Source organism: Hypanus sabinus, chromosome 22 (assembly GCF_030144855.1).
Source record: "Hypanus sabinus isolate sHypSab1 chromosome 22, sHypSab1.hap1, whole genome shotgun sequence".
NCBI classification, from domain to species: domain Eukaryota; kingdom Metazoa; phylum Chordata; class Chondrichthyes; order Myliobatiformes; family Dasyatidae; genus Hypanus; species Hypanus sabinus.
In genome coordinates, this window is record NC_082727.1 from 33,425,164 (window position 1) to 34,512,843 (window position 1,087,680).

Here is a 1,087,680-nt window from a genome sequence, read left to right on the forward strand (position 1 = left end):
ATGACAAATCTGCATCATAGTCTATAATTCTTACATTCCATTGGAAGGGTGAGTAAAACCAAACCAAGTTGGTTGGCTCATGTCAGACCTCTGACCATATCCACTGGCATCAGAATGGAAGTCAGTAGTGCAAATTGTAGCACAAAATGAGAAGAGAAAGACAGACTTGGATTTATGTCATACGAAACACTTTCCAGCCAATGTAGCAGAGCAGCTAAGGTAGAAATGTAGGAAAAATTGGAGCCAACCTGAGTATTACTGGTTTCTAAAACCTGTTCCCAGTGATACTGCTTAAGAGGCAACTATTGGCCGGGGGGATTTCCTCTTTTCTGCTGTGGTGCTGTTTGATATTTTATACTCGCATGATAGAATCAGCTGAGGTGCAATTTGATATCTCAGCTCTCCAATATGCATCATTACCCGGCCTCTGGGTTGTGTTGGACAGTCAGGGCTTTGTGCCAGAGGATCTGGAGCAGATGCAGAGAATCAATATGAATTATCACAATTCAGAAGAATCCATTCAAGTCCAGGATAGTCTCTTGTGGATCAATCCAGTTAATGCTATTCTTCTTTCCTTCTCTATAGATCTGTGAATTACTTTCTCTCAGCATTTACAATCTTCCATTTTGAAAATTGTGATACTCACTACTTTTGAAGGCAGTGAGATGTAGTTCTTCACCACTGGATGTCTTTTTCCCAAACTGCATCAACCTCTTTTGATAATGGGAACAGCTTCCCTCCACTTACACAAGCTAAATCTATAGTTTATCTATTACATCCAAAGTTCAAAATAAGTTTATCATCAAAGTATGTATACCATATACAACTTTGAGATTCATTTTCTTGCAGGCACCCACAGGAAAATAAAGAAATAGAACAGAAGCCATGACAGACCACACATAACGAAGGGTGGCAAATATCCAGTGTGCAAAAGAGGACAAGTTGTGCAAGTAAGGAAAAGTAAATTAATAATACATAGAATATAAGTTGCAGAGTCCCTAAAAGTGAGTCCATAGGCTGTGTAGTCTGTTCAGGAACCCAGTGGCTGCAGGACAACTGATCCTGAACACAGCAATGTAGGGCCCAAAGCTCCTGCACCTCCTGCCCGATGGTAGTAGCAAGAAGGGATGGTGACAGGTCAGGCGCCGGAAGATGGGATGGGCTCAGATGGGGAATCATGGCTGGCGTGAAGTATTAGAGCTGAATATTGGTTTGTTGTCCACTCTCTGGCATTGACCCTTTAATATGGCTTGACACATTAATTGGCAATCTCCCTTCTGATGATGAAGGCCAAACTTTGCTGCAAGGTGCTGTACCTGTGTTCCTGAGAGTCAAGTTCACCAGTTCCTTCAGGATTCCAATCCCCTGTCGAGTGATCTTTTCTCTAAGAACAATCCAATCTAGCCTTGAGGTGAAATTTCTCCTCTCTTGAACCATTCTAGTAAACCTTTTCTGCACTCCTTAACACCAGAAGTGAATGCAATGCTTGGGGCATGATCTAACCAAGGTACACATAGATGCAGAACTACATCATGCAGGGAGAATAAATAAATAAGAGATCCCTGGTGCATTTTGCTTTGGTGGTGTCCAGCAGTTAAAGGCAATATCATACATCCAGTTAACTAGCTCTCTAGACAACTTTTATGCTATGCACTCTCCAGACCCAGTCTTCCACTTGCTGCTGCACTGTTAAAATTTGAAGTAACTGTTACTGTCCTACTTCAAGAAGATTTATTTCTCCCTGCTACTCATTTCTTTGGTGCTAAAATCTGTATAGTAACTCTATAAGATTCCAAGCAGTGAACATTCTATGATTTCATTCAATAATTGTTGAATAATTTTTTTGTAATTGTTACAACAAGCAAAAACAATAGGCTTAGCTGACAAACAATTCCCGGGTGATTTTTACTGATTCACCATTGTTCCTATCAACGTCTCAGATGTTCTTGGGTAAATCATTTAAATGACCATGGTATGGGATGTACTGTTGACTTGTAGTTTTGTGGTTTTGCTGAATAAAGGGTTATTTTGAGTTCTAGCTTTGTTTTATCTCCTGGCTTTTAGTCTCATCAATCGTTATAGGCGAGTGAACACAACACTAATGTTCTTTTTAATATTCAAGCTCATATTTTAATGAAGGGAAGTATCACAGCAAGCATTACTGTTTACACAAAACATCTTTTATTCACATCTGTGCTATGGAGAAGAAAATGTAATACTCTAATTCTTGCAGAATTTGTGGAGTTTTATGGTCTGTGAGGTGTTCATTTCAAGAAAGAGAATGTTTCCTTGATATGCCATTAGTGATGGTTCAATAGGTTAAACTGAATATCTCATTTCATGTATGTTTTGGAATTGTGTCCATTGTAAGGTTTGGGTAATAAAATCTGCAGAAAGAGTGCACAAATAGATCCTGAGCAATTATTCCATGTCAGAATTCAGAATGGCTGATCCATTTCACAATAGATACGCTCTGCATGGCGTCAGATTGCAGCTTCCGCTGATACAAAAAAAAATAAATCAAGGCAAAAGGAAACTCATTGAAGTATTTCTGGAGGCTAAATGCCCTCAGACACTTGAACATCTCACCCAGCTGCATATACTTTACATATTGTATTGACTACGAAAGCATGAAAAACTTCTCATGGGAAAATCATTGCATTTGATGCTAATGAAACTTCCACTGAACAACTAACGCTTCAAGTAGCTATGGGGCAGCTGGATCTGAAATGACAAATAAAAACAGGGAAGCATAAAATTAATGGTTAGATCATGGTCATTTCAACTTTGTCGTTTTCTCATTGTGCATTCGCCACAACTATTTGAGGAGGCAGCGATGACTTCTGAACTAAGTTCCTCCTAGTTGGGGTGACACAATATTACGATTCCAGCCATAAGGTCATGGTTTGATTCCTGCTGCTATCTGTAAGGAATTTGTACGTTCTCCCCATGACTGCGTGGGTTTCCTTCAGGTGCTCCGGTTCACTCCCATGTTCCAAAGGCCTACAGTTAGGGTTAGTAAGTTGTGGGCATGCCATGTTGGCACCAGAAATGTGGCGACATTTTCCATGCCAGTATTTTCATAGATTTTGATCCACTTTCATCATGTCTCTGTTTCAGAAACATTAAGTTTTTCCTGATTTCTTGCGTAGCCAAATTATTTATTTCATTCCTAATTCTTTTAATTTCCCCTAATGTATCCTGTGCCAAATTCAATTTGTGTTTTTTCTCTAGTTCCTTCAGCCTATTTTGTAATTCCTCTAATGTTTTATTCCTTATTTTTTTCTTATATGAAGATATCGCTATAATTTTCCCTCTTAAGACCGCCTTCAGAGTATCCCATAAAATGGGAGGTGAAACCTCTCCATTATCATTAAATTCTAAGTAGAGACCAATTTCTTTTTTAATTTGTTCCTTAAAGTACGGATCATTGAGTAGACTTGAATTTAGTTTCCAAATAGTATTCTTTGGTTGTAGGTCAAAATCAACAGATAAATACATAGGTAGGTGCATGGTCACTTACATCTATTGTCCCAATTCCACAGGTGTTTATTTCGTCTTTGTCTTTTCCAAATGTAATGAAATAGTCCATTCTTGTATATACAGAATGTGGAGCAGAATAATGAGTGTAATCCCTTCTGTCAGGGAAAAGGTCCCTCCATAAATCAATTAAACCAACATCGTCAAAAAGTGTATTGACTCTCACTAGGAAATGGGTTATCACAGGACAGCCCGCCCAACTTTAAATACATGGATGGAAATTATAATGGACATTTACAAAATGGAGAAGATTACAGCATCATAAGCTGGAACAATTTGATTCATACTGGGAAAAATTGTTTGACTACATAATGCCTCATAGGCCTGATTTTATTCTCACAAATCAATGAATCTGTTGTAAAAAAAAGATCACTCCCTATTTGTACATAGTTCTTTCCTTTTGCTTGTTTTTTCTTTCCACTCTTTTCTATAAGTGTATACCTCAGATAAATACTTTGTGGAGATTTTGTGATATATATATGATGTATATGTACAATGTCTGAAATACATCTTATGGAAATGTTTGTTTGATGAACTTCAATAAAACAATAAATTACAAAAAAGAAGTGTGGTGACATATGCCCAGCACAACCTTCACTGATTTGATTTCGCACAACCCAGGCATTTCACTGCATGCTCCAATGTACATGTGACAAATAAAACTAATCTTATCTTCTTCTTTCTTTGTTTCTTTTAAAGTGCAAGTGTGGCCAGTTTAGCTGGGTGCAGTTTTCTATTAAGCACTGGTTTAACCGCTTAAAAGGAAATAAAAAGTTGAATCTGCACTCAGTAATGTTGACAGATATTTCTCAATGCAGCATTTGATCACACACCATGAGTAGCAACAGTAGCCAATTAAAGCACTGCTGAAGAAAAGTCAGAAGGATTAGTTAACCACAAGTAGCATACTGTGTAAATTGATTGACCAAGGCTGCAAGCAAGCTGTTATTTTATTTGCTCCTTAAGCAATGAAAATCGGTATTAATTTGTCATGTAGATACCAGCACTAATTTCACAACATTTCAGAGGTTTACTGCAAACCAAGAGAGCAAAGCCATTAAAGTAATTTGCCAAATTAAATATATTCAACACATGCATAGGCAAAATTTTCAGTCTCCATGATGTTGAACACTATGCTTTGGGGGGGTTTTGAGTGCAGGCTGATGTTAAATCCATGAAAGCTGATGCTGGAATTCTGATACCGGCCTACAGCCTACTGGATTTAATGTGAGGCGTGGGAATGCAATTAGAAGACCCCCTCAGGAGAAGAGGATTGAGTTGCTTGAAGGGCAGATGAGACTACTTACTCATTCAAATATTCCTCACTACAGTATGTTGTTCACTCATTCAAAGCATTATTAACAGCTTTAGAATTTAATGAAGTAAATGAGCCTGTGGATGAATTGTTAAACCGAGACAAGAACATGAACAACATTGGTCAACAGTAGAGGAATACACTGTGGAATCTGGGAATGAATACTAACAACCTTCTGTGGCTCAAATGAATCGCTGTAAGAAGCTTTCTTCACTGGCCTTCTCTAATCAAGGATTTATTTACCTAAGGGTAAGTAGGAATACCTGATGTTCCTTGGGCCTGCACTGACCTTCATTGGAAGAATCAAGGAGGTTGGAGATAGGAATTTGGTTGGAAAATTTATGTTATAGACATTTCCTGCCTTGCTATTTCACTTTCCCAGCTTTCATAATTTCTTTAAACAAGTCTCTTTTCCACTGCTAATTGCAAATATTTATTGTATTTTCAACATTGACAGAGTTAACACAGATTCTGTGAGAAATTGTGAAGTGCAGCATAATATTCTGGAAACACTCAGTCAGATAGCATTTTCAGAGAGAGAAACGAAGTTCACAGCCTTTCATGAGAGCTGGGAATTGTTCGAGGTAAAACATAGTTTAAGATGTCTAGAACAAGAGAAGGGAACAAAATAGAGGATGAGATGAAATACAGAAAATGAAAAACAGGATGATGGAGCCGATTGAAAGAGAGAGGAAGGCTGATGCTGCCATCTATGTCTGTATCCATCATTGTGTATGTGGACAGCATGTGGCTCAAGTGCATTTGTTAAATCTATGCAGGAGATCCTGATCGCCTGTTGTATGTGATTTCCATCCATTGAACAAAGACCTTGCTTTGGCAAGACTGTGTGGTAAATGGGGTGCAATAGCCATCCTGTTTTGAAAATAATTGCACTCCACACTTTGTGGTAATGGAAATGAGCTATCCTCAATCCTGAAGAACTGTTCCAAAAGAAATTATCATTGCCCTGATGATCATTAGGAATACTCCACCATGGTGGACTCTGGTAAAGCAACTCAAAAGTAGACACCAGCAATGACAAAGACTCACAGATCACCTAACATTTTCAGGGAGTACACACAAAGAGTACAGTCATGTTTCAGGCTGAGGTCCTTCAGCAGGACTGCCAAAAACAAAGATGAAGAGCAGAGTACTCTTGTTTGTTTATTATGGTGGAATGACTGTTCCATTGTGACACTTGTGATAAATTATCAGTGAAGAATCAGGTTTTTATTCAGTAGCATGATACAGCCTCATTAAGTCTGAAAGCTACATTCACATCGTTATATGTAGATGGAAATATTCCAGTAATTAACCAGAAACATAGGCAAACCATTAAAATGTATTGCTATTGATAAAATGAAACTGTAAGCACTTAATGAGAATATACATAATAAAATAATCAACCATGAATACAATAAAAATGATTGACATGAACAATAAGATTGCAGAATTTAATCAACACTGAAGATAATAAAACAGTGGGCTTTCAGCTCATGAATATAATGAGACGCTATAAAGTTATTTAAACAATTTTACAAAGAAATGTTCTGAAACTGCAGAAGTTTATTCACCAGGTAATGCCCATATAGGTATTACATGATTAAATACTATACCGCGAATATATTGTCAGAGTCAGAGCCAGGTTTATTATTACATCTATACTTCTCACTGCATCAGAAAAACAGCTGGCATAATCAAAGACGTTACCCACCCTGGACGTTCCCTCTCTCCTCTCCAATCAATTAAAAAAAGTCTGAAGCACATACCACTAGTCTCAAGGACACTTGTATATAAACTGTTATCAGACTCTTGCACAAACCTCTTGTGTGTTAAGATAGACTCTTGGCCTCACAATCTACCTTGATAAGATCTTGCACTTTGTTTACTTGGACTGCACTTTTCTGTGGTAGTTTTTACATTTTATTCTGCATTGTTATTGGTTCATCTTATTTTAGCTCACTGTGTAATGATTTGATCTGTAGATACAGTGCACAAGATAAACTTTTCACCTTAGCTTGGTACATGTGACAATAATAAACCAATACCTATACCAATATATTGGAATTGTAGAAAAACTACTTCCATGAACAGTGAAGAAATTGTTTGACAATGCAAAAGCTCAATTGTAGAAGTGTACTAACATGCTATATACTTAAAATGTTGAAAGTAATTGGCAAGTAACATCGTAATGCGTACCAGAATTAAATGGACCATGAACGTTGAAAATTGTCAAAATCTATTGCCAAGGACTATAGTAAAACCAAAGGATTATTAGCCATCAACTCTGGTAATTCATTATCAATGAATTTCACAACTTGAATACCCACAGTGGAATACATTAGCCTGAAGACTGTAAAAGCACAGAAATTAATTGTCCTTAATCACAGAAAAATGATCAAAAATAATGGACCATGATCATAATAAAATTGTGCAAAGGAACTGACCATGAACATAATGAATGTGTGAAAACATGTTGTAGGAATATAAAATAAATCAAATTAATTAAGCATGAATGCAATAAACAATAAAGAGATTAATTGACCTTGAACACAAAACGTAGACATTCATATGTTAGCAAAATCTAAACAAGGAAATTCATTGAAAATTAAATTTTAAAAACTGCATAAATTCATTGATTCTAAGTACAGTTACAATCGATTTATTCAAACTGGAAAAGTATTCATCAGAATATAGAAAGATCTTAGATGGAATAACCATAGATAACCTATGATAATTTAATCCTTGTAAGTCTGATGAAGCTAATAGTATTATTTATTATACTAAACAGCAATTCTGAATAGCTTCTTGGACAAGTTATTAAAACTTTATTAACTATGAGTACAGTAATAAAGGATAAGCTTGTGGAGTATGATATGAATAAACCAGACAGTTCATATTGTTAATTTCTGAGATGAAGGGGTTATCTAATGGGTGAGATTTTTTGATGAAAAATTAGTTCCAAAATCACAGAGTACGTTTGGTCAAAATCATGAAAAATTGACCAATAGAGAATAAAGTCAAAAGGAACAGTATGTAAATGCACAAAATTACAAGAGCAATTTTCTGTTGTGCTCAAATATAATTTTGAGCACACATTTCATCAGATTCCAACTCAAGTTTTGTTTTTGCTATCTTATATGATTTGCTGTTTTGTGGCAGTAGAACTTGTGCAAAGACATGAACTCACTATAAATTTCAAAATAAATAAACAGTACAAAAAAGGAAGTAATGAGCCTGGGTTCATGAGTTTATGGGCCATTTAGAAATCTGATGATAGAGGGAAGAAACTTTTTCTAAATCATTGAGTGTGTGCCTTCAGGCTCCTCCACCTCCTGAGAAAAGAGCAAGTCCCAGAATGGCGAGGGTCCTTTTTGGAGGCACTACTTCTTGAAGATGTCCTTGACGGTGGTGAGAGTTGTCCTGGTGATGGAGCTTAATGGGTCCACCACCCTTTGCAAGCCTCTTTTGGTCCTGTACATTGGAGCCTCCATACCAGTTTGTGGAACAACTAGTCAGGATGTTCTCCAAAGTACTTCTACAGAAATCTGCAAGTGACATGCCTACATATGTATGGTGGTTGTCCATCATGTCTGACGATGACAGGAAACCTTTGCAGGAGAGTTTTTAAAATGGAAATGTCACTGCACTGGGCTGTTGCACTCTCTCGACTTGAGAAGTGCAGGTCTGGTTATATGAAACATCACAGACCTCCTCAAAAAAAGGTAGAGATGCTGGCATGCCTTCTTCATGGTTGATTGCATCATTTTGCTCGGCCCAATACAGACCCTAAGAGATGATCGTACCGAGGAACTTGAAGCTGCTCACCCTTCACAAGGCTGACTCCTCAGTGAAGACTGGTGTGTGTTCCTCAGACTTCCGCTTCCTGAAGTCCACAATCAATTCCTTGACCTTGCTGATGTTGAGTGTCAGGATGTTGTTGCAACACCATTCAACCAGCCAATCTATTTCACTCTTGTACGCCTCCTTGTTGTCATCCGAGATTTGACCAGCAGCTGTGGTGTCAGCTGCAAATCTATAAATGACATTTGAGCTGTGCTTATCCACACAGTTATGAGTGTAGAGAGAGTAGAGCAGTGAGCTAAGCACCCATACTGGAGTAGCACCTACGTTGATTGTCGGTGAGGAGGAGATGTTGTCCTTGATCCATACTGACTGGTTTTCTGATAAGCATATTGAGGATCCAGTTGCAGACAGAGATGCAAAGGCATCGGTTTTAAATCTTGGTGGTTAATACTGATGCAAAAGCCTTATAGAATATGGAGTTGTAATCAATAGACAGCACAGGCTGACTAATGTTTTTCTGTCATCCAGGCGTTCCAAAGCAGTGTGAATAGACAGTGAGATTGCATCCACTGTAGCTCTGTTGTCGTGGTGGGTGAATAGCAACGGATCCAGGTCCTTGCCTGGGCAGGAGTTAATTCTAGCTATAACCAACTTATTGAAGCATTTCATTATGGTAAATGTGAGTGCGGTTGGTGGATAGTCATTGAGGCAACTCACCCTGCTCTTCTCGGCCACTGCTCCTCTTTCGAAGCTGGTGATAATCTCAGACAGCAGCACTGAAAAGTCGATGATGCCCATGAACAATCCAGTCAAATGGTGCTCAGATACCCAGTATCCAAAGTTAAAGGGCTAATGTTGCTGCAACAGCTTCTGCCTGCTTAGTCAAACTGCTCAGGTGGTTTATATATGGAAAAACATAAAAGTCTAAGATACCAGTCAAAGCACAGATGTTAACAAAAATTTAATTACATCCTTGCTTTCTTTGCTTATTTGCTATTTTGGGATCTGCGGGTTACTGGCCAGGTCAGCATTGATTGCCCCCTGCAACAGCTCTGAGAATGAGAGACTTGCCAGGGCGTTTCAAGAGGGCATTGGTCTGGAGTCACATAATAAAGGCCAGACCAGGTGAGAATGCTGTCTTTCCTCCATGTTAGGGAATTGATATCAATGACCAAACTTCAACCTTCACCATAAAGCTACTGGCCATTCAGCCCATTCAATCATGGCTGGCTTGTTAGCCATCACAACCCTATCCTCCTGCCTTCTCCCTGTAACCTTTGACCTGCTCCACTTTAAATTTTCCATCTGGTGACTTAGTGGTATCAGCGCTGGACTCCGGGGCAAGAGGTCCCGAGTTCGAATCCAGCCGGCTCCCTTGCACGCTCTCCATCTGTGCCTGGGTTGAGTGTCTAGCTAGCAACTCAATCTGAAAAAAAAAGCCTGGAGAGGGATTAGCTCCGCCAGGTTTCAAATGCCCAAGACACGCCATACGATGAGCAATCACCAAAAAGATCAGTGCTTGTCATGACAGTGCCTCAATGACTCCACCAGGAGTTAAGGGTGCACACACAAACTATAAATATACCCAAAGAGTTGGCCTCCACAGATGTCTATGGCAATGAATTCCAAAATTTCACCAACCTCTGGTTGCTAAAATTTGTCTTCATCTCCACTTTAAAGGTGTGTACTTGTATTCTGCGGCTGTGACCTCTAGTCCTAAAGTTCTCAACTATTGGAAACATCCTCTCTATGTCCACTCTATCTACAGCTTTCAATATTCCATAGGTTTAAATGTGATTACCGCTCATTCTTCTAAATTCCAGTGAGTACAGGACCAGAGCCATCAATGCTCCTTGTATGTTAACCCTTTCATTCCCAAAATCATTCTCATGAACCTCCTTTGAACCCGCTCTAATGACAGCCCATTCTTTCTTAGATAAGGGGCCCAAAATTGCTCACTGACCTCCAAATATGGTCTGACCAATGCAGTATAAAATCACTGAACTACTTAACTAATGTGAACAACTGAGAAGCATTAGCCTAGAGACATAAAAGTTTGGAAGAATTAATTTTTGGAGTTTATGAAATATGTAAGGCTAGTGATTGAAAAGGATTTCTTCTTCTGTGGATATTTATGGAGTGTTAACATAACAAAGCTATAAAAATTGTTTGCTAATACAGAAGCAAATTGATTGGAAGCCCATAGAAAAATGTTGACCTGAATAAAGCTCAACTGTTCTTCAGGCACGAATTGAGGTAAACGGCAAAAACCTCTGTCTGTCTGTATGTTCTGCTCATGGCTACGTGGGTTTCCTCCAGGTGCTCTGGTTTCCTCCCATATAAAAAATGTATGTGTTAGTAGGTTAATTGGTCATGAGTGTAATAGGGCAGTGTGGGCTCTCTGTGCTGGAAAGGCCTGTTACTGTGCTGTTTACCTAAGTATTTTTTAAAATTCTTGTAAATGAGCACAAGAAACATGCTCATCCATAATCAAGAAAGTAACAGTCAAAATTTATTGACTAAGCATAGCATTATGCAGAATTGCACTGACCTGCAAGCTTAGTAAAATTGGAAATTTAAGACGATACACAAGGTAAAGCTGAAAAAACAATGTTTAGAACTATTCTTGTAAACATTAGAAATTTATTGACTATGAGAACGTACGGTACATGTAATAAAAGTATTCAGCATTGCATACAACAGGAAAATGCAGTAAATCGGAAAATATTCCAACATCCTGCATTAAATAAAACAAAAATTATCACCATTGAGTATGGTAAATCCAGCAAAATTTCATAATGCAGCCACAGAATTAATCAATCAACACAACTGGAAGTATAACTGATCTCAAATCTATTTGCAAATGGATATGTTTTCAAGCCGAGGTAAATTGAGGGTTTTAATTCCTAAATCACATTGTTTGTTAGCAGACTTCTGTCATGAAGCCACTCTATCACAGCTGTGGGCATCGGAGCTCAGAGTTCAACTCTGCAAGGTGTTTGCACATCCTCCCTTTGGAATGCAAGGGTTTTCTCTAGGTCCTCCGCTTCCCTCCCACAGTCCAAAGACATTCCAGTTAGTAGGTTAATTGGTCTTTATAAATTGTCCTGTGATTAGGCTGGGGTTAACTCAGCGGGTTGCTGCGCTCGAGTGCTGTATCTCCATTTTTAAAACATGATACCAACACAATAGAAACATAATTGTTAATTACACTTGTGCTTATTGAAAGGTCACTGTAATCAGTCTGGTACTGATCCTGAGGAGAATGTCCAAGCTATCAGAAGATAGTGAAGGACTTCACACTATTCCATAGACTTCAGTACAAGTGTTTAATCCTGCATGGCAGTTGATAACTAAATAGATATTATCAGTAAAATTGGCTCTGATACTCAAATATAACTTGAGAAGAATGCACCACAGGAGACTGTTGCAGCTTCTTCTTTGCTGCTCAGTTTGTGATACTGAAATACCTTACTAAAGACATCAATACACAACCCCTACATTAGCATACAATTCAACAAACTTCTGGCGAAGGCTTCCGAACTTCCATAAGTTGCCTTCCAGCTTTCTTTTGTCAGCTGCTTTGAAATGAGAAGATCCCCTTCCCGAGATAAAGGCTTGAAGAACCACATCAATTAAATCAGAACAAATGAAATGAAACCCAGCTAAAGAGACAGTGAAGGGTGGTGGGAGTTTGGTCAGTGGTGGTGGGGGGGTTAGGAGGCTGAAAAAAAAGAGGTAGGTGTATGGCAAACCTTTGTAAGTGTTAAGTAGCTACCTCTTTTATCTTCCAGATACAGTTCTGTTTCTTATTGTTTGTGACCAGCAAAGCAGTAAATGTTACTTGTCTCTGGATAGTGCAAAACCAAGATCTAGGGAACTTTGAAGTGTTTTCAGTTCATGTCACCTACTGTTACTGTCAGCAGACTGAGATAAACCTGATGGACTCAAGGTGTCTGGTCTAATTCCTTTATTGACACATCGTCCTGTCTTCAAACACTTGTGTAAATGAATAAGTGTCAGGGTAGTAATGTGTCAGTAATAGTCTGCCAGATAAATGCAATTGTTTATACACGGGATCCTGTCTCATCAGACTTTAACAACTAGAAATCCCACAAATTAGCACCTCACTGAGATCAAAGATTGCTCTTTCTCTTATGGTCACCCAATGTGCCGCTGAAGGAAAGGACTTCCTTAAACTGCTCCTTTTCAATTTGAGGCAATCTACAAACGGCAAGATTGTGTCTTGCAGTGTGCAAGAGTGTGACCCATCTTGCAACGTGCAGTCTACGTGCTACAATAACATAACCCATCACGGCTTGGGGCATTCCAGACTTCGGAGTTCAATATTGGTGCTGCCTGTAAGGAGTTTCCACGATCTCCCTGTGAACCGCGTGGGCTTCCTTGGGTGCTCAAGTTGCCACCCACATTCCAAAGATGTACTGGTTAGTAGGTTAATGGGCCATTGTAAATTGTTCACAACACAAGAAAATCTGCAGATGCAGCACACACGAAATGCTGGAGGAACTCAGCAGGCCAGGCAGCATCAATGGAAAAGAGTCCTGATGAAGGGTCTCAGCCCAAAATGCTGTCTGTTGATGCATATTGTAAATTGTTCTTTTAAGAATCTAGTGTTAAATAGGTGGGTTTCTGGATGGTGCAGCTTGTTGGGACAGAAGGGCCTGTTCCACACTGTATATCCAAAAAGAATTAATAAATACATAAACCAGGAATAAAAAAATTCCCAAGCCCCACCAGGTCCCTCTAAGGACTGGATAACATTTAATATTCAGCACATACAGTGCAGTTATTAAGGCATTCTTACATGATCTCTGCTTTTATTGTTTACTTGTGGTTGACCTATAAAACTACCTTTGTTGTAGTTGTGAAATATTGAATTCCATTGATTATCCACAACCAATTAGATGACCTGTTGGAAATGCAATTCTAGTGTCGGATAGCCAGAGTGAGGAGACACACTTTCCTTTAATTTCACGACCAGTCATTGGCCTCAGCATATTTTCAGCGATTTTCAGTCTGTTATCTTACTTCACCTCTTGTTGACCCAAAACTCTTGCCCCGGAGTGTTTTTTACATCAGAGCCTGTGGAGTTCCATTTGGCTCGTGCAATGTTTGTACAATAAAAGCTGAAGGGCTTCAAAGATGCTAGGTAATTACAGCACAAAAATAGCATTTCTTGAGATTACAGTTTGCATTTTTCACATTTTTTTGTATGTCTCCTTCTATAACTGGGACATCCCAGTGGATGGAACATCTCACACAGCTTGGCACTGGTACCACATTACATTGCAAGTTTGATGAAAATATGAAACAGTCTGCAAAATTTGGAAGTCATTGTCTAATGCTCAGGAAATTCACAACAGAATAAAAGTCAAAATTAACAAAATAATCAATGACTCTCCGTATCCACAATAAAAATATCTGAAGAATGTTAGCCAAAGGAATTTGGCACCAAATCAGAGTGACCCAAAGCTTGGTCAGAAAGTTAGGTTACAAAGAATTCCTTAAAAGGACAAGGAGATTAAGGGAAATAGTTGTCCAGGACAATACCAGTGGTGGTCCAATGAAAACTAGTGAAGCAGAAAGGGCTAGATTTGGTGTAGGGCAGATAATCTCGTGAGTATTTCCACATATCCTTGCAAAATAGGAGGAAGCTATTTCAACCCATCATGTCTATACCTTTTCACAGAATAGCCCAATTTTTCCATTAATTTTCCATGTAGTCAATTGTCTTTGTGCACCATCATCTCCCCCAGATTCTACTGGTCACCTAAGCGCAATTGAATGCAGCCAGTTAACCTGCTTGCCCTCAGACTTTAGGAAATGGGAAGAAACAAGCATGGCTGGGGAAACCCATACCCCAGAGGGAGAACATGGACGGCACCAGAGGTCGGGTCGCTGGAGTTTGATGCTCTACGGTTGCATCACTGTGCAGCCCAGGCACCCAATTTATCAGTGTTGGGGCCAAGTACAACATGTTTCCAATAGTGGGAGAGTCACAGCCTCAGAATTCAAGAACATCCCTTTAGAACAGAGATGAAGAGGAGGTTCTTTAGGCTTTGGGTCATGAATCTGTGGAATTCATTGCCACCAATGGCTGTGGAGACCAAGTCCTTCTGCATATTTAAAGCAGAGGTTAATAGGTTCTTGATTAGTCAGGGCATCAAACATTATAGGGAGAGGGCAGTAGAATGGTGTTGTGAGGGTTAATAAATCAGCCACGATCAAATGGTGGAGCAGACTCAATGGGCCAAATGGCCTAATCTTGTTCCTAAATCTTACGGTCTACAAGTCCAAGTGCAAATCTACCTGCATCCAGCGTTGCTGTTGAGAATAGGAATCACTGTGTTGTAGGTTCAGTACAGCTGGATGGATGTATGTCATTATTTAATATCATTAACAAAGTAAGTTTATTATCAAGAGAATTTTGATGGGAACAGTCTGTCATTATCTAACTAACCATTTTACACTACTGGTGTATACAGATCCATCTTTATGGGAAAATCTTTCTATGGCCATAAACAACAATATTAAAGAGATGGTACAAGTACAGCCAGCTGTAAACTTCATTGTATTACCATACATCTACAGCTGCCTTTCTTGCTTTTATTCCAGTTAGCAATGGACACAATTTAAGAGGTACTTCCCCCATTACAAAGTACAGTGCTTATTAAGAGCAGAGAGGGCTTAGGAGAGATTTCGCCCTGACAGGAAGGAAGTAGATGTAAACAAATGGCATTTTTTAGTAAGATTAGCATTAATGATTTTTTTCCCCTGAGTTTCCTGGAGACCCGCCTTCAAAGATTGCCCCTGTGCGTCAGAGCACACATGTGTGCTATTGCAGCGTTTTACAAAGCATGGTTGAGTCTCAGGCACAGGTAGGCCCTATACAGTTTCATTTACGTCACAGTCAATTTTTTAATTTCAAAAATAAACTTTTTCATAAAACATATATACAAATACAAAAGAAATAATGACTTCTATATACTCAGAGTCTATTCAAGTATCTGTATAGGCATCAAGTCAATACATTGTGTACAAAGCACCAATGACACTCATGTGAATAATACACCCTTCCAGTGTTTGAGATTATCCTGTGATGGCAGGACATTAGAATGCAGTCCTTCACCTGAAGCCCTGGCAGAGGCAAGCTTCAGTGCATGCATTAGTACATACCCCAACAGCCTGGAATGTTAGAGGCATTTGCTTATGGACATCTCATTGTATTGGTGGACTAACAAGTTCTAGATAGCACAAAGTGCATCTTTCACTAACATGATGGTCTTCCAGCAGCATAATGTTCGTCTCAGTGAAGGTCCCTGGGAATCAGAGTTCCCTGTTTACACAGCTGCGGGGGACAAACCTTGACAAAGACCCTTTCGACATCCTTTTCTTCAGGAGGGTAAATTACAGGAAGGCTTTCTAAAGGATCAGATGTTAAGTGGTTGGATAGACAAGGTCTGACTACGGACTGTCAACATGGCTTTGTGCATGGCAGGTCGTGTCTAACCAATTTTATAGAGTTTTTCAAGGAGGCTACCAGGAGAGTTGATGAAAGATAAGCAGAGGTTATTTATGACATGGACTTTAGCAGGCCTTTAACAAAGTCCCACATAGGAGGATGCTCCTAAAGATTCAGGTGCTTGGCATTTAGGATGAAATGGTAAATTGGATTCAACATTGGCTTAGCTGCAGAAGCCACAGATTGACAGTAGATGGTTGCCTCTGACTGAAGGCCTCTGCTGCAGGGATTGTTACTAGATCAATGGTTGTTTGTCGTATATAGCAATGATTTAGTTGATAAAGTGGTAAACTGGATCAGCGAATCTGCAGATGATACCAAGATTGGGGACTATCAAAGCTTGCAGCAGGACGAGATGGAAAACTGGGCTGAGAAATGGCAGGTGAAATTTAGACAATAGACAATAGGTGCAGAAGTAGACCATTTGGCCCTTCGAGCCTGCACCGCCATTTTGAGATCATGGCTGATTAACTACTATCAATACCCGGTTCCTGCCTTGTCCCCATATCCCTTGATTCCCCTATCCATAAGATACCTATCTAGCTCCTTCTTGAAAGCATCCAGAGAATTGGCCTCCACTACCTTCTGAGGCAGTGCATTCCACACCCCCACAACTCTCTGGGAGAAGAAGTTTTTCCTTAACTCTGTCCTAAATGACCTACCCCTTATTCTCAAACCATGCCCTCTGGTACTGGACTCACCCAGCAACTGGAACATATTTCCTGCCTCTATCTTGTCCAATCCCTTAATAATCTTATATGTTTCAATCAGATCCCCTCTCAATCTCCTTAATTCCAGGGTGTACAAGCCCAGTCTCTCTAACCTCTCTGTGTAAGACAGTCCAGACTTCCCAGGAATTAACCTCGTGAATCTACGCTGCCCTTCCTCTACAGCCAGGATGTCCTTCCTTAACCCTGGAGACCAAAACTGTACACAATACTCCAGGTGTGGTCTCACCAGGGCTCTGTACAAATGCAAGAGGGTTTCCTTGCTCTTGTACTCAATTCCCTTTGTAATAAAGGCCAACATTCCATTAGCCTTCTTCACTGCCTGCTGCACTTGCTCATTCACCTTCAGTGCAGATTCACTTAATGCAGATTAGTGTGAGGTGTTGGTCTTTGGGAGGACAAATCAGGATGGGACACAGTGAATGGTAAGGCAATGAGCTACTAGTCCTGCCTCTCCTGCAACCAAGTCTCACTAATAGCTACAATGTCATAATTCCAGCTGTTGGTCCGTGCTCTGAGCTCAACTGCCTTTTCTACAATACTCCTTGCATTGAAGTATATGCAGCTTAGGACACCAGTCGCACCATGCTCAATCTTTTGATTCCTGACGTTTTCTGAGGTCTTCACAACCTCTCAGCTAACTCTTCTGGCACTCTGGTTCTCATCCCACTTCAAGCCTAGTTTAAACCCCAAAGTGCAGCATTAGTAAACCTTCCCACCAGGATATTAGATCCCTTCCATGGCCTTGGTCATTTTTAAGTTGACTCTAGCAGCAGGGCCACCTCATTCAGACTAGCCAGAAATGATAATCAATCTGCAGGCATACCATGGACCCAAGCAATATCATCAGTTAAGCTCTGAATGAGAATATTCTGGTGCAAAGACTAACGTGTACTTGATCACAAAGAGCTAACAACCTGAACTTTACTCCAAGGACTGTGTGTTTGCTGTATTTAATGAATGATATGACCGAGAAGTCTAATTAATCTCCGCAATCAAGCCCTGTTTATTTACCTGGGTTAGCTGCCACTTGCTTAAAACCAGCTCAGTATTAAGGAGGTTCTGTTCCTCCTCAAAGCTAGGTTTTAGTTTAGTGGCAATACAGTTTTCCACAAAGGACGGGGACTACATGTTTCAGAAGATCCAGGGTACCTGCTCGTTTCAATGCTCTGCAGTGGGACTCAACCCTCACAGCAGTGCAATGCAGAATGGGTGCTACATTGTTAGAGCTGTTTGTTTTTTGGATAAGTTCTGAAACTTCGTCATCCCTCAATGGGCATAAAAACTCCAAGGCATTCCAATGAATACAAAGAGGGGACGTTACCCAAATCCCTGTGGCTAATGTCTTTCCCATGCTAACTATTACGTATGCAAATGTTCGATACATTATCATTTCTATTAACTATTCATTTTCTCTGCATTATTTATTGGGGTTGCTCGCAGAATACAAATCAACTGCTGGATTTCCTGCTTCATAACATGGCCATACTTGAGACTGGGACATAAATGACTTTGCAACATTGTGAAAGAAGATGCATGAAGCCCAATCTTACCTTCACCTATTTGATTCACCATTTTCTTCTCTAATGTTTCTGTTTCCTCCGAGCTCTTTGCTATCTCCCAACACTAGTTTTACTGTCTTTCTGATAAGCCTTTCATCTTATTAATTGAGGAACAGGCCAATTTAAGTCATGTGCCAAGTGCTGACCCCTTGTTTTTTGCATAACTATAACAGCAAGCCCATTACTAATGTGGAATGTTTTCATTTCACTTCCCAATTATATTCTGTTCCAAAAAATATGCTGTAGAATCAAAATCAGGTCATTATCACTGAGATATTTCCTTAAATTTGTCGTTTTTGCGACAGCAGTGTGCAAGACACAAAATATACCATAAATTATAGCAAGAAATATACACTCGGTGGCCACTGACTTTCTGTAAATTGACTTTTCTGTACATTTCAGAAGGCTTAATACTACAATAAAAGAACAACTAAAGAAAGGCTTTATTACACCACATTAATATTCATTTATGTACACGTCTCCCTGATCAATTTTCTAATTTCCTTTACTCGGCTCCCTGCAGACCCACTCATCCGCCTTTCCCCCTATCCTCACTATTCCCTTCTGCTCTTTACCACCCATGTCCTCTGTCGCTCACAGGTGGATTATCCGCTTAAATTGTGGCAGATTAAATGCAGTTGTTTGTTATTTTACCGAGATGGATTAAGAATTCTCAGCACTCTGTAACAATGGTGTTCTTAACACTCAAAATTAAATCCATTGACATGTCTCATGTTGTTAAAATCTTCTTTGAATTGTGTGGTTACATGCAGTTTTTCTGCATTATGACAAGTTTGCCACGCAGTAACATCTGTGTGTGGGTGCTATGTCCTTGTGCAGTAATTCCCTAATTATTATTTGTTATTTCGCATGCCGGGATTCAATCTGTGGTCAAGGATTTGCACAAAAGATTGCCCCTGGATATTACTGATACAAAATACCTATTAAGGCAAAAATTTGCATCCAACTTGCACCAAATGTCGGTTTGTCACATACATTAAACAAACGAGAAAACTGAAGGCCAAAATTTGCAAGTGCTTATAATAGCATTCTGGTTTGTCTCCGTATTTAAAATGTATTTGTTTTTCGTTCCAGTTTTGAGCTTGTCTGGTTTGATGCCATAGAAGCTATGAAAAAAGAAATACATCTATCTTCAGAGTTTAAAATAGAAGTAAGCCGATATGTTTAAGAAGCAACAACACAAGTACTGGTGACCAATCTCTTTGATGCCAAATGTGTCCCCCTTTGAAGATAAGAATCAGGGCTGTAGGAAACAGGACTTCATAGATTATGACTTCTGTGGTTATAGATTTTGCACAGTTTAACTAAGTGCTTTTGAGTTGTGTATTAAAAGAAAGTGGTCAAAGTTATGTACACTGCATTATTACAGTGTAACTTTGAAATACACATTTAAAAGGACTACAGTTTATCAGACTATCAAGTACCACATTTCCACACAAAATCAACTAATTTAATAGATCAATGTGAATTTTAGTACTTTTAAGCTTAACTGATACTAAATTTAGCAGTTTATACTCCATTATTTCTTACGTAATTTGCCTCTGTTTACCACCAGACTAGGGCAAGGCATTGTTGGAACCTAATTGAATCTACAACCAATGCAAAGCCCTCCCTCCCAACCAAAGAGTAAAACCACCCGCTCTACAGCATGACCACAAAAGTACCAGGTAACCTGGGGTGAGAGGTTATCACCAGCAACACGTTTCTGCTGATACGTATTGGCGCAGCTGTCCTCTGAGTGAAAGCTGACTGATCTCCTTGGATCATGCTGTGACAATGCATACAGGAGTAACGTCACCTTTTCAGACCATAAACTGAGTAATAGTTAAGTAAAGAATGGAGAATCACAATCATTATTATTATTTTGTTTTCACACACACACCCCACTCTGTATTTGGCTCAGCTTTATATAGTGGAGCATTATATTGAGTGCTAAGTGTTGATCAGATAAAGTAACAGACAAAACAGAATAAAGTTAATCCCTGTTCTGTAGAGGTGTAAATCTTTCTGTTACTGCTTATGGTTCAGTGGCTTCATTTTCAGTGATTAAATTCATGCATCAAATTTTTAAACTTGTCATAAAGTTTGAGTTTATTTCATGCCATTTCCCAACTTCTCATGCTCCTGGTGTGGAGGTTTGGACAAGAGTGGACTTTGTATGTTGGAACTTTAAGGCAGAGTTCACAGAGTAATGAATTTATTTGCCTCGTGACAAGGTTTGATAGCTCCAAAACAGCAGAAATATACCACAAGCTTTCTTGAGTGGGTGCAGCACATGCTCCTACCAACTCATAACCAGTTAATGCTGTATATATTCAGAAACATAGAGCAGAATAAGGAAAAGGCCATTTTAACCAGGCCATTTTGCCAATTACCTCTAAAGGAAGCATATCACTCCATTTTAACTGCTTGCCATAAGTGTATTCATATAGATCCAAATTCTTGTAAAATCTTATCTGCTTAATTAATCTCCTTCAGGGACAGGAATCTCTCATTGTTACTTGGTCCAGACTGCAGACAAATCCAGGCCCATCAATGTGTTGTTTCACCACCTTAGTTCACTACACTAGCTCAGAGCAATGAGGGATAGATATTCAACACCAGCAGTGCAAGCAGTCTCCATAAGCTCTAAACATAAACATTGACATTGTCCTCATCTCAACCCCACATACTGGAAATGACATCAATCTTTGTGTATTGGTCAAAGCTCAATTAAATCTGCTACTATGTTCAAAGGTTCATTTATTATCAAAGTGCACAACTCTGAAATTCTTCTCCAGGTAGCTACAACCCCCCCCCCCCCCAAAAAAAAGAACGGCAACATGATCATCAACTCACAAATCCCTCCTCCCCACACAAACGAACAAAAGCATAACAGGCACCATCGACCCCCAAATCGTTTAAATTGACTTTTAAACAATATTCATTATCCTTCCATTTGTGAAGCCCAAGAAGCATTCTAATTCATGAAAGGCTCAATGCTATGAGATAGCACAATGTCTAGTTAAGGCTTTCAATTTTCTTTACTTTTTGCATTAAATTGTAAATCTAGATTTACATTGGAATTGATCATCAATAGTTAGGAAGCACAACAAAATCATTAATAATATCGTGAAAATGCAAAGCACATTAAAAGGCATCAAAAATGTTGCCAAACACTTCATTGATTCCGACATTGCTAACCTTTGTTTCATTGATTGTCTTGCCTCCTTCTCAATACTTATCCATTGGTCCAAACATTGGAATAATTTAGCCTTTAGGGATGCTGCCTTACTAACGAACAGGTCATCTGCACAGATGAGGTTTGCACAGTGAGAGGCAAAATGCAATGGAATCTCTGTCCTTGTGTTATAGATCTTTACAGCACAGAAACAAGCCCTTCAGCCCACCTAGTCCATGCTGAACTTTTTTTGCCTTGCCGAATAAGCCTGCACCTGAACCATAGCTCTCCATATCACCTTCATTCATGCATCTATCCAAATTTCTCTTAAACGCCGAAATCAAACCCACAGCCCATTCCACACTCTCGCCAAGGAAGTTCTCCCTCATGTTTCTCTTAAATATTTAACCTTTCACGCTTAACCTATTACCTCTAGTTCTAGTCTCACCCATACTCAGTGGAAATGCTTTTTCCTGTCATCCTGCATTTTTTCTTAAACACCAACTATCTATTCAGCAGTTGTGTAATCTGCTGAGGGTATTGCGACGGTTTCTCTTTTTAGCTTTTCAAGCACTGCAAGATTCTTTTTAGTGGTTAAACACTACACACTTCTACCTACAGGTGTTTTCAGAAATATTTGCAGGATTTATCACCATATACATACACTCAGTGGCCACTTTATTAGGAACACTTGTACACCTGCTTGTTAATGTAAATATCTAATCAACCAACCATGTGCCAGCAACTCAATGCATAAAAGCATGAAGGCATGGTCAAGAGGTTCAATGGTTGTTCAGACCAAACCTCGGAGTGATGAAAACTGATCTAAATACCTTTGATCATGGGTGCTGGATGGGGTGGTTTGAGTATTTCAGAAACTGTGCTCTTCTCCCAGGGATTTTCACACAGTCTCTGGAATTTACAGAGAATGGTAAAACAAAGAATTCGTAGGAAGCTGTTCTGTGGGCAAAAAATCCTTTTTAATGAGAGGGGTTAGAGGGGAATGAACAGACCGGTTAAAGCTGACAGGAAAGTGACAGTAACTCAAATAATCATGCACTACACAGTAGTGTGACTGTGCAGTAGACCATCTCTGAACACACAACACATCAAACCTTGAAGTGGATGGGCTACAGCAGCAGAAGAGCACATCAGGTTTCACTCATGTACCTAATAAAGTGGCCACTGAATGTCGATTCCCTAGATAACTTCTAAAATCAGAAACCCAATAAGATCGAAAGAAAGAATCGCATCAAGCTCTGCTCTAATTTTTACTGAATTCTCTATTGCAATGTTTTCTAGAGGGTCCCATTTATGCCGGGAAGCATAGGCTTTAAAACTTGCATGCATGGATTTTTCTCCCTCTACACAGTTAACCTACAAGCCAATTAAGCAGCCGCAGGATAATCAAAAGTCAACAATAATTTCATTTACAGCTATATCATCCTGAAGTTCAAGTTAATATCCTGTCAAATTGCACCCACCGCTCACTCTGCTGCTGCACCGCTCCGATCACACGTCCATAAAGAGCATAATTACTGCTATTTTCTTTTTTTTAATGTAAGATGCTTCCTATCCATAGAAATCAGTCGAACAAAAATGAGTGACAGCTAATCAATTTCCACCGCTGAATTATTGGCAGCTTTCATCAAAGAAAAGGAAACAGTTTTCTAAATCTGTATTTGCTGATTTAAATTCATGACTAAATCCAAATCTATTTGCATTTGTCTGCCGTAAGTGATTTTTACAATGCAGGAGACTTTTCAATACGTCAGGCTATCTAATTTATTCTGTCCTTTTACTCTTTCACCATAGCCCCAAAAATATCTTCATCTGCACATCCAATTCCCTTTGAAGGTTACTGTTGAATCAGCTTTCATTAACTTTTCAGACCTAATATTTCAGATCATAACAGCCGGCTGCAAAGTAAAATTTCCATTCATTTCCAGCTCCATCCTGATCATTCATGATTGCTAATACTAATCTGTAAACACTGATTTTTAAAGAAAAACGTTTCTTGTAAAGTCAAGTCAAGCATCTTCCTGCCCCAACAAGTAAGCTAAATTTCTGCTTCTCTCTACAAATGAGGATTACATCTGACAGCATACACTCAACCATCAACATGGGGGACCTACTTATTATACTGGCTCACTTCGATTTGAGCAACACACAAAGTGCTGGAGGAACTCAGCAGGTCAGGTGGCATCTTGTCACGGTGTGCACTCGCAGGGCAGAACAGAGCCTACGTGTGGAGGTCGCTGGCACTGACGCAACCCAGCTGTATCAGACGGCAGCCTCAGTCGCAGTAAGCACTAACGACGGCTCAACCCAGGATCGGGTGAATGGCAGACTTCCCATGAAGAGATGGAAATGAGAGGTTATACGTAGAAATACCAACAGAGCATCAGAGGGACAACCAAGTGACACTGGAAGACAAATCATTCTCTATAAACACACAATAGGATTCCACTAACAGAGCACAACAAGGCTCCCCTTTAAACCATCATAGAATGTGGGGCACAGGTACCAGTCACAACCACCCCAACAAGACCAAACAGAATGCAGCTGGTCTTAACAGCTCTAACAATTAGCAAATACGGGTGCTTGAGAAATCCTGAAGCCCAATGCTCCTCAGCAGGCCTCAGAGGCCTGCAGGGTTCATGGCATATCAGTGCAGAGAAAGAAGTTGGCATTTTGGGCAGGACCCTTCATGAGTCCTGACAAAGGGTCTCAGCCTGAAACGTAGACCGTTTGTTCCTCTCCACAGATGCTGCCTGACTCTGTGTGTGTGTGTCTCTCTCGATTTCCAGCATCTGCAGAATCTTGTGTTTATCACTTATATGAGATGGGTGCAATGCAATCAAATTTCTCAGAGGCTCCTTCTGTCAAAGTAAACTGGAAGACTTACCAGGTGGAGGATTCGTAACCCTGGTGTTGAGTATGTGGGCCACTCATTCAGCAGCCAGCATTCTTAACATCTGAAAGACCTGTCTCACTGTTCACTTAAGGGAACTGCCCTGAGCAAAGCCCAATATGTGGAGCAGAATATTTGGAAAGCTACCAGGTATGTCCTTTTCATTTTAATTCCTCAATCTTTGCAATGGCACTCACTAGAGACTCCAACCAAACTGTTTCCAGTAGCAATTCCCACCTTTCCATTATAATTGCAAACCCTGCTCCTAATCACAAAATCACTCTACTTCCCTTCCCAATGGTCTTTCCTTGCCTCTGAAGTTTCAACCTTCCATTCTCCCCCATCTCAAGCCCCCTTTCTCACTCCCCCAACTGCCCTTGACCCATTCTCTGCATGATCTATCTGTTTTCCTTCTCAGATTTTCTCAGCTGAGCCTCAGCACTGAAATTGCATGAGATCAGCTCAACAGCTTCAAGTTCTGTGAATATGTGGGCTATGGATTTACACCATTGAGCCCATTCATTACCCAGCTGTGCGCTGTCACTTTACTGTGCCTTTCCAGGTACTGATAAACTTCTCTGTCTCCAAGCGCGAGTCTGCACCGCCAGCCTTCCTATGAAATTCAAACCGGGATAGGCCTTCCAGCCCCTGCATTGAGGGAACATTGAAAGAAGGCCAGAGAGCGCTTTGAACCCACAACTTAGCCCAGTTTCCAGCTTTTCCGGAAAACCCCTGCCAAAGGATAGTATCTCACACACTGACACAAGTGGCCCAATATGTTTATGATGGGAAATCTGAATACGTTTTTGCAATCCCTGCTAATTGTTAGTGTCCAAGGCTTAATGAAAAAAATGTTGGCATTGTTGCTGTGTGTTGACTTCCTGTTTATCCAATGAAGCAACTTTAAGGGAAAGGCATGTGGTCTGAATAAAACGATCAGACCACATCACAACACGACTGCACTATTGCATGACAGAAATGTGACAAAAGATTTCATTTCCTAGCTTTGTCACACTGATCTAAGACAGAGTGGCTTATTTCAGGTTCAAACTGCCAGTACCAAAAGCTGCAACTGATTTTCACCACCACACTATTTCATCCAAGGGCTTGCTGAGTGGGTCCGAGAAAGAATTGACTCTGAGTTCAGATGTTTAATTAATCAACGTAAGAAAATAGGAGTGGGAGTTGATCGTGCATTTTCTCGTGCCTATCCTGCTTTTCAAAGTTCAAAGTAAATTTTATTATCGAAGTACGTATATGTCACTATACACAACCCTAAGGTTCATTTTCCTGCGGGCATAGTATTGTGTGCAGTTTTGGTCTCCAAATTTAAGGAAGGACATTCTTGCTATTGAGGGAAAGCAGCATAGGTTCACAAGGTTAATTCCCGGAATGGCAGGACTGTCATATGTTGAAAGATTGAAGTGACTGGGCTTGTATACACTGGAATTTAGAAGGATGAGAGGGGATCTGATTGAAACATATAAGATTATTAAGGGATTGGACATGCTGGAGGCAGGAAGCATGTTTCCACTGATGGGCGAGTCCAGAACTAGAAGCCACAGTTTAAGAATAAGGGGTAGGCCATTTAGAACAGAGACGTGGAAAAACTTTTTCACCCAGAGAGTGGTGGATATGTGGAATGCTCTGCCCCAGAAGGCAGTGGAAGCCAAGTCTCTGGATGCATTCAAAAGAGAGTTAGATAGAGCTCTTATAGATAGTGGGGACAAGGGATATGGGGAGAGGGCAGGAACGGGGTACTGATTGTGTATGATCAGCCATGATCACAGTGAATGGCGGTGCTGGCTAGAAGGGCTGAATGGCCTACTCCTGCACCTACTGTCTATTGTCTATTACTCAGAAAATCTATAGAATAGTAACTAACAGGCTCAGAAAGATCAGCCAGAGTGCAGGTGACAGCAGACTGTGGAAATGCAAATAAAGATAAATAGCAATAAATACCGAGAGCATGAGATAGAGTCCTTAAAGTGAAATCATTGGTTATGAGAAACATCTCAATGATTGGGCAAGTGAGTGTAGTTATTGCCTTTTATTCAAGAGCCTGATGGTTGAGGGGTAGTGACTGTTCCTGAACCTGGTGGTGCAAGTCCTGAGGCTCCTGTACCTCCTACCCGAAGGCAGCAGCAAGAGAGCAACACCTGGGTGACAGGGGTCTCTACGACAGTGTTTCATGTGGATGTGTTCAATGATTGGGAGGGCTTTACCCATGATGTATTGGGCTGAATCCATTACATTTTGTAGGATTTTCCATTCAACAGCAATGGTGTTTACATTCCAGGCCATGATGGGCCAGTCAATATACTCTCCACTACATCTATAGAAGTTTTCCAAAGTTTTCGATATCATGCTGTATCTCAGACTCCTAAGCAGAGGTGTTGCTGTGCTTTCTTCACAATAGCAGTTACTTGCTGGGCCCAGGACAGCTAATACGCAGGGATTTAAAGTGATCGTGGCTGTTCATGATCATTCAATATGATCAAGACTGATTTGCCCCAGAGGCTTATCTCTTCTTCTGTCTCTGTTCAACCCTCAGGGAAGAGGATTTCAGAGATTCACAGTAATATGGGAGAAGAAATCCCAACATAGCTCACATCCAAAAGAATGTCTATTTAGCTTGCAACTATGTCACCTCATTTGTGATTTCCCCCATTTATAACATACTCTGTCTGAATCTTATTTGTTAAAACAATGGCACCCCTCATTCTTCTAACCTTGAAAGAATTGAGGCCTACTCTCTTCAGCTTCTCATGAAAAGATGACACCCTCATTTCAGGAGGAGCACTGTACCTCTTTTGGTTGCTTCTAATGAATTGTAGACGACCCAAGAGGAACATCAGATGTTGTTCTTCCAAATGCTTTTGGCATCTCTATAGTAATGGAGTGGGTTTTGGGAGTGACAAGGAGATTTAACATGACACGTAACTGGAATCTCAACATGGCCATTTCAGACAAAGTACAAATGATCCACTGTCATAAGGTGGGCATTGAGAGCGGGCCCAAATGCAAGACACAGACACTGAAGTACTAGGAACAGGACTAGGTGTGGCAAGAAAGCAAGGGAAGTGGGGAAGAAACAACGCTGGACAAGACTCAGGCCCTGGACGAGACTAGGATACAGGGCCTGGGCTAGGACTAGATTAGGAAAGCGGGACCTGGATGAGGAACTAGGAACTTGGAACCTGGACAAGGACTCTGAGCCAGAGACTGGACAGGGATCCAGAACCTGGGTCTTGACCCAGCCTCGGACTCTGGATCTAGGCGAGCCAAGACGTGGCAAGGCAACAGGACTGGACGTGGGGGCAGGATGTGGGACATAAAGCTCAGACTTGGACTTGGGAGACTGGAACACAGAGCATTGGTCTTGGGAGACAGGAATGCAGAACACAGAGCCAGAACCCCTCCTTGGGAACAGGACGTAGGGCTGGGACTCATACACAGAAAGCTGAACACAGCAAGACAGTTCCCAACACAAGGTTGCAGCAAATGGCCAGACCTACCTAGCAAAGGTGAGGACACAAAGAGACAGTCCCAAACAAAGAACAACAGTTCCTTATCTAGAGACAGCAAGGCTCCAGTCTTGCTCCAGCAGTAAAACTTGATGGCAAGAATAGGCAAGGACACAGGCAAGGTTTCAGCCAAGGGCGACAGAAAGAAGGGGAAGGGAAGGGAACAGTCCAGCCTCAGGGTAACAGCAAAGACAGCCTGGCTAACCCAACAGAGGCAAGGACAGGAAGGGACAGACCCAACCACAGGGTAACTGCAAAGACTACCTGACTTACCCCACAGAGATGATAATAGGATACTGACAAGACAAACCAGCACCCACACTCAAACTCCGGGCCACTTAAATTCCCAGCTGCAAGATGAGCATCAGGTGCCTCTGATTAAGCCCAACTGAAACAAGGAACAGCCAGAAAACCCGGAGTCCAGTGTCCACAGACCAGGCTGCGAACTGGAATGCGGATTTCACGGACTGGACCATGACATCCACAAAACACTTGGTTTTTCTATTACAACATCAAGTACATAGAATGCAGTATCCAAATAAGTGCAGGTGAACATCTGCTTCACTTGGAAAGGCTGTTTCAGCCTCTGCATCGTGTGATGGAGGAAGTGAAAGATCAGATATTGCATCTCCTACCACTGTAGTGGAAAGTGCCAGGGAATAGGAGGGTTGCGTAGGGAGAAACAAATGGACCAGGCAAATCAAAGAGTGTGGTTCTTAAGGAAAGCAGAAAGGTGGGGAGAGATGAAGTCCCCACCTTTGCAGATGGAACAGAGGTGCTCGTCAAAGTGCCCCCCCTCCCAATCAACTTTACGTCTCACTAAGGTAGAGGAGGCTGCATCAGGAGCACTGGCACTAGACACAGTAGAGAACCCCAAAAGATTCACAGGTGAAGTGTGGCTTCACCTTGGAAGGATTGTTTGGAGCCCTGAATGGAGGAGAAGGAGGAAGTAAAGAGTAAAGCTAGTGTTAGTGAAGAAAGAGTAGAATGCATAAGAGAAAAAAGAAAAAAATCACATAGGTCACTAGATTGTTAAAAGGACAATGAGCATAAGGGCACTTTAAATGCCTGTAGTATTAGAAACAAAGTTAGTGAATTTGTGGCACAGATCAATACCAAGGCATATGATTTAGTGGCCATTACAAAAACCTGGTTGCAAGGTGGAGATGACTGGGAATTAAATATCCAAGGGTATCAGGTGATACAGAAAGATAGGCAGGAAGGCAGAGGAGGTGGGGTGGCGCTCTTGAGTAAGGATGAGATCAGGGCAATTGTGAAAGACGACATAAGATCTATGGAGCAGAATGTTGAGTCCATCTGGGTAGAGATTAAGAATAGTAAAGGGGAAAAAAAAATCACTAGTGGGTGTTGTCTATAGGCCACCTAATAAAAATATTGCAGTGGCAGAGGCGATTAACTAAGAAATAACTGAGGCTTGTAAGAACAGAATGGCAGTTGTCATGGGGGATTTTAACTTCCACATAAGTTGGGTGAATCAGGTTGGTCAAGGAAATCTTAAGGAGGACTTCATAGAATGCATCCATGATGGCTTTCTTGAGCAGCATGTCAGTGAACCTACAAGGGAAAATGTTGTCTTAGATCTAGTCCTGTGCAAAGAGACAGGTAAGATTAACAATCTTGTAGTCAGGGATCCTCTTGGAAAGACTGATTATAGTATGATTGAATTTTGCATTCAGATGGAGAATGAAATAGATCTAAAACTAGTGTACTATGCTTGAACAAGGGAGACAACAGGATGAGGAAGGAGTTGGCTAATATGGATTGGGAGCACAGTCTGTTTGGAGGACAGTTCAGGGATAATGGAATACTTTCAAAGAGATTTTTCACAGAGATCAACAAAAGTATATTCCAGTCAAAAGTAAGGACAGTAATTGTGTGGAGATCCAGCCTTGGATAACTAAGGAAATAAAATATAATATCAAATTAAAAGCTCATGTGTACAAAGATACAAAGAGTAGTGGGAGAATGGAGGATTGGGAAAAGTTTAAAAAACAACGGAGAAGAACTAAACAAGAAATAAGGAAAGGGAAGTTTGAGTATGAAAGTAAATTAGCACAAAATATAAAAACAGATAGTAAGTTTTTATAAATATATGAAGTAGATGAGGGTAGCTAAAGTCAGTGTAGGTTCCTTGGAAGATGATAAGGGGAAATTGATATTGGGTGATAAGGAAATGGCTGAGACATTAACAACTATTTTGTATTGGTCTTCACAGTGGAGGACATGTCTAATATGCCAAAGAAGGATGTTATGGACAAAATGGGAAGTGAGGACCTTAATAAAATCACTGTCACTAAAGAGATGGAGATGAGAAAACTAGAGGGCCTGAAGGTAGATAGGTCCCCTGGTCTTGATGGGATGCATCCCAGGGTGCTGAAGGAATTGGCAGAGGTTATAGTATACGCGTTGGTAATCATTTATCAAAACTCTCTAGACTCTGGTGGATTGGAAGACAGCAAATGTCACGCCATCTTTTAAACAAGGATGTAGGCAAAAGATGGGCAACTATAGGCCAGTTAGCTTAACATCTGTAGTCAGCAAAATGCTTGAAACTCTCATTAAGGAAAAAATAGTGAAACGTTTAGAAAAGAGAGGTTCCATTAGACAGATAAAGCATGGATTCAGAAAGGGCAGGTCCTGTTTGACAAACTTAATGGAGTTCTTTGAGGACATAATGAGTGTAGTGAATAGAGGGGAACAGGTGGATGTCATATACTTGGATTTCCAGAATGTTTTCAATAAGGTGCCATAAAAGAGACTTTTAAGATATGGATGCATGGAGTTGGAGGAAGTGTATTGGCATGGATAGTGGATTGGTTAACTAATAGAAGGCAGAGAGTTGGTATAAATGGGTGTTTCTCCAGTTGGCAGTCAGTGGTGAGTGGGGTGCCATATGGGTCGGTTCTGGGCCCGCAACTGTTTACCATTTACATTGATGATTTGGAAGAGGGGACTGAGTGTAGAGTAGCAAAATTTGCAGATGACACTAAACGGAGTGGAAAAGCATATTGTACAGAGGAGGTGGAGAGTCTGCAGAGGGATATAGATAGGTTAAGTGAGTGGGCCAAGGTCTAGCAGATGGAATACAACGTTGGTAAATGTGAGATCATCCACTTTGGAAGGAATAATAGAAGGGCAGATTATTATTTAAATGGTGAAAGATTGCAGCATGCTGTTGTGCAGAGGGACTTGGGAGTGCTTGTGCATGAATCGTAAAAAATTGGCTTGTAGGTACAACAAGTTATTAAGAAGACAAACAGTAGGTTGGCCTTCATTGCTAGAGCGTCTGAATTCAAGAGCAGGGAGGTTATGCTGCAACTACACAAGGTACTGGTAAGGCTGTACCTGGAGTACTGTGAGCAGATCTGGTCTCCATACTTAAGGAAGGATATACCAGCTTTGGAGGCAGTGCAGAGGAGGTTCACAAAGTTGATTCCAGGGATGAAGGGGTTAACCTATGAGGAGAAATTGAGTCACCTAGGACTAGACTCTCTGGAGTTCAGAAGAGTGAGAGGGGATCTTACAGAAACATACAAAATTTTGAAAGGGATAGATAAGATAGATGTAGGAAAGTTGTTTCCATTAGTAGGTGAGACTAGAACTAGGGGACATTGCCTCAAGATTCAGGGGAGAAGATTTAGGATGGAGATGAGGAGAAACTGTTTTTCCCCCAGAGAGTGGTGAATCTGCGGAATTCTCTGCCCAGGGAAGCAGTTGAGGCTTCTTCAACAAATATATTTAAGCAGTTAGATAGGTTTTTACATAGTAAGGGAAAAGGCAGGTAGACAGAGTTGAGTTTATGGACAGATCAGCTATGATCTTATTGAATGGCTCTTGATGGGCTGGATGGCCTACTCCTGCTCCTATTTCTTATGTTCTTATGAACAAGAGAATCACAAAGGGAACAACCCCTGCAGAAATGCGAGAGTGGGGGGAGGGGAGATCATAAAAGTTTCTTTCCAGAGGCAGTTCATCTGATCAACCAGTTAGGTTAGCCATCCCCACCCCCTCAGTCACTGCACTGTAAACAATTTAACCACCCTTTATAATACTGGTTATAAAGTAAATACATGATAGTGTTTATGTATTTTGGCAGATTTTATTTTCATCTATACTTTAAACTCTAAGTTTACTTTTTATATAATTCTTTATTATAATTGTTGAATGGTGCTTTTTTGTTGCATGTTGCATCAACACACCACAGCAAATTCCTAATACATGTAAATACAGAAGGTGAATAAAGCTGATCCTTGATCTTTTACAAACAGCTGTTTCTTCCTTGATTATACACACTAGCATTTTGCCAACTCCAGATTTTAGGCCAACAAGTTGATAGTTTTAGTCTATCTACCTACTTAAATAGTGGAGTTAAATTTTTTGTTTTCCAATCCATTGGTCCTTTACTGAAATCAATGAGGTTGGCAAAAGTTCAGGCAATGACTCCACTATCTTCTGCAGCCTCTTTTGTTAAAAGCGTCAGATGCAAGTAATCAGAAACCAGCATACTGATTGCTTTTAGCTTCAAGTTTTTTTGTTACTCTGTCCTTCATGGCAGTGGTTGCTCCAAGTGCATTCATGTTCTTTGAAATTTTTGAAGGATAATGACTGATCTCACTCTGCAGGATGAGTTGTGATTACATCTCTCTCTGACTCTTTGTAACCTTTTAATGTATTTCTGAACAAAGTGAATCAACCATTATTAGTTTTTTAAATCTTTAATTGCACTTTACAGAGCAATGGCAGCCTAGATTTGCTATAGAGCCATAGAAAAGTACAGCACAGAAACAGACCCTTTGGCCCACCTAGTCCATGCTGAATCATTTAAACCACCTACTCCCATCGACCTGCACCAGTACCATTGACCCTCCATACCCCTACCAGCTTTGGTTTTAGAAGGCCAATGTGCCAAAAGCTTTCTTTACAACTCCTACCATCTAAACTTCTCTTAAACATTGAAATCAAGCTTGCATGCATCACTTGTGCAGACAACTCTCTCCACACTCTCTCAGCCCTCAGTGAAGTTTTCATTCAAGTTCCTCTCAAACTTTTTAATGTTCGCCCTTAATCCATGATCTCTAGTTGTAGTCCCACCCAACCTTGGTGGAAAAAGCCTCCTTGCATTTACCCTGTCTATACCCCTCATAACATTGTATACCTCTATCAAATCTCCCTGTAATTTTCTTCATTCCAAGGAATAGAGTCCTAACCTACTTAATCTTTCCTTATAACTCAGCTTCTCCAGTCACAGCAAAATCCTTATAGATTTTCTCTGTGCCTTTCAATCTTATTGACATCATTCCTGCAGGCAGGAGTCCAAATCTGCACACAATACTCCAAATTAAACCTCAGAGTCTTACACAACTTCAACATCATATCTGATCTCCTCTAATTATGGACCTGTATTCCAAGATCCCTTTGTTCTACAGTACCCATCAGTGTCCTGCCATTCACTGTGTTAGGTGTAACCTGGTTGGTCCCACCAAAGTGCAGCACCTTACACTTGTCTGCATTAAATTTCATTAGCCATTTTTCAGCCCATTTTTTCAGCTGGTCCAGATCTCGCTTCAAGCTTTGATAGTCTTCCTCGCTGCCCACTATACCCCCAATCTTGGTGGCATCCTCAAATTTGCTGATCTAGTTCACTACGTTATCACCAAGATTATTGATATTGATGACAAACAACAGACCCAGTACTGAACCCTATGGCACTCCACTGATCACAGGCCTCTAGTCAGGGAGACAACCATCCACCACCACTCCAGCTGAACCTGCTTGATCAAACTCCCACGTGGGACCTTGTTAAATGCCCTGCTAAAATCCATGTAGACAACATTAACTGCCTTGCCTTCATCAACTTTGCTGGTACCTTCCTCAAAAACTTCTATAATATTGCCTCAACATGAATAACAATGAAGGAAGCTATGCAGACTATCCCCAATCAGTCCACGTTTATCCAAATACTTGTATATCCAGTCTCTTAGAATACCTTCCAATAACTGAACCACTATTGGTGTCAGGCTCACTGGTCTATAATTTCCTGGTTTATTTTTAGAGCCTTTCTTAAATGGTGGAACAGCATTAACTCCTCCAATCCTATGATACCTCACCTATCACTAAGAATGATTTAAGTATTTCTGCTAGGGCCCCTGCAATTTCTGCATTTGCCTCCAAGGGAACACCCTGTCAAGCCCTGGGGATTTATCCACCCTAATTTGCCTCGATTTAGCAAACACCTCCTCCTCTATAATCTGTATGCAGTTCATTAAGTCAGTGCTGCTTTGCCTCTCTTCTATAGACTCCATTTCCATCTCCTGAGAAAGCACAGATGCAAAATTTTCATTTAAGATCTTTCCCACCTCTTTTGTCTCCACAGATGGATTACCATTCTGACCTACCAGAGCACCAGTTTTGTCCCTTGCAATCCTTTTGTTCTTAACATATCTGTAGAATCCCTTAGGATTCTCCTTCACCTTGTCTGCTAAGGCAATATCATGTCTTCTTTTAGTCCACCTGATTTCATTCTTAAGTATTCCCTTGGATTTCTTATACTCCAAGTACCTCATTTGTTCCTGTCTGCTTATACCTGCTATGTATCTTCTTTTCTTTTCTTAACCAGGGCCTCAATATCTCTTGAAAACCAAGATTCCCTAAACCTGTTATCTTTACCTTTTATTCTGACAGGCACAAACAAGCTTTGTACTCTCAAAATTTCACTTTAGAATGCCTACTAAGTACATCTTTGCCAGAAAACAGCCTGTCATAATCCATACTTCCAGATCCTTTCTGATACAATCAAAATTGGTCATTCTCCAATTTAGAATCTCAACCCACAGAGCTGATCTATCTTTTTCTCCATATTTACTTTAAAACTACTGGCATTATGGTCACTAGATGCAAGCTATTCCCCTGCACAAACTTCTGTCACCCACCCTGTCACATTCCCTAATAGAAGATCAAGTCTTGCACATGCTATCATTGGGACTTCTGCATACTGATTATGGAAACTTTCCTAAACACATATGACAAACTATTCCATCTAGTCCTTTTACAGTATGAGAGTCCCAGCCAACATGCGGAGAGTTAAGATTGCCTACTATAACAACCCTATGTTTCTTGCAACAGTCTGCTACCTCTTAACAGATTTGGTACTCTAAATCCTGCGACTGTTGGGAGTACCTCTATAGTTGGGAGGTACTATAGCTCCATTAACATGGTCATAGCTTTCTTATTCCTCAGTTCCAGTGATAAAGCTTCATTCGACAAGTTCTCCTGTTTACCCTGAGCACTACTGACTGTTCGGCAAGAATTGAATTCATGTACTGTATTTGAAAACAAATCCACAATTCTTATTGTAACAGTGTTACATTAATGACTGCTTACAGTGTTTAACCTGCAAGATCATCATGATTTGTGATGAAATTGATCACACAGATTAGCCATAATTAATTCCTTATTTTTAGCTTTGAATGGGTGGATTTTTTCCACTAAGGCATGACACCATCTTATCATTGCACAGTGGAAGTGCAAACCAAAATACACTATGTCCTGGAAGCTGAAAATAGAGACAGGAATGCTGGAAAAAAGAGCAAAATAAGTTTTTTTTAAGGAAACAATTGACGAGATCCCATCATTTTGAGATATTCTCTCCACATACATTGCCTGACAAATTGGGATTTTCCAGCCCTCTCCATTTTTGTATGAGGAAGGGAAATTTCTAATTAATCAGGATGCTATGAAAGAGGCAGTAGTACAATGAGCTACAATGAAGTATGAAGCATTATTCTATTTTCGACCTATGATGTTAATTCCACCAACCCTTTCAGCCACAATTTAAAACATATAATCTTAAAAGATGATTACAAACAATATTTAGAACATGCCTTGTTCTACCCAATAAAGTACCTTGTCATATGATTCAGAAAAACCTGGAATTGCATCGGAGTGTTTCCTGCTCCACCCACACCCCACCCCTATCATTAATTTGCTTGCTTACACCTTAAAGGAGTTACACAAGCTTTTATTTCCCCAACCAGCTGGTTATTTCAAAAGATGCACCTGCTTGAAGCCATTCCATGGATGGACCTGTAAAAGTATCTGACAGACCAGGTGGATTTTAAGAGAGGAAACTATTCTACATAATTGGTTCAACTATGCCAGTTTACATTGCAAAATATTTTTTAATGTATTAAAAAAGTGAAAAACTATCTCCAGAATGAAGGAAGGATTGTTGTTGAGGAAATACAGTGACAAGAGGCAGATAGAAGTGTAAAGGCTGTCTCCATGGCAAAGCAGGGGCAATGGGTGTGGTGGGAAATCATTGAGAGAAGGAAAATCAGCTGGAAAAATACATGGGAGATGGAAGCAAGCAGACTTAGCTTTCTCATCAGAGCTACATATGATGTTCTTCCCTCACAAAAAAACTTCCACCAGTGGTTCGGTGAGGACCCAACGTGTCCTGTGCCCATTTCTGGCAACCCCCAAGCATATCCTGGCAAGCTGCAAAACCAGCCTCACACAAGGCAGATGCACAGTGTCACAACAGGTCTTGAAGAGTCTGGCAGCGGCAGTCGAGACCAAGAGGATAACAACCAACTCATTGCTCCCTAGAACAACTAACGCTCTGACACCAGCAGCATTCGTCCGGGAGGGAGGGAAAAGACCAACTAATCTCCCTTCTTAGCCAGAAACAGATCAGATGAATGTGGCCTGTGACTGGAAAACGCTGGTCGTTGACACCTTTCCAACGGAAATTGCTACCACCAGCCTCAGACCAGACTTGATTCTCTTTTCCAATTCATTACAGATCTTCTACATCGTGGAACTCACTGTCCCATGGGAGGTTTCAATGGGTGAAGCATTTGAGGCAAGCAGCTTCACAGTGCAGATCCAGCAGCTGAAGCTCAGTAAGGGGACTGGAAAACCAAGGCTTGTCGTGTGGAAGTGGGTTGTAAGGGATTCATAGTCACATCCACCATCAAACTGCTGTTGGGGAGTTGTTTGTTCTATCTCCCTGTCACTGTGAAATTGGGACTCCTCTTTTTCCCTTATTAGGGAGACAGAGACTGTGGCATGTCAAATTACCGGGTGAACGAGTAGTTTTTGTGGTACTGCAGGTCTGTGTCTTTATTGATGCTTGTTGGAGAGCGCTGATGCTTTTTTACTGGTGGGGGGTTCGTTGCCTTGCTGCTGCTTGTGCATGGGAGGGGGGAGCGCTTTGGGGTTCTCATGTTTAAATGTCATTCATTCTTTGGCTGACCCCTCTGATTTTGTGGATCTTTGTGAAGAAAAAGAATTAAGAGAATTTCAGGAAATTTTCCAGGCCTCCAGACCGTTCCAGAATCTAGTGATTCTTTAAAGATCGTTACAAATGCCTCTTTAATCTCAGCTGTGTCTTTCAGGCATCCAAGAAGACCACAATGTCATTGTGGTTTGGAAGCTTGTATGCCTCAATGGCCTGGAGAGCTATGCGACTGGAGTCAGGGCTTTATGCTTTGTATTTTGGGAGGGTCACCCATGTCAAAAGGTGGAGGACAGACTAAGAGTGATCCACCGGTCCTCCAGTTTGGTGGGGCAGGGGTGGGGATCAGCTCCCGTCTAAGAACTCTGACTGGTAAAGCAACAATTTTACAGAAACAGCAATGAAGAATACTTTGACATCTGAGTGAGTGATGTCTCTACCCGGGACTCGTGTGACTTACAGCAGTGATAACCTAGAGGAAGCTACTGACACATGATGGAGGACCTTCATTGCTGCCCTAAACACCAGTAAGTACCTCTTTCAGAACAATCGGGTGTAGTTGAACTGGTCCGGGTGACTTATCTACCTCCCAACCTTATATCTCCCCAGGTTCCTTCATCCTAGTAATAGCAAGTGCACTCACTTCTGCCCCCAGACACTCTTGAATTTCTAGCCTACTGCTGGTGTCTTCCACAGTGAAGGCTGAAGTGGAACAACAAACTGCTAGAGGAATTCAGTGGGTCAGGCGGTATCCGGGGTGGCAAAGGAACAGTGATGACTCAAATCAATGCCCTGTGTCAGGAGTTCACCACACGTTTGTTAGTGCCACCTAGGATGAGAGATAGCAATGATGCTGCGGAGAAGTGTATTTTCCAATCAGCAGCCTCAGGTCTCTATTAGCAGGGGTCTTTATGGCTAGAAGTAAAGGTATGTTAATAATATCTCTCCTACTCTCTCCATTAATAACCTTAACTCCACATTTAGCCATTCAACCTGGGTTTAAACACATATAATAGTACATTTCTTTATAATCAGACTAGGAGCAGAATTAGGCCATTTGGCCCATCGAGTCTGTTTGCCATTTCATCATGGCTGATCCATTTCCCTCTCAGTCCCAACCTCCTGTCTTCTCTCTGTAATCCTTCACGTCCTGACTAATCAATAATCTATCAACCTCTGCCTTAAGTATACCCAATGACTTGGCCTCCACAGCCACCCTGTGGTAGTGAATTCCAGAAATTCACCACTATCTGGATAAAGAAATCCCTCCTCATCTCCTTTCTAAATTGACATTCCTCTATCCTGAGGCTGTGCCTTCTGGTCCTAGACCCCACCATGTGAAACATCCTCTCTACCTTCACTCCATCTAGTCTTTCAATGCGATTTCCACCCCCTCCCCCACACTCATTCTTCTGAATTCTAATGAGTACAGGCCCAATACTGTCAATCAGTCCTCATCTGTAAACCCTTTCATCCAGAACACATTCTTGTGAACCTCCTCTGAACCCTCTCCAATAGTAGCACATCCTTTCTAAGATAAGGTGCCCAAAACAGCTCACAATACTCTAAATGAGGCCTTACCAGTGCCTCATAAAGCCTCAGCGTTACATCCTTCTCTTTCTATTCTAGTCCTCTCAGTTTGGGTACTTGTTGAGCACTTACTGTTTTGTATTCAGTGCTCATGAATGGTCTCCACTACACTGAAGAAACCACAAACAGATTAGATTTACAGTCTGCAGAATGTTTCTATTCAGTCATAAAGATGACCTTGAACTTCCAGTCACATGCCTCTTTAATTCTCTGTTTCACTCCAATTCTGTCCTGTCTTTAATTTCCTCCACTGTTCCAGTGAAACCCAGCATGAGTTCCAAGAATAGCACGTCATCATCCATTTGGGCTCATAACGTCTATTAAGACTCAATTTAGCAATTTCAGATAACCAGCCTTTCGCATTTGTTTTATAACTGGGCAGCTATGAGCTACCCAAAACACTTACTCAGTTTTATCCTTTCCAACATGTTTTAGTTCAGATTTCCAGCAGCCACTGCATTCTGCAACTCATTACCCCAACATATTTTTTCAACTATTCCCATCTCCCTTCCTTATTTACACTCCAACAGACAGATCAGCCATGACTAAAAAGCACTTATTTCTCTTTCTTAGGTGCCACTGAGAACAATTGATTCAACTGGACAACTTTGGCCTCTATGCCACCCCATTTTCTTTTTTAAAAGGCAGGATACTAGAAGATCACCAAAGATCTTTATCACCAGAGATCCCCACCTCCTGGGCCATGTCATCTTTTCACAGCTTCCATTGGACAGGAAGTGCATAAGCCTTAAGTCCCATGCCATCAGGTTTATGAATAGCTATTTTCCTTCAACCATTCGGTTCTTGAATCAACGAGACAAGGGCGCCACTTTAGCATTGCAGTTAAAGCAACACTCTTACAGCTTGGGCATTCCAGAGTTCGGAGATCAATCGTGGTGCCATTTTGTAAGGAGCTCCTGTACATCCTCCTCGTGGAATGTGTGGGTTTTGTCCAAATCCTCCAGTTTCCTCCCACAGTCCAAATCATACCAAGTAGGTTAATTGGTCATTGTAAACTGTTATGTGATTAGGTTAGGGTTCATTGGGTTTGTTGGAACTTGCTGGAGCAGTGTGGCACAAGGACTAGAAGGGTCTACTCCACACTATTTTGCTAAATAAATAAATACTCCCTCATCACTACCGGAGTATGGTAGCACAATGATCTGTTTGTCCATTTGGCACCACAATTGACTTTGACAATTGACAATTGATTTGTATAATTTATGTTTTTCTTGTGAATGTTGTGTCTCTAATGTTATGTGCTTGTGATATAACTGCAGGTAAGTTTTTCCCGTGCACCTGTGCACACATGAACTTGTGCATATGATGATAAACTCCACTCTGACTTTGAAGGGCCAAGCAGCAACTGTGATGGCAGAAGTTGTGTCAATGTTTCAGGTTGGGACCCTGCATCAGGACTGAGAGGGAATTGCAATGGGTCACAGGGTTGAATGGAGGCTGAAGGTGAGAGGTGAAACCAAATGGGGAGGAAGGGAATGACGGAATGTTTTGGGAGAGTGGATGGGAAAAATGAACAAAAAACTTGAAGGACAGGTGATAGTGAATGGGAAATTTAATTTTTGTCCCAGATTCCAGCATCTGCAGTCTCTTTTCTGTACTCTGTTTCCTCCAACCCTGAAATTCTCAGCAAACTTAAGACTGCTTGATTTTATCATTTTTCCCCATTGTGTCCCACCATAGATGCTGCCTTACTGCTGAGTATTCTTCGGCATGTATTCTATTGTTTCAGCACAACAGAAGATTTTAATTGCTGAGCTTTTTTTTTGAAAAATAAAGAGAAAAATCTGAAACTATGCTTTTGCAAGGAGGTTTGTTCCAGCCTTCCCTTCTTTAATAGCTTCCTGATGAGAATCAGAAGAAAAGTAGTTTTCTTTCCCCCTCTTAAACGAGTACTAATAACCTGTGAGTGAGTAGATTTATCAGGAAAATATCCAGAGGCCATTTATTGTAATGAGATGGCCTTGGCAGTATTTCTCTTTATTTCCTGTCAACAAGGCAACTGTGCCTGGGCAGCCATCCAGTTAATGTGAAGCCTCAAATGAAATGACAAATAATAGGTACTCTAGGGCCCACTACACCCGCTCTCTCATAGCATTTCATGGATTCTTAATATTAATCTTGGTTTTTAATCAATCTTGTCACAATTTCCATCATTCAGGAATGAGTTCATCTGTTTTCAGTCTGGCAATGGAAAGCCTGTGAACCTTAAATTAATGTTATCTATTGCTTTACCAGAGAATTCGAGGTAATCTGATTTAATGGGCCATCCAAGCACTACAAGACTAAAGCACACAGGACTCTGAATCCTCAGTGAAGCCACAAATTCCATTCAACTATGGTGTTTGAGTGTGAGGATTTCTACTTGCAGAAATATACTGAAAAGTGACTAAAATTAATATGCCATGAATCTACATGCAAAGTAGGAATGAGCCCATTCACTGTCTTTTATTATTGGCAAATGTGAGCAAGATACATGTACCCTGTACTCAGTGAGAGAAGAAGCAGGTCAAAGGGTTGATAACTATTGTCATAGGGCTTTTCTTTGGATCCTGCCTTTTTTTCTTGATGTTGATCATTGCAACCTGAGCTGAAATAGTTTTAATCAGATAAGGCATTGACAGATTTAGATACCCGATTGAACTGTTGCTCAAACTTGTCTGTTTCCCTGCTGAGATCCCTTGGCTCCTGGCAACTGTTGTGTTTCCAGATAGGTTAAAAACAGCTCGTTACAGAATCCAAAATATGGACTACAACAAAACATAGCTCAAGGGTCTGGTGGAAAATCATACTGAAACCACAAGGTAGAAATGGACAATACAAAGAGGCATAATTTTAAGGTGATTTGAAGAAAGTGCTGAGGGGGGTGGATGTTAGTAAGTTCTTTATGCAGAGGGTGGGGGCTGCATGGGACGGTGGTAGAGGCAGGTACATTTGGGTCATTTAAGAAGTTCTCAGATAGGCACATGGATGATAGCAAAATGGAGTATGTGGGAGGAAAGAGTCAGATTGATCTTAGAGTAGGTTAAAAGGTCATCACTACATCGTGGGCTGAAGGACCTGTACCGTGCTGTACTGTTCTATGTTCACTGGTGTCAGAAATGCCTATTTCTATGTACTGAAAGAGGACACCCACTGTGTCAGTGGAACTGTTATTTGCACCTACAGTCTCAGGAATGGAGTGGGTGTGCCCTGCACCTCCATTTTACCTTTTCATTAAATCCACAACAGCATCTGTGCGCAGTGAATGGGCGTTCAACACCTGCATTTTCCATGCATTTTATGCACTGGCCGCAGAATTGGGAGGGAAACAGTGTGAACAAATGAGAAGTGTAGATATTTGTGACTGCAAGCAGCAGTTTTCTAGCATATGGTCAGCACACTGTCTGTATTCTTGGTCACTTTTTAAACAAATTGCAGCAAATCAAAAGGAATAAAAACTAAAAGAATATCAAAGAAACCCTGCAGAAATTTATGAAAGAAATGTCAAATATTGAGGTAAAATTTGTAATGAATGTCTATAGTTAGTCAGTAATTTTATTAAAACACAATTAAGTCACAAACTTGTGATGATCTCTAATGCTTCACATGCTTCTGAAACCATTGCTGTTGAAAACTATACAAGTGCCTAGCCATTTTGACATCTCAGATTTCAAATGACGACATGAATGTTTAAGTTCTTGACTGCAGGTATTTGAGAAGGAGAGGGGAATGGTGTTGGCGCATCAGAAGTTATCTTCAAACCCTTGACCCAAGGTGAGGGAATCAAGCATTGTTCTGGGGAAAGCAGGCGAGTCAGATTCATAATATCATTATGTAAATTGAGACCCACCATCGAGGGATGTCTTCAAAAGACAATGCCTCAAAAAAGTAGCATCCATCATTAAGGATCCCCACCACCCAAAACCTGCTCTCTTATCAATACTACCATCAGAGAGGAGCCTGAATACATACACTCAACATCTTAACAGTTTCTTCCCCTCTGCCCAGAGAATTTCTGAATAGACAACAAACCATGAACACTTCCTCAATAATTTTCCCTCTTTTTGCACTACTTATTTAATTTATTTACATTACATATTTCAAATATAGTTTATACTAGATTTCATGTAATACACTGTACCGCAGCCACAAAACAACAAATTTCACGACATGATTCTGAAATTGCTGAATTGCTGATATTAACATGAATTTGTAAATTTAATTTGTCCTGCACATGCTTCCCCAACAACTGATGAAAACAGGAAAAGTGGCTTTGGAAAGCATGGAAGAGCTGATTATCAAGTCTTGTTACTTTGTAATACAATCTTACAGCAGATTTCTCTGCTTTATTCTCCCACAAGGAGACTAAAGAGAGGTCAGTGGGTGAGAGCGATGGTGCTTGTTAAATGAACGGATGGAAAATATTTGCTGAAGTTGATCTTGAAGCAGAAGTCTGGCACTGGAAAAGGATAGTGAGAGGGACAGGAGAAGATGAAACGGCACAAAGGGAAGGGAATATAATGAGGCTTAATGCATTAAGAGTATGCTTCAGGTAGAGTGAAAGATTAAAGATAAAAATTAGCTTTACTTGTCACACGCACATCAAAACATAGTGAAATATGTTGCTTTGGCATCAGTGACCAACACAGTCCAAGGATTGCGTTGGGTGAAGCCCATTGCTTCTGACACCAATATGGCATGCCCACAACTCACTAAGCCTAACCCTAACTATGCATCTTTGGGAGGTGAGGGGGGGGGGAGAACTGGAGCACCTGGAGGAACCCCACGCGGTCACACATGGAGAATGTACAAACTCCTCAGACAGTGGTGGGAACTGAACCCCAATCAGTGATTGCTGGCATTGTAAAATGATACGCTGACTGCCACGCTACCCTGCCTCCCCTATGCTACTGTGCTGTACAATTAAATAATTCCTTTTAGGTATTTTCAAGTATTAAGCAATATGCACAACAGGATCTATCATTTGTGCTTGCATTCCAGGCCTGATTATTTCACTTAATCATTTGCAGCAGGGTATCTAGGAGCTCAATATCCGACTTCTGTTGCTAAATTGCAAGGCAACACTCAATCTCACCTCAATCATATGGTGATGAAGCTTCATCCTCCCCTTAACAGGGAAGATGATATCCCTGCAGGCCCCAATACAAGTTCAAGTTTTCCCAGAGTCCCACTGATATCCCGGGGGAGAGGGGCCGGAGATGGGGTTGATCAGCAATGATATTTTTTTTTTTTCTTTTTTCGACGATTATTTTTGTTTTTCATATATATTTACATAGACTTGATTGATTTATGTACCTTTTGTTGATGGATGTTTTAATAGGATATTATTATCCTATTACTAATGTAATCTCAAGTTTATTGAATCTGTAATCTATTCATTATTTTGTGTTGTTTTTTTTTTATATATGAAATTTAATAAAAAGATTGAAAAAGAAAGAAAGAAGCAATGATAGAGGACCTTCTTTGTACATATTGAAAGTAAGACCCAGCCATTCAGCAAACAAATCAATGATGGCAACAAGGGCACCACAGCCACATGTAAAATGTCCACCGTGCCTTTGTCTCCTCAACTGCTTAACCACAGTACTTCCAGTAGTTTATTTTATTGTCCGCATAATTCAGTGACTAAGGTTTGTTGGCGTTGGTTCTGGAGAGTAGTCGCAATTTTCTATTAGTTAGAAAGAATAGATATACTCCTGCAGGAGCTTTGTCAGTGATGAGGTCAAAGCTACGATGAAAAGGACTTTGTGGTAATGAAGTAGCCTTGCAAGGTCATTACTACCACAATCATGGAGCTTCAATGTGTGAATGGCAATGCCATCACAGCACACCTTAAAGAAGGCCTCCAGAGAATCCTGAACGCTTTTCCCGAGGCATATAGGGCCCCGAGTTTTATTTTGAATATAATAAAGATGCAGGTTCTATATCATCCACTACCCAAGCAGCCATTTATCCAGTCATCCCTCCAGAAAAGTTGGTGATATTGCCATTAAACATAAACCACTTTCCCCCAAAAACAAACATCAACTCAGAGATCAACCACCACCTCAGTAGTGCTAGCCAAGCAAGATTAAAGAAAACTCTTTGAAGACATTGATGTACCGGTCTTAAGCTAAACCTTTGGTCGATAGACCAGTTGCCCTTCCTACGTATTGTATAGAGCTGAACCATGGACCACTTAAAAACCATGGTGCAATACCACCAAAGACCCTTCTGAAAGATTTGAGAATCAGCCGGAAGGACAGGTACCCTATCCCTAGTGTACCAGAGGAGTCCAACATGAACAGCATCTCCACAACAATAAAGCAATACTAACACCAATGTCATGTCTTCTGGATGCCCAACTCATATCTCCCAAAAACAGATCCTTTACTCCCAATTGAAGGAAGGTCAGAGAGCCCCGGTGGACAAAGAAAATTCTTCAAAGATAACATCAGAATCAGCTTGAAGAAATTCAACGTTACATCTAAAACTTGAGAAGATGTTGAACTCAATTGGTAGACCTGGAGGAAATCTGTTCAACAGAGGGTCACACTACATGAAAGTGACCTCCACTGAGAACAATCAGCAGCTGAATAAGGAGAGACTGAACAACCAAAAGGCCCAAACACTAACCACAGCCAGCATCTACTCTTGCCCACGCTGCACCAGAATATGTGGATCCCAGATTGGCCTCCGCAGACACCCAAGGACCCACCAATAGGCAACCCCTTAGGAGAACCTTCATCCAGTCTTCACTGTGATTGGCTCTGTCCTAGATCCCTTATATAGGACCACAGCTTGCACACCATTGTGAAGTCACATGACAAACTTATAAGCCAACATGTTTTTGTCGTAAGATGGGCATTGGCAACAAACCCAAATGCAAGACACAGACACTGAAATTCAAGGGACAGGACTAGGCATGTCAAGAAAGCAAGGGAAGTGGGAAAGAATGACACTGGACAAGACACAGGCCCTGGACGAGACTAGGCTAGGACTGGACTGGGAAAGCAGGACCTGAACTAGGAACTTGGAACCTGGACAAGGTTTCCAAGCCAGAGACTGGACAGGGATCTGGAACTTGGGTCTTGACTCAGGCTAATTCTCTGGATCTAGACAAGGATAAGACATGGCAAGGCAACGGGACTGAACATGGGGAACAGGACACAGGACTCCTGGGCTGGATGAGGACATGAAGCTCAGACTTGGACTTGGAAGACTGGAAAAGAGCCTTGGTCTTGGGAGACAGGAATGCAGAACACAGAGCTTTGGTCTTGGGAGACAGGAATGCAGAACACAGAGCCAGGACCCCTCCTTGGGAACAGGACATAGGGCCAGGACTCATACACAGAGAGCTGAACACAGCAAGACAGTTCGCAACACTAAGTAGCAGCAAACAGCTGGACCTTCCTAGCAAAGGTGAGGACACAGAGACAGTTCCCAACACCAAGTAACAGAAAACAGCCAGACCTACCTCACAAAGGCGTGGACACAAGGAGACAGTTCCAAACAACAAAAGACAGTTCCTTATCTGGACACAGTAAGGCTCCAGTCTTGCTCTAATGGCAGAACTTGACAGCGAGAACAGGCAAAGATGTAGGCAGGGCTCCAGGCCAGAGGTAGCAGGTGGGGCTTCAGCCAAGGGCTACAGAAAGGAGGGGAAGGGAAGGGAACAGTCCAGCCTCAGGGTAACAGCAGAGATGACCTGGCTTACCCAACAGAGGCAAAGGCAGGAAGAGACAGATCCAAGCACAGGGTAACAGCAAAGACAGCCTTTCTTACCCCACAGATGCTAGGCCAGGATACTGACAAGACAAACCAGCACCTACACATGAACCCAGGGCCTCTTATATTCTCAGCAACAAGATGAGCATCAGGTGCCTATGATTAAGCCCAACTGAAACAAAGGACAGCCAGAAGACCTGGACTCCAGAATTCACGGACCGAACTGTGAACTGGAACGCGGACTTCACGGACCGGACCATAACAGTGTTATAGTGTCGTTCCTTCCAACTGTTGGAGTATAGCTTTGATAACATCGATAAGGTCAACAATTGTTTCTGCCCACTATGCCTGTAAATTAGGGGTTCCAAAACCTTTTAATGCCATGGATCCCTACCAATAATAGCGGGGTCTGTGGACACCGGGTTGGGAACCCCTGCTCTAAATGGACATAATCTACAGGTCAGAAGGTGGCTCTTTGGTTACTTGTCAGGTAGCTAAGGAGAAATGACCTTTCCTGTGGTAAACAGCACAGAGACCTCTCTGTGATTACCAGTTTACCTTCGTGAAAATACTCATGACTGCAACATCTTTGCTGCCTCCTCATATATCCTCCTCTTCCCAACTGGAGATGCTGAGATTATAAATTCATCCATTAACAGAAGGATAGTGCAACTCTACTTCCAAAAGAAGCTCATTTGTGGTGAGATGCAAAATCGTGATGAGCAAGATTGAAATAAGTGTGGGTGCACTGAAGTAGCGGGTTTTCACTGTGATTGGCCCTATTGTCAAATCATGGCAAGAGATAATATTGCAGGCAGAGTTTGTTTTTTTTTCGACATTAGGGCCAGTTCTGTGGCACAAGAAACATTGTCAAGGTGGGCATTTTGCACCAAGAGAAAGCTGGGACTAAATACCTCTGGGCAAGTTAACTACTGCTGGAGGGGTGAGTTCAAGCTAATTTGGCAGAGGATTGGCCACTTACAAGACACTTTTAGAATAACTGTTGGGCAAACCAGAACATTAAACTGGAGAATTCTCTCAGTGTTAGGAAGGGTAAAAAAATCAGAGTGAATGGGGGAAATGCCACAAAGTACAATGATCATACTGTGCTCTAGTGAAGCAAATGTTGCATACACAGCACTTCTTAAAGAAAGCTATCTGAAATTATCTTTCCAAATCAAATTGCCCTTTGCTTTCCTGCTCAGTTCCATGGGTACCATCTGTTGCCATCTCACATTACATTGCAACCAATGACAAATATACTCAGCCCTGTGTTCAAATACTCCTGTGGCGTACGGTGTGAAATTTGGCAGCCTAAGTTGGCACAGTGCTGCCTGTTTGTGCTTTGTTTCAGGTGTACAGAACCTGACCTACCACACCTTTAAAGTGATTTCCCCTGTGAAATGCACTCAATGGATTTCACGAACAAACTGCACAGATTTTGGAAGGCACTGAATTCTGTTCTGTGTGCATTGGAGAAGAACAGTGCCCACCTCCTCTCCCCTTTGCTGAAAACTGCAGAGAGCGATGCATCAGTATCTATACAAGGTCTCTTGCTGGTCCCAAAGGATACACCCCAAGATAGATATCAGTTGCTGTGGGATGGCCATCAATTCAGAAGAAGGGAGATGCTGTGGTCAGTCTGAAATCTACTGATCTCCCAGTAGAAGGATCCATCAACGATTGAGTGCTGCTAACACTCGGAAGTCCAAGGAATAGGTGCGGTGGAACACCCTCAAACAGGCATGACTTATGCAGGAGTCCTGTGTGGGAAGACCTTACATCATTGCACCCTACATCAGGCCTCCAGTGCATAGAGCACAGAAGAGGGAGAAGACTCTGCAGCATGCCCTTTCAAGAATGAATTATATTTACTACTTCCAAAGTGTTGGCTGAACATCTGTAGAACTATACTGTTGTTTGTGTGAATTATGTACATTTGTGCGTTTTTAAAAATAATTTTCACTGAAAGAAATTATTGATCTTGCCTGTTAGCACATCCAAGACTGTTAGCTCAACTGTGTGACCTGCTTTCAACTCTCCCTCACATGGCCTGGTGCATCACACAAGGAATATTACCACAAGAAAGCAGCATGCATCATTAAGGACCACCATCCAGTGCATGTTCTCTTCTCAGTACTACTATCAGGCAGTGGGTACAGGAGCCTTCGGTCCCTCACCGTCAGGTTCAGAAAGTTATCACCCTACAGCCATCAGGCTCCTGAACCAGCATGGATAACTTCACTCATCTCAATGACTCCACAGCCTAAAGACTCACTTCCAAGGACTATACAACTCATGTTCTCAGTATTATATATTTGATTATTATTATTATTATTATTTGAATAATTTGTCTTCTTTTGCACATTTGCTCTGTCTGTTTCCATTTATGTACAGTATTCATAAATTCTATTGCATTTCTTTATTTTCCTGTAAATGCCTGCAAGAAAATGAATCTCAAGGTAGCATACGATTACATACTGTATATGTATATTGATGATAAATTTATTTTGACTTACATTATAATGATATGCAGCTCCACATGCTTATTGTCTTTACTCTGTATCAACAACACATAGATGGAATATGGTTAATTCCAAGGAATAGACATCACTGGACCTCTGCCAGTATGTCCATTTGTTGCGCTTGGTCAGTGAAAAGGTGGCTCTGAACCTTTGCAAAGTAGACATCAGGCTAAAGTCGAAGGACATCATAAGAACCATCCAGGTTTTGAAGGACATCAGAATGCACATTGAGTTGATGAGAATGTACAAGGGGGAGAAAGCTCTTAGAAATAAATTAGGGCATGGTATTGCTGAGAGTGCTTGGAGGACCTTCATGAGCTCAATGGGTCAAATAGTTTCCTTCTTTCCAAAGAAGAACCCAAAGTCTGGGTATGGAAATGGGGAAAGGTATCTTTCCCCCTCCTTTCCACCTCACCTGGTTTCACCTATCACCTGCCAGCTTGCATTCCTTCCCCGTCCCCCACCTTCTTATTCTGGCTTCTTCCTTCCTCCTTCCAGTCCTGATGAAAGCTCTGCCCTGGAATGTTGACTGCTTATTTCTCTTCATATATGCCGCCTGACCTCCTGAGTTCCTTCAGCACTTTTTGTATGCTTTCTAAGATTTCTAGCATCTGCAGAATCTCTTACGTTTATGCAGTATGAGCAAGTTAACAGAGCACATTATATGACAACAGTCCACGTGCTCTGTAATTATTGCCAGTAAGAGGTCACCAATGTTTTGAAATAGTCTCTACTCCAGTACTTCTCAACATGTGCAGCTTAAAATTGCACCCTAATGTCTGCAATCAATAAGCAGAGGCAGCAATCGCTCCAGCATGATTTTTCTCAAGATTGGTGCCCCACAAGATTGTGTCCTCAGCCCCTACTCTAATCTTGGTGCACTCATAACTGGGTGGCTATATTTTGCTCTAACTCCATTTACAAGTTTGTAGACCCCCACCATTGTGAGCCATATCCCACTATGAGTCAAGGTACAGGAAGGAGTTAAAGGGCCAGTCCTGCTGAAGGGTTTTGGCCCGAAACATCAACTGTACTTTTTTCCATAGATGCTGCCTGGCCTGTTGATTTCCTCCAGCATTTTGTGTGTGTTGCTGAGATAGAGGGCCTAATGACATGATGTCATGACAACAACCTTCCCCTCAATGTCAGCAAAACAAAAGAGCTGGTCATTGACTTCAGGAGGGAGTGGGTGGGTGCAGTGCACGTGCTCTGTACGTTGAGAGGAATTGAGTGAGTATCACCAATAATCTGCTCTGGTCCAACCATATTGATGTCTTGGCCAAGAAAGCTCACCAGCCCCTCTACTTCCTCAGGAGCCAAGAAATTTGGCATGTCCCCTCTCAGCTGGTTAATTTTTAATTGATGCAGCAACAACAAGCATTCTACCCAGATGTTTCTAGGCTTGGCATGGCAACAGCTCTGCTTGTGACCACAAGAGTTATGGACACACCTCAGCACATCACAGAAACCAACCTTCCATCTATGGACTCTGTCTATACCTCTCACTGCTTCCATAGGCAACCAGCGTAATCAGAGATTCCACCCAGCCCAGATACTGTGATTCTCCCTCCTCCTATCAGGCAGAAGGTACAAAAGTCTGAAAGGGCCGACTGTCAGATTCAGTGATAGTTTCTGCTGAGCAGTTCCCTGGTACTGCAATCTAGACCTCACAATCCACCTCATTGTGACTTTGCATGGTACCGCCCACCTGCACTGCACTTACACTTTGTTTTGTTTTCTATAATTATTTACTTCTAATTAACTCAATGTGAGTCATATTTATGGTTTGCAAGAAAAGGTTTTCACTGTACATGTGGCAATAGTAAACAAATTTAAATAATAAATCAAATTTATCATGAGTGATTGTCACTGTTGTTACATCTTTATTTCAATTAAAATATAAAGAATTTATGTCACATACACTCGTTAGCAATAATATAGAAGAATTTACAACACTGACTGAACTGGAAGAATGGCCTTGTAACATTTTTTGACAACACTGGTTAGTCAAGTATTTACAGCGTAAGTGCCAGACTGAATCTTTTACAACACAGTAATTTACTGCAAGCGTTACAGTCTACATAGTTCCTGAAAAGGAACAACAAATAATGCACTTCGAGTTCTGAAAGATGCCGGAATACTTCCACTCTAAAGCCTGCAAGAGGGAGTGCGGCTGGCGGCTGGTCGCGAACCGAAGTCTTGACTCCACTAGAGGTCCTTTCCTCTTCGGAGGAGGGCCGGGAGTGGGGGGGGGGGGGGGTACAGGGTCACTGGCAGGTGTGCAGCCTGGAGCTCTTGCCTTGGCCGGGACCTCCTCCCTTCTGCATCCGACACGAGAACCCCTGGGCGCAGTCGCACCTCTGAAATATCTCCAGGCCGTGCGACCCTTTCCGTTTGTGTTTGGTGCACACCTGGCCTTCCCTCAGCACCGGTTTACAGATCTTGGACCAGAAGTGTCGAGCGCAACACAAGCCCTGCGCGCAGTCGGACGATCGAAGGCACACGTCGCCTTCTTGACCTGGAAGGAAAAGAGAGAGCCCCATCAGCAAACCACTCACAACTATTTCTCTTTGAACATGCCTCATCATTTCGCTCCAGACCTACCTTTCACCTGGTGAGGCCTGGTAGAGAGCATCGTCTTCCGCGGATGTGCATCCACAGTAGCATCCCAGGTCTCCAGTATGGTCTCCTCGATTTCGCCCTGGATATGCTCCCCATCGTCGGGAATGCACATACCTGCGTGCAAAAAAATGCAGAGAGCCAGGAAGTTATGATTCACCATCGGAAGAGGGAACATTTTCCGTCACTGCCATCCGCCCAAAAGGAAACCAGGTAACTTGATCAAAGGGTTCTCAGTTCTAACACAACTCAGTTCATCAGAATCCAATGGGTGTGGGATGAGGTGGTCGTTGACTGGTTTATAGTAGTAAAATTAATTGATATAGTTTCTGGGAGTTTCTCTTTTATGCTTTCTATCGCGTTTTGTCTTTTACATTTTTCATGGATGTAGGATTAATATTAGTCCTTCTGTGCCGAAACTGTTCACCCTTCCTGAAGACATACGGGATGTCGGTCAACCCCCACCCCCCTCCTGCCCCCCGGGATCCCACTTGCTGAAATAATCCAGCCCATTTCCCCGAGAGGTCAGATTATATTTGCCAAGGGAAGCCAGCTACTGGAGGAACTCAGCGGGCTAGGTAGCTTCTGCGGAGGGAAATGAGCAGTCAGTCCACCCTTCATCTAGACCGGAATGTGTGACTGTGTAAATCAGATGAGTATTTATAATATAATTTAAGCTCAGAAAGTTTCGCTTAGTCCTCCAGGTTCTCATCGCCCCTCCTTGCTCCCCCACTGTCTTCCACTTTACACGTTCGCCCCTCCCCGCGTTCCCTTCCTGCGCTCACCGTTGCTGCAGCGAGTACCCGGGCAGCACATTGCGTTTCGGGCGCAGCGTTTACGGCGTCGGCGGCAGTTCAGGCATTGCTGCGCGCCGGTCCGAGAGCCGGAGCAAAACTGGTCGACGGAGCAGTCCTGGTCATCCAGGCAAACCGGGAACTAAGGGAAAGGAGAGCAGAGTCAGTCCAACTCGTGTACAGCATGGCATCCGCTGTAACTCGGGAGAAATCCGTAACACAGCAGCCCAGACACACAAACCCTGTGACCTGCACACACTAAACACACATCCTGCAAAAGAAATCATAAGCGAGACGCACATCAGATTCTGCAGGTAATGCGCGGCGGACACGCATCATTCAGAAAGGAACGAACCGCAGAACTTTAAGTAAGGAAGCTTCATTATTGAATTGTTCTCATTTAATCGAATTTACTAAATTGAAAGAAAAAGATACTGAAGGTACCCAAGTGAGAATTCCAGATTGCATAAGGTCTTCGGACTTGCTGTTGTTGACACTGCGCTGGAAGCAATGTCGGTGTTTCCCCTGGGAAATATTTACCTGGAATTGTTCGATGGCATGGTTCTTGACTCCGTGGTGGACGGAGATCTGAGGAGTGACACTGGCCGGGTGAACCGCCCCGCTGCCCGTCTTGATAGCGTTGGAATTGAAGGCGCTCACTGCACCGCAGAAGCAAGCAGTCAAGAGAACCACTTCCAAGTACATGGTCAGCGCTTCGGTCCGCGCCGGCAACCGGGACAAAGTCGGCAAAACACACGCTCAAGATGGGCGATGTATATAGATCCGTCCTCCGACAAGTTGAGAGATGATCTGTTCGGAGCAGAAAACTTTCCCTCTATTGACCCCACCGGGCTCGGCAGCGGATTTATAGTTGCTGAGGTTGTTTGTGTTCCCGCCCCTTTGCCATGTGTGACAAAGCCCTGGATGAAATTTCAAATGCTCGGATTTAAGGACGCTCCCGAGAATCCGCAAACCCCGTAGGGACCCTCCTGCCGGAGAGGTAGAGTGTTAGGACCCTCCCGACTGCCAGCACATTATAGAGAGCTGCCTAATTACAGGCCAAGCACCGCTGATAACTTTCCTTAACTTCCTCTTGCGCTCTCCCCCAGGTCTCATTCTAACTCCCTGTCATTTAACTCGCAGCACGCAAATGGAATAAACTGCATTCTCGGAACTGGGTTCTGAGTAGTAAATGCCGAGGTGCGAACGAAGTCAACGCCTATTTCCCCACATAGTACCATCCCAGATACGGCAGCGGGATTCCGTTTGCCGCGGTATTCGTCCTCACAACAAGTTTGTTTTTATTTTGAAGCCAGGGAGAGTTTCGAGATCTGCACCTTGTCTGGATTGGGGGGGGGGGGCGGTTGAATATTCCCGGAGGAACTCAGCAGGGCAGCATCTATGGAAAAGAGTACAGCTGACATTTCGAACCGAGACCCTTCATGAGGACTCGGGATGCTGCCCGGCCAGCTGAATTTCTCCAGCATTTTGTGTGTGCTGCTTGTATTTCCAGCATCTGCAGATTTTCTCTTGTTTGCGGTTGAAATATTCCGATAATTCTCGGTCCATTTGCAGTACTTGATCCGTGATTGTAATTGGCTAACTTTGAAATCCACTTGATTAAACACACCGGGGAGATCAAAGAGACCATGCAAACCCACGACAGAACAGTTTACACAATGAATTATCATGCTGCTTCGGTACAGTTAAGCAAATACAGACTGCCCAGCACTTAATGATAAGCAACTGGAAACGGTTTCTCTGAACTGCTGCTGTGGGCTTTTCCTTGCGATATCTGTATTAGTACCCGTCCAGTGCTTTAGCTGGGATAGATTTGAAGTGAGTCGGAAAGATAAAGGGGACAAAATCTTTCCAAATTTTTTCCCCTGTGGGAATAAACATCCATTACAGAACGCAATAAACAGTTTTGATGTCCTAATTTATCCATTTTTATCTTGGGGTGGAGGTGGGGAATTGATTTAGAAAGCATTTTCAAAACATTTTATTTTTGTTTGACATCTTCAGATTACTAACATGGAGTTTCAGGACTACATTGGACAAGATTCTTGAAACCCGAGGACACTGGAACAAAGAGACAAGGAAGAGGACCATAGTGCTAGTGGGAGATTTCAATTAGTATTGACTGTGCCACCCAGAGTGCTAATGGCCAGGAAGGGGCAAAAATTGTGGAGTGCATCCAAGACAGTTTTCTCATACATTATGCAAAGGAATATTCCCCCCCACTTCCTGTATTCCCCACTCTGACCTTCTCACCTGCCTATTATTCTTCACTTACCACCTTCCAGCTAGCCTCCTTCCCCTCTACTCCCTACCTTTTTATTCTGGTATCTTCTCTCTTCCTTCTCACTCCTGAAGAAGGGTCTCGGCCTGAAATATCGACCATCAATTTGTTTCCATGGATGCTGCCTGACCTGCTGAGTTCCTCCAGTATTTTGTGTGTGTTGATATAGAGGAATTCTTTGGAAGGAGCAATACTGGACCTCCTCTTGGGGAATAAGGTGAGCAAAGTAACTGGAGTGGCAGTTGGGGAAAACTTTTGGTTCACTGACCACAATTATATTAGTCTTAAAAGAATTATGGAAAAAGATAAAAATGATCCATAGGTTACGGTTCTTAACTGGGGCAGGGCCAGATTTGAGGATATTAAGCTGGGGTTGACCGAGTGACTCTACTTAAAGGCAAATGAACAGTTGTCAAGTGGGAGGCTTTTAAGTCATACCAAGGGGCCACTTCACCAAGGGGTGAAGTAACATGCTGCACCTGGACTCTTGGTATGACTCTTTCATACTCAAGGTAGTATCAAGTTCAGTGAACCTTGGCTGATGAGAGATATCAAGATTCTTGAAAGGAAAAAGAATACACATTACTTAGACAGCTGATACAGATGAATCCCATGATGAATATAAAAAGTTTCAGGCCAGTTTTTAAGAGGGAAATTGGGGACAAAAAGAAGGAACAAGATGGATTTGGCAAACAGGGTTAAAGATAATCCCAAGATGTTATTCAGTTATATATCCTTTTAAAGACCATGAGGGTTGTCTATGTGTGAATCTGTAGGAAATGGCTGAGAATTTTAATGTCTATTTCTCCTCAGTATTTATGAAAACAAATATCATAGATTGCAAAGAAATGAGGGTTGATGTAGTGAGGTCTTGGATCATGTGCACATTATGTGGAAGGAGGTATTTGCAGCCTTGAAGCACATTCTCCATAAGGTGGGAAAATCCCCAGGGTAACCCCAAACCTGTGGATGTCAGGGGAAAATCATGGAGGCCCTTGTAGAAATATTTGCTTTGTTGTTAGCCACTGGCAAAGTTCTGGAAAACTAGGAGGGTAGTTAATATTGTTCTATTGTTCAAGAAGGGCAGCAAAGACATGCCAGGGAACTACATTCTGGGAAGCCTGACTTAGTTGTTGGGAATCACTAGGAGGAATTCTGAGGGACAAGATCTACTATCACTTGGGTGATTAAAGGCTGACTAGTAAGCATAGTCAGCCGAGTTTTGTATTTGAGAGTTCATGTCTGACAGAGTTTTTTGAAGAGGTAGCTAAGAGGATAGATGAAGGTAGGGCAGTGGATGTTGCCTTTGTGGAATTTAGTAAGGCTTTTGACAATGTTCTGCGTGGATTATCTGGAAGATTAGGTTGCAGATGATCCAGGGTGAGCTAGCATGGTAGATCAGAACTGGCTTGATGATAGAAAGCAGGGAGTAATTGCTGAAGGTCAATTCTCCATCTGAAGACATTTGACTAGAGGGGTGCTGCAGGGATCAGTGTTGGCACATTTGTATTCATTATTTATGTAGATTATTTGGATATGCATGTACATGGCCCGATGAGCAAGTTTGTTGATGATGCTATACTGAAGCAGATTACAATGAATTGCACAAAGATCTCGATCAGTGAGGGAGATGGGCTGACGAATAGCAAATGAATCTCAAATTAGATAAGTGTGAGCTGATGCATTTTGGATAGTCAAACCAGCGTAGGATTTTTAGAGTGAATGGCAGCACACTGACGACCGTTGTGCAACAGATTAACTGGAAGTACAAGTGTAGAGTTTGCTAAAAGTGGGCACACAAGTAGACAGGGTGGTGAAAAACCCTCTTAACATGCTACTGTCATTAGACAGGGCATTGAGATTGGGAGTAGAGACATTATGTTGTAGCTATATAAGTTGTTGGTGAGGACTCACTTGGAGTATTGTGTACTGTTTTTGGTCATGCTGTTTTTGGAAAAACATTGTCAAGCTGGAGAAAGTACAGAAGAGATTTGTGAGGCCTGGGGGAGTTTGCCCACACTGGATCTTCATTCCCATAACACAGGAGAATGAAGGGTGACCTCATTGAAGTATATAGGATCATGAGGTGCATGGATAAGGTGGATAGTCCAAAGCTGAGGGCACAGATACAATATAATAGACCATAAGACGTAGGAGCAGAATTTGGCTACTTGAAACTCTACCATTCGAATCTGGTTCACTGCTCAACACCCAAACCAGAATTGCCTTTCCACTAGTGGGCTTAACCACAAGTTGCTCTAAAAAACCATTTCAAAGGCATTCTACAAATTCCCTCTCTTGGGATAAAGCACCAACCTGATTTTTCCTAATCTACCTGCATATTGAAATCCCCCATGACTGCCACAACATTGCCCTTATTACATGCCTTTTCATTTTCCCATTGAAATTTATATCCTACATCCTGGCTGCTGGTGGGTGTTCTGTATCTACACACAACAGGGTCTTCTTACCCTTGCAGTTTCTCAATTCTATCCACAAGGATTCTACATTGTCTGATCCTGCTCACAACACCTCTTTATAAGCACTTGATTTCATTTCTCCCCAAGAGAATAACCCCACCCTCTCTGCTTACCTGCCTGTCCTTTTGATACAGGGCACATCCTTGGATGTTAGGCTCCCAACTATGATTTTCTTTCAGCCACCTCACTGTGATGCCGTCAACATCATAACTGCCAACCTCTAACTGCACTCCTTTACCTTACTCCGTATGTTGTGCGTATTGAGATAGAAACATAGAAAACCTACAGCACAATACAGGCCCTTCAGCCCACAAAGTTTTGCCAAACACGTCCCTACCTTAGAAATTACTAGGCTTACTTATAGTCCTCTATTTTACTAAGCTCCATGTACCTAAAAGCCTCTTAAAAGACCCTATCATATCCACCTCCATCACTGTTGCCGGTAGCCCATTCCACATACTCACCACTCTCTGAGTAAAAAACTTACCCCTGACATCTCCTCTGTACCTACTCCCCAGCACCTTAAACCTGTGTCCTCTTGTGGCAACCATTTCAGCCCTGGGAAATATAACACCCACAGTCTTGTATTCATCATCCTTTTAAATTTTGTCCCGATGATACACTTCACCTCATCCCACTGACTGCCTTGTCATCTGCCTATCCATCCTCACAGTCTCACTAGACAGTAGATTGGCTGATATATCAACTTGCCCATTCTCAGCACTAACACTCTGGTTTCCAGACCCCGGCCAACTTAGTTTAAACTTCCCCCAAACAGCTCTAGCAAACCTGCCCATATAGGATAGGAGGAGAGATTTTAAAGAGACCTGAGAGGTAATTTCTTCACACACAGGGAAGTGAGTACCTGGAATGAGTTCCCAGAGGAAGTGGTCAAGCTGGGTGCAATTGCAACATTTAAGAGGCATTTGGATAGGTACATGGAGGGGAGGGGCTTAGAAGGTTATGGGCTGAACACGGACAACTGGGACTAGCATGGACTAGTTAGCCTGAAGAGCCTGTCTCCATACTTATGACACTATCAATGTGAACCATCTTCAGACCCCATCCCTTATCAATTTGTCTGTCTGCAAGGGAGTGCCAATGGCATGCCTTGTGCCTGTGTTATATCTACTTAAGGGAAGGCATGAATCCAAAAATTGTTTGACTGTGGTAATCATTTTCCAGAATTAGGACCCAGCAGATCATTTCACCATAGCTGAGTTAGTTAAGAAAGGCATGCCAGCCCTGCCAGGAGGACCTTTCTGTCTTAGTGTCAGGTGACTCATCGGGTTGACCTATTGTAGTAGAGGACTGGTGCCTAGTGATGGGGAGCTGGGGCGATCTGCGCCTTTCAGTTAAAGAGAAATTGGGAAATAGGCGTTCATGGTGTCTGGATGTGGTGTGTGACAATGGCGGTCAAGTGTTGAACCTTCCTCCATTGTTTGAGCTATCGGATGCCAAGATCCATCAATTCAGTCACGGAGTGCTGCGAGACTTCAGTCTGAGTTGAGAGCGGTTCCCCGGGATGTTCAGGAAATCTACAGCATCTGGATGGTCACAGCTGGAAAGAAGGGGAGGGCAACTGGACAGCGAGCCTAAAGAGAGTGAGCAGCAGCTGTTGGTGGGTAGAGTGTGAGGGTTGGTGGGCTGAAGAGTGCGATGAGTCTGCAGTGCGATCAGGAGGGTGTGAGAGCGTGCTTTTATTTTAGCCAACGCTTCTTCCTTGCCTTTCTTTCATAAATACCCTTTTTGTGCCAGGCTTTAGACATTGTGGAGCCATGAGCATCATCTCCTGTTGCAGTCATTGACTTTGGCGGCTCACTCAGAGGGTGTCACAGTGGCCTCTCTTACAGAAGCTGTTTGTCTCCACTGACTAAGTTTAGACTGACCCAGGCAGAATGGCTGTAGTTTCATATTTTTCTGCTTTTTAACAAAGGACTCCACTGGGCTCTGAGGTATGTTTACTGCCTTTGAGATGTTCTTGTACCCTCCCCCAGATTTGTCTTTCTCTATTAGCATTTCCCTGACTTGTCTTCTATGCTCTTTTGTCTTCTTTTTGGTTTGGCCTGTTGAAAATCTACCATACTGTTGGACCTTACAGAGAAAGGGGTACTTATTCTTGTGAATTAATTTAAATCAGGTGATCCTCCAATTTTCTACTGTATCTCAACAAATTGGTAAATTTGTATAGTAATACAGTGTATTGCACCAAAGGAAAGTTGGCATGATAATTACAAAGGGGATAAATACTTTTTCAGCCTTACAATTTTGGTTTTTAATTTTTAATAAATTGTTGACAGGTTTTGGAATTGTTCTTTTGATTTAACATGATGTACAGTGTTCTGGAGATTTGCTTAAAATCCTACTATATTTTAAATTTAGAAAATGGGACAGTAAAATTTGAAAACATTTGTGGGGTCTGAAGGCATTTTCAAGGCACTGTATGCTAAAGTCTGTGCAGCCAAACCTTGACTCCAATTGTCTTGGAGCCCTTTGTCACTGGGCCAAGATTTCTCTTTTAGTGATTTAATTTTATTATTTATTTACTGAGATACAGTGCTGAATAGACCCTTCCAGCCCTTTAAGCCATGCAACCCAGCAACACTAGTCTAATCACAGAACAATTTACAAAGACCAGTTAACCTACCAACCAGTAGGTGGTTGGACTGTGGCAGGAAACTGGAGCACCCAGAGGAGCTGTGCGCCCAGCAACCCACCTATTTAAAACTCCCCTAATCACAAAACAAGTTACAATGACCAATTAATCTACTAACCGATACACCTTTGGCTTATGGGAGGAAACTGAAGCACCTGGAGGAAACGCACACGGTTCACAGGGAGAACGTACAAACTCCTTGTAGGCAATGCTGGAATTGAACTCCAAACTCTTGAACACCCCAAGTTGCAAAAGCACTATGCTACGTGGTGTCCCAGTAGAAGTGTTAGTTGGTGTGTTGTGGTAAAGCTATATTAAGGTAGTTCATGTCTGGGCATCTTCCACAGAGCAGAATGGAATGAAAGCAAGATCCCAATGGATAACCTAAAGAGGATAGCAAGTTTGTGGAAACTTAAAGTGTCTGACTCAACGTTGCAGCCCTCCTTTAATAAAAAAAATGGAAAGCCAGTTTAGATTCCAGAACAATAATCCTAATAATACTATGTTAATTCACTACTTTATGCTAATGACAGTTTTGACTAAGTTAAAAAAAAACATTGAAGCAGTGGAAGTGACAACATATTAAGGTGACTCAAAGATGGTTTAAGAATGTGTAGGATGGTAGGCACCAAAATCCATCAGATCTGCTCTTACAATTAGTCCTTTAAATTGAAAACAGAAATGTGTAACTAGATACAGAATGATCTACACTACAGAGTGCATACATGTCAATGAAATTTTCAATCTACGCCCATTATGCTTTGATGAAACTTGAATCAGGGAAATATATTTCTTCTATGTTTCACTGAGGTTTTTGGACAACATATTGGTCAATAGTTAATGAGAGGAGATGTGTGTTTGATGCATGCCAAGTACTTTTGTTTAGCTATTACTGGCATCAGTAGCTAGTGATGCAGATTTATCTCAAGCCATTCATGCGAGTTGGCGATTGCCCCCCCCCCCCCACTCCCAAGGTAACACCAGCGTGGTTGAAATAAGTGAGTGGAGTAAAATCAATAATTGGATATTTTATGTCTGTTTGATGAATGGAATGAGCCTAGCATGCTGAATGACCTTTATATTAATCCTTGTTAGTCATAGAACTTTATGGTTTGTGGATATTTTTTGACAAGTCTGACTAATTGAATCGTTGTTAATCAGAATGATCTTGCCTGCAATCTGGTGCATTCCCAAAATATTTCTAATCTAAGTCATTCTCCTGAACAATGGAATCTCCTTTACAGGATTCCAGTAGAGCTACTAAATAGCATTGCTGGGATTCTAACTGAAGTCCCTCTCTGTTGGAACTGCACACATGTTGCTAATGAATTCATGAGGGCTAGTTTTGCCATAAATCCAGTACTCAAGTGCCACCTTGAGAAGGGTAGACACTTAGAGTAAAGCAAATATAAAGGTGTATGATTGGAAAATCATGATGTTACACAATTGCTGATCCAATGGTTTCTTGATTAGTCTCCCCATTTTAACCCTGTACAACCTTGAGCTAAATTAAACTCAACCCAACTCCCTCCTATATCTTAAAGCTTACCTAATGCAGGAGTCTTATAACTTACTTTTCTTCCTGTTATGACAAGGCTTCAATTCAATATTCTAAGCCTTGTTTTCAAATTTGTTCCTTCCACTTACACTATCTCCTGAAGAGTTGGAATGGTTTGACTTGGAGCTGAATTTCCAGAGTTTTGGACTGAGCTCGCAGAAGGCAATAAATTGTATTTTCATGGAGTCCTAGAAGATAAAGAGTCGCTTTATTTGTCACATGTACATCAAAACTTCCTGACATACCAAGATATATGTTGTTTTGTGTCAATGACTAACATTGTCTGAGAATGAGCTGGGGGTAGCCCATAAATATCAACATGCTTCCACGGCAATTTAGCATGTCTGCAACTTGGAAATAAGATATTTATGCCACCAATTTCATGTTGTCAACTCTACCTACCTACACTAATCACACCTCAGTACAAAACTCTTCATATCTAACCATCTCTCATTCATTTCTGAGGCCTCCTTTGGTCAGGGTTGACTATGAAGACTGTGCCCTAGCTGTCTAGGTATGCAAAGCCAGAACAGTACAATATGGAGAGCAAGCTCCCCCTCTCCATGCTTCTGATGAACCCGAAGGAACGGCAGAGGCTGATACAATTTGGCACCAGCAGTGTCACAGCAGTTGCCAGTCAGTGCTGAACTCAATGTAGGACGTCCTTAGGGGCTCCAGCTCCAGGTGTTTCCCATGGGGCTTACTCCTGAAGCCCTCCCCATCAGTGGGTATAGTTGCAAGGCAGAGGAGGTTTGAGATCAGAGTTTTCCTTCTCTTAGGTGGGCTTCGAACCACGGCTGACAAGCCCCATTTGCTCAAAGTGACTGGTTTTCAGACACCAGTAACCCGTCTTTGCCCCTTCTCCAGTTGGTAGGAATGGTTCCGCTGGGCTTAGTAGCTTAGCCACATTAATAAAAGTAACTATGTTATCTCCACAATTTTTTGACTTGAAATTTACAACATATTTTATTTCTGGCATTAGCTATGATATAAATAAACTCTGCTGATCTACAAACTGAAGTGTGTAATTTACAATTGTAACAACATGTGAAAGCTTTGTATTTCATTTTTGAGAAACCTTTTGTATTGATCTGTTTATTAGTTATTCAACTTTAACTTCATAAGAATGAAAATGGAAGTGATCACTTGATAGGTAGGTTGATGGTGAATTTGGGGCATTTTAGGATCAAAAACCAAATTTGCATTGTAGTTTTAAGGGAAAGTAACAAAATTCTCTTAGAGATAACAAAGAACATTAAAAACATTTTACTGATCCTTGTACTTTGCTGGAGTATTCTGAAATTGCATGAAATAAACACAATTCAACCTTTGAAGTTTTGAACATTGAAACTAAATTTAATCCTTATGGTGGGGCACTTATGAGAATGCATGATCAAAAGTTTACTTTAATTGCACAGAAGGGGGAAAATTAACATGTAGTTCATTTCAATTTAATTGTGTGTTGCCGCAGATCCAAATCTGTGGTAAACTGGGGACAGGTTTTACTTTAACAACACTGCCAATGTGGGGAGTGGTGTGAAAAGGAGGTTGTTTAGGGAGCTCTTTGATGAAGTGAGATCAAACAGAATTGTCAAACCGAACTAACCTCGTGTCTTAATCAGGCTTTTGGGGACATGGTGTTTACATAAACACGCCAGATTGACTTAGTTTCTTCCTACACTTCTATAGACGGGTACTGAGTGTAGCGTCAGGCTAGGTACATCTAATCCTTATTAAGAAGCCTGGCTGCCAAACTAATCCATTTAGACTACACTGGCTGCTCACGTGAGCTCTTGAAATACACGTCGCCTTTGATTGAAATTGACAGGAAAAAAGTGTCAAGATTTGAAGCTGCATTGGATTTCGAACAAAAGTAAAAACCTAACGCTAAATTGTGGATTCCAGTGCGATGCCTGTTGAACTAGTAGAGTGGTTCTTAATCAGGTGCACAAGCTGCGATTATTCATGAGTTTGACCCATTCTGCTATTTATGTGTATTAAAGTAGCATGAGATGATCAGCGTATTGTTTATTGTGTCTTATCCACTGATGTGCCGGTCACTGAAGTGACTTAATTTTGTCACTTACAAGCAGGTTAAAAAACACTTCTACGGAAGGAAAATCTCCTCAGCACTGACGATTGCTGTGATTATCTAATGTTGGTGTAGTTGTTTTTCTTTATTATGTCATAACATAATCTAAAAAAAATCCACAAGGCATTTTTTTTCTCTTGGAGAATGTTAGCGTCGTCATTACTGATTTTAGCTGATCTGCAGTGACCTACAGTGGCACAAAACTTGACGGCACTGACTCCCGGACAGTTTCTACCCTGCTGTTTATCACCCTTCAATGGACTTTTCACATGTTAAGGTTGAATTCTTGACCAGCTAGTTTATCTCATCGATACCTTCGTACATTTTTGTTCCCCTGCACTGCATTTTCTCAATTTATTTTGCGTTGTTTTCTTTTTACCACCTCAAAATACTTTTGTTAGCATGATCTGCCTCGATGTCGGACAGGTTTTCCACTGTGACTCGGTGTACATGACATTAAACCAATACCGATAATTTTTTAATAGCAGTTGCTTTAAATAGTGGTTAGCTTCCTGTGTGTTATGCGTTTGAAAAGGAATTCTCATCATCACAATCTTAATCTGTCTCCCTTTTTATCCCTTATGTTTTGTAACTTCAAAATATTAAATCAATTCAAAGAAAGATACGACAGTCCAAAAGGCGGGTCTAACTTCAAGTTTACCTTAAGCGAGGCGAGCACATATCACGTGGGTATCATTTTGACGTATGCGATTAACCTATTTTTACATTAACCAATAATGAATTATTCTAAATGAACAAGAATGCTTAATCAACAATATATTTACAAGATTACGCAAATATTAAATACATAATACTCCTGGTGCCTCTTCCCTCCCCATTCTCCCATGGTCTACTCTTCTCTCCAATCAGATTCCTTCTTTTCAGCCCTTTACCTTTTCCACCTTTTACCTCCGAGCTTCTCACTTCGTTCTCCCTTCCCCCTCATCTGACCTCACCTATCAGCTGTCAATTTGTACCTTCTGCTTTCTTCCACCTGCTCATTCTGCAACCCACCCCCCCCCAGTCCTAATGAAGGTTTCAGCCCAAAATGTTGACTGTTTATTTCTCTCCATAGATGCTGCCTGACCCCTGCTGAACTCCTCCATCATTTCCTGTGTTGCGTCATAATCCACGAAGAACATTTACTCTTAGTTCAAAAGAAGTAAGCAATGGAATGATGCAAGAGTCCTGGAGCATTTAGTAGCCATTTCAAAGTAGTGATTAGTGGTGTTCCACAGGGATCAGTACTAGGACCTTTTTTTATGAGATATATCAACGATTTAGATGGCAGAATCGATGGTTTTGTGGCCAAGTTTGTAGATGACACAAAGAAGGGTGGAGGGGCAGGTAGTGTTGAGGAAGCAGGAGTCTGCAGAAGGACTTGGAAAGATTGGAAGAATGGGGAAAAACATAGCTGATGGATCATAGTATAGGGAAGTGTATGTCATACACCTTGGTAGAAGGCATAAAGGCATAGCCTAAATGCTAAACAGGGAGAAAATTAAAAAATCAGAGATGTAAAGTGACTTGATATTCTTCATGTATGATTCCCTAAAGGCTGAGTCAGTGGTAAGGAAGGCAAATGCAATGTTATAATTCATTGTGAGAGGACGAGAATATAAAAGCAAGGATTTGATGCCGAGGCTTTATAAGGTTTTGGTAAGACCACCCTTGGTGCATTGTAAGAGCAGTTTTGGCCTCTTTCTGGCATTGGAGAAGGTGCAGTGCAGGCTCACAAGAATGATTTTGGGAATGAAAGGGTTAATGTATGAGGAGCATTTGATGCTCTGGGCCTGTACTTGCTGGAAGCATGGTGGGGGAGGGGGAGGGGAATCACATTGAAACCTGTCGAAAATTGAAAAGCCTTGATAGACTGGATGTGGAGAGGATGTTTCATCTGGTGAGTGAGTTTAGGACCAGAGGGTACAGCCTCAACTGAAGGACATCCATTTACAACAGAGATGAGAAGTTGATGGTTCTTGATTAATCAGAGTGTCAAAAGGTTAAGGGGAGAAGGTAGATGAATGGGATTGAGAGGAATAGTAAATCAGCCATGATCAAATGGCAGAGCAGACCTGATGGGCTGCATAGCCTAATTCTACTACGTTTTATGGTCTTACGGTAAACAAGTCCCATAAATAGCAACAAAATGGGTTGAGATAAAGTCGATTTAAAGGCTGAATGTTGTCGAGCCTATAGTTCCATTATGCAGTTAACACGTAGTGAGCTACACTTAAACCTTGGTGAAGTTCTGTCGCAAGGATCTTACTGATACCAAGCATGTTAACATTATATAAACCATATAATCATTACAGCACGGAAACAGGCCATTTCGGCCCTTCTAGTCCGTGCGAACGCTTACCCTCACCTAGTCCCACCTACCTGCACTCAGCCCATAACCCTCGATTCCTTTCCTGTCCATATACCTTTCCAATTTTTTTTAAATGACAATACCGAACCTGCCTCTACTACTTCTACTGGAAGCTCGTTCCACACAGCTACCACTCTCTGAGTAAAGGTTCCCCCTCGTGTTACCCCTAAACTTTTGCCCCTTAACTCTCAACTCATGTCCTCTTGTTTGAATCTCCCCTACTCTCAATGGAAAAAGCCTATCCACGTCAACTCTATCTATCCCCCTCATAATGTTAAATACCTCTATCAAGTCCCCCCTCAACCTTCTATGCTCCAAAGAATAAAGAACTAACTTGTTCAACCTTTCTCTGTAACTTAGGTGCTGAAACCCAGATAACATTCTAGTAAATCTCCTCTATACTCTCTCTAATTTGTTGACATCTTTCCTATAATTTGGTGACCAGAACTGTACACAATACTCCAAATTTCTTTTTCAATCTTTTTATTGAATTTCATATATAAAGAAAACATAACATAATAGTGAATAGGTTATAAGTGCAATAGACTTGAGATTACATTAATAATAAGATAACAATATCCTATTAAATATCAACAACAAAAAATAGTATATTAATCAATCAAGTCTATAATAATTATATATGAAAAAATAAAAATAATCATCAAAAGAAGAAAAAAAAATTAAAAATACAAGAAAAATATATATTGAAAAAAAAACACTAAACTAAACTAACATGGGCAATAATAACAGTTTATATGTATATGATAGTGTCAAAAACTCCGGAACTCCATACCTGAACAAGAATAAGCAGAGAGAAGGTCTGGAAGAGGTCAAATTAATTCATATGAAAATGTCGAATGCACGGTCCCCAAGTTTCTTCAAATTTAATTGATGAGTCAAAAATAGTGCTAATTTTTTCCAAGCTGAGATAACAATACTCCAAATTTGGCCACTCCAATGCCTTGTACGATTTTAACATTGCATCCCAAATCCTATACTCAATGCTCTGATTTATAAAGGCCAGCATACCAAAAGCTTTCTTCACCACTCTATCCATATGAGATTCCACCTTCAAGGAACTATGCACCATTATTCCTAGATCACTCTGTTCTACCACATTCCTCAATGCCCTACCATTTAGCATGTATGTCTTAATTTGATTATTCCTAGCAAACTGTAGCACCTCACACTTATCAGTATTAAACTCCATCTGCCATCTTTCAGCCCACTCTTCTAACTGCAAGCTTTGAAAACCTACTTCATTATCCACAACATTCAAAAGGAACATGTGAAGAATTTTGTAAAATTATAATCTGTAACACCTCTCCATGACGCATTTGTAAATTGTCTTCTCAATGACAAAATAGGAAACTTAGTTTCAAATATAATGCATCAAATGCTCCATAATTTTAATGATGCACTTATTCAAGCACTTCCACTCCAAGTCAAAAGTAGCTCACAATGGATTCACATTGAAGTAAGAGATGCATTCGTCCCTCGAAATGTTCGCAAATCTCTGTTGGCAGACTCTCCACTTTGAATTTGCTTTGCGTACAGTATATCTGAAGACTTCCACAAAGTTATATTTCAAAAGCACAGTCATTGTGCTGGAAATTTTGTAATCCTAATCCCCACTTTCCTCAAACTTAAAATGGCTGATATGAAAACAGAAAATTCCAGAAACACTCAGCAGGTCTGGCAACACTAGAAGAGAAAGAAACAGAGTCAATGTTTGAGGTTGAATGTCCTACTATTTGATGTACGTATGGAGCTGTTTGTTAGTATGAACCATGTAAGAAAATTCTACAGATATTTTGTTCAGCAGAAATTGGACACTGACTAGGACCTAAAATGAAACTGCAGAGTAGACAAAAGTGAATGGAAACAGCAATGGACATCTGTAAGAGTCAGCAGTGGAGCCATGCCATCTGGGAACATGCATTCATCAGAAATTCATGCATGTGTTATATACTTACCGTGATTTAAACTAATGGTCAGAAAATTATGTACATCCCACTCACAAATTTCCAATATGGTATGCATTAATATTTCTAATATTTGCCACTGTTGTGGAAGTTTTGCTTTGGGAACAGCAAAAGTATGATGTCATGCAAGTCTATTTTGATTTGCTTTGTTTTTAGTTTACTAATGTGATATTGCTTTCAAATGAATATATTTCTTGATTTAGGGCTGTTATGATTCTTTTTTTCACAAAAATAAACAAAACAAAACACAGTGTGAGTATGAAGATGTTCCACAGTAAAGGTGGGAATACTGGTTTGTTAGTAACTATAACAAAATAGGGGAAATCTCTATAGTTCTTGCTGCCTTTTCCTCAATGAAAATCATTTCTGCTTTGCATCTGTTGCAGGGGAATAAAAGTTCAATTTAATGTAAATCTATTTAATTTTAATTCACCCATACAATTTTCAGTTATGCTCTGTTCTCTATGTGCCAATGCACGATTCTTAATTCACAATTTTAAAATCCTGATTTAAAATGCTATTTAAACAATAAAATAATGGCTAAATATCTAGAGCATTCATAATTCTCTTTGTCTGCAGGCTCATAAGCCAATGTCCAAGGAGTGACAAGTCTTTAATATCTTGTATTTCTTTACAAAGAAACCTTACCTCTATCTTCTCATTGTTTTGCTTCGAATAGTGTGATTTCAGAAACAATTAACGTGTTGCTGTCCGTCCAAAACCAACAATGTAAAGGAACAGCACCTTCTTTTCATTCAATCACAAGGTAAAGGTCCACCATGCTTTTGTTTGCTGTGGTGATTGAGCCTGCGGCGATGGCAATTTGATCTTGTCCTGAAAATTGTGGCACAGACTAGCGGAAGTGGAAAAAAATATATGTGCATTTGCACTGACTTAATTTGTGCTTTATCTCTGTTATAGCAGCTGCTCACTCCTATGAGTAATTGGATATAGAATACACTTGGACTTACCGAATTTCTGTTATGGATTCCTTTGTGGTCCCTTTATTGGACCTGTTGCTAAAAAAAACAGGACCAACCCAGGAATACAGCACAGCACACTTACTTTCTGCACATTCACCTCCACCTCCACCTTACTAATTCTAGCACTAGCACAGTCATTGACCCATTTGCACATCATTGCGACAGGGAAGGAAACCAGAGCAAACTCTCGAAATCACAGGAAGAATGTTCAAACTCAAACACAGGTCAATCATTGGAGTGGTTAGGTACCCGCTGTGCCATCATGCTCTCATGTGGAACCATTCCATGTTCTTTGGTTTTCAGGCAGCAGGCTGCTTTATTTGCAGACACACGAGACTGCAGATGCCTGCTAACAATAAGCCAACAGGTCAAGCAGCATTTGTAGGAAGAAGGGGGTTGTTGACATTTCAAACTGAAACTCTACATCAGGAACTGAACGTGTACAATTCCTTTCCTCCCACAGATGCTGCTTGATATAAGAACATAAGAAATCAGAGCAGGAGTTGATCATCTGGCCCGTCGAGCCTGCTCTGCCATTCAATAAGATCATGGCTGATCTGGCCATGGACTCGTTTCCACCTACCTGCCCTTCCCTCATAACCCTTAATTCCCCTAGTATGCAAAAATCTATCCAACCTTGTCTTAAATACATCTGCTGAGGTTTGCTCCACTGCTTCATTGGGCAGAGAATTCAACACATTCCCTACTCCCTAGGAAAAGCTGCTGCTCCTCATCTCCATCCTAAATCTACTCCCCCGAATCTTGAGGCTATGGCCCTAGTTCTAGTCTCACCTACCAGTGGAAACAAGTTTCCTGCCTCTATCTTATCTATCCCTTTCATAACTTTATATGTTTCTATAAGATTTCCTCTCATTCTAATGAATTCCAGTGAGTACAGTCCCAGGCAACTCAATCTCTCCTCATAGTCTAACCCCATCATATCTGGAATCAAACTAGTGAACCTCCTCTGCACCGCCTCCAAATCCATTATATCCTTCCTCTAATGAGATGAGAACTGTACACAATACCCAGGTGCAGCCTCACCAGTACCCTGTACAGTTGCAGCATAACCTCTCTGCTCTTAAATTCAATCCCTCTAGCAATGAAGGCCAACATTCCATTTGCCTTCTTGATAGCCTGCTGTACCTGCAAACCAACCTTTTGTGATTCATGCACAAGCGCTCCCAAGTCCCTCTGCACAGCAGCATGCTGCAAATTTTTATCATTTAAATAATAATCTGCTCTTTCATTTTTCCTTCCAAAGTGGATGACCTTGCATTTACCAAGATTGACCCACTAAGTCAGATTGTTTGAGGTTACTTTTCTTGCTTGGTTATACTGAATTAAAAGTTTGCACTAAAATTATTTGACAACTTTCATAACACATAACATCTCACAGTAACCAACATTTCCCCAGAGCATAATGCAAAATAATCATTTACTTTTGTCATAAGCGAATGAAGGTTCAGAGGAGTTTTTAAGAGTTGAAAATACGATTAACATGAAAAGTAAGCAATTTTTACATGTATTCTTCTGCATTTACAATGTTTTGCAGCCTCCTCAAATCTTCAGCGAACCTTGCTATTCCCCTTGTAGAGTAACACTCTGTTGTGCGGGTTCCTGTTCTCTTCAATAACTACACTCTTCATCATTTCACATATTCTGCATGTTCTCTTTTCATCACACCAACTTGGCCTGTGAGGTTCATGAAGCCACTTATTAATTGAATTGTTAGGAGAATCTTAATGATGAAGACATACAGGAGTGAGATAGATCAGCTAGTTGAGTGGTGTTGCAACAACAGCCTTGCACTCAACAGTAGTAAGACCAAGGGAATAATTGTGGACTACAGAAAGGGGAAATACAAGAGCACAGACCAGTCCTAATCGAGGGGTCAACAGTGGAAAGGGTGAGCAGCTTCAAGTTCCTGGGTGTCAGCATCTCTTGAGATACATCCTAGACCTAACACATTGATGCAATTATGAAGAAGGCATGCTAGCAACATTATTACATTAGAAGTTTGAGATCTGTAATATCACCAAAGACTCCAGCAAATTTCTACAGATATACCATGGAGGACATTCTAACTGGTTGAATCACCATGTGATATGGAGACAACAATGCACAGGATCTTAAAGAGCTCCGGAAGGTTGTAAACTCAGCCAGCTCCGTAATGGGCACCAGCCTCCCCACCAATGAGAGCATATTCAAAAGTCGATGCCTCAAAGAAGTGGCATCCATCTTTAAGGACCCCCACCACTCAGGACATGCCTTCTTCTCAAAATTGCCAAACAGGAGCCCGAAGCCAAACACTCAACATTGTAGGAACAGCATTTCCTCCACTATCAGATTTTTGAATTGTTCATGAAACCACTATTTTGCTCTCTCTTCACTACTCATGTATTTTTTCTATTGCTTATTGTACCTTATAGTTTTTTTGAAAATATATTGCACTGTTCTGCAGCCACAGGACAGCAAATTTCATGGCATTTGTTATTGATAATAAACCGATGTGCTAGCTGCATTGAAATATGAAGTCTGTACATGTATATTTGAAAAGTAATTATTTTTATTTCAGCTCTAGAAAGTATATAACAGGCACTCTGCATCAATAGCTGCAGGGAAATGCAAGACAAATCAGGAACAATTAAATATGTAAAAGTTAAAAATCTACAACCAAAGGAGTGCAACAAGCCCGTGAACAGCATTCAGTGACAAAATATACATTCTGACAAATTTGCCATGCTCTTTTACCAAAACAAAAAGCGCTCTTGGGAAAGATTCCTAACAAATAGTTCATATAAATTTATAAATATTCAGTGAGTTTTAACAGTTGATGGTAAACTTGTTAAACGGAGACAGGAAATACAGATCAAAATGTTGCTATCAGCTACATTAAATCAACATTTGAACACCACAGTCCCATAAGACAAAATTTTACATTTATCCCAAAAGGTTTCAAATTCTGTCAGCCAAGGTAACATTTATTGCAATTTGATGACTTTAAGGAGATAACTTCATCCAAATATTTGCAACACAGGTATATTAAAATGAGTTTGCATATACAGTGAAATTACCTAAAGCAACGATAATTAGTCATGTGACTTTTTTGTTGCACGTTCACACATTTCACAGAAATGATGCGTTACATCATCATTGGTTTCACAGTTTCCCTAATACTGAATATAATTAATGGTACCAAAGGATATTTTCTGTAAGTTGTATATTAAAAAAGGTCAATTTAACCTTACAGAAGAGAGAATTTATAGAGAAGCCACCTAAGAAAGACTGATTATTGAGGTTCATCTGTTTTCTTTATTTTTTAATGCAGCATTAGGCCAAATTCATAACTTTTATTTTGGATGCCATGTGTTTTAAGGCACTTGAGACAATGCCGAACCCAGTCTAACCTATGGGAGAAATGATTTTTACAACGTCCTAGAAATTTTATTCAGCAAGCCTTATTTTTCTTACAGTTCAACAGTGTCAAAGTATTTTATAACAAAGATAAATGGAGTGACAATATGGCAAATATTTAAAGTCAGCCAAAAAAAAGGTTAGGTAACAAAAAGAGTCACAATACTCAAGGCATATCTGCTTATTTACAGTAATATGGAGCTTGTGGTCCTATTAAATAAAAATGACAGATATTACAGTTTAATAATATACAGCTATAGATATGTCAGAATTCTTTTAACCCACAGGCTTTACAAGTGTTTGATTTAATCTTGCATGAGATTGTATTTGGAGCTTTCTCCTCACTTTTAGTAAATACATTGCTCCCTCCCTCCATGCATTACTTTCATACTCAATTTCAGGATTTCAACAGAAATATGATTATCTTCATTTACTGTATCATTCGTAAGGACAAACAGCCTGCAGAGCAGTGCAGATTTATCCAGTGGTAGATGTAGTAATTAGTAAGTGTGGTGAAGGCCATTTAAAGCATTAATTTCAAATGTATCATAAATTTGTACAACATGTGAAGGGTTGGTGTTTTCCGGGGAAGTGTGCAGATTTACATATCTTCAGATTAAGGAATTTTTAAAGGATATCCTAAAATATATTCTAAAGCATGTCCTGATATGGTAAGGTGTATCTGTAGTGTCTTTATTACACATACAATATTCATGTTCTGTGTAACACAGTTCTTTGAATAAATTAAATTCAAAGAGGATAGTTTGTTCACACTGGTATAGTGGGCGAGCTCTGGGTTGTCAAGGAAAACCCAAGTATAATTTTAGTAACTTTACTGGATAGTTAATAATAATCATTTTAGTTATTAACTAATAAGTGGTTTAGCTTTCCCTTTCTTTTTCCTTATTCTCCTTCTGTTGAAATTCTACCACCATATGACAGAAAAGTTGAAGCAAATATTTGTGCTGGTAAAAGGATGTTAATTCCTTTAACATCTGTGGATGGCTCAAAGAACTTTTTAGCCAATTAAGTTCTTTCAATACACACTTAGACACTGTTGGAATGTAGGAGAAATCAATTTGTGCAGAGCATGGTCCCACAACCAGCAGTGAACTGTTTGAAGACATTCATTGAGAGATAAATACTTTCTGATTAAGGCTGTGTGCAGGAAGTTAAATGTCTGCTTTTGGAGGGTATTTACACAGACACGCATTATACAAATACAGACAATCATACTCAATATGATTATTATTTTCTTTTGAATGAGACTTGTGTCTTTGTATTCTTCCCCACCATCCTGCAACCCTACCACACCCCACCACTGCTGCACACTGACCTGGCCATGGTGATAATTGTTCAGTGTGAACTCCAGTTCACACAAAATTGATGTGAAGCTACTAACTGGGTAAGAGGCCTAAACTCTATTTAAGGACATTTTAAAATGAGAACACTGCTATTTAACAAGCCTTATACATAACTCTTACTGCTTGAGAAAAAAACAAGTTAATGAACATAGTTTCTATAGACAATTATGTAAACATTTGTTGACTATGTTCAGAAGTCCATAGTTTTAAGCTAGCATTTAAGTCCAGTGGCATGTCAAACAAAAGTTCAGAGGCAGTATTTGAGCTTTAGTATTTCTACTAGTTTTACACTGCAATGTATTTGCTTTAAACAGGAACTGAATTCACTTCTAAGTTTGAAACAGCACTGAATATTCATTTGATTGTTCAGACGACTACTGCAGGGTGCTTAGGTTGGACGCTGGGGGAGTCATGGTGAATTGTCAGAAGAGGTGGAGAACTGGTCCTGATTGCATTGACAGTTGTGCTTTGTGTGGATAAATACCAGATAACACTTTTAATTATGTTGCTAAAACACAAGGTAGCAATTAGACTAGAAATGATTAAAGCCCATAAAGTTACAGCACTGACCAAACATGTAAGGTGACCAATAGCTTAATGGGTCTTTTTCTGAGGGAGGTGAGGGATACACATGCACACTGACCTGTCAGGTGCAGGGTCCTGTGCACTGAAAACAGTCTCCCACCAAATTCATTTCCACAGCAACTAAAACTGTCCCTCGAATAAAAATCCTCTGAATAAATAACTGCATTTGTCTCTTCATTTTAATTTTAAAAAAAGAAAGATCTTGATTTAGATTAAGTTCAGCTGTTTACAAACAATCCATTTTTACCTTTTCACTATTGATTTGCCTTTGGAGCGAAGCACTATTCACCTCAGTGAAGAGAAAGCCTTATATGTGCGCAAATAAATCAAGTTGCTCTATAACCACCATCTAAGTTGCTAACTTTAGATCCGAACCTAAAGAGTGCTTCTCAAAGAACACCACTGCAAAGAGCTAACAGTAAGAGTTCCAATGCCACCATCAGCACTGTATCAGGCATCAGTCAAGGCATCTTGGTGACCCAGAGCACTAATCCTCCTCCTTTCCTTTCCACTTGCTGGCAGTCTTTTTCCTTTTTCCTTTTACAAAGATGCTGTCCTAGGCAAGGCAGAAGCAAGTTTGAAGAGACAGACTCAGAAATCTGCATCCCATCCGGAGTTGTCATCGGGAGGTGGGTCATCATTATCTTCAGGGAAACTATCAAAGTTACTCGTGTCTGTTGGAGATGTCACCTGTGTAAAAAAAACACAGCCTGCCATTTTAGTCAGTGGTGAGATGAGCTCACATGAGCCTCAGTTTGGCTTTCAAGAGCACAGTAGACAGTAGGTAGAACAGAAAAAACTGCAAGAAGAACTCAGTGGCTCGACAAAGGGAGAAGAAACCCAGGTGGACAGGTATATGGTTAAGGGCAGATGGAACCAGGTGGGGGAGAGGGAGGGGTTAGGAAGAGTAAATGACAGGAAAAGAAACTCAGGTATGTGGTTATGGGTGGATAAGACCAAGAGGAAAAGGATTTGGAATTGGGAATAGAATTGGTTTAATATTGTCTTCTGTACTGAGACACAGTAAGAGCATTTCTTGTGTACTATTCATACAGATCAGATCATTACACAGTGCATTGAGGTAGAATAAGGTAAAATAATAACAATGCAGAATAAAGTGTAACAGCTACAGAGAAAGTGCAGTGCAGGTAAACAATAAGGTGCAAGATCACAACCAGGTGGATTGTGAGGTCAAAAGTCCAATTTCTTGTACAAGGGAACTATTTAATAGTTTTACTCAGCTGGGTAGAAGTTGTCCTTGAGCCTGGTGCACGTGCTTTCAGGCTTTTATCCTGTATCATTACATAGGTGACTTGAAAACGGAAAATTCAATGTTTGCGTTATTGGTTTGTAGGCTACATAGCAGGCATTGTTCTTCCAGTTTGCGGTTGACTTCACTCTGGCAGTGGACAGGCAGGTCAGTGAGGGAATGTGAAGTGTTCTTGAAGTAACATGCAACCGTAAGTGCAAGATGGCTGTTGTAGACCAAGTTCAAATGACTTTAAAATATAGGAACAGAATTAGGTCATTTGGCCCTTTGAGTTTGCTCTGCCATTTCATCATGGCTGATTCATTTTTTCTCTCAGCCCCAATCTCTTGCCTTCTCCATGTATCCCTTCATTCTCTGACCAATCAAGAATCTATCAACTTTTGCCTTAAATGACACTCTTTTATTCTGAGACTGTGTCCTCTGGCCCTAGACTCTCAAACCATAGGACACATCCACTCTATCAAGGCCTTTCAACATTTGATAGCTTTCAATTAGGTCACCTCTCATACTTCTGAATTCTAGTGAATACAGGCCCAAATCCATCAGACACTCTTTATATGAGAACCCCTTCAATCCTGGAATCATTTTTGTGAACCATCTCTGAACTCTCTCCACTGTCAGCATGCCCTTTCTAAGGTAACGGTCCCAAACCTGCTCACAATACTCCAAATGAGGTCTCACTGGTGCTTCATAAAGCCTCAACTTTACATCCTTTCTTGTATACTCTATTCCTCTTGAAATGAATGCCAACATTGTATTTGCCTTCCTCACCACAGTCTCAACCTGCAGATGAATCTTTTGGGAATCCTGCATGAGGACTCCCAAGTCCCTTTGCACCTCAGATTTTAAAATTTTCTCTCCATTTGGAAAATAGTCAACCTTTTCATTTCTTCTACCAAAGTGCATAATCATACACTTACCAACACTGTATTACATCTGTCGTTCTCCTAATCTGTCTAAGTCCTTCTATAGCCTCTCTATTTCCTCAGAACTACTTGCACCTCCAATTATCTTCACATCATCCGCAAACCTTGCAACAAAGCCATCAACTCTGTGAACCAAGTCACTGACATATAACATAAAAAGAAAAAGGTTCCAACACAGACCCATCTGGAACACAACTAGTCACTGGCAGCCAACCAGAAAAAGCTCCCTTTATTCCCTCTATTTGCCTCTGGCCTATCCGCCATTGTTTTATCCATGCTAGTATCTTTCCTGTAATGCCATGGGCTCTTAACTCGTTAAGCAGCCTCATGTGTCGCACCTTGTACAAAGACTTCTGAAGATATAAGTAGACAACATCGACCAGTCTTCCTTTTTCTATCCCATTTGTTATTTCTTCAAAGAATTGCAACAGATTTGTCAGGCAAGATTTTCCCTTGAGGAAACCATGCTGACTATGGCCTATTTTATCACATGCCTCCAAGTACCCTGAGACTTCATCCTTAACAATCGATTCCAACATCTTCCCAACCACTAAGGTCAGATTATAATTCACTTTCTTCTAGCTTTCTCCCTTCTTGGAGTGACACATGCAACTTTCCAGTCTTCCAGGACCATTCTAGAATCTAGTTATTCTTGAAAGATCATTACTAATGTCTCTACGATCTCTTTGGTGACCTCTTTCAGAAGCCTGGTATGTACACTATTTGGTCCAACTGATTTAACTAACTTCCAGTTTCCCCAAGAACTTTTCCCCTAGTAATGGCAACTTAGCCCACTTTTGACCCCTGACACTCTGGAAGTTGCACCATACTGCTAGTCTTCCACAGTGAAGACTGATGCAAAATACTTATTCAGTTCATCCACTATTTCCTTGTCCCCCATTACTACTTCTCCAGCATTGTTTTCCAGCGGTCTGGTACACACTGTCACCTCTCTTTTAAACTTTATGAATCTGAAGAAACTTGGTATCCTCTTTAATATTATTGGCTAACTTACTTCCATATTCCATCTTTGCTTTCTGTTGGTTTTTAAATACTTCCCAACCCTCTAATTTCCCACTTTTTGCTCTATTGTGTCCCCTCTCTTTGGCTTTTACTTCTCTTGTTAGCCACGGTCGTGTCACCTTGTCTCTAGAATACTTCTTCCTCTTTGTGATGTATATATCCCGTGTCTTCCAAATCGCTTCCAGAAATTTCAGCCATTGTTGCTCTGCTGTCATCCCTACCAGTGTTCTTTTCCAATCAATTTTGGCCAACTCCTCTCTCATGGTTCTGTAATTCCTTTTACTCCACTGTAATACTGATATATATGACTTTAGCTTCTCCTTCTCAAATTTCAGGGTGAATTTGATCATATTATGATTACTTCTCCCTAAGTGTTCTTTTACCTTAAGCTCTCTAGTCAATTCTAGCTCATTGCACAACAGCCATTCCAGAATACCTGATCCTGTAGTGGGCTGCTCTAAAAAGCCATCTCATAGGCATTCTAGAAAACCCTCTCTTGGAATCCAGCACCAACCTGATTTTCCTCAATCTACCCGCATATTGAAACTCCCTATTACGATTGTAACATTGTCCTTTTGGCATGCATTTTCTTCCTCCTATTGTAATTCGTAGACCACATCCTTACTGCTGTGTGGGGGTCTGTATACAATTCCCATCAGGGTCTTCTTACCCTTGCAGTTCCTTAGCTCTACCCACAACAATTCCACACCTTCTGACCTTATGTCACCTCTTTTTAATGATTTGATTTCATTTTTTACCAACAAAGCAATGCTGCCCCCTCTGCCTTCCTGTCTGTCTGTTAAATATAATGTGTCTCCTTGGACATTAAGTTCTTTCAACCATGGTTCAGTAATGCCTACAACATCACACATGCCAATCTGTAAATGTGCTACTAGTATTCCGTATACTGCATACATTCATATATAACACCTTCAGTCGTGTATTCACCCTTTTTGATTTTACATTGCAACTCATCCTACTGACTGCTTCTCCTTGCTAGGAGTCTCACTGCACACCGTGCCTTTGTTTATAAACCAACTACCTCAGCTTTAGCGCTATCGCTCCAGTTCTCATCCCCTTGCTAAATTAGCTTAAATCCTCCTGAACAACTCTAGCAAACCTGCCCGCAAGGATATTGAATCCCCGCAGGTTCAAGTGTAATCCCTCCCTTTTGACGGTCCACAACGCTCCACGGTTTACACTTATTAACACTGATGAGGTCATTTGGGAGCATGAAATGGCATGGACAAGATTGGGGGAGCTGCATGTGAATCTCTGCAGCACCTCTGCAGCACCTGGAAGGGCTGATTAGGTCTCTGGATAGTGATGAAGGATGAAGCATAGAGATTTAGGACCAGTCTATTAAAGTTCTTCCCTCTGGACAATCTCTTCACTCTAGTACTTAAGCCAGAGCACCTTTGTTTTTATCGTATGTCTATCTATCCTTAGGTTGGGACCCAGAGCTCCCAATATTACAGGCATTGTCTCACTAGGGCTTATATAATTTTAGTAAAATAATTTTACACTTGCAATCAAACCATCAGACCAAGTAAAGGCCAGCATGCCATCAGCCTTTGGTACATTTTTGTTAACTTTCAGTGATTCACCTACAAGGAAACTCAGGTCACACTGATCATTAATGTTTTTTGATTTTCAATCATTTAATATATATTCAGTGTTTCTATTTTTTGTACTAATGTGACTGACTTCACATCTTTCCACATTATAATCCATCTGCCATGTCCTTGGCTGTCACAAGTGAAGCTCTCTGGTCTTCCTCTCAAATCACATGGCCACTTGGCTTAGAACGTCAGCAAACATTTATATCAATCACCTCACTGAAAACATTGAAATACACAATGAATAGCTTGTGACCAGCACTGATACCTGTAAAACTCCATTAGATTCTGCTTTCAGACCCAAACATAATCATTGTAATACTTGTCTTTGTTTTGTGTCTGTCAATTGATCACAGTTCATGCTCACAGAACACAGATCCCTTGTGATCTGATTATTCAATAATCTTTTGTATGGCATCATATCTAAAATGTTGTGAAGATCCTCTGGCCCATCTCAAATATTCTCCTGATTACAATTTTAAATAATGTCATCAGATTTGTTAATCATCATTTCACTCTCATAAATATGCCCAATTCCTTTGTTATTTTCTGTTATTTATTAATAGAATCATAGAGTCAAATAGCATTACAGCAGATAAACAGATCATTCATCCTATCTGGTCCATGCTGAACTGTTATTCTTCCTGATCTTATTGATCTGGACCTGTACTGTAGCATTCCATGCACTTATCCCAATTTTTCTTATGTGTTGCAATCAAACTCACATCTACCACTTTATTCCACACCCGCACCCAGCCTCTGAGTGAAGAGGTCCCCCCTCCCCTTGGGTTCCCCTTAAATATTTCACCTTTTGCACTTAGCCTATGATTCCTATTTCTAGTCTCGCCCAAACTCAGTGGAAAAAGCTTTCTTGCATTAACCATATCTTTACCCCTCATAACTTTCTATACCTCTATCAAATTGCCCCTCATTCTTCTAGGCTCCTGAGAACAAAGTTCTAACCTATTTAACCTTTCCTTGTAATTCAGGTCCTCAAATCTCAGCAATATGCTTGTACATTTTCTCTGTATTCTTTGATTCGTATTGATATCTTTCCTGTTGGTAGGTGCCCAGAACTGCAAACTACACTTCAAATTTGGCTTCACCAATGCCTTATAGAACTTCAACATAATGTTCCAACTCCTGTACTCAGTACTTCAATTTATGGCATCCAATGTGCCAAAACCTCTCTTTATGACCCTATCTACCTGTGGCACCACTTTCAAGGAATTATAGATATGTATTCCCAGATCCTTCTGTTCAACTGCACTCTTCAGTGCCCTACTGTTCATCATGTATGTTGTACCCTGGTTTGTCCTCCAAAAGTGCAACACCTCATACTTGCCTGTATTAAATAACATCTGCCATTTTTCAGCCCATTTTCCCAGCTGATTCGGATCCCATTGCAAGCTTGATAGCCTTCCTCCCTGTCCACCACGCAAACTATCATAATATCATCTGCAAATTGGCTGATGTGGTTTACTACATTCTCATCCAGAACATTGATATTGATGACAAATAACAATGGACCCAGCACTGATCCCTCCGGCACACGACCAGTAACAAACCTCCAGTCAGAGAGGTAACCTCTATTACCATATGTTGGTTTTTCCCTAGAAGCCAATGTTGAATCCAATTTCCTATGTCATCCTGAATGCTGAACAGCTTGCAGGACTTTCTCGAAGACCTTGCTAAAGTCCATGTAGACAAAATCCACTGTATTTCCTTCATCAACTTTCCTAGTAACTTCCTCTAACAATTCTAGGAGATTGGTTGGATAGTAGATTCTATGATAATAGAGCCCCCTATTTTCCCTATAGGTCTTTCGTTCTTGTTCTGTTCTCAGCCTTCCAAACTGTGGAAGCTGTCCAATAACCTAAGGAATTTTGGAAAAAGACAACCAATATATCTGCTATCTTTACTTTCTAAGCTTGTCATGCTTGTCATTAGGTCCTGGGATTTACTGGTTTCCAGTTTCATTCATAACTTCGGTGCTAGTTTACTATTCATTTTAATTTCTTCCATCTTCTGATTTTTTCCTGTCCTGTTGTTTACACTATTTCCTGGCTGTTTTTTGTGTTGTGTCCATAAAGATAGACACAAAATATCAAAAAATTGTCTTGGCTATCTCCTTGTCGACCAATTAATTTCTCCTATCTCATTCTGTTTGGTGCATGCCTGCTTTTGCAAGTATTTTCCATAATATACATATCTACAGATGCATTTACAGTCTGTTTTTGTTTTGTTTACCACATTATGCTCATAATCCAATTTCCCTTTCTTTATCAATTTTGTTATTGCTCTTTCTTCAGTACTACAATATTTCTGATCCTTAGGGGTTTATTTTGCTTTTTTTGGATAAGTTGTAAATCTTTCCCTTTGATCTAATTCTAAACTCAATTTATGAAGTTTTCCTTTTGCCTTTTTGTTCCTAAAAATATTATACAGTATTTTTATTATAATTAATCAATTGTCTATTTTCTGATACACCTTTTAATATAAGTTCCTAATCTACTGTAGCCAATTCATGCTTCCTATTGAACTTTATCTTGTTTAAAAGCCAGTTTTAGATTGAACTACATCACTTTCAATCTTTATATAAAGTTGCCTTGTGACCCCTTAACTCATTAACCTAGTACAAAATACAATAAAGCTAATTTTCCTGGTTGGTTCCTCAATTTACTTATCTGGAAATCTATCTCACATATACTATATGAATTCGCTCTTCTGTCTGTGATTACATTTCCCCATGATTAATGTAATGGTGTTGCTTCATGTCCCTCTGATTTCCTGTGCCCTCAGGTTGAAAGACAAAGATTCCTAATGATGTTTCCTGCCTTGCTGTTTCTTACCTCCATCGAAACTAATTCTAAGTCTTGACTTCCCAAGCTAAAATCTTTCATCTACTCTATTTCTGCCTTCTTTATTACTAATGCTACAACACCTAATTTTAATTTTGCTTATCTCCTATAAAATTTGGTATCATGGAATATATTATTCCCAGCTTCAGTCATTTTGCAAATTGGTCTCCATAATGGCCTTTAGGTCAAACCAATTAACTTCTGTTTTTTTAATGAACTGATCTGCTTGAGAACATAGAACAGTACAGCACAGTAACAGACCCTTTGGCCCACAATATTGTGCCAGACTAATTAAATTGGTATGGAAGACACTAGCAGTTTTATTTCCCAGCAACCCCCCAGTCCAGCCCCTTCCTGCCTACATCCAAGACACTTCACATGCTCTTGATCTTTTCAATGATTTCAAGTTCCCTGGCCTGAGCATCTTATTTTCACCATGGATGTCCAGTCCCTATACACCTCCATCCACCACCAGGAAGGACTCAAAGCTCTCCATTTCTTTCTGGAAACCAGACCCAACCAGTTCCCCTCCACCACCACTCGCCTCAGTCTGACGGAACTAACCCCCAGTCTCAATAATATCTCCTTCGGCTCTTCCCACTTCTTCCAAACCAAAGGTGTAGCTATGGGCACTCACAGGGGTCCCAGCTATGCCTGCCATTTTATTGGGTATGTGGAACAGTCTATGTTCGAAGCCTATACTGGTATCACTCACCATCTTTTCCTATGCCACATCGACAACTGCATTGATGTTGCTTCCTGCACACATGTGGACTTCGTCAACTTCATCAACTTTGCCTCCAACTTCCAGTCTGCCCTCAAATTTACCTGGTCCATTTCCGACACCTCCCTCCCCTTTCTTGATCTCTCTGTCTAGAAAGCTTATCTACTGATGTCTTTATAAACCCATGGACTCTCACATCTATCTGGACTATACCTCTTCCCACCTGGTTACTTGTAAAAATGCCATCCCCTTCTCTCAATTCCTCCATCTGCATCTGCTCTCAGGATAAGGCTTTTCATTCCAGAACAAAGTAAGTGTCCTCCTCCTTCAAAGAAAAGAGCATCCCTTTCTCCACCATCAACGCTGCCCTCAACGCATCTCTTCCCTTTTGCACACATCTGCTCTTCCCCCATCCTCCCGCCATCCCACCAGGGATAGGATCCCTCTTGTCCTCACCTACTACCCCACCAGCCTCCGCATCCAGCACATAATTCTCCATAACTTTGGCCATCTCCAACAGGATCCTACACCAAGCAAACCTTTTCCCCTCCACCCCCCCCCCCCACTTCTTGCTTTCTGCTGGGATCTCTCCCTACACAACTCCCTTGTCATTTCATCCCTTCCCACTTATCACCCTCCTGGCACTTGTCCTTGCAAGAGGAACAAGTGCTACACCTGCCCCTATACATCCTCCCTCACTACCATTCAGGGCCCCAAACAGTCCTTCCAGGGGAGGCAACATTACACCTGTAAGTCTGTTGGGTCATCTAATGTATCCCATGCTCCCAGTGTGACCTCTTCTATAATGGTGAGATCCGATGTGGATTGGGAGACTGCTTTGCCAAGAACCTAAAATCCATCCTCTAGAAAAAGTGGCATCTCCCAGTGGCCACCCATTTTAATTCTACCTCCCATTCCCATTCCAACATGTCATTCCAAGCCTTCTTTACTGTTGCGATGAAGCAACATTCAGGTTGGAGGAGCAACACCATATATTCTATCTGGGTAGTCTCCAACCCCATGGCATGAACAGCAATTTCTTGAATTTCTGGTAATGGACCCCCCCCGACCCCCCATTCACCATTCCCATTTCCCTCTCTCACCTTATCACCTCTTCTACCCATCAACTCCCTCTGGTGCTTCTCCCCCTTCCCTTTCTTCCATCCTCTACTATCAGATTCCCCTTTCTCCAGCCCTTTATCTCTTTCACCAATCGACTTCCCAGCTCTTTACTTCACCCCTCTCCCCTCCCGGTTTCACCTATCACCTCCCACCTTGTATTTCTTCCTCCCTCCCCCCACCTTCTTACTCTGACTTCTCATCTTTTTTTCTCCATTCCTGATGGAAGGTCTCAGCCTGAAATGTCAACTGTTTACTCTTTTTCTATCGACGATGCCTGGCCTGCTGAGTTCCTCCAGCATTTTGTGTGTGTTGTTTGGATTTCTGCAGATTTTCGCTTGGTTGTGGATGATGGAATTGGTGGCTTTGTTGCAAAGTTTGCAGACTATGTGAAGGTAGGTGGAGGGGCAGATAGATTTGAGAAAGTAGAGAGGCTACAGAAGGACTTAGATTAGGAGATAAGGCAAAGAAATGGCAGATGGAATACAGAGTCAGGAAGTGTATGGTCATGCATTTTGGTTGAAGAAAGAAAGGGTTGACTATTTTCTAAATGGAGAGAAAATACAAAAACTGGGGTGCAAAGGGACTTGGAGGTCCTTGTGCAGGATTCCCTGAAGGTTAATATGCAGGGTGAGTCTGTGGTGAGGAAGGCAAATGCAATGTTAGCATTCATTTCAAGAGGACTAGAATACAAAAGCCAGGTTGTATTGTTGGGACTTTATAAAGCACTGGTGAGGCCTCACTTGGAGTATTGTGAGCAGTTTTGGGGCCCTATCTTAGAAAGGAAGTGCTGAAACTGGAGAGGGTTTAAAGGAGGTTCATGAAAATGATTCCAAGATTGAATGGCTTGTCATATAAAGAGCGTTTGATGGCTCTGGGCCTGTATTCACTGGAATTCAGAAGAATGAGGGGTGACCTCATTAAAACCTATCAAATGGTGAAAGGCCTTGATAGAGTGGATGTGGAGAGGATGTTTCCTCTGGTGTGAGAGTCGAAGACCAAAGGACACAGACTCAGAATAGAGGGGCGTCCTTTTAGAACGGAGATGAAGAGGAAAGTCAGAATGAAGTGAACTTGTGGAACTCTTTGCCACAGGCTGCTGTGGAGGCCTTTATGTATACTTGAGGCAGGTGTTGGTAGATTCTTGGTTAGTCAGGGCATGAAGGAATATGGGAAGAAGGCAGAAGATTGGGGCTGAGAGGAAAACTGGATCAGTCATGATGAAATGGCAGAACAGACTTGATGGGCAAAATGGCCTAATTCTGCTCCTATATCCTATGGTCAAATACCTAACTAAACTAATCCCTTCTGCCTAGACAATGTCTATCTCCTTCCATTTCCTGTACATTTAATTGCCTATCTAAGAGCCTCTTGAATGACTCCATTGTATTTGTTACCATCCGAGGTAGCACATTCCAAAGACCCACCATTCTATGTAAATAAAACTTACCACTCACATCTTTGAAGGTAAGCTCTCTCATTTTAAATACATGCCCTCTAGTGAAATTAGACACTAAGATTAGAAATATCAACCCTGAGAAAAAGATACTGGCTATCTACTCTATCTATGCCCCTCATAATCTTCTAAACCTTATCAGTATACCCCTCAACCTCCACTACTCTAGAAAAAGCAACCGAAGTTTGCAGATTGTGTGACTGCTTTGTTGAACACCTTCACTCCAACTGCGAGAAAAACCCAGGGTCTCCTCAAGGTCAACCACTTCAATTCTAATCCCCATCCCCATTCCAACATGTCAGTCCATGACCTCCTCTACTGCCACTCAAATTGGAGGAGCAACACCTCATATTCCACCTGGGTAGCCTCGAGCCTGAGGATATGAACGATTTTTGTAACCTTTGGCTATTTTACCCCTTCCTCATCCCTCTTCACTTCCCCGCTCTGTCTCCTCTCTTACCTCTTCTCTTCACCTGCCTGTCACCTCCCCCTGGTTCCCCTCCTCCTTCCCTTTCTCCCATGGTCCATTTTCCTCATCTATTAGATTCCTTCTTCTCCAGCTTTTTACTTCATCTCCCTCTCCCACCCACCTATCACCTTCTAGCTTGTATTCCTTCCTCTCCCCCAATCCTTTTATTCTGGCTTCTTCCCCCTTCTTTTCCAGTCCTGATGAGGGGTCTTGGCCCAAAAGATCGACAATTTATTCATTTCCATAGATGCTGCGTGACCTCCAGCATTCTGTGTTTGTTGCTCTGGATTTCCATCATCCGCAGAATCTCTTGTGTTTATAATCCAAGTATATCCAACCTTTCCTTATATCGTGTGCCCTCCAATCCAGGCAGCATCTTGGTAAACCTCTTCTGTACCCCGTCCAATGCCTTGGCTTCCTTGGTATAATGGGATGACCAGAACTAAAGGCAGTACTCCTGATGCAGCCAAACTAGAGTCTTATAAACCTGCAACATAACTTCCTGATTTTCGAACACAATTCTTTGACTAATAAAGGCAAGCATGCAATGTGTCTTCTTTACTACCCTATCAACACATTGAGGTCATTTTAAAGGAGCTACGTACTTGAACCCCATGATCCTTCTGCACATCAACACAGTTAAGGGTCTTGCTGTTACATTCAATCTCCCCAAGTGCAACACTACATTCGGCTGGGTTAAAATTTTATGTGCCACTTATCCACCCCATAAGTGGTGGATAGTTATCTATCTATCCATCTAGCATTTGTCTAGTTATCTGAAGGTCTCTAGTTCGAGCCTTGGCTGAGGCTTGCATGTGTGCCCTTGAACAAGGCACTTAACCACACATTGCTCTGCGATGACACTGGTGCCAAGCTGTATGGGTTCTAATGTCCTTCCCTCGGACAACATCGGTGGTGTGGAGAGGGGAGACTTGCAGTTTGGGCAACTGCCGGTCTTCCATAAAAAAAGAACCTTGCCCAGGCTTGCGCCCTGGAAACTTTCCAAGGTGCAAATCCATGGTCTATCGAGACTAACGGAGGCCTAACCTATCCACGCATATCTGCTATTTATCTATATCCTGATGCATCCTTTCCCAATTTTCCACCAATTTTTGTACAGTCAGCAAATTTACTAACCCACCCATCTATGTTAGATTCCAAGTCATTTACATATATGCTGTATATTACAAACATCAGAGATCCCATTCGGATCCCTATGAAACACCACTTGTCACAAACCTCCAGCCAGAATAACCACTATCCTCTGTCTTCTATGGGTGAGCCAATTCTGAATCCAAATGATCATGTTACCATGAATCCCAAGCATCTTCATCTTCCTTATGAGCTTTCCATGAGGGACATTGTTCAACACCTTGCTAATAACCACAAAGGCAACATCCACAGCTCGAACTTCATCAGTCACCTCTTCAAAATACTCAATCGTTAATAAGATGTAATTTGCTCCACATAAAGCAATGCTCACTGCCCCTAATTAGGGTATGGTTTTCTAATGGCTCAAAAATCTTAACCCTAAGAATCCTCTCTAGTAACTTCCCTGTCACTAACATGAGGCTCATCAGTCTAAAGTTTCTAGGATTATCCCTACTCCCCTTTTTCAATAAAGGAACAACATTAGATACTCGTCAGTTCTCTGGGTCCTCTCCTGTGGCTATAGAGGCCTCAAAGATATCGGTTAATGTTCCAGCAATCTCTTCTATTGCTTCTTTCAGCATTCTGGGATAAATGCCATCAGGCTTTATGGAGTTATCCACCATAATATTCTTTACAAAACGCAGCACTCCCTTTCTTTGTCTTGAAATGTCCCATCAAATTAGCATGCTCTACACTTATCCCCTACATCCTTCTCCTTGGTAAATATTGATACAAAGTACTCATTAAGGACCTCAGTCACATCCTCCACCTACAAGCACATGTCCCCTCCTTTACCCTCGAGTGGTTCAACCAGATCCCTAGTATCTCTTGATATTAATTTTGTTATTCATACTTCATGCATTTGGATAAGGTAAAGTTTCACATTTTTTCCAATTTTTCTCCCTGGTGACACAATTACTATAGAAACCAATTATCTTTGTTAGATATGCCCTTCTGCCTGGTCTACTTAGCTTTACCCAGAACTCTGTTCTCGTCAGCAATTTGATGTTTTTCTTGCCACTTCAAAATGTAGACTGTTTTGAATCCTCCACCCTCACCATCAACCTCTCCTATGCCCCTACCTCTAATCTTTATCAGTTAAGTCCAGTCTACTGACCCAGTTATTTGAATCATCAATCATTTCAATCAGGTGAGTTCATTCCATCTAAAATCTCTTCCTCCATCTCCATTATTGCCTATGAGGTGAAAATTTCTGCCTACGATCCTGCTCCTTGAGCTTTTAATTTTCTAATCTAAGGCTCATGAGGCAATCTATTTTTTCTATTATTTTTAAAGGTAGTCTCAACTCAACAACTCAAACTCACCCCACAGGAATTTCTATTTCTGCCTATTTCATTGGTTCTGCATTAACATAAAACCTAGATTTTCCCTAATTTCTCTTCCAGCCTCAAGGCAACATTTTTATAATCTTGGGAATGGCTATCAAAAGAGCCTTGAGATCTAGTTGGAGCCGCAGAGCATCTATATCTATCTCTGTCTCTCTCTCTCTCTGCCTATTGCCCACCACCTTTCTCAAGCCTTCATCCAGTTGCACCTTCAACCCACCACCTCAGTCTCATCTCTCCCTCTATACACTCAGTCCTGATGCAAGGTCTCGACCCCAAGCATTGACCATCCTTTGAGTCCAAAGAAGCCACTTGACCCATTGAGTTTCTGAAGTAGTTGATTTGTTGATGTTCAAATCTCTCTGCCAGAATGCCGCACCTCATCCCCAATAACCTTCACCTCACCTCCAATAACGTTCACTCACCTCTAATAACCTTCACCTCACCTGCACTTCATCCCAATAACGTTCACTCACCTCTAATAACCTTCACCTCACCTGCACTTCATCCCAATAACGTTCACTCACCTCTAATAACCTTCATCTCACCTGCACTTCACCCCAGTAACCTTCATTCACCTGCACTCCTCCATAGTGCTTCTCTCTGGGCCTGAGAGCACATACGATTGACCCTGTGGGGAACAAGTACTGGGCAGCAGGTCTATAGCATCAGTAGGGTCAGTGCAGTGGAAGATACGAGGCCTTTCCCTTGCTGAAGACTTCCTCCTAGACCTTATAGATGGAAGAGATTTCGACCAGTTTGGGTGTTGCTATCTCCTCTGGACCTTCCTTCCAGGATGACTCCTATACTTCTTAGGTGGCAGTAGTGATTCAACTCCCCTCTCTAGGTTCACAAAGCTCATTCATAGAAATAGTGGCCAAATTAGAGTCCAAATTCCAGTCTGTATCCTCAGGCAACTGCAGCAAGGCATTACAGAGGGTCCTTGTCTCCCACTCTCCAGGAATAGGCTTCAAGGATTAGCGTATAGGAACCTCTCCCTTCCTCAAGACCTGGCGGCTGGATTCCTTAAGCTTAGCTACAAGTTTCCCAGACTGCTCAGGCATCTCCATGGTCTTCTCCTACACTAGAGATTCCCTTTCTAGTTCACTGTCCCTCTCTAGACAGTGTTGGGATCTGTACAGTCCCGTTGGTCGGAACCAGCTTGTCTATCTCTGGGGGCAGGACTAGACCTCCAGAAGGCCTCAGGTTACCTCACACTGAAGGCCGCCGCCTCACTGGTCGTTGTTCTTGGGAGAGTCTGGGTGTCGGAACAGCATGCCACTAACAAACCCCCTCACAATGACTGGACCAAGCAATGACTCCCCCCTCCATCTAGTCCACGGATGGGTTTTGCTGGGACAGTCGAAGGTACCCAAGGATCAGGGGTATGAGTGGAGAGGCAACAATGTAGAAAGTAATGTCTTCCACATGATCCTCTGTCCTCATCTGAAAAACCCCAGTCTGTTGCTGGATCTGTCCGGAACTTGACGGGCAGCTGTCCAAGACAGTTGTGAGCACTGACTGGCTCAACATTTGTATGTTGAGCTAATCGGTGCTACCTAAATCCAGAAAATCACCTGCCTCAAAATCCAAAATCCACAAAAGCCTTCACCTGCCTCAAGTTCTTACTCCTGGTGAACTCCACATTCAGCACGAAACCAGAATCTATGAGATTGGGAATAGTGGCTGGTACTGTCACAGTCCTCCTGACACTGGACAATCTTAGCAGTTTCCTGACAGTTGCAGCCTGGGACATTTGGCCTGCAGGTGATCTGCCTCCCCACAGTAAAAGCAGCGACCTAGACTCTGACAGCAGAGAGTTCAGTGGGCCGACCTGCATGAGTCTGACTGGATCCCGAGCAGGCAACGGGCTGGTCATGGTCCGAGTTAGGGAGCGGAACTGTGATGCATAGGGACCAGGCTCTGACTAGCTCTCTTTGACATCCTGAAGTAGTCCCACTTTCACGTTGCCAGATGATTATCAAGATGGATCAGAACCTCTAAGTTCTCTGCTGGCTCTAACAAGGTGAGGCATCCTTCAGTTCATCTCGGAGTCTGCGGCTGTACAGTGGCCAAGGCCTCCCCATTTCAAACACCTTCTTGGGCCAAAGTCTGAAATCTAATCACGTACTCAGTTGCTGACTGTTCCCTGTTGCAGGCGGTCTGAGGCTCAGCTGGCTCCAGCAGAGTGATGAAAGACCTTTCTCAGGGCAGCCATGAATCCAAACAAACCTCTGACCAATATTCCCAATGCATGGTGGCCCAAGCCAGGGGTCTTCCAGTCAGGGAAGAGATAATGACGGCCACTTTTCCGCACTCCAAATGGAACAGGGAAGGATGGAGTTCAAACACTAATGAGCATTGAGTGAGGAAGCCGAGGCAAGAATCTTCCTGAGGTTGGAAGATGTGCTGGCTCTGCAGAATGACCGAGCGGTTCTCCCAAGTGACACTAACTTCCTCCTTCGGAAATCTGATGTAGGTTGTGAATCTCCAGGCTTTGCCTGGAAATCCTTTCACTGTGGCTGGCCACAGCAGACAAAAGAGTCTGATACCCAGCTGGGTCCACATTGGCCCAATCGACGAGAGTCTTTGACGAAGCAGGTTTAGACCCAAATGCTGGAGTTTCTGAAGCAAGGATCGAGACACGGTATCAAACTGGATCAAGAACTGTGCACAAAACAAACTCCATACAGTATCCCAGTAGGGCGTACAATTGAGCACCTAACCACAGTTCAGGTGTTTTTTAAATGCTCAATTCTTGGCAGCTGAAACATGATAGCCAATTAGCGGGACCATCCTGAACCTTTAGTGGGGCCGCGTCAGCTATCCATACTCCGGAGGGTTAGAACTTTTAAATCCCAGAAGCTGGTACGGTTGGGAGTATCGCATAAGAAATGGTGTCCTCAGAAAACTCTGGAAAACATCTCTCAGAAGCCTCCTCTCAGCAAAGACGGATATCAATGATAATGGTTACCATGATGGAAGAGTCATGGACTGATTCAGGAAAAGGCTGTTTGGTGACTGGGCTCTTAAACCTGACACAAAACTCGAAGTTGAAACAGGAACCCGTCACCCTTGGCCTACAACACACTTCAGGGTCTTCATCTACCCAGAATGAACACCTTACCCTAATGGACAGGCATCACCAATCAAAGATGGCATTGTCTCTCTATAAACACCATTTATTAATTGGCAGGTGACTCCACTCTTCTTGGCAGAATCTCAGATAGCAGTGAGGATCCATACAGAAATGACACAGATCAGGTGGTTGATTGGTGTCACAACAGCCTTGCACTCAATAGAAGCATAACCAGAGAATTGACTGTGGACAGGAAGGGGAAGTCGGAGAACACATGCCAATTGCCATAGAGGGGTCAGCGGTGGAAAATGTGAGCAGCTTCAAGTTCCTGGGTATCAACACCACTGAGGATCTGTCCTGGGCACAATACATTACTGCAATCATGAAGAAGGCATGTTAGTGGCACTACTTCATTAGTAGTATGAGAGAATTAGTTAGGGCACCAAAGACTCTTGCACATTTCTATAGAAGTACGGTGGAGAGCATCCTTACTGGTTGCATCCCATCTGGTACGGAGGCTCCAATCCACAGGATTGCAAGAGGCTGCAGAGGGTTGTAGACTCAGCTAGTTCTATCATGGGCAGAACTCTCCCTACCACTGAGGACATCTTCAAGAGGCAGTGCCTCATAAAGGCAGTATTCACCATTAACTAACTTCATAATCGAGGAGGTAGAGGAATCTGAAGACCCACTCTCCTTGATTCAGGACTAGCTTTTTCCAGTCTGCCACTAGATTTTTGAACAGTCTATAACCCCAAGAACACGACCACAGTATTCCCATTTTGAAGTATTTATTTATTTTGCGATTTTTATCAATCTTACATCATTGCACTCTGCTGTTGCCAAAAGAAACCAACAAATCTTATGTCATATAAAACACCGATAAGAAATATGATTCTGATTCTGATAGTCAGCAAATCCATTCCAGGAACCAATATCCACAGACCTCCCAGACCAGCACTCCCAGCATTAAGGATTAAGTTGCCCCCAGTTGCCTCAAAGAGTCAGAAGGAGATATAATGCAAAGTGATCCACCTAGTCTGTGCCAACCATTAACCACCCATCTTCACTAATCCTACATGAATCCTACTATTTTCTTCTCTCCCCCTACCCCCCTCCATTGGGCAGGGTAAATTATTCGCACGGCTGACACTAGACTCTCAAAACTGTTGAGCTCCATCGTAGCAGGGAATTACCAGCAGCACAGAGGAAAATAGTCAAGGATGTTGATAATGTCTTCTCCGAACATCTGATATTCCCACAAATAGGTGAGAATCCCTGGTCCATGACTATTTGAAATAGACAAAGGGCAGACTGATGGCATTGATGACTTTGAGTCGAGGCTCAGTGAAAACAGCAAAATGACATTCCAATCTACCAAACTACCCTGTGGCCTGCCTTGTCAAGAAACTCCTGTCCGTGAGTCTCACATTGGTCTGATCAGCTCACTTGGAACCCATGGGTTTGGAGCAGAAGCCTGTCACCCTCATACCCCAGTGATGGCTGGAGAAGAATACGGGCACTACTAACTATGCACAGCTCCACTGTATCTTTGTGCTTTCCAGTAGGGCTGGAGCTTTGAAACCACAACCATCAAAGATGGCGTCACTTTTAAATTCCTTGACCACTGGTATATTAGTCATTGGAGACAGTTATAGCTGAGAAGGGCCATAATCATAACTTTCAGATTAAAATATTTACCAAGAATGGAATGTTAATTCATCAGCTTACTTCTCAGAAGAAAGGCATCACATATAGCATTTATGTAAAGGCACTTACATCAATGAAAACATAGAGGAAAATCTTTTCCATTTGTCACTTAAAATAAATCTGATATAATGGAGTGATTTAAATGCAGTAACCTAACCATACTGGCTAATCTATTGAATCCCAAATTGAGAAACTTCCTATAATCAGCTCAACCCTTCAACTTAGTTTATGGATAACAAGAATTTTAATGGTTGATAGGACTATGCTAACCATTGTACAAGGACCGATTGGTTAAATACTTACATTAGGTACAATTGGAGGTGTTAAAGTTCCTTTCCTTAGTCCATCCCAGTTAAAACCTTCAAACCATCTGTGAAAAAAACACAGAATTTGTAGTTGTACATTTTCAAAGTAACAATAATGTTTTCAATTTTACACAAAGACAGCTAAGATCTTCCAAAATGAGTAGCTTGTTTTACAGAATCTGTTCTTGATGTCTAAGACATGGTTCTTTAATTTCTCAGCAACAGTGAGGGTCCAACAAGGGTATCGTTTTGTTTGAGTTTCATTTTCAATGAGATGTAAAAATACCAATTTAAGAATTGGAAAAAGGCTCTTTGGAAAAATGAAAGAGTTCATTGGATGTCCCTAAAGCTGAACTTGGTTTCCAGTTTAAACAAAATATTCAACATCTGAAGTATCTATTTTTTGTAATAAATCCAGGTCAAGAGACTATGCTCATCATGGCAAATTTGTAAATAAAATTAATAGCTCATTAATAAAATTAATGAGCAGCATGAAATTCAATAATAAGAAGCTAATTTGTCTGGATAATAGTGACAGACAATTCACGTGTTTGTATTCTTTGATTATTACATTGAGTAATATTTAGAGTAAAGAAGCAGGAACGTATTCTTAATGAGGCTGATAATGTGAGATCCATCATGTGCCAGAAGGTGACGACAGACCAAGCTGAGCATCAGTAAATAATGTAGATCATAATCAATGAGCACAGATGCCTTGCTTGATTTGACCCAGTCACACAGTGTGGTTGGGCTTTCAGAATCAGAATCAGGTTTATTATGACTCACATGATGTCATGAAATTTATTGTTTCATTGCAGCAAGATGTAAAAAAAAACTACGATAAGTACAATAAAAATAAATAAATAATGCAAAAGAGGAATCCAGCCGATGCAGCACATTTGCTACATAACCTGAAGAATGGTGCCTTCTCATTTAAGGAAAATTATGGACAATGCTGCTTTACCCTGGAACATCTGTTATCAATGCCCTTTGTGCCATGGTGCCATCCTATGACTTGCCATGTCTGATGGGCCCTGTCAAAGAAACTTGCCCTTCACAGACAGCAAAAGTTCAAAGTAAATTTATTATCAAAGTATGTCCATATATGTCATCATATACTGCCCCGAGATTCATCATCTTACAGGCCTTCACAGTAGAACAAAGAAGTACAATAGATTCAATGAAAAACTACACACAAACTCTGACAACCAACCCATGTGCAAAATAAGACATTGTTCAAATACAAAAAACAAATAATATCATTTAAAAACATAAATAAATAATGGTGAGAACATAAGTTGTAAAGTCCTTGAAAGTGAGTCCATAGGTTATGAAATCGGTTCAATCAATCGAAAGGCCCTTACTTTGCTACTGGTAGGTCATACTGCTGCCTGGGTACACCTGGCGTATCACAGGAGATGCCAGGAATACTAGTTAGTAACAGGATTGATCCTGTATTGTTGGACATATATTTTGGAGTCCTGTGTGTCTAAATCAATATTAGTAAAGGGGTCTCCATGGTATTTGTCACCAGTTTTTGTCTACACTGTCGCGTTTATGAGATAAAAATGTTGGTTCCAATATCTCTCACAGTGTCACCCCTCTGTCATCTCCTCTCCTGTGTCTCTGAGCATTAAGCATTAAGCATGAAGACAGAGTCATTTTAATTAGACCTTATTACCAAGGAAGAAAACAATTGATCCTGAGTCTAGCGCTGTGTTCAACTAGTGCTTACAGAGAATGGTAGCTTGAAGAAAAATGGTAATTCAATGTACAATTCAATTACATAATGAACACATTATTGCCATATCATTATGCATTCTTTGTGTGAGCATCAGCTCTGGATTTGACGAACAAATGCATAGTTTCAGCAACAGCTTTAAAAGGTTAATAAAGTTACTTTGAAGTGCAACACTGTACTGTACAAAGAAATTCATAAAGGAAATACTCACTTGTGTTTCTGAATGTCCTTAACTCCATTTTTCAAATTCCCAAGTCTCTCTGATGGATTGTCCCTATTAGAAAATAGGAAATAACCATCATGAAAGATTCAATCACTATTTAGTAATTTAATAATCATTTTGGGAATATACTGAAACAAATAAAGGGACAAGAAGGACTGCTCTTCTGAATGTTACACAAATTTAAGAGGAAATGTTTAGCTGGTTAGATAATTCACAACCCCAGATCTGCCAGAAACTTACCTGCATAGTTTCTTAATTAGGTTAGCAGCATTTTTCGTTATTTTCTTTGGAAATTCAATCATGTCAATCCCACGAAGAATGATGTTGTAGGTTTTCATGGGATCAGGCCCTGAGAATGGCGGACTTTATTCAAAGGAAGAGGAAACACAATTTTAGAAACATTTCCACGCTGTGATTGATAGCACATTTTGCAGTTGTATTGATGATAAAATCGTTATTATTTAAGGCCATTATACACATGTATCGACTCCTGAATTATGCACATGCACAGATATTTTTGACAAATCTAAAACTCTACTGTCAATTTCTCCTGCTTCTCCACAGAGAATGCTGTTTTACAGATTACCCTTATTAAATTATTTACATTTTCAAGATCTTTGTCGCTTTTTTGTAGACCACCACCATGTTAATTTGCACACGCAAGGACCCAGAAAGAGCAAATTAGATGAATAACCAGTTAGCCTGTTTTTTGTAGCTATGCTGGTTGAGTGACAATGAGCAATTCAATATGAGGAAAGAAAACTGGGTTTGTTTTCTTTGGATTAGCAGAGCTGATGGGTGACCCAACAGAAGTATTTAATAATAGAAGGGGCAATGACAGGGTAGATATTGGGAAACATTCCTTCTTAACAGAGGTGTCTAAAACCAGAGAACATTGATTTCAGGGGTAGAGAGTGTCTGAAGTTCTCACCCAGAGGATGGTTGAGATCTGCAATCCACTGCTTGAATGGGTGATGAAGGCTGGTGTTCTCTCAACATTTTAACACTTAAATGATCAATTCATGGAAGGCTACAGAACAGATAATTGTAAATGGGATTGGCATTGATGTGTACTTTATGGGATGAAGGGCCTGTTTCTGTGCCATATGATTCGGACTCTAAGACTCTATAACAATATAGCGATTCCATATTATTTTTGAACAGTGGATTTCAAGATAACCCCAGTATGTTTTCTGGAGTGCATTTCACTTCCATGCTGGAAACACAGCAGCTGATTTTCACACAGTAGTATACCGCAGTAGTGGAGAGAACATGCGTGTAATCTGTAATAGTGACGATTATTGAAGAATGATAATTGTCAGTATACTGGGGAGAACTCCGTAGGATTGAGTTGAGTATTTTACCTCCACCAGAGTAAATATATGGGGATTAGTTGGTGCTGCTGCCTCACAGCTCCCGGGACTTCAGTTTGATCCTGACCTTGGTTGCTTGGCATGGAGTTTGTGTCTCTCCCTGTGGCCACATGGGATTTCCCTGGTTACCTCCTACAGGCTAAGGACATTCTAATAGCCTAATTAGTTTCTGTGAATCACTCCTTAGTGTAGGCAAATGACAAAAAAGTCCAAGACAGTTAACAAGTATGTTTGAAAGAATAAAGCTGCCTCTATATACTTTCTGGGTTACTTTGCTGAGATCTGGTATGGTTCCAATGAGATAAAAAGGCTCCTTCGGTGCTGAAGTTATTTCAGAAACACAATGTCACAGACAAAGCAGAGCCTGGACATTGTGCTTAATCTCTGAAATGATCTGAAACTAATAATTTTCTGTGAGTATAAGGACAACAGAAAATGCATTTGCACTAGATTTATTTCCTATTTAAATTCACTTTTGAACTTTATGAAATGAGCATTTCAATTTTGTTTCTGCTAGTATTTTATTTGAACAGAGGTTCTGCTCAGCAGTACTGGTCAGAGGTGGAACTGATAAGGGAAAGGCAGGCTTGCATCTCCACATTACACAGTTAAAAACATTTCCATACACTCATGGGTCAGTTTATTAGTTACCTCCTGTACTTAATAAAGTGGCCACTGAATGTATGTTCGTAGCCTTCTGTTGTAGACAATCTACTTCAAGGTTCAATGTGTTGTGCATTCAGAGATGCTCTTCTGCACGTGACTGTTGTAACATGGTTATTTGAGTTACTGTTGCCTTGTTGTCAGGTTGAAGTAGTTGGCCATTCTCCCCAACCATTCTCATTAACAAGGCATTTTCATCCTCAGAACCGCCGCCCACTGGGAGTTTTTTTTTGTTTGTTGCAATATCTCTATACACTCCAGAGACTGTTGTGTGTGAAGATCCCTGGAGATCAGCAGTTTCTGAGATACTCAAACCACTGTGTCCGGTGCCAACAATCATTCCACAATCAAAGTCACTTAGATGACATTTCTTCCTCATTCTAATGTTTGGTCTGAACAATGAACCTCTTGACCATGCCTGCATGCTTTCATGCATTGAGCTGCTACTACATGATTGGCTGATTAGATATCTGCATTAACAAATAGGCGTACAGATATAACTAATAAAAGTGGCCATTGAATGTATTCCTCTCAGGAGATACAGTGCAGATTTAATGGTGCATCAGAGACTCAAGTTAGCAAGACATACAGTAGGTGACAAAGCATAATTCCAACTACTTGACTTCACCTGGATGTAATGAATATTGAAGAATAGCTTTGTCACATGTACATCAAAACATACAGTGAAATGTCTCATTTGTGTCAGATTAGATCAGCGGAGATTGTGCTGGGGAGCCTGCAAATATTGCCACGCTCCTGGCACCAACATAGCATGCCCACAACTTACTAACCCCAACTGTATGTCTTAGGACTGTAGGAGGAAACCAGAGCACCTGGAGGAACCTATGTAGCCACAGGGAGAATGTACAAACTCTTTAGAGACAGCAGTTGGCCCTGTAATAGCATTACATCAACTGCTATGCTACTGTACCACCCTCTTTATGCAAGCATTAATAAACAGGTTGTATGTTAAATTAAAAGGCTATATTAGTATCATAGATGACTTGAATACAAAAGTTTTAAATGTTTGGTCCAACTTGGAGCTGCACAGTTAAATTGGGTACTTCATTCAAGTAATCATAAACATAATTGTTTTTTTCCACTATTTTCTAAATGTTCCTCTTCCAGTCTCTTTCACTGACATGCCAGAGACAAATGGGATTAGTCAGTGCTCTGTAAGACCATTTTGATTATCAGGTGGGCAGTTTTAAAGCAAAATGAATGAAAATGTAAATTATGGGCAGTTGCCATTGATTCTAAATAAAGTTTTTTATTGGTGAAAAAAAAAACAAACCCATTTACCAGATCAGGGTTTGGGAATGTCCTTTTTTAAGCTATTATGTTAGAAGTGAAAAATTCAAGTCCTAGTTATAACACACAAGACAACAAAATCCTATTCTAGATTTTCTCACCTGCCAGTTAGGAGTTCATACATAAGGATTCCAAGTGACCAGTAATCAGCTGAGATGTCGTGACCTTTGTTCAAGATGATTTCTGGAGCCACGTATTCCGGAGTCCCACAGAATGTCCATGTTTTCTTTCCAAACCCTATTTTCTTAGCAAATCCAAAATCCACCTAATGCATAGACAACATGCCAATTAACTTGTATATTGAAGCCTTCTGTACTGCAATTTACAATCTTACATCGATACAACTGCTTACAGATAGATCATGATCACTATTTACTGTGTGATACACGACACTAATGTCAATAACAAGATGTTCATGTCCAGACCATGATCACTATTTACTGTGTAATACAGGACTCTAATGTCAATAACGAGATGTTCATGTTGAGACCACGATCACTATTTACTGTGTGATACATGGCTCTGATGTCAATAACTATATGTCCACGTTCCTTATGTTGTGTTCCTGATCCTTATTACATTCGACTGCTTTCCTGCCAAGGATGGAAGTTAACACACACCAGCCTATGGGCATCATGGAAAGAGACCTGAAAACTAATGGAATACCTAATAAAAGGACTATACTTTACAATAAAAATACATAAAATTAATAAGTACTTCAAAAAGAGAGCAGAAATTCTACACTAAGTGTCGGTTTAGCTGGCCTCACCTTTCTGGGAAACCTGACCTTTGGAGTTAGTGACTCTAATAAAATGCTGCAGTTTTGTGATATAGGCCCCTAAGTAAACTGGATGTCCAGGTGAGGGAAATCAATAAAGTGTTAAAGATTTAATATTAAATTACAAATAGGTGGTATATTAATGTGCAGAAATAACTAAAGCAAAGGTAACAGTCAAAAGAAGGGACTGTAGAATCAAATTGTTTATTTTCTGTGTTTATTTAGATGCTTTTGAAGTAGCCATGCTGAAAGGGATTCTAACTGATTGCATCACTGTCTGGTGTGGAAGGGTCACTGCACAGGATCGGAAAAAAGCTGCAGAAATTTAAAAGCTCAGCCAGCTACTTCAAGGGCACTAGCCTCCCCAGCATCGAGGACATCTTCAAAGGCAACCACTCAAAAAGGTGGCATCCATCATTACGGACCCCTATCATCCAGGACATGCCCTCTTCTTATTGCTACCATCAAGGAGGAGGTACAGGAGCCGGAAGACATGCACTCAGAGTTTTAGGAACAGCTTCTCCCCCTTCTGCAATCAGATGATCACATTTAACGTACAATTAACCCACGTAATTACCTCACTATTTTTTGCTCTCTTTTTGGAGTACTCATTAATTTTACATTTGTTTCCATTATGTATTACACCATACTGCTGCCACAAAACAACTAGAGATACCAAACTGGATTCAGATTGTCTCTACATATCAGCTGATGAGGTTTTAAATAGTTCAGTAGCCAAGGGATTGAGAATATCATACACCTCTGTGATAAGACTTCACTTGCTCCATCATTGAAATGTTCCCACAACCAATGATCTCACTTTCAAGGACTCGTTATCTCATGTTCCTCGTTATTTATTGCTATTCATTTATATATGCTTTTGCACAGTTTGTTGTCTTCTGCGTTCTGCTTGATCGTTCATTGATCCTGTTATAGTTACTGCTCTATAGATTTGCTGAGCATACCCACAAGAAGTTGAATCTCAGCGTTGTATATGGTGATATACATGTACGTTAATAATAAAATTTACTTTGAACTTTTAGTTTCCTTCACCTCACTCTAGCCTTCATTACTCACCAGCTTAGCATAACCTCGGTGATCAAGGATTAGGTTCTCTGGTTTGAGGTCCCTGTAAATAATTCCTTTGAAATGCAAGTATGCAAAGGCTTCTACCACACAGGCTGTATAAAATCGAGTGGTGGCATCATCAAATGAGCCCCTGCAAGAAATGACCAACAGCACGACATTACAGCAGCAGAACTATGCCACTCAATATACGGCACCAAATCAGCTTGATTAGTCGTATGGCTTGGACTGGCATGAGATACAGTTGCTGCCAGGCAATGGTGCTCGGTACTTTACAACCTTGATGCAATGATTGTGAGCAAATATTAATAAGCAGCAAATGAGAGATGTTCTCCATATCATGTGGGAACTTGATGAAGGTTTTCATTCCTGGGTAATAGCATGAAGACTTCAAATAATCCTACCAAACTCAATTAAACCACAAACTCAGTTGATTTTTTTGAAAGAATTAGCTCCTCACTGAGAATAATGGAGTGAGGAAGTTACGTTAGAAAAAGAAAATCATACACAGTCATTCTCATTTTTTGGTGAAGATGGATAACACAATGAGAGGGGGATTCCAGAGGACCCAAGCCAAAAGACAATGCAATAAATTGAATAAACCATGGTATAAACTATAAATGCTGCACAAACAGTCGTCATCCCATGCAATGGACTAACAGTGCATAGTGGCAATGGACCGAGTGGAGCCTGTTGATGGATGATGCAAGCTGAAAGAGCTGAGTTGTTTGCCTCCATTTTCCAATTTGAGTTATGTTGCTTAGTTTTGCTTTAAAGTACAAAGGGTGCCACATACCTTTTAATATTGTCTTCTCTGTATCTACGGAGAAAGGTTAATAATGAATTATTCAAAAAAAGGGATGCCACAATATTGCTGGTTAGTTAGGGTTAAGGCCAGTTGGCTGTCGAAAATACTTGATGCCGTTTGGACAGCACGTGACTCTGGCTTTTCCTTTTCAATATCTGAGAGTTTACCTGGCAGAGCAGTTGACTGCCCTTTCTCTTCTACCATTTTTAATAGCACTAAATTGAATCCATCCATCAATGGGAGGGATTTTCATTCCATCAAGTAGCGTGGAGAGAGCTTGACTATTAGTCTGTGCTTCTGCTTTTAATAGAAATCTCAGATCGTATTGCTTTTAACACGTTAATCATTAGAATTTGCTCATACTTTTCTAATAAATCAGGGCTACTGTCCAAAACAGAGTAAATTCCCCCAAGCTCCATTCTACCCACTCATAGAGATGTGGCTAGATCAAAGCTACAATGGATAATTCACATGCCACATTGAACTTCTACTGCATAATGTTAAGACTCCTTTCAAAGAAACGGGTATCAGCAAAACAGAGCAAATACTGTCAAAACTCTAGTAGCTTCACATTTCAATGTAGGTCAAATGTGTATTGCAATGCAACACCACCTTTCTCAAAGGAAACACCAGGGGGCAGTAGATAAACTAGTGGCTTGTGAAATGAATGCTGGCTCCAGCCTTGACAACTGATACAATTCAAATGCCTCAGCAGACTTTTTGATACGTCGTATTATGATCCCGTCCAGGGCAATTTAAAAAAAAATTAGCGAAGAATAGAGTTTAAAAAAAAGTCTAGAGACACGAGAGGTTGCAGATGATGAATCTGCAGCAATACACAAGATGCTGGAGGAACTCAGCAGGTCAGGCAACAGCTACGGAGGGGGGTGGACAGTCAATGTTTTTGGGTCTAGTACCGGGTGAAGGGTCTCGACCCAAAACAGCAACAGTCTGTTTGCCTCCATAAAAATGCTGTCAAAAATGTCTGCTGCATAATATGACCTTTCTTAAATATTGAAGGAAGTCTATCCAAATTTGTACTTCCACAGTGCACTGAGTAGCTGTCCCTAACAAAAGCCTGAACAAATTATCATAATCATATAGATTATCACACCGTTAAAAGGGGAAAGTCATGAAGCTAACAAAGCTATTGGATCAATTTATTTCAGCTTTTAAAAGTGTTACATCCATTTTACATCCATAAAGCTTTTTACGAGTCTTTGGCTCGGTTTCCCAAATGAAAGTATGTTCACTAAACAGTAAAATCAGTTATAAGGTACAGGTGCCTCAGGACTTGCACCACCTGGTTCAAGAACAGTTATTGCCCCTCAACCATTAGGCTCTTGAACAAAAGGGGCCAACTACACTGATTTAAGGACTCCAATCTTGTTATTTGAAGCTCGTTATTGCTATTTATTTATCAGCTGCATTTGCACAGCTTGTTTACAGTTTAACAGGTCCTGCTTGCAGTTACTGTTCTATACATTTTCTAAGTAGGCCTGCAGAAAAGAATTTCACGGTTGTACGTGGTGATGTGTATATACTCTGATAATAAATTTTACTTTGAACTTTGAGTTAACATCTTCAGTGAGAAAGATTTAGCCAAATCTTCATGTTTTGGCAATTCGCGCAGGCTTCAGCAGTAATCTTCAATACCATACCTTCAATACCATACAGTCCCCACTGCTGTGGAAAAGCTCCATTCATTACAGGTTGGTACTTCCATTGTATCCTGGATAATGGAACGCCTGACTGTCAGACCACAGTTTGTGTGGCTTCCGAGCTAGGCGTCAGCACTGGGACTCCACAGGGGATAGGATTGAATCCCTTCCTGTTTACCCCGTATACCTCAGATTTAGATACAACACTGAGTCATGCCATCTGCAGAAATTCTCTGATGACTCAGCAATAGTTGGGTGTATAAAGGGAGGATGGAAGGATGAGTACAGGGTCCTGGTGGAGGACTTTTTCAAATGGTGCAAGCTGAATCATCTGCCGCTCAACATCAGTAAGACAAAGGGGATGGTGATGATGGACTTTAGGAAGACTAAGCCTGCACTGCTCCCTGTTACTATTAATGGTGAGGACGTGGATGCTGTGAGCACCTACAAGTACCTGGGGGTGCACCTGGATGACAGACTTGAGTGGAGCACCAACACAGAGGCTGTGTACAAAAAGGGCCAGAGTCACCTCTACTTCCTGAGGAGACTGAGGTCCTTTGGAGTATGCAGGCCTCTCCATCACATGTTCTACCAGTCTGTTACCGCTGGTACAATCTTCTTTGCAGTGGTATGCTGGGGCAATGACATCAACTCGGATGATGCCAACAGGTTCAATACACTGATCAGAATGGCTGGCTCTATTACAGGAGTCAAACTGGACACACTGGAGGCTGTAGTAGAACAAGTGACCCTCCAGAAAATCCTGGCAATTATGGACAATGTTTCTCACTCTCTGCATGCCACCTTGGCTGAACAGAGGAGCATTTTTAGTAATAGACTAAGACAACCGCGCTGCTTCAAAGAGCACTGTATGAGGTCATTCTTACCCTCAGCCATTAGGCTCTATAATGAGTCAACCTATAGCTGGGGAAGTGATGACCCCCTCCTGTTTGACTATTAAAGGTAACTTATTTTTTTTTATTTTTCCCACATCTCTTCTAATATTTATATCTGTGTACTTGTAATGCTGTAATGCTACTGTGACACTGTCATTTTCTTTGGGATCAATAAAGTTTCTATCCAGCTATCTAATCTGAACATTCAGTAGATGAATGCTGAAGTCATATTAGCTTCATGTGATAATGGTTAAAGAATTATTAATGCACTTGACATGATCTCAAGTAAACTTCAACTGGTACAGGGAGAAGTTTTGTTAGAGAGGGACAGCAGATGGCAGCACAGGATAGGGCGGTGAGCATTCAATCACCAAGCATACCAACATTGCAGCACTGTACAAAAAAAGAGAAATGGGAAAAGAGCAAGGCAGTGCACACCAGAAGGGTGGGAACCCAACCCTCCTTCAACTCCCTCCATTACCTCATCCACACACCACCTTTCTCTAACCTCCCACTCCCCTTCACTCTAGGCATTCTGCTGCCCCATCTACTCTCTCCACCTGTACCTACTCATTCTCCTTTATGCCCTCTTCCTCTCTTTAATCTCCCTCTTTACCTCACCTCCCCCTCACTATCCACTGTAATTCTCCCTAGTGCTCACTCCCCATCTTTCTACCTCCTTCCTCTCTTTATCTCCTCACTCACTTCCTCTCTCTCCCTCCTTCTCTTAGACAAAGTGTCTTCCTTCTGGATTGTCAAAAATAAGGTTATCCTGCTCCTGCTTTACACCATTTTACAGCCACATAATTAATTATGACCTTTCAAAAACTACTTCACAGCCCAAGTTATAATGTTCTCTAAGGTGAGAATATGCCACAATATGAGTTCATTTGAGTAATAAGTGTCAGAAATTCTGCCTGTCAGTTATTTTACATGGGTCTGTGGATTTTGATTAGAAAATATACTTTGACATACAGGGCCACTAAAACAAAAGAGATATAACAGTCATAATGTACCATTTGGTAATAGTGGAAGAGTGAACGAAAGAACTCTTTGATCATCCATAAAGTAGTGTGATACAGGTTTCTACAGTGTGAGTAGAGCACATAATCCAATGGCACGTCAGCCTGAATCTTATAATCAGGTGTTTATTCTGGGCTTTGAAACTTGCTATTATCTGAGTTACTGTTCACAAAGTAATCACTGGGCTAAAACTTAAAAACACAGCATATCAATAATCTGGAAGCATTTTTAAAAACTTGTGTTTCTTATGGAAGTAAACGATTTAACTTCTGTACTCTGTGTTCTTACCTGTCTCTAAGGATAGTCCACAGCTCTCCCCCCAGACAGGCCTCCATTAACATGTATAAGTATTTACTGTCCTTGAATGTCCTGTACAGCCTGTAAGGAAAATGGAATAAGATCAGCGCTGCTGAAAGACACTGACTTTGAACAGCATTTTATGGCTTTTTTTAAGCACAGATCATGCAGCACCTGCAAGCTCTGCCGAGCTAATCGAATAGCTTCCTTTGATTATAATTTACAATGCCTCTCTTCAAATATGTCTTAACAATGCAGTTAATTGAAATGGAAAACACAATGCTTTATTGAATTAAATAACCACAATATGTGTATTTGAGTGTCTGGTAAAAACAAAGAAAATTCTTCAAATTATATCCAAGTTTAGAATATCATTATATCATTTCCCTCAGGTCTGTGTTTTCAAGACTACCACAACGTCTTACTTTGTCTTTATTTTCATTCATCACCTGGCGTCAATCTCTACTAGAAGAAGCAACAAACAACCTGCTGGAGGAACTTAACGGGTTGAGCAGCATCTGCGGATGGAACATTTCAGGTCAAAACTCGGCGTCAAGGTAGCTGGCACAGAACTAAAGAAAGGACATTCTTCAAAGGCACTGTAGAAAGCTACATCATTAATCTGCTGCTTAAAATGACCTTATTTTCCTTTCATCGCTTTCTTCTGAGGAAGGACAGTTTCAATCATCAGAAAACTGGCAGATATGACTTTGAGAGCTCACATTCAGCTTTGGCTGAGGAAGTCCAAGAACTGCAATTAAGTGACCTATTTTTCCATTAGGCCTACTCCACACACGTCTACCATTTAAAACATCCATCCTCGCAGTTTAACTGCCTGTTCTGCCAGTCACTGTGCTAGTCGATTCAATCTCATTCCATCATTCAAACAAATAAATTATTCAATACAAGAAAGAAAGCTGCTGTACTTACTCCCCCACGAAGTATTTATTGCTCGTTAGTCACAGTAGTGTATTTGGAGATTCATGTTGAATCCTTAAGATGTCAGGGAATTAATCTGTGACATTTCAGAACCTGGACATGATCAGATTTTTTTAGTTTTACCAGATAATCAAACATATACGTGGCATTAGCAGCCTTACATGGTGGAGTATGATGATTTATATGTGTTAATATGATGATCTGGGCCTCCCAATGGGGAAAGCAGTGTTGTAGGGACAACAGACAGAGGCTGACTGCATTATTAAAGAGAAAGCTGCTTTTGCACCGATACAACATATTTGCTCACTTGTGGTTGTCTTGTTGAAGATAAAGCATGAACTCTATAAATTATAATCTGAAATATTCTTTCATCTCTGTCATCAAAGTACTCAAATCTTTCATTCTGGATCTTCAAAGATGACTTCAAGTCTTAAATCATTCATTGAAGCTTGCTTTAACGGCTACCGCACCCACTCATCATCTATTGCCTGAGACTGTTAAGAGGCCCCAGTGACCCATTATTCTGGGATTCTTCAGCAACATCAGTGCATCAACAAATTTTGCACCTATTGATTGGCCAGGTTTAAGGAAGATTCATTATCATTTTACAGAATAACAAATCATCATCATTAAAACTCCATACTAAGCTTGGTGAAAATAAATTACATAGACAAAGCTACTGTAGGCTCATTTGTATATGCTTTGAATTGACAATTGTGCTAAAAATAATTAAATGCTCCAAACATTTTTTGATACTAAAATTATCTTTTAAGGACTCTGGAAAAGCTTTACCCATTTATCTGAGCTTAAATCAGTCAATTGTAACAAAAATACTGCTAATTTTTAATGCTACGAAATCTCACACAGCAACCAGTTACAGACTAATAAAATACTACATGTATTACAGATCAAAGAAGGAATGGAGCAATTATTCTGGTCTAGAACCCTGGAAATTAATCTTGAAATTACTGGAGTTCAACTCTTCAGAACTTGTCAAAGACTGCATTTGGTATGACATTTAAACTGCTTCATGAAAGTTGACGGCCGAAGTGCATAATGATTGATCTGTCATCTGATTGCAATGGTGTGTGTTACACTTAGTTCCCAGCACCTTGTGTCATCCAGGTGTAGAGAGAGGGATCTAGTTTGAATTTCCGGTATGAATTCTGGACTGGTTGACCATACTTTGATTTCTTCTGTTAACGCCTCTACAAAAAAAAGCCAGATGTTCTGTGGTAGCATTTTCATATTATTTTAAATATATTGTCAAAAAGGATCAATGCTTCATTCCTCTGGCCGTACATGTGCATAGGTGTTCTAAATCCTGTAGGAATTACCCCTCAACCATCAGGCTCTTGAATAAAAGGGGATAGCTATACTTGTTCCATCATTGAAATGTTCCTGCAACCAATAATCTCTCTTTAAGGACTCCTTATCTTATTATCTCATATTCTCATTATTTATTGCTGTTTATTTATGTTTGCATTTGCACATTTTATTTTCTTTTGCACTCTGGTTGATTTTTCATTGATCCTGTAGTTACTATTCTATAGATTTGCTGAGTATGCCCACAAGAAAATGAATCTCAGGGCTGTATGTGGTGACATATATGCACTTTCATAATAAAGTTACTTTGAACTTTGATAATGTTCTACGAGCTTAGAGATACCCAGCAAAACATCACCCTCCTCAAATGTAAAAGCAAATGATTTATCACTGTTACAAACTGTTCTGTGAATTATTTGACATGAATTGAAAAGCAAGTTACGTTTTCTCTTTTCGAATTAAGGAGAACATATTGCAGGAATTGCCGATTAACTTAACAATCACTGCTCCAAAACAACATTGATATAATAAAGTCATGCTGACAATGTACAGTAATTGAATTAAGATGTGTTGCAGTTACTCACTTAATCATACAATTACCAAAGAGAGAGGCAGCAAGGCAAAAAGTAAAGCAGTATGTCTCCTTTTTAATGTAACAGCTGATTCTAGCCAAGAGCATATGATTTCAAGTTCAAGTTTAATTGTCATTTGACCATACACGTGTATACAGCAAAAGGAAATAGCTCTCCTCCAGGGCCAAGGTGCAGAACAGAGTGCCAACTGTCACACAGAGTACACAAAATATGGCACAGTAGCACACACTACAATAGCAGAGAAACATAGTCATAAAATAAAAGATAATACTGTATAGCTGAGTCCTTGGGTGTCACGGCCTGAAGAATGGTGGTGCTGGAGCCACATTTCTGCAAGAACAAGCACTTCGCAGTCCCTATCACGCGCTAGTGCAGCTGCAGACAAATGCAATTCAGCTGGTCTTCCCAGCAGCGAACGTTAGAGAGCAGTGCTGAAGGAAGGGGGCCAATGCCTCCCCACCATCCAACCCAGCACGGATTCCAGCACCCGCCGCTCTTCTGCCCTCTCGAACACTGCCAATGGCATCTCCCTCCCTGGCAGCTGACACTGCGGCACGAGGGCCTGGTCTCCCGCCGTCGGTCTCACCAATGAACCGGACTTGCAGTATTCCACACTACCAACGTCCAACAGGGTCTTGCAATCACAAGAAAAGCATTCAAGTCAATCACTTGCACCACTTGTTGGACAGCGCACTTCCTCCGCGCATGGCCTCCAGTGCCTTCTTCCCTGGGCGGCTGTGGCAGGCGATGAAATGTCGTGCAACAAGTCCAGCCTTACAGCTGTCCAGCAACTTGCTAGTGGGGTAGACCTACAGTACATGGCATTCTTAACATCCAGTGGTGCCTTGTGATTGCACGAAAAATGTAAAGGATGAACAATTCACAAGTGAAGTCTATGTTACAAAGTCAATGTGAACTTGCAAGAAGGGGCTGCTTTGCAGGTACTTTCTAGAATAATTTTCTGCAAAGCAAAACAGGTATTCTCATTTTTTGTACCAATGCTTTCACAGATGACCCTGGGAACTCAGATACACGTGAACTCAAGAGTTCCGACATTTTGAACATGCACAAGGGCATAAATTCCACACTGTCCCAGCAGTTACACTGGTAAATCTGCTATTGAACCTGGGGTAGGGTAGCTATGGCTCAGGTCACAAATTCCATTCATTTCAATAAGAGAGGAACAGTTGAATAGGACAGAGATATATTTCAGGTAATTAAGCAATTTTAGATGTTAACTGTTAAATGTATTTTGGAGTTTCCCAGTGTTGTAACAATTCATTTTTAATAAGTTAAGGAAGTATGCTTTTGATCGATTTTGAACATTTGTGAACATGTCACAGATTCACCGGCTGCCAAGAGAACCACTGCAAAAGTTACTGTGGGAGTTCTGTTCAGGACAGGAGTGGAGGCTCCAATGAGCAAAGTTATTGAGTTGTTCTGAAGAAATTGCAAAGCAGCATCACGCGCCCCACACTTTTACTCACTATAAAATTGAGGCATGGTGATTGCCCTCCTGCTGGCAAACATGGTATGGGTAATAGGATTCTGCAATGTTTAAGTTTACTGCCCTGTTGGGTAAACTCTTGCTTGTATCTACCCACAGGCTATTGTTAAGTTCAATCCTAGCACATGGGTATCATTGTCAAGCCCATCACTCAGTGATTAAGTACTAATGAGCTGCATTACATTAATCCAACTTTTCACAGACAGAACATACCAAGATAGGCTTCCTAAATGTCAGGTAGTTGCCAATGTTGTGGCTTACTGTAATTGCAACAGCTTGGCAGAAGGCTCTGTTAGTACTGGTGCCCAGATTTTGAGGATTTTAGGCACAGTACTTCTGGGATTTATAATCATTACGGAATGTAATGGCTTTAGGTAGAGTACTTCTTAATAGTAAGTTGAAAAATGTAAAACAGTTGTTTCTCTGATGAGTAGAATCATAGGAAGAAGCTGAGATAAATCCTCAGCTTGGCGTTTCTGGCTGACATTGGTGGTGAATTCTTCAGTCTCATCCAGGGGTTCCCAATCTGGAGTCCATGGACCCCTTGGCTAATGGTAAGGGTCCATGACATAAACAGTTTGGAAACCCCGGTCCTGACTCTCACTGAGCTCAACCGTCTCTGTGATGGAACTTTCACAGAAATTTCTCCTGAATAATTGGTGGGTTAAGAGCTAAACGTATGCTACTATAGATCACCCAATCCCCTGCGGTTGCTCTGCGATGATGTTGAATTCATTGGTGGTCTTGTTCAGGTCACGAGTCTTTTAAGGCATGTTTATATGCTGTCCGAAAGTATGCAAACTTGTCAAATGACATACAAGCATCATTACTGCTGTACCTGCATGCTTGGAAGAAATGGCGGCAAGGTAGCGTAGCAGCTGGTGCTTCACTTCATAGTGCCAGTGATCACTGGTTGTCTGTACGTTCTCCCCCTATCTGCGGGGATTTCCTCTGCACACTTCAGTTTCCCCCCACATCCAAAAGATGTACGGTTAAGGTTAGTAAGTAGTGGGCTTACTATGCTGGCGCCAGAACTGTGGCAACACTTGCTGACAGTCCAGCACAATCCTCACTGATTTGATTTAAAGCAAATGACACATTTCAACATTGCTTAACACCATTTCCTGTACACAAGCGTAAAGGAGAATTAAATAATTGTTACTCTGGATCCAATGCAGCACTAAAAAACCTAATAAGAACACAATAATAAAAAACACCAAAATTATAAATACATAAGATAGCTTATATACATAGACGGATTGTGTCAAAAAATAAGTGATGGAAAAAAGTGATAGGAAATGATAAAAGTAGTGGTGGTGGGTGTAGGGGGAGAGTGTGAGGGATGGGTTAGTGGGTGGAGGTGTTGATCATCCTTAATGCTTGGGGAAAGTAACTGTTTCTGAGTCTGATGTGGATGCTATATAGCCTCCTCCCTGATGGGAGTGGGACAACAGTCCATGAACAGGACGTGTGGGATCTTTCATGCCGTTTCTGGCACCTTTCTCTATATATGTCCTTAATGCCTGGAAGGCAGGTGCCAGCGATGCTTTGGGCAGTTTTGACTGCCTGTTGTAGAACCTTCCTGTCTGCCGCAGTGCACCTTCTGTACCACTCTGTGATGTTCTCAACTGTGCGTCTGTAGAAGGATGTGAGTATAGATGTGCACAGTCTAGCTTTCTTCTACCTAAGGAAGAAGAGGCAGTGGTGAGCTTTCCTGATTGCATGGAATGTGTTCTGAGACTGTGAGAGGTTGTGTCCTTCCAGAAGTTTGAAAATGCTCACAGCTTTCGCTGCTGCGCCGTCGACGTTAAGAGGGATGTGAGTGATCTGATTTCTTCTGACGTCGACAACCAGCTTCTTTGTCTCGTTGACACTGAGGAAGTGGTTATGTACCTGGCACCAGGCCTCGAGCTCTCCCACCTCCTCTCTGCAGGCTGTCTGATCGTAGTTGGTGATGAGCCCCACCACTGATGAACTTGACAATGTGATTATTTGGGTGCGTGTGTGAGCAGAGTGCACAGTAATGGGCTCAGCACACAGCCCTGGGGGACACTTGTGTTGAGGATAATGGAGAGGGAGAGGCAGTTGTGTATCCTGACTAGGTATATCGGAAAGTACATATTTCACTGCATGTTTCAATGTTTCAATGCACATGTGACAAATAAAGTTACCATTTTCTAAACTTTCCTTTCTCTCTCCCCACTCTTACGTCAATGCATTTACTTGCAGAACCAGTTCCTAAAAAAAAATCAGTGTTTTACATTTCATCAGTCGGTAACTGCAAAGGACTGATGAAGTGGCTTGCTCATCACTTAAGAGGAATGAGCAGTGTAATTAAGATACATATTTGCTGCAAATCGTACTGCTTTAAATGCTAGACATTGCTTACCCATTGCCCTACCCTTTAGTGTAACTTTCCAATTTTCATTAGCCAATCTGGCTTCCAATTCAGTGACCACTTTACTAGGTACATCCATGCACTTGCTAGTTAATGAAACTATCTAATCAGCCAATCATGTGCCAACAACTCAAGCATAAAAGCACGCAGACATGGTCAAAAAGTTCAATTGTTTAGTTATTTATTTTATTTATAAGTACAGTGTGGTGCAGGCCCACACTGCCCATCAATCCACTAGCCTATTTACAGGACAATTTACAATGACCAATTCATCTACTAACCGATACATCTTTGAACTGTGGGAAGAAACTGGAGGAAACCCTACTCTACCGCACCATTGCTGTTCAGGCCAAACATCAGAATGGGGATGAAACGTGATCTCAGCAACTTTGACATTGTTGGTGCCAGACGAGATGGTTTGAGTATCTCAGAAACTGCTGATCTCCTGGGATTTTCATGCACAACAGCCTCTAGAGCTTCCAGAGAATGGTGTGAAAATGATAGAGATCTGAGGAGAATTGGTTCAAGCTGACAGAAAGACGACAGTAATTCAAATAACCACGTGTTACATCAGTGGTGTGCAGAAGAGCATCTCTGAACAAACAACACATAGAACGTAGACGTGAATAAGCTGCAGCTGCAGAAGACCACAAGCATACACTCAGCCTATAGGAAGTATCTAATAAAGTGGCCACTGAGTGTACTTCCTGTTGTTTAGGTTGAAACCTTGGTTTTTGATTGAATTGCTTCATCTTTGAGAAATCTATAATCCTGCCACCTTCTTCCTTAACGTTGCCTATTACAGCAAGGTTGTAATCAATTCATTTTCCCTGCACAGTGCTTGATCGAAAACACTGTAGCCTGATCCTCGGTACACTGATCTAGTAATCCAGTTTATATGTTGATCTAATTGTCTCATTTAATGAATATATTGCCTCTAATTTCCTTATTTATGCCATCACACCTGACATTCAAAACTTATGAATAACTGCTCCTGACACCATCCAAAATTGATTCCAATTTTACACTGTCAAAGCCCTTTCTAACTACTTGTAGATATCCCTTCTTAATAATGCTAACTATTCTTTTTCCTTTTTGCCTATACTTCCTAAACACCAAACATTTTTAAGTATTTAGTTCCCACATGCGAACCTCCCATAGTCATGTTTCTATAATGGCCATTTGATCATATCCATTCACGCTCCATTGATCATATCCATGCACATCCATTCTTAAGAATGTGATGTGCATGTACATATGGTGACTTTAAACATGGCCTTTTCCCATACTCTCATCCTATTTGTTTTTGTTTTTGGTCCCTAATTGTCTTGATTATTTCTCTTCTATCTTCCAGCATTGTCACCAGCACCACAGCCCAGCCACATTAATTCTCTCCTCCAGGTTGCCGTTTCCATGTCAACATGGTTCAAACCCTCTCCAAAAATCTAATAATACCTTCCCTCTCCACACTTCAAAGATAATTGGTCCCACTCCTGCTGATCTGTCACCCCATTTAACTTGTACAGGAATTACCTGCCCCAGAAGTGGTAACAAAGCTTAAAGCATGCTCTCCTTCACCATGGCTCCAGCCAAGCATTTTTGAGCTTATGATAACATGGGACCTCCAAGAGGACCACAACCTAGTCAGAGGGTTTGGAGGTTTGCCTCAATGACCTGGAAAGCTATGGCGGCTGGAGTCAGGGCCTTGTGTTTTGGTCCTTGGTAGGATCACCTATGCCAAACAGAATAAAGGGTAGAGGTCAGAGTAAGAGTGGTCCATTGATCCTCCAGGTTCAAGGGTTCAGCTCAGGGTGAACCACCTTGACTGGTCAAAAAAAAATTCACGGAAACAGCAATGAAGAATCCTTCTATTTCTATGTGCAACGGTGTTCCTGAGTTTCCACCCAGAACTTGCATGGCTAACAGTAGTGACCCTGAACCATACCTGAGGCACAGTAGAGAAGATGGCCAAGGTCAGAGGTTGAGGACCTTCATTACTGCTCTAAATGCCAGCAGCAAATTGGACAAAATGGTGATGATGATGATGATGACAACATGGGAGGCTATTCAGCCCAATGGGTCCATGTCATCTCCCAGGGAAACTATCCTGTTCACTCCATTCTCCTCCCTTTTCTTACTTCTTACTTACAGAACGTTGACATCATTACTTACTAAAAAATATAATGGATTTCAAATCTCATACCTAATAGTAAAAGTGCAGAAAAACATCATCATTGTAACAGCAACTGAAAATCATTCCGTTTCTGAAGTCTCAATGCAATTGTCATTTTTGTATGTGTTATTGATATAAGAAAATATTGCTGTCATTAATGTCTTCAAAATAAATTGCCTCCATTGAGTTTAAATTGCACCTTGGATTCCTGTCTACTATTACAGGAGGTTGGCATATAATTTGCCTTAGAATGCTCAGAAAACTTTAGATACAAATTCAACGTTCAAGCATATAGTTGAGACTTTAAAAGCACAATTGCTACTGTTTTTGTCCTCCTTGGTTTGGCATTTTCTGTAGAATAAAAGACCTTCCACTTATCTGTACAATCACGTACCCATTATGATGCAAGGTGAAGTTTTCTTAAACTTGTTTATGTGAACTGCACAATGTACCTGATAATGGTTACTTCCCCTTATCTCAAATTCAAAGTTATCCCCTTGAAAGACAGATAGTTCCAGATAATGATTAATAAGTCACACATGTTAGATATTCAGAGTAACACACACAAAATGCTGGAAGAACTCAGCAGGTCATGCAGCATCTCTGTTAACGAATAAAGAGTCCACACGTCTCGTCCTAAAAAATCAACTCTTTATTCCTTTCCATAGATACCTCCCGACTTGCTGAGTTCGTACAGCATCTTTTCTGTGATTTCCAGCATCAGCAGTATCTTTTGTGTTTAGATATTGATATCCTGCTTCAGATGGTCATACATTAGTCTAAGAATGTGTGAAAATATGCAAAGCTGCATTCTCAGCTCACAGTCTGAGCTGCCCCAAGATGATGATGGTGGATGTCTTTCAACCTGTATGGTTCTTGTGTAGTTGGTGTTTCCCAGAATTCTAAGTTAGGATAATATGTGCCACTGCGGGGAGATGGGGGGTGTAATTGTTACACTTCCAGAACTATGCATGTTTAAAGTATTTTCCAACTACTCAAGATTCCTCACCTAGACTCAAAAATCTATACACCTAAATGGAAGCAGAACCTTGTACCTCCAGAGATTCTTGGACAGAAAGTCTACCCGACCATCATTACATGCTCATTCTAACTTTGATTCTGCATGTCAATATTGCACAGATATCTTCAAATGTCCATGAGTAGTTACTGTATATTCTAAAAATTCCACTCAGAAATTATATTTTAAATAAAGTTACTCATTAGAGCTTCTATGGGATTGACTTTAACACAGAGCACTGTTTGGGAGTTTGAAACTCTGGGATATTTTAATTCCTGAGTTTTCATAAAGTGTCAATAGTTTTCAATTTATGGGAATTGATTAATCAACAATAGGCTGCAGAGTAGTGTAGTTAATTGTGTCATTGCCTCACGGTGACAGATACAATCCTGATCTTGGGTACTGTCTATGTGGACTTTTTTATGTAATCCCTGTGACTCTCTGGCTGCCCTGTTTTCCTCCCACTTTCCAACAAAGTGCAGGTTAGTAGGTTAATTGGCCGCTATAAATTACCTCTGGTGTGTAGGTAAATGCTCAGAATCTGGGGGCAGTTGATGTGAATGTGGGAAGAGACAAATGCGATTAATGTTGGATTAGTCTAAATGATGGATCTGGTTGGCCAAAGGGCCTGTTTCTGTGCTACATCTCTGTATACCACAACTCGAAATATACACAGAGTTCCACAACGACTAAAATTTTCATCCCTTTTTAGTTGGTATAATCACCAGACTAAACCATGTGACTTGATGAAGCAAATGTTTAAATGGCACTACAGCAAAATTGTATCATATTGTATTTACATCACTTGTCTCAGAGTTCACTTAAATTCCACAGAAGTATGGTCCAACCTTACAATAATATTTTTTTGTGTGTGTCATCCAGCTTCCCCTTAAAAACATATTTGCACTTTCCTCAATGATGCAAGTTGTTGAAAGCATCTCTCTACAATTAGTCTTGAGTAAAGAACTAGAATAGACAGCTTGTACTGGAGAGAAAGTAAGACTGATTCAAGGAAAAATGTGGCACGATATAGAAACAGAACTGAAACGAGGAAGAGTGAGAAGAAGATACGAGGAAACCATGTAAGTGCACTGTATTTGAGAGAAATTAGGGTAAATTATATAACAGAAGATATAGATGACATCAGATTCAGACTTGTTTATCACATGTACATGGAAACATACAGAGAAATGTGTCTTTTGCTTTAACAACTGGCACACCTAAGGATGTGCCAGGGACAGCCCGCAAGTGTTGCCACACGTTTCGGCACCAACATGGTATGCCCACAACACTCGGCAGAACAACACAGAACACAATAACCAACAATACAGCAACAGGGAAAGGGACACTGTTCTTCCCTAGCTCTGATCCGGCCACACACATACACACACCTTTAACCCCAGGCAACACGAGTGAATCTGCAGATGCTGGAAATAAATAAAAACACAAAATGCTGGCAGAACTCAGCAGGCCAGACAGCACCTATGGGAGGAGGTAGTGACGACGTTTTGGGCCGAAACCCTTCATCAGGAGTGAAATAACATGGGATGGTCGAGGGGGGAATAAGAAGTGGGGGGGAGGGATGAAGTAGACAACTGGGAAGTGATAGGCTGAAAGGAAATGGGCTAGGGGAAAGGTGGAGAATTATGGGAAATAAAAAAGAAAGAAAGGTAGGGCTGGGGGGAGATTATAGTGAGGGGGGGGGAAAGAGAGAGAAAGAGAACCAGACTAAAATTATAGATAGGGATGGGGTAAGGGTGGGGGCAGGGGTATCAACGGAGGTCCGTGAGTTGAATATTCATGCCGGCAGTTAGGAGGCTACCTAGGTGGGAGATAAGGTATTGTTTCATCAACCTTTCCGCAGGGAATGCTCCTCATGCGACTCCCTTGTCCATTCATCCCCCCATCCCTCCCCACCAACCTCCCTCCAGGCACTTATCCCTGCAAACAGAGGAAGTGCTACACCTGCTCTCACACTTCTTCCCTCACCACCATCCTAGGCCCCAGACAGTCCTTTCAGGTGAGGCACCACTTCACCTGTGAGTCAACTGGGGTGATATACTGTATCTGGTGCTCCCAATGTGGCCATTTATACATTGGGGAGACCTGCCGCAGACTGGGAGACCGTTTCGCTGAACACCGGCGCTCGGTCCTCCAGCAGTGGCGGGATCTCCCTGTGGCCACACACTTCAATTCCACAGACCACTCCCACTCTGACATGTCTGTCCATGGCCTCCTCTACCGTCAAGATGAGGCCGCACGCAGGTCGATGGAGCAATACCTTATCTCCCGCCTAGGTAGCCTCCTACCTGCTGGGATGAACATCCAACTCACTGACTTCCGTTGATACCCCTGCCCCCCCCCTTACCCCATCCCTATCTATAATTTTAGTCTGGTTCTCTTTCTTTCTTTCTCTTTTTCCCCCCTCACTATAATCTCCCCCCAGCTATACCTTTCTTTCTCTTTTATTTCCCATAATTCTCCTCCTTCCCCCTAGCCCATTTCCCTTCAGCCTATCACTTCCCAGCTCTCTACTTCATCCCTGCCCCCACTTCTTATCCCCCCTCGACCATCCCATGTTACTTCACTCCTGATGAAGGGTTTCCGCCCGAAACGTCATCACTACCTCCTCCCATAGATGCTATCTGGCCTGCTGAGTTCTGCCAGCATTTTGTGTTTTTATTTTTCTCTAACCCCAGGGCAGGCCAGCTTCTTTGGCCTCCAGGATTCGCAGACACTGGGTCGCAACTACCCCAGTGGATTTGTTTATTACCAAAGCAACAACCTAAGCTGGCCTGCAATGATGTTTTTATCACATAGGATGATCCAGTACATAATGAGAAGCATAATTTTCAACTGCCCGATTGCTTTCGTTTTGGTGTCCTTCTCAGTTCCATGTGGTTGCCTGCTGTGATCTTACCTCACAATGAAATCTGAATGAGCTTCCTGCATGATTTGTTTCTCTGACCGTATGTGCTCCTGTTGCCGTGTGTCTACGATGTGCCGCTTTTTCAGGATCTTCATTGCAAAGGTTTTGGACTCCTCACTCTTCAACTGAACCTATGAAGAACAAAGAAGCCTTATTTTTGTGAAAGTCACTTTGAGACATCACTGTCTGCCTTTATTTGTTCTGTTTTTATTGAGAGGTTTACAGTCCTTACTCTTCCAAGTAAATTCACTGCAACACCTGATCAAATAATCCATAATAAATTAGAACAGAATTGAACCTGCATAAGTTAAGGACAAGGCCCACATCATTTTTTATACTGGAATTATAAGTTCAGCCATTTCTACCATGGGACCAACCTCATGGTGTTAATTTTTTTGCACAGTCTCCAATCCTGTGCATTCAGTTTACAATGTTGGCTGTAGCCCACAGGGATTATGCTGGTCTCCGCTCGGGAGAACTAGGACACAAAATACTAGATTATAGTTCCAGTGAAGCACGGCAAGCTATTGGATGAGGGATCTATCTGTTCCATCAAATTGGAAAAATGTTCCCCAGTATGCTTGCCATAATGTTTTCTACGTTGGAGCAGTGGATCCACTTCAGATGCTTCTCAGTGGTTAGAAGCTGCTTCAGAAGATTCTGCAAAGGCCATGAAAGGCAAATTTGAATCATTGATTCAAGTGCTGGAGCACTGGTCTGATTGAAGCACAGGAACACATGCAAAGAAGGCAGATCTCTAGTGCTTAGAGTCCTTAGACATAAAGATAAATTTCAGTTGATGTTGGAAGGAGGTTTCTGAAAATATGAAGCATGTAGCTTAGAACATACTTAATTCCATTTGAGTTTAAAAATTTACCAAATTTAACCTTAATATACATAATGATGCTACCTCCGCAGCTCTCTGAGGTTGAGAATTACAACAGTTTACAACCCTGTAAGAAGAATTCCTATTCATTTTATTTTTAAGTGGTTTATTCTCCTGAGATTATATTCTCCTCTATTCTCACAATCTGAAAATGTGTTTTAAACCAATGAAAGTCGGACACATTTAAATACGTATATTAAGCAGTTTTCAGGACTGACAGCTTGAATTAGCAAAAATCTGAAACTTTTTCATTCTGGATGTGATGAATTATGATTTGCAGGATGATTTTTTTCATAAATATCCTTTGGTTTTACAGTATAGCCATGGTATGGTCAATAAACAAGAACACCGAGATTTTTCTCAGAGCTGATAAAGTCTGATACAAGCAGGATTTTTGATAAATATAAATCAAAGTTACTGCAGAGCAGTGAGAATATTTCTGGCTCCAACATACACAAACACAGCCTCTGAGCTGTGCAAAGCTGATGGTCAATGCTAAATGAGCATCCTCAAGCACAATGAGTTATAGAAAAAATGCTTCCAGTGGGGCGGTCTTTGTCTTATCAACACGTACAAACAAGCTGGATGAACTCAACAGGTCGGGCAGCATCCGTTGAAACAAGCAGTCAACATTTCGGGCCGAGACCCTTTGTCAGGACTGAAGAAGGAGGGGGAAGGGGCCCTATAAAAAAGGTGGGGGGAGGGGAAGGTGCAGGTGAAAAACCAGTAAGGGGAAAGATCAAGGGGTGGGGGAGGGGAAGCAGGGAGGGGATAGGCCGGAGAGGTGAAGAAGGAATGTAAGGGGAAAGCACTATGGGTAGTAAAAGAATGCAGAATCATGAGAGAGGTGATAGGCAGCTAGAAGAGGAGGCAGAGTGAAAGTGGGATGGTGGAAGGGAGAGGGAGGGAATTACTGGAAGTTGGAGAATTCGATGTTCATACCAAGGGGCTGGAGACTACCCAGACGGTATATGAGGTGTTGCTCCTCCAACCTGAGTTTGGCCTCATCATGGCAATAGAGGAGGCCATGCATGGACATATCCGAATGGGAATGTGAAGGAGAGTTGAAGTGGGTGGCAACCGGGAGATCCTGTCTGTTGTGGTGGACAGAGCGGAGGCGCTCGATGAAGCAGTCTCCCAATTTGCGTCGGGTTTCACCGATGTACAGGAGGCAGCCCCAGGAGCACTGGATGCAATAGATTACCCCAACAGACTCACAAGTGAAGTGTTGCCTCACCTGGAAGGACTGTTTAGGGCCCTGAATGGTGGTAAGAGAGGAGGTGTAGAGACAGGTGTAGCACTTACACTTGCAGGGATAAGTACCAGGTGGGAGATCTGTGGGAAGGGACCTATCACCTATAGCTGCCTATCACCTCTCTCATGATTCTGCCTTCTCCTACTACCCATAGAGCTTTCCCCTTACATTCCTTCTTCACTTCTCCTGCCTATTCCCTCCCTGCTTTCCTTCCTCCACCCCTTGATCTTTCCTCTGATTGGTTTTTCACCTGCACCTTCCCCTCCCCCCGCTTTCTTTATAGGGCCACTGCCCCCTCCTTCTTCAGTCCAGACGAAGGGTCTCGGCCCGAAATGTTGACTGCTCGTTTCAACGGATGCTGCCCGACCTGTTGAGTTCATCCAGCTTGTTTGTACGTGTTGATTTGACCACAGCATCTGCAGTGTACTTTGTGTTTACTTTGTGCAGTCTTTGTCTTAACTTGGTTAGTTACCAGGTGTAGCCACATCCAAGGGAATGTTGTGGAATTACAGGCCAAGATGTCATCTAAGCCTCTGGGCTCAAAGGCCAGCAACATGGATGGTTGATGAAGGATATCCGTGGATGTCAGGCTTCCCAGGTCGGTGGGTCCTAAGAGGCATGAGGGCTGGCTGGTAGGCGTGCCTGCAGTATGGGGTCCTGTCATTGGCTAGTCAAGGGGTTGATACCGAAGGTTGATCAAAAGTCTGGAAGTTGATACCCAATAGCCGAAGCCTGGAAACTGGGTGCTGGAGGCCCAGAGGCCTGTTCTGAAGTTGGAGGACAGTCCGTGTGTCTGGGTGGGTGGGAGGGAGGATAAAAAAGGGGAAAAGGGCTTGTTTTGTTGTTGCGTTCTGTTTTGTTATGTTCAGGGTTGTTTTGCTGAGCATTGTGGGCATGAGATATTGGTGCTGGAATGAGTTGCGATACTTGTGCTGCCCCCAGCACATCTTTAGGTATGTTGGTTGTCAATGCAAAAAATGCATTTCACTGTATATTTGCGAATCTGAAGACTCTGTGAAACTATGTACTAAATGAAAGGAAGAAAATATGGAGGGGTAAGGAAGGACATGTTAATTTGTAGAACACCAAAAGGAAACAATGACCCTTCCCACAGGAAAAGTAGAGTTCAGTAGTTAATCAAAATCAATTGTATCAAGGTTCGATTGCCACTCCAAAGTGGATCAGGATGATTTCCCTGTCAAGGTGAACTTTATCAGAGTGAATGCTTTGGCCAGACTTGCTGTGGAATTTGATGTTCTCAGTTCATGCAGATGCTTCACAGACACTTGTGCAACGTCCGTCTACTCTCCTAAAGCTGCTGCACGGAGATTGCAGAACAGATGGAAGACGGACAAGGAGGAGGAGGAAGAGGTGAAAGGTTCTCAGCAAGAAGCTGCATCCACACCAGGTACTCGGAGTAATTCTCATACCTGTAGATGGTGAGCATGTTTATGATCCAATAAGGACATCTTCTATGAAATCTGATACTTGTTGCAACATTTGAGTAAATCAAAAACAACTTTTTCCCTCCATGCTGAGATGACTGGGAAATTAATTTTCATGCAATTTGTTCCTTCCACACTGGAGATATAGATGTTCTCAATATCTCTGCTCGTGGACAAGCACAATAACTTTTCCCACTTATGTGGATTTGAATGCTGTCTCTCTTGTCTAGACAATGTCATGATGCAGGACACGGGGAGGAAGCCTCCAAGAAGACCATGACTTTGATGTAGAGTTTGGAGGCTTACATGCCTCAATGATCTAGAGAGCTATGTTGGCTGGAGTCAGGCCCTTGTGCTTTGGCTCATGGTAGGGTCACCCATGCCAAGCAGGTCAAAGGGTAGAGGCCAGTGGTAGTGGTCCACTGGTCCTCCAGGCTCAGGGGTTCAGCTCAGGGCTAACAACCCTGAGTGGTCTGTTACGTACTCGTGACACATGACAGTGACTTGTCACGTGACTGGGGTTGAAGCTATACTGGACTTGAGGTAATGGTCTTGTGATGGTGGAGTGATGTCATTTTCCTGCCAGTAGAGGTCATGTGACAGTTTTTTTTTACAGGGTTATAAAAGGTAGACCCCACCCTGTGAGGAGGGGCAGATCGTGGCTGGATTTGCCAAGTTGACTTCATGCCACTGCGTGATTTAAAGTGATGACGCAGTTTAGTTGAAGGATGAAGTTTTTATCTAATGCCTAAAGTTTAAAAGGTCATTGCCAGCAGGTTCTTTACGATTCTGCTAGTTCGAGAAATCAGTGGAGAGTGAAGATCGAAGTTTGGGAGTTAAAGATCGAGGAGAATCGCTTTCTACGGTGAAACGGGTTTCGACCTTTGTTTGATCCTTATACGGAAGGATTTCATTGACTATTCTCATGTTAATCCCTGGGTTTACCAGAAAGGATTGAGGATAGTGAGGAAGGAAAGGTCAGTGCCTTTAAGCCGTTCTGTTTCGTAAATTCTTCGTGGGAAGTTCGACGTCGGGGATCGAAGCAAAGCGACGTGAAAGAGAATTTAAATCGTCTTATAATGTCTCTCCTTTTAAATGGACTGTGAGCATATCGAACTTTTGGCAATACCACTTTAAAAGAACTGTTTTTGCAATATCACTTTAAGAACTGTTTGGGCTGCCGCACAGTAGCTGTTTCCGGTTACGTTAGTGTTTGTTTACTTTTGGGGGGTTTGTTTTCTGTGTTTAATAAACGTGTTGTTTGTTATAAAAAACCGTTGCCGAACTCATATATTTATTGTTGCCTGAATACGTAACAGGTCAAAAAACAATTGTTACAGAAACAGCAATGAAGAATCCTTCTACACAGACCTTCACTGCAGCCTTAAACACCAGCGGCATAAGGGACAGAAAGTAAGAGGAGTAGAGCTAACTGGCACACTTATTTGCCAAACCATACTTGTGGAAGTTGTTCTACATTTATTCTATACAATGTGTACAAACATGCTGCTCAACACAGCATCCAATGTGAGTCACTGTCAAAGTGGTGAGCATTCCCAGCCTCACCATAATTTGCACAGGCTGTGTCAAATTCCCTGTCTCTTTCAGTCAGAATGTTATCTTATATGGGAGTTATACACTACCAGATGTATTGTCTTTCAAAGGAGACATTAATCTGAGCCCCCTCTCCATTCTCTCAGATGGGCACAGTATGAGATCCCATGCAAATGGTGCATGGTCAGTTCATGTCCCTCAAACGACATCACAAAACATTGTCATCGTTCATGAAATTCGCCTCGAGCTAATCACCTGATGCATTTTTAACAACAATAACAACTGCACTTATAAAGTACTCTTGTAGCTATAAAATGCTTTAAGACTTCCTGAAATGGGCATAATGGGCTAAATAAATATATTTTTAAAACCTGACTCATGAAAATAACTCAGTCGCAGCAAGGGAAAGCTTTATGCAACAATTTTAAGTCTCACGGTGATATTTACACTAGAAATCACGGCTGGCACTATACTCAAGAATAAAATGCATCGTCAGGGCTATCAAAAATGAAGTCAAGTATGTAACGGATAATACTTCCATTTTACTGAATGATCTTTAGCCTGTGGCAAAACAGCAACTTTGGTAATAATCACTCCTGATTAACAGGACACTAAAATTCACTCTTCTATAAAATTATAGTTTAAGAGCATATGCTGAGGTATCATAAAATTTAGAGCATTCACAAATATCGCCTCTCATATCACAAGCTTGAAGCAGAGCAAAATGTTAAAGCTCATAATCTCCCTTACAGATACCAAGCTATGATCTGTTTGCTACTGTGCCAATTTTCAATTGGACCAACTGAGTAACTTCCAGGCTTGAAAACTCTGCGATAGAAAGTTGAATTTTTGAAGGGGGGTGTTTAGAAGTAAACAGTCGAGGGTGAAAATTTGGGTTAAAGGTGGACATCAGAACAGAGCGTGAAGACCTTTTAGTGGTAAAACGTGTGGCCAGATACAGGGTCAAGATCTGGGGAGCAGAGAATGGTTAAAAAAAAAGGATGGTTGAGATGTTGGGCAGTAGGACCTTATTTGTGGAACAAAATGGGGATTAAAACACTTGGATGGGATTGAAAGGATGGTTGGATCCCAGTGTACAGAAAAGTGAGGTGGTCAAGATGGAGACCAAGTCTATTGCCCCATTGATGAACAAACTCCTACTCCTAGGTCTAAATACACCACTGTGCAGCTGTGTGTTGGACATCCTGACCAACAAACCTCAGATAGGATTCATCGCTATCATCCTCAACATGGGTGTCCTCCAGGTCCGTGTCCTGAGCCCACTGCTGTACACTCTGCTCACACATGACTGCACAGAGAACACCAGAGTAATCCCATTTGCAAGTTTGCTGATGACACAACAGTGATGGGACTCATCACCAACATGGCCTACAGAGAGGAGGTCGAGGAGCTCGAGGCCCGGTGCCCCGCAAATAACCTCTTCTTCAACGTCAACACAACAAAGGAGATGGCTAACACGAGGAAATCTGCAGATGCTGGAAATTCAAACAACACACACAAAATGCTGGTGGAACACAGCAGGCCAGGCGGCATCTATAGGGAGAAGCGCTGTCGACGTTTCGGGCTGAGACCCTTCGTCAGGACTAACCGAAAGGAAAGATAGTAAGAGATTTGAAAGTAGTGGGGGGGGGGAAGGGGGAAGTGCAAAATGATAGGAGAAGACCGGAGGGGGTGGGATGAAGCTGAGAGCTGGAAAGGTGATTGGCGAAAGTGATACAGAGCTGGAGAAGGGAAAGGATCATGGGATGGGAGGCCTCAGGAGAAAGAAAGGTGGGGGGGGGAGGAGCACCAGAGGGAGATGGAGATGGCTATCAACTTCAGGAGAACTTGCACCATTCACACCCCCTCTTTACATTGGAGGCACAGCAGTGGAAACTGCGAGCAGTTTCATACTCCTGGGAGCAGACATCTCACACAACCTCTCATGGTCCCAGGGCACATCCTACAGAGTCAGCAAAGCTTTCTGAAGAGGCTGAAGAGAGCTGGACTATGCACATCTAAACTGGAGTCACCTAACTGATGTGCAAAATAGAGGATTCCAACATGCTGCATCACTGCATGATACAGAAACTGCACGGCGGCAGGCAGGAAGACTCTACCACAGGTATTCAAATCCTCCCATTGCATCACCAGCACTAGCCCACCCACCATCAAGGACATATATACAGAAAGGTGCCAGAAAAAGGCCAGTAACATCATGAAGGATCCCACCCACCCTGCTTCTGGACTGCTTGCCCCACTCCCATCTGGAAGGAGGCTATGTAGTGCTTTTTTCACACTGCATCAGATCCAGAGTAACAACTATTTCAGTCTCCTTTACACCTGTGTACTGGAAATGACATTAAAAATCTTGAATCTTGAAAACATAAAAAAGTATCAAGATCTGCAGGAGAGCAGTGAGCCTGATAGACCGTAACCTGGCGAGGACAAAGAGGGTCAGAAGAACCTTATGGGAGCGCATGGGGTGAGGTAATTGATCAGTGCATGGATCTAAACTAGGTGGGTGGGGGAAGTCATAGAGGAGGATTAGAGAGAGGACAGGTGGAAGAAGAGGATCCAAGGAGGAATGGGTGAAGGGAGTGTTAGAATAATGACTTCAGTTGATCTGTGGTGATGGTGCTAAGTGGGTGGCTGTGGTGGGAATGTGCGGTGGAAGGATGCAGTCTGATGGAGGATTGTGACTTTGTTACTGCAGGAATACTAGAGTACATCAAGATGATAGAGAAAATAAGTCTCCTTTAAGATCAGTATGGTCACTCGTGTGTGTAACCAATGGGGATGAGCAAGATTTTTAATGAATATTTCTCTTCAGTTCTTACTGTGAATGAAACAATGGAAGTTAAGGAAATGGGAGAGATGTGTGGTGTTGCCTTGGATCACATATGAATTAGCAGAAAGTATTAGATGCCTTAAAGGGCATTAAGTTGGATAAATCCTCAATGCCTGACCTATATTATTCTTGGACTCTGTGGGAAGCCAGAGGAGAGATCTCAGAAGCCCTTGCAGCAATTTTTGCTTCGTCTCTGTCCACAGATGAGGTTCTGGAGCATCAGTGAGTGGCTAGTGTGGTACCATTGTTTACAGAGAGAAACCAAAACATGCCAGCAAACTACGGGTTGGTGAGTCTGATATTGGTGGTGGGTAAATTGCTGTGTGGAACTCTGAGGGATGGGATCCACCAACATTTGGAGAGACAGGGTCGGATGCAGAACAGTCAGCATGGCTTTATGCACGGGAAGTTGTGTCTGACAAATCTCTTGGGAGTTCTTTGAGGTGGTAAATGAATTGGATGTGAATATTCAAGCATGGTTAGTAAATTTGCAGATGATACTAAAATAGATGGTGATGCAGGTAGTTTAGAAGCTTATGTAAGGGGATCTTGATGAGCTCGGTATTTGTGCTGAGTATTGACAAATGGTTTTTAATTCAGCTAAATGTGAGGTATTGCATTTTGGGAGATCAAACCAGGGTAGGATTTTTACAGTGAAGGGTAAAACTCTGGGGAAGTGTTATGGAACTGAGGGGCGAGGAGGGCAAGTGCACAGTTTACTGAAAATGGCGTCGCAGGTAGACAGGGTGTTAAAAGGTCATTTGATATGTTAGCTTTCATCAGGGCATTAAGTATAGAAGCTGGGAAGTTATTGAGCAGTAAGGGAAGATTTGGTGAAGCTGGACTCAAAGTATTGTGTACAGTTTTGATCACCTTATTATTGGATAGATGATATTAAACTAGAAAGGGTGGCAGAAAAGTTTTGCCAGGATGTTGCCTGTGGATACAAGGTGACTTTATTCCCTGGCATGTGTGAGTGACCTGACAGAAGTACATAAGGTCATGAGGCGCAGAGACAGGGTGAAAGCGCATAGTCCTTCTTCCAGGGAAGGGATTCTGAAATAAGAGGGCATAAGTTTAAGATCAGAGGCAAAACATTTAAAAGGGACATAACAGGCAGCTTCTTCACATAAAGGATGGTGCTTATTTGGAATGTGCTACCAGAAATAGTGGGTGAGGAGGGCACATTAACAATATTTAAAAGCCATCTAGAGAAATACATGGATCGGAGGAATTTAGAGGGTGGTCAACCAAACGCAGATAGATGGGATTAGCTCACTGGGCAACACATGAGTCAATCCAAAAGGTCTGTTTCCATTCTAATCAAATCAAGTTTAATTGTCATTCAAACCATACATGGATATAGCTGAATGAGACAGTGTTCCCTGGGACAAAGGTGCAAAAACATACACGTGCATTCAAAATAACCAGAATGGGAGAAAAGAACATAGTCACATAAGAAAACCTGTTTTTAGTCCAAGTCCTTGAATGACAAGTCCTGCAAATTGATGGTTCGAGGTAGTCCAGTCTGTAATTCCACTGATCCAACACTGGATGGCAGCAGTTACAGGAGAGGCCACCCCCAACTGAGCCTGGATGATGCCAGCCCGAGGACTGAGGCCTAGTCCTAGCTATAAGACCATAAGATATAGGAGCAGAATTAAGTGTTCTGGTCTATCGAGTCTGCTCTGTCATTTCATCATGGCTGATCCAATTTTCCTCTTGGCCACAATAACCTGCCTTCCCCCTGTATCCCTTCATGCCCTGACCAATCAAGAATCTATCAGCCTCTGCCTTAAATATACTTACAGAATTGGCTTCCACAGCCACCAGTGGCAAAGATTCACTGCTCTCTAGCTAAAAAAAAAATCTCCTCCTCTCCATTCCAATAGGACGTCCCTCTAATCTAAAGCTGTGTCCTCTGGACTTAGACTCTCCCACCATAGGAAGCATCTTCTCCACATCTACTTTATAAAGGTATTTCACCATTTGATAGGTTTCAATGTGGTCATCGCTTAATCTTCTGAATTCTGGTGAGTAAAACCACCCCCTCTCATCCATCTCCCTCTCCTCCCTCCCCTCTTTCCCATCCCCCTTACCCCTCTCCCCCATGCCGCTCCCCTCATCCACCTCCACCCATTCCACTCCCCCTCTGGCCGAGGTGACACTGCTGCCTTGCGTCTCTATGACTATGATGGTTTCAACAAGAGGATTAAAATTAACTGGGGAGGCAGGCAAAGGGTTGAGGCTTGAAATGTTGGTGGAGAATGTATAGAGGCCTCAGGTTTAAGGTTCTGTGAAAAAACAAAGAATTGGGAAAGAAAGTTAGAGAGAGGATCAAGACTTCGGAGTGGATGGATTCAGAGAAAATAGATCAACACGTGGACTGGAAGGCAAGGGTCAGAGAAAGGATCTGGATTCAAGATGTGGATTCAGAAGCAGGTCAGAGAGTGGACTGAGATATTGGGATTTCATAGAGTAGTCTGGGATTATGATGGGTAGATGTGGGGTGGTCAGAGAAATGATCAAGTTCTGGTGTGTAAAGCAGATTGAGATAATTAGGTAGAACTGGTGAGAGGACTGAATCCTTTTGTGGGTTGGGTTAGAGTGGTCAAAGAAAGGATTAAGACCTCCGATTAACAACAAAACTTTGACAGGGGAGGGGTAAAGTAGATCAATATTCCTACAGTAAAAATGTCAAATTACTAGAATACATGCATTTAAGGTGAGAGGGGAAAGGTTTAAAGGAGATGTGTGGGCTAAGTTTTTTTTACACAGAGAGTGGTAGGCACCTGGAATGGGCTGCCAGGGATGGTGAAAGAAGGTTTGCAGTATAAAAGGCTTTTTGATAGATACATGAAAATGTAATGAATGGAGGAATAGGGATTATGAACAGGCAGAAGAGATTTACTTTCATTTGATATCACATTGGGCACAGTCATAGAGGGACAAAGGCTTGTTCCTGCGCTGTACTATCCTACATTCTAGAATGCTTATTTACTTACTTAGAGAGCAAACAAGCCGCAGAGCCTAGCACCTCGCCTATTTAACACTCGGCTAATGACAGGATAATTTACAATGTGAGAGGAAACTGGAGCACCTGGAGGAAACCCATGCATTCATGAGGAGGAATGCACAAACTCGTTACAGACAGCATCGGAATTGTACTCCGAACTCCCACGTCCCAAACTGTAATTGTGTCACGCTAACTGCTAAGCCACTGCAGCTACCATGTTTGAGGGGATAGAATTGGAGACAAGATTGGTTCACTATCGCCACAAGGGTCTAAGGTGCAATGAAAAATTTGCTGTGCAGGCTATCCATACAGATTGTTTCATTCCAACGGTGTAAAGAGATAGGACTAGGGAAAACAATAAAAGACAAAGAAGGAAGTATTACTGTTTCAGAGAAAGTGTGGTGCAAAAAGCTATTAAGGTACAAAGCCACAATGAGGTAGACTCCAAAATCAAGAGTTCATCTTGTGCTAGGGGACTACTCAATATTCTTTAAACAGCAGGATAGAAGCTACCCTTTAGCCTGGTGGTACGTGCTTTCCAGCTTTTGTATCTTCTGTCCAGGAAGAAGAGAGATTGTCTGGGGTTGGTGGGGGCTTTGATTTTCTTACCTGGGTAGCATAAAGTGTAGACAGAGTTCACAGAGAGGAGGCTGGTTTCCATGATGTGCGGAGCTATATCCACAACTCTGCAGTTAGTTGTGGTCTCGGGCTGTTGCCATACCAACCCATGATGTATCTGGATAAGATGTTTTCCATGGTGTATCAGTAAAATCTGGTAAGGGTCAAATTTCTTCAGCGTCCTAAGAATCTAGAGGGACTGGTGGGCTTTCTTGGCCATAATATTTACAGGAATGGCTACTGGAGATGTTCACTGATCTTTCAAACCTCTCAATGTTGCACGGAGCAACTGAGGAGAATCCAAGTGCAAGACACAGGCACGGAGATTGAGTTGGGGATGCTGGCGCAGACGTGAACGTTGAACAGCAACCAGGAGGAATCTTGACATGGAGACGGGGTTTTCATGGAATATCTTGAAACTGGAGCTGAACTTAGAACTAACGGTTCTAATCAGTCAGGAAATGAAGTTAATACACAGGAATAGACCAACGAACTGGCGACCAGTGGTTGTGACGCCGGGGTTCTTACTCTGCAGTTCTTGTTGGAGATCAGGTGTGCTGACATCAAGCACATTAGCAGTAATTGGGAAATTAATGGTTGGAATCAAGGCATAATCAAAGGAGATTAGAGGCAAAATAGGGGATTAACAATCGGGACCATGACATTCAATCCCAATGCCATTGATGTTAACAGGAGATGTGCACCACCCTCACCCTCCTGAAGTCAGTATTTAGCTCTTTTGTTTTCCTGGCTTTGAGAGAAAGGTTGTTGTCATGACACCATGTTACTAGGCTCCCTATCTCTTTCCTACTACAGTGGTATGATCTTCAAATTTGTAGATGGCGTCAGAGCAGAATCTCACCACACAGTATAGGGAGTAGACTAGGGGGACTGAGGATACAGCCTTGTGGGGCACTAGTCTTGCGCATAATTATGGTGAAGGTGTTGCTCTCTGTCTGTTGCTCAGGGAGTCAAGAATCCAGTTGCAAAGGAAGATGTTGAGTTGAAGTTTAGGAGTTTGCTTGGAATTAGAGTATTGAAGGTGGGAGCTGTAGTCAGTAAACAATAGTTTAAATTAGATGCCTTTGTTGTTCAGAAGCTCCTGGTACGACTGTAGCACCAGGTAATGGTGTCTACCACAGATTTGTTTCGGTGGCAAGCAAATTTCAGTGGGTTGAGCTTGTCTGGGAAGCTGGAGCTGATGTGTGCCAAGACCACCCTCTCAAAGCACTTCATGATTGTGGGCGTCAGAGCCACCGCATGGAAGTCACTAAGGAACATCAGCTTATTTTTCTTAGGTTCTGGCATGATAGTGATCTTATTGAAGCAGGAGAAGCTGAAAAGGTCTAGAAATACCCCGCTGGCTGATCTGAGCAGCATCTAAGGATATGGCCAGGGACACCATCCAAACTAGATGTGTTCTATGGATTCGGTCTCCAGAAGACTGATCTGATATCTGCAATGGCAACTGTGTTTCACTTGCACTGATGGCTGTCAGGGTGGTTCGTGACATTCCAACCTTTTTCTGTTCAAAATGTGGCGATGAATGTGTGTAGCTTATCAGGAAGGAGAGCACGGCTGTCATTGATGCTGCCCAACTTCGTTTTGTAGCCTGTAATAACATGTAAGCCCTGCCACAAATGGTGGTTGGTCTGGGACTCAATTTTGGACTGGTGTTATCTCTTGGCATCCTGGATAGCTTTCTGAATCTTGACTTTTTTTGTGAAGGTCAGGGTTACCTGATCTGAATGCTGCATAAGGGAGTGCACTTCCTAGTTCATCTGCAGAACCTACTCTCTCCTTGGTGTTATGGGGGCAGCAAAGAAAAGAACAGTCAGGACCATCACAGAGGCTGCTGAGTGAGACCTCAGACACTTATGAATCAAGAGGTGTGACCCATGGACTAACGCGGCTGGAACACAAGCCAGGGCCTGGTCAACCCTCGATGGATCATCTGGGTGAGAATGTCTGATGTTGAAAGACCTGAAGCATCCAATAACCCCAGATGACAGTACATCACTAGGATGTATCTCAGCATCACGAAGTAGAATGTCAGGTGAATGACTGAAAATGGTTAATGTTTTTGATGACATGATTCATTCACACTTTGCATGTTGGTTGTTGGTTTCAGTGCAAAACAGGTCCTTACCTCAATGGAAACAATGAAGTTCACCAATGCCTTTGATGAATTACAAGGCAGAATGTTTAACTCATGGCATAGATGGCAAGATATAATTACTGTAGCTTTGTTCCTGCTGTTTGCAAGTCAGAGGTTCATCATCATTAGGGCTCACAATCTGCTCAAACAATAAATCACCAGCACTTTCCCAACACAATAATTTAGAACATCACAGCACAGTACAAGTCCTTTGATCCACAACACTACGCCAAATTTTTAACCTACTCTTCCCTCCTATATACTCCTCCATTTTCCTATCATACATATAGTCTTCTAAGAGTTTCTTAAATGTCCCTAATGTATCTGCCTCTACCACCACCCTTGACAGCACATTCCACACACCCACCACTCTACGTGTAAAAAAAAACTTACCTGATATCTCCTCTATACTTTTCTCCACTCACCTTAAAATTATGCGGTTTTCTCTAGGTGCTCTGCTTTCCTTCCACAGCCCAAAGATGTACTGGTTAGTGGGTTAATTGGTTATTGTAATTAATTGGTGATCAGGCAAGGGTTAAATTAGGGGTTGCTGGGGGGGCCGTTATGGCCTATTCCATGCTGTACCTCAATGAAATAAATAAATATAAGCATGCCATAGTCTTTCTTCACCATCCCATCTAACTGTTTCACCACTTTCAGGGAACTCTGTACTTGAAGCCCTTGGTCTCTCTCTTCTATAATAGTTCCCAGAAATTGTCATTTATTGCATAAGTACTGCCCCAGTTTAATTTCCCAAAATGCATTACTTCACATGTATGAGTTAAATCCTACCTGCCATTCTTATGCCCACATTCCTAGTTGAACTAGAACCTTAAATAACCTTCTTCAATGGCCACCACTACACAAAATATGTTGGTGTGATGTCATACCACCAACATTCTCATTAATATATATGACCAACAACGAGGCACCAATCCCTATGGCACACTACTGGTCACAGGCCTCCAATCTGAAAAACCAGATACTACAGAATCAGTAACATCTCTCCTCTATTTAATCTGTCAAGTACCATCAGAATTGCACTAAGTTTCCCGTCACTTCTTCTAAACTGCTGTGAATTTGGTCTCATCAACTTGATATCTCAGTGCTGCATCCCAAAAATCAATCTAGTAACTCTTCTTCCATGCCAAGAACACTCTTCCTCAGATTAGGAGACCAAGACTGTACATAAAACTATAGATAAGGTCTCACTGCCACAGCAAAGCATCAGTGTTTACAAATGCAATGAGGAATCGTTGTTCATTTTTGTCCCTCCTGTACTTCGGTTCAACGAATAGGTGTCTGAGTCACTTCAGGCAGTTAACTTAAATGACTTTAAAAGATATGCTGTTGAATCAAGTATTCAGCCAACTGCATTGATGGGAACTGATGTTAATTATAGGTTAGATTTGGAAACGACGGGCAGTTCATTTTGAGCTATTAATGGCTTTTTCATGGTAACTTCTTGTTCTTTTTATGATGATTTCAATATGTCAGACTACCCTGGAGAGATCTGAACTCACTCACTGTAGTTGTCCAGGAATTCAGCATTACACCACTATTACCAGACTGAAACAACGGTCACCTTAACCATTGCGAAACATCTCATCCCGCCACTCAATGACATCAGATGAATAATATCCACAACTATAGTCAGCACCTTCAAGATACAGTTCCAGCATAACGTGCAAACAAAGCTTCACAAAATGTGGAAGTTAAGATGCTTGGCCTTTTAATGCTTACAACCACTGTCACAACAGAAGGTAGTTCTAGATTAGAAATCTCCAGGTCACTATCATCATGATGACAAGTTGCTGACACATTGGAACAATTAAAACTGCAAAGTCCTCCTAGTGTCAGCACAATGCTACCCTTCATTGATTGGTCAACCTGCCATTTATAACCTTATCAACTGGGCCTTGGATCTCCTTTGCAGAATACCAGAAGGCAATCACCTTCACAGCAGAAGCACACAAAAAAGGCATGCTTGACAGTTTAAACCTTGATGCTACTCATGTACAGATTAAGAAAATAACCATTGATGGTGGTGTGTACTACATAGGTACCTAACCAGTCTCAGTAGTTGGCACAGATATTTCTATAACTGCCAAATTATTAGTGTCAATCTGAGGTTTAGGGTGACCATGCCAGTTCCTAAGTAAAGAATGCTGATAAGAAAATACTTATCTCCATCTCATGCTCATCAGTTGAACTCAGGAGGCCAGTGAAATGGTGTGCCAGAGACTTACATCAGCCAACAACACGGGTGGTAGAAAGTGACAATGAGGGACGTAGTCCTGACGAAGGGTCTCAGTCCAAAATGTCAACTGTTTACACCTTTCCATAGATGCTGCCTGACTTGCTGAATTCCTTCAGCATTTTGTGTGTGTTACTTTGAATTTTCAGTATCTGCAGATTTTCTCTTGTTTATGAGGGATTAATTTTCCTTTATGGCTTCCAATTGGCCACTTGTGGACAGTGTGGAATTTGCAAGGATCCCACCAGTTGTACTTTGAATTGCCTTTAACTCTGTGAGGCTAGTTTTTGTTCAATAACTTGGGCAAGTTTCAACTACTTACTGGATCTCTATCTCGTTCATTGCACCAGTGTGATCCCTAGAGGGTGACAGAGTGAGATTATACTTCAGGGGAGTTCAGCTTTGCTGGGTAGCTGAGAGGAACAAAACTGTGCATTCCATTCAGTTTCCTCTCCCAACTTCATACAGGTATCAAAATGGATATATCCTGCACTGACACTTCCATCAACAGAGAATGTCACATGTTAAGCTCAAAGAGACCGAGAAAAGGGAAAAGCCTTATTGTAGAAGTACAACTGGGGAAGACTAGGAGCAGAAAGTTTCTCATTGCAAGGTGTAGACATTAAAGCCATGTCCATTTCTACATTCAAATCTTAGACAAGAAGTGGGGCCTGGTGTGGCAATCAGTTAGCTAGGCAAAGACTTGAACCACAGAACATCCTCACCACCTCACTCATCTTTGCCCAGATTTTTTTTTGAATATGGAAGTTGTTGGCAAGATCAACACTTATTACCCATCTTTAATCATCCTTGAGGGGATGGTGGCCAGCTAAATTTTTGAAGTATTAGGCATCTGGTGAACATCCTCTCAGTGTGTTGACAGTTTTAGGATTTAGACTCAGCAATGGCAAAAATGACCAATATACAGCATTTCCAGTTAAGGGTGGTATGTGTGACTCACAGATGGTTGTGTTACACAGTGCCTCAAGCCTTTGTCCTTCACATTGACAAAGGTTGTTGGCTTGGGAGATGATGTCAAACTAGCCCAAGTGAGTAACTACATTGCACTGCATAGATGCAACACCCTATATCCTTACAATTTTGGAATGGTTGCCAATCAATTGGGCTGCTTCACCCTGTATGGTGTTGAGTTTCTTGATTGTTGAACATGCGTGGCAATTGGAAAGCATTCTACTACGCTACTGAGTTATGCTTAGAAGACAGGAGATGAGCCATTTGCCACATGCGGTACATACTGCAGCATGGAAAAAAACCTGGAGCATTAAATAAAAACAAATTATTGGAGGAATTCAGTGAGTCAGACAGCATCTGAGGAGGCAGGGAGATAGTCAGCATTCCTCATCAGGGCTGAGACCATGGAAGGATGATGAACAGATGGAACAAGTTCCGATAGGGGAAAGGAGAATGAGTTATGTTAAGTGCATGGGTGATGGGTGGGGTCAGGGTAGGTGGAATGTTTGAAAAGAGGCAGTTGATGGAGGCTGGGTGGACGAGAGTGAGAAAGGAAGGAATATGGGGGATGTGGGTTATTTGAGATTCAATGTTCATGCATTGGGTTGAAGACTACCAGGACAGAATGTGAGATGTTGTTCTAGTTTTCATCCTCCTCACAATTCCCTGCAGTGAAGCAGACAGAAATCAGTATGGGAATGGGAAGGGGAGTTGAAAAGGCTTGTAATCGGGAGCTCAGGATGACTGCTGTTGACAGCGAATTCCCAGTCTTTGCTATGCTCTTGTAGTAATAGGATTTATAAATATCAAATATTGGTGTTTAAACACTCATGTTGGAGATGATTGTTGCTTAGCCCTTCTGTAGTGCAAATGTTACTTGAACTCAGTCCCCTGCCTCATTGTTCTCTAGATTTTGCTGCGTGCTGGTTTGGAGTGTTTCAAATTCTGAGGAGGTATGGATGAAATAGTACGTTGTGACATCATCAACAAACACCATTATTTCTGACCTTCCAAGAAGAGGCCATTGATGAAGCATAAACATAGCACATTACAGCACAGTACAGGCCTTTATCAATCTAACCCTTCCCTCCTACATAACCCTACATTTTCTATCATCCAAGTGCCTATCAAAGAATTTCTTAAATGTCTCTAATGTGTCTGCCTGTACCACCACCCCTGGAAGGGCACTCTACACACTCATTGTTTTTATGAGAAAATCTACCTTCGACATTCCCTCTATACTTTCCTCCAATCACCTTAAAATTATGCCCCCCAGTATTAGCCATTTTTTTGACTGGGAAAACGTTTCTGGCTATCCATTCTATCAATGCCCCTTATCATCCTGTACACCTCTATCAAAACATGTCTCAACCTCCTCTGCTTCAAAGGGAAAAGCCCTAGCTCGCTCAACCCATCCACATCTAGTGGATGCCCTCTAGTCCAGGCGGCATCCTGGTAATTCTTCACTGCACCCTCACTAAAGTACCCACATTCTTCCTTTAATGAAGTGACTAGAGCTGAACAAAATTCTCCAAGTGTGGTCTTACTAGGGTTTTATAGAGCTGCAATGTTACCTCATGGCTCTTAAACTCAATCCCCTGTTTAATGAAGGTCAACACACCATATGCCTTCTTAACAACCCTAAAGACCAGTGCAACAACACTGAGCAATCTATAGACATCATCCCTCTGTTCCTCCACACTGCCAAGGATCTTACAATTAACCCTGTATTCTGCCTTCAAATTTGACCTTCCTAAAAGAACTACTGCATACTTTTCTGTCAGGAATGGCACGAAAAAGGGGGAGCCTTCTATGTGGTCCAGCAGAAAGTCAGACAGAGCATCGGATTCCAAACATCCATGGTACTGAAATAATTTTAAAAATACTTTAATAAGGCATCCTAATGATTATTTTAAGACTTAATGTTTGGCAGTTTATAATCATGAACCTCAATAATTTGAAAAATAAAGTTATATTAAATCTGTTGTCCCAAATTAGCAATATAATTTATTTAATACATAGATGTAAGGCCCAGGGACAATGATTTGTCAAGGATAAAGCTGAAAAGGTCATAAGTGATCTTGATGAATATCAGAGTTTATTATAGTTTAAATTATAATCAAGGACTTTCTGAGACTTTCAGCTTTAAATCCCTGGCTCCAAATGATAAAACATCTGTGCCCTATTCCTGGCTGCAAGGATACATTGTGCTTTTAAAAGATTACATTGCAAGATGATTAGATGATTAAACAATGGACAGGTTCCAACACTGTTGCTTTATTGAAAAAACAACTGTAAGTTATAGGCTCATATAGTTACAGTTTTTAATGTTCAGTAGAATTCACAGTGATGTTGTCATTAATATATACTATTATTAGCTAGAAGAAAGTAAATGAATAGATAATTTCACACAGAGAATGGTGACAGTTCAGAACTGGCTGCCTAAAGAAAGGTCAGAGGGTAATAGCATGAGCAAGTGTAAGAGATAATTAAACTGACTTTCTGCTGAACATTAAGGTGAAGGTTCCCTTTTGTTATTTTAAATGTGGAAGGTGATCTCTTCATCCCTCTAGTGTGACCAGCAGCAGCAGAGAGAGCAAATGAAAGAAGGGGAGACATGTCTGGGGGCAGGAGGGCCTACTCTCTCTATGAGCCTTCCAGAAGTAATAACCTCATCCCTGTCAATCTGAAGAGCCCCTGGCCAAATCCTCTGTGAGCCATTTCTTCACTACCACCCTCTGCTTCAGGTCAATTTGCCTAGAGGCTTGCTAGTGGATGCTTAAGATCTGTTATTTCCGGAAGAGGCAGAGAGAAGTTTTCATAAGCACCTTGCAATGAATCATGGGAATATCCACCAAGGTGTCTGTGTAACCTGTGACATGCATGTGAGTGAGTTTGGAATGTGTCTAAGTGTGTGGTGGCGCAAGTAGTGCTGGAGGGAGATGATTGAGGGAAGTAGTAGATTGATATGAATAGGTGATAGTGGTGTGCTGTAATGTCTGTGAGTGTAGTGCTATTGTTGATAGATGGATTTGTTAATGTGTTCATTGACCCATTTGTGAGATTGTTAACCTTTTCTGGAACCTGTGCTGGGGCTTTGCTCCTGGTGGTGACAACCTTGGCAACTCTGTATGGTTTCTCGTGCCTCTGTTTTCATCAGAGTCCATGACTGTCTTCATCTCTTCACGCAAGATGTTGGGTTATGATCGGCAGTTTCAGGGTTAGCACTCTCACTTGTAATTTCCAAACCTTTGTAAAAGCATTTAAGAGTAGACTAGGTACTTGATGGTCACCTTTGCTGCTAACTCCCAAATTCACTTGGGCCATTTTGAATGCCTTTTTCCATTTTCTGTAACTTTCTGCCTCCACTTCAAGGAACAAACTATCTTTTGACATTTACTATAAACCCATTGGCTCCCACAGTTAACTCGATTACTCCTCCTCCCATCCAGTCTCACTTAATTACTAGGGTCCGGTACCTCCTGCTGCATTAATGGTATCCCCCCAAAACCCTCATTTATATTGATATTTTCCACTTTTCTGAAATGCCACATCGCATTTTTTATTATTTTATGTGATAAAATGCCCTCCATTTACCTAATCCAAGAGATGCTTCAACATCCCTTAAGTATCTGCTTCTACCACCACTATGGTAGGGTGTTCCATGCATTTAACACTCTCTGTGTAAACACTTTCCTCTGACACCCCCCTCTACACATTATCTGGAAACCTTCTGTAATTTGGGAATAACTTGCATTAATTCCACAGAAGTTACTGTTGCTACCTGCTGCACTGTCTTTGTGAATTGAAAGAACGTTTGAAATTGCAGATCTGTTTGTAGACGCGATACAACAACCTGGGCATGGATGGGGAATCGAAATTCCTATGGCCAGCTGGTGCTCAAGCAATCTGAAGCAAGTAGGCCAGACACACTGATCAGCTGTAGTCTGGGATAAGCAGATGCTATAGAATCTGCATCTGTGGTCCCATGCCAGTTGGATCTGGCATTGGTCTGGAAAACCGATTCATTTGAATAGGAATTCCTTTATTGGACATTGTGTAACAAAGGAAAGTTCAGTTATTTATTTTTACTTAAGATATTTTAATTAAATTATTTTTAATAATTTAAGTTTAACCTATTTGAAAAGATTGATAACCTCAGCCTTGAAAAGTCGACTGTTTATTCTTCTCCATTATCATTGTCTGAGCTGCTCCAGTAGTTACGTTTGTCCTTTGGATTTCCAGAATCTGCAGAATCTCTTATGTTTATTGATAGGATTTTAGATATCTTAGGATTTCAGAGATATTTGAAGTTGCTTTTCAAAGCCTCACAAACTTTGCCAGTGGCCTTGCCCTAGTTAAAGGCTATCAGGGGCTTCCGAAGGGTAGGGCCCAGGCTATACATTGCTCAGTCACTCTGAGGCCTCATTGAAACTCGCTACCTGCCTCAGGTTAGCGAAGGCCTATTTAATTGGATCCATGTATTTTTAGGAGAACTTAGGGTGTGGGGTTGGGGGGAAGGAGAAGGTGCAACTGCAAGTTGAAGCAGGAAAAAGAAGGGACAACGTGGCCTTGCTGTGTAACTCACCACAGTGTGGAATGTTTTGCCAGGACCAACAAGTCAATTCTGTGTCTCATAATGGGATAACCAACTTACATGGCCCTGCTCAGACTGGGTGAGCCATTACTCCAAACTTAGTAGTGGCGCATGTACTCTCTCCATCACTATCCCATGTCATGAACGGGATGATGGAGGAAAACTGCAGGTCAAGCAGCATCCATGGAGCGAAATAAACAGTCAACATTTCAGGCCGACACCCTTCATCAATCCTTAAGAATAGGTCATCCTTCATTTCATTAACATGCAGGTGAAGTTAGAGAAGAGGAACTAAGAAATCCAGGTGAGTCCACAGTATCTTGGCAGTTGTAATCAGACTCTCCCTCCATGTTCAATATAAATAATGAGAACCATATGGCTGGTGTGGCAGAGTGGGCCAAGTTTGCCACCAGCGGAGATGTCATCTCATTAGTTGTGACAGGCTTCAGAACGTATACCAGCAATGCACAATATAAAGTCAATATACTCTAAATTCATGTGTCTCTGAGTGATCAATCTATGTCCTACTTGCCCTGAAAGGACAAGCATAAAACATCAGTTTAGGAATCACATGAATTTGTGAAACAGCAAGACGAGAGGACACAGCCTCAGAATACAGTGGCATCCTTTTAGAATGGAGATGGGGAGAAATTTCTTTAGCCAGAAAGTTGTAAATCCATGGGATTCATTGCCACAGGCGGTTGTGGAGACCAGTTCATTGGTTATATTTAAGGCAGAGGTTGATAGATTCTTGATTAGTCAGGGCATGAAGGGATTGGGGAAAAGGCAGGAGATTGGGGCCAAGAGGGAAACTGGATCTCCCATAATGAGATGGTGTAGACTTGATGGGCCAAATGGCCTAATTCTGCTCCTATATCTTATGGTCTTATATTAAATAGAAGCAAATGGAAACGTTTGCAGGAGTTCCTTGCTGATTCATTTGGCAACTGGTTGAACTGCTTATTCTGCACTTCCCTCTGTAGATCTGGTTTCAGGAGGCCTATGCCAGATCTCAGATTGCTGCTCATGAACAGCATTGCAACTGTTTGATTTGTCATCACATGAACAGAGTTCCAATATGCAAAAAGGAAACTCCCTACCTTGTGCTGCAGAGAACTATCCTCCTAGTCCATAATTTTAAAGGGCTTCTTGAAGGTTTGGATAAACCTTTTAGCTAACCCATTTTTTTTTTGCTGGGTCATGAGGAGCTGACTTGAATTGTTTGATGCCATTTTTTTTCACTGAATAGTCTGAACTTTTCTGACATGTATTGTGGTCCATTGTCACTCACAATTTGTTTGGTTAAGCGATTTCTGGAGAAGATAGTCCTCAGAGTGGAAACGATCTTTTCTGATGTGGTTGACTTCATTGGATCAGGTTCACACCTAGAAGATGTTAAAGGTGGGGTTCCGCAGGGATTGGTTTTGGGGCTGTTGCTGTTTTAATTTACATTAGTGATTTGGATAAGCACGTAACAAATAAGCTAGTAGAGTTTGCTGATGACACAAAATTAGGGGAGTGGGCTGATAACATTCAGGCAGCAGAATCAATGCAGTTAGATCTAAAGAAAATCCAGATGTGAGCAGTTAAATGGCAGATGAAATTTGTAAATGGAGAGTTTCATATATAGGAAGCAGAAATATTAGTTAGAAAGTTCACTGTATGAGAAGGATGTGAGCATCCTGGTAGACTCATCACTATCAATATCTAGACAATGCACAGAAACTATTCAGAAGGCTAATAGAATGTTGGGCTATATAATGCACTCAGTGGAGTTCAAGTCAAGAGACATTTTCCTTAAGCTGTGTAAACTGGAGCACTGGAGGAAATTCACACGGCACGGGAGAAAATGTAAAATCTTTTTACAGGCAGCCATGGGAATTGTAGAATTGAACCCCAATCAGTGATAGCTGGCACTGGAGTAGTATAACACTAACCACTGTGCTACATGCCATCCACACTTATGGCAACTTGTATGGTATAAAGGTTAAGCCGTTGATTAGACTTGGGGCTTTTTAGTTAATTTCATAATGCCACTTATTTTCAGTCTTGTGAGATTCTATATCATTTTGTCCCATTCTCAGTGCTCTTGGGAGTCTCCAAGCTGTCAACCCTCTACCGCCTGCCAAGTTAATTGGATGGTGCACCCTCAAATAGCTGCCTTTCTGTGCTGCAGCCGATTCTTCCTTCAGGTATTTTATTCAAATCAAACAGCCAGAAACCAAGTGTAGGACAAAGTAATATTAGATCATAAACACAGTCACAATTTCCAAGTCTGACCACTGATTCTCCATACCAGAGCTCATCAAGCAACTGAACATGAAGAATACTTCCAGTTATTTCCAGTTGCAAGTTGGCAGGGCTGTTACATTGCGTGTTTCCTGTATTACCCGTTTCTCAACAGATCAGGCATGCCTTATCTATAGAGAGTATATGGAAATACAGTGTAATTTTAGGAGATATAGATCTGCAGAGCTAGTCAATCTGGCTTTGGACAAAGCTAAACACTCATCTGTTTTTCATTGCAATCACTTTAAAGTGTTCAATTTGGAGAACGTACATTCTAAACATGATATTTTCACTCTTCATAAAGGTAGGTATAAATGGAAAATATGCATGTGGTTAGTACAGTTTCAAAACTACAAGTAACATGATGCATTGTGTCATTATGATCTGCATCTATAATGGAATAAAAAGGAAGGAATATTTTTGTAGATATTGTATGTGAATGGTAAGATCAATGCAGTGGATCCTTTGGGAATGCTGGGCATTTCGGAAAACTGGACCTCCATTGCCCGTGCCACACTATAAGTGGAAAGATGATTAGAGCATCTGCTACTTCCTTATACAGAAAACTGCCCTCTGGCTGACCTTCACATTGCCTCATTAAGAGCGGATGTTACTCTGTGGATGCAGGTCCAGTCCCAGGAGATAACATATAAGTTATTACCATGTCTCTGATCAGCTCTGTGACTCTGTCTTCACACACATTGTACCAAGCTGACATCTCACACTGTACTGGATGTTGGAAGTCTTGCTTGGCTCACAACCTACCTGGAACGGCCGCTCCTGCAGTTTCTGCATTTCATTCCCAAATGTCCATAAGCCCATAAGACATTTGACCAGAATTAAACCATTTGGCCCATTGAGTCTGCCCCATCATTCGATCATGGCTGTATTATTCTTCTCTCAACTAATTCTCCTGACCTTCTCCTCATAACCTTTGATGCCCTCAGAAATCTAAAACCTATCAACCTCTGCTTTAAGTATACTCAATGACTTGGCTTCCACAGCTATCTGTGGCAATGAATTCCGCACATTCACCGTTCACCGGCTAAACAAATTCCCCCTCATCTCTGATTCTAAATGGATATCCTTGTATTCTGAGGCTGTGCCCCCTGGTCCAGGACTCTCCCATTATTAGAAGCATCCTCTCCATGTCCACTTATAACAGAGTTGATGAATAACTTATATTTCTGCATTTAATTTTTTGCAATACAAACCTTCCACTTACAGGCCCTAACTTATATTGATAAAGTCTGCAATTGTTTTCACAGGCATTCTCCTGATGATTAGCGTAACTTCATTCCCAGCTCATTTAGTCCCTGGACCGTCACTGTAAATACTTCCATAGTACACTCCTGTCTTCTGGTTCCGTTCAAAGCCTCAGGTCAGCATTAACATGACAAATATCTTAATGTATTTGTACGTTTCCTACTGATATCCCTTTAATAGGGACTCAGAAAGCAAAAATAACATTGTCACTTCATTAATAAAGTCCATAAATGTTCACAGTCTGAGCATTTCTGGGAAGTGGTAAGGTTTGAGATAACAGCATTAATGGACATTCTACTTAAAGAAAATATATATTTGGTGCTGATATAATCTCTAATTTAGAGGAAACTTCATATAATATTACATTTAGAAGCCCAGAAATGACAGCCCTGAATTCAAGCAATGATGTTATACTATACTTCACTCTTTATATCCCCAAGACTGCACTTCAGAACAACTTTATAGATTTACAGATAAAGAATGTTTAGGGGCATCAGGCGTCATAAAAGGTGTTTCATAAGTGTAGCATCTTTCACCGATTAGACTAAGAGACACACACTTGAAAGAAAAATGTACTTACCAGTTCAACTCTTCCAAATCCTCCAACTCCCAGCGTGTCGATGATATTGAAATCACATAGCTTCAGATTTGAGAAGAAGGCAGACTCAGCTTCATATCTAGATTTTATCACATGGAAAAATGGAAAGCTCTTAGTTGTGATAAAATGACAATTTTGCAGCATTACCACAGGATGGTAAAACATTGAGAACAATCTGCTGGCAAAGAATCCTTCAGAGGAGGCCTAGACTTTGTTGAATAAATTGGATGTGTTCTGGTCCCAAAAATCCAAAATAAGAATGTTGAGATTTTGTAGCTTCTCCATGTGCATCAAGTTAGAAACAATGATATTGGAAGATGCCAGAAATAATTCCAGCTAAGCACATTCTGCTGAAGCTTTTCTTTTTCTTTTGTTACTGATTTTAATCAGCAATCTTTCAGGGCAAGGATAATAAGGTGTTTTAGGTTTCCGTATCTCATTATCTGAGTTATCTCCCAAACAATCTCGTGTGCAGTTGGCAAAGATTCTCCAGATGGGAGGGTTCAGAAATAGCAAGTCCATAAAAATCTCCAAATAGAAATCACATCCTGTTTTCTATAGGGAAACACTTCGTAGCAAATCCCACAAAGGGATTCGCTCTGGGGCTTACGTAGTTGTTACCGATTTAATGAAGTATTTGAGTCTTGCTCATGTATATTTAAGATCACACGGCCAGTTGTTGAAGTATATAAAAGACAATTCTGAAACACAGCCAAAGATACACAGAAGCGTGTGAGAGTCCCTCATAGATCCACTAGCCTGCATGCAGATCCAAAATTAGCAACATGTGGTATGCCCTGGTATGTGAAGAAAAATTTGATGATATGCACTCTGGATGGGCAACTGGCAGCTAAAAAAAAAAGTTGACCACATGATCTCATAATTGGCTTTTAGCCAACTCTGAGGTAATTCAACGTGACAGCCTTATTTGCTTCTCCCAATTTGAACACAGAGATTTGATTTTATTCATATTCTGCCATTATCTTAATGTGGCAATTCTTCATGATAAGCAGAATACAATTGGCTGAACACACATCCAGAAATTTGAGCACACCCATTCAGGTGTACAAAATGGGGTAATAACAATATGGGGGTAAAATCAGGAACAGAATGCCAGCAGTTACTATTTGGGACAGAGGAGATTTGTTGGAAAAGTCACATGTTAAGGGTGATTGGATTTGGAAGGGTGGTTGAGATCAGAACTGATCACATAGAAGGGAGACTAGATGTTCTGTATCTTCAGGGTGTAAAGAATTCCCAAATAATCTTCATACAATACCAGTATCCCAGCCTGGAGTTACACTGGAAAGTCCATGTTCTCCTGGCACTTCCCAACAACAGATGCCTCTAGGACAAATTCCCCCACAATGCTTCAAAAAGAGGATTACATGGAGAGTAATGTTGTCCTGAAAACCTTGACCCTGAAATCACACTAGGGTCACAAAGAAGTGTCCAGTTCAATTATGAGACGGGCACGAAACTATCTGGAAATAAACATCATCATGATGAAAAAGCAATACCTTGATATTATATTTATGGATAATTTTTTATGGCCTACACTCATTTTGGATCTTTTGAGAGCTTGACCATCACTATGATGGGAACTTCATGACTTGGAAGACTAGTGACTCGATGAGGTCGAAAGGGTGGATGTGGAGAGCATGGTGCCTATGGTGGAGGGGTCTAAGACCTGAGGGCACTGCCTCAGAATAGAGGGATGTGTATTTAGAATGGAGATGAGGAGGAATTTCTTTAGCCAGAGAGTGGAAAGCATTGCCACAGGTGGCTGTGGAGGTCTAGTCACTGGATCTTTTTAAGGCAGAGATTCATAGATTCTTGATTAGTCAGGGCCTGAAGGGATATGGGGAGAAGGCAGGAGATTGGGTTTGAGAGGAAAATGGATCGGCCATGATGAAATGGTGGAGCAGACCCGATGGGCCAAATGGACTAATTCTGTTCCTATATCTTATGGACTCAGTTTCTAATATTGTGCTGGACCATGCCTTTCTACAATGATATTAATTAATGACCTTAATAAATTGCTGGACAGATTAATACACACTGGACAATTACACGACAGTACTAGGTGGAATGATATGGCTTGTGGCCAAGTGGTTAAGGCGTTGGACTTGCAATCTGAAGGTTGTGAGTTCAAGCCCCAGCTGAGGCAGTGTGTTGTGTCCTTGAGCAAGGCACTTAACCACACACTGCTCCAGTCCACCCAGCTGAAAATGGGTACTGGGAAAATGCTTGGGGTTAACCTCGCGATCGATTGGCGTCCTATCTGGGGGTGGAGGGGAGTCTCGCACTCTCAGTTGCTTCATGCCACGGAAACCGGCATAAGGCTTGGGACAGACTGTTAAGTATAACGCTTGGGACAGACTTTAACCTTAACTTAACTATCTGGGTGGAATGTGCTTCATACAGTAATAATGTGAACTTACTCACTCTCTACTTGACACAAAAGATCCTGTCATGTTATTTAAAGAGCAGTGTTTTTCTTCCCAGTGTTCTTAACAATATTTGCACCTTGAATAAAATGATGAAGGTAGATAAACTGGTCATTTATCTCATTGTTGTACATGGATATCTAATGGGCACAAAATGGATTCCATATTTTCAATGTTCAGTGGCAACAAAGACAAAAATACATTCTTGGCTGTCGATGTTTTGGCAGATCTGAAGGTTATGAGAAGTGCTATGTTAGTGCAAGCCCATTGCTCCTGTTCCTGCCCTCCTCATCCAAAACTGCTAGACAAGCTTCTGTATTTTCCTTTGAAACTATCTTCATCACCTCTCCCTTGCATCCTTACCACTCACCTCAAGCATCACTAAGATTTACCTGTGTTCATCTCCTCCATATCCCACTGGGCCAAGTTTCTTCGAGACATCCACCAGCCCTAGCCTTGAATTGGTGTCTTCTTCCAGTCTCTAATACTCTCCTTATATCCTAGATGAACCCACCTCCTCCATTCCCCAATCCTATTTGCACCAAATTGCCAATTTCTGTTGCTGCTCTTCATGTTGCTGAGTGGCATATTATCTGCTGCCTTTGTACCAGTTTATTCCACTTTAAACTTACCATCGTCATCCCCCTTTCTAATTAACAACTGCCCCAGTTTCAACATTTGTCTTCCTTTCAAAGTTATTGATATGCTGTCAATTCATAAATCTACACTTAACTTACTGATAACACTAAGTTTGAATCCCTGCCATGTCATGCTGCCTAAACAATGAAAGTCACAAATGTGACTTTAAACATAATAAAATCACTTTTTGTATCCTTCCCTATCTCAACATTGCACTTAACATGGTTGAGCCTAACATTTCCATATAACATCTTTCGGATTGCTGGTGTCACATTTTCCGGGATCTATTTCTATCTTCCCAGTTATAGACAACACAAAAAAACACTTGCAATAGCTTCTCTTCTCCCTCATTGACTGATAACTCCAGTGCCTTCCTGGAACTTGCCTTATTCTTAGTTGCTCCTCAGAATCATAAAGGAATTTTAAAACTTTATGAATAAAGAGAGTTAAATGTGCACAAATCAGAAGGGCAGAAACCTGACACAAGTCCAACAATGTCCAGATTTGGCTTGAGTGCATCAGGCAGTGGACTGGAAACCTCCTCAGGGGAGTTGGGCTGCCAGAATAAAAATAGTCACCATTCATTAAGAGAGTGTGTGTTTGCAGTCTTCTAGTTTAACTCCAGGCACAGCAATTTCATGAGCTAGTTGAGACTTGAAATTGAAGCTGTGGCAGAAGCAGAATGGAACTGGAGTGGAGCTGAGAAGGTGGCACCTAATTCGGTAATACTGAAACTACATATCTGCTGCCTTGGACAAAACCGGACAAAGCTCTTCTTTCCACAGGACAACACACACAAAGTGCTGCAGGAACTCAGCAGGTCTGGCAGCATCTATGGAAATGAATAGACAGTCGATGCTTCCGGCTAAGACCTTTCCTCACAGGAGTTCTGATGGTTTGTAGTAAGTTTCAAAAGACTATGCTCTAACTTTATCAACTTTAGCACTTTGGAGCAACCTATTGTTACATTTGCACAGAGCAACAAAGGAATAGAATTAAACATATTTACTGAGTCATGTCAGTAACGGTACACACTGGGCAACCTACAATGCAGGAGTTATGGACTGGGTCTGGCTACATGAAAGCATATACATACTTGAAAACCCGAGCAAAGACAGAACCTTCCCCGTGTAGGAGGCCCAGTCGATTCACCATGCTATGAAGCTGCCACATTCTCACAATCAATCAATATGGGACACTTATATACAATCTGCAGTTGGCAGACCTCTGCCAGAGTGGTGATGCTCACACAGTCACACTGTGGCATCCAGGGGAGGAACAGGCTGGGACAGCACAGCGTTGTAGAGGTTAGCACAATGCTTTATAGTACTAGTGACCTGGGTTCAATTCCCGCTGATGCCTCTAAAGGAGTCGGTACGTTCTCGCTGTGAGCACGTTTTCCTTCAGGTGGTTCCTCCCATAGTCCCAAGATGGTTAATTGGTCATTGCAAATTCTCCCATATTTAGGCTAGAGTTAAATCGGGAGCTGTTGGACAATATGACTCAAAGGGGCAGAAGGCCCTGTTCTGTGCTGTATCTCAATAAATAAAAAATAAAAAGAAGAAATGTCAGCACTAGAAGTTGAGTCATCTACAGTCGCAAATAAGTGAGTGACAGGTGATCGATACAGCTCTTAGAAGCTTCCACCCTAGGATAAGAAGGTAGCCTTGTAACCTGAACATCTTAGATTTATAACTGTCTGAGGATTCATAGAGTTGTAACTCAGAAACTGGCACTTCAGCCCACCTAGTCTGTACTAACCTGTTTTTCTGTCTAGTCCCATCTACCCTGCACCTAGACCACAGACCCCATAGCTCTCTCATCCATATTCATATTCAAACTTAACTTAAACCAGTGCTTCCCAGACTTCTTTGGGTGTCTGCCCCCTTGGCTCCCTGTCTACATTCTCAGCACCCACCTCTCCCTTTCTGGCCTCTACATAATTAACTATAAAGAATTTTGAATAATGCACAGCCAAGGAGAATAGGAACTGCAAATTCAAAGCAGTGACAAATAATTACAAAAATATTCAAATCTATTTAAAGCTACAAATAAAATTATTTCTTTATTTAATTGCAACAAGAACAATATTCATCAACAATATTACAGCATATATTAGTAGTCCAACTATTGACTACATTGCTTTTTTGCCTTTCAGTGAGCTGGATAGGCTTGGTGCAGTGATATCAGCTTCTCAACATCAGGCTGAATGTTACTCAGAAGGAACTTCAGATCCCCATGTTCAGTATTTTGCAATCTGCTTCATTGCTATGAAAGGCTGCAGTGAAACCACGCTCCACTAATTATGTTGGAAAGGTAATATAGGACACATTGATCTTTACCACAGTGCAGGATAGCGTCCAGGGATTTCTTTCTGCAGCCACAAGTCTTGATATGTTGTTTTTTTAACCTTGATCAGTTCTTCCTCCAACCTTCCTGTTAATTCCTCATTACAAGTGTTCAGGAATTGATTTATTACCCAATCTAGAATGTGGATGGAGAGAAGATGCTGCAGCCTCTTTGACACGTCTTTATGCAGCTCACCCCAGTGGGAACAGCATATTGGAAGATCATCTTCTGGTATTCTTTCTTTCTCTTTCCACTCAGAGAGGCTCAAAAATTGGAAAATGTTGCAATGACCAATGTTGCATTTAAATACGTAGGATTAACTTAAGACAGAAATATGGAGACGATTGAACTGACTTTGATAAAATTCACATAATTTCCTTGCAATTGAAGATTGATTTAATTGAATTTTGTGAATAATTCTGACAAATAAGCAATGTCATTCCTAATTTTCTTGAGTGGATTACTTAATGAAGCTTTCAAGTCTTCAAATAGTTTTATCACTGTTACAAAAGCATGTAAAAGTGTCTCAGGCAGATTCCTTTTGAGAGACATCTGTGCAGCAGCAAACGTTCAAACTGTTCATTATTCTCCATATAAAATTCTCGAAATAGTCAAGAATTGAGAGCATGGAACTTGCGTTTATTTACTGCTGTGATAATGTGATAACAGTATTTAATGACTTGGGTAGCCAATCACTTAAATTTTTTTTAGAGTATGCTAGCTAGAGCCTTTTTCAATAAAGTAATAACCCATGGTGACATCCTGTCATTGATAGTACCCCATCTATTGCACAAGCACGAATATTGATGAGTGTTTTTCTCTTTGAAAAATTGCTCAAAAACCCAAATTATTGACTTCCTCCTCAGATCAGTTTCTGATCCCCTTGCAAATAATACTCTTGAACCATGCTTTCAACTTATATGAAGCAAACATAACCAAGAAACAAGAATTTGTTGCATGGCAAAGTTGACTCATCCAACTGCAGAGCAAACTCTGCTTGTTGCACAATGTGTCTTCCACATTCTCAGACATTTCATCTATTCATCTTTGAACAGAGTTGTCACTGAGCAGAATTCCTTTAATTATTTGGTCCAGTGACCTATTGAAAATCGTACTCAGAACCTCTCATACAGTTGGCAGTTCTTCTCCAATTGTAAGGGCCTTCACAGATTTAGCAATGAGCAATTAAATGTTATATGAAACACACAAGACATGACTGTTTTGCCTTTAAGTGTCTTCCATTACTGAACTAACAAAACTACTAACTATTCTACTCAATATACTTTCTCTAGACTATGGTCACTGCAATCTGCAGCCTGTAGTTTCCCTTTGGGAGTTGTGCTTTTGAACCATCTGCATGACCTGGTGATTTGGTAGTATCCTGAAGGATTCAACTAACTGGATTCTCAAGAATGTAGGTATGGCCATTGTGGCCATTGCTGGAGAGGACCTCAGGCAAGGTTGAAACTTTGGACTGGATTGGAGTTTCCGGGCCTGAGAGCCAAAAATGAACCAATGTTTAGCTAAGTTAAGCACTGAGCCAAATTGAAAAGATTAAGACATCGAAGTGAGGGACAAACTGGTGTTCAGCTCTCTATTCCATGAGACTTCACTCCCCTCAGTGCTGAACTGACTTTACCCCAATGAACGCCATACCCTAATTCACAGGAATTGCGTCACTGCATTAATTACAGTATGGGTATCATACTAGCTAAAACTGTACCACAGTAGTGAATGGCAATAATACTTGGGCTGGACTTGGAAATCACAATTTCTATAGTCCAGATCTCTCATAATATGCCAAATACAGAAGTGTCACATTGTTTTTCAGTAACTCTAATGCACTTTGACCAAAACCTAAGGTAACAGTTAAATAGGAAGAGATGAGGTGATTTTGTGATGAATTATACGACACCAAGGATGAAATGCTTATAATTCATCATCTTAAATTAAGCCCGTAATCCCTCAGCTGCCTCCCTTGCTACCAAGTGCCCACCAGTCCCTTATCTTTATAGCTCCCTTAGGAACTCTCACTTCCCTGGGGAGGGGAGGGGAGGGGTAATATCATCCACTTGGCGAACCAGTCTTTAAATGTTACAATTGAACCCGCATCTACCACTTCAGCTGCTAGCTTGTTTCACACTCACATACACTCTGAATGAAGAAGATCCCCTTAAATATTTCATCTTTCACCCAGAACATATGACCTCTAGTTCTAGTCTCATCCAGCCTGAGGTGAAAACGGCTGCAGGAATTCACCCTAACTTTACCCCTCTTAATCTTGTATACTTCTACAAGATGTCCTCACATTCTCCTACACTCCTGAGGATTGTGTTCTTATGGTGCTGGCAGGAGGTTGGAACAAGAAATATGCCTATTGGGCCAGAAGACCATGCCTTCCAAAAGGTGTCAAGATATCCTCAACCTTGAACCTCCACATTCACGATCCTGGCGGGACACTGCCAGAGATTTCAACACTGTCTTGTTTTCAGGAGAAGGGATGAACAGTGAATTCACCACTGAAGAAGCCAGTCAGCTTAAGTGAGTGAAAGCCTGAAATAACATAAGGATCAGAGCAGCTCTCCCCGCCTAGTCTGCAATATTTATAAATGAGAAAGGGCTCCATTCCTGTAATGTTTGGTTGATCCTCCCACATCCCACAGTTGCACATGTCAGGAAATGTAGAGGAGGCTTGACCCAAAAGCAGAGCAGTGACGATGATTTGGCAGTACACAATATTTTACTAATAAACTGCAAAATAGCAAGCCACAAGGGGCCACAAGAGGGAGCAGATACTTAACATGATAAAGTAACTGAAGGCTTGGAGCAACTTGTATGGGTCTGGCTAGTTCGCAGGAGTGAACAAGGATTATGGATGTGAACTGGGTTAAGGCTGCAGGTGATGATTTGGAAATGACTGCTGTCAGCTGGGTGGAGGCTGGAAGGTGCCTGCTAGTGCAGGCCTGGTAAGAGCAACCCCCGCCCCCAAGGACAGCACCCAACGGGACAGGAATATTTGGATAAGTGAGCTGGAACTCTTCAATGAGCGATGGATCCAAAATGAAAGTGGATGTCACCCAAGTCCACTCCTCTGGGCCGTAACCTCCCCTGCCAACCAGATACTGAACTCGCTGTCCAGGACAATGTGAATCTATTAACTGGTGAACTGTGTACACTGGATCACCTTCCGCCATCCTTGGGAGGTGCAGGCCCAGGCGGGCTGAGTCGTTCATGGGCAGTGGGCTTCAGGCAGTACACGTGGAAGGTAGGTGTGATCCTGAGGGACGGTAACAGCCGGAGACATTAAGTGACTAGTTTGATGCAATGGGCAATCTTAAAGGGATCAGTGAGCTGGGGTGGGAGTTTGCATGAGTTATTGCACAGGGGCATGTCTCGGGTGGACAGCCAGACCACCTAGTAACCTCTTCAAAAAATTCAGTAAGGTTTGTCAAACATGACCTTCCACGCACAAATCCATGTTGACTGTTCCTAATCAGACCCTGCCTATCCAGATAAATATATATATCATCTCTATCATCCCAGGCATGATTAGTCTGGCTCAGTGCCGACGGCAGTTGGTCCGATGGAAATAGACATAGTTGGCAGTTAGAATGGCCCTCCCTGCCCTCTTCCGAGCATTCTGGCATTGGCGAACCAAGGCACTGGCAGACAGGACCTCAACCGTTGGCTCCTCCATAGTGAACAGCAATGGTTGGTAGTCACGAAGCACTTCAAAGGGTGACATACTTGTGGCCAGGGAAGTGTGTAGATTGTGGGATAGTTCGGCCCAGGGAAGATACTTATTCCATGTGGAAGGGTTAGAGGTGTCAAACCATTGCAGAAACTTCTCCACTTACTGATTGCTCTTTCTGACTCTCCACATTGGTCTGCAGGCAATAGCCAGAGGACAAACTCACTGAGGTGTGGAGGAGGGAGAAAAGGGCTTGCCAGAAGCATGAGATGAATTGAGGACCCCAGTCTGACACAATGGCTGGGGGAAGCCATGGAGAACATGTTGGAGAAACAGGTCTGCCATCTTGGTGGCTGACGGAGGCTTGGGGAGAGTGGACTGTTCCATCATTGTCATGATCACCTTGGCCCATTGGAAGGTGGCAAGTCCATGATGAAATCCATGGTGATGTGGGGCCATGGTCATTGAGGGATCAGCAAGAGCGCGGAGGGGTGCTGGTTGGAGGAATTGGGTCGGCAATCATAGTGGGCCACCAGAAAGGCTTCGCAGGAAATCCAGAGACCATCGTGCACCTGGATGACCAGAGACAGGTGAGGAATTGGCCCACTGGAATGCTTCAGAGTACATGGGGACTGCACGTACAAACAGGTATCGGCTGGAGCAGGCTTGCGCTGTAGGGCTTGACAGATCCTCTTCTCAAGGTCCCAAATAATTGGGGCAAGGATCTTGAAAGATGGAATGATGACTGAGAGTCCTGAGATCTCCTGATGAAACAGCCATGGAAGTTAGAGAGATCCAAGAGCTCTGAGGAAGCATGGTCAGAGCCATTCAACAACAGCACACACTATTTCTTAAGGTGGAAGGATGTAACCCTGGAAGGAAATGACTTGGGGTGTGGAAGTGGCATTTCTCTATCTTGCAATGAAGTTGGCGGCTTCCACTCATCCCCCTGGCAGATGAGGATCAGGTTGTACACGCTCCATAGATCCAAATTGGTGAAGATCTGGCTCCAGGGAATGCTTCAAATGCGCTATCCAACAAGGGGAGAGGGTAGCTGTTCTTAATTATGATTTTGTTGAGTTCACAATAGTCAATACAGGGATGAAGACTCCCATCTTTCCTCTTGACAAGAAAGAATCCTGCACTGGCTGGGGACTGGAACAGTGGAGTCAAGCCCTGCTGCAGCCTTTGGCAATGTAATCATTCATGGCTTGGGTGTCAGTTTGCTGGAGGGAGAACACAACCTTGGGGGGGGGGGGGGTTGGTGCTGGGGAGAAGGTCGTCAATCACATAGTTTTGTGGTTTGTGAGGCAACAGGCTGCTAACTTCCCTTTTACTGAAGGCGATGGCTAAGTCGTGGACTTCTTGTGGGTATTTGCTAAGGTCGAAAGGTTACTCCACCTCCATGGACTTACACAGCAAAGTCAACTGAGGTTGCATGCAGATGGTCCAGAAGGTGGATCCCCAACTCAGCAGTGAATCAGAAGACCAGGTGAGGTGCAGGTTGTGAGTGGAGAGCCAAGATAAGAGAAGTGTTGGAAGAGTCAGGATAGAGGAATTGGATGGACTCGTGGTGCTCCCTGATGTTCATGTGCAGAGGCTGTGTGCACACTCTGACCATCCCTCCCAGCCCCTAATGGACATCTGTCAATGGCCATGATGCAGAAGGCATGAGAGAAAGGTTTGGTAGGGAGTCCAAGCTGCAGGTACAGATTCTTGTCCAGAAAGTTGCTTGCTGCACAGGAACCCACCAGAGTCTCCTGTGTGCGTAGAGCCATCAGGGTGTGGAGGAACACAGAGAGCGCGAGTTGGGCTATGGTGCTGCAACGAGAGACTGGGTGGAGATTACCAGTTAGAAGGTGCCACTTTCCCGGATGCACTGGGCATTTGGTATGTAGGTGATCTGTAGCTCTGCAGTAAGTGTACAAGTTGATTCTCCACCAATGCACATACTCCTGGGGGAGGTTAAGGGAGCTCTCCCTAACTAACTGATGACGAGGGTCCTGCAGCCCGAAATGATTCTGGGAACGGAACTGGGAGTCTGGCTGATGATCTGGAAGGTCGTTCCGTAAGGTGCTTGTCAATTCAGAGAGCCAGAATGATGTGGCTGTTGAAGTAGGCTGGCATCTCTCAGGTGGAGAGCTTGTCTTCCGTGCACTCCAAGAGGCCATGACAGTAATGGCCCTTCCTCAAACACTTCCACTTTGCAGTGCACTCCACCCCTAGGGTGCTGAATTCCACTGCGTAATCCAGCACCAACCATGAGGCTTGAGACAGCTGAAGTATCCGATCCACTGCCTCCTATCCACTTACTGAATGGTTGAAAACCTGGTGCACCTCAATGGTAAAATCTTTATATTCATTGCAAATGATTGTTTTATTGTCCCAGTTAGCAGCAGCCCATGTCAGAGTTCGCCCAGTCAAGAGTAAAGTGACGAAGATAATTTTGACTTGGTATGTAACATAGAGAGATGGCTGGAGCTTGAAGTGTAAGAAGCACTGGGACAGGAAATTGCGGCATTAGGTTGGATGGTGTCTGTGCGGAGGACTAGTTATGGGGAGAGATTGGATACTCTGAGCTTATTTTTCCTGGAGCAAAGAAAGATGAGGAGTGGCCTGATAGAGGTAGGGATAGAGTGGGCAGTCAGTGTAATTTTCCCTGACTGGGGCATCAAAATCAAAAGCGCATAAGTTTAAGGTGAAAAGAGGAAGCTTTAAGAGCAATTGCAGAGGATAAGCAGGGCTGACCAGCCTTGTATCTAATGGAATATAGAAGAACGTGAGGGGACTTGATTGAAACATCCAAGCTTATGACAGGCAAAGACAGGGAAGGTGTAGAAAACATTTTCTCCTGTAGGAGAATTCTTTAAATAGGAGCCTTTTTAAAAATTAATACTCTGCTAGTAGGACAGGGATAGGGTGATCAACTTTCTCTCAGAGGGACATGAATTCTTGGAGCTAGCTACACCAAACTGCAGTGGAAACATATTCTTTGTTTTTCATGCAGAAGCAAAGTGATTTTTTTTTTTGTAAACAAGAGGGTGGAAGGTTACTGTAGTTTGTTGGGAATGTAACATCAACCATATCTTATTGAATGGTTCAGGCTTGAGAGACTGAGTGCTTCAAATCTGCACTTGAATTTTTAACGAAAAGATCAGATGGTTAGGGGAGGCCAATATAAAATGGCCAAGAAAATCATAAATATGTTTGTTTCTGGCACATTAAATCAACTGACACATAGCTTAAACATTTTTAATCTGATTGAGATCACTTTAAGTATTTAAAGAATTTATTTGAATCAATTAAGAAATGATTTCCATTGTAGGGTCGGATCTAGAGGAAACAGGAAAACTTTAAAACTGGAATTAATTTGTGCAAAGATGCTAATAGGTAAAATTTCCTGTTTGAAAGGATAATGGAAACTTGGACTCACTTCTGAGTGTATCTGTTGATGACTGTTAATTGACATTTTCCTGATGAAACTTGATAAATATTCATTAGGCAAGACCATTATATCTATACATTACTGCTATCTCATTAAGGGGGGGGGGGCGGGACTTGTTCAGCAGTGGAATGCCTTTTCCTATTCCTGTACTTCTTAGAAGAACTCAGTCTAAACATCCAAGTGAAGATTGCTCAGAAAAATTTAATTCTGAGATTGGTCACCTTCTTTATTGGAGACGCAAGTCTGAAGTTTCCTTTAGCACTCTTTTTTGTTATATTATTATGCAATGGAAAATTAATTTTCAGAGCGAAGCATCACTCAGAGAATTCTAATTGGCACTTCCCATTGTCTGCCTTGCAAGTCAAAGCAAGTTCTGCATCAGGGTTAAATGGGATGATAGCACACTCTATGCAAAGCTCCTTTTTGAAGGGAATGTGGACCACATTGTCCTGGTGTGCTTATTCTCAAATATTCATTGCTGTCAAATCCCATAACAATGTGGTCTTAAAACTACTGTGCCGTACTTACAGTTAGGAGGGTGGGCCAAAGGACACAGTGATGCAATTCACCCCGCACCAATGGCCAAAGTACAGGGAGATCCTCCAGCATGCAACATAACCATATAAACTCCCTGACTTCACAACTGGCCTGACCCTGCAGCTTCTCCCCACCACAACCAGCAGCCTGACAATCTGCTTTCCTTCTCTACGGAGCCCTCCCAGATAGTTTCCTGACTTGTGAATCCCTTCACCCAAAACGATCTCCCAGTCTTCAGCCAACCAGCTCCACCACTGATCCCTCCACAGTAATATGCCAGTCCTAGCACTATCTGCAAACTCCAAATCTGCAGAGTAACACATACAAAATGCTGGAGGAACTCAACAGTTCAGGCACCAATTATACCTTGGCCCGAAACACTGACTCTTTATTCCTTTTCATAGATGCTGCCTGAGCTACTGAGCTCATCCAGTGTTTTATGTGCAAACTTCAAATACTGGGCTTCAAAGCCCCTCCTGTAGCCTCACTCACCACCAATTTTGGCCAGTTGCTGACCTCCCAAGACCAGCTCAAGAGAGGAGGACTGGCCAGCACGTGTGGACTGCAAACAAGGAACAGTACCGCCTGTTTTGTGAAGGGCTGCTGAAGTCAAGGCGGTGTATTCCATCCGGTGACTTGTGAGACCTTATCATCATACATCTCACCAGATGTATCAGGTAAACTGGTGTGAAGGTGGTGCAGTTACTCTATTACCAAGGTCAGCGTGGAAATGTCTTGTCCTTGTGAAGTGGAGCATGCCACACACAGTAGCTTGCTCAATAACGTTTATAATAGTGGGTTTATTGAGGGCTTGACAGTATGATCATGATGAGGAGTAAAGGCAGTTCTTCAATGGGGTACAAGAAGCTGAAAGACGAACCACAGTTTACAAGGACAGAATAGACTCAGAGGAACAGAAGTTTCAGAGGGACAAGAGGACAGGATGTACGTTCACCACCAAGGTATTCTACAGATTCAGTTATTATCAGACAACAATGGTGGAATACAAACAGAACATGTTGCAAATATTCAGCAGGTCAGGCAGCATCTGTGGAGAGAGAAACAGAGATACCATTCAAGTTGATGACCTCTGAAATTAACTGATGGATTAGAATTGTAGCAGGTTTTAAGATGCAGCAAAGCTAGGGAGGGGAAGAATGGAATAAAGGGAAAATCAAAGGATGTAAAGCACATGTGATTAAGCAACAAAACGAAGGATGGTGCTAGCCAAATGGAATGCCAGAAGGTAGGGCATAAACTAACAATAAATCATTACAGTGGTACAGTTAGCAGAGCTGCTGTCTCACAGTTCTGACTTTTAATCCTGAGCTCTTGCAGTTTGCACAATGCCCCTGCGATCATAGGTTTATTCTGAGTGCTCTAGTTTCCTCCCCCATCCTAGAGATGTGCCAGTCAGTTGACTAGATGGGCTCTGGAAACTACCCCTTTGCGTAGATGGGTAGTTGAATGTGAAAGAATGGGATAATCCTTTGAGTTGACATATGCTCGCGGGTTAAGTCATTTCCTTCTATGTTGTAAAAAGAAATATAGAAATAGGCACTGTCCAATAAAAAGGTTTTTTCCAGCTGAATGAGATGCCACTCGTTAAGGTTTAACATGCTTAGTTGGAACAGTATGAGAGTCTGAAGATAGAGTCATCAGGTTGAGGAGGTTGGAGTGGGGGTGACAAAATGGTCAGAGAAGGATTATGAAGAAGGGAAATGCAAGTGGGGATGAGAGGAGTGGTATGGGAATGAGAAATGGGTAGGCCAATGGGGCAGTGAAGCAGAAAAGAGATTGGATTGGGAGGGACATCTTTACTGGGCTGACAGAACATCTAGAACGCAAATGAAATGGAGAATTAAAATGATAAGGGAGTGTGAGTTTGCAGTCATAGTCATTTACTGAAGCTAAGCCAAGCTTTTGTTGAATTTGCATTTGGTCTGTGCATCGTAAACTGTAAATACAATGTACTAAATTGAAATATGTGATTACAGTTACAGGTTATTGCCAGGTTACAAACACCCAACCTATGAACACCCCTAAACACAATAAACACAATCCAGCTCCTATAGTAATAGTAAATTCAAAAGTCTGATGTATGGACGTATCCTTGTTCCGACCAATGGCCAAACTAGTTTTCTCTCTCTCTCTCTCTCTCTCTCTCCTCTTTTAATAATTGTTTTTTTTTTCATATCAATCATGTGCTTTTGATGATATTCATTATAACACTGTGGAGGTATGGTTACCATGATTTTTGTGTATTTTCAGAATTATAGACAAAATCAACTTACAGACATCTGTAAAATTGGAATCGATTTGTAGCCCGAGTTGGCCTTCATTTCATCGGCAAGAATGCTGTACAAGGCATTCCATTGTTTAAAGCATGGGAAGGTTTGAGGAGTTGCCTCGGGTTATTGAAGTAACATTGTGAAATGGGAGGAAATGTGATGTTAGGCTGTAGCATTGTGTGGGAATATGGCGTTACACAGATTGGTACATAGGAGGAGACAATGAGGAGAACCTTTGGAAGGAAGGAAATGAGTGAGTGTGCAAAGGAGCAGGCAATGTTACAGACATGGCTGCAAAATGCATTAAATGGAATGCAGTCTTTGCTGAAAATAAAGGGAGACCTGCTGGAAGTACTGGTGTGTCAGCAAGCTAAATAGAAGTGGAAAAATAAATGAGCAGAATGAAATAGAACTTGTAAAAAAAATGGGCTGGGTGGAATTTTAGTCAATATGTCTAATGGAGTCAGTGGACTTGCAGTGTGTATTAGTCAAGAGCCTATGACCTAACATAATGACAGCAGGAAGAGTATATATGGACACTATGAAAGGTAAATAAACAAGAAGCAAACGTAATGAAATCTTCCAGCTCGGGTGACTCCAGTGAAGCCACTAACTCACATACAAGAGGTAATGTGGCTTACACAAGTAGGATTGGAACAAATATTATTCCACAAAACCCATGAAGTGTAGGCATTGTTAGCATCCATAAAGAATCCCAAATTCACTTCTTTCTTATATTTTACGGGTAGGGTCAAAGAAAAAGTGATTCAATGTAAGAATCCATTCAGTCAAAAGGAGCATAGTAACAGTGAATGGCAAGTGTATCAGAAAGAAGCAGATCATCCTGTGGATAAAAACGGATCTCAATGTTCTGAGAATACCTGCTGATTTCCTCACCACATTGATTCATGTCTTACAGTAGCAAGTAGTGACGGAGATCTGTCGGAGAAACCAGCACCAATGCTCATTGCAAAAAGGAACGTCCAGAATGAGCTTGAGTTAAGCAAGTTTGAATGATATGACTGGAGATGAATAAACTTTGACCCAAGGCAACAGCAAGCTTCATACCTGAGAGATTGTGAGTTAAGATAAAGAAAGGAGCTCTGACAACAACAAATGCCCTGCAGTACTGTACCATTAAGAAGGTACAATGATGGTGATTAATGTGACTGGTATTGTACACTTGCAAATCAAAACCAGAGTATTTCTTTTAACCAAGCATCAGATGTTTAAGCTTAGTAAATTGTATACGGTAAATGACTCCTACTGGTGGTATGATGCTACAATAGCCAGAGCAACAGGTATTGAAAAGCACGAGGAAGATCGTCATCCAGATCAGCTGGCTGTTAAGTGAGTGAAGGGAAGTCCGGCACGTGGCTCAACATAGCATTCTAAAAGGCGGAATAGAACAGTCATGTCAGAGTCTCTTAACCGCTATACCTGGTACGCTAACATCGAACATGAAGAACAACCTTAAATCAAAGATACAAAATAAAGATCGATGCCTCAAATAACCAGGGAACTTCGAATATTATTGGAAGAGGTTTAAAATCATCTGACAAAACACAACCATGACACTGACAGAGAGAGGCGATACAATAGCCTAAAACTGACTCCAAATATAGACTGAACTATTCTCACAAGGCTTTATATTTCCCAATATGACAGTGTTGAAAGTGACTTTGTAACTTCCCTCTTCTCATCAATCCTCCATAACCATTATGCTCCATTTAATTTAGTTTTTCTGGCTTTTTCTTTTTGTTTAATTTCACCATTAGCAGCAATGCACTTAAGCCTTCTGTGTAAAATTTTGATTGAAAGTATTTCTGTAAAACATCTTGGTGCATTTCACCAAAGGATTGTAAAAAGAGATGGGAGCCAGAAAGCAGAGGGATTGAGAGGAAGGTAGATGTCATGAGCAATAAGGACAGAGAAAAGCAAGGTAACAGACACAATGGGACAGATAAGTTGAAGTATCATAATTTTAATGCTAACAGCATTATGAGACAGGGTGATGAACTTAGAGCATGGACCAGTACATGGAACTATAATGTCCTGGCCATAACAGACAGATAGATATAGAGAGTTTATGATCCAAGGTTTTCATGTTTTAGAAAGGATAGAGGAGGTAAAAAGATGGGAGTGAGGGTTGTGCTCTTAATCAGGGTCAATATCATTGCCACACAGAGAGGACAAAATGGAGGGCTCATTGGCTGAGTCTATATGGGTAGAACTCAACAGTTAGAAAGTTTCAAACATTCTGATGGGATTATAGTACAGATTGTCCAATAGCAACTGGGGCGTTGAGGTACAGATATGCAGGCAGATTAGATAAAAGTGTAAAAACAAAGGGGATGTTGTTGTGATTGACATCAACTTCCATAATATAAACTGGGACCTCTGTAGTGCAAGAGGTATACATGCAACACAATTTGATAGGTGCTTCCAAGAGGGTTTTTTTTAACTGAAATGCAGATAGTCCTATAAGGGGAGGTGCCACAATGGACTTGGTGTTGGGTAATTAGCCTGGCCAAATGAATAAACTTTCAGGGAAAGAACATTTAAGGAACAGTAATCACAACTCCTTTAGCTTTAAGGTAGCAATATGTATGGACCCTGCAGGAGAGTATTAAATTGGAACAGAGCATATTTTGAGAAATTCAAGCAGGAGCAACGGAGAGTGAATTGGAGTCAGTTGGCTTGGACAAGTCCACAGCTGACAAGTGGAGGGTATTTAAAGACCCACTGAAAATGGTAAACTTCCAGTAAGAAGAAAGGACAAGGATGGCAAGGTAAGAGAAACTTGGAGATTGAGAGAAGTGGTGAATTTAATGCAGGAGAAAAAAAGAAGCAAATGTTAGGTTTAGAAAACTAAAATCAAACAGTGTCCTTGATGATTATAAAGGAGCCAGTAAAGAGCTCAAGAAGGGAATCAGAGGAGCCAAGAGGGGCCATGGAAAGTCCTTAGGAAGTAGGATTAAAAAAAATCTCAAGGCATTCTACACATACACCAAGAGCAAGAGGATTTTTATGGAGATGGTACGATGACTCATGGATAAAGAAGAGGACTTGTGCTTGGAGCCAGAGAATGTGTGCAAGGTTGTAAATGTTTACTGTGCATCTGTGTTGTTGGAAACCACTGCTTTTTAAATTATACTTTATTTATAAGATTTGTACTTTTTAACAAACTCAAGTATTTTTCACATTCACTGGCATAAAGTTGTATAGCAGCTAAACTAACAGCTTATTACCTTTCTCCTTTACTTATTGGCTAAGATTTAGTACATTACCCATGTAATGTAATCATTTTAATTATGCAGTCTATTAGCTTGCTTATTCCTATCCGTGGAATTTCTTACCTATCTATAAACGTGATAGATTTTTCAGGGATGCAATCTTGACTTCTTCTTTATTCCTTTGTCTTGCACCCCTTAGCATCATTTCTCAGCTCCTAAATTAATTTGCTCAGCCCCTCTTTACAGAGATAAAGTGTTCCTATGAAATCTTTCTTAAGCTGAAATGGCGTAAAGCGAAGAACCATTAATTTATATGGGAAACATTTTCGTAAAAGTGAAAATCCTCTTTGTAATGCAAAAACAGGTTACTAATGTAGATCTTTTGTAAAAGTGAAGTGGCGTAAAGTGAACATTTGTAAAGCTGGGATGCCTGTATTCATACGTTGTACTCTAAAATAAACAGAAAACTCTGAATTTAGACTGCTTATCATTCCTGCCTCCTAGGAGAATCTCAGGGATCAGAAAGTACAGAGATCCAACAATTTGGTGGCTAAACTCAGAGCAATTACTTGAAGAAAAAAATGGACTAACAAAGGGACATTTAAGCATGCAGCTGGGAGGTAAGACATTCCTCCAATTGTCCAAGAATAACTATCTTCAGTACATCATTGAAAGGGAACTGCCAAGTTATACTAACTCAACAGAGACCTCTAGTGGCTTATGTGATAATGACAGTAATTAGATTACTGGTCTGGCAGCCATGGCAAGACTTGCCCCAGTGAAAACTAAGAGTGAAAACACGCAAGACTGATAATGGAGAGTATGAAAGGAAACAGGAGGTTTGTCAACAATCACCAGATCCAGAAAAAATTGATAAATGACCCACAGAGGTTCCACATCCTCAAAAAAGCTTTAAAACTTTGGCTGAACTTCAACAAATTAAGAATATATGAGGGGTGATTGATAAGTTCATGGCCTAAGGTAGAAGGAGTCAATTTTAGAAAACTTAGCTCATTTGTTTTGCAACATAGTCCCCTCCTACATTTACACACTTAGTCCAGCGGTCGTGGTGCATACAGATCTTGGACATCCAGACAGTGTCCACAGCAGGGGTGATTGATAAGTTTGTGGCCTAAGGTAGAAGGAGGTGAGTTATACAGCTCTCGTTACATGCACACGCAGTTCAACTCTTTGAGTGATTATGCAGAAAGTTTGAAGTTAATAACTCATTGGGGTGATTGATGTTCGTGGCCTAAGGTAGAAGGAGATGAGTTATACAGCTCTCGTTACATGCACACACAGTTCAACTCTGTGAGTGATTATTTAGAAAGTCTGAAGTTAGCAACTCATCCTTCTACCTTAGGCCACAAACTTATCAATCACTCCGATGAGGATTTCTTACAGCTGTGGAACTCCATCAACAATGGTGAATCAGTACAAGAACTCATGGAAGTCATGCAACTACCATCAGAAATTACAGTATTAAAATGTAAGTCACTCTAAAATACCTACAATGGAAAGCCGTGGAAATGGATTTGCAGATGAAACTGTAAAGAAGGCAGCACCAGAAGGAATAAAGAAAAGCAAAGAAATGGAAAAAAACCTAATAACTGAAACCAAGTTAAACAATGTGTTATAGACAAATATGAAAGATATTCAAGAAATACAAGATCAGCGTTCAAATGAAGAAAAGTGGTACTGAGTGGAAAATGATGGGTGATTAAACAATGATGGAGTATGGAGATATGGCACTAGTCACAAACTGGTCGCTCCAGTTGAGCTGCTTCCATATCTGGCACTGCTGAACACCCCTTGGGCCACATTGAAGTGCAAAGGATGGTCAACAGATTCTCACGGTGATGGATGAATCCAAAGCTCAGGATGTAAGCTTGACAAACAGTTAAGAGATGTATGACTTGCCAGAAAACGGCACTGGATTAAGGGAGAAGTTACCTCAGCTCAGTACTCCTGCCCCACCAGGTCCATTTTTTTGCACTACATTACTTTACTGAAGCACCAAGGATATTCAGATGTGTTAGTATTGTTACGTACTCGTGACACATGACACTTGTCACGTGACTGGGGTTGAAGCTATACTGGACTTGAGGTAATGGTCTTGTGATGGTGGAGTGATGTCATTTTCCCGTCAGTAGAGATCATGTGACGGGTTTTTTTTACAGGTTATAAAAGAAAGACCCCACCCTGTGAGGAGGGGCAGTTCGTAGCTGGATTTGCCATGTTGACTTCATGCCACTGCATGATTTAATGTGATGACGCAGTTTAGTTGAAAGATGAAGTTTTATCTAATGCCTAAAGTTTAAAAGGTCATTGCCAGCAGGTTCTTTACAATACTGCTAGTTGAGAAGTCAGTGGAGAGTGAAGATCGAAGTTCGGGAGTTAAAGATAGAGGAGAATCAGCTTACGACGGTGAAACGGGTTCGACCTTGTTTAATCCTTATTTGGAAGGAATTTGTTGACTGTTCTCGTGTTAATCTCTGCGGGATAGCAGAAGATTGAGGACAGTGTGATAAAGGAAAGGTCAGTGCCTTTAAGCCATTTCATTTCGTTTCGTAAATTCTTCGTGGGAAGTTCAACGTCAGGGATCGAAGCAAAACGACGTGAAAGAGAATTTAAATCGTCTTATAAAGTCTCTCCTTTTAAATGGACTGTGAGCATTTTTGAACTTTTGGCAGTACTCCTTTAAAGTACTGTTTTTGCAACATCGCTTTAAGAACTGTTTAAGCTGCCGCACAGCAGCTGTTTCCGGTAACGTTAGTGTTTGTTTACTTTTGGGGGGGGGGTTTGTTTTCAGTGTTTAATAAAAGTGTTAGTTATTATAAAATCCCTTGCCGAACTCATATATTTATTGTTGCCTGAATACGTAACAGTATTAGTGGACAAATTTTCAAGATGGGTGGAAGCCATCCCACATTGACAAGGAACACATTTCGCTGGAAATGGTTGTCAAGAATTATGTCGATTGATGAACAATGAATGGTCTTTTCAATGTCCATGTCATTCAGAGCCATCTGATCAAGTTGAAAGAACGAACGGCATCATCAAACAATGGCTGATTATGTATCACGAGGAAGGCGTACCATAGCATTCAGCTCTTCCTTTTCTTTTACACAGCATCAGGGCAATTCTAAACAAGAAAACAAAATTGAGTCCATTTGAACTGGTGACAGGGCAACTTGTTTCATTACCGGGAGTCTTGATCTCAGAGAGGCTGATAGACATGTTATGTCAGATAGTTTAGTTGATCATTGTGTAGAACTAACACAAGCCGTTCCGGCTGCTTCTCAACAGCTTTCTGCTGTTTGGAGTGGTCCATCGGAAAGAGGACACACTTTAAATGGGTTCTGGTCGGGAAACCACACAAGGAAACCCTGGGATCTCTGTGATAAGGTCCTTACCAGATACTGTTAGTTACTAATTCAGCAGTTAAGGTAGACAGTAAAATTAAGTGGAAACACACCAACCACTAAAAGCGAGCTAAAGTGACTTCAGATGAAGACAAGTATTGCAGGAAGACTTCAACAAGCACAAATATAATTATTGGACATTTCTATCATTTTGTGTTTGTTTAAAAGTGATTACTCTGAATTTTCAGATGTGTTTCTGCCAGAGTTACTTATAGAATCAAAAGGGAAGTCTGTTGGAAACCATTGCTTTTTAAGTTATACTTTTTATAAGATTTGTACTTTTTAATAAACTCGTGTATTCACTGGCCAAAAGCAATTAAACTAATCGCTTGTCAATGTTCTCAGTTTTCATTGGCTAAGTATTAACACATTACCCATGTGAAGTAATTGTTTTAATTATGTAGTCTTTTTGCCTACTTTATTCCTATCAAAGGAACTTCTTACCTATAAATGTGCTGGGGCTTTCAGAGGCAGCATCTTGGATTCTTGGCTTCTTTTTTATTCCTTTGTCTTAAAGCCCTTAGCGTCATTTCTCAGCTCTTTATTGAGTTTGCTTAGTATTTGTATGGTTGTTTGTACTTTAAAATAAACAGAAATCTTGGAATTAAGACTGCTCATCATTCAAGACTCCCAAGAGAACTCTAAGGATCAGAAAACAAACAAACATCCAACAGTATTTACCAAGGAGATGGATGTGTAGAATAAGGAGGTCAGTATGTATTGTGCTGACTTTGAGATTGAAAAAAAGATTTAGTATTTGGTCTCTTAAAGAATATTATGGTGAATAAGTCCCCAGGTTATTGAGTGAGGCAAAAGAGGAGATTGCTGGGGCATTGAGCAATATATTTCTGTCCACTCTAGCCACAAGTGAGATCTTGGATGACTGGCAGGAGTTTAAGGTTGTTCCAATATTTAGGAAGGGATATAGGGATTATCTTGGATACTACAGACCAGCAAGTAATACATTAGTGTTGAGGAAGTTACTGGACAGGATTCTCAGAGATAGGATTTATGAGCATTTGGAAAACCATGGCCTAATTAAGGAACAGTCAGCATGGCGTTGTTTGGGGCAAGTCCTTTCGCACTAGCTTAACTGAGTTTTTCGAAGAGGTGACGAAGGTGATAGATGAAGGTATAGCTGTGGATGTTGTTTACATTGATTTTAGTAAGGCAGTTGGCAAGGTCCCTCATGGGAGGCTCATCCAGAAAGCTAAGATGCATGGGACCCACAGTGAACTGGCCCATTTGGTTTCAAAATTGGCTTAGCATAGAAGGCAGGGAGTTCTTGTGATTGGAATTATTCTTGCTGAAGGTCTGTGACTGGTGGAATTCTGCAGGGATTCTTACTAGACCTCAACTGTGTGTGTCATTTGTAAATGACCCGGATGAAAATGTAGATGGGTGGGTTTGTAGTTTTGCAGATGATATAAAGAATGGTATTTTTGTGGATATCACAGAAACTTGCCAAAGGTTACAGGAATGGGAAGAGAAATGGCAGATGGAGTGTGAAGTGGTGCATTTTGGGTGGTGTACTACAAATGGCAGAAAAGGGATGGTATACTGCTAATGGCAAGACCCTTAACAGTGTGAGTGAACAGAAGGATCGTGAGTCCTTGTAAGTGACTACACAGGTTGATAGCATGGTTAAGAAGGCATTTGGTGTGCTTATAAAACTGTAGTTAGGCCACACTGGAAGTATTACATACAGTTCTGGTTGTCCCATTATAGGGACGATGTCAAGACTTTGGAGAGGGTGCAGCAGAGTTTAACCAGATGCTGTCCGGATTGGAGAGCATTGCCTATAAGAGAGGCTGGACAAACTTGGGCTGTTTCCATTGCAGTAGTGGAGACTGAGTGAAGACATGATAGAAGTTATGAGAGACACAGATAGAAACATAGATCAGAGACAGACATAGACAGTATCTTTATCCTAGGGTTGAAATATGTAAAACCAGAGAGCATGCATTGAAGAAGAGGAGATAAATTCAAAGGAGATTGACAGGACAAGTTATTTACACAGAAGCTGGGTGCCTAGAATCTACTGTCAGGGGTAGTGGTGGAGGCAAATAAGGGAGAGACATTCACAGGGCTCTCTCTTAATTGAATATGAATGCGCAGGAAATGAAAGGATATGGAAATTGTGCAGACAGGAGAGAGATTAGTTTAGATGGGCATTTGACTTCTAATCAAACTTGGCACAGCATTGTGGACTGATGGGCTGTTCTATATTCTATGAGGATTTCAAAGCAAGTTGTTGTGGAAGTGAGATAGAAGTTATCATTCCATTTATTCCAGGAAGTTCCAACCTGAATTAGATCATAATTAGATCCTTTGGCCCATTAAGTCTGCTCTGTCGTTTCATCATGACTGACCCATTCTTCCTCTCAGCTCCAATCTCCTGCCTTCTCCCCGTATCCCTTCATGCCCTGACCAATCAAGAATCTATCAACATCTGCCTTAAATACATGTAAAGGCTTGGCCTCCACAGCCACCTGTGGCAACACATTCCAAAGATACACCTTTCTCTGGCTAGAGATTCCTCCTTATCTCTCTCTTAAAAGGATGCCTCTCTATTCTGAGACTGCATCTTCTGGTCTTGGACTCTCCCACCACAGGAAATAACCTCTCCATATCCACTCTAACAAGGCTATTCACCATTCGATAGGTCCCAATTAGGTTGCTCCTCATTCTTCTGAATTCTAGTGAATACAGCCCCCGAGTCATCAAACGCTCTTCATATGACAAGTTGTTCAATCCTGGAGTCATTTTTGTGAACCTCCTTCGAACCCTCTCCACTGTCAGCACATCCTTTCTAAGATAAGCGGTCCAAAACTGCCCACAATACCCAAAGTGAGGCCTCACCAGGGCTTTATAAAGCCTCAACATTACATCCTTGCTTTTATATTCTAGTCTTCTTGAAATGAATCATTTGCACTACCTTGTTACGACAGTTTATAAATTACTGTTGGGGTGAAATACAGGAAGAGGAAATAACTGTGGCATGCAAAGGAAGCATTGAAAACAAAGTCTGACTAACCTATTTGTATTGTACTTCAAAACATTTTATGGTTTTCCACTCCAATTGCTGTAACTTTTTCCAATGAAAAATAACTTTTTCACTGAAGATGTGAAAAGATTTGACCTCATTTGCATTTTCTGAAAAGTGCAATGTTACAGCAGCTACCAATTATATAGAACATTACACACAGTTCAGGCCCTTTTAACCTACTAGAAGATCAATTTAACCCTTCCCTCCCTCCTACATCCTTCTTGTAGGTAGATGACCAAAACTGCACACAATACTCCAAATTAGGCCTCACCAACATCTTATACAACTTCAACATTACATCCCTTCTCCTGTGCTCAATACATTGATTTACGGAGGTCGATGTGCCAAAACCTTTTGTTATGACGCTACCTACATTTGACACCACTTTCAATGGATATGGACCTGCATTCCCAAGTCTCTTTGTTCTACCACACTCCTCAGTGCCCTACTGTTCACTGTGTAAGACCAACCCCGTTTGGTGCAAATGAAGTGCAAAACCTTGCAATTGACTTGGTGTCATCCGCAAATTTACTGATCCAGTTAACCACATTATCTTCCAGAATTCCCAGCACCAATCCCTGTACCATTCTGTTAATCACAGGCCTCCAGTCAAAGTGACAAACTATTACCACCACTCCCTGACTTCTCCCACAAACACAAGGTCTAATCCAATTTACTATCTCATCTTGAATGCAGAGTGACTCAACCTTCTTGACCAACCTCTCATGTAGGACTTTGTAAAATGCCTTTGCGAAAGTCCATGTAGACAACATTCTCTGCCGTGCCTTCCATCCACTTTCCTGGTAACTACCTTGGAAATCTCTATAACATTAGTTAGACATGACCTACTATACATGAAGCCATACTAACTATCCTTAATCAGTCCATGTAAGTCCAAATTCTTATGTATTGAGTCCCTTAGAATACCTTCTAGTAATTTTCCCACAACTGATGTCAGACTCACTGGCTTATAATTTCCTGGTTTATGTTTCGGTCCTTTCTTAAACAGTGGAACAGATGGCGGCACGTTCGAACGCAGTGGCTGCCCAGGGGCTAACCAAAGATGCACTTTTCTTTTTAAAAAGTATTTTTTTATGATCATAAGACAATCCTGTACTCCAAGTACAATGGGTACAGCAGGCCTATTGCATTAGTGATCTGTTCGTGGTTCGGAGCTGCTGGCTGGGGTGGGGTTGAAGGAGTCGGCGGACGAGTCAGAGAAGGAGAAGTTGGTGTCGGTCAGGTTAAGGAGAAGCTGGTACTCAGCTAGAAGGAGAAGCCAATGGATGCGTTGGAGAAGAAGCACTTGATTTGTTCCTACCTACCTGTACTTGCTATGCACCTCCTTCTTTTCCTTAACCAGGGCCTCAATATCTCTTGGAAACCTAGGTTCCCTACACTTGTTATCTTCACCTTTTATTCTGATAGACAGATACAAGCTTTGTAGTCTCAAAATTTCACTTTTGATGGCCTCACACCTACCAAGTACATTTTTGCCAGAAAGCAGCCTTTCCAATCCACACTTGGCAGATACCTTCTGATACCACCAAAACTGGCCTTTCTCCAACCTAGAATATCAACTTGCAGATCAGACCTACCTTCTTGCATTTTTACATGGCATTGTGATCACCAGATACAAAGTGTTCCCCAACACAAACTTTTGTAACCTGCCCTTTCTCATTCCCTAATAGCAGACAAGTTTCGCACATACTATCATTGGGACCTCCACATACTGATGAAGGAAACTTTCCTGAACACATTTGATAAACTCTATCCCATCCAGTCCTTTTACACTATGGGAGTCCTAGCCAATATGTGGAAAGTTAAAATCACCTACTATAACAACATTATGCTTCTTGCAACAGTCTTAGCTCTCTCTACAAGTTTGTTGCTCTAAATCCCTCAGACTGTTGGGTGGTCTGTGATATAGACCCATTAATGTGGCTATACATTTCTCAGTTCCACACATAATGCCTCACTGGACATGTTCTCCAGTCTGTCCTGATGGAGTAATGCTGTGACATTTTTCCTGCCTAGCTATGCCACCCTTCCTCCTTTAATCCCTTCTGCTCTCTCATGTCTAAAACAAAGGAGCCCCACCCAGAATACTGAGGTGCAGCTTCTGCTCCTCTGGCGTCCAAGTCTCACCAATAGCTACAATATCATAATTCAAGGTGTTGATCCATATCCTGAGCACATCCACTCTTCCTTTGATACTTCCTGCATTGAAATATACACACCTCAGGACACTGGTCACACCATGTTCAACCTTGATTCCTGACTTTGTCTGGAGTCTTTCCAACATGTCTCCAGATCCTCTCATCTAGCTGTTCTGGCACTCTGCTTCCTATCCTCCTGTAACTCTAGTTTAAAGTTTAAACTAAACTTTCCTGCTAGGATCTTAGTCCCCTTCCAGTTCAGGTCTCTTCTTACAGGTTCCACTTTCCCTGGAAGAGAGCCCAATGATCCAAAAATCTCATGCTCTACCTCCTACACCAACTCCTTAGCCACATGTTAAACCATGTAATCCTCCTATTTCTGGCCTCACTAGCACATGGACTAGGTAGCAATCCTGAGATCACAACCCTGGTGGCCCTGCCCTTTAACTTGGCATCTAGCTCCCTGAACTCCCTTTGCAGAACCTCGTCATTCTTCCCACCTATGTCACTTGTACCTACATGGACCACAATCTCTGGCTGTTCACCCTCCCACTTAAGAATGCTGAGGACTTGATCCCAGATCCTGGACCCCGACACCCAAAAAACCATCTAGGAATCTCATTCTTGCCCACAGAACCTCCTTTCCGTTCCCCTAACTAATCAATCCCCTATCACCACAGCTCGCCTCTTCTCCCCATTTCCCTTCTGAATTGCAGAGTCAGACTCAGTGCCAGAGACCTGACTGCTATGACATTTCCCTGAAAGGTCATCCCCCACCCCACCAACAGTATCCAAAGTTGAGGGGTATTGCCACAGGGGTACTCTGCACTAGCTCTTTAACCCCTTTCCTCTTCCTAACTTTCACCCAGTTTTCTATGTCCTGCATCTTGGGTGTAACTACCTTTCTGTATGTCCTATCTATTACCCCCTCAGCTTTCCAAAGATCCAGAGTCCATCCAGTTGCAGTTCCAACTCCTTAAGCAGAGTGCCAGAAGCTGCAGCTGCATGCCCTTCTCACAGGTGCACCACCAGAGAATCACCGACTTAAATGCTGTTTGATTCTATAACTTGATAAAGTACAATAGTTAGCATTCAGCACATGTGAACAAGGATGAGTTTCTGACCCGTAGGTGACTTCAATACAGAATAGCTTATGATATATTCAACACAGAAAAGATAACGTTCTCTAATCAGAGATTAGTTGCACCACAGAATTGTTGATTTCTGAATGTGACTGCATAAAACATCTTTCACGTTTTCAAACAGATACTGGAACAGTACATAAGAAACTGAGATGAGGTATGAAGAGCTGGAAGGAATTTGCATGTAATCTAAATGCTGGTACAGATGCCCTGAGCTGTTCGATGTTATGCCCTTTTAACCTCTGATATTCCTTTTATTCTTCAGCTTTGCACACTCACTGTTTCCAGCATTGTGTCCTTGATAGCAGAGTGTTTTTTATTTACCTAGTCCCTGCAATCTCTTCACGACACTTTTCTGCTCACTCCCTCTCTTAATCTGCTTCTTAGATAACCTTTTTAGATATTCATCTGTTATAACACATCACTACGTGGCTTGGTGCCTAATTTTGTTTGGTGAAACTCTCGTGAAGTGCTGTAGGTCATCTAAACTGCTTTCAAGGTGCTAGATCGGGGTGGCATGTCTAAGATAGCACCACAAAAAATTAGCAGGCGCACGCCATGCAGTGCCAGCCTTGATTCTTTAAAACCCACCCATACTAAAAAAAGTACATAATAATTAACTTTGCTACCAAATGAAGCAGCGGTTATTTTTTTTTACAATCTAAGAGCAGTGAGATGCTTTCACAGAAAATATCTGACGCTGGCCTGGCACCAGCTAGGTGGTTGCGAGAACTTATGACATTGGATGATATCTCTTGATATCCTTGCAGTCCAGATACACACATCAGTATTTGGATGGTAAGCTGTTGGGCCAGTTAGCATTGGGTTCATTGTGCATATTATTTTTCTTCCATCATTTGTGAGGATTTGTTTATGAATACCAAATATTCAACGTAATAATCCTAAATACTATATGTATTTTAGTGCCTCAATTTTTTCATAATAAATATAGTTTTATTAATATAAATAAAATGGCTCATTTAAGTTTATCAAAGGTTCAAAGGTCAAATTTAATGTCAGAGAAATGTATACTATATGCTTCCTGAAATGCTTTGTCTTTGCAAAACATCCACGAAAACAGAAGTGCCCCAAAGAATGAACAACAGTTAAACGTGAGAACCCCAGAGTCCTCCCCAGCTCCCCCTCCCGCGTGTAAGTGGCAGTGAGAAACCCCCTCCCCCCACCAATAAAATTAAATGCGCATCAGTATAATCACCGAGCTCAAGCGTATGCTAAGTGATAGCAAAGACACAGACCTTGCAGTTACCCCAAAAGCTTCGCGTTCCCTCAGGTTCTCTCTGTCCCTGGCAAGGGAGAGGGAGGTGTCCCCTATTTTCACAGCGAGCAGGAGACATAACAACAGCCCGCTGGTTTACGATCTTGAAAGTCTATTTTGTCACTGAGATATCAGTGAGATATTTTTGAATTCTGTTTACCCTTTGCAGTTTGTTCAGAATGTCAGATACACCAGCAAATTAACAAACATGTTTAAATGGTGGGAGAAGCAGCAGAGATTTTCAAGAGTGGTGGAGTGAAAAATCAGGCTTGATTAAAAAGGGTGATAAAAGCATTATGCATCTTATGTTCCAAAACAGTGGCATGCAGGACTTCCTCTGTAAAGGGGCACTATGAAACCGGCCATAAATGGCTTTGCGACAAATCAGCAAAGTGTGTTTATTTTACTTCCCTTGATCCCTATGAACATGCACTAAAGCTTATAATGTCATGTTTACATTTCTTATGTCATATATGAGGTAAAATAACAATAATATTTAGAAATGATGTTATTTTTCAATTTATTTTTAAAAGACTAATAGTAATCATTTTGAACAGGTTTTCAAAAATGCTTCATGAATTTTAATCTGTTTGTTATCCTTTTATTAATAGTAAAATAATAACACATACATAAGCAAAATGACTCACCCTTTTACCTTCAAAAGGATCATAATTATTGTTAGTATTTCATTAATCAGTAATAATCTCTGTTCAAAATCACCATGGCACGCGAGATAATTATTTTTAGAAGATTATTACCAGTTTGGGCATGTGCTCTCAAAAAGGTTTGCCAGCCTGTGCTTGGTGAATGCAGGATCTTATTTTTGATCTCAAAAGGTACCAGAACTTAACTTCAGAACAGCAATGTAAAAACATTAGAAAATAATACTTCTGTTGAATCTTTTATGACCCATTTAAATAGGTGAAGGAACACTGGGAAGCTGACCAAAGACAACTGTCAGCTGAGCAAACTTGATAAAAATGAAGTGCCGCAGACTGTGGAATGGAATGGTCCAGCTGTTCAAAGGATAACGTCAGGCATTCAGGGGAGTAGGAGGCACCATGCTGGGGGGAGCTGAAGGAGGTCTATCACCCTGAAAACAAATCAGTTACTCTTAACGGAAGTCAAATACAGGACAGCCTGCAGGAAATGAAGGTGCTGCAAAAAGACTACACATCATGTTCAGCAATTGTTTATCATTGATTGAAGTACAGCAGGTGCCTACTATAGTGTGCAAATTCAAGAATTTAACACCGATGTGTTTGAGTACAATTAGCAAGCAAACAGAGTTGGGCCCATTAGGAAATTATGTTAAATTAAGCACTCTGCAATATTATTCCCCAACAAACCATGCCCCATCAATCACGTGTTCTAACTAGGCTCACAGCACTGTCACCTCAGGCGGTTGTGCGTATAAATCCCACTGCAGACTTGATGACCTGGTTGTGTTAATACTCCACTGTAGTAGTGGGGAAATGATACGTTGCCCAATGACGCCTCCACTTGGATATAACATTCTGATAGACCAAAAGGTGTTTTGTTGCAGATTACTGGGTAACAAGGTGTTCTCACAATGTCCTGCCCAATATTTATCTCCCATGAGTATCTGATGCAGATTACATGGCCAGTTTCATTATTATTGAGGGCACCATGTTTGGACGATACCTCATCTCCTGTTTAGACATGTGGTAACCTTCTGAACCCAATACTAATTCCACAATTTTAAGTAACTGGCCCTTGAATGAGAATCGGCCATTTTTGCCTGTCATTATTTTGGCTCAGTTTCTTTTTCTTTTGTTTGCATTGCCTGATTTGCTGGGTATGCCTGACAACCTCGTCATCAGCGACAAGTTACCCAAAGAAGGTTCACCTGATCTTCTTTGCTACTTAAATGCCACATTAAGTCACCTCACTCACCCTCACAGCCTTTGTTCTGCCTGTCCCTGTCCCAGCTCTCCTACTACCTAAAACCAACCTGCTGGTTCTCTTTCCTGAATCTTATCCCGACTGTAATATGCTTCTCTTTTGACAGCTGAGTGTTTCCATCATATTTTGCTTTTGCTTCAGATCCCCAGCATCTGCCGTTTTTTATTTCTGATTTATAAATTGCTTTGGTCTGCCTGGAGATTGTGATACATGCAATATAAGTGTTCGTGTTTCTCTTTTAGCCTCATGATATTCCATGTTGCAGGAACCACGGGAATCTTCTCCCTTTTCCATCTTTCGTGCTTACAAATTGCTTTGCACCCTTCCCCACTGTGTATGCTGCAGCCAGTGTTACCCCACCAACTGCATGCAATCTTGCTGGTTGTTGGGAAACACGTAGACACACTGAATATTACAGCACAATGCAAGCGCATCAGCTCACAATGTTGTGCCAACCTTTTAATGTATGTTAAGGTTGACCTAACTCTGACACAGCCCTCTATTTTTCTACCATCCACGTGCCTCTCAAAGAATTTCTTAAATGACCTAATGTACCTGACAGCCTTGGTCCAAAACTTCGACTATCTATTCCTCTCCATAGTTGCTGCTTGAACTGTGGAGATCCCCCGGTATTCTTGGTGTTGATATATTTGCCTTTACCACCGCCCCTGGCAGGGCGTTCCATGCACTCACCATTCTCCGGGTAAAAAAAAACTTACCTCTGACATCCCCCTTATACTTTTTCCCAATCAACTTAAAATCGTGCCCTCTCATATTAGCCATTTCTACCCTGGCAAAAGGTCTCTGGCTGTCCACTCGATCCTGAGGAAGGCTGAGAGTTCATTCTTCCTCTGGGCTTGTACTACGGGCTGTGATTGCGGGTGACGCTGTAAAGCCCAAATATTGCCTGAAGTAAAATCAAAGGTTGTGTAACTCGGTGTGAGGCTATGCTACATATTCACGGGCTTAGACATTTGTTGTTGTGGGAGCTACACGATACCCGGCTTGTCAACATGATACTCTTGCAGCAGAATTCAACGCTGCCCAGGACTGCATAGACTTTTCCTTGTATACTCTGCCATTGTGGAGTGTGTGGAGCAACACATGAGGTTAACCAGCAAATGAAGCTTGGTCTTGAGAAGGGGAAAGTTACATGGCAGAGTGATCCTTGGCTAGGGGATCAAGGTCAACTGAGCAATTAGGAACAGGGTAGCGCAGTAGCCCAGTGGTTAGCATAATGCATTACAGCGCCAGCGACTGGAAGACTGGGGTTCAACTCCCACTGCAGTCCGTAAGGAATTTGTATATGTTCTTTCAGACTGGGCGCTCCAGTTTCCTCCCACATTCCAAAGACGTACGGGTAAGCTGCGGCATGCTGTGCTTGTGTCAGAAGGACAGCGACGCCTGGAGGCTGCCCCTCCGACAACATTCTTGGACTGTGCTGGTTATTCACGCAAACGACACATTTCACCGCATGTTTTGATGTTTTAAAGTACATATGGCAAACAGAGCTAATCTCTCTGGCGAAGTCGGGGTCGATGAGAGAGTGGGGGAGGGTTGGTGCATGTCAGTCAAGGCAGTAGAGCTCAAGACCATTCTCAGAATCGCTGGTGGAGGGCAGGGGGGTGTGGTGATAGCGGACTGGTGTTGAATTTAGTGATCAGTTCTCGGAGTTGCAGGGAGCTAAAGGAAAGGATGTAATTATGGGAACCCGCCATGTGGTTTCCCCAGTGCTAGGCTCGGACTCATTCTGGAAACAGCTATGTTAAAATACGTAAGTTTTTAGGAATGCATAATGACAGGCACAATTTGTGGAGCGATGAATTAGTTTTAAAAGCTCCAAAGTACAATCGGACAGGTAATTATGCAGATTATGAATGCCTGATATGGAAAGTTAGCCACTGGTTCAATCACAAAAATTAGCAACGGCCGGCAAAATTCCAAAGTGAGAAGTTTCAAGATTCAACCTGGAAATCACTGAAAGCACTTTCAACTTCAGAAATCACTGATAGCCACGTGCTAAGGCCTACTTGTATGAATTCCTAAGGCACTGCTCTTAAGACTATATTGTCACTGACATTCCAGTTCTGTGGTGAACTGCATATACCTGTCTGGATACGCCCCTCTGCTGACTGCTCCTGTGGCTCCTCCCACAGACCCCTGTATAAAGGCAATTGGAGGCACTGCTCCTCCCTCAGTCTCCAGGATGTTGTGTGGCGGTCTCTTGCTGCTAATCGTGGTCTCTTGCAGCTAATAAAAGCCTATCGTTCGCCTCTCGTCTCCGAGAGTTATTGATGGTGCATCAAGTTCCTAACCTCTAAATGAACTGAGTTCTGTTTACCTTATATAAAGGTTAGCGACTGCATTTAAGCTCTGTATAGCTGTGATTCCTGGAAAATGAATTACAAGATTCTGAAAGCCAGACCTGCGTGTAACAGCTGCCGTTAAGTGGCAAACGCAGATGCAGTCTTTGAAAGCTCCAATTGGGCAGAATATATAGCTATCACAGATTAAAAGTAACAATACCAAAGCAAAGTCCCTTGTGGTGCCAGCCAGCTGAGGCATCAATATCAACCTGCTGAAGGGAAATAACGCTCAACTTAGAGCACCCACAGCAGGCAAGTCTGAATGATCTTTGCTTTACCCAGCTACCTCGTATATCTTGTTACAGAAGGCTGATGTGAGCATCAACATTACATGAAAAAATGCTCACTTTGATTGGATCGGACTGTTATCTCTCACAGTCTGTGCGAAGTCAGCCCTTAACCTTCCCTTACAGTATGTCCCTCCCATTCATCACCTAATCTCCTTCCTGTTCTTCCACTCTAATGTTTCAAATTTTGATAAAAGCACTTTTTAATCAAATGTTGCTATTGATTGTGATGGAGCTACTGGAACTTAACTGATCGAGTAAAAGGTTATTCAGATTTTTTGGAAAATTACCAACCACTCAAACATTTTGTATGTTTGCTGTTGTGAAACTAACGATGACATTTTGTAAAGCCATACTTGTCATCAATTACAATTTATCAAGACCATTTGTAAAATGCAAACCAGATGAGATTTGAGGTACTATAGTGTGAATGTAATTGGGCACAAAAATGCCCACTGTCATTTATTTACAAAAGCTGTTCTTGATCCATAATTCTGGCAGTGTGCCAGAGATTCCACTAAACATCTACAGGTAAGAGTCTCCCTTGCCTCCGTGATCAGAGATAGATGAGACAACTTCATTATCATCACTCAGAACCTTTTGCAGCATTGTGGGAGAGCTGGGAGCAGGCTTCAACAGCAATGGTAATGGATTCAACTATAGCAATAGTATTGAAAATCAAAATGAGGTAGTTAGGCACTCTTATTGTTGACGATAGTTACCTAGCACAGGAATGATAAGGATGTAATTTCACTTGGACTCATAGAGCACAACAGCACAGAAATAGGCCCTTCAGCCCATCTAGTCTGTGCCAATTATTCTGCCTTGTCTCAATGACGTACAGCTAGACCATAGCCCTCCATACCCCTCCCATCTATGAACTTATCCTAACTTCTCTTAAATGTTGGGAAATGAAACCCACATCCACAATTCCACTGACAGCTCAATCCACACCCTTACCATCCTCTGAGTAAAGACATTCCCACATGTTCCCCTTAAATACACTCAGTGGCCACTTTAATAGGTACACTTACACACCTGCTCGTTAATGCAAATATTTAATCAGCATCAGAATGGGGAAGAAATATGATCTAAGTGACTTTGACTGTGGAATGTTTGTTAGAGACAGACGGGGTGGTTTGAGTATCTCAGAAACTGCTAATTTCCTGGAATCTTCATGCACAGAAGTTTACATAGTTAGAATTTGCTGAGAATGGTGCAAGGAAAACAAAAAGAGCATCTAGTGAGCGGCAGCTCTATGGGTGCCAATGCCTTGTTAATGAGTGAGGTCAGAGGAGATGGCCAGACCAGTTCAAGCTGCTGGGAAGGTGACAATAACTCAAATAACCACATGTTACAACAGTGATATGCAGAAGAGCACCTCTGAACACACAACACATCAAACCTTTGAGTGGATGAGCTACAGCAGCAGAAAACCATGTACATTCCACCTTTCACCCTTAACCCATGACCTAGTCTCACCCAACTTTAATGGAAAAGCCTGTTTGCATTTACCCTATTTATACCCCTCATGATATTTTATCCTTCTATCATATCTCACTTCATTCTCCTGCGCTCCAGGGAATAAAATCCTAATGAATTCAATCCTCTATAACACAGGTCCACAAGTCCCAGTAGCGTCCTTGTAAGTTTTCTCTGTACTTTTTCAATCTCATTGATATCTTTCCTGTTGGTAGGTGATCAAAGCTGCAGACAATTCTCCCAATTAAGCCTCACCAACATCTTAAAAAATATAACAGCCTAACTCCTGTACTCAAACTTTGATTAATGGCCAATGTGCCAAAAGCCCTCTTTACAACCCGGTCAAGCTGTAACACAACTGTCAAGGAATCTCAAAACTTCAGTGTATTCGCTGATCCTTCTGTTCTACCATCCTCTTAGTTATCCCTATCTAAGTGTTGTGCAGATCTTGCTCTATTTCTTATTGAATACAATACTATCCAAAATCTACTCTCCCAAATATACAATAATTCTCCCATAATATATACAATGTAATATATACCTAATGGTTAATATTGAATGAAATTCTTCCTCATATATTTATAGTTTCACTCAAGGATTATGATCAGGAAAAAACCTTCCCACTAAGATGACATTGTCCAAATGTATCTTTTAGTCTATCATTACTCTACCTCTCTTTCTCAAAAGGAACGCGTGCCAGCATCTTTAGTTTCTTAGGAGTTTAAGGAGGGTCAGCTTGTCACCGAATATTCTAACAAATTTCAACAGATGTATTGTTGAAAGTATCCTGGCTGGTCACATCATGGTCTGGTAAAGCAATTCAATTGTATAAGATTCCACCGTGAGTGGTGGATTCTGCACAATACATTACAGGGCACATCCTGTCCCACCACTGCCTCAAGAAGGCGACGTCTATCACCAAGGGTACCCACCATCTGGGCCACGCCATCATTTTGTAACTACCATCGGCAGAAGGTACAGAAACCTTAACTCTGACACAATCATGTTCAAGAATAGCTATGTAAGTGAAACATGCGATTCTTGGACCAACTGGCAAAACTGTAAACACTACAGTTTAGCAACACTATGACCACCTTGATCATTTACTATACTTTATTTTAATTATGTTCTTTCTTGTAAAAGTTATGCACAATTTGCTTTTCTTGGGACTGCAGCTTATACAATGTGTCTGTGATGCTGCTGCACCTGTGTTTCATTGCACCTGGGCGTACATCTACCTGTGCAGAAGAGTATAAATTCAACTTTGACTTGTTGGTCTTTTTTCACTGTATTCTTTCATAACAACTGGCAGGCTTGGTCAGTGTGCCAGCATTAAGAATGAAAATGGTAGGTGATGACTATTTACTGTAAGAGGCCAAAGCTTTATGCCCAAAACAAACAAGGTTCAAATAATAGCAATGATACCCTTCTTGCAGGGATTCCCAACCTGGGCTCCATGGACTCCTTGCTTCATGGTATTGTTTCATGGCATAAAGAGATTGGGAACCCCTGCCTTGGAGTGAGATTGCAAAGTATGAGCATGGGTGCATTAATATCTCCAGAAATAATTCAGCCTAAAATTTGTGGTTCTCTTTTGTAGTTTTGCACATAACATTCCTGTGTTTTTATAAAAATATGTTATTAATAAAGCATTTTATGTTATTTTTCAAAATAGTATCCTGTTTTATTTGTCTTAAGAGTTCTGAGATTTGTGACAATAGTCACATAGATGTCTCAAGGCAACTGAATGGACATTTCAGAACCAAAGATACACTACAGGGAATGGGCATTTCGCCCATTGTGTCTGTGCTATTTTTTTGTCTGAGGGAACACAAATCTAGGGTGATAACCCTTTGGAATACTTGGGGAAGAGCACTAATGAAAGTACCTTTACTTGAGGAATTAAACTTGATTATATTTTTGTTAATTGAGCATTTCAAAACAGATCATTTGGCCTCGGTATTCAGTTATCATAAAGGGTGAAATAACCTATGTACAATGTACTGTGTAGGTAATCAAAATGGCTTCTTTGGTTTGCTAGAGTAGGAATGCTTTTATGTTTAATAAGTGTTTTTTTTTCGCAGTTGTTTAGCTTTGGACTTGCTGATATGGGGATTGTATTCATTTGTTAACCAATGAGGAATGTTATTTTGTCTTGTGAGTCTGGGAGCTTGGGGGTTTCACAGTCTTTTGAGGGGAGGCGGGAAGGAGACGCCAAGGAAGGTCGACGTGCGCTGCACTGCTCGGTCGACCGCTGGGGTGGTCCCAGGTGCGAGGACGTGGAGGTCGGAGGAAAGCGACGAGGGGTCAAATGGTTCGATGGTTGAGCTCCAACGATGTGCACTAAACTGACTGAACTTTGATAAGTTGGCGCCTTTTGCTTTATTTTCTTTTCCTTCATATATACTGTATTGCATAGTACTCTTTTAGTTTTAGTAAAATCTTTAAAGTGTATTCTGTAATGGTATCTGGTGTGAGTTTGATACTGTGTGGTACACAGGGCATAAACTTGATTCCCACAGCACCTGCATGTACGGGAGGTGGGGTTGGTGTGTGGTTGGATCTCCTTTTCCCCTAGACATATACCAGCCTGTTGGGTAAGTATTACATTTATGGGGGCTCGTCTGGGATTGGATTGTCAGGGGCTGTGGAATCGCGCAGGCAGCAGAGCGGAGATGGACAGAGATAAGTTTGTTAACTGGTGTAAGTTGGAAGATGTACCAGTGCAGTAGTGAGCGGGTGGATTTTCGAGTTTCGGGAGATGCGTTAGTGCAGGGGTTAAGTTTGGTGAAGGGTATTGGGCAGGTAGAATTGGTAGCTAGATGGTGTGGTAAAGAGGTAGAGTCTAGCTGGGTGTTGGTTCGTACGAGTGCTGACGTCATGATGTTGGAACTGCTGGCAACGGTCAGTGTTCCAGGGAAGGGGACTCCACACTCTCTCCGAGGGTGAGGATGACGAGTTACTGGAGGAGGAGCTAGAGCTAGAGGTGGCCCCCAGAGAGGTGTCCATCACTAGTAAAGGGGGGTCGGAGGGGGAAGGCGTGAATAGGCCCCGCCCCCAAGGTAGGGTGGAAGCCTTGGGGCTGGCAGCTGCACTTAACTCCCTGGCGGGAGTGGCCAAGAAGCCATGGCTGAGGCTTGGGGTGTTCTCCGGAGCCAAGCCTACCCCAGATGGGGAGATGGACTATGAGACCTGGATTGAGCATACATCCTTGATGTTAGAGGAGTGGCCAGGCTCGGAGGAGGAGAAGAGGTGGCGATTGGTGGGAAGTTTGAGGGGTTCAGCAGCCAAAACAGTCCGGGAGTTGAAAGCTGAAAAGCCTGGGGCTTCAGTGGAGGAATGCATAGAGGTTTTGGAGGGAGTGTTTGGGTTGTCAGGGGAACCCTAGCTGCTTTTAGCAGAGTTCGAAAGCCTGGAACAATGGAGAGGGGAAAAGCTCTCCGAGTACATATTTCGGATGGAGATGCTTACGGGGTTGTGGCGCCGGGGGGTAGTGAAGGCGCCTGACGTGGCTAGCGTGAGGATGAGTCAGATATTCAGTGGCTCTCTGGAGGTGGACAAGGTGGCGTGGACTATCCGGCAGGCTTATAGGAAAGGCCCCCCTCCATTGTTCGGGCAACTGATTAGAGAGGTGCTGAAGGAAGAGAGAGCATTGGGGCAGAAAAGCGGCGCGGGCCTACGGGAGCGATCCTCAGCGATACAGGAAGTGGTGGCTGGATGCAGGACTGAAAACCTCCAGGGGAATAGGGACCCCCCTCTGGAAGGGAAGAACAGGGAAGTTACTCACTCCTGGGGGCGGCCCATGCAGTGGGTTGGGAGCGGGGGCCGTCCTGGGAGAGGAGGGGCGGTGGGCAGCGTGTGCTTTAACTGTGGGAAAGAGGGGCATTTCAGGTGGGACTGTGGGCAGCCGAGTGTGTGCTATAGCTGCGGAGAAGAGGGAAATTTTTGGTGGGATTGTGAGAGACAAGGAGCCCCGCGGAGGGCAAGCCCCCCGTGACTAAGAAGGGAGAGGTGTCGGGAAACTTAGGAGAGGCTCAGTGAGGGAACGGACTGGAGCCTCTGGAGGAACACGTTCCCAGAGATCAGCCAGGGGACCACCGGGTGCCCACGCCTCTATTCTGGATGGGCTGGTAGGACCCCATGCCACTGTGTGTATATGGATAGTGGGAGTTTACGCAAAAGCTGTTCTTGATCCAGGATCGCAGGACACCTTATTGTACCGGTCTTTCTACAACAAATATCTAAAGCATTTGCCCATATCCCCATTTGACGCCCTGCAGATTTGGGGTGTGAGCGAAGGTGACGACCCGTACGATGGGTACCTATCGGTGAGATTGGAGTTCTTGGAGGGCGATGTGGGAGTGTCCAAAGCTATTGAGACGTTGGTGTTGGTGTGTCCTGACCCGGTGGAAACCGGTGGTGCTGCCCTCCTGGTGGGGACTAACTCCCCCGTTGTGAGATGGCTCCTGGGAGCTTGTAAGGAGAAAGGGGGGGAACACTTTCTGGAGACCCTCTCGGTGCATCCAGTGTTTCGAGCGGTATTCGAAGAAGGGGTTGTCCCCCAAGGGCTGGACCCGGAGTGTAAACGAGCGACGGTGTGGTGTACACAGGCGAGGCCCAAGATGATTCGACCAGGGGAGGAAGCACTCGTGATGGGGACCCCCAGATTCCCCGGAGTGCTGACAGGCAAAGCCCTGTTAGTAGACTTCTCGGACGATCTTGAAGGAGAGACACGATTTCCGGCGGGGGCGCTGGTGAGGCCCGAAGTGCAGAGACCAGGGGTGGTACATGCGAGGCGTATAGCTATAAGTGTCAGGAACACCACGGCAAGAGAAATCACCTTTAAGAGGGGAATGCCGCTAGCGCATCTGTTCCCGGTGACGGTAATGTCTAGTACACCAGTGAAGACCCCTAACGGGGAGGGGTTGGAGCATCGAAGGGAGCTGACCGCTGAAGCCTTTAATTTCGGGGTTTCCCCAGTGTCGCCAGAGTGGAAACGCAGGCTACTGGAGAAGATGCTGAAGATGGAAGCTGTTTTCTCTCTTGGTGAGTTTGACGTGGGCTGCTCCAAAAGCACTCGCCACACCATCCGGGTGACGGAAGACACCCCGTTCCGAGAGAGATCCCGGCGGCTGGCTCCGGCAGATATTGAGGATGTGCGGCAGCACTTGTGCAAGTTGAAGGAGGCCGGAATCATAGCTGAGTCTCGAAGTCCTTATGTGTCCCCAATAGTGGTGGCACGGAAGAAGAATGGGAGGGTGCGCATGTGTGTTGACTGCAGGACTTTGAATCGGCGAACTGTCCCTGATAAATATACTGTCCCGAGGGTCGAGGATGCGTTGGCCTGCCTGAGTGGAGCGAAGTGGTTCAGTGTGCTGGACTTAAGAAGTGGGTATTACCAGATCCCGATGAGTGAGGGCGATAAAGAGAAGACAGCCTTCATCTGCCCACTGGGGTTCTTCCAGTTCGAACGAATGCCCCAAGGCATATCGGGGGCCGCAGCCACCTTTCAGAGGCTCATGGAGAGAACTGTGGGGGATATGAATCTGTTGGAGGTGCTGGTGTACCTGGACGATTTGATAGTATTTGGATCGACTTTAGAGGAACGTGAGCAGAGGCTGTTGAAGGTGTTGGACCGGCTTAATGAAGAAGGGTTGAAGCTTTCCCTGGACAAGTGCCAGTTCTGCAAGTCGTCAGTCAGCTACGTTGGCCATAGCATTTCGCAAGAGGGAGTGGTTACTGATCCAGCCAAGATAGAGGCCATGACCACCTGGCCGAGACCACAGAAAGGGAGCGCTCTGCGCTCATTTTTGGGGTTCTGTGGGTATTACCGCTGATTCGTGAAAGGATATGGCAAAGTGTGTCACCTGTTGACTCAGCTGTTGTGTGGCTATCCCCCGGTGGGAAAGAAAAGGAAGGGGGACTGGAGGCAAGACGCTGGAGGATACTGGAACCCGGCGGAACCTTTTGGCTCAAGATGGGATGATCGATGTGAAGAGGCATTCTGATCTTTGAAAAGGGAGCTGCCCCAGGCCCCGGTGTTGGCTTTTGCCGATCCCCAAAAGCCATATGTGCTGCACACGGATGCCAGCCGAGAGGGTCTCAGGGCTGTTCTGTACCAGGAGCATGGCAAAGCATTGAGACCGGTAGCCTTTGTCAGCCGAAGCTTGTCGCTTGACAAGCCTGAGAGAAACTATCTCACTCACAAGTTGGAGTTCCTGGCGTTGAAGTGGGCGGTGGTGGACAAGCTGGGCGATTACCTGTACGGAGCCAAGTTTGAGGTGAGAACGGATAACAATCCTCTCACTTAAATTTTGACTTTGGCGAAGCTGGATGCCACAGGACATTGGTGGCTGGCGGCCTTGTCGATATATGATTTCAGCCTGAGGTACCGCCCAGGAAGCAGGAATGTTGATGCGGATGCGTTGTCTCGTCGGGAGCCGGGGGAACAGGAGAAGGACGAGGAGTGGGTGAGTGTTCCTGCCCCTGGAGTGAAGGCTGTGTGTCAGTTTGCTATCACGGTGAAGGCGGTGGGAAGAGGAAGGCTAGAGCGAGCCGTGGACCATTTGGGGGTTGTTGACGACACCATACCCCTAGCTTACTGTGACCTGACCGCACTGTAGACTAAACAGTTGCCAGAACTGAGTCTGGGGGAAGTGGCAGCTGCTCAGCAAAATGACCCGGGTCTTGGCACTGTGTGGAGAGCGGTAGAGAAGGGGGATGTGGCGTTGGCTGAGAAGGAGAAACACCCGTCTGTTCCACTGTTATTGAAGGAGTGGCCTCGGTTAAAATTAAAGAACCAAGTCTTGTACCGGGTCACGACACCTCAGGACCAACCCCGGCATTGGCAACTGGTCATGCCAGAGAAGTATCGGCAGACTGTACTCCAGGCCTTGCATGATGATTCCGGACACTTGGGGTGGAAAAGACCTATGGATTACTCAGTTCTACTGGCCCCGGATGAGGGGGGAGGTTGAAGAATACTGTAGGGGATGCCGTCGTTGCATCCAGAGGAAGACCCTGCCGGCGTCAGCAGCTCCACTGTCGCACTTGCAGAGTGCGGGACCTCTGGACCTGGTATGTATGGATTTCCTGTCGATTGAGCCTGACACCAGCAACACCGTGAATGTCTTAGTCATCACTGATCATTACAGTCACTATGCTCAGGAATTTCCCACTAAGGATCAGAAGGCGACGACAGTGGCGAAGGTGTTATGGGAGAAGTATTTTGTTCATTACGGCCTTCCCAGGCGAATCCATAGTGATCAGGGGCGGGACTTTGAGAGCCGTCTTATCCATGAATTACTGACTATGCTTGGGGTTGAGAAATCCAGGACTACCCCTTATCACCCACAGGGGACCTCAGCCAGAGAGGTCCAACAGGACCCTGTTGGATATGCTCAGAATGCTGGAGATTGGGCAGAAAAGTAAGTGGAGTCGTCATATTGGACAATTGGTTCACTGTTACAATTGTACTCGCAATGATGCTACAGGGTACTCGCCTTATTATCTGATGTTCAGGCAGGAAGCGAGGTTGCCCACTGACTTGTGTTTTGGGGCTGAAGTGGGTGAATTACCCAGGAATGTATGTGTCCGATATGAAGAGGGAGTTACAGAGGGCGTACGAGTTGGCCAAGGTGGCGGCTACCAAACAAAATCAGAGGAATAAGATGAGATATGATCAAAAGGTGAAGTTTGTCCAATTATTGCCGGGCGACTGGGTCCTTTTACGGAATTTGGGATTCCCTGGTAAGCACAAGTTGGCAGATCGATGGGCGGTCAGCCCCTATATAATAGAGAGCCAGATGCCGAATCTACCAGTTTACCGGGTGAAACCTAAGGATGGGAATGGGCCTATCAAGGTTCTCCATCGGAATCACCTGCTGCCTCTGGGTCAAGCAGTGCAGGTGGACAATGAGCCAGAGTGGGAGGCTGTGCCTAGTACAAGGGCTCTGTGAGGGTGTGGAACGAGGGAAGAGCCCGCTGCTGAAGAGACGAGACGTGTTCTTAACCCGGGAATGGATACCGATGCGGAAGATGATGACTCAGATGAGTGGCCCCTGTTCCCATTCGCTGGCGTTTCAGTACCAGAAGAGGAGGCTCCTGGCCCTTCCCCTACTGGGTTGGGCGAGAGGAGGGAAGGTGTTGATGGTCAGATGGAGAGACAACCAGCGTTGGGCGGAGAGAGGGTGGAACCCGAACATGAGCCAGAGGGTTCTCAGGTGAGGGGGGAACCCCGTGAGGGAGGGAGTGAGGATCTGACAGGTAGAGCTGGGGTGTCCGAGGCAGAGGGTTCGCAGGTGAAGAGGGAGCCCAGTGAGGTGGAGAATGAGGGTCCAACAGGAATGTCCCCCGTGGGGTTTGATGCAGAAGGGTCAGCAGAAGGGGTACGGAGCTCTCAGAGTAGGCGCCCCCCAGAGCGGTTGACATATGTGGTGCCAGGAGAACCGAGTGTGATTTCTACTGCTCTGGGTAGTTATGTCGCTGCTTTCTGCACCTGGGTTGGGTTTTGTGTGCTGCAAGAAGCCTTGGGGAACTCTGGTAATGTCATGAGGGCATGACATTTGCTGGTGGGGGGGAGAATGTACTATGTACTGTGTATGTAATCAAAATGGCTTCTTTGGTTTGCTAGAGTAGGAATGCTTTTATGTCTAATAAGTGTTTTTTTCTCGCAGTTGTTTAGCTTTGGACTTGCTGATTGTATTCATTTGTTAACCAATGGGGAATGTTATTTTGTCTTGTGAGGCTGGGAGCTTGGGGTTTTCGCGGTCTTTTGAGGGGAGGCGGGAAGGAGACGCCAAGGAAGGTCGACGTGCGCTGCACTGCTCAGTCGACCGCTGGGGTGGTCCCAGGTGCGAGGACTTGGAGGTCGGAGGAAAGCGACGAGGGGTCAAATGGTTCGATGGTTGAGCTTCAACGATGTGCACTAAACTGACTGAACTTTGATAAGTTGGCGCCTTTTGCTTTATTTTCTTTTCCTTCATATATACTGTATTGCATAGTACTCTTTTAGTTTTAGTAAAATCTTTAAAGTGTGTTCTGTAACGGTATCTGGTGTGAATTTGATATTGTGTGGTATGCGCAGCATAAACTTGATTCTCACAGCACCTGCGTGTACGGGAGGTGGAGTTGGTGAGTGGCTGGATCTCCTTTTCCCCTAGACATATACCAGCCTGTTGGGTAGGTATTACTAATACTACATACCATGCCCACTTTATCAATTAGTTCCCGTATGTAATAAAATGGCCACTGAGAGTACATTCGTGATTTTCTGTTGCTGTGGCCCATCCACTTCAAGGTTGATGTGTTATACATTCAGAGATGCTCTTCCGCTCACCAGAGTTGTAACACATCCTTATTTGAGTTACTGTCACCTTCCTGTCAGCTTGAACCAGTCTGACTATTATCCTCTAACCTCTCTCATTAACAAGGCATCTTTTTCCCACAGAACTGGATTTTTTAAAAAGTTTTTGCACCATTCACTGTATGCTCTAACAACATCAATCATTCCATGGTCAAAGTCAGTTAGATCACATTTCTTCCCATTTGGATATTTGGTCTGAACAACAATTAAACCTCTTGAACTTGGCTGCATGTTTTATGCATTGAGTTGCTGCCATGATTAGCTGATTAGATATTTGCATGAACAAGCAGGTGCACAGGTGTACCTAATAAAGTGGCCACTGAGTGTATATCCTAATAATATAATCAGGCCCCGTTTATGATCCATATCTTAAGAGCCAGATACAGAGCTTCTTAAAGTCTGTGAGCCTGTCATCAAAATGGGTAACCTACATAATAGAAAATGCAAGGCAGCTCTACTGAATTCCAAATGTACAGTTTGCTGAAATATCTAATAATGAACCCTGTATAATCAGCAAATTTAGTAGTATGTCCCATAATCCTGGCTTATTCTATCCAAAAATAAGTACCTTTCATGCATTTGATTTGGTTAGCAGCGTTTAATCTTTCTCACAAAACAATAATCAATGATAATCTATTTGATTAAATTATAGTTATTTGGGTATATCTAAATTCTGCCTTTTGATAGACATTTTTTGGGTAATCATTCCATGTTGTGGTGGTAACTAATAAAAACCTTTCTTTCTGTGATCTGCTCAGCCAAACGTGAAAACACTTCATGGCACTCGGTCTTAGAATTCTGCGGCAGAAGACGGACTTGCTTCAGCGGATGTTCGTCATGGCAACGTTGCTCTGTGAAGAAGATATCAAAGCCTGCAGCTTGAATGCATCAGGTGATTTCAATGTTACTGGTGCCTTTGCAGACTTTAAACTGAGAATTTTTTCATCGAGGACTGTAAGAACTGTCAATCAGCTACATGCTCTAAGGAGATAGGGTGCCACGTATCATTTAATGCCCATTATCTGTACTCCCTTCAGACGGTTTTGTATCAATCTTTTGAATGAATGATTCCATAATATTACTAATATTATTATATTATTATTAATATTATTATAATATTACATATTATATTATTACATAATATAAGCAGTTTAGCAATGCAACAGCATTATTTTAAGTGACCCAGCTCTTAAGTGCATTAGGTTCTTGTCCACCGAATGTATATTTGGCCCCAGAACTTGCCTCTGCAACTGGATCCCTGACTTCCTTTTCAGGAGTTCAAGATTGGTTAAGAACATTTCCTCCTCACTAACAATCAACACAGGTGCATTTCAAGGATGCATGGTTAGCCAGCTGCTCTGCTATTTCTACATTCACGACTGTGTGGCTAAGCTCAGCTTAAGCACCATCGATACCTTCGCCTATGACATAATTGCCATTGGTAGAATCATTGGTAGAATTGGTAGAATCAATGAGGAAGCTTGCAGGAGTGTGAAAGATCAGATGGATGAGAGATGTCACTTAACATCAGCGAGACCACGGAACTGAATGTGGACTTCAGGAAAAGGGAAGCCAAGAGGACATTGTACTTCTCATCGAGGTGCTGGTGGTGTAGAGGGTGAGCAGCTTCAAGTTCCTGGACATCAACAACTTGGAGAATCTAACCTGGGCCCAGCACACTGAAGCAATAATGAAGAAGACACATTAGCAGCCCTACCTCATTAGGAGTCTGGGGACATTCAATATGTCCAAAGATTTTAGCAAGGTTCTGTAAATCGATAGTGAGGTTTTGAACATCCCGACTGTTGCAACATCACTGGAGGCTCCAATGCCAGGGTTATAAAGGGTTTCAGAGGACTAGAGACTCTGCCAGCAACATCATGAGCAGAACCCTCCTCATCATCAAGGACCTTTTCAACAGGCAATACCTCAAGAAGATGGCATTGATCACTAAGTATCCCCATCATCTGGGACATGCTCTCTTCTGGTTTCTGACATCAGGGATGAAGTCGCACACCCGCCGTTTCAGAAAGAATCACCTTCTTCCCCTTTGCCATCAGATTTCTGAATGGTCCATGAACCCATGAACTCTACCTTTGTTATTACCCTTTTCAGCTCTATTTATTTATTTAAATTAATTTTGTCTTTGCACTGTACTGCAAAACAACAAACTTCACATCATCTAAGTTAGTGATAATAAATCCAATTCTGAACATTACTCTTCTTACTCCCTATTCATTCTCCTATCTGTAGCACCATCTGTAACTTAACACAGACGATTCCTGACCACCAAGTGTCAAATACAGCTTTAAGCAACATAGACCCGAATTTCCATTTTCCTAGATTGTGAAATTCTGGTGCAATTAACTTAAAAAGGAAATTATCAGATTCAGATTCAGTGTATTGTCATTTAGAAACCACAAATGCAATGCAGTTAAAAAAATGAGACAACGTTTCTCCAGAATGATATCACAAAAGCATATGACAAAACAGACTACACCAGAAAATCCACATAACGTTTGGCAATCCCCAATCCAGAGTCCAGAGAAGCTGCTGCGTATTAATATCGCGCTACCATCTTAGCGCGTTCCCCGGAAAGGAGCTCAAAATCCACCAGACAAACAAGACCAAAAACTAAAGCTACAAGACCTGCACAAAACCACATAGTTACAACAGTGCAAACAATAGCATAATTGATAAAAAAAAAACAGACCATGGGCTCAGTAAAAATAGTCCAAAGATGTTAAAGGACTATAAGTTCAAAAGAAATCACCACACAGTTTCCACAAGTCTCCAGGGTCCCGACAGACTCGCTATCCCACGCCGGCGGCAGAAGGGAATACCCCCACTGTGGACATCCACGGTGCCGCCCGACTCAGCCTCGCAGACGCAGCACACAATGAAAGCTCTGTCCAACCCAGCCTCACAGACGCAGTACACACCGAAAGCGACCTGACCGCAGCTGACTCTGACTCCGTTGAACCTCCGAGCCAACGACCATCCCCTCTGGCACAGCTTCCCTGAGCACCATCCTCTGCCGAGCGTATTAAGACAGCCCAGCCATTGGCAACGCAAGCCCGAGGACTGGGGGCCTGTTCTTCCCAGCAGAGTCCCGGACCTCACAGCAGCAACAGCAATGAAGAAGGTCTTCCTGGAGATTTCCCGATATTCCTCCGTGCTCCCACTTCCATTTTCGATCGATTATGATTGTGCACGGCACCCCACCACAAATAACAGATAATCAACTCCAGAGTGGCCGCTGCAAGCTGTGTCGCGCCGCCATCTTCGATGTATCTTGTTTGAAACCAAAATCCACCAGGTTGCCACAAAGATTCCAAACAGGAGATAAGGAAAATGAAGTAAGATTCTCCCAAAGCAATTTCTAATCTACATACAGTATGGGGACAACTTTGAATCTGCATTTTTGGGACCATTTGACAGACATGAGCTCTGTTGCAGGTTTTTAAACAAAGCTCTTAGATGAGATTTCCCAACTGCAGCCAATCCCTGAATGATAGTCAGTATTAATCCTCTGGCTCATTAAGGTTAGCCCTCACTGAACTCAGCAGATCAGTACCTTTGTGGGATGTGGGGTTTTCAGAGGCATGAAACACATATTCAAATAACTACAATTGGGTGATTGAGTTGGGGGGGGGGGGGTTCTTACCAAGACTGCAATTATACATTCTGAGCCATACTTCCCATTCCTTTCCAGGACTGCAATTTCTTTCCACATAAATGTATATGAATAAATATCTTCTAGACTGTGACAAATGAGATATTTCATTATTGGTGGTGTGTAAGATTGATCATTTCTTTATTGACCTTCCGGGTTACCAGATGACATAGAAACTTTCAAGAAATCTATGGGTGGAAGGAGCAAGGGAAGGGGGAAGAAAAGCAGAAATTGCTGGAAATATTCAGTAGGACAGACAGTACTAGCACAGGTAAAAGATAAAGATTAGTTTACGTAGTCACATTTACGTCTATACATATAGTGAAATGCATTGTTTGCATCAATTCAAATCACCATATAGCATGCCCTCAATTCACAAACCCTAACCCATTTGTCTTTGGAACCTGGGGGAAACCAATGTGGACAAGGGGAGAGTACAAACTCCTTACAGACAGCAGTGGGATCGAACACTGGTTGGTGATTGCTGGCACTGTAATAGCGTTACCATAAAAATATGCTTCTGAGCTACTCCTGTCCAAGCTGCTTAATATTTTTAATATTTTCTGTCATAGTACGGATTTCTAAGATTTGCAGTATTTTGCTTTTGAAAAAGAAGTTCAGGCCACTGCAATCCTGTTACTCACACTGTGGTGTTTACATGTTAACGTTCAGTCCAGATTAGTGCTGGGCCAGATGGCAGCCCTCCACCATCTCTTATCTTCCTGATGCTCACTGTACAGATTCACACGTGAAGAATTAGACTCATAAAACTTGTGGAAGTGTGCCCTGGTCAAAGTCATTTCGTTTGCCAGAGAAAGGGAGATAAATGGGGAGAAATTTCATTAAAATTAGATCTCTGTTCACGGAACAAAAGGGCAAGTACAGCAATACGAAAAGATTATTTACCTTTACCTTTTAAGCATCAACTAGAGTAAATCATTTATAAAAGAGCAGCTCAAGCAGTAAATAAAAAAAAGAGATCAGATGTTTCTAAAGATCTGACAAGAAAGAGTGTTCGGTGTTGACTGTGAATTGGACTGAGTGCATCCACTAGAGGGCAAGGTTGCTTTGGATTTCAACAAATTTACTAATTACTTGAATGTAATTTCACTTGAGATTATTTTTTGTTTTAGTATGTAAATTAAAACTTCCCGATAACGGGTGCTATAAATGATGTAGAAAACCATGGAAACCAATGGCAAGTGAGAATGCAAAAGGTGAGTTCCTTATCTGAACAGTGGCATGCAGAAAATGAGTCTGACCCTGTTCACTGTACTTAGTATCCAACACTCAGGTTATTCAGCAGGTCAGAGATTATCGGGAAGTCCCTACATAAACCCTTTCAACCGTCAGGGATCAGAAGATACAGTAAACCAATGTATTCTAGCAGTGGACCTCAGGTTACAGGGAGAATATCAAACACTAAGAGGGGAGAAAGGGCAGGATTAGAAATAAAATATGCATCATGACCATAGGCTGCTATTTTTGCAATTATGGGTTGTATGGCATGTCTAGCATGTTGCTAGAGGCAAGACATCTGACTATAACAGGTTAGACTTCACCGAGATTTGTTTCACTCACAAAATTATCCGTGTAACTGCCAGCATTTTTATTGTTTCCATGTAATTATTTATGTTCTAAAGTTCCAATTGCCTGTTCATGCTTGTTTAATTTAAAATATTCCACCATGTCAGACTTATTAAAAGTTGTTCAGTAGGACTTCACGTGAACATCGACCACCAGATGTTTCAGCATTGGTTTCAATGAAGGGAATGACAATGAGGGACTTTGCTATCTAGTTGCTAATTTAAATATTTTAAAATGTTTGGGTGTATTCAAAAGTTTTAAACTATATTGAAAAGTTTTTAATAGTTTTCATTGTTTCTGAACATTTTTGTATAGTTACATGGGACAAATCTGACACAGTTCTGACTCTCAACACAGCTGCCCCTCAGAACTGTATCCTAAGCCCCCTCTCCTTTACTCCCTGTATACCCATGACTGCGCTGCCACACAGAGCCCCAATCTGCTAATTAAATTTCCTGACAATACTACACTGATCGGCCTCATCTCAAATAATAATGAGGCAGCCTACTGAGAAGAAGTCATCACCCAGACACAGTGGTGTCAAGGAAACAACCTCTCCCTCAATGTCGCAAAAACAAAGAGCTGGCTGTAGACTACAGGAGGAATGGAGACAGGCTAACCCCTATTGACATCAATAGATCTGGGGTTGAGAAGGTGAACAGTTTTAAGTTCCTCGGCATCCACATCACCGAGGATCTCATGTGGTCTATACATACCGGCCGTGTGGTGAAAAAAGCACAACAGCACCTCTTTCACCCCAGATGGATGAAGTTGTTTGGTATGGGCCCCTAAATCCTACGAACTTTCTACAGGGGCACAATTCAGAGCATCCTAACTGCTGTATCACTGCCTGGTATGGGAACTGTACTTCCCTCACCTGCAGAATCTCTTGTATTTAAAATGTTTATGTTATCTTTTTCCCTGAATTATACTACCCAATTCACACTTATTCTGCCATAAAATAGGGAGTGCGCCATATAAAGTGCTCAATATTGTTCACATTAACTGGCCAGCGATTGTGATCAATTTCCCAGGGCTCTTGCCATACAAGTGCCTGAAAGATATCGGTATTAAAGGTCAAAGATTTATTGAGTCATACAACATGGAAGCAGGTCACTCGGCCCACCTCACCCATGTGGATCAAAGTTAAAATTTATTATCAAAGTATGTATATCTTGAAATTCATCTTCTTGCAGGCACTCACAAAACAAAGAAACACAATAGAATCCACGAAAAGCCACACAGAACAAAGACTGGCAAACATCCGACATGTGAAAGAGGTCACACCATGCAAATAGCAGAATAAAGTAAACAAATAATACATAGCACGTGAGCTGCAGAGTCTCTGAAAGTATGTACAGAGGCTGAGGCAGGTGAAGCCTGTCCAGGAGACCGATGGCTGCTCCCAAACTGTGGGACCCAAGACTCCTGCAACTCCTGCCCGATGGTAGCAGCGAAACGGGAGATGGGTCAAACATGGGGAGACGGCACTGAGCACCAGTTCATTTTCTGCTCTCTGGCCTCAATGCTTAAATGGGCATGGAGTAATGGAGCTGAGCACTGCCTGAGGTCCACGCTAGCAATGGCCGGCCTAGCGTTGGCTGTACCTGCATGCTTGAGAGTTAAGTTCGCTGAGATTGTAAAATCACCCATCTGTATTAATCCCATCTTCCAGCACTTATCCAAGTCTCACCCACCTAGGTGATTCAAGTACTTAAGTGCTGTTAGTAATTCTGCTTCTAGCAAGCAATGTTGCTTAGTGATAGAAAAGTATAGCACAGAAACAGGCCCTTCAGCCCATCTAGTCTATGCCAAACCATTTAAACTGCCTGCTCCCATCGACCTGCACTGGGATCCTGTATTGCATTGCCAGTACCCACCATTCTCTGGGTGAAAAATATCCCTCTCAGATCCCAAAGGGAACAAAATTAGCCTGATGACTGGAAAGCTGTCAGTCAATGAAGAGAACACAGCCATTTCACATAATTCAACCTTTGATCCTGACCTCTGGTGCTCTGTGTGTGGAGTCCGGAGGCTTTCCCTGTGACTGAATGAATTTATACCAGGTGCTTCAGTTTCCTCTGACATACCAAAAGTGTATGGGATGGTGAATTAGCAGAGTAATCAATCTGTGGAATGCTCTGCCACAAACTGCGTTAGAGGCAAAGTCTGTGGGTATACTTAAAGTGGAAGTCAATGGATTACTGATTGGCTGGGGCATTGAGGGATATGGTAAGAAGGCAGGTATACGGGATTGAATGGGATCCAGGATCACCCATGATGGAATGGCAGCGCAGACTCGAGGGGCTGAATGGCCTAATTCTGCTCCTATGTCTTATGGACGGTGAATTACCTTAAATTACAGGGTGCACTTGATGGGTATATAAGAGAGAATAGGTCAAGGGAAAGCAACTGGCAGAATGAACTAGTTGGGATTGCTCTGAGAGCTGGAATAGACTGATGGGCTGAATGGTATTGTTCTGTGTCATATGAATCTGTGAGAAATATGTAAATCCTGATCAATACATAATTTAGTGATCATAAGGCATAACTAAACATTAATGTTTCTTAATAATTCCATTACTCTCCCCAAAAAGTAAAAGAAATCTTCTTTAATCCTAATCCCAAGATACCATTTTGATGAAATGAATTTATTAGATAAATGATATGAATTTCCATTACCCAGATTCCCAATCCAACCACTGATAAGGGGAAAACTGTGCACTCTAAGTCCAATTTCACAGAAAAGAAACACTCTTTACAAATTCTGCACAAACGCGATAAGCAAGTTCAGCCTTATTTGTAAATGTGAATGCAAATGCAAATGAATGCATTTAATTTATGCTCTTTTGATGTATTCCACTGACTACAACAAAATGCCACTAACTGCTGGATTCTCGTCTATCCCCATAGCTGCTCATATGCCAACAATACATTATTTGTTTGTGTATCAAAAGCACTATTTTATAGCATACATGGTAGTGCCTTCTGTACTTTGTGAAATTGGAGGCTTATTAAAGAACTCAGTTCACGCCTACAGCTTTAGTAAGTTAGTAATTTTAATATCATCTTCCATCCAAGTTACCGAGAGCAGATCCATTAATCAATAAGATATTTTCAATATCTTTTCAATAGGCTCCCTTATGTACACCCACAGCTTGTAGTCAGCTATGTGTTTACAGATGGAGAACAATCAAATGATTATGCATTTAAACATTTTTCACAACAGTGAAACGATTTTAACAGAATTATCGACACTGCTAAGCTTACGTTGCATTTACAAAATCCGAATAAAGTATTTGAATAAATCAGTTTGAAGCATAAAAGGTTTTATTCGAGACGTTGTCTGATTACATGTACCTCTTCTCAGATTCAGTTACTATGGCATCATCTTTAATTATGAATATTTGCTTTCTTTTTACCCATGTGACACAATAAGGAACTGTGTTGTGACATAACATGCTATTGTTTGAGTTAAGAATCACTGATGGTGCTGCTAAGATCAAGCGTATTCTTATTTCCTGTAACTTTCCTTGTGATTCAATAATTCTTTTTCTTCCTTAATATAGTGACATTCTGGTACTTTTCCACTGCTGATAAAGAACCACAGATACTTTGTGCAGATAGCCATTCATCACATATGCATAAAGACAGTTAAAGCCAAAATACTGCACAGGGTACACAGCATAATGCATATGGTATCCTTCAGTCACACTCAGCTCCAGATGTCACCGGCTACTGATCGTGACTTATGCTGGAAATCAAGAGTAACACACACAAGATGCTGGAGGAATTCTGCAGGTCAGGCAACACCTGTGGAGGGAAATAAACAGTCAACTTTTTGGGCAACTACTATTATATGTTTCTATATTTCTGGCTGCCACCAAAATCTATTCCTTAAGTAACCCAGTCTATCTCAGTGATTGATGATCTCAGAAAAGTTTTAAAGATTACAAGCTGATTAGTTGAATGGATTGTGGAGCCAGAAACAGGCATCAGTTTGCACATCCATTCAGAGTGATGGTAATGGCTTCTGAGCTAGCAAGGGAACCTAGATGACTTCAAGATCTATAACAGGCAGATCTTGCCAAATACAGTTTAGTATTTGCTGGTTAATAGGCATATGCATGTTTTCTAACAGGCAGAATACATTTACACAGAGTGCATGCTGTTGGTGCTGTGAATCATGGGCCACTCTATCTGTAAAAAGCAGCATTCCCACCTGGTTGCAGAAGCTGGATCAGTACCCGTGTTGACTAGGCACACTGCAGGGGATTCTTTTCATTTCAGTTCTAATTCAGATTCAAGCTGAGCACACCTAGAGCTGCTCTTGTAATCAGTTTGTAATAACCCAGGATAGTCGCAATGCGTCTCAATATCTCCAAAGAATCACCAAGGACTGTTTTCTGAAAACAAAGCAGCTCAGGCGGTTCTGTCTGTTTTGCCTGAATCTCCTGTGTAAGGCTTTCTATTCAGAACTCCTGGCGCAAAGGTAACTGATTCATAACGGCGCTGTGTTGGAAATATATGAGAGAGAACCAATTGCAGGTACCTCTGGAATTGTTGACAGCCATTACTGGCACACACTGCTGTGAGGTCTGTGGACAAGATGGTCATAGAGAATTAGTGTTTTGTTTTCTTATATTTCCAAATATCGAGATTTGTAAATGTCTTCCACATCTTAGAATGTGCAAAAACAGCTTACAGTCAATAAAGTTCTGTTTGAATCACAGTCACTTTTAGAACATAGAACATGGAACATCGCAACACAGTACAAGCTCTTGATGTTGTGCCAATCTTTTAGCCCACTCTAAGATCAATCTAACCCTTCACTACTACATTGTCCTCCATTTTTTCTATCATCCATTTGCCCACTTTAGAGTTTCTTAAATGCCCCTGATTGTCCACTGCCAAGATGGCCCACCAGAGCCTATACTTCCTAAGAAAGCTGAAGAAATTTGGCCTGTCCCTTAAAACCCTCACTTATTTTTATAGGTGCACTGTAGAAAGCATTCTTCTAGGGTGCATCACAACCTGGTATGGAAGTTGTCCTGTCCAAGACTGGAAGAAGCTGCAGAAGATTGTGAACATAGCCCAGCACATCACACAAACCAATCTTCCGTCTTTGGACTCACTTTACACCAAACGCTGTCGGAGCAGTGCTGCCAGGATAATCAAGGACAAGTCCCACCCAGCCAACACACTTTTTGTCCCACTCCTCTCTGAGAGAAGGTTCAGGAGCATGAGGATTTGTAAGGCCAGATTTGGGAACAGCTTCTTTCCAACTGTGATAAGACTGCTGAACAGATCCTGACCCGGATCTGGGCCGTACCTTCCAAATATCCGCACCTGACTTGCACTACCTTACTTTCTCTTTTCTATTTTCTAATTATGATTTATAATTTAAATTTTTATTATATTTACTTCGATTTGTACTTCAGGGAGCACGAAGCGCAGAAACAAATATCACTGTGATGATTGTACGCTCTAGTATCAATTGTTTGGTGTCAATAAAGTAAAGTATCTATCACCACCCCTAGCAGGGCTCTCCACACACCCACCACTCTTTGTGTAAAAAAACTTACCTCCAACATACCCTCTATACTTTTCTCCAATCATCTTAAAACTATTCCCCCTGCCCTTGTAAACGTACTTTCTGCACTGGAAAAAAGTCTCTGGCTATCCACTTGATCTATGCCTCTTACTATCTTGTACACCTCTATGAAGTTATCTCTCATCCTCCTTCCCTCCCGAGAGAGAAGCCCTACCTCACTCAACCTATCCTCAAAAGACATGTGCTGTAGTCCAGGTATTCCAGGTACAGTACATCCTGTACCTGGTAAAGTGGCCACTGTGTGTATGTTTGTGGTCTTCTGCTGCTGTAGCCCACCCATTTCAAAGGTTGACGTGTTGTGCATTCAGAGATGCTCTTTTGTACACCATGAATATAATGCATGGTTATTCTAGTTACTGTGGCTTTTCTGTCAATTCGAACCTGTCTGTTCATTTTCCTCTGATCTCTCTCATTAGTCAAGCATTTTTGCCCACAGAACTACTGCATACTGGATTTTTTTTTGTTTTTCACACCATTCTCTGTAAACTCTAGAGACTTTTGTGAGTGAAAATCCCAGAAGATCAGCAGAGTCTGAGATACTCAAAATACCCCATCTGGCACCAATAATCATTCCATGATCAAAGTCACTTAAATCACATTTCATCCCCATTCTGATTTTTGATTTGAACAAACACTGAACCTCTTGACAATGTCTGCATACGTTTGTGCATTGAGTTGCTGCTACACTATTAGCTGACTAGATATATTTGCATTAACAAGCACTGTATAGATGTACAGATGATCTTACTACCAGTTGTTGATGTGCAAATATCTGATAACATGATTCCACGGTAGCACAGCAGGCAGTGATGTTGCTTCACAGCTCCAGAACCTAGGACTGATTGCTCAACTCCAGTTCTGTCTGTGTTGCGTTTGCATGTTTTATGACATCATAGGCTTCTCTGGGTGCTTCGCTTTACTACCACACCCCAAAGTGACACACATGGGGTCACTCGTATCTGTAAATTGCCCTGCGCAGATCTAACTGGTTAAAAGGCTTCTTTCTACACTCAAGTGGCCATAGATGCTGCCAGACCTGCTGAGTTCCTCCAGCTTCTTGTGGATGTTACTCTGGATTTCCAGCCTCTGCATAATCTCTTCTGCTAGTAATTCTTTTGAGTCAAGATCAATAGCCAGTGACATCTGGAGCTGAATGTGACTGAAGGATACCATATGCATTATGCTGTGTACCCTGTGCAGTATTTTGGCTTTAACTGTCTTTATGCATATGTGATGAATGGCTATCTGCACAAAGTATTTGTGGTTCTTTATCAGCAGTGGAAAGGTACCAGAATGTCACTATATTAAGGAAGAAAAAGTATTATTGAATCACAAGGAAAGTTACAGGAAATAAGAATACACTTGATCTTAGCTTCTGAATCTAAGAAGAGGTACATGTAATCAGACAACATCTCAAATAAAACCTTTCATGGTTCAAACTAATTTATTCAAATACTTTATTCAGAATTTATAAATGTAGCATAAGCTTGAGATTTTCTACATAAAGTAAGAGTTTCCATGGATATTGCAACAAGAAGTTGATGCTGCTTGTGCGTGGGAGGAAGATAGGGGGCTTTGGGGTTCTTAAGTTTTGTTTCTGTCATTCATTTTTGGGGTTTTCTTCTGTTTCGAGGATGTCTGCAGGGAGCGAGAATTTCAGGTTGTATATTGGGTACACCCTGATATTAAATGGAACCATTAAATCATTGAAGAAGTATTAAGAAACTGAGTTTTAGAAAATGTGTTTTGGGAAAACAAGGATTTGAAAAGATATTTTTCACCAGCCTTCATTAAAAAAGTAAACAATCCCAGAAAAGCCATAAATTGAGAGCAGGAAGAAATGGTGGAATTCAGGAAACTTATGATTGTAAGGTAAGTTGCACAGGGCAATTTGTTGGAGCTGTAGGCTGACATGTCCCTGGCTACTGATGGACTTCATCCAAGGGTCTTAATAGAAGCAACTAATTTGATACTCAGTGCAGCTTTAATTTTCAGAATTCCCTGGACTTGGGAATGGTTCAATTAGATTGGAAATTAGCAAATGTAAATCCTTTAAATGAAAAGAGTCATACAGCAGTAATGTACAGGCCAGTTAGGTAAACATCTTTTACAGGAAAATTTTAGTAACTATTGAACTATTTGTAGGGCACTCAGAAAAATTCCAAGGTAATCAGGCAAAATCAACATGCCTTTGCTAAAGGGAAAGTCATGTTTGACTAAGGTATGGAGTACTTTAAAGAGTTAATGTGATGTAAGTAAAAGGGAAACAGTGGGTATAGTATGGTTAGATTTCCAGAAGAAATTTTCTGATGTCATAGCTTATTGTGGAAAAGGAAATCTCCTAACATATCAAACTGGATAGAAGACAACCTGGTGAACAACAAACAGGATGGTGCATAAATGGGTATTTTTCTGGCTGATAGAATGAAAAAGGTAGTGAGCCACAAGGATAAGGGCTGAGGCCTCATCGTTTTACCATTTAGTTAAATGACTTGGTCAACACAGTTCCTTAGTGTGTCACATGGGTAAAAGGAAAACGAATATTCACAATCAAAGATGAATGCCATAGTAATTGAATTTGAGAAGAGATACAAGCAATCAGACAGCATCTCAAATAAAACCTTCTATGCTTCAAACTGATTTATTCCAATACTTTATTCGGAATTTGTAAACGTTAACATTAGCTTGTGTGTTTTGTACATACAATAAAAGTTTCTGAGGATATTACAAGAAGCGTTGAGGAAATGAGCATGATGGATGATGAATGAAGTTGAGGTATGTTTGCTAAATTTGGTTATGTCACAAAGACTGATAGGAAAGTAACTTGTGAAGAGAGTATGAGAGGGCTGCAACAAAATAGGAGGTAGGTTATGCGACTGGACAAAAATCTAGCAGATGGAGTGTCGAAAATATGCTGTTCACTTTGGAAGGAAAAATAAAACAAAAACTGTTATGCAGAGGGACCTAGATGTCATAATCCCTGAATTACAAAAGACCAGTATTTAAGTTCAAAGTAAATTTCTAAGCAAAGTACAAATATGTCATTATATACAAACCTGAGATTCATTTTCTTGCAGGCATGCTCAGTAAATTCATAGATAAGTAATCATAACAGAATCACCGAAAGAGCACACCAAATTAGGCATTCAACCAGTGCAAAAGACAACAAACTGTGCAAATACAAAACGAATGAAATATTAATAATAAAAAATAAATAAGCAATAAATATCAAGAACATGAGATGAAGAGTCCTTGAAAGTGAGTCTATAGGAGTGGGTAGCATTTTAATGATGGGGAATTGAAGTTGAGTGAAGTGATCCCCTCTGGTTCAAGAGTCTGATGGTTGAATGGTGTGAGTCCTGAAGCTCCTGTACCTTCTTCCTGACGGGAACAGCGAGAAGGTAACATGTCCTGCATTGTGGAGGTCCCTGATGATGGCTGCTGCTTTCCTGCAACAGTGTTTTGTGTAAGTGTGCTCAAAGATGAGGAGGGATTTACCCGCAATGGACTGGGCCACATTCACTACTTTTTGTATGATGTTTCATTCAAGGGCAGTGATGTATCCATACCAGGCTGTGATATAGTTAGTCAATATACTCCCCATTACACATCTATAGAATTTCTGATGTCATGCCAAATGTTTGCAAACTCCTAAGGAAGTGGAGGCACTGGCTTCCTTTTTTATAATTGCACTTACGTGTCGGACACAGGACAGGTTCTCCGAAATAATAACGCTGAGGAATTTAAAGTTGCTAACTGTCTCCACCTCTGATATCCTGATGAGAATTGGCTCATGGAGCTCTGGTTTCCTTCTCCTGAAGTCAATAATCATCTCTTTGGTCTTAATGACATTGAGTAAAGGTTGTTGTTATGGTACCACTCAGCCGGATTTTCAGTCTCCCTCCTGTATGCTGATTCATCTCCTCCTTTGATTCAGCCTACGACAGTGATGTCATCAGCAAGCTTGAATATGGCATTGGAGCTGTGCTAAGCCACAAAGTCACAATTGTAAAGCGAATAGAGGAGGGGGCTTAGCACACAGCCCCCAAGTCCACTTCTGCTGATGGAGATTGTGGAGGAGATGTTGTTGCCAATCCAAACTGACTGGTGTTCTGTAAATGGGGAAAATGAAGATCCAAGTGCACAAGGAGGTATTGAGGCCAAGGTCTTGAAGCTTATTGATTCATTTTGAGGAGATGATCTCACTGAAGGCTGAACTGTAGTTGATAAAGAACATCCTGAAGTATGCATCTTTACTGTCCAGATGTTCCAGGGTTGAGTGAAGAGCCATTGAAATAGCACTTCATCACTGTGGATGTAATTGCTACTGGACAATAGTCTCATTGAGGCTGGTCTTAGGCACCAGTATAATAGAAGCCTGCTTGAAGCATGTGGGTACCTCAGACTGTCAAAGTGAGAGGTTAAAGATCTCCGTAATGCTCAAGCTAGTTGATCAGCAGAGGTCTTTAGCACTTGGCCAGATACCCCGCCTGGGCTGGATGCTTCTTGGGGGTTCACGCTCCTGCAGGTTGCTCGCACGTCAACCTGGGAGACTGAAATCAGGGGCTATGGGAGTTTGTGATGATTCCTCCTTGTTTTGACCATCAATGCAAGCACAGAAGGCATTGAGCTCATCCAGAAGTGAAGCCCTGTTGTCGCCAATGTCACTAGATTTAGTTTTATAAGCGGTGATAATATTCAAGCTCTGCCACAACTGGCAAACAACCTTGGCTGATTCAAGTTTAGTCCAGAACTGCCACTTCACCTGTGAGACAGCTTTCTCAAGATTGTACCTGGATCTCTTGCAATTTTCACCAGACTTGAACGCCTCTGATCTAGCTCAGCAGATTGCAGATCTTATGGTTCATCCAGGGCTTCTGATTGGGGAAGATTCTGAATGATTTTATGGAGACACACTCTTCTATAAAATCTGTGACAACCATTGTGCATTCATTCAGATCCAAAGATGAGTCTTTGAACATAGTCTAGTCCACTGTCTCGAAGGAATTCCACTGCTGCTCCTCTGCCTCCCGCGACCACCTCTGTTGTCCTGATCTCTGGAGCCTTGCTCTTTAGCCTCTGCCTGTATGCAGGCAGGAGAAGGACGTTCAAGTGATCCGATTTACTGAAATGCAGTCTGGAATGGTAGGCATTCCTTATCTCAGTACAACATTGGTCTAGTGTGTTGGGACCTCTGGTACTACAGGTTATATGATGGTAATTGGTTAGGGTTTTCTTCAGATAAGTCTGGTTGGAGTCCCCGACTATGATTTGAAATGTGTCAGGAGAGATTGTTTCTTGTTTGGAGATGGCATTATGCAGTATCTCAAGCGCTTGATTATAATCAGCCACTGGTTGTATGTAAACTGCAGTCAGTATTGTAGGGGAAACTCCCTTGGTAAATAGAATGAATGGCATTTGATCATTAGGTCTTCAAGGTCGGAGGAATAGGAATCCAACAAAATCACCACAATGGAGCACCACTAAGAGTTTATCATGAAACATACACCTCCACCTTTGGCCTTTTCTGAAAGAGCAGTTCAGTCCCTATACAAAATTGAGAGAAGGCTTCTGGTATGATCACTGTATCTGGCATGCCCGGAGGAAGCCACATCTCGCTCAGACGTAGAACACAGCAATCCCTCATTTCTCTCTGATACAGCAATCTTGCCCTCAAGTCCTCAATTCTGTACTCCAGTGACTGTACATTTGCTAACAAGGCGCTGGGTGGAGGGGGCCTCATCCCCATAACTTTATGTACAACAAGTAATTTAAAAAAGTAACAAAACAGTCCCGTTTACTGCAAAAGGAATAAAATGCAAAGTAAGGGTGTTGTGCTTTAATTAAATATATAGCACTAGTGAGTACCACTGTATAAAACTGGTCTCCATATTTAAGGAAGGTTGTTAATGCATTGGAAGGGTTTCATTGAATACTTACTTGACATTTAACTTGAATGGGAGGATCGCTTTGGAGGAAAATCTTAACACCCTTGGCCTGAATCCACTGGAATTTAGAAATGTAGGAGGAGACTTCAATGAAACATAAAAGTTCCTAAGGGGACTTGACAGGGTGGGTGTGGGAAGAACATTGAGAGATTTATTGTGGGAGAATCTAGAACTGGGAGCCATTGCTTAAAAACAATGGGTCCCATTTAAGACTTGGGTAAACTACTTTAATGGTCTGTCTTCTACCCTGTATCCTCTGTGAACATGAGCTCAACCAAAATTCTGCTGCCTGTTTCTTAACTGAAGTAAAATTCGTGTCATCTTCTTTTATCTTATTTTTCCTCTTCATTTTGTCAGGCAGCCCTTGGAATTGAGATTGTTTTGCTTACGCTCCAGTTTTGTAGGTTCTACGGTTGGATGGCATGGTAGCATGGTGGTTAGTGCAACATATTACAGTGCCAGTGACCCCGGGTTCAATTCCCGCCAGTGCCTGTAAAGAGTTTGTACTTTCTCCCCGTGACCACATGGATTTTCTCTGGGTGGTGATCTGGTTTCCTCCCAGATTCCAGAGACAATCAATATTGTTGAGTTCTGGACATGGTATATTGGTGCCAGAATGGTATGATTGGCCTGTGCTGGTCATTTATCCAATGGTTATCCAATGTTTCGAAGATTGACAAATAAAGCTAAAGCTAACTTTAAAAAATTCTTAATCTTTATCTAATGAAGTATGTTGGATAACTGCAGACTCCTCCTCAGTTGGGACATGAGTTTCCTAATATGGTGTCTGGGTAGTTAATTTTCAAAGAGATTTACACCTTCCGTTGCTAAATGAAAGAGGCTTTTGAGTGCTTCCTTTTTCAGTACTGTCCTGTATGTTTCTTCTCCACTTTGAACAGTTGTAGGTCAGACATTATCAGGTGTCAGTCAGGATGCTGCACTTTGTCAAGGAAGCTCTAAGCACATCTCTGCAGTTTTTTTCTAGATCTTCCTAGTAACCTCCTCCCACGGGAGATCTTAGAATAGAGCTTCATCTATCACCTATCCAACTGTGCCCAATCCTCCTCTCCATCCAACAATGTCTTAAGAATGAATTAAGAATTCCATATTTTCTTTTTCTAATTTTTATGTGGCCTTATTCCTTTATCCTGCTAATGTCCTCCAATTCTACAATCCATCAGAATCTCTGTATTCTGACCTCTGGAATTGGTTTGCCTCAGCATTAGAAGTTGTATCTTAAGATGTCTCGGCCCTAAGCTCAAAAGCCTCCTTGCATTGCCCTTTCCCTTCTATCAAAGTATCCTTGAAACCTACCCGCTTGTCAACGTCTTATTAGCTGTTTACGTGGCCCTCCTTTGACACTGGTCTGCAAAAGGGCTTTGGGTATTTCATTCCATTCAAGTATTCTGTTTTTTGTAGTTGCACTCCAATGCTGGTACTGTTACTGAGAGCAATGCCATGTTGCAGAATAGTGCCATCACCAGCAATTCAGTAGGTACTGCAGGGAAAAACCACAAGAGGTTCATGTGTGCAAAATCACCTGGCTTCACTATTGGTATATAAAACCAGGGTCGGTCAATGTAACAAAGGAACATCTCATCTTTAGAATGTAAGATATTCTAATAATAACTCATGGTAATGGAGTGGCTATCCAGTTTCTTGATCCTGTTCTATGATTTAAACAGATCATTACAATTTCATATATCTGCCTTTTATTATTTCTTGTTACACTTACTAACGTTTTATTGGAAGAACCAATGGACGCCAGTATCCTCAACCTTTAGGAAGACAGAGGTCAAGATATTCATTATTCTTTAGATAATAAAATGTTTCCTACTTTCACTCCTAAATGGGCTAATTTTACAATTGTCTTTCTTGGCACAACTGATTTTGTGTTTTCATTTTAGGGCTTTCCATGTATCATTGTGTCATTGTGCACTGTGTCCAAAGCCTTTTACCTATTCTTTTATTACCTGTTACAATATCCTGTGATCCAATCTGATGCTTGCTACACAGAAAGTAGTATCAATTGATCTGATCATTATTAGTTTCGAAATAATGTGTCATCAATGTAGGGTATTCCTGGGTAAATTCATCATGGTAGACTTAAGAATCTTGAAACATTCATGGAACTACAAATACAATTTGTAACAGAAGTCAGTGAAGCTGACAGATGTGGAACACATTAAGCCAACCTAGATAAAGCAAACTTGCTCATGTGTAAATCAGAGAAGAATTGTTGCTCACATTCAGCTCCACCATCTCTCAGCCATTCATTCTCCTAATTCTGTTACAAAAACCAGGGAAGTGCACACAAATATGAAAATCCAACAAGAAATTTTGCCTAAAAAGGGCAGTGGAGGGGTGTTTAAATGCTTGTGTTAGAAAGCACCAGATGTATACCTGAAAATGAAGAATGCAGAGTGGAATGGTTTAGGTAAAAGGAACCAAATGGCTAATTCCTTCATCACACCAGAATGCGTAGGTGTCTATGAATGATCTACACACAGATCAACTGCTTTCATCTGTGCAATACCATGAAGCACAAAACCGTAAACTCCTCTGTTAATACAAAAAAACTGCAGGTAATATGTTAAATTTTGACATCACTTGTGCAATTCAGACTTTACTTATAATTGTAATCAATGCTTTTGCAAATCTTTCACAGTTGTTGACAGCCATGGGATATTCCTAGATGATTACACACAATAGGTTATATTACTACTCAACCACCAACTCCAGTAAGCAATAACGGTAAAAACAACACTTCAAGGAGAAATGATTGACATACTTAGCTTTAGCTTCAGCATCTTCATAAGCTTTGTTGGAAACATCTTCCAGACCTCCAATTAGGTGCTTGAATGAGCTGTAATAATTAAAGTACAGCTTCAGCAAATAGATATAAGTAAACAAAGAAAACTCAATAAGTAATTGCACATCAATTTAGATTCAGCAAATAAGTAGCGGCATTATAATACGGAACTTTCCAGACATTTAATGTCAAGACAATTGTGCACACACACTCATGAATGCATATACTTGGGTACACGTTTCTGCATACGCTTGTGGATAGGGACATCCATTTCTTGAAATGGAATATATTTATATATTTATTCATATATTCATAAGAAGTAATGTTTTACTTAGCAAATGATGAAAGAGTTTTAAGACCTATTGTACTATGCAGAAGTTCTAGGTACCCTAAATTTTTTATATCATTTCGAATTGTATGATCTCCACAGAGCCCTGATATCAATATCATCCAGACTCTCTGGGATTACCTGGAGAGACAGAAGCAAACGCGACAGCCAAAGTCTGCAGAAGAATTGTGGAAAGTTCTCCAAGACTTGGAACAACCTAGCAGCCGACTTTCTTATAAAACTGCACAACAGTGTACATAAGAGAATAAAATGCAATTTTAAAGGCAAAGGATGGTCACACCAAATATTGAATTTAGTATTGTTTTACTGTTAACGGCTCTTTTTAGTAAAACTTTTGATATCTAGAAACTTTTCATTTCATTATTTTTGAAAGCATCTTCACTTCACAGAATTTTTTTTTACATGTGCCTGACTTTTGCATAATGCTGTATAAAGGCACGAGGCACGAGCAACCCCTGGGGTACGCAAATTGGTGAGATCCGAGTTAGAGAGCCTGTAGTTCCAGGCCTGGTGTTCAGGACCTCGTCCGGAATCCTCACTCTTTGTCATCGGTGAGTCCTGGGTCGATATTAAAGATCGGTGAGTCCTGGGTCGATAGTAAAGATCAAAATCTGAAGACTGCTCAGGAGACCAGAGCGAAGCCCGAAGGTCAATTGGTAGTGCAAAAGTCGAGGCCCAATGGCCAGAGCTCGAGTCAGAAATCTGGATCTGAAACTACAGCTCTTCAATGTACATTGTCAGCAAGTCAATTGACAGAGCAGTCAGATCCTAGCAGATTTCATGGCTTCCAAACTGAACCAGGCAAAAGTCATTCAGCTGATCTAAGGTGAATATATATATATAGAGAAAATATAGTAATAAAGGCCATGATGATTCCTGCTCAGTAAGGTTTTCTTTAGAAAGCAAGAAATAGGGAGCGGCAGCCCGTCACTAAGCAGTATTATCGTTCATAAGATGACAGACAAGCTGTGCACGATCATTTGAAATAACTGGAGGTAAAATAAAAGCTACAAGTGAGAATAGTATCCCTTTTCATCAAGTGCATGATGATCCCTGCTTCCCAAACACAGTATGTGGCAATGCCCAAACAGCAATTTGAACCAATGAACCACCAAACTAATTTGGATGCCATGAAGAGAAACCTTATGTCATTTGAAGTAATGCAACTATTTACTCTGAATTTCATCCTGTGTGTAAGCCATCAGCAAAGGATGAATCTGCTGGGATTACCACGTTATGAGAAAGGACCTTTTATATAATAGCACTTTACAGAGTTCCCTGTATGGGTAATGAGTAAAAATTCAATTTTGAAATATTAGATGATCAACCACTGAGTCAAAAGACCTTTTTTTTGTTCATAATCCACTCTAAGCACAGTGCAGTAGCAACAGGATGCAGCACTGTCAGAGGTGAAGTTTTAAGATTAGAATTAAGTTGGAACTCTATCCACTGTCAGGTGCACACTGACACTCACAAATGCTAAATCAACTCTATTTACTGATGTCTCAGTTTGCAACATAAGCACTGTGTAAACTGAAGTCAGACATGTCAAGATCTCCAAATTAGAGTGTAAAAAGTCTCTGCCCGGGCTCACTCTGTACTCTTTTACCAGGTCTTGATGATATGTACAATCTGATCAGAGTGATGTTGGTATACACAGTGCACTGGTGGAAGCAGGTCAAGTGCATACCTCAGCACTAATAACAGTAGCAAAATGTCCTACAGCAACCTTTCCTTCTGATATACATCTTTCTTTCTTTACAGTGATATCTAACTTATACTGCTTAATGGTAAATCTAAATCCAGTACTTACTAAAACTAACCCTGTTGTCCTATGATTACATTTTTGTATCAAAGCCTTGTGACAATAATGTATTTAAAGAGCAAACCTGACAGAATTCCTTCACGGGGAGGAAAAAGTCTGGGTGGTCCAATTTCCTCCCACATTGCAAAGGCACACAGGTTCCTGCTGAAGGGTCTTGGTCTGAAACGTCGACTGTACTCTTTTCCATCGATGCTGCCTGGCCTGCTGAGTTCCTCCAGCATTTTGTGTGTGTTGCTCAGCTGATTAGGTTAATTATTCACATGGGTATAATTGGGCAATGCAGGCTGTTGGCCTGAAGGGCCTACTACTGTGCTGTATCTCTAAATAAATAGAATTCAAGGAATTCTTAACAGCAGGCACATAATTGATTTCTTTAACTCTTTTCCCTCATTTAATTAATGGTGACTAACTTAATCAGTCATGATTCCACAAATTTCACCACATATGTCAGTGATAATAACCCTGTTTCTGATCCTGGTACTTGGTGACAATGATTCAGCACAGACAGGTTCGGGCTGAATGGCCTTCACTCTGGGTTGTCGGGGTCAGTTTCAGCCTAACCTATTTATTAGGAAATCAATAATTATAAGCACCGTTACACAACAGTCATGTTAGTGAAGCCACTCAAGTGCATGATAGGGTCTGATGGAAAACTAGTGTCTCACACAATCCCAAGGGGTTCCCTGGCTGCTGAGCCAGGTTAAAGTGATACCCAGAATCTCTGAGCTTGTGCAGCCCATTTTCTTACACAGCTCAGGTCCTCTCAAGCTATGCCACTGATTGGATTTCAGCGTGGCAGCTCTTCAAACAAAAAGTGCTGCAATTAAAAAAGGCACAAGGTACTCCTATTGAGAATGGCTACACATCTTTAACTTCCACTTCCCCTTCAGTAATGTCTGTTAAATTCGATATGTGAACTTTGAAAACCTACAGAGCAGCTTCACCAAGTAGAAGTGTTATTATCTGGTTTAAAGCTATTTGACCTTTAAGAGGCAGCATAAACACTTGGTAAATATGGCTGACAACAGCACGATCAAATGTTTTAGGAAGAATGTTTAATTCGAGATGCCACTAAACGATCTCCTTCACATCATCTACTAAAGTGGGTATTATAAAATTAATTCATTAATACTCATTAACCTAGATTTCATCAGTGATATTTTTAACAATTTAATTATTCCATTGGTTGCAAAAATTTAGGTGATTATAGTATACTGTATTTTGTCAAGTTATTTGAGTGCACCCTCTAATGGATGTGTCTATAGACTCACACCCATGCCTCATACTTATACATGAACGTAACACATCCATAGCATAGACAGGCACGAAAGGGCACATCATTTATATATATCTATAAAAACATTTATATGCAATCCATTTGCAAAGGCATTTACACCATATACACAAACGTACTGGAGCAGATTCACTCACACTGCATATATACATAAAGGATATACACATAATGACATATAAATACTCTGAACATATCTTGCATCACTACTGCCACATGACACAAATGCAGACACACACTGTATATATCAAGAGTAACATACACAAAATGCTGGAGGAAATCAGCAGGTCAGGCAGCAACTATGGAGAGGAATACAATTGTCGTTTCAGGCACAGATCCTTCATCAGGACCCTTTGTCAGTATATCATATACTCAATATCCCCGTAAGATCTTTAGCATCTCAATCAGAAAACATATTTATTTCATCAGCGGTTTAATCGAGCCACGACTGTGCAAGCGCGTGGACATCAGCCAGTTAGACACAGAGTTTAAAAGGAGACAGCTTTAAGGAGCATGTGCCTGAGTAGAGGGAGGGCTTTGGCTCAATGGGGCTTCGGTAACAACGCGTCGAGGCGAGGTAGTTGGCCTGTGTCGAATACAGACAGGAAGCATGTGTGTGAGGCTGGTGTTTTGTGCTCAGTGTCAGATGTGGGGAGTCCTGGGGACTCCCAGCCTCTCGGAAGGCCACACCTGCACTACATGTGTGGAGCTGCAGCTCCTTAGGGACCACATTAGGGAACTGGAGACGCAGCTCGATGACCTTCATCTGGTCAGGGAGAGTGACGAGGTGAAAGAGCGGAGTTTTAGGCAGGTAGTCACACCAGGGCCTTGGGAGAGAGGTAAATGGGTGACAGTCAGAAGAGGGAAGGGCAAGAGTCAAATTCTAGAGAATACCCCTGTGGTTGTCCCCCTTAACAATAAGTACTCCTATCTGAGTACTGTTGTGGGGGGGGGGGGACAGTCTACCTGGGGGAAGCAACAGTGGCTCAGAAGGGTAGAGAAAGGAAGAGGATGGCAGCAGTGATAGGAGACTCTATAGTTAGGTGGTCAAACAGGCGATTCTGTGGACGCAGTAAAGAAACACAGATGGTGGTTTGCCTCCCAGGTGCCAGGGTCCAGGATGTTTCTGATCGCATCCATGATACCCTGAAGTAGGAAGGAGAACAGCCAGAGGTCGTGGCATATACTGGCACCAATGACATAGGTAGGAAAAGGGAGTAAGTCCTGAAAACAGACTACAGGGAGTTAGGAAGGAAGTTGAGAAGCAGGACCTCAAAGGTAGTCATCTCGGGATTACTGCCTGTGCCACGTGACAGTGAGTATAGGAATAGAATGAGGTGGAGGATAAATGCGTGGCTGAGGGATTGGAGCAAGGAGCAGGGATTCAGATTTCTGGATCATTAGGACCTCTTTTGGGGCAGATGAAACCTGTACAAAAAGGATGGGTTGCACTTGAATTCCAGGGGGACCAATATCCTGGTGGGGAGGTTTGCTAAGGCTATCGGGGAAAGTTTAAACTAGAATTGCTGGGTAGTGAGGACAGAACTGAAGAAATGGAGGAAGAGGAAGTTGGCTCACAAATCGAGAAGCGTGGAGACAGTGCGAGACGGAGATTAGGCAGGTGATAGAGAAGAGGCGCGTTCAGACCGATGGTTTGAGATGCGTCTATTTTAATGCAGGGAGTATTATGAACAAAGTGGATGAGATTAAAGCATGGATTAGTACAGAGACTTGGATGGCTCAGTGGCAAGAATGGCTACTTCAACTGCCAGGCTTTAGATGTTTCAGAAAGGACAGGGAGGGAGGCAAAAGAGGTGGGGTGTGGCGCTGTGGATCAGAGATAGTGTCATGCTGCAGAAAAGGAGGGTCATGGAGGGATTGTCTATTAAATCTCTGTGGGTGGAAGTTAAGAACAGGAAGGGATCAATAACTCTGCTGGGTGTTTTTTATAGACCTCCCAATAGTAACAGGGACATCGAGGAGCAGATAGGGATGTTTTCTGGAAAGGTATAATAATAACAGGGTTGTTGTGGTGGAAGATTTTAATTTCCTAAATATTGATTGGCATCTCCCTAGAGTGAGGGTTTAGATGGCGTGGAGTTTGTTAGGTGTATTCAGGAAGGTTTCTTGACACAATATGTAGATAAGCCTACAAGAGTAGAGGCTGTACTTGATCTAGTATCGGGAAATGAATCTGGTCAGGTGTCAGATCTCTCAGTGGGAGAGCATTTTGGAGATAGTGATCACAATTATATCTCCTTTACCATAGCACTGGAGAGGGATAGGAACAGACAAGTTAGGAAAGCATTTAATTGGAGTAAGAGGAAACATGAGGCTATCAGGCAGGAACTTGGAAGCATAAATTGGGAACAGATGTTCTCAGGGAAATGTATGGAAGAAATGTGACAAATGTTCAGGGGATATTTGCATGGAGTTCTGCATAGGTACATTCCAATGAGACAGGGAAAGGATGGTAGGGTACAGGAACTGTGGTGTACAAAGACTGATGTAAATCTAGTGAAGAAGAAAAGAAAAACTTCTGGAAGGTTAAAAAAAAACTAGGTAATGATAGAGATTTATAAGATTATAAGGCCAGCAGGAAGGAATTTAAGAGTGAAATTAGGAGAGCCAGAAGGTACCATGAGAAGGCATTGGTGGACGGGATTAAGGAAAACCCCAAGGCATTCTACAAGTATGTAAAGAGCAAGAGAATAAGACCTGAGAGAATAGGACCAATCAAGTGTGACAGTGGAAAATGTATATGGAACTGGAGGATATAGCAGAGGTACTTACTGAGTACTTCAAGTCAAGTCAAGTCACTTTTATTGTCATTTCAACCATAACTGCTGGTACAGTACATCGTAAAAATGAGACATTTTTCAGGACCATGGTGTTACATGACACAGTACAAAACCTAGACTGAACTACACAAAAAAAAACAACACAGAGAAAGCTACACTAGACCACAGACCTACACAGGACTACATAAAGTGCACAAAAACAGTGCAGGCATTACAATAAATAATAAACAGGAGAATAGGGCAAGGTGTCAAGCCAGGCTTCGGGTATTGACGAGTCTGATAGCTTGGGGGAAGAATCTATTACATAGTCCGGCGTGAGAGCCCAAATACTTCAGAGCCTTTTCCCAGATGGCAGGAAGGAGAAGAGATTGTATGAGGGGTGCATGGGGTCCTTCATAATGCTGTTTCCTTTGTGGATGCAGCGTGTAGTGTAAATGTCCGTGATGGCAGGAAGAGAGACCCCGATGATCTTCTCAGCTAACCTCATTATCCGCTGCAGGGCTTTGCGATCTGAGATGGTGCAATTTCTGAACAAGGCAGTGATGCAGCTGCTCAGGATGCTCTCAATACAACCCCTGTAGAATATGATGAGGATGGGGGGGTGGGAGATGGACTTTCCTCAGCCTTTACAGAAGTAGAGACTTTGCTTCAGTATTTACTATGGAAAAGGATCTTGGCAATTGTAGGGATGACTTACAGTGGACTAAAAAGTTTGAGCATATATATATTAAGAAAGATGATGTGCTGGAGGTTTTGGAAAGCATCAAGTTGAATAGGTCACCAGGACTGGATGAGATGTACACCAGACTACTGTGGGAGGTGAGGGAGGAGATTGCTGAGCCTCTGGCAATAATCTTTGCATCATCAACGGGGATAGGAGAGGTTCCGGAGGACTGGAGGTTTGCAGATGTTGTTCCCTTATTCAAGAAAGGGAATAGAGATTGCCCAGGAAATTACAGATCAGAGAGTCTTACTTCAATGGTTGTTAAGTTGATGGAAAATATCCCTAGAGGCAGGATTTATGAACATTTGGAGAGGCATCGTATCATTAGGACTAGATAGTATGGATGTGTCAAAGGCAAGTCGTGCCTCATGAGCCTGAGTGAATTTTATGAGGATGTGACGAAACACATTGATGAAGGTAGAGCAGTAGATGTAGTGTATATGGATTTCAGCAAGGCACTCAATAAGTTCCCCCATGCAAGACTTTTTGAGAAAGTAAGGAGGCTTGGGATTCAAGGGGACATTGCTTTGTGGATCCAGAATTGGCTTGTCCACAGAAGGCAAACAGTGGTTGTCGATGGGTCATATTCTGCATGGAGGTCGGTGACCAGTGGTGTGCCTCAGGGATCTGTTCTGGGACCTATACTCTTGGAGATCTTTATAAATGACATAGATGAGGAAGTAGAGGGATGGGTTACTACATTTGCTGATGACACAAAGGTTGGGTTGTTGTGGATATTGTGGATGGCAGTCAGAGGTTACAGCATGACGTTGATAGGATGCAAAACTGGCTAAGAAGTGGCAGATGGAGTTCAACCCACATAAGTGTGAGGTGGTTCATTTTACTAGGTCAAATATGATGGCAGAATATAGTATTAATGGCAAGACTCGGCAGAATGGAGGATCAGAGGGATCTTGGGGTCTGAGTCCATAGGACACTCAAAGCTGCTGCGCAGGTTGACTCTGTGGTTAAGAAGGCATATGGTGCATTGGCCTTCATCAACCATGGGATTGAGCTTAGGAGCCGAGAGGTAATGTTGCAGCTATATAGGACCCTGGTTAGACCCCACTTGGAGTACTGTGTTCATTTCTGGTTGCCTCACTACAGGAAAAATGTGGAAACCATAGAAAGGGTGCAGAGATTTACAAGGATGTTACCTGGATTGGGGGGCATGCCTTATGACAGGGGTGTCAAACTCATTTTAGGTCACGGGCCGGATTGGGCAAAATGCAGCTTCATGCGGGCCGGATCAGTCGGGCGCGTGCGAACGCAGCTTTCATTGCCTCCGTTTTTTCAGCCTGCTCTCATGTGTCTCAGTCTCTGCTATAACTACAAAGTGTTTCACTTCACAAATTCCATTTCTTATGAAGAAGACTGCTGAGCAAGCATTATTTTTATGATTGGTATTAACTTACAATCATAGGCTTCATATCGCCGGGCCATTAATAATTAAAATAATAGATCTATCTAAAATGATCTCGCGGGCCGAATATAATTGTACGCCAGGCCGGATATGGCCCGCAGGCCTTGAGTTTGACACCTATGCCTTATGTGAATAGGTTGAGTGAACTCAGCCTTTTCTCCTTGGAACGACGGAGAATGAGAGGTGACCTGATAGAAATATATAAGATGATTAGAGGCATTGATCATGTGGATAGTCAGAGGCGTTTTCCCAGGGCTGAAATGGTTAGCATGGGAGGGCACAGTTTTAAAGTGCTTGGAAGCATGGACAGAGGAGAAGTCAGGGGTAAGTTTTTTACACAGAGAGTGGTGAGTGCGTGGAATGGGCTGTGTGCAATGGTGGTGGAGGCAGATATGATAGGGTCTTTTAAGAGACTCCTGGATAGGTACGTGGAGCTTAAAAAATAGAGGGCTATGGGTAACCTTAGATAATTTCTAAGGTAAAGACATGTTTGGCATAACTTTGTGGGCTGAAGGGCCTGTAATGTGCTGTAGGTTTTCTATGTTTCTATGTCTATATTCACTATGTATGCACCGGGAAAAACAAACACACAAACTAAGTACACATTTAGGGTTTACAGAATGGAGAGATTGCTGGCAAGGACAGCATCTACTTCTCATAACTGCCTTCATGATTGAGGTTCAGCCTCCTTCTTGTATTGTTGCTGATTGTGGTGAAGGTACCTCCACAATGTCTAGGGTTGGCAATCCCAGGATCTAGCCAAAGTCGGAATGATGCGCAACTTGGAAAGGAGCCCGCAGCCAGTGATATTTCCACGCAACACACACAAAATGCTGGAGGAACTCAGCAGGTTGGGCAGCACCCATGGAAATGAACACACAGTTGATGTTTCAGGCCAAGACCCTTCTTCAGGACTGGAAAGGAGGGGTGAAGATGCCAGAATAAAAAGGTGGCATAAGAGGAAGGAGGATGGCTGTAAGGTGATGGGTGAAGCCAGGTGGGTAGGAAAGATAAAAGGCTAGACAGGAAGGATCTGATAGGAGAGGAGACTGGACAATAGGAGAAAGGGAAAGAGGAAGGGCAACAGGGAGTGTTGATAGGCAAGTGAGACGAGGTAAGAGGTCAGAATGGTGAATAGAAGAGGAGGGGTGAGGGAGGGATAATTTTTTACTAAATCAATATTCAATGCCATCAGGTTGGCGGCTACCCAGATGGAATATAAAGTGTTGCTCCCCCACCTTGAGGGTGGCCTCATAACTTGACAGTTACGCCTGAATTTCACACCGACCTGCAGCTATCTGGATTAAACTATACCGTAGAGTTCTGGGGGCAAAATATCCTGGATACTGAAACTGACTGAACAGTGGGGAGTGTGTGCATGAACTCTGCTGAGATACAGATCCCAAGGAATCATCATAAACAGGCTTGGGATGCCACTTGCATCATCAAGGACTCTTGCCATCCCGTTCATGCTCTCCTCTTGTTATTACTATCAGGTAGGAGATACAGGAGCCTCAGATCCCACATCATCAGGTTCAGGACTTATTACCCTTCAACCATCAGACTCCTGTGCCGAAGTGGATAACTTAACTTTGATCTGCTTCCACAACCTATAAACTCAACAACTCATGTTCTCAGTATTATTTTTTTTATTCACACAATTTGACTTTTGCATGTTGGTTGTTTGTTAGTCTTTGTTTTTCATAAATTCTACTTTATTTCCTTATCTTCCAGTAAATGCCTGCAAGAAAATTGATCTCAAGGTAGTATACGGTGACATATACATACTTTAATAACAAATCTTAATCTACTTTGAAATATGCTGGCATCAACATTTCCAGGCTAGGCTTGGAAAATCCAGCAGTATTTCTTGTCCAAAAACTGCTGCTGGAAGACATTGCCTGCTGAATACATGAGGTGAGAACAAGGATTGATTGAGCTGTCCACCAAAATGGTTGTTGTTAAATTCCACAGGAGAGCTTGGCCTGGATCAGGACAGGCCACATTGTAACAAGTAGTGAAGTAAATACACAACAACATACAAAATGCTGGAGGAACTTAGCAGGTCAGTGAGCTTCATGAAAGGAATAAATAGCTGATGTTTCGGGCTGGATTGGGAAGGAAGGTGGAAGGAATCAGAACAAGAAGGTGGGGAGAGGGGAAGTTGGAGGTGGTAGGTGAAGCCAGATGAGGGGGGAGATATGTGGATGGGGAGGGGAAATGAGGTGAGAAGTTGGGAAGTGAAAGGTGGAAAAAGTAAAGTGCTGAAGAAGGAATTTGAAAGGAGAAGAGAGAGGACCATAGGAGAAAGGGTAAATACATAAATCCAACCGATTAATGTCCAGGCTGTAAGTTAGAACCCAATGGAAACAGACACTGCCATCAGTATAGCTGGTCAGCTGGACTTGTAAAATAATGCTTCATGGAAGGTTATGTCCACTATTCTCTGATTAATCCCCATTCCACTGAACTCCTCAACTTGCTCAAGATTCAAGTGATGGACAATGGCTGGCCTGAAGAGTCATAAAGGAGAGAAAACTGAGAGCAAATAACAGATTCTAGAGCAGTATTAGCAAACAACTGGCCACAAACTGCTCACACATGACTGACTGCACAGCCGAACTCCCAAGAGGCTCATCACCAACAACGAGACAGCACACCGAAAGGAGGTGAAAGAGCTCAAGGCCTGGTGTCAGGCAAAAACCTCCACCTCACTGCCAACAAGACAAAGGAGATTGTTATTGACCTCACAACACTCATGCCCCTCTTTACATCAGTGGCACAGCAGTGGAAATTGAAAGCTGTTTCAAACTCCTGGGAGTGCACATCCCACACAAACTCTCCTAGTCCCAGAACACGTTCTACACAAGAAAGCTCACCAAATCTCTACTTTCTGAGGAAGCTGAAGCGAGCTGGACTATGCAAGTTATACTCACAACATTCAACAGATGTGTCATAGACAGCATTCTTACATGCGACATCACTGCTTGGTACAGAAACCACACTGTGGTGCATAGGAAGGCTCTACAGTGAGCGGTCAAAACTGCCCAACCCATCACCAGGATCAGCCTACATACTATCAATGACATATATATAGAAAGCTGCCAGATAATGGCCAGTAACGTCACGAAGGATCCCACCTACCCTGCTCATGGATTGTTTGTCCAACTCTCATCAAGGGGGATGCTACGTAGCACCCACGCCAGGACCACCAGACTCAAAAACAGTTCCTTTCCCCAAGCAGTAAGGCTGATCAACACTGCCACCCGTTAGCGCATCCTTCCATACCCCCAATGACCAGCACTACTTTATCATTTCCTATCAGTCACCTTATATACAGACACTCCTGTGCCTGGGGTCACTTTATGGATATACAGCCCATCTATGTATATTGATGCATCATCAATAACTCTCGGAGACAGGAGGTGAACTATAGGCTTTTATTAGCAGCAAAAAGGGAGCAGGACATCTCGGAGACTGAGGGAGGAGCAGTGCCCCAATTCACTTTATACCGGGGTCTGTGGGAAGAGCCACAGGAACAGTCAGCAGAGGGGCATGACCAGACAGGTATAGGTAGTTCACCACATTCACCCCCCCCCCTTTGTTTTAAAAGAGAGTCCCCATGGGGCGAAGTTATATTTACAGGTTAAGTCTATCAGGCGGTCGAATCTGTTGCTGCGATCTACATAGCACTGGTGGTGATTACACCGGTGCCGGTGGTTGTGCTGGTTCCGGCCTGACTTGAGGTGCCAGCCCATTAGGCGTCAGTAATCCCTCCTGTGTGTGCATCGCGCCTGGTATGGGAGTGTTGTGAGGAGTCTGTGCAGTGCTTGGTGTGCGCGGTGTCTTGTGGGTATATACATCGGTGGGTATGGGGTTCATAGTCACCGTGGAGTGTTCAGGATAGGGGTCTGGTGCTCCTGCGGGTGCCAGGTTGCGGACGGAGACCGTGTCCTCCCATCCATCAGTCAAGACCACGTAGGCATACTGGGGGTTCGCATGTAGTAGGTGAACCCTCTCGACCATCGGGGAGTATTTATTGCTCCTCGCATGTTTCCGGAGCAGCACTGGCCCTGGGGACGTCAGCCAAGCCTGTAGGGTGGTCCCAGTGGCAGACTTCCTGGGAAAAGAAAAGAGTCCCTCATGAGGGGTGGCATTGGTGGACGTGCATAACAGGGAGCGGATGGAGTGGAGTGCCTCGGGAAGGACCTCCTGCCAGCGAGAGACCAGCAATCCCTTTGACCTAAGGGCTAAGATTGTGCCCTTCCACACCGTGGCATTCTCCCTCTACACCTGTCCATTCCCCAGGCATTATAGCTCGTGGTCCTACTAGTAGCACTGCCCCTAGCCAGCAGGTATTGGTGCAGCTCGTCACTCATAAAGGAGGACCCTCTATCACTGTGGATATAGCAGGGATATCCGAACAGAGTGAAGAGCTGGCACAGGGCTTTTATGACGGATGTGGCAGTGGTATCGGGGCAGGGGATGGCAAAGGGGAACTGCAAGTACTTGTTGATTATGTTACGTTACACATTGCGATGGGTGGAGGGAAGGGGGCCCTTAAAGTCGACACTCAGTTGCTCAAAGGGGCAGGTGGCCTTGATAAGTTGTGCCTTTTCAGGATGGTAGTTTGCACTCAGACTTGACAGTCCCTGGTCATCGTCTTGATTTCCTCAAGGGAGTCGGGCAGGTTCCGGGCTTTCACAAAATGGTAAAGCCAGGTGACCCTCGGGTGGCGAAGATGTGCATGGAGGGCGTATAGCTGGTCGAGCTATGCGCTGGCACACGCTCCCTGGGATAGGGCATCAGGGGGCTCATTGAGCCTTCCAGGCCGTTACAGTATGTCAGGCAAACAGGCAGCTTATCCTGTGCCCCTCCACCAGGATGTCCATCATTGACCTTGTGAGCTGGTGTGGAGCGCTTTGGTCGAGGGTCACGGAAGCCAGAGTTGAATCGCCGTCTTGGTGTCTGGTAAGCACCCGTGGGTCAGAGGCGGGGCGAGGTGGTGTCGACAAAGATGGCCGCCCCCTCCTTGCCTCGCACGCGGCAGGCAGGCAAGATGGCGACCCCCATGCCTCACTGGCTTGGCGCTGCTCGACCCCACTCACAGTTTGGACTTACAGGCCTTGGCAAAGTAGCCCTTGCCGCAGCTAGAGCAGGTAGCTTCTCCGGCCGGGCAGCATTTTCGGGGGTGCTTTCTGAGTCCGCAGAAGTAACACTGCGTGGACTTGCAACTGGCAGCAGCTGTGGTTGACTCGCCGGCGGGAGATCGCGCACCTGGATAGCGTCAGCGTTGTGCAGAGCGGCCTCCAGCGTGTCGGCCAGCTTGATCGCCGTAAGTAAGGTAAGATCAGCGCGTTCCAGCAGCCGCTGGTGCACATACACTGACCTGATCCCCGTAACAAAGGCGTTTCTTATTAGCAGCTCTGCATGCTGTTCCGCTGTCAGTCCCCGGCAGTCGCAGGCCCACATGAGTGTCTGTAGGGCCTGGACAAACTCAGCACTCGACTCTCTGGCCCACTGCCGCCGTGTCGCTAAGTGATTTCTTGCATAGACGGTGTTCACTGGCCGCCGGTATTGCCTTTTGAGGGCATCCATTGCACCCCGGTAGTCTGGTTGGTCCTTGATCATGGAGTAGACCCCTGGACTGACTCTGGAGAGGAGAACCCTGTGCATCGTGGCAGGGTCGGTCACATGAATCTCCTCCAGGTACGATTTGAAGCAGGCTAGCCAGAGTTCAAAAGCGTTGCCGGCTTCCTGGGATTGTGGGTCGAGATCCAACCTGTTGGGTCGTAAAAGGCTCTCTGTGTTTTAAAATTGCTGTTAATAAAATTGATGCACCATCAATAATTCTCGGAGACAGGAAGTGAACAATAGGCTTTTATTAACAGCAAAAAGGGAGCACGACATCTCGGAGACTGAGGGAGGAGCAGTGCCCCAATTCCCTTTATCCAGGGGTCTGTGGGAGGAGCCACAGGAGCAGTCAGCAGAAGGGCGTGTCCAGACAGGTATACATAGTTTACCACATATATACAGTAAGCTATCTTAAGTATTTTAATTCTTCCTGTTTTTCTGTGTTCTTAACCTTATTTTGTTTTCTTTTTGTGCTGCATTAGATTGGGAGTACCAATTATTTCATCTCCTTACACTTATGTACTGGAAATGCAAGAAAACAATCTTGAATCTTAAACAATCTTGAAATCAGCAGGGTGCAGAGCAGACTGTTACAGACCAGTGAGTGCAGAAGGTGGTGGAGAGGATAAATACATGTTGTTTCAAATTGTTCTGTACTTACTGTTGCTGGAGGTCACAGGACCCAATAAGAACAAGAATGTACCTATTTAACCAGCTCAGAGGACAGGGAAGCATGAGTTGTGCTGCACTGGTTGGTTATTTAGTGCTTAAATAAAAGCTAGTATTTACCAGATCAAAGACTGAAAGCCAAACTGGGGCCCAAATCTGGGCATTGTATAACATCCTGATGAAGGGTCTTGGCCCAAAATATTGACTCTTTGTTCCTCTCCATGGATGCTGCCTGACCTACTGAACTCCTCCAGCATTTTATGTATTTTACAACAGCAGCTGTCAGTGGGGAGATCTTATGCTGGAGAAAATTTGCTTTGACAAATGAAAATCCGTCTGAAAAAAATCCTGATGGGCATTCTTATACTCAGAAATGGGCTAATTGATTTCTTTGGGCTTAGCCTGATCTTTCGCTGCATGACACCATATTTTTCAGAGTTTTGTAGAGAAATCTTTAGGAAGTTCACAAGTTTGTTTCTCTGGATTTTTAAACACAGTAAGACACTTGGAAAGCTGAAGCCTATTTCAAAAGAGATTAACTTTATATTTCACAGGCAGCAAGTGAATATAGAAGGTAACTCTCAACACCTACTTATCCAAATGGACCAAAAGCTTATGGGATAAAATTAACAATATCCTGCCTCTCTTCTCTGCCCTGCCTATCTCATTTTTGCCATACCAAATCTTTCAAACTTTCTTTCTGCAATAAACAGAAACATAGAACTGTACCACTCACAAATGGACCCTTTCCATCCTCCTCATCCACATTGACCATGCTGCCTGTCTATATTAATCCATTTCCCTGCCTTTCCTCTCCAAGGGCCTTTTAAACATTATAATTTTAGCTGTCTCTATCAATTCCTCTGCCAAATCTATTCAGATAACCACTAGTCACTGTGTAAACTTCTCCCTCTGATCACCTTTAAATGTCTCCCATCTCACCTTAAACTTGTTCCCTCTCATTCCAGTCTCCCTTGCCATAGGGAAAAAGCTCTGACCATCTATCTTATGCCCCTCACAATTTCATAAACCTATAAGGTCATCCCTCAATCTCATGTGTTCTAGTGAGAATAAAAGTGACTAAATGGAAACTTTATCCCAATTCAAAAAATATCCTTTTAGAGCAGATGCTATCTACAGTGAGTTCCTAAAGCTCAGCAATTAAGAACTTAAGTCACAAATCCACAGCTTTAATGTTCACTTCTAATAAGAGGAGGATATCCGTGGAGATCTCAGAATGTGCTGTAATTACGACCATCTTCAAGAAACCGGACAAACCTGACTCTGAAAATTCCAAAGAGTCACCTTTTCTCAGTGGCCAAAGTGCAATTCCCTGAATCATGGTGTGTATTCCATCCATCCAGAGAAACAGTGGATATGATTGTCACCGCACAACCACCCCACAAGAAATGAAGGGAGCAGCACCGGACACTGTACATGGTTTAAACCTCCTTAAACTCTTTGAAACACCTTCTGCAAGTTTTGCTCCAAGACTGTGATACAAAGAGAAGGACATCATATCCAAACCCACTCCAATCGTCGAATAAGAAACACTTGTGTACCTCAAACAAGAGCCCCTAGCAACTGAGATGGAGATATTTGGAATTTATCAGGAAACAAATGTAACACATATTTTTCTTTTCTAAATTGGTGAGGTCAAGGGGCAATTCCAGTACCCCCTTATCACTACCCCACATTCAATGTATTAATTTAGCAGAGACCATGGGCTATGTGTTATCAGGTCCACAATGGATAAATTCACTGAACCAGTGGCAGTACAAAGTTCACAGAGAGAAAAGATATGATGTATAAAAGGCACATTATGCAAATACAAAACATTTGCTAAAATAAGATCAGAAATAAATATTTCAAATACTTTTATTATAATTCAAAAATCTTTTCATGAAATGGCAAATCCATTTTATGTAGTAAATAACATGATAATGGACAGATCACAATAATTAACTGTTCAAAAAACCTGTAGGATCTTTAGTCTGCGAATAACCCAGCTGTGGTAATGACAACAGATCATTCTCCACGCTCAGGGAAGATCAAATTATAACTCTAGAATGTCTGTCTGCCAGCCACACCTAGGCGTGGCTCTTTACCATCTGAGTGGTACCCTGACAACGCAGCTGGCAAAGCTAGTATGAAACTTAGCAAACATGTCATCCCAATAACAACTTTTCCCGTCACTGCATCTCCTGTTCTACCTGGAATTTTACAGGTGCTCTTTGTTTAATAATATGCTACCTGGTTGGTGCACAGGATTGTGAGTTTTGTTATTGATCAAGGCATTACCCATGTGGACAATGGGCTTCAAAGAATCATACAACACAGAAACAGGCCCACAGCCCATCTTGTCCAGGTTCCTCATTGCTTTTCCCATCTAAATAGCAGAAAGGTGGTTATAAGATTCATTTTACTTACTCTCTGTCGATCACAAGGCAGGTCACTGTTTCAGCTGCAATCACATTGGCTGTCCTCACATCCTCCCTGCAAATACAAAGAAAAGTGAAATTTTAAACAAGGTTGTAAATCAAGGCTGTGTACATCATCAAGGCTTGTTAGAATGATAGGTGTAGAGCAGCTTCTAACTACATTGCAAAGGAAACTACAATAGAAAAGAGAAGGCTAACATAATAATTAAATACATCATTTATAGTAAATATATATATGTGTGTGTGTGTAAGACAAAATACCAACAGAAAATGTGATTTACTTGTGGTAGTGTAGCGGTCCGCGCGGTGCTATTACAGCTTGGAACATTCCAGAGTTCAGAGTTCAATTCTGGTGCTATTCTGTAAGGAGTCTTTGTAGGTCCTCCCTACTGAATGCTTGGGTTTTCTCTGGGTCCTGCAGTCTCCTCCCACAGTTCAAAGGTTGGTTTATCTGTCATTGTAAATTGTCCTGTGAATAGGTTAGGGTTAATCGGGTTTGTTGGGGGTTGCAGGGGCTGTGTGGCTTGAACGACCGGAAGGGCCTTCACTGTATCGCTGAATAAATAAAAATAATGAAAGATAATATTAGATCAAAAGAAACAGCTTACGAAGTTTCCAAAAGTAGTATACCCGAGGATTGAAAATGTCAAGGGAAAGGAAAACACAATATGAGAGTAATCTAACAAAAAAACTAAAATGAGGCTGTTAATGCTCTAAACATGAAGTAATAGGTTGAGGCAGCATAGCAGTTACTGTAAGTTACTAACATAAGTTACATAGCAGTTACTAACATTCTTGCAGGAGTATTTGCCAGTGCTGCTCGGGGGGGTTTAAACTAGATGTGCAGGGGGCAGGGATCCAGATCCAGAGGGTTGGTCAGAAGGTGCATGGGGTTAAATGTGTACAAGGTTTGGGTGATCTTGAGAAGGTCATCAAAATTCAGGGTGCAATTTGCCCGATGGAAGTTCAAGGAGCTGGGTTAGGTACAGTAGACAGTGTTTTAAGCAAAGAGAGGAGGAATGGGCTAAGAATTCTATACTTGAATGCGCGTAGTGTCAGAAATAAGACAGATGAGCTTGAAGCTCAGATGAAAATGGGGAACTACGATATTGTTGGGATAACGGAGACATGGCTGCAAGGGGATCAGGCCTGGGAATTGAGTATACGTGCTATCGTAGAGACAGAAATATGGGAAGGGGGGTGGGGTGGCCCTGTTGGTGAGGAATGAGATTCAGTCCTTAGCAAGAGGTGACTTGGGAACAGGGAAAGTAGAGTCTGTGTGGATTGAGCTGAGGAACAGTAAGGGTAAAAAGACCCTAATGGGTGTTGTGTACAGGCCCCCAAACAGTAGCGTGGATATTGGGTACAAGTTGATTAGGGAGTTAACATTGGCATGTGCTAAAGGTAATGCAGTCGTTATAGGAGATTTCAACATGCAGGTGGACTGGAAGAATCAGGTAGGTGCTGGACCCCAGGATAGGGAGTTTGTGGAGTGTCTAAGGGATGTATTTTTGGAACAGCCTGTGCTTGAGCCAACCAGGAACGAGGCTATTTTGGACTTGGTGATGTGTAATGAACAGGAATTGATCTTGAAGTAAAGGAGCCATTAGGAAGTAGTGATCATAACATGATAAGTTTTTATCTACAATTTGAGAGGGATAGGGGCAGATCAGAGGTGTCAGTGTTGCAATTAAATAAAGGAGACTACGGAGCCATGAGGGATGAGCTGGCCAAAGTTAAATGGGCGGATGCCCTGGCAGGAAAGACAGTGGATCAGCAGTGGCAGATATTCTTGGGCATAATACAAAAGATGCAAATGCAGTTCATTCCAATGAGAAGGAAGGATTCAAAGAGGGGGAAGGGGCCACAGTGGTTGACAAAGGAAGTCAGAGATTGTGTGGCATTAATGAAAAAGAAGTATGACAGGGCTAAGATGAGTGGGAATACAGATGATTGGGAAAGTTTTAAGGAACAGCAGATCTTAACTAAAAAAGCAATACGGAGAGAAAAAATCAGGTATGAGCTCAGTCTAGCCAGGAATATAAAAGGGGATAGCAAAAGCTTTTTTAGCTATGTGAAGAGAAAGAAGATAGTTAAGAACAATGTTGGCCCCCTGAAGAAAGAATTGGGAGAAATTGTTATGGGAAACAGGGAAATGGCAACAGAATTTAATGCGTACTTTAGATCTGTCTTCACCAGGGAGGACACAAGCAATCTCCCAGATGTATGGATGGGCCAGGGTCATAAGATATCAGAGGAATTGAGACAGATTGACATTAGGAAAGAAACTGTGATGAGTAGACTGGTAGGACTGAAGGCTAATAAATCTCCGGGTCCAGATGGTCTGCATCCGAGGGTTCTAAAAGAGGTGGCTCAGGAAATTGCGGATGCATTGGTAATCATTTTCCAATGTTCCCTAGATTCAGGATCAGTTCCTGAAGATTGGAGAGTGGCTAATGTTGTCCCACTTTTCAAGAAGGGAGGGAAGGAGAAAACGGAGAACTATCGCCCTGTTAGCCTAACGTCAGTCGTGGGGAAGATGCTTGAGTCCATTATTAAGGACGAAATAGTGGCACATCTAGATGGCAGAAATAGGATTAGGCCGAGCCAGCATGGATTTACCAAGGGCAAATCATGCTTGACTAATCTGTTGGAGTTTTTTGAGGGTGTAACAAGGATGTTAGATGAGGGTAAGCCAGTAGATGTTGTGTACCTAGATTTTCAGAAGGCATTCGATAAGGTGCCACATAGGAGATTGGTGAGTAAAATCAGAGCTCATGGCATTGGGGGCAGGGTTTCAACATGGATAGAAAACTGGTTGGCAGATAGAAAGCAAAGGGTAGCAGTGAATGGGTGTTTCTCAGACTGGCTGGAGGTGACTAGTGGGGTACCACAGGGCTCTGTATTGGGACCACAGCTCTTTACGATTTATGTCAATGATTTAGATGAGGGCATTGAAAACTATATCAGCAAGTTTGCTGACGATACTAAACTGGGTGGCAGTGTGACATGCGAAGAGGACGTTAGGAGAATACAGGGAGACTTGGATAGGCTGAGTGAGTGGGCAGATACTTGGCAGATGTCATTCAATGTGAATAAATGTGAAGTTATCCACTTTGGAAGCTGGAACAAGAGGGCAGAGTATTGTCTGAACGGTGTCGAGTTAGGTAAGGGAGAAATGCAAAGAGACCTAGGAGTCCTAGTTCACCAGTCAATGAAGGTGAATGAGCAAGTGCAAGAGGCAGTGAAGAGGGCAAATGGAATGTTGGCCTTTGTTACAAGGGGAATTGAATACAAGAGCAAGGATGTTCTTTTGCATTTGTACAGGGCCCTGGTGAGACCACACATGGAATATTGTGTACAGTTTTGGTCTCCAGGTTTAAGGAAGGACATTCTGGCAATTGAGGAAGTGCAGCGTAGATTCACTAGGTTGATTCCTGGGATGGCAGGGCTGTCTTACGCAGAGAGATTGGAGAGATTGGGCTTGTACACGCTGGAATTGAGGAGATTGAGAGGGGATCTGATTGAAACGTTTAAGATAATTAAAGGATTTGATAGGATTGAGGCAGGAAATATGTTCCAGATGGTGGGAGAGTCCAGTACCAGAGGGCATGGATTGAGAATAAGAGGTCAGTTATTTAAAACAGAGTTGAGGAAGAGCTTCTTCTCCCAGAGAGTTGTGGAGGTGTGGAATGCACTGCCTCGGAAGACGGTGGAGGCCAATTCTCTGGATGCTTTCAAGAAGGAGCTGGATAGATATCTGATGGATAGGGGAATCAAAGGATATGGGGACAAGGCAGGGACTGGGTATTGATAGTGAATGATCAGCCATGATCTCAGAATGGCGGTGCAGACTCGAGGGGCCGAATGGTCTACTTCTGCGCCTATTGTCTATTGTCTATTGTCTATTGTAAGGCTATGAGAGTGCCAGCCACTCGGGTTCAATTCTGTTGCCGTCTGTGAAGAGTTTGTACATTCTCCCCTTGACCGCACAGGATTCCTCTGGGTGCTCCAGTTATCTCCCACATTAAATAGATGTAGGGGTTAGTAGGTTAATTGGACACATGGCTATAATTTTGCCACGTGTGCTCACTGGACCAGGAGGGCCAGTTACTGCAGTTACCGTGCAGTATCTCTATATAAAAATAAGTAACAAAAATGTTAAAAGTTACTGAGGAATGTATATAGCGGAGTGATTAAAGGCTTATTTGCAAAAGAAACAAAAATATGTGGAGAACACTTCTAGAGTGAATGAAGTGCTGAAGGAAATGGGTACTGTTTAAAAAAGATGGGAGAAATTAATAGGACTGAAATGCAATGAATTCCCAGGACCTTGTGATCTGCACTACAACTTATAAAGATAGTGAATGTACTGGTTCTCATCTTCCAAAATTCCATATATTACTGAAATTTTGCCACAGATTGAAAGATAGCAAATGCAACACAATTTAATAGAGGGGGAGTGAAAAGGGAAAGCTACTGACTAGTTAACCTAACATCAGTAGCTGGGAAAATGCCAAGATTACAATTAGTAGCAATGCGCTTGGAATATGTAAGAATACTAAAAACACTAAGAATATATTAATGAAAGCAAAATCATGCTTGACAGGTCTTTGAAAATATTCTGTGATTGTAACTAACAAATGAGTAAGAACTTCTCAGAGGGCCTTTGATGAGTTACCTCACAGGAAGATAAGCAAAATTATAGCACACAGGTTGCATTGTAATATACTTGTGTGCACTGAACATTAACTGCCAAAAAAAAGAGAGTAGGATCAAAACAGATCATAAAAACACAAAATGCTGGCAGAACTCAGCAGGCCAGACAGCATCTATGGGAGGAGGTAGTGGCAACGTTTTGGGCCGAAACCCTTCACTCCTGATGAAGGGTTTCGGCCCGAAACGTCGTCACTACCTCCTCCCATAGGTGCTGTCTGGCCTGCTGACTTCTGCCAGTATTTTGTGTTTTCATTTATTTCCAGCATCTGCAGATTCACTCGTGTTGCCTCAAAACAGATCATCCTCAGGTTAGGAGGCACTGAGTGGTTGGAAGCTGCAGAGATTAGTGCTGAGGCACATTTATTTCAAAAACATGAATGAAGGGATCAGCTTTAATATATCCAAATTTGCTGATACTAAGGCTGTGGCAGTGAAGTTCGTAAGAGAATACAGAAGCTTGGTAAGACAATAAGACCTAGGAGCAAATTTGGCTATTCAGCCCATCAATTCTGCTCCTTCATTACATCTATTATCCCTCTCATCCCCATTCTCCTGCCTTCTCCCATAAGCTTTAACGCCCTGAATCACCAAGAACCTATCGACTGTACACACTAAAGGCTGTGGTAGAACAAAGGACCCTACAGAAAATCCTGGCAATTCTAGACAATGTTTCTCATCCTCTGCATGCCACTTTGGCTGCACAGAGGAGCACTTTTAGTAAGAGACTAAGCCAACTGTGCTGTTTGAAAGAGTGCTATATGAGGGCATTTTTACCCTTGACCATTAGGCTCTACAATGAGTAGCCAGGGAAGTGATGAACCCCTCCTGTTGGACTGTTGGAGATCAGTTTTGAAAATTATTTCTTATTTTCCTTCTACTATTTGTATATCTGTGCACTTGTAATGTTACTGTGACACTGTAATTTCCTTTGGGGTCAATACCTATCTATCACCCTCTGCTTTAACTATATCCAATGACTTGGCTTGTATAGCCATCTGTAGCAAAGCATTCCACAGATTCACCACCCTCTGGCTAAAGAAACTTTTCCTTATGTCTGTTTTAAATGGATGCCCCTCATTTCTGAGGCTGTGCCCTCTAATGCTAGACTTCCCCTACTATTGGAAGCATCTTCTCCATACCAACTCAATCCAGACCTTTTAATATTCAGCAGGTTCAATGAGATATCCCTCTCATTCTTCTAAACTCCAGTGAGTACAGGCCGAGAGCCATCAAATGCTCCTCATATGTTAACCCTTTCATTCCTGGGATAATTCTCGTTAACCTCCTCTTGACCACAGCACATTTTTTTGTAGATAAGTGCCACAAAACTGCTCCTGATACTGCAAATGTGGTCTGACTAATGTCTTATGAAGTTTCAGCGTTATTTCCTTGCTCTTGTATTCTAGTCCTCTCGAAATGAATGCTAACATTGCATTTTCCTTCCTCACCACCATTTCAACCTGCAAGTTAACCTTTAGGGAATCCTGCACGAGGACTCACAAGTCCCTCTGCCCTCTGATTTTTTAAAATTTTTCTGCGTCTACAAAATAGTCCATGCCTTCATTCCTTCTACCAAAGTGCATGACCATACACGTCCCTACATGATATCCCATCTGCCACTTCTTTGCCCATCCCCAAACTAAGTCCTTCTGCAGACTCCCAGCTTCCTCCACACAACCTGCCTTCTACTTATCTTTGTATTGTCCACATATGTGGCCACAAAGTCACCAATTCCTTCATTTAAATCATTGACATACTGGCAGCCAACCAGAAAAAGGCCCCTTTATTTCCACTTTTTGCCACCTGTCGTCAGCCAATCTTCTATCCATTCTGGTACCTTTCAAAGAGGTATCAACCAGCTATTGCATCAGTAAAGGCATTGCAGAGAGAACAAAACATACGGAGATGAAAGGTTGCCTGTTTTGGTAGAAGGAAAATTTGCCTAATGGCACACCAGGTCCACAGCAGATGGCTCATCACTCAACCCTGGAACATCTGGACAGCAAAGATGCGTACATCAAGATGCTCTTTATCAATTACAGCTCAGTATTTAATACTATCATCCTCTCAAAACTAATCAATAAGCTTCAGGACCTTGGCCTCAATACCTCCTTGTGCAATTGGATCCTCATTTCCTCCCTTTTAGGCCTCAGTCAGTTCAGATTGGCAAAATCTCCTCCACAATCTGCATCAACACAGGATCATCACAAGGCTGTGTGCTTACCCCCGCTCTACTCGCCTGGCTGTATGGCTATGCACAGCTCCAATGTCATATTTAAGTTTGCTTATGACACCAATGTTGTTGGTCAAATCAAAGGTGGTAGCAAATCAGCATATAGGAAGAAAACTGAAAATCAGGCTAAGTGGTGCCACAACAGCCACCTCTCCCTCAATGTCAGCAAGATCAAGGAGCTGGTTATCGACCAGCAGGAAGGAAACCAGAGGCCCATGAGTCGGTCCTCATCAGGGGTTCAAAGGTGAAGATGGTCAGCAACTTTAAATTTGTCGCTGTTAACATTTCAGAGGGCCTGTCCTAGACCCAGCACGTAAATACAAAGAAAGCACAGCAGAGCCTCTCCTTCCTTAGAAAAGTGTAAATATTCAGCATGACATCTAATACTTTGTCAAACTTCTATAGATGCACGTTGGAGAGAATATTGACTGGTTGCATCATAGCCTGGTGGGGAAACTCTAATGCCCTTGAAAGGAAAATCCTACAAAAAGTAGCGGATCTGGCCCTGTCCCTCACGTGTTAAGCCCTCCCCACCACCGTGCACATCTACATGGGATGCTATCGCAGGAAAGCAACATCCATCATCAGGGACCCCCACCACACAGGTCATGCTCTCTTCTTGTTGCTGCCATCAGGAAGATGGTACAAGAGCCTCAGGACTCATACCACCAGGTTCAGGAATAGTTATTACTCTTCAACCATCAGGCTCTTGAACCAGTGAGGGCAGCTTCATTCAACTCCACTTGCCCCATTACTGAATGGTTCCCACAACCTATGGGTGCATTTTAAAGGATTTCATGTTCTCAATAGTTATTGCTTATTTATTTATTATTATTGTTATTTTTCTCATTTGCCTTTGCACAATTTGTTACCTTTTGCACATTGGCTGTTTGTAGGGTGCAGTCTTTCAATGATTCTATTATGGTTCTTGGATTTACAAAGTACGACCAAAAGAAGATGAATCTCAGGGTTGTATATGGTGAAGTACAATATATGTACTTTGATGATAAATTTACTTTGAACCTTGAACAAGGTTCATATCCTTCTATTCCCTTCCTGTTCATGTGTCTGTCTAAATGCTTCGTAATTGTTTCTACCACCACTTATTTCTATCACTAACCCTGGCAATATGTTCCATGCGCTTATTACTCACTTGCCTTGTGAATCTCCTTCTTAAGATGAGAAACTTTTTGATCTTATTGCTTAAGGAAGAATATATTTCTAATATATGCAGCGAAATTTCACTAGATTGATCTCTGGAAGTGGGGGGGGGGGAGGGCTATCTGATGTGGAGAAAGTAAGCAGAAGGATTTCTGCTGGCTTAAGTTTAGCAAAATGAAATGTGTTCTCATTTATACAGACACAAATCTTCAGGGTCATGAGTGGTAGAAAAATTATGTTTCTTTTAGCTGGATGAGCAGAACCAGGATTCATAATCTCAAAACCAATAGTCTGTCATTCAGGAGTCAGATCAGTAGAAAACTCCTCATCTTTGGAATTCTCTTCAAAGAGGGCCATGAAGCCTTTTGCTGAATATATTCAAGGCAAAAATCTAGAGTGTTGAAAAATCAGAGAGCTATGCAGCAAGCTTGGCATGGGAAAATGGAGATAAAAGGTAAGTCATAATTTCAACAAATAGCAGAACCTTCTGATGGTTGCATTAATGAAAAAAAATTCTTTTGAAGTAAAAGTGGTAAAAACGATTATCACAGTTGTTAAGCATACATGACACCTTCAGGCTATGGGCAGATGCGTGGTTGTGCTAATAGTTAATAATTGCTATTCAAACAGTATAGTTCTACAAATAGAGTGACTCTAAAACTACTTAATGTAAAATTTTCCATTGAGAAGCTATCAACGGGACGAAGTTGCCATGTCTGAGCAGTTTATATCTGGTCTTCCACCAGATCCCTCAAGTTCGCAACATCATTCAGTACGGTGATTACTGACCAATGCTGGCCTCAACTCTTATTTGCTGCCAGTTTCCAGTAACCCTCAATTTCTCAGCCTTTAAAATATTTAAATATATTTACTGGCAAACCTTCTGCCAGCTTTTGGAGCAGAAACTTCCAGAGTTTCAGTGCCCTTTGAGCAAAAACATTTTCCCACAACTCAGTTTTAAATGGCCAGCTCTTAACTTGCAACTACATCACTACAGAAGGTTAATTTTGTGTCATTTGATGCAACTTTCAACTTGACAAATTTTGAAAAGCTGTCGATCAACCTCTCTGCAGAAATCACAGCAGTAGTCACACTGGAAAATCCTTGCAGTCTTCATGTACCAAACCCAGGAAATACTACTGGTAGGACTGCTAGTTTGCAAAATGGAAGCTCAGAAAATGAAACTTGCCCTTTGATTTATTGTTCAACTTCATAATTCTGTGTTGTCTTCAAACTTTACAGGAAAATTCTTCCACTGAAACTTTATGATTGGCACAAACAGCACTTTGATCACATTTGTAAAAGTGGAGTATAGAATTAAATATATTTTCCACTCTCAAAACAGTATTGGAAATAAAAGTAGCAGATAGCTCTTCAAAATTTTAACCTTCTAAAATACAGTATGAAACCAAATCTAGTTCTGGATTCCTTCTGTGTGGATAAAGCGGATGGAGTTGGGGTGCTCTTACATCATCCTAGGGGCTGAATACTTTTACATAACCCTCAACATTTTCCCCTCAACAAAGGTAGAAAAATATTTTACCGACATTGAGAAAGTTTACATCTGTCACAATTATGTCACTGATCAGCAATTTATAACCATAGCTTTCCTAAGTTTATGAAGCCGTCATTTTCAGTTCAGCAACAACTTATGACCTCATAGAAACACGGATTTATCTTGGCATTAGGCAACAGTCCAGAGAATGATTAATATTTCAATACATGTATCAGTTGTAATTTAAAATATGGTCTGACTGATGTTAGCTGGATTTATGGTCATTCGAGATCCATGAAAGCTAAATATTTTAGCTACATTTCAGATAAACTTAAATCAGCTTTGACAACATTCAAAGATATTTAACCACATGCGTGACTCTGTTTTCCAGCTGAGTTGCAGGCATGCATACTTTAAGTAATTTCTCATCAAACAACACATTCATCAACAAAGACATTGATTAAAAAGATCTATGTTTAAAATGCATAGGTTTCAAGGAAAATAAATTCACTAACTCAGCTATCTCCCCATCAGTTTCTTCATCACTATAATCAGAGGAGGAGTACTCCGACTCCGTTTCAGTGTCAGTGTTGCTCATATTTCTCTGCAAATCGTTCACTTAGACCAGGCTTCACATCAAGCCCTCTCAACTAGTCAACCATAGGATTCTGTTCTTTGGAGACGGTCAGGCTTTCATGCAGTGCACCTCCAGGCTCAAAAAGCAACAGGACACCAGAATTTACAAGTGCTGAGAGTGGCAAGAACACGATACCTTCAGGGCCATTTTAAAAAGCACACAGTCCGTCAAAAAGTTCTGTATACCGATCACCAGGGCCCTTCTCTTATCCAGGCTGTTGCTTCTATCTATATCAGCAAACACAAACCTCTGTCACTGTTTTATTACAGTACTGTTCCCTGAGATGGGATGCTTCCAACTTGGCTCTTGCAGTCCACTGGCACCTGTTTGTTAATACATCGGTCTCCAGGACAACATTATGAATGCCCTTGGGGCAGAACAAATAACACCTGTCTGTTAAATCTCCAGGCTTATAATCACATGAAATGGCCTCTTCTACACCAGCATGCCCATGTTTATCAAACTGAATTTATGGTATAACAGTCAGGACATAAAACATATGTAGTGTAAAGAGCCACTTTAGCAGCCTAAGCTGTAGAAGGTCTTCATAAAAGCAAGTGGACTCCTGCCCATTACCGGTAATACTGCATGAATAGGAGACACTAGAGACAGTAGTTGCTGTAATCTAGAACAAAAAAAAACTACTTAGTGAAAACAGCAGGTCAGGCAGCATCTGTGGAAATGGAGTATCAATGTTTCTAGTTGAGACCCTTCATATCTGAACTTGGACTTGATGATTGGTTGTCATAAAACATTACACAATAGGTGACGTTTGGTAAATGTGCCCGTTGGTTGTCAAATTTGTGCTTTGAATGTTAATCTCAACAAATTAGATTTATGCAACGATCTTTAAAGTTGCTAAAAAAACACTCTTCACACAGTCATTATTAAACTAAATTTATGTCTGTAACATAAAGGTAACGTTGGGATAGATGACCAAAGTGTTTGTCAATAAAACAGTCCTTAAAGGAAGAAATAGCAAAAGATAATGAGGAAGGAACTTCCAGAGCTTAGAATCTTGACAACTGAAGTGGTAGAGATTAAAGCATGAAATGAAATGCCAGAACTATTTAAATACTCACTTAATATGAAACCGAAGAAGGCCATGCGGCCCATCGATTCAATGTGAGCTCTCAGGAAAGCAAATTCCATTTTCCTGTAATACCGTATTTTTTAAGACAATTGACAACTGGGCCTAGGGTGCTGATTTAACCTACTAACCAACACATTTTTAAGCTATGGGGAAAAAACTGGATCTCACATATTTGCAAGGACGGTAAGAGGTCAAGATTGAACCTGGACTGCTGGCACAGTAAGGCAGCAGCTCCAATAGTTTCCCCTTCCCCCTGCAACTTATTCTTTCTCACAAAACCATTAATCCTCCTTTGATTATTTTGCCTCTTCTCTGCCATTATTGGTACGGGGACCTGTGCTGTTCGTGATGTATATACAAGTGTTGTAAATGTCCTGGATGAAGATGTAGATGGCTGGGTTAGTAAGTTGCTGAACATATGAAGATTGGTGGTGTTGTGGATAGCGTAAATGAATGGCAAAGAATACAACAGGATATAGGTCAGTTTCAGATATGGGCGGCGAAATGGCAGATGGAGTTTAACCTGGCCAAATGTGAAATGATGCATCTTGGTAGGGGTGTAAAGAGATTGTATACTGTTAAGGGCACTAACTCAACCTGTAAATTAACATTTAAGGACTCCTGCACAAAGATTCCAAAGTCCCTTTGCACCTCTGAATTTTGAATTTTCTCCCCATTTAGAAACGATTTGATATCTTTATTCCTTCTGGTGAAATGCATGGCCATGCACTTCCCTGTACTGTATTCCATCTGCCAATTCTATCCAAGTCCTTCTGCAGACTCCACCTGCCCCTCCACCTATCTTTGTATTGTATCCAAACTTGGCCACAAAGCCATCAATTCCATCACCCAAATCACTGACATATAACATGATAAGAAGCAGTCCCAAAACTGACCTCTGAGGGACACCTCTGGTCACCAGCAACCAACCAGAATCAGCCCCCTTTATTCCAAGTATTTACCTCCTGCCAATCAGCCAGTTACCTATCCATGCTATTATCTTTACTGTAATACCATGGGCTCTTACCTTATTAATCAGCCTCATGTGCAGCACTTCATCAAAGGCCTTCTGGAAATCCATGTAATCAACACCCACTGACTCTCCTTTGTCTATTCTGCTTGTTATTTCCTCAAAGAGTTCCAATAGATTTCTCAGGCAAGATTTCCCCATAAGTAAACCATGCTGACTTTGGCCTATTCTATCATGTGCCTCCAAGTACTCGAAAACCTCATCCATAATAATGGACTCCAAAATCTTCCCAACCAGTGAATGCCTATAATTTCCTTTCCCTGCCTCCACCCCTTCTGAAAGAGTGGTGTGACATTCGCAAGCTTCCAGTCTACGGAAATCATTTCAGGAATTCTTGAAAGATCATTACTAATGCCTCCACAATCTCTTTAACCAGCTCTTTCAGAACCCTGGGGTGTTGTCTATCTTGCCTAGGTGACTTATCAAACTTCAGACCGTTCGACTTCCCAAGCACCATCTGCATAGTGGTGGCAACAACACTCATTTCTGACCCGACACTCTCAAATCTCTGCATTCTGCTAGCGTCTTCCACAGCGAAAACTGATGCAAAATACTTTGTTCCCCCATTAATACCTCTCCAGCTTCATTTTCTTGTGGTCCAATATCCACACTCACCTCACTTTTACTCTTTATATACCTGAAAAAAAGGCTTTTGGTATCCTTATTGACATATTTTACTAGTTTACTTTCATATTTCATCTTTTCTCTCCTTATAGTCTTTTAGCTGCCTTCTGTTGGTTTTTAAAAGCTTCCTAATCCTCTATCTTCCCATTATTTTCTGCTTAACTATATGCCCTCTCTTTTGCTTTTATTTTGATTTTGACTTCCCTTGTCAGCGCACCTTCATCCTCTTTTTAGAATACTTCTTCATCTTTGGCATGCATCAATCCTGCCCCTCCAAATTACTCCATAAACTTCAGCCACTGCTGCTCTGCCAGCATCCCTGCTCATCTCTCCTTCCAATCAACTTTGGCTAGCTCCTTGTTCATGCCTCTGTAATTCCCTTTTCCCCACCTTAATACTGATACATCTGTGTTGGCGCATGGCCAAGTGGTTAAGGCGTTCATCTAGTGATCTGAAGGTTGCTAGTTCCAACCTTGGCTGAGGCTGCATGTGTGTCCTTGAGCAAGGCACTTAACCACACACTGCTCTGCGACGACACCGGTGCCAAGCTGTATGGGTCCTAATGCCCTTCCCTTGGACAACATTGGTGCTGTGGAGAGGGGAGTCTTGCAGCTTGGGCAACTGCTGGTCTTCCATTAAAAAAAACCCTGCCTAGGGCCCTGGAAACTTTCCAAGGCAGAAATCCATGGTCTATCGAGACTAACGGAGGCCTACACTACACTGATATATCTGACTTTATCTTCTTCCTCTCAAACTGCAGCTGAATTTTATCATATTACGCCTACTCAGGGTTCCTTTACCTTAAGCTTCCTGATCAAATCCAGGTTCATTACACAACAACCAATCCAGAATTGCTGTTCCACTAGTGGACTCAAGCACAAGCTGCTCTAAAAAGCCACCTCAGAGGCATTCTACAAATTACTTCTATTGAGATCCAGCACCAACTTGATTTTTCCAAACTACTTGCATATTGAAATCCCCCATGAAATCATGACATTGCCCTTATAACATGCCTTTTCTATTTTCCATTGTAATTTGTACCCCGCATCCTGGCTAGTATTCGGGGACATGTACATAGTGTTTTTTTTCCCTTGCAGTTTCTTAACTCTACCCACAAGGATTCTCCTTCCGATCCTATGTCACCTCTTTGTCAACCTTATGTCAATCCTAGGGCTAAAATGTCTAATACCAAAGGGCATGCGAGGTGAGAGGAGGTAAGATCAAGGGAGATGTGAAGGGTAAGGTTGTTTTACTCAGAGACTGGTGGGTGCCTGGGGTGGTGGTAGACGCAGATACATTAGGGACTTTTAAGAGACTTTTAGATAGTTACATGAAGATGAGGGAAAGTGAAAAATATGTACATTGTGTAGGCAGAAGGGATGAGTTCAGTTGACTGATTACTAGTTTAACTGGTTTGGCACAATATTGTGGCTGAAGGGGTTGTTCTTGTGCTGTACAGTCCTATGTCCTGAAGAGTAACTCACAAAAGCCAAATCAACCTACCAGCACATCTTTGGGAAGATAGAGATCTTTGAAGAATATGGAGCTCTGCTGAGAAGTTGTTTGGTATAATTTTAGAATTATGACATGGATAGCATAATTATGGATTAACTAAGAGGAGAACTAGTCTTCAGGAAAGAAAGTAACACACACAAAATGCTGGAGGAACTCAGCAGGCCAGGCAGCATCTTTGGAAAAGAGATTAGTTGACGTTTCAGGCCGAGACTCTCCATCAGGACTGGAGGAAAAAAAGATGAGGAGTCAGAGTTAGAAGGTGGGAGGAGGAGAAGAAGCACGTAAGAGATAGGTGAAACTGGGAAGGGCAGGGGTGAAATAAAGAGCTGGGAAGTTGATTGGTGAAAGAGATACAGGGCGGGAGAAGGGGGGAATCTGATAGGAGAGGACAGAAGCCTACAGAAGAAAGAAAAGGGTGAGGATCACCAGAGGGAGGTGATGGGTAGGTAAGGAGATAGGGTAAGAGAGGGAAATGGGAATGGAAATGGTGAAGGATAGGGTAGGGGCATTACTGGAAGTTTGAGAAATTGATGTTCATGCCATCAGGTTGGACTGTAGACCGTTCAGGAAAGAAAACCTGTACACAATTTAACTTCCAATGATACTTCCAGGCTAATAAAGTTAATCATAGCGTGGGGGACATTCTGATTCCATCCCACTGAAACTACGAAGGGGAAGCCAACAGATGAATAGCCCTGCTATTTAGCATTTTGTTAAAGTCGTATCCCTACCAGTTAACACACAGTTCAGGACAGATGTTTCGTCTTCTGGTTAGTTGCATATTCATGGGTCCATCATATAAAACTGCACCAAAAGGGGTATATTTTGGGTACCAGGACTTTGCTCCGAGGATTTTAGAATAAACACCAGTATTGAATAATCAAATAGGTTCTGCTAATTGGGATGTGCTACCAATGTAAATATGTAATTCCATAAATGTGCTGACTGTATTCAAAATGTTAAAGTGGGTGATTATAGTGACTGAAACTGTAGCTAATTGTTTACTGTTCTCTTTGTGTTATAGAAGATTGAGAATTCTCTTGGACTCTGCAGGACTCTCTCTCCTGAAGGTTTGCTGTGTGAAAAAAGAGATTTTTATATTTCCCAGTTACAGCTTCTGTGTGACACAGTTTTAGTCTGTCACAACAAAGCAAGGCCAGGAAGAGTTTTCAAACCAAGTGCAAGAATTTGAAAATTGATACTTTGCTTCAGGTGGATTGATCATGACCACTGACGGTGGGTGAGCAGGACTTGGTGGGAGTTAGAATACCCCGAAGTGTACTGACGTGAGAATGGGAAAGGTGCTCATGATTGTCTCAGACTGGTTAAATTCACAGATGACAAAGGCATGGATGAAATTTTCAGCAGTAGATGAGATGAGGCTGGGCAGAGATGGTCAATGTTGCAAATGTGGAACTTAGCAATGAAATTGTGGTGTAATTCAAAGCTTTCTCAAGGTCAATTATCACAAAACAGATATGACATTTAGAAGAAGGGAGTTTCTGGTCAAAATGGCATCAAGCTGCCATCTCCATCAAGGTTGTGGCTCAGATTTAGTTGCTTTTAAATTCACAGGGATGGTATTGGAGACAGAGAAAGAGGATTTAGGGGTCAAGTTAGAGTTTAGGGACAGAAATGTGGAAAGTTAGTGATCAGGCTTCCATTTCGTAGTCTGTGCTCGAAAGCTAGCAACATAGGTGGGAGATTGTGGTGAACTATGTGCCTGTCTGGACACGCCCCCTGCTGACTGCTCCTGTGGCTCCTCCCGCAGGCCCCTGTATAAAGGCGATCTGAGGCCTGATGCTCGGCCTCAGTCTCCAGGACATAGTATGATGGACACTCACTCCTGGTTCCTTCTTCCAGTCAATAAAAGCCGATATCTCGCCTTACGTCTCAGTGTGAGTTATTGATGGTGCATCAGAGATGGAGGACTTCGGTGGAGGTTGGGCTGACCCAGGTTAGTGGCTGAGAGGAGCAGATGTCCATGTGAGCAGGAAGCACAAGGGCTAGGCAGCCGGTGGAATTTGAGCCTGGATTTCAGAAGCCCATCAGCGGCTAGTCTGGGTGTCCATACCAAAGCCTGAAGGCCTATCATGAGTCTCGAGGCTGGAGCCTGATGGCCAAAGCATGGAGATTGAAGGGTCAGAGGCCTGACTTGGAGTTGGAAGATTGCACACATGTATAGGTGGGATAGAAGAAAGGGGCTTGCTTTGTTTTTTTGTTGCTTGTGGTGTTACATTTCGTGTGTTCTGAGTTGTTGATCTGCCGAGCATCTTGGGCATACAACGTTGGCACCAGAATGTATCGTGACAATTGTGGGTTGTTCCCTGGACATCCTTGTGTGTGTTGATTTAATGTAATGATGCATTTCATTGTATGTGATATTTGATATAAATGCGTTAATTAAATAAATCTTATAAAGAACTCTGAAATGCTAGTTTTGAATTAAAAATGCTTCAACTTACCTTTATTTCAGTTTGCTCACCTTCTCTTTTTCATTCCTCCACTAAATGGGCACCGCAGTTAGAAAATCACTGAGCAACAAAATCTATGGCAAATCTTCTCTCAGCTGCTAGCTGAACTGTTCCAGGTTAATGCTTAGGTACTTCCCTCCAAAGTTTCCATTCTGCTTCTCTTCAAAGCCACAAGGTACTAAATCCTGACAGCTGTCTCCAAACTAGGATAAACCACTCACAGCGGGTACCATAGCTAAGTCTTGCCTGACAGTCAAACTTGGGTTATGGGTGCCAGATGTTCGTTCATTAAACTTACTAGGGTCAAATTATCTTTGAATAAATATGAAGTATAAATGTTTTATAAAGTCGTCTTATTTGTAGATGATGCCAAACTAGATAGGAAACAGGGAGCAAACCAGAAGATGAAGCTCAGAAGTAGAAAGAATCAATCAAGTAGATGAGTTAGGCTGTGAAATTCACATTCCTGAGTGTAAGAGTCAATGGCCGATGTCAACACTCCAGAAGCACTATGGAGAGGAATAATCAGTTGACGTCTTGGTCTGAAACATTGGCTGTTTATTCCACTCCATAGATGCTGCACAAACTGCTGAGTTCCTCCAACATTTTGTGTATATTGCTTTGGATTTCCAGCATCTGCAAAATCTCTTGTGTTAGGGAGTACTGGCTCTGGGATCCTTGGGACATTTGTGAGTAAACCAACAGATAAGTATAGAAGTTAATAAAATTTAAATGACAAAACTAAGCCTTGTATGTGAATGCATTCAAAACAAGGCAAACTAAACTTGATAGCTGTGCATTATGATAGTACTGTATTAATTAAGGACATAGCAGCAAATATAGTGTCTCTAAATTTTACATCAGGTTTGTGGGAGCAAAGGAAGGCTGCAAGTCAAATATTTTAAACTCAGGGTATTTCTATTACGAGCAGATAAAAAACAGAGCTAATGAAAGTGAACTGGCAAATTAGGTGAAGGTTAGTTAACTGAGCTGCATGTTTCAGAATGCACAGAATGGATACAATTCCAGGACGAATTCCAAGTGGCAAACCCTCTATCTGCAGTTGGCTAAGAAAGTTCCCGTCAAACTTCAAGCTAAAGCATTCAATTTGTGCAAGGTTGTCAAAAGGCTGAATAAAGTATAAAATGCAAAAAAGAATAACTATGATTAGAAAACTTAGAGATAAATTAGCCAGAAAACTGAAAACAGATAGTAAAAGTTATTGTAAATATCTTAAAAAAACAAAATGTGTTGACCCTACAGAAAATGATGCTGGGGAACTACTAATGGAAAACCAGGAGACAACATGTGATTAAACAGGAACTGTGCATCAGTTTTCATGAAAGAGAATGTAAATGAACCCTGAAATATGATCAATTGGGAGCTGGAAGGGTGGGGGACAGATGTGTTTAAATTCTGAAAAATTGACAGCCACCTGGAAACTGGTGTGAAACAATTGGTTGGAGATGAGTGCTGATAATATCCTGGCTCATAAGTTTTCACCTTAGGTCTTAAAAAAAGTGGCTGGTAAAATATTTGATTTCTTGGTGTCAGTTTACCCAAATTCACTCAATTTGTAGGGATTGGAAAACAGCAAATGTAACTCCATCTGTCAAAAAGAGAAGATAACAGGAAGCAGGAAGCAACAATCTACTTTGTGTAACATCTGTCTTGGAAAATGTTAGAAGCTATTATTAAAGATATTATGGGAGGGCACTAAGAAGGTAATCAGTCAATGTTGCCATGGATTTGTGAAAGGGAATCTATTGGAGTTGTTTGAAAAAATAATACGTGGTGTTACTAAAAGGACACTGCTGAATGTATTATACTTAGATTTCCAAAAGGCATTTGAAAAGATGCCATGTCAAAGATTATAATGGAAAATAAGAGCTCATAGTAGAGGACATAATATATTGGCAAGGGCAGAAGATTGGTTGGCTAACAGAAAACAAAGTAGAGGCATAAACAGTCTTGTTTTCAGGTTGGCTAAATGTACTGTGATGCAAGGAAAAGTGTTCTAGGCACAATCTTTTTATGATTTTTATGACTGATTCAGAAAAAGGCACCCAAAGTACAATGTCTGAATTTTCTGACACTTAGGAAGGTAAGTTGTGGCAAAGAAGGAAGGTGGACTAGCATTGCCTAATTTCAGATTTTATTATTAGGCAGTTAATATTAGATATTTGATATGTTGGTTGAAAGATTGGGATGGATCTTTTAGCCCTCATTGGGTGAGCCTGGAAATTAAATCGGTACCAGGTTTTGCACTGGGTTCTATTTTGGGGACTTCTCTCCCTTTTGCTCTTTCTAAATTGCCGAAACAAATTGACAACTGGATAGTTAAACATACTTTATGTATATGGTTTCAATTTCGGAAATTTCTTGGGTTGACTCAGTTTGTTTTAAATATTCCTTTTGTATCCAATTGTTTTTTCCACTCTTCAATTATAGACCAAGCTTATTTGGCTTGGAAGACTAAGGGATTACTATGATTTTCTGATTTATTTTTGGATAATTGTTTTATGTCTTTTGAGCAATTATCTAACAAATATAATTTGCCTAGATTTCATTTTTTTTAGATACTTACAGATTAGGAATTTTTAAAATACTGTACTTCCTACTTTTCCAAATTTTGTGTCTTCAGGTATTTTGGAGAGTTTGTTTGAATTAAACCCCTTTCAAAAAGGGCTTATATCAAAACTTTGTAATATAATTATGAAGATACGTTCAAAGCCCCTTTATAAGACAAAAAATGATTGGGAAAGAGAGCTTAACCTTATTATTCCTATTGAGAATTGGGATAGAATTCTTCCAATACATCATCTATATGTGCCAAACATTCATTAATACAGTTTAAGGTCATACATAGGGCCCATATGTCCAAGGATAAATTGGCTCATTTTTATTCCTATATAAATCCTATTTGTGATAGATATCAATCTGAAATAGCGTCTTTAACTCATATGTTTTGGTCGTGTTGCTTTTGAAAAAATATTGGAAAGATATTTTTGATATTATTTCTGCGGTATTGAACATTGATTTACAACCTCATCCTATTACTGCAATTTTTGGTTTACCAATGATGGACTCACTTCATTTATCTTCTTCCACCTGTTGAATGATTGTGTTTCTTACACTAATGGCTAGAAGATCTATTTTGTTGAACTGGAAGGAAATTAATCTTCCTACTGTATTTCATTGGTTTTCTCAAACTATGTTATGTTTAAATTTAGAAAAAATTAGGTGGTGTATTTGATACTTCTATTAAATTTGAAAAGATATGGAGACCATTTATTCAATATTTTCATATGATGTAATATGACCCTGTTTCAAGCCTATTTGATTTTCCAGTTTTGATTTTATATATGTTGAGAGGATCGGAGTTGACGACACTGATGATTCTGTATTCTTGTGAGAGATTATAAACAACCTTTTTTTTTCTTTTTTCAGTTTTTCTTTTTTCCTCCTTATTAGCTATTAGATTATTAGATTAGTTTTTTTGCATATTTTTTTTTCTTTTTCTTTTTTCTGTTTTTTTTATTACTTATTATGATATACCTAGATTTGCCTTGTTTATTTGTATATTGTATCATTCATGACTTGGGAATACTCATTTATACTGTAATCATTGCTTATGTATTCTTTCATGTTCAGTTGAAATGTGTATGTTTGTAATCCCATTATCTATGTATCAATTGTATTTTGTTGATATTAATAACAATAATAAAAAGATTGAAAAAGAAAGGAAGGTAAGTTGTGAAGAGTTAAAGAGGCTATGAAGAAATTTCAACATGTTATGTTAATGGATAAAGATTGAGAAAATAGAGTATAATCCATGAAAAATGTAAAACTGTTAATTCTAGACCAGAAAAATATATATTTTATCTAGATAGTGAGAGATTGTAATGTTTTAAGATGCAGAGGAATCTGGATGCACTGGTGCATGCTTTGCAAAATATGCTGATACCGCAAATTAAGAAAACTTCGGGGTTCTAACATTTTTCTGTCAAACATTCTTTGGGGTTTTTCTTCTGTTTCATGGAGTAAGAATTTCATGTTGTATACTGTATCCATTCTCTGATATTAAATTGAAACATTGAATCTAATAGTATTGTTTATTATCAGGGAACTTAGAATAAAATTAGGGAGAACATGTTTAAATTATACGTGGTATAATTTAAATGTGGTACTGAGACCACATCTGGAGTACTGCTGGACTCATTTAAAGAGAGATGGGAATGTGTTGGAAGCTGGAAGAAATTTTCTACAGCAATACCTGGATTTTCTTACAAGGAAGGTTAAACAGGATAGTCAAATCCGCTGGAGTTAATAAGAGTAAACAAGGCAAATAGAACATATAATCCTCAGAGGTCAACTGATATGGAAAAACCTTGATCTAGACGTCACAGTTTAATAACAAAGAACGACCCACTTAAACCATTTTTTACCCAAGAATCATGAGTATTTGGAATGGTCTTGTACAAAGAAGCATCCATTTTCAGATGGATGGGTGCTTGATAAGCAAGAGTTTGAAAGGTTACCACGTGGTAGTAACCTTTACTGATACACTCTAATAACAAGTATAATTACAATCAAACCATCCTTATTGAATGACAGAGCAGCTTGAGTAATCTATTGCAGCCCCTAATTTGAATGTTTATATGTATACTTGCCAACCCAATACTCATTATATTCTACTCAGGTAGAATTGCACTCAACAAAATTAATATAAGGAGAATGACTAGCATTTATAGAATAGGTTTAGGCTAGTAAATGTCCCAAGGTTTTTCACAGGAGTGATCATCAAAAAGCTGGGACTTAGCAACTAAAGGAAGCATCAGAACAGCTGATCAAAAGCTGGGCTAAATATAGGCTAAGAGGTAGGTAGGCTTAAGGATTCTGGAACGCAGCATCTAGGCAGCCAAAAGCAGAGCGGAGAAAATTAGTATACTCACATAGGCTGAATTGGATGAGCACAGGCGTCTCCGTTGGTTAAAAGCCTGGAGAGGTTACAGAGATGGGGAAGAGCAAGGTCAAGTAGAAATTTAAAAACAAGGATGAGAATTTTAAAAGCAGTCTTCGCTGGGCCAGAAACCAATGTAATTCTGTAAACACAGATGCGATAGGTGAACAGGATTTGGTGGATGTTAGGAAATAGGCAGCGGAGATTTGCATTGGTCCGAATTCACAGTGGATGCAAGGTGAGAGGTTAGCCAGTCCAGTCAAGTCCAAAGGAAACTGGAGTAAGAGCTTGAATCAGAAGAATTAGTGAATTTACAGCAATGTACAGTATAACTCGATCTGCAAATTACATGATTATGTTGAGTTCCAGTGATTAGGAAACAAGCGAGCTTTCCAGTACTGCAGGAACACACCAATAGAAGTAAACAGGAGCAGAAGAAGGCCACCTGGCCCCTGAAAACTGCTCCACCATTTAATATGATCATGGCTGCCCTCTCCCAGACATTAACTTCTCTGCCAGTTCACATTGCCTTAACTTCCCCAGAGCAGAGAGAATTTTCCAGACTGAAATTAACATGGAAGAGCAGAAAAGGTTGCCTCAGTTAGAATAAATGACAGCAATTTTTTATCCCATAGTGTGGGAATCAGTGTGGAAAAGGCTTCTTGGTCGGGGAAAGGCCCGACGGCCTCCCTTGATCTTTATTACCTATAAGAGTTTTTTTTTTGCTGCTATTAACTGAGTAAAACAAAAAAAAAACACATGAAAGTCCTCTTGGAAAAACAGTTTTTACTGTTTGAACTGTGCTGTCCATAACTGCCAGTCAAGTAGAATTTACTTTTTATTTTCAGAATACCGCACATGGCCTTCAAAACTTGTATACTGACTAGTCCCTTAGTTAGGGGTATAATGCTGGAGATAAAACCCAAATGAGTAAAAACATGGTCAGGAATATGATCCAAAAGTGTGAGTGTTTACATGAAAGATAAAATAATGTATTTTTATCAAAGAATGAATATTTCAGAGTTTTCTGAAGAGGTGATTAAGGTAGTGGTGCTGTCTTTATGAACTTTACCAAGGCCTTTGCCAAGGATCCACTTGGCAGGCTGATTTGGAAGATTAGATGCTCAGAATTCAGAGGACTAGCAAGGTAAATTCAGAATTGACTCAATGATAGGAAGCAGAGGGTGATGGTTAAAGGTCGACTTCTGACTGAAGGCCTGTGACTAATGGGGCTCCCAAGGGTTAGTGTTGGGACCTCTGTTTATCTTTTTCATGTAAATGATTGGGGTATGTTGGTACGTGGCATGATTTGCAAATTGGCTGATGATAGTAAATTAGGAGGACTTGTTGATAGTGGAACCAGCTATAATGAATTGCAAATAGATTTATAATTAGTTGGGGAGAAGCAATGAGAAATGGCAAATGGATTTCAACTTAGACTGGTGTGAGGTGATGCGTTATGGACAGTCAAACCAGCATAGTGTAGAACGGCAGGGCATTGATGAGCTTTGGAACAGAGAGAGCTGAGAGTACAAATGCATAGTTTACTGCAAGTGGCTGTACAAGGAAACACGGAAGCAATACCTAGTAGTAGGGTCATTATATTGCCGTCATTTACAAGGCTGCACTTGGAATACTGTGTACATTTTTGGTCACCCTGTTATAGGAAAGATATTGTCGAACTGCAGAGGGTGCAGAAAAGACTGATGAGATGCTTCCTGGATTATAGGGAAGGTTAGCCGCACTGGGTCTTTATTGCCTGGAATGCAGGAAAATGAAATGTAGCCTTGCGGAAGTTAATAAAAACATGAGGGGTATCGATAAGGTGGATGGTTGCAGGTAGGTTTGGGGAGTCCAAAACTAGAGGATACAGATTTAAAAGAGACCTGGGAGCTAACTGCTTTACATAGAGGGTACAGAGTACTTGGAATGAGCTGGCAGAGGAAGTGGCCTAAGTGGGTACAACTGCACCATATAAAAGATATTTGGACGGAAGGAGCTTAGAGGATTATGAGCTGAACATGGGCAACTGAGATTCGCATGGAGGATGCTATGGTTGGCATTTTCCAGATGGGCTGAAAGGCCTGTTTCCAACCTGCATAATTCTATAACTCTATGAACTAATAGAATGCCTGAATACATAAATAGTCTCAAAATATTATTTCTGCAGTTACTGGAATAACTCTATGGAGAACTTAAAAATCTACTCAAAGCATTTGGAGAATCACAGAAACTGTAACTAAAATGAGGGAAAACGCAAGGAAGGGCAGGATGTCACTCAATGATCTGGTTTGGGAAGCGGTCCAACTGGGGCTGCATTAAATCAAACAGATGGATCCCTTGGTGAGCTAGTTCAAAAATGGCCCTGCAGAGAGAACTCTGCCACCCACAGATGCCAGCTTTACAACAAGAATTTAGCAGAAGTTTTTGAAAATGATTAGCAGCATATTGTGTCGTGAGCATTCAAAAAAAATTCTCCTTGACAAAAGCCCTGAGATACACAGTGATCAAGCTGCGAGTATCCTGAATGCCCACATGCTGTTGTGTGTATTAAGTAATGCTTAAAGAGAGAAAGAGACAGAACATTAACGCATTTTATGTATTGAATTGTTTCAATAAGTAAAACAAATTCATTTTGCCCGACTCTGAGAAAATTAATAAGACACATCCAAACTGAATCAAAATTAGAAACCAAAAATTCAAACCTTAAGTATCTGGCAAACTAAATGTTTTCCTTTGTTGGGCTGAGCCCGTGACCAAGAAAAGCTGTGCATTACATTGAAATTGAAAGGACTCACACTCTTCATATAAGCACAAATTAACATTATGAAGAACCAAGGATACTTCAGATGCAAAGATAAGGTCTATTTTATATCTGCATTGGAAGATAAATGCTCAGGGTCGTGTTACATTTCCTTTAATGAATAGCTTATGAGCAGCAACATGCTCCTCATGTCCACAGTTTGAGACTGAAGAGATTGTCTCAGTAGTTATTATCTACAATTAGTTCTCTTTCTTTGATGCTTAAGGCATATTGGATCATGAAACACTTAGCAGGCTTGGAAAACTGCCCTGATTTCAACATACTTTGAAAATGTTTAACCTGGTCAGAGTTATTGCAGTAAGAGGAAGAAAAAATAAACACACCTGAGTAATTCCTAAATTTATGTAATTCCTAATTCTGCGTGGAGATTTTTTACTGGTCATCTAGTTTGACCAACATGCACTGTCTGTATGGCTTAATATGAGAGGAGCTGGATTACTCAATGCAAGGATTACACAATTGTCTGAGAAAGACAATTGTGCCTAGAAATTCAACTGAATTAGTTTTTAAGGCACCAATATATTTTCCCAAGTTGGAGCTGATATTATATATATTTTTTGCAATGCAAAAAAATGCCATTTGGACCGGCTCATATACTAACCTCATTCCACTCTTGTTTTCTCCAACAACCTAGAGTGGAGCAGCTGGTAATGCCACTGCCTCAGCACCAGAGGCTGCTTGTGTGGAGTTTGCATGTTCTAAGTTTGCCCCAGGTGCTTGTGTGGAGTTTGCATGTTCTAAGTTTGCCCCAGGTGCTCCGGTTTTCTCCTACCATCGCAATGATGCACAATTGGTTAGATTAATTGGCCACTGTAATTTGACAAAAGCATATGGGTGAATCAGTAGCAGAATCTGGGGAGAGTTAAGGAAAATGTTGAGAGAATAGGGAACATGGGATTAATGGAGCATTAGTTCAATTAGGAGGTTGATGGTGTGGACTTAACGGTCTAAGGAGCCTGTTTCCACTTCCAAATGGCTCTGTTTTTGCCACATTCTTATCAACTTCTCCTGTGTTCTATCCCTCAGCAACAACCTGGAATAAAGATCCAGCATATCCAACCTTCCTTATAACTCAGACCCTCTTGTTCAGACAGCATGTTCATAAGTCACTTCTGCCCACTCTCCAGTTTGACAATATCTTTCCTATAACAGGGCTACCAAAAGTTCACACTATATTCCAAGCGCATCCTCACAAATGACTACTGTAACATATTGTCAATTAATCTGCCAATCCACATGTATTTGAGATGGGAGTAGAAACCTGAGCACCCAAGGGAAATCCATGGAAATTCAATAAGTAAAATAAATTCATTTTGCCTGACTCAGAAAATTAATAAGACACATCCAAACTGAATCAAAATTAGAAACCAAAAATTCAAACCTTAAGTATCTGGCAAACTAAATGTTTTCCTTTGTTGGGAAAAAACACAGGGAGAATTCACAGGGAGAAGGTGTGAATTCCACATGGAGGTCAGGATAGAAACAGGCTTTTTGAGCTGTGAGCCAGCAGTTTCATAAACTACATTGTGCTGCCAAAATGGGTTCTCTCCAGAAAATCTGGAAAATAGTCATAAAGATGTTTCAGCAGATTCAATTCATATGGGTATTGACTACTATTTGCAATGCAATGACATGTGTTAAGAGTGATCCCTGGGTTTAGCATATTTAAATTTAGCAAATGACTGTCCACAAGTCTTTGGGTCTGAGTATACATTGTGGATTAAATTTGGAGTGCGGCTCTAAACAATGGGTTCACAAAAGCTGCAAACTCCAGACCAGACAATGCTAATTAAAACTAATTTAATGTCTGCGGTGTGGGTGCAAATCGGGAGGTGTGGTATTTGCATGTAGTTTGAAAGAGAGCATTGTAGATGCATTGTAAATATGGAATTGCCTTTTGATGTTTAGCACATAAAATATTGAGCCTCATGTTGGGCCAGCCAGACCTTTCAAGCTACTCATATGATGACTGCAACATAGAAAACAATTAAGAATAAAACCAGACAATTAGCATGAGGTGGGTACAAATATGGACACAGCAGGGGTCCTCCCAACCTATTTGACCTTTCAAAGACTTCCTCAGAAGTAACACATACAAATTACTGGAGGAACTCAGCAGGCCAGGAAGCATCTGTGGAAAAGAGTGAACAATTGCCGTTAGGGCCCAGACACTTTATCAGCACGAGGAAAAAAATGAGAAATCAGAGTAAGAAGGTGGGGGACGGGAGAAAGAAGTCCAAGATGGTAGGTGATAGGCAAAACCGTAAGAAGCTGGGGGGCGGGGGGAGGTGAAGTAAACACCTAGGAGTTTGATTGGTGAAAAAGATGTCACCTACCACATTGTACTTCTTATGGCAAACTCTGACAAAGGGAGCTCTACAAGAGGCTGTGAAACAAGAGGAAGGCTGCACAGCAAGATAAAGAATCTACTTCATGTGCCGACTGCTGTTGAGGACCCCTCCTACATGCAGGAGATTGAAAGGCACCAGAACAGATGAGCAAGTGTAAGTCAAAAGTGATTGCCAGGCAATGCAGTGGTCACATCCATTTGTCATGAACGGAGTGAAAGGTGGTACGTCATTCCTGAGATTTCATCAGCTCTGCACCACCGGGTGCCTTGAAAAGTCTGGTTGGCCAATGGCACAATGGATTTCTTTGCCCATTGTGCTGGCATTGGAGAAGAGATTCATGAGAATGATTCCAGGAATGAAAGGGTTAATGTATTAGGAGCACTTGATGGGTCTGGCCCTGTACTCACTGGAATTTAGAAGGAGAGCAGATCACATTGAAACCAATTAAATATTGAAAGGCCTAGAGAAAATGGAGAGGATGTTTCCTACAGTGAGGGAGTCTAAGACCACAGAGCACAGCTTCAAAGTACAAGGGCATCCCTTTAGAACAGAGATGAGGAAGAATTTCTTTAGCCAGAGAGTGGTGAATCTGTGGAATTCATTGCCAAATCATTGGGTACCTTTCAGGCAGAGGTTGATAGGTTCTTGATTAGTAAGGTGTCGAAATTATGAGAAGGCAGGAGTTTGGGGTTGAGAGGGATAATACATCATCTATGATGGAATGGCAGAGTAGACTAGATGGGTCAAATGGTTTAACTCTGCTCCTGTGTCTTATAGTCTTACTTCTCACTGTTGAATGAATGTATCTTGGAATATTAGCTCCTTAATGCATCTCCATACCTACCAACCACCATCCTGATGGAGGTTGCGATATCCATTACTTCCCAGTGGACTGGCTGCAACACCAAATTACCACTGCTGATGATAAACCGCTGTCCAAAGCACTGAAGCGTTTTACTACCATGAACACCCGCACTATGAGGATGCTCACAGGAAGCTGTATTTTGCGTGAAGGTGAAAGTTTGCACAGCAACCTGCCACTCATCAAGAAATACAGAGGTATAGAAACAATCTTTATCCAATGAGAGACTTATTTATCCATGTTTTATTTTCAGTGCAAGTGTTCCCTATATATGGATGTGTAGGAATATACTCTATCATCCAGTACTCCCAGCTGGCATTACTCAAAGACAATGTTGGAGGTAATAATTAGTAGAGTCATTTTGTTCACTCTGGGGTCTATGATCTTTCAGACTCATTTTAAGGAGCGTCTCTGTCAGGAATTCCCTTGTAGTCCATTATGCCAATACTCGGCCTGGTGAGCAGAAACCCCCAACTGGAGGCTTCCTATGACCCTGCACTTGTTGCCCCTGATGATCTCAAGGTTCTACCTCATTCCTCAAGCTCTTGCCTTCATTTGTATAGCTGGCATAGTAGAAGCAGCATACCCTGATTTTATTGTTTTGTTTTCATTTTTATTTTAAACATACATCACGGTTACAGGCTCTTCTGGCCCAACGATACATATTGCCCCATTACACCCATGTGACTGAATAACCTACTAACCCATACGCCTTTACAATGTGGGAGGAAACAACGTGGGCAGAGGACAGACAGCGGCAGCAATTAAGCCCAGGTCACTGGTACTGTAACAGTGTTATGTTAACCACTATGCTACAACGCCACCACGAATTAAGTTGTGACGTCTTTGCCTGGCCCGCACTGCCAGGCAGGCTCAGATTGAGAATACTTTCATTATTGACTACTCTCATCAATGGCAAAATCACCACAAGAACACCAAAGGTTCTTCCAATACTGTCCTGGTATTTTTGGTGAGTTTTGCTGCACCTGCACTCTGCTGGTGTGGTTGGAGTAACAGTCACAAAAAAGACAGAGTAGTACTTATCTCCCAGGATTTACCCATCAGGACAGTGCTAAAAGCTAGAAATATTCAGCAGCGTGGGGATAAAGGAGTCTTGCTTGCTGTACTTGGGCATGCATTTATCATCGGGAAATTCATCTCCTGATGACTAACAAGAGGCACATTGATGGAGAGGAAACCTTTCTTCTCCATGTGAAGGTCCTGGTAGTTAATGGGATTTCTCACAAGTAAGAATCCTCTCAATAACTCTCTGAACTCATGAGGCTCCAGCATTGCTGGCAAATCCCAGTCACTGCTTCCTCACCCGAACTGTAAGTATTGTAGATGAATTCATCCCACATGAATCGTGTGCCTGGGTTGTCTTACAGTTTTTGCATTTTCTGTTTTTCTTTTAGATTTCCAGCACCTATTGTTAATTTCCACTCCCACTCTTACTTCTACATTTAAGGCCCTCCTGTATAATTACAATGAGGACAAATGGAAGCACAAGAAACAACACCCCAGTGTCATTCTGGGCACAATGTAACCTGTAGGACTCAAAGTCAAGTTCTCCCACTTTTGGTAACCCACTCTTTCTGTTTGTATGATGACTGACTATTTTTGCCTACCATGCTTTTTATACCTTTCTGTGTATAGTGAGATCACTGTGGTAGTTATCAATTACGTCTGACGATGACAGGAAACTTGTGCGGAGAGTTTTTTAAGTGGAAAAGCTGTTGCACCAGCTCATTTCCACCCACTCAACCTCAGAAGTCCGGATCCAGTGATACGAACAAGCATCACAAATTGGGGTCTTCCTTAGTTACAGTGGATGACCATGATGTCTTCTCTGCCCTGCCATGCCTTTTGCTTTCCACTAAACACTACAGTACTACCTTCCTAGCCGTTGCACCTTACTGTAGATCTCGTCCACCCATTCTGCTGGTGCTGACTGCATGCTAGGACAGGCATGTCCCTATCTTATTGGGCATGAGGCTACCGCCTACCTGGTTTAGCCCACCTGTCGAAGTGGAGTACCAGGGTGTGACTGCTGTAGGATTAAGTTTCATCGTCTCTGTGGTGAACTACATATACCTGTCTGGACACGCCCCTCTGCTGACTGCTCCTGTGGCTCCTCCCACAGACCCTTGAATAAAGGCGATTGGAGGCACTGCTCTTCCCTCAGTCTCCAGGATGTTGTGTGGTGGTCTCTTGCTGCTAATCGTGGTCTCTTGCAGCTAATAAAAGCCTATCGTTCGCCTCCCATCTCCGAAAGTTATTGATGGTGCATCAGTCTCTTTGTAACATGTTGCTAATATTGTAGACCGAGACCACAGGCTATACAATATTAGCAATATGTTGCACAGAGAAAGCAAAGTTTAATCCTACCTGCCCTATTACTTTACCCTATCAGAAAAATTCCCTTCAGTCCAGCAATACCTCCCCCACCTTCTCTGCTACCTAGATTAACTGATTTTTCACTTTTTCAATTTCTACAAAGGATCCTAGACCTGAAATGTTAATTGTTTCTCTTTCTGCAGATGCTGACTGGCCTGCTGAGACTTTTTTTCCAGAATTTTGTTTTTTTTTCCAGGCATTTTCTTTAATTGCCACACGCCATGTTAATTGAGCCGTAGTCATACAGCATGGGAACAGTCCATTCACCTACCACTTTGATGCCAGCCAATGGGCACCAAGCTTTATTAATCCCATCTTCCTTGCTCTTCAGTGCCTATTTAAGTGCTCATCTGTGCACTTCTTAAGTGTTGTCAGCAACTCTATTTCCAGATAATAGCTATTATTAAGGAGAAAAAAAAGTCCCACTCAGATCCCCTCTAAATCTTTTACCTATTACCCTAAATCCAGGTCCTCTTGTTTCATTCACCTCCGATAAAAAGAAACATTAATCGTGCAGTATCACTCTATCTATCACCCTTGTAATTATACATACCTCAATCATGCTTCCTCTTAACTTTCTCCTCTCCAGAGGAAGCAGTCATTACCTCTGTAATCTCTCCTCATAACCAAAACACTCCACCCCAGGCAACATATGGGTGAATATCCTCTTGTACTTCTTCCAGCATTAGAATATCCTACAGTATTTCTATTGCCTATGTAGCATTTAAGTCTCATTCTTGGCAATGAAAAACATCTCTAAGCACTTCTCAAAAGTGTAATTAATACAGATTGACTGCTGAGCCAAAGAGATGCACAAAAGCTCGGTGCTTAAAGATGAGATAATAAGGAGAGGGAAGTAAAAGATGTACAGGGAGGGATTTCCACTGTGGAGGCCAAGATGACTGAAGACAAAATTACCATATTAGGGTAACAGAATTAGAGGGACACAAGAGACTAAATGTGAAGGAATGCAGACTCCTTGTGGGAAAAAGTTGCAGAGGTAGGGTGTTGCAAGACCATGAAAGGATCCAGTGTAATACAGTGGGATTGTTGCTAATGGTGCTGTAATACAATGGGATAATTAGAAATATTAATATATTATTCTATTTTGATCAATGACATTGAAATATACAAAGGAAAACATTGAGAAGAGGAAGGGCAGCTATGTTAGTGCTCAGGATTTGGCATTTTCAATGAGATGACGTCCCAAATGAATGAAATCCACAAACATATTTAAGCAATCCTGACTCTTCCTGACACCATGATGTTTGGTGAAGATTTCAGGCGGTTGCATCCTGTCATTTATTCTGAGATTCACTTTCCCTGTGTATTTTCTGATTCAAGATTCAGGATCTTTTGTTGCCGTTCTTCAGTACAGGAATGTAAAGGAGAATGACTTCTGATCTGATGCAGCATAAAAAACAATAAACAGAAAGAACACAACTAAAAAAACCCAATAAATATAAAAGCAATCCTGTAAAACTCAATGTACAAGTAACTATTACATATATAGACTGTTCATAAAGTGATGCTCGGTGATGTGTATGTAACGGTGGTGGGTGGTAGTGGGGTGAGTTAATGGATGAAGGTGTTAATCAGCATGATAGCTTGGGGGAAGGAACTGTTTTTGAGTCTAGTGGCCCTCATGTAGATGCTATGTACCCTACTTCTTGATAGGAGTGAGACAGCTCATAAGCATTTGAGATTTGAAATTATTAATAAAGGTGCTTTTACATCCTCTGATATGCAAATATTAAAACATCATGGTAGTCAGTTGTGTGGATAACTGCAGCATTTGTTTCTGCGAAGTACTTGCAAACCTGAGTTCTACAGCTTCATCATTAGACAGGAGTTATAATTAGAGGTGACAAGCTGATATAGGCAATATTCGTTATAATGAAGATGTTGAAATTTATAGCAAAGAAATATTAATATTAATGCCTGACAACAGGAAATTAAAACTTGTGGTTAGCATACATTTAAAGTTGCAAGATATTTAATATTTTATAATTTATAGTATTGATGTGAGTAAAGCCATCATTGCTGGTGTAATTAAATTCTCAAGGTAACATCTAACAGTTGTCTGTCACCTAGTCTTATCAAGAATGTGTGCTGTTTCCAATGCGGTGTAGAGGAGGTTGTATTATCTGATTTATACTTTTGAATATAACTCAGCAACACACTATTATTTCCATTCAGCCACCCATAGGATAAGCCCTCAGGGAGTCATGAATATAAAGCCATTGCCAGAAGTTGTGTGTTATGGATGGGAAACAATCTTAAAAACAAAGCCACAAAATGTATGCAAAATTTTAAAAAGCCCAGCCTAAAGCAAGAAAATTAAAATTAATACACCAGCATTCTTTTCAAGAACTTATCTAAAGATATATCCAATAGGACCTGAGGTATAAAGTGTGGTTATTACATAGATTTGTTTCCATGGTTGGAATGCTAGTATATAAGCACTAGTATATTATATATACTACACTAGTATATATATAAATATACTAGTATATTTATACTATATAAATGCTAGTATATAAAAGATGGGTGGCAATTATAGAAAACACCTTGAATAAAATATAGAAAAAGCTTGAAAGACTCAAAACATAGGTCAGCATCTGTGGAATTAGAAACAACTAATGTTTCAGGTTTGGGACCTGTCATCAATGTTGAGGAGAGAAACAAATTTGTCCAGGTAGCAGAAAGGGGGTGGGTAAGAAAGGAAATTTCTCTAATAGAATACATTTTGTTAATTTGTCTCTTCTCTTTAATCCATTTACTCTTTAATTGCATACATATTATTTTGAAACTATTATCAGAGGCCTAATGGCGTAGTGGATGAGGCAAGAAAATATGCTGGGGTTCCTGGTCAAGGGTGATAATTAATCAACAACATAAAGGCACAAAAGCAGAACATAAAACTGCTGGAGGAACTCAGTGGGACAGGCAGCATCTGTGGAGGGAAGTGGATATTTTTAGACCAAGTTCCTTCACTTGTGTTGAAAGAGAAGTGAGGAGATAGCCAGTACAAAGAAATAAAGGATCGAGATGGGAAGTGACAGGTTAATCCGAGTCACTGGCAGACAGCCCAACACATCTGTAGATGTGAACTTCCCACTACTCAGCACATTTACAAAGACAGGTGTGTAAAAAGGGCCCGAAGGATCATTGGGGACCAGAACCACCCCAACCACAAACTGTTCCAGCTGCTACCATCCAGGAAACAGTACTGCAGCATAAAAGCCAGGACCAACAGGCTCCAGGACAGCTTCTTCCACCAGGCCATCAGACTGATTAACTCATGCTTACAAAACTGTATTTCTATGTTATATTGACTATCCTGTTGTACATAATATTTATAATATATTACTATAATTTGCACATTGCACATTTAGATGGAGACATAATGTAAAGATTTTTACTCCTCATGTATGTGAAGGATGGAAGTAATAAAGTCAATTCAATTCAATGTAGGAGGGAAAGTAGTGACGGAGACTGGAAGATGATTGGTAGAGGCAACAAAGGGATGCAGATGATGGAATCTGATTGGAAAAGCAAGGTGCAACATAGAAGTAAATTAGGGAGGTAGGTGAACAGTAGGGGGAAGGGTCCCAGTGGGTGGAGTGTGTGGGTGATGGACAGACAGAGCAGTGAAGGAAGAAAAAACAGTAGGCTGATTGGGGGAAGGGAGTGGAAGTTTGGGTCTGTGTATGAGGAACTGGACTAAAAGGGGGGAGAGAGAGAGAGAGAGAGAGAGAGTCAGACAGACAGAAGTGTAAAAATGTACCTGAAAACAGAGAACTCAATGTTCATGGTTTTGGATTATTATCTACCCAGGAGGAATAGGAGGTCCTGTTCCTCTAGTTTGCACTTGGCCTCAAACCACCTCAGTCCATCTATTACCTATTAGCAATGCACACAAAATGCTGGAGGAACTCAGCATGTCAGGCAGCATCTATGGAGACAATTTGGGCTGAGATACTTCCTCAGGACTCATCATCTATTAGACTCTTTCTCAACCCTGCCTGTCTCTTTGTGTTAGCCATCCTCCTTCTCTATTCTCAGGGCTGACTCATGGTTTCAACATGAGACATTGACGGGCTCCTCTCTGCCACAGATTCCAATCTTCATTTTGTTTTTGCTCCAGTTTCCAGCATTTGTACTTCCACGTATGGGTGCATAGTCTTAATTTCTCAGCCTGCTTAAGGAAACTGCTAAGAGGTTACAAAGAAGGGAAAGTTATCAAAATAATATTGTTATTCTAACGGAAACATATTTCACAAACTTCTCACAAAGCTTTAGCTCTTCTTCCTGTACTCAGTATCCTGGAAAGAAATGGTTGCATGATTAGCAAACCAGAGAATGCTGAAAAACTCAGCAAGTCAGGCAGCATCTGTGAAATATTTTGGGCCTGCTGCCATTCATGATTAAACAACTTCCCTTCCTTTACATGACTGCAGCCTGTACACATACAGGGATGGGCCGCTGCATCAGTTGGGGATCTAAATCAGCTGATTCTAATGTTTTTCACCAGAGTCAGATTTCAGGCATAGAACATACTACAACAGTATAGCACAGTACAGGCCCATGTTGTGCTGTCCTTTAAACCTACTCCAAGATCAATCTAACTCCTCCCTCTCACATATCCCTCCATTTGAATTTCATCCATGTACCTATCTAAGATGTTCTTAGCTGCCCCAATATCTCGGCCTTTATCACCAACTCCAGCAGTAAGTTCCATGCACTTGTCACTCTCTGTGTAAAAATCCTGTCTCTGACATCTCCCCTATATTTTTCTCCAATCACTTTAAAAGGCTGTCTTGTATAAGCCATTTCCGCCTTAGGAAAAAGGTGCTTGCAGTCCATTCTATCTTTGCCTCTTATCATCTTATATAGCTCTATTAAGTTGCCTCTCATCCTTCTTTGTTTCAAAGAGCGAAGCCCTAATTTGCTCAACCCATCCTCATAAGACATGTTCTCTGATCCAGGCAGTGAGATAAGGTATGATGAAATAATCCTCACATCCATTGCCAGAGCCTGCTTCTGCATGCATGGCTCGAGACACCTATGGACTACACATGCACCAAAGGCACATCCAGATATATGCAAAATGCTTTCAGACAATAGAGAACATGTTCATGTATGTCTGCGTAAGATCCATTGGAAAATCACAGACTGTGAATAAGTCGCTGTAGCATTTTGCAGAAAGTTTGATTGGATTGTCTCTTTAAGCATCACACACTATCTAGTCCCATAAGAGCTATCATGCATTGATGTAAAAAGTATAGAACCTGCTTACATACAGGAAAGATGTCAAAAAGATTTGATGAGTACAGAGAAAATTTACAAGGATGTTGGGGGTACTTGAGGACCTGAGTTATAGGGAAAGGATAGATTAAGACTTTATTCCCTGGGGCATAAGAAAATGAGGGGAGATTTGCAAAATTATGAGGGGCACAGATAGGGCAAATATAAGCATACTTTTTCTACTGCGGTTAGAACTGGAGGGCATAGGTTAAGGATGAAAGGGGAACATGAGGGAGAACTTCTCTACTCAGAAGGCAGTGAGAGTGCAGAATGAGCTGCCAGTGAATTTGATGGTTACAGGTTCGATTTCAATATTTAAAAAAAGTTTGGATAAGCACATGGATGGGAGGGGTGTGGAAGGCTACGGTCCAGCTGCAGATCAATAAGACTCAGAAAAACAAAAGTTCAGCATGGACTGGATGGATCGAACAGCCTGTCTCTGTGTTGCACTGATCCATGACTCTGACTCGATAGAATACTTTTCTCAAGTAAGCAATGAACATCAAGTCAAGTCACTTATGTTGGCATTTCGACCACAACTGCTGGTACAGTACATAGTAAAAATGAGACAACATTTTTCAGGACCATGGTGTTACATGACACAGTACAAAAACTAGACTGAACTACATAAAAAAACAACACAGAGAAAGCTACACTAGACTACAGACCTACACAGGACTGCATAAAGTGCACAAAACAGCACACATTACAATAAATAATAAACAGGACAATAGGGCAAGGTGTCAGTCCAGGCTCTGGGTATTGAGAAGTCTGATAGTTTGGGGGAAGAAACTGTTACATAGTCTGGTCGTGAGAGCCTGAATGCTTCGGAGCCTTTTCCCAGAAGGCAGGAGGGAGAAGAGATTGTATGACGGGTGCATGGAGGCCTTCATAATGCTGTTTCCTTTGCGGATGCAGCGTGTAGTGTAAATATCCGTGATGGCGGGAAGAGAGACCCCAATGATCTCAGCTGACCTCACTATCCGCTACAGGGTCTTGCGATCCAAGATGGTGCAATTTCCAAACCAGGCAGTGATGCAGCTGCTCAGGATGCTCTCAATACAACCCTGTAGAATGTGATGAGGATGGGGGGTGGGAGATGGACTTTCCTCAGCCTTCGCATAAAGTAGAGATGCTACTGGTCTTTCTTTGCTCTGGAGTTGGTGTTAAGGGACCAGGTGAGATTCTCCGCCAGGTGAACACCAAGAAATTTGGTGCTCTTAACGATCTCTACCGAGGAGCCGTCAGTGTTAAGCGGGGAGTGGTTGTTTCGTGCCCTCCTGAAGTCAACAACCATCTACTTGAACATGAACTGGGATTTAGTATTTTCTCAATACCCATACTCCTCCTTGCTCAGGTGTATGGATTTTTATTTTTTTATATGTAGGAATTTCTTGGATTGTGATATCCTCGTTAATAATAGGGCATTCAGCATTAATTCCAGATACACTATCTGCTGTAGTGACAGCACTTGGTGAATTACACCAGTTACATTTGTACGTCATCCACTCAATACAGTGATACACGGTTTCTATTTGTAATAACACTACCCTGTAATCACTCTTGCCCCTGGATGATCCTCATCTCAACACTCCCAAAGAACAGTGTCAATACAATTGATAAAACAGATCTTTAGTGTTTGTAAGGAAATGCCAAGAGCTAAAATTGAGAGGTTCTGAAAAGAACATGAATCTTGATACGGGATTAGTGTGCACCTGTTGCTCTCAGTTGTAGGAAGCAGGTCAGTTTTGTGTTGATGGCCAACTTACATAATTGCTCTATGCAATGTCCTGGTCAGTGGTTGAACATTATAGCAAGAAGCTGATGTCTTGGCTGACAAGCAATACTTGAAGGTAACCAGCAGAACTAGAGGTTAGTAGATAATGACTAGAGCAGTTAATGGAACTCACTGCAGAAGTCAGCTTCTGATCAGGCAAGAGACTAGTGAAGATACAGCCAGCTCAGAGCTGAAATGATAGAAATTATGTCTCATATCTCTCTTCACGCTTGTACTCGCTCCTTCCTGACCTGCAGACAAAGATGGAGTTATCAGAATCAGGTTTATTATCACCGATGTATGTCGTGAAATTTGTTGTTTTATGACAGCAGTACAATGTAATACCTAAAGGATACTATAAATTAAAACAAGAATATATAAATAAAAAATAACTAGTGCAAAAAGAGAGCAAAAATAGTGAGGTAGTGTTCATGCGTTCATGGACAATTCAGAAATCTGATGATGGAGGCAAAGAAGCTGTTCCTAAAATTGTGTGTCTTCAGGCTCTTGTACCTGCTTCCTGATGGCAGTAATGAGAGGAGGACATGTTCTGGGTGGTAGGGGTTCTTAATGATGGATGCTGCCTTTTTGAGGCATCACTTTTTGAAGATGTCCTCAATGCTGAGAAGGCTAGTGCCCATGACGGACCTGGTTGAATTTACAACCCTCTGCAGCTTTTTCCGATGTAGTGGCTCCTCCCTACCAGATGGTGGTGCCACATGAGGGAGAATCTTGAATGGGAGGCATATTTAATAGTCTTTTTGTGGCAGGGTAGCAGCTGCCCTTGTGCAATAGGGTTATAGAAGTGGAGGATTTCAAGTTCCCCAATATTAACCAGTTTTGATCGAGGAACGACTTGTGCAAGCACGTGGACGTCAGCGAGTTAGACTGGCATGGAGAGTTTAAAAGGAGACAGATTTTCCTTCAGCGGTTTGATCGAGGGACGACTGCGCAATTGCGTGGACATCAGCGAGTTAGACCTGCACGGGTGCCCGAGTAGAGAGAGACAGAGTAAGAGGGCTTTGGTTCAATGGGGCTTTGGCGATAATGGGTTGAGGTGAGGTAGGTTACCTGTGAAGAATAGAACCATAGAAAACTACAGCACAGTACAGGCCCTTCAGCCCTCCATGTTGTGCTGACCCATATAATCCTTAAAAACAGTACTAAACCCACACTACCCCATAACCCTCCATTTTTCTTTCATCCATGTGCCTGTCCAAGAAGCTCTTAAATATCCCTAATGTTTTAGCCTCCACCACCATCCCTGGCAAGTCATTCCAGGCACTCACAACTCTTTGTGTAAAAAACTTACCCCTGATGTCTCCCCTAAACTTCCCTCCCTTAATTTTGTATATATGCCTTCTGGTGTTTGCTATTGGTGCCCTGGGAAACAAGTACTGACTATCCACCCTATCTATGCCTCTCATAATCTTGTAGATCTCTATCAAGTCCCCTCTCATTCTTCTACACTCCAAAGAGAAAAGTCCCAGCTCTGCTAACCTTGCTTCATATAACTTGTTCTCCAAACCAGGCAACATCCTGGTAAACACGAGTGAATCTGCAGATGCTGGAAATAAATAAAAACACAAAATGCTGGCAGAACTCAGCAGGCCAGACAACATCTATGGGAGGAGGTAGTGACGACGTTTCGGGCCGAAACCCTTCATCAGGAGTGGTAAATCTCTTCTGCACCCTCTCCATAGCTTCCACATCCTTCCTATAATGAGGTGACCAGAATTGAACACAATACTCTAAGTGCGGTCTCACCAGAGATTTGTAGAGTTGCAACATGATCTCTCTACTCTTGAACTCAATCCCCCTGTTAATGAAGCCTAGCATCCGATAGGCCTTCTTAACTACCCTATCAACCTGTGCAGCGACCTTAAGGGATGTATGGATTTGAACCCCAAGGTCCCTTTGTTCATCCACACTCAGAAACTGGAAGTATGTCTGTGAGGCCGGTGTTCTGTACTAGGTGTCAAATGTGGGAAGTCCGGGAGGCTCCCAGCATCCTGAACGGCCACATCTGTGCTTGGTGCGTGGAGTTGCAGCTCCTTAGGGACCAGGTTAGGGAACTGCAGCTGCAACTCGATGGCCTTTGTCTGGTCAGGGAGAGTGAGGAGGTGATAGAGAGGAGCTACAGGCTTGTAGTCATGCCCAAGCCTCAGGAGACAAATAAGTCGATAACAGTCAGGAGAGAGAAGGGCAAGAGGCAGATACTAGAGAGTACCCCAGTGGCTATCCCCCTTGACAATAAGCACTCCTGTTCGAGTACTGTTGCGGGGGAATGACCTACCTGGGGGAAGCAACAGCGGCCGTGCCTCTGGCACAGAGTTTGGCCTGTGGCTCAGAAGGGTAGAGAAAGGAAGAAGGCAGCACTAATAGGGGACTCTATAGTTTGGGGGTCAGACAGGTGATTCTGAGGACACAGGAAAGAAACGCAGAGGGTAGTTTGCCTCCCAGGTGCAGGGTCCGGGATGTTTCTTCGATATCCTACAGTGGAAAAGTGAACAGACACAGGTCATGGTACATATTGGTACCAACAACATGGGCAGGAAAAGGAAGGAGATCCTGAAAACAGACTACGGGGAGTTAGGAAGGAAGTTGAGAAGCAGGACCACAAGGTTAGGAATCCTGGGATTACTGCCTGTGCCACGTGACAGTGAGTATAAGAATAGAGTGAGGTGGAGGATAAATGCATGGCTGAGGGATTGGAGCAGGGGGCAGGGATTTTAGGGATGACTTACAGCAGATTGAAAATATTGAGTATATAGACATTAAGAAAGAGGATGTGCTGGAGCTTTTGGAAAGCATCAAATTGGATGAGATGTACCCCAGGCTACTGTGGGAAGCAAGAGAGGAGATTGCTGAGCCTCTTGCAATGATCTTTGCATCATCAATAAGAATGGGAGAGGTTCCGGAGGATTGGAGGGTTGCGGATGTTGTTCCCTTATTCAAGAAAGGGAGTAAAGATAGCCCAGAAAATACAGTGATTGGTAAGCTGATGGAAAAGATCCTGAGAAGCAGGATTTAATGACATTTAAAAAAAATATTTATTTATTAAATTTTAGAAAGTTACTAGAATAAATGTGATGATAAAATAGTAAGAAAAATAACATTAACCCTCCCCCCCCCTTAACCCTTGTCTAAAGAAAGAAAAAAAAAGAAAGAAGAGAAAGATTGCCTGGATATCGGAGGATCCCCACATACTCCATGGGAGTTCAAAATAATTTTAATATTTATTTTTTCTTTCCTCAATTACTTTTTAATTTTATCTTCAAAGGACCTATGTATTTAATCCTATCTTTTGTAAGTATGGGAACCAAGTTTTCAAAAATAAATCATATTCATTTCTTAGATTGTATGTAATTTTTTCAAGTGGAATACAACTATGTATTTCATTATTCCAACGATCCATAGTTAAATATAAATCAGATTTCCAAGTAACTGCGATAAAAAAAAACTCTTTTCCCTTCTATTATCAATGGCCCATTTCTCTTTTTAGCACCTTGAGTAGCTGCCTGCAAGATCATTTCTTTATCTTGGTACCTTAAGCATTTTATCAAAATTGATCTTGGATTTTGATCTAGTTGAGGACTTGGTCTTAAAGCTCTGTGTGCTCTTTCAAATTTCAATTACTTGGCTTCCTTCTTACATTTCCAAAATTTTTGGAATCCATTCTTTAAAGAATTTTATTGGATTTTCTCCCTCTGTACCTTCCATAAGACCAACAATTTTGATATTATTTTGTCTACTAGAGTTTTCAAGCGCATCTATTTTTTTCCAACATCTGTTTTCTTTCTGTTGTCCAGGTATTGTCTTCTATCTTATCTATTCTTTCAGTGTTTTCTTCAACTTCTACTTCCCTCTCTTTAACTTTATTATCCATCTTCTTTTGTTTTTCCACCACATTATCGAGTGTACTCTGCATCCTTCTTATAGCTTTTAATTTATTCGTCATATATATCAGGATATCTTTTATGTCTCCTTTAATCTCCTCTTTCTTTTCCTCTTCTTCTTCCTCTGAATTTCCCAAAGAGTCTGATTCTACTTCTGATTCACTTCCAGTCATAGCTGGGATTTGTAGTTTTGTTAATATCTGTTCATGCATACTTTCGCGCATGCGTTGTTCTTGCCGTTTCTTCTTAGAGACCGCCAACATTGCTAAAACTTCCTGTCCTGCATCATCAGAAGTGCCATGCACTTCGCTGGGAGGAGATCCAACTTGAGTCCGAGGCTTCGCCGAGACGGTTAGGCCTTTTTCCCCGCCGATTTGCGCAGTCTTCGAAGTAGTAGCTTTCTTCTGTTTCAAATTTAGGAACTATATCCAAAAATAATCCTGAGTTGCTTATAAATAATTTCTAGTAGGTATTTGTTAACACTCCTTCATTTAAACCTTATTTCATTACTTTTTACGAGGGAGCGGGATTCCCAACGTCTCGATCCTACGTCATCACGTGACACCCCCCCCCCCCCCCAACGACATTTGAAGAGACATAATATGATTAGGAATAGTCAACGTGGCCTTGTCAAAGGCAGGTCGTGCCTTATGAGCCTGATAGAATTTATTGAGGATGTGACTAAACACATTGATGAAGGTAGAGCAGTAGATGTAGTGTATATGGATTTCAGCAAGCTATTTGATAAGGTCCCCCATGTAAGGCTTATTGAGAAAGTAAGGAGGTATGGGATCCAAGGAACATTGCTTTGAGGATCCAGAACTGGCTTGCCCACAGAAGGCAAAGAGAGATTGTAGACAGGTCATATTCTACATGGAAGTCGGTGACTAGTGGTATTCCTCAGGGATCTGCTCTGGGACCCTTTTTCCTCGTGATTTTTATAAATGACCTGGATGAGGAAGTGGAGGGATGAGTTAGTAAATTTGCTGTTGACACAATGGTTGGGGGAGTTGTGGATAGTGCGGAGGCTGTCGGAGGCTATAGTGGGACATGGATAGGATGCAAAACTGGGCTGAGAAGTGGCAGATGGAGTTCAACCCAGATAAGTGTGAGGTGGTTCATTTTGGTAGGTCAAATATTATGGCAGAATATAGTATTAATGATAAGACTCTTGGCAGTATGGAGGATCAGAGGGATCTTGGGGTTCAAGTCCATAGGACACTCAAAGCTGCTGTGCAGGTTGACTCTGTGGTTAAGAAGGCATATGGTGCATCGGCCTTCATCAACCGTGGGATTGAGGTTAAGAGCCGAGAGGTAATGTTGCAGCTATATAGGACCCTGGTCAGACCCCACTTGGAGTACTGTGCTCAGTTCTGTTCACCTCACTACAGGAAGGAGTGGTGTGTTGTCGGCTTTCTATGTTTCTATTTACAAAATTAAGGGCCAGTCATTCAAAACTGAAGTACAGAGAAACATTTTACAGATAATGGTGAATCTCTGGAACTCTCTACCTCAGAAGTTTGTGGAGGCCAGATCACTGGATTATTTTATAAAGTAGATAATTTACTTGAAGGAACAGTGAGTTGAGGGCTATGGAAAACTAGGTCAGAATAGGAGATCATATTAAATAGGATTACAGTGCAGGTGCCTGTTCCTTATTTTCTTCTGTTCTCCTGTAAGCATTTACCTTTTGCATTCTGCACCCCTCTTCATCACAAGCCTACTTCTACACACAAGAACAATAGTCTGCCAGGCAATGGTGGAGATATTAACTGAAAGGACAGGAAGACATCATTACTTGCTTTCACACTAACAGCCAGTAGTTCCGATATTCACCCAGCGCAATATGATGAAACATTATGTTTGAGAGGCACATAGCCAGGGCAAGGAGCAGCTGTGCCTTTATCTAACATGAATCCTCTGCACACTTTCAGCAAGAAAGGACTTGTGACTGTTATTTCCACATTGCTGTTCAACTTGATTCCTCCTGCTAATGAACCTACAATATGGCGTCAAGTTAAATACAGCATGTGATTTTTCTGAATACTGGTCAAGTCGGTACTACAACTGTGTTTGGTGGGAAAACATTCGGTCACACAATCGCAAAGGGGAAGGCAAAGTGCAAGTCACGTGGGTACTATCATGTCAGCCAGAAGCTTTGCTGTGGATGTTATGTAAGCCAGCTGGCCTCAGAATGTCAAGATGTCCTAGGGCAATGAGTTCCTGAAGAGAGCAGCTGGCAGTACAGTTGAAAATCCCTGTATGGCGTGGTTATAACAGGTCAAGTTCACAGCTTGTAGACCAGTTCCATGAGAGTACAGTGCATTATATTTCAATCAGATCACGAAAAGGGGTGAACAAGAATGCCTAAAAATACCTGGGCACAGTATCATCGTAGTTAGCTATGACCCAGCTTCAGCTCCTGCTGCTGTCTGTAAAGAGTTTGTTCAGTCTCACCATGACCGTTAGGTTTCCTTTGGGCACTCTGGTTTCCTCCCCCATTCCAAAGGCGTTATGGATTAGTAAATTGTGGGTATGCTATATTGGCACCAGAGGCACGATGGTGCTCATGGCTGCCTCCTGCACATCCTTGGAAGGTTTGGTTGTTAATGTAAATGACGCATTTGGAGCGTAGAAGGTTGAGGGGGGACTTGATAGAGGTATTTAAAATTATGAGGGGGATAGATAGAGTTGACGTGCATAGGCTTTTTCCATTGAGAGTAGCGGAGATTCAAACAAGAGGACACGAATTGAGAGTTAAGGGGCAAAAGTTTAGGGGTAACTTGAGGGGGAACTTCTTTACTCAGAGAGTGGTAGCTGTGTGGAACGAGCTTCCAGTATAAGTGGTAGAGGCAGGTTCGATTTTGTCATTTAAAAAAAAAATTGGATAGGTATATGGAAAGGAAAGGAATGGAGGGTTATGGGCTGAGTGCAGGTAGGTGGGACTAAGTGAGAGTAAGCGTTTGGCACGAACTAGAAGGGCCAAGATGGCCTATTTCCATGCTATAATTGTTATATGGTTATATCTCAATGTTTTGCTGTAGATGTGACAAATAATGCTGATCTTAACTTACCTACTACACACCAAAGGACACTGATGGTGGATAGTTTTAGTCACCTTGTTGAAGTAACAGTAAGTAGGGCAAATTCGTTCTGATGTAGGAAAGGAAGTGTATTGGAAACAATCAAAAACCATTTTCTATTGAAGCATCACAAAGTGATGTTGGTCACATATACAGAGGAGATCTTCTAGGTCATGGTTGCTAGAAAACAGTGATAGGTTCAGATACCTATGGTCTATGATCATACACCAACTATCAAGGGTGCAGACTACCTCAAGTCACTTGGATTAAGAGGTCATGCACTTGAATGCACTGGGATGCAAGAAGATCTACTGTGGGGTTCACTCACCCCACTCAACCAGACTGCTGGTCAGGTACAATTTAACAAGCATAAAGTCTTTGGATCTTGTTAGACCATGGATACAGACTTGAATGTGAACCAGACAGCAATGTTAAACCATAGTTTAATGGCTTCTACACGGTTATCTGGAAAAGTGAGAGAAATGCTTTCTTTGAGAGTCACAGCATGGAACTGTTGACTGCTCGAAGGCAGGCAATAAAGGCTGGATATATGAAGATTTTGCCATGTGTCAGCAAATGGATCATGCTAACAGTGAAATATCAGACAAAAAATATTCATTACAGGAACATTCCAGCCCCACCATGAGGTTAACAATCAGTTTTGCAAAGTGACAGTCTGGTAAGGGAATTAGACTGGGGAGCTATCAAGGTGGAAAACTTTTTGAAGTCTAAGGCAGTGGAAAATAGCCTAAAATGCGCAGCCATAATCAATGTTGTTGCATAAAAATTTATTTGCCAGTCTTGCGAAAAAGGACCTATTCAGAAACCTTGAAGGCAGGAAAATCTTAAAATGGAGATCTCGGCACAAGAGACTGCTTATACTGGAATCCACAGTGAACGACAAACAGTCTGAAAAAATCAGAAGGCCAAGTAGCATCCTGGAGGCAAAGGAATGTTCAGTGTTTCCGGAACGAAAATGGAGATAAAAGACAGCTAAATATCTAGAAGAGGCTAGGTGTGCAGAGTAGAACAGTAGTCAAACTGACAGAGGGACTCACAGAACTCCCATTGAAGAGAAGAGTACAAGTTCTTCGAAAGCTGCACACATGAGGCAGCCAGTTCACAGAAGTTTTATGACAACAGCTGTCACTATAAGGTGAGGACACAAAGTTTTAGTAATAGGTGCCGGAGTCAGAAGACGTTAATTGAAGGGAAGATTGTGCAGGTTCTAGGGATGAACTCAGTCTCTACAAACCTTGCAGTTTACAGAACTGCTGAATGGACAGAGCCAAGAGCAGTTAAACTGGATGATTTGAGTGAATGATGCAGTGCGACATGGAGTCAGCTCCAGAACTTTAAGATTCTCTGAAGAATGTTATAGTCGGCATGGATTATTAATCTGTGCCCGCTGCAGAGCACAGGCAGAAAACACTAACTTCATCGTTATAAAGTTGAAGGGGATCCAGAACAGAAAAGTCAGAGGAGATGACTTTGTGATGTTAGAAGTGATACCAGGAAAGAGAAAAGTTCTAGTGTTTATAATAAATCAAAATGGGTATGAGGCAGTGCACGCAAAGGACAAGCACATTAAGGAGCAACCAAAACAAAGCAACACACACAAAAGAACTCAACAGGTCAGGCAACATCAATGGAGAGGAATAAACACTCAACATTTTGGGCTGACACCCTTCATTGGACTCTTGATGAATGGTCTCAGACCAGAACAATGACTGATACTTCTTCTCCATAGGTTTCCAGCATCTACAGAATCTCTTTTGTTTATGATCAAAACAGAGATTGTTGCAACTGACTTTAGGGTATCAAATGCAATGAAAAGTGCCTCTTATGTGGTTGTTGATGAGATGACTCTGTGTTCAGCGTTATGTGGACAGTTTAGTGTATTCAGCAGACTGAGCTAGGATACCTGATGCAATATATTTAAAGATATCAGGATAATTTTGCAGAAGCAGCAATGGCGGAACCAGATGTGTGTAAATCAAACTGGAGAAGTGATCTAACGCAATTACTAGTTACTGCAGTACACATTTTATAAATATCAGGATGAATCTACAAATGCACATTGATGAAAAATAGATATTTCAAAGTTAAAAGTGAGTTTATTATCAAAGTACATATATGTCACCTTATACTACCCTGCAATTCATTTTCTTGTGGGCATATACAGTAAATATAACGAAACACAACAGAATCAATGAAAATCTGCACACTTATGATTATGTGGCTAAACACAGCTCCAATGTCATAATCACGTTTACTGATGACACCACTGATGTGGGCCAAATCGAAGGTGGTAATGAATCAGCATGTAGGAGGAAGATTGAAAATCTGGCTGAGTGGCGTCATAACAACCTTTCACTCAATATCAGCAAGACCAACCAACTGTTTATGGTGTTCAAGAGAAGGAAACCAAAGGTTATTGGAGGATCTGAGTTAGAGAGGGTTAGCAACTTTAAATTCCTTATCTGTCCAGGGCCCAATACATAAGTGCAATTACAAAGAAAGCATGGCAGCACCTTACTTCCTTAGGAGTCAGCATGACACCTAAAACTTTGACAAACTTCTACAGATGTGTAACGAAGAGTAAATTGACTGGCTGCATCACAGCCTGGTATGGAAATAGCAACGCTCTCGAACAGAAAATCCTGATAGGGCCTAATCCGTCACTACACAAATACAAAAATTTAAAAAAAACACCAAAATAATAATAATGAATAAACAAACAATAAAGATTGAGAACATGAGATGAAAAGTCCTTGAAAATGAGTCCTTGATTGAGGGAACAGTTCAGTATTGGCAGAAGTGAAGTTGCTGGAAGTTATCCCTTCCGGTTCACATGCCTGATTGCTGAGGGGTAATAACTATTTCTGAAACTGGTGGTGTGGGCCCTGAGGCACCTGAATCTCCTTCCAGATGACAGCAGTGAGAAGAGAGCATGCCCTGGCTGCTGCTTTCCTGTGACAGAGCTCTTTGTAGATGTCCTCAATGGTGGGAAGGGCTACACCCATGATAGACTGGGCTGCGTCCACCACTTTTTATAGGCTTTTTGTAGGCAATGGTGGGCTACAACTGGGCTGGATGGGAACTCCGTTAGATTATGTGATGGATTTCAGTGATCCATAAGAGTGTGTCAATATTTGCAATTTATATTCAGGATAACCACATAGAAAAAAAGTTCTTAATGCCCATGATACATCTAAAGACCACTGATTTATCTTTCATTGTTCATAAAGAAAAAATATATTAATTTTAATTGTTTAAAGCTTTTCAACACATTTTTCTGTGGAGCTTTTGAAAACAATAATGTAAATCATCCACTGAAGTATTCTGCACAATATCCAGGAAGATCTGTTCTCACGTCCTTCATAAGCCTTTTCTAAGGAGTTAGTGAGGAATTCAAGGTTTTGGAATGAAACACAGCGCTGGTAAAAAGAAATACATCTTGAAAGAAAAAGAACTATAAGGAAACTAAAGTATTCCAAATAAAACTGAACATCTGAGATAAATGATGCTTGCTTGGTTTGTTTATGAAATAATATTTAAGGACGCCATGTGTTCTGCAAGCTTGCTTTTGACAAATTCACTTTTTATCTCATTTACCAACCTTTTCTGGACTTGATTTTGTCAAAAGACACAAGCGAAGTGGTTTCAAGGTTATTCAAAGCTACAATGATCCTAATTTATTTTCAACTTTTGAACATGGTGACGTGGGGTCAAAACTAAGAATAGGGTTTTACAAAACATGAGAAAAGGAGTAAACACTTACAGCTGCTCAGGGGAACCTGAGCCATTTTTCACTCTTCACACTCAGAACATGATACTCTGCCATGGATTTTTAGCCATGTGGAATATTACAACAGTACCTTTATCCATTACAATGAGCCATTTCTGGCTGCAGACCCACTTCTGGCTTTAACTGAGTTGAATGGTTGCCTACAGAATAAAGGTCCACACAAGCAGAATAACTAAAGAGAGAATTTTAACTCTGACCTGGTGGGAATCCAGCAGCTGCTTCGTGCTCCCTGCCTGTGAATATCTCACTTAATACCATTCTTTGGTGGACCTGCAGGGGTTCTCAAAGTCAAGGTCAAAATAAATTCATTATCGAAGTACGTGTACAGTAGTATGTCACCATGGGATTCATCTTCTTGCAGGCATTTTCAGGAGAATAAGGAAATACAATAAATTTAATGACAAACTAATCATAAATACTGACAAACTTCCAATGTGCAAAAGAAGACAAATTATGCAAAGATATATATATGAATAAATAATACTGAGAACATGGATTATTGAATCTTTTAGGTGAGTCTGTGAAATCAGGGTTGTGAGAAGTGAGGTTATCAATGCCAGTTCAGGAGCCTGATGGTTCTCAAATTCAAATCAGAATGAACACAAAGCCACACAGAAGAATTCTAAATCTACATTCTCGTGGGTTATCTTTCAGGAGACCTGGAAGGTAATAGTGGCCATCCTCAGTGGAACAAGGAACAGGAGTGGCTGTAACAAAAATGCTTTTCTCTGCTACTCAAGCCTCTCTCTCTCTCTCTCCTGAACTGGGTGATCCTAAGCCGTATCTACCCACAGGCTTGAAAATCCACCAACTGCAGGTCCCGAGAATCTGAAATGAAACGAGAAAATGCTGGAAAACCTCAGCTGGGCAGGCAGCATCTGCGGAGAGCTTGACACCAAGTTCCTGAAATGGGTTTGTTCCTAGCTCCATGCCTGCTGACCTGAGGCTTTTCAAAAAATTAAACACACTACTAACTCACTATCAGACCAGGTTTGCAAGAGAAATAAGCTAAAACAAGCACGTTTTTATATGCTTGTTTAATATCAGGGTAGCCCAGTAACACAGTACATAATACTATTCACCACGACAAAGTAATCAGTCACCCCTCCAAACAAGATCATTGGCATTAGTAATTTTAATAATTTACAAAAAGAATTAACAATTGGCTTCACAGTGCCTACATCTTTGCAGGTTCTCTCACTGTATGAGCAATATACAGCAGTCTAAAGATAGGTTTTCTGGCTTTTGATATTTGATTAGCTGTATTTGAGATAGCTGGTATAGTGAAGATATTTTCACTTGCATGAAGGCCAAAGCTAGGTGCTGGTAAACCACCCACTTTCTGATAAGTTAAACGAGAAACAGAAGAAACACATCTATCTGGAGGATTGTCAGAATGCGGAATTCTTCACTGCAAGTAACACAGTAAAACATCCTTTTAAGCCACATTACGTCAAAAAATTAGAAAATAATAGGGATAGATGCTACATATAAGAAGAGGGTCATGTCATCCAGTGCGATTGAGTTTCAATAGCAGGTCGTGTTGCAACCAGTAAGAAGACACCACATCTACTGAAGTTTGTCAAGAGTCTTCAATGACATGCTGAACTAACTGCCTTAAGCTTCTAAGAAAGGAGAGATGCTGGTATGCCTTTGTCATGGATGCATCTATGTGCTGGGCCCAGAATAGATTCTCCAAGATGCTGATACTCAGGAACTTGAAGTTGCTCACTCTTTCCATTGCTGATCCTTCACTGCGGACTGGTATGCGCTTGCCTGACTTACCCTTCCTAAAACCCAAGCACAGGTTTTGCTGATGTTGAGTGCAAGGTTGTTGCTATAACACCACTCAGCTAGTTGACCTATCTCACTTCTGTACAGCCCCACATCACCATCTGTGATTCTGCCAACAGTAACGGTGGCACTGGCAAATTTAGAGATGCTATTGGAGCTATGCTTAGCCACATGGGTACAGAGAGTGGAGCTGGGACCAAGTAAGCAGCTCTGAGGTACACTTGTTCTGGTGGCCATTAAAAAGGAGGTGAGGTTTCCGGTCTGTACGGACAGTGGTTTTCCATTGAGGAAGTCGAGGATCTAATGGACAAGGGAAATACGGAGGTCCTCTTGGAGCTCGATGATAAGTTTTGAGGGAATGATTGTGTAGAATGCTGTATGTGTTCCTGTTGTTCAGGGGATACACTGCAGAGTGGAGAACCATCTAGGTAGAGTTTTCAGTAGAGCTATTATGGCAATAGGCAAATTAAACTTGCTAGGCAGGAATTGATACAAGCTATAAGCAACCTCTCTCATTACTATCCCTAAAGGAGCGGTAGTTGCTGAGGCAGGACAGCCGGCTCTTCTTGGACACCGGTACCATCTTGGTGAGAGGCTGAGATGCCCCTGAACACTGCAGCTGGTTGGTCAGTGCAGGAACTTAGCACCTGACCAAGTACACTGACAGGGCTCAACACCTTGCAAAGCTTCACCCTCCTGGACGGCAGTTTAAAGTTGGCCTCCAAGATTTAGATCACAAGTTCCTCAGGTGTTGCAGGGGGTCTTGTGTATGTATCATTGTTCTCCCTCTGGAAGCATACATAATAGGCATTGGAAGTGGTGCATAATTGCCCTTATGCTTGATGGGGCATAAGCCCTGCCACAGCTATTGAGTGCCCGTTCATGTCTCCAGCTCCAAGGATGATAGAAAAAATGGAGAGGTATGCAGGGAGGGTTAGATTGATCTTAGAGCAGTTATGATTGTTCCACATAGTGGGTTATTAGGCCTGCACTGTGCTGCGATGTTCTCTGGAATTGTCTCGTGATGTTCTTTCAGAGGTCGTACCTACACTTCTTGTGTGCCAGTTCAAGCAGGTTAATGAGGCAATTTGTACAGAGATCCCAAAGGGGAAATGAATGAGATACATTAATTGTCTTAGATGAAGGGGAGGCGAGACAACTGAAGGGTCAGGGAAGCGACAAGGTCCATCAGTTCAAGCAGAGGGATGATCCGTCCAAACTCAGACATGAAACTGCAGAAGACAGCCTCGAAGAAAGCCAGTAGCAGCAGAAAGAAGCTCACCCACAGGACACAGGTTGCTCCTGGTATAGTGTCCTTTTGCAGAGCCATGTCAAGCAGAGAGGACATAGTGTAGAACTCCAAAATTAAATTGAAGCACTGAGCAAGAAGGACGAGCAGATTTTGCATTGAAGTTTTGGTTCAAGACTTACCATTTTGTTGCTAACATTTAAAACTGCGAGGTGTGGGCAAGGAATACTGCAGGTAGCTATTTCACTGAATTAATGACAAGTCAGGGTGCATGAGTCTGCATTCCAGCAGCCAGTGGAGCATTAGAGACCTGGATTCACCCCTGTATACCGTTTGCATGTTCTCCCTGTGCACACATGGGCTTCCTCTGGCTGCTCTGGTTTCCTTCCACATCCCAAAGCAAGTTACCTGGCCATTGCAAATTGCTCTATTGCACAATTTTATAATCTGGGGGCGTTGGGATTCAGGTAGCTGGTCAGCATGACCCCCTGCAGACCTATTCCCATGCTATCTCTTACAATCAGAGTCAGGTTTAATGGCACTGATATATGTTGTGCAATTTGTTCTTTTGCGGCAGAACAGTGTGATACTATAAATCTATAAATTACAATGTGGAAAAAAACCAGATATATAATTAAACAAGTAATGCAAAAAGAAAGCTAAAATAGTGAGGTGGTGATCATGGGTTCATTGTCTTGTCAACAATCTGATGGTGGAGGGGAAAAAGCTGTGCCTAAAATTTTGAGTGTGTGTCTTCAGGCTCGTGTCTCCTCTCCATTCAAAAAGCTGTCAGTTAAAAGCTAATTCTTTTGTTGCAGAACACTGAAGATTTTAAGTGAAAGCATTTATTCTGTGACTGTAACTGCTTCAGAAATAAGCCAGTTAATTACTCAATTAAGGACGGTTGAAAGGTTACCGTTGATGTTGATTGAGGCTGGCATAAGGGTTACCAGGATGGCACAGCGAGGTTAGATTGATAAATCAGAACGTCGTCCCACCAATTATCCGGAATGATAATTATCAGAATGCCCTTTTCTCAGGAGGCTACATTAATTGGAAATAATTTATAATGAGAATGCTTTGGGGCTTCGGCAGATAGGGTAACTTTGGAATCTTCACTCCAAGAGGCTGTGGAAACAGACACATTGAGTACATTCAAGTCAGAGATTGATGCAGTTTTAATATAAAGAGACTACAGGGACAAAAGGTTACCGCAGGAAAAATGATGCAGATGTAAATGACCAATCAAGATCTTGTTGAAAAGAAGAACTAATGCATCAGGTTGTTGTTCGATACAGCTCAGCATTTAACACAATCAACCCATCTAAATTCATCAGTAAGCTTTAAGTTCTGGATTTCTCTCTGCAACTCAACGTAGACAGTAAGCATTGGTAACATCTAGCTGACTATCATCACAGGTGCACCTCAGAGCTGTGTGCTTAGCCTCTGCTCTAGTCTCTATATGCACGTGACTGTGTCTAATGCCATATATGAATTTTCAGATGACACCACTGCTGGCGGACGAATCACAGAGGGTGATGAGTCAGTAAGATCAGACCTCTGGTTGAATGGCATCGCATGTACAACTTCTTCCTCAGCATCAATAAAACCGAAGAACTGACAGTTGACTTCAGCAAGGGAAGGAAGATTAACATGCACCAGTCTACACTGGGGGATCGGCAGCAGAGAGAGTCAGCACCTTTAACTTCCCGGGTGTTGACATATCACCGGATCTGTCCTGTGCCCAGCACACAGATGGAATCACAAGAAAGAAGTGCAGCATCTTTACTTTCTTCAGAGATTTAGGAGGATCAGTTTATCACCAAACACTCTGACGAACATCTACAGATGTGCTGTTGGAAGTATCCCAACTGCAACGCAACACACACAGGATGCTGGAGGAATTCAGCAGGTCAGGCAGCACCAGGGGAAAGGAAGCAACAGTCGAGGTTTCGGGCCGAGACCCTTCATCGGGACTGGAAAAGAAGGGGGGAAGACACCAGAATAAGAGGGTGGGGGAGGGGAGAGAGGTTATCTAGAAGGTGATCAGTGAAACCAGGTGGGTGGGGGGGAAAGGAAGCTGATAGGAAAGGAGAATAGACCATAAGAGAAAGGGAAGAAGGATAGGCCAATGTTCCTCTAATTTGTAATGGCTAGTGACAACAACGTGTTTTTAAGTGCAAATAAATTTGAGGCCATTTGAAGGATAACAAACTACCAAACCCAGTTTGCTGTTCATTGTTTAAAAGAAATAAAATAACTGTCAATAAGAACTTCCATCTCCTCTGGGTTGGACTGCTTTCCCTCTCGTTCATCTGCACTCACAAAAAGTACGTAGCAGGCTGGTAGTAGTGGGCATTGAAGGATTTTCTTGCTGGAGCTTTTGCACACGGTCCACATATGATTTGCTTGCTAAATGATGCTTTAAAAAGTCACGTTTCCAAATAGCACTCCACTTCTTCCCACTTGCAAATTCTCCAGTAGCTTTTGTATCGCGACACAATGCATGCAGATAACAGCAGTTTCTGTACAGTGCATAAATATTTCTCGTAGCTGCACGTTTCTGACCTCATGAGCTTTCAGTGCAGCAGCTTCTACTGTTTCATTAGGCTGTTCCACTTTAAATGAACTAGCAGTTCTTTTGCACCTCACGTCCTTTGCATTTTTGGAGTCCAACATAGTGAATCAATAATTTCTTCAATAAATCAGTATAACTAAGCCAGTTCTAAAACCTACAAGGAAATCATCAGAAACCCCACATTGTCAACACCAGAAACCAGAAAAGGAAATGTGATTGTGCACAATTGTGAAATATACCCAACATGCCAACAAGGTAGTGGGTGACAATCTATTTTGCTCAGTTTAAATTCCTTTATGTACTAGCAGCAAAGGATGCGTGCACGTACACCTTAGAGGCAATATTGGAGGGGACGCTGGGGGAAGTGATTGACAGGTGAGAAGAGGCCAGAGTGGGGAATAGGAGGGTAGAAGGAGGGCGAGAGGAATTTTTTTTTATCGGAAGGAGAAATCAATATTCATGCCATCAAATTGGAGGCTACCCTGATGGAATGTAGGTTTTGCGTATCCACCCTGAGGGTGGCCTCATCATGGCACATGAGGAGGCCATGAATCAAGATGTCGAAATCTGAATTAAAACGCTTGGCCACCAGGAGGTTCTGCTTTTGGCAGATGGAGCGGAAGTGCTCGACGAAGCACAATTTACAATGGGGCTCACCAATGTAGAGCCCACATCGGGAGCACTGGACACAATAGACGACCCCAGCGGATGCGCAGGTGAAGTGTTGCCTCACCTGGAAGGACTGTTTGGGGTCCTGAGTGGAGGTGAGGGAGGAGGTGAATGGGCAGGTGTAGCACGTTGCATTTCGGCCACTTGCAGGGATAAGTGCTGGGAGGGAGATTAGTGGGAAGAGGCGAATGGACAAGGGAATCATGTAGGGAGCAATCCCTGCAGAAAGTGAATGAGAGGGGTAGAAGTAAAGACATGTTTGGTGGTAAGATCACTTTGGAGATGGTGGGAGTTGCGGAGAATGATGTGTTGGATGCGGAGGCCAATGGGGTGGTAGGTAAGGACAAGAGGAACTCCATCACCGTTAAGGAAGTGGGAAGATGGGGTGAGCACAGATGTTTGAAAAATGGAGGAGATGCTAGTGAAGGCAGCATCAGTGGTCTGGTACAGTAATTCAAATGCTCATGATTGTAAGAGGCTGCAGATAGTAGTGGAATGGTGGAGCAGCAGGTAGCATTGAGGAAATAGGTAGGATGCTCAAGGACTTAGACAGATGAGGAGAATGGGCAAGGGATTGGCAAATGAAATACATTTGTGCAATGTTGGAAAGTACATGGTTACGCACTTTGGTAGTAGAAATAAATGTACATACTGTTTTCTAAACAGGGAGAAAATCCAGGAATCTGAGATGCAGAGGAATTTGGGAGTCCTTGTGCAGAACACCCTGAAGGTTAACTTGCAGGTTGAGTTGGTGGTGGTGAAGGCAAATGGCAAGATAGCATTCATTTCAAGAGGTCTAGAATACAAGAGTAAGATGCGACGCTAAAGCTTTATAAGGCACTGGTGAGGCCTCACCTTGAGTATTGTGAACAGTTTTGGGCCCCTCATCTTAGAAAAGATGTGTTGGCATTGGAGGGGGTCCAGAGGAGGTTCACAAGGATGATTCAAGGAATGAAAGGGTTATCATACCAGGAATGTTTGATGGCTCTGGGTCTGTACTCGCTGGAATTCAGAAGGATAAGGGGGGATCTCACTGAAACTTTTTGAATGTTGAAAGGCCTTACGGTCTTATGGAATCAGGCAAACACACCCCTCCCCACCGTCAGCAGAATTTACAGGTTACAATGTTTCAAGAAAACAACATTCATCATCAAAGTCCCTACCACTCAATCATGTAGAAATTGAGAAAATCCAGGATGTGCTCGTATCTGTGCGGCAGGCTGTTATGAAGCATGGAGACACAAGAGACTGCAGTAACACAGACAAGATGCTGGAACTTTTTTGCAAAAAAAACCAAACTGCTGAAGGAAATCAATGGGCCAAGCAGCATCTGTTGAGGCAAATTCACGGTCAACTTGACCAGAGATGTTGCTTGGATCATTGAATTTTTCCAGTGGTTTGCTTTTTGTTGTGAAGTACTCACATTTGGCTAATCTCATTACTGCTCAGCCTCAGAGATTTGTGGCACTCAAATACTGTTGAAAGCTTAAATAATATACTGTCATACACACAAAATGCTGGAGGAACTCAGCAGGTCACACAGCATCAATGGAAAGGAATAAAGATTTGACGTTGCTGGCCAAGACACTTCATCAGAAATCTGCTGAGTTCCTCTGGCATTTTGTCTGTGTTGCTCTTGACTTCCAGCATCTGCTGAACCTCTGGTGTTTATAACATGCTGTCATGATAGTCAGTGTCCAACGTCAAAGGTAGATCCACAAGGGCAGCTCCAGTTCTCAAATGGTTTCTAACGTCTGCCTCAATATTCGTGGTGGGGTTGAGGATGTGATCAGAAAGGCTCCTTCCTTTTCTGAGGGCCACCTGCATGCTTTAGATGAATAAGAATGCTATAATTATAAGAATGTGGCCACCTTGTGAAAAAAACCCTGTTGTTTTAATAATGCAGAAACTGGAGATGATCTGAAACTCATGGTAGTATGAGTGGAGAAGTAAGACCAATCAGGACTTACAGATTTCAGGCACTTAGAAGAGAATAATGAGGAGTATAGTGCAAGAATGGGTAAGTGGAACTGATGTGATTGATAACTTGTGAGCAATATGACAGAGATGCTGAAACTTTTGGAATTTTGACAGTCTTGAACGCCAAAGAATGACAGGATTATCCAATTGTTAAGAATGTTGGAGGCATGTCTTAACTGTTTAGACCTACTTTATAAGCTCTTCAGAGTATGTGCTATTATCACTTGTGGCTTTCTCAGGCTTTATGGGAGTTTGCACTTCATTCTTTTTTTGCAACACCTAGACAAGGTACAGAACAGCGTTTTGCAGAGAAAGTTTAGTTCCGCTGACTCCTGGCATCGTGGAGAGGTTGCATTTCTAGAGAGAAGTCCGTTTTGCAGTTTTCTGTAACATGATACACCTTTTCCACTGACTCCCATGTTAGACATTGTCTCCGGGATGTTGCTCTCATATTAAGTCATTCTGTTAGTGATGACAAAATGCCCCAGAGCCGTTAATTAACAATTGAGGCTAACATTAGAGTTGGAATGGACAAGGCTCATGTGAAAAACCTTTTTCACTAAATACCATAAAGCCGTAAGATTTGGAGAAGGTGTCACGTTAATAGGGTTGGCAAATCTTTGCCATGTCCTCTCCAGCCTGAGGACATGTCAGGGTGTAGTGGTGTCACACTCTTTTGCTATGAGGCCATGTTCCTAGTGAGGAAGCAGTTCTGGAAGTGGGGCTATCAGGGAAAAGGATGGGATTTTATCTCTTATTATCTCTTTTTTCCGTTAGTCCTGATGAAACGTCTCGACTCGAAACGTCGACTGTACTTCTTCCTACAGATGCTGCCTGGCCTGCTGAGTTCCACCAGCATTTTGTGTGTGTTGTTTGAATTTCCAGCATCTGCAGATTTCCTTGTGTTTATGGGATTTAAAGATTGGGATTCATGATAGAACGATTTTGTAAAATATTACAGGGAGGTAAGGGGTTAAAACAATATGCCAATGGAAATGCAGGTATTATGTTAAGAAGCTAACTGCGACTGCGGCTTCCCATCAAGCAGTGCATCAGTGAAAATGACTTACAGACGAAGAGAACGCCAGAGGCACCCCAAAGTTAGTGGGTATGTTGTGTTTCTACAAGGATGGTTTGAACACATCTGCTGTCTACCTCTTAGTCACTTCACATCATGGAGCTTAGAATGGAGTTTTCATTTCAGGAGTCTTGTGCCGGGCATTTAAATTATGTGGCCTGCCCAGTACAATTGGAAGAACCTCAACACTGCAGATGTTAGCCTGAGATAGGATGCTCATGTTGTTTCACTACCTTCCAGTAAGTTTATGTGATAGGTACCACCTTTCTTGCTGCAATGTTTCATCTTACCTCCAGCAAACTACCTGCAGGAATGGAACTAATCTAAGAAATGGAAAGATGCTCATCTGAAGCCAATTACACACCTGTACGAAGGATAACTAAACCTCAGTGATCAAACTGCTGTGTGGAGATGATGCTTGAGTTTTACACTGTTATGAGTCTGAGCTCCAAACCATGAACTCTTCAGGCTAGCGCGGGGCACTGCAGAGTGTCAGGCCTCAGCGCTCTGATGTACTTGAACACCTTTGATTTGCTTTAACTAGAGTTTGTGAAGTGATTGGTTTAGCTGTTAAGTTTTCCTTGTGCTTTTTGCGCCGCTTGTTTTTTGAATGCGGGTTCCTCATGCATCCTTTTTTAGTCTATTGAGTTTTGATTTTGATATCCACAGGGCTCCCATGCTGTATGAACTACTTAAGTTTGTCACACTTCTCTTTCATCACTTGAGTCCGGAATCTGGGTTCCGAGTGAACTAATGTTCTGTGTACTCCAGCTCTCTCGAGTAGGTACACACTGAGTCATTTGATATTCCTCTGCTTTGTTCTTCGAATAAATCCTCATCGTAACTTTCTACCTTCAAGTCTTGAACCTGTGCCTGGGTACATTTGCCTGAAGATATCGTTACAACATGAGGATGTGATTTATACTCAACAGCTGCAAGGCATCTACTTACCTGCCCCTGCTGCGCAGTATCTTTCTTTCTTTCTTTTTCAATCTTTTTATTATTGTTATTAATAATAAAATAAAATTGATACATAGATAATGGGATTACAAACATACACATTTCAACTGAACAGGAAAGAATACATAAGCAATGGTTACAGTATAAATGAGTATTCCCAAATCATGAACGATACAATATACAAATAAACAAGGCAAACCTAGGTATATCATAATATACATTAAAAAACAGAAAAAAGAAAAGAAAAAAATATGCAAAAAAACTAATCTAATTATCTAATAACTAATAAAGAAAAAAAACAAAAAAGAAAAAAGAGAAAAAGAAAAAATGGAAAAAAAAGGGCTGTTTATAATATCTCACAAATATACAAAATCATCAGTGTCATCAACTCCGATCCTCTCAACATATATAAAATCGAAACTGGAAAATCAAATAGGCTTGGAACAGGGTCATATAACATCATATGAAAATATTGAATAAATGGTCTCCATATCTTTTCAAATTTAATAGAAGTATCAAATACAACACTTCTAATTTTTTCTAAATTTAAACATAACATAGTTTGAAAAAAACAATGAAATACGTTAGGAGGATTAATTTCTTTCCAATTCAACAAAATAGATCTTCTAGCCATTAACGTAAGAAATGCAATCATTCGACAAGCGGAAGAGGATAAATGGAGTGAGTCCATCATTGGTAAACCAAAAATTGCAGTAATAGGATGAGGTTGTAAATCAATGTTCAATACCGCAGAAATAATATCAAAAATATCTTTCCTATATTTTTTCAAAAGCAGACACGACCAAAACATATGAGTTAAAGACGCTATCTCAGAATGACATCTGTCACAAAAAGGATTTATATAGGAATAAAAACGAGCCAATTTATCCTTGGACATATGAGCCCTGTGCACAACTTTAAACTGTATTAATGAATGTTTAGCACATATAGATGATGTACTAACTAATTGAAGAATTTTATCCCAATTCTCAATAGGAATAGTAAGGTTAAGTTCTCTTTCCCAATCATTTTTAGTCTTATAAAAGGGCTCTGAACGTGTCTTCATAATTATATTGTAAAGTTTTGATATTAGCCCTTTCTGAAAAGGATTTAGTTCAAACAAATTCTCCAAAATACCTGAAGAAACAAAATTTGGAAAAGTAGCAAGTACAGTATTTAAGAAATTCCTAATCTGTAAATATCTAAAAAAAATGAAATCGAGGCAAATTATATTTATTAGATAATTGCTCAAAAGACATGAAACAATTATCCAAAAAGAAATCAGAAAATCGTAATAATCCTTCAATCTTCCAAGCTGAATAAGCTTGGTCTATAATAGAAGGATAAAAAAAGCAATTGGATACAATAGGAATATTTAAAACAAACTGAGTCAACCCAAAAAATTTCCGAAATTGAAACCATATACATAAAGTATTGGTTATCGGGTTGACAACTATCGGGTTGTCAATTTGTTTCGGCAATTTAGAAAGAGCAAAGGGAAGAGAAGTCCCTAAAATAGAACCCAATGCAAATCCTTGTACAGATTTAATTTCCAAGTTCACCCAATAAGGGCTAAAAGATATATCCCAATCCTTTAACCAACATATCAAATATCGGATATTAACTGCCCAATAATAAAATCTAAAATTAGGCAATGCCAATCCACCTTCCTTCTTTGCCTTCTGTAAATATATTTTACTTAACCTAGGATTTTTATTCTGCCATATATATGAGGAAATTTTTGAATCAACTTTAGCAAAAAAAGATTTCGGAATAAAAATTGGTACCACTTGAAATACATATAAAAACATGGGTAAAATAACCATCTTAATAGCATTAATCCGACCTATCAGAGATAAAGATACTGGTGACCATTTAGTAAACAAACATTTAATTTGATCAATTAAGGGTAAAAAATTAACCTTAAATAAGTCTTTATAGTTTTTTATGATTTTAATCCCTAAGTAAATAAAAGAGTCATTAACTAATTTAAAAGGCAAATTTCCATAAATTGGAACCTGTCTATTTAAAGGAAACAATTCACTCTTATTAAATCACTAAATTGAACCAACAATGATAAAACTGCAGGAATGGATTTCTCAGGATCAGAAATAAATAATAATAAATCATCTGCATATAATGATAACTTATGTATATTCTGTCCCACGATTATTGCCAAAAATGTTCTGTGATTCTCTGACAGCAATTGCCGAGGGTTCTAAAGCAATAACAAATAATAATGGACTAAGAGGACAGCCTTGTCTAGTACCCCAAAATAAACAAAAAAAGGGAGATCTTAGATTGTTAGTAAGCACCGAGGCTACTGGAGTATGATATATCAGTTTAATCCAGGAAATGAATGTCGGACTAAAATTAAACTTCTCAAGCACATAAAATAAGTATGGCCATTCAACTGTATCAAATGCTTTCTCCGCATCTAATGAAATAACACATTCTGAAGTGGTAGGTGAAGGAGTATAAACAATATTCAATAATCTCCTAACATTGAAAAAAGAACAGCGATTTTTAATAAAACCGGTTTGATCTTCCAAAATAATTTGGGGTAATACCTTCTCCAGCCTCGATGCCAGTAACTTGGAAAAGATCTTGGAATCTACATTTAATAAAGATATTGGTCTATAGGATGCACAGTCAGTAGGGTCTTTATCTTTCTTTAGTATTAAAGAAATGGAAGCTCTATAAAAAGATTGTGGCAGATTGCCCAATCTAATTGCTTCTTCAAAAACCCTGCATAACCAAGGAGAAAGAGTAGCGGAAAAACATTCAAAAAATTCTACTGTGTACCCATCTGGACCTGGTGCTTTCCCAGAATTCATAGAGGAAATAACCCCTTTAATTTCTGCATCCATAATAGGAGTTTCTAATATTGAAAGATCATCTGATGATAATTTTGGAAAATTCAATTTCCCAAGAAAATCACATATGGTATTACGATCATGAGGGAATTCAAAATGATACAGGGAGGTATAAAAATCTTGAAATGATTTATTTATCTCATCATGGTTAACAGTCAGATCCCCATTCTGCTGATGGATCTTAGTAATTTGACGTTTAACCAAAGCATTCTTCAATTGACTAGCTAACAGTTTACCCAATTTATCACTATGTATATAAAAATCAGATCTGGTTTTCATTAATTGATTTTCAATCGAAGATGTAAGTAATAAACTATGTTCCGTTTGAAGTTCAACCCTTTGTTTGCAAAGCTCCTTGCTAGGAGTAATCAAATATTTCTTGTCAATCTCTTTAATTTTATCAACCAATAAAAGAGTTTCTTTCTTAATGCGTTTTCTCAGACCAACAGAGCAGGAGATAATCTGTCCACGTATATATGCTTTAAAAGTGTTCCAAAGTGTTCCGCAAGAAATATCATCCGTGGAATTAGTTGAAAAGAAGAAATCAATCTGTTCCTTCATAAATTTAATAAAATCTGGATCTTGCAGTAAGGTAGAATCAAATCGCCATTGTCTAGCATTAGAAGCTGTATCCGTAAATTTAATAGAAAGTTTTAATGGAGCATGGTCAGAGCTGGCTATTATATCATAATTACAACCAATTACCGATGGAATAAAACAAAAGTCAATAAAAAAATAATCAATTCTCGAGTAGGAATGATAAACATGTGAGAAAAATGAAAACTCTTTGTCCTTAGAATGCCAAAATCTCCAAAGATCAAAAATTCCATTATCAGTCAAAAAAGAGTTAATACAAGTGGCCGACTTATTAGGTAAAGTCTGAGTAGATATAGATTTGTCCATCAAAGGATATAAACAACAATTAAAGTCACCGCCCATTATTAACTTATATTCATTTAGATTAGGTAGAGAAGTAAATAAGGACTTAAAAAAATCAGGACAATCCACATTTGGAGCATAAACATTAACCATAGCAACCTTTTTGTTAAAATGTAAGTCAGTAATTAACAAAAATCTACCATTTGGATCCGAAAAGATATCATGTTGGACAAATGCAATAGAGGAGTCAATAAAAATTGAAACTCCCTTTACTTTGGCATTCGAATTCGAATGATACTGTTGACCCTGCCAAAACCTAAAAAAAAGTGATAATTATCCTCTTTCCTCACATGAGTTTCTTGTACAAAAATAATATGAGCATTAAGTCTTTGGAATACTTTGAAAATCTTTTTCCATTTAATCGGATGGTTTAAGCCATTATTATTCCAAGAGACAAAATTAATGGTCTGAGCCATATTTCTGAAATCAACCCTTTGGTATATAAAGGGTTAACCAAATTACGAACTCATGCACCCGGAAGAGGAACAAAAATAAGGGGCGGACCTGGAAGTGATGACATAGCGGTCATTTTTGTAGTTTAGAATCAGCCCAAATGAAAAAACTAAAAAAAACTGGTATAAGAAACATAAGATTTAGAAAAAGACCACCCACCCCCCACCCAAGAGGAGAAAAAAAAGACCACCTCAGCCAGGGATAGGCTGGGAAAAAGGAAAGATGAAACTAAATCTACCCCCATATCAGCAGAAGACAACTCCGTATATAAAGGATAAAAAAAATTCCACCCAAGCTCTAAAGAAATAATAATCACTATACTAAAACCAATCTTCTTAATATAATTAGTCATAAAAAAAAAACAAAAAGAATATAATCACTAGTAACTTATAAATTGGGTTAAAACCCAAACAAACCAAAAAAAAATTTAAACTGTGATAAGAAATGCATTATAGGAAGAAGACGAGAGAAAAAAAATGGCAAAATCAAAAAAAAAACCCAAAAATATTTTAGAGAAGAAACCACCATCTTAGTAAAAAAAAATTCACTTTCGAAGGATTAATAATAGTAACCAAAGATAAAGTACAGTGGTTGAAGAAAGTAAAATAACAAGATTAGTATGTCAAAAAAAAACTAACTAGAGTATAAAATACTGAGTAAACCTACACCAATAGCCGGAAACAAAATCTGGTTTTGGAAATAAAAACCATCTTGCATGATCAAAATCATTCATTTATTAGAGATGAGTGTCCACAGCAGTAGGGAATTTCTCATTCAGAAAGCTTCTCGCTTCAGATGAAGAAAAAAAACCCGCCGTGGTGCATTCGGAGGCAAGATTCTGAGCTTCGCAGGGTATAAGAGTACAGGTTTTAGGTTTTTCTCATAACATTCAGACATCAGAGGTTTAAAAAGAAGCCTTGCCTTCATTACTTCTGGACTGAAATCTTCTATTAAACGAAAATTGTGATCTTGAAATTTGACCATCCCTACACGCCGAGCCACACGAATAAGTTGCTCTTTAACATGCACATAGTGAAATCAGACAATTACAACTGGTGGTTTAGCTGAAGCACTTGGTGAGAGACGCATAATTCTGTGAGTGCGATCGAATAACGGAGGACTGTCTGGGAATACAGAAGGGAACGCGTCCTTTAAAAGTTGAGCAAAGTACTTCGAGGGGTCCCCTTGTTCAATACCTTCCGGGAGACCAAGTATGCGTAGGTTCTGTCTTCTGGACCGATTCTCAAAGTTAACACTCTTGGCTTTAAGTGTTTCCACTTGTTTAATTGTCGAAAGTAAGTTCTGCTCCAATTTTTCAATGATCAAATCTCGCTTCCGAGCGTCCCCTTGCAGAGTTGCGATTAGAATTTGCTGCTGGTTAACTACCGAATCTGTCTCAACCATATAATCTTGAAAAGCCTTTATATCTTGTTTAAAAATTTGTCGTTCTTCTTCAAATTTTTCATTTAAAACCTCCAATAACATTTCATAAGTCAATTCAGTGTACTTAGGATCAGTCTGCTTCTTCCCGTTCCCGTTAGGATTCTTCCCAGGTTCTCGCCCTTTAGATCTAAGAGCCATTTCTTCAAAAATTCACAATAAACTCTTAAAGATAAGTCCAAAAAAGTAGCAAGAATCTTTTGGTGTAGGTAAAAATAAGTTAAGTAAGGGTGATCATAGGTTAAAAAAAGTAAAGGTTATGGAGCGAATCTGAAACAGTGTTCACTCCATGAGCGTCTCCTGCTGACCTTCCCTGTGCAGTATCACCTTCTGATAATAAAGGATCACTCCAGGATCCTGGAAACATCTTCACATTTCTTGGGAGCCACCTTCAAATGAGGGTGAACATTGATAATGGAATTCACCATTGCATTCAACGTACCAACCCAGCATTTGGCTGAATAAGGAAGAGGGTATTTCAAGAGGAAAACCTCAAACCTGCTACAAATCTTATTATCTATCAGGCAGCAGTGATTCCCTAATTACCTCTGTGCTTCTGAGACCTACAACAGGCATGTTATGGCATAGGAAAAGTATACCAACATTGTCTCCTCCATCCTACAGTGCCTAGTTCACTCTTAAGTTCAAAGAGCAGAAGTGATGAACTCGCCAACATTTAATCCATCAATGTGCACCACCTGTGTACTCGGCCTACATCAGCATTCCAGGTATTTTCAACATTCTTTGGGCTTTCTCAATAAGAAGTGCTGTTTTCCCTTATAAACAGAACAGAATAGAAGTGAAAAATCATGGTCTTAACATTTATGGTGGAAGGAAATACTCCACGTAGAGGAAGTAAAAGCAAGTAACAACATATAGTTTTAAGAGTCAACTATGAAGACTCTATCAAAAACAATCTTCTGCTGGTGTAGCCCGTCCACTTCAAATCTCAACATGTTGCGCATTCAGAGACACTCTTCTGCACACCATTGTTGTAACGTGTGGTTATATGAGTTACTGTCACCTGCCTGTCAGCTTGAACCAGTCTGGACGTTCTCCTCCGACCTCCCTCATTTTTGCCCACAGATCTGCTGCTCATTGGATTTAGATCAATAAGATTGAAAGACTGCAAAGCGTTCTAACTGGTTGCATCACCATCTGGTATGGAGGGACCAATGCACAGGATTGGAAAAAGCTGCAGAAAGTTGTGAACTCAGTCAATTTTATCATGGGCACTAGCCTCCCCGGCATCCAGGATACCTTCAAAAGGCGATGACTCAAAAAAGCAGCATCTATCATTAAGGAATCCCAGCACCCAGAACATGCTCTCTTCTCTTCGCTACCATCAAGGAGAAGGTACAGAAGACACTCACTTTATGCTTCAGGAACAACTTCCTCCCCTCTGCCAACAGATTTCTGAATGGACAATGAAACCACTTCCTCAGTACTTTTACCTCTCTTTTTGCACTACTTAATTGACTTAATTTTCTTTTTTATATACCGTATACTTCTTATTGCAATTTATAGTTTTTAATAATATCTATTGCAATGACCTGCTGCCACAAAACAACAAATTTCATGGCAAATGACAGTGATATTAAACCTGATTCTGGGAAAACTTACAAGAATGTTGCTAGAACTTGAGGACAAGAGTTATAGGAAAAAGTTGAATAGGTTAGAACTTTATTCCCTGCAGCAGAGGAGAAGGAGGAGAGATTTGATAGAGCTATACAAAATCATAAGTGGTATAGATACAGTAAATACAAGCAGGCTTTTTCCACTGAGGTTGACGGAGATTGGAACTAGAAGTCATGAGCTAAGGGTGAGAAGTGAAATGTTTAAGGGGAACCTGAGAGGGAACTTCTTCCCTCAGAGGGTGACCAGAGCGTGGAATGAGCTGCTAGCAGAAGTGGTGGACATAGGTTTGATTTCAACTTTTAAGAGGAATTTGGATAGGTACATGGATGGGAAGGCTATAGAAGACGATAATCCAGATGCAACTCGGCATGGACAAGATGGGCCAAAGAGCCTATTTCTGAGTGGCAGCATTCTACAACTCTATAGCTCCACCACCAGCTGTCTTCACCCTACAGGACTATCTAACCTTGGGTAAGCATCTGGAGTTGAATACCTCTACAGGTATGCTAGTGGAGTCCAGTGAAGGAAGTGGTTTGGACAATACTTGATAGTGAGAACCTTTGCTACGCAGAGAAAATATCACACACACAAAATGCTGGAGGAACTGAGCAAGTCAGGCAGCATCTATGGAGAGGATTAAGCAGTTGATATTCCAGGCCGAGACCTTTCACCAGGACTGAATGAAGGGTCTCGGCCTGAAACGTTGATTGTTTATTCCTCTCCACAGATGCTGCCTTACCTGCTGAGTTCCTTCAGCATTTTGTCTGTGTAGCCCTGGATTTACAGCATCTGCAGAATGTTTTGTGTTTTTAATATCCTTTTATGTACCAGCAGCAATAGATCACAGATTGAGTCAGGTTTTGATGTTAAACAACTATGTTTATTAGTATCTACTCAAAATATAGAAAATTTAATGAAATAAGGTGAAATCAACAGTGTTATGCATGTGTGTGACTCCCAAACTTGTCATGCTTAGGAACAGTTCTTAAAGTCTTAAGATGGCAAACTAGAAAGGTCCAGTAATCCATGGAATAAATGAGGAGAGAATTGTAAATCCACGTTAAAATGTAGGGAGAAGGCGATCACGAAGAATTCCACAGGTTCCACGCTGGGAAAACGAAGTAACAGTCACCAAAGATCTTATCCATCGAGTCGTTCTGAAATCCACATAGAAATATCCCAATGGTGACAGTCACAGAATATCCCTTCGCACAAGTGGTTACCACATAGCACCCCCGAATCCAGGTAAGGGTTAACAAAAGTGGTCGCCACAGGATACTCCAACAAAATCCACGTATGGGTCATATGAAGTGACAGTCACACATCCAATGTGCATGGTGTGCCATTAATCAGCCCAATCCTTTGGGCATGGGGAAGTATCATATTTTACGCATTTTACACAGCAAACCTCTGCTGACAGCTTGCAGTCCAAAACTTCCACCTCTCTCTCTCCTCTACTAAAAGTCCCAGTGGTCTGTCCCAGCTTGTTATACTGATGTCATAGTCCCGCCTCATCCAGGCGTTTTAAAGTGACACTCACAGTAAACAGAACCGTGGTCTCGTAACAATCTCACAGTGTTTAAACTGGTATAAGTGATGAATGAACTCTTCTCAAGCTTCCAGCCACGTACAGGTATCGATTATAACGGATGTTTCAATGACAAATATGCCATCTTCTTCAGGGATGATGCCAGAGCGGTCTAGTCCAGTGGTATTTATACCCCCATAGTCCGTCACTCCTGATTGGGAAGTCCTCATCCAATCAGGTTTTGCTCTCCCACTTTGTTTACAATCGAATTCCAGTTCTTACTTAGAGTGAGGCCCCTGTCTTTGTTAAAATTCTTTTCCTCTAGTTTTATTTCAATAGCTTCCTTTACCAGACAGTCCCAAAAGCAATTGGCACAGCTCAGCAGTTCTGAGCTTTTGAATTCAATCCTATGGCCGTTGTGGATGCAATGTTTGGTTACCACCGATTTATCCGGGTAACCCAAACAGATACACCTCTTGCACTCCTTTCATGCGGGCTTCCATTGTGCGTCCCATCAGGCTGCTCCGCATGTCTAGTCCGGTGGTATTTTTCCCCCGTAGACCGTCCCTCCTGACTGGTAGGCCTCATTCAATCAGGTTTCCGCTCTCCCGCCTTTTTATAACAAATTCCAGTTCTTACACAGAGCGGGACCTTCATCTTTATTAAAAAAGCTCAAGTCACAGCTTATGTGGGTCAAAGATGACCTGAGACTTAGAACGGCTGGCATTTACAGTATTCCCTGTAAATGCAGAGCAGCATATATTGGCCAGACGGGACACACAGTGGAAACTGCATCAAACAGCACAGTAAGTATATCCATTTGGGTTACCTGGAGAAATTGGTGGTAGCAGAACATTGCATACGCAATAGCCATAGAATTGACTTCAATGGCACGAAAATACAGTGCCTTGCCAATGGAGTTTGGGACCACCTGGTAATATTGAAATAAAACTAAAGGAAAAGAAACAAAGATGAAGGTCTCACTCGAAGTACAACAGAAGTTCGATTGTAAATAAATTGGGAGAGCAGAAAGCTGATTGGATACGGACTAAACAATCAGGAGGGACAGATGAAAGGGGTATAAATACCACTGGACTAGACACGCCCAGGAATCATCCCTGAAGAAGATGGCAGTGTTTTTCACTGAAACGTCAGTTATAATTGATACCTGTATCTAGCTGGAAGCCCGAGAAGGGTTTGTTTGTCACATACGCTGGGAAAGCACGAGATCCTTTTTCAGGTGGATATGAGATACCGGTTTGTGGCTGCAGCAGTATTCTGATGCAATGTGGCATCATTACAATCAAAACGAACTGCATAGACATTTACTAATGCAAATCATTCAGAACTTTGCACCAGTTCTGGAAGTCTACCAGATCATACATGAATTATACCTAGCCATCACTCACTCTCATGCCTATACTTTTTTAAACACCTTATCCAATATATTTTCAACCTTAGCTTTAGAATTACAGCTGGCTTAGCATCCATAGGTACTAGCAGAAAGACAGTCTAGCTGGAATAGGACCGTAAGACACAGGAGTAGAATTAAACCATTCAACGCATCGAGTCCACTCCACCATTCCATTAGGGCCGATTTATTATTGGTCTCAACACCATTCTCCGGCCTTATTCCTGTACAGAACTTTAACTGCATCACAAAGAATCATTCAAACAGCAGCTTGTCTAGCACATTGTTGAAAGCTATGTATAAGTTTTACTGAAGATGTTTGCTGCTAGGACGAACCACATCAAAAATTATGAAATAACCTGGGATGTATATACTATTTGTGACACCTATTGTACACTGCATTCACATAGTAACTTGCCTGAATTGATATTGTCTCAATGCTCTTTAAAGCCAATGAAAAACAGCATGGGCACTGTTGTCTAGAAGGCAAACGTCCATGCCGATTAGTCAACAGTAAGGTAGCATAGTCAGCAACATCTCAAGTCCCCGCAGCAGATAGTGAAGTCAGCTGAGAAGATCATTGGGGTCTCTCTTCCTGCCATTACAGACATTTACACCACACGCTGCGCCTTCAAAGCTAACAGTATTGTGAAGGACCCCACGCACCCCTCACACAAACTCTTCTCCCTCCTGCCATCTGGCAAAAGGTACCGAAGCGTTCGGGCTCTCACGACCAGACTGTGCAACAAGTCTTCCCCCAAGCCATCAGACTCCTCAATACTCAGAGTTTAGACTGCCTTCTACATCATTTATTATTATAATGTAATCTGTCCTCCACTGTGCCTATTGCCTTGTTTATTAATTATTGTACTGCCCTGCACTGTTTTCTGCACTTTATGTAGTCCTGTGCAGGTCTTTAGTTTAGTGCAGTTTTTATGTTTTTTATGTAGTCTTAGTGTAGCCTTGTGCTGTCTCGCATAGTCTAGTATAGTTTTGTGTTGTTTCATGTAGCACCAGGGTCCTGGAGGAACATTGTTTCATTTTTACTGTGTACTGTACCAGCCATTAATGTGGTTGAAATGACAATAAACTTGACTTGACTTGAACATCATAGTGACAACGAATATGTTAACAGTAGATAAATATTGATTAGTGCATCGGTGAGTTTTCTCCTGCCCTTTGCAGAAGCAACACGGTTTATGTTTAATGACTCAAACTAGAAATGGGCCTCTAATTGTCTTACATGAGCATCAGCCTAGATTACGTACTCAAGTCTTGGTTGCAGAACATGAACTCAATTGTATTGTCAAGGTGTAATGTTAATTTTACTAGGGATTCTGCACAACATACAGTGACAGATTGCTTGCCTCAAAATGTCACTATTATGCTAAGTATCTAGGGTCAAAACTAAGTAAAACCCAAGAGCATGAACTTATCCTTGAAATGTAAAAAGAGATTGATCGGTGGCAAAGGATGGCTGTTTTATCATACCACTCACATGCAACAACAATAATCTCCATTATAAAGAGGCAAAACACTCGCAATGTACATCTCAGGATCATTAACAAAAACCCATTTGATGCGCAACAGGTAAAGACATATTAAGGAGATGCCCCAGTTATTAAAGAGTTACCCAGTAGATAAGGAGATATTTTAAGAGGTATATTCAGGAGCATCTTCAAGGAGGAAAGAAAAGTGGAAATATGTTATAAGAAATTTCTGTTGCTGTAACTTGGCAGTTGAAGATAGCGAAATGATGAAGTTTGTGATCTTCAGTCACCAGATTTAGAGAGCATGGGTCTCGGGAGAGCTAAGTACCAAAGGGAATGTAGGGGTTGGCTGAGGAGGGGCAAACCAAGGAAGTAACTGAAACCGAGGGAGAGGATTTTAGATCTGGAGCATTACATACTAAACAAATGAATTATAAGTCAACAAACAGCAAAGCAATGTCCTGCTGAAGGGCTTCGGCCCGAAGCATCGACTGTATTCTATTCTGTCTGGCCTGCTGAGTTCCTCCAGCATTTGTGTGTGTTGACCAAAGTGACTGTCTTTTGGGAAGTAATGCAATGTTTGGCTTTTCTCAAATTTAAGGACAGTATTTAGGAAAAAAGATGGTTTGTGCTCATTTGAATTGACACCCCTAGATTGAGGTGAGGCAGAATCAGAAAACGTAGCTAGTCCTAGTTATGGCAACAGGTCTAAGGCTGAACTCAAATATAATAGCACGGTTGTTTACACTGGCACAATGCCTTCCCTGGCATGGGAATGGATGGAACAACATGCACCAAAACTGGTTACTTGGGCCTTCTTAATAGTTGTAGGAGATGTCTGCATAACCAGTACTGTACATATGTCAGGTGAACTGTTCAAAATTTTAAAGGCAGCAAAAGCATCAAGAGGGACAGGAAGTGAGGTAAAGCAGAGTTTTAACCTGCAGATTGTTTTTGCATAATGTTATGGAGAAATACGAAGGAGGCCAAAATGTTGATATTCTGTGACCTCCTCATCTGTGCTTCCACACAGTCATCATTAACATAACCTTTGAGTACTTATCTTGATGGTTTATTTAATTTAAAATGAATATTATAAAATAGCCAATTATCTCTGGCCATTTTAATAGATTCTTATATAAAGTTACCACCTTTGGCCCAATTCCTTTAACTGCACTTTGTGTTAATGAAGGTTTCTGGTCCTAGAGGTATAATTGTCAATCAACAGGTCTGAGGCATGGTAAATAGTCGTTTGCCAAATAAATAGTGAAGCTGGGGGCTAAGATGTTTATTCGCAGAGTAGGAGACTTTATTGCTGAATACAGTCAAGACAAATGAAGCTTCAAAACCTCAAAAAGATCTTGTATGTTCAATAAACACAACAGCATGCCACTGTTTAACAACTTTCTGTACTGGAGTGCTTGAATTAAAGCGCTTCCTCTTAATAACCATCCATTATTCAGCAAAGGACTAAGAACAAAGACCACATTCTCACAAATGGGAATGTCACTAAAATATAAATGATAATTGTCGCCATACATCAGCCATAGATTTACTGTGATGTTCTCACCTTGATTTATTGCTAAGACTTTAACTGCATTCTCCTCCAGGCAACTAATAAAAAATACACATTTCAGTACACACAATTCTGTTGCCGATTTTAAATTAATTGCTTCACCAACATAGAACTAGGGTGTTAAACTGGAAGCTCAGACATTGAGTATTATTTTCAAGTGTCATTTGGAATTCCACTATTCTTCACTCACATGACAATGTTGAGTACTGTGCCAGGATTAAACGGCAACATATGGAAAGAAAAAGGTGGATTTTCATTTAGGTAGAACCTATCACTCTACCTGTCTTCCAAAGTCCTTACAGGCAATAAACCATTTGTTAAGTGTCCTCACTGCTTCCTCAATACAAAAACTGCTACAAAGCCTCACTGCCTCAGTGACCCAGATAACCAAGCGCCACCTGAATGGAGTTTGCATATTCTGACCGTAAGATTTCCTCTGATGTCCTACTGAGAGGACGTGTGAGTTGATAACTTAATTGGCTGCTGTAAGTTTATTTATTTATTGAGATACAGCGTGGAAAAGGCCCTTCTGGTCCTTCAAGCCGTGTTGCCCACTAACTCCCGATCTAATCCTAGCCTAATCATGGGACAATTTACAATGATCAACTAACCTACCAACCGGTACATCTTTGGACCGTGGGAAGAAACCGGAGCACCTGGAGGAAACCCATGGGAGAAGGTATAAGCTCTTTAAAGGCAACAGGAATTAATTGAACCCGGGTCGCTGGTACTGTAAAGCACTATGCTAACCACTGTGCTACCGTGCCTACAGTGTAGGTGCGTGGGGAATATGAGAGTGGTTAGCAGGAATGTTGGGAAACTTAGAAAGGATTAGAGTTGGGATACTGCAAACAGGTGCTTGATGCTTGGTGCAGACTCTGTGAGCCAAAAGGCCTGTTTTCTTGTTATATGACTCTATGATATTACACACTAACAAACAGCAACGCTCAGTGCAGGAAGACTCTGATGCCAACTGAGGTCTAAAGAGTGGACAGACTCGCAAGCATTCTGTGGTGGTTTTAGTTTCTCCCAGTTGCTCCATTTCCTTCCATATCCGAGGGTAACTGGCCATTGTAAATTGTCCATTGTGTCGAGTTGATGCCAGACACTGGGAGGAACTGAGTGTGGAATGTGGAGAGAATAAATTGTGATTAGTGTAAAATGTGTGCTTGACTCTGTGGGCCAAAGGGCTTGTTTCTATGTTGAATAACTATGATTCAATAAATGAACTCTGAGCAGAAGAGAGGAATACTACCAAGTACAACACATTCAAATGTTAATGACTTGCATATAGATATGCAAAGTTCACAAAAACTAGATTTTGAAAAGCCTTTGATGAAGGAAAGAGTTAGGAGTTAATTATGACTGTATCACTCAAATCATAATTATCTCAAAGACCTCATCAAAGTTTTATTTGCCTGGAGTGTATTCGAGGGACACGCTACAAATTAACAAAGTACTGACGATGTCTCCTCATATGGCGCTGAAACATTTGCAAATGAATCGCCATTATCAAAGAACTCAACGCAACCATCGACCACCCGAGCGACACATGCTCTGAGTTACTTCCAGGACCTCCATAACCCCTGACCTCTGCCACAAGGGAAGAAGAGCCATCAGAAATTCATCAGCTCTAAGTTACTTTAAACTCCTGGGAGTTATAACGGACGACTTGTCCTGAGCCCTGCAGATATATGCAATCACAAGCATCTTCAATTTCTTCGAAGGTTAAGGAGGCACCTTCACAGGCAAAGTGCATGAGATGAGAGAATGGATATACTGGCCTCAACGGAAATGTGGCTGAGAGAATGGCAGCTCTGTGTTTGGGATATCAATGTTTTAGGTGTGACAGAGGAACAGGTAAGAGTGGACGAGAGTGGCCTTTTTGATAAAGGAGGACCTAACAGCAGTACTTAGAGAGGGTATTACTGAGGGGTCATCTAATGAAGCTTCTTGGGTAGAATAAGAAGAGGATGGTCACCTTGGTAATGCTAAATAGTTGACCCCCTGATAGTCAGCGGGGACTTGAGGAACAAACTTGCTGAGGAATTACACATAGTTATGAGAATGGTCGGGATTGTTAGTTTACATGCAGGGACTTCATGTTGCAGTTATATAAATCAGTCATGAGGCTGCACATGTAGTACACAGTTTTGGTCACCCTGATAGGGGATAAAAACCATTGTCAATGCGGAGAGGGTGCAGGAGAGAGTTATGGGGATGTTGCCTAGATAAAAAAGGCCTGAGTTATAGGGAAAGGTTGGCAAGGCTGGATCTTTCTTCCATGGGGCACAGCAAAATGAAGGACAAGTTTATAAAATCATGAGGGATATGAATAGGGGGATAGTCATATGGAAAAGAGGTTAAGGCAGAATCAAGTGGCACAATAAAAGTGCTCGGTGATAACATCAAGGGTGTCAGCAAACCAGCCATACACCACCTGGCTCGAGGTGGCAGCATCAAGCGTCATCGGGTCTGATCTGTGGAATACGGTTACTACACTGAGCATCAATCAGTCCCTGGGTCTGATCTGTTGAATATGGTCACCTACACTGAGTATCAATCAGTCCCTGGGTCTGATCTGTTGAATATGGTCACCTACACTGAGCATCAATCAGTCCCTGGGTCTGATCTGTTGAATATGGTCACCTACACTGAGTATCAATCAGTCCCTGGGTCTGATCTGTTGAATATGGTCACCTACACTGAGCATCAATCAGTCCCTGGGTCTGATCTGTTGAATATGGTCACCTACACTGAGCATCAATCAGTCCCTGGGTCTGATCTGTTGAATATGGTCACCTACACTGAGCATCAAGCGTCATCGGGTCTGATCTGTGGAATACGGTCACCTACACTGAGCATCAATCAGTCCCTGGGTCTGATCTGTGGAATATGTTCACCTACACTGGAGCTTTATATTTCATTGGATGAAGGTAGTCAAAATGCTTTTAATTATTGAAATGTGTGTACATTCTAATACATAAAAATAAATTATCATGAATTCTATGCAAATGAAATTCACAAGAATTCAGTTGCTGTGGCAGCTTTGGCCGGCTGTCAAAGACTCTTCTGTCAAGAGTCCCCTCTCTCAGGCACACTGTGTACACTAGGCTTCTCCAATGAGCTGGAAGTGGGATGGATGGCATTAGAAGACTGCGTGCCAGACCACAATGAATGAAACTGGTGTAATGCAGGGGTCGATGACCAGTAATCTCTGAGCTGAGAGAAGACCTGTCTTGGGCAATGATGTAAGGAGTTGTTCAAACCACCCCATCTGGCACCAACTATTATTCCACAGTCAGTCGCATACATAACATTTCTTCTCCATTCTAATAGCTGGTCTGAGAAACAAATGAACCTCTTGACCATGTCTGCATGCTTCTATGCATTGAGTTGCTGCCACAATTGGCTGATTAGATATTTGCATTAATATGTAGGAGTCCGGTGTGCCTAATAAATTGGCCACTGAGTGTCTATACAGTCATTGACACTGCTTCATCTTAATACCCTTTTGTTCACATTTAAAATATTTTAATTAATTAAGAAACCATAAAAAGTCAGGCTGTGCACAGGATAGAAGAATTTGGTGCATTAATATAACAGATTCATGGTAATTGGCAGATTAACACAATGGTCAGTGAAGGGAATACTTTACCATAGTGTGTTACCATAGTCTGGAATGTGCTTGTTGAAATTGTGGTGTTTAACTGACTGTTGCATTTCAGAAGGGAAACAGATCCCCAATCAGGAAGAAAAAATGCAACAGTATCAAGAAAGAGAAGGGGAGCAGGACTAAGTGGATGTTTCTTTTTGATACAAAGCAAGCAGAATGAGGCTGAATGGCTTCAATATATGCAATATTACTCATGGAGTCCTGTGCCATAGGGATCAAGTCTGTGGTGCATAATTAACCCTTGCTTTTGATGTGGGTTACCAAATTTATTTTTCCTTCCCATTTCAAGCAGGTTTCACAAAGCCATCAGTAGCAGTGTTCAACATTTCATTTAACTCAGAGTAGAGGCAGGCAAATCTCTGTACTTGTTAAATTTAGCTCTTATCACACAAAGGAGACCTTTACCTTTAAAAGCAGCAAGCATCATGGATGTAGCCACATATCTGAAACTAGTTTGGGAAAAACTCAAGAATTCCATATCTTGGAATTCATAGCATGATGCCATGGTTTTCCATGGAGATCTTGGAAGATTTGGTCCATGAGGTGGGGAAGAGATCAGGTGACTTGTATCTGTAGGAGGCCAAGGGACTTCCAGATATGCCATGTAAAGTTTAATGATATTCCACACACAGTCAAGGTCAGGACTCCATGAGTAATATTGCATATATTGAAGCCATTCAGCCTCATTCTGCTTGCTTTGTATCAAAAAGAAACATCCACTTAGTCCTGCTCCCCTTCTCCTTCCTGCCTCAGACACTGCTCATCATAGCATCAGCTGATACACCCAAGAATCTCTATTAACAAGACGCATTTCTGTAACATTTATAAACACAAGAGAATCTGCTGATGCTAGAAATTCAGAGTGTCACATACAAAATGCTGGAGGAACTCAGTAGGTCAGGCAGCATTTATGGAAAGGAATAAACAGTCAATGTTTTGCGCCGAGATCCTTTATTATGACTGATGAAGGGTCTCGGCCTGAAACTTCAAGTGTTTATTCCTTTCCATCGATGCTGCCTGATTTACTGAGTTTCTCTAACATTCATGTAATAGCAAATTTACACACATACCACTAAGTCTCCCACACATACCTCACAGCTGGCATGTTTTGTCAGCAATTCAATCATTACTGGAATGCATGTTGGACACTTACGAATGAAATCTTTCTCATTTGCAAAACAAGGTGACATAAAATAACAAATAGCCAAAGCCTGCATGTGGGTGACATACAGGCAGAATGAATTTAACAGTTTGGAGGAGACAGTGTTTGTCATCCCTGCAATAGCCGTTACTATGTCTATAGGCAACAGCAGTCCTGAAACTTGAAAATGAGTAAACCCTCATCCTCAGGACAGCACAGCACTGGCTGTAAGATCTAGGTTTGGTTCCTGCTGGTGTAAGTGGTTTGAACATTCTTCCTTTTACCTCTGGGTATTCCAGTCATGGGGGTGTTAGGGTTAGTGAGCTGTGGGTATGCTATGTTGCCACCAGAAGCATAGCAGCACTTGTGGGTTGCCCAGTACAACCTTCGCTGATTTCATTGGACGCAAATGACGCATTTCACTGGGTTTCGATGTAAATGTGATAAATAAAGCTAATCTTTAATTTCAATGCTCAAATACAGCTTCTCCCCTCCTGAATGATACACAAGCTGAATGGAGATGGTGTAACCATACTCTTGATAATGTCCTTTCTCCCAGCCTATCACAACCTTGCTCAAGTCAAGTGAAGTTTATTGTCATTTAACTACAGTCATCCCAACTTATCAGTGAGGGATTGGTTCCGGGACCCCTCGCGGATACCAAAAAACGCGGATGCTAAAGTCCCTTATTCAACCTGTCACAATCCGGTGGACCTTAGGACCCAGTGGAACCCCAGACCTTATTTAACCTGTCTCTGTGCGGTGGACATTGGGACCCGGTGGCAGAGATCTGAATCTGCAGTGTTTCTGTTCACTAAAATAATCACGATCACGATTGAAAATAAAGTGGAAAGAGGTGAAACGCCATCAATCATTGGAAAAGTGTTCGGCTACAGTCAGTCAACGATCAGAACAATTTTGAAGAATAAAGTGAGAGTGGCCCTGTACCGATGAAAACTACAATTATTACTAAGCAACCCAGTGGTTTAATTATTGGGTTTTGGGGTTTTGAGTTTTTGATCCTCCACATCAACCCGGCACGGATGATAAACACTGCATTGTTTAGGGAGTAATTACAAGAAAAACAAGTCTGTACATGCTCGAACAAGTGCTGGAAAAGCACTTCAGGGTTTTCTCGATTTGTGGTTGGTTGAATTCGCGCATGCAGAACTTGCGGATAAGGAGAGCTAACAGTACTTACACATATTCACATATATAACCATATAATGTATACTGAAATGAGTGAACATTTCTCTGAACCAGGGTGTAAAGCACGTTAGTACTCATAACACACAAAACTTGTGAAGGTAAGGATAAAATCTACAGATAAATCACATATAAATAACAAACTAAAGTGCATTAATATTAAATATTGTAAGGTACAGAACTATTAACCAGTGACACTTCGAATAAAATACAGCCGGAAATTCAGAAGCCTAATGGCCTGGGGGAAGAAACTGTTTCTCATCCTGACTGTTCTTGTTTCTATACATTGTAGTCTCCTGCCTCATAGTAGAAAGTCAAAGAAGATGCTGGATCGATGGGTGGGACCCTTAATAATACTAAGAGCTCTCTGTATGCAGTGCTCCTGATGATTTTTTAAATTAAGTGCAATCGTGAACAATAGTCAGATCGGAAATGCTGATTGAGTCAACTAGTTCCCAAAAAGAACTCTGATAGACCAATCAGATGGTTCACTGCTACTCAGCAAAATAACATTAAAAAATCATGTGTACAAATAAGAAACATTATAAAATAGTAGAAATACTGGGGTCCTGATGATCATGATGAAGTCTGCTGGAGAGAGACATTTATACACATGCTGTCCTCCATAATTCAGAGAGATTGAAGGATAAAGTTAAAGGGTGACAAAACGTGACAGTTGCACTTGGAACTAAAAACTAATCCCTACTGGGAGAAAACAGCACCTGACCTTTCCGCGCTGTTCTCCAGCAGTTTAAGGACTAAGTCCAGCTGGAACATAACTCACAGGTGCTCATGAAAGTCAGATATTAACCCTAACTGCCAACAACCAAGCATTGCCATCCTAGTCCCCTTCACGATAGTTTATGAAGAAGCATGTGACTTCCCTCCCCGAGATGATAGGTGTTTGTGCACTCGACTCCTGAAGGGTTGGACCCCATCGTCGCAGACGTTTCCAACCACAGCATCTGGAAGGCTGTTCCAAATTCTGATAGCACAGTGGAGGAAGCTCCTACCCAGTGTGTGGGTTCTCACATCAGGCATAGAAACAGCATGAGCAGGCATGGATAAACTTGATCGTGTGTTGCGCCGTCTCTGATAAGATGAAGGCAGCATGGCGCGAAGATCTGCAGGCTGTGGCTGGTGTGCATTTTGTACAGCACAGTAGCTGCAGCAACCTGTCGTCTGTGGTGTAAGCTACTGATGGTTAGCTTCTCACCAGCTGTGGCTTCATTGACACCTATAATCCTGAGAGCCTTTCTCTGAGTGGAATCAAGCTGGCTGAGGACACTCTGTGAGGCATTCACCCATGATAAGCAGGCATACTCCATGACACCTCCTACCTGGGCTTTGTAAACCGTGGCTCTGCCCTCTTTGTCTAGTTTCAACACTACTTTCAGCAGAGCTCCAAGCCTTTGTCCAGCCTTGTTTGAAATAGTGGAAAGTGTTTATCCCACACCAACCTGCTGTCAATATTAACACCGAGGATTACTAGCTCCTTCTTTAATCCAGCTTGCAGTTCCCAAAATACAGGCCGGAGTAGATGGATTCCTCTTCCTAGACATCGCTGTCGCCTTGCACTGAGTAGGATCAAAGGTGACATTCCAGTCGTCTGGCCAGGCTTTCATCCTGCCAAGATCCCTGCTCAGGCCTGCTGTCACTGCATTACCCTCTCCTGCTCTAATTGGTGCAAATAGTGTGGGGTCATCAGCATACAGGTATAGCTCGTTACTGCATGCATCAACCAAGTTGTCAATAAAGACGGAAAACAGAAGTGGCCCAAGTATTGAACCCTGTGGTACAGATGCACTGATAGTTGAAGAATCAGAAGCCTGATGAGAGATAACAACTTTGATGGTCCGTCCTTGAAGGTAGCTCTGCAGCCATTTAAGCAGCTTTCCAGATATTCCTTTGGATCTCAGCTTAACACACAGTCCATTATGCCAGACCTTGTCAAAAGCTCCTTTGACATCCAGGGCTTCTCCACCTTTGTTTAAGAAGCTGTTCTACGTTTGAGGTAAGGTGGTGAGGAGATCGGCTGTACTGTGATCAGGTCTAAATCCATACTGCCTACTTGAAAATAAGTTGTTACGGAGTAGGTAGTTCTGAACTTGTTTGTGGACTGCTGCTTCCATTACCTTGCTGATGACACTGAATAAGGATATGGGACGGTAACTTGTAGGATCAGCTCTGGAATCCCGCTTGTGTACTGGTGTTACTGATGCTATTTTCCTTTGTTCTGGGAATACATCACTCGAGAACTTATCCAAGATGGCGGCGCGACGCAGCTTGCAGTGGCCACTCCAGAGCTGATTATCTGTTATTTGTGAAGTGGGGTGCCGTGCACAATCATAATCGACTGAAAACAAATGTGGGAGCACGGAGAAACATCGGGAAATCTCCAGAAAGACCTTCTTCGTTGCTGCTGCTGTTGTGAGGTCCAGGACTCTGCTGGGAAGAACAGGCCCCCAGTCCTCGGGGTCACATTGCCGACGGCTGTTGGCGGGGCCGTCTTAATACGCTCGGCAGAGGATGGTGCTCGGAGAAGCTGTGCCAGAGGTGATGGTCGTTGGCTCGGAGGTTCGACAGACTTGGAGTTCGCTGTGGTCAGGTCGCTTTCGGTGTGTGCTGCGTCTGCGAGGCTGAGTCGGGCGGCGCCCTGGAAGTCCATAGCGGGGGTATTCCCTTCTGCCGCCGGCATGGGATGGCGAGTCTGTCGGGACCCTGGGGACTTGTGGAAACTGTGTGGTGATTTCTTTTGAACTTATAGTCCTTTAACATCTTTGGACCATTTTTACTGTGCCCATAGTCTGTTTTTTTTATCAATTATGCTATTGTTTGCACTGTTGTAACGATGTGGTTTTGTGCAGGTCTTGTAGCTTTAATTTTTGGTCATGTTTTGTCTGGTGGATTTGGAGCTCCTTTCTGTGGAATGCGCTAAGACAGTAGCGTGATATTAATACGCAGCAGCCTCTCCAGACTCTGGACTGGGGATTGCCAAACGTTATGTGGATTTTCTGGTGTAGTCTGCTTTGTCATATGCTTTTGTGATATCATTCTGGAGGAACACTGTCTCATTTTTTAACTGCATTGCACTTGTAGTTTCTAGATGACAATAAACTGAATCTGAATCTGAATCTGAGAAGCACAGCTGGAAGAGGCTGCAGAGAGGACGTGCAAGTTCTGCACTGCATTCCTTTAAGACCCTAGTTGGAATCTGGTCAGGGCCCAAGGTTTTATCAGGCTGAAGCTGATACATAATTTTCCTGATGTCTTTAGGTTTCGAAGATGATTTTGTTCAGCAAGGTGGTAGTAAGCTGCTTGACATCTGCTGGCTGGTAATTAGCATTTGTGAGCCGACATTTATCTGCAAAAGCCCGAGAGAAAACATTGGCCTTATCCTTTGCTGTTGTATGTACAGACCCATTGTGCTCAAAGGCAGGGATGTCAGTGTGGCCTGCTCTTCCAGAGAGGGAGTTCACAACATTCCATCACTTCTTGCTGCTAAGATTACCACTGGCTAAGTCATTTTTGAGTCCGACGTTATGGTTTCTTCTGGCCTGTCTCTCTGTTCGATTGGTTGCCCGTGCAAACTCCTCCTTGTTAGCAGGGGTGTTGCACTTCTTTAGATGGCGGGAGACGACGCCTCTTCTTTGCTGCTTGTCTGCACTTGTCACCAAACCATACTTTGTCGCCTGGTTTGCCCCTGATGGATGGTAGGGAGACCCCTATGATCCCCTCAGCTGTTCTTACAGTCCTTTGCAGGGACTCCAGGTCTAATGCTCGATGCTCCCATATGAGATGGAGGTGCAGCTTGTCAGGATGCTGTCAATGGCGCTCCTGTAAAATTCAGTTAAAATGGAGGGTGGGAATCTTGCTCCTGTGTCTTTCCCCTTTCAGAAAGCCAAGAACCGTCACTCGAGTGACAAGCAGGAAGGGAGTTAAGGTGGAACACACTATGTTCAATTACTGTGTGTAACTTAAGATCAGCACTGGATGTGAATGACTTGTATGTATTAGCACCCTGAAGCAAACACTTAAATAAAAACAATGACAATGTTCTACTGCCAAGTCGAACTCTAAACTGCTTAATCCACAGAGCTTTAAATGGAAAGTTCCAAGTTATTTAGTCATTTATATGTTCTGCTGTGTCTTCCTGGCAATGCAAGTTGTGCTGCAAAGGCCACGGGTGAGGACTGTAATGAGGAAGCCTATACGTAAAGGTTAACATCATCACAGTGAAGTGCAATGCATATTTTCAGTTCAGTCACAAAGCCTCCATCAATGATGAAGAGCATGAAGATTCATTCAGTTAGAATGTTTGATATGTACATGCAAAAGGTCATTATATTTCCGAGTATTCAATGGTTTGTACAACTTGCTTGTACTCAAAAGTCTGCAATATCCCATGGAGAAAATTACTGCTAGATACAAAGCAGCTTCTCTATTCAAACAAAACAAGGTATGGCAGGCATCATATGGAGACACTTTCAGTCGAAAGATCTCGCTGGCCCAACATGGGGCTCGATATTTTATGTGCCAAACATCAAAAGTCCATATTTACAATGAATGGACAATGCTTTCTTTGAAACTACACACAACCTTCATACGTTCTGATTCGCATCCACACCACAGACGTCCAAATGAATTTTAATCAGCATTGTCTGGACTGGAATTCACTACTTTTAGGAACCCATTGTTCAAAGTTGCACTCCAAATTAAATCCACAATACATATTCAGATGTGAAGACTGGTAGCCAAAGTCAATTGCTAAATGTATACAGGCTTCCCCTGCCATTCGAAGGTAGAGCGTTTCTATGAAATGGTTCCGAAGTCGGAATGTCGTAAAGTGAAGAAGCAATTACTACTTATTTATATGGGGAAAATTTGGGAGTGTTCCCAGACCCAAAATATAACCTACCAAATCATGCCAAATAACATATAAAACCTAAAATAACAGTAACATATAGTAAAAGCAGGAATGACATGATAAATACACAGCCTATATAAAATAGAAATTATGTATGTACAGTGTAGTTTCGCTTATTGGAATCAGGAAGACAGCGAGCACACTGATGATGGTGTGTTAGGCTGAGTCGTCGGAGGTTGGGGTGGTGGGAGGTAGAGGAGCCTGGGGTGTCATCTCATCATTGTCTGTTTCCATCAGGGCAAGAAGGTCACCTTCTATGTCTGCCTGCCTCGATGTCAAAGGTCGAGTTTCGTCGTCTGCTGTGGCTGATGTGGAAGGCTTGAAAAATGACAGTATTCTTGACTGCTTAGCCTCGCACATTTTTCTGTCATACAGTTCTTTGTAAGCACTCAAACCATCCTGCAAATATGCCCTAAAAGTACAGACCCTTTCAAAATTAAAGGTGTACTTTTCTGCAATCATTGTAGCGTTGACAATCGTAGCGAAAATCTCATGCAGTTGCTTCATGTTCAGTTCCTGGATGACATCACTTTTGGTCCGTTCGCTACTGTGTTCGGTTTCAATTGTTATCCTTTCCTCTTCTAATTGCATCAGCTCTTCATCTATCAGTTCTTGGTAATGGGATGACAAAACCTCTTCAACATCATCTTCGTCAACTTCCACAAACCCATCCTCCTTAGCCAAACCCACTTTGTCCTTACTTCGTTCATCACGATCAAAACGCTTAATTATGTCTAGTTTTACGCTAAGTGTAACACCCTTACGAGCTCTTTTAGGCTTTTCCGATACCTTAAAACTCAGCTCTGAATCTCTCATGGGCCAGCCCTACAAAAAGTGCAGATTTGGGGGGCTTAATTGAGGAAATTCAAAGAAAACAGAAAACATGCTTGTCAGTAAATGCTAAACTGTAATGTCACCTAAATAAAAGCAAGCTGCTTTTCAATAATGCATTTTAAATGCAAGCAATGACAAATGAGCAGTGGATGAACTACTAAAGATTTACAACCAAGCTAAGCCATAAACAGTTTAATCCACAGACCTTCAGATGGAGACTGGCAAATTATTTAGTAATTGTAATGTTCTGATACATTTTACTTGTGGTTAGGATTCCTGTTGACACAATTATGGAGTAATGTGTATAAAAATAGGATTAGCAGTGTCAAAATGAATATATAGATCACACTTGACTAATCTGTTAGGTTATTTGAGGACGCAGCTGGTAGGATAGGTGGAGGGGAACCAGCGCATGTAGTGTATTTGAATTTCCAGAGGGCTTTTAATAAGATCCTGCATAGGAGATTGTTTCAGAAAGTAAGAGCACAGGAAATTGCAGGCATAACACTGATATTGATTGAAAACTGGCTACTGAACAGAAAGTAGAATGAGAATAAATAGGTTGGCAGATTGTGACTGTGGGGAGAATAAAAATGGCATTGAATGCAGGATTAGTGTAAATGGGTGGTTGAAGATTAGGCATTGGTGGCCAAAGGGCTGACTTCCAGGCTACACCTCTCTCTGACTGAAGCAGTTCTCCAAGATACTGGTGAGGTTGCATTTGGAATATTTTGTTCAGCTTTGATCAGTCTGCTATAGGAGAGATGTTATTAAACTAGAAAGTATAAAGAAAAGAGTTACAAACACGCTGTCAGGACTTGAGAAGCTGAGTTAAAGAGAGACGTTGGACAGGCTAGGACTTCATTCCTTGGAGCACAGGAAAATGATGGATGATCATATGGAAGTGTAAAACATTTTGCATTTGATTTTTGGCTGATAGATAGGGTGCATGCACAGTATTTTTCTCAAAGTCAGGGAATCAAGAACTAGAGAGCAGAGGCTTAAGGTGAGAGAAGTAACATTTAATAAGAACTTGAGGAGCAACATTTCTACACAAAGGATGTGGAATGAGGAAGAGGTTGAAGCAGGTATTGCTCAGTAAAGTTTTAGGCCAAATGCTAAAAAATGGGACTAGCTTGAATTGGCATGAACCAATTGGACCTATTTCTATGCTGAATGAGTCTATGACTCTTTGATTAGCAAGGTACTGGAGGGATTGGTAATTGCATCCCACCTATTCACAATCTATAACAATGATTTAACTGAGGGAGGGGTTCACCATGCCATATTTCCAGGTCTACTGGCAATACGAAAATTGGTGGGATTATGAACATATGAGAGGTTGTAAAGAGGTTTCAAGGGAACATAGACGAACTGGATGAGTAATCAAGGAAACTGAATAACACTGTATGACAACCCTACTGCTAGGATTAAAATCAATGGATATTTATCGAATAGTTTTACCCTAGAAAGGGGCACGAGACAGGGTTGTGCATGGTCACCGCTACTCTTTGCATTATATCTGGAACCATTAGCTCAATACATCAGAGAAAATGAAGATATCAGGGAAATTACTATTAAAGGGACAGGGCATAAATTGGCTTGTAACACGCATGACATTTTGATCTACCTAGGGGAACCAACATACTCTTTACCTAAATTGATACAATCCTTTGAAAAATACGGTCAATTATCAGGATACAAGATCAACATAGATTACTTTCATATTACTATAGCCCACCAAGGGAAATTGAAAGTCGATACCCCTGGGCATGGCACACAGAGTCTTTCAAATATTTGCACATCATTATGCTAAAAGATCTGGCAAAATTATCAGAATATAATTAGCAGCCTTTATATTAAAAAAAATTAAGGAAGATGTGGCAAGATGGAACCTGATTCCTTTTTTCAGTCTCAGTTCAAGGATTGAGTCTATTAAAATGAATATACTGCCCAGACTGTTATATCTCTTTCAGACCCTACCAATAGAGATTAATCAAAATCAATTCAATGAATGGAACAAGATGCTATCAAGGAATATTTGGCAGGGTAAAAGGTCTAGAGTTTGTCTCAAAACTTTGCAATTAGCAAAGGAAAAGGGGGGATGGGGCTTGCCTTCTCTTAGAGATTATTATTTTGCAGCACAGTTGAGAGCTGTGATATGTTGGTGCAACCCATCATATGACGCTCAATGGAAAAACATTGAGGAGCGGGTACTTCCCATCCCCATACAAACAATTTTGGCTGATAACAATCTGCAAAGGTACATAAATATTATTGATAACCCATGGGTGAAATTGACTCTTAAAATATGGAAAACTACTATAAAAGAATATAATCTAGATGGAGATATTGCAATTCTTAAATGGTGTGCATATGACTCTGATTTTACACCAAATAAATTGGATGCTAGATTTAAGGACTGGACAGCTAAAGGAATAACAGTTCTTTGCAACATAATGAAAGAAGGAACACTGTTCAGTTTTGAAATGCTTAAAGAGAAACACTTATTAGAAAAACAAGATTTTTATCGGTATTTACAGATGCGACAATACGTTAATAAGACGCTTAAAAATGTAACCAAGGCAAGTACATGCTTGATAGAGCTCTTTAGAAAGGCATATAATTCAGATAACGGTAGTAGAATCATTTCAAGCATGTATAAGGGGTTGTCAAATCTTAAAACACATTTGACTTCATACATTAAAACAAAATGGGAGAAGGAGGGATAATTATACTTGAGGAAGAGTGGACAACAATATGGGGGTATCAATGGAAGTGTACCAGTTCACAGAAATGGAGGGTGTTTGGATGGAAAAACTTTATAAGATATTTTATTACACCCTCTCAGAAATCCCATTATGATAGTAACCTCCCTGTTTGCTGGAGAAATTGTGGAAATCAAAATGCAAATCATTATCATATTTTTTGGGACTGCCCTGTTATCAAAGACTATTGGAGGGGGATACACAATGCCCTACAAGACACCTTTAAATGTGAAATACCCTTAGAGAGTAAGACCACATATTTTGGATATGTATCAAAATAGGTGCGTGGCCTAGTGGGCAAGGCATCAGACTAGTAACCTGAAGGTCACTGGTTCGAGTTTCAGCGGAGGCAGCGTGTTTGAGTCCTTGAGCAAGGCACTTAACAACACATTGCTCTGCGATGTCACCGTTGCCAAGCTGCATGGGTCCTAGTGCCCTTCCCTTGGACAACATCGGTGACGTGGAGAGGGGAAGGCCTGCAGCTTGGGCAACTGCCGGTCTCCCATACAACCCTGCCCAGGCCTGCGCCCTGGAAACTCCAGGCGCAGATCCATGGTCTCTCGAGACCGAAGGATGCCATCACCCCAAGAATGATTGAAAAGAGATAAATATTTAATGAAGACACTGTTGGTAGCTGGTGAAAAGACTCTTACTAGGAAATGGTTATCACAGGAGAGCCCAACTTTAAATGCATGGATGGAAATTACAATGGACATTTACAAAATGGAGAAGTTAACAGCATCTGTTAATCATAAGCTGGAACAATTTGATTCATACTGGGAAAAATGATTTAACTACATAATGCCTCATAGGCCTGATTTTATTCTCACAAATCAATGAATATGTTGTAAAAAAAAGATCACTACCTACTTGTACATAGTTTTTTCCTTTTGCTTGTTTTTTCTTTCCAGTCTTTTCTATAAGTGTATACCTCAGATAAATGCTATGTGGAGATTTGTGATATATACGATTATATGATATATATGTACAATGTCTGAAATACATCTTACGGAAATGTTTGTTTGATGATGAACTTCAATAAAAAAAATAAATTACAAAAAAAACTGAATAAAATTTTGCAAAATGTACCTCATTCACTTGGGTGTAAATAACAGAAAGGCAGAGTTTTACTAAAATGGTGAAAGATTGTGGGGTGCTGATGTTCAAAGAGACCTGGTTATGCCTGCACACAGTTTGCTGAAGGCCAACAAGTACAACCTGTGATTAGGAGAGCAAATGACAAGCATGATCTTTATTATCGGAGTGTTTAATTATGAGAGGAAGGAAGTCATTGCAATTGCACAGGGTCCTGGTGAGACAGCATGTGGAGCACCGTATTTAGTTTTGGGCTCCCTGCCTATGAAACACTGCCATCAAGAGAGGACAGTGAAAATGATGGGTTTTCCATATGAGGAGATATTCAGTAGACTGGAACTGTGTTATTTGGAGTTTAGAAGAAAAGAAGAAGTTTACAAAATTCTTAAAAGGGTTTAATATTCTTGACATAAGAAGAATGCTTCTGTTGATCTAGGAGTCCAGGACCAGGGGTAGTCATTTTCAGAATGAGGTAGACAATTCAGGACTAAATGAGAACACATTTCTTCCCTCATTGGATGGAGGATCTTTGGAATTCTCTGCACCAGATGAGTGTAGAAGCTCAGCTGTGTTCATTCAAGCAGAGATTAGCAGATTTCTGGATTTTTCAGGGAATCGGACGATGCAGGGATTGTACAGGTAGAAGCCTCTAAGTTAGAAGACCACCAGAACCTGCTCCTGTTTCTCATGTCTTACATTCTAATGAGACAAGCACAAAGTCCCACAGCAAAATGCCTACCGTTTGAGCACTAAAGAACTGGACACCCAAAGGACACAAACACCACAGTGAATGTGTCATATGTGGCTTCAATTCTCCCCATTAGGAGTTTCAACCAATTTCAGGGCTCTTTCTGTCATGACTTACTCTAAAAGTGATGTTCCCCTCTGATGTGCTCTCTGATGTCATCATTGTGCACAATATCCATTGCTCAATGACAATAATACACCACAATACTAACACACAGTTCAACAACATATGGCTGAATGGGGTGAAACACAGTGATCTAACATATTCCACACCCCAACTCTGCCTAGGATATCATTGCTCTGTGATAAAAATCAGATCAACCTGGCAAAATGTATTTCTTGGCAGCACTGCTTTGTACAGATAAAGTGCGAACCAGCTGCCGGGTCTGGGGACTCAGGAACATTCACTCTGGGTATCATGGCTGGTAGTGCTGCTGTTTCACAGCCCCAGGGACCTGGGTAAAGTGGATGTATGAATTTTTGCACATTCACCTCGCGACTGCATAGATTTCTTCTAGTTTTCATGTCCATCCTGAACACATTAACTCGCCATTGTAAATTGCTCCTTGTAAGAAGGTCATTGGTGGAATATGGGGGGGGGGGGGGCGCACGGTTGGTGGAGGAAGTTGAAAATCTAGGAACAATCGATTACAAGGAAAGTTAGTAGGGAATGGATTGCTCTGAATCAGCACAGACTCTATAGGTGGAGTTCTTAGTCAAACTCTTGTAGGGCTGGAGGATGTTTGTGAGAGGCAGACAGAGAGAGAGACAGGCAGGCAGAGAGGGATAGAGAGAGGGGGGAGGGAGAGTGACAAAAGAGGGATAGAGGAGGTACACGGAGGGACGGGGAGGGGAGAAGGGAAGAAAGGGAGTGCAGAGTGTAAAGGATGAGAGGGAGAGGGAGAGAGAGAGTGTGAGGAGATGAGAGGGAGAGGGAGAAGGGGGAGGGAGAGTGAGAGTGTGTCTAAGGGGATGAGGGATGGGGGAGAAAGAGAGAGAGGGGGAGAGAGAGAAGAGTATAAAAGGATTTGAAAGCACAGAAATAACATCTGAAAGCGATATAACGTTGAATAAATGATAGAGCAAATGCAGGTTCTGTACACAGCCAGTCTTCAGATGACCTTCATGAATAGTGTGCAAATGGATTATCATATTCTCACATTAGAAATTCAGTGCAGTAGAAAGATGAAAGTAAATTCACAGGGTGAAAGCTGAATCGCTGGCTTTGAACAGACTCACGTCATTGACATTAGTGACGAACAATGCAAATTTCTACCCATTCATGATATTTACTTCTGGGTTCACTGTGACATGGTGACCAACATGGTTCACCAAGACACACAGAGAGCACGGTGGCAATGCACACAGTCCACTAAGGACAAGCACTTTGAGTTCCCAGAAACATTTCCTCAGATGGTGCTGACTTCAGTGGATATAATTTTTAACAACAATTTCATTTGTCAGGTCTGCCACACAACTCCCCTGGAGAGGATTATTAATTTATGAGCTGTATCTGTGAGTTCTTAAAATTTATTTGACAGCAAGTTATACTAGAGCAGTCTCACTCTCATCAGCGATATCACTAGCAACCGAGGCCTAGGCAGTAATTGGGAGCGCATTCCATGAACAAGTTCCACACAGAAAACGCTGAAGGAACTCATCGTCTGGCAGCATAAATATGAAGTGGAATAAGCAGATGATATTTTGGCTTGAGACCTTTCATCAGAACTGGAAAAGGAGGAGGAAAAAGCCAGAATAAGGTGGGGGCAGGGGAAGGAGTACAAACTGGCAGGAAATCAGGTGACGATTACCTGGTGGGTGGAGGAGGGGGAATGAAGTAAGGCGCTGGGAGGTGATAGGTGGAAGAAGTAAAGGGCCTGAGTCTGATAGGATAAGACCAATGGAACATGGTAGAATGGGCAGAAGGAGGGCACCAGAGGCAGGTGATGAGCAGGTAAGGAGAAGGGAAGGCATAAGAGGGAACCAGGATGGAGGATATTGAGAAGGAATATGCTCATTGCTCGTCCAATCAATGAGAGTGGCCTCGTCATGGCAGTAGAGGAGGCCGTGGACCAATATGTTGGAATGGAAATGGGAAGATGAATTAAATGAGATATCTTACCTTTTGCGGTGGATGGAGTGTAGGTGCTCAAAGATATAGACCCCCAATCCAAAATGTCAACTGTTTATTCCCCTCCATTGATGCTACCTGACCTGTTGACTTTCTCCAGCATTATGTATGATATATGTTGTGCAAGATTTCCAGTACCTGCAGACTCTCTTGTGTTTAGGAACAAGTTCCCTTTCCCAGTACATGATCATTTCTTTAGAACTGGCCAACATTGTTCATACAAACATTAGCTCTTTTGAATGGAGCCTAAACTCATGTGTAATCTGTCCCATTCTCGCCATATGGGTTAAAATATAGCTTTTAGTTTCTATTGTTCTGAGTCATGGCTTCAGATAACAGAGTCCACTCAGAGTTAATTTAATTGGTTTTAGAATCTATGCATCTGGCAAACAGGCCAAAATCCCTTGTGAAAGAAATGGGTGAGAATCACATGTAAATTCAGAATGTTACCATGTCCTGCCTCACAACAGCCAAGTCAAAGGGAATCCCTTTTCTGTCCAAGTTGGTAGGAGCGCAAGCGGCAGAGTTAATGTTTCAGGCCAATGACCTTCAAATTTCCTTTTATTTCAGATTTCCTGCATATGCGGTTTTTTTTGCTTTTGTGAGGGTCAATAAACATTGGTCTACCCAGTGACACTGGTAAGTCGGTAAGAAAAGCTATTTGAGATAATGGATTGAAGGCTATTATATCCACCAGAGAAATGATATGACTATGGTTTTATGTTTCATTTAGAAATGACACCCTCAGCATTAAGCAATTCCTTCCTGCTCTGCTGCAGCACAAACCTAGATTTTTATATTCAAATCTCTAGAATTTGACTTGGAACCTGCACCTTCAATTATATAATAATCATTATATACACTATTAATTTATATTTCAATTTGCATATGTTATGACAACTAAATTAAAGTCATCCATGCATTGATCTTTGGAATATCAGAAAAAGTAACTACCCAACAGCTTATTTCAGAAAAAACCTATTAGTTTCATTATAAACTGACATATCTTCATTACAGCAATTAATATGCCCACCATTAATGGAAGGCTTAAGTTATTGAAAATATAAGAACTAACTTGTTGCTGATCCCACCATCTAATATCGCCAGTGATTCGACTTAGCACACTTTGGCTAACTTGGCCTTAGAAAACTGGATGAAAGAAAAACATCTACATCATCACTATGAATTTAAGTTTGGTTTTGCTTAAAACTCCAATGATTAAAAATAAATTAGCTAAAGATTTAGAAAAATAGAATAACCGTATACCCATTTTAAAATAATTGTTTTTAAAAATAAATTTGGAAAGTAATTAAAGTTGAGACTGAGAAAGAAACAACTGTGGATGCATAGGAATTGGGTTGCTGGTGTGAAAGAAAAGTAACTAGTGGGATAAATAGAAGGAAAAATATAATTTCTGTGCAGTAAGTTCAGGTAGAGAACCCTGATGGATTTTCTCAGCCCAATAGAACATTGCCTGCAACTGGAGAGGAATCATACCCAACTATTCTGCTTACCCATTTCCTCCATCACTCTTCATCATAAGCCTTGACCTTAGTTGTCAATCTATCAACAAACATAAAATTAACAACTTTATGCAAGTAGCCATTTAGTTTGGTAGTCACATTGGGCAGCCAAAACCATAACTTTCCGAAAGTGTAATTTTAGATTAAGTTGTCAATACTTCCTGAATGCAAAATCCTCCATAAAATCTTCATTTTTCTTGTTCAGGTAAAAATCAATTTCAAACCACCATGCTTCATCTGAGGACTTCAAGGAAAATATTGTCGAACTGTAAAAGGTAAGATTAAAGATTACCTTTATTTATCACGTGTACATCAACACATGAGTGAAGTGTGTTGTTTTGTGTCAAACGAATTCAGCGAAGATTGTGCTGGGCAGCCTGCAAGTGTTGCCATGCTTCCGGCACCAACAGAGCAGGCTGACAACTCACTGGGTACGTGGGGAGAAACCGGCGTGCCCGGAGAAAGCCCAGGTGGTTACAGTACGGACGTACAAACTCCTTAGGCAGAGGCAGGACATGAACGCCAATCATACACCTGCTCCTGTACTACATCAGCTAACATTTCTACTTTCTTATGAACTGTCACAACAAAGAAAAGAATGACAAGCTAACTGTATGAATTAAATCAGCATGTAAAGGTTAAATATATGATCTATTAATGCAAAAATTGTTCTCTGCTTCATATCAAATCTACAACTACATAACAATACTTAAAATGCTAGAGGCAGCATCTATAGAAATGAATAAACATTCGACATTTCTGGCTGAGACCTTTCTTAATGACTGGAAAGGAAGGGGGTAGATGCCAAAATAAAAAGGTGAGGAGAGGGGAAGGAGGACAAGCTAGACAGTGACAGGTGAGACCAGGTGGGTGGGGGAGGGAAGCTGGGAGGTAACAAGTGGAAACGACAAGGGGAAGGAATCTGACTGGAGAGGAGAGTGGACCTTGGGAAAAAGGGGAGGAAGAGGGGCACCAGCTAAGAAGGCAGAGTGGGGAATAGAAGAACAGGAAAAAGGGAGGGAAAAATTACTGGAATGAGAAATCAATGTTCATACCACCTGGTTGAAGGCTACCTAGATGGAATTTGTGGTGTTGCTCCTCCACCCTGAGAGTGCCCTTATTGTGGCACAAGAGGTGGCCCTGGACTGACATGTTGGAATGGGAATGGGGAGTGGAATTAAAATGGCTGGCCATTGGCAAATTCTGCCTTTTGTGGATAATGCAGAGGTGCTCGACAAAGTGGCTGCCCAATTCTCGACAGGTCTTACCAGTGTAGAGGAGGCTGCACTGGATACAGGAGATGACCCAACAGGCTTGCAGGAGAAGTGTTGCCTCATTTGGAAGGATTATTTGGGGTCCTGAATGGAGGTGAATGGACAGGCGTAGCACTTCTTCTGCCTGCAGGGGTAAGTGCCAGGAAGGAGATTAGTTCAGAGGAACCTACAGATAGGGGCATCACAGAGGAAGTAATCACTGTGGAAAGCAGAGTGTGTGTGGTGGGGTGCAGGGAGAGAAGGTAATGATGCGTTTGGTGGAGGCTCATGAGGTGGTAGGTGAGGACAAGATGAACTCTATTCCTAATAAGGCAGCAGGAAGATGGGGTGAACACTGATGTCTGGGAAATGGGGGAGATGCAGGTGAGGGCAGCATCGATGATGGAGGTATGGAAACTCCACTCTTTGAAGAAGGAGGACATCTCTGATATCCTGGGAAGGAAAGTGTCATCCTGGAAACTGATGCTGTGGAAACAAAGGAACTGAGAAAATTGACTGGCATTTTTACAAGAGACAGGGTGGGAAGAGGTATAGACAAGATGGCCAGGGTAGTCGACAGGTTTATAAAAGATATTGGTGGACAGTTTGTCTCCAGAAATGGAGACAGAGATCAAGAAAGGGGACTGATGTGTCAGAAATGGACAAAGTGAATTTAAGCCTACACCGGTATCTGTCCTCCTTTTTTCTTACGTTATATCGACGACTGCATCGGTGCTGCCTCCTGCACACATACTGAGCTCGTCGACTTCATTAACTTCGCCTCCAACTTTCACCCCACCCTCAAATTCACCTGGCCTATTTCCGACACCTCCCTCCCCTTTCTAGATCTTTCTGTTTCTATCTCTGAAGACAGCCTATCCACCGACGTCTACTACAAACCTACAGACTCTCACTGCTACCTAGACTATTCCTCCTCCCACCCTGTCTCCTGCAAAAATGCTATGCCTTTCTCTCAATTCCTCTGCCTCTGCCCTCAGGATGAGGCCTTTCATTCTAAGACAAAGGAGATGTCCCCCTTTTTTAAAGAAAGGGGCTTCTCTTCGTCCACTATCAACTCTGCCCTCCATTGTGTCTCCCGTATTTCACAAATCTCTGCCCTCAGCCCATCCCCCTGCCAGCCGACCAGGGATAGAGTCCCCCTGGTGTTCACCTAACACCCTACCAGCCTACAGATCCAACGTAAAATCCTCCGTAACTTCCACCACCTCCTACGGGATACCACCACCAGACACATCTTCCCCTCCCCCCCACTCTCGGCTTTCCGCAGGGATCGCTCTCGATGTGACTCCCTTGTCCATTCATCCCCACTATCCCTCCCCACCGACCTCCCTCCAGGCACTTAACCCTGCAAACGGAGGAAGTACTACACCTGCCCCCACACTTCTTCCCTCACCACCATCCTAGGCCCCAGACAGTCCTTTCAGGTGAGGCACCACTTCACCTGCGAGTCAACTGGGGTGATATACTGTATCCAGTGCTCCCGATGTGGCCATTTATACACTGGGGAGACCCTCCGCAGACTGGGAGACCGTTTCGCAGAACACCGGCGCTCAGTCCTCCAGCAATGGCGGGATCTTCCTATGGCCACACACTTCAATTCCACAGACCACTCCCACTCCGACATGTCTGTCCATGGCCTCCTCTACCGTCAAGATGAGGCCACATGCAGGTTGATGGAGCAATACCTTATCTCCCACCTAGGTAGCCTCCTACCTGCCGGCATGAACATTCAACTCACAGACCTCCGTTGATACCCCTGTCCCCCCCCCCCCTTACCCCATCCCTATCTATAATTTTAGTCTGGTTCTCTTTCTCTCTCTTCCCCCCTCACTATAATCTCCCCCCAGCCCTACCTTTCTTTCTCTTTTATTTCCCATAATTCTCCACCTTTCCCCTAGCCCATTTCCTTTCAGCCTATCACTTCCCAGTTCTCTACTTCATCCCTCCCCCCCACTTCTTATCCCCCCTCGACCATCCCATGTTACTTCACTCCTGATGAAGGGTTTTAGCCCGAAACGTCGTCACTACCTCCTCCCATAGATGCTGTCTGGCCTGCTGAGTTCTGCCAGCATTTTGTGTTTTTATTTATTTCCAGTATCTGCAGGTTCACTCGCGTTGAAAGTGAATTTAAGGGCAAGGTGGACATTGGAGACAAAATTGATGAGCTTACCAATGTAGTCATCAATGTAGCACAGGAAGAGTTGAGGAGAAATACCAGGGAAAACTTGGAACGTGGACTGTTCCACATAGCTATTGAAAAGGCAGACGTAGCTGGGGCCCCCCGTGGGTGCCCATGACTACCCCTTGAGCTTGGAGAAATCTACATAGCTTCCTTCAAATGACAATACTACCCAACAGAATGAAAGATGCAGACAACTGAGTTGGGAGTTTCTAAGACAGGCTCTCAGTTCTATCAATCACAGACTAAGAGGTAAGACATAATGAGACAATAACCTGCACATTATTCCAACTGCTCCATTAAACAGGAGTATTAACAGCCACCCAGCAATGCACATCAACATTCCAAGCAAAGAGGCAAGTAAAGTGGCACCGCAGGGGAAGCATCAGGGAGAAGGGAAACTTCCTATTAAACTTCAAAGCTGTCCTTTCATTGCTTTCTCAATTATTCAGAGACCTTCATGAAGTGGCTTAGCTTCAGAAGAATGATTTAGCATAAAACTACATTGATATGTTTTCACCTTCAAAAACACAGGTTGCATTTGTCTCCCTGATGGAAATATTTTCTTGTATTAAAGATGAATCTGATCAGAGTTTATTTAGAGAAACAACGTGGAACCAGTCTTTCCAGCTAAATGAGCAACACTGCCCAGCATCCTACCTATTTAACCCCAGTCTAATCACAGGGCAATTTACAGTGACCTACTAACTGGTATATTTTTGGAATGTGGGAGGAATCTAGAGCACCCAGAGGAAACCCATGCACTCATGGGAAGACCGTACAAACTTTCTCACAGAGGATTCTGGAAATGGACTTGAAACTCTGATGCCCCGAGTTGTAACAGCATCACACTAACCACCACACTAACGTGGCGCTAAGAGTTCTGGACATGACACAAAAAGCAGCCAATATTTATGTCCACAATTCTGAAAACTAGAGTGTGTGTGAATTTTGGAGAAACTTTGACGTAAGTAATCTAGTAAGCAGAGACACAGTAAGCCCAATGGCCTGTTCCTGTGTTGTGTGGCAATAACAATATGTTTCAAGGCAGTGCAAAAAATGCAAAATCAATATGATCACTCCTCCTCAGTGGGAGGCTGAACTCTCAGAATCAGAACATGGAGTTAGAAAGCACCATTTTATAATATGTTATCCCTGATGTGGCATTACTTCCATGAAGCAACTCCTGGTTAATGAAACTTTTTTTTTACAAAAACTCTGCATGTCTCTTCTTAGAAGAGGAGTAATGACAATTCTTGAATAAAAGCCCTTTGTTTTTTTCCATTTGCATGCCCATTTCCTTTTGCCTCAAAATTTCTTCAAAATCAACTTCTTTTTCTGGCATTTAATCATCAGTCCCAATAGTTTCTTTGACTCATATCAACTTAGCCTAAATGTGCTCCTGCAAAGCACCTTAGGAGAGAGCTCTAGCTCTCAGATGCAATTCAGTGACAAAGTACTTTTGACACCACTGCTGTACATCTGACACTGATGCAACTCCTCACATTTTGTCTAGGAGCCTTCACAATGATGGGATGAACACTGACTTCTCTAACCTGCTAATTACTCGTCCCTGCTCCTTCTCTCATCTTTCCATTCCCCTTTCTGGCTCTCCCCCCCCACCCCTAACCCCTTCTCTTCTCCTCCTCACCTGCCCCACTTCCTTCTCTTTCTCCCATGGTCCACTCTCTCCTCCTATCAGGTTCCTTCTTCTTCAACCTTTACCTCTTCCACCTATCACCTCTCAGCCTCTCAGGCCAGTGCCCCCTCCCCCACCCACCCACCTTCACCCTCACCTGGTGTCACCAATCTCTTGTCAGTTTGTACTCATACCACTCCCCCCACCTCTTATTCTGATTTCTTCACCCTTACTTTCCAGTCCTGATGAAGGATCTTAACCCAAAACATCGACTATTCATTTTCTCCATGGATGCTGCCTGATCTGGTGAGTTTCTCCAGCATTCTCTGTGTGTTGCTCTGGATTTCCAGCATTTGCAGACTCTGTTGTGTTGATGATCTGACACTGATTTCTATATCATTTGCCTGTTTTAGAATCTAACCCTATCAAAGCCTTTAATCATCTCAAAAACTAGAATAAGATCACAGCTTGGTCTTCTATGTTTAAGAGTCAGCAGTTCCTTCAATCAGCTTACCACATTCGTTTCATCTCTTCACTGTCAGTCCATCTTTGTGTCATAGTGTCACAGAATCATACAACACAGAAATAGACCCTTAAGCTAACCAGGTCTATGCTGACATTTTTGTCCTTTGGCATTAATTCCATTTGCCTGCATTTGGCCTTGCTTCATGAGTGACTGCCTAGATGCCCCTTAAAGTAGTGATATTACCTATTTCCACCTCCTCCTCCGACAGTGAATACCAGAGACTAACCATTCTGTGTGTTAAAAATCCACCCCTCAGATTCCCTCTAAAATTTACTGTCTACCACATGAAAACTATGCCCCCTAGCTTTGTTATCCCTATCAGGAGAAAAACCACCTCATACACTATTCTCCTACCTGCCCTGTCAACTGTGTACCACCCCATCTGTGAAAGAGCCTGTGGTTTCACACTGCTTTTTACTCACCTCAGAGCACAAACAAATGAATGGAGATTATTTATTTGCATCTTAAATATGACAAAGATGATAGGATACACGTATATATAGTATCTGCCCACCCACCTCCAGTCTCCATTCCTGAAGAAAGTTCATCAAATCCTGATTGGTGAAGCAAACTCCACCCTCGGCTTGCAAGGCCTTACAATGAACATCCTTAATTATAAATCTGCCTGATTCCAAATTTACGCTCAATGCAACAGGCAATCTGTTGGAGGAATTCAGCAGGCTGGGCAGCAGCTTTGGGGGGAAAGAAACTGTTGATGTTTCAAATCAACATTATGCTGCTCAGCCCTTTGAGCTTAACAAGCAGATTGCTTTTTTTTTACAGATTCCAACATCCGCAGTCTCTTGTGTCTCCATTTCACACTCAATACATTTAGTTCTGCTTAAAATTTAAACCTTCCCTCTCCAAAGCCAATCTGTACCATCCTGATGTTTCCATAATTTACTTAAACAGTCCCTGACAACTTATTGTGTTTACCATATAATTAGATGAGAGACCATTAGAAGTAAATAAATGCATACATTTAAAACCTAAGGCAAAAGCTCCTCCTAATATGCAATGTTAAGTCTGCCGCAGAATGTGAAAACGTATGAACAGGTCTCAGTTCCTATTTAACCAGCAGAACACCAGCCACATTTTTGAAGAGAACTCTGGGGGTGCTCCTGCTTATCACATGGATGCAATTCATTCTAAGTGACTCTCCAAAAAAGTTTAACATACATTCAGTGGCAACCTAATTTGGTACAACAGGTGTCTATTAATGCAGCTTGCTATTTATTGCTGATGATACTCTTCAGTCATTGTAAATTTGAGCTCAGAGGTAATGCCAGGCGACAGCTTGATAAAACAGTGGCTACATCGGGGCCAATGCTTCAGTCAGTTAGAGTAGGAACATCTAAGGAATTCCCTTTCTATTCCATTTTGATGTCCAAGAAAGGTAAATGACTGAGGCTGCAGATTTACTCTCAGTGGCAACTTTATTAGTTACATTCTGTACCTAATTAAGTGTCCATTGAGTTAATATAAATGATGTTATGTGATCTGTTAGTTGGAGAAGGATGTATGACTGATATTACAACAGGCATTACCTTGAAATTCAATTGGTTAACATGACTTGTTTTGGTGTTTTGTGACTGAAGATCAGTTTTGACTTCCCAAATGAAACAGATGGAATACAGTGTTGGGAAGTGTATGGTCATGCATTTTGGTAGAAAACAAAAAAATGCAGAATATGTTCTAAATGGGAAGAAAATTCAAAACTTCGAGGCACTGTACAAAGTGACATGAGAGTCCTGGTGCAGGATTCCAAAAAAGGTTAACGACAGGTTGAGTCAGAGGTGAGGAAGGCAAATGATGAAGGGTCTCGGCCCAATACATCGACTGTACTCTCCAGCATTTTGTGTGCGTTGCAATGTTGGCATTCATTTTGAGAGTGTAAAAGCAAGGGTGTAATGCTGAGGCTGTGGAAGGTACTGGTGAGGCCTCACTTGGAGTATTATGAGCAGTTTATCTAAGAAAGCCCCTTATCTAAGAAAGGATGCAGGACAGTGGAGGAGGTTCAGAGGAAGCTCACAAGAATGATTCCAGGAATACCGTGGTTATCATATGAGGAGCGTTTGGTGGCACTCACTGAAATTTATAAAAATGAGGGGGGAGGGGAATCTCACTGCAACCTATCGAATGTTGAAAACCCTAAGTAGAGTGGATGTGGAGCGCATGTTTCCTGTAGTGGGGGAATCCAAGACCAGAGGGCGCAGCCTCAGAATGGAGAGACAATGGTTTAGAACAGAGATGAGGAGGAATTTCTGCAGCCAGAGGGTGGTGTCTCTGTGGAATTCATTGCCACATGTGGCTGTGGAGCCAGGTCTTCGGCTATACTTTATGGCAGAGGTTGATTGTACTAAATTTTTCCAACATTCATCCATGCACTCCTTGCGTGCCAGCAGTGTGGGAGAATTGTATTTCTTTGTGTGATACTCCTTCTGGAATATTGCCAAATAACATTGGGCAGTTTTGACAATCATGGTCTACCCAGCACAAAGAGACATCTACTACGACTGTGTCCCACAATTATTCATCCTTTAGCTGTCCACCGACTATGAAACTGCAACAACTCCCCATACCCACATTTGTCACCCTCTAGCAGATTTACTACCAAGATGACAAAATGGCCACCATGAAAACTACGAGTCTGATTTTCCTTTCTCAGCTGCCAGCTTGATTTCTACCTTCTAACCATCCTCCATCCTCACATACATTCCCATCCCCACCTTCACCAAACCACTACTGCCCCCAAATAGATAGTCTGCAATAAATAGAGGAAATTCTGGATTGGGGCCAGCCATCTTGAATTCAGTCACTGAAATGAGTACTCAGTGGTACACATCCTGTGCCAAAACCATGCAACATCAGTACAGGGCCAATTAAGATAGATTGTAATTTCTAGGCAAGCATTTCAATGTTCACTAAAGTGTCACTGATTTAATAGCTTTCTGAAATAGTCCATAAACAAGGCAAAATGTAATTAATGGGAGAAGACAGTAAATAGTGTAAAACAGATTACCTGTGAATTGCAGTAGAGCATGTGCCTGATCTAATACCATCACCCCTCATTTTCAAGATCCTAGCTGGAATTCCTACCTTAAAGCTCATTATATCTTTCATATTATAATGACACTCCTTATCTAACTCTAACTGCACTTTTATCATCTTTGATAATATTTCATATTGTTCAGAGTGAAATTTGCAAATTATACTCCTATGAACCAGTCCGGAATGACTAAAAGGGGTACAGCATTCAAATACGAAAACTTGTTAACTGACATCCACTCTATGTAATTCTGCCAAGAATTCATTTGCCTTAATGACCATGCTTGGAAAAGGTCTCCCATCATGTGAGTTAGAATCTAGTACATTTGTGGTTGAGAGCTGCATCATTTCAATCAGCCTTTGAGTGAACACAAAGTGCACTGCAGATGCTGTGGTCAAAGCAACACGTACAAACAAGCTGGATGAACTCAGCAGGTCGGGCAGCATCTGCTGAAACAAGCAGTCAATGTTTCGGGCCGGGACGTCGACTGCTCATTTCAACAGATGCTGCCCGACCTGCTGAGTTCATCCAGCTTGTTTATAAGCCTTTGAGTGAAGGTGTACAGCCCAGTCTCTATCCTAAAAAGACTGCCTCTGATATTCAATGTTAGTTTCCTCAATGCAGCAAATGTGTTTTTTTTTTCTCAAACTTAAGATTCTAAAGAAAATGAAATCATCCTTTGGCTGTCTTTGTGCAAGTTTAGTTTATACAATTACTTCTTATAATCTACCTCTTAGAGATCTGATAACTTTCCACTGTTCTCTTCCTGCACTCCTTCCAGGGTTACTTATAGTCCTGTGCTATATTGCAACGAACTGCTCATAAATCTGCTTTAACCTGGACTTCATAGCTTAACCCCCTCATCTTTATTCTTCTGCCTTCTAGGTATTAAAGTTGTCCTGATGACTAAGGATTGAAGTTCTTTTTAAGGTCTAGAATACTTTTGCATCTGACAACTGCAGTTGAATGTTACAAGTCCAAAACTCTTAGTGTAGTGAAACTGAGGCTCCAGTTTGGCTTCTTCTTCACCACTAGTAGGTGTGCCTCCATCTCAAGTACATACTTATTACTTACTGTCTACTTTATTAACTATTTAATCAACATACTAACAGAATAATAATTGCCTGTGATTCTATAAGCTGTAACTATAGCCGATTGCCTCTTATTTGGAAGTTCACTGAATGCCTCTGGAAGTCCATATAAACTCCATCCTTTGCCATTTCCTGACTAATTATTTCAGTTAGCTCTTCTAAAAGCTGAATTGGGTTAATTTTTTTTATCACCATACATTCTTCCAAGTCATTCTGTCCAATTACAGATTCTAATAATACACTAAATTTACTGACGCACTAAATTGTCTATAATTTATTGCTTAAAAATTCTTTCCAGTAGGTTCAGCTTACACTTGACTTTTATTTCTATCTAAAGGGACAATTTCTGAATTGAGATAACTTTGGAAAATGTCAAAGTAAAAAGAAGCTGAATGCACACAGAAGCAACTGTGGAGAATGGAACAGAGTTAACACTTCAGGTTGCAAGCAGGTTCTTCCTTGTCCCTGTACTAAATCTTACATGTAAGTATCTGTATATAGTCACACAGTCAACTTGTGTAAACCATGTGCCAATCCTGCATGTGGGCTGAGTATCAATCCTTCAAATGCAAAATACTGAGGCTAACAGAAATGTGAAATACAACAGAAAATGTTGGAAAGAACAGACTGCACGCCTTTAAGAAACAAGTGAAATTAATGCTTCAGAATCAGAATCAGGTTTAATATCACCGATATATGTTGTGAAATTTGTGGTTTTGTGGCAGCAGTACAGTTTAATACATATAAAAGCTATAAATTACTGTAAGAAAAATAAATAAATAAATAAATAAATAAATGGATTAAATAAGTAATGCAAAAAGTGAGTCAAAAATAGTGAGGTGATGATGGTGGAGGGGAAGAAATTGTTCCTAAAATGGTGAGTGCGTGTCTTCAGGCTCCCGTACCTCCTGCCTGATAGCCGCAAAGAGAAGAGGCACAACATAATCACTGACCTGAAACACCGCATCTGATTTTGCTGTGTTCTGAAGGCAGAATAACCAGAATTCAACGCCACCACTTGGTGAAACTTAAAGCATCTTTGGCGCCTCTCAGCTTAACTTAATACAGAAATTTCTCTGCAGGTGCCACTTGATCCATGGAAGCATTCCAGTTGTTCTTGCTTTCATCTAGCACCTCCTTTGGGAAGTCACTGCCAACACTCACTAATGAACTGAAGGTGGGCTATGACTCACAGCAGTCTTCTATAAAACAACATTCAAATTACCCAGTCAAAATCACATTAAAGAGCAAAGGAAACAAAGTACAGAGTTCGCTCCCAGGGAAAAACAAGATACTCCAGTAAATTCCACTGAATGCAGAATAGTTTGCATATAATCATACAACTGCAGTCATTTACCTTTCTGGGACATCAAAATGGAATGGAAAGGCAATTCCCTAATGGTTCTCACTCTAACTGACTGAAGCATTGGCCCCAATGCAGGCACTGTTTTATCAAGCTGTCACCTAGCATTATATCTGAGCACACCTTTACAAGTGAGTGTACAGTGCTGCCGACAACCTGCCTCTCACCGTGCTGCGACAGATCTCTGCCAGATAAGGTGTCTGTGGGTGTCTGTCTATCGCTCATTGTTGCTGGATAAAATGTTTCTAAATGATGGCCTATCTATTGCTCGATGCTGCCAGATAAGGTGCCTGTGCGTGATGCCTATCTCCCTCGCTGCTCCGTCTCTGCGTTTGAGTGGTCTCCCTCTCCCTCGTGGAGAACTTCCCTTGGAGGATTTTACAGAAGTTCTGCAATTTAATGAATTTATGGACCAGACTGGTCTCTTTTTCATTCTTTTGTCTTATATATTCTATGTTTTTGCTTGCACATTTTTGCACAATTTGTGAGGTTTTTTGTGCAGGAGGGGTTGGGGTTTGGAGTTTGATGGTCTCACAGATTGCCGATTTGTTTTTCTGGTGGGAGGAATTGATGCTCTTGATGCCATTGCGATTTAAATTCGGGGTGATTTTTCTTTGAACGACTCCATGGTTTTCTATTTTTCATGATTATCTGGAGATGACAAATCTCAGAGTTGTATATCACATGATGGCATCTGTTAGTCTTGTGAGACCATGGATCTGAGCCTGGAAAGTCTTGCTTCAGTCTGTGTTGGTAGAGCAGCATCTGCTGTGGCTGTAGAGGCCCACACGGGAGTGACAGTCTCAGCTGCAGCGACTGCACTTGCAGGCGCTGTCCTCCGCTGTTGTCCTGGTGCTGTTTTTTCAGCAAGTGTGCTTTTCTTCAGCAGCAAGCCTCAGCTTCTCTTCTCCTCTTTTAGACCTCTGCATAATTCCAGCCTCCAGAGAGAGTGATCACTTGCAACGTCCTCCCAACTCTCGACGTTCATGTTCAGTGACTTCATGTCTCTCTTGCAGACATCTTCGAAATGAAGATGGGGCTGTACTCTCTTGCCGGAGGCCAGTTCCCAGTACAGCAGGTCTTTCGGGACCCTCCTGTCTGATATGCGGTGTACGTGGCCCAGCCAGCACAGACAGCATTGTTGGAGCAGGGTGAAGAGGCTGGGTATCTGGGTGTGGGCCAGGACCTCATTGTTGGTGACTCGGTCAGTCCACTTGATGTCCAGGCTGTGTCTCAGGCTGCGAAGATGGAAGGCGTTGAGACGCTGCTCTTGTCTGAAGTAGAGGCTCCAGGTCTCGCTGCCGGAAAGCAGTGTGCTGAGGATGCAGGCCCTGTAGAATGCAATCTTGGTGTGCATCGTCAGCTTTCTGTTCTCCCAGACTCTCTTTGTCAGCCTGGTGAATGTTGAGGCTGCTCGTCCAAACTGGGGTCTAGGGAGAGACAGTCCGTGATGGTGGAGCCAAGGTATGTAAACTTGTGAACTACCTCCAGCTCGTAGTTGTTGATGGTAATGGCAGGGGGGTGCTCATTGCCTTGGCCCAACACGTTGGTCTTCTTCAGGCTGATGGTCAAGCTGAGTCCTGACAGGCTTGTGAGAAGCTGTCCACGAGGCATTGCAGTTGATCTTCAGAGTGTGTTGCTAGTGCCCCATCATCTGCAAACAACATGTCCCTGATGGGTTCTTCACCAACCTTGGTTTTCATCCTCAGCCGAGACAGACTGAACAGTCCCCCCGTCCGATCCGATGTGGAGGAAGACACCATCAGTTGATGTTCCAAAGGCATGCTTCAGCATGACTGCGAAGAAGATGCCGAACAGGGTGGGGGCAAGCACAGAGCCCTGCTTCACACCGCTGCAGATGTTGAAGGCCTCCGAAGAAGAGCTGTCAAACTGAACGACGCCCTTCATGTCTGTGTGGAATAACCGAACCATCCTGAGGAGCGTCGGGTAACAACCAATCCTGGCGAGGATTTTGAACAGGCCATCTCTGCTCACAAGGTCAAAGGCCTTTGTAAGGTCAATGAAAGTGACGCAATGTGGTTGCCTTTGCTCTCTGTATTTCTCTTATAGCTGTCGAAAGGAGAAGATCATGTCGACTGTGGAGCGTTCTGACCTGAGACCGCACTGAGACTCGGGATATACCCTTTCGGCTATATTCTGCATTCTGTTCAGGACCACGCAGGTGAAGACCTTCCCAACGATGCTCAGCAAGGAGATTCCCCTGTAGCTGTTACAGTTGCTTCTGACCCCTTTGTTCTTATAAAGGGTGACAATGTTGCAGTCTCTCATGTTTTGTGGCACTGCTCCCTCTATCCAGCACTAACACAGGTCCAGCCCAGAGCAAGATAGCTCCACTGCAAACCACAACAGGCGAGACCATCAATGACAAAAGCAAGCAGATGGAGAGATGGGTGGAGCATTACTCAACTCTTCTCCAGAGAAATAGTATCTCGGACAGCGCGCTAGACACCGTGGAATGCCTGCCTATCATGGGGGAAATGGATGCTTTGCTGACTGCTGAAGAGCTGAGTAAAGCCATCGACAGCCTGCCCACTGGGGAGGCACCAGGATTGGATGGCATTCCACCAGAGGCCATCAAGTGCACAAAGGGCGTCCTGCTAAACCACCGGCACAAACTACTATACCGCATACTTTGTTAATGAATTAACCTTTGAACAATGACTGAAGAGTATCATCATCAACAAGGCGAGAGCAGCATTAATAGACAGCTAAAACAAACACCATCAATTAGATAGCAGGAATAGACTGCAAAAGGTTAAACATCAGCTGAGAGTGATTTATAACTTTGATCATTTTGTACACTACTCTGAACTCATGTCAGCAGAAAGTCATGATTTATTATTGGCCATTCACATACTGTATGTCCCTCCTTTCAGCCTGCACTGTATATAAAAGCTCATCCTAACACTCTAATCAGAACCCAGCAGAGTTTCAGTATCACCAGAAGGCTTCTTTTGGTTAAAAGCTTCAGATGCGTGCACTTAATGTAATTTAATTTCCTTACTAAATCAAAAAAACCAGGGCAAATCGGACATCAGTGTTTGAGTTCCACTGTGATTAAAGTCCCATTAACAAACTTGACTGTGCAACGTCACGTCTGTAGAAATTGAATTACCACTCACTGCAACTATTATGTCCCTGCTTCAGAGAGACAGACTGCAGCCCCTGCGGCATTGTTAAGCACCATTAGCATGCTTGAAATTGCAGTTTATTATCCTGTAGATGTCAGCAATGCACAAGATGCCAAGAAATATACGGCAAACCTCTTGGCCTTCAGTTATTCCTTTCGGGCAATTTGACATGCACTGTTTATTTCTTCAGATCTGCACTCCATTGGCACTGTGCATTCTCTTCAAAAACAGAATGCAACTATGTCTTTAGAGGGATGTTGTATAATTTATAGGACCAAATGAAGGCCAACTAGCCCTGTTGTCTTCAACTGGGATGATGGCTTGTCAGTCGCTTCAACTTATTTACTTGGCTTAACACCAAAATCTTTGGAATCCTTTTCCTTTAGAGGTAGTTATTAATTATGGTTGTCATAGTTACAAATATCTTACAACATCTACATCCTTTTGCAGTTGAGAATTTTAGATTTCTGTAACCCTCTGGCTAAAATTTTTTACCTGTTTTGTTGAAATATAGAAAGAAACATAGAAAACCTTCAGCACAAAGCTGTGCTGAACATGTACTCACTTTAGAAATTACCTAGGCTTACCCATAGCCCTCTATTTTTCTAAGCTCCATGTACCTATCCAGGAGTCTCTTAAAAGATCCTATTGTATCCACCTCCACCACCGTCACTGGCAGCCCATTCCACGCACTCACCACTCTCCGCGTAAAAAAGCACCCCTGACATCTCCTTTGTAGCTACTTCCAAGCAACTTAAAACTGTGCCCACTCGTGCTAGCCATTTCAGCCCTGGAAAAAGTCTCTGACTATCCACACAATCAATGCCTCTTATCATCTTATACACAATGATGACAATCCTCACAATTTTTAAATATTATGTCATCTGATTCTTTATTTACTGTCAGAGGAAACTGATTCTCTTGCTCTGAGTTTGACCGGTGCCTACCACAGTGTGTTAAACAGTTGCTGAGTGGAGAGCAGGGTTCGGGGGCAACAGATGAGAATAGGGGTTCACAAGCTGGGGTCCATGGACCCCTTGATAATTTGTAGGGGTCCTTGGCATAAACAACGTTGGTCTAGAGGCACAGCGAGGTCATGGGGGCAGAGCGACTCTGCCAGCCTGGCCAACGTCATGGAGACCACTGTCAGTGAAATTGACTTACCTGGCAGACATAGAGCAATAGAGCCAGACGAAATGGAGACAGGCACAGCAGATCAAAACGGTTGGAATACTAATTGTTACAGAGATGTATGGATGAGTTGGATTAAACTAGTCTCTGTATCAAAAAATCCAATAAAGATTGGTGACGATAGGTTGGGATATTAAAGGGTGAGAAAACTTTGAGGGAATGGGACTGTACTGGTTTGCATATTAAATACAACAAAGAGTTAGGGAAGATCAAGATTGCATTGGATGTATTACAAATGATTAGATTCTAGAAAAGAGGGAAAAATAAATATAACCAAGCTTCTGAAATTTAAAAAAAAACAGAAACTGCTGGATATGCTCAGCAGATCAGGCTCAGCTGTGGAAAGAGATGCTGTGCTGTTCTGATAAAGTGTCCTGTACATGAAAAATTAACTGCTTCTCTTTCCACTAATGTTGTCTAACCTACTGATCTTCTCTAGCATTTTTTATTTTTATTTCAGGAAGGATGGGCAGAATTAGACTGCATAGATTATTATACAGGGAGTGAGATAAGACCAAACTTCTAATGAAGTAGAGAACAGAAGATATTTTCATTATTTGCTCAGAGATCTTTAGGGCAAAGTAAGGAGCTAAAATTCTCCCAACTTGGTCGAAATACCACAACAGCAAGGATGAGCCATGCATTGAATAGGCATGGGATCACATTTCTGTGGGGTAAGCAGGGGCTGAAGGTGGCTGTGCAGAAAGCAAGACAGTAGCAGCAGGTACGAAACTCACACGATTGATCATCCTTGTTGCCACAGTCTCAGCTTATTGCCCATTTCAAACAAGTGTTGCATTTGCAAAGGTTATGAGTTGCAATTGCAAGGCTGGATAACTGATGTCACCAGAACTAATAGAAGTTTTCCTGGTGTCTAACATACCTGAGCCAGTCTCTCACCATGAGGATCAGAAACATGGCAAGATAAGCTCTACCAACTTTAAACACTAGTCCCAATACAGTTTCCAACTGAACTTACAGTAGATCACTGACGATTTACTAAACAGTTGTGTCCATAGTTGACTCACGAAATGTAGACAGGAAAATAAATTTTCATCCAATTTTCCTTTGGCTGAGCTGACTTGATTCTTCGCAAAACCTATATTAATAGGTGAGGCCAAAACACATCCTATCACAAAATTGGCTGAAGAATGACTCCTAATTTCTTTGAGGTGGGATCTACCCCAAATGACAATTTGAAAACGTGGTCATCCTACCTCTTCCCATTGTGTTCCCATGTCTGTTGTAAATTGTATTAGATTTAAATTTTCAAAGCTGTGTTTCTATTCTGGAAGTTTGCTGAATTCTTCTATAAGTTTCCATAGAGAATCAGAGGTATTAGAAGGGAATTCTCACCATCTGGGTGGCTGCTCATCTGGTAGAATGCATCGCAACACACAGCCTGCCTAATTATAACCTAATTGATTTTAATAGGATAGAAACCAGATTAAAAACTGTTCCAAAGGATTATAAAGTAAGAAGGTTAGTTGCATTGCCTTCCCTGCTGTCACTACCTTTGATAAGGAACGTCTTATTCCTACATTCAACAATTTTCCCCATGAAGTTCCTTGTAGGTTTGTGTATCACATAGTTCCCAATGCTGTAATCCCTGTTACTGGAATTTCTTTCCAAAGTCCTTCCTCTGGTAGTCCAGGCTCTTCTTACTGTGGGTCAACATCCTGAGAAAGCTGTACTTCAAATCCATCAACACTGCACTTCCATATGCCACAGGATACTTACTTAATACCCACAAACTGAACCTTGTCTCAACAGCTATGATTCTTTTGTCTTCAGGATAATGCTATATCTGTACTTAGATCTTCATTAAGCTCAAAACTGAATCAGCTTAAAACCACTAAATCCAGAAGAAACTGCATTCATTTATTGTGTAACAGAACTTATGAAAAAATTGCTGATTTTCAGCTTTTTAATGTATTTGTTCTCTGTCTTTGATGAGAGCAAGATTAGGATAACCAACTCTTGCTTCTTTGGAAAGGAGCACACCAACCAACCAACCCCATAACATTGTCCACCATGGACTATTGACTATAGCAGTTACATTCACCATTGTTTCCTGAGATGTAGACAAGAAAAGAAAATTTCACCCAATTTTCCTCCTCTTACGGAGAACAGATACGCCAGTACAAAATTCATCCTAACACTTCATCAACTTATCACTAGACTTGTCCTAAAACATCAGAGAGCAAAACTGATGTTGGATTAAATATACTCAATGAAATATCAGTTTTTGAATGTTATTAAATGTTAGGATCTCATGATCAATTTTCACAGCTATATTCTTAGAACGTCAAAAGCACTGTATTTTGATACAGCGACGAATCAAATCCATCACCTCACTCTGGACTCCCTGTTAGACATCCATCAGCCAGTAATAGTGGACCATTTGCTGAAGTAGATGGTTCACATCTCCTTCAAGAGATATAGATATGAAACTATGAAACTGCTGAAGCAACTGGAGAAAAAGAAACTCTTTACAACATGACATACAGAGGCAGGACAGAGTAATAATGCAGGGACAAGTGCCCATTCAAATGTTCTTTCCACCTCTTGAGCGAGGCCAAGATATCCATGGACTCCCACTGATTTCCATGTACCGCAAATGCAATTAGCCCTGGTGGAAACCTATAAAGCACATTAAACACATTGCCCTGATGCGATTCATACCTTAAACAAACAGCACTGATGCATTCTATACAAAACTAAATGAAATGAAACTCCGTTGTATCATGGGCACACATATGCCATTCCAACTGCAGACATAATTTGTAGTCCACAGCCCAAGCACAAATGTCACTGGTTGACCATGAAGGAAATCCCTCCTGCTAACAGACGCAATCAGCCAATTCTGCTGACCTCGGAGATCTTGGTGACTAGTTAATTTGTAATTTCCAGGACCCAGGGTAGCACTGCACAAGTGCCTCAGCTGCTTCTCTGAGATCTCTTACTGCATTATTTTAAAAGGAATTAAACAGGCTAGCACATCCAGCAAAATAGATGAGAAACATTTCAAACAGACTCATTAATATTTCTGCAGTGATGTGATCAGGTCCCTGTCTTAAAATATAAATAGCATCTGGCCAATAAAAGTGGATTCATCAAATGATCATTACTAATGAAGCTCTTTGTGAATATCCAAATGATGAAAATGCCTTGAAATGTCTTTCATGCTTCTGGTAGATTAAAGCCAAGTTCTAGGCAACTAGTTCATATTACAGTGAACTGAGCTGCCTGGTGTATGATGTTTCAATTCTGGTGTTGAGGCAAGGGTGCTGGCCAGTCTGCACTATCAACACTCTGTTCCTAATAATTATTTAAGCCTCTTTCTATTCCAGATTATGTTTACGACAGGTTTTTGTTTCAATACTTTTGATCCGTCCTCTTTGTGCAGGATGGACACTAGTGACTGTGGGGCTTTATTATTGGTTTAAGGGATGTGGACACAGTTAGTTAGTGCCTCTCTTGCTTGCCCCTAATGAGGCAGTTAAACTCATTTGATCTTTAGTTGCATAGGGATCAGATCAGCTAAGGGTCCAGATGAGTTTTTAAGTTACTGACACAGTTTTTCAGTTATTTAAATTTATATTCCCCTGCTATTTCGGTACTCATTTTTGAAGAACAATAGTCAATAAGTCTGAATGCTATACTAATAACTTAAGCATTACAGTACCCCACCCTTACAGGGAATGGACAGGCAGTGACAAAGCAACACAATGCCATAAGATAGGAAAGGCAATATACCCACAGTGGATCCAATGCACATTGCCAGGGAGTTCCCAGTAATAATAATTTATTCTTGACTTCACAGTGGGAATAGTGATAATTGTTTTAAGATATTACAACAGACTAGTGTACGCAAAGGACAATGTGGCAAGTGAACCTAGCAGAGATCTGAAGTTTTGCTTTTGATTTATGATTGGCTGATTGTCAGTGGGGAAACGTTTGCAAAATGCCCGGCATTATTCAAAATATCCTTATACTGTGTGATAAGCTTGTGTGCCAGCAGAATCAGGTTAGCTTGTAGCTCTAACATAAAGGGCTATTCAAGGGATTTGCTTTTAGCTCTCTAAGTCTGAAAACTATATTGTGGGATCAAAACTGAGAAGTTTTGAAAATGGAAGCTTCTGGTAATGGTTACACCACTCACAATGATAAACTATCATCGGTAGCCATCAATGCACTTGTCCACTGAACTTACCCCTGAAGAGCCTTTTCTCCAAACCAATCCCCCTTCCCTAACGTGCGGAGAAACACAGCTTCTTCATTGGATGACTCTTCCCGTGTTACATTCACCTGCCAACAAACCAATCACATTATCACTTTTAGTAATGGGGCTGCAGATCACTTCTCGTTCATCTGAATTTCCTCCAAAGATATAGTCAAACAATCTCTCAGGGACATGGTCCACAGAGTGAGGTCGATCTGCCTATTAAAGCTTAAGAGGTTTCACATCAGTTTCTTCTGTGAACATAATACATTTGGGACTCTGTGTATGGATTCAAAACACAAACTCTGAATGGTTTCCCTGTACCCAAGACACGTATGCTGTGGTTTAGCTAACCTTCTGTCTGAGGTCAAATCACTAAGCAATTAACTTGAAATTTTCTGTTCTGCCTTGGACAATTACCTTCTGATGGCTGTGGAGGCCAAGACTTTGAGTATATTTAAAGTAGAGGTTGATACATTTTGATTAGTAAGGGTGTCAAAGGTTATGGTAAGAAGGCAGGAGAATGGGCTAGATAAGTTTAATAAATCAGACACGATAGATATGCAGAGCAGACTCGATGGGTTGAATGGCCTAATTCTGCTCCTATGTCTTATGTGGTGTAACAGCTACCCATTTTTACCAGCGGAGTTAAATTTGGAAATTACGTACCAACGCCCCCTCACAGAACCTAAACCTCCACTTCATCCATCTATCCTTCAGATCTTAGAAGCTGGTTCATCATCGGTATTGCTGCCAGCTGATGATTCACTACAAGTGACACACAATACATTGTTCCCAAGAAACCTAACATTAGATTGCCACAAATTGCACCATTCTGCAGCCTACTCAGACATAGAAACCAATCTATAATTTAGAATTTTTTTTTGTGTGCCATACTCTGTGACCACTTTTTTTTTCAACTGGTCATCTTGGAGGAAAGATTGTGTGAGTTGCCCCCCACGTCCTTCTCACAGCGCAGTGGTTTTTTTTGACGAGTTGCGAGCTCGACACTCAACCTGGCATGGATGGAAAGCATGTCCGGGAGCGGCCCGACTGGACTCGGGAACCTTCGCTCCAGAGTCCGGCGCTGATGTCACTGCCCCACCATCCGGTGGAATTTAGAATTAAGATTCAGAAATACCACTACTCCTTAAATGCCAAGGCATAAGTTAGAAATATTTCAGAAAAAAAATCAATGCGTGACCTAGAATCCAACTCTGGAGTCAAATTAACACTTGGAGGCCAGGGACAGGCAAACTCAGATGCTACACTGCTTGAGGATGTCTCTACAAGAATGCAAAGAATTCAAGTGTCCTGACGAAGGGTCTCAGCCCAAAACATCGACAGCGCTTCTCCCTATACATGCTGCCTGGCCTGCTGTGTTCCACCAGCATTTTGTGTGTGTTGTTTGAATTTCCAGCATCTGCAGATTTCCTCATGTTTGCTCGCAAAGAATTCATATTTCCCATTGTGAGCCTTTATGGGGACAATCTAAAATTATTCCTACAGTTTATAATTTAGTCTTGCTTCTTTATATCATAATGGGTAACTCATTATGATAAGTTACCCATTATCATAATAATGGGTAACTTTATTATGTTACCCATAATAACATAATGGGTAACATAATTATTCCTCAAACTGAAATAGTGAAGGGTTTGAGATTATAACTGCAAAAGTAGCCAATAAGCTCATTAACATGATAGTCATAATTAAGTCATTAGATGAAGAAAGGCAGCATTCAAATTAAATTAAATTACAACACAAATGACATTAATAATAGTGTGTTGAAAAAATTATTTTAGCAGAAACAAGCTTAAAAAAATTACTTGACCAAATAATAATACTTCAAGTTCCATAAAAAATGGAATAATTGTCATGTCTTACACCTTTGGACCTGGGTAATGTCTCCAATTATAGAGTGCTACAAATTATTAATACTACAATTTTTTCCTAAAACTGCAGGTATTTTTACTAAGATTAATGGTGTAACAAAAACCAAGCTCTTTTTGCTGTGAAGTTTATAAATCAGTCATTTACTAAGCATGTCAATCAGTGCAACTGTCAGAAATAATTTTAACATTTATATTTAATTCTTACAGAAGGCAGATATGTTCCAGTCAAGAAAAGAACCTGCTTCAGGCAACAGGCTCAGTGGATTGATTGTTATATGTAAAAAATGAAATGCTTAAAATTAATTTCCATTATAATCAGTGTGGCAATGAATGCCAACACCATTATAATATAGCACTTAGTTGGCACTGGTTGAGGTATTCAGCTTCAGAATGATGGATTTGTTTGACACCTTGATGACAACGGCCAGGCATTATTACTTGCGGCACTTACTATCTGTCTAAAGGCCTCTGCTATTTGCAATATGTATGTATATAGACATGCGTGCGTGTTTCTGGGGCGCGCGCACACACACACACACACACACACACACACACACACACACACACACACACACACACACACACACACACTCACTCACTCACTCACTCACTCACTCACTCACTCACTCTATGACCAGTTAGAATTAGGGCTTTCTCATGCAGAGGAATTTGATGTTTCAGTATCCACTAAATTAGTTGCTAGTCTGTCCCATTTCTCATCTACTCGCTGGGAGAAGATGAACTGAATAACACCTAACTTAATCATGATCTCACACAAGATAATATGGTCATGGCCTTGTGCAATTGCTGGGGAATTATTATTGTGTGTCAAAGATGTGTCCAGCTTATATCAAAGGCATGCTTTCAAAGAAAAATATGCTGTTTTTAATCTCAAACAAAGTTGTAGTACAACATTTAGTCAATGAATGTTTTAGTAGCTACACAAAATATAGTGCACTATTGCAGAACTCAAGATCCCACCAGCTTGGTTATAATTACATTCTTCTGGCACACCCTGTTGATGATATTTCTTGCCAACGATAACTTACCTTCCCTTTGCTAATTATGAAGAACGTGTCTCCTCGGGCTCCCTGTCTAATTATGTACTCCCCACCTTCATAATAAGTCTGTGAGGAAAAGAAAACAAAATTCATCATCTCAACATTGAACTGAAAGCACATGATTCTCAGTGGTATACAATCCAATGGGTGAAGAAAATTCAATTAAAATCTTACAAAATTAAATCATACACCTTTCGAAAGTACTGTTAGGCTAATATTATTCTCTTTTAGTTCCTTCTTCTTAGCCCTCCAACACTTCACACAAATAAACCTTAAAAACCTTATTGGGCTGACTAGTAACTAAGAACATTGTAGCCCAGTCTGATCTAAATCTTTTTTTTTTACATTTACATGTGCACTCATTCTATATAGAGCATTAGGCTACAATTAAGAAAATATAGCTAAATTCATTTTCCCTTGCACTCTAGATTGAGATATGCCCCAATCTCTGCAATGGGTTCTTTTGAGCTCCTTTGTTTTGTGGTAACCTGCAAGGAGATGAATCTCAAGGCTGTATAAAGTATACATACTTTGATAATAACTGTACTTTGAACTTTAAAGAAATCATTTAATTCAGCACAGACCACAAATAGAATTTTACGATTAGGTGGTGCATTAAAATATTTTTCCAGTAGGGAAGATACAAACATACATGTGCTCCAAGTCCCCTACTACAAGCAAGGGTAAAATACATAATGAAACATTTTTACATTTAACTTTCACCGTGTATCCAACGTTCCCTCTAATTTTATTTTTTTTTATATATGGCTGCATGGACCAACCATGGATCTGAACAGGAAATTTTTGCAAGGCCTGAAAACTGTGTGGCACGTTATATTAATATCATATAAAAGAAAATTCTAACTGTGTTGCAACAAAAGCTATGTGCGTGGGAGCATTTCAGCTATTGTGCGACCAGGCACCTGCAAAGCTTAGAGAGAACAGTACTTGCATCTCCCAACTTTAAGTGCACGCACACCAATTCAAGCACACGGGAGAGGCAGCGAGGCATCAAATTTCTTAAAGACAGTCACTACAAGATACCTAAGAAATATTCACAAAGTATTTCTGAAGCAAATCAAGGGAAGTACAATACCCTAGTCTAACATGATCTGGTTGTGTTTATAAGCTACATTATGGTAAATTTCTAAATGAACATATGTGTGGGACATCTTAGAGACAGTAGTCCAGTTCTGAGATTTCAGAATCAGATTTAACATTAATCATCAGACATGACATACAATTTGTTTGACTGTGTTGTTTCACTCCAAATGGAGGAGGCTAAGGAGGGACCTGATAAGAGGTATTCAGAACTATAAGTGACATAAATCTGGTAGATAATACGAAATTCTGATAGTTAAAATTGCAAGGTCTTAGGGTAAGGAGCAAGAAGTTTAAAGAGAATTTGAGTATGAACCTTTTCACCTTAAGGAAGGTGGTTGAAATCTGGAATGTACTGCCTGAGTGAGTGGTAGAGGCAGCTATTACAATATTTAAGAATTACCTAGTTAAGCACTTGAATTGCCATGGCATAGGAGGCGATGGATCATGGTGTAATAAATAGGTTTAAACTTGCTAGATACTTAATAGTCACCAAGAACATGGTGGGCCATATGGCCAATTTCTGAGAAGTTCCTTCTCATCTCCACCTTAAATGAGATACACTTTAGTCTAAAACCATGCTCCCTGGTTCCAGATTTCCCACAGTGGGAAACATGGTCTCGGCATCTATTCAGTCGAGCCTCCACAGAATCTTATACACTCAACAGTCATTTTATAAGGTACACCTACCTGCACATTAACACAAATATCAAATCAACTAATCATATGGCAGCAACTCAAAGCATAACATTCAATGCAGGCATGGAAGAAGTGACTTTGACGGTGGAATAATTGTCAGTGCCAGATGGGATGGGTTGAGTCTCTCAGAATCTACTGATCTCCTGGAATTTTCATGGACAACAGTTTACAGAAAATGGTGCAAAAACAAAACCATCCAGTGAGCAGCAGTTCAGTGGATGAAAATGCCATGTTAATGAGAGAGGTCAGAGGAGAATAACCAGCCTGGTTCAAACTAGCACGAAAACGAGAGTTACTTAAATAACTATGTAGTACAACAACAGTGTGCAGAAGTGCATCTGAGCATCCAGCTGTTATCATATTAATGATGGTTTTCTTCAGTTCATCCTGTCGTGAGCAAGGCATATAATTATAAATTGCTCTCCAATCTGAAGGGGAAAGCCTCAGAGAACTTTAGATGAGAGTTTACATTTTGGGAAAGAGAAGATGGAGAGGAGCTTTGGAAAGAAACTTCAAAAAGCTTGGCCTGTCTGAAAGCTCTGCCGGCATCAGTGAGGCAAAGGGAGAGACACCTGGACAGTGTGTGGAGGAGTGAAATTAAGTAAAGATTCAAGATAAGGGAAAAAAAGTTTAAAGTGTTTTGGAGCAGGAAAGGAAGATTGATAATCAGGATGAACTGTCTCTGAGTGAGATTAACACTCGGAGGCATTATTTTGAGATTACCAAATTATCACCACTATACCATTACTATTCTAGGAGAGGGTGTTGTGTCAGATGTAATTGGAGAGCAATGTACTGACCCAGCCACTAAAATAGTCATTGGTGATCCATGGTCTCTCTCTTTTCTTTTTCTGTTTGCATACTTGTGTACCGAGATGTTCAACATATTCACTAGCAATTACACCTCATGCTTCATACTGTGTCTCATGCTTCATCCTTTTGCTCCTTGTATACAACCAGTTCAGCATTGCAATCAGTTCACATTGTTCAATAATAAACGTGGGGCGGATTTTAATTTCCTCCCGTTGGCTGAATATAAGCAAACTGGGAATTAAAAACAAATCTCTTCACACTCTGTCACCCTTCATTCATCCAAACAATTGATATGTCCATGTGATTCACAGCTTAGATCACTGAATAAATATATGTAAATTGTGGTCTGTCTCTGTGGTGTTGCAAAGAAACATTTCCATTCCCCAAAATTTCTCCTGCTCCACAAATCCCCTAACCCTCTCACCAACCTTATCCTGCAAACAAACTTGCTCAATTGTCATAAACTGATGCTGGAAATCTTGAGCAATGCACACAAAATGCTAGAGGAATCCAGTAGATCATACAGCATCTATGGAGGGGAATACACCCTTGATGTTTTGGGCCAAGACCCTTCGTAAGGACTCCCGATGAAGAATCTCGACCCGAAAAGCTGACTGTTTACTTCCCTCCATATACACTGTCTGACTTGCAGAGTTCCTCCAGGACTTTGTTGAATGTTACCTAATTATCTTCCAATAGCGTGTGGTTGTCAACTGGCCCTGCAGAGCTTGTATCACATGGACTCTTATATGATGCCGAGATCAATAAAATTGACTGGGCTTCATGCTGGTTTAGGATTTAAATGTCTCCCTACTGATTAAACAGAAGAACGAGGGGTGACCTCACTGAAACCTATCGAATGGTGAAAAGCCTTAATAGCTTAATAGAATGGATGTGGAAAGGATGGTTCCTATGGTGGGAGAGTCTAAGACCAGTGGACACTGCTCAGAATAGAGAGGTATCCTTTTAGAACAGAGATGAGGAAGAATTTCTTAAGCCAGAGGGTGGTGAATCTGTGGAATTCTTTACCACAGGCAGCTGTGGAGGCCAAGGCTTTATGTATATTTAATGCAGAGGTTGATAATTTTTGGTTGGTCAGGGTATGAAGGGATATGGGGAGAAGGCAGGAGATTGGGGCTGAGAGGAAAATTAGATCAGCCAAGATGAAATGGCGGAGCAGACTTGATGTGCCAAATGGCCTACTTCTGCTCCTATATCTTACAGTCTATGTCAGGTGGCGGTCAAATCAAACTAATCTGTTTATTGTCTGGTGCAACAAGGATGGTGAGATACAGGCACAATGAAAAATTGGTTGTAGCAGCTCCACAGTCACAAAGGTTCAGAAAACACAAATATAAATTATGTAATGATAGCATATTGGATCATTGTCTCTGTTGATAGGCTAAGTGCTTTGATTTCAATATCAGATGTCAAATTCAATTATACTGCAATACCACTCCTCTGTTATTCCTTTTCAATTAAATGGGCTTTAAAAGAACATATGGTCTTTCATTTGTATGACATTCAAGCAAGTATAAATGCTCCAGAGTGGCAGGCGGTGATCCTGCCTGAGGCAGATTGGTCAGGCTTGAGGCAGAGGTGTCAAACTGCAACACCAAGTTACAAGTCAGTGCCTTTTTTTTTAAAGAGCTTAACAGCAAGTTATTGGTAGTTATCAATAAACATAGCAAGCTGTTGAATGCAACGCTGTCTTCAGACATGTTCTCAATTTGCAATGAAACATTATATTCTAATATAAAAGATGGATAATGGATGGTGCATGTCAATATTTTTCAAGTTTTTGGGGGAAGGAAGTCCCAAAAATATGGCACTCTTTTTTCCCCAAACATCTGTACAATAGAGAAATACTGTGTGTCAGAACTACAAGAAATGCTGTCAGTTGGCAGCCACCAGATATTTCACTAAATCTGAAATACAAAGAAGAAACGTGTAGAAACTGAATTATGTAAAGCAAGATTTTTACACACATTGGACTAGATCATGTTTGACTTAATTCTCCCCTTAGTTTTGTAACCCTCCACTGCCAACCGAACCTATCGCTGAAGTAAGGTTTTGTGGTCTGGGGTCATACCTCTTCCTTTCCAGTCCTACTGAAGAGACTTGACCTGAAACATTGACTGTTCAATGCTCCTCTCCATAGATGCTGCCTGACCTGCTGAGTTCCTTGTCTTTGTTTTGTGTTGCGGCGACCCACTTTCTGCGCAGGCGAACCGGCTCACAATGCCAGCGCCGCGAAGTTTGATTAAACTAGTCTCGAAATGGCTTACCGACTGCGTGGCGTCTCTAGCTCTGTATGTAGTACATCGCTACAGTGTCTTATTTTGTGATGAATCTCGAAGTTGTACATGGTTTACATACTTTGATAATAAATGTACTTTGAACTTTGAATACAGCAATGCATTGAGGTAGTACAAGGTAAAACTATAACAGAGTGAAGAATAAAGTGTTACTGAGAAAGAGCAAGTAGTGAGTAAACTGCAGGATTATAACAATTTAGATTGTGAAGTTAAGAGTCCATTTTATCACAGGGAACTGTTCAATAATCTGGTACACAAGACCAGTCTAAATAGTTTAGAACTAAGATACTCATTGTGTTAGGCATTTATAAAATAGATAAACATGTTTCCCCCGCTATCCCAAGGTAGAGCGTTCCTATGAAACCATTTGTAAGCTGAAATGTCATAAAGCAAAGAAGCAATTTCCATTAATTTATATGGGAAAAATTTTTGAGCGTTCCCAGACCCAAAAAATAACCTACCAAATCATACCAAATAACACATAAAACCTAAAATGACACAAACATATAGTCAAAGTAGAAAACATATGATAAATACACAGCCTATATAAAGTAGAAATATTGTATGTACGGTGTAGTTTCACTTATCAAAATCGGGAAGACAGCGAGCCAAAATTGATTTGGAGAAAAGAAATCGGCACGTACACGCATGCGCACACAACTGCCCGCACAAGGCTTCACGGTCATGGTGGTCTTTCTTGGGGCAAACACACGTATAAAGTGGGTATCTTTTTTCATAAAAGTGAAAATCCTCTTTGGTTGGCAAAAACAGGTACTAATGTAGGAATTTCGTAATAAGGTCATAAAGTCATAAAGCTAACATTCAAAAAACAGGGGCCACCTGTAAATATAATTGGAACTGCAAGCAGCCACATGCCGTATCCATCATTTTGCAAAGCAGACTTCTGCAGTTACTGGATAATCCTCATATCCTAAGAATTAAACCAATGAACCTCCTATGGACTCCAAAGATACTGTTTTGTTTGTTAGGTAAGAGAACCAAATCTATACCACCTGCACTTGCCACTTCGTCTTCTGTGATACCCTTGCCTGTTTGATTCATTGAATTGAATTGACTTTATTTCTTCCATCCTTCACATACATAAGAAGTAAAAATCTTTATGTTATATCTCCGTCTAAATGTGCAATGTGCAATCATAGTAATTTATAATAATTTATAATAAATAGTACAGTCAATGTAACATAGAATACTCTCAAATCAGTGTTAGTTAATCAGTCTGATGGCCTGGTGGAAGAAGCTGTCCCAGAGCCTGCTGGTCCTGGTTTTTATGCTGCGGTACCGTTTCCCAGATGGACATCTAGTCAATATTTTTAAAGGTGAGAAGAGCTCAAAAGGTGACGGTTATTTCTTCAGCAGTTTGAATGGGGCATGACTGCGCAAGCGCATGGAGGTCAGCCAGTTAGAACAGCGGGAAGAGTTTAAAAGTGAGAAGAGTACAAAAGGTGATGGTTATTTCTTCAGCAGGTTAAAAAAAGACAGATTTATACAGCGGGTGTTGGAGCAGAGGGAGACAGAGTAGGAACGCTTTGGCTTAATGGGGCTTCGGCGATAAAGGGTCGAGGCAAGGTAGGTTATCTGTGTAGAACACAGACAGAAAGTATGTGTGTGAGGCCGGTTTTCCATGCTCAGTGTCATGTGTGGGAGGTCCTGGAGACTCCCAGCCTCCCGTACGGCCATATCTGCGCCAGGTGTGTCGAGCTGCAGCTCCTCAGGGACCAGATTAGGGAACTGGAGCTGCAGCTCGATGACCTTCATCTGATCAGGGAGGGTGAGGAGCTATAGGCAGGTAGTCACTCCGGGGCCTGGGAGATAGATAAGTGGGTAACAGTTAGGAGAGGGAACGGCAAGAGGCAGATGCTAGAAAGTACCCCAGTGGCTCTTCCCCTTAACAATAAGTGCTCCTGTTTGAGTACTGTTAGAGGGGGACGGCCGACCTGGGGGAAGCAACAGTGGTTGTGCCTCTGGCACAGAGTCTGGCCCTGTGGCTCAGAAGCATAGGGAAAGGAAGAGGAGAGCAGCAGTGATAGGGGACTCTATAGTTAAGGAGTCAGACAGGCAATTCTGCGGACGCAGGAAAGAAACGTGGATGGTAGTTTGCCTCCCAGGTGCCAAGGTCCAGGATGTTTCTGATTGGGTCCATGATATCTTGAAGAGGGAAAGAGAACAGCCAGAGGTTGTGGTACATATTGAGACCAATGACACAGGTAGGAAAAGAGAGGAGATCCTAAAAACAGACTACAGGGAGTTAGGAAGGAAGTTGAGAAGCAGGACCTCAAAGGTAGTAATCTCAGGATTACTACCTGCGTCACGTGACAGTGAGTATAGGAATAGCATGAGGTGGAGAATAAATGTGTAGCTGAGGGATTGAAGCAGGGGGCAGGGATTCAGACTTCTGGATCATTGGGACCTCTTTTGGGGCAGGTGTGACCTGTACAAAAAGGACAGTTTGCACTTGAATTCCAGGGGGATCAATATCCTGACGGGGAGGTTTGCTAAGGCTATTCAGGAGAGTTTAAACAAGAATTGCTGGGGGATGGGAACTGAACTGAAGTGACAGAGGAAAGGGAGGTTGGCTCACAAATAGAGAAAGCTTGGAGACAGTGCAAAAGGGGGGATAGGCAGGTGATAGAGAAGGGACATACACAGACCGATGGTTTGAGATAAGTCTATTTTAATACAAGGAGCGTCACGAATAAAGCGGATGAGCTTAGAGTGTGGATCAGCACTTGAAGCTATGATGTGGTGGCCATTCCAGAAACTTGGATGGCTCAGGAGCAGGAATGGCTACTTCAAGTGCCAGGCTTTAGATGTTAAAGAAATGACAGGGAAGGAGGCAAAGAGGTGGTGGCGTGGCACTGGTAATCAAGGATAGTGTCACAGCTGCAGAAAAGGAGGAAGACATGGAGGGGTTGTATACAGAGTCTCTGTGGGTGGAAGTTAGGAATAGGAAGGGGTCAATAACTGAACTGGATGTTTTTTTATAGACCACCCAATAGTACAGGGACATCAAGGAGCAGATAGGGAGACACATTCTGGGAAGGTGTAATAATATCAGTTTGTTGTTGGGGTGATTTTAATTTCCCAAATATTGATTGGCATCTCCCTACAGTGAGAGGTTTAGATGGGGTGGAGTTTGTTAGGTGTGTTCCTGACACAATATGTAGATAAGCCTACAAGAGGAGAGGCTGTACTTGATTTGATATTGGGAAATGAACCTGGTCAGGTGTAAGGTCTCTCAGTGGGAGAACATTTTGGAGATAGTGATCACAATTATTATCTCCTTTACCATAGCATTGGAGAGGGATAGGAACAGACAAGTTAGGGAAATGTTTAATTGGAGTAAGGGGAAATAAAAGGCTATCAGGCAGGAACTTGGAAGCATAAATTGGAAACAGATGTTTTCAGGGATAAGTACGGAAGAAATGTGGCAGATGTTCAGGGGATATTTGCATGGCGTTCTGCATGGGTACGTTCCAATGAGACAGGGAAAGGATGGTAGGGTACAAAGGCTGTTGTAAATCTAGTCAAGAAGAAAAGAAGAGTTTGCAAAAGGTTCAAAGAACTAGGTAATGATAGAGATCTAGAAGATTATAAGGCTGTGAGAAAGGAGTTTAAGAATGAAATTAGGAGAGCCAGAAGGGGCCATGAGAAGGCCTTGGCAGAAAGGATTAAGGAAAACCCCAAGGCATTCTACAAGAATGTGAAGAAAAGAGGATAAGTTGTGACAGAATAGGACCAATCAAGTGTGACAGTGTAAAAGTGCGTAAGGAACTGGAGGAGATAGCTGAGGTACTTAATGAATACTTTTTGCTTCAGTATTCGCTACAGAAAAGGAACTTGGCAATTGTAGTGATGACTTGCAGTGGACTGAAAAGCCTGAGCATGTAGGTATTAAGGAAGAAGATGTGCTAGAGCTTTTGGAAAGCATCAAGTTGGATAAGTCACCAGGACCAGACAGGATGTGCCTCAGGCTACAGTGGGAAGAGAGGGTGGAGATTGTTGAACCTCTGGCAATGATCTTTGCATCATCAATGAGGTAGGGAGAGGTTCTGGAGGATTGAAGGATTGCAGATGTTGTTCCCTTATTCAAGAAAGGAAGCAGAGGTAGCCCAGGAAGTTATAGATGTTGCCTGAATTGGGGAGCATGCCTTATGAGAATAGGATGACTGAACTTGGCCTTTTTTCCTTGGAGCGATCGAGGACGAGAGGTGACCTAATAGAGGTGTACAAGATAATGAGAGGCATTGATCGTGTGAATAGTCAGAGGCTTTTTCCCAGGGCTGAAATGACTAGCACACGAGGGCATAGTTTTAAGGTGCTTAGAAGTAGGTACCGAGGAGATGTCAGGGGTAAGTTTTTAATGCAGAGTGATGAATGTGTGGAATGGGCTGCCAGTGGCGGTGATGGAGGCGGAAACGACAGGATCTTTTAAGAGACTCCTGGATAGGTACATGGAGCTTAGAAAAATAGAGGGCTATGGGTAAGCCTAGATCTTTCAAAGGTAAGGACATGTTCAGCACAGTTTTGTGGGCCGAAGGGCCTGTATTGTGCCATTGGTTTTCTATGTTTCTATGTTTCTAATATGTAGATTAAAATCTCTCATGATAATTGAAGTTTGTTTCAAGTGTACAGTACCTTTAATATTTCCCCATTTATGCATTGATCTTTTGAGAAGTCAGATCCTGAGGGTCTGTAAACTATTCTCTGCAACTCATGACATAGCAGAGACTAGAGATAACTAAGATCTGTGGTTTACTAGAAGGTGTAGAAAGATCACTGAGGATGGACTGCTGCAAGACAAAAGCATCATGGCAGCTGTCCTCTGAATCTTGTGAACTCCTGCAGAACGATTTTCCAGTGGTTTTCCAGTGTGGAGGAAACAGAAGGAATTTGGGGTCCAAGTCCATAGGTTTCTCAAAGTTGTCAAAAAAGTTGATGGGGTTAAATCGGGGGTTGCTGGGTGGCATGGCTCGAAAGGCCAGAAAGGTCTATCCATGCTCTATCTCAATAAATACATAAATAAATGAGGAGAAACTGCTTTTCCCAGAGAGTAGTGAATCTGTGGAAGTCCATGCCCAGGGACGTAGAAGAGGCTACCTCATTAAGTATACTTAAGACACAGTTGGATACATTGTTTTGCATATCAGGGGAATTAAAGTTTATGGGGAAAAGACCAGTAGGTGGAGCTGAGTCCATCAGATCAGACATGATCTTATTGAATGGACGAGCAGGCAGAATGCACCAGATAGCCTGCTCCTGCTCCTGTTTCTTATGTTGGTTAACACAGCACGAAAACAAGCCCAGCAGCCCACCAAACCTGTGGCAACCATTAACACCGATCCTAAATTAATCCAGTGTTATTTTCCACACGTTGTCTCAGACCCCAGACTCTATCACTTAACTATACACTAAGGGCAATTAATAGTGGCCAATTAAACTACCAATCTGCTGTGTAGGATAAAACCAGAGCATCTGTAGGCAACCCACACATATAAACTCCACATGGACAGAACACAAAACCAGGACAGAACACAAAACCAGGACTGAACCTGGTGTTTGCTGCTGCACTGATCCTGCATAATCCAGCAAAGCTCTTGAATGATGCACAAAGAAGGGTAATGATCATTTAGACGATCACTGATAAAGTGTAGACACCAGAACTGCTTGGCAGTAGGCCTTACACCAACAAGCTACAAATAGTTGCCCTCAATTAATGCTAACATCCAGAGCCTCCTCTACACACTTCGTGTGTTTGATTATGACCACCAAAGATGTACAATACATACCCCTGAAGCAGCAGGTCAATATTTATCTGGTTAATGCATCTCTAGCTCTGGCTGGTGCCACAGGTCAACTTGGTCTTTACTAGAAGTCACAGTAACGCACAGACAACCATACGATTTAGTAGACTAGAGGATATGTCAGACCTACAAACCTCCAGGCTTGCAAAACTAACCTTTTGGAGTGGTTGCTATGGACACAGTGGACCATAGTGGTCTCTGAACTTAGTGGTTGTATTCTAAGATTCCACGGTGTAACTAGGTAGGAAAGGGCTCTGATACTTCACCACTTATGAACACGTTGCTCTGCCCTCAGTCCATGTGAGAGGAACATGTCAATAAGTAATGAATAAGACCTACACCAACACCCCTCCCCCACCTACCAACAGGCATTGCTGGCCTAGAGTGAAATTCCATAAAGCATGTTGATATTGCAATAATTAAGAACTGAAATTGACAACCAGGTTCTCCTGAGTGTCTGCCCTGCAGACTAAAGGGTGAGTATTGAATGCTAATTCAGTCTGTTGCAGACTACTTCCTGCTGTACTGTCAATATCCCCAGTTTTAATCCTTCACCACTTCCAAACCCTCCTACTGCTGTATGCTACAAGGCTGTCTGTTATCTTTTGGATGAAGGCTCCTTGTTTCAATAGAAGTGGACACACACTGTTCTGGTCCACAATCTGAAGAAAAAGAGATTCTCCCAGTCTTATAGCCTATATTTATACATCAGTGAAAATCACCAACAAAACCCAACTGATCATTATTCTCCTAGTTGTAGCATATAAAATACAAATTAATAACTTTATAATATATATCTGTTCTTCAAAATCAATTGGCTGTAAATCAGATTCGAATGGTAAGGACGTGTGATATGGAAAAACATGTTCTTTATTTTTGTTTAATAAATTGACAGAAGGATTTGTAATCTTACAGGTATCATTTAAAGATGCTGAAAAGCTTGCTACTCATTAGTGCTGCATACATGAAACACTCTTCCATTGTTAAGTTCACCAGTTGTTAAATTTCAAACACAGGGTTTATGGAAATAAGCTCATTAAATAAAGATCAGTCTATTAGAAGTAGATCTGCTGCTGTTTTTAAACACATAATAGGTCATGCAGATATTGGTACGGAAATAACTTGTGGCTACAGGTAGTGCCAAAGCTCCCACCAATTTTTCTGACTGAAAAGAATGGGCAACTCATGTCACCCTATGCTCACCAGTCAGTCAAGCTACACAACCTGCCAACAGTACAAGTTGATGAGCTGTTAAGGTGGGGGCCGGTTTGCACAGAAATACTTAAGATGAAGTTATAGTGTGGCACAAGATAGGAGCAGGCCCTTTGGCCTACTGCTGACCAGATGCCTGTCCATACCAATCTCACTTTCCAACATTAATTCCATACCCCACTCATTCAAATACTGTCCAAATGCTTCTTAAGCATTGGACATAGAGACTGGAATCTGGAGCAACAAAAAAAGAACACAGTTTTGATATGTTTGATGCAGGGTTTTGACCTGAAACCATCAATTCCTTTTGGCCCACAGATGCTGCTTAACCTGTTGACTTCCTTCAGTACATTGTTTAATCCTCTTAAAGGATTTAACTGTTCCTGCATCCATCACCTCATTCCAGATATCATGCAAATAATGTATACAAAGTTTATAAGAAGAATACAAAGAATAGTGCAAAAATATACAAATTAGGAGCAGGCATAGATAGATTAATAAACCCAGAAGACAAAGGAACAGAATTAAGCTTTTTGGACCATTCCGTCATGGCTGATTTATTACCCCTCTCAGCCCTACGACCCCCACCTTCTCCCAGTAAATGCAAGCACGCTTTTTCCCACTGAGGTTAGGTTGGACTAGAACTAGAGGTCATAAGTTAAGAGTGAAAGGTCAAATGTTCAAGGGGAACAAGAGAGAGAACTTCTTCACTCAGAGGATGGTGAGTGTGTGGAATGAGCTACCAGCACAACTGGTGAACGCGGGTTCGATTTCAACATTCAAGAGAAATTTGGACAGATAATTTGATGGAGGGCTTTGTTCTGGGTGCAGGTTAACAGGACTAGACAGATTAATAATTTTGTTTGGACTAGATTAGCCAAAGGGTCCGTCTCTGTGCTGTCGTGTTCTAGGACTTTCCCCAATAACTATTTGAAAAAATTAAACCTCAGATCCACCTTAAAACTTGCTCTCTCACCTTAAACATTCTCTATGGTTCAACACACACCTAATGTGGGAATCAGACCTTGGGTATCTACCCTATTCATGCTTCTCATAATACTATATATCTCTTTTTTGTCAGCTCTCAGGCTCCTTTGCTCTAGAGAAAACAAATTTAGGCCTTCCAAACTTTCCTCATGCTCTTCAATCCAGGTAACATCCTTATGAATCTTTGTTGCATCCAACTACATCTTCCTGTAATATGGTGACCAGAAATGCACAAAATGCTCCAAGTATAACCTAACCAGCGTTTTGTGTCACTGCAACATAACAATTCCATGAAGTGAGGTGAAAGAGAACTGTTTAACTATACATTTACTATAGCCACATAATTTTCAGTTCAAAGTAAATTTATTATTAAAGTATCCATATGATACAATATACAACCCTGAGATTCATTGCCTTACAGGCATACTCAATAAGTCCACAGAATAATAACCATAACAGAATCAATGAAAGACCACACCAACTTGGGATTTTAACCAGTGAGCAAAAGGCAACAAAAAGTCAATAAATACAAAAATACAGTTATAATAATAATAATGAATAAATAAGCAAGAAATATAGTGAAGTTGAGATGAAGAGTCATAGTCATAGAAAAGTTCAGCGCAGAAACAGACCCTTCAGCCCATCTAGTCCATGTTGAACCATTTAAACTGCTTAGTCCCATTGACCTGGACCCATTCCTTGACAGTGAGTCTATAAATTGTGGTCCATAGATATTAATTTTTTGGTAATGCCTGAAAACCTTATATCAGTCTCAAATTAAAACATTATTGCCCTTATTGAAAATGCACTCCAGCCCCCTCAGTACCCATTGGACCAGGAAGACTTCCAGAGAACCAACAGCCATCGCATGCTCCCTCTCCAGGGTCACCTGCGTACAGTATCCTCGGAAGATTTAATTTAACGTCTCAAATTAAAACATTATTGCCCTTATCGAAAATGCACTCCAGCCCTCTCAGTACCCATTGGACCAGGAAGACTTCCAGAGGACCAACAGCCATCGCATGCTCCCTCTCCAGGGTCACCTGGGTACAGTATCCTCGGAAGAGGATCATACAATCGTCTTGGATGGACCCCTCGCAATGATTCAATGATTGAACCTGTGAATCATCCCCTTGGCTCAGCTCAAGGGAAGAGAGTTGAAGAGTTTGCCTGAGCGACTTGCCCCATGCTCCACGATGAGTTCCCGGAAAGCAGGAGTGTGAGGCTGAAGTGCAACCAGAACTCGAAGAGCATCCCCATCGGTATGCATCTTACCAGGAACAAAATGGGAACCTTCTGTGTGTGAGGCAAATGTGACTACCTCTACACCAGAGAAAGGAGTTCTTGTTCTAATTGTTTCTCTAACACATCTTGCCTGGAAAAGTCACATCGAAATATAGGAGCAGGTAGACAAGAAGGTAAATAAAGTGACCAAACACAGATCCTTGGTATTTAGTCATGAGCATTGCTAAGTCTGGAGTCTCATCCTGGAGTTGGAGGACTGCCTATGTGTGTGGGTGGGTGGGAGAGAGGAACAGGGCTTGTTTTGACATTGTTGTTTCTTTGCTTGTTGTGTTTTGTGTTTTTCTGCTGAGCATTGTAGGCATGCTATGTTGGCACTGGAAATGTGTGGGGACACTTGCAGGCTGCCTCAGCACATTCTTGGGTGTGTTGGTTGTTAATGCAAACAACATGTTTCACTGTATGTTTTAATGCACATGCGAAAATAATCTTAAAGACTGCAGCAGCTGAAGAATACGGCCTCCAGCACCTTCTCAAAAGCAACTAAAGACAGATAATAGATAAAGGCCTTGCCAGCAATTACACTTCAAAATTAAACAAAAATTCTGTAATGATCGGGAGTACAGTGGATTCCGGTTAATCAAGACACATCCAATTACCAGTACAGTTTGGCCCAATTAAGCAGGTGCCCCAATTAGTTGAGGTTTCATGGAAATAGTTAAAAAGGTATAAAAAAGACAAACTACCATTTAACTGAGTAACAAATTAAGAATTTAAATGAAATGAAAAGCAAGCTAGAACACTACTGCAATACTGCAGTTCTATAAAACTCCATTCAAGATGATTGTCAACACCATCAAATTCTTCATGGTTACTAACTTATTGAAGCAGTGGAATAGTTTCATTTTCCCTCCCAGCTATTCCTGGCATCTCCAAGACTGAACGCTTGAAAACACAGTGAGCAAAACAGTTCTGAATTGTCTTACTGCTTATTTCTCGCCAGCTATCAATAACAATAACATGCACACACAATGGACGTTATTTGAAAACTGCTTGCTCTAAGCATGGTTTTAGGGTATATTCAGGATTTATGGTATACAGCAAATACTAATTTTAACATCAGCCAGTCTTCAGACCAAAATGTGGATTGTAGATTAAATTTAAAATGCAGCTCTGAACAATAGTCCTTCTGGATCTGCAGACTGGAGTTAATTGCAAACCAGACAATGCTGATTAACATTTAATTTGGGTACCTGGAGTGTAGGTATGAAGAAGGAGGTGTTTGAAAACTATATGTAATTCAGAGGAAGCATTGTAGAGTGCTGTTGGAGTGCATTGTACATTGTAACTATACAATTGTTCTGCTGTTACCTTTGACCTTTAGCATATAAAATGTCATGTAATATTGGGTTGAGAAGGCCTCTTCTTCCAATTATTAATTCTTAAATTATGAAGCCCATTGCTCATTTTTGTTGAATAAACACCTTTACATCCATTAGCTTTAGTGTCACTCCGGTGACCTTGGTCATGTCATGACCCATGGTGTAGTGTCCCACAGGTACATAAGTGTACGCGTCTGATGATAATTAGAAACTGTTCAGCAAGTCTCCTACCCCAATTAAGCCACATTGAGTCCCAAATAAACAGAGGAACCCCAGCTATTTCCTCAATTAGTTTTTATTCTTTAAGAGTTGCCCCTGATAAGCAGCTGCCCGATCAACCAAAGACCCAATTAACTGGATTCACTGTATTTGGCAGTAATGTCCACATATCTGCATTACAGAGTGAACTTCTTTTCACTTTAATTGCTAACTTGTACAGAACTCCTAGATGATTTTGCTTTTCAAGTTCTTTATATGCAAGACTATCCTGCCTGACCTGCTCAGTTTCTCTAGCGCTTTTGAGTATGTTGCTCAAGATATCCATCATTTGCAGAATCTTGTGTTGAAGATTGTACATTTGTAAATAGCAGTTCACACCAGGATACCATTCCGATGTAATCTCTTAAAATGGCTGCATAGACTAAACCACTGCAGCACACCTAAGTGTGAGATACATCATACACTCACGCTGACCACAAACATTTGGTTATGAACTCCTGGAAACTGAAAATACCGACTGGAGAGGACGGTGCATAACAGGAAGGAATTAGCTTAAGAGAAGGGGGTCCCAACCTCAGGTCTACAGACTCCTTGGTGAAAAGTAAGTCTTCATGGCATAAAAAAAGTTTGGGAACTCCGGCGCTTACAGGAAGAAGACCCCCTTTGGCCTAATTTTTTTAAAGACCATATCGGAAATTATCAGCGTTAAGAGTATGATTGAAATGCTGTGAGAAACGTAAAACTGCCCCAAGTACATGCCTAGTATTTTCATTGTCTATGTATGCTTGTCTATCATTTACTCATTCAGTGCCATTTAGATATACACTGAATCCTGACACCATCACATAGCACTGTGACAAGTAATCCCCAATTGTTGAGCATTCTTATTCTAAGTGTTGCAAAATATATCTCTCTTCTTTTTCCAGTCCACGGAATGGCCAGTTCTGCTCTTTGGAACCTTGGGAAAACGATTAATATTTTTGTTTGCATTCAGTGGCATAATTGCATTATGCTGAAGAATTTAGACAGTCTTTAAAGCATTATGGATGAGAAGGGGAACTGGTAGCATTAGAAGTGAAGGAGGAATCTGCTGATTATACTCTGCCTCACATCTTAGTTCAAGATCATAATGTCTGGGCACTTCAGCCTCTTCACAACACCTTACAAGGTTGTGAACAATGAACAGGTCTCATTAATTGTATCTCTGCAGTGGTAGGACAAGAGTTCTTTACTCCATAGTCTATTATGTTTCTACAGGTGTCTGTAGTACTCTATTACACTTGACTACGTATTCCAGTGCACAGCTGTCTGTATCATCCAATGACTCAATGCTATCCAAAGTTCTGCTGTCTAAATCTTTATTCACATTAATTACTGCTCACCCATCACCTATACGCCTGCTGAGCTATACTGCTCTCTGCAAAGCAATGCTTTGATTTTAAAATTCTCATCCATGTTTTTGAATCTCTCACTCTCCCATTCTCCACCCCACACTCCCCTCACTCCTACAATCACCCACTGAGAGTCTGAATTCCTCCATATTAAGGCTCCTGAACAATCCCTAATTTTACTGAACCCATCACTGGCAGACTTGTTTTCAGCTGTAAACTTTGCAATGTCCTCCCCAAACCTCTCTACCACTCTTCCATTCTTTAGGACACTCTTTCTATGACCATGCCTGTAGTTGTTAGCTCTAATATTTCATGGGCTTGGAGTCAAGTTGTGTTTGGTAACTGTCCTGAGAAATGTTCTATTATTTTCAAAGGAGCTGCAACGATCCTACTGCAACACGCAAAGTGTTAGAGCAACTCAGCAGGTCAGGCAGCATCTATGAAGGGGAATAAACAGTTGATGCTTCGAACTGAGACCCTTCATCAGGACGAGTTTATTCCCCTTCACAGATGCTGCCTGGCCCAGTGAGTTCCTCCAGCATTTTGTATGGATTTCCACCATCTGCAGAACCTCTTGTGTCTATGATCCTGTTTTACTTCTTTTCAATGAATATTGAATTGCAGTCCCTTGTGGGATAAAAGGCCATTTGTTGATTGATACTGGCTGAACTTTCTACGCTGATAACTTGTCACCTGGTTTCCAAAGTGCACAAGTTTGTTTGTCTGGACCACACTTCCCAATGTAAACCCACCAGCCAGTGTGGAATGGTGATTACTGAATAGCTGATGGGAACAGTAGTGTAGACCGACTCAGGCATTAGTAGATTCAGATGCATGATGAATCTAAGTTATCTGCACATCAAAACATACTGCGAAATGCGTCAAAGCCAAATGCAGTGCCAACATAGCATGGCCACAAGGTTCAGAACTGCATTGACAACAACAGCAAAACAATCCCCTTCCCAATCTCCAATGCACTCACACATACTCCGACAGGTCACATTTGGGCCTCCAATCCTTGGCCTGGGACTCTCACGACATTAGGGCTCCAACCTCCAACTCCTAACCCCTGGCCCAGAATTGCAGACTGACAGACATCAGTCCTCTGACCCGTGAAAAAGCCGATTCAGTGGCTTCAACTTTCGGGCCTTTACGTCCAGACTTGCTGAGCTTTGGGTATCAACTCCTGAATTTGCTGATCATGGATTTGACCTTTGAGACTTGACTCCAGGACTCTATGATCATGGGTTTGACCTTATTAACTTTATTATTAAAGTGTGTATACAGAATACAATTCTGAAATTTGTCTTCTCCAGATAGCCATGGAATACAGAAACCCATATGTAACATGCTGTAAGGTTTCACCGCTAGGGCTAATGTAATGGTTTCTATGTAATGTTTCACTGTTAAGGGAATGGTTTCTCTTTATCAGCAATGTTTGGGTTATGGCTAGAGGTAACAGGACTTTGGAATGTTTGTTATCCAATAGGAGAAATGTTGTTCTTTCTTGTGTGTCTGGGAGCCGGGTTTTTCGCGGTCTTTCATTGCGGAGCAATGGAGAACGAGGACGCAAATGGAAAGAGTCAGAAGATCATTGGTTGGACTGGACTGAGGAGTGAGGGTCCGAGGGCCGGCTACGCTCGGAGGTCGACGGGTAAAAATGAACCAACAGTGAGCTCCAACAATGCGCAACAGACTTTTTCCTTAAAATGGACCCTTTTACTTTTAATTTTCTTTACTAACCCTCTATCCAGATTAAGATTTATAAAGTTCAATCATTTAATTGCATACGGTGTATGTACTGTCTGACATTTGTGGTGCGGATTTGTAATCAGGCAACACATCACACAGCATCCACACAAACAAGATTTCCCAGTGTGGGGGGGCCAGGAGTTGTTTTCCCCTATAGGAACACGTGCTGGCCGAGCCTGAGGATTACACATGTAAGTAGTTGAAAGGAAGACATCAATCCTCCCCCCAAACAAAAAGCAAAAGCAACAAGAACTTGCAAACCCCAAACATCCACAACCCTTCCCCTGCACAAAAACTAACAGATCACCCAAACCCCCGATCTGTAACAAGGAAGAATGGGTAAGAACATGAAACAAAAATAGAACTAAAAGAGCTCAAGAGGCTCTACAGTCCAATAACTCTCAGAATTTTGATAACATCTCTGCGAGCATCAGGACTCAGCAGCCCCTCCGAGGGCAGCTACTCACACCAGCAGCCCCTCCGAGGGCAGCAACTCAAACAACCGACAGTTGGGACATTATGCTGCAGTTGTTGAAGTCTGGGTACAATTTTCATAACACTTTTCAAAAAAGTAAATGGTGAAACTGGAATGAGTGCAGAGAAGACAACTAAGGATGCTGCCAGAACTAGAGGGCCTGAGTTATAGGGAGAGGTTTGCCAAGTTAGGTCTTTAGTCCTTGGAATGCAGAGAATGAGGAGTGACCTTTCAGAAATGTTCAACATTATGAGGGGCACTGGTAAGATGGACGTCAACAGTTTTTACCCCGGGGCAGGGGAGCCCAAACCTAGAGGGCATGGGTTTTGGGTGAGAGGGGGAAGATTTAAAAGGGACTTAAGGGGCACAGTTTTCATAACGAAGGTGGTGAGCGTATGGAATGAGCTGCCGGAGAAAGTTGTTGAGGCAGGTATAGCAGTATCATTTAAGAAGCACTGGGACAGGTGCATTGAGAAGAAGGGCTTAGATGAACGTGGGCCTAAGGTGAGAAATTGAGAAAGCTGTTCTGGCACTGTTGTTGGCATGCAGTCATAGGGCTGAAGGGTCTTTATCTGCACTGCGTTGCTCTATGACTCTAACTCTACTACTACAGAGAGCCCAAGTCATCCATTTTCCAAGCCTGAAGGAAAGGAAAAAGGACAAGATATCTGCCATTCAATAAAATCATGGCTGATCCTATGAAACACATGAAAAATGCTGGAGGAACTCAGTAAGTTAGGTCAGGAGAGGAATAAGACCTTTCATCAGGACTGGAAAAGATGGGAAGAAGCTAGAATAAGGTAGTGGGGTGTGTGGGGGGGAAAGAGGTTAGGAGTACAAGCTGGCAGGTGAGAGGTGAGGCAAGGTGAGTGGGGAGGAGGAGGATGAAGTGAAAAGCTGGACTGTGATAGGTGGAAAAGGTAGAGGGCTAGAAAAGAAAGAATCTGATAGGAGAGGAGATTGGACCATGAAGGAACGGGAAGGAGGAAGGGGTGATGAAAGGCAGGAGAGGAGAAAAGAAGGAGTAACAGAAGAGACAAAATGGGGCCGTCAAACTTAACACACTTTTATAATTCAACACGAGTGAATCTGCAGATGCTGGAAATAAATAAAAACACGAAATGCTGGCAGAACTCAGTAGGACAGATCCTGATGAAGGGTTTCGGCCCGAAACATCGTCGCTACCTCCTCCCATAGATGCTGTCTGGACTGCTGAGTTCTGCCAGCATTTCGTATTTTCACACTTTTATAATTCTTTATTCCAATGTCTGATATCTGTTCAGAAGAACTCTGAAACATAATAAACATGACCACAGCGTCCACCAAAACCATGAATGAGAATGATATCTTCCCTCCCCCCAATATTCTATATGTCTTCACTAAGGAGGACATAAATAATCTTCCGGAAATAGTAGGGGACCGAGGGCCTAGTGAGATGGAGGAACTGAGGAAAATACATGTTTGCAGGGAAGTGGTGTTAGGTAAATTGAAGGGATTAAAGGCAGATAAATCCCCAGGGCCAGATGGTCTGCATCCCAGAGTGCTTAAGGAAGTATCCCAAGAAATAGTGGATGCATTAGTGATAATTTTTCAAAACTCCTTAGATTCTGGATTAGTTCCTGAGGATTGGAGGGTGGCTAATGTAACCCCACTTTTTAAAAAAGGAGGGAGAGAGAAACCAGGGAATTATAGACTGGTTAGCCTGACATCTGTGGTGGGGAAAATGCTAGAGTCAGTTATCAAAGATATGATAACAGCACATTTGGAAAGCAGTGAAATCATCGGACAAAGTCAGCATGGATTTGTGAAAAGAAAATCATGTCTGACGAATTTTATAGAATTTTTTGAGGATGTAACTAGTAGAGTGGATAGGGGAGAACCAGTGGATGTGGTATATTTGGATTTTCAAAAGGCCTTTGACAAGGTCCCACACAGGAGATTAGTGTGCAAACTTAAAGCACATGGTATTGAGGGTATGGTATTGATGTGGATAGAGAATTGGTTGGCAGACAGGAAGCAACGAGTGGGAGTAAACGGGACCTTTTCAGAATGGCAGGCAGTGACTAGTGGGGTACTGCAAGGCTCAGTGCTGGGACCCCAGTTGTTTACAATATATATTAATGATTTAGACAAGGGAATTAAATGCAGCATCTCCACGTTTGCGGATGACACGAAGCTGGGCAGCGGTGTTAGCTGTGAGGAGGATGCTAAGAGGATATAGGGTGACTTGGACAGGTTAGGTGAGTGGGCAAATTCATGGCAGATGCAATTTAATGTGGATAAATGTGAAGTTATCCACTTTGGTGGCAAGAACAGGAAAACAGATTATTATCTGAATGGTGGCCGATTAGGAAAAGGGGAGGTGCAACAAGACCTGGGTGTCATTGTACACCAGTCATTGAAGGTGGGCATGCAGGTACAGCAGGCGGTGAAAAAGGCAAATGGTATGTTGGCATTCATAGCAAAAGGATTTGAGTACTGGAGCAGGAAGGTTCTACTGTAGTTGTACAAGGCCTTGGTGAGACCACACGTGGAGTATTGGGTGCAGTTTTGGTCCCCTAACCTGAGGAAAGACATTCTTGCCATAGAGAAAAGGTCCAGCAGATTGATTCTCGGGATGGCAGGACTTTCATATGAAGAAAGACTGGATCGACTAGGCTTATACTGACTGGAATTTAGAATATTGAAGGGTATCTTATTGAAACATATAAAATTCTAAAAGGATTGAACAGGCTAGATGCAGGAAGATTGTTCCCGATGTTGGGGAAGTCCAGAACGAGGGGTCACAGTTTAAGGATAAAGGGGAAGCCTTTTAGGACCGAGATGAGAAAAAACTTCTTCACACAGAGAGTGGTGAATCTGAGGAATTCTCTGCCACAGGAAACAGTTAAGGCCAGTTCATTGGCTATATTTAAGAGGAAGTCAGATATGGCCCTTGTGGCTAAAGGGATCACGGGGTATGGAGAGAAGGCAGGTACAGGGTTCTGAGTTGAATGATTAGCCATGATCATACTGAATGGCAGTGCAGGATTGAAGGGCCGAATAGCCTACTCCTGCACCTATTTTCTATGTTTCTATGTTTCTATATTCTCTCACTGCTGTGTACATACATCTGCTGATGCATCTTCACTGATGTTCCTGGAATCATCGGGTGTTTTGGGTCGTTCAACATCATACACCCTCCTCCAGGTGACCCAGCCGGGGCCGATCAGACCCCAGCTTGTGTCCAGATGGCTAGCTACTTACGATTCCATGGCTCCCCTCTTTTGAGCCACAGCAATCCTGAGGCCCTCTCAGCCGCATCGGTGGTACTGCGGACTGCCTTCCTCGTCCTCTCTCCCTTGATGCCCAAATTGCTGAAGGCTCTGGCTAAGGAACGGGCTGTGAATCCCCTACAACCAACCTTCACTGAGAGACACCTCGCTCTCCATCCAGCCTGCTGGCAGTTGCTGACCAGTCCTGTGTATTTGGAGAGCTTCCTTTCAAAGGCCTCTTCCAAGTGATCTTCCCATGGGACTGTCAGCTCCAGCATCACCACCTGCCTAGTGGACTCAGACAAAATGACCTCCCTGATACTGAATCAGAAATTCTTTGGAATTCTCTACTTTAGGGAACGTTTACTGAGATGTTCATGGTAGACATCAGTATTCTTTTGGGATATGGGTTAGGCAGGGAAACAGACAAGAGGGACAGGACCAGCCTAGTTCTATCCTGGACTGAGAAATTAGTCGAGCACCTTCACTCCATGCACAGCAGGCGGTATTTTTGAGTGGCCAACAATTTTAGTTCCACTTCCCATTCCAACGTGTCAGTCCATGGCGTCCTCGACTGCCATGAGAAGTCAACTCTCAGGTTGGAGGAGGCTTATTCTGTCTGGATAGCCTCCAAACTGACGGCATGAACATTGATCTCCCTAGCTTCCAGTAATTTCTCTTCCCTTTCCCTACTATCTTTTTCCATTCCTTTGTCACAATCACATTGTGCTTCCCTCTGTCAGCTGTCCTTGGCAGAGATTTATTTTCGCAGGACCTTTTGGACCTTTGAAGTAAGTGTTACAAGCTGAAATTACCCATTTCGACATTCAAAATCTCAGGGAATTGTTTGATCGTGTACTCACTCCCAAAGTACTTTAAAATTTTAATAATTATTTACTCTCTAGTACACCATTGCTGAAATCATTATCTTGTAAGATAATCTGGTTCATTTGATCTGATTTAATTATTGGATTACTTTTTCTCAAAGCAACTATTCTGATGCTATTTCATGCAATATCAAACATAGTACATTACCACACAGATGTTGTGCTGACCTTTTAACCTACTCTAAGACCAATGTAAACCTTCCTTCCTACACTGCCCTCCAAATTTCTATCTAGAATTTTTAAATACCCCTAATATACCTGCCTCTGCTACCACCCCTGGCATGCACCCACCACTCTCTGTGTTAAGAACTTACCTCTGACATCTCCCTTGTAATTTTCACCAATCTCCTTAAATTTTATTTCCTTGTATTAGTCATTTCCACCCTGGGAAAGGAATCTCTGGCTTTCCACTCAATCTATGCTTCTTGTCATCTTATAAACTTCTGTCAAGTCACCTTTCATCCTCCTTCGCATTCCAGCGTAAGTTTTGATGTACGTATCACAAATAAAGCTAATTTTCCATCCTTCCTCCAGTCACAGAATCTAATTTCCCTAGCTGAAATTGTGTTTATTAGCTTAGTAAAGCTGTTGAATACTGGTAAAAGTGTTGCACATTTAACACCGGAAGTTCTCGATGCACTGAAATACGTTAGCGTCTGTACAATTTTTCAGTCTGTTATCATGTGATATTCCCAGGACTATAAGGGACATCTGGAGAAGGCAGTGAGTAGAACATTAATTTTTGTATTCCCCACAGGGTTGATGGGGAATCCAGAAAATGAGTCAGTCTCTCATGCACTGAGATGTAGCTGACAACAAAGGAAAGCTGGCAAAGGCACTGGGGAAAAAGAGTGGGAAAAAAATCACAAAAAAATTAATGGGAACTTAAGAATGAGGATTGCTGTCTCAGCACAGTACATCCAGAAATGGAAGGTTGAATGAACGTTAGATGGAAATGTGATGATCACACGATGAGTTGGCATAAAAACAACCTTACCTAATATTGGCTCCAAGTCTGCCACAATTATTTTAAAACCTCACCTAATGTGGAACCCAAGTTTCCTGTAACAATCACTGTAAAGCCTCACCAAACACAAGTCGAAGTCTGCCATAAGTCCATTCTACACATTTAATATATTCAAAGCCTCATCAGAATGCAGTCAGTAAGCCATCAATCATCTATAATAGACTGCACCAACTAAGCATATAAGCATATAAGTATGCAGGTACTAAAGAAAAATGAATAAATGAATATAGGTAAATGGACAAACACATGAACAAATATGCAAAAAGTGTCAAGAACAAAAGATTAAAAATCCTTGGAAGTCAGTCCATTGGCTGTGGGAACATTTCAATGATGGGGCAAGTAAAACTGAGTCAAGTTTACCCCTTTGCTTCAAGATCTTGATGGTTGAGGAGTAATAACTGTCCCTGAACCTGGTGGTGCGGGTCCGGAGGCTCCTGTGCCTTCTTCCTTATGGCAGCAGTGAGAAGAGAGCATGTCCTGGATGGTGGGGGGTCCCTGATGATGGATGCTGCTTTCCTACAACAACCTTCAAGTAGACGTGCACAGTGGAGTGGAGGGCTTTACTCCTGATGGACTGGGCCATACCCACTTTTTGTAGGGTTTTCTGTTCAAGGCCATTGGTGTTTCCATACCAGGCTGTGATGCAACCAGTCAATATACTCTTCACTACACAGCTATAGAAATTTGTTCAAATTTTAGGTATCAAGTCAAATCTTCGTAGACTCCTAAGGAAGTAGGGGCGCCTCTGTGCTTTCCTTGTAATTGCACTTACATGCTGGGTCCAGGACAGATCCTTTGCAATGTTAACACCAAGGAGTCTGAAGTTGATGACCCTCTCCACCTCTGATGTTCCAACAAGGACTAGCTCATGGACCTCTGGATTCCTCCTCCTGAAGCCAGTAACCAGTTCCTTGAACTTGCTGACATTGAATAAGATGGTGTTGTTGTGGAACCAACAATCTCCTTGCTACTGTATATGCTGATCGTCTCCATCTTTGACTTGGCCTATGACAGTGGACACCACAACTCTTCAGAAAAACTGAATATGGCATTAAAGCTGTGATAAGTGTAAAACATTTAGAGAAGGGTGTCAAGCACACATCCTTGTGGTTCACCTGTGCTGATGGAGATTGTGGAGGGGATGTTGCCAATCCAAACTAACTGGGGCTGTAAGTGAGGAAACTTAGGATCCAATTACATAAGGAGGCTTTGAGGCCAAGGTCGTGATGCTTATTGGTTAATTTTGAGGGGAAGATAGTATTGAATGCTGAGTTGTATTTGATAAGTAGCATCCTGATGTATGCATGTTTGCTGTCTAAATGTTCCAGGATTGAGTGAAGAGCCAATGAGATGGCATCTGCTGTGGTGGTAGGCAAATTGGATCTCTCAGGCAGGAGTTTAAATATTTTATCACCAACCTCTCAAAACAATTCATCACTGTGGATGTAAGCGCTACTGGACGATAGTCATTGTGGCAGGTTACTACTTTCTTCTTAGGTACCGGTACAATAGAAGCCTGCTTGAACTGGTTGATATTTCAGACTGCCGAAGTGAGAGGATACTGATCTCAATGAACACTCCAGCCAGTCGATCAGCACAGGCCTTTAGTACTGGGCCATGTACACCATCTGGGGCGGATGCTTTCCATGGGTTCACCCTCCTGAAGAATGCTCGGGACTGAAATCACAGGATCATTAGGGGCTGTGAAAGTTTGTGATAGTACCTCCATCACTAACTCCCACAGTTCGGAAGTTGAGAAAGACACAAATTTCTAAATACTTACTGACAATATTCTGGAGCACAGTGGATACAGATTTTCTAATACACCATCTGTGGGCCTGGTTTATGATTTGGGGTGAGTACAGTGAAAGAAAAAAAGTTTGGTGTTACTGTGCCGGTCTTCAATCTCTCTTTAAGAGAAGAATTAATAATTCCAATCGCTATAGCTCAAGACTTGGCCAGTTGCAACATTGATCATGATGAGTGAGAACCAGATTAGTCACCAGTAAGGATACAAGATCCAGATTGAGTTTTCCCTTAGATTCCCAGTTCATATGGGTGCACAAAGCTGTTGGCACGTTCCCAGAAAACAGCTTGGGAACGTGGATAATTACCTGTATTTGTCAACAGGAAAAAACACATTTTATGAGTCAGGAAGCAATCACCAATGCAGGGATTCACTGAAGCCCTGTTTTCACAGTCAGTGCACGTGCTGTTGGCTGGTTTACACTCTGCTCCTCTTAAATCAAAACCATGTGATTACAATGACTGGATAATCTAAAGTTTAGCATCGGCTAAGGCACAGCTGACTTCTTGAGTGCATCCAACCTCAAGAGAGCTTTAAATTGAGCTGACATAGTCTGTCAACACCAGTGAGATGAATTCCTCATGGCCTCATCACATGACACCCTGTCTCCACTGGCTCCTTCAACTGTCTTTTTGTAGTTTACACCTTTCTAATTGATAAAACGAACTCTTGAATGAAAATGCCAGAAAACTCCTTATAGTGGCCTGTAGCGGTGTGCTACACGCTGCTCTGAATTAACGACACGGAGTTGGTAAACTGCAGTTAAAGAAGATTTTATTCGAACTTCGCGGCTTCGCTTTAAAGTCTCCCTGATCCCGCCCTCCCCAGGCACGGATGCTGTAGGAGGCACGTATTCACAGTCCTGCGCAAGCTTTTCCCTTTGTTGGTGAAGCAGACCTGGCGCCCTTTTGGGACTGGCCTTTATGCCGGCGCACTGGCTATTTGTGAGCTGGTTCGAGTGCGCTAGGAAGTGGGTCGCCACAGGCCTATTTTTTTTTACCCCATTCGCTCACAGAACATCCGGGAGACTGAAGTCGAAAATTCTCCTTTGTCCAAAATTGTGTGCAATGGTCTCAAACATTCCTTGTCCAACTCTCCCAATATTATGTTCAGCTGAAGTCAATCATCATATTTAGTTTGGTAATATCAGGATGAAATTCTTTAAACTATTCAGTCAGGTTTGTTAATGTGCATTTGAAGAATGCTAGACTAAATTGTTATCTTAATTGAGCAAATTGTTACCCATGATCTCAGGATGTCAGAAAATAGGGACAGTTCTAGGTCATTTAGATTGTTAAATCTATACCCCTAGGCCTGATTTTCTGTGCCACATCCAAAGCCTTCCATTCCTGATCTTACAAAATGAATCTACCTGTATTTCCCCTTTAAACATCCCCAATGATACAAGCTCCATAAGTCATGCGGAGAAATCCGGAGATTCACCAACCTCTGTGAGAAGTTGTACCTGCTCCCCTCAGACTTAAACAAACATCCCCTAAACTTGTCACTATGACTCCTCGAATGAAATGTGCCCAACAGCAGAAGCACATCTACCATACTGTGCCCCTCAAGAACGTCTTCGTTTCAATGAGATCACTCCTCATAGTTTTTGATTGCTATTCACTTATCGGATAACATCTCATTTCACAAATTAAGTGAGCGAATCTCATCTGGACTGGCTCCAGTGCCAGTATATCCTCTCTGATCAGGATGAAAGCTGTGCGCAGTACTCCAGGTGAGGCCTCACCAGTACTCTGTACAATACTTCAATTAATTTGCAATAAAGGCCAATATGTAACCTGCTTTCCTAATCACTAGCTGCAAATGCCTTTTGACTTTTTGGAAGTTTGTGCACGAGAACACCCAAATCCCTCTGTATTTCACTGACCAGTAATCCTTCTCCAATTATATTATCATCTGCCTTTAGATTCCTCTTTTCAGATAGCAGAAGCATTGGAAATCAACCTCCAATGACTTGTATTGCTTTGAGAACTGTGTTATGCAGCCAATGATTATATCACGGATTTCCTTTGGAAGCATCAGAATGTTTACACCTAAACCTGCACTCTATTCACACCAGCTGGTGCAGCATAACAATGAGAGGGAAGTGTCATATTGACAAAGGGCATGGATTTCAGTTCATTGGAAGAAGTTTTAGAGTTGTGAAAGATTATTTCACTGGCAGGCAGAAATCCTCACCATATTTAAAATGTGCCTAACCTGCACAGTTAAAGACCACTAGCTGTGAAGTGGGAGTCCACTTTGGCCAGCAGGATCAGCTGAGCAGTCTCTTAATGTGTTATATGATTTCAAGAAACACTGAATAATATTTGTATGAATTCTGCATACTAATCAGTATCAGGATCAGGTTCAATGTCACTGGCATATGTTGTGAAATGTGACATTCTACGGCAGCAATATATTGCAATACATAATATGAAATGACAATAAGAAATATATTAAAAATTCAATTAAATAAGTAGTGCCAAAAGAGGCTAAAAACAAAAGTGACATAGTATATATTGTTTCATTGTCCATTCCAAAATCTGATGGCTGTGGGGAAGAAGCTGTGCGGAAACATTGAGCGTGCGTCTTCAGGCTCCTCTACCTTCTCATCTAATTCTTCCATTGGACAAATAATAGTGCACCTTTATCTTTTCAGCACTAAATTCCAAAAGTGCTTACCTCTGGAGACCTGGTCACTTCTTTGATATTGCGTCGTTTTATCAGATACCTTGTTATCTTACAAAGTTAGACCCTGTACAAACTTATTGACAGTGGAGGTATCCAAGTCTGACCATTCCTTCCTTTGATTAAATTTTAGTTTCTCCTTACATTTGTAAACCCTGATCCCACAGCTCTGAATACCTTTTGATTTTCTTCCTGTCATATTACTCTTTAATACATTGAACTTTATATTGTCCTAATTCAGCAAGCAGGTTATTTCTTTTTAGGTTCTGTGAGGTTGCAGCCTATTCTACTCAAGGTTAATCTCAAATAATGCCTTTTTGTCATGACCTAGATATCCACTCCATCCTTACCACATCTTCAGCCTGATAACCACAACAAAACCCAAGATTTCTCTTATTAAAATAAGTGGTTTTTCCCAATCCAGAGGAAGCTGGATTCCACAATTCTGCTGATTGCATCACAAATGCATCCTTCCCAAAGCTCCATCAACTCCCCCAGCTAGATACCCCCTTCCAACTTCTACCCAGAAGCTCTAGCGCCAGCACTGGTGGATCACATGACCCCACACAGACCTCAGTCAGACAGGCTAATAACTGCTAGTCCACAGTCCTAAAACATTTATCTCCTTCTACTCTAATGGGTTACTGGAGAGTGACGCATCTCCTGCCCTTGACAGGAAATGACTGCTTGCAGCCAAGTGGCAATCTCTAACGGTTCCAGTTCAATATTATCACCATTTGCTCTTCCGTCTGTTTACTGTAACTCACATGATGCGCACTCAATTTGTTCAGAAACATCATCCTTCAGGCTGGGTGCAACAATCACAATCAGAATCAGGTTTAACATCACTGGCACATGTTGTGAAATTTGTTATCTCTGCAGAGCTCACAAAAAGTGAGAAGGCTGTAAGTTGTAATAAGTTGTTTCCCATCAAGCACATTAGGAATAATGTTATAGTCGACATGACCTTTTGGGCTTGCTTTACCCTGCAAGAAGGCCTTTACTAACCATGTACCTCAACTCTTCTTTGCCATCTGATTCCCAATTTCTCTTTCTGTCCATGAAGTTAACCACATACACTTGAAGATACAAAGTGACCGAGAATTATGGGTGATGGTGACACAGAAGTCAACAAGTTGATGGTACAGTCCTTTTTCTGTAATCCTTTTTCTCACACCCCACTTTCCTAAATTCCTTTTGTTTTTTCTCACAAGGCATTGAAGGATATGGAATGAATAAAGACAAACAGAATTAATATAAAAATGGGCAGCAGATTCAAATTCAGATTTATTCATCACATTACATTGAAACATGGGGAGCATTGATAGGATGGGCCAATTTCAATGTTGTACAACTGCAAGATTCTTATTAACATATTGTGTCCTTCTTCCTTGCTTCTGTCATCATGAAGAATTTCCCATCATTCTTTCCCATTGCAGATATGCAACTACTGTCCCTTCCTCTGCCATATATGTTTAATGGGGGAGTCGGGGGAGGGGGGAGGAGACAATAGACACTGTAGAAAGTGGCTAACCACCTTCTATCACAGTAAGCTCAGATACTGGTAAAGAAATCAAAGTGGGTTCAGCAGGTGCCAAAGCAGATAGTTGTCTTTGGGGAATAAGCCCTTCTGGCCATGTCTATCATTATCCCTTCCTCCCTTAGACCACTCAGTCAAGAAGGACTTGCCTCTGGATCCTGTCCTCCTGCTCCCTGCCATATTAGAGGCATAGTCTGGCAAGGCCTAAGCACCATCCAAGTTGTACATGGACTAGCGTCACCAATTGCCTACTCTGCGGTTCATACAGTAACATTAAATTTGACGCAATTAACGCAAGACACATGATGCTGCAGCTTGAAGCACAATCACAATTCTGTCACAATCACCATCACAAGTCATGCAGACATTGTATAATACCAATAATATAACTTCACGATCCAATTTTGAAGCCAAGGACAAAAGCAATGGCAAAACTTTTTATCATTTAATCACATCAATATCCAATGCTGTAACATTAATAATACAATACACTCTCTAAAATATCAGGAGGCACCAATACAACTCTGCAAAATGAAACCATCTCATCTTGTCGCTACAGAACAGAAAGGGCTATACTTGAGAAGTAATACATTGACAATGAAGTACTTTGGTGTTCCTTGAGGAAGTGACTTACTCAAAAATTCACCCTTTTCTCATTCATTAAGTACAGGGAGGGCAGCCTTTCAAATCTACATCAAGGATTGATGCAATTACTTTTAATCCAAATGACATAGTTTATTCATACAAAAGCATTTACTGTTCAAAATGCAGTTAATAAAAGTGCAAATAACAGACTTGATGGTCTATGACATAAGCTGTATTTTACTGCATTGCATATAATGATGGATTATTTTTTAAACTACTTCTTACTGCCGGTTTTGTTTTTAACACATAGCCAACCAGACAAGAGCAAATTAAATGTTATCCAGATTTTTATATTGGATTTACTAATGATCTAAAGTTATGCATATTAAGATGGGTGGGGTGCTGTTTGACATGTTTATATGTTATTTAAGTATTTCATGTCTATTTAAAAATTGAAATAGGGTACAGATCATTAGATCATAAACACAAGAGATTCTGCAGATGGTGGATATACTGAGAGGACTTGGCCCATAATGTTGCCTGTTTATTTTCAACTCGACATGCTGCCTAACCGGCTGAGTCCTCCAGCATTTTGTGTTGTTCAGTTCTGTAGAGCTCTCATGCTCCTGACTCTGGTTGCTTTTTTAATTTTATTACTCTTCTGGGTTTCAATCCTATTAACTGAAAAGTACTCCAGCAGGAACACCTGCAGTGGTAAACACAATGAATAGGAATGCCTTGTCCTGCATTGAGTTTGCAAATCCAGGAATTTGCCGAAGTTTAGTCCCAGCACCAATACTGTGTATCAGAAATGGGAGCACGAAATTGAACTCATGTCACAGCGCAATGCTTAAGGAAAAATGTTAAACCTAAGCTTCACATAGCCTCTCTGGTGGACTTAAAATATGCAAGAAGAGTAATAGACCTCTTCTTCTCTGTGCCCTAGCTGTATTTATTCTGTAACAAACACTAGCAGAGAAGATTTTCAGATCAATAAGGAGATAGAGAGATTGCAGATGCTGGAATTTGAAACAGAAAATGAACTACTTGAGAAATTCAGTAGCACGGACAGTATTTGCAGAGGGAAATGGATAGTTGGAAGTTTCAGGTTGAGACCTTCCAGCATGGATGAAGACTTATTCTTTCAGTCCAGATGAAGTGCTTTGACCCTAAATTCTTCCTGCAGCTCATTTTTATTTGATCTTCAGCCCATTAATATTTGTGGGAGTTTGCTACAAGCACACTAACAGTTACATTTCCTGCAATCATTACAGGGACTACACATGGGTTGTAAAACACTTTGGTATTTTCTAATTCTTGAAATGTGGCATGTGGATCAATGGTATTATGCTCCTTCATGACCTTAATCTTATTATTCCTAGTTTAATGTAGTGAGAAAATCTGATAGAACATTTTGAAAACATACTGCATCAGAGAAGCACACACTTTTGCCTACATGGACTTTAAAACATTCCACACAAATGGCTGTTCATCAAAACTGATGCCCGTGGGATTACAGGATCAGCAGCAGTTTGGATAGCAAATTTACTAAAGCAGAAAGTGGATGCTGGTGACAAATGTGGAGAGGAATGAACAGTCAACATTTTGGGCTAAGGCCCCTCAACAGGACTGGAAAGTAAGGGTAAAGAAGGCAGAATAAGAAGGTTGTGTGGTGGGGGGGGGGGGGGGAGGAGGAGATCCCACCTTCTCCTGAAGGAAAAATAATCTTCCTTATATCTTTTGCTGAAAATTGGAGATCTGTCAGTCACCTGGTTTCTGATCATCCTAGAATGGGAACAACTTCTTTCTATTTACCAAAACCAGGTCAAGATCTTATAAACCTCTATCAACCTTTCAAACTGGCTAGTTCAATGTATTTGCTCATTCTTTTTTTTTGCCTGATTCTTTTCCCTTTCTTTCTAGTTCTGATGAGGGGTCTTGGCCTGAAATTTCGACCGTTCATTCCTCTCTCTAGGTGCTGCTTGACTTGTTGAGCTCCTCCCAGCTTTTTGTGTGTGTTGCTCTGGATGTCCAGCATCTGTAGAATCTCTTGTGTTAATGGCTAGTGGTGGCTTTCAGACTGGAGGGTGATCGTTGGTGGTGAACCCCACCAGTGGTCAGAGCTAGAGGCCACTACTTCTTAAAAATATTTACCAATGACTTGGGCATCAGTATGCAAGGTAGAATTTCTAATGTTGTAGCTGACATAGAACTTGGGGGTGCTATACACAGCAAGGGGAATTATAACAGATTGCAAGAAAGTAGATGGGGTGGTTCAATAGGCAGACAATTAAATTAAATCCAAGGAAGTGTGAAGTGATGCACTCTGGCAGAATAAAGAATGAGAAAGTACATTAAACCAGTCAGTTTGAAAGGTTGATAGAGGTGTAGAAAGTCATGACCTTGCTTAGATAAATAGAAATAAGTCATTTCCAATTGTAGGGTGGATCAGAAACCAGGTGACAACAGGTTTACAATTTTGAGCAAAAGGTATGAGGGGATTTTTTTTCATTTAGGGAGAGCTAGGATCTGGTTACACTGACAATGATTTTGCCTCCTGTAGACAATCAGTACCCTCTAAAGGGAATTGGACAGGCACCAGACAGAATAATTTATAGGACTGAGGGAAGAGGGTCAGAATAGCACCAACAGTTTCCTTGTTTCGGAAGCTGGCACAAGCTTAAAGAGCTGAATAGTCTCTTTCTTTGCTATAATAATTCAGTGTCTCATTTCTAAAGTACTGTTGATTAGGAATTGCCTTGAATTGAATCGGGGGCTCACCACCATGTATAGTTCTGGAAGGCAAACTATAAGGAGGATGAAAAGTATTGGAAGGGTATGGAGGAGATTCCCTATGAAATAGCTTGTATTGGAGCTTTACAGTTATAGAGAAAGACGGGACTGGAGGAGGCTGAGGGTAACCTCATGGAAGTATATAAAATTACAAAGGGCAAAGAGGGTACATTTTTCGTGCAGTCAAGCTTCGAGGTGAGAAGTTAAGTTCACAGTTTAAAGTAAAATTTATTATCAGAGTACATACATGTCACAATATACAACACTGAGATTCTTTTTCCGATGGGCATAGTCAGCAAATCTATAGAACAGTCACTGTAAACAGGATCACTGAACAACATTAAATGTGATCTGTTCTGAATGTCTGGAATCTGGAATGCACTACATTCCAGTGAGATGGAGGAGACAGATGCTCTCATGACATTTAACAAGTATCTCACAATCGTTTTAACTTGTCACGGCATAGAAGGCTATGGGACTACTGCAGGTAAATGTGATTAGTGTCGCTCGGTACAAGTCTGGCATCAACGTATTTCTGTGCCCTTTTCTGTGTTGTATAACCTATGACATTGAGAAAATGCAACCTATTTTCAGCTCAGTTACTAGTCTTATATCTTCTGCCAGTCATCCCAAATAACTACCGTATTTTACAAGACATTCCTGATTGTTCAAAGCTGGTAGCATGGAGAAGGCGGAAGAGAAAACAAGACCATGATTTCATGGTGCATCTTCAGTGAAGCCAGGTGCTCAAAGTCCTTTTGAGCAATCATGATATCGTTGAAGTGCCGCGACTGGTGTAAGTGTAAGAAAACGACAGGATTTAGTGCAGAAATTCATTATGAAGGTTAAAGGTCCTTTTGTATTTCAAGGCATATGGATAATGTTGCACAGTTTGGTCATTACTTACAGAGCTTGGACCATGCTGATGCTGAGAAAGAGAGCATTACTGAATCATGAACACTTAAATCAGTGATCCCCAACTACCGGGCCACAAAGCATGTGCTACCGGGCCGCGAGGAAACGATATAATTTGGCGATATGAAACGATATCAGCGAGTCAGCTGCACCTTTCCTCATTCCCTGCTCACTGTTGAACTTGAACGCACGCGAAGTCATTAGTCACCTAAACCCAGCGATACCCTGTGCCGGGGATCACTGGTTGGCCTCAGGAAACTGGCCGCTTTGCGTGGCTAGCGGGAAGTGCCGTCGCTACGGGCCTGGAGTGCAGACAGATGGGTGCCGCCTCTAAACCTGTTTAGCACACCGAACATTTGTGGGGAACTTGGTGCTAAAATATTCGCAGATGATTTAATTCAGGCTCAGGGTTTTGTAAGCAGCAGAGCAGCTACCTCGCTGCGATCTACTGAAAGTCATCCCTCAGGCCAAACTTTTGTCTGCCGATAGATTCTATAAGGGGGGCTGGCACACGCCCTGTTGCACTCCTCGCTCAGTCGGTCTCTCCGGACTGTGACCGCCACAGCCCCGGCACGGGGGCCTCTGGCCCTTATTCTGTCCTCTCACCCCACCCATGGCCAGCCGCACCTGGCCAAGGCGTCTGGCGGTGGGCAGGCAGAGGCTGGAGTTCGGGCCTGGTGGCTGTCTAATGAGGCAATGAAGCCCTCAAAAGTGCTTCTGCAACTTGAGTCCAAGCACCCTGCACTTAAAGACAAACCCATCGAGTTTTTTGAGCAGAAAAAACGTGAGCAAGCGGGACAGAAGCAAGTGCTGAGAGCCATGAAATCTAAACTGAGGAACAGACCAGAAACAAGGAACCCCCTTCGAGTATCGCTGTCTCCCATCACCCCTCGATGGAACCGTCTTGTTGCAGGGAAACAAGCCCAGGGCTCCCACTGATTCAGCGATATTTGTGTGTTGCAATGATTTTATATGTTCATACGAGGAAAATATGCACTCTGTGTTTAATATCCAAAGGTTATTTAAAATGTTATGCTATTGACTTATAAGTGACTTATCACTATATTATTGAGGAAAATATGCGCTGTGTGGTTAATAGTAAATTCGTTATATAAATCCTTTTAGAAACTAAATTGAGTGTATTAGCCACATAGAAGTGACTTATAGTTGACTTGTCACCTATACTCTGGTCGTAATGAACAACTACCCTCCCCCACTCCCCCCATCAGCCGGTCCACAAGAATATTGTCAATATTAAACCAGTCTGCAGTGCAAAAACGGTTGGTGACCCCTGACTTAAATGAAAACAGCTCTTGTCACAAATGTTTAATACTGCATGCTTCCGTAGAATATTGTCCAAACAAACTGTATATTTAAATTGTGGTTTAGGGACAGTACACAGTCAATGACTGGATCCTTAGAAAGTGGCCACACAGGTTGTCAGGGTAACAAGGAAGGCATCGAGTTCATGAGCCAGGAAGTTATGCTGCAGCTTAATAAAACAGTTTGGCCACATTGGAGTACTGCATTCCATTCTGGTCAGCCCATTACTGGAAGAATGCAGAGGCTTTGGAGAGGTTTACCAGGATGCTGCCTGGATTAGAGTGCACATGCTACAAGAAGAGTTCAAGCATTCTTGGGTATGCTCGAGTGACAGGCGCACGTGTGACAGAGGCTGAGTTTCAAGTTTTCTTCTTTGAACGTGTGCAGTTTCCCCACTTGAAAGAGATTCACCTGAAGGTTTTTTTAACTGGATTTCACTCAATGACCAAACAGCTTTTCTTTTTTTGTCCTTTTATTTTTTGCAAGTGCGGCAGTTTGATAGTTCCATTAGTTCCATCAACCATTAGTCATTAAGTGAAAAAAATGGCTGCTTCTCCGGACTTTGCAGACGGATTCCGACCTGCACAGTCTCTGTTTCTCTAACAGACCGTTATGTTTTCAAACCAGGCGGCCCCTCCCGACGGTTCCCGAGCTCTTCTTAAACCTCGTGCCATTTCTGAGAAGAGCCTACACGCGATGACCCCCGTGACGAAGCTAACCCAAACGCAGTGACAGCAGTGCTCTTTTCCATGAAACAGTCTCTCAAGTTAGTTAAAATTCAGCATCTTACCACAGGTTCCCGGACTGCTGCTGTGATGCCCCCAATGTTCCGGGCAGAAGCAGCACTCCGTCAGTGGGTTCCATCTGGTCTATCAGTGGATTCTTGCTATTATTTTTAAATTTTATTTTCTTTTGCCTCTAGGTCCCAATACCTTCTAGAAGCTCTAGTTTGACTTGACACTGAGGCAACACCTTATAGAAGTTTACAAAATTATGAGAGGCACAGATAGAGTGACAACTGGTGTCTTTTCCCAGGGTTGAAATGTCTACTACTAGAGGGCATTCATTTAAGGTGAAAGGGATGTTCACAGGAAATTTGCAAGCTGTGATTTTTTTTACACAAACTGTGATTGGAACGCACTGCCAGGAGAGGTAATGGAGGCAAATACAGGCAAACTATTAAAAAGGCTCTTAAACAGGCCAATGAATATGGAAAGCAGGGAAGGATATTGACTTTGAGTAGGCATAAGGGATTAGTTTGGTTTGGCATTTAATTGGCTTGGCACATTGTGGACTGACGAGCTTCTTGCAGTGCCGATTTGTTCCATGTTCTATGTAGGTGCTACTTACTGATGAAACTTTAACATCATTATAGGAAGTTTCTTGGGCTGCTATTTGGATTGAGCAATACTGATCTATTTATTTCAATATTAGCAAAGGACTATTCCACACCTTTCCCCGCAAAGTAAGCAGCTATAACTTGCATACACATAGTCCGAAAAGTGTACTTTTAAATAGAAAATATTGACCACTATATTATACGTGATTCAACAAGCGGCAACTGTACACAAACAAATGAGAAGAATCATTCTGCTCTGACATGTCTCTATTAAATAATAAATCTTTCCTTTGTTTCCAAATTTACAGTTTGCACACACTGTGAAAGGCTTCTCCTGAAATTTACACTTAAACTAGATTTAATACATCCCTTCTGGCAACTTCGAGCAGACTGACAACACCATACCATTAATTACCATTTGTGCTGTCTTTACGACAGTTATTTAGTTTATAATATTTTCGCTTAGTAATTCATTCAATAGTATTTTCTAGTTAGAATTAGAAGTGTTTAAAGTGTATTCATTGCATGTAAAATATATCGGCATGCGATGACGTCACATCCGGTTTCGCCGCGTCTTGTGGGAAAACACCGGTTTGAAATTAGCGCGAGGGTGGGGGCTTTCCACGAGGCTCACCTGAGCACAAGCAGTTTTGCAGGCATGAGAAATCACAGTGAGAGCAACGCTGTAAGTTAATAGATAATCGATATATTGAACTAAGATGTTAATGCTGACCCTGTTAGAGGTAACGTCGGTAGATAATGTTTATGCTTTCGTTAGTTAAAGAGTCGCGGATAGTTTGCATGGAAGTGTATTTAAAGTAGTCAATGGAGCAGGTAAACTCTCCCTGTATACTGCACCTTAGTGTAATGTAGTTATAGTCACCTTTGCAAGTATTTACACTTGAAATGTGATATTAAGGAAGGAACAAATACTGTATCAATCTTGTATTGTTTTATCAACAGTTTTCACCATATGTTAATGTGAAGAGTGAACAGTAAATGGTTAATCTTACTGCGATCTGGTTCTTATTAACTGTGGTTTATCCGGACGTTAAATTCGGCGTTTCGTTACACCCGAAGGAGAACGTGACACCATTAAACAACACACACATTGTATCTATAAACATGAGTAGAATTTGTCCTTGAACAATGGCAGAATCTAAACCAACATTTTAGCTTGGGGAGTGTGGCTGTATTCTAGACTAAATATCCCATACAATCCTTCCCATGATCTCTAGATAGCACAACAGAAGAACAATATGGTGACAACATACACAAAATGCTAGAGGAACTCAGCAGGTCAGGCAGCATTTATAGAAATGAACAAACAGCTGACATTTTGGGCTGAGGCCCTTCACCAGGAGAGGAAGGGGGAAGATGCTGGAGTAAGAAGGTGGGGAGAGGGCAAGGAGTACAAGCTAGAAAGTTATAGGTGAAGGCAGGTAGGTGGGGATGGGGTTGAAGTAAAAAGTTGGGAGGTGATAGGTGGAAAAGGTAAGGGGCTGGAGAAGAAGGAATCTGATAGGAGAGAAGAGTTTACCATGGGAGAAAGGGAAAGAGGAGGGGCACTGGGGGAGGTGATGGGCAGGTGAGAAGACAAATTAAGGGGTGAGCAGAGTGGGGAATTGAAGAAGATGGAAGGGGAGGGGAAATATTACCAGAAATTGGGAAATCGATATTCAATTCATCAGGTTGGAAGCTATCTAGAAGGAATATGAGGTGTTGCTCCTACAACCTATGAGTGGCCTCATCATGGCAGAAGAGGAGACCATGGACTGCATGTTGGAATGGGAATGAGGATTAGAATTAAAATGGTTGGCCACCAGGAAATCCCGCTTTTTGTGGATGGAATGAAGGTGCTCGACAAAGCGGTCTCCCAATTTACGTTGGTTCTCATCAATGTAGGGAAGGCCACATTAGGAGCACCGAATTCAGTAGATGACCCCAACAGCTTTGCAGGCCAACTGTTACCTCACCTGGAAAAAACTGATTGTGATCCTGAATTTAGATGAAGGAGGAGGTGAATTGGCAGGTTTAGCAGTTCTTCCTCTTGCAGGGATAAATGCCAGGAGGAAGGTTAATAGGACAAATGGACGAGGGAATCACAGAGAGAGTGATCCCTGCAGAGATTGGAGAGATGGGGGAGGTAAAATTTGTTTGATGGTAGGGTCCGGAGAAGATGGCAGAAGTTGCAGAAAATGAAGAGCTGGATGTGGAGGCTCATGGTGCGGTAGGTAAGTACCTACCCTGTAAGACGGCAGGGAAGATGGAATGAGCATGGATGTCTGGGAAATGAAGGAGATGTGGGTGAGGGCAGAATCAATGATGGAGGAAGATGTTCTACAAAGGAAAGCTTTGTAGAGCAACATGATGGCAAACTTCCTCATGATTCAGACACACAAAGCCTTTGTGCTTCCTTCAGATCTCAATAGTCTACAAATAATTCAATTATAATCAACATCCACCATTTTATTTCAATTCATTTGTCAATCTCCTGTGTTGTGGATTGAACATGGGCATATTCTCAATGCTGTCACTCACCTCTTCAAGAACATCAGCTAACTTGCTCAGTATTTCTTCTGAAATGTTTTGGAATGTTGGAACACTGTGGAACAAAAGAAGGTTTTTATTATTAGCAACTTGTTATGCAACAAGACAATGAACTACCTGATGTACTGTAGTTCTAATCATAAATTAGGACAGTGGAATAAACAAAGAATATTTTTATCATTTACCTGGAATTTAACGTTGCTTATTATCGTTCTTCACATATGATATCTGATCTGCTAAATACTTACAACCTTATCTGTATCTTACATCCTTATCTTGGTTTTATCATTGCCAACACAAGTACAATATTCAAATCAAAGCAAGGCATTTGTCTGGGTTTGTTTCAAAACTAATATCCATTTCTAATCTCGTGTAAAGTTCAGAAATCCAACTCGTTCCATTTGAAAAAAAAACCTGAAATTTGACTGAACTTTGTGATGCACCATCAATAACTCACACTGAGACGTAAGGCGAGATATCGGCTTTTATTGACTGGAAGAAGGAACCAGGAGTGAGTGTCCATCATACTATGTCCTGGAGACTGAGGCCGAGCGTCAGGCCTCAGATCGCCTTTATACAGGGGCCTGTGGGAGGAGCCACAGGAGCAGCCAGCAGGGGGCGTGTCCAGACAGGCACAGAGTTCACCACACTTTGTTCCTTTAGAATGAACCTACATCAACATATTCGCTGAATTAGCAAAGGAGTTTAAAAAAATAAAAGAAAACTATACTTCTGGAATTTATGCTGTCGCTTCTAAATTGGACTGCAGCAGTTGGAGTGCAACACAGTAGTAATATAGCAACAAAACAATAGAGGCCGTTATAGCCATCATAAAATTTTAAGAGATAAGACTAGCTCTGAATTTGCATCTTGTGCAGTGTAATTCAAGCTTGCTCTCTCCTTTGAAAAAGGAATATCACAAGGTAGTGGAGAAATAATCATCAATATAGTCTCTGACAAATCCCTCAAATTCACTGCAGGCTAGGGGAACAAACATCAAAGTCCTATCCCATGTTTATAACGCCAATCAGCTCTTTTGGGCAGGTAGTGTCACTTGTGTTTCTGCTGCCTCATTCCCAAAACTATCATTCTATTTAATTTCTGGGAGGAAATCACTAGACAGACAAAAAGAAAGATTGAAGGATATGTTCCTTGAAGAAATGCATCTTCCCCACTGATTTGGGAATCCTCAGCCCATGACTACGCAAAGTGGAGAAGAAAAATTCAGGATGGTAATGATCTTCAGGTCCATGCATTCAGAGCACATAGTAGCCCAGTTTAAGTGGCAGAAAAAGACAGAGCATCACGCCCACTGAACCATCCCATCAGTTACCAACTACCCACTTATGAAAAGGGCTGTAGTTTCTACATTCACCTCTTCAACCACCTCAGCATCCACACACTACACTGGAAGCAAATCATACTCAGTCCCAAGGGACTGTATGGGAAGAGCAAGAAGATCACAAGATACCACAGCACGGGATTTTACACTGCATCAATTTTTCAACATGAGCACCAGTGATAAGAACAGAAAATGCTGGAAATAGACAGTGGTCTGGCCACATTAATGTTTCAGGTCTAGACTCTTTATCATAGCTCAGATCTTCAATTTGAAAAGATAGCACTGTTTTCCTTCCCATAGATGCTGCTTGACCTGTTGTGTATTTCCAGTATTCCCTGTTTTTATTTTAGATTTTTAGCACCTGCAGTTTTTGTTTCACTTTTCAGTCACTAGTGCCAGGGAATCTACTTCAATAAAATGGGCAAAGAATTAAGGTGTTACGATTTAAGGAATGTTTCTAATTGAGTTTATTTGGAAGCTACTTAAATGTTTGTAAATATTACATTTTTAAAGAACTTTCTAACTAATAATATTCATTTTTTATAGTATATGGGTAGTATAGGCGCAATGTATTACAGTAGTTCAAATACAGGGATAGGGAGGGTTAACAGATATATGGGACAACTGTAGGCAAATAGGACTTAGCTTATATAGGCAGAGATACAAGAGATTGCAGATGCTGCGATCATGAGCAAAGTGCAATCTTTTGTTTCCATGCTACACAACTACAGATCCTGATGGAGGATTTTCACTAGGAATGTTGGTTTATTCCTTTCCTTAGAGGCTGCCTGACCTGCTGAGATACTACAGCATTTTGTATGTGTTACTCTAGCATTAACAAGGCATTTTCATCCACATAACCGCCACTCAGTGTTTTTGTTTTGTTTTTTGAACCATTCTCTGTAAACTGTGGAGACTGTTGAGCATGAGATCAGCAGTTTCTGAGATACTCATACCACTGTATCCAACACTAACAATCATTCCACTCTCAAAACCATTTGCATCACATTTTCTTTCCTGTTCTAATGTTGGTCTGAACAACAACTAAACCTCTTAATGATGTCTGCATGCTTTTACGCCTTGAGTTGCTGCCACATGATTGGCGAATTAGATATTTGCATCAATGCGCAAGTGTATAGATGTTTCTAATAAAGTGGCCACTGGGTGCATTTCAAGTTTTGCTAACTTTAGGAGATGGCTAAGTTTGGGGTTGTGTTTGATATGCACCCGAAAACTCATTTCCAACCTTCAACCCCCAAACCATGTGTGATTACTTTGATGCACAGATGTCATTGTTGTCTACTATTGACTTCGGAACAAGCTTCACCCAGCATGTACTTTTTGTGGATGTAGGAATTCAGTCAGAAGATCAGTGCCCGAGCCTAAAATCAAACTAACTGAATGGAGACGTTAAGGGAAAGTAACGATAACCAAATAGTGTGATGGATATTCACTGTCCTGGGACAGCTAGTCTCATGTTTGCTAGGAATGCTTTCTAAATACAGCTGCCACATGAAAGATTACAATCAGTTGTAATTAAACTTTCAACTATATTGCTTTGTTTTGTTGTTGGTTGCAAAAGGAAGTCAGTTTTCAGTTCTTAAAAGGTAAATGGATATCAGTAATCAGCTTGAAGTCATAAACTCAGCTTTGCAAACAAGCTCTGTACTATGCAGACATTCTGTCTGTGAGAAAGCAGACACCTGCTTTATTGTTGCTCAAGAGTACAGTTTAAGACAACGGGTTGTTTCAGACAAGCTGATTCTTAAGTTACTTAGTTCAAGGAAGTTTACAGAACAGATGGATATCACTTAGCATATTATTACCAATGTGTTTATATTTGAGTTATGTGCTCAAAGAAGTTAGCTTTACAGCATTTATGGTTTTGATTAAAGTTTGTATTTCAGAAAATACTTTTAGACCATTTGTGTTAAAAGGATATCTGAGGAAAGGTTTCACTGCTAATATAATGGTTTTTCTGTAGCAGTAGTGTTTGGGTTACGGCTAGAGATGACGGTGGCTTTGGAATGGGTGCCGTACAACGAAGGGAGTGTTTTTTACTTGTTGTATGCCTGAGACCGAGGTGATCTGGGTCTTTTGCTCCGTGGAAGGTGAAGAGAGAAGATGCCAGAAAGGAGAGGCCATAGACATCAGAAAAGAGTGGATTTGGAGTGGAGCCAGGAGTTGACAAAGCCTGGAGAAATCGATGGAGGACCAGCGGAAGAGAAACCATGAGCTCCAACTTGTGCACATTAGACTGTTTCATTACAATGGGCCCTTTACTTTTTGTTTTACTTTACTAACCTTTTGGTCAAATTAGGAATTATAAAGCTAAATAATTTAATTGCATATGGAGTACTGTCTGTTATTTGATAGTACTGATTTGTAACAGGGTAACACATCACATCCATACATACAGGTTTTGCACCTCAATCTCAAACGTTTGGTGGGGCCAGAAATTGTCTTCCCTCGACTTACGCAGCCGACAGAACCAGAGGGTTACATATCATACGTGCATGAAGTCAGTGAAGTGACAGATAAGGGTATAAAATGTAGACAGCAGTTCACGCTCATTACAAATAGGGTAAGGAACATGAAGAAGAAATATGAAAGAAACACAAGATTCTATTCCTCCAGCTTTGGTTTCTGTGACAGATGACTTATTTGTCTCTTTGTAACGTGTATTTTCAGTTTGTAGGAATTGTACCTGTGTTATGGAACTCCTTTGTCCTTTGTGCATTCTGCTTTATCCTTTGTGTTTAAGAAATCCTTTGTGCTTTGTGTTTTAGAAATCATTTTGTAATTTCAAAATGCTTTATCAGATAGAAATCCTCTGTGAGAATCTTGGATTGTTTAAGATAGAAATCATCTTTAAATTTTAAATGTGTTTTAAGAGTGTTGTTTGGATTTAAATGTGTATCACTGGAAATAAATGAACTGTTTTTACTATTTTGTTAGCTGGAAGTATCTTCCTCTTGGTAGGGAGGGGACCCATTGCTTGAATAGTGGGTATTGATAGCGAAACTCACTGTACAGAATAAATAGATGAGTAAACTAGCTTTTGAAGATTAGATAGTACAGGATAGTTTCCCTTTATTGTGAGTACCTGCGGCAATTTATATCAGATGGCCTTAAGGTCTTTGTTTGAGTTTAGATCCTCGTGGTTGACAAACAGAGTATCATCACATTAGGAAAAGAGATTTTAAAAAACCTCATAACTTGAATATTTAACAAGGCATCCACTAACATGCCTAAATGAAATGATCCGTTTTCAATATTCAGTTTGCTGTACCTCAATACATGTTTGGCATGTTACAGTTAAGCCAAACATTGTTTTCATCATAATCTAACTAATTAAAATTAAACATTAACAGGTTAAGAAGCACAACCTTCCCAAATTACAAAGTTAGGTTCCAAAACTGCCTTGTAAACCTGTAATCAGTCATGAAGAGTCACCCTGGTCCAAGTCATGAAACTTTCATCAGCCTGTGTCAGTAAGTAACATCTGACCAGTGCTCAAAGAAAATCCAAGCTTGCCATTTAAAACATGATACAGTATTTACAATCATTCTAGCTTTGAAGGCAAATTAAAGACACAAATCTTCCAACTGATGTGAAACAATTTTTAAAAAATATTTTGAAGTAAGATTGTTGCCTAACCTTTTACAAATCATTCAAGACAGGAGTAGATGGGTCTTACCAACTTGAAATTACTTGACCTACCCAACAAAAGAAATTCAGTTGCCAACAGACCAAGGGAAGAAAATGAATATTAGTGAGGGAGAGGGTGTGCTGGGACAGAATGCAAAAAACCCCCAAAGGATGCAAGACAAATACTTGTCATGTCACAGGATAGGTACCATTCTTCCCAAACATTTTAAAATCTTATTTTACAACATACAATTGTCTGTTCAGATTAAGTGTGCAATTGAACAGAACTAAAGGTGGAATGAAAATTGGATTGTGTTGCACCTAGTGTGGTCTGGAATAAATATTGGAAATAGGTACTGTGCGTCCCCAATTGACATTCTTCCGTTCAGGGCGAGCATCATTTGGCTCTCAACCCTGCCTTTGAAATAATTAGGAATTTAATTTTAAATTGTTTTTACATGTTAGAAGGAAGATAAAAATCTGTAAAGCTCACTGCTACCAGTGCAAAATGATGGCATCTGTTGTGGATAATCATCATGCATTATGCCAAATCTCTACTCTGTTTCTTTGTCTCTGGTTTTATGCCTACTGGATATTGGTATAGCTTTCAAGTTGGACACAAAATTGAGAGCTGCTGAGTAGATATAGAAATTGAGGTAGCTAATGAAACATTGACTTGAATTTCAAATAGATTAGAATTTAAAGAGGATGTATCGTTGCTTTGAATGTGTAGCGTCTGGGTGAGCCTGGAGTACTGTATTCATCAGGAGTAATGTAACTGGTCTGAGCTACATCTACATTTGCTACAAGGTACATTTTAGTAAGAGATTCAAGATTCTGGATTGTTTATTGCCATTTTTCAGTGCTCGAGAGTAAAGATTGCTACTCCAGGTCTGATGCAGCATAAACAAAAACACAATAAGCATAAAAACACAATCAATGTGAATATAAAAGCAATTTTATAAAAGACAATGTACAAGTAACTGTAAAGTGGTAATGCATGGAGTGGGGAATAATGGGTGCTGAGGAGAGGAGTGGCTGATGTGTAGGTAGTGGTGGTGGGGTGAGTTAATCGGTGGAAGTGTTGATCAGCCTGACGGCTTGGTGTAAGGAACTATTTTTGAGTCTAATGGTCCTGGCGTGGAGGTTGCATTGCCTCTGCGCTGATGGGAGTGGAACAAAGGTGGGTGGGATCCTTCTTGATCCTGCTGTCTCTTTACCAGCACCTTTCAGTATATCTGCCATTGATGTTAAGTAGGCTGTTATAGTTAGAACTGCCTAATGATGACGTCAATAGTTGAATTTTGAGGCCAGAATGCAAAACATAGCTTGTCCAACTATACCACTCATTGATGTCTTAAAGTGAAGCTCATCTGGCCATCCATTCCACATACTGGTGACGTCAGCATTCTGTTCTTCAACTTAAAATGAGTTGAAGAATTAATTTTCTCAAATTTGATAACAGTAATAGTTCCTTAACTTATAAGAAAATTCCACTTCAATAAACAAGTGAATTCCTCTGAGAAAATAAAATCCAATACATGCCAAAGTGGCACAAAATAGAATTCTTAGTTTGGTTATTTAGAAAACAGGTTTAATTCAAGAATCACATTCAATGATCCACACCTGTACAACCTGGCACTTTTGCGGTATCCTGAAGGATTCCGCAAAATGGACTCTCAAGAATGCAAGTATGGCCGTAATAACCGTTGCTGGAGCAGACGTGGGGCTGGATTGAATAGGTGGAGCCTGGACCTGAGATCGAGAAATAAACCGATGGTCGACTTAAGCACAGAGCCAGATTTTAAAAATCAAGGCCTCAAGGCAGATGTCAAAGGACGAACTGATGCTCAGCTCACTGCTCTGTGAGGCTTAGTCACCTTGACCCTGAGCTTGCTCCGAAGCTGTCATCTCTCATCTCAGCAAAGAGTTCATTCTAGGATGTGGCCTGCAGCAATCGGGCTGCTGGACCAGCTTCACTCGCCTCAGCCCTGAACTGGCTCTGTGGCTGTGGCCTGTACACATCGGGCTCTTGTCCAGCTGCAATGCTGAACTGGCTCCATGGCCGTAGGCTTACTTTAGAAGACTCTGCAATTTATGTTCTGTGTCTTATTTCTTTACTTTTCTTAAACTGTTTCCATGATTTGTTCTTTTTTTCTCACATTGGATGGCTTCTGGTCTTTGTTGTGTGGGTTTTGAAAAATGGGTTCTAGTGAGCTTCTTTGTTTTGTGGCTGCAAGATGATGAACCTTGATGTTCTTTATATTAAGTGTACTATGAACTATGAACGTGTTCACCTGTTGTAATTCGGCATGAAGAAGGTAAAAACCACATCAAAGAACATGTTTACTATCATTGGAACAAGATATCAAATCACAGGATTAATTTATTGTTTATGATCCCCTCCAGCACTGTATATTTTCAATCCATCCATTTGACATATAGCAAGCCCAAATTAGGTATGGGCTTTATTTTTTGCTGATCATTAAGTCACCTCAGAATAATAACTTACAATTAACCTAGTCAAGGAAATTAGAATTATTCTACTTAAGATATTGGATAAAGTTGGAGACCAATTGTATACAAAGGTAATATAATTAAGTTTGATTGTTAGAAACATGTCAAGTAAGAGTTAAAGAAAGCTACTCCAGACCTACTCCACTATTTAACACAACCATAACTGAACATCCATTTCAATACCCTTTACCTGCCTTAATCCATAACCCTTAATCCCTATAACATTAAGAAACATATCCAGGTGTTTACTGAATATATTTAATGACTTGGCTCCATGCCTTCAGTGGTAGAGAATTCCACAAGTTCACCACTGTCTGAGTGAAGAAAACTGCTTTGGTTCTAGTTGTTGATCCTCTATCCACAGGCAGTGACTAATGGTTCTCACACTATTTGGAATATCTTCCCTATGTTTTGTCTGTCCAGCTCTGTTCAAAATCTCTTGGTGTCTCTGAGATAGTAACAGCCATGATCTTACAACATGGAAACATGCCCCTCGGTCCAGCAGAGTTGCCCAGTGAGCTAGTGCCATCTATCAGTGTATGGCCCGTAAGCCTCTAAATCTCTCCTATACATGTACACAATCTAATGTGTAAGACAATTACCTCACTGTAAGATCTTTCCCTCACTGTCCTTCACATTAGACCATAAGGCCAGAAGACATAAGAGAAAAATTAGGCCATTCAGCCCACCATTCAATTATGGCTGAGGTACTTTCCCTCTCATATTGAACTCATCTACACTTATACTTCTTATACTGAACCCAGTGTATGTAGGTCCAATTGATCCAATCTCTTCTCAAATGGAAGTCCTAATAATTCTTTGTTGTACTTCCTCCATGGAAGGAACATGCTTTCTCTGATAGCAAGACCGAAATTTTGCATAAAGTTCCAGATTAAGGATTTCTTCTTGTTTGGTGAAATCCTTAATGAAATCCTCTTCCAGTGAAGACCAGCATATCACTTACTGTCTTCAGTGCTTGCTCTACCTCAGTGTTTGTTCTCAATGACTGGTGCACAAGGATACTTAGATCACACTGCATCTATCCCTTTCTCAATCAAACTGGAATAGCCATCTTTCTTTGATTTTGGAATCAACGTGGATAAGTTCATATTTATTCACATTAAATTGCATCTGCCATCCATCTGCCCAAACAACTAACTTATCTATGTCAGATCACAGCCTCTATATCTTCTTTAAAGCTTACATTCTCCTAAAGGATTACACCATCTGCAGACTTGGAAATGTTAAATACAGAGGATTTAGGAAATTGTTGGTGTAATCATTTTTTTTTCTGGAGCTGAGTTCTGAACAATTATGAAGGAATTAGCCATTACAATTCATAATAAAAAAAGTCTTTCGTTACTTGGCCAGATCAGTTTTTAAAAATGCAAGACTGAAACCTAGCAAGTAAGGCCACGAGTGCTGGCAGAATTTGAAATGAAAGTTCCATCATCATTAAAAGCTTCTTTGTTTTCCAGAGTCATTGAGGCTAAAAAACAGTAAATGAAGCCCAAAATAGATATTTCATAGCAGCAGGACAAGAGAACAAACATCAGGAAGTATGTCTTTCAAAAGCTGGAAAGTAGTGTAGAACTGCAGGGAAGCCATGGTTAAGGGTTTCAAAGATTCTTTGTAGTTATCTTTCTTACATGGTCTCCAATGCCAATCAAACACACCAAGCAATCTGGGAAGGAAACTCTGGTCTTTCCAGGGGTCTCATTCAGTCTGAAGGTTTTGCTGCTCAGGGGCACCAAAATTCTTGGCGGAGTCTGAGTTGCCAGGAGAAGAGGTCAACTGGTGTTGCAGGGGACAGGATTTTTCTGCTCCCAGTAGTGAGAGAGGGGTTCGACAAAAGACCCTCCTTGCTGGTGAGCTGGCTGCTAGGCGCCCATCTGCTCAGCAGTCCCTGAGGAACTCTGTCTTTCAACCTAAAACACTGATAAACATAGGCAGTTCCATTGGGGAACAGGTATTACAGAAGTTGGAATGAGGAAGAATTTTGAATGAACCTCATTTGATAAAGATGAACTCTTGAGCTTTCACTCTACCTCGTCATGACTCTTGGAGCTTCTTTGTCTACCTGCACTACATTTTCTCTATTACTGTAACACTATGTGTTGGCACGTGGCCTAGTGGATAAAGCATCGGTCTAGTGATCTGAAGGTCACTGGTTCGAGCCTCAGCTGAGGCAGTGTGTTGTATCCTTGAGCAAGGCACTTAACCACACATTGCTCTGCAACGACACCGGTGCCGAGCTGCTTGAGTCTTAGCCTTTTCTTGGACAACATCGTGGAGAGGGGAAGGCTTGCAGCTTGGGCAACTGCCGGTCTCCTGTACAACCCTGCCCAGGCCTGCGCCCTGGAAACCTTCCAAGGTGCAAATCCATGGTCTCACGAAACTAACGGATGCCTATTAACACTATTTTCTGCATTCTGTTATCGTTTTCCTTTTGTTCTACCATGATTAGTTAAGAATGGATGGCATGTAAAAAAAGGGTTTTACTGTATATGGGTACACGTGACAATCATAAACCAATTCACAGGAAAGATAGAGGGACATGCAAGCATGAATTGGTTTTGTACTCACTTTTAAGCGTGCATTATATACCAATGCCCACGTCTAAGTAACTCTGTACAACAGTCCTTCATTACAGTTAAAATAATGCAGTTGGTGCAATACACAACTCAGAAATACATGATATGATCAGATTTGCACGTCACCGGTTTTTCCACAAGTATGCAAGAGCTATATTTGCCGCAGTTTAAATCTACTGAAATGGAAGTACCATGTTATAATATAATTGAGAAAGATCTATTGAAATGAAGACCTACTGACTTCTGGTAACATAAGGGCATATGCTAACACACACGCACAATGCTGGAGGAACTCCGCAGGTCAGACAATATCTATGGAGAAGAATAAACAGTCGATGATTTGGGCTGAGACCCCATATCAGGCTTGTAAGGTAAAGAAAAAGAAGGCAGAACAAGGTGGTGTGGGGAGGTGGTGTGGGGAGGGGAGGAAGGACAGGCTGGCATGTGATAGAGAAGCCAGGTTTGCTGGTTTCATGTATTCAATATGTCATGCAAGTTATTTCAGCCAAACTGCATTTGCTCATAAAGGGAAATAAAAGATAAAAATGCTGCATAGCTTATCAGAAAAAGGAGAGTTAATGTTTCAGATAAATGAGCATTCACCAGCATCATTAACTCCTGTCTTTGAGATCCCGAAACATTCGAAGAATCTTTCTACTTGTGGGAGAATCCAGAACAGGATTCACTGTGTAAAAGCACAAGGATTCCCATTTAACCTGGAGATGAGGTGTAGTAATTTCTGTCAAAGTGTTATAAGTGTTTGGAATGCATTCTTGAGGGCAGTGTAAGCAGTCTCTGAATATCTCATCGCCTTGCTTATTGAGTATGTATCTACTTCTACCCGTGGTAGATAGGAATGCATGAATGAGGTCACAGTCACATCAGCCATAATCTCCTTGAAAGACAGAGCTGGTTAGTGAGGCTGAGTGGCCAGCTGTTGATCTGAATTTGTATACTTGGAGTGTATGTGCTTACATTGTAACTCCTGATTCCAATGATGATTCCAATTGCATACAGCAGACAAAAACCATAGGTGGTGCTGTTTGCAAACCTCAGCCTTTCTAAATACCCAAATGCATATTGACATTTGGAGCTGTTGTTGATAAACCATTGCATTGCCTGTCCCACTGGATTTGGCCGACTTAATTTGTTATCTCCAACTAGGAAATTAAAATCCACATAACTGAGTGGGTGAGATACTATTGTACCCAGATAAGTTCGGAAAGTCATTAACAGAATGCTGGCTTGTTTGCAATGTTATACTATTGAATTTTATTTTAATCAGAGTGAAATAAGGTAACAACCATTTCTGGATCATTCACTTTGCTTCAGAAATTTAATACTTCTGGTCAGAACTCCTGAAGCACTGTGGTAGAAATTGGACCACAATGCTACAAGATGAACACTTCTAGAACAACTTGACCTTTCTGGTGCTTGCCAGACTAGGATACCTGCTGGTTAAGTCAGTAACAACTTTATCAACAAGATGGAAAATAAGGGGCTGGAGTAGGTCAATAGGTCCCTGAAGCCTGCCCTGTTATTCAGTAAGATCTTGGATCATCTATGGTGGCTTCAAATGTGACAGTTCCCCATTAAGCTCAGTTCCTCAGTATTTCAAATAATATCTATCAAAAGTTTATCCATCCACATCAGTGTGCTCCCCCTTCCTAATCCTTCCATACAGCACTGGCATTCCCATCACTTCTCCAGCAGCACCCCTACTCCAACTTTCTGCTATGATGGATCAAACATAAACTGCCAATTCCTCCAACCGCCCAAAGCTCTGTCCAAACCCATCTTCCTTCACTATCTAAATATGAAAGCCATTCCTCTATTCCATCATCCTTAACAAATATCACTGTTGCAATCTCAGTCCTGGGAACAGCACAGACCGAAAGCAGCCTATGTCTATCTGCCGTCCTGAAACTAGCCACCAAACAGAGCAACAGATATCAAAAGCAAAAAGTGCGGCACATGGACCAATATCAAAAGCACTTATGGTGACCCAAACATACATTGAAGTGCACTAGAATTTCCAACAACATGATATTAGGCATCTGAACATTACTGAAATCTCCACTCCTCATGCCCGTAAGAGTTGGGTTTGGCTCCTAAACACTAACTGGGCACATTAACTGAAGACAAAGGGTGACAGATCGCGTGCAGTTTTTAATTTACAAGAACTTATATTTTTCAATAGACTTTCCAACCTGTCTTAGTAACTGTACGGCACCCCAGTCCATCCGCAAGCTGACTTTCAGTGCAATTACCCCAGCACAATCTTTCAAATCACTGTGACTGCAGGAAGTTACTCTCCGTCAGGAACTCTGGCAAAGGCTGCATGGGGCTGTGAATATCTATCACCATCATGACAGTAAAGAAAATCTACTCTCTGGTATCTCTGCCTACCATCAACTGAGAGAGCTAACCGAGGAAACCTCGCTGTATCAATGGAGTATGATTACTGAGCTAAAATTATCACTGCTTCAGTAGACTTTGATTTCTTTTATGATTAATGAACTTTATTGTTCTCTTCCTTGACAATAAGTGCCTCAAAGCTCAATTTGATTATATCTTTCCTCTGATACAGAAGCCTATGGATTCAAATCACACTCCGGAATGCATTCATTTTACTTGCTACAGGGCTCACCTTAAAGATGAGATTGTAATAGTTTCTCTCTGCTATTACTGGTAACTAATTTAACTTGGGATTTTGAATTCAGTTTAGCTAATTTTTACCAAATGCTGGCATCAGTAAGTACAACCGTGAAGCTGTCAGGTTTTTTTGTAAAAATTAAACAGATTCACTAAATTTACTGTGTGTGGGCTCATTTGTGTTGCTGAAAGAAGAAAGGAGAGCCAAGCGAGAAGATCTTATATTGATGGCAATAACTCCGTGGCAGGTGCAACATTGTATTAAAGTCATATGACCAACCAAACGTACACTTAAATATATGCATACTGGTCAGTTTATTTGGTAAACACTCGTTACTGCAAACATCTAACCAGTCAATCATGTGGCAGCAGTGAGGCCTCTGTTGGTTGGGGTCAACAATAGATACTACGTCCTCCCTATCTACATTGTTCGCGCTGCACTGCCAGTACACAAGGCAGGGCAATACAAAATGGAGAACAAGCTTTTGCCCATGTAGCAGGCTCACCCTCTCCACGCTGCTGATTAATCCAAAGGAATGGCAGAGATTGTATAATTTGGCACCAATGGCGTCACAGGAGTTGCCAGTCAGCGTTGAATTCAATGTAGAACTGCCCTAGGGACTTCAGCTCCAGATTTTTCCTTGGGGTTTACTCCTGAAGCCTTCCCCATGAGTGCGTGTAGTCACAAGGCAGCAGAGATTTGAGATCAGAGCTTTCATTCTCCTAGATGAGCTGACGAGCCCCATTTGCCTGAAATGGCTGCTCTTATGGTGCTAATAACCCACCTTTGCCCCTTTCTCCTGTCAGTAGAAATAGTTCTGCTGGGCTTAGTAGCTAAGCCATATGTGAAGGCCAGGAGCTGGACTTGGTTGTCAGGGGCTATTTGAGATGCATGTCATTGGGAACACTTAATAGGCAGTTGGAGCTTATCCCCACTACCATCTCTGACTATGACAACCTTAAGGAAGTAGCAGCAATTTAATTCGTAAACGCATGAAGACATGTTCAAGAGGTTTAGTTGTTTAAACCACACATCAGAATGAGGAAGAAATGAGATTGAAATGACTTTGACCGTGGAAGGATTGTTTGTGCCAGACTGGGCAGCTTAAGTATCTCAGAAACTGCTGATCTCCTGGATTTTCACGCGCAACAGTCTCCAATGTTTACAGAGAATAGTGCAAAACAAAACCCAAAAGCAAATAGTAAGTGGTAAATCTGTGGGTGAAAACTGACTTGTTAATGAGAGAGTTCAGAAGAGAATAGCCAGACTAGTTCAAGCTAAATTCCCCAACTAATGAAGGCCACCACACTAAATACCTTCTTAGCCACTCTATCAACTTATACACAACTTTGAGGTATCTATGGATGTGGATCCCTAGATCCCTCTGTTTCTCCACACTGCTATAAATCCTGCCATTAACCATGTACTCTCTCATCAAGTTTGACCTTCCAAAGTTTGGTACTTCACACTTTTCCATATTAAACTCCATCTGCCACTTCTCAGGCCAGCTCTGCATCCTATCAAAGTTCAAAGTAAATTTATTATCAAAGTACATATATGTCACCATATACAACCCTGAGATTCATTTTCTTGCAGGCGCACACAATAAATCCAATAATCACAATGGAATCAATGAAAGACCTCACCAACAGAGTGGACAACCAGACTGTAAACACAACTAACTGTGCAAATACAAAAAGAAAGAAGAAATAAATGAGAAATAAATATTGAGAGCATGAAAAGAAGAGGCCTTGAAAGTGATTCAAAAGGTTGTGGAAACAATTCAATGATGTGGCAAGTGAAGTTGAGTGAAGTTATCCCTTCGGTTCAAGAGCCTGATGGTTAAGGAATAATGTCTGTTTCTGGACCTGGTGGTGTGTGTCCCGAGGCTCTTGTATTTTCCTCTTGATGGCAGCAGCAAGAAGAGAGTATGACCTGGTTGGTGGGGTCCTTGATGATGGATGTTGCTTTCCTGCACCAATGCTCTGTGTAGATGTGCTCAATAGTGAGGTGGGCTTTACCCATGATGGACTAGGTCGTATCCACTACGTTTTCTAGGATTTTCTGTTCAAGGGCATTGGTGTTTCCATACCAGGTATGATACAGCCAGTCAATATACTCTCCACCACAGATCTACAGAATTTTTTCAAAGTTTTAGATGTCATTCCAAATTTTCTCAAACTCCCAAGAAAGTAGATGCACCGTTGTGCTTTCTTTGAAATTGCACTTACGTGCTAGACCCAGGACCTGTCCTCTGAAATGATAACTTAAGGAATTTAAAGTTGCTGACCCTTTCCACCCAATTAGGACCAGCTCATGGACCTCTGGTTTCCTCCTCCTGATGACAAAAGTCAACTCCTTGGTCTTGCTGACATGGAGTAAGAGATTGTTGTTGTGGCATTAGTCAGCCAGATTTTCACTCTCCCTCTTATACAGGATGCTGATTCATCACCACCTTTGATTTGCCTATGATAGTGGTATTGTCAGCAAACTTGAATATGGCATTGGAGCTGTGCTTAGCCACGTAAAGCGAGTAGAGCAGGGGGCTAAGCAGTCTTTCAAATTTCTATTATAAACTACAACCTTCTACACTATTCACAACACCAGCAACCTTTGTGTCTTCTGCAAAATTACTAACTAATCTATCCACTTCTTCCTCCAAGCTATTTATAAAAATCACAAAGAGCAAGGGTCCCAGAACAAGTCATCACGGAACGCCACTGACCTCCAGGCAAAAGACACTTTTGTCATTTTCTGCCTTCTGTGGGCAAAAAATTCTGAACCCACGCAGCCAGTTTCCTTGGATCTAATGCCTACTGACCTTCTGAATGGCCCTAACACAGGGAACCTTGTTGAAAACCTAACTAAACACCATTTACACCACATACATTACTCTACCTTCATCAATTTGTCTTGTGAATTCCCCAAAGAATTCAATCAGGCTTGTGAGCATAACCTACCCTCACAAAGCCATGCTGACTAGGCTTCTCCAAATGCTCATAAATTCTGTCCCTGTGCAATCTTTCCAATACAGGTGATCCCCCCCCCCATAGGAGCGTTCCTATGAAACATTTCTTAAGCCAAAATAGCGTAAAGCCAAGAACCATTAATTTATATGGGAAACATTTCATAAATTCAAAACTCTTCTTTGTAATGTGAAAACAGGTAACTAATGTAGGTCTTATGTAAAAGCAAAGCGGCGTAAAGCAAACATTCGTAAAGGGGGGGGACACCTGTAGTTGGTCCACCACAAATGTAAGACTCAATGGTCTATAATTCCCAGGATTATCCCCATTACCTTTCTTGAACAAGGGAATAATATTTGCTCCCTCCAATGATTTTTATTTCTAAATTTTCTCCACTCTAAATAGTTTCACTCTTTGCTTATCAATAAGCTGAGAGCATTGATCACTTTAAACTGAGGATATTTAAGGGTCAGGTCTAACCTCAAAGAGTTTCTGCTCAGCAAAGTAATCAGAAGTGATGATTCCAACCCCTCCCTGATGAAGGGCCTCAGCCTGAAACATCAACTGTTTACTCTCTTCCATAGATGCTTCCTGGCCTGCTGAGTTCCTCCAGTATTTTGCGTGTGTTGTTTGGATTTCCAGCATCTGCAGATTATCTCATGTTTGTTCCAGCACCTCCCGTTTGGAGGCATGGGTGCTCATGGTAGATGTGGTGGGATTAAACATGGGTCAGAAACCAACATGAAAACTCTTTACCTCCATGTGGCCTATGACCACTCTGTGTCATGTTAATACAAATACAAAATAATGGCTTAAAATCCTTTCACTTCAACATTTGGCACCTAGTTCCAGGATTGATTCTCTGTTTTAAATGCAAATTTTGGGGTTATGCAGCTTTGCTTTGACAGTCAGTGAGAAATGGTGCCTTTTAACACAAGGATGAAACTAGTGCTTTTATTGCTCCAAGTGCAAAATCCAGAACTTCCAAAGTATTTCACTGGTTTAAATGTTGCTGTAAATGCTCAGCCGGTCAGACAGCATCTAGGGACTGGAGATAAACAAGGAATGGAGAAGTGAGGGTTCAGTGATCATAAAGGGTCCAGTTAGTGATATTAAGGATGCACTCTGTGATTAGAAACAGAGAGAAAACGATTGCCAGGAGTGGTGGGGCAAGCAGTGGGGGTGGAAGGATAGCAATCAGAAAATGAACAAGAGGAGTTCAGTGGTGGCTGGGAAAACCCACAGATGTGTTTAGGAAAGCTTTAAACACCCTGGCTTTAAATTATGTGGATGAGAATGTAGATGGGTGGGTAGGTGGAATTGTGGATAGTGTATAAGACAGACAAAGAATACAGCACAATATAAATCAGCTGCATATATGAGCAGGGAAATGGCAGATTGAATATAATTTGAATATGTGAGGTGTTGCACCTTGGTGAGGCAAATGTAAACAGGCAGAACACTGTTAAGGGCAAGACCTTTAACTGTGTTGTTGAGCAGAGAGATCTTGAGGTCCAAGATCGTAGCTCCTTGAAAGTGACTACACAGGGTGGTTAAGAAGGCTTATGGAATGCTCACTGGTATTAGTCAAATCACTGAGTTCAGAAGTCAAGAGGTTATGTTGCAACGATATAAAACTGACTTGGTCACACCTGGAGCAGTGCATATAGTTCTGGTCACCAGCTGCCTGGTTTAGAGGGCATGTGCTATCATGAGATGCTGGACAAACTTGGGTTGTTTTTCTGGAGTGGTGGAGTCTGGGGGGAGATCTGATCGAGGTTTATAAGATTATGAGAAGCATAGATAGAGTAGACAGGGAGTATCTTTTTCCCAGGGTATATATGTCTGATACCAGAGGGCAAACATTGAAGGTGAGAGGGGGTAGGTTCAAAGGAGATGTGAAGGGTACGGTTTTATCTCAGAGTGTGTGGATGCCTGGAATGTGCTGCCTGGTATGGTGGTAGAGACAAATACATTAGAGGCTTTTAAGAGATGTTTAGATAGGCATATGGATATGACTGGCCTTCCCTCGGACAACATCGGTGGCGTGGAGAGGGGAGACTTGCAGCTTGGGCAACTGCCGGTCTTCCATTAAAAAAAAACTTGCCCAGGCTTGCGCCCTGGAAACTTTCTAAGGTGCAAATCCATGGTCTATCGAGACTAACGGAGGCCTACAATGAGGAATAAGGAGGGATATACATTGTGTAGGTACATAGAAGGGATTGCGTTTTTGATTCACTTTTTTAGCTGGTTTGGCAAAACATTGTGGGCTGTGGTGCCTAGTCCTGTTCAATGTTCTATGTAACAGTTGGAGTGGGGAAGGCTGATATGAGAAAGTTTACCTGGTGATTTTGAGATGGCTGACAGTAGTTAGGATACAGAGAGCAACAGTTCAACTTATGTTTTAAATGCTTCTGAACTGTGATGAGATTTTCAATGAATTTTTTGTTCATAAAGCTCTTCAGGGTCTTTGAAAAAACAATGTATTTTTCAAAACTGTACACCCAAATTACCAAATACACTGAGAGAACTTTCATATTTCCAGTGACATAGAAGGTCGCTTGGCCCATCAAACCTGTGCCAGCTCCAAAGATAGATTCCCCACAGTTTCATTCTCGTACTTATGGCTCTTATTGATCACCGACTCAATGCCCAAATCCTCCAGTCATCACCCATCCAAGAAGCAATTTACTGCAGCTGGTTAAGCTACCAGTATGTCTTTAGGATGTGGCAGAAAGCCAGAGCACTCAGGAAGTGGGTGGAGAAGATGGGTGCCTACATGGTCTCAGAGGGAACAAGCAAACTATGTCCAGGCAAAGCATCAAGTCAGAATTGAAGCAGGACTGTTACAGGTGTGGGGGAGCAGCACTGACAGATCCTCTCTAAAACAGTGCATAGGATATTCTACATTCAGCTGCAAGGTACCTGAATTCACAACGTTCTGACTCACAGGAATGACTGCTGCCTGCTCAGCCATGCCAAAATGCATATAATTTCATTTTAAAATCTCTAAAATTCCCTAACAATAGACATCCAATTCAAAGTCAGGGATTAGAAAGATTATTGCCTGGCTGGAGATGAGGTTCTAGTCCCTGATCTCAGACCAATACCCAGGATATAAACAGAGGAGCTTCTGCAGATGCTGGAAATATAAATGTACCTTGAACATGTAGAATAGGATTAAATTCAAGGTGCACTGTTTTATTTATAAGTGCTATTTTATGAAATAAATCAGACTGAGATACAAGTTAAACTTTTGCAGAAAATTCACATCAGAAACAGGTGCAAATCTAAAGAAAAATATACAAGCCTTTTCTCTGAGTCACCATAAAATAAAATAATCAAACTAGTGCTTAATTTTAAGAGGAAACGTTGGAGGTCCTCTGGGAAGGATTAGCGTGTGTGCTAGTAACACTCTCATTCCCATGCCCTGTTTGTCACCCTTCTGCATTTCCTTCCTCAGTTATGATTTTCTCCTAAATGATATCCTGTGTGCCAAGATAAACAAAGAAGAGCAACTTCTCTCTTGCAGCTTAAACAAGAATAAAAGTTTAATACAAGCATGCTGCACCTTTGAAAAATGTTGCCCCTTGCACAATTTAGGAGATTACACTGTTTGACTGTTAGGAAGTTAGAACCTTGTCTGAATCACCCATGATTTTATGCAATGCCTTCTTGGGAAAAGTTCACCACTGAGTTCCCTTTCAAACTTAAGCATTTTTTCCCCTGAAAGTTTCATGCTTGTTTATCTTATTATTTTATAGAGACAGTGACATGAAAATGTCCTGACCAATTTCTATTCTGTCTTCCACTACTCTTCAAGAGATCAGTTTTTAAAACTATTGTTTTGAATTTCAATATGCCCATCAACTTTAATTTCTCATCAAAATAGAAATCTTATATCAATAAATTGCTTTTTTTAAATTCTAACCTCATTATAAAAACATACAGTCATCAATTGTACCACCTGATTTTGAAAAGATGAGCTTCAAGTAACTGTTAGTGTTTTTGTTTTGCAAAAGAGGTGAGTCATAATTTATACAGGCAATATCTATAATCGGTTAAAGTCAGTGCTTTTTGGCTTATGTTGCCCACACATACAGTACATCTGGAGCTTCACATGGCATTTTCAAACTTCAAATAAATACTGCATGCAATTAAATCAAGTGAAGAAGTTGGATTTAACATTTGGACCTTCTGGAGGTAGCGTAGAGATTGTGGGAATGAGCAAAGCCACAGGCTGGTTAATAGCAGTTGTTATGACGTTCCACATAAGGAGTGGGTGGAAATTGACCTTTACCTCATTTCAAACAGGGATGAAACAAATTCAACAAAAATAACGAACCTCTTTAGAAATTCCATATACTCGGCATGCTTGATTAGTCCTGTCCTCATCATTATAGTCTGAAAACATGGTCGATCGATGGCCCAGAGCTTTACATTTGTAACAGCTGCCAAACCACAAAAGGAGAAATTGTTAGCCAGCAAGTGGAAAAAAGAGCACAAGGCACATTAAAAAGCAAGCAAACACAGACCAATGACATCATTAACTTTCTGTACATTAATCCAAAGTCACATTTTACCAAGATTAGGCTTTTCTGCAAAATAGCAATTTTATTGGTTGACCTGAACCATCATTGTAATGTGTAGAGTGAGCTGCTGAGAACTTGGCACACTGCCAAGACAGATACCACAGATGTGCAAGGAAATCTGTCACATCTACCAATCTACCTGATCAGCCAGCAGCCAGAATTGAAATATCAACAAAATACTTTAAAAATATACTTGAGGATTGTTAATTTGTCAAAAAGTGGCATTTAAAACAGTTCTGCGCTTTCTCAATCTTTAGCTGATACAAACAATATGGCAGTAAGGAATTTTCTACCTTTAGCCTCAGAATCAGAATTAGAATCAGGTTTAATATCACTGGCGTATGTTGTGAAATTTGCTAACTTTACAGCAGCAGTACAATGCAATGCATGATAAATAAACAAAAATAACTGAATTACAGTAATATATATATATATATTAGTTAAATTTAGATAAGTTATGTAAAGAACAGAAATTTTTAAAAATGTAGTGAGGTAGTGTTCATAGGTTCAACATCCATTTATAAATTGGATGGCAGAGGATAAGAAGCTGTTCCTGACTCGCTGGATATGTGCCTTCAGGCTTCTGTACCTCCTTCTTGGGAGGACGGAATGAGAAGAGGGCACGATCTGGATGGTGGGGGTCCTTGATGATGGATGCTGCTTTTCTGAAGCATCGCTCCTGGAAGATGTCTTGGATGCTACAGCGGTTAATACCCTTGATGGACCTAACTAATTTTACAACTCTCTGCCGCTTCCTACGGTCCTCTGCACTAGCATCCACTCCTCCCCCACACCAGACGGTCATGCAGCCTGTCCGAATGCTGTCCATGGTAAATCTGTAGAAGTTTTCAAGTGTTTTAGGTGACAAACCAAATCTCTCCTAATGAAATATAGTCACTGTCTTGCCTTCTTTATAGCTGCATCAATATATGGTCAGATCCTCAGAGGTACTGACATCCAGGAATTTGAAATTGCTCATTCTCTCCATTTTTGATCCCTCTATGACAATTGGTTATGTTCCCTCATCTTACCCTTCGTGAAGTCCACAATCAGCTCTTTGGTCTTACTGACATTGAGAGTAAGGTTATTTTTGTGACTCTACTCACCTCTCATCACCATCTGAGATTCTGCCAACAATGGTTGTAACATCAGACTTGTAGATGGTATTTGAGCTATGCCTAGCCACACGGTCATGGGTGTAGAGAGAGTAAAGAGGTGGGCTAAGCACACATCCCTGAGGCGTACCAGTGTTCCCAGTGTTGATTGTCAGCGAGGTGCAGATGTTATTTCCAATCAGCACAAATTGTGGTCTTTGGGTTAGGAAGTTGAGGGTCCATTTGCAGAAGGAGGTACAGAGGTCCAGGTTCTGTAGGTTTTTGATCAGGACTGTAAGAATGATGGTGTTAACTGCTGAGCCAGAGTCAATGAACAGCATCCAGGCATAGGTATTTGGATTCAGGTGATCCAAGTCCGTGTGGGGAGCCACTGAGATTGGGCCCGCTGTAGACCTATTGTGGCAATAGGCAAATTACAGTGGTTCCAGGTCCATTCTGAGGCAGGAGCTGATTCTAGCCTTAACCAACATCTCAAAGCAATTCATCACCGTCGATGTGAGAACTGCTGGCCAATAGTCGTTAAGGAAGCTCACGCTACTCTTCTAGGGCACTGGTATAATTGTTGCCCTTTTGAAGCAGGTGGGAACTTCTGACCATAGCAGTGCAAGATTGAAAATATCTTTAAATACTCCTGCCAGTTGGTTGGCAGAAGTTTTCAGGACCTTACCAGGTACGCCACTGGGGCTTGCCGCCTGAAAGACAGCTTGACGTTGGCTTCCAAGACAGATGCAGCAGGGATCCTCACAGCTGTAGTTTAACTCTCCCTTTCAAATCGAGCATAAAAGCATTGAGCTCATCTGGTAGTTAAGCATCACTGCCATTCATGGTATCAGCAGCCTCTGCTTCCCTCCATCAAATAGGGCTGTCAGTACCAACTTGACCTATTCCTGGAGATGTCTCTGTATAACCAGTAGCTCTGAAACAACATTCTCCCAGTATCTGCCATCGATCACCTTTTCACAAAGTACTACTTCCCAATCTATTCAAAGAGTAAACCAACCCTTTTGTTAACTGAGAAGCCAACCTTCATAAATGACCAAACAAAACAATTGTTACATCACTAATAGGGAACCAACAAACTAAAGTGTAAAACAAAATGCATAAGCACAACGTTTTAATATATTGGTGACTCTGTTCCCAGTTTAGGGTGGGGACGGGCTCTGCCATTTATGCTATTTACAGAAACAACAATATGTTCTGAAGTAAGAATTTCCCAGTTTTTCCCAACCCTGAGGTATTTATGGATAGACCCTTTTTTGTGATACAGAAGCAGCACTTCAGTTAAGGCATTCTCTGGTGTTCAAGGCCAACAATGCTTATAAAACAGACATAGTCGACAAGAATTTTGTTATTGATCAGCTGTAAGGCAATGTTGCCACTGTGCAAGACCAGGATTATGCACATGAGCGAATAGAGATAACATTTCCTACAATAAAACTTGCACACAGAAAATCATTTTCAGAGTTGATCAAATCATCGAGTTAAAGAATTACAGAAATAGGCCTTTCTGCCCAACATATCTATGCTGAGCTGACCTGACTGCATTTGGTTCATATACCACTTAATATTTCCTTTAAAACAGGTCTGTCCAAAAGTCTTTTAAGCATTATAATTGAAACATTAAAATTGCTGCAACACACAAGAGACTTTCGAGGCCTCAATTTTAACATCAGACCATGTAGTAACTTAGTGAAGCCACATTGCACGTCACATCAAGAACATAACCTTCTCCTTGTAGTTTGGGGTCCAACACTACAGATGGTAATCATTCACATTCATTTATCACAGGTGCCTGGAAACATACAGTGAAATGCAACATTTGTGTTAACAACCAACACAACCCAAGGATGTGCTGGGGGCAGCCTGGAAGTGTCACCACACATTCCAGCACTAACACAGCATGCCCATAACTTATCTCCGTCTACCTTAGGCCACAAACTTATCAATCACTCCGATGAGTTATTAACTTCAAACTTTCTGCATAATCACTCAAAGAGTTGAATTGCATGTGCATGCAACGAGAGCTGTATAACTCATCTCCTCTACCTTAGGCCACAAACTTATCAATCACCCTTGCTGTGGACACTTTCTGGAGGTCCAAGATCCGTATGCTCCACGACCGCTGGACTAAGTGTGTAAATGTGGGAGGGGACTATGTTGCAAAATAAATGAGCTAGGTTTTCTAAAATGGACTCCTTCTACCTTAGGCCATGAACTTATCAATCACCCATATATGGTGACATATGCATACTTTAAAAATAAATTTACTTTGAACTTTGAACTAGGGATAATCAGGAACTTCTAAGCCAGTAAGTCTCACATTAATGGTAGAAATAGAAGGATTTATAAGAGAATACTCCAATGAACGAAATGCATCAAGATCAAGATGCAGAAACTAGAATAAGAAAAAGGAGAAGGAAGGTGCCCAGACCTGCCAGAACCTGTTCCTCCAACCACCATGGAGGCCCCAGTACAGCCACAAGCCCAGTAATAGCCTTTGTCAGGAAAGACATTATCACAGAAGAGTAAGAAATCCTCCACAGGACTGAATGGGACTATTTAAAATTTACTATGCTGTGTCTGTCTGTACATTCTCTTTTGAGTTGGAGTTTATAGCTAAGTATGCAGGAGTGCTGTGTATCTAATATTTGAGTAATATCGTAAATATGTTGTCAATTAAGCATTCTTTATATGTTTAAATAATTAACCACAGTTTATATGTGAAAATCTGCAAATTGCTTACGCCATGATGCTGTCACGTGATATGTGCACGCCTCACTTACAGTACACACAAAGTTAGTCTCTCATTTCAGACTCCGGCGTCTTTCTTCAAATTAGTACAAAACATAATACACATCATCCTTGAACCTGAACGACAGCTCAAGAAGCCCACTTTCAATAAGGTCTGATTCATGCTAATGAATTTCTTTTGATCTTCTGCAGCATCAGAGAAAATCTAGACTCCTGCAGCCTATTTTTCTTTCCATAGAGAGCTTGTAAAATTGTCATGCTGGATTCATCCATTATATTCTCCTTCAGTGCAAATAATTAGCTTACTCGTGAGCACTCTCTGGGAAACATAAGACACTTCAGAAAGATCTAGATGACACCGTCTCCTCAAGCATATTTCACCATATCTTTTCCTGGGCTGGGGAGTAATCAATGAAGAGAGCTCGCATACAATTTGCATTTGTGTAGCAACTTTAGCAAAGCAAATCGTGTCAAGGCGCTTTCCAGGAATTTTATACCACAAATTTAAACGCAAACACTTAAAATATCCACTAATAATCAAAAATACAATGAATACTTTCACATGAGTTTCTAATGTTGCATTATTAACCATACTTGAACCACTGAAACTTTAAATGATATGATTTGTATTCAATATTCAATCTAAAAAGGAAACATACAGAAAGGGAATACATTCAAGAGTTATGTCTGCATCTGAAAAATGGAATTAATTATCATCTTTAAACATCTGATCTCATTTCACATAATGCTTTGCTTTCTTCATTAATTAGAAAACAATGTTTAAAAAAGATGAAATAATGTCAAATTATCTCAGGCTGATGCTCAGAATTGATTGATAACTTGATAACTTAATTGATAACTTTATGCTTTTAACATAAATAAATAAGTAGTATTACGTACAAAGGTATTCATGTTTACTTCTCAGTTCTCATAGTTTTCCCACAGGCTTGTTTATTAAGAATGACAGAATACCTTATATGTTGGACAAGATGAAGCAAATACAACGCATATGCTCATTCTTACACTATTATATATTGTCATGTTATTTTACCTTTGGTTCCACAAACAACTGTCACAGTTGCCTGTTGTGACTACCATACTTCCAGCTTTCCATGCAATATTACAGAAAGTGCTCTCAATTTAAACCTAACCACTTGTGTACGACACGACACCCATGCTTGTGGGATTCATCCTCAGCTGATCTGCATTTTCAACACAGTTCTCCATCAGTTATTGAAAGCCAACACAAAGGGATCTTGTAAAAACTACTGATTAGTAGGTTATTTAGTTATATGGGTGTAATAGGGCAGTGTGGGCTCCTTGAGCCAGAAAGGCCTTTTGCATTTTTAAAATTTATTCCGAGACACAGCACAGAATAGGCCCGTCTTGCCCTTTGAGCCTCACCGCCCAACACCTGCTGAACACCCCGTTTTACCCTCACCTAATCTACAATGACTGATTAACCTATCCAGTACATCTTTGGACTGTGGATGGAAACCGGAGCACCTGGAGAAGACTGACACATCCTATTGGGAGGACGTAGAGACTCCTTACAGAGAACACTGGGAATTAACTCCATACTCCAACACCCCAAGCTGTAATAGTGACATGTTAACCACTACACCACCGTGTTACTGGGGTGTACACCTAAATAAATAAATAGTGAGGGTGAACAGTCTCCTAAATTAAGATTCTTGAATATTTTTGGTGCAAAGCCACTGTTAAGTAATTTATTTTTAGTGTGTACACATTAGCGTATACTTACCCTGAATGACCAGAACTAAACACAACACAAAGTGTGGTCAAACCAGAGTTTTATAGAGCTACATTACCTTGCAATTCTTGAACTCAATCCCCTGACTAGTGAAGGCCAACACACCATATGCCTTCCGAACAACCCTATCAAGTTGTACTGCAACTTGTTATTCTATGCTGCGAAGAATCCTGCCATTAATCTCGTACTCTGACTTCCCAAGGGAGTCACTTCACATTTTTCTGGTTTGAATTCCATCTGTCACTTCTCAGCCCAGTTCTTTATCTTATCAACCTTCTACACTATCCACAACACCATTAGCCTTCGTGTCATCTGCAAATTTACTGACCCCACCCTTCCATTTCCTCAACCTAAGTCATTTATAAAAATCACAAAGAGCTGGAGTCCCAGAGCAGATCCCTGTGGAGCACCACTAGTCACTGACCACCAGGCAGAATATGTTTCTGCCTACTGTGGCCAAGCCAATTCTGAATTGATGCAGCCAAGTTTCCCTGCCTCCTGACTGCCTGAATGAGCCTAGATGAGGAACTTGTCAAATGCCTTACAAAACTCCACTGCTCTACCTTCATCAATACGATTTGCCATTTCCTCAATGAATTCAATCAGGCTCATGAGAAACAAACTGCCGCTCACAAAGCCATGTTGACTATCCTTAATCAGATTATACTTCTGAAAATGCTTATCATCCCATCCCTAAGAATTCTTTCCAATAAATTTCCCACACTGACATAAGACTCACTGGCCTATAATTCCCAGAGTCATCTCTATTAACTTTCTTGAACAAAGAATAACATTTGCCACCCTCCAGTCCCCTGGCACTACGCCTGTGGCCAGTGCAGATGCAAAGATCACCACCAAAGATGCTACAATCCCTTCCCTTGCTTCCCATAGTATACCTGGGCTATATCCCATCCATCCTTGGGGATATACTTATTCTAATTTTTTCAAAAGTCCCAGCACATCCCTTCTTAACATCAATATGTTCCAACATATTAGTCTGATCTACGATGATCTCGCATCCAACAAGATTCCTCTCACCAGTAAGTACTGAAGCAAAGTAGTCATTAAGAACTTCTCCAATCCTGTGTGACTCCTGGCACATTTCCTCTTTTATCCCTGATTGATCTTATCCTCACTCTAGTCATCCTTCAATTCTTCACGTTCATGTAGAATGTCTTCAGGGGGTTTTCCTTAATCCTACTCACCAACACCTTCTCATTTCCTCTTCAAGCTCTTCTTAAGCTCCTTCCTGCCTACTTTCTAACTCTCAAGAGCCCTGCCTGATCCTTGCTTCCCAAACCTTTTGTATGCTTTTTTCTTCCTCTTCAAAAATAAATAAAATCTGTTCCAAAAATATTAATAATTAAATTCTATTATCCCAAAATAAAACTTACGCCACTTTGATGGTCGATGTGGCAGAAATTCATTCTTGGAGGCATGGCCGGGTTTGTGGATACTTCCAGCTGAATTATTCTGAACGGTCAGACATATTTATAGTCATACCAAAAAGAAAGTTGCCAAGAGGATGGATTTCAGTTACCTTCTGTCCATAGACTTATTAAACAATTTTTTGTGTGAGATTTTCAATTACAACCTTCAAATCCAACTAAGAGACAAAATAAAAATGTTTACAGGCAACATTCAGAAACTTGACACCAAGTTCCAGCCTTTGTCACTCAGTCTTTCTGAAATGTTCAATCTTTCATTTATTTTCTGTAGTTCTCCTGCTGTCCCCAAGTCACCCCCATGCAGTATTTTGTATCCAATTTCTACCACTGCCAATGGGCTGAATGAAAAAAAGCCTGCTTTGTGAAAGATCATTAAATTCAAGAGTGTGGATTGCAATGTAAAACATGATTTATTGATCCTCTTAAACCTGGGCACGAGCCTATCCTATCATGACATACTCTATACTAGAAACAGCACATACTTATTAACTTAAGAACAGTTTATATTTCACATTTAATTACTTAATCCTAAAAAAACAAGTTGATAATCTGTGCAAGGCTAATCCACCGCAGAGCTTTAACATTAAATGCTATAAAGTGAGAAGATGTTGCAAGTTAAAACAAAAACAGGGCAGGACATTGGGTACAATTAATCTGAAAAACTGAGCTTATCGCAAACTTGACGGATTGAATAAATAATTACAATATTAGCACTGCCTGTGATGGAATCTATAAACACAAGCTTATTTTAATTACTTATTTCTGCTTTTCTGCCTACATAGAAACTGCATCAACCTTCTCCATTTGAGCCCTTTCACGGAAGACTGCTTCACATTGTACTGAAAGGGAAAAAATATCACATAACAAACTGAAGTGTTTAGTCTAGAAAACTTCAGCTGCTCAACTTAAATTTGAAAACTATGCTGAACATACAGCAAACACTCAGGCTAATTTGAACACTGATCTTTCCTCTCCTGTTTTCTCTTTCTTACACAAACATCCACATCCATTTTTTAAACGGACTGATAATTTTTCATCTCACCTCATAAGACTTCAGTCAGACTAAAGTCAACTTATAGTACAGGTCAAACGAGGAGGAATGGCTGCAATTGCCAGAGTTTTACAGCATCCAATAGCTTTGGCTAAAGTTTCAGAAACATTACCTGAAAAGGGTAGCTTTTTGGAAATGACTATTCACATCCATAATTCTCCACATAGTGACATACACACTGGTAACTGAGCATGTAGCCAAATCTAATGTTGCAGTGTAGCGGGGGAGTGGCTGCTTTGTAGTAGGGCAGACCGTACCAGTGAGATATTAAACTAAACATCCTTCCAATAGCTGCAAGAGACAGGGTTGCACTTATCACTTAAGAGGAAGGCAATTCTCCTGGTTTTCAATTCATCTAAATAATCTGAAGAAGATGGCTCCAGTGAACAATGCAACCAAAGGCAATGTCGTTCGGACAGTTCACAAAACTAATTCTTTTACTTATTCTTTTGAATATGATCCTGCTACTAAGCTGGGTGCATTTGGAACCTGTGATTGACATTTTGATGGCATGCTTTCAGGCCGATTTGATCTAGCACTTTGCTGTCTCCAAGGGAGCTCGGGTGAAGTTTCCAGCGGGGCGTGTGGCCTGGAGGCCAAGAAGCTTGCAGATGGGGTGTGAACCCGTGATCAACCTAAGTTCTTGGAGATCTCAGTGATTAAAGCATTGAGCAAGGTTGGAATCAAAAGGGACGAGAGTGGAAGTCAAAGTGCTCAGCACCACCTGCCTGTGTTTGACCGGTCCCTCACTCTCTCCTTCTCGCTCACTCCTCCCTGAGGAAGGTGCCTGCATGTGACTCCCCGCTCTCTCTCTCGCTCAATGTTGCCAGAGTCTTCGGTCTTGAGCAAGGTTTAATCGATGCTGTTTGTGGATTGGACTCGTTTTTAGATGTCCCTGCAGTTCATGTTATTTGTGTTTCCGGTTATTCCTTTCTTATCGTGATTTTGATTGGAGCAGACCGGCTCTGTGGCCTGCAGTCAACAAACGATAGAGAGCTAAATTGAACTTAACTGAACTAAACTGAACGTTTCTAGGCTGTTTCAACGACTTTGCGGTTTGATGTTTTATACTCTATTTTTCGCTCATTTTTTGCTGTTCACATGATTTGTTCTTTTTATTTGCACATTGAGTGTTTGATATTTTCCTTGAATGGGTTCCATGGGGTTTCTGTGTTTTGTGGCTATCTGCAGGAATACAAATCTTAGGGTTGCATATGTACTTGGATAATAAATGTACCTTGAACATTGACTCATCTTTCAAATAACGCTATTACCACAGATTGGTCTAGAAATTCTATTACATTGAGCAATATTTATGTCAACCATGTGTTAATGATACAGTAGAAATCTGACAATGTACATTTCTAGAGCTACACCAGATCACAAATTGCTTCTAATCCTCTCTGGGAGTTGAATGCTTATCCCTGCTGTCTGAAAGCATACACAATAAGTTCGGGTGTTACTTTTCCAAAATCCTACCTTGTATGTTTGTCCTGTGAACTCTTCTAGAAGGTAGGTTTTCACATCAATTTGAAGTGTAGTTTGGTGAACCTCAAACAGATTCTGAAAGGAAGGGGGTTTCTTCCCTCTTCCTTTCCAGTCCTGATGAAAGGTCTTGGCCCAAAATGTTGACTGTTTCCTCTCCATAGACGCTGCCTGACCTGCTGAGTTCCTCCAGCATTTTGTGTGTGTTGCTCTGATTATGTTTAATTAGGACACTGTTAGATGTGTGGCTAACCTAACATTCGCAATTCCTTCATATTTACTCAATGGAGTCTCGTCTGCCAGCAGATTACAGCAGTTTTGCAGATTCATCAGAGCTTGGACTGGCTAAGGAAAAGGCTGGCACACGAGATAGAGCTGGTGACAAAAAAAAAATTGTGCAGATATGCAAAGCTGGGAGAGTCCGAAATGTCAAGTGGCTATCATATGTAGTGAAGAATGAGAACAAAAGAAAGATCAGAGAAAGTAGAGCATATACACAGTTCAGAAAGGTGCTGGAAAAGAGCCAGTAACATCATGAAGGATTCCACCCCCCCTGCTCATGGACTGTTCTTTCCACTCCCACTAGGGAGGAGCTACGTAGCATCCATGACAGGACAATCAGACTCAAAAACAGTGACTTTCCTCAAGTAGTAAGTCTGATCAGCACCTCTACCCACTAACTCCAGCACTACTTTATTTTTTCCCATCAGTCACCTTATGTACAGCCTTGCATCACTTTATAGACAATCAATCTATCTTATACAAGCCAGCTTATGTCTCGATAATTACTGATTTTTTAAAATCATGAGTATTATTGTGTTCTTTGTCTTTGGTGCTTCTTCTGTGCTGCTTCGGATCTGGAGTAACAATTATTTCATTCTCCTTGCACTTGTATACATTAAACAATCTTAAATCTTGAAGTGGCTGAAATATTGTAAGAATTGTGAAAGGCCACAAGAGCTGAAAACAGAGTTGCCCTGCATCTAGTGGAAAATGTGCCTGATCTGGGTATTTAGATATTCTGCATGAAGTCCAGGCCTTCAATATCCATGGAGTGGGAAATGTCAGGCATGCAGGTACAGAGACAAGGACATGGCTGGACAATTAAAAGAAAATGCTACTTTCCATGGAGCTCAGTGGATGCAGAGTGCAAATCTTACCTACGCAAAAATGCTGTTGACCTGCATTTGGCCTTTCCAGATCCCCCTTCGTCAGATATCCATTACCTTGTATAGGACTTCTGTCAAACACTACGATAGTCAACATTCTTGTTGTATGAATAGTGAGGTGACTGGGAATGTCCAAATTTCATTCGCTGCTCACCAACCATATCAAAATGTCCATTATCAACCAGGTTTCAGCCAACCTTTGTTAACACAAGCTCCAGCCATCCTGAAAGTTCAAGATTAGCTTTATTTGTCACATCTGCATCAAACACCGAAGCATACAGTAAGAAGTGTCGTCTTGCATCAATGACCAACACAGTCTGAGGATTGTGCTGGGGGCAGCCCATGTGTCACCATGCTTCTGGCTCCAACATAGACTGCCCACAACTCACTGACCCTAATCCTAACTGTATGTCTTTGGAATGTGGGAGGAAAGCCAAGCATCCAGCACAACAAAAAGCCTTAAACACCTGTACCTATCCCAATATTTTACACTAAAAACTAAGTTTTGTGTCTTGGGAAAGTTATTAAGAAGGAAATCTTTACTAGAAAAATACATTTTAAGTAATCTGGCTCCATGGAACAATGTTCTGAACACACTTTGGCAGCCTCACATTTTTTCTGCCACAGATAGATCTTAAAAAAGAGAGAGACTGTTACTGGGGTATTTGTCACACTATTGGCCTCTGCTCTGAACCAATTGCTTGTTTAATCTCTGTATCCACTGTATTCTGTACTGCACTGGTTTTGGACAAAGTCTCCATTACTGATACTCGAAAAATAACTACTACATATTAATCATTATGATTCTTAGAAACTGAAGTTTAATTCAACATTAGATATCATATTTGATACACTGCAGCAACATATAAAATTCATGGAGCAGATATATTAAAAATGAATTCCTATAGAATTAGTTCTTTTGTCCAGGCTAGCAGGTGTCAATTTTGGCAGATGCCATTTTGTTGGATTTGTATTGGAACTCTGTATGCAGACATGTGCACTAAGCAGAGATTAAGATAATAAACAATAAAGAAGAAAATATATATATCCATAATTATTTATCAACTTGTCAGTGGAATATGATACATTGAATCAATAAAAGAATCAGAATCAGGTTTAATGTTTCTGGTATCTGTAGTGAAATTTGTTGTAATTTGGCAGCAGTACATTGAAACATTAATAATAAAGACAGTAAATTACAGTATATTTATAGAAAGGCAAATTAAATAAATAGTGCAAAAAGAAAGAAAAAAAAGTAGTGAGGTAGTGTTCACAGGTTCATTGTCTATTCAGATGGCAGAGGGGAAGAAGCTGTTCCTGATTCATTGAGTATGTGCCTTCAGACTCCTGTGCCTCCTCCCTGATGGTAGTGATGAGAAGAGGTGATGGGATTCCTTACTGATGGATGCTGCCTTTTTGAGATGTCCTAAACGCTGGGGAGGCTAGTGTCCATGATGGAGCTGACTGAGCTCTGAACTTTCTGCAGCATGTTTCGATCCCACCCCATAGCTGGTGATGCAGCTAGTTCGAATGCTTTCTATGGTATGTCTGTAGAAATTTCCGAAAGTCTTTGGTGACATACCAAATATCTTCAAACTCGGAATGAACTATTGCTACTGTCGTGATTTCTTTGTAACTGCACCGTTATGCTTGGCCTAGGATAGATTCCAAAGATGTTGAACACCCAGGGACTTGAAATTGCTCTCCCTTTCCACTACTGATGCCTCGAAGAGGTTTGATGTGTGTGTGCCCTCATCTTACCCTTTCAGAAATGCACAATCAATTTTTTGGTCTTACTGATGATGACTGCAAGGTTGTGGCTGCAACACCACTTAATTACCTGTCTTGCTCCTGTACATCTTAACGTTACCATCTGAATTCCCGTCAATAGTTGTGTCGTCAGCAAGTTTATAGATCAGATTTGAGGGGAGCTTAGCTACACATTCATGGGTGTAGGAAGAGCTGTGCAGTGAGCTAAGCACACATTCCTGAGGTGTGTCAATGTCGATTGTCAGCGAGATGGAGATATTACTTCTGATCTGCAAAGACTACGGACCTCTGGGTGAGGAATTCAAGGATGCAGTTGCAGAGAGAAGTACAGAGGCTCAGGTTTTATTTAATCAAAACTATAGGAATAATTGTGTTAAATGCTGAGCTGTAGTCAATGAATAGAGCCTGACATATTAGTACTATCCAGTTGATCCAAGACTGCGTTAAGAGCCAATGAGATCGCATCACATGTGGGAACTTCCGGCTGCAGCAATAAGAGATTGAAAATGTCTTTCAATGCATCCGCCATTTGGTTGGACAGAGTTTCAGATCCCCACCAGGTACACCATTGGGACCTGTCATGAGGGTTCTCGCTCTTGAAAGACGTTGGCCTCCAAGACAGAGATCACAGGGGCACCAATTGCTGCAGGGATCCTCATAGCTGGAGTTTTATTCTCTCTTTCAAAGTGTAAAGGCACTGAGCTCATCTGGGAGTGAAGCATCACTGCCATTCTTGATGTTTGGTTTTTCTTTGTAGGAAGTAATGGCCTGCAAACCCTGCCATAGTCGATGTGCATCTGATTCAGCCTCTAACCTCAATCGGATTGTTTGTTTGCTCGAGGTAGCCCTCTGTATGTTGTACCTGGCCTTCTTATACAGTCCTGGATCAGACAGACAGACATACGTACTTTATTGATCCCGAGGAAATTGGGTTTTGTTACAGTTGCACCAACCAAGAATAGTGTAGAAATAAAGCAATATAAAACCATAAATAATTAAATAATAATAAATTATTCCAAGTGGAAATAAGTCCAGGACCAGCCTATTGGCTCAGGGTGTCTGACACCCCAAGGGAGGAGTTGTAAAGTTTGATGGCCACAGGCAGGAATGACTTCCTTTGACGTTCAGTGTTGCATCTCGGTGGAATGAGTCTCTGGCTGAACATACTCCTGTGCCTAACCAGTACATTATGGAGTGGATGGGAGACATTGTCCAGGTTGGCATGCAACTTGGACAGCATCCTCTTTTCAGACACCAGCGTCAGAGAGTCCAGTCCCACCCCCACAACTTCACTGGCCTCACGAATGTGTTTGTTGAATCTGTTGGTGTCTGCTACCCTCAGCCTGCTGCCCCAGCACACAACAGCAAACATGATAGCACTGGCCACCACAGACTCATAGAACATCCTCAGCATTATCTGGCAGGTGTTAAAGGACCTCAGTCTCCTCAGGAAGTAGAGATGGCTCTGACCCCTCTTTTGTAGACAGCCTCACTGTTCTTTAACCAGTCGAGTTTATTGTTAATTCGTATTCCCAGGTATTTGTAATCATCCACCATGTCCACACTGACTCCTTGGATGGAAACAGGGGTCACCGGTGCCTTGACCACCCAACTTGAATGCCACTGATTTAGCCCTCAGCAGACTACGAGTCTTCTGGTTCATCCACAGCTTTTGATTCAGGTATATCTGGTATGTTCTTTTAGGCACACACTCACCCACATAGGCTTTAGTGAAGACAATGACAACTGTGGTGTATTCTTTCAGACTCTAAAATGAATCCCTGAATACTGTCCAATTCACCTACTCAATGCAGTCCGGTAGGCACTCCTCTGTCTCCCTTATCCATACATGCTTGGTCCTTTCTTCTGGTGCTGTGATCTTCAGTCTCTGTCTATACTCAGGGAGTAGAAGTACAGCCAGATGATCAGACTTTCCAAAGTGTGGGCGTGGGACGGCACGGTAAGCATTCTTGATGGTAGTATAACAGTGATCCAGTGTGTTGGCTCCTCTGGCTCCACAAATGATATGCTGGTTATAATTATTTTGGGACTTTTTCATCCTGGCCTGGTTAAAATCCCCCAAAATGATGGGGAAGGCATCAAGGTATGTGATAACATTACAGGGATCAGAACGTGAAGACAAGCTGGAAATGAATACTGTACCTGTACATCATCATGTCAATAGAATGGAGGATGTTTGCTTCCTCAGCTACTGTATGCATATTTCGCTAGTGATGTTTGCATTTCGTGCATGTTATGGTTTCCGCACACCCCTATGGCTCTGTGATCCAAAACTAATGTACTTTTGGATTGCATATAATAGTTGTATTAAAGAAGTATTTTGAAAATCTATCACTGTGATGAGTACAATTCCCATTGGAGTATGAAACACAGCTGCTAATTTGCACACAGTACAATGTACAAACAAAAATGAGATAATTAACAGAAGCTGGTTCTTTGAATGGTGCCTTTAGTAATAACCATTGTCTCGTAGGTTCATGAAAACCTCTCCTGATTTTCAAATTCTGCCTCAAGGTTTTTTATTCTTCTTGAGAGGAGAGAAAGGACATCAGAATGATAACTCATCCGAAAAAAAATTTCTTCTGCAGCGCCACATCATTACTGCAGTGGATCATCAGTTCAGATTGCGCTCAATCTTTCATAGTGAGGCATGAACTCAGAATCATCCCATTCAGCGGTGAACATGCCACCCACTGAACTGACGGCTGATTATTCCCATGAGTTCTGACGTGCCTGATCTTCAGTAGGATGGTGGGAGCTTGTGCTTTTTCCAACCGAGATTCTTTCCACACAACAAATGTCAACAATGTCACATTGTGGAAATGGGAGCGAACAGAGCTCAGCTGAGAGACACTCTTTGCTTGGAACCATATGGTTGTCCTGAGTTTGCTGACTTTGGCTGTGACAGTGACTGGAGTTTAGCAATTGGCCTGACTTCCATTTGGCTGGAGTGCCTGCAGTATGTGACAATCCTCCTCAATCAGAAAGCAGTGCAAACTAAACAGTTCTAAAACAAAATCTTCTAAATGTATACTGAAAATAAGAACTGAGTAATGAATAATAAATAACTAAGAAACAAGAAAATAAGAAGCTTACACTGAAAATAAAAGATTAGTGGAATAAATCCCAACTATCATATTAATATTACAATGTACACTTTGTGCAGACTTCATTTCTTTTGAGAATTTAAGATAGCAAACTTCAAAAAGACTGCAGTTTTGATGATGGTTTTGAGTGATATCGTAGCTCACAGTTTAATTGTTCTATGGTTAGAATTTGCCATGATATATAGGCATCTTATCAGCTCACCTATATCCTCATCAGTAATCTAGAAATAATGTTAAGCATTTTATTTTACTCTGCAGTGTAAAGAGATGGCTACAAACCATAGAGTTTACTTGTTGAATTTGCTTCAATGGGGATCAGATCTTTCATGCCACAAGTGATAAGCATTTATTTGATGTACTGTCATCATACTGTAGTATCCAGACCTTTTTCTTTGACATTTATCTGTTCAGAACAGTGTTCTCAAACTGTAACCACATACAGTTCTGTTGTCCCTTTGCTACTTCTACTCTATTGGAGTATTTAGTGAACCTCACAGTGGATCGTCAACACTGAATGAACATGTCCAACCTGGCTTCTTGTCCCACATGAGTTTTCTCCAACCATATCTCATCTAACCCTGACAGTATACCCTCAGTTACCACTGAGCCTAATGAAATGGCCATTGAGTGTATGTTCATGGTCTGCTGCTTTGGTGACCCATTCACTTCAAGGTTCAACATATTGTGCATAAAGAGATGCTCTTCTGCACACAACTATTGCAACACTTGGCTATGTGAGTTACTGTCACCTTCCTGTTGGCTTGAACCAGTCTGGCCATTCTCTTCTGACCTCCCTCATTAACAAGCCATTTTCACCCACAGAACCACTGCTGAATGGCTGCTACTTAATCTTTTCGCACTATTCTCTGTAAACTGGAGAGATTACTGTGTATGAAAATCGCAGGGTATCAGCAGTGTCTATGATACTCAAAACACCCGAAAACAGCACCAACAATCATTGCATGGTCAAAGTCAATTGGATCACATTTTTCCCCATTCTGATGTTTGGTTTGAATCTCTTGACCATGCCTGCATGCTTTTATGCATTGAGTTGTTACCATGTGAATGGCTAATTAGATATTTGCATTAATGAGCAGGAGTACAGGTGTATCTAATAAAGTGGCACTGAGTCGATTCCTTTCCTTTCTTTCTAACTTACATTCTCCTGAAATACATTTATATCATTCACCAAAATCACCGCAGCAGTAGGATTCACATCCCAATTTCTCTCTGGGAAAAAAAGGTCATATTGAAATTCTTTCCACTTTGATTAGTGATTATTTTATTTTTCTAGCATTAATATCTAGCTCCAAGGTGTTCCATGTTGGCACTGGAAGATTAGCTTGACTTTCTGGAATGGATGAGTCAGCTGCTGCAGATGGAAGCTGAGGAAAATTATCTCTGGGCTGGAGTAATGATGCTTAAAGCCTGTTCAGACAGGAGCCTGCCTTCTGTCTATATCAGAGCACCTTTTGTCTGACTCCAAGCAGACACCTAGTGAAATGGAAATGAGCTTTCCGGGGTTGCAGTGACTTTTTGGTAGGTCAAATATGATGGCAGAATATAGCATTAATGGTAAGACTCTTGGCAGTGTGGAGGATCAGAGGGATCTTGGGGTCCAAGTCCATAGGATACTCAAAGATGCTGCACAGGTTGACTCTGTGGCTAAGAAGGCATACAGTACATTGGCCTTCATCAACCAAGGGATTGCGCTTAAGAGCCGAGAGGTAATGTTGCAGCTATATAGGACCCTGGTCAGACCCCACTTGGAGTACTGTGCCCCATAGAAAGCATGCAGGGGAGATTTACAAGGATGTTGCCTGGATTGGGGAGCATGTCTTATGAGAATAGGTTGAGTGAACTCAGCCTTTTCTCCTTGGAGCGGTGAAGGATGAGAGGTGACCTGATAGAGATGTATAAGATGATGAGAGGCATTGATTATGTGGATAGTCAGAGGCTTTTTCCCAGGGCTGAGATGGCTACCACGAGATGGCACAGTTTTAAGGTGCTTGGAAGTAGGTACAGAGGAGATGTCAAGGGTAAGTTTTTTTACACAGAGAGTGTTGAGTGCGTGGACTGGGCTGCCGGTGAGAGTGGTGGAGGTGGATACGATAGGGTCTTTTAAGAGACTCCTGGACAGGTACATGGAGCTCAGAAAAATAGAGGGCTATGGGTAACTCTAGGTAATTTCTAAAGTAAGGACGTGTTCGGCACAGCACTTCTATGTTCTAGATAAACTGCACAGGAGTTTTTCATTTTTAAAAAACATTAGCAGTAGCTCTATTAGTCTCATGTACTTCTGAACACAGAGTGAAATGTATCATTTTGTATCAAATCAAATCAGTGAAGATTGTGCTGGATACAGCCCGCAAGTGTTGCCATGCTCCGAGTGCCAACATGGCATGGCCACAACTTACTCACCCTCACCCTAACTGTACATGTTTGGAATGTGGGAGGAAACCAGAGCACCCAGAGGAAACCAACACAGTCATGGGGAGTACGTACAAACTCTCTGCAGACAGCAGAGTCAATCAAACCTTGATTGGTGATTGCAAGCACTGTAAAGCGATTGCACATACTGTATGCTACTGTGCCACCCCCATTTTATGAGAGAGGTAAGTAGAATCAAATTAGAGCTAAAGGTAGAAACAATAAAGATGAAATTTATTAATGTGATTATGATCTATCAGATATTTACAGCAAATTGTCTTCCCATAAAGTGCTAGATTTGCATGGCATAGAAATGGGCCCTGTGACCTACCACATCTTTGTTAACTGTTCTATCCATTAATAATCATCATTTGCCCACATGAAATCCATTACCTTCTATGCCTTATCCATTGAAGTGGCTTTCTAATTGGGCTCGTAACTTGTGAAGTGAACTCTTCTGTGGCACCTTGTCAAAGGCCTTCTGAAAATCCAAGTACACATCAATCGATTCTCCTTTGGCTATCTGGCTTGTTATTTCTTCAAAGAATTCCAACAGGTTTGTCAGGCAAGATTTTCCCTTGAGGAAACCATGCTGACTACGGCCTATTTTATCATGTACCTCCAAGTACCCTGAGACTTCATCCTTAATAATTGACTCCAATATTTTCCCAAACACTGAGGTCAGATTAACTGGCTTATAGTTTTCTTTCATTTGCCTCTCTCCTTTCTTGAAGAGCGGGGTGACATTTGCAATTTTCCATTTCTTCTTCAGAAAGATCATTACTAATGCCTCCACTATCTCTTCAACCACCTCGTTCAGAACTCTGGTGTGTACACCATCTGGTCCAGGTGACTTATCTACCTTCAGACCTTTCAGTTTCCCAAGAACCTTCTGTCTAAATATGATAACTTCACAACTTCATGACACCTGACACCTGGAACTTGCACCATACTGCTAACATCTTTCACAGTGAAGACTGAAGCAAAATACTTATTCAGTTTGTTCACCATTTCATTGTCCCCCTGATTACTAATTCTTCAGCATTGTTTTCCAATGGTCCAATATCCTTTCTTTTACATAATGTATCTCAAGAAACTTTTGGTATCCTCTTTAATATTATTGGCCAACCACTTTTACCTTCTTAATAACTTTTTTAATTGTGTTTTGTTGGTTTTAAAAGGCTTCCCAATCCTCTAACTTCCCACTAAATTTTGTTCTATTATACGGGGGGGGGGGGGGGGGGGTGATTGATAAGTTTGTGGCCTAAGATAGAAGGAGTGAATTTTAGAAAACCTAGTGCATTTATTTTTCAACTATCCCCTCCTTCATTGGAACACTTAGTCCAGCGGTTCTGGAGCACACAGATGGGTGATTGATAAGTTTGTGGCCTAAGGTAGAAGGAGATGAGTTATACAGCTCTCGTTACATGCACAAAGTTTGAGGATAACTCACCTCCTTCTACCTTGGGCCACAAACTTATCAATCACCCCTGTTGAGTTATTAGCTGTTTGTACATTCTCCCTGTGACAATGAGGGATTCCTCTACATACTCCAGTCTCCTCTCACGTTCCAATGATGTTAGCAATAATAAATTATGGGCAGGTTCTGCTGGTGCCAGAACTGTGGTGACAATTGCAGGCTGCCTGGCAAAACCCTTAATTTGATTAGACAGAAACGACAATGTACACGTGTCAAATGAAGACTATCTTTAAAAAGTTTTAAATTCCTTAGGATAGCAGGCAAAAACATGAAATAAAACACAGAATTTCTGGGTCTCTATGCTTTATACATTACTTTCATCAGCATTAGTCAGGTACGCTTATTACGAATTTGAAGAAAAGCATTATACTGAACACTGAGTACTATTTCCTACAAGACCAGCCCAGAAACAGACTCAGATGATATCCTTCAAATACTTACAGCTGAGCTTCACAATGTCACCCTAATGCCTACTACATATCTGTAACTAGGCCTCTTCTTCCATATTTCCTTGTGACAGTGAAGGGGACTATTTGGCCCATCCAGTTGATGCTGGCTCACCAAGCCAACCCATTCCCCCACCAGTTTTCCCTGTATCCCTTCTGAGCTCTGAGAAGATGAAATTATAAAAGAGCAATTGAAGCATTACAATAGCAGATAACCCTTTCCATCGCAGTATGTGTGGAGTGGCGGTACTCATTCCAGAGTAAGACTGTTGTGAAGCCTCACTAACACTAATTTTATGTTCTGAGATGAGGAGGAGGCTGCGTAACCTCCCCCACTCTCCTCCTCACTCCTACATCCAAATTCCAGTTGGATCTGCTTTTCGAGAAGCAGGTTGTATTGGGAGGTTGACATTACCAACCTACAACCACTAGCACAATGAAGAAAATGGCCACGGCAAATCCTGCTGATTTCACAATTCATGCTGTCACCAAATGAAAACATCCCTTGACTTACCAGGCTAGGGAAGTCAAGAGCCCAGGTAAATACTTTATTAGACATGCCAACTCAGTTCACCATTCAGTTGACAGATGGTAAAAGAATGGTAGTGCAACTTAAAGGAACAGTATCTTATATTCTACCTTGGAGTCCTCTCATTTTTGTCCCCCTTTTCTCATCCCCATCCAGCCCCTCTTCACCCATCTTCATCCTCCCCTCCTTCCTGGTTTTATTTGCTGACAACACACACAGTTCACCTACGCGTGCCTCCTGTCTCCCACTTCTCCTTCTGGCTCCATCTGCCACACACCGCACTCCTAATGGTTCCCAATTACACCTCCTTTCCTTTTCAGAGCTCAGCAATTTGCGTTCCTGCTTGTTTCCCTCCTGAAGCTGTCTCCCAGCTTCACACTCCCTCCACCCCCTCACTTTGCTTCATCCACCTCTCAATATTCTTCCTTACTCTGATTGTCTCCATCTGTCATTCATCTGCATCGTCTCCCAACATCACCCCTGTTACCCCCACTATCTGACACCACCTGCAGTCATCTCTTGCCCCTCCTCAGTCCAGCATCATTTTGTGCTCCTGTCTCACCACGCCTCTCCCCCTCTTTATGCTAGCCATTTTGCATCTCCACTCTTAACACTCAGACAAGGTGTTGATGTGAAGCATCAACAATTCCGTTCCTCCCACAGATGCTGCTCGAGCCACTGAGTTCTTCCAGTAGATATTGTTGTGCAAGAACTACACGATTGCTTTCAACTGAGAACATCTATTTCACTACAATTCTTTCAGTCAAGTAATACAAATGACTAAATAAAGGAGACTTTAGATTTAATTTTCAAATATACAGATAGACTTTAAATGCAGTATAGAATACTGATTTAGCATTATTGTGTGTGGTTGTTTGGATTCCCAGCAAAGTACATTGGGACATGCATCCTTCATTATCAGTCAGCAGATACTGTCCCCAGAATTAGGCCTGAGTTCCTGTCGATCACCGGCAGTTTGCAATAGTGGGCAATGATGATCTGAAATGTCCACTCCCATTTTCCAACCATACTTTCCATAGCCAACTCAACCCATTACTAAACAGCCTGCTCTCCCTCACCAACCCCACCCACCATCCCAAGATCTGTTAAACAGGAGCACAAAAAGTTCACACAAGTTGTATCTAGACATACTCTTTTGTTTTGGAGGTTTTCTTCAATGTTTGGCTATTCTCTAATTCATTTGAGCACAGATTCAATTCACAAAGGGCGCGTATTGTTTCTTGCTGTCACAGGGCACTGTTATCCTTTCAGAGCTGCAGATTTACATCCACAACAAGTGTCCCAGACTGAATGTACAGCTAGTAACTTGCATTGGCATTGTTTGCTGCATGCATCTGACACAGCAGTCAGCATCAATGCAAGGATCAGGAAAAATGCTTAAATTGTATGGATAAAGGTAAAGATTAGCTTTATTTGTCATGTGTACATCAAAACACTGAAACATTCAATGCACAGTGTCTTGGATTATATATGGGTTTTTTTCCTCGCTATTTTGAAAGTACTCTAATCACAACAAAGATTGACTCTGACTTCTCATCTTGTTTTCTTCAGTCCTGCCGAAGGGTCTTGGCCTGAAATGTCGACTGTACTCTTTTCTATAGATGCTGCCTGGCCTGCTGAGTTCCTCCAGCATTTTGTGTGTGTTGTTTGAAAGTACTGTGTATGTTTTGCTCCTTGGCTTCAAAGGAATGCAGTTTCGTTCAGCTGTATCCATGTATGGTTGAATGATAATTAAACATGTTTTGATTTTTGAGTCAATTTGAAATGCGTCATTGTGTCCACAACCAACACAGTCCAAGGATGTGCTGGTGGCAAGCCCACAAATATTGCCACACATTCGGTGCCAAAATACCATGCTCACAATTTACTAACCCTGTCACTTTACTAAACCTTAAGTCCTCAGAATGTGGGAGGATACACCCCTCCGCTACCATCTTATCCTCAACTTGCTACACTAAAACAAATGAAAAGTTAAAACTAGGGTATAGCTGTACCCAAAAGTAAAATATTTATTTCCCTGAAATGTCTGTATGCTCATTTAGTAACTGTGCAGCAATTGCCCTTTGTCTTACATAAATATGCAGGTTTGCTTTACTGTCTGTCAACACAGAAAATAAATATTTTCTTCCCCTGCAAGCTCTTTTTAATAAAACAGAAAACAGGAACATAAATAGGTCATTTACAGGTTGGAAGGTGTGACTGGCAGAATCCCACACATATCATTGCCATTCACCATCCACATCAATGACTTAGATGAGGAGAGCATATCCAGGTTTGCTAGTAATTGAAAGGTTCATGACAGTCTGAGTTGTGGTGTGAATTCAAGGCAATGTGAATGAGCTTATTGAATATCGGTGAGGTCATAGCAGAAGGAATAAAATGAGGTTATTTATTCTGATAGAAAAGCAGAAAAGTATTTTTTGAATATCACAAAGTTTAAAAGTGTTAAAGATCAGAGAGACATGCATGTTTTTTTAATTGAAATACATCATGGGATAGACCCTTTTGGCCCTTTGAACTGCCCAGCAATCCCCCAATTTAATCCTAGCCTAATCACAGGACAATTTACAATAACCAATTGACCTACCAAGCTGTACGTCTTTGGACTGTAGGAGGAAAACTGGAACACCCAGAGGAAGGACATGGGGAATGGGGAAGAAATGTGATCTAAGTGACTTTGACCGTGGAATAACTGTTGGTGCCAGACAGGGTGGTTTGACTATCTCAGATACTGCTGATCTCACGCACATCTTCTCTAGAGTTTACAGAGAATAGTGCAAGATACACAAAAAAATCCAGTGAACAGCAGAACTGTGGGAGAAAATGCCTTGTTAATCAGAGAGATCAGAGGAGAATGGCCAAACTGGTTCAAGATGTGAAAAAAAGTGACAGCAACTCAAATAAGAATGTGTTCTAGCAGTGATGTGGAGAGGAGCATCCCTGAATGCACAACATTTTGAACCCTGAAGCGAGTGGGCGAGAGCAGCAGAAATCCACAAACACGCACTCAGTGGCCACTTTATTAGGTACCTCCTGTACTTAAATAGTGCCACTGACTGTAGATCTGCCGTGCCTACATAAGGAAAGACAGATTTGCAACAGAATTATTAAAACAAATCTTTAATATTTTGATGCATGGAATTTGAGGAAGCCTTAGCAAACTGCAACTAAGCTCACTAGAGTTCAGCAGAATGAGAGATAATATCATTCAACTGTACAGATTCCTCACAGGTTCGGCTGATTCTGATTCTGATCCTGATAGATGTTGAAATGGTTCCCAGACTGGGATGTTTAGAACAGGGTCCAACATCTCAGGAGTGGTTTTTGAGGAGTGAGAGAAGTGAATGTTTGGAATTCTCTGCCAAAGTGGGCTGTGGAGACTCAGTCAGGAAGTATATTCGAGATAGAGAACTAGAGATTTTTGGTTATGAATGATGTGTATGTAGCAGAGGAATGAAGCCCCGAGGTCACGTCTTATTGAGTAACAGAACAAGCCAATGCCTGCTTCTTTTGTATGCTCTAAAGGGCCTTGCTAGCTTAAATATACTGTAGAACAAGTAAAATTCCCAAGCCACTTGAACTCCAGGCAAGTAATTTTGGTCTGCAGAATAAATATAGTGAGAGGAAACTTTATTTATAGGTCTGACTATGTCGGGAAATGTCAGACGGAAAAGAACGAAAAGCAAAACCTTGTAGTGCTGGAAATCTGAGATAAAAACAGAAGGTGCCGGTCAGGCAGTATGTGTGAAACGAGAAACTGTGTTGACGTTGCAGTTACGAGACACTGACGAAGGGTCTCGGCCCGAAACGTCGACAGTGCTTCTCCTTATAGATGCTGCCTGGCCTGCTGTGTTCCACCAGCATTCTGTGTGTGTTGTGCGGGTTAGTAAGTTAACTTGTCACATGGGTGATAACTGGGTAGCACCAGCTCTTTGACCAGAAAGGCCTGTTCCCATACTGTATCTCAAAATAAATTTTAAAAACATTCAGACAGAAGGTAAGAAATGCTCTCTTTTTCTTTACAAGTTCCTTTCAATGAATAAAACACCCCGTTACTGATTACTCACCAATGTTCTAATGGTCACAAGGATAAAGAAATGCATCATTGCACAGACCCTTCAAATAAAACCCCAGAGAATATATATACAATGCACTAAAAACACATGGCAGACTATCTATCAGTAAAACAATTAACTCCAGATACTTCTTACAATCAAGAGCAAGGAGAATCATTTGAAAATGTCTTAACACTGTTGGTACATAATAGCAGCCTGCAGATTTGAAGGACCGATCAGATCAGAGATCAGCCTGTTTATAGCGTTTAGCTGTCAGATTAATGAAACAATTGTTAGATATATCTGTAACAAGATGCTGGTGCAAAGGCAGCTACTGAAATTGCAAACAATTGTGCAATGTCCTCCTGAAGTAAGCCATCAATCTTGATGTTGCGCAGTTAAAACCAATATTATCTACATGGAAGAAAACACAGAAGCTCCTGGGAGGTAGCAGTGGATCTAAAACCACTTGTCCTTTACAAAATAAATGTCCATTTGCTTATTTTCAATGAAGCTGAAAAAAGACGAATGGAAAACTGATCTGCTGCCTTAGTTTAGTTTTGTATAGGTATCTCAGTTTACAATTGGTAGAGAAGTCAGTGACCAAGACAATAGAATTAATGACTGAAACACTGATATTATCCAAAATGAGTGTGATATGACAGCTCAAAGTCAAAACAAGTCAATGCAAATTTATTATCAAAATATGTATATGTCACCATATATTACCCTGACATTCATTTATTTGCAGAAAAGTAAATACAATAGAATTTTTGAACAAAATGTTACATACGAGTAAACGAACACAGACAACCAATGTGCAAAAGAAGACAAATTGTGCAAATAGTAAAATAAATAGTTGTGACATGGATAAGAAATGCTATTTAATAAATTTGTGATGCTGCCTTGGTGTGTGACTTCATTGCTAGTTCATTTTGATATCAAAATACGTAAAAGGTGGTTTTCATTGTGGAAGACCAGAACACTGTCATCATAATATGTGGATATAGTTTAGTAAGCAGATGTGATGACAGGATCACAAAAGGTTTCTTTCGACGCAAGCAATGTCTTGATCTGCACAACTCATAAACAAAGACAAACTCAGTGAATGTGTATTACACTGTCACGATAGCTGTGTCAAGAATCTGTCATCATTGAGAATTAGAGCATATATCAGGCCAACACCAGATGCTCCAGAAGGCAGTGCTGACTCACTCATTGATCACATAAGGTCTGAACGAGCAGCGTGTCCAAAATGACAGGCTCAACCTTACAAAGACCGTGAAAGAGGTTTGCTCAACTAACCCAGTACAAAAACATCAGAAATGGGCAACTTGCACAGAGAGAGCTGCAACGATGAGCAGAATGGTAGCATAGCAGTTAACATAATGCTTTACAGCAGCCTGGAGTAAGATCAGGGTTCGATTCCCGCTGCTGTCTCCCTGTGACTGTGAAGGTTTCCTCCAAATGCTTTGGTTTCCTCCAACATTACAAAGACATAGGGGTTAGGGTTATTACGTTGTGGGCATCTCATGTTGACACTGAAAGCGCGGCATTACTTGCAGGCTGGCCAGCATAATCCTCACTGATTTGACTTGACGCAAACAACACATTTCACTGTATACTTTGATGTAAAAATAAAACTAATCTTTAATCTTATCTCTTAAACTAGATCTCTGTTGATCTACGTACCTGGAAGACTTTGTGATAAAGTACTCACAGTCTGGACATTATATTGGACATCTCCCTCTATTTTTCATTATTGAAGAAGAGCTGTATTATACATGGTTAATCTAATATTGGCCCTGCACTCCCTTAAACAATTGTACTTATCCTTCCTAATGTACACATTGTTCCACTCTCAGCGTCAAATAGGCTGGAACTGGTTTGTCTGCCTGGTCAACAGTACAGAGAAAATAAATCCTCTCTCGCTCTTTAAAACAACTGCTTAATGAAACACATTGATAATTTAATCTCCCTCAATATCTAAGAGATTATCCTGATATATCACAAGCTGTGATTTGAGTGATGGCCTCGATGTTCTATGATTACAATTGACAGTGCACACTACAAATATATATTCTAGTAGAACATCACACTTTTTTGATATTAAGCTACAGACATCATAGCAACAAAAACAATTTTTTAGTTAAAAAAGTATATGACATTTTAGTGCCAACCAATCACTAGAAAATATCCATATTCAGCTGAAATTTACCTGATGTGGCCTTTATTTAAAATATCACCTGGCTTGATTCCTCTTCAACAATGAAAATTCTTATGTAAACAATTATTTTTGGATTCACTTATTTCTTTAATAAGGGGTGTCACATTTGTTTTGACTATAGCATTAAGCCATGGTAAAAAGGCCAACATATAACTAGAAATACACTGAATAACAATTCAGTACCTTTTGAAAGTTATAATTAAGAGCTTCCCCACTAAGAGATGAAAAAGTATTTTTTCTGAGAATCGGTGTGTTACAGAAAGGAAAGTAAGTATTCAGTGGCTGTACTGCTCCTGGGACAAGATGTACTCTGTTCTGGCTTCTGTTCTCTTTTATTTGGTTCCGATGAAGGGCCTTGGCTGAAACATCGACTATTTATTCCTCTCTACAGATGCTGCCTGGCCTGCTGAGTTCCTCCAGAATTTTGCATGTGTTCCTCAGGATTTCCAGCATTAGCAGAATGTCTTGTGTCATTGTAAACAATTACCTTACAATAATTTCCTTCTGGTTTAGTCTGTTCCCTATTCAACTTTCTATAGAATCTATATTCAACATTCACTCAGGTTTTGCACTGTTAAGACACTGCACTGGTGAACAAAAATAGGCAGTGTTATAACCCATAATTTCTGAACTAGAAAATCTTTGGGCCGTTGGTTTTACTGAAGCCTTGGTACGTGTCCTGTACACAAATAACTGAAGCTGCATGATGCAGAAAGTATATATATGGCAATTCACAGTGTGGTCCTTCCATCAAAAAGAGAATAGGTCATGTTTTTGCTCCACTACCTTCAATAAACAAAGGAAAACATACTAAGGTTAAAAGAATAGGTTATCATAAATAGTTTATATGTAGGGTTCTGGGTGGATGCAGTGTTTAGGTCAAATGCCTCAGCTCTTTGCTCTAAATAGTGAGGTATAGATTCTGAATTAATTTTCTTGACAGATTTTACAAGAAGACAGCATACAAACTAAGTACAAAATTTTGGCATCACCTATATGCAATGGAAATTGAGGCTCTTGGTCTTTTGTACTAGATGCTATGCACTAGAAGCCAAGCCAGCAATGAATTTAACCAGATTCTCAAAGTGAATTCATCCCAAATGGCAACTTCCACTGACAATGCTCACTTGCAGACCTTTAAAGAGTCACAGTCCATATATGAAACTGATTATCTTTTATAGAACTAAATACATATTTCAAAGAAGTCACCTAAAACTTTGCCGAACTGCTACAGATGCGCAATGGAGACTGGTTGCATCACAGCCTGATATGGAAACAGCAATGTCCAAGAATGGAAAAGCTGACAAAAATGTATTTATTTATTTATTTACTTACTTACTTACTAACTAACTAAGTACAGCACAGAATTGGCCATACTGGCCATCCAAGCCACACTGCTCAGCAATCCCCCAATTTAATCCTAGCCTAATCACTGGAAAGATTACATTGTAGCAGTGTGCTACACACAGCGCTAAAATTACGACACGGAGTCGGTAACTGCAGTCGAAGGAAAAAACTTTATTCGAAATCCTCAGCCTCACTTTTAAGCCTCCCTCAACCTGCCCCCCATGGCGCAGAGGCTCCAAAGCTCTGTGCTCGCAAACCCCCGTAGGCTATCTAATTGTGAGCCGGCTCGGATGTGCCAGGAAATGGGTCGCCACATAACCCCCCCCCCCCCCCAGAACCGGTGATACACACCCCAATGTCCACAGTCTGGGCCGGAACCTGCTTGGGAGGTCGGCCTCTGCGCCGAGGTGCCGGAAACTCGGCCGGTTGCGCCAGGTCCACATGGGCCGGTTTGAGGCGATCCACTGTGAAAACCTCCTCTTTCCCCCCAACGTCCAGCACGAACGTGGACCCGTTGTTCCAGAGCACCATAAATGGCCCCTCGTATGGCCGCTGCAGCGGTGGCCGATGCCCGCCCCTTCATACAAACACAAACTTACAGTTCTGCAGGTCTTTGGGTACGCAGGTCAGGTTCCGCCCATGCTGTGAAGTGGGTATGGGGGCCAGGTTACCGAGCTTCTCGCGTAGTCTGCCCAGGACTGCTGCGGGATCTTCCTCTTGCCCCCGTGGGGCTGGTAGGAACTCCCCAGGGACGACCAGGGGCGCGCCACATACCAACTCGGCCGACGAGGCGTGCAGGTCGTCCTTGAGCGCTGTGCGGATGCCGAGTAGGACCCAGGGAAGCTCGTCCGCCCAGTTGGCTCCTCTCAGGCGGGCCATGAGGACCGACTTCAGGTGACGGTGGAAACGCTCCACCAGGCCGTTCGACTGTGGGTAGTAGGCAGTTGTGTGGTGCAGCTGTGTCCCCAAAAGGCTGGCCATAGCTGACCACAGGCTGGAGGTGAACTGTCGGAGGTAATGTGGGCCGGTACACCAAAGCGAGATATCCAGGTGGTGATCAGGGCTCGGGCGCAAGATTCGGAGGTGGTGTCGGTGAGCGGGACCGCCTCTGGCCATCTTGTGAACCGGTCCACGATAGTCAGGAGGTGACGCGCTCCGCACGACAGTGGCAGGGGGCCCACAATATCCACATGAATGTGGTCGAAACGCCGGTGGGCGGGATGGAACTGCTGCGGTGGGGCTTTGGTGTGCCGCTGCACCTTGGCCGTCTGGCAGTGCATGCAAGTTTTGGCCCATTCACTGACCTGTTTGCGGAGCCCGTGCCAAACGAACCTGCTGGAAACCACCCGGACAGTCGTCCGGATGGAGGGATGCGCCAAGTTATGAATGGAGTCGAAAACACGGCGCCGCCAGGCTGTCGGGATGACGGGACGGGGCTGGCCAGTGGCGACGTCACAGAGTAGGGTCCTCTCACCCGGGCCTACGGGGAAGTCCTGGAGCTGCAAACCGGAGACTGCGGTTCTGTAACTCGGAATCTCCTCATCTGCCTGCTATGCCTCTACCAGTGCCTCAAAATCTACCCCTTGGGAAAGGGCATGAACGATAGGGCGAGAGAGCGCATCCACCACGACATTGTCCTTACCCGAGACGTGCCGGACATCCGTTGTGTATTCAGAGATGTAGGACAGGTGGCGTTGCTGGCGGGACGACCAGGGGTCGGACGCTTTCGTAAACGCAAAGGTAAGCGGTTTGTGGTCCGTGAACGCGGTGAAGGGCCGGCCTTCTAGGAAGTACCTGAAATGCCAGATTGCCAGGTAGAGCGCCAACAGTTCCCGGTCGAAAGCACTGTACTTGAGCTCGGGTGGCCGCAGGTGTTTGCTGAAAAACGCCAGGGGTTGCCAGCGACCCGCGATGAGCTGCTCCAGCACCCCACCGACTGCCGTGTTAGATGCGTCCACTGTGAGGGCGGTAGGGGCGTCCATTCTGGGATGTACTAGCATTGCGGCGTCAGCCAAAGCTTCCTTCATTTGAACGAAAGCGGCGGCGGATTCCTCGTCCCAGGTAATGTCCTTGCTCGGACCCGACATCAGGGCGAACAGGGGGCGCATGATCCGGGCAGCTGAAGGGAGGAAGCGGTGGTAGAAATTGACCATACCTACGAATTCCTGAAAGCCTTTGATCGTGGTGGGTCGGGGAAGTGGCGGACCGCATCTACCTTAGCGGGCAGAGGGGTTGCCCCGTCTTTAGTAATCCTGTGGCCCAGGAAGTCAATGGTATCGAGTCCGAACTGGCATTTGGCGGGGTTGATCGTAAGACCGTACTCACTCAGTCGGGCGCAGAGTTGATGGAGGTGGGACAGATGCTCCTGACGACTGCTGCTGGCTATGAGGATGTCGTCCAAATAGATGAACGCGAAGTCCAGGTCCCATCCCACAGCGTCCATTAACCGCTGGAACGTCTGTGCGGCATTCTTCAGGCCGAATGGCATGCGGAGGAACTCAAAAAGGCCAAACGGGGTGATGAGAGCCATTTTGGGGACGTTGTCAGGATGCATCGGGATTTGATGGTATCCCCGGACAAGGTCTACCTTGGAGAAGATCCGTGCGCCGTGCAGGTTTGCTGCAAAGTCCTGAATGTGCGGCACAGGGTAGCGGTCCGGTGTGGTAGCCTCGTTCAGCCTGCGGTAGTCGCCATACGGTCTCCAGCCTCCCGTCGCTTTGGGCACCATGTGCAGGGGGGAGGCCCATGGGCTGTTGGACCGCCAGATGATCCCCAATTCCTCCATCCTCTGGAACTCCTCCTTCACCAGTCGGAGCTTGTCCGGGGGAAGCCGCCGAGCGCGGGCGTGGAGGGGTGGTGCTGTACGCCGTGTCGGGGCATGGCCGCTGTGAACTGCGGTGCCAGAACCGATGGGAAATCCGCCAGGACCCGAGTGAAGTCATTGTCGGACAGCGTGATGGAGCCGAGGTGAGGGGCTGGCAACTGGTCTGCACCCAGGGAGAATGTCTGAAAGGTCTCGGCGTGTACCAGTCTTTTCCTGGGCAGGTCGACCAGTAGGCTGTGAGCCCGCAAAAAATCCGCACCCAGAAGCGGTTGGGCTACGGCGGCCAGTGTAAAGTCCCACGTGAACTGGCTGGAGCCGAACTGTAGCTGCACCTGACGGGTGCCATAGGTCCTTACTGTGCTGCCGTTCATGGCCCTCAGGGGGGGCCCTGGTGCCCTGCTATGGGTGTCGTAACTCGTCGGAGGTAAAATGCTGATCTCGGCACCAGTTTCGACCAAAAACCGGCGTCCCGACCTTCTGTCCCACACATACAGGAGGCTATCCCGATGGCCAGCCGCCATAGCCATCAGCGGCGGCTGGCCCTGGCGTTTCCCGGGAACTTGCAGGGCGGGCGACAGCGGCGGGCTTCTGCACCCCACCGCTGGTGGTAGAAGCACCAGTGTTCATTGGGCCGGGGTTTGGCGGGCTCTGCGGCCAGGCGTGGACTGGTTTGCTGCTGGGAGTGTGGCTGGGAGATCTGTGCGATGGACCTTTTTGGCGTTCCACAGCAAGTCCGCCCGGGCTGCGACCTTCCGGGGGTCACTGAAATCCGCGTCGGACAGCAGCAGGTGTATGTCCTCAGGCAGCTGCTCCAGGTTTGCCTGCTCAAACATGAGGCAGGGTGTGTGTCCGTCAGCCAGAGACAACATCTCATTCATTAAAGCCGAAGGAGGTCTGTCTCCCAAGCCATCCAGGTGCAGTAAACGGGCAGCCCGCTCGCGCCGTGAGAGTCCGAAAGTCCTGAGGAGCAGGGCTTTGAATTCCGTGTACTTGCCGTCTGCCGGGGCGACTGTATGAACTCCGCGACCTGGGCCGCTGTGTCCTGGTCGAGGGAGCTCACCACGTAGTAGTAGCGGGTGTCTTCTGAGGTGATCTGGCGAATGTGGAATTGGGCTTCGGCTTGCTGGAACCATAGGTTCGGTCGCTGTGTCCAGAAACCCAGCAGTTTCAACGAAACCGCATGAACAGAGGCGGCGTCGGTCATTTCTGGTCCAAAAATCGTTTGGACCGTCGGGGTCACCAATTGTAGCGGTGTGCTACACGCAGCGCTAAAATTACGACACGGAGTCGGTAACTGCAGTCGAAGGAAAAACTTTATTCAAAATCCTCAGCCTCACTTTTAAGCCTCCCTCAACCTGCCCCCCCGTGGCACAGAGGCTCCAAAGCTCTGTGCTCACAAACCCCCGTAGGCTATCTAATTGTGAGCCGGTTTGGGTGTGCCAGGAAATGTGTCGCCACAACATGACCGATTAACCTACCAACTGCTACACCTTTGGACTGTGGGAGGGAACCCACGCGGTCATGGGGAGAACGTACAAACTGCTTACAGGCAGTGGCGGGACAGAGGTAGGCACAGAGAAAGCCCTCCCCAACAACGAGCACATCTACAAGGAGCACAGCCACAGGAAAGCAGCATCAAGGAACCCCCAGCATCCAGGCCAGGCTGTCTTCTTGCCGCTGTCATCGGAAAGGAGGTACAGGAGCCTTTGGCCACATGCTACCATGTTCATGAACAGATATTACCCTTCAACCATCAGGCTCCTGAATCAGTGTGGGTAACTGCACCCACCTCAACACCAAACTGATTCTACACCCTACGGACTCACCTTCAAGGATTCCACAACTCATGTTCTCAGTATTATTTATTTATTAATTATTATTTTTTAAATATTTACACAGTTTGTCTTTTTTGCACATTTGTTGTTAGCCGGTCTTTGTTCTGGGTGTTTTTTTTTTATTGATTCTATTGTATTTCTTCGTTCTACTGTCAATACCGGCAGTAGACCGTTACGGTCGGCACTGATAGTAGAACAAGGAAAATTAATCTCAGGGTCGTATATAGTGACATATCTGTACTTTGATAATAAATTTACTTTGAACCCGATTGAACAGGTCGAGGTATCAGTTCCAGCGGTGACGGACGAGCCATTTATACTCACTGCTCCATGACGTTTACTCAGCTCTGTGATGAACTGAGGCTACGTCCAGCTCCAGCTGCAGTGATGCCTGGCTTTGTGTCTTTCAAAAAACATCACTTCTGAATGCTATTTGCTTACTTTGCTTATTTTGGACAATTTGTTTTCTCTCTCTCTCTCTCTGCGCATTAGGTGTTTGATGCTCTTTTTTTAAAAAACAGTTCTTTTGGGGTTTCTTTGTTTTGTGGTAACCTGCAAGGAGATGAATCTAAGGTTGTATAATGTATGCATACTTTGATAATAACTGTACTTTGAACCTTGGTTAAAGCAGTTTTTGCATTTGATATAAGCAATAAATCACGTGTTCAGTGTGCCTCAATGGAACAATGCATCCTACATATCTACATGGTTGTGGACCCTGGGTACTTTGTGTCCTTTTATGTGAAGCTCAGTTGCTTAGAAATTAAACCACGTAGTCTTCATGAATCAGTTCCTGCAAAAAAAAAATTATTTACAAAGGAAAATTATGATCTGATTATAAGTTCCACAAAGTTATGTTTTTCCTTCTGGGCACCTCATGCATCTGTATATTAATGCTCCAAGGATCCTCCTGCATTTACTTCTTCTGGCCCATGAACCTACACTGCCCAATTACACCCATCTGACCAATTAATCCACTAACTGGAAAGTGTGCGGACACTGGAGCATCTGAAGGAAACCCATGCAATCATGGGGACAGTGTACAAACTCCTCACAGGCAGCGACGTGAATTGAACCTGGGTCACTGGCACTGGAATAGCATTATTCTAACTGTAACCCTCCTGTCCCACCTCATGCCAGATTCAGAAAAGGCAATTATGCTGGTGTTGCATGAAATTAGGAATATTTTCATTTATTGCTGGAGAATATTGAGGGAGGTTTGCTACAGCTATCTAGGGTATTGGTGAAGCCTCATCTGGAGTACTGTGTACAGAATTGGATTCTATTTAAGGAAGTAAATGAATTGGAAGTAATTCGGAAAAACTTTATATTAAACTGATACATGAAATTAATAAATTGTCCTTCAGTACCCAACCGTTTGTTCACATAAATGAGTGATCTATCTGATCAATCAGGGATTCGATCAATTTAACTAAGAAATTTTATTTGTGAATCTCATGCTCCTAATTTCATAGTAGAGCCCAATAAACAAGGAAAATAGTAAAGCACGAAAAACTAAAAATTTAAAACCTGAGATGTCAGCAGTTCAAAAGTATTCATGCTCCTTTGCTCAGTAATAATTTGAACCACCCATCACAGCTATTACAGCCAGTAGTCTTTTTGCTCAAGTCTCTATTAGCTTTGCACAACTTGATGGGAGCAAAGTTCGCCCATTCATCTTTGCAAAATTGCTCAAGCTGTGCCAGGTTAGTTAGGGAGCGACAGTGGACAGTGATCTTCAGGCCTTGCCAGAGATGTTCGATCGGGTTAAGGTCAGGACTCTGATTGGGCCACTCAAGGACATCAATTTTCTTCATATGAAGCAATTCATACCAAGATGGCGGCGTGACGCAGCTTGCAGCAGCCACTCCGGAGCTGATTATCTGTTATTTGTGGTGGGGTGCCGTGCACAATCATAATCGATTGAAAACGGACATGGGAGCACGGAGGAACATCAGGAAATCTCCAGGAAGACCTTCTTCGTTGCTGCTGCTGCTGTGAGGTCCAGGACTCTGCTGGGAAGAACAGGCCCCCAGTCCTCGGGGTCGTGTTGCCCCTGTTGGTCGTTGGCAGGGCTGTCCTAATACGCTTGGCAGAGGATGGTGCTCAGAGAAGCTGTGCCGGAGGGGATGGTTGTTGGCTCGGAGGTTCGACGGACTTGGAGTCCACTGTGGACAGGTCGCTTTCGGTGTGTGCTGCATCTGCGAGGCTGGGTTCGACTGAGCTTTTGTTGTGTGCTGCGCCTGTGAGGCTGAGTCAGGCTTTGCCATGGAAGTCCATAGCGGGGGTATTCCCTTCTGCTGCCAGCATGGGATGGCGAGTCTGTCAGGACCCTGGGGACTTGTGGAAATTGTGTGGTGATTTCTTTTGAACTTATAGTCCTTTAACATCTTTGGACTATTTTTACTGTGCCCATGGTCTGTTTTTTTTAAATCAATTATGCTATTGTTTGCACTGTTGTAACTATGTGGTTTTGTGCAGGTCTTGTAGCTTTAGTTTTTGGTCCTGTTTGTCTGGTGGATTTGGAGCTCCTTTCCGGGGAACGCGCTAAGACGGTAGCGCGATATTAATACGCAGCAGCCTCTCTGGACTCTGGATTGGGGATTGCCGAACGTTATGTGGATTTTCTAGTGTAGTCTGTTTTGTCATATGCTTTTGTGTTATCATTCTGGAGGAACATTGTCTCATTTTTTAACTGCATTGCATTTGTGGTTTCTAAATGACAATAAACTGAATCTGAATCTGAACTCCATGGTTGTTCTGGCAGTGTGCTTTGCTTCATTGACCTGTTGAAAGATTAACTTCCTTCAAGTTTATGCTTGCCGGCAGAGACTAGCATGTTTTTTTAAACCAGGATATTTCTGTATTTAGCAGCATTCATCATCCTGTCAATCCTGACCAGACTTCCATTTCTTGCTGCTCCACCTAGCACGATATTACCTCCAACATACTTTACAGTAGGGATGTTGTCACCTGACCAACTCACCCAATATGACCCGGATGAGGAAGTAGAGAGTTGGGTTAGTATTGTGCTGATGACATAAAGGTTGGGGGTGCTGTGGATAGTGTGCAGGGCTGTCAGAGGTTACAGCGGGACATTGATAGGATGCAAAACTGGGCTGAGAAGTGTCGGATGGAGTTCAACTCAGATAAGTGTGAAGTGGTTCATTTTGGTAGGTCATATATGATAGCAGAATACAGTATTAATGGTAAGACTCTTGGCAGTGTGGAGGATCAGAAGGATCTTGGGGTCCAAGTCCATAGGACACCCAAAGCTGCTGCACAGGTTGACTCTGTTGTTAAGAAGGCGTACAGTGTATTGGCCTTCATCAACCGTGGGATTGGGCTTAGCAGCCGAGAGGTAATGTTACAGCTATATAGCACCCTGGTCAGACCCCACTTGGATTACTGTGCTCAGTTCTGGTCACCTCACTACAGGAAGGACATGGAAACCATACAAAGGGTGCAGAGGAGATTTATAAGGATGTTGCCTGGATTGGGGAGCATGCCTTATGAGAATAGGTTGAGTGAACTCAGCCTTTTCTTCTTGGAGTGACGGAGGATGAGTGATGACCTAATCGAGGTGTATAAGATGATGAAAGGCATTGATCGTGTGGATAGTCAGAAGCTTTTCCCAGGCTAACACAAGAGAGGGCACAGGTTTAAGGTGCTTGGAAGTAGGTACAGAGGAAATGTCAGGGGTAAGTTTTTTTCACTCAGAGTGGTGAGTGCGTGGAATGGGCTGCCGGCGATGATAGTGGAGGTGGATACAATAGGGTCTTTTAAGAGACTCCTGGATAGGTACATGGAGCTTAGAAAAATAGAGGGCTATGGGTAACCCTAGGTAATTTCTAAAGTATGTACGTGTTCAGCACAGCACTGTGCCGGGGGTTTTCTATGTTTCCATAATATACAGTATTGAACCTGAGGAAAATTATTGTGGTAATTACAAGGGGGGGTGAATACTTTCTCAGCCTCACTATTTTGGATTTTAGCTTTTAGTAAATTGTTGACAGGTTTTGGAATTTTTCTTTTGATTTGACATGATGTACAATGTTTTATACATTAGCGCAAAATCCAACTTCAATACATTTTTAATCTAGAAAATAAGAGGGTACAATGTGAAAATAGTTGTGGGGGCTGCATACTTTTTCAAGGCACTGTATAAGCACAGGTTGTTTAGCATCAGCTTGTATCTGCCGGATTTCAGGAGCATGAGAGTTCCTTTGAGTCTCCATCAGATTAACATGGAGAAGAGATTTCCTCTTGTTGGAGAATTTGAAAAAGGTGGGACTGTTTAAAGTTAAGGGGATGCTCAATTTTGACAGAGAAAGGTGATTTACTTTTCTCTCTTAATGACTTTTGAAACGGTCATTGTCAAAGAGCAGTGAGAGAAGTAATAAACCATAATATTCAGTTAGCTTTAATAATTAACAGTATACCAGCCTCTTGTCAATCATGGATACCCAGATCCTAACTTCTCAGAGCTTGCACAATTCGGCAATTTTCATTTCTCTAGATACGATGGACAATGTCACCTGTCCCCACAATATACTCAGTTTGCCAGTTCTTCGTTCCGTTCACTTACCTACGAATATCTTTTAATATTCTCATTACGCCCACTTCACAACCTATTCTTGTGGAATCAGCAAAATTAGCACCCGTGCCTCCAATATCCTAATCCAAAATTTATAAGTATAAAATGTCAATGATCCTGCATTGATCTTTGTATCTCACCATTGCAAATCAGAAGAACAGTTATGTCTACACTATTTTGTGTTCACCAGCCAACCTGTTCTCCACACCAATATGTGCTTTTATTTTCATCCAACACGTCACCAAATGCCTGCCTGAAACCTACAGAACTCCATACCTAGCACATTAACTTCCTTTATGCTCTAACCAATGAAGTGCCCAGTGAAGCACACCATGTCTTAAGTCTCATGCACCACTACCCACTCCCTCTCTTTGTAAAACTTTAAGAGTTAACGATTTTTGTAGACCTAGTCATTGTATCCCTATTCAGGTGCAGTTCAATTTCTGGGCAGACATATCTCTCATGCTTAGTTTTCATCATCTTGCAACCAACTTGCATTTGAGATTAGTTCACAGAGCTGAATAAACATTGTTTCTGAATATAATTGAAACTTATAGAGGAGAGTTTCATAGGTGGAGGGGGAGGTACTGTTGAAGAAGCAGAAGTAGGAAGGATTTCAACAGATTAGGAGAATGGGCAAAGAAATGGCAGACAAAATATAATGTAGAGGAATGTATGGACAGGAAATAAAGGCATAGACTATTTTCCAGACAGGGAGAGAATTCAGAAATCAAAGGTGCAAAGAGACCGTGTGCAGGATTCTGATTAACTCGTAGGTTGAGTCAGTGGTAAGGAAGCAATGTTAGCACTTTTTTCTAGAGGACTAGAATATTAAAGCAAAGAGGTAATGCTGAGGCTTTATAAAGCATTGGTTAAACCACACTTGGTAGTATCATGAGGAGTTTTGGGCCTTTATCTAAGATAGGATAGGTTTAGGAGAAGGTCCAGTGAAGGTTTAGGAAAATGATTCCAGGAATGACAAGGTTAACATAAGAGAATCGTTTAATGGCTCTGGGCCTGTACATTTCAAAGATATTAATTAAGCAAATCATTATCACAAACTGACCTGAAGTAGAGAAAACATTAGATCAGAGCATTTCATTATGATGGCAAGAAAGGAAGGAAAAGAGAATGGTGAAAGGTCAACAAAAGAGATTAAAAAAGAAAGAAAAGGGTAAGAAACAAAGGGTGAAAATTAAAGGAGGGGACAAAAAGAAACAGTCAAGAAAAGGGATACAAGAACATTGAAATGAAGAAAGAAAAAGGAACAATAATGAAAGTGCGAGGAGAGAAAGGAAGATAAGGGGGGGAGAAAGCTAAGATTCAAGATTGTTTAATGTCATTTCCTATACACAGGTGTAAGGAGAACGAAATAATTGTTACTCCTGATCTGATGCAGTGAACAAAAAATCACAAATGGTAGAGAACTTAGAACATATAACAGTCCTGTACAGAACAGGCCATTCAGCCCACAACATTATGCTGAACCAGCCCTCCTACCTACACAATATTCATATCCTTTCATCTTCCTTACAATCATATGCCTATAAAAATGTCTCTTAAAGCTTCTAATATATTTGCATCTATCACCATACCAGGAAGCACATTCAAAGCATCCTCCACTGAGTAAAAAAACTTGTCCCTCACATTCTCCTTGAAACTACCCCTCTCACCTTTGGTATTAGACATTTCAACTCTGGGAAACAGATAATCACTGTCTACTCTACCTATACCTCTCATAATCTTATAAACCACTATCAGGCTTCCCCTCAGATTCTGGCAATCCAGAGAAAACAATCCAAGTTTTTCTGGCCTCTCAGGATAACAGATGCCTTCCAAGCCAAGGGGCATCCTAGTAAATCTCTTCTGCACCCTCTCCAAAACCTCAACACCCTTCCCGTAGAGACAGAACCAGAACTATATATAACCAGATGTAGCCTAAGCAGAGTTTTACGAAGATGCAATATAACCTCTTGACTTTGAACTCAATGACTTGACTAATAAAAGCAAGTATTCCATAAGCCCTTTTCTCACCTCATCAACCTTTGCAGCCACTGTCAAGGAGCTATGAACTTGGATCCCAAGATCTCTCTGCTCAACAACATTGTTGAGGATCTTGCCCTTAACAGTGTAGTCTCCTTGCATTTGCCCCACAAAGGTGCAACACCGATATTTATGTGGATCAAACTCCATCTGTCATTTCTCTGCCCATATCTGCAACTGATCTATATCGTGCTGTATTCTTTGCCAGTCATCTACACCATCCACAACACCACCAATCTTGGTATCATCTGCAAACTCACTAACCCACCCATCTACATTTTCATCCAGGTCATTAATATACATCACAATCTGCAGAGATCCCATCACAGAACCCTGTGGAACACCACTAATAATAAACCTCCAGCTCGTGTAAGTCCCTTCAATCACTATCCTCTGTCTTCTAAATGCAAACCAGTTCAGAGTCACAGACCCCATGCATCCAGCCTCCCACGAGGGACTTTGTAAAATGCCTTACTAAAATCCATGTAGACAAAACCCACTGCCCTAACCTCAGCAATCTCTCTTGTCACCATGTGACAAAACCCAGTCAAGTTGGTCAGACATGACCTGCCCCGCCTATAACCTTGCTGGCTCTTCCTAATTAGGTCATGGTAATAATAATCATAAAAACATCCAATACAGTAAATATAAATATGCAAGAGAGCTTATATCCATAGATTGATTGCATGTCTATTAAGTATTGCTAGGCTGTACACAAGGTGACTGATGGGAGATTATTAAGCAGTGGTGGAGTTATTGGGTGTTGATCAGCCTTACTGCTTGGGGAAGTAACTGTTTATGAGTCTGGTGGTCCTGGCATGGATGCTACGGTGACTGATAGAAGTGGGACAAACAGTCCATGAGCAGAGTGTGTGGGATCCTTCATAATGTTACTGGTCCTTTTCCGGCATCTTTCTTATTATGTGTCCTTTGATGGCAGGCAGGGGGGAGCCGGTGATGTGTTGGGCAGGCCTCAAGATCTTTCACATCCTCTCTGCAGGCCATCTCATTGTTTTTGGTGATGAGCCCCACCACTGTCGTGTCACCAGCGAACTTGACGATGTGACTGTTGGGATATTTAACCATGTAATCACGTGTGAGCAGTGTGTACAGTAATGGGCTCAGCACAAAGACCTGGGGGAGCACTTGCGTTGCTGATGTTGGGGAGGCTGTGCACCCTGACTATTTGAGGACTGTTGGTTAGGAAATCTAACATCCAATTGCACAATGGTGTATTTCAATCAAGGAGAAGGAGTTTGTTCACCAAAGTTTGTGGATAATAATGGTGAATTCCGAACTGAGTTCCAGAAATAACCTTCTGATATAAGTGTCCTTGGTTTCTAGGCATGTCAGGGCCAGGTGAATGACAGTTGCTATGGCATCTGTTGTAGATCACCCGGTCACTGAATGTCCAATGTAGCAGGAATGGAGTTTGTGATATGTGCCATTATCAGCCATTCAAGTCATTTCACGATGAATGGCCACTGAGCAGTAGTTATTTAGTTCTGGGCATGTAGAGTTCTTAGGGACAGGATGATGGGGCCTGATTTGAAGAATGTGGTGACAGCAGCCTGGATGAGAAAAGTATTGAAGAGGTCCCTGAAGACATCTATAAGCTGGTGTGCACACTTCCTGAGCAGTTGCCTGGGCTGTTGTCTGGCCCGGCTGCCTTACTGAGGTTGACTCTCTGCAGAGTCCTTATCACGTCTTCTGTTTTTACAAACAGTGGCTGCTCACATGGGAGGGGGGTAGCTTTCATGGCCAGTGTTGTGTTGCATGACTCACCAGCGTGCAGAAAAATTGTTTAGAGCATCAGGGATGGAGGTGCCACTGGTACAGTCAACACCGTTTTTCCTTGCATAGTCAGTAATGCCCTTGATGCCTAGTCACACGTACTGAAGATTGATATCAGATTGGTGTTCCCGAATTTTTTGTGTGTGGGTGGCCTTTGCCTACTTGATGGGGATGTGGTTTCACCTTGCTGCTTGGGGAGTTGTTCTGTCGCCAGACATGAAGGCAACATCCTTGGCTTTTAGTAGGGATCGCACCTCATTGTACGTCCAGGGCATCTGGTTGGGCCATGAGATGACCGTTTTTAAGGTATCAACATTGTCTACACACTTACTGATGTAGCCGATGACAGATAATTCATCGTGTCTGCGGCTATTCCATTTGTGGAGGCCTCCTTCAACATCTGCCAGTTGGTCCGTCCAAAACAATCCTGAAGCATGGACATTGCCTCATTAGGCCATACAGTGACGGTCTTGTGACTGGTTTCTCCAATTTCATCAGCAGTTTCTATGCTGGGATTAACATTCTAGTGATGCGGTTAGAGAAGCCATGATGGGGATTTGTTCACGGCTGAATTGCTGGTCTGCAAATCACTCTGAGAGCACTGTAGAGTGAATCGTATTGAAACTCAAAAAAGTATTTTGAACTTTGAAACTCAAATAGTGAAATGATGTTAACCATTCTTGCAATGCAGCAATCCTGTGGATCTTTAGAAAAGTAACTTTTCAAGAACAATAGCACACTTTTGAACAAACTGATGATTGAAGAAAAGTTGAAGTAGTCCTGGGAATTGATCCATTAACTCAAACACCAATTTCTGTGCACTTATGATTTGTAGAAATGGATTTTTCTTTCCTTTCCTCCATCAATATTTGAACCATTCTGTATGGTCTTCAAACAGGGCTAATGTCAGAAACTAAACCATTTTGGTTCTCATGATCTTAAAAACAAGCAAAACAGAACAGCGAAGCTTTCAAGGCTGATTTAGATTTGTGAGATTCTGTGATGGCACTGATCACCAATGGGAAGAAGGCTCTGTATAATAGAGAGACATAGAAACGTAGAAAACCTACAGCACAATACAGGCCCTTTGGCCCACAAAGCTATGCCGAACATGTCCTTACCTCAGAAATTACTAGGGTTACCCATAGACCCTATTTTTCTGAGCTCCACGTATTTGTCCAGGAGTCTCTTTAAAGATCTCCACCACCATCGCCGGCAGCCCATTCCACGCACTCACCACACACTGCGTAAAAAACTTACCCCTGACATCTCCTCTGTACCTGCTTCCAAGCACCTTAAAACTGTGCCCTCTCATGCTAGCCATTTAAGCACTGGGGAAAAGTCTCTGACTATCCACAATCAATGCCTCTCATCATCTTATACACCTCTATCAAGTCATCTCTCATCCTCCATCGCTCCAAGGTAAAAAGGCTGAGTTCACTCAACCTATTCTCATAAGGCATGCTTCCCAATCCAGGCAACATCCTTGTAAATCTCCTCTGCACCCTTTCTATGGTTTCTACATCCTTCCTGTAGTGAGACGAAAGTACCAGCAATAATAATCTAGAACGTGGCACAGGAACAATGATGCTTATGGTATGGATGCCCTCACAACATAATCTCATTGTTTAAATTGTGATTAAAGAATGACTGAACATAACTTACAGAGTCAATGTGATCAACTGAAAGGATTAGAAGTCTCATTTTTACAGATTGTTTTTCTGTGTTCAGATCATTTAGGTCCCTTTAGGACAAGCAACTGAGGACACTAACACATGTTAGACTGTCCACAAAGCAAGATTGGCGTCTCTTCAATCCACCACGCTCCAGAAGATCACTGCTAGCCAATCTCTTTCTTCTACCTCTAGGCATTACTTTAGAGCACTGCTGAAAAAATGACTAGTAACTGCAGTGACTTTTTGTATATTACAGTGAGTGAGAATGCATAGCAATTTGCATATTCAGATGTTAGATTAAAGCAATCACAAATCATCATTGCTGCTACAACCCACAAAGGCTGAGTAACATCTTAGATGAAAGATTGGGAAATCCCACAATGATTAATTTTCATCTCATTAATATTAATATATTATTTAAACTAAACTTTCACAAATTTGTTGCAGCACAAAGTTAGGTGCCTAGAAATTGCCTCATTATAATTTATTGCAGTTTAAATAGTGTCACAGGTCACCTTAATGCACTTCTGCAAGTCTCATTAACAGTACAATTTTCAAATGTAAAGTTCCCCTCACAGGTTTGTCAGATTCCCACTGTGCCATTTTAAGACCCTATTGATCTACCATATGTTCTTCTAGCTAATGACATTTGGCTAGATTTTAAAGGGATATGCCACAAAATGAATACTCTTCCATGACTGAGGAGTACAGCTGTTTAAAGCGTAGACATTGCGCCAATGATAAGATAAGATGGTAAAGTTGGCAAAGGGCAGTAAACCCAAGAAGCATGGCTTTATGCAACTGGGCCGAGGGGACTCAAGGGTGGCAGCAAGGCAGCAGATTGCCAAGATATCTCCATCATGAGTAATACCCTGAGTGTGCAGTCTATGATCTAAACTTGGGGAAAATACAGCACTACCTGTACCTGCACTCAATCATGTGTGGGCTGAAGGGTAAGTAGAAATGTTCACTTGTTTTACATGGAAACTGGGTGAACTCTGAAAAGTGTACAGAAAACTGTAAGATGTGGAAGGGACTGGCTGCAGCAGCCTGAAAAGATCCTCAAGCTTTAAAGCTGAAGGCGACTGTGACCTTGACCCTGGACAAAGAAATCCTAGCAGATGTGACAGCCTTTGTTTGAAGCCACAGAATGTCACAGAACTCGGTGAGGACAGGGTATATAGTTTGAATACCGTCCCTTTCGTCGAAGGGAAATGGGGTTTGTAGATGTTGGTCATCTGGGAGAATAAAAGAACTGTAATTTTTCAGATCAACAAGACTGAAGATCATACTAGAGACAGATTTTGGTTGTTGTCTTTTGAGGGAAGGTTTAGGTGCTGGTGAAAATGAAATTAGGTGTTAGTGCAAGTGAAAATCCCACAAACAAATGACTTTCAGGTGTCCGCAGATGAAGCATATTCCACGGTGCAGGAGTACACACCCAGTGACGCAATGGTATCTGACACAGCCACTACAAAAAATCTGTAGTCTGGGGTCTTGCTGGACACCAAGCAGCTGGGCCCCAAGCATCATCTTGCTCAATGCTCCATGGGTGCATTATTTAAGGGGAAAATATGAGTGTACTGACACACTGTCAATGAGTGTTCTGACTATAATGTTAAGTTGAAAAAAAAATCATGTCACAATTGTATCTGCTTTATACATTATGGATAAAGTATATGTCTGTAAAAGTAATGATACTCGGGTTCCATCAAGAAGTTACCCAGCAACATCTTCTTTATGCCTCCTTAGTATTCTTAGGTAAGGTACTCACTGGAGTGATTCACAACTAGCTGTGTCAAAAAGCCAATGATAAATGTGTTAAAAATAAAATAAACAAGACTTGAGATTTTTTTCTGCTCTTTTACTTTTACTTACACCTGAATTGATGGTCACATTCGAGGATGTTGACCTACCTCTTGTGAATGGAGTGACAGAGGGCTCGATTGAGTAACAACGCATTCTTATCTGCAGAGCAAGGTCTGTTAACAGAAAGATGTTGCCTGCCCCATGATTATTCACATTTCAAATTGACCTCTGTGAAAATTAAATTCCTGTGAAGATCAGAATTGAATTTCTGATGATGCAAAACGTCATTCGCCTAGGTGGATCTTATGGCTCCTATTAGATGCATACACATGAATGACTCACTATAACCGTGAGAAAGCGGAGTCAAGCTTCATTAAAATACAAAAGAATCTCCAACGGAGACAATAAAGATAAATCAGCAAATGTCTCCAGATTTGCACCTCAACTTGATTGAAATTCTTGGCACAAATCTTTATTTTGATCTTATTCAAAATGGTCAATTAAGTATAAATATGCACCAAAACTGGAAAGCCACTATTTAGGAACGCTGTGATGTGCTGCTGGTGTCTTTGTGGCTCCTGAATTTTGCTCTGTGTTTTAGACTGGTGGAGCTAATTAGGGGCAACGATTTGTTATTTGAAACTATACTGTTCTGTCACTGTCTACCTTTAATTTCTGGCAAAAACCGCATCTATTTATTGAGTTCTGATGAACATATTTTAATATGGTTCATATGTTTCTAGCATTCCTGCTTCAAACAACTTTTATGTTGCTATTCAGTGAATTGTTGTAATGTCATGTTAATCTCCCCTCTTGCTGCGTGACTCCCCTCTGCCCCTTTATTAGTGGGATAGAGCGAACCTGTGGTATGTCGAATTTGTCGGGTGAACGGTTAGTTTTTGTTGTACTGCACGTTGTGGTCTTTCTTTGGGGCTTTGCCATTGCTTGCCTGGTGTTGGAGGGTGCCGATGCTGTTTGCTGATGTAAGTGGGTGGGGGGGAGAGAAGGTTGATGCTTTGCTGCTGCTTGTGTGTGGGAGGGGGGAGGGGGAGACTTCGGGGTTTTGACATCTTCACTGTCACTCATTCTTAGGGGTACGCTTCTATTTTCGCAATGTCTGTGAAGAGCAAGAATTTCAGGTTGTATATTGTATACTTTCTCTGTTATTAAATGAAATGACTGAACATGGATTACACAGTAGTGTAGTGGTTAGCAGAGCATTATTGTAGCGCCAGCAATCCCACCCGTCTATACATTCTCACTGCGGGCCTTGTATATTTCTTCCAGGTGCTCTGGTTTTCTCTCCCATTCCAAAGGGCCTGTTAATGTGCTGGATCTCTAAATGACTTACAGAATACTGTAATTCTGTAGTTCTCCAAAAACACTGGTGCATGAATAAGGATCCCATTTGATTTACACTGAAAGCAGATTTACAACAGATTCTCAATCTGAAAAACCCATTTACATTTCAGGAGCGGAACAATTTGACCGGGAATCAGGCTATGTCCACACCACGCTGGATAAATCCATAACCTAAGCTTTTTCTCTTCGTTTTTACCCACTGTCCACACTAAAACGGCGTTCTCATCCCCCGAAATCGGAGCTTTTCAGAAACGCTTTCCAGGGTGGGTATTTTTGAAAACGCCGGATTGGCCGAAGCAGTGTGGACAGGTTAACCGGAAAAATCTGAAAACACTGTCAGACAGCAGCGCGCTATTTCATTGCTTTCTTGAACGCAACCTAACAATTTCAGAACAGACAGCAACGAGACTGAAGCCAGAAGATTTAGAAATGTACTCACCAAATACTTTGACCCATAACTTACTGAATAAATAAGTATACTCACTTTGCCATTTTCTGTCCTTGCTCGTATGAAGGTGGTTTATCTATTTATGCAAGTACTTCTCTGACAATAGATGTGTAACAGCCTTATGTAACATTGTATGGAAATACAAGATAACACTGATGCAGACATGTTTTATACATTTAACATGGTGCTTTGTTAATGCAACACAGTTAGTCAGTTTTTCAATGTTCGTTGTCAGCCTGTTCATACTGTCCATGAACTCCCTGTCGGTTGCCTCCATACGCTCCAGTATGTTTTTTTTAACTTTTAAGTTCTCCTGCGCGAGAGCCAACAGCTGTCTGTTGTTTTAAGTTTTTCTAGTCTATAACTACACAAACGCGCACTTTTACGGTGAGATTCGACACCAAACATGTTGCTTGTTTTTGGTAGATGTGTCCTGCGCATGCCCAGTAGGAGGAGATTCGCCGAAATCTCCGTTTCAATGTGGACAGAGATATTTTTTAAAACGCATAGTGTGAACGCCTCTCGTTTTTACGCAAAACGAGTGTTTTCAAAATTATCCAGTCTAGTATGGATGTAGCCTCAGATACTACATGTTCTTCAGACAAAATCAGCTAAATTAAACAGTGCCACAATCTGTATTTTAAGGTACTTGCTTTTCTGACCCCTATTGTGACTCCTGTCCTATGCTGCTGTTAGTAATCCTCTCTGAAACAATGCAGCTTAGCAGAGAAGAAATTAGCAACAGACACTTGGTCGCCACATTAGGTACAGGAGGTATATGATAAGGTGGCCACAGACAGTATGTGGGTGGATTTCTGCTGCTGTAAACTATCCACTTCATGGTTTGATGTGTTATGCATTCAGAGATGCTCTTTTTTGCACATCACTTTGTAATGCGTGGTTATTTGACTTACTGTCACATTTCTATCAGCTTGAATAGCCTGGCCATTCTCCTCTCACCTCTCCCATTAACAAGGCATTTTCACCTATGGAACTGCCTTTAACCTTTTGTTTTTTTGCTTTTTACCCCACTCTCTGTAAACTCCAGATCAGGGGTGGGAAAACTTTTTGACTTGTGGGCCACAGAGGATTCTAAAATTTGACAGGGGGGCCGGACCAGGAGCAGATGGACGGAGTGTTTTGGTAATACACCTCATAAGAGAAAATAAAATATCATGGGATATGTAGAAAACATGTGCTTTAATTTCAATTGAAAATGAACAAATGCATTACAACAAAATATCTGTCTTTGAAGTCCCATAGTATTTAGCTATTTATTGAAATGACTTTTAAAACACTGAAAATTAAATGAATAAAATACAGCTTTTTTTAATAGTAACAGTTATTATTTTAAAGCACTGAAAATTCTGTTATCCTTCAAGATATTATCATCATCACTCTCCTCCTGCCTGTCTTTATTTCAAAAACGGTAGGAGATGCAGGTCTACTTGTCCTGCTCCTTCTTATTCAATTGTCCCCTGTGCCAAAACTCAACAACGACCAGCACAAGGACAGAACAGTGACAGCGCGCCAGTATGCGGAGCGCGTTATTTGATCTGGAGCGCATTTTTTATTTTGAGAACGTACGTGCAACTGCGCACTACTCATGTCCATCACTTAACAGAAATGACATGTAACATGTAAGGCTTATTGAAAAAAATATTTTCAAATGCATTTTTTACATAACACAACGAAGAAACTTATTTTTAATTTCAGTGGGAACAGTGTTGTTGGTCTCCCTTTTTAGCCAGCGCATCAAAGTCTGGATTTAGCTTTGTTGTGGCGATTCTCAGGATGGATCTGAGGTGTTGGTCAGTTAACTTGGATCTGTGGCTGGCTTTGTTGACGTTCATGATGCTGAACGCCTGTTCACACAAATAGGTCGAGCCGAACAAAGAGTAAAGCGCAAATGTGGAGTAATACGCTGCACCTCAACAAAGGTCAATGTGTAGCGGTGTGCTACATGCAGCGCTAAAATTACGACACGGAGTCGGTAACTGCAGTCGAAGAAAAAAACTTTATTCGAAATCCCCAGCCTCACTTTTAAGCCTCCCTCAAACTGCCCCCCCCCCCCGTGGCGCAGAGGCTCCAAAGCTCTGTGCTCGCAAATCCCCGCAGGCTATCTCCTTAGCCGGAACGCTGGCTAATTGTGAGCCGGTTCGGATGTGCCAGGAAATGGGTCGCCACAAATGTATATAGAGTGCGTCATCTATTGGGAAAACGCCAGAATTGAGGGGAAAAAACATTAACAAGGTTTATTAATATAATTTCATCAAGTTCTGCGGGCCGGATTAAAAAGCTTAACGGGCCCGCGGGCCGTAGTTTGCCCATTCCTGCTCTAGATACTGTGTACATCCCAGGAGAGTAGCAGTTTCTGAGATACTCAAACCACCCCAACAATCATTCCATGTTCAAAGTCACTTAGATTGCATTTCTCTTCCACTTTGTTGTTTTCTTTGAACAACAAATGAACCACTTGACCATTTCTGTATACTTTCATACATACAGTTGCTATCAAATAATTGGCTGATTCGATATTTGCATTAATGAACAGATGTACAAGTGTTTTTAATAAAGTAGCCAATGCGTGTGCATAGCCATACCAATAATCCCCACCTTCTAAAACCATTTTAAATAGTTAACATTAAAATGACCTTCTTTCACTTAAAAACTAGAACATTAGGAGTCAGTGGTCACCAGTCAAAACTATTCAATGAGAGGTCATAGTTAGCGTCCTTCATCAGATCTAAGTAAAAAATCAGGCTGTAAATCAAACAATTGGCCAACCATTGTTGAGAAAATCTAGATTTATGTTAGAAATTCAGAATCAAATAGTTACGTCTCATAGGGTGGTTGATGGCTGATGTGAATTCAATGGGCTGAACAGCCTGCTTTCAGGATATACCTTTCTATATCTTTAAATGTACACCATCCTTTGGGATCAGAAATTTTCTCTAGATAAAGTGCCTTCCATTCAATTTAATCTATATTTTATGCAAAAGTATTCAAAGCACATTTAATATAATCCATATTCTCACTGTAACAACTTGGGCAATTTTTGGAAACTCTGCCCTATTATCTGTTCTGAAAAGGTGTACCGGGAAGCAATGAAAAGATTTTAAACATAAAAATCTAATTTTTAAAATTTAATCTAAACAAAATCCGCCATCAGATTTCAGTGAGTTTAGTTTCTTGCCATGGCTATGATTCAAGTTCCGATCATAACTTCTGCTTAGTTGTAGATGAGTTTTCCAAAATGTGGGAAAATTAAATATGATAAATTTGTTTATACAACTCCTTCTGTCTGTAATGATTTTTTTGTTTCTCACATTCAATGAGTTAGTTCATTGAATTGCACATAAACTACAAGACCATTTTAGAAACAAACAGGAAGGCTACGGCCTGGTCACCATTTACCCAATAATGGCAATCTGTAAATTATTTTATTTCCTGAAACATATTTATATTGGTTTGTTTATCAGATGCCTGTCTATATTGCAAGTGGAGACTCAACACAAGAAGTTTCGCCAGCAGATTATATTGGTGATATGAACTAATGTACAGCATGTGAACATAAATTAATGTAAAAAGTGTCTGTGAATAAGGGAGAATGCAGGTAACTATATTGACTGGAATGTGGTTGTAGCAAAGGATGAGAGAACTTGTTATTGTAGATTAACCCACTAAACATTAACTCTGTACGATAAAACTACAAATTTAAGGTAAATGCCTTTCTTTTCCTTCCAGTAGTAAATTGATATAACCAAAAGATAAATAAGAAATTAGAAATTAAATCATTTCACTTTGGTTTATCTTTTCCATGCCTTCTTGGCACAGATAGGAAAGCAAATTCACCATTCACAATGAACAATGATTCTCCTTCTGAAGAGCCAGATGTTGTACATGGCTTTAACAATGAAGCAAATTCTAATCTTTATCCAGGACCAATATTAATAGGTAGCCAGCAAGGTATTTCAGTTACAAAGCCATGATCTGTAAGAAAATTACTCCAGAATCCTACAAACCAAAAGCAAAAGTGCATACAATAGATCATTTATTGTTATTTAATTAAAGAGAGAGAGAGAGAGAGAGAGAGAGAGAGAGAGAGCGACAGTCCCTTCTGGTTGAATGAGCTAGCACCACCCAATTACACTCATGTAACCAATTAACTTATTAGTCTACTATATATGTATTTGAAATGTGGGAGAAAACCAGAGCACCCAGAGGAAACCCAGACAGTCATGGGGAGAACGTACAAACTCCTAACAGACAGTGGACAGAAACTGAAGCTGGGTGACTTGCGCTGTAATAGCATTACAATGCTGCTACACTATCACGTCACCGCAAGTAAATGCAGGTTGTTCCAAGCAATAACCGTCATTGGATATTCCAGAAAAAAATCAAGTTACAATAATGTCACTCTAGACTGGTACCCCACTTATGAAATCCCAAATTCTTATCTCTTCTTCAGACTCCTTTCTTCTTCAGACTCCTTCCCCTAATCCCTCCTGTGTCAAACACTTCACTCACTGATTGGCTGAAACTCTGACCTTTCAACCCCTAATCAAGGTCACCTTTCTCTGCACAAGAAAATTATCTCAATTAGCTGCCAACACCCTTCACTGACCCAACCAGGCAATCGTTACACTCCAATGGGCTTAATCTGCTGCATGAGCAGAGGTTGGATGAACTTGATTTGTATCAGGTAGCATTTAGAAGAATGAGAATTGAAAACCTAATAAAATTCTGAAAGGACAAGGCAAACTGGATATGGAAGAATGCTTCTTCTGGCTGGAGTTTCTAGAACAAGGGGTCAGAGTATCAGGTTACAAGGCAAGGACTGAGAAGAGAACAAACTTCTTCACCCAGAGAGTGATACACCTATGGAATTTGCTAACCAGTTGGAATTTTTGGGCAGACTTAAGATCATCAGGATCTTTTTTCTCTGATACCCTCTTTAACATAGCAGATTTTTAAAACTGAATTCAATTTTAAACTGACCTATAAATGCCCTTTCCTTGTGACCAGAGCTCAGTAGTTTAGCTTTCCCTGACTGGAACACAACTCCAGCATAAAAAGGGCCCTTCATCACACTTGCACTCGGATTCATAACTTACACTCTTTACTGACGTTCTGACCAAAGTGCCAACGGGGTTTATGCAGTGTTAGGTGTTATTATAAGAAACACACAAGGTTTCTAAGTACAGTCGCTAGTTCTGGTTACCTGGATACATCTTCAAGACCATCAACATGGAAATGAGATGGTGTATCATCTTCCACCATTGATCTGATGTTGGGAGATGACACAGCACTTTGTCTGTTGGCCTTTCCTGGTGAACAATATGGAATGATGTTTCACTGTTAAGCTTGTTTACCAGAAGGGTGATTGGTTTCAAATTTCTGTTCAGCTGAATATCACTGAAGTATACAATTTGTTTTTGAGCTCTGCTTAAAATTGAGATGTGCATCATTGATTGTAAGCCCTTCAGGACTGAATATAAGAACATAAGGAATAGGAGCTGGAGTCAGTCATTTGGCTCGTCGTGCCTGCTCTGCCATTCAATAGAATATGGCTGATCTGTCCGTGGCCTCAGCTCCACCTACCTGCAACATACTGTTCAAAACACCTAACTATGTCTAAGAGCAGCAAAACGTTGCAGCTGCCCAATCACCCCCTCCCTCACCTCCATTCAGAGCCCCAAACAGTCCTTTCAGATCAGGCAACACTTCACCTGTGAATCTGTTGGGGGACTTTGTCGAGCACCTCTGCTCCATCTGCAAAAAGCGGGATTTCTGGTGGCCAGCCATTTTGATTCATATCTCTATTTGCACTCTGACATGGTGGTCCCCAACCGCTTCTTCTACCATGATGAGGCCATTCTCAGAATGGAGGAACATATTCTGTGTAGGTAGTCTCCAAATTGATTGCATGAACATCGGTTTCTCCAACTTCTGGTAATTTTTCCCCCTTCCCTCTTCTTCAATTCCCCACACTAGCTTCCTACCTCTTTCCTCCATCTGGTGCCCCTCCTCCTTCCCCTTCTCTTATGGTCCACTTTCCTCTCCTATCAGATTGCTTCTTCAGCCCTTTACCTTTTCCATCTATCACCTCCCAGCTTCTAACTTCATCCCCTACCCGCCCCCACCCCACCATCGTCACATTCTGGCATCTTCTCCCTTCCTTTCCAGTCCTGAAGAAGGGTCTCGGCCCAAAACACCAACTGTTTATTCACTTCCAATGATGCTGCCTGACCTACTGGGTATTTCCAGCACTTTGTGTGTGTGTTCTAGCTATTCCTCCACATTCCTACCAACTCCCTGACAATTCAACCACTCACATACACACTTGGGGCAATTTACAGTGGGCATCTAGCCTACCGACCTGTACATTTCTAGGATATAGGAAAAAAAATAGAGTATCCAGGGTCACAGGGAAAGGGTGAAAACTCTGTATATTGAACCTAAGCCATTGGAATTATGAGGCACCAGTTCCTACCAAGGAGAGAGCAAGAAAGAGCATGTTATAATCTTATATATGAGGAATCAGTCCAATCCGATGATGTCACAAGATAATTTAAGAAGGAAACATCAATCCATTACAAACATCTGTCAAATGTAGCATATCTAAAACATCCCTATGATGCAGATGTTCAGCTTGGCAACGTTGCCAAGTCCAAATAAGTTGGGACATGAAAACAGTATAAGCAGATCAGGAAGCCTTAACTGACTAGTTTCTATTCAGATGGGGGTATTCTACTTTCTGCAGAGAAAAGACAGCACAGGTAACCAACAAGGTGCAACATCATAACGAGCTGAACTATAAGGTCAAGAGTTAATCTTATAGATAGGGAGAATCGGGACAACTGAACAACTTTCTTTCGGCCAGCAGAAAAATGGACTAGCTGAAAGGCCCAAAATCGGACTGTGTTCAAGCCAGAAGGTTCAGATCTTCACCTTACTATGATACTTAGACCTTGCAACTCTCCGCAGTGTGCCCACATGTTGAAGAATGCCCCTACATAGTGCAAACATGTTGCCAGTACAAATTGTCCATCAATGAAATGGGTCTGTCATTGGAAAGGTAAGTGCCTCAGTCTGAAAAGTGGACCTCCACTGCATGAAACCTCTGTAAAAAAAAAAATGGGGCACCATTAAGTAATCTTACTTCCCATTTAGTTTTACTTCCCATGTTTGGATCTTCTTTGTCCTCATCTGTATACAACTCCATAATTCAGTTGGCACCATTTACCCCTTTGAGTTGCAGGCAATGGCTTGAAACCCCATTGTAGTTTCAAGAAATGAGTGCTGATCCTTCAGCGCTATGTGTAGTGACATTATATTGAAGCCTTGTTGTTGAAATCCGTCAACATTATTTTAAAGAAAAGTAGATCTTCAATAAACATTAAAAGATTCTCTTAGGTGTTTGTGGGAACTTACTGTGGGTAAGCTGGCAGATGCAAATTCTTCATTGCGCAGCAATTTAATAATAAAGAGAGACACCACAAATTGAAACTGCAAGAAATACTCAGCAGGCAAGGTAGTATGCGACGTGATGAAAATAGATTAGTGTATCAACTTGATGATATTTCATCTGAGGTTGGCACAGTCAAGAGGGAGAAGACAGCAGAAGAAAGAGAATCAGTGTTGGCGTACAGACTAAACGAGACTGACGCTGCTGGGTTAAGAGGGCAGTGAAGGATTGATTACTGGAAACCATTCTGTTTGGAGATATATTCCTTTCCTCTCTCCTCCGTCCCAAATTATCCCCTTGAATTTAAAGCGCACTTTAACTGATCAACTACAAGGCAACCCACAATTAACAAGCCTCATCTCAGACAGCATTTGTGTCAGAGGAACACACAGAAAATGCTGGAGGAACTCAGTAGATCAGGCTGCATTTATGGAGTGGAATATACATTCAAAGTTTTGTGCCAAAACCCATCAGTCCTGATAAAGGGTCTCAACTCTCAATGTTGCCTGTTTATTCTCCTTCATAGGTTCTGCCTGACCTGCTGAGTTGCTCCAGCATTTTATGTGTGTTGTTCTGGACTTGCAGCATCTGCAAAATCTCTTGTGTTTATGATTTGGATCACTGTCTCTCTTGGTCGCTCATTGATCTGAAATGCCTCTTTACAACTCTCAAGTGCTTTAACTTCTCTACAACTTATAACAAATTTTATCCTAACTTTTCCAGGCAAGAAGGTCCAAAATAAAAATAGAAAATGCCAGAAATACTCAGTAAATCAAAATGCATCCATGGGAAGAGAAATAGAGCTAACATTACTGGTTGAAGCGCCTTAATGAGAACTGACGGAAAGTTTTCTCTCTATAGCTGCTACCTGACCAGCAGAGCATTTTCAATATCTTCTGATTTTTACCTCAGCATTTCCTGATTATTGTAAGAATTGTTTAAGACAACCACAGGCCATGGAACATATTATAAAATACATTCCTTTCTGTTTTACTGGCAACACAAGAGACTGCAGATGCTGGAATTAAAATAAACAGCTGAAGCAATTCATTCGGTCAAACAGCATCTGTGGGGATGGGAGAAGAAGTGTGAGATCCTGTATTAGGGAGGAAAGTGAAGATAGCCATTTTTTTCTGGGTCTCATTAGATCCTTTCTGAATTTTTGCATGCTGTCTTCCCTCTTAGCTGATTTGACCCTCTTTTCCCAGTGTTTCCGAAGCCACGTCCAAATTGCCTCAACAGCATTTCTTATATAACAGTGGACAATTAAATATCTGAATGAAAAGAAATGTAGGATTGAAAAGAAAGATGATAGAAGAGTCCAGATGACAAAATTAATACTGAATTTACAAAGCAAAGTCAAAGATTTAGAACAACTCAAATTACATACCAAAGGCTGAAGTAAAATTGATATTATCAGTAAATTGGGGAACAGAAATGGAAAACACAAGCTCTACAAAACAGCAGTGCTTTGTCAGGATGGCCCTTAGTCTGTCATTAACCCAAGAGGTCTTGCAGATATTGGAAATCTAAAGCAACACACACAAAATACTGGAGGAACTCAGCAGGCTAAGCGGTATCTATGGAGGGGAATGACTGTCATTTTTGAGTTCTTGCAAGACTGGTTCAAAACAGAACCAAAAATGCCGGCATCACTTTTGGATTAAGACTCCTGATAACACTAATGCCAAATGATGGAAAGGGTCTTCGAAGGTCCACATTACACTTCCTGACCTTGACATAACAATGCAAGGAAGTTGCTTTGTTATCTTGAAATATTGTTTGCTACCGTTTCTCTCTCTGTGTGAATGACCTCTCCTCTTCCATGACTGATAATCCAGGATCTGTTGGAGCAGTGACGCCGAGACCACAGCCAGAGGCTGCTTCAGGGGAGGAACACTACCACTTGTGCATTATTTAGATGCAATATTGAATTTCACATGGGTGGATTCTCAGAATAAATTTGCACTCATTTCCATTTCCTAAATCAAACTCAGAAAGTCAATGCATTCAATGAAAAATTTCTGAAAAGAAAGGTTCCTCATCAAATCTATGCTATTAAGGCCTAAACCTCATTTACATAGAAGGTGAATGACAAGAATTTTGAAACTGTACTATCAGTCACTACTTAAGTGTGCTCTCATTCACTGGAATATTCTAAACCGACAATGCAGTTGAGTGAATACCTGACAGGCTGGAATAATTGCAGAAAATGTAACAGAGTAACATTATGGACATATATCCTTAAACCTGACAGCCAGTTGTATTGAAGGAGACTAGGCCTCGGCCCTTGTAATAATCACCCACTAATCAGCTAGGCATTCTTTATTTCCTGGGGACTAATTACAGCATTTTTATTGTGATAATTAACTATTTGTTTGCTGATCCTATTGCCAATTTCTACTGTTAGGAAGCTATAAGATCGAATGTACTTTAGACAAAACTAATTGCAATGGATCACATAAAGACTAGAGATTCCGCAGGAGCTGGAAATCTTAAACAGCATACATACAAAATGCTGGAGGAACTCAGCAAGTTAGGCAGCGTCTATGGAGAGGAATAAACAGTCAGTGTGTTTTGATCTGAGCTACTTCTGCCTGGCTGGAAACGGAGGGGGCAAAAGCCATAAAAAAGGGAAAGTGTGGGGAAGGGAAGGAGTCCAAACGAGTAGGCGACAGGTAAGAGCAAGTGACAGGGAAGGTGGGTGAGAGGACGACGGGGGATAAAAAAAAGCTGTGAGGTGATAGATGGAAGAAGCAAAGGGCTTGAAGAAAGAATCTGATCAGAGAGGACAGAGGAGCATGAAGGAAAGGAAAGGGAGAGAGGAACCAGAGAGAGGTATGGGAAGATGAGAAGAAGGGAAGTGGTGAGAGGGGACCAAAGTAGAGAATGGTAAAACAGAAGGGAGGGGGTGATATTAATAGAAGTTAGAGAAATTGATGTTCATTCCACCGCAATGGAGGTAGCACAGAGAGAATGGGAGGTTTAGCTCTTCCAACACGACTGTGGTCTCTTTGTGGCAGTAAAGGAGGCCACAGACCAACATGGCGATATGGGAATGGGAAGTCAATTTGAAATGGGGGGGGCCACCAAGAAACCCCATCTTTTGTGGCGGATGGAGCAAAGATGCTCGCCAAAGGTTTCCCTGCTCTATGCCAGGTCTCACTGATGTACAGGAGGCTGCACTGGGAGCAGTAGATGACCCCGACAGACAGACTCACAGGTGAAACTTTGTCTCGCCCTTTAAGGATGGTTTGTGTCCCTGAATGGTGGTGAAGGAGGAGGTGTAGGGGCAGGTGTAGCACTTGTTATGCTTGCAGGATTAAGTGCTAGGAAGGAGATGAGTGGGGACGGACAAGTGAACAAGGGGATCACGTAGAGACTGTTCCCCAAAGGAAGTGAAGAGTAGAGGGAAGGAGGAAATGTGGTTAGTGGTTGAATGCCATTGCAGATGGCAGAAGTTAGAGGAATGCTTGTTTGAGGATAATAACAATCTTTATGTATCACAAAACAGAGCATGCAAATAGATTTTGGATGAAAATCACTGAGATTCCTCTGGGTTCACGGACAAAATTGTGTATAAAAAATGCTGGGCATCACATTAGTGGGAGTGTTAGCACGCCATCCTGGAAGAACACAACTCTATTTATTGCTAGCACTGCCTTTCTGAGATAAAAAAACAGTAATGTGCTAGGAACACACAACAGCTCAGTTCTGCTGAAGGTTCCTCAGCCAGGAGCGTTAACTCGGCCTCCACTTTGCACAGATGCAGCCAAGTCTTCCCAGTATTTTCCATTTTTAATTCAAGTGCTTGAAATTTTTGTTTTTTTATATTAAATTAAAACTCTTAGCCCTTAGTGAGCTGTATTTGCATAGCAACAGGGATTTAAAACAAGATTTGCAAAACTGGCTGAGTGGAATTACCTGACTGAATCTTTCTTCTTCAGGGCGCTTTACTGATCCGTTATTTGTGGTTGCCATGCAACACGTCGATAACCCTCAGTAGCATGATGAAAGCATTAATGCACTAATCCTGAACCCTAATATAAAGGTCTCTTCTGCGCAGAGGCATTCAAAGCAACACCTTGATTTCAAGGTCAGAAGATAATCCAGAGGTGACCTTTCCTCTGCTTCCATCCAGAAAATCATTACAGTAACTTTCTAAAGAAACAGTTATGCTCCATTGAACTGTTACATTATTTCAAATGGTATAGCAAGGATTTTGGTTAATTGGGGTACATTGGACTGGTACATTTTTACCCAATGAAGCGGCTGCCCAATTAGTCGAAGTTTCACGGAATAGTTAAAAGATATTTTAAAAAAGGCAAACCACCATTTAACTGAGTAACAATTTATGTTTTTAAATGAAATACAGAACAAATTAGTACACTACAAGTACCTCTACTGTACTATAAAACTGTACACTAGTTCCTAATAGGAACTCATCTGCCATGTTCTTTGATTGACAGTAAATGAACAAAATCAGTGCAGACAATGGACTGCCTTCTTACAATTCTTTAGACATTGGATACTCGAAATCTTCATTTTCATTATAGCATTCAAGATGATTATCAATACCTTCATAATTCCTAACTTGTTGAAGAAGCGAAATTGTTTCATTTTCACTCCGGGATGTTTCCGGCATCTCCAAGCCTGAACGCCGGAAACCGCGGCGAGAAAAGTTCCGAATTGACCTAGTGCTTGCTTCTCACCAGCTATCACTGCCCTTTGAACACAAACACATATAACTGGCGCTATTTAAAAACTGATCACTCTAAGTGATGTGCAGTATCTAATGGACAATTAAGTACATGGAAATGACACTGCTTCGGAACTGTTCAGCAAGTCTCCTGTCACAATTAAGCAGCATAGTGTCCCAAATAAACAAAGGGAATCTTGACTATTTTCTTGATTTTTTTTTATCTTTAAGAGTTGTCCCAAATAAATGGCTGCCCCAGTTAACCAATGGCCCATTTAAGTGGAATCTAATTTATTTGGACACTTGCTTTTAGCCCGATCACTGTGTTTCATTGTGCTATTTTCTGCTTTAAGCTATTGTCAGGCAAATGCTGAGAAACAGGTGTTTGATTGCAAAGTTCCTCAGTGCATCCCACTAGACCGAACCTAGTCCAGTGGTCACACATGGTGGGAAGTCATAGTCTGACTGGGTGATACAAATTGTCTCTGCTCAGAGATAATGGTATGTGTTAAACTGGCTTTTAGTGTCCAAATTGTTGAGAAAAACAGTTAATGTTTTATTATCTTTAGGTGCAGAAAATAAAGCTAAGCCATTGGTTTGCAGGTATCCAGGAAGAGAGACAGACAGAATGACAGGGATGGAGAAGTGGGTTGCTAGGGATCGGACTGTGGGATAAGGAGGAACAGGCACAGAAGTAACGGTAGGGTGGGCTGCTTGAGGTGAATGTGTTGGGCCGAGTGGGTAGTAGTTGCTGGAAGATGTGGCTCACCAAATAACTAGACCAGGAGGGCCTCACACAGCAACTGGAGCACAGACAGTTGTCCACAAGTTAAGACATTAATTTGGAATCCCACATTTAGAGATACAGCATGGAGCAGGTCTTCCCGGCCTATCCAGCTGCCCAGCAACCCAACAATTTAATCCTCGCTGAATCTCAGGACAAATTACAATGATCGATTAACCGACTAATCGTTACGTCTTTGGACTATGGAAGGAAACTGGAGGCCCCTTTGGAAACCAACATACACACAGGAGGATCATACAAACTTTCGAATGCAGGATGCCGGGATTGCACTCTGAACTCTGACATTTGAACTTGTAACTGTGTCGTGCTAAGTGCTACGCTACCACGTGTTTTGTTACGCCAAATGTTCCTTTGCTTCCGAACACCAAGAGTATGCGATGACTCTGTCTACTGAGTCATCCTAAATCCAGTGCCTCTGTTTGGAGAGATTAACTACTACCTTGTACAGAGGTAATACCTTATCTCCTATCAGATTCCTCCTCCTCCATCCCTTTACATCTTTCACCAATCAACTTCCAGGTCTTTACTTCACCCCTCCTCCTCTCCTGGTTTCACCTATCATCTGTCACCTTGTATTTCTTCCTCCCCTCCTCCCACCTTCTTAGTCTGACTTCTCCACTTACTTTCCAGTCCTGATGAAGGGCCTCGGCCCAAAACGTTGACTGTCTACTCTTTTCCATGGGTGCTGCCTGGCCTGCTGAGTTCCTCCAGCATTTTCTGTGTGTTATGCCTTGGACAGAGAAGCGGAGCAGTGGGGAAGCAGGAGAAAGGAGGCAACTAATCAATGAATGTCCTCTCTCAGCACCCCAGGTAAGAGGACAAGACAGCCACTGAGATACTCCTTCATTGATAAATGGTTTTCTTAAGGGTTCCCATGCAGATCATTGCCCTGTTCACAATGCAATCAATAATGTCAGCAAAACAGTAGTCAGCCAAGAGAGTCCAGATAATCACTAAGATCTCCACACATTCTGCAGTGCTAGTCTGCATACACTGAGTATAGCAATCTAATAAATGATTCCTTATTCCAACAATATCAGTGACTTGGTACAAATCCTCTGTGATTCGGATAAATGACAACTTGCCTAAACAACCACGCCTTCTACACAAACCATAGATCAGGTCCACTCTCCCAAGCCCAGATCTTCATTCCTCAGTACTGCTGCACAACTCTGACGTGGGCTGATCAGAACTCTAGCTACAGCAGCAGGCAATAATGCACAAAGCAACACACTGAGTACATTACCACTCACCGGACGCGTTCACGCACTGCAATGCTAGAACTTCAGACCAACGGAGTCCACAATCATTCAGCGATGAGAACCCTTCCACCACATTCTAACTGAGCTTCATTTTAGATACAAGAAGAAAATGGAGGGAAGGAATGACCTAATGCTGGGCTTTGTACCAAAACATCATAAGTTTGTTTCCTGGCACAGGTGCCGCTTGACCTGCTGAGTTCTTCCTCTAGACTGATTTCAGCTTGAAGTTCACTTTAACCCATTACAACAACTGACCATTTCTAAGTGCACAGTACCACACCCCTGCTAAAGAATCTGTTGTGGAAGCACTATGTTTCACTCCGAGTGCAATAACAGAATCTGATCAAATTTCCTGTATGTTCTCTGACCTAATTCTGTCCCCTTTGATTGTCCACATAATGTAGGGACTTCAAAAAACACAATAAAGGTAAAACAAAGTGCAAGGTTCGTCTCTTCAAGAAGCCTCCCTCACATTGCTCAGCCTCCCAATGCAGTCCCTCTTTCAGAGGTGGCCATGGTAGCTCTTGAAAGAGTAAAACAAGCGAGGGTAAGAACAGTGAGATAACTGTCAACCTTGCATTGGGGAGCAGATGTAATCATTGCCAGAGCATGGCAGTTATGCCATGAGTCTATGTATTTCACTAAAATAATTTAATATCTCTGTTTTATAGAAAAAATACTCAATATCTAGCTTCAATCAAGGTTTAACCTGAGTCTATTCTGCACAACATCAGCAACCTTTCTAGATGAGGCAAGCAAGCTTTAGAGAAATAAATGCAGCTGCTACAACTGTGTGACTAATCTCTGTATTTTGATGTTCTCTACATTATAAATAAAAACATTTCAGCAGTGCTATCATCTTCAGAATACTTTATAAAACTTCAAAATCAAATAATACATCAATGGAAAATCATAACATTACCTATTAAGTCATCCCAGTGCTTTTCTTGTTTCAGGTTTAATAAAAATAACAGTAATTTATTTAGAGAGCACTCTTCATACAGAAAATGTAGTTGAATGTACTTTACAATAGGGTAAAGTGAAAAAATGAAAATAAAATAAAAAATAAAAATAAACATGAAAATAAAAAACAGAAAAGTATTAGTTAAAAGCAAGATGAATAAATAGATTTTGAGTTGGTGTTTAAAAATCTCAACTGAGTATTTCTGAGAATGATGTTACAGGATGTCTCCAATGGCTGCATTTGACTGCTCCAAGATTGCTTCTGTTATCTTCAAGTCCACACTAAATCCATAAGAAGCTTATGACCTAAATGGGAAGCTTCAGACTACTGCCAAAGGTCAACTGAATGAGCGGTCTGGAACGGCTGGCTGCAGGCCACGGGCAGGTGTACTAGCTGAGATTGATTATGAGGTCAATTACTGTATTCTAGACGTCCACAATAGCCACTCCTCTCCACAGCCCTCAGCACCCTTCATCACCCCATGCATTCCCACTTTCCATGTCTCATACCGACAGGGGAGCAGTCACTGTCCAGCTGTGCTTTCATGTGCTCTGCCACTACCTAGAAGGTCCCTCTTGCCAAGAGTCTCCTTGCCACTTTATCATTTCCTGTCAGAGTAATTTTATGTACAAACATTCCTGCACTCATGTCACCTTAAGTACATACAATCAGTCTACATATACACAGTAAGATAACCTTTCGTAAATACAACCACTCTCAAACATTGTTTTATAGGATTGATTTTATATTTAAATTTTTGTTTTTTTATCATTAAGTTCTATGCTTTCTATGCTCCCTCTGACCCAAAGTAATAAACATTGTTTTCCTTTATTCTCCTGTAATAAAGAATGAAAATAAACCATATTTAATCTTGAACCTTGAATCAATATTTGAGATTCAGGATTGTTTAATGTCATTTCCACTGCACAAGTGTAAAGCAGAACAAAATAATTGTTACTCCAGATACGAGGAAGCACAAAAAAAATCACATTAAGATAAAAAAAGTTAACAATAAAAAGAAATACAATAAACATGAATACATAAAATAGCTTATATAGATTGTATGTCTGTAAAATAGTGCGAGGTACAGGAGTGTCTGTACGTAAGGTGACAGACAGGAAATTATAAAGTAGTGGTAGTTGGGGGAGTGGAAGGGTGGGTTAGTGGGTGGAGGTGTTGCTCAGCCTTACTGCTTGGGGAAAGTAACTTTTTTTAAGTCTAGTGGTCCTGGTGTGGATACTACGTAGCCTCCACCCTGACAGAAGAGGGACAAACAGACCATGAGCAGGATGGGAAGGATCCTCCATGATGTTACTGACTATTTTCTGGCACTTTTCTGTATATAAAATGAGTAGAATTAGGCCATTTGGCCCATTGAGTCTGCTCCACCATTCAACAATCATGGCTAATCCTTTTGTCCCCCTCCTCTGCCCCACTCCCTGGCTTTCTCCCCATAACCTTTGATGCTGTGTCCAATCAAGAACCTATCAAGCTCTGCCTTAAATACACGCAAGGCCCTGGCCTCCACACTGCCTGTGGTAATAAATTCCACAAATTCACCATTCTCTGGCTAAAGTAATTTCTCTGCGTGTCCATTTTAAATGGATGTCCCTCTATCCTGAGACTGTGCCCTCTTGTCCTAGACTCCCACACCATGGGAAACATCCTTTCCATATCTACTCTGTCTAGGCCTTATAACATTCAAAAGGTTTCAATGAGATCACCCCTCATCCTTCAAAATTCCAGCCAGTACAAGCCCAGAGCTATCAAATGTTTCTTGTATGATAACCCTTTAATTTCCAAAATCATCCTCCTGAACCTCCTCTGAACGCTCTCCAACGCCAGCACAAAACTGGAGGAGCCCAAAACTGATCTCAATACTCAAGGCGAGGCCTCAGCAATGTCTGATAAAACCTCAGCAGCACACCCCTGCTCTTGTATTCTAGGCCTCTTTAAATGAACGTCAACATTGCATTTGCCTTCCTCAATACTAACTCTACCTGCAAGTATCAGTGAGAGTATTAACGTCCTGAACGGGCACATCAGGCAAACCCTCCATAATCCAATGCTCTGCTGGCACTCGGACTCCTCCAACCACTGTTTTCAGCTTCCCAACCACAGAGTCAAGGCTGTGTGATCCTGCAGTCTCCACTCTTTTTTCCAGACTCAGCTTCCTGTGAAATCTGCTGAGGGCTCTCGTCACATTGACCTGATTTGTGGGTAAGGTCTGGAGAGAGGGGGAATCAGATCTCTAGCTGGGTCAAAATGAGTCCACACAGCATAGCAGTTAGTGTAATGTCATTATGGAAGGGGATAGTACCTCTGGTGAAAGTGCATGCCACGTCTGCTCCGGGGCAGCTCACTCACCTACGTCCCAGCTGACACTCAGCTCTCACCTGTAGCTCCAGGTAGCTGCTTGCACACGGCAGTGGCCACACCCCAGCACACTACTTAGACAGGTGGGCTGAACCAGGAGAGGTGGCCAGTGGCCTCACACCCCGGTGAAATAAGGACATGTCTGTCCAAGCATGCGAAGTCATCTCCAGCGGGCTGGGCGGATGAGATCTACAGTGAGACTCAATGGCCAGGAAGGCTCTACTGCAATGGTCCAAGGAAAACAAGGGGCATGACAAACCACAGAAGACGTCATGGTCATCTACTGCAACCAATGATGACCCCAAGTTGTGACGTTTGTTCACATCACTGGACTCGGACTTCTGAGGTTCAGAGAGTGGAAATGCCCTGGTATAATAGCTTTCAAAATTCTCCCAGACAGGTTTCCTGTCATCATTGAACATGACGGACAACTATCCATGCTATTTGCACTGCCAGCAATCCAGGCTCCATTCCCACTGCTGTCTGTTCATTCTCCCTCGACTGCATGTGTTTCCTCCCACAATCCAAAGACATGGGCTAGTAGTTTAATGAGGGAGGGTGAACAGCCAGAGGTGGTTGACATGGGTAGGAAGGGGGGAAGAGAGTTAGAGGAAAGGCTGACGAGCAGGACCTCCAAGCTAGTAATCTCTGGATTACCCTCAGTACCGTGTACTAAGAATAGGATGACAGTACAGATGAAAACGTGGCTGAGGTGGTGGTGCAGGGGGCAGGGTTTCAGATTTCTGTATCATTGGGATCTCTTCTGGGGTCCTGTACAAAAAGAACGGGTTACAACTGAACCCAAGGGAGCGTGAGAACCTGCAAGTATGTCTGCAGGAGCTGTTGGGGGAGGCTTTGAACTAACATGGCAGTGGGATGAGAACTGCAGTGATTGGGCAAAATTGCAGTCAGTGAGATGAGCTGAAATGTAGCATTGGGTAAAATTGAAAAGGGTGATGAATAAAGACTGAAGCTATTATATTTGAATGTACGGAATGAGAAAGATGATCCTTGGCACAGTTAGATATTGGCAGGTATGATGTTGTGGACATCACTGAGTTGTAGCTGAAAGACGATCATATTTCAGTGCTTAACATCTAAGGATGCCCCTTGTATTGAAAGGACAGGTAGGTAAACCAAGGGGAAGATGTGGTTCTGTTGGTAAAAGATAAAATCAAGTCCTTAGAAAGAGGTGACGTGGGATCAGAAGATGTAGAATCCTTGTGGGTAGAGTTAAGAAATGCAAAAATGAAAAGTCCTAAGAAAGAGGTGACGTGGGATCAGAAGATGTAGAATACTTGAGTTAAGAAACTGCAAAAATAAAAAAACACCTGATAGGTGTTATCAACAGTCCCCCAAACAGAAGTCAGGATGTGGGATATAAATTTCAAGAGGAAATAGGTAAATGTAAATTAGTTATGGGGGATTTCAATATGCAGGTAGACTGGGAAAATCAGGTTGGTGCTGAATCCCAAGAGAGGGAATTTGTAGAAGGCCTATGAGGTGGCTTTTTAGGGCCCACTAAGAGAAAGCAATTCTGGATTGGTTGTTGTATAATGAACTGAATTTGATCAGGGAGCTTGAAGTACGGGAACCCTTAGGAGATAGTGATCATAATATGATCGAATTTACTCTGCAGTTTGAGAGGGTGAAGCAAAAGTCAAATATATCAATGTTATAGTAAAAGGAAATACAGAGGCATGAGAGAGGGGCTCCTGAAGTTGATTGGAAGAGGCCACTAGCAGGGATGATGGCAGAAGTGTCAGGGAGCAATTTGGAGGTGCAGGACAGGATCTATCTCAAAGATGAATAAGTATCCTAAAGGGAGGATGATGCAACTGTGGGTGACAAGGTAAGTCAAAAACAGCAGAAAAGCAAAAGAGAGGACATATAGCAAAAATTAGTGGAAAGCTAGAAGATTAGGAGGCTTTCAAAAACTAACAGAACACAACAAAAAAAAAGCAAAAGGAGAGAAAAGATGAAATATGAAGGTAAACTAGCCGATAATATAAAAAAGTATATGAAAAGTGAGAGTAAAAGAGAGGTGAAAGTGAATATCGGACAGCTGGAAAATGATGCCGGAGACATATTAATGGGGGACAAAGAAATGGCAATCTAATTGAATAAAAATTTTGCATTTGTCTTCACTGCGGAAGACATTAGCAGTGTGCCATAAATTTGAGTGTCAGGGGGCAGAAGTGATTGTAATTGCTACTACCAAGGAGAATGTGCTTGGGAAGCTGTAAGGCCTGAAGGTAGATCAGCTGAAAGGCCTGAAGGTAGATAAGGGTTCTGAAAGAGGCGGCTGAGGAGATTGTGGAGGCATTCGCAATGATCTTTCAATATCACTAAGTTCTGGAAAGTTTCCAAAGGATTGGAAAATTGCAAATGTCACTCCATTCATTAAGAAGGGAGGAAAGCAGAAGAAAAGAAACTATAGACCAGTTAGCCAAACTTTAGTCATTGGAAAGATGTTGGAGACTATCATTAAGGATGAAGTTTTGGGGTTCCTGGAGGTGCATGATAAAGTAAGCCTAAAGCAGCATAGTTCCTTAAGGGGAAATCGTGCCCGAAAAATCTGTTGGAATTCTTTAAGGAAATAACAGACAGGATAGACAAAGAAGAGCCAGTGGGTGTGTTTACTTGGATTTCCATCAGCTGCTACACATAAGATTGCTTAGCAAGAGCCGATTGTATTACAGGAAAGATACTAGCATGGATGGACGATTGGCTAACGAGCAGGAGGCAAAAATTAAGAATAAAGGGTCCTTTTCTGGTTGGCTGCCAGTGACTTCTGATGAATCACAGGGGTGTATGTTGGGAAAACATCCTTTCATGTAATATCTCGATAACTTGATGGCTTTGTGTCTAAGTTTGATGTTGCAAGGTTAGGTGGAGGGGCAGGCAGAGTTGAGGTAGCAGGGAGTCTGCAGAAGGACTTGGGAGAGATTAGGAGAATGGGCGAAGAGGTGGCAGGTGTAATATGATGTTGGAAAGTGTATCGGCATGCACTTTGGTGGAAGAAATAAAAGTATAGTCTATTTTCTGAACAGGGAGAAAATTCAAAAATCAGAGGTGCAGAGGGAATTGAGAATCCTTGTGATTCCCTAAAGGTTAACTTGTAGGTCGAGTTGGTGGTAAGGAAGACAAGTGCAATGTTAGCATTAATTTCAAGAAGACTAGAATATAAAGCAAGAACATGATGCTGAGGCTTCATGAGGAATCCATACTGCACTTGGGAGTATTGTGAGCAGTTCTGGGCCTCTTATCTAAGAAAAGATGTGCTTGCATTAGAGAACGTCCAGAGGAGGTTCACAATTATAATTGTGGAATTATAATCCAGGAATTAAAGGGTTTGCATATGACAAGTGGCTGATGGCTCTGGGCCTGTACACACTGGAGTTTAAAAGAACGGGGGTGGGGGGTGAGGTCATTGAAATCTATTGAATATTGAAAGGCCTAGATAAAGTGGATGTGGAGCAAATGTTTCCTATTGTGAGGGAGTCTGGGACCAGAGAGCACAGCCTCAGATTAGGGAAATGTCTATTTAGAACAAGGACGAGGAAATACTTCTTAAACCAGAGAGTGGTTAATCTGTGGAATTCATTGTCATGTATATCTGTATAGATCAAGTCATTGAGTATTATTTAAAGTGGAGGTTGATAGGTTGTTGGCTAGTCAGGATGTCAAAGGTTATGAGGAGAAAGCAGGAGGATGGGGTTGAGAGGGATAACAAAATCAGCCATGTTGGAATGGCAGAACTGACTCAAAGGGTTGAGTGCCCTAATTCTGCTTCTATGTCTTATGGTCTTAATTGGTTACATGGGTGTAATTAGGCAGGGCAGGCTGGTTGGAACAGATGGGCTTACTACCATGTGATATCTCTAAATAAATAAATAAAGGAAGAAAGGCACCATGTGGCCTCCATTTGTGCTTCCCTGACATCTGTCAGTGTGTGATGGAATGAATCATCACGGAAACAAAGAAGAGCACATGGGCTTGTGTCTCCTGTGCACATCAAGATGGATTCTCCCATCCTCCTTGCCATCTACATTCAGCTAGACAGTAAGAACTGTAACTTTGTGTGTATGTGTACATACGCACAAGTAGCGTGACTCATGGCTTTACTGTAAAGTGATTCTCATTGTTGACTGAGAGTATCCCAGCTACCTCCTGCCAGAGTCTTATAATATTGGCCCTGTTGGATCTCTAATTGCCTCTTCCCTGTGCCTGAATCCATCCGCTTAGGGTTTTCCATGGTGGAACTTATATCAAATTTCCACTTGGTCAACGTTCCCATTCGGTGGTTTGATCTCTGGTAGTCCACTCGAAAATGCTGCCTCCCGGCCAGCAGGACCCATCCGCATCCATATGGGCCTCCGTGGCAGGACTTTGTTTGCTGAATCCTGGGGACTGGAGAAGTTTTCAAAAATTCAGCATGGCTTCTAAAATGTTTGCCAAATTTCTATAAATGTGTGGGGGAGAGTACATTGACTGGTTGCATAAACAGGCTGGTATGGAAACACCAATGTTTTTTTAATGGAAAATCCTTGAAAAAGTAGTAGATACAGCCCAGTCCAATATGGATAAAGCCCATCCCACCACTGAGACATCTACATGGAGCGCTGTCACAGGAAAGCAGCATGCATCAAGGACACCAACCATCCAGGCCAAGCTCTCTGCTCGTTTCTGCCATCAGTAAGAAGCTACAGGAGCCTCAGGACCCACACCACCAGATTCAGGAATAGTTATTACCCCTCAACCATTAGGATCTTAACCCATGGGGCTAACTTCACTTGCTCCATCACTGAACTGTTCCCACAACCTATGGGCTCTCTTTCCAAGACACTTCATCTCACGTTCTCGATATTTATTGTCTGTTTGTTTGTTTGTTTATTACTTTTCCTTCTCTTGTATTTGCACAGTTTTTGCATTTTGCACATTGGTTGTTTGTCCTGCGGAGTGCGGTCTTTTACTGATTCTTGGATGTACTCTGTATGCTGACAAGAAAACAAATATCAAGGTTGTATATGGTGACATATATGTACTTTGATAATAAATTTACTTTGAACTTTGATGTCTACTGTCACTTACACAAACCACTGTCTTGTTGAGAAGTGCACAACTTCCCTCATAGTGCGTGTCTCTGTGTGAAAACCACACTAACTGTGTTATGGTTAGTTTCTAGTTTGCAAAAGCCATGGATTCTGGTTAATTGTGCCATCAGTTAATCAGGGCAGCAGTTTATTTGGGACCATTCTTAAAGAACAAAAGCTAATTGAAAACAGTCGGGATTCTCTTTGTTCATTCGGAACACGATGTTGCTTAACTGGGATAGGACACTGTCATTGAACAGCTTCTCACTAGCAGCAGTCCCTTGCACTTGTACGGCTGTAGATGGTACACTGTATATAGACAGCCAAGGCACAACATCCGTGATTGACTCTAACCAGTGGAAGCTTCACCAGTGACAAAAATCACCACTTTTTAAACACAAGCTCAAAGCAGCTCATGCTTATTTAAAAACGGTTTGCTCTAAGCAGGATGTAGTGACTAACAGCCACGCAAGTACACATGTCTGACACTAGTTAGTGACTGTTTGGCAACAGTCTCCTGTCCTGGTCAAGCAACATAGTGTCCCAAATTTTTAAAAAGGGAATCCCGGCTATTTTCTTGATTAGTTTTTGTTTTGTAAGAGTTGTTCCAAATAAGTGGCTGCCCTGATTAATCCATGGCCTAAGTAACCAGAATCTGCTGTACTGGAATGCAAATCCCCCTGAAGAGTAAAACTACACAGTGTACATCATAGAATATGCCTGTCCCTCTTCCATTTATGTCTGCAGGTGGGGAGTTAAAATTTGCTAAACAATAATCTGTGAATTTCAGGAACAAACTTAAATAATTAGCTTATTCATTTAAATAAATGAAGGGCTTCAGCCCAAAACGTCTACTGTACTTTTTTCCATGGATGCTGCCTGGCCTGCTGAGTTCTTCCAGCATTTTGTGTGTGTTGCTTGGATTTCCAGCATCTGCAGATTTGTTTGTGGTTAAATAATTAGTTAATCATTTCCTGCAGGACAATATAGTCAACACTCGCACTCATATCAACAAGAGACCATCTGCATGTGCATGTGATTATTCATAAAATAAATTGTTTGAAATCCAATCTTTTGTCTTAAGATTTACTTTCATGCAAAATCTGTTCTTAATTCAGATTCCATGATTCAAGGTATAAACATGGCAAATGGAGATGTTTTGATAAATGATTATAGATATAACAATAGAGACAGTTCTAGCAGAATTTAATAAATCAACAAGATTAAAAAAAACTGCTAAAACCAAGATGGATAGATATTTTGTGAGTTATGTGCATCAAAATATAATGAAAAAGCAAGGAAATGGAGTGGAAATTTACGGCATTAATGATCTGACTGAACTGAGTGGCTTGTGAAAGCTTTTAATGCTAATAATATTTTAAGATGAAGTTTCATAGAAAGATCTGATAAAGATCCAATTCCTAGTTCATTCTAGGTTAGCCCATCACAAATGGAATATTTGCCAGGAGTCTAAGGTGGCAAGTGTTTCACTTGGGGAGATTACTCAACGGATTTACTCATGAGCACTATCCAGCACGCCTTTCTGTAATGTGTATAATAGGCTGTCAAATGACGGCATGTCCCTCCTCCTCATCTGCTTATTGCTCCTTCATTCAAACCCTCGCTCGCAAAGCTCACATTCTCAAGGGCCATCACTGATTATGGAATAAAACGCTGCATGAGTCACAACCTTGATGAGGGCTCAACAAATGCAATATGCATAAATGACAGGATTGGAATTTTTCTTCAGAAATCTCATCTTCAGGGGCTGGAACATTTTTTTTAAAAAATCACAAAAAGCACCACAACCAAACCACATTACCACAGCAGGAGCAAGCAACAGCAATGTATTTTCTGCATATTACTCTTAAATGCACTTCACTGATTTCCCACCGGTGTATCTGAAAAGCAGAACTGCAATTTGTTACAGCTACCGAATACCCAAGGCATCAGCCATCTGTCCTTTTCCCCAGACACTTCATATCAAAATTATGAATCCCGGAGACTTCTCACTGAGGTGTTACTGTACTACGCATTGCATATAAATAAATACCATTACAAGGGGAGCGATGTCATAACAGATCTTAAATTCTGAATTATTATAGCCATGTGGATGGTTTACAATAAACAGATACCAGATTACATAAAAATGTATATTCTTGCCCCGGTTTTATTTGGATTATTTCCACTGAGTCATGTGTTGGATAAACTTCCTGTCAGTTCCCAAACCAAAGGCACCAGAAAGTCTAATTACTGTTAACTTCTCTACTCCCTCAGTTTCTGGTCAGAAATACATTAAAGCACAATTCTAAAGCAGGTAACACACACACAAAATGGTGGAATGTGGGATTGTGTTTTGGAGCCGATTGTGTTGCAGTTATATAGGACCCTGGTCAGACCCCACTTGGAGTACTGCGCTTAATTCTGGTCGCCTCACTATAGGAAGTATGTGGAAACTATAGAAAAGGGTGCGGAGGAGGTTTACAAGGATGTTGCCTGAATTTGGGAGCATGCCTTATGAGAATAGGTTGAGTGAACTTGGCCTTTTCTCTTTGGAGCGATGGAGGATGAGAGGTGACCTGATAGAGGTGTACAAGATGATGAGAGGCATTAATCATGACAATAGTTAGAGGCTTTTTCCCGGTGCTGAAATGGTTAGCATGAGAGGGAACAGTTTCAAGGTGCTTGGAAAAAGGTACAGAAGAGATGTTACAGGTAAGTTTTTTACGCAGAGGGTGGTGAGTGTGTGGAATGGGTTGCCGACAACGGTGGTGGAGGCAGATACAATAGAGACTCCTGGATAGACACATGGAACTCAGAAAAATAGAGGGCTATGGGTAACCCAAGGTAATTTCTCAGATAAGGACATGTTCGGCACAGCTTTGTGGGTCGAAGGGCGTGAACTATGCTGTAGGTTTTCTATGTTTCTAGCTCAGCAGGTCAGGCAGGATCTATGGAAAAGGATAAACGGTCGGCGTTATGGGCTGACACCATCAGGACTGATGAGTCCTGATGAAGGGCCTCGACCTGAAATTCACTCTTCACAATTCACTCTTTTCCGTAGACGCTGCCTGACCTGCTGAGTGCCTCCAGCATTTGTCTGTGTGCTGGTCAAGATTTCCAGGATCTGCAGAGTTGTCTTTATTCAGGTGCTGCACACTTTGGATTGAGTCTTTGAAGGCTGATTTGAAAAGAGGGTGAAAAAAATGCATGACTATAATATGACAGAGAAATACATGAACCTCCAACTGGGGTTTATTTTGGGGTATGATAAATTATCATTGTTATTTTTTAAACTGTGTTCAATGATCTCGGGAAAGCAGGAATGTCATGTGCAACAAATCCAAAATGTTGGAGGAACTCAGCAGGTCAGGCAGCATCTATGGAGATGAATAGATAGCTGACATTTCAGGCCAGGTCCTTTCTTCAGGACTGAGAAGGAAGGGGGAAGATGCCAGAATAAAAAGGTTGGGGAAGGAGAAGGAGGTTAGCTGGAAAGGGAAAGGTGAAGCCAGGTGGGTGGGAAAGGTCAAGAACTGGAGAAGAAGGAATCTGATAGGAGAGGAGAGTGGACCATAGGAGAAAGAGAATCATGTACATCTGCTAACCTCCAAATAGCAAATTCCTCCCAATATTTGCTGTGCTCAATTGGAAGACCTGGGAAATCTCAGCCAGTTTTTAATGACTGTTGTGGTATTGATGTTAGTCACACGGTTGATAGTACATCAGTCTTCCTCCATCTAGTTAAGGGTTTATTCAGTTTATTGCTGATATAGATTTTGTGTTGTACATATCTAACACTAAATGTACAGTGGCAATGTTCTTACTGAGCAGCAATCACTGAACTGAATTTCCTTGCATTGCACTTAGTCACCAACCCACAAAGGAAGTACAGATGTAACACTAAGAGAGGATCTGAGAAGAAATTAATTTGATATATCAATCCCTTCGTAGGGGTTACTTGCTTTTATATCTTTTCAGTTTCCAACCATATCTTCATTCGCCTCCCTACCACAATGCAGTACATGTTCAGCACAGCATTGTGGGCCGAGGGGCCTGTATTGTGATGTAGGTTTTCTATGTTTCTATGAAATTGGTGTGTCATGGGAGTCGGAAGATTTCTGGCTATGTACTCAGAGACCCAAGATCTTTGGGCACAGAGCTTGGAGAAAGCGACGCAACAGACTTTTAACATGGTAAACCAGCGAGTTGTTTGTTGTGTCTCCCCTCTCGCTATGAAACAGGGACAGCTCTTTCGCCCTTATTAGAGAGAAAGAGAGCCTATGGTATATCAAATACTGGGTGAACAAGTAGTCTTTGAGGTACTGCAAGTCTGTGCCTTTGCTATTGCTTAGCTGCATGCTTGATTGCTCGGTGGTGGGTGCCAATGCATTGTTTTCCTGGTGGATGGAGGGGGGGGGATCGGTGCTTGCTGCTGCTTACGCACAGGAGGGAGGGGATCTGGGGGCTGACTTTGGGGTTCTAACATTTAACTGTCATTCATTCTTTGGGGCACTCCTCTGTTTTCGAGGATGGTTGCAAAGAAAAAGCATCTCAGGATGTATATTGTATACATTTCTCTCATATTAAATATACCTTTGAACCTGATGAAATGTGATCTGAATGACTTTGACCAGGGAATGATTGTTGGTGCCAGATGGGTTGATTTGAGTATCTCAGAAACTGCTGATCTCCTGGGATTTTCATGCACAACAGTGGAATGATTGTTGGTGCCCAACAAGTTTAAAGAGAATGGCTCAAAAAACAAAAAAAAATCCAGTGAGCTGCAGTTCTGTAGGTGAAAATGCCTTGTTAATGAGAAAGGTCAGAGAAGACTAGCCACTCTTGTTCAAACTGACAAGAAGGTGACAGTAACTTAAAAAAAAGTGTTACAACACTGGTAGAATATTTGTGAATGCCCAACATCTTGAATCTTGAAGTGGATGGACTACAGCAGCAAAAGACCACGAGTATACACTCAGTGATCATTTTCTTAGGTATAGGAGGGACCTAACAGAGTGACTGGCCACTAGTTATTTACAAAGAACTTCACCTCTTTACTCTATTCCATATTGTTGATAATCTTCAATTTGCTTCAGTTGAAAGTTGCTGTGTTTGCATCTCTGTTCAGACTTTTAATGACAAACAAATAAGTCATTTTTCCATCAATGGATGGTCAAAAAATTGTTTTGCATTATTGTAAATTATGTTTTCAGGGCAACAGAGAGCAGTTAACAGATTTTGTTGGCCATGATAATTTATTATAATTCAAAAAACATAATCTTTTTCAACTTCCATTATGGTTAACATATTAAAATAGCAACATTCAAGTAGTCCCTTCTGACTTTAATAGAAGCCTGTGAAGGACCCCATGGCTCTTTATTACAGTCATCTGATTAGAGAAAGATTAGGTTGGGATTTACAATGCAAATTAGATGAAAGACTTCAAAATCCTCCTCATCATCTTTACATCTCTCCAAGGCCATGCTTCGAAGTTTTCCATAGGCAACTAAACTAAAGCATTTTGATTTGGAAAAATATGTAAAGAGACATAGAATTAGGTTTATGAGATTACTTTCAGTATCCTGAACTAGACTGTTGATTATTCTAAAACTTTAAGAATTATATCAGAAATATCCACTTTCTTTTCGTAAATTTAGTTCATAAAATTTCAGGATTACACACGGACAGCTTGTTAAGTAATTTTCATTGGTGATAGTGAAAAACAATAGCTAATCACAAGATACCTAAAAATGAAAACCAGTGCATTTATGACAAAGATTAGCGGCATAGAACAAGCTGCTGGAGGAACCCAGTGGGTCCTGCTGCATTTGTGGAAGGAAAGGAGTAGTCAACTTTTTGGGTTGAGTATCTGCATGATGATTAAGAGTTTCATGGAGAGGTAGCCAGTATAAAGAGGGGGAAGACAGATCTTAGAATCTGTTTCTCTTTTATCTCTAAGTTTATTGGTAAGGATGGCAGGAAGTTCATAATTGCAATTAGAATATACTGTTTACTCAGTGGTCACTTTATTAGGTACACCTGTCAACCTGCTTATTAATGGAAATATATAATCAGCCAAACAGGTGGCAGCAACTCGATGCATAAAAGCATGTGGACAAGGTCAAGAGGTTCAGTTGTTGTTCAGACCAGACATCAGAATGGGAAGGAAATATGATTTACTGTACATGACTTTGACCATGGAATGATTGTTGGTGCCAGACAATGTGGTTTAAGTATCTCAGAAACTGCTGATCTCCTGGGATTTTCATGCGTAAGAGTTCACAGAAAATTATGCAACAAACAAAAAACATCCAGTGAGCAGCAGTTCTGCGGATGAAAATGCCATGTTAATGAGAGAGGTCAGAGGAGAACGGCCAGACTGGTTCAAGCTGATAGGAAATTGAGAGACACACAAATAAACACGCGTTACAATGGTGGTGTGCGGAAGAACATCTCTGAACACACAAAACGTCGAACCTTGAAGTAGATGGGCTACAGCAGCAGAAGACCATGATCATGCACACTAAGTGTACTGTACGGTAGATAGATATAAATGGAGACAAATACGTATACTTCTCTGAAAGGTCAATTTTCGTGCTGGCAACCTGCTAATAAAGCGTTGCACACTTATTCATCAAATTGAAACAATCTAAAAATGACAAGCAAGAGAAAATCTGCAGATGCTGGAAATCCAAGCAATACACACAAAATGCTGGAGGAGCTCAGCAGGCCAGGCAGCACCTGTGGAAAAGAATACAGTCGACGTTTTGTGCTCAAACCCTTCATCAGAAATCTAAAAATGATTTGAGGTAACAAAGAAGGGTAATGTACCACTGAAGTAGAGAACACAGCAAAGTATCAAGAAGAGTCATCCAGGTAAAAAAGCTCAAAGTTTAACTGTGGATGTCACAATCTAGCGATACAGGATTTATTTGACAGGTTATAAGGTATTATTCATATGTGGAAGAAACAACACATGCAATCTCCACATTCACATAATGGAAATTTGCTCTTACAGATTTCACAGGTCGCTAACCAAAAATTTGAGTTATAGAATAAAATTCATCCTCATAGAATTTATGTGGGGAAAAAAGTAAATACAGCATTTAATTATTTTCGACTCATTTCTTGGTGCATGCACAGATGTTACAGCCTTACATTACAGAATATTGCAATACAAACCTGGTCTCTTAGGAACATGGCATACCCATAATGCCTTTGGGAGTGGGGGTGGGGAATGATTACAGAGTCTACAGTCAGTAGCAGATAAACAGATCACATTGCACACATCGCATTGCAGAAGTCATGCACTGCAGGATAAATTATCTAGCTGGCAAATGGATAACAAGAAAGCATTTGTAAGATGATCTGGCAACCTTAACAAAGCAGGAAGCAATAAAGAAGTTATTCTGAGAGTCTGAGATGTGCGGGAGTTGGAAGAGTTTGCAGTGAAAGTCTATCAGCTGGTGTCACTGACTGATAAAACTCCAGCATGCAGTAATTCCTTCTATACTGTTAGCTACTGTGCCAAGGAGATTACACTCTGCCACTGCTATGGTGAAGAGGAACTTTATTTGTTAGTAGTTTGTGGAGGGAAGATTGAGATTATGTTCATTACTAGTTCCACAAAGCACCAATAACCCAATGAAAAGAGGATAAACTGCAGATGCCAGAACTCTGAAATGAAACCAGAGAATTCTGGAAATACTCAGCAGGTTAGACTTGATGAAAGGTTATAAATGAGAAAATACTTTCTCTGCTTGTCTCTGCACAGATGCTGCCTGACCTTCTGAATATTCCCAGCCATTCTCTTTCTATCACAATTCAAACCTAATTGCCTTTTGCCTTTCATTTATATTTTATCCATGGTTAGTCAGCATGAACCGAGCTGTTGCCCTGTTGACATTCAAATCAGTAGTGTAAAGCTCTCTTCCTCTCAATTTGCTGTCACCAGCTCTGTCCTCATCAAGCAGCTACAGACAAGATGTCATTAACTCAACAATTACTTCATAAGCTGTAATAATTATAGACCAGATGGCCATAAGGTCTTAAGACATAGGAGCTGAATTAGGCCATTCAGCCCATCAAGTCTGCTCCACCATTTCATCATGGCTGATGTATTATCCCTCTCTTCTGTCTGTAACCTTTGACACCCTTACTAATCAGGCATCTATCAGCCTCTGCTTTAAATAGAACCAATTACTCAGCCTCCGCAAATAAAAAAAATCATAAAACACAGGACAAGATGTTAGCATCCCTTGTGCACACTGGCTCAAGACTGCCTTGATGTTGGGAGTGGCACAAGGTTGACATGCAGGCACCCTCTTTCATCAATGTTTAATCGATCAGCCCACTACATCTCTGGAGGGCTCAACAATGACTTCAGTGTCCCAGAATCAACCCCTTCCCCCACCATTGTGTCCTCACACTCTCTTGGAACCCAGGAGATGTATTTTTGCTTGATCCAAAACCACTGATTGCTTCTTTCTGCCACCTCTGATGTGGCTCTGATGGTTTATGGTAGAGTCTGACCACAGCTCCTTCAGGAATTTGATGGTGGATGTGGCTAAAAATTCCCTATAACCCACTTCCACAGGACAAACTTTCCAGCCCCATCGCCCAGCTTCAGCTGCTAGATCTGCACAGTATAGCCTCTTGCACTCATTTGCTTCAGCCACTGAAACCTCCCACGGGACTGAGAGTTCCTGAATGTAGACAATCTGTAATGAATTAGACCAGGGAACCAGTCTGGCCTGAGGTTGGTGGTAGCAATTTCTGGTGGAAAGATGAGTTGTATATTGATGTCCACCAGCATTTTCCAGTCACGGGCCACATTCATCTGTCCTGTTTCTGGTGTAGGACGGAGATTAGATGGTCTTTCCATTCCCTCCCATACAAATGCTGGTGTCCGAGTGTTAGTCATTCTAGGGGGCAAGGAGTTGGTTGCTATCCTCTTGGTCTCAACTGCCACTGCTAGACTCTTCAAAACTTGGCTGTGACACTATGTGTATCTGCCTCGTGTGAGGCTGGTTTTGCAGCTTGCCAGGATATGCTTGGGAGTTGCCGGAATTGGGCACAGGAAACAAGTTGGGTCCTCACCAAACCACTGGTGCAAGTTTTTTTGTGAGGGAAGCACATCATATGTAGCTCTAATGAGAAGCTAAGTCTGTTTGCTTCCATCTCCCATGTGTCCTTCCAGCTGATTTTCCTCCGCTCAAAGCATTCTCACCACACCCATTGCCCCTGCTCAGCCAGGGAGATAGCCTTTGCACTTCTGTCTGACTTTTCTTGTTCCTGCACTTCCTCAACAACCATCTTCCTTCACTCTAGAATTGTGGCCTTGTGCCAGGTGGGTCCACTTGCTGCCAGACCAAAGCCACCCCTGCCCCATAAGGTCTTTATGCCTAAAGGCTGCTGCACTGCATCAGCTGGGTCCACTTCCTCCCCATTGATAAGGTCTCGTCTTGTCACGAGAGTCTTTGAGTGTCATCTGTAGACACACCATAGAAAACCTGAATTCCTCTGTAAGGCCAGTGAAAGGTCGTTCAAGGACTACTTTGCTGTAGAGACTGATGTTACTGATACCCCATGGGACACCAAGCCACCTCTTTATGAACGGCATGATGATTCGCTTGAGCTTCTTCACAGTGGGACCTCATAGGTAGTGAGTGGCCACATCACCCGGGGTAGGAGTAAAAACCATAAACACCAGAGCTTCAGTTTTCCAGGCAGCATGGTCTGGTCGATGTTCTCCAAGCTGTTGTCGTCATGTTGTTTTAGATGCTGCACCTGCTGTGAGGTTGGCGTTGTACCATCTAAAGTTGAAAGTACAACTTTATCAGCATTGTGATGGGCTCTGGTATCTGGAATAGGTCAAATGCTTCCCAGAGGAGTGCACGGGGAACTGAGCCGAGTGCATTGGCGAGGTCCAGGGAGATCACACAGAGATTTCTTTTGCCCTTCCCAGCTGCTTGGATCTGGTGCCATATCAGCTGTCCGTGGCAATGAATACCACAGATTCATCAGCTGAACAAATTCTTCCTCTTCCTCCTCTCTGTTCTTAAGGGATGCTCTTACACTCTGTGGCTGTACCCCCTGGACTTTGACTCCCCCACTATAGGAAACATCCTCTCCACAACCACTCTATCTTTCAATAACATCTCCCCTCACTCTTCCAAACTCAAGCAAGTACAGGCCCAGAGCTATCCAATGCTCCTCACATGTTAACACTTTCATTCCTGAGTTCATTCTCGTGAACCTCCTCTGGACCCTCTCCAATACCAGCACATCCTTTCTTAGATGAGTGGCCCAAAACTACTCACAATACCCCAAATACAAACTGAAAAATGCCGTATAAAGCTTCACCTATACTTTAATAACTTCAGAAAGGACAATGATGGATTTCTGTAAATTTCCAAAATTCTACACTATAGCTAATGTGGTTGTTGTGTTTCCAATGTTCATACTTGATGGCTATTTAGAAGATCCAATGTGAATGTGAACTTCATTTACTTATAATACCAAATATAGCATCAGTCCCAGTCACCTTACCTAACAATATGCTGTAAATGCTTGTAGGGCTACATAAATATCTGCAATTATAATACACGATCTGCCTGTCTCTGTTAATGACTTCTTAAGACGTCACTGGTAGGACAAGAAAATTATAGGTGTGAACCTTGGTGTAATGCATTCATTCAGTGAACTATTGCTTCAGCAAAACAAAAATGTATGTGTTTTGCAATTGTTTTTGAAAGGGAATCTAAATCAGGATTTGCAGGTAGTGTGTTATTTGATTTCGCACATTCACTGCAAATGACAAAATATATACAACTTTACTTTCAATTTATTTCGTTAATGCAAAAGAAAGATTTTGAAGAAGAGCAACAGGTTTGCAAAGCACATACGAGAACACCACGGCCAAGATTATCAGCAGCAAGTTAACACGGGAAGAATAATACAAATGTAACCCAATTATTGCCGCAACAATCAAATGTCACACTTTCAATAATTTATTTTTATCTTGTGGACAGATGATTTATACATGAGCTCAAGACTTCACCAGCAATCTCATAGTAACATAAGACTCATGGTATACTGGAAGGTAGTCCTGAAGATCAATGATGAAGGTCTGGAGAGAAGACTGGTTGACAGGTTGCTGTTATGAAATTATGCAACTGAGAAGTCAATACTGGTCCACTTTTTCCTGCCTCTGTGCTAACTCCAAGCTGATCATCTCCATAGTAGCGTTCTTATAAGTGGTCTATTCCTTTGAAAATGCATGTTAATGTATATGTCATGGCTAAATGCATCATGAACTGATTTCCCAATATAGGGTTCAGGTACACAGTATAGATATATAGAAATCACAACACATGGACAAACATTTCTGACTTTGACCAGGTAGAGACCTCTAGGTATGAAGATCCCTGCTGGTTTCTGGCCATTTGGGCAAATAGCTAATAAGACACACTATGTGATCACATACTATACCAAACAGGTAGGTATCTGATTATCAGTGAGTATCCTGCAGTTATGTGAATGTAGCAGATTATCAATTCAAACAAGAACCTGTCTTCAGTTCTTAATGTAAATTGTAAATTACAAGCAGTAAATCAAAGTTAAAAGCACATCTTTGCAAATAAGCAATAATAGCTGTGGAGTACAGGCTGACCCACAGAATTAGAGATATGGTTTGCAAAATGATGTCGATGCCATATTCATATATGCACCAGCCAAATATTAAGACACTAGGGTTATGTTAATTGGCCTGCAACACTCCAGGTAACTATGGGTTTAAGTAACTTGCACCATTGTAAACAAGCTTGCCATAAAGCTTGTAGACCAAATAGCTGATCTATTAATGGTTGGGCATCCGGATCTCTGTCCTCAGATTTTTTTGATATATTTGTGTTAATTAGTTTCTCCCAGCAAAGATATTTGAACATTTAGAGGTGTCCCTCTCTGTAAATATGAAATTCAAAGGAAGCAATTTCAATCAATTGAAGCATTGAAGCAATTGAAGTAAACAATGTAATTCACTGTAACTATGAAATTGCAATGAATTATCTACTGTTACCTTTGATGTTAAGGGTATAAAAGCTGACCTAAACATGATCATTGAGGACAACTCTCATGATGTGATGATACATGTGGCAATCTACAGGACAGCGCCTGATGTGCACTGGCAGGGTCATAGCCAGGAATGGGTGTGCTGAAGTGTCCCAGAGCTGTGGTCTGGCCTCTGCAAGGTGGTGATCAGAACTCTAGATCACAATGGTAGTAGCTTCCTTACCTGTGGGCTTGATGACCAGGTTGTGATTGATATCAAGTAAGTGCCAAGCTGAACATTTGGATGAGTGAGTCTGCAGTGGGAGAGTTGGGTGGAAATGTCAATGTGGTTGATATTGTGGGGTCAAGTGGAAATGTAAAGGTGAAGAGAAGTCAAAGAGCCCTAAGTGGATATCAAAGAGAAAGTGGAGAGCCACTGATCTGTGAAAGGGGTAATCAGTTGAAAGTAGACGGGATAAGGGCTCAAGAAATAGCCACAGAGATGGAAGGGATTGGGAAAAAAAGCTCCATATCTTGTCAAGCTCAGAATTCATTGAGGTTTAGGTTCAGGCATACAAAAGTGAGTTTCAGTGAGGCGGGGGTCAGCAAGACTGGTGAAGACCCATCAGGGATTGAAGCCCCTCCATGCTCTCAGTCCTCATGCAGGATCTCAATCCGACACGTCATTTCTCTCCCCCGATGTGCCTGACCCAGGTGAGTTTCTCCAGCCGATTGCAGTTTTGTAAGTCATAAGTAGATGCTGATTCATTTGCTAATGTAAAGTCTGTCCGTGTGCTCAACTTATTCAAATCCAGACTGGAGATGGGGGAACTGTGTGAGAAATAAATGAGGGCAAAATAAGGAATACTAACACTATCAAATAATTAACACAAGAAATCAGCTTCAACACGGGATCTGGCATGGCAATATTTTACAGTAAAAGTAATTTTAAACACTGAAAATAATTACTTTAAAGCACCACATTAATTTTTCCTAAGTAATTATCTACATATAGTATCCGTAATTCTGAGAAATGAGTGCTCTTTAATAAACAGTAATCATCCTATGCATCAAGTAGATCATTTAACATTTTTTATACATTTTACATTTGCACAGTCCAGAGACAGATTGAAGCCCATAAGATGAGTGCTACCTATCACCTATCATCAAAGACTACTACCATCTGGGCCATGCCATCTTCTCACAGCTTCCCTCGGACAGGAAGTACGGAAGACCTCAAGTCCCATACCACCAGGTTCAAAAACAACTACCTCCCCTTCAACATTTCAGCTTTTGGACCAGCTTCCGCAATCCTGACCAGTACAGAAACACTACGACCACTTTAACCAACTTGTACTATGATGGACTTTGTTTTGAACGGTGTTCTTGTAAAAAATTATGTATGAATTCTTTGTTTTTCTTGTGTCTGTTGTGTATCTGATGCTATGTCCTTGTGATGCTGCTGTAGGTAAGTTTTTCATCAGACGTGCTTACAGGCACTTACATATATGACAATAAACTTGATTTTGACTTTAGCAACTATTTGGTACGAAACATGAGCCACTCATGAAGAGTCAATACATCCCCATTAGGCAAAAGCCGCTGACATAGTATGAACACTGTGATTGACCCGTTGGCACCAATATTTTTACTTTGGCTCATTAAGAGTTTTGATACAATTAGTGTTTCCTAATTAAGGCCTTACCTAAACTGCAATCTAGGGAAATGACTAGTTATCATAAATAATGAGAACATTTATGTAAGTATTCAGTTGCAACATAGTTTTTAGAAGTTAATCCCACAATTTAGGGAAGACTTGAGATGAATGTTTTAGGCAAATAGGAATCAGAATGTTGATGGCAGGCGCATTATAAATCTCAAAGAGAAAATCTTGGTCTAGGAATTCTACCATGTTGGGAAAGTTTGCATAATGGAACATGTTAGGGGTAAGAAGGTCTTTCCACCACTCTGTCCACTTCTTGAGGAGAGGATATCAAGTATAAATGTAGTGTGGGGAATTGAAGTTTGAAAACAGCCAAAGGAGAAGATGGTACAGAAGAAATCGGGGTCTTGATGGTTTGATTGGGGTGGTCAACTGCTGAAGAAAAGTTAGCAAGTCATAAACAGGAGTGAAAAGCCATACCTCTCAAGCTTTGTTCTGATCACCAGGGGCACCAGATCTTCCAGGCGTCTCCTCCCTTGATTTTAGTTGATTATTTTCACCTGTCTTGTTTAAGTTATCAGTGCATCTGTGCCTTGTTTTGTTTCTCAATTTCCCTCTGTTTTGTTTGTCTTTTCTCAGTCTCAAATCTATCTAACCTACATATAATGGTTCTTGAGGCCTAGCCTGTGTTCCCTGTACACCAATCCACAAGAGAAGATTCTTTGTTTAACTGCTTCTTTGTCTCTGGTCTCCTTTGTATTTGGGCCCACCTGGTCTAAGTCTCTCCTGGTAGTCCACTGGTCAATATTACAGAACTTCACCGTAACAATCTCATTCAAAACCCATCCTGACAACCACCCTATTTCAGCAAGATTGGGACCAAGACATGGACCTAGCAGAACATGTGCATCTCCTATCAGTGCTGGCAAGCCAGGACACCACAGTGAGTGGACATGAGTGAATGGTCCAGCAGATCTTGATCACCCTACAGGTCCCTACCATGATCATCTGGCTGAGCCAGAAAACACCAGCTGCTATCCCAGCTCCCAGGTCTCCAGAGCTGCTGGCACTTGAGTGACTTTAAGGCAACCCAGGGATGCGTAGAGGGTTTCTTACTCAGTGTTCTCTGGCTTTTGAGCTGCAAATCACCAAATTCCCTTTGACTGCTGTGAAGTGGCCTATATTACCTCTCTCCTCTCTAGCAAACTTCTCACCTGGGCTGTGGTGCTGTGGGAGAAGAACTCTCCAAGTTATGCAGACGTATGCCTTTCCACCAGGGAGGTCAGGTGGCCAACTAACTCCTCTAACCTCTCCAGGGTAACCATTGCACAGCTGACCAAGCACTGTGGTGGTAGAGTGGTTGGAGCGCTGAAACCTAATAGACATCTTCCACCTTAGGTTATCAGGTGAAATTAATAATGAATTGGTAGCCAGAGACTCAGCTGAGGAACTTGAAACTCTTATTGATACCTCGATGCTGATTGACAACTATCTGCAGGAAAGGAGAAGAGAGTGCCAGTCTCCGAGACACTCCAACCTCATTGTTCTTGGTGCAGTCGTGGTTTAAACCAGACAGAGCTGGATCATACAAGATGAGACACCTAAGGCACAAAGTTGAAGGCGAAGGCCATAGAACAATACTGTTTGTAGCCCTGGGCTACATCCAATAGGAATCTGATACAGCTCGAGCCAATGTAACTGAAACATCATAGATTGACCTGAATGAAAAGTATAAAAATAGATGATTTTGGGGGCTCAGGCAGTGACAACTCTCCAGAGAGCAGTCACTGCGGATGTGAAGGACCCCACGTTGGCCGCGTGGACGTAATATTGGGACCATGAGGAACATCTAGCCAGCATGAACTCCTTTTCCCAGGTATTACCTTTCGTCTTCTTTCACTATTCGTGGATGGCCAGGGAAGCTTAGCAAATGTGCACACAGATATTCAGTTGTGCAAATTCACATGCTTGTTCGCTGAGACAATAAAGGTACTTGTCAGTAAATAGAGGTTCTCTCTATGCCTAACTAATCATTATTACTAGTAAATAAGCCTTGTAACAGCCTGGAGGTGTTGGTTAAAGGACAAACAATAGCAAGTAGACAAGAGATGTTATCTACTCTTCTTTGAAAGATACTATGGTTTATTTTACTTCAGTCAAGACAGCACTCCTTGACTTCACTTATTGACACACCTGAAAGTTGATTCAGTTTGATACTGCAGTGTAAGATAAACCAGGCACAAAAGTACAGCCAGGGTGCCTCAGACTTTTGCACAGCACTGTTTTTGTTAACGTGGAGCAGACAGCAAGTTTGTAAATCTGCAGGGAGCAAAGGATGTTAGAAATGTCAAGAGTGAGGCACCACAGGAAGAGGACAGCCAGGGGCAGGAGACATGGGGTGGGTGCAGAATAACCCAGCCCTGAGACAACAGGCAAGGTCACCTGATTCCAAGCCATTAGTTTATTGATCTCTCTGGTGCTTCCTGCTCCCTCCTCCCTCTTTTACCCTTTTCCCAACCAGAAGTTCCCTCTCCCTGCCTGCTTCCCACTCTCAGTCCACAATAGAGATCCATATCAGAATCAGGTTCATCATCACTCATGCATGTCATAATTTTTTTCGTAGTAGCAATACAGTGCAATACATAAAGTTACTACGTACTGTGCAAAGGTCTCAGGCATCCTAGCTATACATATGTACCTATGACTTTTTAACAGTGTATATAATACCTTGAAAGGTACTTAAAACTAGTAGCAATCGGTTCTTCACAGATTTAAAATATGCATTCTGTGTACAGTATACTGTCAAGCAAAGGACTGTACAATAAACTAGCTTCCAGGATATTTTCGCATTGGAAATCTAGCAACATTCCAATCTGGAAATCAGTAAAATGAGGCCAGGGAAAAGAAAATATTTTTATTACATATGACTCCTCAAAGTAAATATTTTGCTTTTGCAGATTCAGCCCTATATTTGGGCTATGTGGAAAAGTTTTCTGAAATTAGGTAATGCTAACCCGCCTTCCTTTTTTGTCTTCTGTAAATATGTTTTACCTAACCTGGGATTTTTATACTGCCATATATATGAAGAAATTTTAGAGTCAACATTAGTAAAAAAAGATTTCGGGATAAAAATTGGTATCGCTTGAAAAATATATAAAAACTTAGGTAAAATAACCATCTTGATAGCATTAATCCTGCCTATTAGAGATAGAGACAAAGGTGACCACCTAGTAAACAAACCTTTAATCTGATCAATTAAGGGTAAAAAATTAAATCCAAACAAATCTTTATGGTTCTTTGTGATTTTGATCCCTAAATAAGTAAAAGAGTCATTAACTAATTTAAAGGGTAAATTTCCATAAATTGGGACCCGTTTATTTAATGGAAACAATTCACTTTTATTAAGATTTAACTTATACCCAGAAAACTCACTAAATTGAGCCAATAATGATAAAACTGCTGGAATGGATTTCTCCGGGTTAGAAATGAATAGTAATAAATCATCTGCATACAAAGATAACTTATGAATATCTGTCCCACGATTAATACCCAAAATATCCTGTGATTGTCTGATGGCAATTGCCAAAGGTTCTAAGGCAATGTTAAATAGTAATGGACTAAGAGGACATCCCTGTCTAGTGCCCCGAAATAGGCGAAAAAAGGGAGATCTTTGATTATTGGTAACCACTGAGGCTACTGGAGTATGATAAATCAATTTAATCCATGATATAAATATCGGACTAAAATTAAACTTCTCCAACACATTAAATAAGTAAGGCCATTCAACTCTGTCAAATGCTTTCTCCACATCTAATGAAATCACGCATTCTGAAGTATCATGTGAGGGAGTATAAACAATATTCAACAATCTCCTAATGTTAAAAAAAGAATAACGATTTTTAATAAAGCCAGTTTGATCATCTGAAATAATTTTGGGTAATACCTTCTCCAATCTAGATGCCAGTAATTTCAGATTTTACTATTGGGCAGCTAATATTAGATATTTGTTATGCTGGTTGAAAGATGGGGGTGGATCTTTTGGCCCTTGTTGGGTGAGTTTAGAAACTAAATCGGTATCAGCTTATGCTTTGGGTTCTATTTTAGGGACTTCTCTCCCTTTTGCTCTTTCTAAATTGCCGAAACGAATTGACAACCCGATAGTTAAACATACATTGCGTATATGGTTTCAATTTCGGAGATTTTTTGGGTTGACTCAATTCGTTTTAAATAGTCCTATTGTATCTAATTGTTTTTTTCACCCTTCCATTATAGATCAAGCTTATTCAGCTTGGAAAACTAAGGGATTACTAAGATTTTCTGATTTATTTTTAGATAATTGTTTCATGTCTTTTGAACAATTATCCAACAGATATAACTTGCCGAGATTTCATTTTTTTAGATATTTACAGATTAGACATTTTTTAAGTTCTGTACTCTCTACGTTTCCAAATTTTGTGCCTTCAGATACTTTGGAGAGTTTATTTGAATTAGACCCTTTTCAAAAAGGGCTTATTTCAAAACTTATAATATAATTATGAAGATACGTTCAGAGCCCCTTTATAAGACTAAACAGGATTGGGAAAGAGAGCTTAGTTTTAGTATTTCTAGTGAGAATTGGGATAGAATTCTTCAATTAGTTAATACATCATCATTATGTGCCAAACATTCACAATACAATTTAAGGTTGTACATAGGGCCCATATGTCCAAGGATAAATTAGCTCATTTTTACTCTCATATAAGTCCTATTTGTGATAGATGTCATTCTGAAATTGCGTCTTTAACTCACATGTTTTGGTCGTGTTCATTTTTGGAGAAATATTGGAAAGATATTTTTGATATTATATCTGCGGTTTTGAATATTGATTTACAACCTCATCCTATTACCGCAATTTTTGGTTTACCAATGTTAGATTCACAGTATTTATCTTCTTCAGCCCGTCGAATGATTGCATTTCTAACTTTGATGGCTAGAAGATCTATATTGTTGAATTGGAAAGAAATTGATCCTCCCACTGTATTTAATTGGTTCTCCCAAACTATGTTATGTTTAAATTTAGAAAAAATTAGAAGTGGTACTTTTGAGACTTCTATTAAATTTGAAAAGTTATGGAGACCATTTATTCAACATTTTCATATGATGTAATATGACCCTTTGCCAAGTACATTTGATTTCCCAGCTTTTAGCTTATGTATTTTGAGAGGACCGGAAGTGACGGCATTGATGAATACTTATTTTTGTGAGATATTATAAACAGCCCACTTTTTTTTTTCCTTCTCTTTTGTTTGTTTTTTTTTCTTTTATATTACTTATTAGCTATAGTTATTAGATTAGATTAGTTAGTTCTGCATTATATAATTTTTTTTTGTTTTTTTTCTTTCTTTTTTCTGTTTTTTTTATATTATACATTATGAAATATTTAGATTTACTATGTCCATACATATATCTTATGGCTTATGTCTTGGTAAACTCATTTATATTGTAACTATTATGTATGTTTTGTTTTCATATGTAATGGAATGTGTATGTTGGTAATTCCTTTATCAATATATCATCTGTATTCTGTCCATATTATTAATATTAATAAAAAGATTTAGAAAGAAAGAAAAGTTTTCCAATGCTAAATGACAAAGCTTAAGAAATACTGAAAAATCATAGCACATAAAGTTTAGTCAAAGTCAAGTAACTAAACTGAGAAAATTGTTTGACCACTAAACCTTGCTTAAAAGTTTGTATTTTATGGTAGCTGTGAAGTTGATGATTGTTGATGATGTTGATGAAGTTGCAGATTCAATGTGCTTATAATGAATTTTAAGATGATAAAAAACATTCATTCCTCCTTCTGCAAACAAACCTCAATTGTTTTACAAGGCAACAATAATTATGGCAGAGATGTTAAGAATTAAATGTAAGCTTAGTCAAGGAAGTTAATTTTGAAGATCATTTCTAAAGAAATAGATAATAAAGTTGGCAAGAAAATGTGGAGCAAAGGGCTTGAGATTGATCTTAGCTGAAAATTGCATGGGCATGTGTGCTTGTCAGAAATTAAACCTTTTTGAAGTTGAGTCCAGTTGACTGAGGGTTGAAAAAAATAACTTAAAAGTGGATCTATAAGGCAGGTGGGACCATAGAGCAGCTAAGAAAGTCAGACCAGGCTGGGCAGTAATGGTGAATGTAAGCAATGAGGAGATTTAGTAAGAATGAAGTTCAAGTTAACAACAAATAAATGACTAAGAGCAATACTAAACACAAAGTAGATAAGCTAAGTAGTTGATAGTGATTAAACCATAAGAATCATGGCACATTGAGTAAATTGTTAACATAACTTGTCCCACTAGTTTCTCACGTAATTCTGTCAAATCACATTTCAGCCTTATTTTCAGTCTGGCAAAAAACGGAGTGTAGAGAAGAGTTTCTTTATTTTCATTCAAATATATTTCTACGTTAGTAAATGCAGTTTCCACATCCAACCCGATTAACTGGGTGCTTTAGAAATTCATTTTAATTAAGCAATTGATTTTAAAAATGAGTTCTGGATATATTCGAGGATGATGTTTAATTAGAATAATTGAAAGCAGGTTTACTGAAAAGAAGTATTTCAATCTAAAAATTCAGAATAAAAAGATGTTAATTAACATCCATTTAAAATCCTGTAAAAAAGGCCCATCAACATTCATTCTTGTACCTGAAAACCTTCTCAATTCTGAGTCTTCTTCAAGGCCCACAGATATCTACAAATGTACAAACTTGTAACAATGATTTATGTATCCCAGGAATTTTGCCAGATTTGTGGGCAGCCAAGACTTCATTCACATTTCCTTGAAAATACAGAAGACTGGGGAAATTTTAATTATGTTATCTTTAATATATGGATAAATATAGGTGAATCCTGATTTGCCAAGATTAAAAATATTTAGTGGGTGTTTATCCTGCAGTGCACATTTCAAATGAAAACCAGTTAAGAATGCATTGGTGCTGAATCTTTACCCACTGTACAATTAAAATGGATGGACTGTGTTAGCAAGCACTTTAAAATCCATAACCTGATTAAATTCAGATTGTGTTTTTCCATTCTGAAAATGAAGTGATTAAGCTGGAAGTACTCAATAATGCATTGCAAAAATCAAACCAACCACCTATTTCTTACTGGCTCATTTATTTTGAAATATTAATCTGCTGGATGCAGACCAGGTTCTGTTAGACCTTGGACAGCACAGCCCCAAAACAAACCCATTTATTTACTCTTCTCCTTGGAGTTATGTCCCCACTTGGAGACGAGTCTGTTTGCTATGTACAGCAGGTTTTACTTAATCCATTTTATTTCATGTATGGATCATTTATGGGGAGCCTGTGTTTTATACAATGCAGTGTCGAAGGACATAAGGTCACACCAATTCTAATATGTTCGAGTCATAGTGATTCTTCATATATTACTGGTATTGAATGATGGAAAATGAAAGCAGAAACAAGGCAGGAGCTGCGGACTCAAGGAAATTGCCTCTGATGCAAGATAAAAGATGAATAGGTGTGCTAAGATGAGAAATGCATGAAGGGGGAGGTCTTGCTAGAAGATGATAGATGGGTGGGAGAAGTAAAGGGCTGCAGAAGAAGGAATCTGACAGGAGAGGGGAGGACGGGCACCAGGGGGGGGGAACTGATAGGCAGGTGAGAAGAAGCAGTAAGAGGCCAGAGGGGGGAGGGGTATGGAAAAAAAATTCCCGGAAGGAGAAATCGATGTTCATGGAATCAGGTTAGAGGCTATGTAGCAGGATGGAATATGAAATGTTGCTCCCCCACCCTGAGAGTGGCCTCAATGTGGCAAAAGAGGAGGCCAAGGACCAACATATCAGAACCCGAATTGGGATAGGATTTAAAATGGTTAGCCACCGGGAAATTCCGCTTTTGTGGGATAGAGCTCAACAAGGTAGCCCCCAATTTACGCTGGGTCTCACCGATGTAGAGGAGGCCATATCCGGAGCACCAGTTAGAAAAGACGACCTCAAAAGATTTGTAAGGTGAAGTGTTGCCTCACTTGGAAGGAGTGTTTGGGGACCTAAATGGCAGTCAGGAGGGGATAAGTGTACAGGTGTAGCATTTCTGTCACTTGCAGGAGTATGTGTCAGGAGGAAGATTAGAAGGAGGGATGAATGGAAAAGGGAATCACAGAAGGAGTGATCCCTGCAGCAAGCAGTTTGCATGGGGAGGGGAGGGTGATCTCACCCACCCAGTCTGCTAGGATGGGCACGTCCCTATTTTACCAGCTACCCTCACCTGGTTTAGCCCGTGGTTTACCAGGTTGTGGCCACTATCCCAAGCAAACAGCTACTTGGAGCCACAGGTGAGAGCTGAGTGTCTGGTGGGGACCAAAGGTCAGTGTGCTACCCTAGAATGGACACGAAAAGCCCCTTCACCAGAGGGCTACCCCTCCCTGGACCCTCCATATATGACAGTGTACAATGGATGAGTTAGCCAGTTGATAACTACTAAGGATTAATGTACAGTTTTATAGTACTGTAGTAGCATTGGTAATGTTATAATTTGTTATGTATTTCATTTTACTGCATAATTTGTTACCCAGTTCAGTAGCTTGTCCTTTTTATGCATGTTTAACTGCTTCCATCAAACTTCAGCTAATTGGACAGCCGCTTAACTGGGCCAGATTATTGGTTCCAATGTCTCCCAATTATCCAGAACCCACCATACTTGTCCAGTGAAGAGTCAAAGCCAGCATTAATTACCTGTCCCTAAATGTTTCTCAGAAGCTGGTGGTGAGCAGACCAGGCAGAATAGAGTGGATGCAAGCCTTCGAATATTAACAACTCCATCAAGAGTTGGACTTTTAGCTCTTCAGAATGGATCTGCCATTGAATACAATCAAGGCTGAATCTAATGCTTCTGCTGTACTTTACCTATTTAATCTCCTGTCCTTTGATTCGCAATACATCTGAAAGACTACCAGACTCATTGAGATTGAGCTCTAATGGTTCTGGTTATGATGACAAGTTTTCCACTGAAAACGGCAATTGACATGTGTGCAGACTGCTCGGTGGTGAAAAATGAAACATTGAGACTTCGAGAACTACAGCATAGAAAGAGGCCCCTCTGCCCACCTAATCCACACCTAACAGTTTCTCTGCCTAGACCCATCATTGCCCTCCATATCCCTCCAGTCCATATACTTATCGAAATATCTTTTGAATGTTGAAATCAAATCTGCATTCGCCAGTTCCTCTGGCAGCTCATTCCACTCTCTCACCAAGTATAGGAGTTCCCTCTCATGTTCCCCTTAAAAATTTTACCTTTCACCCTTAACCTTTGACTTCAAATTCTAACCTCAGTGGGAAAAGCCCGCCAGCGCTAACCCCATCTGCACCTCTCATAGTAGTGTATATCTCTAAAAAAATTCCACTTATTCTCCTATGTTCCAGGGAATAATGACCTAACCTATTCGACCTTTCCTTATAAAGCAGGTTCTCAAGACCCGGCAACATGCTTGTAAATTTTCTCTGTAGTCTTTCAGTCTTATTGCTATCTGGGAGAATGTCCAATCCAACTCCATCTGGAAGGTGCGTCACCTCTGGGTCTTTTCCAGGGAAGCCTTCAGATTCTCAGGGAAATGTCATGCAAGGAACATGGAAGAAAAGGTGTCACAGAGAAGGTTCACGTTCATACTAATGGTGAAGGGCTGGCCATGGGCACTGCATTTCAGATGCTGGTGATCCACTGTGTTGGTACAGCAACTAGGGGCCACGGTAAATTTTATGAGCATTTCTTCTCTGACTCCTACAACAACAGTGATGAATAGAAAGCCTGCATTCACATCTGTCTGGGAGCCATGATTAATTTCTATCTAATGAGACTGCTCCCCATGCCTTCAAGCTGAACATGAAGGAAAAGCTTCCTTCCTTAGAACAGAATAGGGTGCAGGTGAAGATCCAACACAATGAGTGGAACACAATTATGTAGGGGCTGCAAAGTTATCTGTAAAAGAATTGTTGATGATAAACTGTGGAAATTGTGGGTTCTCAATACAAGCTGGTCTGTGCAGAGCTGAATGCATTGAGAGTAACCCAGTCACAATTAGCATGATTACATTAAGCTGCCATATGTGACTGTCAGGCCTTAAAGTATTTTAATCTGGAATAGACATCTATGCAATTGATCCCCATTAACATGAACACTGAACAGGAATGTGAGAAGGTGCTGGAGTATCTGTTCAGTAGGTACAGAAGCATGATGTCTACTTGAAATGAAACAAACACTATTATAACCATATAACAATCACAGCACGGAAACAGGCCATCTTGGCCCTTCTAGTCCATGCCAAACACTTACTCTCACCTAGTCCCACCTACTTGCACTCAGCCCATAACTGTCCATTCTTTTCCTGTCCATATACCTATCCAATTTTTTTTAAGTGACAAAATTGAACCTACCTCTACCACTTCTACTGGAAGCTTGTTTCACACAGCTACCACTCTCTGAGTAAAGAAGTTCCCCCTCGTGTTGCCCCTTAACTCTCAACTCGTGTCCTCTTGTTTGAATCTCCCCTACTCTCAATGGAAAAAGCCTATCCACGTCAACTCTATCTATCCCCCTCATTATTTTAAATACCTCTTTCAAGTCCCCTCTCAACCTTCTATGCTCCAAAGAATAAAGACCTAATTCGTTCAACCTTTCTCTGTAATTTAGGTGCTGAAACCCAGGTAACATTCCAGTAAATCTCCTCTATACTCTCCCTATTTTATTGACATCTTTTCTATAATTCGGTGACCAGAACTGTACACAGTACTCCAAATTCGGCCTCACCAATGCCTTGTACATGGATGTTTCCTGGGGAAGTTTTGCATGTCTTGGGGAAATTTTATGTGAAGACCAGTGCAAGTACATTGACTTGGCATTCTTGCAGCCCCGGAGTTGTATGTCTAGGATTTGGAACCAACAAGAATGGGCAGAGAAATCTCTGGGAGAGGTTTGTGGTGGTGTTGGAAGAGAGAAAGCTGACTAATGCTGCTGAGCTTCCCTCCTTCCTGTGAACATTGTATTGCTGCTCAGAGCCTCTGCTCAATCTCACCACCACGCTGAGACATCTTTTACATTCATTCATATAAGTGTGCACTGGCTCTGAGACGAAGAGAAACAGAGGGTGTATAAATGATGCAACCCTCCCATGTTCACCATGAGTTAAAGAAAGTACTGTAACTGTCATGTCATATCTTCAGCTAATCTTTATCGACATGAAGGGAATCTGACCTAAAGCCACAGATCGTGTTTGTGTTTTGAACTTTAACCTCCAGTGAGAAAAGCTATCAGCTAGCCCGGGGGTCGGCAACCTGCGGCTCCCGAGCCATTTGTGGCTCTTTCACCTCTGTGCTGCGGCTCCCTGTGGCTTTGGGAAATAATTGGTCAGTATTTAATTAAAATGTATTTTATGTTAGTTTGTTAGCTTTTGAAATGTAATTATGGTGATCTTGTACAACCTAAGTGTAGCGACACATTTCCTGCCACATCCGAAACGGCTCACAATTAGCCAGCGTTCAGGCTAAGGGAGATAGCCTACGGGGGTTTGTGAGTACGCGTCTTTTGCAGCATCTGCGTCCATGGGGGCTGGGTTGAGGGAGGCTTAAAAGCAAGGCTGTTTAGTTCGAATAAAGCTATCTTTGACTGCAGTTTACTGACACCGCTACAACGTGTTTTTATCGCTGGCTGTCCAGACGGAAGGTGCTGAAACGCTTTGTCGCGTGTCTGGAAGAAGTGAAAACTTTCCTGGGCAGCAAAGGGCTCACCTTTCCTGAGCTGGAACAGCCAGAGTGGCTGGAAAAGCTACACTTCATGGTAGACATGACAGCGCACCTGAACACACTGAAAACAGCTCTTCAGGGGAAAGGACGTACAGCCCTGCACATGTTGGAGGATGTTTTGGCATTCGAGCGCAAGTTGACAGTGCTTGCCAGAGATTTACAGAAAGGCACTTTGTCTCACTTCCCCAATTTGAGAGAGTTCAAACAAGGTCACGACATGATAATTTCGGAGTATTTACATTCTGCAATCATCGCAATGCAAACATCGTTTGGGAAACGCTTCTGTGAGTTCAGAGAGGAAAAAAACACATTATCCTTCCCGGTCACTCCCTTAAGCATCGATCCTTCCCTACTGAATACGACTGCATTGGCAGGTGTGAGTCAACCTGATCTTGAGATGGAACTGGCCGACATAGCCGACAAAGACATATGGGTGTCCAAGTTTAGACACTTGACAGCAGACCTTGAAGATGTTGCCCGTCAGAAGGCCGTTCTTGCTCAGAAACACAAATGGAGTGATATTGAAAACCTCACAGATGACAGCTTGCGATCCTGTGTAAAGATGAAGGTGACATCATACAGCCCTGATGTGCAGACGCTGTGCGCTGAGGTCCAGGAGCAGAAATCCCATTAACCAAGTATGATAAATATTTTAATTGCCTATTATTTTACTTATATTCATATTTTTTCATTGTTCAGTGAAATAGTCCTTTCATTTTTCAGGATGACAGCTGGCTGACGTTATTTTTGGTTTGCTGCTGGCGGAAAATTTAAGTTCGGCGTTTTTCATAAATACAAGAAGGACTCAAATAGACATTGAATATTTTACTTAAAAGTAACTTTCAACCCAACGTCTTTTTTTCGGAGTTCAAAATGTTTTTGTTGCATGCAGAAATGTAATTTCGTTTTCTCTGCAGGAGTTCATCAATTTCATAAATGCAACACATTATAGTTTGTTTATACATAGCATAAAGGCAAAAAAAACGTTGTATGCAGTGTTATTTCATTTTAAATGTCAAACGGGTTTTGCGGCTCCCAGTGTTTTCTTTTCTGTGGGAAACGGGTCCAAGTGGCTCTTTCAGTGGTAAAGGTTGCTGACCCCTGAGCTAGCCAGTAAACAGCTTTTGCCATTATTTTGAATCTTAACAATTCTAGAAGTTCTTGGCTAGCAAGCATTTTTTTCTGCTTGGAGGGAGGCAATGAGAGTCACACAGTCATAAAGTTTGTCTAATTTAATGCCAACCTTGATGCCTATATGCGCTAATCTCATTTACTCACCTAAGGCCTGTTTCTCCTACTCTTTTTCCACCCAAGTTCCTGTCAAATGCCTTTTTAAAAACTGTAATGACATCTGCTTCTACCATTTCCTCTGGCAGTTTATTCCAAAACAATTCCCACCTCTGTGTGAAAAGCATACCCCTTAGATCACCTTCAAATTTCTCCCCTCTCCCCTTAATTCTAATCTCTTTAGTTATCAGCTCCCTATCCCAGGAAAGTGACCAATTACCCACCCTATCCAGGACCTTCATTTGGTTATTGTCAGCCTCCTATGTTTCAGTGAGAAAAGACCAAGACTATCCAATATCTCCTTAAAAATACAACACTCCTTTCTAGGCAAGTTGCTGGTGAGCGCCTTCCATACTTTTTCTAAGACCCCTGCATCCTTCCTATAGTGTGGCGATCAAAACTGTTAGCAATATTCCAAGTGCAGCCTGGCCAACAGCTGCAACATAACATCCTAACTTTTGTACCCAACGACTTGGCCCATGGAGATGAGCATGGCAAAAGCCTCTTCACAACCCTATCCACTTGTGTTTCCATTTTCTTGGGAACTATGAATTTCTTCTGCAAGGTCCCTCTCTACATCATCATCTTTGAGTTCCTGTCATTTGCTGTTTATGTCCTGTAAACAACAGATCTCCTAAAGTGCATTCCCTCACACGCCCCTGGATTAAATACTGTTCCACCCAACTTTCCAACTGATCATTTCACAAGTTCCTTTGCTACCGACTGCTCAGTCAATTTGTGAACTGTCAGCAAACTTACCACTTTATTAGTATACCTTATTAGTCCATCTACTTCATCCAATTCCTGAATGTCCCTGCACCAATCCCTGTGGTACACCACTGGTAACAAAATTAGTCAGAGAAAAGCCCCTGGACTACTACCTCCAGTCTTCTATCACAAATTCAGGCCAACAACGAAGACCAGAGTCAGCCATTCCAACAATGAAGGATACACAATTCTTCTTTCACACTGGACCGCCCTGCTGAGCAGTGAAGCAGAGGGCTACAGCAGATGTAATTGTATGAGTGGCTAGGTGGTCTTGGTGGCTGCCCATCTGATTTGGAAAAGGGTTTTTTTTTGCATTTTTGTTGCTTTTCCAGTGACAAGGCCAGGAGATATTAGAGCTTCTGACAATATTTTTCTTCGTAACAGCTGTATGAATATCGTACATAAAATGCTGGGGGAGCTGAGCAGATCAGGCAGTATGTTTATGATCCACTGCTCCACTGCAGAGTCTCTCTGATCTATGCCTATCCTGAAGAAGTCTTCTAAGCTGCCTGACTTGCTGAGATCCTCCAGCATTCTGCATGAGTTGATCAAGCTTTCCAGCAGCTGCAGAATCCCCTGTGTTTAAGATTCATATCATGGTGGGTTGGAGATGGGAATGTGAAGTGATCAGACCTTTCAGAAGGAGACCATGAGCGGTCCATGAATCAAGTTGGCCCTTGATGGTGGTTCTGTAAGGGACAAATGTGTATGCTTAAAGAGGTCAGAGATCAACAAAAGAGAATGGCTCATGAAAGACTGTGCTGGCCTGACATTGATCAAAGCACTGAAAATGAGTGAAATACTGCTTGGTGTATCTTCCTGCAGGCTGCAACTGCTCACAGCTCCAATGCACATCTGGAACTCGCCAGCTCTTCCTTCAGGTTGACTGGCTTCTTCTCAGGTGGTGACGAGAGGGCGTACAGGAGCAAGATATGCCAACCAGTGGAGTGGTGTCGCAGCAACAACCTGGCACTCAACGTCAATAAGACGAAGGAGCTGATTGTGGACTTCAGGAATGGTAAGACGAAGGAACACATACCAATCCTCATAGAGGGACCAAAAGTGGAGAGGGTGAGCAGTTTCAAGTTCCTGGGTGTCAAGATCTCTGAGGAACTAACCTGGTCCCAACATATCGATACAGTTATAAAGAAGGCAAGACAGAGGCTATACTTCCTTAGGAGTTTGAAGAGATTTGGTATGTCAACAAATACTCTCAAAAAACTTCTATGGATGTACTGTGACAGGGTGTATTACTGTCTGGTATGGTGCGGGGTGAGGGTGGGGGCTACTGCACAGGACTGAAAGAAGCTGCAAAGGGCTGTAAGTTTAGTCAGCTCCATCTTGGGCACGAGCCTACAAGGTACCCAGGAAATCTTCAAGGAGCAATGTCTCAGAAAGGTAGTGTCCATTATTAAGGACCTCCAGCACATAGAGCATGCCCTTTTCTCACGGTTACCATCAGGTAGGAGGTACAGAAGCCTGAAGGCACACACTCAGCGATTCAGGAACAGGTTCTTCGCCTCTGTCATCCAATCCCTAAATGGACATTGAATCTGTAAACACTACCTTACTTTTTAAATATACAGTACTTTATTTCTGTTTTTTTGCATGATTTTAATCTATTCAATATATGTATACTGTAATTGATTGATTGATTATTATTTTCTTCTTCTATACTATGTATTGCATTAAACTGATGCAGCTAAGTTTACAAATTTTACGACACATGCTAGTGGTAATAAACCTGACTCTAATTCTGCTTCTTCAGACTAGACATACCCCAAAGAGGGGAGCAGCAGATCATAACCTCCAATGGAACATGGGAGGAAAGCAGAAGTGTGCAAATGAAAGCCTCGTGGTCACAGGCAGAATGTGCACACACCACACCGACAGCAGCAGAGGTCAGGATTAAACCTAAGTCACGAGTGGATGCGGAGGGGATGTTTCCTGCAGCGGGGGAGTCTAGAGCCAGAGGGCACAGTCTCAGAAGGACGTCCCTTTAGGACAGAGTCGAGGAGGAGTTTTGTTAGCCAGACGGTGCTGAATCTGTGGAATTCATTATCACAGACATCAAGTCATTAGGTATACTTAAAGGGAAGGTTGATAGATCCCTGATTAGTAAGAGCATCAAAGTTATGCGGACAAGGCAGAAGAATGAGGTTGAAAGGGATAATAAATCAGCCATGATTGATTGGTGGAGATGACTTGATGGACCAAATGACTTAATTCTGCTCCTCTATCTTATAGTCTTAATATGAGAACAGCTTGCATAAAAAAAAGTCTTAAAGAACAGGATTACACTCAGAACTGGCTTAGATTTGATGGTCTAAAATGGCCCCCTTCTCCACTGTGAGCAAATATGCAGCCATCTACCCAGACTCAGAAGAATTAATGAAGGGGAAAAGAGTCTCTAAGCCATGAGTGAGCACTGTTTACATTTATGTACAAAACATCCACATCATTCCACTATATGACTTTCCTGGGTTGGGATGATGATGATGATGGATCAAGGTTTGCTGATATGGCTGAACTCTGAGCAGGCTGACCATGAAAAACTGATGGATAAAAAAGGAACCATACAACATGATATGGATTACAGTCAGGAGAAATTATTTCAGGTGGTAGGTGCTGTGGGAATACCCCACAAAATCACAGAAAAATGCAGAGAGAAAATAGTGGAAATATTGTATGTCATACGATGAGCATGTTGAGGGGTAGTCAGAGCCCTCAATGACATATCAGCACAGCACCAAGAAGCTGGTGATCACGAACATGACACATTGAAGGAAAATTCCATGGCACTGCCATTGTTAGGCAAAGCCTGAATCATTAAGTACATGAGACCAGAGACTGAATGGAAGACTTGTAGCTTACAGGTGAAGTGACCCACCACAGTTGGGAGATCCGAGTGTGTACATTTCAGAGATGATAAACAAAACTTTGACAACGAGAAGCTCTCGGTGGTTAATAAAACCTATGCACGGGTATTTGATGAAGCTGATAACTATGGACAGTTATGTAAATATTAATCTGTTGTATAATTATATGTGTAAATAATTGATGGCCTGTGAGAGTTTATTTACTTTTTTGATGAAAAAGCAATCAGCATTTAATGTGTTTGGGTACCTTTAAGATATGAATATTCCCATGTTATGACCTTGATGCATTAATGTAGCAGGCATGGCTGTTTCAATGGGAATATGTTGTTTTGAATAAATCATGTCCTGATAATTATTCTACCTCTGTTATTTTCCTTTGCAAGCAGTTACACAGAAGATTCTACAATCATGTATGCACTGTATGTCAGGATTTTGATTCACTCATGATGCAGAATGAACAATATATTTCTGATTCATGACTTGGAAAGGAGCTTTGAGATAACAGCGAATGCCAGCACCCCATGCCTTTGCCTTTCTATGTAGAAAATTGGAAACAACCATTAAACTAAAACTAGGGGTCATAGGTTAAAGGTGAAATAAGGGAAACCAGAGGGAGAACTTCTTCACTCAGAGGGTGGTGTGAATGTGGAATGAGCTGCCGGCAGAAGTGTAGGATGTAGGGTTCAGTATCAATGTTTAAGAGAAATTTGGATAAGTAGCTGGATGGGAGATGTATAGAAGAGTACAGAGGGCTATGGTCTGGGTGCAGTCCAAAGGGACGAGGCAGAGTAAGAGTTAGGCATGGATTAGATGGGCTGAAGGGCCTGTTTCTGTGCTGTAGTGTTCCAGGTCCATTGAGAAAACCTTGGTGAGTTGCTGCAATCCAGCTGTACTCACTGCACATACTGCAGCAATGGTGTGCTGCTCACAGGTGGAATGAGAGCTTACTGTAACAAACGGGGCTTTTGAACATTGACCTCTAACTTCCGTTAATGCCCCTCCTCCCCTTCTTACCCCATCCCTGACATATTTAGTTGTTTGCCTGTTCTCCATCTTCCTCTGGTGCTTCCCCCCTCCTTTCTTTCTCCTGAGGCATCCCATCCCATGATCCTTTCCCTTCTCCAGCACTGTATCACTTTCACCAATCACCTTTCCAGCTCTTAGCTTCATCCCACCCCCTCCGGTCTTCTCCTATCATTTCGCATTTCACCCTCCCCCCTCTACTTTCAAATCTCTTACTATCTTTCCTTTCGGTTAGTCCTGACGAAGGGTCTCGGCCCGAAACGTCGACAGCGCTTCTCCCTATAGATGCTGCCTAGCCTGCTGTGTTCTACCAGCATTTTGTGTGTGTTGCTGTTTGAATTTCCAGCAGCTGCAGATTTCCTCGTGTTTGCTTGTTAGTCTGGATGGTTTTGTCCTGAATGACTCCTAGCATGTTGTGTGATGAAGCTGCACTCTCTGACGAAATTAGTTGATCATGCTTATGAATTGTGCTTTCTAGACAGTGGGAAAAATTTGGAGAGTCAGGAGATGAGCTACTCAATGCAGAATTCCTGTTTCTGTCTTGTTTTCATAGCCACAGTACATATCTGAAAAGTAATAAATTGCTGATGCTGGAAAACGGAAAGAAAACATAGGAAATGGTGGAAACAATCAATTGCTCCGGGAGGAGAGTTTATGTTTCAAGTTGAAAACTCCTCATCAAAAATGTTTCTCGTGTCAGATGTTGCCTGTCCTACTGAATTAAATTTCCAGCATTTTCTATTTTAATTGTAGTGTACATGCAGCTGGTGCAGTTAACTTTCTTATCAAAGATAATTTCCCCAAGCCACCCCCCCCAGAATAAATGGTGAGTATTTTGACTACTGACTATTACAGTAAAATGGTTAAGACAGGCTGACTATATAAGGTCACTGCCCAACACTTTGATGGTGCAAAAATTAATCACAGTTTAATAGACCAACATGAACTGCAAATGGATCTGAATACTGCAACTATAGGGCAAAAAAATTCCCACATCAGATTCTATAATGCAGTGTGTATTATTAGTGAAGCAACTGAAGATGGTCACCTTGAGGTACTCTTGATGAAATACCCTGGGGTATAAATGTTTGTCCTCTAACAGCAGTACCTTTCTGATATGACTCCAGCCAATGAAGAATTACCCATATGATTCTGGAGGCTTTGATGTTACTTGGTCATGCAGATACCATACTTGGTCAAACTCTGCATCTGATAAGGATAGGCACAGGAAAGAGATCTGCAGACACCGGTAATCTTGAGAAGCGCGCACAAAACGGGCCAGGAACTGAGCAAATTGGGCAGCAGCTATGCAGAGGAATAAATAGTTGACATTTCAGGCTGAGACCCTTAATCAGGGCTGGAAGGAAAGGGGGAAGAAGTCAGAATAAGGGGGCTGGGGATGAGAACAAGCTGGCAGGTGATAATTGAGTCTAGGTGAGATGGATGGTGGGTGGCAGGGGGGAATTAAGAAGCTAAGAGGTGATAGGTGGAAGAGCTGAAGAAAAAGGAATCTTATAGGAAAGCAGAATAGACAATGGAAGAAAAGGAAGGAGGAGGGAAACCCAGAGGAATGTGATGAGCAGGTGAGGAGAAGAGGTGACAAGACAATCATAATGGGGAAAGGCAAATGGGAGGGGCCAGAAATTACCAGAAGTTAGAGAAACCAATGTTCTGCCTTTTGTGACAGAAAACCTATTCCTTCTAGGTGAGGTGATGCTGCACCTACAAGTCCATTAGGATTATCCATTGCATCAGGTGCTTTCGGTGCAGCCTCCTCAACGTCAGTGAAACGATGTTGATCAGGGAACTGCTTCATTGAGCATCTTTGCTCTATCTGCTGCAAAGGGCGGGCTCTCCAAATGACTATCCATTTCAATTTGACCCCCCATTCCCATTCTGACATTTCCATCCATGAGCTCCTCTGCTGCCATAATGAGGCCAAACCCAATCTGAAGGAGCAACACCTTGTATTCCATGTGGGTAGCCTCCAACATGATGGCATGAGCATCAATTTCATTAGCTTCTGGTAATTACTTCTGACTCCCCCCTTCTCTCTTTTTCCATTCCTCATTCTGGTTATCTCCTCTTCTTCTCACTGGCCCATCACCACCCTCTGACTCCCCTCCTCCTTCTCTTTATTACATGATCTACTGTCCTCTCCTATTAGATTCTTTTACTTCAGCCCTTCCCCTCATTCAATCTATAACTTGCTAGCGTTTTACTTCATCCTCTTCCTCCCCCAGTCACTTCCCCATCACATGGACTCGCCTATCACCTCCTAACTTCTATGCCTCCCCCCCCTCCACCTTGCTGCAGCCCCCTTCCTCTTCTGTCCTGATGAACAGTTTCACATAAGGTTAGACACACTTCCTTCTACTCTAGAATTAGCACTGTTTTTCCAGCCTAAAACATCATTTTGGGACTGAGTGGTTCGAGGAGAACCCAAGCATAACATCTGTCAGCAACATATTGACGAGGAATTAATTTTTGAAAGCACTGCTAACAACTCATTTAATCACTTTGCTTTTGACTGAGAGTGGTGGTCAGGTATTTGACTGAATTGTATTTATTTTCATTTCTGTGGACCGATCACATATTTGTATTGTTGGTTAGATGCCAGTGCTGCAGATGTATCCAGCTGGATGTATGGCCAGCTCTGAAACGTTAATCTTAGCTTTGTTAAACCTAAGAACACTCAGGTGTTATTCTATATTAGAGAAAGCTTTAAGGGTTTTTTTTTAAAAGAAGGGAGAGATCTCTTTCTGAAGATTTCGATTCAGCACTTCTGGTTCAGAAGATTGAAAATATAACAGTCTTGTTTTTTTCAGTAATATGTTGGGTTTCCAAATTAACACAAATGATTTCCATCTCCACTGACCTCTGGAACATTAGAGAACCCTACAGCACAGTGCAGGCCTTTGTTGTACCAATATTTTAACCTACTCTAAGATCAATCTAACCTTTCCCTCCTACACAACCCTCCATTTTCAATCATCCATGCGCTGTAGCCAATGACTGGACTCTGAAAACCCTCACAATCACTCCTCAATCGTACTTCACTTGTGCACGAGGAGAACTGCATAGGCCCCTGTAACCACACTGTTCTGAGGCCAGGACAGAAAAATGCTCCATTTATGCAGAATTTGCTTATCACTGACAGATATTGACCATTTGGTAAACTCACAGTATGTTTGAACTCCTTAGGAACAAGATCAACTCCATTCACAATAGAGGTGTTAATAGAAACTACAAGCTGACAACCAATGATACTGTAAAGTTACTAAAGCAATTGTCCCACAGTTGTTAGGTGTGTTTCACACCTTTCCATTATATTCCTATCTTGTCTGTACCCAGCACCCCTACTTTGTAAGGGGAAGCTGGGTCCATCACTCCCCATTGCACATCAATACCTCTGCCATGGAGAAAGTGAAGAGCAAAAACTTCCTTGGAATGCACATAACCGACAATCTAAACCTGGACCCACAACACTTCATTAGTCATGAAGCACAACAGCATCTAAACTTTCTGAGGAGATTGAGGTGTGTAAGTCACCATACCCCCATTCCAACAACTTTATGCAGGAGCACCATCGTGAGTATCCTGTCTGGCTGCATCACTGTGTGGTATAGAAGCCACAAGGTATCAGACAGCAAGACCCTGCAGAGGACAGTAGAAACACCAGGAGGATCACTAAGTTCTCCCCCACCCCACACCATCCCTACTTGTGACATTTAGCAAGAGCATTGTATATAAATTGCCTGAAGTATTGTCCAGGATCCCTATCACCCATCCCATAATCTCTTTGACCCACTACTGTCAGGAAGGACAGGACCAGGACTGCTGGATTGTCAGACTGGGTAACTGTGAAACTAATAAATACTCTGCCACCACTGAGGTCTCACTAGGAGAGTGAGCTGTTTACTGTTTATCATTTACATGTGCTGCACAGTATGTGGACAGTGCACTGTTTATTGTACACCTGTGCTGCATAGAGTATATGAATTTTTGAATTATATTGTATGAACTTATTTGTGTCAATTGTGACTGTGGTCTGAAGGAAGATTGTTTCATTTGGTTGTATATATGTATAGTTAGATTATAATAAGCTTGAACTTGATGTTCTTCAAAGAGTTTTCTAGAAAATTTCAAAGTTTGAAGTGAATTTTATTATCAAAATACATATATGTCACCACATACAACCCTGATATTCACTTTTCTGTGGGCATACTCAGCAAATCTATAGAATAGTAATGATGACAGGATCAATGAAAGATCAACCAGAGTGCAGAGGAAAACAGACTACAAATGCAAAAATAAGTCTCACTTCAGAGGGCCCGCTTCTCTGGGTTGACTATGTCTCCCCCCAGGCTACCCTTGCCTGGACATTGATTTTAACCCTCGTCTTATCGCAAACAAGATGTGTTTAATGTCGATCTGTTCTGTTGCTGTGGAGTTCTGACTATCGGGCAAACTTCTTGTTACTGAACTTCCATCTTGTGCTATAACCTGATCTGCTATTTGGAAATAGCCATGATAGGCCTTCACACTCAAGAGATGTAATTAAAATAAAGTCATTTTGGTCAAGTTTGATTATTATCATGTATCAAAGACAATTTCAAGGTGGACATTCCTAGGACAGAAAAATAAGTTAATTGCTCAAGATCTGAACACAGCGATCCCATAGCTACCGGGATTGCCTCTGCAACGCTTTTGAAGAAGATGAATTTACCATGCAACTTTGTACCTGTGTAGACAGATCATAAGACATTGGAACATAATTAGGCCATTTAGCCCATCCAGGTAACAGAGTAAAAGGACAAGGACTGTTAGGGTGGATAATTACTTCTTCCCCAGGCTGTGAGACCTCTGAACGCCCTGTTACCACTCAGTACACTTTATTTATGACAGTGTAATGATGTACCGATATATATTTCATTATACAGGTCGACTTTCTATAATCCGGCACCACTGGTACCTAAGGAGTGCCGGATTAGTGAAAATGCCGAATTACGGAACGATCACATCAAGCAATAGCAAACCGCCTCATCATACCTTTAAAATATCACATAAATGAGTACAATTTAGATAATAATGAAACAGAAATATTAAATGAGTAGCAAGTGGAATTTTAATAAAGTAATATACTGTACAGGCACAGATAAAATAAAGGGTAAATGGTAAACTTACAGGAATTAACTTACACAGAACAGTTGAGTACTTCTGCTTCTAAAGTGAGACGTTTAATATACCTTCAGGCAAAGTTACATGTCTGCATGTGTGGGGTTGTCAGGATCATCAACATCTTCAACTTGAAAAATGAGTGAAGCATCAGGAACTGGTGCTGAAATTGGCACAACAGTTTCTTCAAAAACTGTTGATGTTGGTGGCAGCCCATCTGGGTGAGCAGAAGCAGAAGTCAGAGAAAGGAGGTCTTCTATACGTCACATTTCATGTGACTGCCAGGCAGCCGGGGATTTGGCGCTGGGCTCTTCCCTCTTCACTCACAGTTACCGAAGGAATCCTCATTAGTTTCTTTTCCTCCACTTAGTAATATGCTTAAATTCAGCGGGTCACCACGTCTGTTCTGAGGTCGTACACAGAAGAGAGCAGAGTGCCAGCCAGGCGACACCGGAGGGCAGTGCGCGACTGCCAGCAGGCGGGCAAGAAGGCAGACTGACCCAGCGCGTACCAGCTCCCCCGCCGCTGGCGGGTGAGACGGGTGGGTGCCGGGTGGCCGCACCTCATGCAAATGATATTAATAAATGCATGAAAACAAGCAGGAATCACCTGTCTGTACTTACAAGAGCGCGCCAACACATGAACTGATCTAACGCAACCAAAACAATACGCAGCAGATTGGTATGGTGGCCTGGGAAATTTGAAATTACAGTTGCGTGGAAAATTTGAAATCAGTGCTGGATTATCGAAGAAACCGGATTACAAGTAGTTGGATTAGTGAATGTCGACTGTATCTCATATATACACATCATGTCAAATTGTACATCAGCAGAATACTTTTCTTATCTTAATATTACTGTGTTAATATTATTTTATGTGCTGTATGCACTGTGCTTTGCATCTTAGTCTCTGAAGAATGTTGCTTCGTTTAGCTGCATACATATGTACGGTTGAATGACAATAAACTTGAACTTGGGTCTGCTCCATAACTCGATCATGGCTGATTTACTTTCATCCTCAAAACTAACATCCTTTCTGCTCCCTGTAAGCTTTGGTACCTTTACAAAGCAGAAACCTATCAACCTTCACTTTAAATATACCCAATGACTTGGCCTCGATCTCACTCATTTTCCTATGTAGAAGTGCAGAGCCATCAAACGATCCTCCTTCATTAACCTTTTCATTCCTGGGATCACTCTGGTAAACCTCATCTGGACCCTCACCAATGCCAGCACACACTTTCTCAGATGTGGGTCCCACAACTACACAGAATTCTCTGAATGTGGTCTGGATGGCGAGTTTCTTGAATAATCAGGGCATACAGGGCATAATCAAGAATACTGAGAGAAGGCAGGAGATTGGGGGGGGGGGGGGGCTGCTGAGAGGGAAATGGACCAGGCATGATGAAATAGCGGAGCAGACACGATAGGCCAAACGGCCTAATTCTGCTCCTATGTCTTATGCTAATACTGAGTCATTGTGCAGACAGGGTCATGACCCGAAGTAGCTGTAGTAATTGTGATTGGTGGATTTCCTACCATGAGCATTAGTGAGAAGCAATCATCATGAAGGATAATGTTCAGGACTCAAGAGTATCAGCAGATACTACACCAATCAATTGAAACAGAACCTCATACCCACATATTAGAAGCACTAAACATCGACAGTAAGAGCTCCAGTTGTAATTTATACTCTAATCTCAGAATCAGGTTTGTTATCATTGGCATATATCGTGAAATTTGTTAACTTAGCAGCAGCAGTTCAATGCAATACATGATAATAGAAGAGGAAAACAATAATAATAAATAAATTACAGTATACACTGTCGAATAGATTAAAAATCATGCAAAAACAGAAATAATATATATTAAAAAAGTGAGGTAATGTTCACAGGTTCAGTGTCCATTTAGGAATCGGATGGCAGAGGGGAAGAAGCTGTTCCTGAATCGCTGAGTGTGTGCCTTCAGGCTTCTGTACCTCCAACCTGATGATAACAGTGAGAAAAGGGCATGCCCTGGGTGTTGGAGGTCCTTAATAACTGATACTGCCTTTCTGAGGCACCACTCCTTGAAGATGTCCTGGGTACTTTGTAGGCTACTACCAAAATGGAGCCGACTGAATTTACAACCCTTTGCAGCTTCTTTCAGTCTTGTGCAGTAGCACCCCATACCAGATAGTGATGTCGCCTGTCAGAATGCTCTCCACGGTACATCAAGAGAAGTTTTTCTCTTCAACCTCCTAATAAAGTATAGTCGCTGACTTGCCTTCTTTATAACTCATCAATATGTTGGGACCAGGCTAGTTCTTCAGAGATCTTGACACCCAGTGAGCAGGAACTTGAAGCTGCTCACTCTCTACGCTTCTGATCCCTCTATGAGGATTGGTATGTGTTCCTTCGTCTTACCGTTCCTGAAGTCCACAACCTGCTATTTCATCTTACTGATCCATCTTACTTTTGTCCTCTGATCCGTAGGACATTACTGTCCATATAAATAACATCCACCAATCTCTTCATACTACAATTAATTTGATTAAATGGTAATCCTATCTAAACACAAAATGACATTTCCCCACAGGCAGACAGAAATAAAATAACCATGTCTGTGAAATGAACCAACAGAGGATTAGCACAGAAGAGTCTGCAGATGCTGAAATCTATGACAACAAAATGCTAGGGGATCTCACTGAGCAGGTCAGGCAGCATCCGTGGAAGGAAATGGATAGTCAACATCTCTGGTTGAGACCCTTCATCATGACCAACTAAAATGAGAGAAAGCCAGTATAAGGAGCTGAAGGAAAGGGATGGAGCACAAATTGGCAACTGATAGGTGGATCCTGGTGAGGGGAGATGGAGGAGAGAAAGTGAATATCGAGAAAGGGGTGCAAGATGATATGTGGAGACAACAAAAGGCTGCAAATGATGGAATGTGATGAAACCAAAAAAGGGAGGTGAAGTGGGCTAATGTGAAACTGGGGAAAGGAGATCCAGTGGAAGGAGTGTGTGGTGATGAGCAGTTGGTAGGTGGGGCGGGGGGGAGAATGGGGGTGGTAGGTGTAAGATGAATTGAGTAGATCAGTAGCAGAGGTAAAGATACAGTGGTGGAGGGAGCAGTTCAACAGAAATTGGAGGATTCACTATCCATACAGTTGGGTTGTAGACTATCCAGGTGGAAATTTGGGGTGCTGCTCCTGAAGTTTGTGTTTAGCCTCATCCTGGCAGTACAGCAGCTCAAGGACAGACATGGCAAAGTGGGAATGGGGAGGGGAATTAAATCATCTGGTAACTGGTTTGTTGCTTTAGAACTGATAACTCTTTAAAGGACAACTTCTGAATATTTGCAGCGACTGAACTAAATCTACTCTCCCTGAACGCCGACTATAACCTTTCTTTCATCACTATCAAAATTTTATTTTAAAAGCTGCCATTATCTCATCTATGTTTTCTCTTTGCACTGGAATTTACCCAGAATCTCAAAGCTCTCATCAACGCTATGGTTTCAGAAAGCTAGTCCTATTTCTGTTGTAAGTTCTCAGCATATTTTATGTCCTTTTTGCAGAAGGGCACCTCAAAACCATGCTGCAACATGAAGTAGTGTTTTATATTGACCACGTTCTTCAGAGCAGGCGTTCCCAACCTGGATTCCACAAAACTCTCAGTCAACGATAGGGGCCCATGGACCCTCAGTTAACGATAGGGATCCGCGGCACAAAAAAGGTTGGGAGCTCCTGCTTTGGAGTAACAGATTCTAAAATATTCCCATTTCTATATGGATACTGTATGAGGTCATCAAATAAGGTTGCAGTATTCAATATCCTACAAAGGGAAAACAAAAAACAAGACTTTTTGGAATTATACAGTTACATCAGAAACAGCTTCATAAATTCAGCTCAACATACTCACTTTACTGCAATTTTTTTTAATTGTCTGGATTGGAAAACAGATCTAAATGGTGGACTAACGGAGATTTAAACGTCCATTCAGTACTCCCTAAAACTTGACTTTGGTGCACTTTGCCATATTATACCTAAATATACAGTATATACTGAAGCAGATGGCATAGGCGATCAGTTAATTATGAGTTATAAATATGATTTTATTCTTGTGAAGGTGTACATTGTATTTGATTTGCTCACTCACTTATTACCTCTTCCCTGTTATGCTCCCGGTCTTTATCAAGCAACTAAAACAGGTAAAAAATGGGGCCACAACTGTAATATTGATATCAAATTTCAAGGCAAACATTGTCAACTATTATCACTTGGCCAGAAGAGTTTAGTTAGGAACTGCAATATTTTTCAAAGAACAATACTTAAATAATCTAATAAACACTGTTGTAAGTGATGTACTATACATTCCTTTGTTCTATGATGCAGAGAAAAAGTGTAAGACAGTTACAGAACAATCCCACGTAATCGCTGTTGTCACTTTGTTGAATGCCCATCTTTCAGCTAAAATCCAAAGACATCCTCACACATTTCAGAAACCTATCTTTCCTTCAAATTAATTAGTTTATTTTGATAGAATTTAACAGTGATACCAGTTTAGCTGCTGTCAAATTCCCAAGATGCATATTGTGGACTCTACTATTTACTAGACCCTATATGGATGTTCCTTGAACACTACTAAAATAAGTCATTCACATTCTGATAATAATATTCTTCTCTGCGTTCACTTTCTGGAAAAGGTAATTCAATCCTTCGTGAAACTGTGGAAGATTATAAAGATTATAAACAATTAATTTGGGTACAATAAAGTTATAATTCTTGCCATCTTTATGATTAAAAATGATTCAGCTATTCCTCTATTCCTGACTATAAAGTGTGAGAGGATTTAAAATCTCTTTGCATGGCCTAAATGAGGAATGCAGAACAAAGTTAATTCAGATAATGATAATAATTAATTCTCAGGTTAACTCTGTTGTCATTTTTAATACTCAATAACGTGCCCATAAAATTAAAACATTAAGCCTTTTTAATATAGTGATAGAGATATAAATAATGATAACTCAATTTTAGACTCCCATACTCAATTACAATTGTTAACCAGTTCTGAGACAGGAATAATTCTCCACTCAGCCTCATCATGATGGATGACTAGAGGGAATCCCACGACACCTACACCCTTACTTTAGCATATAGAACCATAAACAGATATTTATCCAATTATCTTGTAAGATCTTATTGCAGATGCTCACAACACACTGAGGCCAGGCATTCCTGGTTTCTGTAAATTGCTGCGCATTTTTTTCCCTCATGTTGTTTCTGGTCATTTGAAACCACCTAAAAACTACTTCTTCCATTTACCTGGACTTCTGCCACCAAAATACTTCCTCTGTATTTCATTCAAGTCCTTTGGTGCAGTCAAGTAACACTCACCAATAACTTTCTCGCTGATATTCAGATTGGGATTTGCCAGGACCACTCAGTTCCAGAGTTCATCAAGCCTTGGTCTACACATGGACTGAACAGCTCAATTCCATTAGAGGAAGGACATTAACATTATTGCATCAGTTGACCAAGACTGGAATCAAGCAATCTTGGCAAACCTGAAGTTGACAGACATCAAAGGAAAACCATTCTAATGTTACTTCAAAGAAGATGGTCTGGCAAATCAATTATCTAAGTCCCGTAACATTGCTCCAAGAGTTTCTCAGAGCAGGATTTTGGCCCTAACATCTCCAATTTTATAATGACCTTCATATAATTTAAGGACCAAAGCACAGATAATTGCTAATAATTGTACAGTATTTATCTGAACCCTCAATTCTTCAGAATTGGGCCAATAAGTACCTCATTGTTTTTGCTCTGGATTTTCACTACTTCTTGAATTTTTAATATACTGTATATTTCTTATTGTAATTTATAATATATTTTATGTAGTGCACTGTACTGCTACAGCAAAACAACAACTTTCATGATACTTATCAATGATATCTGCCTGTTATCTTGCAATGCATAATTCTGACTGCACAAAAGAGCAAGGCAGTTCTGGGCAAACCTTTAGCTCAATTTTTTGAAAATATCTCTGCAGTATTTGTTTGGAAGAATGACGTGACCTTGAAGAATGTGCAGAAGAGATTTAATCGACTGATGCCAGTGAGCAGCATGCACTGAGATGGGTAACATCAGGATTTTCTGCTAAGAGAGTAAATGATTGTAATTTAAAATCTCGTCCAAAACAACAATTCCAACTGTCAAGCACTCCCTAAGGACCATGCTGGAGTGTATTCCTAGATCTGTGTGCTTAAGGTGCTTGACTGAGACTTGGATTCACAATCTTCTAAAGACAGCTTGTTGGCAGAAAATATGACATACAGCTGAAAAGGCAACAGTTGCAAAACTGTGGATTAAGAACAGGATACAGGATTTTTTGGATAGGTCTTTAAGGAGCTGATACAGGATGAGGTGTTGAATAGCATCCTGTCAAGGACTATATAGTTTGCTTTCACATAATATATTTAAAAAGATAATCATTGTGCAACGGTACATTCACTTTCTATCTATTTTTAACTTTCTTTTCAGGATTAATTCCTTCTCTTCAAGGTCTCTTTCTGCAAGATTAGGCACATTATTACTTCAGTGGCTGGGCATCCGGCTCTGCCACTGATGATGCAGCTGCTAAGAGGGTTGTGAATAATACCTTTCTTTATTTTTCTTGCTGTATGAAGTGACTCTCCACATCAACATCGCAATCTGGTCTTGTGCAGTGCCTAGTTCAGGAACTCCTGACTTTCATCTGTTGATGAGGGGATCTCTGCATATTCAGACAATTTCTTATTGGGGCAAGCTTAATTATCTTGAGGATATATGCTGCTATTGAAACTGTTATGAATGTACCACAGCTCTGAGGGGCTGAAGGGTGTGGGGTAGCCCCCTCCTTTGTGAGAATCGCAAGATCACTATTGATTTGGGTCAGGAGACCCAGGAAATGAGAGAGAGAGACATGCGGAATGTTTTGTTCCCCCGGCGATATAAAGCGACGGGAAATGGCCATTGTCTCTTGGAGACAAACTTGTGTATTACAATACTGTGCTACTTGGAAGCCCTCAGGCAAAGTGGGCTGGTTGAGGGAGGGATTGCATTACCCCAACCTGATTGACATCTGAGACCCTGTGAGTCAGGATAAAAGAGGGTCTGTGGGAACAACCCCTTCAGACGCACCAGAAGAAACGCTAGCAATCCCGTAATAGCGGAAGCCGGTGGGAGGAGGCCAAGTGCGTTTGGTTCCATTTGCCCCGGAACCGGTGGCTTTTACCACGGGAGACTGGCTTTTAGCTAACAATGGGGAAACCAACTCCCCACGACTCGAAGGATTGGCATCATAAAAGAACTGGGCAAGTTTAACCCGTCTTTCTCTCAAACCCAAAACACTGCAGCTTGAACGAACAGTGACTTTTATATTTCCATCGGACAATACATTATCCCCTAGACAACGATAGAGCTATTTCTTATTGATTACTATTATACCCGTGCTTTTAGATTTAGTATTGATGACGTATATTATCTGTATGTTTGCATTGATCTTATTTTTGTGTACCTTTATAAATAAATACTGTTAAAAATAGTACCATCAGACTTCAACGGACCTCTCTATCTTTGCTGGTAAGTGACCCGGTTATGGGGTTCGTAACAAGAACAAATCTCTTTCTCTTAAAAAGTCCTCTGGGGTGCAGGCAGTGCAGACAGTAAACATTACGATGAGCTTCACTGAAAATAATTTGCTGAGAAATAAACACCCAAACACCTTCATAAATGCCTTTGGAAATCCTTCGTGAATAGAGAAGATGAACTTATATCCTGATTTTCTTTTGGTATGCCTGACATTCATAACAAGTGTTTTGTCTTTGCTTCAGTAAATTCCACAAAGGCCATGGATTGACAATAAACTACGAAACCTAGAATAACAAGGCTTCTACCCAACCCCCAGTGAATAATGAAGAGCAATTGGAAGAACCCCATTAAAAAAATCTGTGGACTAAAATGGATCATCATAGCACTGGATTAGTTAATCTTTTGTTGGAATTGGATGTAGAAGTGTTATTTTTCTTGTAGTTCAACTTCCCTATGTTTGCTAGTATCTTTATATAATCACCTATATGCATGTAATTGTTAAGTAATTATGGAATAGCTGCCTCTGTATTTTTGAAGAATGTTTCGTTGTTTTAGTAGCTGGTATCACATTACTTGAATCTGGCTATTTTATTGGTTAACTGTTATCAATGGAATTTGTTTTCTCTTGTCTGGTATGAGTAGATGACGATTTTTTATTCTGCTCTCTTCTTCTTCTTCACTCTTGTAAACAATGTGTTTTATGTGTTGTTGTTGCCTTCTGAAGAACCTTTGGATCACTAAGGCGTCAGAATTCAAAACTATTTTCTTATGAGTACTCCAGTAGGTCATTTGGCACTGTTGATAGCAACACATACAAAATGCTGGAGGAACTTAGCAGGCCAGGCAGCATTTATGGAAAAGAGTAAACAGTCAACGTTTTGGGCTGAGGCACTTCATCAGGATGGGAAGGAAGGGGGAAAGTCAGAATCAGAAGGTGAGGGGGCAGGGAGGAAGAAGTATAAGGTGTTAGATGATAGGTGAAACTGGCATCGGGGAGGGGTGAAGTAGAGAGCTGGGAAGTCAGTTGGTGAATGAGATAAAGGCTTGGAGAAGGGGAATCTGATAGGAGAGGACAAAAGGTTCACAGTGATGCCGGGCTCATCCAGATGGGTGTAAGCCATGGTTGAATGACAATTAAACATCAACTTGATTTTCGTGGTTGGACTTGAAAAAAAAGAGAGGGAGACAGCAGCTTTCATCACTTCCAGAAAGAGGATTAAGATTTACGAATTTCTGTCTGGAAGTAGTTTTGTGAAGCTGTACAAAACATAATGTCTCCAACAAGGATCTTCTCTGCTAACACTTTAAGTAGTGTTGTTGCGTCTTCCAATCAGATACAGTTCTCATTGACAAAGACTGGGACAATATTCTGATCTCTGCTCAACTCACATCTCAATTTCTGATCCAAATCATCAGCTGACAAAAGCCAGGGGAAAATATCAGATTAGGTTGACTCATTTTAGGCTAAATGCATCATTTACGAAACCAATGTGATTACAAGAACATTTGGGGAAATTAGACAGTGCTAGAAAATGTGCACACTGTGTGCCAGAACTGAAGATTTCCCATGCCAGTTCAACTCAGTTACGGTCACACAAATAAGTTATGTGGCTAACACAATTATCAAGATTACAGCATGCATCCAGAACTATTTCTGGCATTTCTCCTTACTCAAGATGAGAAATTATATGAGGTGAATGCTTAAAGGAGAATAACTCGTTGCCTGTGAGTCATTTTAAAGCTTTGGGAAGCTTTATGTTACTTCAGGGCAGAGGGAAATGCTGACTTTCAGGACATCTTAGCCAATAAGATGAAGAAGTGGAGAGAGAAATTATACACTCAGGGACTCTAGAAAACAATAAGATCGATTATTGGAGGAATCATTGCCAGGGCATAGATTAAGAGCAGAAAAAAAATGTAATGACCTCACTGTATAATAAAGGTTAATAAAGACATCAATGAATTCCATCTCTTAATAGTTGAATGTCTGACCTAATGTACTGGTTAATGCAATTTGCATTAACCAGTGCATTATATCAGAGACTGAACTATCCACCAAACAATAGTCTCTATAAGAATCTCAGGCCCCAGCCAACATTAAAATGTCCCACGTCATCACATGGTGCCAACTATTAAGCATCAACAAGAGCAGTATTTAAACACATTTCAATATTTATTCATTCTCCCCTTCTTTTAAAAGACAGGAAAACATGGGGTTTACATGTTCCTTCTGTAATTGCATGAGATAATCCAGAATGCTCTGGTTTTTTCCCATGTCCCAAAATATGCAGCTTGGTAGGTAAGTGACAATTATAAATTGCCCCTCATATGTAGGTGAGTGATAGAATCTTGGGGAAATGCGAGCACAATAAAACAGGAAAATGAAAATCCCCTGTGAGCCAGTATTGACTCATAGCCAATGAGGCCTCCTTCCAAGTTACATCAGCATTTACCGTCTCAATCCCACGCCCATTAGCAATTTTATATTTATTTCGAGATACAGCACGGTAGCAGGCCCTTTCATGCCACCCAGTTAATCCTATGTGACCAATTAACCTACTGACCTCTACGTCTTTGTAGTGTGGAAGGAAATCAGAACACCCAGAGGAAACCTATACTCACAGTGAGCACGTACATACTCCTTACAGATAGCAACAGGAATTGAACCCAGATTGCTGATGCTGTTTTGTGTTCCACTAACAGTTACACTAACATGAAATATGACTTAGAAAAGGAGTGCTAATCATTATTAAAATGGCCATCACACTGTGGCTAATGGTGGCATAGAGATCATTATTGGAAGCAATATTCTTTTACTCAATGATCTTTCTCACATACCGTTTCCTAATGGAACTCCATCTGTTCTGGTTTAGTGAATGAAGAAACATCTCCAACTCACCCCCATTTCCTGCAGCCAAGCAGACTCTAATCTACAGTCTTTCTTCAGACACACAGTCAAAAATTTTCACCTGTTTGCACCACAGGGACATGAGTTGTAGCCAAGGCTGCAGCAAGAACAATTTACTCTTTGGTAAACCAACACTGGATCATAATTGACCAAATGAGCATTTGATGAGAGATGATGAAAGTGTTTAATAAAGGCTGTGAACTGTAGGAAGGCTAAAGAAGGCTTCAACACAAATTGAAGATGGCATTGACTGAGTCCTCTTGAAACCCCAATGATCTGGCAGCTAACAGTTCAACACAAAATTACCGAGGCTCCACCTTCTGGGTTAGTCTCCCAGAACTTTGAAAATGGTAAATATCAGTGTCACTACTAGAGTAAAACCCATTCACTATCATCTCAGAATGCTACTAAATTTTCCCTCCATCAAAACATTGCTAATGCAATAAAGTTGAATATCAAACAAAGCAACATTTCTTTAATGACAAAAGACATGTTCACCAAATGAGCTGATTCATGCACTCATGCAAACAGGACAAAGATGGTTTGCCTCATGCAAACAGGCAATCAAGGTAAGGAAATGCTGCTATCAAATTGTCATTTGGTATTTTTGTATTAAAAAAAAAGATGGATTTGGAGAAAACAGCAAATTTCAAGGAACGGCAAGAACTTTATATTGCAAAGCATTAGGGAAGCTCAGCCACCAGCAGCCACAACCAACAACAGTTTGAGTAAATCAGTAAACTACTGCTCTTTGACACAGAATTTAAAAGTGAAATGCACTGTTTTCCTTCCTTTTGCTGATTACATAGATTTGAGGTGAAATTGATGTTTGTGAGACTTGCTCTGAAAATCCTGAATGCTCTACTTTAAAAACCCAATTATTTTAAAAGGATTAAAGAGGGAAATGTTTCGGTAACCTATTTACTGTCACTGTTTCAAATGCATCTACGGCCAATTTCTTCACAGTGTGAATGTACCTGCAGGAAGTTTCCACCAGAGCTTATATTTCTCTACAGATCTCCACAAATATTTCTAATTGCTTTAAACATTAAAATACTATACAACAATATCTTCAGAATCTTTTGATCTGTTGACTCACTTATTGTGGCATTTGCAATGCTCTATGCTTAATAATTGCAGAAACCTCTGAATAAAATGTACAGTGAACTTTATGATTAACTTTACTTCAGTTGACAAGCTTGTGCAGTGGCCTACATATCGTTTAGCTAAATGTTTAGCAAAAATTTAAGATTCATTTTTTTTTCTTGCAGTCTTAAAAGACTTGGCACAGTAGCTTGATGTAGTAAGAAGATAAAATATCTTTTAAAATATTAGGTTTATTTGTCACGTACACAGTACATTGAAAAATACAGTGAAATGTGCCAAATCAAATCAGTGAGGATTGTGCTGGGCAGCCAGCAAGTGTTTCCGGTGGCAACACTGCATGCCCACAACTCACTAACCCTTTGGAATTCGAGAGTAACTGGAGCACCTGGAGGAAACCAAAATATCACGGAAAAAATGTAGAAACTCAAATCCTTACAGACAGTGGAGTGAATTGAACTTCCATCTTACATTGGGTGCTGTTAAAGCATTTATACTGCCAGCTCCTCTATCGTGCCTGCCCCCCATATATAGTATTCTTACTATTGAGCAATTCAAAAGATCAAAGTCAGCCTGATAAGCTGCTTGGTAGATGCAGCAGGTCACAGCAGATCAACAGTCAACAAAACAAAATGTGTGCAAAATGATCTGCATTCAGATTCCATGGCACTTTTATTTTGGTATAGTAGGAATGAGAAAATAATTCCAGTGGATAACACTAAATGAAAATGGAAGTCACATATTCCAGCCTACTGAATAACCTACCTATGAGCACGAGAACAAGGCAATGCAGCACAAGCCTAATGAAATTTACTCTGATATCTATGGCTAATGTACAAACAGAAAGGAATTATATTAAATACATATCTATTTTTAAAGATAATAATGCTTAAAAATAGATTGTATATATTTGAGAGCAGTCCAGCATCCATCCTCTTTTGCTGTTTTCATTTGATTTTGCCAATGGAAAACAAATTTTAATCTTCCAGTTTCTACTTCATTAATTAAATGTACATTTACAAACATCCCAGAACTAGCAAATCATTTTGAAAGTGAGAAAAAAAAGTTCTCACTGGAAACAAGTGGGAAAATTTAGAAATGGAATTCAGTCTGGAGAAATGTAAAGGAAAAGAAGGCAAAGGAAAATACAATAAGTAGTGGGACAGAGGGAAGTGCAGAGAAATGGAAGAATCTTGCCCTCAGGGCATTGAAAATGGCAGGGCAGATGGATGAGTACAGAATATTTGGCTTCAATATTGAAGGCACAGGATACAAGAACTGATGGTCGTGTCACAAGTGTAGAAAACACAGGTTAGGTGCTAGGGTAGTGGAAAGGCAATTTGCCTGTGATAGATGTCATCCCCTCTTTCCTGAACTTCAATAATACGATGACTGATTATTTACCATTGTACTTCCATATCAGTTTACTCCTCGCAGCCAATCAGATCACCTTATAGCTTTCTTCTCATTGGCCGACTTGTTTACATATTTAACCTTTTCAATTACTCCCTATTCCCTTAAGACCTCCTCTCCTGTATCAGTTTATTTATTGTTGCACATCCGCAGCCTGTCAGATTTTGTTGGTTTTTCACCATATGACATGGGAGAAGAATTAGACCACTGGCCTCTGAGTTTGAAAATGGCTGCTTGATTTTACTTCTCAACCTCAACCTCCTGCCTTCTACATGTAACCTTTGACACCTTTACTAACCAAGAACCTATCAATCTCCACTATAAATATCCTAATCATTTGGCCTCCACAACCATCAGTGGCAATAAGTTCTGCAGATTTACTACCCTCTGGCTAAAGAAATTTATCCTCACCTCTGTTCTAATAGGATGTCCTTGTAATCTGAGACTGTGCCCTCTGGTCCTAGACTCTCCTACTATAGGGAACATCCCTTCCACATCCACTCTATCTACGTTTTTCAATACTTGGTAGGCTTCAAAGAGGTTCCCCCCCCACCCATATTCTCCTAAATGCCAGTAAATACAGGCCCAGAGTCATCAGGTGCTCCACATATATTAACCCATTCATTCCCTGGATCTTTTTTGTGAATCACCTTTGGACCTACTCCAGTGTCAACACATCTTTTCTTAGACATAGGGCCCAAAACTACTTGCAATAATTCAAGAGCTGTCTGAATTTTGTTGTGCCCTCCTTTTCCAAATACAAGGGGTGATTGATAAGTTTATGACCTAAGGTAGAAGGAGTAAACTTTAGAAAACCTAGCACATTTATTTTTCAACATAGTCCCCTCCTACATTTACACACTTAGTCCAGCGGTCATGGAACATACTAATTTTGGACCTCCAGAAAGTGTCCACAGCAGGGTTGATTGATAAGTTTGTGGCCTAAGGTAGAAGGAGATGAGCTGTACAGCTCTCATTACATGCACGTGCAATTCAACTCTGAGTGATTATGCATAAAGTTTGAAGTTAATAACTCATCAGTTAATAACTTATCAGGGTAATTGATAAGTTTGTGGCCTAAGGTAGAAGGAGATGAGTTATCAACTTCTAACTTTCTGCATAATCACCTCAAAGAGTTGAACTGCATGTGCATGTAATGGGAGCTGTGTAACTCATCTCCTTCTACCTTAGGCCACGAACTTATTAATCACACATGCTGTGAACACTTTCTGGAGGTCCAAGATCCGTATGCACCACAACTACTGGACTAAATGTGTAAATGAGGGAAGGGACTAAATTGAAAAATAAGTGTGCTAGGTTTTCTAAAATTGACTCCTTCTATCTTAGGCCATGAACTTATCAATCAACCCTTGTAAAGGTGCTTGAAATATGTTTTCGTTCTACGCAAATGTCTACAAGATATTAGTATATATGATTTGAACTTTGAGAACGCTGCTCTAGAGGGTTTGAACTCTTAACATGCCACTCCCCACTCAGCTTCAGATCATTTACAAGCTTGCTGGCTGAGCACAGAACATTGCCTAGCGTTGTCTGGGTGAGGTAGAAGGAGAATCACTAAGGGATTGAAAATGATGTTAATAGCTTTCATGCCGTGGGAAGGATTGAAGCTCATTTCTTCTGTCTTCCCTTTCATAGTTCATCCAACAACTGAACTAGCTAGCAAAAGAGAGGCTGCACCAGAAATAAGTGGGATGAGGTATAATAGTGTCCCATGGTCATATCATGAAAGAGGTCAACAGTGGAATCTGCATCTGGAACTCATCTGAGAGCTGGAGGAGAGACAATGGAAAAGCTATATGACTTCAGTCAGTACTTCAAATTTAAAGAATGACCAAGCCCCTGAAATACAGCCCATTCATTGAAAGCCTGGACTTTTGGAAGTGACCTTTAGTAACAAAACAAATGATATTGTTATCACCATAGATGATATATTTCATGGTCTGTGGAAGTTTATTATTCATTAGTTGTGAGGCATTGTTCCAAATAAATATTCCCTGAAGGGTAAACTGCAATGGAGTTTTCATTGCCATAGAACTTTATTCACCCTCTGATCTGCCAACATATGGCTGAGTAATGCTTCCACTAAATTACACTTGGGTTCCGTCCAAAACCGTTAAAGTAATACAGCTGTGAACTCAACTCTTTCCACTATAGATGAGACTTCCATTCATTGTTCTTTTGTCTGGTATTAGAAACACATCATGACATTAGCAAACATCCGCTTCCATTATTCGGGGCAAAGTAATCGTCTGTCAAAGCTTTCTGTTTCCCAATTTGAAACCATGTCCAATTACTCTTCATTACATCACTGGCATGGTTCCAACAGATAGAGTTGGACAAATTCACAAGACTATCAACAAAAGATGAAAAGAGAGACCGCTGATGAAAGTCATGTAACAAAGCAGTACTGTAACAAGGAAATAAGTACAATTATTACCATTCAAAGTACTGTTATCTACTAAGCAGATGGTACAAGTACAGCCAGCACTTCAAAACTCAGAAAAGGAACCAAACACATTTCATCCATTCAAATGTCTCCCTTAATTAAAAATACACAGTAAGTATCTTTGTAGTATTGAAGTCCTACGTTATTAAGAGCCCAGATGTTGTCCCCAGTTTGTGCCAGTTAGTACATCTCATTGCAAACAGGAATGTGAGAGGAGGTAAAGCCTAAATTGGCTCTAAAGCCTCCCATGGCCAAACAATCTTGCTGCTGCTCTCTGTCTAGGAATACGACTCCAATTTGGAGTTTGACACCTTGTTGATCGGCAAGTCCTGGTGTTGAATATGGGATGATACTCACAGGCTACCCCTAGCACACCCTGGGTATGTTGGTTGTTGATGAAAATGACATGCTTCACTGTATGTTTAGATGCCAGAATGACAAATAAACTTTAATCTCAAGTCTTGAACAGAATTACCACAGATTATCTAATTTCTTTTTTATTTCTGATGAATGGTCTGAAAAGATAACCACGTCACTTTACACTCATGCTGCCTGAACTGTCGGGATGTGCCTAAAATGTTTCTCCAGAATTTTCTACTTTTATTTCAGATTTGGAGCACCTGCAGATTTTTATTTTGATTTTCATTTACTGATGAACAGTTGTCAACCCAAAACGTCGACTGTGCTTTTTTCAGAAGATGCTGCCTGGCCTGCTGAGTTCCTCCAGCATTTTGTGTGTGTTGTGATGGAACGTGATCAGTTTCTAGGGACTGGAGATTCAGATACCTGAGGGGTAATAGATACTGGCATGAAATTGTTGAGAGGTAAGGGATAAGAAAGAAGCAGCTTCAACCGCTTCTCATATAGGTAAAGAGGGGTCAGCATGTTGGAAAATGAATCGAAGAGTCAAGAAAGAAAAAGGGTGGGTTAGTCAGGTCATGAGTAGAGGGAAATTGATCTGCTTGCTTGAACTGGAATGCAGCTGCAGAATCCAGGTACGAACATTAAATAATTTAATATACTTCATTATTCACATATCATGGTGCAAATCGCCAGATTTGTGATGAAGCTTAAGTCAATATTAATAAAGCTTCCACAGCGCACCAATGAAAAAAAAGACATGAACACGATTTCTTCCAGTGCCTGAGTAATGCACGCATTATGATTAATGTAAACGTATCTAATATCACTGATCAAATGTACAGTAGTTTATACACTAGCAAGTGAATTTACTTGGCCACAGGCAATCTGTCTCTCAACCAGGCAAGTCCGTCTTTAGTGTGCAATTATTTCTTATTTACATGTTTACCATGTGTAGATTGGCTGCTTCTGGAATCTGAGGAAAGCCTGAATCTTGGAGAGAAATACCACATCAGACCTCAGAATTAGATTCCGATTTGTTTATCATATGTACATTGAAAATACAGTTAAATGCATCATTTGTGTTAACAACCAACACACCTAGGGATGTCCTAGGAGCAGCCACATTCAAATGCTGACACAGAATGCCTAACATGGAGATGCTGGCATTCATACTCTGAGGCATACAAAATTCACCAGGATGAATCTTTACTCTGGCCAACACACTATTCCAACTGCTAATGGATATTTATCTTTAATAATTATATTTAAATTATTCACAATGAGTCTCTGGCCATTTCAAGTACCTCAGATTGCCATATCCACCCAACTCTCTCAGACAATGAGCTAACTTTATTTTGTCTCTCCATAATACACCGCGTACCTTGGTCAGGCACAGAAATCAGAAAGGAAGGGTCGTCACCCATAAAGTTGACTGTTTACTCATTCATTTAGATGCTGCCTAACCTGCTGAGTTCCTCCAATGCCCTGTGTTTGTTGCTCTGAATCTTTTGTGTTTGTAATCAGAACTTGTCTACATTCCCCAAAAAGTCTGCCCAGAAAATACAAGACTGCACATACGGACTATGGAATTTTGCTTCCGTTTAATGGAGCTCTGCCCTGCATCTGATCTCAGTGTCCTGGGTACTGGTGCAATGGACTATGCACAGCAGAGTGGCACTGGTGGGCCTGCTGCCTTACAGCTATAATGACCTTGGTTCCATCTTGACCTTCAGCCTATGTGTATGGAACTCCATATTCACCCTGAGACTGTGCAGGTCTCCTTTGGGTGCTTCAGTTTCTTCATACATCCCAAATATGTGTGATAGATTAACTCACCATTGTTTATGGGTAAGTCACAGAATATAAAGGGAGATGAGGATATCTGTGGGGAGGTGAGGAATCTAAAGGGTGATGTGAGGAGGGTAGAAATGGATTCATTTAGATGGGCCAGCACAGAATCAGTGGGTCAAAGGACTTGTTTCCATATTGTATAACTCTGACACTCCACTCATCTGTTTCAATCTTGATCAGTGCAACAATCCAAGTAAAGCAAAAGAAATGTTTCTCCTAAACCCCTTTAACCAGCAGTGCTTGCTGGCTCTCATACAGCTGCTGAGTCAACCTAAATGCTATCTCCGCCAAATTAATGACGGAATTTTTCCTTCTAATTTGAAGCGTCACACAGCTTGCTAGACTTGACTTAAGAAGTGTGGACCACTTACCATATTGCTAAAGACCAATGAAGCTTCCAGACGCAGAATTTGCACAAGCCTTTCCCAAAATTCAGCCATCAGGTATCAACAATCAGTTGGACACTCAGGGAGAAATTATGTAAGGTTGCCATTGGGTAGAAAGGAAAAGGAGGATTTGTAAAAGGAGTTCAATGAAGTATGCTAAGAGAAAAGACATATCTTGTATAAACACCAGCATGGCAAACCATGAATGACCACTGCACTTCATAAGACACTGGTTTAGCTATCTTGTATATTATGTGCACTTCTGGTGACCTCTTATAGGACGAATGTGATTGTGCTGGAGAAAGTACATTGGAGATTCACCAGGAAGTTGCCAGGATTGGAGGACTTTAATTCTGGGGAGAGATTGGATAGGCTTTGTTTTCCCTGGAGCAAAGGAACCTGGTAGAAGTATTTAAGATTATAAAGGCATTGATATGGTAGATTATAAAATTATTTTCATCTTGGCAGCAGTATCGAAAACAAAGAGGTGAGAGGAAGGAGTTTTAAAGGGGAGCTGAGGGTAAAGTTTTGCTTCGCATGGAATCAAAGTTCAATTTATTACAGAGGCCATAGGTCCCACACAACCTTATAGCCATCAGGCTCCTGAACCAGCGTGGATAACATTATCTACCACAGCTCAACCAGAAGAGTCACTCTTAAGGACTTCTTACAACTTATGTAACTAGTATTACTTTTTTTATTTGCACAATTTGTTGTTTTTTTGCACCTTGGTTGTATGTCAGTTTTTGTTTTCATAAATTCTATTGTCTTTATTTTCCAGTAAATGCCTGAAAGAAAATGAATCTCAAGGTAGAATATGGTGACATATATGCACTCTGATAATAAATTTTACTTTGACTTCAATGGATAGCTTGAACGTGCTACCACAGTTGGTGGTGGAACAAGCTACAATTACTACATTTAAGAGGCATTTTAGAGACTGGCAAGATATAGATGGATACAGTTCTAATGCAGGCAAATGAGATTAATGCAGCATAGATATGATATGCCACAGTCAGTTACTGTGCTTACAATTCTATGACTCTAATTTCTGATGCCAGTGAAACTCTTTTCCAATCACTATTAATATCTGAAACTTTAGCCTTTCCATGTTGCAGAACTAGTACTGCCAATGTCAATTTGCTTAAGTTTGATCCAGGTGATGGGAAATATGTTACTTACTACCTGGCATCGCTTCAGTCTGCTTATTGTCAAGCCCCTTTACTTTGCAGTGTTTATAAGGATGAAATGTAGGAGTCTTTGTATTCCACTGAGATAAAATGAAGACACTCTGCAGCCTAATCAGCCCGTGTCAGTCTTCTCTGCAGTTTCGACCAATTTTTTCATCTTTCATCTCTTGGCTATATGCATGGTGCCACAGAAGTGGAAGAATGCTGACGGGTTACCATTGTTCAAAAGAAGAGCAGAGGTGGTCACAGGAGACAGAGGAGCAGCTACAGGACTGCTTCAAGTACTGGACCATGTTCATGGCCTCATTAGAGAAACTGAATGAATATATCACGGTCATCACTGACTTTACAAAGACAAGTGTGCTGGAGTGTATCCCCACAAAATCATTCAGTCTTTCCTAACTAGAAGTCCTGCATAAACTGAGTGATTTGCGATCTGCTGAGATCTAGAACAGTGGCACTTTGGAATGACGATCCAGTAAAGTACCAGAAGTCCAGTACGTCCTCCAGAAAGCCATCTCACTTGCAAAGTAGCAATTCTAGACAAAACTTGAATCACAGCAGGATGTTTGACAACTGTGGCAGAGCACGAACGCCATCAACTCCTACAAATCAAAACCAAGTGATAATGTGGCAACGAGATTACGCTCCAGATGACCTTAACACCTTCTTATACTTGTTTTGACTGACAGAACATGGAGGCACCTTCACGAACCCCCACAGTCGCCGACGACCCTATGATTTCAGTGTCCGAGACCGACGTGAGAACATCCTTCCAAAGGGTAAATCAATTGAAAGCATCTGGCCCCAACATTGTACCTGGCCAGGTAGTGAAGACTATTAATCAACTGGGTAGAGTGTTAACAGACATCTTCAAACTCTCACTTCTGCAGTATGAAGTACCCATATGCTTCAAGCAGGTGAACAAGAAGAACATAGTAACCAGTCTTAATGACTATCATCCTGTAGCACTTATATCCACTATGAAGAAGTGCTTCAAGATGTTGGTCATGAAACATAATGACTTCTGCCTGAAGAGAGACCTAGATCCACCTCAATTTGCCTACCCTCACAACAGATCTACATCAAATGCCACTGCATTGGCTCTTCACTCATCTGGACAGTGAGGATGCATACACCAAGATGCTCTTCATTAACAACAGGTCAGCATTCAACACTATCATCCCCTCAAGAGTCATCACTAAGCTCCTAAACCTAGGCCTCGCAGTGTGCAACTACATCCTCGATTTCAGACTGGAAGACCAGTCAGTACATACTAGCGACAACATCTCTTCTGCACTCCCTTTCAGCACAGATGCCCCGAAAGGTTATGTGCTTAGCTCCATGCTCTACTCACTTTATACTTATGATTATGTAGCCAAGTACTACTGCACTGCCATACTTAAGTTTGCTGACGACAATACAATTGTTGGCCAAATCAAAGTGGTAACGTATCACACGTAAGAAGGAAACTGAAAATCTAGTTGAATGGTGCCACAGTAACAGCTTCTCCCTCAGTGTCAGCAAAACCAAATGGCAGATGATCAGCTGCAGGAGGAAACCAGAGGACGACGAGTCAGTAGTCATTCGGGGAATGGAGGTAGAGAGGATCAATAGCATTTTCACTTGGATAAATTCACCACCCTATGGCTAAATAAATTTTTCCTCATCTCTGTTTTAAATGGATGTCTCTCAATTCTGAGGCTGTACCCTCTAGTTCTAGACTCCCCCACTATCATCTCCACAATCCACTTTAACCAGATCTCTCAGTATTTGAGAGGTTACAATGAGATCCTCCTCTCATTCTTCTAAACTCTAGAGAGTACAGACCCAAAGCTATCAAACACTTTTCATATGTTAAACTTTTCATTCCTGGGATCATTCTCATGAACCCCCTCTGGACTGTTTCCACTACCAGCATGTCCCTTCTTAGATCGGGAGCCCAAAATTGCTCACAGTACTCCAAGTGCAGTCTGACCAACGCCTTATGAAGTCTCACCATAACATCCTTGCTTTTGTATTCTAGACCTCTTGAAATGAATGCTAACATTGCATTTGCCTTCCTCACCAAAGACTCACCCTGCAAGTTAACATTTAGTGAATCTTGCACGAGGACTATCAAGTCCGTCGGCACCTCTGATTTTTGAACTTTTTCCCCATTTAGAAACTAGTCTACGTCTTCACTGCTTGTGCCAAAGTGTACACCCTTGCACTTCCCTACATAGCTACCACTTCTTTGCCCATTCCCCCAATCTGTCAAAGTCCACCTGCAGACACCCTGACCCCTCCACTTACCTTCGTATCGCCCACAAACTTGGCCCCAAAGCCATTAATTCCTTCATCCAAATCATTCTTTTGCTATGTGAAAAGAAGAGGTTCCAACACCAACTGCTTCAGCACATCATTATTCACTGGCAGCCAATCAGAAAAGGCCCCCTTTAATCCCATTCTTTGCCACTTGCCAGTCAGCCAATCTTCTAACCAGTAGCTTTCCTATAATTCCATAGGCTCTTATTTTGTTAAGCATCCTCATATGCCGCACCTAATCAAAGGCATTCTTAAAATCGAAATAAGCAACATCCACTTCTTTGTCTATTCTGCTTGTTATTTCCTCAGAGAACTCCAATAGGCTTGTGAAGCAAGATTTCCTCTTCAGAAGACCCTTCATGCTGATGTTGGCCTATTTTATGTGCATCCAAGTGCCCTGAAATCTCACCGCTATTAATAGACCAATATCTTTCCAACCACTGAAGTCAGGCTAACAGGCCTATAATTTCCCTTCTTCTGTCTCCTTCCTTTCTGAAAGAGAGGAGTAACATTTGCAATTTTTCAGTCCTCAGGAATCACTGCAGAATCTAGTGATTCTTAAAAGATCATTTCTAACGCCACCACAATCTCTTCAGCGACCTCTTTCAGAACCCTGAGGTGACTTATCTACCTTAAGGCCTTTCAGCTTCCCAAGCACTTTCTTCTTGTTAGTAGCAACAATGCTCACTACTGCCCTCTGACACTCTCGAATTTCAGGCACTCTGGTAGTGTCTTCCACATTGAAGATTAACGCAAAATACTTATTAAATTCCTCTGCCATTTCTTTGACCCCATTACTACCTCTCCAGCTATATTTTCCAGGTCCAATATCCACTCTTATTTCTGTTTTACTCTTTGTAATGTATATCAGAGAAAAATTTGAATCCTTATTTATATTATTGGCTCACTTACCTTCATATTTCCTCTTCAGTATTATATTTTTATTTGCACAGTTTGTCTTTGGCACATTGTTGTTTGTCAGTCTCTGTCTGTTTCTATATAGTTACTTTTTCATAACTTTTTGTATTTTTTCCTTGTAACTGCTGGCAAGAAAATGAATCTCAGGGTAACATATATGCACTTTGATGATAAAATTACTTTGAACTTTAAAAGGTTGAGCTGAGCAATGAAATGAATTTCAGAGGCAAAACATAATGGCCTATCATTTCCAAATAGTGTGTTTAGTATTACCCACGGGATTAATTATCTGGGCAATTTTTGAAGAGAACACTTAGGGTTAGTGTAAATATAAATTTAGGAAGACACAATTTCATGGTCTTAACTGGCAAGGATTTGTTTGGATAAAATTATGTCTGACCATTTGGACTGATTTTTTTTGACAAGGTAGCATAAAATGAAAGTTCATGGTATTGAAAGAAAAGTGACAAATTGGATCAAAAACTAGCTCAGTGTCAAAAAAAAGAATAAGGTTAAAGAGAATTGGATGGTAGCTGGTATGCAGTGAGATTCTGTAAATTTCTGTACTGGGTCACTTGCTTTTCAAAAAACCTGGGATTCAATGTAGTATTTTAAGAAGTTTTTACATGATTTTAAGAAGTTTGCAAATTGCAACAAAACTGTTACTGTGGTTGATAATGAGAAAAAAAGTAGTTGAAGGCTACAGGGAAATAAAAATGTTCTGGTCAGGTGGGCAATGAAGGAGCAAATAAATTCAATTTGGAGAATTGTGAGAAAATGCATTTGGAGAGTCATCAAGGTGGGAAATACTAAAATTCTAAAAGTTGCAGAGGGACAAATAAGTTTCAGAGTGCATGTTTACAGAGATTTGAAGACACCAGAGCTGACTTATATGATGATTAAGAAGCTAAATGAAGTAGTTATCTTTTTTAGTCTTAACATGAAATGTAGGAGCAGAAGGTGAAGCTGGAATTATAGCCATCCTCAGCTGAATGCTAGGTACAGGTTTGATCACAGAAAGGACATGATAGCACTGGAATGGTTACACAGTCACTCATGAGGAAGTTACCAGAGATGGAGAGGTATAGTTATGGGGAGAGATAAGACAGGCCATAATTGCATTCTTTAGAACAAAATTAGAATGGAAACCAACTGCCATGTGCAAAATTATGAGAATCTTAAAGAGAATAAATAGGAGTACCTTATTTTGATTAGAACTAAACAGCAAAATTAGGACACTTACCAGATTTAATTTAATTTAGAGAAAGACTGAAGAGAAACTGAGAAAGTCTACTTCATGCAAATAAAATTGGGAGGTCTGGAACACACTGTCGGAAAGTAGTTGAGGCAGAAACCTTCAGTACATTTAAAAAATACTTGGGCGTGCATTAGAGGAGTTGTATAGAACAACTCGTATATGTTCTATAGGAGACCTATAGAACAAGTATTGGGAAGTATAGTTCTTCAGTTTTGCCCAGCATGAGTTAAACAGCTTCTCTATGGTCAATTTCTCTGATCTGCTATGTCTATCGGACTCCGTACTACTTTCTCATATGTTTTACTTGTTACCCTTTTAATGCCTGTAGAATATTCAACTAAGATGCTCACCAGTTTAGCAAGTGCCACACTCTCACCACCATCCGTGGAAAGAAATTTCCTGTTTCATTTCTTTCATGACTTTCCTCAGTTGGTAATCTTCAATTCTGAAGTTTATCCTAAGTGGAGCCATGGGCTGGATCCAGCAAAGAAACGTCAGGGATCTCTGCAGCATTTTTCTGTACAAGAGCCAGAGGGTTTGGGATTCAAATGTAAAAATCCCAAACAAGCCAACCACTTTTTTGTTGCTTAACCAGCACCATTCCAGCATTGAACTCTTAATATGTGGAAGAACAAAGGCATATGACACCAAACTAGGACAGGTTAAACCTGGTACAGGAATAGTAACAGCTGGTTTAACTAGAATACTACATTGAGGGAGCAACTGAAACAATTACTTTTACATAAAAGCATTCAATTGCTTAGTTGTGCTGCTTCGGTATTTTTTTAGTTTGTTTACTATTTTGGAAGAGTCAATAGTTGAAAATATTTTTCCTAGTGTGATTGATTTCTATCAGTCTCTGAATGCTTTAGAACATTCTGAAATGTGTGACAACCCTTTATAAAATGGGAGCTTTTTTGGATGGTTCTCAAAGTTTTCCTCAACCATGGTCCAGAGGCTTGCAGACGAGGCTTAGACCTGCACAGCAGCCTGATTGACTTCAGGGAATCAGAGGAAGTAAAGTCATTCCTACAACATAGGTCAGGGTGAATACTGGACAATCACCATGAGCAGCATGTTCCCCTCTGTCTACTTTATCAGCATCATTCACCTCTAAAAATTCCAGTGTCGGTCTTTTAATGGATTTGATCTGCTCATTCTTTCCTGCATGATACAACGTCATCATTTTGGTGCTCTCGTAATTTTGACTCTGGAATACTTGGGATGGTTTGACTACCTCAGAAACCGCTGATCTCCTGGGATTTTCACACACAACAGTCTCTGGAATTTACAGAGAATGGTGTGAGAAGCAAAAAAAAAATCCTGAGAGCAACGGCTCTGTGGGTGAAAGCACTCTGTTCACGAGAGAGGTCACAGGAGAATGGTCATACTCGTTCAAACTGACAGCAAGGTGACAGTAACTCAAATAAACACACTTACAACAATGCTGAACAGAAGGGCATCTCTGAACGCACAACACATCCAACCTTGAAGTGGATGGGCTACAGCAGCAGAAGATCACAAGCGTACACTCAGTGGCCATTTTATAAGGGACAGGAGGTACCCAATAGTGTCCACTGAGTGTATGTCGAATGAAGTTCTGGCCTACTCTTCTTCCCTACTTCATCAGCATTATTCACCTCAAAAATGTCAACTGTCAGTCATTCAAAGGGCCTGGTCTGGTCATTCTTTCCTGCACAACAGAACCTCATCATTAGGGTGCAATTGCAGATTTTTATTTGCACCCTTCTCCAGGGCCTCTATGTTTTATAGAATGGTAACCAGGACTTATCACAACGTTTCAAATGTGACCCAATTGTTTCTCAGCAAGTGTGTCCAGCTCGTGGGATTACAAGACGTCACAAAGCAAAATTCAGAACAATTTATGTCAAGAGAAACCAAGCTGCAATTCGATGTCAGTATACTACTGTACGATTACGTTGCACACTTATTATTGGTAGACAATTGCTTCATTTCTAAAATCTACTATGTAAACATGCCCTAAAAGGTGATTTCAGAGGATTTTTCACGTTTCTAGTTTTACGATGCACTAGGTATGACTAGCATAGAAATTCACAGCAATAAACTAGACCTCAGAGTGGTGCTGACCTTGGAAATAAATCCTGGCATAAATATTGAAACTTATCACCTTCCCAGACTGCACAGGCTGCTGGTCTCAGCTGTGAGCTACGCTTGTACCACAAGTGTCAGAATTAAATAAGCATTTTAGGGAAATTAAAATAATATGATAATGATTACCAGAAAGAAAAGCAGAAGCATTTTAAGGATAGATTGTAAGTATGAGATTCCTGATGGCAGCTATAAACCTTTTGAGCTTGATTCTTGTAGTTTATTACAACAATAGAACTGGATTTGCTTACAGTCTCATAAATCATTTTAGGTTGTCCATGTTTTCTGCCGTGTACTAAAGTAATAATCAAGCTGTCAAAATCTCTCCACACTTAAAGTCGGTGAAGATAGGAAACAAATAAAGTAACCCATCACATCAGCGTGGGAGAAGCAATTTTTATTTGCTCTGTATGGACAGCAGCTGTGTCTGAAATGCATTACATAAATTTTCTGACATTAAGCAGAAGTGTTTAAACAAATGCAGGTGCACTGCCTGCTCACTGAATGCTACTCCAAATAGCACGGCACCAAGGTTGGACATTTCCTCCTTGGGCAATGGCTATCATTATAAGAGACATTTTCCTCAGGTTCTAAGCTAAAAGAACTGGGTCATCACTTTCAGTGCAACTTCTCCATCATGGAAAATGGAAGGGGCAGCAATGTTCCTTTAAGTGGTAAATGAACCGGTACCATTTCTAATTTCAATAAACTATGTGCCATCATGAATCTGAACCAGGTGCATTGGCTGATTCATACCAGTGTGCCTAAGGTTTTCCCAATGTTACTTCTTATGATGATGCACAGGTTCTCTTAATCACATTCATCAGCTTGTAATGGAGATCTCATGGAGGTCAGTAATTCCCGGTACAGTCAATCTCAGTAATCAGGTTTGAATTCAGAGCAACTTACCTCCCAATGCTCATGACTAAAGCACGCTCCAAGAAGGTCATATGGTGCTCAGAGTAAACCCTCAACAACTCAACTGCTTTGAGAAGGAACACTTCTAGTCGCCTGATGCAGCTCCGTAATATTGACTGCCTCTACCCACTGATGACATCTTCATCCGCACCATAATACCTCTAACCTTGAGCGAATTTTTTTTAAACATACAGTTTTTGAGACCGGCAGGTAATGCTCTTCCCAGCAGCACTCAAGAAGATGGGCCATTTCTTGAACATCTGCAGTCCTTCCAGTAAGATGGTGGAGTGCACAGATGCAGCAGCCTCTCCAAGACCAAATAAAAGGTGTTTTTTGTCTTTTTTTTATGATCACAAGGCACAGCCGGACATTAGAAACCTCAATTGCTTCAGGACTACCCGATCAGCACTTTGCTCATTAGTAGAGGAGCTGGAGAAGCCGGACGATGCAGACTGCATGGCTCCCCGCTACAGAAAGGTGTGGAGTCGCTGGGCGAAGGCACTGTGCAGTCTAACAGCGAGTGTCTTGGACATTTTTCTTGTGATTGCAAATGTAAGTAACATTGGTAACATAGCATACTGCAAGTCTGGTTCCCTTGTTTATTGATGAGCTTGTGGCGAGGTAATGTGGCCTCACTGTCGCCTCTTGCAGCCTCCAGGAGGGGAGACACATGAGACATAGAGCTGGCATGGTATGGCGTCCATGCTGGATTGGGAACAGGCTCTGCCCTCCAGTGTTCACTCAGTAGGAGACAAGCTGGATCACATGCACGCATTTATCTGCAGACTACTGAGGATTTGTTCTTTCTGACAACATTCATGTCCCATCAATCTATGGGCATCACTTTGGGATTTGGACTATATTGTATTTTGTTTCTGTTCCTGTTCAACTGCATGTTTAATCCTATCTTATATGAGCTGTATGTGCCTTGTGTTGGGTGTGACTTGTGTTGGTTTTGTGTTTTGCACCAAGGCCCTGGAGAAGTGTCGTTTTGTTCGGCTGTCTTCATGGGCATTCATGTATGGTTGAATGATGATTAAATTTGAACTTCAACTTGAGATTCTCACACAGTGTTGTCCATAATCTGTTCCAGGATTTAGACTATTTCAACGTTAAATTGATATATTTGTATATTAATGTTACATATCCCAAGGTACAGTAAAAAAAATTGTTTTGCATGCCATCCATACAAATTATTTCATTATTACAGTGCACTGAGGTAGTTCAAGGGAAATCAGTAACAGAATTCAGAATAAAGATGAAAAATTAGGTCTATTTGTCACATGTACATCGAAACATATAGTGAAATGCACCATTCAAATCAGCGAGGATTGTGCTGGACAAGCCTGCAGGTGTTGCCTCACTTCCAACATGACTTCTAGTCACCAACACTAAATGTATGTCCTTGGAATGTGAGAGGAAACCAGAGCACCCAGAGGAAAGCCACATGGTCATGGGGAGAAGGTATAAACTCCTTAAGGGCAGTCGGTGATTGCTGGCTCTGTAATAGTGTCACACTAACCACTCTGCCACCATGTCGACCCTCACACTACTGTGCTACCGTGCCGCCCTGGTGAAGTGCTACAGTTCCAGCAAAAGTGCGGTGCTGGTAGTCGAAAAGGTGCAAGGCCATAATGAGGTAGATTATGAGGTTAAGCGTCCATTGCATCATATGAGGGAACCTCTCAATGTTTTTACAACGGGACAGAAGCTGTCCCTGAGCCTGGTGGTACATGCTTTCAGCTTTTATATCATTTACCCGCTGGAGGGGGAAACTGAAAATGCCTGGGGTGGCTGGGGTTTTGGATTACGTTAGCTGCCTCACCACAGCAGTGAGGAGTGTAGACAGTCATAATCATAGTTATAGTACACTACAGCACAGAAACAGGCCCTTCAGCCCATTTAGTCCTTGCCAAAATATTATTCCCTCTAGTCCCTTCCACCAGTACCTGAATCATAGCTCTCTATATCCTTCCAATTCATGTAGTTATTTAAACATCCCTTAAATATTGAAAGTGAATCCACATCCAGCACTTCTGTTGGCAGCTTGTTCCACACTCTCACCATCCTCTGAGTGAAGTTCCCATTTCCTGTGTCCTTGAATGTAAATACCTCCACGTTTACCCACTCCGTACTAGTCCCAGTGACCGGACACATCTTACAGATTTCTCCTTATTTTGCAAATTATTATTCTTGTTTTCAAATATTTCAGTAATATATTTTCAAGGATGAAAACTACTATTTTCAGAACACCTATATGTATAGTTACATCATTATCCTATTGCAATGTTGAGGCATGTTGTAATGTGCTTACTTCTCAAACAGTATAACAATTTCACAGAACACCTAAGAGCTCAGAGACTCAACATGTAGCTAGGTGATACATTGTCTTATATATAAACCTCTACTTATGTCAATTATAGTATCTATTTGCTGTATTTCAGTGTACTCTCTGTGATTTTCCTTTTCTCTGCCTCTGTAAGCGCCTCAGATTCTTTATTACTACTCGATAATTCCCTTCGCCAATTCCAAGTTTGTAATTGGTGCCTTTTTGAATCTTATTATCAGTGATGTCCCTTCCGCTGTCTATGGACATTTCTCTCTCGCTGCCACTTTGCCCTAAGAAAAACTACAAACGCTGGAAATCTGAAGCAAACACAGAAAATACAGGAGACACGCAGCAGGCTGTGAAAAGAAAAACAGAATTAACACCTCCAGCGTTTCTGTGTTATTTCAAAATCTGTTTATTTTGAAAGATCAGCTTTACTTGTCACAGCTACAATGAAGTATCAAAACCTGCAGTGGAATGCATCATTTGTGTCAGCGGCCAACTCAGTCCGAGGATGTGCTGGGGGCAGTTCGCAAGTGTGGCCATGTTTCCGGTGCTAACGTAGCTTGCCTGGTGTAGCATATCATTGACCCTAACTCCTTTACCTCTGGACCATGGGAGGGAGCCAAGGCACCAGGAGGAAACCCACATTTTCATGGGGAGAACGTACAAACTCCTTATACAGTGCGGCAGGAACTGAACCCCAAAGGTTACACTAATCACTATGCTACTGTGCATGTGGCCTGATGTCAACTTTTATGTCATCAAACTCAGACATTGTAGGATGACTCACCTGTTGCATAAAAGACACAATGTTTATTTTATCCTTGCTATTGTTCCCTCTCTATCCCACTTTCCGAGTTTCATCAATCATCTGTTTAATACAGTCCAGGTATCATGTGTTTACTTTCTGCAAGATATACATCCAGGTTAGAGCACAGAATGGGCTACACAGTTGGAATGAGTGTTGGCGTGTTATACTGCACCTTAAGTCAATGCAATGAACAAAGGAAGCATTGTGTAATGCTTTGATAAACCACGTAGCTTGTTTGCCACAGCAGCTGGGGCTGAATTTCTGGACACTCGCTCTTGATAAAATTGACACAGATAGGAAATGACAAACCTGTTGACAGCACATGGACCTCTTTTCTGGTATCCGTAAAAATATTCACACTTCAGCGTGATTCCATTATTCAAAGTGGAAGAGCAACAGATGGAAGAGAACAAGGTAAATCAGAGAGTCACAATCTGGACAGGGTAAGACATGACCCGGAAACGTGGCATTCTTTGTAAGAGTGAAACCCATCACAGCAGTACAATGGTGAGATTGCTTGATATACTTAACATGTCAACCAATTCTACCCACAATTATATGTCTGGATTATCTTATAATTTTGGCACAGGAGTTGAAAATTGGAACAATAGTCTCCTTCTTAAGGTGCCTGTCAAAATTAATCCAGTTAATTGTCATAGGAGAAAACAGCAACTGAAAGAAAAGCACAACAGCTGAGAATATGGGAGCTGTCACAGTAAGGCAAAGGCCAGGAAAATATACAAGCTGAGAAAAGCCATGATATTCAGCTTGTCCATCGTTCAGCAATGAACTCACTGCCACAAACCCCAGTGACAAAGATGACCTGTCACCTAGATCATCATCCATCAGCGCAACCATCTCGTAATCTTATTACTACTGCGTACTTCTCTTGTTGATTGCCAGGTGATAGTCTTCACTGACGAGTACATTTGCAGGTTTAGTTTCAGTCATTACTAATATGCATACCTTTTTTCGATGAATGCTGACAGGGGCTCCCTGGTGATGATTCATCTTATGAGCTCCCTGTTGACTTTAACTAATGTGGATTTGCTGTTGATAACTATTGTGGGTTCACTATTGGACACAACATGTTGATTTCTGTCTCATAATTGACACTGGACAAGTCTCCACACTCGAGTGGCTTCCTGATTCCCACTGCTACTCACCCATATGATAAAGACAACATACAGAAGGACCTATGTCATGAATGTCATATGCCATCTGGGGAATGGGGTTGAGTAGGGGAGAAAAGGATCAGTCTTGATTGAAAGGCAGAGTAGACTTGATGGGCCAAATGGCCTAATTCTGCTCCTATGTCTTATGGTCTTATGGTGAGGTTGGGATACTGGGGCAATATCAGATTCAAAACTGATATTTAAATAATCACATTCTGAAGGTGAAAGTGAAATATTGCTGAGAGTGGAAATCGGAAATGAAAATACATAAACTACAGGTACAGAAAACATTTACTACATGAAAATCACTAATCCTGATAAAGGGTCTCAGCCTGCAAAGTCGACTGTTCACCCTTTTCCATAGATGCTGCCTGGCCTGTTGAGTTCCTCCAGCATTTTGCGCAGATTGCCTACAGTAAATATTTAGTTGTTTAAGCAGCATCAATGGAGAAAGAAACTCAAGTGATTCCTCCATTTAATATGAATGTGAGCAAATTTCATTTCTTCAACCTCTTTTTCCAGTTTCACGGTCTGGAATCATGCTTATTGGCTCCACGACCTTTCTGTGATAACACATCCCACACCTAGCACTTGCAAATGTTTTCTCTAGGATGATATGAGCAATTGATCCATTTATGTGCCAAAATTTTACTTTCCACATGCAATACAGTGTGAATTTTCAATCTATGGGAAACAATTAATCTATATCTGGTTCTTGAATCATCTTCTTCATAATTAATCCATCATTTTGCAATTATAGTTCATAGCTTTAACGTCATTTCAGTATCAAACTCTGGTTACTAATCATTTGTTTGGTTGTTAATCTTAGAAATGTTTTTTTTTGTGAAGTTCTACTTTCATCTCATGATTTTACATTTGCAGACAGTTTAGTATAATTTTCCAAGAAAGATATTCTGAGCTTCATGGGACAAACTGCACTTAGTTCTGACCAGCAGTTTGGAAGGGACCAACCACCTTTACCTCCTTTAATTTTAGTCAAGTCCTGACTTCTGTGCATCTGACCTCTCATCTCACACTTGAATTCAGCATTCACCACCATGTTCTTTAATTGATACAGAATGCTTTTTTTTGGAATCGGGTTGGAGGAGTAACACTTCATACTGTGTCTGGGCAGCCTCCAGCCTGATGGCATGAACATCGATTTCACTAATTTTTGGTCATTTCTTCCCCATCCCTCCTTTTTCCATTCCCTGTTCACCCCTTCTTCCTTCTCTTCTCCTCACCTCCCTCTGGTTCCCCTCCTCCTTCCCTTTCTCCCATGGTCCACTGTCCTCTCCTATTACATTCCTTCTTCTGCAACCCTTTACCTCTTCCATCTATCCCCTCCCAGCTTTTAACTCCACCCCCTCCCTCACATACCTGCCTTCCCCTAACCTGGTTTCACCCATCACCTGCCAGCTTGTAACACCCCCACCCCCAACTTATTATTGTGGCTCCTGCTCCCTTCCTTTTCAGTCCTGATGACGGGTCTTTGTCCGAAACATTGACTGTTTGTTCCTTTCCAAAGGAGATGCCTGACTTGCTGAGTTCTTCTAGCATGCTATGTGTGTCGCTCAAGATTGCCAGCATCTGCAGAATCTCTTGCGTTTATTTTTTTTACTTTTCATTATTTTTAGATAACATTTATATGTTTTCTCAAATATTTAAATGTATCTCAAATGCCTCTTATCATAAGTGAATCACAAAATAATTGTAGTATAGAAAGAGACAATTTAGCCCATCATACCTTCACCAGGTTTATAACAGGGTACACAGACTACCTAGAAGTTGAAAAGGCTTGTGACGGCATAATAGATTCCAATAATAAGCAGAAACAGTTATCATCAGGAGGGCACCTATAATACTCATCATTAACTGGGAACCCACAACAGTGATAATCAACAAAAAACAGACATTAATTATCTTCAGTAGGGAAATACAACGGTAATAATCAACAGGGAGCACACACTAGTAATTATCAATGGGGAATCAATGTTTCCATGAGGATATTATACTCATTCTGCAGACATTATACTTGTCTATCCCTCTCTAAATTCAACAGATTTCATGCTCATACCAATTTTCTGCAAAATCATAGTGCTTTTTGTCAAGTACCCTTGCTGAATGCAGTTTGAAAGTTCATATCAATCAGCATTCTACCATTTTATATGAAAACAACTTGGATATCTGACACTTCTCGTAATTGTATAAAAAGCTGGCTATGTCTTCACCTGCTTACATTATCTATGTAATTTAAAAATTTCACATTTGGTACTTAAAAGGACAGCACAGTGGTGCAGCAATTAGTGATACTACTGCAAAGCTCCAGCTGGACAGATTATTGTTAAGACATCAAATAACTCAAGAGAAATATCTTGAACTATTAGGTATGCTCCTCTACAAAGATAACAATGCCTGATAGAAAATCCAACAAAGGAATGGCCACACTGTGCAATCTGCCCACATCTCAATTCCTTATACCAAACCTGATCCCTAATTCCTTCATTCAGCTGATGTTCAATGGTTATAGAGAATGAGTAATGCAGATTCAAAACCAGCAGTGGGCCATAGCTATTTGTATTTAACAGTTTCTAAAGCCTCTGAATAAAATCTTCCATTTTAAGATTGCATCTCTATTCATGACTCCAAAACACTAGGAAAAATCTTTTTCCATCAATCCTTACTTTGAAACAACTCCATTATCCCCTTTTTACCAGAGAACAGGGCTCAATTATTTTCTTATTCCAGTCAATGTCCTGGTGAATCTACGATGTACAGTTACTGGGGCTTAAGCATTTCTCATTATCGTCAAAATATTTTCCCACATTTTTTCCAATATCATAATCTTGTAATCTATTTTTCCTTCTTAATCAGTTTCCTTTCATGGTACCTTTTCAACCAGGGCTTCAAAAATTACTTTAAATTTCTTTTTAATTTTGCATCAGAAGATGAGCCTATTGACTAAATGCAAACTAACAGCTACTGTGTCGGTGACATGTGGTGCATTTGTAGAAATGTTCTGATTAATGAAACCTCAAAGGCTTGCACACAAATAAAGATTGTGTATTCAGAATCAGAATCAGGTTTATTATCACCGGCATGTGTCATGAAATTTGTTAACTTAGCAGCAGCAGTTCAATGCAATACATAATATAAGAAAAATTAAATAAATAAGTAAATCAATTACAGTATACGTACAGTTTATTGAATAATTCTGCAACCACATTGCAGACTTTCAGATATTGTCCAGGAGTTACTGGACATATAAAGATAGAAGTTAGTCCTTTCAACTATTAATAGCAGAAGATTGTCAGATCTGATTCCCTAAATTAATGAGGATGGCAAAGATTGAAAAGTAGTTGTAGGCTACACTTCTTTTTCTTTTTCATCAAATTAGGCCACATAGATTGAGCCCAGAAAAACAGTCATTAGTCTTCATGTCTGCCCACTGTCAGGTTTGTAGCTAGCTCCATGTGACTGAATAGACACAAACACTGCAACTAGGTTATCTGTCCACTTCATAGCAAGAAAAAGCAGCAGATGGGAAAAAGTAATTGACTACTTTGCTCAAAATGGAATTTCAAAGCATCACTTTAACTCAGCAATGGATAACAATTCAGGAAAAAAATCAATTAGTATCACTTTCTTTGCTCCTCAGGGGTTCAACAAAACAGAATGCAACACACAAAATACCAAGTGAAGCAACTGATCAGTCATTCTTACTAAAATAGCTTCATGGACAATTGATCCATAAAGAAATAAGCAATTCCGGCTGGAATAGCAACACATACATGGACTGAGAGATACATCTTAGGTAGAGACAAAGGTTTAGCAAGAGAATCTCAGAGCTCAGGACCCAGGCAGCTGAAGATACTGTCAATTACCATGAAAGATATCAGGGTAAGGAACGTTTAAATCCACCTTTTTTTTCCAGTTAGGTTTATTTCACGGCTATGGTTAAGACAGTAATATTCCAATTTGAATGAAAATTGAAATTAACCTATTTCAATGTTCAAATTATACAAAACATGAAATATACATTGTGTGGAGACTCAAATTCCTCAATATTCAAATTTCCTGGATTCAAGGATGGGGGGCTGAGTTCAGACATGGTTCATTGTCACAGACTATCATTCTAGTATTTCATTATCACTACCTCTCAGTCTAGAAGTGCTGCCATTCGGTTTTAGTCAACCTTTAACATATATTATGTAGCAGAGGCTTAAAAGCAGAAAGATTTATTATCTGAATGAATTAATACACTCATTAAATAATATTCAGAAGCATGAAGAATCTTTACTGATTGCTCACTAATCTCAAGGGTATTAATATATTCAAAGTTGTGGGAATTCAAGATCTATCTTGAAAATGGGTAAGGATTTGAAAGGTACTGTTCTAATAAGTTACTTTGAGAAAAGGAAGACTAGCAAGTACTGACTCCTGAATCAATTTTTAAAAAACTCCCATTGTAATTTAAATCAATTGCTTGATACAGAAACAAGTAACAGGCTTTCAGACAATGCCAGACTGAAATAACAATGGAATTACGTCAAAAGCTAGTAATGAATGAATGACTCAAGCAAATTTGTACTGGGTACAAATTTGAGCTAGGTGTAAAAGAACATAAAATAGAATTGAACAAAATAAAATATAAGGGGAAAAGAATGAATATGAGAAAATCTACAGATGCTGGAAATCCAAGCAACACACACAACATGCTAGAGGAACTCAGCAGGCCAGGCAACACCAATGGAAAAGAGTACAGTCGGCCCTCCTTATCCGCAGGAGATTGGTTCCGGGACCCCTCGCGGATACCAAAATTCGCGGATGCTCAAGTCCCTTATTCAACCTGTCACAATCCGGTGGACCTTAGGACCCAGCGGAACCCCAGACCTTATTTAACCTGTCTCAGAGCGGTAGATATTAGGACCCGGCGCCAGAGCTCTGAATGCACAGTGTTTCTGTTCATGAAAATAATCACAATCATGATTGAAAATAAAGTGGAAAAAGCGATCGGAAAGAGGTGATATGCCATCGGTCATTGGAAAAGCGTTAGGCTAGGTCGATCAACGATCGAAACTATTTTAAAGGATAAAGTGAGATGGCTCTTCCCCGCTGAAAGCTACAATTATTACTAAGCAACTCAGTGGCTTAATTATTAGGTTTTGAGGTTCTGAGTTTTTGATCCTCCACATCAACCCGGCACCGTGGAGAGTGCACTAGGGAGCGATCTGTCCCGAGTCCTGAGAACTTCGGTTCCCAAGCCCAGTGCTGAAACATACATTCTTAAGTGTTTTACATGCATAGAAAGGTAAAATATATACTATATACTAAGACAAACGTTTGACTGACACTAAATAATACTGGATGTACCTGTTCCAACTTACTTAGTAAGAGAACTTCCAATTTTTTTCGATCCCGATGCACGATAACCCACGCACTTCCGGGTTTTTGCGATTCACGATTGGTTGAATTCGTGCATGCGGAATCCGCAGATAAGGAGGGCCAACTGTAGTTGACATTTTGGGCTGAGATCCTTTATCAGGACTGATAAAGGGTTTTGGCCTAAAATGTCGACTATAGGCTTTTCCAGGGGAAAAGAACGGGTGACTTCAATGACTGATGAGACTGAAAGCAATATTCAAAATTATTCAGTATAAATGTATTCCTTTGTTTATTATTACAAAAGCATTGAGGTATAGTCAGTTCTGGTGAGGCATACATTTATTGCATATTCCCAGTTGTTCTTGAAAAGGTTGAGAAGGTGACTTCTGCAACCACCACTGTCTTGTTAAATTGACAGTATCAGACTTGTGATCCAGTTGCTGTGACAGAATGGTTCAAATCAGGTTAAAATGAGACTTAGAGAGCAACTGGATACGAAGTTTTCCCCATACTGCTGGTATCCTTCTCATCTTTGTCCTGAAATGCCAGTGCTTTATTTGGTATTGAGCACATTGGTCAGGGAAACATCCTTACTCTACAACTATTCTGACAAACCCCTTAAGAATGCTCTCTGTCTCAATGTAATTATCCTTCTTTCTTCAAGAGGGTATAGGCCCAACTTGATTCAACTCTCCTCAAATGACAAACTTGATATCCTAGGGATCAATCTGATGAACCTTTATAGCACAACTATATTCTTCGTCAGCTGGGGAGATATTTCAGGTGTGGTCTCCACATGGCTGTATATAATTAGATCAAGACAGCTTTACTCCTTTATTTCCTACAATAAAGACACCCCACTAATCACAGCCTCCCAACCAAGGAAATTCCAGTTTATTCCTACACTTTTTTTCTGTGTGTTAACCAATATTACCCCAAATATCATGTGGTCTGAATTTAATTAATAGCCTCTTCCATAAGACCATAGGATATAGGAGCAGAATTAGGCCATTTGGCCTATCGAGTTTGCTCCGCCATTTCATCATGGCTGATCCATTTTCCCTCTCAGCCTAAATCTCCTGACTTCTCCCCATAACCCTTCATGCCCTAACCAATCAAGAATCTATCAACCTCTGCCTTAAATACATGCAAAGACTTGGCCTCCATGGCTGCCTGTGGCAATGGATTTCATAGATTCGCCACTCTTTGACTAAAGAAAGTCCTCCTCATCTCTGTTCTAAAAGGATGTTCCTCTATTCTGAAGCTGTGTAGTCTGGTCCTAGACACTCCCATCATAGGAAACATTCTCTCCTCATCCACTCTATCAAGGCCTTTCAGCATTTGATAGGGTTTGATTAGGTAACCCAGTCATCAAATGCTCTTTATAAGCCTTTCAATCCTGGAATCACTTGTGTGAGCTTCCTTTGAACCCTCTCCAGTGTCAGCACATCCCTTCCAAGATAAGGGGCACACAGCTTCTCATAATACTCCAAGTGAGGCTTGCCCAGTGCTTTATAAAGTTTCAACGTTACATCCTTGCTTTTATATTCTAGTCCTCTTGAAATGAATGCTAACATTGTATTTACCTTCTTCACCACAGACTCAACCTGGAAATTAACCTTTGGGGAATCCTGCGCAAGGACTCCCAAGGCCTTTTGCACCTCAGATTTTTGAATTTTCTCTCCATTTAGAAAATAATTTACCCTTTTATTTCACCTACCAAAGTGCATGACCACACCTTTCCTGACACTATATTCCATCCACCCCTTCTTTGCCGTTCTCCTAATCTGTCTCAGTCCTTCTGTAACTGCTCTACTTCCTCAAAACTATCTGCTCCTCCACCTATCTTTATATTGTCTGTAAACTTTGCAACAAAGCCATCAATTTATCATCCAAGTCATTTACATATGACATTAAAAGAAACGGTCCCAACACAGACCTCTGTGGAACACCACGAGTCACTGGCAGCCAACCAGAAAAGGTTCCATTTATTCCTGTTCTTTGCCTCCTGCCAATCAGCCACTGCTTTATTCATGCTAGTATCTTTCCTATAATACCATGGGCTCTTAATTTATTAAGCAGCCTCATGTCGAAAGCCTTCTGAAATCCAAGGACACAACATCCACCAATTCTCCTTTGTCTATCCTGCTTGTTATTTCTTTAAAGAATTCCGACAGATTTGCCAGGCATGATTTTCCCTTGAGGGAACCATGCTGACTATGGCCTATTTTATCACGTGCCTCCAAGAAACCTGAAGACAAAGCCTTAACAATTGACTCCAACATCTTCTCAAACAGAGGCCAACCTAACTGGCCCACAGTTTCCTTTCTTCTGCCTCTAACCCTTCTTGAAGAGTGGAGTGACATTTGCAATTTTCCAGTCTTCAAGAACCATTCCGGAATCTAGTGATTCTTGAGAGATTATTACTAATACCTCCACGATCTCTTCTGCCACTCCATGGCACCATACATCATGCTCTTCTGAAATTCAATATATCAACTTGTTCACCCTTATCTCTACTAATTACAACCTCAAAAAGTAGTCAAACAATCCTGTTTTTATTTCAAGATCCCTGTTGCTACTTGCTGAATAATAGATCCCAGCATCTTCCCTGCTACTGATAGACAAAGAAAAAACTATAGATGGCAGGATATTTGAAATAAATACAGAAAATAGTGGAATCATTCAGGCAGTATCTGTGAAAAGACAGAGACAAAGATCAATGGAGTTCTTACAGAGACAAAGTCTTTGTATCCCTATTATTGATATCAGGCTACTTGAGTATGATTCTCTTTTTTCTCTCTTCAACTTGTTTCTTATAGAGTGGGGGTACATTTTCTACCTTCCATTCCGTGAGATCTAAACTAGAATTTACAGAAGATGTAAATAACCAGGGTATCTATTAGCTTCAAACCCTAAGGTACAAATCGATAGATCCTGTGGTTTATCGCCTTTAATTAATATTAATTAATGAAAACTTTGATGTTTTTTAAGTATCTCGCTACCCAGCACTCACATTCTCCAGCTAGGCTGTTGATCCCATTCAAATGACTAGGGCTGTGCAACAAAGGAATCTGCTTCTCAGCCCAGGACAACTGGGTTCTGGCTAGACTTAGTACTGAGTTCAGCAGTGTTCCAGCAACTGACCTCCTGTAAGTTCCATATGTCCACATATGAAATATGGACATATAGAACTTATATAAACATATGGAAGGGTGGCATGGAAGCAGTTAGCATAATGCTTTTCAGTGTGACTGCTTTAAGATCTTGGTTCGATTCCCACTGCTACTTGTAAGGAGTTTTTATATTCTCCCCGTGACCGTGTGGGTTTATCTTCTGGGTGCTCCACGTTCCAAAGACATACGGGTTAGGGTTCGTGAGTTGCTACCATGTTACTTTGGTGATGGAAGCCTAGCGACACTCGCTGCTTGCACCCCTCGAGAGATTCTGCCTGACCTGCTGAATTCCTCCAGCCTTTTGTGTTTGTTACTCTGGATTTCCAGAATCAGCAGAATCTCTTGTTTTTTTACAAGTAGAAACATGATGGTAGGTTGCGATGACTTTTAAAGAGATGCCATGCCATAGATTATGCAATGCCAGCTGTGCAGAAAAGTAATTGAACATAATTGAAGGCATCACAGTGTGCAACAAAAGAACTGTGATCCTTATGAAATTATAATATAAAATAATGCTTCTAAATTTCCTTCATCTTACAGTCATGTCTTACATTAGTTATGCAGAAAATATGTTTGTGATTTGACACAAGATGTTGGCAGTAACACGAGTGTGCCCAGTGTCTGGCACAGATGTGCTGGACTACTGATACAGAAAGCACATCGCACCAGCTTACACTTGAAATAGACTTCAATTTATTAATAATACCAGCTACAACTCAATTCAGTGAGCAAGTATATGTGGTGGGATTATGTGAAGGAGCAGCTCTGATGGCTTAGCAGTGTTGTGCACATCTCACACCCTGGAATTCTGAATATGTGAGAGAGTGCAGATGATGTTGCAGGAATAGCTGAGCAGGCAAGGGGAGGGTTCCTATTCGACCATCCACGTTAGAGGCCAGGGATGAAGGACGAAGAAGATAGGTACAACAAGCAGAAGATGGAGACATAATGTCAAAAAAGGAAGGAGAAAGGTTGAAAGGTTAGGGGTGGAGAACAGAAGCTGAAAAGATTTGGGCAGCTGAAATGCTTTAGGGAGAAAGTTTCAAAAGATAACAAAAACTTGAAAATCTTGAAATTTATCAAGGCTTAATGACATAAACATAGTGGTGGATATGGTGGAAGCTAATCTGATAGAATCTCTCTTCTGAGCGCTCAATGCAAACATATTGCAATGTCAGATTGCCATCAGCGCGAACACTAGTTCAATATTAAATCACTACAGAATGTTAAGGAATATACAACTTATATAAAGAACATGACAGGGGAAGTTTAAATATTACAGGCATCACACACAAGGAGCACAACTGGCATTAATGTATCACTGCAGCAGAGTCAGACTGTTAACTGAAGGTTAATGCCTTTTCTCTTCTGTAAATCTGCCCCAATAATATGAGGTCAAGTACTACAGAATTTCAACACAAGTTACCATGGAAACAATTAAATCACTTATAGTTTGGATCTTTAGCAGCATAACGAACCTGAACTGTTGATTTTGTATAATGGTAAACCGGGGAAAACACAATGGTAAAATTCTGTTGAATTGACATGGAGTAAATAGGCGTGCAGAAGACACAGCAAACTGAACATTTTAATACAGTATCCATTCTGTTTCTCTCATATGTTATTTAGAGCAATGATATTGCTCATTTAGGATGATACAAATTGGCGAGGGGAAGAAATTACATTTAAATTTTAATTTGTCACACTTGGAATACATCAACTGCATGCAGTTTAACATTTCTACTTTTTAAATATTAACTATCTTACAAAGGATCTATTAAGAAAGCATAATGATATATGAAAAATGAAATGCAATCTATAGAAGAGATTTTAATAAGAACTTACCTTTATCATGTACCTTTCATAAACTTAGAATGTCCCAAAGTACTTCATAGTCATGAGATATTTTTTAAGTTGTTCTCACTCTTACTATGTTAACAGCAGCCAACTTATGCCATCTAAACTCTCAGGGACATCAATGAGATGAAAAAGAAGATAATAGTGTGTTGGATGAACACTGAGCAAAACCCTGGGAGAATTTGTCCTCTCACGCTGAGCTAAAATGTTTTATCATCTTTCCTGCCAATTTCTCATCCTGGCAGTAGAGGAGGCCATGGACTTATATGTCAAAATGGGAATGGGAAGCAGAATTGAAATGGGTGACGCTTAGAAAGTAAGACCATAAATTTTGGGTATATACTTCAAGAATGGTTGAAAAGAGATAAATATTTAATGAATATACTGCTGGTGGCTGATAAAAAGACTCATACTAGGAAATGGTTATCACAGGAGAGCCCAACTTTAAATGCATGGATGGAAATTACAATGGACATTTACAATATGGAGAAGATAACGGCATCTGTTAATCATAAGTTGGAACAATTTGATTCATACAGGGAAAATGGTTTAATTACATAATGCCTCATAGGCCTGATTTTATTCTCACAAATCAATGAAAATGTTGTAAAACAAAAGGATCACTCCCTACTTGTACATAGTTTTCTCCTTTCGCTTGTTCTTTCTTCCCTCTCTTTTCTATATGTATACCTCAGATAAATATTATGTGGAGATTTGTGGCAAATATGACTATGAGTACAACATCTGAAATACATCTTATGGAAATGTTTGTTTGATGATGAACTTCAATAAAAAATAAACTACAAAAAAAAAACAATATGGGTGGCCACTGGGAAATCCCACTTTTTGTGGTGAACTGAGTGAAGCTGCTTTGCCAAGCGGTCTCTCAATTAATGTCAGGTCTCACCGATATACAGGAGGCCACACTGGGAGCACTAGATCCAGTGGATGACCCCCGACTGATTCGCAGGTGATGTGTTGCCTCACCTGGAAGGTCTGTTTGGGGCCCTGAATAGTAGTAAGGGAGGAGGTGTAGGGGCAGGTGTAGCACTTGTTCCACTTGCAAGGATAAGTGCCAGGAGGGAGATCAGTGGGGTGAGACAAATGGACAAGGGAGTTGCTCAGGGAATAATCCCTGTGGAAAATGGAAAGAGTTGGGGGGTAGATGTGCTTGCTGGTGGGATCCCATTGGAGATGGTGAAAGTTACGGAGAATTATGTGCTGGATGGGGAGACTGGTGGGACAGTAAGTGAGGGGAGGAGGAACCCTGTCACTGGAACGGCAGAGGGAAGAGGACAGCCGTGCAGACATGTGCGGAATGGAATGGAATGGAAGGTGAGGGTAGCGTTAATGATGGAGGAAGGGTAGGCCCTTTCTTTGAAGGAGGAGGACACCTCAGTAGTTCTGGAAAGAACAGCCTCATTCTGAGTGCAGATGCGGCAAAGGCAGAGGAACTGAGAAAGGGGAATGGCATTTTTACAAGCGACAGGAATAAAGTTATTCCTTTAACTTCCTGTATTGCAGCCAGGTCCCAAAACCATGACTAAGCAAGAGACGGTAGTGAAGTGGTTCACAGTACTGGGTGTGAGTAATGGAGTTCGGTCCGTTTCTCAGGAAAGGGGTTTCAGTACAAATTTGCTTTCTCTTGGCTCCCCAGTGCCTAACTTGCTATGTAGATGATCTGCTGTTACAGAGAGAAACCTGACAGCAACATTGCCAATAGAAGAAAGAGCTACTGCAACTGTCACAGAGGCTGGTTTTATAAGCCAACCCTTAAAAAGGTTTAAAATACTGAAAAACAGAGTTAATAACTCAGAAGTGCCATGACCCATAGGAGATAGTGATGACAATATGACAGGATTCACTCTGCAGGTTCAGAGACAGAAGCTGAAGTTGAACGTATCAATATTACAGTTGAGTGATAGTTTGAGTGTGGGCAACCTGGGAAGCAAGATGGTTAGTGCAATGTGTTACAGTGCCAGTTCTACTCCCACTGTATGGAGTGGGAGTAGAACCTCCATACCTGTCTGTATGGAGTTTCTATATTCTCTCCCTAACTGTGTGTGTTCTCTCCAGGTGCTCTGGTTTCCTCCCACATTCCAAAGACGTGAGCTGTGGCCACGCTACGAAGTGTGGCACCAACTATGAGCTGGTCAGCACTGATCTGATTTGACTACATGCTTCCGTGCACACATGACAAAAACTAATCTTTATCTCTCTCTTTAACAGTAACTACAGAGTTATGAGAGAGGAGCTGGTCAACATTGATTAGAAGGAGACACTAAAAGAAGTACATTCAGCCAGAGACTCATTCCACCGAGATGCAACACTGAGCATCATAGGAAGTCATTCCTGCCTGTGGCCATCAAACTTTACAACTCCTCCCTCAGAGTGTCAGACACCCTGAGCCAATAGGCTGGTCCTGTTCCACTTGGCATAATCTACCTATTATTATTTAATTATTTATGGTTTTATATTGCTATATCTCTACACTATTCTTTGTTGGTGCAACTGTAACAAAACCCAATTTCCCTCGGGATCAATAAAGTAGGTCTGCCTGTCTGTCTGTCTGTCTAACAGGGTTGGCGGTAGAGATACAATGACTAGAGTTTCTGCGAGTAATTCGGAAGACACAGGATTGGTTCATCCCAAAGAAGAAAAAGCATTCTAAAGGGAGGCTGAGGAAACTGCAGCTGACAAGGGAGGTCAAAGACAGCATAAAAGCAAAAGGGAACGCATACAATATAGCAAATATTAATGGGAAGCTGAAGCATTAGGAACCGACATTGAACCACTGGAAAATGATGCTGGACAGTTATTAATGGGGAATAAAGAAACAGCAGAAGAATTCAATACATATTTGTGCCAGTCTTCACTGCGAAAGACATTAACAACATGCCGGAAATTCAAAACAGTCAGGGGGCCGGAGTGTGTGTAGTCACAACAACTAAGGAGGTGGTGTTTTGGAAGTTTCAAGGTCTGAAGATCTTGCTATTGCCATGTGATGAAAAGAAGTGGAACCTATCATTTTATGTGAGTATTCTTGTGACCACCATTTTTTTAATTGGTTTTATAAATTAACTCTTTCTGCACTGAAGTGATCAAAAGTGAATATAACAAAGGCCCTACCAATAATCTGCTCGATCAGATATCATTTACAAGTAAGAAGTTATTTGTGGGAACTTTAGTAACGTAGAAGAATCAACACAAGTTTTTAAGAGGAGTAGTCTATGTCTGTGAACTGAAATAACCAGAGCCCAGAGTCTGACTTGAACTGGATGAGACTGGTTTGAAATGTCCTGAATCAGGGGGAATATAAGAAAATGAAGGGATGACATAAGACACATTTTGTTATTTGGGAGGAGAGCAATGAGGTTATGCAATCTGTAGTCCTTAGCTAATGCCAATGAAAAGTTGGCACAGGCCAGCTCGATAAATCAGAACTGACAAAACTGCAGCGTAACAGTACAGAACTGAAGAAGATAAAATAATAATAATAATGAAGAGTTTCAGAACTGGAAGAGAACTGGAAACTAACTACTACAAGGAAGACCCCCATGCCTGGGGTGGGAGAAGAAGGAGAATCAATCACTTGTCCAACTGAAGAGTCGCTATTTTGGTGTTCTAAAAGGTAGAGGTAGTTTGAGTGAGTCCTGGTACAAAATGAAGAATAGGATTCAGGATTTGCTGATCTGGGGTCAAAATTATGAACATGATTATTTGAATTTATTCAATAAAGTTGATATTATGAAGTTGTGGGTAGTTGGAGTTAATTAGAATTTGAGTTCTCATTTATCTAACCTAGTTAGTTGACTAAAGTAAGGATCAATAGTTTTCCACAGATCAGGATTTATCTTCTGTGTGAACAAGATTTACTTACTTAAGTTATCTACTTTTGCATCTGCTATAACAGAAGTTAATAATATAATAAAATAATAATAAAATAGAACATTTCACCAATAGACTATTGTTTTGCCTTATGAAGAAAGTTCACCTCTGTATAATGAAAATGCAATAATCTTAAATTTTACATCAGCTCTTGTTTGAATCTGAAATATTTAGTGACCATTTTAAGCTACTTCAGTATAGTACTGAGACAGTGCGATATTGTCATAAGTTCCATTCCTTGGATGCAAAATATCCCACTGCACTGCCTTAAGTACATGGGGATTCTATGACTGTTTGGAAACATGACTAGGCTTAGGAGATGTTAAACAAAGAACACAGAATCATAGAAATCTACAGCACATTACAGGTCCTTTGGCCCACAATGTTGTGCCGACCATGTAACCTACTCTAGAACCTGCCTAGAATTTCCCTACCACATAGCCCTCTATTTTTCCAAGCTCCATGTATCTATGTGTTGGCATGTGGCCAAGTGGTTAATACGTTGGTCTAGTGATCTGAAGGTTGCAGTTCAAGCCTTAGCTAAGGCAGCGTGTTGTGTCCTTGAGCAAGGCACTTAATCACGCATTGCTCTGCAACGACACTGGTGCCAAGTTGTGTTGGCCCTTGCCCTTCCCTTGGACAACATCAGTGGCGTGGAGAAAGGAGCATGGGCAACTGCCGGTCTCCCATACAACCCTGCTTAGGCCTGCACCCTGGAAACTTTCCAAGGCACAAATCCATGGTCTTGCGAGATTAACGGATGCCTATTATGTATCTATCCAAGAGTCTCTTAAAAGACGTTATTGTATCTGCCTCTACCACTGATGCTGGCAGTGCATTTCACGCACCCACCACTCTCTGTGTGAAAAAGTTACCTCTGACATCCAACATTTTAAAGAGATCAAATATTAAAGATAAGCTTTAATTGTCACATATACGTTGAAACATCAAAATATAAAGTAAAATTCATTGTTCAAATCAATGAGGATTTTGCTGGGGGTCGAAGTTCCCTCTATTTTTTTTGCTCTGAGCAGGAAATTTTTACATGGCCTGAAAACTGTATGGCACTTTACATTAACATCTTATAAATAAAAATTCCGGCTGTGTGGTAATAAAGCCTAAATACATGGGAGAATTCTACTGACTGCACGCTGCACACTCGCATGGCACTCGGACAGTGCTGGGGGGGGGGGGGGGGGCAGTATCTCAGTTTCATCATACTTCCATTATCAACAAACCCTGATCACAATTTACTGTCCCCAACCCGTGCATTTTTGGAATGTGGAGAGAAATTGAAGCACCCAGAATTAACACAAGCAGTCATGGGGAGAATGTACTGCTTACAGTCAGTGGTGGGAACTGAACCCTGATTGATGATCGCTGGCACTGTAAAGTGATCGTACTGATTGCTACACTACCATGCCGTCTCTTTAAACCCACATTTAAACTCACCAGATTCACAAAACTGTGTTTGCGTATAATAGGAGCAATAATAAATAACCCAAAAAGTTTCCTAGTCTGGCACCACTGAAGTGCCTAGGATGGCAGGTTATTAGTTACTGTATCTGGTTACTGCTGCTGAAGAAATATTGCCTTCACTAACTGGCCAGCGTATCTTCTGTAATGCAACAGCGATTGGATCTGAAATGATCCTCATTCCCCATGAAGCACTTTGGAATTTATTCAGCATAAAATGATTAAGATAAATTAACATGCTTCTTTCTTTTCTATTTTTGGAATAATTGAAGACTGTCTCCTGAAATATTTGCAGTCAGCATGTAAGTACTTAGTTCTCTGTTTAATATTCAATATTTGCTCATGTTTCCATGCACAGAAGAAAAACTATTTAAAGTATAAGCTCACAGAGATTCACACACTAGTGTTCCAGGACATAATGTTAAACAAAGTATTCTGCAAAAAAAAGAAATCTATTTTGTAGACAAGGTTGTATTTTTTAGACCTGCTCTGACAGCAGGGAAGGAGTCCAATGGTTCCTTTGTGTCCACACTGACTCTTTGATGGAGCGACAAAATACAAACTGCAATGCCCTGCTCTATCTCTACAGCCTTGTATATGTTTCTGTTTCAATGACTGATCTACTGTTCTCTTAAATTAGACTCTACTAAAATAACTGTTCCTACAAAGGAGGTCATACTCAAAAGAACCATCTCATAGCCTCTCTACTCACTGAGGACATTAAATCGATTAGCACATCCTTTGCACTCAAGAGCACTCCCCTATTTGCCTGACTACCATTCTCCTTACTTTTAAAGGACACTTTTAATTTCCTCTCTGTGGGCTTACGTACGAAGAGCCATCTGTTTGGTAAATACAACCACCTGGCTGATCTTCTTCTGCCTGTGTCCAGACAGAGACTGGTTAAAAGGACAACAAACAGCTGGACAGTAGAAGCAGAGGATGAAATATGGAATTGCTTCATTTCAGTGGACTGGCAGTTCTAAATACAATGAAACAGAATGTTGGAAAATGCATGGTCATGCACTTTGGCAGTAGAAATAAATGTGCAGACTACTTTCTAAATCCAAAAATCTGAGGTGCAAAGGGAGTTTGGAGCCCTTGTTCAGAACACCCTGGTGGTTAACTTGCATGTAGAGTCGTTGCTGAGGAAGGCAAATGCAATGTTAGCGTTCATTTCAAGAGGTCTAGAATACAAGAGCAGCGATGTGATGCTGAGGCTTTATGAGGCACTGAAGCCTCACCTTGAGTATTGTGAACAGTTTTGAGCTCCTCATCTAAGAAAGGATGTGCTGGCATTGGAGAGGGTTCAGAGGAGGTTCACAAGGATGATTACGGGAATGAAAGGGTTATCATACGAGGAACGTTTAAATGCCCTGAGTCTATACTTGCTGAAATTTAGAAGGATAAGGAGGGATCTCATTGAAACCTTTCAAATGTTGAAAGGCCTAGACAGAGTAGGTGTGGAAAGGATGTTTCCCATGGTGGGAGAGTCTAGGACAAGAGGGCACGGACTCCGGATAGACAAGCATCCATTCTTAAATTAATTTCTTTAGTCAGAAGGTGGTGAATTTGTGGAATTTATTACCACAGGCAGCTGTGGAGGCCAGATCATTGGTGTACTTAAGGCAGGGCTTGATTGGTTCTTGATTGGACACGGCATCAAAGTTTATGTGGAGAAGGCTGGGGAGTGGGGCTGAGGAGGGGAAAATCACAAAGAAAGAACGCCAGTGCCTTTGCTTTCTTAGGAAGTTGAGCTTCTCATCAAACTACCAAACTTCTACAGATATACAAACCCTAGAAATTCTGCAGATGCGGGAAATCCAGAGCAACAGACACAAAATACTGAACGAACTGAGCAGATCAAGCAGCATCTATGGGAATGAATAAGCAGTCAACATTTTGGACCAAGACCCTTCAGCAGGGTTGAAGAGGTAGGGGGAAGATGCCAGAATAAGGGGAAGGAGTACTAGCCAGAAGATGATAGTGAAGCCAGGTGGGTGGGGAAAGGGGAATGAAGTAAGAAGATAGGAGGTGATAGCTGGAAAAGGTAAAGGGCTATAGAAGAAGTAATTTGATAGGAGAGGGGAGTGGACCATGGGAGAAAGGGAAGGAGGAGTGGCACCAGGGGGAGGTGATAGGCAGGTGAAGAGAAGAGATTAGAGGGACTAGAGTGGGGAATTGAAGAAGCAGAAGTGGGAAGGGGAAAATTACAAGAAGTTGGATAAATCAATGTTCATGCCATTGGGTTGGAGGCTACCCAGATGGAATATGAGGTGTTGCTCCTACAGCTTGAGAATGGCCTCATCATTGGTAAGGGAGGAGGCCATGGACCAACCTGTTGGAATGAGAATCTGGATTAGAATTAAAATTTTAAGCCACTGGGAAATCCTGCTTTTTGTGGATGGAGCAAAGGTGCTTAACAAGGCTATCCCACAATCTACAAAATATATCAGGACTCGCCATTGTCGAGGAGGCCCCATCAGGAGCACCGGACAGAGTAGATAATCCCAGCAGATTCACAGGTGAAGTGTTGCCTGACTTGGAAAGACTGCTTGAGGCTCTGAATGGAGGTGAGGGTGAAGGTGTCTGAGCAGGTGTAGCACCTCCTCTGCCATTAGGAAGAGAGTGAGGGGGGATGAATAGACAAAGGAATCACAGAAAACTGTGGGGGATGGAAGGTAAAGATGTGTTTTCTGGTAGGTTCCTGTTGAAGATGGTAGTAAATTACAGAGAACGATGTGTCAACTACAGAGGTTCATGAGGTGGTAGGGAGGATAAGGGGACCTCTATCCTTGTTAAGACAACAGGAAGATGGGGTGAGTGTGGATGTCTGGGAAATGGAGAGGACGTGAGTGTGGGCAGCATCAAAGATGGAGGAAGGGAAACTCTGCTCTTTGAAAAAACCGGACACCCTGACGTCCTCGATAATGATGCAGTGGCAATGAAGGAACGGAGAAAAGGTAATAGCATTCTTACAAAGGAACATAAGACCATAAGATATAGGAGCAGAATTAGGCCATTTGGTCCTTCAAGTCTACTCCAACATTTCATCATGGCAGATCCAATTTTCCTCTCAGCCCCAATCTCCTGCCTTCCCCCTGCATCCCTTCATGCTCTGACCAATCAAGAATCAATCAACATCTGCCTTAAATATGCATGAAAACTTGGCTTCCACAGCTGCCTGTGGCAAAGGATTCCAAAGATTCACCACTCTCTGGCTAAGGAAATTCCTCCACATCTCCATTCTAAAAGGACACCCCTCTTTTCCGAGGTTGTGTCCTCTGGTCTTAGACTCTCCCACCTCGGGAAATATCCTCTCCACATTCACTCTGTCACCATTTGATGGGTTCAAATGAGGTTGTCCCTCATTCTTTTGAATTCCAGTGAATACAGGCCCAGAGCCATCAAACTCTCTTCGTATGACAATTTACAGGAGATAATCTGGGAAGAGATATAGTTAAGATAGCCATGAGAGTCAATAGGTCTATAAAATACATTGGTAGATAGAAATGGAGATAGAGAGAAAGGAGAGGGAGATGTCAGAAATGGACTAAGTAAATTTAAGGGCAGGGTGAAAATTGGAGGCAAAGCTGATGAAATTGACAGGCTCAGCATGGGTGCAATGAAGCGCAGCCAACACAGTTATCAATGTAGCACAGGAAGTATTGAATACTCCTACAGATGGACTGTTGAAAGTATCCTAACTGGTTGCATCATGGTCTCCTACAGCAATTCAAATGTGCAGCAAAGTAAGAAACTGCAGAGAGCGATGGACTCTGCTCAATACATCACAGGACATCCACCTCATCACTGGTTGTATCTACAGGTGTATCTACAGGTGTACTACCTTTGCACAGTTATCACTGGGCAGGAGTCACAGAGGCCTAACTTCCCAAACCACCAGGTTCGCCACTGGCAGGGTGGAGATGCATCTTTAACAATTAATAACTCATCTCCTTCTACCTTAAGCCATGAATTTATCAATCACCCGATGAGTTATTAACTGATGAATTATTAACTTCAAACTTCTGCATAATCCCTCAAAGAGTTGAAGTGCATATGAATGTAACGAGAGCTATATAACTTATCTCCGTCTACCTTAGGCCACGAACTTATCAATCACCCCTGCTGTGGACACTTTCTGGAGGTCCAAGATCCGTATGCTCCACGACCGCTGGACTAAGTGTGTAAATGTAGGAGGGGACTATGTTGAAAAATAAATGTGCAAGGTTTTCTAAAATTGACTCCTTCTACCTTAGGCCACGAACTTATCAATCAACACTCATATTATAATAAACACTGCTTTTGTTAACATTAATGAAGTGTTCAAAATAATTCATTGATCATTTATTGAAAATAATTCATATAAAATCATGATCTGGAAACTACAAAGTGATGCACACTAACTGCTGGATTCCTGCGAAAATTAACTAATAAAACAATATCTCGATTCTACTTAAAATCACTGGGAAGTTAAGAGCTTACAAATGGGGGAATGATACTGCCCAGAAGATCTGTCACCAATACAATATTTTTATACATTTTGTGATTTAATTCTTTAAAAAAATGCTCACCACAGTGGCATTCAGGGACCCTAACATGCTCACTGGTGCCCAGAGACATTCAGTGTCACCTCAATAGCACTTCCATTATTGTCATCCATACATGGGATGGCTATTCTTACTCAATCATGTGAGGACATTGCAGAATCATCAACCAATGGAGTGCAGCACTGGATACTGGCACCAGGTAGGCTGACTTTAGGAAAATACCTTATCCCCCATGATGGGACTCTCTCGGGCCTTCCATTCCACCTCACACCCAGAGTAACTCTAACTGTTGTGAAATGATCTGGATAACCCAGTTGCAAAGAATCTACTCACAGAGAGCACGCAGAATTACAAGGTAGGTACAGCACAGAAAAAGCCATTCCACCCATCGAGTCCATACTGACTCAGCGCAAGAGAAATCCACATACTTGCCTTCACCAATAGCCCTTTAAATTATTTCCTTTCAGCTGTTTGTAGAGTTCTTATTTGAACACTGCAATTGAATATGCCTTTTCTACTTAGCTCGATAATACATTCACGACCTAACCATTCACTGCACCCAGAAAAAAAATCATATCACTTTTGGATGTTTTGCTAATCACCTTCATTCTATTTACAAATGTTTGGAATTTTGATCCTCCATCAATGGGAACTGTTTTTCTTTATTTACTCCACCTACAGTCTTTTTTGATTTTAATTACCTCTATGACATCCCCATGAAATGCTCTCTGTTCCAATAAAAACTAACTCCAGTCTATCCACATAACTGAACTTCCTGCTCGATCTTGGATAAATCTTTCCTATACCCTTTTTAAAAGCTTTCATATTCTACTGTGTTGGCGCGTGGCCTAGTGGGCAAGGCATCAGACTAGTAACCTGAAGGTCACTGGTTCAAAGGTCACTGGTTAGCCTCAGCTGAGGCAGCATGTTTGTGTCCTTGAGCAAGGCACATAACAACACATTGCTCTGCAACGTCACCGGTGCCAAGCTGCATGGGTCCTAGTGCCCTTCCCTTGGACAACATCAGTGGCGTGGAGAGGGGAAGGCCTGCAGCTTGGGCAATTGCTAGTCTCCCATACAACCCTGCCCATGCCTGCACCCTGGAAACTCCAGGCGCAGATCCATGGTCTCTCAAGACCAACAGATGCCACCATCACATATTCTACTAAATTATAATGCTCAGAAGTGACTAAAATACTTCCAATTGTGGCACATCTTCAGTAAAGTTCACCATGACAACTTTGCTTTTCTATTTTATGTCATTATTTATAAAATCCAAGTTCTCCTGTATTTTAAATCACTTGCTCAATCATTTAAGCTCCTTTCAATGAATTATGCACACTTTATCTTCATACCCCTTTTAAAATTGTGCCTTCAGTTTACACTGTCCTTTCATTCTCCTTATCAAACTGTAACAATCTGCTTTTCTCAACATGCCTATACCACCACCTGCCAGATCTCCTTTCCTCAAAATCTATTCCTGTCCTCCATACCATACAATGGTGTTTGGCAGCAACTCCTTCCAGCTCATCTGCAGAAAGAGCTTAACTTCTACCTTTAATGTCTCTCTTTTTTCCATTTCAAGGTGGATGGGGTTTTATCAGAGACCCTGACCAGGAATTTAATTGCAAGAGGGAAAGGAACATCAGGAACAGTGGATCAGCTGTCGGGGGCTCTGCATTCAATGAATTTAGCACTCTTTCTCTCTCTCGTTGGTGGGGGAGGGGGAGTTTGTTGCAAATTCTTGAGTTGGAGAACTTGCGGGGATAGGAAACGTGGCAGAATCATCACTGCAAATCAGTGAGTTGTTTTGTTATGTCTCCTGTCGCTGTGAAAGGGTGACACCTCTCTGTCCCTTTGGCGGGGAGAGAGAGAGCCTGTGGTATTTCAAATTGTCAGGGTGAGCAATTAGTTTGTGTTGTACTGCAGATCATGGGAGCTTTGCTATTGGTTGCTTGATGGGTGGAGGGCGCTGATACATTTTTTTTGCTGAAGTAAGTGGGGAGGGGATGGTTGTTGCTTTGTGCGTGGGAGGGGTGAGTGGGGGGCTTTGGGGTTCTATTGTAATTACTATCATTCATTCTGCTGTTTTTGTGGATGCCTGAGAAGAACAAGAATTACAGATTGTATATTGCATTCATTTCTCTGATATTAAATGGAACTATATTACATCTCCAAACTTTGTTAACTGCACATTTAACATGTAAGACATTTTTTTCTGCACATGCCTGGATCACTGACAATAAGGATGGTCCCAACAGCATGCAGCCTTGAACAAGACCATCATGAACTGTTGAATTAGCCTGCCTTTCTAGGAAATGAATAATTTCTAGGTGTTTAAATTTAAAATCCACGATTTAATCATTGAACAAAGCCATCTTTCATCCTATCATCATTTCACAGTGGTTTGCCATATTTATCCGTCATTCACAAACTCTTAGATTAACAGATTAAAAACTGAATTTATAAAACAAATGTTCCAGGTGTCGATGACCTCACGCACCAGCCCGTCCCCGTCTTCAACACCTATCCGACTGCCTAATTCAATCATCAAGCAATGTCATGAAAGCATTATCTCGGCCTATGATTGTGACCGTTACATCCATACCTGGAGTTTTACGGATTGTGACACATGGCCCTCAGTTGTCCTGGCAACTGGCAGTGATTCAGCAGGATTCTATCTTGTCAACCAGCATAATAGTCACTTGCAAGGGCACTGGTAAGGGCAAGGCGGTGGTACTCCAGACATGAATCAACACCTTAAGTTAAAAAAAATGAATAGCAGAACAATACTTATTTTAAAATCCAGCTAATTTTCTGTTATCTTACCCTGGTGACCATCCTTTGCGCAACAGCTCAAACAAGAGATGAATATTCAAAAGACGTCTTCCCCTGTGCTTTCTAACAATGCCATATTTCTCTAATGCTTGTCACTTTAATCTTTTAATTTATTACCATCATTGAAATGTTACACTGATTAACCTTTTTCAAGTTAATGGGATGTTAAGAATGCGGCTATCTCCAAAAGAAGACCTTGCTTCAACTTGATAATAGTTAGTCATCTCAGACTCTTTGCTGCTCACCTACACTATCAACGAGCAGCCATGTCAAATCATTGAATGGCAAATAGGTGGGGGTCAGTTAGACTTTCATACTTCCTTCAGTATTTCAGACTAAATCCAGAGGAACTGAAAATTGGAGCTCTTCCTTAAAAGTCACTGATTTTCAATCTTGTCATAATATCAATATAGAAAGTTCCCTCCTAGATTCCAGAAGCTGTAGTTTTTCAATATTCAGAGATAAATCTCAGTGATCAGATTACTGGATCTAGTAACAGACAGAACATGGCAGAATTCTCTTCGTGATGGCGGATGTCTTCACTTAACCCAAATATATAAAAGTTAAAATCATTAATGATACTTATTAATTCAAGATTGAAGATTGTGACTTCGGGCTGAACAGTAATATAGGGGGGATAATTTTAAGGTGACTGAAGGCAAGTATGGGGGGGGGGGGGAGTCAGAGATAAGTGTTTTACCTCCCTGTGCTGGGTGCGTGGAATGTGCAGCCTGGGAATGGTGCTACTGGCAGGTATACTGGGGACATTTAAGGAACTCTTAGATAGGCACATGAATGATAGGAAAAAGGAGGGCTATGTGGGAGGGAGACATTAGATTGATTTTAGAGTAGGTTAATAGGTCAGCATACCAATGTGTGTTGAAGGGTTTTGTGTTCAATGTTATACATTCCTTCCACTGTCATTGATGCAGCTCTTTCACATTTTCCTCTATTCCTTGTACTTCTGCTGTCACCCCATCTTCCTCCAAACAGAAGAGTGGCAGAGTTCCCCAGTCCTCAGTGCATCCAGCATATCATTCTCCATCATTTCAGCCAGCTGCAGTGAAATCTCACAACTTCCCCTCCCATCCCTGTCCAGTTTTCGCACAGGGTGCTCCCAGAATGACTACCAGGTCTGCTCATCCCTCCCCGCCCTCACTACCATCCAGGGACCTTCCAGGTGTGGTTGAGATTCATGTACACTGCCAACCTCATCGACTGCATCGGTGCTCCTGATATGGTCTCCTCTGAATCAGCGATACCAAGGCTAGAGTAGCTGACCCATTTACTTCTCTAGAGAGACAGCATGGTGATAGGCTTCTTTAGCTCAACGTGTTGGCATAATACAAATATACCTATGAGGCTAACTAACCTACTAACCGTATGTCTTTAGAACTTGGGATGAAACTCACACAGTCACAGAAAGAACATACAAACTCCTTACAAACAGTAGCAAGAATTAAACCAAGGTCGCTGGCACCATAATAACATTAGACAAGTCCCTACTCTACCTGTTTGTTTGTTTTTCTGCCTGCACGTATCATCAACTTGCTCTGTCTCCCTACTTCACCTTTTTCCCTCTCTTACCTGGCTTCACTTACCCGTCATCCTTCTTACCATCCTCAATCCATCAATCATCCCCATCCCTGTCTCAACACTCCCTGTCTCCTCTTTATGCTAGCTATCTCCTCTCTAATCAGGTCTGGCCCACAACGTCAAAAATTCCTCATCCACCCCTCATCAGATTGGGCTTTTTTTGCTCAGGTTTTCAGTAAATGCAGTCCTTTGTGTATCTTTATTAAAGTCGCTTCCTGAAACTCTTGTTGTAAAGGTAACCCTGAATAAATGAAATAAGGACTTTCAAAGGAGATTTGGGTAAAATCCTTAAGTTGAAAGACGACATTTCACTGACCTACTTGGGAAATTGGCTGAGAGGTAATGTTCTCATGCTGACAGAATATGCAAAGTGGCTTCAAGGAACTATGTTGGAGCTTGCGTTTATCACCTAAAATTAACACTTTCAGGGTTGGAATCAAAAGTCATGTTTGCAGACTTTGCAATGACTAAAGATTAAGGTAAAAATATTAAGATTAGAGTACAAAGTAAATTTATTATTAAAGTATATATGTCACCACATACAACCCTGAGATTCATTTTCTTGCGGGCATTCACAGTACATACAAGAAACACAATAGATTCAAGAAAAGCTGGCTCCAACAGATGTAGAAACAACCAATGTGCAAACCATGCAAATACAACAAGAGAAGGAAAGAAAGAAAGAAGCAAATAATAAATATCAAAAACATAAGATGAACAATCCTTGGAAGTGAGTCCAAAGAATGTGGGATCAGTTCAGTGATGGGGTGAGTGCAGTTGAGTGAATTTATCCCTCTCTGGTTCAAGGGTCTGCTGTTTGAAGGTAATAATTGTTCCTGAACCTGGTGGTGTTGGTCCTGGAGGCTCCTGTACCTTCTTCCTGATCAAAATGTTAATAGAGAAGGGATATGGGAAATGGATTTCAACATTGACTAAATTGGGGCCATTCATTTCAGACCATAAAACAATAGAACAGAATTAATTCTGTTGTAAACACGAGAACTTCTTCAGATGCTGGAAATTCAGAGGAACGCACAAAATGGTGGAGGAACTCAGCAGATGAAGCAGAATCTACGGAGGGGATAAAACAGTCGATATTTTGGACTAAGACCCTCCATCAGTGATGGAAAGGGGGAGAGAGCCAGAATAAGATGGTGTGAGGAGGGGAAGGAGTATAAGCTGACAGCTGACAGGTGAAGCCAGGTGAAGGGAAGATGGGTGGGTGAGAGAGTTGGGAATGAGGTGAAGAAGGAAGATTCTGTTAGGAAAGGAAGGTGGACCATGGGAGAAAGAGAAGAAGGAAGAACACCAGAAGGAGGTGATAGACAAGTTTCTAAGTTACAAATAGCTGAGGTTGTAAACAGACAAAAGGTTTATGTGTTTAGATTAATAGTGTTATAGAGTTAATGGAAGTTTGACCTTTATCCAGAATACAAGAGAATAAAGGACATCACACCTTAAGAAATAGACATTTTTCATGGAGAGAATTCTGCTTCGAATTACCAGAATAATATCTGTACTTACAATTACAAGAGGAGAATGACATAAGTAGTCTCTTGAAATTTGAAGGTAAAAGGAGTGATTTCATCAACATTTCAAAGTTATTAGGGGGAATGGATGAGAAAGAGGGTAAATTATTTCCATTGCCAGGGAGTTTAGAACGCAGAGAATTAAAGCTGGGTCTCTCAGGAATGAAATCATGAAACACTTTTATATGTAAAGGATGATAGAACTGTGGAACAATCTTTTGCAGGCTGAAGTTAAGACTAATTCAATTCTAATTTTAATGCGAGGTGGATAGGGATGAGACGAAGAGGAATGAATGGAATACAGTCACTGGTCAGCCATTACTTCACTGAATAATGGACAATGGTCTTTGGTTATACAGTACATGCTATTCCGGTCCATGTCTTCCCAGGTTTCTATTTTAACTTCCTTTGCCCAGAGTAAATAGGGTAGAAAGCAAATTAAAACGGAGCAGCATTTTTCCCATCCCATGACTGGCTATTAGTAATTGCAATATTGAAATAGTGAAGCATCTCCTCAAGCCAGGATTATTTAATTAAAGCTGCTTGTTAGACATCATTATTAGGAGAGTGAACTCTGTTGGATAGATAATTAAGGATAAACTAAAATGAGAGTAAGGCTTCAGGAAACACAACCTGTTCACGATTAAACAACCAACTAATACTTTATGGCAACTGAAAACAATCGTTGGCTGTGGGTAGTCTCTCCCCATTGAAACTACACTGGGAAACAATGAATGTTCCTGCTATTAGCACATTATTAAGGGTGAATCCCTGTCACTTTAGGCACAGTTCAGTATAGATCTGTTTTGTCACTTGGTGTTCTGGTTAGATACATACATACTTCATTGATCCCAAAGGAAATTACAGTATCACAGTAGCATTACAAGTGCACAGATATGCAAATATTATAAGAGAAATAAAAAAGAATAAATATAAGTTACCTGAAAAATAAAATGTACAATACTTACAAGTCAAAGATTACACGATCACTTCCCCGGCTATGTGTTGACTTATTATAGAGTCTAATGGCCAAGGGTAAGAATGACCTCATACAGCGCTCTTTGGAGCAGCATAGTTGTCTTAGTCTATCACTAAAAGTGCTCCTCCGTTCAGGTGGCAAGCCAGGGGTGAGAAACATTGTCCAGAATTGCCAGGATTTTCTAGGGGGTCCTTTGTTCTACCACAACCTCCAGTGCATCCCTTCTAATCAGTTTATTCAGCCTGTTGGCATCACCCATGTTGATGCCATTGCCCCAGCACACCACCGCATAGAAGATTGTACTGGCCACATCAGAACATGTGAAGGAGAAACCTGCATACTCCAAAGGACCTCAGTCTCCTCGGGAAATAGAGGCGACTCTGACGTATCTTGTACACAGCGTATGTGTTGGTCATCCACCTGCACCCCCAGGTACCATGCGGGCCTCACTGCTGGAGGAAAAGCTCCCTCCAAAACAGATTAGCACTTCCATTTTAACCTGGATAATGGACTACCTGACTGACAGATCGCTATTCCACCTTGTGCTTTACTATTATTATTTTTAAACAATTATAACATAGTAATTTCTTCTTCCTGCAGTGTACTACTGCCGCAAAACAACAAATTTCACGACAAGTCAGTGACAATAAATCTGGTTCTGATACTGAACAAGGAAACATGCTTTATGCTCAATAAAAATTCTTTTATTCTTTTATTCTTTTAATTCTTTCTTCTCTATTGCATCATAATCAATTTAAGATTAATCTGACAAATTTGCTTATACTAAACCTGTTAGATTCTTGTTTTATCATGCCAAGGGGTTCCACATAACAACAAGAAGCAGCATTGATTCGTGAGGCTGTTATCCTTGGTGAACGGCAGTTTCAAATAAACAACCAGAACTTCATAGAGAATGAAAGAGTGCAGTTTAAACTTCTAAGTGACGCCATCAAGAACACCGAAATGGACCACAGGAGCCTGGAGTGAGCTGCATCACAGCATATGTCTGTTTGTTCCTTAATCATAAGCCGACTAACTGACTAACATCACACAAACTTGGCTTCTTATCATTTCCTATCTTTAATATCAACAGGGAAGATCCAATCTCCCTCCTGGATGGTGATTCAGCCCACAACAGTGATGTCATCAGCAAACTTGTATACGGTGTTGGAGCTGTACTTAGCCACAACAGCAAGGCTACTCTGGTCATGCAATCATCTTTAAAATTGGGCGCACGAAAGCAAAGCAATTAGCTTAATGCTATTGCAGTGCCAGCGTCCCAGGTTCAATTCTGCTGCTGTCTGCATGAAGTTGTACATTCGCCCCATTACTATGTGGGCCTCCTCTCCTCATATTCCAAAGATGTACAGGTAAGTGGGTTAATTGGTCACATGGGTATAATTGGGTGACATGTGCTCGTTGGGCTGGAAGGGCCTGTTACTGCGCTGTATCTCTATAAATGATAAAATAAAATTAGATTCTTATAAGAGAGGACCAGTTGTTTAGACTGCCAGACTGAACACCGGTTGAAACAGTCTTCTAGTGAGCTTGTGTAAGTTTATTGCTCACCTCTGTTGAATATTCTGATCTACTCATTACAAATGCTGGTAATCAAACAACAGGCTGAATTTATTTGAACACACTTAATGTGATAATCAGCAATCTGTACTCCCTGATTGCTTTCCAGGCATCTAGTCTTGGATGAGTCACAGCTGGCTTGACAACAACCATTTGTATTTATGTGGCACCTTTAATTTTGTAAATGTCTTCAAGGTGCTTCATATGAAGCTCTTATCTCAGAATGGTTCCTGGGCTTGCACCTCCTTAGTGCCCTCCCCACTACACCATCTCTTCTGCATCTTTCCCATCCATTCACTGCTCTCTGTTTACCTTCCCTCTCCTCTCTCCCTCTGCATACAAAACCTGGAATCAAATTATGGCTGCAAGTTTGTCTAAAGTTACACTGATTCCACAACCTCCATGGATTCACTTTCAAGGACTCTGCAAATCATGTTCTCAATATTATGTATTACTTATTATTATAATTTGTTTTTGTTTATGTACTTGCAATTTGTTGACTTTTGCACAATGGTTGGCCGTCTATCTTTGTGTGTAATTCTTCATTGATTCTATTGTGTTTCTTTGTATCTACTGGGAATGCCCATAAGAAAATGGATCTCATGGTAGTATATGGTGACATGTATGTACTTTGATAATAGATTTTATTTTGAACATTGAAACTACAAATTCAAGCTATGTTTAAAATTCCTTGGGCAAAGTCCATTAAACACCTTTGATCTTGTGTGTTTTTTTACTCCATGTTCTTTTCAACTTCAATAGTTCTGATCAGCTCCAGGATTCCTCTATTGTGAGGGCCACGCAGTCGTACATCAGGCAGCTGTGATACTCAACTGGTACTGAAACCCCCTGAGCAGTTGCCCTTTTCTTAAATCTGACTCTGAATTTCCAGACATGTCTGGCCATTGAGACGACATTTCCACACTGGACAGCATGGAACCATACTAGAAGATTTGTCAGCTGTGCTTCTACTCAACTTATAACTCTGAAGTCCCTTTGGTCTTTTATAATACATCCACTGCCAGATCTGGTTTGGCCCCATAAAGCACTATTTGCTCTCCACTCATCACCCCTAACCACTGACTATTCCAGGACCATTGTGGAAGCAAAAATAACCCCCAGTAATCTACACATTTTTTTTTACCTCTCTCCACTTTCTCCCTGACCTTCATCTCCAAAATTAAGTTTGAAGAGCTTACTCTGTCATTGTCATTAAAACTGTGTCATCCCATCAATCATCTAGCAATCATCCCTACCACAGCTTTTTTGACAGTTCTTTTCTACCCTTACTGTGGATTCATTGTTCTTTCTATCTCCTTTCCCTATCCTTTCATTCACTCTGATAGCTTCTGCATGAGACACACTGCCTGCTCTCACAATTCCATTCCTACAAGACGCTGGTCACAGTTTCCCTGCCAGCTCTCATATTAACTTACACTGTGAATTATTCGCTGCCTTTCAGAATTGTCTCTCACCTCAACAAGACAACCCCTGGACCAATTCAACAGAGCATTTCACCCCACCCTCCCATCCAATACCCAACCTCCCTTTCCTCCCCAGACTTCACGAAGGTGATATGGCCTCGATGACTTTTTGTTACCTTTAACAGAATGCCTTGTTTGATTTACTCCAAAGAGATTTTGGTTCCTGTCATAAAATCAAAATAGCTGTGCAAGTCACTGAAAAGCTAAAGAATTTTCTCAACTGCTCACTCACATTAACATCAATATCTTGGTCTGTTCACACAGCACTACAACTAAATTTGTTATTCTCATTCCTCTACGGCCTTACATTGCAAAATGTCTACAGCGTTACTTGGACTACTTCAAACAAAGAATATTGAACAGAATGGTGACAGCCCGATCAGGATGCCAGTTTAAATGAGTCCCTTCTGCCTGCACATGATCCATCTCCTGCATGTTCAAGTGCCTTACTGTAAACCTCTTAAAACAGTACAAGTGCATTTGCTTCCAACACCACTACTGGCAGCACACTCCTGGAACCACTCTCCATGTAAAAACCTGTATCCGCACACCCTCTTTAAATTTCCCCACTTTCATCGGAAAGCTGTGATCTTTTCCCTGGAAAAAGATTCTGCATGTCTACCTGATGCATGCCTCTCATAATTTTATAAAATTCTATCAGGCCCTCCCCCTCAGTCTCTGACACTAGAGAAAACAACCCAGGTATACCCAACCTCTCCTTTTAGCTAATTCCTCCACCATGACATCTTTAGTTTACTCCTTTTCCCACCCCTCAACTAACCACAGGATGTACCACTGCTTGGATGCTCATTTCTGGAAGTAGTATCCCAAAATTCTCTCCTAACATCTCACCCTTCTCAAAACCTTGATCTCAGTCTCCTTAAATCAGTTCAACCAGTCCTTGGCTTTAGTGTGGAAGTTAGACAAGCCTTAGCAGCATAAACAGTGGTTGCAGGATTGGGGTAGGAGCAGTAAGGTGGGATTTTAGTCTTGGGATATGTCCCAAATAAATGAATAATAATGGAATTTGGGGGAAAAAAATCTCCATAAAACCTGAGCTATTTTAACTCTTTATTCCATTCTCCTTTCTGACTCCCCTCTTACACCTTCTCCTCTCACCTGCCCTTCATTACCCTATCGCACCCCTCCTCCTTCCCATTCTCTCATGGTCCACTTTCCTCTCCTATCAGGTTCATTCATCTTCAGCCCTTGACCTCTTGCACCTGTCACCTCGCAGGTTCTCACATTATCCCCCCTCCCACACCTATACACCTTCCCCCTCACCTGGTTTCTCCTGTCACTTGCCAGCTTGTCCTCCTTCCCCTCTCCCACCTTCTCATTCTGGCTTCTTCCCCTCTCCATTCCTTTCCAGTCTCAGCCTAAAACGTCAACTGCTTATGCCTCTCCATATATGCTGTCTGACCTGCTGAGTTTCTCCAGCATTTTATGTGTGTAGCTTTGGATTTCCAGCCCCTGCAATTCCTTTTGTGTTTAATTCTTAGAATTTATTTACATCCTATCAACAACATGGCCTGCTAAACATGCACAAAGAGACTGTCAGAAATAGGAGCTGGAGAAAAGGTCTGTTGCTCTCAGGGAGGAGATAGAGGGAACCAAAAGGCTTCAGATGATTGAACTTCCCTTGAGGATAAGTTCCTTCAGTAACAAAGCAGCTGTTGGGATTTTGACTATATATATGCAGCAATGAAACCCACACTGTATACAAAGGGATTTAGAAGTGACATCATAAAGGTAGGAATAGACCAGTCCATTCTAATTGCTCCATTCCAAAAGGGACATTAAAACTGAATCTCCCACTTTCAGTCACAAATATCAAATTCTTTTGGAGGATTCCAACCATTTTCTGAGTCTCAGGTCAATATCTCTCTATGTATTTAATCTGACAGCCAAGGGTATCATGGCATGACATTTAGGGACCTTCAATGACACACCGATGTCATTAATTAATGACAGTCTAGCACTCAGCTCCCCACTGGACAGAAATTGGAGAAGTGGAAGCATTACTTTCTCAACAGCAACTTGTAATCTAATATAAAACATCATGTCAGAGTCACTGAGGTTTGACAATTCATCTGCAAGTTTTGCATTATTCTTGTGTTTCTTCAGTTCTTACCACGTGCCTTCTTTTTTTGCCAACCCATCTGTGCTTTCAAAAATTATGGTCCCAAGATCTGAAATTCTCAACTTCTCAACTATATATATATATGCGTGTGCGTGCGTGTGTGTTTTTGATGCTTAAATGTAAATTCTGACAAGATTCTGGTCAAGAGATGCAAATCTGTGTTCTCTGGCAGTGGCTTAGTTGCTTAGGAATTGTTTCTGGAACAGAGAAGGAATTCAGGGGTGTTTCAAGACAGGGATGTGGAGGATGTTAGAATCAAGGCCAAAGCTTGGGCCTCTGCTCTGTATTCGAAGAACAGCGATGCGGACATGGGATGAAGGACAACCGTGGATGTTGGAATGTGCAAGGTTGCTAGGTTCTGGGAGTGGATGTTTGTGCAAGCAGAAAGAAGGCTTAAGGGCAAAATGAGCTGACGAACCCCGAGTTCAAGTCCTGGTCTGCGGGGTCCTGTTTTTGATATTCCGTGTGTTGACAGTCAAAGCTCAATGGCCAAAGCCTGGATTGGAGACTGGAGGCCCCAGAGACCTGCCCTGACTGTGTGTCCGCGGGGGCAGGTGGGAGGAAGGAAATAGGCTTCTTCTGCTGTTGTTCTTTTGTTGATTGTTGTGTTCTGTGATACGCTGTCAAACGCGGTGGGCATGCTATGTTGGCACCGGAATGTGCGCCAACAATTGCAAGCTGCTCAAGCACATCATTGGATCCTTGGGTTATGTTGGCAGCTGATGCAAACGATCACTGTATGCACATGTGATAAATAAATGAACCTGAATCTGACATAAGATCCAGTTACAATGTTCAAGGACTCAACTAATTACATACCTTGAGTAGATGAAACAAATGTAAGCTATTTAGTATAGCATTCAACAGTTGGGCAAAGTGAATACAAATGCTGTAGTTTTCATATACAGGCAGTCCCTGGGTTACATACGAGTTCCATTCCTGAGTCTGTCTTTAAGTCTGATTTGTACGTAAGTTGGAACAAGTACATCCAGTATTATTTAGCGTCATTTCATCAAACGTTTGTCTTAGTATATTGTATATATTTTACCTTTCGAAGCATATAAAGCACTTAAGAAATGTATGTATTCCAATAATTAAACCACTGCGTTGCTTAGTAATAATTGTAGCTTTCATCGGGGCGGGGCATTTCACATGCTCCATTATTCTCACTTTATCCGTTATCCTTTAAAATTATTCCGATCGTTGACCAACTGTGGCCTAACGCTTTTCTAATGACCAATGGTGTTTCACCTCTTTCCAAATGCTTTATTATTTCCACTTTATTTTCAATCACAATTGCTTCCCCTCAATGGAACAGAAACACTGCAGGCGGCGTGTCCCAACCTCTGCCAGCTCCCAAAGTCCACTGGGTCCTAAGGACCACCGCATTGAGACAGGCCAAATGGGACAAGTGGGGGCTGTGCTGGGTTTGGGTATTTGATCCTCCACAATATTCCACGTGGGAATTTAAATTGGAGGTGGCAGTGTTTTCTTATACGAGGTTGAGTAACAAGCTCAACATCAACCTGGCACAGATGGTACGGGAGTCACTGGATCGACATCAACCCGGCACGGGAGCGGTCTGTCACTGGATCGAACTCGGGAACTTCTGTTCTCAAGCCTAAGCCTGATGCTGATCTCACTGTGACACCAGCCGACCAGAATGGGGGTGGGGGGGGGGGTGCGGGGTCAGGGTGAATCTAACTGAGAAAGATTTAAGCCAAATACAAAATTACAAACACTCAACACAGTGTCAACGGCAACGACCTAAAATAGCAGACGGCATCGCGATCCGACTTAAAATGATGGACGGCGTTCTCCTTCCTTGGTTTGTAAGTACATGTTGTCCATAACTCGGACGTTTGTAACTCGGTGACTACCTGTAATCTACCTATGCTAAAGATCAAAACATTGCTTGAAGTGAATAAAGAGCCTCTATTAATGTTCCCTATCTCAATTATCAGGCTCCATGGAATATAAGGTTGTGGGGAAAAGGAGTTTGTCTTGCACATTACTCATACTAGCTTCTCTATTAAATAATGAAAGACATAACATCTGCAGAGAAATGAGTCAGCTCATAGGACAACATAAAGAGGATTACAGAGAGTCAGCAATTGCAATATTTATTGCTTTGAAGCAAAGGGAAGAAAACAACTGAACTGTGTCAAACTTTGATGATGTTGCTGTAGGAAGTGTCATTGTGTCCACAGAGCTACATAATTGAAAGCTGTTGCAGAATTTATTAAATAAATTCTCCTTCAAGATATTTTTTCTCCATGGAAGGTGACATTTTATCTCCTGAGGGAAGAACAACATGCTTGGGATACAAGAGATACCGGAGTTATCTTCAAAACCAATTACAAAGTCTCCAGACTCTTTTCAAAAGCCATAAAATCATTCATCATTTCACTTCTGAAAATGGAATTGATATTAAAAACTTATGAGGTGATGCTTTGAGAAAGATAACTTCAAAATTTCAACTTTTATTTTCATAAATATTATTTAGTGTTGGTGGTTTGTACATTAAAGTAGAAGGCATCTGGAAAAGCGAAATCAAACACTGTAAAGTACAGAAAATTCTGGAACCAGTCAGCTGGTCAGGCCACATCTTTGAGAATCAGAGATAACATTTCAGGTTGAAGACCTTCATCAGAACCAGAAAGGGGGGGGAAAAAATCAGCTTGTTAAGTTCCAGGTAGAGTGTGTGAGAGGATATCTCTGATTAGGTAAAACTGGGATGACTGGGGGATAAAATGTACTCGAGGATATCTGGTTAGTGAGTAAAGTAGCATCAGTTAGAGAGTGAGAACAAAGAAACAAGATTAAAAGGATGTGGAGGTTATGATTTGCAAATCAGAAACACATGATCTTTCTACATCAGAAAACAAGTTCAGTATGGGTGTACTGACCTCTACCTGGCTGAGGCACAGCGACAACTCTCTGATACCTCCTCTTATTTACCCCTTGACCATGACCCCACTAAGGAGCACCAGGCCAATGTCTCCTACACCATCACCAACCTTAACAGCTCTGGGGATCTCCCATCCACTGCCACCAACCTCACAGTTCCCATACCCCGCACTTCCCGTTTCTACCTCCTACCCAAGATCCACAAACCTGCCTGTCCAGGTAGACCCATTGTCTCAGCTTGCTCCTGCCCCACTGAACTCATTTCTGCATACCTTGACACTGTTTTGTCCCCCCTTGTTCAATCCCTTCCCACCTATGTTCATGACACTTCTCACGCTTTGAATTTTTTCAACGATTTTAAGTTCCCTGGCCCCCACCGCCTTATTTTCATCATGGATGTCCAGTCCCTATATACCTCCATCCCCCACCAGGAAGGTCTCAATGCTCTCTGCCGCTCTTTGGATTCCAGACCAAACCAATTCCCCTCTACCACCACTCTCCTCTGTCTAGCAGAATTAGTTCTTACTCTCCATAATTTCTCTTTTGGCTCCTCCCACTTCCTCCAAACTAAAGGTGTAACCATGAGCACCCGCATGGGTCCCAGCTATGCCTGCCTTTTTGTTGGCTTTGTGGTGTTATGAATGTACCACAGCTCTAAGGGGCCGAAGGGTGCGGGGTAGCCCCCTCCTTTGTGAGAATCGCAGGATCGCTATTGATTTGGGTCAGAAGACGACTGCATTGGCGCTGCCTCCTGCACGTATGCTGAGCCTGTTGACTTCGTTAACTTCGCCTCCAACTTGCACCCTGCCCCTCAAATTTACCTGGTCCATTTCCAACACCTCCCTCCCCTTTCTTGACCTTTCTGTCTCCATCTCTGGAGACGGCTTATCTACTGATACCTGCTATAAGCCTACAGCCTCTCACAACTACCTGCACTATTCCTCTTCCCACCCTGTCTCTTGCAAAAATGCTATCCCCTTCTCACAATTCCTCCATCTCCACCGCATCTGCTCTCAGGATGAGGCTTTTCATTCCAGGATGAAGGAGATGTCTTCCTTTTTTAAACAAAGGGGCTTCCCTTCTTCCAACATCAACTCTGCTCTCAAACGCATCTCTCCCATTTCCCGCACATCTGCTCACTCCCCATCTGCCCGCCACCCCACTCGGGATAGAGTTCCCCTTGTCCTCACCTACCACCCCACCAGCCTCCGGGTCCAACGTATAATCCTCCGTAACTCCCGCCACCTCCAACAGGATCCCACCACCAAGCACTTCTTTCCCTCCCCCCCTTTCTGCTTTCTGCAGGGATCGCTCCCTACACGACTCCCTTGTCCACTTGTCCCCCCCGTCCCTTCCCACCGATCTCCCTTCTGGCACTTATCCTTGTAAATGGAACAAGTGCTACACCTACCCTTACACTTCCTCCCTCACCACCATTCAGGGCCCCAGACAGTCCTTCCAGGTGAGGCGACACTTCACCTGTGAGTCGGCTGGTGTGGTATACTGCGTCCAGTGCTCCCGGTGTGGCCTTTCATATATTGGTGAGACCCCATACAGACTGGGAGACCATTTCACTGAATACCTACGCTCTGTCTACCAGAGTAAGCAGGATCTCCCAGTGGCCACACATTTTAATTCCACGTCCCATTTCCATTCTGATATGTCTATCCATGGCCTCCTCTCCTGTCAAGATGAGGCCACACTCAGGTTGAAGGAACAACACCTTATATACCGCCTGGGTAGCCTCCAACCCGATGGCATGAACACTGACTTCTCTAACTTCCATTAATGCCCCTCTTCCCCTTCTTACCTCATCCCTGATATATTTAGTTTTTCTCCCCCCTCCTCTTTTTTTTCTCTCTCTCTGCCCATTCTCCATCTCCCTCTGGTGCTTCCCTCCCCCTTTCTTTCTCCCGAGGCCTCCCATCCCATGATCCTTTCCCTTCTCCAGCTCTTTATCACTTTTGCCAATCACCTTTCTGGCTGTCAGCTCCACCCCACCCTCTCCGGTCTTCTCCTATCATTTCGGATTTCCCCCTCCCCTTCCTACTTTCAAATCTCTTACTTTCTTTTCAATTAGTCCTGACGAAGGGTCTCGGCCCGAAACGTCGACAGTGCTTCTTCCTATAGATGCTGCCTGGCCTGCTGTGTTCCACCAGCATTTTGTGTGTGTTGCTTCTGTATGGGTGATCATTTTGTACAGCCCCTGTGTTCAGTCCTGACCTTCCCTTGGCCTGTCACTTCAATGTTCTGTCCCACTCCCACTCTGACCTATCAGTCTATGACCTTTTTTACTGGCACAACGCGAGCTTGAGGGACAGCACCTCACCTTCCATCTGGACCCAGTGCAACCTTCTGGACTCAATAGTGAATTCTTCAACTTTCGATGAGCTTATTTCTCTGTCTGTATCAGTCATTCATCCGTGATATTGGAATCAGAATCATGTTTGATTTTGCTGGCATATGCCGGGAAATCTGTTGTTTTGCCACAAAAGTACAGTACAATACAAAGTAATTAGCTCAGTTGTTTTCTCCATTTGGAGGAAATGCCCAATCAGACCTGCCAGACAGGTCTTCCTTTTCTTCATCTTCCACTTTCACATTCTTTTGTCCTTGTGCCCACCTACTAATCACTCCCATTCACATATTGAACAAATACCTATGTTTACAGCTCATCCTCATTAACCAGTTTTACCTATAGGGGACATACCCCTCCCCTACACCTTCTGCAGTTTAACAAGCTTCTACCATCTCCTTTCAGATTCTGACACATGGCCTTTCACCTGAACATTAACCTGAACATTTCTCTTCCTACAGAAAGAGTCTTACCTGTTGAACATTTCAATTGTTCAATAGTTCCATTTAATATCAGAGAATGTATACAATATACAACCTGAAATTCTTTCTTTCCACAGACATCCTCGAAACAGACGAAAAACCCCAGAAAGAATGAATGCCGTATTCCAGCAGCATTTTCAAAGTTCAAAGTAAATTTTATTATCAGAGTACGTATATGTCACCACATACTGCCTCAGATTCTTTTTCCTGCGGGCATACTCAGCAAATCAATAGAACAGTCACTGTAAACAGGATCAACAAAATATCAATTAGAGCATAGAAATCAACAAATTGTGCAAATGCAAATATGAATAAATAGGAATAACAAACGAGAGCATGAAATAGCAAGATAAAGAATCCATAAAGTGAGAACATTTGGTGTGGGCGCATCTCAACAGTTGAGTTTTTTTTAAATTCATTTATGGGATGTGGGTGTTGCCAGCTAAGCCAGCATAAATTGCCCATCCCTAGTTGTCCTAGAGAAGGTGGTCATGAGCTGTATTCTTGAATTGCTCTAGTCCCTGAGGTGTAGGTGCACCCACAGTTCTATTATGGAAGGAATGCCATGATTTTGACCCAGCGACAATGAAGGAGCAGTGATAAGTTTCCAAGTCAGGATAGTGAGTGACTTGGAGGGGGATTTCCAAGTGGTGGTGCTTCTGGGTCTCTGCTGTTCATGTCCTTCAAGATGGTAGTGGTTAAGGGTCTGGAAGATGCTGCCTTAGGAACTTTGGCGTGTTGTTGCAGTGCATCTTGTAGATAGCACACACTGCTGCAACTGTTTGTCGATGGTGGAGGGATTGGATGCTTGTGGATGGGGTATTAATCAAGTTGTCTGCCTTGTACTGGATAGTGTCAAGCTTCTTGAGTGTTGATGGAGCTGCACTCATCCAGGTGAGTGGTGAGTATTCCATTACACTTCTGACCTGAGCCTTGTAGATGGTGGACAGGTTTTGGGGAGTCAGGAGATAAGTTACATGCCACAAGATTCCTAGCCTGCTCTGGTAGCCACAGTATTTAAACGGCTAGATCAGTTCAGATTCCTATCAATGGTAACCCCTAGGATGTTGATAGTAGGGGATTCAGTGATGGTGATGCCACTGAATGTCAAGGGACGATGGTTAGAGTCTCTCTTGATGGAGATGGTCATTGCCTGGCACTTGCATGGTTCAAATGTTACTTGCCACTTGTCAGTCCAAGCCTTGATATTGTCCGGTCCTGCTGCACTTGGGTATGAAGTGCTTCACTATCTGAGGAGTCACTAATGGTGCAGAACACTGTGCAGTTATCTGCGAACATCCCCACTTCTGACCTAATGACGGAAAGAATCACTGGAAAAGCAGGTGAAGATAGTTGATTCTAGGACACTTCTCTGAGGACCTCCTGCAGTGATGTCCAGAAAATGAGATTATTGATCTCCAACCATCACAACCATCTTCCTTTGTGTCAGGTATGATTCCAACCAGTTTGTTCAGTTTGTTCAAAAGCCTGGCTAGTTGAGGGGCATTCACTCTTCTTGAACTTGTTGGTGTGAGACCTGAGGCACTCATACCTTTTATCTGATGGCAGCAACAAGAAAAGAGCATAGCCTGGGTGGTGAGGGTCTTTGAATATGCATGCTGCTTTCCTACAATAGTATTTCACGTAGATGTGCTCAATGGTTGGGAGGTGATGTACTGGGTCGAATCCACTACCTTTGCGGGATTTTCTGTTTTCTGTATTTATTGTAGATTTACAAGATTTGCAGCTTTTATCAAGGGATCTTTCACTCAGGTGTAACATATTGGGTTACTCTGTGAACTGAAATTTCCAAGAGGAGAAGCAAAGCATGCTAATAAGTTTCAGTTATATAAAGACTTGGACTTTGTCTTTATGATGTAAGCTGGGCTAATGAATTAGACAGTGAAGTTCCTTCAGGACAAATCAGCAAGCTGAAATGTTAATCACTGAAATGGGTAAGCATCAAAGACAAAAATGATTGAAACCATGAGATGAAAGCGGAATAAAATAACAGGTGAATTAGGATCCATCAATAACGCTCGTGGACATAAGTGTGAACGCAGGTAAATGTAAATCACCCAGGCACAATTTTAAAAAGGCTTCATATCAACCGAAATAAAATTTGTAATACAGTATGTGAGGATAGTTAATTGATCTTCCTTTCAGAGATGTTTGTGTCATTACCTGTGCAGAACATTAAGCAGCTGCATTTGATATCTAAAATGCAGGCTGTGATGTTAAGCCTATGCAGAAGTGACTAAGCAAAAAAAAATTCAGTCTATTGGTAAGATGACATAAAAAGCCCAACAGTATATTTTTTTATCCAACAAGATTTTGGGAGATCATTATGAGAGACGCCACAAACATGCTGGTGAAGATACATTGAAGAATAGCCCTAAACATGCACATTGAATTAATAACATTACACAAAATGTTTAATGTTGAAAAGCAAATGGGACTGACTCATCTCCACTGTGCACATAATATTATTGAGTTAAACTGGAGACTGAGTTAAATACACCAACATGACTCAGGAAAATTAAAATTAAGCTGGTCTTAATTCCTCTGATGTAACAATAAAACTCTGACCATTTAAAGCTATGGAGAAATAATTCCAGGCAAGGTTTAAGAACAAGGATAAAGGAAGTTCTTGGAAATATTTAATTTTTTTTAAACATGGCTTTCGGAGTGATGCATTTTCCTTCATCTATATCTGCATAATATTGAACAAATCAAATTCTAACAATGAAAATAATGACTCGTATCAGTGATTGTAGCAAGTTGAGGAGCCTGGGTAAAGTTAATTAGTGGGTAGGTAATAAAACAACTCATAATTTAATATTTAAACAGAGGACAACATCTTTTGTGTTTCATATTTCCTTTCCAATTGCAACCCAGAGATTTCCCAGATCTGGAACTTCTCGCATCCCAATCTGAGCCCATGATGTGATGGGGAAACATGTTAACTGCACAATAGAGGAGAAAGGATATTACATAATAATCACCCTGGTCTCCGCCTCCTCTGCTATCATTCTGTTTTAAGTTCACAGAGGCCATCATAAATTCACTTTACTATTTGCTGATTGTGAGACTCAATGGACATTGCTGTGTAATGTTCACAGGCTAGAATAATAGATATGGCTTTCAAAAAAGGTTCACAGTCATAGACAGAAACAGGCCCTTCCACCCATTGAATCAGCAACACATTTACTGTCACTCACATTAGTCATGAAATTAGTCTTCCAGTTTAAGATTAGTCTTCCAGTTTAACCTCAGCGACTTCTGGCTATTGGCTAACGAAACAAGGAAAACAACTAAATACTTTGTCAATCATACTTTTTCTGGCAAACGATTGTTGCAAGTTAAGGCCTGCAACTTCCCTTTGGACTTGAAGGCAGTTTGATGCGGCAGGACTGAGGCGAGGTGAGGCAGCAGGCCCGATGCCGAGAGAGAGGAGAATCCATGGTTCAATTGTTTCAAGGGCTGTGCCGAAGTCTGAATCGTGGCAAGGTTTCAGCACCAGAGCAGATTGTCAGGGCCTGAGGCAAGAGACAGGCCACTTCAGACCACTGCTCCACAACCCGGGTCTGCGCTAAACTGTGGACTTCACCTCAGAACACTCCTTACTTGCAGTTATTGTCTGCGTGATGTGCCTTTTTCCTCTCTGCACATTGGGTGTTCAACAGTCTTTTAGTATGGATTCCTTTATTTTTTATGGGTTTTTTTGTGGGCATGATGTGTTTATTTTTCTCTCCATCTTGCATGTTCGACAGTCTATTTTTATTTGGGGTTTTTTTGGGTTTCTTTGTTTCGTGGCTGCCTGTTAGGAGACAAATCTCAAGGTTGAATAACGCATACATACTTCGATAATACGTGTACTCGGAACATTGGAATTTGTTGTTTTGTGGCAGCAGTACACTGCAGGCATAATAAATTACTGTAAGTTACAATCAATCAATAAATGGGTAGTGTGGAAGAGGGAGGGGTAGAGTTCATGGGTTCGTAGACTGTTCAGAAAAGGGAAAGTTCTAAAACACTGAGTGAGAGTCCTCAGGCTCCTGTTCCTCCTCGTTGATGGTAGTAATGAGTCTCAGATGGTGAGGGTCCTTGATGAAAAGATACTGCCTTTCGGAGTCACTGCCTTCCACAGAGGTCCTCAGTGGAGGGTTGTCTTGTGCCCTTGATAAAACGGGCTGAGTCCACAACCCTCTACAGCACTTTTATGATCCTGTGCTTGATGCCTCCTTATCAGATGGTGATGCAAGCTCTCGGTGGTACATCTGTAGATATTTGCTAGAGTCTTTGGTTGCATACCAAATCTCCTTAAACTCTTAAAGGTGTATAGTCGCTGGCATGCCTGCATCATGATTGCATCAAAGTGTCGTCCCCAGGATAGATCCTGAGATGTTGACACCCACAGGAACTTGAAACTTCTCACACTTTTGACCACTGATACTTCAATGACTATTGGTAGATGCTCTTCCACTTTCCCTTTCCTGAAGTCCACAATCAGCTCTTTTGTCTTGCTCACGCTCAGTACAAGGTTGTTATTGTGACACCACCCAACCAGCCAATCTATCTCGCTCTTGTATGCCCCCTCCTCACTATCTGAGACTCTGCCAACAACAGTGGTGTTAACAGTGAATTTATAGATGCTGTTTGATCTGTGCCTAGCCACACAGACATGAATGTAGAGAGATCAGGGTACTGGGCTAAGCAGGCATCCTTGGGGAATGCCCAAGTTGACTGTCAGCGGCAATCCCTACAGACTGTAGTCACCCGATAAGTAGGTCAAGAATCCAATTAGAGAGGTCCAGGTTTTGAAACTTGTTGGTTAGTACTGAGGAGATGATGGTGTTGAACACCAGGCTGCAATTCATAAACAGCAGTCTGATGTAGGTATTGCTGTTGTCCAGGTGCTCCAAGGCCCAATGGAGAGATAATAAGATTGTACCCGCTGTAGACCTGTTGTGGCAGAGAGCAAATTGCAGCAGGTCCAGGTCCATGCCAACACTTACACTAACTCTGCTCGCGAGGTCCTTCGTTGGTCAGAGTTGACCATGGATATTGTGGCCCAGCTGTCAACTTGATCTGCAGACCAGGGCAGCACAAAATGGAGAGCAAGCTGTTGTCACTTCCCCTCTCCATGTAGCTGATGAATCCAAAGGAACAACAGGGACAACAAAGGAACAACAAATACAGTTTGGCACAGTGGCATCGCAGTCAGTGTTGAACTCAATGTAAGACTGCCTTAAGGATTCCAGCTCCGGATTTTTCCTCAGGGCGTACTCTCAAAGCCTTCCCCATGAGTCGCTGCAGCCACAAGGCAGCGGGAGTTTAAGATTAGAGAATCCCCTGCCCTAATTCACATTTTATCCTTTCCACATTCCAATCGACTACTTGCACTGCCCCCCCCACCCAAAATTCTTCCACTCATCTACACACAAGGGGCAATTTACAACAGCCTGTAACGTTCCAACCTGCAGGCTCTTGTGGTGTGCAATGAAAGTGTAGCATCCAGAGGAAACCCTTGCAATCAGAGGGGAAACATGGAAAATGCAGTAATGCGATGTAGGTCGGGTCTAAACCCAGGTCTTTGAAACTGTAATATAGAAGCTAGTGGCACCTCTGTCCTTCCCCCCCATGTACCCTTTGTGCTCTAAATTATGTTCATCTTTACATGTAAGGATAATAATCTAAATCCAAGGATAATCAGTGCTTAAAGCAAATTGGTTAGAAGATTTGACAGTCATTTGAAGAGGGAATAAGAGCCAAATGAGATTAACATTTATTCCTTGGATACTGAGTATTACCTTCGCTGAGATATTGCCATATTAAAATGTAAAGAATAATTGAAAAGAACAAAATGAATGAGCTTAAAAGATTTCTGATTGCTGAAGTCACTGGTGATGATTATGAATGACCATAAGACCATAGGAGCAATATTAGGCCATTTGGCCCATCAAGTCTGCTCCGCCATTTCATCATGGCTGATGCAATTTTCCTCTCAGCCCCAATCCCTGCCTTCTCCCCATATCCCTTTATGCCCTGACTAATTAAGAATTTATCAACCTCCACCTTAAATACACAAAAAGACGGCCTCCACAGCTGCCAGTTGCAAGGAATTCCACAGATTCACAATTATCTGGCTAAAGAAATTTCTCCTCATCTCTGTTCTGAAAGGATGCCCCTTTATTCTGAGGCTGTGTCCTCTGGTCTTAGACTCTCCCACCATAGGATACATCCTCTTCACATCCACTCTATCAAGGCCTTTCATGATTCATTTATCTGAAATCTAGTGAATACAAGTCTAGAACCAACAAACACTCTTCATATGACAAGCCATTCCATCCAGGAATCATTTTTGTGAGCCTCCTTTGAACCCTCTCCAGTTTTAACACATCCTTTCTAAGATTTGGGGCCCAAAAATGCTCAAAATACTCCAAGTAAGACCTCACCTGTGCTTTATAAAGTTACAACATTACATCTTTGCTTTTATATCCTAGTTCTCTTGAAATGAATGCCAACATTGCATTTGCCTTCCTTACCACAGATTCAAGCTGCAAGTTAACCTTTAGGGAATCCTGCATAAGGACTCCCAAATCATTTTGTACCTCAGTTTTTGTCCTTTCTCTCCATTTAGAAAATAGTCAACCCTTTCATTTCTTCAACCAAAGTGCATGACCATACACTTCCTGACAACTGTATGCCATCTGCCATTTCTTTGCCCATTCTCCTAATCTGTCTATGTCCTTCGGTAGCCCTTCTACTTCCTCAAAGCTACCTGCCCCTCCAGCTATATTAACATTGTCTGCAAACTTTGCAACAAAGACATCAATTTCATCATCCAAGTCATTGACATATAATGTAAAAAGAAGCAGGCCCAACACAGAACCCTGTGGAACACCACTAGTCACTGGCAGCCAACCAGCAAAGGCTCTCTTTATTCCCACTCTTTGCCTCCTGCCAATTAGCCACTACATCATTCATGCTAGTACCTTTCCTGTAACACCATGGACTCGTAACTTGTTAAGCAGCCTCATGAGTGGCACCTTGTCAAAGGCCTGAAAATACTAGTACACAACACCAACTGATTCTCCTTTCTCTATCCTGCTTGTTATTTCGACAAAGAATTTCAAATGATTTGTCAGGCAAGATTTTCTCTTGAGGAAACCATGCTGACTATGACCTATTTTATCACATGCCTCCAAACACCCTGATACCTCATCCCTAATAATTTATGCCAACAGCTTTCCAACCACTGAGGTCAGACTAACTGGCCTATAGTTTCCTTTCTTCTGCTTCGCTCCCTTCTTGAAGAGTGGGGTGACATTTCCAATTTTCCAGTCTTCTGGAATTATTCCAAAATCCAGGATTCTAGGAAGATCATTACTAATACCTCCACAATCTCTTCAACCACCTCTTTCAGAATCCTAGGGTGTATATCATCTGGTCCAGGTGACTTATCTATCTCCAGACCATTCAGTTTCCCAAGAACCTTCTCTCTAGTTATGGTAACTTTATACTCTTCATGACTTCTGACTCTTGGAATTTCCACCACACTGCTAGTGTCTCCCACAGAGCTGCTGGGTAGAAAGTTTTAAGATTCAAAGCCTGTAACAATGGAAATAAAAGGCAATGCAATTTCCAAGTCACAATAGTTCATGATTTGGAGCAGAACCTGCAAAAGTCAATTTTCCAATGCTGCACTTGGTGTTCAAAGTTGTGTGGGAGATAAGGACAGAATAGACCATATGAGTCACTACAGTGCATTTTGAAGATAGTATACACTGGTGTTGTAGCGTATCCATTGCAGAGGAAATGCATGTTTAGTGAATGGGTGGGTCATCAATACAAAAGGCTGATTAATCCAAGATGATGTGAAGCTTCTTAAGTGCATTTGGAGACAAACTCATCCAAGCAGAGGCCATTCCATTACACTGTTGACTTCTGCCTTGTAGAAGTTGGAAACAATTTCAGTGTCAGAATATAAGTCACTTGCCATGGGATATTCAGGCTCTGTCCTGTTTTTGAATCCATTGTATTAATATGCCTTGTCTAATTGAGTTCCTGGCAAACCAAAATGCAGCTGCCATTGTCTTGTCTTGCTGCATCTATTGAAATTTGCTAGCAAAAGTGTACAGATATACATTGGAGAGTATTCGAACTGGTTGCATCACAGTTTGGAGGGGCCAAAGCACATGATCGGAATAAGCTGCAGAGGGTTGTAAACTTAGCCAACTCCATCATGGGCAGTAGCCTCCTCACAATCAAGGATGTTTTCAAAAGGTGATGCCTCAAAAAGGCAGCATCCATCATTAAGGACTCCTAAGGCCCAGGACATGCCCTCTTCTTATTACTACCATCAGAGAGGAGGTATAACGGCCTGAAGACATGCACTCAACCTTTTAGGAACAGCTTCTTCCCCTCTGTCATCAGATTTTTGAACGTTCCATGAACACTACCTCATTATTTTTGCTCTCTTTTTACACCACTCATTTATTTTTTATATACAGTATATTATTTATTGTAATTTATAGTATATGTTTATGTATTGCACTGCACTGCTATCATAAATAACTAATTCCTTCAGAATCAGGTTCTAATATCACCAGCTTATGTTGTGAAATTTGTTGTCTTTGTGGCTGCAGTAGAATGCAATACATAATAATGGAAAAACTATGAATCACAATAATTATGTTAATATTCATTAGTTAAATTAACCAAGTAGTGTAAAAATAGAAATAAAAAAGTAGTGAGGTAGTGTTCACGGGTTCAACATCCATTCAGAAATCGGATGGCAGAGCTGTTCCTGAATCACTGCCTTCAGGCTTCTGAACTTCCATCCTGATGGCAGCATTGAGAACGAGAGATATGTCGGTGATTATAAACCTGATTCTGCCCTGCGTGGTGATGATGGGGCCAATGTTGCTCAGTTCAGAATTCTATGACTTGCACCTCATGATATTCTCAAGTCTTTTGCACCACAGCATCAGAAATTCAGTCTAATCACATGATGGAAAGCTACTTTACATGATTAATATGACAATGAATCAAGAACTTCAGCATAAATAGGTTAGACTTTCCCGCTGATTCTGACAACTTTTAAACAAGGATACTTCTGCCCTATTTGATTTCCACTAAGCACACATGGTTTAATACGTAACACTCAACTAGGACTGACTGACGACAAGTCATGCCTGGCGCGTGACTTCAGAGAGAGGGGAGGGGGAGAGAGAGGGGGAGAGAGAGGGAGAGAGAGGGAGAGAGAGGGAGGGAGATGGAGGGAGACGGAGGGAAAGGGAGGGAAAGGGAGGGAAAGGGAGGGAAAGGGAGGGAAAGGGAGGGAAAGGGAGGGAAAGGGAGGGAAAGGGAGGGAAAGGGAGGGAAAGGGAGGGAGAGGGGGAGAGAAAGAGATAGAGGGGGAGGGAGAACGAGAGAGAATATGAAGAAAAATCAGAATGACATTGTGTGTACAGACTTTCAAAAGATGTGATTAATTCCAGAAAAAGAGCATTATCAAACTTGAAAGACTTAAAGGCTCCAGACAACGTTTGCTACAAGATAAATGTCACAGACTAGTATCAATCAAATTGGAGAAACACAGTGCAAAAACCCACGGATAGGTACCACAGCTTCATTTAATGACTGAAAATCTTAAAGTGCAGTAGAGAGATTAGAGGATATTAATCCATGAAAACAGTTTTTTCTCAGAAAGGAAAGAGCAATGTATTTGGTAGGAAGAATGAAAAGGGGCAATATGAAATAAAGGGACACAGCAGGTGTGCCACAGGGTTGATCTACACTCATAAATCTTTGAAAACTGTAACAAATGTGCAACTTACAAGGGCAAGTTGGATCCTGCAGTACTGCTATTGGGGTAATTATCGTCACATGCACCAAGATACAGTGAGAAGAATGCCTTGCGTGCTGTTCATACAGATTAAATCATTACATGGAGCACTGAGCTAGAATAAGGTAAAACAATAACAATGCAGAATTGTGTAAAACCCAGTAAAAAGGTGCAGTGCAGATGAACAGCAAAGTGCCGGATCACAGTCAGTAGATTGTGAGCCGAGAGTCCATCCTATCGTAGAAGAGCTCCTTTCGACGGTCTGATAACAGTGAGACTGAAGTTGTCCTTGAGCCTGGTGATTTTAGGCTTTTGTATCTCCTGCCTGTTAGAGAGAAGACAGAATATTGCACATGGCTGGGTCTTTGATTATTCTGGCAGCTTTACGAAGGCAGTGATAGTGTAGACAGGGTTCATAGAGGGAGAAGTTGTTTCCTGTAATATGCTGAGCAAGGTGCACAACTCTCTGCAATTTCTTAGGCTCACATGACAAACAGTTGCCGTACCAAACAGTATTAGTTTATTATTGTCATCCGTACTGAGGTACAGTGAAAGCTTTTGTTTAGCATGCCATCCAGATGATGCTACATAAATACACTGGAAAAAGCGGAATGCAGAATATAGTGTTGCTGTTGCAGAGAAAGTGCAGTGCAGATAGACAAATAAAGTGTAACCTTCATCAGAAGCAGATTTAATAAAACGAGCATAGATTGAGAAATGTGTTAACTTTATGATAGCAATACAATTAAGTAAATAAACATAGAGAAAAAGGTGAATTATAGTAAGTATACAGATGTCAATTCAATGGTTAAGTTAAAATAAGTAGTGCAAAAAAAAACAGTAATTAAAATGTCATGAGGTAGTATTCATGGGTTCCAATATCCATTTAGAAATTGGATCGCACAAACTGGTCTTAAATCTCTGAGTGTGTACCTTCAGGCTTCTGTACCTCCTTCCCAGCGGTAATGATGAGAAGGGGGCACAGCCTGGGGGTGGGGATCCTCAATGACGGACAGCGGTCATGACAAGGTAAATTGAGAAATCAAGAGTTCATGGCCTTTTAATGGAAAGTAAGGAAGTTATGCCAAAATTCATTCATGCTAATATGTACAATCTTTACACTGGACCTTAAAAATGTTTCTAACATATTGCAGGTTTGGAGATGGTGAAGAGTTACCTACCAGGATTGGTAACAATGATGAGGGATTTCAGTTGCGTAAAGTCCAGAGGTGCTGAGATTTCTTATGGAGATGTTTAAAGTGCTATTTAATGTAGGAACTTCAATCAAATTGCATGCTGTAACAGCAGAAACTGGCAGATGGGTTGGTAACTAGAAAACACCAACTTAAGCAAACAGGTTAAAGAGCAAGAGGGCAAATAGATTTTAATAAAAGAAAGATCAGAAATGAATGCATAGAAATCTCTGTTTTCCTTGAAATATCTCTGAAACAATATTGTGAGGCTTCCTGGTGTTCAGAATCACCATATAGGCTGCAATTGTCAATACAACAGATTCCCTGACAAACAATGTGGAGGATTCACTATGTCTAATAATATTCGCATTATTCACTATGTCTGATTCAGCACTGTTATTACAAAGTATAGCACAGTACAGGCCCTTCAGCCCAGAATGTGCTGCTGACTTCTTCAACCTTCTTGACGATAAATCTATCCCCTCCTTCCTACATAACCCTCCATTATCCTATCATCCATGTGCCTATATAAGAGTTTCTTAAATGCCACTAACACAGCTCCCTCTACCATCACCCTGGCAGGATATTCCAGTACATATTGTTATGAACTGCTGCAAGATCCCACAGCTTCTGAGACAGAGCTGCCATCTTGATGGATAACCACTAACAGAGCTTACACATCATACAAACAATTCTGCTTCTTCTGCTGCAGAGTACTGCTGCTTCTAAGATGAATTCACCAGAGGTCAGAGGATAATGCTCTTGGGGGCGCACAGGGGCTGGTTCGGCCAATGCAGAAAAGCACCCACACTTGGGTTCTTTGTGCAAGGAGATTGCCAAGACCCTACAGGGCAACAGCAGCCGGCCCTCACAGGAGATTGTCAAGAAGCTTTCCACAAAGATTAACATTACACCAGTGGAATCTGTGAAAACTTGCATATATATCACCATGCCCACTCTGCTGCAGGCTAGGTAAAAGCCTTTCCACCTCGAGTACAAATTATCATATTGAGGTATTTTTACATTATTGTGGAGTTTAGCACTAGAAAAATATTGTTCTAATGATTTTTTTAAGAAAGTCCTTTAGAAATTTGGAAATTTCCTGCCAAATTTCTTCTACCCTAGTTTTAGTTTTAGCCTATTTTCAGCTGCACAACAATGCCTTTTCTCAGCATTGAGAGAATTAATTTCTAGGCTTCACTCAGAAAACTTGAAGGATGCAGATTTTTCTTGGTAGTTTTGAAGGAGAATTTTGGTAAACATTCTTGATATGGAAACATGTGCATGGACATGGGAATGAGCAGGTAACCAGGATTAAGATCTCGATGAGCCAGTGGAGAGGTCTTAAATGCCTTCAGTGATTCCAGAAAGAGGTACAATTCTAAGCCAAGCCAACAATGTAACATTCTACTACTGCACCTCACAGCAAAAGTGAAAAGAAAACAGTTGCCTTTCTATGCTCGAAGTGCTTAGAGCACAGGGCCTGCTAGAAAGGATATTGCAAAATAAAACTAACCTACTTGGAGAATGTTAGCTATCTACCTAATCTACAAACATAAAGGCTTAAAATAACAAATCGTTGGCTTTCTGAGTCATTTAGTGCTGATAAAAAGCCTGGATTACATGCCTAATTATAGATTAATTTTACTAGAGGACAAGAGACCATGTAAACTATACAAAATTAAGAGGGAGAATGTTGAACAGTTTACAAATCGCCAAAGGCTGATGTTAAACAGGCATTTGAGATACTGGGTGTCACCATCAGCAAACAGGAAATAGCCTACCCTATCCCGAATTTTTCAAATCATTGTCAGGGACATCAATCAGGCCTGTTTGAATAAATCTCTGCCCAATTATCATCAACATATTACCTGCAGCACCAGGGGTCCCAGCACGCTGGACTACTGCTATACCAAGATTGGGAATGCCTACTGTTCCATGCCCAGACCGCATTTTGGAAAATCTGATCACTTGGCTGTCTTCCTACCTGCAGATAGGTAGCAGCAAAAAAGCCTATCAAAGAGGTGGCTGCAGGAGGCAGAGGAGTGGCTACAGGAGTGCTTTGAGTTGGTGGACTTGCCCGTTATCAAGGACTCACCAAACGATCTGAACAATACATAACAGTTGTCACAAGCTTTATCAAAACAGTCATAGATGAATGTGTCCCCACAAAATCATTCAGAGTCTTCTCCAGCCAGAAGCCCAGCAGCCCATGGGTGAACCATCAGTTCCACAATCTGCTAGGTCCAGATCAATGGCATTCAGGTCTGGCTTCCAAGTTACATACAAGAGGTCCAGGTACGATATTTGGAAGACCATTTCAACGTGTGAAATGGCAATTCCAGGTCGAACTTGAATCACTGAAGGACATACAGCAGCTGTTTCAGGGCTTGAATGCAATTACCTCTTACAAAATGAAACAAGGCACTTCAGTCCCAGATGAATTCAATGCTTTCTCTGTTCGCGCTGACTGTCAAAACATGGAGGAACTCCCATAGCCCATGATTATCCTGAAGCTGATGTGCAAGCAGCTTTCAGAAAGGTGAACCCATGAAAAGCATCCAGCCCAGACAGTGTATCTGGCCGAGTACTAAAAACCTGTGCTGATCAACTGGCTGCAGTACTCATTGATATCTTTAACTTCTCACTTTGGCAATCTGAATTACCCACCTCCTTCAAGCAGGCTTCAATCATACTGGTACCAAAGAAAAGCATGGTAACATGCCTCAATAACTATCATCCAGCAGCACTTACATCTACTGCGATGAAGTGCCTGGAGAGGCTGATGATGAAACACATCAACTCCCACCTCAAAAGAGACTTGGATCCACTACAATTTGCCTACCATCACAACAGGTCCAGAGTAGATGCTATATCACTGGCTCTTCACTCAATCTTGGAACATCTAACAGCGAAGATGCAGACATCAGGATGCTCGTTATTGACTACAGCTCAGAATTCCATACTATCACACCTTCTAAACTAATCAATAAGCTTTAAGACCTTGGCCTGAATGCCTCCTTGTCCAATTGGGTCCTTCATTTCCTCACTTGCAAGACCCCAGTCAATTTAGATAGATAAAAATATCTCCTCCACAATCTCCATCAGCACAGGTGCATCACAAGACTGTGTACTTAGCCCATTGCTCTATTCACTTTACATTTCTGACTGTGAGGCTAAACACAGCTCCAATACCATATTTAAGTTTGCTGATAACACCACTGTCATTGGCTGAATCATCATTTTAGGAGGGAGACTGAAAATCTGGATGAGTGGTGCCACAACAACAACCTCTCACTCAATATCAGCAAGACCAAGGAGCTGATTATTGTCTTCAGGAGAAGGAAACCAGAAGTCCATGAGCCAGTCCACATCAGGGAATTGATGGTGGAGATCATCAGCAATTTTAAATTCTTCCATGTTATTATTTCAGAGGACCTGTCCTGAGCTCAGTGCAATTACAAAGAAAGCAAAGCAGCACCTCGACTTCCTCAGAAGTTTGTGAAGATTCGGCATGGCATCTAAAACTTAGACAAAAGTTATGTGGTGAAGAGTATATTGTTTGGTTGCATCACTGTCAGGTATAGAAGCACCAAAGCCCTTTAACAGAAAATCCCACAAAAAGTAGTGGATACATGCCAGTCCCTCATAGGTAAAGCCCTCCCCACCATTACACAGCAAGCTGTCACACAAAAGCAGCATCCATTACCCACCATCCAGGCCATGCTCTCTTCTCGCTGCTGCCATCAGGAAGAAGATACAGGAGCCTCAGGATCCACACCATCAAGATCAGGAACAGTTATTACCTCTCAATCATCAGGCTCTTGAAGTACAGGAAATAACTTCATTCACTTGACCAATCACTAAAATGTTCCCACAACCTATGCTCGCAGTTTCAAGGATTCTTCATCTCAAGTTCCTTATTTGTTTATTATTATTATTATTATTATTATTATTGTTGTTGTTTTTTTGTTTTGTATTTGCAAAATTTGTTGTCCTTTGCACTTTGGGTGATTGGCCATCCTGTTGGCTGCAGTCTTCCGTTGATTTTATTGCGTTCTTGGTTTTACTGTGTATGACCGCAAGAAAATGGTTGTATATGGTGACATGTATGTACTTTGATGACATATTTACTTTGAACTTTGCTTTCTCCTGCAAATAGCCGCTTCTCTGTGCATTCAAGAGGGATATGAACCAGTTTCTCTACCAGAGCAGAATTTGCAATGAGCAGCCAGCAGACTGACAGGATTTTATGTTTGAAAAAGTTACAAATGAATTTTTCCCATGCGTTGTTTTCAGATTGAACCTTGTATTTTTTTTTTTGTTAGCTTGTTTTTGACAGTTCTAGAAGGAGGTTATGCAGCTGTGGGAAAGGGGGCGTGCAAGGAAACTGGTCATGTTCTTAGAAAATGCATATCAGTTGGTTCAGGCCTGCAGGTCATTTTTATTTAAGTGAAATCTATCAAAATAAGCCAAGCTAGCTCATTTAATTCACACAATCATTCATTCCACTTAACCTCATACACACCCATCATCCTATCCCTCTAATCCTTCCTTTCTTTCCCATATCCTCTTCCAGCTACCCCTTAAATCTATCTGCCGTCTGGCGTCTGACCATTTCACACTGATCTCCATTCTGGAAGTTCACCAGTTGCTGCATTCATCCCCAGTTTGATGTTGACGTAAATAAATCCTGCTGTTGTGGTTCCTATTTCAAAGTACAAACATAAATATCTCCAGAAATTTTCTCAGAATTTAACTGGTATATCTACTTGCCATAATGTCTAATTGTTAACCATCCCACAAGTAAAAGCATTTTCATCATGTTGAATCTTTTCATTATTTTAAAGTTATTCTTCAGTTACACCTTTCTCTGTTCTGCTGTCCCTGATCCAGTAAATATTTCTGCTCACTCCTGGCCCTTCAAGTTATTTATTGTGTTCCAACTATTGCTCATGAGGTGTGGAGGCCGTTAGAGTCAGTCACGAGGTTAGATCTGGTGTTGCATGTAGCCCAGACTAAGTGGCAGGTTTTCTTCAATGATGAATGACGATGAATCAGAAGAGTTTTAATAATATTTTAGTAAGTTCATGTTTACTGTTACTGAGAACTGTTCAGATTTTCCCCAAGCCCCTATATTATTTTCATAAATAAGGGTTACAGATCATGCAACAGTAACCCAAACAGGGTCTAACCAATTTTCTAAAACAATTTTTTTTACCAAATTGTGGATTTCTAGAAATTAATCCTAATGCTTGTTCCAGTTATCTATTGCTTTTATTAAGCTAACTCACAGTCTTTGCATCAGTACACCTGAATCATTTGCTGCACTAACTCATTAGTAATTTCGTCCTATTATGATGTACCTCATGCACTTCTCCATTTGCAAATCAGATGCCCATTCTGTAAATTATTCAAAGTGTTTTGCTGTGATTCTTTTCAATAGCCCCATTTTGGTGTAGCTGAAAATTGTGCAAGCTTGATTCTAATACTCAAGTTCAAATCATTTATGTAAATTAGAAAAGAAGATTCAAGCTTTTTCCTGTGAACACCAAATCACCCTTTTGCTGATCCGAGTAGCTACCCTTAACTGGAATATTTGTTTGGACATATTATTAACTGGCACTGATAGTGACTTCAGATGATGTATGAATGGAGTTTGTACATTCTCCCCAGGCCATGATTATTGGTTCTCTGGTTTCTTCTGACACCCAAAAGTTATGCAAGTTGGTAGATTAATTGGCCACTCTATATGTAATAGAATCTGGAGCAAGTTGAGGGAAATGTGGGCAGAATAAAATGGGATCAGTTTAGAAGGATGGGCATTTGATAGTTTTCCTCTGCCAAAGGGCCTTTCTCCATGCAGTCATTCATTCTGCTTCCATATTTTCTAATTCAAGCCTAAATTCTTTTATCTTTTCAAAGGCTTTCTGAAAATCTCCTAATACTTATTTTTCCCTTCTGTTATTTCCTCAACAAATTTGAAAGGTCAGGCAAACTTGATCTCTTCTGAAATCTGTACTGTGCTGTATTACACTTTCAGCTTCAAGAGTTATTTTCCATGATTGTATGCATTCTGGTATTTTTTCAATCACTGATTTTAAATTATAGTTCTGCTCTTACTCTTTTCCTGAAATAAAGGGAAGACATTAGATCACTGCCAATATTCCAGCACTATCTGCTTTTATTCAGCATTACACTAATGAAATATGACTTCTGCTACCCTTACCTAACTTCAATTAGTATGTATAGAGATAATCGATCTGGATTGGGGTTCTACTTTTCTGATCTAAGTCTATGATTTATTTCTACATTTTAATCTTAAATGAATCTTTTACTAATCTCTTTTTCTAATGTCTTTTCACCTTTTCAATAAAGTGAATAATCTTAAGGCAAAGCTACTTCACTATTCTAAGTTACTATCTAACACACCTACTATCTGTCTTTCTTTCTAACTTAATATTAAATAAGTCTCTTTATCTACAGATATTTTATCTTCTTACTAATTATACAGCTTCCCCTCTCCGCTTCCTTCTGTGTTTGTAGATGCTATTTTGCACAGTATTTTAATATTGATTTACCAATCTTCACTGCATTCGTTTATGTACATTTAGTACTCTGATGCAAATTATTACCTGAAGTACCTGTTCTATTAAAACTGCCACCTGTTCCTTTAATAATTCATCTACTTTGCATTAAGGCATACATATGTTCATTAATTGGACTAGTGTAATTATTTTAACACATTTGTTGTATTTTAAGAACATCTGCTCCTTCAAAGGATTACAGTGAATCTTTTTGATTGAAATATTGCAATTAGTATCTATAGATACACAAATCTAGCAATATTGGCTGACCCCGGATAGCAGACTCTGGTTACAAGTGCAATTCCCCATCAAAAAATAAACAGAAACACAGAAGCCAAGCTGGTCTACAGGTACGATTGAAACACAAAGGCTTTAGAATACACTCCCGACTATCTTGCTGGCAAATGTACAATCTCTCGAAAACAAAAATGAAGACCTCTGAGCAAGATTGCAATACTAGGGAAAAATCAGGGATTGCTGTGTGCTTTGCTTTATAGAAACATGGCTCACACTCGCCATTTTGGATGCAGCGCTGCAGCCCGGCAGCTTCACTATTCTCCACAAAGATTGGACAGCTCAGGCTTCTACAAGTACAGGAGGATGATTATGTTTTATGATTAGCTCATCATGGTGCTCTGACAAGTTGGTCTGTCTCAGTCCTTCTCACCCATCCTTGAACATCAGAATTCTCTGCCATCATCCTGGTAGCTGTGTACATACCATCTCAGGCCAACGTCCAACAAGTTCTGGAGGAGCTGAGCACCGTAATCAACAATCACAGAACAGAGTACCCTGATGCCCTCCCTATCACTGTGGAGGACTTCAACCAAGCCAGCTTGAAGGCATTTGAACAGCTAGCACCAATATGTCACCTGTGGAACCAGAGGAGCCAACACCTTGGACCACCATCAGGAACATCTACAACATAGAACATAGAAATCTACAGCACATTACAGGCCCTTCAGCCCATAATGTTCTGCCGACCATGTAACCTACTCTAGAAATTGCCTAGGATTTCCCTATAACATCGCCCTCTATCTTTCTAAGCTCCATGTACCTATAAATGTCTTTTAAAAGACCCTATTGTATCTGCCTCTACCACCTTTGCTGAAAGTGCAATCCATGCTCCCACCATTCTCTGTGTGAAAAACTTACCTCTGACATCATCCTTGTACCTATTTCCAAGCACAAAGCTGTGCCCTCTCATGTTAGCCATTTCAGCCCTGGGAAAAAGCCTCTGGCTATCCACATGATCAATGCCTCTCATTATCTTATACACCTCGATCAGGTCACCTCTCATCCTCTGTCGCTCCAAGGAGAAAAGGCCGAGTTTACTCAACCTATTTTCATAAGGCATACTCTCCAATCCAGGCAATATCCTTGTAAATCTCCTCTGCAACACATCCTTCCTGTAGTGAGGTGACCGGAACTGAGCGCAGTACTCCAAGTGGGGTCTAACTAAATTCTTATATAGCTTTAACATTACCTCACGGCTCTTGAGCTCAGTCTCACGGTTGATGAAGGACACCACACCATACACCTTCATAACAACACCGTCAACCTACGCAGCAGCTTTGAGTATCCTATGGACACAGATTCCAAGATCTCACTGATCCTCCACACTCCCAGAACAAACTTCACACTTATTTGGGTTGAACTACACCTGCTACTTCTCAGCCCAGTTCTGCATCCTATCGATGTGCTGCTGTAAGCTCTGACAACCCTCCAGACTATCCACAGCACCCCCAAACTTTGCGTCATCAGCAAACTTACTAACCCACACTTCTCCTTCATCAAGTTCATTTATAAATATCACAAAGAGTTCGGGTCGCAGAACAGATCCCTGCAGAACACCACTGGACACCATTCCCCATGCAGAATACGAACCGCCTACAATTACCCTTTGCCTTTTGTCGGCAAGTCAATTCTGGAACCACAAAGCAAGGTCTCCTTGGATCCCATGCCTCCTTACTTTCTGAATAAGCCTTGCATGGGGAACCTCATCAAATACGCTACTGAAATCCAGATACACTACATCCACTGCTGTACTTTCATCAATATGTTTTGTTACATCTTCAAAGAATTCAATCTGGCTCGTAAGGCACGACCTGCCCCTGACAAAGCCATGCTGACTATCCCAAATCAGTTTATGTCTCTCCAAATGCTCATGAATCATGCCTCTAAGGATCTTCTCCAACAATTTGCCCACCATTGAAGTAAGACTCACTGATCTATAATTTCCTGGGTTACCTCTACACCCTTTCTTGAACAAGAGAACAACATTTTCAACCTTCTAATCCTCTGGTACTTCTCCTGTCCCTATTGATGACGCAAAGATAACCACCAGAGGCTCAGCAATCTCCTCCCTCGCTTCCCACAGTAGCGTGGTGTATATCTTGTCTGGTCCCAGTGACTTATCTAACTTAATACCTTTCAAAAGCTCCAGCACATTCTCTTTCTTAATGTCTATACATTCAAGCATTTCAGTCCGCTGTAAGTTATCCCCACAGTAGTCATGGTCCTTTTCACTGGTAAATACTGAAGCAAAGTATACATTAACTACCTCCACTACCTCCTCCAACTCCGTGGATACGTTTCCACTATCGCTCCTGATTGGTCTTACTCTCACACGGCTCATCCTCTTGCTCTTCACATACTTGTAGAATTCCTTGGGGTTTTCTTTAATCCTGCTCGCCAAGGCCTTCTCATGGCCCCTTCTGGCTCTCCTAATTCCATTCTTGAGCTACTTCCTGGCACCCTTGTAATTTCCTAGAGCTCTAACAGTACCTAGTTTCTTGAACCTTTTGTAAGCTTTTCTTTTCTTCTTAACTAGGATTTCTACATCTCATTGCTGCCATCAAAGAGGTGGTAATTATTATGTATTGTAATACACTGCTGCCACAAAACAACAAATTTCACAACACATGCCAGTGATGTTAAACCTTATTCTGATTCTGATGTTGGCTGCGAAAAAGATGCATCCGCTCCCCGGTATCGTACCTGGTATATGTAGTTAAACTTTGTAATCAAAGTTCCCACATTTGAAATTAAGAGTATATGTTGCCTAAAAAGTAGGAAAATATCTCACATGCTTTTGAGGACCATTATCAAATACTACTTAATCCCAAGGCAAGCAAGGAGATATTCGGCAGATGAACAAAAGCTGGGTAAGGGGGGAGATTTTAAGCCATATCTTAAAGGAAGAAAAAGAGATGCACCGAATCCTAGAGAAGGAATTCTGGACCTTTGGGCTTTGCAGATGAAAGCAATTTACCACTCTAGGAGGAACTGAGCTCAAGGATGACCAAGAGATCAGGAAGTGAGAAATGCAGGAATCCTTAGAAGGGTAATCAGACCATAAAAATAGGAACAGGACTAGGCCATTCAGCCCCTTGAGTCTGTTCTGCCAACCAATAAGATCACGGCTAATCTTATATTTCTCGTCCACATTCCTACTCTTTCCCATCTAATCCTTGATTTCCTTGCTGATAAATCTCTCTATGTCAGCCTTAAAAATACCTGAGGACTTGGCCCATAACTTTTTTGTGGTAAGGAGTTCCAAACACAAAGTAATTTCTGAAAGAAGTAACTCTTCCTCATTTCCATCATAAATGAGCACCCACTTATCCTGGGACACTCCCAGTATTTACCCTGTGTAACCACCTAAGAGGCTTTTATGTTTCATTAAGATTGCTTCTCATTCATTTAAACTCCAATAGACTCCATCTTGTTTAACTTTCCCTTCGATAACTGCTTCTCCATACTATACAGTCATCTGAGTGAACAACCTCTAAACAACTCCAATAAAGTAGCAACTTCCTTTCAACAGGGAGCAGAATTGTTCACTGAACTCTGTGGGTGGGATTACATGTAGAGCAGAAAAAACAGATCTAATGCCAAACAATATATTTTCCCTACTTTTATACCCAAGCCACCTTGAAATAAGGGCCTACATTCCAATTATAGAGTTAGACAATGTGACAATAAGGTATAGGATTCAGCTTCACATTCAGATTTATTTATCACATGCACATTGAAATATCGAGTGAAATGTGTTAACACTTAATTATGTGCAGGGGTATCCCACAACTGTCGCCACACGTTCCAGCGCTGACATATCACGCCCATGATGTCCACAATACAAGACCATGGAGAATGAAAGAACCAAGATGAGAAATTCAAGACTGGCATTTTATTGGGAAATCACGTACAGCAGAGAGCACAGATCTAACGCCAAACAATACATTTTGTAAATTAGGGAACGCGCTAATGCATTTTGGATAGTTTCAGATTTCAGAAGGATGAAACAAGAAACAGCAGAACAAAAAAAACCTTGCAAGAGATTCTTTATGATGAAAAGGTTTCATTATTACCTGACAGCAGCAAATATGTATTTATTTCTAAAGATATCAGAGAGAAGGATAGATAACACTTTCTTTAGAAAAAGATGAAAACTGAAATTGCTTGATATTTGTTAAATGGTTTCTTCATCTTCTCTGCTTTGCAACTACAAAAAATTAAGATAGAAATATAAATCCACAGTGAGGTTTATAGATTAGAAATCCAACATATGACTTCCCTTGCACTACATAATCTCTGCCAGTTCAAGACAAAATCTGGGGTATGATCCATCAAACGAATGCAATCAGAATAAAGTTCAGTGTTCATTGTTGATTCGTTGCACAGTTCACAAGGAAGTTGAGGGCACAGCAGCATTCTTGTAATTTCCACAAAGAAACTTCCCAGAGTATTGACTGGGCAATCAAACTCAACTGTGTGGCACCACATGCAGGCATCAGGAAGCACTGGCAGGGATCTGCACACCTCCTTGCTGTTAACACTGTCCGGCACACAGAAGAATTGGAGGAAAGAAAACATTAAATTTATAAATTCATTAAATGAATCATCTAAATGAAGGTCTGGTGCCACAAATGAATGGTTTTCACCATTCGTATCAGTGCAGAGTCTCAATGATTTTTCCACCGAGCCAAATAATGCAGAAGGGGTCTCATTTTTCTCAATTTTACCTCTCTTCATCCACCCATTATTGCCCTTACCCTGCTTTAAATCCATAAGATGTCTTTAAATAATCACTGCTTTAAGAAAACTTTGAGATGCTACAAAAAGAAAGATTCTTTGCACAATCCCACTCCATTCTCTTTCTATCCATTGAAATACAGTACTGTGGCGACCCACTTCCTAGTGCACTCGAACCTGCTCACAAATAGCCAGCGCGCCGGCACAAAGGCCAGTCCCAAAAGGGCACCAAGTCTGCTTCACCAACAAAGGGAAAAGCCTGCGGGGGTTTGTGAGTACGTGCCCCCTACAGCATCCGCGCCCGGGGAGGGCGGGATCAGGGAGGCTTTAAAGCAAGGCTGTGAAGTTCGAATAAAATCTTCTTTAACTGCAGTTTACCGACTCCGTGTCGTTATTTTAGCACTGCGTGTAGCACACCGCTACAATTGGTGACCCCGACGGTCCAAATGATTTTTGGACCGGAAATGACCGACGCCGCATCTGTTCATGCAGTTTCGTTGAAACTGCCAAGCTTCTGGATGCTGCGACCTCACCTCTGGTTCCAGCAAGCAGAAGCCCAGTTCCACGTTCGGCAGATAACCTCAGAGGACACACGTTACTACTATGTGGTGAGCTCCCTCGACCAGGACACAGCGGCTCAGGTTGAGGAGTTCATACAGTCTCCCACAGCGGACGGCAAGTACACAGAATTCAAAGCCCTGCTCATAAGGACTTTGCAGCAAACCTGCACAGCACACAGATCTTCTCCAAGGTAGACCTCGTCCGGGTATACCATCAAATCCGGATGCATCTGGACGACATCCCCAAAACGGCTCTCATCACCCCGTTCGGCCTTTTCGAGTTCCACCGCATGCCGTTCAGCCTGAAGAATGCCGCACAGACGTCCCAGCGGTTAATGGACGCTGTGGGACGCAACCTGGACTTCGCATTCATCCAGTTGGATGACATCCTCATAGCCAGCAGCAGTCGTCAGGAGCATCTGTCCCACCTCCGTCAACTCTACGCCCGACTGAGTGAGTACGGTCTAACAATCAACCCAGCCAATTGCCAGTTCGGGCTCGACACTATCGACTTCCTGGGCCACAGGATTACTGAAGACGGGGCAACCCCTCTGCCCGCTAAGGTAGACGCGGTCCGCCATTTCCCCCGACCCACCATGATCAAAGTCCTTCAGGAATTTGTAGGTATGGTCAATTTCTACCACCATTTCCTCCCTGCAGCTGCCCGAATCATGCGCCCCCTGTTCACCCTGATGTCGGGTAAGGGCAAGGACATTACCTGGGACAAGGAGTCCGCCACCGCTTTCATTAAAAAGAAAGAAGCCTTGGCAAACGCTGCGATGCTAGTGCACCCCAGAATGGACGTCCCTACCGCCCTCACAGTGGACGCATCTAACACGGCAGTCGGTGGGGTACTGGAGCAACTCATCGCGGGTCGTTGGCAACCCCTGGCGTTTTTCAGCAAACACCTGCGGCCACCCGAGCTCAAATACAGTGCTTTCAACCAGGAACTGTTGGTGCTATACCTGGCAATCCGGCATTTCAGGTACTTCTTAGAAAGTAGGCCCTTCACCGCGTTCACGGACCACAAGCCGCTTACCTTTATGTTCACGAAGGTGTCCGATCCCTGGTCGTCCCGCCAGCAGCGCCATCTGTCCTACATCTCTGAATACACGACAGATGTCCGGCACACCTTGGGTAAGGACAATGTCCTGGCAGACGCGCTCTCTCGCCCTACCGTTCATGCCCTTTCCCAAGGGGTAGACTTTGAGGCGCTGGCAGAGGCGCAGCAGGCAGACGAGGAGATCCCGAGTTACAGAACCGCAGTCTCCGGTTTGCAGCTCCAGGACCTCCCTGTAGGCCCAGGTGAGAGGACCCTACTCTGTGACATCGCCACCAGCCAGCCCCGCCCCGCCGTTCCGGCAGCCTGGTGGCGACGCGTTTTCAACTCCATTCACAACTTAGCGCACCCCTCCATCCAGACAACTGTCCGGATGGTCTCCAGCAGGTTCATTTGGCACGGACTCCGCAAGCAGGTCAGTGAATAGGCCAAAACGTGCATGCACTGCCAGACGGCCAAGGTGCAGCGGCACACCAAAGCTCTGCTGCAGCAGTTCCATCCCACCCACCGGCGTTTCGACCACATTCATGTGGATATCGTGGGGCCCCTGCCAGTGTCGCGCAAAGCGCGGTACCTCCTCACTATCATGGACCAGTTCACAAGATGGCCAGAGGCGATCCCGCTCACCGACACCACCTCTGAATCTTGCGCCCGCGCACTGATCGCCACCTGGGTATCCCGTTTTGGTGTACCGGCCCACATTACCTCCGACAGAGGCGCCCAGTTCACCTCCAGCCTGTGGTCAGCTATGGCCAGCCTGTTGGGGACACAGCTGCAACACACCACTGCCTACCACCCACAGTCGAACGGCCTGGTGGAGCGTTTCCACCATCACCTAAAGTCGGTTCTCATGGCCCGCCTGAGAGGAGCTAACTGGGTGGACAAGCTTCCCTGGGTCCTACTCGGCATCTGCACGGCGCCCAAAGATGATCTGCAAGCCTCGTCGGCTGAGTTGGTATACGGCGCACCCCTGGTCGTCCCCAGGGAGTTCATACCAGCCCCAAGGGGGCAAGAGGAAGATCCCGCAGCAGTCCTGGGCAGACTATGCGAGAGGCTCGGTAACCTGGCCCCCATACCCACTTCGCAGCATGGGCAGAACCCGACCTGCGTACCCAAAGACCTGCAGAACTGTAAGTTCGTGTTTGTACAAAGGGGTGGGCATCGGCCACTGCTGCAACGGCCCTACGAGAGGCCTTTTACAGTGCTCAGGAACAACGGGTCCACATTCGTGCTGGACTTTGGGGGGAGAGAGGAGGTTTTCACGGTGGACCGACTCAAGCCGGCCCATGTGGACCTGGCGCAACTTGTTGAGTTTCCGGCACCGCGGCGCAGAGGCCAACCTCCCAAACAAGGTCCGGCCCAGACTGTGGACATTGGGGGGTGTATCGCCGGTTCTGGGGGGGGGGGGGGGGGGGGGGGGGTTATGTGGCAACCCACTTCCTAGTGCACTCGAACCGGCTCACAAATAGCCAGCGCGCCGGCACAAAGGCCAGACCCAAAAGGGCGCCAGGTCTGCTTCACCAACAAAGGGAAAAGCCTGTGGGGGATTGTGAGTACGTGCCTCCTACAGCATCCGCGCCCGGGGAGGGCGGGATCAGGGAGGCTTTAAAGCAAGGCTGTGAAGTTCGAATAAAATCTTCTTTAACTGCAGTTTACCAACTCCGTGTCATTATTTTAGCATTGCGTGTAGCACACCGCTACAGTACACTCTTTTAAGTCTGCCTTTATTGTAAGGCTCCTGCCACCTTGTGCAGCTTGAGGGGTGAGATTAAGTAGAGAGTACCAATCTATCAAAACCAAGTACTTGAGAGTGTGTCCACAGGTTTGTACTTCGATCTGAAACCACTTTTTCACATTAGATATATATATCTGTAAATTTGAGTGGAGAAGCTACTGGAGTTACTTACTGGAAATATATACAGCAAGATGCCAAAGGAATTCAGCAGGTTAGGCAGCAACTGTGGGAGCAAAGGGTCCTCTCTGTTGCAGGTCTCCGCACCTTGGGTGCAACAGAGCCGTCCTGACACAATCAGCTCTTCAAGCATTTTGTTTTATGCTCCGGATTACTGAACCCCCAGACACGTTTGTCTCCAACTAACTGGGAACGACGCTGCTTCGTATATGATTCAAAAGAACCCTTTTTGAAGCAAGCTTTCAACTGCTTTCTCTTTGATAACAGTGAACATACTGGATGGAATCAGCTGAACCAAAGAGGATGATACAGAAGTTTGTCAACTAACACAGTGCTGTCAATCACATCCCACGGCACAGTAACTGCTCATATCCCACTGCATACTAAGTGCTCGCTTTGTCCAAGTCTGTCATACTTTGATACGACTAAAAGAACAAAGAAAAGATGCTGCATTTGATGACTTCAGAACAACTGAAAGTAGGTCATTACATACTGAAGTCCAGGGTCTACAGAAGACAAGTTGCCACTCAGTAATTTGTTTCTTAACTGGGAGCTAAGTCACCAGATAACCAGAGCAAGAGTCACCGGCTCATCTCAAACATACCACTCTGACTTGTCTGATAATCAATTTATAAAGTAGAGAGTCCAAAATGTCACTTCTGACAGGGCCACACTCCCCCTCTGGAATAGCTGCATGTGTGGATTTCTAGAATGAAGCTTGAAGCCACCACCTCCTTATTGAAAAGTTAGATGTAAAGCCACCACACTAAACATGACCCGAGGACACTGAATGCTTTTTTTTTTAAAAATACAAGCTTTGGAACAAGCTCTACGCCTACAAAATGCTAGAAGAACTCAGCAGGTCAGACAGCATCAATGGGGAGGAATAAACAATTTGTTTCCAGACCATTCACCAGGCTCTCCCATCTTGCTCTAATGCTCCATTGATCTGGGATGCTATGCTGGGTTTCATCAGACACACATTAATAATTACAAGTTTACTAGTGCCAGGACTAGTAAGCAGGATTGGTGGTGAAATTGGGCAATGGATTTTTGGCAAGTGGAATAACATTATTGGTTCCATTGTTCCAAATAGAATTATCAAGTCATAAGACATGGAAACTGGCACCTCAGTTCATTTAGTTTGTACTGAGCCACTTACACCAATCCTACACCAATCCCATTTTATTCTCCCCATATTCACATCAACTCCTCTCAGATTCCATCACTCCCCTTCCTACAGGGAACAATTTACAGCGTCTGGGAGGAAACTGAAGTACCCAGGGGAAAAGCACACATTCAAAGGGTGAATGAGTGAATCCACACAGACAGATCCAAAGGTCAGGACTGAACCTGGGACACTGGAGCTGTGAAACAACAGTTCCTCTAGTTATACCACCCTGTTGCATGTTAATGTGTCCTAAATAGCAATGAGAGTAATGTCATCAGAATCAGAATCAATCAGGCTTAACATCACTGGCATGTGTTGTGAAGTTTGTTATCTTTTTGACAGTAGGACAATGAAATGCATGATATATAAATATAGAGGAAAAGACTGAATTATATATTAGTTAAGTTAAAATAAACAGTGCAAAATAAAAACTGAAATAAAAAAGTAGTGAGGTAGTGTTCGTGGGTTCAATGTCCATTCAGAAATTGGATGGCAGAGGGGAAGAATCTGTTTCTGAGTGTGTGCCTCTAGGCTCTGTACGGTCTGTATGGTCTTTCCTGTCATGGTCCCTTCTGGCAATCCCCCACCTTGCTATTTACCTCAGGAATTGGGCCTCAATCCCTCATTTGGTTTCCAATCATTCCCAGGTTCCACTAACTACACATGCCTGCTTTCCATCAGAAAATGCAGGATAAAGACCCTGTGATCACAACAAGGAGCTGACAGTTCATTGGTCGACTCTGGTGTGAGTAACCTTGTTTCATGGTTCTTAGGACTGCCAGTTCTAAGTCTAGCATCACTGCTGGATATCAATTCCACGCTCACTACGTCAATAATGCCTTCCGACTCTGTCTCCACGCCCATGTGCTGCACTTGGGTTCGTCCACCACCATGCTTGTGTAACATTCCCAGCACCTGACATTAGATACCCAGGTTGTCAGTATTCATTTCTGGGCTTTTGAGTTTTAGCCATAGAGTCATCGAGTTATAAAGCATAGAAACTGGCCCTCAGACAAAACTCATTCATACCAATTCCCCTACCTGAGCTACTCTCATTTGTCTATGGTTGGCCCATATCCCTCTAAACCAGGGGTCCATGGACCCCTCAGTTCATGTTAAGGGTCCAAGGCATAACAAAGGTTGGGAACCCCTACTCTAAACCTTTTCTTTCCATATACTCTTTCCAATATCTTAAATGCAGTAATTGTACCTGCTTCTTCTGGCAGTTCGATCCATGTACTCACCATCCTTTATGCGGGAAAAAGTTGTTCCTCACTTAATCTCTTCCTTTATTCTCTTGTTGCTTTAAGTTCCATTGCCCTGCCAAGGCTCCATCTTTCCTGCTGACAGGAGTCGAATAACAGTCTCCAAAATATTCAGGATAGCAGCACTGATCCAAATGGTCGGGAAATAAAGAATAACAGCTTACAGGTCAGCTAACTTTTCTACCGACTGTACATGGTGTTGAGATCAAGGCAAATGAGTATAAGCTGCCTTAGTGCTAGCTTCCAAATCCAACATCTCATTAAGTGGTCTTTATCATTATGTGAATCTTAACTGCTAAATCCAGCAGAGAGGATACCAAGGGCAAACCTAAACTTCTCCTTATTACCTTGTTCAGAGAGACATACACTTCATGGGCTGGGGGAACAGGATGCCTGCCTACTATACTCCCCCCCCCCCCCAAGGCAGGCACCAAGTCTGTGCTTTATCCTGCTCCGGCATCTGTTTTATGTTTACAAACCAGACAACAAATAGAATATTTCTGTAAATTGTAGGTTTCAGACACCTATCAGATAACCAGCGAGGAGATAATTTTCTCTGGTCATTTAAGGAATACTACCATTCTCTTTTAAATTGAACACCACCAGCAGAATGGAATATTTGCAGTGTTACGCAATTCAAAATCCATTTCATTCAAAATAGAATTCAATTATGACAATTTCCTAGTCATTCTGACAAAAGTTTTGACAAGACATTTCCTGAAGTGAGCAATTCCTGCAACCCCAGCATGAAATTTTTCCTGCAGTTTCTACTTCTGTAGGAGAATTTATTCATGTTGCCCTCAAATGCCCATAATCGGGCACCTCTGATAAAACATGTTATTATTTGCCACGTTTCAGAATGGCAGACTTGCAAGATATATTAAAAGCTTATCTGTGTCCTGGGGAACTCCATCAACTCCAACCTGCCCAATTCCTGACCTCCCCCAATTCTAATCTGAGGAGCACTAGCACTAACTCCCTCCAAGATGTCCACTGATGTTCCAGTCCGAGTACCCATATCCCTTTAATGATCCATGTCCAGAGATACCAGCAGTCCTTCTGTTTTTCTTCCACATTTCCTTCCAAGCGAGTTGCAAGATTACTTCTCCCAAAATTCCTTCTCCATCCTCCACACTGGTCCCATGTACCCAACATTTTCATCAACTGTGATCTCGTCCCATCATCGCATCATACAACAATTGCTGGTCTTCCCAATCCCAATCTCTTCCTCCACTGTCACTTGAATCCAACATAAAACCTCAAGGGCTCAGCAGGCAGTCCAGATTGCTAGGAAAAAGTGCAATGCCTGGTCTGTTGCACAAAAGATTTGGATCTCAGATATAAAGGCTGTTTTCAACAGTCAGCTAATTATATTGGGTCTGTGATCGTAGTGATGCTCTGCCACTGAGCCATTCCAAGTCATTACTACCTTGCTCCATTTAAATAACTCCAGAAAAGAAAATCCCTTTTTAATACAATAAATTCACCGCAGGTTTCATCAATTCATCTCACATCATTAAAACTTGGCTACAGAAGATAAAATGGCAATGGCTGTAATCTTTCAGTACCTGCTGTTGAAATGGCCTTTTATCTCCTCATACAGAAAAATCAAAGAATCTAATGGCATCCCTACATCAGAGTTTAGATCTATATTTAGTCAACATTAGAATGGTTACACCAATAGAAACACTTTCAAAAGCTGCTTGCAGGCTTGCATCATTTGCAGAATATTAAGAACTAGCTACACACAAATGAAACATTCAATCTTCAACTTAGGTAAACACCATTTCATTATGATTAGAGTGGACTGAAAAAAGAGATTTACATTTTTTATTATAAATATGCTGATTTTGCAGTTTTTCTCTCATCTTAAATATCTAATTACTAATAAGTGGTAGAAACATTAAAAAGCCATACTGTATATGAAATGCCAGAAATGTGTTGATGGTGGTTCCTTATGAAACTTAGTTATTTAAGTGTATTTTTAATGTCATGGATCAAAAACCATCATTCTGCGGGGCGGGTTCTTGTTAAGTAACCAACTGCAGAACTGGATCCATCCATTCAACCCCTCAAACTTGCTTCACAGGTCAAAAGCCAAGATCTATAAAGTGATTTTTTTTTAAACTGCAGACGCTGGAAATTCAATATGAAATTGCAGAGAGCTGGAAATATTCAGCAAGCTAAACATCATCTACAGAAAGAGGTAATCGAAGAGCTTTTCATCAGATCTACAAACTGTCTGCTATGAGAAGCTGAAAAGCTTTATTGGCCAGGTATACAAACAGGCACAAGAAACAGTTAAAAGAAAGTACTGGCAAACAATGATAATTAGATTTTATTTTAAACGTGCTATGGAACAGATTTAGCATTTTGTAAACTGATAGCACTATAAATGATAGAAATCTTGCTGTAGAAATATATAAATTTATGAATTTATTGCATCCTGATGAATCCTGATTGAGAAGTTACAGAAACTTCCTCTGCAATTGGACCCTTGACTTCCTAACTGCAAGACAGCGATCTGTGCAGATTGGTGGTAGCAACTCCTCCTCGCTGACGATCGACCCTGATGCATCTCGGGGTGTGTGCTTAGCTGCCTGCTCTACTCTCTCTATACCCATGATTGTGTGACTAGGCATAGCTCAAATACCACCTATAAATTTGCTGACGATACAATCATTGTTGGTAGAATCTCAGGTGGTGATGAGAGGGCATACAGGAGTGAGATATGCCAACTAGTGGAATGGTGCTGCAGAAACAACCTGGCACTCAACGTCAGTAAGATGAAAGAGCTGACTGTGGACTTCAGGAAGGGTAAGACAAAGGAACACATACCAATTCGCTTAGAGGGATCGGAAGTGGAGCGAGTGAACAGTTTCAAATCCCAGGGTGTCAAGATCTTTGAGGATCTGACTTGGTCCAAAATATCGATGCAGTTATAAAGAAGGCAACACAGTGACTATACTTCATCAGGAGTTTGAAAAGATTTGGTATGTCAACAAAAACATTCAAAAACTTTTACAGATGTACTGTAGAGAGCATTCTGACAGACTGCATCACTGTCTGGTATGGAGGGGCTACTGCACAGGACGAAAAGAAGCTGCAGAAGGTTGTAAATTTAGTCGGCACCATCTTGGGTATAAGCCTACAAAGCACCCAGGACATCTTCAAGAAGCAATGTCTCAGAAAGGCAGTGTTCATTATTAAGGATCTCCAGCACCCAGGGCATGCCCTTCTCTCACTGTTACCCTCAGGTAGGAGGTACAGGAGCCTGAAGGCACACACTCAGCAATTCAGGAACAGCTTCTTCCCCTCTGCCATCTGATTCCTAAATGGACATTGAACCCGTGAACATTATGTCACTTTTAAAATATATATTATTTATTTTTTTCTATATTATGTATTGCATTGAACTGCTGCTGCTACGTTAGCAAATTTCACATCACATGCCAATGATAATAAACCTGATTCTGATTCATCAAAGTGGGTACAGAGTATCAGAAGTACTGAAACTCACAAGTGACTGGCAAATAAATATTATTAATGCAATCAATCAATCAAGGAAAAACATGAGCTGCTACTACTATTTATCTTCAAAATAAACAACATTTCTGTGAAGGTAAAGCACTGCAATAGTTAGATAGTTAGCTGGAGAATTTAAAATCCTGCTTGCTACATGGATAAATCAATAATCAGGAGCACTGATTCAGAGATAATAGATGCAAGAATTAGTTGGGGGGGGGAAAAACTTTATTAACCAAAGCACTGAGGTGTCTGGATCTCACAATATACGAGTGTGTTTCAGGCATTCAGTTTATTCTAATCTACAAACCAAGCTTTGGAAAGAAGGACTGAATAACCTCAACTGCTCATTTTTTTCCAGTCAGCTGGGAAAATTGCCTCTGTTTCATTCCAAGTCACAAGCAGATGACATCCAAACACCTGAGGTAACCAGGTAATTGGCATCAACACAGAAGATGCCAATGTCATTACCATGTGAATACACTAAATTAAATATTCTGACACCTCGTGCAACCTACCAAAACCTTGCAACTTAACAACAAAAATATGCTAATATAAATTGTGCAGAAGCAATTAAAATTAAAGAACTTCCATTCAATAAATGAAGGTTTCAAATGATAAGAACAAAACATTCAAATGACTTTACAGAAACAAATCAGCATGGATAAAAAAAATAATTGGTTTCAACCGGATGAACATTTACACTCACAAACAAGAATAATTGTGTTGGTGAAACTGTGGCAAGGAAGCTTTTATACACTGTCTCATTACAAATTGTTTTAACCCTTTGCTCTATTTTTAAAGTACAAAGGGGGTCACTGAAAGCTCCACACAACATGTGGGTAGGGGTAGAAAATGCAATACTAAATTGCATTTATTCATTCACCATTTTTTTTCTTCTCTGAGCGCCACGGTGAGCATGATGGTTACCACGATGCTAATAGAGCTCGGCATGTCAGAGTTCAGAATTCAGTCCCATCATGCTCAATGTGTCCTCCCTATAGAATGTCTGGGTTTTCACCCGGTGCTCCAGTTTCCTCCACAGTCCAAAGATGTATCGGGTAAGTAAATTATACCTTGGTTAGGTCAGGGTTGAATCAGGGTCATCAGGAGTGGCTGAGAATCAGAATCGGTTTATTGTCACGTGTCATGAAATTTGTTAACTTAGCAGCAGTAGTTCAATGCTAGACTTGATAATATAGAAACAAATAAGTAAGTATATATATATATATGTATATTGAATAGATTAAATATATATATATATACACACACACACACACACATATATATATATTGAATAGATTAAAAATAGTGCAAAAACAGAATATATATATTTTAAAGAGTGAGGTAGTGTTCCTGGGTTCAATGTCCATTTGGGAATCATATGGCAGAGGGGAAGAGGTTGTCTCTGAATTGCTGACTGTGTACCTTCAGACTTCTGTATCTCCTTCCTCACAGCAACAATGAGAAGAGGGCATGCCCTGGGTGATGGAGGTCCTTAATAATAGACATTGCCCTTCTGAGGCACTGCTCCTTAAAGATGTTTTAGTTGCTACGGGGGTTAGTACCCAAGATGGAGCTGACTAACTTTTTGGCTTCCTGGAGCTTCTTTCAATCCTTTGCAGTAGCATCCCTGCCCCACCCCCCATCCAACATTGCTTGAAAGGCCAGGAGGCTTACTCAATGCAGAATAGTTAAATACATAAATAAATATTCCACATTAATTACATGAAATATTTTAATCATGAAAATCTATCTAACACTTTGTGGTTTAACTACTCTGCTACTGTGTCACTTTGTGCCTCTGGTGACTGGGCCGAGAGGTTGTACCTTGAGCAAAAACCAAGGGCCAAACTAGTGTTTTCTATTAGTCCTACACCAGTTTCATAAAGAATGAGAAAAGTGAGTATGTGGTCTTGTGTCTAACTGTTCCGATTCCCACACCTTTAGCACCAAGACTTTCAGGCCATAAGATATAGGAGCAGAATTAAGCCATCTTGCCCCTTGAGTCTGCTCCACTATTTCATCATGGCTAATCCATTTCCCTCTCACCCCCAACCTCCATCTCCCCGTATTCCTTCATGCCCTGACTAATCAAGAATCTATCAACCTCTGCCTTAAATATACCCAATGACTTGGCTTCCACAGCACCCTGTGGTGACAGATTCCACAGATTCACCACTCTTTGGCTGCAGAAAATCCTCCTCATCACCATTGCAAATGGACATCCTTCTATTCTGAGGCTATCCTCTGGTCTTAGATTTCCCCCACCATCAGAAACACCCTTTCCCTTTTCCCTCATTCCTTCATTAATCCTTCCCCATTCCCCTCATTCCTCTATTAACTTCAGAAGTGCCAAGCATGAACATTCCTGTGTGCAATGTCAACTACCTTTGAAATTCTTTAAGTGGTATCTCCCAGATCCTGGAAGTGGGACAATTGGTGTGGCTGAGTATTATGGTTGGCAGGACAGACACAGAGTGTGTACCCCACTTCCCTGACACACTAATGGATAATTTACTAGAAGATCTGGATGTGCAAGAGGAGGACTTGTGGGATTAATGGAATCACACTGATAGCATGGAACCTTATCTTCAAATCACTAAGAAAACAGACTTTCCAGATGTGGCTTGGAGACAAAACAACGGACAGTGCCAGAAAGTAGCCATTACTACAACTAGCTTTCAATCCCATCAATTTCATTTTCATCACTTCTTCTAAGTCTCTCCCTCACTTCCTCTAGGAGTGTAACTCCTAAATCCTTATCAATACCTTTCACATGTTTGCTCTCCAGTTTATAATGAAGTTGTACAGGATACTGGGTCTGCGATCATCACTCTGATCAGATTCCAAAGACCAGAATAACTTGGCATTAGCGTTGGGGTATCTACTCTGACACTTCAGTTCTGAAGTGTCAGAGTAGATTTTAAAAGTCACAATGCTACAAAAAGACACCTTGTTTTCCCTACAGTCCAGTCTTTCAAATAATTGTCTCAGGAGGGCTGTTACATATTTAAAACAGAACACACTCAACGGATAACAAGTGTTAAGATGCAGGACTACATCAAAAAATAACTCTCCCTGGGCTGTCACTTTCTGATCATATCTACATTTGGTTTGAATTGGAGGTTCCAACAGTTGCTTACCTTCTACCCTTGGATTTTCTGAGCTACAACTTGAAAATCAGCAGCAACTGTAACAACTACATAAAAGTCTCGCTGAACGAATAGAACTGTTCAACTATGAAATATGAAGAGAAATTATGCAAGGTACAACAAAAGTAGAAAAATAACCACTGCCAAGATGCTGTCAATAACCCAACCAACATTGTTTGATGAATTAGACCTAGATGGGCCATGCACACTGAGCAGACGCGTGATTACTCAGCAGGGTACAGCCACATGCCAAATGTGGCTTACTCCATTGTTGTATAAATCAGATCATAACCACTGCAATGCAGATTTAATTTTCCAGTGACATCCTGTGCTTCCTGACAAAGAATCTGGCATGCCAAAGATTGGAAAAAGCTGACTGCATGACCTACATGCATTACCTGCAAGGCTTTGTAGAGCTGCCAAAAGCTTTTGAAATTATAGCTTGCATCTGCAGTATTGTTCAATTTGTTATGACTTATTAGTTGACAGTTGTAATACTTGCCAGTGCAGATTGCCCATCTCCCAGCAGTTCCTGAATTGATTATACTTAATGACTATAGGTAGGACAATATTCTAACCAGCTCAGAGACAAATTCACGATCCAAAACAATTGCTCCAAACTAGAGCTGAGATTCTGAGGCATAGTGGATCAGTTAGACCCAAAGAATACTTCATTCTAAACTGATGATGAAGGGTCTCAGCCCAAGACACTGACCGTTTACTCCCTTCCATGGATGTGTTCTGACCAGCTGATTTCCTCCAGCATTTTGTGTGTGTTGCTTTGGATTTCCAGCATCTGCAGATCTTCTCTGTTCATTCTAAACTGTTGAGTGATTATGATGTGGCAGAGGTACAATCCAGGACCCAATGAAACAACAAGGAAAACAAAACTTCACCAATGATCACTGAGATTCAGCAATGAAGATGGAAACAATAGATGGTGGAGAAACAAAATTAGCTAAAAAGAAACAAAGAGATAATAAGCAGCATTAAGAAAGATAAAAGAGAAGACACAAAAGAACAACAGTTTTACTTTACATTTTAAAACTTTTGTAGCAAGTTACCTCATCTACGAAAGATAAACATATGCTTTAAGTTGCATTCCTCTCTGTGGTGCCTTGAAAATTGGTTAAGAATTACTAAATTGTTAAAGAATACTTTGCAACACACACAAGATGCTGGAGGAACTCAGCAGGTCAGGCATCATCTGTGGAATGAACAAACAGTAAACATTTCAGGCAGAGACCCTTCTTCAAGCCTGAAATGGAAAGGAGAAGATGCCAGAATAAAAAGATGGGAGGAGGGGAAGAAGACTAGCTAGAAGGTGATTGGTGAAGCCAAGTGAGTGAGAAAGGTAAAGGGCTGGACAGGAAGGTATTTGATAGGAGAGGAGTGTGGACCATAGGTGAAATGGAAGGGGGGGGGGCAGTGGGAATTGATTGGCAGGTGAGAAGAGGTAAAAGGCCAGAGTGGGAAGTAGAAGAACAGGGGAGGGGGAGGGAAAATACTGGAAGGGGAAATTGATATTCATGCCATCAGGTTGGAGGCTACCCAGACGGAATATAAGGTATTGCTTCTCCACGCTGAGGGTGGCCTTATCTTGGCACAAGAGGAGGCCATGGATCAACATGTTGGAACAGGAATGGGAATCAGAATTAAAATATTTAGCCATGGAGAAATTCCACTTTTGATGGATGGAGCGGATGGGCTCGACGAAGCAGTCCCCCAATTTACGACAGGTCTCACCAATGTAGAGGAGGCCACATTAGGAGCTCCGGGCACAACAGGCAACCCCAGCAGATCTGCAGGTGAGGTGCTGGCTCACCTGTTAGGACTTTTTGGGGCCCTAAATGGAGGTAAGGGAGAAGGTGAATGGGCAGGTGTAGCGCTTGGCTACACATGCTGGGATGGGTGCCAGGAGGGGGATTAAAGGGAGGGACGAATGGACAAGGGAAATCACAGAGAACACGATCCCTGCGGAAAGCGGTGGTGGGGTGGGGAGGTGAAGATATGTTTGGTGGCAGGATCCCTTTGGAGATGGCAGAGGTTGCAGAGGGTGATGTGTTGGATATGGACGCTCATAGGGTGGTAGATAAAGGCAAGAGGAATTCTGTCACTGTAAAGGCAATGGAGGGTGGGGTGAGCTCGGATGTAGAGGAGATGGGGGTGAGGGCAGCATCAGTACTGGAGGAAGGGAAACTTCATTCTTTGAAAAAGGAGGACACCTCTGATATTTTGGAACAGAGGGTCACATCCTGGGATTAGATACAGCAGAGATCAAGGAACTGAGAAAAAGGAATACTTTTTTTTACAGGAGATAGGGTGGGAAGTGGTTTAGTCAAGATAACCATGGGAATACGTAGGTTTATAAAAGATTTTGGTCGACAGTTTGCCTTCAGAAATGGGGACAGAAAGATAGAGAAAGGGGAGGGAGGTGTCAGAAATGGACCAAGTGATTTTAAGGGCAGGGTGGAAGTTGGAGGCTAAGTTGATAAAACTGACGAGCTCAGCGTGGGGGCATGAAGCAGCACCAATGGAGTCGTCAATTTAGCACAGGAAGAGTTGGGGAGGCATTAACGGGGGAAGGCCTTGAACATGGTCTGTTCTACATAGCCAACAAAGAGGAAGGCATATCTGGGGTCCATGTGGGTGCCCGTGGCTACCCCTCGAGTCTGGAGAAAGTGGGAGGAGCCAAAGGAAAAATATTTGAGGGTGAGGATTAGTTCTGCCAGGTGTAGGAGGGTGGTGATGGAAGGGAATTGGTTGCTTCTTTTGTTAATAAAGAAACAGAGAGCTTTGAGGCTTTCTTGATGGGGGATAGAAGTGTAGGGGATCTGAACATCCATGGTGAAAATGAGGTGGTCGGAGCCAGGGACTTGGAAGTTACTGAGCATGAGAAGTGTGCAGATGCAGGTGGGAAAGGCCTGAACCAGAGGGGACAGAATGGAATCAAGGTATGAAGACACAAGATTCATGGGACGGGGCAGGCAGAGACAATAGGCCTACCCTGAGAGTCTGGTGTGTGGATCTTGGGTAAGGGGTGGAAGTGAGCAGTGCAGGGTAAAGGAACTGAGTCTGGTGGCAGTAGATTGGAGTTTGCCAGAGTTGATACAGCTGTTTAGTACGAGTTCCGACTTTATTCAGTGAATATTATTTGTCTTTTTCTGTTCAAGCCTATTGAGTTCCTTATCACTGGAAAAAGACCATAAAGGACTATAAATACTGCTGCTGCAAAACAACAAATTTCACATTATATAGAACAGTGATTATAAGCCTGATGCTAATTTGTTACCTAGATAATCTTGGTCTCTGCATTCCCCTTATATATCCCTTTATATATCCACCCTCCCAAACAGCCCCCACCCACCGCTGCAACTTAAAAGTATGCTCAGCCTGCTTCACCATAGGCTGTAACAACCCCCCCCCCCCCAGCAAACAGGCCACCTTCAAAAAGCAATGCCTTGCAAAGGCAGTATCCATTACTGAGGATCCCCATCACCCAGGACATGCCCTCTTTTCATTGTTACCATCAAGGAGGAGGTACAGAAGTCTGAAGACACTCACTCAATGTTTCAGGGGCAGTTTCTTCCCCTTGAACATCAGGTTTCTGAATGGACTATATTATTTTTCCAGATGAGGTGTCTCAGCCGAAAATGTTGACTACATTCTTTTCCATAGATGCTCCCTGACCTGCTGAGTTCCTCCAGCATTTTGCGTGTGTTGTTATTCTATTTTGCCTCTCCTTTTCACTACTTTTTAAATTTATTTTTTTTATACTGTGTGTACACAGACACATATTTCTTATTGTAATTTATTGTTTTTATTTTTATGTATTGCAATGTACTACTGCTACAAAACAACAAACTTCATGACATACACCAGTGATACTAAAACTGATTCTGATTCCTTACTTTCCCAGTTCAGGAAAGGAATTATTGACCTGAAGTGCTAATTTGTTTTTTTCTCTCTCCAGTCATGCTGCCTGACTTGCTGAGAATTTCTAGCATTCTTTGTTTTTCTAGCAGTGTGGTAAAAGCTGGCCAGTGAGGGTTGAAGATTTGCATCTCCCAGACAACCCTTCGATTGTAGCTGCTCTTCTGTTCACCGTGCAGTTATAGTGGACTTGCTTTCTTTTTCCCAGTAAAGTCTGGCACCTTGTTTTTAACTCAATAAAGCCACCTTACTGATGGAACTGACACCTTACACAACTAGAAGGAGCACTCACGTTGATCTCATTAGCCACTCCAGAACCCATAAATCCAGGTTTTAAGAAACTCATCATCCATCCATCCCTAAGGACTGTCCACAAAGAAAGAAGACAAAGGTTTGAATGATTACTCTTCCATGGAAAATTCTGGGATGAGAATTGCTTTGAAAAATCCTGACATCAGGAATAATGACAGTTCTTCTTTCTCGTCATTATTAATAATCTAAAGATTTATATTGAAACCAAATTGTTGATTCCCTATGTGTGTAGGCCTCTGTTAGTCTCGATAGACCATGGATTTGCCCCTTGGAAAGTTTCCAGGGCACAAGCCTGGGCAAGGTTTTTTTTTAATGGAAGATCGGCAGTTGCCCAAGCTGCAAGTCTCCCCTCTCCATGCCACTGATGCTGTCCAAGGGAAGGGAATTAGGACCCATACAGTTTGGCACTGGTGTCGTCATAGAGCAATGTGTGGTTAAGTGCCTTGCTCAAGAACACACAAGCAGCCTCAGCCAAGGCTCGAACTAGCGACCTTCAGATCACCAGACAAACACCTTAACCACTTGGCCACACGCCAACACTGATTCTCTATAAACTAAGAGTATATTATGCAAATTTGCACTGAGAACACAATTTCTATACTTGAAACAAACAATGCAATGCAACAACTTCATTGGTTTGCGCTAAAATTAATGCAAGGGCATTTGCATTTGTAATTGACTTGGACAATAGTACAAACTCCAAAAAGCTGAAATGTAAATATTCTAAGCCTTGTATACTATAAATGCTAAAATAATAATTTCAAGCTGAGCGTTAAAATGATTTTCTGTTTTAGACAATGGATTTAAATGCTTTATCTTCTACTGACAAGGTTCAAAGGCAATACAATGTGTGTAATAGCATTTAGTAGAAGCCTCACTAAGTGAGAATTTTTTGGCAAAATAAACATATGAATCTGAATGAGACCTGACAAACTATGATTTGCAGTGACACTGGCACTGCATCAGCAGAAGTCTAAATGCCATTGTGTTTATATTTTTTCTGTTTCATAACATTAGAGATTATGGAGGACTGCTAATATGGGCAGTTGTAAGTTTTGCACACAAACTGTACTGATCAACATCAGCCAGGGTTACTACCGAAAGCAAGAGGGAAGGAAGCCTTATTTGAGGTCATGCGTAACCACTGACGCTGGTCTGTAGCTTGCCGGCTCTTCACATCCAATGGATCACTTGCTGATCTGCCCAGGCAGAATTTACAACATTCACAGTTGGAGATGTTTATTGTGTTGCAGGTCAACCTTGAAAAAAACTGCCTGAACCATTGATTACATACACACTTAATCCACACCCATGAATCATAGAGACTGTCACACACTACACTCTGCTTCACAGAGCAGCAAAACAGAAAAGGCCAAGGACTACAATTCAATTTATCAATACTTTAGAAATCAGGTTGGACTTTTATTCTAATCTTTATAAATCTGAATTCTCTGATAGTACTATGACTATGAATAAATTTTTGCAAAGGTTAAACATATACCAAATTTCGATTCAAGATGCCGATATGTTAGATGCACCTATTAAACAAGAGGAGATAACCAAGGCTATATCCTCTACGTAATTAGGTAAAGCTCTGGGACCTGATGGTTATACGGTAGAATTTTACAAGACCTTTCATGAAATGCTTATACCACATCTTCATCAAATGCTTACCGACTCTACATCCTCTGGGAACCTTCCTAAAACTTTTTATGAAGCACTAATTTCATTGATTCCAAAAAAAAAGAAAAGACCCACTAGAATGTGTATCCTATAGACCTATTTCTTCACAGAATGTAGATTTTAAAATTCTCTCTAAGATTCTAGCAAATAGGCTTGAGACTATCTTGCCTAATGTTATCTCAAGCGATCAAACAGGACATTAAAAATAGGTATTCACATTTTAATATTTGAAGATTATTAAATATCATTTATTCCCCCTCAACCAAAGAATCAGAATGTATTGTATCTTTGGATGCAGAGAAAGCCTTTGATAGGGTGGAGTGGCCTTATCTATTCCAGGTTTTGAAGAGGTTCAATTTTGGTCCGGGATTTATTTCCTGGATTAAATCGATTTATCATGCCCCGGTAGCTGCGGTTTTAACTAATAATCAAAAGTCTCCTTACTTTAGATTATATAGAGGTACCCGTCAGGGTTATCCCCTTAGTCCTTTATTATTTAATTTGGCTTTAGAACCACTTGCTATTGTTCTTAGGGATTCTAATTCTGTGCAGGGTATTAGGAGAGGGGATATATTACATAAGGTTTCGTATGAAACATTATGTAAACAAGAGGAGATAGCTTATTATTATTAGTTGATTTATTAGTTTACATTTCAAATCCTAAGAAATCTATTCCTTTTATGTTATCTATATTTATGGAATTTGGTACTTTTTCTGGATATAAACTTAATTTACATAAAAGTGGATTATTTACTATTAATAATTATTCTAATTATTATGACCAAATACCTTTTAATATTGCCAAAAAACATTTTACTTACCTTGGTATCAAAATTACAAAAAATTTTAAAGATCTATACAGGTATTATTTCTTCCCTTTAGTTGAATATACTCAATAGGCACTTTCTAAATGGTCACCTATGTCGACGCCATTGATAGGTCGAATAAATGCTATAAAATGGTTATTCCGATATTTTTATATACATTTCAAGCAGTTCCCTCTTTTGTTCCAAAAGCATTTTTTGATAAAATAGATTCTTTGATTTTATATGTTTGGAATAATAAAAGCTCTAGAATGAATAAACTTTTATTTCAAAAATCAAAAAAAGGAGGACTGGCTTTACCAAACTTTAGATTTTATTATTGGGCAATTAATATTCATTATATTACTTTTCGGATTTATGATATAGACGACCAAGATCGCCCTTCATGGTTACAGGTGGAGGAAAATTCAGTAATGGGGTTTTTGTCAGCTTCTTTATTAGGAGCTCCTCTTCCGTTTTCGCTCTCCAGAATAGGTAGACAAGCTCTTAACCCTATTGATAAACATACTTTAAAAATTTGGTTTCAATTTCGTAGGTTTTTTGAATTAAATGATTTTTTACTTTCTAGTAATATTTATTTAATTTCTTTTTTAAACCATCAACTTTGGATAAGGCTTTTTTAACATGGAAAATTAAGGGAACAAAAGCTTTTTTAGCTTTTTTACAAGACTGTTTAATGTCTTTTTCACAGTTAATGGATAAATATCATATCTCTAATACACATTTTTTCAGGTATTTACAGGTTAGGAATTTCCTACGTGATTTTTTACCGAATTACCCCATGGCCTGATCTTCAAATTTGGTTTATGTTATTTTTCAGTTTAAACCTTCTCAAAAACGATTAATAGCTATCATTTATAAACAGTTAATGAATGCTCGCATGTCACCTAATGATAGGGTTCAACATAGCTGGGAAGTAGAACTTCAACATTCACTTTCAGATAATCAACGGAGTAAAATTTATTATTTAGTCAATAATTCATCTATCTGCGCTCGCCATATCTTAATTCATTTTAAGATAGTACATAGGGCCCATAAGTCCAAAGATAAATTGGCGCATATTTATCCGAATATAAGCCTTATTTGTGACAGATACAATGCAGAAATGGCTACTCTGACTCATATGTTTTGGTCATGTGTAAGTTTAAATAACTTTTGGAGGGATGCGTTTGGAATATTATCTAAAGTTATAGATATGGATGTTCATCCTTATCCATGAAGGTTCGGAAATGACTGCATGTGTTTTTTTTTTCTCTCTCTCGCTGTTTTTTCTAATTTTATCCTCAATTGGACTGACCAATCTTTCCTTTTCTTTCTTTTTTTTCCTTTCTTTTCTTTTTGTTTTTTGTTTCAGTTTAGTTAGTGGGTTTTTTTCCCCTTATCAATAAAATTTCCAATTTTTTTTATGATTGTTATGAGGAGTTGTAGTTTTCTTGACCATTGTATATATAACAGCATAATATTTTACTTATTTGATTTTGATATTATATACTTTTTGTTGTTACTATTGCTGTTTATATGTCTTTTATATTATCTACTTGTTAAACTCCTCTTCCGATTTGTATATTCTTTATTTGGAAATCAATAAAAAAGATTGAAAAATGAAATGAGAAATCAGGTCAGAAGCCTGCTAACTGCTGCGGGTATTTTGATGCAGGCAGCAAGACAGAGGCTGAGTGACCATTAAACATTCAACCTTTCTCCAGTCATACCACTTGGTTACCACTCCTTATTCAGTGATGACAAAATAGAAATGCATTCTCATCTCTACAGGTGGCAAGTTATGAGTGTGAAACATACCTTTACATTAAGGATGGGGAAATTGCATGTTGCTCTGACATTCCATTGACCTGTTCATTCTTAAATTGGTAGAATAACAGAAGGAGCCAAACATGAAAGATGCACGTGTGTTAAATTTGTTCCTCATCGTCTAATCCTGCCCTTATGTACCTCTGCATGTCTGCTTATTTCAATTCCAGCTAGTTATGAAATATGATTGACCAATTGATTAACTGATCAAACTGATAAAGAGGTTAAGTTTAAATCATTAATTGCAGCAATAAGCAAGGGGAATGAATATCCTACTAGGTCACAATACCCCATTATTGTAGAAGTACCCACAAGTTAGTTGGCTGGAATGTTTACGAAAAGAGAAGTAATTTATATCTGCCCTTGCAAATCCATCCTGCCCTTTTTGTTCTGGATTTCAAGGGCCTCTGACATACACAACAAGCAGGGTGAAGATGATGATCCTATCAAAAAGTAGTATCATTTGCTTTTCCCCAGCAGCTCAGAAATGGGTGCTCTAAGCAATGGAGCTGGAGGGATGGGTGCAAAGAAGCATGTAGGGTCAAGGAAACTGATGGAGCAGCAAGTGCAAACTAGTGGGGAAGAGCTATCCAGAGGTACATTGTCACACAGAAGCATAAGAAGAATGTGTGATGACAGATAAATAGTTAGCTGGTTTTTTTAATGGCCAGCGCTGCAAGAAGACAAAGAAGTCCAGCTAAGGTCAGTTCACTCCCTGAAGAGTTCTTCAATAACCTTTCTGCAGAAATATTTTTATTCACTACAATTATGAGTTCTTCTTTGGAGGAATTGTTTACGGCAAGAATCAGGCCATGGAAATTAACTCATCTTTTTACAGGAGCCTAGCCTGATAGCTGTGCTCTTCAGGGCAACATTACCTATAGACACTTAATAGTAGACACTGATATTGACCGGACTGCATCATATGTAGGTATAAATACAGTGGTAAAGTGATGACAAAAATATAGAGTACAAGAAAGTGACAGGAATGTACACGTTTGTCTGTTTTTACTGCTGTTGGTCTGTATCTGTATGTGTGCATTGAGAGTGCATAAATTATTCATCCTTAATCCTGCAAAATATTTTTCCCCAATTATGATGCAAACTGATGATGGCCCTTCCATGTATTACTCAAGACCTGTACACTTTTCAGCAAAGGTAAAGGTAAATTAAAATTCTACTGAAGATCTTTTTTAAGGATTACCTTATTTTGAAAACTCTTATGACAAGACAGATAACTCCGCATTGTGTCTGACCAGCTAATGGAAATTTTCCCTTAGTTTTCATAAATCACTAACCAAAAACTTGAGTTGAAGAATAAAATTCACTCTCAGGGAAGTTACATGAAAAAAGTAAATAAATAACCACATGATTTATTTCTTTATACATGTTTTCTTGATAACTGCACATGTGGCCTGGTTCCCATTACAGAAAGTTGTAGTACAAACAGTTTTCTAGGAATACACCTTCCACTCTCCTTACCACACAGTTTGCTTATATTTGTTTATTGCTGTAAATAATTGTTCTAACTCACACCTTGGGCAACAACGTATTGTTTGATTTTAATGACAGAGAAGATGACCACTCCCCTCCTAAACAAGCATCAGGAAGTGAATTAATCAGAATTATAATTTTTGTACAGGATATTAATTTTAACATTTTCCATATAAAATGTGGTCTATTCAATTTTAGTGACACAAGGAAAATACTATTAGATTCAGACTGCAAAACACATCACTTGGTTTTCCTGGGCCACAGGAAAAATGAACAAAGCCACACAATTATAATTATATTGTGATCACATTGCAAGACATTCTGCGTCAAAAAGAAACTTACTTTTCACTGTTGCAGTCCTGGTGCAGTTGTACAGGATGGCCAGCTCACCAAACACCTTGCCAGGTCCCATGGTGCACAGCTTAACTCCTTCCTTCGTCACTTCAACTTTACCCTCTAAAAGAAAGACATCAAACAAACACATTTATTTCCTGCTTAGATCAGTATGGTTCAAGTATCTCTGTTGAAATAACATCAGATGCTAATGTAAGCTTCTTAATTTTCTACCACCATTCTGAACTTGGGAAAATGTATTATAAAACCTCCGAGAGCTAATTGCCTATCTAACTAGTCCTGATGAAGGATCTTGGCCTGAAATATCGATTGTTTACTCTTTTCCATAGCTGCTTCCTGGCCTGCTGAGCTCCCCAGCATTCTGTGTGCACTGCTTAAGGCCTAACTAGACTGGACATGGATGAGACTTTTTTTTCCAGCACCTCTACATTCTTAGAAGTTTTTGAAGATTTGGCATGTCATCTAAAACTTTAATGAATTTCTACAGATATGTATTGGAGAGTGTATTGCTTGGTTGCATCACTGCATAGTATGGAAACACCAATGCCCTTGAACAGAAAAGCCTACAAAGAAATAGTGGGTGCAGCTCAGTCCATCACGGGTAATTCCCTCCCCACCATTGAGCACACCTACATAGAGCACAGTTGCAGGAAAGCAGCATCTATTTTCAGATACCTCCACTACCCAGGCCATGCAGTCTCCTCACTGCAGTCATCAAGAAGAAGGTACAGGAGCCTCAGGACCCACACTACATTCAGGAACAGTTACCACCCCTTAACCAAAAGGTTCGTCACTTAACTTCACTCAACCCATCACTAAACTGTTCTTACAACCTATAGACACACTTTCAACGACTCTTCACCTCAAGTTCTCAATATTTTTTGTTTATTTTATTATTATTACTCTTTTTGTATTTGCAGAATTTGTTGTCTTATGCATATTGGTTGTTTGTCCATCCCATTGGGTGTGGTCTTTCATTGATTCTATTATTCTTGATTCTTGAATTTACTATGAACGCCTGCAAGAAAATTAATCTCGGGTTGTTTACGGTATCATATATGTTCTTTGATAATAAATTTACTTTGAACTTTGAACCTTAGAACAGAGAGGAGGAAGAATTTCTTTAGCTCGAGCATAGTGGCTAAATCATTTCCAAAGATGTGTGTGGAGGCCAAGTCACTGGGTATATTTAAAGCAGACTTCAGTAAGCTCTTGTTTAGTAAATGTGTCAAAGGTTATGGAGAGAAGATAGGTGAATGGTAAGGGAAAATAAATCAGCCATAATTGAATGGCAGAGCAAATTCAATGGGCTGAATGGTCTAATTCTACTACTATGTTTTATCTTCTCTAGCCATAAATTACTGTCCATTTCCCTGCAAGGCTTGAAAAGTAATCCTTGTTAAAAAGTGAACCAGAAAATGTCAATCCTATACAATGAACATAAAAATATCAACATTTTTACAGTTTCTCACCAAGTTATGAGAACTATTTGTAAACCAAACATTTCACAAATTAGAAATGGTGCTGACAAAAATATAGTGTACAAAAAGTGACCGGAATATAAATGTCTGTCTGTATTTACTGGTGTCAATCTGTGTCTGTAATTGTGCACTCAAAGTGCATATATTATTCATCCTTAATCCTGGAAAATATTCTGTTCTTCCAAATTTGGTGCATTCCTAATACCCAGGTTAGGAACACAGATGAGCAAGTTTTCGGGACACCACTGGGACATTCAGGACTGTTATTTTCACAAGAACGCAAGGACACTATATCATTCTGTATCATTTCCATATCAATTTCACACCAATCTCCACATCATTATAAAGCACCATATGCAAATTCATACTCATATTTATGGATGATTCCCTCCTAACAAAGTGGGCTCTTGAAAATAGTCAAATTCTCTGGTAGCAGCACTCAGCAGCTGAATCTCTCTGATATTAACCTTTAAATTTACCGAAGAATGATTTCACACCCATCAGATCAATCTGCTGACGAATGAGACCACAAATAATTGAAAGACATCTTAACCAATCTTTTCTGTCTATGTGGAAGCTTGTCGAGCAGAAATCCAGCCAGCTTACTTTTTACTGCACGGGACAACAACCTTCAGCCAAGTGGATCCATGCCAGATCCCATCTAAGCAATTATATTGGTCCCATTCAAATTCTCCTTGTGGCCCCTCAACTTGTTCTTTCACATGTCCATCAACTCACTAAGTGGACATTTACAGTGACCAATTAATCTGCCAACACATCCTTGAGATGCGAGAAGAAATGGGAGCTCCCAGCAGAAACCTACATGGCCCTGTGGAGAACGTGTAAACTCCACAAAGACAGTTGAAGATTGAATCTAAGTCACTGGAGCTTTCGAGAGCACCACCTCAGGTATATCATTAACCTATCTAATCATTCCATAAATCAGAAGCATTGGATGCCAGCAAGACCTTGAAAAGTCAGCCCAACATTTTTTGTACAGTATATTCAATAAACTACTTCACAGCGATAAATATATCTACATCATAATATGTGTGAAAAGGTCAAAATTATAACCATATAACAATTACAGCACAGAAACAGGCCATCTTGGCCCTTCTAGTCTGTGCTGAACGCTTACTCTCACCTAGTCCCACCGACCTGCACCCAGCCCATTGATGCACCATCAATAACTCACACTGAGACGTAAGGCGAGATATCGGCTTTAATTGACTGGAAGAAGGAACCAGGAGTGAGTGTCCATCATACCATGTCCTGGAGACTGAGGCCGAGCGTCAGGCCTCAGATCGCCTTTATACAGGGGCCTGTGGGAGGAGCCACAGGAGCAGTCAGCAGGGGCGTGTCCAGACAGGCACATAGTTCACCACACCCATAACCCTCCATTCCTTTCCTGTCCATATACTTACACAATTTTACTTTAAATTACAATATCGAACCTGCCTCTACCACTTCTACTGGAAGCTCATTCCACACAGCTACCACTCTCTGAGTAAAGAAATTCCTCCTCATGTTACCCCTAAACTTTTGCCCCTAACTCTCAACTCATATCCTCTTGCTTGAATCTCCCCTAATCTCAATGGAAAAAGCCTATCTACGTCAACTCTATCAATCCCCCTCATAATTTTAAATACCGCTATCAAGTCCCCCCTCAACCTTCTACGCTCCAAAGAATAAAGACATAACTTGTTCAATTTGTTCAAAATTACATGAATTCATCTTCCTACTTTAATGGCTGATCTACCTATAGAATTACAGATATGTTTCAGGTGATAGATTTTAGGTACGAAGCCTCAATCTATGCCATTGTTCTTCTGCAGTGTACACTGGTCACTGCAATAGGAGGACAGGGTAGCTACATAATATCCTTTCCTAAACAGGAATAATAGCCCAAGGGTGGGGTACCAGAGACATTCTTCCCACTGTCAGGCCATACGTTAATAATAGCCAGTGCATTCAGGACAGAAGTAGGAGAGTATAAAAAAAGAAAATAAAGAAAAGCAGAACACCTTCAATTTCATTCAGCCCATCAATCTGCTCTGCCATCCCAACATGGCGGATCTATTATCCCTCTCAACCCCATTCTCCTGCCTTCTCCCCATAACCTTTTACGCCTAACTAATTAAGAACCAATGAAACTAAAAATAAATCAAAATAAAAGACAAAAAGACGCCAGTTAAAAGCAAGGTTAAATAAATAGGCTTTGAGTTGACGTTTCAAAGTATCAACTGAGTCTGAATGCTTTATAGTTTTAGGCTTTGACTTCCACAGTTTAGCAGCGTAGTTCAGAAAAGCTGACCTGCCAATTATCTTCTGAGGGAGACTGTTTAAATTTAAGAGACCAACGTGAAGAAGACGCGAGAGCTCGAGCAGGATTATAAAACAAAAGCGATCTGTGATGTACTCCAGTCCCAGACCATTGAAAGCTTCAAAAATAAGTAAGAGAAGTTTAAAGTCAATTCTAAAAGATACAGGAAGCTAATGCAGAGTAGTTAGAAAGGGAGTGATTTCCTCACTCATGCTGGTTCTAATTAAAAGTCTCACAGTGGAGTTGAAGTTTGTCAACAGATTACTTTGGAAGGCCAGTAAAAAGTGCATTGCAGTAATCTACCCTATTTGACATAAGGGCATGAATCAGTTTTTCAGCATCATTACAGGACAGAAATGAATGTATCTTTGCAATATTTGCAGTTATACCACCCAGGGACATGGGATATATTATTTTTTTTCTTTGTGACTGTATTTTTTTTCACAGATGTAACCATATGTGCTATTTGTGCTTTGTGCTATACGCTGTTAGTAATATGGGTTGTACCTTGGCTCCAGGGGAACGCTGTTTTGCTCGGCTATATTCGTGTATGGTTGAATGATAGTTCAACTTGAAAGTGAAGGATAGTAATGGTGCTCTGGTCACTTTATGGAGGATTTAGAATTCAAATCTGAATCAAGGTTAACACCCAGGCTTGTCACTTCTGATTTTACAAGGGGAGCCAAGTTCCCAAGTTTATCAAGAAGTTCAGCTCATTTAGCTGAGGGACCAATTAAAAGTTTAAAAGTATTCCCACTGCCATCGAAACAAGACATCAGTTCAGTAATGCAAAGCACTAGATAGGATGTACAGCTAATGTTAACAGCCAATGCCAACAGTCATTTACACTACAGTGAGCTTAGTAATTCCATGTTGAGTTGTTGAATATGGAAGAAGTTGGGTTGCTGACAGATTCCAAGCAGTTCTGACAGTTCCCTCCATCATTTCTTGCCACACTGTTGAATTCCCCTGTGCTTATGGAAATATTGCCTCTGCTTACCTGATCAAATACTTGCATCTCCAAGGGGAGGGTGTTCTTGTCTGCACATATCCCTGTTGTTTATCAGCACACAAATTCTTTTCTTCAACTTCTCTAGAATCCATGCAGTATTCTCGTAGAGACCAGAACAGTTCACAGCCATTAACTGTGTAAACTTATTTTTTGTTATAAAAATGTTTAATAGTAATTTAGTATTACAAGGAGGTATATTTTCATATCAAACATTAGCTTATGTTTGCGGTCAGATGCAACTTTAACATTTAAAAAGAGACCATCATTACATCATCTTCTGGACCAGGTAGGTAGCTGGAGTATTTTAAATGTATCTACGCTCCAATTTTACACATAACTTGGATGTTTTTTTAAAAACTTTCTTAAGGAACCTGCCACCTAAGTGAATAGTGGCATGTTTTATGAATGTAAAGGCCTCTCAGATGAATATTTTCTTGCCTTTGTTTGATTTCTAATGTGCATGTTTCTAGCATTAGAGGCAAGTTAATTACACACAGAATGGTGAGCGTATGTGGAATGCACTCCCAGAGGTGGTGGTAGAGGCAGATAAATCAGTGATTAATAAGAGACTCTTAGAAAGGCGAATGAATAATAGAAAAATAGAGGGCTATGAAGGAAGGAACGTTAGATTCATCTATAAGTAGGTTAAAATGTCAGCACAACATCATAAGCAGAATGGCCTGTACAATGCTGGAGTGTTCCATGTTCTATATTCTTTGTGGCAAGTGTTGGTTTTTGATTGGCAGCCTTGAAATGTAATGCAGATTTGTTTGAGGATGCTGTTGAGAAAATTAGTTTTCTCAATCTATCTGCAATGAATCAGCATGTTACACAACTGTCACTTGAGTGGATCAGGCGCATATTTGATGGGCACTTTGCATGTCTCACTCCTTTAGTATGATAGATTTTTTTTAAAAATATGATGGACAATTGATTGTTCATGGACTATGGATAGACAACAGATTAAAGGCCTTTAATGGTATAGGTTCTGCATACATGGTTCAAGTGCATTAACAAAGCCATTCCTGCTGACATTTTTTATCAAATGGAACAAAATCTGATGACCTCACCACTTGCAGATAGTAGATACATTAAACAAACTGATCACTACTGCCACAAAGTCATTACAGTTCAACTTGGGCACAGATACTGGTAAGAAATCTATGTGAATTTCCCTCATCTTTCTTTTATTTAAACAAGTCCTCCATTCAGTAAGATGGTTGCAGATTACACATTCAGCAGTTTCCTAATCAAGGCCAATATTTTACAGGGACAATACCAGAACTGATGATCAGAAAGAGCTGAACAGAATGGAGGTCTTTTCCACAGAAAATGACAATATGACCTAACAGAGGTCACTAAGACATTTCAAGGTTCATAACCACAACAAACAAATATAAAACAATCTAATTAATCCAGATTTCTTGAATTAATATGATGCTTTCTCAATCACCAAAAGCAACCCTCGGCTAAAATGCAGTAATTACTACAATGCTGATGATGTAGCCGTTGATCATCACACAGCAAAGTACCATAATTAGCCTTGTGATAATGAAAAATAATCTTTATTTAATATACGTAAGATAGCTATTAGACTGTACACAAAGTGTAACTTTACCAATCTCCCAAATAATGTAATGGAATCGTTTCCAATGGCAGTGCTGCAGTGAAGTGGTTAGCATAGTGCATTAGAGCACCAATTCTAAGAATGTTCAATTCCTGCGACTGTCTGTAAGGAATTTATACATTCTCCCCATGTGGGTTTGCTAAGGTACTCAAGTTTCCTCCCACTTTTCAACGATGTGTGATTAGGGTTAATGGTAGTGAGTCATGGGCAGGCGACATTGGCATCGGAAGTGTGGAGACACTTGCAGGCTGTCCCAGTACAATCCTACTCAAACGTAGGAGTACTGGTACTTCCTTGGCTCAACCACATGATATTCCGAAGAATTTCCTTCCTGGAGATGACTAGTGAGCCCTCTGCCACATGGAGTAGTTTAGAAAAACAACACCAATATACAAACAGGGAGATGGATAAGAAAATATTGAAGAAGTTTTAGAAAAGAGTGGAAATGAGATGACAGACATGAGAAGAAGTTTCTGGATCATAACTACTGGCAGAGGGCAGATGGGATAAATGGCTGTGTTTAAAATTCTGTGTAATACCTACACTATGAATTACTAAATGAACCTCAAAATTACATTTCTTGAAGTACTTCTGTCATTGAATTGTGTTTATTTAATGCAGACACAAGACTGCACATACTGTAATTTCTGGTCATAATGCAAACTTTCGATCCAAAACATCAACAATTCCTTTCTTCACTCTGATCTGGCTCTAAGCAGAATGCTTGTTGCTCTGAACGTACTTAGTGGCGCCCAAACCGTCTCAATCTCACAAAACTCGGGCTGCCAATTCCAAGATCGAAGCCCGAAGGTCGATCGAAGTCCAAAAGCTGGTGCCCTGAGTCTGCAAATCCCTGTGAGTCCACTGGAGGGAAGAGGCTGAAGATAGTCTGTCTTGGGGTTGGGGCACCGTGTGTCTATGTGGGTGGGTGGGAGTGAGGAACAGGGCTCGTTTTCCTGCAGTTGTTTCGTTGCATGTTGCGTTCTGCGCAACGTAGGATTACAATGTTGGTGCTAGAATGGGTGCCGACACTTGCGGGCTGCCCTCGGGAGTGCTGGTTGTTAAAGCAATGACACATCTGACTGTATGTTTCAATGTACACATGATAAATACGTCTGAATCTGAATCCTGTGGAATTTCTTCAGCTCTTTGCCTTCCAGTCATTTTCTGCAGAAAACTGTTGTGAACAGTATGAAGCTTCTGGATTTCATCCAGAACATGTCCCTCAAGGCAAATAAAGATACGATGCTTCTTAATGAAGACTAGAATGGATGCTACTCATGTGCTCACCTATGTCAAGTACATAGCTAGTCTCCACAGGAGCAGAACTATTCCTTGTCCTGTTCAAACTTCACATAGAGATCCAGAGATATAAAGTTAATTTCAGTTCCCTCATACTCCTCACAGAAGGCTGTGAGGTTAATTTAGAATGGAGGGGAGATTGCAGTAAGGTAGGCTAAAATTTCTATCAACAATCCTGTTCTGTGCACATCCAAACATATCTCACAGCAATGTAAATATCTTCTATTTTGGTTATCATGTGCTTCAAAGGATCTTATTAGAAATAATAAGAGATTCCATTCTACAGGACTGAAATGAATGGAAAAATTAAAGTAATGGAAAGGCTCAAAATTTGATGTATATAGCAAAGCTAACAAATGTACATAAGAACATAATCACAAAGAAAAGAAAATCTGCAGATGCTGGAAACCCGAGCAACACACACAAAAAGCTGGAGGAACTCAGCAGACCAGGCTGTATCTATGGAAAAGAGTACAGTCGACGTTTCGGGCTGAGACCCTTCGGCAGGACTGGAGAAAGAAAGGTGAGGAGTAGATTTTAAATGTGGGGAGGGGAGAGAAACACAAGGTGATACCGGGAGGGGGAGGGATGAAGGAAAAAGCTGGGAAGTTGATTGGTGAAGATACAGGGCTGGAGAAGGGGAAGTCTAAAAGGAATGCACTGACGGCCATGGAAGAAAGAAAAGGGGGGAGGAGCACCAGAGGAAGGCGATGGGCAGGCAAGGAGATGAGATGAGAGAGGGGAAAGGGGATGGGAATGGTGAAGGCGGGGGGGGGGGGGGGGTGGGAAGGAGAGCATTCATTAACGGAAGTTCGAGCAATCAATGTTCAAGCCATCAGGTTGGAAGCTACACAGACGGAATACAAGGTGTTGCTCCTCCAACCTGAGTGGCCCCCTTTGCAACAGTAGAGGAGGCCATGGATAGACATATCAGAATGAATGAGAAGTGGAATTAAAATGGGTGACCACTGGGAGTCCCCACCCCTATTCTCCTGGCAGACAAAGCATAGGTGCTCGGTGAAGCGGTCTCCCAATCTACGTCAAGAGGCCAAACCGGGAGCACCATACACAGTACATGACCCCAACAGACTCACAGGAGAAGTGTCGCCTCACTTGGATGGACTGTCTGGGGTCCTGAATGGTAGTGAGGGAGTTGGTGTATGGGCAGGTGTAGCACTTGTTCTGCTTGCAAGGATAAGTGCCAGGAGGGAGATCAGTGGGGAGGGACGAATGGACAAGAGAGTTGCATAGATCCCTACAGAAAGCAGAAAGTGAGAGGAGGGGGGGAAAATGTGCCTGGTGGTGGGATCCCGTTGGAGATGGCGGAAGTTCCAGAGAATTATACGCTGGGTGCGGAAGCTGGTGGGGTGATAGGTGAGGGCAAGAGGAAGAGATATGGTTGGGGGCAGTGTTGATGGTAGAGGAAGGGAAGCACCTTTCTTTGAAAAAGGAGGACATCTCCTTTGTTCTGGAATGAAAAGTCTCATCCTGAGAGCAGATGCAGCGGAGTCGGAGGAATTGAGAGAAGGGATGGCATCTTTACAAGTAACAGGGTGGGAAGAGGTATAGTCAAGGAAGCCGTGAGAATTGAAATTAATCATTTTAATTGATAATCAAATAGCTTTTCTGTTTTTCTCTCTGTTGTCGTACAGAATTCAATTCAAAATTAAAGTTGGGAGCAGAGAGAAGAGTTATGTCGGGGATGTTGCACAGTCAGTGTAAGCATCGATCACGAAAACTAGACAAATATTTCTTTCCAAAAAGACCTGACTTGGATGGCAGTTTATTCACTATTCCCCTTTGATCTTCTTCTGTCCCCACCACACACAGCAGTAATGAATTCCACTTAATTTTTTCTCTGTATGTAATCTCTTTCAGTCATTCATTCTTTCACCAAACTTTGCGCCCAAGAAAAGTCATTTCCACTTCTGTCAGCGTCTACAGCATTGGGGCATCAATATAACATAGCCACTACTGATTCAACTAAAAATTCAAAAGGAACTTCTTCACACCCGGTCATAAAAAATGAATAATGAGACACATTCTGTTTAACGACCTATTACAAAATTGATACAAAGAACAGAGTAATAACGAAGCAGCATGAAAGGAGGAAACTGAAAGGGTGAGATCACGTTCATTATGAAGAATATGATATCACCCCTTTGGCCAGATGGCCTGCTCTTATACTGTAGATTTTATGGTATTCTACTTAATCCTTTTTCCATCTAGTCTACTCTACAGTTACCTAATCCTTCATTAGCTCCTGTAACAGCTTTACAGAAGGAAAACATTTCAAATGTTAGCTATATCGACTTGCTTTCACTTTTGTGGATGACAGTGAGTTTATGAAAAGATTAACAAATATTGGCATTCAAGATGAAAAAGTACATACACTGAAGGTCAGGAAAGTCTCATGGACAGCAGCTGGCATGACCACTTGCAGAAGTGGGTTTAAGGACCAAAAGACAATCAAGTAGGAGAACAATTAGGTCGTTTGGCCGATCAAGTCTGCTCTCCCAGTTGATCCTGGCTGATTTACTTTCCCTCTGAATGCCATTCTCCTGCCTTTTCCTCATAATATTTGATGCCCTTCCTAATTAAGATCTTATCTCATTTGCTCTCTAATGGGGTACCACAGTAGTGTAGTGGTTAGCAAAATGCTATTGCAGCTCGGGGCGTTGGATTTCGGAATTAAATGGCAGCATCCTCTGTAAGTGAGTGTGTACATTCTTCCCGTATGCATGTAGGCTTCTTCCAAGGGTTCATCCCCCTTCCTTTCCAGCCCTGATGAAGGTTCTCAGCTTGAAATGTTGACTGTTTGTCCCTCTCCATAGATGCTACATGACCTGCTGAGTTCCTCCAGAATTTTATGTGTTACTCAAAAATGAAAGGAGGTAGCTTTCCTTGTAAAAGGACATTGGACAACAGGAACTTTCTTCATCCAAAGAGCAGTGATAGCTGGGCCAGTTTAAACTGTCAGGACTTCGATCGTTAGGTAAAAATATTGGATTTGTAATTATAATAAAATTCAGCCATAGTCCAAAAACTGGTAAGACAGGTTCAAGCAAATGTAAGGAGGAAGTACACTGTGACATGGGCAGACGCTTGGATGGATGGAAATTGCTGGGATAATTGTGAATATCATTTGGAAAACTCTACATGGAGCAGAAATATAATCTACACGGTATTATGAAGAAGCAAATGCAAAGGTTAGGAGCCTTAACTAACATTTAATTTTAACACATTTTTGATGATGTGAGAGGAAGTTAACAAGACTATTAAAAAAGCCAAGAGAAAGCTCAATGTTGTAAAATGCCATTAATTTATGCCAAGCCTTTTCAACTCTCTTGCTAGGCCCAAGCTGGAAGTTTATAAGCAGCCAGAACCATGGACAAGGACATGAGGAGCCTTCGTTAGTTCACCATTTTCACAGAATAGGAATAGCCGGCTGGTGGCGCAGTGGCATCAGTGCCAGACTTCGGAAGCAAAGGCCCCCAAGTTCAAACCCAGTCAGCACCCCCCAGGCACGCTTTCCATCCATGCCAGGTTGAGCACCAAGCTAGCCACTCAGCCTCAAAAAAAAACAAGGGTCGAGTCAGGAACATTCATACCGTGACCCGGTTAATCCGAAAGGAGACCAATCCTGACACTTTGTGCCAGACAAGAATAGCTGACTATCTCATGTGACAAGCTATAAAATGAAACAGAATAAGAATAGCCTCTGGCAAGTGGGCCAATAAACAAAAATCACATTGATAAAATTACTGCCATAGAAAAAAGAACTGTTCATACTATCATTTTGTTTCCTATGGTGGAATCTTCTTCTTCTGAGGCAGTCCCTCGAGAATGAGGATGACAGTCCAGTTCAAAGATACAGAAGATGCCTGTGCAAGAATTCTTTCATCGTGGGTGACCATTGTCCCTCAATTATCACATGGTAATGACAGGGCAAAGTCTTGGCCGAATGGTAAAGGGGCCCATGATAATTAGAGATCAGACCCTATTGCACAGACAGCACACAGAGATAGATGGACACATGGATCCATTCCGACAACACATTAACCATACTTGATCTCTTCCTCCACCTGCTCCTGCCCTATCCTGATCTCATTCCTACTTCTGTCATTCCTCCCTTAACTATCCATTAACTAACCCCCTCTCATTTCATCTCCCTCTGAGGTCCATCCTATTTCACTAGCAAAGGTCACCATGTGCAACACTGACCGTATGACTACATATGACGAACCTTGTTGAATAATTTTCCTCTGGTACCAGATAGTTTTATTACAAATGTTAAAGCATTTCCCATCTCTCTGTTGGGTACTAAGTAAGCAGAAGTCTGAAAAGTATCTACAGTGAGTTATGTATGTAATCATTCACAGTTCCCCAGAAACAATCCAACGTATAAAATGGGACAGTGCAAAATGTATGCAGTTATTTGCAAAGCATTATGAAGGTCCCTACGGGAGGAAGTGGAGTGACCTTGAAAAGTGTGAATTTTATTTGAAAATGTGTTACATTTAGGTAATGCCTTTCACAACTTCTGAATGTTCCAAAGATATTTTTTCCAAGTACTTCTGAAGTCTTTTGTAAAGTAGGAAACGAAACAACAGATTAATGATTAGCAGCGCACCATGCAGCAGTTCACCTGCTTATTAATAATCTTCACTGTGAAGTAAATGTAAATAAAAATTTCCATCAAAGCATTTTCATAGCCTTAAGATGCGAATGTTACACTTCATTGCTACGTGCAGCATTGTCTGCTGAGTCCCAGAATGACGGATACAAGATATGTAGAATTCATTTGGAATTTATTCTGCCTCGTTACTCTGATTTTGGAAAGGAGAATTAAAGCGCCAAAACACAAATGAATGAATCATTACTGCTGATAAATTGCATCCTTTGACTTTGTCCTGCTGCAGTTTTCTGGTTTACTTCATTCTCCTTCTCTTTTGCTTTAAAGGTGACTAGGAAGGTAGAAATAAAGCAGGATCGGAAATAAATCAACCATAGTGTATAAAAATATCAATAGGAAATGCAGAGCAAATTACAGAACAGCAGATCATCTCATGCAGTATTTATTCCAATGTGTATAATGTAACCTGACAGATATTTACAGTAACTTAGTCTGAAAGAAATTCCTGTCTTTTAGTAAAAGCCAAACAAAGTAGGACCGCTTTAAAATTATTGTAAACTCACAGAGGGTGCACACACATTCTAGAAGAGTCTGCAGAGATGAGTCATACCAGGAGAGTATGTCTTTTGATTTTCTACATCTAACTAATGTGGTTCAGTTCACTTCCCCAAAGGCCTGAGAGCTTCAGGGTGTCTCACATTTTGGATGTGCTAATGTTGCTTATTGGCTAAGTGGAGAGATTGCCTTCGTTCCTTATGTAAGAATTAGGAAAGAAATTTACTTAAAGGACAACTATCGAGCAAGCATTAAGTGTTGAGAAAATACAAATTGGTTCATGCTTTATAGAACAATTTTAAATGAAATGACTGAAATAGGTAATGCAAGCTGTTGGATAGCATTCTAATTTTTATGTTTTGAATTTCTACTGTCTTCCACTCTAACTCCAGCAAAAAAATCAGAATCCTGCGTTGATTCATTATTCCTGATTTACCAACAGGATAATATTTGATTATATTTTTAATAGATTATACAATACTAATTTCATAAGTGGCCTGAGGTAACATATTCTTTGTTCAGCTCTTTTAGAAAGACACCTAAAGGCAGATTCTCTGACATATGAATCACATAAAACTGGGCTATTCAGCTCATTGTGCTATTGACAGAGCTTTCAAAGAGACTTCTAATTTAGTCCCACACTACAACATTTTTGCCCTTGTAATCTGCAAATGAGCCTTCCAAGTTACATGTGGAGTTGTCCTTTCAAAGTCCCTGTGACAGTGTGCTCTAAATCTTTAAATCCCTTTTTGGAAAATAAATTTTTACACCTTTATCACTTAAGCCCCTCCTTGTACCTCCCAGAGGACCATGACTTGCCAATGAATATTGGCCATTGTCTTGCAGATGATCACCAACTTCATTTCCCCTCTCTACAATGACTGCAGCTCAATCCAACATAACCTACTTCTATCCCTCTCCGAAGAATCCACAAGCAGGTCTCTCCTGTCAATGTTTCAGTAGGCGATTATTCGATGGCTCCGAGCCTGTACTCGCTGGAGTTTATAAGAATGAGGAACATTTAAATATTTAAAAATTCAGAACATTGAAATTTACAAATATTGGAAGCCCTAGATAAAGTGAATGTGGAGATGTTTCCTATAGTGGGGAAAATCTAAGACCAGGGGCACAGCATCAGAATATAAGAACATCTGTTTAGAACAGAGATGAGAAGGAATTTCTTTAGTCAGAGGGTGGTGACTTTGTTGAATTCATTGCCTGCAGAGGTAAAGTGATTAGGTATATTTAAAGAGGAGGTTGATAGGTTCTTGACTAGAAGGGTGTCAAAGATTACATGGCAAAGGCAAGAGAATGGGAGAAGGATAATAGATCAGCCATGATGGACAGAGCAGTCGATGGGCAGAATGGTCTAATTCTGCTCCTATGCTGTACAGTCTTATGCTCTTACCATACAGAACTCATTTCTTCTTCCCTTGACTTTGTTTGTCTAGTCCCTTCTCACTTATATCCATCTCTAATGCTTTCCACCACATTGATAAGTTTCCAGTTTACTGGTCCTAAATTACTTCTCTTCGCATGGATATCCAATCCCACATATGGATCATCTGATGGCTCCTTGTTTCTATGTTGAAAAGAAGCCCAAGAGATCTGCTTTTACCACCACTTTCTATCAAGAAGCTGAACTCATTCGGACATAGAATTCTCCTTCAGCTCCTTACTTCCTCAACATTGAGGGTATAGACATGTGTAACTGGATGGGAAGTTATGTTCATTTCTTCATGGGATATGTACATATCTATTCAAGACTATTCAGCATTAGGACTAAATTCTGCATTCATGTAGAATTCAGAAATGTCAGTACCTTTCCTTCTGATTCTCTCCTCGATCTCGCACTCACATTGTCCATGTCTGGCTCTTCCCTGCTCTTGTTTGAAATTCCTGTCTCCATCTCAGAGAACAGATTAGTGACCTATTACAAGTCCACAGTCTCCAACAGCTATCTCAAAATCACTGGCCCCACCCTGCTTCCTGTAAGGAATCCATTCCACTTTTTCCAAATTTCATCCTATTTGCTTTTATAATAAGACTTTAACCACATAACAATTACAGCATGGAAAGAAGCCAACTTGGCCCTTCTAGTCCAGGCCGAACGCTTACTCTCACCTAGTCCCACTGGCCCGCACTCAGCCCATAACCCTCCATTCCTTTCCTGTCCATATACCTATCCAATTTTACTTTAAATGACAATACCGAACCTGCCTCTACCACTTCTACTCGAAGCTCGTTCCATACAGCTACCACTTTCTGAGTAAAGAAATTCCCCCTCGTGTTACCCTTAAACTTTTGCCCCTTAACTCTCAACTCATGTCCTTTTGTTTGAATCTCCCCTAATCTCAATGGAAAAAGCCTATCCACGTCAACACTATCTATCCCCCTCATAATTTTAAATACCTCTATCAAGTCCCCCCTCAACCTTCTACACTCCAAAGAATAAAGACCTAACTTGTTCAACCTTTCCCTGTAATATAGGTGCTGAAACCCAGGTAACATCCTTGTAAATCTTCTCTGTACTCTCTCTATTTTGTTGACATCTTTCCTAAAATTGGGTGACCAGAACTGTACACAATACTCCAAATTCAGCCTTACCGATGCCTTGTACAATTTTAACATTACTCCTATACTCAATGCTCTGATTTATAAAGGCCAGCATACCAAAAGCTTTCTTCACTACCTTATCCACATGAGATTCCACCTTCAGGGAATTATGCACCATTATTCCTAGATCACTCTGTTCTACTGCATTCTTCAATGCCCTGCCATTTACCATGTATGTCCTATTTGGATTATTCCTACCAAAATGTAGCACCTCACACTTATCAGCATTAAACTCCATCTGCCATTGTTCAGCCCACTCTTCTAACTGGCCTAAATCTCTTTGCAAGCTTTGAAAACCTACTTCATTAGCCACAACACCTCCTACCTTAGTATCATCTGCATACTTACTAATCCAATTTACCACCCCATCATCCAGATCATTAATGTATATGACAAACAACATTGGACCCAGTACAGAGCACTGAGGCACACCGCTAGTCACCAGCCTCCAACCTGACAAACAGTTATCCATCACTACTCTCTGGCATCTCCCATCCAGCCACTAATGAATCCATTTTACTACTTCAGTATTAATACCTAACGACTGAACCTTCCTAACTCACCTTCCATGCGGAACCTTGTCAAAGGCCTTACTGAAGTCCATACAGACAACATCCACTGCTTTACCCTTGTCAACTTTCCTTGTAACCGCTTCAAAAAATTCAGTACGATTTGTCAAACATGACCTTCCATGCACAAATCCATGCTGACTGTTCCTAATCAGACCCTGTATATCCAGATATTTATATATACCATCTCTAAGAATACTTTCCATTAATTTACCCACCACTGACATCAAACTGACAGGCCTATAATTGCTAGGTTTACTCTTAAAACCCTTTTTAAACAATGGAACCACATGAGCAATACACCAATCCTCCAACACCATCCCCATTTCTAATGACATTTGAAATATTTCTGTCAGAGCCCGTGTTATTTCCACACTAACTTCCCTCAAGGTCCTAGGGAATGTCCTGTCAGGACCCGGAGATTTATCCACTTTTATATTCCTTAAACGTGCCAGCACTTCCTCCTCTTTACTTGTCATAGTTTCCACAATTTTCCTACTTGTTTCCCTTACCTTACACAATTCAATATCCTTCTCCTTAATGAATACCGAAGAAAATAAATTGTTCAAAATCTCCCCCATCTCTTTCAGCTCCACACATAGTTGTCAACTCTGATTCTCTAAGGGACCAATTTTATCCCTCACTATCCTTTTGCTTTTAATATAACTGTAGAAACCCTTTGGATTTATTTTCACCTTACCCGCCAAAGCAACCTCTTATCTTCTTTTAGCTTTTCTTTCTTTTCTTTTTCAATCTTTTTATTGTTATCAACATAAGATTAACACATAGTTATTGGGATTACAAAATTAAAATGAACAAAAAAGGATGCACAAGCAATAAGTACAATATAGTTAAGTCTTCCCAAATCATTAATGATACAACTATCATATAAACGAAACAACAAAAATAAACTAGGTATAGCATGTTGAAAAAAACAGAAAAGAGAAAAAGAGAGAAAAAAAGAGAAAAAAATATTATTGCCCTAAGAAAAACTAATCTTACAAACTAAGCACTAACTAATAAAGAGAAAAAAAAGGAAAAAAGGGAAGGAAAAAATGGGCTGGTTATAGTATCTATAAAAAGACAAAGAATCATCAGTGTCCCCAACTCCGATCCTCTCAACATACATATAATCAAAACTGGAAAAATAGGATTGGAACAGGGTCGAATTACATCATGTGAAAATATTGAATAAATGGCCTCCAAGTCTTTTCAAATTTAATAGAAGGGTCATATATGACACTTCTAATTTTTTCCAAATTTAAACATAACATAGTTTGAGAAAACCAATGAAATATTGTAGGGGGTTTAATTTCTTTCCAATTCAACAAAATAAATCTTCTAGCCATTAATGTGAGGAATGCAATCATCCGACAAGCTGAAGAAGATAAATGAATTGACTCAATCATTAGTAAACCAAAGATTGCAGTAATAGGATATGGTTGTAAATCAATGTTCAATACCGTGGAAATAATATCGAAAATGTCTTTCCAATATTTTTTCAAAAGCGGACATGACCAAAACATATGAGTTAAAGAAGATACCTCAGAATGACATCTGTCACATATAGGATTTATATGGGAATAAAAACGAGCCAATTTATCCTTGGACATATGAGCCCTGTGCACTACTTTAAACTGTATCAATGACTGTTTAGCACATATAGAGAATAAATTAACTAATTGCAGAATTTTATCCCAATCCTCAATAGGGATAGTAAGGTTAAGTTCTCTTTCCCAATCATTTTTAATCTTATAAAAGGCCTCTGAACATATTTTCATAATTATATTGTAAACATTTGATATTACACCTTTCTGAAAAGGATTTAGTTCTAACAATTTCTCCAAAATACCCGAAGAAACAAGATTTGGAAAGGTAGGAAGTACAGTGTTTAAAAAATTCCTAATCTGTAAATATCTAAAAAAAATGAGATCTAGGCAAATTATATTTATTAGATAATTGTTCAAAAGACATAAAACAATTAATCAAAAATAAATCAGAAAATCATAGTATACTTTTAGTCTTCCAAGCTGAATAAGCTTGGTCCATAACAGAGGGATGAAAAAAGAAACTGGATACAATAGGAATTGCTAAAACAAACTGATTCAACCCAAAAAATTTCAAAAATTGAAACCATATACGTAAAGTGTGTTTAACTATCAGATTGTCAATTCGTTTATGCAATTTAGAAAGAGCAAAGGGAAGAGAAGTCCCTAAAATAGAACACAATGAAAATCCTTGTACAGATTTAGTTTCCAGATTTACCCAGTGAGGGCTAGGAAATAAATTCAAATCCCTTAACCAACAATTCAAATATTGAATATTAATTGCCCAATAATAAAATCTAAAATTAGGCAATGCCAATCCACCTTCCTTCTTTGACTTCTGTAAATATCTTTTACCTAATGTAGGATTTTTATTCTGCCATATATATGAGGAAATTTTTGAATCAACATTGTCAAAAAAGGATTTTGGAATAAAAATTGGTACTGCTTGAAATATATATAAGAACTTGGGTAAAACAATCATCTTAATAGCATTAATCCGACCTATCAGAGATAAAGACAATGGTGACCATTTAGTAAACAAACATTTAATCTAATCAATTAAGGGTAAAAAATTAACCTTGAATAATTCATGATTTTTTGTAATTTTAATCCGTAAGTATATAAAAAAGTCATTAACTAATTTAAAAGGTAAATTTCTATAAATTGGAACCTGTCTATTTAAGGGGAACAATTCACTCTTATTAAGATTCAATTTATACCCGGAAAAATTACTAAACTGAGCCAATAATGATATATCTGCAGGAATGGATTTCTCAGGATCAGAAATGTATAATAAACAATCATCTGCAAATAATGATAACTAATGTATATCTATCCCGCAAGTAATGCCAAAAATGTTAGGTGATTCTCTAATAGCAATTGCCAAAAGTTCCAGAGCAATATCAAATAATAAGGGACTAAGAGGACAGCCTTGCCTGGTACCCCGAAATAAACGAAAAAAGGGAGATCTTTGATTATTAGTAAAAACCGAGGCTACTGGAGTATGAGATATCAACAATCCAGAATATAAATGTCAGACTAAAATTAAACTTCTCAAGCACAGTAAATAAATATGGCCATTCAACTCTATCAAATGCTTTCTCTGCATCTAATGAAATGATACGTTCTGAGGTACTGCGTGAAGAAGTATAAACAATATTCAATAATCACCTAATATTGAAAAAAGAATAGCGATGTTTAATAAAACCAGTTTGATCCTCCGAGATAATCTGAGGTAATACCTTCTCCAGCCTGGTTGCCAATAAAAGATCTTGGAATCTACATTCAATAGAGATATTGTTCTATAGGATGCACAGTCAGTAGGTTCTTTATCTTTTTTCAATATTAAAGAAATGGAAGCTATAAAAAGATTGTGGTAATTTACCTAGTCTAATTGCTTCTTCAAAAACACTACATAACCAAGGAGAAAGAGTAGGGGGAAAAAAACTTTAAAAATTCCACTGTATAACCATCTGGACCTGGTGCTTTCCCGGAATTCATAGAGGAAATAACACCTTTAATTTCTGCATCTGTAATAGGAGTTTCTAATATTAAAAGTTCTTCAAATGATAATTTTGGAAAATTCAATTTCCCTAAAAAATCATGCATGGTATTATGATCATGAGGAAATACAGAATGATACAGGGAGGTATAAAAATCTTGAAAAGATTTGTTTATCTCATCATGATTAACTGTCAGTTCACCATTCTGTTGGCGAATCTTAATAATTTGAAGTTTAACCGAAGCATTCTTCAATTGGTTAGCTAACAGTTTACCCGATTTATCACTATGTATATAAAAATTACTTCTGGTTTTCATTATTTGATACTCAATCGAAGATGTAAGTAATAAACTGTGTTCCATTTGAAGCTTAACCCTTTGTTTGTAAAGCTCCTTACTAGGAGCAATCAAATATTTCTTGTCAATTTCTTTAATCTTATCAACCAATAAAAGAGCTTCCTTCTTAATACGTTTTCTCAAACCAACAGAATAGGAGATAATCTGTCCAGGAGATATATATGCTTTAAAAGTATCCCAAAGTGTTCTGCAGGAGATTTCATCCGTGGAATTAGTTGAAAAGAAGAAATCAATCTGTTCCTTCATAAATTTTATGAAATCCGGATCTTGTAGTAAGGTAGAATCAAATCGCCATTGCTTAATACTAGAATCTGTGACCATTCATTTAATAGAAAGTGTCATTGGAGCATGATCAGAGATGGCTATAACGTCATAATTACAAACAATTACAGATGGAATAAAACGAGAGTCAATGAAAAAGTAGTCAATTCTCGAGTAAGAATGATAAACATGTGAGAAAAATGAAAACTCTTTGTCCTCAGGATGTAGAAATCTCCAAATATTGAAAATTCCAGTATCAGTCAAAAAATAATTAATATAGTATTTTAGAAAAGAAACTGCCATCTTAGTTACACAAAAAATGAAAAAAAGATATATATCAAAACATTAAAATTCATCTTCAGAGAATTAATAATAATGACCAAAAAAATAAAATACAATGGTTAAAGTAAGTAAATTAAAAAGATTAGTATGTCGATAAAGAAAAGCTTTAATGGGAATATAAAATGTAAAATATTTTACATTTTACATTCTTTTAGCTTTTCTAATTTCTTTCTTAAGATTTTTCTTAAGCTGTCTTCATTTTCCATTATGAATTACTTTCCCACTACCATATTGAGAGAGCTCACAACTCCATCAGTTATTTCCCACACATATGATCTCACCCCCTAACCTGATCCTCACTTTCACTCCACCAGCGTCTACATTCAACGGATAATTCTCAGCAATTATAACCAACTTCAATGAGATTCCATCAAAGATTTAAAAGATTAGCTTTATTTATCATATAAAAGTTAATAGATAGAGATGCATTGCTTGCTTCAAATCAAATCTGCAAGGATTGTGCTGAGGACAGTGCTGCAAGTGTCACCATACTTCCAACACCAACAGAGCATACCCACAGCTCAATACCCCGAACCATACATCTTTGGAGTTTGGGAGGAAGCCACAGCACCCAGAGAAAATACACATGGTCATAGGAAGAATATACAAATTCCTTACAGGCAACAGCGGGAATTAAACCCTAATGAAACATAATCACCGTCATGCGTTCTTTGTAACTGCATCAGTATGCTGGGCCCAGGGTAGAACTTCAGGTATGTTGACACCCAAGAACTTGAAACTCCTCACCCTTTCCACTGCCGATCCCTTGATGAGACTGGTGTGTGTTTCTTTGACTTTCCTTTCTTGAAGTCCATAAGAAAAAGCCACCCTGAGCTTCCAGTTGCCTGTCACTATAATTCTCAATTCCTTTCCCACTCTAACTTTTCTGTCTTTTTGTCCTGTAACTGTTCCAATGATGCTTAACAAACAGAACTTGAACTTCCGTCCCAGCACACTAAGCCCTCTGGACTAATGGAACTCAACAGTTTAGGTAGCCAGCTTCTTTTTCATCTCTTCACGATTATCATGGGATATTTCAGTTTTAATTTGTTCTTTTCTTTATGTATTTAACAGTGGTTTCCTTGACACTTTAGACTGTATTCTATCACAAACATCACCTTTATTCGTTCCGTTTTCTGCAATTTAAAATGCACTTGTTCTCTCATTTTTCCAGTTCTTAACCTGAAACCTTGAATATGTTTCCGTTTTCATGGATGCTGCCGGCCCTGTTAAGTTCTCCCAGCATTTCTGTTTCTTACCACCGTCCTGGCTGGCATCTATTCCTCAAACTGCATTACCTTTTTATGTGTGGATGAAGTAAATAGGACTCCAATTTAACCTGTTATTTGAAGAAGACATCTCTAACAATGCAGTATTCCTTTACTTTGGAAATGAAAGGTCAGCTTAAAGTGAAAGCCCACCTTTCTAACTTAGCAGCCAGTATGCCCCCTAAGTTGCATTTGCAATCACAAGTCCCACATTGAGGAGTAAAGTGCTGAACTGGATTCTTATGGCATATCAGTTTAGCAAATGTTGGATCAAGAAACAGGTAACCAAAGGAAGACTTATTAATATTGAAAAGCCTAGACAGAGTGGACATGGAGGAGATGTTTCCAGTAGTGGGGGGGGGGGGATCCTAGGACCAGAGAGCACAGCATCAGAATAGAGGGGCGTCCCTTTAGAACAGAGATGAAGAGGAATTTCTTTAGCCAGATGGTGATGAATCTGTGGAATTCATTGCCACAGATGGCTGTGGAGGTCAAGTCACTGGGTTTATTTAAAGCGGAGGTAGACAGATTCTTGATTAGTAAGGGCATCAAAGGTTATGGGGAGAGGGTGGAGAAGGCAACATGCTGGGGTTGAGATGAATAATAAATCAGCCAGGATCAAATGCCAGAGCAGATTCGATGGAGCAAATGAGCCTAATTCTGCTCCTAAGTCTTTATTCTTATCCTCTAAATCAAACATCGCAAGTAATGAAGAAAATGATAGAAGTAATCGTTGGGAATCTAAGCAAATTTCAATAATGTAATTAAATGAAATACAGAATCTATGAGCCCAGCTTTAAAGAGACACAATATAAAGTACATTTTAAACTTGAAAATTAATGGCAGTCCAATGTTTTTTTAACAGACTAATGATATAATTTCTCTATTTTTACTTGATTAAAATCCTACCTTATTTTTTTTAAGATAAGCACATAAGCACCCTATTATCATCTTGAATGACTTCTGAGAATTTGCCAAGGGGAGCCTGCGCTAAACCCCAGCTTCAGCTTACTGCAGCTGGTTGCACTGAGAGATTCTAACATTACCACCAAGTCAATTGTACAAAGGCAGAATGTAACAATGAGCAAAGCCAGGAACTAACAAACATTTGAATAATTATGATTAGAAGCTGGGTTCAAAAATTAACCTTGCTGCCACAATTGTGAACCTATGAATAGACTGCAATGTGAGCAGGGAGGTTTTATTTTATGTATTAAATTATGAGGGACATAGTCCTTTTTTTTCTGCCAGGACTGGGAGAGTAAGAACGAGTGGGCAGAGGTTTAAGCTGAGAGGAGAACAATTTAATAGGAACCTGAGGGGCAAGTTTTTTTCACACAAAGTAAGGGATGCATATGGAACAAGCTACCAGAGGAAGTGGTTGAGGCAGATACAATAATAACATTTGAAAGAGACTGTTTTTTTTGAACAGGTATGTGGAAAGGAAAGGTTGACAGGGCGATGGGTCAAACATGGGCAAGTTGAACTAGCTTTGGTTGGTATCTTAGTATGGGACAGTTGGGCTGAATGGCCTGTTTACATGTTGCATGATTGCAAGCTGCTTATACAGAATTCATGCATACATCTTGAAGTGTGTCACCTGATCAATATTCTTCTCTGAATATTTAGCTTCTCCCTAAATATTTGAAACATTTAACTGAGTGATGTTTAGCATAGCTTAATACATAATCTTGTAATGCTTAAACTCCATTTCTTTCATGGTTAACTACCCTGATTTTTCTGAACATTATTTCATCATATTCAAAGTTTTATAATGCCTTTCTCAACTGAAAAATATCCCAAAACAATTTACATCTATTATACAGTAAATCTTGCACTGCCAACTAGATATTTGCTTAAGCAACACACACAAAATGCTGGTGGAACGCAGCAGGCCAGGCAGCATCTATAAGGAGAAGCACTGTCGATGTTTTGGGCTGAGACCCTTCGTCAGGACTAACTGAAAGGAAAGGTACTACGAGATATGAAAGATGTGGGGGGAGGGGGAAATGCGAAATGATAGAATACCGGGGGGGGGGGGTGAAGCTAAGAGCTGGAAAGGTGATTGGCGAAAGTGATACAGAGCTGGAGAAGGGAAAGGATCATGGGATGGGAGGCCTCAGGAGAAAGAAAGGGGGAGGGGGAGCACCAGAGGGAAATAGAGAGCAGGTAGAGTGATGGGCAGAGAGAGAGGAAAAAACCAAACAACTAAATATGTCTGGGATGGGGTAAGAAGGGGAGGAGGGGCATTAACGGAAGTTAGAGAAGTCAATGTTCATGCCATCAGGTTGGAGGCTACCCAGCCGGTATATAACGTGTTGTTCCTCCAACTTGAGTGTGGCTTCATCTTGACAGTACAGGAGATATTTGCTTGTTGATCAAATTATTGTTGGCTTATGTATAATACAACTGTGGCTAAAAACGTAGAGACCCACTCTAAATATAACATTTTAAAATGCCAACATCTGGAAAAAAAAAACTATTGAAAACAATTTTTATATGGCATTAGGTTATATATTTCAAATTGCACACACTGGAGTACTTTAGAGGTGTTGCCACTATATCAACAGTAACCAGCTTACACAGAGCAAGGTCCCAAAAGTAGCAATGTGAAAATGACAAGCAGATTTTTAAAACATAAAACATTTGCCAGGGCATGATGACAACAATCCTTTGTTAAGGTTTCAAAAGGCATTGGCCAGACTGCACTTGGAGTATTGTGAGCAGTTTTGGGCTCCTTATCTAAGAAATATGCTGAGTGGAGGGGGAATCCGAGGAGGTTCACAAGAATTATCCTGGCGATGAAAGGGTTAAAGTAGGTGGCGAGTATGATGGCACTGTGCACACTCCTGCTGGAGTCTGGAAGACTGAGGGGGATTTTACTGACACCTATTGAATATTGAAAGGGCATGGAGAAGATGTTCCCTCTAGTGGGTGAGTCTAGGACCAGAGGGCACAGCCTCAGAATACAAGAATGCCCCTTTAGACCATAAGACATAGGTGCAGAATTAGGCTATTCAGCCAATCAAGACAACTCTGCCATTCTAATCATGGCTGAATTATTATCCCTCTCAACTTCAAATCTCCTGCCTTCTCCCCGTAAGCCTTGACGACATGACTAATCACAATCTATCAACCTCCGCTTCAAATATACCCAATGACTTGGACTCCATGACTGTCTCCACTGCGATAAATTCCACAGATTCACTACCCACTAGCTGAAGAAGTTTCTCGTCATCTCTGTTCTAAGTTGACTCCCCTTTATTCTGAGGCTGTGCCCTCTGATACTAGACTCCCCCACTCCAGGAAACATCCTCTCCACATCCACTCAATGTAAGTGTTTCAATATTTGATAGGTTTCAGTGAGGATCTCCTCATTCTTCTAAACTCCAGCGAGCACAGGCCCAGAGCCATCAAATGCTCCTCATACCTTAACCCTTTCGTTCACCGAATCATACTCATGAATCTCCTCTAGCCTATCTCTACTACCAGCATATCTTTTAGATAAGGGGCCCAAAACTGTTCACTATTCTCCATGCCAGCTGGCCAATGCCTCATAAAGCCTCAGCATTACACCCTTGCTTTCATATTTAGTCCTCTTGAAATGAACGTTAACATTAGATTTGCTTTTCCTACCACAGTTCAACCAGCAAGTTAACCTTTAGGGAGTCCTACACAAGGACTTCCAAGTCCCTTTGCACCAACTAATTTTGAATTTTCTCTCCAGTTAGAAAATAGTCTATGCCTTCATTCTTTCTACCAAAATGCATGACCATATACTTCCCTACACTATACCTATCTGTTGCATCTTTGGCCACTCCCCAAACTAAGTTCTTCTGCAGGCTCCCTGCTTTCTCAACACCACCTGCCACTCCACCTATCTTCTTATTATCTGCAAATTTGACTACAAAGCTATTAATTCTGTCATCTAAGCCATTGACATATAACGTGAAAAGAAGCAGTCCCAACACCAATCCCTGAGATACACCAGTAGTCAACAGCAGCCAACCAGAAAGGGCCCCCTTTATTCCCACTCTTTGCCTCCTGCTAGTGAGCTAATCAACTATCAATGCTAGTATCATTCCTGTAACACTATGGGCTCTTATCTTGTTATGCAGCCTCATGAACGACACCTTGTCAAAGGCCTTCTGGAAATCCAAATAAACAACATCCACAGGCTCTCTTTTGTCTATCCTACCTGTTACTTCCTCAAAGATTTTCATCAGATTTGTCAGGCGAGATTTCCCCTTAAGGAAACCATGCTGACTTTGGCCTACTTTGTCATGTTCCTCCAATACCCCAAAACCTCATCCTTAATATTGGACTCCAACAACTTCCCAACTACGGAAGGCAGGCTAAATGGCCTTTAAATTCCTTTGTTGCCTCCCACCCTTCTTAAAGTGTTGAGTGACAATTGCAATTTTGCAATTCCAGAACCGAGTGATTCATGAACGATCAGTACTAAGTTCAAAAAATGTTTATTATCAAAGTACCATATACAACCCTGAAATTCACTCTCAATACATCCAATCACTGTACCAGAGTCAATGAAACAACCAGACAACAAACTGAGCAAATACAAAAGAAAAAAATAAAATAATAATAATAAACAAATAAGAAATAAATATGGAGAAAACGAGATGAAAAGTCCCTTAAAGTGAGTCTATAGGTTGTGGGAACAGTTCAGTGATGAAGCAAATGAAATGGAGTGAAGTTATCCCCTCCGGTTCAAGACCTTGATGGATGAGTGGTAATTGTTTCTGAACCTGGTGACATGACTCCTGAGGTTCTTGCATGAGAAGAGAGCATGAGCTAGGTGGAAGGAGTCCCTGATAATGGATACTGCTTTCCAAGTAGATGTGCTGAATGGCAGTGAGGATTTTATCTATGATGAACTGGGACATATCCACTATTTTTTGTATAATTTTCTGTGCAAGAACATTAATGCTTTTGTACCAGGCTGTAATGCAGCCGGACAATCTACTCTCTATCAGACATCTCTCAAAGTTTGTCAAGTTTTAGATGCCATGCTGAATTTTTGCAAACTTCTAAAGAAATAGAGGTGCCACCATGCTTTCTTTGTAATTGCACTTTGGTGCTGGGGCCAGGACCAGTTCTCCAAAATAATAATACCGAGGAATTGAAATATTAGTACTAATACCTTCACAATCTCTTTAGCTATCTCTTCCAGAACCCCGGTGTGTTCTCCATTTGACCTAGATGATTTACCTACCTTCAAACCTTTCAGCTTTCTGAGCACCTTTTCCCTAGTAATAGCAACTACACTCACTTCTGCTCCCTGACACTCTTGAGTTGCTGGCATACTGCTCATGTGTTCCACAGTGAAGAGTGACACAAAATACTTATCAAAATTTCTGACATTTTTGTTTCCCATTATTACCTCTCCAGCACCATTTTCCAGCTGTCCGAAATCCACCTGTGCCTCTCTTTTACTCTTCATGCAGCACACCTGGGTGGCAGGGTGGAGATACATCTCTATCAAAGGAGGTAGAAGGTTCTCCTTCCCTCTGTTAGACTGCAGGTCACCCCTGGGCAAGGTATGGCACCTGCTTAACCCCGATTCAGGTCACATGAAGCCATGGGAGCAGGTGGTGGTTGGCTGTATGAGCAACTGGTGTACAGCACAAGTCCTGGTTATGTCACCACTGATGCTGGCAGACAATCTCTGAAGAGTACTGAGAATGCCTGGGGTCACCCACCTTGCAAAGACACTGCCCAGAAGCAGGCAATGGCAAACCACATCTGGGAAAAATTTGCCAAGAACTATCATGGTATTGACCATGGTTACCCATGTCATACGACACGGCACATAAACATGATGGTAATAGCTGAAAAAACTTTCGGTATCATCTTTTATATCACTGGCTAGTTTACCTTCATATTTCAGCTTTTCTCTCCTTATGGCTTTTTAGTAACTTTCTGTTGGTTTATAAAAGCTTCCCAATCCTCAAACTTCTCACAAATTTTTGCTAAATTATATGCCCTCTCTTTTGCTTTTATGCTGACTTTGACTTCCCTTGTCAACCACAGTTGCCTCGTCCTTCTTTTAGTATACTATTTCATCTTTGGGATGTATCGATCCTGCACCTTCCAAATTGCTCCCAGGAACTCCAATCATTGCTGTTTTGCCACCATCCCTGCTAACGCCCCTTTCCATAAGACCATAAGATATAGGAACAGAGGTGGGCCGTTCGGCCCATCGAGTCTGTTCTGCCATTCAATCATGGGCTGATCCAATTCTTCCAGTCATTCTCACTCCCCTGCCTTCTCCCCATACCCTTTGATGCCTGGCTAATCAAAAATTTCTGATTTCTGCCTTAAATACACTCAATGACTTGGCCCCCACAGCCGCTCATGGCAACAAATTCCACAGATTTACCACCCTCTGACCAAAGGAATTTCTCCGCATCTCAATTCTAAATGGCTGTCCTTCAATCGGGACATCGTGCCCTCTTGTCCTAGAATCCCCTACCATGGGAAATAACTTTGCCATATCTAATCTGTTCAGGCCTTTTAACATTTGGAATGTTTCTATGAGATCCCCCCTCATTCTCCTGAACCCCAGGGAATACAGCCCAAGGGCTGCCAGATGTTCCTCGTATGGTAACCCTTTCACTCCTGGAATCATTCTTGTGAATCTTCTCTGAACCCTCTCCAATGTCAGTATATCCTTTCTGAAATAAGGAGCTCAAAACAGCACACAATACTCCAAGTGTGGTCTCACGAGTGCCTCACATCTCTGCTCTTATGTTCTATATTTCTAGAAATGAATGCCAACATTGCATTCGCCTTCTTCGCAACCGACTCAACCTGGAGGTTAACCTTCAGGGTATCTTACACAAGGACTTCCAAATCCCTTTGCACCTCTGCATTTTGAATTCTCTCCCCATCTAAATAATAGTCTTCCTGTTTATTTCTTCCACCAAAGTGCATGACCATGCACTTTCCAACATTGTATTTCATTTGCCACTCTTTGCCCATTCCCCTAAACTATCTGTCTCTCTGCGGACTATCTGTTTCCTCAACACTACCCACTCCTCCACCTAATCTTTGTACCACCAACTTTAGCCAGCTCCCCTCTCATACCTTTGTAAGTCCTTTTATTCTACTGTCATACTTATACACCTGACTTTAGCTTCTCCACCTCAAACTGCAGGAAGAGCCTCAGGACTTGCACCACAAAGTTCAAGAACAGTTTCTACCTCTCAACAATCACTCTTGAATAAAAAGGGATAACTACACTCATTTAACCCATTAGTGAAATGTTCCCACATCCAATTATCTCACTTTAAGGACTCTTCATCTCATGTTCTCGTTATTTATTGCTATTTATTTATATTTGTATTTGCATACTCTGTCGTCTTCTGCACTCTGGTTGATCTTTCATTGATTGTGTTACAGCTACTATTCTAAAGATTGGCTGAGTATGCCCACAGGGAAGTGAATCTCAGGACATATACTGTATGTACTTTGATAATAAATTTACTTTGGTCTTTGAACTTTGAATTCCAGTCTCCTGAGGATTCCTTTACCTTACGCTCCCTGGTCAAATCTGATTCATTACACAAAAGCCAATCCAGAATAGTTTTTCCCCCAGTGGGCTTAACCACAAGCTGCTCTAAAAAGCCATCTCATTGCCATTCTACAAATTCCCTTTTTTGAGATCCAACACCAGCCTGATTTTTCCAATCTACCTGCATATTGAAATCTCCAAAGACTGTTGTAACATTGCCCTTTGTACATGCCTTTTCTATCTCCCATTGTAATTTGTACTCCACATCATGGCTACTGTTTGGAAGCCTGTATATAACTCCCTTCAGGGCCTTTTTACCCCTGCAATTTCTTAACTCTACCCACAAAAATTCTACATCTTCTGATCCTATGTCACCTATTTTGAAAGATTTGGTTTCACATTTTACCAATGTAGCCACTCTACCCCGTCTGCTTACATCCATGTATGTTGAATACAATGTGTATCCTTGGATGTTAAGCTCCCAACAAACATCTTCTTTCATCCATGTCTCAGTGAAGCACCCACATCATACCTGCCAATTTCTAACTGCAGTACAAGATCATTTACCTTGTTCCATATACTGTCTGCATTCACTTTCAGTTCTGTTTCCATCATCCTTGCCGCATGTAACACCTCAACTCATCTCACTGACTGCAAATTTGCCCTATCATCTGCCTGTCTTTCCTCACAGTCTCACTACACGCTATATCTATCTGTATACCAACTGTCCCTTCAGAACAGCGATGAGTAAGAATTTCTTCAGCCAGAGGGTGGTGAATCTGTGGAATTCATTTCCACAGACAGCTGTGGAAGTCAAGTCACTGAGTATATTTAAAACAGGGTGATAGATTCTTCATTAGTAAGGAAGTCAAGGTTACAGAGAGAAGGCAAGAGAATGGAGATGAGAGAGATAATAAATCATCAATGATGGAATAGCAGAGCACACTTGATGGGCTGAATGCCCTAATTCTGCTCCTAAGTCATATGGTCTCAAGTTACATGGGATCTTTTCCATACATCAGAGACAATGAAATTAATTTGCTGTTCCTCTCTGTACACCTTTTACTGAATGTTACATCCTACCTGCAATTAGAATCACATGTGCGCTATTTCACACTAGCTTTAAGCAGTATTTTTTCTGAAAATGATGGATTGGAAACTGAAGCTGATGGTAGCCTGATTCAAGGTTTCTCAACAATGGTAACCTTTCTAATTTAATCAAAACTGTTACTGATGCAACACTGAAAATTACTGTTGGAAAAATAGACCAGTGAAGGTCACGAAGATATCTGCCTACCTGAACGTGAAAATGGAGATTACTTTCAAAGACCAGTCACCAGTCTAGTGATGGATCTGAAATCTCTACTGATCCTTATGCAGAGGTCAAACCAACAAAAGTCTCCTGTGATCCAAGTCATAATTCAATGAGGCAGCACAGTGGTGCAGCTAGTAGAGCTGCTGCTTCACAGCTCAGCGACATAGATTCAATCTTGATCTCTACTGCTGTCTGTATGCACATTGCTTCTCCTCCTTTGAGTGATGTGCACTTGCTGTAATCCCCTCTTGTGTCCCAAAGATCTTGGGTCGACAGGTTAATTGGCCACTCTAAATTTCCCCTTGGGATATTTGAGGAGAATGTGCGGAGATTAAAATGGAATTAGTATAAGATTTGAGTAAATGCTAAATTATAAATGATGTATATACTTCGAGGGCCAAAAACAACCTATTTCCATGATGTGTGACACTATAACTCTTTTTGATAATCTATGATAAGCTATGATAATCTTCATTGGAGATCTGCTCCAGAGGCATAATGAAACCTCAAATAGAAAATTGGTAAATAATTTTCAGTATTGATTATACTACTATTACCAGTGGCAATTTGGAAATAAAGGTTTAGATTTTAAAGTAAAATGATAATACCATGTAATGAAGCATGACTTAAAGCATTCTTTAAATTCTAAAAAATTTAAAGAAAAAATTCTAAACCAAGCAACCTCTCCACACAAGTCCCGCTATAGTAAGGATTCAGATGCAAAACTGTGAGATGTAAATTCTGTCTGGCCTGCTGACAGTCAGAAGATGCAATGTGCATAGATTTAAAGTGACTTTTGCTCCCCCCCCCCTTAAATTTAAAGTGCACTATGTTCCCCACAGATCTAAGATGCACTATCTTTCCCAGAGACTGTCAGTTTAACAGCCTTTCCATAGTGTCAACTTTGAATTAATCACTATATGATAAACAAAAGTAATCACTTATTGTAAATTCAGGTCATGATCGAAGCCCTCAGCAGACCTAGCTGACTTGGTGGCAACTATGCTGAAGAATCAGAGTCAACATTTTACGTTGAAGAGCCTTCATAAGAATTGAGGAAGAAAGAAAACGTGTTTATTTTAAGTTGCGGGGAGACAGTAGGGTAGCAGTAATGGGGATAAGACAAAGGCGTACCTCTCAAATGGTGAGGATTGCCAGGTGATTGCAATGCATATGGAGCCCTCTAGTTATTAGATTAACAAGAGCAGTTAAAGAGAGGTAAAACTAATAGAGGGACATGTTACAGCTATGAAATTCAATCAGTGCTCTTCAACATTTATCCCCAGTTGTTTGTTTCTTTCATTGCCATGGAATGATTGCAACTCTTTTTCTAAATAAATGCCATCATCACCTCAGTCACGTGTATAAAAGTAAATAATGATACAATTACAAACTCTACATCTCTGTTCTAGGTTATCATTTTTATACAAGTCAAAGTTCAACGTACATTTATTATGCAGTATACAACCACGAGATTCATCTTCTCCACAGACAGCCATAAAACAAAGAAAACAATGGGACCCCTTCAAAGAAAACCAACCCCCTCCTAGCACAAAAAAAACAAATCACGCAAATGGCAACAAGAACATGAGCTTCCCGTGCGCAAAAAATAAAATGCGCCAGCGGCAACGTGACAAAACAAGTGTAAACACAGAATATAAAACATCAAATTGAAAGAGTCCAATCCAACGACAGTCCAATCTACAAACCGCAGACCCTGAACTTCGGTACCATCCTCAGGCAGCATCAAGGCAGAGAGAAATCATTTAAATGCTGGGGCCTTCCGTCGGGGAGCAGCAAGCGAGAGGGAAAGAGGGAGACCGTCAGATACAAACACCTTCCTCTGGCAGTAGGGAACAAGATGGCACTGAACACTTGCTCGCCTTCGCTCAATGTTTCAGTCTTCCTTGACACTTTAATCAGCAAGATCAGCAAGAATGGAGCTGGTTATGGGTTTTACGCTTCTTGGCTTCGAGGCCATTTGCCTCCTGGATCCTTCTCGGAGAAAGCAAAGCACCAGATCGGCCAATTGGCCCAGAAAGCACACCGTCGAACTGTGGATCACAGACTTCAACAGTACCAGCACCACATTTGAAAGAAAAAGAAGCCTTTAAAGAAGTGGAAGATAGAGTTTTGTGTACCAGCAGATAGACATCGCCCGAGGTAATGTTCTTTGCTGGCACCATTTTGTTCATCGTCTAGGAATCATGTAGTTTAGTCATATTGCAATTAACACTTATTGCAAAGCACAGTTATAACAAAGTAACTTTTATAACTACCTAATACAGAATCAGATTCACATATTAGATGATTTGCTGCTCTGATAGCCATCATTCTCAATCAGATCAATGAAAAGAATCACTATGATATCACACAGTAATCCAACAAAGTTTATTTTATTTCAAAATGCTTAATGTATTCTGTTTAAAATTTACCTGTACACAGTTTGAGCCAGTTCTCTGAAAAGTTTATTTTGAGTTCATGTTAAGTAGAATCATTGAATCATGGGAACTGTGACAGTGCAGAAGGAGGCCACTCTATTTATGAAGCTTGCCCTGGCTCCCTGCATTGTATTAAGTCCCATTCCTGTGTCATTACAAGTTAGTTTGTTTTTTATTTATCTATCTAACTATTTATTCAGGTAGTTAGTCATTTAGCAGTGCAGTGTGGAAATACTTGTTAAAATAATTTTGAAGGATCTGATTAACTGTTTCCAATACCTTTTTAGGTAGTGAATTCCAGACTACCATTAATCATAGTGTTGTCCTGCTTTTCTCTGTCACTCCCCCCCCTCCCCCCACCGCCGCAATCATGATTTGCCCATCATTTGGGTCCTTGAACTAGGTAAGTTAAATGAGATACCTACACTATGTCTAAACCAGGCATGACCTTGTACACATCTACTGAGGTTCCTCTCAAGATTCTTTGCTCTGAAAAGAACCAGTTTCTTCAGCCTAAAGTTGCAGCTGAAATCCCTCATTCCTGAAACTATTTTGCTAAATTTCCTTTGCATCCTATCGAGGGCCATCCACTCCTTCTGAAAGTGAGATGAACACAAGTGGGTTTTATTCTGTAGCTGGTGATTCAAGTTTCAACATCAGCCTTTCCTCATGAAGTCTAAAATCATACATATTTTACTAAGTGCAGTCTTAATATGGCCTGCCACTTTCAAAGATTTATATACATACACATCAAGGTCCTCTGTTCCTGCACAGCTTTTAGAACTGTGCCATTTAGCATATTTTGTTTCTCCTTGTTCTTTGGGCCAAGATTTATAAGTTTCCACTCTGAAGAAGTAATTTATCCCTGGTCTATTCATTTTGGCAGTCTATTCAGTCTCCTCTTAAATCTATTATGATCCTCCTCAAGGTTCGCTGTGTCTCCAAGATTTCTGACATCTGCAGTTTTGAAATTTGATCTTGCACAAGTCAATGGTATAAAATTGTATTTATAGCAAAGATTCCTGGTGAACACCATTGTCTGATATTCCCCAGTATGGGAAGCAAGCAGTTATCACAACCTTCTCCCTTCTCGTGCATTCTACCACTACTATACGGGATTCTGTTTTAGAATATCTGACAGCTTGCAGCACTGCAATCCTCCTAAACAACCCTCCTCACCTCTTTTATATGGAAATTGTCAAATATATAAAATATTTACTGTTTTCCAGTCATCAAACATTTCTTTCGCATCACCAAAAAAATCAATAATTTGTTGAATATGACTTAACAAGTCCAAGCTATCTCTCCTTTAATAATTCAAATACCTCCAAGCATCTATTGTTGTTTTTCCTTGATTATTGCTTGCAAGAGTTTTCTTACCACTGAGGTTAAAATGACTGGGGTTAAACTGACTGCTGTCGATGTGTCTAACATACCCTTGAGCCCTTTGCAATTGTGCAGTACCCTGGAATTTCCTGAACAACCAAGGAGGATCAGAACATTATGGCAAGCCTTTTTGCAATCATGTATTTCTTTATAGCATAATAAGAGGCCCATTCAGCTAATTAAATGTATGTGGCTCTCAAAACATCCCCTTCAATCCCATTACTCTTCTCAATTCCCTATAACCTATTCTCTCTTACATCAACTCCATCCTGTTCATTTTGCCAAAACCATCTACACTAGGGGGTGATTTATGGAAAATTTCTAGATTCCCTATTACGTTGATTGTCATTCTATTGTCAAATTCTTTGCTCATTCATTTTTTGCACTTTACCTCAGAGATGAGGGTGAAATGAAAAATCCTAGGGAAGCGTTGCATCTTAGCTCTCTCTTGAATTACTGCTCGCACATGTCATTCTATTTTCTATCACTTATATCATCCAGGAACTTGTGTTTTGCCTTTCCTCCCCATTACTCTCGCAGGAATGAAAGTAGACGGCACATGGAGTACCTCCTCTTTGAAGTCCTGCTCTCTTTGACTTGTTGCAATTGCACTTTTCAACCTTTGCTTCCACCTTACCTTGCTTGGATTCAAACGATTAAGAAATCTGGCTTCACATTTCACCTTTTACCATCCATGTACTATAAATCCAAAATACAATGATCAGTACTGTTGTTGATCATTTTATGTGCACAGGTATCCTCTTGCGTGCTATATTTCCGATACTGAACATAAAATTGTGACCCCCCCCCCCCCCCCACTCTCTGCTTGATGTAAACATTCTTCAATTCCTATTATGATATTCCCCAGTGAAAGATCTGCAAACTGGTATTTATTGGAATGGCAAACAAGCCCTCACAACAAAAAATAAATTGCATTCAGAGAGAATTCTAAAAGATATTAACACTGTTCTTCCATCCAGTTTTAATTCTTGCAGTTAAGAACTTGACAACAGGTCCGTGCATAATTTGCAACTGCATTACAAACTGAAAATTAAACTTTTCAAAGCTGTTCCATCATGTAATTCAAAAACAGGGGAGGAAATTAGCAGAGGTTGATTCATTTCTCAGTACAATCATAATCCACAACAGTTTTCAAAACAGTTACCCATGAAGTGGGAATACACGTATCTTCCTCCAGATTAATATTTTAGAACTCAAGAGCCATTATGCAACAGATACCAATTTACTTTCTGACTGGGAAATTTTGGTCAGGAATTCTTGCGATGTTTGATGCTGAAATATTGTAGGTTTATAATAAATAGCAACAGCACTGGATGAATCAAGTGGCTGTCCTTATCATCAAGACTACAAATTTTCTATGAGCCTCAGCAACTCGACCAATGTTTCTAACTCCTCCCGGTTTGTATTGCAGTACTATGCAAAAGTCTTAGACACATATACAGACTAAGGAGCTAAGACTAAAGACTAAGGAGCTGATGGTGAACCTGAGGAGGGCTAAGGCACCGGTGACCCCTGTTTCCATCCAAAGGGTCAGTGTGGACATGGTGGAGGATGACAAATACCTGGGGATATGAATTGACAATAAACTGGACTGGTCAAAGAACACTGAGGTTGTCTACAAGAAGGGTCAGAGCCGTCTCTATTTCCTGAGGAGACTGAGGTCCTTTAACATCTGCTGGACAATGCTGAGGATGTTCTACGAGTCTGTGGTGGCCAGTGCTATCATGTTTGCTGTTGTGTGCTGGGGCAGCAGGCTGAGGGTAGCAGACACCAACAGAATCAACAAACTCATTCGTAAGGCCAGTGATGTTGTTGGGGTGGAACTGGACTCTCTGACGGTAGTGTCTGAAAAGAGGATGCTGTCCAAGTTGCATGCCATCTTGGACAATGTCTCCCATCCACTCCATAATGTACTGGTTAGGCACAGGAGTACGTTCAGCCAGAGACTCATTCCACCGAGATGCAACACTGAGCGGCATAGGAAGTCATTCCTGCCTGTGGCCATCAAACTTTACAACTCCTCCCTCGGAGGGTCAGACACCCTGAGCCAATAGGCTGGTCCTGGACTAATTTCCACTTGGCATTATTTATTTATTATTATTTAATTATTTATGGTTTTATATCACTATATTTCTACACTATTCTTGGTTGGTGTGACTGTAACAAAACCCAATTTCCCTCAGGATCAATAAAGTATGTCCGTCTGTCAGACTTTCACATAGTACTGTAAACATTTTATGTATTGCACTGTACTGCTGTCACAAAAAAACCACAAATTTCATGATATATGTGAGTGATAATAAACCTGATTCTGATATGGGTCTCTATTGTGACTGAGAGTGGGAAGGGGAATCATGGTTGGAAAAAGAAGAGAGGTGGGAGAGGGAAGCACTCTGTAATGATCAATAAACTAATTGTTTGAAATCAAATGACCTAGCCTTGTGTCTCAGAGCTGGTTGCATCTGCACCCACATCACCCCCACCCCTGAACTCTCTTTTTGCCACCTGTCCTAAACCTCTTCTGCGACACTCCACCCTCGCCGTTCCCAACATCCTCTGCCAGATTTACAAACTTGTTCTCCATTTCACATTGACAAATACAATACTATGTAAACATCTTGGGCACCCTCGCCTAAGATTTTTGCACAGTACTGTACATGTCCAGGGAAGTTATTTCATTTGCTGTGGAATCCTTCAATGTGTAGATGATCAAGCAAAATGGCAGGATCTGTCAGAATGTGTGGCAAGGTAGCGTTGAAACTGGTGTGACATTTTATAGTGCCAGTGATTGGAAGACTGCGGTTCAATTCCCATTGCAACTGGAGGCAACTAGAGAGGGTAACATACAATAGATAAAAGAACAGAGACAAAAGAATGCAGGAATTGTGAAATGCAGAACAGGAAGAGATGGCCAACAGAGTTTGATTTGCTGTGAGTCTACACCTGATTCTCACCATTGTGTTTAAACTTGGCCTAAATATAATAGTCAAAATGCAGCTAATACCATTACAAATTAAATTACTGAATTTATTGTAGGCTGACCATCATGTAAAGAGGGAACAGTATCCGTCCTTGTACAATCCAACTGGTATTTATAGGAGTTTTGCGATAAATTGACAAAACACAAAAACAGGATAAAGCAACAGCTCCTAGCAACAGAACAGACCTGGTTGTCATTAAACGCCCTTGAACCTCTGAAGTAGCATTTCATCAAGTTTCCAATAACCAAACGGCATGGATATAAATCCCAGCACAACAAGTCATCAGGAAAAGGGGAGGAGAGATTTTTAACCAAAAAGGGCAAGTAATTTTTTTTAAATGAGAATGGGACTTTTCCCAGGATGGAAATGGCTAATACAGGATGGTTGGAGAAAAGTGTAGGGAGAATGTCAAAGTTAAGTTATTTACACAGACAGGTGAACACCCTGCCAGGGTGTTGGAACAGGCAGGTACATTAGGGGTATTTACGAAACTCTTAAGATTGGCACAAGGATGACAGAAAAATGGTGGGCAATGTGGGAAAGAAGGGTTATATTGATCTTAGATACATTAGAAGATTGACACAACATTGTGGGTTGAAGAGCCTAATATGCACTATAATGTTCTACGTTTAATAGATTCATATTAAGTTGTTTTCAGAATGGTCATTTACAGAGTTGTTTACACAACGTAAAATGATTTGTCCCTCAAATACCATAAACACAAAGTATCTGTAAATGCAGACATAGACCATCTTACTGCCTTTTCGAAGGAATGAAATGTTGTTAAACTGAACATCAACAAAATGCTGGTGGAACACAGCAGGTCTGGCAGCATCTATAGTGAGAAGCGCTGTCGACGTTTTGGGCCGAGTCTTGGCCCGAAACATCGACAGCGCTTCTCCCTATAGATGCTGCCTGACCTACTGCGTTCCACCAGCATTTTGTTTGTGTTGCTTGAATTTCCAGCATCTGCAGATTTCCTCATGTTTGCCTTTTAAACTGAACATTGCCATATTTGCAAATATTGTCCAAAGAAGCAGAGTAACAGGTTCCTGCTCTACATGCCTCCTCAAAGTTTATTTACATTATCATACTGAGATCCCCCTACAATCATTTTCCCCCGTTGTCTTTTATCTATCGTTTTATTAAATAAGCTAATGTTAAGCATCTCAACCATTCCATATGGCAACAACATCCAAATTCTCATCACCCTTTTTAAAGAAATTTCTCGATTTCTTTTATTGGACCTTAATGACCACGTTATATTTACATAGTCTTCGAATCAACACTCCCATGAATCAAAGCACCTCAGTCTCTATGCTAACTCATCCAACTCATGATTTTAAAGAATCATATCAGTCCACTTCTGAACCTTCTTCCTGGAGCAGAGAACCAGTCTGCTTAAACTTTTCCTGACAGCTATACACTCTTAGTTCTGACACTGGAACTTCTTTATTCATTTCCTCTAGTAGTGGGATATTAATTGTTCACATTAAATTAATAATAATTCAACACAGAATGCTTTTATTTAAGTAAACACACGTTACAGTCCTAAGCTCACGTGAATGGGGTTATGAACACTCCATCTCGAAGCGGCGAGGAAGATTGAAGCATCGAGGTGAGTGCGGAGGGGTCAGCGATGGCTCCCAACAGAGATGGTCAGCAGCCAGATCGATATGTTTGGCCCCGGGTCGGCATTCAGCCCTGGAGTGGTGGCGTTAGGACCCAGGTCGGCAGTCACTCTTTATGAAACAGTTGAGTTTGTGCGACTGCTCCCCTCACACGCAATGAAAAGACGTTTCCCATATTTTGAGAGTTATGTGATTATTGCAATGTTCTTTATATTTGCTGCTGCAACTTATTTTCTGCTACTTATCTATTTAATACTGTTCTTCTATCACTGTCTTGTTTTTATCTACCGCTTTATTTAATTGCCTGAAGGAAAGCCAAACAAAGTTTCATTATAATGACAATAAAGATCATTCATTCATTCATTGGACTGCTTCAGCTTTTTGGTGTTAACTTTCTTGCGTCAATTGGCGGGTGGGCGATCTGTTAATTTTTTGCTCGTTGAGAGGGGATTTGGTGCTAATGTTGCCATTCTTTTCTGTGAGTGGGGGGTCCGGGACTGTTATGTGTAGGAGGTTGTTGATTGTTACTGTGGCTGTTTTTTTGTGGGCAAGGAGGGATTTTGGGGTCAGCACGTTTTGTTTCTTTTATTTTTCATGCTGGCTGGGGGGAGTTGAGATGTTTTCTTTCATCAAACACCTTTGGTCTTTCTGTATTTAATGGCTATCTAGAGTAGACAAATATCAGAATTGTATATTACACACATAATTAGAAAATAAAATGAACTTCTGAAACTTCGAACCTTTGAACGGCCGTGGAACTTAATTTGAAAACTTGACTGGCTTTATTTGACACGTATACATCAAAACACGCAACGAAATGCCTCATGTCAAATTCAATCAGTGAGGATTGTGCTGGGCAGCCTGTAAATAAATGTCACACGCTCCTGGCGCCAACATAGCATGCCCACAACTTACTAACCCTAACCGTATGTCTTTGGAATGTGGGTGGAATCCAGAGCACGTGGAGGAAGTCCAAAGGGTGAGAAGGAGAACATACAAACCGCTTCGCTACCATGTACTCTGCAGTTCAAAGTGAGTTCCCCATCAGCTATGCTCATAGACGTGACAGGAGCTGACTCACAGAACTCTATTCACACGGGGCTGACTGGAAGATTGGGAGAAATCATCCCATAATGAAATTCAGTGTTCTGTACATGAGTGATATCTAGGAAAAAAGACAAAAAAAGCAAAGCAGCATAGTGTTTATGGTACTGGATGAACAATTGATGTTCTGTGGTCAAACCTCTTCACAGTGAAGCATGAAATTGAAGCAACTACTTCATTAATGTCCATCAGGAAGGGGAAGCTGGCACTTAAATATGCAATTTCTGCTCCCAACATGTCTCTAGGAATAGACAATCGGTGTGACTGCATAAAGTATTATGTAAGGGATGAATGACACAGCAGTTAGTCTTTCTCATCAGTTTTGACTGCTAGATCTGTCAGCCCTCACGCTGGAGTACTTATCACCTCCTGATACTGCTCTAAGTGAGAAAATATGGATTGACAGACAGGGAGCAACTTCAATGAGATAGAGTACAAAACACTCACATGGCGAACACCACATGCCCAGAAGTGCTTCATGCTTGGTCCCACGTAACCACACACCTCTGTACTCACTGAGAAGGGTTTTACTCTGATCAACACACACAAAGTGCTAGAAGAACTCAACAGATCAGGCAGCCTCTATGGAGAAGAATTAACAGTCGATGTTTTGGGTCAAACTTCCAAGAGGACCACAACCTTGCTGCTGTGTTTGGAGGCCTGCATGTCTCAATGATGTGGAGAGCTATGTTGGTTGGAGTCAGGGACTCGTGCTTTGGCTCTGGGTAGGGCCACCCATGCCAAACAGGTCAAAGGGTAGACGCCAGATTATCAACAGTCCTCCAAGTTTGGGGCTAGTAAAAAGAAAATTGGTATGGAAACAGCAATGAAGAATCCTTCTACATCTGAGTGCGACAGTATTCCTGAGTCTCCACCCAGGACTTGCATGATTGACAGTAGTGAAAACCGAGAGAAAGCTGCTAACATGATGAAGGAAGCCCTGAACACTGCCAGAGATACAGGATCTTCATTGCTGCCCGAAACATCAATGGTGTCATGGGCAGTGAGTGATTTCAGGTTGAGATACTTCACAGCACTTGGCCTTAAATATTGACTGTTTATTTCCCTCCACAGATGCTGCCTGACCTGCTGAGTTCCTCCAGCACTTCGTGGGTGTTGCTCATGAAACCCTGCATCTGCAGAATCTCTTGTGTCTATGATTTACTTCGATCAAATTTCTTAACAGTAAATTGAATGCACTCTGATGACAAAAGGCATTGCAGGTGCTAGAATCTGGATCAATAAACAGAATGCTGGTAGAATTCTGCAGAGGCAAATACTTAAGGGTAGCATGATAGCACTGGAGTTTGCGCATTCACTTTATAGCGCCAGCTGTAAGATGGGGGATTGATAAGGTGGAGATTGACTTCCACCGCTGTCAATAAGGAATTCCTACATTCTCTGTCAGTTTCTTCCAGGTGCTCCTGTTTCCGTTCGCACCCCTAAGCTCGGGCTAATGAGTCGTGGGCAAGCTGCGTAGACACTGGAAGTGTGGTGACACTTTCAGGTTGTTCAGCCCAATCCTCGCTAACTTGATTTGAAGCAAACAATGCATTTCACCATATGTTTCGATGTACACGTGACTGATGATGACGACGACGTCGACTCAGGCCCAAGAGGCCAGCGTCGGGCATTTTCGTGCCTTACAATACGCAGAACGAAAGACTGTGTGGCCCACCACTCCTCACACAGACATTTCGCAGTATTTTTCTTTATTTTACGAGATCAAGTTGCAAGCTCAACACCCAACCCAGCAAGGATGGGAAGCGTACCCAGGAACGGCACAATTGGATTTGAACCTGGGAACCTCCATTCCGGAGTCTGGAGCTGACGTCACTGCGCCACCATGTGACAAATAAGGCTAACCTTCTTCAGTCACCATTTCGGAAAGAGACTGTGCATCAGGACTGAGAAAGAAGAGGAAAGACTGCAAATATCTCACAGTACAAGGGGGAGCTGGATTATGGCTGGTAGATGATAGGTGGAACCGGCGGAGAGAGGACAACGTGCAGATGGAACCAGGTGAGGAGGAGATTAGGACAGAGGCAGGTAGATGATAGGTGGAACTAGATGGAGAGGGGATGCTCGGCAGATGAAAACAGGTGAGAGAGGAGATTGGAACAGTGACTAGTCGGTAACAGGTGGAACTAGATAGATGTTTGAAAAAACACCTTGCTCTTAAAAATAGAGATATCTACTTTTACTTCAACCTTATTTGACAGAAGCGCAGGTATTCCAGGAGACTTTGAGCGAAGTGTGCAGCCGTGAGGCCGGGAAGTCTGGAGACGGGTGCGAGCCCATGATTGACTCCATTTCTCGCAGATCTCGCCAGCTGAAGTGCTGAGGGAGAGTGAAATCATCAAGCAAGTGAAGAAGGTGAGCGGGTGTCCCGTGCCGCCTAACAGCCTTTCGCTCGCAGCTGCCAGAGAAAGGTATCTGCACGTGACGGTCTCTCTGTCCCCCTCCTCCCCACCCCTGAAGGAGGGTCTCTGCGTTCGAATGGTCAAAGGCTCAAATGTCAACGTATGCATGTACAATCCTATTCTGATCCTCATCTTCTCCAGATAGCCAGGAAATACAGAAAAACCATGGGAGTCATTGATAGAAAAGACATGAAACCCTCCCCACATAAAAAGGAAACAAAATTTGCAAACCCCAAACTTCCCCCACCACCCACAAAAAAACTAACAGATCACCCACACAAAAAATCTGCAACTAAAACATCAAACTCCTCTCTCTTTCAAATCTCTCTCTCTCTCTCCCTTGATGCTGTCGGAGGATGGTGATGGTGTTCTGGGTCCTGGGCGAGGTTTAATTGACGTGATTTATGAATTGGATTCCGTAGTTCACATTATTGTGGTGAACTATGTGCCTGTCGGGACACGCCCCTGCTGACTGCTCCTGTGGCTCCTCCCACAGGCCCCTGTATAAAGGAGACCTGCGGCCTGAAGATCGGCCTCAGTCTCCAGGACCTTGTATGATAGACACTCACTCCTGGTTCCTTCTTCCAGTCAATAAAAGCCGATATCTCGCCTACGTCTCAGTGTGAGTTATTGATGGTGCATCAATTTTATTGACTGGAAGTTTTAAAACATGGAACCCGTTTTGCGTCCGGACCGGTTGGATTTGGACCCTCAAGACCCTGACGCAGCTCTCGCTTTTGAACACTGGCTTGCATGCTTCCAATCGTACTTGGCGGAGCTTCGTGCGACTGAACCCGCCGTTATGCACAGAATCCTACTCTCGAGGGTCTCCTCCAAAGTTTACTCCTTTATCCGGGACCTGCCGACCTACGAAGGGGCACTGGACGCCCTCAAACGACAGTACCTGCGGCCGGTGAACACCGTCTACGCAAGACATTGCTTAGCTACCCGGCAACAGCGGCCTGGCGAATCGTGCGCTGAGTTTCTCCGAGCACTACAGACACTCGTCCGAGCTTGTGACTGCAAGACGCTCATGGCAGAACAGCATGCGGAGCTGCTGGTGCGAGACGCCTTTGTGACGGGACTGAGGTCAGTGTACATGCGCCAGCGACTGCTGGAGAACTCGGATCTTACCTTAAGCTCGGCGATAGAGAAGGCCAACGCTCTAGAAGCTGCGCGGCATAACGCCGACGCTGTCCAGTCGCGCGATTCCCCGCCGGTTCCGTGGACACCTCAGACCCCGCCACCGCCGGCTCCCGGGAGCGAATTCGCCAACGCCGCCGCCAGTCGCGATTCCACGAGCTCCCCGACCCAGACCAAGAAACTCGTGCTTTGTTATTTCTGTGGCCAAAAGAAACATCCTCGACAACGCTGTCCAGCGCGAGAAGCGACCTGCTCCAGCTGCGGAAAGCGGGGCCACTTCGCCAAGGTCTGTAAGTCTCAACCTCGAGCGGAGTGCAGCGCTGCGGGTGAAACGTGGGGACCGCCATCTTGCATGCCGGGATGTGGGCGGCCATCTTTGTCGACGTCAGCACGCCCCGCCCCCGATCCTCGGATGCTGACTGGGTACCCCGGATGTGAGCGGCCATCTTTGTCGGCGTCAGCATGCCCCGCCCCCGACCCTCCGATGCTTACCGGGTACCCCGGATGTGGGCGGCCATCTTTGTCAACGTCAGCATGCCCCGCCCCCGACCCTCCGATGCTGACCGGGTACCCCGACGGCGATCCAACTCTGGCCACTGTGACTCTCGACCAAAGCGCCCCACACCAGCTTGCAAGATCCATGATGGACATCCAGGTGGAGGGGCATTGGACTGGATGCCTGTTTGACACGGGCAGCACTGGGAGTTTTATTCACCCGGACACAGTGCAACGCTGCGGACTTGCAACGCGGCCGGTCAGTCGGAGGTTCCATTTGGCCTCTGGGTCGCAGTCCGCAGACATCCGGGCGGGTTGTGTAGCGACTTTGGTGGTGCAAGGCACAGTATATCGGGACTTTGAACTGCTGGTCATGCCTAATCTGTGTGCACCTGTGCTATTGGGGCTGGACTTCCAGAGCCATCTCGAAAGTGTGACTATGGTATACGACGGGCCCCTCCCACCACTCACTGTCAAGAATCCTCAGTTTTGTGGGACTTCTTCACATACCCCGCTACTGACCACACACACACACGGACACACACATCCCATCCAGAACCAGGCCAACAGCTGCGCTACCGACACTTGCAGCCTCTCCACTCTCAAGATCCCTCCCCCACCGCTGTTCGCCAACCTGACCCCCGACTGTAAACCTGTGGCAACCAAAAGCAGGAGGTACAGCGCGGGGGACCGGGCCTTCATTCAGTCGGAGGTGCAGCGGCTGCTCAGGGAGGGGATCATTGAGCCGAGCACAAGCCCTTGGAGGGCCCAGGTGGTTGTTGTTCGGACTGGGCAGAAAAATAGGATGGTGGTGGACTATAGTCAAACCATCAATAGGTTTACGCAGCTTGACGCATACCCCCTACCCCGCATCGCGGATATGGTCAACCAGATTGCTCAGTATAAGGTGTACTCGACAATAGATCTGAAATCCGCTTATCACCAGCTCCCCATCTGCCCAGAGGACCGCCCCTACACCGCCTTCGAGGCGGGCGGCCGGCTCTATCACTTCCTGCGCGTCCCTTTCGGTGTCACGAATGGTGTCTCTGTCTTCCAGAGGGAAATGGACCGGATGGTGGACCAGTACCAACTGCAGGCCACATTTCCCTATCTGGATAACATCACCATCTGTGGTCATGACAGGCCAGATCACGACGCCAACCTCCAACGGTTTCTCCAAGTGGCCGCAGCTCTGAACCTTACTTATAACAGGGACAAGTGTGTTTTTGGTACCACCCGCCTTGCTATACTTGGGTATGTCGTGGAAAACGGGGTTATTGGGCCTGATCCCGAACGTATGCGCCCCCTGTTAGAGCTCCCTCTTCCCACCACTCTCAAGGCCCTCAGACGGTGCCTGGGGTTTTTTTCCTATTACGCCCAATGGGTCCCCCATTACGCAGACAAGGCTCGCCCCCTGGTCAAGTCTACCTCGTTTCCCCTCTCTGCTGAGGCCTGCGCGGCCTTCAACTGCATTAAAGCGGACATTGCCAAAGCTACGATGCATGCAGTGGACGAGACCGCTCCCTTCCAAGTGGAGTGTGATGCCTCCGATTTCGCTCTGGCTGCTACCCTTAATCAGGAAGGCAGACCAGTAGCATTCTTTTCTCGCACCCTCCAAGGCTCTGAAATTCGGCACTCCGCGGTGGAGAAAGAAGCCCAGGCCATAGTGGAGGCTGTTAGGCACTGGAGGCACTATCTTGCTGGCAAAAGATTCACTGTGCTGACCGACCAGCGCTCGGTTGCGTTCCTGTTCAGCAACCAACAGCGGGGCAAGATCAAAAATGATAAGATTTTGCGGTGGAGGATAGAACTCTCCACCTACACCTATGATATCCTGTACCGGCCTGGCAGACTCAATGAGCCCCCTGATGCCCTATCCCGGGGAACATGTGCTAGCACACAGCTCGACCAGCTGTACGCCCTTCATGCACAACTTTGCCATCCGGGGGTCACCCGATTTTACCATTTTGTGAAAGCTCGGAACCTGCCGTACTCCCTGGAGGACATCAGGACGATGACCAGGGACTGCCAAATTTGTGCCGAGTGCAAACCGCACTTCTACTGTCCTGACACGGCACAACTTGTCAAGGCCACCCGCCCTTTTGAACGCCTGAGTGTTGACTTTAAGGGCCCCCTTCCCTCCACTGACCGCAATGTCTATTTTCTCAGTGTTATTGACGAGTTCTCACGGTTCCCCTTTGCCATCCCCTGCCCCGACACCACTGCCACGTCCGTCATAAAAGCCCTGCGCCAGCTCTTCACTCTGTTCGGGTATCCCTGCTATATCCACAGTGATAGAGGGTCCTCCTTTATGAGTGAGGAGCTGCGCCAGTACTTGCTAGCTAGGGGCATTGCTACCAGTCGGACCACGAGTTATAATCCCCGGGGTAATGGCCAGGTAGAGCGGGAGAATGCCACAGTGTGGAAGGCCACACTTTTAGCCCTTAAGTCCAAAGGGTTGCCGGTCTCTCGATGGCAGGAGGTCCTCCCTGAGGCACTGCACTCTATCCGCTCTCTGTTATGTACGTCCACCAATGCCACCCCTCACGAACGCCTATTCTCTTTTCCCAGGAAGTCTGTCACTGGGACCACCCTACCAGTTTGGCTGACGTCCCCGGGGCCAGTGCTGCTCCGGAAACATGTGAGGAGCAATAAATACTCCCCGCTGGTGGAGAGGGTTCACCTTCTCCATGCGAACCCCCAGTATGCTTACGTGGTCTTGCCTGATGGGCGGGAGGACACGGTCTCCATCCGCGACCTGGCACCCGCAGGTGCAGCAGACCACTACCCTGAAGGCTCTCCGGTAACTGTGAACCCTGCACCAGAGGTGACACCGTACTCACCAGGCCCTACACAGACTCCTCACGACACTTGTATACCGGGCGTTTCGTACGCATTTATACCAGGCGCCTCGCACATGCATGAGGGATCACCGGCGCCTAGTGGGCAAGAACACGCGCAACCCCCGTCCCCTGTGCAATCGCCAATGTTGCCGGCACCTATGCGGTCACAGCCGGTGCTACGTAGATCGCAGCGACAGATTCGACCGCCTGATCGGCTTGACTTGTAAGAACCTTCGCTACATGAGGACTTTTTCAAACGAAGGGGGGGTGAATGTGGTGAACTATGTGCCTGTCGGGACACGCCCCTGCTGACTGCTCCTGTGGCTCCTCCCACAGGCCCCTGTATAAAGGAGACCTGCGGCCTGAAGATCGGCCTCAGTCTCCAGGACCTTGTATGATAGACACTCACTCCTGGTTCCTTCTTCCAGTCAATAAAAGCCGATATCTCGCCTACGTCTCAGTGTGAGTTATTGATGGTGCATCAATTATGATAGGTCTCTTGGTTATGGTTACTCCTTTCCTTGTTACTATTGTGGGCAATTTTGAATCAGGGCAGCCTGCAAATAATGAACACTGAACTGAACACTGGACTCTTTCGATTTTGTGTTTTATATTCTGTATTTTCCATTCTTCTTTTTTGTTGCCATTTGAGCGATGTGGTTTTTTTGCACATGGGGGAGTTCGGTTTTTTTTAATGGATTCCATGGTTTTCTTTGTTTCATGGCTGTCTGTGGGGAAGATAGATCTCAAGGTTGTATACTACATACTTACTTTGAAACTTTGGAAGTTTAAAGGAGATTTTGGGCAAGTTTTTTTTTTCACACAGACTGATAGTGCCTGGGATGCACTACCAGGGGATATGGTCGAAGCAGAAACAATTGCAATGTTTAAAATGAACTTAAGACATACAAGACGGTCAGCAAGGGAATAGGAAAATACAGACCATATGCATGCAGGCAGATATTTTAAAGTTGAGTTTCAAGAGCCATTGCAGAATGTTTTCTGACCACCACAGACAACTGGAAAACCATACAGTGCTCCAGTGCCTCTGACAAGAAAGATAAGTGGCTCACAATGCAACTGATAAAGAACAGAAGTGATATTTTCAGTGTGAGCCTGCAGACAAGAACTGAGGAACACTGTGATCACTAAAGCAGAGGCATTTGTTGTTGTCAGTTGAGCTGTGGAGCAGAGAAATTAGCTGAAGGACTAGAAGTCTGGTTTGCCGAGGAAATGAGTTGAGCTTACTGATGATGGATTTTGAATTTATTTAGAGATACAACATGGTGACAGGCCCTTCTGGCCCACAAGTCCACACCACCCAATCATACTCATGTAACCAATTAACCCACTAACCCATAACAGCACGAGGGGGACATGCCAATTCTTACAGACAATGGTGGGATCAAACCAAGGCACAGGCACTGCACAGTCTTATGCTAACCGCTATGCCACAATGTTACCACAACAAAACAATTTCTAAATTTACATTAACAACTTGGTTTTGGTCTTAAATAAAACTGCCCAATCAGAACCACTCTGAAGCTGAGGTACCACTAAGAAAAAAACATATTCAAGTAGATGGGTCTTCACAAAGCAGAAATGCATAAACATTTCCGTAATCATATTTTAAAGATTAATAAACAAAAGCCCTCAACTTTTGTCCTCTTGCTATATCTATATGACTCTAAAGATGCTGGTAGTTTTAAATGATAGGAAAAGCTGATGGTCCTCTTCACTTCCATCTAAATTGTGAGCTTGGAAGGTTATTTGCTATGGTGCATGCTACCAGATGCCAATGCAAACAACAGAAAATCATCTTGTACAACATTGTTCAAGTTTGATTCAGTTGGCAGCATCTTTCCCTTGGTGTCAGAAAATTTAACCCTGAATTTAAAACTTCATCTAGAACCTCTGTACAGTTTTGAAGGATCAAGAAGCTATTCTCAGTGTGATGACAAGCTTCCATCTGCCCTCTCAAGCAAACACAGAAACTATTATTTATCCCTTGAACTGTATCAACAGAATCATCCCATGTAGAATAAACGAGTTTTTACAGCAAAACTTTCCTTTCAAAAGTACTAATTATTTAGCGATACTATGAGTCACAGAAGGCACAAATGCTGTTTGTTATCTTTAAAATTTTTTATTGATGTTGGAGTGAGAATAGTTAAATCTATGCTGTCAAGTGTCGTTGTTCCAACATTTTGTCCACAAAACCATTACATTTCCAAGTGAGCACCCAACTGATTGCATGCTGCTGGATAAAGCCAAGGTTATCGACAGTTATCATTTTAAAAGGAAGCTGTGCAGAAACGAGAAAAACAGAAATATAGCACAATGCTTTGTATAAGGCTTTGCTTTAATTTAAAGGATGCTTTAAATACAGCAACAGAGAAGGATTATAGAAGCTTAGCTTAATATAAAAGAGATTACAAATTTACAGGGAACCTAGCTCCTGTAGCAATCTATGAAAATGACTGGTATTTCATAAAAATTCTGTTTTTAATCTTTCTTTACCTCAACTTGCTTTGCATTTTATTCCTCCAATCTACTTTTGTAGCGTTCAATCATAAAATTTCCTAAGCTTTTGATCTGATCTCTCGGTATTACAAACCCAGCTATGCTAACATATGGAATTATCATACACCAGCGCCTTTTAATACTTCTTGTTTTTTTCTTTTCACTGATGGTCACAATTCAGACTGACAAATAAATACGACAGGAAGAGTAGGAGGGCAGTGCATGGGAGACCAGAGATTGGAACACAGGCAAACACTGACAAAAACCCAACATCGTGAAGTGTGAAGAAACTTCAGCACATGAAGAAAAGGAACACTGCAGCAAGTAGCAAAGTGTTGATTTACTCCAATATTGTCTAGAGTTATCCCTGTGATGACAAAGTTGACGCACACAAATCAAGCACATATATTTCTCTGCTATTCCACATTCCTTCTGCCCAGGTGCAGTGTAGCTATTGCCAAACAATGGGGAATAACAAGTACAAAGTATGACAGATAGAAGATTCCAGCCCTTTTAATTCAAGAGATTGTATATATTCAACTTTAAAACCAGACTTGTATATATATCGTATTACTTGAAGAAGGTTTATAACTGCTGAAATATTTAGATTTTAAAAAACCTTGCTGGGAAAGACACGACTCACTAATTAATCATCTCCCTTAATTCCATCTGCCATCCAAACCTAATATAAGAACAGAACATACACATCAGAATAATTGAGATAAAGTTATCAAAAACTTGAAGTAAAAGTTGGACAGTCATCATTACAGTCTTCAGCAAAAGAACAAGCTTTTAATAAATTGCCACAGAAAGAGCATTTTAAGACCAAACTACAACCATTCCATGCTGCTGCCTGTCCACATCCCCACCCTTTATCAACGGCCACACTTACGTCTTGTGGCTCTGAGATGCCAAGGTTGTCTGCAAGATGTGTGCAGTGACTAAACCTCAGCTAGTGAACCCAGAGGTTCTTACATAATAAAGAACTTCATTTCCCAATGTGCAATGCTGCCAGTTCACCCGGAACCGGAGGTGACGCTGGTAAGCTGGTCACATGTATTTGTGTCGAGCTGAAGCAATTTTCTGTAAATAAACCGAGTGAGTTTTACCCATGCAGAACAAATATAACATGGTGTCAGAAGTTGGAATGAGGTCTAAACACCGAACGTAAATACACTACTAAGAAAGAGATGCTCGTTCCAATGAGGAATAAAAAGATTGCACTAGAAGCAGGTGAGGTTGGCAGCCAGCATATCAACAGAGCACATTGTGTCTAGAAGTTCACCAGATTTTCCAAGGGAAACCCAGGTAATTGCCCATCATGGATATGCTAAGTCCTCCCACATCTTTCCAAGTTCACCAGCAATTGAACTGATAACTGGAAATGATTCAAACAGCAATTCAATATATATTTAAGATCGAATAGAGACAGAGGGGTGGATGAAAAATTAAAGGGGTCTATTTTTCTACGTGTAGTTAGTGAAGATGCTCTGGATGTCTATAATAGCTTTCAAATTGCTGAGACAGCCTTGACATTGGACACTAATGACAAAATTTGAGGAGTATTTTGTCCCAAGTAAAAACATCACATTTGAAAGATATAAGTTCTTTTCCTGTGGCCAGAAACAAGGTGTTGGCTTCGACCAATACTTTGCTGAGCGTCACATACTGAGCAAGTCCTGTGAGTTTGGAGATTTGAGAGAGTCACTCAAAGTAATTTGCGAAACTTCAAATAATGCCCCCAGAGAAAGATTGCTCCGTGAAAAAGACTGTGGATATGTGTCAGCAGCAGAGACCACACGATCACAAGCTAACGACCTGCACAGGGCAGAAGCAACGGTGCATGCTGAGAAAACAAAGGGGCAGAGCACTTTTCCCAAAGCAATGGCATAGCAAAGAGGTAGGCTCAGGCAGCAAATGTGGAGGTAGGCACACCCCAAAGATGGGTCCTGCTTATGGAAAGTCCTGCAATAATTGTGGGAAGAAGAATCATTTTGCAAAGTGCTGCACAGCTGGATCTACCGAGAGAAAGGTGCACACTGTTGCTGAGGAAATGGAGGAAGTTTATGTGGATTCTCTACAGACTGCGGGTGCTGGTAAAACAGAGTGGACTATTCCAATGATGGTGAATGAGACAGTAATTCCATTCAAGATTGACACCAGAGCCCAGGTCAATCTGTTCTCCACGGATCATTACAAGACTTTCAAAGTAAGGACCAAAATTTTCCTGGTGAAGTTAAAGTAACAAGCTATACTGGAGAGAATGTTCCAGTAAAAAGGGCCTGTACAGTGACCTTCAAGCACAAGGGCAGCACCTAAAGGTTCAGCTACTGATTGTAGAAACATGCCAGGTTGTAGAAGCCGTTCAAGAGCTCGACTTCGACAGGGAAGTTACAGGCTGCTGTCTGCAGTAATTGCTTACCAGGAATAATAAGGTGAATAATAAGGTATTTAGTTACTTTATTTGCTTTATTTGCCACCAGCAAGTACCTGCTGAGCTTCACCAGTGCATACAATGTGTATGTAAGGCTTGCTGATACACTAAAGAAGCGTGCCAGATATTGGTACCTTTTGAATGTGAGTGAACTAAAGGGTTTCAGAAGGTGATGATGCAGTTGCTGTGACGTATTCAAAATGCAACTATATAAGCAAAACTGCTTTTGGAGCACTTGGTTGGTATAGAAGGCTTATACAGTAGGTAGCCTTCGATCCCAGATCATGGGCTTGCACCTCTGGTGGACCGTGCCCTCTCCAAGCATTGGCGGGAAGATCTGAAGAACTGGCTGTGGCCCACGCAGCGGGCTCCCCCCTCTATGTCACTGATGGAGTCCAAGGAAAGGGCATGCAGCCTGGCACCAATGTCATCGCAGAGGTTGCCAGAGTGAAGCTGTAAACAACATCAAACTGCCTTAGGAACCCCGGCTCCGGATTTCTTCCTCGGGGTTAACTCCTGAAGCCTCTCCCATGGATTGGTATGGCCTCAAGGCAACGGAAGCCTTAACGCTTACATATATACTCCTTCATCACCTACCACAGCACTCCCACAACTTCAGGAAGGACCAAACGCTTACAGAATCATTGCAACAGCCAGCAGAAGTCAACCGTCAATTTATCAACAAGTAACAGATATCCTTTTAGTTACCAATGCCTATGGTTGCAATTCTTGGTGCTGAAATCAGTATTGACTGCATGAGGTAAAGAGGGAATGTTGTCTGGACTACAGAGCTCCAAAATAGCCAGAAATTTGCGTGGTTTGAGATAAGTGCAATACGAATCATCAAGATAACAGATTCCAGAGAGAACAAAGTTAACCAGTGTACTGCATACTTGACTGCAGTCATAACAGAGGACCTAAAATGCAAATTAGTAAGAAATCATGCATCTCCCAATACAAAAGCCTGAAGTTCTACAACATCCGGTTCCAGAATATCTGCTGTCCTACAAACATTTGACTCTGGAACCTGCACAGCCCTAATCATCACTCTATTCATAGCAACACAATAACCTTTGATCACTTTGCACTGCAATCAATTTCACCCCTTTTCTTTTGCTCTAATTGTGTTCTTTCTGTGAAGATTGTGTTTAATTTATGTTGTTATTGTGAATCAACGCCTCCATCCACTAACCCGCCCCATCACTACGACTTTATCATTTCCTCTCAAGAGTCACCTATGTACAGGCACTCCTGTACCAAGCGTCACTTTATGTACATACTATCAATCTCAGCTATCTTATGTGTCTTTATTTATTGTCTCTTCTATCATTGCGTTTTTTATCTTACGTCAGAACCGGACCTTGTTCCACTTTACACTTGTGCACTGGAAATGACACTGAACAATCTTGGATCTTGAATGCTGTTTACCTGAAGCTACGTGCTTGTGCTGCTGCTGTGAGTATGTGCTTCATTGCACCCATGCATACATGTACCTGCGCATACGACAATAAACATAACTTTGACTTTAACACCCCCTTACTTTAAATATCATCTGCTAACGGGACTCCAGATATTGCTGTGGAGAATTAAACAAAGGCAGGCCATTTCTGTACTCTTAGTGTATTTAGATATGTATTGCTTCTTTCTAAACTGTCATGAAAAGGGTAAATTTGCCCTACCATTTCCCAGAAACCCATGTAATCTCATGTAGATTATAGTTTCAGGGAGAACTTATGACCATTAACACTGTCTTTTTGGGGCATTCTTACATCTTCAGAACTGTTTAATATGCTTAACTACCTCCAGGGGACAAGAACACCAGGGCTCCTTGCATTCACTGCTGATTTGACAGTATGGACAAAACAACAAGCTAGTTTAGCAAACCGGTTAAACTTCGAAGTGTCAACAATTGAAGGGCGATGGCAATCAGGTCCATTGTGCTGAGAACTTTTACCAAGTTTCTCACCAAATATTTAACCAAAGATATTTTAATTAATAACCGATAGAAGGACTGAGCTGTACAGAGAATATTACTATTTAAAATAATATTTTAACTGACTTCCCATATCATGTTTATGCCAGATAATCAAGAGGTTAAACAGATACTTGACATTGCTAACAGGTTGAGGATATTACTGTGGAGTAACATGAAACCCATAGAAGCTACCAAAGTCCACGGATCAATTAGCCCCACTGGTCTTTGTTAGTATTGCCCATCAGTTTAGTAATAGTGAAGAAATGCCCTATCACCGCTGACAAGAGGAGGAGGTGGGTTTGGGATGCTCGTAGGGAAGTGACCAATTGCCACACCTCACAAAGCAACCACTCACCTTCTCCATCAGCCACTTGCCTGCCCCGTCAGTGAAAGGGACTGAAGAGACTGGTGGATTCGGTAAGCATCTCCAAAACTACAAAACTGCAACAGAAGCTAGCCTCAATCCAGAGGGACTGCCCATGGAATTCTGCTCCATTATTAATGCTTTAGTCCTTTATCCTTTAATTCTCTTCCTTCAGTCTAGGCCATTTGCTCTAAAGTATATTTATTTTATATTCACATCCCAACATTCTAACCACTCAGTCACAGGAAAAATTTAGTTTTGATGCATTTCCTTTCATCTCTTCCTAACTGACCCCCATAATCTCCTTAATTCTGCTAAAAGCAGCTTCTTTTATTCTCATACCACTTGTCTTACGAGGATAGGCTGAGTGAACAAGGGTTTTTCTCTTGAGAGTGAAGGTTGAAAGGTCACTTGATGGTGGTATTCAAAATGATAAGACTGAATGGATAGCCAGAGATTTTTGCTCAGAACGGAAACGGATAAAAAGAGAGGGAGGGGCATAACTTTAAGATGACTGAAGGAAAGCATGGGGTGGATGGCAGAGTAAACTTCCTTACGCAGAAAGTAGTGAGTGCATGGAACAGGCTTCCAGGGGTAGTAGTGAAGACAGATATATCGGAGCCATTGGTAAAGAAAAGGAGGGCAATGTATCGGAGGATGGGTTTAGCGATCTGAGAGTAGGTTAAAAATTTCATCATGGGCCAATAGGCCTGTACTGTACAGTTATATTTTATGTTCTGTTTATACCGGGCAGTAGCTCGGTGAATTAATGCTGTCTCCTTTCTAACGTATCAATGTAAAAACCATCACATGGTATCTAAAGCTGTATGTCATACTCCAGCATTGACCTTTATCAAGATTCACATAAATTTACCATTATACCTGAATTTTTATATTCTTGGCACTTAGGAACTATAATGTATTCACATCACATTTTGAGCATCAAATTCAGAATCAGAAGATTCCTTATCATTGACTTATATGACGTGAAATTTGTTGTTTGCAGCAGCAATACAGAGCAGACATGTAAAATGATTATATATTACAAAAGATTCAATGCACAATTCTAGTTAGATGCACATCCACTATTTTCCTTTAGACTCTACCATACTTCTGACTTGCAAATGTGTGGAGGAACCTGGACATTATCTAAGTGAGCAAGCAGAATAAATAAAGGAGAATCAGTGGATGTTGTTTACTAGGATTTTCAGAAGGCCTTTGACAAGGTGCTGCACATGATGCTGCTTAACAACATAAGAGTCCATAGTATTACAGTGAAAATACTAACATGGATGGAGCATTGGCTGACTGGCAGGAGGAAAGAGTAGGAACAAAGGGAGCCTTTTGTGATTAGCTGCCAGTGACGAGTGCTGCTCCGCAGGGTTCGGTGTTGGGACCGCTTCTTATGTCCTACATCAATGACTTAGATGACGGAATTGATGGCTTTGTGGCCAAGTTTGTGAATGATACAAAGGTAGGTGGAGGGGCGGGTAGAGTGGAGGAAGGGGAAAGCTGCAAAAAGACATTCCTGTCAGAGATTATTCGTGTGAAATCCAGCCTTCATGGTCTGTGCTTTGTTGTGCTCGGAATGGGCATTCCCAGAATCCACCTCAGGAAGATTCCCATCAAGTAACACACCCGTGATGTCAGCCTCTCCCCCGCATCCACCAATCTACCAGTTTATCTGATCTCCTCTCAACCACCAAATGATCCTGTGCCTCGATTCACCTCTAGCTCCTCATCCCTACCAATCAAACATTCCACAGAAACCATCCAATGGCAGTTAGAGCTGGTTACTTCATCCATACATCAAACTCCATTCTGTACCCTCTCCAAACCCATCCATACCGGAGAAGAAAGTGATTGTAGGGATGCATAAATTTCAGAGTAGAACTAAATTCTGAAAGATTCAAAAGATTTCCTTGATGCTAGTGGTTCCATGATACAAGGAATTTTCATTACGTTTCCAAGTGGTGTTTCTGCCCAATTGGCATCTATGGGTCATGAGACAATGATTGATTATGAATAGATGCCTGATGACTATCGTTAGCTTACACCTACCAGCCCAATGCCAGGGGAAACTAAGAACTGGCACACATTTTTAAAATGATGGTTTTCTCAATTACAATGATGTCCATTGCCTTGTCTTTCCATAGTAACTAATACTGATTACTCTCAGATTTAATTGTTTTCAAAATACTCTGATGGTCTCTTTACAGTGAGTACACTAAATGCAAGCAGACTGTGCTTCCCTTCACCCTAATTCACCCAGTTTCTTTCTCTGTCAAATGCTCTATTTCTTTCTCTGTCTTAAAATGCCAATGTTCATAAAGGTATTAGGTTGCTCTATCATTGTCAGGGCAGCCTTTGCCAGGTCATTATCATCAGCATTTCAGAAACGTGAGTTGCAAAAATAATTGGAATTGAAAGATGAATAATACAACCCAACTCATAAAGCATTGTGCAAGATGGCCTACTATATTCAAAGTTCAAAGGAGATTTATTATCAAAGTACATATATTTTACCATATACTACCCTGAAATTCATTTTCTTGGGGGCATTTGCAGTAGGACAAACGAGTACAATAAATCAATGAAAAACTACATAGAGAGAATAACAAACAACCCATGTGCAAAGGACAAGTGTGCAAATGCAAAAGCATAATAATAATAGATAATTAAAACTGAGAACGTTGTATAGTAGAGCCTTTGAAAGTGAATCCATAGATTGTGGAGTCAGTTCACTGTTGAGGTGAGTGAAGTTATCCACGCTGCTCCAGGAGCCTGATGGCTGTAGGGTAATAATTGTTCCTGAATCTGGTGGTGTGGGACCTAAGGCTCCTGTAGCTCCTAACCAATAGTAGTAGTGAGAAGACAGCATGGCTTATTCTGACATATATTTGCTACTAACATTGAGAAAACATAACGTCCATACTGGGAAAATTGGCAAGTCAACCATTAGTATGAACAGATGTTGAATGTAGAGTCAGACTTGCCAAGGTCGTGAGTTGCCAGAACTGGGAGCGTAAACATGGATAATAACGGTTTTATCACAACTGTTAAATCAGATAATTTCAGTTTATTGCTTCTTTGGTAGTGTCAACTGGTACTTCCAACTCTCCGAGTGCTTCTATCGAATTGGAATAACAACATCAGAAGAAGTGTAATAAGGGCAGATGTAATCAAGATCAGTGATAACAATGTTGATCCACTCAATTTCATCCTCTAGGACAGTGAGGCCGAGATAAGCTGTGCTGATGTGTTTACGTCCCAAATATAATAGTATTTCAACACTTCTTTTATCTGAGTATAGCATACATCTGCAAAACAACATTATACTGATTGTTATGTTCCCGTTAATTACACTGCTAGACATGACAGAGACTTAATTTATTACTTCTGCTGTCATCAGCTATATTCCGGTTTAGCTCCAGGCACAAATGTATATCTGTTTTTTTTTGGAATCTAAAAGCTAACAGCGACATTGTATTTTATGAAAGGAGTTGAATGGGATTTATTTTCAGGCTGGGTGGGACATTCCCTGAAAAAAGGAGATACTTCTGCCACCAAATTCAAATCCTAGAATCAGGATAATAAGCAAAAAGCAAAGAGCAGGCTCAAAACATCTAAAATAAAGGCTGAGTGCTCGGTGGAGGGCGCTGATGCCTTTTTGCCGGTGGGGGTGGGGGGGTCGTTGCCTTGCTGCCGTTTGTGTGAGGGAGGGGGGAGCTGGGGGGGTGGTTCTGGGGTTCTAACATTTAACTGTCATTCATTCTCTGTTTGCAAAGAAAAATAATTTCAGGATATATATTGTATACATATCTCTGACATTAAATGTACCTATTGAGAAAAGCTAGAAGTACTCAACAGATCAGTTGGTGACTATACAGAGAATCTGAGTAATAGCTTCAAACTATGGACAGAACATAGAACATTGTAGGACAGTGCAGGCAGGTCCTTTGACCGGCACTGTTGTGCCGATGTGTTAACCTGCTCTCAGATCATTGGAGCTGGAACTCAGCGTATTTGCTGGACAGGAGAGTATGCAAATAAGGACCTACGTCAAGTGCAGAGCAGGACATTCAGTACCACACCGAGTTGCACGTACAGTATGAATCACTTGCAGCTCAGAAATCTGTCTCAAAGCTCTTCATAGAGACATAAAGGGAATTTGACAAGAAGTCAGATGAAGGGATATTAGAAACTACCAAAGGTTTACTTTAAAGGAGAAAAATAGATTAATGCAATTTATTGGGAGGGGGTAGGAAAGATTAAGTCTAGATACTAGAGGACAGGTAGCTGAAGGCCGCGGACACAAAACAAAACTGGAATACGTAACAAGGTCTAGCACTCCCACAAAGAGAAGCAGCAAGACACCCTTCTTAGTTCTTCCCAAATGTCAATACAGGTGACCCCATTTTTCGAATGTTCACTCTACGACAGTTTGCTGTTACGAAAGACCTACATTCGTACCTGATTTCGCTAACCAAAGAGGAGTTTCGCTTTTATGAAAAAGAAGACGCATGCTTTATACGTATGTTCACCCTGAGAAAAACTACCATGAACATAAAGCCTTGTGCATGCAATTGTGTGTGCATGCATGTACGTGTGTAGGCGTGTATGTGCACATGTGTGTACGTGCTGATTATTTTTCTCCAAATCAATCTCAGCTCGCTGTCTTCCCGATTTTGAAAAGTGAAACTACACAGTGCATACAATATTTCTAATTTATATAGGCTGTGTTTGTATATTTATCATATCATTCCTGCTTTTACTACATGTTCGTGTTATTTTAGGTTTTATGTGTTATTTGGTATGATTTGGTAGGTTAATTTTTTGGGTCTGGGAACGCTCAAAAAATTTTCCCATATAAATTAATGGTAACTGCTTCTTCGCTTTACGACATTTCAGCTTACAAACGTTTTTTTTAGGAACGCCCTACCTTCGGATAGCGGGGGGGAAACCTGCACCGTTAGCCACCATACGCTCCTTGTCAAGCGGTAGAACGCAGTAGCTGGTGGCAGAGCTTCACAGCTCTGGTGATTCAGCATCAATCACATACCGATGCTGAGTATGGCGTTCCGCACATTTCCCCTGTGGCCCCATGTGTTTCCAGCCACATCTCAAAGCCATGTGGGATTGCAGCTTATTTGACCACTGTAAATTGTCCCAGTGGATAGGTGGATATAGTATCGGTGGCAAAATCAAGGTGAGTTAATAGGAACATGGTGTGAATAACATCAGTAAATGTCTGGTATTGTCAGGAACGAGGACAGGATTGGACCCAAAAGCAGGACGCAGACACTGAAGTACTAGGGGTAGGACAGGATGGGGATGACATGGCATGTGAGGGGTAAGGCAGGAGGATCCCAGAGTTCAGACGGGGCCCGCAGGAGGATCCCAGAGTTCAGACGAGGCCCGCAGGAGGATCCCAGAGTTCAGACGAGGCCCGCAGGAGGATCCCAGAGTTCAGACGAGGCCCGCAGGAGGATCCCAGAGATCAGACGAGGCCCGCAGGAGGATCCCAGAGTTCAGACGGGGCCCGCAGGAGGAGCTCAGAGTTCAGACGGGGCCCGCAGGAGGATCCCAGAGTTCAGACGAGGCCCGCAGGAGGATCCCAGAGTTCAGACGAGGCGGGCAGGAGGATCCCAGAGTTCAGACGAGGCGGGCAGGAGGATCCCAGAGTTCAGACAAGACGGGCAGGAGGATCCCAGAGTTCAGACGAGGTGGGCAGGAGGATCCCAGTGTTCAGACGAGGCGGGCAGGAGGATCCCAGAGTTCAGACGGGGCCCGCAGGAGGATCCCAGTGTTCAGACGAGGCCCGCAGGAGGATCCCAGAGTTCAGACGAGGCGGGCAGGAGGATCCCAGAGTTCAGACGAGACGGGCAGGAGGATCCCAGAGTTCAGACGGGGCCTGCAGGAGGATCCCAGAGTTCAGACGAGGCGGGCAGGAGGATCCCAGAGTTCAGACGAGGCGGGCAGGAGGATCCCAGAGTTTAGACGAGGCGGGCAGGAGGATCCCAGAGTTCAGACGAGGCGGGCAGGAGGATCCCAGAGTTCAGACGAGGCGGGCAGGAGGATCCCAGAGTTCAGACGAGGCGGGCAGGAGGATCCCAGAGTTCAGACGAGGCGGGCAGGAGGATCCCAGAGTTGAGACGAGGCGGGCAGGAGGATCCCAGAGTTCAGACGAGGCGGGCAGGAGGATCCCAGTGTTCAGACGAGGCGGGCAGGAGGATCCCAGAGTTCAGGCAGGGCAGGTGGATCCCTCATGGCGGGCTGCAAGGATCCCGGGCAGGGCCGCCTCCCAGGCGTAAACACAGAGGCCTGGGCAGTCGCGGACACCTGGGCAGGTGCGGGGCACAACCCTTAGGGAGCAATAGGTGGAAAGGGCAGAACCCCCACTGGGCAGCGGCAGTCCAGCCGGACCTGCCCAACGGAGGCAAGGGATCAGAAGGAAGCTGGGTCCAGGGTGAACAGCAGGACTACCGTGATACACCGGTAATTTGGGAAAGGCAACTGACAGCGTGGCAGCGCGGGCAAGGAAAATAAGGCGGAACAGCGGGACCAGCGCACAGGAGAGAAGCAGGGAAACAAGACCAACCGGGTAGAGCATATGCAGGACAGGCCAGCAACCAGGGCAGAGCAGGATTCCAAGCAGGGCGGCAACCAGGGTAGAACAGGACACAGACAGGATTCAGGGCCGGCGGTCCAGGTACAGAGCGGGTTAAACCGGCTTCGGAGCAGGACAACCCCACAACTAGGGTCAGTCCCCGAGCCCCTTATAAACACCTGCCCCCTAATAGGCAACAGGTGTACCTCCTTAAGCCAAGATGATCCAATGGCTCCGTGTGACAGGAGGACTGGCTGCAAGGCCCGGAGTCCGCGGACCGGAGCAAGACCCGGATGGCGAGCTCCGGACCGGACCCTAACAGGTATAAAGTGAGTGTCTGATATTTGGCACAGTGAGCCAAAGGGCCAGCCTCTTTGCTGTTGGACTCTGTGACACATATGTGGGAATCTGAAAGAAGGGTCTTGATTTTATAATATGTGGTCACCCCTTTAAGACAGACCTGAGAATTTTTCCTCAGATGATCATTAGTCTTTGGAAATCTATTTTGCAAATGGTGGTGGGAGCAGTGACTTGGTAAATTTATAAAGCAGGGAAAGGTATCTTTTTGATAAAAAGGGGAGGGATGAAAAATACTGGGGGTAGGAGGGAATGCAGAGTTGAGGCTACAATCAGATTAGGCATAATTTGATAGAATGACAGAGGAGACTGGTCAATTGGATCACGAGTTCACCACTACCCTGTGTCCCTGTTCATTGCTACCATTGCCTGTACTGCAAAATTCCCACCTTTGAAGAAATGGTGCTGAGCTATTTATCAGGAAAGCTGTTCTGAGCACACGGATGTTTGCACTTCATTTCTTGCATAAAAGCATTTCTTTTTCAAAGAGAATGAAATATCACTTGCAGTCTGTAAAAGTAGCTTCTAATATTTTCACTCCACAATGCAGAGCTAAAAAGGCATGATGGTGCAAATGAGGAGAAAATGTTTTTTGGGGCAGGAATGGTTAACACCACATACAGTAAGTCAGAAAGGAACCGGGGAGAAATGCAAAGAGATTTTTTTCCCTGGCAATTTATTATATTTCAGAGTACACTGTAAAAGAATGGCAGAAATAGGTTCAGTCGCCACTTTTAAATGGGAACAGGATTTCTACATGAAAAGGGAAGAGAAATATATGGCAATGAAGCAAATGGATTTCTCTTTGGAAAAGCCATCACACTCACCATATTGTGAATACACTATACAATACAACTCTCTAATCCCTTGAAATACATAGAAACCCTACAGCATAATACAGGCCCTTCGGCCCACAAAGTTGTGCTGAACATGTCCCTACCTTAGAAATTACTAGGTTTATCCAGAGCCCTCTGTTTTTCTAAGCTCCATGTACCTATCCAAAAATCTCTTAAAAGACCCAATCGTATCCACCTCCACCACCGTTGCCGGCAGCCCATTCCACGCACTCACCATTCTCTGCATAAAAAACTTACCCGACATCTCCTCTGTACCTATTCCCAAGCGCTTAAACCTGTGTCCTCTCATGGGAACCATTTCAGCCCTAGGAAAAAGCTTCTGACTATCCACATGATCAATGCCTCTCATCATCTTATAAACCTCTATCAGGTCACTTATCATCCTCTGTCGCTCCAAGGAGAAAAGGCTGAGTTCACTCAACCTATTCTCATATGGTATGCTCCCCAATCCAGGAAACATCCTTGTAAATCACCTCTGTACCCTTTCTATAGTTTCCACATCCTTCCTGTAGTGAGGCGACCAGAACTGAACACAGTACTCCAAGTGGGGTCTGACCAGGGTCCTATATAGCTGCAACATTAGCTCTCAGCTCCTAAATTCAATTCCACGATTGATGAAGGCCAATACACCATATGCCTTCTTAACCACAGAGTCAACCTGCGCAGCTGCTTTGAGCATCCTATGGACTCGAACCCCAAGATCCCTCTGATCCTCCACACAGCCAAGAGTCTTACCATTAATACTATATTCTGCTATCATATATGACCTACCAAAATGAATCACTTCACACATATCTGGGTTGAACTCCATCTGCCACTTCAGACCAGTTTTGCATCCTATTGATGTCCTGCTGTAACCACTGACAGTCCTCCACACTATCCACAACACCCCCAACCTTTATGTCATCAGCAAATATACTAACCCATCCTTCCACTTCCTGATCCAGGTCATTTATAAAAATCACCAAGAGTAAGGGTCCCAGAACAGATCCCTGAGGCACTCCCCTGGTGACCGACTTCCATGCAGAATATGACCCGTCTACAACCACTCTTTGCCCTCTGTGGGCAAGCCCGTTCTGGATCCACAGAGCAATGTCCCCTTGGATCCTATGCTTCCTTACTTTCTCAATAAGCCTTGCATGGGGTACCTTATTGAATGCCTTGCTGAAATCCACATACAGGATATCTAACTGCTCTTCCTTCATCAATGTGTTATTCACATCCTCAAAAAATTCAATCAGGTTCATAAGGCACGACCTACCCTTGACAAAGCCATGTTCACTATTCCTAATCATGTTATACCTCTCCAAATAAGTCCTGCCTCTCAGGATCTTCTCCATCAACTTACCAACCACTGAGGTAAGACTCACTGGTCTATAATTTCATGGGCTACCTCTACTCCCTTTCTTGAATAAAGGAACAACATCCCCAACCCCCCAATCCTCATTGATGATGCAAAGATCATCGCCAGAGGCTCAGCAATCTCTTCCCTCACCTCCCACAATAGCCTGGTCCCTGCGACTTATCCAACTTGATGCTTTCCAAAAGCTCCAACACATCTTCTTTCTTAATATCTACATGCTCAAGCTTTTCAGTCTGCTGCAAGTCATCACTACTATTACCAAGATCCTTTTCCATTGTGAATACTGAAGTAAATTATTCATTAAGTACCTCTGCTATTTCCTCCGGTTCCATACAGACTTTGCCACTGTCACACTTGATAGGTCCTATTCTTTCACGTCTTACCCTCCTGCTCCACACATACTTGTAGAATGCCTTGGGGTTTTCCTTAATACTGTCCGCCAAGGCCTTCTCATGGCCCCTTCTGGCTCTCCTAATTTCATTTTTAAGCTCCTTCCTGTTAGCCTTATACTCTTCTAGATCTCTAACATTACCTAGTTCTCTGAACCTTTTGTAAGCTTTTCTTTTCTTCTTAACTAGATTTATTACAGCCTTTGTACACTACGGTTCTTACCATAACTTCCGTCTCATTGGAACGTACCTATGCAGAACTCCGCACAAACATTCTCTGAAGTTTTGCCACATTTCTTCTGTACTTTTCCCTGGGAACATTTGTTTCCAATTTAAGCTTCCAATTTCCTGCCTGATTACCTCATAATTCCCCTTACTCCAATTGAATGCTTCTTTAACTAGTCTATTCCTATCTCTCTCCAATGCTATTGTAAAGGAGATAGAATTGTGATCACTATCTCCAAAATGCTCCCCCAGAGACCTGACATCTGACCAGGTTCATTTCCCAATACAAGATCAAGTGCAGCCTCTCCTCTTATAGGCTTATCTACATATTGTGTCAATAAACCTTCCTGAACACACTTAACAAACTCCACCCCACCCAAACCCCTTGCTCTAGGGAGATGCCAATCGATACTTGGGAAATTAAAATCTCCCATCATGACAACACTTTTATTATTATACCTTTCCAGGATCAGTTTCCCCATCTGCTCCTCGATATCCCTGGTACTATTGGGCGGCCTATAAAAAACACCCAGTAAAGTTATTGACCGCTTCCTGTTCCTAACCTCCACTCACAGAGACTCCGTAGACAATCCCACCATGGTGTCCACCTTTTCTGCAGCCGTGACACTATCCCTGATTAACAGTGCCACACCCCCACCTCTTTTGCCTCCCTCCCAGTCCTTTCTGAAACATCTAAAACCCGATACTTGAAATAACCATTCCTGTCCCTGAGCCATCCAAGTCTCTGAAATGGCCGCTACATCATATCTCCAAGTACTGATCCACGCTCTAAGCTCATCCGCTTCATTGAATATAGACCTCATTTGCTTAGCAAAGAAAAATAAGTCAGTCATCACACCTGAGAGCTAGGAAATTGTGTATTAAACAGATAATCTAGTTAGCAAGGTATTAGCATACATAGGTTCCTTAAGGTTGTTATAGCCAGGTGTGGTCATGGGGACAGCTCCCACTACCTATTAAATGCTCCCAATGGTGTGTGCCTCAACTAGCTTCTGACAACCAAGTCCAGCTCCTAGCCTTCATGTGAGGCTTAGCTACTAAGCCCGGTGGAACCATTTCTACTGACAGGAGAAGGGGCAAAGGCAGGTTACTAGCACCTTAACACCAGTCGCTTCGGGCAGATGAGGCTTGTCAGCCGTGGTTGGCAGCTCATCTCGGAGAAGGAAAACTCTGATCTCAAACCTCCGCTGTCTTGCAGCTATACCCACTCATGGAGAATAAATCCCAAAGGGAAAATCCACAGCTGGAGTACCAACTGGCAATTCCTGCAAAGCTGCTGGTACCAAACTGTATTGGTCTCTGCCGTTCCTTTGGGTTCATCAGTCGCGTGGAGAGGGAGAAGCTTGCGACATGGGCAACAGCTTGCTCTCCGTATTGTACTGCCCTGGCTTGCGTATCTCGACAGCTAGGACATAATATCCATGATTAACTCTGACCAACAGAGGCCTCAGCTGAGCAAAATACATAATATTCATCAAACAATGGAGGTAAAGTCATATTTGGTGATGTATGACAAAAAGATGGGAATAGGTAAAATGGTAATAGATATAGTAATAGAAACATAGAAAACCTACAGCACACTACAGGCCCTTCGGCCCACAAAGTTGTACCGAACATATTCCAACATAGGCTGGATATTAACGGATCAAAAAGTAACATATTAGACTACAGTAAATAACAGGAATATATATTAGTCAGTAATGTGTTAGCCAACAACAAAGACATGTTAACTCAGTTCTGTCCTGAGGGCCACATACTCTATTGCTCATGAAGGTTAAATTTTCACTCCTTTGTTGATCAAAGTACTTCCTTTCAAACACATTAATGTTGACCACAGGTACTGAGGGGAGGTTAACAAGGTGGAAAAGAAATTCATATCCACCATAAGGAATGAGGGGATGTTAACAAGGAGGAAAATAGCTGAGAAAATGGGAGAGATTTGCTGAAATAAGTGTCAGTGCGGGGCAGTGGAGGAGAAGAGGGATTGTGATCTTTTACTGAGGAATGGGGTTGGGGCCAAAATGGGTTGGTTGGCGGGGTTGGGATGAGATTATTTTGAGAATGAGATTTGAGTGCTAGTCAGGGGAAAAGTGGGGGCCCAAAACACAGCTGACTGGTGGACTACTTTCTTAAATTCCAGTGCCATTAGCTGAGGAGGTTCCCCAACACCAAACTCCACAGCTCATCTGTTTCTTTTTACTAAATTCTCATGGATAGCACGTACAAATGAAAGCAGGAGTAGGCTGTCTGGCTTGTCAGCCTGCTCCACCATTGAAAATCATGGCTGATATTGCAACTCATCATCTTCTTGTGCTATTGCCATATTTTTGGATTCCCTCCAGATTGAGAAGTCTAATGACCTTGATCTTGATCTCAAACATCATACACAGCAACAAAACAGCAGGTAATAGAAACATAGGGGGCTGTAGTAGATCAGTCACAACACTCTCAAACAAGAAAAAAATCTGCAGACACTGGAAATCCAAGCCATATACACAAAATGCTGGAGGAACACAGTAGGTCAGTCAGCATCTATGGAAAAGAGCACAGTCGATGTTTCAGGCTGAGACCCTTCAGCAGGATGGGAGAAAAAAAGAGGAGTAGAGTTAAAAGGCAGGGGAAGGGGAGAGAGGAACTCAAGGTGATAGGTGAAACCCAGAGAGGGGAAAGGTGAAGTATAGAGCTGGGAAGTTGGAGGAATCTAACACGAGAGGACAGAAAGCCATGGAAGAAAGAAAAGGGGAGAGGAGCACCAGAGGGAGCAAGGAGATAAAGTGAGAGAGGGGAAAAGGAGATGGGGAATAGTGAAGGAGAAGAGATAGGCATTACTGGAAGTTCAAGAAGTCGATGTTCACACAATCAAGTTGGATGCTACCCCAATGTAGATTGGGAAACAGCTTTACCGAGCACCCATGCTCCATCCACCAGAAAATGCAGAATCTCCCAGTGGCCACCCATTTTAATTGCACTTTCCATTCCCATTCCAATATGTCTATCCATGGCCTCCCCTACTGTTGCGATGAGGCTACACTCAGGATGGAGGAACAGCAGCATATATTCCACCTGAGTAACCTCCAACCTGACGGCATGAACATCAGTTTCTCAAACTTCCCACCCCTTCACCATTCCCATCCCCTTTTCCCTCTCTCACCTTATCTCCTTGCCTGCCCATCACCTCCCTCTGGTGCTCTCCACCTTTTCTTACTTCCATGGCCTTCTGTCCTCACCTATAAGATTTCCCCTTCTCCAGTCTGTATCTCTTTCACCAGTCAACTTCCTGGCTATTTATTTCACCCCTCCCCCCTCCCAGTTTCACCCATCACCTTGAGTTTCTCTCTCCCCCCACCCCACCTTTTAAATCTACTCCTCAGCATTTTTTTCTCCAGTCCCGATGATGGGTCTCAGCCCGAAACGTCGGCTGTACTCTTTTCCATAGATGCTGCTTGGTCTGCTGAGTTCCTCCAGCATTTTGCATGCGTTGCAGTCACAACACTCATTTATTTTCTTTCCATTCAGTTTACTCCAGCTCATTCCGTACCTCCGGGATATTTGAATTTTGTTTTCCATTGTGTGACCTTCATCAGGCATCTGCAAGGGTATCATGGAACTTCAAGTCTGCCCATTATTTGCACAGGATGTCTCCTTTGCACAGAATGTAACAAGTGAGAAATGTGCATTCTGTCCCTGAGGAATAAACTGTTACATCCACTGTCCAAGCACAAGAAGAACAAAAAAGTACCCCCGGGCTCTCTTCTGCTCCTGAAATTAACCTAAATTGGGATGGCCAACTTCTCAGTCGACCCATGCTCTGTAAAGGGAGCTGTTTTATTTTCCCACCAGGAACTCCTAACATAGCTGGGGCACTGTTTGGATCTTTTCCTCCCAAGTGTTTGCAATGGCAAATACAACACAGCCTCGTGTTTCATTCATAAATATCTTGACACTGTGATGGGAAGAAAAGATGCCCTGCTCCCAGCTCTACAACAACCCTGTGGGGACGTTGTTGCCAGATGAATGTTTCCTCCCTCCATGTCCCACCATTCTCCAGTGTAACCCGACATCCCTACACACTAACCCATACTAAAAATCCCAGTCATTGTGGTACAACCTCTAAATTGACAATAATTTTAATAAGCTAGTAGTACCGTATCAATAAAGGACCATGTTCAGATGCAAAGTTTCCGAATGGCATACCTGAGAAACAGCACTTTGATAATTGCAATGCAATTTCATCAGCTATATTACAATCATATGGGTTAAATGGGTCTGAACTTAATATGATCTGTGAATTCTGTATATGTTATTTGATATATTATTTTATCACTAGTGGTCCCACTTCATCATAATATTACAACATTTTGTATGATTAATAACTCAAGTAAATGAGATAAGGGACTTGAAGGAAACTGCAGACAAATTAAACTTTGCCTTACCGTTTCCCTATTACATTACTGTACAAATTTGGATTGTGCAAATAAATTTCAAGATTAAACAATGTGAGTTGAGGCAGAGAGAATCAATGGTCAGCATAGGAAGACAGCGCACAGTACACGAAACGGTAAATCCTGCAGTCACTGGCCAGAAGTATCAGCTTCCTGCTGACCACCATAAAAACTATGAATTATTTTGGGCCGTCCTCACAGTGGTAACTTGTGGAAACTACTGAAAGGACTCCCTGTGGCAATATCTTATTCAACAGAACACCACTCCAATCATGAGCGGAAATCACAGGGACTTCCAAAACAAGCGTCACCGACACAGTAATTAAAAGGTAATGGACAATGGATTAAGCACTGTCACTGGGTTTAGACACAACACTCTCTTAAAGGGGCTTTAAAGGAATATGCTTAAATAAGTATTTTTCAAAAAGTCTTCTGAAACCACCAAACTCTCAGCCAAGGCCCTTGAAGCTGTTCGCTTCTATTTATATAAAGGGGAGTATATCCCTGAAATCTTTTAACATCTGGTGCAGAACCCTCAGGGAAAAACAGTCACAGAAAATCTTGCAGTTTGAGCGTATAATGGCAAATGCTCACAGTTTTATTGCGATTATCTTTCATGGCAGGGAATATGCTGACCCATGCAAATGAGTAATTGATGATTCACAAAATGCTGGAGGAACTCAGCAGATAAGGGAGCATCTATGGAGGGGAATAAACAGTCATCAACAATTCAGGCCAAAACATTGATTGCTTTTTCCCCTCCTTAGATGCCCAGTTCCCCAAGGATACTGTGTGTGTTAATCTGGATCTCCAGCATCTGCAGAATAACTTGTGCTTATGGTTTAATTGGTAAGTCTGATGGTTCCTTTTTGAATAATGTTACACTAAAAATTGAACCCATTGGCACCATTTCTGATGTATTAATGGGTATAAACTGGATTGGTTCATGCTTGCAATTATTTATGTGAATATTTTTCAAACAAACCTGAATGAAATTTACTTAGCACATCTAATTATTTTCCCAGCATCAGTCATGCACTTCCTGGTCTCAGCAGTTAGGCATATTACTAGCATCAATTGGAGCTTTTGGGTGCAACCTATGACCATTGTTAACTGCTCATAAATAAACTAGAAGCCTACAACACTGAGATTGCCAAGAGACATCAATTAAAGTATCTCCATTCTGACATTGATGTCTTGTACACAGCAAAGGCCAGCATCAGTTTTCAATGTCAAACATATGGGAACATACATCAATGGCTGCTCCACCGATGTGTCGATCTTCATCCACTGGTCATTGACTTCGGGAAGAGGGGCAGTGCAGATGCCCCATCTCCATCAATGGTGTTGAGGTTGAAAGAGAGGAGAGGTTCAAGTTCCTAAGAGTGACCATCACCTGGTCTATCCAAGTCGGCATTATGTCAAAGAATTCCTCCATTTCTCCAGGAGGCTAATGGAACTTGGTATGTCCCTGTCAACCCTGACCAACTTAAATCGATGCAGCACAGAATGCATAATGCCTTGATATAGCAATTGCTCTGCCTCTGCCCCAAAGTTCAGAGTACGGACACAGTTCAGCATTTCACAGAAACCAGCTTCCCTTATATGGACTGTCAGTACTTCTCACAATATCAGCATAATCAAAGACCCTTCCCACACCAAACAGTTTCTCCCCTTCCCTGTCTGATCAGGCAGAAGATCCAAAACCCTGAAAGCCCATAACACCAATTCAAGGAAGGCTTCTATTCAACTGTTATGACTATAGACTGGTCCTGTGGTACAAAAAGACGCACTCTTTGACCTCACCATAAGATACTGCACCTCAGTGTCTACCTGCAGTGTATTTTCTCTGTGGCTATTGCACTTTACTGTGTATCCAGTTTTATTTTCACCTTGTACTACCTCAGCACACTGCGTAGACTTGATCTGTGTGAACAGCGTGCAAGACAAGCTTGTGTGGCATTTGCTTCAGTGCCACGTTTCAGGCATCTGTTCTCTGGCTGCCAGAAAAGGGAGAGATCCTTTGAAGTCTGCCACTCTTCCTGTGATTCCGGCAACTGGGAGTGTTCCATACAACTGCCATTTCAGCACCTCAGTTCTGGCTGTAACTTGCTGTGGCGCTGTCTTCAACATTTTTACAATCAATTTCAAGAATATTTGCAAGACATTTAATCAAGAGTTAGCACACTATATGCAGCAAGCGAACAATGCACCAGCAATGACATCAGCTTCTCTGTCCGCTTTTCCACATTTCCTGCCCGAACACTGAACAACGTTATCGACATTGCATTGCCAGCTGCACCAAATGGATGCTGAAATTTAAAAATTGGCATTCCTTGTGACAATGGTCATCCTTCCTACCGCAGAGTTCACAGCCCAGTCTAATCTGATGGGATCTGACTGCATATAGAAGAGAGAATCGGCAGATGCTGGAAATCCAAGCAACACACACAAAATGACGGAGGAACTCAGCAAGCCAGGCAGCATCTATGGAAAAGCAAATAGTCAACATTTTGGGCTGAGACCCTTCAGCATGACCTATCTCCTTGGCTGCCCATCACCTAATTCTGTATGTCAAGTTTAGTCCAGACTGTGCCATCCCAATATTTCAGAAATAAAGCCCAACCCTTCTCCTCCAACTATCTGCCCTGGTTTTGATACCTTACTGACACACAAGTGTTCAATGAGAATGAATGACCAGACAATCGTCCAATCAGTAAAATGATGGAGGTTTATATGATTAGAAGGGTTAATTTTAAGAAAAGATTCTAAGTGCTTGGATTCTGATTTTGTCAGGTGCAGTTTTAATGATATGAGCAGACTGTTAGCTCAGTAATGGCTTACAAATAATTAAGCACAGATATCTGCACACCTGTCAGGTCCCCTCACTTCAAATATTTATCTATGTTTAAAAACATAGATAACATAGATAGTTCCTGCCTCAAACATTCGGCACAACAAAGCAATGTCGGCTCCAGCTGTGCCCAAAAAAACTTCTCTCCATTTCTTATCACCAATTTTAAGCTGAAAAATGAACTTTGATTCTCCATCAAATTAAATAAACCTGTCACCTTCATAGTGTACAATCCATCTCAATTAGATAAATATAATTAAAACACCTTGTTCCCCATCTAATCCAAATAATACTACCCAAAAAATTCAATTGAACAACACTGGCTGTCTTCCCCAGAGTGAAATGCAGTAACAACCATTTTTAGAGCCTTTGACGTCACATTGACGAGACATTCTTGTGTCTTCACTGGAAAGCAAGGTGATTCCTTGTGTAATGCTCCTTTTGAATGCAGTAGGTTTATTAGGATTGTACTGCCCTAGAGAACCAGCCATGAGTCATCCTGGAACATCCAGCTGATAAGTGAATGAATTGCCTTCATCTTTGGGACTCTCTCCTCTCACCTCCTGTCAGTCCTCACACCATCCATAATCACCGGTCTGATCCACTCAACTCTGAATTCAATACCCAACTACAACTCTTAAAAATGCCACAGTATTATCCCCTTCCCACCAACCAGCTGCCCAATCCCTCAACCCACAATCACATTCAAAATATCAATCCTGATTCACAAACAAGAAGAAGATCTGCAGGTGCTGGAAATCCGAACAACATATACAAAATAATGGAGGAACTCAGCAGGCCAGGCAGCATCTATGGAAAAAAGTGTATTTCGGCCTGAAATGTTGACTGTACTTTTCTCCATCGATGCTGCCTGGCCTGCTGAGTTCCTCCAGCATATTGTGAACGTTAGTCCTGATTCACAGTCCTTCTTCTGAAGCCAATCTAATTTTCTCTGGAGCAACGCTCCATCATCACTTCTGCTTTTCAGGTGACACTTACCTAAGGCCTGATTTCTCCTCTCAGACAAATGACAATGGAGTTCCCCTGGTCCACTATCTATCCATCACATTGTCACTTTATTTTCTAAGTGAACAAACTGGCCGCCACATTTAACAAGATTAAAATAGCTCGCTTCAGAAGTAGTTCACTTGCTGTAAAATGTTTTGCAACACATTGAGATTGTGAAAGAAACTAGATAAATTTAAGCCCTTTAAAATTTCAACAGAAGGTTAAACAGGGAGTTCCAAGTTGAAAAGTCCAACGTAGATGTTTTCCTCTTGTCCTTATCTACCATTCCATGAACCTTCACAACCAACAATTCATTCTCCGCAACTCCCACATCTTTACCTCCGCTTTCTGCACCGATCGCTCCCTCCTGAATTCCTTTGTCCGTTCATCCCTCCCCACTAATCTCTCACCTGGGACTTATCCCTGCATGCAGCCAAAATGCTCCACCCGCCCGTTCACCTCCATTCAGAGCCCCAAACAGTCCATCCAGATGAGGTAAAACTTCACCTCTATTTGTGTCCACTGTTCCCGATGCAGCCTCCCCTGCACTGGTGAGACCTGATATAAATGAGGGAGACCGCTTTCTGCTCCATCCGCCAACAGCCAAACATTTTAATTCCGATTCGCATTCCAGTTCCAACATGTCGTTCCATTGCCTCCTCTTGTGCCAGTATGAAGCCAGAGCAACACCTTACTTTCCATCTGGGTAGCCTCCAACCTGATGGCGTGAATATAGATGTCTCCTTCCTGTAAAAAAAAAGAATTCCCTCCCCTCCCATCTTTTTCTATTCCCCACTCTGGCCTCTTACACCTTCTCACCTGCCTATCATCTCCCTAGGGTCCATTGCTCTTTCCTGTTCTCCTATTGTCCACTCTCTTCTCCTATCGGATTCCTTCCTCTCTAGCCCTTTACCTTCCCTACGCACCTGTCATCATCTATCACCTTGTAGCTTTTCTTCTTTGTCCCCTCCTCCTTTTTTATTCTGGCTTCTTTCCTCTTCCTTTCCAGTCCTGAAGAAGGGTCTCAGCCCGAAACGTCGACTGTTGGTTCATTTCCATGGATGCTGCCTGATCTGCTGAGTTCCTCCAGTATTTTGGGTGTATTGCTTTGGATATCCAGTATCTGCATAATTTCTTGTACATAGATGTCTATGCCAGGATCCATCATCTCCCTAATGTTACTCTACACTACTAACAAACAGCATAATTTCCATTCATGTGCTGATCCAGGTTGGACTTCAATGCATCCATGGCATTTACCTCAAACACTCCATATAGTAGTGAAATTTATGTTCTCACTTTGATTTGAGCAACCACCTCATCCTTTGATTTCCTGTCCACATTTGTCTGCCAAGTACAAGCAGTACAAGACTCAGAAACCAATCAAAATAACCTTTAAATTGATGAGGCCAATAGAAAATCCATCACTCATGCTCATTGGAAGTTTTACAAATGAATTGCTGAATGTCATATGAAGCTGTAGGTGATCAATTATTCTTAACGGGGTCAATGTTCAGCTAACTCTTTTCCCCCCTCCGCCAATTCAGACTTTTTTAAAAATAATGTGGAATAAAATGTGGAATAGAATTTGATGCGAAATATCTCCCCTTTCAGCAAAGCATATGCACATGAAATAAATGTCTGGGTTAGCTTTTGTTTATATTTTCTGTTGTTTTGAGGCAACTTTTCCAAGTTGTCATGAAAGCATGCGGAAATCATTTTGGAGATGCTCAATCAATATGAAACTAAATGTCAAACACACAACAGCACACTGCTAACCTTACAAGATCTTGAGTGGCCAAATGATAGGAGGGTTATGTATCTTCTTGATAAGAACCAGCTGCATCAAGCCAAGGCGAAATTTGAGAATGTGGGTTTAATCATTTGTCTTTTTCCTAAAACTTGCTACTGTAGACATCCACTGTGTTGCTGATCGAAAGGCAAAAAGTACAGGTGGTGGAAGGTAAGAAAATAGTGCAAATATTCAACAGGTCAGGCAGCATCTGTGGAGAAAGAAATGGTCAACGTTTCAACGTAAACTCGACTCAGTTTCTCCCTCCACAAATACAGCCTAACCTACAGAGTGTTTCCAGCATTTTCATTTGTATTGTTGGTGATCCAGCCAAAATTCAAACCAGAACTGAAGATGTCTAGTGGGATATAAACTTTCCATCAAAGTTTGATTGTGGCAAGCAATATCCTGCCATAATTTCAGAGCTCAGATTAATTTGGAGATCTCCCATGAGGATGCCATACAGTCAGATAAAGGAATTACCAAGTTGTCCCAAGAACTTAAAATTGTAAGGATGTTTTAGTTGTTAAGTATTACCAAGAGGTCATCCTTTCTGCAAATCAGGAAGGTCATGATTGGAAAATGGCAAGACAGGTATCCTAGATTCCGTCCAAAATCATGATTCACAGGAGAGAGTGCTGTAGTTGAGCCTAGACCAATTATAAGACTTTGACTGGTTCAAATTTCTGGCCTGATTCTCCAGAGGATAGGGCCATCAATCAAAAGGCATGAGTTCATCATGGCAGCCTTGCAACTTAAATTAGGTTAAAAGATTTTAAATTCAGTTAATATAAGTAAGTAAAAACAAACATGATTCAGTAATGGTGACTACAGATCGATATCAGTATTTATTTGATTCTTTAATACTCAATGGGGAATGCAAAAACAAAATCCCCAAGATATCCAAAAAATAGTGCACAGCATGTTCTTAATGTGTAACTGGAAATAGCTCTCTGTGTTATTGGCTGAAATATTTGAAGTGAATGGGCTCGGAGTGTGTGTTTTTTCTCTACTGCACTGACAGAGAGCAGAGTCACACTGAGCTTAGTACCTCCAGGACATTGAAGGAAACTGCAGAGACAACTCTATTGTATATGGAGACTGCTCAAAAATATGCACTCTTCAATTTAATGTGTCCTCGAACAGCATCACTATCAACTCTCTGAAGCAAGTTCTTCACCACTTATTTTATCATCCACAGTTTTGTAAGTCTATCTGCTCAAGAGACATCAATTTCTTTTGCCTGTTTGACAGCTCAAGTATTCTCAGCTGCAAAGCATGTCCACTTTCTATTGTGTGCTAAATTGGATGTATTTGTTACACAATACTCCCTAATTGCAGCTATAATAAATTTCTTTGCCATGTGCTTATATAATGGTAGATGTTATAAAAGCCAATTTATTTCAGCTATTTTCTACATTAACTCCTTTGGCCTTTTGATTACCTTGGGTAAATGCTCACTGACATGACTGTCACAGAACGTCAAATCAAACTCCCACGCAGGTACCAAAATGAGACCCCACTGGGCAAGTCTGAGCAAGTGCAAGTGGATTTACTATTCCAGTCACCCGGAATCTACTTGTTTGTCTTTTCCTGCTTAACTCTAAGTCTCTGCAAATGACTCCAGCAGATAGAATGGATGTTTCTTGTTGTGCTTCCTTGCAAGTTCAAGTTCAACTTTAGTGACATCAGCAGAGCATAAGTGCCATAAAAACTGGCAGCACAGCACATTTCAAACGTGATCAACATAAATTAACATGAACTCAAATTAACATAGATCATACACAACTTGCACTACAAATAAAATAAACATAGCGAGAGGCAACTTTGATAGAAGTGCACAAGGTGATATGAGTCAAAGATCAAGTGGATAGTCAGGAACTTTTTCCAAGGCCGGAAATGGCTAATATGAGGGGTATCATTTTAAGGTGATTGGAGGGCAGTATAGAGGGAATGTCAGACTGGTGAGTTTGCAGAATGCTCTGCCAGGGATTCTTGAAAGGTCAGATACATCAGGGCAGGGATTCACATCCTGGGGCCCATAGACCCCTCAGTTAATGACATAAAACTGGTTGGGAAACCCTGCTCTAGGAAGATTTAAGAAACTCTTAGGCACTTAGGTGATAGTAAACTGGAGGGCTATGTGGAGAGAAGGGTTAGATTGATCTTAAAGTAGGTTAAAAGGTTGGCACAACACTGTACCCTGAAGGGCCTGTATGGTGCTGTATTGTTTTATGATCTGTGTTCCTACCAAGAAGTAACTGAAGTGAATATCACTGAAACAATACAATCCACTTGGTGTTTAACAGGGTTTAGTGACAGTAAACATACATGGACAAGAAAGAAAAACAGGGTAACTCAACAACTCCCAGCAAGAGAACAAACCTGACTGTCATTGCACCTCTGAAGTGGCTATTCATTGAGCACCATAGATGCAAATCCCAGTAAAGTGAGTCATCAGGAAAAGGAGAAGAAAGAACAGGTGATTGGAGGAATGAATATGAGGGAGGTCGGGGGTAAATTTTTTCAGAGAGAGTCGTGCATGCATGGACCATGTTACCAGAGGCGGTGGTAGAGGCAGATACATTAGGGCATTTAAGACACTCTTAGGTAGGCAAATGGATGATAGAAAATTGGAAAACTAAAAAGGTAAGTGTTATATTCATCTTAGAATAGGTTAAAATGTCAGCACATCATCGTGGGCTATACTGTCATGTACTGTTCTACATTCCATGTTCTATGTTCTAACGAAATCGGTACAAGAAAGAAAAAAAAGAAATATAGTCTGCAGTGTAGCATTGAGTTTTTCAGATTGGTGTTGGACCACTCTGGCTTTGGAATCACTTGCACTGCAAATTATTTTCTTAATTGTAGGATTTCATTCTCATTAATCTACTTTCTGCATCTAAAACCTGTTTCTTGTTCGTAGTTTGCTTTGATATTTCATTGGCTGGGCTAAAAGTCTGTAGGAAGAAATATTTCAGATTTAAAATAAAAATGTGGGGAATATGAGAGCCTGTTAATATGGATTTCAGCAGTTCAGAAGGCAGCTCACCATTATCCTCCTGTAAATGAAGGCATGAGAAATAACAGTCTGTCTTCCCAAAAATGCCTTCACCCTGACAACAACACTTGTGAGTATCTCTGAGGGCAAGGTAAGTCAGTATCTTGGTCTATTTTTCACAATGCATTTACGCCCCACATTATTCACAGGTATCATTTATTTAACATTAAATCTGTGCTTTATTTTATTTCTTTTTTCCAACATTATAGAAAATAACATAGTAAAACACAAGCTGCCTTACCTAAAGAAATAGGACCCTCACACCACTCTGTCACATCAATCACAAATTACCCAGCTACATTAATCACATTTACCAACATTCAGTCTATAGCTTTTATGCCTTGCTATTTCAAGTGCTCAACCAGATATATCTTAAATGTTTTAAGTTTCCTCTCTCCATCATCCACTCAGGTAATGCATTCCAGATTCCAAGCACACTCAGGGAGCAAAACCACCTTCTTTATATTCACTCTAACCTCTTGTACCTCCGTCCTATGCTGTCTGATATGAGTGAGTGTTAAGGAGTGAAGGGAACCCCCAAGACAGTGTGGGTTTTCTCTGGGTGCTCTGCTTTTCCCTCACATTCCAAAGATGTACTGATTATCACATTAATTGGTCACATTATTGTCACTGGGTAGCATGGACCTGTTGGGCCAAAAGGGCCTGGTACTATGCTATACCTCTAAATAAATAAATAAAATCATACAAATTGGACTTGGCAGAGCCCACAAACAACATATACCTTTTACGGAGCTGAAGCTGTAATTTCACCTGAAATCACAGAAAAGGAGTTGGTGGTGAGGAACTGGACTGATAATTCAGAGATAAAAGTTCAGAGCCCTACAATGACAGCTATGGAATTTACATTCAAGTTAATAACTTGTTTTTGAAAGACAAACTTATTCACAATTAATGAAAGCCACTCAACTGAATGTCCTGACTAAAAACAGCCCATTCGTTAATGTCTTTTAAAGAAGAAATTTGCTATCTTTACCCAGTCTGTCCTACACAAATCCTCCTCAGATTACGACAGTGTTCTGTTCCTGAGAAGTTCTTTCTAAAAAAGTTCCCAAGTCAGAAATGCCGTTACCTAGCAACATATTTAAGTAAAAACATAAACCAACCAAGGGCATCATGTAGTTAACCTGATTTCTCACACAGCAGAAGATATCTACAGAGGTGGTTGCCCACAGGAACAGTAAGGAGAAAATTTAAAATCTTGCCTTGGAATACTTAATAAATAAAAATGACCTGGGGATAAAAGCTCAAATACATCTACCCTATCTATGCCTCTCAAAATAACATCCTCAGCTTCCATTACTCCAGGGCAAACAAACCTATCCTTTCAAAGTTCACCCCATAACTCAAGTCCAGGCAGGACATCCTGTTGAACCTGCATTCTCTCTTGTACAACCAGATCTTTCCTACAGTTCAGTGACCAGAACTGCAAATAACACTGCAAGTGCAGTCTACCTGCAACATCCCAACTTTACTGTGCTCTGACTAATGAAGACAAGTCTGTCATGTGCCTTCATCACTACCCTATCTACCTGTGTTAACACTTTCAAGGGAAATATGGATTTAAACCCAAGGTCCCTTTGTTCATTCTGATTCCTTAACAATCTCCCATTTACTGTATATTCCTACCCCTATTTGACTCCCCCCTTCTCTCTTTATCCATTCCACATTCTGGCCCCCTCTTACCCATTCTCTTCTCCTCACCTCTCTGTCATCTCCCTCTGGTGCCCCACTTCTTTCCCTTTCTCCCACAGTCCATTCTCCTCTCCTATCAGATTCCTTCTCTTCATTGCCTTACCTTTTCTACCAATCACCTCCCAACTTCTTACTTCATTCCCCCTCCCCCACCAACCTACCTCCTCCCTCAGCTGGCCTCACCTGTCACCTGCCTGCATGTACTCCTTCACTTCCCACCCACCTTCTTATTCTGGATCCTTTCCTCTTCCTTTCCAATCCTGATGAAGGGCCTCAGCCTGAAACGACTATTTATTCCTCCCCATAGATGCTGTCTAACCTGCTAAGTTACCACAGCATTTTGTGTGTGTGTTGCTCTTGATTTCCCAAAATGCAACATCTCCCATTTGTCAGGATTAAATTCCATTTGCCAATGCTCCACCTAACGATTCAACTGATTTGATAATCTTCTACAACTTTAGATGACCATTCTCACTATAGACTACACAACTTGCAACTTATACCATCTACACTCACATCCATACCATTAATATACTCTATATCATAAATGACAAGAGACCCAACACCAGTTCTTGTTGTACACTACTGGTCAGAGTCCTCACCAGAAAGCATCTTTCCACCACTTCCACCTGTCTTCTATCACCAAGCTAATCCTGGATCCAATTAACCAGCTTGTCTAGGATCCTTGATGTAGGAGGTAACATTTTGTTTGCATAACAGCAAACAGAGAATAAGATAAACAAACACAAGAGATTCTTCAAATGCTGGAAATCCAGTTAAAGATAGGAGTATATAGGGGTAAATTAAATAATTTTTTTCTTCAGATTGGCAAATGTAAGAAGTGGAGTGTCAGAGGGATCGATGCTGCGATTTCAGATTTTAAAAATGCAGACACATGACTTGTATGATGTTATTAAAAATTACTTTTTGCTAAGTTTGCCCTTTATACAAAGATAAACAGGAATGTAAGTTGTGAAGAGGACGTAACAAGAGTAGAAAAGCATATAGAAATAATTTAAATGAACAAGCACAGATGAAGTATAAAGTTGGAAATGTGAAATTATCCATTTTATCAGAAAAAAAATTAAAAATAAATTTATCTAAGTAGCAAAATGCAGAAGGATCAGAGTTTCCTCATGTACAATTTGTTAAAGACTAGTATGCAGTTCTGGAAATAATTAGGAAAATCATCAGAATGTTATTATTGTTGTAAGTAGAATTGAATACAAAGTAGGGAGGTTTTGTTTCAGTTATATAAGATTTTTGTGAGATCAGATCTGGAGTACTCTTTTACTAACTTCAGGTTTACTAGCCTGCTACCAGGAGAGGACATATTATCATATGAGGAAATGTAGGTCAAATTATCTCATGACAAAAAATAGGAAAGGGTTGTATCAGCCAGTGCTTTGAAAGGTGAGAGCTGGCTTAATTGAAGCATACAATATATTGAGATATTGGATGTGGAGAAAATGTTTCCTCTGGTGGAAGAATCCAGTAGGTGATTATGATTTTAAAATGGAGTTCACTATTTAAGACAGAAGTGAGGAGGATTTTTTTCTCTTTCAGAGGGTTGTGAGTACTCATCTTCAAAGGGCAGTGGAAGCAGAGTCTGGATACTTTAACGACCAAGGCAGACAGATTATTGATAAAAATAAGTTGGTGAAACATCAATGTGGGATGACAAGAATGTAGAATTGAGGTTACAGTTGAGGTTACCATCTTATCAGCCATGATATTACTGAGTGGAATAGGAATAACAAGGTATGTGGTGGTGATAGACATCCACAGAAAAGCAAGTGACAAGCCTTTACGCAGATGAAACAGGTGTAGTGGATTTATGAAGACAAGATGGTGTGGATTTATGAAAATGATATCTGTGAATTGATGTCAAGGACAGTTAGGAAGGTAAAGATAGTTATTAATGTCACAGATCTTCAACATGATGGTTAGGCATATAAATAAAGGTTTAGTTTATAGATTAGAGAGCGTTTTTGATAAAATAAAAAAGCCAGAACATCAATCATAGCAGGTTTCAATTACCCAAATACTGACCTGCGAAAATGACAGAAGAGTACTTGTAACGCTAGCACACAATTGTTACCTTGCATAAGGCCAAAGTTTTACTTATTTAATCTTATCTAATAACTGAGGGGTGGTCAATAACATTCACAGAGAGAAATTTCAGTGAACAAAGCATGTCTGAACTGAAGTTACATTTAAGAGTCGCTAAAATTTGCTGAGTTTAAAGGTGGGTGGAAGTTCGGAATAGGGAGGGGTCAATAACTCCACTGGGTGTTTTTTTTATAGACCTCCCAGTAGTAACAGGGATATCAAGGAGCAGATAGGGAGACAGATTCTGCAAAGGTGTAATAATAACAGGGTTGTTGTGGTGGGAAATTTTGATTTCCCAAATATTGATTGGCATCTCCCTAAATCGAGGGGTTTAGATGTGGTAGAGTTTGTCAGGTGTGTTCAGGAAGGTTTCTTGGCACAATAAGTAGATAAGCCTACAAGAGGAGAGGCTGTACTTGATCTGTTATTGGGAAATGAACCTGGTCAGGTGTCAGGTCTCTCAGTGTGAAAGCATTTTGGAGATAGTAATCATAATTCTATCTCCTTTACCATAGCATTGGAGAGGGAAAGGATCAGAGAAGTTAGGGAAACATTTAACTGGAGTAAGGGGAAATACAAGGCTATCAGGCAGGAACGTGGAAGCATAAATTGGAAACATGTTCTCAGGGAAACGTATGGAAGAAATGTGGCAAATATTCAGGGGATATTTACATGGGGTTCTGAGTAGGTACATTCCAATGAGACATGGAAAGGATGGTAGGATACAAGATCCGTGGTGTACAAAGGCTGTTGTAAATCTAGTCAAGAAGAAGAGCTTATGAAAGGTTCAAAAAACTAGGTACTGATAGGATCTAGAAGATTATAAGGTTAGCAGGAAGGTGCTTAACAATGAAATTAGGAGAGCCAGAAGGGGGCATGAGAAGGCCTTGGCAGACAGGATTAAGGAAATCCCCAAGGCATTCTACAGGTATATGAAGAACAAGAGGATAGGATGTGAGAGAATAGGACCAATCAAGTGTGACAGTGGAAAAGTGTGTATGGAACCAGATGAAATAGCGTAAGTACTTAATGAATACTTTGCTTCAGAAAAGTATAAAAGAAAATAATCCTGGCAATTGTAGGGATGACTTGCAGCAGACTGAAAAGCTTGAGCGTGTAGATATTAAGGAAGAGGACATGCTGGAGCTTTTGGAAAGCATCAAGTTGGATAAGTCACCCAGGACCAGAAGGGATGTACCCCAGACTACTGTGGGAAGCACCGGAGGAGACTGCTGAGCCTCTAGCAAAGATCTTTGCATCTTCAATGAGGGCAGGAGAGGTTCCGGAGGATTGGAGGGTTGTGGATGTTGTTCCTTTATTCAAGAAAGGGAGTAGGGATAACCCAAGAAATTATAGGCCAGTGAGTCTTACTTCAGTGGTTGGTAAGTTGATGGAGAAGATCCTGAGAGGCAGGATTTATGAACATTTATATGATAAATGTTAAAGGCATAATATGATTAGGAATAGTCAGCATGGCATTGTCAAAGGCAGGTCATGCCTTACGAGCCTGATTGAATATTTTGAGGATGTGACTAAACACATTGATGAAGGTAGAGCCATAGATGTAGTGTATATGGATTTCGGCAAGGCATTTGATAAGGTACCCCATGCAAGGCATATTTAGAAAGTAAGGAGGCATGAGATCAAAAGGGACGTTGCTTTGTGGAACCAGAACTGGCTTGCTCACAGAAGAAAAGAGTGGCTGTAGACGGGTCATATTCTGCATGGAGGCAGGTGACCAGTGGTGTGCCTCAGGGATCTGTTCTGGGACCCCTACTTTGTGATTTTTATAAATGATCTCAATGAAGAAGTGGAGGGACGGATTAGCAAATTTGCTGATGACACAAAGGTTGGGGGTGTTGTGGATAGTGTGGAGGGCTGTCAGAAGTTACAATGAGACATTGATAGGATGCAAAACTGGACTGAGAAGAGGCAGACGGAGTTCAACTCAGATCAAGTCTGAAGTGGTTCATTTTGGTAGGTCAGATAGCAGAATATAGTATTAATGGTAAGACTCTTGGTAGTGTGGAGGATCAGAGTCCATAAGACACTCAAAGTTGCTGCACAGGTTGACTCTGTGGTTAAGAAGGCATAACGTGTATTGGCCTTCGCCATTCGTGGGATTGAGTTTAAGAGCCGAGAGGTAATGTTGCAGCTATATAGGACCCTGGTCAGACCCCATTTGGAGTACTGTGCTCAGTTCTGGTCGCCTCAATATAGGAAAGATGTGGAAACCATAGAAAGGGTGCAGAGGAAATTTACAAGGATGTTGCCTGGATTGGGGAAAGTGCCTTATGAGAATGAGTGAACTCAGCCTTTTCTCCTTGGAGCGACAGAGGATGAAAGGTGACTTGATAGAGGTGCACGAGATAATGAGAGGCATTGATTGTGTGGATAGTTAGCGGCTTCTCCCCAGGGCTGAAATGGCTAGCATGAGAGGGCATAGTTTTAAGGTGCTTGGAAGTAGGTATGGAGGAGATGTCAGGGGTAAGTTTTTTATGCAGAGAGTGGAGAGTGCATGGAATGGGCTGCTGGTGGCAGTGGTGGAGACGGAAACAATAGGGTCTTTTAAGAGACTCCTGGATGGCTACATGGAGCTTAGAAAAATAGAGGGCTATGGGTAAAGCCGAGGTAGTTCTAAGGTCGGGACATGTTAGGCGCAGCTTTGTGGGCCGAAGGGCCTGTATTGTGCTGTAGGTTTTCTATGTTTCTATAAGTAATTTCTGACGAAACGAATTAACATATTTAAATATAGTGTAGTGATCATAGACGGATCTAAATTATAAAATGGGCAAATATTTATCGGTGAGAATGCAAATGAAATTCATTCTGGTCAAATTTAGACAGTGAAGTATGAGTAGGAAGAACAAATGCAATATTAGCACTCGTTACCAAGATGACACCCACGAACAACCCAACCAACGGCAACATCTTGCAGTTTACAAAGCTACTTATTTCAAATGTGCCGCATGCAATTGATACCCGTGGTTTACATGTTAATAGTGTGTTCTTAGGCCCACTGAGCGATCTGGCACTTTGCTGTCTGCAAGGGAGTCCGGTTAGGTTGGGAGTGGAGTGCGGTAGCCTGGACACAGGACAAGAGCCTATCATCAACCCCACTGCTTCTCTCTGCTTGAGGTGTCGAGCAAGGTTGAAGTCGAAGAACACGACACCACAGGATGGTTGGGTGTTCAGCGAGATCTTCCTACATTTGACCAGTCTTCCTCCCCTTCGCACTAGCTGCTGTTGGATGAAAATGCAGGTATCCTGGTGTCCACGCTGGAAGGATTGATCAGTGAGGCTTGTGGCTGTTTTGGAGTGACTTTGAGGCTCATGTTGCAAGTGCTTCTGGTTTCTGGTTACTCTTTTTGTTTACTGTTTTTGAGCAGTTTGAACAAGGAGTTCAACGTGGACTGGGTACCATGGCAAAGTCTGGTTCTTTGGCCTGCAATCTGCTGGTGGTGCGGCACTGAACTGATCTAAACTGAATACTCTCGGTTTTGAAGTTTGATACTATACGCTTTCACTTGCTTTTTGCTATCTAAGCAATTTGTTCTTTTTCCACGGATTTGGCATTTGATGTTTCTTTGAATGAGTTTCTTGGTGTTTCTTGGTGACTGCCTGCGGGAGGACAAATCTCAGAGTTGTATTCTGTATACATACTTAGATAATAAATGTTCTTTGAATCTTTGAGTCTTTGAACAATAGGAATCAATGTAGCTTTAAAAATCAGCTAAGCACCCAGTAAAACAAAGGACTGAATAAACGTAAAGGTAGAAAAGAAGATAACATGATTCAAAGAGAAATTACTGAGAACAACAATAACCAAGCTTTTTGAGACAAAGCTCAGAATGAATGAGAAGATATTCACTGGGGAAGATATTAGTCACATAGCAGCCATCACAGGCAGTTCAACAAGAACTAGAATCACTTAAGTGAGTTGAGTCCAAGCCACTTCAAAGGCACAAGAATTATTAAACATTTGGATGTATTGTACATCTTGGGGTGCTTTGTATTATCTTGAGACATTCTGTATATAAAAGCATATTTAGTGCAATAATTTCACCGTCGTATATTATCTCTCAAAGCCCCATGATGCTGCAAAGCAAGTCATAACTATTGAAATACTTTTTGATTTGCAGTCATTGTTGTAATGCAAGAATGATGGCAAACATCAGAATGGAGACATTTGATTGGCAATGTGACATATCTTTTAAAAAAAAGCTTCATTTGTCTTCCCAAATTCTAAACCTTCATACTCATCTCAAGTATAGTTCATTTGTCATTCCTTGGCTTACTTACCCAGTTGATCAAAATCTCTCTATAATTCCTGATAACCATCTTCACTCTCATAGTGTCATCCATAAACTTACTAACCATGCCTTGTATATTCCCATCCAAATTATTGATATAGATCTCAAATAGCAATGGTCCTTGCTCTGACCCTGGGGAATACCAATAGTCAAGGACTCCAATCTGAGAAACAACTTTCCTCAATCACCTTCTGACTCCTACCATCAAGCCATTTGTTATCCAGTTAGCTAACTCTCCCTGGATTCCATGAAAATGAACTTTCCACAACTGCCTACTGCATGAAGGAATCTCATGAATGGGCTTACCGAAGTCCATATACAATGTACCTACGCCTTGCCTTCATCAACCTTCTAAGTGTCTTCTTCAAAACAAACTCAATCAAATTTGTGATACACGATCCCTGATCAACTCGTTTTCCCAAATGCTTATATATTTTATCATTCATAATTTCCTCCATTAACTTACCTACCATAGATGTTAGGCTTAGGTTCTCAGGTATTTCTTTGCAGCTTTTCCTAAGTAAAAGTACAACATTAGCCAACCCTCCAGTCTTTTGACACATCATCTGTTGCTAATGATGATGGATGTGTTCCAGTAGGGCTCCCACAGTTTCTTCTCTAAATCCCACATTGTTCTTCAATATACCCAATTAAGTCCTGGAGATTTATTTACCTTCATACTTTTAAGACATCTAGCATCTCCTCTGCTATAATGTAGACTTTTCCTGAGACATCCCCATTAACTCTCTCAAGTTCCTAAATCTTCAAGTTATTTTCTCACTGAAGACCTTGACCATCAGCTGTTGCTTCTGAAAGGAAGGATGGTCACTTTGGTATTTTGATAACCTGTGATTGACTTGCCCACTAATGTTTAATTAGGAATCATGCGATTGAATTTTTTGAAATGGACACCAAGAAGGTTGATGAGAACAAGATGTAAGATGGGTTTACATGGACTTCAGTAAGGTCTTTCATAAAATTCCTTCATATGATAGGCAGGTTCAGAAAATTTGATTGCATGGAATCTAAAGCGGGCTAGCTAACAGGATGTACAAATGGTTTGATGGTAGGCAGCAGAGGGTGGAAGATTGTTTCTCGGACTGGAGGCCTGTGACTAGCATCCACTCAGGGTAACTACCAATGGCTAGGAGAACCAAAGCTCTTACTTCGAAGGACGAAACTTGCCTGTCTCTAAGGCAGCGATTTTAGGAGGTTCTCACAATGGGAATTGAGAAAAAGTTGATTTCAAACAGGGAAAACCTAAATCTTTAGTGTGGGAATTTTTGTTCTGGCATCACAAAGAATGAATTGTTTAAAAAATATTGAGAAGAGTTCTGATTTTGACCCACTTTTCTATAAGGATTTCCTGGTGTTAAAGCATCAACAGTTCCTTCAGGGGCCAATAATTAAGATGGCACTCCAGTGCCAGTGGTGACATTGCTTTTGTTTCTCTGTGCGCTTAAGGGAAAGATCATGTTGGTTTCGAATGAATGGTTTTGCCACTTACTCTGGACCAGCCTGCGAGGGAAGAATACAGGAAGAGAGTTGACATCTGTGGATTAGTGACCTGGGCAATTTTACTTGCTATGTTCTTGGGTTTCCACCAGATGGAAGGGTTTACAAATCATCTTGTACAATTTAAACCAGTAAACTATACCTCAGTAAAATCAACCAGATTTAGGCCATCTTTGGTAGTGCTCTTTTTACGTGTGAAATAAAGTTACACAAAGTTACCAGCTGACCTGGTTTTAGCAGATTTTACAGCTTCTTTTATAATTTAAGTTCAGTAAATGAGGACAGAGAGTTTCAGTAATCAGAAAGCTCTGAGTCTGAACCTCTAGGGAGAACAATGTAAATTCGAACCCCTGCTAATGCTCAGGCTGCCTAAAGTGCTTTGTTTCTCATTCCCTCCTCAATTCACTCCAAAAATAGAAGCATTACTTGAAGCTCCTCTAATAACGATGAAATGTTCTTACATTTCACCAATCTGGCTTGAACAGTTGCCTTAATTGTAAATGAATTTCTTGTACTCGTTTCTTCTCCCAAATTCCCTTTCACATATTAAAATTTACAAAGATTAATTGAGGTTTTCAATAACTTTTGTTGTCCTTTATTTTAAAATTAATGTTTTTACTGATTTTCTTTAAAAATGGTCTTGTTTTGGTTTTGCCTTTAAATGCCTCATTTGCATTCACTATTTTTAATGACCAATTGTTTCTCGTATTCTAAACACACTAATTGTTTACCGTATTTGAGTGAACCAGGTGTGTTCCCTTGATGTCCCAGATGTTGTTCTATTTTCCAAATATACTGCAGTGTAGTACTGCTTGAGTATTCCATGACTTCTTCAATACATGTATCCCGACTGTGATCCTCCTTTTAAACTCCATCCTTTCAATCTGAAATTTTTGACAATTTGTTCCCTATTTTGTTTAACCCCAATTTTGCACATGTAAAAAAGAACATAATCCAGTTATAAGTACAAGATATTCTACAGGTGCTGGAAATCCAGAGCCACAAACACAAAATGCTGGTGGAACTCAGCAGGTCAGGTGGCATCTACAGAGAGGAATCAAATATTGACGTTTCAAGCGTCCCAATGAAGGGTCTCAGCCCAAAACGTAAACTGTTTATTTCTCTCCATTGAAGCTGCCCATCATGCCGAGCATTTTCCTCCAGCATTTACTGTGTGATATTCCAGATGTTTTCCCTGGCTTGTGCTAACACTTAAAGGGCCCACCTGGGACCATTAAATGTGTCAACAGCATTGATTGCTCTTAATAACTTAATATTTTAATAACTAGCTTCTTTTCTTTTCTCCCTGGCCTCAGTGCATTCCCTTCCTTACTTTAAAAGCAGCGTCTAGCATGAAAACAGGTTGGTTCAACCAGCATGTGTCCGAGAATGTTGGTTACAGTGGATAATGCAGCTTCCAAAGCTCACCAGCCCCCTGTGATACAAATCAAAGGGAAAAACTGAGGGCAGTTCAAGGGGGGGGGGGGGGGAGTTGGGAACCTAGTAAGTGTATCCAGTATCCTCTGGCTTATCTCCTCTGACATCGTAGCAGAACTAGTAGAGCTCCAGAGACCCAGGTCCACTGCTGTCTGTGTGGAGGTTGCACACTCTCCTGTTTACCTCTGCATGCTCCAATTGCATCCCACATCCTAATGACTGCTGGGTTGGTAAGTTAATTGGTCTCCATAAATCCCTCCGGGTATTTAGATGAGTGGCAGAATCTGCAAGGAGTTGATAGTACTGTGGGGAGAATAAAATGAGATCTGTGGAGTATTAGTGTAAAATGCTTGCTTAACGGTCAGCAGGGACTGAAGAAGTCCAACAGTCTGTTGCTGTGCCATGTGACTTTGACACCAGATGATCGCTGCAGCTACAATGCCTAGTATCTACTATCATACTTTCATAATCTGAGCTCATCCAATGTCAACGTAAGAAAGGCCAGGAAATTGATTGTAGACCAGAAAGGGTAAGTCGAGGGAACACACACCAGTCTTCATTGAGGGATCGGCAGTGGGAAGGCTGAGCAGCTTCAAGATCCTGGTTGTCGACATCTCTGAAGATTTATCCTTTGTCCAACATATTAATGCAATTACAAAGAAGGCACAACATCAGGACGTTGAGGAGATTTTGAGCAAATTTCTATAGCTGTACCGTGGAGAACATTCTACCTGGTTGCATCACCATCCGGTATGGAGAGGCCGTTGCACAGGATTGGAAAAAGTTGCAACTCAATCAACTCCATCAATGAGCACTAGCCTCCTCAGTATTGAGGACATGTTCAAAAGGCGGCATCTGTCATTAAGGACCCCCATCACTCAGCACGTGCGTTGAACGGGAGCCTGAAGACACATAATCAACGTTTTAGGAACAGCTTCTTCCCCACCACCATCAGATTTCGAAATGGTCAATGAACCCATGTACACTACCTCACTATTTTTCTGCTTTCTTTTTACACTACTTATGTACTTCAATTTTATACTCTTGTTGCAAAAACAACGTATTTCACAACTTATGCCAGTGTTATTAAGCCCGATTCTGATTTGATCTGCTTAACCTGACAGGGCAGTTAGTTTCCAGAAGTGTCACACTGCTCTGCAGCTTACAACCTGTTTCCTTTCTAATTTCTCAAGAGTTTTGATGGAAGATTATTGAAACATTGGTCCTGTTTTTGTTCTCTCCACGGATGCTGTCTGGCCTGCTGAGTGTGTCCAGTCCTTTCTGTTTTATTTCCTAACATCTGACATACCTCTGTGCGTCCATACTTTGTGTTAATTTCCCCAAAGATCCCCAATTCTAAGAGTGCTTGGTTGTGCTAATATATGAAAAGTTCTCCAGCAGAAAACGTAATTTCATTTTTTTTTCAATAAGAAATTCCTCAGTTATATGAACCACAAACTACCAATGGTGAATAGAAAGAAACAGAAGCAACAAACGTACTGAAATAAATAAATTAATAAATATATAGAATGTATTTCAAAAAGATGGTCTTAAAAATTTATAGGCTTGGAAGCTGAAAATCATTCTGTAGCTGATATAAATCATTTCCACCTTATGGTTAAATCCAGGTCTTATCTTATTATATATGACAGAAATGCATCAGATCATACAAATGCATACAGAAATGCATCAGACTCATGTACCCTATGGAATCCAGAATCACATTTACATTGAGTAAACACAAAGTACACTGCAGATGCAGTGGTCAAATCAAGATGTACAAACAAGCTGGATGAACTCAGCAGGTCGGGCAGCTTTTAAGGGATGCTGCCTGACCTGCTGAGCTCATCCAGCTTTCTTGTACGTCTTGAGAGTGAAAGTGGGATGGGGGAAGGGAGAGGGAGGGAAATACCGGAAGTTGGAGAATTCGATGTTCATACCAAGGGGCTGGAGACTACCCAGACAGTAGATGAGGTGTTGCTCCTCCAACCTGAGTTTGGCCTCATCATGGCAGTAGAGGAGGCCGTGTATGGTCATACCCGAATGGGAATGTGAAGCAGAGTTGAAGTGAGTGGCAACCGGGAGATCCTGTCTGTTGTGGAGAACGGAGCTTCCCCGCTTCCCCTCCCCCACCCCTTGATCTTTCCTCTGATTGGTTTTTCACCTGCACCTTCCACCCTCCCCCCACCTTCTTTATAGGGCCCCTGCCCCCTCCTTCTTCAGTCCTGACGAAGGGTCTCGGCCCGAAATGTTGACTGCTCGTTTCAACGGATGCTGCCCAACCTGCTGAGTTCATCCAGCTTGTTTGTATATCACATTTACATTGATTTAGCTCGGTGGTTAAATGCCTAAAGGAACCAAAAGCAACAAACATTTATAGTGATTTGCGCCCACACCAAACAGCAACTCATCCTAATAACTAATCTAACTACCAAGCTGATCTGTGAGCGAAGGAACACACACACAAAAAAAAAACAGGAGCAGGGCTGGACAAGTAACTGCTCCAAAGGCCCAGCCACTTCATATGACCTTGACTGATCTATGCTAACCTCAATTCGTCTTTTGTACCAGTTTCTCATTACCCTCAACTCTCTCCTCATTCCGACATTTACTGACTCCATCTTCACCCTAAAGATAGCTACTGATTTGGCCTTCATGACCCTTGGGGTGGGCAGGCCATGGTAGAGAATTCCAGAGATTCTCATTCCTTAGAGAGAAGGAAAAGGAATTTCTATGCTCCTTCTATGCTCCTCAGTTTTAAATGACTATCTCCTTTAATTTGCAGCCAGGTTCCCTCATTCATGACATCTCTCTTCTGAAATATAAACTGCACATGGAAGAGAAATACTGGCTTATAAAAGTTATTTAATTGATTTAACTTATGAAGTATGGAACATTTATTAAAGTCTCAAGACAAAATTAGTGGAGTGATGAGCAAGTTACTTTCTTACATCACCATACCATCTGGTTTTAGCAGACAAATACTCCTGTCAAATGCCATGAATAATTCAATAAATAACACACAACAGCCCATTAACTGACTCTGAGCAGGTCAGCCATGGAACAGTCTCTGATTAGGTAAAGGTCTAAATGATAAATAGAGACAAAAGAGCAAGCACACACATTACAGAATATTTTGTAATTTAAATGCAACAGGACCGAATCCTCAATCATTCACTGCTGACTTCTCCAGTGTTTCAAGATCTTGGGTTAACGGGTTACATTAATGTTAATAGGTCAAAACAACAGCCTTATCAGAAGTTGAAGAGGACATCACTATGTTAGAATCAAACAGGTCCTTCAGCCCATCTAGTCCAGGCTGACCGTCAGCAACCAACTACAAATTCCACGTCCTAAAACACAATGATAATAAAACCAGATTTCTGATTCTGATGAATTTCAGTTTCAAGTGATCACCTGGCAGCTTCTCAAATGTATGAGAGTAACTGCACCCACCACCTTCTCAAGCAACATATTCAAGATTCCAAACACCCTTTCAGGGGGAAAAAAACATCCTCAGGACCCCTCTAAAACGTCTGCACTTTACCATAATGGTCCTGGATGAAGGGTGAAGGGTAAAAGGTGAAATAATTAAGGGGAACATGAGTGGGAATTTCTTCACACAGAAGGTGGTGAGAGTGTGGAACGACCTGGCAATAGAAGCGGTGGGTGCGGGTTCAACTTCAAAATTTAAGAGAAGGTCGTATAGGTGCATGGATGGGAGGGATAAGGTCACAGTCCAGTTGCAGGTCTACAGGGCTGAGCAGAATAATAGTTCAACACAGACTAGACGGGCCAAAGAGCCTGTTTCTGTGCTGTAGTGCTTTATGCCTCTATAATCTATGCCCTAAACACAAGAGATCTTGCAGATGCTGGAAATCCAGAGTTACGTATACAAAATGCCGGAGGAACTCACCGGGTCAGGCAGCATTTATGGAGAGGACTAAACAGTCAACCTTTCAGATTAAGACCCCTCATCAGGATGCCCTGATGAAGGGTCTTGGCCCGAAACATCAACTATTTATTCCTTTCCATAGATGAGGGATCTCAGCCAGAAATGTTGGCTGTTTATTCCTCTCCACAGATGCTGCCTGATCTGCTGAGTTCCTCCAGCATTTTGTATGTAATCATCTATGCCTTTTTCTTTTATACATCTCTGCTCCAGACAAACATTTTGTACAATCTATCCTATCTATCCTATCTCTGCCCTTCATAATTTTGTATGTAACAGGACCCCCCTTTAGCTAAGGTAGATATATCGAGCCAATTCCTCATTAATTAAATGCTCCATCCTGGTGAATCTGCTCCATATGTTCTTCAGTTTATTCATACTCTTCCCACAGTGCGATGAAAAGAACTGCATATGGAATTCCAGCCGTGAACTGACAAATATTTTTTAAGATGAAAGCAAGTGTTCTTCATGCTTTCCTCACAACCTAACATACCTGCACTACCAACTTCAGCTCCTTCGATTCATAGCCAATGCAGCTGCATGAAGTAAAGCCGCCCCTGGAAATGGCTGAGCCTCAGATAGCAGAACCCGATGGTCTTCAGACACCTTATTCTGTCAAATGCCTTTTTACCTGTTTCTAACCATTTCTGATAATCAGACACTTAAAACTGTTTGAAATAAATTTTATTAATTAAAAATATATATTTCTCTCTTCTCCAGCCTTTTATCTCTTCCACCAATCCACTTCCCGGCTCTTTACGTCACCCCTCCCCCATTCCCAGTTTCATCTACATGCCACCTTCTACTTCTTCCTCCCCTCCCCACAGTTCTTGTTCTGGCTTCTTCCCCTTTCCTTTCCAGTCCTGATGAAAGGTCTCATTCTGAATCGTCGACTGTTTATTCCCATCCATAGACGCTGCCTGACCTGCTGAGCTCCTCCAGCACATTGTATTACTCTAGATTTCCAATATCTGCAGTACCTCTTGTTTGAAAATTATTTAAATAAAATGCACTACATTTAAACTATGTACAGCATATGTAATTTAAATAAAACTAACAGAGCATTCATCCTCACAATTTTGCTATCCAGACTGGTAACCCCATTCAAATGAATTTGCTTGTATCAATACACCATACGCAAAGCTAAGCGCGATGTAAAGGGAATCCACTTCCTCACTGCAGAGACTTGTGTTCTGCCCGATGTTTGGTGATGAGTCTGGCAGCTGAGTAGCTTGCCGGATGATCTCCAGCTCATTGCTACTCTAATGTGGCAATGCTCAGGCACAGTAGGAAAGCAACTCACCAGCGATTTTCTTCCAAACTGCCAAAGAAAAGTTTCCATCCAACATATAGAAACCAAAGATCAATCCTCCAAACCTGGAGATCCTAATTAGTATTTTTAACTATATTTGCACAGCTGACCAGCTAAACTTTTTCCTACACCTCGGCTTATATTACCAGAAACTGCAGCTCGTCGGACCACATTTTGTTGCACTAAATGATCCAAAGTCTCTGAGAAATAAAACGTGAATGAAAACTGAGGATTTATGGCATTGCTTGTAGAACCCAATACTTCAGATTTGGAATTACAGAGCCCATGGAGATGTCCTACAGTGCACAATGAATGTCTGCACACCCCTTCATGATGCTACATTTCACAGTCTGTACAGGCCACTGCTGGAAGAACTAGGCAAGCAACATTCTAGTGAGGTCCACTTCCATGCAACTTAAAGGCACTGAAGGACTAATGCGAGGAAACCCAGCTCTGGTCTAACACTAATTCATTGGCCCACTTTTGCTCCTTCTTCCCATGGTCATAAACGCCACCAACATCCTCCACGTCACCCACCCACCAAGTACATCACACTGATTTCCCCCACCCCAGCCATCCACTGACCTCCTGATTTTCAATAAGCAGCCCCCACTTCAATGTCCCAATAACAACGGAACCTCCTCATCCACCGATCCCTCTTCTCCTTGCTCACGCCACACCAACACCCTGGCTGATAGCTGTGGCCTTCAAAGTTCGAAGTTCAAAGTAAATTTATTATCAAATAAATACCCTGAGATACACCATATACCCTGTAATTCATTTTCTTGCAGGCATTCACAGTAGAACAAAGAAATACAAGAAAATCAATTATAAACTATCCACAAAGGCTGACAAGCAACCAATGTGCAAGAGAAACTGTGCAAACTCTAAATAAATAAATGAATAAATACATACATACATACTGAGAGGATGAACCGTAGAGTACTTTAAACTGAGTACAGACGCTGTGTTCAGTCATCAGTTCAGTGTTGTGGTGAGTGAAGTTGGTTCAGGAGCCTAATGGTTGAAGAGTAATAATTGTTCCTAAACCTAGTGGTGTGGAACCTAAGGCTCCTGTATCTCCTTCGGCCATGATGAAAGGACAGAACAGACTCGATGGGCCAAATAGCCTAATTCTGCTCCTGTATCTTATGATCTTTACAATGGTAGTGGTGCGAAGAGAGCCTGACATGGATGATGGGGGTCCTTGATAATGATTGTCACTTTCTTGTGGCAGCGCTCACTGTAGATACGCTCAATGGTGGGGATTGCTAGGCTGTATCCATCACTTTTTGTAGGATTTTCCATTCTTGGGCATTGGTGTTTCTACACCAGGCCTTTCCCCCACAACAACCCATCACTTGTCATGGCGAGACACCACATCTTGCCTGGCCTTCCTTTCTAATCCACAACACCTGTCTATCCACAGACTTCTATCCCAAACAAATCTAGGGATTCAGGTGTAGTCCCAGACCTGCTAACATCCTTTGCCTTCACCATCACAGCCTATTAAAGGAAGGCTTTCCTTAAGTAAGACCAATTTAGAAGCTCCCAAGTTCTTGGGCCTTGAGTATCAATAAATTTCCAAATTGTGGGCCCATTATGATGGACTGAGTTGCCTTCTTCTGCCTAAGATCAGGCAAATAAAACTGTTGTGAGAGTCAGGGTGATGGAGGGGGCAATAATAATCCCGTTGTCATATACTCACCTTTTCCCTACTCTATTGGATAGGAAGGAGTGTTAATATCCATCTTCAAGTGCTTTTCTTTTTATCAGCCTACCATCATTTCAAATCTGTGTAATATCAGTACTTGTATAAATACTTGCAAATTGAAAGAATGCTCAATAAGTAAGTGGGTATCACAGTTTTGTTTCCCTCTGTTGGATCCTGAGGCTCTGCAATCCAAGGGTTCTCAGAAGTCAACAAGGAAGCATAAAACTTGTTGCTTACAGCCATTTTATTGAATGTTACAAGAGCAAAGAACAAGAACCATCAAGACAACAAAGAAAAGACAAGATTAAAGAGTCTGGCTGTCTCATACTCAGACTACAGTTAACAAAGATTAAAGTGGCAATTATTAACCTATAAAGTAGCCAGATTCATCAGGGGTGACACCTGCTACTGAAAACTAAGAAGTTTCTAGAAAAGTACAGAAGCAACTGTACCATACTTACTGGAGAATTCACTGAACAATTACAAGCATATATATGTGATAATATAAAACTGCAGGCACGCATAGAAAAGTTAAACAAGAAAAATATCAATTCCTACACCCCAATCCGATACTTCAAATATATTAGCAAAACACCCCAGTCATACTGACAGAGAGACAGGAAAGTCGATGATCTAACTTGTTCGTTAATGAGACTTTCCTGTCCATAAAAACAAAAGCCCCTTGACAGAAATGCAGAAGGACACCCCAGGGAAAATGTGTGACCCAAAACAAATGTCAATCAGAAGAAAATCACTAACTCAACAATTTCTCCGAAATAAGGTTCAGAAACTAAATGATATTGTTGACAAATCACTGATCATAATATAAATGATTGTTCCATCTTCATTTATATTTCAGCTGGAATTCAATGAATAGATTTTTATAAGAAACTGATCTCGCATTTAAAAGCTCATCAGCCTTTCAGCATGAGAGCACAGCATCATTAGAGAAAACAGCTTTCCATTTGGGCGCCACAATCGCACATTGTGTTGAGGGTCAGAGGAGCTTCTATGTCTTCTGATCTTATAAATTATAGTACCTTCTAAGGCCTGATCCCAGTCAGTTCGGAATGGCAACAACATCTCCTCCACGATCTCCGTCAATACAGGTGCACCACAAGACTGTGTGTTAGGCCCCCAGCTCTACTTTACACTTATGACTGTGTGGCTTAGCACATCTCCAATGACATAGTTAAGCTTGCTGATGACACTGCTGGCATAGGCTGAATCAAAGGTGGTGACGAGTCAGCATACAGGAAGGAGACTGAAAATCTGGCTGAGTGGTGCCACAGCAACAACCTCTTACTCAATGTCAGGAACTGATTATTGAGTTCAGGAGAAGGAGACCAGAGGTCCATGAAACAGTCCACATTGGAAGATCAGAGATGGAGAGGGATAACATCTTTAAATTCCTCAGTGTTATTATTTCAGAGGACCTGTCCTGGACCCAGCATTCAAGGGCAATTACGAACAAAGTACCCAAGCGGTGAGACAGCACCTTCACCAGCTGTGCCACATGCCGACCTAACGATGAAGGGATCAAGTCCATGACATGTAAACTGGCTCAAGTTTTGAAGAATGGGAGTGTCTCATAGAAACCTACAAAATTTTAACAGGACTGACGAGATGAGATACAAGAAAGATATTCCAAATGGTGGAAGACTCCAGGACCAGGACTTGCAGAATCCTTCCAATAAGATGCTTTCTGCCACACTCAGATGCAATAGCCTCTCTGGGTGGAACAAAGCTGAACTTGTTTGCCCTTTATTTCCTTTTTACTATCACAAGACACTGCTAGACATGAAGAACATCAGGTATAGCAGGTCCACCCCACTACCAAGTTGCCCCATAGCAGTGAAGCTACGCACTGCGTTGCCCAGCTTCAACCACCCTGAGAAGAAGGCAGCAGAGACAGAGCGCAGAGGCGGTGTGCTGGCAATCAATCGGTGGAATTTATCGGCAGTTTATAGCGATTGCAAGACCCTACTAAAAACTGGTAATGTAGGATACTGCAAGTCCAATTCACTGGCGAGACCAATGTGGAGAAGCTGCGTGGCCTGGGTTGATGGCACAGATCATGCTTCAGTGGTCACCTGTTGCGACCACTGGAAGGAGGCGCCAGAGCTGGCTGTGTGCCACTGGATTGGGGGCTGGCCCCTCCCTTAGTGTTGCCCTCCAGTGTTCACTCCTAGGAGACAACCTCTCCATGTCCACTCTATGTAGGACATAGAAGAAAGAAATAAGGATAAAATTCCCAGACATTGGTGAGCCTATGGAATTCTCCACCACAGCAGGTAAGACCAAATCATTAAATATACTCAATTAGGAGTTGGATATTATTTTCAGAACAGGAGGGATTGAAATCCCTCTAAATGGGAATCCATTTAAATGGGAATAGAGTACTAAATTTGAATGATTATCCATGATTGTATTGAATGGAGGAGCAGGGTCAAATTACCTACTCTTACTCTTATTTTCGATGTTTGCACAACTTCTCTGTGTGTTCTATGCACAGAATCACTAACTAATAACGTGCTTGTGAGATAATTTGAGAACTGAAAGGGACCCAAAGAGTGGTATGAAGGTGGGGAGATCAATCATGCTCAGGGAAAAAGCCTCTGGCAGGGCACCCCACAACGTTTTACAGACATTGAAATACTAGCCGCTGTCTCAAAATAGGAAACGCAGCAGGCTCTCAATAATAGCAATGCACTAATGACCTGCCTCTGCTTTCTGCTGCTGTGTAGGGATTTTAAAATCAGACTCATAAGCCAAGGATGTTAGCCTTTGAACATTTCGTCTTTCAGTTTCACACAGCTTTCAAAGAAAGCAGACTGTGCCCCTGGCCTGCTCTGCCTGCTGAACACTTCCAGCATTTATTTTTTTTTCTTTCAGATTTCCAGCATCTGCAGACAGTTGCTTCTGTTTACAATCTTACATATGTTAGAACATGAATGTCCAATGCCAAAAACTAACTTCAGACCGTCTCTGCCACAAGTGACAACAGCTTTGTCTGCAGAATTAACCTGAAGGTGCCCAGGCCTGTTAACTGTCTCTACTTTATATGAATGGAGTGACCACAGCTGAATAACTTCAATTAAAGTTTTATAAATCGTAATAGTTGCAAAATTCCACCTAGTACCTCATTATAATAGCTCTGTTTAAATCAGATTTCCACCTTGCATCAGCACTGCCTCATTAGTGCCAATCGACAGACACAAAGCTGGTAGTCACTCAGCAGCAAAGCTTTTTGTCACGAGCACAACCTGACTCTACATGGGCCTCATTCCCAAGGCTTCAGCTTTCACGTCTGAAATAAGAACAAAAGAATGCTGGAAATCCTCAGCAGGTCAGGCAGCATCTGTGCGGAGAGAAACGGGTACAGCATTTCATGCTGGTGACCTTCTTTCTACAAAAAATGCCTGAGCCGCCATGAATCTCCAACACTCTTCTGTTTTTCTTAGATTAGTATGGTGTGCACAATACTGGATTTTAAAACACTCAGAGTGCTGAACACACTCCCACATGCTGCATGGCTCCATCGATCCATCTGACAGAACCCTGCCATTCTGACGTGAAGTCGTTGAGGAGGGAGTAGCAGAGGAAGCACAGAAGGGCGAGTTCATGAGGGACAATAGAACAAAAGAATGCTTAGATTGGGTTAGATAAAGTAAGTGAAAGAAACTCATGGTAAGTTTGAACAGCATCAGGAAACAAATAGATTGAATGTCCTTTCGCTGAGTTGTAAATACTCTTTTGCTTCATATACAGTCTTCAAAAGCCTCAGTTTGTTACCAAACTATAAGGTTGATAGATAACAGAGTGCAAACCTGTCATCTAAAAAAATAGATTGTACACTTCGGAGTTGTTAGTACTTATCCATGCACAACCTTATTAGAGTAAAACATCAAATCTGCAGCTATTTCTGTGGCTTGGCTACGTATATTCTTCAAACGAAATGTATTCGAATTACACTATTATGTGCACACCATTCCTCAAGTAGTCAATTCCATGAAAGACCAGTCTACAGCAGGGAGTCCGATGATTTAAAGTTTTGAATTAAATGATCTGACACTCAAACATGAACATTCCAGTGGTACTTCATACAATGTGCTGAAATGTCTTAAATTTGCATTCCCAATGTTCCCTTCAGACCTGTTTGAAGTTTTCAACAGTGTCTAGGATAAAAATAGTAACATACTCATAATAAGAACAAAAAGACTGAAGAAACTACTCTCTTTACAGCAGGGTGGATCAAGGGAGAACTGAACACAGATGTTTTAAACTGCAAGAGATTCTCAGGAAGCAAATAAAAAGTTTCTTTCTCCTGATGGTCATATTCAATGTAAAAGGCTAAAGAGCCAGAAGGGCCTACCTTTTCAATGCTGAAACCGACTCAACTGCCATTAGCAGTAGCTTCCAGAACCTAGCAACTCATTACACAAATGTCCTTCCCTCTTCCCCTTTTATTTTTTCTTTCTCCCTTCCCTCTCCTGTCCCATTTACAAATCACATTCATTTCAAAGTTCCCTGGTTTTTGACACCTCTGCCCTCCAGAACAATTTCTCTCCATGCACTCTGTTTACATCCTTGGTGATTTTAATTTACTCCAACAGATCCCCCACAAACTGCTCAATTCTGAGGGAGAAAAACATACAGTATCAGCTTCTTGAGGTTATTCAAATAATTAAAACCCTTCATCCAGGAATCTCATAAATCTCCTCTGCAACCTTCACACCTTTCCTAAAGCACAATATCCAGCACTCAAAGCTGCAGCAGTGGCTAAAGGTTGACTTCCTTGCCCTTGCATTCAATGTTTGTACTTGCAAAGCCCCAAAATAAGACTGTCCTACCACTGGGAACAAACAATGCACATACAGTATAATGCAAATCGCTTTCTGTTCTTGTACCCGCTTTAAAATTGAATTTGATTTACCCTCAGTGGCCACTTTATTAAGTACATATGTAAACCAGCTCATCTAGATAACTAATCAGCCAATCACGTGGCAGCAGCTCATGCATAAAAGCATGCAGACATGGCCAAGAGGTTCAGTTGTTATTCAGACCAAACATCACAATTGAGAAGAAATGTGATCTAAGTAACTTTGATCGTGGATGTATTGTTGGTGCTAGACAGGGTGGTTTGAGTATCTCAGAAACTGCTGATCTCCTGGGATTTTCATGCACAGCAGCATACAAAGAATGGTGCAAGAAACAAAAAACATCCAGTGAGCAGCTGTTCTGTGGGTGAAAACGCCTTTTTAATGAGAGAGATCAGAGGAGGATGGCAAACTGGTACAAGCTGACAGGGGGATGAGAGGAACACAAATAACCATGTGTTACAACAGAGGTGTGCAGAAGAGCATTTCTGAACGCACTACACGTTGGACCTTGAAGTGAGTGGGCTACAGCAGCAGAAGACCATGAACGTACACTGAGTGGCCACTTTTTTTAAGTACAGGAGGTGCCTAAAAAAGTGGCCACAGAGTTATATTTTGTTCATCTCACTCCTTCTATCAAAATGTTCTCAGCATTATATTTCCACTGCCAGCTATCAGCAAATCCCACCAGCCTGAAGTTTATTGCCTCCTCCTTCACAGGTTATTGCACATACACAGCAGCTTTTGTTTCACCTGTAAACATGGAAGTTGTGTCCTTATACCCAATTCCAAGTCACTAAAATCTATTTTAGAAATGCCGGGGTCCTAATACTGAACTCTGGAGAATTCTACCATTAGAGGAAAATGTATTTTTATCCAGATGATTGTGCTGATCTGAAATAAAGTAGAAACAGATGCAACAGTAATTTTGAAAATGTATATCTGACATTTGACAGAAAAATATGCATATCGCTGGGGAAAAAGCAAGCGAGATTAATTGGAGAGATCTTTCAAAGAGCTTGCATAGCTACGTGGAGCTAAATGTTTCTCACAAACTCTCATGAGAAATTAGTTCTGACCAGAATTATTGATGAAAGTGATATTGTAAATAATTTTATGTCTAAAACACTGATATTCTGCCTGCTGGAATTTTATTATTGCTTTGTTTGCACTATCTTCTTTATAACAAGCATTGGCCTGATAAATATTCCATAACAACAACCTCTTGTAGCTCACGTTAGAGAATTTTACACAAATCCCCACCCTTGTCTGTATGCACTTAATCACTTCCTGAGGACCAGGAGGTCAGCTATTTTTTGCCAACTTTCCAGTTCACCAGTGCAGTGTCCCTCTACATCACAGCAGGTCCTACAGCAACGCACTACCCAGTGTTAGGATCATTTAAAAGCTGATCGAGAAAGACTGGAAAGCCCGAATGTATGGACCAGAGGCGAAGGTTGGGGCTGATTTTGCTCGCTCTGTTTTTTGCCTCACTAATATGATGACCTGAGATCGAGGCTTGGGCCTACTCTGACTGCTCCAGGGAGCGGATCTGAGGACTCACACCGGTTCCGAATGCTGTCATTTGCTCCTATTGTTTGCAAAATGTGTGTGTGAATTTTTCCCCTCTTCTCAGTGCTGTGTTTATGGTCTTTCTTTTTTTAATTGGGTTATTTGGGTTTCTTGCTTTGTGGCTGCCTGCAAGCAAACAATTTCAAGGTATAATTTATACATTCTTTTATAATAAATGCTCTTTGAATCCATACCCTAACTTGTAGTGAAACTATGGTCACAATTTGGAGCAAGGTCAAGTTTCCATTCAGGTAGATCAGAATTCTACTTCACTCCACTTCTGATGAGGAAGGAATCCAAAAGTCATAGAGTCTATTTCCTTCAGTTTGAGGATGTGACTAAGCACATTGATGAAGGTAAAGCAGTAGATGTAGTGTATATGGATTTCAGCAAGGTATTTGATAAGGTACCCCATGCAAGGCTTATTGAGAAAGAAAGGAGGCATGGGATCCAATGGGACATTGCTTTGTGGGTCCAGAATTGCCTTGCCCACAGAAGGCAAAGAGTGGTTGTAGATGGGTCATATTCTGCATAGTGGTCGGTTACCAGTGGTGTGCCTCAGGGATCTGTTCTGGGACCTTTACTCTTCGTGATTTTTATAAATGACCTGGATGAGGAAGTGGAGGGATGGGTTAGTAAATTTGCTGATGACACAAAGGTTGCAGATAGTGTGGAGGGCTGTCAGAGATTACAGCGGGACATTGATAGGATGCAAAACTGGGCTGAGAAGTGGCAGATGGAGTTCAACCTAGGTAAGTGTGAAGTGGTTCATTTTGGTAAGTCAAATATGATGACAAAATATAACATTAGTGGTAAGACTCTCGGCAGTATGGAGGATCAGAGGGATCATGGGGACCGAGTCCATAGGACACTCAAAGCTGCTGCGCAGGTTGACTCTGTGGTTAAGAAAACATACGGTGCATTGGCCTTCATCAATCGTGGGATTGAGTTTAGGAGCTGAGAGGTAATGTTGCAGCTATATGGTCAGACCCCACTTGGAGTACTGTGCTCAGTTCTGGTCACCTCACTACAGGAAAGATGTGGAAACCATAGAAAGGGTGCAGAGGAAACTTACAAGATTGTGCTGCAGGTTTTCTGTGTTTCTATAATTTATTAAGGCAGCATAATTATATCTGATAACAAAATGAAAATATTTCTCTATTCAGCAATATTAAGGAAGCAGTAATTTACCTAAGTAATTAATTTATCAGAAACTGCTCTGCCTCAATCACATCTGAAGTACCGGCAATCATTACCATTAGAATGCAGTCGACCTACCAATGTTCGAAGTTACTCACTATGCTTAACTTTTTTCTTTTTTTGATATTCAGAAGCAAAGTTTAAAAATTACATACAGGTATTGACACTATTATAGTTAGTTCAAAGGGCTAGGGTTTTCTAACAACTCTGACTTCTGCCAGTTTCAAAAGCCAAATATTTCTTATACCCAAATTTCAAATACATTTTCACCATTGCTAAATGTTCTTAAGTGAAACTACACTTAACTCATCAATAGAACTTTATACCTACACTTGCCTTGAGAAAACAAGTTCTGAATTGACATTTTTTAGGACCAAATTTTTAGATGTTCTTGGAGATGGCATCACTAGTTCTGAAGATCTGAAGCACTTTTTCTTCCCCCCTCATTGACATCAGTTTGGTAATTTCTATTTCTTCAAAGATTCTTTATGATATCTGCTTTGAAAGTGAATAATATTTCTCAAATCTACTAGCCCAGGGATTACTTGGTGCCTGAAAACACATGCTAATGCGGTGAGTTGGCGAAGGCCAATGCATGATCTGTCTGAAGGCTTGAACTCTGTGCACCAAAAAACAGAACTTGCACAAGTTGCTCACGTTAACACCTTTCCTCTTTTGTGCAGAGCACAAAAAGCAGTAGAGCGTTTGAATTCAAATTTCTGGGACAAAGTCTAATAGAGCACCCAAACCAGTATTGGGAGCTGAGAGAATTAGCCATCAGTCAAGGGTAACTTGTTGGCGCATGGCCTAGTGGGCAAGGCATCAGACTAGTAACCTGAAGGTCACTGGTTCGAGCCTCAGCTGTGGTAGTGTGTTTGTGTCCTTGAGCAAGGCACTTAACAACACATTACTCTGCGACATCACCAGTGCCAAGCTGCATGGGTCCTAGTGCCCTTCCCTTGGACAACATCAGTGGCATGGAGAGGGGAAGGCCTGCAGCTTGGGCAACTGCCGGTCTCCTATACAATCCTGCGCCCTGGAAACTCCAGGCGCAGATCCATGGTCTCTTGAGACCAACAGATGCCACCAAGGGTAGGAATATTGGCTCATATCAGAGGATAGACATATAGGTTGCAATTAGTGTTGGGCCAAAAATTGGAAAGGGCGTAGAAAGGTTTGAACTAGAAATTGCAGGGAGTATGTGGAAAAGGCAATCAACTGAGGGAGTTTGGAGAAAGTTAGTCTTATGGTGATCAAGGATGGATGGAGAAAGTCAGGCTCGACATTTTCAGTGGAGTGGAGATGGCCAATGTAGCTTTTGATGAGTGAGCAGGACCAGAAACCAACAGGAAGAGCAGAAGTCAGGCTCACAATGGGAGGTTGCTGCAAACTGAGTTGGGGATTGGATAGTGTGGGGGGGATGGTGGTGGTGAACGACTATCGTATTCACATCTTGGAGCTGGAGGCACTGAAGTCACTCATGTGAGGGGATGGAGGACATCGCACACCACGAAGGAGGCCGTTGCTAGGAACTCAAGAGGACTCCAGCTCTGTCCACAGGCCGGAGCCAGCATGGACCCAAGACAGAGAAATGTCATCAAAACTGTCTCTGTACGCACCTCAGTGCTTCTACAAGTTTACACATTAGGTGCATGGATGACCTGAAAGGAAACGTTGTGGACCCCACAGCAAGTCTGCCATTTTACTTCAGAGCACATGAATTACACACAAGGACATTTATATGACTCCCAGCTTAGGAATTCTTTGGAGTTTCTGTTCCACCCGTATAATTTTAGTTATGTTCTATTCTCTTAACTGCTTTTCTTCTGGGCTACTCTCATCACCTGTTCTGTGGTACCAACCACTGTTACTTAGTCCTCCATTTAATGTGTCTAATTTCTTTTTGCTATTTGTCTCCATGGCAACCTGAAGATTATCAGACCTTCATGAGAATTTGGCCCTGATACGCAGTGCCTGCAGTAACAAGTCTCATTGTACTGAAGAAAACATATCCAGAAATGTCAATGTCCTCCACATGCACAGTAACATACTCTGAACTGTGACACATGTAGCATTCAATCCATTTGAAATAGACTGTAATTACCTAGTTACTGTTACTTCACTTAACTTTGCTATGATAGAGGAGAACACACCCTCAGTTCTGTAGCACCAAAGTGACAATATAGAGCTATCTTTGCAGAATGAAATTCAGTTCTTTGATCTCAATGGAGCTGAATTTCAGAGGAACACTGAACAATACAGCATAGGAGCAGGCTTTTCGGCTCACAGTGCCTCTGTTGATCACGCTGCCAATCCCATCCGCCTGCACATGATTCACATCTCTCCATTCCCTGCCTGTTCATGTGCCTGCCTGAATGCCTCTTAAATACCGTTATTGTAGTCACTTCCATCAGTGGCAGCCGTCCCAGGCTCCTATCACTCCGTGTAAAAAAAAACTGCCTCGTAAATCTCCTTTGAACTTTACCCCCTCTCACCTTAAAGCACTGAATATCAAGTGCTGAACATTTTCACTCTCTGACTCCATCTATCCTATCTATACCATTCATAAATTTTATATACATTCTTCTTTTAATGCAGTGACCAAAATGCGCACAATTCTCCAAATGAGCCCAAACCAAAGTTTTATGCAGTGGCAACATGACTTCCCAACTTTTATATTCAACACCCAGCCAATGAAGGCAAGTAAACCTTATGCCTTCTTTACCACCCTATCTTCGTTTGTTGCCATTTTCATGGAGCTATAGACTTGCACTCCAAGACTCCTCTGCATGCCATTGCTCCTACTGGCCCTGCCAATTACTGTGTACCTTTTCCTTTACATCTGACTTCCCGAAGTACAAACCCACACAATTCCCCATCTGCATTTTCTCTGCCCACATTCCTGCTGATGTATATCCTGCTGAATACTCCTCCCTATCCACAACCCTCCCAATTCTCACGTCATCTGTAAACTTACCGATCAGACTGTCTATGTTTTCATACAAGGCACAAGCATTACTCCATCATGCATTAGGCCGTCTGAATCCAAGTGGCACATTCATTAAGACCTAATGTTTTTATTATTGTATTCCAAAGTTAAGGAAGAATTCTGTGAATGCTGTAAAGAATTATTGTTTCAAGGGTATTGTTTTTCATCAGAGCTATCATAATAAGTTACTCCTTTTCTCTCTTGAAAAATACTGAGTATTTCCAGCATTTTTAGCTTTTACTTTTAGTTGCTGGTTATTAGATAAAGAGAGTCCTGTTGTGTTCTAGACTTTACAAACAGTCACTCATATATGTGTACTGTCTATTATGTAAGTCACGTTATCTATTATTTGTCATACATGAATAACTTTGGTGTTGCCTGCAGAGAAATGCTCTTATAACTGTCTTGCAAAGGAAGTGATATGCTCCAAAGCAGACAGTAAGCAATGACTGAATTAAATACAAACACAAGGCAATCAGGCTCTTGAACAAAAGGGGATAGCTATGCTCATTTGAGGACTCTTTTATCTTGTTATTTCACGCTCATTACTTAATGCTATTTATTTATTATCTGCATTTGCACAGTTTGTTAACAATTCCTGATGTTTATTTAACTGTTAACGCTACAAAGCTGTGTATACACCTGTTCTAACAACCACCATTCCAAGTCCAACCTGCAACCACGTGCTTCGGCCTTCAGCCTCCGAAGCCACATGCGTATCCACAAATGACCGCACAATGTTTAGTCTTCCTCAGACCCCGAGAGACAACCACCAGTTATTGTTCTATAGATTTGCTTAACTATGCCTTCAGAAAAAGAATCTCAGGCTTATATGTGGTATGTACTCTGATAATAAATTTTACTTTGAACTTTGAAGACATTCTGCAGATGCTCAAAGTCCAGTGCGACATTCACAAAGTGCTGATGACCTGCTGAGTTCCTCCAGCAATGTGTGTGTATTGATTGAATTTACAGTAAATATAAATTTGTAGTCATTTGTAAGTTGCATTTAATGTATAGAAACATGTGAAGTTGCAAAGGCCCCCAGTGCAGTGCAGTTTCCATGTGCCTTTTAAGATGAGGAAGGATTTCTAAGCCACAGTGCTTCATATTAGGACAAATATTCCAAGTTATGTACGACACAAATAGAAAAAAATTAAAGTGTATATTAAGTGAATAATATCTGCGATCCTGAATTACAGTAACTTGATTTTAAAGCAACAATGTTCCTGGCAAGAGAAAAATAAATGCAATATTGAGGTATATGACAGGTCAACACTGAGCCAGTGTTGTGGAGTAACCTGTGACTTTTTGCCACTTTTATTTGTTGGTGTAGATTGTGTATAGTTGTGTCTACTTAATATAAATAGGATACTCCACCTCTTGAAAAGTTCAATAAAAGAGTGACCAAAATGGTTAAGCAGATGGAGACATGGGTGGGTGAGGAGCAATTATATAAGCTGGGAGAATTGTCACTGGGAAAAAGATGTCCGAGAGGTATCACAATTCAGGTTACCAGAGAACTTGATGTATCACTTAACAGGGCAACAGTAAATTTGAAATGTCACCTTGATCCCATGTTCATTTCCATCAAGGTTATTTAATCTACTGCACAAACAAAGAATTGTTCTTAATGTTGGTCTCATCTCCCAGTAAAGCAAGATCCAATGCTGTTCTCATGTTGCTCTTTATACTCCATCTCTGTAGAAATAAAACTTATTGCAAGACCAGTAGTTGTCACAGGAGCTGTTCCAACTGAATGGCTGTGGATGGAAATCCCCAAGGCACTTTTACGTACTTCCAAAAGAAAGCACAGCCATCTCAAAATGACACAAGCTTCAATGATCACAATGGTATCTCCACAGAGTATCAATATTGACTACCAAGCAACTTTCACTGATAATCCTAATGAAGAACAGGTACATTTATTATAAATGAGTAACAGTTCACACTTTGCAACAAAGGTGCAAATTGGTCATGAAGACCCAAAGCAGGGGAATTTCTCTCACTGCCAGGATTTCTACATGAGCATCAAAATGGGAAGATGAAGTTAATCTTAATTTATCACATGCACATCAAAACATAATAACATACAGTGAAATGCACTGTTTGCATCAAAACCAGCAGTGCATAACAATGTGCTGGGGACTGCTGCAAATATTGCCATGCAACTTGGTATGCCCAATACTTACTGACGCTAACATCTATGTTTTCAGAATGTGGGAGGAAATCAGAACACCTGGAGGAAATTTCCCTCGGGATCAATAAAGCATGTCTGTCTGTCTGAAACCTATGCAGTCACAGGAAAAACGTAAGAACTCCTGGGAAACAGTAGCGCTGTAAAGCGTTGCACCAACACTACACTACCATGCCACCCTACAAGGCAGAAGTATTGGAAGAATGGATTAATACAGGTGAGTGCCCGTGGCTCAGTGCTGACCAGTTTCAATGCTGTGAGACATGACAAATGATGATGGTCCAGGCTACTGGATACCAATCAGAAGACAGTACCTTGTCTGACTTTACTCCCTTACTTAGCTGCACCAATTGCAATAGATAATGGGTCTTCCCATGGTGGTCACCAATCTTTGAAACCAAGGCTGGCTTGTACGTGACCTGTGTCAAGCAGGTGCCTGCAAGACCTCTCCTCCCATCTCCCCACCCTCCCTCCAAAAGACTAACATTCAGCTCCACACAGTGGCTTCACATCAACCCTTCTCCAGCCACATAAACTTGGTCATCCAAACTTCTGATCAAGGTTCACTGATCTGGAGTATTAACTCTGCTTTCTCTCAAGAGATGGTGTCTGCGCTGCTGAGCATTCCCAGCCTTTTCTGAACTTATTTCACATTAGCTGGAAACCAACAAACGGCACAGTTTGTGCAACACTTTACGGCAATGAACAAGTATAATGTTATTTGTTTAAATAAGCTCTCTTTCTCCAGTTTCAGGACTTATGGCATCCAGCAGTAAATCAGTTTCGATTCCCACCACTGTCCGTAAGGAGCTTGTCAAATGTAATATTGGATCATTTTCCCCAAATAAATACATGAACAAACATAATGTTATTTGTTTAAATAGTTCTTTATCTAGTTTTAGGACTTAAGTGAAGATCCGTTCACATTTTAAGTCATATTTATGCAGAAACAGAGAAAATTCTACAGGGTTCACAAACTTTCCTGCACCACTGTAACATATATAATATATATAGAAATGTGACAATGTTTCTTTGAACCAGGGTGTAAAGCACAGTGGTATGCGTAACACTTGATAACTTACGAAGGTAAGGATAAAATCTACAGATGAATCATAGATAAGTAACAAACTAAAGTGCATTATTATTAAATATTGCAAGGTACAGAACAGATTAAGCAGTGACACTTCAGATACCTACGCCTAATGGGCTGGGGAGAGAAAATGATTCTCATCCTGATTGACCTTTTTACATTGGAGTCTCCTGTCTGATGGTAGAAAAGTCAAAGAGGATGCTGGATGGATGGGTGGGATTCTTAATAATACTAAGGGCCCTGCAAATGCAGCACTCCCAATGGATGGTAGGGAGACCTCTATGATCCTCTCAGCTGTTCTTTGCAGGGACTTCTGGTCCGCTGCTCAACTGCTCCCATACCACATGGAGATGAAACTTGTCAGGACACTCTCAGCAGTACTTCTGTAAAATGCAGTTAAGAAGAGGTGGAGGTGGGAGCCCTGTCTGCCTCAACCTTCTGAGGAAGTGGAGGCACTGCTGTGCCTTCTTGTGCAGAGAGGTGATATTAAGGTACCAGGTGAGATCATTCATGATGTGAACTCCCAGGAATGGTGCACTTAATGCTCTCTATGAAGGAGCCATGTACTCACAGAGGGGGATGGTTTGACTACACCTTCCTGAAGTCCACAATGATTTCCTTTGTCTTCTCTATGTTCAAGCTTAGGTTGCTCTTCTTACACCAATCCACCAGCTGCACCGCTTCCTCTCTATACCCCGTCTCCCCATCATTCTTGATAGGGCCATTATCAACACACAGAAAGTACTGGGGGACCTCAGCAGGTCAGGCAGCAGCTATGAAAAGGAATGAGCAGCCGATGTTTCAGTCCAATAACCTTTAACAAAGCCAAAATGTCAACTGTTTATTCCCCACCATAAATGACTCCTGACGTGCTGAGTTCCTCCAGCATTTTATGTGTGTTCCAGAAACTGCAGAATCCCTTGTGTTTGCTATGATCTATGGTTAGATGTGATGAATGACAGCATATCATAAAGATGGGTGATGTTACTGCACTAAGACATTATTTAATATTAAATGGTTCTGCTCCAGACTCTTAATCATTATGGAATCAAATTTCACGTAAAGCGATGAACCACATCGAACTCAAGGGAAGAATTCGTCAGGACCAACTGCTATTGAAAGTATTTCTCCATTTTACCCCAATGAGTTCATACTCAGCAAGTATTGTAAAGGTCAATGGGCAATGGGGGGGGGGGGGGAAATGGATTTTTTTTTCTGCAAGCCTTCTCACATGAATATCTTCACCCAAAGCACTCATAGTTGAACCTTCCTTAGCCTTCTCACATGAATATCTTCGGCCATAGTCGAACCCTCTTCAGCCTTCTCACATGACTATCTTCGCCCAAAGCACTCACAGTCGAACCTTCTTCACCACTGGAATAAGCAGCCAAATATTGTACTCTATCCCTATGCAGCAAATCAATAAATGTGAAGAGGGCCTGGGATCATCACATTTCTTATTATTTCCTTCCTTGCACAACTATCGGCTGCTTTTCTAATATTAAAAAAGAGCAATGAAATTATGTTTGGAGAGTTGATATGATCTATCAAAACTCCAAGGCAATTACCTGCCATGTTAATATTTCCAGAACTTTCCTCCCCCAACAGATAAGAGTACAAATCACTGTAGATACTTTATTAAAAAAAACCATTCTAAACAGCATCTTTACAATGACACACTAGATCCATGTAAAAATCATGGAACACACCACCTCAAGAAATTGAGTCAAGCATCAATCATGCACTTAAATAAACACACAAAGCAAAGAAGCTTTCGAAGGCAGGGTTAAATTAAAAAGGCTTGTACATGAGTTAATCCCAACAGAGACCTGTCGAGTCACCTATGCTGCGTTTTCTTTGTATCTCCATATAAGCATCACCAGGCAATCAGTTCAACTGATCCAATGAAAAGGGGAGAAATACTTTTACTAAATAAACAGAAATAAAAACCTGGAGGTGATATTTTATATTAAGGAGAGTCATCACTTGATTACTTTAATGACTCAGAAATGCTGGCAAAAGTGATCACCATTTATATGAACAGAACAATATAAATAGTTTATATTAAAGAACTAACTGAACCTTGCATTCTGCTTGGATGGATCAGTTCTGCAGTATGAATAGGTTCTTAAGAAATAGGAGCAGAATTAAGCCATTTGGCCCATCGAGTCTGCTCCACCATTCTATCATGGCTGATTTATTATCCCTCTCAACACCACTCTCCTGCCTTCTCTCCGACCTTTGACGAACTTACAAACAAGAACTTATCAAACTCCATTTTAAATATACTCAATGACTTAGCCTCCATGGCTGTCTGTGGCAATGAATTCCACAGATTCACCACACTCTGGCTAAAGAAACTCCTCCTCTTCTCCATTCTAAAGGGGCATCCTCCTATTCTGAGGCTATGCCCTCTCGTCCTAGGCCCCTCTACTGTAGGAAACACCCTCCCACGTCAATGCTAACTGGGCCTTTCAATATTCAAGTAAGCTGAGTGTTAATATACAATCATTCCAGAAATAAACTATATTTTAAGCACTCATAACATCTTGCAACTACATTATTATCTTGCACAATAACAGCATACCATTGCTTCTTCAAGGAGATTACAAAAAACAAAATTGAGTATTTTCTTCTGCTGAAAGGTATGTAAAAATGAAAGAATTGGTGCAGACTGGTATAGATGGTTTATCAATGATTAGTCAGCTCAAATAACCTACCTTCCATAACATAAACCAGAGAGCCTACGTCACCCTCTTTGATGATGCAACTGTCTTTGCCATATTCCACTGGGTACATGCAGTCTACAATCTCCTGAATCTGGGATAACTCCAGATTCTTCATGAAGTCATTGTCCAGGATTGCTTCCTTAATTAGCTCTTTAGACCTAAAGTTAAAAACAAAACACTGTCAGCTGAAATTATTAACCAGTAGCACAGATAATTAAGCAGCAAGCAAAACTGAATTTTTAACAAGTAAATCAAACCATCTATAGCTCTTTGTTAAACTAAGACGCATTTCGGTAGTAATTTTATCTTTTCTAGTGTGCCTAATTTGCCAGAGGATTTGCGTGCAATATAAGCTGTTAATCACCATACAAAATATTATCCAAGTTGATCAAATTTCAATATTTTTACTGAGGCAAAATAATTGTAAACCTAACTGAAAATACGTTATTCTTTTTATACATATATTGATCCAGCTAGTCTATAGAATAGTGATATGCAGAAGGATCGGATAGTAACACAAAGTTTGAGCTTCAATTTGTAGAAACGATTACTAAAATTACAGGCCATTTTAAAAAACTTAAATGAAGTAAGCAAAAAGCTTGAATAGTTGGATAGTTGGACCAAATTATAAGATTCAGAAGAAGGCAGACATACAGTAAAGGTATTCTATCACATAGAAATTAATGACTCATCAAGGACTCTGGTCAAAATGACTAAAATTATTTTCCATGGAAAATACAAGATGAACTGGCCAAAATAAACAACAGTTTCTTTATAACCATTTCAATTCTGACCAGATGTTTGCAAGAACTTCCGTCACTGCATGAAAAATTAACTTCCAGCAGTAAATGTTTTAAACCCTCATCACAGTTCTCTAAACATGCCAAAATTATATCTTGATTTAGAGAATTAAGTTTTTATGACCCGTGGGATAAACTAGAAGCATTGAGATTATAACGAGGTGGGGATTCGAATCATATTGTGTAAAATGGTAAAAGGAATCAATATAGCAAGTACAGATAAACTATTTCCAATTAGAATAGGAAAATAGGACATAATCCTGAAATTTTGGTTATACTAGACAGAAATGTAATTAGGATATTTTCCAATGAAGAGTAATAGAACTCTTTCAGTCTATCCCCCAGAAAGGCTGGAATGTTGTGACAATTAGAGCTTTTAATTCTGAAGGGGATATAGATGTGCTGTTTATTACATTTCAACACAGCTGTAAATATACGCAATCACAGAAATAAACAGAGTAACAATCACTTTTGGTCGATTTCCAACCCCCTGGACACTAAATGGCAACTCCCTGACTGGTGTCGCTGTCAGGCGCTCCTGGGAAAACTACATTTCCATGACGACTGGGAACTCACTGAGCTACGTCCCATTCTAACAATTTATCTTCAGGGTTTTTCACACACAGTCCGAATTTCCATAGCTTCAAATGTTCCCACAAAACCCTCGATCAGTCTTTCTCCAGCCTTGCCTTCTCACCCTCATCCTAGATGTAGGTTCCTGGTCCCTATCAGGTCTATGTTTGCAAGGCATCTCTCCCAATCTGGTCTCAGATAGCGTATAACTGACACTGGGTAAGTGCAATGCCAACTGATTATCAGCAAGGCTTTGGCCTCAGATGCCTCCGTTTACGGTGACACTACCACGTCTGAATCAGTCATTCATGCACCATTGCCAGAATCAACGAACACACCCCTTAACATACTAATATTTCTAGGCTGTAGGTTTCTGTCAGAAAAATTAAGGGATATTATATAAAGCGGATCAACCTAGATCTAATTAAATAGCAGGACAAATTTAAACAGCCTGAGGAGAAGCTTTTATGGAGTTAAATGTCTACTCTTATTTTCCAAGCATTGATCTTTGTTGCTAAACATTTACTTAGCCAAAACTGGGAAACTCAACAGACATTTCCCTTAATCGTATTATAACATCACTTCCTGAACTATTTGCCATCACATTGGATTTTAAGAAAACGTTTTATTGGATGCAAAAGGAATTCAAAATTTCCTGGTTAAAGACCCATTTATGATAAAGAATTCGTTAGAATCATTAGTAATTCCAAAAGTACAGGGTGTAAAGCTTCTGATGAAAGATTGGGCAATAATCAGTGCTGGTCCCGAAAGAAATTATGAGTTAACATGACCATGACAACTTGATTTGTTTTGAAATTTTATAAATATGCTCAAGCAAACTTTGGTCAGAGTAATGAGAAAGGCAGAGAAAGATTCAGTAACATACTGAAAACCTCCTTGAAAATATACAACATTCACACTGACACCTGGGAGTTGATGGCCCCTAACTACCAACTGTAGAGGAAGGGCATTTGGAAAGGTGTGGAGAACCCTGAGAACTTGTATCAGCAGCAATGGAGGCCATTTATAAACAGCAGAGGGAGGTTACTATCAACGTCTATTAGGACATCCATGAATGAAATACTTCATCAATGCAGTCACATTGAAAACTCATAAGCTGATGTCGGCCAAGTCCTGCCCCATCTGTGGAAGAGTTAGTAGTTCCCATTCTGCCGTTATTGTCACCTCATAACCTACAAAAATCAGAGTGAAAGCAAGTAATCCTTAGGATTAAACTAAAGACAGTAACGTATTTTGGGGAAGACTTTGAACTATTCAGGAAGTGGTGATACAGTCTTAACCACAGCAAGCTGTTCAGGGCATCAGGTGCCTTGAAACTAGAGGGGAGACTTAATTCTGCCTTACCCTACAGTAAATGTCATTTACATACACAGCATGATTATTATTTTCTACAACTACACATTATACATAAACCTACCAGGTACATGAGCAACTTCCCAAAAGAAATTTACATTTTCCATGTGTCAAATGATTTACCAAATGCTGCTATGGAAATTTTCTTTGAAGAACAGGTGATTAAGTAGCATCTCTCAGCACTACTCCATACTGTTGGTGCTACAACATACTGACGGGGAGGAATCATCTTACTCTTATTGATTTGGTTTCATGGAGCATTGCAGAGTAAAGGGAAGTTGCTTCCTCATGATGAGGCCATGTACAAAAAGCAGCACTGGCAAATCAAACACATCAATTGTAATTTCTCAAATGGAACTTGCACACTATTGAAATAAAGGCTCAACAACACCTAAACACCTCCACTCTGTAGACTTGAAAATAATCTACCAATACAAAGACTAAAGATCAGGAATTAAATTCCTTAAAGGATTAAGACAAAACAGTAACACCAACTTAACAGTACACATTATGTTACAGCAAAGCTTAAATAGACAGTGTTAAATTTAAGTTCAACAACATTTGCTCTCCAAATTTAAATAAATGCTTATCTTTAATGCTTAGTATTGTTGCTGTTCCTTTCCACACCTTGTGGCGCGTCGGGCCGCAACCTTGCCATTTCTTTAGCATTTTCACCTGTCTTTTTATGCTAGCTTGACGCTCAACTCAACATGGATAGAAAGGGTGCAAGGGCGGCTGGATTCAAACCAGGTACCCCCCACTTCAAAGTCCAGTGTGGATGCCACCCCACCTCCGGCCGGCTACTTAATTGTTAGCATATGCATGTATAACTCTTTTCCTATGGTGGCAAGGCATTGAAAGTAACTATCAGAAAATTGTAAAAACAATTTGTGCTTATTTTGTGACCTAAGCAAAGTTTATATATCAATTTTATAACTCTATTGAAACTAGACTGTGTTCTGCATCATCCCTTCTCAAATTGCTAATACCACGATGAATGAGCTTTTTCAGACTGCAGTGCAATATTAATACTGGCCAATAATTGCTGTGACATTTAATTAATTATTCCATCAGTCATTAACTAAAACAAATACGAATAACCATAAAATTAGCTAAAGCAGAATAATTAATGGTCTGTCCTTTATGCAAATATAAATCCTGGTCTCAAGGGAATAAGCTGAATGTCAACAACAGTAGGAAAATATACCAGGGCCATCTGCCTTCTTTGTTGCAAGTTTATCTTTACAGCAAAGCAACTAATAGTAGTATCACATAAATAAAACAGTTCCTGTGATAATAATATTGCCTGTAGGATATATCCAGAAAATTAATAAACTGTTTTGCTCCCTAATCCATCAGTGTGACAGAAGCTGGTGGTGGCACCAATGAAGCTAATGGCTTTCACTGAAAGAATAAGTGTAGTATTAGTCACAAGAACTGTCTAATTGCAAGAGCATAAAAGGCAATTAGAAGTAAACCATATTTAAATAGTAATGCCACAGTTGTCACAAACATTATATTGTTATAATGATCCATAAATTTAATCATATATTTTAGAAGCCCATCCATCCTTATTCCTCAGTCTTCTCATACACGTTACCCCACTTTAGACCAGAGTCAAATTTCCAAATCTCTGAGTGACCACCAGCTTTATAATGTGCCACTATCATCAACAGTGTTTCTCTACTTCTGGCTGCTAACAAAAAGTTATGCATAATCTGGCTACTAGTCTCATATTTGCAAGGCTGAAGCCCAATCTGTCTTGTTAAAAACCCCATCTTAGGACGACTTTATGGACATTCCAGTTTTTATCAGGCTATCACCCATCATTCTTTGCTTGAGCTGAAACTCAAGCTTTGTATCATTCCCCATTACCGTGATCATATCATCCGCATCCAGAATACTGGCCACCACTAAAATGCTTCAACTTGATTGTCACCCATAGAGATATGTATTTTGATTTGTGAATTAATACAATAGTCTAATATTTGTGACACTGCCATCTTCGGATCTAATTTTTCAAACACTCCCTTAATAAAAAAAACAACAAAACTCCAATTCAGCCAAAACTTTATCTTCTACACCTGTTTCGGCACAAACTGGCTCAGTTTTTGTGGTGTATGATAAAGGATTAAGCGAGACAGGGAGGGAGATGTATAAGATTACAGATATCGGACAGCCAGCACCTTTCTCTATGGTGGCAAAGGGCAATACCAGAGGGATCATTGAAGGTGAGTGGAGGAAAGTGTAGGAGAGATGTCAAGGGAACGTTTCTTTTTACACACAGTGCATGAAAGGTACTGTCAGGGTGGTTGTAGAGGCTAATGCAATAAGGACATATAAGAGTATCTTAGATAAGCACATGGATGTAAGAAAAACATGGGCTGTGAAGGAGGGAAGGGTTAGATTGATCATGGAGCAGGTTTATGTAGGTCAGCATAACATTATGGGCCAAAGGGCTTGTACTGTTCTATTCACTGCTCGCCTTACTGTACTAAGGCTCTTCAAACACTAATTGCAAAAATTTAATTTTTTTCTCACATTCATAAATGTCTCTAAAGTGTTACTCATGCAATTATCTCTAATATTTTAGTTAAATATCCACTATATCTGGAGTACCATATCATTAATGCTGACAGAACATTTAGTGATGTTGGCTCTTCACTTCAGCATTATCTACATAATCTTATCTATCTTGACATAATTCTCTGAATTTTTTGTTACATCTCTCCAATCTATATGTCACACTTTTACTTTAGATGCTTCTAAATCTTAACCCATTTCCTATTCAGCGCCAGATCATATACTCTGTGAAGAAGAGTCCTGAAGTATTTCATTGAATTAAGTGTGCTGCTTTATCAGTACTTGTAAACTCCACTGCTACATACCCATCTAATGATCACCCTTATATTTTTAATGAAATACAGACATTCCTCTAGCATGACAAATACAGAATAACTATTTTAAAGTGCATAGCAGCCAAAAACAAATCCAGCTTTCTCACTGATAAATGGGCATTTAGGAATTGAAGAAGATTACTGTCACTGCCTTCTGATTTATTATTCGCCAAGTTCTCTAGAAAATAGAACTCTATAGCAAGAAAAATCTATATATCAGTTACATCAATTTTAAGATTACTTGCAACACAGAAAGCTATTTAGACCATTGTGAAGTTATTACTGGAGCAATCTGCTCTGATCCCATCCTCATGCCTATATTGTTCTTTTTATATTCATGTTTGATGAAGACTTAGGTACTTTCAATTTATGTTGTAGTTTCATCCACTTCTGCTAAAACGTTGTATGTTCAGTTAATTTACTGTGAAAATATGTTATGTTCTCTTCCCCTATCAAAACTGAATCTAACATACTTGATTTCTGACCTGGCAGTCAGCAAAATCAAAGCCATATATTCCTCCCTAAATAAATGAATCAAATTTTGTTGGGACTTAGGAGAGTTATCTAAAATAAGAAAGATATACCAGAGAGATGTGACAAGAAAAAGTAGAATACTATACAAGAATGTAGAGCCATGGTGGATGATTCTTCCTTATGTGGCACAGTTCCCTATTAATATAAAGCTAGATGTAATTTCACTGGTGTTTATCCCCATTAGATTGTCACTAATCTTACTTTTTTTTTTACAGTATAAACACAGCCCTTCTTCTTAATTGCAACATTAATTGGGCTGCTCTTATACATCGCTGTGAATTTTTTCCCATACCTTTTCCATCGGTACTTTTAATTACCTGCCATCACTTACTTAAGTGCTCTTACTTATCAGTGGCCCTCTGCTGGTCGGGGTTGACCAAGGAAGCTGCGTCCTAGCTGACTACGTTGAAGTAAATTGCACGCCAACCAAGTACAATATGGAGAGCAAGCTGCTGCCCATGTAGCAGCTTCACCCCCTCCCACACACACACAGCTGACGAATCCAAAGGAACAGCAATACTGATACCGTTTGGCATCAGTGGTGTCGCAGGGGTTGCCAGGCCATGTTGAACTCAATGTAAGACTGCCTTTAGGAACTCCAGCTCTGGAATTTTCCTTGGAGTTTACCACCAAAGACTTCCCTATGAGAGAGTATAGCCACGAGGCAGCGGATGTTTGAGTTCACAGAATCTTCATTCTCCTAGATGAGCTGCCAACCACGGCAGACGGGCTCCATCTGCTCAAAATGGCATCATTCCTGTTATCTTTTTTTCACACACCATACTCTCTTCAAAACACTTCTCTTTCATTAATAATTTCAGAAGTAATTTGTTACATCTTTATTGCAGATAAACCAGAAGGATCTTGTCCAGTGCTTCATTTGCTTTCAATTCACAATTATGAGTTTTAACATTACATCTGCCAAAATCAATCTCATAGGATTGTAAACAAAGAGAAACTTCCATTAACATATAAAGAAATGATAAGACTTTGGAACTGCCTAGTCTGATGGGTATTTCTGCTCTACTTTAAGATCTCCAAGACCTGAAGTTTGTGCCTTTCAACAAGTGCTGCTTTATTATTTTCTGAAGCAAAAGCCAAGCTACAGGAGGAACTCAGTGGGTCAGGCAGCAGCTACGGAAGGAAATAGATAGTTGATGTTTTGTGTAGAGACCCTTCATCTGGACTTCTGTCTTTCTTTCTTGGTTTCAATATCATTGTATCTGATGTAGCAGATACAACTTATTTAAATGTATTTCGATAAATATTTTGAAGTATAGTTTCATTAAATTATGAAATGTCTTAACAAATCTTTGACTACATATTGAAGTATAGGAAAAATACTTAAGAGTGGGCATTGTTGTTGTTTGAACTGGGCTTCATGGCAATGAGATCACAGCTGATCGCTGGTTTCCGAGCACGATCTGCACATTACTCGATTCTCTGAAGAGTTCTAGAAGCACTGAGCATTCACAACCACCGGCAGTGGGGACTTCAAAGACTCACCACCCTCTGAGGGAAGATTTTTTTGATCAACCCTGTCCTTTCCAGTTTAGCCCTCACCCTAAGGCAGTTACCAAGAAATCCAATTGCATTAAGTTATGTTTTGCAGTGATATGGAATTAAATATTGAATCTTCTGTGGGTAAAACATCTTAATATTTGGAGCTATCTGCATCTTTCAGAAACTTCAACTGTCACAACTATCACAGGTCACCATTAAGACTCCAGAATGATTCTGTATCGGAGTCCATGCATTGTGGGGGATATGGACACTTTATCACTAGGCACTCTCAGGTCAACTCAACTTCCCAAAACACAGCCAGTCTGAGGCCAGTGAAATACTCAACTACGTCCTTGGGCCAGTCACAAATAAAACTAGTACCTGCACCAACACCCTATAATCTCCAGGGAGCTGCCCAACCTCCTGACTTGAGGTTCCACCACACCAAAGGCCCCAGTTGGGTGATTTGCCTTGCCTCTCTACCCCATGATTCCCTCAAGAGACGTCCTGCCTTCCAGTGCTCCGTTTCTCCCAGTCAATCTTATCTGCTCACCTCCCTCCAAGCCAACCAGATACAGCAATATCTCTTATGTGACTCCATTTCAAGCTTTGCTCCCAGCCCTAACTTTGATCTGACTGCCAGGCTCCTGAAGTTTTCAACCCAGTTCAATGAGATTCCAGATTCTCTCCCTTTCCAGTGTTCAAAGTGACTGTCCTTCCAGAAGTCTTCAATTCACTTCCAACTGCAAACTTTCTGATGACACTTTCCCACTTAAGTGCTTATGAGAAATAACTATCATAAAAGTTTGTTCCACAAAACCACTGCAATACATTAGAACTTATAGCCAATATATTTGTGTATAACCAACGACGTGGACTGTGAAATTTGTCCTTTTTTTTAATAAAACTTGCATATATACACAATTAAACACCTCATAATGAAGCACTTATTTTTAAGTCTAATGTCTTCATTCTGCACGAGAAAAGGAGCTTTCTGCACTGGAAAACAACTCAAGTTCTCAGTATTGCTTATTTAATTATTTATTTTGTAATCAGCGAAAATTATTATTATAATTTGCCTTCTTTTGCTTATTGGGTTGTTGTCATTATTGATCATATATTCTACTGTATTTCTTTACTTTCCTGTAAATATCCGCAAGAAAATAAATCTCAAGATTGTATTTGATGACATACAATATATCTTCTTGATAATAAATTTATTTTGACTTTGGTTGGACATCCAGTTACTTCTTGTATCTCAGTTATCAATATCTAATTGTAAAAAAAAACAAAGCAGCAATAGCAAGATGAACTCATGACTCTGGCTATCCTCTCTCAGCATCCTCTTAGATGTGCCAAAGCAGTTTCTCACCCAGGACTTACTCAGTCATTTTGCAAGATGGAAGGATTCACACATTATTATGTCGATAAAGCGGTCTGCTGCTAACTTCACAGCCAATGAATTATTCTTGAGGAGCAAGACAGTTTTCAGTGTCAGAATTATGAACTCCCAATGAACTTGAAGTCAGAACATTGATACGAGATATAAACACCTTAGTCACAATACCAAATTTAACAATGAATTTCTTCCTTAATTCACCCGGCACCAACGCTCAAGGAGGAGTGTGTTTAAATTATACATATTGAAGTCATCAAGTTCAGCGGAAACAAATTGCTCCATTGTATTGAACATGCTGCAAAGACAAAATAATATTGAAAATCTATTTTAATTCCTTTCCCCATTCCCGTTCCGATGGGGCCTTCTCTTTTGCCACAATGAAGCCGCTCTCAGGGTGAAAATAACACCTCATATTCTGTCAAGGTACGCTCCAACCTGATGTCACGAATATTGAATTCTCCTTCCGGTAATTTTTTTTTTGCTCTTTTTTGGTGGCTAATGGTCAAAGTGGCCTCCATATATCATATTTCTATATGATAAAGGAGGAAGAAAGTTTGGCCCATCAAGTCTCAAGGAGTAAAATCATTCACTTGATATACTTCGCTGGAATATATTCCCCACTTTCCCCATCAACTTTTTCCTCTCCACCCCGTATTCTGCCAGTCACCCACAGATGTGGGGCATCTTACAGCTGTCAGTCCACATCTCCTCAGGATGTATGATGAAGCCAGAGAGTCACAGCGAGGAAATGCAAACCAATATATATTCATATTCTCTCTCTCTCTCTCTCTCCCCCTCTCCCCGCCCCCCCCCCCGTGGATCTATATCACAGGAGAGGGAGTGAATCACCTTGTCCATGGTTGCCTTGGTGATCCAATCAAGTATTGACATAAACAGCCATCCAGGTGAACATGGCGTCTTTGGCCAACTTATATTTAACTCTGTTTGATAAACCTGATCACACGTATTAATTGAATGTGCACACATGTGTGGTCATGTGCAATATGTGCATCTCCAAATGCGTGTATTACATGCACGTTCAAGTATAATAATGTGGACACATAGAAAAGATGCATGCTTGGGTAAATGCTGTGCATCATGTGCGTGCATGTGTGTACACGCATGTGTTTGTGTACATATTTTCCAGGCTTACTGCTAAATGCTTAACAAGCTCAAATTTTATTCGAAGTTCTAAAGCTCAGCTCAACTACTATTGTCTTGTAATATATGGGTTTGTTATTGTCACATGTACCATGATACAGTGAAAAGCTTGTCTTGCATACTGTTCATACAGACCAAATCATTACACAGTCTATTTGGACAGAACAAAGTAAAACAATAAAAATGCTGAATAAAGCACAACAGCTACAGTGAAAGGGCAATGCAGGGTACCTGGCCGCGTACTGAAGACCTGTGCTCATCAACTGGCAGGAGTTTTCACTGAAGTCTTTAACCTCTCGCTTCAGAAGTCAAAGGTTCAAGCAGGCTTCAATTATACCAGTGCTTAAGAGGAACGTAGTAACCTGTCTCAGTGATTGTCGTCCAGTACAAGTTCAAGTTCAGTTTATTGTTATTCAACCGTACACATGTATACTGTCAAATGAAACAACATTCCTCCAGACCAAGGTGCACAACACAGAACATATAACTCACATGCACAACACAAATATTACCACAAATTTGATATGTTAAAAAGTAAATAGTTTAACACTACTGGCACTTCTTACATGATCAGATCAGGGTGGTGGCATGGAGTTCAACAGTCTTACGGCTGAGGGAGAAGCTAACAGTTTTCCTAACAGTTTTCCTCCTAATGCTGCAGCACCTCCTGCCTGATGGTAGGGGGCCAAAGAGACTGTTGGACGGATGCGAGGGACCACTGACAATGCCAAGGCCACTTCATAAGCAGTGCTTCCGATAAATATCTCTCACAGGTGGAAGGAAGAATCCAATGACCCTCTCTGTAGTCACCGCAATCCTTTTAGGGACTTATGCCTTCAATCCCCGAGCCAGATGGTAATACAGCTGGTCAGGGCAATCTCGATGGTGCTTCTGTAAAAACTGGTTAAATTGGGGGTAGGTGGGGGCGAGCCTCACTCGCCTCAGGAAATGGAGACGCCACTGCGCTTTCTTGACCATAGAGGTGGTGTTGAGGGACCAGATGAGATCGCCCAATATGTGCACTCCCAGAAACCCGGTGCTCCTAATTCTCTCCACGGAGGAGCCACGTTTGTGCGGTCAGGAGTAGTCAGCCTCCACCTTCCAAAATCCAACAAACATCTTTCTGGTCTCATCCGCTTTGAGACTTAAGTTATTGGGTGTTAAGTTTTGTAACTCCAAAACATTGAACTACTTGGAAGAAAAATGTGGAGAGTCCAGAATGCATGTCTTAGTTCTGGTTCAACTTTAAGTGAGGTGGGTGCATATATGACATGGTGGCATGATGACAAATGCCAGTCACGTACTTTTACTTTTGAACTGAAATTAATTATATAAATGAACAAGGATACTTAATCAAGCAATATATTTAAAATATTACATAGATTTTACTGAAATATTAAATACACTACATTCCTCCCTGCTTAGATAGAAACCTACTCCTATATATAAAATGCAACTACTATATAGACATCCATAGCATAGCAAATTTTAAATTGTCCCATTCAGGCTTAAAGTTTAATCATTGTGGAAGCTTTATTACTTGTGAGATAATGTCCTTCCTAACTTTGCTGACAAGTGAGACTTGTGGCTATGAAACAATCTCAGGTTCTGGGGCCTCCTCCGAGGTGGTTGTAGGAGCTGACTCTGGGACTGCAGGAAATTGTTCTAACAGCTCTGGACACCTTTCCACTGGATGTGTTGGCCAGTGCATGGCAAGCTTCACTGTACAATGTAGATCATAATGTGCTGAATACAGTGTCTGATGTCACCATTTCCTTTACCCTTTGGAAAGCCGCCTTATATTGCTTTGTCCATTGCCCTTTCTCCCGATCTGTAGTAATGAGTTCAAGGGGTGCTGCAGAGTAGCCAGACTTGGCAGGAATCTGTTGTAGCAATTGACAAATCCTGAAAGGTCTACAACTGTGACACATCCTTGGCTTTGGGGTATCCACCACTTCTTGAATTTTTCTCAGCACACTTACGTAAATCCTTGTGCATCGATGATGTGACCACAGTTAATGATGCTTGGTTTAAAACTGTTAAGCCTATGGTACGTGCTTTCAGGCTTTTGTATATTTTGTACAATTGTGAAGAAGAAATAACGTCCAAGGTGGGAGGAGTCCTGAATTATTCTGCCTGCTTTATTAAAGTAGTGAAAAGTCTAAACAGACCTCACAGAGAGGAGGCTGGTTTGCATGATGTCCTGAGCTGTGTCAACAACTCTGCAGTTTCTTGCAGTCACCAGCAGAGAAGTTGCCAAACTAATCACTAACTGCACACAATGAAAAGAAATTGCAGAGACTGAATGACTCAAGTGAGGGAATCATACAACTTGGGAGATTTACTACAAGAAGAATTTGTACTTCATCTGACTCAACCAACATACAAACTAATAACAATGTCAAAACGTTTCCAATACCAATTAAGATAAAAATCAACAAACATCGAATTACATGTCACTTTATTTTGTTTCTGACAATTTTACATTAACAATGACTTACTAAAGAGCATGTTGATTTTTGAGAATGGTTAATATCATCCGCACAATGACTTCAACATACATGTATTTAGGTTCCTGTGGGCCATGTTTCTAATAATTTAAAATTAAATGTTATATTCATTTAAATGTCCAAAAACACTCTTCTAAATTACTTTAAGAGTGAAATAATATTGACAATCAGCACAGTTTGGAATGCCTCCAGCTCAATTTTCCATTTTCATTCAAATGTCCAATTATTTTCTAAAACGTGTTCTATTTTAGCTTTGCTCAAGCAATTGCTCTCTTGACACTCAGCTAGAAATTTAAGCAACAAAATGATGGAATTTCGGGACTGATTCATTGTTTATTTCAGCATAATCCTGAGATGTAATATCAAAAGGTATATTTAATCACATGATATTTCAAAATGGAATAAAATAGGTTTATATCTCAGGCAATCGTTAGGAGTCTGGAAACAGATACAATAGCTGCAGAAATGGCTGTGTATAATTAAACTTTGCCCATGACTGCATGCAGGCAGCATTTCAAACTGAGCTACACGCCAATTATAGTGACTTCACAGGCCAGCCACCACTAGCCATATTGAGTTTTGGTTGGATGCTTCAGCTGGGAGTAATATTGTATCAAGTTCATTCCAGTTAAATGTCGTACCAACCTGTCATACAAGAAGCAAATATGACGGGATACAGAAAAAATTGGCTGTGTTAGTAATTCAAGGACATATTGGTAGTATGAGCCATCATATTGAATTTTCATCTTTAGCCAATTTGCACTTAATCCTGATTGATAGATCTCTTCCCACAAAATACTTAAATGTACATATACATTCACTGTTCACTCTATTAGGTACCTCCTGTATCTAAAAAAGTGGCCACTGAATGTACCTTTGTGGTCTTCTGCCTCTGTAGCCCATCCACTTCAAGGTTGGGCGCATTGTGTATTCAGAGATGCTCTTCTGCATATCACTGTTGTAACATGCAGTTGTTAGAATCACCGTCACCTTCCTGTCAGCTTGAACCAGTCTGGTCATTCTCCTCTCACCAACAAGGCATTTTCACCTACAGAAATGCTGCCCACTGGGTGTTTTATTTTTAGCACCATTCTCTGTCTCTAGAGCCTGCTGTGCCTGAAAACCACAGGAGTTCTGCAGTTTCTGAGATACTCAAACCACCCTATCAGGCACCAACAATTATTCTGCAGTCAAGTCACTTCTCCATTCTGACATTTGGTCAGAATAACAACTGCGCTTCTTGACCTTGTCTGCATATTTTGTGCATTGAGTTGCTGCCACATGATTAGCTGATTAGATGTTTGCATTAACAAAGTGTGCTGGTGTGCCTAATAAAGTGGCCACTGAGTGTGTGAGTGAGTGAGTGAGTGTGTGTGTGTGAGTGTGTGTGAGTGTGTGTGAGTGTGTGCGCACGCGCGTGAAATACACGCATATCCAAATGCACCCTGGTCACAAATTGAGAGAAAGGATCCATTCTTGTAGTGGGACAGAGGGTACACGTGGACAAGGGTCCAGGACAGAGCTATTGCCAGCTCACAAAAGGGTGTGGCCTCCACTGGATTCTACTGCAGAGGACTAGGATGAGGATTTCAATGGGTTACCTACCAAAGATACCAGAAAATAATGCCAGAGAGAATGAGTGAACTAACTTGGCCTAAGGTTTCACACAGAGCTTGGAGCCCATCCTATCTAGAATAGAGGCAGCAACTATCTTTAAAAGCAACCATGATCTGAGACCTGGTGTCTGTGCTGCAGATTTTATTGTAACAGATCATACCACAGCCCAGTATCCTGAGACATCATATTAAAGTTTAGACTGCTCTCACCAAAGGTACATTGATATAATTACAGCAGTGAGAACCAGTTTGCAGCATGTTACAGCATTCTTCCAAATGGTTCTAATAGATCATTGGATTCCTGAGGCCGCTCAGTAAGGAAAGTTAATAAAAACTGAAGGCACCAGAAATACTCAGGCAGCGTCTGTGAAAAGGGAAACTGAATCGGCTCAGCGACCTTTTCATCTGATGTAGCAACCATCATGAAACAAGAATTATTTCACCAGATCAGAATTCCGCGTAACAGTCTAATAAATTATGAGTGTGGAGGAAGGATCGGTAATCCAGAGAATTGAGCTCTAATCCCATCATAGCAGCTCTGGAATTCATGTCCAATAATATCGCCTCAGGACAGAGTTTTAAGATGAGAGGAGAAAGGTGAACCTGAGAGGTAATTTCTTCCTTCAGAGGGTGGTGCATATATGGAATGATCCGTCAGAAGAAGAGGTTGAGAAAGTTGCGGTAGCAACATATTTGGACAATTATGTGCTTAGGAAAAAAATCAGGAGTGATACCGTCCAAATGCAGACCAATGTGATTAACTCAGATAGGCATCTTGGTTAGAATGGATGAGTTGGGCTGAAAGGCCAGTTTCCCTACTGTAGCACTCAATGACTCATTGGATCCTAATGCTTTTGTGATCTAAACGTTCTTCAAAAGTCAGAAATCGCGTGTAAAACTTATTGTTTACAATAAAGAGTTAACTACCAGTTTTAAGTAGAGTGAGACCTGCTACGGTAACTAAGAAGCTTCTGCAAAAAAAAACAGAAGCAACTGTTACCTAATTACTGGAAAATTCACTGAACCATATACAAATAAAAGCAAGCATAGGAAAGTTAAACTACAAGAAAAATAATAATTCTACACATCAATCCAACTGACTCTGGGAATGAATGCAGCTGTGGGGGAAGGGGAGTTGTGAGGAGGAGTGTAAAGAACAGAGGAAATGTCGGTGCTAGGAGCAGAGACCAAGAGAAAATGGATGAAACGTGTTGCTGCAGGCCTGTTCAGGGAAGCCAAATTTTCTGGAGAAGGTGAAAACAAGGAAGGAGAGCAGAGTGGAAAAAAAAACAGCTAGAACTGCCAAATACTGATCTCAGAGCACAACAGTTGCGGGAAATCTGAAATATAAGAGGAGAATTCTGAAAATAGCCCAGCAAAGAAAAACTGACATTAAAGTCTGGATTTATGAACTTGCGTCAGAACTTCTGAGACTAACCAGTAAAGCTGTTTATCAGAAATTACTGAACGTAATTGTTGGGTTCTGAGGGCAGTAAGATGCACGGATTGAAGATTAGATGATATCCCTTGACTTTACACTGCACTTCACTGAAATGGTGAAGGAGGCAAAAGCCAAGCTGATCTAAATGGCAGTGAGATAGAGAATTAAATTTACAGACAACAGCAAGCTCAGGATAATGCTTCTGAAATAAACAAAGTGACCTGCAAAGAAGTCACCCAATCCATTTGAATTTTTAAATGAAGCAGAGGTCACGTCATGAGGGAGAACACACCCCGATTCTCACTGAGTGGTCAGCAGTGGAAAGGATGAGCATTTTCAAGTTCAAAGTTTCAAGTTCCTGAGTACTAACATCTCAGAGTATCTACAGTATCCTATGCCCATCACATTGACCCAATAATGCGAAGGCACTACTTCATTAAGAGCTTGAGGAGATGTGGTATGTCCCTAAAGACTCTATCAAACTTCCACAGATTTACCATGGAGAGCATTCCGAATGTCTGCATCACCGTTTGGTATGGAGGCACCAATGCTTCAGGCGGTCGCAGATTCAGCCAGACCCATCACAGGCAAAAGACTCCTCACCATTGAGGACATCTTTGAAAGACAGTGCCTCAAGAAAGTGGCCTTCATTATTAAGGGACCTCACCTCATTACTACCATCAGGAAGGTTGTACAGAAGCCTGATAACCCACTGGAACAGTTTCTTTCCCTCTGTCATCAGATTTCTGAAAGGTCCATGAACCCATGAACACCACCTTCCTCTTCCACTTTTCCACTGTTTATTTGTTTCTTGTAACTTAGCATAATTTATTACGCCTGCACTGTACTGCTGCCAGAATGACAAAGTCGCTGTGTGTTGGACTTCACTTAATTTAAAATTGCCATTGTCAGTAATATCTAGTTTTAATATAGCACTGTAGAATTTATACTGCATGGTACACTGCATTTCTGCACATTCCAATGAATTGTCTTAAAAAAGAGAATTACATTTACCATAAATTAGATGCAAATCCTCAGTGAGGTGATGCATTTATGGGCAGACACTGCTAGACCTACAGCGTGACATCAAGGTAGCTTGAAATGTTTACTTTGAAACAAATGCAAAAAATTACAGCACAGTGGAGACTCTTCATACTGAAGAGAAACGGCAAATTTTGTGGTTGTCTCTTTTCAGATGCATATTTTTCAATACACTGCTTTAATGGAGTAAAACAATCTAAGTACTTCATGAGGGTTGAATCAAAGAGAATTTTGTATTAAGCCAAATACACAGGTAGTACGATAAATAGCTTGATTACTGAGGCAGACTTTAAGGAAAAGGTGGGAAGAGGATTTTGAGGAGTAAATTCCAAAGCCTGGGGCTTTCAGGTTCTGATATTTAAACATTTCACCAGCCTAGTACGTGTGGATGATAACCTCTCCTCATCATTCTGATACTAAAAACATTCAAAGAATAAACTGTGGAAGGTATTTAAAGGATTTGATATTGTAGATTAAGTGAAACCATTTCCTTTGGTAGCAGATTCCAGATCAGTTGACATGGCATTACAATTAGAGATGGACAGTTCACCTGTGATATTTGAAAGCACTAATTCACAAAGACTGCAGTTATCTAGAACCTCAATGCCAAAAGCTGGCTGAGAGTATATCACTTACAGCTTCAGAACTAGAACTTATATATAGTATTAGGTATATAAAGAACTGAATCCTAATCAAGACCATTTATTAAGAATCAACATGATTCACCATATACTGTTACCTTTACAGGTGCATTTGTGAGAAACTTGCTGTGGTGTGTTGATCAGGGTGTGACATGCCACAAAAAAACTTTCAGTTATTATAAAAATAAAGAACTAAAAAAATAAAGTTAGAGGTTAAAGTACAGTTATGGCATAAAATGTGCATATAGACCTAAATACCAGCATGTATTTACAATGTAATCAGTGTTATAAAAAGTTGCTCAAACGTGTTTACAGTGCAGTGCAATGATGGGGATAATAGAGGGGGTTGGGGGGTAACTAGAATGGTTGATCAGATCAACTGCTTAGGGGAAGAAACTATTAACATGCGGGAAGTATGTCCTTCTGTGCCTCTGCTTCAAGAGGTTCAGGAGAAGCAGAAATAATAAGTAATCAAATAGTGATTTTTAAAACTCTGATATTACGTTGTTTATTGATTACTGACAGTGGAAACAAGGACAGTACATCTCTTGCTGATTGCCTGGAGGCTATTTTTACCACTGCTATGTATCAGTCGTTCAATACGGCAGGAGACAAAACTATGCCTTTGTTTTGGCACCTTCTCTGATCACTGTTGTGACAGTTTATTATATTTGAAAAAGTCTGCTGACAGAATAGCAAGAATTGTGAAAGCAGGAAATGAAAGGCACTGAAAAAGCAACACAATGTCTTAAATCTTAAAATGACTCTGGATCTCCTTTTTGATCAGTTAATTGAGTATTGATTTGAGGGTTACACAGAAGATACACGAGCTCAATAAGCAGCACTAAAGACACTGTGGCAGAAGCAATATTTAGAGCCAACCACTGTGGACTCTTGAGTAGGAACCTTTCCAACAAAAAGAAAGGCCAGCACATATAATGAATTAAAACAAGAGTGCAAAAGGATAATGACTAGCAGATTATAAACACGAGATTCTGCAGATGCTGGAAATTCAGAGCAACACACACAAAGTGCTGGAGGAACTCTGCAAGTCAGGCAGCATCTATGGAGGTGAATAAGCAGACAACATCTCTTCAGGACTGGAAAGCAAGAGAAATGATGCCAAAATAAAAAGGGTGGGGAGAGGGGAAGGAGGACTAGCTAGAAAGTGATAGCTAGAAAACAGGTGGGTGGAAAAGGTAAAGGGCTGGAGAAGAAGGAATCTGATAGGAGAGTGGAACGTTAGAGAAAGGCAACAAGGAGAGGCACCAAGGGGGCGTGACAGGCAGGTAAGGAGGAGAGGTAAGAGGCCAGACTGGGGAATAGAAATGGAGAGAGGGGGAGGTAAAAAGAAACAGAGAAAAAAATTACCAAAGGAGAAATCAAAGTTCGTCAGTCAGGTTGGAGGCTATCTAGACAGAATATGAGGTGTTGCTCCTCCAGCCTGAGAGTGGCCTCATCGTAGAAAAAGGGGAAGCCATGGACTGACATGTCAGAGTGGGAATAGGGATAGTAGATAAAATAGTTACCCGGTCCCACACATCTAGGACTTCTCAGCATGTTCAGCCTGAAAATTTTTATTTTTCCCAAAGTCAATCTAGTTAGGAGCTATTATCAGGTGCCTGTGTGCTCAAAGGGCATTCCTAGAATGACTGTGATAATCCTGTTGTTTGGCCTCTGAGTTTCTGCACATGCCAGGCTGAAAAAATGCAGCACAGACTTTCCAATGGCTGATGGGACTTTGTATTAAAAGACTTACAGATTTTCTTTCTGTTTACCTGGATGACATACTTGTCACCAGTGCATCCAAATCCGTAAACGTATCTCATCTCCGCACACTTTGAGCGCCTGAGCCAACACGGGTTGATTATTAACCATGCTAAATGCCAGTTTGGGTTGTCAACCAGTGACTTTCTCAGCTATTGCAGAAGGTGCGAACCTCCTCCCATCAAAGGCAGGAGTTATGGATTTCCCACCGCCCCACACTATGAAAAAAACTGCAGGAGTTTTTTGCATGGTGTATTTCTATGACCACTTCAATCTGTGAGCTGCTGAATTTATGCTTCCCCTATCTAGTGCGCTGAGAGACAATACCCCTAATCATGTGCCTGACTGGTCAGTGGATATAACCAGGGCATTTGATGATACTAAACAAGCTCTTTCCAACGTGACCCTAGTGGTGCACCCACTTCTCAATGCACCTATAGCCATTACTACTGATGCTTCAGACTATGATGTGGGTAAGTGACAGGGCGTGGCAGCCACTCACCTTCTTCAGCCAGAATTACAGCATGTTTGACTGTCAGCTTCTTGGTCTCTACCGGCCTGTGCGTCATTTTCCTTTTCTCCTTCAGAGGCGCTAATTCGTAGCATTCGCTGACCACAAATCCCTCATGTGTCCAATGACCAAAATATCAGACACTTGGTCTGCATGGCAGCAACGCCAACTGGCCTACGTATGTTTTCACAACCGACATACAACATAACGAAGGGAAAAATAATGCTATGGCTGATTGCCGCTCACCGCCAGCCGTTGAGGCCGTACACAAGAGATTGGCTATGCCAGCATGGCAGCCGACCAAGTTACTGACCCAGAGGTCCAGACTTACTGAGCAGCAGTCACGGGCCTGTGGTTGGCTGACATTCAGTTTGGGGAAGCTGGTGTTTCTCTCCTGTGCGATGTCTCAACCAGTCGCCCTCGCTCCATAGTGCCCGCAAACTGGAGGCAGACTGCTTATGGCCTCTCACACCCGCGTCAAAAGGCTTCACAGAAACTTGCTGCACTAAAGTCTGTGTGGCACAGCCTCAGAAAGGTGGTGCAAGAGTGGCCTGCAGCCGGTGTGGGTGCCAGCGGGTAAAAATTAAACATCGTGTCCAGGCACCATTGACATCTTTTGAGGTCCCTGAGTGACAGTTTGACCATATCAATGTGAACCTTGTTGGTCCTCTTCCTCCCTCCTGCAGTTTCATGCACCTCTTTACCATGGTGGGTCGTACCACCAGCTGGCCAGAAATCATCCCTCTGGTATCAATGACGGCTGCAGACCTGGCTCGGGCATTCATCAGCACCTGGCTTGCTTAGTTGGACATCCATCTTATAATTCTTCTGACCACAGTCCCCAATTCACATCAGACCTCAGGGTTGTGATGGCCTGAACTTTGGCGTTAGGCTACACCACAGCTCAGCGTATCAATGCCTGGCCCCTCAACAGTGTTCCACCCTCCTCAGTATACTCAATTCCTTTGTACCCATTCCTACCCCCCGTCATGGCGTACAGCACTCTTGGATTCCTGAAGACCTACATTCCACCTCATTTGCTTTCACCCTTCCTGATGCACACCAACATCCCCTTAAGCCTCCTGATGGCGGCCCATTCCATATTTTGGATCAGGGAGAAAAGATCTTATCATAGGTAAGAGAGGTAAGCCTGTAAGCCTGAATGGGTTTCGGTAGATTACCTTAAACCAGCCCACCAAGATTTGGGGGATTCCGCTACCGTGACCCTGCTGTCACGACATGACCATGAGCGTGTCAACACCTCTGGATAAGCCAGAGGCACCCGCCGTTCCTCCACCTATGGGACACAGGACCCAAGCCAAGTGGTTCATCCGAGCTTCAGACAGGCCCACAATGCCGGTTTTAGTGAATTGTTGGGTGGGGCTGACTGCATAGGGTAATGTAATTGGTGAAAACATACAGAATTCACAACCATCGACATTTAGTTGGGGCTGGTCTGACGCGATGATGTCATTACATAAAGTACTTTTACTGTGCTTGATGTTCAATAAATGAATTGTTATGAGTTTTCTTAAACATAAAATGCCTCTGCTGTTTTATTTGTTAAAACCTATACAGACACCTAGTGCAATGAATGGAATACCTTCACTGCCTTCCTACATAAAGTCAAAATTTAAAAATTATCAAAAATCACTCTGCGTTCACAGGCATAAATGGATAACGTAACACAAGCACATGCAACTGACGCCATTTAAAAACTGTTCATTCCATAGTATCTACTGCCCACACAAACACACATCACTGATGCTAGTTAAAAACTTCGGAAGATTCCTTCTCCCAGTTAAGAGGTATAGTGTCCCAAATAAATAAAAGGAAACCCAGCTATTTTCTCAATTAGTTTAATTAAGGCTTGTCCCAAATAAATGGCTGTCCCGATTAACCAATGCACACACAATTTCAAGAAAGTCTACTGGACTGGGCTCACCTGCACTTTCCTAACTCGTCTTCCTATAGTAGATTGCCTCACTGCACAAAAATAAACCCAAATCTTTCTTCCTGTTTCAGTAACCTGGATATTAACCTGATTCTTCTGGAGGCCTCTTCACTTAATGCCAAATTTTTAGCCTCAGTCTCACCAGCAACATCCAAGTCTAAATAAAATATAAACTAGACCTATCAGTTTGGCACACTGCGAATAATTAAGTATGACAGAGATTAGATCCTGTTCCACCACCACTCGTAATCAACTGAAACAAATTCTAAACTAATTTAAATTGTAAACATGAAGGATGTAAAGAGGATTCAAGGGAATCTAGCCAAGTAATATGAGTGAACATGAACATGAGTGTGGAAAGTTGAGGGGTTAGCCACTTTGGGTGGTGTTGATGTCCAAGATGTGATGTATATGTCGTGAAAGGCCAGCATGCAGGTACAATACACAAATAAAAGGGCAACTTGTACATCAATCCTTATTAAGAGCAAATCTGAACACAGGAGTAAGAAATTCATTACAATTACAGAGTGGCCTTGGGTCAACTCTAATATACTGCCCACAGCTTTGAGCCTCTTATTGCTGGAGTGGGATGGAGAATTGGTATTTTTCTTGTTGTTTAACTTTCTTGTGTCTGTTTGCATTTTTATATAGCCACCTATATACATGTAATTGTTCAGTGAGTTTTCCAGTAATTGTGGTGCAGTTAGTTGCTTCTGCATTTTTCAGGAAATTTCTTGGTTTCAGTGGCAGGCATCACATTTCTTGAATCTGGTTATCTTATTGTTTAATTGTTAGCAACATGATTTTCTGTAACCAGTAGTCTGGGATGAGAAGACCACATTACTCTTTCCTTTATTCTCTTTTGCCACGCTTCTTTGTCCTCACTATATTTGCTCTTGTCAGACAATAAAACGACTGTAAGCAAGAAGTTAGATGCCCCATTCTTGACTTTCAAACAACCTTTGGATCCCAAAAGCAACAGGATCCACCATTATATAACAAAGGATCCACAGGGAGAATGGTATATTTACTAGATCTGTTCCATATAATGGCACATTTTTCGTATGAAAGATTGAGTAAACTAGCTCTTTTTTTCTCTGGACTTCTGTAATCCCACTAAAATATAGATCATCTTGAAGGGGCTTGTCAGGCTCTAAGAAATGAAGATGATTCCTATGATTCCCCTTACTGAGGAATTTAAAATCAAGGGGCACATTTTCAGAATAAGGTACAGACACTGATGAGGCAAAACTTCTTCATCCAGAGGAACACACACAAAATGCTGGAAGAACTCAGCAGGCCAGGCAGCATCTGTGGAACAGAGCAAACAGTCAACATTTCAGGCCGAGACCCTTCACCAGGCCAGGAGAAAAAAGGTGACAAGTCAGAGTAAGGAGATGGGGGCAGGGGTGGAAGAAATAAAAGGTAGTAGGTAACAGGTGAAACCAGGAGAGGGGGAGGGGTGAAGTAAAGAGCTGGGAAGTCCATTGGCGAAAGAGATATGGTAAAGGACTGTAGAAGGGGGAATCTGATAGGAGAAGACAGAAGGCCATGGAAGGAAGGGAAGGGGGAAGGAGCACCAAAGGGAGGTGATGGGCAGGTAAGGAGATAAGGTGAGGAAGGGAAATGGGAATGCGGAACAGTGAAGGAGGAGGTGGGAGCATTACCAGAAGTTCAAGAAATCAATGTTCATGCCATCAGGTTGGAAGCTACCCAGATAGAATGTAAAGTGTTGCTCCTCCAACCTGAGTGGCCTCATCGCAGCAGTACAGCAGGATGAATCTGTGTAATTCGCCATCTCAGAGGGCAGTGGAGTCTCACTCATGATATATATTCATCACACACTCATAGATTCCAGGATATTAATCAGATCGTGGGATATGGGATAGTCCAAAGAATGACACTGATATAGATGATCAGCTATGATCTTAATGAATGGTGGAACAGACTTGAGAGACCCAATGGCCTGCTCCTGCCCTTAAGTTCCTAAGTTTGCAATGCTCTTATCAATCTGACAACAAACCTTAGTATCAATCCTTATTTCCTGCTTATTAACCCATTTCACATTCAAGCTGCTCCGTGTCTTCTCACGTTTCAAATGTGAACTTCTGTAACAAGCCAACTTAATTCCTCCCTTATTCTATTCCATTCCTTTGCATTGTGCTTCCACTGGAAATTCATTGCAGTTCATTTCTTAAATAAACTATTTCATCATGTGCAAACTCCAGTACAGCAAGGATAGTTGAAGTCCTGTGTCATCTGATATTTGCTCCTACTTCGAATAGTTCCACTTTTTCATTATTAGAAGTTAGCGTTCAGCAGCCTGAGCTACCATGGTGAGGTAAGCCACTGGTTTGGTTCAGTGGAATGTGGTCTTACGCTGTGCTGTTTTCTGCTCTGGTTACGCCCTCAGCCATACACTCAATCTATTGTCTGTAACGTGAAATGCACATTTCAGTTACAATAACTGTCACTTTTATTGTAGGTCAAAAAAAAGGATTCCATTCTCTGCTCAGACGAGATCAACATGCAGCTTATGACTTAACCAAGGTGAAGGGACACCATTTTCAATATGACCTGTTATATGAATGATGACAGCTCCACAGTTCTGACATAAACAGACCAACTCTGCCTGGCTGAAAGAAACACTCATATTTATTTGTGACTTCAGGATGAAGCACTTCAGAGAAAGGGCACTAATGAACTTATTTGCTCATGATCAGCAATTACACAGCCATTAGACTCGTCACTGATGGCTATTTGTCGGCATGATAGTGAAGGGCAGAAGCATCAAGATCATAGATTTAAAGCTTTGAACATAAAGGCATTTCAAGTGCCACATAAAACTAGGTGCGTGTGCTACAAACACAGTTCTTCCACATTTAGGAGCTACATTTATAGCCAGTGGCATTCACAATGTGTTCAATAAATCAGACATGTATTAAGCTCATCAGTATAAAGACCTATTTACTAAGCAGGCAGGAGCTGCTTATATTTGGTGACTCAAAGATGTTGATACATAATAGAACAGAAACAGCTATTGACACAAAGCAGATTAAGAGCAGCTGTTAATAGAAAAGACCATTTTACACTCATCAAGTCTCCGTTTCCTCTGTGCTGTGTCGTATGATGTAGGTGATCATGGTCTTTCCATAACCATGACCGTTTTTAGCAAATTTTTCAACACAAGAGGTTTGCCATTATCTTCTTCTGGACAGTGCCTTTACAAGACGGGTGACTCCCAACCATTATCAATACTCTTCAGAGGTTGCCTGTCTGGCATCAGTGGTTGCACAACCAGGACTTAGAACCATAGAACATTACAGCACAGAAACAGGCCTTTTGGCCCTTCTTGGCTGTGCCGAACCATTTTTCTGCCTAGTTCCACTGACCTGCATCCAGCCCATATCCCTCCATACATCTCTCATCCATGTACCTGTCCAAGTTTTTCTTAAATGTTAAAAGTGAACCCGCACTTACAACTTCATCTGGCAGCTCATTCCACACCCCCACCACTCTCTGGGTGAAGAAGCCCCCCCCCAATGTTCCCTTTAAACTTCTCCCCCTTCACCCTTAACTCATGTCCTCTGTTTTTTTTCTCCCCTAGCCTCAGTGGAAAAAGCCTGCTTGCATTCATTCTATCTGTACCCATTATAACTCTATATACCTCTATCAAATCTCCCCTCATTCTTCTACGCTCCAGGGAAAAAAGTCCTAACCTATTCAACCTTTCTCTGTAACACAGCTTCTCAAGTCCCAAAATATCCTTGTAAACCTTCTCTGCACTCTTTCAACCTTATTAATATCCTTCCTGCAATTCAGTGACCAAAACTGCACACAATACTCCAAATTCAGCTTCACCAATGCCTTATACAACCTCAGCATAACATTCCAACTCTTCTACTCAATGCTTTGATTTATAAAGGCCAATGTACCAAAAGCTCTCTTTACTACTCTCTCTACCTGTAACTCCACTTTTAGGGAATCTTTTATCTGTATTCCTAGATCCCTCTGTTCTACTGCACTCCTCAGTGCCCTACCATTTACCTTGTATGTTCTACCTTGGTTTTTCCTTCCAAAGTGCGATGTACCAGCTGTTCATGTGACCATCCACCACCTGCTTCTATTGGCTTCACGTGACCTTAATTGGCGGGGCTAAGAAGGTGCTACACCTTGCCCAAGAGTGACCCGCAAGCTAGCGGAAGCAAGAAATGCCTTGCGCTTCCTTTGGTAGAGATGTATCTCTACCCTGCTACCCAAAGCTTTTATTGAAACAGAACACTGAACAATTATAAAGTATATTAGCAGGACTGTGGACTGTGGAGCAGGGCTGGGTGACTGCTGTGATGATGATGCGCTAGGGTTATACCTGTTATGAACCCCATAACTAGGTTACTTACCAGCAAAGATAGAGACGTCCGATGGAGGCTGCTGATACTATTTTTAACAGTATTTATTAGCAAAAATACACAAAAATAATATCAATGCAAATATACAGATAATATACGTCGTCAATATTAAACCTAAAAGTGCGGGTATAATAATAATCAATAAGATTTCTAGCGTTTCTCCTGGTGTGTCTGAGGGATGCTCCCCAGACCCTCCTCTTTTCCTCACTCACGGGGTCTCAGATGTCAATCAGGTTAGAATGATGCAATTCCTCAACCAGATCACTCTGGTTGTCCCCTGAGGGGTTTCAATGAATAGTACCGTACTCAATACACAATTCCTTCTCCAAGAGACAATGGCAGTAATCAGTGGTTCCGTTCCGCTTATGTCAGGAGACATTCCACCTGGTTGTGTATTCTGCGTCTCTCTCACTCTCTCTCTCTCTCTCTCTCTCTCATTTCCTGGCATGCTGTGTATCTCTCTCATCTCCTGGGTCTCATACCCGAAATACTAGCGATCTTGCGATTCTCAAAAAGGAGGGGGGGGCGACTTTGCACCCTTCGGCCCCTCAGAGTTGCTCCACATTCGTAACATACCCAAGAAAGGGTTATAAAATCTAGGCTAACTCTCAGCCACACTGAGGGAGAACTGCAATCAGGGCTGTGCTTATTTTCAAAGAAATCTACCCCACATTCTTCAGACTATTCAAGTTGATAGCCTCTTTTTTCTATTATTTAACTGATTGTTTTGTAATTTTCAACTCTCCTAATGTGTGCCATCGCCTCACATTTTGCAGAAAAATGTCAGAATTTCAATGACATCAAGTTTGGAGTATGTTTTTATAGATGCTTGAACTGTCTTTTTTATGACTCTGCTTCAATGTGGAGAAAAAAGCCTAGGGCAGTTACCCAGCACTAATGCTGGGAATCTACACAAACAATCTTTGTCAGGATAGAAGAATGTATCAACCTGCAGATGCTTAAAATCTGAAACAAAAAGCAAAGAATTCCAGAGATTATCCGTGAGTCAGTCAGCAACTGTGGGCAAAGAAACAGAATTTCTATTTTCAAGTCACTGGAAAAAGTCATTAATCTGAAGCTTTAACTTTCTTCACAGATGCTGCCTGACCCACTGAGTATTCCAGCATTTTCATATTATGTTCCTTTTCTGGTTAGAACTAAAGCAGGAAATGCATTTTCTAGAAGGAGCTGCAAGTGATGGTGTTAAGCTTAACCGAATTTACCTTGTTTGGACTGCTTCACTTTATTTAATGTACCTGTTTATTTAATGTTTTTAGACTTTGCCCCTTTTTAATCATTTTTAAGGCACCTCAGTGTTATCCTCTGGAGATCTGCAATGAATCAGCAGCCAATATGAATGGATTACTGCTTACCAGGAAATCTGGGCCATTACACTCACCAGCATGGATCAGATGCCAGTTCCCGTATCTCTAAATAAAAGGATACTCTCACTCCTGGAACCTGCATACGTAATCAAGGAAAACACAAACCCATTCTCCCAATCTACTCAAGTTCCTCTACAGACTCCCTGTTCCCTCAACACTGCCTGCCCCTCTACAACCCTTTGTATCATCTGCTAACCTGTCCACAAAGCTATCAATTCTGTCATCCAAATCACTGACATATAATGCGAGAAGCAGCAGCAACCGCTGTTAAACACCGTTAGTCACCAACATCCAACCAGAAAAGGTTCCCTTTATTCCCACTCCTTACCTCCTGCCAGTCAGCCAATCTAGTCCATTTTAGGGTCTTTCTTGCAATATCATGGGCTCTGATCTGGTTTATCAGCCTCATGTGTGGCACCTGGTCAAACGTCTTCTGAAAATCCAAATATGCAAGGAAAGCTTTTCACCTTCTTGGCACATGTGACAATAATACAATTCCAATTCCAATTTGTTGTGATTTGTGGGAATCTGCTGTGGGCAGATCCCCTGGCTAAGTACCCACACTACAGCAGTGGCCAGACCTCAATGAACCTGACTGGCTGTGAAGTACATTGGTCTTGTCATGAGGCTTTGACTTTCATTTCCTTATCAATGATAAAAGACATAACTCTGGAGTACAGCACTCCCTCAGGAAGGCACTGGAAGTATTGCCCAGACTTTATAATCATGTTTCTGGCATAGACTATGATATCAGAACCTTTGAGGCAAGAGCGCTATTACCTTGAATACGAAAGAGGATCCACATTGGTACATATTATAGCCTTGAGCATGTCTACAAAATCATGGTCATTTCACTTCAAAGAAATTCATTCTAAATCAATTACCTTTGCACCATTGTTGTTTTATATTAAAATTTGCAGAGAACCACGCGAAAGATTGCTGAGTGATATACAGCACAACCAACATATTTTGAACTAGAAACCTACAATTTTATAGTTAAGTCACAATCTCTTCCAAACAATCTATATGGAAATTCACCACCTCTCCACAACGCTGAGAGGTTAAAATTCAACAAAATGTTGAGAATTGATGAAGATATTCTTCTCAACACCATACGTGCCTGAAATTATTTTATTTTGAATTACTATACCTTAGAAAACTATAACTAATTAAGTTCATGCAGCAATGTTAGAAGTCTTATTTCTTACTTTTGATCTATCCTGTTTAATCAGTAATATAGTGTTTGACCTGGAGGGATACAGGTAAATACCCATGATAATCTTTTGTAGCCTGTTCTGCATATAGACACGAGCTATCCAACCTACTATTTTAAAGTTTTGATAGAATTATTCATGAAATGCAAATTAAAAATGCCTCTGCAAATCATGGTATCTCCATTTAAAAAAGACATTCTCAAATGCAGAACCTCTCACTAATACTGAAAACCCCAACACACTTCATCATCAATAAAATAATTACCAAAGTGCAATCAACGCCTCACAGCAACCAATTTATTCACATCAATGCCCCAAAACTATTTAGTAAAGACATATTTTAAATGCTGAGTTTCATTTCCTTCTTGGAAGTTCTAAACAATTTAATCGTCTCTTCTTACCTACCTCCCCAATCTCCTTTTCTCTCCCTTTTATTTTAGAATCTGTAACATGAGAAAATCTGCAGATGCTGGAATTCCAAGCAACACACACAAAATGCTGGAGCAACTCAGCAGGCCAGGCAGCATTTGTGGAAACATCTCGGGCCAAAACATCGACTATAGTTTTTTCCATAGCCGCTGCCTGGCTTGCTGCGTTCTTCCGGCATTTTGTGTATTTTGCTATCTGTTCCTGATTTGACTCAAATTCCCCAGTTAAAAATCACCCCCTCCTATGTTGGTCCTTCCTGAATCATTAACACGCTTGCATTGAAATGATGGCTGCTTGCCTGATTGTTCAACAAGGTCTTAACTGTCCTCACCTCTGTGTGTTCCCAGACCAGAAACCATGGATGAACTGGTGATCCACTCCCTACTGAGGTCCAGAACTGCAGCATTCAGATCAGGCACCCCCAATCTTTACACAAAATTGAGATTTGGCATCCTTAAAGCCTTCAGGGACGCGAAGAGATAATATCAGTCCAAAATCGAGTCCCAGCAGTCAGTTTTGGCAACGCTTACATGCTATAACAGGACACAAGACAAAGTTGGGCAGCACTTGCCAATAAAAGAGCTTAACATATTCTGTGCAGATTTTGAACAGAAGGGGATTGAAATGCCACCACCCACCCTGAATACACCTAAAAACCCTCAGTCACCAGAAACTGAACCATTAAAAACGATCCTTCCCTGATGGTGTCCCTAGCCATGTCCTTAGATCCTGTACAAATCTGCTGGTGGGAATACTTGCAGACATTTCTCAGCTCTCTCTGCTTCAGTCTGAGCTTCCTGTCTGCTTTAAGAAGACCATTATCATCCTGGTATGTAAAAAAACAAGGGAGCATGCCTGAAGGACTACTGTCCGGGAGTCTGACACCCACCATCATGAAGTGTTTTGAAAGGCTGGTCACGGCACACATTGACTACAGCAACCAGACAACTTCATTCCACTGCAATGTGCCTGGCGGCAACATCTCCCTGGCCCTACACTAATCTCTGGAGCATCAGTACAGTAAAGACATGATATATTTTGCCATACTGTTTGGCAACTGCAAACACTGCAATTTTTGGCACATTCTGTACTATAATTCCAAGCAAACTCATGTCCAAACTAGTAAACCTGGGACTCAAAATCTCACTTTGTAACTGGATCCTTGACTTCCTGAACTGCAATCAGTAAGGACAGCTTGCAACGCCTCCACCACAGATCTTCTCAACAATGATGCCCCACTAAGCTGGATCTTCAATCACTTACACTGCTTCCTATACACTGGCTAGATTCTGCTCTAATTCCATCTACAAGCTTATAGATGATATCAGCATTGTGGGCTGTACCCCAAAAGTAACGACGAGTTGGCAGTGCTGTAAAGAAACAGAAAGCCTAGTGACATGGCGCCATGACAACAATCTTGCCCTCAAGGTCAGGAAAACTAAAGAGTTGGTCATTGACTTCAGACAGGAGGGTTGTGTACATGTTCCTGTGTACATCAGTGGCTCCAAGGTCGAGAGGAATAAGAGGCTGGGGCTTGCAGTGAGTTGTGCCCAGAACTAAGCACATCACGCAGACTAGCCTCCCTTGCATGGACTCCATCTCTTCTTCCGCTGACTCAGTAACGCAGCCAGCATAACCAAATACCCCAAAGACTCCACCCACCCCCGACATGTTCTCATCTTCCATCCCCACCCACCCCATCAGGCAGAGAATATAAAATCTTGAAAGCATGTCCCAGCAGGTTCAAGGACAGCATCTACTCTGCTTCTAGAAGACTATTGAACAGTTCCTTACTACAATAAAATGGACTCTTGACCTCACAAACTACCTCATTATGAACTTTCACCTATTGCCTGCCTACTCTTATGCTTGCTCTGTAACCTTAACACTTTATTCTGCACAGTTATTGGTTTACCTTGTACCAACACAATGCACTGTCGTAACAAATTGATCTAAAATAAAAGGTATGCATTTGTAGTAAAATATATATGGGCCATTGAAAGTGAAAGAAGAAGATAAGCCCGCTGAGAAGAACAAGCTAAATCACTGGATTTTTATCTAGAGGCAGAGAACATAAAAACTTCAAAATTAAAGTTGCACCAAAGATGAAGAAATATGCTCAGCTCCAAGCTACCTGTTAAAGTGAATACATGAGAATACTGAATGTATTGGAATGAAAAGATGTCCAGTAACAGAATGTTACGGATAATCTGATAGAATCATGAGTGAACATCATTAGCAACAGAGATAAATTATTTCTACTCTTTGATGGGATGATAAAAGAGGCACAAAATCATAGCACGAACAGGAATAACAAAAAATGAAATTAGAGTAAAATTCCTGACAGAATGCTAAATTCCCCCAGACTAACTGTTGCTGGTGTCCTGAAAAAACAGGGCGTCAGACTGCCAATAACATGGTATGTGTGGAGAGAAAAACACAAGACAGATTCAGTGAATTTCTAAGGAATTATCAACTGTACTTGGTCTGATTAACCTTTTGAAAATCAATTTCCAGATTTATAATATTGAATCAGACTGGTCAACATTTTGGCTAGACAGCTTACATTTATACATAATTTTTCTTCGTGAGTATATTTAATCAAGCAACTCAGTCAGTTCTGGAGTGTCAGGTGTGACTGATTTTATCAGTCTTCTCTCATGAAAGTAGACGCAGCCTAATTCAATGTTCGAGACATGATGAAGTGTTTGCACAATAAGTTGGTACATCCCACTTAATAAATACACAAGGGTAAGTTTTAGATCACGGGGATCGCAAACTCACTGCTGGAAGCTGTCATGTTGAGTAGAAATAAAGCTAGTAAATGAATCCAGATCAAAATTTACCCACCATCTGCCGAGACGTGAAATGAATTTGGGAATCACAAGCTTGTTATTAACCTAGTCCAGGGTGATTATGCAAAATTGTTTTAATCAACAATGCATGAGTATTAAACCAGCTTTTTAAATCTCCTTAATAATCATTATCCCCAAACTCCAACCGATAAACATAAATTCCTGTGGTAATAGTAAGGATTAGAGTAGTGCATGAAATAACGACTTACAAAAGTAATTATTTATTTCATGTAATAATGAAAGTACGGGTTACCACGGTAGTGAGAGTGGGTAGTGTTATTTTATTACAGGTCGGGGTATCAGACTCCAGAGTTCAACTCCAACGTCATCTGTTTATCCTCCCCAGGGAATGTGTGGGTTTTCCCACATGCTCTGGTTTCCTTCCACAGTCCGAAGAAATATCTGTTAATAGGCTAATCGTAAAGTGCCCCATGATTAGGCTAGGGTTACATTGTGGGTTGGTTTGAAGGGCTAGAAGGGCCTATTTCGCTCTGTTTCCCAATAAGTAAATAAATAACGGGGTGTTTTTCTCCGGTCTTACTTGCACCGGCTGAAATTCAGTCAGCGGCCTAGCTGAGCAAAGGAGACGGGGTGCCTACACTGAGCAGCGAAGCTCCAAGCCCGGTGCTCTTCTTCACATCTCACAGATGCTAGGGTGGGACAACCACACATTCACTGAACCTGCAGCAGGTTTCCTCTGGCAACAGAGCTGTACAACACAGGAACAGGCCCTTCCACTCACAGTGCTGCACTGAACTAATGGAATTAGTCATCAAATGCCCAACTAAACTGCAGAATCGCCTTTGCCAAAGGACTGCCCATATGCTCAATCATGTGGCCATTTAAGAGCCTGTTGAACACTTCTTTCGTATTTACTTCTACCACCAACCCAGGCAGAGCAATCCAGGTACCCACTATTCTGTTTAAAAACTTGTCCCATACATCTCCGTCGAACTTACTCCTTCTCACCTTAAATGCATGCCCTCTGATTCTTGATATTTTCACCTTGGGAAAAATACACTGGCTGTCTACTCTATCTGTGCCTCTTATAATCTTATAAATCTCTTATCAGATCTCCCCCCAGTCCCCATTGCTCAGGGAAAGAAGTCAGTTGCAAGAGAAGGTCCAACCTCCAATGTCTGTATGTCAATGCAACACCTTTTCCAATAGTACACACAAGATGCAGGAAATCCAGAGCAACACAAACAAAATGCTAGGGGAACTAAGCATATCAGGCAGCATCTATGGAGAGGAATGAAGAGTCGATATTTTGGGCTCACACTGATGAACAATCTCATCCTGAAATACCAACTGTTTGTCCATCTCCATAGATGCTGCCTACTTTGTGAGTTCCTCTTCCAATAGTGTGGCACTGGAACTGTAGATCCTGCGCTCTGCTGTCACCTGTTCATGAGTTTGGGTTTCTCTGCAATAGTCCAACCTTCTATTTTATTCCTATGGCATCAAATAGGTGGTAAAGTACACTCCATCTCTCTGAAATTTAAGTCCACTCACAAACCTTACAACTGATGATCTGATTGTTTCCAAAACAACATTCCTGACAGAAGTGAATCTGGAGAATGCCCAACAATTTCCAGATTACGGTGAGCCAAATTAGTTGCAATTTTTGAAGTATTTTAATACAAATGTACAATGAGTTATCTGAAACTTGCTTCAACTTTCAGATACCAGTTTCACCATAGCAATTTATAAAACAACTGGATTGCAATGCCATCTGAAGGTTTTCATCCTAGACCGCACTGCGTAACATCTGGCTGAAATTGGTTAATGCAATACAAAACCCGTTAATCTGAGTGAACCATCAATTGCTAATCACCATTCAATTATGTGGAACAGTCCTGCTGCTAATCACATTAAGGAGAATTGCAGCCCAGCACTGACTCAGAAACATTCTGCAATCACAGTGTTATCTTGTACAGCCAAGCTACATCTATTCCTTAGGGAAGGCAGACATCTTGATCCCAAATCTCAAGACTGGCCCTGGAGGCACTGCTCATTTGAAGGGGTATCAGCCAAAACAGTTCTGTTGGTTTGTTTTCTCAACCAATGAAATATAGTGAGTGGCCACTTCATTAGGTACACCTGCTTGTTAGTGCAAATCAGTCAATCATGTGGCAGCAACTCGATGCATAAAAGCATGCGGACATGGTCAAGAGGTTCAGTTGTTTTCAGAACGGAGAATATGTTCTAAGTGACATGGACCATGGAATGATCGTTAGTGCCAGACAGGGTGGTTGTAAATCTCAGAAACTGCTGATTTCCTGGGATTTTCACAGACACATAACAGACTCCAGATTTTACAGAGAATGGTACAAAAAAAAACAAAAAAACATCCAGTGAACGACAGTTCTGTGGGTGAAAACACCTTCTTAATTTGAGGGGTCAGAGGAGTCTGATTCAAGCAGACAGGAAGCCAATGGGAACTCAAATAACCACGTTTTGCAATGGTGGTGAGCAGAAAAGCAATTCTGAATACACAACTTGTTGAATTTTGAAGCAGATGAGCTAGAGCAACAGAAAACCACGAACATGTGCTCAATGGCCATCAGGAGATATGTACTTAATAAAGTGGCCACTAAATGTACAAAATGCCCCCAAAATACTGAGGAAAAAAAATAAAAGTAAAAGGAAACCAAGAGAGACTTCAGTACGTTTAAATACTCAAAAATACTTCAGAGTTTTATTTTGAACTGCCGTCACTGTTGTTATGTAAGAACTATAGCAATCAGTTGCACACTGCAAATTCCCACAGATACCCATATGACGATGTCCTGATAATCCATTTTAGTAAAGCTAGCTGAGGATAAATTTTGTTTGAATTGATACTGTGGAAGTGTTTATGCCATCTGAAAGAGAAGAGATCCTTTAACATTATCTGTGAGAGATATGCAATGTTTAATGACTCAATACTGGATGACACAAGCACAAGAGATTCTGCAGATGCTGCAAATCCAGAAATTTAGAGAGAGGAATAAACAGTTGACTTTTCGAGCTGACACCCTTCACCTTAACCTGAAACATCGCATGTTCATTCCTCTCCACAGTTGCTGCCTGACCTGCTGAGTTCCTCCAGCATTTTGTGAGTGTTACACTGGGTGACACTGTTGGGGGGTATTCTGGAGTTAGGGTTTACAGCAAATATTAATTTCATCAGCAACCAATCTTCAGATTTGAATGTCGATTGTAGATTGAATCCAAATTGCAGTTCAGGACATTTAGTCCCCAGATGCCTGCATGTGCCTGAATGCAGCCTAGAGTCAGTGACAATTAACATTCTTTTGGGTGTCTGGTGTGTGGGTGCAAAGAAGTTGTTTGAAAACTATATGTAATTCAAAGGAAGCATTGTAGATACATTGTAACTTCAGAATTGTCCTACTGTTACCTTTGATCTTCAGCATATAAAAATGTCATGTGATATTGGGTCGGGCAGGCATCCTCTTACTAGAGTGTCTCAATATGATGCTTATGTAGTCATTTTGCCATAAGAACAGTTTCTATATCCACCAGCTTCAGTGACTTTCTTCATGTTACAACACAATACAGGACTGAGAGTGTAGGCTCATGAATTCATGAGCATAGAAACAGACCCTGCACCCCACCAAGTCTGTGCTAACTATCAAGCACCCGTTTATATTAATACTAGACCAATCCCATTTTATTTTATTCTCTCACATTCTCAGCAACTGCCCCCGGATTCCACCACTTACTCCACACACACAAGGTGCAACTTACAGTGGCAGCACACACAGAAACTAGAATCCCCAAGTGGACAAAGCCCATGTGATCATAAAGAAATTGTGCAAACTCAACACAGAAGGCACCCAGACTCGGGATGGAACCCGGGCCACCTGAGTCGTATTTTTATGCACTCATTCTAATACCGAACTTCCAGTAATTACTCCCCCTCCCCCTTCTCATTTTCCATTTTGGTCTCTCCCTCGCCCTTGTCTTCTCCTCACCATCTCCTAGTTCTCCAACTCCTTCCCTTTCTTCCATGGTCCACCGTTCTCCCCGTGAGATTACTTCTTTTTCGTCCCTTACCTCTTTCACCTGTCACCTTGCAGCATCTTACCAGTTTTACTGGTCACCTGCCACCCCTCCACACTTGTCCTTTTTATTCTGGCTCCTGCCCCCTTCCTTCCCAGCCCTGATGAAGGGTCTCGGCCTGAAGCATCAGCTGTTTATTCCCCCTCCATAGATGCTGTCTGGTTTGCTGATTTCCTCCAGCATTTTGTGTGTGTTGCTCAAGATTTCCAGTGAATGCAGAACCCTTTACATTTCTAAACAATGCTTAATGCATCGTTAAGCATTGAAATTCAGAAATCGTAGTCTGTGATTCATTGCTCCTCCACAGGTGGTGCTGTTTTACAACATTCTCCCATGTAATCTTCGGATTAGGATTATGAGCAATTTAAACTATTTTTGATGTTCAAAAAATTCTTAAGATATTACATTCACATGATATTACACAAACCACAATTTCTATTTAACAATCTCTTAATGCTAAAAAAATTAATTTTAAGAGTGACATAAATTCTTTTGGAAAATCAAAATCCTGCAATTTAAATTAGTAAAAATACTTTCTGTATGATTTCATATTATTAATATTAAATAATATTAATCTAATTAATAATTAGTGTTACTAACACAAGATAATATATCATAATAATTATAATATTGTTGTATTGCTCACATAACTATTTGAATTCTAATGGATATATAGTTCCTATGTTTGACACAACTTTCAGCCATCATGATAAAAACATAATAAATGGGAATATGTTTAAGTGGTTTGTTGGCACCATGGCAGTGTAACTGTAGTTATTTCTATGAGTTTACAGTGTAATAAAGCAAATATGTTTAAGTACCAAGTAACAGTCCTGTCCTATGTAGGCATTGCCACAAACAATTTGCAGAACACCACTTCATTTTACCCACTGGTGGACATCAAGACAGAGGTGGGAGATACCGGAACCATATGATGGAAGCACTCAGCAGGTCCTGTGGGAGGAAGGGAAGTGTTGCTGGTTGCAGTTTGAACCCTGAATCAGGACTTCCTGGTGCAGAATGTCCACCTGAAACATCAACAATTCCTCTCTTCCCACAGGTGCTGCTCAACCCACTGAGCCCTCTCAGCAGATTCCTCTGGGTGTCCTGGTTTCCTCCCAAAGACAGTAAAAAATAAAGCAGAGGTTGATTGGTTCACCATTAGTAAGGGTTATAGGAAAAAGGCAGGAGAACAGGGTTGAGAGGGAATATAAATCAGCTAAGGCTGAATGGCCAAATCCTGCTCCTATGTCTTAGGGTCTTATAGTCTTATTATTTGTTGCTCAAGAAGGGAAAATAGACTTGTACATCCACTTGATGTCCTCAATGCAAGATCTAAGCCATTGTCAAGCTAGGGTCCAACTGATGTCCAGCTCCCAGGATTCACTGGCAACTTGCCAGATTGGGACTGGTTGTTGGAGGGTGAGGTGTGGGTGGCAGTTGGATGCTTCATCTGTTGCTGAGCAATAGGAGATATGAGGCAATCATAAGAGCAGGGAAAAGGCAGGAGACCATAAACAGGCCAGCACTTTGCTAAAAGCTATCTCAGCCACGAAGTACATTCCAGGTCCATAAAAAACATTATTGTACATCCTGACTCTCTACCAGCTGGTCCTGTGATGTTAATTGGATAAACATGCTGATCTCACCGGTTATCAAAACTATAATGGGATCTAAATGAATCATAGGGTCCTTCAGCAGATCAAACACAGACTGGCCTCTGCAAGTCCTAACAGATACACTAGAAGACGCTATCAAAACCCAAAAATATTAATAAGTGGATGTGTAGTCATCTATCTCTATTCCTGTTGGGCAGAGGCAGTGAAATTTTTTGTCAAATCCGTCCCCTATTATAATGTACTTTATTTGGAATCTATCTCAGAATCTCAGACTTCGTTACTTTCAATGTTAATCATTACTGATAGCGCCAACTAGTGGTGATTCTGTGTTGTTGACTCCGTGCCAGAGGAAACAGAACTTGGAAAATCTAAACTTTCCTCATATAGCACAGAGCATGGAGACCATCAGGTTGGATGGTTTTCAAAGCAAATCCTAGAAGTAAATGTCAGAACTTTAGATATTAAGCCGTGTTTTGATATTTTAATTGAATCGGAGACTCCAATAGATGTATCTGTTGACAAGGAACTCCAAAAAAAAATCAGTAAATAGTTAGTCAAGAAATTGTTAGTCCATCAATCAAGAATACCAACAATTTGTTAAGTATAATCATTTTTATAATGTTTCTAATGGTTGCAGTTATGTATTCTCTTTCAGTCACTCCAGGGACAAAGAGGTTTAAAATAGGATATCTTTAAGACTTTGACATAGTGAAAGCTGAGTCTACGATAGTGATCTACGATTTTCCAGAAAGGCATGACATCATTGTCGATAGTGTCTTGTTCCAGTCGTCACTGATTCCTACTGCCGCAGACTTTCAGTACACTTGCTGGTTCTTTGTTACATCCACTGGCATTCAGCCACTGTCACTGATGTTCTGACAGTTTCAAAGGCTCAGTGCTGTTGCTGTTTTAATTCTACAATGCTGAATACAATACGAGCAGAAACCTAAACTCAGATTAATTCAGTATAATTTAGCAACTGCTAAGACAGTGTGAGAGAGGGGGGAAGGAGTGAGAGACAGGAGGGAGGGGGAGGGAAGGGGTGAGAGAGAGGGAGGGAAGGAAGGGGTGAGAGAGATGGAGGAAAGGAAGGGGTGAGAGAGAGGGAAGGAAAGGAAGGGGTGAGAGAGAGGGAAGGAAAGGAAGGGGTGAGAGAGAGGGAAGGAAAGGAAGGGGTGAGAGAGAGGGAAGGAAAGGAAGGGGTGAGAGAGAGGGAAGCAAGGAGTGAGAGGGAAGAAGAGAGAGGGAAAGAGAGAACCGAGAGAGAGAGAGAGAGAAGAAGAAGAGAGAAGGGAAGAGAGAGGAAATAGAGAAAGAGGAGCAAGGAAGAGAAAAAGCAGGGGGGGGAAGAGAGAGGGATGGAGAGGGGAAAAGAGAGAGAGAGATAGACAGGGAAAAAAGAGGGGGAAGAGAAAGAGAGCAGGGAGAGGGGGTGAAAGAGAGTAGTGAGGGGTGAGGGGGAGAGGGAGAGGGGTTAGGGTGCAGAGGGGGAGAGAGGGAAGAGAAGACAGAGAGGGGGAGAGAGAGAAATGGGGAGAGAGGAGAAAGGGGGAAAGAAAGCTGGAGAAGAGAGGAGAGGGGAGAGGGGGTGAGGGAGAGGGAGTTGCAGTACTACATTCTATTCCATTGCCTGCTATTCACTTTTCTCAGCCGCCATTCTTGTGTGTAAACTGCTGCTGACACTGTTTGGTCTTGTACTGTGTTGTCCTGCCATGATTGTGGGAATGTAGTGCAGGCACCGGAATGTGTGGTACCATTTGCACACTGCCCCCAGCACACTCTCGTGTGTTGTTTATTAATACAAATGATGTATTTCATTGTAGGTTTCAATGTACACATGATAAATAAACTCGAATCTTAAAACTTAAAGTAGAGAGCAGTAACTGAAAGACATGGCTCCCCAGTTTAAATAAATATGGTTGACGTCCAACAATTATTACCAATTAGAATTACTTTCTTTTCACAGTACATCTGGGATTCTGATCATTTTTCACATATTTCAACTGGAAAAGAAACATCACTCAATAAGGTCACTGGAAATTGATATAACTACTCACATCCATTTAATTCTCCACACTCAACATGAAGTTTATGCCAACTCTCAATCCCACTTCCCCACTAAACTGTAATTCATTCCCTCTCATGTGCCATTCCACCCTATCCTGGCTCTCCCATCACCTACGTCCACAAAGGGTCATTTGCAGCAGCCATCCTGTTTACCAGTCAGCACATTTTTGTGACTTGAGAGGAAACCAGTGCACCTTAGGGGTATCTCCACTCACCCACAAGGGGAATGCGCTCCCAGGCTGTGGTGAACTATGTGCCTGTTGGGACATGCCCCCTGCTGACTGCTCCTGTGGCTCCTCCCACAGGCCCCTGTATAAAGGAGATCTGAGGCCTGACGCTCGGCCTCAGTCTCCAGGACATTGTATGATAGACACTCTCTCCTGGTCCCTTCTTCTAGTCAATAAAAGCCGATATCTCTCCTTACGTCTCAGTGTGAGTTATTGATGGTGCATCACAGGCCACACTGGTGTCCAGGCTGAACCTACACTGTCGGAGCAGTGAGGTGGCAGCTCTGTTTGCTGTGCCATTATGCCAATTGTTGTGAGCTTATTTAGTAGCAATATATTAAAAAAAAACATAAAGATATAAACTGGGCCCTGGTGAGAGAATTGGGATCATTCCCCTTTCAAGAATCTTCAATGTTACTGACTCATGGAATATAGCATCCAGTGTAATGGTGCCCTCCTCCACTGCATGAGAAGGAATTGGCATCATTCCCCACCTTGGACATTACAAATCTTTTCACAGCTGAAGTGGCGCCCTTATGTCCAATTGTTACTGTAAGTTAAACATAGCAACAAAGCTGAGGACAGAATGCTCCCACAAAGAGCTATGAATTGTTTTAGGACTCGGTTACCAGAAAACCCCAGGAGCTCCCCCGCTGTTCTGAGACTAATGGCTTTGAGTATTTTAACTTGAAACTGGATTCCAATGATTTTTGGTATGTGAAAAGTGTATTGCTTTTAACCCTACCAATTGTGAGATCTGCAAAAATAAAAAAATCACAAAATTACTGAAATTTACACAAAAAAAACATACTAATGTACCCTGGTTCCAGTGTCACTTCTGTATTTTTCAGAGTTGCCATGTCACTATGCTGGTAGAACGGCAACTTGACTCACACTCACTATGGCAGCCAATACAAGACAGGGAAATACAGAGGAAAAGACTGACACTGTGTTCGAACACAGAGCTTCTTTACCCCAACCCCATTCTGCTCACACATTCATTTCCATCTCCTAAGTGGTCCCCAGCAACTGTGAGGCTGCATCAAGCAACGGTCATAGCAGAGATTTCTGCAGTGACTAGCCAGAAACTCAGGCAAAAATAAGCAATCTCCTTTGCCTGCACTGCAGAGATCAATAAAGTAGGTACAATCAGACAGCAGAGCATTAATGTTCCAGCAGAGACATTTTAATCCAAACATAAATTCACTTAGTGCATTTGTTCTTTTTTTCACTTAGACAAAAAGAGTCATTAGATGCACATTTTAAACAAACAATGAGTCTCACGCATATTGGTAACATCATCATGTGGACGAATATCACTCAGAAACTTATATAACTGTCAACATGAATTGTGCTGAGAAGTTACAAATTGACAGAGGTGTACAAGATGATAGAGGGATAGGTCCAGAGAACAGCCAGAAACATTTTCCCCCCACAGGGCAGAAATCCTTTTCTCCTATGGTCCACTCTCCTCTCCTAACAGATTCCTTCTTCTCCAGCCCTTGACCTTTCCCACTCACCTGGCTTCACCTATCACCTTACAGCTAGCCTCCTTCCCCTCCCCCTCACTTCTCCATTCTGGCATTTTCCCCCTTCCTTCTCAGTCCTGAAGAAGGGTCTCAGCTCGAAACGTGGTCTGTTTATTCATTTCCGCAGATGCTGGCTGACCTGCTGAGTTTCTCCAACATTTTGTGTGTGTTGCTTATAATTTTAAGGTGAATGGAGTATAGGGGGAATGCCAGAGGTAAAGTGTGTGTGTGTTTCCAGAAACCTATCTATTTATTTATTTATTTATTTTATCTCTCTCTTTTTACACGAAGAGTGATGGGTGCATAGATGTAGATACATTGAGGACATTTAAGAAACTCTTAAAGGCATACAGATGACAGAAAAATGGAAGTCTATGGGGGAGGGAAGGGACAGATTGTCCCTAAAGTAGGTTAAAAGTTCACACAACATCATGGGCTGAAGTGCCTGTACTGTGTAAGAGTGTTCTAAGTTCTAAGCGCTCAACCCAATTTCCAGGTGTGAGGGATCAAGAAATGGCGCACAAATTATTTTAAGCAGATTTTGTGCAGAGAAAGAACACAAAAGAATGCAATTTCTGAGCATCCTACTTGCAATTAGTGAACAGATGTTACTGATTTAACAGCCCATCCACAAGAAGACTGTCATTCAATGCTGCACAGACATGCCAGTCTGAAGATGTGCTGGAATGGGGATTGAGCCCTCAACCTACCTATTCAGAGGAAAAAGCGTTGTCAACTGTCATGTTCTCAAACTAAAATCCTCTGGACTAAGAACTTTATGCATAAAGGGCAAGCTTCCTATCAAGATACAGACTTCTAGCTTTTTCTATATCAGAACTAAATTCCAGCTGAAAGGCTGTCATTTTAATCTGGCATAATTTTGAAGCAAATCCAATTGGTTTAAGCCATTAAGCAAGTAGAAATGCTAGCACATGACTGGGCAAAAATAATAATGGGTTGTATTTATTTCCCTCCCAATCACAACAACCGGCTGGTGTTGACACCTGGTAATAATCAGAAATTGCATTTTGATCTGACTGAAGGCTGCATTTATTAGCATTTTAACACACATTCTCTGATATCAAAGAGAATCGGCTCTACTGAGCAATTCATAGCTCACGTGTTGCTAACTGACAGAGGGAATGCCTCTCCATTTTGTGATAATTGAGAAAAAAATAATTTTCCAATTTAGACTCCATCCAGTTGATGTTATACAATATCATGCGTGATAAATTCAAGTACAGTTCAGATAGTCTCAGAGTCATCCTTATAAGACTCCTGCATCAGGAAATTCTATATTGAATTAGCTTAAAGTGTTCTGATGAAAGGTCTCAGCCCGAAACGTCAACTGTTTACTCTTTTCCGAAGATGCTGGCTGGCCCGCTGAGTGAATTTGTGCATGTTAATTCGGATTTTTGTCATCTGCAGATTTTCTCTTATCCAGCTTAAAATATAATTAGCACAGAAACATCTGCACGTACTGTATATATCTCGTTGGAAATATGTCAGATGTAGGATCTTAAAGTGGAATGCTATACTATTGGATAGAATAGTAATTATTGTAGTTAAGGTAAGAAATGTAATAGCTGTACCAGCATGCATTTTAAAAAGAAAAAAACACATAACAACCAAAGTAATTGAGTGATGACTAGTCCTTTAAATCAAGCTGCAGTATACAATCCCCATGCTGACTGATCTAATGCTGAGGATGTTAAGAAAAATACATGGAAGTTAGAACGTGTATGTATAATTCAATTCGGCCTGATTCACCATAGAAGTCTGATAGTTTTGAATAGAAGAGGAGGAAAGCCCTTAACTCCGAGTGGAGTCATCGGGACGCCGTCGTGACAGCGTTTTTTTAGCAGGCTTTCTTGTTTTTACGAGACCAAGTTGCTAGCTCGACACTCAACCTAGCACGGTTTTGAATGGTGAGGCAATAAATATCCCACTAAAGCCCACACAGATTTTATTAAGCAGTATTTTTTGCTGCGGAAGCCTGCACTAATAAGTCTATGATGGCTGACATTCAATAGTTACAAATCTTTTGTATTTGAGGATTAGGGTACCAAACCCCCTTGACGGGGAACACCAGTACCTCGTCGGGATGGTTATCCATGCATTCGCCCATGTACTCGTCATTCCTTTGTAAAAGCAGGCCGAACAATCACACTTGGTGTGGTGAGACTTGCCACAAATCAATGAGGTACAGCAATCATGGTAATGCAAACTTGTCAGATATTCTCTTTGCTCAGCAATAATGCAAAATTAAAAACTAAATCGTTTTTACTTAAACATTCCTTAATTTGTTGTCAGCATTTCTAATTACTTTCTTTCCTAAATTTTTTTGCTCATCACAAGAAATATACATGAAATACTTAATATTTTGTTCTGACAAAAGCTCTCGTGGCCTTTCGGTAACAATGATTGCCCCACAGAGCCCAATAGCTGCAGTGCCATCCTTTACATTCAAAGTGCCTCCAAACTCAACAAACAGCAATACAGAATTAGTTTAATAGAGTGGTATTTTTCTGTATTCTCAAGGATGTTTTTGAAATAAAATCACAGCTTTTTGATACATAGGCAGGTGATCAAAAATCCTAGATGATCACATCAATTATAAAATCCAACTTCTAGTGTTGTCAGAGAGACCAGCTCCTTTAAATCGAACTAATGGTGTTATCACCTTCTTGATGTGGAAAGTCGGACTATCTGTCATCTCTACAGCAGAGTCCTGAATGGTCATTCTCTGTCCTAGTTATCACTCCGATATATCACATATACTGTGTATGGGGTATGAGAGGTTGCAGCTTTTATCTGAGTAACTGAAGGGGCTGCTCCTCAAGTTTTGGCTGTTCTTCAGCCCCAGGCTCCTGATCTTCGGTCACGTAGTGTGGAGGGTGGTGGGTCAGTCGGGAGATCTCCTGGTTGGTGTGTCCCTGGCTTGGCCAAGGAGCCCATTGATGGGTCTAGGCAGCAGGCCAAGATGGGCCTACCTAAGCCAACTACCTGCCCCTCTTCCAGGATTATGTCTATGCCCAAGTGTTCCTGGAGAAGGAGCACCTCAAGGGTTCAAGAATGTTCTAGATAATGATAGCAATGTTATAATTTGAAACTGTAAATAATGTGTCATGTACAATTGTAATATTATATTCCTATGATATTGTAAATACTGAATAAATGATCTTTGAAAAAAGGAAAAAAGTCTCAAAGCCATTAAAAACACAAGAAAGTCTGCGGACGCTGGAAATCCGAATTAACACACGCACAATGCTGGAGGAACTCAGCAGGCCAGGCAGCATCTACAGTAAAGAGAAAAGAGTCGACATTTTGGGCCAAGACCCTTCATCAGGACTCTAACAGTTGAATAAATCTGAATCACCCTATATATTTTAATCTCCAAGTTATGAAAAAATCTAATCTTGTATCTTCTGTAACACCCATAAAGGTGCATGTCACCTCACAGAGTAGTTTTATTTAATTGCTCACCCATCTCTTGTGTAATCTATACTTTACTACCAATTGTGGAACTCAGTTCCACTGATGGAGCATTCGGCAAGAAAAGTTACCCGGCATCCAGTTCAGCTTTATTTATGGAACCTAATCCAGACACACTATCTATTTATCAATCGCTTCAGAAAACAGAGCCAGTTCTATCAGATTGTATGGCTGCATCCCTCCAACAAATAAAACTCATGTGATTTTAAGCCCGGGTATTACAGCCAAAAATATCTCTTTGTATGGGGGGGGGCTGGGCAAAATGATATTTTATGAAAATGTTGCATAACCTTACTATTGCCTTCCTTTTGATACATTGATATATTCAATAAGACTCCTAACCGTATTTATTCCAGCTACATTCTCACATACACTTTAAAGCCAGTTATGAATGCTCACCTTTAAGTCATTCTGCCTGCAAGATATCTGAAGCCCATAAAAATACGTGGGCTCTTTTTTTTTTAAATCAGAGAGAGCTTGAGGAAAACCCTTAAATTATCATAGTAGTGTGCCACATGGAGGGGGAGGGGTGGCATATGGGCGGCAACAGTCTTATTGGTTTTAGAGAACGTAAAGCATACTGGGGGTTCGCATGTAGAAGGTGAACCCTCTCTACCAGCGGGGAGTATTTATTGCTCCGCACATGTTTCCGGAGCAGCACTGGCCCCGGGGACGTCAGCCAAACTGGTAGGGTGGTCCCAGTGACAGACTTCCTGGGAAAAGAGAATAGGCGTTCGTGAGGGGTGGCATTGGTGGACGTACATAACAGGGAGCGGATAGAGTGGAGTGCCTCAGGGAGGACCTCCTGCCATCGAGAGACCGGCAACCCTTTTGACTTAAGGGCTAAAAGTGTGGCCTTCCACACTGTGGCATTCTCCCGCTCCACCTGGCCATTACCCCGGGGATTATAACTCGTGGTCCGACTAGTAGCAATGCCCCTAGCTAGCAAGTACTGGCGCAGCTCCTCACTCATAAAGGAGGACCCTCTATCACTGTGGATATAGCAGGGATACCCGAACAGAGTGAAGAGCTGGCGCAGGGCGTTTATGACGGACGTGGCAGTGGTGTCGGGGCAGGGGATGGCAAAGGGGAACCGTGAGTACTCGTCGATAACACTGAGAAAATAGACATTGCGGTCAGTGGAGCGCTGTACCTCCTGCTTTTGGTTGCCACAGGTTTACAGTCGGGGGTCAGGTTGGCGAACAGCGGTGGGGGAGGGACCTTGAGAGTGGAGAGGCTGCAAGTGGTGTCGGTAGCGCAGCTGTCGGCCTGGTGCTGGATGGGATGTGTGTGCCCGTGCGTGTGTGTGGTCAGTAGCGGGGTATGTGAAGAAGTCCCACAAAACTGAGGATTCCTGACAGTGAGTGGTGGGAGGGGCCTGTCGTATACCATAGTCACACTTTCGAGGTGGCTCTGGAAGTCCAGCCCCAATAGCACAGGTGCGCACAGATTAGGCATGACCAGCAGCTCAAAGTTCCGATATTCTGTGCCTTGCACCACCAAAGTTGCTACACAACCCGCCCGGATATCTGTGGACTGCGACCCAGAGGCCAAATGGAACCTCCGACTGACCGGCCGTGTCGCGAGTCCGCAGCGTCGCACTGTGTCCAGGTGAATAAAACTCCCAGTGCTGCCCGTGTCAAACAGGCATCTAGTCCTGTGCCCCTCCACCCGGATGTCCATCATGGGCCTTGCAAGCTGGTGTGGGGCGCTTTGGTCGAGGGTTATGGTGGCCAGAGACCCGGTCAGCATCGGAGGGCCGGGGGCGGGGCATGCTGACGTCGACAAAGATGGCCGCCCACATCCGGGCATGCAAGATGGCGGCCCCCACGTTTCACCCGCAGCGCTGCACTCCGCTCGAGGTTGAGAATTACAGACCTTGGCGAAGTGGCCCCGCTTTCCGCAGCTGGAGCAGGTCGCTTCTCGTGCTGGACAGCGTTGTCGAGGGTTTTTTATGGCCACAGAAATAACAAAGCACGAGTTTCTGACGGGCCACAGCCGTGGTCAGGGTCGGGGAGCTCGTGGAATTGCGACTGGCGGCGGCGTAGGCGAATTCGCTCCCGGGAGCCGGCGGGGAAATCGCGCGACTGGACAGCGTCGGCGTTATGCAGCGCAGCTTCTAGAGCGTTGGCCGTCTCCATCGCCGAGCTTAAGGTAAGGTCTGAGTTTTCCAGCAGCCGCTGGCGCATGTACACTGACCTCAGTCCCGTCACAAAAGCGTCTCGCACCAGCAGCTCCGCATGCTGTTCTGCCGTGAGCGTCTTGCAGTCGCAAGGTCGGACGAGTGTCTGTAGTGCTCAGAGAAACTCAGCGCACGATTCGCCAGGCCGCTGTTGCCGGGTAGCTAAACGATGTCTTGCGTAGACGGTGTTCACCGGCCGCAGGTACTGTCGTTTGAGGGCGTCCAGTGCCCCTTCGTAGGTCGGCAGGTCCCGGATAAAGGAGTAAACTTTGGAGGAGACCCTCGAGAGTAGGATTCTCTGCATAACAGCGGGTTCAATTCCAACAAATTCCCAACCACTGATGTCAGGCTAACAGGTCTTTCGTTTCTTTTCTGCTGCCTCCCACCCTTCTTAAACAGTGCAGTAACATTTGCAATTTCCAGTCATCTGGTACAATGCCAGAATCTTTTGATTCTTGAAAGATCATTGTTAATGCCTCTGCAATCTCGCCAGCTACTTCCTTCAGAACCTAAGGTGCTTTCCATCAGATCCAGGAGATTTATCCACCTCAGACCATTAAGCTTCCTCAGCACCTTCTCAGTCATAATTTTCACTGCACAAACTTCACTTCCCACACTCTTGAATGTCCGGTATACTGCAGATGTCTGCCACTGTGAAGACTGATGCAAAATTCACATTCAATTCCTCTGCCATTTCTGCGTCTCTCATTACAGTATCTCCAGCGTCATTTTCTATTGGTCCTATGTCTACCCTCAACTTTCTTTTACCCTTAATATACTTTTAAAAGTTTTTTGTATTTTCTTTGATATTAGTCACCAGATTCCTTTCATAATTTATCTTTTCCTTCCTAATGACCTTCACAGTTTCCTTCTGCAACTTTCTAAAAGCTTCCCAATCCTCCATCTTCTCACTGACTTTGACTTCATTATATGCCCTTTCTTTTGCCTTTACTTTGGCTCGGACTTCACTTGTCAGCCACAGTAGTGTCCTTCTTCCATTCAAAAATTTCTTCTTATTTGGAATACATCTGTCTTGAACTTCCCTCATTTTTCACAGAAACTCCAGCTATTGCTAGTGTCCTTCCTGTAAAAGTTCCTATCCAGTCAACTTTGGCCAGTTCCCCTCTCATACCATTGTAATTTCTTTTATTCCACTGAAATACTGACACATTGGAATTTAGATTCTCCTCCTCAAATTTCAAAGTGAACTTAATCATATTGTGATCACTGTTCTCTAAGGGTTCCTTAACCCTAAGCTCTCTTATCACGGCTGGATCATTGCACAACACCCAATCCAGCACTGCCAATCCCCTAGTGGGCTCAACAACAAGCTGTTCTAAAAAGCCATCCCTTAGACATTCTACAAATTCTCTCTCTTGAGGTCCAATACTGGCCTGGTTTTCCCAATCCACTTTCAGGTTAAAATCCTCAGTGATTATCATGGCATTGACCTTCTGACACCTTTTCTATCTCCTGCTGTAACCTGAAATCCACATCCCGGCTGCTGTTTGGAGGCCTGTTTGGGCAGAGTCTCCCCAAATAATTCATGAGTATATCCCTCCCCACTACTGGAAGTATCTAGAGGACGCACTGCCTCTTGAAGGCAACATCCTTTATCAGAGATCCCCACATTATGGTCACGCCATCTTCTTGCAGCTATCTTTGGGCAGGTTCAGGAACAGCTATTTCCTTTCCACAATCAGTATCTGAACTAACCTGCAAAACCCTACTCACTACAGTTGAACAACACTATGATCACATTGATCACTTTTCAGTAAACAGACTTTGATTTGTTTGTCATTGCTACTGTTCTTATCTGTAAAAACTGTTAATTTATTTTTTCTTGTGAACGTTGCTTACATGATGCTATGTATCTATGATGCTGCACCAAGTGTTGGTGCATACATGTACTTGTCTATATGACAATGAACTGGTTACAAACCATGAACAATTTGGAGCTGGGTAGGAAAGGAAGGTAGCTCTAAAGGAAGGTAGCAGAAGAAGGAGGCAGCACATTGAAGTGGAACTTAAGTAAGACACTGAAGCTTGTCATTTTCACAATCCTACAACTGTCCATTCACAATCAATGGAATGGTTACAGCATAGAAGGAAACTTTCTTTGCCCAATGAAGCAGTGGAGGATACCTCAGTAAATATATTTAAGACCAGGTTGGATAGATTTTTGCATAGTAGGGGAATTAAGGGTTTACGGGGAAAAGGCAGGTAGGTGGAGATGAGTCCATGGCCAGATTAGCCATGAACTTATTGAATGGTTGAGCAGGCTCGACGGGCCAGATGGCCAACTCCTGCTCCTATTTATTGTGTCCTTGTGTAACTATATGACTGTAGAATCCATGCCACTTCTATGTAATGGTAATCCCTCTGGAACTGAAAAATCTTCCCTTTTGTATACTTATTCCACTCCACTTTAAATGTTATAATTGAATAAGTTTTCGTTATTAATGCTAATAGAGCAGTCCACAAACTGGCCGCTAACTGTATAAAAATATCTTTCCTCTAGATGTTTTGCTAATCACTTTTATTCTATGTCCCTAGCTTTTGACTCCTCTGTCAACAGGAATATAACACATTTCTGAAACATGTTTCAAAATTCATCCCTTTTGCCTACTTGGTAAATTAGAATATAGAGGCATAGGGTGATAGGTCCTCTATTGTTCCAGCTACATATATTTTTCTGTCACCATTTAAATATGAAGTACTTATCTATTATAATAGTTCGTTTGATTACTGCTATAGAACTTTTGTTTTTCTTAAGTAGGATTATTAAAGCTGAGACCACTTTTATAACCAGAATCTTCCCCTCATGCACCAATTTATGCTTGTGTCTTGATAACCATATTCGACACAGGATGCCTCACCGTACAGCACAATATGGGCGCTTCGGCACATTTCTACGCAGACCTATACAAAGTTACAACATGGTCAAACTAACACTTTTTTAAGATTGACCGAAAGACATAGGAACAGAATCAGGTCACTCAGACCAACAAGTCTGCTCCACCATTCCATCATGGCTGATTTATTATCCCTCTCCCTGTAACCTTTTGACACCCTGCCTAATCAAGAACCTATCGAACTCCACTTTAAATATACTCAATGTCCTGGCCTCCACAATGAATTCGATTCACTATCCTCAGTTTAAAGAAATTTCTTCTCATCTCTGTTCTAAATAGACATCCCTCTAGTCTAGGCTCTTCCCTCTGGTCCACAAGACTCGCCCATTAGAGGAAACATCGTCCCTATATCCATTCTACCTAGACCTTTCAATATTCAATAGGTTTCAATGAAATCTTCCCCTCATACTTCTAAACTCCATCAAGTACAGACCCAGAGCCATCAAACACTCCTCATACTTGTTTTAAGCAATTAATATTGTTTGCATGTTGAAATCACTAGCTTCAAGTGAAGAAGTTATTGTTGGTACATACCACTGTACAGATGTTAACCATTGTATTAAAGCCTTTTTTAATGGCCTTGCACACCGATTGGTTGCATCCAGGCAATTAAATAAATAAAGCAACAATCAGAAGTAACAATAGAAATTACTGGAAACCCTCAACAGGTCAGGCAGCATATACAGATATGTATCTGCAGCTATCGCCTATTTTCTACTTTCTCCTGGTTCTGATGACAGATCATGACCTGAGCTGTGAACTGCTTGTTCTACAGATTCTGCCTGAACTATTCTCCAAGCATTTCCAGTTTTTGAGCATTTGCATTCTTTTTCTTGCTTTTAGAATCAGTAATATATACAAGCTCTGGATCACTAGTCTTGACACCCTGACTACAGACCTATCTCTCAGCAGACTACGATTCCTACTTTGTTCACAGATTTTGGTTTGCGCATGTCCAGTATGTTCTCGAAGGCACACACTCATCCACACAGGTCTTGATGAAGTCAGTGACAACTGTGATATATTCATTCCAATTTTCAGATTGTCCAGTTCAGAGACTCCGTGCAGTCCTGTAAGTACTCCTCGACCTTCCTTGATCATATTTTTTGGTCATCACAACTGGTGCTGCCATCTTTAGTCTCTGAAGTGCAGCCAGGTGATCGGACTTTCTAAAACATAGGTCTGGGTGTGGGATAGCATGGTAAGCATTCTTGGCAGTGGTATAACGCGATCAAGTGTGTTGGCTCATCTGTTTCACTTGGTGATATGTTGGTATTAGCTGTTCAGAGACTTCTTCAATCTGGCCTATTGCAATCCACCGGAACGACAGGGAAGGCATCAGGCTGTGCTGCTGTTGATGGTGCTCAGCTCCTTCAGAGCCTGTCTGACATTGGCTTGAGGTGAAAAGCAGCATCCATCAAAGATCCTCACCACCCAGGCCATGCTCTTTTCTCACTGCTACCATCAGGTAGAAGGTACAAGTGCCTCAGGACTTACACCACCAGCTTCAAGAACAGTTACTACTCCTCAAACATCAGGTTCTTGAACAAAGGGGGATAACTACACTCATTCTACTTCAATAGTTACTGTTCTATAGATTCTCTAAGTATGCATGCAGGAAAAAGAATTTCAGGGTTGTATGGGGTGATATGTACGTACTCTGATAATAAATCTGACCTTGAACTTTGAAAGTACACCACTATAAGGATGATGGTGGAAAACTCCCTCAGCAGATAAAAAGAATGACACTTGATCGCTAGATGTTCCAGGAAGACTGAGACAGGACTGCCACATCTGTGCACTGTGCAAGTACAGTCCACCTCCTCTATCTTTAAAAGACTCTGCTGTCTTGTCATTGAAGAGAATGATGAAGCCATTGGGCTGTAGCGCTACATCCAAAATAGCAGGTGTGAGCCACGTTTCTGTACAGCAAAGTACACATCAGTCCCTGATGTCCCTCTGGTAATGCAATCTTGTTCTGGGGTCTTCAATTTTATTTTCCAGAGAGCATACATTTACTGACAAGATAAACAGGAGTAGGGATCTAAAACATCTGTGCTTCAATCGTACCTGCCGACCGGCTTGGCTTCCACTTCTGTTTTCATAAAGGGGAAGTGCACTTGAAATCCACATCTGCTGCCCAGGTTTCGCTGGTATCACTAGATTTGAGTATCGATAGATTTTTAAAATCATCTTAAAGTGATGTTACATACTGAAGTGCCTGTCAGTTGATTTCAGCTAAAGTTGTCCTAATCAGGAATATTTGACAATTCCCATCGGAATTGCACGCAGCATCGCCACCATCGCATTACTTTCTGAAAAAGTTAGCATTATTTGGGAAGTTAATTTGAATAAGTTAACATTGAAAAGGCTTCATGAAGAAAAGACAACAAAGAGTACATTGGAATCACCAGCTTTCGAGTTAACAAGGCTTTAAATGTTGATTTCAACAACAAATGAGCTGAGGCAGGGGCAGACCCTGTGCACTGTTATGGAGGAGAAAACAGGCCATCTGTCTCTGGTTGTAAGACTATTCTAGCCTGAATGTGTCTCCTTGATTCAATATTCTTCTGATCTTTTCCAAAATGTGACTCATTTATCCAAAGTAATAACTGTTTAAAACGTATGATGGATATTGTGCCTCCTCATCAATCTCATCAACATTTATACCATCTGTAGCACTAGTTCACAATGGTAAAGGTTAGCTTGCTGACCTTTGCTTTTGAAGGATCAACTTTGCTCATTATTCAAAACAAATATGAGCACCACATGCGCTGCTACAACCTCATGAGCTACTGAACAGATTCAGTATACCATTAATTATAGACACATATAGTATATTATATATGATCCTGGTGCTTCTTTGACATTGACCCTTAGTTAGCCCCATTTATCCTGAGCTCAAAATACAACCTATTCAAGCCTCACCCTTGTCAAGACTCGATTGTTTAATGTCATCTCCAGTATACAAATGTAAAGGAGAAAGAAATTATTCTTACTCCAGATCTGATGTAGCAAAAAAAAACACAATAAGATAAAGAACACAATAATAAAAACCAATAAATATAATATACAAGACCGCTTTATAGACATAGATTGACTATGTCCATAAAGTGATGCTAAGTACAAGTGTGTCGGTACATAAGGTGACTGACAGGAAATGATAAATTCGTAGTGGTTGGGGGTGTGGAGGGGTGGGTTAGTGGGTGACCGTGTTGATCAATAACTGTTTTTGGGTCTGGTGGTCCTGGTATGGATGGTAATGGCCTCCTCCCTCAGTCCATGAGCAGGACCCTTCATGATGCTACTGGCCATTTTCCAGCACCTTTCTGTATATACGACCTTGACGGCGGGTGGCTGCTTCGACAACCCATTAAAGAGTCTTCCTGTGTGCCACAGGGCAGTTTCCATACATGCAGTGATGTGGCTTGTCAGGATGCTCTCTGCTGCGCATCAGTATAGATGTGTATAGTCCAGCTCCCTTAGGACTCCCCAGAAAGTACAGCTTTCCTGACTCTGTCGGATGCGTTCTGAGAGCATGACAGGTTGTGTGAGATGTACACTCCCAGGAGTTTGAAACTGCTCAGTTTCCACTGCTGTGCCCTGATGTAAGGAGAAGTGTGAGTTCTCCTAAAATTGATAATCATCTCTTTTGTCCTGTTGACGTTGAGGAAAGGCTTATTTGTTGCCACCAGCCCGAGTTCTTTCATCTCCTCTCTGCAAGCTATCTCCTCATTGGTGATGACCATCGTATCATCGATGAACTTGACCATGTGATCACTCGGGTGTTTGGCCGTGCAGTCATGTCTGAGCAGAGTGAACAGCAGTGGGCTCAGCACACGCCCTGCGGGGTACCCACGCTGAGAATGATAGGGAGGGAGGAGCGGTTGTACATCCTGACTATCTGTTGGTTAGGAAGTCCAGCACCCAATTGCACAGTGATGTATTTAGACTATGGAGTAGGAGTTTGTTCACCAAGATCTGAGAGACAATGACGTTGAATGCCAAACTAAAATCCAAAGTTAAAGCAAATATAACCAATCTATTCTTGTTCCAGCTTTCACTTCAAACCTCACTCAGCCATCCAACCATGTTGTACTTGATCGCTATCTGGGCAAACAGAAGTATTGATTGCTACTTAATTCATTGATCTGCCTATTTAAATGAATATTAACTTCCCCAATCCTTCTTTGACAGCACTTATTTTCCCAATGCTAGTACTGTTTAAAAGGATTTTACACATATAACAACTATTTAAAATAATACCGATCCAGCTTTGTTGTCAAATTTGCTCTTGCTGCCGAAGTAGCTTTTCCTCATTCTTTACATTTATGTAAAGAATACATTAGTTTTCATTTTCTTTCAGAATAATTTTAAGTATCCTTTATTTCAAATATCACAGTACACGTACCCAGCACTAAAGCTCAGAGCATTTCCTCTTCACAGTACTTTAAGGACTCCTCTATTAAATGTGATGCTGGCATATTATAATCTTAAAATATCCTCCAACTGTGGTGGTCCAAGTCTAAAAGAGGTACTTCCTCATACTTGGGTAATTTGTCAGTTGAATTCTAATCCACAGTATAAACTCTGGCAGAGCTGGTCTTCTCAAAATTAAGATTCACCACATGATTCACTTCATTAAAAAGAGTCAGCTATTTTTGCTCTTGTGCTTGTCTGTAACTTATCCACTTTACAACTAGAGATTGAAATTCCCCCATCAATATTCTCTCTCCTTCACCAACTACCTTATTGATTTAAATGCACAGTTGCACAGAGTCATTCTCTGCCCTTTAGGTTGGGGTCCACCAGAGTTGAAAGCAGCCCTGTAGTACAGTAGCTCTAATTAAATCCTGCTGGAGCTCGAGTCAATTTGTGCTCGCAAGATTATGTATTTGCAACATCTTCTAATGCACAGTGGATTTGGTTCATCCGGACAGCCAATTACTTGGGACAACTCTTAAAGAACGAAAATTAATTGAGAAAATAACCAGGATTCCCTTTACTTACTTGGGCCAGAAGACTGTTGCCAAACAGTTTCTAACTAGCTCCAGACACCAGCACTTGTGTGGCTGTTAGACACTACATCCTATTTAGAACAAATTGTTTTTAAATAGCATCAGTTGTGTGTGTACGGGTTCAAAAATCTATGAATTTTGTCACTGATAGTTGGTGAGAAATAAGCAGTAAGACAATTCAGAACCGTTTTGCTCACTGCAGTTTCAAGCATTCGGGGATGCCAGAACTGGCTGGGAGTGAAAACAGAATAATTTCACTACTTCAACAAGTTAGGAACTACGAAGAATTTCAAGGTGTTGACAATCATCTTGAATGTTACAATGAAGATAAACACCTAGAGAATGCAATCATTGAAAGCATTGTATAAAGGCAGTCCATTATCTGCACCAGGTGTCTGCACTGATTTTGTTCATTTACAATCAAAAGAACACTCCAGCATACACTGGATGAATTTCTCCATCAATAATTATTAGGAACTAATACACAGTTTTATAGTACTGTAGTAGTATTGAAAGTGTTCTAATTTGTTCTGTATTTCATTTAAATACATAAGTTTTTACTTATACTTTTTTAATACCTTTTTAATTTCCTTGAAATTCTGGCTAATTGGGTAGTGGCTTAATTGAGCCAAAATGTACTGGTCCTGAAGTGTCCCAATTAACTGGAAACCACTATCTGTTTGCAGCATAAGCTGCCTTCTAGTAACAGAACTACTCTGAAGACCTGCACTGGGACCCTTTTCTCTTTATGAAATGAGTTCTCTATAATCCACTTTCCTTTTCAGTTCCTAGGAGTGGGTTGACAGGTTGGAATCCTAGCATTGTAAACTACAACACAATTTAATCCTCGATAGTAAATTCCAGCAGCACCCATGGTCTACGGCACATCAGTAGTCAACGTTCATGCCTTTATATTTCATTTTCCATTGCAGCAGAGGTGAACACCTCTGTATGTAAATATGCTCCCGCACTTGACAGAATTTAATTCACCCAATTCAGAGATTTTCTTGCTGAACTGCACCTTTGGGATATTTCTTTTATTGGTTTTGCTCTTTCAGTTGAATTTTATATAGGCATATTTCTGATTGCACACCAGTGCCAAATTTCCTTAAAAGGGTATGAACCACAGCAGTTCCAGTCCAGTGCAGGAAAACAAAAGTACTTTCAAAACAAGCTTATTAACCCTTTACTGGATTGTGGGTGGGGCTTTTTAATCTAGTTATTAATAAACAGATAAATTATAATGTATATTATTTACATAACAACATGCTGAACCAATTCTTATAACAAGAAAAATCATAGATAAAACTATAGTGCTGCCTAAAAATCAGTTAATTTTTAAATATTTTAAATATGAAGTAGTTAAGGTGTATACATGCTGAGGTGTTAGATGCATAGAGATGAACAAGATAAAGACATTGAAGGTGAAATAAAAGATTATATTAATAAGGTTAACGTGTGCCTTATTATTAGAAAAAAATACCAACTAATTTGTCTGTTTCTGTGCTTGGAAGTCCAAGCAATGCCATATAATTTGATGAAAAGGAACAGCATACTTATAAAATGAACTCATACCATCCAACTCTAAAGTTGGGCATCAACTTGTGCTGAATTTGAATTGAATTGAATCTGAATTGACTTCACTTCTTACATCTTTCACATACAAGAGGAGTAAAAGTCTTCGTTACGTCTCCATCTAAATGTGCAATCATAGTAATTTATAATAAATAGAACAGTCAATGTAAGATACAGTACACTGAAATCAGCGCAAGTCGATCGGTTTGATCGGTCTGATGGCCTGATGGAAGAAGCCATCCCCGAGCCGGTTGGTCCTGGCCTTTATGCTGCGGCACCATTTCCCGCATGGTAGCAGCTGGAATAGATCATGGTTGGGGTGACTTGGGTCCCCAATGATCCTACGGGCCCTTTTGACACACCTGTCTTTGTAAATGTCCTGAATCGTGGGAAGTTCACCACTAGCTGCTAGTTGAAGGTGCCTTACTGTGAACTGCATAATGAAGCAATGTGTGTTATCAGCTGTGGCTGCTAGACTACAAGTAATAAAATCAAAATTGTTGTAAGCTGTTTACTATATTTGCCTTTAATGATATTCAAACAAACATTTCAGGTACTAACATTTATATTTTTGAAATGTATCATGTCCTCTTGTGACAAACTAAACATCTCCTGACAAATTATCAGCAGTATTTCTAGAAACCTTTCTCATTAACACATCAGATAATGCACAGCCTGTGAGATTTAGACCTGCAATTCCACATTGCTGTGTAAACACACTAGAGGATAAACAACAGCCACAAAACTGGCCCCAGAAACTGTGATGGGGATGGATGATTAACCCATGTGTATTCATTGCGATGCCCAGCAGTGCATGAACATCACGTTTCCAATAAATACTCAGGGACCACTTTATTAGGAACCTCCCGCACCTTATAAAATAGCCACTAAGTGCATGTTCATGGTCTCTTGCTGCCGCACCCCATCCATTTTAAGCATCCATTCAGGGATGCTCTTCCATCACTGTTGTAACAGGTGGTTATTTGAGTAACTGTCACCTTCCCATCAGCTTCAACCAGTCTGATCATTCTCCTCTCACCTCTCTCATTAACAAGGCATTTTCATCCACAGAACTGCCACTCGCTGGATTTTATTTAGATTTTTTTGCATCATTCTCTGTAAACTCTATAGAGACTGTTGTGCGCGAAAATCCCAGGAGATCACAATTTCTGAGATATTCAAACTACCCCGTCTGGCACCAACAATTATTCCATGGTCAATTTCACTTAGATCACATTTCTTCTACATTCTGATGTTTGGTCTGAACAACAACTTGACCATGACTGCATGCTGCATTGAGTTGCTGCCACGTGATTGGTTGATTAGGTATTTGCATTAACGAGCAGGTGTACAGGTGTACCTAATAAAATAGCCACTGAGTGCATGTTCATGATCTCTCGCTGCACCACCCCATTCATTCAGGCCACTGAACGTAATTCAACAACACTGATGTCCAGTCAATGTTACTCGCACTGCTCAACAGCTGGACACACCCACAAGGAGCTAATGGCATGGGTGGCTAGCTCCTGTCAAAGCTAGACTGTATCTCATGAAGCTGACACACGCAGTAGCTGTAAAAAGTGCTTACAGATGTTTAACTAATGATGTGACTTGGAAAGCATTGAATTTTAAGAGAGAAAGTATTGAAGAGCTCCAATGTGATTGGTTACTTTGCTGTAAGTCATGGTATAGCACAGAAATAATGCTTCTTATCTCTACAGAAGGCAAGGCTGGGGCCAGTTACATGCCCAGAAGCAGCAAGGTCAGACAGCTGGAGAAGTCAACACCAGGGGTGGTCCCAGATGCTACATGATGATTAGTGATTTCATATCCATGATCAAGGTCAATGGTTAAACAGTTCCATTTAATAACAGATAACATATACAGTATACAACTTGAAATTATTACTCTTCGCAGACATCCACAGAACGAAAGAAAACCCCAAAGAATGAATGACAGAAAAATACATTAGAACCCCAAAAGCACTCCCCCCAAGCAGCAAAGCATCACCCCGCCCACCCCCACTTGTTCTAGCAGGAAGTATCAGCGCCCACCCCCCTCCAAGCAATGTATTTTCAAATACCCTGTCCTACCACTGAAGTGAACACCTCAGATACAGCTCACCTGGTACTGTAGTCCTTGCAATCTCACCCAACATTGTTCTGTTCTCACACAATGCTAATAGTCCAATGGCAGTGATATCAGCACACCAGCCCCGGCACCCAATCAAATTCCACAACACTCACTGAACTGAATGGAGGAGGTGGCTGTGCCTCTACTGGTAGCAAGGTTAATGAACATTACTGAGGGTGCAACTGATGAGTCTACGGTCACTGTGTGGCAAAGTCTGTCACTCTCTCCATTCCTTATGTCATAAGGTGGGCATTGAGAACAGGCCCAAATGCAAGACACAGACACTGAAGTACGCGGGACAGGACTAGGTGTTTCAAGAAAGCAAGGGAAGTGGGGAAGAAACAACACTGGACAAGACACAGGCCCTGGACGAGACTAGGATACAGGGCCCGGGCTAGGACTAGACAGGGAAAGCAGGACCTGGAAAAGGAACTAGGAACTTGGAACCTGGACAAGGACTCCGAGCCAGAGTCTGGATAGGGACCCGGAACCTGGGTCTTGACTCAGGCTTGGACTCCAGATCTAGGTGAGGACAAGACATGGCAAGGCAACAGGACTGGACGTGGGGGCAGGACGTGGGACTCCAGGGCTGGATGAGGACATGAAGCTCAGACTTGGTCTTGGGAGACAGGAACACAGAACGCAGAGCCTCGGTCGAGGGAGAACAGGTAGGCAGAGCCTCGGTCAAGGGAGAACAATAACGCAGAACACAGAGCCGGGACCCCTCCTTGGGAACAGGAGATAGGGCCGGGACTCATACACAGAACACTGCACACGACGAGGCAGTTCCCAACGCTAGGTAACAGCAAACAACAAAAGACGGTTCCTTATCTGGACACAGCAAGGCTCCGGTCTTGCTCCAGCGGTAGAACTTGACAGCGAGGCTCCAGGCAGGAGGATAGCAGGCGGGTCATCAGCCAAGGGCTACAGAAAGAAGGGGAAGGGAACAGTCCAGCCTCAGGATAATGGCAAAGACAGCCTGGCTTACCCAACGGAGGCAAGGACAGGAAGGGACAGATCCAACCACAGGGTAATGGCAAAAACGGCTTGACTTACCCCACAGAGGCGAGGACGGGATACTGACGAGACAAACCAGCCACCACATTTGAACCCTGGGCCACTTATATTCCAGCTCCAAAATGAGAATCAGGTGCCTGTGATTAAGCACAACTGAAACAACGGACAGCCAGAAGACCCGGAGTCCGGAATCCACGGACCGGACCATGACACCTTCTGACTTTTACCCTTCGGAGAGGACCATTAGGCACCTCTTATCTGCTCATTTACCCTTTCATACATGTTCCTTTCCCATTTCAGATACAGATCACAAACCGGCCAGTATAATGAAAACATGTTGTCATTCAATTTTACATTTGTAAATGTCCACTGAGATACTGACTTTCCAGATGTACAGAACAGTGGAGAGCACAGCCTCAGAATAGAGGGGCAGCCCTTTAGGAGGGATTTTTTTTAGCCAGAGGATGGTGAATCTGCAGAATTCATTGCCATGGTCGGCTGTGAAGGCCAAGTTATTCAGTACATTTAAAGAGGAAGTTGAGAGGTTCTCGGGTGTCAAAGGTTATGGGGAGAAGGCAGGAGAATGGAGTTCAGGTTGATAATAAATCAGCCATGATGGAATGGTGAAGCAGATTCAATGGGCAAATGGGCTAACTCTGCTCCTACGTCTTAAGGTCTTATAGCATAGAAGTGGGATGTCCATGTGCTGAGACACCAAACACAAAAGGCCAGGAATAAGAGCAAAGGCATACATACCTCCTCAGCAAATGTGAGCTCACATAGTGTATCCATTACAGAGAACTTTAGTGATAACGTTGATAGAGTACACGGAATTCTGACAGGGAATCAGAGGGAAATTTTCAGGGGTATCGGGAAGCCTGCTTGAAAGCTTTTCAACATCTCAGAGCATAAAGGGATCCATTAACATGAACAATGAAACACTAAGTGAAAAGTGCCATTTATGTCAATAACCAACACAAGCCAGGGATATGCTGGGGGCAGCCCTCGAGTTTCGCCACACATTTTGCTGCCAACAAAGCATGCCCACAGTGTTCGGCAGAACAATGAAGAACACGACATAACTGAACACAACAAGCAACTAAACAACAACAGCAAAACAAGCCTCTTCCTTTCTCCCACCCAGTAACTCTAAGACAGGCCTCCAGCCTCCGATCTTCAGGGTTCAACTTCCGGACTACTGATCAACTACTGGGCTCCAATCTTCAGTACCAACCCCGCCACTCCCCCCCCCCCCCCCCGGAGACAAGCTGATGACCAGATCCCATGCCTCCTGTTTACATGGACAGCCAATGCTGGGAACACCAACTGAGACAGCTTTCTTTCGTCACCTGTCCACATTGGTACGAAGACTCCCAAACTTTTCTTTTCTCTGTTTCACATCAAACAAAAGTGCTTATCTGACTCCCTTTTTTCTCTCTATCTATAAATAATGAATAGTTGTTATAGTTGCACTCACTCTTAAATTATCCAAGTCCCATTAGTGATGCCCTACCCCGTCAGAGCAATTAAAAAAATGAGAATTGTTGTTAACAGCATTCAGCTATTGCTTGTTGACTGTGGCTCCTGTATTTGGGAGTTCTGAGCTTTTCTTGACATAATATGTAGTTCAAGAGTAACAGCATATATTTAGCTAATGACTTGTCTCAGGTTTTCAGGTTATCACCACCCGTGTTGAACACAGGAGCAGAAGATACTCAGCAAGTGGCAACTTCCTTATTGAAAGACACAGTCAGTGAATATAGGTAGTAACATCTTCTCACTACCAAAACAAGCACACCTCAGGTATAAAACAAGCACCACGGCTATGTAGCTACACATAGCTGAAATGCCAGCTAGAAATTTGCCAGTGCCACCACAGCTGTTGGTTGAATCACAAATAGTTATGAGGAGACTTACAGGAGTGAGGAAGATCACGCTGGTTGAGTGGTGTTGAAAAAACAACTTTATATTTAACATCTGCAAGACCAGGAAACTGATTGCACATTCCAAGAAGAGGGAGTTGGAAGAATTCACACCAGACCTCATCGAGGGGTCAGCAGTATGAAAAGTGAGCAACTTCAAGCTTTTGGGTGTCAGGAATTCAATGGTCACCAGATATTTTGACTGGTTGCATCACAGCCCAGTATGGACTCTCAATGCACAGGATCACAAGAGGCTGTAGAGGTTGTAGGCTAAGCTAGCTGCATCAGAGGCACAACCCTCCCTAGCATCGAGGACATCTTCAGAGGTGTTGCCTCAAGGAGGCATCCATCATTAAGGACCCTCACCATCCAGAACATTACTACCGTCATTGAGGTATTACCGGAGCCTGAAGACCCACACTCAATGATTTAGGAACAGCCTCTTTCCCTGTGCCACCAAAACTGGTCCATTAACCTATGAACAGTACCTCATTATTCCATATTCTTGCACTATTCATTTCTGCTAGTGACTGTCATTCTAAAGTTGTAAGGAGGAAGTAGTATTTTTGGAACCTGAAACCCCATTGGTGATTACAGAAAGTGAAAACAAGTTTAGATCCTCAGGGTACAATTTTCTTCCACTCTCCTCAGAGTTGGAAGCAATGAAGGACAAATGTTATATGAAAGTGCAATATTGCTTTACCAATGGAAAAACAAAATAAACCTTGCACTGGTACTAATGCTTCTTGAAAAAAAAGTTAATTTAGAATTCAGAATTTTCTGAGATCAAAGCAGATACTTTTTCAAATAACAATCATGACCCTCTAATAAGAACATAAGAAATAGAAGCAGGAGTAGGTCATCTGGCCCATCGAACCTGCCCCACCATTCAATGAGATCATGGCTGATCTGTCTGTAAACTCAGCTCCATCCACCTGCCTTTACCCCATTCCCTTACTCTGTAAAAACTAATTCTTTTTTAAATATATTCAGTGAAGAAGCCTCAACTGCTTCCCTGGGCAGAGAATTCCACAGATTCACCACTCTCTGGGAGAAACAGTTTCTCCTCATCTCCATCCTAAATCTTCTCCCCTGAATCTTGAGGCAATGTGCCCTAGTTGTAGTCTCACCTACCAATGGAAACAACTGTCCTACTTCTATCTTATCTATCCCTTTTAAAATGTTGTATGTTTCTGTAAGATCTCCTCTCATTCTTCTGAACTCCAGAGTATAGTGCCAGGCGACTCAATCTCTCCTCGTAGGTTAACCCTTTCATCCCTGGAATAAAGTAAAACCTAAAGGATTGTCTCTGAAGCCTGGTGTAAACCCAAAAGATTTTAGATTTCAGCCAGAGTCATCAGCACAGAAACCCAATCCCTCCAAGTCAACCAAGATGCCCATGTGCCTATGTTTGACCTATATCCTTCCAAATCTTTTCCATCCATGTACCAGTCCAAATGTCTTCTAAGTTGTAATATCAGACCTGCCTCAACCACTTCCTCTGGCAGTCTGTTCCATATATGTACCCCACCCTTGAGAAAATGCTGCCACTGAAATTCCTTTAAACCTACACGCTCTAGTACTTGATTCACTAGCCTGGGGTTGTGGGGGGTGGGGGTGGGGGGAGTCATTTAACAGCAGACAATGAGTTTTATTAGATCAGCAGTATTACTCAAATTCTTAGAACGTACTATGGTACATCACACTGATCTGTATCTTTTAAAAAAGCCATTAAAATCTGTTGGATCACATGCCTGCCATCTTAAGAAAACTGACAACCACCGTTAAAGCAAATTTAACAGGAAATTCAAAGGACACCATATTTTGTTATGTTCAAGAGACCAATGATCAGACAGAATGGTGACTAAAGCAAATGCAGTAAATCTAGTTGCATCCAAAAGAAGAAAATATTTCTCAGGAATAATAAGCAAATGAACTCCAAGGAAGCTACAGGAAAAATGAAGGGATATTTTAGATGAAACTCTAAGCATCGTCTTGCCATTAATGACAGCAAACAGAAATGCAGAAGCTTTGAAAAAGAGGCGATGATGATGATTCTGATGCAGAGCAATGTAAACTCTGGTCATGGAGTGTAATCCAGTTTAGATGCAGATTCCTTTCAGTATGCAATATTGAATAGTCCACGCACTTCAAGTGCAAAAAATGTTGGCTAGGTAAACGCTACCTCATTGCCTTCAATGTGCAGACTGGAGATGATACTCTTTGATAAGGTATTTGGTCCTAGGAATTGAACTTTATATCAGATTACCCAATTCAATATTGCCAATGTTCTGAGAATTTTCTCTGCTCAAATTCCGCCTTGCAGCATGTCATGTATTTAAACACTTGAATAAATTTGGAATGAATTATGTATCCCTGAGTATATGGATTATCACATAGAACAAACACTAATTTGGAATTGTACCCATAGATTAATTGGTGAGGACTATATTTTCAACTTGCCAGAAGATGCTTCATCATATAATCTGCCAGGGCAGTTGACAGCGTATGATCATCCTCACGATCAGCCAACAATTTAACGTACCAGATGAATCACAGCATGGTTCCTTCCATGAAAGTGTGTTGTTTTTCAGGAGCAGTACATTGCAATACAATAAGAGCTCAATAATAAGAGCCACTGAACGATGCACCACATGTTATTGTAAGTATTCAATGACAAACAATTTCAACAAGATAGTTGAATAAGATATAAACTAAGGAGATAAAGGCAGGAGAAATGTTGTGATCTTACATTGGAATGACCCAAGATTAATACTTCTGCACTAATGTATATTAAAAAGTAAGTTACTCCAAATATTACAGAAAAATGCATAAAGATGGTCTTGACACAACAGTAAAGTTCTTAACAGTAATGGAATCGAATTGGCTAAGTTCAGAGATACCTTAATGAATGTCAATACAGTTCTCAAAGGAGCCATAATAACAAGATTTTATGGAAGGAACATGCTGTGATTTATCTAGTACGTTAAATTGTTGGCTGATCGTGAGGATGATCATTCGCTGTCAACTGTCCTGGCAGATTATATGATGAAGCATTTTCTGGCAAGTGGAAAATATAGTCTTCACCAATTAATACAAGGGTACAATTCCAAACTAGTGTCTGTTCTGTGTGATAATCCACGCACTCATCATTCCAGATTTATTCAAGTGTTTAAAATGTACTTACATTCAGCAAGGCAGAATTTTAGTAGAGAAAATCCTCAGAGCACTGGAGACACTGAATTATGCAATATGATATAAATTTCAATTCACAGGACTGGATACTTTATCAAAGAGGATCATTGGGAGTGAGGAGGCATCAGGATGTGATGGCAAGATAGCATTTCCCAACCATTGCAATTAAAGTGTTGCATTTCAATCCTCGTGCAAACTCCACCACCAAGCAGCTAGCAAAAATAAAGGATGCGCCCTCCTGATTGTTTATTGAAGTTAGAGATTCTGTTTTCTTACATTTACATTATCTTATCAATTGTACCTATCATAAAAGAGGGTAATTGTCATTTTTTTGAATTATGACTCTGAGATCTAGATCATCCTATGGGCATTTGGAGAAAGGCACACCAGCTCACACAAGCTCTTCTTGGAACAATCCCAGCCTATTAGTTGCAACCAATTACCTTGACAGCACAAGCTGAAATCATGTTTTCCACTACAAGAAAAATTAATCAGAATCAGAATTCATGTCACTGGCAAATGTGTGAAACTTGTTGTTTTGCAGCAGCAGTACACTGCAATAGTAATAAAAATTATAAATTAGAATAAGTACATATAAAAGATATAAATATGTGCCACAAAAAGGGGAAAAAAAACTAAGAGTTTGGGGGTCAAAGGTTGAAATGCCTACAAGACTACTAAGGAATCTCCAGAGATTAAGATGAATTGCTTGGATATGACTGGGAACAACCCACAGTCATTCACATTTCCTTGGTTTATTCGTTATGTACAAAACTACAGTGATAGCAGAGGTGCTTGATTTGATTAAGACACAGCTTCACCTGTGCCTGAGTCGAATCCTTATCCAATAACACCTTCATCAGAGTGACTGCGGTGACTCAGGAAGACACCTCGTCAAGGACAATGAGAGGTGAGCCATGGATTCACCTTGCTGGCAACACCTCTATCAGTAAATTTCAGAAGTCCATCAATGGTTGAAGTTTAACTATACGAGCCCTTTAGGAGCAGCCAAAGTTCAACGATCAATATGCCTCAGCTCTGCTGCTGATAAAACACAGGTGAAAATTCACATTGATTATTTTTTTAAAATCATATGCACATCAAAACATAGTGAAATGTGCTGTTTGTGTTAACCAACACAACTAAAAGATGTGCCAGCAGCACAGTGCCAACACAGCATGTCCACAATGCTCAGCAGAACAACACAGAGCACAACAAATTACATTCCTCAAGAGAGAGGGACGATGAGCTCCGGAAACGGAAGTCCCAACCAAACAAAAAGATGAGAAAAAAGTCAAGAATGAAAATGGGAAGGGCAGATTCCAGGGTTTATCATCAAGCTGAAGAATTCCAGCTCCTCACACGGATGAGCATTTGCTGATGTACAGACATCCAGAGTAGGTAAGAAGAGCTGAAGAGGTAGAAGAGGCTGCAGCACACAGGCAATCATCGGATAGAATACGACTTCAGCTGGGCCTCCATTGCTGTTTCACAATTACAGCTTTGATTTACTGGTTACACTGTATCTCTCTTTGAGGACTGTTCACTTGTTACCCTGTTAAACTTTTGCATCAAATCAACAGCCCATCAGCCCCAGTAAAAAAAAAGCCAATATAAACCAGGCGCTTCAACTAATAAATTTTCAATTGCAGCTGTCAGACATGCTGGTATTGCTACAGTACAGACATTACTTGGGAACGGCTGTGAAGACCCTTTCAAATCTTTCTAAAGCAAATTTGCTAATAAATTGCTGAGTGTTGAGTAAATGCCAGCCTGTTCCATTCCCTTCTAGTGATACTTGGGCTCTAGACACGGTCAGTTGAGGTTGCTGAGTGCAATGGGTCAGTGTGCGGTGTGGGCTGAAGGAAGAGTTCACTACTACTGGAGAGAAATAAAAGATACTATCCAGATGAAACCTTTGGTGGTGGTGTTCAGTGTCTTGTCAACCCCAGCCACACACTTGCTGATTCACCCACTGGCACAGTCACTCTGGTAGCACAATGAAATACTCAGTACCTTCACTCAGAGTAACTCGCTCCCTTGCTCCCAGTAAGCCAGATCCTCACACTAGCTCACTTCCAGTGAACCCTCGCCCACTGTTATTCAGGATGGACCCTAACCCTCACACTGGATCACCTGATCTCTCAGAACAGATCCCTATACCACTTCTGTTTCCCAGCGTATCCTCACACTCACTTGATGATAGTCTTTCACTGTGGATGATCGCACATTGGATCCCTCTCTCTCGTAATCTGGTTACCCACCCGCACTCTTTTGCATTGGACCATCGGACTGGATTACCGCGCACAGTCTAATAGTGGATCCTCGTACTCACCCTCGACACTGACACTTCCTTACTCCTAGTCACTCACGCTGGATTACTAGCCCAACTCACGCTCGCCCATTATTCATTCCCAGATTTCCGGCCACTTTCATCGAATTGTCGCACTCAATTGTCTCAACTGCTAAGAACTCTCATGACCCCTCAGCCGTGCACCCACACCTATCGCCATCGTTACTGTGCGCTCTGTCTAGCTCCCGTCCCTGGCATCCGTTTGCTTTCACTGTCATGACATTTTACTCGGAACGGCGATTTAAGAAACGTGCAGGGTCTCGAGTGTGCTCCACGCTGACAGAATCCGACGCTCCGGTTTAACACGGCAATAGTAACGATTACACAAACATCACTGTCTGCTGAGAGGTAGATTAACCCTGGAGTGACCGGACGAAGGGACGCAGCCAGCAGCTGCCCCGTGACAGAGGTAAGGTGAAGGTGTGCAAACAGGGAAGTATTTTTGTTTGCTTACTGTGGACTTTTCTGGTAGGAGGGCAGGGTAACGTGGTTGAGATCCTGGATGTCGAAGGCGGTGGGCTCGGCGGAGATGGCCTGCCGTTTGGTCCGTTGCTGTTCCTGCAGACAGCTCGGGGTTTGGTTCGGCGCTTGCTTACTGGCGGGTTTGATGACAGACCGGTACTTGTCCAGCTCGTTCTGCAGCCTCTGGATCAGGTCGTCCTTCTGATCCAGCTCCAGCTCCAGCTCGTCGATCAGGGCGTCCCGCTGCCTCAGCTCCTCGATCTTCTCTTGCAAGGCGTACTGCAGATCCCGCAGCGTACCCATGGTAGTCCGAGAGCGAGCCGCCCAACTTTCCAAAGTCTCCCTGACTTTGGCCGAACTTCACGGCAAGGTGGAGGGAGAGCTGAGGGGATCTGCCCGACTCCGGGGCGTGCCTCGACGCTGCCTTCTTATTGGCGAGAAGACAACAATGAGATGTCCCAGGACAAAACTTTGGCCCGGGAGCCAGCCGGGTTATGCTGATCGTTCTCCGGAAATCCTCTGACTGAAGCCGAGACCGGGAACATTCCGCGCTCTCGCTGCCTTACGTCAAAGCGAAATGCAAACAGCAAGCGTGGCGCCTACAGGCTCACGCAGTGCCATGCAAGCCAACTTTTGCACCTTCATCTCCATCTTCTCCCCTTGTCAGTGATAGTTAACGCTTCCACCTTTTCTATTGAATAGCTGCAATGCTTTTTTCCTTAGCAAAGTGCGCTGCCCACACGCACCCTTCAGAGAAAGGCTCTCGTAGTCCGTCGGAATGATGGAAGCGTCGCAGGTACCTGCAGACTGAGTTCTCGAAAGGTTCAATTTAAGACATAGATGTTTGGGATTCTCCAAACTAATAACTTAGATGAACTTTGTTCATCCAAGCCAGTTTAGATAATGGCGTCCATGCAATAATTAAACTTCTGTGCGCTTCAAAACGGGGCAATGTAAATTATATAGGTCTCAATTTATCGATTCACTTAGGAAAACTGCACTGTAAACGAAGTTGGCTAGATAAGATCTAGTATGGTTTTTGAACCAATGTCAAAGTGGCCAAATTAAATCGGTTTAACATGGCGTGATTCAGAAGGAAAGCAAAAAGCCACTTGATTATACAGGTTAAACTTCGAATCAGGACATTTAATCTACTTTATTACCTCGCCGTGAAATGTAAGACGTGATATCATAATCTATTGGGTTTATGGGTTAATGATCTGATTGCCCTTTCAATTAAATGTTTTACAATTTCACCAACAAATCCTGTTTGCAGCCTCCTCTCGACTCGTGATGCAGTGTCCTTCAATGTCCACGGTGCATATCTACTTTTAACCCCGTCTTTGGGGCATCTTTTCAACTTTAAAACCATTTAGTGGGCTCTCCAGTTATAACTTTTACACCAAACGAGGTTATAATTCTTGGGAAGACAACTGGGTATGACATGGTCGGTTTCTGGTAAGGAACCCCTGAGCTACCAGTTCCCAAAAAAAAGTCAAGAGCGCCGACTACTGCACACATGCGGGAGTATTTTCGGTTCGGAGCTCAGGAAGTTTCGGAATCACCCCGACCTCCAGGATAGAAACAGGTCCTTCGTCCGAACGCATCGAATCCCACTATGGTGACTACCTGTACTAAACCCACATCCCTGCATTAATCCCATTTGTTTCCGAGCCTTACTCATTTAGGTACGTGTCCAGTTGTCTCTGAAATATTGAATCAGAATTGTTTATTACCATTGATATATATTGTGAAATTTATTATTTTGCTGCAGCATTTCAGTGCAATACATAAAATATACTATTCATTATATAAAACTGATATATATCACACACACACACACACACACACACCTGTATATATAAATTTTATTGTCACAAGGTGCGGAGTAAGGGTGGACCCAAATGCAGGACACAAACACCTTTTTGTAGGGTTAACTAAATAGAGATTACTAATGTTACAAGGAAAGCCCTGACAGAAGGATAGAACAGGGAGAAATCAAGGAGAGAGCAAAGCAGAAGCGGGAATAAGTGTAATGGACTAGGACTCAGGTCCTGAACTTAGGCTGGGACTCAGGGTCTTGGGGACCCTGACTTGGACTAGGTACTAGGAATTCGGAGGCAGGACTCAGAACATGGACTTGGAACTGGAACATGGAACTCTGGACCGACTGGATACTTGAAACTCAGAGCTTGGCCTTCATACTTGAACCTTGGAGCTTGGACTTGAACCATGAAACCTGGACTTGGACACAAAGAGACAGTTCCCAACTCAGGGTAGCGGCAAACAGCCAGACTACCTTGTGGAGGCGAGGACATGAAACACTGAGCCAGGGCTCCTCCTTGGATACAGGACGGAGTCCAGATTCTTTTTGACACAGGGTCAGGACCCTTCTAGGGCACAGGGCCGGGACCCCTTTTTGATACAGGACATGGAGACGGAGACCACACAACGATAGATAATTCTTTATCTGGACACAAACTTGCTCCAAGCAGCGGTGAGCTCTTGACTCACCCCAGCAGGTTAACTTTGGTGAGGGGAGGCGGCTTCCTGGCACTTGCTTCGGGGAGGAGATCTGGCTTACTCTGGCAAGAAACTTAATTGGCTCCGGTAAGCAACATTGTTGGCTCGCACTAGCTTCAGTGACTTCATTAGCGCTCCATAACGCTCTCGTGCCAAATGGCTGAAAGCCGGTGACTTATAAACTGCCCATTCAGTCGAGAGTAAATTGCCTTTAATCACGAAGCCTGAGGGACACGGAAAAACAGGGAATTAAAGGGAAACAAGGAGATAACAGTCCCGATCGTAACACAAACAAAGGAAATTTAAAGGGAACCCGATCCAGACTATGACATATATAGATTTAAATTGCACACACTCTCTCACACTCAGACTCAGTGGCCACTTTATTAGGTACAACTGTACACCTGCTCATTAATCTAACTGGTCAATCATGTGGCAGCAACTCAAAGCATAAAAGTATTCAGACATTGTCAAGAGGTTCTGTTGTTGTTCAGACCAAACATCAGAATGGGGAAGAAATGTAATCCAAGTGACAGACCTGGAATGATTGTTGGTGCCAGATGGGGCAGTTTGCGTTATTTCAAAAACTGCTGATCTCCCAGGATTTTTTTTATATACATATATATATATATATATATATATATATATATATATATATATATATATATATATATATATATATATAAACACACAACAATCTTCAGAGTTTACAGAAAGTAGTCTGAAGAACAGAACACATCCAGTAAGCAGCAATCTTGAGGGTGAAAGTGATGAGAGAGGTCGGAAGAGAATGGCCAAACAGGTTCAAACTGAAACAAAGGTGACGGTAACCTTACAGTGCATTACATTGTCAGAGTAGCATTACAAGTGCACAGATATACAAGTACTAGAAGTGAAGAATAAAAAATAAGTTACCTTTAAAGTAAGACGTATAAGATTTCCAAGTCAAGGATTACAAGATTTCCAAGTTCACACTGATAAGATGGGAGTGCAAGAACTACTGTAATATTATACAGTAATAGGAGCACATTCACACAAATGATGGTAGTATTGCACAGGGTGTTTGCGATAGCAGGGTATGGTAAAGAGAGCTGAACAGAAGTTAGTAACAGTCTAACAGGAGTGGGTCATCACTTCCCCAGCTATAGGTTGACACATTACAGAGCATAACAGCTGAGAGTAATAGAGCAGTGCAGTTGTCTTAGTCTACTACTAAAAATGCTCCTCTGTTCAGCCAAAGTAGCTTTGTAGAGAAAGCTTTGTAGCAAAGTAGAGAAACATTGTCCAGATTTGCCAGGGTTTTCCTGGCATGTGCTCAGTGGTGGGGAGGGGCTGACTTGTGAAGGACCAGGCTCTCTCCACCACCTTTTATAGACCTTTCTGTTCCTGGGATCAGTGTTTCCAAAGCAGGCTTTGATGCAACCAATCAAGAGACTCTCTACTGTTCATCTATAGAAGTTGGTCAAAGTTTTAGAATACATGACAAACCTATGCAAGCTTCTAACAAAGTGAAGAAGCTTCCTACTGGAGTAAAGTTAATCCATAAGATGAATGGGAAATTGTTCAACTAACACTGCCTCCACTCAGAAAGCAAGGTCAAAGGTACTACAGTCATCCAGGTGCAGTAGACTTGAACACTGAAGTTCAAGTCTTCGTTGACTTATTCACTATAGCAGATGAGAGAACAGGCTTCACACTTTACTTTCACAAGATCCTCTACTAATCTGCTCCCATTATACAACATGGCCCTCTGATATAAAAGGTCCACCATGAGATTTTTGCTGTGGACCTGTTGTGACGGTAAGCAAATTGGAGCGTATCCAAGTCCCTTCTCAGGCAGGAATTATGCAACAATTATACCAGTGCCTAAGAAGAATAATGTGAGCTGCCTTAATGACTATCACCCAGCAGCACTCACATCTACAGTGATGAAATGCTTTGAGAGGCTGGTCATGACTAGACTGAAATCCTGCCTCGGCAAGGACCTGGACCCATTGCAGTTTGCCTATTGCCACAGTAAGTCAATGGCAGATGCTATCTCACTGGCTCTTCACATGGCTTTAGACCACCTGGACAACACAAACACCTACGTCAGGATGCTGTTCATTGACTATAGCTCAGCACTTAATACCATCATTCCCAAAATCCTGCTTCAGAATTTTCAGAACCTGGGCCTCTGTACCTCCCTCTGCAACTGGATCCTGGAATTCCTAACCAGAAGACCACAATCTGTGCAGACTGGTGATAATATCTCCCCCTCGCTGATGATCAACACTGGTGCACGTCAGGGGTATGCTTAACCCACTGCTCTACTCTCTATACCCATGACTGTATGGCTAGGCACAGCTCAAAATCCATCTATAAATTTGCTGACAATACAACCATTGTTGGTAGAATCTCAGGTGGTGACGAGAGGGCATACAGAAGTGAGATATGCCAACTAGTGGAGTGGTGCCACAGCAACAACCTGGCACTCAATGTCAGTAAGATGAAAGAGCTGATTGTGGACTTCAGGAAGGGTAAGACGAGGGAACACAAACCAATCCTCATAGAGGGATCAGAAGTGGAGAGGAAGCAGCTTCAAGTTCCTGGGTGTCAAGATCTCCAAGGACCTAACCTGGTCCCAACATATCGATGCAGTTATAAAGAAAGCAAGGCAGTGGCTATTTTTCATGAGGAGTTTGAAGTGATTAGGCATGTCAATAAATACACTCAAAAACATCTATAGATGTACCATGGAGAGCTTTCTGACAGGCTGCATCACCATGGGGGGGGGGGTACTGCACAGGGCCAAAAGAAACTGCAGAGGGCTGTAAATTTAGTCGGCTCCATCTTGGGTACTACCCTACAAAGTACCCAGGACATCTTCAAGGAACGGTGTCTCAGAAAGGCAGTGTCCATTATTAAGGACCTCCAGCACCCAGAGAATGCCCTTTTCTCACTGTTACCATCAGGTATGAGGTAGAAGGCACACACTCAGTGATTCAGGAACCGCTTCTTCTTGTTTGCTGATCATTGCACTCAATAATTCGAGTGCTTGCTCAGCATTGGCCTTTGGTGATACGTAAACTGCAGTCAGGATCACGGAGAACTCCCTCGATGAGTAGAACAGTCGGCACTTAATCATTAGATGTCTCAGGTCAGGGGAATGAGAGTACAGCTGATTAGCAAGTTTGTAGACAATTAAAAACTTGGCAGAATTGTGCATGGTGACAAAGGTTGTCCTCAGATTCCACAGGATGTAGGCCAGTTGGAAAAATGGACAGAGAGATGGCAGAGTCAGAATCAGATTTAATATCTGTGGCATATTTTGGTGCATGTGATATTGAGAGGGAGTGCAGAGCACACCAGGAGGCCGGTACGCAGGATATTCAACTGAACTTTATCGATAACTCTGCTTGTACAGTATGTTAACTCCTCCCACATGGGAGTGGCTAATGAGCGGTATAGGAATACTGTACCACTGTTACCTACCACAACCTCTCCCCCTCTTGGGGAAAATAAAAAGAAAAACAAGGTATGTTCTTTTTGTCTGTAGCCACTGAAAGTGACCGATTCCGTTCACTTTACCCATTGCACATAACTTATGCTGTTACATAAACATAAAAAAGAATTGCTACCATTATAACTGTCTTACTGTTTTAACGGTCTCTCTCGGTTTTTCACTAGTTTTTTTTTAAAAGGACAGTCTCATATCGAGAAATGTTTTCAACATTAGAACTCTTTTTAAAAAACACTAAAAATTCCTGAATTTTATTTGACCATATCCATGCGATTCAGACGATTATTTGCTTCTTTCCAAATATGATGATTCCAAATTTATCTACTTAACTATGGAGATTTTATTCAACACTGTATCAATGGTTCAACTCAGTTTGAGTTTCCCTCTCCCCTAATTATGAAATTTTCCAGCAGAATTGTATACGAAGAGTCTGAAGCATTGTTGAGGATCCCTGTCACCCATCCCACAATCTCTTTGACCCACTACTGCCAGGAAGGAAGTACAGGAACATTAAGACTAGGACTACCAGACTGGATAACGGCATCTTCTCCCAGGTTGTGAGACTAATGAATTCCCTGCCACCACTGAAGTTTTGTCACTAGGGCTGCAAGCTGTTTACAGTCTATTTACCTATGCTGCACACTTCACATGCATTTTGAATAATATTTTACCAAATTATTTGTGGCAATATTTTGTTTCATGTTCTTTGTATAAAATATGTATTATGGATGCACTGTGGTCCAGAAAGATGTTGTTTCATTTGGTTGTAAAAATGTACAGCTAAGTGACAATAAACTTGAACTTGGTTCATAGATCCTCTCAACTTATTTTTCACCAATTATCTACACTTGCTTTATGACTCCAGTTATTCCTGGGCCAACTATGTCGTCCCTTAGTTTAGTTGGTTCTAAGCTTTGACATCTTGTCTATAGTTTAGCATGTTGCATTTTTTTTGTACATAGCTCTTTGTTCTACTGGTTTGAAGCAGTCGCAATGTATTTACACCTTCCTGCCAGACAATGGTTCTATTGCAATTCAGATGGAGCTTCCCCTATTGGTATAGTTCTTCCTGTTCCGATACTGTTTCCAGTGCTGTACCCAAAGGTACTCATCTTTCCCATATCAAAGTCAAGGTCAATTTATTATCAAGGTATATACTGTACATGTGACCATATACTACCTTGAGATTTTTTTCCCCCAGCAAAAAATAAACTAATATAGTAGAATTGATGAAAAGCTATAAATAACAAAGACTGACAGACAATCAATGTGCAAAAGTAGACAAATCATGGAAATCATTTTAAAAGGTAAATAAATATACTGGGAACATTAGCTGCTGAGTCCTTATAAGTGAGTCTATGGCAGCGGTTCCTACCTTTTTTATGCCATGGTTTCCTACCATTAACCAAGGGGTCCGTAGACCCCAGATTAGGAACTCCCAGTCTATAAGTTATGGAGTCAGTGTTCAGATGTGAGGTTATCCATGCTGGTTCAGGAGTCTCCATCTTCTTCTCCAGCCCTTTACCTTTTCCACCTATCACCTCCTAGATTCTAACTTCAACCACCCTCCCCTACACACCTGGCTTCACCCAACACCTTCTAGTTTGTACTCCTCCACCCCCACCCCCAACCTTCTTATACTGGCTCTGGCTCCCTCCCCCTTCCTTTCCATCTTGAAGGCTCTTGGCCCAAAATGTCAACTATTTATTGATTTCCATAGATGATGCCTGATCTGGTAAGTTCCTCCAGCATTTGAATGTGTTGAACATATCTCTATCAACCAGCTGTACTACGACCTGAATACAAAAACTAGATTGAGGCAGTAATGCCCTGCTGGGGTAGAAAGTTCCTAGCATGAAGCATTTAAATAAGTCCTTGTCTGCTCTCAGTAAGACACAAATGATCTTGTGGGACTAGTCCAAAGAAAAGTGGGGGCAATGAGGCCACACTCAGGTTGGAGGAACAACAGCTTATATTCCATCTGGGTTGCCTCTAACTTCATAGCATGACTAATGATTTCTCAAACTTCCAGTACCGTCCCCCACACCCCCTTCACTATTCCCCATTCCCTTTTCTCAACATATCTCCTTACCTGCCCATCGCCTCCCTCTGGTGCACCACCCCTTCCCTTTCTTCCATGGCCTTCTGTCCACTCTCATCAGATTCCCCTTTTTCCAGCCCTTTAGCTCTTTCACCAATCAACTTCCCAGCTCTTTACTTCACCCCTCCCCCTGCCAATTTCAACTATCACCGACTACCTTGTATTTCTTCTTCCTCTCTCCCCCACATTCTTACTCTCATCTTTTTCTCTCCAGTCCTGATGAAGGGTCTCGACTTGAAACATCGACAATACTCTTTCCCATAGATGCTGAGCTCCTCTAGCATTTTGTGTGTGTGTTGCTCAGTTTACAAGAGATTATTGGCCACCATATTGACTTCACTTACAGCAGTAACCATGCTCCAGATTGTTCTTTAATGGCTGTGAAGTATATTGGGGCATTTTAAAAGTACTTAAAGACAATGTTAAATACAGTTCAATTTCTAGTGCAAGTCCAAAGAGTATTACCCAAATGTCTTGCACTTCAGTGATAAATGATATGATTAAGTATAGGATTATAATATTGCCAAAGATTACAGTAAACCTATTGATTTGGAGAAGTACAGAGTCCTGCAAGGGATGGCAAAGAAAGCAATGAACAGAAAAATAACAAAATACAAAAAGTAAACCAAGAAGGGACACAGAAAAATGTTTAAAAGCTTTTCTAGCTTTGCAAAAGTGATCTCTGAAAGAAAATGTTTTCCACTTACAGAGACAGAAATTATAATGGGAAATTAAAATACTTCGTATGAATTTTCATAAATAATATAGCACCCAGGGTCTGGTGAGAATGATGAAAATAAATGAATTATTAAATGTGAAAAAACAATACATACAAAGCAATGCCTCACAGAATTTTTAAAAAGGTTGTCTACAGAGATAGCAAATGTTTTTAATCTTCCAATATTTCATAGATTTTAATATGAATATAATAAACCCCAACTCCTATAAACCCCAGCTCTGACTAGTAAAGACATTTAGCACTTTGCAGGAGAGTGAGTAGAGGAGCTGGGACATCACATTGCAGTTGCACAAGTCATTGATAAGACTGCACTTACAATACAGGGTACATTTCCAGTCACCCTGCTAGAGGAAAGATGTGGTTAAACTGGAAAGAGACAGAAAAGATTTATGAGGATGTTTACAGGACTAGTGCGCACCAATTTTATTCAGACGTTGGCCAAGCTACGCCTTTATTTCTTGGAACTTAGCAGAATGAGGGGCAACTTTAGAGAAATGTTCAAAATTATAAGAGACATAGATAAGGTGGACGGTGACAATCTTTACCCCACTTTAGGGGAGTTTAAAACGAGATAGCAGAGATTTCAAGTGAAAAGGGAAAAGTTTCAAAGGTGCCTGAGGGGCAAGTTTTCACAGTCATGGAGTCACAGAGCAGTACAACACAGAAACAGGCCACAAGACATAGGAGCAGAATTAGGCCATTTGGCCCATTGAGTCTGCTCTGCCATTTCATCATGGCTGATCCATTTTTCCTCTCAGCCCCAATCTCATGCCTTCCCCCAGTATCCCTTCATGCCCTAACCAATCAAGAATTTATCAACCTCTGCCTTAAATATATATTAAGACTTGGCCCCCACAGCTACCTGTGGCAACGAATTCCACAGATTCACCACTCTCTGGCTAAAGAAATTCCTCTTCATTTCCATTCTAAAAGGACACCCTCTATTCTGAGGCTGTGTCCTCTGATCTTGGACTCTCCCACCATAGGAAACATCTTCTCCACATCCACTCTATCAAGGCCCTTCACCATTCGGTAGGTTTTAATGAGGTCACCCCTCATTCTTCTGAATTCCAGTGAGTACAGGCCCAGAGCTCTTCATATGACAAGCTTTGGCCCATCTAGTCTGTGCCAAACTGTTGTTCTGTCTAGTCCAATTGACACATCCACCTGTACCACAAGCCTCCATACTCATCCAATCCATGTACTTGTGCAAACTTCTCTTCAATATTGCAATTGAACCCACATCCACCTTTTCTGCTGACAGATCATTCCACACTTGCACCTCCTTCTGAGTGAAGAAGTTCCCCCACAGGTTCCCCTTTCATATTTCACCTTTCATCCTTAACCTATGACTCTAGTTCTAGTCTCACCCACCCTCAGTGGAAAAAACCTGCTTGCATTCACCCTGTTTATACTTCTCATAATTTTGTACACCACTATCACATTTTCCTATGTTCCAGCAAATAAAGTCCTAATCTGTTCAACCATTCCCTGTAACTCAGGTCCTCAAGTCCCAGCAACACCCATGTAAATATTATCTATTCTCTTTCAATCTTATTGATATCTTTCCTGTAGGTAGGTTACCAGAACTGCACACAATACTCCAAACTAGACCCCATCAATGTCTTATGCAGCTTCAACATAACGTCCCAACTCATGTAACTCAATACTTTGATTTATGAAGGCCAATGGGCCCAAAACTCTCCTTCAGGTCTTATCTACATGTGATGCCACTTTCAAATAATTATGGATCAATATTCCTAGATATCTTTGTTTTACCACACTACTCAGTGCCCTACCTTTCACCAGTCCTATCCTAGCTTATCCTCCTGAAGTGCAACACCTCACACTTGCCAGCATTAAATTCCATCTGCCATTTCTCAGCCCAATTTTCCAGCTGATTCAATCCCGCTGTGAGCTTTGACAGCCTTCCCTGCTGTCCACTATGCTTCCAGTCTTGGTGTCATCTGCACATTTGCCAATCCAGTTTGCCTATGACACTGAACAACAAAATTTTTTTCTAAAAAGTTGCTTCTTCGAAATGTTTTTTGTTTTTTTAAATGATAGACCACTGAACAGAAATATCATTTCAGACGACTTGTATCACGTAGGAATTTGGAGAAACAAGTTATTAACTTATATTGAATATAATACATGTAATTGCAAAATGGTGCTGATGCTTTTCAATAGTTCAACTAACTTAAAAATGTTTTGCTGATTATTTTCATTTGTACTCAGTATCTGAGGCTTTTCACTTAAGAATCCAACAATAATCGGCCAGCATTGATGGATTCCAGTTGCCCTGATACTATTTCTCCATGACTGCAATGTCCTGGCGAGATCTTTCACCTTGCTTGTCACTAACAGCGCCAAGATTTGCAGGGAAGAAGTCTTTAGTAGCATGTTACACTTCATGGCTTTGTATGCTTAAAGCATGTTGTCAACCAGCTGCACATAGTTTGGTGCTCTGTCATTACCAAGAAAATTCTCAACAACATCCTTGAATGCATTACATGTGATTTTCCCCAGTCCCACTAGAAGTTCTTTGAATTTCCTGTCATTGATGACCCGTTTGATTTGTGGAGCAACAAAGGTGCCTTCCTTATTCTTGGTGTCAGTTATTCTTGGAAACATCTGCCTCAAATGTCAAAACCCTTCACATAAATGTCGTCTTTCTAACACCTGTCGTGCCATGCAGCATCCACCCTGCCTGAGCATGCCCAGATTTGCCAGGACAAGATAGAAAACTTCGCAGCCTACATTGTGGGCAACGTTTTAATTGACTTGAATTATGAACTGAAATAACAATATAGGCAATTTTCTTTAAAAAATGGTGCATGATAGGGAAATTTAATGGTGATTTTCATGATCAGCAGCCCAAATCCATAAGATACACCCCAAAGTATTCAGGAAGAAAAATCCTTGTTACCTAGCATTATTACCCAAATCAATTACAGAATCAGCACTGACACATGCAGTTCACTACTAGTCACAGCTCTCCATCTGGAGAGTCAACCATCTTCTGCCACTCACTGGCATCTTTCTCTAAGCCGATGTTGAATCCAGTTTACTACTTCAAACCGAATGGCAAGTGACTGCATCTTCTGGACCAACCTCACACGCAGGACTTCATCAAAGGCCTTGCTAAAGACAGTGTTGGCAAGGTCCATTACCTTTTCTTCTTCAACTTTCCTGGTAAATACACAGAGGGTTAATATATGGAATGAGCTCTCAGAAGATGGAGACAGGTACGGAAGTATCACTCAAGAGGCACTTGGATAGGTAAATGGAGGGGTGTGGCTTACAGGGATATGGGCTGAATGCAGGAAATTGAGACTGGATGGGTGCTCACTGTGATAGGCATGGACACGTTGGAACAAAGAGCTGCATCCATGCCACATTGAGGTGGATGGGCTACAGCAGCAGGAGACCATGGGCATACTCTCAGAAGCCACTTTATTAGGTGCACAGGTCTCCCCCACTATCTGAAGGTAGAGCGTTCCTATGAAACTGTTTGTAAGCTGAAATGCCGTAAAGCAAAGAAGCAATTACCATTTATTCCTATGGGAAAAATTTTTGAGCATTCCCAGACCAAAAAAATAACCTACCAATTCGTACCAGATAACACATAAAACCTAAAATAACATGAAAATATAGTAAAAGCAGGAATGATATGTTAAATATACACCCTATATAAAGTAGAAATATTGTATGTACAGTGTAGTTTCAGTTATCCGAATCAGGAAGGCAGCAAGCCAAAAATCAAGAAGGAGAGAAAAAAAAAATCAGCACATACATGCATGTGCACACAACTGCCCGCACAAGGATTCACAGTCATGGTAGTCATGGTAGTAAACAGATGTATAAAGTGGGCATCTTTTTTTTTTGTAAAAGCGAAAATCCTGTTTGGTTCGCGAAAACAGGTACTAATGTAGGTCTTTCGTAACAGCGAGCTGTCGTAAAGCAAACATTCAAAAAACGGGGGCCACCTGTACCTAATAAAAGTAGCCATTGAGTGCAATGGCTAGCTGAGGACAAAAATTTGACAGATTCGATAGATCATGGTGGGTGTGAGTTATCCACTTTGTAAACTACAAAGGCAGAACTTGTTTCAGGTGGCTAGGAAATGCCGGTGTCCTGAGAGTCTGTGTTTCCTTGTGTGCTAATCAGAAGTTGCTAATAATCAGGCATCACCACAAATGAGGAAACTAATTTGTATTTTCATCTCTATTAAAAAATGTTGGAAGGAATGAGTAAGTCTATTTAGTGACATTAACCTTTGGTTTCACCTAATCTTACCTAATGAATAATATGCTTGTCTTAGAGAGAGTGCCTCAAAGATTTTGACTGAGTTCTACAAGTTGTTCTTTCGGAACCCATATTCTCTTTGGTATGTGATTTATCTGCAACATATATCATTTGTAATGAACTTTCAACCAGATGCCCAGAGGGCAATTACCCTAGAAAGTCGAGAATGAGAGTAACATAATCAGTGTACATTCAGCCAGTAAGAAATAAAATAGAGAAGCTGACACAGAAAGTCAAGGGAATCCTACTTCTGAATGTTTTTTTTCTGTTTATTAAGAAATGAAATTTGACACATAGTAGTGTTGATAACTTCACTCACCTGAACTGATTCCATAATCTATGGATTTAACTTTCAAGGACTCTACAACTCATGTTCTCAATATTATTTATTTATTACAATTATTAAGTTTGTCTTCTTTTGTGCATTGTTTGCTTGTCAGCCTCTGTGTAAAGTTTTTCATTGATTCTATTGTAACTCTTTAGTCTATTGTGAATGCCTGCAAGAAAATGAATCTCAGGGTAGAATATGGTGACATACATGTACTTTGATAACAAATATACTTCAATTAGATTTTACCCGAATATAAAATTATTAGGAGTTACAGCATGAGTTCACTGACAATTATAAAAGATCAGAGTTGTTAATCCTTGGCAGAGCAATTTTAGATGGTTTAATTTACACTGCACTGCTGAAACCCAAACACAGAGGTCTCAAGATCAGGTAGGCTTCTGACAGGTGACAAGTATTGGGTTGCTTCCACTGATCAGCAAATAAAATAAAGCAAATTTTACAACATACACAGAGTGAATCAAAGATTAACTAAGTTATCCAATATGGAAGAAGAGTTCAGAACATTTTCAGCCGAAATGATTAAAGAACACTTCAAGATGTAATATTTTAAATTATAGAGCGCAGAAAAGAGAGATGGCTTCTATGAAGGAAAATGCTGCACAGATACACAAGGACAAGTGAACGTCCTGTGTTTTTGATCTAATTCCTGACAGCACCATTGCCCAAAACACTTCTACAAATATTAATCTTGCTTCAAGTCTTGGAAGTGTAGGGTCATTTTGTTTCAATGCTACCTTCTACAAGACATTAACAATTGATGTTTCCCCCATTATCACATTGATTTTTACACAACAGCATGAGATTCAAGCACCAGTCTGACCGGGGATAATACTTCCGCCATTTCAGTGCATGACATCACGACTGTGGTTGCTTCAACCTGCCTGTGCCATCTTCAACCCTTCCCTTAATCACCTCCTTTACTTATTTCTTGAGATACAGCACGGAAAAGACTGTTCCGGCCCTTTGAGCCGCACTGCCCAGCAACCCGACTTAACCTTGCCTAACCATGGGACAATTTACAATGAGCAATTAACATGTCAACCAGTGCATCTTTGAGACAGAAAACCAGGGCATCTGCAGAAAACCCATGCAGTCACAGGAAGAACATACGACAGCAGTGGGAATTTTACCCACGTTACTGGTACTATAAAGTGCTGTGTTAACCACTACACTGCCGTGCTACAACTGGTTAAATTGATGGCCGTAGCACAAAATCTTCCCTGTTTCAAACTACATTAGAAGTGGCTAGTTTTTAATCTCTTGGAGACGTATTTTTGCACCTTTGAACAATTTTTATTTAATAGTGACATGGAAATTAACAATGAGATAAAAAAAATCACTGCATTGTATTTTGGTCTCGCAGCTAATTGTACTACAGTACCATTCAGTCATCCATTACTTGTGAAGCTCTTTGAAACATTCAAAGGAAATGATAAAGTATTACATAAATGTACTTTTTTTCTCTTCCAACTGCTTTCATTCATTGTTCATGAAAAATCGCTCTTGTCAAGAACAAAAGGTAATTAATAATAGGTTTTCTCACCACTGACAAGGTTATAATGCTTTCTCAGCCACACGTATCCAGCTTCATACCACAATGGAAATGAATGACAACCAATTAACAAACTGATAAATTAGGTTTCAGTTCCTTGATACGTGCCAAATAGACAGAAGACCAATACACATTACTGTCCACAAGACTGGGATGGACATTATTTAAAGGTAATGTATCATTGAAGACTTACAACACGTCATAAGGTGCAAAATTTGCAAATGGATTGATTGCCGGGGTTTACAACTAATGCAATTTTCATTTCTATTCACTTCAAAGAATGAATTTGCAAAGTCTGCCCTTCCTTCAGTTTAAATTAAGAATATAAATTCCCTAAAGTGTAGGAGCATGATGGGAAATTTGATAGAAGTATATAAAATTATAAAGGGTGTAGATATGCAGGCAGACTTTTTCCACTGAGGTTGTGTGAGACTACACACAAACATAAAGGTGGGTTAAGGGTGAAAGGTGAAATGTTTAAGGGGAACACGAGAGAAAACTTCTTTACCCAAGGGTGGTGAGAATATGGAACAAGCTGCCAGCAGAAATGGTGGATGTGGGCTTGATTTCAACATTTTAGAGAAATTTGGATAGATAGGTGATGGAAGAAACAGGAAGGATTATGGTCTGGCTGCAGGTCAATGGGACCAGGTAGAATTATAGTTCAGACTAGATGGGCCAAAGAACCTGTTTCTGTGCTGTAGTGTTCTGTGGTTCTATAATTCAGGAACCATGATCAGTTGTGGGAAGCAGCCATGTTCATTATTTATTCAGGTAAGGAAACATTCTATGAAACAATTTAAAAGTACATTTGCTTCACATCCTCTGGTGGGTTTCTTATAAACTTTCTAATTGTTTCCCTACTGGTGATACCCCACTTTTTGTTGGGGAAGGTACTTACAGAGACAGGAGGCAAAGGCATGATTTAATTATCATGAATTAATGTCCTACAACTGTGCAATGCCCAATTGCCATCTTCTCCAATTTCCACATCCCAAGTCTCTCAAATCATATTTGTGAAAGCACTTAAACAACCAACAGCAAGAGAGGGTTGGTATTTGCGAAGTCTTTCACCTCATGTCCCTCTCACTCAGGCATTATAATTAACAATCAGATTTTACATCTGATTGAAAAATTGAAGGATATCAGAAATGAGAAGACAGAAAATATGTCAAATGGTTACTTTTTCAAAGAAAAATTTGGCCAATATTGTTATAAACCGTATCTTTTATATTTAAATCAACATTGTCATCTAGACACATCTAATCATATAGCAAGTGAACAATAAGCACAAAATGTTGCAGAACAGGTGGCACCTACAGGTCGAAATGAACAGTTGACACTGAGCTAAGACCCTTCACCAGGTCTGGAAAGAAAAAGGGAAGAAGAATGAAGAACCAGCTCCTCACATCATTCCGTTTCATTCTCCCTCCGCTCCTGTTTCATTCTGGCTTCTACCTTCTTACTTTCCATCAGAAGGGTCATGGCCCGAAATTTGGACCGTTCATTTCCCTCCATAGATGCTGTCTGACCTGCTGAGTTCCACCGGCATTTTGTGTGTTACTGAGAAGATGATATTTATAAAAGAAGAAAGAAAAATCCAAGATGGTGCTGAACTGCAACCTCAGTTGAGTCAATGCTCTGATTTTGTTGGTTTTTAATTTTTTTTTATGTTTGTAAGGATGGTTTTGTAGACAGAGGGGGAAATTAGGGGACTGGTTAGGGTTTAGACCAGGGATGGGAGGAATTAAAGATCAGGCAGGGGTCCAAGTCTCCACTCCACATTTGAAATTGAGCGATGTGAACATTTTTGGGTATGTTATGTTGACGCCAGATTATGAGGCAACTCTTGAGGGCTGCTCCCCAGCAAGCCCTCTGGGGTGCTGCCTTTTAACACAGATGACTCATTTCTCTGTGTGTTTCGGTGAATCTTGACATAAATATTTTTTTTAGTTTTATATTAATCATCACCTTTAAACTTGAATCAATGGAAGCAAGTGCAAGCCAACTTTACAAAACACTAACCATTTGCCTTCCCCAGCCCACTGACAGAGGCCTCCTCATGTCCAAGGTAAAATCATAGGAGATCCTGTCTTGTGACCACATAGCTTTTGATTTACCACAGGCAACATGACGATAAAGTCTCTGTTGTGAAGTGCATTCTATCTCACTTCCTTAAACTATTTAATTGACATGAGTATTCGACATGAAAGTGAAGCTGTGACAAAAGAATAATCAATGTTAATGGACGTTTGGTGAAAGGAAGATTGGGTAAGAAGTGACAAAGCTATTTCTTAAAGCCAGAATTGTGACTAAGTGCTGAGCTACATCTTATCCACAGATGGGCTAGGAAATGACAAAGAAACAACTTTATTCACCATTTACAGTTACACGTATTAGGAATTTGCTGTGGTGTGGTGGCATGATATTGAACAAAAAAAACACCAAACATTCAATAATCATAAAGAATAACATAAAGTTAGAGGTTAAAGCAAAGATATGGAATAAAATGTGCATAAATATGCAAATACTATCCTTTATTTACAATGTAAACAGTATTATAAAAAGTGGTTTGCATTGCAGTGATTGAAGTAATAGATGAAGTGCCTAGGGTGGGGATAAGAGAATGGTTAATCAGATGATCAGATTAACTGCTGGACGAAAGAGACTTCTAAGATGGTGTGAAGTTTTTTCTTAACATTGCTATAACGCTTTCTAGAGGAGCTTTTGGAAAAGGCAGCTTGCTGGGGAGGTAGTGCCCGCAATCATCTTTCCTGGCTGCTTCTTTATCCTGTACACATTCAAGACCTGCAGTGACAGTAGACTGCAGCCAATGACCTTTTCTGCTGACCTGACAGTTCACTGTAGTTTTTATACATCGTGAGAGGATGCTGCACCAAACCAGACAGTAATGGCTGATGTCAGTATGCTCTCTAATGAGGGGGGTGGGTGTAGTTTGTTTTCACTACTCCCACAGGGGTTCTCTGTATTACTGGTGCAAGGAGCTGTTATGAACACAATCTTGAATGCTCCTTTTCTGCCTTGTGTAATCACAGGCCAAAAATGCTCAGGAGTTAGTAGCAGTGTTGCCTTTTCTCAAAGGGCTTGATTAGGTACCCGACTTCAGCAGGTATCAACTGATTTCCTAATTGAAAACTTGTGCCTGAATTCAGAATGTCAATCTAACAACTTTCTGCATTTAAGTAGCACCTTTTCATATAATAACTGACCTAGAGTGCTTTACAGCACTGTTACTGAACAAAATGTGACACCAAGAGGTGTTAGATCAGGAGACCAAAAGACTGGTCGAGGAGGGTTTTTTTCATGTTTCAAAGGATGTATGAAAAGGATGAGGGAGGTGAAGACAAAATAAATTTTGGAAGTGAATTCCAAAGCTGTGGGCTCAACAAGCTGAACGTTCAACTGCTGGAGGTGGATGATGAAAATGAGAGACGCACAAAACACCAGAACTCGAAATCACAGTGACACGTGAAGAAAAGGATGAGGATTTCAGGTGCAAAATATTTTCTGTCAAAGAAGCAGCATTGGTCAGCAAACACAACAGTGATGAATGAACAGGATTTGTTGTACACGTGGAAATATGTATGCCAGTGAAACATATCAACTCGAGAAGGCAGTTATCTGCTCATCTGAGATTCCCTACCAGCAGGTCATGCCATCTTCTCACAGCTACAGAAGCTTGGCGTCCCACACGACCAGGGTCAAGAGCAGCTTCTTCCTTCAACAATTTGGTCGTAGAATCAACCAGCCCAATCCTAATCGTTACAGATTAGCAACACTATTGCCGCCTTGGTCACTTGGCACTAAAATGGATTTAAAAATTCTAGTTGTGTTCTTTCTTGTAAATAAAAAGAGCAAAATGTGTTAAATACTATATATGTTTTTCTTATGAATTCTGCTTATATGACGCTACATCCCTGTGATGCTGCCACAAGTAACCATTTCATTGCAGCTGGGCACACAGGCACTTGTGCATATGACAATAAACTCAAGTTTGAAATTTAACCTCCCGTCAACTGCTCAATCCCAAACATATAAAATGCAATCCTCAAAATAATTTGAAGTCCTAAATAAAGAATGCAGAGCAATTTACTACAAGTGTGTGAACAAATTTGACAATTTGTGCAGTATTTCTATAGGACAGGAGCATCGTGTGTTTGGAACAGATGATTTCAAACAAAAGTGACTGACGCAATCACTTCCTCGGTGGAGATGTGTGTTTCAGTGACATGCTTAAGTCCTTATTAAAGAGGAGCATTATTTAGAACAAAAATCCTTTCACCCCAAATCCCATTTCAAATAAACGAATAGGTAGATTGATAGGATTCTAAGAAAACCATACACAGCGGAGGAGAAATAAGAAAAAATCAGTGAGAAATTTCTACAGACAACGAATACATAATATGTATAGAGATTTCTTTATTCTGATCAAGTAGTAAGATGCATGTAAGCTTCATCTTCATCCATACTCAAATAATCCTTACTCAATAAATTAGCTGGAATAACAACCAAGATCTGTTTTTAAAGAGCTCACCATCTGGCACCACAACAGTGAACAGCCCTATGATCCCCCGAAAGATGTAACAGAGTGTAGACTGATCCAGCTAAATGACACACATCACTGAAGCAGGAGTTAATGTTAATTTAATTTATTTTGGGGCAATTGCAAATGAAATTGTCCCAACTGGTGAAAGGGTTAAGAAAAAGAGGACTTAAAGGGAAGGTTGGGAAAAGGAGTTTGAGTAACATGAAGAAAAATCTTGAATGCGCTGCTGGTGGAAACAAATCCAAAAGGGAACTGGGTGAGTCACTGAAAGGAAAAAATAATATGTAGGGCTATGAGCAGAGGGCAAAAGCGTGGAACTCACTCAATTGTCCTTACAGAGCACTGGCATGGATTCAATAAACCAAAGGCTGTAATATCTTCCTAATTCTACGAAGCTTAAGCAACATAGTCTATGTTACCATGTTACCGAGTTTCTACATTACTCCTGAATAAATGAGTCAAATCTAGCAGTGGGTAGCGAGGAGCCATATCTGAAAGTATGGCTCTAATACTTGGCCTTCACATTACTTAACAGTGTAAAATGTCAGACCAGATTTTTTTTTAAATTTTATAAAATCCACAGGGAATTCACACAGTCTCAAAACATTTTAAAAAAGAATCGCTAAGACAGCAGTCTGGTGAAAATGTAAGTACTTTATTCAGTCAGTACAGCCCAAGATGCACCTCACGAGTTATCATTTAGTACACCCAAGTTTATGCACCAAAAGGCATTTTTCTCTCATTTTCTACAAACTCAATAAATTAACCATTAAAAATGTAGCTGAAGGTTCTGAAGCTCCTGAACCTTCTTCATGATGGCAACAGTGAGAAGAGAGCATGCCCCGGGTGATGGGGGGGGTCCCTGATAATGAATGCTGCTTTCCTGAGACAGTGATTCACATAGATGAGCTCAATAGCAGCGAGGCCTTCACACATGATGTACTGGGTCACATCCAGTACTTTTTGTGGATTTCTCCATTCAAGGGCACTGCTGCTTCCATACCAGGCCGTGACTCGATCAGTCAATACACTCTCCACCAACATCTAAAAGAAGTTCATCGAAGTTTTAGGAGACATGCCAAATCTTCACAAACTTCTAAGAAAGTAGATGCCCTGCCACACTTTCTTTATAATGGCACTTACATGCTGGTCCAGGACAGATCCTCTGAAATGATTACCAAAGAATTTGAAGTTACTGATCCCCTCCACCTCTGATCGCCCAATGGCTCATGGACCACCTGTTTCCTCCTCCTAAAGTCAATAACTATCTCCTTGATCTTGCTGGCATTGAGTGAGTCAGATTATAAATCTGCATCCTCTATGCTGATTCATCCCCACCCTTGTTTCAGTCAATGACTGTGGTGTCATCAGCAAACTTGAATACAAGGGTTGATTGATAAGTTCGTGGCCTACAGTAGAAGGAGTCAATTTTAGAAAACGTAGCACATTTATTTTTCAACATCGTTCCCTCCTACATTTACACACTTAGTCCAGAGGTCATGGAGCATACGGATCCCTTCTTTGTAGAAGTGGTCCACAGCAGGGGTGATTGATAAGTTTGTGGCCCAAGGTAGGAGATGGCACCTTACATCTTTATAATCGTCCTTGATTACGCTCTATGTCAAGCTACCAAAGATCATGACAAGCTTGGTTTTACCATAAAACTAGAATGAACCAAAAGGGTCAGACCAGTTATGCTCACAGATCTCGATTTTGCAGATGACATGGTCCTGCTCTCTGACCAGATGGAGGAAGCACAGCAGCTACTGACAAAAGTGGAAATTGAGTGTAATAAAGTTGGACTTCACCTAAACACTAAAAAGACAGAGTACATGGTGTTCAGCTGCGACGAAGGTACTCTCAAGACCATAAAGAATGATACCATTGAGAAAGTCTTAGACTTCAAGTACCTCGGGTCAAGAATGATGAATTCGGAGAAGGACAGAAAGATATGGAAGGCGCTGGTGTGGAGAGCTATGAACGACATGAAGGAAATCTGGAGGTTGAACCTGACCACAGGGCTCAAAAAGAGGATCTTCATAGCAGTCAGAGTCCATCCTCACATACGGATGTGAGATGTGGACACTCAACAAGACCGTGCGAAAGTCACTAGATGGTTGTTGTACACGAATGCTCCAGATGGCTCTTGACGTGAGCTGGCAACAGCACATGACGGACGTCGAGCTCTGTGACGACCTACCGATGCTCACCACTAAAATCGAGGCGAGAAGACTACAACTAGCGGGGCACTGTCTCACCACCCTGAGCTACCTGCCAGCCTAGTCATCACATGGGAGCCCAAGCGTGGGAGGATAAACCCTGGGCACCCTCCCAAGACTATGGTCAACACGCTCCTAGAAGATAGCGGTGTGGCTAATGTAGATGAACTGAACACACTGATGAGGGAGAGGGAGGAGTGGAGAGTCCGTCATCATACCCGATGCTGGACCCCTAGGCCTGACTAACTAGGCCTGACTTAACTAACTACTCTAGGTCACGAACTTATCAATCACCCCTCGTATGGCATCGGAGTTGTGCTTATCCTCACAGTCATAAGTATAAAGTGAGTAGAGCAAGGGTTAGTTCTTGTGCTGATTGAGAATGTGGAGGAGATGTTGTTGCCAATATGAACTGACTGGGGTCTGCAAGTGAGGAAATTGAGGATCCAGTTGCACAAGGAGGTATTAAGGCTTAGGACTTGAGAACCTATTGATTAGTGTTGAAGGGATGGTCACACTGAATGTTGAGCTATAATTGATGGTTCCCAACCTTTTTTATGCCATGGACCAACACCATTAAGCAAGGGAGCTATGGACCCCAGGTTGAAAACCCCTGATGTATCTTTACTGTCTAGATGTTCCAGGACTGAGTGAAGAGCCAAGGTAATGGCATCAACTGCTCATATGTTATGACGGTAAGCACACTGGAGTGGATCCAAGTCATTTCTCAGGCAGGAGTTCATAGGTTTCATCACCAACCTCTCAAAGCACTTCATCACAGCGGATAAAGACTACAGTGGATCGAGCAGATGTTTGCAAAAGTCAGTTGAGGAATTAGTCACATGAAACCTTGCCTTCATTTAAGGTACAGGGCTAATTTGGGGGGGCGGAGTGGAGATACATCTCTACTGTACCAAAGGAGGTGTAAAGCACTCCTTTCCTCCACTGGCCAGCAGGTTATTTTTGGTATTGTGTAGCATCTGCTTAGCCCCCTAATCAGGGTCAAGTGAAGTCATAGGAGCAGGTGGCAGACGGTCATATGAGCAGCTGGTGCAAATCACAAATCCTGGTTATGTGACCACTGGCACCAGTCTCTGAATCTCTGAAAAGTATTGATAATGTCGGGGTCACCCATCTTGTAAATACACTGCCTAGAAGGTAATGACAAAGTTCTTGCTTACATCATATGACACAGCATATAGTGATGACAATGACGACGGGATTAATAACTAGAAAACATAACAAAACTCTTTGCTTTACAGATAGACCACAGCAAAAAAAACCTCCAAAAATTAGTTTGTTCATTTAAAACAAATCAGATAGGTGCAAAACATGACTTTAACCGTTTATTTAACCCATTTGTGTTCATCAACCCCCAACTCACCTCCACACAAGGTACAATGTATTGGCACACGTTTTGGCTGCCAGTTGAACAATTGCAAAATGCTTCACCATGCATCTCAAGTCTGCATCAAATACAAACACTATTGGGATGAAAGGTCCTTAACGTAGACATCTTGGACATCCTTCTGTGGTATCATACAGCTGTAGAGAAATGAGGTCCAGCTTTGCTAAATCTTGACTAAGGACCCACACTCACAATTTTCTTTCCTCTTTCTCTTAAAACTCATACCAACAATGTATGCACACAAATAATCACTATGCCATTGCAAGTAAGTTCTGTACGAGGGAAAGCTTACTTAACACTCTTCTTGCACAACAGGTCCACTTGAACAGCGAGGCATCACCATCCAGTCCAATGTCACGAGGTCCATCATAAAGTGGAAGACAAGAGCAGTCAAGAATTCTGGCAACACACAAAATTCTAAGGGACACAGCCGGTCAGGCAGCATCTACGGAAAGGAATAAATAGTTGTCTTTTCAGGCCGAGGCCCTTTATCACAAATGGCCTTGGCCTGAAACACCACGTTTATTCTCCTCCATAGATGCTGCCCAAACTGCTGAGTTCTTCCAGAATTTTGTGTGTGTTCCCTGGATTTCCTACGTCTGCAGAACCTGAATGGTAGAACTTTGTCCAAGGACCAAATAGCCTATTATTTTTTCTAAGGATTACACCCTTACACAAGTGCAAAAAAGTAATTCAGTTATTACTGCCAAAGATAAATGGGATGATGACAGAGGGGAAGAAGCTGCTCCTAAGACATGTGTGTGTGTCTTCAGGCTCCTGTACCTCATGTAGGATGGTAGTAATGAGAAGTAATGGTAGTAATCCTGGGTGGTTGGGGTCCTTAATGGACGCCACCTTTTTGAGGCATCACCCTTTGCAGTGTCCTCAATGGTGGAAAGGTTAGTGCCCATGATGGAGCTGTCTGAGTTTACAACCCTCCGCAACTTTTTTTCCAATCCCGTGCAGTGACTCTGCATACCAGATGGTGATGCAAACGGTTACAATGCTGGCCACGTTATCTGTGTAGAAATTTGTTAGAGTCTTTGGTGACATGCCAAATCTCCTCAAACTCCTAATTAAATATAGCTGTCGGTTGTAATTGCATCAATATTTTGGATACGAGGATAGATCTTCAGTGATTTTGACACAAAGGAACTTGAAACCCCTCAGGAAGATGAAACAGTGTGGAACTTGAAGTAAGGTTGCACCTTGCACCCTTCACTCTGTAACTCTAACTCATGGTTTATGCCCTCATATTCATGCCTCCTCTGAATATCCAATCCTTCAACCTCCAAGTATTACATCTTCCCTCACTTATATATCCTATCACATAAAAGCCAACTGTCAGCATCTCCTTGCTATTGAGAACTGACATATCGTGTCATTTTGGTGTCAGTGTGCAATTTATCTCTTTTGAGTCAGAAAATTGTTCATTTAAGTTCCACTCTAGAGTCACAGAAATGCAGGGAGCCTGCAAGATTAACTGCTTTTCAAAGCCATCATCCTTAGAATTTGCCTCACTGCTAGAGATGCCAGAATTAGGATTGCTTGCCTTCTCTGAAATGCTGTCGAGTTAAGACGAGACCCCACTCACAAATAGGCATGAAAGATTCCAAAACAGTATCTCAAATTAAAGCAGGGCAGCTTTTCCCCACTATCGTCCTAAATATTTACCCTTTAACAGCATTGCTAGTAATAGATTATCGAATGATTTATCCCCATTTCTGGTTGTGAGGGGCAACCTGCATGCTGACTGATTGCTTGGATTTTCCTTATTAAGAAATCGAATACCTTTCAAATACTGTGAAGTCCTTAGATTGTGAAGGGCATCAGATAAATGTAAATCTTTCTTTCCACAGGTTTTAAGAATGTAATGACAAGACCCAAGCACTCCACTCCAGTGACGGAAACAAACAAGACCTGCTGCTTTATTTTAATAATTGATCTTAAAACAGATGCCAGAGGAGAAATAATAACTAAGCTCTGGTAGATTTAAATAGCTGAAGCTAGTACTTGGAAGACTATTGGTTAACTCTGAGAGATCAATCCTAGGTGCATCTTAAATATATTTAACTTAACAACAGCCACATATTTTGGGATGAGTCCCAGACATTAACTATGACATTGCCCATTTTGCACAAAAGCAATTAGTAAATTTCAACAACTGCAATTAGCTCTTACATGCCACTTTTAAGATTTTTAATGTTAATATTAAACAACTTTGTGTTCATGGTGTTAAATAAGCTAGTGAAACAACTTCCATTCAGGTTACAAGTAATGGGAAAGCCAAGAATTGTGCTTAACTAAGAAGCTTTGATTTATTTTCAAATTCTTGACTAAATACTTACTTTAAAAAAAAATCTCGATTTTAAAGTTTTCCAAATCATTTTTCAACTTAAACAAAATAAGGAAAATGAGAAGCTTGCCAATGTGCATACTTGCTTGAGATCTTGTACAGTAATTAATGTGAATACTATTTCTAGCTGTTGTAATCTCTCCTCCTTTCTCGAACATACCGACACAATAAATAGATCAAAAGATATGCAGACTGAAAGTAGATGAGTTGTGGGGAGTGAAAAATTAGCTTTATTGAGGAGTAACACCTCTTAAGGCAACTAGTAAGAGCCCCTCCTTAGGCAAAGGTCTTTCTTTTGGAATACTGAATTAATGATTTTCAGCAAGGTCAGTGTTCATTTCCCCCTTCTCCTTCCAATTTTTTTTATCCTGGATTTATTATCTCAAGATAATAAAATAATTTCTTGGAACTTGGAAACTAGAACCAAACAGCTTTGGAACAAAATCCTACTCTTCATCAGTAGTTTTGTGTTGAAGTTCATTAAAATGCAAGTTCCTTTTATCCTCATCCCAGTTCCTACCTTCACATGATCCAACTCCTAAGATTTTGCTTCTTCTCATCTAACTCCACCTTTATTTTAGGGGATAGGAATGTGATCAATGATTAACGTATGAGCACCAGCTTCCAAGGGCACCTTGATTATATTTTCTCTAATAAAGACTGTCACAACTGTGCTGACGATGTCACTTTCCATCGTGCTAATGGTGAATCTTTCTTAATCTTCAAATGGAAACTTCAACACACCATTGTTGTTAAGGACATTGGCCATGTTGTTCCTTTGGACCCTCATCTGAAGATCAAGGCCAATCTTCTACCTCAGTACCATTACCCTGCATTGCCTCCATATGCCTTGTTTCCCTTCAGAGATAAAAATCTATCAACCTCGTCATGAATATATAATGATTGAGCCTCCAGAACATTCTTCAGTGAATTGTAAGATACACCATCCTCTTGGTGTAGCAATTCCTTTGTATTTTTGTACAATATAGCTGACCCTCTACTTTGAGACTTTGATCTTGGGATCAAGACAACCACAGCCAAGGGAAACATCAACTCTGTTTCCTCTGTCAAACCCCTGAAGAATTTTGTATGTTTCAATGACGTCACTGTTTATTCTTCTAAACTTTGGAGTACAGTCTGCCTAATCTCTCCATGTACAACACAGCAATCATTTTTGGAATCAATCTTGGAACTCCACTTATCCAAAGATATCCTTCTTTATGTAGAAGATCAAACTACACTCAATATTCCAAATGAAGTTTCACCTGGGGTGAAGCTGAATTGTTATTGAACAATACATGAATACAGCCAAACGTGTCACTCGGGGGCTGAGGTGCAAAACACAGTACCAACAGTCACACGCAGCACAGGGCATGCATAAGATAGCAAACACACACAAGGTATCAGTAAAATACAGTCACAGAAAATATATACAGTTCAAGACCCTGAGTCCATAAATGTTGCAGCAGTCCGCAGGCAAACACAATACAGCTCGTCTTCTGCTGACTGAACACTGGGGGGCAGCACCATCTCTCTACTGGTGGCTGTAAGCAGGCAACGCCCGTGGATTGCAGCATAGTTGTTGCTATGACTGAGGACATGCAGCTCCCCCGCCGACTGCCAACAAATCTGTGAATTGGATTTACAGCATTTCACATTAACAATGTCCAACAGGGTCCTGCGATCACAAGAAAAGTGACTAAGACGATCACTCGCCGTTAGATTGCACACCAACTCCTCTGACGCAGGCAGCAGCACAATCTGCACCAAATCTAGCTCCTTCAGCTTCTCAGCTGATGAGCAAATCACTGATGGGGTAGAACTGCAGTACTTTAAGTTCTTAATGCCCAGCAGGGTCTTGCGATCACAGGAAAAAGGTCAATTCACATTTTGTTCACACTGTAGAAGCACTATCATCTTACATATAATTAGAACAAGTCTCTATTCTCATACTCAAATCCACTTGTAATAAAGGCCAATGAATAATTTTTTATTCCCAGTTGCTTCAGTAACCTGCATATCAAAGTTCAGCAAATCAGGTAAAAGAACGGGAATGAAGTTTATTCCATTTCTCACACTTACACTGTCACTCCTTCCCCTCCCTTCCAGGACTATGGCCTGGATCCTCCTTATCCTCCCCTTCCACCTGATCAGCTCTCACATTCAGTGCATCATCTTCTGCATCTCTGAAATCTCCAATGTAATGTCCACACTAAAGCCCACAACCTCTTCCCACCTTGCACTGAAAAGGGATTGTTCCCCACCTCCCAATAGCCCCGTCTCCTGTAGCTCACTTCCACCTTCCAAGACACAATTCCACTTCACTCTCTCCTGGGGAAAGAGACTTCTTTGTAGTTCGTTAATCTTAGCAGACTGGGGACCCATTTTGTGGAGCATACTGTCTGTCGGTCCCCGAGCATTATCTTGAGCTTTCAATTCTTCACCACTTTCTCACTCTAAGCTCCCTGCCCTTGACCCCTCATTCATACAAAAATTAGTCTTTTGTACTGTGGCACTTGACAAGTGTTCCAAATGTAAAACTGTGTTCAATTATTTCAGGTAAGCATCCCACTGTTCCTAATTACACATCTTTTTCTGCTTCTCCCATTACCATCTACATTGTCTTTTTATCATTTAATCTCCCTTCTATTTTATTTTACTTCTTTTCCATGCACATCTCCTTTGCTCTGTGGCCAGAGGACCCCCCCCCCCCAGTCAGAAATGGCTAACATGAAAGAATATAATTTTAAGCTGATTGGGAGGAAAATAAGGGGGATGTCAGAAGCAAGTTGATTTTATTTAAAAAAAGGCACCTGCTAGGGGTGGTGGTAGAGGCAGGTACATTAGGGACATTTAAGAAAATCTTGGATAGGCACATGGAGGGCTATGTGCAAGGGTAGAGTTAAATTGATATTAGAGTAGGTTAGATGGTCAGCATCACATTGTGGGCCGAGGGGCCTGTACTGTGCTCTAATGTTCTACGTGGAACTTGTTTATTCCTTTCAGGTGAAAGATCATTGGCCTGAAATGCATACTATTTCTCTGCCAAGCTACTGCCCAACGTACACAGTATTTCTGGTTTTTTCTGCTTTTATTTTAAATGGGAAGTTGTATACAGTGGGAGACCAGTCAGTATGTAGGGGGCACAGACTTGGCACTGTGGACAAATATGCTCTTATGAGTTACCATGACCAGGAAGACACAAGGTGAAAGAGTGGTGGAGGTTCATTGTGTCATTCAGAACAATACTGAATTTCGATGACTCTGGGTCTGTACTTGCTGGATTAGAAAAAAACAAAGAGGAATCTCACTGAAACCTATTGAATATAGAAAGCGTGGACATGGAGAGGATGTTTCCTAAAGTGAGGAAGTCCTAGACCCAGGGGGCACAACGTGTCCCTTTAGAATAGAGACGAGGAGGAGGTTATTTAGCCAGAAGTCAGTGAATCTGTGGAGTTGTAAACACAAAGTACACTGCAGATACTGTGGTCAAATCAACACGTACAAACAAGCTGGATGAACTCAGCAGGTCAGGCAGCATCCGTTGACTGCTCATTTCAATGGATGCTGTCCGACCTGCTGAGTTCATCCAGCTTGTTTGTATGTGTTAAATCTGTGGAATTCATTGCCACATCCTGCTGCAGAGGGCAAATCATTGATTATATTTGAAGCAGAGGATAATAGGTTCTTGATTAGTGAAGGTATCAAAAGTTACAGGGAGAAAGCTAGAGAATGGGGTTGACAGGGATAATAAATCAGTCATGATGAAATGTTGGAGCAGACTCAATGGGCCAAATGGCCTAACTCTCCTCCTATGTCTTATGATCTTATGAATAAATGCAACAAGAAAAATAAATACAGGGCGATTGGGAGAGAGTTTGAGTGGGTTTCATTAGGTTGTTTTGACAAATGATAATTGAAAGAGTAAGTAGTTGTAAGATTGTTAACTGCATTAAGCAGAAAAACATAAAAGGTAGCAAAAGTTAGCGATCAGCCCAAAGACAGAAGTTCAGAATCCAGCAAAAGAAAACTAAGAAAAACAAAATCAAGAAAGAAAGTAAACTGTGAAACAAACTGATGAGAAATACAAAGCTGGACAAAATGAGTACATAATGAAGACAGTTCAAATTTACTGTGTGTTTCTTGGAGAATGAGGGTGAGGAAATGGTTATGAGGAAGAACAGTATCAGAATAACAAATATCCCATTAACAGTAAAGATTCTTCAACATCACTAGAGAATAAGTATTCAGTTAATTAGCTAACAACTGGCAAGTCCTCTAGTTAGATGGCTTACAACCCAGGATCCTAACTGAGATAGAGATACATTGATGGTGATCTTCCAAGAACACTTAGATAACAGAGAGGAATGAAAGTATTGAAAAACTACTTAATTGGATACCCTTAGTCAAAAAGAATAAGAGGCAAAAAGCAATTGATAGAAAATTTAGTATCAATTGTCAAGGAGGTAACAGCATAACATTTGGAAAGTTGTCATCTAATCAAGCAGAATCTGCAAGTCTTATGGTGAGAATATGCCGAACAGTTCAATTAGAATTCTACGAGATAGCTTTGAACAGAGTGGAACTATTACAGATAAGGTCACAGAGCAGTACAGCACAGAAACAGGCTATCCAGTCAAACCAGTATGTGCCAATCTACTTTTCTGCCTTGTTCCATCTATTCTCACCTGGACCATAGTTCTCCATACCAGTCTCATCCACGTACCTCTCCAAGCTTCTCTTAAAAGTTACAATTGAACCTGCATTACTACTTCTCATGGCAGCTCATTCCACACACACACACATATCACCCTCTGAATGAACCCCATCAGATTCCCTTTAAATATTTCACCTTTGACCTAAAACCTATGACCTCTAGTTCCAGTCTCACACCACCTCAGTGGAAAAAGCTTGCATGCATTCACTCTATCCATACCTTCATAATTTTTTCTACTTCTGTAAGATCTCCCCTCATTCTCCTGCACTCCATGGAATAAAGCCCTAACCTGTTTAGCCTATCCCATAACTCAAGTCCTCAAGCTTCAGCAACATCCATGTAAATTCCATCCACATTCTTTCAAGCCTATTGACATCCTTCCTGTATGTCAGTGATGAAAACTGCATATAATACTCCAGATTTGGCTTCATAATACAAGTTCAATATAACAACCCAACTCCTGTTGCTCAATGCCCTGATTTATGAAGGCCAAATGTGCTAAAAGCTCTCTTTATTTATCTGTGCAGCTGCTTTCAAGGAACTATGGATCTGTGTTCCCAGGCCCTTTGTTCCACCACACACCTCTTGCTTATATCACTAGTTTAAAGACTTCAAATCACAGTACTGATAAACACTGCAGAAGGTTGTACTCCGCCAACTACATCATGGGCGCAAGCCTCCCCATCATCAAGGACATCTTCAAAAGGCAGTGCCTTGTGAAGTTGGCATTCATCAAGTAGGACCCTCACCATCCAGGACATGTCATTTTCTCATTGCTACCATCATGGAGCAGGTACTGGAGCCTGAAAACACACACTCATGGCAGTTACACAAGCATGGCAGTGGACAAACCCAGTGCAGAACACAGGCATGGAGGCAGAGTCAGGAGGCATTATTAACATAGCAAGCACAGAGCCAGTATCCAGGAGCAATACTAGACTTAGAACTGGCAGTCCAAAGAACCATGAAACAAGGTTACTCACACCAGAGTCGACCAACAAACTGGCAGCTCCTTGTTGTGGTCACAGGGTTTTTATACTGCATTTGCCGATGGAAAGCAAGTGTTTCTAGTTAGTGGAACCTGGGAATGATTGGAAACTAAACGAGGTGATTGAGGCCCAATTCCTGAGGAAAATAGCCAGGTGGGCGATTGCTTAAAGGGACCATGAACACTTAGGAACATTTGTTCCCTCCGCCATCAAATTTCTGAAAGGTTTGTGAACCAATAAGCATTTCCTCGCTATTTCACTCTCTTTTTTGCACTGTTTAATTTTTATATATTGCATATTGTAACTTAATGTAATCTTAATGCATTACATTGAACTACTGCTGCAAAACAAATTTCACAATATATATTAGTGATAATAAACCTGATTCTGATTCTTGTTTTTTTTTTATTTTAAGGGGTTTGAAGTATAAGAGTAGCAAAGTCTGATTAGATCGTACAAGACACTAATCAGGCCACAGATGGAGTAATGTGTAAAGATTTGGTTCCATTATTTACAGAAAGGTATATTGTCATTGGAGGTAGTTTGGAGAAGGTTCACTGGGATGATCCAGGTATAGGAGGAATCTCTTATGAGAATACTTTGAACAGGTTTCGTCTCCACTCACTGAAGTTTGGGACTCAGAGGGAAATTTATTCAGAATGTAAGATTGTTATGGGGCTTGACCAAGTGAAATACTGAGATGATGCTTTCCCTTCATGGGGGATTTTGAGTCCAAAAGCCAGTCTCAGAATAAGGGGATGAGCATTTCAGATTGAAATGAGGAAGAATTTCACCTTTCGAAGGCTTGGAAGTATTTGGATCTCCCTGTCCCAGAAAGCCATGAAGCTCGAACCTTTGAACTCAAAGTTGATAGGGCTAAATTTCTAAATCAGCAAGAAAATGGAAATTTCTCGAGAAAGGAAGTGAAGTTGATGAGGAAAATTGGATCAACTGTGTTTTTATTGAGTGATGTAAGAGTCTCAATGGATGGAATGGTCTATCCCCATTCCTCTTCCTTATAGTCTTGTATCTTTGTCGGGCAAAGGACCCCTTTTTGTTCAATCCAAATATGAGAACAAACTTAAACATAAAAATAAAATCCCAGGTTAACCGGGGCACAGATTAAGTTCTATCGCACTCCATTGATCATAGCATTTAACATCATCCTTGACAGGAAACTGACTGTGTATCTGCAAGCAATACCAAGGTCTTCACCTGGTTTAATGGCCCATCTCTGTATGATAACCTTAATTTATGTCAAGTCATGGCTAGCTTTAAAACTGCATTCTGCCTATTGAAAACTGGAGTGAAAATATTCAGTCTCTTTCAAATTAAGCTTAGCATAGGCAAGAGACAGTGCAGTGGATCATCAAATAACCCTATCGGAACCAATCCCAATATCAAGCAGCAGAATTTTAATCTGCCATCTACACAGAATTTTGTTCAAATATATCGCAAAGCCATGTCCATGCCAGCCTGGATGCTGAATGAGAAATTAATCTGCCTTGTTATACTTCAATGCAATTAAATAAAAAGTCAACATAAAATGTTGGAGCATTAATGTTATTCTTAATGGTCTTTCTAAAATGATGCACCATTATGGGTGATAAGAATATTACAGCTGAACAACTCAAATGACTCCAGCACAGATTCCTTTCAAAGGATATATCTACTATCAAATTAATAATCCATTAGAAGAATTTCTGGAAATACCATAGTAAGATAATGGTGCTGTAATAATGCTGTGCAGCAATATACTGTATATAGTCAGTATAGAGATTATATGTTACATTTTTATTGTCTCATAGCTTTTAATTACCATCCTTGGTTTATAAGAAAAGAGCTTTGCACAATTGGTGAATATAACTGATCATACAACTGCAAGTAATCTTGCTGTTTAAGACTTCCAGACTGCATTTTGTCCATGAATTGTTCTTGCTGTGCACTTCTGCCCTTGAAAGCTCCCTCAGACAAAAGGGTGGTTTCAAATATCTCCCTTTAGTACTTCCTGACAAGCTCTTCCGATTGAAATCAATAAGCACATGAGCAGCTTGAAAAATCTATTTTCTAATTGCCGAGCAAGACTGAAAATTCATGTCCAACATTAACATTTGCTGTCGAGAAGTGTTAATTGAATGAGATAGGAATGTGGATATTCATTTGGACGTAAAATTACCTCAAAGTTCCAAACACTCAAGATTCGCCAATGTAATTTTACTTAACTTGATATTAATTGGTGTTAGTTTTTCCAGTGCAAGGCAGTATAACTGGCCAAGCGGTCTGGACTGACGTTCCAGAGAAATCGAGTTTCAAATCACATTGATACAGTGGTAGAATTTAAATTCAGTTAGTTTCATCACCATATTTTCATTTACTATTATCTTGTCCCTGCTACTGTTACTGATTTAGTGAATTAACACCATGTATGGAAGAAAAACTGCCACCCTTAAATGACCTGGCCTTTCTTTCTGACTCTAAAGCCACCAATTGTCATCAACTCTTAATTAATGGCCTGGCAAGGTAGTCCATTTAAAGTCTCATAGAGAAGGACAATAAGAAAGCAAACACTAGAATAAGGTAATCTATTTCATGTACTTTGTTTGCTTTCCTTCAGTTTTGAGGTGTGATAAAATTCTTCATTCATTAAATTCATTAATGAACGATTAATATACAATTAATTCATTAAATTGTACAAGCTTGAATTGTTTGCTTACTAGTTTTGGCTCAGTTTAGATATGATTCTTCAGTTTTTGTTGGTGTTTAACAAGATCATTTTATTTTAGGGTACTAAAAAATACTTCATTCAAGAGAAGTGTCAACATTCAGTCTCTACAATTGCATCAAAATCAGCAATAATTATACGAAGGGTGATTGATAAGTTCATGGCCTAAGGTAGAAGGAGTCAATTTTAGAAAACCTAGTACATTTATTTTTCAACATAGTCCCTCCTGCATTTACACAGTTAGTCCAGTGGTTGTGGAGCTTATGGATCTCGGACCTCCAGAAAGTGTCCGCAAATGGGTGATTGATAGGTTTGTGGCCTAAGGTAGAAAGAGGTGAGTTATACAGTTCTCGTTACATGCACATGCAGTTCAACTCTGAGTGATTATGCATTGATAGGACACAAACCTATCAATCACCCCTGATGAGTTATTAACTTCAAACTTACTACATAATCACTCAAAGAGTTGAGCTGTATGTGCATGCAAAGAGAGCTGTATAACTCATCTCCTTCTACCTTAGGCCACGAACTTATCAATCACCCCTGCTGTGGACAGCTTCTGGAGGTCCAAGATCCGCATACTCCACGACTGCTGGACTAAGTGCGTAAATGTAGGAGGGGACTATGTTGCAAAATAAATGTGCTAGGTTTTCTAAAATTGACTCCTTCTACCTTAGGCCACGAACTTATCAATCACCCCTCGTATACTGTTTCAGAAAAAGTCACTTTTTTTGAAAAATAGCTTTGTTTTCTTTCATATAATTGTAAATATTTACAATATACATATTGTCCTGCTTAATTCTATAATTCTAACTGGCCTGTTTTGTGACTATAACACACACACAGAGCGCCCCACATATAAAAAGGGATGGGTCAGTCATCATACTTAGCATTCTTAAAGCAAAATGAATAACAATATAATCAGTATAACAACTCACCAACTACAATAGCACCATCCAAGCCCATGACTTTGTCATCAAGGAAGACAAGTGCAGTAGGTGCATAGGAATTCCCCTGTCTCTGGATTCCCTTCCAAGTCACACAACATCCTGACTTGGAAAACACTATTGTTTCTTCATTGCCACTGTGTCTAAATCCTGGAGCTCACGACCCAAAGCACTGCCGGTGTACTTTCATCGGAAGGGCAGCAGCAGTTCAGGAAAGAAACTCACCACCGTTACTTCAAAGACTGCTGATGAAAGGGTTGGCTTTCCCAGCTAAGTCCATATCAGAAAGGAGGTTTGAACCTTTGAGAAATACATTACAACTTGCACACAAAGTTACGCAGCACATTGACATCAGAGTGTACAGGAATGCAACAACTAAAAACGTGATGGGATGGACATAACAAAGGGATGGGATATCCCTTTTAACACAAACACACAATGCCCAAATCTCTAACATCTTCAGACTGTGCTTTGACTCATGATGGGATGGGATAACAAAGACGGGTTACAAAACAACAGGTTTGCTTCAAAGTGAAATAGTTGTGTGGCTGTGGAGAATGACTGGCAAGCAAAACTTACTCTATACATTCACAACCTATTTCACTTACTAGGGCTTGATTTAATTTCATAAAGCTAACTTGGATGTGATGATCACTTGGACTCCTTCCATCCTGAATTGAAGGCGCCATTCTCAATACCATTCTAAGTAACAATAGTTTCTTCTTGTCATGATGTATTGATTTTTTCTAACCATTCAAACATAGCTAGTCTTATTTGTATTTTCACTCTTTTTACACTATCAATAAACTGCTTGAGTTACACATCTTTATGCTTGAGAATACAATTGGACCAGAACTGGTGGGCTGTCACACAGTGCTCATTACCACAGTCCAACAAAGCCATCCTGAGCACCCTGATATTGGAAGCTACACTTACTGTACATATTTGATCACCAAAGGTGGTTAATTCCAAGAGAACTGTAATGGTGACATCAATTCTCAGGTTACTTGGAACAATGCCTTCACTTGTTTAACTCCACTCTGGTTATAGAATGGGCAAATGAGTGGAATAGAAGCAAGGCCAAGGAATATTGATCATTCCATTCTATGTGTTCACTTTGATTGAGTCAGAACTTTCAGCACCCCTTAACTTCCTCACCCCTTAAGATAATTCTTTAACACTAATTCTCAAAAGTCTTGACATCCGCGACAACATTGCTGCTTTTTAAAACCCTATATTATAGAACCTTCCTGTTTAAGGTTGTTATAGCTGAGAGGTGGTAGTGGGGATAAGCTCCCACAAACTACTAAATGCTCATAATGGTGTGCGTCAGCATTGAACTCGACATATGTCTGCCTTAGGGACTCCAGCTCAAGATTTTTCTTTGGAGTTTACTCCCAAAGCCTTCCCCATGAGTGGGTATAATCGCAAGGCAGCGAAGGTTTGAGATCAGAGCTTTTCTTCTAGATGAACTGCCAACCACGGCTGACGAGCCCCAGGTCTCCAAGGCAAGTTGGTTTGAAGGCGCCAGTAGCCCCTGACAACCAAGTCTAGCTCCAGGCCTTCACGCGTGGTGTGGCTACTAAGCACCATGAACCGTTTCCGATGACAGAAAGACGGGTGACTGGCACCTTAAAACCAGTCGCTCTGAGCAGATGGGGCTCATCAGCCGTGGTTGGCAGCTCATCCAGAAGGAAATCTCTGATCCCAAACCTCCACTCCCTTGTGGCCATTGTGGCCACACCCAATCACAGGGAAGGATTCTGGAGTAAACCCCAAGGAAAAAATCTGGAGCTGGAGTCCCTAAGGCAGCTGTAGGGTGACTTCAGTGACTTCAACACTGACCGGTAATTCCTGCAATGTCACTGGTGCCAAACTGTGAAGATCTCCGCCAGTCCTTTGGACTCATCAGCCGCGGGAGAAAGGGGGCCTGCTACAGGGTCAAGTTAGCTCTCCATATTGCACTGCCCTGGCAAGCGTATCACATCGACCGCTGAGACGTAACATCTGTGGTCAACGCCGACTAAGGGAGGGCCGCAATTGCACAGCGGTAACATGAATTAACTCAAGCTTTAATTAAAGCCTATAATGGATTCTAAACCTGCTCCAACCAGGTACAGCTTCTTTTCCCTCTGCGTGATTTCGATATAATTCATGTTTTGTGCGCTGACTGATCCTACCCAACTGCCGGTGATGCAGCCACTTGTGCAGATGACAACAAACTTTGTGTAGATATGGAAAAAATGTTCATATTTTGCTGTGGGGGTCCTGAGTCAAACCAGAGTCTGAAGATGTTAAGAGATTTGGGCATTGTGTGTTTGTGCTAAAAGGTGTGGGAACCTGCCCTGTTTGTGAGGAGTGTGGAGAGGGATGTTAAATTGTACCTGAGGGGCAAAAAGACATTTCGTGTATTTGCAACTAGGGGAAGAAGTCATCGGTGCGAGGGTGAGGTTAGGGTTGCAGAACGGAGATCTGTCTGCGTTTTCTCAGAGAGGCTCTGGAAACGTGCGTGTATTTGAGCAGTGGAAAGAAGGTGATTTGAGTCTTTACATGCGAGGTCCTGGTCAGGAGGGATCCCGAGGTTGGTTTGGAAGGACGTTTTAAAGATAATTGAAATCCGTGCCTCAGACACGGCCCAGCAGAAAGCGCGATCAGAGTTTCGCTTGGCCGCCAGTCTGTAACACTCCCTCTCTTTCCGGGAATGGCTATTACTTTCCAATGCGCACATCAATTATTTACCACCAGCTTCAGCAACAGCAGCTGTCTCCGGAAACGTTGCAAACGTGCTGAACTCCGACCCAACCAGACTTTCAGTTGCAAAGAGATGTACTTCTTTTCCAGCTGTCACGTCCTCCCATCAGCACCGGCAGGTTTAAGAGGCTGATGGACTCGCCAAGCCTTCCTTCGCCTCTCCAGGGACACATGCCATTAGCTGTCTGTTACCAGCCGCTCCCTGCTCCAGGCGCTGCCTGATGGTCAGTCAATAAAGCGTCCTTAAATTGAAAGTGACTTTATCTCCTCCGCTGAGGGCCAAACAGGAGGCGACCCTCCGCAGACTAATCCTCCTCAACTGTGAATACTTAAGCATGAGTTAACCTGTCACTCATCAGCACACCGACGATTAAAAAAACCCAACACGTGCGCGATAATTGCAGACTTAAAGATTATGCCTGTAAACATTCCAGATTTATTAAGAGGTTGAACTAAATGAGGAGGTTTTTCATTTCTTTGCTCCCGTTATCATTAGAATATCAGTCACATCTCCACTTTAAAAAAAAGTCGGATTGATTAGATTTTATCGACCCTGACAGTAAGATCCCGGAGTATTCGCTCCCCGCAGCATTGCTTGGTCGAAATATCCTGTTCGAAGCGTCTCCATAGAATTGAAGTGTTCTGGAGTTTCAGGACGGCCGCGGCGTGTTTAACCGGAAAGTGAGAGATCAGCCACAGACCATCCCATTATCAGCTCATATTCTCGTTGATTATGGATGGATGAGTGCGGCCGATGATTTCTGAGCCAGTGACGTTTCGAGGGCCGGCGTTAATGGTTTCCGAGGTGGAGTGGAGTCCGAAGAGCCTCGACGGACATTAAACCGCAGGAATAACTTACCGAAAAATTTCACCCCGGGTAGTTCTTTACCCGAACTACGTCAATCGAACAAACCAGCCTTTGCAGTGTCCGATGCTACCCTCTGAACTCAATGCCGGGCAGGGTTATCTTTACGAATTACTAAGTAGCGGGGCGGGGGAATGGAGCTCACGGTGCAGACACATCATCCCGGACAGTTTCAGAAGCCGTTCGTTACAAGTGAGGGGGGCACATAGCATTTCCCAGCAGCAGCCACCGTACAACCAGCGATACTTTACTGCTACTTCATTAAAATAACTACTTTCTGAAATGCGACGGTCATTGCATATGTACATTCAGATCAAGCCAGGACAGAGCTAAGAGCTTGTAAGCACTCCAAAACATCTCCATAGCGTTCCCACAATAGCATGATTAAGACTGTTCCCTTAAACCAGCCAACAGATACCTAACTGCACTTGCTGGTGTTAAAAGTCGGGCGATGCGCGTTGAGGATGGGCGCGGGAGATGGCTGCTGACTGCAGGGAGGGAGGGAGGGTGGGGGAAGAGGCTCACCTTTCAGACTTAGCGTATCTTCTGAAGGACTGCCGCGTGAGGTCCTGAAAGGAGAGGGTGCTCTGGGGCTCGGCGGAGATGCCCTGCGCCCTTCTGGTCCTGGGCGCCATTTGGGTACTGGGCAGCACCGACTGGCATTTGTGTAACTTTCTCCTGAGCTCCTGGATTTCCGTGTCCTTCTCCTCCAGGCGTGACTCCAGCTCCCGAATCCGGTCGTCTTTCAGGCTGAGAACCGCGGCAAAATCCTTCTTTAGTTCACTCATTTTGTTACCTGTGTATTTATATATAGTGTACAACCGCGGGAACCGGGGCGGAAGGGTGTTATATATATTTAGAGAGAGAAAAAAAAACAAACAGAAATCTCAACTGTGACCTTCCAATAAGTTCTGTGTTCCTTGGGATCCGGTACTAAATGGTGTTGTTGAGATTGGCCCAAAGCACTTATGACCGAATGGACGGGAGGAGCTTTAGTGGGTATCTCTGAATGCTGTGTGTATCGCTGCTTACTGCTAACCCGGAGCTTCTCCTGGGAGCTGGAGATTATCTTTCTTTTAGAAACCAATTAGAGCGCTGTTCTGGCTCCCTGGAGTCTGAACCACTCAACGCGACTGTCAGTCATTCGCCAAGGGCCAGATTCTTTCCATCGGACAGCCGGTCGTTTTAGTCAAACTGGCGCACAAGAAAGAGGGAGAAGAACAGCTTGCCGGTGTGGAAGGGCAGCGCATGTGATGGACTACGGCGACGCACGGCCCAGTAAATGGTTCACCCGAGGTGCTTCTACGGGACCGGGGAGCTGCGAAAGGCCACGTGAACGCGCACACCCCCGTCTCTCCCAAGCAGCGTGTCTTATTCCCACAAAGCGATGCCGCGTCCAGGGACTAAAGTTCGGCAGGACCGTGACTGGAATATTCTAAATTAGTCCATCCAAAAGGGGGGCGGTAACCCCTGGGGTCTGCCAGTCTTAGTTCCTTGTAGTTCTGCCTGAAAGCCGGAGCTGGCACCTCACTCGATCCACGAATGGACCGTGCTAGTAAATTCCGATGTTCCCTTCCTTTTATACTAGGTGTATGCGGTATGAATTCCTCCTATTGAAACGGTCACCTTCGTCTGTGGAATCAAACAACACAGAAATGATGATTATCTTTGCAGGGGCTTTCATGCGCTAATATTTGGCTGCCATTTTTCAGGTTATTTGTTTCCACAGCCGGAACCAAACGTGTCTCCAGGGCTCCCGTTACACGGGTCTCTCAGCTCCCGCGCTGCTCTTCCAAGTCTACCTGGGCACCGACGACATGTACCAAGTTAAATGTCAGGAGTTGTTGGTTCCGTCTACATCTCATTCACGTGCCCCACACTAAAAACTTGTCCTAACAAAAACCACATTAGTTCTCCCCACATGGGACAAGATTTAGAGTAGTTTAAAGTAATTTCGTCGAGTTTACTTAAAGGTGCCATGGCACTAGATGAAACCTTCCGCACCCGAAATTCTTTAGAGGATCTTTGTTTATTGTTACGTTTTAAATGTCCTGCAGAGATTTCTTTTAAGTCTATTCTCACACTCCTCATTAAGCAGGGGCCAATTACTGGGGAGATTGTGGCAACAAATTTCTCTCTTGCGCATTTTCTAAAAATACCCGGATTAATATATGCATTAATTAAAATAAAGTACACTAATTAAGTAAATTAGGAAGATGTTTCTTTGATTCCGCGTGTACATATAAGTTTGTGTGGATAGTTAATTTCTCACCTGCGACGCAAACCTTGGTAGGAGTTGCTTTTGAACTTCGTAGGGACAGGGTGAGTATCAACAGGGCCCAGCGCCACCGTGTGGGATATACGTGCTATTGCGAAATGCTGACACTCCCAGACTTACACAGTATTTCCTGTAAGAATGTTTTTTTTAAATGAAAACCATAAATCAGCTTTCCGAGCAACTTATTCAATAGGATACACAAAAGCTAGAAGCTATTCCTGAACTAGAACACAGATAAAATCCTGGCCAGCACGAAGGCTCGCTCAGTAAGCGAGTTAGGTGCTCATGGTAATGAATTGGGGAACTTGCACAGCCAAATTTCAGAGGTTGAGGAGTTGCAAGTTGTGCCTTTTACATTGAAAGGACAGTTTGTCTCAGCTGCCAATTTCCTTGCCAAGTTGCATTAGCTGTCTCTGTGTAGAAAAGTGCAGTTTTTCCAACTGGTTCTTGCAGCAAGTTTCTCAAACACAGCAAAAATCAGCTGCTGCACAAAACATTATTAAACTCCTTTTTGGAAGCTTGTCAAAACAAATCATGCTCCCTAATGTTGAATCATACAACATTGAAATAGGCTCTTCAGCCCAACTCATTGATGCTGACTATGTGAGCCAGTCCCATACGCCTGCATATGGCCTACGTCCCTCTAAACCTTTCCTACCCATGTAACCATCCAAATGCCTTTTAAGCATCATTATTGTAACCACATCTACCACTTTCCCTGGTAGCTTATTCCCTGTACTCAACACCCTCTGTGTGGAAAAAGTCCCTTTTAAATCTCTCACTTTAAAGCTAGACCCTATTGTTTTGGCCACCCTTATCCTGGGGATATCATAAAGAAATTAATTTATTTGTGAATAAAAGCTTTTCTTTGAGTACGGTTGTTGTTTGTTGGAGGTTCAGTCGCAGTTTACATTTGATTAGCATAGGCCTATGAGTCAGGCACATCTGGGAATCCCAGAATGCAAGGGGGTCCGACTTCCATTTAGTCCAAAAGATATGAGTTACATACAGACGAAGGACAAAAATGTCAGGAAGATGGGCAAATTGAACATTGTCACATTGAGATACCTATCTGAGGGAGGTCAGGGAATGAACATTGCAGAGTTTAGGGGACAATATAATCAGAATTTATTTTCTTCAGGAGTGACAAAGCAGCCCAGAGGATGTAAAAACTGAAATCACTTAGCAGGTCACGCAGCAGCTTTGGAGTCTTCCATGAATAGGGAGTGCAGGTGGGTGATTTGCAAAATGGTGTGCTCCTTCCACCGTTTACACCGGGCCCCTGTCTGTTCCTGATACATGGATACAAGATGCTTCATGCCCCCATCTCACTTACTCCAGAAAATACTGACCTGTCACTGAATAACTGACCGAGCTTTGGAATTTCACTTGAGCACAGCAATCACAAAGTTATTTTCATTTATTCATGGTATTTTCAAGAATGCAAATTGATGTTGTCTCCTCAAAGAGGCGAGCAGAGAAGTGTGCTTGCGGCTGTTTCCCATAGTTCCCTGGTGAGTTCATCTCAACAACTGGCAGGAACCATCTCTTAATTAATTTAAAGTGGCTTGTTTATTTTTGACATCAAAAAAATCTTACAATGTTTTATGAGACTGAATATTTAACATTTTAAAATATTTTCAAATGTTTCTCAAACTAGATATTTCCAGTTTTACAAGTTTTGGCAGCTGCGTATGGGTTAGTGCTTTTGTGGGTAAGATCCAGCCGGCTCAGCATTTGGTAGTTACACATAGGTGATCCCCCATTGCAGCTGTGATTCTCTATCGGAATGAATCGACATAGGAAGGCAAGTTTATCTGTTGGCCATTCAAGTAAGTTTGTGCATCTATCTTCAAAACCAAAGCCAGAGTTAATTTATTATCAAAGTATCTATTTGTCACCATATATTATTTTGAGATTCATAAGTACATAAGAAAAAGGAGCAGGAGTCGGCCATCTGACCCATTGAGCCTGTTCCACCATTTAATAAGATCATGGCTGATCTGACAATGGACTCAACTCCACCTACCTGCCTTTTCCCCATAAGCCTTAATTCCTCAACTATGCAAAAATCTATCCAGCCTTGTCTTAAATATATTTACTGAGGTAGTCTCCACTGCTTCATTGGGCAGAGAATTCCACAGATTCACCTCTCCCTGGGAAAAGCAGTTCCTCCTCATCTCCATCCTAAATCTACTCCACGAATCTTGAGGCTATGTCCCATGGTTCTGGTCTCACCTACGAATAGAAACAATTTTCCTTCCTCTATCCTATCTACCCCTTTCATAAGTTTATATGTTTCTATAAGATCCCTTCTCATTCTTCTGAATTCCCGTGAGTACAGTCCCAGGCAACTTAATCTCTCCTCACAGTGTAACACCCTCATCTCTGGAATCAACCTGGTGAACCTCCTCTACACTGCCTCCAAAGCCAGTATATCCTTCCTCAAGTATGGAGACCAGACTGCACGCAGTACTCCACAGTACCCTGTACAGTTGCAGCATAGCCTCCCTGCTTTTAAATTCAGTCCCTCTAGCAATGAAGAGCAATATCCCATTTGCCTTCTTAATAGCCTGCTGCACCTGTAAACCAACCTTTTGTGATCCATGCACAAGCACTCCCAAGTCCCTCTGCACAGCAACATGATGCAATTTTTTACCACTTAAATAATAATCTGCTCTTACATTTTTCTTTCCAAAGTGGTTGACCTCACATTAACCAACATTGTACTCCATCTCACAGAAAATGCTGGTGGAACACAGCAGGTCAGGCAACATCTATAAGGAGAAGCACTGTCAGGACTGATGAAGGGTCTTGGCCCGAAATGTCAACAGTGCTTCTCCTTATAGATGTTGCCTGGCCTGCTATGTTCCACCAGCATGTTGCGTGTGTTGCTTGAATTTCCAGCAGCTGCAGATTTCTTCGTGTTTGCTGTTGTACTCCATCTGCCAGACCCTTGCCCATTCACTTAACCTATCTGTATCTCTCTGCAGACTCTCAGTATCTTCAGCATAATTTGTTTTTCCACTCAATTTAGTATCATCAGCAAACCTAGATACACTATACTCGGCCCCCTCTTCCAGATCATTAATGTATATCATGAACAGTTGCGGGCCCAAAACCAACACCTGCAGCACACCGTTCACTACTGATTGCCAACCAGAGTATCACCCTTATATCCCAGCTCTCTGCTTTCTATTAGTTAACCAACCCTCTATCCATACTAATACATCATCCCCAAATCTATGCATCGTTATGTTATGGATAAGTCTTTTATGTGGCACCTTATCGAATGCCTTCTGGAAATCCAAGTAAACCATATCCATCTGTTCCCCTCTACCCACTGCACTCATTATGTCCTCAAAGAACTCCAGTAAGTTGGTCAAACAGGACCTGCCTTTGCTGAATCCATGCTGCGTCTGCCTGATGGATCCATTTCTTTCCAGATGACTCACTAATCCTTCTTTAATGATAGCATCAAGCGTTTTCCTAACTACAGATATTAAACTATCTGGCCTATAGCCTGCATCCTTTTTTTGAGCAGTGGCATGATATTCACTATCTTCCAATCTGCTGGGATCGCCCAGAGTCCAGAGAATTTTGGTAAATCATCCCCAAAGCCTCTACTATAACTTCTGCCATTTCTTTCGGTACCCTGGGATGCATTCCCACAGGACCAGGAGACTTAGCTATCTTCAGGCTCAAAAGTTTTCTCAGCACTACCTCTTTAGTGATAGCTAGTGTATCGAGGTCCTCACTTCCCATCACATCCATAACATCTCTCTTTGCATGTTAGGTGTGTCCCTCACCATGAAAATAGTCACTCAAAGCCACGGCCATTTCATCATTACCCAATATCAATTCCCCCTTCTCATCCTCCAAGGGCCCTACGTTCACTTTAGTCACCCTTTTCTGCTTTATTTAATTTTAAAAAAACCTTTACTATCCATTTTTATAATTTGTTCTAGTTTATTTTCATAATCTAGATTCCCTTTCTTTATTGCTTGCTTTGTGGCACTTTGTTGTTTTTTAAAGTTTTCCCATTCTTCTAGTTTCTCACTACTCTTGGCGACTTGGTACACACAAGCTTTTAATTTGATGCCTTCTTTTATTTCCTTAGTTATTCAAGACTGGCTCTCCCTATCCTTACTGTCCTTGCTTTTGACTGGAATATACTTTTGTTGATCACTGTGAAAAATCTCTTTGAAAGTCGTCCACTGTTCCTCAACTGTCCCACCATGTGTTCCCAGACTACTCTATCCAACTCCTCCATCATCCAATTGTAGAATTCAAACCCACTTCTCCCACACCATCCTTGAGCCACGCATTTAACTCTCTAATCTTCTTAACCCTCTGCCAATTTGCACCTGGCTCAGCTTTTTAATTTAGTTTTGGTTCTGCTTTTTAATTTAGTCCCTAGCTGCTCAAATTCCCTCAGCAGAACCTTTTTCCTCGTTCTGCCTATGCTGTTGGTGCCCACATGGACCACGCTGACAACTAGATCTTTCCCCTCCCACAGCAAATTCATCTGCTGGTCACCAGGCAGGCAACACAGTCTTTGGGATGCTCTATCCTCACAATGGAGAACTCTGTCTATTCCCCTGACTATACTATCCCCAATTACCACAACATTTCTCTTCTTTCCCCCCCTCTTGAATGGCTCCCTGAACTACAATGCTACAGTTAGGTTGCTCATCCTTCCTCCAATCCTCACTCTTACCCACACATCATTGCAGGCATTTACAGGGAAATAAAAAAAAATAGAGATTGTGGATAACATAAATAAAGACTGACAAACAACCAATGTGCAAAAGAAGACAGATTGTACAAATAATACATAATACTGAGAACATGAGTTGTAGAGTTCTTGAAAGTGAGTCCTTTTGCTGCGGAATCAATGAAGAGTTGAGGGGAATGAAGTTATCCACGCTCATTCAGGAGCCAGATGGTTGAAGTGTAATAATTGTTCCTGAACCCAGGGGTATGGGAACTAAGGCTCCTGTACTTCCTATCCAATGGTAGTAGTGAGAAGGGAGCACAGCCTGGAAGGTGGGGGTCCTGAATGACAGATGCTGCTTCCTGTGTCAGTGCTCCATGTAAATGAGCTCAGTGGTGGGGAAGGTTTTACCTGGGCTGTACCCACCTCTCTCTATCGATTTTTCCATTCCTGGCCATTAGTGCTTCTATACCAGGCCTTGAGGCAACTGGTTAGGATACTCTCCACTGTGCATCTATAGAAGTTTGTCAAAGTTTCAGATGGCATGCCAAATTAATGCAAACTTTTCAGAAAGTAGAGGCACTGTTGTGTTTTCTTATGATGGAACTTATTCTTGGCAGGAACAATAAATTACCAAAAATAATTTGCTATTAGAGAGAGAATACTAAAGAGATTAAGAGGATTCAACACATAGAGTCATAGAGAAAATGAGCCCAGAAATAGGACATTTGCCTCACTGAGCCCATGCTAATAGTCAGCCAACCATTTCCATTAATCCAAAATTAATCCTTTTTTATTCTTTTCTCATAGTTTTCATTCCTCCCCCACCCCCAAATTCTACTGCTCACTTACACATTTACAGTTGCAGTTAACTTGCTAACCTGCACAACCTTGGATATGAGACAGTATCAAAGATGCTCACCTGGAAGAAGATACAGAGGAGATGTCAGGGGTAAGTTTTTTATGCAGAGAGTGGTGAGTAAGTGGAATGGGCTGCCGGCAACGGTGGTGGAGGCGGATATGATAGGGTCTTTTAAGAGACTCCTGGATAGGCACATGGAGCTTAGAAAAATAGAGGGTTATGGGTAACCCTAGGTAATTTCTAAAGTGAGTACATGTTCAGCACAGCTTTGTGGGCTGAAGGGCCTGTAGTGTGCTCTAGGTTTTCTATGATCACAGGAAGAACATGCAAACCCTATACAGTCAGGACTGAACTTGGGTCTCTGGCATTGTGAGGCAGCAGATCTATCAACTAAATCACTGTTACTGCTATAACAATTAATGCCATCAATTACTGGGGACCAGACAGCCAACATCTCAGAGTCACAGAGTTACAGCATAGAAGCCATCATATTAATGCCAACCTTTTTGAGCAACTCTGCTAATCTCATTTGCCCACATTAGATCTGTAACATTCTATGTCTTGCTTATTTAAGTACCTGTCTTAATACCTCTTAAACATTGTAATTCTACATGATTCCACCTGCTCAACATCTCTCTGCAGAGAAAATCTATCATGGGCCCTAAAAGAGATAGTTACTGTGATATTAGATGCACACCTGACGCATGATGATATCCAAAGTTACGGAACCATCCTCGAGAGTTAAGAGACTACATATAAAATAATAATATCCCAGAAAGGGAGGTGGAGAAACTAGGGATCATTAATTATTTAATCAGACATCAATTGTCAGAAAATTGCAAGAATCCATGAATAAATCTATTGTAATACAACACTTCAAAATTACAGTATGATTAGGTAGAGTTGTTGTATATAAAAGAAAAAATTATTTTGGATAAGTCCTATTTTTTTTTGAGGATGCCCCTGGCAGGGTGATCAAAGAGAGCCAATGGATATTGTACATTGGGTTCTCAAATTGCTCAGGTACCATATGAGACCTGGGCTACATAAAATAAGGACAGACAGGGTTGAAGTGTTATAATGGTATGGATTTTTTAGGGCAGAAGGACAATAGAAATTAAACAGAGTTATGCACACAAAATGCTGGAGGAACTCATCAGGTCAGGCAGCATCAATTGCTGTTACTGTTGTCTATCATCCTACTGGGGCATAGGTCACTGACAGCAGCTCAACAGAGTCCTCTGCTTTGGGCCAGTAGAAGTTTGATAGGCCCTGTGGCTTCCGCCATCTTGCAGTTTTCAGCACACACCTTTATATGTTTTCTAGGCTACGAACTTTAGTCTCCCATTGATGAGGTCTTTGGGGCTTCTGCTGGCATTTCAGTAGCAATGTCTTCTTACTGGGTGGGTTTGTTAGCCTATGCCCTGCCCCCCTCCTTTTGCAGCCAGGCCTGGGACCATCCATGGTGAAGTTAGGCCACACCTATGGAGGAATAAAGAGTTGATATTTCGGGACCTGATGAAGGGTCTCAGTCCAAATTGTCGACTCTTTATTCCACTCCACAGATATTGCCTGATCTGCTGAGTTTCTTGTGTGTGTTGCTCTGGATTTCCAGCATCTGCAGAATCCCTTGTATTCAGAAATTAAACAGACTGTTTTCATGTTGGAAGCGTTACTTCTGCAATGCTGCAAGGATGAAATCCAGGCCATCGACGATTTACAACCTGTATAGAAAAGCTAAATGAAGAGTACAAACATTTTAAACTTGGTGCATATAAATGGTACTTAAGTAAGTCTTCAAAAAAAAAGCACGTTGCTCAACGCCCTCCTGGGCTTATTTTTTATTGTGATTTATGGCCATTTTACATCCAGGTGTATTCTATTGAGATTAGCAGGAGACTTGAGCACAACTTGACATTGGTAAAATGTGTGCAGGAGTAGCACTTTTACGGAATGAACTTCTCAAATTTGTTGACGGATGAAATTCCAAGGCAATAATTTCAGTTCTGGTGCAGCAATATACAGTGACTGAATCGAGATGGCTGTAATTATAGACACAAACAAACCTGGTTATCAATTAAGGGCCTCAATCAACAGCATGGAAAAAGCATTGACGTTTGGAAAGGCTTCTTGATCTAGCCTATGCTATTTTTATTATAACTCATTTTCGTACTGTTCTTTAAGCGCACTAAGAAATGATGCCAAAACTCCAAGGATAATCTTGTGTTGTTCTCATCACCAGTGGGGTTCTGCTAAATATAGCCTAAATTCTCACTTGATCCAGCACTTCAGTCAAGTTCAGCTGCAGCTCAGTCCCTCCTGCGCCCACACAATCACCTCTTGTAGGATCCTGATGTAAATGCTTCCCATAAGAGTTATAGCCACACAGCCTGAAAACAGGCCTTGGAGCCCACGATGACAATATCCTGGAATCTGTGCTTCAAATATGTCAGGAAGGGGGAGATTTACCTGGATGCCGTGTTCCAGGAGGCAGTCACACCCAATGTGATTAGGGGCAAGAGAGTGTGACTGTGTGTGAGGCAGGTAGGGATTTACAAGAGGTGGTGCTGGAGGAGCCTCAGCCCTTGAGCTTGTCCAACAGTTCTGAGATTCCTGCTGTCTATGCGGGCACGAGGGTGGACTGAGGGAAAGCTGAGCCAACCTTACCATGGTGCAACAGTTCAAGGAGTCATTCAAAATGTGGTGAGAAGAGAAATGGAGTTGTGAATGGGGCTTGTCCCTTTTGTTCTGTTTGTGTCACGGAAACTATTGATGCCCATGGTGTGCAGTTTGGGACTCGATCGAATGATCCAGCGCCCTGCTGTGTCCGGAGAGCAGCCTCATGGAGGTCAGAGGCGTGGACCCGAAAAGGACCGAGAGCACGAGCTGGCTCGTGGAAAAGGCCAGAGACGGAACTCGGGGTCACGAGCGACTCCGCCTTGAAGTGCCGAGGAAGATTGAAGCATCGGGGTGAATGTGGAGGGGGGTCTGTGGTCACTCCCAATGAGAGCCACCGGGGCTTTCAGACAAGGCACAGGTTCTGAGTCATGGAAGGACTGCTCGATGTTCTGAGATTTATGTGATTTGACTGTACTTTATTTTGGTTTTTTGGCATTTCCTTTCTTGTGGCTGATTGGTGGGTGTGTTATCTTTTGGTTCATTGTGTGTGAAAATGTGGGCCCAGGAGTTCTGTTGCTACTGTCCCTGTCCTTTTTTGCAAGAGAGGAGGTGAGGAATTATTATTGTTGCTGTTTTCTTGACTGAGGTCCGCTTTAACATCAGGACCCTTACCTTCACATTTCCCATTTTGGGATGTTCTCCATAGTCCCTCATATAATGGCCATTCTTCTCACAGTTTATCTTGTTAATGTATCAAGTGTTCAATTGCAGATTTTGGCATTCTAGTTATCTTTGCCAGCTGAAGTTAACTGGTGTTAAAGTGTGTGGCTTTAAGTTAGGTCTGGTACAGTAATTTTTTCAGCTGGTGTCAAATCTGTCCGTGGTAAGGGCCTCAGATTTTTTTTTAAGTCTAAGAGAAAACAAAATTATCAAAATTCACTGCTTTGTGAATTGGAGTCTGTTGGCCCAAATGGATAACGTAACACAAGCACACGTAACTGACGCATCTGTTCACCCTGTCCAAAAGCCACACATATCTGACCTTCTCCTGCCCCATAGTGTCCCAAATAAACAAAGGGAACCCTGGCCAATTTCCTGATCTGTTTTTGTTCTTTAAGAGTTGTCCCATATAAGCAGCTGCCCTGATTAGCCATTGGCGCAATTAACTGGAATCGACTGTATTGCTGCCACAAAGCAACAAATTTCACAACATTATTGGTTTATTATTGAGAAACAGCGCGGAATTGGTCCACCAGCCCTTTGAGCCCTGCGATCCCTCAACTTAATCCTAGCCTGATCACAGGTCAATTTATAATGACTGATTAACCTACCAACCAGAAGGTTTTTGGACTGTGGGAGGAAACCCAGACAGTCACAGGGAGAACATACAAACTTCTTACAGGCAGCAGCGGGAATTGAACCTGAGTTGCTGGTACTGTAAAGCGTTGTGCTAACCACTACACCATCATGCCGCCATAAGTAATATTGTTGCCATACGACAAATGTCAGTGATAATAAACCTGATTCTGATTCTCGACACCTTCAACGTGATTTCTCTAGTGACAAGTGAAAAACTATTTTGTGTTGTTCCAATTGAATAAAATGTTTCATTCTCCAACTTAAATCAATAATATTCAATCCCAAAAGTTAAGTTGAAAATGGTGAAGAATCCATTAATTACAGCAGCAGTGGAAAACAGGTACACAGAATTTTGTAATTAGCTCCATAAAGGGACTTCAATATGACCCAATCTTCCCCTAATCCCACAATCACTCCCAGTGTGATACATACATAAGTGACACAAGAGACTCTGATCACTGGAATCTGACAAAACAACAAATTGCTCGAGGAATTCAGTGAGCGAGCGGCAACTGTACGCGTGTATAGTTGGGGTGGGGGGGGAGGAGGGAGTGGAAGGAATTAAGTCCCTGATGCAGGATCTCTACCCAAAACATTGACTGTTCTTCCTCACCTCAACAGGTACTGCTTGACTCAGTTTAATTTTTAACCACACAGTGAATTAATTTGCTGATCGCATACGGTATTCAGCCATAACGTAAAATCAACAAGGTAGCATAGGCAGCCCAGTGAGTGAGGATATGTTCTATTTAGCTCACTTCACTATATGCACTTCAATGAACCTTGCTGTTCTCTCTCCATAGTGCTGAAAATTCCAGACAAGCTGTTCTTTTGCTGGAGAATAAACAAGATGGACTGTCTTGTGGCTAGAGGATTGTGTATGTGCAAGAGTGGGATGGAGGAACGGGGCTTGTTGTTGCGTTCCATGTTCTGCTGAGCATTGTGAACATTCTGTAACGGCAGCAGACTGTGTGGTGACACTTGTGGGTAGCCCCACAACACACCCTCAAGCAAAGCATGTCGACTGTTAACGCAAACGAGACATCTCACTGTATGTTTTGATGTATCTGTGAAAATAAGCTTTTATCTTGAATCATTTACAGAGGGTGTGTATTATTTGTAGTCTGAAGAAAAAAAAGTTGTTCATCTTGGAAATGATATTAAACTTGAAACCAGTTTCTTAATCCTTTACATAAAAGTCATGCTGCACTGTGACTGTATCTGGAGATCAGCTATACCCAGAATCCAAGTTTATACAGATAACGGGTGTTTATGTTCTTCACACTGGGTGTGTCCAGTGATGCTCATAGTTTAGGATTAATGATTATGACATGATTGTTTGTTTACTGATCAGTAATATGCAGCTAGTTGCCAGGAAACGTAATATCTGCAACTTACTATACAAGCAGAGTTTGCAGAGAATGGTATTTTGGCCCAGAGCCCAGGGATATTATGAACATTCTTATCTGGTTAGAGCCAAAAGAATTTATAGATGAACGAAAGGTATTTGGGTCTAAGCAATAACATAATTCTCATTGATCTATTCTGCTTGTCTGATTTGACACAACAGTTGCAGAGCATTTTGAGAACTTTGTGGAGGCAATATTAATGGTTTCTTCCCAGTAGCTTCAGGTACCTCATGCAGGTAGAGCAGATCTCAGAAACAATTGGGAGACCAGGACTGCACGATATCTACATACATTCAGGAATCACTGGCTCTTGACTGTTCAAACATTAAGGATGGAGAATTTGGGATGGTATTAAGATCCACAAGATATTTGGAACACACAGGAACCCCCAAAAATGATGAAAGGACAGGCAATAAAAGCTTATAACAAGATGTGTTACCCTTTGAGTGAAGTAATGCCTTAGTATCTCAGTCCCACTTGCTCACCCCTTATTTTAGAGACTATAATCTGTAAACATCCTTCCTGCATCTGCTAATACATGGTAAACTTTTGCACATTTTGATGTAATCACTTCTCACTCTTCGAAACCCTAGAGAATAGCAGACTTAACTTCTCCTCATAGGACAATCCATCTCCAATGCAGGAATCAATCTGAGTGAGCCCTCATTTTACTCCCCTAATTACAAGGATATTCTTCAGTGGCATAGAGGTAGGGATTTAGAATGTGAGTCTATCGCACACTCCGGAGCAGAAGATGGCAGAAATGCACCACTAAGCTGGGTGCCAACCGTCGTAAAACAAGATGGAGAGAGAGAGACGGGTCAGAGAGGTAAGACAGGTATATAAAATTCCAAGTGTCATCTAATTACGTCCCCATGTTGTTGCAGTAAGTTACCTTTATTTTTGCAGCTAAATGCTTTGGGAATTAGTTCAAAGTAAGTTTATTATCAAAGTATGTATATGTCATCATCCTAACCCTGAGATTCATTTTCTTGCAGGTATTAACAGTAGAACGAAGAAATACCAGAGTGGAATCAATGAAAACTGAGAAAAAAAAACAAAGTGCAAAATAAGACAAACTGTACAAATACAAAAAGAGCCAAGTAATAATAATGATTAATAAATAGTATTGGAGTATGAATTGTAGTCCTTGAAAGTGAGTCCACAGGTTGCAGAATCAGTTCGGTTTTGAGGTGAGTGTAGTTATGCAGCTAGTTCAGGAGCCGGATGGTTGATAGGTAATAACTCTTCCCGTACGGGGTTGTATTGACCCTGTACATCCTTCGCATTGGCAGCACGTCCCGGACGGTGGGAGTCTTGGATGATAGATGATGCTTCCTTGAGGCAGTACTTCTTTCATGGTGAAAGAAGATTATAGCAGGGAGCTCAATGTCCAAGGATACACATTGTATCAAAAGGACAGGCAGGAGGGCAAAGGGGGCGGCATTGCTCTGTTGGCAAGAAATGAAATCCAATCATTGGAAAGAGGTGACAAAGGGTCAGAAGGTGTTGAATCTTTGTGTATAGAGCTAAGCAACTGAAGGGTAAAAAGACCCAGATGGGAGTTGTATACAGACCCCATACAGTAGTAAGGATGTTGTCTACAAATTAGAATGAGAGATAGAAAATGTGTGCCTAAAGAGCAATGTTATAATAGTCATGGAGGATTTCAAAATGCCAGTAGATTGGGAAAATCAGGTTGGCTCTGGATTCCAGGAGGGGCAATTTCTAGAGTGCCCACATGATGGCTTTTGGAGTTGAGCCCACAAGAGGATCAACTATTCTGGACTGGGTGTCGTGTAATGAACCAGAATTGATTAGAGAACTTAAGGTAAAAGAACCTTTAAGGACAAGGTGAAATTTGAGAAAGAGAAGCTAAAGTTAGATATATCAGTGGAGTAAACGGAATGACAGAGGCATGAAAGAGGAGCTGGCCAGAATTGATTGGAAAAGACCACTGGCATGGATGACGATAGAACAGTAATGGCTGGAATTTCTGGAAGCAAATCGGAAGACACAGGATATACACATCCCAAAGAGGAAGAAGTATTCTAAAGGCAAGATGACACAACTGTGGCTAATAAGAGAAGTCAAGGCCAACAAAAAAACCCAAAGAGAGGACGTATAATAGATTGGATATTACTATGAAGTTAGAGGATTGGGGAACTTTTGAAAACCAACAGAAGGAAACTAAACATAATTAAGAAGGTAAAGATGGAATATGAAATTAAGCTAGCCAATAATATTAAAGAGGATGCCAACAGTTTTTTCAGATACGTAAATTGTAAAAGAGAGGCGAGACTGGATAGCAGACGCACTGGAAAATGATGCTGGAGAGATAGTAATGGGGAACAAGGAAATAGCGGATGAACTGAATAAGTATTTTGCATCAGTCTTCACTGCGGAAGCATGGTGGAAGTTCCAGGTTATGAAGTGTGTTAAGTTGCCATTACCAGAGAGCAGGTTCTTGGAAAACTGAAAGGTCTGAAGGTAGATAAGTCACCTGGACCAAATAGTGTACACCCCAGGGTTCTGAAAGAGGTGGCTGAAGAGATTGTAGAGAAATTAGTAATGATCTCTCAAGAATCACTAGACTGGAATGGTTAATAAAGACTGAAATATTGTAAATGTCACTCCACTCTTCTAGAAGGGAGACAGATGAAAGAAAGGAAATTATAGGCCTGTTAGTCTGACCTCAGTGATTGGGAAGGCATTAGAGTTGATTATTAAGGATGAGGTCTCAGGGTACTTGGAGGCAGATTGTATTCATCATGGTTTCCTCAAGGGAAAATCTTGCCTGACAAATTTTTTAGAATTCTTTGAAGAAATAACAAGCAAGATAGAGAAAGGAGAATCAGTTGATGTTGTGTACTTGGATTTTCTGAAAGCCTTTGACAAGGCATCATACATGAGACTCCTTAACCAGCTATGATCCCATGGCTTGTGACAGGAAAGATTCTAGCATGGACAAAGCAGCGGGCAATTGGTAGGAGAGAAAGAGTAGGATGAAGGGAGCCTTTTCTGGTTGGCCACCAGTGACTAGTGGTGTTCCACAGGGGTCTGTGTTGGGACTGATGCTTTTTACATTATATGTCAATGATTTGGATGATGAAATTGATGGCTTTGTTGCAAAGTTTGTAGGTGATATGAAGATAGGTGGTGGGGTAGGTATTTTTGAGGAAGTCAAGAGGCTCCAAAAGGACTTAGACAGATTAGGAGAATGGGCAAAAATTGACAGATTGAATACAATGTTGGGAAATGTATGGTCATGCACTGTGGTTGAAGAAATGAAAGGGTTGACTATTTTCTGAATGGAGAGAAAATACATAAATCTGAGGTGCAAAGGGACTTGTCAGTCCTTGTGCAGGATTCCCTAAAGATTAATTTGCAGGTTGAGTCTGTGGTGAGGAAGGCAAATGTGATGTTAGCATTGATTTCAAGAGGAAAAGAATATAAAAGCAAGGATGTAATATTGAGAATTTATAAAGCACTGGTGAGGCCTCACTTGAATTATTATGAGCAGTTTGGGGCCTCTTGCAGTAGAAAAGGTGTGCTGAAACTGGAAAGGGTTTAAAGGAGGTTTACAAAAATGATTCCAGGATTGAATGGCTTGTCATATAAAGAGCGTCTGATGGCTCTGGGCCTAAATTCACTAGAATTTAGAAGAATGAAGGGTGACCTCAATGAAACCTACCAAGTGGTGGAAGGCCTTGATAGAGTGGAGGTGGAGAGGATGTTTCCTGTGGTGGGAGAGTCTGAGACCAGAGGATGCAACCTCAGAATAGAGGGGCATCATTTTTAGAACAGAGAAGAGGAGGAATTTCTTTAGCCAGAGAGCGGTGAATCTGTGGAATTCTTTGCCACAGGCAGGTGTGGAGGCCAAGTCTTTCTGTATTTTTAAGGCAGAGGTTAATACATTCTTGACTGGTTAGGGCTTGAAAAGATACAGGGAGAAGACAGGAGATTGGGGCTGAGAGGAAAATTGCATCAGCCATGATGAAATGGCGGAGCAGACTTGATGGGGATCAAATATCTTATGGTCTGGTGGTCTTACTCCTGGTAGATGTGCTCAATGGTGGAGAGGCTACTAGAGCCTATATATTTTTATACCCCTTAAATGTTCCTACACCTATATATTATGTTTAATTAATATATTTATATGGACATCCAGATCACCCTGAATACCTCTCAAACACAGGGTGAGGCACCCTCCACACTGTCCCGTCACACACTCCCAGGGACAGGGTCAGACACAGGGTGAGGATCCCTCCACACATATTTAAAAATATTCAGCCTTTCTACATTTTTCTGCATCTTATTCCATTTGCCTTATTCTTCCCTATCCACTTATCCAATATGTATCCGCTGAAACAGCACTGCATCTCCTCACAGCCCACACTGTTTTGTAATATATTTAGTCCCTTTATCCAAGCTATTGATGTAGATTGTTAAGAGCTGGGTCCCCATCACCATTCCCTGTGACAACCCAATTTTCACAGCTTCTCAGCCTAACAAAGTGATCCTATTGTCTGTTTTCCATCCCATGACCAATCCTGAAACCACACCTGTGTGAAACCCTCAATGCCACGTGCTCCATTTTGTTTTATAACCTCTTCTGTGGCATTTTATTGAAGGCTGGGGGACAAAGAAATGGTGGACAACCTTAATAAGTATTTGCATCAGTCTTCACTGTGGAACACACTGGCAATATTCCAGAAATTCGAGAGTGTCAGGGGCCAGAAATGAGTGTAGTTGCTCTTACTAAGGAGATTGTACCAGGAAGCTGAAATGTCTGCAAGTAGATAAGTCAACTGGACCAGATGGACTACACACCGGGGTTCTGAAAGAGGTAGCTGAAGAGATTATGGAGGCATTAGAATGATCTTTTAAGAGTCACTCTTCTGGAAAATTGTAAATATTACTCCAATCTTTAAGAAGGAAGGGAGGCAGACAAAAGGAAAATATAAGCCAGTTAGCCTGACTTCAATGGTTGGGGTTCATTATTAAGGATGAGGTCTCAGGATACAGGAAAGATACCAGCATGGATAGAATTGATTGGTTGATTGGCATGGAGGCAAAGAGTGGAATAAAGGGGGCCTTTTCTGGTTGGCTGCTGGTAACTAGTGATGTTCCGCAGGGATCGGTGTTGGGACCACTTCTTTTCGCGTTATATGTCAATGATCAGGACGACAGAGTTGATGACTTTGTCACCAAGTTTGTTGATGATACAAGGATAGGTGGAGAGACAGGTAGTATTGAGGAAGCAGGGCAGCTGCAGAAGGATTTAGATAGATTAGGAGAATGAGCAAAGAAGTGGAAAATGAAATACAATGTTGGGAAGTGTATGATCATGCACTTTAGTAGGAGTAAAAGCACTGACTATTTTCTAAACAGGAAGGAAATTCAAAAATCTGAGGTGTAAAGGGACTTGGGAATCCTCGTTCAGAATTCCTTGAAGGTTAATTTGCTGGTTGAGTTGGTGGTTAGGAAGGCAAATGCAGTGTTAGCATTCACTTTGAGAGGTTTAGAATATAATAGAAAGGGTGTAATGTTAGGGCTTTATAAGGCACTGGTGAGGCCTCATTTTGAGTATCATGAGCAGTTTTGGGCCCCATCTAAGAAAAGATGCACTGACATTGGAGAAGGTTCAGAGGACATTCACGAGAATGATTCTGGGGAAAGGCTTATTGTAAGAGAAACAATTGATGGTTCTGGGCCTTTACTCACTGGAATTTAAAGAATGAGGGGGGATCTCATTGAAGCCTTTCAAATATTGAAAGGCCTATATAGAGGGGGTGTGGAGAGGATGTTTCCTATGGTGGGGGGGGAGTCTCGGACCAGAGGGTACAGTCTCAAAATAGAGGTATGTCCATTTTGAATGGAGATAAAGGGGAATTCCTTTAGAGCCAGAAAGTGGTGAATCTGTGGAATTTGTTTATACAAATGCTGTGGAGTCCAGGTCACTGGGTGTACTTAAGGCAGTTGATGATAGGTTCTTGATTAGTCAGGGCATGAAAGGTTACAGGGAGAAAGCAGAAGGTCGGGTTTGAGAGGGAAATGATTCAGCCATGATGAAATGGCTGAGCAGTCTCAATGGGTCGAACGGCCTAAAAGCTGCTCCTATGTCATTTGGCCTTATTATTACCTATGGATAATTGCTCTGGGAAAATTGTATTGGCCTTTTGACGCAAACACAAAAATCCTTGTGAAAGCATACTGTCACAGTGATGTCTTATTAGGAATTCCAGTCATTAATGAGGGCAGTATATTTCTAGGTTAGTACTCAGCTTTCCTAGGTTGGGAGGTGATGGTGGTCCCAGGATATTATGGCTTTTCTGGATTATGGACATTGCAATATGTTGTTAAAGTAAGTTCATTGAGTCTCAAAGATACAGCTTATACTATAGATTAAAGATTCTGCAGACTCAGTTGGGTGTGCATTCTTCTCAGAAGTCTGAAATAAGCAGAAGGCACTATTCCTTAATCTGGCTGAGACATATTAGTCCTTGTATTGTTAGACTGATTTCAATTATATATAACTCTGTAGCAATTCCAGCTATACAAACAAAATGATGCTAAGACCCTTTCACTAAGGAAATCAGACACCATTGGTATTTTTTATGAACAGCATATTGAACTAATCAAACTGGACAAAGATCACTTTCCAATTTTTAAAATTGCTTCATCTCATAACATCATATCAATCTTATTTCTGGAATTCAGAAGGAATAAATGTGGTGGGACTGCAAGATTAGTTTGTACAAGATAAATGTTATGGGCCCTAAGTCATACCTGATTAGGTTTTAGACAGTATGGATGTATTCATGAATAGAAGGTATGTGAAGTCTATTTGTAAGGAGAATAGAGTCACTGAATCCAAGGAAATGTCCAGTGAGATCTGAAACATGCTGTGATCCCCACTTAAATTCACTTGTCCCCTTTGTCAAGATATTAATATTCCTTGATTTAAATAGTGATGTTATTGAGCATCAGAGATACATTTTTTGATGGAAGAGTCACATCATTCATTTATGTGACTTACCATTACTCTTTATCTGTTAGTCCAGCCTGGATTTTCTCCAGTTTCTGCAGTGGACTGTAATTGACAAATCCATAATCAGGTAGGTAGGGTGAGTACAGAGGTTTCTGCCATTAGTAGAGGTGAGTTTCTAGGCCATTGGGTTGCTCATTGTAAGGAAGCAACTTCATACCTTAGGGTAACACAAGAAAGAAAGTTCCATTATGTTCTCCAGTTTTCAACTGCAAGACACAATTTTTGGCTTGATGATGTAAACAGAAGTTACTCTTGCCTCCCCTCAGACATTCCATTCTTGAATTTACACAAGGAACAAGATTATAAACCTGGAGGAACAGAGGGGTCTTGGGGTCGACATCTATAGATCCCTCAAAGTTGCCACACAAGTGATCAGGGGTATTAAGAAGGTGCATAGTGTGTTGTCCTTCATAGTGGTGGGGGTGGGGGGTGAGGATAGGGTTTCAGAGGCATGAGATAATGCTGCAGGTCCATAAAACTCTGGTTGTACCACTCCTGGAGTATTGTGTTCAGTTCTGGTCGCCTATTTTTAGGAAGGATGTGGAAACTTTAGAGTGGGTGCTGAGGAGATTTGCCAGGATGCTGCCGCATTGGAGAGAATATCATTTGAGAATAGGTTGAGTGAGCTAGGTGTTTTCTCTCTGGAACAAAGGGAAATGAGAGGTGACCTGAAGGAGGTGTAAAAGATGATAAAAAGTATAGATCAAGTGGATAGCCAGAGACTTTACCCCAGGGTGGAAAAAGCAAATACGAGAGGGCATGGAATAAAGTATTGGGGGTGGGGGGATGTCAGAGGCAAGTTTTTTGTGGTGGGTACGTGGAACAACCTGCCAGGGGTGGTGGTAGAGGTGCTGTAGATACATTAGGGACATTTAAGAAACTTTAGATAGGCACATGGATGACAGAAAATGGAAGGAAGAGTTAGGTTGGTCTCGAAATAAGTTAAAGGTTCAGCAGAATGTTGTGGGCCGAAGGGCCTGCATTGTGCTGTACTATTCTACGTTCTATATTCTTATAATGAAATCTGGAGGCTAGTTTGGCAGAACTAAAATGAGCTTTATTGCCAGTAAATGGTGAGAAATTGCTATAAAAAAGACGGAAAATGCTGGAAATTATCAGCAGGTTGGGATGCATCAATGGGAAGAGAACTAGAGCTGTGGGGATGACCGTGGGGATAAGCTGTGAACAAGTTATCTGGTCAGTGAGTGAATGGGAACATTTAGAGAGTGAGAACATAGTCAAAAACTCAGCCCTAATTTCCCCCTGAAATGGATAGATCACTCAGCTATTTTCAGAGGCTCATTAACAAGAGGAAATCAGCAGATGCTGGAAATCAAAGCAATGCACATAAAATGTTGGAGGAACTCAGCAGGCCCAGCAGCATCCATGGAAAAGTAAAAATTGAAGTTTTGGGCCAAGACCCTTCATCAAAGGCTCATTGGTTGACTTGAAGTCACTGGTACTCCAGACGAGACTAGAGTAGGCTTCCTCCTGAGTACATTAATGAAACAGATTGGATTACTACTTTTAGAACAAACTAGCAAATTAGTATTTTCCATTTATTATTTATGGACTCATGACTTATTCTGATTCTATTGAATTTTCATTTTCAGCTACTGAACTGGGATTCAGCCTCTCGCCTTTGGACCAATGCCCTCGGCCACTTGCTGCTAATCATTATGCACTTCCAGTTTTAAGCTGACTCACAAATTATACAGAAAACCATTTTCCTATCCTGAACATCTTTTTATTCCTGAGTTAAGAGTATCTGTTCATTAAATTTAAAGCTGACAAATTACATTAAAATGCATTAATCAAAGCATTGCTATCCTTCTCTCTGTGAATAGCAAAATAAAAATTTTTAGAATGAGTTTCGTAGTTGAAATTGAATGATTTACAGTCCGTTTTAAACAACACATGTATATGAATTTATCAACACTTGGTATGGCAAGTGCTCTGGCTAAGTCTGCAAGAAAATGCAAAGAGTTGTGGACTCAGCTCAACACGTCATGGAAACCAGCCTCCCCTCTATGGAGTCTGTCCACACTTCTTGCTGACTTGATCAAGAAGCTAGCATCATCAAAGACCGCATCCACACCTTCCCATTGGAAGAAGATACAAAAGCCTGAAAGCACGTACCTCTAGCCTCAAGAACAGCTTCTTTCCTGCTGTTATAAGACCATTGAATGGCCTTGCACCTTAGTGCATTCTGCTATTGTTTTACTGTGCTTCAATGCACTGAAATGATGAAGTGATCTATATAGATGACAAGGCTTTTCACTATACCTCAGTACATATGACAATAATAAGCCAATTTACTAATTTAATTTACAAATATGCCAAAACTAATTTCTGCCACATAAGGTAACATGTCTTTTGTACAGTATCCATCTGTTTTATCGATTGAGGTATGTTTATTGAGAGGTCAGCAGGAGACGCTTATGGAGTGAGTACTGTTTCAGACTCGCTCCATAACCTTTACTTTTTTTAACCTATGATCATCCTTATTTGACTTATTTTTACCTACACCAAAAGATTCTTGCTCCTTTGTTGGACTTATCTTTAAGAGTTTATTGTGAATTTTTGAAGAAATGAATACAGGAATGGCTCTTAGATCTAAAGGGCGAGAACCTGGGAAGAATCCTAATGATAATGGGAAGAAAAAGCAGACCAATCTTAAGCGTACTGAATTGACTTATGAAATGTTATTGGAGGTTTTAAATCAAAAATTTGAAGAACAATGACAAATATTTAAACAAGATATAAAGGCTTTTCAAGATTATATGGATAAGACGGATTCAATAGTTAACCAGCAGCAAGTTCTAATCGCAACTCTGCAAGAGGATGCTCGGAAGCGAGACAATAATTGAAAAACTGCAGCAGAACTTACTTTTGATGATTAAACAGGTGGAAACACTTAAAGCCAAGAGTGTCGACTTTGAGAATTGGTCCAGAAGACAGAACCTACGCATACTTGGTCTCCCGGAAGGTATTGAACAAGGGGACCCCTCGAAGTACTTTGCTCAACTTTTAAAAGATGCGTTCGCTTCTGTATTCCCAGACAGTCCTCCATTGCTCAATCACGCTCACAGAATTATGCGTCGTTCACCAAGTGCTTCAGCTAAAGCACTGGTTGTAATTGTCCGATTTCACTATGTGCATGTTAAAGAGCAACTTATTCATGTGGCTTGGTGTGTAGGGATGGTCAAATTTCAAGATCACAATTTTCGATTAGTAGAAGATTTTAGTCCAGAAGTAATGAAGGAAAGGCTTCTTTTTAAACCTCTGATGTCTGAATGTTATGAGAAAAATCTAAAACCTGCGCTCTTATACCCTGTGAAGCTCAGAATCTCGCCTCCGAATGCACCACGGTGGGTTTTTTTTCTTCATCTGAAGCGAGAAGCTTTCTGAATGAGAACTTCCCTACTGCTACGGACACTCATCTCAAATAAATGAGTGATTTTGATTGTGCAAGATGGTTTTTATTTCCAAAACCAGATTTTGTTTCTGGCTATTGGTCTAGGTTTAGTCTATATTTTATACTCTAGTTAAAGTTTTTTTTCGACATACTAATCTTTTTATTTTACTTATTTCAACCACTACTTTATCTTTGGTTACTATTATTAATCCTTTGAAGGTGAATTTTTTTTTACTAAGATGGTGGTTTTTTCTCTAAAATATTTTTGGCTTTTTTTTAATTTTGCTTTTTTTTTCTCTCGTCTTCTTCCTATAATGCATCTCTTATCACAATTTAAGTTTTTCTGGTTTGTTTGGGTTTTAACCCGATTTATAAGTTACTAGTGATTATATTCTCTTTGTTTTTTTACTACCAATTATATTAAGAAGTTTGGTTTCAGTATAGTGATTATAATTTCTTTAGAGTTTGGGTGGATTTTTTTTTATCCTTTATATACGGAGTTGTCTTCTGCTGAGATGGGGGTAGATTTAGTTTCATCTTTCCCTTTTCCCAGCCTGTCCTTGGCTGAGGTGGTCTTTTTTTTCTTCTTGGGTGGGGGGGGGTGGGAGATCTTTTTCTAAATCTTATGTTTCTTATATCAGTTTTTTTCAGTTTTTTCATTTGGGCTGATCTTGAACTACAAAAATGTCCGCGATGTTGTCACTTCCGGGTCCGCTCCTTATTTTTGTTCCTCTTCCGGGTGCATGAGTTCATAATTTGGTTAACCCTTTATATACCAAAGGGTTGATTTCAGAAATATGGCTCAGACCATTAATTTTGTCTCCTGGAATACTAATGGCTTAAACCATCCGGTTAAACAGAAAAAGATTTTCAAAGTATTCCAAAGACTTAGTGCTCATATTATTTTTGTACAAGGAACTCATATGAGGAAAGAGGACAATTATCGCTTTTTTAGGTTTTGAAGGGATCAACAGTATCATTCGAATTCGAATGCCAAAGTAAAGGGAGTTTCAATTTTTATTGACTCCTCAATTGCATTTGTCCAACATGATATCTTTTCAGATCTGAATGGTAGATTTTTGTTAATTACTGGCTTACTTTTTAACAAAAAGGTTGCTATGGTTAATGTTTATGCTCCAAATGTGGATAGTCCTGTTTTTTTTAAGTCCTTCTTTTCTTCTCTACCTAATCTAAATGAATATAAGTTAATAATGGGTGGTGACTTTAATTGTTGTTTAAATCCTTTGATGGACAAATTTATATCTACTCAGACTTTACCCAATCAGTCGGCCACTTGTATTAACTCTTTTTTGACTGATAATGGAATTTTTGTTATTTGGAGATTTCGGCATTCTAAGGACAAAGAGTTTTCTTTTTTCTCACATGTTTATCATTCCTACTCGAGAATTGATTTTTTTTAATTGACTCTTGTTTTATTCCATCGGTAATTGGTTGTAATTATGATATTATAGCCATCTCTGACCATGCTCCATTAAAACTTTCTATTAAATTTACGGATACAGCTTCTAATGCCAGACAATGGCAATTTGATTCTACCTTACTGCAAGATCCGGATTTTATTAAATTTATGAAAGAACAGATCGATTTCTTCTTTTCAACTAATTCCACGGATGATATTTCTTGCGGAACACTTTGGGACACTCTTAAAGCATATATATGTGGACAGATTATCTCCTACTTTGTTGGTCTGAGAAAATGCATTAAGAAGGAAACTCTTTTATTGGTTTATAAAATTAAAGAGATTGACAAGATATATTCGATCACTCCTAGTAAGGAGCTTTACAAACAAAGGGTTGAACTTCAAACGGAACATAGTTTATTACTTACATCTTCGATTGAACATCAATTAATGAAAACCAGATCTGATTTTTATATACATAGTGATAAATCGGGTAAACTGTTAGCTAGTCAATTGAAGAATGCTTTGGTTAAATGTCAAATTACTAAGATCTGTCAGCAGAATGGGGATTTGACAGTTAACCATGATGAGATAAATAAATCATTTCAAGATTTTTATACCTCCCTGTATCATTCTGAATTCCCTCATGATCGTAATACCATGTGTGATTTTCTTGGGAAATTGAATTTTCCAAAATTATCATCAGATGATCTTTCAATATTAGAAACTCATATTACGGATGCAGAAATTAAAGGGGTTATTTCCTCTATGAATTCTGGGAAAGCACCAGGTCCAGATGGGTATACAGTAGAATTTTTAAAATGTTTTTCCGCTACTCTTTCTCCTTGGTTATGCAGGGTTTTTGAAGAAGCAATTAGATTGGGCAATCTGCCACAATCTTTTTATAGAGCTTCCATTTCTTTAATATTGATAAAGATCCTACTGACTGCGCATCCTATAGACCAATATCTTTATTGAATGTAGATTCCAAGTTCTTTTCCAAGTGACTGGCATCCAGGTTGGAGAAGGTATTACCCCAAATTATTTCGGAAGATCAAATTGGTTTTATTAAAAATCGCTATTCTTTTTTCAATGTTAGGAGATTATTGAATATTGTTTATACTCCTTCACATAGCACTTCAGAATGTGTTATTTCATTAGATGCAGAGAAAGCATTTGATAGAGTTGAATGGCCATACTTATTTAATGTAATGGAGAAGTTTAATTTCAGTCAGACATTCATTTCCTGGATTAAACTGATATATCATACTCCAGTAGCCTCGGTGCTTATTAACAATCAAAGATCTCCCTTTTTTCGTCTATTTCGGGGCACTAGACAAGGCTGTTCTCTTAGTCCATTATTATTTAATATTGCTTTAGAACCCTTGGCAATTGTTATCAGAGAATCACAGAATATTTTTGGCATTAATCGTGGGACAGATATACATAAGTTATCATTATATGCAGATGATTTATTATTATTTATTTCTGATCCTGAGAAATCCATTCCTGCAGTTTTATCATTGTTGGCTCAATTTAGTGATTTTTCCGGGTGTAAATTAAATCTTAATAAGAGTGAATTGTTTCCTTTAAATAGACAGGTTCCAATTTATGGAAATTTACCTTTTAAGTTAGTTAATGACTCTTTTATTTACTTAGGGATTAAATTCACAAAAAACTATAAAGACTTATTTAAGGTTAATTTTTTTACCCTTAATCGATCAGATTAAATGTTTGTTTACTAAGTGGTCACCACTATCTTTATCTCTGATAGGTCAGATTAATGCTATTAAGATGGTTATTTTACCTAAGTTTTTATATATATTTCAAGTGGTACCAATTTTTATTCCGAAATTTTTTTTTGCTAATGTTGATTCAAAAATTTCCTCATATATATGGCAAAATAAAAATCCTAGGTTAGGTAAAATTTATTTACAGAAGGCAAGGAAGGAAGGTGGATTGGCATTGCCTAATTTTAGATTTTATTATTGGGCAGTTAATATCCAATATTTGATATGTTGGTTAAAGGATTGGGATATATCTTTTAGCCCTTATTGGGTGAACCTGGAAATTAAATCTGTACAAGGATTTGCATTGGGTTCTATTTTAGGGACTTCTGTTCCCTTTGCTCTTTCTAAATTGCTGAAATGAATTGACAATCTGATAGTTAAACATACTTTACGTATATGGTTTCAATTTCGGAAATTTTTTGGGTTGACTCAGTTTGTTTTAAATATTCCTATTGTATCCAATTGCTTTTTTTATCCTTCTATTATAGACCAAGCTTCTTCAGCTTGGAAGATTAAAGGATTATTACGATTTTCTGATTTCTTTTTGGATAATTGTTTCATGTCTTTTGAGCAATTATCTAATAAATATAATTTGCCTCGATTTCATTTTTTTTTAGATATTTACAGATTAGGAATTTCTTAAATACTGTACTTCCTACTTTTCCAAATTTTGTGTCTTCAGGTATTTTGGAGAATTTGTTTGAACTAAACCCTTTTAAGAAAGGGCTAATATCAAAACTTTACAATATAATTATGAAGATACATTCAGAGCCCTTTTATAAGACTAAAAATGATTGGGAAAGAGAATTTAACCTTACTCTTCCTATTGAGAATGGGGATAAAATTCTTCAATTAGTTAATACATCATCTATATGTGCTAAACATTCATTAATACAGTTTAAGATTGTGCATAGGGCTCATATGTCCAAGGATAAATTGGCTCATTTTTATTCCTATATAAATCCTATTTGTGACAGATGTCATTCTGAGATAGCGTCTTTAACTCCTATGTTCTGGCCATGTCCGCTTTTGAAAAAACATTGGAAAGATATTTTTGCTATTATTTCTGCAGTATTGAACATTGATTTACAATCTCATCCTATTACTGCAATTTTTGGTTTACCAATGATGGATTCAATCCATTTATCATCTTCTGCTTGTCAAATGATTGCATTTCTTACACTAATGGCTAGAAGATCTATTTTGTTGAATTGGAAAGAAATTAATCTTCCTACTATATTTCATTGGTTTTCTCAAACTATGTTATGTCTAAATTTAGAAAAAATTAGAAGTGGTGTATTTGATACTTCTATTAAATTTGAAAAGATATGGAGACCATTTATTCAATATTTTCATATGATGTTATATGACCCTGTTCCAAGCCTATTTGATTTTCCAGTTTGGATTTTATATATGTTGAGAGGATCGGAGTTGATGACACTGATGATTTTGTATTTTTGTGAGATATTATAAACAGCCCTTTTTTTCTTTTTTCCATTTTTTTCTTTTTCTCTTTTTTCTTTTTTGTTTTTTTTCCTTATTAGTTACTAGATTATTAGATTAGTTTTTTTTGCATAATTTTTTTTCTTTGTATTTTTTCTTTTTTTTATTATATATTATGATATAGCTAGGTTTGCCTTGTTTATTTGTATATTGTATCATCCATGACTTGGGAATACTCATTTATGCTGTAATCATTGCTTATGTATTCTTTCATGTTCAGTTGAAATGTGTATGTTTGTAATCCCATTATCTATGTATCAATTTTATTTTGTTGATATTAATAACAATAATAAAAAGATTGAAAAGAGGTATGTTTATTTTTTGGACTCAGCTCACTTGGCGGCTCTTTTAGATTGTGGGTGCACACCCCTCATCAGAGGCATGAGAGTCCGCACTGCACAATAGCACAGCGGTTAGCGTAATGTTATTACAGTGCCAGCGACCTGGTTTCAACCCCACCACTGTCCGAGTTTGTGAGTTCCACCTGTGTGCTTTTCCCAGCTTCCTCCCACATTATGGAGATGGACAGGTTAGTAGATTAATTGATCACATAGACGCATTTGGCCAGCATGTCCCTATGCGCTGGAAGGGTCTTCCCTGAGCATCATCACGTTGTTGCGGTGGAGAGGATTGTGAGTTCCTGAGATCCAGAGAGTGAAGTTGCCTGGAGCTTATTTCCTGGCAAGGTCCATGGTGTTAAGGACAAAGTGGAGATTCCAGACAATTCATGATCCGATCAAGACCTTGACGGTGGACCTAGTGGAAGATGATGGCACATCACAGCAGCAGTGAAGGTGCAGTAAGGTCACAGCAGTAGAAGGTTCCCAGTCATATCGCATTCCGTGCCAATATTGTTGACCCTGACTCTGATCTGTCAAGGACTGAGTGGTGGTTGTTTGTGCATCAGCCACCCCATGTTAAACAAAGACACACACACAGGTATTCTCCACTAAGGGAATAACCCCCAGGGACAACATCATACTTGACTCTAGTGATCACATTACTATCATCCCTAAATAAGTATAATCTAAAAAGCAGTTCAACACAGAGTTGAAGGAGTGTAAGTTACTTTGAGGTGCTAAATTTTTGATGAGACATCTTAGCCATAGTCTTATCTGCTCCCTGAGAGATAATGCACATCAGTACAAGGAAGTTTTCTTCTGTATTCAGAACAACAGTTATCCAAACACAGCACCTTAGTGATGCACCATCAATAACCCTCGGAGACGGGAGGTGAACGATAGGCTTTTATTAGCAGTAACAGGGACCACAACATCTCGGAGACTGAGGGAGGAGCAGTGCCCCAATCGCCTTTATACAGGGGTCTGTGGAAGGAGTCACAGGAGCAGTCAGCAGAGAGGCATGTCCAGACAGGTATATATAGTTTACCACATTCACCCCCCCCCCCCTTGTTTTAAAAGAGAGACCCCACGGGGCAAAGTTTCTTGCAAGTATATTTACAGGTTAAGTCTATCAGGCGGTCAAATCTGTCGCTGCAATCTACGTAGCACTGGTGGTGATTACACAGGTGCCGGTGGTGATTGCACAGGTGCTGGTGGTTGTGCTGGTTCCGGCCTGACTTGAGGTGCCAGCCCATTAGGCGTCAGTAATCCCTCATATGTGTGCGAGGGGCCTGGTATGGGAGTGTCATGAAGAGTCTGTGTAGGGCTTGGTGTGTGCGGTGTCTCCTGGGTATATATATCAGTGGGTACGGGGTTCAGAGTCACCGTGGAGTGTTCGGGGGAGGGGTCTGGTGCTCCTGCAGGCGCCAGGTTGCAGACAGAGACCGTGTCTTCCCACCCATCAGGTAAGACCATGTAGGCATACTGGGGGTTTGCATGAAGTAGGTGAACCCTCTCGACCATCGGGGAGTACTTATTGCTCTTCGCATGTTTCTGGAGCAGCACTGGCCCTGGGGATGTCAACCAAGCCGGTAGGGTGGTCCCAGTGGCAGACTTCCTGGGAAAAGAAAAGAGTCGCTCATGAGCGGTGGCATTGTGAATCTTTAGCCAACAAGATAGTGCCTCCAGTGCCTAATAGCTTCCACTATGGCCTGGGCTTCTTTCTCCACCGCGGAGTGCCGAATTTCAGGGCCTTGAAGGGTATGAGAAAAGAATGCTACTGGCCTGCCTGCCTGATTGAGGGTAGCAGCCAGCGCAAAATCGGAGGCGTCACTCTCTACTTGGAAGGGAATGGTCTTGTCCACCGCATGCATCGTTGCTTTGGCAATGTCCCCTTTAATGTGGCTGAAGGGCGCGCAGGCCTCGGCTGAGAGGGGAAATGCGGTGGACTTGACCAGGGGGCAGGCCTTGTCTGCGTAGTGAGGAACCCATTGGGCGTAATAGGAAAAGAAGCCCAGGCACTGTTTGAGGGATCTGAGGGTGGTGGGAAGAGGGAGTTCCAACAGGGGGCACACACGGTTGGGGTCAGGGCCAATGACCCCATTCTCCATGACATACCCAAGGATAGCAAGTCAGGTGGTTCCAAACACACACTTGCTCCTGTTATAGGTGAGGTTAAGAGCTTTGGCCGCTTGGAAAAATCATTGGAGGTTGGTGTTGTGATCCGGCCAGTCGTGACCGCAGATGGTGATGTTATCCAGATATGGGAACGTGGCCTTCAGTTGGCACTGGTCCACCATCCGGTCCATTTCCCTCTGGAAGACAGAGACACCATTTGTGACACTGAAGGGGATGCGCAGGAAGTGATAGAGCCTGCTGCCTGCCTCGAAGGCGGTATAGGGGCGGTCCTCTGGGCGGATGGGGAGTTGGTGCTAAGCGGATTTCAGATCTATGGTCGAGTACACCTTGTACTGGGCTATCTGATTGACCAAATCCGCGATGCGGGTTAGGGGGTAAACGTCAAGCTACGTGAACCTATTGATGGTTTGACTATAGTCCACGACCATCCTAGTTTTCTGCCTGGTCCAAACAACAACCACCTGGGCCCTCCAAGGGCTTGTGCTTGGCTCAATGATCCCCTCCCTGAGCAGCCGCTGCACCTTTGACTGAATGAAGGCCCTGTCCCCCGCGCTGTACCTCCTGCTTTTAGTTGCCACAGATTTACAGTCGTGGGTCAGGTTAGCGAACAGTGGTGGGGGAGGGACCTTGAGGGTGGAGAGGCTGCAAGTGTTGTCAGTAGCGCAGCTGTTGGCATGGTGCTGGGTGGGATGTGTGGGTTGGTGTGTGTGTGTGGTCAGTAGCTGGTTATATAATGAAGTCCCACAAAACTGAGGATTTCTGACAATGATTGGTGGGAGGGGCCCATCATACTCCATTGTCACACTTTTCAGATGGCTCTGGAAGTCAAGCCCCAAAAGCACAGGGGCACACAGTTGAGGCATGACCAGTAACTTAAAGTCCTGATATTCTGTGCCCTGCACCACCAATGTCACTACACAACCCCCCCGGATGTCTGTGGAATACGACCCAGAAGCCATGGCGACCCTCTGGCTTACCGGCTGTGTCACGAGTCCGCAGCGTTGCACTGTGTCCAGGTGAATAAAACTCTCAGTACTGCCCGTGTCAAACAGGCAGCTAGTCCTGTGCCCCTCCACCAGGATGTCCATCATTGATCTTGCGAGCTGGTGTGGAGCGGTTTGGTCGAGGGTTACGGAGGCCAGAGTTGAATTGCCATCTTGGTGCCTGGAAAGCACCCGTGGGCTGGAGGCGGGGCAAGGTGGCGCCAACAAAGATGGCTGCCCCCATGCCTCGCACGCGGTGGGCAGGCAAGATGGCGGCGACCAAGATGGTGACCCCAATGCCTCGCACGCAGTGCTGCTCAACCCTGCTCGTGGTTTGGACTTACAGGCCTTCTTGCTGCAGCTGGAGCAGGTAGCTTCTCGGGCCAGGCAGTGTTTTCGGGGGTGCTTTTCAAGTCTGAGGAGTAACACTGCGCGGACTTGCAACTGGCAGCAGCTGTGGTCGACTCGCCGGCGGGTTGCAGGGACTTCACAGACTCGCAACTGGCAGCAGCCAAGGTCGATTCGCCAGCAGGTTGCGGGGTCTGCAGTGTCCACGGGGTCAACGGGAGACCGTGCACCAGGACAGGGTCAGCGTTGTGCAGAGCGGCCTCCAGCGTGTCGGCCAGCTCGATCTCCGAATGTAAGGTAAGATCGGCGTGTTCCAGCAGCCGCTTGTGCACGTACACTGTCCTGATCCCCGTAACGAAGGTGTCTCTTACTAGCAGCTCCACATGCTGTTCTGCCGTCAGTCCCCTGCAGTCGCAGGCCCGCATGAGTGTCCGTAGGGCCTGGACAAACTCAGCCCTTGACTCTCTGGCCCGCTGCTGCCATGTCACTAAACGATGTCTTGCGTAGATGGTGTTCACCTGCCGCCGGTTTTGTCTTCTGAGGACATCCATCACACCCTGGTAGTCCGTTTGGTCCTTGATCATGGAGTAGACCCCTGGACTGACTCTGGAGAGGAGAACCCTGTGCATCGTGGCAGGCTCGGTCACATGAATCTCCTCCAGGTACGATTCGAAGCATGTCAGCCAGAGTTTGAAAGCGTCGCCGGCTTCCTGGGATTGTGGGTCGAGATCCAACCTGTCTGGTCATAAAATGCTCTCCGTGTTTTAAAATTGCTGCTAATAAAATTGATGCACCATCGATAACTCTCAGAGACAGGAGGTGAACGATAGGCTTTTATTAGCAACAAAAGGGACCACGACATCTTGGAGAATGAGGGAGGAGCAGTGCCTCCAATCGCCTTTATACAGGGGTCTGTGGGAGGAGCCACAGGAGCAGTCAGCAGAGGGGCATGTCCAGACAGGTATACATAGTTTACCACACTTAGATTAGTTAGTCTGATCATTTATTTCATTGCTGTTTGCAGAATCTTCCAAAAAGAGCCAGCCAGAAATTCGAAATTGAATTTGAAACAAAGCATAGCTATAATAACGTATAATAAGATATGATTAGTTATTGGCTGTGTGGGAGAAGCCAGAGAGTGGTAGTAGAGGGTTGCCTCTCTGACTGGAGGCCTGTGACTACTGCAGGGATCAGTGTTGGGTTCTCTGTTGTTTGGCACCTATGTCGATGATCTGGAAGATAATGTGGCAAACTGGATCAGCAAATGTGTGGATGACACCAAAACTGGGTGTGTAGTGGATAGCGAGGAAGGCTATCATGGCTTGCAGCGATATCTGCATCAGCTGGAAAAACGGGCTGAAAAATGGCAGATGGAATTTAATGTAGACAAGATGGAAGCTATGCACCTCGGTAGGACAAACCAGGGTAGGTCTTGCACAGGGAACAGTGGGGCACTGAGGAGTGTGATAGAACAAATTGATCTGGGAATACAGGTACATTATTCATTGAAAATGATGTCACAGGTAGATAAAGCCATTAAGAAAGCTTTTGGCATATTGGCCTTCATAAATTAACGTACTGAGTGCAGAAGATGTGATGTTATGTTGAAGTTGCATAAGGCAGGGAGGTCTAATTTGGAGCATTGTGTGCAGTTTTGGTCACCTACCTACACGAAAGATGCAAACAAGGTTGAAAGGGTACAGAGAAAATTTACAAGTATCTTCCCAGGTCTGGAGAGCCTCGATTATAAGGAAAGGTCAGGGCTGTATTTCTTAGAATGTAGAAGATTGAGAGGAGATTTGACAGAGGTATATAAACTTATGAGGAGATTAGATAGGGTAAATGCAAGCAGGCTTTTCCCACTGAGGTTGGGTGGGACTACAACCAGAGGTCATGGGTCAGAAGTTTAAACAGGAACAAGAGGGGCAACTTCTTTACTCAGAGGGTCATGAGAGTGTGGAATGAGCTGCCAGCACAAGTGGTTCATGCAAGTTCAATTTTAACATTTAAGAGACATTTGATAGGTACATGGATAGTAGAGATATGGAGGGTTATGGTCCGGTGTAGGCAGTTTAAATGGTTTTGGCATAGACTAGATGGGGCAAAGGGCCTGTTTCTGTGCTGTACTTCTCTATGACAATATGACTCTATGGCTGACAGCTGGACAAGATTTCTACACCATCAAAAAAAAAAGCACTGCCAATCTTCGTGGTACTGCTGACTCAAAAAGGCAGCATCGATCATTAAGGACCCCAACACCTAGGACATACCCTCTTCTCATGACCACCATCAGGGAGGAGTAACAGGAGCTTGAAGACACACAGTTAACATTTTAGGGACAGACAGCTTCTTCCTCTCCACCATCAGATGTATGAATGGTCAATGAACTCATGAACAGCACTTCACCTTACTTACTGTAAATTATTTATTTTTTATTGTAACTTACAGTACATTTTAGGTATTACGTTATCTTGCTGTCACAAAACAACACATTTCACAACACACTGTATGTCAATGATAACAAACCTGATTCTGACCTTGTCCCTGCCTCAGCTCAACACCCTCTACAACACTTATGCATATTTTTGGTTTTCTGAGATTTGAAAATACTCTGGTCAGTATTCCTCACTCTACCATCCATAAACATGAAATCATTCAAAACACCACTGCCTGGATCCCATTAAGTCCTGTTCACACATTACTCATGTAATTGTTGGCTCCCTTTGGAGCAATATTTCACCCTTACTTCATTATCTCTACTTCATCTCTTCCTGTCACTGTAATCTCTGCTAGCTCTATAACCTTCTGAGCTATTTATCACTCTGGCCCCTTGATCATCCCTGAACATAATTGCCCTGCCACTGATATTTGTGCATTCAGCTAATAAGACTCTAAACTCTGCTATGTTCCAAATTTTTCTGTCACTCAGCATTTTCCCCTTAAATCAAAACCTATCGCTTTATCCAAACTTTTAGTCATCGGCTGATGTGTCACGTTTTGTTGGATAAATTTGCTTTGATGTGCCTGAGAACTTTTCCCAACATCAACATCACTGCATTTGCTTTTATTGTTGTTCCATAGTTATAATTTTGAAGCTTAGACAGGTCAGTAATATCCTGTTCTGTAGCTGTTCAAAGAAATTAAACAAGAATGGTGTGCTGTATCCTAAAAGGATAATCAGACACTGATGTCATACTAAAATTGATGCCATCTCAAAATTGTTTCAAAGGCACCACAAATCTACAGAAGGTGCCATGTTGTAACCCTCTGCGCTTATAATAATGGACTATTGCAACTTGCCCACTAATCACAATGAACTGGTTATCACGTTAAATTCAGCAGCTGCCCCAAACATTTGAATGTAAGAAGATTCCAATATGCTTCTGCATTCACATTCTGAAGTATGCATGCTGGAGTGCTTCACTTTCCATTTGGATGAGATTAAAAATACACTTAATGAGATGTAAGAGACTGATTGAATGGTCAGGTGAAAGATCACCCCGCAAATTATCTGGGTCACTCATGAAATGCAACTGTGGAGGACGCATAAAAATAACTCTAATAATTTAGGTGCAAATTGGATTGCAGAGAAGAAAATAGATTGAAACAAGCCTCATCATTGTGATTCACCACGTTATAGTTGTATCTTTTCTTTCAACATAGAAGATGGCCATTCAGCCCAGGAAGTCCATGCCAGCTCCAAGTATGTTCCCATTAGATTCATTCCTCTATTTAATTCCCTGACATCTGTTATGCTTTGTAACTCCAAAACATAAAACTAATTGAAAGAAAAACATGGAAGCCAGGATAACTCATTTACGATTTTGTTTTACTTTAGTGAGGTGCACAAATATGACGTGGTGACGTAATGACGTATGCTATTCACATGCTTTTACATATAGTCTGTAATGAATTACAGGAACAAACAAAAATGCTTAATCAAACAATATATTTACAATATTACACACATATTACTGATGTAAACCCTGGGAAAAGTTCTCTGCTAATGTAATGGTCTTTCTGTAGCAGCAGTGTTTGGGTTATGCCTAGAGATAACGGGGGCTTTCAGTGCCATCCAGTAAAGGGAGTGCTTTTTTTCTTGTCGTGTGTCTGAGACCGAGGTAATCTGGGTCTTGTATTTGGCAGAAGATGGAGAGAGAGGATGCCAGAACAGAGAGGACATAGACACCAGAAAGGAGTGGATTTGGAGTGGGGCCGGGAGTCGATGAAGCCCGAGGAAATCGATAGAAGGCCAGTGGAAGGAAAACCGTGAGCTCCAACTTGTGCCTATTAGACTGTTTCATTACAATGGGCCCTTTTCTGTTTGTTTTTCTTTACTAACCCTTTAGTCAAATTAAGAATTATAAAGCTAAATCGTTTAATTGCTTTTTGTTATTTTGTGGTACTGATTTGTAACAGGGTAACACATCACGCAGCATCCACACAAACAGGAGGTTTTGCACCTCAATCTCATACGCTTGGTGGGGCCAGAGATTGTCTTCCCTAGATTTATGTAGCTGACAGGACCTGAGGGTTACACTGAAATATTGAATACACTACCCGCTTAGCAAGAAACCAACTCAATATGGAATACATCTCATCTCAAATATGTAATATGTTGCTTTCTAGTCATCTTACAGATGTAATCTCTATTATGTAGGAGACTGGTCTAATCTTTCCAGGTACCCACTTCTGGTCAGCTCTGTAATCCTTGCCAGGACTGCTTATCCAGGAGTGAAACACTGAACTTTCTTGTTTGAGGAGCTCTCAACTTGTCTCAGTTGTTTATCCTGCACGCTGCTTCAGTGATTGGGATTGAGGAGATCCGTGCATGAACAGAAGGGATGACCCTGGAACAGCAGAGCTGGTGAGTTGTTGGTTGTGGAGTGTGCTGCATTGCTATATGCAAGGAAGGAATTGGCGAGCTTCTGATTCAGCGTCTGTGTTGTATGTTCTGCTGACAATGCTTGCGGTGTGTTCATCAGACTCTGGGCAAACCTTTCCGCCAAACCATTTGTAGCTGGGTGGTATGGTGCATAAGTAATATGTCATATTCTATTCATTTTCAGGAATTTCTGAAACTGTTCCACAACAAACTATGGCCTATTGTCACTAATTGTTTGGGAACACCAGTTGAGAAGGGGCTTCTCAACACATCAACAGTGTGTGAGGCTGCAGTGGAGACTATTGAGAATACTTCTGGCCACTTTGTAGCTGAATCCACAACTACAACAAGAAATGTGTGCCCATAAATGGCACAGCAAAGTCCACATGAATCCTCTGCCAGGGCAATGCAGGCCATTTCCAGGGATGGAGAGGTACTGCTCTTGGTATCTCCATGGACATGTTGGCATCCCAAACTATGCATGGCAAGCTACTTGACCTGCTGATCTATCCCATACCATAAGACAAAGCTTTGAGCCAATATTATTGGTGTCTAGATGACTGGCATGTAGCTCATCCAACATTTCAGCTCTCAACTTGAATGTTTCTGCAGCACATTCCAACCAATTTGGTTTGTCATGCAAACCTGAGACATTATGGTGTCTTTTCTGGTTCCCCTTTGGATTATCTTTGGAGACCTTCAATTTGCATTATGGTGAATACTTAAGAGGAATATCCTCCTTTGTCAAGCTCTCAGGTACTTCCTTTTCCAAGGGTAAATGGGAAAATCCTTCAGCATTTCCATGATTAGTAGTCCTTTTGAATCCGATCTCATCAAAATGTCCTCCAAGAAACAGAGCTCATCTCTGCATTTGTGCTGCTGCTGTCAGGGGAAACACCCTTCTGTGGATTGAAAATGGACGCCAGAGGTTGATGATCAGTAATGCCGGTAAACTCTCTCCCATACAGGTGCTGCTTGAAATGTTTTATATCCAAAACCAGACTCAAGGCCTCTCTGTCAATCTGTGCATATTTTTTCTTTGCAGCAGTAAGGGACCGTGATGTAAAGGCTGTGGGGTGTTCACTTCCATCACTCATAACATGTGACATGACTGCACCGATACCACAAGGTGAAGCAAAACAGGCAAGCTTCACATGACAATATGGATTATTATGTGTCAGTACAGTGTCTGATGTCATTACCTCCATTGCCTTTTTGAAAGCAACTTCGCACTGCTTGGCCTTTGCCATTTCTTCCCAATCTGTAGTAATGAATTCAAGGGGTAGACCACAATAGCCAGGTTTGACAGGAACCTGATATAATAATTGACAAATTCTAAAAAGGACAGCAACTGTGACACTTTCTTTGGCCTTGGGCCATCCACTACTACTGGAATTTTCCCAGTGCACGAGTGTAATTCTTGTGCGTCAATGGTGTGACCACAGTAGGTGATGCTAGGTTTAAAGAATTCACCCTTGTTGCATAGTGCTCTGATCCCTTAATCATATGACTTGTGATTTTGGAGATATTCCTTGTCATCCTCAATGGTAACTGAGTTCCTTGGCACCTCACAGCTCCTGGTCCATAGCTTACTGCCGGAGTTCGGGTGTTGATGCTCCTCCAAAATAAACCCATTATCGCAATTAAGCCCTTTGTGAATGTTCATTGTGAGAAACACTTTGGACTCTTCTTCCATCTCCATCAGTAGGCAAGCCTCAGCTAAGTCCACTTTGCTGAAGTGTTTTACTCCAGGAAGGGTGCAAAGATATTCGCTACACTGGGAAGAGGGTATTGCTCTACGTTCAGTACTGGGTTGATGGTGACCTTAAAATCACCACAGATCTTGACACACCCATTCTTCGTGGCTACTGGGACCAATGGAGATGCCCAAGGCTCCACTCAAACTTGGAAAGAGTTTCTTCAACCTCCAGCTCTAGCTCATTGGCTGCTTTATCATGAATCGTTTAAGGAACTAGACAGGCTTTGTAAAATATGGCTGTGGCATTTTCATTTAAGACTATTTTACTTTTGATATGTTTGAATTTTCCAATGCCATCCATGAACAATGCTGTGGCCTCATCCAATACCTTTCCTAATTTGCTTTCTACAAACCCATAAGAAAGCTCAAATCACAGCTTACGCAGGTCAAAGATTACCTAGGACTCAGAACCGCTGGCATTTACAGGATTCCCTGTAAGTATGGAGAAACATTTTGGCACTATGGAAACCTGCATTAAGGAGCATAGGAGGTGTATCTGTTTGGGTTACCTGGATAAACTGGCAGTATCAGAACATTGCATTCTCAATGGCCATAGGATTGACTTCAATGGTACAAAACTACTGAAAATTTTATTTTCAGAAGGCATTTGATAAGGTCCCACATAGGAGATTGGTGGGTAAAATCAAAGCTCATGGCATTGGGGGGAAGACATTGACATGGATAGAAAACTGGTTGGCAGATAGAAAGCAAAGGGTAGCGGTGAATGGGTGTTTCTCAGAATGGCAGGTGGTGACTAGTGAGGTGCCACAGGGCTCAGTATTGGGACCACAGCTGCTTACGATTTACATCAATGATTTAGATGAAGGCATTGAGAATAACATCAGCAAGTTTGCTGATGATACTAAGCTGGGTGGCAGTATGACATGTGATGAAGATGTTAGGAGAACTCAGGGTGACTTGGATAGGCTGAGTGAGTGGGCAGATACTTGGCAGATGACGTTTAATGTGAATAAGTGTGAGGTTATCCACTTTGGGAGTAAGAACAGGAAGGCAGATTATTATCTGAACGGTGTAAAGTTAGGTAAGGGAGAAATACAAAGAGATCTAGGAGTCCTTGTTCATCAGTCACTGAAGGTGAATGAGCAAGTGCAGCAGGCAGTGAAGAAGGCTAATGGAATGTTGGCCTTTATTACAAAGGGAATTGAGTACAAGAGCAAGGAAATCCTCTTGCATTTGTACAGGGCCCTGGTGAGACCACACCTGGAGTATTGTGTACAGTTTTAGTCTCCAGGGTTAAGGAAGGACATCCTGGCTGTAGAGGAAGTGCAGCGTAGATTCACAAGGTTAATTCCTGAGATTTCAGGACTGTCTTACGCAGAGAGGGTAGAGAGACTGGGCTTGTACACTTTGGAATTAAGGAGATTGAGAGGGGATCTGATTGCAACATATAAGATTATTAAGGGATTGGACAACATAGAGGCAGGAAATATGTTCCAGATGCTGGGAGAGTCCAGATCCAGAGGGCATGGTTTGAGAATAAGGGGTAGGTCATTTAGGACAGAGTTAAGGAAAAACTTCTTCTCCCGGAGAGTTGTGGGGGTCTGGAATGCACTGCCTCGGAAGGCAATGGAGGCCAATTCTCTGGATGCTTTCAAGAAGGAGCTAGATAGGTATCTTATGGATAGGGGAATCAAGGGATATGGGGACAAGGCAGGAACCGGGTATTGATAGTAGATTATCAGCCATGATCTCAAAATGGTGGTGCAGGCTCGAAGGGCCAAATGGTCTACTTCTGCACCTATTGTCTATTGTCTATACTGTACCGCATCTATGGCTTTTGGGACCGCCTGGTGAAGGAAGCCATTGAAATAAAACTAGAGAAAAAGAATTTCAACAAAGATGAAGGTCTCTTTATAAGAAAGAACTGGAATTTGATTGTAAGCAAGGTGGGACAGTAGAAACCTGGTTGGTTGAGGACTAACCAATCAGGAGGGACTAAGGATGGGGGTATATATATCACCAGACTAGACATACCAAGGCATCATCCCTGATGAAGATGGCAGAGTCTGTCATCGAAATGTTGGTTAAAATTGTACCTAACTGGAAGCCTGAGAGGAGTTTATTCATCATATATGCAGGGAAAGCATGAGATCTTTCAGTGAGCACTGCAGTGAGGTGTGCAAATATGATGTGATGGCATAATGACGTATGCCATTCACATACTTTTACATATATCCTGTAATGAATTATCTAAACAAATAAAGAATGCTTAATCAAACAATATGTTTACAACACTACTCAAATATTACTGAAATATTATATACACTCAAAGTCTATTTCTCTCTTGTACCCTCTAACTTCACTCTGAATCACTTACCATTCTCCAACACATTGGAAAATTTACAGTAGCCAACAAAATGGGTAACTTATGTTAGCCAATTAACTTGCCAAGAACATGTTCTTAGACTGGGGAGACTTGGGGACTTGTGGTTATAGGGAGACACCACACAGGCAGCACTGAACCTGGGTCACTGAGCTTTGAGACAGCAGCACCAGCCACTGCACCACCATCCCTGTTACATGTTGCATTTGATAACCTCCAGTATTAAAAATCCAACAACAGAAAAGTTATGAAAGCACCGGCGTACAATGCCAGCAGCCAATGATCGAGGTTGATCCCTGCCGCTGTCTGTAAGGAGCTTGGATGATCCGTCCATGACTGCCTGGGATTCCTCCGGGTGTCCAGTTCCCTCCTACGTTCCAAAGACATACGGTCAGGGTTAGTCAGTCGTGGACAGGCCATGTTGGTGCCAGAATTCCTTAGTGTTACAATTTCGAAGGACCTGTCCTAGGCACGGCATGTAAGTGTTATATACAAAGAAAGCACGGCAGCCCCTCTGTGATGATCTGGCATGACATCTAAAACTTTGAAACTTTGTGTGGTGGAGAATATCTTTGACTGGTTTCATCATGGCCCATAATGGAAACAGCAAAACCCTTGAATGGAAAATCCTCCAAAATGTAGTGGAGACAGCCCAGTCCATCACCCTCTCTCCCCCCTACAAGATTGAGAACATCTACGGGGAGCCCTGTCACAAAAAGCAGCTTCCATCATCAAGGACGTCACTGCTCAGGTCATGCTCTCTTCTTTCTGCTGCATCAGGAAGAAGGTACAGAAGCCTCAGAACCCAGACCACAAGGTTCAGGAACAGTTATTACAGCTTAACCAACAGGCTCTTGAACCAGTGGGGAGAGCCACTCAACTTCACTCACTCCATCACTGAAATGCTCTCAAAACCTGTGAACTCACTTTCAAGGACTCTTCATCTCATGTTCTCAAAATTTATTGCTTATTTATTTATTTATTATTATTTCATTTTTTCTTTTGTATTTGCACAGTCTTTTGCACATCAGTTGTTTTTCTGTCCTGTTGGGTGCGGTCTTTAGAGACATAGAGTCATTGATTCTATTATATTTCTTGGATTTACTGAGTACGCCCACAAGAAAATGAATCTCAGTGTTGTATGTAGTGACATATTTGGCCTTTGGTAATAAACTTACTTGGAACTTTTGAACTTTGAAACATGGTGACACTTGTGGGTTTCCTCGTTGATTTGATGTAATGGAAACTATGCATTTACTGTGTTGAAATGTACAGATGTCAAATAAAGCTGATTAAAAGGATTTTTTTAATTGTATTTTGAAATCCCATGCTGCAATGGGTAAATACATTTATTTTGCAATGCAACTATCTAGCATGTGAATTGTGAGAGGATAAGAAGAGTCCCGTGAAATCAGATCACCTTAACAATAGGTCTACTCAGCACAGAAACCTAGCGGGTCATGTTTTTGATCATAAGATGCTCTGGATGAACTGACACGTAGCCAATGCAACACACACAAAATGCTGGCGAAACTCATCAGGTCAGGCAGCATCTATGGAAATGAGTAGTCAACATCTTGGGCTGAGACCCTTCTTCAGGGCTGAGAAGGAAGAGAGAAGATGATAGAATAAAAAGGTGGGGGAGGGAAAGGAGGCTACTTGGAATGTGATAGGTGAAGCCAGGTGGGAGGGAAAGAACCTGAGAGGAGAGGAGAGTGGACCATACGAGAAAGAGGAGGAGGAGGGGACCCAGAAGAAATTAAGTGGCAGGAGAGAAAAGGTTAAAAAGTCAGAGTGGGGAATAGAGGAAAGGGGGGGGAGTGAAATTTGATGTTAGGGAACTGCCAGTTAGATGCATGAACTGGAGCTAATGAACTTCCACATCTGTGGTATGGGAAGGTAGGAACATACCAGAGTTCAGATACAATCATTGAGTTCAGCGGTGTTGTATAATTCACTTAGATGATGGGCTTGCTGCACTTTATATCTAGCCCTGAACCATCATGTCAGCCGCATCTAGCATCTTCCCAAAAACAAAAAAGGGTAAGTTTAACTAACCTTTGTTTTTGTTTTGCTTTTCTGTACCTCCTTATTTAAGTATTTAAGATTTTTATCTTAATTACTAGTACAGCGATTTTGACTCTTTTTTTATACTGTATGTCACTGATCACCTGGGACATTCAAGATCAATGAAACCAGCCTTTTGTTGCACGAGCTATCAAAGATCACCATACTACAGCAGAGGGCAGGGCTGAGGGTCTTGCTCATCCTTTGTGACCCTCTCCGCTCAGGATCTGATGGCGGATCTGACACCTGGAGGTAGATGTGGTTATCGAAGGGCAATTCAGGGTAAGGAATAAGTGCAGACAGCAAGAAATGTTTCACCATAACAAAGAGGACTAAGACCAGAGATGATAGGTTTAAGATTTAAGGGGGATCTGAAGAAAAATGTTTTCAACCTGAGGATGGTTACAATCTGAAATAGGATCCATGAGAATGTCAAAGACGGGAAAATCTGATAGTTCTGATTAAGTGCCTTGGCTTGAAACGTCGACTGTTTACTCTTTTCCATAGATGCTGCCTGACCTGCTGAGTTCCTCCAGCATTTTGTGTGTGTGCTCCATGGAAAGGTGGTGGAGATTCAAGGTTCAGATTTGTTTATCGTGTGTGCATCAAAACATACAGTGAAATGCATCGTCTGCATTAACAACCAACACACCCGAGGGTGCAAATGTTACCACACGCTCTGGCACCAACATATCAAGACCACAATGCTTGCAGAACACCTCCTACATGGGATAACATTTAGAATGTCAGCCACCGATTGTCTGCTGCTGATCCTGTTCAGGCACCAGCCTGTCCTGCAAGAGAGGACTTTGCATTGGTGATCAGTATAAAGTTTCAATCAATACTCGTGACTAAATTTTTGATTGCTAGAGGCATGGCTACTCAGGCATAGATGCCTTATCAAGATGCTATTACTTGCAAGTAATGACTCATACCCTGAGGTCCAGACAATAGAGACATAGAGCACTACAGCATGGAAGCAGGCCGTTCGGACCATATAGTTGTGCCAAACTGTTATTCTGCCCAATCCCATTAACCCACACCAGAACCAGCGCCCGCTATACCTTTTGCATCCATGTACTTATTCAAACTTCAGTAAAATCAAACCTGCATCCACTACTTCTGATGGCAGCTCGTTCAACACCTGCACCACCCTCTGAGTGAGGATGTTCCTCCTCAGGTTCCGCTTAAATATTTCACCTTTCACCCTTAACCTATCATCTCCTGTTCTAGTTGCACGCAACTTCAGTGGAAAAAGCCTGCTTGCATTAACCTTAATTATACCCCTCATAATTTTGTACACCTCAATCAAATCTCCCCTCATTCTCCTTTGCTCCAGGGAATAAAGCCCTGAACTATTCATCCATTCCCCATAACTCAGGTCCTCAAGTCCTGGCAACATTCTTGTTAACTTTCTCCGTACTCCTTCAATCTTATTGATATCTTTCCTGTAGGTAGGTTATCAGAACTGCACACAACACTCCAAATTAGACCTCACCAACATCTTATATAACTTCAAAATAACAACCCAACTCCTGTACACAATACTTTGATTTATGAAACCAATGTGCCAAAAGCTTTCTTTATGACCTGGTCTACCTGTGACGCCACTTTCAATGAATTCTGCGTCTGTATTTGCAGATCCCTCTGTTCTACCATACTCAATAGATAAGTTCTTCCCATGCCAATGAAATTCATTGCTACCCACAGTTTAACTCCATTAGCTGCTTGAGAGTGTGGGGTGGGGGAAGGACAGTGAATTTAAACGTGATACCAGAACAGAGAGATTCCACCTATCAGAAAAGTACAAGCGTTCTGGCAAGTGTGTAGTCCAAGTGTGACCTCACCACAAACTTAGAGAACTGCAGCTCCTATAGTCAATGCCCTGACTGGTAAAGGCCAACATGTTGACACCTTTTTCATCATCCTGACTATCTGTGGTGCTGCTGTCAATGAACAAGGCACCTGTACTCCTAAGCATCTCTGTTCCATTGCGCTCCCCCGTGTCCTATTACTCAAAATATAAATACAGCAATGTTGGACTTTCCAAACTGCATCACCTCACACGTATCTGTGTTGAAATCCATTTGCTACTCTTTGATAACTGATCAAGATCGTTTTGTAATTTATGATAATCTCTTTCACTATCACTATCCTGAAAAATAGTTGATATTGGGGAAAAAGTCTTCAATAAGTACGAGAAAAGCTTGCACTCTCGGGAAATATTTTTGAGGTGCTTTCTTCAGCAAAAGTGTTCATAATCTGGAATGTTCTTTACAAAAGCAGCATTGAAGTAACATGGAGAGGAGTTGATCGCATGGGCCCTGTTTTTAATGTGTTTCCTGTCAATATTACATCGGCCACTTACATCAGGATCAGATTCAGAATCAGGTTTATTATCACCAGCATGTGTCATGAAATGTTAAATTAATAGCAGCAGTTCAATGCAATACGTAATATAGAAGAGAGAAAAAATGAATGAACAAATAAATAAATTACAGTATATGTGTACTGAATAGGTTAAAATTGTGCAAAAACAGAAATAATATATATTTAAAAGTGAAGTAGTATTCACGGGTTCAATGTCCATTTAGGAATCGGATGGCAGAGAGGAAGAATCTGTTTCTGAATTGCTGAGTGTGTGCCTTCAGGCTTCTGTACCTCCTACCTGATGGTAACAGTGAGAAAAGGGCATGTTCTGGGTGCAGGAGGTCCTTAATAATGAAAGCTGTCTTTCTGAGACACCACTCTTTGAAGCTATTCTGGGTACTTTGTAGGCTACTATCCAAGATGGAGCTGACTGAATTTATAACCCTCTGCAGCTTCTTTTGGTCCCGTGCAGTTGCACCCGCGCCCCCCCCCCCCCGTACCAGACGGTGATGCAGCCTGTCAGAAAGCTCTCCACGGTACATCTATAGAAGTTTTTGAGTGTATTTGTTGACATGCCCAAACTCCTCATGAAAAATAGTCACAGCCTTGCCTTCTTTATAGCTGCTTTGATATGTTGGGACCAGGTTAGATCCTCAGTGTTCTTGAAACCCAGGAACTTGAAACTGCTCACTCTCTCCACTTCTGATCCCTCTATGAGGATTGGTATGTGTTCCTTCAACTTACCCTTGCTGAAGTCCACAATCAGCTCTTTCATCTTACTGACATTGAGTGCCAGGTTGTTGCTGTGATACCACTCTACTAGTTGGCATATCTCACTCCTGTATGCCCTCTCATCATCACCTGAGACTCTACCAACAATGGTTGTATCATCAGCCAATTTATAGATGGTATTTGAGCTATGCCTAGCCACACAGTCATGGGTATAGACAGAGTGGAGTAGTGGGCTAAGCACACACCTGAGATGCACCAGTGCTGGAGGAGATATGATCACCAGTCTGCACAGATTGTGGTCTTCTGCTTAGAAATTGAAGATCCAGTTGCAGAGGGAGGTACAGAGGTCCAGGTGCTGTAACATATCAATCAGGATTGTGGCAGTGATGGTGTTAAATGCTGAGCTATAGTCGATGAACAGTTTTCTGACGTAGGTTTTTGTGTTGTCCAGGTGGTCTAAAGCCATGTGAAGAGCCATTGAGATTGCATCCGCCGATGAGCTATTGTGGCGATAGGCAAATTGCAATGGGTCCTGATTCTTGCTGAGGCAGGAGTTCAGTCTCGTCATGACCAACCTCTCAAAGCATTTCGCCACTGTCAATGTGAGTGCTACCGGGTGATAGTCATTAAGGCAGCTTACATTACTCTTCTTAGGCACTGGTATAATTGTTGCATAACTCTTGTCTGAGAAGGGACTTAGATCTGCTCCAATTTGCTTACCATCACAACAGGTCCACGGTAAAGATCTCACTGTGGACCATTGAGATTGTGTCTTTCATTGACGTAATGTGACGATAGGCAAATTGCAATGAGTCCAGGTCCTTGCTGAGGCAAGAGTTCAGTCTAGTCATGACCAACCTCTCAAAGCATTTCATCACTTTTGATGTGAGTGCTGCTGGGTGATAGTCATTAAGGTAGCCCACATTATTCTTCTTAGGCACTGGTATAATTGTTGCCTTTTCAAAGCAAGTGTGAACTTCCACTCATAGCAGTGAGAGGTTCAAAATGTCCTTGAATACTCCCGCTAGTTGGTTGGCACAGGATCTCAGAGCCTTAACAGGTACTCCGTCAGGGTCTTTCAGTCACAACCACGGATTCAACAGCGCAGTAGATATGGCAATTGCTCTTGTGAATTTGTATGTGTCAGCTAATTATTATTTAATTATTATTTAACTCCATATTTGTCGTCATAGTGCTTGTCGAGACTTGGACAGAGCACAGCAATGCTTCACTGCCTGTTTGCTTTTGGCCCTCCCTGAGAAATTGGACTTTCGAGTCAGCTGACTTTGAAGCCTCGTGGTATTTGTTTAATGTTTAGATGTTCTATTTAGCCGCAGTGTATGCTTCGATTTCCATTTGAGGGTTTTAGTTAACGACCCTGTTTGGCCTGTTTGCTTTATTTTCCCTTTAATACTGTTTGCATTAAAGTTTGTAAACTATTGACCTGCTTTGGTGTCTCTCACTCCGCACTTGGGTCACACCCGGATCTGGTGACACTTCCGCCTTGCGAGGGTTCACCCTCTTTAAAGACACCCTAACGTTGGCCTTCGAGACAGGGTCACCAGCTGCAGCCAGGACCGTCACAGCTGTCCTCATATTCTCCCTTTCAAAGCGGGCATAGAAGGCATTGAGTTCATCTGGTAGTGAAGCATCACTGCCATTCATGCCATTGGGTTTTGGCTTTGCAAACCCTGCCTGAGTTGTTGTGCCTCTATCTGATGTCGCCTCCAACTTCGTTCAAAATTGTCTCTTCTCCCTCGAAATAGCCCTCCACAAGTTTTCTGGTACAGACCTGGGTCACCAACCTTGAATGGCACAGATCTAGCCTTCAACAGACGACGTACCCCGGTTCATCCGTGGCTTTTGATTTGGGAATGTACAGCAAGTCTTTGTAGGCACACACTCATCCACACAGGTTTTAATTTGTTACAGCGATGTCTCCAGCAGACTACTTAATTAACATGTCCACAGAAAGTATTTGCATACCCTTACAGATATAACAAAGAAACCCAATGGGAAACCCTGATAATAACTGTAGAACTGTGGATAACAATGTTGTTCAAGCAGAACAAAGCAGAGTCAGGTGATCCATACCAGCACTCACAGTCAGGGTACAAATAACACACACCAAAATGCTGGAGGAACTCAGCAGGCCAAGCAGAACCTATGGAAAAGAGTAAACCGTCGATGTTTCGAACTCAGTATGTAGACACGTCACTGCCCTGTACATTGACATATGTCAAATTCCACGCCCTCCCCACTTTTATACTCCATACAGTGCAACACAGTACAACCTAGATGCTCCAATCTCAAAGCCATGTTCTCATTCACCTGTGTATGGTCAAATACCATATGACCATAATTTCTCTTGCTTCCACCTTCCTCCTTGACAGTTCCCATAATTCCTTTTACTGTAGCCAATTAGTCTACCAGCCAATATGTCTATAAGTGGCTGGTGGAAGAATCAGCAAGTGTTAATGGGTGTACATGAAAGAATGCAGTGGAATAGAGGCCTGAGGACAAGGGGGATTAGGATCGACAGATGTTCAAAGTACTGGTATAAATCCAATGAGCTAACCGCCTTTCGTCTACAATCAGGTTATCGTTACCCCTGCTGCTGCTTTGCCCTATTGATTTTATTTTCTGGAAGCCTTCCTAAATCCCCCTCATCCAAAATCCTATCTTTTAATCTACCCAAAGGCAACGACACCTCTGCCAAACTGGTTTCAACGTTCTCTAACATAAGATGGAACACCCTACCCTGTTAAGATACAACCATTTGGCTTTAAGGATGTATCAAACTCTCATTTGAATGTTCTGTCTCAGTCAGAACGACAATGCTGCTGTGTGACTTGCTAATGTATAAACAGACTGAGCTTGAGGTGATCAGTTCTTCGAAGTTCAAAGTCAAATTTACTAGCAGAGCACATATTGTACCTGCCACTATTTACAACCCTGAGCTGCTTTTTCTGTGGGTATACTTAGCAAATCTATAGAACAGTAACTGTAAACAGGATCAGTGGACAACAACTGCGCAAATGCAAATATAAATAAATAGCAATAACGAGCATGAAATTACAAGATAAAAGAGTCCTTAAATGACTGTAGGTATCCCCTTTTGTTCAAGAGCCTGATGATTGGGGGCTAGTAACTGGTTTTGAACCAGGTGGTGGGAGTCTTGAGGCACTTGTACCTTCTACCTGATGGCAGCAGTGAGAAAAGAGTATGGCCTTGGTGTTGAGGATTTTCAGAATCAGAATCAGAATCCTTTATTATCACCAAGTATGAGGATACATACAGGGAATTTGATGATGGATGCTGCTTTTCTACAGCAATTTTTCATGTAGATTTGCTCAATGTTTGGGAGGGTTTTATCTGTGTTGTACTGAGCTGAATCCACTACTTTTTGTAGGATTTTCCGACCAAAGGCATTGGTGTTTCCATACCAGGCCATAATGCAGCCGGTCAGCACACTTTCCACCACACATCGATAGGAATTTGTCAAGGTTTTTGATGACATGCAAACTCCTGAAAAAGTAAAGACACTGTTGTGCTTTCTTTGCAATTATATTTATATGATGGGTCCAGGTCAGGTCTTCTGAGATAGTGACACCCAGGAATTTAAAATTACTGACCCTCTCCACCTCTGATCCTCCAATGATTACTGGCTTATGGACCTCTGGTTTCCCTCTCCTGAAGTCTACTATCAGTTGCTTGTCTTACTGACATTGAGTGAGAAGTTGTTGTTATTTCACCACTCAGCCAAATTTTTAATCTCTCTCCTGTATGCTTTTCCATCACCCCCTTTGATACAGTCGCAACAGGGGTGTCATCAGCAAACTTGTATACGGTGTTGGAGCTGTACCTAGCCACACAGTCAGAGGTGTGTAACGCCCTGGTTCATATTTTTACTGTTATGCTGTGTGTATTTAGCAGTTCTGGAAGAACAGCATGTTCTGTTTTCAGCTTGTTTGAGTTATTGTTGAAGATAAGAGATGAGGAGAAATTTGTGCCATCCAATTAGGATGGTTGAATAAGGGCAGGTTTCTCTGGTGAGGGACACTAAGGTTGGGCTTGGGGCTTTTGTTCGAGAGGAGATGAAGAGGGGAGACACAGGAGAGAAAAAGTTGTAGAATTCAACCTGGAGCGGGACCATGATTCAACAAAGTCTGGGGTGAGATTGATTGAGGATCGGTGACTGGGGAGAAACTCTGACCTCCAACTTATGCACATTTGACTGCTTCATTAAAATGGGCCCTTTTCTTTTGTTCTTTTCTTTACTAACCCTTTAGTCAAATTAATATTCATAAATATAATCTTTTAATCGTATGCAGTGTACTGTCTGTCAGTTCATGCCACTAATTTGTAACAGGGTAGAAAATTACACAGCACCCACACAAACTGGGGTTTGGGGTTGGAGAACCCGTCTCAATCTCATGAGTTCTGTGGGGCCGGAGGTTGTCCTCCCGAGACTTACACAGCCAAGGAAGCCAGAGAGTTGCAGGTGTAAAGCAAGTAGAGCAGGGGGCTAATACACATCCCTGTGGTGTTCCTGTGCTGATGGAGATTGTGGAGGAGATGTTTATGCCAATACAAACTGACTGGGGTCTACAAGTGAGGAAATCCAGGATCCAATTGCACAAGGGGTATTGAGGCCCAGGTCTTGGAGTTTACATTAGTTTTGAGGGGATGATGGTGTTAGATGCTGAGCTGCAATTGATAAAGAACATCCTGATGTATGCGTCTTTGCTGCCCAGATGTTCCAAGGTTCTTTCTTCTTGAGTAGGGACATCTTTTTCCATTCAGTATATTTGTGGCCAGCAGCTCAACTGACAGTTTTTTAATAAATGTGCAATAAACCAAACTCAGCCAATAATAGCCATGTGTTGTGCTGCTCTCAGACCAACTGATCTAGCAATAGATATAAGCTTACCTTTCAGAGATCTCCACAAACCCATCGTCTTGCACGATACTCAATGATGAGACCGTGCATGCTGGCAGGGTTTTCATGTAGGGTGGCTCACAAGACAAATAGAAAATAAGATTTGACAGCCGCCTAAGACAGACCCCTGAACCGTTAATAAATATTCAAGTTGTGAAAAGTTTGACAGCCAGTTAAGCTAGACCCCAGGGCATAATGTCTCAGACATAATGAAGTTTCAAGAACTATGAAAATCATTTGTATTATTAAAAACAATATTAAAAACTTACAAACAAACTACATTGGAACACATTCACAAAATTAAAAACATATAACTAAACAACTAATTCACAAAATGCCGAATATCTAGAAGTGACCTTGCACACTTGTAGCCGATCCCCTCCATTCACATGAATGGAGTCACTGATTCTAAGACAGGTCTAATAAGGAGAGTTCCAGTGAGCACATTCACCAGCACAAGAGTTGCTCCAGTTTGTGCTCTACTTGAGGATGTGGTAAACAGCACTTGTCATGATAACCACCTTTCCCTTAATGCCAGCAAAACAAAAGAGCTGGTTATTTACCTCATGAAGAAGGGCACATTGCACGTGCCTCTGTTTACATCAATGGTGCTGAGAGCAAGAGTTTCAAGTTCTTAAGAGTGAACATCATCAACAGCCTGTTCTTGCCGAAGCACATTAGGATTAGATTCCATTTGATAGTCTATGACCATCCTTGTATATACTTGAGATCGAAATATTTCACTCACTGCCCGTTCAATTGCTGGCATTTAGGGCAGCAAATGAAGGTCCTCCATCTCTGCCTGTATAGCAAGATTTTTCATTGCTCTTTCCATAACAATTGTGTTTTGACTAGTCAGAGTTGTTAGCACTTAGCTGAACCCCTGAACTTGGAGGACTGGTGGGCCACACTTGGTCCAGACTCTGCCCTACCAAAAGCCAAAGCACAAGGCCTTGGCTCCAGCCAGCATATCTCCCTGGGTCATTGAGGCACTCAAGCCTCTAAACCCTACAACAAGGTTCTAATATTTCAGCTGCAAATTAAGTCATCTTTCCCCCTAATTAGCATGCATGTGAATTACAGATACCCAGTCAGGTTTGTGAATATCGTTGGAACAGGGAAAATATTGTGGGGATTGAAATGTACTAACACAAGAAAGTCTGCAGATGCTGGAAACCCAAAGAAACACGCACAAAATGCTGGAGAGACTCAGCAAGTCAGGCAGCATCTACAGAAATGAATAAACAGTTGTCGTTTCAGACCAAGTCCCTTCTTTAGGGACTGCTCTTGATAAGTGGTAAAGTTATTCCTTTATTCAGGTTACTCTCTTATTCTGAAACTCTGCATGCTATTTCCTGACATCACATGAATGTGGTTCACTCTTCAACAATAACATTCAAAACTTTAATCTGAAGACAACATTTGAAAATCCTTAACATCCTGAACACTAAATTTGGTGGACTATTCAAATAAATAGAAGTATTGAACACATTGAACATCAAAACATTAAACACTGCTCTGCAATCAGCTACTTGTAAATAGTTTGTGCATGATTCCTATGGCCTTAATGGAATTCTATCCCGTAACTCGTCACTATTTTGCGTTTGTTTAGAAACCCAGTACGTTAGCAATGTATGTACATTGCTATAGTAAACCATCTAAACTAATTAAAGTAATACACTGAGAGAAACGGGAAAGGGAATCAAACAGGATGCAGAAGATGGAAGATAAATAAAGCATAGATGCACACAGGTACAGAATGAATTCAAATCACAATATAAGAACATTTAAATTTATGAACCCTTATTACATCTCAGATAAAATAGATCGAAGTTACGTATAAATTGTGGAAAATGTAACAGAATCCAATTTCCCTTTTAAGGTTATTTATATTCTGCATTTGCAAATACATACAATGTGAATGTCTTTGATAGCTGTCTTAACAGTAAAACGTAATTATATTCTGAGAGTCTATTTGCTGACTCCTTGTCAAAATGTAATACTTCATAGTTCTAACCATACTAAGTTGTCCCTGGATTAACATAATATGCTTCAAAGAAATGTGGCTACATAATATAAATAAGCAATGCAGTAAATGATCAAAAACACACTGAACTGCATATTACATTTTGATGAGCCAAAATCAATTTACTTTGAATTTGAGTGCAAACCGCAGCAGATTGTTCTTTTCTTCAGCGGGTTTGTTTGTTAAAGCAGCAATGTACCAAGAACTAAACAGAATAAATGAGTCCACCTGCTCTCTCACTCCTTGCACATACACAAACGTACAGGCAGGACGGATTTGGTTTATGTGCCACAGGAGTACAGCTGGTGGAGTTGCCTCCTCAGATGCAAAGAACTCCTGACCTCGGTGCAGTCTGCGTGGAGTTTGCACGCTTTGCTTGTATTTACACAAGTTTGCTTCAGGTGCTCCCATTTCTTCATATAATCTCAAAGACCTGTGGGCTGCTAGGTTAATTGGCCATTGTAAGTTGAATAAGTATAAAATGACATTGGTATAGGGATTGGTGTAAATGGATTACTGATCCACTCTCCATGACTTTTTCATATTTCGGTTCAACCATGCATTATCAGAACATGCATTTGAGCCAAATCTCTTGGTTGGCACCTATTAGTGCACATCCTTAGTTTCCTATTTTCTGCTTCTTCATTTCAGATAACATTTTCATCATGCACATGGTCATCACTTTATGAAGTGCCTCCTGAGTGTACGTCAGAATCAGAATTAGGTTTAATATCACCGGCATGTGTCGTGAAATTCATTAACTGTTTGTGGTCTTCTGCTGCTGTGGCCCATCCACTTCAAGGTTCAAAATGCTGTGCATTCAGATGCCCTCACTGTTGTAAGACGTGGTCATTTGAGTTACTGTTGGTGTGAACCAGTCTGGCCTCTCTCGTTAACGAGGTGCTTTCACCCACAGAGCTATCGCACACCAGATGTTTTTTTTTTGTTTCTCACACCATTCTGTAAACTCTAGAGACTGTTGTGCATGAAAACCCCAGAACATCAGTAGCTTCTGAGATATGCAAACCACACCATCTGGCACCAACAATCATTCAAGGTCAAAGACACAATTTTATCACATTTCTTCACCATTCTGACATTTGGTCTGAACAACAGCTGGACCTCTTGACCACGTCTGCATGCTTTTATGCATAGACTTGCTGCCAGATGATTAGCTGATCAGATATTTGCATTAATTTTATTAGATGTATCTATAAAATTGCCACTGGGTGTACTTCGTGGCAAGTGACCAGAAATAGCACAGAGAGGGCAACAGTGCGAATGAGCCTGCGTGAGTGGTAGCATTAACAATTTGTCTCAGCTTTGCATCTCTAGTGATGAGGACATTACCGTCAATTTATGTACTTACAATCAGTCTATGTATATGAGCTAATATCCAAACACACCCGCAAACGCTGGAGGAACTCAGCAGGTCAGGCAACATCTACGGAAATTAATAAACAGTCAACAATTTAGGCTGAGACCTTTCTTCAGGACTGAGAAGGAAGGGGGAAGATGCCAGAATGAGAGGTAAGGGGGAGGGGAACAAAGTCAGGCTAGAAGGTGATAGGTGAAGTTATGTGGGTGTGAAAGGTAAAGGGTTAGAGAAGACTGAATCTGATAGGAGCTTCTTGGTCTTTTGGCTAAGATGTAGTATCATGGGGGACTCATTGTGATCAAGAGGCCAATAAGAGCTGAACCTGCTGACATAGGGGTGGATCCTCTTGCTGATTGGGGAACCAATCTAACACCCTTTTCCAGCTAGTGACACCCGGCTAGTACATTGACTGGAGGACTTGGGATCTGAACCACGGTTAGGGTAGCAGTGAGGGAAGCCCCTTCAACAGGGACCACTGTACTCGGAAAGCTCTGCTCGACTGTTGCAAGCTTGAGGTGAAGGGCATCTATTGTGTCCAAGACTTCAACAGCTTCTTCAACAGAACTTTCAAGTACATGGTAGGATGGTAGAGGATCCTGCAGGAAGGGGCAAAGAGGCGCAGCTGGCACTGCTGAAGACTGTTTTCACCATCCGCAGCCAGAAGGAGCATGTGATCTCACAGCACATGTTCAACCCAGATCTGCCCCTTGTGGACATCCTCACTTTCCTTGCCCAAAGTGCAGGAAGCTGTGGGAACTAAAAGGATAGGTTCGGGATCTGGACAAGTAAACGCCAGGCAGAGCTCAAGCTGAGGGTGGACTCCAATGGTTCCATCGTCCACCCTCCCTCAGTCTTCGCCATTGGAGGGCAATGCAGTTACGCGGTTCTATGCTGGTCCACCCAGACTATGCGGTAACAGCACCAAGTCTGGACATGTTGTGGCCCCATGCGGTGCAAGAACTGCAAACAGAAAGGCCACCATGCAAGCGACTGTCACCTCTACAAAGCCTGCCCAAAATGTGCCAGCTCCTACCCACAGGAAGCGAGGGGGGTGCTGGTACTGATAATGCTCAGGCAAACAACAATGCATCCACCATCAGCGCGGAGGCCATGGCCAGCTCTAGTTTAGACTGTGACTGAGAAAGGGCTGATGGAACTTTCCTACAGGAGTGCGCACCTCCATAACTAACAGAGATGGTCCTGATGGTGGCCCCATGTTAATCTGTCCGGTGGGGGAGAGGGGGCAAAGATTGTCACGCTTCCAGACTGAAGATTCTCCATCAGCCGTCAAAGTGGTGGTGCGGGGCGCCCCCTGCTGGCAGGATTGAGGTACTGAAACACTCCGCTCCGGCCAGTCAGCGTGAAGCGAGCCGCCGGCCGTCCTTGAGCTCCAGATCCCCCGATGGAAACAGCCCGCTCCCGGATTGACCTCCTCTTCGTGTCAGAGCCCATCACGGTCTGATCCTCCGACCCGGCTGGCGGCGAGACGGGCCCTCGCAGATCCTCCTGCGTGTCCGGAGCATCATCCCCGCGGGACGATGGTGGGGCAGAGACAGCGTGGGTTTGCGAAGAGGGTGCAGGGAGAGAGAGAGATGATAGGGCCCGTGTTGCGTTTCATCCTGCGTGACCGAGGACTCCGATCCAGGGACACGCACACATCAAGTGCTGCTGGCAGATCATCAACTCCTCTTTGGATACGTGTGGGTCGGACTGGCTGCCCGCAGGGTCTGGTTGAGGAAGGACCGTGGTGTGGGGTTCTGCTCCAATTTGAGAGGGTGGGCTGGGTGGCGGGAGGAAGACCCTCAATTATTGTAGTAGTTAGCATACCACCCCGGAGGGCCACACAAATGCGGTCAATGTGTATGAATGTAATAGAACAGTACAAAAAGCTTTGACCATGTGTGTAAAGACCAAAGGGCATGGAATGGCTTATACTTGTAAATAATCTTAATCATCAATAACGTTTATTTTATTAATTTTAAAAATCTGACAGGAGAGGAGAGTGGACCATGGGTGAAAGGGAAGGAGGAACATCAGGGGGAGGTAATAGGCAGATGAGGAGAGATAAGAGGCCAGGGTGAGTTATGGGGGAGATGGAAAGAGGAAAAGGGAAAAAAAAAATTACCAGAAGGAGAAATTGATGTTCATGCCATCGGGTTGGCGGCTACCTGGATGGAATATGAGGTGTTGATCCTCCACCGTGAGAGAGAATTCATCATGACAGGGGAGAAGGCCGTGGACTGACATGTCGGAACAGGAATGGGGATAGGAATTAATGTGTTGCCTCTTCTGGAAGGACTGTTTGGGGCCGTGAATGGAGGTGAGGGAGGAGGTGAGTGGACAGGTGTCGCATTTCTGTCACTTGCAGGGGTATTTGCCAGGAGGGAGATTTGTGGGGAAAGCCAAGTGGATGAGGCTGTTGTGAACTTTGTTGTTTTGTGGCAGCAGTACATTGCAGCATAAAAAACTGTAAATTACAATAAAAATATGAAAGTCAAATTAAATAAATAGTGCAAAAAGAGAGCAAAAATAAGGAACAATAATAGTGAGGAGGTATACATGGGTTCATTGTCCATTCACAAAACTGATGGCAGAGGAGAAGAGATTTTTCCTGAAATGTTGTGTGACATCAGGCTCCTGTACCTTCTCCCTGATGGTAGCAATGAGAAGAGGGCATGTCTTGTGAAATGGGGGTCCTTAATAAAGATGCCACCTTTTTGAGGCATCACCTTTAGAAGGTGTCCACGAAGCAGGGGAGACCAGTACCCATGATGGAGGTGGGTGAGCTTACAACCTCCTGCAGCTTTTTCCGATCCTGGCTCCTCCATACCAGATGGTGATGCAACCAGTCATAGTGTTCTCCACCGTACATCTGCAGAAATTTGCAAGAGCCTTTGGTGATATGCCAAGTCTCTTCAAACACCATGACGGTTGAATTTATAACCCTCTGTGAAGTGGCCCTTCCATACCAGACAGTAATGCAACCAGTTAAAATACCCTCTTTGATACATCTGCAGAAGTTGCTAGTTTCTTTGATGGCATACCAAAACTCCACAAATTCCCAAGGGAATATAGCCACAGATCTGACTTCTTCCTAATTATGTCAATATGATGGACCCGGGATAGATCTTCAGAGAGGTTGACACCCAGGAACTTGAAATTGCTCACCCTTCCCACTGCTGACCCCTTGATCAGGACTGGTGTGTGTTCCATCGACTTTCCTGAAGTACAGAATCATTTCCCTGGTCTTACTGACATTGAGCGCAGAGTTTTTCTTGTGACACCACGCAACCAGCGATCTGACTTATTCCTGTGCACATCCTTGTCATCATCTAAGATTCTGCCAACAATAATTGGGTCATCAGCAAATTTACAGCTAATGTTTCCACTGTGTCTAGCCATGTAGCCATGGGTGTAGCGAGAGTGGAGCAGTGGACTAAGCATGCATCCTTAAAGTGCATGTGGTGAACTATGTGCCTGTCTGGACATGCCCCCTGCTGACTGCTCCTGTGGCTCCTCCCACAGACCCCTGTATAAAGGCGATCTGAGGCCTGACGCTCGGCCTCAGTCTCCAGGATGCAGTATGGTGGTCACTCACTCCTGGTTCCTTCTTCCAGTCAATAAAAGCCGCTATCTCGCCTTACGTCTCAGAGTGAGTTATTGATGGTGCATCAGCATGCATCCTTGAAGTGCACTGGTGTTGATTGTCAGTGAGGAGGAGATATTGTTTCCAATCACATTGACTGTGGTCTCCTGTTGATGGAGTCAAGGATCCAGTTGCAGAGGGAGAAACCATGCTAGTGGTTGCCGTCACTTAAAGGCAACTTGCACCATTCTATCGCCTGAGGAGGGGAAACGTTATCGTGAAACTTTGTTTGACATGGAAATAATATCTATGGCATAACCTGAAAGGGACAAGGGTTCCTGAGTTTCACTGTGCTAGTCAGGATACTTTGGAGAAAGGGGACAAAATAAAAAATATGGTTTATCTGCAGAATATTGAAAAGAAGGAAAATAACTCCTGCTGATATCAAGACATGGACTTGGGAGCTGTCTACTAAACTTCATGTGGGTAGTCAATTCAGTGAATGCATCTTCATATGGCTTGTGAGCATAGCTCACCCAGACGGTGGTAAATACACAATAACCCCAACAAGCACTCATCAATATGAAATCTCAGCTCATGCAACCTTCAGGAATATTCTCAAATATTAAGCACGGCAGCAAGACCCACATTCCCACCTTGTGACCTACACTCATGTTACTTATTCAAACACATTACCTTCATAATCACAATGGGATTATGCAAAACTCATTGTTACATTTCCCTCCCTCTAACAATGCAAGGCAGCACTGAAGCAGTAGAACCCACCCAACAAACGAGAGAAAATCTGCAGGTGCTGGAAATCCGAGCAACACACACAGAATGCTGGGGAACTCAGCAGGCTGGGAAACATCTATGGAAAAGTACACAGTCGACGTTTCGGGCCGAGACCCTTCATCAGGACAGCACCTCTCCACGATGAGGAGATACACTCAAAGGCCACTTAATTAGGTACACCTGTACACCTGCGTGTTAATGCAAATATCTAACTCAATGTATAAAAGCATGCAGACATGGTCAAGATGTTCAGTTGTTGTTCAGATCAAGCATCAAAATGGGGAAGAAATGTGATCAAAGTAACTTTGATTGTTGGTGCCACGTGGAGTGGTTTGAGTGTGTCAGAAACTGACAAATCTCCTGGGATTTTCACACACAACAGACTCTAGTGTTTACAGAAAATGGTGCAGAAAATCAAAAAGAAGATCATGCATTGAGCGGCAGTTCTGTGGGTGAAAACACCTCGTTAATGAAAGAGGTCAGAGAAGAATGGGCAGACTGGTTCAAGCTGACAGGAAGGTGACAGTGATGAAGATAACCATGTGTTGCAACAGTGGTGTGCAGAGAGCATATCTGAACACACACCATGCTGAACCTTGAAGTGGATGGGCTACAGCAGCAGTAGACCATGGACATACACTCTGTGGCCATTTCATTAGGTATACATGGTAGTATCACACTAATCTTCCTCCTTGCATCCCACAGCACTGTCTGTAATCTACAAACTGCCGATGGTACAAACATTAAGTGCTTATTTAACAATCAGCACAACCCACCCTTTTATTCAGTGAATCAAAGCCTGCAATCTAACCTGGTAATGACAAAGGAGCACCACGGTGAAGGTACATCAGAGCTCAGTTTAATGTCTCATTCATCTGCTGGGATGCTGAGAGCAGGTACATGTCAGAAGTTGCATGATATAATATCCTCAGGAGGCACAACATGATAGATAAGGAGACGATTTTTTTTCCTTTCCATGTTTCTCGAAGAGGATTGTCTTCGAACTTCAAGTTGTCACTTTTATTGTCATTTCGACCATAACTGCTGGTACAGTACATAGTAAAAATTAGACGTTTTTCAGGACCATGGTGCTACATGAAACAGTACAAAAACCAGACTGAGCTACATTAAAAAAAACAGAAAAAAGCTACACTAGACTACAGACCTACCCAGGACTGCATAAAGTGCACAAAACAGTGCAGGCATTACGATAAATAATAAACAGGACAATAGGGCAGTAGGGTGTCAGTCCAGGCTCTCGGTATTGAGCAATCTGATAGCTTTGGGGAAGAAACTGTTACGTAGTCTGGTCGTGAGAGCCCAAATGCTTCAGTGCCTTTTCCCAGATGACAGGAGGGAGAAGAGATTGTATGAGGGGTGCATGGGGTCCTTCGTAATGCTGTTTGCTTTGTGGATGCAGCGTGTAGTGTAAATGTCCATAATGGCAGGAAGAGAGACCCTGATGATCTTCTCAGCTGACTTCACTATCTGCTGTAGGGTCTTGCGATCCAAGATGGTGCAATTTCCAAACCAGGCAGTGATGCAGCTGCTCAGGATGCTCTCAATACAACCCCTGTAGAATGTGGTGAGGATGGGGGGTGGGAGATGGACTTTCCTCAGCCTTCACAGAAAGTAGAGATGCTGCTGGGCTTTCTTTGCTATGGAGCTGGTGTTGAGGGACCAGGTGAGATTCTCCGCCAGGTGAACACCAAGAAATTTGGTGCTCCTAACAAGCTCTACCGAGAAGCTGTTGATGTTCAGCGGGGAGTGGTCACTCCGTGCCCTCCTGAAGTCAACGACCATCTCTTTTGTTTTGTTCACATTCAGAGACAGGTTGTTGGCTCTGCACCAGTCCGTTAACCACTGCACCTCCTCTCTGTAAGCTGACTCGTCATTCTTGCTGATGAGACCAACCACGGTCGTGTCATCGGCGAACTTGATGACGTGGTTCGAGCTGTGTGTTGCAGCACAGTCGTGGGTCAGCAGAGTGAACAGTAGTGGACTGAGCACACAGCCCTGGGGGGTCCCCATGCTCAGTGTGATGGTGTTGGAGATGCTGCTCCCAATCCGGACTGACTGAGGTCTCCCAGTCAGGAAGTCTAGGATCTAATTGCATAGGGAGGTGTTCAGGCCCAGTAGGCTCAGCTTTCCGTTCAGTTCCTGAGGATGATTGTGTTGAATGCTGAACTGAAGTCTATGAACAGCGTCTGAATGTACGTGTCTTTTTTGTCCAGGTGGGTTAGGGCCAGGTGGAGTGTGGTGGCAATGGCGTCATCTGTTGAGCGGTTGGAACGGTACGCAAACTGCAGGGGGTCCAGTGAGGGGGGCAGCAGGGTCTTGATATGCCTCATGACAAGCCTCTCGAAACACTTCATGATGATGGATGTGAGTGCAATGGGACAGTAGTCATTTAGGCAGGACACTGAAGACTTCTTTGGCACGGGGACGATGGTGGTGGCCTTGAAGCATGTTGGAATGGTGGTGCTGCTCAGGGAGATGTTGAAGATGTCAGTGAGAACATCTGCTAGCTGGTCTGCACATCCTCTGAGCACTCTGCCAGGAATGTTGTCTGGTCCAGCAGCCTTCCGTGGGTTGACCCTGCACAGGGTTCTTCTCACATCGGCCACAGTGAGACACAGCACCTGGTCATTTGTAGGAGGGGTGGACTTACTCACCGCCATGTCATTTTCCACCTCAAACTGGGTGTAGAAGTTATTCAGCGCATTTGGGAAGGAGGCATCACCCGCATAGTCAGGTTGTTGTCCTGTAATTGGTGATGTCCTGGATGCCCTTCCACACGCGCCGCATGTCGCCGCTGTCCTGGAAGTGACTGTGGATTTGCTGGGCGTGTGCACGCTTTGCCCCTCTGAAGGCGGAGTCGTGGGAACTCAGCAGTGCACACACCTCCGCGATCATCCATGGCTTCTGGTTGGCGCGTATAGTGATGGTCTTGGACAGAGTAACATCATCAAGGCACTTGCTGATGTAGCTGGTCACTGATGCTGTGTACTCCTCTAAGTTGGTAGAGTCGCCATCGGTTGCAGCCTCCCTGAACATGTGCCAGTCAGTGTGCTCAAAGCCGTCTTGAAGAGCAGAGATGGCTCCTGCTGGCCAGGTTTTCACCTGCTTCTGAACTGTTCTGGAGCGCCTGTCGAGTGGTCTGTATGCGGGGATTAGCATAACAGAGGTGTGGTCTGAGTATCCGTGGTGAGGGCGGGGCTCTGCCCGGTATGCATCAGGGATGTTTGTATAAACCAGGTCCAATGCATTCTCCCCCCTCGTTGCAAAGTCCACATACTGATGGAATTTGGGGAGCACTGACTTAAGGTTCGCGTGGTTAAAATCACCGGCGACAATAAACAGTCCATCAGGGTGTGCGTTCTGCAGTTCGCTAATAGCCCTGTACAGTTCACAGAGCACCTCCACATTAGCACTGAGGGAATGTAGACACCGAATATAAGGACAGAGGTGAATTCCCGTGGCAAATAAAATGGTCTGCATGGAACTGCCATAAACTCCACTAACAATGAGCAGTGTCTGGAAACCAGCACAGAGCTCTTACACCATTCCGTGTTGATGTAAATACACACACCACCACCGCGAGTCTTACCAGAGAGAGCTGCATCCCTGTCTGCACGGAACAAGGTGAGCCCCTCCAGCTGAATGGCAGAGTCTGAAATCCCATCAGTGAGCCATGTCTCTGTGAAGACATACATGGAGCAAACTCTGTACTCCCGCCGAGTATTACGTTGGAGTCTGATGTAGTCCATTTTATTGTCCAGGGAGCGGACATTGGAGAGCAGAATGGACGGGAGAGCCGGCCAGCGAGAGTTTGGTTTTTGCCTGGTACAGACACCTGCCCGCTTGCCTCGCTTCTGCTTCCTCACATCTCTTACAACATCTCCATCTCCAGCTACCAGCACCAGGCGAGTCCGAGGAACGTAGGCCCGTTCCCCTCAGCAAGCCGAGGTCACGTAATTCAGCCAGCAGATGTTTGTGAAGGTTTGTTTTTGGGCGATCTATGTATTGTTGTAGTATCTGGCAATGGTAGATAGTCGCTCTGTTATTCATGTGCCTTAATCAAAAATTGTGTATTCAAACTTAAATTAGAAAATTAAATTAAAGTAACACCAGGTATGAAAGGCAGCTGCTGCCTATCTACAACTCTCTGTGCCTACCACATTCATAAGGTCTTTAAAGACCCATCCCATCCCAGACACTGTCTGTTCAATCTCATGTCATCTGGTAGAACATACAGAAATATCTTAACCAAGACAGTTAGACTGAAGAACAACTTCTTCATTAGGGCTGTTGTGTAGCTGAATAATGCTACACCACAACTTGCCAATGGCCTTTGAGTATTATGGACTATCAAAGTCACTTGTTGCATGTAAATATGGAAATTTTTATTTTAAATTAAGCCATACCACATGTATTGTTAATACCTGGGTTGCACAGACTGCAATCTTGTCTTGAGCAATGACAAAAACATTCTACTCTATTCTTGAGGAAGTACCTAAAGCAGGCATCACTGTTAAGAAAGTGAGTAGTGAGGTGATTTTTTTCTCTAGACTTTGGTGATATCTTTATCAAAGGCCAGCAGAAGCAAAGTACTTGAATATTTTTAAGGTTGGGTTTCAAACATGAGACACTTAAGAAAATAGTTGAAGGATTAGGGCCACTCAGCTCTCAAGCTTAGCCTGCCATTAAAAATGATCTCATGTTATCTGCCCCAGCCTCATCCCCCTTTTTGTGCCACTTCATTACATTTGGGTTCTGACAACACCCAGAGCTTAGTCTTCAGTCACTCAAATTCTTGAAGTCCTAAACTAAGTAATTCATGATCAGTTTATCATTAATTCAGGCAATGAATTATTGCTGGTGATTTTAAAAAATTGACTTTCCTGAGAGACAAGAGATTGCAGATGCTGGAATCTCAGACAAGAAATAATCTGCTGGAGGAACTCAATGGATTGAGCAGCGTTTGTAGGGAGAAAGGCATTGTCGATGTTTTAGGTCAAAACACTGCAACAGGACTGTATTGACTGATGCACAGATTTGACTTGAAATGTTGACAGTTTTCCTGACTTGAAACATCAACAATCTTCTTCCTCCCACAGAGGCTGCTTTACCCACTGTCTCTCTCCAACACATTGTTTGTACTTCTTTCACTGAGTCTCTATCTTTTAGAGTTATTCCCATATTTCTTTCCTACCCTTTATTTGCATTTCCTAAAATTTACTACATTTATTTCCTAAATTCTAATTTCTACAATCACATTGAACAAGTGGGAAATAGTTGATAGATGTAAAACATAAAAATCATTAGCAAATTGACTATAAAGGTAATACCACGTGTATGTAATTACTCAGTTAGAAAGGAATTAATACCAGGGGACTAACAGGCAGCCGCTATAATTCCTGTATTTGAACAGTGAGGTGTGTTACGAAATCCCGTAACTGGATCACTTACCAGCAAAGATAGAGAGGTCCATTGAAGTCTGATGGTACTATTTTTAAAAGTCTTTATTTATGAAAGGGGCACAAACGTAAGATTAATACAAACATTCAGATAATATATGTAGTCACTACTTAATCTAAAAGCGCGGGTCTAATAATAATCATCAATAAGAAACAGCTTGATCGTTTGTTTAGGGGATAATATATTGTCCGATGGAAATATAAAAGTCACTCAAATTCCTGCAGGCTTCTGGCTTTTGGGGGGGGGGGGGGGGGAAGACTGCTGGGTTTTCACTTGTTGGAGAGAGAGAGAGATTGGTGAGAGAAGAAAACTTGCCCGGGTCTTTATGAAGCAAATCCGTTGAACCAGGGGAGCGGGCTTCCCCGTTGTTAGCTAAAAGCGGTTTTCCGTGATTCCAGCCACAGATTCCAGGCCCGGAATCTAACGCACGTGGCTTCCTTCAAAATGGCTTCCCGCTACTACGAGATCGCTAGCGTGTCTTCTGGTGCATCTCTCTCTCTCCCACTTCATGGGTCTACTGACCCCCCCCCCCCAACTAGTGCTCTTGCGATTCTCACAAAGGAGGGGGCTGCGGACATAACACCTCCCCTCTTAAAGGTTTTTTACCAGCGGTAAAAAAAAGGATTCGTACAGAGTCTTACAGGATTTTTGAATCTAACACAGTACACAAGCCTTTCTTTTCACAGAGTAATACAGTTATACATTCAAGTCAGTATCTAAACAGTTAACGATTACAGTGTCCCTTTCTTTAATATCTTACATCGCGTACCGTACTAAAGTCTTGTAGCATCAGACTTCAATTTAATAACCACCTATTTTTTTTATTTCTTGGGAACTACAGACTTTCTGTTTCCTTCAATAATAATCCTCATCTCCCCATTCTTAAATTCTGCATTAACTTTGAACCCACCTTTGAGCACAAACACCTGGGTACTCTCATTTCCCACTGTTACCAAGGTTAACCCTTTCTCCACTGAACCAAGTCTATCTGACCCACAGGATGGCCGCCCCGTTCCACTGAATCAAATACCTCAGACTTCTTCTGAGCTCCGTTACCAGGTTCAGCACCACGTGCATCCCCATCTTGGACACACTCAAACGGGACATTGGCCTCTTCCAGGCTTTCAATACCCGTACCCTTTTTAAATTCTAAGTTCCCCCGTTTCTCCCAGGTACTCTCTGAGCAACTCCCTTCTGGAGTAAACTCAACCCCACGGGCTGAAACAACCTCATCTGCCAACCCCGCAGACTTCTTCAAGGTAAGGGCACCCTCTTCGTCTAGGGCTGCCCTCATTTCATTATCGGGAACACCTTTAGAAGTTTCAACTTCCTCAAACAGTTCTGCCAACCCAGACAGATCATCCAAGTCCAACCCTGGACCTTTTAACTGCACTATCGGTTCCGCATCTTTATTTTCTGCCTCTAGGACCTTTCTCCTCGCTGAAGGCAGATCTACCTCCGCTCCCTTCTCCTCTTTCACTTTACTACTCTTCGTTTTACCACCCTCTAAACCCTCGTGGTACAGGGTCGGTAGAAACGTCTCGGCCAAATCATAACTGGCCCGATTTAAACTGCTCTCGTTCTCAGCTGCCTTTCTCGACAGGCTGCAAGTGACCGCGCATGCGAAATAGATTTGGGACTCTAGGGGCGGGGCCACCGCACTCGCTGGTTGGCGGGTCGGCATCATGGCTGCACAAACCTTACCACCTGCTAAATCATTACCGAGAAGGACGTCCACGTCAGTTCTCGGGAACTCGGATGGCACCCCTATTTCAACGGGTCCAGACACCAGCTCACAATCCATAATGACCTCATGTAAAGCCACCATTTCTATTCTTTTGCCGATCCCCTCTACCTTTACCATGCCCGTTTTTCAACCAAATTCTAGTACCTTACTGCTGATCAACGACAGCTCAGCCCCCGTATCTCTCCAGATCCGTACTGGAACTGGTGTGTCTCCCTCCCTCACAGTCACGGTTCCATGTGACAGACAAGTCTCAGACCCTTCTCGTACTCTGTCTACCCGGGGCTCTCTGGTTGATTTACTGAATACCACAGCACACCCGAAAGGGACTGCTGCTTTCCCTTTTCCTATCTCTTTCCTCGGAGCGAAGCATCGAGAGGCAGTATGCCCTTCCTTCCCACAATTAAAACAGGTCAAGCCCGGAAACCTCTGGCCGTCTTGCCTTTCCCCCTCAATCTTACTGCTAGCTGCCGGTGGGACCTCTGTCTCACTCGTCGGACTTTCTCGATCGTTCCCACGATCTCTCTGGGAACTTTTATTCGAGGAAAACTTTGTTTTGTGGGTTAGGGCATATTCATCCGCGAACCTAGCAAATTCTGAAATGGACTTATTCGGCTTCTCATTCAAATACATCTGGATGTCCTCTGAAACACAACCTTTAAATTCCTCAATCAAAAGTAACTCCCTGAGACGCCCATAATCCTCGTCCACTTTTTCCGCGGTGCACCAACGGTCCAAGAGCACACCCTTCTCATAGGCAAACTCGGTATACGTCTGATTCCACCCCTTTCGTAAATTTCTGAACTTTTGTCTATATGCTTCAGCTACTAGCTCGTAACCCCGGAGAATGGCCGCCTTTATTTGGTCATATTTCTCTTCCCCTTCCCCCTCCGTGGACAATGCCGCATATGCCCGCTGGGCCTTCCCTCTTAACACACTTTGTAACAACACCACCCACTGCTCTCTGGGCCACTTCTGATTCACTGCCACCTTTTCAAAAAGCAAGAAGTAACTATCAGCATCCGTCTCCTCGAACGGGGGTACTAACCTCAACGCCCAACTGACATCAAACCGCTCCTCTCGGTCCGACCGCTGACTTCGTTGCTCTAGCTTTAACTTCTCCATCTCCAAGTCATGTTTCCTCTATCTCTCTGCCTCCTTCTCCCTCTCGGCTGCTTCCAGCTCTTTTAACTTAATTTCATGTTCCCACCTTAATTTTTCCAACTCTAACTGAGCCGTCCCACTAGCTGGTACCTTTTCAGGGATATTTTCCAATACCTCAGCTGTAAACACATTCTTCCCAATATAATACTGAGTTATTGCCCTTCGCACCTCCCGCTTTTTCTTCGACAACCTCTCCCCTGTGAGGTTTAACTCCTTCGCCAATTTTATCAAGTCCGATTTGGAGGCCACCTCTAACGCCTCCAGAGTCGGGTTTTCTATAAATTCCCCCACGTCCATCTTTGCTGGTTTCCCGTCTGGCTACACGTGTAACCAGATCCAAGTTTTGGACCTACAAGCCCGATTCACTGGCCTCCCCAATTTGGAGTCAAATCCTGAGACGAGAACCCCAACTGTTACGAAATCCCATAACTGGATCACTTACCAGCAAAGATAGAGAGGTCCATTGAAGTCTGATGGTACTATTTTTAAAAGTCTTTATTTATGAAAGGGGCACAAACGTAAGATTAATACAAACATTCAGATAATATATGTAGTCACTACTTAATCTAAAAGCGCAGGTCTAATAATAACCATCAATAAGAAACAGCTCGATCGTTTGTTTAGGGGATAATATAGTGTTTGATGGAAATATAAAAGTCACTCAAGTTCCTGCAGGCTTCTGGCTTTCGGCGGGGGGGGGGGGGGGGTGGGGAGACCGCTGGGTTTTCACTTGTTGGAAAGAGAGAGAGAGATTGGTGAGAGAAGAAAACTTGCCCGGGTCTTTATGAAGCAAATCCGTTGAATCAGGGGAGCGGGCTTCCCCGTTGTTAGCTAAAAGCGGTTTTCCGTGATTCCAGCCACAGATTCCAGGCCCGGAATCTAACGCACGTGGCTTCCTTCAAAATGGCTTCCCGCTACTACGAGATCGCTAGCGTGTCTTCTGGTGCGTCTCTCTCTCTCCCACTTCATGGGTCTACTGACCCCCCCCCCCAACTAGTGCTCTTGCGATTCTCACAAAGGAGGGGGCTGCGGACATAACAGGTGTTAATCTCAAAATGTCAATGCAATCTAGGCTATTTAGCATGATAACAGTGGAAAGAGAGATAATAGAATCTTTACTTAAAGATGGATTGTGGAAAAAGCATTGAGAAGATTATGACAGCATGGCCTTGTTTGATTAATATTGAATTGGTGGAAATGGCAGAAGGAATATATAAGGATTTTTATGATGTATAAAAAATTTAGAAGGATTTAAATAAGAACTGAATAGGAGACTAGGGTCGGAGTAGGTGGTCAGGGGGTAAAAATAGAATTGACAGCATGCTGACTCAAAAGCTGAGGGTATAGATGGGAAAAAGTAGGTTGAGGTATTGTCCTGACAATTGGTGTTGATGTTGTTTTATTATTGGCAAGTGTACCGTACCAAGATACAGTGAAAAGCTTGGCTTGCATACTATTATAAATTTTCGAAGTATGTATGCAGTATACAGCCGGGATTCATCTTTCCATTGGCAGCCACGAACAAGGAAACACCATAGAACCCGTTTGAAGAAAAAAAAACACCCAATAAAGACCGTCAAACACCCAACACATGAAAATGCAAACAACCGAAAGTAGCACACAGAACATGAAGCATCAAACTGCAGAGTTCACATCCACGAGTCGCTGAGGCGAGTGAAGCTGGTCCAGAAGCCGTTGGCCACAAGCCACAGCCACTGAGTCAGTTGGATGAGTTACTAACTGTACGGTCTGGCTGGTGGGGTACCGAAGCAATCAAAGCCAGAGACATAGCTTGTTTATACGCTTTCCCAAGGATTTGGATAGCAGGGCCTAGTGTAATATATTAAATTTTATTGGTGATGAAAAACAGGGTGGCAGAGTGTGTTGTGAGGAGAGTGTAGCGGGGATTGGTGAGGGGTGGGGTGGGGGAAAGGGTGATGATGTTGAAAGTTTCAGGGAGTGAGCAATGACATGGCAGATGGAACATAATGTGGAAAGGACAGGGAAAGAGGAGTATGCTTTCAATGGTAAGTAATGGAGCACAGAGGAACTTGGATGCACCTGTACATACTGTAAATACTGCCCTTTAGCCAAGTCTCATACTGCACAATCATATGAGCATCAAACCCACGTACTAAAATTAATAGACTTCTGCATAGCACCTTTCCAAAAATCTCAAAATCCAAATATTTCATATCCTCTAGTTTCCGCATATCTATGCTGCTAATAATGACTCTTTAAAATACTAACAGATTTGTGAAGAATGATTTCCTGTTCATAACAATATTGATACTGCTCAACCCCATAATCTTCTAAGCCTCCCCTTCCAGTTCCTTTATAATAGATTCTGGTGTTTTCCCTTTGAATAATACCTGCCAAACTGATTTAAAGTTCCCTGTTTACTTTCTCCCTCCTTTCTGAAAGAGTGGGATTATTTTTGCCACTTTCCAGCCTAAGGGAACCCTTCCAGAAGCCATAGAATGTTAGAACTCAAAGAAATGTAAGTGCCCAATCATTGAAAGTTTTGCATTCCTGATTTTGTAAATTAGAAATGAAAGAGCTGATTGTGGACTTCAGGAAGGGTAAGACAAAGGAACACATACCAATCCTCATACAGAAGCGGAGAGTGTGAGCAGTTTTAAGTTCCTGGGTGTCAAGATCTCTGAGGATCTAATCTGGTCCCAACATATCAATGTAGTTATAAAGAAGGCAAGACAGCCATTATACTTTATTAGGAGTTTGCAGCAATTGGTATGTCAACAAACACACTCAAGAACTTCTATAGATGTACCGTGGACAGCATTCTGACAGGCTGCATCACTGTCTGGTATGGAGGGGTTACTGCACAGGACAGAAAGAAGCTGCAGAAGGTTGTAAATTTAGTCAACTCCATCTGGGGTACTAGCCTACAAAGTACCCAGGACATCTTCAGGGAGCGGTGTTTCAGAAAGGTAGCGTCCATTATTAAGGACCTCCAGCACCCAGGGCATGCACTTTTCTCACTGCTGCCATTAGGTAGGAGGTACAGAAGTCTGAAGGCACACACTCAGCAATTCCGAAACAGCTTCTTCCCCTCTGCCATCCGATTCCTAAATGGACATTGAATCTTTGGACACTACCTCACTTTTTTAAAATCATACAGTATTTCTGTTTTTGCATATTTTAAAACTATTCAATATACATAATCGAGTTACTTGTTTATCATTATTATTATTTTATTTTTTTCTCTCTCTGCTAGATTATGTATTGCTTTGAACTGCTGCTGCTAAGTTAACAAATTTCACATCACATGCCAGTGATAATAAACCTGATTCTGACTCTGAATTTGATCAGAAATTCCTGTATCAGAATCAGGTTTGAACCAGCATATGTCATGAAATTTGTTCATGACAGCAGTATAATAATAATAAAAATATGAATATTAAATAGTTAAATAAGTGGTGCAAAAATTGAGGCAGTGTTCAAGGGTTCAATATTCACTAAGAAATCGGATGGCAGAGGGGAAGAAAGTATTCATGAATCATTGAATGTGTGTTCCTGCACCTCCTTCCTGATGGTAGCAATTTGAAATAAGGTCTGACCAAACTATTTCCTGATTGTACTCGAAGTGTAAATATAAAAGGAAGGATCTCTAAACTCACCTTGGATGCTTTTCCAACTGAGGTTTCTCAGTGGTTCATATAAAGGATTGTTTTATAATTGGGTGTTAATCTAGATAATTAATTATACATTACTCTGTGGTTAAAATGGGTTCGGTTCTTTGATTGTTTCGTCAGTAGAGCAATAACATGTCAGAAATGAATATCAGGTATCATGGATGTGTCAGTTGTGACAACTCTATTGGTTCAGTAACATTCTCTATAGAAAAAGCTGCCATCCTAAACTGATTTCAATTTATATGTGACTCTAGTCTCACATCGATACTGATGAATCTCAACTGTTTATAAAGTCATCTAATAAGGCATTTGGGTTTTTTGATCCAAGAAGTAAATGTACCCTTTTGCCTTCTCATGGTAGCTCACTGGGCAATCTTGCCATTGATGTTCACTCACTGTGAATGAATAAAGGCTCGAACAGTGGTCTTGACTCAAGGCTCCAGTGACGCAGGTTCAGACCCGACCCTCAGTGTTGTCTACCTGGAGTTTGCAGATTTTCTCTGTGACTCAGGGGTTTCCTCCAGCTGCACTGACTTCCTAGAGTTTAAACTAGTTAAACACTCAGAAATGGCCTCTAGTAGATGATTGAGTGGTCGAAGCTGGGAGGTTGATGGGAACACGGAGTGAATGGGCTACAGTGAAAATTATTGGGGCAGCATAGAGTCAATAGCTGACCTTTCCTTCTTCTACATTGAAGGGAGATGTGGAATAATAATGCTCCTGAGGTGAGATTTTCAACTCATTTACTCTGTATCTAATTGGAATCAGAAAGAAACCCACCTTCTCTAATGTCTGCCCTCTAAAACTGAGAAATTTCTACACTAGCTCACTTTTGCCTCCAAACACCTGGTCCTGAAAGAAACTTTGTATATTAGATGAAAATTATATACAGTGGTAAAACTAATTTCTAATGAGGTCACTTAATTTCCCCCCAAATATTGAATTTAAAATCTAGTTAGATTCTGCCTTTGCTTCCAAGGTAACCAACATAGTTTACTATTATTTAATTAAAACACATGGCATCTACCACAAGGGTCATAGTTCAGGTTCACAGTCCAACCTCATGCTTCATATGTTCTTGGCATCAATGTTGCTTTTCTATCAGTTTTTAAATAGGCATGAAATTCGGATTGTTGCTCTCCGCATAAGCGGACAAATACTTTAGGATGGATTTCTACTAGATAAGATTGCCTTCTCCTTCTTTCATGAAAGATCCCGTGAAGAAACTGTTGGTGCTTTAAGTACATCATTAGGTGCAACCTTCTATATCAGGATGATTTTTCACATCAACAACAGCAAAACAAGCCCTGTTCTTCCCTCCCAATGTACAATCACATTCCTCGAATGCCAAGATGGGCCTTTTTTACCTCTGGCCTCATGGGGTCCAGAAATTGGGCCTTCGACACCCCCAGCAGACTTGGGGCTCCGGCATCAAGCCTCAAATTCTGGACTTACGAGCAACCTTCAGGCTTTGATCTTTGGTATATTCTGTTATGAATCTTATTCTGTCTGCAGGCAGCTTCTTCACCAGATGTCAGACAGTAACATTTAGCATCTGGCTCATTCCTACAGCCCCTCTAACACACCACACTACCCCAAACACATTGGAAATTACTCCCTTTATAATTAACAGGAACTTGAATCCCACATTCCCTTAAAACTTGCTGGGTTCATTGGAAAATTTATTACATTCCATTACCACATTACATTTTTTAAAAGCATAAAAGTGTACTGGAATATTACTGTAATTGAAATAAAATCCAAAATCCGTCAGTCCAGCAGTAACAAAGTGAATGGCTTTCTGAGTTTTGTGATATGCGCCAGTGTCTCTGGGTCAAGTGAGTGTATATTGTTTTGTTGATCTTCACAACCTTACCAACTGTGTCTCTGTTTTTCTACATCCAATTAACAGTTGTACCAATTAACTGTTATATGGGGAGTGTTGTTGATGGAATGCAAAATAATGCATTGAACTATTAAAACCAAAGCTTGGGAATAGGGACAATAAATGAAGTATCCAAAAATATTCAGGAGAATCACTTTGTTTGGAACATCTTTTTATTGTAAATGAGACATAAGCGATGTGTAGGTTTGAGAAACAGTGGATAGTCTACTTCTACTCCTCCTCTCAGGTAACTGAAAGAGAGCTGGAGTTAAATCTGCTGAAATAAGGAGTTACTTTGAAAACCACTGAAGCTTTTTAAAAGTGCTGTAAAGATATTCCTGCCTGACCTATTTGTTACAATACACTGAATAGTGAACTGTCTGAGATAACTGAAGTTAAATCCCCACCACTTACGTTCAGATCAGTACTTCACCCATAGTTTTATATTATGTTCAATATGGTTTTTTTTAAATAAAGAAAGAAATCACTTATTGGTTAACAATTCATATCCTGCAGCTGGTTTCATAATTGATACTATGAGCTGAGAATTTGTTTGGCTAATTAGTTAAACTATTCCTTGTCTTGTAATAGTAGTAAATAAACTATAATTTATTTATCTTGTAATAAACTATAATTTAAACCTAACCTCCTTAGCTTCACATTTGTTTATTGGTGTATTTTTTTTAAGAAATATTTCTCAATCTGCACTGAACTCTTTCCATATACTACGTGTCACGATGACGGACTCTGCTGCAGGTCTCTGCACCCCCGCGGGCGGGTTGTACAGCAGATTTGGCAATTGCGCTTGTGAAAATGCGTGTGCCAGCAAATTACTATTTCATTATGGTGGTATTTAACTCCCTTCTTTTTGTTGTGGTGCTTGTCGAGCACAGCAATGTGATGCTGCCTACTTGCATTCAGCCTTGCCTGGGAAAGTGGACTATCGAGTCGACTGATGCTGAAGGCTAGCAGCATTCGTATTATACTTAGATATTCCTTTCAGCTGCAGTGTTGGCATCTAGTTTTACGTTTGAGAGTTTTAGTTAAAGGCCCTGTTTGTCTTAGCATTTATTGTTTTCATTTCCCCTAAATACTGTTAACATTAAAGTCTGAACGATCGACCAGCTTCAGTGTCTGTCTGTCCGCACTTGGGCCATATCCGAACCTACCGACACTATGCTTACACCCACAAAGAAAGAACATTGCTGCATTCTAATTATTTTATGGTGTACATCAAAAGGTGGGCTAAATGAGATGAGAGCAGCTGGCGGGCTCCATACCCCAGTGAGATAGGGACGCACCTATCCTAGCTTGTGAAGTCAGCTGTGGCAGACTGTGTGAATGAGATCAACTGTGAGCTCCAATGGGCAGGAGGGCAGATCTGCAACGCTTTATGGATAGCGAAGGCAAGGCACAGAAGAAATCATGCCTGTCCTCTGCAACCAAGGAAGATGTCAGTTGTGCCAGTTACTCATACAACTGGACAAAAAATCATTGTAGTACATTGTAGAAAATCTCTTTATCGCCTGATTACCAACAAGGTTAAATTTCTAAGCTAAAACAGAGCAGATTTAACATCTAATTGTTTCCACAATAGATGGGTGACCCATTTTGTGAGATTATTGCCCAGACAATGAACATCAAAGATTACCCAGTGATCTATTAAAACAGAATCAAGTCAAAGATAGCAACACAAAACAGTGCAGTGAGTAGCATATATCCACATTGCAGCACTGAGAATCAAAGCAGGGTGAAATCATTTATTGTAGTCACTAATCTAAACTGTTTAACCTCATTAAGGTTCAAATCAAATAAGTCATCCAGTATTTATCCTCATTTTAATCATTGCGAACTTCCCAAAATGACGTACCATCAAATGCCCAGAGAGACAGAGGACACTTCTCACCATAAAAGCTTCAGTAAGTTATGACACAAATGACAAGCCTTGTTTCTGCTGGACCACAGATTTGTGGAACTCTTCTGAGGCAGTGAACAGCTCATCATTGATCCACCTGCTTCCCATGGAAAACACCTATTGCACATATTTGGAAGTCCTCAATAGGCTCCAAATACGTATAAAAATGTTTAACCTGGATACATTCCAAAGCCATACAAAGTGTTTTGTGATATATCTTTCCCTAGAGTGTTTTATCTTATTCCCTGTTGAAATGTATTATTATTCTGTTTCTAAAACCAGAATTGCTTGTACTAATGGGTATAGAACTGCAAAAATTTTGAGCCACAACTACTTTTGCTTACTCAAAAATAACATCCTGAATGGGGCTGCACATTGTATTGAGGCTAGTTAATGTTGGGCTATTCAGCATAACCTGGATTGTCCAATATTACGTATTCTGCATAATATTGTACCACATAATATTGATCCATCCAGCAGAAATATCATTATTGTAGTAGTTTTCCAAGCCAGGAGAGGTCCTACTGCTTTCGACGGCTGAGAAAGTGCCACTGATTTGATGCTTGGAAGATGCCATTCTGGTTTGTGTCTTCAGCTTGCTTGAAAGAAAGTAAACTCCCAAAATAACAAAGTTCAGCCTCTATCTTTCCCGTACACAATCACATTACAGAAACAGTTGCCTTATTAAATTAATGAAAAGAAAATACAGACCTGGGTGGCGGGGATTTTATCGCTTGGAGCAAAGGAATTTGAGGGTGAACAGATAAGATACATCGATAAAAATTGGCAAGGGTCGGCAGAGACATTTGTTAACTGGATAGTATGTTTAGTGAAATTGACACAGCCAACCTTAGCATACTGTACGAACAAGAAAGAAAGAAAATGAATGGGCTGTAAATCCGCCAGATTCCACACTCTTTCTCGATAAGATACACTCAGTGGATAATCCTTGCTGATTTGATTTGTTTTGACACAAACAGTACATCTCACTGTACGTCTTGATGTTTCAATGTCCATATGACAAATAAAGTGAATCTTTATCTTCCAAGCACGCTGTCTGAAGAGAAAAAACTGGGCTTTGTTGTGAGGCCTCTACTGCCAGCATAGACTATGATTGGCAATGTAAACAATATCCACTCGGTACGGTCTCATGGGAATAGGTTGAAAGAATTATTTCAGAAAGGATAAAAGAATAGTATATTTAAAAGGCATGAGTGAAATAATTCTGAGCCAAGCATGAAGTGATTAAAGGAATGAAAACTGATTTTCAATCACGACAATAAATCTACGGTACTGCAATGGCTGAGTGTGCACTTTTATCACAGGCTATATGCTATTTCTTCACTGCGATATTTGATCTCCGTAAACAAACAGTGGCTACAAAAGTGCAACACTAACCATAAATTAGCTCAGTGTGTTAACTCTACATCACCACTCCTGGTCTGAAAGATTGGCGGTGCAATCATATTCCGTTTACTCATAACAAATGGAGTAAAGCCAGCTTCCTGTAATATCATCCACGTTAAATCAGGTCAGAGTTTATGTCCCATTGTATGCGACTATCTGGAGCCTTCCATCCAGAGACAGTTGATGTGCAGGTAGAAAGCGTGCAAATAGATGATTGCATCTGCTTTGCTTGGAGGGAACAGGTGTTCAGTGGTTGCCATAGTGTATAGCGGCTTGTGTGGACTGAGTGCTGTTTCACGTATTTATTGAGGTCAAAGTGCCCGGGTATACTCAATGCATATAATCTAGATGGCTATATTTACAAGGTATTATTCAAAACACTTCATTCCAGAAGTTAATCATAAAAATCATTAATGCACTGAATGGGGCTGAACAGATTCAGCCCACAGGACACATGCTTGTGCTAGATATATGTAGACAGTAGTTTAAGTTTCTTAGATAGATGACTGTGTTTTTCCAAATGCCCTTCATCCTCGTTAAGCAAGCTTGCTGACCATACGATAAAAAAATTTTTTTGCAGTAGTCAGTCTGATTCAGTGGCCTGCCCAAAGTGCAAAGTTTAAGTGGAAAAACAGAGGAAAACAGAACTGTCTCTCTATGTTCTCCATAATCACAGCTCAAATATCAGCATGATAAGGGCAACACTGAATCTCCAAGTTCAGGGCAGCCCTGTCCCAACAGCCTTCATTTCTTAGTAATTTTCACATGTGACTTAAAGGAAAATATCAGATACAATACTGTGCAAAAGTCTAGATTTTTAAAATATGGTTTTAGGTGGCATGGCCTGTGCAGAGCCCTGATCTCAACATCATAGAGGCTGTCTGGGATTACCTGGAGAGACAGAAGCAAGCGAGACAGCCAAAGTCTGCAGAAGAACTGTGACAAGTTCTCCAAGATGCTTGGAACAACCTATCAGTTGATTTTCTTATAAAACTGCAAGACCCTTATAAAACCCAAGAGAATTGGTGTGTTTTTAAAAGCAAAGAGCGATCACACCAAATATTGATTTGATTTAGTTTTTGACTGTTTACTGATCTTCAAAGTAATTATTTTTATTTTTAAGAAACTTTTCATTATTTTTGAAAACATCTTTCCTTTACAGAATTTTTTTACATGCACCCAAGACTTCTGCACAGTACTGTATGTATGTGATTTTAATATAATTCAACAAAAACACAAACACGACTTAGAGCAGGGCCTGCAAGTAAATCAATGTATGTACCTGTTTTCATCCTTTGCCCTCTTTCACATTTTTTGTTAAATTCATTTTAAAAAGGTACAGCATGGCATTTATCAAGTCTGTGGTGTTTGACTCCAGTTGGTTCACTTCGCCCCAGTTAGCACACTCAATAATACCAAATGGTTATTTGCCAATGTATTGCGATTGCTATCCAAAGTTGCTCTGAGTGGGGGATATCATGCTAAGGCACTGGCATTTCATCAGACACATTCATGTCTAATGTAATAAACTGTGACTATGAATGTGTCTGTGAAATTAGATCTTTGTTTAGAAAATTTATTCAATTTCTTTTCCTGAAGAAGTTTCAATTTAAAGCTATCTTTAATAATGCACTAATACTTGATGTAAAAATTCATCTACAATGATTTCAGCACTGTCACTTTGGATGTTATTTCATGTTTCAGTTTTGCATTGTGCATTGTTTTTATTACTTTGATATTGCCAGCTGATGTGTGTAGTGGTTAAATATTCTTTCAGAGTTTCCGCAGTATAATACACGTTAGATTGTTGGGTTTAGCACATTTACATTTAGCAGATGACTTCAGCCATCAATTTTCAAGTCTGAATGTAAATTGTAGATTTAATTTAAAATTCGGCTCTAACAATAGGTTCCTAAACGCCTTAAATCACAGACCAGACAATGCTGATTAAAATGAGCTTAGATGTCTGTGGTGAGTGTGCAAATTGGGAGGTGTGAAGAGTGTGTGTAGTTTCAAAGAAGTATTGTGGATACATTGTAAATATGGAATTGTCCTTTGATGTTTAGCACATAAAATATCAAGCCCCACATCGGGCCAGCAGACCTTTCGACTGAAAGCGTCTCCGTATGATGCCTGCTGTATCTTGTTTTGTTGAACAAAGAAGCTGCTTCATATCTACCAGCACTTTACACTGGTGGCTTCAATCACGCAACAACAATGCATACTTAGATAATGTTCATTCTTTAAAACAGAAAAGAAATATGCCCTTTCACCAACCTCATCCATACCCATCATGGTATCTGTCAATAAAAAAAACCTTTGGTAAATGAACTATGTGTCAACAAGAAACTGCAGACAGAGAGTTGTGGGCACAGTTCAGCACATCACAGAAACCAGCCTTCCCCCTAGGGATTCTGTCTGCTTTTCCCTACATCATTAAAGCAGTCAGCCTAATCAAAGACCCCAACCATCCTGGATATTCTCTCTTGTCCCCTTTCCCATCGGGCAGAAGATACAAAAGCCTGAAATCTTGTACCATCAGGTTCAAGGACAACTTCTACTCCTCCGCTGTAGTACCATTAAAAAGTTTCCTGGTCAGACAAGTTAGACTCTTAACCTCACAATCTACCTCAATGCGATCTTGCACCTTATTGTGTAATTCCACTGCACTTTTCCTTTATCTTTTACACTTTATTCTGCATCATTATTGTTTACCTTGCATTACCTCAATCACTGTGCGCTGATCTGGTCTGTATAAACAGCAGGCAAAACAAGCTCTTCACTGTATCTCAGTTTATGTGCAATAATAAATTAAACCCATGCGCCCACATTAGATTCAAATTGATTTATCACACGTACATCGAAACATAGTGTAATGGCTGCTAATGCGAACAACACAACACATCCAAGAATGTGCTGGTGATAGCCCACATATTCCGGCACCAACGTAGCCTGTTGTGCATCGTTCTTCACGGTTTTCATTTCTGATGCTGCTCGTGGACGTCAGTGCTTCAGGGGTGCCCAGGTCTGAACTGACAAATCTGTTCAGACTCAAGTCTGTGTCATTCATCATAATGGTTGTGACACATGACAGGATAGATGGGGTTATTGCTGTGAAGACAGGACATTGTATTGCTCCTGGCAACAGACGCAGTCTGACAGCTATTTTAGTCATGATTTGTTAAACTCAGTCAGTGGTGATACTATTACTCAGTCATCCTTTGTGATGGATATTGAAATCTCCAATGCAGAGTAAATTCAGCCTTTATTATACGCATTCCTTCTTCCCAGTGTTGTTCAACAGGCAGGAGTACTGATTGAATAATTCAGGGAAGATGTCAGGTGGAATCAGAATGTTTCCTTGTGAACGAGCTGCAAGACTTCAAGGAGACTGGATTCATCCCCGAGTACTTCATGACTAGCCATCCCCATCTGACTGTCATCACTCCCTGGCCTGCTTGCCTTGACTGTGAGGCAGAAGATAGATGGGAATCGTGAAAGAGGATTCTGGCATGTTGTCAGTAAGGCCGTAATTGTGACAGGCAGTTGCTTGATTCTAGAGGAAGCTCTTGTAATCCTCCACCTGCCCCCAGACCTTCACAAGGAAGCATTTGCAGGTTAGATAGAAGTGGGAACAATTTTTCTGTGCGTGAATTCAGTACTTGTCATTGTTGGGTCGTCCAAGCTGTTTTATTATCATTTTATATTGAAGCAGCAGTTTTTGTACATTGACTGCTGTACTGGATGATTTCATAAGGCAGTTAAGTGGCTGTGAACCTGGAGAAAGATTGCTCAAGTCTACCCCTGAAGAAATCTAGTGAACCAGATGAGTTTACTTTTGTTTATCAGGTAGTTTCATTTTAATTATTCATGAATTTGTTATTTTCTTTTTCAAATCCCAGATTAAGTCACTAATTAATTTGAATTCCACAATTGCCATGGTGGGATTTGAACTTGTAGCTCGAGATTGTTAGTCTGCCCCTCTGCATCACGGATCCAGTCACTTAAACACTGTTACCCACCCTAACAAGATAGAATTGCTTCCTCATTTCTTACCTGTGTACAACCTGATACACTGAGGGCAACTGAGACCTCTCAAGGATTAGGAATGTTTTCCATTTGCATTAGGCAGGGAATAATGAAGTTATTCACTGAAGAAAAGTACTCCTTGAGTTTATGCTCAACTTGCTTTATTTATACTAAATTCTTCCAGATGCTCCTAATATGGGTAAGTTAATAACTTAAAGGATCTTGTGTTTTCCTGGCGTATGTGATGAATAAACTTCTCAGGCTTCCAGTCAGGTACAAGTATTGATTTTAACCGAGATTTTGATGACAAATTCCACCATCTTCATCAGGGACAATGCCTAGTCATGACTAGTTTAGTGGTATATAGACCCCCCCCCCCCCACCCCACCCCATCCGTTCTTTCTGATTGGTTAGCCTCAACCAATCAGGTTTCCACTGTCCCACTTGTTTACAATCAAATTCCAATTCTCACTTAGATCTTTGTTAAGATTCTTATTCTCCAGTCTTACTTCAATGGCTCCTTCACCAGGTGGCCCCAAAAGGTGGTCCTGAGTTTCAGGTCATCTTCGACCCACATAAGCTGGGATTTGAGCTTTCTTATGGGTTTGTGGGTAGTATTAATTCAGTATTTCTTCAGGATCCACTTGATCCTTCCAGAAACTACGGAAATATAGGGAAGACAGAGAGTAGCAATGGGTTCCTCCTTGTTGTTAGGTTTCCTGGTTTTTCCGTTGGCCCGTTTAAAGGCCTGATTGATTTCCTTCACCTTGTAGCCATTCTGCAGGAACATCGTGTGTAATCCCTTAAATAGACCTGTCAACCAGGAGGAACCAAAGGAAAAGTTGCTGAGGGTGAGGACCAGTTCTGTCAGCTGGAGGAGGGTGGTGGTGGAGGGGAATTAAGAAAGAACCGCTGCAGAGTCCTGCTACGAAGTGCTAACTTTAAACAATTCCACTGCTGGACAGTCTGCCTGTAGAACACATGCTGGGTTCAGCTGAAAATTCATTTCAATGGAGCGGCATGACTGGAAGAGAGAGGACGTATTAGTTACGTTTTTTAAACTGTCATTTGCAGTTCTTTGATTTTTATACATTCAGTTGGCAGAAAGTTGATCAACTGAATACTACTATGACATCGACTCAGGTCTAGGAGGCCAGCGTCGGGTACGATGACGGACTCTCCACTCCTCCCTCTCCCTCATCAGTGTGTTCAGTTCATCTACATTAGCCACACCGCTATCTTCTAGGAGCGTGTTGACCATAGTCTTGGGAGGGTGCCCAGGGTTTATCCTCCCACGCTTGGGCTCCCATGTGATGACTAGGCTGGCAGGTAGCTCAGGGTGGTGAGACAGTGCCCCGCTAGTTGTAGTCTTCTCGCCTCGATTTTAGTAGTGAGCATCGGTAGGTTGTCACAGAGCTCGACGTCCGTCATGTGCTGTTGCCAGCTCACGTCAAGAGCCATCCGGAGCATTCGTGTACAACAACCATCTAGTGACTTTCGCACGGTCTTGTTGAGTGTCCACATCTCGCATCCGTGTGTGAGGATGGACTCTGACTGCTATGAAGATCCTCTTTTTGAGCCCTGTGGTCAGGTTCAACCTCCAGATTTCCTTCATGTTGATCAACTGAACAGCCACAATACTGGATCTATAATTGTAATTGGTTCATTATTGCCAGTGGAAAAACTTAATTTTGCATGCCAAAACATAAATCCATTAAGGTAGAGCAATAAAAGAATAGTGAATATGGTGATATAGATACATAGAAAGTGAAGTGCAGGCAGACAATAAGATGCAAGAGCTCTGACAAGATAATAGTGTCAGCAATAGTTCATCTTTCTTGTACAATATTGCTAAGAACTATTGCACAACTGTACACTGTACCACTAATGAAGTGTGATATTGTTGACATGTTTTTAAAGCAAGGTAATAAAGCTGTCCACCTTTTCAAATGGACACAAAAGATTCCATAGTACCATTTCTTCCAATTGTAGTGGCCGACATTCATCCTTTAAACAATGTTACTATAAATCAAATTTCCACATTTGTGGAAAGTACAAAATTTGCTACATTTCCAAAATTATAACAGTAACTAAATTTTAAGCACTGTGCAGCTACACGTTAGAGATCCTGATGCCATGAAGACATCTGTGTAACTGGACAGTTTCAATAACGTAATAACAAAAGAAATTGTATGTCAGGCAGTGTCTGAGTAGGGTAGCTGGTCTTCAGATTTACTTGGGTTTGAAAATCCGCCCCATCAAGTTTTCTCTGCCAAACTATCTCATGGTCCCTTCTCGAGTTCACTCCTGTAAGCTCTTTACTCCTCCTGAGATTCACTTGATCCCAGCTGCCTGTATCTGACCCAGGCCTCTTTTTTTTCCCTGACCAGAGCCTCAATTTTCTTATTGCCTATACCAGCCAGTCCTGCTCTTCACTCCAACAGGAATATGAAGATATTTAACTTTTACTGTCTCACTTTAGACATTACCAGACAGCCCAGACATTACCAGGCAACTGATCGCAAACAACCTACTCTATTCAACTTCTGCAGGTTTCTGCCTGGTGCCATCAACATTTGCCTTGCCACAATTTAGAACTTTAAATTGTGGACCAGATCTGTCCCTTTCCATAACTATTTCAAACTAATAGAACTATGGTCACTGCACCCAAAGTGCTTCCCCACAGACACCCCAGTTACTTGTCCTACCTAATCCATTTCGCAAGAGGTCAAGCCTTTCCCTGAATACAGTCTGACATTGTGCATAAGGAAATTTTCAACCTGCCTAAATCATTGGCACTTTAATACTCCAACTTAAGATACCCCCCCCCCCCCAACCATGACAACCCTATTATTGCTGCAACTTTCTTCAATCTCTCTGGATATTTGTTGCTCTAATTCCCATCGACTATCAAAGGGTTACAGTACACACCCAAACAAGGGATCACCCCCTTCTCATTTCCCCACTCTGCTTATAAAGCCTCGCTGGGCTTTCAGCTCAGACTACTGTCAGGATGTTCTCCTTAACTGGAGATGCAACTCCCCCTCCTCTCTTCCCTCAACCTCTATCCTACCTAAAACAGCTGCACCCTGGAACATGTTGCTGCCTGTTCTGTCCCTCCCTTGGCCACGTTTCTGTAATCGCTATAATAATCCAGTCCAATATAACTATCCCTGCCCTGAGCTCATTCCCCTGACCTGTTCGACCTCTTGCATTGAAATAATCTAACAATTTTACCTCACTCCTTGCCGTGCCACTGGCTAGCTTATCTATTGACCTTAATGTCGTTGATTTATCTCTTATCCCATCTGCCACAGATCCCACCTCTCACGTCGATCTACTTTAATTGGGCACTAAGTAGTAACCCAGGTAAAGAATTAATCACAGTAACTGGTTGATCAATTCCAGTGCTAATGCCTGCTCTTTAGAGAGGAAAATATTAACCAAAATCTTTGGCATCAATTCCATGGAGTAGCAGACCTTCTGACACATGATCATAATAACCAAAGTCAAGGTGGTTGCAGTGCTGGTATTTCTGGTTTACAGGTTATCTGTATAGTTCCTTTTATTCAGTATTCTTAAAGATAAGACATTCCGCGATTTGGGAATTATTCCAAACCCCCAGGCAATTTACACCAGCTCTAAACCTTACAAGAGGTCAATCCTTCATTCAACAATTCTATGACATTCATGAAGTTTCTACAATACCATAAGTGACCAATCGACTCTCCACAGAAAGTGTAGAATTAGGTACTGTTATGCCCGTGGCCCCCTCCTTTTTGAGAATCGCAAGATCACTATTGAGTCAGTTCAGGAGACCCAGGAAATAAGAGAAAGACATGCAGAATCCACAAAGAGTTTGGAATGTGTCCTGGCTTCCGAAAGGCGGAACCATTGATACCGGCTATTGTCTCTTGGAGACGGAATTGTGTATTGGATACTGTACGATGTATCGAAGCCCCCAGGCAATGAACCGAGGGGGAGGTTGGTGGAGGGATTGCATCAACCCAACCTGATTGACATCTGAGACCCTGTGAGTCAGGATAAAAGAGGGTCTGTGGGAACAGCCCCTCAGACGCACCAGAAGAAACGCTAGCGATCCCGTAATAGCGAAAGCCGGTGGGAAGGCCACGTGCGTCCATTTCCATTTGCCCCGGAATCAGTGGGCCTTTACCACGGAAGAACGGTTTTTAGCTAACAACAGGGAAATCAACTCCCAACGACTCTCGAAGGATTGACATCATAAAAGGAATGGGCAAGTTTATCCCGTCTTTCTCTCCGACCAAAAAGCTGCAGCTTGAATGAACTAAAGTGACTTTTATATTTCCATCGGACAATACATTATCCCCTAGACAATGATAGAGCTATTTCTTATTGATTATTATTATACCCGCGCTTTTAGATTTAGTATTGATGACGTATATTATCTGTATGTTTGCATTGATATTATTTTTGTGTATTTTTATCAATAAATACTGTTAAAAATAGTACCATCAGACTTCAACGGACCTCTCTATCTTTGCTGGTAAGTGACCCAGTTACGGGGTACGTAACAGTACCATTTTAACAAACTGCTCATTCCTAAAATGGGTTAATAATTATGTGTGGTGTTCCATTCCCTAAGATAATGATTTATTGTTACAGATTTTAATAATGCGGCATCATTTCTGGTTTAAGATGGTGCGATTGAACGCGTGCATCAGCTCAAGAAAATTGTGGTCAACTATCACTGCAAACAATGAAGAAGCAAGCGGAGGTGAGGCAGACTGGAAGGTTGGGTTGTGTGGGTGCATTGCAAAGCGGAAGCACAATGTGTTAAAGACAGGGTTGCAGACAAAGTTGGTATCAATGTTGGAGTTGGAGTGAGCGACTTGGAGAGGAGTTGATGCAAAAAAGGTTTGTTGCCCGTCCATCTAACCCGGGTGCAAGGCTGGATCGGTCCAAGTGCCATGCCGATTTGGTGAGATGGAGAATGGCTTTGGGCTGGGTGGCCCTATCCTATCTCCACGCTGGGGTCCAGGTCCTAGAGCGAGGCACTACCTAGTGCTTGGACAATTCAAATGCAAGTCCAGATAGACTGGAAAGCCCAAGTGTCGGGACTGGAGGTGAAGGTCAGGCTGATTTCATTCGCACTTCCATGAGGTTTATTCATCTCTTGGCAATTAACTGCTGTGCTACCGAGACCAAGGCTTGGGCCTACTCCAGCTGCTCCAGGTAGCAGATCGAAAGACTCAGTCTGGTTCTGAATGCTGTCACTTGCTTCTATTGGTTGCATGATTGATTTTTTTCCCCCTCTCTCTCTCTGCACTGTGGTCTTTCTTTTTCAATTATGTTCTTCGGGTTTCCTGCTTTGTGACTGCCTGTAAGCAAACAAATCTCAAGGTGTATAATTTATACTTCCTTTGATAATAAATGCACTTTGAATGTTAGAATCATTAAAACCAATTGTTTTATTTTCCTTTTCTATGAGCATCTTTCACATATGGCATTAAATGATAGAGAAATAAACAGAAGGACTGAAAAAGACTCCAAATTAAGAAGGAAAGTAGCATTAGACTTTGAGAAGGAGAGAGAGAAAATAAGATAGAAAATGAAACTGAAAGAATTAGCCTCATCTAAAGGAAGGATTAAATTGGACGGTAATGTAACATATTTCAGCAGGCCTTGGATGGAAGTTGCAATGTTATGAGGCTGACCTATACAATCATTTAACAAGGCAATGGGCAGGAAAAGATGATCAAATTCAGGGGGCATAAATCGTAGCACAGGGACATAAAGGTGTGACTAATAAAAATTCCTTTAAAGTTACATCATGAAATAGCATCCTTAAAGGTATTTATACATTCCAAAATAATCTCTACAAAGAAGTAATAGAAAAGGAATCCCTTATTTAGTTATTTAGGAGCAGATGACATTAATTAAATTACCTAAATTTTATCAATGATGCAGACAGCGCATTTGCTTTTCAAAATTTAGTACAACAGATATAAAATGAATAGTTAAATCTTTAGATACACAGGTACAGATTTCTCCTGTTTACAAATTCATTCTTGGTCACACAGATTAAATGCACAATTTAACAGGCAATAAATACACTGCACTTGACTTCTAACTTTTGTTTCCAATGATTGGGAAAGAAAAAGTGACATTAGGAAATATTAGCAGTAAACCTACTGAAATAGTAAGATGAATGTGTTGCTAAAAAATATCTTGCACTGACAGTGATGAAGGAATGTTATAATGCTACAATAGATTTCCCTCAATCACAAGTACATTCCTCTTTTGGTAACGAGACCAAACCTGTGAGTGATATTTCCAATGCAGTCTGATTAGAGCTATTGGAAAGGAGAGGCTGCAGGTAGATTGTTTTCATTTACTTTTCTTCCTTTCTTATTGCACAGTTAGAGAGTCAGGGATCCCAGGCAGGATAGTGGAATACTCCTCTTGCGGGATGTGGGAAGGCAAGGAGGCTTCCAGTGTCCCTGACGACTACACCTGCAAGAAGTGCATCCAGCTGCAGCTTCTTTCAGACCACATTCAGGAATTGGAGCTGGAGCTGGATGAACTCCAGATCATCTGGGAAATTGAGGTGTTGATTGCCAGGACATACAGGGAGGTAGTTACATCCAAGGTTTAGGACACAGGTAACTGTGTGACTGTGAGGAGGGGTAAAGGGGATAGGCAGACAGTGCTGAGAACTCCAGAGGCTGTGCCCTCAAGGACAGATATACTGCTTGGGATACTCTTGGAGATGGCCTAGCAGAGGAAAGCCACAGCAGTCAAGTCTCTGGCACTGAGTCTGGCTCTGTGGCTCAGAAGTGGGTGGGGGGGGGGGCGTGTAGAAGAGAGCTGCAGTAGTGATGGAGATTCTGTAGTAAGAGGAGCAGACAGCAGATCCTGTGGACAAGACATCTAGATGGTCTGTTGACTCCCAGGTGCCAGCAACAAAGATGCCTTGAACCAGATCCACTGCATTCTAGAGGGGGAAGTCATGGTGACATAGGTAGGAAAAGGGATGAGATCCTGAATAGGGAATATAGGGAGATAGTTCGAAAGCTGAAAAGCTGGACCTCCAGGGTAGTATTCTCTGGATATGTTGCTTGTGCAATGTGCTAGTGAGGGCAAGAATGGGATGATTTGGCAGATGAATGTGTGGCTGAGGTACTGGTGCAGGGGGCAGGGTTTCAAATTTCTGGATCATTAAAGGCCATGACCTGTGCAAAGAGCCCAAGGAGGACCACTATGCTTGTGGGCAGGTTTGCTAGAGCTTTTGGGGAGGGGTAAAACTAATTTGGCAGGGGATGGGTTACTCAGTGGTCACTCTCTGGTCAGGACCACCAGCACGGTAAATTTATCAGGCTCACAGGCAACAGTTCACACTCCAAGCCATGACAAAAAGGTTATCAGAATCTTGACGACTAGTCTCCTGGACCCTCTCATCAAAGCACAGGAGGGGTTGGGGTGGTTTCTATTTGAATGATTGCAAGGACCTCAGCCCAGTGGCACCCCCTTCTAGATTGTCCATTCGATCGCTGGCCCGACCGCTGAAAGGGTCCAGTTCATTTGTATTGAGGCTGGGGTGACTGCCTTCAGATGCCAAGTGTAATTTCTTCTCTTTCTCAGTCTGTCACGCCATTGAAGTTGTGGACCCTAATGTCTCTGCTGTAACTGGGATCCCCTCCCATCTATTTTCCCCAGTATTACTATTCATGGCTTGCGGTCACACTCTCTCGGTGCCCTCTGTCTTTCCGTTTGCTGTGGGTCTGCTTCCGTCAGCTGTGGTCAGAACGATGTAGCCGGACCTTGTCTGTGACACTTCCTGCAGGTTTTTTCCTTGAACCAGCAGTCATTTGCATTATGGGAAGAATTGCCACATTGATAACATTTTTAGCTCTTTTTACCATTCAGGGACATTTTGTGCATTTCGCACTCGAACCTCCTTTCAGTAATTCTATTGCATCCTTTGCTGCAGTCTTAACGATATTGCAATGGTCAATGCCTGTTCTCTTTTGGACAGTAACCTCGTTTGAGTGTTTTGACTATGCATGCCACATATAAACCTGTCCCTTAATGCATCAGAAAGTCCATTTCTAAAGTCAAAGTACTGGGAAAGTTTGTGCAGTTCTGCAACGCATTCAGAAAGGCTTTCATCTTTTGACTGGTTCCAATTGTAAAATCTAAATTTCTCAGCTATTACCAGCAGTTTAGGGCTCAAGTGATTTTGAAAAATTGTAGCAATTTCATCGAACATCTTGCTTGCTGGCTTTTCAGTGGTTACTAGTTTGTGCAAGAGTCTGTATGTCCTTGGGGTTATTAAGCTACAAAGTGTAGGGGCTGTCTTTTGCACCTCCACATTGTTCAGGTTACAATGCAGTTCCACACTCTCAATATGATTCCCAGCCTTCATTAGCGCTATCAAACTTGTCAAATTTCCCAACTGAAACTATCGCCACACTATTTTCACTTTAAATTCAGAGTGTCTTTCACTATTATTCACCCGACCTTCCACTTTCTCGTATAGTCTAACTCTCACTGTTTCATCCCGTAACTGTCAGTGCAGTTTGTGATATTCTCTGACATTCAGGTTTGTACTCATCACCAATTTGTTGTGTCTGTGCACAAATGCATATCAATTAAATACTGAGATGGCAAGCCACATAAATTATTATGAACATATTCTGGATGAGCCCCCAAATGTTGTGACGTGAAGAAAATCACCGGAGAGACACTGAAACTAGTGGATATGAAGTGTTTTATTCAGCAAAACGAGCAACAGGCATCATATAGAGACACTCTTGGAAGAAAAAGCCCACTTGACCCAAAATTACATGACATTTTTATATGCAAAAGTTCAAAGGCAACAAACGGACAATTCTATAGTTACAATGCTTCCTTTGAATTACGTTTAGTTTTCAAACACCTCCTTTGCACCAACATTGCAGACACCCAAAATGAATGTTAATTCATTCATGCATATGTGGGCTCCTATGATCAAATGGAAGGCCATTGTTCAGAGCTGTGTTTTGAATTCAATCTACAATTCATGTTCAGGTCTGAAGACAGGCTGCTGTTAAACTTAGTATTTGCTAAAAACCATAACTCCAGAATACGCCTTAACAGAATCCATGGTGAAGCTTTTGTGATGTAGGGTGAATTAAAGGATTGAGGGTAAATAATAAACATGGGTACTTAATGGTCCCGCTTCTGTGGAGTATCTCTCTGTGACTGTGATTCTATAACAGACCAATGGAGTACCACACATTTAACTGTAGTATCCTTTGGATGAAATATTAACCTGCAATCCAAACTAGCTTCTTAATGCTATAGAGCTGTAAATTCACCAATTGATATAGCTCTTGGGAGTACTATACACATCAGAGATGTTTATGAACCTAATAAATGTAAGCATTTCTTTGAGCATGATACTTAAAAATAAGTTCTTACTCTTGGGTAGTTTTTTTCTAAGACCGAAGTTCAAAATTAGTTATGTTTGCAGAAAGGTTCCAGCCTATGTTGACTGACATCAATTTTTGTTTTTCCATGAAAGATAAAGCCTGTGTTCCATCCAAGATCATCATTACAACTCTTTTTAAAAAAATGCTGACATCTGCATGTGGGTATTCCAATATCTTACCATGTTTTAAGTGCAAACCTAGAAATTCAGCAATTATAAATGACTGTGTCTCAGAACCGAACATAGTCCCTAATACCTACCCAAAGAGAGATGAGGTATAAAAAGCCAGTGAAAATGTTGAGTCAGAAACTGTTTCTCCAGAGGATGGAGAATCAATATTTTACTCAGAGGAAGATGTGGGCCTTTTGTTGGGGTAAGTACACGGGGAGGAAGCGAAAGGTGGAATTAGTAGTATTTTAATCAGATTATACTGATATCCTTCTGAGCTATGGACTCTGCAGTTTTGGTATGTTTGGACTTAGCACACATTCAGCACCAAGTCAGACTCTAACCTGAGTCACTGGAGCTATGGGACATCGTCTCTTCTAGCTGTGTCTCTATTGCCTTCCTAAATGCTACTACACCCAGGCTTAGAACACAGTTTTGGAATATCAGTTGTACCAAGCCAACTGCTAGAATCCAGCTTCTGTCAACACAACAAGAATTTTCAGTAAGGCATACAATCTCCAAGGAAAAGAACATGGGCTCCTTTTGCTTGATGTGAATAAGTACAGCACACCATTCTACAAGATTGACCATTGCTCTTGGTATTTTATAGCGGTTGCCCCTCACAAGATTCTGCTCAAACTTTAAGCCAGCAAATTATGTAGGTTAGCCAGTGTGAAACAGGGAACAAACCCACGCTGCAAAGCCCTAACATCTAATAAACAGCCCTGGGATTCAAAAGTCACGAGTCATCACTCAGCCAGCTGCCAGTGTGCCTTGAGAAGTGGTAGTAGCGTTTGTCCCAAGCACACGCCAGTCTCCCGCTGCCCGAATCAGCATTGAGGATTCTCATCAGTGTTACCTGGGAAGTTACTCCTCAGAGTTGAGGAGTCTCATCAATTTACTGTTTACAATTTTTTCTGAATAAATTAGAATCTAATTGCTCAATTAATATTTACATTTTATGCACTGAGTTAAAAGCTTTTTTTTTAAGTTCAATTTGTTCACCCGCAGTGTTGTATGTGGTTCAATTTGTGGTTCAAAAATTAGAAATTAGACTTCTTCATCTTCAAACGTGATATTACTTTTGTAGGGGGTGCGCACATTAATCAAACATTTCCTAGGGGTGTGGGGCATAGAAAAGGTTGGGAACCACTGCCTTAGTGGTTTGGTTGTTTGTAATATCGTGAGTGGCTTTCATATTAGTGTGTGGAACAGGATTAGTAAATGACAAAGGGAATCAGACAAATTTGAGTTTGTGGCTTAGCTCGGGCCAATCACTGATGTACATCACTGTTGGATTCTGATGTTTAAATCAAAGTACTTTTAGAAGGCAGGAAAGAGGCATAACATTTGTTGCTTCATAATCATTAAGAATTGATAGAACAAAGAGAAGTTGAAGTAAGCAGTGATATAGGTCTACTAGTGAAGAGCGAGAAACTAAAGATGGTCCCTAAAATAAAGCAGCTATTTTTGTACTAGTGAGATAAGGAAAAATTCTATTCAAACCTATAGATAAGAATTAACCAATTAGAAAGTACTTATTCAATACTGCAGTACCAAGTTAACCAATGGGAAAGCACTTAATGCAGAACAAAGAAGCTTCTAGAGCTTTTCAGAATTATACTTTGTATGAGCACTAGCAGGGTTTTCCAACCTTTTTTATGCCATGGAGCCTCACCACTAACTGAGGGTTCTGTGGACTCCAGGTTGGGAACACCAGCACTAAAGGCATATTAAACTGTTATACATACAAGAACTACTCAAGTTCAAGTTCAATTGTCATTCAAACATCCATGAATGCCCATGAATATAGCCAAATCAAAGAGCATTACTCCAGCTCCAAGGTGCAAAACATGGCACCAACAGTCATACATAGTACATAAGGCAACAAGCATATACAAGATTGTGATCATATATAATAACAGTAAAATACAGTCACATACAAAATGGTCCAAGACCCTGAGACCGTGAATGTTGCAGCAGTCTGTAGTTGGACACAATATGGCTGGTTCCTGCCGAGCAAGTTCTGGGGAGCAGCATGGATACCACTCTAGAGGAGTGCCCGACTCCGATGCCTCCCCCTAGTTGGCTGTGAGGAGGTAACACCGTAGCTTAAGGTCTGGTCCTCAGTATGACCGAGGCCACGCATTCTCCAACAAACCAATGAAACAGACTTGCAACTTTCCACACCAATGTTCAACAGGGTCTTGCAATCACAAGAAAAGTGACTAAGATGATCACTCACTGTTAATACTGCACACCACCTTCGCACACCGACAACTCTCTGTCGCAGGCAGCACACAGGTCCAGTTCCTTCAGCTTCTCTGCCAACAGGCAATCCGCTGGTGGGGTAGACCAGCAGTACTTTAAGTTCTTAATGCCCAGCAGGGTCTTGCGTTTGTAAGAAATAAGTTTAAAAAATACAATAACATAGCTACTGCAGCTATTCTTACTGGAAGTTAAAATACAGGGAGACAATAGTTAAATTGCAAAGAAAATATCAATTAAGCAGTCTAATTGAAGAATTAAACACTCAGATCTAACATCATTTCCTGAGGCCAGAAATCAGATGCCTCTGTCTTCAGGGCACGTAGCAAGGAGCAGTACAAGGTTAGTCTAAAAGACGACAGATTTCCAAGTCTTGGACAAATCTTAGTGGAGGTGGCTGTGGCCAGGGCAAGGGTACTATGTACCTTCCAGATATTTGATTTAGAGACCTGGCAGGAGATTCCTAGTCATTCCATTCTACTGGTAAATGGTAATGGTTAAATTACTGAACTAACATCTAAATTCAAACGATTCTAACTAGAATGAGATACTGGCGCTAGTAACACTGACCATGAAGTTAATGGACAGTTGTAATATTCAGTCTGGCTCACAACAATAAATCCCAGCCTTTCTAGTACATAACAAAGACTCCCTAATGTTGGCAAGACGAGGTCTGCCTTTTTAGGTGCTGGAGAAAATGCCCCAGTTCCCTTCCTCCCTACTTCCCACAGTCTCTCAACATGCTGTTGAGCACTGGAAAACCATGCTCCATTTTCTTCAATTCTTACAATGCCACTAAATCTGGAAAAGTACCACTTTATTTGATATTTTCATTCCTAGTACATGCATTATTTTGTCTTAGTAACACATACATTGCTAAAACAAGACACTGCTGCAAACTTGAATAAGAAAGGCGGCACTGGAGGAAAGCAGGATCTCCCAGTGGCCACACATTTTAATTCCACGTCCCATTCCCATTCTGATATGTCTCTCCATGGCCTCCTCTACTGTCAAGATGAAGCCACACTCAGGTTGGAGGAACAACACCTTATATTCCGTCTGGGCAGCCTCCAACTTGATGGCATGAACATTGATTTCTCTGACTTCTGTTAATCCCCCTCCTCCCCTTCTTACCCCATCCCTTATTTATTTATTCCCCCCTCTCCTTTTTCCTCTCTCTGCCCTTCTCACAATCACTCTTTGCCTGTTCTCCATCTCCCTCTGGTGTTCCCCTCCCCCTTTCTTTCTCCCTAGTCCTCCTGTCCTATGATCCTCTCCCTTCTCCAGCTCTGTATCCCTTTTGCCAATCAACTTTCCAACTCTTAGCTTCACCCCTCCCCCTCCTGTCTTCTATCATTTTGGATTTCCCCCTCCCCCTCCTACTTTCAAATCTCTTACTATCTTTTCTTTCAGTTAGTCCCGACGAAGAGTCTCGGCCTGAAACGTTGACTGTACTTCTTCCTGTAGATGCTGCCTGGCCTGCTGTGTTCCACCAACATTTTGTTTGTGTTACTGAAGGAACTCAGCAGCTTGACATCGATTGAGACAAAAAGGTTTAAAATCCATGTTTGAGGTCACGATCCTGCTTTAGAATTGAGAGGGATGAGGAAAGATTGTCAGTACACAGCAGTCTGAATGGGGGTAGTGGTGAGAGTTTAGAGACTGGCAGCTGATTGATTGGAACCAGCTGGGAAGTGGATGATGGGTGGATGGAGCTAGGGTGGGAGTGGTGGTAAATACAACAGAGGTTTTTAAGCAGCTCTTTAGACAGGCACATGAGTGTGCTAAAATGACCATAAGATATAGGAGCAGAATCAGGCCATTAGGTGCATCAATTCTACTGTTATTCAATCATGGTTCATTTATTAAGCCCTTCAATACCATTCTTCCCACAATCATTGATACCCTTATCAAGTAAGAACCTCTCAACGTCTACTTTAAAATCGCCCAATAAATTGAGCTCCAAAGCCATCTCTAATCTCCATAGATTCACCATTTCCTCATCTCTGATCCAAAGGCACTCACCTCTATTCTGAAGCTGGTCTTTGACCCCCAAATATAGGAAACATCCTCTCCTTGTCCAGGCAGTTAAATTTTCAGTAAGTTCCAGCAAGATCAGTAAGACTAAGGCACAGGATCAGAATTAGGCCATTTTGGCCCATTGAGTCTGTTCTGCCATCCCATCATGGCTGATGGATTTATTATGTCTCTCAGCCATTTCCTTCTCCCAGAAAACTTTGACACCCTTACTAATCAAGAACGTATAAACCTCTGCATTAAGTATATCCGACCACTTGTCTCTACAGCTATATGTGTCAATGAATTCCAGATTCAGCACCCTCTGGCTAAAGAAATTCCTCTTCTTCTCTGTTCTAAAGGATCATCCTTCTATTCTGAAGCTGTGTCTAGACTACATTACTATAGGAAACATCCTTTCCACATCCACTCTACTTAAGCTTGCTAATTTTCCAGAATGTTTCAGTGAGATCCTCCCTCATTCTTCTAAACATCGGAGTACAGTCCTAGAGCCATTAAACACCCGCCACACATTAACCCTTTCATTCCCGGGATCATTCTCATAAACATTCCCTGGACCCTCTCCAATGCCAGCATGACCTTTCTTAGATACTATGCCCAAATACTGCTTACAATGTTCCAAATGTGGTCTGACATTACATCCTTTTTTTTATATTTCAGTCCTCTTAAAAAGAATGTTAACATTGCACTTGCCTTCCTTATGACAGACTTGACTCTTAGAAAATAGACTATGCCTTTATTCCTTGTTCCAAAGTATATGACCATGGATTTCCCTATACTGTATTCCATCTGCTACTTCTTTGCCTGTTCAGCGAACCCATCCAAGACCTTCTGCAAACTCTCTGCTTCTTCAACCCCACCCATGCCTTCAAATATCTTTCTACCATCCGCAAACTTGGCCACGAAACCATCAATTCTGTCATCCAGATCATTAACACATAATATGAAATGAGCCCTGCAGTCACCGGCAGCTAACCAGAAAAGGCTTGCATTATTCCCACACTCTACCTCCTGCCAGTCAGCCAAATGTCTATCCATGCTAGCATCTTTCCTGTCATACCACGGGCTCTTATCCAGTTCAGCAGCCTCATGTGTGGCACCTTATCAAAGGCCTTCTGAAAATACAAATAAACAACATCCACCAATTCCCCTTTGTCTATCCTGTCTGCAACAGAGGAATATGGACCTCCTGTAAGCAGAAGGCTTTGTTAATACAGGTATTTAATTACTAGTTTAATTAGTTCCACAAGACCATAAGACATAGGAGTAGAATTAGGTCATTCAGCCCATTGTGTCTGCTGCACCATTCCATGATGGCTGATGCTGGATCCCACTCAACCACACACACCTGCTTTCTCACTATATCCTTTGATGCCTTGACCGATCAGGAAGCTATCAACTTCTGCTTTTGATATACCCACGGACCTGGCCTCCACCGCCCTCTGTGGCAGAACATTCAGCACAACATTATGGGCTAAAGGGCCTGTTCCTTTGTAAAGGGAATGGGGAAGTGGACAAGTGAGGAAGGGAATTAGAAGAACAGAAGAGTGTGAGTGGTAGGAGAACACCAGGGGTGTGAGTTGTCTGAAACTGGATAACTCAATATTCCTGGCATTGATGGGTAGGCTACTCAAGTGGAACTTAAGGTGTGATTCTTCCAAATAACATTTGGCCTCTCCACAGCAATGCAGAAGGCAACAGATACACAGATGGGTTGGTGTGGGTAAGGGAAGGGGGTTTGAAATAACATGCAACCATGTTATTCAAGGTGTCCGTTACAGGCAGAGAACAGGTGCTCCGCAAAATGTTGCCTATTTTATGCTTGGCTTTACCAATATAGAGTAGGCCACATTGTGAGCATAGGGTTGGAAGAGGTGCAGGGGAACCTCCATCTAACTTAGCACTGTTCAAGTCCTTGGATGGTGGGTAGGGAGGAGTGAAGGGACAGGTGCTACACCTTGTATGCTTTCTGGGGGAAGTGCCAATGGTGGGTGGGGATGATGAGCAAACCAGGAAAAGGATGAAGGAAAGGGAAAATAAATCAGTCACGATCGAATGACAGAGCAGCTGATGGGATGAATGGCCTAATTCTGCTCTTGTATCTTAAGGTGTCCTGGTCGGCATGGATGAGTTGGGCCAAGGGTCTGTTTCCGTGTTCCATTACTCTCTACCAAAGGAGGTGCAAGGCTCCCCTTCCCTTCGCAGGCCTACAGATCATCCTTGGACAACGTGCAGCACCTGCTTAGACCTCCGAGCAGGGTCACATGAAGCCATGGGAACAGGCGGTGGATGGACATATGAGCAGCCGGTATGTTTTACAAGTCCTGGTTATGCGACTACTGAGGCCAGGCAGACAGCCTCTGAAGAGTATTGATAATGGCTGGGCTCACCCGTCTGGTAAAGACACTGCCCAGAAGAAGGCTCTATTACTCTATAACTTTAGGATCGTAACCCCAGACCAAAGAACAATATGGCTCCAGAGTGACAAGGCCCAATACCAGAGGACAGCCATTTAAGATGAGCAGAGGGATGTTTACAGGAGCTGTCAGAGGTTGGCTTTTATACACAGAGAGCTGTGGGTACAAGGATGGTTATGAGCTGTGTATGAGAGAGGTTAGACTGATTGAAGGGTATGTTTATACAACATCATGGTTCGAAGAGTCTACACAGCACTGTACTGTTCCACGTTAACACATGGTCAGGCTCTTCAAGGCACTCTGCTATGCTGGACTATTGAATCTCGTAATTAAGTGCAGAAAGAAACGAATCCCTCCTGCCTCCCCAACATCATATGGCTCCATTCCCTGCCCACATCAAGAAACTCTGAATGGCCTAGGTGCATTGCTCTCAGAACAGGGCAAACATCCCAAACTGGGCCACACATCCCATGCGTCAGCAATGGCCTGGACAGGTGCAATACAGCCCTAATGGAAACATGTCTGGAAGAGTGGTCCATTCTGATTTGCATTCTGTGGGTTTTAGATGCCTCCACCATCAAGGGAAAATGTACCAGCAGTGGGAAAGAGATTTAGAAAACAACGAAAGCACATGATGTGTTCCACACAACACGGGAATCAGAGGATCAACGTTAAAACAATCCCAAATGTGGTTATAAGCCACTGAAAGATATCATTCTTGTGTAAAACCCTGCTCCAACTCTGGCAACAGACGCTGCGGTAACCACCAGTTGCTAATCGTGCCGAGCAAAGGCTGCTGCGTGGGGAGATAGAGCGAGTTAAAGTTTAACCTGGATGAATTGTTAAACAGTCGCCCAGCTGAACCTTTGGATTTGAGATATGTTGATTACAAAACTACACGGGTGACACGTCGCCGACTCGCCCATAATCAAGGAGGACTTTTCCGGGCGCTGATCTCTGAAATTGCTCAGGTAAAAAAAGCCTTTCTACGCGTTGACGATTCAGTATGCTAAAGTTGTTACCGGCAGTGAATTGTTTAAAATGCTTTTTTAAAAAAAGAAAAGTAAAAACAGGATCGCAAGCTGTTGGTGACTGTGTGGATTTAAAAAAAATTCTAAACCCAAGTTTAGAATTGACAGGCAGATTAGGGATGGTAAAAGTTTTGCGCACCCAGTAAAATCTGAGGAGCAGAACTAGTAGGCATTGATTCGTTTTGAAAAAGAAAATGCTTGCAGATAGAGGATACAGTGTTTAGCGACCGTTGCATTACACCCCCAAGCACCAAGAAAGCATTTTTAAATCAACGCCTTTGAATCCACTTTTTTTTTGCCTTTTTAAGATTACAGCAATTCTATGGGCAAATGTGATATTTCCTTGCAAGCTGCGTGCCCTTTAACTCTGTTACACAATGGCCACGGCCACCATATGTGCGTTAAACCAGAGTCAACATGTCTGAAACAAACTACAATTGATCAGCGCAAGACAAACAACCAGGGTCATAGTGATCTGGTGCCCGCGGGCAGTAACCAGGCTTCTTTCGGGGGAGCTCTCTCAAAGCTGAAGACAGGGCAAGGCAGCGAGAGCTCCAAGCGCCTTACAAGCGAACGTTCCTGATTCATGATGGTGGGACCAACGCACCCTCCACATCACCCCCACCACCCAGTGCTGTCTGGCATCGCGTGGTCACCGGGAGATTGATGAAACCGGATTGTGGGAAGGGTCCACGGAGCGACCTGCCGGCGGCGCCGAGCCCCGGGGAAACGGACGTGTTAGCGGCGGCGACCTGTTGTACTCTGCCTTCCTTACACCTGCAAACGTTTAACACCGTTCCCAACACGGTGAAGTCCGCAGGTGCTGGAAATCCAAAGCAACGCACACAAAATGCTGGAGGCACTCAGCAGGCCGGGCACTGTCCATGGAAAAGAGCGAACAGCTAACGTTTCGGCCCGAAACTCCTTTTTCATAGACGGTGCCCGGCCTGCTGAGGTCCTCCAGTATTGTGTGTGTTACATCATTCCTCCAGCCCCAGCAAACCAAAGCAAGGAATTACCACCATTGACAGAAGGCCTGGTGGTTTATTCAGGATCGTCAGAGTTTTGGTATTAGCTTGATTTTTTAAAAATAATCACAGTGAAAAATGAGGGAGACCCACATCATCAAACCATTCAACTGTCACTTAATAGAACCACGTCTAGATGGCGATTATTTTACATTCGCAAGAGATTCTGCAGGTGCTGGAAATCCAGAGTAACACACACAAAATGCTGGAGGAACTCAACAGGTCAGGAGTATCCATGGAGAGGATTAACATTTATATTAATTTATATTTGGGTTATTTATTATCAAACTGTCTTCTGATAAACGTGAAGCTTTACAGTAGTATGGAAGGAGACCCTACCTGCCCTTGGATTGTGACTGGACAGTGTCTTGTAAAGCACCCAAGTGTCCGAATAAAATAAAATTGTTCTCCTCTTCTGTCCTAATGATGGTGTTTCCATGTTTATTGTGGCCTTCCTCTTGGCCCCACTTAAGAGAGATAAGGACACAGCCTGTGATTAACCAAACCCAGAGGATTTCACTGGCAGCATTAACTGTGGTGGAGAATTACTGGACAGTTAGCCTGACACCCACCCATCTCAAGACTAGCACCAATTATAGGGACTGCTCAATTAAAGGGGAGGTGCATGGGGGCTGACTCAGGTGCCAGGAGCCCTTCTATAAGTGAATAGTATGATCTGCTTTCCTATCAGATTCCTCCTCTTCCACCCTTTACGTTCATCCACCTATCACCTTCCAGTCTTACTTCATACCCCCCCCCCCCTTACCCACCTGGCTTTCCCCCTTGCCCAGATTCACCTATCACTTGTCAGCTTGTACTCCTTCCCCTCCCCTCACCTTCTTCCCCCTTTATTTTCCAATCCTGATGAAGGGTGTCTGCCTGGAATATCGACTGTTTGTTCTCCTGCACAGATGCTGCCTGACCTGCTGAGTTCCTCTGGCATTTGTGTGTGTGTGTTGCTCTGAGATCTGCAGAATCTCGTGTTTATAGATCCACTTTTAGAAGAGAAAACGTGAAGTACAAGCTTACACTTGGATCTGTAGTTGAATCTCTGTCAAACATGCAGATGTTCATGTGCTCATGTTGCTTTATGATTTGAAGGGGAGGATTCAATACTTCAAGTCTTTGCCAGCTCACAGATTCCCCACTAATTTTCCCTGAAGTTCATTTTTCCCTCAGCTACCTGGTTCCCACTTTCACCTCCCAGCTGGGGGCAATTTAGAGTGGCCATTTAGCCAACCAGCTTGATGTGGAAGGAAGTTGAAATGGCCAGAAAGAAGCCCACATGGTTAGAGGAGGAGCACAGAAACTCCGCACAGACAGGTCAGGACTGAGCCCAGGTTAATGGAGTTGTGGGGCAGCTCAATTAATGCCAGAAACCACACACCAAGAACCTGGAGGCAATGCCATCATTTATGGAAGTTCTCACATCGCTCAAGGTATGCCATGTCCCATCAAATGCATTGATAAACTCAAGAGATTCTGCGGATACTGGAAATGCAGAGCAAAACACACACACCCACACACACACACCCACACACACACAATGCTGGAGGAGCTCAATAAGTCATCTGTGGAGGGGAATAAACAGTCGACATTTCGGGCCGAGACCTTTCATCAGACTGCATTCATTGGATCCTCATCACTCACCTGCCCCACTGTCTATCCACCAAGACTCATACATTAAATATGTATGCTGTAATATACCCACATAATTTAGAATTGCTGCAGACCTCACACTCTGACAGTGTGCTCTTATGCCAGCTATACAACAGACTGGATACAAATATATTACATGCTGTTCCCCACAATACTTTCCACTTTCATGCCAGTTAAGGTGACATATATGTGGACACTATCACTGCTAACAAGCAGGAGACAGGCACTGCTATATGCCCTGACCCACACAGAATAGCTATGTATAACATCTGACATCTTACTTCTCTGTAAACCATTTCAAACCATCTTACTTGATGAAGCAACAATGTCCTTGCACTTCTTCCTGTCTACTTCACAGAAGCCAGGTGATACAATGTGATCTTAACAATGGCGATGCCAAATGCAGGTTAAATGATGACTTTACTGAGTGCATAAGACCATAAGACATGTGAGAAGAATTTAGCCATCCAGTCCATCATGTCTGCTCCACCATCCAATCATAATTTAGTTTCCCTCTCAACCCCATTCTCTTGCCTTCTCCCTGTATGCTTTGATGAACTTACTAATGGAGAACCTATCAACCTCTACTTTAAACGTACCCAATGACCTGGTATCTACAGCCATGTGAGGCAATGAACTGAACAGATTCACCACCCTCTGGCTAAAGAAATTCCCCCTCATCTCTGTTCTAAAGGGACATTCTTCTATTCTGAGGCTGACCTCTCTGTCCGAGACTCTGCCAGTATTGGAAACATCCTCTTCATGTTCACTCTATCTGGGCCTTTCAATATTAGGTAGGTTTCAATGAGATAGCCTCTTATTCTTCTAAACTCCAGTGAGTGCAGGCCAAAAGCCATCGAACACTTGTTATACATCGAACTCTCAAATTTCTGGGATCATTTTTGCAAACCTCTTCTGGAAACTCTGCAATGTCAGCACATCTGTTCTTGGATAAGGGTCCAAAACTGCTTAGAATACTCCATGTGGTCTGACTAATATCTTATAAAGCTTCTGCACTACATCCATGTTTTTATATTCTAGTTCCGGGGAAATGAACACTGGCATTTACCTTTCTTACCACCGACTCAACCTGCAAGTTAACCTTCAGGAGTCTGCAGGAGTGACCCGAGTTTCAGGACGTTTGCCACTCTAATTCAACATCCTACTCCCACTCCCACTTTCGCCTGCAGCCTCCAGCGATGTTATAGCAAGGCCCGACACGAGGTGGAGAAATAACACCTTATCTTCCATCCGGGCCTACTGCAGTACTCCTAACTCAACATGAAATCCTCCAGCTTCTGGTAGATTCTCCACTCTATCTGTCTTAGATCTGGCCATTTCTGCCCATCATCCTATGATAGATCTTCTGTCTCTCCATTTATACAGCTTGGGTTCTGAAAAAGGATTGCAGATCCAAATGACTGACTGCTTCTCTTTCCACAGATGCTGACTGACATGTTGAGTTTCTCCAGTATTGTCAATGTTTGCTTTGACCTGACGGGCATGTCCCACAGCTCTCCCGTTAGTAAGCCCTAACTTGGAATTGACATAAAAGCACACTCACCATCGAACTTCCCCATTTACCCTTTTGATCTGATCTCACCCTATTACATTTTTTTTCCTGTCCATTTTTTTTCCTGCAATTAATCTTATTTCAAATCTCTCTTTCCCTGCTCTGATGAGGAGTGACAAATCCGAAACGTTAACCCTGATTCTCTTTCCACAGATGCTGCCTGACTTACTGAGTGTTTCATGCATTTTCTGCTTCATTTCAGATTTTCAGTGTTAGAACTTTCTTTGATTTTCATGGAACAGTGGGCTGTGGTTATTACTGGGTGCATCAATTGCTAAAAGGTGAAGCTGACTGGTCTGTTTCTTTCCATCCCACTGCCTTCTAAACCCACACTCATCTGTGATTTAAGTGCAGATGGTACAAAAATACCTTCCCCTGTGCCAATTTCACTCTATATCAGACTTTTGACTTTTTGTTTTAATTTCTATTAATTTGTATGGAAACTCCAATGCCCAGGAACAAAGAAGTCCACAAAATGTGGTGGATCCAACTCTGTCTATCATAAGACAAAGCCCTCCCCATCATTCAGATCATCTGCAAGGTGTGCCGCCACATGAAAGCAACATTCATCATTAAGGACCCCCCTGAGGATCCAGGCCACATCCTTTTCTCTCTACTACAATCAGTCAGGAGGTACAGGAGCCTTAGGTCCCATGCCACCAGGTTCAGAAATAATTCAAAGTACATTTATTATCAAAGTATGTATACTGTATACAACCTTGAGCTATGACTTCTTACAGGCAGCCACACAACAAAGAAACCCAATAGAGCCCATTAAAAACAAAAGAAGGCCGTTGAACACCTGATGTGTAGAGAGAGGGGGAAAGAAAAACAATTTGTGCAAACAATATTCAGAACTGAAGTTCACCATGCCAGGCAGCACTGCAGCTGATTCAGAAATCCACAGAAGTTGACGGTATTACCTTATAACCGTCAAGCGCTTGAACCAGTGTAGATAACTTCACTCAATGCTGAACTAACTCCACTACCTATAGATTCACTTTCAAGGACTCTACAATTTGCGTCCTCAGTATTTTTCATTTACATTTTTTATCATTTGCACAATTTGTCTTCTTTTACACATTGGTTGTTTGTCACCTTTGATATTTATAGTTTTTCTTTATTTGTATTTCTTTACTTTCCCATAAATGCCTGCAAGAAAGTGAAATCTCAAGGTCATACATGGTGACATGTATATATTTTGATAATAAATTTACTTTGACTTGACAATTCCATTTTGGATACCCAAGAGTATTCAGCGGTTTGGATACCTAACCACAGAACTAACGTTCAACTGGAACGTCACTCTGTTTCACAATCTCACCCACCAACTCACGGTGTGATGCCAGGTGCAGTCTGAAAAGAAGTACCGGAGTAGGATTGGTCAGTGATAAGATATTGGGGATTGGTGGCCCACACAAAGGATTTAATAGTAAGGATAGTTGAACTAGATGCCAGTTTGCCAGAAGATAAGCAAACGCACAACTAGGCTGGCTAGAAAAGAAAGATAGGAAGGGATAGCAACTTGAAGAAAGCCATCAAAATCATCAAAACTTTTAGAGTACTAGGCAGGCTACTGAGCTTCAAGATGGAAATCCGGTGATCAGTGAACAAACTGATTAGTACATTATCAATCTGGCAAGCATCATCTGTGATGACATCATCTGGTGCAATTTGCCTCTCAAATGTATATCTGCCCTGGTTGCAATTTTGTAATTCTAAAGCAGATACAGACCCAAGATATCAAATACTAACAATTATAATTTTGCAACTACGTTCTCTAGTTATCAACTTACTGACCAATGGAAATAGTTTTCCTGATTTACTTAAGAATTAGAAGAACAAAATTAGTCAATCAAAAATGGTTCATTCGTATCAGTTGGTTTCATTAGTATCTTCTCACTTTGCTGTTGCTTTAGCAGATCACATGTATTCCACTTCTATAGTCTTGAGATGATCACTTATTGAATCTGAATCAGGTTTAATATCACCAGAATATATTGTGAAATTTGTTAACTTTGTGGAAGCAGCATAATGCATGATAAATATAGAGAAAATGTGAATTACAGTTAGGGCATATATCTATCTATCTATCTATCTATATATATATATATATATATACACACACCCTAACAATAATTATATATATATTAAAATAAATAGTGCAAAAACAGAAATTAAAAAGTGAGACATCAAACCTAAATCCACAAACATAACAGTGGCTTAAATTAAAAAGAATTTCCCACAGAATCTACAAGATTAATTGAAATATGAAGATTATGATAGCCAATGTTGATTTTTAGATCGGTGTTCCCAACCTTTTTTATGCTATTGACCTCTATCGTTCACCGAGGAATCCATTGACTCCAGGCTGGGAAGCCCTGACATAGAAAGATGGGAAACACAAATACTATCACTTGTGCTGAATACATTGCCGTAATCAAATCCTGGAAACGGCTTAAATTCCATGTTGCAATATACATGATAGTCCCAAGTACATTCTGTGAAGGATGTCAGTCATCTGGATCAAACTTCTGGTCAGCAGTTTGAATCTAATTTTTATACTGTCCACAGGCTAGGTTAGCGCAGGCAATATGAACAGACACCGATGTTGAGCTCTTCCAGGTGCGTTGTATGTGACATTCCTGAGAAGCTCAGATATGACTGAATGTTACAAACAGCAGCTCATCTGTTCTGTGTCTAGGAAATAGTGCAATATAATCTCCAGTCACCTGAACCAATTAATACTAAATTTTGTGTTGATACAGAGGCAATGGAAGTGAAAAATCAAAAATGATGATCCAATGTAAAACCAGCCTCAATGCTTGAGTCGCGTTGCCTGGTGCAAAGGTCTATGACAGCAGGCTAAAAATGGTTATTGCCTAACCCGACCAGAATCATATTTAAAGTGCTTTTCACCCTTTTCAGAGCAGAGAAATAAAGTGGCATGAGGGGAAAAGTACTGAGAAAACTGATCTAAAATGTCTGGCATGACTGTCCATGGTCTCCTATACTACTATGATGAGGTTGCACGCAGGCTGGAGGAGCAACACCTTATATTCCATCTGGGTAGCCTCCAACCTGGTAGCATGAACATCAGTTTCTCTTAACTTCTGGTAATTGCAGCCCCCCCATCCCCCCCATCTCCTTCACCATTCCCCTTTCTCCTTTCCCTATTGCTGTTCCCCGCTCTCACCTTATCTGCTTACCTGCCCATCACCTATCGCCTCCCTCTGGCATTCCTCCTCCTTCCCTTTCTTTCATGGTCTCCTATCAGAATCTCCCATCTCCACTCCTTCATCTCTTTCACCAATCAACTTCTCAGCTCTTTACTTCACCCCTCCCCCCTCCCCATTTCACCTGCCACCTTGTACTTCTTCCTTCCCTCCCCCACCATCTTATTCTGACCTCTCCTCTTTCTTTCCAGCCCTGATGAAGGGTCATGGCCCAATATGTCGACTGTTTTACTCTTTTCGATGGTTGCTACCTGGCCTGCTGAGTTCCTGCAGCATTTTGTGTGTGTTACTTTGGATTTCCAGCGTTTGCAGATTTTCCCGTGTTTGTGACTTAAAATGTTCCCGTTTTATAAATCTGATTGTCAACTAAGATGCCTTGAAATCTCCTACAATATTATGCCACTGAGCTGTTAATTTTTTGTGTTTTGTAAATGCCAATAACAGCACTTACTTTGATTTGCTTATGCCCAATGGTTCAATAAGTGTCTTTGTTAAACTGTGGATCAGTAATATTTATTGAACACATCTTGTTCACATCACATTCAAGCAGCACCCCCTCCCACCAATATTGTTATGGTCTGTGAATTTAAAACAATCACTAATAAATCCTATTAAAAACATCCAGAAGGAAACTTATCTTGAATGAAACTTAGTTCACAGAGAAAATCTGAGGTGTGAAGCATACATTTTTGGGGAGAAGTCAAAAATCATGAGGGAAGAGGAAAAGATGTGCTGACAGCTTTAGATGAAGCAGAAATTCAGAAAGCTCAGTGAAACAGAAGATTGGTGTAGATCGTGTGGATTAAATGGCTGTTTCTGTGCGGAGCACTCTAAAGTGTATTATATTATTCTATGCTTTAGGTGTTGTCTGTTACATATAGGTATGGTTGCAATTTAATAGCAATTGTTGCAGCAATTTCTTAGAGCTTTAACAAAATGCGCCAAAACTTTGATGTAATTTTGATTAAATGCGTGTTAAATTTGGATTTGATTTCAGTGAGCACCTCTAATTATCCTGATTTATTTTGCTGATAATCACACACAATGGAATCAAATCAAAAAAACGGGGATGGATTAACCGGAACTGTAAAAGAAGCAAGTTTACGTACATTGATTCAGCGCACAGGATATAGCTTGGTACAGGTAGGAGCTCAAAGACACCAGGTCAACAATCATTGTACTGACTTTATTCTCTTTAAACCAGGTAGAGAATAGGATATCAAATCTATTCTTGCCTGGTGTTTTGATTATGGGAATTATTTGCTGCAATACAATTTTATGTAAGTAACATTCTTTAAAATTGTGATCTAAGGTTTGTTGCAAGTTCATTATTAACAAGTCTATGAGTCAGGAATACTCTTGACTAACAAATTATTATGTATCATTTCTCAGAAAAGATTTGTATCAGATTGCTACATAAATTGTAAATGATGCAAATGATCAAACTGGTATACTCTATAATCGGTATTGTAAGGTATTTTAGTATTTTTATATTTCCGTTAAACGTCAGCTTACATAAATGTGCTAATGTTGAGATGGATTATGTCTCTACTTAAATCAAAAATGTTTTTAAAATCTTTGCCTATAATATATATATACTTATATTGATCATTTTTGATGCACTTTTTTGTACATACAAAGCTGAAGCCTTAATTAAAGAACATAAGGTTCTTACTGTGACCATTCTGAACAAATATACCAATATATACACAGCATCAAAGTGTGAGGAATTCCTACAGGGCAAAATATTGTTCCTTCCACTAGGCAGCAGTAAGTCAGAGACCAGTGTCTGGATGCTGCATCATGCAGCTGGGAGAACTTTGTTGCACCAAGTAGTGACCATAACCAAGGTCTAGTAACAATTCATCGCATGTTTTTTTGGGAACTTGACTACAGGAAGATCACATCCCACTTCGGTTAGACCCTGGGTGACTGTATTTCATCTCTGTTCATTATCTTTTCTCCCCATCACTCAACAAATTTAACAAAAATACTTATTTCAGTTGTCCAGGATGAATGGCTGTTTGGGGGTTAATTTCGGATTTACACTCAGTTTATGACTTCATTTCAAAGTGAGCCGGCTCTAATAAAGTGTCCACATTACAGATTCAATTCACGCTGTTTAATGTTTTAAACAGCTTTACTAGATCATTCTGCTTTCCTCTCTAATTTAATCTAGAGAGATCACACTAGTATTTTTTGTTAACTAATTTTCTATTATGGATTAGTAATGAGAGGCATTTAGAGAAGGATGTCAAATTTGATTTCGTATTGAGTATTCCAGAAGAGAGTTTGTGACTGTTAGGGGTATCATGCAAAAGGAGAAGCCATCTCATTCATCATATTAGTATCCTGGTGGGGTGGAGATACAACTCTACCAAAGGAGGTGTAAGGCACTCCTTTCCTCTGCTCATTTGCAGGTCACCTTCGGGAAAGGTGTAGCCCCTGCTTAACCCCACGATCAGGGTCATGTGAAGCCACAGGAGTACACATATCCTGGTTATGTGACCACTGGCACCAGGCAGACAATCTCTGAAGAGTATTGATAATGGCAGTGGTCACTGGTCTTGTAAAGACAGCCCAGAAGAACCACTTCTGTAGAAAAATTTAACAACAACAATCATGGTCATGGAAAGACCATGGTTGCCTCTGTCAAATGACATGGCATGTAATGATGATGTCATATGACACAGTGCATAAGGATGACGTTGAGTATCCTGGAAGTATTGCATTGAAATGTATTTGAATCAGAATCAGGTTTAATATCAGTGACATGTCATTAGAAATTTGATTCGTTTTTTTATTTAAAATCAAGAAATAAATATCAACAGCAGGAGCATTTCCATGGAAGGTCAGTTATCATTATATAATGGACTGAGAATGCTGGAAATACTGGAACAGCCTTAAAGTACTCTTTGCAAGTTGTACCAGATTAGTTGACAATGGAATATTGGCATCCCACCCAATTGAAGTTGTGCTGTATACAATGCCTTCACCAGTATGGTACCTGGTGTGACTTGCTGCAGAAATGCATGTTTGTCTATGAACTTAAGATTTGGAACTGATCGATCATTGTAGTGTTCCATAAACGCATGCTGCCAAAGCTTGTCACCCAGCTTCTCCACTTAGGGCAAGGTAGGGCAGTGCCATTTGTGGCATTCATTTGATTGATTTATTTAACGATACAGCACTGCATAGGCTCCTGCGGCCCCTAGAGCCACACTGCCCCAGCGACCCCTATTAACCCTAACCTAATTACAGGACAATTTACAATGACCAATTAATTTACCCAGCGCATCTTTGGACTGTGGAATGAGACTAGAGCGTCTGGGGAACACCTACGTAATCCACGGGGAGGATGTACACAGACTGCTTACAAAACAATGCCGGATCTGAACTACGGAATGACCCGAGCATTGCCGAACCGCTACGTTACTGTGGCTGGAGAAATTCGGTCCACCTGCTTCTTTGTACAGGCCTCTGAACAGGAGGGAGGGAAAGAATAACTGAGTGTTCCTGATTTAAAACAACTTGTGCAGCTCGATTATCTCCCACTTTAAAAGTAATGTTGCTGACAAGGAATAAAGTGGTGTGTGATGAGTAAATGTAAATTAACTATCTTTAGAAGACAATGAATAGTTAAAATCTTGTGTGGGTTAAAGTGCATTGTTTGTGAAGGCAGGATTATGTACTGTGTATCCTTCAGATGTGATGATTACTGTAGATGCCTCCTTAGTTCAGTGAATTGTAAGATACAAACACAGCTAGCTGCCTCTCGTCATGTCATTCCCAGCTCCACAAAACCCATATGTCTCCTGGTCTCCTACAATCCTGTTCCAGGTTATTGTTCCTCTTTCCCAAACCACTTCTTTACTGTCTGCTCGGTGTAATGGCATCATGTGGAAGCCAGTGCACATTAGTGCCAAATTTCCCTTTCTCTGGAAATTTGTGATGACCTGTGGCAGTGGATGTCATTACTTGGATTTTCAGAGAGCACTTGATAAGGTGCCACATGTGAGACAAAATAAAAGATAAAATCCTGTGGCATTGCAGGAAAGATACTGACATGGACAGAGGGATGGCTGACAGGCAGGAGGCAGTGAATGAGAATAAAGGTGACCTTTTCTTGTTGGCTCCCAGTGACTAGTGGTGTTCCTCAGGGGTCAGTAATGGGATTGCTACTTTTCACATTGTTTGTCAGTGATTTGGATAATAGAATTGATGGCTTTGTGGCAAAGTTTGTGGATGAGACAAAGATAGATGGAGAAGTAGGTAGTGCTGAGGAAGCAATGCAATTGCAGCAGGACTTAGACAGATTAGAAGAATTGGCAAAAACGTGGCAGATGGAATACAGTGTTGGGAAATGTACGATAATGCAGTTTGGCAAAAGGAACAATCGTGCAGACTATTATCTAAATGGGGAGAGGGTTCAAACATCAGAGATGCAGAGGGACTTAGGAGTCTTCGTGCAAGACTACAGAAGGTTAATTTACAGGTTGAGTCTGTGGTAAAGAAGACAAATGCAATGTTGGCATTTATTTCAAGGGGAATGGAATACAAAAGCAAGGAGATAATGCTGAGCCTTTATAAGACACTAGTCAGGCCACACTTGGAGTATTGTCAACAGTTTTGTGTCTCATATTGAAAAGGTGTGTTGTCATTGGAGGGAGTCCAGAGGAGGTTCACAAGGATGATTCCAGGAATGAAGGGGTTAACTTATGAGGAGCATTTGGCAGCTTTGGGCCTGTACTTACCGGAATTTAAAAGAATGCTGGGGGCAGGGGTTGGAATCTCATTGAAACCTACTGAATGTTGAAAGGACTAGATAGGGTGGATGTGGAGAGAATGTTTCCTATGATGAGGGTATCCAGAACTAGAGGGCACAGCGTCAAAATTGAGGGGCAACCATTTGGAAGAGAGGTAAGGAGGAGTTTTTTTAACCAGAAAGTAGTGAATCTGAGGAATGCTCTGCCACAGACTGCAGTGGAAGCCAAGTCCATGGGTATATTTAAGATGGAAGTTGGTAGTTTCCTGATTGGTCAGGGCATCATAGGTTATGGCGAGAAGGCAGGTGTATGGGGTTAAATGGAATCCAGGATCAGCCATGATGGAATGGTGGAGCAGACTTGATGAGCTGAAAGGCCTAATTCTGCTCCTATGTCTTTTGGTCTTGAGTCCATCTTACACATGACTTAAGGTCTAACAAAAATATACAGACCTATCTCCCTGCACTGGAGTTTTAAAGATTTAGACATAAGTGATGGTAGTTAAGTACCCGAACCATTTCCAGTGTTGAATTGTACTGTTACTGATAAGTACTCCTTATTTTTGAATTTCTAAGAAAGTTAAGTATTTTACAAGACAATATTTTGATTAATTTCAGGTTGGTATTATGGTGTATTCTTCAAACTAAAGTGAGGTAGGATTAATCCCACTGGATTACAGTTACATAACCCGCTCCTTCTTGTTTGCTGTTATGTGCATGAATCAGGGAATCACAGGCATTCAGATTAGTGGACAGAAAGCACAGACCACGAGTCTACTTTTAAGATCTACAGAACACAAAAAATCAGATCTGCAATCCCGGTTCACATCGGTGGGAAGGGTGTCGTGTCAAGGCGATGTAACCACAAAGTGCACAGTTTAGAGACAAAACACAATGACATTTAAATGTGTGCTTGAATTTTTTTAAAACTTAAGCCTTAGCTATTAAATGTACAGGGCCTTGTAAAAGTATTCAGCCCCAACCCTTTGTTCACATAGGTGAGTATTACAACCAGGGATTTTGATAAATTTAACTGATAATTTTTATTTGTGAATCACACGCTCCTTTTTCCACAGTAGAGCCCAAACAACACAGGGTAAATTGTAAAGCATGAATAACTGAAAATTTGAAAACTGAGAAGTCAGCAATTCAAAAGTATTCATCCCCCTTTGCTCAGTACTTAGTTGGACCAGCTCTCGCAACAGTCAGTAGTCTCTTTTAGCTCTGCACAAGATTTGCCCATTCCTCCTTATAAATTGGGTAGCAGTGGTGGACAGCAATCTGAAGTCTTGCCAGAGATGTTTGGTCAGGTTAAGGTCTGGACACTGAAGGACATCAATTTTCTTCATTCAAAGCCTCTCCACGGTTGCTCTGGCAGTGTGCCTTGGGTCGTTGTCCTGTTGAAAGATAAATGTCCTCCCTAGTTTAAGTTTTCTGGCAGAGGCAAACAGGTTTTTATCCAGGATCTCTCTGTCTTTAGTAGCATTCATCTTCCCATCAATCCTGACCTGATTTCCAGACTCAGCTGCTGAGAAGCATCCCCCATAGCGTGATGCCAGCTCCACTGTACAGTAAGGATAGGGTAGCCTGGCTGATGCACATATTGGATTTATTCCACATGTACCGCTTAGTGTTGAGGCCAAGAAGTTCAATCCTAGTCTCATCCTACGGGAAGGCCTCTTTCTGCATCTTTGCAGTATCTTCTAAGTGATACTTTGCAAAGTCTTTACAGGTAAGGATATGTTTTTTTTATATATGGCCAGAGCTTCTTCCTTGCCACTCTTCCATAAATACCCTTTTTTGTTCAAGGCCTTAGAGATTATGGAGCCATGAACTTCATCTCCAGTTGCAGCCACTGACTTCTGCAGTTCTCTCAGAGAGACTGTTGGCATCACTGTAGCCTCTCTTACAGGTGCCATTCTTCTCCAGCGACTACGTTTAGGGCACATGGCCCGACCTATGCAGTGTGGCTGTGGTTTGATTTTTTTTACACTTTTTCACAGCGGACTGTACTGAGCTTCCTAATGAAGGATCTTTATAGAAAATTTATGATTTGCATTGAATTTTCACATTTTCTTTATTCACAAAAAGGTAAGGAAGAACATTGCTTAATGACCATATTTTTGACATTCACCAGTACAAAAGTTAATATAAACAAAGAAGGCTATTCAGCAGAAGTACGTCTTGATCAAATGAATGAACTAAGAAGAATCTCTTACTTTGTTTTGACTTAATCTTGGTAAAGTAGAGAACTATGTCGTAGAGCCACAGAATACTTCAGTACAGAAACAGGCCATTTGCCCTAATGAGTCCATGCCAAACTATAATCTCCTAGTCCCATTGACCTGCACACGGACCACAGCTCACCATACCCATCCCATCCATGTACCTATCCAAATACCAAACCTACATCCAGCACTTACGCTGGCAACTCTCACCACCCTCTGGATGAAGAAATTCCCCCTCATGTTCCCTTAAACATTTCACCTTTCACCCTTAACCCATAACCTCACTCATCCTCAGTGGAAGAAGCCTGCTTGCATTTACCCTATCTGTGCCCCTTCATAATTTTGTATACCTCTATCAAATCTCCCCTCATTCTTCTACACTCCTACGCAATACCTCGGGTTCTCAGGCTCTGGCAACATTCTTGTAAATTTTCTCTGCACTCCTTCAATCTTATTGATATCTTTACTGTATGTAGGTGATAAAAACTGTACACAATACTCCAAATTAGGTATTATACAACTTCAACATAACAGTCCCAACTCCTGTACTTGATTTATGAAGGCCAATGTGCCATGTGCTTTCTTTATAATCCTATCTTCCTGTGACGCCACTTTCAAAGAATTATGTATCTGTATTCCCAGATCCCTTTGTTCTACCACACTCCTCAGTGCCCTGCTACTCACTGTGTAAGTCCTGCCCTGGGTTGTCATCCCAAAGACCTCACACTTGACTGCATTAAATTCCACCTGTTACTTTTCAGCCCATTTTTCCAGCTGGTCCAGATCCAGCCGCAGGCTTTTATAGTTTTCCTCACTGTCTGCTACACCCCCAGACTTGGAGTCATCTGCAAACTTGCAGATCCTATTTACCACATTATTATCTAGATTGTTGATATAGATGATAAACAACAATGGACCCAGCACCAGTCCCTGTTGCACAACAGTAGTCACAGGCTTCCAGTCAGAGAGGCAACCACCTATTATCGCTGTATGGCTTCTGTCTAATCCATCTTGAATGCCAAGTGACTGAAACTTCTTGACCAACGACCCATGCAGGACCTCTTCAAAGGCCTTGCTAAAGTCCACGTGGACAACATCCACTGCCTCGCCTTCATCAACTTTCCTGGTAACTTCCTCAAAAAACCCCATAAGTTTGGTTAGTCATGATCTACCACGCGTGTAGCTGTGTTGACTATCTCTAATCAGCCCTTCTATCCAAATACTTATATCTTCAGTCTCTATAAATATCTTTCAATAACTTGCCCACTACTGATGTCAGGCTCACCAACCTATAATTTCCTGGCTTATTCTTATAACCCTTCTTAACAACAGGACATCAGTTATCGTCCAGTCCTCTGGTACCTCACTTGTGGCTAAGGATGTTTTAAGTATCTCTGCTAGGGCCCTTATAATTGCTGTACTAGTCTCCCACAGGGTCCAAAGGTACACCTCGACAGGCCCTGGGGAGTTAACCACTCTAATTTGCCTCAAGACAGCAAGCACCATCTCCTCTGCAGTATGTATACAGTCCACTGTAGCTTTGCCTCACTTCTGTAGTCTCTGTCCGTCTCCCGAGATAGAAAAAAAATCTTTTTAAGATCACCTTTGAATACTTTTTAAGATATGATGTATAATTGACAAAAATGCTTCACCTCACCTCGCCAGTTCAGTGGCGCCGCAGTCTGTTCTGAGCTGCCACAAGAGATCAAGATCGTTTGTGTGGCCAGACCCTTCTCCTACGTCAGACTACTTTGGTACACCTTCCAGACCTGTGTGGGCTGCTAGGGAGTCAAACTGCCACATGCATGTGACTGAGGTAATAACCGCAGTTCACGTTGGCAACAGCCGGCTGAGCGAGCATGCTGTGCCACTTTACTGTCAGTAGGGGGCAGCCTTTACCACAGGCCGTGAGACCTACAGCTCGGACACGGAGAGAAGGAGCAGATAGATATCAGAAAAAGGCTAGAGCCAAACTAGATTGTTCTTTGTACTTGTTTTGGCCAGTTAACAATTCAACTAGCTGTGATATCAGATTGCTGAATCACCATCAGTCTCACATCTTTTCCTCCCATCATCCACCTTCAGCTTATCTACCAGGCAACAATAAAATCTCAAATTAGGCATTGTCTGTTGTATTGGAATATCAAGACGTGCCCTACTGCAATGAAACATCAGTTTATCATATATAGGAGAACATTTATTGCATAGTAAGTTGTCAGAGTATGAAGCTTGGACACAGGCTACGGTTGAGCCAAGTCAGTGTCAGTATCCAGTTTTGTTTATCGGCGTGGTCTTGCACTGTGTGGCATTACACAGAAGCTGGTTTCTGCTGTCGAAGGGACTTCTCTTTCCTTTAGAGGGTGACCTCCGTCAGATCTCAAAATTAAAGCCTAGCTTCTCAACATCCTTAGACCCAAAGGTCGTGCGGAAGTCCAAAATTTGAGGCCCGGTGATCAGAACCACAAATCTGGGAGTCTTTGTGAGTCTGCTTGGGAAGTCAGGGCCCAGCCTCTGTGAGTTCACAAGTCTGCTGGAGGCTGGAGTCTGTCATTGTGTTAGAGGACTGTGCACGTGCATTGGGTTGGCCAGCGGAACAGGGCTTGTTCTGCTGTTTCTGCTTGGTGTGCTCTGTCTTGTACTGTTCTGTGCCGTTCGGTTGAGCCTGATGCGATACTGTGTTGGCACTGGAATGTGTGGTGACTCCTACAGGCTCGGCCCAGCACACCCTTGGGTGTGCTGGTTGTCAGCGCAAGTGACACATTTCACTTCATGTCTCGATGTACATGTGATAAATAAATCTGAGTCTGAATCGGTAGCAGGCACACCGACCCTCCCAATATTCACGTAGCATATAATGGGCACGCACACAAGACAGCCCCTCCATAAGAGGCAATATCTAAACTCCTAGACTTGGGCTTGACAGCAAAGAGCAAGAATGAGTGAGCTAGCAGAGTGTCGTCAGCAGAGGGTGGCTTGAGTACTCACAGTGAGTGATGTCAGCTTTGGATATGCAGCCATTCAACTGCTCTAGCTAAACACTGATAGTAATCAGTTAGAAGTTAGAAGAAGCATAATCCCATCCCGATATACAGATTTTTATCAATTTTTGTAGTCTTATCCTGTGCTGTGAGATTCCATTTATAGGACCTTCCTAGATAAAATGAGGAAATTGTCATAGGAAACATTTTAGGTATTAATCCCAAAACACTGTTAATCCAATAACACACGTGTCTTTGCACTGGTATCTCCTTTTGTGGATTTGTAGTGAATTGTATTTGATAGCTCTCCTATAAAAATCTTCAAATATGTTGTTGTGTTATGGACATTATTTTAATGAGAGTTGCAGTTTCTAAAAATATATACATACATCGTAACCCCAGGCTCAACCATACCTTGGGTCCAAGCTTCAAACTCTTGGCAACTTTCTGTGCAAGAAATGCTCTCCCATGCTGTTTCCTCACTCTTGCTGACAGGTTTAAACTTGTGCTCACCACACAGCACCTGCCTCCCCACTCCGCTACAATGAAATAGTCGTATTATTATAAATCTATCAGGAGCATTCAAAATTTTAAAAACAACTATTATTGTGAAATTTCCTGAAACTCTAAGTCACTACCAAACCATGTCCTCAAGATTCAAAATATGGGGATCTAATGTGATAGCTCTGGGCCAGATCATGCTGGGCACAGCTGCTGCCTCACTCTCCAGAAGTTATGCTGTCTGGATGTTGAATGTTGGACCAGTTGATTCACTGCAGCAGAGAGGTGTTCTGTTAAGCAGAAAGGATCACTGCTATCACTGGCATATAAACAGTCCAAAAATGTCCATGACAGAAATATTTAAAAACAATCCCAAAAAATTGTTTGTAAAGATTCAAATGATTAAAGAACTTCTAAAACTAAAAACAAGAAACTGGAAATGCCATCAAATTATTATTTCCTTCTTCACCTAAAACTATAAATAAATGTAAAACATAGAAAGAAGATTTTTCAATCCTAAGTTGTGAACTAATATAAAAGTAATTTTATACTTCTGTCATCTGATTTATTACATTAAAGAATGATATTTCTTTGCAATAATTGACACAGATGTGATGAAGAGGACTGACTGAAGTATAAATTATACAATAACGATGACCCACAGAAATCTTTTTGAAATTATCCTTTTGATTTTATTATTGAATCTACCAAAGTGAGCAAGTAGTTTGAAGATTTATTGTTTACAACACGAAGAAAGAGTGGAAGTAGTTTCAAGAACAAGATCCGATCTATTTTCAATTTATATTTGTTAGAGTGAGGCAGCATCAAGTGTACAAGCACTTTATTAGAACCAGAACCAGAGCATTGGTTAAAGTATTAATGTCAGTTTGGTTGGGTGGGGTGTATAGAATAGAAAAAAAGGAAAAAAAGGGGAGAAAAAATTGGATTCCCAGAATAATTTACCCCTTACTCAATTATAGATCAAGATAGTTTGAAAAATAGATTGAATTTTATTGCTAACAATTCATTATCGGAACTATAATCCTATGGTTTATTTAGAGACACTAATCAAACTCAGATGAAAGAAAAATCAGATCAAAATATAAAAATGGATTGCAATTCAGAAAGAAAAAAAACCGAATAAGATTCCTTTCACTTGTAAATTTATTTCTACCCTCAAGCTTTATGGTATGTTACAGCATGAAGATTATTTGATCTTCTAGCCAAAAAATGCTTATCAATTCCTCTTATTGTAATCAAGTTTATTTTAATATTTATAGAAACTTTTTCAATTCACAGGATATGAACCATGTCTACCCTACCTTTCTTTCATTACAGGAAAATGGGCAGAGGAAATATGGAGGTCCCCCTCCAGGCTGGGAAGGCCCACCTCCTGAGAGAGGCTGCGAAATATTCATTGGGAAAATACCACGGGACCTTTACGAAGATGAACTTGTACCAGTTTTGGAAAAAGTAACGATTTATACCTGATTGTTAGAGTATTAAATATAATTAGCAAAAAATTAGCTTATGGAACTCTGAACAAGGGGAACATTTGCTGATGACAAGCACCAAGTTGTTTAAAGGAGCATATACGTATGGAACTGAATTTTGGAAGCCAGTTTGTATATGGTACACCATTGTGCATTTGGTACACTGGAACAATGATGAACTTCTACCCTTTTGACATGAACTATATGTAGGTCCACCTCAGCCTGGATTACGTGCAACCTATACATACAAACGAACATTCCAGACACTGGCGGGGTGCATTTGCTGGCTGCTGTAGGGATGCAGGTGACTGTTCTTTGACACTAGCTGGAACTTTGCCGCATTGAACCCAAGAAATATACATCAGGATTAACACACTGATGTCTATTTTGCAAATCCATTCGACAGACAAGTGTCCAAGCCAGCAGTGGTGTCCTTTTTAAAACCAGCAATAGCACTTAAAACCTCATCTGCAATAAAATCTTTTAAAACAATATTATTAGCTTCAGCAAACACGAGGAAATCTGCAGATGCTGGAAATTCAAACAACACACACAAAATGCTGGTGGAACACAGCAGGCTAGGCAGCACATATTATTAGCTTGAGGCTTTTTTTTTTCAAATCAGCTTTGTTATAAAGTGTGGCAAAACAAGACTTAAAATGCTTCTCTGGACTATCACTCCTGTAGGATAACCAACTTCTGCAGGCATCTTCTGCCGTGTGGGAACTCATTCACTGCAGCATTTCCTACTTGCAAACCGTTCCAATTATGAACAGCTCTTTGAAGTTGAACCCTGTCAAGTACACCAATGAAAGGAAACCCTAGCTTCTATGACTGGATTCAAAACAGATTAGGACAATCACTCATCTCTTTAGGGTTTCAGGTAGATATTTAAAGATTTCCTTGTTTTCCCATTATTTTCCAGTATCATTCTCTCAGGCTTCCACCAGCTTTCCTTGAGATAGTCAACAACAGCCGTTAGGAGATTCGTTCCTTTTCCTCTTTTTCTTAGTTAGCAGAAATCCAGGTGTAATTGTAAACTGATGATGTGTGAACTTGTTTGTGCATCCAGCTGTGCATTGTACATCTGCCTTGGATAGCACAGTAACTTGGTAAAGCAAGGACCAGATTCTTTAAACATTTAACTTTCCTCTGGCTGATTGATGCCCTTCACTGATTGGACATAGTGAGCGACTAATCAAATAAATCACTGTGTTTACGCTCCCTTATTCATTCACCTAATGCACAATATTTTGCAGTTGTTCACATCTTATTTGCCATCAATGTGTCCAATATAAAAAAAATTGCTGCTCAGGTTTCTCTTTCCAATGTCTTGGTTGCTTTCTCTGAGTGAGTTCCACGACCACAGCTTTAAACTGCTAATGGGTATTTGGAATGGGAATCTCCCAATTTGGGATAGTACATCCAATGCTCGCTTTATTGCACAGTACCCCAAAAATTAGTCTTAGATCACTGTCCTTTGAACAAAAACTCTTTCTCGTCCAGGATTTGACACCCCAATGCTCTTAGTTGTTTGTAGAGTTTCTTACTCAATTTCAATTCAGGCTGGTAAATGCAGGAATGGAGACTAAACTAACTTTACACACTGAATTCTAAAAATGGAAATTAAACTGATATTATAGGGCTGAGTTCAATTATTGATCTATTCGATTAATTTCCAGTTACAAAGCTAATGTAGTATTAATATGCAATTATAGAAGTTTTAAGTATTTTGCACAAAATGGCACCATTTTAAGGTACTTAAGCTCACTTTAATCAGGTTTGGCTTTCTTTTCCGTGGCAGACGTCTATTGGCATTGGTCTTAAAAAGAGTTGTTATAGAATCCAATAAATTCAATATTAATCCAATTTCTCTTATGAAAAAAGAAGCAGTATCTTTACGGTTTTTCCATAAATTGGGTGCCCACTGCCCACCTATGCCAATTAAAACACAAGAGGTTGTACTAATGGTAACTGATGGCTTTCCAGGGAGCTTTTGCTATTTTCTATCCATGGTTGCTGCTCCGTTTATCTTTCCTCTTATATACACAATCAGGCATTTACTGTGGTGTTTTCTCCAGCGTAATTTGGCATTAGTTGGTCATGGAGTCTTCAGACTGAGAAAGTTAACAAGGGAATATTTGTGTTTCCTTGTATGATCTAAAATCAGAGAACCAGATAAAGAGGCTGAGTGAGCTTGTGAATATCAATCCTGATCCCATCAATGAGAGCGATGACAGAATTCTCACTGAACTTTGAACGGATCAGAGTGTGTTTTGGACACTGCCTTGTACAAATCAGCACAAACAATTACTTGAACTCAATAATGACAGCACTTTTAAGATTTAATCTGGTTTACGGCCAAAGAAAGAGTTTTCAACTTTCATGATGTCAGGGCTTCTCAAAACTCTTTTCAGCCAGTGAAGTACCTTTAGTAGTGTAGTCACAATTGTAATGAAGAAAATACAAGAGCAGATTTAAACTCACAAAAGTTCCACTGGGTAAATGTCCAAATAATCTTTGACGGCCAGTTTCATGCAAGTAATTGTGACGTCTCATTATTCTTTCTCTTTCATTTATCTTGTCTGAGCTAAGAAGCTAGATTCTTTTTCTCATTGTTTTCTGATTTCTTCCCTCAGATCGGAAAAATATACGAATTACGGATGATGATGGATTTTAATGGCAATAATAGAGGATATGCTTTCGTTCTGTTCACCAGTAGACAGGAAGCCAAGGACGCAATTAAACAGCTCAATAATTATGAAATAAGGTCAGTTAACAAAAAAGAGACATACAGGTGTTGTTTATCAAAATTCATTGGGCGCAAGAGTTATGTAATTCCATCTTCACTGCTCCATGATTCCTGAAGTTTTGTAGCATGTACCATAAAGTAAAAATAAAGAAGATGAACAAATACCACAGTACGACTCACTACACGCTATACTGGCAAGTAACCCAACCAGCTCACAAGCCAGATAAGGTTGACGAAAATCCAATATTTACTTTTGCAGGGCATGTCTTCTATTGCCTCAATTGTACAAACATTGGTTTTTGCTGCAGTTATCTTCAGAATCCAATCACGTACAAAAACATTTATATGTTGGTCGTATGCCAGCTGAAGATAAAGTATCTCCTTGAGCCCCTCAGCATTAGCGGATGCTGAAATGCAAGACGCGGGTTGAAATCAGGATCTTGTTTAGCATGATCTATATTTTTATTCTGGATCTCATTTTAGCCAGAGCACGCAGATTTTTTAAAAAAATTACTAAAGCAAAATAAAATCACATTTTCTTCTGAACAGCAGTTTATTGTGTGCTGTCTGAAGAGGTGTTAAAAACAGATTCAATATATAAAACACTGATCATCCAGCAACTGACTGTTTGGAAATCCTGAGGGTACAGCACCTAGCTCACTGATTAGTCTAGAGTGCAAATTTGGAACCCTGAATGCATGGCCAGGAGTGGGGTCTATACTGTTGGCCAGGTGTGTGGCAAGGTGAAACTCAACAGGTTCTGTTGAGCAAACACAGGAGATTCTGCAGTTGTTGGAAATCCAGAGGAACACACACAAAATGCTGGAAGGGCTCAATGGGTCAGGCAGTATCTATGGAGAGGAATAAATAGTTGACGTTTCAGGCCAAGACCCTTCATTGGTTCTGAAAAGAAGCCAGTATTAGAAGGTGAGGGAGGGGATGGAGTACAAGCTGGAAGGTGATAGGTGAAGCCAGGTGAGGGGGAAGGTAGATGGGTGGGGGAGGGTTGGGATGAAGTGAAAAGCTCTATTTAGTACTCCGTTTAAACTTTTTTCTTTTCAAATCTTTTTATTATTATTATCCAAAATAACATGAGTAAATCGAAGTAAGTAACACTTACAATGTTTCAAATGAGAAAAAAAAACAATATTAAGGATTGAAAAACTAAAACCCTACTAACGCAAGAAAAACTCATTGTATTCACTGATATAGGATTATCATTTAAATGCCGACTAAGTTTGCTAGCTCAGCACCATTAGCGTGGATGCCATGTTATCAGAGTTTACTTTAATATTTTTATTAAGATTATTAGAGTTAATTTTCAACTGGGAATTGTATGCATGGCTATAAAGGAAAAATTTGCATGCTCTGTGGAACCAAAAATAGGTGTGCAGCTAATTTCAATTCTCTTTCAAGCATATTGGATTGAATATCATCTTCCCATGAAAGAAAATTCCAAGGTTATTTAACCCAACTTACTCATATTACTGACTTCCCTCCACAGAAACGGTCGTCTCTTGGGGGTGTGCGCAAGTGTTGACAATTGCCGCTTGTTCGTTGGTGGGATTCCAAAAACAAAACAAAGGGACGAAATTCTGGCCGAAATGAAGAAGGTTACAGAGGGGGTTGTTGATGTCATCGTTTACCCCAGTGCAGCAGACAAATCCAAAAACAGGGGCTTTGCCTTTGTGGAGTACGATAGTCATCGAGCTGCTGCTATGGCAAGACGAAAATTGTTACCAGGTTTGAAACGTTTCATTAGATATTTCTGCATGGAGCCATTGGCAGGTAGAATATAATGCATCTGTTGAATTTTCTGCCTTGAATGTTAATGTACAACTTTATTATGGAGATCTTTGCGTTTAATGTATCAATAAGTTAATTATGAAGTTATTTTTCTTAAAGTGTTGTTAAAATTCTGAAAAGATTATTTCCTAAGTTGTTATGTTTGTGAACATCTCTACCGAAGGAGGTGTAAGGTGCTCCTACCCTCCACTAGATTGCTGGTCACCTCCGGCAAGGTGTAACACCAGCTTAGTCCCTCCCTTCCCCCAGAGGTTATGTGACCTCTGGTGCTGAGCAGACAGCCCCTGATGATGGCAGGGGTCACCCGTATTGTAAAGCCACTGCCCAGAAGAAGGCAAACTAGTTCTGGCCATGACTACGATCGCCCACGTCATACTGCACGGCACGTAATGATGATGACTATTTCAGTCATCCTCAGAGGTAAAGTACAAATATCAACAACTTGCTCAATAGAGGCAACGAGACAGTACACCAAGAGATAGGGAAACTCCTTCAGCAAGGCTCCAAAGTTGTTGTCTATCCAGTATGATGTGTTCCCTGGGCATCAGGAAAATTGCAGCCTCCCCACACCTCTTTGCAAGATCCCTTACTTAATCTTCACCTGACAATTCTATTGCTATTCTGTAGCGATGTGCTACACACAGCGCTGAAATAACGACACGCATTCGGTAAGTCATTTCGAGACTAGTTTATTCAAACTTCGCAGCGCTGGCATTTAATCCCTAGCGCCCGCCCTCTCTGGGCGGAAATGGCGTCAGAGGTGCATTACCAAAGTCTCCCCTCGTGCGCTGGCTATTTGTGAGCCGGTTCGCCTGCGCAGAAAGTGGGTCGCCACATAAACCGCCCCCCCCCAAAACCAGTGATACACCCCCCCAATGTCCACAGTCTGGATCAGCCACTGTTTGGGAGGCCTGCCTCTGCGCCGCGGTGCCTGAACCTCGACCAGCTGCGCCAAGTCCACATGGGCCGGTTTGAGTCGGTCCACCGTGAAAACCTCCTCTCTCCCCCCAGTGTCCAGAACATACGTGGACCCGTTGTTGTTGTTGATCACCTTGATTGGCCCCTCGTACAGTTGCTGTAGCGGTGCCTGGTGTCCGCCCCTTCGTACAAACACAAGCTTACAGTCCTGCAGGTCTTTGAGTACATGGGTCGGGGTCTGTCTGTGCTGTGAAGTCGGTACGGGGGCCAGGTTGCCGAGCCTCTTGCGTAGCCTGTCCAGGACTGCTGCGGGTTCTTCCTCTTGCCCCCTTGGGGCTGGTATGAAGTCTCCTGGGACGGCCAGGGGCGCGCCGTACACCAACTCAGCTGACGAAGCGTGCAGATCCTCTTTGGGCGCTGTGCAAATTCCAAGCAGGAGCCAGGGAAGCTCGTCCAACCAGTTAGGTCCTCTCAGGCGGGCCATAAGAGCTGACTTCAAGTGACAGTGGAAGCGTTCCACCAGTCCGTTTGACTGTGGGTGGTAGGCAGTTGTGTGGTGTAGCTGTGTTCCCAACAGGCTGGCCACAGCCGACCACAGGCTGGAGGTGAACTGGGCGCCTCTGTCGGAGGTAATGTGGGCCGGTACCCCGAAGCATGCTACCCAGGTTGCAATCAGTGCTCGGGCACAGGAATTGGCAGATGTGTCAGTGAGTGGGACCGCCTCTGGCCACCTCGTGAACTGGTCCACCATAGTTAGGAGGTACCGTGCTCCTTGGGACACTGGTAGGGGGCTCACGATATCCACATGAATGTGGTCGAACCTCCAGTGGGTGGGTTCGAACTGCAGCGGGGCTTTAGTGTGCTGCTGCACCTTGGCTGTTTGGCACTGCACGCACGTTCTGGCCCATTCACTGACCTGCTTGCAAAGTCCGTGCCACCTGAACTTGCTGGAGACCAGCCAGACGGTTGTCCTGATAGATGGGTGTGCCAAACCATGTATGGAGTTGAAAACTCGCCGCCTCCAGGCTGCCGGGACGATGGGGCGAGGTTGGCCGGTAGCCACGTCGCACAAGAGGGTCCTCTCACCTGGGCCTACGGGAAAGTCCTGCAGCTGCAAACCCGAGACTGTGGTCCTATAGCTGAGCATCTCGTCGTTTGCCTGCTGCGCCTCCGCCAGTGCTGCATAGTCCACCCCCAGGGACAGGGGCTGGACAGCTGGTCTGGAGAGTGCATCCGCCATGACGTTGTCCTTTCCTGAGACATGCTGGATGTCCATCGTGTACTCGGAGATGTAGGACAGATGTCGCTGCTGGCGAGCCAACCAGGGATCAGACACCTTCGTGAACGCGAAGGTCAGCAATTTATGGTCTGTGAACGCGGTGTTCTAAGAAGTACCTGAAATGCTGGATTGCCAGATACAGTGTCAACAGCTCCCGGTCGAAAGCACTGTATTTGAGTTTGGGTGGTCGTAGGTGCTTGCTGAAGAACGCCAAGGGTTGCCAGCGCCCCTCGATGAGCTGCTCCAGCACCCCACCGACTGCTGTGTCGGATGCGTCCACCGTGAGTGCGGTCCGAACGTCCGTTCTGGGATGCATCAGCATCGCGGCATCTGCCAAGGCTTCCTTGGCTTTAACAAAAGTGGCTGCGGCCTCCTCGTCCCAAGTAATGTCCTTGCCTTTACCCGACATCAGGGTGTACAAAGGGTGCATGATACGGGCTGCTGAAGGGAGGAAACGGTGGTAGAAGTTCACCATACCAACGAACTCCTGCAGGCCTTTGACCGTGTTGGGCCAGGCAAAGTGGCAGATCGCGTCTACCTTGGCAGGCAGAGGTGTTGCCCCATCTTTGGTAATCCTGTGGCTCAGAAAGTCAATGGTATCGAGACCGAACTGGCATTTGGCTGGGTTGATCGTGAGGCCGAAATCACTCAGGCGGGAGTAGAACTGGCGGAGGGAGGTGGGACAGATGCTCCTGACAACTGCTGCTGGCTATAAGGATGTCGTCTAAATAAATGAACGCAAAGTCCAGGTTGCGTCCCACCGCATCCATTAGCCTCTGGAACATCTGTGCGGCATTCTTCCGGCCGAATGGCATTCGGAGGAACTCAAACAGGCCGAACGGGGTGATGAGTGCTGTTTTGGGGATGTCTTCAGGGTGCACCGAGATTTGATGGTATCCCTGGACGAGGTCTACTTTGGAAAATATTCTTGCCCCATGCAGGTTTGCTGCAAAGTCCTGTATGTGGTAGCGGTCTGGAGTTGTAGCCTCGTTCAGACTGCGGTAGTCACCACATGGTCTCCAACCCCCAGCTGCTTTGGGCACCACGTGCAGGGGGAGGCCCATGGGCTGTCGGACCTCCGTACAATCCCCAATTCCTCCATCCTCTTGAACTCCTCCTTCGCCAGGCGGAGCTTTTCCAGGGGAAGCCTTCATGCGTGGGCGTGGAGGGGTGGTCCCTTGGTCGGGATGTGGTGCTGTACCCCGTGTCTGGGCATGGCTGCCATGAACTGCGGTGCCAGAATCGATGGGAAGTCCGCCAGGATTCTGGTGAATTCGTTGTCCAACAGCGTGATGGAGTCCAGGTGTGGGGCCGGCAACTTGGCTTCACTCAGGGAGAACGTCTGGAAAGTCTCGGCATGTACCAGTCTTTTCCCTTGCAAGTCGACCAGCAGGCTGTGAGCTCGCAAGAAGTCCGCCCCCAGGAGTGGTAGGGCCACCGCGGCCAGTGTGAAGTCCCACGTGAACCGGCTGGCACCGAACTGCAGCTGCACTGTGCGGGTGCCGTAAGTTCGTATTGTGCTGCCGTTTGTGGCCCTCAGGGTGGGTCCTGGCTTCCTGTTGCGGGTGTCGTACCCCGTTGGGGGCAAGACGCTGATTTCCGCTCCGGTGTCGACCAAGAAGTGGCGTCCCGACTGTTTTTCCCAGATGTACAAGAGGCTGTCCTGGTGGCCAGCCGCCATAGTCATTAGCGGCTGTTAGCCCTGGCCCTGGCCCTTGTAGAGTGGGCGACAACAGTGGGCTTCTGTGCCCCAGCGCTGGTGGTAGAAACACCACTGTTCACTGGCCTCCTCACTCCTGCCTCTGTGTTGTGTGCACCTCCCTGCCGGGCCTGGTCTGGTCCGCTGTTGGGCGCGTGACCTGGTAATCTGACCGACGGACGCCATGCTCTCCCTCTTGGCTTTCCCACATCTGCCTGGGCCCACCTTCCGGGGGTCGCTGAAATCTGCGTCAGCCGGCAGCAGATGTATGTCCTCGGGCAGTTGCTCCAGGAACGCATGCTCGAACATGAGGCAGGGCTTGTGTCCGTCAGCCAGGGCCAGCATCTCGTTCATCAATGCTGATGGCAGTCTGTCTCCCAAACCGTCCAGGTGAAGCAGGCGGACACCCCGCTCACGCCGTGAGAGGCCAATGAGCAGTGCTTTGAATGCTTCATATTTGCCTTCTTCCAGGGGCGACTGTATGAAATCCGCAACCTGGGCGGCCGTCTCCTGGCCAAGGGTGCTCACCACATGGTAGTAACGCGTGGAATCAGAAGATTTCTGCTGAATCTGGAACTAGGCTTCTGTTTGGCTAAACCACACGCGTGGTCGCGGCATCCAGAAAGTCGGCAGTTTTAGCAAAACTGAACAGATGAAGAGTCGGTCATCTTTGTTCCAAATCCCATTTGGACCGTCGGGGTCACCAATGTAGCGATGTGCTACACACAGCGCTGAAATAACGACACGCAGTCGGTAAGTCGTTTCGAGACTAGTTTATTCAAACTTCGCTGCGCTGGCATTTAATCCCTAGCGCCCGCCCTCTCCGGGCGGAAAGAGGTGCATTACCAAAGTCGCTCCCCGCGCACTGGCTATTTGTGAGCCGGTTCTCCTGCACAGAAAGTGGATCGCCACAATTCCATATTTCTATCTGTGTGTCTGGAATAGTTCTATGTTCTATTACTATCATTCCAGTGGGCCAATGATAGTGAAATAAGAAGAGGATTTGAATGTGCATGACTTCCAGCTGCTTCTGGTGTGAGGAGGAATGATTTCAGTGGAGAAGCTTTCTATTGGAATCTCATTTTGCATCTGCCAAGGACAGGCATAAAACAGCTGATCCAGAGCTTTAGTTGTGAGCCCGTTGCCAAGTTAGATCCAGTTGTGAGTTTTGCTTCGGTATCAAATCAGCTCCTCTTTGTAAATAATGGCAGTTCTGATGGACAGATCACAGTGCAGACAGGGAGGATTTATTCCAAAAACAAGGTACTTCAAATACCAGAAATTGGAAAAACAAAGAAAATGCTGGAAATACTTAGCAAGCTGAGCAGCATCTATAAAGAGAGAAATAGTGCTGATGGTTGGAACCACCAGTACAGACCCATTGAAATTCAGGTTAATCCCAGTCACCCATTACACTACCTGATGCTGAAAACAACACAGAAGCAGGCCTGTTGAGTCCAACTTACCCTCAGGTGATTGCTCTTGTCTCATTCCCCCTCTCCATATCTTCCTGTAGCACTACAAACTACTGATTATTTCTGCCATTAACCTACATTGAGGGGTAATTTCCTATTGCCTATTAGCAAACTAGTGTATATTTGAAAAGTGGGAGGAAGTCCACAGGGCCATAGAATGGAGTGCCACAGTTAACGCAATGCTGTTACAGCACCAGCGGCCTGGGCTCAGTTCTGCCACTGTCTGTAAGGATTTTGTACGTTCTCCCCATGACCACGTGGGTTTCCGCCAGTTTCCTCCCACATTCCAAGGGTGTACAGGTTAGTAGGTTAACTGGTCACATGGGAGTAATTAGGAAGTGCGGGCTCGCTGTTACCACACTATCTCTCTAAGTAAAGTAAAAAATGGAGACAACACCTGAGGTAGAATCGAACTGGGGCCCCTAAACCTGTGGGGCAGCTGTAAAGGGAAGGCAGGGTTTGTAGTTGCCTCCAACACTGAACTCCACTCGTGACAGAGGCCAGTTTCACAGCAATAAACTCTTGCATCCAATTGGATCCCCGTTGATTTGAATGGAATCTGTAGGACAAGAATTTAGAAGGGAAAGGGAAGAGATCAAAATTGTTTTGCTTTATTTGAATGGTTTGAATCATTTGCTAAAATTTTAATAGCTTTTATTTTTATTTAGAGATACAGCAGGGTAACGGGCCCTTTCATGCTAACCAATACACTCATGTGACCAATTAACCTATTAGCCTTTACCTTTTTGGAGTGTGGGAAGAAAGCAGAGCAGCCAGTGGAAATTCAGGAGGTCACCAGACAAATGTACAAACTCCTTATATGCAGTAGCAGGAAGTTAGCATGGACTCTGGCTCTGTGGTAGCATTACGCCGGTTGCCATGTTGCATTCTTGCTTTTCCTACAAGAACTCTGCACGTTCCAGCTGAGGCCCATTCCAATTGGTTTAGTATGATTTAATAAAGGCGGCCGTAGGATGAAACATCACATAATTAAGTTTAGGCTGAAGAATTTATTGATCCTGTAGCCTGAAACTGCATTGTAAGGAAGCAGTTTTACCATGCAAATGCCTTGCCACTCAAATGCCCTTGAGATTCCAGTAGAGTTCTCTTTCTGGCCATATGAAATGAGCAAAACCTGAGAGAGATCTTCACATGTCTTGGGAAACATCCTGGTTTTGAAATCCCATGGAGGATCATTAAAACCTTTGGGTAGCTTTTCAATTCATCCCATTCCCCTGCTCATATGTAGCTGCATAGGGAGTATAAATCTTTAAGGAGGGTGTATTCATTACCAAGGTGCTCCAAGCTGAAAAGTCATGAGTATATCAATAATAAAAGAACCAATCACCAAAAATTAATTGAACAACAGAGCCCTGCACCATGGCCTGGCACCTTTGGTTTTCACACAGTGTATTCTTTAGTAATTGACAGAGACTGCCTGTTCAATTTAGGAAGGATTCAGTTGTGGGGACATCCAATTGCAGTGGATTGGGCTGAGCCAGAGGTTGAAGTCGACGAAGAAACAATGTCATCAGTCAAAATCTTATATGTACGTAACCTTATGCTTCCAACCAGTGAAGAAGCAATTGAAAAAGAATTTAGTAGCATCAAACCAGGTAAGGCCAGGAAATGGCAACATGAGCAGAGTATGAATGGGAAGTATTTGTCTGATTTCAGAGTTGTAGAACATTTTCTTCAAGATATTATTTTTGCAAATGCAGCATCAGCTGGTGATATTGGTGCTGGCTTTTACTCAGCTATCACTATATGCAACAGATATTCATTGATTAGAGGACCAGTTGAGCAAGAGATAGACCACCCAGCCCTTCATTCAAGCCCGTGCCCTTTCAACCTTGTTGATCACCATTTTAACCAACCACTGAACTTAATGGCTTCAACAGAAAGCCAACATCTTTCTTCACACTTTAACTTGATTAACTGTTTGGGGAAGAGCACAAAGTGCCTCATGACTTAATTCTGAATTGCATTGGTCTAATTTTAATGTTACATTCTCTTGTTCTGGACCCACCCCTCAAAGAAAATATATATTCTCTTGACCCATTCTATCAAACCTTTGATTATCTTTTAATCTTGTCATCAAATCTTTTATAGCTGCAGTGTCCTCTAGTAATTATGCATTACCCTCATTCTAAGACAGAAACTGTATCTATTCTTCATATGGTGTCACATGCAGAATTGAGAGCAGTAGCCCAAATAAATTCTAAACTATGTAAACTTTATAACTAAGCCATAACTACCTTTGTATGTAACTCAGCCATCCATTATTCTTTTAGCCATTTTGATTTTGTTCAATCTTTTTTTGTCATCAGTTTTATTAGTCAGGGCCAATGGTTGGTGGTGGGCAGGTGAATTGAATATCAGTTGTCCTGCTGACGACATGACTTGAGCAGGTCTAACCCTCTGGACCAGCTGATGACCCTCTAGCCATCCTTTTTGGATGATTGTATTAGTGACTGAAATTATTTTCATGGCTGTAATTGTTAAATTGATCACCATCAAAAGATCTGGAAATGTGAAGTTTTGACTAAGCACGACAGTAAGCTTGAGCATATTTTGAACTTATGTCATGTGGCACATTGTAACGTGTTCATGATATCTTTACTGTCTATTGATGCAAATAAAAAAAGTTTTTCTGGGTTCTGTGCCCTGATCTGTTGCAAATTGGGGCACAATTGGCTGGCTATAGTTCATGAGATCAGGCCAACAAATACTAACCAGGAATTTGTTTCAGCTGCTGCTTGGAATTTATGTGAACTGTGCTCTAATATTTTGATTTCAGGCACAGTAGAAAGAGTAAAAAAAATCCGAGATTATGCATTTGTTCATTTTGTAACTCGAGAAGATGCAATTAACGCCATGAACGCAATGAATGGAAAGGTACAGTTGGAATTCCAAATAAGCAAGATACACTATTGGTAACAAGTTGGAAGGCAGCAAAGTTGACGTGTGTTTTCTTTCCATTCCCTTCAGGTATTGGATGGTTCGCCAATTGAAGTCACACTGGCCAAGCCTGTAGATAAGGACAGTTATGTGCGTTATACCCGAGGGACAGGGGGCCGAGGGGCAATGATGCAAGGAGAATATACCTACACGCTAGGGCATGTGTATGATCCTGCAGCTGCCTACCTTGGTGCTCCTGTTTTCTATGCACCCCAGGCTTATGCTGCCATTCCCAATCTACGGTTTCCAAATAAAGGACATCTTGGTGGGAGGGGAATGTTCCGGACTCCCTCTGTGAGAGGTAAACCTTTCCACTCGCTTTTCTGTCAGTAGTTCTGTCCTCCAACAAGAGTAACAATCGCAAGCATTTTTACAGCACCTATTCTAAATATTAAAGTCTGGTTCCTTGATAAGTTCCAGCAGCTTTCAAAATAGGCTGCAGAAATTCCTTTATGTTTTAAGATAATGTAACAAAGTAGGAGAAAGATTTGTGATCAGGCTTCCAGCATTGATTTGCAATCCTGAGGAAGTATTTCTACCTTTTGACAAAAAAAAGGAAGAAATATATCGGGTCTGTGCAAACATTTATCATTCTGTCTTTGCAGAGACCTTTAATTTTAGAAAGGTGACAGTTTATTTGTATTGCGATAGATGTTCCGGAAGATGTAATGCATCAACTGAACTGTGTTAAAACTGCTGTTCTACAACAGGTAGCAATAAAGTATTTGATCTTCAAGTACTGAATGCACTGAAAGACAAACAGGTATTGGAATGGTGTGTAAGTGTGCATGTGTCATAGAACCAGCAGAAGAAAAGGGTGAAGATTGAAAGTACAGTGACAATTTCTGGATTCGTATGAGATTCTTTAAGAACAGGGCTAGTATAAGCTTGGGAATGCCTTCAAGAGAGTGATGAGAATCTAGCTCATCTCTGTGATAGTGAGGTCTTCATATTTCACATTAAGTGGAAGACATGAGCAGTTCAAAATAGCCTGCTTTCCATCTGCAAAAACTTTCAGTTGTATGTTGACCTGGTCTGGTTAAGACAGAAGTCTTAGTGTGTGGGTGACTGCAATCTCCTAATGCCACAGTTTTTTTTTGGGAGACTGAGTCAGAATTAAACCAGATCACAGAGAACAAGTGAAACACAATTTCTCCCAGATTATTTATTTACTTATTGAGATACAGAGTGGAATAGGGCCTTCTGACCCTTCGAGCCACACCTCCCAGCGATCCCCCAGTGCCTAATCACGAGACAATTTACAATGATCAATTAACCTTGTGGGAGGAAACCGGAGCACCCAGAGGAAACCCACACAGTGACGGGGAGAATGTACAAACTCCTTACAGGCAGTGGCAGGAATTGAACCTGGGTTGCTGGTACTGTAAAGTGTTGTGCTAACCACTATGCCACTGTGCCATAATTGTAATGTTCAATTGCAATGTAGTTCTCTGAACTATCTGAGCGTTGGTTACAAACTGAGGTTATTGCACCTCCTTTCAGATGCATTTGTAAAATAAGGATAGCAAATGTGTTGGAACTGAAAAGCTGCAAAGTTTGATCAGTAATGTAAAAGAAACTTTGCTGAGCAGAATATCCAAAGTCTGTTTCAATGGTGCAGAAAACTTTTTTTTTATATTTTCTTTTAATCTGTGAATCTATCAATTTTATATAGACAGATGCATTTGATCATGATGCTGTCTTGAAATTAGTTTGGAATTTCTATGTGACATTTAAACTATAGAAAATGAAACAATTTACCTTTGGGAAAGACTTCTGATAAAATAATGGACTTCTAATTTCATAAATCTGTTTAAAGTGTGTCTGGTAGCTTATTAAGGAACTGGCTGAAGTATGAGGGATACTTACTGTAACAAACAAATAGTTCTTTGGGTTGTACTACAAAAGCATGTCATGGATATTAATCGAATTAATTCTTCAGGAATTAAACATGATAACCAGGTCTCTGTCAAGAAATTGCAAAATTGGTGAAAATATTTTGAATTGCACTGTTCTGTTTTTCTGAGTGGTTTACATTCAATATGGAAATGACAAAGCAGAATCATATCTTAATCCATGCATGTTTTAAATGAAGGCTTCACCGAGCGTTTTGAAAGATGAGCTGATTGGAAGTAAATTCCCAATGGTTTGTAACATGGGATTGATGTGCTGTTCACAAAAATATCTGTGGCACAAGGGCTTGCCCCAAGATCTTCCCCCTCGCCCATACACCATTATTTCTATTTAGTAACCAATGGTTAAATTCACTTAGTTGTCCCCATTGTTTATGATCCGGAAGAATGTTTAAACCATGCCATTTCCCATTAATTTAAATTAATGTTAAGCTTCATACACTCATTAATCAGTGACTGAACGCCGTCTTTCAACAAGCTTGGTGATCAAGACTAGCCTCTTCATTTCAAAATGAGAATCAAAGTGATTTCTGGTGATTCAGTTTAATGCCTTCTTGCATTCCTAGAAATTTACATGAATGTACCTGTAGGGGCTGCAGGAGTTAGAGGGCTAGGAGGACGAGGTTATTTGGCTTATACGGGTATTGGACGTGGTTATGCAGGTTACCACGTGAAAATGGACAAAAGGCAAGAGGAGAAACTTTATGACCTCTTGCCTGGAATGGAGCTCACGCCAACCAATCCAGTGACCCTAAAACCGCAAGGAATAAAGCACCCATCTCAGGTAGGAGATATTACTAGTTGCTACAAAAGATATCAAAACTTTTCGTGAGCTGCAAGTTTGTTCAATTAAACTAATAAGTGGTCAAAATGAAATTGTGTTTTAACACAGGTCTTAGAAGATATTTGTCAAAAGAATAGCTGGGGACAGCCTGTTTACCAGCTCCATTCTGCAATTGGACCAGACCAAAGACAACTCTTTGTATACAAGATTACCATTCCTGCTCTTGCCAATCAATACACAAACATGTAGGTTATACATTTCATCTTGTGTTATCTTTTTACAGCTTATGTTTTTCTCCATAGATAACACCTACTTGTCCAATTTACCAGCCTTGACTGTAAAAATGATGTATGTGGAATGAATATGTAAACGGTTTTAAAGTGATGTAGGCAGGTTTTTCCATAGCAAGGTGTCACAAAGAGCAATGTGATAGCAATCTGTTTTTTAGCAATACTAGTAGAACAAGCTCTATCAGCAAGGATACCAAAGAGAGCTCTCTTTGAAGCTATGTGTTGGATCTCACATTCTGGAAGCACTCTCAATAGTGTGTGGAGTTTCCAGGCATGAACTAATCTGGAGTGGCCCTTGAACCTGTAACCCATTTGACTTGAAAGGTAGGAGAGCTTCCAACTGAGTCATACCTGACTTCACATTGTAGTAGTGGTTTCATACATCTCCACACTGCTTAACCTCCAATACCATTGCAAAGTTAGTTCAACATTTCCAAGCAGCTTTGGAAATCCAATCGCCCTTCCAAAGAGGACCATTTCACTCAGTGTGATCTCATCATGGAGCAGGAAATCCTTTTGGCTCATCTTTGAATTATTTATTTAGAGATACAGGGCAGAACAGGCCCTTCTGGCCCAATGAACCACACCACACAAATTCACCCTAGCCTAATCACAGGACAATTTACAATGACCACTTAATCTCCCAACCGGTATGTCTTTAGACTGTGGGAGGAAACCAGAGCACCAGGTGAAGACACACACTCTCATGATAAAATAAACATAACAACTTCTTACAGATGACGCTTGAATTGACCTCCGAATTCTGACAACCCGAGCTGTAATAGTATCTCACTAAACGCTATGTTACCATGGCGCCCCACAAGTCCATAGATTTGTCTATTGTTTATTTTTAAAATGGGTGCATTTTGTAAATCTCTACTGGTGTTGAATTTGAGGGTTATAGAATGGAGATTTCATTTCATTTCCATTACCTCAATGAGACAAAGCGATTGTGTCTGATGGATAGTTAAAATATTATTCTCCTTTGGTAGTAAATTCAGATCAGTTAATTAAAAGCCAAATCTTACAGGACCGTGTACAAATGACTTACGAGGACAAACTCAAGTGAAACCTTTGGCTTCTCACCTCCAATTCCACGTCATTGCTGCTACTTTAATAGTCAAACTCTGAGTAGCAGAGTGAATCCCAGCCATCCTCAGGGGGTTTGTTAAGAGAGAAGTCAGAGGAGATCCACTATGATATTGCTTGCAATGAAGCACTTCTGTTCCAAAGAGAAATTGGATAGACTAGGTTTCTTTTCCTTGGAGCAGAGTACTCTGGGCTTGGGGATGATTTGAATGGGAACTGATGGAGTTATACCGAATCATGACAGTGAAAAATATCTCCCCCTGGTAAGATGGAATAAGTTTAAGATGTGAAGTAAGAGGTTTCAAGTGAATCTGAGTAAGAATATTTTCACGCTAATGTGCTTGCAATCTGAAATGCACTGTGAGGTGGTAAAGGTAGGTACCAATACTTAAGAAGTATTTAGACAAGTACATGAATCTCCAATGCATAGAAGACTTTGGAATGAGTGCTGATAAATTGGATATAATAGAGATAGAACTTGATATTCAGTGTTGATATAATGCATTAGAGGACCCTACTTCTGTGATTCTATTATTGTGTAAGTTCAGCTTTAGGAAGAAGCAGACTTTAAAGATAACCTTTAGGAAGTTCTAACAAGATCGCAACCGAATTATGAAGGTGTTGTAAAGAGTAGATAGAGAGATGTTTCCACTAATGGAGGTGACCAAACCTAGAAGCCATTTTGGAGCTTTTTTCACCCACAGAGTGGAATATAAATAGAACATGCTTAAAACATTCATCAAGTCAAGCAGCATCTATGGAAGAACATGCAGTAAACATTCCAGGCCTTGGACCCTTCCCCAGTTAACTGTCCCTTTTTTCCACAAATGCTGCCTGATTTGCTGAGTGTTTCCAGCATGTGCTGTTTTTATTTCTGCCTTCCAGCATCTGCAGTTTTCTGATTGCATTTGTAACATGGACCTGGCTGTCGTGAGTGGGAATTGGAGGACTATCTAAAAGGAACAATATAGGAGGAAGAAAGTGGGCTGGCATGGTAGCGTAGTGGTTAACACAGTGCTTCATAGCAGCAGTGATCTGGGTTCAATTCCTTTTGCTGTCTGCAGGGAGTTTCTGTGTTCCCAGGTGCCCCCATTTCGTCCCACATTACAAAGATGTATGGGCTAGTAGGTTAATTGTCACATGGATGTAATTGGGGGACAAGGGCTCTTTGGGCCAGTAGGGCCTGTTACAAAGCTGTATCTCTAAGACTGAGAATACTTATTAAAGGGGTAGAGGGAGACATGGACAGAGGTAGCTGAAGTAGGAATGTGAGCAACAAATGCTGATGTAGCCTGGTTTCTGTGCTGTAAATTCAGTGTATGGCATACAATTACTTTGAACTGTTAAATCTCGATATTATTTACCGAATCAATTCGATGCCATGCTTACATACTGCAGAGGATTGCGTTAGATGGTGTATATGCGTAACTGAAACAGTCAGTTTTCAAAATGAACCATATATTGTTTCCTACAGCCAACCATTCACACCACCCAAACTCTGCACAGCTGTGGAAGAAGCCAAAAGTTATGCTGCGGAACACGTACTTCAGATTCTTGGTCTCCAGATAGAGGGCACTGAGCCACCAAATGCAGCTTTCACAGGTATGTGAAGGTCTGTACTGACACCTTGAGCAACAATATCTATTCAGTTAGTTGGCGTGTTGGTAAAGAATTGTTATTTATCATCCGTTGTGCATTGCTTGCAAACCTTTTGTGTGTTTCTTTTACACAAGAACAGTGGCCTAGAATGTGGATGTGGACACACAGGGGCTCCCAGCCTTTTTTATGCCATGGGCCAACACCATGAAGCAAGGTTGGAAACTCCTGTCAGTCACTGAGACACCACCTGTTGTGGCGCCTCTCTGCTCCACTGACCTGGGTTCAGTCCTGAACTCTGCCTGTGTGGAGTTTGCATGCCCTTCCTGTTACTGCAGGGATTTCCTCCCATTAGCCCTCACAGAAAATGTGAAATTTTCCCTACAGAATTCACAAATCACTATCAGAAATTCTTGCATACAAAACAGAAATATATTCTTACAAAAGTTAAGTGAAAACTAAATTAACAGTATTTTTTTAATTCACTCTTTTTGACACAATTTCGATGCATTTTGTGTTACTAAAAATTGACCGTATTCTAGAAGAACAATCCTCCATAATGAGAGGGTCGCCTGTAGATCTAGATGGTTAAAGCATGTTACACGGATCCACATCAATAGGAGTGCTGTGATATTAGTTACGATTTGTGGTCGCCTTCACCAGCAGTGAATCTCACTTTGGTTCAAATTGAGAAGTGATAGCTGTGATTTACTGGCCTGAATGCTAAGGAGGGGTCAGCTTACTGCCCGCAGGGAGCACTTGCTCAGAAACGTGTGTTTTTTCCCCCTAGTTTGGAAGAGAATTCTGTACATAAGAATCAGTAATCCAACAAATCATAAGCACAAGAGATTCTGCAGATGCTGGAAATCCAGACCAACACAGATAAGATACTAGAAGAACTCAGCAGGTCAGGCCGTACCCATGGAGAAGAATAAGGAGTTGACATTTAAACTAGCTTCTCTTCTCCTCTCTTGCCCCTCAGGTTGCTCTGGAGACCCTCCTCCTACCCTTTCAACCATGACCTCGCCTATCAGATTCCTCCTTCTTTGACTGCTTACTTTTTCCACCTATCACCTTCCAGCTTCTCACTTCATTCACCCACCTACTTTCCCCCTCACCTGGCTTCACCTCTTACTTGCCACCTTGTACTCCCTCCCCCTCTCTCACTTTTCTGGCTTCTGCCCCCTTTCTTTCCATTCCTGATGAAGGGTCTCAGCTTGAAGCATCAACTGTTTATTCCTTTCTATTGATGCCGCTTAACCTGCTGAGCTCCTCCAGTATTTTGTGTGTGCCGCTCACTAATCCAGCATAAGTAATGTGAAGTTGGCTGTTGTAGTTAACAAGTCAATTCCTTATTTATGAGGCAAAGGATGATCCTCAGATACAAATAATCAAAAAGGCCAAAGAAAACACATGGAAATGGAAATAATAGCATGATAGCACCTGAAGCTGAATGTATTAACTCAAATGGTAACTATCACTCAAGGTAATGATTGCTTTGCCTCTTCTTTCAGGCAGACCTCTGTGTATGCCTGCCTCCTACTTGGCTTCATCTACTGATCTCCCATTCCCATGTTATGCTGCAGGATACGCTTTATCTGGCCCGGCGTCTGCTCTGGCAGCTACACAGCTGAAACAAGCTGTTGCCTTGGGACAGGACCTGGCTACATACACAACTTACGATGGTTATCCAGCCTTCGCTGTGCCTCCCCGTGGAGATACCTATGGAGCGTTCTGAGAGGAAATGGACACTGATGAGCAACGTTGCCAACACAGTTTTGCAATGTTGACGTTAAATTGACAGCCAGATGTAGGAAAAGATTAATAGAATTATTCAAATGATTCAAATGACCTGGAGTAAGGATGTGATTTCAATAATACCTAGAATCTAATTAGAATGTAATTCTGTTCAGCTACTATACATGTATATAAGTATACATTAAGGATGTATCTTAAGTTAAGAGATCTTTTAAAACAAAGCAAAAAAAAAAGCTATATAGCCCTTTAATATTTTTATATTTCTCAGGTATAAATTGGCCTTTATGTTTACATTGTACTTCATACTTTTGCCATACAGGATACTTGGATATTAGAAAAATATTGAAGTGTTTTGTGTAAGATATGTGTGACTCTTGTAGGTATATGTAGTTAAAAGGTATCCAATGTTGGACCCTGTATTTACTGATGGAGTTCATGTTTACTAAATTTCAACACATCATTTAGGTCGCCTTGTGCCAACAGCAGAAATCTGCTAAGGTTTAATCTAACTGTGATGCCAAAAAATAAAATGTTCCGACATGAGCAGATGCTATGAAAAACATATCTATTTCCATGTATAAAGTGAGAAGTATCTTTCAAGCTTAAAAAACAAGAAGAAAAACTTTAAAAAAAGCTTAAAAGTGCAGCTGCTAATATATTATTCAATTAAATTAGATACCAAGTTGAGTTTTCTTCAGTATTTACCACTTTACCATTTTAAAGGCAGTCAGTTCCTTTTCTCTGTTGCTTTGGCTGTTTCTTTTTCTTTCATTTTAAACTGGAACAAAACTTTGCTTTATTGTGTTTAGAAGAGCATTGATGTTGTATTTGTGCTTGGTTAGGTATTCAGGAAGGTGCCAAAGCAGCAAACAATGGTAACAGTATTAAAACACACCCTACAGCGTTCAGAAACTATTTTTGTACCCAGTTTTAAAAATATCAATGTTTGTACAGAATGTAACATTTTCTCTCAGATACTGAAATGGTCACGAAAGAAAATTATAGAAACTGTTATCAAAGGAAAATTATTGACTAATAAGTAGATACATAAACTGGCACCATGAAATTATAGCAATACTACTTTGTGTCTGTTTAATTATAAGTTATTAAAGGAATATTGTAAAGCCATAGTGTGTTTCATTGCATTTTAACTTCTTTGTCCATTTACCATCAGAGTGATGTAAAACGTGTCTTCATCAATGATTTTTTGGATGTATCAGTAAATGTGACACACACAATTAAAGATATAATCATTATTAATTGTGTTTCTGGTAAACATTTTACACAAATACACTTCACTTGTTAGGTTACAAATCAGTTGCCTATATTCTCACCAGAAGTGCGTGAGCATGTAAATATATTTAACAGTAGAACACGCACCAGTACTGAGTGTGCACTGCACTGTCACAAGTATTTTCATCCTGATGGAACATCCAAACGAAGGCACGTCAGTCCTCTCAGGTGAACATAAAAGTTCTTGTGACTCTAATCCCAAAAAGCAGAAGACTAATCTTTCTGCACCAACCAATGTGTATCCCTTAACCAGTTTCAGGGTGAGCTGGATCTTTCTGTTAGTGAGGTTTTGCTGGTTGTGTGGTGTTTTAATCATAGCTGCTTAGAATTGACTTGTTGTAACACTCTTAGTCAGTGTGAATGCTTACAGGTATATTGTCACTTCTACTTTAAAAAAAAACAAATAATCAGGCTGCCAGGAATACAGTTTGAACTCTGTCCTCCTTGCCACTCTTCTCTATAGCAACAAACTCTTTGTGGAGAGGTGTGCAGGCAAACAAAGAGACAGCTAATGGGTAGGGATGACGAAGGCCTATGGATCTACATAGGAAATCACACGTAACAATGAGGCATGCTCACCATTACAACTGCTTCTTCCCCTCCATTATCAGATTTCCAAATGGTGCTTCAACCCACGAACACTACTTCATTATTCTTTGTTTGCACTTTGTTTTGATCCGCAAATGTTGTGCCGTCTGTCTGTCAGTGTTAATAAACCTGATTCTGAAAGTTGGTGCTCTAAGTCCCATGTCTCAGCACAGAGCAGCAGCAGGCTTTGCCTGGCAGGTCCACCACCAGTCCCCAGAGGCCATCTCTCCACATAGAGACAAGTGGTGAATATACCCTGTCATATCAGTGCTGTCAATAACATATAATGCTGCAATACCCCCTTTAACAATGATTCCATTATCACTCTAGGCAGATGTAAGAGGTAAGATTTTTACGCAGACCATGGTGCAACGCGCTGCTAGGGGTTGGTGGTAGAGGGGCATTGAAACACTCTTAGATTGGCACATGGATGATAGAAAAAGATGGTGTAAGAGAAAAGGATTAGATTGGTCTTAGATGCTGTCACAACACGGGGGCCAAAGGACCTGTATTGTGCTTTAGGGTCTATGTTCTATGTTCTCTTTTACAATTCAGGGCATTGATGTACCAGTGTCTTGTAATGCATGGTAATGTAATGTATCCTTAACTACATTTCAAAGGAAAATTCAATAACTCCCTTCTATCAGACTTCTGTCATACCCTTACTGTCAGTGGTGGCATCCATCGGTCTCAAGAGACCATGGATCTGTGCCTGGAGTTCCCAGGGCGCAGGCCTGGGCAGGGTTGTATGGGAGATGAGCAGTTGCCCAAGCTGCAGGCCTTCCCCTCTCCACACCAACAATGTTGTCCAAGGAAAGGGCACTAGGACTCATGCAGCTTGGCACCGGTGACATCGCAGAGCAATGTGTTGTTAAGTGCCTTGCTCAAGGACACAAACACGCTGCCTCAGCTGAGGCTCGAACCAGTGACCTTCAGGTTACTAGTCTGATGCCTTGCCCACTAGGCCTCACGCCAACCCTTACTGTCAACTCCTCCGCTAAAGGGCAGAACCTTTAGCTGTCTTAGCTTTGCCAATTCAACATCATGAAAGTCCTTCCACAATCTTTCAAACCTCATAAAAATGCTGTTTTTTTTTTATTCACTCATGGTGTGGACATTGTTGACACAGTAAGCACTTTGTTGTCCACCAGAAGTGAATAGGTTACTAAATCATTTCAAAGGGCAATCACATTGCAAAGATCAGTCACATACAAAACAGACCAGTTAGAGATGGAAGATACACTTCCCCAAAGACCATTAATAGAACAGAAAACATATCTGCACAATACAGGCCCTTCGGCCTGTGATGTGCCAACCTTTTAACCTATTCTAAAATCAGTCTAATCCTTCCCTTCTAGAGGGGCCTTCGTTATTCTTTCATCCATGTGCCTATCTAAGAGTTTCTTAAATATCACTAGTTATTAGTCATTTCTGCCCTTTTTAAAAGTCTCTCACTGTCCACTTGATCTATGCCTTTTTCCATCTTATATACCTCTGTCAAGTCACTTCTCCTCCTCCTTTGCTTTGAAGAGAAAAGCCCAAGCTCACTCATCCTATCTTCAAAAGACATGCCCTCTTGTCCAAGCAGCATCCTCTGCACCCTTTCTAAAGCTTCCACATCCTTCTATAATGAGGTGACCAGAAATGAACACAGTATTTGGAGTGTGGTCTAACCAGGACTTATAGAGCTGCATCTTTACCTCATGGCTCTTGAACTCAATCCCCTCAACTAATGAAGGGCAACACCCCATACGACTTCTTAACCACCTTATCAATTTGCGCGACAACACTGAAAGCCCTATGGACATGGACACCAAGATCCCTGTTCCTCTATATTGCCAAGAATCCCGCCACTAACCCTATAATCTGCTTTCAAATTCAACCTTCCAAAATGTGAACCACATTTTTTTAACAACAGTGCAGTAACTTTGCAGTTTCCACTATAGATAGCAAATTCTTAATCCAACTTTATTCAATTGCATGTTTTTAAATTCATCAGATATCACTGAGGTTCAAACAAGTCTCTGGATCAACAGTTCAATGGACAGAAAACAGAGTTAACATTTCAGGTCAATAACATTGCAGTGTTTTATGTTCACTGAATCTACCTAACGTATTCCCTATTCCAGTTTTATTGCCCCCTTACTGCATTCTCGTGACAGCCAGTCTTGCGTCAGTCATAATTGATTAGATCCAAGACATTGCTTCAGTCCTGATGTCTCCATTTTTGCATCAATTTAATTTTGTGCTTTAGATTCCTGTTTAAATCATAGCAAATTTATTTCAAACACAATATTTAATTGGCTTTTCCCACTCATACTCCTTGCAAACTGCCTTCCCAATTGTGGAATTTTTCTCCTTCAATCCCTGCATTTTTCCTTGATCTTTGATTTACCTTTGTAATGCCCTGGTTCATATCTGTACTGTTGTTGGAAAAGATCCTGAGAGGCAAGATTTATGAACATTTGGAGAAGCATAATATGATTAGGAATAGTCAGCATGGCTTGGTCAAAGGCAGGTCGTGAGTTACAAGCCTGATTGAATTTTTTTGAGGATATGACTAAACACATTGATGGAGGTAGAGCAGCAGGTGTAGTGTATATGGATTTCAGCAAGGCACTTGACAAGGTACCCTATGCAAGGCTTATTGAGAAAGTAAGGAGGCATGGGATCCAAGGGGACCTTGCTTTGTGGATCCAGAATTGGCTCGCCTACAGTCAGCAAAGAGTGGTTGTACATATTCTGTATGGAGGTCGGTTACCAGTGGTGTGCCTCAGGGATCTGTTCTGGAAATCCTACTCTTCGTGATTTTTATAAGTGATCTGGATGAGGAAATGGAGGAATAGGTTAGTAAATTTGCTGATAATACAAAGATTGGGGGTGTTGTGGATAGAGTGGAGGGCTGTTAGAGGTTACAGTGGGACATTGATAAGATGCAAAACTGGGCTGAGAAGTGACAGATGGAGTCCAACCCAGATAACTGTGAGGTGGTTCATTTTGGTAGGTCAAATATGATGACAGAATATAGTATTAATGGTAAAACTCTTGGCAATGTGGAGGATCAGAGGGACCATGGGGTCCGAGTCCGTAGGACACTTAAAGCTGCTGTGCAGGTTGATTCTGTGGTTAAGAAGGCATATGGTGTATTGACTTTCATCAACTGTGGGATTGAGTTCAAGAACTGAGAGGTACTGTTACAGTTATATAGGACCCTGGTCATACTGTGCTCAGTTCTGGTCGCCTCATTACAGGAAGGATTTGGAAACTATAGAAAGGGTGCAGAAGAGATTTACAAGGATGTTGCCTGGATTGGGGAGCATGCCTTATGAGAATAGGTTGAGTGAACTTGGCCTTTTCTCCTTGGAGCAGCAGTGGATGAGAGGTGACCTGATAGAGATGTATAAGATGATGAGAGGCATTGATCGTGTGGATAGTCAGAGGCTTTTACTCAGGGCTGAAATGACTAACACAAGAAGGCACAGTTTTAAGATGCTTGGAAGTAGGTACCGAGGAGATGTCAAGGGTAATTTTTTTACTCAGAGAGTGGTGAGTGCGTGGACTGGGCTGCCGGCGATGGTGGTGGAGGCGGATACAATAGGATCTTTTAAGAGACTCCTGGATAGGTACATGGAACTTAGAGGAATAGAGGGCTATGGGTAGCCCTGGGTAATTTCTAAAGTAAGTGCATGTTTAGGCACAGCATTGTGGGCTGAAGGGCCTGTATTGTGCTGCAGGTTTTCTATGTTATGCTGTACGTATTTCATTCAGCAGTTCTGTAAGAGCAGTCTGTTCTGTTTTCAGCTTGTTTGAGTTATTGTTGAAAATAAGGGATGCTGAGGAATGTGTACTATCTAATTAGGATGGTAGAATTAGGGGGAGGTTTACTTGGTGAGGGATACTACGGTTAGTGTTGAGGTTTTTTTGGTCTGGTGGGGAGATGAAGAGAGGAGAGAACCGGTGGTGGGATACATCTCAGAGGGAGACACATTTGTTTGAGATGGACTGCGAGCGATGTTCGAAAAGTGATGTGTGCTTTCACGCTGACTGAGGGCCCAGCACGTGAGTGACAGAGAAGTTCAAGATGAGCTCCAAGTTGTGCACAGTTGACTTTAATTAAAATGAACCCCTTTCTTATTGTTTTTCTTTACTAACCCTTCAGTTTAGATTCATAAATATAATTCCTCTAATCATATGCAAGGTACTGTCTGCTATCTTGTGGTACTAATTTGTAACAGGGTAGCAAATTACACAGCATCCTCACAAACTGGGGTTTGGGGTGGGAGAAGCCGTCTCAATCTCACAAGCTGGGCGGGACCGGAGAGTGCCTTCCCTAGACTTACACAGCCACGGAAACCAGGGGTTTCACTGTTTAGATACCTCTTCTGAAAAAAATGTCTCTCTGCCTCAATGATTTTGTTGTATTATATTGTTTATAGAGCATTTTGATCTATTAACAGATGATATACAAATTAAATGCTGATTCACTGCATCCCTTAATAAAAGGAAATGGTATAAAATAAGACAAAGCTATGAAGTTGCAAACTTTCTATAAACAAAAGCCATCGATTTTCATATCAAATACGTAGTAGCTGAGGATTACTGTGCTATCACACTGAAAGGTATATCAATTAATATTTCCAGCTTTCTCATGTGTACAAAAAAATTGAAGCTATTAATCAGTTCTAGTGACACAAGAAATTCTGCAGATGCTGGAAACTTTTACCAACACCCACAAAATGCTGGAGGAACTTGGCAGGTCAGATAGAATCTATGAAGAGAACTGAGCAGTTGACATTTCAGATTGAGACCCTTCATTAGTTTGAGGTCCCGATGAAGGGTTTTGGCCTCAGATGCCGATTGGTATTTCCTTCTGTAGATGATGCCTGATCTGCTAAGTTCCTCCAGCATTTTGTCTGTTGTTTGATCCATTCTAGTTATTTTTTGCACTTTTTTTTTACTAATAAAGATGATATTCTAACTTTCTTAAATAAGTTCCCCATATTCAGATATGCATAACTTCCACCAATTCTCAGTTCCATGGCCCAGTTCTTCAATTCCAGTTTACAGGTCATCCTTCGATTGCTGTAAGAGGGCATTATATAAGACTTCAACCCGGGAACTCGTAGTTTTATTTTACAATGTTTACAAGTTATTCAAGAACAGGCATTTGCAAATCTTAGTGATTAAATTTGAATTCACCATTCTTTTGATGAATTATGCTTTGCAACGTATTGTATGTCAGTGGGATCTGTCTTGGTGTAAGTATTGATCAGTAGAAAGAAATGGCCAGGCAATTAATTCAGAATGACAGTTACGGATCTAGGCATTCTTGCGAAGTGCTGGCAAGGCCAGTGGCATCACTATACAATCCAGTTTGTGGAAATAAGGTGCTATCAACTAGTATTTTATCAGCACCTTTGTTTTTGAATTCCTCCTTTAATCTAAAAACAAGGGTTATTTGTTAGTAGGCTACACTTCAATTTAAATCTCTTTGATCTCACAATTCAGAAAGAATATGTGCAGCTTTGAAATTTTACACATAACAAATTTATTTGCTTTCTACAGGGATGTCTCCATCTTTCAGCGTCAATTTTCATTTAACCTGGAGTAATGAAGTTGTTTATCAAGAATTCATGCCTGTAATAGTAAAGCCTATTTTAATAGCTTTCACAATAAATGGAGATATTCATCAATGAATTTTAATTCATCACGACGGCTTAGAAGGAAAGAACAAACTCAGCTGTGCATTATTATGGAAGAACTGAATGATAAAATAATAGTGTAAATTCCTAATAATGTGTTGTGAATTAGATAACCGGGATCAAAAGCAAGTTAATGAAGCTAACTTATTTCATTTGCTCTCAATACTACTATTTATTCCTAATATTCTTAAGGATACTTTCAGATGATGACTTGCTTATGTTAGGCACAATTTCAAGTTTTTTATGGACTGCACAGTTCTCCTCATCAAAATCTTTAAAAAATGAACACATTGGCAATGTTTTTTTAAAGTTTTGTCAGATATAATTTTATTAATTTTACAGTCTGGATATGTGGTGTGAGGAAATGAGTATTTTTGTGAAATCTGTCATGATTTACAGAACTCACAATTCTTTTGTGACATTAGAGACCCAAAAGGTTACTTTGATATCAGGAATAATCTCCGCCAACGGCATATTAGTGAAGTATTTTTAATTTCCCTGCTTTTCCCCATTGTAAGCAGGAATTTGAATAAGAAATCTGCTGGAATGTTCAAATTGTACAACAAAAACATGACATTCTGATTTTGGAACTTCATTTCTTCACTTGGAAGGGAGAAGAGGAACCCGAGTAAGGATGGAAGACTGGTTTAATCAATTTAAGAGTCTTAAAATGACCATAATGGTTTATTCTGTACATTCCAAGCTCCACAGAGTATGGGATATGCCAGGCCACTGTGACATTGCTGTGACCTTTAAGTCCTTTGTTCCAATACAATCTAAAAACAAAACAAACATCAATTAGAAAATGCAAAAATAATCAATTCCTCCAATTCATGCCATCAGCTGAGAGAATCCTTCATTATTATCCCTCTCCAAGTGACACTGGCTGCCAATTTGTCTTGATCAACATTTGCACATGGCTCCTTGAACTTGCTGCACCATTCACCAGGATCATAATCTGGCCTTGACTCTTCCATGAACACCACAACTCTTGATTTCCCATGCATTTTAAATATCTTAAAATTCAAAGTAAAGTTATTATAAAATTATCTATATGTCACTATATATTACCTTGAGATTAATTTTCTTGTAGACATTCACAGAAAGTGAAGAAATATAATAGGATCAATGAAAATATACATACAAAGAACATAAAACAACCAATGTGCAAAAGAAGACAAACTATGCAAATTGTAAAACAAAAGTAAATAAATAATATTGAGAACATGAGTGGTAGAGTCCATGAAAGTGAGTTGAGTTGAGTCAAGTTCTCAAGAATGCAGGTACTTGGAAAGAAATAAATATATATATATACTAAAGCTATTATGAACTCCATGGAGCATGTGGGGATCTTCCGATATCCAGGCACTCTTTCTTTCTTTCTTTTTTCTGCTCTCTTTTTTTTCCTCTTTCTATAGGGATATGTTAGGGGAGAGGGGTTAAAGGGAGGGGGGAAGGGTTGATCATTCTTTTTCTTTCTGTAACCTATTTGAAAATTCAATGAAAAAATTTATTTTTAAAAAATTCATAAGTGTTAAGTTTTGTAACTTCAAAACATTAAACTAATTCAAAGGGAAAAAAAAGAATGCAGATATGGTACCTTTAAACTATGGCCGTAAGTGAGGGAAAAGGAGAGGACTCCAAACCAGACTAAAATACTGGGGTATGAAACTTTCCCTACCAGGTATCTTATTAGAATATTTACAGTCACTGGAGAACAAGACTGAGAACCTAAGGGCAATATTGCTGTATTGGAGGGAAATGAGGGATTGCTATGCTCTGTGTTTTACAGCGACACGGCTAACTGAAGACATGCTGGGTATGGCAAACAGGCTGGAGGACTTCTTGATACACAGGATGGACTCAACTGCTGATTCAGAGGAGGCAAAAGGTGGGGGTCTACATTCATGATCAGCCCTTTGTGGTGCTCAGATGCAATGGTGTTGACACACTCCTGCTCCCTGACCTGGAGCATCTAATAACTAAGTGTTGACCATTCTATTTACCAAGAGACTTCTCCTCCAAGATCCTCACCACACTTTACCTACCACTAAAGATCTACGTTAAGCAGGAATCAAGATATTGAATGCCCCCTTTAGCAAACAAGAAATAGCCGAGCCTGACACTTGCAGATCATTGTTGAGGACTTCAATCAGGCTTGTTTGAAGAAATCTCTGCCCAATTATTATCAACATATCACCTGCAGCACCAGGGGTCCCAACACACTTAATCACTGTTAATTACCACAAGGAATGCCTACTGTTTGATCCCTATACTGCATTTTGGAGAATCTTATCACTTAGCTGTCCTCCTCCCACCTGCATACAGGCAGAGAGTAAAGAGGGAAGCACAACAAAGAGGTGGTTGTAGGAGACAGGGGAGCATCTACAGGATTGCTTTGAATCAGTGGCCTGGACCGTATTCAAGGACTCAGAAGATCTGAACGAATACATCACAGTTGCCACGGAATTCATAAAAACAGTCGTAAAGGCGTGTGTCCCCAGAAAACCATTCAGGCAGGTTCCACAACCAGAAGTCCTGGAGGGACCATGAGATCTGCAATCTGCTGAGCCCAGATCAGTGGTATTCAGGTCTGACGAAAGAGTAAAATAGAAGAGATCTAGGTACAATCCCTAGAAAGCCAGCTCCCATGCAAAGTGACAATTCAGACTAAATTTGAATCACTGAAGGATGTTTGACAGCTGTGGCAGGGTTTGAGTGTTATTACCACCTACAAAATGAAACCAAACATCATTGATTACATCAAGGTTTCACTCCCAGCTGTGCTCAGTGCCTTTTATGCTCAGTTTGACCATCAAAATATGAGGCACCTTCAGGAATTCACACAGATAAGGCTCCTGTACCTCCTTCTCATGGCAGCAGGGAGAAGAAGCTTGGCCTTGATGGTAGGGGTCTTTGATGATGGACGTTGGCTTTTCCAGTGCTCCTTGCAAATGATCTCAATGATGGGAAGGGCTTTGCCTGTGATGTACTGGGCTGTATGCATCAAGGTGTTGAACATATTTAATGGCTCAGCCTCAACTGTTCATTGGAGTAGGGAAGTCCAGAAATTTACAACCCTCTAATGACTAAAGACTTATTTCGGGGTTAAACTGTTCAACTTGTCACCATGAGACTGTTGTTTCCCTTCCCAAATTCCAGATCCCGAATCCAGGAATAGCACCCTCCCAGCATCTATATATATTGTGCACCCTCAGAAGTGTGTTTTCTTTAATGAAACAGTATAACATCCCTATTCTCATATGCTCAATGCACAGAGAATTGAAATATGTTGACAGTGGCACTGCAAATGAAGTTTGGAGAGACTAAAGACCACTTTGAAGTGAGAGCGCTTAGCAAATTATATGAAGCCTCTGACAGTCTCATTCGCAGGAGGGATTTAGCAAAGGTTCATCTCTGGATTGCACTGCATAATTGTCTTTAGAGGCCATTTTCTGACTCGAAAATCAGCAATCATGTTTCTAACCCCGGGATGCATGAATTTCTAAAAGTTTCACCACAAGTTGTTCAATCTTTAACCATCCCACCCCCATGGCTCACTTGACTGCTTTGCTGCATAATCGTCCTCACATCAACTAGAGGATAACCAGTGTCTTCATTACTCCTAAAGATGACTTTGACTGTTTATCACTTTTCTTTTTAGCCTTGTCATCAATACTTTTATAACTAAGAAATAGAATCTGTATGGTGATTTTTTTTTTTGGATCAGCTTCATAATTTCCAAACCTACACAGTCACATCAGGGCCTGTTAGATCAATCCTTGGAGATTCTAGGGAGACCTGGAGCACTAGGGTCTGAACCAATATTCTTAGCAGAGACTTTTCACACCACAGCTAAAGTACAATGATCTCAGAACTGTAGCATTGGGTAACTGAACAGAATAAATCCTGTTCTTGCTGAAAGAAGCAAAGTGTTAGCAATCTAAAATTAAAGGCAGAGAATTCTAGAAATACACAGCAGGTTGGACAGTATCTGGAAAGAGAGAAAAGCATCAATGTTTCAAGTTGTTAACAGTTATCCTTTTATTATCTCATCTGGTGAAAGATCATCAAATCAAAATGATAACTGCTTCTCTTTCCATTTACTGCACAACCAGTTGAATATTTTCCTACATTTGGGTTTTACTCTTATCCTTCCATGATTCATCTTCAGTTCAGCTGGTTAATCATTTCAATCCATCTGCTCTAGAACACCTTATGTCTATTTACCAATACCCACTTCCTCTCCACTACAACAATATATTCAAACTGTACCGCAATCTACTGGCCGATGAGCTTGCATTTTCCAACATATTTCATTCTGATTTTAAATCATTTTGGGCTTTGGGAGCTATGTCACATTGCTCTTTCCCTCCATGCAGAGAATGTTTTGAACAGTGATAATCTCCTGATGCAAACACATATGATAGCATTGTTTTCAGGAACAGATTATGAAGTTTTCAATTGCAGAACATCGGCAGGGCTCTGTTAATATTCACCAGGATGAAAGGCTGTCACAGACCTCTGAACCAATCAAAAGAGCACTGTGAAAGGTCATTGAACTAGATTAAGCAAGTTAGCTTCCACAGGGCAGCTGGACTGCAGTTTCTCAATTTCAGTTTAACTTTTTCAGTGTACTTATAAATCTCATATTAACCCAATTGATGTAAGCCCTGTAAAAGTGCTGAAGGCCCAAATCATACTCAAAGCATACAGCTTGAACTTGTATATATCTATCATTGTCTTTCTCTGGGTCCCACTATCTTGTCTCCCGTTATTCATACAGCTTCACAGCTGTGACTTTCAAATAGGATTGGTCTCTGAGTACCTACAGGCAGTGGAGACGGAGACCCTGCTCCTTGACCATACATTTTGACTTCTGAGAGAGTGTGCTATCTGAAGTTATTTCCTACTGTTGCTCTCTTCTGTTGATGATCAAGGACAATGGGGGAAAACATTGCAATTAAAATAACAAAAGGCATTTGAAAATAATAAATATTTTTAAAAGGCTGAGACTTTGAAGGTATGAGACGTGAATTAGCTAAGATAGACTGGCAAATGATACTTAAAGGGTTGACAGTGGATATGCAATGGCAAGCATTTAAAGATCGCATGGATGAACTACAACAATTGTTCATCACAGTTTGGCAAAAGAATAGACCAGGGAAGGTAGTGCGCCCGTGGCTGACAAGGGAAATTAGGGATAGTATAAAGTCCAAAGAAGAAACATATAAATTAGAAAAAAAAGCGGCACACCTGAGGACTGGGAGAAATTCAGAGACCAGCAGAGGAGGACAAAGGGCTTAATTAGGAAAGGGAAAAAAGATTATGAGAGAAAGCTGGCAGGGAACATAAAAACTGACTGTAAAAGCTTTTACAGATATTTTCCGGAAATAGTAAGGGACCGAGGGTCTAGTGAGATGGAGGAACTGAGGGAAAAACATGTTAGTAGGGAAGTGGTGTTAGGTAAATTGAAGGGATTAAAGGCAGATAAATCCCCAGCGCCAGATGGTCTGCATCCCAGAGTGCTTAAGGAAGTAGCCCAAGCAATAGTGGATGCATTAGTGATAATTTTTCAAAACTCCTTAGATTCTGGATTAGTTCCTGAGGATTGGAGAGTGGCTGATATAACCCCACTTTTTAAAAAAGGAGGGAGAGAGAAACCGGGAAATTATAGACCGGTTAGTCTGACATCGGTGGTGGGGAAAATGCTAGAGTCGGTTATCAAAGATGTGATAACAGCACACTTGGAAAGAGGTGAAATCATCGGACAAAGTCAGCATGGATTTGTGAAAGGAAAATCATGTCCGACAAATCTTATAGAATTTTTTGAAGATGTAACTAGTAGAGTGGATGGGGGAGAGCCAGTGGATGTGGTATATTTAGATTTTCAAAAGGCTTTTGACAAGGTCCCACACAGGAGATTAGTGTGCAAACTTAAAGCACATGGTATTGGGGGTATGGTATTGATGTGGACAGAGAATTGGTTGGCAGACAGGAAACAAAGAGTGAGAGTAAACGGGATCTTTTCAGAATGGCAGGCAGTGACTAGTGGGGTACCGCAAGGCTCAGTGCTGGGACCCCAGTTGTTTACGATATATATTAATGATTTAGACGAGGGAATTAAATGCAGCATCTCCAAGTTTGCGGATGACACGAAGCTGGGCAGCGGTGTTAGCTGTGAGGAGGATGCTAAGAGGATGCAGGGTGACTTGGATAGGTTAGGTGAGTGGGCAAATTCATGGAAGATGCAATTTAATGTGGATAAATGAGAGGTTATCCACTTTTGTTGCAAGAACAGGAAAACAGGTTATTATCTGAACGGTGGCCGATTAGGAAAAGGGGAGATGCAACGAGACCTGGGTGTCATTGTACACCAGTCATTGAAGGTGGGCATGCAGGTACAGCAGGTGGTGAAAAAGGCAAATGGTATGTTGGCATTCATAGCAAAAGGATTTGAGTACAGGAGCAGGGAGGTTCTACTGCAGTTGTACTAGGCCTTGGTGAGACCGCACCTAAAATATTGTGTGCAGTTTTGGACCCCTAATCTGAGGAAAGACATTCTTGTACAGAAAAGGTTCACCAGATTGATTCTCGGGATGGCAGGACTTTCATGTGAAGAAAGACTGGATCAACTAGGCTTATACTCACTGGAATTTAGAAAATTGAGGGGGGATCTTACTGAAACGTATAAAATTCTAAAGGGATTGGACAAGCTAGATGCAGGAAGATTGTTTCCGATGTTGGGGAAGTCCAGAACGAGGGGTCACAGTTTAAGGATAAAGGGGAAGCCTTTTAGGACCGAGATGAGGAAAAACTTCTTCACACAGAGAGTGATGAATCTGTGGAATTCTCTGCCACAGGTAACAGTTGAGGCCGGTTCATTGGCTATATTTAAGAGGAAGTTAGATTTGGCCCTTGTAGCTAAAGGGATCAGGGGTATGGAGAGAAAGCAGGTACAGGGTTCTGAGTTGGATGATCAGCCATGATCATACTGAATGGCAGTGCAGGCTCAAAGGGCCAAATGGCCTACTCCTGCACCAATTTTCTATGTCTATGTTTCTATGTTGTTTGTTCATTTCTGTTTATGCGTAGATTTTCATTTATTCCCTTGTATTTGTTTGTTCTACTGTGAATGCTTGCAAGAAAATGATTTTCAGGGCAGTATACACATACTTTGATAATAAACTTACTTTGAACTTTGAAAATAAATGAATAAGAGCTCTTGGCAGGAGCAACTTGCCACGGACACAGGTGCAAGGTGTTGACTCACCTTTTCTGCTTTTGTTATGTACGCATGAATATTGCCCCAAAGCCCATGTCCAGAGCAGGACCTTACCACACCCACAGATCTCCAGTACAGGTCCTCCCCTGGTTATGAACCTTCATACATTCAAATAAGCCTACGGGAGATCAGCAAAATAGAGGGGCCGGAGGCATCGTCTACCGGGTAGGGAATGGGACGTTTCTGTGTCTCTTCTCTTCCTGCCACCACCTACCCCCTCCAATCTGGGACTGGGCCGAGCAAAGCAGCGCAGAGCAGAGACTGACACACTCGTTCACTGAATTAGTGAGTCAAGCTTGTGGCTGTCCTCCCAGCACCCTCCTCACTCTCCCACCCAACCAATTCCGTAATACTCTCTTACATGTTATTTGTACTCATTTCTGACTAACAAGGTGTTCTCAGGAAGGGAACCCTACCAAAACCCATGGACTGGCTGACTGACATTCATCAAGTGGTTTCAACAGGACATAGTCATGCCCACACCATCACTTAACATGTTTTACGCATTTAAAAAATGGTTTGTAAGTACTTCCTCAATAAATAGCACAGAATTCAAACTTGAAAATGTTTTACTTTTCTCTCACCCTCATTATGTCTGATATAATAACTGCTGTGTGAATAAAATGTTGAAACATATAAAACATTTCTGCCCAGAACCATCTGTGTTATTCATTCAGAGGCAGCAAAATGTAATCAGCCAAAGCTTTCAATCAATTATATGCACTACATATGAGAAACCATTTGATGGCTCTGGAGTACTCACTGCAATTTAGAAGAACGAGGGGGGATCTCATTGAAACTTATCAAAGGTTAAAAGGCCTAGATAGAGTGGACATGGAGAGGCTGTTTCCTTTAGTGGCAAATCTAGGACCAGAGGCCACAGCCCCAGAGCAGAAGGACATGTCTTTAAAACAGAGATGAGGGGAAATTTCTTTAGCCAGAGGGTGGTGAATCTGTGGAAATCATTGCCACAGATGGCTAAGGGGGCCAAATCATTGGCTACATTTAAAGTGGAGGTTGACAGGCTCTTGGTTAATCAGGGTGTCAAAGGCTACGGGGAGAAGGCAGGAGGATGGCGTTCAGATGGAAAATAAATCAGCCATGATGGAATGGTGGAATAGACTCGATGGGCCAAATGTCCTAATTCTGCTTCGTTGTTTTATGGTCTTATAGCTTAAATCTTGGAATTGACCCTTTAAGAGAATAGGCCATGAAGTGCCAGATCCCTAAACACTTTAACCCAAGGTCTGTCATAGCAACAGATTACCATTCAGATACAGGGCAAGGTCCAAAGATCCACTCAAAGCCTCCTTTGAAAGTGTGTAACTTCCAACTGCTGGGAATTCTATAACCACTGAACCTGGTGAAAGAGCAATCGCTGATTACTATCTTCAAGGATAAGGAGCAGTGGATATGGTTGAATAAATGCACAGCTACCAAACTTGCCTCTGCAAGCACTTCCTGCTCATGAGTGGTACAATCTATGTCTCCCACACCGGCCTCAAAAACCACAGAAATGGAGCTGAAGCAACCCATCTGCAGTACCAAGCGAACGCTGACAAACAGATGGGCAAATGCAGCTAAATCACAGAACTTAGAACATTACAGCACAGGACAGGCCATCTGGCACACAATGCTGTGTCAATTTAATAACCCACTCTAAGACCAATATAACCCTTCCCTCCTACATAACCCCCCATTTTTCTATTATCCACATGCATATTTAAGAGTTTCTTAAATATCCCTAATATATCTGCCTCTACCACCACTCTTGGTATTGCGTTCCATGCACCCATATTAAAAAAAACTTAGTCTGGTATCCCCCATACTCTCCTCCAATCATCTTAAAATTATGTCAGAGTCAGAATCAGGTTTATTATCACCGGCATGTGACATGAAATTTGTTAACTTAGCAGCAGCAGTTCAATGTAATACATAACCTAGCAGAGCAAAAAAAAACATAATTAATTACACATATTGAATAGATTTTTAAAATGTGTAAAAACAGAAATACTGTGTTTTTTTTTAAAGTGAGGTAATGTCCAAAGCTTCAATGTCCATTTAGGAATTGGATGGCAGAGGGGAAGAAGCTGTTCCTGAATCGCTGAGTGTGTGCCTTCAGGTTTCTGTACCTCCTACCTGACAGTAACAGTGAGAAAAGGGCATGCCCTGGGTGCTGCAGGTCCTTAATAATGGACGCTGCCTTTCTGAAACACCGCTCCCTAAAGATGTCCTGTGTATTTTGTAGGCTAGTACCCAAGATGGAGCTGACTAGATTTATAACCTTTTGCAGCTTCATTCGGTCCTGTGCAGTAACCCCTCTATACCACACAGTGATGCGGCCTGTCAGAATGCTCTCCATGGTACAACTATAGAAGTTTTTGAGTGTATTTGTTGATATGCCAAGTCTCTTCAAACTCCTAATGAAATATAACTGCTATCTTGCCTGCTTTATAACTACATCGATATGTTAGAACCAGCTTAGATCCTCAGAGATCTTCACAGTCAGGAACTTGAAGCTGCTCACTCTCTCCACTTCCGATCCCTCTATGAGGATTGGAATGTGTTCCTTCGTCTTACCCTTCCTGAAGTCCACAATCAACTCTTTCGTCTTACTGACTTTGAGTGCCAGGTTGTTGTTGCAGCACTATTCCACTAGTTGGCATATTTCACTCCTGTACGCCCTCTCATCATCACCTGAGATTCTACCAACAATGGTGGTATCATCAGCAAATATGTAGATGGTTTTTGAGCTATGCCTAGCCACACAGTTACGTGTATATAGAGAGTAGAGCAGTGAGCTAAGCACACACCCCTGGGGTGCACCAGTGTTGATTGTCAGTGAGGAGGATATCTTATTTACTAATTCACACAGACTGTGGTCTTCTGGTTAGGAAGTCAAGGATCCAATTGCAGAGGGAGGTGCAGAGGGAGTTACAGAGGCCCAGATTCTGCAACTTCTCAATCAGGATTGTGGGAATGATGGTATTAAATGCTGAGCTATAGTCAATGAACAACATCCTGACATAAGTGTTTGTGTTGTCCAGGTGGTCTAAAGCTGTGTGGAGAGCAATTGAGATTGCGTCTGCCGTTGATCTATCGTGGCTATAGGCAAATTGCAATGTGTCCAGGTCCTTGCTGAGCTATTTATGTTCAGGGGGATATTCACCCGATCTATGTCTCTTACCATCTTATACCTCTCAGTGAATTTGCCTCTCATCTTCCTTCACTCCAAGAGAATAGCCCCAGTTCACTCTTAAGACAAATCTATCTACTTCACTACAGACTGTGCTGACAGCAGCACCTTTTTGAAAAATAGGGTTACCTGAAGTAAAACAGACCATTCAGGATCTGCAAAATTTGGATAAAAAATTGAAAAATGAAAGGATTATTTTTCTATTGAGGTGTAGTCGATAGGTCACACCCCTAGAATATTATCCAAATATTCTGAACAATCTACAGAATGTTTTCATCCCACACCATGCCAATGGGATGAAGCCCTTTGAGGAAGGTGATCAGATTGACAGGGCTGCAAATGGATACCTGAAACCATTGTACGTGCTCAATACCCAAGGGCCACAGACATTTGAGAGTTCTCTAGAAATAACCATTTACGAAGTTTCAAAAGAAAGCTTTAATTCTTGAATAGCCAATCAAGTGTTTTAGTGTTTTATATCCTTTTAACAACATCAACAAAACATCAACATCAGGAACAAAAACATTCTGCATTGTCACAGCTCAAAGGTCAATATTCGAAGTATGTATATATCACTATTTTCCAGCAGGCATTCACTGTAAAATCCTTTCCAATAATTCTAACACAGTGGAGCTCTTTCTAACACTTGTTATTTGACTTCTCTTTACTCATCTTGTACAAAAGTTAAGTTGAAATAGTAACTAGTTGGCGTTCATCATCTATACATAGCTAGGAGGTACATGGAAGTGAAGAAAAGCTTTTAGAAAGTGCACTGGGATGTGGATAGTTCAGGAAAAGCATTTCCCGTGGTGCCGATGCAGGCTGATTAACTGCAGATTGAAAACCATTAAACCTGAACTACTTCAGACAGGTAACAAACTTCAGGTGGCAATTACCCAGGTAGAATTATGTGTTGTTGGTCAGAGTTGATTGTGAAACTATTCTACAACTAATCCCTGTGGTGGCGAATTCTGAGATTCGAAAGAAATACTTTTATGCTAATGTACTGATCTCACAGATTGGGTTGTGGTTGTTGCAATACTGCATGAACCATTTTGTCATTATGTTATAACCGAATGAAATCTTAACAAAATAACGATGCAATGCTTAGACTGGAGTAGAGCTGCTTGCACATTGGAGGTAGCATTATTGAGTGATCGATAGATTGTGGGAATTGTCTAATGCTGTAAGTAAACTGGTTTCAAAACCAATCAATAAGAAGATGCACTGGCTTACTTTTGTGTTTGAATGGATTCAAAGTACAAGTGACTGGCACAGGAAGTATTGTTCCCACTTGGAATGAAATATATATATATTTGATCTTTTAATGAAAAGTTGCTGTTATCTGGTTCCCAGTTGATTTAAATGAATGCCTGATGGGGGCTAGGGATTATTTTCCTCACAGACATGCACCAAATTACATTTTGCTTCAGTTCTGTTTTGAAAGTTACAAGCAAGACAATTGGTTGATATGAGCAAAGTTTATCAGCAAAGTGAAAAGGATTGAAACTCTTGACTTACTCCGTCTCATCCAGTCATTGCTGGATCTCACAAGCTCAGAAAAAATGCAGTTCAGCAACAATATAAGGAATATCTCAGATCATAGGGAGTCAGAGCTGTAAGTAATAACTTGGTGGAAATCTCCTTTAATATTCACAAGATCTAAACCATAATTAATGGGTCCATTGTTTATTTTCAGTTTTGCACTATTTGACAATCAACCATGCAGCTAATGTTGTTTAGGCTTACATCAGAACAGCTATTCAAACATTAACAAATAGGAGTTGCTGTAAGCTTTCAGTTACATAGAGGCATGCCTGTCCACTGTGTGTTCATCAAAGGTGAACTATGTGGTCAATTGCAGTGCAAGTCAGCTTCCTCTGCCTGATGCAAATTCAGTCCTGGACTTGTGAAAACATTCAATTCTCACCCCAGAAACTTGATTATTGAATGACAGCTCAAACTTATTTTTGACAGATAACCATTCAGGTTAATAGATAAATTATCTTGAAAGCCCAAGGAGCCCAAAGCTTAATAATTTTGCTGCTGATGTAGAGTCAGGTTGTGAATATCCATTTCAGAGCGAGCGATGGCAAGATAATTCCCAGGCAGGGAGCAGCACGTGAGATAGATTCGAAGGGCTCACTTCACATGAAATATCTACATTGGCCTGCAATGACTCATGTAAACCATATCACCAGCATGTCCACTGATGGAGGACAGGACAGAATGATTGTGAGGGAGCCTGTAATCAATACTGGTCAGAACACCAGGAGAAAGAAGAATGTGAGGAAGAGCAGAACAAAATAGGAGTGGGTGAATAAGATCATAAGGACCAATCTGACTTTCTACTGAAACTTTTAGTGTAGTGATTCACAAGATTGGCATCTCATGGAAGCCTCAGGAGGAATTAGGATATTTGTTTAGCTAATGGCCCAGGCTGGCATTTACTCCCCTGGGTTAGGAACTGGAGAATCACCTGCACCCACGGATGAGGAACTAGAGATTTGAGATTCCATATTCAATAATGAAAAGATCAGATGGATTGAGAATCCACATATGAGGAGGAGCAGTTAATGGATTGGGATCCCACACCATTGGGAAGGAATAGTGGATTAAGATCCCACTCCTGTGGATGAAGAGCTAAACATTTGGGATCTCATACAACATTCTTGGATGAAGAACTAGAGGCTTGGGATTCCACACCATGGATGGAAACCTAAAGGCATGATGTCGCACAGCAATGAGTGAGTACTCGGGGTCCCACACCTGTGGATAAAACTAGTAATTTGGTCTTACCCTCATGCTGCAGGAGGCCGAATAATGAAGACGATGATTTTGTGTGGAATCAAGGAATGAGTGTTCCAGTGTAGATAATCTTTATTTAAAGCTTGATTAATGCATTGGGCTTCAAGGCAGATCTTTTTCAATGCATCGTCATGACTTTTGTCAATTGGTCAAGTTGGTATTGCGATCTACTGAAGATCTGCCATTACAATCTTTCCTCTTCTCCCAAATCCTCTTGCCCTTCAACTGTTCTCAGCTAAACTCAGTGGTGACTTCATTAAGTACACCTGCACACCTGCTTGTTAATGCAAGTCTCTAATCAGCCAATTATGTGGTAGCAACTCAGTCCATAAAAGCATGCAGCCTTGGTCAAGACTTGGTCATGTGTTGTTCAGACCAAATAGAGAAGAAATGTGATCCAAGTGACGTTGACCGTGGAATGATTGTTGGTGGCAGATAAGGTGGTTCGAGTATCTCAGAAACTGCTGAAACCTGGGATTTTCATGCACAACGGTCTCTAGAATTTACAGAGAATTGTGTGGGAAAAAATTAGAGAGTGTGGCAGTTCTGTGGGTGAAAACGGCTCGTTAATGAGGGAGGTCAGAGGAGAATTGCCAGACTGGTTCAAGCTGACAGGAAGGTGACAGTAGTTCAAATAACCCCATGTTACAACAGTGGTTTGCAGAAGAACACCACTGAATGCACAACAAGTTGAACTGTGCAGTGGATGAGCAGCAGCAGTAGTGGACCACACCAAGTTCCACTGAGTTCCGAAGTGAACACTGAGTGTAAATGTATGTTTTATCCCATTCACGACTTCTCCTTGTCCTGAAAGTAACCCAGCTTCTAGGTATGCTACTCAATCTACTATACATTTCCAGTATTTTAAAGCTTTCATTCTTTCTTTAAAGGCTTTTTTGACTCCAACCCCTACAATTGTGTGGAAACCTTTGGATAACGTGTCAAAATATCTAATTCTAATGGCAGCCTGGATGCCAATAATAACAAATGATACAAAAAGACATACCTGGTATCCCAGGAAGCATCATTATACATCACAGTCCAATCACCAGTCACATTGTCATATCTCTCAACTGTTAGAAATGTTCCTCCAGCCTAAAAGAGATGTAACATAACATAAATATGAAAAAATATTAAAGCAAAGTTTGGGAATCAGTTTGATGTTAAATCTAAATGACAGTGGAATCCTAATCATTCATGTTGCCATTCTAGATCATCTCCAGCACATGATTGGAGATCATGCAGCAATTGGTGTCTAATCAGCTAATACACAAAATGTTAAAGGAGTCTAGACCAGCTCTTGATAGAAATTGCTAATTTAATCAATAAAGGAAGTTTATACACTTTTACAAATTCAACTAACACGCAAAGGTGATGTCTTTCTAACTGGTTTGTTTGGGAACTTTCTATCCCAAAACAATGATGGCTAGCAGAAACAATCCTTAAAACAACGATAGCATTAATGGAACAATCATTATTTATGGTCTAAAGCCATAGGTCTGTCCATATGTATCTGACTGGAGTTTAATTCCACCATCAAGCACAATTTGACTTTAGCCTTATAAGCTGTACAAACCTTCTGGTTACCTATCTTCTGTAAAAATATTACAATATGGCAAAGGGTTCTGATTGCAAGATACTGATCAATGATTTAGTGCTAATGCCTGGGTATAATAATTCCTATCCCATTTTACTGTTAGTGAACGCACAAGGTTGCACTGTGCCATTGAAGTCTAAGCAGAAGAAAGCTGGTACAATGACGTATCCATTCATCATGATATGTTTTATAGTCATTCTCATGGTTAAAATAACTCAAAGATGTAGAATGGATTTCCAAACAGAGCAATGCAGACAAAACTAGTTAACAAGTGGAAAGTTAAGGTGGGGCGTATTGTAGCTCTTTCTGCTTGAATGGAATTAAGTTAACTGAATGGTCTGTCAGATCAATACATAATTCTATACTTTTTTCCAGGGTTGGATCATGGTCTTCATTGATGAGCGGATAGGTGGTATAGGCTTGCAGGATGTGGATGTTATACCCTGCAGAGGTGGTTTGTTTAATGGATGTTTAGTGTAAGGCCCATTCTCTTAGTTGTTTCAGTAAGTGGGCTAATATTGACTTGTAACGCAGCCTTCAAATGCACACGGACACACCTGAACAAGAAGTAGGTTTAACAGATACCCATTTGTCTTGCAGATTAGCTCCTCTCCAGCAGGAGGTTTGTTGGAAACATCGGGCTGTGTTGAACCAAGGGTTGAGAAAAGTACTGGGAAGTGATGCAGCCATGCTTCAAACCTGCTTTGCATGGAGATTGAGTCAGTGGTGGACACAATGGTTAAAGTCTTGGCATGCATGTCATTCTGAAGGAGATACAGAATGAAGCTGAATTTCTTTGGTCTGGGTCAACAGTTTTTGTAAGAGGATAAAGTAAGGTTATGCTGAGGCTAAGTGTTTCTTCCCTTTTGGAATTATTGTTTGATTATGTCCACTGTGTTTCATAATGGTCAGAATCTAGACTGTGATTTAAAGGGAGGCTCTGGTAGAAAATGAATAAAGGGGATAGCAGTGATGATTTTCGCAGCACGGACCCCACTGTTGTTACCCATGCAGATTGGTCTCCTTTCCTGAATTTGGTTATGGTGCGCCTGATGTTCTAGCACAATACTTCTATGAATTAACCCTTGGAGTGTAAATTGACACAGCATAATCTCCCTAAAGTGAGGGTATTCATAGCTACTTATATCAGATGGGGCTTGAAGTCTTCACTTAAGCTCAGCACTCTTGAAAGTGCACATTCACTATCATCATAGAGACAGAGGGCAGAGGGGCAGTGGCTGGACCACAGTCACATTTGTAGAGTTCTTCAGAATCTTCCTCTGATTGCTCATGTTGCAGGAGCTACATCTCAATGAGATCAGACATTGATAAGAAACTTCATCATCACCTTCAGGACAAAGACTCAGAAAAACTCGTGGTCCACTAAGAAGCCCATATCGCTACTCTTCTGTTTGATTCACAGATACATGTCAGCACAATTCTCCAAGCTCAACACCAAGCTCTGAGGTCCAACTTACTTTCAGATTCCTGAAACAGGCACTCCTCTGAGTTCCTTGACCAACATATTAAAAAGAAGGCAGAGGACTTTGTTGTGATAAATATAATACATCCCCGATAGATATTTGGAATCCCTACAATAGAACTGCTCAAAATGGACCAGCAGCATTGGGGATGACAATGGGCAAAATCTGCATTAATGGTGGAAAATATGAACTGTTCCCAAAACTGCACATTCATCCATCCCATCAAGCAGAATATGCCCTACCTTTGGTAGACTCTGTAGGACTCACCAGCTACCCCTGAACCTACAGAATTGGAGTGGGAGCAGGTCATCCGAGACCCTGAGGGACAGGCTCGGAAGAACTAGCTCAAAAGTTAAAACGTTAGAGTGATGCAAGGATCTTGGAGTGTGTGCCACAGATCCCAAGGCAGATAGAAGAGTTAGCAATGGAGAAAACAGGGCAGGGAAAAAGAAAGCAACAATTTTATGCCAGAACTGTAAAAACACACACACACACACACACACACACACACACACACACACACACACACACACACACACACCATATAGAGCATATAGAGTTTAGCTTACTACATTACATTAAGGATGCCATTGCCTCAGAAAGAGCTTTTCCAAGAGTTTGCCAGGACTAGGTAATGTTAGCTGGATGAACAGGAGAGACTGAGGGGAGATTTAACTATGTCATTTAAAGTTATAAAGGTCCTAAATATGGAGAACTATTTTGCTTAAGAGAGGCTATTACTAGTGATCTTAGTTGGTATGGGAAGGATGAGATTTCATTTACACCTAAAATCAATAGCATCAGGAATTTACATATCTAAAAGAGGTACAATTACAATCCCGTTGCTTTTAGGGGCAGAAACGCCCAGTGCATTGTTAAGTATTTAGATATGCTCTAGGTCAGGGGTCGGCAACCTTTACCACTGAAAGAGCCATATGGACCCGCTTCCCACAGAAAGAAAACACTGGGAGCCACAAAACCCGTTTGACATTTAAAATGAAATAACACTGCATACAACGTTTTTTTTTTGCCTTTATGCTATGTATAAACAAACTATAATGTGTTGCATTTATGAAATCGATGAACTCCTGCAGAGCAAACAAAATTACATTTCTGCATGCAACAAAAACATTTTGAACTCCGAAAAAAAGACGTTGGGTTGAAGGTTACTACATCGTTAGCCTACCTTGGATCGAAAAATTAAAAGAAATCGTGCACTGGCGGGTGTCAGGCATTGGCAGTGGTGACGTACATTAATAGCGATAAAAACACATTGTCGCGGTGTGCTACACGCAGCGCTAAAATAACGACACAGAGTGGGTAAACTGCAGTCAAAGATAACTTTATTCGAACTACACAGCCTTGCTTTTAAGCTTCTCTCAACCTGCCCCCCATGGGCGCGGATGCTCCAAAAGACACGTACTCACAAACCCCCATAGGCTGTCACCCGCCGGTTCGGATGTGCCAGGAAATGGGTCGCCACAACGTTTTATCTAGATTGTACAAGATCACCATAATCTTCAAATTTAGAATTACATTTCAAAAACTAACAAACTAACATAAAATACATTTTAATTAAATACTCATCATTTATTTTCCAAAGCCACAGGGAGCCGCAGCACAGAGTTGAAAGAGACGCATGCGGCTCCGGAGCTGCGGGTTGCTGACCCCTGCTCTAGGTGCTACAAATCAGAGAGCTACAGGGAGAGTTGGAATGTGGGATTAGACTGAATAAATCTTCGGCATGCACAGGTCTAGTCAGCCAAATGGCCATTATGATCTAAGTCCAGTTTTCATCCAGTCTGAAAACGTACTAGTTGAAACCTGCCTACAGTACAAGATGACCAGCCAAAAACTATGACCCAAATCACCTTGTCTGACAACCACTAAAAACACTTGGCTTGTCAAGTCTCAGCATATCCATTTGGTTGAATGACTTACCAAAAGAGCAACCGAGTTCCTGGGATTCCCACTGATAAATGTCACTTCTGCGATATCTCCCTATGATAAATATAGGAATTGCACGTGACATATACAATCAGAGTTAATCACTGCATCAAGAAATACAGGTTTTATAAAGCAACTTGGAATATGGTTTGGAGTATAAAGTAAGCATATTTGTAACTCCTATCAACCAGCATGTATTTAGGACTTTGAATGTGGAAGGAAATCAGAGCACATAGAGGAGGTACAAGCAATTACAGGGAGAACAAGCAAACTCCACACGGACAGCAGTGAAAGTTAGAACATAAATTGTCGCAGCTGTGAGGCAGCAATGATTGATATCAGTGAATTCAGAGTGACGGAAATAAATGAAATAAATGACTTATTCAGAAATAAGTTGGGATTGAAATATTGCTATTAAATTGTTATCAATAATTCAATTCAAGTCACAAGCAAACCATTTGTTGTAAAAAATAATTTTGTACATTTAAAATATGAGAAAACTTTAATATAAATTTTCAATGTTTTTCGACTGCAATTTCTGTAAACTAAATGGCACATGAAACAGAACCATTTTCCAGCAGGTTAACAGACTAGCCCAAAGGGATGATTCAATGTTCAGCACTAATCTCTTCCTTTCATCATATTTTTCAGTTGATTTTCTTCATTTATAGAATGTGGGTGCCATGGTAAGACCACAAAATCATAAGATACAGTAGCAGAATTAGGCCATTTGGCCCATCAAGTCTGCTTTGCCGTTCCATCGTGGCTGATCCAATTTTCCTCTCAGCCCCAGTCTCCTGCCTTCTCCCCATCATGCCTGACCAATCAATAATCTATCAACCTCTGCCTTCAATATACATAAAGACTTGGCCTCTACCCAAGCCTGTGGCAACAAATTCCACAGATTCACCACTCTCTGGCCAAAGAAATTCTTTTACATCTCCATTCTAAAAGGACACCCCTTTATTCTGAGGCTGTGTTCTCTGGTCTTATACTCTCCCACCATAGGAAACATCCTCTCCACATCCACTCTATCAAAGCCTTTCACCATTCAATAGATTTCAATCAGATCAATTCTGTATTCTAGTGAATACAGGCCCAGAGCCATCAAATGTTCTTCATATGACAAACCATTCAATCCTGGAATCATTTTTGTGAACTTCCTTTGAACCCCCTCCAGTTTCAGCACACCCTTTCTAAGATATGGGACCCAAAATTCTTACAATACTCCAAGTGAGGCCTCATCAGTGCTTTATAAGTTCCTAACATTACAGTCTTGCTTTTATATTCTAGTCCTCTTGAAATGAATGCTAACATTGCATTTGCCTTCCTCACCACCGACTCAACATTTAGGGAATCCGTGATCATACACTTAGCAACACTATATTTTATCTGCCACTTCTTTGCCCATTCTCCTGATGTCTAAGTCCTTCTGTAACCTCTCTACTTCCTCAGAACAACCTGTCCCTCCACCTATCTTCACATTGTCTGCAAACTTTGCAACAAAGCCACCACCAGTCACCAGCAGCCAACCAGAAAAGGCTCCATTTTTCCCACTCTTTGCCTCCTATTAATCAGCCACTGCTAGAATCTTTCCTGAAATACCATGGCTCATGGATTGTTAAGCAGTCTCATGTGTGGCACCTTGTCAAAAACCTTCTGAATATCCAAGTACACAACACTAACTGATTCTTCTTTGTCCATCCTGCTTGTTATTTCCTCAAAGATTTCCAACACGTTTGTGAGGCAATATTTTCCTTTGAGGAAACCATACTGACTATGGCTTATTTTATCATGTGCCTCCAAGTACCCTGAAACCACATCCTTAATAATCAATTCCAACATTTTCCCAACCACAGATATCAGACTAATTGGCCTATAGTTTCCTTTCTTCTGCCCCTCTCCCTTCTTGAAGAGTGGAGTAATATTTGCAATTTTCCAGTCTTCTAGAACCATTCCTGAAACCAGTGATTCTTGAAAGATCATTACTAATGCCTCCAGAATCTCTTCAGCTACTTCTTTCAGAACCCTGGGGTGTACACCATCTGGTCCAGGTGACTTATTTACCTTCAGAACTTACAGTTTTCAAGAACCTTCTCCCTAGTAATGGTAACTTCACAGATTTCATGACACCTGAAACTTCCACCATGCTGCTAGCCACTTCTACAGTGAAGATTAATGCAAAAAACTTACTCAGTTTGTCTGTATTTTTCTTGTCTCCCATTGCTACCTCTCACGTGGTCTGGTAACCACTCTTGCCTCTCTTTTAGATTTTATGTATCTGAAGAAGTTTTTGGTTTCCTCTTTAATATCATTGGCTAGCTTACTTTTTTATTCTATATTTACCTTCTTAATGATTTTTTAGTTGCCTTCTGTTTGTTTTTAAAGACTTCCAAATCCTCTAACTTTCACATAATTTTTGCCCTATTACATGCCCTCTCTTTGGCTTTTATGTTGGCTTTGACTTCTCTGCTTAGCCATGGTTCTGTCATCTTGCCTTTAGAGTGCTTCTTCCTCTTTGGGATATATATATATCCTGTGCCTTCCAGATAGCTTCCAGAACTTCCGGTCATTGCTGCTCTGCTGTCATCCCTGCCAGTGTTCTTTTGCAGTCAATTCTGGCTAACTCTTCTCTCTTGCATCTGTAATTCCCTTTGCTCTATTGTAATATTGATACATCTGACTTTCGCTTCTCCTTCTCAAATATCAGGCTGAATGCGATCACTTTCCCCTAAGGGTTCTTTTACCTTAAACTCTAATCAATTCCAGCACAACACCCAATCCAAAATAGCTGATCCCTTCGTGGACTCAGCCACAAGCTGCTCTAAAAAGCCATCTTGTAGGCATTCTACAAATTGTTGGGACCCAGAACCAACCTGATTTTCCCAATCAACCTGTATATTGAAATCCTTTATTATTATTGTAACATTGACCTTTTGGCATGACAAAGGTAGACTCATTGTTAACACGAGTGAATCTGCAGATGCTGGAAACAAATAAAAACACAAAATGCTGGCAGAACTCAGCAGGCCAGACAGCATCTATGGGAGGAGGTAACGACAACATTTTGGGCCGAAACCCTTCATCAGGAGAGTGATGAAGGGTTTCGGCCTGAAACGTCGTCACTACCTCCTCCCATAGATGCTGTCTGGCCTGCTGAGTTCTGCCAACATTTTGTGTTTTTAGACTCATTGTTTCCATTTTTCATTACCCATTCCCACGATGGTGAGTCACTGGACTTTCATATTGATGGAGGATAGGGAGGTCTAATATTTAAACCAGAGATGACAAAAGAGCATGGAGATGATAGTTCAGTATAGTCCATGACTTAGAGAAGTCTGTTAAGATAGTTGCTCCAATGCTTTGCATTCAGTGTCTTTGTTGATACAGGATGGTTCACCCAGTTTGATCCTTAGCTCAGAGGCTATGCTAGGATATTTCAGAAGACAGTAACAAGTCAACCACAAGGGACTTGGGTCATCAGGACTTTGTGACCAAAGAGTTGTTCCAGCTCACTCAATTCTTTTGGAAATTCAAATTATTTAGTTAACTAAATTTAATTTTCCCCACTTAGTGCTTAAACGTAATACTGATTTTCACTCCATACCCCAAGGGTACTCGTCCATCAATTTAAACTTTATGTCACCATACCCAATATGACTGTGTTTTGCCAAGAGTCTTGCAAGGAGTGGTGTTAAAGATGGTGTGCTCAAGGATGACTTAGATCAAATCAAGGCAGCACCTGAATTCAAGAAGACACACCTATCCCTAATTACGTGATAGGTAAAATGCACTGCCTGAGATGTTCCTGAGATATACTCAACATTGCTTTTCATTGTCTTGGTATAGAATGGCTGAAAAACATGTCCCTTGTTTAAATTTCATATAAATTAGAAAACAACAAGTAGGAGCAGGAGTAGCTCATCTCACCTGCTCTTCTATTCATCAAAATTGAGCCCAATCTTTCGCTTCAATTCCATTTTATTCACTAACCCCAAATCCCAATTTCACTAACACTCAGAAAACTACTAATCTCTGTTTTGAATGAATTCAGTGATGGAGCCTCTACAGTTCTCCAGGGCAGAGAATTGCAAAGATCCACCACCCTGTGTGTGGAGAAGAACGTCCTATCTGTTACCCGAGCTCTTGGCACAAATCTCCTCTTTATATACACCATGATTTTTTTAATAAGTTTTGTTGAAATTACTCTTCATTCTTCTAAACTCTAAAGAACACAGAACCAAGTCTATTCAATCTCTCTTTGTGTGGCCAACCTGCCATACCTGAAAGCAATCCATATGACTGGTCAATGAAAGTGACATCAAATTCAATCCAGATTTCTCCCCAGTTTGGATTAACCCAGTTCAACTGAGATAAAGAATTATTGATATACTAGATGACCGATGGTTTTTATACCAGAATGTTTCACAGTCTGAGTTGCTAACACTGTCAAAGACTGTAAAGAAAATTAAGAGGAAGTTTATAGAAATGGGGATTCAATTGAATAATATGAAGGATATGATTCTAATTCAAATAGAAGTAAGTATTGCTGTCTTCTCAGCAAATTATGATCCATAGATCAGGATAAAGCCATTTAAAAACAAATTCTCCAGTCAACGTTCTTGAAATTCTCTCCAATTTAGAAAAGCTGTCAGTAATTTCAAGAACAAATCAATTGGTAATCATTCCTAAAGTCCATAAGAAAACAAATTATCTATAAAGTCTGAAACATGGATCAATAATATTAACTTACCGGTTTATATAATGCTTGTACATCTATAAGCACATCACCAAATGATGTATTAGTTGGCTTTTTATCAACGGGATTAGGAAGCAGTAATGAGACCAGAAGTTTGTCTGGGTAATTGGGTGGTTCCGGTCCTTGAGGCAACTTGTCAACAGAATTCTGGGGCATTAGAAAATGTTTACTGGTTACCACAGCTCTGTTATTAACAGCACATTACACAGACAAAGAAACAAAATGTGCTTGTCGCTGCCACAATCAACCTATTTGTTATCATCCTATCAGAGATATTCCCAATGCTCAAACAATCCCTCCACCATCTTCTCTGCTATTGAAAACTAACTTCTTGTCTCTCTGTCGCAGTTCTGACAATGGGTTTCGGACTTGTGACATCAAGAGCTCTATCTCCTCATGTGCTGCCTGACCTGCTCAATGTTTCCTATATTCTCTGGTAATAAAAAGTGCAAAGGTGTGGTTCTGAAAATAACAGCAAGTTGAATCAAGTATTGTGACGTTTTCAGCAAACTATCACCTGTAGTTTAACACACAGAAAGTGCTGGAGGAACTCGGAAGGTCAGGAAGAAACAGTTGATATCCTAATGAGGGTGTCAGCCCTTAACTTTGACTGTTTATTTCCCTCCGTTGATGCTGCCTGACCTGCTGAGCTCCTCCAGCATTTTGTGTGTGTTGCTCTGGATTTCCAGCAACTGTAGAATCTCTTGTGTTTATCACCTATAGTTTAGAACAAAGGACTTAAAAACCATTTTATTTGTCAATATTCTAGCATTTTTTTCCAAACTAGAGACGGGAGCACCTAAGAACTATAGCATTTTCAGGCCCTCCATTGGTCAGGGGTGACCATCAATGTAGTATCCCAGCTACCTTCATGAATCACAAGCCACTATGCAAGCTAGGGCAGTATAATATAGAGAGCAAGCTAAAGTTAATCAACAATGAGGTGCAAAACCGAATTTTTAAAAAGTGACATCACGTCAAGTGTAAATAAGGAGGAAAATAATTAAATCTGATGCTCCACATTTGAGTCACCTTCCATCTGAAAGGCTGGATCTGTATCACTTTTCCCTGATTATTATAGGGAAATTACTATTTTAAAGACGTTGAGACACTTCACCTGTGAGTCTGTTGGTCATCTACTCTATCCAGTGCTCCCGGCTCCCTCTGGTGCTTCTCCTCCTTCTCTTTCTCCCACAGTCCACTGTCCTCTCCTATCTAATTCCGTCTTCTTCAACCCTTTACCTCTTCCACTTATCACCATCCAGCTTCTTACTTCAACCCCCTCACCTACCCACCATCCCCTTCAGCTGACTTCATCTATCACCTGCCAGCTTGTTTTCCTTCTGCTCCCCCAACTTCTTATGCTGGCTTCTTTGCTTTTCCATTCCGGTCCCAATGAACCATCTCAGCCTGAAATATTGACTGACCTGCTGAGTTTCTCCAGCATTTTGCATATGTTGCTCTGGATTTATGCATCTGCAGAATCTCTTATGATTTAAATAATAGTGTCCCAGTTAGATTGATAAGAATTTGTACTATGTATACAGAAAATGCTGTTTCAATTCTATTGACCTTTGCTTTGTATTTGACTAAATTTACTAAATTGAGTACAACACTATGTGACAAAAAAATTGATTATACTTAAGATGTCTTCCGGGTGAGCGAATGCTAGTATCTTCAATCGCAATGCTAGCATACCTACTGCTGGGTCCAATAATGGCCAATTTTGCAGATTTGCCCAAATCAACAACAAATAGTGGAACTGGAGCTGACATTTGTAATAAAGTGAGGACACAAGAGTCAGCAGATACTCTAATGTAAAACATTATATGTAAAGGCAGAGTGAGGTTTAATCAATGTGGATTGTAGATTTGGTCTCTAATTCGGTTTTTATGACGTGTTCTAATTTTAGTTCTGGTTCTACTCGTTCTTTTTTTATTATTACTTTTTGGGTGAATTTTGAATCGGGGCAGCCTGCAGATAATAAACACTGATCTGAACTGTACCAAAGTATGCCTTCTGTGTCTTATATTCTGTTTTTGCTTGTTTTTTTTACCATTTTCTTTTTGCTCTGGGAGGAGGTGGGGTTTGATGTTTTTCTTTGAATGAATTGGTTCCATGGTTCTTCTTTGTTTTGTGACTCTCTGTGGGGAAGACAAATTTCAGGGTTGTATACTGCGTATATACCTTGATAGTAAATGCATTTTGGATTTTGAACTTTGAACAATAAAACAAAACACTGCTGGAGGAATTCAGCGGGTCATGCAGCATCTCTGGAGGCAGAGGTTGATACCTCACAAATGTAATTTGCAATAGAAATGGGTTTAATGGAATGATTGGATATATATTATGGGCTTCAATGTAGAATGACTTCTGCATGGAACAGGATGTAAAGCCTTTAAAAGAAACTAGAACATTCTTATTTCATAGGCAGTTTTGTAATCATCATGGGTTAAAGAAATGAGAAGTAAAAAGTTTCAGCACTAACCTCAGCTATTGCCTTAGCCAAGCCTTTAAACAATTGTATGTAAGCTGACAGAGTGTGCGGACCATATATCGTTGATGCACCCTCATAACGTTGAACCTGGTGAAGAAACAAGTAACAATATCCAGTGAGGTAGTAGTTTCAAGAATAAGCTGCTGATTCTCCTGTTACCCTTCATCCCTAGGTTACATTGGAAAGCTCAGTGTTCTTCAGATATTGGATCCCAAGTCTCATTCAAACATCTACTGAGTACCTGAGGAATTTCAGAAAAAGATTAGAACCTGTAACAATACTTACAAATGCCAATGGCTGTTTCAGGTACAGCCTCTAACCCTTTGCTCATGGACTCAGAGTTCATTGAGTCATAGGATGACGCAGAGCAGCGAAGAAGCAGGCCTTTAGGCCCATAAGGTCCATGCCAAACACATCATCCTCCCTGCTAGCCCCAGGTGCCCACATTCAGCCCATAACCCTTCAAGCCCTTCCCCACCATGCACCTATCCAAATTCCTCTTCAATGTTGTAAATGTACCTGCCTCAAACATTTCACCTGGCAATTCATTCCAGGTACTTACTACCCCTTGTGTAAGGAAGATACCTCTCAGGACTCTTTCAAATCTATGCTCTCTTATCTTGTATCCGTGCCCACTAGTTTTGGACTCCCGAAGTCTGTGGAAAAGACTAAGATTGTCCACCTTATCCTCATTCTTCCTCATTTTATAAGCTTCCCTAAGACCACCCCTCAATTTCTTATGCTCCAAAGAATAAACAGGAAGAAATTGGAGAGAAAGTGCAATGTAGGTAGACAATAAGTTGCAAGCCCAAATTTATTGTGAGGTCAAGAGTACATTGTATCATATTGGAGGACTGTTCAATAGTCTTATAAGAGTGGGGTAGAGGCTGTCTTTGAGCCTGGTGGTAGGTCTTTTCAGGAATTTGAATCTTCTGCCGAGCATGGAAGCAGGACTTTTATCTCATCCAGCTTCTACAAACCATTAAGCAAGAATTTACATTTTTCTTTAAATTTTGTTTTACTCAGAGGTACAGCACAGTTACTGGCCCTTCCAGCCCAACAAGTCTACACCGCCCATTTGCACCCATGTGACCAACTAACCGACTAGCCCGTATGTCTTTCGAGTGTGCAAAGAAAGTGGAGCAGCTGGAGGAAACCCATGTGATTATGGGGAGAATGTGGAATTAAACTCAGGTCACTATCACTGTAATAGCATTACACTACCTGCTCTGCTATGTGCTACCTCATTATGTCATCGTACTCTTCCTAAATTCTCCTTCCCCCAACCCATTTCTACTATTCATCTAAAAACAAAGGAGTATTTTGCTATGGTCAATTGACTTTTGGAAGGTAGAAGGAAATGGCAGTTCCCAGGGCATAAGGAGAACATACAAGCTTTACATAGACAGCACTGTAGATCATCATTGAAATGGATAACTGGAGCTAAGAGACAGCAGTTCTAATACTGACTTTACTGAACTGTATATGATACACTTCTGATATGAAACCATGTTGGACAAAAGGGCTCCTAATTTACACCTTAATATCAGATCGAATTTCTTGGCTGTAATCCCACTAGCAATGCAAATAAACGTTTCAAAATCTTGCAAAAACTCATCCTTAGCATGAAGATAAGGCTGAAGCCATAACCCCACCACAAAAATTCACATCAGAGCAGTGGCTGGAGAAATGTAATTCGAAGTGTGGATATGTTAACGGGCAAAGAGGTTTATTTAGGGGTGCCATTTAGGCCAGTGATTCATCTGTGAAGGCATGAAGAGAGCCTTTTCAATCTGATTACAGAATTGTAATTTATAAAAGAGTACAATCCACTTCAGACTGATGCCACTAATAATAAAGTAAAAGGTCAGACCACGTAAAGGCATGATCTACGAGTCTTCTCCGACTAGGCCTCAAAGTGCAGATTCCAGCCTCTCTGCTAGTTTTTGGTTAACCTCCAGATGGAGCACTGTGCTAAAGCAATCCTTTCTGTGGCGCAGTACAGAGTTCAGGAACATAAGGGATGGGACGATAAAGAGATAATTGACGGACTGCAGGGTCCTCTGACTGAGGAACTTTAGACCATTGACATAGATTGACAAAATTGTTTAAAAGAGTAAAGTTAATAATTTAATGAATTTTGAACATTATGAACCCTGCCTGCAGTCCCCATCCACTGTCCTCACTTCCTGTGCGTCCGTGACCAATCTAGATGTCCACATTACCAACCCTGACACATCCAGAGAGGAAGGTCAGGCCACAGGTGTGGTAGCACTTTGAGGCTCCAGTCAGAATGCTAAGCATCAAATGTTTTATCGTTGGATGTATTTTTAAAAAGTGTTCTTAGAGATTTAAGTGTTTTCGATTTTAAAACAGTTAATAAAAACTTAGCTAAAAGCACATTCAAACATAACAAATAATAAAAAAACACATTAAGATAAAGTAAAGTAAATAAATGCCTCAGTTTTTCACTTTATTGGTGTTCAGTGAGTGGAGATGTCATTCCTACACTCACTCTTTCTGGTACAAAGCTGAGAGTAGAGTTTGTCAAGACCCTCTCCTCAGACAGTTGCTTGTCGCAATACTGAGTCTTGTGATGGAATACAGAGTCAGATGCTTCTGGCATTCAACACATCTCCGATTTCCACCTGCCACTGAGCACACACAAAAGGCCAAGAGGTGCCGAGGCAGCCTCAGCTAATTGTCAGTAGCTCCCCTTGGAACCACTACTTCTGGTTATAAATGCAGGAAATGGTAATGTCTGCAAGCTGAATTGACAGTGGCATCAGTTTTATCAGTTTTAACATGCATTTAGTTTCACATTCAATAGCCTCCTAAGCCCGAAATGGATTTCCTACTGAGTCCTATTCAAAGAGAATTCCATTCGTCCAGAGGTGACAATCACAGACTGGATCTGTGCAAAAGGCCATAATTTGAGCTTCCTTTCCCCTCATTGATGAAAAAAAAATAAACCTTCAAGAATTTGTCATAGATCTAAATCCATACTGAAAATCCATAGCTTAAGAGGCTTCATCTTGAAGTAAACTGCTGACATTTAAGTGCCTCAGCAGCTGGTGAACAGACTGCAGGGACTATTTTCAGCCACTATTCCCTAAGAGTATTTTGCAGAACATTATTGACCCTTGTAACATTCTTTCAATATTTCTACAAACCCTAATAAATAAAGCATGAGTAGAAGCAGAAATTAGTCACTTGGACCTCGAGCTTGCTCTATCATTCAAGAAGGCTCAATTAAGTGCTGTCCATTTTCCCAGCATTCTCAAAAAAACTCTGATTCCCACAATACGTGAAAATCTATTGATCACAACCTTAAATGTACCCCACATTATCATCCCTAGCCCTTCATCATAGAGAATTCAAGAGATAGACAATCTTCAACCTATTGTTGTCTGTGGGAGCTTGCTGTGCATAAATTGAACACCATGTTACAACAATAACTACACTTCATTAGCTTTGACATGCTTTGGGCTAGAACATAGAAATCTACAGCACATTACAGGCCCTTCAGCCCACAATGTTGTGCCAACCTTGTAACCTACTCTAGAAACTGCCTAGAATTACCTTACAGCATAGCCTATTTTTATAAGCTCGATGTACTTATCTAAGAGTCTCTTAAAAGACCCTATTGTATCTGCCTTTACCACTGTTGCCGGCAGTGTATTCCAGGCCCCCACCACTCTCTGTGTGATAAAGCTATCCCTGACATCCCCTCCTTCCTGCTTCCAAGCACCTTATAACTATGCCTCTTGTGTTAGCCATTTCAGCTCTGGGAAAAAGCCTCTGGATATCCACAAAATCCATGCCTCTCATCATCTTATACACTTCTATCAGATCACCTCTCAAATTCTGTCACTCCAAGGAGAAAAGGCCAAGTTCACTCAACCTATTCTCAAAAGGCATGCACTCCAATCCAGGCAACAATCTGTGCCCTCTCTACAGTATCCACATCCTTCCTGTAGTGAGGTGACCAGAACTGAGCACAATATTCCAAGTGGGAGATGACCTGAAGTTGCAAAGGACACCCTGGAGACGAGAGCCTGCTTTTCTCCCAGTGAGCCAATTGGTACAACATTCAGTTCTGGTGAAAGATGAGCTACCAGCTGACCCACAGGTCCCTCATCTTCTGGAATCGATAAGGTCCTCACTGCCAGAACCAGAACCCAGCTAAGTCCTGACCAATTCAGAGCTGCAGTCAATTTAAGACAGCTTGGAAGGGAAAAGAATAGCCAAATCACAATGAACTCCATTGATATCAATTACATTTTGATAAATATCACTATATCTAACATTAAACTGTCTTGTAAGATGAAACTTTTAATTACCTGATATTCTTCATATGTTGTGATATAATGTGTGTAAACATTGCACAGCCCAGCAACAACAACATCAACATCTTTCAAAGTCCCAGTGGATTCAAGTTCCTGTGGTGGACAAAGGCAAGCATTTCAAATAAGCACCACACTGTAGCGGTGTGCTACAAGTAGCGCTAAAATTACGACACGGAGTCGGTAACTGCAGTCGAAGGAAAAACTTTATTCGAAAACTTCAGCCTCACTTTTAAGCCTCTGTCAACCGGCCCCCCATGGCGAAGAGGCTCCAAAGCTCTGTGCTCGCAAACCCCCGTAGGCTATCTAATTGTGAGTCGGTTCGGATACGCTAGGAAATGAGGCGCTACAACACTATAATACAACTATTTTCACCACAAAATTTGAGCACGAAAATCTACTAATAGTGGTGCCATTTCAGGTGATTTCTATGATAGGTTATACTAAATATTTTCATGGAGATTTTTAATTTATTTTCTAAGCATCCTTGGTAAGACCAGCACTTACCGTCCCTTGGTATCGTTGAACTGCCATCTTGAACCATTGTAGCCCATCTAGTGAAGGCTTCTCCCTCAAAACTGCTGGGTTGGGAGATACATCAAAGGAACAACAATATGCTGGAAGTCCAGATATTGACTGGATCCACACTAGAAGAAAATCAACCCATATATCTGGCAGTCCAGAATAACACACGAAATGCTGGAAGAACTCAACAGGTCAGGCAGCATCTATGGAGAGGAATAAACAGTCAAACCCTTCATCAGGACTGGAAAGGAAGGGAGTAGAAGCCAGTATAAGGTGTTTACGGGAGGGTAAGAAGTACAAGCTGGCAGGTGAAAGGTGAAGCCATAGGAAGGGGGAGATTGGTCAGTGCCAAGTGAAGCCAGATGAGGGGGAAGATGAAATGAGAAGCCGGGAGGAGATTGGTGCAAAAGGGAAAGGACTGAAGATGAAGAAATCTGATAGGGAAGGTGAGTGAACCATGGGAGAAAGGGATGGAAGAGGGGCACCAGAGAGAGGTGATGGGCAGGTGAAGAGAAGAGAAGGGGTAAGAGGGGAGTCAGAATGAGAAATTGTGGAAGAGAGAAGGGGGAGGGGGAGAAATTATCAGAAGTTTGAAAAATCACTGTTTGTGCTGTTAGGTTGGAGGCTACCCTGAATGAATATGAGGTGTTGTTCCTCCAGCCTCAGAGGGGCCTCATTGTGACAGAAGAGGAGGGCATGGACCAGCATGTCAGAATGGGAAGTATAATTAAAATGGTCCCGCCTGTTTTGGCATATTCCTCCAACATTTTGAGTGATGCTCTGGATTTCCAGCAAATACAGAATCTTTAGTTTACATCTGGCAGTTCATCCTGGCACTGCCAAGATACCAGTCTAACTGGCACCTAAAACCTTCACTGTGGGTGCAGTCATATAATTAATGCAATGCAAAGGCTACTTTAGCAGCACCTCCAGTTCTACAATCGCTCCCAGCAATAGCAGCAGGTGCGTGGGCACATAAAATGCTGACTTGGAAATATATTGCCATCTCTTCATCGCTGTGTCTGAAACCTAGATGTCTTTGCCCAACAGCATTCTGGGTGTACCTTCACCTGAAGGACTGCAGTGATTCAAGATGGTGGCTCAGCACCAGGGGCAAGCAGAGATGGACCAAATATGCCAGCCTTGCCAGACGTACCCAATCTGGTAAATTAATAAAGTAAATCCTCTACAGTCGAGCACAAAACCTATTAATATGACAGAAGGAATGATAATTCTTTGGATATACTGTTTTTGAGAAAAGACATTAAACCAATATCCCTCATGCCCTCACAGGTACAAGTGAGAGATCGTGCCACCCTGTTTCGAACAAGAAAAAGGAAATTTTACTCAGCAAGCTGACCAATATTTATATCCAATTGAATACCACTAAGTATAATTGATTATGTGATGATCATAATGCACCTTGTAGCATCTTTCTCTACACAAATTAGCTGTAATCTCTCCTACATTAAATAGTGATTATAACTTAAAAGTGATTTAGGATATTCAAGGTTGTGAAAGAATACATAAATCTCTTCCCTTCTCACAGTAATTGATATTTAGCTATGAGAAGAGTTTGAAGACGTTATGGTTTATTCAGCACTCAAGATTTTAATAGGATAGCAATAAAACAGATTTATGGTGCATGAAAGAGTTATCTGAGCTGCAGTGAGCTGTGTTTCAGTGTTTGCACTGGAGGTTTAACAGAGCTAATACCGGATTTCAGGGCACAAGCTGGGATGGGGAATTATGGGAGAGGTGATGGAGGAGCCCTGGAAACTTCAAGTCAAGTCAAGTCATTTTTATTGTCATTTTGACCATAACTGCTGGTACAGTACATAGTAAAAATGAGACAACATTTTTTCAGGACCACGGTGTTACATGACACAGTACAAAAGCTAGATTGAACTACATAAAAAAACAACACAGAAAAAAAACTACACTTGACTACAGACCTACCCAGGACTGCATAAAGTGCACAAAACAGTGCAGGCAGTACAATAAATAATAAACAGGACAATAGGGTAGTAAGGTGTCAGTCCAGGCTCTGGGTATTGAGGAGTCTGATAGCTTGGGGGATGAAACTGTTACACAGTCTGGTCATGAGAGCCTGAATGCTTCGGTGCCTTTTTTTCATTAGCTAGAGCGCTCTGGCAAAGCGTCTGGAAAAAGGATCATAGTCTGTCAACAGCTTTTGGATGAGGTTGGGGCCTGCTGGAAAACAAACAATAGGGAGGAAATGTAGCAATTCTAAACAAAGTGACTTTTGTACATAAAAATGGCATTTGGTTCATAAATATTAGATGTATACCCCCCCCCATTTGAATAGAATTGATGTTTCATAGAGGATGTAAGGCACAAGGAGAATGTTTGAAAGTATTGTTTTCTTCTAACTAGGCAACAAATCATGTTGATTTCCTTCTCATTTAAGCCTGATGGTGGTGCACAATTTAACTGTGGCATTTCACATATCGAACATAGAACACCAAAGAGTACAGCATTGCAGCAGGCCCTTCAGCCCACAATGCTGTGCTGAACCAATTAAATTAGCAATTTAATGGCCAATCGAACCAACCCTTCTGCCTACAGAATGTCCATATCCTTACATTTCCCTCATATTCTTGTGCCTATCTAAACATCTCTTTAAAGTCCCTAATATATCTGCCTCTACCACTACCATGGGACAGCGCATTCTATTGCTCTCACATCTCCTTTGAACTTACCCCCTTATACCTCACCTTATATGCATGCCCTATGTCTGTAAATGAATGTCTGCACCTATGTAAACCATTTCCCATTATTGGTGAAGGGTTAGAATACCACTTGTCTCATACAGTGTGGTTTTTGGAATAGAGTGTCACTTTAAGGTCAGATCAGAAGCAAGTGAGCCAGTATCATTGCCAGGATTCCAATTAGCTGGCTACTTAGTGGACTGTCCTTGGAACACAGAAAGCACCATCCTTGAATACCAAAGCAAAGCTCAATTGGAAGATTGGGAACTACTTTGACTTTCCTGAAATTTTCCAGCATGCTTGGCCATTGTGTTAGAACACAAGATGTCTATGTTCCTCAAGTGGATGCCTTTATTAATTAAAAAAAAAATTAATGTGTAATGGGTTAACTAGGCACAAATAAACAGTTCACCATCATCAGGCATAAGTGGTAAGGAAATCAATATGATTTGAAGTCTAGGTTTTAAAAAAAAGCAATATTTGCAAACTTTCTCCTTGAGCTATCCTGCTCCAATCCCACCTAAAATCTCATTACTCTATTCAGCCATCTCAGACGCCATTGTTCTGTGATCACTGTAATGACGAGGAATCCAGAAGAAGAGCCTATTCCATGAAGCACAATATCAAGTGTCTGGTGGTTGGAGGGGAAGAAGTGTTCAGTGAGCTAGCCCAACTATCATCCACAGCATCCACAAACTAGTCAGTGTTGAGATTAGTTAATTCAGGGCTGGCCATGAATCAGCCTAAATTCCACCTTAAATCAATTTACTTCAGCAAGGCTAACAGGGAACTCAGTTAAGTCTGTATCTCCATACAGCACATCTGAATTATTTTGCATAATTTGACATAAATTAGCTACTTACACGCTTTACATTTTCTCTCAGTCTTCTTCCTGACATAGTTCTAGGTGGGGAAAGGTCATGAGGAAAATTTGAAGACTTTAATAGCATGTTTTCACAAGGAAAATTAAGCTTCTCTGCACATAATCAGCAATTGATCAATCCATCTTATTTCTTCCTCCCGGCAGCCAACAATACATTGAACTTTGAATATATGCTATAGCTCAAAAACCAGCAAATGCTAAGTGCCACTGTGTAAGCGATATCAATGGACAACATGCACAAGGACACAAGCAGTCAGTATAGTAAATCTTCTGAAGGATTATACCTTTTCTAAAATCAGTTGGGATGGAATGTCCCAGTATTATCTATTAGAATTTAAATAAAATTATAAACTCTGGAATCACTCAGCAGGTCAGTCACCAACAGTGGAAAGGGAAACAAGGCTAATGGTTCAGGATGAGTACCCAAAATTAGAACTAGGAAAGTGAGAAAATAAATTATATAAATTACCAATGATGTAAGAGTGGAATTGATAGAACAAAGGAAGAATACAATGATTAGTGTAGAACTGGGTGTTTGATGAGGACTCAGTGTCTAAAATGCCTGTATCTCTCTATGACAAAGAGATATCTCTGATAGTGCAAAATGAGTTTGCCATGCTAATAAGATAGCGTGGAAACAACTCATGAGTATTGATGAATGAAGCTGAAGGGAATAAAGGCAGAGATATAGGGAAAGGTAAAAGTTATAACATGCAGAGCTGCAAGAACTACCCATCAGCTGAGGCCAAAGCAGAAAGACAGACTGAGTCAATATTTTAGATGGATTCCCTACAGCTTAACTATCCAGTTCTAACACAGACACAGAAAATGAGTTATCCAAAGTTAGAAAATTCAAAGTTAAATCCAGAAACCTGCAACATGCTCAGACTGAAGAGAAGGTGATGTTCCTCAAGCTTATTTTAGACATCATTAGAAAGTAGCAGAACCAGATCAGAGTGGAAGGGAAATTGGCCACTTCTGCTGTGTGGTTATCTATATTTAATATTGGCTCATTTTCTCTCACCTTGCCGAGATTACTTGATCTGTTGGGCATTTCCAGCTTCTCTGTTTGGTTTCAGGTCTCAGCACCAGATCTGAACCATACATCACAGCTTTAACATGCTCATTCGTTTTTTTCTCTCTCTCAGCCCTTATTAACCTATTAACTAGGACTACGTAAACTTGGGCAAACTTGGTCTCACCTACTAGAATCTAACCATCCCCCATCCACTCTAAAAATTAAAGCAGGGGTCCACAACCTGGGCTCCACAAACCCCTTGGCTGATGTCAGGGATCCATGGCATAGAACAGGTTGGGAACTCCAGACCTAAAGCTAACTTAGCTTCTCTCAATTCTGATGATGGGTCATTGATCCAAAATATCAACTCTGCTTCTCTTTTCACCACCCTGCTGAGTGTTTCCATCATTTTCTGTTTAAACAAAACATTCCTTTCGAACTGGGTTACAAAACTGGGGGCATGAAATTTATTTTTTTTAAATTATATTGACTATAAAAAGATATTCCATTGCCGATGCAGCAATAACAATGGCAGTCTGAAGCAGTCTACAGATTTTTGAGGAAGACTCACGTGAACTCTCCAGGAACAGCCACAATTGCCAATGTTCCAATGGTAAGAATTTGCACGTCCACAATATCCGGATGCCAAGGAAGTGGTTTTGACATCTGGAAGGTGAAGAGATGTCATTCATATTACTACTGTTGTTCAATGTTATGCTGCCATGGTAGCTAAGCCAGTCATCAATTATTTTTAATGTGCTTCAATAATTCATAGATCTGCAGCTGATATAAATACATGGCAAAAAGGTGGAAAGGTTTGCATCCAAGAACAGAGGAATCTTAGTGCCCGTGTCAATAGATTAAAATCTCGACACATGTTGATAGGGCTGTATGATATGTTAGACTTCAGTAATCAGAGGATTGATTTCAAGAGCTGTGACATAATATTGCCATTCTATAAAACTCAAGTTGGATCACTGTTGGAGTGAGTCATTTCTAGCTACCTCATTATAGGAAGGATGTGGGAGCTCTGGGCTATCAATTATCCATGACTGGCTTAGTTAGGCAAGCATACCAAACAAAGAGGAGAACTATCACCAAGTGGGAATATTCACATGAACAATTGACAACGTGGGAGAGTAATGGTTAGTGTGACATATTTATAGCACCAGTGACCTAGGTTCAGTTGACTGCTGTCTGTTACAGAGTTTGCACGTTCTCCCCATGACAGTATGGGTTTCCTCCCACATTCCAAAGATGTACGGGTTAGTAGGTTAATTGCTCACATGGGTGTAATTTCCTGTGCGGGCTCATTTGGCTGTATCTCTCAGTAAGCATTATAAAAAGATACCCTGGCTTCACCACGTATAAAGGATGTCCCAAAGGGCCTAATGAGTGGAGACGAGGAAACACATTACACCAGCTTTTAATCTAATTAAGAACATTAATGACATGTCACCGCACACCACATCCACCTGTTCCAGGTAAGGCATCTAATAAATCATTATACAGAACCACTCAGTAGAGAAGCTGTGAATGAGTTATCATCTGGGATTACTATTTGAAAATGCTCAAATGAATCAGGCATTTCCAGTCAGATGATGAAGTCTTCTTTGACTGGGGACCTTTAATGAAGGCAAATATCTGAGGAGGGTTCTGCTCAGTACATATCCTCAACTGGAAATCTATCAAGGTAGCTTCCCCAAAGTTGAAGAATCTCCCACTTCCTTAGCACTAAGGATTCCATGAACTTGATGTGCTAGCATAGGTGTGCACAGTGAAAGACTTTACATTTAGACATACATTAAAGCAAGCTTTCAGAAACTTCCAGAAAGCAAAGACAAAGATATGACAGGTTTTTAAATGTATCAGGACTAATTGCTATTTCTTGCTCTTCAAACATCAGGGCCCTAGTCAAGTGGTAAAAGTGAGGAACTCCAGTGGAAATCAGTCACACGATGTTTCCTGGACATGGGTCCACACTGAAGTGGCAGTTTTGCAGTGGCATGACCATTAGCTGGCATAGGCTCAAGGTGCTAAACGAGCTCCTACTTCATGATGAAATATGGAGAAAAATGGCATATTCGAAATGTGGGCAGAGAAAGGGCCGTGTGCCATCAACAGGGTGTGTGTGTGTGTGTAAGCAATATCCTTGCAAACTATCAACCTAGTGGGAATAAAGCTGTTGGCAAAGGAAGCATAAAAAGTCGGCATATTTTCTAGAAAAGCACTCTGGCCTTTAGTACATAGCTCCTTCTGTAATATTTTTGTAAGTGAAAGTAGATTTTGATTGGCAGAGTTCACCAGCTGAATATGAGCCAAGCGTTGGGAGTTAACAGCTAATGGAAAATGAGGTTTGACAATTATCTGATTGAACGTTTGTGGTTGAACTCCCCACAGCTCACTGCCAGAGGAAAGGCTCAAAGTACACAAGATTTTGGTTAGAGTAAGGTAACTGTAAAGATTAAACTTACGTAGCCTGTGTTGAAAAGTATTGGTTTGGGGTGGTGGCATTTCTGGGTTTCATTGGAGGGTTTTCCCAGCAACATATCCCGGATGGAATCCCAAAACGGATCTCCTTCAACAGTTCCTGCAAGGACATTTATCACACTGCAAATCAAACCATGACAGGCTCTGATGGCAGCATTTTACTTTAGACTTTAAACACACAGCTTCATTTTCATTTTGTTTTCAGCTCATTTCAAATTTCTTGCCTTTTTAAAAAATCAGACTTACCCTGTGTAAAATTAAAGGCTCCCACTCCATCAGTTGTACCAGCTGCAAAACTGTATCCAAGGGCAGGTTTACAAGTATGGCCCTGTAAAATTGAAAGCACTGTGATAATATTTATGCCTCAACAATCACAGGCTTACAAGTATTTCAATGTTTGTAAGTTTTAGGTAGGGTGTGGGATATTCCACTCCAAGCAAGCTGTAAATGTAGTTGATTAAAACTGAAAGTCACTATATTTATCAGCTTTAGTTATCCCACGGGAACAGGAAATCAGAGGGGTGTTTGATTCAAATAAAAAAGAGCTTCTCTGCATGTTTAACAACAGATTTATTTTGTTGAAATTATTTAGAGAAAATCCAAACAGCACAAACTGGCTGCCCTACTGGCATTATTGAAATCTTGTACTTATCTAATATGAGTTTAAGTGACTCCTGGAAAACATTTCACAAGAAAATCTCTCCTGATTAAATCATGCTATCACTATGTTCTAACTAAATCTATCCCTTTTTCTTTCACACTCACAACTTGTCAGTGAACTAACCGGCACCCAGTCTTCTAAATCATTACAAATAAACTGGCTAAAAAAGCCATACAAGTGTCAGCAAATGCACACAAAGGTGCTGCAGCCTGGGTGAAAATATAAAATCAGGAGAGTTTTGTAAAACAGTAACTATATCTGAGAGAAACTAGGCATGGCAGGGAACATCTGAGATGATTATTGGAAATTAGTGAGTAAATATTGGAATAGACATCTGGAATATCTGAATGAATGTCTGTTGAAATTAATAACAGCAATGCCAAGGAAAAGCAGAATCATTTTCAGTTTTTGGCAGGGAATTAGAATTAAAGGAACAGAATGTCTATTGATAACACTGTCACCAAACGAGCTGGACACAGGGAGGGGCAGGGCAGGCACACGTCAGGGCTCATGGCAGACAGTCAACGTTGATCCACTCCATACACAGTATACTTAAACAGCAGTGCGAAATTAACTTTCGGAAAGAAATCACTGCAACTTCTTTTAATATATACAAAGGGCAGGTTTACAAGTATGGCCCTGTAAAATTGAAAGCACAGTGATGATATTTATGCCTCAACAATCACAGGCTTACAAGTATTTCAATGTTTGTAAGTTTTAGGTAGGGTGTGGGATATTCCACTCCAAGCAAATACGAGGAAATTTGCAAATGCTGGCAATTCAAGCAACACACACAAAATACTGGTGGAACGCAGCAGGCCAGGCAGCATCTGTGGTGAACTACATATCCCTGTCTGGACACGCCCCCTGCTGACTGCTCCTGTGGCTCCTCCCACAGACCCCTGTATAAAGGCGATTGAGGTCTGAGCCCAGCCTCTCTGTCTCCAGGATATAGTATGGTGGTCAACCACTGCTTGTTCCTTCTTCCAGTCAATAAAAGCTGATATCTCGCCTTTACATCTCAGAGTGAGTTATTGATGGTGCATCAGCATCTGCAGGAAGAAGTAGAGTCGGGCCGAGACCCTTCGTCAGGACTAACTGCAAGAAGAGATAGTAAGAGATTTGAAAGTGGGAGGGGGAGGGGGAAATCCGAAATGATAGGAGAAGACAGGAGGGGGAGGGATTAAGCTAAGAGCTGGAAAGTTGATTGGCAAAACGGATACAGAGCCGGAGAAGGGAAAGGATAATGGGATGGAAGGCCTGGGGAGAAAGAAAGGGAGCACCAGAAGGGAAATGGAGAGCAGGCAAGGAGTGAGTGTGAGGGGGACAGAGAGAGAGAGAACAGAAGAAAAAAAAGGGGAAAATAATAAATAAATCAATAAGGGATGGGGTAAGAAGGGGAGGAGGGGCATTAATGGAAGTTAGAGAAGTCAATGTTCATGCCATTAGGTTGGAGGCCACCTAGACAGAATATAAGGTGCTGTTCCTCCAACCTGAGTGTGGCTTCACCTTGACAGTAGAGGAGGTCTTGAAAGCCAAACTGCCAATGCAATCAGAATGGGTGGAGAGGAAGGCTGACTGTGGAATTACTTACTCTCTTACCTCTTGGACATCTGTCTCCACTGCCCGTACAGGCAATGACACTATGGCCATCAGCCATTGTATTTGGACAGAAACAACAGGTGAATGTTGCATTCAGTATCATTTCCATCAAAGCAATACAGGGCAAGGAAGGAGAGCAGGGAAATCTTTAAAGCTTAATACCTTGTAATAAAATAAAGAGGGAGGGGTGTGGAGAAGGTGGGAACAAGTGAATGGAATATGATGCAAGCACAAACACAAGCCAAGTAGGCGAAATTGTCTGGATCAGCAGGTAATGTAGAAAAGGGCTCCTCACCCACCAAATGCATACTGACCCTGAAACACCCAGTTACTATCATCTTACATTAACTTCATATTATTCTCCACAGATGGCCATCAATTCCTGCCCTCCATCAGGCCTGTCACTCAGCTACATATGGCAAAGAAGTGGGACATCCAGCTCACTATGTTCATCCTGACATTTTTGCTCTTCTTCATTAATTCCATTTGCCCACATTAGTACTGCCATGAGGACTTCTATGCTTTGTCCAGTTAAGTGCATCTCAAACATTGTAATTGTATCTTATTTAATCACTTCCTCTAGCAGTACATCCCAAATATCAACCTCTCTTTGTGTAAAAAATCTTACCCTAAGATTCCCTTTACATCTCTTGCCACTCACCTAATAATGATCCTCTCAATTTTTCAATACCCCTGACATGGGAAAAAGATTCTGTCTCTGTTATATTTATATTCTTCATAAACTTATATACTTCTATCAGGTCATCCCCTCAGCCTCCTTCACTCCAGGAAAACAAATCCAGTCCAGCCCCATAAAATCCTTTTGAATCTGAGCTGAACACTCCAACACAATCACATCCTTCCTGTAGTTACGCACAACACTCCAGCTGAGGCCCAATCAGAACTTTGTAACGTAGCAACACCATGCTGACTCAATTGACCTTTAATTCCCATTTATTGTCGCTCTCAGATATTCAACATTCATGGGAAGTAGGCTCTGCCAGTTGCATGAGAATTGCTGAAAAAATACTGTATTATCACACACTAATGCATAAACTTTTAAATAAATTGCTAAATTATATATTGTTCCTTTACCCTTTTAAATAACAATGTTTATGCCACATTTTCTCTTCTTAAAAGCTAAATAACACTAAAATGCAGAAGAAATAACTCAAGTGAATGGTCATACCCACAATCACATGAAGTGCCAAATCTTCGAAGAAGATGTTCCTGCTAATCAGCCACAACTGCACTGTCCTTTTGTATGAATATAAATGAACTAAAAACCCTCTTCATACTTATATTACCTAACACTTGAAATAGGATACACTCCTGGAGCTTGTTTTTAATAAGAACAAAGTCTGTGCATAGACTATTGCATTGGGTGAGTCTACCACTTAGATCTGCTATAGGTGGCCGGGGGCAGTGCATAAACAGTAGCAAACTGGAACTCTGCACCTAATTCAAACTTACTATTTTTGAAAAAAGTTATGAAATTGCCCTGAATTCATCCTGAAATTTGAGAGACAAGCTAAAGTATTATTACGGTGTATCAGTTTTACAGTGGAGTAAAGGAAATTACAGAGGCATGAGAGAGAATTTGGCCAGAAATGATTGAAAAAGAACACTAGCAGGCAGAGCAGCAATGGCTGGAATTTCTGGAAGTAATTCAGAAGGCGCAGGATATATACATCCCAAAGAGGAAGAAGTATTCTAAAGGAAAGATGACAGAACCATGTCTAACGAGAAGTCAAAGCCAACATGAAGCCAAAGTGAAGGCATATAATAGAGCAAAAATTAGTGGGAAGTTAGAGGACTGGGAAGCTTTTAATAACCAGCAGAAGGCAACTAAAAAGTAATTGAGAAGGTAAAAATGCAATGCAAAAGTGAGCTAGGTAATTATACTGAAGAGGATAGTGTATAAAAGAGAGGCAAGAGTGGATATCAGACACTGGAATATGATGCTGGAGAGGGAGTAGTGGGGGAAATCGAAATGGAGGATGAACTGAATAAGTATTTTGCATTAGTCTTCACTAGCAGTATGGTGGAAGTTCCAGGTGTCAGGGGTCATGAAGTATGTGAAGTTACCATTACCAGAGAGAAGGTTCCTAGGAAACTGAAAGGTCTGAAGATAGATAAGTCATCTGGATCAGATGGTGTACACCCTGGGGTTCTGAAAGAGGTGGCTGAAGAGATTGTGGAGGCATTATTAATGATCTTTCAAAAATCACTAGATTCAAGAATGGTTCTGGAAGACTGGAAAGGATAGAGAAAGGAGAATCAATTGATGTGTACTTGGATTTTCAGAAGGCCTTTGACAAGGCGCCATACATGAGGCTGCTTAAGTTATGAGCTCATGGTGTTACAGGAAAGATTCTATCATGGATAAAGCAGTGGGTGATTGGCAGAAGGCATAGAGTGAGAATAAAGGGAACCTATTCTGACTTGCTGCCAGTGACTAGTGGTGTTCCACAAAGGTCTGTGTAGGGACCATTTCTTTTTGCATTATATGTCAATGATCTGGATGATGGAACTGATGGCTTTGTTGCAAAGATTGAAGACTATATGAAGATAGGTGGAAGGGCAGGTAGTTTTAAGGAAGTAGAGCAGCTACAACAGGACTTAGACAGATTAGGAGAATGGGAAAAGAAATGGCGGATGAAATACAGTGCCAGAAAGTATGTGGTCATGCACTTTGGTTGAAGAAATGAAAGATTGACTCTTTTCTAAATGAAGAGAAAATAGAAAAAAACTGAGGCACAAAGGACTTGGGAGTCCTTGTGCAGGATTCACTAAAGGTTAATTTGCAGATTGAATGTGGTGAGGAAGGCAAATCTGATATTGGTGTTCATTTCAAGAGGACTAGAATATAAAAGCAAGGATGTAATGTTGAGACTTCATAAAGAATTAGAGTAGTGTGAGCGTTTTTAGGCTCCTTATCTTATGAAGAATGAAGCTGAAGCGGGTTTAAAGGAGGTTCACTAAAGCAATTCCTGGATTGAATGGTTTGTCATATGAAGAGGGTTTGATGGCTCTGGGCCTGTACTCACCGGAATACAGAAGAATGAAGGGGATAGCATTGAAACCTATCAAATGGTGAAAGGCCTGGTAAAGTGTATGCGGAGAGGATGTTTCCTATAGTGAGAGAGTCTAAGACCAGAGGACACAGTCTCAGAATAGAGGGGTGTCCTTTTAGAATGGAGATGAGGAGGAATTTCTTTGGCCAGAGAGTGGTGGATCTGTGGAATTTCTTGCCACATATGGCTGTGGAGGTCAAGTCTTTATGTTTATAAGGCAGAGGTTGATAGATTCTTGATTGGTCAGGGCATGAAGGCATATGTGGAGAAGGCAGGAGATTGGGGCTGAGAGAACAATTAAATCAGCAATGATGAAATGGCAGAGAAGACCCGATGGACCAAATGGCCTAATTCTGCTGTTATATCTTAAGGTCTAATGGAAATTGTATAATATTCCAATAAATTTTTGATGGTTTCATGAGAATTCTAGGTACATAAATAGTGGATTAACTGAAGTTTACAGTATATCCTGGCACAACATCCAAAAAGGGAAGTTACCAATGTGGACTCCAACAATGATATGAACTAATAGATCTGACCTATATACCAGTAAAGCTCAGAATTCAGTGTTTGAGAACAGATGGACAAGTATGGAATTCACTGTCATTTCAATGGCTGAATGCCAATGGTACCATTTGGAAGGCCCTGATAACAGTCAGCAGGATTCAGTACTTCTCTCATTTCCCTCCCCATTATCACTGCTACCACTAAGGCTGATGCCACAATTTGCCAATAACAACCCCAGCATTCAACGCTGATATGTAAACAATGCCAAACCAAGAAAAGGCCAGAATAGTTTGAGATTTGAGATAATAACTAACAATATCAGGTGGATTAGAAGTGTCAAATGTTCACTGAGAAATGGGATTACAAGAAACTTAGTTCTTGATCCTTTGCTTTGCTCCTGATTGTCTTTTGTTTGATAACATAGCTGGGAAATGAGTTCCCTTTATTTCAGCTTCATACAGTACAAACTATAATCACCATGGCTGTACTTTTTAAAGAACTTTATTTTTAGATTGATGTCCCCAGACAAATTACCCATCAGTGTAAAAATGATGAGTTGTCAGAATTTGATTAATTTGGCCCAGAACCCACTGCATTTATGTTATACTCCAAAAAAAAACTCTAGTTGGTAATGATCTTCCCATTTGAGCTGTCTGCTCTTCAGTTTGCTGAGACTTGCTTCAGTTCTGAGCCATTACTTATTGGCAATAAATGGGCCTCACTTTCTCAATAAATAGAGGCCTTCAGACATAATTAAAAGAAAGAAAGATTATCTTCATAAGAGGTACGAAATCTGGTGCTCACTTTATGTGTTGAATTGAATTGGACTGTAACATCTGTCATGTTGACCCACTGATGCGCAAAGTTGATGGGACCTTTGATTTCTCTGGTGGCTGTTCGGAATAACTCCTGAAAATAAACAACATGAAAAATACAGGTATTCCAGAAATGCATCAGCAGCAATCCATCCTTTTATCAAAGAAAACGTGCACTAAAATTTCACATTTGTATTTTTAATCACATACAATTTTTTCAAACTAATATCCCCTTCAGAGGTCCCACAATCTGTGTGACACTGTTCTCAACCACATGCTCAGAAAAATGTTTTTTTCTAAATGAGCTGGTGTTAGTAAACTGTTTACCTCCAATTTACATATGTCCTGTTGGCACTGTGACTATCCAAGTACTCGAGGTATTCCAGTTGATTAACTTAAAATCAACATCAGAAGACATATGCATATACAGAAAGGGATTGGAAAAGAGAGAGCCGTATCATGAAGGATCCCACCCCTGAACTTATGGGCTGTTTGCTCCTTTCCCATTAGAGAAGAGAATGCAAGACTCAAAAGAGTAAGTTACTTTCCCCAAGCTGTCGGGATGTCAACACTTCTGTCCATTAACCCTCTGCACTAACACTCACCAACATGACATACACATTTGCCACTCCACAGCCCCTCAGGACCCTTCATACCCTCATGCACTGCCACTTTACACTCCACACCTCAAGCCTGCACCGGGCCACTATGTTTTCATACACTCTGCTGCTATCTAGAAGAGTCCCTCTTGCCAAGAATCACTTTGTCACTTTATCATCTCCTGTCAGTCAACTTATGTACAGATACTCCTGCACCAAGCATCACTTTATGTACGTACAATCAGTCTAGGTACTCTGTATGAGCTAAACTTGTGTAAATATAGGCACACTTAAATAGTTATTTGCACGTTGTGTTTTATTGGATTGCTTTTATATTTATATTTACTTTTTTTTGCTTTTTTATTGTGTTCTCTATGCTTATTGTGTTTTTAATGCTGCATCAGATCTGGGGTAACAATAATTTTGTTCTCTTTTACGCTTGCGTTAAGGAAGAATGGCAAATTGAATCTTGAATAATGTCAAGGACTAGCAGTCCCACTCACAACACTCGTATCAGGGCACTGATGGAAACCCAAGTTTCTTCATTCTTGTCATTTTCAGGGAAGCATTTGCACAAAGCAGACAGAAAATAAATGCAAACCAAACTATTTTATTTTAATAAAATGAACTGCTGGAGTCCAGGCACCAAGCATTGTTTTCGTCCCTCTAAGTGATTACAATAGAATTGTTTCACCCCTTAGATTTAACCAACACTGAGAGGCTGGGTCACAATATCACTGAACTTTACACACCTTTGCCTTATTGTAGATGCTGCGTCCAATGATTGCAGTGCTCTCAAACATATCTTTCCCCGGGCCTGATGACATGCACATTGAAGACTGTAAAATTATAGGGAATAAGTGTAGAAAATCATCATAACTCATATATTTTTAAAAATTGGTCGATACGCAGTGCGATTTGAAGAAAAAAGTTGCACTAATTTCCTCACGCATTTCACATCATGCAAAGCAATTATTAACCAATGTGCTGAGAGATTAGTCAACTATCCAAAAATAGCCAACTTCACCAACTTCACCAAATAACAAACTTGACAACAGCTTTAATGTAGCACAAAGGGTGTCATAACACCATTAGCAAACAAAATTTGTTACCAAACCACAAAAGAAAACATTGAATCAATGCTTGAAAGCTTGAACAAATGAATGGCCTTAAAGGAAGTTACAGGACTGTCTATTCTAAAATAAAGCTGAGATGGAATCTCTTCTCAGAAGAACAAGTGTCTGAAACATTCCTCTTCAATGGGTAATGGAAGCAGGGCGTTAAGACAAAGGTAGATAGATTCTTGATGAGAAAGGGCATGGAATGTTACCTTGGGTAGGCCAGAATGCAGAATTGAGGTTACAGTCAGGTTAGTCACAAACCTATTAAAAAGGCACAGCAAATTTGAGGAGTGAAACAGCCTACTACTGCTCTAAATTTGAATTTTTAAATGTGCAGGAAGGTCCTGATGTTTACGCGGCGTGTTCCAGAACGTAGAGACTTGGAGAAGGCACAATCCCTAATGATGGAGTATTATCTAAGTTGAAGAGGGAAGAATTTGAGATGCTTAGTTATGTATCTTGAAGTACAGAAAAAGAGAAGTTAAATCATGAAAGTTCTTGAAAACAAGAATGAGCATATTAAAATCAAGACATTACTTAGAACCAATGTAGGTCAGCAAATGGAAGAACACTGGAGTATTTTTGCACAAACTCAAGCTTACAGGATTAAACTGGGAGGCACTCTTTGGGTGAGTCAGGTCAAGAGGTAACAAAAACACAGGTGAAGGTTTCAGAAGCAGGTGAATGGATTTGATGTGAAAAAAGTTGATCTCCCAAAGGCATGGAAATACAGACTAAAGGTTGAGTCATTCCACAAGTTAGTAAAAGACAGTTTTGTACATGAAACTAATTTAAAAAAGGAAAAATAATATTTTCCTTGTTGCTATTTGACTGGGATAACATTGTGGGAACATTTCATTCATGTGTTCAAGCTGAAAGTCAACTGTTAAAAAGACCAGGAGTGAAGCTTGTGGGCTCTGATGTGCCTATGTGGGTGGGATGTGTGACCCATACTCTCGCTGATCAAACATGGATGCTCTCTCAGCCTTCCAATCCTACTTACTCCTCCAATAGGGCACGTGCTGTTAGAATTATCACATGTTTCACCAGTGTTGATGCAGTGAGGGCCAAGAGTATTTGCTGAGACATCCCCCAGATTGGTAGAAGCAAATGCCGCCACAAAAGGTCCCTGTGAATGTAAAAAAAATCAAATTGTAATAAATATTCGGCTGTTGCAGACTAAACATGCAGATCAAATTGTTAAGTCCCCAAAAGGGAAATGAAAAAAAATCAATAACAGAGGACATAACTTATACTTAAACAACTGAATTATTCATCAACTTACATTAATATCATGTTCATAATTTATGTTATGCCTATTAATATTTTACAGTTTAGAGGAAGAGATAATTAAATTTGCAAATCATATTAAGGCTGGAAATGTGGAAGCACAGGATTAACACAAACACTGCTGAAACCTATGTGAAACAAAGTAGGTTCAATGAGTTCAAAATTATATTTCTTCCAACTACAATGTAATTCTATTGTGACCTTTGAAGTCAATTAATCACCATCTTTAATATTTACATGTATGTGGTAATTCCATCAATCATTCAGATAATCTCTTTCATCTGACAATGATCTTGAGCCATATTCCGAGTGATTACCAATCCAACATTACCTTATTTATGTTTTTTCATTTACTGAGATACAGCACAGAACAGACCCCTCCAGCCCTTTCAGATGTCCTGTCCAGCGGCCCCCCGAATGAACCCTAGCCTAACCACAGGACAATTTACAAAGACCAATTAACCTACCAACTGGTACATCTTTGGACTGTGGGAGGAAGCTGGGTACCTGGAGGAAATCAACATGGTCATAGGCAGAACATACAAACTATGATGTGGTATATTGTGATAAAATATGATCTAAGTGACTTTGACTGCAGAATGATTGTTGGTGCCAGGCAGCGTGGTTTGAGTATTTCAAACTGCTGTTTTCTGTTATTTTCGTATATACAGTCTCTGGAGCTTACGGAGAATGGTCTGAAAAGCAAAAAACATCCAGTGAGTGGCAGTTCTGTGGGTGAAGACACCTTGTTAATGAAAGAGGTCAGGGGAGAATGGCCAGGTTGGTTCATGCTGACAGGAAGGTGACAGTAACTCAAATAACCACACATTACAGCAGTGGAGTGCAGAGACAATTGAATGCACTAGTTAAACTTTGAAATAGATGGGTTACAGCAGTGTCACTTTATCAAGTACAGGAGGTACTTAATTAAGTGGCCACAGTATATTTTAAAGTGACAGTTTTATGTAACAAATTAACATTGAGCTATCTATATCTGGCTTGTGGCACAGTATGGGTACTGATCATAGTCCTTGAGTTGAATCTAATTCAACAGAGCTTGGCACTGCCATGTCTATTAAGATAGGTTTTGGCTATTAAACCAGGTTGCCCATTTCAAATTCTGGAATTGCTTAAAATGGCAAGCACTCTTTATATTGATGTGGAAGTATTTGCAATTTGGTTTACTTTTGGTTAATCAAAGAGTGAGATGATAAAGTTGAAATTCATTGAGCTTGATGTTGTGAATTAATTATAATTTGAGCAGCATAAAGAGTCTCGTAGCTGGAAAACAGGCTATTCAGCCCATGATGTTCATGCTGACCACTGGGGACCGATCAGTTATTAATCTCATCTTCTAGCACTTGATCCTTAGCCCTCTATGCATAGGCAATGCAAGTACCTCCAGTTTCCAGACACTTCTTCAATGCCGACAGTGCTTCTGTTTCCACCAGTCTCTCCTGCACTGTATTCAAGGAACTCACCTCCCTTTGAAAGGAAAAGATCCTCTCTAACTCTCTTGCCTAAATCCATATCCTCAAGGTTTACATTTTATTCCAGTCAGACCTATCAATGTCCCGCATCATTTTATATACTTCAACCAGTCCTTCTCTTAACTTCTTCCACTTCAGCAAAAATGGACCTAGCCCAGGGGTGGGCAAACTTTTTGACTTGTGGGCCACAAAGGGTTCTAAAATTTGACAGGGGGGCTGGACCAGGAGGAGATGGACGGAGTGTTTTGGTAATACACCTCATAAGAGAAAATAAAATATCATGGGATATGTAGAAAACATGTGCTTCAATTTCAATTGAAAATGAACAAATGCATTACAACAAAATATCTGTCTTTGAAGTCCCATGGTATTTAGCTATTTATTGAAATGACTTTTAAAACACTGAAAATTAAATGAATAAAATACAGCTTTTTTTAATAGTAACAGTTATTATTTTAAAGCACTGAAAATTCTGTTATCCTTCAAGAAATTATCATCATCACTCTCCTCCTGACTGTCTTTATTTCAAAAACAGTAGGAGATGCAGGTCTACTTGTCCCGCTCCTTCTTGTTCAATTGTTCCCTGTGACAAAACTCAACAACGACCAGCACAAAGACAGAACAGTGACAGCGCACCAGTATGCGGAGCGCGTTATTTGATCTGGAGCGCATTTTTTATTTTGAGAACGTACGTGCACCTGCGCACTACTCATGTCCATCACTTAACAGAAATGACATGTAACATGTAAGGCTTATTGAAAAAATATTTTCAAATGCATTTTTTACATAACACAACGAAGAAACTTATTTTTAATTTCAGTGGGAACAATGTTGTTGGTCTCCCTTTTTAGCCAGTGCATCAAAGTCTGGATTTAGTTTTGTTGTGGCGATTCTCAGGATGGATCTGAGGTGTTGGTCAGTTAACTTGGATCTGTGGCTGGCTTTGTTGATGTTCATGACGCTGAACGCTTGTTCACACAAATAGGTCGAGCCGAACAAAGAGTAAAGCGCAAATGTGGAGTAATACGCTGCACCTCAACAAAGGTCAATGTGTAGCGGTGTGCTACATGCAGCGCTAAAATTACGACACGGAGTCGGTAACTGCAGTCGAAGAAAAAAACTTTATTCGAAATCCCCAGCCTCACTTTTAAGCCTCCCTCAACCTGCCCCCCCGGCGCAGAGGCTCCAAAGCTCTGTGCTCGCAAATCCCCGCAGGCTATCTCCCTTAGCCGGACCGCTGGCTAATTGTGAGCCGGTTCGGATGTGCCAGGAAATGGGTCGCCACAAATGTAAATAGAGTGCGTCATCTATTGGGAAAACGCCAGAATTGCGGGGAAAAAACGTTAACAAGGTTTATTAATATAATTTCATCAAGTTCTGCGGGCCAGATTAAAAAGCTTAACGGGCCGCATATGGCCCGCGGGCCGTAGTTTGCCCATGCCTGACCTAGCCTCTCTAATCTCTCCTCATAACTGAACTTCTCCATTGAAGATGAATCCCCTCTACAACTTCTGCAGACTTCTCATGACTTTCCTATACTGTGGTGACTACAAATGCATGCAGTGTTCCAGCTTATCTTCTGATGGTAGCAAGCTAGTCTCTTTTTTTTGTGGGATAAATATTGGGTAACTTCATTCTTCTTTTGTGAAATGATTCCATCAAATGTTTTATTCCACCTATAAGGAGAAACAATGCCTTGGTTTTACATCTCATATGAAACATGGCATCTTTTTCTGTTGTGGAGGATCAGCCTAGGCATTCCGGTGAAATCTCAGCATTGGGACTTGATCCCATTAATTCCAAAGTGGCGGCCACAACTCTGAGCAGTTGACAGTGTCTCTGTCTGCAGTATAAAGACGAGAGAGACTTACTGAAGTATTAACACTCTCTTGGAGTACTGACCTCCCCAGGCAAACAGCCCACATTCTTGTCTTGCTCGAACAGGTATGAAGCATGTCCCATGTTGTCACTGCTAACCAGGTGGTTGCTGTTGTTCATGCTGACGGGGTGAACAGCAAACCAACTACAACAAGGCAGAAGGGAGAAAAAGATGATTTTTCAAAATGAGTAATGAGTCAGCATTGCTAACAAATTGAGAATCGGAACTTCCAACTGAGTTTTGAAAAGCAAAAACAAATATCATTAGTCTTCGCTTGTCTGGATATTTTCCCAAAATATCAATGATATATCTCAATGAAGCAGAGAAGAGAATGCGTCCATAAATTAAAAGGAACAGAATTTAGAAACAAAACTGCAAAATATGTTTATAAAACCTTTCATCACCTGAAGGCATCCCCAACCTCTTTTTAATCTATCAAGCGCCTGCTTGAAATGTTGCAGAACGGGATGTGGGTAGTTTAAAACTGTCACTGAAGCTTCCACACATTGCAACGTGGTATTGAGCAGATAATCTATGTTAGTAATTTATCTGAGGGTTGGATTACTGGACAGAAGACAAGGGTTACTCTGGTGGTCTTCTCTGGAATAAGCAGTGCCTTGACAGTTCAGCAATCCTTCCGGAGTGCACCCTCATTTCTGTGAGTGAGATTTCAACTGCCTACTTCTAACCAGGAAGTGAGCCAAACACAATAATGATATTTTATATTTTACTGTTAAAATGTGCAATTACAAATACATTGCTTGCATTGCATTGGACATTATTTGGAGACATTCAGGTAAACAAAATCAGTAATTAAGTGAAAACAACACTGCAAGCATTTGACCCCACAAATTGGATCACTGATATCAGCAGGATACTAATGACCTCTGGAGTTTGGAAGAATGACGGGAATCTCATTAAAACCAATGGAATACTGAAAGCAACACACACAAAATGCTGGAGGAACTCAGCAGGCCAGGCAGCATCTATGGGAAAAAGTACAGTTGGCGTTTTGGGCTGAGACCCCATGGCAGGACTGGAGGGAAAAAGATGAGGAGTAGATTTAAAAGGTGGGGGAGGGGACAGAGAAGCACAAAGTGATAGGTGAAACCTGAAAGGGGGGGGGGGGATGAAATAAAAAGCTGGGAATTTGATTGGTGAAAGAGGTATAGGGCTGGAGAGGGAGGAGTCTGATAGAAGAGGACATAAGGCCATGGAAAAAAGTAAGAGGGTAGAGAGCACCAGAGGGAGGTGATGGGCAAGCAAGGAGATAAGGTGAGAGAGGGAAAAGGGGATGGGGAATAGCAAAGCAGAGGGGTGGGGGCCACACTCAGGTTGGAGGAACAACACCTTATATTCCAAATGGGGAGCCCTCCAAACTGATGGCATGAACATTGATATCTCAAACTTCCAGTAATGGCCTGCCTTCCCACTGCTCTCCTTCACCATTCCCCATCTCCCTTTCCCTCTCACCTTACCTCCTTGCCTGCCCACTGCTTCCCTTTTCTTTTTTCCGTGGCCTTCTGTCCTCTCCTATCAGACTTATCCTTCTTCAGCCCTGAATCCCTTTCACCAATCAACTTCCCAGCTCTTTACTTAATCCCTCCCTCTCCCCTCCCCATTTCACCTAGTGATTCTCTTTCCTCTCCTCCACCTTTTAAATCTACTCAACTTTTTTTCTCCAGTCCTGCTGAAGGGTCTTGGCCCAAAACATTGACTGTTCTTTTTTTCCATAGATGCTACCTGACCTGCTGAGTTCCTCCAGCATTTTGTGTGTGTTTCTTGGATTTTCAGCATTTGCATATGTTATCTTGTTTGTGATTGAATATTGAAAGGCCTAGATACAATGGATGTGGACAGGATGTTTTCTATAGGGGGTGAGTCTAGGACCAGAATTCACAAACTCGCAATAGAAGGACATCCCTTTAGAACAGAGATAAGGAGGAATTTCATTAGCCAGAGGATGGTGAATCTGTGGAATTTGTTGCCACAGACAGCTGTGGATGCTAAGTCAATGGCAGAGATTTAAAGTGGAGATTTTTGATTAGTAAGGATGTCAAAGGTTATTGGGAGATGTCAGCAGAATGGGGATAAGAGAGATATTAGATTGGCCATGATGGAATAGTGGAGCAGACTTGATGGACTGAATGGCCTAATTCTACTAACATTAGAATTAAAGCCTTATAGCCATGTAAGTTTGAATTTTAGTTGTCTTCATTTCTAGGCCCAGCTGGATACTTTAGTGGATCTTAATGTGATGAGAATGACCATTGCAACTTAATTAAGTTGGCTTTATTGTGACCAGGTATTCATAATCACCCTAAGACTAGATGGCTGATACTAATATTTCTAAAGGGTAAAGATAAACTGCAAATAATTCCCTCCTGAGCTATTATTTTGAGACCTAGACATTTGATTATGTGGTAGTTTTCTCCTAATGGAAGAATTTTCCCTGCTATCTTTCACCATCTCTCCCTTTCCTCAATGTGATCTCCCAATGACACTCCCTCCCACAGTCCTGAGGCCCAGTGTTCAATATTGCACCCAACACTTAACTCAGTTAGCCAGCTGCCCCCTACCCCGCCCCCATGGACATGAGCACCAGACACCCTTCTCCTAATCAAAACCCTGATCTCTGGAGGATGGCAAAAGGGAATCAGCAGCAGCTAGGGTCTCGGGCTAATGAAATCTGTGGCAATAGGCCCACGGCAGACACCGTTGCTGATGTGTGCACAACAACCCTTTCGCACAGATGAAGTTTGAGGCTTATTACTCCACAACATCCTGCAGAAGTGTGCATATCCAGCTTCTCTGGGTTCAAATCCCAAAGTTTTCACAATGACAAAGAAAAAATAAAAAATATTTAACTTAATTTTTTTTAAGAATTCCTTTCTTGGAACATTCCTGAAGACTTCAAGCCAGTTAATTAGTCTTGGTGTAACACTGCTCTTTTGTAAGCACAAACAGCAAATGAAATGTAATAGAACATACAACGGAGGATGAGCCGTTCAGCTCATGATGCCATGACAATCTTGAAGCCAATTTATATTAAATGTCCTCCTCCTGTTTATCGTCATTTTCCCTCCATTCCCTCTTACTTATATGTATTTTTAAAAGCCTCTTAAATTCCACCAGGCTGCCTGACTCCACTAGTAGCCCTGGTAGATCTTTCTAGGATCTCACTACTCTGCATAAAAAATTGCCTCACACATCATCTCTGAACTTTAAAAGCATGTCCTCTGGTTCTTGACATTTCTACCCTGGGGAAAAGATTCTGACTATCTACCATGTCACTTAAAATTAAAAATAAACCCCTATCAGCCCTCTGTTCAGTTTCTAATGCTCCAGAGAGAACAGCCCATGTTGGTCCAACCTTTCTTTATTGCTCATGCCCTCTAATCCAGGCACCATCCTGGGAAGCCTCTTCTGCACCCTCTCCACAGTCTCTACCGTCTTCCCGTAATGGGGCAACTAGAACCACAGACAAGTGTGGTCTGCATGAAGTTTGAGACAGCTGCAGCACGATTTTTTTACTCTTATACTCTGCACCTCTGTCAATGAAGGCAAGCATGCACAAGCCTTCTTTACCAACTCATCCACTTGTGAGCCATTTTCAATGAGCTATGGACCTGAGCCCCAAGATCCCTCTCCACCTCAATGTTATAAATGCATCTACCATTAAGTGTATACTCGTTCCTTTTATTTGGCCTTTCAAAGTGCAACACTTTATATTTGTATGGATTGAACTCCACCTGTTATTTCTCTACCCACATCTGGTACTGAACTATATATCCTGCTGAATTCTTTGATAGCCCTTTACACTATCCACAACTCCATCAATCCTGGGTGTCATCTGCAAACATACTAATCCATTTTGACCTGACACATTGATCTATATCACAAACATCATAGGTCTCAGCACCAATCCTTGTGAAATATGACTGGTTACAAACCTCCAGCTGGAATAACAGCCCATTCTCTGTCTTCTATGGGCAAGCCAGTTCTGAATCCAAATTTTGTGATTCACCATGGATCCTCTGTATCTTCATCTTCCGACCCAACTCACCATGAGCACCTTATCAAATGCCTTACTAAACTCCATTTAGATAACGTTTATTCCCTTGCTCTTATCAATCTCCTTTGTCACTTCCTCAAAAAACTCATAAAAGTTTGTAAGGCAAGATCTGCCCTCCATGAAGTCATGTTGATTGTCCCTAATCTGCTGGAGGAGCTCAGAGCAACATCTGAGCATGAAATTGAGGGTGTTTCTGCCAACGTTTCAAGTGGAGACCCTGTAAAATGGAGAGGAGAAAGAGCCAGTATAAAGAGGAGGGAAAGTGGCTGATTGGAGGAACAAGGAGGGTAGAAAGCGATGAACAGATGGACCCAGGTAGGAGAGGGGAAAGAGTGGAGCTGGGATACAGTCAGGCAGATGATAGATGGAGGAAGCCAAAAAAGAAGTAAGACAAATGGCGCTTTGTGGAGGGGAAGGGTAGGGTAAAAATGGAGAAAGCTAGGAAGACCACTGGTACCGGAATCAAATAAGGAAGGGAGGCAATAATGGGAACTATTATAGCGGGGGGATTAAGGGTCGATGGAACCAGAAGGATGGAGGGGAGGTGGAAGATGTAGTGAATGGAATCAGGCACAGAAGGGTGACAAAAACAGCTAATTGCAGGGTGGGGGGGGGGTGGATGGTTGATGGCTGGAGGCGAACCTCATTGGGTTCCAACTTTGTAGTGGAGGCCAAGAATTGATGGGCCACTGGAGACTGGGGAGAGGAATTGAAATTGCGAGCCTGGGATAGCTGTTGCAGACAGAACACAGGTGCCCTGCTGTTCGGTTACCTAGTCCGCCATTGTAGAAGAGGCCACACCAGAAGCATCAAGAGCGGTAATGAGTTTAGAAGAGGTTCACACGAATGTTTGCCTCACCTAGAAGGGCTGCTTACCTTCATGGATGGTGGTGAAGGACAGGATGTAGGAGCAAGTACTGCACCTCTTGCAGTTACAAGGGCAAGTGCCGGCAGTCAGGGATGGATGGGTGGGAAGGGATGAACAAGATAGGGCATCATGGGGGAGCAGTCCCTACAGAAGGCAGAAAGGAGTGGGGAGGAAAAGATGTGGCCAGTGGTGGGATCTCATTATAGCTGGAGGAGGAAATGATAGAGAAAGATGCACTAGATATGGAGGTTGGTAGGGTAAAACTTGAGGACTAAGGGGAACTATCTCTGTCCTGTCTGGAGGGAAGTGGGGTAGGAGCTGAATTCTTCAAGAAAGGAGATGCAAGGAAAGGCTCTGACAACCAGGATAGAAAGGAAGCTATATTACTTGAAAGAGGAGGACATTTCAGATGTCCTAGACTGAAAAGCTTCACCGTGAGAGCAGATGTAGCAGTAATGAAATACAAGGCCAGCTAATTTGTCTTGATGGTGTTTGTTGAGGAATTAACTTTGGCCAGGACACCTGGGAAACTTTACTCTTCTTTGATTAGTGCTCTGGGCCATTTTATATTTAAAAAAATCACAAGAGTTCAATCAAATGCCTCATCTGCAAACAGACTTTCTGATGATGCAGCACTCCCACAGTGCTTCACTGGCAAGTCACCAAATATTAAACCAGCCCCAGCTCTTGAATCACACCACTGAGCAAAGCAAAAAGCAATCATAATTTCTTGCAAACTAATTGCTTAATCTTGTTCCCAGTCCAATATCCTGATTCGATTATTCAAATCTAATTATTGTTGTAATCAAGTCAAAGTAAGTTAATTATCAAAGTACGTATATGTCACCATATACTACCTTGATTTTCATTGTCTTGCAGGCATTTATAGGAAAATAAAGAAATAAAATAGAATCAGAATGACCGGACAGTTCATTGCACAGTTACTTGTAATTGGCTTAGCATCATCATGTGCATCAAAGTACAGTGTATAGCTTCTGTTTCCATGCTGTCCAGGCAGATAATGTCATAAATGCATCAAGACAGTAAAATGAAAGGTGGCATGCAGAATATAGTGTTGCAGATAGAGAGAGAGCTCAGTGCAGGTAGGCAAATAAAATGGCATGGTCCAGTACCTCAGGATTCCAATGGCTTGCCCATCCAGATCCTCCATTTTAAGAAGGACTAATTCTGTGTCGGTATTTGATTTATACCTATAAAAACAAAATATTTAGAGATTCATTGACAATATTTAAATCAGCAATGACGTAACTCCAAAAAAACTTTATTCTGAATCCTTCTACAGAGAAAAATCTAAAAATAAGTCGTGTTCCCCCCCCCCCCCCACCCCACTGCTTCCTAATCTTGTTTCCTGTAAATCATTGGCCGTTAATTCTTGTGATAATTGTATCTTGAACAAGCTGGGCAACAGCCAAGGCAAAAACTTACTACCCTCTCAGTTGGGTCAATCTACTCATAAACAGCAGAGTTTAAGTTTGTGTGGCAGATTTAGAGAGGGTGCATAGGAGATTTACAGGGATGGTGCCTGGACTAGAGGGCATTTCTAGCTTTTAAAACTACTGAATACTCTTCTGCTGCATGTGCTTCTTTTTCTGAACTACAATCGATTGCAGACTGTAACTTGGCTTTTAAGAATGTATTTTTGGGCTGACTAAATAATCTGGCACTTCTGGGGGATTTAGAGTGTTGATTTGCTAATGGCGGAACACAAACCCGTGGTTGGCTCCATTACTCGCATTGCTTAAAGCGTTGAGCAAGATTAAAACCTTCGAGGACGTGAGCGGAATATGAACAGGTGTTTAGCGCTTCTGCATGTGACTGACCAGTCTCTCTTGCTGCTGCTAGTGGGCAGAAGGTGCAGGAGTCTTGGGTCCCTCACCTCCAGGTTCGGGAGTAGTTGCTGCTTGCAGCAATTGGGCTTCTGGATGGGCTTGCCTCAGCACTGAATGCACTCTACACCTGTGGACTCACTTCAGGAACTCTGCAGTTCACGTTCCTTGTGTTTTTTGTTTACTTTTTTTTTACAATTGCGTAATTTGATCGGGCTACTTCAGCACTAAACTAACTCTGCACTGTGGCCAGTGACCATCAGCACAGCACTGGCGACTCACTCATGGGGACTCTGCATTTAATGTTATTTGTTTACCTTTTACTGTTTGCACGATTTGTACTTTTTTTTGCATACTTGGTATTTGATAGTCTTGTGTGGGGTTTTTCTTTATACGGGCTCTATTGTGTTCCTTTGTTTTGTGGCTACCTCCAAGAAGACTAATCTCAAGTTTCGAGGTCGTATATATACTTTGATAATAAATGTACTTTGAACTTTAATTACGTCTTATGAGAATAGGTAGAGGGAGCTAGAGCTTTTCTCTTTGGAGTGAAGGAGGATAAGAGGTGACTTGATAGAGATGTACAAGATAATAAGAGGTGTAGATAGAATGGACAGCCAGAGACTTTTTCCTAGGGTGGAAATAAGGAGGCAGAATCTTAAGGTGATTGGAAGAAAATATAAGGGAAGATGTCAGAGATAAGATCGTTACAAAGAGTAGTGGGTGCATGGAATACTCTGCCAGAGATAGTGGTATCGGCAGTTACATTTGGGGCTTTTAAGAAACTCTTAAATAAGCACGAGGACAATAGAAAAATGAAGGGCTATTTAGGAGGGAACGGTAAGATTGGTTTTAGAATAGGTTAACATGCCAGCACAATTTCATGGGCCAAAGAGCCTGGACTGTTATATGTTCAAATTTCTGAAATTTAAACCTGCTGACAGGAAAGCTTAAAAGCAAAAGGTGCAACAAACTTAAATGAGCTTGGAAATCACTGGCAGAGAAATACATACCTTGTGCCATTGCATCAGTCAAGCAAGACAGAGTACAAGGAACAGAGCAGACTGTGATGCCAGCTCGTAAGATTCCCCAGGGAGAATGGAGCTAGTACACAAATGCAGTGATGAAGATCCAGGAACAACTTTCTAGGACATTTAGTTCTACAGTGACAATGAAGGTGCCAGAATTTTGACTGAACAGATTCAAGACTCATATTGCTTAAGATATTATGCAATAGAACTATGAAATAAAGCAGTATGGCTGCATACTATTCAAGGGAAAGCACCTTATCATTTTGAAACAGACAGTTATTTGTCATCCTAAGTAAACAGGCTAACTATTCTAAGCTAGTGGATTCCTTCAAATAGCAATGAGAATGAAAGGCACGCACATGTATAACTCTTAAAACATCCAAATAAATACTTACAAATGTGGTTGGCTTTGTAATTCAGAAAACACAGTGGCCATTTTAAGTTGATGTCCACACATAGATATGAAAGGCAATGGTTTTGCAAACACATTGGAGGCTTTTAGATGGGAACATAAGCATGGGGTGTTAGAGGAGTATAGGATATTGGAGGAATGCAGGCAGAAGGGATGAGTTTAATATGGCATCATTCTTGGCACAGTTATCTTGGGATGAAAGACCTTTCCCTGTACTGTTCTATATTTCATGTACTATTTTCCAAAGTAATTAGTTAAAAAATCTTGCATACACTTAGTTAACTTTAAGGTATTGGAAAAAGTTGTTTGTGCACAAAATGTACCAACTCACTAGATGGAGCCAAAATTACATTTAACACTGAGTGACAGACATGATCTCAGAACAATTATTGAAAATAGAAAAGAAATTAGGTCTATATATTATGATGAAGCTTCAGGATTTTTGGAGCTTGAATTTCATTCATGTAACCACATTGTTACAATATTTCCTAGAATAAATCAAAGTGCATTTAAACTTAGGAGCATTATCCGAATGGATGCATGCATAACCCACAGCTATCTTGATTTCTTATCGACGTTACAGAGGCTGATGCTCATTTGCATCCTTCATATGATACCTGGCTCGTTCTTCTTTTGGGTTTTGCAAGTAAGAGTATGGGCTCCTGTTTATGTTGCTGCCTTCAACTGTTCCCTTGTTCACAAATATTTTTCCTGGTTTCATGTTCTTGTGTGCGATGTCGATGCTCTATTAAAAGAAAAGCACGTCAATATAAAGAAAAGCAAAAATGTCCTCATTGCATCTTTTAATGAATAATCAATACTTGTAGTAGGTTCTCAGAGTGCCCAGGAAAAGACGTTGCATCTTCGATCCTTACACTGAGAGAAAATACTTTTGCAGGCCCTCAAGGTTAAACAGTTAATTCATTTTGAGAGACATAAAGAAGGAAGTCCACTCTTACTTCAGAAAATGCTGCACTTTAAAAATAAGTTCTTCTGTGTAATTTCATTAGAATGAATTTTAAAACTTTTTATGATGGCAATTATATTCAGCTTTATCTCATTTGAAATGGGCATAAGAATTAGTAGGAAAAGAAGATCATTACAAAACAAGCCTTTTCCATTTACCATAAAACTAAATGAGAGCAATACATTTTTCCATTATCTAAGAAGAATATCTTTTTCCAATCTATTCTCATAATTTTTCTGAGCGATAATAGCAAAGGATGATTAAGAAACGATTCCATGGAAGATATACTAGGCTGAGTTCCTTTAATGGGCATCTGATATTAGAAATGCTATTGTTTTAAGTATAATAGCTTTAAATTTGATCCCCGGTCATTAGTGCTAAATGCAAAATATTGTAGCATCAGCACATTATAGTCTGCCTTGGAGGTTCATTTCACAGAAGCCAATGACATAAATTTGGGAGGCAGGGTAGAACACTCAGCTGCATGCTTAATGTTAATGATAGGGCATAACTTCGAGAGGAATGATTTATAAAGTTGTTACAATCACAAATTGCACGGCAATCTGAAAGGAGGGTTGACTGAGATTAAAAGTAAGTGCAGCCACACTCTACAGATTCCCTTTACAGGATTAAAGGCAAGTATATCCACATAAATGTCCCAGAAAAGAATTGACACAGAAATAACTATAGATTATTGGACAGTGATTATGAGTTGCCAAATATCCAGAAATGTCAGGCCATTCAACCAAAATGTAAGCATGCTCTGCTACCTGAGTAATACACACAAAATGTTGGAGGAATTTAGTGGGTCAGGCAGCATCTATGCAGGGGAACAAACAGACAATGTTTCAGGGTGAGACCCCTCATTAGGACTGGAAAGGAATCGGAAAGAAACCAAATTAAGAACATACTATAGGAGAAGGGGAAAGAGAGTATAAGCTGGCAGGTGATAGGTGAAGCCGGGTGAGGAGGAAGGAAATCTGCAGATATTGGAAATTCAAGCAACACACACAAAATGCTGGTGGAACACAGCAGGCCAGGCAGCATCTATAGTGAGAAGCGCTGTCGACTTTTCGGGCCGAGACCCTTTGTCAGGACACAAGGGGGTGGGTGGGGGAGGGGGAAGAAGTGAGAAGTTCGAAAATGAAAGGTGGAAAAGGTAAAGGACTAAAGAAGAGTTGACCATGGAAAAAGGGTAGGAGGAGGTGTATGAGGTGCATGCAGAGGTGATGGGCAGGTGAGGAAAAGAGCAGGGGTAAGAAGGAGCCAAAATGGATAATGGATTACCAGAAGTAAGAGAAATCATTGTTCGTGTCATCAGGTTGGAAGCTACGCAGATGGAATACGAGGTGTTGCTCCTCTGACCTGAAAGTGGCCTCATCGTGGCAGTAGAGCTGGCTGTGGAAGGATGTATTCTGCTTCCTGTTTGCTTCCTATATGTGCCTCCCCATGTTTGAGGACCATATGTTTAAAGTCATCCATGTTTTATCCTGTTTTCAAAAAATGTTATCCACCTCATCTTTAAAAATGGGCTATTCTTTTGGAAACCAAATGAAAGACAAAGAAAATTAATGGAATTTAAATGGCCATTGGGGTGGCACATCCATTAAATAGATAATTAACAAACAAGGATAAAAAAATTGCAGGGGACAGTAGATTTACATAATGCCACTAGTGACCTCCTAATGTCCAAAGGTGCTTATCAGCCAATGAAATAATTTGAATCCAAACATGGAATGATATAAAAAGAACTCTGCAGGCAACTTGTAGATAGAAATTCCTGTATGTATCACTATTGCAAATAATCTATTGTAGTGATGTTGATTGATCAGAAAATATTGGACACCTGAAATGTCTGTGTTCAGTATTGAACTAGTGCCGTGGAACGGCACCTTGATTTAACATTTCATTTGAAAGATGCACTTCTAGCAATATAATCTGCCCTCCATACTGAAATGTCAGGACAGATTTCGCTGCTGAACTCTCTCTAAGTAGAAGTTAAAACCATAACTTTGAGTGTGTTACAGTGGCAATCCAGAGAGCCGGGGTCCATGCTCTAATAATAGAAGTGATGGCTTAAATATTCTGGAAGGGATGATCAACTTATAAACTTAGGTGTATTCAATGTATAGAATTATAGCTAATGTCATAAAATTAATTCTGCTGTTTGCCATGAAAGTATATTTATACATCATCTGAAAATTCAGCAATTACATTGGTATTTCTTTTGTGAGTAGTGCTTTTTTATTGTACTTTTGAATGCGTATTTTTCCAACAGTTCTTGGTTCTCCAGAATTGTTAATTTTCAGCTAAATGTCTGGAAATAACAGGATATTAAGAGAGTTTACACTCCCTCCCTTTCCCCTCCGAATCAAATGGTATGTCCATATCATTCATGCAAACGTGAAGTAAAATTCCTTCCCTATTCACAACCCTTTCTGTTCTACCATCCTACACTTCCTGCAATCCTCTTGTAATGGAAAGGTTTTAGGATATTATTGGAAAGATGCCATTAGGAGCAGCAGGCTAAAAAGAACATTAGGATAGAGCCCTTCCAGTTGCTATTTATCTCACTTAACTTTATAGCAATGGCATGTTACACAGTTCTTCAACTTCTTAAGCCTCTTCTGTTTTAATTGTCTTACTTTTGACATGATTAATTCTTCAAGTCCATATTTGTATTTCATCTGTTGCAAATAGTGAAGTGTATGTTCTGTTTATTGTTCTTTGCATTAAGTTCTTCCTGAACAAATTGCCCCCTTTATGCTCTTGAACAATAGGTTACATAAAATTTTTTAAAATCTCACTGATGGCCAGATATATACAGTAAGTTAATGATTTATACAGTATTTATAGATAAAGTAAACAAATGATAGTCTGGGAGTTCTCAAAGCTATTTCTAAAAGGGTACTCTGTTATTACCCATCAACCATCAGGCCCTTGAACCAGAGGAGATAACTTCACTCAAATTCACTTGCCTCATCTTTGAGCTGTCCACAACCTATGGACTCACTTTCAAGGACTCTTTATCTTATGTTTTTTTTAAAAATTATTCATTTACAGGATGTGTAAGCTAAGCTAGCATTTATTGCCCATCCCTAGATGCCCTTGAGAAGGTGGTGGTAAACTGCCGCCTTAAACTGCTGCAGTCCCTGAGCTGTAGGTACACAAACCATGCTGCCAGGGAGGGAATTCCATGATTTTCACCCAGCGACAAAAAGGAACACTGGTATGTTTCCACGTCAGGATGATGAGTGACTTGGAGAGGGATTTCCAAGTGGAGCTGTTCCCATCTTTTTAGATGGTTGTGGTCGTGGATCTGGAAGGAGCTGCCTTAAGAACTTTGGAGTGTTGTTGCCGTGCATTTTGTGCTGTTCACTGATGGTGGAAGGATTAGATGCTTGTGGAAGGAGTACCAGTCAAGTGGGCTGCCTTGTACTGGATGGTGTCAAGCTTCTTTAGTGGTGATGGAGCTGCACTCATCCAGGTGAGAGGCAAGTATTCCATTACACTCCTGACCTGAGCCTTGCAGATGTGGACAGGCTTTGGGGAGTCAGGAGGTGAGTCACCCACTTTAAGATTCCTCGTCTTTGACCTGCTGTGGTAGCCTCGGTGTTTATATGGCTAAACCAGTTCAGTTTCCTGTCAATGGTAACCCCCAGGAAGTTGATAGTAGGGAATTCCGTGCTGGTGATGCCACTGAATGTCAAGGGATGATGGTTAGAAATTCCCTTGTTGAAATGGTCATTGCCTGGCACTTGCATGGCTCGAATGTTACTTGTCAGCTCAAGCCTGGATATTGTCCGGTCCTGCTGCACTTGGGTATGAAGTGCTTCACTATCTGAGGAGTCACTAATGGTGCAGAACATCGTGCAGTCATCTGCGAACAACCCCACTTCTGACCTAATGATGGAAGAAAGGTCATTGATGAAGCAGCTGATGATGGTTGGTCCTTGGACACTTCCCTGAGGAACTTCTGCAGTGACGTCCTGAGGATGAGGTGATTGGCATCCAACCACCACAACCATCTTCCTTTGTGTCAGGTATGATTCCAACCAGCGGACGGTTTTCCCCCTAATTCCCATTGACTCCATTTTAGCTAGGGCACCTTGATGTCACACTCGGTGAAATGCTGCGTTGATGTTGAGGGCTATCGCTCTCACCTCACCTCTGGTATTTAGCTCTTTGGTCCATGTTTGAACCAAGGAGATGATGAGATGAGGAGCTGAGTGGTCTTGACAGAAGCCAAACTGGTCATCCGTAAGCAGTTTTTGCCGAGTAGGTGCTGCATGATAGGACAGTTGATTACCCCTTCCCTTACTTTGCTGATAATTGAGAGTAGCTTTTAGGGCAGTAATTGGCTGGGTTGGACTTATCTTGTTTCTTGTGTACAGGACATACATGGGCAATTTTCCACATTGCTGGGTAGATGCTAGTGTTGTAGCTGCACTGGAACAACTTGGCTAACGGCGCAGCAAGTTCTGGAGCACAAGTCTTATCCTGGCATTTTACCCACTGTAATTTTACATGCTGCTATTATTAGATTCTCACTAATTGTGTGACTTTTCCTTTTTTGGGTAATAAGTTCTGCTACTAAATAACTTGCTTTCTGGATTCTTTTACTGACTGTGACTTTATTAACAAAAGCTTTACCCTGTTCATTTTGAGATTCCAATAGCCATTTAAAATAACCAGTACTTTTATGTGTCATACGGCTGTGATTTGCAGTTAAGTTTCTTTTCAATTTTGCAGGAGCCATTGTTTGCCACAGACAGGGCACAATGGAATAGGACAACTTGGATCCCCAGTCCATGTAAAACCCAGTGATAAGTACCTTTCATTGTAAAGACGGAGTTTTTTTGTGTCCGTTGTTGCATAATAAGAATGGGATAATAAATAAATAAACGAGAAAACCACAAAAAATACAAAAGCTTCACAATACAATTTACTTCTAACATACAAAATTCACCCTTTGCAACATTTACAACAGCAGCAAAGTGGCAGGCCAGCAGTTGAGTTGTGGCGTGTAAAAATTCTTTCTTTAGAATGAAAAATCCCCTCTGATTTTCTACTACACCAGTGGAGTTTGTTTGCTCCCATAAACCAGTCGGCAGCGCATTGGGAGGGAGAGGCTGACATCACACCCCAAGTTGGGCGAGTCCGTTCAGTGCTCGGAAAACGCACTTCACACTCCTCATCAGCCTAACGTCCTCCCCTCCGCACAATACAGCGCTCACCAGTTATCAATGGCCTCCCCTATCTCGCATCAAAAACTGAGCATAGACTCAACCAAATAAACACTGTCCCACTGTACACTGCAATACTGGGCTCAGAGACACCCAGTGAGATTGTTAACAGGCTGCTCGGTCACTGCTGCCACTGTGAGTCCTAGCATTGTATGCTCTGTGAAGTTCAAAAGGTGATGTTTATTTGTTTTAATCAAGATCTCTTGCAGAACCCCAAGGGACCTCTCACAGAATACTAAGGTTCTGCAGAGCGCTAATTGAGAAAACCCTGCTCTAAGGAATATATTTTTTTGTTTAATTTTATTGAGATACAGCATGGAATAGGCCTTTCAGCCGTTTAAGCCACGCCACTCAGCAATCGCATGATTGAATCCAATGAGAGGAAACCAGAGAACCTGGAGGAAAACTCATGCGGTAACTGGGAGGACGTACAAACTCCCTACAAGCAACGGTGGGAATTGAACCTGGTCATCTGTACTGTAAAGCTTTGTGCTAACCACTTCACTACCGTACCATGAAAACATTTTGGTTAAAAAAATCCATGAGCATTCAAGGAGCAATTTAATCCTGTGATGTTCTGGGTAATATTTCTCCCTTGATCAACTCCATCAGGTATCACTAATCCGATCATTCATTCTTTTCCTGCATGAGGGACTGGTGTGGAAAGACCCACATGATCCATCACCAGAAAATGATTTTATTTTTTTAAACAATGAACAGTGCCACGAGAGGTTTGACTTCATATACTTCAGAGTCAACTTTACCAATTATAATATCCATTAGCAAATCACTCTGTCTACAAACACCACAATAAACACTCCAATTAAATTTATGTTCATTAACATGCATCAAGAGTGTGTTAGAAAACAATCTAACCTTTATTATGCCATTAATTAGGGCATTGATGGATGGTTTGATGTAGCCTTTGCTTGTGATGAGACAGAGCGTATACTGAAAATACCCAGCAGGCCCAGAATGTGTGTGAGTTCCACTCAAAACAACGTTGTCTTGTCTGTAAAGATTCCCATATTTGGTCTTCAGTCTTTTCAAAACCTAAAAGGTTCAAAGGCATTAGTCATACAAAACTTAAACAGCAATTACTAAACCTATTAGTGATCTTTTTTGAACCTTAGGAAAAAGCAAGATGTGAAGATGGATTATGAGAAAAATTGAACAATTCTTATACTTAGAGCTTTCTGTAATCTGGAACCATGTGCCATTAAGGCCAAACAACAAGAACACATTGAAAGGGGAAAAGATCCTCAGATACTGAGAATACAAACAGAACGTGTTGAAAATACTCCGCAGAAAGGGAGCATCTACAGGGAGAGAAAGAGAGTTAGTGTTTCAGACTGCTGATGTTTCATGGGAACGCGGAAATAATTTCACTTGGAGAGAGGTGAGGGGAAAGGAAACAGAATGTTGTTGATAGAGTGGAGACCGTGAGGGACTGGTGATGGGGCTGGCTGACAGAGGGTGGCGAAGCTTTGTTAATCACGGCTGTTCTGTACGGAGAAGATGCATGGGATGAAAGAGAACAGGAAAAAAATGCTGCAACTGTGAAATTCAAAGCTCTGCAGTAGCTGCAGATCAAATCTAACCTGTATGGGAAGGCTAGAAATACTAATCTCAGCATTAGTGGAGAGAGGATAAAATGGAGTGAATGAACACTATCTCACTATTCCTCTTTGGCAGTATTTATTTATTTTTACTGTAATTTATACTTTTTTTGCCTGCATTGTACTGCTGCCACAAAACAACAAATTTCATGGCTTACATCAGAGACAATACACCTGATCCTGAATCCGAGGATAATAGTTTTTCCTGTGAGTTAACTAATTCTAATACAAATGGAAATGTTGGTTATTGTTGGCGAGTTCAATGTTGAATGCTCAGGGCAGTGTTTTGCTTCATTTGAAGATGAAGTACTTTTCTTCTAAATTTATTGGTGCTTCCTCAGAGAAGTTTCGGAGACCAAAGAGAGAAAGTGTTGGTGGGGGCTGTGGTCAGATGGATAATTAAAGTAACAGGCGATTGGAAGTTTTGACATTCTCTTGTGGACTGAGTGGAGATGCTGTGCAAAGTGTTCACCTAATCTGTGCTTGGTTTTCCCAGTTTCAAGGATTCGAATTGGTAGGAAGTGAGTACCGAAGTGAGTGAATAAATTGAAGAAGTGCAAGTGAATCAATGCTTCAGCTGGAAGGATTGTTTAGATCAGGGGTTCCCAACTTTTTTATGCCATGGCCAAATACCATCAAACAAGGGGTCTGCGAACACTAGGTTGGGAACCCCTGATTTAGATAAACACAAGAGATCCTGCAGATGCTGGAAATCCTGAGCAAGACACACAAAATGCTGGAAGTACTCAGCAGGTCAGGCAGCATCTAGGAAAATGAATAAGCCGTCGACATTTCTGGCCAACACCCTTCATCAGGACTGGAAAGGAGCAGGGAAGATACCAGAATAAGAACGTGGGTGGAGGAGGAGGAGGTCAAGCTAGAAGGTGATGGGTGAAGCCAGGTGGGTGGAGGATGAAGTAAGAAGCTGGGAGGTGATAAGCAGAAAAGCCAAAGGGCTAGAGGAGAAGGTATCTGATAGGGAAGGAGAGTGGACCATGGGAGAAAAGGTAGGAGGAGGGGCAGCAGAGCAAGTGAAAGGCAAGTGAAGAAAGCCAGAGTTGGGAAGTGAAGAAGAGGGAAAGGCGAGGAGAATAACATTACTGGAAGTCAGAAAAATCAATGTTCATGCCATTAGGATGCAGGCTACCTGGAAGTGATGCTCCGCAGGTCCCTGGATGTTGAGAAAGAAAGTAGTAAAGGTGGCAGCTATTGCATCTTCTTTGATCACACAGGACATTTTATGAGATGTTGCTGGAGGCGAAAGATCAAACTAGGGTGATATAAATATACCGATCCCTTTGGAATGCTGAAAGGGGTAGATGGGCCGAATTACAGAGACTGGAGGACTGTCATTGTGGTAGAAGAGACTCTGAGTGTGAGCTGTAGAGATGAGAGTAGAGTGAAGATCAGACTAGTTGATAACTCAGTAAGCTGAGGGAAGCCAAGTTCAAGGAAGAAGGAAAGCCTCTGGTGTGAACCCCGCCACAATCACTACAGGATGGAACAAAACTGGAGAAAGCAGAACAATGGAATGAAGTCATTACAGAAAGCAGGGTAGGAAGAGATATTGTCAAGATAGTTATTCAAGTATGTCGGCTTGGAATAGATTTTGGTCACCAATCTGTCTCCCGAGAAATCAGTGAAGTGTGTGACAGTAAAGATAATGAAACTTTATGAAAACTGGGGATAAGAGACAAAAACCTGAAAGCATGCAGCACAAGCTCAAGGACAGCTTCTATTCCTCTGCCAAGACTGCCAAATGTTTCCCTAGTACAATAAGATGGACTCTTGCTCAGATGGAAAGTAAGGTATTCAAGCACGATGAAGGGACTTGGACCTGAAACATCACATCTGTTTGTATGTCCACAGGTACTGCCTGATCCATGGAATGTTTACAGCATTTCTTGTTTATATCCAAGAAGTAAAATATAGCACGGAATTTAACCCTCTCTGCTTTCCAGTACTGTGGAATAACATGACAGAAGAATTTGGTCTAAAGCTGATTGAAAACTGGTCATTACTCCTGGTATGCACCATCATAGAGAAATGAAAATGTCAACAGATCACCCCACTGCAGTGTACCAGTCAGGCTCCAAGTAATTTCAGGGATTTCTAATAGTGATCCGGCCTGCATGCAAACAACACAAAAGGAAGGAATGAACCCATGCCAGCAGAGGACTGCAATCTATTTATGGAACTTAATTTCTTCCTAGCTCTACAGAAGTAAAAATAATGAAAAGTGTGCTTACCTTTTTCAGAGCAACCTGCAATGATCCTTTAAAGGACAGCGGAACCATGGGTTATAGAATAAATTTCATAGAGGAAGTGCTTGCGAGTTGGTGCCTACCTCGAGTCTGAGCTTTTGAGATATCATTCCAATGTCAGAACTGACAAACACAACTCTCTTCGAAGTGCTGGGGTCCGCTACAATAAAAGCTCGACTGAAGAGTCGGGTATGGAGTCCTGCAGCCGTCTGGTCTGGGTTGGCATATCCCATCTACAAGTCAGTAAAAAATTGCAAAGTATGTTTTTTTATCAAAGTACCTATATGTCACAACATACAACTTTGAGATTCACATTCTTGTGGGCAATCACAGTAAGTAGAAATATAATCAATGAATGGCCACATCCAACAGGACAGACAATAACCCTGGTCTTGCTGACATTGAGTGAGAGGTTGTTGCTGTGGCACCACTCAGCCAGGTTTTCAATCTCACTCCTATATGCTGATTCATCACCACCTTTGATTCGACCAACAACAGTGTTGTCATTGGCAAACTTAAATATAGCATTGGAGTTGTGCTTAGGCTGGGTAAATATTAACAGCATATAAAAAATAAGCCACTGTCTTTATCTCACGTTAGTGTTAATTGCAGCTAATTGGTAATTCCAGCTCAGTGCAAAAACAAGGAGAATTCCATATCTTTTCATTCCTAATGAACTGAATTACACACATTTTAATTATGGTTGATAAATATATATGCAAATTTAGAACATAATAGAAAAATGTAAGAAATAGGAAATTAATGATATCACATTGAACCCACTGTACCGTTTAGGAAGATTATGGTTGGTGTTCTACCTCATCCACCTTCCCAACCTATCACCACATGCCTTAATTTAACTCACATTTAATTTTAATTAAAAATAATTAAAAATCAATTTTATTAATTTAATTCAAAAATATATCAGTGTCAGCCTTGGAATGTACACAATTATTGAGTATCCAGCAGCAAAGAATTCCAAAGGTTTAGCAGTTTCAAGTGAAGAAATCGTCTCAGAAATTTTGAAGAGGCGGTCTCACCCAGAATACAGGCTTTGGACAGTAGATGGGTGACCACCAGGAGACTCAGGGGGATGAAGAAGTCAGTGCAAGTTTCCCCTGTGACCTTTCCCTTCAGCAACAAGAATATGTCTTTGGACACTGCCGAGGGGTTTGGCGGTGGAAATGAATGGCAGCAACAGCCGGGCTGGTGACACCGTGACCATCCCTGAGGCTCAAACGTCAGGCAGTGCAGTAGTTATAAGGGACTCAATAGTTAGGACAAACAGGAGATACTGTGGCTGGAAAAGAGACACCGAGATGGTGTGCTGCCTCCTGGGTGCTAGGGTCCAGGATGTATTAGATCGGCTGCAGGGTTTTCTCAAGGGAGAGGGTGAACAGCCGGAGGTTGTGGTGCAAATTGGTACCAATGACATAAGTGGAAAAAGGGAAGAGGTCCTACGCAATGAGTATATAGAGTTAGGAAAGAGGCTGTGAGAAGGACCTCCATGGTAGTAATCTTCGGATTACCCCCAGTGCCACGGGTTCATGCAGGTAGTATTGGGGTGAGAGCATGGTAGATTGAGAGACTGAGGAGATGGTGCATTAGACAGGTTTTCAAGATCTTGGGTCATTGGAATATTTTCTGGGGAAGGAATGACGTGTACAAGAGGGACAAGTTGCACCTGAACTGGAGGAATCCCATATCCTAGCCAGGAGGTTTGCTGATGCTATTTGGGGGAGCTTAAACTAGTTTTGCAGGAGGCTGGGAATTGGACCCAGGTCAGTAAGAAAAGTATTGGAATGGAAGGTAGATGTCAGGGAAAGGAATGAAAGGCAAAATTGAAATAACAGGTACAATGGGTTGGATAGTTCGAAGTGTGCATATTTTAATCCTAGGAGTATTATGGGTAAGGGTGAGTATGGACCAGTACATGGAACTACTTCCAACTATATTTCAGTGGTTTTCTCAAACCATTTCTTGTTTGAGCTTAGAAAAAATTAGAAGTGTTGTTCAGTTAAATTTGAAGAAACTTGGAGACCATTTTCATATGAGTTGAATTGTCTTTTCCTAAACCTTACTTATATTATCCTTAATTGTTTGGATGGAGGTTCGGAGTTATTGGCACTACTGTATATGTACTTAACATTATTCAATGGCCCATGTTGGTTAGTGTTTTTTTTTCTCTGGGGTCTTTTTTTTTTATTTCTTTGTTCATCAATGTTATGAGTTTGGGAGGTTATATATTTTATTATTATATGAATGTCTATTTAAACTATTAATTATGTACTCTCAAACACTTTGTATTCATGTTTCATTTATGTTTGTTTAAAATTAATAAAAAGATTTAAAAAGAAAGAAAGGAACTACAGTACTTTAGCCTTTACTGGAACTTGGTCTTGGTTGAGAGGGTGGCAGGAATGTGTGAATAATGTACCAGGTTTTCCAAGTTTTAAAAAAGATGGAGCAGCAGGTAAGGTGGGGGGTGGGGGGGTGGAGATTGCACTACTAATCAGGGACAATATCACAGCTGCACTCAGGGGAGACATAATGGAGGGTCAGACACTGAGTCCATTAGGGTAGAGCTCAGGAAGAGGAAGGGTGTAATCTCACCAATGGGATTGCACTACAGACCCCCCACCACCAAATAGCCAACTGGACATTGAGGAACAGATATGTAGGAAGGCTTCTTAAATCAACATGTGGACGGTCCAATGAGAGGAGGGGCTGTGCTGGATCCGGTGTTGGGTAATGAGCCTGGCCAAGTTACTGACTTTTTCATGAATGAGCAGTTAGGGAACAGTGACCACAAATCCTTAACTTTCAGGATAGTTTTAAATTGGAGTAGGGCAAGTTATGAGGGCATGAGGCAGGAACTAAGAGGCGTTACTTGGTAATGCCTATTTTTCTGGCAAGTTCACATCAGACGTGGAGATTGTTCAAAGATCAGTGTACAGGGGAGGCATACTCCTTTTTGAAGGAAGGACGGGATGGAAAGATAAGAGAGCCATGGATGTCCAGAGAGGTGACGAATTTAGTCAAGAAGAAAACAAAAAAGTATATAAACCTTAAGAAGGCAGAATCAGACAAAGCACACAAAGATTATAAATTAGCCAGAAAATAACTAAAGAAGGGAATTAGGACAGCCAGGAGGGGCCATGAAAAGTCCTCTGCAAGGCATTCTATACATACATCAAGTGTGGGAAACTAGGGAAAGTGTGGGACCACTCAAGGATAAAGGGGGGTACATTCACTTGGATGCAGAGAATGTGAGTGAGGTACTTAATGAGTACTTTGCTTCAGTATTTACTGAGGAAAAGGATATGAAGAACCAGAAGGTGAGTGCTGAATGCATAAATACTTTAGGGTGTTTAGAGGTCAAGGAGTAGGAAGTGCTGGGCCTCCTAATGAGTATTAAGTTGGATAAGACCCCAGGGTCTGATGGGATTTATCCCAGGTTATTGAAGGAGGCAACAGATGAGATTGCTGGGCCTTGACCAGTATCTTTGTGTCCTCTCTAACCACAGTTAAGGTCCCAGAGGACAGGCGAGTGGCTAATGTTGTACCTCTGTTTAAGAAGGGAACAAGGGAAAATACTGGGAACTATAGACTGGTGAGTCTCATGTTAGTCGTAGGGAAATTGCTGGAGAAAATTCTTTGGGATAGGATGTATGAGCATTTGGAAACCCATGGCCTAACTTGGGAGAGCCAGGGGGGCAAGTTGTGCCTTACCAACTTGAGTTTTTTGACAAGGTGACAAGAGGGATTGATGAGGGTAGAGCAGTGGATGTTGTCTACATAGGTTTTAGTAAAGTGTTTAACAAAGTCCCTCATGAGAGTTTAATCCAGAAGATTAAGATGCATAGGGTGCACCGCAAACTGGCTGTTTGGATTCAGAACTGGCTTGCACATAGAAAACAGAGGGTGGTGGTTGAAGGGACTTATTCAAGCTGGAGGCTTATAATTAGTGCTGTTCTGTAGGGACCTGTGCTGGGACCTTTGCTGTTTGTGATGTATATAAATGACCTGGATGAAAATGCAGATGGTTGGGTTAATAAGTGTGTGGATGATACCAAGATTGGTGGAGTTGTACAGAAGACTGGCAAAGAATACAGCACAATATAGATCAGTTGCAGATATGGGCAGAGAAATGACAGATGGAGTTTAACCCAGATAAATGTGAGGTGTTGCACCTTGGTAATGCAAATGCAAGGAGACAGTATAGTGTTATGGGCAAGATCCTTAACAGTGTTGTATAGCAGAGAGATTTTGGGATCCAAGTTCATAGCTCGTCGAGAGCAGCTACACAGTTCGATAAGGTGGTTAAGAAGGCTTATGGAATGCTTGCTCTCATTAGTCAAGGGATTAAGTTCAGAAGTCAAGAGGTTATGTTGCAGCTTTATAAAGCTCTGGTCAGGCCACATCTGGAGTATTGCATACAGTTCTGGTCGCCCCTCTGTAGGAAGGATGTTGAGGCTCTGGGAGGGTGCAGAGTGCTGTACCAAGATGCTATCTGGTTTAGAGGGCATGTGCTCTCATGAGAGGCTAGATAAGCTTGGGTTGTTTTTTTCTGGAGCATCGGAGATTAAGGGGAGATCTGACAGAGGTTTATAAGATTACTGAGGCATAGATAGATTAGACAGGAAGTATCTGTTTCCTGGAGTTGAAATGTCTGATACCACAGGGCTTGCATTGAAGGTGAGAGGGGGTAGGTTCAAGGGGAATGTGAGGGCTAGGTTTTTTACTCAGAGAGTGGTGGATGCTTGGAATGTGTTGGCTGGTGTGGTGGTAGAGGGAAATACATTAGAGGCTTTTAAGAGATGTTTGGATAGGCACGTGGATGTAAGGACAATGGAGGGGTATGGATGTGGTGTAGGTAGAAGGGATTAGTGTTTGAGTGCTTTTGATTTGTTTTTTAGCTGGCTCGGCACGACATTGTAGCCTATGCTATACATGTTCTATGGTTGTATGGTTCTATGTTTTATGTGCTCAACCCCTAGACCTAAAACGTTGTCCTTACTTCTAGATTCCCCAGTCAGGGGAAATACCTTCTTGGCAATTACATTCTCAATCCTTTGCAGAACGTTATGGTTCTGATTTTGTAGAGAAATACTGCCAGTTCTACAGATAACTGCTCGATTTTTCTCGTTGAACCTAAAATGTGTCTATCTGACACTTTCTTAAATGGCCCCTAATATATCTGCCTCTAGCACAACCTTTGTCAAGGCATTGCATGCACTCACCAATTTCTTTGTAAAAATCTTACTTCTGATATCCCCCCACCCCCATACTTTCCTCCAATCACCTTAAAATTATACCCCCTGGTAATAGCCACTTCTGCCCTGGGAAAACATTTCTATCTATCCACTCGATTTATGCCTCATCATTTTGTATGCCTCTATCAAGTCACCTCTCGTCCTTCTTCGCTCTAAAGAGTAAAACCCTAGTTTGCTAAATCTATCCTCATAAGACATGTTCTCTAATCCAGGTATCAATATGGTAAATCTCCTCTACACCCTCTCTAAAGCTTTCATGTCCTTCCTGTAGTGAGGTGACCAGAACTGAACACAATATTCCTAGTGTGGTCTAACCAGGATTGTATAGAGGTGCAACATTACCTCATGGAACTAGACATTCAGTTAAAAAAAAACCTTTGGCAGCTAGCTGAGCCCAAGGTTTTTATTTTTCACTTATTTTGTTGGTGGAGCTTGTCCAAACACCATGCCTTTCACCGTAGGTTTCCAATAATGTCAAAGAAGCCATGTTGGGTTCACCACTAATAATTGGACTAGCTCTTACTTTAACATCAGGTTGCCTTTGGAGAAGCCAAATTCAAGGCAAGTTCAAAGATTTTCTTGTACGAAAAGGAAGATGTCACTCATTCCTCTCACTATCACGGAATATAGTTCCACCTGGCTCAAGTTTTCTGCAACCTTTCACCCAGTAAATTAATGCTGCTCTGCCTCCAAGGAATGGTACGTGTATTCTTCCTTTGGAATCAAAAATCAGAAATTGCATTATCAAAGCTTTGCAGAATTAAAGAAGAACTTGTACTCTAACCTCAAAAAACAAAGGTCCATGTTCAATTTGCTCTTTTGGGATTTTCGAGGAATGGAAGAGAACTTTGATGCTTCTGTTCTCCACCAGTCCTCATTCATTGACACTGCATAATTACGAAGATAGATTGACATATAGTTAAAGGCCAAGCAATAGCAACTAAAGATAATTTTTGCACTATCCTTAGTAAGGTTTACAACTCTCTGTTAACCAATGAGGCTCTGGCAGCTGGGGAATTCCTGTATGAATTGCTTTGATATTCTCATGATAAGACTAATGTGACGAAGTCTAAAACATGATTTTTTTTAAAGGAACGTGCTCATCTAGCACACTAGCCAATTCACAAAGTAAGCCTAGTTATAAAAGTAGCTTTATGACCATAGATTTATTTTCACTCTTAAAGAACTCTCTATTTTAAAGCTTGTAGTTAAATTCAGCTGCTTCTGACTAAATCTAAGTCTGGAAAGGAATGTAGCAAAGAGGAAGGGGATAAACAGGAAAGGAATTAGTTTTTATATAGGGATTCCAAACCAAGTTTCCTAGTGTGAAACCTTAAACTAATATTCATGGTGGAAAGGCTTACTTCAGAAAGTTATGGAGTATTACAGTGCAGAAAGTGACTCCTTGGCCCATCAAGTCCACACTAACCATTAGGCACCCATTTACACTGATCCTACACTAATTCCGTCCCTTATTATATATATTCCTCAAACTTACGCCCAGGTTCTACCACTCACCAATCCATTAGGCAATGTCTGTCACAGATTAACTTACAAACCCACGTGTCTTTGAGAAATGGGAGGAAATTGGAGCACCCAGAGGAAACCCATGTAGGGAAAGCTCCATCGGTTCCAGGCCACTAGGGGTGTAAGTCAGCTGCTTTACTAGCTGCATGGCTGTGGTGTCCTGGAATGAGCACTGCAGCAGCTGGCTTAGAAACTTGAGACAGTATAAAAGAGATGTGAAGAGGAACTGTGAGTAAATAAGGGAGAAGCAGAAGTAAGTGGTAAGAAGTCTTTTTAACTGAAGTTCTTGCTTTTACACTTATAAATGCAAAATGTCAGGAATGAAACCAGAACCGGAATCGAGGGATATTATATTTACAGCCTTGGTGTGAATGTGGGTAGGAGCCACACTGGAATGAACTTCAACCTTTATCATTTCACGAGGGAGAGAGAATTATGGGTGGAGTGATGGTTAAATCAGCGATCAGTTTACAGATACTGAAAGGAGGCTTTTCAACAGATGCTGCTGCTCATACATTGTCCACCCAGGTGAATTAACAGATAATAAAGGAATATTATTCGGGAGAGCATTATGATTAAAGTGGGAAGGGTTTCCAGAACACACCCATGATTATTATCTTCATTGGCTTGTTAACATGAGACACTCAGGAAATATGCTAGATTTAACAAAGTAGGAAGGAGCTGAAAATAAAAAAGGCACCACAGAGCTAAAGGGATCAAATTGTTCCCAAATTAAGAAAATCCTCCTGAAATTCTATTGTTTTCAGAAATGAACAGCAATAAACAGAAGAGTGTACTAGTTACTGGAAAATTTGATGACACTCTTTGTACATTGGAATCTACCCATCAATAACGCATGATCTCCCTGTAAGAACTTCACCCAGCCAAGAGTGGCGTGTGAGATGTAACTATCAGAAATTGAACGAAGTACAACTGTTTTCGAAAGGGCTCTCTCATATCATCTGAAGTTATAAGCACAGTAACTAAAAGATAGCCAGTTAGTTATTGAAATTAAAGACCGGGACCAGTAACTCATAAACTCAAGAATTCGGCAGATGCTGGAGGAACTCTGTTGGTCAGGCATCTATGGAGAGGAATAAGCAGCTGACATTTCAGACTGAGACCCTTCATTGGGACTGGAAAGGAATAAGCCAGAATAAGAAGCTCAGGGAGGGGAATGAGTACAAGCAGGCAGGTGATAGGTGAGACCATGTGAGGGGTTTGGATCAGTAACTGCTTTTGACAGCTGATGAACATGCGGCCAGGACTTCATCATCTGCTAGGGCCAGTTCAGAGGCGGACTAGCTGCTCGTACACAAATAAGTTCCATGCAAAGCTGCCCACCTTCTAGGAAACTAAGCTCAGGAGAGCTCACTGGACGGAAACTCAGCTCTCTGTTTGTTGGAACATTTGACCCAATTTATTGGGAGGAGCAGAAATTTAAATGTAGAAATTTAAATAGAGAGATGAAGTAGATAGACACCATTGTGAAAAAAAAATAAGGTTCAGTGCACTAATGTCTGACAAAGTCACTTTGGACTTAAAATACGTTTCTCTACATTTGACAAATTACTGACTTTGCAGGATCAAAGGTGTGTCTATATACCAGTAAAGGCTAAAGGTACAAGTCACAAATCAGGTTGGAGTAATGCTGGACTTCATTTAGAACACACAAAAAAAAGCATACTTCAGTTCTATACCTTCAGCACAGAACCTTCACCAAGTATTGCTTGGAAATATGCAATCATTTCCCTCAGACCATGGAGAACATGCAGCTCAAGTTCACCAGAATTATACCAGGATTTAAAGGATTAAAGCAGGTCGCATAAATCTGATTTTATGTTCTTTACTATTTGTAGTATTTAATATACAGGACAAATTTAACTTGGACTTTTAAAGTGGTTAGAAGACCCAGTAAAATTTAGAAAGAGAGAAGAATTTTTTTTGATGAGGAATCCAAAACAAGGATAGAATAGGATGTAGGAAGGGTGGGTTTGGTTTCTTGGATTGACGTGTCGAATTGTTATTTTTCTTGTAGTTTAACTTCCTAGGCTTGCTTGTATTTTTATATGATCAGCTATATACATGGTAATTGTTCAGTGAATTTCCCAGTAGTTATGATACACTTGCCTCTGTTTCATAGTTCATTATCATCATAGTTCATGGTTCATATTTTTCAGCAGCATGTGCCACGCCACTTGAATCTGGCTATTTTATAGGCTAATTAATGTTATCAGTGGATTTTTTTTGTTATCCTTAGTCTGATTATGAGATGACCACAACTGCACTTTCTTGCTCATTTTTCATGGGTGCAACATTTAATAAAACAGCCTTAGGCATCGAGTTTTATGCCTCATTCTTGACTTCTGCAGAACCTTTGGATCGCAAAAGCATTAGGATCCAACAGGGCAGCATTGGAAATTGTCGAAGTATTCTGGCACAGAGAAGCTAACACAACAAACAGCTCTGGAGACAGATTATCGTACCATAGGTAGGTTTGCAATTGGCCCGGTGCAATCAGCACGCCCAGCACCGATCTGGTAATGGGTAGAGGGCTCTTCAGTGGATTTTAAATCTGAAACACAAATCAAGTAGGTTAGAAGAGACAGTGGACAATAATTTTAGCTGTCATCCCTGAATTTCACATTGTCATGCTGATATCTTACAATCTTTTGAATTATAAACACAGGAGGTTCTGCAGATGCTGAAAATCCAGATTGACACATACAAAATGCTGGAGGAATTCAGCAGGTTATGTAGTATCTATGGAAAGAAATAAACAGTCAGTGCTTTCATGTCAATGGCCCTTCATCAGGCCATTCCTTTTCATAGGTCAGGGGTTCTTAACCTTTTTCATGCCAGGGACCAATACCATTAGGCAAGGGGCCCATGGACCCCAGGTTGGGAACTCCTGTCATAGAAGCTACCTGGCCTACTGGGTTCCTCCAGCATTCTGTGTCGGCTAATCTTTTGAATTATGTCATTACTGAGGTTTAAACATAAGTGACAGGAAGAAAAAAAAATAAGCAAATACATGAGGATTTAAATACAACTATTCGAAGAATCTGACTTCCATTCCTGGCCGAGAATTTTTGCAATCAATTCTGCTAGCAGTGCAGATGTACTGCCAATCTACCCTCAAGGCTGGAGAACCAGAAGCTGAAGAGATCATTCGTGTGGAAGAACCTGCTGCAACAAGTGTAACAGGAGGCCTCACCCCATTAGAGTTCATGGGTCCCGAATGTTGCATCTGCAATCAGAGAGCTGTGTTTCCATGTTCAGTCTTATTGGAGCCTGGGTGTGGTTATGTATATTGCTGTATGGCTTACTAGCGGCTACGTTAAGACCCGTGAGGTCACTGTTACCTAAGAAAGGGTGCCGCATAACTAATTGAGCAATGCTAATCTGCCATACTTACAGAGTCAACACCTACAATAAAGGCACACTTCCTTGATGTTCTAGGTCAAAATGAATTCACATTATATTCTAAAAGTCCATAATTAACATATTTACTACGCTGGCAAAAGAATGAATACTTACCACAAAGAGCTCAAGTAAAAGAGGCACACGTGATTTAAAAGAGAAGGCTATTTCCTCAATTCTGAACTAAGTAGCAGCACAGAAAAAGGACGCAAATAAAGGAAAGGATTAGTACATCAAAGTTTAAAGTAAATTTATTATCAAAGTACGTATGTGCCACCATATATTACCCCAAGATACATTTTCTTGCAGACAGCCACAGTAAGGCAAGGAAATACGGTAGAGTCAGTGAAAAACTACACACAAAGACTGACAAACAACCAATGTGCAAAAGAAGGTAAATCGTGTAATACAAAAATAGTACAGAATAATATTGAGAACACAAATTGAAGAGGGAGCCCACAGATTGTGGAATCAGTTCAGATCTCAGGTGAGCGAAGTTATCCACACTGGTTCAGGAGCCTGATGGTTGAAGGGTAACATCTGACAACTTGATAAATATGATAGAATCGATAAGTGTTTAGCATTAAGTCAGATATACTCTTCAATAACACCACAGAGGTTACAGCAAAATTGCAGAGGAACAAAATGCAGTGAACCATGAGCGAAAAAATTCATGGCATTATAGGAAATAGACTCGGACCTTCACACAACATTGGTTAACTTGATGGCTTCATATAACAAAGTCGATATCTCTCTTGACAAAGTGGTTGGGAATTAAAGTCACCTTTTTAACCTAGTTCTAGCTGAAATGTTTCAGTGACAAATTCAGTACATGTCATCACATGCCCAGAGGAGGGAACTATTATGATGTGACTTCAAAGTTCAAAATAAATTTATCATCAAAGTACCCATATAGTATGTCGTGGAGGTTGGGATTCGTGGCTTTGCAGGCCAGTTGCTCTGTAAAGTATATTCTGCATTTGGAATCACGGGAGAGAGAGGAAGGAGAGTCATTTCTACCACCACAGATGCAGCAGAGAAAGCGTCAAGATGGCAGATCCGTGGGTTGCTGCTAGGGCACAGGCCAGGGTCTGACCAAACCCGGTCAGGCCGCCTGGGCGAGGGTGTATGATGTTGAAAGACCCAAAGCATCTGACAACCCCAGATAACATCACTGATGATGTGCCCTAGCTTAGCATCATGCAGATGTTTCTGTAAGAAGAAGAAGAATCACCATATGCCACTCTGAAATTCATTTTCTTGCGGGCATTCACAGCAGAACAGGGAAATGCAATAAAGTCAGTGAAAAACTACACACAAAAACTGACAAACAACTAATGTGCAAAAGATGACAACTGTTCAAATAAAATAAGCAAATGAATTATACTGAGAAGATGAGTTGGAAAGCAAGTCCGTACGTTGTAGAACCAGTTCGGAGTTGATGTGAGTGAACTTATCCATGGTGATTGAAGGGTAATAGCTGTTCCTTAATCTGGTAGTGTGGGACCTAAGGCTCTTGTCCCTCCTTCCCAATAGCAGCAGTGGGAAGTGTGCCTGACCTGGATGGTGTGGGTCCTTGATGATGCTGCTTTCTTGTAGCCATGCTTCATGTCATTGTGCTCGATGGTGGGGATGGTTTTGCCTGTGATAGACTGAGATGTATCCAGCACTTTTTGAGGAACCAAGAGAGATACTGCAATTTGACCATGCTTTGATTTGAGCAGAATAATAGATTATTGCACAGATTTGCCAGTCAGAATAAGGCATTAATACTCAGAATACTACATTTCAAAAACTAAGTGGGATTGCCAGAAAGGAGCTGGAAATGGCCAGCTATAATGAGAGCGATTAAGTTGGTTGAAGAGGTGGCTATGATGGCATGTACCATTAATGAAAGGGCAGCCGACTCTTTCATCTTCATGGGCTCTGGCCAAAGACCTTTACAGCAGGAAACCATCAATCCATGTAGACTGTAAAATGAAGGGAAATTATGACTTATGGGATTTTACCTTTTAAGAGTTGATGGGTATCTGAGAAAGAGTAAGTTCAGCAAAACAAACGGGGAAATGGATCTGAAGGGAAGATGGTAAGTTGAATATAGTCACTTATCTATACAGGACTTGTTTATTTTTGAAAGAGGAAACTGTGGTGCATGTACAATATGTTGGTCTGCGGCTCATGTACATTAGTTATTGTGTTATTTTAAGTCTGGTGCAGTCACTAGACTGGTCAGTGCTATGTTAACCCAACAATTTTGTTTGTGCCAGGCTCAGTTCAGATGAGCCTGATGCTCAGAAAGTGTTTGTTCTACCCTTCTGTAGAAATGCAGGGTGAGGGACAGTTATGTCCCATCTTCTGAGGCTTCTGAACATATATTTCTGCTTCTTGGGTTTAACACAAGCTGCATCAGGAGACAATCTACTCGAGTTAGCGTGTGATCTATTCTAAAATCAGCAGGTCAGTGACATCACTTTATATGTCAACTGTGTTTCTAGTCATAGGCTCTGATCAGAACAGTGTGCTTTTGGGTCACTTTAAAGAAACCTGAAAACAGCAGCAAAGCTAATTTCCAATACTTCACTGTGGGAAAACGTGTGATCCCTGGTGACATTTCCAGGTCATATAGTAATCCATTCTCTATTAAAATTTCACTGCAGCCTATTTTTTCTGAACACCTCCCCTATTCTACCATTCAGCCACATGCAAGAGGGAATCAGCGGTGACCATTTAGCTAAACACCCCACAGGTACTGGGTTGTGGCTGGAAACTGAAGCACTGACGTCACAGAGAGAACATGAAACTGTCACCAGTGGAGCAGTGTGGCAGCAATTCTATGAGCTGTGCCACTCTGCTTTTAGAGAAGTACAGCACAGAAACAGGACGTTCAGCCCATCTAGCCCATGCTGAAACCATTTAAACTGCCCACTCCCATCGATCTGCACCAGGACCATAGCCCTCCATACCGCTACTCTCCATGTACCTATCCAAACTTCTCTTAAACATTGAAATCAAGCTTGCATGCACCCCTTGTGCTGGCAGCTCATTCCACACTCTCACAGCTCTCTGAGTGAAGAAGCTGTAGTCCACCCAACCTCAGTGGAAAAAGCCTGCTTGCATTTACCCTATCTATGCCACACATAATCTTGTACTGTATACCTCTATCGCATCTCCTCTCAATCTTCTGAGTTCTAAAGAATACAGTCCTAACCTATTCAATCTTTCCTTATAACTCAGGTCCTCCAGACCCAGCAACATTATTGCAAATGTTCTCTGTACTCTTTCAACCTTGTTTACATATTTTTCTGTGGGTAGGTGACCAAAACTGCACAGTACTCCAAATTATGCCTCACCAACATCTAATACAACTTCAACAAAAATACCATCTCTAATATTGGCCTTCATTGATGCCAAAAGCTTTCTTTATGACCCTCCCAACCTGTGATGCTAGTTGCAATGAATTATGGACCTGTATTCCCAGATCCCTTTGTTCTACCACACTCCTCAGTGCTCTACCGTTCATTGTGTTAGACTTACCGTGGTTGTTCCAATTGTGCCACTGTGCTTTTAGAGTCATAGAAAAATACAGCATTGAAATACGCTATTTGGCCCATCTAGTCCATGCTGAAGCAATTCAATCTGTGGTGGGTTATTCGTGACAGGCTGAGATTCCAAAGCTGTGAACTTTTGTACCTGCATTCTATCTCTTTAAATACAACTGTGTTCACTTCAAGTGAACGTTCACCTCAACTGCTCAATTATTTGAGTTGAGAAAGCCGATTTCAATAGGCAGGACTCACTGCCAAGATTCCCCCATATATGCTGTTTACCCAAAACACATGGAAATTAGCTTAACACCCATGACTATTCTGTTTCAACATAATCAAATAACGGCCCTACACATTTGGTTGGTTGAAAGTCAACCACTATATGGCACTGTTTACATGAATCCAGTCTGATTATCTCTAAATGAATGGATTACTTAGTTAATTATTGCTCAGTGATTTACCAGATTAGTTTGTGTACATTGATCTCTGTACTGCTGCACCAACTAGTTCTGAAGGACTTGAATTTGACCTTAAGATTTAAAAAATGTTATAGCACAATCTCTTTCTTTGATGATAGATTATTAATGAAGTAGCCCCAGTATTGCTATAAACATCGCTTTGTAACAAAACTCGTTTTCTTCCTTTCCAAGCCTTGTGGCGCGGGCTTCAGGTGGTAATTTTGCCATTTCTTTAGAATTTTTGTCTGTTTTTTATGAGGCTAAGTTGCTAGCTCAATGCTCAACCCAGCACGGGTGGAAAGCATTCAAGAAGGCAGCCAGATTCAAACCCAGGACCACTCGTCTTGAAGCCCGCTGCTGATGCCACTAGACCACCGGCTGGTATTAACCAAAGCTGCCTTGCTGCTTTATCCAGATAAAATTTACACTACACCCCACAAGTGATAATCAACAGTGCCACCATCCCACAACCCATATTGCCCACTTACCAGCTTCCGATCGGACAGAAACGAAGAAAACTGCAATGACGGCCACGGTCACCGCCGTCATGAGGACAAACAGAACAGCAAAAGAGATCTGAAAGGATGTAGCATTTTTAGAACCCATCTCGCAGATCCAACCTGATGTGGAATACAGCAAATAGAGTTAGTTAAAAAAATAACAATGTAAACCACCCACAAGATACAATTTGCATTATAATAGCAATGGCCAAGTTACCATATATTGACCACTGCTATCCTAGAGTGATGCACTTGAGAAACAGGTTCACCTTATTTGTGCTGTAGCTGCAAACAGAAAAGTCATAAATATCATAGGTAAGCTATTTGTTTGGCTCCCAGAATATGAGTAATGTTGGCAGGTACAAAGTCATAAATTTCTGAGGGGTAGTTAGCTGGTGGCCCTCCGTCAGGTTTGGCAGCTTTTGCAGTAAATGTCTTCCCGCAAAGCATGAAAGTTCAGCCTCTTGAAAGTGCAACTGTTTTACAGGTCGATTCAGGCAACGAGAAGAGTTATGCAATTCAGGAACAAATACACTACGTCATTCTTTCAAGCGTGATGAGCATATTTAAACAAGATGAGTTCCGACGAATGCCCTGGGTTCACCAATCAATGAAACCAGAGTGCGAGGGCTAGTGCTCAGGTTCCCATTATCAGCAAGTCCAGAGTTCAAGGCCTAGTGCGTGACAATCGGCATGACCTGGCATTGATGCCGAGGATCATAGCCTAAGGTATGAATTGGAACCCATAAGTTCAGGCTCATTCACCAGACGTGTCCGCTGATGTTGTCCCAGCCCCAAGCCCAACCTTTGCAGGCCAGGTCTTCTGGAGGCTGGGTTAAAGGTCTATGTGTGAGTGTGTGAGAAGAAGGAATGGAACTTATTTTTGCTGTTGTTGTTACTTTATTCTTTTTTAACAGTTATATTCTGCACTGGATGGTACCAGAAACCCCTCACTCTGCACTGCATTGTGCCAGTAAACGTCTCACTCTACTCTGGATGGTGTCAGTAACTGCCCTCACTCTGCACTGAATGGTGTCAGTAACTCTCTCACTCTGCACTGGATGGTGCCAGTAACTCTCACCCTGTGCTGGTGGTGCCACATTCTCAAGTTACTCATGTACTTATCAGCCCTGCTCTGGTCTGAATAGTTCCGCATCCACTGGCAACGACGGCACCATGGGGTCCTACCCTCTCTAGTGCTGTCTACGCACTGTGTCCTCTTTCTGTACACTTTTAATGTTAGATGGTTTCATGTGACCAGCCTTATGTCAGCTGCCCTTCTCATTGGTGGCATTGCTTTGTGCTATTTCAATGCACATCCACCTAATGGAGTGGCCACAGTGAGCTTATGTTAAAGATTAAAGGTTCGACTTGTTGTGCACTCGGAGATGCTCTTCTGCACACCACTATTGTAATGTGTGGTTATTTGAGTTACTGTTGCCTTCCTGTTGCCTTGAACCAATCTATCCATTCACCCCTGACATTCACGGGGCAGCTCCCCCCCACAGAACTGCTGCTCCTGGATGTTTTTTTGTTTTTCACACAATTCTCTGTAAACTCCAGAGATTGCTGTGCATGAATATCCCTGGAGATCTGCAGTTTCTAAGATACTCAAACCACACTGTCCAGCACCAACAATAAGTTCACAGTCAAAGTCGCATAGATCACTTTTCTTCTCCATTCTGATGTTTGGTCTGAACAAAAACTGAACCTCTTGAGCATTGAGTTGTTATCACATGATTGGCTGATACTTCTAATAAGGAGGAGTACAGGTATATTCATTAAAGTGACCACTGGGTGTAAGTTTGTTACTCTTTACCTACTATTAAAGTTAATGTTTCAGTCAGTGCACATTTATACTTCCAGGATCCTGGAGCAGATATTTGCCTACCAATCATCTGAAACACACATCCCAGAAAATTTTTCAAGGTAATAAAACCCAAAACATGCCATGATTTGGAAAATACATCAACATCAAGTACTCGGAATCAATTTCAGAAGCTTAACATTTGGTGCGTGCAAATCAAACCACAATTCTAATTGGTCTACATAAAACCATAGCCCAAAGCCTCACAGATTGAGTCATTTTTAGCAAATAACCTCAATGTAGGTTAGAAACCCCCAAGTTAAGAAGCTGAACAACTGGCCTAGACGTTGCTTTGGAAAGTATATGCTGTCAAACCGAAAACAGAGCAGGCAACCATTTATTAAATACAACAACCGCTCATTTGACAATTATCTTCCAATGACTTTCAATCGTCCACTTACGTTCAGTCAGAATAATTTTAACATCAGAATAAAGCACATCAGTTTTACCTCACAAATCTATTAAAAAAAATACCACGTTAATCAATAGCAATCTTACCTTAACTACAAACCATTTACTTCGACTGCAGAGTCGATGCTTCAGGGCGTTGAGATGTGTTGACCGTTTCCAGCCTAGGAATTGTACGTTGCCCTTAAACTGATTAGATAGTCTCTAATTATGCTGTTGCCACTGAAGGCTCAAAGCAGCTAACACAGGTTGGTCTTCAGCTCATTGAAGAGAATTGCTTATTGTATTTTCTAAATTCCGTAACACAAATCAACTTGAAAAGATAAAATGCATGTACATTTCATTCTAAAACTGGTTTAATAAATACAAATACCAAGCAATTATTGAATTTGTTTACATTTAATCTCACAAGTTACCTTATTGCCTTACAGTATGTCAAATTAAGTGTGGCATTATCAGCTTGATAAAGAGAGTACTTTGAACAATTTTGCTGATGTCTGTGTTATCTTAAGAGTTAAGAAAGTACAACTATGCTTAGTTACACTCTTACAGAATCAAATGGATCATTGCCCTTTACTTTGGAATGCTAACATTTTGTTTTACTCCTTCATGGGTTTGGCAAGGACAGGAATTCTTTCCCATTCCTAGTTGTTCTTGAAAATCTGGTGAGCCACATCCTTGAACCTTTCTGTAAGGTGCAAATTACAGAGTTTAAAGTGAAATTAGATAACTCGTAGAGGAATTTGTATTTGGTGTTTAAATGAGTAAAATCTACACTTTTAAGAGTTGTAGGTCTCAATGACCAGATGTAGATAGTTAAGGAGGTCTAAATGGAGGTTCGAGGCAGAGGGCATAAATGGCACCATTCTGTTAAACGTGACCAGATATACTGTTCCATCATGAATAAGTAGATTTATGACTTTAGTTATTAATTTCATGGGAAATTTAGAAAAATAGCACAATCACAAATGCGTTGATTTTATTTTTAACCCACACACTAATGCTGTGAATATTACGCAGTAGTGGAATTGAATAAGCAGCTTTGGTTTACAATATCACACAACTTTAGTTGTCTTTAGTGTTCTTGGTTCTGTCAATTTGACTGCTTCTCCATAACCTCACCTCATTTTGTAATTGAACAAATTTAGTTGAAGCATCCACTTAAGAATAAAAGTCAAATAACAACTTAAAAGGGCAAATACAAAGGAAATGTCTGACTTACTTATTCCATAAATAAATTAGTCAGCAATCCCAAAGTTTGAATAAAGTTTAAGTTACCTTTGCACATAACATTAAAGGAAAAATCACATTACTTGTTAATTCAAACACACTAGCTTAATAGATGAAGCCAGAAACAATTTATCTGGAGAAACTTTTTATCTGGAGTCCATCAGTTTGTTTCATTATTCCTTATTCCATCAGACTGCAAATCCTTAAGTATAATTATACAGAAGATTCAACAGTCCTAAGTTTTCCGGTCATTAATAACACATTCCAATCTGCACAAATGACTTAGCCAAATTTTGGAAAATAGGATTTTCACCTTATGTTCCGATCATCGTCTGCCGGTCCATACATGTTTGAAATAATAAATTATCACCGTGACTTGTTAAGACTTAACAGGAGTGAGCAAAATTTAGCTGATTGTTTAAAAAAATCAGCTTTGCTTGCAACAGCATGCAAGAAAGCATATTTTGCATATGGCATTGTACCAACCAATGCCCTCCAGCTCCCATTTATGGTTTGAAATATCTGCTGCAATAAATATAAATCAAAGGTTATTTACCCCAGGGGATAAGGTGGGGCATGTTAATAGGATTTCAAAAATATTGTTTTGGAGATGCTTGTCATGAAGGAAGCCTAGCAAATACTGTTTTTGGTTCAGTGGGCATAATTAATCGTATACATTTTGGATAGTTGTTGAAATACTAATATGTATACTGTAACAAATGAAATAAACAACACTGATTCACCTTTGAGGCCTATGTTTAAGCATGCAATGCAAGCATCATTTGCACATTAAAATATCTTTAATAAAATGCTTGACACATCCACTGTGAAAGAAATTCCACCAGTAGCAATCATTCGCTTTACCTTGCAGTACAAATCTAAAGTCTTAGCTCGAGTTTCGATTATGCCTGCTAGCCTAACAGGTTCAGGAGCAGTCATTAATCAGCAATCATCAGGCTTCTGAACCAGTGTAGATAACTTCAATCACCACTACTCTGAACTGTTTCTACAACCAACAGACTCACTTTCAAAGATTCTTTACAACTCATACTTCCAGTATTATTTTTATTTGCAGAGTTTGCACATTGGCCTTGTTGACCTCAATACCATCTTGTGCTATTGGATCCAGAATTTTCTCACTTGCAAACCCCAGTCATCTCTTCCAAAATCTCCATCAGCACAGGTGCACCACAAGGCTGTGCGCTTAGTCCCCTGTTCTACTTGCTTTATACTTATAACTGTGGCTAAGCACAGATTCAATGCTTCATTCAAGTTTGCTGATTACACCAGTCGTAGGGTGAATTAAAGATGGTGATGAATTAGCATATAGGAGGGAGACTGAAAATCTGGCTGAGTGATGTCATAACAACAACCACTTACTCTTGTCTGCAAGGCCAAGGAGCTGATTATAGACTTCAGGAGAAGGAAACCAGACATCCTCCAGTCAGTCCTCAATGGATGATCATAGATGAAGATTAGCTACTTTAAATTCTTGGTTGTTCAGAGGATCTATCCTGGCCCTACACGTAAGTGCAATTATGAAGAAAGCGCAGCAGTGTCTCTACTTCATTAGGAGTTTGTGGACATTTGGCATGACATCTAAAATTTTGACAAACTTCTATAGATACGTAGTGAAAGCATATTGACTGGCTGCATTACAACCATGCATGGAAACTCTAACATCCTTGAATGGAAAATCCTTCAAGAAGTAATTGGTGTGGCCCAGTCCATCATGGGTAAAGCCCTCCCCACCATTGTGCACATCTACATTGACCGTCGTCGCAGGAAAGCAGCATCCATCATCAGGGACGCCCACCACCCAGTTCTTGCTCTCTTCTCACTGCTGCCATCAGGAAGAACGTACAGGAGCCTCCGGATTCACACCACCAGTTGCGTGAACAGTTATTAACCCTCAACTTTCAGGTTCCTGAATGAAAGGGGATAACTTCACTTAACCCATCGTTGAAATGCTCCCACAACCAATGCACTCACTTTCACGGACTAGTCCTCTCATGTTCTCAATACTTATTGCTTTATTATTATTATTATTATTTCTTCTTCTTTTTGTATTTGTACTGTTTCTTGTCTTCTTCACTCTGGTTGCACGCCCTAGCTGGGTGGTCTTTCATTGATTCTGTAACACTTATTATTCTATAGATTTATTGAGCATGTATCTGGTGTCATATATGTACTTTGATAATACATTTACTTTGAACATTGATTGTCAATCTTTGTTTGTTTACATATAATTTTTCATAAGCTATATTGTATTTCTTCCCGCAAGAGAAAGAATCTCAAAGTAGCATATGGTAACATGCATGTACTTGGATAATAAATTTATTTTGAACTTTGACATTATTTCAGTCCCAAACAGGTATTCATCCAGTTACTTTTGTTAAGTATTGAACATTTTTTGGCCAAGCTGAAACAAGTATTTGAACTGTTTGAAATGGAGATGGGAGACAAATGAGCATTGGGGAAACTGTACTTTTGTCTATCTTAAGTGCCATTTTATATCATATATGGCACTATACACATACTTTCATTCATATTTTGAACTAAGAACAATTTTTGTGAGGCTTCCTTCATAATAAGAATCTCCTAAACCCTTATCCTAAAAGATCGCTTCCAACTCAAATTCTTCCATGAGATCTTAAAAGCACTAGGACTCTAAGCAATTTGTCAAGATCCAGTCATATTTATTTGATGAATTGACCTAAAACTTGGGATGCAATAAACAGAAAATGATTAATCACCTGTTTACTAGTAAAATAATTGGGGGAGTTGTGGATAGTTTGGAGGGTTGAGAGAGGTTACAGAGGGACATGGATAGGATGCAGAGCTGGGCTGAGAAGTGGCAGATGGAGTTCAACCCTGATAAGTGTGAAGTGGTTCATTTTGGTAGGTCAAATTTGAAGACAGGATCTAATATTAATGGTAAGACCCTTGGCAGTGTGGAGGATCAGCGAGATCTTGGGGGCTGCGTCCATAGGACACTCAAAGCTGCTGCACAGGTTGACAGTGTTGTTAAGAAGGCATATGGTGTGTTGGGCTTCATCAACTGTGGGATGAGTTCAAGAGTTGTGAGGTAATGTTACAGCTATATAAGACCTTAGTTAGACCCCCTTGGAGTACCATGTTCAGTCCTGGTCACCTGATTTCAGGAAGAATGTGGATACTATAGAGAGAGTGCAGAGGAGATTTACAAGGACGTTGCCTGGATTGGAGAACATGCCTTATGAGAACAGGTTGGGTGAACTTAGCCTTTCCTCCTTGGAGGATGACAGGTGACCTGATAGAGGTGTATAGAATGATGAGAGGGTTTGATCATGTGGGATAGCTGGAGGCTTTTTCCCAGGGCTGAAATGGCTAACACGTGGGGGCATAGCTTTAGGGTGCTTGGAAGTAGGTACAAGGGGGATGTCAGAGTTAAGTTTTTCACACAGAGAGTGGTGTGTGCGTTAATATGGTGCATACTTCTTCATCTGACTCCCTTCCACTACCTATGGCTTATTTGCTCTACTCCTTAGACAATTTTCCAATTAACAGAAAGCTTATTCATTCTAGCTTACTACAGTTTTAAAATGGGCACTTGAAGATGCGTCCATTATAAATCCGATTATGTTCTTTTATTAAGTAGGTAAGGAATCAAGCCTACAGATTGTACCTCTGGATTTAACCAAGATCTGTAACTTTCTGAATGGGAATCACATGTAGAAACCTACAGACAACCTAGATTTTTAGGCAGCTACCTTTAACATTTCTTGATTATCATTTGATACTCTAAGTCAGTAAGATAAAAGTAGCTAAACACAAACAATGAAATACATAGTGAAAACTATAAGTTTGAATTGAGAAGTTAGTTCACAATAGTAATGCATAACAGAACAAGTAAGTATTTTCCCACTTGAATATTCTAAGGTATCTGAAAAATGAAATGTTTTAATTCTTTAACTATAATAAGGGTTGTGGTTCTCAGTTCCAATAAGGTCTTTGTGAACTATACAATCAACCTCAACTTTCCTTCCAACAATACAAATTGATTATGCAGTTTACATAAGGCAGGGAATAAATTTATTCCCTACCTTTGAAAAGATGGCTTTCAGGAGACCATTAAAAATTGCTTTCAAAATTAAGACTTTTTTCATTAATAGAATCATAGAACCATAAAACATTTATTTATTTTATATTTAAAGAAGCATGGAACATAGAACCATAGGACATTACAGCACAGAAACAGGCCTTTTGGCCCTTCTTGGCTCTGCTGAACCATTTTTCTGCCTAGTCCCACTGACCTGCACCTGGCCCATATTCCTCCATACCCCTCTCATCCATGTAACTGTCCAAGTTTTTCTTAAATGTTAAAAGTGAGTCCGCATTTACCACTTCATCTGGCAGCTCATTCCACACTCCCACCACTCTCTGTGTGAAGAAGCCCCCCCCCCCAAATGTTCCCTTTAAACTTTACGCCCTTCACCCTTAACCCATGTCCTCTGGTTTTTTTTCTCCCCTAGCCTCAGTGGAAAAAGCCTGCTTGCATTCACTCTATCTTTACCCATCATAATTTTATATTCCTCTATCAAGTCTCCCTTCATTCTTCTACGCTCCAGGGTTTAAAGTCCTAACCTATTCAACCTTTCTCTGTAACACAGTTTCTCAAGTCCTGGCAACTTCCTTGTAAGCCTTCTCTGCACTCTTTCAACCTTATTAATATCCTTCCTGTAATTCGGTGACCAAAACTGCAGACAATACTCCAAATTCGGCCTCGCCAATGCCTTATACATTTACCTTATATGTTCTACCTTGGTTTTTCCTTCCAAAGTGCAATACCTCACACTTGTCTGTATTAAATTCCACCTGCCATTTTTCATCCCATTTTTCCAGCTGGTCCAGATCCCTCTGCAAGCTTTGAAAACCTTCCTCACTGTCCACTACACCTCCAATCTTTGTATCATCAGCAAATTTGCTGATCCATTTACCACATTATCATCCAGATCATTGATATAGATTACAAATAACAATGGACCCAGCACTGATCCCTGTGGTACACCACTAGTCACAGGCCTCCAATACCACTCTCTGGCTTCTCCCATTGAGCCAATGTCTAATCCAATTTACTACCTCACCATCTATGCCTAGCGACTGAATCTTCCTAACTAACCTCCCATGCAGGACCTTGTCAAAGGCATTACTGAACTCCATGTAGACAACATCCACTGCCTTCCCTTTATCCACTTTCCTTGTCCTTGTAACCTCCTCGAAAAACTCTAATAGATTTGTTAAGCATGACCTACCACGCACAAAGCCGTGTTGACTCTCCCTAATAAGTCCCTGGCTATCTAAATACTTGTAGATCCTATCTCTTTCCAATAATTTACCTACTACCAACATCAAATTTACCGGCCTATAATTTCCTGGATTACTTTTAGAGCCTATTTTAAACAATGGAACAATGTGAGCTATCCTTCAATCCTCTGGCACCTCACTTGTAGATACCGACATTTTAAATATATTTGCCAGGGTCCCTGCAATTTCAACACTAGTCTCCTTCAAGGTCCGAGGGAATACCCTGTCAGGTCCTGGGGATTTATCTATTCTGATTTACTTCAAGATAGCAAGCACCTCCTCCTCTTCAATCTGTAAAAGTTCCATGACCTCACTACTTGTTTGCCTTATTTCCATTCACTCCACGCCAGTTTCCTTAGTAAATAGAGACACAAAAAAACCATTTAAGATCTCCCCCATTTCTTTTAGTTCCGTACATAGCCGACCACTCTGATCTTCAAGAGGACCAATTTTATTCCTTACTATCCTTTTGCTATAAATATACCTGTAGAAGCTCTGTGGATTATCCTTCACCTTGACTGCCAAAACTAACAATAGATAACAAATGTGTTTTAATTTTAAATTTAAATTATGATCTAAAGTCTTTTTATTCCATGTTATTAAATTACTTCCCATAACAACTGCAGGTCATTTAGAGTTCCAGCTTGTAACATACTTAAGTCACTTACACTCGATAGTCACTTTATTAGGTGCAGGAGTGGAAACCCGTGTCGTCTTTTGCTGTTGTAGCCCATCCACTTCAAGGTTTGACTTGTGTGTTCAGATATGCTCGTCCGCACACCATTGTTGTAATGTGTGGTTATTTGAATTACTGTTGCCTTCATGTCAAGCTTGAACCAGTCTGGCTACCCTCCCTTGATCTCTCTCATTAGCAAGGTGTTCCTCCACCCCCATAGAAATGCTGCTCATTGGATGTTTTTTTGTTTCTCACCGGACTCTCTGTAAACTTTAGATATCATCCTGCATGAAATTCCCAGCAGATTAGCAGCTTCTTTGATACTCAAACCACCCAGCCCGGCACCAATCATAACACAGTCAAAGTCACTTAGATCACACTGACGTTTGGTCTGAACAACAACTGAATCTCCTGACTCTGACCACATGTTTTTATGTATTGAGTTGCAGCTACATGATTGATTGAGTAGATATTTGTATTAATGAGCAAGTGTACAGGTGTACATAAAGTAGTAACTGAGTGTAAATGTACAATATCCTTGCAATCTCAAATTATTTTCAAACAACTTTTCTGAAGTTCCCATCATTAATAATGTGCTACTACATATTTATCACAAAAAATATATAAAACTCTTAAAATACTTCATTCAGTCCAGCCAACCAGTGTGATTTTCTGAGAGGTAATAGAAACCCAGGCTGTTACAATTTTGACCCAGGAGAGTACAAGAAACAACAATGTTAATGGACTGGCAAACCACATTTTCAAGCCTGGATCTATGACGTCACTATTAGGTTACAATACCTAGTCTCTGTGGTTGCTGGTTGCTTCACTCTCAGTTCACATGACCATCCAAGTGATTAGGTACTCAGTCACCATCAACACTTTCAAAAGGTCAAAAATCTTTTCACCAAACCAGTAATTACTTTAAACCAGAATTATTCTGGTGTACTTGCTTCATATTAGTTCCTCAAAGCTTCCAGAAGACCAATGACATGAGAAAATCAACATTTCCTATGATTCACAGTGAAGCTAGACCAGGGTATTCTACAAGAATGAAAGAGCACCTAGTTTTATTATGAGCAACACACACAACATGCTGGAGAAAATCAACAGGTCAGGCAACATCTAAGGAAAAGAATAAAGCATCAACTGTTTATTGATTTTCATTATTGCTGCCTGACCTGCTGAGTTCCTCCAGTATTTGGTGTGTGTTGCCCCGGATTGCCAGCATCTGCAGAATGTCTTGTATTTATTATTTTATTATAGAATCATAGAACACTACAGCACAGTACAGGCCCTTCAGCCCTCCATGTTGTGCTGAACCATATAATCCTCAAAAAAAGTACTAAACCCACACTACCCCATAACCTTCCATTTTTCTTTCATCCATGTGCCTGTCCAAGAGGCTCTTAAATATCCCTAATGATCCACCACCATCCCTAGCAAGTCATTCCAGGCACTCACAACTCTCTGTGTAAAAAAACTTACCCCTGATGTCTCCCTGAAACTTCCCACCCTTAATTTTGTACATATGCCCTCTGGTGTTTGCTATTGGTGCCCTGGGAAACAGGTACTGACTATCCATCCAATCTATGCCTCTCATAATCTTGTAGACCTCTATCAAGTCCCCTCTCATTCTTCTACGCTCCAAAGAGAAAAGTCCCAGCTCTGCTAACCTTGCTTCATATGACTTGTTCTCCAATTCAGGCAACATCCTGGTAAATCTCCTCTGCACCCACTCCATAGCTTCCACATCCTTCCTATAATGAGATGACCAGAATTGAACACAATACTCTAAGTGCAGTCTCACCAGAGATTTGTAGAGTTGCAACATGACCTCTCTACTCTTGAACTCAATCCCCCTGTTAATGAAGCCTAGCATCCCATAGGCCTTCTTAACTACCCTATCGACCTGTGCAGTGACCTTGAGGGATGTATGGATTTGAACCCCAAGGCCCCTTTGTTCATCCACACTCTTAAGTAATTGACCATTAATCCTGTACTCAGTCTTCTGGTTTGTCCTTCCAAAATGCATCACCTTACACTTGTCCAGATTGAACACTATCTGCCATTTTTCTGCCCAACTCTGCAGCCTGTCTATATCCTCTTGTAACCTTCAACCACCTACAGCTCCATCCACAACTCTTCCAATCTTTGTGTCATCTGCAAACTTACTCACCCATCCTTCCGCCTCTACATCCAGGTCATTTATAAAAATCACGAATAGCAGGGGTCCCAGGCCAGATACCTGCAGCACTCCACTAGTCACCGACCTCCAGGCAGTATACTTTCCTTCTACAACTACCCTCTGCTTTCTTCCTTTAAGCCAATTTTTTATCCAAACAGCCAAGGTTTCACTTATCCCATGCCTCATGACTTTCTGGATGAGTTTCTGATGAGGGACCTTGTCAAATGCTTTGCTAAAGTCCATGTAGACCACATCCACCGCCCTACCCTTAATTTCTTTTGTTACCTCTTCAAAAAACTCAATCAGGCTCGTGAGGCACGATCTTCCCTTCACAAAGCCATGTTGACTATCCATAAGTAGACTGTATTTCTCCAAATGCTCTTAGATCCTATCCTTAAGAATCCTTTCCAGTAGTTTGTATATCACTGACATAAGACTCACCGGTCTATAGTTCCCAGGTTTCTCCCTATTACCTTTTTTAAACAAGGGAACTTCAGTTGCCATTCTCCAGTCCTCCGGCACTTACCCTGCAGCCAAAGAGGATTCAAAGATCATGGCTAATGGTCCTGCGATCTCTTCTCTCAATTCCCACAGCAACCTGGGGTGTATCATATCCGGCCCTGGGGATTTATCAATCTTAATGTTTTTAAGAAGATCCAGCACTTCTTCCTTAATCTCCACACTGTCCAGCACACAGGCCTGCTCTACTTCAACCTCATCCTGATCAAGATCCTTTTCACTTGTGAATACTGAAGCAAAGTATTCATTTAAGACCTCCCCAACCTCCTCTGCTTCCAGGCACATGTTGCCCTCTTTATCCTTTAGCGGTCCCACCTTCATTCTCGTCATCCTCCTATTCTTCACATACGCCTTGGGGTTCTCCTTAATCCTACATGCCAAGGCCTTTTCATGCCCCCATTCAAGCTCTCCTAAGTCCTTTCTTTAGCTCCTTCCTGGCTACCCTATATTTCTCATAAGCCCCTCCTACTTCCTGCTTTTTATATGTAACATATGCTTCCTTTTTCCTCTTGACGAGTTGCCTCACATGTTTTGTCAGCCACGGTTCCCTTTTCCTACCATTTTTTCCTTGCCTCAGTGGGACAAACCTATCCTGAACCCAGCTCAAGTGGTCCCTAAACTTCTCCCACATTAATTCTGTGCTTTCCCCTTTGAACATGTTTACAATTTACTCTTGCTAGTTCCTCCCTCATCCCTTCAAAGTTAGCCCTTCCCCAGTTAAGCACTTTACCATTTCGTCTGATTTTATCCCTTTCCATATCTATGCTGAATCTAAGGGAGTTGTGGTCACTCTCACCAAAATGCTCCCCCACCAAGAGGTCTGTCACCTGGCCAGGTTCATTACCCAGAACTAGATCCAGTATAGCTTCTCCTCTCGTCGGCCGGTCAACATACTGTGTCAGGAATCCTTCTTGAACACACTTGACAAATTCAGCCCCATCTATCCCCCTTGCACTCAGGAGGTGCCAGTCAATATGAGGGAAGTTGAAATCATCCATAACTACTACCCTGTATTTCCTGCTCCATTCTAAAATCTGCCTGATTATCTGCTCCTCGGTGTCCCAAGGGCTATTTGGGGGCCTATAGACTACTCTCAGCACAGTGATTGATCCCTTCCTATTTTTGACTTCCACCCAGACTGACCCCGTGGACACTCCTTCTGCAGCGTCCTCCCTTTCTACAGCCGTGATACTAACCACGACCAGGAATGCCACTCCTGCCCCCCTTTTCTACCTCCCATCCTATTCCTTTTAAAACACCTGAACCCCCAGGACCTGCATCATCCAATCCTGCCCTTCCTCCAACCAAGTTTCAGTAATGGCCACAACATTGTAGTTCCACGTACTAATCCATGCTCTAAGTTCATCCTCCTTGTTCCTAATACTCCTAGCATTGAAATAGACACATTTCAACCCCTTTAACTGGCTACAATTATGTTCTGTCCCCTGCCTGTCCTTCCCTCATCAACTCAGAACTCTTAGCATCATGCCCTTGTCCTTCAACCTTAATCCCTGCACTCACATTCTGATTCCCACCCCCCTGCCAAACTTGTTTAAACCCTCCCCAATAGCTCTATCAAACCTGCCTGCCAGGATATTGGTCCCAATGATCCAGAAATCTGAATCCCCGCCTCCTGCTCCAATCCCTCAGCCACGTATTTATCCTCCACCTCATTCTGTTCCTATTCTCACTGTCGCATGGCACAGGCAGTAATCCCGAGATTACTACCTTTGAGGTCCTGCTTTTTAACGTCCTTCCTAACTCCCTGTGGTCTTCTTTCAGGACCTCTTCCCTTTTCCTACCTATGTCATTGGTACCAATATGCACCACAACCTCTGGCTGTTCTCCCTCCCACCGCAGGATATCTTGGACGCGATCAGAAACATCCTAGACCCTGGCACCTGGAAGGCAAACTACCATCCAAATTTCTTTCCTGCTTCCACAGAATCGCCTGTCTGAACCCCTGACTATAGAGTCCCCTATCACTACTGCCTTCCTCTTCCTTTCCCTACCCTTCTGAGCCACAGGGCCAGACTCTGTGCCAGAGGCACTGCCACTGTTGCTTTGTTAATTATGATTTCCTTTAAAATGCATCCTAAATATCTTTTCACTTTTCATTAATATTTTATGGCATAGCTTAAACCTTTTGAGGAGTATGACCTACAAATAATAATAGACCTTTTCTTCCATTTCACAAAAATCGCTTCTCTGTATGACACTTGTCTTGACCATGTGGTTTTCCAAGGAGGCTGAGGGTAAAGCATTTTAAGCAGACACATTCCCATTTTATAAGCATCTTTTAAACAATAAACTGACCAATTCATATTTCTGTATGGTTGTTCTAAACTTAAGCAAATCAGTGATAAACACTTAATTGCTTACATTGGAATTTCTTAACTTGTGTCAGCAAGTCCATACAATGCTTATTTTTCAGAATTAAGTACCACTTGTTAAGTAAATTGCATTTGATAATAAATACACTGTAGTGAAGGAAACGTATTTGTACTTAAGTACATAGGGACTTGTGGCCAGAGTATTTTGACAACTGCCTCTGTAAGAAATTACCATCTTTAGTCACTTCAATTTAGGTGTTGAGTTGGACTGTAGTGCTCAATTATCCTGCACATGGGAAGGGGGAGGAGTGGGTGGAAAAGAGGGGAGGGAGGAACATGGACACTTCAGATTAAAGCACAAAGGAACTTGCAACCGCCAAGCAGGTAAAATGGGCTCTAGGGTAGACAAAAGAGATAACGGTTCTATTCTACCTACAAAGGCTGGGCAGAATACTACTTACAGCACCAGAGCAGAAAGCTTTCCAAGGGGTGTAGGCGGAAAAAAAAATAGAAGCCTGCTCATCAGTCACTATAATAGTTGCTGTCCCCTATATTGCAAGCAAAAGCATAGAATGGTACTCCTGATACAAGGAGAAAGAATACCCCAAATTAAGAGGAAGAACACTTCAGACAGGATATTCAACTATCATGATCTATGTCTGGGCCAATGGCAGAATTTGAGGAATATTCTGTCAATCATCAGAAATTAAGAACTACGGTGAAAAGCAGAAATAGGTAAATGGTAATCGTGTGATTAACAACCAGGCTATGTGCTGACTGGCAAAGAATAATCAGAAAGATTAAAATGTAGTGTGTGACAGACGAGCAAAAACATCGGTCAGGGTTTACAGCAAGAGCACACGATCTTTCCTCGTTGTAACTCTGCATTAGAGAAAGGGAGATGTGTACAGCATGAATAATTCATTTACAGTATTTAAGACATGTATTGCTCCTCAAACATCTGTGTGCTTTCAGAATTCTCTTCCAGGAAATTGAGTGCTGAGGCATTGTGTTTTTCAGGCATAAATAGTTGACTTTTTTGGACTATGGGGAAGAAAGAGTTAAGAGAAATTAAGAGGTGCTAAGACCAACCATCCGATCAGCCAGATGGCTCAAAAAGGGGCTTAGGGGGCACTTCTACTATTTCTTACCCAAAAGAACATTATTCCAGTTGCGTAACACTTTATTTCTGTACTGGAGAATCAACTCACATCTTTATGTTCACCTCTAGGATGAGACTTGAATCTACACCTTTCTTACCCAAAAACCCACAGTATATGGGAATCTTAAATTGCCAACCATATCAATTTCAGTACTCCTCTTTCCTCCTCCAATCCTAACCTTACCACCAAACCTGAGAGAAAGGGGGTACTGTTGTAAGCACTGACCTCTACCTTGCTAAGGCCAGGTGGCAATTCTCCTCATACCTACCCCTTGAAGAACCCACTCCAGACTATCAGAAAACTGTCACTGACCTCACAGAGTCTGGAGAACTCCCATCCACTGTCACGAAACTCATAATTCTTTTACCCCACACTGCTTGCTTCTACCTCCTACCTAAGATCCATAAACTGGACTGTCCAGGACTGACCCACTGAACTCGTGTTCTCGTATCTTGATTCCATTCTATCTCCCTTGGTTCAGTCCCTTTCCTCCTACATCCATAACACTTCTGATGCCCTCTATATCCTCAGTAACTTTAAATTCACTGGCCTCAGCTGCATCTTCACCATGGATGTTCAGTCCCTATACACTTCTATCCCCATTAAGGCCTCAAAGCTGTTCGCTTCTTTCTGGACAAAAGAAACAATCAATTCCCCTCCACCACCTTCCTCCTCCATCTGGCAGAACTGGTCCTCAACCTGAACAATTTTTTTCTTTGGTTCCTCCCACTTTCTCTACACTTGAGGGGTAGCCATGTGGAATCACATAGGTCCCAGTTATGCCATCCTCTTTGCTGGCTACATAAAACCCGCCATTTTTGAAGCCTTCCCTGGTTATTCTCCATAATTCTTCCTCTACACTGATGACTGCATTGGAGCTGTTTTATGGACCCATGCTGAGCTTATCAATTTTATCAACTTTGTCTCTAACTTCCACCCTGCCCTTAAATTCACTTATCCATCTCTGACACCTCCTTCTTTCTCAATCTCTCTGGCTTCACCTCAAGAGACAAACTGTCAACCAACATCTTTTATAAACCTACTGATCCCCAGTTATCTCAAGTATTACCTCTTCCAACCCTATTGTCTGTAAAAATGCTATTCCTTGTTCTCAGTTTCTTTACCTCTGCTGCCTATGTTCCCAACACGCTGATTTCCGTTCCAGGATATCAGATTCCTCTCTCTTTAAAGGATGGAATTTTTCTCCCTCAACTATTGATGTGACCCTCACCTGCATCGCCTCCATTTCCTGCACATTTGTGCTCATCCCATCTTCCCACCACCTTAAAAGTGACAAGAGTTCCTCTTGTCCTTACCTACCACCCCATCAGTCTCTGCATCTTTCCGCCATGTCCAAAAGGATCCTATCACTAAACAAATCTTTACCTCCACCCCCCCACTCTTTCCACAAGGATCATACTCCTGCAACTCCTTTGTCCATTCCTCCCTTCTTACTAATCTCCCTCCAGGCACTTATTCCAACAAGCAGACCAAATGCTACATCTGCCCACACACCACCTGCCTCATTCTCCATTCATGGCCCCAAACTGTCCTACCAGGTGGGACAACACTTCACCTGCGATTCTACCCTCTAACCTGATGGCATGAATATCAATTTCTACTTTCGGTAAACGAATTCACTCCCCCCCCCAAACACACCCTGACCTTTCACTTCTTTTCTCATCTGCCTATTACTCCCCCATGGGTACCCCCTCCCCTTCCCTTTCTCCTATTGTCCACGCTCCTATCAAATTCATTCTTCTCCACCCTTTAGCTTCATCTATCACCTCCCAGCTAGCCTTTTTCTCTCCCCCACCTTTTCACTCTAGCATCTTCCCCCTTCCCTCAGTTCTGAAGAAGGATCTCAGTTCGAAGTGTCAACTATCTATTCATTTCCATGGATGCTGCCTGACCTGCTGAGCTCCTCCAGCATTTTGTGGGTGTATGAAAATGTATGGTCATGCACTTTAGTTGTATGAATAAAGCCAAGGACTGTTTTCTAAACAGGAAGTGATTCAAAAATCTTAAGTACAAAAGACTCAGCAATCTTAGTGCAGGGACCCTAAAGGTTGACCTATGGTAGTAAGAAAGGTAAATACAATATTTAGCACTCATTTTATGAGGACTAGAGTGTAAAAGCAAGGATGTATTGCTGAGGGGGTACAAGGCATTGGTCAGATCATATTTGGAGTATTGAGCAGTTTTGGGCCACATATCAAAGAAAGGATGTGCTGCCATTGGAGAGAGTCCAGGGGAGGTTCATGAGGATGATTCCGTGAATTCAAAAGGATTAATGCATGAGGAGTATTTGATGGCTCTGTACTCACTGGAGTTTAGAAAATATGATGGGGTGGAGGGGAAATCTTCTTGAAACATATCAATTATTGAAAGGCCTAGTTGAAAGAGGACATGGAAATGTTTTTGTTAAGTGGGGGAGTCTAGGACCTGAGGGAGTAGCTTTAGAATACAAGGAGATCCCTTTTCAACAGAAATGATGTGGAAATTCTTCAGCTAGAGGGTAATGAA

General features: G+C 41.5%; 4 protein-coding genes across 16 annotated transcripts; 1 reads left to right on the plus strand and 3 right to left on the minus strand.

The window, feature by feature from the left end:
* Positions 1-51,085: 51,085 nt before the first annotated feature.
* Positions 51,086-53,458, minus strand: dkk1b (dickkopf WNT signaling pathway inhibitor 1b). Its single transcript, XM_059948036.1, has 4 exons — positions 53,173-53,458; positions 52,624-52,774; positions 51,824-51,955; positions 51,086-51,737 (listed from the first exon to the last, which is right to left on the minus strand). The coding sequence occupies exons 1-4, from the start codon at positions 53,335-53,337 to the stop codon at positions 51,487-51,489; spliced, it is 699 nt and encodes a 232-aa protein (XP_059804019.1). The 5' UTR covers positions 53,338-53,458; the 3' UTR covers positions 51,086-51,486.
* Positions 53,459-71,630: 18,172 nt separating this feature from the next.
* On the minus strand, positions 71,631-802,497 carry prkg1b (protein kinase cGMP-dependent 1b). Of its 2 annotated transcripts, XM_059947429.1 has the most exons (19): positions 801,989-802,497; positions 734,197-734,363; positions 621,977-622,090; positions 400,703-400,808; positions 380,623-380,686; positions 340,496-340,573; positions 337,543-337,637; positions 225,887-225,952; positions 208,720-208,794; positions 143,972-144,068; positions 118,219-118,358; positions 105,336-105,425; positions 101,456-101,479; positions 100,651-100,792; positions 98,897-99,060; positions 95,689-95,811; positions 95,437-95,499; positions 93,483-93,549; positions 71,631-75,115 (listed from the first exon to the last, which is right to left on the minus strand). In XM_059947429.1, the coding sequence occupies exons 1-19, from the start codon at positions 802,297-802,299 to the stop codon at positions 75,017-75,019; spliced, it is 2,085 nt and encodes a 694-aa protein (XP_059803412.1). In that variant the 5' UTR covers positions 802,300-802,497; the 3' UTR covers positions 71,631-75,016. The 2 variants fall into 2 exon arrangements, with proteins under 2 accessions (XP_059803412.1, XP_059803413.1); XM_059947430.1 differs by lacking the exon at positions 101,456-101,479.
* Positions 802,498-938,244: 135,747 nt separating this feature from the next.
* On the plus strand, positions 938,245-979,303 carry a1cf (apobec1 complementation factor). Of its 7 annotated transcripts, none has more exons than XM_059947431.1 (12): positions 938,245-938,334; positions 946,888-947,033; positions 957,701-957,835; positions 960,495-960,625; positions 962,112-962,350; positions 969,236-969,400; positions 970,585-970,682; positions 970,776-971,046; positions 973,225-973,442; positions 973,551-973,687; positions 976,296-976,423; positions 977,932-979,303. In XM_059947431.1, exons 2-12 carry the CDS (start codon positions 946,935-946,937, stop codon positions 978,153-978,155), a joined length of 1,845 nt encoding a protein of 614 aa, XP_059803414.1. In that variant the 5' UTR covers positions 938,245-938,334; positions 946,888-946,934; the 3' UTR covers positions 978,156-979,303. The 7 variants fall into 7 exon arrangements, with proteins under 7 accessions (XP_059803414.1, XP_059803416.1, XP_059803415.1 ...); XM_059947433.1 differs by having other exon boundaries at positions 978,004-979,303; XM_059947432.1 differs by having other exon boundaries at positions 973,249-973,442.
* Positions 979,304-986,211: 6,908 nt separating this feature from the next.
* asah2 (N-acylsphingosine amidohydrolase 2) lies at positions 986,212-1,073,306 on the minus strand. 6 transcript variants are annotated; one of them, XM_059947440.1, is made up of 22 exons: positions 1,073,243-1,073,306; positions 1,071,790-1,071,888; positions 1,069,413-1,069,544; positions 1,063,985-1,064,073; positions 1,054,779-1,054,928; positions 1,051,689-1,051,865; positions 1,045,217-1,045,344; positions 1,042,443-1,042,520; positions 1,036,390-1,036,510; positions 1,032,711-1,032,836; positions 1,031,339-1,031,425; positions 1,029,977-1,030,081; positions 1,023,572-1,023,653; positions 1,023,310-1,023,425; positions 1,021,407-1,021,501; positions 1,019,798-1,019,837; positions 1,015,675-1,015,773; positions 1,011,323-1,011,418; positions 1,008,829-1,008,981; positions 1,004,070-1,004,129; positions 1,000,054-1,000,142; positions 986,212-986,534 (listed from the first exon to the last, which is right to left on the minus strand). In XM_059947440.1, the coding sequence occupies exons 3-22, from the start codon at positions 1,069,528-1,069,530 to the stop codon at positions 986,351-986,353; spliced, it is 2,193 nt and encodes a 730-aa protein (XP_059803423.1). In that variant the 5' UTR covers positions 1,069,531-1,069,544; positions 1,071,790-1,071,888; positions 1,073,243-1,073,306; the 3' UTR covers positions 986,212-986,350. The 6 variants fall into 6 exon arrangements, with proteins under 6 accessions (XP_059803423.1, XP_059803422.1, XP_059803421.1 ...); XM_059947439.1 differs by lacking the exons at positions 1,071,790-1,071,888; positions 1,073,243-1,073,306 and adding an exon at positions 1,069,694-1,069,934; XM_059947438.1 differs by lacking the exons at positions 1,071,790-1,071,888; positions 1,073,243-1,073,306 and adding an exon at positions 1,069,642-1,069,934.
* Positions 1,073,307-1,087,680: the final 14,374 nt, after the last annotated feature.

Coding starts and splice junctions, on each gene's coding strand:
- prkg1b (XM_059947429.1), bottom strand. CDS start 802,299: ATGGGTACGCTGCGGGATCTGCAGTACGCCTTGCAAGAGAAGATCGAG. Junction 208,795..225,886: donor TGCCTTGTGATCGACAGAGA/GTAAGTAAAATG, acceptor TAATTATTACAG/CTCATTCAAGCACCTAATTG. Junction 144,069..208,719: donor GATGCTGAAGCTAAAGCTAA/GTATGTCAATCA, acceptor GATAAAATCTAG/ATATGAAGCTGAGTCTGCCT.
- asah2 (XM_059947440.1), bottom strand. CDS start 1,069,530: ATGGGTTCTAAAAATGCTACATCCTTTCAGATCTCTTTTGCTGTTCTG. Junction 1,032,837..1,036,389: donor TGGGCTGTTTGCCTGGGGAG/GTCAGTACTCCA, acceptor TTACATTCACAG/GGACCTTTTGTGGCGGCATT. Junction 1,015,774..1,019,797: donor TGAGAGAAAATGTAAAGCGT/GTAAGTAGCTAA, acceptor TGTCCACCACAG/GAACTTGAATCCACTGGGAC.
- a1cf (XM_059947431.1), top strand. CDS start 946,935: ATGGAATCAAATCAAAAAAACGGGGATGGATTAACCGGAACTGTAAAA. Junction 960,626..962,111: donor CTCAATAATTATGAAATAAG/GTCAGTTAACAA, acceptor TTCCCTCCACAG/AAACGGTCGTCTCTTGGGGG. Junction 969,401..970,584: donor ATTTAGTAGCATCAAACCAG/GTAAGGCCAGGA, acceptor TTTTGATTTCAG/GCACAGTAGAAAGAGTAAAA.
- dkk1b (XM_059948036.1), bottom strand. CDS start 53,337: ATGTACTTGGAAGTGGTTCTCTTGACTGCTTGCTTCTGCGGTGCAGTG. Junction 52,775..53,172: donor ATGCCATCGAACAATTCCAG/GTAAATATTTCC, acceptor CCTTTCCCTTAG/TTCCCGGTTTGCCTGGATGA. Junction 51,738..51,823: donor CAGGCCTCACCAGGTGAAAG/GTAGGTCTGGAG, acceptor TTTTCCTTCCAG/GTCAAGAAGGCGACGTGTGC.